This window comes from Trichosurus vulpecula, chromosome 4, assembly GCF_011100635.1.
Source record: "Trichosurus vulpecula isolate mTriVul1 chromosome 4, mTriVul1.pri, whole genome shotgun sequence".
Taxonomy (NCBI): Eukaryota; Metazoa; Chordata; class Mammalia; order Diprotodontia; family Phalangeridae; genus Trichosurus; species Trichosurus vulpecula.
Genome location: NC_050576.1, coordinates 225,218,866 through 226,194,040, shown reverse-complemented (window position 1 = coordinate 226,194,040; position 975,175 = coordinate 225,218,866). Strand labels below are relative to the sequence as shown.

Here is a 975,175-nt window from a genome sequence, read left to right as displayed (position 1 = left end):
TCTCAGTGTCATCTCTGAACTAGTTTGATGGAAAATTTACAAGCCTCCTGTGGAAAAATTCTCTGGCCTCTGAAGGCACCACATCAATGTGGGAGATATTTTACCTCCATGATGAGGAAAAGATATCCTATTTAAAGGTCATTTCATTTGGATCCTAATTTTTTGATGGAGATGGTTGCCTCTGTTAACATTATATTCTTACACTGTACTCCAACAGGCTGGAGCAGTGGGAACAATTGGGGCCACTAATTGAGAGCTTCCATTCAGGATACTATTTTCTTAATACCTTGGATAGGAAGCTAGTGGAACTGCAGTGGCACCATGGCCCTAAGTATGAGGGAGATGCCCTTCCCTACTGAAGTGAAAATAACCTGGCACGCCTTCTTCTTAGTACTCAGCCTCAGGCTAGTTTAATTGCCTGTGCTCTCCAGAGGATGAGACTACACAGCAGCATATGTGTGAGCTCCATTTAGTTTCTCTGGCTGGGTCACGGTACAGCAGCAGATGGTCTAGCTACTAGCAACTCAGGGCTAAAATCTAAGGACTTGATGTGAATAGAAGTGCCTGCCCTATGATCAGTTTATGTAGCTAGATAATCTGTTGGGCTGTCGGTCTTTTCCCCACCAAAATACTTCTCATCTCTCTGATCTAAGAAGTAGGAAAGGTTGCAAAGTAGCCTAGAATAACCAGGTTGGGAAAGGGACCTGAAGTAAAACATAAAATAAAGTAAAATCCCATTGTTAGATTAAAAAAAGAATCCTTCTGTCTTTTTAATCCAGACCAAGGATAAGTTCTAGAAGCTGTCAGTATGTGAATTGAGTCACTAGGTTTAGAGCTAACAGAACAGAGAAGGAAAGGCAAGCAGGGAAAAAAGTCCTGATAAGGACAAAAAGGTAGAGGATATTGGGGAACTGGTCTCTGGCCAAAAGAGAAGAATAGGACTTACAAGGGTAAGGCAGAAGGCAGGTTGCTTTATGGGAGGGGCAGTGTTGTTGTCTAAAGATAATTTTCTGCTTGGGGCCTGAGTTGCCCTCTCAGAGGGCTAAAACACAGACTGTATCTGAAACAGTCCAGTCTGACATGAATAGGGTTTAGAAAAGGGGGCCTTGAATGATGGGAATGATAACACCCCCTACAGATCATGGCCATCACAGTGGGTCCCCCCAGAGCCTGACAGGCATGGGTAGGGAGTCAGGCTGGGTTCTGGGGAGAGGAAATAGGCCTGTATGGAGAGCTGTAGCCTGGGTTTAGGGCTCTGATCATAGGACTTCTGGAGAAGATACTGAGGCTACTTGGTTCTCTGGCATGAGTTCCCAAAACACCAAGGCCAAGGTTTCCTTCTTTATGGGAATTCACGTCATTATTACTTTAGGAAAACTCTTGAGCTCTTGAGTTAGAGGACCATGAGAATTCAGGCTCACAGAGAACAGGCCAGAAGGAAAGGGGTACCCAGGGGGTGCAGAGTATGCTGGAATAAGGGAGACTTGGCTAGCTTCCCTAACTCCGAGTTTCTGTTAAAGAGCACAAGAAATGATGGAAACCTGTCTGCTCTCAGGCTTATGTGAGAGTAAGGTCTGGGAGCACTCTGATGAAGGGCAAGGAAGTTATCTTTGTGCTTATGGACACAGCAGCTCCACTGCTCAGGTGAGCAGGCAGTTTTTAGGCACTAGAAGATTTCCATGATGTAGTTCTAGTTAAATGAATGAAATCACATTTGCCAACCTGACCAGCCAACTGACCACATACCCTGGTCAGCCCAGCCTGGGAAGGGAGGGTATTAGTGAGGAGAGGGTCTCTAGTAGCTGAACCCCTATTGAGAGAGTGTGTGGGGACAAGTTGGTGTTGCTGGGGAGGCTCAGAACTATCTCCTTTCCTCACAAATTCTTGATACCACTTGGAAAAGTGAGAGAAATACTTTGAGATATGTAAGACAGTGAGTCAATGCCAGGAGGCTTGGGCTGTACTTCTAGGAGGGGGTATGGCTTTCTGTTGCAGAAGCAGCCCAACTGGCCCCCACCCCTCCCTTGAATATTTTATGTAATTATCCACTTGTGGATAAGGTAGGAGAGGGTAGAATTACAAGGGCCAGAAGATTCTCTATCCTGCCCAGTCCCCAAGGCCCTTTTAGGGAACACAATCAGGCTTCTCTCCTAGCTACCTCCACCCAGCCTATTCCTGGCTCTGACTCTGGTCACACAGTCACTTCAGTCTTGCTGGCTGTGTGGTAGTGGGTGTGTTGTCCAGGGATGTAATGCAGCTGTTCCACTGTGTTGTGTCTCCGAGTTGCAAAGGCCTGGCGCTTGGCTGCGGTCTGACTCTGGCCTAGGGTGTTGTAGGAATTATTGGAGGCACTAGGATGGGAGTGCATCTTGGTCATATGGTAGCGGTCCAGCACAGGTGTAGACACAAAGACATCCATGTTTGACATGGCACGAGACAGAGCCTGCTCTGGGAAGGCTGTCCTCTCTGGGGACAGCAGTGGGTCCTGGGAATGTAGGCGTTCAGCTGACAACAGCTGCTCATCAGACAGGATCCTGTCATAGGACATACTGAACTCCTCTGGCATCACTCTTTCAGGAGACAGAACTCTGTCTTGGGACATGGCTCGTATCGGCCGACGAGGCCGCTCACGTGGTGGGGGCTTCTGCTGGGACATCTGGATGACATTGAGAGGGAGTGTGCCCCGGGCAGCCAGATCAGGGAGGTGGCGCCTCCTCATGTAGTACTCATCAGCTTCCTTGTCAGCTGCAGGGAAGAGACAAGTGGAACAATGGGGGGTAAGGAAGAGCATTGGACTGTCAAATCCATTCAGGGATATGGGGCTAGGTAGAGAGTAAGCTCCACAATAGCACAATACCACTTCAACCCCAATCCCTACAATAAAGTTATTGATTATCAGAGCTAGAAGGGCCTTAAGAGTTTACTTAGTCTGATTCCCCTCATTTTATGGAAGAAACTGAGGTCCAGAGAAATGAGATTAGTTTAATGTTATGTTGTTAGTACCAGAATTTGGACTAAGATTGAAGTATCTTGACTCCCAATCTGATACAGTATCCTAGCCCTGAGATCCTCCTCCTTCTATCACCACCAAAGAGCAGTCAATAACTTCACAAAAAGTACATGAAACTTGTCAGGCAGCTAAAAATAGTAGAACCAATCTTGTAATGTTGAAATAAAACCAAACAACAATCCAACACTTTCTTTTAACACAGCCTATACACTACCCTCCTAACACACATTCATGTTCATGTAATTTACATAAATTCAATAAGCATTTATTAAGTGCTACTGTGTGCCAAGTACACAGCCACCTATCCCCACTCTATAAATGTATACCAGAATATATGCTATCATCAGATTGAGTCCTTGTGGTTAGTGGGGTCATTTCAATCCCCTCAAAATGATTTAAAAAACAAAATGTAGACTCCCTTACCCAAAGCTACAGGATATTCCTACTTTCTTAAACTTCTCATTATGTTTTTCCAGGACTTCCATGGCTTGTACTTAGCATAGAACCTGGCATACAGTAGGTACTTTATATGTGTTTGTTGACTGACTTATTGACTTCTTTTCATTTATACTCTCAATTATACCCCAGTTATTTTTATACATGATTTTCTATACCCAAATTCAGAAATTAGATTGCAACAGATAAGATTATAAACTCTTCGAGAATGAGGTCTGTGTCATATCTTTTTAAAACTATATTTAATACTATATTTTCCCCAAATTACATGTAAAAACAATTTTTAACATTTGTTAAATGTTAAATGTTAACTTTCCCTTCCACCCACCCACCACCCATCCACTACCCACCCCACCTTGAGAAGGGAAGCAATATGACATTTGTTATACATGTGCAGTCATGCAAAGGATATTTCCATATTAGGCATGTTGTGAAAGAGAACATAGACAAAAAAAGACCTAAGAAAAAGAAAGTTAAAAAAGAAGTATACTTCCACTGCACTCAGACTCTAGCAGTTCTTTCTCTGGAGGTGGATAACATTTTTCATCAGCATCTTCAGAATTGTCTGGAATCATTATATTGCTGAGAAAATAGCTAAGTCATTCAGTTGATCATTGTATAATATAGCTGTTACTGTGTATGATGTTCTGGTTCTCCTCATCTCACTTTGCATCATTTCATGTAAGTCTTTTCAGGTTTTTCTGAGAGCCTCCTGCTTGTCATTTCTTATTGTATTATACTATCCCATCACAATCATATACAATTCAACCATTGTTCAGCTGCTCCTTAATTGATGGGTATCCCCTCAATTTCCATCACCAAAAGAATTTCTATAAATACTTGTGTATATGTAGATCCTTTTCCTTTTGTTTTTAATCTCTTTGGGATATAGACCTAGTAATGGTATTGCTAGGTCAAAGGGTATGCATGGTTTTATAGCCCTTTGGGCATGGTTCCAAATTGTTCTTCAGAATGGCTAAATCAATCCACAATTCCACTGACAATGCATCAGTGTCTCAATTTTACCATATTCCCTCTAACATTTGTCATTTTCCTTTTCCGTCATATTAGCCAGTCTGATAGGTATAAGGTGGTACCTCAAAGTTGTTTTAATGTGCATTCTCTACTCAGTGGTGATTTAGGGCATTTTTTATATGACTATAGATAGCTTTAATGACTTCATCTGAAAACTGCCTGTTCATATCATTTGACTATCAATTGGGGAATAGCTCTTACTTTTTTTTATAAATTTGACTCAGTTCTTTATATATTTGAGAAATAAGGCCTCTATCAGAAAAAACTTGCTATAAATTTTTTCACAGTTATGATTACTGTTTATTTCTCTCCATCCTATCCCCTCCCATTTTCCCTTCTCTCTCTGTCTCTGTCTCTCTGTCTCTCTCTGTCTCTCTTTCTGTCTCTCTGTCTTTCTCTCTGTCTCTCTCTCTCTCTGTCTCTCTGTCTCTGTCTCTCTGTCTCTCTTTCTGTCTCTCTGTGTCTCTCTGTCTCTCTGTCTTTCTCTCCCCTTTTACTACCCTGGCCATCCTTAAAAATGTTTTGTTTCTGACTATATTGCCTCCCCCAAACCACCCTCCTTTCTATCAGTGCCCCCATTTTCTTATCCCCTTTCTCTCCTACTTTCCTGTAGAAGATTTCTATACACAACTGAATGTGTATGTTATTTCCTCTTTCAGCCAATTCTGACAAGAGTAAGGTTCAAGAGTTCCTCCACCCATTCTCCCATCTTCACTTCCACTGTGAAAGCTCTTTCATACCTCTTTTATGTGAAACAATTTACCCCATTCTACCTCTCCCTTTCCCCTTCTCCCAATGCATTCCTCTTTCTCACACCTTAATTTTATTTTTAAGCTGTCATTCCATGGCATTTAACTTATACCCATGTCCTCTGACTATGGATACTCCTAACTGCCCTAATGAGAAAATTCTTGTGAGTTATAAGTATCATCTTCCCAGGTCTGAATAAAAACAGTTTGACCTGATTGAATCCTTTCTCTTTCCTGTTTACCTTTTTATGCTTCTCTTGAGTCTTCTGTCTGAATGACAAATTTTCTATTCAGCTCTGGTCTTTTCATCTGGAATGCTTGAAATTCCTCTATTTCAATGAACATCAAATTTTTTCCCCTGAAGGAGTATACACAATCTTGCTGGATACATGATACTTGGTTGTAGTCCTACCTCTTTTGCCCTCCAGAATACCAAATTCCAAACCCTCTGATACTTTAATGTGGATGCTGCTAAATCCTGACTATGGCACCACAGTATTTGAATTGTTTCTTTCTGGCTGCTTGCAATATTTTCTTTCTTAACCTGGCAGCTCTGGAATTTGGCTATAATATTCCTGAGAGTTTTCACTTTGGGATCTCTTTTAGGACGCAATCAGTGGATTCTTTCAATTTTTATTTTACCCTCTGGTTCTAGAATATCAGATCAGTTTTCCTTGATAAGTTTTTGAAAGATGATGTGTGGGCTCTTTTTTTGATCATGGTTTTCAGGTAGACCAATAATTCTTAAATTATCTCTCCTCAATCTATTTTCCAGGTTAGTTGTTTTTCTAATGAGATATTTCACATTTTTCTTCTATTTCTTCATCTTTTTGGTTTTGTTTGTGCTTCTTAATGTCTCATGGAGTCATTAGCTTCTACTTGCCCAATTCTAATTTTTAAGGAACATTTTCTTCAGCGAACTTTTGTACCTACTTTTCCATTTACCCAATTCTACTTTTTAAGGAGATTTTTTTTTCATTGAATTTTTATACCTCTTTTTCTATTGGGGCAGTTCTGTTTTTTAAGGAGTTCTCTTCAGTGAATTTTTGAGCCTTTAAAAATCAATTAGTTAATTAATTTTTACCATTTGACCTATTCATTTCATTATGGTATTATTTTCTTTAGTATTTTTTGTGTCTTCTTTGCCAAGCTATTGACTCTTTTTTCTTGATTTTCTTGCATCATTGTAATTTCTTTTCCCAATGTTTCTTCTACTTCTCTTATTTGATTTTTAAACTGCTCTTTGAGTTCTCCCAGGAATTTTTTTTTGCATGAGACCAAATCACATTTTTCTTTGAGGCTTTGGATGATGCAGTTTTGACTTCAGTATCTTTTTCTGAGGTTGTGTTTTGATCTCCTCTGTCACCATGTAACTTTCTATGGTAAAGTTCTGTTGTTGTTGCTGTTGTTTGCTTATTTTCCCAGCCTATTTCTTGACTTTTAACTTTATGTTAAAGTGGGGCTCTGATACTTGAGTGGAAGGAGCACTGTTTTAAATTTTAAGATTTTCTTGCTGCTACTCTCAGAGCTAGTTCTGGGGAGGTTCTATAAATTTTCAGTTCTCCAGAGGTGGCATGATCTAAAAAGAAGTGTGGTCACTGATCTCCTGGCATGGTCACTGATCTCCTGGCATGGTCACTGATCTCTTGGCATGGTCACTGATCTCCTGGCCTGTGATCTGGTCTTTGGGTGACCACAAGCACTCTTTTCCACCCTGTACCAGTAACCAGGGTTCCCCTGCTCCCTTGTAGCTGCAAATTCTGATTTCCTAGTGCTTCTCCTCACCCAGGAGTCTGACCTGGATCTGTGTATGGGTAATGCAACAGAGTCCTGCACCCAGTGCCAACAAAGGGACCCCTATAATTTCTTTCTTACCAGTTGTCTGACTTCTTTCCTGTTGGTGGGCTGACAACTCCTGCAGTTGCTGCTGCTACTGCTGATTCAGTTACCCCCAAGGCCCGGCACTGATTTGCTGGGGCATGGCCTATTATGGCTTAGCCTGTGCTGGAGTATGCTCTACTCTCACTCCAGTGCAACAGACTTTTTTCTGCTAAACTTCTAAGTTGTCTTCAGCTGGAAAATTGTTACACCCTGTCCTTTTGTGGATTCTACAACTCCAGAATTCATTTTAAGGCATTATTTAAAGTTGTTTGGAAGAGAATTTGGGAGAGCTGAGATGAGTCTCTTGCCTTTTTTCTGCCATTTTGGCTCTACCCCTCCATATTTTAGATATCTTTGTGAATACCACAGTACCTTGTACTTAGTGGACACAATATTTATTGAACATGGTTAAATACTGTATGCACAAATCATAAATACATAACAATACCCACATCTATCTACCCAATTGGCACATTCATATAAACACATATGAAAACTATATATCACACCTTATTCTCCATATAATCTATAATACATCCCAAGCATACCTATAGGGCTAGATGGCCTCTGAATTCCCATCTAGCACTAGGTCTATGATCCCAAGGAATCAACGATATGGTATAACATGTATTTCATAAACTCACATATCCTATACTTATCCCCTGTATTTATTCTAAGACATATAAATCTCCCACTCTACACATACATAAACCCCATATACTTATATATCCTATGCTCACAAATATCAGGTACATATGTTAACATGCATACTACACATATACCCACATTCTACATCTATACTTAAATAGACATTCTACTTGTCTATATATAAGCATTATTTACCTTTGAATTAATAAAAACAATAATAAAGCACTTTATAAATATTGTCTCACTTGATCCTCATAACAACTTGGGATGGGGGTGCTATTATTTTACTATTCTTAAGATGAATAAATTGAGGTCAACAGAGTTTAAGTGAATTGCCAAGGGTGACACAGGTAATAAGTTAGTAAGTATCTGAAGAGGCATTTGAGCTCAGGTCTTCCTGACTTCAGGTTGAGAATTCTGTCCATTATGCTACATTGCTGCCTATAATCTTTATAGACTCTACAGATTTACATATTTTACACCTATACTTGATGTATTCTAAGCATACATTTTGTAAGGGTGTTTGTAAAAACTCCCCCACATGCATACATGTGTATATGTATACACACATATACCATATACAAATACATATGCATGCGATGCATATATGTACATATGTATGTATGTATGTGCACATACACATATACACCAACGCACCTGTAGAAACTTTACACATGATATTTTCCACACAAACCAAAGCAATGTGTATCCCTGGGGATGCACATATGTCCTATTCACACATAATCTCCAGAAGCAAAGCTTCTCACAGACTCCATCTCTTAAATTTCCACAAAGTACAGGATCCCTCATTTCTAGTTTAGGTCAAGATGAATGATCCTGCTGCTCACCCTCTAACTGAGAATAGGTCAGAATTCCTTGAGATGATCAGAAATAAATATCCCTGGTAACAGAAATCAAGTTTCCCACCATGAAGGACAGCTAGGAGTCTCCACGGCTCCTCTTTTCGTTTAATAAGTTCATTGTCAGTTTCAAGAAGGTACTCAGTCTCTGTTCTCTACCTGTGGCTAAAATATCATAATGGAGCACTTTCGAGTATTTGTAAAGTGAGTCTTCTCCATAGCATTTCTCTGTCTTTTAGACTTAATTCCTCCCAAACCCAAAGACTCCTTGGATTCAAATAACAATGGTGGAGTTCCTAGAGCCACTGGTCTAGGAAGAGACTGATAAAACTGATGGTAGGAGCAGGAGTCCAGAATTGTCATATTATCAGTCAAGTTAAGCCTTAGCTCAGGGCTTCTGGGGGATAGAGGGAAAAGGGAAGGTGGGAAGGATGGAAAGCTGCTCTGTTGAACTTTACCTCCTCAGCAAGCAATGTAGCCAGGGTAAAGGGATATGAGTTTGGCAATACTGGATTTATGTTGGCCACAAGTCAGTAATGGTAGGTAGACTTCTAGGGAGGACACCAGAATAACCTCAGACCATCCTGCTCTGGAACTTAAAGTGGAGGGAAGGGCAGCATAGACTAACCCTCTACAATGTCCAGGCTTCCTTCTAACTTAAGAAGGGAAGAGTTGTTGATAAGTGAGCTTAGCAATGAGTCCATAAGAGGATATAGAAATTGTAGAATTTTTGAGTTGGAAGGGACCCAAAAATCATCTAGTTTAATCTGCTTATTTTACAGATGGAGAAACTTGAGTCTAGAAAAATTAATTAATTTTTCAAGGTCACAGGGCTAGCAAGAGAAAGAGCTTGATCTGAGAACCAGGTCATTTTTCTCCAAATCTAACATAACGTCCATTAAAACAGGGGTTTTTAACATTTTCTTGTGTGCCACAGATGCATTTAGTCTATTAGGTGAATCCCATGGATCTCTTCTCAGAATAATGCTTTTAAATGCATGAGATAAAATGCAAAGAATTACAAAGGAATCAATTATATTGAAATAGAGTTCACAGATCTAGGTTTAAAAAAGAAAAAAAAAACAACACAAAAGTATGAGTGCTAAGCCAGAGATGTTAAACACATAGCTACAACATTCCCAAGTGCAGCCCCAACTGAATTAAAAAGTAATTGGGAAATAATTAACAAAATAAATAAAATATAGATAATATTACATTTTGAATCTGTCAATGTGCATCCCACAGATATCCTTGTGTTTTGAGTTTGACATCACTGTACTAAACCACACTGCCTTTCTCCTCCATCCTCATCCTTTTTCTATATGCTTGGGAGAAAGAGATGGGACAGGTTCTCATATCCTTGTAAAGAAAAGGAAATCTAGCTGCAATCTGAGACTGAAGCGCAACCAAAGGAAACAACACCTACTTAGCCTCTTCAAAGATGAGTATTTGCTGGGGTTGGTCTTAACTGCAGATTCATAGGATGGGGGGAGGTGAGCCAAGTTCTGGAAGGATCGAGAGAAAGAAAGATCGTAGGGCTCTGTGGCTGATGTCAGGATATTGTTCATCCGTGGCTTTTCTGAAAGAAAGAAGGACAAGGGAACCATTAAAACATTCCTGCTACTACTTTGGCAGGGAACTTTGTAGATCAAGAATTCTCCTATCCCCACCTCCCATGCAGGATGAATTTCAGTTATCAATAACCCCAGGGTGCATTCTTTCCACTGTTTTGGTCCAAAAGGACACTGTTGTTGTTCAGTGAGGAAAGACTTCAGTTTGAATAACACTGGAATCTAGCTTAATCTATCTCCCTCCACCGGGGATCCTAAGTCAACCCCTCATGTAAGTTTTTTTCATAAAATTCATAGAATGTCAGTGTTGGAAGGGGCAATAGAGACCATTTACTGCTAGTCCAACAATCTTATTTTACAGATGAAGAAATGAAGGCTCAGAGAGATATTGACTTGCTCAGTAGTTTTTCTCTAATGCTTAGTTTCTATGCAGCCTTGGGCAAGTCACTTAACCTAGCTGAGCTTCCATTTTTCTCCTCTGTAAATGAGGGGTTTGAACCAGATGACACCTGAGGGCCTCCTAACTCTAGATGGATGCTCTTGTACTTAGTTAAGGGCACAAACAGAAATGGAAACCAGTTCTCTTGACTTCTAGTTTAGTCAATAGTCTCCATTTCATCACAGCTGCCTCTCATGACTTCTTTTTCTCCATTACGTAAGGCAAGCATTTTTTATGCATATGTCAATAAGCAGTCACAGTGAAATAAATATTAAAGCCATTTTTTTCAAATACCTCATCCAAAACCACCTTTCATTTCTCTTATACACTTGGAGAAGGGATAGGGAAAGAGATAGGTGGGTGGTGGTGGTGTGACCAAAAAATACAAACATCCAATTGGTCTCACCAACTCATTCTCTCAGGGTACAATTCTAAGATTCCCTGGGCCTGAAGGTGACAATGTTTTAATGTATTCAACTCCAAACCAGGGGAGATACTTATCCAAGGAGGTTCTGGAGTCAGTTATAGAAAATGTTAATAATGGAAATTAAAATTAAAAGTGTGTTGTGTATACATTTTTTCCAGAGAGGTAGATCTTAAACATTTATTGTCATATACTTATCTTTGTCCTTCTGAAATAACAGTAACTGATATTGATATAATACTTTAAAACTGCACTTAAAGGAGTTAGTGGAGTTGATCATATTATGTGTCCAAAAGCAACAAGAAACATCATTTCATGAGAGAGACACTTGAACATCTTATCTTGCAGTGGTCATGGTAAGTATTTAGGGGGAAAAATAAAGAGATTTCAATAGTTCATCATTTGGCCATACCAATGTGTAACAACAATGCTGCTAGCAGCTGCTGTGGAGGTATAAGACAAACAAGACCAACAATACCAGCACACAGGAGGGCTGCTAGCACAGGTCCTTTGATCTGCTTTTCTATGGAAAGCAACTTTAAGGGATTTATAATCTCATTTTAATTAGTCATACATATATTATTCACTTAGTTCAGGGGAAAAAGTCAACACCTTGAACTTCAGAGAAAACACAAACAGAAATTACAAGTAAAAATTATATAAACAGAGTAAATAACACAAATTAGCAGACAGGGCTTTTAACCATCTGTCCATAGCAATACATACATAGTTATCAGAGAGAGAAGCACCAATATCTGGGTTTTCAAAGCCAGGGGGCTCCTTAATGGCTACCCAGAGTCTTATATGGTGAAATCACAGGAATGCTCTTCCAATGAGCGAGACCCCAAAGCAAAATGCTAACCTCAGAGTATATATACACTTTTCAGGGTCAGAGGGCATCACAACCATGTGACTCAAACTCATGTGACTTAGGCTTTCTTGTGACTTAAGTAGATCATCAAAAACTCTGAATGGAAACAAAGACAAGTCTCAATCAAAGGCACTTGATTACTTTGGTGCTGAGAAGAACTAGAACTCCAAAAGAAAAAAGAGCAAAACGAAAAGTCCCACTTTGCTTGCTATTACACAATGTAATAATAATAATAAAATACAACTAAATTAATTTACCTATTCAGTGTCATACCAATTAAACATCTAAAAGATTACTTTAAAGAGCACGAAAAGTAATAAAATTCATCTGGGGAACAAACGTCAAGATTCCCAAAGAAAACAATGAAAAATGAGAAAAAAGGGAATTAGCAATATGAGATATTAAACTCTACTACAATGCAATAATCATTAAAATTATTTGCTACTGGTTAAAAAGCAGAATAATAGAACAGACTGAGTATACAGCATACAGATGTAAATTAATATAGTAACATAAACTTTGATAAACTCAAAGACCCTAAATACAGGAGTAAGGACACAGTATTGGGCAAAACTTGCCAGGAACACTGGAAAGTAGTCCAGCAGATATTAGGTTTAGACAATGATCTCACACTATGTACCACAATAAGCCCCCAAGAAATACTATGATTTCACTTCTGGGAACCAAGATGGCAGGAGTAAGCAGTAAGTCATTGTCACTCTCCCTTATTGACCTCTAAAAAACCCAGAAAATAGTGCCCCAGGAAAAACCCTGTAACAGTGGAGCCAGCAGAAAGATGGGGTAGAGCGGTCTTTTAACTGGGGAAACTTAAAGGATTGGCAAGAAAGATCTATCTCACTTGGGTAAAAAGGGAGCATATTTTAAGGACAGGAAGCATTCCAGCAAGCCAGCAACAAGCCCCACCTAAGCAAACCAGCAGGAGAGCCTGAGCCCCAGGGAGGTGGAGGAAGCAAGCAACAACACCAGGAACACCACATGCCTTAGCATAGCCAAGGGAAACAACAGACTCCAGCTCAGAAAACCACCACAGGTGCTGGTGCAGCCCCAGATGGGTATCCTCCAGCAGCAGACCATCCTGGGCTTTAGCACAGCACCAGGAAGCCATGTATCCTCCATATGCTTCAGTGTGGCCCCAGGGAAATGCAGAAAAACTCCACCTGGCCTTAGCACATGCTAGACACCACCACTAGAACCCCAGCTCAGCACCAGGTAAGCTGCCAGACACCTACAGCCTCCAGCTGGCAGCACCTGAGGCCCCAGCACACAAAGCCAGTGACCAGGCTCTTGGCCACCAGCACAAGAAGCTAAGGACAGAGCCCACTATTCCCCAGAAGCAGAGGTCAACTTTAAAAGCCAGGAAATAGGCAAACAAGATGAGCAAGAAGCCAAAAAGAACACTGACCATAGACTATTTCTATGAGTACAGGGAAGATCGAAACACAAAATCAGAAGACAACAACATTGGCAATATACCTATACCCAAAACCTCAAAGGAGAATTGGTTTCAAGCCCAAAAAGCCTTCTTGGAAAAGCTCAAGAGGGATTTAAAAAATCAAATCAGAGAGGTAGAAGAAAAATTGGGAAAAGAAATGAGAGGCATGCAAGAGAGAGTTAACAGCTTGGAAAAGGAAGGACAAAAATGGACTGAAGAAAAAAACTCCTTAAAAAGAAGAATAGGCCCAATGGAAAAGGAGGTACAAAAGTTAACCAAAGAAAACAATTCCTTAAAAATTAGAATTGGGAAAGTGGAAGCTAATGACTCTATGGGACATTAAGAATCAGTCAAACAAAATCAAAAGAATGACAAAATAGAAGAAAACATAAAATACCTGATTGGATTGGAAAAACATCTCACCTGGAAAATAGATCCAGGAGAGATAATTTAGGAATTATTGGTCTACCATTGGTAAACCATGATCAAAAAAAGAGGCTGGACAGTATTTTTCAAGAAATTATATATATAAAAAAACTACCCTGAGGTCCTAAATAGAGGATAAAATAGTCATTGGAAGAATCCACTGATCACCTCCTGAAAGAGATACCAAAATTAAGACTCCATGGAATATTGTAGCCAAATTCCAGAACTATCAGGCCAAGGAGAAATACCGGAGGCAGAAAGAAAGAAACAATTTAAATATCATGGAACCATAGTTAGGATTATGCAGGACCTAGCAGCTTCTACATTAAAGGATTAGAGGGCTTGGAATATGATATTCTGGGACAGCAAAGGATCTTGGATTACAAGCAAGAATTAACTACCCAGAAAAACTGAACATAGTCTTTCAGGAGGTAGACATTCAATGAAATAGGGGACTTCCAAATTTTCTTGATGAAAAAACCAGAGCTGAACAGAAAATTTGATCTTCAAATAAAAGACTCAAGAGAAACACAAAAAGAAAAATAGAAAAGAAAAAAAACATAATATTCAATAAAATTAAACTGTTTACATTCCTACAGGGGAAGATGATACTTGTAACTCTTGAGAACTGTATCTTTAGTATGACATTTAAAAGGGGTATAAATAGACAGAGGGTGTGGGTATAAAATTAAGAGGTGCAAAAAAGGGATTGTATGGGAAGAAAAGGAAAGAAGGAGGCAAGAAAGGGCAAATTATATCACATGAAGAAGCACAAAGACCTATTACATTAGAGGGAATTGTTTCAACCTTATTCTCATCAGATTTGGCTCAAAGAGGGAATAACATACACACTCAGTTAGGTATAGAAATCTAAGTTACCCTACAGGAAGTAGGAGAAGAAAGGGGAAAGAAAAAGGAGGGGGTAGATAGGAAGGAAGGAAGAAGCAGTAGGGGAAAATGGAAGGAAAAGGGAGGGATTGACAGAAGGAAGGCAGACTGAGGGAGGTGGTGGTCAGAAGCAAAATACTAGTGAGGAGGGAAAGGGAGAGAGGACAGAGAAAAGCTTAATTGGGGTAGGGGGGAACAGGATAGAGAGAAAGACACAGAAATTATAACCATTAATATGAATGAGATGAACTCTCCCATAAGACAGAAGTGGATAGCAGAGTCAATTAAAAACCATAATGCTACAATATGTTGTTTACAAGAAACACATTTGAAACAGAGAGATACACACAGAGTAAAGGTAAAAGACTGGAGCAGTATATAATATGCTTCAGCTGAAGTACAAAAATAAAGAGTAGTAGTCCTGATCTCAGACAAAGCAAAAGCAAAAATAGATCTAATTAAGAGAGATAAGGAAGGAAACTACATCCTGCTAAAAGGTACCATAGACAATGAAGTAATATCAATATTAAACATATATGCACCAAGTGGTATAGCATCGAAATACTTAGAGAAGTTAAGTGAGTTACAGGAAGAAATAGACAGCAAAACGATACTAGTGGGGCACCTCAACCTCCCCCTCTCAAAACTAGATAAATCTAACCACAAAATAAACAAGAAAGAAGTTAAGGAGGGGAATAGAATTTTTAAAAAGTTAGATATGGTAGACCCTTAGAGAAAATTGAATGGGGATAGAAAGAAATATACCTTTTTTTCCTCAGCAATACATGGCACCTACACAAAAACTGACCGTTCATTAGGGCATAAAAACATCACAATCCAATGTAGAAAGGCAGAAATATTAAATGCATCATTTGCAGATGAAGATGAAATAAATATTACATGTAATAAAGAACCATGGAAAGATAAACTAAAAATCAATTGGGAACTAAATAATCTAGTCCTAAAAAAATCATAGAAACAATAACTTCACCCCCCAAAAATGACAATGAGACAATATACCATAACTCATGGGATGCAGCCAAAGCAGTTCTTAGGGGAAATTTTACATCTCTAAATGCTTACATGAATAAAATAGAGAAAGGGGAGATCAATGAATTAGGCATGAAGCTAACAAAGCTAGAAAAAGAACAAATTAAAAATCCTCAATTAAATTCCAAATTAGAAATTCTGAAAATCAAAGGAGAGATTAATAAAATTGAAATTAAGAAAACTATTGAACTAATAAATAAAACTAAGTGCTGGTTTTATGGAAAAAAAACCCATAAAATAGATAAACCTTTGGTTAATTTGATTAAAAAAACCAAATTACCAGTTTCAAAAATGAAAAGGGTGAATTCTCCAGCAATGAAGAGAAAATTAAAACAATAATTAGGAGCTATTATGCCCAACTGTATGCCAATAAATCTGACAATCTAAGTGAAATGGCTGAATATTTACAAACAATAAATTGCTCAGATTAACAGAAGAGCAAATAAAATACTTAAATAACACCATTTCAATAAAGGAACTTGAACAAGACATCAGTGAATTCCCTAAGAAAAAAATATCCAAGGCCAGATGGACTAACAAGTGAATTCTAACAAATATTTAAAGAACAATTAACTCCAATACTATATAAAATATTTGGAAAAATAGGCGGGATCTTGTCAAATTCTTTCTATGATACAAATATGGTGCTGATACTAAACCAGGTAGAACAAAAACAGAGAAAGAAAATTTCCCTAATGAATATTGATGCAAAAATTTTTAAATAAAATATTAACAAAGAGATTACAGCAACTGATCATGAGGATAATACACTATGACCAGGTGGGATTTATATCAGGAATACAGAGATGGTTCAATATTAAGAAAACTATCAGCATAATTGACCATATCAATAACAACATTAGTAGAAATATCATAAGTAGCATCTATCTAAATTCATCAACAAGCATTATATGTAATGGGGATAAGCTAGAAGCATTCCCAGTAAATGAGGTGTGAAACAAGTATGTCCATTATCACCATGGTTATTCAATATTGTACTAGAAATTTTAGCTTTAGCAATAAGGGAAGAAAAAGAAATTGAAGGAATTAGAATAAGCAATGAGGAAACAAAGCCACCACTCTTTGATATATATGATGGTGTACTTACAGAATCTTAGAGAATCTACTAAAAAACTACTTGAAATACTTAACAACTTTAGCAAAGTTGCAGGATATAAAATAAACCCACATAAATCATTGGTATTTCTATATATTACTAACAAAGCCCAACAGCAAGAGATAGAAAGAGGAATTCCACTTAAAGAAACTGTAGCCACTATAAAAAATTTGGGAATCTACTTGTCAAGACAAACCCACAAACTATATGAACACAATTACAAAACACTGTTCACACAAATAAAGTCAGATCTGAATAATTGGAAACATATCAATTGCTCATGGGTAGGCCTAGCTAATATAATAAAAATGACAATTCCACATAAACTGATTTATTTGTTTAGTGCCATACCAATCAAACTACCAAAAAAATTATTTTATGGAGATAGGAAAAAATAATGACAAAATTCATCTGGAAGAACAAAAGTTCAAGAATATCAAGGGAATTAATGAAAAGAAATTGCAAGGGATGATGACCTAGCTGTACCAAATCTAAAACTGTATTATAAAGCAGCAATCATCAAAACTATTTGGTACTGACTAAGAAATAGAGTGGTAGCTTAGGTACACAAGACAAAGTAGTCAATGACCATAGTAACCTTTTTTTTGATAAAGGTTCTGGGATAAGAACTCAGTATTTGACAAAAACTGCTGGGAAAACTGGAAAACAGGATGCCAAGATAAAGTCAAAATGGGTACAAGCTTTGGACATAAAGGATGATACCATAAGCAAAATAGGAGAGCAAGGAATAGTTTACCTGTCAGATCAATGGCAAAGGGAAGAATTTATGACCAAACAAGTGATAGAGAACATTAGGAAATGCAAAATGAATAATTTTGATTACATTAAATTAAAAAGTTTTTGCACAAACAAAGCCAATGCAACCAAGATTTGAAAACTGGGAAATAATTTTTACAGCCAGTGTCTCTGATAAAGGCTTCATTTCTAAACTGTACAGAGAACTGAATCAAATTTATAAGAATACAAGTCATTCCCCCACTGATAAATGGTCAAAGGATATGAACAGGCAGTTTTCAGAGGAAGAAATTAAAGCTATCTATAGTCATATGAAAAAATTCTCTAAATCACTATAGATTAGAGAAACGCCAATTAGAACAACTCTGAGGTACCAGAAGACGTGGGAAAACTCTAACAGTAATGCATTGTTGGTATTGTGAACTGATCCAACCATTCTGAAGAGTAACCTGGAACTATGCCCAAAGGGCTATAAAACTGTGCATACCCTTTGATCCAGCAATGCCACTATTAGGTCTGTATTACAAAGAGACCATCAAAGTGGATAAAGGACCTACATGTGCAAAAATATTTATAACAGCTCTTTTTGTGGTGGCAAAGAATTGGAAATTGAGGGGATGCCCATCAATTGGGGAATGGCTGAACAAGTTGTGGTATATATGATGAGCAGGCAGATTTCAGAAAAACCTGGATTTACATGAACTGATACTGACTGAAGTTAACAGAACCAGGAGAACATTGTACATAGTAAAAGCAACAGTGTGCAATGACCAACTTTGATTAACTTAGCTCTTCTCAGCAATACAATGATGTAAGAGTATTCCAAAAGACTCATGACGGAAAATGCTATCCACATCCAGAGAAAGAAATATGGAGTCTGAATGCAAGTAGAAGCATACTATTTTCTTTTTTCATTGTTTATGGTTTTTTTCTTGTGGTTTCCCCCTTTTGTTCTGATTCTTCTTTCACAACATGACTAACATGGAAATGGGTTTAATGTGTACATGTATAGCCTATATTAGAGTGTTTGCCTTCTTTTGGGGAACTAGAAAATCTTATAAAAGTGAATGTTGAAAACTACCTTTGCATGTAATCAGAAAATTGGAAAAAATACTATTAAGTGAAAACAATAAAAACTAGACACACAGTCTGAGATGGTGGTGGTGGCCGGGTACTTGGATTTCTGGGGACACGGACACATTCCGGGTGGAGGAACCAGTGCAGAAGATGACGTCATCAAAGAAAACTGGAACAATGACAGTGATGAAGGAAAAAAAGAGGAGAGAGAGAAATGAAAGTTTCAGAAAAGAAGAAAATAGAGAAAATTAAAGAGAAAGAAGGGCAACAGAAGAACAGACAAGAAGAAATTAAGAAAAGGTTGGAAGAGCCTGAAGCTTACACCAGAAGAACAATGAGCAGATGGCTAAAGAAATTACAGGAAGAGGCAGACTTTGAATTAGCAAATGAAACCTTTGGTATAACAACAAAATCTGTGGTATAAATGCCATGAACCTCTCTTCAAGAGATGATTTCAGAGAGTTTGGCAAGTTCCTACACATATGAAAAATCTCTATATTTTGCCAGTTTCTTGGAAGCATTAGTTTGAGCTGTGTGTATTTCATTGGAAATTAATAACTTGAAAAAGATTACAGATTTATTGACAGTGCTATGCAGTGAAAAACAGAAACAAGAAAAGCAAAGCAAAGCCAAAAAGAAGAAAGGTGTGGTTCCTAGAGGAGATTACAAGCAACAATGGAAGATGATCTTGCTGACTGGTAGCTATGATGGACGATATGTGCCAGACTTTGTAGACTTCATGTGACATTTCATCTTCTCCTCATTGTCTTTTTCTGTTGCCCACAGTCCCTTCAACATGTAGCACAACTTTCTTTCCTTTCAGTTTTGCTAAATGCTACAACCAAAAGTGCAGTTTCTTTGTTCTGGTTATTTAACCACTTGACACTTAGGTGCTAATGCAATGGGGAACTTGGTTCTTGTTGCCAAGGGGTTAAAATTGGGAAGCTCAGTTGCTAGTAGATCACAGTAAAAAATCTTAATAATGTTGTCCTTGTTTCTGTCTGATTCCAGGGCAGCAGAATCACTAAATTGGAAACATGACCAAAAAAAAGTGTAGTATTTACCAGTACCATTCAATAATACAGCCTTAACCCATACCTCTTTGAAAGCCTTCATATCTTGTCAACAAAAGCAGTTTGCAACAAGGGCATGTGGGTGTGCACCTAACAAACATTGGTTTGTCCTAAGGCAGAGAAAGAGGATTTTAAAAATGCATTGCAAAAAAGACTGCTTATTTCAGAGTAAAGACACTGTGCCTCAAATAGCTAGTTTGACATTTTATAAATTAAATGACCAAAACCCACCAACCTTGAAGCTGCATCTCCTTCATTGCATTTGACAAAATCTAACTTGTGGTATTTCGAGTATATAAACAGTCTAGTTTATATTTACCAGAATATTTCTACTGATGCAGCTCTTAAGAGGGGGAAAATTATTGACTTGTTTTATTTGCCTGATTTAAAATGTTTGAGAAACAAAACTTCCTTTGTTCTCCTAAGATGAAACAGAACAACTCTCACAGGGTTTTGGCATTTCCTTTCCTTTACAAACATGCTTAGCAAACTGCAACAGTTAATATAGTTTTGTAAATTGTTGTGTTCAATTATGACATCTGCAACGTTTTATAAAGCATTTAATTTAATAAAATCACTGTTGTGAAGGAAAAAATAAAAATTAGAAAATTAAAGCAAATGAAAAGATCACTTCTTTTGATACTTTTTCAATCAGTTTATTGATATTTGAATTAATTGTTTTTTTACATTTAACATAATTTGCTTATGGATACATCTAGTTCCAGAGATTTCTTTTTTAACTTCAAATATTACATTTAATTTGCCAGTTTTGTTGGCATATATTTGGGCTAACATCTTTTTGGTTTGTTCATTTATTTCAATTATCCCTTTTTACTTTTTAATATGGTTTAGATTTCCTCTTTTTGAAAAAATTAAGTTAGGTAAAAATTTATCTTTTTTTAGGAAAAAGATTCTGGTTGTATTTGTTAATTTTTTTTTGTGGTGGTGGGGGGGAAGCTTTCAATTTTATTAAGATCTTCCTTGATTTTCAGTATTTCTTTTTTGACATTTAATTGAGATTTTTTAAAATGTTGTTTTTCTATATATTTTTTAGTATGCCCAATTCATTGATCTGTTCTTTCTTTCTCTTATTGAGAAAAGTGTCTACAGATATATATTTTCCACTAAGGATAATGTTGAATGCATCACAAATTTTTTGATTGTTTTAGTGTTGTCATTATTTTACTGCAATTATATATTTTTTCTATGGCTTGCTCATTCTTTAAGATTTGGTCTACATTTGCTTTTAAATAATTACTTTAGAAGTCATTTAATATAAATTTTATTTTATCATAGTCACTAAAGATGTTTGATATTGCTGCTTTGTATTTGTCTGTGCAGTTTGTATAGCATACAACATGGTTAGTTTTTGTAAAGGTACTAAATACAGCTAAGTATGTATACTCCTTTCTAATTTCATTCCATAATTACCAAGGATCTACCATATCTAACTTTTCTAAAAAGTATAGTTCTGTCCTTAACTACTTACTTTCTTGATTATTTTTGTTTAGATTTGTCTGGGTTAAAACATTTAAATTAATGGATCTCTCCACCCCTCCCCCTCAGCCTCCCACTATTATACTTCTGTGCAGTTAGGTAGTGCAGTGGATGAAGTGCTTGGCCTGGAGTCAGGAAGACTCAAGTTCAAATCCAGCCTCAGATACTTATTAGCTGTGTAACCCTGGGCAAGTCACTTAATCCTGTTTGCCTCAGTTTTCTCATCTGTAAAATCAGCTGGAGAAGAAAATGGCAAGCCACTCCAATATCTTTGCCAAGAAAACTCCAAATGGGGTCACAAAGGGTTGGACATGATTCTGGTATCTTTTTAGCTTTTCCTTTAGACATTTAGATGCTATACCAGGCCCGCACAACCTGCAGTCTGCCAAAAGATTTTGGGTGACCCAAGAAAAATGTAGAGGAAAGCATCCTCTACATTTTTTACAAGCCATCCAAAATCCTTTGTCAGGCCACAAATTGCGCATGCCTGCTATGCCATTTGGTGTATATATATTAAATACTGAAATGAGTGGTCTATGGTGTTTTTAGTAAAATATAGTTTCCCTTCTTATCTCTTTTAATCAAGTCTATTTTTTTCTATTGCCTTGTCTGAAATCAGGATTACTCACCCCTCTTTTTGTGAGTTCAACTCTAGCATCACAGATTTTATTCCACTTCTTTGTTTCAAGTCTGTATGAGCTTTTATGTTTAAAGTGTTTTTCTTGCAGACATAATGTTTGGGTTCTATGTCTAATCCATTCTGTTAATCCTCTTCTATTTTATGGGTGAGCTTGATCTATTCATATTCACAATTATGATCATTGATTATGTATTTCTCTCTATCCTATTCTTTCCCTGTCTCCAATTTTCTCTTTAATATAGCTTCTGATCCTTTCTTTCATTTTAACCAACTCTTCATGATCTTTCATTCAAGTTTAAGCTTTGTTTCTGTCATGACTAATAACTTCCCACATCTACCAGCCTTTTCTTTATTCCCTCTTTTCCCCTCTTCCTTTTTCTATTTCCCTTTTGAATGTATTTCTAAATCAAACTCTTTGCATGTGTGATTATATTCTGCATATTCTACATTCTTGACCAATTCAGATAAAGTGAGTCTAATTCATGCCCACTCTCCCCACTCCTCTCATGTTTGTATACACTTCTACTTGTGCTCCATGATTATGTGAGATGTAAGATTAAGGGATTATATAAGTTCTCCTATCCTATGTCCCTCTTTTCTTCCTACTGTACCCAATGTATTACTTTTCTCCCTTCCATTTTCTTCCATCTTTCAACATCATCAAAACATAACAAAACCACTCAGTCCCTCTGTCTCATTTGATTCCCTTTATACCTCCTAATGATACTGTGGTTCTGAAGAGACCTGGTATCATGTCCCCCTATTAGAATGTATGCAATTTATCCTTATCTCTTCTGATTGTTCAACCTTTTTGTTTCTCTCAACTCCTGTGTTTATATTCCAAAATTCCTATTCACCTCTGCTTGTTTCATCAGAATTGCTTGGAAGTCCTCTATTAATTGAAAATCATTTTTTTCCTTGGAGGATTATATTCAGTTTTGCTGAGTAAGTTATTCTTACTTCGTGGTTGTAGTCCTATATTTTTTGCCTTTTAGAATTAAGCTTTCAATGCTATCCAGTCCAGAATAGTGATTGTTTCTATATCTTATGTGATCCTCACTGTGGTTTCTCAGTAATTGAAATGTTCTTTGTTACCACTTATTTAGGAGGCTCTGAAATATCTTGGAGCTTGATTTAATCACACACCAATGGGAATATCTGGAGGACTTCACCATCTATAGGGATTCTCTCTTTAATTTGTATTCCACACTGAACATCTTTTATCATAGTGGAAAGTATTTTTTGTTGAGCATACACCTCCCTATTTAATGCCTCACTTTACCCATTTAAGTGTTTCCCTTCTAGCTTTAACTGCATTAATTTTATTTGCACAAAAACTTCAGTTTTATGTAATCAGAATTGTCCACTTGATCTTTTGTGATCCTTTATATCACTTGTCTTATTGTGACCTCTTCTCTTAATCCCCTTAAGGGCAATTTCTTCCTTATTCCTCTAATTTCTTTATGATATAAGCTTATATATCTAGGTCTAGTATTTCTTTTTTTTTAATTTAAGGAGTTTTTTTCCTTTTTCTTTATTTATTTTTAGTTTTCAATATTCACTTTTATAAGATTTTAAGTTCTAAATTTTCTGCCTTCCCAAGATGGCATGCAATCTGATATAGGCTATATGTGTACAGTCATATTAAACTTATTTCTACATTAGTCATATTGTAAAGAAGAATCAGAACCAAAGGGAATAACCACAAGAAAGAAGAAGGAGGAGGAGGAGGAGGAAGAGGAGGAGGAGGAGGAGGAGGGGAGAGAGAGAGAGAGAGAGAGAGAGAGAGAGAGAGAAGGGAGTGAGAGAGAGAGAGAGAGAGAGAGAGAGAAAGAGAAACAGCATGCTTCAATCTGCATTCAGATGCCATAGTTCTTTTTCTGGATGTGTATAGCATTTTCCAACATGAATCTTTTGGAATTGTCTTAGATCATTATATTGCTGAGAGGAGCTAAGTCTATCAAAATTGGTCATCACACAATGTCGCTGTGACTGTGTACAATGTTCTCCTGGTTCTGCTTGCTTTAGTCAGCAACAGTTCATGTAAGTCTTTCCAGGTTTTTCTGAAATCCACCTGCTCGTCATTTCTTATAGCACAATAGTATTCCATTACATTGATATTCCACAATTTGTTCAGCCATTCCCAAATTGTTGGGCATCCCCTCAATTTCCAGTTATTAGCTACCACAAAAAGAGCTGCTATAAATATTTATGTATATGTAGGTCCTTTTCTCATTTTTATGATGTCAGGTTACTGATCTAGAAGTGATATTGCAGGATTGAATGGTATACACAGTTTTATAGTCCTTTGAGCATAGTTCCAGGTTGCTCTGCAGAATGGTTGGATCAGTTCACAGCTCTGCCAACAATGCATTAGTGTTCCAATTTTCCCACATCTTCCCCAACATTGATTATTTTCCTGTTTTGTCATATTAGCCAATCTGATAGGTGTGAAGTGGTACCTCAGAGTTGTTTTAATTGGCATTTCTCTAATCAATAGTGATTTAGAGCATTTTTTTCATTTGACTATAGATAGTTTTAATTTCTTCCTCTATTGGGGAATTATTTATGTGATTCTAAATTTCACTCAATTCTCTATATATTTCATAATGTTCTCTTTCTCTTGTTGGTCATAAATTTTTCCCTTCTCCATAAATCTGACAGGTAAACTATTCCTTGCTCTCCTAATTTGCCTATAGTATCACCCTTTATGTCTAAATCATGTATCCATTTTGACCTTATATTGGCATATGGTGAAAGATGTTGATCTATGCCTATTTTCTATCATACAGTTTCCCTGCATTAGTCATGTTGTGAAAGCAGAATCAGAACAAAAGGGGAAAACCACAAGAAAGAAAAAACATAAACAATAGAAAAAAAGAAAATAGTATGCTTCTACCTGCATTCAGACTCCATATGTCTTTCTCTGGATATGGATAGCATTTTCCATCATGAGTCTTTTGGAATACTCTTACATCATTGTATTGCTGAGAAGAGCTAAGTTAATCAAAGTTGGTCATTGCACACTGTTGCTTTTACTATGTACAATGTTCTCCTGGTTCTGCTCACTTCAGTTAGCAACAGTTCAAGTAAATCTACATTTTTCTGAAGTCTGCCTGCTCATCATATGTACCACAACTTGTTCAGCCATTCCCCAATTGATGGGCATCCCCTCAATTTCCAATTCTTTGCCACCACAAAAAGAGCTGTTATAAATATTATTGCACATGTGGGTCCTTTATCCATGTTGATGGTCTCTTTGTGATACAGACCTAGTAGTGGTATTGCTCAATCATAGTTTTATAGCCCTTTGGGCATAGTTCCAGGTTAGTCTCCAGAATGGTTGGATCAGTTCACAATACCAACAATGTATTACTGTTAGTTTTCCCACATCTTCTCCAACATTTACAATCTGATAGGTGTGAGGTGGTACCTCAGAGTTATTTTAATTGGCATTTCTCTAATCTATAGTGATTTAGAGTGTTTTTTTTTAATATCACTATAGATAGCTTTAATTTCTTCCTCTGAAAACTGCCTGTTCATATCCTTTGGCCATTTTTCAGTTGGGGAATGACTTGTATTCTTATAAATTTGATTAGGTTCTTTATATACAGGGTGTCCATAAGGTCTGGACACATAGGCAAAAACACATATTTTGAAATATTTGGAATATTAACAGACCTTACCCCCCTTGACTTCTTTTTTCTGGGGAATACTAAAGGAGAAGGTATACTCAATGAAAATCACAGATGCAACACACTTGATTGAATGCAGAGTGACAATATGGAGTTATTTCATTGAATTCATGTGAATCTTGCAAAGCACATCAACATTTGCATCACAAATGATGGAAATCACATTGAAGATGGTATTTGTTAATATTCCAATTAAATAAAATGCTGTTGAAAATTTATTTTATTTCATTTCTTGAAAATATGCATTTTTGCCTATGTGTCCAGACTTTAGGAACACCCCATAGTTTAAAAGTGAAGCCTTTATCAGGGACACTGACTGTAAAAATTGTTTCCCAGCTTTCAAATCTTGGTTGCATTGGCTTTGTTTGTGCAAAAACTTTTTAATTTAATGTAATCAAATTATCCATTTTGCATTTCCTAATGTCCTCTTATCTCTTGTTTGGTCATAAATGCTTTCCTTTGCCATTGATCTGATAGGTAAACTATTCCTTGCTCACCTAATTTGCATATGGTATCACCCTTTATGTCTAAAGCATATACCCATTTTGACTTTATCTTGGCATATGTTGAAAGATATTGATCTATGCCTAGTTTCTGTCATCCTGTTTTACAGTTTTCCTAGCAGTTTTTGTCAAATAGTGAGGTTTTTATCCCAGAACCTTTATCAAAAAGTAGGTTACTATGGTCATTGACTACTTTGTCTTGTGTACCTAAGCTACCACTCTATTTCTTAGTCAGTACCAAATAGTTTTGATGATTGCTGCTTTATAGCACAGTTTTAGATCTGGTAGAGGTAGGCCACCATCCTGTATTAGGAGGGCAGAGTTTATAATCTCAAAGAGGATCATATATATGTCTGAAAGGTTCGGAACCGCCGGATATAAGAAACTCTCAAAGTAGAAGGCAGAAGAATCAAAACATATATTTAGGCTCCACAGTAACCAACCCATGAACCAGCAACCCCATTTTGATATATTGATCAAAAGCTTCCAGGCCCAATAAGTACGCCTTGAAAGAGTAACCAGGAGGCTACAGAGAAGCATGATTGTGTAAAGCAAAATTATGCTTCCCCCTCTATTGTAAAAAGATTTCCCACTGGCCTGAAGTCCTTGTTCAGCTTCCTCCCGTAGGTCAGCTCTGCTACTGGCAGTTCCTGCTTCAGCTGTAGCTGTGGCTGTGGCTGTGGCTGTGGCTGTGGCTGTAGCAGCCTCTGGCTCCAACGGGAGCTGCTTTTAATCATCCGGCTTCTGCGGGGGTGTAAGGTACGCTGGGGAAAGCACAGGTTCTTTCAATCTGCTTAAGCAAGGTGAAGGGGTTGACCAGGAAAGCACAGGTTCTTTCCATCAGCTTAAGCAAGGTGAAGGGGTTGACCGGGAAAGCACAGGTTCTTTCCATCAGCTTAAGCAAGGGAAGCAAGGTGAAGGGGCCGACAAGCTTACTCCAGTCCAACATACAAACAGCATTCAGTTCAGGGGAAAAAGCCAAACTAGTCAAGGGCACTTGTTGACTAAGTGCTAAGGAGCCCATTTTTGGTTGCCAACACGCATCCCTTGCATTTCTTTTCATTAATTCCCTTGATATTCTTGAACTTTTGTTCTTCCAGATGAATTTTGTTATTATTTGTTCCTAGCTCTATAAAATCATTTTTTGGTAGTTTGATTGGTATGGCACTAAACAAATAAATTAGTTTAGGTGGAATTGTCATTTTTATTGTGTTAGCTCAGCCTACCCATGAGCAACTGATATGTTTCCAGTTATTTAGATCTGACTTTATTTGTGTGAGAAGTGTTTTGTAATTGTGTTCATATAGTTCGTGGGTTTGTCTTGACAGGTAGATTCCCAAATATTTTGGCTACAGTTCCTTTAAGTGGAATTTCTCTTTTTATCTCTTGCTGTTGCGCTTTGTTAGTAATACACAGAAGTAGCAATGATTTATGTGGGTTTATTTTATATCCTGCAACTTTGCTAAAGTTGTTAATTATTTCAAGTAGTTTTTTAGTTGATTCTCTAAGATTCTCTAACTATACCATCATTTATATATATATATATATATATATATATATATATATATATATATGTATATATAATCTGCTAAGAGTGTTAGCTTTGTTTCTTCATTGCTTATTCTAGTTCCTTCAGTTTCTTTTTCTTCTCTTATTGCTAAAGCTAACATTTCTAGTACAATATTGAATGACACTAGTGATAATGGACATCCTTGTTTTACCCCCCATCTCATTGGGAATGCTTCTAGCTTATCCCTATGACATATATGTAATGGTAATGTAAGATTGAAGATCTTTCCCACCCAGTAATAGGCCCTAGTGACCTGCTTATGTCACAGGAAGCCCAAGTCACATGTGGTCAGAGGAGCTTGCTGAATGAGAAGAACAGGAAAGGGTAGAGCAGGAAATGCTCAGAGGAATTAGAGGTGAGAGAGAGAGAGAGAGAGAGAGAGAGAGAGAGAGAGAGAGAGAGAGGAGGTGTGCTAGTTGTGCTGTGAGTGTGTTTTTGGGAAGACCCCAGCAGGGGTGAAGGCTAATTGGATGGTGAGGCTCCATGCTCTGATATTGTGTTTTAAATTCTTTGCTGTTATGCTGGGATTACTGGTTTTGGGAGTTGGCTGCTGCTTGGATGGGTCGGACTTATTGGTTTTCGGATTTGGTTCTTTGGTGTCTGAATAAATGTTTCTCTTCTTCTCCCTTCTATATGGGGACTCTCTTATGTTTTGCAACACAGAACTACACAGGAATATTCACAATTACCATCAATGTTGTGATTATTGCCTTGCTAGTACAGTATAATGCTTGCCGATGGATTTAGATAGATGCTACTTATCATTTTAAGGAAAAATCCATTTATTCCTTGTTCTCTGGTGTTTTTAATAGGAATGGTATTGTATTTTGTCCAAAGCTTTTTCCGCATCTATTGAGAGGATCATATGATTTCTGTTAATTTTGTTATTAATATGATCAATTATGCTGATAGTTTTCCTAATATTGAACCATCTCTGCATTCCTGGTATAAATCTCACTTGGTCAAAGTGTATTATCCTCATGATAAGTTGCTGTAATCTCTTTGCTAATATTTTGTTTAAAACTTTTGCACCAGTATTCTTTAGGGAAATTGGTCTATAATTTTGTTTCTGTTTTTGCTCTTTGTGTTTTAGGTATCAGCACCATATTCGTATCATAAAAAGAATTTGGTAGGACTCCTAAAAGAAGTGATCTATTGTCACAGAGAGTTTCTATGACAAAAAATAAGTCTTGACAACTAAACCAGGGATAGTCAGAACAGAAAGAAACTATAGACCAATATCTAAAGTTGTTTTAAAAATTCAATACAATATTAGCAAGGAGTCTGCAGCAACACATCACAAAGATTATAAACTATGACCAGGTTGTATTTGTACCAGGAAAGTAGGACTGGTCAGTATCAAGAAGACTATAAACATAATTGACCATACTAGTAATGGGAACCACAGACATCATATGATTATATCTCTGGACACAGAATAAAGTGTTGCCAAAAAAAATCACTTATTTAAAAGCAAGAGACAGCACTATTTGTAACAGAGATAGACTAGAGTCCTTTCAGTTAGATCAAGGGTGAAGCAAGGATGGCCACTGTCACCACTTCTTTTTACCATGGTGCTAAAAATACCAGCTCTAGCTAGAAGGTAAGATAAAGAAGTTGAGAGAATAAGCATAGGCAAAGAAGAAACAAAATGATGAGTTTTTGAAGATGATATGATGGTATACTTAGAGAATCTTAGAGAGTTGACCAAACTTGATTGAAACAATCACTTCAGCAAAGTTGTAGAATATGAAATACATTTATAGAAATCATCAGCATTTCTGAAAAAAAAAATAAAACCCAGTAGGAAAAGATCAAAGGAGAAATTCCACTGAAAATAACTAAAGAATGCGTGAAGGAGTTGGTTGTTTACCTTTCAAGATGTATATAAAAACTATATAAAAAAAACAAAAAATACTTTTTGGGGAAATAAAAACAGACTTAAATAATTGGATGAATATGAATTGCTAATAAGTTAGACTAATCTGGGGGTGGGAAACTGTGGCTTGGTGACCACATGTAGCCCTTTAGGGCCTCAAGGGTGGCCCTTTGACTGAATCCAAACTTCATAGAACAAATCCCCTTAGTAAAAGGATTTGTACTGTAAAACTTGGGCTCAGTCAAAAGGCCACACCCAAGGACCTGGAAGGCCACATGTGGCCTTGAAGCTGCAGGTTCCCAACCCCAGGATCAATATAATAAAAATGACAATACTACCTAAATTATTTTAACTTATCAAATGCCACATAAATTACTCTATAGAACTAGAGAAAAAAAAGTAGTTCATCTGGAGAAAAAAAAAAAGATCAGGAATCTCAAGAGAAATAATGAAATAAAAAAGTGAAAAAGAAGAGGCCCTAACAGTGCCAAGATCTCAAATTGTGTTACAAAGTAGTGATCATCAAAATATTTTTGGTACTTGTTAAGAAATAGAGATCAATCAGTGGAACAAGTTAGGTGTACAAGACACCAAAAAAAAAAAAAAGATCTATTAGCCTAATGTTTGATAAAGCCAAAGACCTTAATTATTGAGTTAAGGACTCATTATTTGACAAAACTTCCTAGAAAAAATGGAAAGCCATCTGACAGAAATTAAGTTTTGACCAACACCTCATGCTATATGCCAAGATATGAGCCAATGAAAAAGTGACCTATCTACAAAAGGTCAACATATAAACAAATTAGAAGAATGATAAAGAAATTATCTTTCAGATCTATGGATAGAGGAAGAATTCATGACTAAATGAGACAGAAAGGCTCACAGAAGATAAAATAAACACATGATTGCACAAAAATTTTAAAATGTTTTCACACAAACAAATACCATATAAATAAGATTAGAATGGGAATCAGCACTTCTTAAACTATGGGTCAAGATCCCACATGGGTCATAAAAAATTTGGCAACAGTAAAAGGTTTCTGAATGCACAATGACCAAAAATTAATTCAAAATCAAATGCATAATGAATCTGAGGTTTCTGGAAGCTTTTGCCCCTGTTGAATCCTGCAACTTCATTGTAGCTTTGGTTCTGAACACACCACAACCTCACTTTGCACTGTGCATGTTCTCAAGCCATGCAATGCAAATGAAAGCTGCAAGGAGAAAAGGTGTCCTGATGGGAAAAAGTTTTAAAAGCCCTGGAATAGTTGGTTAACTGGGGAAAAATTGTAACAAGTTTCTCTGATATTATTCTCAAGATATACACAGAAATGATTCACAATTGTAAGAAGTGGAGTCATTTCATGATTGGCAAAAGGTCAAAGGATATGAACAGGCCCTTCTCTAGCAAAAAAAGAGCCTAGCTATCTAGAGCTATATGAAAAAATACTGTAAAATCTAAAATTGAAGAAAAGCAAATTAAAGCAGCTCTGAGGTTACTTCTGTAAGGTCCGATTTACAAAGCTAACACAAATCCTAAATGACAGATGTTGGAGGGGGCTGTGGCATATTTGTACACTGTTGGTAGAACTGGAGCAAGATAGTGAGTTCGAAGGGTAAAAATCACCTGAGAGCTAGACTGGTTTCTCAGGAGGAGCTTTATTGCTGTAAAAGCAAATGGAACCAAGCAGTGCCAGGAGACTGGTTGGGTGGGGGAAGGGGAATGGGGACTTTATAGGAATTTGGTATGACATAATCTTTGTTCTACGCAAGCAAAAAGAAGACTTGAGCCTGGGCTTACTGAGTCTTCCAGGTGGCTATTGTAAAGCAGCTATACTTTCACTCTCTCCTTGGAGTAAGAGGGACAAGCATACACTTCAGATTTGGTTTTGGTCTCCCCTCCACTCCCACTTTGGCTAGAATAGGACTTTGTTACCCTCAAATGCTCCAGAGGATTTGGGCATTGTTCTCCAAAGCAGTGGCTAGTAGCAGTACCTGCTCTGGGAATCAAGGACAGACTGGATGAAGTTCTACAAAGAGCCCAGCAAAGACTATACATAAAGGGAACTTCTTGAGTATGGGGGAGAAAAGGACTTTCAGCCATCAAGAGCTATGACTACCCTTTGCCATACATTTTATCTAAGCTTGAGACCACTTTCCCCTGGACTCTGTATGTACTACTTTGAGAGGAGGTCACAGATTTTTGTGGGGATGTTTTGTACCAACCATTCTTACTATACCACTTTAAGCTACATAAAGATAACTGACAAAATTAATTCTCAACTGATGATCTTGGGAGGAAGCACACTCGATAGGGAGTCATAAGTGTTAGAAGATACTTCCCAACTCCCTAGGGATATCCATAGAGCCCTGAGAGGCTATGCTCTGGGGACCTATCTCATTAGTTTGAATGGGAATTGGCATAGTAGCTCCAGAGTATATTCCATTGTCTCTCTTCTAACACATAAGAATCCTCAGGAAGTCACTTAACCTCTCAGTGCCCCAGGCAGCCCTCCAAAACTATCTGTTGCAGAGAAGGTGTAGACCTGCATTGGAAAAGGAAGTTCCTCACTATGAGTTCCCTGTACTCATGAAATCACAAGTCTGGTTGAAATAACAACAATAAATAGCAAATTAGACAAAGTTCTAACTAGTTTCATAACACAGAGTGAGGTCTTTCAAAAGCCTAGAGGTTGCTAGGTTGCTATGTGCATCAGGAAACCCTTCAGAAGAAATAATAGGCAAATTATAGGGTTCTTTCAATGACTAATTACAAGTCCTGTGGCTTCTGATGTAGAGAAACCTGAAAGAAAAAGGTTAGTGCTTGAAAGGTGTTGTCAAGGATATGACTATCAGTGCATCAATGCTGTGCTTTGCTTTTAAGTCCAGGGTGCAAAATTTATCTCCTAATGATGTATCTCTCTCTGTCTCTGTCTCTGTGTCTCTGTGTCTCTCTCTCTCTGTGTCTCTCTCTCTCTGTCTCTCTGTCTCTGTCTCTCTCTCTGTCTCTCTCTCTCTCTCTCTCTCTCTCTGTCTCTCTGTCTCTCTCTCTCTCTCTCTCTCTCTCTCACACACACACACACACACACACACACACACACACACACACACAAAACAAAACCAGAAACATTAACACAGCAGGGAAAAGTGGCCCAGGTAACCAGGATCGCAAGAGCTACATTCCTTTGCTGCAGTGAGTTCTCATTTTTGTTTTTGATTGTTTGTTTGTTTTTGCTTTTCTTTTTGCTCAACCACCATAGTATAATCGCTAGCTTGAGGTTCAGGCTCTTCCTACTCTTGGCACATTGTATGAGCTTTGACAAATCACTTTGCCCATCAGTCTCATTGTCCACAATTGTCAAGTAGAGACTGACATTCTCAAGAAACCTTAGGCTATGGGAAATTGTTGAGGGAAGAGGGGATATTAAAATACTAAATCTGAGAGTAAAATGGGGTAGGGGAAGGAGGGATAATGTTTGAGGCTGAGGGAAGTCTTATTTTACCTGAGGAATCAGAATCCTAGAGTATGTATATATTGAGACACTGTCCACATACAGAAGCTAGCACAATTTCCTGTTTTGTTGGAGCCTAATGCCATGTAATTTGCAGAACTACCAGAGCATAGGGTTCTTTGCTCTGCTGTCCAATGAGCTAGTTCTCTATCTTAGCTTTGTATCCTTTGCATTTTTGATGGATCTGCCACATGTCATTCTCTCATTAAAAATATTAACAGCACAAAGCCAAGCACAGGTTACTGGGTCATTACTCAATGAATCAACTTCTACATTGACCTTAAATAATTAATAACTACTATTGGATACAGCTATTCAATCAGGTTGCAAATTCAACTAACTTTATTGCCTTGATCACACTTCTCTGTCTTATCCACAGGCAAAGCAAAGATTTTGTCAAATGCGTTGCTCAAATCTAGGTAAATGATATTTATAGAATCCATTTGATAAACCAGTTCACTCACTTTATTAAAAAAAGAAATGAAACTAGTCAGATATGACCTGTTACTGATACATATCTTTACTAACTATTCTTTTAAAAATAATTTTATCTTTTGTATTATATATCACCAGAATTTCTCCCAGTGTCTCTCTCCTCCTCTCAGAGAGACATGTAACAGGATAACTATATTTTACAAGAAAAAACAAAGGAAAAAAGAGACAAATCATCAGTATTGATCAACAAATCAAAAAAAAAAAGCTGAAAGTGAAAATATTTCTATTCCTGTGTACCTCCCACAGTTGTTCTTTCTTTTGTAATTGAATCTGTACAAGTTATTTGTGTCCTTCAATTGATTCCTCTACATATTTTATTTATTTGTAATTACATTAAATGGGATTTACCTTTCTGTTAATGCATTTTTTGGATTTTATTATTTTATAGAAATGTTGTTGATTTTGTAGCTTGTGTCTTTTCATAAGCTATTAATTGTCTCAATTAGTATCTTTGCTTATTCTCTAAGATTTTCTATGTAGACCACCATATAATCAGCAAATAGATAGTTTTGCTTCCACTTTACCTGTTTTTATACCTTTAGTTTCTTTCTCTTCTTTTATTGTTATTGCTAGCATTTCCAGAACAATATTAAATAATAGTGTGGAGAGAAGGCATTTTTGCTTTACTTTTATATTTGATAGGAAAGGTTCTGGTGTGTCCCCATTTCATAAGATGCTTGCTTTTGATTTTAAACAGACAAATTTTATTATGTTAAAAAATGTCCTCCTATACCTATACTTTGTGAGTTTTTAGCATGAATGAATGTTATATTCATCCAAAGCTTTTTCTGCATTTATTGAGATAATCATATGATTTTGGATTTTTTAAAAACATTATTGATTGTTTTCCGAATGTTGAGCCATCCCTGCATTCCTGTTATAAATTGAACTTGTTTATAATGAATGGGTTTTCTTTTGTTATAAGTTGCTGTAGTCTGACAAGGATTTAATTTAAAGTTTTTGAATTGATATTCAATGATAATATTGGCCCATAGTTCTCCTTTGCTCGCTTAGGTATTAGTACCATATTTCTTTCATAAAAAAGTCTAGTGGAATGTTTTCTTTCTCAATTTTTGTAAATAATTTTGTAGTATTGTTACTATTGTAGCATTGTAGTATTGTTTTTTTTGAAGGATAAAATTCTCTTGTGAATCCATCAGAATCCATGTGAATCCAATAGTCTCCCTCTCCCTCTATTTTGGTAGTTCCTTTAAAGCTAGTTTGATATCTTTTTATAAGACTGGATTATTTAAGATCTCTATTTTGTTGAGTCAAGTCAACATGATTTTATCAAGCACCTACCATGTGCCAGGAATTGTGCTAAATAAAGGCAAATCATGGTCCATGCTTTCAAGAAGCTCACAAACTAATGGGTCAGACAATCTTTGTACAAATAAGATAAAGATAGGATAAATTAGAGAGAACTACAAATAAAAGGCATTAGAATTGAGGTAGATCAAGAAATATCCCTTGTTGAAGGGATTTTAGCTGAGAATTGAAGGAAGCCAGGGAAGCCAGGAGATGGAGAGAAGGGAGAACATTGCAGGCATGTGGGACAGTCAGTGAAAATGCTTTGAGTCAAGTGATGGAGTTTCATGTGAAAAGAACAGCAAAGGTTGGAATAAGTACAAGGAAATAACAGGTAAGAAGTCTGAAGAGGTAGGAAGGGGCAATATTATGAAGGACTTTAAAAATCAAACACGTATTTATTCCTGGAGTTTATTCGATGGGGGAGAAGAGAATGACAAGATCAGACCTACATTAAGAAGATCTATTTAACAGCTGAGCAGAGGTAGGACTGGAGAGGGGGAAAGTCTTGAGGGAGACTAACCAACAGGACACTGCAATAGTACACAGATAAGGAGATGAGGGTCTGAACCAGGGTGGTGGCAGAGTCAGAGGACAGAAGAGGATGTGAGGGAGGTAATGTAGGTAAAATTGATAGGGCTGGCAATTTATAAGGAGTGTGAGTGAGAGAATAAGGAGTCGAGAATGACACCTAGGTTGTAAGACTCTGTGCCTGGGAAGATGGTTGTGCCCTCAACAATAACAGGGAAATTAGGAAGAGAAAACACTTTGAGGGGGAAGATAATGAGTTAAATTTTGGAGAAGGTGATTTTAAAATGTTTATGAGACATAAACAAGCTCAAGATGTCCAAGTCAATTGGAGAAACAGAACTAGAAACCAGGAGAGAGGTTAGAGTATAACAAAAGAGGGTGACTAACAGCATCAAAGGCCCATTATATTTGGCAGTTAGGAGATCATGGGTGCATTTGGAGAGAGTGGTTTTAGTTGAATGATAAAATTGTACTTTAGAGACTGAAGAGTTAGGAAGAGAGTGAGAGGAAATGAAGTGGAAGTGAAGTGTTGTGAGGTTTAGTGCATGAAATTTCAAGCTTGTTTTTCCATGATTACTTCTATTTGAGTTCCGCTTTTGCCCTTATCTCCTTGTGTACTTTAAAAAAGAAATATCTTAGTGATCCACCTCTCACTGTTGTTATCCCCATAAAAAAGGAACATCAGAGCTCAATTAGGATATAAAAAAATTGGTCTTTGTCCTGGAAATGGCCTTTTCCAACCTAAAGACAATAGAGAAAAGAAAAAGAAAATAAGTTTCTTTTCTACAGAGCATCCCAGCCCACATAGAAAAAGGATTAAGCACTAAGAGTTGGTTACTCGAGGTTTCTAGGCCAAGAAGCAAACTTTATCCTATGAATCTGTATTCATGAAGATCCCACAATGAGGCATACAGCTTGGATCTATTTAAAAGCAGAAGAAAATATATAAACATTTATCAACTAAGCACCAGCATTATAGGGATGCAAAATTTGTACCTCTTATGTTAGCTTTACCTGTAAAGGATTCACTAAGATAATAGGTATCAATACTTAAATATTTGACTATGGAGAAGTCATCTCAAAAGGAACTGATCTGACTTGTGAACATAACAGAAAAACCGACTTTCATAATTATAGTCTAAAATAAAAGAATGAAAAAATACCTATTTTTAGCAGTTCAAAATAAAATCCACTTTGTCTGGTCATTTTGAAGTAGGTAGTAGTATTTAGCTTACTCTTGGCCAACTTAATTAGCTCCCTTCCACCAAATGTTTGTAACACAAAGGACAGTCTCAGCAAGCTAGCATATTTATCCAAGCATACAGTTAACAGAAACTGGGGAAGTTATGCAGATTATACTAGATGGTAGAATACACAGAGCTCGTCAACTGGAGTGGGATAAAATTTCAGCTCAACCAAGGAGAGAATGGTTTCCTGGATAAAGCTGCTATAGCAGCCTCTACAGTGGCAGGTGCTGGAAATCAAGGGAAATATTGTGGGGCGGCAACTTCCTCACATGTGTGTGACTCTGGGTTTACAGCTTTTCCATCATTCAAAAGTTCATGCTTGCATCTCTTTTGAACTCCACCTCTCTTCTCCAAAGTTTTTCTATGCTTATGTAGCACTGTAGGCTTGAGGGTCTCTTAGCCAATTAGGAATCTCATCTCCCTCTATGTAGACAGTACATGCTAGGGAACCATCCTAACAGCTTCTAGGTCGGGATGTTGCATGCAAAATGAGGAGTTAGATTTGATGACCTTTGAAGTCCTTTCTGGCTTTGTATCTATGTTCCTTTGATCTTATAAGTATGCCAACTTCTCCTCCTAGGCAAGTGCATTGGGGGATATAAGAGAAGGAAATAGATGAACTAGATGGCCAGTTATGTAAGGTGGTCCAGAAAGAGCCAGGTTGCAATAAGTGGAAAAAGATAGAAAGAATGTGAAGAGACAAAGGAGGCAGGGAAGTTGGTTATGAATTAGTGAAGATTCCAAAAGGCACAAGCCTAAAGGAGGGAGGGCAAAGAAGAGAAGGAACTGGGATAAAGTAATATTGAATTGACTTGCGATGATAGTATAAGAAACAGTAATAAGGAAAGGGGAATTTTTGCCTGGAAAGATGAGAACCCTGAAACACTATTAGGGAATCAGGTGTGACATTTGTAGAAGGAAGAACTAGTTAGTTGTGTATCCATCTTCTTGTCCTATAATGATGGAGGGTGGTTTTGTTTTCCCTCTATGCATTCAGGGTAGCTGGGGGGGGAGGGGAAGGGGAAGGGTTTGACCCAGAGTTCTAGATACCTAGGGATCATATGATTTCACCCATGGAAACGCATCATCCCCAAATGGCAGAGGATGAGGCATATTCAGAAGAAAGTTTGCATATAAAGTATGAATTTAACTATGTTATGCCTGGTCCTAGAGACCCCAGACCTTTCCTGATTCAATGGGCTTTTGAATAAATTTCCAGTCTTTCTTCCTCTGCCTTTTTCATGTGTTTTGGGGGCAGGGAGAGGAGTATGAGGGCATATGGAGGCATTAGATTCTCAGATCCAGCTGGAGACAGCTATCTCCAGGGTGATATATCCCATTGACTAGATATAAATAGCCAGCCCTGAGCAGTCTTTATCAGTGATTAGAGGAAAATTATTTCCTTTGCATTTGAAATCACTGGTCTGTTTGGAGCCTGGGGAGGGATTGTTTTGAGCCAGAAATAGTGAGGTCTCAGACAAGTGGCTGAGTCCGCTATACTGCAAATCCTGGATTGCTCTTACCAACGAACTGTTTCTAGCTTTCAGAAATGTCATGGAGGTAGGGAATATGAGGTTGAACCACTCACTCCTCTATTGTTCTATTATGCTTTTCTTGCCCTCTTCTAAGCACAATATTAGCTATTCCACACACATTCCCTCCTAAAGTCCTTTTTTTCTCCCACTGCTATTCCTACCAGATAACTTTGTCTCCCATTTCATTGAGAAAATAGTAGCAATCAGTCATGGACTACATATTTCTTCCTCTCAATCCCAACAAATGTCAGAATCTTTCCTTATTTCCTCTTCCCTTCTTCCTATTTCATAGAGAGAAATGTCTCCTATTCCCATTTTCCAACCTATTTCCTTTTGAGATTTTCTCTATAAATCATCTCCTCTCCAAAATCATAAAACTCTCAAATGGCTTCTTGCATACTCACATACTCAGATCTTCCCCAGGGACCACATTTCACAAAGAAAATTGAAAATATGGAGGACAATCAGAATGAAGAAGGAACCAAGCTAGGATCTGAAGATCACCTAAATGCAGGAAAAGGGCATTGAATTTGATATCAGAGGACTTGATATCAAAGAGGACAGATATCCTGTCCATGTGTCTCCTAGGTCATGGGATAAACAAGATGGAGAATAGACATCTCAAATCTCTTCAAAACAGAAATTATGTACCAAAGATAAAGAAACTTAAGTAGTCTCCATGATTTAGGACACCTAGAATAAAAAAGAAGATAAAAACAGAACAAAATAAAACTCATTATCTGACTTCTAAATTGAACTCCTTCAGGACCCCTCCCTGGTATGGTCAGCAAGGCTGACACACAGGCTGGCAACAAAACCCAACCCAAGACCTATCTTCCCTTCCTCTTTCCAGTGCATTGGATGCTGTGGCTATAGGCTGAAGTCAGCTTCAACCAAAAGAGATAGCCCCTCACCTCTGGAGCACTGCACATTATGGAAGCTCACTGGAGCCACACAGCTAGCAGTGGGACAATCTATGTGGCAAAAGATCTCTGTAGGAGAGCCAGGAGCAGAGGGAAAGGGACAGATTACATGCCTGGGTTTAAAGTAGAGTTCAGCCCCACATACCATCCACTCCCTCTCCCCAGGGGAGGACTACAAAAAAACTACAAAAATCAACCCCATAGCATCAGCATGACAGCTCTGTAGACTGCCAGGGCCAGGCCAGAGAGCTGAGAAGCAGAAGAAACAGGACAGGACCCTGGAAAAGGACACAGTGTGTACTTGAGGATGGGGCATAGTTAAGCAACACTCTACTAATCCTGAGGGAGACTACTCAGTACCCAGTTGAGGTCAGTTCTGTCCATTCAAAAGTTACTTGGTACAGAGACTTAGGCTGGTATACCACAAATTTCCCAGTGTTAGGGGAGGCTAAGATGCTTTGAAATTCAGCTTCTAAGGAAATTACCATTTAATGGGGAGAGGAAGAGACTCAGAAAGTGAGTAATAAGGGAAAATAAGAGGAAAAAAAGACTGAAATTACTAAAGATCTCAGGAAGAAGTGAACTCAAAGACCTTGAGCATAAGCAAATGAATCAATAGGAAAATCACTAGCAGAAGAAAGAAATGTGGCTTCTAGATCTAGTAAACAAGTTTAAGCATCTATGAATAAATGCTGCAAAATAAAAGAAAGTAATTCAACACGATGAGATAGAAGACTGTGGAATATAAGGAGAACATAAAATCACAACTTGTAGTTCTTGAGTGGTTCAAAAGAGAAATGAACATTATGAGAACAGAATTTATGTCCTGCATAGCAAAAAATAATGAATAGAGCAGAAAAACTGGAATCTACATTGGCAAGTCACCAAAGAAACAAAAGAGAGAAAAACAGACTGGGAATGCAAATATGCAGGAGTGAAGGACAACCTAGAAGAAGAGAAGCAAGAAAGAATAACATTGAAAGAAAATATATTCATTATGCAAGCAAAACATGGATCTTGAAGGCAGGATGCACAGAAGCAACCTAAGAATCATAGATAACCCAGAAGAACATAATAGGACAAAAAAACCTTAAAATCATAATGCAAGAAATAATAGAACAGAAATTCCTAGAATTTCTTAACACAGAAAATAAAATACCAATTGAAAGACTTCATAGATTACCTCTAGAAAAAAAAAAACACAATCAGAAACATAGTGCTTAAATTAATCCAATTCAGAAACAACTTCTGCGAATAATCAAGAGAAAGACTTTCAAATACAAAGGGAAGGAAATTCAAATAACACAAGACTATTCTGCACCCACCAGAAAATGTAGGGAAGGATAGACTAATATGTTCAAATGGAGCTCAGGATGTAGCACAAGATGACCTGTCTTACAAATCTGGGCTTAACCATACAGGGGAAAAGATGCATTTTCAATAACAAAGGCATGCTTGAAACATTTTTAGAAAAAAAAAACAGATCTGAAGATATTACTTGCTTTTCAAACTTTCCGAACAATAGAATTTAGGAGAAAATACTGCAAGCAGCCAAAAAGAAGCAATTCAAATATCGTGGAACTACAGTCAGGATCACGCAGGATCTCTCAGCTTCCACATTAAGAGACAGGAGAAATTGGAATATGATATTCCGAAGGTCAAAGGAGCTGGGACTACAACCAAGGAAAACTAAGCACAATTTTTCAGGCAAGGAGATGGACATTCAACGAAATAAGGGAATTCCAGACCTTCCTGATGAAAAGGCCAGAACTCAATGGAAAATTTGATCTCCAAATACAAAACTCAAGAGACACATAAAAAGGTAACCGGAGGAAAACCCCCCACAAAACTTATTAACAAATAAGGGCAGGTTGTTTGCATCTTTATGTGGGATTATATCATATTATGTATGTTTTATATATATACATATATATGTCAGTCTTGAGAATGGTACAGCTATTATGACATTTGAAAGGGATACACATAGATTGTGAATGCCTGTATAAATTAACTGATGTAAGGATAAAAAACATAAGTAAGAGATGTAAAGGGAAGGCTATGAGAGAAGAGGTAAGGAGGTAGTAGAAAAGGGTAAATTACAACAAATGAAGAGGCACAAAAACGTATTATAGTAGAGGGAAAGAAGGGAGGGAGAAGAGCAGTATTTGATCTTTACTGTCATCTGATCTAGTTCAAGAAGGGAATAACATACCCTGATAAGTTTAGAAATCTAACTTGCCTATGGGAAGTAGGAGGGGAAGGAGGGAAAAAAGGGAGGAGGGTGGTCAGAAAGGAGGGGAGAAGTAGCAAGTGGGAAACAGTAGGATAAGGGAGGGGAATAAAGAGGGAGGGTAAACTGAGGAAGGTGGCGGTCAAAAGCAAAACTTTGTTGAAGAGGAGAAGGGGAAAGGGAGAAATAAAAGCATAAACAGGGGGAAATAGGATGGAGAAAAAGACACAGATAGAAATCATAACTGTGAATGTAAATGGGATGAACTCTCCCATAAAACTCAAGTGGATAACAGAATGGATTAAAAACCATAATCCTACAATATGCCGTTTACAAGAAACACATTTGAAACAAGGAGGGTAAAGGTAAAAGGCTGGAGTAAAATATATTGTGCCTCAGCTAAAGTAAAAAAAGCAGGTGTAGCAATCCTAGTCTCAGATAAAGCAAAAGTAAAGATAGATTTAATGAAAAGAGATAAGGAAGGACATTATATCCTGCTAAAAGTCACCATAAACAATGAAGCAATATCATTGTTTAACATGTATGCACCAAGTGGTATGGCATACAAATTCTTAGAGGAGAAGTTAAGGGAGTTACAGGAAGAAATAGACAGCAAAACTATAATATTGTAAGACCTCAACCTCCCCCTTTCAGAACTTGATAAATTTAACCTCAAAATAAATAAGAAAGAAGTTAAGGAGGTAAACAGAATTTTAGAAAAGGCAGATATGATAGACCTCTGGAGAAAACTAAATGGGGATAAAAAGGAATATACTTTCTTCTCAGCGGTACATGGCACATACTCAAAAATTGACCAAGTACTAGGGCATAAAAACCTCACAATCCAGTGCAGAAAGGAAGAGTAGTCAAAGCACATTTTTCAGATCATGATGCAATAAGAATTATTCGTAACAAAGAACCATGGAAAAATAAGCTGAAAATTAATTGGAAACTAAATAATCTAATTCTAAAGAATGAGTGGGCCAAAGAACAAATCAGAGAAACAATTAATAACTTCATTCAAGAGAATGACAATAATGAGACAACATACCAAAACTTGTGGGATACAGCAAAAGCAGTTCTTAAGGGAAGTTTTATATCTCTAAATGCTTACACGAGGAGATTAATGAACTGGGAACGCAATTGAAAAAGTTAGAAAAAGAACAAATTGAAAATCCCTAATTAAATACCAAGTTAGAAATAGTGAAAATCAAAGGAGAAATTAATAAAATTGAAATCAAGAAAACTATTGAATAAAAAATAAAACAAAGAGCTGGTTTTATGTAAAAGCCAATAAAATTGATAAACCCTTGGCCAATTTGATTAAAAGAAAGAAAGAAAAAGATCAAATTACCAGTATCAAAAATGAAAAGGATGAATTCACCTCCAACAAAGAGGAAAGCAAAACAATAATTAGGAATTATTTTGCCCAATTGTATGTCCATAAATTTGATAACTTTAGGGATATGGATGAATATCTACAAAAATATAAATTGCCCAGGTTAACAGGAGAAGAAGTAAAATTCCTAAATAACCCCACCTCAAAAAAAGAAATTGAGCAAGCCATCAATGAACTCCCTAGGAAAAAGTCTCCAGGGCTGGATGGTTTTACATGTGAATTTTATCAAACATTTAAAGAACAATTAATTCCTATACTTCATAGACTATTTGGGAAAATAGGTGAAGAAGCAGTTCTACCAAATTCTTTTTATGATACAAATATGGTACTAATACCTAAAACAGGAAGAGTCAAAACAGAGAAAGAAAATTATAGAGCAATTTTCCTAATGAATATTGATGCAAAAATTTTAAATAAAATATTAGCAAAAAGATTGCAGCAACTTATCACCAGAATAATACACTATGACCAGGTAGGATATATTCCAGGAATGCAAAGCTGGTGCAATATTAGGAAAACTATCAGCATAATTGATCATATCAACAACAAAACTAGCAGAAGCCATATGATCATCTCAATAGATGCAGAAAAAGCCTTTGACAAAATACAACAACCATTCCTATGAAAAACAATAGACAGCATAGGAATAAATGGAGCCTTCCTTAAAATTATAAGTAGCATCTATCTAAAACCATCAATAAGCATTATTTATAATGGGGATAAGCTAGAGGCATTCCCAATAAGATCAGGGGTGAAACAGGGATGTCCATTATCACCCCTACTATTCAATTTGGTACTAGAAATATTAGCTGTAACAATAAGAGAAGAAAAAGAAATTGAAGGAATTAGAATAGGCAAAGAAGAAACTAAATTATCACTTTTTGGGTAGGCCTAGCTAATATAATAAAAATGACAATTTTAACTAAACTAATTTACTTATTTAGTGCCATACCAATTAAACTACCAAAAATTATTTTGTAGAGCTAGAAAAAATAATAACAAAATTCATCTGGAAGAACAAAAGGTCAAGAATATCAAGGGAATTAATGAAAAGAAATGCAAGGGAAAGTGGCCTAGCCTTACCAAACCTAAAACCAGTAATCATCAAAGGAGTAATCATCAAAACTATTTGGTACTGACTAAGAAATTGAGTGGTGGATCAATGGAATAGGTTAGGTACACAAGACACAGTAGTTACTGACTATAGTAATCTCCTATCTGATAAAACCAATGACTTCAGCTTCTGGGATAAGAACTCACTATTTGATAAAAACTTCTGGGAAAAGTGGAAAATAGTATGACAGAAATGAGGCATAGACCAACATCTTAAACCTTATGCCAAGATAAGGTCAAAATGGGTACAAGATTTAGACATAGAGGGTGATGCTATAAGCAAAATTCAGAGAGCAAGGAAGAGTTTACCTTTCAGATCTATAGAAAAGAGAAGAATTTATGACCAAACAAGAGATAGAGAACATTATGAAATGCAAAATGGATAATTTTAATTACATTAAATTAAATAACAAATCCAATGCAACCAAGATTAGAAGGGAAGCAGAAAGCTGCGAAACAATTTTCACAGCCAGTGTTTCTGATAAAGGCCTCATTTCTCAAATACATATAGAATTGAGTCAAATTTATAAGAATAGAAAACATTCACCAATTGATAGTCAAAGTATATGAACAGGCAGCTTTCAAATGAAAAAAAATTAAAACTATTTATAGTCATATGAAAATGCTCTAAATCACTATTGATGAGAGAATTGCCAAGTAAAACAACTCTGAGGTGCCACCTCACACCTATCAGATTGCTAATATAATAGAAAAGGAAAATAATAAATGTTGGGGGTCATTGTAGGAAAATTAGGACACTAACGCAGTATTTGTGGAGTTGTGAACTGATCCAGCCATTCTGGAGAACAACTTGGAACTATACCCAAAGGGATCCAAACTGTGCATACCCTTTGATCCAGTAATACTCCTACAAGGTCTGTATCCCAAAAAGAGCATAAAAAGAGGAAAGGACCCATATATACAAAAATATTTATAGTAGCTCTTTTTATGGCAGCAAAGAATTGGACATTGAGGGGATGTCCATCAATTGGGGAATGGCTGAACAAGTTGTGGTATATAAATGTAATGGAATCCTATTGTGCTATAAGAAATGATTAGCAGGTGGATTTTCAGAAAAAAACCTGGAAATATTTATATGAACTGATGCTGATTCAAGTAAGCATACCCAGGAGAACATTGTACACAGTAACAGCAATATTGTGCTATGATCAACTATGATAGACTTAACTTTTCTCAGCAATACTATGATCGAAGACAACTCCAAAAGACTCATGATGGAAAATGCTGTCCACATCCATAAAAAGAACTATGGAGTCTGAATGAACATCAAAGCACACTATTCTCACTTCCTTTTTCTTTCTCATGCTTTTTTCCTTTTGTTTTGATTCTTCTTTCACATTGTGACTAATGTGGAAATATGTTTAACAGGATTATACATGTATAACCTCTATTAGATTTCTTGATGTCTTGGGCAGGAATAGAGAAAAATTTGGAACTTAAAATCTTATAGAAATGAATGTCAAAAACTATCTTTACATGCAATTGGAAAAAAGAAAATAGTATTAAGTGGGAAAAATTATTCAACTGTCTAGAAAACTGGTACCTTCATCTAAGCTATTTCTATGGTGGTGTTATTGCCAGGGCGTTGAAGGAAAGTTAGAGGAGGACCCCAATTTTCATTTACATCCTCTATTCCTTCTCTTAAATTATAGTGATTTAGAAGCTGAGCAACAGGTATGCAACAGGTACACAACAATGTGTGTAGATATGTATATGTGTGTATTCACACCTGTAGTTTGTGTGTGTTCACACTGTACAAATCAGTCTCTTCTACTTAAGCAAGAAGTCATGGAAGAAGGGGAAGACATTAAGAGCATACATTAGCATCTCAAGTGTTTTTCCCAAATACCTTTAATGTGAAATTACAAATTGGCTATGTAAGGCTTGTTAGGATTTACTACTTCACTCATCTCCATACTCAAGCTTTTAGAGTACCAGAATCTGCCTGTTCTACTCTTTCCACCCAAGGTGTGATTTAGCATCTGCTCACCAGTCCAGTGAGATTTCATATGTTGGTATGCTTTCAGAGAGTGGATGTTCCAGGGATTCTGGGCCTTTAAAAACACAACATTAACCACAGCCAGCAATTTCTCTCCGCGCCAATAACATCTGGAAACAGCCATACAATTTAGGATAATTTCAGGTTACTTCTCCACTATCACCAGGGTCAAAACAGAAGGAAAACAGACAATTTCATTCACTTAATGTCAAATATTCCACAGTAAAAGCTGTAACACAGATAGCATAAATTAACACTGGGAGAGACAGAGTGCTATAATGGATAGAGAACAAAGACTCTGCAGTCAGAGAACTCTGGTTTAAATCTTGCATTGTTAATTGCTACCTATGTGACCCTATATAAATTACTTAACTTTTTGGGTCCTCAGTCTACTCACTTGACAAATGATGGCTCCAAGATAGAGGAATAACAAGGAGGTGTATACTCAAACTCCTCTAACACAATTCCTTCCTAAAGATTTGGAAAACATGTAAGATCACCACTGTAGTGCAGGCCCTCATCACCCCATGCCTGGACTATTGCAATAGTTTGCTGGTGGCTCTGCCTGCCTCATCTAATCCATCCTCCAATTCAGTCACTAAAGCGATTTTTCTAAAACTCTGGTCTAACTCTAACTGGCTCCCTGTTGCCTCCAAGATCAAATATAAAATGTTCTGTTTGGCATTCGCATACCCCTGCCTTTCCAATCTTCTTACATCTCACTCTTCACCCTTCCACACGTTCTGTGACTCAATGACACTGCCTTCCTTGCCATTCCTTACTCTACCTCCCAACTCTACATTTTTTTGCTGGCTGTCTGTCCCACATGCCTGGAACTCTCTCCCTCTTCACCACAATCTCCTGACTTCTCTGGTTTTATTTCAAGTTTCAGCTAAATCCCACTTTCTATGAGAATCTTTTGTAATCTTCCTTAATGTTAATATCTTGTTTCTAATTATTAGTGTCTTCACAAAAACTGGGGATTGTTTCCAATTTGTCATGTACATATCTTGTTTGTACGTAATTATTTGCATGTTGTCTCCTCCCCCAATAGACTGTGAGTTCCTTGAGAGCAGGGATTGCTTTTGCCTCCTTTTGCTTCAGCATTTAGCCCAGTGCCTGGCACACAGCAGGCACTTAAAAATGCTTGCTGATAAAACAATAGTCTCAAAGAATTGCCTGGGAAAATGAGAGGTTAAGTGATCTATTCAGGGGCACATAACCAGGAGCGATCAGGACTTCCTCCCCAGAATTTTTGGCTCTGAAGCTGGCTTTTTATCCACTATCCCATGGTGCTTCTCTAACAGTTATATAGGCTCTATAAAATGTTATACTTTAATCTCATTTGATCCTCAAACCTCTGAGGAAGGTGCTATGTATATTTATACGAGGAAACAAAGTCTCAAAGAATTTAAGTGACTTGCCATGGCCACCCAGTTAATTCAGAGACTAATCTAGCTTCTTCTGACCCCAGGTATGTGATGTTGTTGACACTGGTTAATTCAACAAACATATACTATGCATGTGCGTACATGTTTGTGTGTGTTCAGTCATTTTTCAGTTATGTCCAACTCTTCACGACCCCATTTCAGGTTTCCTTGGCAAAGATACTCAGATGGTTTGCCATTTCCTTTCCCAGCTCATTTTACAGATGAGGAAATGGAGACAAACAGGGTTAAGAGATTTGCCCAGGGTCACGCAGCTAGTGTCTGAGGACAGGTTTGAACTCAGGATGACGAGTCTTCCTGACTTGAGGCCCAGCACTCTATCTGCCGTGTAACCTAGCTGCCCGTATGTGTGTACACACACAGGCATGTGTGTGTGTATATACATGTGAACACGGACATATATTTAGATGTATTTAAGGAAATGATTATTAATTTTCTCTTTTTTTGAGGGTGGAAGGCAGGGCAGTTGGGGTTAAGTGATTTGCCCAAGGTCATACAGCTAGTACATGTCAAGCATCTGAGGCTGGATTTGAAATTGGGTCCTCCTGAGTCCAGGGCCAGTGCTCTATTCACTGTGTCACCTAGCTGCCCCAATGATTATTACTTTTTGACCCTGGAAAAGTCACTTAACTTCTCTGCCTCATCTATAAAATGAGGGAATTAGAGCAGATGGCCCATAAGATCCCTTCCAGCCTGTCCTATAGAGTATTGTGTAGCTCACACTCTTAGATCCAGGAAAGCTGCATTTACTTTTCAGGGTCTCCTGAGCCATTTGAGGTGTCTCTATTGCCACCAGCTTAAACCCCCAATGACTAGTACTCCAGTTCCATTTAAACATTTAGAATCAGTTGCCTTTTTGAAAGCAATATTAACTTCAAAGATACAGCAAGAACAAATATATAAACATGTCCCCTCAACACCTCAGGGAAACAATCTTAGCTTAGTTCCTACACAGCACTGTCTTCACTAAGTTCATGTCCAGATGCAGCCTGACTTCTGGAAGAGCCCTCATTTTAGTTACCATTGGATTGGGTCCAGAAGATCATCCCAATGCTCACTCTTTGCTCTTCAGAGCATCAGTAGTGCTCTGGCTACAAGCACAGTCTTTGGAATGCTGGGACACCTAAGTATGCTCATGATCTTTTGAAACTCACAAAATTAGAGGCTGCAATTTCTTCACCTAAAATGGAAAAGATCAAACATAAAGGCCAAGGACTGAGGTCTTTTCTCAAGGTCCCAAGGCTTCTTCTCTTATAGCATTATTTATTTCTGGACACTAGGAGGGACAGAGTCACTAATATTCCCAAAGAGAGTGCCTAAAAAGCAAATGGCCAAAGAGGTCCAGCTCAAGGTTAATTCAGACCTTTTGGAGATTCCCCCAGTTCTGGCTATGTGGACAATCCAAAAAAAAGTTCCTCCTAACTATATGGTGAGCAGACATGTCTAGGTACATGCTACAAGATGTCTATTTATGATCCATAGTCTCTCAAAGGTACTTCCAATAAATGCCATTAATCTAAGATTTTCCTAGAATCAGGCTCCTCATCTTCTTCACATGGAAAGATACCATCCCAGCTGCTCTGTACGTGCACCAGACACCCAGAATATTATGATCCTGAGTGACCTAGTCAAGGTCATAGAGCTACTAATGGAGTTAGGATGAGAATACACGTTTCCCAGCTCCTTCCTCAGCGCTCCTTCAACTAGCCTTGAGCTAAGAATTTAAATTATATTAGAAAGTCTCCACTATCTATTTCAATATATCCTTCTCGAGGTTTTACAATATGATTATGTAATGTTAAAGTTGAAAGGGATCTTAGCATTTGTTTTGCTACTTGTGACTGTGAATAGCATGGCAACTTTGAGCCTTTCTTATACATTCACTTGATTGTGAGTACAGCAGCAAGTATATTCTGAGATAATCCAGAGTCAAGGAAGATTCTTCTCAGGGAACATACTAAGCCTGGTTCTAAGGCAAGGGCAAAGGGAGTTGCAAGGTGGCTAAGTGGACAACTCAGCATCAATAGACTCCAAATGAAATAAGAGATTTATGTATTGTTTTGAATACAGACATTTGTGTGTTTGTCATATCTCCTGGTTGACGGTAAGCTTGATGTCCTTATCTTTTATCTCTCATATTACTTAGTGCTCTATACAAAGAAGGTATTTAATAAATGTTCACTGACATGAATAGAATAATTCATCTACAATACTACCTTTTTCACAAAGCCTTTTCTTTATTTGAAATTATGTTTTTCTTTCCTCATATTTGCAACAATGCTTTACTTACAACTCTTTTATTCAATTATCACATTTTTTCTGTTGGTTGGTGAGTCGTTTTAGTTATGTCCAACTCTTTGTGATCCCAATTTGGGATTTTCTTGCAAAGATACTAGAGTGGTTTGCCATTTCCTTCTCCAGGTCATTTTACAGATCAGGAAATGAGGCCCACCCAGGGTCACACAGCTAAAATTAAGTGTCTGAGGGATTTGAACTCAGGTCCTCCTGACTTCAGGCCTTGCATTCTATCCACTGTGCCACCTACCTGACCTATCAGATGTTGCTTGGTATCTAATAATTCATATTGATATAGATATTTAGAGTGTACAAAACATTTTTCTTGCTAAAGTCTTGTGAGGGAACTACAACAAGCATTATTATCTCTATTTTTCTGATGAGGAAACTAAGACTGGTGACATGATTTGCCAAAGATCACAGTCAGTTAGTGGCAGAGGTGTTATGCAAACCCAGTACCTCTGGCATTAAATAAATCCAATGCTTTTTCCACTATACTCTGGGTTAGACTGGTAAATATTTGCCAACTGGCTTTCTGAAAAAAAAATAATGTACCAAGAATACACTTCTAAGTTTAATTTGTATAAATATTTTTCCATCAGTTTCATAAATCTAGGTAATCAGCAAAACAATATATCAGGTCCTGACTGGTAGTAATTGTTGATTTCCACAGTGTAAATGCTTACATTGAGAATTTAGCAATCAGTTGGTTTGAGCTGCTGCCAGCATACTCCTCTCTATATCAGACTGTTTCTTTTGCCCCCTGGAAGAGTCCTATTCTATTTTGTGCACCCATTTTCTCCTCTGGCCTTTGTCTGTGGAACATTTTGGTGCCATGGAGTCAAGGGAATTAGTTTCAAATGCTGGCTCTGTTAATTACCTGTGTGTTCATATAGGCAAGTCTTCACCTCTCTGGGCCCAAATCTCCTGGGGGAGATGAATTAGATCTCTTCAACTCTAGATTCAATGATCTCTGAATTTATCTTACAGAAACACTTTCCTTTCCTCTATGTTCTTTTATTCTTGGAAAAGGTAGTTCCCCAATAAGCCATAAACTAGTGAATCTCTGTGAGAGTGTGGGCAAAAGCCTATCTGGTGTGATTTTACAGGTGATTGCCCCCAAAAAACTTTTGCCACTTACTTGGTGTGTAAAATTCCCATGATAGAAATTCAGTTCTTTGTTTTTAAGCTTTGATACTTGTCAAATGTCAAATATGTTAATGACTTGTACAAATAACTTTTAAATTAAGGGACTAAAAGAAATTTTTTTTTTAGTTGGGAAAAGGGAGAGCCCTGTGCTCTGGCCCCAGCCCTGACAGGCACTCTTGTTTCCCTTCTCTCCTTGCAGACACAGTCCCTGCTGGTGCTGGCACCATGGGCTGTTGTCCCACCCTCTCTTATATGTTATAGGTATTGTTTCTGCAGGGGAGTTCCTGATGCCAAGACGTGAATCTTCGATCTTGGTAGTAAGAAAGTGAAAGTTGATGAATTTCCATTGTGACTTGGTGTCAGATGAATATGAACAGCTCTCATCAGAAGCCTTAGAGGCCACTCAGGACTGTGCCAACAAGTACACGGTGAAGAGATGTGGCAAGGATGGCTTTCATATTCGAGTTCGGCTACATTCATTTCATGCCACCCACATCAATAAGATGTTGTCATGTGCTGGGGCTGATAGGCTCCAGAACAGCATGCAGGGAGCTTTTGGGAAGCCCCAGGGCACATTGGCCAAGTTATCACGTCTATATGAACCAAGGTCCAGAATAAAGAACATGTGATTGAAGCTTTGCGGAGAGCCAAGTTCAAGTTCTCTGGCTGCCAGAAGATCCACGTCTCCAAGACATGGGGTTTCGGGTGGCAGAGCCAAGATGGCGGCTGGAAAGCAGGGACTAGCGTGAGCTCCCCACCACGTCCCTCCAAAAACCTATAAAAAATGGCTCTGAACCAATTCTAGAACTGCAGAACCCACAAAATAGCAGAGGGAAGCAGGGCTCCAGCCCAGGACAGCTGGGTGAGGTCTTTCGCGCACAGAGCTGGGAGTGGAGCAGAGCGGAGCAGAGCCCAGCGTGAGCCATGCGGACCAGCCTGACCAGGAGACAGGTGGAGCGTGCCTTAGGACCCTGAATCAGTGAGCTGTGGCAGTTGCTAGACTTCTCAACCCACAAACACCAAAGACAACAGAGAAGGTTAGTGGGAAAAGCTTCTGGGGACAGGGGGATAGAGTTTGCAGTTCAGCCACTGCCCCAGGGCCAGTGGAGGTGGGGCAGCTACAGAATGACAGCTGCAGTTGCTTCTGGCCACAGGCCCACCTGGTGGGAGGAATTAAGTGGCGGATCAGAGCAGGAATGAAGAGCTTGCTGAAGATCTAAGTCCAGTCCGGGTTGGGGGTTCTTGGGGAAGGAGGAGTGCTGGTGTGGCAGAGCTGGCACATCCCCCCAAACTTGAAACATAGAACTCTTTGCTCTACAAGCAGTCATACCCTGCTGAAAAGCTCAAGGGTCAAGTAAGTTGGCTGGGAACATGGCCAGGCAGCGAAAACGCACCCAGATTCACACTCAGACTTTGAATTCTTTCTTTGGTGACAAAGAAGACCAAAACATACAGCCTAAAGAAGTCAACAAAGTGCAAGAGCCTACACCAAAAGCCTCCAAGAAAAACATGAACTGGTCTCAGGCCATGGAAGAGCTCAAAAAGGATTTGGAAAAGTAAGTTAGAGAAGTAGAGGAAAAATTGGGATGAGAAATGAGAATGATGCAAGAAAACCATGAAAAACAAGTCAATGACTTGCTAAAGGAGACCCAAAAAAATACTGAAGAAAATAACACCTTAAAAAATAGACTAACTCAAATGGCAAAAGAGCTCCAAAAAGCCAATGAGGAGAAGAATGCCTTGAAAGGCAGAATTAGCCAAATGGAAAAGGCGGTCCAAGAGACCACCGAAGAAAATACTACCTTAACAATTAGATTGGAGCAAGTGGAAGCTAGTGACTTTATGAGAAATCAAGATATTATAAAACAGAACCAAAGGAGTAAAAAAATGGAATACAATGTGAAATATCTCATTGGAAAAACCACTGACCTAGAAAATAGATCCAGGAGAGATAATTTAAAAATTATTGGACTACCTGAAAGCCATGGTCAAAAAAAGAGCCTAGATATCATCTTTCAAGAAACTATCAAGGAGAACTGCCCTGATATTCTAGAGCCACAGGGCAAAATAGAAATTGAAAGAATCCATCGATCGTCTCTGCAAATAGATCCCAAAAAGAAATCTCCTAGGAATATTGTCGCCAAATTCCAGAGCTCCCAGATCAAGGAGAAAATACTTCAAGCAGCCAGAAAGAAACAATTTGAGTAATGTGGAAACACAATCAGAATAATCCAAGATCTAGCAGCTTCTACATTAAAAGATCAAAGGGCTTGGAATATGATATTCCGGAGGTCAATGGAGCTAGGATTAAAACCAAGAATCACCTACCCAGCAAAACTGAGTATCATGCTCCAAGGCAAAATATGGACTTTCAATAAAATAGAGGACTTTCAAGCTTTCTCAGTGAAAGGACCAGAGCTAAATAGAAAATTTGACTTTCAAACACAAGAATCCAGAGAAGCATGAAAAGATAATCAAGAAAAAGAACAAGAAAAAGAAATTGCAAGGGACTTACTAAAGTTGAACTGTTTTGTTTACATTCCTACATGGAAAGGTGATGTGTATGATTCATGAAACCTCAGTATTAGGGTAGCTGAAGGGAATATGCATATATATGTATATATATATATATATATGTATATATGGATATGTGAGTGTGTATGTATGTATACATGTATGTGTGTATATATATATATATATATATATGGAGAGAGAGAGAGAGAGAGAGAGAGAGAGAGAGAGAGAGAGACAGAGCAGACACAGGGTGAGTTGAAGATGAAGGGAAGATATCTAAAAGAAATAAAATCAAATTAAGGGATGAGAGAGAAATATATTGAGAGAGGGAGACAGGGAGAGATAGAATGGGGTGAATTATCTTGCATAAAAGTGGCAAGAAAAAGCAGTTCTATAGGAAGAGAAGAGTAGGCAGGTGAGGTGGAATGAGTGAATCTTGCTCTCATCAGATTTGACCTGAAGAGGGAATACCATACATACTCAATTGGGTGTCTTAGCCCACAGGAAAGAAGGAGGAAGAAGATAAAAAAGGGGGGGATGATAGAAGGGCAGGCAGATGGGGGTGGAGGTAATCAAAGACAAACACTTTCAAAAAGGGACAGGGTCAAGGGAGAAAATTCAATAAAGGGGGATAGGTTAAGAAGAAGCAAAATATAGTTAGTCTTTCACAACATGAATATTGTGGAAGGGTTATACATAATGACACGAATGTGGCTCATGTTGAATTGCTTGACTTCTTAGGGAGGGTGGGTGGGAAGGGAAAAGGGGAGAGAATTTGGAACTCAAAGTTTTAAAAATAGATGTTCAAAAACAAAAAAAAATAGTTTTTGCATGCAACTAGAAAATAAGATACACAGGCAATGGGGTGTAGAAATTTATCTTGCCCTACAAGAAAGGAAGGGAAAAGGGAGTGGGAGGGGAGAGGGGTAACAGAAGGGTGGGCTGACTGGGCAACAGGGCAACCAGAAGATACGCTGTCTTGAAATGGGGGGGAGGGTAGAAATGGGGAGAAAATTTGTAATTTAAACTCTTGTGAAAATCAATGCTGAAAACTAAATATATTAAATAAAAAAAATAAAAACAAATAGAAAGCCAAAAAAAATATTTGGAACTCAAAACCTAAAAAAAACCTTTTAAAAATTCTTTCAACATGTAATTAGGGGGAAAATAAAATATATATATTTTTAAAAGTCTGATTCTAAGAACTGCTGCCCAAGGGCTCTGGGACCTGATTCCTCGTCTTACATTCCCACCCACATAGAGACATTCGCAGAGCCATTTTGCCCTACAACATCTCTCAAGTCCATCCTCTCTTAGGATGGATGGGTTGGGAAGGGCAGACGCTGGAGGTGGCAAGACTCATTAAGAAGTTGCCGGGGTTAAAATCTTGCCTTAGATACTAGCTGCATTATCATGGACAAGTACCTTAACTTCTCAGAATGTCAATTTCCTCATCTGCAGAATGGGATGAACAATACTGGCACCGCTTACCTCAACCGTTTGTTCAAAGAAAATGCTTTGCAAATCTATATGTATCATAGAGATGAGAGTTGTTATTCATATTACAGCAATCCAGGTAAGAGGTGAGATACTGACCTAGGATGAGTAGAGAAGAAGGGACAGCTGTGAGAGATCTTAGGGAGGGAGAAATGACAATATTGGGCAACTAGCTGAATACAGAGAGTGAGAAAGAAGCTTTGTCAAGGGTGACCCCCAGATTGCATATCTGAGGGTCTAGGACAAGGGTTCTCAATCTGGTTCTCTGAACTTGTTTTTGGTAATGTTTGGAAAACTATTTCAATATGATTGGTTCCCTTTGGAATCTAATGCAATTTCTTTTATATGTTTAAAAACATTTGGGAAGGGGTCCATAGGCTTCACCTGATTGGCAGAAGTCCCTGACACAAGCAAGATTAAGGATTCCTGATCTGGGATTGTGGGGGGTACAATAAACAGAAATGAGGAATCTGTGGGGAGATTCTGGCTGGAGGAGAGCAGTCACCCAGTCTGTTCAAGCCACTTGGGGACTTAAAGGAGCTTTTACCCAAGAATCAGCTAGGCCAATAAAGATTTAAAGCAGTAAGAAAGGCAGCCAGCCAAGGGTGGAGTCAGTAGGGGGAAGGATATGGCAGTCATAGGCCAAGCTGGGACTGAAGCACTCTGTGGAGTTTATCCTGTTTGTACTTTGATGGTACATACATACTTGTTTCTATATTGTCTCCCCATTAGATTGTGAGCTCCATGACAGCGGGATTATCTTTTGTCTTTTTTTCTGTGCCTGGCACATAGTAGGTACTTAATAAAAGTTTGCTAACCATTAAAAAAAATAGAAATGGGGTTTGACCAAATTCAATGCCAATGACCTTGAGGATATGATAGCTGAGAAGCAACTCATTCCTGATGGCTATGGGGTTAAATAAATCCCTAGCTGGGGCCCCTTGGACAAATGGAGAGCACTCCACTCCTGAGGGGTGTGTGCTGTGACATCTACCTTTTCTCAGGCATAAATAAAATAGATACTGCTAAAAAAAAGTTGGGAAAAGGGATTGAGGACTTTCCCAATAGAGCTAGAACAATTCCTGTTGCGGAATAGAAATAATGTTGGAAAGGTTGGAGCCAGACTTCTGGGTTTTTGAATGTCAATATAGGGCGTTCGTAAGAGGAGTTTCTTGAGTGACTTGATAAGCTTAAACGGTGAATGAGTCTTTGTTTAGGATGTTCATTGCACTTGGGCTATTGACAGTCATTTGGGAATAAATTGAGGGCTATTAGCTTGCCTGTTATAGTTATCTTTTTCATTTTGGGGAATGAACAAGGGACAGCCAAGCACAGGTTAGAAATCAGAGAGCTGAAATCATCTTGTTTCTTGGTGGGTTGCCTGCATATTGGCACAGTCCCAAAGAACTAAATGACCATCCAACCCCCGACTTTTGAAACAAAAAATAAAATAGAGTCCATTCCTTTAATAAAGTGCTTAGCACACTGCCTGTCATATAGTAAGTGCTATATACATGCTTGTTCTCTTCTCCCTCCCCTTCCCTTTATCCCTCTTGGAGAAAATGTAGCATTTTCCCATTGCCTATAGCAGAATGGATAAATGAATGAAAAAAGAATTAAATGCTTACTTTGTATGAAACACATATGCACACACATACATATATGTATATACGTATATATGCATATGCACACAGATATATAAACCAGCAAGAGAGTCCATGCTTTTAAGGAGGACATCCTTTTAAAAACATATTTAATTGTTTTCAGTTAACAAACATTTATTTTCTCTATCTTCTACCTCCCCACACTCAAACATCAAAAAGTCCCACCCTGCTTGCCACCACAGCCCCTCACCTTCCAAAGATGGCAGCCCATAGGGGCAATTAGTAAAACACAAGAATTTCTTGACTTCACATTCCAGGACCCAGCCATGGAGAGTCAGGTTGCAATATCACATATTCACAATAGCCTGAGACAATCAATGAGACTTAAGATGTCCTTAATCTCAATGAGATATTACTTGGCATGTCCCAAAGATGTCAGTGATTATGTCCATGCTTCTATAAGAAGATATAATCAAAGTCTTGAACAAAATTTGATCAAGTTGACCAGGGAACTCACTTCATCACCCCCTCCACCCACATGGCATATAAGTTTATAACGAGTATAAACTTCCTGGACATTTCCAAACCTGCAATCTGTCACTCTTTCTCCTTTCCATAAGAACTTGGATTCTGTCACTGGGACACTGAGCTCTGACAGGTAAACTCTGACTTTATCTTGTTTAGTATCAGGCTGTCATGCCAAATTTTGGCCATTTCCAATCCCAGCCTCCACTTGAATACATTTGTGCATCTACTCTATTCCAATTCTTGCCCTTTTTAAATGTAAGCTCCTTCTCAAGGTAGAACATGAGATATTTTTTTTGTATATAGTTAATGGGGAAAATTTACTTTCTTTGACTATGAATATTTGTGACAAAGGTTTTGTTTTTAATTTCTTTTTTTCCCCAATGAGTGTGGGGAGGTAGAAGATAGAGAAAATAAATGTTTGTTAACTGAAAACAATTAAATATGTTTTTAAAAGGATGTCCTCCTTAAAAGCATGGACTCTCTTGCTGGTTTATATATCTGTGTGCATATGCATATATATGTATATACATATATGTATGTGTGTGCATATGTGTTTCATACAAAGTAAGCATTTAATTCTTTTTTCATTCATTTATCCATTCTGCTATAGGCAATGGGAAAATGCTACATTTTCTCCAAGAGGGATAAAGGGAAGGGGAGGGAGAAGAGAACAAGCATGTATATAGCACTTACTATATGACAGGCAGTGTGCTAAGCACTTTATTAAAGGAATGGACTCTATTTTATTTTTTGTTTCAAAAGAGAACGTGCATCAACTGCATTTGACAGCATATGCAACATCCAAATTCACAGTCACCTACTTCTACTAATGAAGAAAGGTAGGAACAATTTTTCATCTTTACAACTGGGCATCAAGTTAGATCTTTATAATTGGACAACATTTAGTTTTATTTTTCCTTGCTGGCATTCAGTTATATCTGAAGTTGGAGTTCTTATTTTTTCTTTTTAAAAAATTAATTAATTAATTAATTTTTCGTTTTCAACATTCACTTTTATAAGGTTTTGAGTTCAATTTTTTTTCTCCTCCCTTCTCTCCCTCCTCCCCAAGACACCTGCAATCTGATACAGGCTATATATGTACAGTTGTATTAAACATATTTCCACATTAGTCATGTTGTGAAAGAAGAGTCAGAACAAAAGGGAAAAACCATGAGAAAGGAAAACGAACAAAAGAAAGAGAAAATAGTATGCTTTGATCTGCATTCAGACTCCATCATTCTTTCTCTGGATGTGGATAGCTAGTCTTTTGGAATTATCTTAGCTCAAAGGAGCAGACTTTAAAAAGACTAGGATACATAGGGTGGCTGGGGACACTAATAGCAAATATCATAAAATTTAGATGATCTGGTTTAATGTTTTCATTTTACAAATGAGAAAACAGAGGCCTAGAAGAGGTGAAGGATCTTACCCAGGATTACACAGCTAGTCAATGTCAGAACTAGGATTGGAATCTAGATCTTCTAGTTCCAGGATCTACTATATGCACTGATCTTTGGATCTTCCTTGGAATGTAGTATATTGCAGGAAAGATAAAAGGTATTAATAAATGGTCGATGAATTGAATTTATTAAAGTAAAAACACTTTTATTATCAATTTACTTCCAGACCTCTCCTGGGACCAGGTACATATGACTTATTATAATTGATATCATGTCACTCAGACTACTTATCAGTGGGTTACATTATTACTCTGCTTCCTCCCCCATTCCTACATTCCTTGAATCCTCAGAACAGGAATATACCTTGTCAGGATCTCCAGAGCCATCAGACCTGTCAATGGGATTGGAGCTGGATATCATAGCAATTAATTAGGGCTCAAGATTTAACAATCAATGTGCTACAATTCTGAGTTGGCAAAATGATCTCTATCCAAATACCAGGGCTGCTGCAAGGCAGATAAGAGGCAAGGCTACTGAGTCTTGAAGCTGAGTGTTGAGAGCCTAATCTATCAAGTCACAGAGAGCTATAATCATTTACAGGTGTGTTAAAATTAACAGTTTCATTCTTCACAATGGTAATGAAAGTCGATGGAGCTGAAATTGTCTTTCTTTATTGTGGTGGTGACAGCTTTGGAGGTCTTTCTAGGAAAAAGCAGTCAACAACAAGCCCAGGGATTGCATAATGTGGCACAAGGACTAGTTTTCTTCAGCACCAAGTCCTCTGGGGCTTGAGTTAGAGAAATGGTACTTGGAATTACTTATTGTGAAGTGTATAGGAAGTCTGAGGTTAGGTTGCTTCCCTGCTTAATGACCTGAAAGGAAGTCAAGGAGGCAAATTAATTCAAGCCTGATCATGTGAATTAGAATTGAGAGTGGGTAATAAAATAAGTGATAGTAGTGGAAAGAACACTGTAGAAGTGCTAGATCTGAGTTTCTTTTCTGGTTCTGACATTTATCTCTGTTGCAACAATTTGGCTAGTAGCTGCTGTGGGGGTGAAAAACCAACACAAAAAAAGAGAAACCAACAGGAGCCCAATAACAAGAACTCTGCAAGCCCAGGTTCTTTTGATCTGCTTTACTAAGGAAAGCAACGTTAAGGGGTTAACAATCTTGCTTTAATCCAACACACAGATATTATTCACTCAGCTCAGGGGGAAAAGCCAGCACCCTGAGCTTCAGAGCAAATACAAACAGAGCAAATTAACACAAATCAACAGATAGATTTCTGTCTGACAAAATCACAATATACAGTTACCAGAGAAGCATCAACATCTGGGGTTTCTTCAAAGCCGGGGAGCTCATAACAACGGCTTGCCTAGAGTCACACACCACTCCTGTTGTGGTTCAGAGCTCCAAAAGAGCAAGTCAACCTCTGGGTTTATATATCTTGTTCAGGGTCAAAGGTGAGTCACACATGCGATTCACCCACGTGACCTAAAATCGTCACAAAAATGCGACTTAAGCCTCTGATGTCACAAACATGTCACTCAAACCCATGTAAACTAGGCTTTCCCTTAAGGCAAGAAGGTCATGAAGGACTCCTAATTTAATCAAGGAAACAATGGCCAAACTCTTCAAGGGCACTTTGTTGAATAAGTGCTAAGAGCCCATCTTGATTCCCAATACAATCTCCTCGGCAACTTGTCAAATCGATCCCACTTTCTCGATCTCAAGTTCTTCATTTGTAGTATGAGAGGGTCTGTATGAACTGATTCAGAGTGAAGTGAGTAGAACCAGGAGAACAATTTGTATAATAGATACAATATTATAAAGGAAAGACTTATGAACTCTGACAAATGCAATTACCAGTTATGACTCCAGCAGCCTAATGATGAAGCATGATTCGCACCTCTTGGCAGAGAGGACTATTGGTGCAGAATGAAACATATTTTCAGGCACCAACAATGTGTGAACTTGTTTTGCTTAACAACTTTTGCTTTGCTTTAACAACTCAACTATCACAAGGGACAGCTTATTTGGGCGGTGAAGTGGGACATTGGGGATTTAGAAGGTGATGTGAGACAAAAGAGAAGAAAAGAGTATTAATGAAACATTTAAAACATGTAAAAGATACTAGAAGGAGGTTCAGAAGGGGTCACAAACAAGGAGCTACTGGAACTACCATGATAAATTTAATATATAGCTAAAAACTAGCTGTTTTTAGTGATTTCTAATTTCACATACAGGCCTCTTATTCTCTTCTTCATTGTATGTAGAAATATTCATTTTGTTGATGTTGTTAAGTTCATAATAAAAAAGAAAGGGAAATGAGGGGGTTGGACTGGATGATTGCTGATGTTTCTTCCCACTCTAAAATTCTGCTATTTTGTAATCATATCATTCATAAAAGGCCCTGTGTAATGGTCTCTCAAAGTGCAATTACATGGAAATTGAAAAATGCAGTTTTCAATATCATTACTCTAAAACTCAACATTTCCAAAACGGAACTCTATGAAACCCATCCCACTTTCCAAATCCCTTCTTTACACCGAGGGCATCGATATCTTTTCAGTTTTTAATCTGAGTCCAATCCTGGACTCTGCATTCTCCCTCACACTCCCATGCCCAGTTAGTTATCTTTTTTAAAAATTAATTTTAGTTCCACAATATTGCTTATATTTTTTCCTTTTTTTTCTACTCAGCCACTGTCCTAGTTCAAGTCCTTATCACTTCTCTTGCGCAATAACCTCTTCTCAATGGGTCTCCCTGCCTCCAGTCTCTCCCCTTTCTAGCACATCCATACAGAGCTCTCAAAACAGTCTTCCTAAAGAAAGGGTGTAACTGTGTCACTACCCTGATTAAAAAAATAAAAACAAAAACTAAACAGCTTCAGTGTCTATTTCATTTGAATTCCGCTAAACAAGAATTTATTAAGCACCTGCTATGTGCCAGGCACTATGTTAGATACTGAAGATACAAAGATGCAACAAAGTACCTGGCCTCAGGAAAATTAAATTTTACTGGGGTGAAATGCAGTGGTGGAAACCTGTATATAGATAAGTAAAAGCAAAATACATGCAAAATAATTTGCAAAGTACGATTAGTGGGAGAGGGAACACTAATATCTGGTAGAAACAAGAATGAACATCTATTTTGCTTCATTGAGTACTACACTAAAGCCTTTGACTGTGTGGATCACAGCAAAATGTGGCAAGTCCTCGAAGAGATGGGAGTACCTGATCATCCGACTTGTCTCCTCAGGGACCTGCATGCCAAGAAGCAACAATTAGAAGTGAACGTGGAACAACTGAGAGTTTGAAGATTGGAAAAGAAATGAGACTAAGGCTGTATATTGTCACCTTATTTGTTATATCTCCAATATGCACTCCATCACTTTTGTAAAGCAGCTCCTTGCCTGTTCCTGGGCCCTAGTTGCTACTTGATACAAGGTCATCCACTCACTCTTTGTTCAGAGTTGCCTATCATGGGTTGGGTGATGCAAGATGGTCTCTAACTAGATGGGTAGAGCATAAGGGTTTTCTATTTGTTAAATGGAAGCAGTATAATAAAAAAAAACATGATTGCCCAGGTACCCCTAGTGTCAGTACTCTTCATAAATACTTGGCACCTATGCCAGAGTCTCTGGAACTCTGTTCCATCTGATGTCCCAATCTCTCTTCCCTCTTCCTTCCCCCCCACCCCCCTCCCAAGGACCTGGCTTTAGAGTAATGCTGTTTTGCTTGGCTTACCAATGGCACTATCCACTATAAGAAAGGAATATGAAACCAGACTTTAGTAGCCACTAATCCTGTAACAACATATACTGTAAGACAGCAAATTTTCCCATTTTTCAGTCTCAGGATCCCAAGTGATCCTCGGCCTGTCCCTGACTGGTGAAATTATACTCTGTAATCTCAGGGCAAGAGATTTGTTCTTGCTACTCAAAGGCTGAATTATCATGCACCTGACTGCATAGGTATCAGGTCCATGACAAATCAATGCCACCCTAGAAAGAGGAGGTGATCTCTGGCCCAGTTGTTTCTGGGATCTAATCTTCAAGAGTACTTACCTGATAAGAATGAACTGGTTTTGGACATAGTTTGAGGTGACCTTCCCTTATTCTTTTCCTCAGCACAGAGCGCCTTGGCTTTAAGGTCCTGGCCCCCTCAAAGGGCTTTGTACACTCTGGAAAGGCAGTGCAGGTCCCTCTCAATTGGCAGGTTTCCTTTTCTCTGGGTTGGTTTGGGGAACTCTTTTCCATAAAGGGCTTAGAGGATCAAGGAAAGGCTGAACAAATTATGCTATACAAATATATTAGAATTATTTTGTACCATAAAAATTATAAAAAGGATATTTTCAGAGAAAGTTTCTATGAACTTGATGTAGAATGAAGTGAGCAGAACCAAGGGAGTTATTTATACACTGAATGGAATGCAACATTATAAAAGAAAACAATTTAGGAAGACTTAAAAATTCTGATCAATGCAATGGCAGGATCCTGATTCCAGAAAACATGATAAGCATGCCACTCATCTCTTTGTGGAAAGGCGATAGATTGTAGATGAGATATGCATTTCTAGTAATTACCATTATAACAGAAATTTGTTTTACCTGAAGAAAACACTCAAAATGCTTGTTGAATTAAATGTCTAGGCCATTAGCACCTTCTTTCCTATCTCCTTCACTTTTCCATTGAGGTTCCCAGTCTTTACTGACTACTTGTGTACAATATACACTAATTTGGTGACCAGCTGATCTGAAAGCTACCTAGTAAGTCTAATATTTTCCCCTACTCCCAGTAAGGATTTCAATTTTACTTCCTCCAAAAAGCAATAATATTTTACCTTGTATCATATGTGGGTGGTTAGGTAGCACGGTGAATACTGCACTGAGCCTAGAGTCAGGAAAATCTGAGTTCAAATCTGGCCTCAGACACTTATTAGCTGTGTGACCCTGGGCAAGTCACTTAATTCTGTTTGTCTCAGTTCCTCATCTGTAAAATGAGCTGGAGAAGCAAATCTCAAATCACTTCAGTATCTTTTCAAAGAAAACCCCAAATGGGGTCATGGAGAGTTGGATATGACTAAAACAACTTCACAACATATCATATACACAGCAAAATAATGCCTTGTTTGGTCATGTTTTCTGCTGTTGATGGTGGTGTTTGGAGGGGTTGTTGTATCAACCCCATATGTGTCATAAGCTCATGTGAAGTCAAAACTAAAAATAGAACATTGTAACAGATGCTGACATCTGGGAGGGCAGTGCTTCTCCAATATTTTTCAGATATCATTGCTTCTATGGCTCATGGTTCTCTCTCATCTCATGGCCCCTACGGGGGTTAGAAGGGAGGACAGACAGATCTACGAGAAGGTGAGTTCAGTCAACAGACATTGTCAAGGAAGTATGAAGGGCAGAGGTGTGCTGGTAAGTGCTTTACAACTGGCTCTCCAAAAAAAGCATATATGACACTTTAAAATTTAATCTGCCTCATTACATTTTCTCCATCACTTTCTTAAGTCTAGACAATCAGCAAAACAGTAAATCAACCTTGATTTGTAGCATCTGCGATCAGAACTGGTTTGAGCACATTCTTGGGAAGAGAATTGACCATTCCCTCTTCCAATCCTTCCAGGGGCTTCCTGAATTCCCATCATTTTGTAAACTTCTTTCTCCTGTTACCCTTTTCCATGTACTCATCCCTAACCAGTTCAGCCCTAGCCCTTCTCAGTTCTCTCTAAAACCCTCTTTTTTATGGTGCCTTTACTTTTTAAAAAAATATAATTTTTAAATTTTTAAAAAAAATAATTAATTTTTAATTTACAACATTCAGTTCCACAAGATTTTGAGTCCCTGAAAACCTCTTTCTTGTTAATGATTTCCCTTTCAATATGTTTAGTATGAATGTATATATAGAGCCTATATCAGATTGCACATTGTCTTGGGGAGGCGGGGACTGGAGGAAGGGGAAGAAAATTTAAAACTCAAAATCTTATGGAAGTGAATATTGAAAACTAAAAATAAATAAATTAATTAAAAATAATTTCTCTTTCATTCTAGGCCTCTTCCCTTCACATTCTTTCCAGTTTTGGTGCTCAGTGAAACTCATTTTTCTTTTGAAGACATCACATCTTTTAACATATTCTCCAAGGCTCTTTGCTCTGTCATGCTCTCTGACCCATGGTTCGGAAGATGGCATACTTCTTCCTCCCCACTGCCACCCTCTCTCTGCCAACATCATTCAACAACCACAGTGACCTTTTCTGCTTTAAAGCATATTCAATCCTGTCTATGAGTTCCTGTGTAACCGAAGACATTTCCAGGCGCTATGGTGACCATTCTGAGAGAACAACTATCTCTTCTCCTCACTGAACTCTCATAGAAGCATAGGAATGAAAAAGCATATTGTTGATTAGTCCCAGATTATTAGAAGAGATCCACATTTAAATATTCTTCCGAGAGGTAAACAACTACATTGATACAGAGAAGAAACTGGTATTTAAAGGACATGGAGTCTTTTGTGCAACCCTGAAATATATGCGAGGCCTAAAGTAGTTCATCAGAGGATCTGATTCTGTCCTTTAACATCTGACATAGGTGATGTTTTGCCAATCTTTCTATCATGAAGAGGACATTTTAGGGGTTGGGCCTCTAGTATATTATGGGTTGGGGCTCTAGTATATTATATTTGTACCCAAACATTAATTTATAGAAATTCTAAGTCCAGTAGCAGGAAAAGTAGAATGACCAAAACATCTATTTTAACATTAAGAGAAACTGATCAAATAAGGAATTATTCTTTTGGGCCACAGGCCCTTGACTAATTTATAAAATAAAAATTATTACAAGGGGGTCTTCATTGTTGCTTACAAGATTTGCAGGTAGTTTCTGTGATAGGCTTAGGACTAGAGTTGCCATTGAGGTACAAACTGGGAATATGATAAAACGTTGCTGGTACCTGGAAAAAGCTTCATAGAATCACAGATAGAAAGGGACCTCAAAATTCTTCTCATTTGCCTCCCTACTTTTAGGAGGGAAAAACCTACCTCAATCTATGGAAATTTAGAATCTTTCTCTTCTTTCTTTCTTTCTTTTGTTATGTGTTTTTTGTTGGAGAGAAGGCAGGGCAATTAGGGTTACATGACTTGTCCAAGGTCACACAGCTAGTAAGTGTGTCAAGTGTCTGAGGCCAGATTTGACCTCAGGTCCTCCTGACTCCAGGGCCGGTGCTCTACTCACTGCATCACCCAGCTGCCCCTTCTTTCTGTTCTTTTAAATCTTCAGGGGAGGAATTGAAATAATCATGATATAATTCACAAACAGCAGCAGATACTGGACTCATAAGAGAGGTAGTGTTATGAAATAAAAAGAGCACAGGACATGGAGTTATCAAACTGGGGTTCAAATTCTGACTTAGCTAACTCCCTTTGACAAGTCACTTAATCTTTCTGGGCCTCAATTCTTTCATCTATAAAATAAAAGGATTGATTTACCTGACTTCTAAGGTCCTTTCCAGATCCAAACACATGAATCTTTGGGATATCTATATGGAATCCCTCTTTAGTAGATATCAATATTCTTTTGGTGCTATGTGCCTGTGAGTTATAGAATACCATAGCCTCCAAAAATTAATGTTTTGGGAATTTAAGGGAAATGGACAGGGTCATGGTAGTCATGAGTAGGCTGTAACATACTATCAACAAAGAAATACGTAAACACTGTAAAACGAGGAAGAGAGATAATCACAAAAGATGAGACAACTTCCATTAATATAAAATTTAAAAGGTTTTTTGTAAATAAAATGAATGCAGCTAGTTGGAGCACTGGATAATAGAGTATTGGACTTGACGTCAGTAATGTGGCCTCAAATGCCAGTTGTATGACTGTAGGCAAGTCCCATAACCTGTCTGCCATAGTTTCTTCAACTACAAAATGGGGATAATAACAGCACCCACTTCCCAGGGTTGTTGTGATAATAAAGTTGAGGTAATACTTGTGAAGTGCTTTGTAAACCTTCAAGCACTATATAAATATTATTATTGTTGTTATTGTTATTAGAATAAAAGTTATTAATTGGAAGTCATATTCACAGAAAGTATTGCTGATAAAGGTATGATATATAAGGAATTGATACAAACATATGATAGCAAGATTTGTTCCCAAATAAATAAGCTGTCAAAAGACATGAACAGGGCATTTTTGAGAGAAGATATGTAAACAGTGAATGGACACATGAAATATTACTTAAAATTGCTAATGTGTATAAATTAAAATACCTATGAGGTTTCAAATCATACCTCGCAGCTTGACGAAGATGATTTTTTTAAAGTAGATATGGGAAGGAATGTGGAAAAGAAAATGGGTAAATTAATGCTTTGCTAGAGCATTGTAAATTGAAGCTGTGAACTGATCCAATCAATCTGGAAAGCAATGTGGAATTATAGTAGAAAATCATTAAACTGATTATACCCAGGGATACAACTCCTAGGTATGTAACTCAAGGAGGTCAAAGAAAGAGGGAAAGGATAGTACTTTTTGGTAGTAATGAAGAATTAGAAGCAAAATCATTACCTATTAATTGGGAAAGGGTTGAACAAATTGTGATATTTGGATCAGAGAAAAAAAGTCTCAGCAGCAGGGCAGTGTGGAGCCATGGCCACAGAAAAAGGGCCCCAAATAGTGTCTAGGTATACTTGGTCCAATCTAGCATTCAGGTAGCTTGGGCCTGAATCACAGCAGCAGACAAGTACATACCATTCCAGCAGAAGGTCCTAATAATAATCACCATGCTCAGGACCAGGGATGGTTACCCACACCATTCATGAATACAGGAAAATAGATTGACATAAACACAATCCCCCAACTCAAACATTGAGATTGGTGATAAGCAAAACAAAGAAAAGAACAAATACTATGAAGAAGTATTTTGGACTGAGAGATACCCAAGGAATAGCAATGGTTTAAGAAAGAAAGAAAAAAAAAACATTACTTAAACATTTATAGGGCAGCAGTGTCAAACTCAACTAGAAATAGGTCCCTATGGGAGCATATTAACTTGGAAAACCACAAGTTAAAATTATCTATGTTATATTGTATTTTTATTTATTTTGTTAAATATTTCCCAATTATATTTTAATCTGGTTCTGGCTGCATTGGGAAGTTTTCAAGTTTGACCCTTCTGTAGTAGGACATGGACAGGAGTTCCAAGTTATAAGGAAATATAAATAGGTTGTGATTTGCACTGTTGTAGGAAATATCCATGTCTAAGAGATCATAAATCATCCAAATATCAAAGAATTAATATCTTTGCCAATTTTATAGATTTGAGGCATTATTTGAATGGCTGTAAATTTACATTTCTCTGATTATTAGTTGTTTTAGATACTGTCTGGAAGTTGGAGATAACTCATGCTTCTTATTTCAAGAACTGCTTATTCATATCCTTTAATCACTTATTGAGAAACAGCTAATAATTGTGAGAAAAGTGCTGAAATGGAAGTCATACTCTCTCCAGTATTTATTGGCTGTGTGATGATGGGCAAGGCATTTAATCTCTCTGGACCTCAGTTTCCTTACCTGTAAAATGGGGATAATAAATACCTAAAATATCTATATCATAGGCTCAAATGAGATAACATACATAGTGCTATATAGACTTAAGTAATTAACTACTGAAGAATAGCTTTTATTCTTAAAATTTTTTGATAGTTTCTTATACATTTTGGATTTCAGACTTTTATCAGAAATATTTGATACAAAGATTTATTCTTCCCTTCTTATTCTTGTTTTATTGTGTAACAGCTTTTAATAAGATCAACTATTTTGCCTCATGTTTACCTCTAAATCACAATTTCTAAGAATATTTCTCCCACTCTTTGGAAAGGTATAAAATTTCATTGTCCTCTAGTTTAATTATGGTGCAATATTTACATCATTGATACTTTTGGAATTTATTGTGGCTTTTGGTGTAATAAGATCTTCTGCACAGTTCTGTTCCAATGAATGATTTTGGCATAGTGGTCATCCTAGATTTTAGAAGGGCATATTAACAAAACATAACAGCTGGTGGGTTCTATCAAATTGTAAAGCCAGGATAATGAAAAAAGACTGAGTCTATTTTCCAAGGACGAACTTATGTAAGGACAGAGAGTTTTTTTTTGTTTTCTGGGATTCGGACATGCTGGGCAATTTTCTTGCGCTATTTCTTACATTATAGTGTTCAGGGTTTTTTTTTAATTTCTCATTTTTTTGAGGGAGATGATCCTTAAATTGTTTCTACTCACCCTATCTTCGAGATCAATATGATTTTCTTGCATGGAAATCATCTGTTCTTTTAGCATTATTCCCCTTTACTTCTCTGACTCACGATTGTCCTTCACTTTGGTGTATTTACATTCTCAACTTCCCTTTAGTTTCTTGGGAGGGACTCACCACTATGGACTACTTTTCTATTTTGCCAAATGTTTCTGTTGTGCAGACCATAAATTCTACTTTCATGATTTTTATTTGGGAACACCCTCCTCTGGGTCTGTTCTCTTTTGACAATGTCTTCTGCCTCATTTTTTGTTGATTTATTCTCCTTTGTCATTCAATACTCAATATTCAATCAGAGATATTTTAGGTATGCTGGATGCCATATTCTCTTCTGTTATTAGTATCCTCACTTTTGATTATCTGAGTGTGCTCAAGTTTTTAAAGTGAGTTTTTTTTTCTGTTGAGATCTTTAGTAATTTTAGTCATTTTTACCTTATATTCCCTTGTCACTCACTTTCTGATTCCTTCCCCTTTAATAGAATACCCTCTAGGACTTGACCTTAAAGTTGTCTCAGCTTCTTCCCAAGCTAGGGAATTTCCTTTCCTCTGACCTTAGGCCCTGCCCAAAGTGACCTGGGAGTAGCGAGAGGGTGGAGACAGAACTGGCCACAGCTGGATGCCTGTCACCTTTCCTTCAGGTCTGATGGAATACTGTTTCACTCACCCAATACCTACCCCAGGAAGATCATATTTATGCTTTCCATTACCTCCCTCTCCTCCACAAATGGTATGGGCATCTTGAGTTCTTCTGTTTATTACCATCTAATGGTGGGGCAAGGGTAAGAGCAGGGTGAGGTGCTATTATATGGCAGCAGCAGCAGCAAGGAAATTGATGAGTAGATACTAGAGCACAAACCTCTGCCAGAGTATGGGGATAGGTGGGAAGGGGGTGGTGAGTGATCAAGTTAGGGATTAGGGATCAACTTTCTCTGTTAATTCATTGGGTTGTTATCTCATTCAAATTTTTGGTGTCTTAGCATATGGAGGTAGCTGCAATTGATTACCTTTGGTGCATAACTTTTATTTGGAGTTTTGAGAGGTTGTGAGTATTGGGAAAAATATCTTGTCTGCCATCTTGTTCATGTGACCTATAAGTCAACACTTCTTCTTATTATGATACTACTTTAGAGTGTTTGACAGATCAATGCCTCCATTTTCCCTTATTGCTATCTCAGCAATTAGTTCTTCTTTGTTACTGAGTCAAGAATAGCAGTAACACTCACTGCCTCCTTTATTTTTAAAGTGTAGGTGTAGTGAGTATACTCTGACTCACTCTTCCAGATCCATACTATTTCAGTGTTTTGGGGGTCTGCTAAGGGATTTTGCTTGTCTCTTCTGTAATACCATTAGATCCAGATCCTACCATTTATGTTCCTCTTCCTGTTCAGTACCAGTGAGTAGTTCCACAGTTCCATTTAACCAATTAACATCAATTAGCTTTTAGAAAGGCATTGTTGTTCAATTGTTTCTCAGTTGTGCTCAGCTCTTCATGAGCCCATTTAGGATTTTCTTGGCAGAGATACTGAAGTGCTTTACCATGTCCTTCTCTAGCTCATTTTACAGATGAGAAAGCTGAGACAAACAGGGTTAAGTGACTTGCCCATGGTTGCACAGCTAGCAAGTGTCTAAGGCTAGATTTGAAGTAGGGAAGATGAGTCTTCCTAATTCCAGGCCCTTCACTCTGTTCACCGTGCCACCTAGCTTCTTCAAGGGCATAAGCAATAACAAAGGTACATCATCCACCATAACTACCCCACTGTGCCCTCCCCATACCCCTCCTGGGCAAGCACTCTTCCCATCCCCCTTCTCCACATACACCTGGAAAAACACTCCCCTTACATGATAGTCTAAGTCTCTGGGTTCAATCTTAACTCAGTTTCTACATAACATTTGTTCCACCAAATTCAGGTCTAGATGTGTCATGACTGCCAGATGAGTCTTCACTTGAGCTACTGCTGGGATGGTTCCCAAAGGTCACTCCTGAAGGCCACTTTTTGCACCTCAGGGAATTAATGCTGGGCTGGCTGCAAAACTTGGATTCTGGGACACTGTTTTCCTCACAAGGTCAGAGTCTCCAGTATCTTCATCTAAAATAGAATAGTATCCAACAAAGAAACAAAAGGCCTATTTCCATGGAGCCATGTATTGGCCTTATTAGGGGAAAGACCTCAAGCTTCTCCCTTTACAGCATTGTATGTAACCAGATATTTTCTGTGAAGTCACACCAAGAATAAACAGGTGAGCAGTGAAAAACAGCCAAGGCTCTGGTTCCTACTCCCTTTTGAATGCCTCCACTGACAAAGAGTAAACTATTCACTACATGGATTTGTTTTTTTGGTTGCTATGCCACACTGTTGAATCACACTGAGCTTACACTCCACTAAAACACCAAGCTATTTTTTAACACAAATATCCACTTTGTGCTTATACATTAGATTTTTTAAAACTCAGATAAAAGGATTAAGCCTATTTAGTCTATTAAATTTCATCTCATTATGTATGTTCCATTGTTCTAGCCTCTGCAAACCTCTTTAGATCTTGATTCTGGCATTCAACATTCCAGACTAATTGTCTTAGCTTTGTTTCATAACAAATATGATACATAGATCATTCATGCTGATAACTAATAAAATAAAAATGCTGTTAAAGACAGGTCCTGGGGCAGATTTCCTTCTGTTCCAAGTTTACAATGATCACACTAGTCATTACTTTTTGGATCCATTCAATTCAAAATATTCTGAAACCACATGACTAAAATATCACGTACCACATCTCTCCCTTTGTCCAGAAAGAAACATGAGAAAAAAATAGCAACAATGACAAAAAAGAGGTTGAAGAGAGGAAAGGGAATTTTATTTGACTATTTAACTGAGAGGAGAAAAAAGGAAAGAAAGACTTACATGTAAAGAAAGAAAAAAGGAATGAATAATTTTAGTAAAAAGTCCAAAACTAGGGGAAAAGGTGATAAACATGAGGGGCTATGGGTATTGAGGGTGAGGGAAAGAGCCTTTTGGAATAAAGTTACTCTAGAGTACATTAAGCAAAAATAAATGCTTATTTGTGCTATCTTTCAGAAGAGGAACATAAAAATATCCTAATTAGAATGTAACCTTTATCCCAAATTCCTTCGGTAGGAGACTCTCTCTTTCCTGGTGGAGATAATTGCCCTGCTTCAGTTCTTAGCCAGTCTTCTTGGAACTTCAAGTTGCTTTGACTTCTGGCTTCTAGTTTTGAGAAGGAAGATGGAAGAGACCAATTTCACTTTGGGTTATTGAAGGAAAAGATTCTGGGAAGATGTGAGAAGAGTTGGCAGCTCCATCATGTCCTTTTTTCCTAGCTTGCTACATTGGAGTTGGGGGGGTGTGTGTCCCCCTTGGATGAGATCTAGAAGTTTCTCTTGGTTGAACTATGCTATTTTATTCACATGGGCTTTGAGACAATGGTTATAAGAGAAAAAAATATTAGGAGAAATGGAAGCAAACACAAACCTAACTCTCATAACTTTAAATGTGAATGGATAAAATGAAAAAGTGACACACTGGATAAAAGAATTTCAAACCCCCAAATCATCATTTACAAGAAACAGAACTAAAAAGTAAAAATATACCATAGGAAAAATGAGGGGTTATCTAGAAGAAAATTTAATTTGTATCAGGTGAATCCCCAAAAGCAAGAGTTGCAATCATGTTATTAAGGGAGGTAAAAAACCCAAAAATTCACAATATAGGTAGAGATAAACAAGGAAAGTACAATATACTGGAAGAAACCATAGATGGAAAATAAATATCAAAACAAGTAAATATCAACTTGCATGCTCCAAATTCCTAGTATTTAAAATCATAAAGAAAAAATTAACTTAATTATGAGAAGACAGAAATATAATAATGTTAGGAAATTTTAATGTCTTTCAGTTTGGTATAAAATACAGACAGATTAACTATAGGGAAAATAAAGAATAGAACAAATTGCACAAGAAAGTAGAACTAAAAGAGTTATAGTATCTTCTAAATTGCACTGCTAAAGAATATATGCATTTCTCTGCAGCACATAGGCTTTTTATTAAAATTGATCACGTGTTAAGGCACAGAGATAAGTGCTAAAAGGAAAAAAATAGTAAACACGTCTTTTGTAGACCATAGCAAAATAAAAATAATAATGAGTACAGAAAGCACCAACCAAGTGATGACTTAACAATGAAATGCTAAATAATGATCGAGTCAAACAGCAAATCATAGAAATAGTGAATAATTATGTGAAAGAAAATTATAATGATTAGACAACATTTCTGGGATAAAATCTAAAGTACTTCTCAAGGGAAAAATTATATCCCTAATATATATGTACATATATATGTTAATGAAATAGAAAAGAAGATTAATGAATTGAAGATGTGTTTAGAAACTTAGAAAGTCAATTAACAAAAAATTAGTACAAAAAGGAAATGCTGAAAATTAGAAGAAAAACAGATAATTTGGAAACAAAAAAGAATACAGAAGTGACAAAAGAACTAAAATCTCATTCTTTGAAAAGATTAACAAGATGGACAGATTTGTAGCCAATCATTAAAAAGAAGAGGGCAAAAGTCAAATAAACAAAAAAGCAAGAGATTAAAGTGAAAACACTATAAAACTAGATGAAATAAAAAGAATTATTAGAACCTACTAAGCACACTTATAATGAAACTGAGAACATACACACATGAATAGAGTAATATCTTAAAAAATATAAAATACCCAAACTGAAATAAGACCAAATAAAGATCTTAACTAATCCAGTCTTGGATAAGGAAATATAACTAACTATAAAGAAACTACCAAAGGAGATGGGAGTAGAGACAGTATTGATGGTATCATAGAATTCTGTCAAATTTATAGAGCTATTAATACAAATGTTACACAAATTATTCTCATTGTCTTCCATTGTTTTATTCCTTTGGTTCTCTTTTATAATATCTTGATTTCTCATGAAGTCGTTAGCTTCCACTTGCTGCAATCTAATTTTTAAAGTAGCATTTTCTTCAGTGGTCTTTTGGACCTCCTTTTCCATTTGGGTAATCCTGCCTTTCAAAGCATTCTTCTCCTCATTGGCTTTGTGGAGCTCTTTTGACATTTGTGTTAGTCTATTCTTTAAGATGTTACTTTCTTCAGTATTTTTTTGGGTCTCCTTTAGCAATTCATTGCCTTGTTTTTCATGATTTTCTTGTATCACTCTCATTTCTCTTCCCAATTTTTCCCCTACTTCTCTTACTTGCTTTTCCAAATCCTTTTTGAGCTCTTCCATGGCCTGAGACCAATTCATATTTTTCTTGGAGGTTTTTGATGTAGGCTCTTTGACTTTGTTGACTTCTTTGGCTGTATGTTTTGATCTACTTTGTCACCAAAAAAAGATTCTAAAGTCTGAGTCTGAATCTGAGACTGTTTTCACTGCCTGGCCATGTTCCCAGCCAACTTACTTGACCTTTGAGCTTTTTGTCAGAGTATGACTGCTGGTAGAGTAGAGAGTACTTTGTTCCAAGCTTTAGGGGCTGTGCTGCTGTTTTCAGAGCTACTTCTACACAGGAAGCTCTGCCACACCAGTGCTCTTCCTCCCCCAAGAACCACCAACCATGACCACGACCCAGATCCAGGCAGGGCAGAGCAGGCTCTGCACTCCCACTCTGATCCGCCACTTAGTTCCTCCCACTGGGTGGGACTGGGGCTGGATGCAAGCACAGCTGGAGCTCTGGAAGCAGCTGCAGAGCTGCACCATCTCCATGGCCCCCCGGGCTGGGGCCAACCATGCACTTCTCTCACTTCAATCCAGCAGTTTTCCCACTAACATGCTCTGTTGTCTTTGGCATTTGTGGGTTAAGAAATCTGGTAACTGCCACAGCTCAATGATTCAGGGCCCTATGGCCTGTTCCACCCAGCTCCCAGTCTAGTTGGTCCTGGTGTGGCCCATGCTGGGCTGTGCTCCACTCCCAGCTCTGGGCGATAGACCTTTCCCAGCAATCATCCAGACTGTCCTGGGTTGGAGGCCTGCTTCCCTCTGCTATTTCGTGGGTTCTGCACCTCTAGAATTTGTTCAGAGCCATTTTTTACAGGTGTTTGGAGGGACCTGGGGCAGAGCTTAAGCAAGTCCCTGGTTACCAGCATGCATCTTCACACAAATTATTCTCAAAAAAATTGAGAAAGCACTCCATAATATTTCTCTCATGACACAAATAAAGTCCCAATGCCTAAATCATGGTAAGATAAAACAAAGAAGGGGAGCTATGATTATGACCAAATTGGATGTACACTAGAGCTGCAAGGATGATTGAAAATTAGGAAAATAACATAATCATATTAAAAACAAAAACATCCAAAACTACATTATTACCTAAATAGATGCAGAAGATACCTTTGACTTAATACAGCACACATTTATGCTAAAAATCTTATAAAGTATAGACATAAAAGAATATTTTTAATATCATAAAACTATCTACCTAAGAGCAAAAGTAAAGAAATCAAGATGTCAGAGTGGTAGGAACCAGTATAGCCAAGCTCCCTTCCACAAATATCCTCCAAACAAATCTAGAAAAATCACCAGACTGAATCTTGATAGGAAAATGCAGAAAAAGTCACCGTATGCTATTTTTCCAGCTCAGCTTGGCAAAGAGAGATGGGGGCAAGGAATGAAGGGAATAAGGATAGAGACTACTTTTTTTTAACCAGATACTGTAGTAAGTACTTTTTACAGATAACTCATTTGATCCTCACAAAAACCCTGGGAAGTAGGTGCTATGATTATTCCTTTTTTGCAGTTGAGGAAGTTGAGTAAAACAAAGGCTAAGTGATTTGTCCAGGATCACAGAGCTAGGAAATGTTTGAGGTTGCATTTGAACTCAGGTCTTCCTGATTCTAGGCCCAATGCTCTATCTACTGTACCACCAGCTGCATCCAAACAGAGAAATCAGCAGATACAACTAATGGTGTCAGGCAGGAGCATACCACGTAGTGATACTAAAGCACCAAGGGAGAGCACCAAGGAAAGAGGAGGTGCCAGACCCATACTGGGATACCATCAGACCCATGCTGGGGCACTGGGATGGGACAGGTGCTTTGTCAGTTCAGAGATGCCCTGAGTAGAAAGGAAGAACTTGAGAAGACAGAAATAGCAGCAGTGTAGCTCAGATTGCAACAGGAGTACAGTGTCTCAGTTTCAGCATCTAGCCTAGCTTGCAGAAGTAAAACCAGGGCCATAATCTCAGACCAAAGGGGAACCTGCAATTGTATTACTCTGAACAAGCAGTGCTTTGTAGCTGGTTAAAAGGACTGAGTCCAGCAGCATTTTACTTTTGCTCAGACCCAAAGTTCCCGTCTTCAGAGAAGTCAAGAACTTGCAGAGCTTGTTATAGGTTCACAGCAATCAGATGACTTTAAGATCACTGAAAGCTTGCAGGTCCCCACTCTGTCCTTGAGATCCTGGAATACCATAACATTTAGTTTCTCAAGAAAGCAGAAAAATGAAAGGAGTTCTCTTTACAGGTCATTAAAGGGAGAGAAAGACTTTGGGAGCAAGCTTATTTGGGAGGAGCTGGCAGTCTCTATAATGTCCTAGTCCTCAGCTTGAGACTTTGAGGGGTTTCTCCTTTGGTTGAGATCAGAGATTCTCTCTCCTGGTTAACCTGAAATATATTGCTTCCAAAGAGCTCTTTCATTCTGTATTTTTTGGTATGTAGTCTCATGTGAAAACTTCTGATTTCTGTTTTGCTCTTGGCTTGGATTTTTTTTTCTCTTTGCTTTGTATGTTCATTATCAGGTGGGAAAGTGGCCAAGTCATAGATGGATACAGAGCTGCAGTTCTCCTTTTCATGTTAAGAAATAGCATGAGTCAGCTTGAAACTTAAAATTATACCTCCTTGGTGAAGCAAGGATGCCCAGAATCACCACTATTATTGAATATTGTACTAGAAATGTTAGCTGTAGTATTAAGAAGGGAAAAAAAGAAAATTGAAGGAATTAGACTAGGCAATAAGGAAATAAAACTCACTCTTTGAAGTCCAGCAACAAAAAATAGGAAGAAAAATTCCATTTAAAATAATTGTAGACAACATAAGATATTTGGGAGTTTGCCTGCCAAGACAAATCCAAGAACTGTATGAACACAGTTATAAAATACTTTTCACACAAATAAAGTAAGATCTAAAGAATTGGAAAAATATCTATTGCTCATGGGTAGGCCAAGCCAATATAATAAAATGATAATTCTTTCTAGATTAATTTACTTATTCAGTAAGATACTAATCAAACTACCAAAAATTATTTTATGGAACTAGATAACAATATTCATCTGGAAGAGCAAAAGATCAAGACTATCAAGGGAATTAATGAAAAAATGCAAAGAAAAGTGAACTAGCCATACCAGATCTCAAGCTATAATATAAAGTGGTAATCATCAAAATTAACCTGGTACAGGCTAAGAAACAGAGTGGTGAGTCAGTGGAATAGATTATGTACACAAGACACAGTAGTAAATTATCACAGTAATCTCATGTTTGATAAACTCAGAGACCCCAGCCTCTTTTCTGACACAAACTCCTGGGAAAACTGGAAAACAGTATAGCAGAAAATAGATAAAGACCATCAAAAATTGTAAACCAAGATCAGGTCTAAAATTGATTTAGACATAAAAGGTGATACTGTAAGCAAATTAAAAGAGCAAGGAAGATCTATTGAAAAGGGAAGAATTTGTGACCAAACAAGAGATAGAGAGATTATTGTGAGATATAAAATGGATAATTTTAATTATATTAAATTCAAAATGTTTTGCAGAAGCGAAGCCAATGCAATTGAGATTATAAGGAAAGCAGAAAGCTGGGAAACAATTTTTATAACAAGTGTTTCTGATAAAAGCCTCATTTCTCAAATAGAGAACTGATTCAAACTTGTAAGAACAAAAGTCATTCCCCAATTGTCAAAAGGTCAAGGGATATGAATAGGCAGTTTTCAGAGGAAGAAATCAAAGGTATCTATAGGCATGAAAAAAATGCTCTGATTCATGATCAATGAAAGAAATTCACATTAAAATAACTCTGAGTACCATTCCATACCTATCATATTGGCTAATATGGCAGAGGAAGAAAATGATAAATGTTGGAGGGGATGTAGGAAAATTAGGACACTAATGTGCTATTGGTGGAGTTGTGAACTGATCCAGCCATTCTGGAGAGCTGAGCTAATTGGAACTTATATCCAAAGGGCAATCAGACTGTGCATACCATTTGATTCAGTAATACCACTACTAGGTCTATATCCTAAAGAGATTTTTTAAAAGGGAAAAGGACCTATTAGTACAGGCATATTTATAGCAGCTGTTTTTGTTGTGGTAAAGAATTGGAAATTTGAGAGGATATCTATCAATTGGGCAATGGCTGAATAAGTTGTGATATATGAATGTAATGGAATACTGTTGTGCTATAAGAAATGATGAGCAAGATGCTTTCAGAAAAAACCTGGAAAGACTTACATTAACTGAGGCAAAGTGAAGTGAGCAGAACATTGTACACATTAAGAGCAACATTGTATGGTGATCAGCTGTGAATGACTTAGCTATTCTTAGCAATAGTGATCCAAGACAATTCCAAAGGACTCACAGGAAAAAATGCTATCCACATCCAGAAAAAGAACTAATGAAGTCCTAATGCAGATTGAAGCATACTATTTTTACTTTCTTTTTGTGTGTCTTTTTTCCTTTTGGTCTATTTTTCTTTTATAACATGACTAATGTGGTAATGTTTTACATAATTGAACATATATAATCTATATCAAATTACCATCTTAGGGAGGAGGCAGGTGAGGGAGGAAAGGAGAAAATTTAGAACTCAAAATAAAAAAAACTTATTAAAAATCTTGTCTTTACATGTAATAGGAAAAATAAAATACTATTTTAAAAAAGAAGGAAAAAATTACACCCCTTTAAAGGGCCTATTCACGCCCTTTAATCATTTACTTATTTGTGAATGGTGCTTACATGTCTATATTTGGGTCGGGTCTATATATATCTTGGATATCAGAGAAATTTATTGCAAATATTTTTCCCTGTTAATTGTTTCTCTTATAAGTTTAGCTTTATTGAATTTTTTTATGCAAAGGTTGTCAATTTTGTGTAACTAAAATTGTCCATTATATCTTCTATTATCTTCTCTATCCCTTTTCTGGTCATGAACTCTTCTTCTAATCATTGCTCAGTATTTCATCAAATTTTCTTCCTTGCTCCTCTTTTATTTTTGATATAAGCCAAGTCACATATATATGTTTGGAGTATACTGTGGTATGTGGTTTGATAACTTGGACTAAACCAAATGTTTGCCAGACTACTTTTTGGTTTTTCCAATAGATATTTTTTCTCCTTCAAATAATGAGACCTTAGTCCAATAGTTGATTTTTTTTATCAAATGCTATGTTGCTCTGTCCTTGTATTGCTCTATATTATGTGCCTTATATGTTCTGCTGATCAACTTTTCTAATTGTTTTAGCCAATATTTAATATTTTTTGGCAATTATTGCTTTGTAGTATAGTTGATATTTTGTACTACCAAGCTTCCTTACTTCCCACTTTTTTTCTTAATATTTTTCTTCAAAATCTTGAACTTTTGTTCCTCCAAATGAATTTCATAATTGTTTCTTTTTCTAGCTCTCCAAAGTTATCTTTTGGTAATTTTATTGCTATGATATTGAATAAGTAAATTAATTTAAATAATATTTTATCATATTAGCATCAACTAACCACCAGAAATTGATATCTCTCTTATTTAGACCTGCCTCTACTTCCATAGAGTGTTTTACAGTTGTATTAATACAATTTCTGTGATTTTTATAGGGGGACTCAAATAATTTTATGATCTTTAGTTATGTTGAATGTAATATTTTTTTCCTATCTTTTCCTTCTGGCTTTTGTTGGTAGTTTATAAAAAATTTAATGGCTTATGTGGGTTTATATTATATCCTGATACCTTGCCAATATTATTATTTCATTCCTTTTGTTTACTGCCTAGGCTTCTCTATGAAGGTTATTGTGTTATCTATAAAAGCGATAATTTTACTTCTTGCATGGCTACATTTATTCCCTTAATGTCTTTTTCTCTTCCTATTGCCATAGCTACCAATTCCAATGATACATTAAACAGTAGTGGCAAAGTCTTGGAAAAGTATTGGAAAAGTCTCTACGTTGTCCTCATTACATATGATGGCTCTTGGTTTTATGTAGATCCTTTTTTTAATTTACTATATTAAAGAAATGTCAATTTATTCCTATGCTTGTTAGTGTATTTAGGAGGTGGGGGTTTTGAATTTCATCAAAATCTTTTTTTGTATCTATTGGCATAGTCACATGCTTTTGATGATTTTTGTGATTACAGCTCTATTATGCTTATAGTTTTCGATATGTTGAATCAATTTTCCATTCCAGTATAAATTCTACTTGGTTGCAGTGCACCATGTTTTTGAAGTTTCTGTCACTTCTTTGCTAGTATTTTATTTACATTTTTGTTTTGATATACATTAAAGATTGTGATATATAGTTTTCTTTGATTTGTCTCTCCCAGGATGGGCATCAATACTATATTTTTATTATGACAGGACTTTGATCCTTTCTTTTTCTATTTTTTGCAAACAGTTTATGCAATAGTGGGATTAATTGTTCTTTGAATGTTTGATAGAATTCACTTTTAGATCCATCTGGTCATACTTTTCATCCTCATTTGGGAATTAATTTATAGCTTGTTCAGTTTCTCTTTCCTGTGACTAAAATATTTAAATTCTCTCATTTGGCATGTTAATGTGGATATTTTATGTTTTGGTAGGTATTCATTAATTTCATTTAAACTGTCAGTTTCATTTGCATGTAATTGGGCAAAATAGTTTAAAAAATTGTTTCCTTTATTTCTTTTCTGATTGATCTTTTTAAATGAAAGTAGAAATATGATTTTCCTATTTATCTTTTGGTTTACTTTATTATTAAAACACTTCTAGTTTTATTTATTTTCAGTTTTTTCTTCCAATTTTGTGAATCTTTTATTTGCAGAACTTCTATTTTGGTGTTTAGTTATCTTTAAAGATAACTTATTTGTAGGTTTCCTCATTTCAAAAAATCATATGTTTTCCTTTCTCGTTTTGTTGATGAAAGTGTTTAGAAATGTTGTTTTCCATTCAGGACTGTTTCACCTACATCCCTTAAGTTTTAATTGATACTTGGTTGCAGTCATTTTCTTTGATCATATTTGCTGTTGGTTTTATGATTTGTTCGTGGTCCCACTACTTTTTTAAGATTAAATTACTTAGTCTCCAATTTATTTTATTTTAAATATTTTGTTTATTTTTATTAACAAAATTCCAGTTCCCACCCCCCAGCCCAAAGCCCCCACCTGAACAGGGAAAAAACCAAAAACGAAAACCATTACAAATATATATCTATGTACATAAACATATACAATCAAAACAAATTTTCACATTGGTCATGTTAAAAAAAAATTCTCGTCTGCACCCTGAGTCCTTTACCCCTCTGTCAGGAGGTAATTGTCATATCTGATTATTCTTGTTCAGTCAGTTTTTTAGTTGTGTCTGACTCTTCATGACCCCATTTGGGGTTTTCTTGGCAAAGATTCCGGAGTGGTTTGCCATTTTCTTCTCTAGTTAATTTTACAGATGAGAAAACTGAGGTAAACAGGGTTAACTGATTTTCCTGGGGTCAGACAAGTAGTAAGTATCTGAGGCCAGATTAGAGGATGAATCTTCCTGATACCAGGCCTGGAACTCTCCATTCCTGGCACCTAACTGCCCTATTTGATCACTGGTCCTCTGAGATCAGAGTCATTACACTAAGAGTTCTTAATTATATCAAAGTTGTTTGTCTTTCTAACATTTCTAACATTCCTATTATTATATTATAACTTCTCATTCTGTTTATTTCACTTTCCTCCGGTTCATACAAATCTTACCAAAGTTTCTCTTGATACCCTCTCCATTATTTCTTAAAGCACAATATTCCATTACATTTATACACCACAACTTATTTATCTGTTCCCCAATTTATAGGCACCCCTTCATATTCCCATTCTTTCCCTCCTCAAAGAGAGTTATAAACATTTTTGTATATCTTTTAAGTTTATTTTACTCAGGACTTATTCCTTCTTCAATCTAGCCTTCCTCTAATTTCCCCTTCTCCTCTTTCCACACTTTTTCACTATTGAGTGAAATATATTTCTGTATCCAGGTGTGTGCGTGTGTGCATGTGCGTGTGTGCATGTGCATGTGTGTGTGTGTGTGTGTGTGTGTGTGTGTACTTTTTCTGTTTTGATAACTTCAGATGAGAGTGAGGTTCATATGTTAGTTAATCCTTTACTCCCTCTTCCTTGTTTGTATATATGTCTACTTCTGCATTCTAATTTTGTGAGATAATTTTCCCTAACTTTCTTTTCACCACCCCCACACAATCTATTCCTCTTTCCCTCTCTTTTCATTCTTCTCTTAAAGATCATCAAAACCCAACAGAACCACTCCTAGTCTTTGTCTAATTAGATTCCCTCTATGATAATGAGGCTGGAAAAAGACACATGTATCATCCCTCCATATGTGAATGTAAGCAGTTTTTCCCTGTTTAGTACTTTATCATTATTCATTCATTTTTACCTTCATATGTTTATCTCCACTCCTGTGTTTGAACTTTAATATTTTTGTGCATCTCTAGTCATTTCATTGGAAATGCTTGGAAATCCTTTTTCATGATGTTGTTCAGTCATCCCACTTGTGTCTTATTCTTTGTGACCCCCTTTGAGCTTTTCCTGGCAAAGATACTGGAATAGTTTCCCATTTCCTTCTCCAGCTCATTTTACAGATGAGGAAACTGAGGCAAACAGGGTTCAGTGACTTACCCAAGGTCAAATAGCTATTAAGTGTCTGAAATTGGATTGGAACTTAGATCATCCTGAGTCTAGGACTGGCACTCTATCCATTGCGCCACCTAACTACCCTCTTCTTTCATCAAATCCCTCTTTTTAGAGGATTCTGGGAAGATGGTGGAGTAGGTCAGAAAATTCCAAGCTCTCCAGCTTTCTCCCACAAATGAGATAAAATAGTGCCTCAGGATGAATGTGGAGCAATAAAAATAAATAGGAGTGGGGGAGAACAGTGATCCTTCTGAGACAATCAGAGAAGATCTGAAGAAAAATCCCAGGAAAAGGTTTGTTCCTAGTGAAGAATAAACAACTCCAGGCTAGTTCCAAACAATAAGCAGCAAGCCCTGGGATTATCTGGGTTGAGAGGCTGCCTTCAGCCCCAGCCACAGGAACTTTTACACCCAGGACAGTGAGGAGAGAGTTGGGTATCTGAGCTGGGGAAGATATAGGGAACCTCTCCTGGCAAGGAACACCAGACCTAGCTTTGCTGTGGAGACAAGACTCTGGGCAAGAAGGAACCAGTACAGGCCAGTGAGTGCAGAAGCAGTGGGACAGGGGACACTGCTGGCTGTGGGCACTTACTGGAGGCTGGAGGTCTTGGTTTTAGTTCTAGGCCAGAGAGGTTTGAGAACTGAAGGATCTCAGGCCAGGGGCATCATCTCGCTTATCCCAGGGCTAGAGGTGATAACAAAAAATAAGCTGCAACAAATAAAAAAAAATGAGCAGGCAAAAGAGAAAATTCAACCATAGAAAGTTACTACGGGAATGGAGAAGACCAGAGTTCTTCAGAGTATCTTCAGAGGAAGACACTGAAGCAAAGAAATCCTCTTCTACCCTAAAGAGTAATGTCAAATGGTCATCTGCCCAAAAAGAATTTATAGAACTTTAAAAAGACTTTAACAACCAAATGAAAGAAATTGAGGAAAAACTAAAGAAAAATCCAAGAAAAATAAGAAAATTATGAAAATAAAGTCAACCAATTAGAAAAGGAGATCCAGAATTTTAATGAAGAAAATGTCTCTTTGAAAATTAGAATTGGGCAAGGGGAAGCCAGTGAAATCATAAGAGACCAAGAAATAATAAAATAAAATGTAAAAATGAATAAAATAGAAGAGAACATGAAACATCTCATAAGAAAAATAACTGATCTGGAGAACAGAGCAAGAAGAGAAAACACAAGAATAATCAGACTACCTGAAAGCTATGATCAAAAAACAATAATGCAAGAAATAATTAATGAAAGTTGTCCTGAAGTATTAGAAGAAGGAGGGGGCAGTGAAGTAGAAATAGAAAAAATCCACTGCCCACCACCTGAAAGAGATTCTATGAGGAAAACCCTCAGTAATATCATAGTCAAATTCTGAAACTCCCAGCTCAAGGATAAAATATTATTAGAAACAAGAAATAAAACAATTTAAATATGCCAGTGCCATAATTAGAATCACACAAGATCTAGCAGCAGTGACACTAAAAGACCACAAGTCTTGGAACACTATATATTGAAGAACAAAAGAACTGGAGTTCTGCCCAAAAATATCATATCCAGCAAAGGTAAGCATAATCTTGAATGTAAAAAAAATGGATATTTAATGAATTGTCAGGCTTTCAGAATTTTGTTTAAAAAAAAAAACCCTGAACTAGAAGATTTGACATACAACAGCCAAGAGAAATATAAGGTACATACCAAATACCAAAGACAAATACAAGGGATTCAGTAAGTACAGACTGTTTCCCTTTTTTATAAGGAAATCAAAAACATTTATGTAAGATTGTTATTAGTAATTGGGTAGTTCTTAAGAAAGATTGAGGTTGACCTGAGTATGGTATGATTTTAAAAAGTAAAACCATTCAGGAACAGCTAAAAAGAGTAATTATCTTATACAAATGGGTTGCAAGAGGAAGAACAGACATAGAGGAACTAGATGGGAGAGGAGGGCTGGTAGTTTTGTAAACCTACTTTCATCAGGAATGGGTTCAAGAGGGAAGAATGCATGTATATCTAGAAGAGTATAAATGTCTTCTACAATCAGAAAGAAATAAAATTCCAAGTGGGTGGGGGGCGTGGGGATTAGAGGATAAAGGAGGGATCTTTAGAGGGGAGGGTAAGGGAATAGGTTAAACAGGGGTATAGAAGTGTGTTTAGATTAATGGGAATGGGAGAATAAGGGAAGCATCCTTGGAGAGGGGTAGGTTAAGTAATAGGAGGGCAAGGTTGCTGGTAGAGGTAAACTAGAAGAGTCAGAAGGGATAGGAAATAAGAGATATGCACAAATATAAAATAAAGATCAGGAGTAGAATTTGTTAGAAAAAAGGAGCAGGGGTGGTAATCATGATGTCAGAAAAAAGTTAAGGCTGAAATAGATTTGATCAAAAGAGAAAAAAAGGTAAACAATACTATGTGTCAGTCATATTCATCAATGTTGCTTTGTACTATTTAAAACAACTCAACAGTATAAGGTTGAAATGTTGCTGCGGTGTACAAAATGACAAGTTGGTGGACTTGGAAAAATATGGAAAGACTTGGACCTATTAAGAAGAGTTATCCAGCCTCAGAGAAATAGAGGACAAATAATTATAGTATGGTCTTACATAGATGCATATGAATGTATATATTTATATATGAGTATAATAATAGATATAATTTTGTGTAACTAAGTGTATGTATGGTATATGTATGTATATATTTGTGTGTATATGTCTAGATGTGTGTGTGTATGTACATGTTATATATCTGTGTGTGTATATACATATATATGTATATATATGTATATATATGTGTGTGTGTATATATATATATGTAAACCTGTGCTTAATTGTAGCCTTCTGGGTGGGTGGGGGAGAGGAAGGAGGGAAAAAGAACAAAGTAAAAAGTGTATAGGAGAGAACAACAATAACAAAAAACTCACAAGGAAGCAAAGAAAATATAGACAGCCCTTAACACAATGCATAGTATTTATTATATAGGCTTTCTTGAAATGGAAATTTATTGCTGCATATTTTCAATCCTCTCTTAACATTCTGTTGTGCACATGCCAATGCTTTTTTTTTCTTTTCTTATTATGTATTATTTTAGTTTTAGTGTTTATCTCTTTTTTCTTTCCTTATTTTGTATTTAAAAACTTTTTTAACTCTGTAGACTTATACTCACTTTTGCTAAGTAATTTATTCTTGGCTTTAAGTCTATATAATTTGTCTCCTGAAATATTGTAGTCTAAGTTCTCTGCATGTTTATAGAGGTGACTGCTAAGTCATGTGTGATCCTGATTGTGACTCCATTGTATTTAAATTCTTTCCTGGAAACTGGAATTTGTCTGTAATTTTCTTGGGAGTTTTTATTTTGGGGTTTCTTTTGGGAAGTGACTGTGAATTCTTTGTATTTCCACTATGACTTCTGTTTCTAAGCAATATTGGCAGTTTTCTTTTAAGATTTCCTGAAATAAGATGTCTAGCTTCTTTTTTTCTTTGGATATAATGTTCAAAAAATCTAATGATTCTTTATTTTTTTCCTCCTCCATCTGTTTTCCAGGTCAGTTGTTTTTGCTTTAAGGTGCCTTAAATTTTCTCCTATATTATCAGCATTTTGACTTTTAGTATTTCTTGTTGTTTCTTGGAGTCATGACTTCTACTTGGTCCCTTCTAATTTCCAGGGAGTTCGTCGTTTGGGCAAAGTGTCAAGTTTTTAATTATCTTTCCAGTTATTTCTTCCATAGTTCTCATTTATTTTCCATTTTTTGTCAAGCACTCTCATTTAATATTTGAGAATTTTCAAATTTTAGTAAAAATCTCTTGCTTCATCTCTTCCAGAAATTCTATTGAATTTTTGCCTAAGTTCTATTTTTCTCTGAGGCTTTGTTTATACATTTTTTGGAAGCATTCTTTTCTATGGGACTATGACTTGGGCTTCCCTGCTACTTTAATAACTGTTTATGATAGGATTCTATTTTTGTTTGCTCTTTTTTTCAGTCTACTTTCTGACTTTAGAATTGATAATATGTTTGGGCTCTGCTGCCCTTTTTCGAGGAAATATCTGGGGTAGTCCTATTACTGTTTTTGGAAAGTATTAAATGTTGTGTTATTTCAGGATTTCAGGGACAGGGTGGTGACTTGCAAATGCTTTTAAAGTGCTTTAATCCAGGGCAAAGCCTGATTCCTATTCCCTGCTATGAACTCTACAAGTTATTGATCTGGGACCCTCTCTGGGTGCTATAGTGTTCCCATTAGGATTAAGTCTGGAGAGGAGCTCAGCTGTACTGCTTTTTACAAATCTGTTGTCAGCTTGGCTCTCCCATTTCAATTAGTTTTAAACCATTTCTTTAAAAGTCCTTTTTTGAATATACTTTTATTGCACTCTTATTGCAAAGGTTGTGTTTCATATTTCTGCTATTTTGAACTTGTTTTTGAGGTTTTAATTTCTTACCAGATCATTAATTTTTGGGTAAAAGTTCCATATGTACTTGAGAAATGTATATACTTCTTTCTGCTCCCATTTGGCAATTAGTAATGACCTATCATAACAAACTTTTAGCAAATTCTTTTCAGGTCTTTACTTGTTTATTTTTAGATCATGTTTAGCTCTGATAGGGTATTCATTGAGATCCCCAGCTACCGTCTATTTCTTCCTATAATTCTACTAACTTTTCTTTGAGTAATTTAGATAACATCCCATTCAGTACATACATAATAAGTATTGACATTATTTTCTATTGTGCCTTTAACTGCAATGAAGTTTATTTGTTTATCTTTTTAATCAATCTATTTTACTGATGTACACTCTGCACATGATTGCTATCCCTGTCTTTTTAGTTTGATGGAAATATAATAGATTTTCTTGCCTCTTCTTTTAACTCTATTTCAATCTTTCTGTTTCAGGTGTGTTTCTTATACATAATTGTAATAAGACTAATGCTGAATTTTGTTTTCTCATACATTTTTCTAGGTTCCAATTTATGGATGACTTCATCCTATTTACACTTATAGTTATTATAGTTAGTTGAATCTTTTCCTCCATCTTATCCTTTTATATTTGCCATTTCTTTGCAAAACATTAGTAATCTATATTTCATGCAGTCTGTTCCACTCTTCCTCTTTTCTTACCTCTCCCAGTACATGTTCTTGTTCTTTCTTTACTTTTATCTATTTCAGATTCCACCCTCTAAAAATGGAATTAATTTTGTTTATAAGTAATTGCTTCCTAATTCTATCTTCCCTCTTAAACCCCTTCTCTAATGCCTTCCTGATTTCCTGTTGAGTCTAATGCATTTCTATAAAAACAAAACAAAATGTGTGTGTGTGTGTGTGTGTGTGAGCAATCATCTAATTCATAGAGAAATGAAGGTCATATGTAACCCATTCCCTATCCCCTTCCTCCATTTTACAAGGATAATGTGAGGCACTAGGCTCTATCCATTCCCTCCAACTTTTTTGCCTATTGTATTTTTTTTCCCTAAGAGCAATAAAAAAGGTCATTCTCAGGCACTCCCTTTTTGACCCTTGATGACATCATAGATCTGAGAGACACTTGTTTCTTCTCCCACTGTTAGAATATAACCACTTCGTTGCTTTCAATTGCTCAAAAACGTTGGCATTTCTATGATTATCTTGACTCTCATGCTTCCATTTCACAGTATCCACTCAGCTCTGTTCTTTTTCTAAGGAATACCTGGAACTCCTCTCTTTGATTAAAGATTAGTTTCCCCCCTTGTAAGATTGCACTTAACTTTGCAGGGTAGGTTAATCTTGATTGTTTTTATTTTTTTTTTTTGTTTTATGTAACAAACTATTTCAGGCTTTCCTCTCCTTTATAGTGGTAGCTGCCAGGTCATTTGCTATCTTAACTGTGGCCTCATGGTCCATGAACTCTGTTTACCTATAGCCCTGCCCCCCCATCCCCCTCCCCTCACCTTTTTTTATCAGGAATCTTTAGATTAGGGATATGAGATTCCTGAGAGTTTCATTTTGAGATTTCTTTCGGGAGATAATTAGTCAATATACTTACTTTGCCATATGGTTGTAAAGGATTTGGAAGGTTTCCATTCCCACTCCTTTTTTAATGGTATCTAAGACTTTTTTAATGGTTGAGGTTTCAGGTAGTACACTCATTATTATGTTGTGTCCCCTCTACAGATGTTTTTGATTTGATATTATATTTTCTGATGTTTTTTTCAGTCTTTTGATTTGGTTCTTGCGTTTCTTTGCTGCGTTATGAAGTTACTGATCTGTTAGATCCATTATAATTTTCAGAAAGTCTGTTACTTGAGCAAGGTTTTCCACTTCTTTTACTAAACTGTTTATTCTATTTCCAAGTTCTTCCTTTAGATTTTCATTTTCTTCCTCATTATTTCCTCTACAACTCTTATTTCATTTATATCACCATTTTTAAAACCATTGCTTCACTTCTAGGAATTATAGCAGAACTTGTAACAAACAAATTTGGAATTTTCATTGAGACTTCAAAGGTAGATGTGTGGAATTATTTTCTTTTACTCATTTTGTGTCTGGAACATCCCTGAGTACATTTTTCTTATCAGTATTTTCTTATTTTTTTTTTTTTTTTTTTTTTTGCCCAGGGAAAAGACAAAGTTTATTAGGTTTTCACCACAATGGGCTGTCTTAAGAAATCCCCCCCCCCCCCACCTTGTGACGCCTGTTTCCACAAGCGGGCCAGATCCAACCTACTGAATTAGATTGAATCTGAGCACCTTCATGGAGGCAAGATGGAGATTATATACACAAAGATTGTAGGAGGGATTGAGGGGTGGTCTGGGGTGACTAGAGGAGGGGTTTAGGGAGGGTCTTGAGGGGAAGTCTAAGGAAGATAAGGTGGGGTCAGAGTCCAGGAACCTAGAGAATGGAATTAAGGATGGGAAATAGCTGAAGGCATGGATACTGATATATCAAGGGTGGGGAAGTAGCTGGACAATAAAGGGTGAGGCTAGGTAGAGATTTGGGCCTAATGATAATGTGAGGCTTGTGGCCTTAGGGGAAGGCCAGATCCAGTTGGAAGATTCAAGGACAGTTCAAGGGGGCTCCCAGAGACTGTATTCCAGATTCAAAGGGGTTCCCAGAGACTGGGCCCTCATCATTCCCCCCTCAAACAAATAGGACCCAAATTCTTTTGGGGTCAGGGACGAAGATCTCAGCTTCTGAAACTGCTTCCTGCTGGCATTTTTGTTAATTTCCCAACCTCATTTCCTGAATTGGGATTTGGTACCAGCCCTAAATTCTGTCTCCTCCAACATTCTTCAAAGAATAAATATCAATAGCAACTGTTCTCTATTCTGGCCAGAAACTCTGAGGGTCTTCTCCTCCAAGACTGATGTTTTTGTGATGGTAAATTAGGCCAGTTTTGCCTCAATTTTTATCTAGCCCTTAGTCATTGAATTGATATTGCCTCAAGCAAACTGAGACCTGGGAAAGACCTTAATTTAGAAAGGCCAAGGTGACCCACTGCATCCCAGGACATCACCTGTTGTCTTGACTTTTGTCTTGCCACTGGACTTCAATGACTCTGGAGGAGAGAATGAAGCTGAGGGCTTTGTGTAGCTCTGCCTCACTTAAATCCAATTCATCTGCAAGTCAAGATGTCATCCTTGTGATGCCATTGGACCTCTTTGAGAACAAAAGATGAACAACAACTCAGGCTCTGATTAATACTGACTTTGCTTTTCTGTGTTACTTCCATTGGCTTCTGTTTGGTGTGTCTGTGCTCAGAGCACTGTCAGGCTTCAATGTTTCTTGGCAGAGTTCTATTATGGGGAGTCCCTAATCATGGCCATTTTGTCTTTCCATTATGAAAAGAACAAGCAAGAGAGAGGTTACTTGGTCATTAATGAGTGGAGAGATGCATTTTGTGGAAAAAAGGTACAGTAAATTTCCTGCTTTGCCAAAAAGTTCAACAAATGTATAAAAACTCAAGAAATTCCTTCCAAATATGTTAGAAACTGCATCCCAAAAGTATTAGATCAAAGAAGACAAGATTTGGGAAGTCTATTTAAAGGTCATGCAGTGGATAGAGTGCCAGCCCTGTAGACAGGAGGGCCTGAGTTCAAATGTGGCTTCAGATACTTACTGTGGGACCCTGGGCAATCCTGTTTGCCTCAGTTCCTCATCTGTAAAATGAGTTGAAGAAGGAAATGGCAAACCACTCCAGTATCCTTGCCAAGAAAACCCCAAATGGGGTCACTAAGAACTGGACATGGGGGGCAGCTAGGTGGTGCAGTGAGTAGAGCACTGGTCCTGGAGTCAGGAGGACCTGAGTTCAAATCTGGCCTCAGACACTTGACACAGTTACTAGCTGTGTGATCTTGGGCAAATCGCTTAACCCCAATTACCCTGCCCTCCCCCTTCAAAAACAAATAAAAAAAGAATTAGACATAGCTGAAAAACAACTTAACAACAACAAATCAAAGCATTAGGTAGTCTTCTGTTCCTCTAGTTTTCCTCCATCAGAGCCTTGGGTAGTTTGTGTTTGTCCTGGGGCTTCTTTGATCAGAACATTGTGTGGTTTCTGTACTCCCTAGAGATCTAATATTCAGAGTTCTGGATAGTCTCTGTTCCTCCTGCTGGAAAATTTCTGTCCATTCCCTCCTGCCTCCTCCCTGCCTCCCCCACATGGGGTTTGCTTGATCAGTGTGCTGTGTGGTTTGTCAACTGAGATTTTCCTTATATGGGGACTAGATAGTCTTTTCCCCACACTTTGTGCTTCCCCACAAGGGTACTTAGGTGATCTATTTCTCCTGGGATCTCCCCAGTCGGAGTATTAATTAGTCTTTAATTTCCCTCCCTGCCCTCAATTTCCTTAGTTGGAGTATGGTCTCTTTGATCTCCTCTAGAACTTCTTTGCTAAGGGTCCTACATGGATTTCTAACTCCTCTGTGACTTCTTCATCAGGTTTTTGGGTGGTCTTCATCTCTGACTAGGACAGGGTACTGCTGCTTTCATCCCCCTCCTCCTAGAGTTCCTCTTGCCAGAGTAGTGCTTCACCTCTGTACTCCCTATCAGAGTTTCTCTGTCAGGATTCTGAGTGATCATCTGAGTCTTGCCTAGTAAATGTTATGCCTCAGACTTTGCCTTTTGTGGAACCACCAAGGGGTAGGGTTTTTGGTCATTATTCAATCTGATGCTACTTCTATACCACTTCTAGAAAAAAAGTGGGAAAAATGGGTTCTTATGTGACGTACCACACGGCTATCTTAACCTCCAGTTCAGTAGTTCTCCAAGTGTGGTCTATGGCCCCTGGGGGGGGGGGGCGGTCCTCAAGGTCAAAACTATTTTCATACTAACACTAAGACATTATTTGGGTATTAAAATACTCCATTTCCCCAACTCCACAGCTGTGTGGGATCTGATTTTCTTCATATACTTAAACCAAAATAATATATCAAAACAGACTGAATGCAAAAACACATGAGAATCCAGCTGTTTTGTATTAAGCCAGACATTAAAGAGAGTTTTAAAACTATGTGAAACAATACCACTAATTCTCACTTTTTTGTTTTGAAAAAATAGTTATTTTAAAAATAAAATGTTACTTATGTCAATACACAGTGGGTTTATTATCGTTATTTTAAAGTGAATTAAATGTATTTTTAAAAAATCAGTTTTAATTTCTAATATGGTAAATATTGACAAACTCGTGTGAACAAAAACTCTTTGGGGCTATCAACAATTTTTAAGGAGGTTGTCATTTAGTCATTTCAGTTGTGCTCAACTCTTCATGGTTCCCTTTGGGGTTTTCTTGGCAAAGATACTGGAGTGGTTTCTCATTTCTTTTTCCAGATGAAAAAACTGAGGCAAACAGGGTTAAGTGACTTGCCCAGGGTAAGTATCCGAGGCCGAATTTGAACTCAGGTCTTTTTTACTCCAGGCCTGGCATTCTAACCACTGTGCCACCTAACTACCCCAAGGAGGACTTGAGACCAAAAAGTTCAAGAACCCTGGCTCTCCTTGAACTTCTTTTTCTTTATTTTTATGTCAAATGCTAATATATAGTCTCTATAAAGGAACCCAGAAGCATTCACTTGTGGTTGACTTAGTTTATGATCTTTCAATGAAAAACCAAATCTTAAAAGCACTACATAAGTTCTGTCAGTCTAACATTATTATTAGTGGTAATAATAGCATTACTACTCCTACCACTAATAAAATTGAGATTTAATGCCGAAAGAGTTCCAAGGCTTTCTTCATCTTGTTTGTTAGCAATAATCATACTATTCCATTCCCTCTGCCTGAGCTGTAGAATTCCTATGAAGAGAAGAGACTTAGTCCTGATGTTTTTTCCTGCAGTCTCTCTGAGTAATGAGAAGTCTTAGATTTAGGTTTGGAAAAAACAGCAAGTTAAAGGCTGATTTAGACACAAGGGTTACGTCTTAGTGCCTACATAGAAGATGGAGTAATTACTGTTACAAGTTCATTGTAATAAAATTCTAGAACTTCTCACTCTGAGAGGTGACATAGACCTAACATCTTAATAAATTCAGTGTAGGATGATTTATATGTAGATATTTGCCAGATTTTGTGATTTTACTGGTACTAAAGAAGAAACTCTGACCAATGCAAATCATATTTCATTTGCTATGTGTGATTAAAGTGTAGCCTGGGAAGAGGCAGCTAGGTGGCACAGTGAGTAGAGCACTGGCCCTGGAGTCAAGAGGACTTGAGTTCAAATCCGGCCTCAGATACTTGACACACTTACTAACTGTGTGACCTTGGGCAAGTCACTTAACCCTAATTGCCCTGCCTTCCTTCAAAAACAAACATTAAAAGAGTAGCCTGGGAGCACTGAAAGGGTAAATAAACTTATAGTGTGATTCAGAGCTGGAACTTTAACCCAGTTCTCCCTGATTGTGAGGCTAGCCCTCTACTCTTGGGCTATTGTTGCTCTCTATAATGCACATCTTAGCAAATTCCAAGGGCGTTTTAGACATGGCTTACAAGTGAAAATAAGCATGGCACAATAAAATATGAGAACATGATCAAGCCAAGCATGGGCAAAAAGCAGTATGATATGATGGAAAGAGTATTGGAATTAGAATAATGAGACCTGTTTGAATTCTGGTTCTGGCGCTTATGAATTATGTAAACCAGGCTGAGCTGTTCCATCTCCTAAGGACAAAATGTTTTGTAAGATGATAAAGTTTGATTAGCAGACCAGTAAGGTCCTTTCTGACTCCAACATACTATGATTCCAAGTGTAAGAGAGGAACAGGGGGAGAGAGAAAGAGAGAGAGAGTCAGAAACACATAGAAATAGAGACAGAGACATAGACAGATAGAGACACAGAACTAAAACAGAAAATGAGAGACCTGGACTAAAGGAGCTCTAACATCTATTACATGCCTTGTACATAATTATCAGTACATTATCAATCAATAAATATTTATTAAGCCGCTACAGTGTGTCCCATACTCTTCTAGTGGCTGGGGATACAAATGTAAGAATGAAACCAGCCCTACTCACAAAGAGCTTACATTCTATGGGTGAGACAAATACATATATAAGTATGTAAAGAACTAATGTAAAAGAAAATAAAAATAAATACAAAGTATGTTAAATATAAGTGTTACAATTGCATTTTAACAAAAGTAAACAAAATAACTGAGGCAGATCTCTGTGCAAGATAACATTTATTAGCAGGGGCATGATGTTTGTTGATAAATGTGTCAGTGAATTGCCTCCATCAATACCAAAGATTTCGAGCAAAAGGACAGTTTCCCTTTTATAGGTTTTAGGGAGTACAGAACAGAGAACAGAGCTAGGTATCATGGGATTAAGGGCAATATGAGTGGTTGCAGAGCTGAAGTGCAGGGAGTAACATGATTGATTGGAAGTCTAGTGAAGTAGGCTAGCAATGAACCCTTCTTTTTTCATGAGACTAAGAAGTGCTCTTTGTTTGAATACAGGTGTGAGATTGTGGTCCTGACTTTTGGAGAGCAAACCAGACATCCTTGAAGGATAGCCTAGTAGAGTAAAGATATAAGGCTCGAACTTCTTTGCTTTCTCACACATTCCACAAGGTTAACAAAATTCCTTGAGCAGGAGACCTGGATTTTTAAAAATTAACTCATTACAGGCCAGATGAACTATGAGTTAAGTTCAGAGACAAAGAACCATGACTTAAACCCAGGACAAAAACAGTTACAGGGAAAAAATCAATTACTTGCAAGAAGGATTCATAAGAAAATGATACCAAATCTATGCCAAATTGCTTGCGTTTTCAATAGGGAGGGGAGGATAAAGAGAGAGAGTTTTGAACTTAAAATTTAAAAAAAGAATGTTAAAATTATATTTACTTGTAATTGGAGGAAAGGGAATATTAAAAGAAGAAAAATCATATAGGATCAATTTTAATATTCTCATAAAGTAGTATGGGAAGAAGGGCATTAGTAGTTGAGGGAGTCAGGAAAAGACTTCAGGTAGACAATAGTGCTTGATTTAAATTTTGAAAAGGGTTTTTTATGAGTTGGAAGAAAGAAGGTAGTGAATTACAAATATGGAAGCCTTCCCAGGCAAAACCACAGAGATGGAAGATGAAATATCTTGTGTGAGGAACAGGAGTGACGAGCATAAAGTATTTCGTGTGAGGCCAGTCCCATTTGTTGGGATTGGTGAGTACAGAAGAAGCCTAGAAAGATGGATTAGGATATGAAGGCCTTTAAAAGCTAAACAGAGAAGTTTACATATTATTCTACAGACAATAGAGAACCACTGAAGTTTATTGATCAGGAGTAGTAACGTGGTCAGTGCTTATGGGAAATCACTTCAGAGTCAGTGGGGAGGACGAATTGGAGTGGGGAAGGCATTGAGGCAGGGAGAACAATTAGGGGGCCATTACAATAATCCAGGTGAGAGGTCATGAGGATCTAAACCCTTCTTTACGCATAAGATGATAGCAAAGAGGACTAAGAAGGATCAGTGAGCTAGGAGAACACTTGGAGAGAGTAGTGTGATGTCCTCTCTAGGGAGGGCAGAGCATTCAGGATAAAATGCAATAGATATGTAAAGAAGGATGAAGATGGAGAAAAGACAATCAGATTTGCCAACTAAAAGAGTGCTGGTAACTTTTGAGATAGTAATTTCATTTGAGTGTTTAGGTCAAAAGCTAGATTGCAAAGGGTTGAGGAATGATCCAGAAGAGAGGAAGTGGTGACAGTTAATGTAGATAGTTTTTCAAGGATTTTGGCTGGGAAAAAAAGGAAAGTCATAGGATGATGATGGGTGGGCCCAAGGAATGTTTTTTTTTTTTTGTTTTGGTCCGGATGGCATATATTTGAAGGTGGTAGAGAAATAACTAGTTGCTAGGGAAAGGAAGATTCTAGAAAGAGGGGAGCGGGAATGATTGAAGAAGCAATCTGTTGGAGAAGATGAAAAGGAATGAGATCAAGGGCACTTGGAGAGGTCTTTAGTAAGGAGGAATGCTACTTCATGGTCAGGGGCCAGGGAAAAAGATATAATGGATGAGGGTGGGGGAAGGGTGGTACTGATGCAAATGAATTTCATGATGAAGATAAGGAAAGAATAGCTCATATTAAGGGTTCTCAATTTTCTCTGCAAAGTGGTAAAGTCTTTAACTGAAAGGGTGGGGAAAAGGAGGTGCAGAAGTTTTGGGAAGGGAAGAGAAGATAAGGAATCTAATAGGCAGGAACAAAAGGTTTGCCTTGCTATACAGAGAGCCCACTTGAAGTTGGATAATACGAATTTATAATGTATCCAGTCAGCAGGTTTTCCCCTGACTCCTTCAGCAGTAGGAGAGTTGGAGTAGAAGAGGTGAGTGATGGGAGTGATGCAGAGATGAGATTGGAGCATCAATCAATGAGACAAGGGGAGTGTTGAAGGGCTTGAAAGAAGAATACAAAGAGTGTGGAGCTGAATTGGCTAACTAGAGGGTGGAGACTAGCACAGGAGAAAGTAAAGTTTGAACACAACTAGTGGGTTAGCTAAGTACTGAGAGCTAGAAAAGCTGGAGGCCATAATAAGAGTGAAGATTAAATTTAGAAGGGGTTAGCCAAAGGGAGAGACAAAATGAGAAAAAGTCAGTATTTTCAGTCAAAAAATGGAACCCTTGTGAGTAGTGGTGAGATCCAGTGTGTGACCATGCCTGGGGAGCAAGTACTATTCTGACTCTCTCTGTGAGACTAGTGAGTGGGATTGAAAGGGATTAGGTGAGTATGACTACTTATATAGTATCACAAGAGGAAGTTATGTAGGTATGAAAGGATGCTGAAGGGGAAAGATTTGGAATGAAAAGACATGGATTCCAATCCTCACTTTTGATCCTGTTAATAGGATTTAAAAGGACCTATATGTCCTTGGTCAAGTCACTGATTATCTGTGGGCCCTAATTTTCTCAACTGATAAGTGAGGGAGTTAGACTGCATGCCATCTAAGCAGGGATGTGCTGGAGCCAGCTTGAACTGGCTCTAAAGAGTCAATGGTTAAATTTTCACTGTGAGCATTTTACACCTCAGAAATCAGCAAATGCTACAAATCAGGTCTTGACTTATTATTTTGTTTATTGTAGACTTAAGAAGTAATGGAGAAAATGTTGATAATGCAGATTAAAAGTGTGTCATGTGTGCATTTTCTTGAGGGGAGAATAGGTTGTTCAGCATTTACATATACTCCTGTCTCTAAGGTCCCTTTTGGATCTAAATCCCATGCCTTCATCTCTACATTTTCTAACATCTGAGGAAATGATAATGGGTTATAGTTTTTATTTTCTGATAAGAGAGAGCCTATCAAATTATTTGTAGAGATATATTTTTTTGAAACTACATACAAATAAAAATGAATCCTATGGCATACTGAGTAATATAGTAAATTATGTCTTCAGCTTCAGTATTAAAAAAGACAAATGCTTTTTGAATGGATGACTTGTATCAATACTCTATAAAGGCAGTGGATGTAACATGTCAATGCAGGTGTTTTTGTATAGATGTAGGGGTGGTAACCTGAGATTCTATGGACAGAGACTTGACTTTCTTTTAAGCTATATAGGGTGAGAATATTTTGAGACTGATGCCATGGAAGGTAGCTCCCATGTCATTTCATAAAACATCTTGATACTACTGTCAGATAGAATCTGTTGTTCAGTCATTTTTCAGTCATGTACTGCTCTTTGTGACCCTATTGGGGGTTTTCTTGATAGAGATACTTGAATGGTTTGCCTTTTCCTTCTCCCAGCTCATTTTACATTTGAGGAAACTGAGGCAAACAGGGTTAAGTGACTTGCCCAGGGTCACATAGCTAATAAGTGTCTGAGGTCAGATTTGAAATCAGGAAGGGTAGACTTCCAGACTCCAGGGCCAACACTCTATCCACTATGCTACCTAGCTGCCCTATCTGTGAAATAGAATGGGATCCCAGAATTAGATCTGGAAGTGATTTTAGAGATCAGCTGGTCCAATCCCTTCGGTTTTTCAGTTGAGGAAAATGAGGCTCAAAGAAATGATTTGTTTAAAGTAGAAAAACATTCAAACATAGGTCCTCTGCCTCTAAATCCCATGTTCTTTACTGTAAATTCGACCTAATGGCTGATTGTCATGTGGTGATTTACATATGCATACGTGTACGTACACATATGTACATGTGTATATACACACATACATGTATATACATGCACATACATATATGTGCATGTGTGTTGTGTGTGTCTCAGAAAAAGTTGTCAGAATGAATTTCCAACATTGATACACCCAGAAACTTGGCAAAACCGAATAGCTTTTCCTGACCACACAGTGTTTTCTCACCTGGAAGACATTCTTGGTAGGAACGGAAGCAGAGATGGAGTGAAACCAACTCAGACTGCTTCTAGAGAAGCATTTTCAGTGTGAGCATTTACCTATCGGAAATCAGCAAATGCTGCAAATCAGGACTTAATTTATTGTTTTGTTGATCGTCTAGACTTAAGAAAGTGATGGAGAAACTGTTAAACTTGAAAGTATTTCCTGTATACATTTCCCTGTCTCCCCCTTCCCAAAGTCAGTTGTTAAACATGAATCAACACCTGACTAGTTAGAAGCACTTTTTCTCCTCTGCCAGCCTACATTCTCTAAGGGAGTCATACGGGTTCATTCATATTTATTTTCCCTCATTCACTCATTGGGCTTTTAAGGGTAGGCCAACTTCCTGTGAGCTGGCCGATGTCCTGGCAGGCAAGATATATTCCAGGATGCCAAGTTACTGTTTGTCATCTTTCTATTCCATTGTTTCTGAAGTGATATCTTCTATGTGCTTTCTTCCTTTCTTCTCCCTCATCTAGGTGCTTGGTTTACCTAATTAAAACCTTAAAGAACTTTCGTTCACACTAAGGCATAAGCAACCAATAACAGTTCTGAAGGGGTTCTGAATAAAAAACAAAACAAAACGTGAAAGCCTTGAAATAAAGTGATAAATGAATCTATGACATATGGATAGATAGATGTAGTTAGAGAGACAGAGATAGACCTATATCTCTCTGTATTTTGTCTTTCTCTCTTTCCGTACAGACATATATTTGGAAATTAGACACTGGGGTTCCCTATCTTTGAAATCACATTGCCTGTTATAAAAGTAGTCTTGCCTCAGGCTTCTTCCCCTTGATTCCACAATAGAAAAATCATGCAGATTTTCTAATCTTTCTTCCTCATCCAATCCCTGCCCTCCCTCAAACCCTATTATGCTCCCTTTTTCTGATCTGATACAATTTGCTTTTTTCTTCACTTTAGCTATTTCATCAACTGGAGGGAAGGACAGAATGTCACCCTTCACTATCCCCTCCAAAGTCATCAGGAGAAAGTGCATGGGAGCTCTGATTTTTCTAAGGAACACAATTGGAGAAATGATCCTTTCTTCATTAGCTGAACTGGGCTTACTATAGCCTTAAGCACAGGTAATAAAAAAGGTCAGGTGATGATCAGAAGGGTCACTTGGAAAGTTTGAGTTGTTAGCTATTTTAATGCTATTTCTGTTCTTGGGCCTATCTATGTCACTATGAGTAGGTGTATAGGTGATATAGTCCACAAACCTTGTTTTGGCCTGCATTTTCTGAGTGACTATTACGGTGTAAACCATTATTTTTACATCAACCCTCCACTGAGAGAGCTTGGCTTCATGTATTTGCGAACATGCAAAGATCTGCAGATATTTTCATAGGCAACAATTGATTCATGAAATAAAAATACTTCACTGACTTTTTCAAGATGATATTATTGTTGCTTAGGTCTGAAATTTTAGACCCAGATATCATTGTTTCTGTAAAACAAATCAATAGACACACCTTTAATGCATTTTTTAACCAAATGAATGATTTGTTAAAATTTAATATAATCTGCTAGAAAGAAAATCTCCAGAGATAAGTAACAAAAATGCATGCAAAATTAGGGTAGTTCTTTCCCCTCTCCCTTGGTTTCTGTTTCTTTCAGGTCAAGAATAGGAAAGTAGAGCAACCATGGGTTTGTGTATTTATATACTCAAATTGGGGAAGGCATAGTTTGGATAAACTCAGGGAGTCCCTTGTTCTTATAGAAGGCTAAAAAGACCTCTGACAAAGAAGAGATGCAGTAAAGATCTTACTCTTAGAATTCAGGCCCCTTCCTTATAATAATCATTAGCCAGTGTTCTGAATTTTTCTCAGCAGTGAAAATATGAAATTCCACTCTGGAGAAATCCACAGGGACCCTTGGGCTCCTATGGAGACTTAGGAACTTACAGAAGTTGAGTCATTCATTAAATACCCAGTACTAAAGAAAGATGTTATTATGGTATCTTATTATATGGGTGGAATCACTGTGATAGGATGGTATTTCTTATTAAAATGGTCCAGTAAAATCCCCAAAGCCTCAAAGCCATTTAAATGGTGGAAGGTCTAGATACTTAACCTTCCACTAAGGGGTGAATTAGAGAATCACTATCAGTTTCTCCCCCCTGTCCTCCTCCACTCCCACAGTGTACATTAGCATAATTATTTCCTTAAAGGAAGGAGTACACCAGACTTTATTCTCCCAGAGAGCTAAGGCTTAAGCCATATGTTTCCACTGACATAACCTCTTGATCTTCTCTGGGCATACATATAGATGGCTTCTTGGTCACCTAAGCATATAAAACAGTCCACCTACAAGATGTCAGGGCCCTCCAGACTTAGTAGATGTACCAAAGCCCTGGGGGGGTCATACTTTGCCCAGATGACCAGAAGCATTTCTATAGGGAGACAAGTCGTAGTTGGAGGGTGAGGGGAGAGGATGTCTATGTAAGTTTGGTGGTGCCATATCCTTGTTGAGTATCATTTTTATGCTAGGGCCAAGTGAATCTCCTTTTGTTGGCTGCTAGAAATTAGACAAGTGTCTAATTTCATTCTAATATCAAACCTAAACTAACAGGGAACTAACTGGTGTGAATCTGGCCTGATGATTATGCCTGGAGTCTTCGCTATGTGGCTAAGGGCACCAAATAGCACATGTATAGACATATATGTGTATAGTGTAATGCCTTTGGATCAAAGTTTGAAGGTGGAGATAGGGTCCTAAATGAATTTGAAACCCTTGTGCTGTATTTAGATCTGTCCAAGAGCCTCATGCATTTACTATGCATGAGGCACCATGCTACATATTGGGGAAACAAAAGAAAGACAGTCACTGATTATTATTAGTGAAATAATTTTGCTAATGGATCTCTCTGATCTAGTGAGAAAAGAAGTAGAATTGGAATCTGGAGACCTGGATTTACCTCCAGGCACTGATTGCTACTAGCCTGGGTGACTCTAGCCAAGCTACTTCACCACTCAAAATTTTGTGCTCCATGCCTGTTAAATGGAGGCATGCCACAGGGGTATCTTGAGGAAAGTGCTTTTATAGTGCTTCATCTAAAGCACTTATTCCTTATTCCTACTGAATGACAGGTGAGAGCAGGTCTTCTATCCATTGTTGATATTTTAGGACTAAATTAAGTAGTTTAGAGAGTCCAGTCCTACTTTTTTGTCTTAAGTCTTATGGTTCCCCAGTCATGAGAGGCAGTGCGGTAAGGTAGAGTGAGCAATGTGCTGATCATCAGTAAACATTGTTCTAGTCCTAGCTTTATTATTAGGTAGTTGTGTGATCACAGGCAAATTATTTTCTCTCTCTGGGCACTAGCTAATCCATCTGTAAAATTAAAAACTTGGAACAAATGATATCTAAACATCTCTTTCAGATCTAATCTAATCTGTGATCATCCGAATTTTGTTATTGAGTCTTCAGTAGACTTTCTGTTTTTATTGACACAAGAACATGGCTGGTTTTTTGTGACTAATCTATCTGGGGTACAATCAGGCTTACTATTCCCATGGCCTAATATTGCCGCTTCTGGGATTTGTGACTAGACCCCATGATTTTATCATTGTAAGAAGCATCTGATGAGGAACTTTCTTTACGAAGCACCTTCTCTAAAGGTGCCTGAAGTTAACTGATTTACCCAAAGTCACAGCCAGTATGCATTATGGATATGACTTGAACTCATACTTTTTGTTGCTATTGTTAATTCTACTATCAGGGACCTGAAAATATCTGTAGCTACATTTGATTTTTTTTTGCAATGCCACGTTTTTGAAGTTGATAGAATATTTTAAAATGATTTTTACATAAAATTGCCATTTGTGTAAATGTCTTTTCTTGTAGTCTCTTCTGTCTTCTAAGACATTATTTGCCTCCGCAAGCTACACAGTTATTAATGAGCCACGCTGCTGAGCCTGTCAGAGAGGAGCTATCTCTCTGTCTTTTCCTGTTCCCTTACTTGAACTGCTGTGACTGTTTATCTCCCTCTCCCCTGTCTCTTTTAAAATCTATCTCCTTTTACAACCATCTCTACCTTATTCTCTTCCTTTGTTCTTCTATCTCTGGTCCCAGAGGTTCCTTCTAATTTAGAAGTCTTCTCTCTCCACAGACTTGTCTTAGGAATTCAGTTTCTTTTATTTGTTATTCAGTCTTTTCATTTGCTGTAGTCTTTTTATTTTCACCTGGGCTTCTTTTTTTGTCTCTATCTCTTCCTTAAGATATTCTTCATCTTTCTTCCTAGACCTTGCCTCACCTCTCTCTAGTGTGGTGGCCCCTAAAACAAAACATGCCCCTGAGCCTGCTCTTGTGCAGCATGGTCACAAATTCTGAAACATTTCATAAGATTTTTGTTATCCAAAACTTTGCACATTTTCAGGAATCAGGAGAATGATTTTTGTTCACTGTGTTGAAGTGGCTTGCATGCTGATAGGCCTGCATTTATGCAAGGGCACATGATATATTTTTCTGGGGATATTGTGTGACTGGGTCACAGAAAACCAGAGTATCCAAAGATTACAAGTTGAGGATTATCCAAAGGACAATGGAGGCTGCAATACATAACTAACCAAAAGAAGTAACACGATGTAATGTAAGTCATCTCATCGGAGAGATGTATGACTGGAAAAGGAGGTAGATTAGAAATAATTAATGGACAGTACAATGTTAAAACATTTAGAGGAAGGCCCCTAATATATTTCATCAACCCCTGAGGTAAATTTATGGGAGGATCAAAGATCTAAAGCCTGAAGTGATCTTAGAGGCTATCTAATTCAATCCCCTCATTTTCTAATTGAGGACGTGGAGGACCAGGGGCACATAGATAAGCATAAGAAATGAAATTAGAGGTCTTGCATCACTGTGTCTTTCTCTCATCCTGCATAGCCTTTAGAATTTTCCTAGATTTTAGCAAAGTACTTCACAAAGTCACATGTTATTCTTGTGAAAATGTTGGTAGCAAGGACAAATGTTACACAGAAGAAGAAAGTAAGGATGGGGAGCAGTATGCACCACTGAAGGGAAGATACATAATAATGATGAGAGATCCATCAAAGTATCAAAATATTACTTGAACAAATTCTCCTGATCAATGCTCTGCCAACATAGCAAGATTCACCTCATTCTTCTTATTTGGGAGGGTTTTTTAGTAATTCCTTTCCAGAGAGCTTTGAAAGACTTGGTTTAGGCCAAGTTCCCTGGTTAGAATACTGTTGGGGAGCTTAGATATCATTACTTCCAATTTTCTAATTTTATAGATAAGGAAAATGAGGCCTAGGGATACTTTCAGGGTTTAAGAAAGGAGCTGTTTTTATATAAATTTATAAAATATGGACAATAAAGTAACAAGTGGTTGAAGGATTTAAGGAAGTTTAACCTGAGGAAGAAAAAGATATTTGAAGGGATGTCATGTGGAAGAGAGATTAAAGTTAAATAATTTTCCTTTTATCATTATAAATTTAGCTAGGTGGTGCAGTGGATAGAGTACCCAGGCTGGAGTCAGGAAGACTCATCTTCCTGAGTTGAACTCTGGCCTCAGATGCTATGTGACCTTGGGCAAGTCACCTAACCCTGTTTACCTCAGTTTTCTCATCTGTAAAATAATCTGGAAAAGGAAATAGCAAACCATTCAAGTATCTCTGCCAAGCAAACCCCAAGTGGGCTCATGAAGTGTTGGACACAATTGAAAATGACTGAACAAGAGACTTCCTCTAACCTGGGGAATTCTTAATGGACTGCTAGGTGGCTCAGTGGATAGAGTGTTGGGCCTGGAGCCAGGAAGACCTGAGTTTAAATCCAACCTCAGATACTTACTAGCTGTGTCACCCTGGGTAAGTCACTTAACCCTGTTTGCTTCGGTTCCCTCATCTTTAAAATGAACTGAATCAAGAAATGGCAAACCCCTCCAGTATCTTTGTCAAGAAAACCCCAAATGATACCATGGAGAGTCAGACATGACTGAACAACCACCCCCCTTTTCTTTCCGCTTTTATCATTACATATTTAGCTGGTTTGCATCAGAAACGATCTTGTGAATTCTTTTTTAAATCGATGGATTCCTGAAGCATTTCTTGTCTTATTTTCTCTACCAAGTGTTTGTTACTTGACACAGGTGGTTTTATATTATTGTTGGTACTTTCTAGTTGGCTCTCTAATTATACTGTAAGCTCATTGAGGAAGAAAGACTGTGTCTTTTTCCTTTGTATCTTCCATGACTGACAGTGCTTTGCATATAGTAGGAACTCAATGATAGTGTTGATGTTATAATGACTTTGCATGGAAAATATTTGGAATTTACAATGTCATTTTTAAGTCTTCCTTATTCTGGACTGCATAGTTGACTCAATAACCCCATATTTACTGAATTCACCCTTTCTTGTGCTCCAAATTTCCACTGCTGGAATACTTCCTGGGATCAAAGGATAAGGACCAGAACTGGACCCATAATTTCATTAACTAGGAGCTCCTATATGAGAAAACTCCCTTTACAGATGAAGGTCAGCACCTTCTCTGACTCCCAGAGTCTCAGAGAATTGCCTAGAGCACTGAGAAGTTTAATGACTAGTGGAAGATCACAGCCAGTATACGTCAGAGATAGGACTAAAATTTATGGTTTGGGCTCTGAGGCCATAACTCTAAACAATATGCCATTGCAGTCTCTTAAGAATCTTAGCTTTAGAGCTGGAAAGACCATCATATGGACCTGCTTTGTCCATACGCTTCAAGCTACAGATGGGGAAACTGAGGCCCAGAAAGGATAAGTCTATGCCATGGCTTCAGAGGTAAGTGGCAAAGCCAGATCTCAAACCTAGGTCCTCTGATTCTAGATCCAAGATGCTCTCCTTTTCTCTTGCTTGGGATAAAATCATGGAATTGTAGACTTTTAGGGCTAGAAGGAACCTTAGAGATAATTTAGACCAAACCCATCATTTTATAGATAAAGGAAAGTAAGGTCTGGAGAGGTATGTACCCAGTGTACAAGAGGAAATATATCACTCACTTAATAAATATTTTTTTCAAGTTGATGCAGTCAGAACTAGAATACAAGTGTATTCACTACCAGGTCGTCACTTTTTCTACCATCACATATTGTTTCTCAGAAAGATCATTGCTATCAGAATGCATTTATAAACTAGGAACACATGTGATGGTTACAGGGCTGGTTATTGCTGGCAGGAATACTGAAGGTTCCTTTAATTAACAAATCACTTCCTGACAGTAAGGGGGCATGTACCCTGAGACCTGGGAAACAATGGGAATTTTGGAGGGGTGGGAGTAGGGGATAGATAGAACAAAGGTGGGGGAAGGAATAGTATTGATCTGGCTATTCTGGAACTCTTCTGCTTTGGGGACATTTTTCTACCCTGAAGAAAGTTCACTATTTGCATTTGACATTGGCCTAAACCCTTGGATTCAACCCTGAAATATTGTTGAGCAAACATGAATTTCAGGGAGGACTTCAAACCACTTTACAAGATATTTGGGACTTTGTCCTAAGAGAAACTGTCTAAACTTAGGGTGCTTTTAGGGATACTTATTGCAGATAGGTCAGGCTTAGCTCTTCATCAGCTTTGACTGTGCTCCTCTAATCTTTAGAGTTATAAACTTACCTGCATGACAACATTCTCCTGCACTTGAAATGGTCCACTGGCAGGCACATAGTTTTAAAAGGCTAGTACTACTTAACTCTGGGGCAATGGCTGGTACTTCTCCTCTTAGGATATGCTCAAGGCACTCTCTGAGAGTATCTATCTCCCCAGTCCCCTAACATTTCTGACCTGAGTATCTGAGTCTTTTTACTTTCCACATGGAGGACAGGGTGGGAAAAATAGTGCAGTAAATTTATGATCTGTTTCCACTCTTTACCCTCTTCTCTGTGCTGTTTCTGCCACTACTGCCAACTTGACACTTGCTAATGCACTTGGTTAGAGACTGGGATATACGTAGTCTTCATTTCGATGTTGTTTATTTCCTTCCCTCCACGCCCCCCACCCCCACTCTGGCCTGGCACATGGTAAGCATTTAATAAATGCTGATTCTATTGGTCTTGGAAGAATTCCTACGTTCCTGGGTGATGTGGGGTTTAGTGTGGTGCTCCAACGTGATTTGCTAAGTTTTTTCTCCCTTCCAGGCCTTGTGTGGACTCATTGATACTATGCCCAGGTCAAAACTCTGAGACTACTGTGGCTAAGCCAAAATCCTCAGTAGTGAATTTCCTTGGCTTTTGACCATCCATTCAAAGGAAAAAACAAACAAACAGGCAGATGGGATTGGGATGGCTTCATGGCAGAAGGAGCAGTATTTCTTATGGTAGTGAAAGTCTAGAGAACAAATGACTGATTTTAGCCAATGCTTGGGACTTCTCCATGTGAGGGAAATAGATTAATTAGCAGGTGCTTGTTTCCCCATCTTCAATTCACATGAACCAGGTCATGATGCTGTTGTTATTCTTACTCAGTTTGAAAAATGAGTGTCAGTATTTCTGTTTGTATATTTGAGTGTATATGTATGTGTGTGGCATGTGTGTGTGTACTGTGTATGTACATATACATGTATGTTAAGAAGAGCTTCTTCCTTCCCAGGTGAGAGTGCCTACTTACCTGCCTGAGGCAGAGTGAGCAGAGGGTACCATGGACTCTGGCTGGGACCTGAAAAGGTCTAATCCTTTAGCTTTAAGTAAGATCCCAAACAATCCATATCAGAGCTAGTAAAATCTCTTCTTTTTTTAAAGACTGAGAAGGGGTAGGTTATTTGGGTTCTGTTTTATTTTGTAGTGAACATTTGTACAAGGTTAAATACACACAGAGACACACAACAAGAAAAATGCATAAGCTTTACATATTAATATACTTGTACATACAAAGGGAATGAGTACATAGAGACCGACAGAGCATACATATACACATAAAATACAGACAAAAACCAAAGGAAAGCTGTCTACATCCAGGATACATTCCTACATAAAACAAAGCACGTGGTACACAAAGTAGACTCAATTAATTATGTAATCATTAACAAAAATTCATTCATTTATGTTACATTCAAGAAGCTACAAAGAATATTTTGTCCAAGAGTCTTAACAGGTTTGATGAATCAATATGAATCAACAACGTGGTATAGCAGCCACAGTAATGAAACTGTAGGCTTTTTAAAGGAAGGCATAGTGAACAATTATAAGGTGACAGTCACACTGTGACCATGTCCTGGCCAGGCTATATCTGAAGTGTTGTATTCAGTACCACCTTTTAGAAAAGACATTGATAAGTTGAGGGCCTCCAGAGGAATGAAACCAGGATGGTGAATGGCTTCCTATTTGTGCCATATGAACTTCAGTGGAAGGAACTGGGGGAGGTTTAGGCTGGAGAAGAGAAGATTTAGTGAGGTCATGATCACTGCTTTTCTTTATCTGAAGAACTGTCACATGAAAGAAACTTGTTCTACTTAAATCCAATGCACAGAACTAAGAATTTGTAAAGAGGCAAATTTATGCTATGTGTGAGGAAAAAGTAAAATAGACTATCCCAAAAGGAAGGTTTCCTCCCCAGGTCTTTAAGGAAAGTCTAGATGACCCTATGAAAACTGTGGTATAGATGGGATTCTTGTTTGGGCATGCATTGGACTTCTTAGGTCCTTTCCAACTCCAAGAATATGTAATTCTGTCTAATAAGGCTATAGGAATTTGTATGTTTTTCCATATCTGGAGAACAGAGTGAGAATGGATTCTCAAAGCTGGAAGAGACCTTAAAAATCATCTTATCCAACTCCTTTATTTTTTGCTCATAGGATCATACTAGAACTGAAAAGGACCTCATGCCTGGACTATTATAATGACCTTCTGATTTGTCTCCTATTCTCAAGTCTCTCCCCATTCCCACACATCCTCCACTCAGCTGCCAGTGATTTTCCTATTTGTTCCTATTTGGTGGCTCTCTATTACATTCAGGATCAATATATAGTTCTTTGGCACTTAAAGCTCTTTATAACACGGCCCCTCCCTACCTTTCCACTCTTCTGCTTTGAGTTCCTTGAAATTGTCAGCTACTCCATCCTCCTCCCATCCTCATGCCTTTGCATTGGCTGTCTTGCATGCCATCTCCTTTCATGACTCAGCTGGAATCCTGTCTCCTGTAGCAGGTCTTTCAGGGTCTCTTTTACTATTAGTGCCTTTGGAGATTGTCTTCCATTCATTCTCTCTGTAGATTTCATATCTACCTGGGTATTTACAAGTTAAGCTACTTGAGGCAAGGAATGTTTTATAAAACATATTCCCTAGGGCCAAGCATAGTGCCCAGGACATTGTAAGCACCTAATAAATGTTTGTTGACCAAATGACTGACAGACTGTTAAATGAAGGGAAGAGGACATGTTGATAGGAAATGCAGGAGTTGCCCAACTTCTTGTACATTTTAATCTTAAATTGACATTACATGAAAGCAGGTGAAGTTGTTAAAGGAGGCTAGTGCTGTCCCCTGCTTTTATTATCCTCCCCACCCTATCTCTCCCCTTGTTAAATGTCAGTGCTAATTTTGAGTCTGATAATCTTCCCTTCTGAGATACGGTGCTAAGGCCCTCTTCCCTCATCCTTCCCCCATTATACTCACCCTTCTTTTTTGCTTGAGACTCTATTGTTGGTTGTTAATGCCTATCCCTAGTAAGAGAGTCAGAGAATTTCAGAGTTGGAAGGCATCTGAGAAGTCATCTATTCCAACCTATACCTAAACAAGAAATTCTGATACAATACCCCTGGAAAATGGTCATCCATCTTTTGTTTAGAGAAATTCCAATGAAAGAGAACTACTACCACCTGAGGCAGCCTATGCTACTTTGAGAAAACTGTTAGGAAGCCTCTCCTTACCTTGAGCCTTAACTAGCTTTTTTGCAGCTTCTACCCAGTGATCCTGGTTCTACCCTCTGAGGCCAAACAGAACAAGCATAATCCCCCTGCTGCATAATGGTCTTTCAAATATTTGAAGAGCTTTAGGGTTCACAGTTCCATATGGTCACTGTTTTCCTGCCATTAACAGGATTCTTGAAGGTAATCACAAAAGTGGTACAGCCTAGCTGAATGTGCTCCCCTTTGTGAACAAAGATAAATGTGTTTCTTTGTATTTGAGGGAGCACATGGAGAATTTCTCATATATATGGATGGACCAAATTTCCTTGTACTTCATTTGATAATTTCAGTCTCTTCTCTAGGCACCAAGCTGAGGGCAGATGGAATCTCTGATGATGTGTTCAAGGCAGATTTCCAACTCTGCCAATGCCACCAAAGATAACTCCCAACCCCACAGTTGCTCTGAAAGGAGAATTTATGCAATTTTGTTTCTGAGATATGATACTAATATATGATCCTGTTTCCCTCTCCTATGACCCTGTAATTAGAATTTCTTGTACCAAGGGCAAATCAGTTAATTGTATGTCTGTGGGGGCAGAGGGCAGAGTAGAGAAGAAGGTGGCAGCACAGAGGACAGTATTCAGTATAGTAGCTCTGGAGAGCGGGCAGTCCATTTTCTAGAGAGTCTGGCCTGTTCCCTTAAGGGAATTGGAGCTGGAGAGCAGAGGTGGATCCTGGGAGAAGGATGCTATTGTGATTGGACTATGGGAGTGGTAGCCCAGTGGTGATTATTGAGGATTGTCATTTTTAGTTGGAGGACCACAATGTGAAAGGATTCCTATTGAGGAAGAAGCATATAACACCTTATTTCCAAGACAATGATGACCTAAGGAAAAGCCTCAATTACAGAAAATTAGTTATTGCTCTGCTCAAGGAAATTCTGGAACTGATTTAATCTTCTCCATTGACCTTGATTTTCCCAGGAGCTTTTCTTGAGAAGTTGAATTATTCTTAGGATAGGAAACAAATAAGCATTTCCAACAAGAATTGGTCTAAGTGACTAATATGGTTTCCATTTGGGGGATAGAAAAAGACTGGGGGCTATGGCGGAATCTACTAAGTGTTATTTAGAAAAATCTCACATTAAGATCTTAAGTTCACAATAAAATAAATTAAATTAAAAAAATAAACAAAAAAGATCTTATTGGTCTCTGGGTATTAAGGGTGGGGATTTAGCTATTAGTAAAAATCATGGTGTTTCTACAAGATTATTGGTTGGGGGCATCCAGAATTCCTAATAGAAGTTTCCAAAAATAGAGAGGATTTATTTTTGATACACTGAACTTTCATTTCTGGGTCTCTTTTCCTTTCATGCTTGTCTGCTTTTCTCCCCTTTAGGTCCTCAATGGTCTACCTTCTCCCCTATCAAAACCTGCCTAGAGAAAAATGATTTGGTATTTCTTACTATGAGTTAAATATATGTGCTATTTCTGAAATTTCTGCATATTTGTACTTATGTCTTATTATGGAATGAAGATTTGTGCCCCCCTGTTAAAGCCACTTTAGTCCTCATCCAAAAGGTGAGGAGTGATGGAGGGGAGGGAATAGAAGGGAAAGCAGTGAGACCTTCCCAGTAGCTATGAATTTATACCACATTAGAGACTCCTGCATATGGCATAGACAACTTTGTAGAACACTGAGCTAGTAAGTTTTCCAAATGCTCCATCTGTAGCCCTGTCTTAGCTGAAATGACAACCGAGACAGACAAGAAGTACTCAGGAGAAGCCCCCTTTGGGAATTCTCTATTTGAGAGAGACAGTCTTAATTGTTGACACTTTTTTTTTCAGTCATCTAATTATGTAATTTTAAAGTCTGGCCTGCAGCCAAAACAACTTTACAAATTTCTTGGGTAAATTAACCTCCTGATGGATCAGAACTAAAGCATTTTCTAGTGGGAAGGGGAAGGAAGAGAAGTGGAGGGGAAGTGGGAGTAGAAGGGAGAGGGAAGGTAAGGTAAGGGAAATATTCTTTTTGTCTTCATATGGATATTTCTGAAACTAAAAAAGGAACAGGGCCTACGTGTTTGTCTTAGTAGCTCTGCTCTCTTTGAAGTCATTACACTAAGCACCAGGGGCAAAATTAGGGAAGATGGAGAGGGCATCAACATGAGGCATAGCCCAGATAGAAATTTGCCCAGTATGGTAGGTCTGCCCATTTGAATTCTGCCAGGTGACAGAGAATAGGAAGGATATATGTGACTTTGACTAAGTCACCTTTCCAATCTGGGTTTCAAGTTTTTGCATCTGGAAAACTGGTGGGGTGCCTAGGTAATCCTGAAGGTCCTTTCTGGATCTCACATGGTTATCTAACTATGTGTGTACATCCACATGGGCTTCCTGCTTCTACCACCTCTGGTGACTATACTGAATTTTCACCTCCCCAATTCACTTTCTTAGTTTGTAAAAGTTCCCTCAAATCCCCTACTTTGCCTGGAACCTGCCTGCACCTTGCTTGTTCTGGATGATCTGGTTTGGTGACAATTTGGGTCTGTGACCATAATAGACAAGAATAGGAGACCCGAAAACCTCATCTTTACCCTATGCCGGGATATTCCTTATAATACCACAGAAGTTAAGGCAAAAAGGAAGCAATTTTAAAGGCCTGGAGTCATAGTAAATAAGTCAGGAGTTACTGATGGTTTGTGGATTTGTTAGGTCAGGTAGAGGATGCAGGACCCTGAGACTGCCGGGATGGGGAGGACAGATAGAAGGGTGGTGGGACAGAAACCTAGAAATAAGCCGTTGTTACTGTTCTCCTATTCAGCACCGCAGATAGGTGGAATAGGTGTTGAGGCATGAGACCCCACTTGCTTAAAGATATCTTACTAGCCTGTCATACAAACTGAGTTTCCAGTTATCACAGCCACTCTTCAATGTGGAAAAGTATAATACACAGTGGAGAACAAGTGAGAACACTTGTGTTCTAGAGCTGTTACCTAACTAGTTTTGTGACTTCCAGCAAAGTACTTCATCTGAATCTCTAAATGAGGGGATTAGACTACACAATATCTAAACTCTGTAAATGTAGAAAATGTTCTCGCCTAATTCACAGGATTATTATGAAGACCAATTGAGATAATGTTCCAGTAAAGCATTTGTAAACTAAGTGTTATGCAAATATGTTGTTATTGCCGTTATTCATTGTCTCAGAAGGCCTCTGTTCAAAAAAAAAAAGAAAATCAAACGTGCTTCCTGAGGTGGGTGGTTCTCTTTAATACATTAACACTATTAATAACTCAGGAAGCTAATATTCATCAACAGATTAGCTGGTTGGAGCTAGGAAAGTGGAGAATAGAGATTAGGGGAACATTCCAGAAAGCAGTTATGATTTAATGGAGGAAAAGAGGAAATGGATGGAGGAAAAAAATTCATATGCACACGGCAAGTTTAAGACAGGTAGAGGAGGGACAGCTAGGCATCTGGTGAAGCACAAAATAGGAAGACACCAGACATACATACTTCATAATTTTAACTAGGGTAGCTCTGCTTCTGAGTGGGCAGAGGCCCTGGATTGGTGGAGAACAGGAGAGGCAGTAGCACCAGCTGTACCAAATGTTCCTTAACAGCATGAATTAGAGCTTTCTCATGCTTAGAGGGCCTAGTTTAATTTGCATTTCTCATAATTACTGAATCTAATAAGTATATGGTAAATCATTTTGGACTGATATGAGAAATCAGTACGCAGGAAAGACAAGTGAGAAAATTAGAGCAGTAGGAGAACTAAATAAAAGATAAATAACAAAAATGATTTTAAAAAGACAATTCAGCAAAACATCATTTTGCATATGCATGTGCCCCAAGAGGCAACATGTCTGAGTACTTCATGTTTTCTTTTTATTTTTTTAATGGACTTAATAAATGTCAGTTTGAACATTTTAATATATTACGAACAGAAGTCTGGACCAAATATGAAACTGAGAACTTCTATTATTGTATAATTTTAAAAGTGCATAGTAGATTTAACAAAATTGCCTTGCTTATTTGTGTTCCCTTCTAAACTTCCTTCTCTTGTTTTCTGTGTATTTTAACTGTTTCATAGGTGCTTTTTTCTTTTGTTTCTTCTTTTTTCCATCAGTAAGACTACTCACTCTCTCTTCTCCTATTTCTCTCTGCCCACCTGCAGAGAAGCTCTCCACTGTAGAACCAAGGAATCCAAAGCTATACATTTTCTGCATTTGAAAATATATGTTTTCTTCTACTTTTTTCCCATTGGTCTCCATGCTCCCCATCAGTAAAAATTTGAGTATGTCCTGCCCAATGAGTGTATTACTTGGATACACATATCTTGTGTGTGTGTGTGTGTATGTGTGTGTGTGTGTGTGTGTGTAAGTTATAGTGTGTTATATACATTTACTATGGTACTTTCTTTCCTAGTAATTATATACATTAAAACACATACAAATTAATGTAAATTTAAAAAAAAGGTGAGATTAAAATAAAATAATATTTGATCCTGGAGTCAATAGGGAGCCACTGACGTTTATTGATAGGGGAGTAACATGGTCAGAAACATGTTTTAGTCACTTTGGCAGCTATATTGTGAAGTGACTGGAAAGGTTAGACACTTGAAGATATTTTAGGAGTCCGGGTGAGAGTTGATGAGGGCCTGAACTCGGGTGGTAACTGTATGAGGAGAGAAAAAGGGACAAATATGAGATGTGTGCAGGTAGGAAGACAGAATTTGGCACTGAATTGGAAATGTGGAATGAGAGAAGTGATGAGTAGGAAATGACACTAAGTTTGTGAAATCTGTATGAATGAATATATGGTGAATAGAGTGACAGTGATGTTCTTGACACTAATTGAGAAGTTAGGAAGAGGGATAGCTTTAGTGGCAAAAATAACAATGACATGTGATGCAGATCATCACATATGATTTAATTTATATTTTATTCACTTATATATTTAATTTATATTTTAATGTATATTTATTAACCCATCCATGCTTGCTTATCTTGTATGACTCAATTTATTCAACCCAAAATGAAAAGGGAGAGAAGTGAGGCTCTTAATCATTAAACACTGTCACCCAAACGCAGAACCTGCTCTCAGATGCCAGAAGGTGGTGTGGGGGTAGGGGTACAGGTGGAATTTTCTCAATTGCACCTAGGTCACTACTGATGTCAGTTCTTTGGAGTCCTAAAAACTCAATACTCAGCTGAGGACAGGAGAGGTTAAAAGCTTAGCAGAGGTGGGGAGTATTAGAGAATAGTAGTATATATGGTTGCATTGGAGACAAGCCTCATAGTGGACTATGAGTGTGGGATGTGAACCATCTTTCCCCTCTCCCATGGGCTGATTACATACCAGTCCATGGACACCCAGGGGGTACCAGCTCCCACTTTAGATATCACTGCTCTAGTCTATCACTACACTACAAAGAGTAGTGAAGCATGTTTCACCACATTTGAAGTCTAGTAAGGTCATTGCTTCGATCAGAGTTCTTAAGTCTTTCAAGACTATTTTCTTTTTCTAACAGGGGACATGCTCAGATATGTCTGCACTGGTGGATTATACAGAGCAAGAACAGGTTTTCCTTCCTGGTTCCAATATTATTATAGCCCTTGTTTGAATTATTCTTCTGGTTGTGCTCATTTCATGCTGTATCAGTTCAGAAAAGTCTTTATAAGTCTGAGCAGCTCCCTAAAATTGGTGGTCATTACTACCCATCTTCTCAGGCACCAGGTAAACTGTGAGGCTGGGTGGGACCTTTAATATTAAACTATGATATTTATATATGTGTATATAGTAGATATTTGTTACCTTCACATTACCTTCATGGTGGCAAGGTCTTAAGGGTCTTCTGGGGCACTTTCCACCATTGAAGTGTTTTTAGGGCTTTTCTTGGACAATTTTCCTGACATGGGCAGTATAGGAAAAAGGGGAAAAAGTTTTAACAGCCCCCATAAAGGAGTCACCATAAAGACCACAAAAACCCTAAACAAAACAAAATGAAACAAAAAATCCAAAATCAAACTCCCCCAAAACCATGGAGGACAAAAGCCAAACATCTTAGGATTTTCCAGACCAAGTCTTAGGTCTCAGTGATCTGATCCGTATAGTGAGTGATACCAAATCTTTGTATTTCACAATAGATTTCCTGATTCAAATGTGGTGATGATGAGCTGAAGCAGCACCAGGAACATCAAGGTCATAGAACCAATGAAGATGGCTCCTATATAATCAGATTCTTCTCCTAATATAAGGTGGTGATGACAAGTAGGAGCAGCACCAGAAATATCACAGTTATAACACAGACTTTTCTGCTGTAGTCAACAATCTTCACCATGCATTGAGGTCATTTGTAGTCAAGTGGCTAAGAAGTCATAAATCTCTTGCATGAAACCTGTTCCAGGAAATAGGTTGATACTGAGGCTCTGTCTGTATTGCAGTCAATATTCCTTGGCCCACTTGGCAAATGACTCCTCTTTCTTGGAGAAACATCTGGAGCATACCAAATCTTTGACCCTCTAGGGTTCTCTTTTTAAATGTTGCCCCTTCTTCTCTAGAGGCTGAATAAAGACTGCCCCTCATATTCATCCAGAGACTCAAATTGTCACCAAAGTGGATGGGGGGGCGTCTTTCTTTCATGTAAGCACTTCCACTATCACCGTAGTTTTAAGAAACAGTTTCACCTCCCCTCATGTCATAATAAAGCAAGTCACTTTCCAATAATTCCATCCAAAACCTCCAAAGCAGTGATTTGAACCATCTTAGGGGCAAAAGTGACCTACTAATTGAAGGGGAACTGAGCTTATTTTCTCAGAATATAGGGAAACCCCTGAGGGAAGAGAACTTGAGGCCCAGTTGACTCTATGTAGGAAGTAGAAAAAGGAAGGGCCTGAGAAGGTTAACAAGAGTTATGTCTAACAGTAGTCTAGCTTTATAAGATAAATTTTCCTGTCCTGGGTTGGCATTGATTTGTTGAAGACATGGTATTTGAGAGGTTGGGAACGCAATCATTATAATCAGGGACATGGCCTATTATTTCAAGAGCATATTTTATCATTCAATAATGCCAGCTGCCTAAAGATGGTACAGGATGTGCAAAATGTAGTAGATAAGATAGGGGTGGGCCCAATGTCAGACCTCCTTTGAAGGTCCCCTGTTCAGAAGCAATGGTGCAAGCAGGCCCATAGGGAAGGAGGATATATTCTGTGAGACCCCTGATGGTTGTCATTATGATGGTATATGTGATTGGCACCACGATGCCATAATATGAATATATTATTGGCCATAGTAATGGCAAATCTCGAGATGGCAGAAGGGGACTAATATAATCAATTTGCCCATTTGCTATTTGTAGACAAGTTGGGAATCCGTGAGGGATCATGCCATACTGGTCTTTCAGGGATGGGCTCTATGGTTGGTATGAAGGGCATAGTCAGGTAGAAGTAGCTGCCTCTTCTTTTGTTAGGGGGATCATATGGTCCCTTGGCCACCACAACATTTTATCATGAACCTCATGTTCAGATTGGTGAGGGACCTACTTCCCAACCTCTGCTGTTCTTAGTTCAGTCAAAGGTATATCATGTCTTCTGATACTGATATGCCCCACAATCAATTGTATATGGTGGGAGGCATCAGCAAAGTTTCTCCATTGGTCTTGACCTCAAAGAGAAAAGATTGTAATTGTTTAATACCATCTTTCCAGGCTCCAGATAACCACTGCCCAGTAATCAGTAAATATAAAAATCATATCCTCTGTATTCCTCAAGAACTTGTCAGATATCATCCCACAGCTCACTCTACCAGGAGGACTTCCCAGGACCCCTATCTCTCAGAGTATTGCCAGTTACCAGATTAATAGCTGCTTAAGTTGTTTTGGGAACCTTTTTTGTAACAGGAAGTATGTCAATAAATGGTGGCCCTGCAGATAGAGTGTTGGGACTGGAGTCAGGAAGACCTGAGTCCAGATCCAGTCTCAGATACTTACTATGTGATCTTGGCCAAGTTATGTAACCTTTATTTTTCTCAATTTCTTCAACTGTAAAATGGGGATAATAATAATACCTATCTTTCAAGGCTGTTATGAGGATCAAATGAGATCATATTTATGTAGCACTTGGGACAGTATCTGGCACAGATATAGCAATTATCACCCTTATTACTATCATCATTATACTAGGCAAAACAGCATTCTCAAGAAGCATGTCTTCATAGATGAGGGCCCATTGGTCTAACAGAAGAGTGAGAGTTTCAAGTTTTGTACCATAGACCTTAGTCTCTGGCAGAGGTTCAACCTGTTAAGGAAGAGAACTAATAGCTAAGGAGCCTAGGAAAGTTTTTGCTTGAATGTATCGTTTACATTTCCAATAGAGGGCTCCTGTGCCCTACCTGTCACAGGGCCCATTTTGAATCACCCAACTCATCTGGTTGGAGAGTGATAGTATGACTTTGCATCATCTAATCAGCAGCAAGGAGGGCCCTATAGAAGGAGCTTCAAAAGTGGATGCTTCAGCAACATTGTCCTTGTTCTTAAAGGAGTTGATAGTACTCTGACCTCTTTATTTCCATTGCTAGAGAGGAAACAGTTTTCACCCCCTCAAGGACCCCATATTGTCTGGTATTAACTACATGGGTAACTCCAAAGGTTACCCTTTGGCCCTACCCTAGACCTTGCCAAAAAGACACATATAAGTACTGGCTTCCAAGACCTTATGATGTTCATTCCCACAATATACTCACTCTGATTAGCCAAAACAACTGTGATCCACACTGGGATTTTTCCATCTAAGCAAGTGTGACCCTGTCTTTGGTGGTCTATCCCCAAATCTCCCTATGGAAGTTGACATAACTTTATGTATCTCTTTAGTTGCTCTGGTTTGATAGTAATCTAACTACTAGCATCCAGTAACCCTTTGTATACTTGGTGTCTGCCTCTCCAGGTCACCACAACTTGTATATACTATAGGAAGCCTCTGGTTCCCTTGATGTTTTGCAGGTAGGATGATCTGAGCCATAGGGGAGTTTTGGCTTTAGCCCTAGGAAACTAGTCCTCAAGGTCCTACAAGTCTGAATACAGAGATTTGAGTAGTTTAGGATTGCCACTTGACATGGGATCTTTAGGGGCTGCCTCAAACTGAAGAATCCTTATTGCCTTTGTCCCAGATATCCTGATATAGCTTCACCATCATAGGCTACTGATCAGTTGTTTACTTCTCAATCTTGTGTTTCAGAAGTCACAGCCAAAATTCACTGTGGGAAAAAGTCTCATTACCCTCCATCCACCTGTCAGGGCAATGGATGTAGGGGGTTCTTTCATTACCCTCAGAGCACCCAACTGTGCACAAAGCCTGATCATCTTTGCTGTTCCAATCCCCCAGTCAAATTTCACTAGTTGATTTGTTCACACTTGTATGACTGTATGGCAAGGAAGACCCAGAACTAAAGTCTAAAGTTATTAGGGTGGGGATCCACTCAGAAAGCAGGCTTTAATTGGCCCTGAGGCTGGCCAAAGGATGTGGCAGACTGCGGGGTGGGAGAGGGAATGACATAGAGATCCAATCTATCAAACCCATTCTGTTTAAGAACTTTACCCTCTCCCTTGAGGATTTCCATGAGGGAGCTGGCTACAATGAAAATTTATCTTTATGGGGAGCCCAGTATGAGTGCTACTTCATTTCAGTCACCTATAAAGGGACAAAGGGGAATCTCCAGCTGCAACCTTTAATTGAATTAGCTGACTCTGAAGAGAGAGAGCTCATCAAACCTATTAAACTGCTCTTCCAACATTCCCAGTTCCTTGGTGGTGAAAGTTCATCCATCACTTGCTCCCTCATTGGAGGAAATCACTCTCACATATCAAATAGAATAAGCCCAGGTCTGTCTTACCGCTGGTGGGAGTTCCCAAGTCTCTACAAAGTCTCTTTCTTACTTCTACTCATTCTCCTATCTTATGTGTCTGATTTCCATGGGATACAGTAAAATCTGTGGTTTGGATACCATGCTTCCATCTCTAGGCTCTTGGGCTTCTGGCTTTGAGTTATTGCTGCACACCCTCAACAGCAGGACTCCCTTCACTTCTGTGGTCACCAGTTTCATTTAATTATCTCTTGGCCTTCATTGCATAGTCTTTCAAAAGTAAGCACTGTGCATCCAGTTGTTGAAAGGCCCGGGTCAGTTTTCTTTCAGTTTTATCAGACTGGAAGTCTAACTTTTTCAGGACAGTCAACAACAATTAGGTATTGCTGGACTTGACATGTTCTTTACCCTCTTAGCACCCTCCTCCAGCACACACTGAGTTAATTGTTCTGTGTCAGTGGGTACTTGCTCCCTGTTCCATTGAGAGAAATCCTGTGATAATTGTAAACTTTATAGTTTGATGTTATAATTGTTGTTTGATGTCAGATGATAATGATAGGACTCCAATATGCAGTCATTTAGGCTAAGTGGTTCTAATGCCCATAGAAGCATATAGGCAAAAGAGACCATTTCTACTGTTCCACTGTTTCTACTGTATCTGGCAGATAAGGCTTTCAGTTTCTGATGGGATAAACTCTTGAGCTGCTGCAATGGCCTTGAGTCATTCTCCTTCTGCTGCTTTAGTTAATGGTAAATCCTACCACCAATTTGCAGTCCTGATAATGGCACTTGTCATGCAAGCTTCACTCAAGCCTGGTATGAATAGGAGAACCTGAAAATTTTCCTACAATATCTCAGTCTGGTTAGGAGTGCCCCCTCCTACATCTGACACTGATTATTTGTTTTCAAATAAGCCTACTCTTAGGATATATATCATCGCTTGAATCCCATTTTTGAGCATGTTTCTTCCCTAATATGTATCCCTCACCCTTCAAGTGTAGTGGCTTTTTTACATGTGGGGGCAAACCTCTATCTGTTTATATTGTTATGTAATATTTATGTATATTCTTTGTTTGCCTACTTGCTTCATAGTATAACTATAAAGCTCATGATTGTATTATTTCCTGAATGCCAGTTTTCTGGTAATCTCTAACACAGGTATTTGCTTTAATCCAAACCTTAGAGGCCAAATAAAGCAGCTTTCCATACAATGACAAAAGAGCCCTCCCTATAGAATTCCATGGTGCCATATCAGGCCATCCTCCATATTTGCAATGCCATTCTTTCCACTCCACCATAATATGATCTACATGGCCATCTCATTCCAATTTTCTTACTATGGTAAATGTTAAGTGTGGGCTTGACCCAGGCTGATATCCCATTATTTCAGGTTTAATGCTGAGGTAAAATGAGACACACGTAGGTCATTGAACAGTTAACAAAAGGAGGTTTATTTTGCTATGCAGCATCATAGAAAGGATATTAATAGGGATATAGTAGCACTTAGCGAGGGTAGACATGGGTCCCTCATATCTTTATGGAAATGCCAGTAGGTCAAGATGTGGTGACTTATGTGGTCTTGGGATATTCACCAAACCTGAGGAGCTGAGAGTATTCCACATGGGTGGACTTTTTATGCCCTTCAGTGACTATAAAGTTACATTAAAACAGTCAGAGACTACCAAAAAGCTACATCAAAGGAGGCACAGGGGCAGATGATCCTAAACCAGTTTGAAGATGTGTGTGTGGCATACCCCTGGTAGTCATACAACACCTCTGTAATGTTGGGTGCCCCTCCTTCCCTGCCCCACCAGTAGAATGTGAACTCTCTGAGCTCAGCTACAGGATTAATTTTGTCTTTGTAGCCTAGCATTGCCTTGCACATAGCTGGTGCTTAATAATTGTTTGAATTAAATTGAATGCTGGACAGTTTTTTTGTTGATTGATGGGGACAGCAAATCCCAAATGTTCTTGTGAATGAAAAGTGCTGTCATAGATTTCCCAAGCGTTATTTAACAAGATACCATGTACCTTTCAGTGGGAAAAGATTTAATGACTACAGTAAAGATTTGGCTATGGCTAGGTAGGAATACTTCCTCCTTTTCCTATGTGGGCTTCAGCACTGAATATGTATCAGAAAGTACGTACTATCCCGAATCTCTCCTTGGTGTGTGTAGTACAGCTTGTAAGCTTACAAATGTCACAGAATGTTAATAATAGAAACTGCTTCAGTAGTTAATTAGACTCACATTAAACTTAGATCACCGAAATCTGCAAAAAAAGCCAGGAACGTCCCAATTTGCACTTCTTCTATGGCATGGAATCCTCTTCTCATGTTATCCAAAAAACAATCAAATGAATAGAATTTTGGCCTCCCTCCCTTAGTTTCACTTCTTTCTTTTTAATTTCCTTTCTCTATACCACTATACCTTTTCCTATACCTTCTCTTTCTGTTTTCCATTTGTTTTTATATCCTCATCTCTCTCATTCCCTCTCTATCCTTCCTTTCTCTTCATTCCTTCTCCACTTTTACTTCCCTATCCTTTTCCCCCTTTCCCCTTTTCTCCTCCATTCTTTTTGCTTGCTATTCCTCACATGAGCTTCCCAGGGGCCTTCTTATCTTCCTTCTTCCTGTTATTCTTCTTTCCTTTCTTCATTTTCTTTGGAACCAAAAGGCCAAGATGCAAATTCAACATTCAACTTACTAGAGGTCTGACCTCTCTGAACTTCATTTTCCTTACCTATAAAATGGAGTTAATACCACACATCCTATTTTGCAAAGGTCATTTTAATAATCGAATGGGATATTATATATAAAGAGCTTTGTAACTAGAAAAATCTTGTATAGATAGGAATTAACAACAAAAATTCAAGATAGATTTTAAATTGCCTCTCAAAAGCCAGCCTAAGAAAGATGTGGGTTCAAATCCTACCTGTGATGAATACTGGCTATGTGACTCTTGGAAGGTCACTTAACTGCTCAGTGCCTCAGGCAACTTTTTCAGAATTTAAATTGCAGAGCAAAGAATGATTTACATTGGTAGAAGTTTCCTCACTGGAGTTTCCTACATCAGTGAAATCCCAAGTGTGGACAAAAACAAAACCAGATTACCCGCCTCCCCACCAAACCAACTTTCTACATTATATTAAATTTATATTTATTGTTACAAACAAAACAAACAAAAAAATCCTCAAAGTTATTTACTCACTTTCTTCACAAACTCTCTACTGTCAGGAAGAGAGAGGAGAGAAAGCTGAGGCCAGAGAGTCTTAAGCGAGGTGGTTGCCTCAAGTCCACTTCCTCTGATTCTAGGGCTTGTCCTTTTTTCACTACATCGTATTTCCCCTCTAAGTCTGATACTTTTGTGCCTTGGTTCTGAGGGAAAAAAAGAACTCTGGGGATGAGGTGGAAGTTTCAGATAAGCAGATTTCCAGTAGATGTAAAGGAAAAGTATCCAATAATTGTTGCTGTTCAGTCATTATATCAGGTCTGGCTTCATGACCCCATGAACCATACTGTCCAGGGGGTTTTCTTGACAAAGATACTGTGGAGTTGTTTTCCATTTTCTTCTCCAGTTGATTAAGGCAAATAGAGGTTAAGTGAATTGCCCAGGGTCATACTGTAAGTAAGCATCTGAATCTGGATTTGAACTCAGGTCTTCCTGATCCCAGGCTCTGCAGTCTATCCACTGAGCCAGCTAGCTGCCTCATTCAATAATTAGTGCTGTATAAAAGTGGAATGGGCTGCCTCGGGAAGCCACAAGTTTTTCATTACTGGAAGCCTTCAAGTGTAGACTGCCCACTATCAATGTTGTAAAAACAATTCCTGTTAAGTGCAGATTGGACCAGATGATCTCTGAAGTATCATGTAACTGAAATTTCTGTAATTCTGTGAGCCTTTCCCTCCCTTCCACGATCCCTTCTTTTTTCCTTCCTCTGCCTTTTCTTTTGGTTCTCGACAGGGCTTTGTTGAAGACTGTCCCAAGCTACCCATTAGGCAATATGGCTAAAGGTAAAAATCGTAGTAATTCTCTGCTATGTACGAGAATTTTTATGTCTGGCTAAATAGAAGAATAGGAAAGATGTCTAAGGTAGATGCTCAAATAGATCATAGAATCTGAGATTTAGAGCTGAAGAAACTTTGGAGATTATGTAGTACTACACCCGCCTTTTACAGAGGAAGAAATATGCCCAGAGAGGTTTCATATGAGTGCTAAAGGGGAGAGCTAGATATTAAGCTAGGTCTTCTGACTCTAATCCATCACTTTCCACCGTACCACACTGCCTCCCTGAGTTTCTCCTGGTCCCTGTCACCCAAGATATTGTTCTACCTCTCATGAGACAGAGAAGAGAATGACACTGGCTGGTTTACTATAGGGAATGAATTCAAATGTCCAGGGGGGAAAAAGAAAAGTCTCTTGAAAACCCCTGCAACTTGTGACCATAAGCCACTAGTTCCTGGCTATCCCTGAAGTCATGTTGTTTGTCATCATCCACATAGCCTACCTAAATTTGAAAACAGAGTAGAGCTATATGCTAAGTGGAAAATGTTACAGAAATTAGATTGAAGTGACCCTGAATAGCTCCAGAATTCGTGGAGAAAAGGAAAAAAGAAAAAAAGAGAAGAGTGGTAGAAAGAATCATATAAAATTTGAAGCAATATTTTGTCTTGGACTCTCAGGAGAAATACCTTTCTGCTTGAAAGAGATATGGGGAACTAGGATAACAAAATGCAGAAAGTGTCCCCAAGAGAACCCAGTCAAAGTTAATGCCTTGTTAACCAGGTGAGATAATTGTTCTGACAGTGAAGATGTCTCTCCTTAATTGGGAATGAACTCTCCTTGCCCTGGGTCCTCATGGCTCCACTGTCATTGTATTAAAAATGATTTATTGATTCACAGTTCATGCACCTTGGCTATACCCTTGTACTTGGCCTTTAAAAAGATCTAGACTATGAGAGAGAGAGAGAGAGAGAGAGAGAGAGAGAGAGAGAGAGGGAGAGAGCAAGCACTAAGAAACTTGAGAAGAGCTACAGAAAGTCAGATTGGGTTTCCTGGCAGGACTGGTGTTCATCTGCTAGTGAACATTTGGGTGATGATCAATGGAGGCAGAAACAAGACATATTGTCACTGGAGTATATTACAGTCCATCTGGAAAAAGGAAGAAATAAATTATACCAAAGATCGAAAGTGTGATATATATGAAGAAATAGTATAACAATAAAGGGGAGGGGTTTAAATTTTCTAGAAATCAGTTGGACCTCTGTCTCTGTTTCTCTCTATTTCCGTATCTCTGTGTGTCTCTCCCTGCTTCTTTTCCCACCACCCACCAAAAACAGAGCAGTTGATTATTTCTTGGCTTCATTTAATGAGAATTTCATTCTTCAAAAGGCAGAGGAACTAGGAGAATTACTACTTTGGATGTGATTCTCACCAACAAGGAGGAACTGGTTGCTGAAGTCAAAATGAAAGAAAACTCAAAGAGAAGCAACCATTCATTTCATCTTAAAATTTATGATAGAGGAAAACAAAGCCAGCAAGTCCAGTATGTATCCAGGAAAACAAATTTCAAAGGATTTAGAGACAAGATAGGTAAGATCCTATGGTCTAAAAATCTACAGGGGAATTCATTCCAGGGGATACAGGAAGCTTTCAAGAATGAAATTCAGAAGGCATAAAGATAAATTATTCTAGTGAGGAGAAAATGAGGATGAATATGTCCATGAGTACAAACTCAAGACAAATCCTTCAAGAATAGTGTCAGGATGAAAAGTGCTAAATCAAGCAAAAGGTATTCGATTTTTCTGTTTTTTAAAAAATAATTTTAGATGTATTGGGAAAAAGGGATACCTCAAGAGGTAGTGGGTTCCTCTATGTAGAGATTTTTAATCAAAGCTTGGATTTCTGTTTAGGAAAGTGTGTGCCTAGTTGGTCCTCCTTTCCTTTTCAGATTTTGTGGTTCTTTTGTGCTTTGACATCTTGGGGAGGTAAGGTATTGGGGTAGTGAGGAGTAGAAAGTCTGAATGCTCAAGGATCTCTCTGGTGGTGGTATGTTAGGTAATAGGAGATTGACTGGAGTATCCAGAAGGTATTGTAGAAGCACAAGGAACCTCAACTTCAGCAAAGGTGGGGAGTAAAATTCAAGATTTTTTCTCTTTTAATGTCTATTATTGTTTTGGTGGAGGGCATGTGGTATTAGTAAAATTATAAACAGTCATGGTTATTATAGATACTTGAGAACTAATAAATACATGAGAAAAAAGTATATATAGAATGATTTACTTTTGTTATGCAAACTATTTACATATTTACATTTCCATTATATTTAATTAATATGAAGTACTAAACAAATACATACATATATGTATATACATACACACATATACATGACATAATGTGTGTGTGTGTGTGTGTGTGTGGTGAGTCCTCTGGCATAATCAATATAACATATCATACTTGGAGTTAGGAAGACCTGATTTCAAATGCTGCCTCAGCTAGCTATGTGAACTTGGGCAAAACATTTAACGTCTCTTAGGCTCAGTTTCCTCATCTGTCAAATGGAACTAATAATAGCACCTTAACCCAGGTTTTTTTATTGTTTTGCAAACTGTGAAGTTATAAATGCTGGTTGTTGTTATCTGTGTACTATGCAATCAAAATTAAGAGATATTTATTGAGCACATACTATATGTCTAGGCAGCTAGGTGGCTCAATGGATAGAGCTCTGGGCCTAAAGTCAGGAAGACCTGAGTTCAGATATGACCTCAGCCACTTACTATCTGTGTGTGAACCCGGCACACTTAACTCTATTTGCTTTAATTGACTGGAGAAGAAAATGGCAAACTACACCAGGATTTTTGCCAAGAAAACTCCACGGACAGTGTGGTCCATGGGGTCATGAGGAGTCGAACATGACTAAACAACTATATGCCTGTGCTGTGGAGGATACAAAGAATTAGAAGATATATTCCTTGTCCTGAAGGAGTTTACAAGCTCAATGGGGATATGAGATAGTAGAGAAGGTAATTAGCATAAGATAGCTATAAGACACTGAAAATGAGTGACAGAAATAATGAGTGAGAAGACAGAAAAAATGAGTGACAGCTATTGGAGCTCAAAGAAGGAGCAAATCTGATGAGGTAGACAAAATGTAAAATGAAATTTAATAAAGATATACATACCTACATGTAGGTATATATGTGTACAGGTAATTTAATATTCTATATTAAGTATAAATAAATATAACATATTTAATATAAAACCTAATGATGATGGAATTAGTAATCAACTCTTTCTATCCAAGATACCTAGGCAGAGTGGAAAAAAAAAGAATGGTGAGATACTTCAGTTCAGACTTTTATTCAGAATGGTAATATACCCAAATATATCCCTAATATACACACATACAAGTCCACATATATATGTGTGTATATATTCATATAGATATTTTTCTATATGTATACACATATGTGTATGTATGTGTGTATAGATATGTATGTATATAAATATATATATAATATATGTATATATAAATATATATAAATATATATATATATATATATATATATATATATATATATATATATATATATATATATATATATAATCTTATACTGTGTTTAAAAAAATGAGAAAGATAGGTTCCCAAAGTGGATGCTACTGCCCACGGGGGGCTGTGCTGGAATGATAGGGGAAAGCAGTAGTAACCTTGGGTGCAATTTGGGGGTGTTAAATAAAAATGAGGGGTGGGGAACCTGTAGCCTTGAGGCCACATGTAATCCTCTAGGTCCTCAAGTATGGCCTGAATCCAAAATTCACAGAACAAATCCCTAGCTCCTAGGTTCCCCAACCCTGACCTAACTTAATCCTAAGGGGTGCTGAGTAATTTGTTTTTGAAAATGGGGTGGTAGGCCAAATAAATTTTTGGAACCAAATAGGAGCAATAGAACAGTAGTATAGTATTCAGTTGATCAAAGGACACCAGCTACTGAGGTAATCACTCCCTATTCCACAAAAAACTGCTGAGGAAACTGGAAAGCAATTTGGCAGAAGTTAGGTTTAGACCACATCTCACACCACATACCACCATAAGTTCCAAATGAATATATGACCTATATATAAAAGATCATATCATAAAAAAAGAAAAGAGAAGGAGATAACATTCACAAATATACATGGGGTGGGGGGAGTTCTTGGCCAATCAAAGAATAAAGATGGCCATAAAATTTTAAAATGGACAATTCTGATAACATAAAATCAAAAAGTAAAATTAATACTGCTAGCATCAAACGAGAAACAATTAGGGGAAAATTCTTTTCAGAAAGCTTCTCTGGTTCAGGTCTGATATCTGAAGTATATAAGGAATTGATAAAAATATATGAGAACAAGAGTAATTCTCCAAAAGATAAATGGACAAAGAATATGAATAAGAAGGTTTCAAGAGAAGAAACAAGGTATCAATGACCTTATAAAACAGTGCTCCAAATCACTAATAAAAAGATAAATTGAAATTAAAACAACTTTGAGTTTCCATCTCACATCCACCTTATCAGGACTGTTTTATACTCTTTGACCATTGATATCACTCACTATTAGGCATATATTCACAAAGAGGTAAAAGACAGAAGGAAAATATTCAGATTTACAAAAATATTTATAGCAGTATTTTTGCTGTAACAAAAAACCAGAAACAAAGCCAGTTCCCATCAATTGGGAAATAGCTGAATAAGTTATGTTATATGAAGATATTGGAATATTAATTGTGTCAGAAGGATGGATTTAGAGGACGATGGTATGCCTTGTATGAACTGATGTACTGATGCAAAATGAAATTTAAAAAAACGCAGAAGAACAGTGTATGCAACAACTACAATAACATTGTGAGAAGTAATTCATTTGGACCCTTACTCTATTTCAATCAGTATTGGTAGTCTGCATAAATCATATAGGGATAAACGGGCTCTTATAGTGGGCCTCAAACTTTAATGCAATGTTCAGTATTTGTTTACCAAGTTATGAGGCTCGCTTAACACAAGAATGCTGTCAAAGACATCTCCGTCCTGTTTTACTCAAATTCCAGGTCCAAACCCAACATGGTTGGTATGCTTTGATGCTTTGGAAAGTCCCCCAACTTATTTTTGTGCCTCAGGACCATTATCTCCTGTCCAACTTGACCAGGTGATCATCTTATAACCATCTTATGACCACTTAATCAGTGGAGACGCCCCATGCTTTACCCAACCTATGACTGCCCTGCTAATGTGTCATTTTTGGCCCACAAGAACAAGGTCTATCAACCAATGAGATCCTGTATTTTACCACATCTCTTTTGCATATTTGGATATCAAACCCTATAAAAAAACAAGGTCCCAGAAGAAGGGAGCATCTCAGATTGTGAGGAAGATCTGAGGTACATTTCATTAGAGGGGCCAATGGACCCTTTAATAAAGTGCCATTGGCTCAGAGCTCAGCCTCAGTCTCTTTTATTGTGGGTTGGACAATTTTAATCCTCATGATGTACAGGAAAGCAACTCTTAAAGACTTAGGATCTCTGATCAATAAAACAACCAAACATAACTTCAGATGACCTGTGCTTCACAGAATACATCTCATCTCTTGGCAAAGAAGTCATAGCCTGGAGGTGTAGAATAAGACATATGTTATCAGACATGGCCAATGAGTGAATTTTGTTATAATTTCTACTTTGAGAGAAGGGTAGGGGTAGTAATGGTGGGGAAGAAAGAAGGAGAAGAAAGAGAAGGAAAGAAGGAGAAGGGGAGGAAGGAGGAGGGAAAGGAGGAAGAGGTAAACGAAGAGAAGGAGGAGGAGGGAAAACACTGATAAAACATTAAAAAATAGAAGCTCTGAAGGTAACATACATGAGGAGGGCAAATCTATTACTCTCATGTCAAATTTGAAATGTTTGTTGAGATATATGAAGTTCATAATAAAAAAGAAAATTTTAAATAAAAAAAACTTAAGTACACCATAGGAAAGGTGAGGCTAAACAGAGGTTATGGAGATTGTGTGATATGGCAGCCAGATATGGTTGTGGGATCTTAGGATGCATTGAGAGGATTTGCATCAAGGACTAAGTTGGTCCTGCTATACTTAGCTCTATTCACATCCACAGTACTTTGTTAAGTTCTGGGTGACAAGGGAAAGCTTTGTGGAGTCTAGCTATGTCTTTAAGGAAGAGCAGGATTTAGATTACTGTGTCCAGTTAATTTTGTTGCAAGTCTCGTTTGTATCTAAGACTTAAGCTCTATCCTCAGCCATCATAGTTTATTGCTCTTGTAGTCTTTTGTGTTTATAAAAAAAAGAGGAAGACAATATTGGTTTATAAAGAAAGTGTAATACTATAATAAGGAAGTACTTGGTTTCTGTCAAGATATGTTGTTCATGATTTACAAGTGAGAATGAAGAATCACAGAAAAAAGGACCCCAAGGCCTTGCTTAGAGGAAGGCAGAGAAGGCAGGGAGCTTGGCATATTGTCTCTTGAACAAACTGGCAGAACTAAGAAGATATTTACAAAATAAGTCTGAAATTATCCAATCACTAAATTGAAATGTTTTATACCTAAGCAAGAGTCCAAGGAATTAATGCTCTCTGACTGAGGCTAATCCTATTAGGATGAACCACATCAACAAGCTCCTTTGGTTCTTTTTCTAATCTCTAGAGAAGATTACTGAAAGAGGTGGAAGGAGGACATACTTTCCAAAAATATCAGTCCTTCTCTCTGCTGCCTAATTGTGTATAGGATCCCACTCATTCTTTCTGCCCTCCCTCCACACCCTGGTTTGTTGACGGGTTGTTTGCTACATTGGAGGAGGTTTTGACTGGGGAGCAAAAAAGAATGGGGAAATACCTTTAAGAGTAAAGGTCAGCAAAAATCTAGGAAACATTTCAAAAGGATTGATTCTTCTTGGGGTTGGCTTCTGAGTGTACTTATCCTGCTCCATGAATACTCAGCTGAGACTAGAAGTTCCTGTGTAACTAAGATGGAGAAAACATTGATCGTCATGAGCTGCAGCATCTATCAGATCCCAAATTCCAGGCCTTGAACTGAACTCAGAGTTTTTACTTTCTTCATCTAATGATTAGTCCTGCTGTGAGTGTTAGTCAAAAATCCCATGAAAATGTGCTGTGCCCCAACACATGTATAGGGTACAAGTATGGAGAACGAAAGAACTCAAACTGCATTTCTTAAAATGCTCAAGACCAGCTTTGGCACTGTTGGGGGTGGGGGCAGTTCAGAGAGAAGATGGTTTTCAGTGACCCTCTGAGAACCATAGAAAACACATGAAATAATCAATCTCCCCCAATAGACACTATGTAAATTGCTAGTTTAAGAGGCTGACTCTCCCGGATCCAAATCATTTTGCTGAATAGAATTGGTCGAGTGGTTATTAGTGCCGTCTGGTGGTTAAGTATGTCTACTCTGTGCAGTTGAACAGATTAGGTCAATTGTTTCAGACTATAGCCCATCCCATTTTTCTTGTCCATACCCTCCTTCTATTACCTGCCCCACTAAGGAGGACAACTCTAATTTCTGGTACTTTGGGGTTAATGAAAATGACTTATGTATTCATTTTCCTAAATCATTTCCGACTCTATTGTTCAGAACATAACTGGAAACATTGTTCAAGGGCCTGGATGGTCACTTTTCTCTCTGCATTATCCAATCAAACAGTCAGAAATAACCTTGTGACAGAGATGGGTGACATGTTTTGGTGGGATGATACTATACTTAACTGGTACCTTCTGATTACATGTACATATGTGAGAGGACATCTGTGCTCTTTAGACACCAATATCAAATTTAGGAACTGAAAATCCTAAGTTTGCGAATGTTATTATGATAACAGCTCATCTTTCTTGGATGATTTCAATATAATTATGTAAGGTGCATGGATAGGTGAGGAAGAATGTTGTTAGTATCTTCCTGTTTCAATCCCTATGCACTTACCAAGTTATACTTTGTATCATAGTCAATTGTCTATGTTTTGTGTTTCCCTTATTAAATTAAATTTTTATAATTTTATAAATTAGAATAAATTTATTTATGGTTAGACTTATATAAACTGATATAGAAAGAAATGAGCAGAAGAGAACAATTTATACAATAATGATAGCACCTTAAAGACAACTTTGAAAGCTGCTGGGACTATGCTCCATACAATGACTATCCTTGATTCCAGAGGATGATGAAACATACTAACTACCTGACAGAGAGGTAGCAGCTTTATGGTATGAAAAGACACATGCACATATTTGTCTGTATAAAGAAACATATATAGAATATCTATATAAAGATACAAATATCTATATGTATCTATAAATATATAATAATAATGAATATAGAAAGATAGAAATATCTATAAGCATATAGAAAGATAAATGTCAAATATATATGTGTCCGTAGATTTGCCAATAAAGGCATTTGTTTTGCTTGACTATCCATATTTATTACAAGGAATTATTTTTCTTTTCTTTTTCAATGGGGTGGGGATGACAGTAAGAGAAAACAGATTTCTGTTAATTTAAAAAAACACTTTAAAATAGAAAGGCTAGGGACTGAATATTGCATGCATTTTCAGTGAGGTCACTTTATTATTTTACAGAATAAGGGTAATCTCGAAATGTTAAATGTAAATGTTAAAATTGTTAAATGTTAAAATAAAATGTGTCACTAAAACTTTAAAAAAGTTAAAACCTGAAATGCACCCCTCCCCCAAAAAACTTTACTTTTAAAAATTAATAAAATAAGGGCAGCTAGACAGAATAATGGATAGAGCACCAGCCCTGGAGTCAGGTACTTTCTAGCTGTGTGAGCTTGGATAAGTCTCTTAACCCGATTGCCTTAAAAAAATTAATGAAATAACTCTTTGCAGTCTGTCACCTTTGGTAGCGTATGTAGATCCTTAAAGGGTAACAGAATCCAGCACAGGGTGTGATCTTTGAAGTAATGCTGATTGGGTGTAGGGGTAGGGGAGCGAAGTACTTAGAATTCTTTGGGTGACTCCTACCTACCTTTGTTTCTTTGCCTCCTAGCATGTCATTGACCTTGGAGTCCAGAAATTGAGGTTTAGTCATGTTGCTTAGACCTTAGACAACTAACTTCCCCTATATGTACCTCAAATTCTTTATCTATAAAATGAGGAGCTTGTACTAGATAATGTCTAAGTTTCCTTTTGTTTCTGGTAGTTTACAAATATCACTTTCTCTCCATTCTTTAGTGTGGTCACAGTTGGTGGGGGCCTTTTTGGGTCTTGACCTTCTCCTGTCTCTACCACTTCAAGTACTCCTCTGGGATCCAACTGCATAGATAAGAGACTGTCCCAGCCAGGTGGTCAGCAGTTCCAGCTATATAGCCAATGGAAAGAAATTGCTCCCGACCATGTGATCAACCAACATAGAATACCCACAATTGTTCCAGTCCTTCCAAAAGCAGGTCTCTGAGGTCTCCCACATGGGTGTCCCCATCTTGGGTGATCTGGCCATGCCCCAAACCCATGTTACACAAATAAACTCCAACTTGGTACCTTATTTCTGTCTTATGTTCACTAAAATCTGTTTTTATTTTTCCTCCTCATTTATGAGCTTGTCAATATGCCTACATGCCATCTGGTCCTGTTTATTGTTCAGGTTGACAGATAGTGAGATAAACAAAAAACACTGTAAGAAACAAATAAGGGGAAGCCTATTCCCTTATCTTTCCCCCTCCTCCTCTCTAACTCATAGGAGGTTTTTCATTTCTATAAATATGCACTGGAGGCCCCAGCAGCATTTCACTTTTAGAAGGGAATGGCCTTTTATAAGACTCCTGAGATATTTGGATAATCTCTCCTCTAGGCAGTTGGATTCCAGAGAAGCACACGAACTGGGTGAGACAGGAGATGGTAAAGACCCAGAAAGGCCCCAGTAACCCTCAGCTAGATTATTGTAATAGTCTCCTACTTGATATCCTTGTCTCAAGTCTCTCCTCACTCCAGTCTGTCCTATTACTATTCTACTATGCTACTGCCGAAATAATTTTCCTTAAAAGCAGATCTGACCTCAGGACTTCCCTACTCTGTCAACATCAATGGCTTCCTATTCTAAAATAAAATAGAAGCTCTTTTGTTTAGCTTTTTAACACCTTTTATAATCTAGCCTCAACCTATATTTCCAGCCTTGTTGATATTATTCCTGTTTCCATACTCTTGATCCAGGCAAACTATCCTTTTCCCTATCCCTCACATATGACCCTCCATCTCCATCTTTATACTATTGCACTGGCCATTCCACATATGTGGAATGTACCCCCTTCTTATCTCCATTCCACAGAGTCCTTCTTCTTTCAGGATGCAGCTCAAACCTATCTTCTGCATGAAACCTAGTTCTAGCATCTTCCTTCCCAAACAACCCTGGATTTAACTACTTTGTATATATTCAAATTTATTTTCTTTATATTTGTCCTGTTTATATTTTTTTTTGTTACATTAGAATGTAAGCTCCATGCAAGTAGGAATTTTTCCGTTACATTTATATTGCCAGGACAACACAATGCTTGGTACACAGCAGGCAATTAATAAATGCTTGTTGATTGACTGATTGAAAAGAGGGGTATCAAAATTTTTTTTCTCTTGCTACATTTTTCAAAGACTCTTGTATGATTTTAGCAAATGATGCTGCCTCGTTGAAGAAGAACCTTTAAAGCAGAATTTTGCTCTAAGTACAGTCACCTTGTGTTCTTTGTATCTTTCAGTTAATTGTGTGACTTTACATACCTGGTCAGCTAGAGGACATTATGTGTTTGTGAAATTTCGCCTTGATCATGGGTGCCCTTGATATGTGTGGATATTATTCTCATAAAGGTTTTGTAGAGATGGGAAAGTAGGCATATAGGTTGGATGGTTTGAGACATTTTCTCATTTTTTCTTTCCCCAGCAATAATGCAGTAATTTTTCCAAGTGTTTTATAGCCTCTTCCCTTTTACCTATTCAATCCAATAAACATTTATTAACAACAGCTTTATGCTAGTCATCGTGCTCGGCATTGGCATTACAAAGACAGAAATGAAACACCCTATTCATAGAAGTTTACATTTTACTGGGAAGAGGAGCATGCATATATATACACACACACACACAGAGATAGAGAGAGAGAGAAATAAATACAAAAATATACAAAATAACTAAATAAGTTACAAGGTATTTTCACGTGAAGAGCACTAACAATTGGGAGGATTATAGGATCATAGGAAAGGTCTCTTGTAAGATATAATACTTGAACTAAGCCTCAAAGGGAACTTAGGATTTCAGGAAGCTGATGTGAGAAGATGTGGAATTCCAGACATGGCACACAGCCTGTACAATGACATCTCCAAGGCTGAAATGTTGTGTGTGAAGAATATAAAGTAGGTTGGTTTGACTAGAATACAGAGTGAGTAAGAGGAAGTAATGTTAAATCAGTCTGGAAAGATACTCTAGAGATAGATTGTAGACATTAAATGACAAAGAGGAGAATTTGTATTTCATTATGGAGGAAATAATCCTTACCCTTAAAAAAGGCAGTATCTCAATCTCACCGGTCCTTTTATATGTCTCTGTTCTCTCATCCTATCACTTTGACCCAATAGTTTACTTGTTCAACTATATACTCTCCTCTGCCCTTGATTCTCATGCACCCTTGTCTGATCATCTCCCCCATCTTGCCAGTCCTCAACTCAGAATCATTGTCTTTTTTTTTTTTAGCCCAGACTCTTGTGCTGGTGAATTCCACGAGAGCAACTCTTACAACCATGCTGACTCATTCAACTACTAATTCATGCTGCTTGATATGAGTCCTCACTGCTATAGCAGAAAATGTTTTCTTCCTTCACTAACTCTCTATCCTACTCCCCTCAGCTAATGTTCCAAACTTTCTCAATATCTCCTTCAACTGCCTTGAAAATATCCTTGCTTTACTGACAAAACAGAGGGCATCTGTTATGAGCCCTCCACCACCTCATACATCAAACTTGCCCTATATGTTCCCAGACTCTTTCCTTCCTTTCTTCCTCTTGCTTCTCAATAAGAGGTGAGTATTTTCTTTGCTAAGGCAATCCCTTCTCTATGTGTCCTTGATCCCATATCCTCCTACCAATTCTAACAGCTCACACATAGATCATTCCCTTTATCTTCCCTCAATAGAAATGTGGAAGTTGGGTAGATGTGAGACCATAAAGGCATTTTGTTTGAGGCATGTGAGTTCACTCACTTCTAAACTCCTTGCAATCTGGCTTCCAATCCCACCACTCAAATCACTTTTCTCTCCAAGGTATTGCTAATTGTCTCTAAACTTAAAATCATCTGATCTTTTCTCAGTCAGTTTTGATTCTCCTTGAACCCCTTGCATACCTTCACAATACTCTTACTTCTTCTAAGTGTCCTTTCCTGGATCATCACTCATCTTTTGCCAGCTCACTGTGGGTTTTCCTCAGGGTTCTGTCCTAGGGCCTCTTCTGTTTTCTACCAATAAATGTTCATGAGTTCAAATGTACATAGATGATTCCCAAATTTACATATCCAGCTCTAATTTTTCTCGTAAACTCCAGTCATAAATCATCAACTGCCTGCTAGATATTTCTATTTGGATGTCCTACAAACATCTTGAATTCAAATACAACTTCTTTATCATTTCAACCCACCCAACTTCCATATTTCTGTAAAGCGCAGCTCCATGTTCTTAATTAAATAGGTTCATCACCTTGGAATTACCCTTGACTTTTCCCTCTTCCTCATTCCTCATATCCAATCAGTCACCAGTTTTTATTAATTCTACTTCCACAACATCTCTCTAAGATGCCATTGGTTTTATTAATTCAAAACCTTTTTCATTCACAGAATTAAATTTATTTGATTTATGTAATCAGGTTCTATCCCTTGCATGGTTCTGAAATGTTCCTTTCTACATAGATCTGAAAGATAATGTGTTTCTTGTTCCTTTAATTTGTTTTTGATATAATGCTCTTTTGATATAATGTCTAAGTCATGTGTTCATTCTTTTCTTTTCTTAGTATAGCCATTTCCAGCACTTGTGATTCAACAGGTGACATTTAGGCACAGAGATGTTAACCAATTCATCCAAAATCACATAAGTAATAAAGAATTAGCAGGATCCAGATATTCTGATTCCAAATTTAGTATGCTTTACATTATGCCATATCTTGGACCTTGGAAACCCAAGATGGGGCTAAAGAAATGAGGGGCTTTGGAACAAATGTAGATTCATAAAGGGAAGAACAAGCTATAAAGCAGGACCAGCTTGGGAGAACTGACAACAGAGATTATGGACTAAGAAAGTGTGAAAGTTTGGTTTAGCAACATTCTGTGAATTGACCCCCACAGAAGATGATGTTGCATTGCAGTGGCTGTGAAGAAAGACAATTTTAATTAGGATTTAGGGTTGTTGTTATTGTTGTTGTTGTGCTTGTCCTTCATTTTTGAAGAGGACCATGACATCAGGGAAATGATGACATGACTTGCAGTTGACTTTGATTTGAGTGAGGTCACCAACCTCACTTTGTCCTCCAGAGCTATCTGGGTCCAGTGACCAGATATTCATCAGGACAATTGGAGATGGCTCAGGATGCAATGGGAGACATTGTCCCTTTTAGGCTAAGGCCTTTTCAAGTCCTCACTTTGAGTGAGGTAATGCCCATTCAGTGAATAGGCCTCTTTAAGAAGTGAGTCAAGGGATGGCCCCTTTAATTTAAAAAAAAAAAAACCAAACTGGGAAGGGAAGACCCTCAGGGTTGCTGATCAAAAAAGAAACAGTTACTATTGACATTCACTGTGAGCTGTGAGGGCCCAAAAAGTAACCATTAAGTGGATCTTGGGCAGTGACCTATTGTTGTCCGATCTGTGAGCTCCAGAGTGAAATGGGTTTAAGGTTTGGTCTTTGAGAAAAGAGAAAGAAAGAAAGAGGAAGAGGAAGGGGGGGGGAGTGGATGGAGGGGGAGAGGGAGAGAGATGAAGGGGGGGGGAGGGGAAGAGGGAAGAAGGGAGGAAGGAAGGAAGGATGGAAAGAATCTAGCCAGTAAATTCCAAGTTAATCAGGCGGGGTTTACAGTATGACCATGGGGAAGAAATAGAAAGAATATTGCTTCCTGGATGAACAAGGGAGCTGAAAGAAATCACTCTAGCTTTAGGCTGGGATGAGTAAAAAATGCAATAAAAATATGGTTAAAGTCTGTATACTACGTGAACTTGTGTCCATCTAAATTGAGAAGAGACTATAGGTGGTACAGTAGATAGAGTGCTGACCCTGGAGTAAAGAAGATGAGTCTTCCTGAGTTCAAATCTGGCCTCAGACATTTACTAGCTGTGTGAACCTCAACCCTGTTTAACTTAGTTCCTCATCTGTAAAATGAGCTAGAGAAGGAAATGGTAAACCACTTTAGTATCTTTCCCAAGAAAACACCAAATGGTTGTTTGGTTGGTTGTTGTCCTTTGCTCTCTAAGAGGACCAAAATGACATCACTATTCTTGAGTTAAGATTCAATGTGTCCCACTATGACTGATCGGGTCAATGTGAGCTCAGAATTCTCTACCACAGGTCAGGCACAAATAGTCCATTTGGGGTGGATACTCCAAACTCGTGTGCATCCTGAGTTTCCTTTGAGCTGTTTCAATTCTGCTTTGCTCATAGAGCATAGCACCTTCTCTGATGAGGGCACACCATGCTGAGCGGTCTTGTGCCAATGTCTCCCATGTCACACAATCAATTCCAAAATTCTTGAGAGAGACCTTGAGAGTGTCCTTATACCACTTCTTCTGACCACTGTGTGAATGCTTGCCCTGTGTGAGTTCTCCATAAAATAGTCTTTTTGGCAAGAGTATGTTTTGCATTCTGCATTCTGAAGCAGAGTTTGAATGCTTGGAAGTTTAGTTTGAGTAAGGACCTCAGTGTTTGGTACCTTATCCTGCCAGGTGATCTTCAGAATCTTCCTGAGACAATTCAAAAGAAAGCGATTCAGTTTCCTGGCATGATGCTGGTAGACTGTTCAGGTTTCACAGGCACACAACAGTGGGGTCGTGATGAGTCAGGCAAGACTGAAATGACTTAACAACAACATAGTTCATCTAATTTGTAGAAAGCTTGCATATAGCTGGCTTTCAACTGAAGTAAAATAGTTACATGCTTGTCTTAGGGAACAAGATTAAAGAAGGAACAGTAGAACATTTGTAGAAAAAGTCTGTGGCTGGAGGACAAACCCCTGATCCCCTGGGTGGCAGTGACAAAGAGTTACATAAATGAAGACAAATCTGGCAATAGAGGCTTTTGTTTGTCAGCTGCAGCACAGTGTAAGAGTGGAGGTCAAGCAATTAAATCAAAACTATCACCTCTACCTTACTTAGTGTCAAGATGCTAACCCTGAGCTAGCTATCAGGTGAGAACATTATCTTGACTGTTCACTAGGTGTGAATGAGTCCTGGACACCTACCTAGGTGAGACAAGAAGTCTTTTCAGATTGGCTCATATTGTGTGAGGCCTCTGTAAAAGAGAGAGCTAGTTGGAAAAGTCAAAGTGCCTGTCAGTAGAGAGCAGTTCCAACTAAGGCCTTGACAGGGAAGTGTAGAGCCATGGATCTCAGTTTCAGTCTCAGTCTCCACCTCCCTCCCTCATCCATGTTGGCAAGAGGAGCCTTGTAAACTTTGAAGGGTCTGGAGGATTAAGACTTTTTTATTTTCTCCAGAATCCTGGCACAGTCCCCAGGTCCCCTTTAAAACCAAAGGACAGAGAAGACAGAATAAGGAAAGCAGGCTCAAGGCTCTTCTAAGAGCCTAGAAGAAAAGCTACATCACACCAAAACAAACCTTTTGAGGACTCCAAAAAAGGGATTTCTAGAATTTAAGAGTTTCTCTTTTGTCACATGTGTTGTTTAAGCCTAAGCCCACATTCCCCTATACTCTATATGTACTAGTGGGAGAGTGTCACAGACTTGTTGGGGAAATGTTTATAACAGCTGTACCAACTAAACCACCTTTGTAACTGCTCCTTTCCAAAAGTTTTTTAGGTCTGGCTGACCTAATAGTAATTAGCAATAGTCATTAGTAATCATGGCAGAAAGCTTGGTGGCATTAGAACTACACCTTTCCCCTCACCCCCTCCCATAACCTTAAAAGTCTTAAAGCATGTAGTGGTCACACTCTATGAGTGGAAGCTGGGGTATTCATTTTAGAGAATGTGCACCCCCAGCATAGGACCCTAGTGAGCTCAGGTCCTTACTATAATTACATTTTTGTACAGTTAAGCTCTTGGGAACAGTGAAGCTATGGAAATAACAGAAATATGGAGACAAAGAAACTTCATCACTGGAGAGGGGTATATTTTTATTTAATATTTGTTCACTGTTGGTAAATAACTCTAATTTTCAATCTCTATCTATTTTTTCCTCCCCTGCTACCTACACTTATGTGTTATCCTTTAAAAACTCTCCCTACCGAGAAAACAGGAGCTTTATGAATACAACTACACAATTCTTTTTACATAAAGATAAATTTAATAAATGTATAACTATTAATTGGTCATGGTTTACACATGCCATATAATAAGAATGGCAATATTACCTAAAGTAATTTACTAATTTAATGCCGTACCAAGCTATGAAACAGCTAGGGAAAAAAGCTGGAAGAACACGAAGTCAAAATTCTAAAGGGAATAATTTTTTAAAATGAGAAGAAAGGGAACCTAGCAGTACCGTATTTCAAACTGCTCTGCAATGCAATAATTATCAAGATTATTTGGTACAGTCTAAAAACAGGAAAGTCAATCAGTAGAACAGGCTAGATACACAACATACAGAAGCAAAGTAACATAATCTTTGATAGACTCCAAAATATCAACTTTGGTAAGGACTGACTATTTAGACAAAAATTTCTGAGAAAATTGGAAAGCAGTCTGGCAGACAGTAGATTTAGGCCAATATCTCGCATCATATACCACAATAAGCTCTAAATGGATAAATGACCTAGATATTAAAGTTCACATTATAAACAAACACATGAGCAAGGGAAAATACATTTTACAACTATAGATAGGAGAAGAATTCATGACCAAACAAAGAACAGAGAGGATCTTAAAAGAAAAAAGACATGCTCAAAATGTGAAAAGTTTTTGCACACCCACAGACTATTGCCAATAAAATTGAATGGGAAACTGTTAACTGCAGGGAAAGTCTTTGCAGAAAATTTTTATAGTAAGCTCTTAAAAATGCTTATTGATTAACTGACAAATTTTAGTATATGAAGGTAATGGAATATTATTGCTCCATAAGAAAAAATGAAAGGGAAAGCTTCAGAGAATTCTGGGAAGACTTTTATAAGCTGGTACATGGAGCAGTGAGTAGAAGTGGGAGAACAGTAACAGTACCGTAAAGAAAAAAACTGAAAAATTTAAGATCTCTGATCAGTGCCAACAATGATTCCAGAGGACTGATGAAGCATGCTGCCCATCTCTAGACAGTGTAGTAATGGATTCAATGAACCAAATGACCATTTCTGGACATGACAAGCATGGAGGGGTAAGGTGGTAGCAGGGTGTACCAGGGTTGGTAGCATTTTCAGAAGAGAGAGGGAGTGAATATGAGAGATGTTGGCAAGGAGGAATCTCAAGGACTTGGCAGTAAATCTGATATGGGTGGTGAGAATGAAGAGTTGAGAATGATACTGAGGTTGTGAGCCTGGATGACTGGGAGAAGAGTGGTAGTATTCTTTTGTTTGTTAATTTTTATTTTTATTTTTTACCATAATAGGGAAGTTACGAAATGGGGAGAATTTTGGAGGAATGATAATGAGTTCATTTTTGGACATGTGTTTAAGATATCTATTAGACCTCATTAGCTGCCTTAGGTAACAGTCTCTCTCTGTTTCTGTCTCCGATATCTGCTTATCTATGTACATACACACATACCCCTTCAATAGACTGCCATTAGATGCATTGGCATTGAGTCAACAAACATTGACAAAGCACCTACTATGTTTCAGGCCCTGTGTTAAGTTCTGGGGATACAAAAAAAAGACAATAAACAAGGAGATCACAGACAAATGAGGGAGATAATATGTAAATAACTATGTCCAAATAAGCTGCATACAGAATAAATTATAAATAGTCAAGGCATGAGAATTAAGAGAGATTGGGAAAGTCTTCCTATAGAAAGTAAGATTTTAGTTGAAATTTGAAGGAGGTCAGTGAAGCCAAGAGGCAGAGATGAGGAAGGAGAGAATTCCAGGCATGGGGGACAGCCAGTGAAAATGCCTGGATTCAGGAGATGGAGTTTATTTTTCAGGAGATGGCAAGGGGCCCAGGCACTGGATTGCAGAACTTGTGGGAGTAAGGGTGGAGTAGGGTATAAGAAGACTGGAAAGGTGAGGGAGAGCAGGTTATGAAGGGCTTCGAATGCCAGAGTATTTTATGTTTGACCCTAGAGAAGACAGGGCATCACTGGAGTTTATTGTGAGGGATGGAATGTTCAGACCTGGGCTTTAAGAGGATTACTTTTCAGGTGACTAGAGGACACACTGGAATGTGGGGGGACACTTGTGGCACAGAGACCAACAAGCAGGCTATTGCATAGTTCAGGCATGAGGTGATGATGGCTTGTCCCAGGGCAGTTGGTGGCAGTGTCAGAGAAGAAAAAGGGGTATAAGCAACAAATATGAAAAGGTAAAATCAATAGGCCTGGAGAAGAAATAGAATTTTGGGAGTGGGGTGAGAGAGAATGAAGAGTCAAGGATGATACCTAGGTTGAAATCTCAATAGCAATAATGAAGTTTGGAAGAGGGGAGAGTTTGGGTTTTTTTGGCGGGGAGGGCATAATGAATTCAGTTTTGGACATGCTGAATTTTGGATGTCTATAGGACACCCAGTTCAAAAGTCCAGGGTTTAAAACCATTCTTTGCATACCGCAGGCATTTAGATGTTTCCTTGATTAAATTAAAAAGAGAGGTACCCCAGTGCAGCAGTTAGCTAAAATCTGGGTAAGGAAGATTTGGTTTGCTTCTGACTTCGTTGTCACAAAGTCCCAGTAACCCAAGTAATTTTCCAAGATTATCAGATTGCAGAATATTTTCTGAACTATGTTGGTGGAGGGAGGTTTTATACAAGGAATTCTGCACACTGATGAAATTACGGGTTTGGTCTTCCTTTCTTCCCCAAAGTTATTTAATAGAGAATACATGAGTTAAGAAGACTTGTGCAGCTGAAGCCTAGAAATGACAAAGAGGGCTTCCGTCAGAATGGGGCACAGAAGAATCCTAGGTCTCAGAGAATTTGGGTTAGAGGGTCATAATGTTTGAGGCAGTCAGGAGATTGGAAGAATGACCTGTTTTTTTTTTTCAGGGACAAAGAAAATTTAGATGGGGAGCTTCAGAGCAGACTGGAAAAAAAGAAGGATAGAAAACAGATTTAGACGTAAGGTGGGGGGGGCAGGGGGGGAAACTGAGTTATCTCTATTCCATTATTATTCCAAGATTCATTTTTTTTCTTTTTTGGATTACAGCTGATACTGAGCAACAGGGCAAGAAGTCTCTTTGAACAAGAGCAAACAAAATGAGTTTTATAGTTGCCTTAGGTCTATTGAATGTGGAAACAATTTTCCCATTGCAAATCCTTTTCCATGTCTTTCTCCCAGAGATGCTATCTTTTCTTAAGACTAGCATCCCATGGAAGGGGTAGAAATGTCCTCAGGGCAGTAGGTAAAAATATTGATGAGACTAAGGTACTGGACGCTGCCAATGACTTTTTGTCCCAGTTAGAACAAAGACCAGAAGTAAAGTCTGAACAACTGGACATGTTTGGTGCTGATTTTATTTTGAGTAAATATTCATTTGGAGGCAGACATCTTGCCTCTGCTGCTTATTACCAATAGGAACTTCGGCAAAGTACTTTACCTTTCCAGGCCTCTGTTTCCCCATGAATCAATCAACAAGTAGTTTTCAAACACTTACTAAATGATAAGAACTATGTTAGATACTGAGTATACAGACATTAAAAATATGAAATAGTCCCCACCCTCAAGGAACTCAGGAAAAACATATTCATACATAAAAAAATGAGGATGGGATTCTAAATTTCCTTCCAGCTAAGAATCACCTAATTATTATCATCAATCTATGTAATAAAATAGTTTGCTATAGGCTATACAACTGACCTGAGCATGATTTTGCAGATGACTCACTGAATAGACAGCATATTTCACAATGCAACTCACATATATATACATTTGTGTGCATATAGATTCTTATACACACCCAGGTATTGGCAATCTCTCTTTCCCTGTATAGGGGCAGCTAGGTGGTACAGTGGATAGAGCACCAGGCCTGGATTGAGTTCAAATCTGGCCTCAGACAATTTCTAGCTATGTGACCCTGGGTAAGCTACTTAACCCCTTTCCCTCAGTTTCTTCATCTGAAAAATGAGCTGGAGAAGGAAATGGCAAACTTCTCTAAGAAAACGTGGAATGGGGTCACAAAGAGTCAGACACAACTGAAACAACCAACATTTTCTTCATGGGAAAAATAATAAATATGCCAGGTGCTGGGGATGAAAAGACATAAACAAAACATTCCTCATCCTTGAAGAGATTGCATTCTATTGTTGTCTCATACACGGTTGAGACGATTCCTACTAGTTTTTCTTGAGTCTTCAGTTGCTGCTTTTCCCACTAGGCCAAAGTTCAGGTGGAAACAAATTTCAGAACTTCCTTCTCTCTTTCTGCTAACTTTTGTGCTACAGTGGGAGTCAGTCACAATAACCCACTTTTGCTCAAGTCTTAGAATTCAGGCTGCTGCCCTGGAGAATGTCTCCTGATCAGATACAGTCACAGCCCATTTACTAAATTTGGGGTATGTAGCTGGTGTGTCTGTATACGATCTGTCCCTCAATAACCCACTTAGGACAATTGGAGCAGACAGACAGTACCCCAAATGCATGAGTTGTGCCTCAGGAAAGCAAGAGTGCTGGTAATAGAAAATGGTTAATGTTAGGGGCAGAAAAAGGAGAAAAGGAAACAAGCCCACTTCTCCAAATCAGTTAAAATGGGAAACCAAAAGACAGAAATGCAATTTTAAAAGGTATCTTCTAACTCCAAAATTCTATTGTTCTGTAAAAACTTTAAGGAGGAAGAGGAGGGGAAAAGTATGCACTGAAATCAAGTAAATTTTGAAAGCTTAAAAACTTTAGAAACCAGATCTGTCCGTACAAAGATGTTTGTTGCATATGTGAGATAGCCAGTGAGAAAAGGGACTTTTGTCTATTCACTATTATCTGATTAGAGGGTTATAAAAAGCAAACCTTGAGTTTCAGTATTTATTTTGCAGCTACTCTGTCTCATCGCCTTAGTCTCTCTAAACAAGATTATTATTTTTTCTTTATAACTTTACTGGGATGTGGAAAAGAAGACATTTTAAATCAAAATTGCTTCCCTGTTACATTTTTGTGCTTTAGGTAAGGTTTTAAAATTGTGCCCTCATGTGTATAACTGTTTGTCCACTGGAGGCTTTGAGCCTCCTTTCTTCATAAAATACTCAGCTTGATTCATGCCTAGATGCTGATAGTGTTATTTGTAAAGTACTATATATTTGTAAAAAAATGCAATATTAAAAAGGCCTCTTATTGCATTCCCTGTGCCCTAGGCAGCTTTTTACACTTCCTAACCCTTGTCTGAGCTCCACTCAATTGCATTTGTACCCCTTAGGAGATATGGAATCCAGCAACTTTGTGAAGATAACTCTATTTTAGATCTACGAGTCAAGAGAAAGAAATCTTTTTTCTGCTTTAAAGTCCTAAAGAGTGACTAATATTGTAAGTATTGTGGCTCATTAGACTCAGATTTATCTGAAAAAGCTCTACCCCAAGCTCAACATCTTTTCTTGCTCTTCTATAATTTTCCTTTTTTTATTCATTGATAATGTGATTTTGACATAACTGCCTGTCACTGAGAAATCAAACCAGATGCTAAGAAAGTTCTGAGTAACCAGTGTTACATGGTGTCAAGACATCAGAGGAGCAGTGTCTCCTTACACTCATAGTAATGGGCCTCTGAAGAAATGAAATTGAGGATCACCCAAAGGGCAACAGAGAAGTGCATGGTAGATATGAATAGGTTACAAATCACTTACAATGCATTTTAAGCAAGGAATTATGCAGAAGTGGGGAAGTCATCAAAGAAATGTAAGATCAAACCAGATGGGCACATCTGGCATGAGCAAGGGATAATTGGTAGAGAGTTGTGAAGCCCCTGGCATGTTGGGTGGACCCTCAGGGTTGAACTTATGGAAGGATGTGGAAAAGGGTTGTCTGAGATGGGAAGGCATGAGTGGATAGATTTCTGGTTTAATTGCCTCCTCTTACATATACCATCTGTGTGACTCTGGACAAGTTACTTAACTTCTCACAGGTCCCAGGCAACTCTCTAATACTGTAGGTTATAGAGAAGATACTGACCTGCATTGGTAGAGGTAGTTTGAGTACCTGGGAGTTTGCTATATTAGTGAAATCAAAGGTCCAGTTCCTATCCCTATCCCTATCCCTATCTATATCCTACGTTGGGAGAAAAAGGAACTAAGAGGAAGCAAATTTCTAGTTAGTCAAAAATTCTGATCTAGTAAAAATTAATTCAAGCACCCAATGGCCTTACTCTATATTTCAATCACTCTAAGAGGATAATTGATCAGGTAGAAGGAGTAGTGCCTAGGTGATCTCAGTTCAAGCAATCAGGCAGTTACGTCTCCTTTGTGGTTGCCGTCTTTTCCCCTCTGCAACTGTGGCCCCTTCCCTCAAACTCAAGGTGACTAAGGTCTTAGGAAAAGGCATTGACTTATTTACGTAAATTTGATTGATCTCTGCTCTGGATTTGAAAGATAGATTATGGAGCAAAAGATATTTTTGAGCTGGAAGAGACATTAGGGATCATGTGTTTCAATTCTTAATTTTTCAGATGAGAAAACTGAGGCACAAAAAAGTGAAGTGATTTTCTGAAGTTCACAAAACTATTTGACAGAAGGACCAAGTGCCCTGCCTGACTCTCTGCCTTTTTAATTGTATACCTATGCATCAAAAGTTCAAGGCTTCCCTGAATCCTTAAATCAATTTAAGTTGCATTAGACACAAAACTTATGATGAGGTGCATAAAGAATATTATTTTCTAGAGCTTTCTCTCTTGTTATCAAAGTCTTTAATTTATGGGGACAGAAAAGTAAGCCTGGTTTGGTTGGTCCTCTAATACTGTCATCCTACCCAATGACTCCTAGTATTGTGCTTCCTTTTCTCAAAAGGTGACAAATAAATTTTCAGAGTAAATGTGTGGCCAGATACAAGATATCTTACATCCAGTAGGGGTTGGTCACATCCATATTCATATCCGACAAGGTCATTGGAGGGAAAGTTGATCTGGGTGACACCCAAAATCTATTGCATGCCTACAATCCTTTAAAGCACTATTTAAATATTACCTCCTTTAGAAGCAATGTTATATAATAAAAATGGCTCTGGTTCTGTAGTTAAAGGATCTAGGTTAATAGCCTGCCTCTGTTGCATACTGCCTTTGTGACCATGGATAAGTTTGTGTTTGTGTTAGAATAGATGGTTGCTGAGCCTCCTTATACTTCTCAAATTCTGTTAGTCTCTCTGGGTCACAGTTGTTCAATTGTAAAAGAAGGAGTACATGGTCTCTGTGTCTTTTCCAGCTTTAGAACTATATCCTATGACAAGTAATCTTATCTGAAATGGGTAATAACCTTCCCTTTTGGATATTACATAGAGCTTTAAATTATTTTTATTTTTAATTTGTGAAATAAAATAAGCATTTCCATAACATTGTACAACAAAAAGATGATTGTACATGAAACTGCAAATCTACTATGCACAACTTGCTATTCCTTTCAAATATACAAAAAAAAATAATGTAAATTTCTTTTTTTCTTCTCCCTTACCCTAGAGATGGCTACCATTAAACACAGATGGGTAAATAACATATGGATTTTAAAAATATACTTTACTAAGTTAGCTGCATTGATGACTTGTCCCTTTATTTGTGAGAACCAGGAAAAAAAAACAGTATCAAAAGAAGCCAGAGTGTATGCACAAGTATTTATTAAATGCCTGCTATGTTCCAAAAACTGCTAGATACTGGGGACACAGAGACAAACATGAGCGATTCTCACCCTCAAGAGCTTATATTCTACCATTGAAACAACATGAACACAAATAATTAAAATGAGGATAGTGGAATCTTGAGCTCCCTTCCAGTTCTAAATCCCACCTCCATTTAATTTTTTTTCCATTCAATTTTCATACCTATAATAAAGTAGTTTTAAGTGCATTAAAATTATTTGTGTGTGATTTTGCATCTGACTCAATGAAAAAAGGTTATGAAACCCATAACACACATTTATTCACATTTGTGCACATAGACTCATGCACAAACATATTGGCAAGCTCTTCCTCCCATCTCTTTCTGAGGAGACAGTGATTAACACTGTCAAATTTGGCAAAGGTCAAGAAGGATGAAAAAAATGAGAAAATGACATTAGATTTGACAATTAAGAGATTGTTGCTAACTCTGGAGAGAGCAACTGAGTGATGTTCTGAGAAACCAAATTGTAAAGGGTGACAACAAGAGGAGAAGAAGTGGAGGTATCAGTGATATATGGCTTTTTAGAGCAATTGGGTTAAGAATGGGTGAAGTGTGTGTAGGATGATAACTAACCAATATGGTAGGCTGTAGGAAGAGTATTTAAAAGATGGGTTTGAAACTACCTCACCAAATTTTGGTCTTATAACTTAAAGAGTTGAGAATGTGGCTACTCTTCACCAGAGATATTAGGGACATCGGTGGGAGAGTGAGTTTTGGGTTCATATGTGTATTGTCATGTAACAGTTTATAGTCAATAGTGCTCCTTTCTTCCCTAGAAAATTTATTGCTAAGGACAATTTAATGTACCTGTCTTCACCTCACTTAGGGATCTAAATAGCCCTTCTAACTTGTATGCTAGTTCTATGCTAGAATTGAGGCCCCCACATTAGAGAAAAGGACTTTGGATATCTAGAGATGTGTGTCCTTTCCCTGTATTTGCCCATGATAACTCACATTAACTATGAAGGGCAAGGATCAGGTTTGCTCATTCATATTGTGGCTTTCCCCTTTATAGTAAAGTAAGTGTCTCCATTTTGTCCTCTTCCCATGCCAACTTTGCTCAGAGGAGGCCCTTTCAAGCTTCCAAGGATCTGAGAGATTTTTAACTTTCCATTTTCTTGTTGGTGTCCTAGTGGTGTTCTTGGATCAGCCGGTGGCAATATCTCCATCAGGAACTAAGGACAAATGAACAAAGACTCATTATGCTTAAAGAGAACTTCTTGAATAGCTCATTAATTGGAGAAAGGAACTTCCAGCAACCAGGAGCTATGTTACCCACTTTGAACATGTATGTGCTCCAAACTTGAACTCACTTTCCCCTTGACTCTATGGATTTGTGGGAGAGTGTGTGACTGAATTTTGGAGGAATGTTTTATAACAACTCTTCATACCGTAGCATTTCTAAAAGCTAAGGGCTGGCTCACTAGGTTGATTCTTAACTGATAGTCTTGAGAGAAAGCATATTGTTGAGGACTCAAGCTGATAGTATTAAAATATCACCCCTGACCCTGGAAGCCTGAGCCATTTAAGCTCTGGGGAGAATAAGAGTTGGAATAAGGATGCCTCCAAGTTTACATTGGCCAAGTGTATAGGCAGCAATAAAGGAAGATCAGATGAGCGAAGGGAGATAATGGTAGGGAAATTCTGTTGGAGAAGAGAGGAGGGGATAGGATAAATGGTATAAGTATAGGGGTTGGTTGGCCTTAGTAAGGAGAAGAGCCACCTCTCCCTCACACATTGGAGGAAAATGGTGTAGTAAGGAGAAAAAAAGGAACACTAAGCTGAATGGCTTTGATTTTCTAGGTAAGGTATGAGGCATGGTACTCATCTAAAATGGTGCGGGAGAGGGGTTGTTCCAGGATACTTGAAGTGAGAAGAGAAAGTTTGAATCTCAGAGTACAAAAAGGTTTAATGTATAATAATACTGGAAAGGCAGCCTGGAACCATATTGTGGAGGGATTTAAATGATAAACTGAGGAATTTATTTTTTATCCTAGTGGTAATAGGGAACTACTTGAATTTTTTTGAGCAGGGGAGTAACTGGATCAGACTTGTGGTTTATTAACATCATTTTGACAGCTATGTGGAGGATGGATCTTTGGAAATGGGGGGGTCAATTGTGGTCAGTGGAATGGAAAATAAATTAGAGAGGAGTAAAAATAATTGCCATGTTGTTGGACTGGACCAACTATAAACACATTTTGTCCAATCCCAATTGAATCTATCAGTTGAATTTGAGTAATATCAATTTATAACGTGCCCAGGCAACACTGTTGTGTGATTTCCTCTAACCCTATTCAGTAGCATGTAAATAGCCCTGAACTTCTTCATGTATGGTGGGAAGAATCCAGGGTTAGAGTTGGACAAGACATAGTCAGCAGAAGGACAAAGCAATTTGGGAGCAGAGGCTACTTTAGAATTGAACTGGTTCACTAAGTGTTCTATCTAGAGCCAGGATAGTGACCTAGGAAAGTATTGATGGATAGAGGGATTGGAGATTGCATTGAGGAAAAAAATAGGGTTAGAAGGAGTAAGGCATGGAGAAATTGAATGTTTGGAGCTTATAACTGTATAAGTTGAATTCTGAGTTCTTATCATAAAAGTGGAACACCTTTGAGTGATCAACAATATAGCACTCATTGTGTGTAGCTGACTGAGGCTAAGTGGATGAATAGGACGTGAGAGGTGAGTAGTTTGAGGAACTAGAAGTTAAGGTATAAATATCTAGATTCAGAGTTAGAACCTAGTGCTCCTGCCTTTCAGCCCAGTGATCCTTTTTAGCATACCATTATGTATCACAGATAGTGTCGATTGCTGCTTTTGTGTCCTCTGAGGCATTCAAAACAATACTGAGCACATCATAGGTGCTCAAAAAATATCTACTGAATGCTCGGATGAATGATTCTGGATCATACATTGAAGCATCAGGAAAGAAGAATGAGTTCTTCTCTATACTTCCTTATAGCAGAACATTTGTCAGTGGTAGTTGTTAAATAAGAAGAATGATTTGTAAATATTGTTTGTGCTTGCCATAATTTAATAAAATATGCAGTGCAGAGTGATCTATGAGGATAGCACTGCCTATTTATGAGCCTTCTGTTTTCGTAGGACATTTCTCCCAGGGAGCAGAAGGCAAGTAGACCTCATTTAAACTGATTCCTCAGGCAGGCTTCCTTGCCACAGACTCTGAGATGCCCTTCTCAAGGACACTGCAAAGTGACCCATTTTGAAAGTATCCAGATATTAATGATGGAATAGGCAAGAGGGAAAGGAAAAGCATAGCTTTTCTGTCATAAGTCACTAGGCATAAAAAAGATTGGGAGGGATTTGTGTAACACAGGTTGGAGGAGGTGGTTTGAGGGAAAGGACTGAGGCCAGGCCTGGAGGAAGAATGGAATAGGACCTCACTGAATCAGAGATCATCTTCTGGGGTCATGGGGGAAATGGGCTGACTAAAGGATATTATCCCATTATATTTTTCCCCTCCTCAAGCTCAGGGTTCATTTATTAGTGTCTGCTTCAAGATTAAATTCACCTCGTTTCAAATTTAAAAAATGCTTTGGTTCTTTCTCACAACACTTCTTCAAGGCAGGCAGTGTAAGTCCAACTATCCCTTCCACATTGTGACTTTCCCCATCATTTCGATATATAGTGGATTGGTATAAAATTTGAGTGGGAGTTTTTGGGGAGTTTTGAGGAAGCTGTAGATGACACATGAAGGCCAGCAGATGACACAGAATCTATGACCAAATACTTAACCCAAATTTTACAATAAGGTATTGTAAATACCCCATGAAAGAAAAAGAAAAAAAAATCAAGCTTCTCTAGTATGAGGGCCAAAAATTTTATGTAGATTTTTCAAAATGTAGGGGTGCTGTGCCCCTAACCCCTGTGATGTGGAAGGGGTAATTGTATTAGTATCTCCATTCTAGTGAAGTCAAGAATAATTTATTAGTCATCTTCTATGTGCCAGGCACTATGCTAAATCCTGGGGATACAAAGAGAGGGCTCATAGTCTAATGGGGCAGACAACATCCAAGCAACTTTGTACAAACAAGATATATACAGGGTAAATTAGAGATGGTCTCCAAGGGGAATATTGCTTGCAGAAGGTGAGATTCTAGCTTGGACCTGAAGGAAACCAGGAGTGGAAAGAGTTCCAGGCATCTGGAACAGCCAGTAAACTGGCCAGTAAAAATATTGGGAGACAGCATGTCATAAGCAAAGAAAAGCAAGGAGGCTAGTGTCTTTGGATTGAAAGTTATGTGGAAGAGAGGAAGGTCATGCAGTATAAGGATTAGCTAAAGGATTTTGGAACCTTTAACAGAGACGATAAAGAGTTGAGGAACATAATCACTTCTTTTTTTTTCTTTTTCTGTTCTTTGCTGTTAACTCAGTTCTAGGTCAAGTGCTATGAAATTGACTGGCCAACATTCTTCTTCATAGCCAAAGTTCACTATATCATATGGCATGTGGCATATAGGGAGGGGCTTTTCCTCTAGTACACGAAGAAACTCAGATCTGTAGGAGTGAAGTGATTGGTCAAGGTTATAAAGCAATATGTGATAAATTCAGGACTAGATCTCTAGTCTCTAGTAAGTCAGTAAATCTGTAATGGTGTGTGGTATAAGAAGATTGGAACAACTGCCTAGATGGCACTCAATTGAGTTCTGGAACTCTCTTTCAAATTACTGTTCTTTTTAACAACTCTTCCCACTCCATTCTATTCCCAAAATACCTGACCCAGATTGGTATTAATCTTTCAGTAATTTCACAAACCATTTTTGGTCACAAAGCAATTCTCATTCTCTGTCTCCTAGAAGCTTTTTTCCCCTTTTTTTCTCCTTTTGTTTTTGTCAAGAATGAACCTACAGCCTCTGTCCCAGTTCACACAACATTCCTCTAAGGAACATCTTCACCTGTACTAAATACAGCCAAGAGGCACATTTACACATATGAAGAAAAGGGTGATTTGTGGGGTGATGTGTTTGGGAATGAAGGGAGTAAGGAAGGAAAGGTAGATATTCCTATTGGAATGGATGGCTTCTCAGCAGAATATTCCTTGATGAAGACCTTGAAATCAACTTCATTATCTGCAGGACAAGATATTTGCTAGACAATGTCCATACTTTAGTTCCCCAGGCCTCTTTATAGAATGATTTCATGGATAGCTCCTCTTTTAACAGATAGGAGATGGAATGTTGGGTGTGAAGAATTGTAAATAGGCCAGCTTAGTTGGATTCAAGATCATGAAGAGGTAATCATGTGTAATGATACTGAAAAGGTAGGCTGGAGCCTTGAGATAAATCCACAGTTAGGGTGCAAGACATTGATGATGATCCATTAGTCTCAAAATTGACAGTTTTAGATCTAGCCTTCCATTAAAAGAACAGTGATTTCCTGAGTTGCATGCCTGGGACTGGGAGGATGAGTAGCACTGGAATAAATCTGTAATGTCGGGGAGCAGGGGATGCTGACTCGGCCAACAGCTATTATTGTAAGTTATTCAGATGGTGTGTATCTGAGGGGGATGAGAAATTGTCTATACATCTATGTATCAGTCCCAACTTGTTGTTTTTTTCCTCCCTCAAAGGGGAATCCTAGTCATCAAAGTAGTACCATAAGACAATATTTATATAGGTTCTCCATGGGGTAGAAGAAGGAATGATCAGATTTTGATATTGGCCAAAACTTGAGGCATTGCCAATGTAGCAATACCAAGTTCATTTCCCCTTATGGAGAAATCCACATAAATTCATTCAGAATAGGTATGACAGACTAATTTTGTGGGATCTATGGACCAATATCCTTCATCTCTGGGGCATATGGAGAGGGAGAGAGAGAGAGAAAGAGAGAGAGAGAGAGAGAGAGAGAGAGAGAGAGAGAGAGTCAGTCATGGGGGGTGCTATTACTCTGAGAAACTGCATACATCCCTGAAGGACATCAGAATATGGGGAAGTGTTGCTACTTTGATAGCATCAAGTTGACTTCCCTTCTGAAAGAAGTCACAGGATTTGGAGGACTTTACAATCCTGGGAGAAAATAGGACTCACTGTATAGATAGAATCATATTAATTGTTTTGAGTACTTTTATGTATTTTTGCATTTGTTTATGGGACACTTAAGCCCTTTAAATCTCTGTGGGGTGAAATATAAAGGCTATCTTTTAATTGATAAATACATTTACTACCTTGAGAGTTTGTATAGGGAACGGGAAGAGAATAACAATTTATTAAACATCTACAATGTGCCAGGTACTTGTAATATCGATTTAGATTTGAAGATCTTTCCCACCCATTAATAGGCCATATGACCTGCATACATCACAGGAGGCCTTAAGTCACATGTGGTGGGAGGAGCTTGCTGAGAGGAAAAGGGAATTGTGTCACAAAAAGTGTTGAGAGAGCAGTTGAGGGAAAGAGAGCAGATGTGTGGTAGCTGTGAGTGAGTTTTTGGGAAGGCTCCAGCAGGAGGGCAGATGGTTTTGGGAGGGCAAGGCTCCATGCTGTGGTATTGTGTATCAAATTCTTTGCTGCTGTGATGGATTTGGTTGCTTGGTTTTGGGATCTGGTCCTCTGGTGTCTGAATGAATGATTTACTTCTTCTGCCTTCTCTGTGGAAAGTCTTGTATATTTTGCGATACAGAATCACACAGGCATTTTGACAATTATCATCTACATTTTGAATATTGCCTTGCTGATACAGTACTGCAAGAAATGTTTTTGTCCATTTGATCCTGGGAGGTAGGTGCTATTATTATCTTCATTTTATAATTGAGGAAACTGAGGAACAAAGAGATGAAGTGACCTGCAACAGGGTCACACAATTGTGTCTGAGGTCTTATATGAACACAGGTTTTGTTCTTTGTTGTATTTGTTTGTTTGTTTTTTGTTTTTTTTTCACTCTAGGACAAATGCTCAATCCACTGGGCCACTTAGCTGACAGTACCCTTTTGCTTACTTCTGGGAAAATCTAGACATAAGCTGTATTTTGGAGATTTTCTCAGAGTAAATTATAGGTGAGGACAATAGGAATCAAAGAGTCAGTGGCTAAGATCAGACCTGGTTCATGTAATTCCAGAGATGGGGGATGCTGGTCCACAGATCCCACAAGATTAGCCTAGCATGACCTATTCTGGATGAAACTATGCTGGCATCTCACAATCATGGCTTTCTTATTTAGATGTTTTCTAATTATCCCTTTAACATAATACATTTTATAATTTTGCCAATAATAGAAATACAACAAATGGGCTTATAGTTCATGGACTCTATTCTCTTTGCTTTGCTGAAAATCGGAACACTGTCTTTCTCCAGTTCTGTGATACTATTCTTACTGTCCATGATCTTTAAATGATCATTGAGAGTGTCTCGGAAATCATATCTGTCAGTTTTTTTCCCCAGTACCACGGCATATACTTCATCTGAAGTTAGTGACTTAAACTCATCAAAAACAGCTGTGTTCCAAATAAAGTCAGATCTAAATAATTGGAAAAATATCAGTTGCTCATGGGTAGGCCCAGATAATATAATAAAAATAACAATTCTACCTAAATTAATTTACTTATTCAGGGCCATACTGTTCAAACTACCAAAAAATTATTTTATAGAGCTAGGAAAAAATAATAAAATTTATGTGGAAGAACAAAAGGTCCAGAATATCAAGGGAATTAATGAAAAGAAATGTAAGTGAAGGACGCCTAGCCACATCAGATCTTAAATTGTATCACAAAGCAGCAATCATCAAAACTACTTGGTACTGGCTAAGAAATAGAGTGGTGGATCAGAGGGATAAGTTAGGTACACAAGACACAGTAGTCAGTCCACTGTTTGATAAACCTAAGGACCTCAGCTTCTGGGATAAGAACTCACTATTTGACAAAAGTTGCTGAGTAAACTGGAAAACAGTATGGCAGACACCAGGCATAGACCAATATCTTACACTGTATACCAAAATAAAGTCAAAATGGGTACACAATTTAGATATAAAGGCTGATACTATAAGCGAACTGGGAGAGGAAGGAATAATTTACCTGTCAGATTTATGGAGAATGGAAGAATTTATGACCAAACAAGAGATAGAGAACATTATGAAATGCAAAATGGGTAATTTTGATTACATTAAATTGAAAAGTTCTTGCATAAACAAAGCCAATACAACCAAAATTAGGAGGGAAGCAGGAAACTGGGAAAGAATTTTTACAACCAGTATCTCTGATGAAGTCCTCATTTCTAAAATATATAGAGAACTGAATCAAATTTATAAGAATACAAATCATTCTCTAATTGATAAATGGTCAAAGGATATAAACAAGCAGTTTTCAGATGATGAAATTAAAGCTATCTATGGTCATATGAAAAAATGCTCTAAATCACTATTGATTAGAGAAATGCAAATCAAAACAACTCTTAGGCATCACATCACGCCTATCAGATTGGTTAACATGACAAAACAGGAAAATTATAAATTCTGGAGAACTGATCCAACTATTTTGGAGGGCAATTGGACAATTGCCCAAAGGGCTATAAAAATGCACATACCCTTTGACCCAACAATACCATTTCTGGGGCTCTATCCAGATCAAAGAGATTATAAAAATGGGAAAAGGACCCACATGTACAAAAGTATTTATAGAAGCTCTTTTAGTGGTGGCAAAGAATTGGAAATTGAGGGGATGCCCATCAATTGGGGAATGACTGAACAAGTTATGGTATATGAATGTAATGGAAAACTATTGTGCTATAAGAAATGAAGAGCAGGCGGACTTCAGAAAAACCTGGAAAGACTTATATGAACTGATGCTGAGTGAGGTGAGCAGGACCAGGTGAACGTTGTACATAGCTACAGCCACATTGTGTGATGACTAACTTTGAAAGACTTAGCTTGTTTCAGCAACGCAAGGTTCTAAGATAACTCCAAAAGTCTCATGATGGAAAATGCTATCCACATCCAGAGAAAGGACTAAAGAATCTGAATGAAGACGAAGGTGTATTTTTCACTCTCTCTCTTTTGTTTCATTTTGTTTCTTCTTTCTCATGGTTCATCCTATTGGTTCTAATTCTTCTTTACAACATGACTAATGTGAAAATATGTTTAATATGACTGTATATTTACAGCCTATATCAGATTGCATGCTGTCTTGGTGAGGGAGGAGAGGAGGGAGGCAGAGAAAATTTAAAACTCAAAAGCTTGTGGAACTGAATGTTGAAAGCTAAATATAGATAGATTAATTTAAATAAGAAACCAAAAAACTGTGTTCTCTTCTTTCTTAATTATTGTATCAGTGATATACTCCATTTTTTTATTATATCATAGGATCATAATGTAATGAGCCCTCTTCCATTCCACACACCTTGAGAAATTCTAACCTTGAGGAATCCTAAGTCACTATTCCTGATGACCACTTCCATTCATCAGGGGTTTGCAATGGGAGGTGATGGATAGTCCCTAAACAGGATGAGGCAGAAAAACTGATGACTCAAAAGTACATCCTAAGTTTCTATGTGGTTACCAGATTAGAGACTAAGTATGCTTCAAAGTAGATTGAGAGATATATCCATTACAATACCATCTTAGGTTTCAGAGTGAAAAGGAACTTCCAGGTTCATTGTATTGGATACAATAATTTTATAGATTAACTATGGTCTCTAATTTTATAGATTAACTATGGCCTCTAATTTTATAGATTAACTATGGTCTTAGGTCACAAGGGTAATTAAGAACAGAACCAGAACTCCAGCCCCAATTTCATTACTTAAAATTCATCATTTTTTTCTGCTGTGTCATGCTTCTTCTTTCCTGTCTGAACAAAAATTTCCTTGGTAGAAAAAAAATACAGAAGGAAAATAGATGTTGAGCAGCTCTACCTATTTATTCATTATCATAATTCCATCTACACAGAGAAAAATAGTCTTTTCACTTTGATCTTCCTCTTTTCCCCAATACTGATTAAAAAGTCTCTTATTATTTCATTTCTTGATACTGTATATTCTACAGGAGACCACATCTAGCAAAATTGTTTCTGATAATCTTTTTTGTTTGTTTACCTATTGATTTTCCCTAAAAGTCAAGGGATACTGGCAAAACAAAAACCACAGCACAACAGCAACTCTACCAACAATGCAGTTAGCATTTAATTGCTGTCTTATTAGTAGCAACATTCTCCAGTAAGCTGATTCAAATGTTGTGTTGGTAAGCAAAATGGGCTCCTTAGCACTTAGTTCAACAAGTGCCCTTGAAGAGTTTGGCTTTTGTTTGCTTTGAGTAATTCAACTTATTTCATTGAGTCTTACTAAGTGCTAAGCCCCAGGCCCAAATCCCTATTAGGTGTAAAACCTATGTGGGTGTGGATTGGCAACTAAGGTGGGGCCCAAGGTGGGGCTAACTCCAGGGAGGGCCTAGTTTATATGTCTGGGACAGCAGAGGCTTTTAGACCACATGGGTTTCAGTCGCCTCTTTGTGACAATTCTAGGTCACGTGGGTGAGTCGAATGTGTGACTCACCCCTGATGCTGAAAAAGATATAAAACCAGGGGTTGGCCTTCTCTTCCTTGGAGCTCTTTGCCGCAGTAGTGGTGGCGCATGTGGCTCTGGGCCAGCCCTTGTTCTGAGCTCCCGGGCTGAACCTAGATGTCGGTAACTATGAATTGTATTGGGTCTATCTGTTGATATTTGTAATTTGTTTGTATTTTGCTCTGAAGTTCAGTATGCTGGCTTTTTCCCCTGAACTAAGTGAATGATATTTGTGTGCTGAATTAAAGTAAGCTTGCCAACCCCTTAACCTTGCTTTCCTTATTAAAGCAGATCAAAAGAACCTGTGCTGTTGGCAGCTTTCTGGGTGCTGGCTGTGGGTAGATCTTACACCCCCCAGAAGCTGCTAGCCAGATTGTGGAAACAAATGTGGGTTTTCTAACCTAATCTCTGAGATGTGGCAGAAGTGGGGCAGGAAAACTATTTTGTCTAAGAACCTAAGATTAGAAAGAGAATAGTTAACTGGGAAAAAACACATTTGGGGCAAGTTTCTTTGATAAAAAGTCTCATTTCTAAGATATGTAAGGAATTGATTCAAATTTATTAGAATAAGTTATTTCCTAATTTACCAATGGTCGAAAGACATGGAACTGCCAATTTTCTAAGGAAGAAATCCAAGCTTGTCAATAGCCATATTAAAAAAAATGTTCCCAACTATATAACAAAGGAAGTGCTAATTAAAGTATTGCTGAGGTTCTACCTAAACCCATCAGATTGGCAAAGTTAACAAAAAAGAAGAATGACTAATGTTGAAGGGGCTTGCAAGAAAACAAAAACATGGATGACTTATTAATGGAGTCATGAACTACCCAGTCATTCTGGAAAGCAATTTTGAACCATGACCATAAAGCTGTTAAACTGTGAATGCTTTTTGACCTGAGATAGAACTACTAGACCAATTCTCTAAAGAGATTAAAAAAAGAGAAAAAGGACCTATATGTGCAGAAATGTTTATATCAGCTCTTTTTGTAGTAGCAAAGCACCAAAAATGAAGGGGGTATTGGGGAATGAATGAATGAACAGATTAGAGTATATGAATGTATGTTATACTATAAGAAATGAAAAAAGGGAGAGTTTCTGAGACACCTGGGAAGATTTACATGAAATGATGCAAAATGAAATGAGAAGAACCAGCAGAACAGTTTATACAGTAGCAACATTGTAGAGAAAAGACAACTCTGAAATATTTAAGAGCTCTAGGCAACACAGTGACCAATTGTGAGATTCAGAATGACATATATTTTTGGACATGGACATGTGGGAATTTGTTTTGCTTGGCTATGCATATTTATTAAAAAGGGTTTTGTTTTTCTTTCTTTTTCCCATCAGAGAGAGAAAATAAATGCTCGTTAATTTTTTAAACTAAATCTTTTGCTTCAGTGAAACATCATGGACTTCAAACTATTGAAACCCACTGGTCTAAAAGGGAGAAAGTTATAGTCAGGCAGTGGGCTGTCAGTTTCTAGGAAAGCCACCAAGTTTCAGCTATTGCATCTCAGAGACAGCTCAACTTTCTGGAAAATGTCTGAAGTTCCTGGAGTTCATGGGGAAGAGGCAGGGCTCTCTTATAACAGAGTGCTTATGCCTGCATTTACCTTTATTAGGGAGAAGCTCAGACATCAATTAGTTTGAGATGGTCCTAAGGTAGAGAGCAAGTTCTGTCATTCAGAAAACCTGCAAGCCTCCAATTAACTCCCCATCCCTGTGTCATTCAGTTCTGTTTGACAAATATTAACAAAACTGTCTACTCAATCTCCCCGGGCAAATGCCTCCTGTGGCCTTCAGCAGTCAGTGATTGTGTATCTCTGGGGGAGATGTCAGGAATAAATTATTTTTGGTGTGAGGTCTTTGTATCCATACCAGCAGATTTGCCCATTAGGAATGAAAATTGAGACATGGGAGTCTATAGAGCTTGGGGAAATCTTGTTTTGAATATGTTAGTGCCAAGCCACTCTAGACAGAGCAAAACAGTATGGGAGGCAGCAAGAAGCCTCTCACTGTGGGATAGATCTTATGAATGCCATGCTAACCTCCAGGAATGGTTCCCATAAATTGGGAGTAAGAATAATAATTAAAGAGCAAATGTGCAATAGCAGGATACCCCACAGAAGAAGGTATTATTGACTAGGTAGGGGTAAAGGATCTCTCTGTTTAGCATTTCATCAGCTGGGTATGTGGTCTACCTAGGAAACAGAAGTTACTCCCAGCTTATAGGGAGGTAGTATGGTATGGTAGAAAGAGGCAGTGCTGTGCAGTCAGGGATTCAAATTTTGCCTTTGATGTTTTCTTACTTGGATCGCTTTGGGCAAATCATTTAACCATCTATATAATGGGAGGGCTGGAGTAGATGGCCTCTAAGGTCCCTTCTAGCTCTAAATCATTTATATTAATTTAACTTCTTTTTATATGAATCTTGATACCTATACTTCCACACTGTCTTGGCCATGGAAACATCACAGTGCATTCTCAGATGTATCTTCAAGGAATCATGCTAAGTTCTGGGATAACATGACAAACAAAACAAAACAAAACAACAAGTCCTTGCCCTTGTTGAGCTTACGTTCTGTTGGGAGAGACCTTTAAATGGTATGAATCCATAGATAAATATTAGATATAATATGTAGTAATGATAAATAGATAAATACAGTATAACTTGAAAAGGAAGATAGCACTAATAACTCAGCAGAGACTTCTCATAAAAAGTAATGTCAAAGTTGGGTTGGGGAACCTGAGGCCTCGAGGCCACATGTGGACTCTAGGTTCTCAAGTGTGGTCCTTTGACTGAATCCAAACTTCACAGAACAAATCCCCTCAATAAGGGAATTTGTTCTGTAAAACTCAGACTCAACAAAAAGATGACACCTAAGGGACCTAGAAGGCCACAGGTTCTCCACTCCTGGTCTAAGTTAAGCCTTGGAGAAAGCTCAGAATACCAAGATGTTGAAGTGAATTTCAGGCATATGTGCCTGTGCCAAGGCATGATGGTAAGAGATTAAATGGTTGTTCTGATGAATAGCAACGAGGTGAGCTTACCTAAAATAGTTATGAATGGGATTGATATGACACAAGTGGGCATCCCTGAAGACCCTATCCTGAGCAGGTGTCAGAAACTGATATGATGATGCATTACCATTTGTTTGCCCCTGAACAATAAGGATGATAGGGTCTTTCCATCAGACTTGCAGATGAATCCTTTATTATATGTTGTCTTTCCCATTAGAATATGAGCTATTTGAGAGTAGGAACCCTTACTTTTCTATTTGTGTCCTCAACATTTAGCACAAAGCTTTGCCAGAGTAAGTGCTAAATAAATATTTTCTCATTCATTCATTCATTCATTCACTCACTCAGTTCTCTCTTGTTGATCTCAAGCACTCCCATTATTTCAATGATCATCTCTTTGCAAATGATTCCCAAAGGCCTAATCTCTTTCCTAAACTCCAGTCCTGCAATGTCATCTGCCTACTTGACATTTCCTCTGGATAACCCAAAGGCATCTTAAGCTCAACATGTCTAAAAAGAACTGAGCATCTTCTTTCTCCCAAAATCCATTCTTCCCCCAAATTTCCTTATTCCTGATGAAGGCAGCAACATTATCCCAGTCACCCAGATTGATATCCTCAGATTCCTCCCTCATCTCTCACTTATCTTTCAGTCCCTGCTAACTATTGTCCTATATCTTTTCTGCCCTTTGTAGCTAAACCCCTTGAAAAAGGCATCTACAATCTACTTTGACTTTCTTCTCTCTTCTTAACCCCAGATTTTCTGGCTACATAATCATCGTACTGAAACTGCTCTCTCCAAAGTTACTAATGATCTTTTAGTTGCCAAATCCAACAGCCTTTTCTCCATTCTCATTTTCCTTGATCTCTCTGAAGCCCTTGACACTATTGTTCAGTCTTGCCTCCTTGATACTGTCTTCTCTCTAGGTTTTCCCAATACCACTCTCTACTGGTTTTTCTTCTATCTTTCTGACTAGTCTTTCTCTGTCTCTTTCACTAGATCTTCCTCCTCTATTTCTTCTACCCTCTAACCACAGGGTTCAGGCTTGGGCCTTCTCTTCTCCCTCTATATTTCTTCACTTGGTGATATCATCAGTTTCCATGGATTTTATTACTATTTCTATGCTGATTATTCTCAAACCTACCTATCCTGCACCAATCTCTCTGCTGATCTCCAGTCTCATATCTCCAACTACCTTTCAGACATCTTGAATGGGATGTCCAATAGACACCTTAAAATCAAAATGTCCAAAATAGAATTCATTATTTTTCTCCCTAAACCTTCCCCTCCTCCTACCTTTCCTGTGTAGAGGGCAACACCATCCGTCTCTCATGTTTGTGCCCTGGAGTCATCCTGGATTCCTCACTACCTCTTACCCCCATATCTATTCTGTTGCCAAGGACTATCAATTTAACCTTTGAAACAACCCCTTCTCTCCTCTGACACTGTCACCACTCTAGAACCACCTCAGGCCTGGATTATTGCAACAGCCTGCTGGTGGGTATAATTGCCTCCAGTCTCTCCCCACTCTAATTCATTCTCCATTCAGTCACTAAAGTGATTTTCCTAAAATGTAATTCCAGGCCTGTCACCTTTCTACTATTTGCTCCCAGGAGCAAATACAAAATGTTTGGCTTGGCATTCAAAGCCCTTCATAACCTAGCCTTCTCCTACCTTTACAATTTCTCATACCTTACTCTCTGACATACGCTCTTTGATCCAGTGACACTGGTTTCCTGGCTGTTCCTGACACTCCATCTCTCAGCTCCATGAATTCTCTCTGGCTGTCCCTAATGCCTACTGACCTCCTCAGCTTCCTTTAAGTCCCAACAAAAATCCCACCTTTCTAACCCCTTTTAATTTCAGTGCCTTCCCTCTGTTAGTTATTTCCTATTTATCCAGTATATAGTGTACTTGGCATATATTTGTTTTCAGGTTGTTTCCCCTATTAGAGTGTAAGCTCTTTGAGAGTAAACTGTCTTTTCCTTCTTTTTTGTTTCCCAAGCACTCAGCATAGTGCCTGGCACATAGTAGATGCTTAATAAATGATTGATCTCTCATATCCAATTACTTGCCAAGATAAATTCTGTCTCTGCAATTATCTCATCTGTTCCCTTCTCTTCCATCACATGACCATATATTGATAGACAGACAGACAGATACATAGATGGATAGAAAAAAAATTTCTTAAGTGCATGAAATATGTCCATCTTTGGGACAAAATATATACAAGCTAGATATCCATTATCCTCAGGAAGTTTACATTGTGATGGGGGAAAACAACTCTGCCTCCAATCTTTTTCTTTTTTGAAGGCAAGCTCCGAACAGGGCTGACTATATCATTTCTCTGATCCCAAATCCTTTGTGGCTCCCTGTTGCCTCTTGGGCAAAATACAAGCTACTTAGTCGGTCTCCAATCTATTTTTTTAAGCCTGTTTTTTCATGTATTCAACATTCCCATCAGATTAGACTATTTACTAGCTTCTAGAACTCAGCCACTTTCCAGCTCTTGCCTTACAGTATTAGCAAGGGTTGTTTTCCAGGTCAAGAATGTATTCCCTCCTCAATCTTGACTCTCAGATTCCTTATTTTCCTTCAAAACTCAGATCAGCTGAATATGTACAGCCTAGTATTCTAGGGTTAGATTCTGATACCATCTGAAAGTGTTTTATTTTACCTTATTTCTTTGAGAGTAAGACCCCTTCAAAAACACTTATACATTCCCTCAGATGTGTTAACAGGTATTTATATCAGAGGTAGTGGAACAAGCCTGCACTGGAATCAGAGGCAAGGGTTGAATCCTGGCTCTATTTACTTACTACTTTTGGTCTCTATTTTCTCATATGGAAAAGCAGAGAAATGGACTATGTAATCTTAAGGCTGGTGACAACAGTAGAAGAACAGAAGGAAACATCACCCAAGCATCTTCAGTACGGATTGCTGTTCTGATAAAAAATCAAGTAGAAAAAATGAAGAAAATTTCAGGGGACCTTAGGGTTGTGATAGCTTGTGTCTTCTTCCTACCTGGGCTTATTTTGCTTTAGAGTTCCCTCATGGGAACTGTCTGAAATGATCCCATTGATCATACTGCTAGGAGTCCTGCTGCCAACATCCATCCATTGGTTCCATTGGATATGGAACCAATTTGCATCCTGCCTGATTTCTTTTTGGAAGTAGGGAATGAATCTAGAAAAGCAGGCTGAGTTTGAGGGACAGGTATGGGGAAGAGTCATGACAGTGGCAGAGACCTGAAGCAATCTGGTATCTACTTCTGAGGCTAGGAGATATAAGCAGGAGATACCAGCATTATATCTTATACTTAGTCAATAGGCATTTTTTTTGGAGGGGGGAGGGCAGGGCAATTGGGGTTAAGTCACTTGCCAAAGGTCACACAACTAGTAAATGTGTCAAGTATCAGAGTCCTCCTGACTCCCGGGCCAGTGCTCTACTCACTGCTCCACTTAGCTGCCCCAGTAGACACTTATTAAACACTTTCTAGGCCCTGTGCTAAGTATTAGGGATACAAAGGTAAGGCAAGAAACACTAATTAAGGGTACACTATATATCAGACACTATTTTAAGTACCAGGCATACAAATATAAGCAAGAAAAGAAAAGCAAAAGATGCAGTGTCTCCCCTTAAGGAAGGTACCTTCTAATGGAGAAGATAACATATAAATAACTAGGTACATGCAAGATACATAGAATGGGTGGAAGATATTAGGTAAGATGGTTTTAGCAGTTGGGGAGACCAGAAATTCCTCCTGCAAAAGGTGGGCTTTGCCAGGGAAATTAGTGCTTTGTCTTAGACTTCCTCTGCTTGGTACAGGAACTCAGCAGGAACTCTTCTATTTTTCAGGAAGTTTGAGCCAGGTACTTGGAATTGTGTGGGAATATCATCCTAAGATCCAGAAGGACTGCTCAAGGAACTTCTCTGCTGGCTGTTCCCTCTCCAGCAACCTCTGCTTTGCCATTGCTGCTCCATTACTGCTAGTCTGTCTCACTCTTGCTATCTCTTAAGTCCAAGAGTTGGCTGGAATGATGTACAGATGTGCAGGTTTTCCTTAGACTTGAGTCTGCTCTCTTTGCAATTTTATGTATTTATTTTTTTTCATTTCTCAGATTTGACCATATATCCTGGTGATTGTCTCCAGTGCGTGGATAGATGGTTCAATGAACATATTTAAATGCCCTCACTCCATATGTTATCCTTAATGCGATGACAATGGGTATTCTTTCTCATCTCATCAAGAAGCTCTTTTTAGTATCAAAATATAGATTCAGACATTAATGTGGATTTTTATGTCTTGTTTAGGGAAACATCTTAATGTTGGTATAAAGAATTTACTCTTTAACCTTATTAACCTCAACCAGGCTCCTCCTAGCCATGACACATTTATTTTGGGTTCGGAGGGGGTCTGAGAATGATTTTGTTGCCCATTTATTTTTCTATGATCCACTTTATTATTTATTCTTTCAATTCAATACTTTATTCTGATTTCTGGCTCCTGTAAGTCTAAGAACAGAGAGTGTGCACAGGAATGGAAGAGGCTTTAAGTCATATTTGCATAATTTTAATTACCTGAATCCATGATAATTAGGGGTCCCAAGGAAATAACTGGCTAGAGGAATATTTGTGTTATATTTGATTACGTGGAAAGGATGCTGTCAAAAGCTGTAGCAGCTAGTCTTTGGATAAAGGATTCAGTTATATTTTGATCTCCAAGGTCCCTTACCATGTTAAAATGCTGATAAGATAAATGAAATTCCGTCAGGCTATACAAATAACAGTTAGATGTGCTAACAGCCTCTGTGGAAGACAGAGCGAGCCAGTTGAATAAAACTATGATTATTGGGAGCAGAAATGTCAGGACAGCTAAAAGCTACAAGCTGCAACTTACTGGCTGATCATTGTTGATCATTAACTGGCTGTTGGATGTCCATGGGAATGTAATATCCTTCCAGCTTCATATATGATGAATTCTTGGGAAATGAAACTTCAGTTAATGAGACCCATAATGAAAGCATACGAGCTTCGCATAGAGCTTGTGATATGTTATTGCCACCTTCCTCTCATGTAGGACAGTTATTGCCTGTCCTCAATTCAATTACATAAACATTTATTAAACATTTAATGTATGTAGAACTGTTTTCTTTTTCCATAAGCCTCAAGTGAAAAGGTTGAACACAGTTAATGTAGCCTATGACCCAAGCTCTGAACACTTTTCAACTTGGGATTGATTCATGATGGATTCTCACTGGAATATGTCTTGAGCACTTTGCCCTGCCCAGTTAAAGTATTTGGAACTTCTAGAATTAACTCAAGTCTTGGTCACCAAACATCCAAACCAGGAGTAGTATTGAAACAATAAAACATTTAACCAGGACAGAGATGAATAGTGTTAAGCAAAAAAAAAAAGCCATCTCAGAAGCATTTCCCAGATCAGTACAATATTCTCCCTTTAGTCTCAGAATAATTTGGAATATGAGATTCTCTGGACTCATAACTCTCAAAGGGAAGACATGTGCAAATTTTCTCTCTGCAACTGGAATGAGGGTTTTGAAGCCTTCACTGAGGATATCTATAAGTCCTATTGTTTGAAAATGGCTCCTGTTGGGATCTTCTGCCTGCTTACTCATCACTCCCCTAGACACTCCTGGGTTTTACATAGAATGTAGCTTGGTTCACCTTAGACACTACTTGTGGCTCACCTGGACATCTGTTAATTCTCCATTGCATTGCTATCCTCTCTCTGATCCCTTAATGTAATCAACAAGCAGCTGGAGCACACATATCCTTGGGGAAGTTGGGATCTGTTCTTTCTGACATTTCAGTCTTTCCACAATCTGACCTCTTACCTGCCTTTTAAGCCTTACTTTACCTTATTTATGTTTAAGAACTTTATAATACATCTATAATGGACTCCCAGCTGTACCGTAATTCTGACATTCCATACTCCTTCTCTGTGTATTTGAACAAGCCATCAGCCCTGATGAGAATAAACAACTTTTTTCAACTCCATCTCTCAGAATTCTTGTCTTCCTTCAAGGGTCAGTTCCATTTTCTACCTTTTCCATGATGCCTTCTCTGCTCCCTTTAATTGTTTGTATTTTCTTGCTTCAAACTACCTTACTTTATGATTATTTGTACATGTGGTATTTTTCTCCCTTGCCCACTATAGAATATAAACTTAATGATGGCAGGGACTGCTTTATTTTTGGTTTTATTTTCCCAGAACTTTGCACATAGTAGAGGCTGGATAACTGTTGGGTGAAAAAAATGACATGGGAGGTCTTCATTAGGTTGATTCATAGGTTCGTAGATTTAGGGTTGAAAGAAACCTTAAATGTCATCTAGTCCAACCCCTTTCATTTTATATTTGAAACAGAGGAATAGATAAGTGGTATGATTTACTTTCCCAGAATCGCACATATACTAAGTGGCAAAAGTAGGATTTGAACCCAGCTCCTCTAACTCTAAATTAGTACTCTTTACCCTGTCCCACATTGTCTTTCCGTAATCAAAACCACTCCTGTCGCATCTTGTCTTATTACGTTTGTTCTGGCCTTGCTGAACAAAGACTGTTTACTAGTAACTTTCCATACTCTTGCACTTTGTGATTTTCTCTTCTCATGGATAAATCAAACTGATTACTTCATTCTTTCCTCATAGGTCTTATTTTCCTGGCCTTTAATCATATTTGTTGCTTAACGTTGGGCAATTGACTTCATAGTCATTTGTCTGAGACCTTTGTGCCAAAATCATCTCCTCCTCCCAAACTTGCTTCTGTTCTGTAGGTTCGATGAGCAATCTTCCCCATCAGCAGGTTGGATATTAAACAGCTGGAGCTCTCTAATGTTATTTGAGGGACTTACACAGAAGACAGCAAAGTAATTTCAGAGACAAGAAGCAATTGCTTTGCAACCTCCGAAGAGCTTCTTCAATGTGTTTTGCTGCTGCAGTAATGGAGGGTGGGGGTGGAGAAGGCTTCTGAATTACCCACAGAGGCTGTTTACCTTTTCTGATTATTTTGAGCTGGTGTCATTTGATTCTCTCTACCTCTGTGACCAGAGGCCTGATTACAGTGCTGATGAAACATTGGAAATATTGGAGCAAAGCTTTCCTCTTGGGCTTGAATAAGTGCAGACTCTTTCCATCACCACCTTCCCCACCTGCCAAATTTTGAACATAGTCGCAGTAGAAGTATATGAATACAGGGCCTTTCTCTTTAGGGGATGCAGTGGCTCTTCCTACACGCCACCTAATCCATTCCTATCAGTATACTATTTGCTAGGTTAAACAGGACAGCTGTAGAAATGACAAGTGTTCCTAAAGGGCTATTCTCAGTGTCAATGTCTGTTTTGAGGGGGTCATTTGGCTCCTTCACCACCCCATTCTACTCTGTTCCTCTGCCACATGCAAAATGACCTACTTTAGAGACATTAATATCTCACTGTGCCCTGTATACAGTAGGTGCTTTATTTATGAATGCAGAGCAGCCAGGATTTTGTCCCAAGTCATCAGAATTCAGTGGTTGTTGGTAGTACTTTACCATTCTCCTTCAACCTAAAAACAGCTGAGCTTAATACGTGGTTGGAAAGAATAATTAAAGTAGCGAGCTACCAAATGGAACAATTCTTCTCTCCCAGCTGAACTGCCCAGCCTGGTCTACCTTATTTCTCCTATCCTCTTTGTGGTCCTATAGTGTTGATCTGACTTTATTACTCTCCCTACTCAATAAACTCTAGTAGCTTCCTGTAACCTGCAGGATCAAACATAAAATGCATTTAAAAGCCCTTCACAAGCTGGCCCCCTTTGATCTTTCCAGTGTTCTTATACTCTCTGGATGCCATGTATTTCAGAAGGATGTTGATAAGGTGGAAAGTGTTCAGAGAAAGACAACCAGGATGGTAAAGGACATAAAAGGATCGGTTGGAGGAACAGGGAAGACTCTAGGGCAACATGATAGCTGTCTTCAATTATCTGAAGCACTGTCATAGGGAAGAGACATTAGACTTGTTCTCCTTGGTTCCAGAAAGAAAAACCAGGAGCAATAAGGTAGAAGGCACAAATAAGTAAATTTAGGCATATCGATAAAAACAAAACAAACAACAATACTTAACAATTAGACATGTTCCGAAGTGCTTGCTTAGTGGCTTGCTTAGAGAGATGCTGAGTTCTTTCTCCTTGGAGGTCTTCAAGCAGTGGCTGGATGACCACTTTTAGGATATGTTATAATGGGGCTTTTTCTCATCCTCTCATTTATGGGTTAGACTTGATCACCACTGAGATGCCTTCCAGCCCTCAAATTCTGTGATATTTTGGCAAAGGTATACATTCCAACGCTCATTTTTTTTCCCTCTCCATCTACTTTAATCAGGTAATAAGGTAATCCATAAATCAGAAACCAAGTCATGGAATAATAGAAGAAGCCTAGTATTGGGAGTATCATCCAGTCCAACCTTCCACTAAGTAGATGAACCTTCCTCTACAGCAAGAATCCCAGACAAGTCTTCATTCTGTCACTGATTCAACACTTCCAGTGATAGGTAGGTCAATGCCTTAAGAAACACCCTATTACATTGTTGTACAGTTCTGAATGTTAGAATTTCACTCTAAAACTAAATTGAAACATATCTGCTCATCATATTCTAAGAATAATTTCAATCTATTGGCCCTAGATTCACCCTGTCCTCTGGAGCAATAGAGAATGTGTTTAATGAACTCTGTTGCTCCAAAGCAATAGAGAAAAAAGTTTGCTGCTTCTTCAGTGTTCAAGACAATGATTGTATCTTCTTAAATTTTCTTATCTTAACTTCCAGGGGAAGAGCCAAGATGGTGGAGTACAGAAAGTTGAGCTCTCACAACATTCCCCTCCAAACAACTTTAAATTTTGGAGTAGCGAACCAACAAAAGTTCAGAGTGAGAAATTCTTCTAGCTCAAGACAACACAGAAAATCAGAAAGAAGGATTGGTGACATGGGGGAAGAAGCTGGCCCAGAGTCCATGTGGATGAAATACCAGTGGTAGAACTAAGTGGTAGAGAAAGAAGCAGCAACAGCTTTGGGAGCCCTTGAGCTAGAGATGATGAAGGCAGCTGGCAACTGGTCAGAAAGATATTACAGGGTACCCTGGTGCTTGTACTGGTTGCAGGACCAGACACTGTTTGACAGCTCCATTTCCTATACCCATTTCTGGGTCATAGTTCAAAGGCAGAAAGGAGCACTTCTAGTCAAGAGAGAGGAGAAATCCTGAGGGGCACTATCACTTCCAACCTGAAGGGGTCAGGGACCCTGAAGAGCAGTATAGTTTTTGGTCCCAAGAGGCTCTAAGTAACATTACTGATTGCAATCCCAAGGGTTCAAGGGCCCTTTCTGGATAAGGACCAGAGTGAAGCCCAAGAGAGCAATGATGACATCTTTCCCCAGATCATATCACCTAGGAAGCACTAAAAAGCCCAAGCTCCCAGAACTAGCACTGAAAACAGCAGTGCTAAAAAGCTTGAAGCTTGAGACAGAGGCCTTCTCTCTCCATGCTGAAAACAGAGCCCGAAATTAACATACACTTCCAATTCAAGGAATAAGGTAGAATAATGAGCAAACAATAACTCTGACCATGAAAAGCCACTGTGGTGACAGGGATAATCAAGACACAAACTCAGAATAAGACAACAAAGTCAAAACAGCCAAAAGAAAAGCCTTAAAGAAAAAGGTAAATTGGATAAAAGTCCAACAAAAATTCCTGGAAGAGCTAAAAATTATTTTCAAACTCAACTAAGCATGGTAGAGGAAAAGTTAGGAAAAGAAATGAGAACAATGGAAGAAAATTATAAAAAAGACAATAAAAGAGGCACAAAAAATACTGAAGAATATAACATCTTAGAAAACAAAATTGGCCAGGTGGAAAAAGAGGCACAAAAATTCACTGATGAAATAACTCCATAAAAAGCAGAAATGGCCAAATGGAAAAGTGTAACAATGTTGCTAGCAGCTACTGTGGCTGTGTAAGACCAAAAACACCAGGACACAGAAAGGCTGCCAACGCAGGTTCTTTGATCTGCTTTTCTAAGGAAAGTAACCTTAAGGGGTTAACAATCTCAGTTTAATTAAACATACATATATTATTCACTTAGTTCAGGGGGGAAATGGTGGAGTAAGGTGTAGCAACGATGGTACATGGTGGAGTAGAGGCAGGGATTCACCTTAGCACTCCTCCAAACCCATCCAAACACCTTTAAAAATGACTCTAAACACATTCTAGAGCAGCAGAACCCACAAAAACATGGAGTGAAGAAAATTTCCAACCCAGGACAACTTGGATGATTGGCAGGAAATGTCTGTTGTACCAGGGTGAGAGAGGAGCATAGCCCAGTGCAGGCTTCAACAGTACAGACCACACCCTAGCAAAGTCGGAGGAGGCCTCAGGGTGGCTGAATCACTGGCAGCAGTGGTGGTTTCCAGACCTTTCGGCCCATAGATGCCAAAGACAACTTGGGTCAGCAGGAAACGTCTGTTGCACCTGGGTGAGAGTGGACTGCAGTCCAGTACAGGCCATGCTAGCACAACCCTGGCCCCAGCAAACCAGAAGTAGGCCTGGGAGTGACTGAATCAGAAGAGGCTGTGGCTACTTTCAGAGCTCTCAGCCCACAGACAGGAAGGGGGTTGAACAACTCATCAGAAGGAGATTACAGGGGTCTTTTTGCTAGCACTGAGGCAAGACTCTGTTGCTTTGCCCATACATGGATCCGGGTTGCAGTCCCGGGTGGCAGTCCTGAGTGGCAGTCCCAGGGTCAGGAGCACTAGCAGAGCAGAGCTTGCAGCAACGGTGGAGGGGTGGAACAACAATGCTGTGAGCAGCTGTTGTGGGGGTGAAAGACCAACAACAAAAGCACACAGGAAGGCTGCTAGCACAGGTTCTTTTTTTGAGCACAGGTTCTTTGATCTGCTTTTCTAGGGAAAGCTACTTTAAGGGGTTAACAATCTCACTTTAATCAAACATACATATATTATTCACTTAGTTTAGGGGGAAAAGTCAGCACCCTGAACTTCAGGGTAAATACAAACAGATATAAATAGAGACACAATAAACAGAGCAAACACACAGTTATCAACAGATAAGCCTCTAGCTGTCTGACCAAAGAATTACATAGTTACCAGAGAGAGAGGCACCAACATCTGGGTTTTCAAAGCTGGGGGGCTCCAGTGGCTACCCAGAGTCTCATCTGGTCAAATCACATGACACTCTTCCAGTGAGTGAGAGCCCCAAACAAAACACTAACCTTTGAGTTTATATACCCTGTTCAAGATCAAAGGGGCGTCACAACCATGGGACTCAAACCTATGTGAACTAGGCTTTCTTGTTTCTTAAGCAGGTCAAGACTCTTGATTCAATCAAAGAAACAAAGGCCAGACTCATCAAAGGCACTTGATTACCTCAGTGCTCCAGAAGAGAAAACAGTAAAAAAGCCCCACCCTAATTACCATTACAAGGGGAGGGACCCTCCTCACAGTTCCAGGGCAGAAAAGAATGCTTGTGGTCATTCACAGACCAGAACACGGGCTGGACAGTAGCAAATACCTCTCCTTACATCACATCACCTTGAAAGAATTGAAAGTTTACGGGTCCGTAGTTGTATCTCTGAAAACAGCTGCACAAAACTCCTGAAGCTTGGGACGGTGCACCCTCCATCCCGGAAGGAGAGCCCTACATTAACAAAGACTTAAAAGCCAAGTAACAGGGTGGGAATATGAGCAAACAATGGAAAAAATATGACTAAGGAAAGTTACTATGGTGAGAAGAAAGACCAAAACACACTCAGAAGAAGACAAAAAGGCAATCCTCCTACATCCAAAGCCTCCAAGAAAATATATGAATTGGTCTGAGGTCAGGGAGAGTTCAAAAAGGATTTAGAAAATCAAGCAAGAGAGGTAGAGGAAAAATTGGGAAGAGAAAGAGAGTAATGCAAGAAAATCATGAAAAATCAGTCAAGAGCTTGGTAAAAGAGACACAAAAATATACTTAAGAAAACAACACCTTTAAAATAGACTAGGCAAAATGGCAAAAGAGGTCCAAAAAGCCAATGAAAAGAAAAATGCCTTAAAAAGCACAATTAGCCAAATGGAAAAGGAGATCTGAAATCTCACTGAAGAAAATAATGCCTTAAAAATTAGGATGGAACAACCGGAAGCTAATGGATCCATGAGAAATCAAAAAACAATAAAACAAAACTAAAAGAATGAAAAAAGGAGACGATGTGAAATATCTCATCGGAAAAATAACTGATGTGGAATATAAACCAGGAGAGACAATTTAAAAATTATTGGACTTCCTGAAAGCCATGATCAAAAAAAAAAAGTGTAGACATCATCTTTCAAGAAATTATCAAGGAAAACTGCCCTGATATTCTAGAACCAGAGGGTAAAATAGAAATTGCAAGAATCCACTGATAACCTCCTAAAAGAGATCCCAAAATGAAAACTACCAGGAATACTATAGCCAAATTCCAGAGTTCCCAGGTCAAGGAGACAATATTACCAGCAGCTAGAAAAGAAACAATTCTAATGTGGTGGAGCCACAGTGAGGATAACAGAAGCTTTAGCAGTTTCTAAATTAAAAGATCTGAGGGCTTAGAATATGATATTCTGGAGGGCAAAGGAGCTAGGATTATAACCAAGAATCACTTACCCAGCAAAAATGATTATAATGCTCCAAGGCAAAATATGGATTTTCAAGGTGACAGAGGACTTTAAAGCATTCTTGATGAAAAGACCAGAGTTGAATAGAAAATTTGATTTTCAAATACAAGACTCCAGAAAAGCATAAAAGGGTAAACAGGAAAGGGAAATCATAAGGAACTTACTAAGGTTAAACTGTTTACATTCCTACATGGGAAGATGATATTTGTAACTCATAAGATCTTTCTCATTATTAGGGTAATTAGGACTCTGAAGGGATGATATCTAAAAATTAAAATTAAGGGACAAGAGGAATGTACTGGGAGAAAGATAAAGGGTTAGGTAGAAAGGGATAAATTAAGTCACATAAAAGAGGCAAGAAAAAGCTTTTACAGTGGAGAAGAAGAGGGGGAGTTTAGGGGGAGTGAGTGAACCTTACTCTCATCAGAATTGGCTCAAAGAGGGAATAAAATATACACTCAATTGGGTTTAGAAATCTATCCTGCCCTACAGGAAATAAGAAGGGGATGGGAATAAGAAGATCAGATGGGGTGGCAGATTGTTGGAGGTGGTAGTCAGAAGCAAAACACTTTTGAGGAGGGACAAGGTGAAAGGAGAAAGAGAATAGAATAAATGGGGGCAGGGTAGGATGGAGGGAAATACACTTAGCAATAGTAACTGTGGAAAAAAATGGAAGCAAGTTTCTCTGATGACCTCGTTTCTCAAATGAGAACTTAGTCAAATTTATAAAAATAAAAGCCATTCCCCAATTGATAAATGATCAAACGATATGAACAGTTTTCAGATGAAGTAATCAAAACTATGTATAGCCACATAAAAATGCTCTACATAACTAATTGATTGGAAAAATACAAAATAAAACAATTCTGAGGTACTACCTCATACCTATTAGATTGGTTAATAGGACAGAAAAGGAAAATGACAACTATTCGAAGGGACGTGCGAAAAATGAGACATTAATGAACTGTTGGTGGAATTGTGTATTGATTCAACCATTCTGTAGAGCAATTCAGAACTATGCCCCAAATATTATAAAACCAGGCATACTCTTTGACTAACAATACCACTACTAGGTCTGTATCTCAAAAGAGATAAAACACAAAAAGGAAAAGGACCTATATAAAAATATTTATAGCAGCTCTTTTCTGGGGGCAAAGAATTAGAAATTGAGGAATGGCTGAACAAGTTGTTTTATGTGATTATGATGGAATGCTATTGTACTATAAGAAATGATGAGCAGGATGTTCAAAGAAAAACCTGGAAAAACTTGCATGGGCTGATGCAAAGTGAAATGTACTGTCCACAAAGTAAAAGAAATATTGTAAGATAATCAGCTGTGAGTGACTTAGCTATTCTCAGCAATATAATGATCCAAGACAATTCTGACAGACTTATGATGAAAAATGCTATCCATTCCCAGAGAAAGAACTAATGGTGTCTGAATACAGATTGAAGCATACTTTTTCTTAACTTTATTTTTCTTGAGTTTTTTTCTCTAAGTTTTCTTTCACAACATGGCATATATGTTTTGCTTGACTACATATATATAACCTCTTTCAAATTGTTTACCTTCTCAATGGGTGTGGGGGTGCAGTGGGGAGGAAGAAAGGGAAAGAGTTTGCAACTCAAAGTTTTAAAAATGAATGTTAAAAATTGTTTTTACATGTAACAGGGGAAAATAAAATACTAAAGAAAAGTAAAAAAAATATTAATTGGAAACTAAATAATTTAAAACTAAAGAATGAGTGAGTCATAGAATGAATCAGAGAAATAATCAATATATTTGTTAAAGGACAAGACAGGATTGAGACAACATACTGCAATTTGTGTCATGCAGGCAAAGCAGTACTCTCAATGGGTGTGGGGGTGGGGTGGGAAGGAAGGAAGGGAAAGAATTTGGAACTCAAAGTTTTAAAAATGAATGTTAAAAAGTGTTTTTTACATGTAACAGGGGAAAATAAAATACTAAAGAAAAGTAAAAAAATTAATTGGAAACTAAATAATTTAAAACTAAAGAATGAGTGAGTCATAGAATGAATCAGAGAAATAATCAATAAATTTGTTAAAGGACAAGACAACATACCAAAATTTGTGTCATGCAGCCAAAGCAGTATTTAATAGAAAAATTGTATCTCTAAATTGTATCATTGATAAAAGAGAAAAAGCAGGTCAATAAATTGGGCATCCAACTAAAAAAATAGAAAAAGAAGAAATTTAAAATCCCCAATTAAACAACAAAATGGAAATCCTGGAAATCAAAGGAGAGATTAATAAAAGTGATAAAAAATTTTTATTAAAAAATTTAACTGGGGCAGCTAGGTGGTGCAGTGAGTAGAGCACTGGCCCTAGAATCAGGAGGATCTGAGTTCAAATCTGGCATTAGACACTTGACACACTTGACACTTACTAGCTGTGTGACCTTGGGCAAGTCACCTAACCCTGTTTGCCTTGGTTTCCTCATGTGTAAAATGAGCTGGAGAAGAAAACAGCAAACCATCCCAGTGTCTTTGCCAAGAAAACCCCAAAAAGGGGCATGAAGAGTCAGACATGATTGAAAATGACTGAACAACAGCAACAACAACAACAAATCCTTAGAACAATCTGGTAGTAGCTAAGAAATAGAGTGGGGGATCAGTGGAATAGACTAGGCACACAATGCACAGCAGTAAATGGCCACAGTAGTCTAGTGTTTGATAAACCTAAAGATCCCAGTTTTGAGAGTAAGAATTCAATATCTGACAAAAATTTCTGGGAAAACAGTAAAGCAGTTTGGCAGAAACTTTGCATCAAACCAACATCTCACACCAAGATAAAGTTAAAATGGATACAAGGTGATAGTAAATTAGGGGAGCATGGGAAAATGTACCTGTCAGATCTATGGATAAGGGAAGAGTTTATGACCAAACAGAAGATTAAAAGGATTAGTTGAAATAAAATATTCTCTTTGTGATATTATATGACCATGAATCCCTGATCACTATGATCTTTAAACAAATGATATAAAAGGAAGAGAAACATAGTGGGTACAAAAATATTATGACACATTTCCAGTGATGATTGCTTATAAGAGGTAGAATAAAATGAGACCAGGAAATGTTCTATCGGAAAGGAAATAAACCAGTCATGGAGCAAGAATGTGGGTTAGCTCTACAAATGGTTAAAAGATCCAGAAAAGATCCTCTACTGTATTATGTAGATAGTCCATGTAGGTTTTAAGGGGGAGGGGGTCATGGATTAAAATCACAAATGGATGAGATGGTATGAATGTGTTCAATTTTCACCTTGTTACAAGATTTTGCCAACTCTTTCTTCCCAACAACTTTGTAATTAAAATTATAGATTTGAAAGATGATGCAAAATTATATTTCATTATTTTTATTTTGTTAAAATTTATGTAACACTATTATAATTTCTCTAGGGCGGCAGTCTCTCTTAGAGAATAGAGAAGCAGGAAAGCAGGAAGACCTGGGTTTAAGTCATGCCTCTGACACATGCAAGCTGTGACACTCAGCAAATTATTCAACACCTTAGTACTACAGCAGAATCATTACTATGCTACATTGTTAAAGAAATTTTTCCTTTCTAGGAGTGTCCTACAACCAGTGAAATCAGGAATCTCTTCCTTCATTTTTCTAATCCAAATGTAAGTAGTTAAAATTTTAAGATTTTGTGGGGATATTTATGCAACAATCTGTTCAATTATTAATTTATTTGTATTATTAGATTTGTAACAAATATATTTTAGAAAGAAAAAGACATGCACATGCTATATGACTTTTTGATGGTAAAATGGCAATAAACTCAGAGTTATGTTTACAGAGAAATATGAAGAAGCTATACATTAAGGAGATTATGATAAAGCTTAAGATTAAGCCTTTAAAATGTAACATTCCCAGTAAATCCATCCTCAAAGAGCATGAAAATGAATCTATCAAATTGGTAAGCTTATTTTTGTGGAGAATTACAAAATTCATACATCCTTCTAAAAAGATTTGTCTGGAAGGAACTGGGTGAGCTGTTAATGAGTTTGGCGTTAAGAGCTTTGCATTAACTCCTAAGAAGCAAATTTTCCGGCTACAATCCTGGATTTTGAGGCAGTTGAAATCACCTCTGGTTGCCTTCTCTAAGGGCAGTAGTAGATAAGCCAAATTAGTTAATTAAACAGTTCACTAACCAATTTGCCCCGAATTTTATAACCTCTACCCATTCCTTGCTAATATTTCCTGAATGGATATCAGAAGAATCAGGGTTAGGTGACCTCCCACTAGCAGGCTAGCTACACTAAGAATATCCAGTATGCTCAAACTGCTGGGTTAAGTGACTAAAAAGATAGAAGACTAGACATTTTTTTTTCTGATACTCATGAGCTCCCAAACCTCTCAAAGACAGAAATTGTGTGCCAAAAATAAAGCAACCTTAGCTGTCTAGGATACCAGGAACCTAGTAGAAGGCAAAAACTCCATGAACCAGTGCCCAACTTATGATCATTCAGCACCCCCTCCCCTACTGCCCTCTATGCTCCTAGCCACAAAGCTACACTGGCCAATCAACTCAGCCATGGGCTGGTAACAAAATGCAATACCATACCTTGACTTTTCCTCACTCTTTCAGGACCAGCAAAAATTTTGTGAGCCCTCAATAGTTAGTACCAGAGCAGCATTCTGTTATGCAAATAAATGATCTCTGAAGGAGAGCAGGGGAACAAAGTAAATGGGGCAAGACACAACCCCACATTGTACCTCACTCCTCCTTCCAGAGCCTCAGTAATCCAAATTCCAAACAACATATGTTTTCCTGGGCTACAATAGCAGCACTCTGTACTTTTAGGCCAGAGAACTGAGGAACAGAGTGAATAAAGCAGGAGATGTGTTGGGAGGTAAGGGAGAGAAGAAGGGCACTGTGTGGCACTCTACTCCTGAGGAAAAGAGCCCAGCATCCAATTGGAGACAATTCTGTGCCCCCCAACAATTTACCTACCCAAATTCTCTTGGAGCAGAGACCTAAGGTGGTGAACCATGAATTGCCCAGTATGGGAGGAAGCTGAGATACTTTGAGATCTAGTCCATAGGATTCAGGATCTAACCTCTGGATCAAAGAGGAGGGAGTTGGAACATGAATAATAGCAGGCAATAGGAGGAAGACTGAAATTTGCAAAGATTTCAGGAGGAAGAAGACCTTGAGCTCAGAGAAAACAATGGAGAAGGTATCAAAAACAGAAGAATATATGGCCTCCACATCTAGTCAATTGGTTCAGACATCTATAAATAAATACATAAAAAGAAAGGAAAATGCTTCGACATCTGACTCTGTGGATTTTGAGGAGAAAATGGACCCACAACATACTATTTCCTGAGTGATTTGAAAGAGAAATGAGAACTGTAACAGCAGAATTTATGGGCTGCACAACAGCAACAATAACAAATTGACAGAATAGAAAAACTTGAATTGGCAATGGCAAGGCTCATCAAAGAAATAAAAGAGAGGGCAACTGATTGGGAATAGAAATACTATAGAGATAAAGGATAATCTGGAAGAAGAGAGGCAAAAAGCCACTCTTAAAAGAAATTTGCCCCTCTTTATTCAAACAAAATATATTGATCTCAAAGACAAGATGCATAGAGATAAGGATTGCAGGTATCCCAGAAGAACACAAGTCAAAAAACCTGAACACCATAATGCATAAAATAATAAAAGAAAACTGCATGGGACTTCTGAACACAGAAAATGAAATACCAATTTAAAGAATCCATAGATTGCCTCAAAAAACAAACAGACCAAAAAAACCCAACCCAACAACAACAAACAAAGCAACCCAAAGCCAAGGCTGTAAACTCCAAAACTAATTAATTCTAACAATTCTATTGAAAGGAAAATAAACAAACAAACTAGAAAACACAGGAGGGATTGAACACTCTCCAGAGTTTAAAGTCAATGGTGCTCCTTTCTTCCCTAGAAAATTTATTGCTAAGGTCAGTACTTCCACAATTTAATTTGCCTGTCTCACTTAGAGATCTAAATAAACCTTCTAACTTATATGCTAGTTCTATGCTAGAATTGAGGCCCCCACATTAGAGAAAAGGACTTTGGATATCTAGAGATGAGTGTCCTTTCCCTGTATTTGCACATGATAACTCACATTAACCATGAAGGGCAAGGATCAGGTTTGCTCATCCATATTGTGGCTTTCCCCTTTATAGTAAAGTTACTATAAAAGTAACTATACTAAAAGTAAAAGTTACTATAGTAATTATAGTAGTTAAATTCTCCTTCTGGCTTGGTCTAGAAATGCCTCTAGTGTTTCACCACTGTGGTTCCACTGCTGTTGCCCGTATTTTGTCATTTTAAATTTTTTTCAAGGAATACCTCTTGCCTCAGTATGTTGTTATTCATAAGGCTTCATGGTACCCTGAAAACACATAGTTCCTTGATGTGATCATGTAGCTTTTAGGACTTCCCTCTAGGCAACTGAAAGTATGTTAAATTGATTTCTCTCTGTCTGACCTTCAAATTCTGGTTCTTTTCTCTTTAGTCTTTCTTTTGGAGGCCAAGGGAATATTCCAGGTGTACGAACTCATGATGAATCAATTAAATATATTCAATATGGTGTTAAGGGGACAAAGTGAGTACCCAAGGCCAAGCAAATCCATAGCTAATATATTAAGAGTGATTCCAGATGTCTAACCATTTTCTTCTTTGGCCCATCCTCTATACCTAGGTGTCTGGTTTCTGTGTATACATGTACATTGTTCATTGTTAGTCATGGGTGTGTTCAGAAGGAATCTTTTCAAGGTTAGTTCCTTGCCAACTAAGTTAAAGGATGAGTTCTTTGTTTGTGGCACTGAGAATTTCTCTCTGTACAAGATGTCAGAACCTCCATGATAACACTTTTGAGACATTTTTTGTGGCATTGATGGGTTGTCAACCTTCCTTTGCCCTGGATGTTGACCTGTTAAGGATTATTGATTCCTGGTCAGGTTAGAGTACTTGGGCTACAGCTTTGGACTAAGACTTTTAAAAGAAAAATTAGTCAGAGACAAGGAGAGAACAAGAAGAACTGAGACTCTAGAGAGAAGCTAATTGTTATCACATAAACTATAGATTCCTGTGTAACACTTTTAGGATATTTGTGTAGTCTTTAATGTGTTCATGTGCCTCACAATTTATCCCCAGGATATTTGTTACATCTGATGGGGTTTTATCTGATGGAGGTTAAATGTTTATATGACCAGTGACTCAATTTCTCACTTAAATTTGTAGACATCCCATTTCTCTATGGGTTTGGCATGTTCTTGCAACCTGCTCTCACATTAGCAGGTCTAAGTTCCCAGAAATAGACCATCACCATCACTGCATGGTTATATTCAAACTGTCTCAGGATCCTTGAGAGATTGAGGGGAAATATTTGTCCACCTCCAATTGCTTTAGTTCTTAAGCCCACCTCACCCAAGTGAAATTTAATGTATTTTTTTCTGTCTATATAACTAGCTACTTCCAACAATGACACTTTTAGATCTGAAACATAACAATTTACTTAATAACAAGTTAAATTAAATAATATATAATAAATATGTAGTAAATAATAAATAATTAATAACATATAATAAATAAAATATAAAAAATATTAAGGCAAATGAATAAGTAATAAAATTCATGACAATACACATATGAACCCAAAACTCACTCTCCCACCAATGTCCCTAATATCTCTTGTGAAGAGTAGCCACATTCTCTTATTAACCTGACATGGAAACACATATAGGAGGAAAGAAAGGATTGGTAGCTAGAGAGTGATCAGAGGAAAATGACCAGGATTGTGATGGAGCTTTCAGATTAGGCCAAACGAGGATCGGTTGAAGGGAGAGAGGTACTTTAGCTTAGTAAAAGAAGACTTAAGAAGGCTAGGATAACTATCTTCAGGTATTTAAAAATCCATAATGTAGAAGTAGGATTAGATGGGTTACTTTTGGCTATAAAAGGCAAACATAGGAGCAAATGATTGAAGTTACAGAGAAGCTTATGTAAGGAGGAGTTTATAAATAATTAGAACTATTCAAGACCAGCATAGGCTGCCTTAGGAAGAATTGTCCTTCACTATATCAAGACCTGGAATGGAATTCAGAAGCCCAGATCCCTTAGAGTCCATCCCTCTCATTTTATATATCATAGGATGATACGTTTATAATTGGAAGGGTCCTTGGAGGTCATTGGATTCAATCCCCTCATTTTATAGGTAAGGAGACAAGCCAAGCAGGTAAACGTTATCAGTGGCGGGATGTGAACCCAGGACCTCTGATGCCAGAGACAGTACTCTTTCCACTATATCATTCTGCAAAAACTGGAGTACCATTTTGTTCATACCTACCAGGACTTTTGCTCAGGTCATTGGTCTTTTCCAATTCTCAAGCGTCTGTGATTCTTTAATTAGATATACACAATATCATAGATATTATTAACTGGAAAGCAACCTAGAGTCTGAGTCCAACAGTCATTTTACAGATGAGGACAACAAGGACCATGGAGGTTAAGTGATTTGCTATAGATAGTAAGCATCAGTGGTGGGATTTGAACCCAAGTCATTCAACACCAGATAGTGTTCTTTCCATTGTTCCATTCTACAAAGATTGGATAATTGTTTTTCAGTTATGTTCATACCCACTGGAATTTTTATTCAGGTCCAAACTGGATTAGATTGCCTCAAATGCCCATCCTTTTCTCCTGACTGTTTAACTGCTCATAGGGGCTGAATTATGTGGAATTCAACAACTCTATACTCACTGGTGAGATGGAGCGTAACTTGTCCCTAACATCTGCCCTGCCACTGAGTCCTAATATCCTCCAGGGTTTACCATCTGCCCATTCTGCAGTGCCCTGCAGTCCTCTGGCCCCACTATCTTAACTACTGAAGTAACCTAGAACTTCTGGGTCTTGCCACCCACCCCACCACTACACTGGTAGAAATTCTAGGACTTCCTATTTGCCTCACAAGGTAACTTTCTTTTGCAAATTGTCTTCCTCAATTATAGTGTGGGCTTCTTGAGAGCATAGATTGTCTAGCCTTTTCAATTTGTATCCCTAGTCCAAAGTTTGGCACATAATAAGTGCTTAATAAATGTTTTTTTCATTCATTCATTCATTCATTCTTCCATCTATCCATCCATTCATCCATTCTAAGGTGTCCCTTTTAAGTTGTAAGAGTCTATGATTCTGTTATTCCAAAATTACTTGTGCAAAGTACTGTACCTTTTCCTTTTCATACGTGATCAGTTTGGTCATTGAGAGGGGTATGTTCTGATTCAGGCTAGCTTCCTGGTGGTTTAGGTTTAATATTAGCCCGAAATGAGACACTCATAAGTAATTCCAAAGTTAACAAAGATTTGTTTAGATGTAGTGGGATGGGGGAAGGATATTCAAGGCATACTTGGAGACACTGCAAGTTGATTCAGCTACCTTTTCATTAGTAATGCTTCCAAGTCTTCTCTTTCATTTAAAGTCATTTTTTCCACTGTAGGATTATATTGTTTCCCTAGGTAAGTTCTTTTTTTGTTGTAGGGCTGTATCATTTGCCTTTTGGGATTTTATAATCTAAGCTCTGAACTCTTATTTATTATTTTTTCTGTTGAATCTTGCGTGATCTAGAATGTGGTTCCTTAATATTTGAAGCCTTTGTTTCTTGATGCTTGCATTATTTTTGCTGTGTCCTGAAAATTCCGCATTTTGGCAGTGACATGTCTGGGAGTTTTCATTATGGGGTTTCAATAGGTGGTAAATGGATTCTTTCTATTTTCACTTTATCTTTTAATAAATGTAGGCAGTTTTATTTCATGATTTCTTGAAATATGACATTCAAGCTCTTTTATTGTCATAGCTTTCAAGTTGTCCAATGATTCTTTTAAAAAAATATTATTATTAGTCTACAGTCACTGGGCCTCCAGCCTGGTGATGACTTCATTCTTGAAACTGTCTATTGAATTCCTACTAAGCTCAAGCAATGTTTATGGAATAATAGAGGGATGCACTGGTAAATGTTTTACACCTAGGTGCTACTTAAAAAATGCACGCATACTCTTTTATCTGGATTATCAAGTCTAGACAATAAAAAATCCCAATAAACCAAGATCTTATTTGTAATCATTTATAATTTTTGAGGTGAATGCTCACACTGAAAATTTAACATTAAGGTCTTGTAAGCTCATTAGAGCTGGTTCTAGCACCTGAGTTTAATACTGATTTTATAAAGCTCTAGTGTTTAATATACTTTTAAAAATTCTTTTAAAATATTATTTATTTTAAACATACTTTTTAATTTTGAGTTCCAAATTGTCTCTCCCACCCACTGAGAAGGCAATTTCATATTAATTATGCATGTGAAATCATGCAAAACATACTTCCATATCAGCCATATTGCAAAAAAAAAAAAAACCCAAAAACCCAAACATACCAAAACAAACAAACAAAAAAAATAGAAAAAATAAAGTGAGAAAATTTTACTTCAATTTTCTCTCAGAGTTCTCTCTCTGGAAATGGATAACATTTTTCATCCTGAGTCCTTTGCAATCGTCTTGGATCATTATATTGATCAGAGCAGCCAAGTCTTTCACAGTTGATCATCATTACAACATTGTTGTTACTGATCTCCCAGTTCTTCTCACTTCACTTCGATTGAGTCATACAGGTCTTGCCATATTCCTTTCCCCCCCAAAACACCCTCCTCATCATTTCTTATAGCACAATAGTACTCCTTTAGAATCATATGCCACAACTTGTTCAGCCATTCCCAATTGATGATCATCTTCTCAATTTGTAATTCTTTTCCACCACAAAATACTTTGGTACATATATGTCTTTTTCCTTTTCCTTTGATCTCTTTGGGAAACAGACCTAGAAATAATATTGCTGGGTCAAAGGGTATGCATATTTTTGTAGCCCTTTGGGCATAGTTCCAAATTATCCTCCAGAATGATTGTATCAGTTCATTACTCTACCAATAGTTCATTAGTATATGTATTTTCCCTCATCCTCTCAAGGATTTATTACTTCTGACAGGTTTGAGGCGGTACCTCAAAATTCTTTTAATTAGCCTTTCTCTCATCAATAGTGATTTAGAGCTTGGAGCCAAGATGGCCGCATGAAACATCATCTTACCGGAGCTCTCTCACAACTTCTGTCAGATTCCTATAAAAAAGTGAATTTGAGCAGATTTGAGAGAGTTAGAAACCACAAGCAGTCTGAGTGGGGCAAATTTCCCAGACCAAAGGAACGAATCTGTGGGCTAGGAGACTGCTTGACGTCCGGAGCTGCTCCAGATGGCACCAAAGCGGAAGCGGCCAGCCAGGAAACCCACATGGGAGACAGGCTGGGAGAAAGCTGGGTGCCTGAAAACCGGCAGAGATCCCCAGGCCTCCCAACACAGGACAGCAGTCTGTGGAAGTGATGAGAGGTAGTGCAATGCCACTGGCCGTGAGATATCAACTCCTGAGGTTTTCAGCCCAAAGGTATGAAATGCGGCTTCTTGAACTTCTGGGAGACGTAATGGCCAGGTAAATGGCTCTAATCCCTCCCCTCCCCACCCAGAGAATTCCTCGGGATAAAAAAATGCTGGAATAGAGGAGACAAAAGTGGGGCTTCGGTGGCCGAGTAGTGGGAGTACCTGAGTCCCAGAGGGGCAGAGCCAGCAGGGGTCAACACCAGGAGCCCAGATGTACTCTTGCTCCCCCAGGGGAAGTGCCAGACACCCAGCTCAAACAACAAAGAGCTGAGACCGTTGCTGAAGAGCAACAGTGCTGGAGAGCAACCCCAGGGGAAGAGGAGATTTCGGGCAGCCAGACCCCCTACCCCACACCTCAGGAAACTGAAGGCTATAATTCATGAAGCCAACAACTAGACTCACAATCCCCAGAATAAGAAAGCTGGGACAGAGAGCCCTGAGCCCCAAAAGCAGAAATTTATTGTAAAGCCAGGAAAAGGCTAACCAACATGAAGAACACAAAAAAACCAAGGACAATTGATTCTTTATATGGAGACAGGCATGATCAAAATACCAATTTGGAAGAGGATAACAATGACACCATACCCACATCTGATACATCAAAGGTAGTGTGAACTGGTCTCAAGGCCAAAAAGCAATACTGGAAGAGCTAAAGGAGGATTTTAAAAACCAAATTAGGGTGGTAAAAGAAAAAATGGAAAAAAATGGAAAAAATGGAAAAAATTCACTGACGAAATCAAGTCCCTAAAGAATAAGATTGGCAAAACGGCTATGGAGATTCAGAATCTAAATAGAGAAAATGACACCCTGAGAGGTAAAATCAACCAATTGGAAAAGGAGACTCAAGAGCAAAATGAAAACAGTAACTCATTAAAAATTAGAGTTGAGCAAGTGGAAGCTAATGACTCTATGAGGCATCAAGAAGTAGTAAAACAAATGTGAAATATCTGATTGGAAAAACAACTGACCTGGAAAATAGATCCAGGAGAGACAATTTAAGAGTTATTGGTCTACCGGAAATTCACGATGAAAAAAAGAGCCTTGACAGTATCTTCGAAGAAATTATCAAAGACAACTGCGCAGAGGTCCTAGAAACAGAGGGCAAAATAGTCATTGAAAGAATTCACCGATCACCCCCGAAAGAGATCCCAAACTGAAAACACCAAGAAATATTATAGCCAAATTTCAGAATTACAAAATCAAGGAGAAAATACTGCAAGCAGCCAAAAATAAGCAATTCAAATATCGTGGAACTACAGTCAGGATCACACAGGATCTTTCAGTTTCCACTTTAAAAGACAGGAGAAATTGGAATATGATATTCCGAAGGGCAAAGGAGCTGGGACGACAACCAAGGATCAATTACCCAGCAAAATTAAGCATAATTTTTCAGGGAAGGAGATGGACATTCAATGAAAAAAGGGAATTCCAGACCTTCCTGATGAAAAGGCCAGAACTCAATAGAAAATTTGATTTCCAAATACAAAACTCAAGAGAGACATAAAAAGGTAAACAGGGGGAAAACCTCCCACAAACCTTATTAATCAATAAGGGCAAATTATTTGCATCTTTATATAGAATTATATCATCTTATGAATGTTTTATATGTATACATATATATGTCAATCTTGAGAATAGTACAGCTATTATGACAATTGAAAGGGACACACATAGTCTGTGAATGTCTGTATAAAATAACTGATATAAGGATAAAAAACATAATTAAGAGATATAAAGGGAGGGCTTTGAGAGAAGAGGCAAGGAGGTAGTAGAAAAGGGTAAATTACACCAAATAAAAAGGCACAAAAACACATTTTAGTAGAGGGAAAGAAGAGAGGGAGAAGAGCAGTATTTGATCTTTACTGTCATCTGATCTGGTTCAAGAAGGGAATAACATACCCTGATAAGTATAGAAATCTAACTCATCCTACAGGAAGCAGGAGGGGAAAGGGTGAAAAAAGGGAGGGGGGTGGTCAGAAGGGAAGGGAGAAGTAGCAAGTGGGAAACAGTAAGACAAGGGAGGGAAATAAAGAGGCAGGGTAAACTGAGGAAGGCAACAGTCAACACCAAAACTTTGTTGAAGAGTGGAAGGGGAAGGGAGAAATAAAAGCATAAATGGGGGATATAGGATGGAGAAAAAGACAGATAGAAATCATAACTGTGAATGTGAATGGGATGAACTCCCCCATAAAACAGAAGCAGATAGCAGAATGGATTAAAAACCATAATACTACAATATGCTGTTTACAAGAAACACATTTGAAACAGGGGGATACACACAGGGTAAAACTAAAACCCTGGAGTAAAATATATTGTGCCTCAGCTAAAGTAAAAAAAGCAGGTGTAGCAATCCTAATCTCAGACAAAGCAAAAGGAAAGACATATTTAATTAAAAGAGATAAGGAAGGATACCACATCCTACTAAAAGGCACCATAAACAATGAAGCAATATCATTGTTTAACATTTATGCACCAAGTGGTATGGCATGCAAATTCTTAGAGGACAGGTTAAGGGAGTTACAGGAAGAAATAGACAGCAAAACCATAATATTGGGAGACCTCAACCTTCCCCTTTCTGAAGTTGATAAATCTAACCTCAAAATAAATAAGAAAGAAGTTAAGGAAGTGAACAGAATTTTAGAAAAGGCAGATATGATAGACTTCTGGAGAAAACTAAATGGGGATAAAAAGGAATATACTTTCTTCTCAGTGGTACATGGCACATACTCAAAATTGACCATGTACTAGGGCATAAAAACCTCACAATCCAGTGCAGAAAGGCAGAAGTAGTCAAAGCATACTTTTCAGATCATGATGCAATAAAAATTATTTGTAATAAAGAACCATGGAAAAATCAGCTAAAAATTAATTGGAAACAAAATAATCTAATTCTAAAGAATGAGTGGGCCAAAGAACAAATCAGAGAAACAATCAATAACTTCATTCAAGAGAATGACAATAATGAGACAACATACCAAAACTTATGGGATGCAGCAAAAGCAGTTCTTAGGGGAAGTTTTATATCTGTAAATGCTTACATGAATAAAATAGGGAAAAAGGAGATCAATGATTTGGACATACAGCTGAAAAAGCTAGAAAAAGAACAAATTGAAAATCCTCAATTAAATACCAAATTAGAAATACTGAAAATCAAAGGAGAGATGAATAAAATTGAAACCAAGAAAACTATTGAATTAATAAATAAAACAAAGAGCTGGTTTTATGAAAAAACCAATAAAATTGATAAACCTTTGGTCAATTTGATTAAAAAAAAGAAAGAAGAAAATCAAATTACCTGTATCAAAAATGAAAAGGGTGAGTTCACTTCTAATGAAGAGGAAATTAAAACAATAATTAGGAATTATTTTGCCCAATTGTATGCCCATAAATTTGACAACCTTAGAGATACGGATGAATACCTACAAAAACATAAATTGTCCAGGTTAACAGAAAAGGGAGTAAAATTTCTAAATAACCCCATCTCAGAAAAAGAAATTGAGCAAGCCATCAATGAACGCCCTAAGAAAAAATCTCCAGGGCCAGATGGTTTTACATGTGAATTCTACCAAACATTTAAAGAGCAATTAATTCCTATACTTTGTAGACTGTTTGGGAAAATAGGTGAAGAAGGAGTCCTACGAAATTCTTTTAATGATGCAATATGGTACTAATACCCAAACCAGGTAGAGTGAAAACAGGGAAAGAAAATTATAGACCAATTCCCCTAATGAACGTTGATGAAAAATTTTAAATAAAATATTAGCAAAAAGATTGCAGCAAGTTATCACAACAGTAATGCACTATGCCAAGGTAGGATTTATTCCAGGAATGCAAGGCTAGTTCAATATTAGGAAAACGATTAGCGTAATTGACCATATCAACAACAAAACTAGCAGAAATCATATGATCATCTCAATAGATGCAGAAAAAGCCTTTGACAAAATACAACACCCATTTCTTTTAAAAACACTAGAAAGCATAGGAATAAATGGAGCCTTCCTTAAAATTATAAATGGCATCTAACTAAAACCATCAACAAGCATTATTTGTAATGGGGAAAAGCTAGATGCATTCCTAATAAGATCAGGGGTGAAACAACGATGTCCATTGTCACACAAGATGGAGAAGTCTACAACTACAGCAATCTACTCTTTGATAAACCCAAAGAGGCCAGCTTCTGGGCTAATAAGTCATTATCTCACAAAAACTGTTGGGAAAATTGGAAAATGGTAGGGCAGAAACTGGGCATAGACCAATATCTTACACCATATACCAAAATAAAGTCAAAATAGGTTCATGATTTAGGAGTAAAGGCTGATACTATAAGTAATTTGGGAGAGCAAGGAATAGTTTACTTATCAGATTTATGGAAAAGAAAAGAATTCATGACCCAACAAGAGATAGAGAGCATTACAAAATGCAAAATGGATAATTTTGATTATGTCAAATTGAAATGTTTTTGTACAAAAAAAGCCAATGCAACAAAAATTAGGAGGGAAGTAGAAAATTGGGATAAAATCTTTACAACTAGTGTCTCTGATAAAGGCCTCATCTCTAAAATATACAGGGAACTGAGCCAAATATGTAGGAATACAAGTCATTCCCCAATTGAGAAATGGTCAAAGGATATGAACAGGCAGTTTTCAGAGAAAGAAATTAAAGCTATCTATAGGCATATGAAAAAATGCTCTGGATCACTACTGATTAGAGAAATGCAAATCAAAACAACTCTTAGGTACCACATCTCTCCTGTCAGGTTGGCTAAAATAACAAAACAGGAAAATGATACATGTTGGAGAGGACGTGGGAAAATTGGAACATTGGTACACTGCTGGTGGAGTTGTGAACTGATCCAGCCATTTTGGAGAGCAATTTGGAACTATGCCCAAAGGGCTATAAAAATGTTCATACCCTTTGACCCAGCAATACCACTTCTAGGGTTGTATCCTAAAGAGGTCACAGAAGCAGGAAAAGGACCCATATGTACAAAAATATTTATAGCAGCTCTTTTTGTGGTAGCTAAGGATTGGAAATGAAAGGGATGCCCATCAACTGGGGAATGGCTGAACAAGCTGTGGTATATGGAGGTAATGGAATATTATCGTGCTATAAGAAATGGGGATGATATGTACTTCATAACAACCTGGAAAAACCTACACGACGTAATGCTGAGTGAGCGGAGCAGAGCCAGGAGAACATTATACACAACCACAGATATATGGCTTCTGTGAGGACTAATCCTGATAGACTTGACTCTTCTCAGCAACACAATGTGCAAAGACAGCTCCAAAGGACTCACGATAGAGAATGCTATCTACATCCAGAGAAAGAACTATGAAGTATGAATGCAGATTGAGGCACACTTCATGCTCCTCTTTCTCTCTCCACCCCCTTTTTATATCGCTTTTATATTTGTTTTGGGGTCATTTTTTTTGGTTCTGTTTCTTCTTTCTCACGATTCATTTCATTGGTCATAATTCTTCTCCACAACTTGAGTAGTGTGTAAATTAATGGAAGTTATATGGGATTCCATGCCGTCTTGGGGAGTGGGGGGGGAGGGAGGGAAGAAAACCTGGAACTCGAAATTATGTAGAACTGTGTGTTGCAAACTAAAAATAAAAATAAAAAAATAGAAAAAAAAAAGAAAAAAGAGAGAGAAAAAAATGCAAAAAAAATAATGATTTAGAGGTTGTGACCCACAGTTTAAGAAGTGCTGGAGGGGTCACAAGTGGAAAAAGTTTAAGAAGCCCTGATTTAGAGCATGTTTTCTTATGACATTGGTTTCTTCTGAAAACTGCCTATTTATATCCTTTTATGATTTATCAATTGGGGAATGGTTTTTATTTTTACAAATTTGACCAATTCTCTATATTTGAGAAATAAGGCCTTTATCAGAGAAACTTGCTGTAAAATTTCCTCATTTAACTTCATTATTAATGGTACCTTTTAGCAAAATGTAGTGTCTCTAATTATCTCTTTTAATAGGTCTATTTTTGCTTTTGCTTTGTCTGAGACCATGATTGCTATCCCTGCCTTTTTTATTTCAGCTGAAGCATATTTTATTTTGCTCCAGCCTATTATTTTTAACTTTGTGTGTGTGTCTTCTAGTTCATGCATGTCTACTGTAAACAATATATTGTTGGGTTATAGTTTCTAATTCATTCTGTGGTCTGCTCTCATTTTATGGGTGGGCTCATGCCATTCATATTCACAGTTCTGATTACTAACTGTGAATTTCTCTCTATGCCATTTTCTTCTGTTTATTCTTCTTTTCTCTCTTTTTATCCTTTCCCTCCTCAAAAATCTACTTTGCTTCTAACCATTGCCTCTCTTAATCCATCCTTCCTTTTATCAATCCCTCCTTTCTCTTATTCCATTCCCTTCTTATCTGCTTATTGGGTAAGATAAATTTCTACATGTAATTTTTTGTTTGTTTGTTTGTTCGTGTGTGTGTGTGTGTGTGTGTGTGTGTATGTATATCTGTCTTTGAGCCAATTCTGATGAGAGCAAGTTTCAAGGAATGCCCCCTGCTTTTCCCATCCACTGTAAAAGCTTTTCCTCCCATGCCTATTTTATGTGAGAAATTTTTTCCTATTCTATTTTCTCCCTTCCTCCTTCTCCAAGTGCATCCCTCTTTATGACCCTTTCAGTAGTTTTGGATATCATTCCAACATAATTGGCTCATACCCCTGCACTCTACCTGTGGAAACTCCTTTTAACTGCCCTAATAATGACAAAGGTCTTATGAGTTCCATGTATCATCTTCCCATATAGGAATGCAAGTGATTTAGCCTTACTGAGTCCCTTATGATTTCTTTTTCATGTTTACCTTTTTATGCTTCTCCTGAGTCTTGTTTCTGAATGTGAAAATTTCTGTTCTGCTCTGGTCTTTTTATTGGGAATACTTGAAAATCCTCTATTTCATTAAATTTCCATGTTTTCCCTTGAAGGATTATACTCAGTTTTGCTGAGTAGGTTATTCTTGGTTGTCATCCTAGCTCCTTTACCCTCCAGAATATCATATTCCAAATCCTCCACTCCTTTAACATGGAAGCTATTAAATCTTGTATGATCCTGACTGTGGCTCCACAATATTTGAATTGTTTCTTTCTGGCTGCTTGCAATATTTTCTCCTTGACCTGGGAACTCTGGACTTTGGATATAATATACCTGGGCTTTTGCATTTTGGGAACTCATTCAATTCTTTCAATTTTTATTTTATCCTTTGGATCTAAGATATTGGGGCAATTTTCTTTCATAATTTCTTGATATCTGAGCTCTTGTTTTGATCATGACTTTTTGTTAATAATTCTTAAATTATCTCTCCTCAATCTATTTTCCAGGTCATTCTATTTTTCCAATGAGATATCTCACATGTTATTTTCTTCAGTAGCTTTTGTGCCTCTTTTACCAAGCTGTTAATTGTCTTTTAATAATTTTATTGCAACACTCTCATTTCTTTTCCTAATTTTTCTTTTACCACTCATCACCTTCTTTAAGTCTTTCAGAAATTCTTGTTGGGTTATGTCCAATTTGCATTTCTCTTTGAGTCTTTGCTTGTAGTTGTTTTCAAATTAGCATCTTCTTCTGAGTTTATGTCTTTCCTTTCCTTGCCACCATAGTAGCTGTTTATGATCAAATTTTTTTTTTTGTTTGCTCATTTTCCCAGTCTATCTCTTGACTTTGAACTTTATGTTTAACTTGGGATCAGGATTGTTCCTCCTGCTGTTTTCAGAGCTAGATCTTGGGTTCTGCAAGTTTTTAGCACTTCCAACGTTGTGTGTGATCTGAAAAAAGGTGTGCTCACTGTTTTTCTGGTCTGTGTTTTGGTCTTTACGAGGAAGGGTCCCTGTTCTCCTGGAACCTCAAGCGTTAGCACTCCTCTTGGTTTTGGAACTATGACCAGGTTCCCTGCTCTTCTGCAGCCACCTAAGTGCTCTTTTCTGCTTTGGAACTGTGACCAGAGCTCCTGCTCTCTTGTGATCCACCACAAGTATTTCTCTCTGGCCTGGAACTGTGTATGGGCAATAGAGTTGCCAATAAGCATAAGCTGCACTCAATGCCGGCAATAGGACAACTCTAATCTCTTTCTAATCTCCTTCGACCCCCATTACCATCTCTGGGCCAAGAGCTCCTGAACCTGCTGGTACTGCTGCTATTGAATGGTTGTAGTAGAGAGGCTTCCATTCTGGTGCTGTAGACCTCTCCTGCTGACCTCTTAACTTTTCTTAGGCTGGAAAGATGTCTCACCCTGACCTTTTGTTGGCTCTACTACTCTAAAATTTAATTCTAGGTGTTCATTTTAAAGTTATTTGGAGGTCCTTCCACCAGCAATGCTCAGTGGGGGACCATGGCTAATCCTCACGTGAGGCAGATCAAGATCAGAACGGGTGTCGTGAAGCGGTTGATCAAAGAAAAATCAATGTATGAAAAAGAAGCAAAACAACAAGAAGAAAAAGTTGAAAAAATGAAAGCTGAAGATGGTGAAAACTATGCCATTAAGAAATAGACAGAAATTTTGCAAGAATGCAAGAATTATGATTCCAGATTGCCAACGCAGATTGGAAGCTGCACATTCTAACCTTCTACAATTGTTGGAAAATGAAAAAGACTTGGAAAAATCTGAAAAATATAAAGAAGCATGTTCAGTCCTGGATTCAGTGAAGTTAGGGCTTAAAATGTTTCTCAATACTGAATGATTTTTTTTTCATTAAACATGGGATCCATTCCACATTTTATTATGGTTAGCCACTGCTCCATGTGTTTAAGTAGTGTGAGACTGTGATTCATTTTTCTTAATGTAGTTGCATCTCTGCCTTTTCTTAACTTAAAAATGTACCAAATAAATGGGTTAGTCTGAAAAAAAAGTTATTTGGAGGGGAATATTGAGAGAGTATAGCTAGGTTGCTACCTCTATCTAACCCATCATCTTGGCTCCCTCCATTCCATGATTCTTAAATTATCTCTCCTTTATCTGTTTTCTATGTCAATTGTTTTTCATATGAGATACATTACTTTTTCTTGTCTTCTTCAATCTTGATTTTGTTTTAGTGTTTTTTATTGTTTCATGGAATCATTGTTTTCTGTTTCTTGTTGTTTAGTCATTTTTCAGTTGTGTTTGACTCCTCAAGACCCCATTTGGAGTTTTCATGGCAAAGTCACTGGAGTGGTTAGTCATTTTCTTCTTCAGCTCACTTTACAGCTGAGGACACTGAGGCTAACAGGGTCAAATGATTTGCCCAGAGTCACGCAGTTAGTAATGTCTGAGGCCAGATTTGACCTCGAGAAGTTAAGTCTTCTTGAGTCTAGACCCAACACTCTATCCACTGTATTACTTTGCTGCCCTAATTTCTGTTTAGTTTATTCTGTTTTTCAAGGAGTCTACTGCTTAAATCTTACTCTTGTAATAAACTATTAATTCTCTGTCCTAGTCTTCCCTCTAAAAGGAAGTCATGTGAAATCAGCACAAACTTATTAAGCATATGCCAAACACTGTAACAAGTAATAGATATACAAAGAAGGGCAAACATCACTGTTCTTGCTTTTAAGGTGTTCACATCTCCTTCTCTCACAGCAGAAGGCAACACAGAAACAACTATGACAAACAAGATATAATAAATTGGATACCATCCAGACGTGGGAGGTCAGAAAGGCTTCTATTTTTCCATTTGTTTTCTCTAGTGCATTCATTTCACTTGCAAAATAATTTTTAACTCTTTTAATTTGTTCTAGGAATTTTAGTTGGATTGGCATCCAACTTATGAGCTATTCACTTTCTGGGTTTGCGTCTTGCACATCCTTGGAAGCATAACATCTCTTCGTTATGTGAGTCTTTTTTGTTTGTTTGCTCATTTGTCCAGCATTACCTCATAAATTTGGTTCTTCATGTTTAAGTTCAAGCTCTGAACACTTTTAGAGAAAATGTCTAGGTCTTATTTCCTCTTCATTTGTATTTATTTAACCCTTTTGATGCTTTTTCCAGGAACTAAGTGCTGAGTTCTTCAAGAATCTCAGGGGTGGCTCAGACCAGGAACCTGAAAGTTTTCTACACACCCCTGTCCTCCTAGTCTAAACTTTGTAGTTTCCTGACCGAGTTTGGGTCTACATAAAATAACTGTAATCTTGCCCCTAGTTGAAGCTCCAATAGACTTTTACTGGTCCCAGTTCCCTGTAAGTTAGTTGGAAGGCTTTGTAGATTCCAAGAGACAGCTGAGCTCCCTGTCCTGGTTACTCAACTGCAGACCCAGACAGGAGCTAAAACTCAGACATGATTCCAATGTCATAACTACACAACTACTGCTTACTTCTTTCCCTGCTCTTTAGTACACAGCCTCGTGTGTATTCCTTGCTCCAAGGCAGTCACTAGTAAGCTAGCTTAATTCACCATAAATCTGTGTTCTACCCAGCTCTGAGATAATATTGACAGATATGCCAGTTGCCCTCTGTTCTTACTCTCTGCAGTGTCAGGCTTATCCTTCTGGGATTGCTTCTTGCCCTAATACACTCCCACGGACCCCATTAAGGTCTCCATGCTCAAAGGTTTTATGTGGCCCCTTCCTGGCTAGACTCGATCCCTAGCATACACATACATATCTCTTTCTCCCTATGCTGACCTGGTCTGTAAAAATGATCCATTGTGTAGAGAACTGTTTAGACCTGTTTGAGCACTGAGGCTCAGGGCAATGTGATGCCTCAGCTACAGGTAAGTAACTTTTAGAACTTGAAAGACCAAAACTCAACAAAGTGATAAATAAAGTAACTTTTTGGAGACCATGAGGTAATTAAGTAAGTTGGTTTCAGAACTAAAAGAAAAGGCAAATTTTCTGAGATTTGTCACATATAAGAATGCTGAGTCACTGAGCTCTACAAGACTCTATTTTTAGTTATTAAGTGTGGTGAAGAACCCTGGAGAAGCAGGATCAGTTGAGAAGACAACAGGAGTCAAGTGAAAAGACAAGCAAGGGCAGTCATCTGAAAAAAAGGCTTCAGGTGCCACCCACTTGGGAAGCTACTGATTGACTAGAGATATATTGAAACGCATTGCAGATAGTCAGCCAACAATGATTTCTTAATAACCTACCATTTGGGGGACATTATACTAGGTTCTGAATGCTATTTCCCCTAAGCACCACCTACAGTTTTGAAAGAGATGAAACCTTGTTGGCTCCCTTGGGTTTGGAGGGAAAAGCGGCAAAGTAAAGATAGGACTTGTAGCTGCCTTTTGTAGACAAATTGAAACTGTTCGGGCAATGCAACACTCTGTTGTGTAAAGAGCTGGCACATCTGTCAATATTATCCCAGAGCTGGGTAGAACACAGATCTAAGGTAGACTAAAGAAGGACCTGCATGGCTTACTTGCAACTGCTTTGAGACAAGGAATACACCCTTGAGGCTGTGTACTAAGGAGTAGGAAGAGAAGCAAACAGTAGTTGTGTGGTTCTGACACTGGAATAGTGTCTTAGTTTTAGCTCCCATACAGGTAGGAGTAGAAGAGGAATATGTTTGCCCAGTAAGAGGGCAGTTAGCAAAGAAACTTCTTTTTGTGTTGTATATTGTTTATTAAGGGTTCAATGGCATAAAGGTCTACAGTCAAGAGCTGTGAGTTACTCTGATCATGTAGGCTGTCCTTATTCATGTGTGTCCCTGGTAGGTTTCTGTAAATGTGTTCTCACTCTCTTCCACATGACCCAGAGTTACGGGTTAACTATGATTTGATTGTTCATGTGTGGTCTTATATTGAGTAACTGTGGTATGCTCATTATTATAGAGTTTTCCTTTTTTTTAAGTAAATGTTCAGTGTTCGAGGCTTAAGTGTATCATCGTTATAATTAATTGTGTATAAATGCAAAGCACACTAGGGGAGGCTAAGGAACTATAGGGGCAAGTAGGGGGATTCTAATCTCCCACAATGGATTTAAGTTATAGCCACATGGTTATGGTCCTTTGCTGGAAACCTAGATTTGCCAGTGTCAGGGCCATTTAGGCGCATAAATGTCAAACTGTCGGTCAAAGTGAAGTTTTGACTGGAATATAGCTGTTCTTATTTCCATTTCCATTCTCTATTCATTTTTCTCATGGATAGAGGCACTAATAGGCATCAAGAACATGAGTTGTTTTTGATAAGTTAGATACCACAGTCTCAGACCAGTCCTTTATATCAACTGTGACCGACTTAAATGTCTTCAGGCAAAGAGGACAGGGATGGGAGACAGAAAGACAAAGGAGAGCTTCATGCTGGCATATAATAGCTTGCCCTCAATTTTAGACAAGATCGTCAACCTCCTTCACTAAAAGGGCTTTTTATCTTTTTGACTTTTTCTTCTAACAAGGAGCAAAATAGAAAAATTTCTTCTTCATCTCTCCTCCCCCCTGGCTCTGCCTCTTTCAGTCTCTGATGGAAGTGCTAATGAGCAGTGAGTTGCCCACAATATAGGCAGCCTTAAAAAGGAGAAGCAAAATGTGGCCATAAGCTGGACACCCATGGCTAGGACAGTCAGTCCAGGGTGACTGCTGCATTGTGATTTGATGGATAAAGTCCCAGCTGTGTAGCAGCAACAAAATTAGTCTTGCAATTTGTAAAGGCTTAGTTGTTTCCCAGTATTCCCCCAGCTGACCTGCTAAGGAGCCTGAAATGCCTACTATAGAATTCATGAATATTTTCAGTTTGCCTTCAGGAAGGTCACATGGGAGGTGGAACCTCAGAGCTCATTAACATATTATTTTTCCCCCTTTATTTGTTTCCTCAGCACTTAGCACAGTACCTGGTATACAGGAAGTGCTTAATAACTACCTTTTGACTAACTGACTGACTACTCTGTCAGAGGTGCTTCTTTCAGAGAGCAGGGGAGAAGATGGCAGGTAGCATTCTTGAGATAATAGGATGGGGAAGGGAAAGTACTGGAGCATGAGGCACTGTCATATGGAGAGCACAGACAAAGTGAGACAGTAAAGGAGGAGGATCTGGATAGTGGATACTTGGTAGGTTAAAGGTGGGAGAGCTGTCCAAAGGGGAGAGAAATGTGAAAAAGAAAATGAGATTACCTATTGCTTAAGGCTGAACCTGGTTCTGGAACTTTCACTGCTAAAGTTGTCGCAGATACTCATAAGTTCTAGGCTCTTAGCAGTAATAGAATCTTATTTAGCAGAGAACACAATAGTCACAACTTATACATTTTATAAGGCTTAAGAATTTACAAAACTATATTACTGCAGTGACCCTGTGTGGTAGGTAACACAAAAATTATTCCCATGACTTTAAAGATGGAGGAACTGAGGCTCAGAGAGATGAAATGTTTACCCATAGTGAATGAGTATAAGTGAGAAATCAAGATGATAGGATCATAGATCTATAATTAAAAGGTGCCTCAGAAGCCATCTCGCCTAAGCCTTTCATTTTATAGAGGTGGAAAATAACAGTTGAAGTTAAATAACTTGCCCAGGGTCATACAGGTAGTAAGTACCAGAGTAAAATTTGAACCCAGATCCTCTGACTTAATGCTCTTTTCGTTATACCTTGCTGCCTATTTAACTTACAACTTTTCACTTCAAGGCAAATGCCCTTTCTACTGTACCACACCATTTATAAACGGGCATATTGGCTATTTTTAAATTTAAATTTTTACTTTTATTCTGAACTTAACTTACACCATGTATATATTGGATATTTCATATAAATAGCCCCACAGTAGCCAAGGTGTGAAGGGTATTTTAGAGTTTAGGCATTCCACCAACCCAACCTGATATGAAATAGTGTTATGTCACGTATGATGCATAGCACTCCCTACAAATATGCCTACTCCAAAACATTCATGGACCACTTTTTGTGAGGACTTTTATCTCTTAGTTTTGTTTTCTGGTTTTATTTTTCAAAATGTTCTATTTTGCTTGATTGGAGGTAGTCATCTCAGGGAAGACTGAGATATGGGAAAAATAAAATGTCTCAACCAGCCACTTCAGGCAGGGAGTTTCTTTGACAGGGAGAGCTACTGGAGGGCCCTGGGGGGTAGGGGGTAAGAGAACTTACTAAGTATGTATGTAGCATAGGAGTATGCAATAAGAGATCTAGAGCAGGTCAGTCTACCAGGATGAGAGGAAATCATAATGGGAGTTCTTAGATTTGCAGAATGTTAAGAATAAGACAGGACCTTAGCTATCATTTGGTTCCATATTCTCATTTTACAGACAAAGACAGAGTTTTAGCTGAGTTAGAATAGGATCTGGATATACTGAATTGAATTTGCTTGAACTTCATCATGCTATTTCCATCCTAAATGCTGCTTTAACAAAAGGAATGAAATGGGGGTTGGGAAGGAGAGAAATGGAAAAAAGTCACCATTCACTCTCTTTTCCTTCAAACAGCTAAATAGCCAAAACAAAAAACAGGAACATTTTCTTGTATAAAGGTATGGTCAAAATCATCCTACCTCATTTTATCTCACTGCTTTAACTAGGTGAGAACACAGCTCAGTCAAAAGACCTTAGGCTCTTAACCTAGGGTCCTTGAACTCTCTCTCTCTCTCTCTCTCTCTCAAAAGAGAGATGATGGATGACTGTATTTCAATATGTTTTCCTTTGTTATCCAGTGTATTTCATTTTATGCATTTATAAACATTCTGAAAAAGGATATGTAAGCTTCACTTGCTAAAGGCATTCATGATACACAAAAAGTTAGGAACCCCTGCCTTACAATAAGTGATAAAAGTCTTCAAAAGCCATTTGAAATGAAATTATGCCAGACAAGAATTTTGTTCTACTAGTTAGAGGATTCTTTTATGCTCTCTGAGTCTCCTATAAAAGTACCAAGGTAGCTGGATGCTATTTCAGAAATTGGAGTATGTGTGGTTTTCTGGTACAAATCTTGAGGTGTAACGGCCTTGGGGGAAGATCTCAGCTTTAGTCAGGACTTTCACCCACCCCTTTTGTCAAGAGGAAGTTCTTCCAATTTCAAAGCATCCAGAAGATGTTGGGCTTCCCATCTTCCCATTATTGTTTTAAGTGGTATCCCCAGATTATTGGGAGCCAAGGGCAAACTGGACATATGGCTCTACAAGGAGCCCAGAGAAGAGACTACATCACGCCTAAAGAGAATTTCTTGAGAACCCCATGAATGAATGGAAAGGACTTTTGGCAACCAGGAGATGTGAATTCCCCTTTGCCCACAGGTGCTATCTAAGGTTAAGTCCCCCTCTCTTGGACTCTATATGTATTTGTGGGAGAGTCAGAGAGCTGGGTGGTGGTGGTGGTGGATTTTTAAATCAACTCTTTTTCTGGTAAATAATAAATAGTAAATATTACCTTCTAAAGGCTACTTATGGCTCAATATCTAAATTACTCTTAACTCATAATCTAGATGGAAAGAGGAGAAGCACACCAGTGGGGTCACAAGCTAAGGGCATTAGAGAATCACTCCTGTTCTTGTACCCCAGAAGTGAAGGGGGTGAAGCCTGTCTCTGGAAACCTGACTTGCCTGTGAGAGTTCATTTTCAAAGAGGACCACTGACATCATGGGGTGACAGCTTGACTTATGCGTGAATTGGATTTAGGTAAGGCAGAGTTGAATAAACGTGTCAGCCTCACTCTCTCTTCCAGAGTCATGGAAGTCCAGTAGCAAGACAAAAGTCAGGATGACCAGTGATGGCCCAGGATGTGGTGGATGACTTTGAAATCTCTGCTGCCTGACCAATCTCTAAGTGTTCCACAGTACCTACTTCAGCACCATTCCACTGGGGGAAGTCTTTACATGTTTGGAGTAGACATCCCCCTAACTCACTGATGGATTTTAGGCCCTTCAGGTACCATCAGCCTGGTTTATCCCATCTGCCTAGATGGTTTATCAGGGAGTAGCCTCTGCATGCTACAGCTTCTTGGAGCTGCAGATGAGAGTTGAGTGCCAGGTGAACACCAAAGGTGGATAAGCAGCCCTGAAAAGGGCACAGCAAGCCCTCACACCAGAGGTGAGAGTAGGAGTTGGGGTAAGGATTCTCAGAACTTAAAAAGCCTGGCTCGTTTCACACAAATACAGGACAAAGGTGAACATCTGTACTGGCTTTCTCCAATGTTGCTAAGTATTTTTTGGAGGCTTCTTAGGTAATTTACATGGCTTTGGTACTAACTACATAGGAAAATGAAAGGAATTAAATTGAATGTAATAAAGGAAAAAATCTGTCCCATGAGGAATAGTGAAATGACTCCTCATTCAAGAAAAATGAGTTGGGTTAAAGGTCCTCTTGGGTAGCTTGGTGGTGCAGTAGACAGAGTGCCAAGCCTAGAGTCAGGAGGACCCATCTTCAAATCTGGCCTCAGTCACTACTAGGTGTGTCACCCTGGGCAAGTCACTTAATCCTGTTTACATAAGTTTTCTCATCTGTAAAATGAGCTGGAGAAGGAAATGCCAAACCACTCCAACATCTTTGCCAAAAAAACCCCAAATGGGGTCACAAAAAGTTGGACATGATTGAAAAAAACAAAATGACCAAAAAAGGCCCTCACTGATGCTTCTCTATTCACAGCCCTCCGCTCCTGGTGCCTGAATATAGTTGGGAAGACTTGGAAATAGAGTTGTATTAAAGAATCACTTTCAAAATCAAAAGGCAAAGTTTTACTGGACAAGCTCTAGGTAACAGAGTAGGGTCTCAAACTATCCAGAAGGTAAAGGGAAAGTTTTCCCAATACCACATAATTATTCCTTAAACCTTCTTACATCTCCTGTCCCTGGCCCCAGGGCTGGTCCCAGATGCTTGTAAAGTAATACTCCTAAAAGGCTGGCAACAGTCTTATGCCACTGAATCTCCAAAGTACTGACCCACGAGATTGCCTTATTCTCTCTCCTGCTGGTACCAGATGAACCCTAAGGAGTTCTGACTAATTCTCTTCACATTCTCGGTAGGCTGTCAACTCTCCTTTGTTTAGTTTAGCAAAGACAAGAAGAAAAAAAGCTTTACTAAGCAATTAGGGGAAAGAGTAATGTAAATCAAAGTAAGCTGCAAAGCTCAAGATAGCTAAGTTTACCTGGGTATCGAGACATTTATCTTCTTAACTCTATCTGGCCCTGACTCTAGAGTTTTATATAAGACCTCCATATATCAAGATTCCTAGTAACTCAGTCTAGCATTTTCAAAATCATAGTTTCAAAGAGTAGTCATGGGATGGAGGCTGTATCCTGGTCAAGGAGCATAAAAAATGGGAGCAGCAATTTTATGGCTCTGATCCTGGAGCAAGTCAGACCAAAAGGAAGCCTGAAGTTTCATTGCTCTGAACCTTCAGAGCCTACCAGGGAGCTGACAGGGGGATGGGCCCAGAGGTAGCCCACTCAAACCCAACCAGGAATAAGACTGCAGTAGTTTCACTCACCAAACCCTGGTGGGAGCTTGCAAAGGTCAGACCTGAAAGGCAGCAATCACAGGTTGGCCTAGACAGCCTGTTTTGGGTGCACTAAGACCTTGCAGGTCTTGTAGCAGCTTGAGCTGTTCCCAAGATCCTTGATGAACACAGAACTTAATGCCAAGAGAAAGCAGCAGAAAACAAGAAAAAAGACCCAAAAAAGCCCAGATATTTCCTCAAGAAGTGCACAGAGCTTATCACCAATGCAAAGTCCTTATTTGCAAAGTAACACAGGAAGAAGAATAAAAAATTCCCATTATATCATTATGACTATTACTGGGAACTATTCTTGTGACAAGGAAGCCCAAGAACAAAGAAGAAAATGACTACCAAAAACTTACAAGCAAAGTGTCAAATAAAAAGAAAACACAGCTTAGACTAGAATTCCTAGAGGAAATAAATAAAAAGTTTTGGAAAAGAGTGAAAATTATTTTATAGATGAAATAAGAAGACCAGGCAAAGTAAGACATGAAAAATAGAGCAGAGCTTTGGAAGAAAGACTTGGAAAGGAAATTAACAGTTTGGCAGAAGCACCAAACCTCACTGAAGCTCCTTGAAAATTTGAAATGCTCAAACAGGAACTAATGACTTCAGGAGGCAATAAGAATTATCAAAACAAAGAGAGAATACTGAAAAAAAGAAGAAAATGTAAGGTGTCTCATATCAAAAACAATTGCCTTCAAAAAAGAGATCAAAACAATCACAAAAAATGTCTGGCTATCATATTTCAAGAAATCATGAAAGAAAAATGTCAATGAAACAAAAATCGAATTAACTGGTTACCTCCTGAAAGAAACTCCAAAATGACCCTTGCCAGAAACATTATAGCCCAAAGCCTGAGGTTCATGGTCAAAGAAAAAGTACTGGGTAGAGCCAAGATGGTAGAGTGAAAGTGGAGATATACCCAAGCTCTCTCACAAATTCTTTCAGATACCTCTTAAAGAGGGAATCTCAACAAATTTGAGAGATGTAGAATCCACTAAGAGACAGAGTGCAGCAAATTTCCAACCCAGTAGAGTCCGGAAAGTCAACAGGAGGGATCTGTTGCACTGGGCTGGGAGAGTGCTGAGAGCTCGGAACTACACCTCACCATACCGAAGCACCATACTGGAACAGGAGCAGGCCCAATCATCTCTCCCTTGCTAACCTTGAATAACCCATAGAATACTGTCCCAGGAAAAACCCTGGAATAGAGGAGCCAGAAGTAGGGGTACGGCAGTCTTTTAGTTTAGGAAGCTAGGGAGATGGCCCCTCTTGCGATGACAGGAGACCAGTGCAGGAAGGCATCCCAGTAAACCCCACCTTAGCAGACCAGTGGGAGTTCATGAGCCCCAGGGGGTGAAGCTGGCAAGCACCAACACCAGGACCCCAGGCATGCCTTTTGTTGAAACAATCTGCTAGCAGCTGCTATAGGGGTGTAAGACCCACCAACAACCAGCACACAGAAAGCTGCCAACACAGGTTCTTTTGATCTGCTTTACTAAGGAAAGCAACATTAAGGGGTTAACAATCTCAGTTTAAAAAAACATATAAATATCATTCACTTAGTTCAGGGGGAAAAGCCAGCACCCTGAACTTCAGAGCAAATACAAACAAATTACAAACATCAACAGACAGACCTTGTCTGATTCAAATCTCAATGCATAGTTACCAGAGTTTAACAAAGTCCAAACCTCTGGGTTTGCAAGCTGGGGGGCTCTTAACTACAGCTGCCCAGAATCTTCACATCAGTACTCTGCCAAGGTTGAGAGCCCCAGCAAATAGCTCTGTTCTAGCTTTTTATACCCTCTGTAGCTGCCATCAAATGTCATTTGAGCGACCAGAACTTAGGCTCCTACTATGGGCTCTGGTCTTAGCAACTCCCCTTAGGACGCTGAGGGCTTCATGCCCACATAGGCTTAGCACCTAGTAGATAGGGGTTTGAGCCTGGGGTTTAGCACCTAGTAAGACTCAATGAAAGACACCCACCTTAATTGATATTACACCTTTTCACAGCCAGGGGAATCAGGAGACTGCAGCACAGACTGATGGCTGAGGCCACCCATGTTGTGTAGCACAGCCCTAGGGGAAAAGGAGACTTTCAGCAGCTAGACCACCCCTCCTACCCACCTCACACTGTGAGCTTCAGCGTAAGCCCAGGGAAACTCAGAAAGATTTCACTGGGCCTTGATCCTTGGCATACATCAGCTAGCTCCAGCTGCAGCAGTATATAGCTTCTAGCTGACAAAACCAGAGGCCACAGCCCACAAAGCTAGTAACTAGGACCCTAACTTCCAACACAAGAAGCTTGGGACAGGGCCCCTGGGACCCCAGAAGCAGAGATACACTTTAAAAGATAGAAAAAAGGCCACCACCATGAAGAAACAAGCTAGAAAACTAAAAAAGACCATTGAATCATATTATGTGGACAGAGAAGATCAAAATACAAATTCAGAAGAGGACAGCATTGACACTATACCCACATCTGGAACCTCAAAAGGCAATATAATCTGTTCTCAAGCCCCAAAAGCATTCCTGGAAGAGCTCAAGGAGGATTTTACAAGCCAAATTAGAGAGGTAAAAGAAAAATTACAGAACCTAACAAGAGAAAATGACTCCTTGAAAAGTAAAATTGGCCAAATCGAACGAGAGATGCAGAAGTTTTCTGAAGAAAATAATTAGTTAAAAATTAGAATTGGGCAAGTAGAAGCTAATAACTCTATCAGGCATCAAGAATCAGGCAAAGAAAATCTAAAGAATGAAAAAAATAGAAGATTACATAAAATATCTCATTGGAAAAACAACTGACCTGGAAAATAGATCCAGGAGATATAATCTAAGAATTATTGGTTTACTGGAAAGCCAAGATGAAAAAAAGAGCCTGGACAGTATCTTCCAAGAAATCATCAAGGAAAATTTCCCTGAGGTCATTAGAACCAAAGGGCAAAATAGTCATCAAAAGAAGCCACCTATCACCCCCTGAAAGAGATCCCAAATTGAAAACTCCAAGGAATATTGTAGCCAAATTCCAGAATTATGGAGTCCAGGAGAAAATAGTGCAAGCAACCAGGAAGAAACAATTCAAATATTGTTGAACTACAGTCAGGACTACACAGGACCTTGCAGCTTTTATATTTAAAGATTGGAGGGATTGCAATATGATATTCTGAAAGGTAAAGGAGCTTGGTCTACAACCAATGATCAACTACCCAGAAAAATTGAGCATAATCTTTCAGGCAAGGAGATAGACATTGAATGAAATAAGGGAATTCCAGACCTTCCTGATGAAAAGGCCAGAGCTCAATGGCAAATTTGATCTTCAAATACAAGATGCAAAAGAGGCATAAAAAAGTGAATGGGGGAAAAAAGAAAAAAAACCCTGTTATTCAACAAGGGCAAATTGTTTACATCCCTGTATTGGAGGATGATATTTGTTAATTTTGAGAATGGTATAGTTATTATAATAATTAAAAGGAATATACATAGAAAAAGGGTGTGGATATAAATTAACTGATGTGATGATAAAAAACTTAATTGAGGGATGGAAAGGGATTGTAATGGGAGATGAGGTAAGGAGGAGGTAGAAAAGGATAAATTACATCACATGAAGAGGCACAAAACACATTGTAGTAGAGAGAAAGAAGGGAGGGAGAACTCTCATCAGATTTGGTTCAAGGAGGGGAATAATATACTCTGTTAAGTATAGAAATAAAACTTGCCCTACAGGCAGCAGAAGAGGAAAGGGGAAAGAAAAGGGGGGGTGTTTAGAAGGGAGTGAAGAAGTAGTAAAGGAAAAAAGTAATATTGGAGGGTGACAGGAAGGGAATATTGAGGGAGGTGATGGTCAAAAGCAAAACTGGTTTGAGGAAAGGAAGGGAGAAGGGAGAAATAAAAGCATAAACAGTGGGGGAAATCGGATTCAGAAAAAAACACAGATAGTAATCTTAACTGTGAAGGTGAATGGGATGAAATGTCCCATAAAACTGAGGTGGATAGCAGAATGGATTAAAAAACAAAATCTTATAATATGTTGTTTACAAGAAATACAATTGAAACAGGGGGATACACACAGGGTAAGGGTAAAAGGCTGGAGCAGAATATATTATGTTTCAGTTGAAATAAAAAAAAAAGCAGGGATAGCAATCCTATTCTCAGACAAAGCAAAAGCAAAGATAGATCTAGTTAAAAGAGATAAGGAAGGACACCGTATCCTGCTAAACGGCATCATAGACAATGGAGCAATATCATTACTTAGCATATATTCACCAAATGGTATAGCATCCAGATTCTTAGAGGAGAAGTTAAGGGAGTTACAAAAAGAAATAGACAGCAAAACTATACTAGTGGGGGACCTCAACCTTCCCCTCTCTGGACTCAATAAATCTAACCTCAACATAAACAAGGAAAAAGTTAGAGGTGAATAAAATTTTAGAAAAGGTAGATATGATAGACCTCTGGAGAAAAATGAATGGGGATAGAAAAGAATATACCTTTTTCTCAATGGTACATGGCACATACACAACTTTTCAAATCATGATGCAATAAAAATCATTTTTACTAAAGGACCATGGAAAGATAGACTAAAAATTAATTGGACACTAAATAATCTAATCCTAAAGAGGGAGTGGGTCAAAGAACAAAAGATAGAAACAATCAATAACTTCATTCAAGACAATGACAATAATGAGACAACATACCAAAACATATGAGATGCAGCAAAAGGAGTTCTTAGGGGAAGTTTATATCTCTGAATGCTTACATGAATAAAATAGAGAAGGAGATCAATGAATTGGGCATGCAACTGAAAAAGCTAAAAAAAGAACAAATTGAAAATCTACAACTAAATAGCAAATTAGAAATACTGAAAACCAAGGGAGAGATTAATAAAATTGAAATTGAGAAAAGTATTGAACTGATAAATAAAACTAAGAGATAGTTTTGTGAAAAAATCAATACAATTGATAAACCTTTGGTTAATTTGATTAAAAAGAAGAAAGAAGAAAACCAAATTACCAGTGTAAAAAATGAGAAGGTTGAATTCACCTCCAATGAAAAGGAAATTAAAACAATAATTAGGAATTATTTTGGCCAAGTGTATGCCCGTAAATTTGATAATCTTAGGGAAATGGACGAATTTTTACAAAAATATGAATTGCCCACATTCACACAAGAGGAAGCAAAATACCTAAATAATACCATCTCAGAAAAAGAAATTGAGCAAGCCATCAATGAATTCCCTAGGAAAAAATCTCTAGGACGAGATGGATTTACAAGGAAATTCTATCAAACACTTAAAGAACAATTCATTCCCACACTTTATAGACTATTTGGGAAAATAGGTGAACAAAGACTCCTACCAAATTTTTTTATGACACAAACATGGTACAATTACCTAAACCAGGAAGAGTCAAAACAGAAAAAGAAAATTATGTATCAATTTCCCTAATGAATATTGAGGCAAAAATATTAAATAAAATACTAGCAAAAAGATTGCAGCAACTTATCACAAGAATAATACACTGTGACCAGGTAGGATTTATTCCAAGAATGCAAGAGTGCTTCAATATTAGGATAACTATCAGCATAACTGATCATATCAACAACCAAACTCACAGAAGTATATGATTATCTCAATAGATGCAGAAAAAGCTTTTGACAAAATACAACACCCATTCCTTTTAAAAACACTAGAAAGCATAGGAATAAATGGAATCTTCCTTAAAATCATAAGTAGCATCTACCCCAAACCATCAGCAAGAGTTATATCATAATCGGAATAAGCTAGATGCATTTCCATTAAGATTAGGGGTGAAACAAGGATGTCCCATTATCACTCCTATTATTCAATTTGGTACTAGAAATGTTAGCTTTAGCAATAAGAGAAGAAAAAGAAATTGAAGGAATTAGAATAGGCAAAGAAGAAATTAAGTTATCCCTCTTTGCAGATGATATGATGATTTACTTAGAGAATCCTAGAGAATCAAGTAAAAAGCTACTTCAAAAAAATAAATAGCTAGTAAAGTTGCAGGATATAAAATAAACCCACATAAACCCTTGGCATTCCTCTATATTACTAAGAAATCCCAACAGCAAGAGATAGAAAGAGAAATTCCATTTAAAGTTACTGTAGACATTATAAAATATTTGGGAGTCTACCTGCCAAGACAAACCCAGGATCTGTACGAACACTATTACAACATGCTTTTCACACAAATAAAGTGAGACCTAAATAAATGGAAAAACATTCACTGCTCATGGTTAAACTGAGATAATATAATAAAAATGACAATTTTACCTAAATTAATTTACTTATTTAGTACCATACCAATCAAACTACCAAAAATTATTTTAGAAAGCTACAAAATATCATAACAAAATTCATCTGGAAGAACAAAAGTTTCAGAGTGTCAAGGGAATTAATGAAAAGAAATGCTAGGGATGGTGGCCTAGCCATACCAGATATTAAACTGTATTATAAAGCAGCAATCATCAAAACTTCTTGGAATTGGCTAAGAAATAGAGTGGTGGGCCAGTGGGATAGGTTAGGTACACAAGACACAGTAGTCAATGACTATAGCAATCTAGTCTTTGATAAACCAAAAGAATTCAGCTTCTGGGGTAAAAATTGACTATCTCACAAAAACTGCTGGGAAAACTGGAAAATAGTATTGCAGAAACTGGTCATAGACCAATATCTTACACTGTATACCAAAATAAAGTCAAAATGGGCTCATGATTTATGAATAAATTTAGGAATACTACAAGCAATTTGGGAGAGCAAGGAATAGTTTACCTGTGAGATTTATGGAGAAGGGAAGAACTTATGACCAAACAAGAGATAGAGAGTGTTACAAAATGCAAAATGGATAATTTTGATAATGTAAAATTGAAAAGTTTTTGTACAAACAAAGCCAATGAAGCAAAGATTAGTAGGGAAGCAGAAAATTGGGGATCTTTTCAGCCAGTGTCTCTGATAAAGGCCTTATATCTAAAATATACAGGGAAATGAGTCAAATTTCTAGGAATACAAGTCATTCCTCAATTGATAAATGGTCAAAGGATATGAACAGGCAGTTTTCAGAGGAAAAAATTAAAGATATCTATAATCATATGAAAAACTGTTCTAAATCACTATTGAATAGAGAAATGGAAATCAAAACACTTCTTAGGTACCACATTTCTCCTGTCAGATTGGCTAACATGACAAAAGAGGGAAATCATAAATGCTGGAGAAGATGTGGGAAAATTGTAACATTGTTACATTGTTGGACTTGTGAACTGATACAGCCATTCTGGATAGCAATTTGGAACTATGCCCAAAAGACTATAAAAATGTGCATACCCTTTGACCCAGCAATACCACTTCTAGGGCTTTATCCCAAAGAGATCATACAAATGGGAAATGGACCCATATGTACAAAAATATTTATAGCAGCTCTTTTTGTGATGGCAAAGAATTGGAAATCAATTGCCCATCAATTGGGGAACAGCTAAACAAGTTGTGGTATATGAATGTAATGGCATACTATTGTGCTATAAGAAATAAGGAACAGATGGACTTCATTACAACCTAGAAAAACATATATGAACTGACGCTGAGTGAGGGGAGCGGAACCAAAAGATCATTATACATGATTATACACAGGATATCTGTAAGGACTAACTTTGATAGACTTGGCTCCTCTTACCAACACAAGGTTCAAAGAGAGCTCCAAAAGACTCATGATGGAAAAAACCTATGCACATCCAGAGAAAGAAATATGGAGTCTGAATGCAGATTGAGGCAAACTATTTGCTCTCTTTTTTCCCTTCTTTTTTTGGTTTTGTTTCTTCTTTCTCATGGTTCATTCCATTGGTTATAATTCTTTTTTATAACTTGACTATTGTGTAAATAAGTTTAATGTAAAGGTATATGTAGAACCTATATTAGATTACATACTATCTTGGGGGGGAAGGGGGAGGAGAAGGAGAGGGTGAAAATTTGGAACTCAAAACCATTTGGAACTGAGTGTTGTAAGCTAAAAATAAAAAATAAATTAAAAAAGAAAAAAAAAAGTACTGTAGGCAGGCATAGAGAAAGCATTTGAGTACCCAAAAAAAAAGAATCACACAAGACATACCAGCTACAATACCATAAAGGAGTGGAGAGCCTAGAATAGGATATTTGAAACATCAAAATATATAGGCATACAAACTAGAATAACTATGGAAATATGGAATATAATCCTACAGGGGAACACAGAACTTAAATAAAATATTAAGTATTCTTGATGAAAACACCTGAGCTGGTATAAATTCCAAAATACAAACACCAAAGTCAAGAGAAACACAAAAGGTAAATGTAAGTGAGCAGTTGCCTATGTATCCCAGAATTTTTACAGCCTCAGCCATGCTTTAAAGCTACTAGGCAGGGAGAGGAGGTGAAGTGAATTGAGGGCTGGAACTGGAATCAGGAAGAGTGAAGTTCAAATCCAGCCTCAGTTAACTGTGTGACCCTGGGTAAGTCACTTAATCTGTTTGCCTCATTTTCCTCAACTATAAACAGGGGACTTTACAAATTTTGCAAGGTTTTTGTACTGTTCAAATGAGATAATATGGTAAAAAGCCCTTACAACAGTACCTGGCACATAGTAAGCACTGTATGAATGCTCATTTCCTTCACCCATTCCCTAATGGACTTTGTTATTTTGGTATGAAAATGTGTTTTGTGTGTATATGTGTGTGCACTCTCTTTTCGACTGGACTGGAAACTCTGAGAGCTAAGAAGTAATTTTTTATTTCATTTTTTAAAAGATTTTTTTTATTAACAAGCATTTATTTTCTCTCCCTTGAAAATAAGGGAGAAGAGAAAACCTATTAACCAATATCCATAGTGAAGGAAAACAAATTCCCATATTGGTCCTGTCTCAACATATATGTATCATTCTGCATCCTAAATCTATCATCTTTCATTCCTCTTCCCCAGTCTCCTTCCCAAAGCAAGAATACTGCTTTGAACATTATGGGTAGATGATGATGACAAAGACATTTACGTAACACTTCAAGGTTTACAAAGTGCTTTCCTTACACCTATGGATTAGATAGTCTAAGTAGCATTGTATCCATTTTATAGATGAGGAAATTGAGACTCAGAGACATTAAGTGATTTGGCCACAGTTACAGAACTAGTAAAGCATGAAGTCAGCATTTGAACCAGTTCTCCAGATCAGCTGCTTTTCACACTATACTGTATTGCTTCTTCCTCATCCACTGTCACTAAATGACTAATGGTAATAGTGGCTGATGGTTCAGTGTGAGTTCATGTAGGCTAATAATACCTATCTGGCCAGGTTGATTACACATTACTCCTTCTTGTGCACTCTGCTTTCCATTCAGGCTGGCATGCTTCTTGATCTTGGAAAAATGTGTTTCTGTGCTTTTTTACATGCTCCCATGCCTATAATACTCACCATCTTCACTTATGCTTAGTGAAGCCTCCAGCTCATTTCAAAGCACAGATAAGTGCTATCTCCTATAAGAAACTTTTCATGATTCCCTCAGTTGTTAGGATTCAATTACGAATTGCATTGTATTTATTTCATATTTTCTTATATGTGTACATGTTTCCCTAAAAAACAATGAAGGATCCTTAGAAGTAGGGACGGCATTATCTCTGTACCCCAAGTACAGAAAAAAAATGAATACTTTCCCAGGCTCCCACTTTGTGGCCAGTGAATGAACAGTATCCTCCCCTACGAACCTTAATATAAATATTTGAAGATGATTTCATCATATTCATGATCCAAGTCAAATATTAATGAATGAATACTTATTATGTACCTACTACATGCCAGGCACTGTGCTGAGCCATAAGTGGCTCAAATCTGTAGCTCCCAAGACAAGGTATTCTTTCTCCCTCTACCCCTTTAGGGATTCAAACCTGCAAGACAAGAACACAATTCTGAGTGGTTTTGGTTGCTGACTATAAGAATTATTAGTCAGAAACAAGATCTACTTGTTAGGGAATGAAGATGTCAGTCATAGATCCTTGATGGTTTATAAAATATTGTTCTGGCTTTAGCCCCCTTATCCTCATTTTCTTATCTATCAATCTTTGATCTTGTGTTAAAATGTTACAAAGGTGGTAGTCTGAAGTGTGTTAGGGAATATGCTGGAAAACCATTTAGTGGGAGCTAAAAGCTCCCTTACAGTGAGATGGGAGGAATGATGGATAATATGGTGTAAGGAAAGTAGGAGGAGCCTTTGAAAGGAAGTTATCTGAATGGAATATGGAACACAAATCATTTTCATGGTACAGGTTGATAGAGCTGTTTCCTGTACCTTTCTTAGTATGTAGATGGATATAAGAAATATGAGCTCCAGTATAGCTCCAGTCTCATATTCTCAGACAAAGAGAATGTCACTGAGAGGAACAGTGGACAAGGTGTGTGTGTGTGCGTGCGTGTGTGTAGCAAAAAAATTGTGCAGTATATGACAGAAGCAAAAGAAGGTGGAAGCTAGGATTCAAAATTCCTAGAGGAAATTCTCTTTATAAGGTATTGCCTAGAGATAAACTTTACTTTATAGGGTATTACTTCAGGGGATGTCTAAAGGTCACTAAATTTTAAAACATGGGTAATGTCAACATTATTGCCCTGAGCAGTCTGGTGTTTTGTAAATTTGAGAAAAATATTCAAAATATACATCATTATTAAACCGGAAAAGTTTAACATAAGCATTAAATAGCATTTCCAATCTCTGAAAATGTCCTCTGTGCCTTTGGTAATTTGTTAGCCTATTTCAACTAGTCTTTGCAAGAGATCTCCCTGGCTAATGTCAAGAATGATTAGCTGGGGTGTGGAGCCAAGATGGAGGCTGGAAAGCAGGGACTTGCATGAGCTCCCCACCACGTCCCTCCAAAAACCTATAAAAAATGGCTCTGAACAAATTCTAGAACTGCAGAACACACAAAATAGCAGAGGGAAGTAGGGATCCAGCCCAGGACAGCCTGGATGGTCGCTGGATGAGGTCTATTGTGCATGGAGTGGAGGGGAGTGGAGCTCAGTGTGGGAGGCAGCAGGACCAGCCAGACCAGGAGCCGGGCAGAACAGGCCCTAGCACCCTGTATCAGTGAGCTGTGGCAGTTACCAGACTTCTCAACCCACAAACACCAAAGACAACAGAGAAGGTTAGTGGGAAAAGCTGCGGGGGACAGAGTTCGAGGTTCAGCCACCGCCCCAGGGGCAGCGGGGCAGGTGCAGCTACAGAACTACAGCTGCAGTTACTTCTGGCCCCAGGCCCACGTGGTGGGAGGAATTAAGTGGCAGATCAGAGCAGGAGTGAAGAGTCTGCTGAAGATTTGCATCAGGTCTGGGTTGGTGGTTCTTGAGGAAGGAGGAGTGCTGGGGTGGCAGAGCTGGCTATATAGAGATAGCTCTGAAATCAACAGCATATCCCCTCAAGCTTGGAACAAAGTACTCTTTGCTCTACAAGCGGTCATACCCCAACGAAAAACTCGAGGGTCAAGTAAGTTGGCTGGGAACATGGCCAGGCAGTGAAAATGCACCCAGATTCAGTCTCAGACTTTGGAATCTTTCTTTGGTGACAAAGAAGACCAAAAGACATGGCCTGAAGAAGTCAACAAAGTGCAAGAGCCTACACCAAAAGCTTCCAAGAAAAACATGAACTGATCTCAGGCCATGGAAGAGCTCAAAAGGGTGTTGGAAAAGCAAGTTAGAGAAGTAGAGGAAAAATTGGGATGAGGAATGAGAATGATGCAAGAAAACCATGAAAAACAAGTCAATGACTTGCTAAAGGAGACCCAAAAAAATACTGAAAAAAATATTGAAGAAAACAACACTTTAAAAAATAGACTAACTTAAATGGCAAAAGAGCTCCAAAAAGCCAATGAGGAGAAGAATGCCTTGAAAGGCAGAATTAGCCAAATGGAAAAGGAGGTCCAAAATACCACTGAAGAAAATACTACCTTAAAAATGAGATTGGAGCAAGTGGAAGCTAGTGACTTGATGAGAAATCAAGATATTACAAAGCAGAACCAAAGGAATGAAAAAATGGAAGACAATGTCAAATATCTCATTGGAAAAACCACTGACCTAGAAAATAGACCCAGGAGAGATAATTTAAAAATTATTGGACTACCTGAAAGCCATGATCAAAAAAAGCCTAGATATCATCTTTCAAGAAATTATCAAGGAGAATTGCCCTGATATTCTAGAGCCAGAGGGTAAAATAGAAATCAAAAGAATCCACAGATTGCCTTCTCAAATAGATCCCAAAAAGAAAATTCCTAGGAACATTGTCACCAAATTCCAGAGCTTCCAGGTCAAGGAGAAAATACTGCAAGCAGCCAGAAAGAAACAATTTGAATATTGTGGAAAAATAATCAGGATAACACAGGATCTGGCAGCTTCCACATTAAGGGACTGAAGGGCTTGGAATACAATATTCCAGAGGTCAATGGAGCTAGGATTAAAACTAAGAATCACTTACCCAGCAAAACTGAATATCATGCTCCAAGGCAAAATATGGATTTTCAATAAAATAGAGGACTTTCATGCTTTCTCAGTGAAAAGACCAGAACTGAATAGAAAATTTGACTTTCAAACATGAGAATCAAAAGAAGCATGAAAAGGTAAACAAGAAAGAGAAATCATAAGGGACTTACTAAAGTTGAACTGTTTTATTTACATTCCTACATGGAAAGATGATGTGTATGATTCATGAGACCTCAGTATCATAGTAGCTGAAAGGAATATGCATATATATATATATATGTGTATACATATATACATATGTGTGTGTCTATGTATGTATATATGTGGGTATGTATATATATACATATATATATATACACATATATGTGTCTATATACACATATAAATATATACACACACAAAGGGCGCAGGGTGAGTTGAATATGAAGGGATGATATCTAAAAAGATAAAAATCAATTTAAGGGATAAGAGAGGAATATATTGAGAGAGGGATGAAGGGAGAGATAGAATGTGGTAAATTAAATTGCATAAAAGCAGCAAGAAAAAGTGGTTCTGTAGGAAGGGAAGAGGGGGCAGGTGAGGGGAAATGAGTAAATCTTGCTCTCATCGGATTTGACCTGAAGAGGGAATAACATACACACTCAATTGGGTATCTTACCCCACAGGAAATAAGGAAGAAGAAGATAAAAAAGGGGGGATGATAGAAGGGAGGGCAGACGGGGGGAGGAGGTAATCAAAAACAAACAGTTTCAAAAAGGGACAGGGTCAAGGGAGAAAATTCAATAAAGGGGGATAGGTTAGGAAGGAGCAAAACATAGTTAATCTTTCACAACATGAGTATTGTGGAAGGGTTTCCCATAATGATACGCATGTGGCCTATGTTGAATTGCTTGACTTCTTAGGGAGGGTGGGTGGGGAGGGAAGAGGGGAGAGAATTTGGAACTCAAAGTTTTAAAAACAGACATTCAAAAACAACAACAACAAAAAAAAAGTTTTTGCATGCAACTAGGAAATAAGATACATAGGCAATGGGGCATAGAAATTTATCTTGCCCTACAACAGAAGAAGGGAAAGGGGGATGGGAGGGGAGTGGGGTGACAGATGGGAGGGCTGACTGGGGAATGGGGCAACCAGAATATATGCCATCTTGGAGTGTGGGCAGGGTAGAAGTGGGGAAAAAATTTGTAATTCAAACTTTTGTGAAAATCAATGCTCAAAACTAAATATATTAAATAAATTTTAAAAAAATAAAAAAAAGAATGATTAGCTGACATTAACTGGAGTTTGGACTTCAGCCATAAATTATATACACATAAAGTGGCAGAAGGATTCCTAAACCACACTGTACTTTTTAGTGGGATCAATGTCCTGGGCCCATCTGTATTTCAAAGCATACAGCATAATTGGCAAGAATCAAGAAATATTGTGCATTCCAATCATACTGCTTCCTGGGAGGGAACTGTTTGGAGAAAAGTTTTAGTATATGTATTCTGAAAGCATTCTGTCTCTAAATGGGTACTGTAGTCTATGGGGTGTATAGGGTGTTAAGGGAAGACTAGCACTTCTGGGGTGAGGGCTTGCTCAGCCCTTTTCAGGGCTACTTATCTATCTTTGGTGTCCACCTTCACCCAACTCTTCCCTGTGATTCCAAGAAATGTAGCACATGCAGAGAGTACACCCCAGTAAACCATCTCGGCAGACAGGCTAAAGCAGGTTGAGAGTATCTGACAGGCCTCAAACCTGTCAGTGAGTTAGAGGGATGTTTACCCTATGCATGTGAAAACTTTCTCCAGCAGAATGGGTGAATGAGAACAATTTGTTCCAACTGTCATGAAGGCAGCTGAAGCAGGTGCTATGGAGTGCTCAGAGCTTGGTCAGGCATCAAAGGACTCCAAGGTCACCCACTGCATCCTGGATCACTGACAGTTGTATTGACTTTTGTTTTGCCACTGGGCTTCAATGACTCTGGAAGAGAGTGTGAGGCTGATGACTTTGTGCAACTCTGCTTCACTTAAATCCAATTCACACACAAGTCAAGACATCACCCACGTCATTGGTCATCTTCCAAAAAAAAAAAACCCAAAGGATGAACAACAACATCTATAGTCCACAGCAGGGAAGAAGGATAAGAAAAGGAGTAAGCATGATGAAGATGCTGGAAGAAACCAGAGTTAATACATGAATCTCTAAAAGGCTTTTAGAAAAAACAAATCCCATGCCCATCAGTTGGGGAGTGGCTAAATAAATTGTGGCATATGATTGTGATGAAAAACTATTGTGCTGGAAGAAATGACAAGTAGGATGGTTTCAGAAAAACCTGGAAGTTTTATCTGAACTGATGCAAATAGAAGTGAGCAAAACTAGGAGAATATTGCAAACAAGAATTGCAATATTGTGATCGACTATGATGCTACTCTGATCAAGACAATGATTCAAGACAATTCCAAAGGACCCATGATGAAAAATGCTATCCACCTCCAGAGAGAGAAGTGATGCATTCTGAGTGCAGAATGAAGCATACTTTTTTCTTGAGTATGTATGTGTGTGTGTGTGTGTGTGTGTGTGTGCGCTAATATGGAAATGCTTTGCATGACTTCACATACATAATTTATATCATATTTCTTGCTTTCTTGAGGGGTGGAAGGGAGAGAAAGAAATTGGAATTCAAAATTTTAGATACCGAATCTTAAAAAAATTATGTATGTAATTGGGAAATATTTAATGAAATAAATAAAAATATATTTTAAAAAAGAAAAAATAATTCCCAGAAGAGTTTCAAAATACCAGATATGAGAGAATATGAAATTATGTATTTGTCTATATTTCTTTGTGCACCTACACCTATAGGGGAACCACAGAATGCTATTTCTTGATGGGAATCTAGACATTACACAATCTAACCCCTACAGTTCACAGATGAGGAAACTAAGATTTTGGGAGAGGAAGCAATAAAGATCACATACAGCCTATATAAGAGCCTGGACTAGAGACCAGGTCTTCTCACTCCTAAGCCAGGATACTTTCCATAGCATCATGATGTGTCATAGCTCTTTCTCTATATCTCCTTTGAGTTAGAACATAGAGCTGCAGAGCACTTTCCAAATTTAGTATTTGAGCATTATTAGAAATTATGTTTCCAGGGAGAAAAACCAGTTGGCTAAAGAGTAAAACATCTTGTAGGTGTAAAAGTGCTTTATGTACTCTTTCTTATTGATGGGTGATATTCCCATTTGTTTATAATTACAGAGTAGCCCTCCCTAAGGACAGAGAAAAATCAAGTAACCATGATTCTGATATGCAAAGTAAAGAGAAATTCCTGGTTCAGCTATCAATGAGCTCTGGTCTTGAGGAAGCAATTTCTCCCTGGTTGTAGCTTTCCCAATTGTAAATGAGGAGGTTGGACTAGATGATCCATAAAGTCCCTTGAGGTCCCTTCACATTCTATGGCCTATGAGATGAACTCCTCCCCTTTAGGTGACCTGCTCTAAAACTATAATAAATCTTTTAATGTAGACGTGGACCCCAGCTTTTTTAAGTCAGGTCAGGGCTATGAAAGGTTCTTGAATATGTATGAAATTATCTAAGTGAATTTCCTAGTCTACCCAATAGTCCTGTTTTTCCATTTTTTGTTGCTACCACACACAGTGAAGGTGAAAGAAGGAGAATAAAAATAACAAGCAAATGGTAGTGATGAGAATGCCAAGGCAGAGTTGCCTGGAATGAATTCACACACTCAAACTTTCTCTTAATCAAGTGGCAAAGAATTTATTGTAATACATTAGCAAAAGGTGCTGGAGTTTATACGGAAAGGGGGCGTGGGAAAGGAATGCCAGGGATTTCTAATTAGGTAATCTAAGGTAATCCAGGTGTCTGAGAGCAATGGATGGGAAAGTGTAGGGAGTACACCAGACATTGAGGGAGTTGTCAGAGACATGGAACTTGGGATCTGGTGGGAGGAAGAGTCCTTGGGCCAGCCAGGGGCAAAAATCCTTGGGCCAGGCAACCCTCTGTCTGTTCTGATAAGAGAATGTGTTCTGCAACGAGAGAAAATTTTTGCACAGAACAGGCCCCTACTGCAAAAGTGGGAGGTTCCCAGAGACATGATCCTGGGGCTAGGGCCTGAACACCCCATGAAGTAACAACAAAATCATAGATGGAGAATTGGAAGGGACCTCAGAGGCTATATAGTCTACTCCAATCCTTTATTTTATGGATAAGGAAACTGAGCCACAGAAAAATTATAGTTGACATTACATTCATTATCATGTAAATTCATTGAGAGTTAGGATTGTTTCATTCTTTGTATCTGAGGATCTGGATGACCTCCTGGATTCATATCTAGAATCTCATCATTCTGTGAGGTGAAATGAACTTTGTAATTTACTCAGATCATTTCTCAAACTGGCTATAGGACTTCATGAAGTCTCTGGTTGGGACACATCGCCCCTCCCTCTTTTCTTCTTTTTATGTTTCATCATCCCTTATTAGATTATGAGCTCTTTTAATGCCAGGACTGTTTCAAGCCTTTCTCTTAATCCTCAATGTTTAACATAGTGTTGATTGACAGCATCTAATACAGAACCTGGCACATAATAGGCACTTAATAAACATTTATCATTGATAGAATAGCTCTTCATGATTTATAAAGAATACTGTATACATTATTGTATTGAACAGCTTCTAGAGGTAGGTGGTTCAAGTAGGATTACCTTTATTTTACAAATGATAAAGCCGTGGCTCATGAAAATGAAATCAGTAAGTGGTAGACCTGGGATTAGAATCCAAGTCTTCTGACTTCAAGCCTTGTGTTCTTTCTACTACAGTATGATTGATTTCCCGCCTTATAATGGATCAGAGAATAGACTCCCACTTTAGGCCCCTAGGAATATATTTCTCCTTCTCAAGGGAATTCTTTTAAGACTCCCTCTGGCAAAAGGATAGTAATGCTTGTATAATTTAGCCATTTCACTGATCAGGAGCAAAGGGGAGTTCCCTCTGCCTATCAGTCTCCTTGGTGTCTTTATTCAGTTACTTACAACCATCGCTGAAGCTGTTTTCAGGCTTAAAGGGAGGGTTTTTTTCTTTATAATTTGTTTTTCTTTGCTGAAAAGAATTATTTCCCTTCTGATCCCAAAGTCGTTCAATCAGCTGTCACATGCTAGAATTTGAGAGCAAGGATGAGGACTGATAGTGAAGAGAGGGTAGGATTTGGCTTTGACGTATCTGACAGAAAGCCAGCGTGTGTTTGGCATACATCACTTGTTTGTGAGAGGAGCTAGAGCTAATGGGAGTGGCCAGTAGTTGACTGACAAGGGGCTCCTAGTAATTATGTTCAGAACTCTATCCCCTATACTTCCAGTTAGAGAGAGAGAGAGAGAGAGAGAGGGAGGGAGGGAGGGAGAGAGAGAAATTCTGAACATATTTAACAATCATGGTCATCGTTGTTTTAAAAAAAATGTCTCCTGTAATTAGGTACTACAGAAGTAGTCAACTGTGGAAAGCCAAAACCAGTGCTGTCAAGCTCTCTAAGAAAAAAGAGAAACCAATAAGTCAAATCCAGGAAAGATGGCAGAGCTCCAGCTCTTGTCCTAGTGACTCTTTCATCTACATCTTCCCATTGCTGAGTTGTAAACATTAGCCAACCTTAGCTCTCCTTTATCTTATCAATATGGCTAGGAATTCTGAGCTTCTTCAGGGACAAATTCCAGGAGGGCTTCTGACCTATAATACAGAAACCTCTGAGACCTTTAGTGGACAGAATTAAACTCTCTGAGCAGAGAAAAAGACAGGTATAATTAAGTCAGGTTTTTCTCCAAGATGAGATAAGTAGTATAAAATAGAATTAAAATTTGAACCCAGGACTTCAACTTCAGATTCTGGCCATATTCTTTCCGCTACCCTACACTATTAGCTCTTATCACTGAGGATGTTTTTTGGTGCTTCAGATAGGCTTTCAACCATATAGGAAATTGCTACAGTAATGTTTTTGTGATGTATGTGGGTCCCCAAATTTTTCAGGGCACCCAGGGAAGTTGTTTCACCTCAGCTTCTCCTCCTTATGAGGTCCCAAAGCAGAAGATCTATTCTAATCCCACCAAAACTGACTGAAGGAAGGTAGTAATTAATTTGCAGAATATTAGAGCTGGAAGTGATGGCAAAGATTGTGTAGTCTAATCTCTTACAGATGAGAGGATCAAGGACTAGGGAGGAGGAGTAACTTTTCAAGGTTGTCAGTGAGTTAGTGGGAGGATTGTGATGATAGCCCATGTCTCTGGACTCCTACTTGTTCAATGCCCTGATGAGTTTCACTTTTAATATCTGTCATATGGGAGATCACAGGATAGATTTAAAGCTGAAAGAGACATTAGAGGCCATTGGATCCCACTTCCTAATTTTACAGATGAGGACACTGAGGTATAGTGGAGGTAAGTAATTTGCTCAGATTCACAAAGCATAACTAGCTGTGTGTTTGAAGTGGATTTGAAAAGTCTGAAGTGGGATTTGAACCCAGGTCTTAATCTACTAATAGGACTTACAAGGTTATTGTGAGGAAAGCACTTCGTTAATTTCAACATGATACAAAAATGACCTATTTATGTGAATATGTTGTGATATAATATGTATGTACTTCTCATTACTTCAATGATCTGTGACCTCATTTATATGAAGATGTTTGCAATTTGTGTCATTCATAGCCCAATCAATATCTTTTCAACTTGTGTGATTCATGTCCAATTTTGCAAATAAGTCCTTTTTAAGAAGATCTATATAATTTATTAGAAATCTTCCTTTAGGCCAGAGATCACTAACGTAGCATCCATGGACCACCAAGGGGTTTGTGGAGAGATTTTAAGGGTCTATGAACTTAGTTGTGAGAAAAAATATTACATCCTTATTTTTACCCACCCCCCCCAAAAAAAACCCCAACAACTTATACATAAAGGTGAAATTTCAGGCACCTGAGACGTTGACTTAGATGTAGAAAGTGGATGTTCTTAGACAGAGTAGATACTTTTGAAGATGAGCCATATCAGCTCTTGCCAAGTGTAAAGTGGCTCTGGTCATATTTCTTGTATGACTTCTGCTACTCTGACACAATTGAGAGGGATTTCTTTGCTGAATAATATTTTAAAAGTTCTGTTTCTTGAATGGATAGATAGAGTGCTGGGCCTGGACTCAGGAAGATCTGAATTCGAATCCAGCTTCAGACACAAACTAGTTGTGTGACTCTTGGCAAGTCACTTAGGTTTGCCTCAGTTTCCTCATCTGTAAAATGAGATAGAGAAGGAAATAGCAAACCATTCCAGTATCTTTGCCAAGAAAACTCCCGTGGGGGTCACCAAGAGCCAGACACAACTGAACAACAACTTTGGGCAGGTGGATAAAGCACTAAGACTGGAATTGGGAAAATTCATCTTCATGAGTTCAGGTCTGGCCTCAGACATTCACTAGCTGTGTGACCCTGGGCAAGTCATTTAGCCCTAGGTGCCTCAGGTCTTCATCTGTAAAATGAGTTGGAGAAGGTAATAGCAAGCCACCCCAGGAACTTTGCCAAGAAAACCCCAAAACTGGGTTACAAAGAGTTGGACACAACTGAAATAACTCAACAACAACCACAGCAGCAGCAACAACAAATTCCTTGTATATTCTTCCTTTCCCATAAGTTGAGCCTCTTACAACTCTGGGCCTGTACCAATTCACATAAGTTAAGTGCACCCCAAAAGCCTGGTTGCCATGATCCAATTTTTACATCTTTTTTATGGCATTTTGGCTTTTTATGAGACTGGGTAACATGCAGTAAATAGCAATTCCAGTGTAAGGTACATTTTGGAGACAAAAATAAACAAACAAAAAAACCCCAGGAAAGTGTAAGTTTTCACAAGAGCAACCACTTATCCTTCCATTATGAAAACACAATAACTTACTGGGATATAGATGATTGCTACCAGAATCTAGTAGTTATTTGTTCCAGATAATTATGACTTCAAGAGCCCTGGTTCTTTGTTGTTACCCTTCACTTCATATTTATACATAGCTTATATATATGACATTATAGACTGAAAGATAAAAATCTGATTGTGCTTTTTACTTAGTCACATCTTACCAGTAGCCTATTAATCTTTGATCTCCCTTATCCATGTCTTTCAGTGGTGTACAGATTCATTCTGAAGGAGGGAGCAGGAATGGCAGATGAGGAGTCAAAAGACTGGGTTATTATTCTGCCTCTGTTACCCACTAGCTGTGTGATCCTGGGTGAATCAAGCAATGGAAAAGCAGAGGTTAATTAACCTGCAGTCTATGGACCCATCCGTGGATACATTTAAGGGTATCTGTGAACTTGAATAGGAAAAGAATTACATATTCATTTTAATATAATTGGTTTTCCTTGTAAACTTATGCATTTTATTTTATGCATTAGAGAAGCGATCCATAATCTTCACCAGACTGCAAACAGGGTCCTTGACAAAAACAAACAAACAAAAAAGTTAAGAAATTCTGATATAAAGGGACCAGAGGATCCAGCTTTGAGCCTTGTTCTTGATGATTTCTACCTGTGTGACCTTGGGAAAGTCACTTTACATCTCTGGGCCTTCATCTGTAAAAAGGAGAAGTTGGATAATGTGCTTCAGGGATCATTTAATAGCTCACAGTTCCTAGCATTGATAGGAGTGTGGAGAGGGGTAGTTTGTGACTTCCACTCCTGGGTAGAGCTCTCAGTTTAGGACCAACATTTTTATTAAGGCATTGTAATCAAATCTTTATAGGATCATGGATTTAAAGTTGCAAGGTACATTATAGATCATCTCATCCCCTCATTTCATTTCATAGATAAGTTTTAACACAGAGGATATGGCATACTCAGTTAATTAATCCTCTTCTTTTCTAGTTTTTAATTATGCTGTTAGAAATATAATTTTCCTCTGGGAATCTTTTTAGCTGCATCTCAGAAATTCTGGCAGGTTGTTTTATTATCATCATTGTCATTCACATAATTATTTCTATTATTTGTTCTGTGACCCATTTGTTATTTACTATTTCATTACTAAGTCTACATTTAGCTCTGCTTTGGTTTTTTCACTGAATCACTATTTTGTTACATTATTACCTGTAAAAATATGATTAGTATTTCTGACTTTTTACATGTATTGACAATTTCTCTGTGCCTAAATATATTCTCAATTATTGTAAAAGTTCCATATGATGCTGTATTTTCTTTAGTGGTCACATTCAGAATGCACCTCAAATCTTTCAGCTCGAAATTCTTCAATATTTTATTCAGTCTACATTTTCCCTTTTATCTTTTTTTTAGATTTATCTTACTCTGAGGAAGAAACAGTAAAGTCTCCTACTATTATTGTGTTATTATCTGTGCTGCAACAATTCAGTTAATTTTTCCTTCATGGATTAAGATGTCATGCCACTTGGAGAGCATATATTTGATGTTAATATTGGCCTGTAGTTTATGATTTTTGTGAATTTTTATTTTTGGCTATGTATAATAGAATGTTAAATTCTGCTTTTTCAAATTCACCTGATAACAGTAAATTTTATTCCAACCCTTCATTTTATTTTATGTCTTTTCTTATTATATGGATTTCTATTAACAGATCGCAAAGTTTTGTTTTCTTATACAGTCTGTCAATCTCTTTTTATTGTATTATTCAATCTATTCACATTTAATGTCATATGAGTTAGACTTATGTTTTCTTCTGCTTTTGTCTCTGGTAATTTTTTAATTGGGATTTGTTTATTCCCCCTTAGTTAGTACTTTGTTATTACTTTGTCCCAATGATCAGTTTTGCTTAATCTACTATACCGCTAACAGTATTCTCACAGACTCTCTTCTCTCTCCTTCTTCATCCATCTACTCCTGTTAATCAACTTTTTCAATAGTTTTGGAGTCCTTCTTAACTCATTGATTTTGTTTTCATTCATTCTTTCATTTAATTAGCTATCTAATTCTTCCTCTCTTTCCCCTCTTAGTTTTATCCCTCTTAGTTTAGCACTTATTTCAAAATTTCCCCTTCTCTATTCCTATCCAATTTTTTGTTTTGCTTTGCTTTCCTCTTTCTATTTTCTGGATATGAGTTGCTTTCAGAAAATGTTTTCCTTTTTCTCTGAGACAAGATCTTGACATTTGACTCTTTCAGGAGAAGGGCTCTCTTTGTGCACAAAATTCCCTCTGATTAGATTCAATGTAAAATCACCATTTCCCTCTATAGAGATATACATTAGTCTTCATGGGAATACTCTTCAGTGGGATCCCTTCCTTTCATTGGGTTATATCCTCCCCCTTTGACTGCCCTTGATTTAATCCCTCCCTTTTGGTATCTCTCCCATTCTTCAGTAGTGCATATTCTTGTTCAGAGACTAGAGGAGCTATCTTCTCTTCATTGTTCATCCATGAACATATTTGGGGTTATAATAAACACTCCCCTCCATCTTCTATCTTTCCTTTCCTTATTTATATGCCCCTCATTCTGTAATTTAGTCATTATAGTTTTATTCACCTGTGAGAGGGTTGTGGCCTATTCTGCCACTGTTACTTCTCTTATCTTTAAATTTAGCTTTCATCTTATGTACTTATAACACCTAAGAAAGTCCTAGTGCAGAGCCCTGTGAAGAAAGTGAAACAGATTTGGGAAAGATTGGCTTAGGCTGCATAGATGCCAATATTGCTCACTTGCGTGACTTTCTCATTGAATTGACTGAACTGGCCAGTTGATTTATGGTGCCACGTATATAGACTCTGAGAAACATTAAAGAGGAATTAGGTTCATTCTGCCATGAAAAGCTCAGTATCTTTTCATGGTCATGCAAAAGCACTATAGGAGCTCTGCTTGGTCTTTGCTGGCAGTCACTTCTTTTGTGGTATTCCTCCTGACTTAGTTCCAAGAAGATGCTTGCCCAAATGTAAAATTTGTCAGCTAAGATTATATGTGAGCAGTGCTGTTTCTAGAGTTATTTAAACTGGAACTGATTTAAGGTAACTCTACTCCTTTGTAATTTTTTAAAAAGACCTAAGTCTCATCTAAACACAAATCAATACAACTGCAAATGAAAACTAGCCCTCTGATATCACCAACATAAAGCGATAGGATTGTTTCGTCTCACTTCCAACCCCCTTATCACTCCTATATATACTATAGGATTCCCTTTTTGACTTAATTGACTTTCTAAGGCTTTGATGTTTGTTTAAACCTTACTTCAAATATATAAACATTTGAGATGGAATGGCATAGAATATGACTTTTTCTGGGGGTACTGTCCCCAAAGTATAACCTTATTTATGAGTAGGGACTTGGTGGGGCATGGAGTGGAGAGGGAAATCATCATAGCTTGAGTCTGACACCTTCTTCAGTGCAGAAGAGCATTCATAGAGGTTAGTAATTCCCACATGACCTCCTTGGTATGCCTAAGGCAAAGGAAATGGTGAAGGCAGAAGAAGGTAAGAGAAAGAGGAGAAAAAGAAAATGCAAAACATTTAGTTATAAACTCCCTGAGGATATGGCACTCTTGGCACCCCAAGAAGGTAGTGAAGTGGGTGGTTGGTAGTTCAATACTGCCTGAGGGACTTACCATGCTAAAGTACCTGTATGTTCCATTATTGTTAGCATGAAGCAAGACTTGAGGCTTCTGGGTGGAAAAGGAACACTAGTACATTTGCTCAGTTGTGGCTACATTTGTCCCAAACACTTAATCTTAAAATATTTTTCAACAGAGATGAAAAATCAGCATACATCAGATTTCTTTTGGAGCCTAATCCCTGGTAGCATGAATGCCCAGTGAACCTTGTGACAAGTTGGACTTAACCTCTAGGGAATTGTTGTAGAACATGAAGCTTGTATAGCATTATAGTGAAGCAACAATGTATTTTTTGTTTATATAATCTTTTTTGGTACCAATAAAATGGTGGTTTTGAAAGATGGCCCAAATCCTCCAGAGTGATGTCTCTATGCCAAAAATAGCAAGCAACATCAATGTTTGGTTTGTGGTTATCCTAATTAGTTTAGAGATTTAGTTTCATCATATAAATTGTAGGTCATTAAAGGATATCGAGTAGGCCAATGGAGTTTAATTCTAGAGCTGGAGTCAGCAACATCTTTGACCCTGAATGCCATAGCAAGGCTAAATTATATTCATGAGCACTGTGTATGGCACTGACAGGGGAGAAGAAAAAGAAACGTATTAAGAAAGGACAAAGCGGGAGAATATATATATGTATATGCATATATACATATATATTTATACACACATGAGAGGAAGGGGCTAGAAAAAGATTTATCAGGTGGGAAATGATTTAATATTTGTGTCAAGTGTCACTTAGATTGTTTATTCAAGGATGATCAACTTGTTGACATATTCTTTTCTACCTTCCATCCTCCAGAGCTAATGTTGCATTTTTATAAAAGAGAATAATTCAACTTGGTACCAAGTTCCTTTTGACAACCCAGATCTGTGGATCAGATTCACCAGCTGAAGGAGGATGTGTGGAAGCCAGAAGTTTGCATGTATAAGTAGGACTCGGGTCCTTGGTGCAGGCTTGTAACTCTCAGTACCCACAAGTATCACCTGTATCCTTGATAAACTTTATTTAGATACACACACACACACACAACAGAGAAAACATACAGAGGTACATATTTTTTTCTTCTCTGTAGAATTAACATTGCACAGAGAATTGTTTTAAAAAAAAGTGAGTGGAATGTAAGAAATATTGCAAATTTTCCTTTTTCACTCATGGAACAATAGACACATTTTCAGCCAGAGGAAGACAGGGAAATATTTCTGCATATATTTCACATTGGTTCTACACAGGTATACAGAGTGGTAGAAAAGTAATCGGATGGATTTGGACCAGATTACTCCTGTAGTGACAGAATTCTCACAACACCATTATGACTCTGTTAAAACTGAAAATGTAAACAAGCAGGCTGTCACATCTCCCTACACATATGCTTAGCAAGCCAACATCACAAACAGACTCAGTAGAGAAGCTCCATCTTATGGTTTTAGGGACAGGTTAACATCTAGGTTTGTGCCTATATTGTACAAGATATACATATCTACACACACTGGAAATGCTGGGCTGTCTATAGAATAAAACTCATAATGCATACAGAGTATAGAAATCAGTATAGAAAATGTTAGTTTAGAAAGGAAAAAAAGAGATCCACTTTACAAATACTACAGATCCCTTGCTACTCTATCCCCCCAGACCTCCTTAACCAAAATTAACAGTGTGAGTCTGTCTTGCTCATCCTATCCCAACCCAAGGATTATGTTCTCCAGTGTCATATCCTCTACCTCCTGGTAAGTTCTGCTAGAAGCATCCCAAATCACTAGAAATAATCATCAACAGATTAACCTTATTCCTGTCCAGGAAAATTGTCTGGCCTCCAAACCATCTTCAATGTTTCAGTGACTTTCTCTAGACAATCTTTGTATTTAGTAAAAAATGGTTTCCACTGTACCCTTCGTGTGTCCTCTTCCTAATGTGACAAATCCAGATGAAATGAAGTTATGGAGATCAGGGCCTCCACTTCGGTGAGCATCCTTCCCATAGAGCCCTGTGGGAAAACAGATGATAAGAGAAAGGTTACATGACATACCCATGACACTTGCCAATTATTTCTATACTACTTTATGTGAAATGTGCTGGATGGTAAAATTAATGAGGGCAGGGACTATATTTCACTATCTAAATATTCCTTGGTGCATGGTATAATGGTATTCATATTGTAAGGATATTTGTTTGTTTTAAATTTATTCTTAATCTGAACCCCAAATAAAATGAGGATTTCTATATTCATAGTAGAATAAAAAAGATTTCACACGTGTGTGTATATATGTATATATATACACACATACATACACCTACATATAATTTTACTGTTTGTGCTATTTTCTGTCCTCTTGTTCTCTTCTCTGCAGTTTTAAAAGCTTCATCGATTCTTTTCTTTCTTTCTCTCATTTTTTTTTCTACTCTATCCCTGTCTTCCATTTTCATGATCTCACCTCCCTTCCATCATTGGGGAAAAAATAATAACGCATGGTTATTAAATAAGGCAATAAAAAGACACATTATAGCTAACACTTATATGGTACCTCAAGGTTTGTTAAAAGCTTTACATATGCTATCTTATTTGAGTCTTATAATAACCATGTAGTAGGAGGTATTATCTCCATTTTATAGATAAGGCAACTGATGCTAAGAGAGATTGAATGACTTGACCAAGGTCATACAGCTGGTAAGTGTCTGAGGGAGAAGTCAAATTCCTGACCCTATGGGGTAGGTACTTCCCATTATATCAGGGGATGGCAAACATTTTTCAATAAAGAGCAAAATAATAAATATTTTAAGCTTTAAAGGGCAAGAGACAAAATCAAGGATATTGTATGTTCTTGTTACAACAAGAGAGAAAACAAATTCCCACGTATTTTTAATTGATGAAATTAAAAATATAGTAATAATAATAACTGAGTCCAATTTGTTTTTGGTGTTTTTTAGTTTTTTTGTTTTCTTTAAAATAGTTTATTAATAATTTATTTTAAACTTAAATACACAATAAGAAAAGGAAAAAGAGATGGATTATAAAAAATATTAAAACTTAAATACAAATCCCCTTCAGGGATCCCTCCCTTATCTTTCTATTCCTGTTGATCTAAATACCTTTCTGTTACCTCCCCTTATGCTATTCCCTCACCCGCCCCTCTAAAAATCTCTCCCTTATCTTTTTTCCTGCTTCCTAACGCCTTAGCCTTTTCTTTCTTTCTGAATTTAGAAGACTTTTATACATACATATATATATATGTATGTATGCATACTATATATATACACACACATATACACATACACATATGTATACAAACATACATGTGTGTATGTATGCATATGTGGGTAAGTATGTGCACAAATATGTATGTATATATGTATGTACTGTTCCCTCTTAAATACTTTCCTGATGCAAGTAGGGTTCCAGAACTACCAGCCCTCTTCCCTCATCTAATTCCTCTGTGTTAGTTCTTTCTCTTGCACCTCATTTATATAAAATAATTACTCTTTTTATCTGTTCCCAAAAGTTTTATTTTTTAAAATCATATCATGCTTAGGTTTACCCCAATCTTTCTTACAAACTACTCAATTACTAATAATCATCTTAGACAAACATTTTATATGTCTTCATATAAAAGGTAAACAGCCTTTATTGAATTACTTATAATTAGTCTTTAGCATGCACTTTATATTTCTCTTTGATCTTATATGACAAATCTTCTAAGTTTAGGTTTTTTTTAACAAAATCCTTAACATGTGACAATTCATTAAATATCCCTTTTTTTTTCATTCAAGATTATAGTTAACTTTGCTGGGTATGATATTTTCAGCCATTACCCCAGTTCTTTTGGTCTTCGATATATAGTGTTCCAAGACCTGCAGTCTTTTCATCTTTCCACTGCTAGGTCTTGTGTGATTCTAATAGTGGCACCACCATATTTAAATTGTTTTTTTTTTTCTTGTTGCTTGTAATATTTTATCCTTGAGCTGGGGGTTTTGGAATTTGACTATGATATTCCATTAGGTTTTCCTTGCAGAATCTCTTTCAGGGGGTGATCAGTGGATTTTTTCTATTTCTACTTTTCCCTCTTGTCCTAATGCTTCAGGATAATTTTCTTTAATTATTTCTTGTATTATTGTATCAAGATTCTTTTTTTTTATCATAGCTTTTAGGTGGTCTGATTATTTTTATGTTTTTTCTTCTTGATCTGTTCTACAGATCAGTTGCTTTACTTACAAGATAATTTCACATTCTCTTCTATTTTTTCATTTTTTTAAATTTTATTTGATCATTTCTTGGTCTCTTATAGCTTCATTGGCTTACACTTTCCTAATTCTAATTTTCAAGGAGTTGTTTTCTTCCTTAAGATTCTGTATCTCCTTTTCTATTTAGTTGACTTTCTTTTCATAATCTTGCTTTTCTCGGATTGTTCATTTTATTTTTATTTATTTATTTTTTTAGTTTTTCCTCAATCTCTCTCATTTGATTGTTAAAGTCTTTTAAAAATTCTTCTATGAATTCTTTTGGGCAGGTAATTTGACATTACTCTTTGGGGTAAGAGAGGCTTTTTTTTGCTTCAATATCCTCATCTGAAGACAAACCCTGGTCTTCTCTATTTCCATAGTAACTTTTATGGTTGGATTCTTTCCTCTCTGCCTGCTCATTTTTTTTTTTTAAATTTGTAGCAGCTTATTTTTTTGTAATCACCTCTAGTATGAGGGTATGAGGGATGGTGCCTCTGGCCTCAGATTCTCCTTCAGTTCTCAAGTCTAGCTTGGAACAAAAACTAAGACCTACACCCACCTGTAAGTGCTCACAGCCAGCAGCATCCCTGCCTTGCTGCTTCTGCACTCACTGGGTGTGTGCTAGTTTCTTCTTGCCCAGGGCTGTACAGCTGGGTCTGGCATCCCTTATCAACAGGGGTTCTCTCAGTTTTCTTCAGCTCAGACCTGACTTCCCATGCTGTCCAGGAGGTGAAAGTTCCTGTGGCTGGGGTGGAGGCTATCTCCCAACCCAGCTGCCCCCAGGGCTCCTGGCTTGCAATTTCAGTGGAATTACCCTAGGGGTGTTTACTCTTCATCTGGAACAAACCCCATCAGGGGATTTTTCTTCAGATCTGCCATTGTCCCAAGAGAACAACCATTATGCTCCAACATTTTTACTACTCTTTGCCCTGAGGCACCATTTTATCTTGTTTGTGGAGGAAATCTAGAGAGTTTGGAATTTTCTGACCAACTCTAACATCTTCCCAGAATCTTCTCTATAACTTTTTTTTGGTAACATAGATCTAGTAATGAGAATGAAATTCTTTTGCGGAATTAACATTTCACTGAATTGGGGTTCAAAGTTAGAGTACCCATCATCAAAATTGTGCATAAATGTTTGTCTGTTAATGCTGATCAGATTTAATGTATTTGTTCTTTGAAAATATCTTTTCACATGATAGATATTGCCAAATACTGATATCAATCCATAAGCATCTGATTTTAATTGAGTATGTCCATCTCTTGGAAGGTATTTATGGAATTGTATCAGAGTCTTCTCTTGATATTTGTTTTTTAGCATGTCATTACACTGTAGTTGAATCACTTCCAATTAAGACTAGTGGGAGGGTCATCAGTTTCAAAATTCAATGAATTTGGAAATATGGCTATTTCTTCTGCATTTTCTCTGCCTGTACCGAGGTCCAAAAAAACTATAAAACTGGAGAAAAAGTAAAAATTGTAAAAGAATTGTAGCTTTAACTTGCAAAATATATCTGCTGCCAATATGTATAGGAAAGGAAACCTTGCTCTGTGTTTTAACTTCTGACAAAACATACACACATATGTGTATATGTGCTATATATATATATATATATATATATATATATATATATAGCAACTTGACAAGACACGATTCAATCTTAGCTCCTGTTGAATTGACTTTATCACAGTATAAGTTTCACATATAAGCACTATTTTGCCTTGCAATTTTCTGTTAAATTCATTAAGAAACATTATCAAGTATGCAGCAAAAATATTTTTAAAGTATTTTAAAAATATTTTTCAAATCATAGCGATTGAAGCCAATTTTTCCTATTCAGAAAAAATTTAATCTTGGCCCTAAACTAAAAATAATATAACAGATTTTTTTATTTCCTCTTCTCTTGTTTTGACATGATAGGTATATGCTGGTAATAAAATAAATTGAAACTGTATGGCGATATGCATGATACTAAAAATGTTGTCAAGTTATTATTGTAAGCAACTATTTGAAGAGATAAGAGGGTGCCACGTTAACTACTCAGCTGTGCCACTGTAGCACCAAAACAGCTATAGACAATATGTGAATGAATGAACATCTCTGGGTTCCAATAAAACTTTTCTTTATGGGCAATGAAATATTAATTTCATATAATTTTCATGCATTGTGATATATTATTCTTCTTTTGATTTTTTATAAACCATTAATAAATGTAGAAATTATTCTTAGCTTGGGCTAAACAAAAAGAAAAGGGTCAAATTTGTCCTGGGGCAGTAATTTGCTGAACCCTGCAGCTAGCTGCCTCATGGAAGCAAATCCAAAAGAGAGATCAAGAAGTTCTGATATAGTCTAGAAAATAATTGTGTCACTGCAGTAAAGATAAAGCCCTGATACAGGACTCTCACTGGAGCAAGAGGGCAATGAAAGGGAACAGAGTAATTTGTTGGGATTTTTAAAAACATTTTATTAATTCCCTTAAAAAATTTAGAATGACTTTTCCTCCACCTTCTCCCATGCCCTACCCTTCATAGAGTCTTCCCTTATAACAAAGTAATACAGTTAAGTTAAAATAAATCAATATTTTGGTCATATTTGAAAATGTATCCTTCATTCTATACCCATCATCCACCACTTGTAAGAGGCATGGTTCACTGTCAGTTCTACAGAGTCATTATTGGCCACTGGATTGATCAGTCTTCCAAAACTGTTTCCGTTCAATCCTGTGCCCATCATGCAAATTTTTTGCCTGGTTCTGCTTATTTTACAGATTCTTTTCTCCTCAGCTTCTGATATTAACACAGGTTAGAATAAATCTCTCTGACTATCCTATAATGTTACTCCTCTTTTTTTCTCTCTCTTCTACTTCTTTCCTTGGTCTTCAAAGCTCAATAAGACTGAAAGGAGTGGGTTTCACCAGGAATATAGTGTTTTTCTGTGTGCCTCTACCTCAAACCCTATAGTTGATGACATCAGCTGACATTTATAAGTATTCCCCTCAACACAGAGAAAACCAAAATATCAGCTTCCAAAGAAGTAGAAGTGTTGAAACAAGTCTTTTCTTCATTTGCTAAAACTCTCTGGTGTGGGAGCCTATGTGGTATAAAGGAAAGTCGTGAAGATTAAATTTTCAGAGTCTTAGGTTCTAAATCCTAGTTCTGCTAGTCATTTAAGAATTTGATGTCCCAGTTTCTTCATTTGTAAAGTTATGCTGAAGGGTGTTAAGACTATCTTTGATCACATCATTTTTCTACTCAAAGACCTTCAGTGGCTCTGCATTCCTACTGAACTAAATGTAAATTCATAATTGTGGCATTCAAAGACTTCCATTATCTGACTCTAACTTCCTCTACCACAATATACGTTATGTAAAGGAGAATAGTTAGAGAAGTTAGAACCAGATTATGGAGATCCTCGAATCCCCTAGTCTGTGTATAGTATGTATTCTACAAACTCTCCATTAGCCTTTTCCATAATATCACCTCATACCTTTGAGTTCCTCCTGTTCTTGTTCCAATTTCCTTATCTTTCTTCATAGCCCATGTCTGAAGCCTTCCTTGACTCTCTGAGCTATGTGAACTCTATTGTTCACATTTTTCATAGCATTTTGCCTGGAATCTCAGAGACTTTTGTCTGAAGTTCATTACACTTTCTATACTTTCTCTTATGTTGCAGTTTTTTGTGAATAGGTTTCCCTCCCCATTCTCCTGTAGATTACAAGCAACTTGAAAAGAGGGTCTATGTCATATCTTTATGTCCCCAGTGATTATCATATAATAGGTGGTTGATGTTTATTAAATTTACTTCCTAAGATCCTTTCAACTCTACAAGTTTATATTGAACAGAAATCATGATTCTGAAAAATACACTGTACTCTGATGTATAATAAATACTGTGAAATCAGCAAACATTGTATGATATTTGATTCTGGAAGTTCAGTATTAAAACAACACTGCTAGTATGAGACTTTGAATTTTATTAAAAGCTCTTTCAATATAGGATAAATAATGGCTTATAAAATAAATTATAGATTATATTATATCCAGTAAAAATAGTGATGAAAGCAATTATATATGACAGGTCAGATAGTTAGTTGACTAAATTACTGGTTATTTAATGGAACCGATAAGTAAATTTAGTCAAAGGGATTACTTAATATTTCTATCCACAGGTCATAATTCTTAAACTTCTTGCTTTTGGCAAGTCTTGCTTTGACCATGAGAACAAGTGCACTGCCACAGTATGAAGACAAAATTGTAATTTGGAAGATAAAAGAAAGGAAAGAAAAAATTTAAATATCTTTAGGGAAACCAGGGAAAACTGTAATACAAGGAAAATTAGGAACCCCTGAGTAACCCCTAGCTACTGACAAGCCCCCCCAGAAAGAATGGATTCAGATATCTTTGGTATTTAGCAAACCCCCTGGGACTCCATGGCTCCTTCCTGAAATGTCAATAGATAGGACCATCCCACTGAGAGATAACCTGGCAGATCCTGTCTAGCAGATATCCCTGAGACTCCTTGGCTCCTTCCTGGAATGTCAATAGATAGGACCATCCCACTGAGAGATAACTTGACAGACCCTTCCTGGGAGATATCCCTGGGACTCTGTGACTCCACCAAGGAATGTAAATGAGATTATCCCACTAGTAGGATAACCTGACTGAATCTTTTGATCAGCCAGGACCTTTGTTCCTCTTCCCCCTTACTCTGTACCCCCATATCCTATATAAGCCAAGCCATCACCCCAACACATTTGCCATTGATTTGTGGTGCCATACCCCGATGGCCGCCGGCTAATAAATTCTCCACTTAAAACTTATACTCTGTGGTGTGTCTCGCTCGCTTCTGGTACAACAAAACAATGTGATTTCAATGTTTTACAACTGTTACTACCTATGTTTTAATGGGGAAAATCAATATTATTCCAGTTCTGGGGAATATGATACTAGTTCATGAGTCCTTTAGTTTCTCACCAAATGATGGGCTCAGCCCTGTCAGTAACAGTATTCCACAAAATCCAATAACCTCTCTATTTGCAGAATGGGATCTATGATAGCACTGTATATGCTGGGACAGGAAGGAGTGGTAGGTACCTTTGTATTGAAGTATGGGTTTTCAGTGTCATCCTCTCCAGGAAGTAAGCACATGAGTCCTTCTGGACTCATTGCGTGGCTCCTATACTTCTAAACACTGTTAATCTAGCCTAATGGACCCATGAGATCTGCAGCTAGGCCAAGGCAACACCTTTGAGTTTTAGATATTGTTAAATGGCTAAATGATTCATCACCTTTTTTATAGGTGACTCTCACGTGAAAAATGAACATTAGGAATTCATGCCCTGCTTCCACCTCTTTCCTCTCCCCTCCCATTTAGGGAAGAAAATCAATGGAGCTGGAACTGAAGCCTATAACATCTCCGATGATATCCTCTATTATCAGCAAAACATAGGAATAGGATTCCAAATGGGCATCTGTAGTAGTAATTAAGGTGGAACATTTTGCTTTTCTTCTCTTAAGTGCCTTTAACGATTCTGGCCTTTGTTTGAATGGGGCAGATAAAGTGGGATCTTTTTGTCTTGGAGTATTTCTCAGCACTGAGACAATTAGGAGTCATTTATTTGTATATGATGTGATCCTGGGGATGGGGAACTTTCCCAGACCCATCTTGGGTGAGGTCAGAGCCCTCAGGGCTCCAAACTGGATATAATAGAGGAGAGCTTGGCATTTGATTTTTGGGGCACACTCATGGAAGGAGTGTTGAGACTCGGGGCAAGCTGCAAACTGCCCCCCAGCTTTGCAACCCAGATGTTGGTACTGGTAACTATGTATTGTGATTTGAATCAGACAAGGTCTGTCTGTTGACGTTTGTAATTTCTGTTTGTATTTGCCTTGAAGTTCAGGTGGCTGATCTTTTCCCCTGAACTGTGAATGATATTTGTATGTTTGATTAAACTGAGATTGTTAACCCCTTAAAGTTACTTCCCTTGGTAAAGCAGATCAAAGAACCTGTGTTGGCAGCTTTCTGGGTGCTCGTTGTTGGTGGATCTTACACTCCCATAGAAGCTTCTAGCAAGATTGTTGAAACAGCATCCCATCAGAAGAAAAATTTCACCTTGGAAAGAATTGTGACTTGAGATTAGAAAGCTTACTCTGGGCTCTGTTGTAAACCTTAGAGATAACACTTTATCTTTCTGGCTTCCAACTTGTTCATCTATAAAATGGAGGGGTTGAAATAAACGATCTCTAAGAATTCTTTTCAGTTTCAAGATCCTATGCTTTATTTTCTGGGAGCCACATCTATACAAGCTATATATCTATATCTATGTAGATATTTTATATTTCAGAGCTAGCTATCCTCTGACAGCTTATGTATATGTGTATGTGTGTGTGTACACAAACATATGTGTATATAAACAAAACAACCCTAGCTCCTCAGGGTACCCAACTCCCCAGAAACATTTTTCATCCCTACAGGGAACTTGCTTGCTTAGGAGTCTAGAAATTGTAATGCTGAATTTCATAGAATAGAATTATTAGAGCTTAACTAAGATGCTTCTGCCCACCTCTCAAGTCATGTTACTATTCTGGATTCAAGACTCTCAGGAATGGTAGAAACAATTCTTCCTAAGAGGCAAAAAGTAAAGGAAAGGAAGAATGGCAGGAAGAGAGTAAATTCCAGGCCTATGTATCAACAACAATCATTTCTGAGCATGGAAATTATAGTGGGATGGACCTACTTCAATACTTCAATTAATTTAAGAATAGAAATTGAAAATTTCTGATAAAGTAAGCTGAGGCTACTTGTGTGTGAAAGAAGGAGCTGTTATGCTGAACAGCATTATTTATTGTATGTGTGGGAAGAACATTGGAAATTATAAACAAGAAATGTACTAACCACAATCCTTTCACCTCTTTGTTAAGGCAGATCCCTTCAGGATAATATCTTGTAATAAGATGCTGGTTGGTAACTTACAGATAATTCAATTCTAGCCCTTCATTTTGCAGAGGAAATGAAACCAAAATCAAACTGGAGGCAGAGAGTCAGGGGGTGATTTGCTGAAGGTCACAGAACTGATACATAGCAAAGAAATTGTATTTGAGCCAATCTACAAATGCTCTTTCAACTACACTCTGCTTCCTACTTTAGATCACTTTGTTAATCTTGTTTAAAGTGTTTAATGTGTCAGAAATTAAGAAACTCTCTAATTCATACTGGATTCACACAAATTAATCTCAATTAGATTTTCCCCCTTTATCTTAGGGCATTTGCCCTTAATACAATTTAGATTATTGGTCAAAATGGAATATTTTGCTAGAAAATGACATTATCATGCCAGTGAAAATTCAGTTATGTGGGAGTTGGAGACCAGAGAAATAGAATTTTAAGCACTAGGGTTTGGAGGTGAAAGGATCTTAGGCCAGAAGGTGTTAGGGCAATTTCTCTACCTTTTTCCAGACTTTTCAGACACCATTCTAGCCTTAGGGACAATATGAAACACTCCTTTGGGTTTCTGCCAATTGATAAATGGTCAAAGGATAGGAGCAGGCAGTTCTCAGATCAAGAAATCAAAGCTATCTATGGTTATATGAAGAAATGTTCTAAATCACTTTTGAGCAGAGAAATGCAAATTGAAACAATTTTGAGGCACCACCTCACACATATGAGATTTGCTAATATGACAAAAAAGGAAAATGATAAATGTTAGAGAGGATATGGGAGAATTTGGACAGTAGTGCATTGTTGGGGTTGCAAACTCCATTCTGGAGAGCAATTTGGAATTATACTCAAAAGGAAACCAAACCCTTTGATCTAGCAATACCACTACTAGATCTGTATCCCAAATAGATCATAAAAAGGGGAAAGGACTTACACATGAAAAAATATTTATAGCAACCCTTTTTGTGGGAGCAAAATATTGGAAATTGAGGGGATGTCCATTAATTGGGGAATGGCTAAACAAACTGTCATATATGAATATAATGGAATACTATTGTGCAATAAGAAATAATGAACAGTAAGATTTCAGAAAATCCTGGAAAGACATGTATGAACTGAGGCAAAGTGAAATGAGCAGAACAGAAAAAACATTGTACACAGTATCAACAACACTGTGAATGACTCAGCTCTTATATATATATATATATATATACACATACATACATACATAAATACACACATGATATATACATATACGCACATGTGTATATATACATATATGTGTATACATATATATGTGTGTGTGTGTGTATATCTATAACCCATTCCCAATTGCCCTCCCCCACCAAAATGGTCCAACTCAAGTAATATAGAATTTGACTTGAGAAGGGAGGAATCATTGTGCTAATACAAAAGCTATTAGATGTTGGAGTCATACAAAGGAGTTATCTCTCAGTTCATGGCCAGTGAGAAAGGCCAGTAGTATTTGGAGACTAACCATAGAGACTAGTGGGAACTAAACCAAGTTGTTTTTTAAATTAATGGAATAAAACAAGCATTTCTGTAACATAGTACAATAAAAAACTGCAAATCTACTATGCACGACTTGCTAGTCTTTCAAATATGCAACAAAATTATCGTGTAAATTTCTTCTTTTTCCTTTTTTTTCTTCCCTCTCTCCTCCCTCCTCATCCCTCTCTATCCTAGATATGGTTACTATTAGACACAAATGTGTGTGTGTGTGTGTGTGTGTGTGTGTGTGTGTGTGTGTGTAAAACTATTTTGCACATACTTCTATTTATCAGTTCTTTCTCTGAATGCAGATGACATTTTCCTATATGAAGAAAATGTCCTTTATAGTTAATTTGGGCATTTATAATAGCCAAAATAACTTATTTGCTCAAAGTCATTCTTAAAACAGTATTGCTATTCTTGTATACAAGGTTCTCTTAGTTCTGCCCATTTCACTCTTCATTATTTTGTGCAAGTCTTTCCATGTTTTTTTCTAAAATCATCGAGCTCATCATTTCTTATAGCATAGTAGTATTCCATCACAACCATATACCACAACTTCTTCAGCCATTCCCCAATCGATGAGCATCCCTGAAATTTCCAGTTCTTTGCCTCCAAAAAGAGAGCTGCTATAAACATTTTAGAACATATAAGTTCTTTTCCTTTTTTCCTAATCGAAGTCATTGTGTGTGAACACTGCTACCCATACTGTGCCGGATATAGTGACCATGTCTAAAACTCTGATGGCCAAAGTTGGTGAATGCTATTCTGGGGTAGACCTGGCAAGGCCTTTTCTACTTCCCTAAAGGGAGGAGGGTCAAATCCAATTTGTTTGTAACTTGACAGGGAATATAGTATACTTTTATAGTTCTGCCCCAAGCATATCTTAATAGCTCCACCATCTGCCACCAGTGGGTCCAGTACAGTGGCCAGGCTCCAACTTGATTCTGATCTTATAGCCCTCCAATATATTGATGATACTGTTACAGTGGAACAGCTGAAGCAAAAGTGGACACCTCCTTGACTCTCCTAAGGACTCAGTTGGAACAATATGGATGGGCAGTTAATGCAGACAAGATGAAAGAATCATCCCAACAGGTCAAGTTCCTGAGGGCCCACAGGGATATTCCTGAGGAAGAAATGCCTAGCCTTGAAGCCTCCAAGAATGAAGAAAGAGGCTCAGGACCTGATTGAGTTATTTGGCTACTAGCAGCAGCATTGTCCACATTTAGGGATCATTATAAAAGGCCATTAGACTGTGAGTTGACATGCTACAGGGTTTGAATGGGAACCGCAGCAACCAACTGCATTAAAAGATGCTCAGTCTAGTTGTACCCCATAACTCACTAATGCCATGGCATTCCAGGTATCTACAGAAGACAAGAGCCTATGACAAAAGGATGGAGTCAGAACCCAAAGACTTCTTGGGTTTTGGACTGACCTGTACATTTACAGAGGCAATAGCCAATTATACTCCATTTTGAGGAGAAATTATTAGTTTTCTACCTGGCCCTGACTGAGACAGAGAAATTGACTAGAGTTATCCCCACTACTTGGAGAAGAATCCCATACTCCAATTGGTTCTGACTGAGACCAAGTTTCACAAGGCAGAATGAGCACAGGAAGCATCAACTGTAAAATGAAAGGGGTACATTAAAAGCTTAGGGGCGAGTAAGCTGCATGCATTGGTAATCTATCATCCATAAGAAAACGTATACTTGAAGCTAACCTGTTGCCTATACCCCTAGTGACTTGGGGCCATTTTCCATCTGACTTTCCAAAAGATGTAGCAGCCTGGTTTAGTAATGGAGTATAGTGTATTAAAAATGGTCAGATCCTGTGGAGGACAGTAGAAATCAAGGTGCCTCAAAGTCTGGTTCACATCAATAGTCAGGAGAGTGGGCACAGTTCAGTGCTCTTTACCCTTGAAATGAGGACCCCAAAAGATACAGTCATTTCTATTGATTCTTGGGTGGTACTCAATAGCCTAGCTGTCTGGTCTTATCAATGGTAGCAAACTAATTAGAAAATCAAGTCCAACCCAGTATGGGAAACAGCCTTTTGTATCCACAGAGCAGTCAAACTAAAAACACTAATGGCTTCCGTTGAGGCATGCACATGTACTTCAGCAAGGCACTGTACAATCTTTTAAGTACCAAAAATTAAACTAATTATCTTTAAAAAACAAAATAACATATTGTTTCCAGGTTCTGCTTACTTTACTCTGCATCAGTTCTTGTAGATTTTCTTTTTTAAAAAATTTCTTCTATTTTTTTCGCACAATACTATAAACCGGGGCTGTCCAAAATGTGGCCCACAGTGCAGATTTGTGCGGCCCACCTACAAGCATAGAAATTTACATAAATGCTTTAGTAAATGAAGCGGAGCTACTGCAGAGCTCTCACTAAAATGACAAATCAAAATATATTGTCTATTGTTTCAATAAAAACCTAAGGTTGGACAGCCCTGCTATAAACCATTACATTCATACCACAATTTATTCAATCATGCTTAATCAATAGACATTCACTTGATTTCCAGGGGTTTTTTGCTACCACAAAATGGGCAGCCATGATTTTTCTTTTTCTTTTCTACTATGACACATGCCTAGCAATAGGATCTCTGGGCTTTGAATAAATTTTAGCCAGTTATTCCTGCTAACAAGGTGCTAGTTAGGCTATGTGCCTATGCATAATGTCCAGTATGTTTTCTTTTAGAACTGCATTTTGACTCTCCCCAGGGTGGCACCAAGCTAAATTTAATGAGAAGATTCTAGAAGGAGATGATTTAGAACACTGACATTACCTTGGACTCTAATGAAGTTGGAATGTTTGAGCTCATGCGGTGGGAGAAACCAGTAGAAGATATCTCAAAGGAAAGTCACCTTGGCTGCCAGTAAACATCATATTCATCTTTCCAGCTGGCTTTGCCTAAAGACATACACATTTGTTCTGCTAATGAGTTTAGTTTAACGGATCTTCAATGCCTTCTAGTTTATAATCTGGTAGGGCTTTTATAACAATGATTTAAAAGGAACATTTACTTCCTCTCTTCATCTCCAGAAAGAAAAAAAAAAGAATTTCAGATCAAACTTAGATTAGTAGAGTTTCAAATCTCTAAACTTGGGAGGACTATATTTTACTGAAAATTACATGAGGTTCAGAAAAAGTAAAATTAGTTGGATCAGAAAACAGACCAAGAGGCATATGACCTCAGCCACCATACCACATTTGCCACTGATGCATGATGAACTATTGACTGCACTGAAAGTGTCATGTCTGTTATGATGCTGAACTTGCTGATGCTGATCTTACGCTTCATTGTCACCTTCCATCTCGAAAAAAATTCTGTGATTGTGGTGGAGATGGCATCATATCTGTTGTGTCCCTGATATTCTTGGTGTTGTTCTGGTTCAAAAGTTTATCATCAACACCTTTAATTAGGAAACCCACTATGAACTGCACAGATACGGCATAACTCACCAGATGGACTAGAGCATTGCAATATGAAACTAGGATATTCTAAAGTAGAAGGAAAAGAGAGAGAGAGAGTATGTGTGTGTTTGGTGGGGAGGTGGGGTGGGTTGGAGATATGAGTACAATTGCAGACAGCAGGGAACCAGCCAGGAGAGATTAAAGATTAGTGAAAGACCTACTGTAAAAAAGTGCATTAATGTACTATTGGTGGAGATACGATTTGGTCTAGGTATTCTGGAAAGGAATTTAAATTATTTTCCCAAATTTCTAAAGGGCTCATACTCTTTGAACAAGTAACACCACTAATAGGTTTATACCTCAAAGTGATCAAAGAAAGAGGAAAAGGATTTATGTATACAAATGTATTTGTAACAGGGTTTTTTTTCTGGTGGTAGCAAAGGACTCAGAACTAAGTGGGTGACTATTAATTGAGGAATAGCTGAAAAAATATGGCAGGTGAAGGTAATGGAATAATATTATGCTAAAAGAAATTATAAAAGGGACAATTTCAGAGAAACCTGGTAAGACTTATATGAACTGACACAAAGTGAAGTGAGTAGAACCATGAGAACAAATTATACATCAAAAACATTGTAAAGAAAAACAGCTTTGAAAGAGTGAAGGACTCTAAGTAACTCAATAACTAAGTACAATTCTAGAAGACTGAGAAGGAAATATGATATTTTCTGACAGAGAAGTGATGGACTCAAAGATCAGATTGAGAAACATATTTAATTTTTACATATCCAATGTAGGAATTAGTTTTCTTGAGTATACATATTTGCTATGAGTGTTTTTTTTTCTTTTCCAGTGGAACAAGGTAGAGGTGGGAGGGAAAGAGTAGATTGTTAATTGAAAAAAATTAAATTAAAATTTTAAAAGGAGATTACGGACTTTTCCTGCAGGAATTGATACTTCTAAGAGTGAAGCACAACACAAATAAGGGACAAAGGTGTACAAAACAGTAACAAAGATGTTTAGAAGTAGAAACTCAAAATAAATACTTTAGAAGTGTTAATTCTATGAGAATCAAAAAATAAGCATAAGAACTGTGAGTCTAACAAAAATTTGGTAAAGACAGAAAAGGAACTGACAAAAAGAATGAGGGAAAGATCTCTTTTAGGGGAAAAGGAGAGCAAAAAAGAAGTTGAAGGGGAGGAGAGAAAGATGGATTTTGCTTAACAACTTAACTGTGAGGAAAATGGGAGAATAATGAGTAAATAAATAGAAGGAAGAGAAAAGAATAAATTAAGTAATACTAAATACTAGAGATAGGGCAGCTTGTTAGACAATACAGCAGATAGAATGCTGGTTCTGGAGTCAGGAAGACTCAATATCCTGAGTTCAAATCTGGTCTCAGACACTTACTAGCTTTGTGACCTTGGGTAAGTCATTTAACCCCATTTGCCTCAGTTTCCTCATCTGTAAAATGAGCTAGAGAAGGACATGGCAAACCACTCCAGTGTCTTTTCCAAGAAAACCCCCAATGGGATCACAGAGTCAGACACAACTGAAATGACCAAACAACAACAAAAACTAGGGAAAGGGGTATTGAATGGGGGGAAACATTAAAATAAACCATATTTATATTAAATTCAAATCCTTTAGTATCCAAATTCACAAAGGAAAAATTAACTGGAAGATACATAATAATATCAGGATACTTTAATGTCCTCTTAGTTTTAGACCCAAGTCTAATAGAGAGAGAAGTCTCTCTATATACATACAAACATACATACATACATGCATACATATATATATATATATGCATGAGTACGTGTGTGTATGTATGTATATCTCAGGCAATACACAAAGAGGCTTGAACTTTTCTACCATGAGACAACTAAGCTTACTCAAGAGACTCCTACCTCTTTTCCTTATTTTTTTTTTGGTAATATGTTAGAAAGTAACTTTTTTTTGGATTTTAAATTTATTTATTTAACATATTTAGTTTTCAGCATTGATTTTCACAAGAGTTTGAATTACAAATTTTCTCCCCATTTCTACCCTCCCCCCCACTCCAAGATGGCATATATTCTGGTTGCCCTGTTCCCCACTCACCCCTCCCTTCTGTCATCCCACTCCCCTCCCATCCCCTTTTCCATTCCTTTCTTGTAGGGCAAGATAAATTTCTATGCCCCATTGCCTGTGTATTTTATTTTCTAGTTGCATGCAAAAACTTTTTTTTGTTTTTGAACATTTTTTTTTAAAACTTTGAGTTCCAAATTCTCTCCCCTCTTCCCTTCCCACCCACCCTCCCTAAGAAGTCAAGCAATTCAACATAGGCCACATGTGTATCATTATGTATAACCCTTCCACAATACTCATGTTGTGTAAGACTAACTATATTTTGCTCCTTCCCAACCCATCCCCCTTTATTGAATTTTCTCCCTTGACCCTGTCCCCTTTCCAAAGTGTTTGATTTTGATTACCTCCACCCCCATCTTCCCTCCCCTCCATCATCTCCCCCCTTTTTTTAATCTTCTTCCCTCTTCTTTCCTGTGAGGTAAGATACCCAGTTGAGTATGCATGGTATTCCCTCCTCAGGCCAAATTTGATGAGAGCAAGATTCACTCATTCCCCCCTCACCTGCCCTCTCCCCTCCTCCCACAGAACTGCTTCCTCTTGCCACCTTTATGCGAGATAATCCACCCCATTCTATCTCTCCCTATCTCCCTCTCTCAATATATTCCTCTCTCATCCCTTAATTTGATTTTATTTCTTTTAGATATCTTCCCTTCATCTTCAACTCACCCTGTGTTCACTCTCTCTCTCTTTATATATATATACACATACATATATACATACATACACATTCACTTATATATATATATACATATATATATACACACATAAACACACACACACACACACACACACACACACACACATATATATATATATATATATATATATATATATATATATATATATATGCATATTCCCTTCAGCTACCCTAATATGAGGTTTCATGAATCATACACGTCATCTTTCCACGTAGGAATGTAAACAAAACAGTTCAACTTTAGTAAGTCCCTTGCAATTTCTTTTTCTTGTTCTTTTTCTTGATTACCTTTTCATGCTTCTCTTGATTATTGTGTTTGAAAGTCAAATTTTCTATTCAGCTCTGGTCTTTTCACTGAGAAAGCTCGAAAGTTCTCTATTTTATTGAAAATCCATATTTTGCCTTGGAGCATGATACTCAGTTTTGCTGGGTAGGTGATTCTTGGTTTTAATCCTAGCTCCATTGACCTCTGGAATATCATATTCCAAGCCCTTCAATCTCTTAATGTAGAAGCTGCCAGATCTTGGATTATTCTGATTATGTTTCCACAATACTCAAATTGTTTCTTTCTGGCTGCTTGCAATATTTTCTCCTTGATCTGGGAGCTCTGGAATTTGGTGACAATGAGTCCTACCTCTTTTCCAAGAGTTCTTTGTGGTTATTAGAAACATATATGTTTTTTAGCAGTACTATTTAGCAGCTGTGATAAGACAGCTCTATTTTGTCCAAGAATTTCTTCAATTCTGTATTTTCCCTCCCACTTATCTTAGGGTTCTTTTCCATTAAGGGATAATGATCAGGAATACAGCTTGAACCTAAAAATTACTTGCCCTATCCTAACAATATTTTAGGGCACAAATAGATATAATTCTAGGTTGTTAGCCCCTTTTCTCTGAGGACAGCATAGTGGCAGGTTTCTGACCCTAACCTTTTACTTCTCCTCCTAACTTGGAGAAGGGTGGGGGGAAAAGATCCTAAAGATATCTACTTTTGCTTCCCTGTGAGCCACATCTATAGACACCCATGTAGACACACATAACCTATATGGGCAAAACAACACAGCACATCCATATACAACCATTATACAAGTAATACTTGCAGAAACAGCAAAACCCAAAACAAAACAAAATAAACAACAAAAAATAGAAGTATAATGAGAATTGCCATTTTATCATTTTCATTATCATGCAATACTTTTCTTTGAGCTATCACAGAGCATATTTCCAACTGTCATGGAATCCATGAAAATATTTGTTGGTTATTAGTTTGTAAGGATCCAAAAGATTTTCATTGTCCCCATCAGCTTCCTCCTATGGTTTCAGAAGAGTAGATCATTTTTTGCTATAATCAATCAATCAATTAACATTTATTCAGTGCCTACTATGTGTCAGGCACTGGGCTATGTTGGGGATATAAAAAGAGGCAAAAGACAGTCCCTACCCTCAAGGAGCGTATAATCTAATGGTGGAAGTTTACAGTGAAATGGAAGAGATAAAATGAGCTATATAATAGCCCAAAGCAACCCTCTTCCTCAAGCCAAGCTTTCCTCTGTGCCTCACCCTGCTGAAATAGTCTTTCCTGACTCAAGCAAATCTTTTCCATAATTTTCTCTATTTCTTTTCACTCATCATGGAAGTCTCTGCTGCTGTCACTCTGATTCAGCTGATCTCAATCACCTTTCTTAGTTGATTCTAGATGAATGACTTATAAGTTGTCTTTCAAAATGCAGCAGCCATACGTGTGTGTACATATAATATATATGTGTATGTATATATACACATATATAGTTAGCATAAGTCAAAATTAATTTAAATTCACATTTATCAGGTATATGTTTAAATAAAACAGGTTTCTTCAAATCCTCACTGAAACAAACGTACTTAGTACCTTTTATGTTGTAAAAATTACTTTAATCCTTTATGTAATGCTTTAGTAAATGTACTTTGTAAACTTTAAATTTAGATGGTCTTCACAACAACCCTGTAAGGTAGTTATTGCAATTATCTCCACACTTACTAGTTGTATGACACTAGGCAAGTCACTTTATCTCTCACAGAGTCAATTTCCTTATACATGAAATGGGATGATAATCACATCTATCTTACAGGGCTGTTGTAGTGATCAAATGAGATAATGCTCGTAAAGTCCCTTGTATACCTTAAAATGCAATATAGGTATTTGCTGCAGTGATTATGATTACATTAATTCAATCATTGAACAAGCATTTATGTTTCTTCTATGTTCCTAGCATTGTTCTAGGTTTTAAAGATGCAAACACAGGAACCCACTGTTCTTTTTGCTTTCTGGCAGTGCTGGGAGATGGTGCAGTGGCTAGAGTTCTAGACCTGGAGTCATGAAGATAGAAGTTCAAATCTGACCTCAGCTACTTACTAGCTGTATCACACTTCACAGCTGTAAATAAATAAAATCTTATGTAAATACCACTTTAAAAAAAAACATCCAAATTTGAAGGAAGGAATATAACTATTGGGGTTCATGACTCTCAAAAAACAGTTACATTAAGCTCTCTTCCCTTAAGGTTTGATAAATGATGTTTTTCTGATGGTAGCAGACTTCCTCCACAATTTTCCCCCTCACCCAACCATTATTTAGTCAGAGTGAGGACTACTGTTTTATGTTGAGGAGAATAAGGTAAGAGTTTCAAGAGTACCTCATATCATAGTCTCTAGAGTTTGCTCAACAGTGGTGGTATTAAATGTCTTTATCAGTTTAATTACTTCTTCAAGTCTCTCTCAGGCATCCAGTCTTGAGATATAAAGTGATTGCAGGAAGCGCCCACTCTCTAGCACACAGAGGAATGTTACAACTCAGTGATCATACAGAAGAATGAATAAATAAAGGCCTTCAGTTTGCTGTTGTCTTTGGTTATATCTGTCTTTACCTTTCTCCTTAATTTGTTGTAAGATAAAATCTAAGAAAACATCTATGAATGCATTTTTCAGAAATGAAAGCAAAGCAAAAAATATCTTGTCTCCATTTTAAACAGCAGGTTAGTAACTGCTTGTTTAAATTACCAGGTTAACTAAAATGAATCATTTTCCCTAAACCTCATAAACTTTAGATTCCTTAGCTTGTCATTCAGTATCCACTATGATATGGTTCAAATCTACCTTTCTATCTTTCTCTTCTTAGACCTAAGAATTTAGGAAGGAACCTTAGGGACCGCCAAGTTCAACCTCCTCATTCTATAGATGAGAAAATTGTGGCCCAAAGGTCATTAATCTAATCTAGGTTTTTTTAAAAAAAGGAGCAGAGATTCTAACTGCAGTGCTATTTTACTATATTATACTACTTTAAACACTCCCCAGCTATTCCTTTTGCCATTTTTTCTCTGATAACAGCTTTCCTTAACACTTCTCCACATGTCAAAATCCTGCCCCTTCTTCAATGTTACTTCCTCCTTGTGCCCTTCCTTGTACAACTTTCATGGCATATAGCATATAATCTGGCTGGTATTGTAGTTTTTTTTTAAACATGTATTTTCATAACTGTTTTACTTTCCCTACTGAGTTGTAAACACCTTACAGGCAAAGGTTCTGTTTTGTACATCTTCACTGCTACAGAGCTAGACATATTTGGAGAGATGACACTTGTGTAATATTGGAGAAGTTGCTACTAAAGCTTCAGTTTCTTCTTCTGTAAAGTGGGAATTGAAGTACCTTTAGGACCTATAAGACCTCCCAGTGTAATCCTGTGGCCAGATAATATATATAAGCCCTCTGCAAACTTTAACGTGCCATACATATTTCAGTCATCGTTGTCATCATCATCATCATCACATCATCATAGTATCAACTACAATGCTCTACTCATAGTAGATGCTTTATAAATATTTATTACACGAATGAGAAACTGTACCTCCCTTCATTAAACGCAGAAGTGGGGGATATGGGTATGGACATAGCATCAGTCTTGGTTGATATGTTGGCTAGTTTTGCCAAACTACTACTGTGGAAGAAAAAGATGCACTGGAAAATTAAGGTAATGTGGAAAAGATATCAATAATATTTAAATAAATGGGATATTTAGTGCTCTTACTTTGTGAAGGTAATGGCAAGGCAGAACAGGGAAGATGATACCTTGAAAGCTGAGGCTCAAAGTGTGGAGTTAAACCTTAGCAATGCTCAAGTCCAACACCCTTGTTATAGAGATGAGGAAACTGAGGTCTAGAGATGGCAAATGGCTTGTTTAACATTGTATGGTTAGTGAGAAATCAGAGCCTGCATTGAATTTCATTTCCACTAACAAAATCCCATCAGTTTAGTATGCCCAAAGAGCTAAAGAACTGTGCATACCCTTTGATGCAGCAATAGCACTGCTAGGTCTATATCCCAAAGACATCAAAAAAGAAAGGGAAAATGACCTATTTGTACAAAAATATTTATAACAGCTCTTTTTATGGTGGCTAAGAATTGGAAATCAAAGGGATGCCCATCAATTGGGGAATGGTTAAATAACCCGTGGTATATGATTGTAAAGGTATATTATTGTGCTATAAGAAATGACAAGCTGGATGATTTCAGAAAAATCCTGTAAACACTTCCATGAACTGATGAATAATGAAGTGAACAGAACGAGGAGAACATTGTACATAGTGACAGCTATATCGTTCTATGATCTCAGCATACAATGATCCAATACAATTCCAAAGGACTAGTGATTAAGTATACTATCCACCTCCAGAGAAAGAACTGATACTGATTGAGTATAGATTGAAGCATGGTATTTTTTACTTTCTTTCTCTTATTTTTCTTTTATTCTAGTCTTCTTGTGTGAAATGACTACTATGGAAATGTTTTACATAATTGCACATAAATAACCTATGTCTGATTGTTTACTATTTCAGGGGGGGCAGGGAAGGAAGGATAGAATTTGAAACTCAAAACTTTAAATAAAAACGTTAAAGAAAAAAAATCATATCAGTTTCTGATGTTGGACAATTTAATAGTGCAAAGGACTTTGGTGGCAAGAACTGCAAGGGCTGGTCTGGTGGCGGGATCAGTGGTCTGGATGGGGGCAGGAAGTGCTGCCCTTCCTGGGGTTCCTGTGCCAATCTGCCTGCTGGTATCTATTGTTTGTGATGATGAAGAAGCAAGGTAGGCTTATGATTTTTAATGCTGATTTTTCTGGTCACCAAGGGCAGCACTTCTGCCAGCAGACTAATTTAGGGACAGAAAATGATATATCATCTTGCTAAACTTGCAATTGATAAACTGTTCCCAATTAGGATCTTATATAATACCCTTTTAGCAAATGGCTTAGAGTTCTCTAGGTTCAGGGATCTCTGGTTTCTCAATATTAAAACTTTTTTGTTCTCCTACAGAAATCAGGGAGAAGGGAAGGGGCTCAGAAACAAACAACAAGCCCAGAAGGCATTTTTTTTCCTTCTAAACTTTGAGCCTGCCCTACCTTAGTTTTAATAACTCTCCAACCATTTCTGCATCTATTTCTCCTCAATCTCACCCCCAGCATTCCCTATGGGAAACCTAGATTTAAAAAAAAAAGAAGAAAGAAGGCCTTTATTCCATGGTTGGAGAGATCACTATTTATTCACTACCCATTTTAAGGGAAAAAAGCCATCTTACATACATCAGACAGCATATCACCCACCAGTGGTTATGTTGTATTGTTTATCAGAGAATGTTGCCAGGGCTTGGTTCCAGAAGTCAGTGAACATGTATAGACATGTCCCAAATTAACAAGAGATCAGACTATTTGCTGAAATGCAAACTAACAATGAAATCCTGCACAGTGACAGCCTTCTCCTTATACTGCTCTGTTGAGCAGCAGGGAAGCCAACAGGGGCTTGCGGAAATGAGGCCTGTTGGGTCATTCTCTCTCAGACAGCAACAAACAAACACAAATGGTTCTAATGTGAGGAGAGGCCTTCTGAATTAATAGCTAACTCTGCTGCTTTACTGAAAAGGAATTAGCCATTAGCAACCTCATCTCCTTCGGTGTGAACTTTAAATAAGCAGGCACATTGAAGTGGGGAGAGGACTGTGTTTGGCTGTTGGTAAGAAGAGAATAATCAGTGCTTCTTCTAAATTAACGAGAGCGCTTGCCTCTTCTAAATGAATGCTCTGGGAACTGATTCCATACCTCATGAGAGAGACAGACCAAAGAGTAACAGCTCTGGCAGCATCGTTAGCTGAAGGCAATCTTCTTTGCATTAGAGCTGATCAAGCTGCTTGCATGTTAGTTCTAACTTATGTTAGATTGAATGGGTCATAACTTGATTGTGAAGGAGAGCAAAGAGGGTGGAACCTGGCAAGGACTCATGCAAAGCTGCATCTACTCTCCTGATTGTCAATGGTCATGACCCTCACTTTCCAATGGGACAAGTTCTACTCCACTATTTTAGTCCACTATTTGTCTGGCAGATGAGTATAAATCTGTTGATACAGTGGAGCTGGAACCCCTGGGTCCTGCAAAAGGACAGCTGGAATAGGGACATTATGGGTTCATGGGCAGTTGTTCTGCTTCAGAAAACAAAGGAGAACAATATATCTGCCACTGATTGTCACTCTCAGAGCTTCCATTCAATTCAACTTAAAAAATTAAATTCCTACTGTATGCAGATTTTGCTGTGCAATTGAAGAAAAACAACATCATGGGAGACATTATTCCTACTCTCCTGGAACATACTTGGTAGGCTTTAATACATATACTTGCACATAATGAATAATAAGTGCATTTTTCTTGTGCAGTCATAGCTGACTTTTTGTGACCTCATTTAGGGTTTTCTTGGCAAAAATACTGAAGTGGTTTGCCATTTCTCTCTCCAGCTCATTTTACAGATGAAGAACTTAACAAGGTTAAGTGACTAGGCCAGGGTCACATAGCTAGTAAGGGAAGATTTGGAGTTTTCATCACTCCAGGCCTGGCAACGTATACATTGAGTCACCTAACTGCCCCAATAAATGCATTAAAGAAGCTCAAATATAGTCCTTTGTGGGATCCAAAAAGTTCTGGGACAGTTTTGTGGAGGAAGTGGGTTTTAAGTTGAGCTTTAGAATTGGATGCTTAAAGTTAGGAAGGATTTCAAAACTCAAAATGCTTCATTACTCAAAATAGCACATTGGGCTCCACTAGACAATCCCATGACTCTTAGTTTCAAGTTTCCAGTGACACAACACTCCCAAGAAGTTTCTTTCTCTTCTCATGTCCAGTAACCAAAGCAAGATGAAAGGAGTCAGGTAGTGGCATGCCATGGGGATAAAACTGTGAAACATACTTAGTTTGTCTTTAGCAACTCTAATATTCCCTTTCTCCTTCCTTCCTTCCTTGTTTTTCACTTTTTTTTACCTTTGGTATCACCTGGATGATCTCATACCTTTCTTCCTTCTACCTGGAAAAAGTGACTTTAAGGAAAACTTCTGAAACCAGTCATCTACACAATAGTAGGAGTTAAAGTACAACTCCCTTCTCCCCAAGTATTTTCATTTAGGCCTTATCTCTTATGCTGTAGTGAAGATTTTATCCTCAGCTAAAATAATTTCCTCTTTAATTCTACTGTAGCATCTAGATCAGGATTATTGTCCTAGGGAAAAGATGGGTTCTAGAGCCAACCTGCCACCAACCTGATAGAATACCGTACGTACATAGGCAAGCCAATTCATAAGACATAATAAAATCAGTAGTGGGAAGGAACCTTAGCAATGACCTATTCCAACCCTTCAAGGAAACATGTCCTTCTATTTTACAAAGACCTAAAAAGATTAAGAGACTTCAACATGTAATTTTAATTTTCTCCTTCTCTATAAACTGAGATGATTGGACTATATGATTTCTAAGTGCTCACAATTTGTGAAATCAGTAAAAGGATTGTGTTTGGAAGGGTGATAGCACCAAAGTGCCCTTCCCAGGGTCCCTGAAATCAGATCATTTAGTCAGTCCTTCATTACATCTGCCTATAAAGCAGACCTTACCTATCACTAATATAACATGTGACCTTAGGTGCATAATCGCACTACTTTATTTTCTCCATGTCTGGTCTCATTTCCTGTTTTATCTCTTGCTTCATTTATTTTAGGTATTCATGTAGTACTTCTAGAAAATCCATTTTTTCCTTGAATTTCTGCTTGTAGCTATCATACAGTTATTCCCTACTTTGGGGATCACTAGATCTGCTATATATGTGTGTATATATACATATGTGTGTGCATGTATGTATATATGTATATATATGTATGTGTACATATATGTATATACATATACATACATACATACATACATATACACACACACACATACACGTTCACACACGTTCACACATACTCACACTCATTTACTCATCTTTTTGGCTTTAATTCCTGAATTTAACTTTGTGGCCAGCCTGTGTTTTTCTTTAGAGCTTTGCTTGTAGGTGCTTTGATGTCATTATCTTGGATGTCCCTGGCCTCACACTAGCTTTTTATTGTGGTTATTTTTTGTTGTTGTTGCTGCTGTTACTGTGTACTCATTCTTCAAGTCTTGCTTCTCTTAATTGAAACTTTGTGTTAAGACCTGCTGCCTGCATACTTTATTGTGACTGCTTCATTTGGGGGCTTGCTGCTTCATTCTTCAGGTACTGATTTCTGTGTTCTTCAAGGATCACAGGGGAAGCTTGAGCTAGAGAGAGGTGCGAAGTTCATGAAGCCTTTGTTGAGTTAAGAGTATTGTCTAAGTGCTTTTCAGATGCCAGACCCCAGTTAAAACTGAGCAAGATTTGCATGTAAACGGAGTTCCAGAAGACAGTAATTGGCCCCAACTCCAGTCAGCTACCTGGAAGTCCCAGAAGTTTCAAAGCTGCTATTCAAGTTTTGTTCTGGCCCCAGAGCCAAATCCCTATTCTGCTGTAGAAGCACTGCTTTCCCAGCATTGTTCAGGGGCCAAGTCCATGGGCTCCACAATGTGGAGAGATTATGCTGCTATCCCAATAATTTTTTAGTTACCAAATTTGAAGATTTTTTTCTCAGAACTATATGGTGTATTTGGCACAGTTGATCCCCTTCCTCCCTGATGCTCTCTCCTTTCTGAATTTTTGTGACTCTGTCCATCCTGGTTCTACCTGCTTGTTTTCTCACTCTCCTTTACTGGCTCATCATTAGTGTTATGCTCTCTAACTCTAGGTATTCTCTAAAGATTTGTCCTAAGCCCTCTACATGTCCCCCTCTGCACTTTCTTTCTTGATAACTTTACCAGCATCCATGGATTTAATTATCACCTCCATGCAAATGACTTTCTTATCCACATTCCATATGGAGTCCCAGTCTTTACCCTGACTTTTAGCATCATATTACAAATTGCTTATTGAACATAAACTAGATCTCAAGGAGACATCTCAAACTCAACATATCTAAAATTGAGCTAATTTTTTACCCCCTAAACCCTTTTTCTCCAAACTTCCCTCTTCTGTGAAAGACACCCATATCCAAGGTCTGTAACCTTGGCATCATCATTGATATTTCTCCTTCAACTCATATATTTAACCATTGCAAAATCTCCACAATACTTTTCATATCTGACCCTTCCTCTTAACTCACACAGCTACCACCTTAGTTCAGGCCCTCTTTACCTCTCACCCAGATTACTTCAATGTCTCCCTAATTGGTTTCCTGGACTCAAGTTTTTCCCCATTCCAGTCCATTTTACACACTGTTGCCAAAGTAATTTTCTTTAAATACAGATTTGACCATGTGATTCCCCTAATCAGTTAACTCCAGGGGCTTCCCATGATGTCTATGATAAAATATTAACTTTTCTGTTTATCTTTGAAAGCTCTACACAACTTTGTCCTGATTTATCTTTCGAGTCTTGTTAAATATTCCTTCTCCTGCACTCTGATCCTGATAAAATGGCTTTCTTTCCTACATTTTTTACACATGTCATTCCTTCTCCTGTATTCTTTGCCTTTATATTTGCCTTCTTATATGCCTAAAATGCAGTCCCTCCTTAACACTGCTTCAGAGTCCATCTTTTCTTTTAAGACATAGCACAAGCATTATATTCTTCATGTTAGTGACCTTCTTCCAGGGGTAAACATATATCCAGGGGATATATGTTTAACAATCAGCTCTTCAAAAATGCGAGACACATTTTAAAGTTTAATTTGAATTATTAACATTTTCTCAATCATTTTCTTAAGTCTAGAGTATCAACAAAACAAGAAATTAAACCCTGTTTACTGATATCCTGAAAATCACAATGGAAATTTGAAAATTATCTCTCAGGAACTGGTAAGAACTGACTGTAACATATCTATCCTCCCTCCCACACTCCCTTGAATTTAATTTTTGTATATATTTGCATTTATTAACTTTGCATTTAAGCTGTATACATTTTAATATGTCTTTTTGTCTACCTTATAACAATGTAAGTTCCTTATGAGCAGGAATTATTTCATTTTATGTAATGAAGTGGCTAACACAGTTCATAGGGCATAGCAGTTCCTTAATACATACTTATTTTTTAAAATAAATTTTATTTTCTTTCCTTTTTATATCACCTAAGTTTCATCTACCTTATCATATAAATTACTTTCCAGGAAACTTGTACTAATTCACAGTTCTACCATCAATGAATTGACATGCTGCCTTTCCACAATCTTTCCAATATTGACTATTTTCATCTTTGGTTGTCTCTTTGAAATTTTTTAGTGGGTAGTGAAATCTCAGGGTTGTTTTGAGATGAAGGATAGAGGCGAATCTGTGATGTACCTCAATCATATCCAAGGTTAAAAACAAAAAATAAACTCCTGCTGCCTTTTAGCAAGAAGAAGGACTACAAGAGAATGTGTGAGGTGGCAAAGTGAAGGAATAAAACAGGGGGAAACAAAGGCAATTTTAATTTAATTGGGGCCCAGTATAGTCCCCTTGCCTCATTTCTCTCCATTCTTTAATAGTTTGGATGATTTGACTCGTATCGGCTGCTTATTTTCAGAGGATAGTGGAGTGACTATTCCTAGAATAATTTCTGCCAACTTTGGGATGTAATAACAATGTTGTTAGCAGCTGCTGTGGAGGTGTAAGACCAACAACACCAGTACACAGGAAAGCTGCTAGCACAGGTTCTTTAGTCTGCTTTTCTAAGGAAAGCAACTTTAAGGGGTTTACAGTCTCACTTTAATTAAACATACATATATCATTCACTTAGTTCAGAGAGAAAAGTCAGCACCCTGAAACTTCAGAGCAAATACAAATAGAAATTACAGAGAAAATATAAACAGAGCAAATAAAACAAATCAACAGACAGGCTTTTAGCTGTCTGACCAAAGCTATACATACATGGGTACCAGAGAAAGAAGAACCAAGATCTGGGTTTTTCAAAGGCTCCTTAACATTTACCTAGAGTCTCCACACCTACACTCTTCCAATGAATGAGCCCCAAACAAAATGCTAACTTCAGAGTGTCTGTGTGTGTGTGTGTGTGTGTGTGTGTGTGTGTGTGTGTGTGTGTATATATATGTAGTTCTTCAGGGTCAGAGTGCTTCACACTTCTCAAGGGCTTCACACCTCTCTAGGTCACAGTGACCTAAATAGCAAAAGGGTGTAGACCTTCCTACAAAAAAAAAAAAAAAGCAAAACTCAATCAAAGGCACTTCATTGCCTTAGGGCTGAGAAGCACTCCAAAATAAAAGACAACAAAAAGTCGCACTTTGCTTGCCATTACATGGGGCTCCCTAACTTAGGGGCTACTCCAAGCAGAAGGGAAGCAAGGTTTCCCCCACCCTATCCTTCTTCTCTGCGCATGACTGGGCAGAGTTAAAGTCCACAATTTGCTGTGATGGAATACTTAGGGAAAGTCAAGGTGGCATGGGCCAGCACAGACTGAAGTATGAGGGAAATCCCTGAGAGATTTTCAGAGAACAAGCTTGCAAGTTATTTTTTTTTCACCTGACAGAGCATAGACATTGGTTGGTAAGGGGGAGCTAAGTGTTAATTCCTAAGGCTGTTGCCTTGTTGAGCTTCTTGCTTTCTTGTCTTATAGAAATAGCTGTGATTGCTTTACTCTGTTGTTGTTGTTTTTTAATTTCAAGGAGACTGGAGAAAATATTTGTTAGTCTGAGCTGAAAGTCCAATAAATATTTACTGAATGAATGATAGATATGATAGAAAGAAATTAGAATAAACTAGACACAACAGATTAAAAAATGGAAATAACAACAGGACATGTCAAGCATCTTGGGCTCATAGGATCATAAATTTAGAATTGTAAGGGGTCTTGAAGGTTGAGGAAGCTGAAGCACAGAGAGGACAAATGTCTCATCTAAGGTCACACAGCAAGGGAGCCGGAGGATCACATCCCCCCCCAACACTTCATCTGGCAAATTTATGCCACATTTTCCTTCCCTCTCATACCCACCTTCTTCAACATGCTGTCTTGTGAATGTCATGAGAGACTAGCTGACCTGACCTCAGTGTCTTGTACCTCTTCAGCATAAATCCACCTATATATTCTCTTCCTTTAACTCAAGTAGGCAGAGGTAGCAAGAAAGTTTTGCCACCCAGTGATGTGTATCTGTCCTCATAATCATTCATAATATTGCTCTTATCCATACTCTCAATAGTTCCATAAAATGTGAAAGTTTCCTTTGGATTCTGCCTCAAACAATTACTAGCTGTGTGGCATTGTGGAATTACTTTACCTCTCTGGGTTCAGATTTCTTATCTATCTAATTTGATGAAATGTATAAATCCCTTTGCTGTTGTTGCTATTGTTGTTTGCCCTTTCATATGGGAGAAATATCCCAATACCCATCCCCCCCTTATCAAATAACATTTTAATAATTTCATTTGCCCTTTTTTGACCTGGGGCAGCTAGATGCCACAATAGATAATGGACTGGACTTGGAGTGAGGAAGATCTGACTTCAAATTCCACCTCAAACACTTGTTGTGTAATAATTTTATATGAGGATAGTAGCATAGGGTCAATCAAGCAATGAATATTAAGTATCTACTATGTGCCTGGAATTAGAGATTTGGAGATAGAAAGAACTTCAAAGCTTCATTTATAGATGGAAAATGTGGGGCTCAAAGGAGCTGTCCAAAATTAGACCTTGCTATTAAGTATGAGAGCCAGGACTAAAAATCTGGTTTGAATCTAGGAGTCGTTGTACGGTACCATGCTGTCTCTTTTTTTTTTCCAAAAGGTTATCAGTGGTCATGCTCTCTCTCTCTCTCCCCCAGCTTATTTTCTAGCGAGAGAGAGAGAGAGAGAGAGAGAGAGAGAGAGAGAGAGAGTGTAGTAAGGGAAAATTCTGACCTGATTGGTCGACGTTGGAACAATACTTTTAACCAGTCTCGATGATAGCATTAATGAATATAGAGACAACACAATGGACCATTCAACTACCTGTGTGACCTTGGTGTTTACATAGATGTAGAAGGGGAACAGAGAAGTAATTTCCTTTGCTGTGCACTAATTTCTTGTAAGATAAAAAGGCTGACTTAGATGATCTATCTCTAAGGTCTCCGGGACATGCTAAATCTCTTATCTATATCTAGAAATTCTGAAAGGTTTAGAAATGGGGAAAAAAGCACCAAAGTCTTGGATTTAGTAGTGGTCATTAGAACCTGCCAAATGATAATTTTAAGTCTGACACAATCCCCATATACCATTGTTTTTTTAAAGCAAATATAGAACATTCTGGTTTTAGCTCATTTTATTCTCCTGCCTCAGAAAGAATCACTGGATTGGCCAATAGTTAAAGCTAATTGGCAAATATAGCAATGAGAATGCCAGTAAAGTTATTTCAAGGAACAGCCCTTTTCAAGTGAAATTGCTAGTTGTATAAATGCATATACTTTTACTAAATATGAAATATTTTAGCTTAAATATTCTTATAGGTTGTCATACCAACTTGCCCTTAAATTCCTCAGGGCCCAAGAAATCAGGACTCCTAAATACTTCTTGGATTTCAAAAGATTCACCCACAAAATGCTCACTTGACCATGTTTTTATTGGTGCCCCATAAATAAGAAAAAGGTGAGATCTTGTTGCTTCACATTCTTTGCTCTTATTCCTGCCCTCTGGAATCCGGAAGAAATCTACTTCCCTCTTCTACATGAGAGCCCTTCAGATAGCTGAAGACAGTTATCACAGCTTTCTCCATTCTTAAGCTGTCTTCTCTCCAGGCTAAATGTTACCAACTCCTTCAATTGATTCTCATATGGTATGATATCAAAACTTTTCCTCATCCAGGACACTTACCAACTTATCTAGATTTTTCTTATTCCACTTTGCATATGTGGCCCTAATTGGTTTCAACTCTCTGGAACAAGATGAGTCTCCCAGGATAAGCTCATCACTTCCAAACATAATCATACTGCTAACTCGATCCTTGATTGACTCCACTTCCCTCAGTTTCCTTTCCCTTATGTCTGGAGAACTGACAAGTAGAGTACTAACCTCTTCCCAATGCCTTTCCTGATAAAGTCTCCCCTCCCCTTTTCTGTCTCCTTTTGTATTATCTCCCCTTTAAGATCATAAACTTGTCTTTCTTTTTATTAATTGTTTCCCCCGCACTTAGTGCTTGGTAGTTTAGGGCCTGATATATTAGAGATGCTTAATAAATGTTCAAAAGATTATAATATTGGATCCTAGAATATAATGGTCAGAATGAATAGAGTAATACTACAGATGGGACTTTATTATAACACAGTACAACAGGGGGCAGAGCCAAGATGGCAGAGTAAAAGCAGGGGCTTGAGCTCTCCCCCTAACACCTCCAAATATCTGTAAAAAATGACTCTAAACAAATTCTAGAGCTACAGAACCCACAAAATGGCAGAGTGAAACAAATCTCCAGCCCAAGACAACCTGGAAGGCTGACAGGAAGGGTCTATCACAGCACACCAGGCTGGGAGTGGAGTGCACTCCAGTGTGGAGCATGCTAGCATAGAACGGGCTGGAGCAGTCCTCAGAGGATTTAATCACTGGCAGCTGCAGCAGTTTCTAGACTTCTCAACCCCAAAACACCAAATACAAAGTAGTAGGTCAGTGAGGAAACTCTGTTCGACCTGGGTGAGAGAAATGTGTGGTCTGATGGGGTGATGGATGTGGTGGCAGTGGCAGCAGCAGCAGCTGCTGCTGCTTATGGAGCTCCAGACCTACAGATGGTGTGGGGATCAAGTGGCTGATCAGAGGGGATTGCAAGGATCTCTTTGCTGGTTCTGAGGCAGGATTATCTTTCCTTGCCCTGCTTGGATCTGGGTCATAGTTCTGGGTGGTAGTCCTGGGGTGAGGAGGAGCACTGGCATGGCAGAGCTTGTGATGGCTATGGAGAGGGAACCCTCTTCAAATTTCCAAGGCAGAAAAGAGTGCTGTTGGCCACTCACAGACCAGACTACAGGCCAGACCACAGGCCAGTAAAGTAGTAAACACCTTTCCTTTGATCATGCCACCTTGGAAGAACTGAAAATTTACAGGTATCTAGAAGTATCTCCAACAACAGCTGTGCAAAATCCCTGAAATTTGGGACAGAGCACTCTCCACTCTGAAAGCAGAGTCCTTCCTTGACAAAGAGCTCAAAAGTCAAGTAATGGCTGGGAAAATGAGCAAACTGTGTAAAAAATCAGAGTATAGAATCTTACTTTGGTGACAAAGAAGATCAAAACATACAACCAGAAGAAGACAATGAAGCCAAAGATCCTACAGAAAATCCTCCAAGAAAAATATGAATTGGTGGCAGGCCATGGAAGAGCTGAAAAAGGAGTTTGAAAATCAAGTAAGAGTAGAGATGCAAAAAAATCATGAAAAATGAACCAATAGTTTGCTAATAAAGACCTAAAAAATGCTGAAGAAAATAACACCTTGAAAATAGACTAACCCAAATGGCAAAAGAGGTCCAAAAAGCCAAGGATGAGAAAACGTCTTAAAAAGTAGAATTGGCCAAATGGAAAAGGAGGTCCAAAAGCTCACTGAAGAAAATAATTCCTTAAAAATTAGAATGGAGCAAATGGAAACTAGTGACTTTATGAGAAGTCAAGAAATTATAAAACAGAACCAAACAAATGAAAAATGGAAGACAATGTGAAATATCTCATTGGAAAAACCACTGACCTGGAAAATTGCTCCAGAAGAGGTAATTTAAAAATTATGGGACTACCTGAAAGCTATGATCAAAACAAGAGCTTAGACATCATCTTTCAAGAAATTATCAAGGAAAATTGCCCTGATATTCTAGAACTAGAGGGTAAAAGAGAAATTGAAGGAAACCACTGATTGCTTCTTGAAAAAGATTCCAAAAGGAAAACTCCTAGGAATATTGTAGCCAAATTCCAGAGTTCCCAGGTCAAGGAGAAAATATTGCAAGCAACCAGAAAGAAACAATTTGAGTATTGTGGAAACACAATAAGGATAACACAATATCTAGCAGCTTCTACATTAAGGGATTGAAGGGCTGGGAATATGATATTGTGAAGGTCAAAGGAGCTAGGATTAAAACCAAGAATCATCTACACAGAAAAACTGAGTATAATGCTACAGGGAAAAAATGGGTATTCAATGAAATAGAAGACTTTCAAGCATTCTTGATCAAAAGACCAGAGCTTATTAGAAAATTTGACTTTCAAATATAAGAATCAAGAGAAGCCTGAAAAGATAAATAGGAAAAAGAAATCATAAGAGACTTATTAAAGTTGAACTGTTTATATTCCTACGTGGAAAGAAGATATATGTAACTCATGAGACCGTTCTTTCTCAGTATTAGGGTAGTTGAAAGGAGTTTAGAGAACTATGCTCCACGCTTGGGGGGATGTGCCAGCTCTGCCACACCAGCACTCCTCCTTCCCCAAGAACCCCCAAACTGGACTGGACTTAGATCTTCAGCAGGCTCTTCACTTCTGCTCTGATCCGCCACTTAATTCCTCCCACCAGGTAGGCCTGGGGCCAGAAGCAACTGTAGCTGTATTTCTGTAGCTGCCCCACCTCCACTGCCCCTGGGGCGGTGGCTGAACCTGCGAACTCCTTCTTTCACTCTGTCCCCAGAAGCTTTTCCCACTAACCTTCTCTGTTGTCTTTGGTGTTTGTGGGTTGAGAAGTCTGGTAACTGCTGCAGTTCACTGATTCAGAGCACTAGGGCATTGTCCACCCGACTCCTGGTCTGGTTGGTCCACGCCACCCATGTTGGGTTCTGCTCCGCTCTGCTCCACTCCCAGCTCCATGTGGGATAGACTTTACCCAGAGACCATCCAGGCTGTCTTGTGCTAGAGCCCTGCTTCCCTCCGCTACTTAGTGGGTTCTGCAGTTCTTCTCTGTTGTCTTTGCTGTTTGTGGGTTGAGAAGTCTCGCAACTGCCACAGCTAACTGATTCAGAGCGCTAGGGCACTCTCTGCCCGGCTCCTGGTCTGGTTGGTCTGCACGGCCCACACTGGGCTCTGCTCCACTCCGCTCCCAGCTCTGTGTGCAAAAGACCTCACCCAGCAAACATCCAGGCTGTCCTGGGCTGGATTCCTGCTTCGCTCTGCTATTTTGTGGGTTCTGCAGTTCTAGAATTGGTTCAGTCATTTTTTATAGGTTTTTGGAGGGACTTGGCGGGGAGCTCACGCTAGTCCCTGCTTTCCAGCTGCCATCTTCCATCTATGATACTTTAGACTTTATAATCCATCATATTCTTTTTTGCTTCCTATTCTTTATTAACTTGTACTTTCCAAAACTACATGAAGGCTAGTAAGCCCTCCCTCATGGTTTTTTGATGACTGAGGAGTTGAGAACCTCTTTTATTGGTAATTGCTAGAGTTATCAATAAATCAAATGGCTCAAAACTTTGTGCCTACATTTACTTTAATTTCCAAATAATTTCTGTTTTGGGGCTGGCCTAAATCAGTTTAGGTCTGATATTAGACTGAAATGACACACTCATAAGTCATTCAAAAAATGAAAAGGAAATTTACTTAGCAAAAGGAGAGATATGTAGTGAAGACACTGCATGCTGATTTAGTTAAGCAAAGTTACCCTGACTCTGAGGTGCCTATGGTAATCTACCAGATAATTATCAGAATGGTTGGAACTTTATGTGACTACACTAAAAAGAACAGGGAAGTGATGTCAATTGTCTGAGAAGTTCTGTGAGATTTTTGAGTCTCAAGGATGTTTTCAATACCTTTTAAGGAAAAACTAGCTTAACTTGCATGGGATGGGGATAGGGCATTAGGTTATTCATCCTACCACACCATGCAGAGATCTAGAAGAAGTAGAACACCTATGAGAAGACACGAACAAGAGTCACACAGGATAAGAAGGTTTAGAGAGACTGAAATCTATAATTTTGGAACCTATACTCATTGATGAAGTCACAGATCCCGATCTATTTTAGTAGTTATTATGTCACAGATCCAGATCTGTGTTATTGTGTTAGTTATTATGTATATTATTCTTTATATATGTTATTTTATATATTATTCTTTTGATGATGCTTCTTTAGTCTGCATCTCTTCAAACAAGTGTCATTCCTTATAGCTTATAATATTTCGTTACATATTACTGTCCCCATGTTACTGTCAAGGGTGCTACCCTTCTAATATGCCAAACTTGTAACCTTTATTTTATCAATGGTTCCTTATATTGCTTTGTCCCATAAATCGAATAAGCTGCTTAAATGTGCTGTTTTTACCTCCACAATATCTCTTATACTCATTTCCTTCTCTCTACTCTATGGCTATCACCTTCATTTAGACCTTCATTATCTCTTTCCTGCAGTATTGCAATGGCCTCCTAATGTATCTCCCTGACTGAAGTCTCTCCCCACTCTAGTCCATCTTTTATATGTCTGCTAATGTTATTTTCTTTAAATACACATTTGTACATGACTTTTTTTATTCTATTGCATCCTATGCTCAATAAATACCAGTGGTTCCCTGTTGCTTCTAGAATCAAATATAAACAAGGTCTGCCCCTAAAGCTCTCATAACTTGTCTCAAATAAATCTCTCCAATCTCATTTTGTGTTACTTCCAGGTTCAAATTGGTCTTTTCTGCTTTTCACACATTGCAATCCATCTACTATCTCTGTGCTTATGCAATGGCTTTTTTCCATGCCTGGAATATGCTACTTCCTCATCTGTACCTCATGGAATCCATCACTGCTCCTTCAAGAATCAGCACCAGCACTCAGTCTTTCCTGATCCTTTCCTAACTATGCAATATGTATTTCATTTTTAATCTGCATATATTTATTCTGTATGTACTTATATATGTTCATATTGCCTTCCCATTAGAACATAAGTTACTTGATAATAGGGATCATTTTGTTTTTGTTTTTGTATCTCCATTACCTAACAGAATACCTGACATATTCTTAACAAATTCTTGTTAGGTGATTGGCAACTTGTTCTTGGCTTTTTAAATCATAGATAATGTTATTTTTAAATATAAAGGTCTTTTATTGCTGTCATTAACCATCTTGCAATTACTTATGCAGATCACAGATGCCTTGGAAGTTATCCATATCCCTCATTTTAACGAAGTGGAAATGGGCCTAGAGAGATTAAATGACTAGCCCAGCTCCTTTTACCCAGTAGAACAATGAGCACGAATAATTTATTTCATTTTATTTCTTAAATTCAAATTGTTTTCTGGAATGGTTATATCAAGCTGACAGCTTCACAAGCAATGATTTAATGTGCCTTTCTTCTCAGAATTCCTACAATATTGGGTTTTTAGTAACTTTTGTGAAGAACAGATTAGTGAGGGGAAAAACTGAAGACAGCTGAACCAGTTAGGGAGCTATTGTAATTGTGCAAGGAGTATGGGGGTCTAACTACAGTTAAGGCTTGTGTGAGTGGAGAAAAGGGGGCAGATATTAGACACATTGTGTAGATAGTATCAACAGGACTTGGCAATGGATTGGATGTGTGTGGGGAGGTGGGAGGAAGAAGTTAGCAGCAGAAACTGATTTTAACAGGAAGGCGATAAGTTCAGTTAGGCACATGGTGAGTATGAGAGGTATGTAACATAAATAGTTGACTACATCCAACAGGCAGCTATTGAGTACTATTGAGTCCAATTAAGGAAGCTAGGTGGCTCACTAGATAGAGTGCTGGGCCTAGAGACAGGAAGACCCAAGTTTAAATCTAGCCTCAGACACTTACTAGCTGTGTGTCCCTGGGCAAGTCAGTTAACCTCTGTTTGCTTTAATCTACTGAAGAAGGAAATGGCAAACCACCCTAGCATGTTTGTCAAGAAAACTCCACACAGGGTCATGAATAGGTAGACACAACTGAACAACTGAATGACAACAAAATATCCAATAGGCAGTTGGGAATATAGAACTGGACCTTAGAAGAGAGATCAGAACTGACGGTAGAGATTTAGAAGGCATATTCATAGAAGCTAAAGTTATGGAAAGGGTTGAGAGCCTTGTGGATGTACAAGAATATCAGAAGAAGAGTCAATGAAGAAAAAAAAATAATCAGTTGAGGGAGGAGTAGAGCCAAGGAAGAGTACTGTCATGACAACAAAATAAAGAGAAAGTAAGTAGGACTGTGGTTAAGTGTTAAATCTGTATAAGGTTCAAGGAGAATGAAGTATGAAGAATGAAATTCACCAGACAGAGGGCAGAGCTTGGACAGGAGGCTTGTTTCATATTCCTCTTAGTTTTACGATCATAGGAGGTATTACATCATTGGGCAAGGTTTGAATGAATTGTGGTTTATGAATGTAAATGATTATTACTGTGCTGTAAAGAGGCAAATATCTGTTAACAAAAATAAAAGACAATGAAACAATAAATTGCTTTCATTCTTATAGGGAGAAATGTTATGTGTCTCAGAAAGTTAATGTCTTCATGACTTCTGGGAGCCAAGATGGAGGAGTAAGCAGTAAATTGCGGTAGTTCTCCCATATTCACCTCTATAAAACCATAAAATAGTGCCCCAGAACAAATCTTGGAACAGTGGGGCCAGTGGAATGATGGGATAGAGCAGTTTTTTAATCTGGGAGCCTTGAAAGATCTGCAAAAAAGTCTGTCTCACTGATCACCTCCTGAAAGAAATTCCAAAATGAAAACTGCAAGGAATATTAGAGCCAGATTCCAGAGTTTCCAGGTCAAAGAGAAAATGCTGCCAGAAAGAAAGAACTTAAATATCATGGGACCACAGTCAAGATTACACCAGGACTTAACAGCTTCTACATTAAAGTATCTGAGGGTTTGAAATATGATATTCCAGAAGGCAAAGGGGCCAGGATTACAACCAAGAATCAACTACCCAGGAATATTAAGCATAATCTTCAAGGGGAAAAAATGGATAGTCAATGAAAAACAGGACTTGCAATCATTCCTGATGAAAAAAACCAGAGCTGAATAGAAAACTCAATCTTTAAATACAAGATTCAAGAGAAGCATAAAGAAGTAAACAGCAAAGAAAAAAATGATATTCAACAGGATGAAACTGTTTACATCCCTACACAGGAAGATGATATGTGTAACTCTTCAGAAGTTAGCATGTATCTAAAAATATCGGCAAGCATTGTACGTAATGAGGATAAACTAGAAGCATTCCCAATAAGATAAGGGGAGAAATAAGGATGTACATTGTCACCACTGTTATTCAATACTGTATTAGAAATATTAGCTTTAACTATACTAGAAGGAAGAGAAATTGAAGGAATTAGAATAGGCAATGAGGAAACAAAGCTGTCACTCTTTGCAGATGATGTGATGGTACACTTAGAGAATCTTAGAGAAGCAACTAAAAAACTACTTGAAATAATTAACAACTTTAGCAAAGTTACATAAATTATTGGCATTTCTATGTATTACTAACAAAGTCCAGCAGCAAGAGATAGAAAGAAAAATTTCATTTAAAATAATTGTAGACAATATAAAATATTTGGGAATTTGCCTGCCAAGACAAGCACAGTAAGTATGTGAACACAATTACAAAACAATTTTCACATAAATAAAATCAGATCTAAATAATTGGAAAAATGTTGGTTGCTCATGGGAAGGCTAAGCTAACATAACAAAAATGACAATTCTACCTAAATTAATTACTTAATCAGTGTCATACCAAGAGAGCTAGAAAAAAATAACAAAATTCATCTGAAAGAACAAAAGGCTGAGAATATCAAGGGAATTAATGAAAAGAAAAGGGAAGGTGGCCCAGCCTTACTAGATTTAAAACTGTATTGTAAAACAGCAATCTTCAAAACTGTTTGGTGCTGACTAAGAAATAGAGTGGTGGATCAGCAGAATAGATTAGGTACATAAGACATATTAGTCAATGACTATAGTAATCAACTATTTGTTTTTGTTTGTTTGTTTGTTTTTTTAAAATTTATTTAATATATTTAGTTTTCGGGATTGATTTTCACAAGAGTTTGAATTACAAATTTTCTCCCCATTTCTACGCTCCCCCAACCCAACTCCAAGATGGCGTATATTCTGATTGCCCTGTTCCCCAGTCAGCCCTCCCTTTGTCACCCCACTCCCCTCCCATCCCCCTTTCCCTTCCTTTCTTCTAGGGCAAGATAAATTTCTGCACCCCATTGCCTGTGTATCTTATTTTCTAGTTGCATGCAAAAACTTTTTTTTGTTTTTGAACATCTGTTTTTAAAATTTTGAGTTCCAAATTCTCTCCCCTCTTCCCTTCCCACCCACCCTCCCTAAGAAGTCTAGCAATTCAACATAGGCCAACTGTGTATCAATATGTATAATCCTTCCACAATACTCATGTTGTGAAAGACTAACTATATTTTGCTCCTTCCCAACCCATCCCCTTTATTGAATTTTCTCCCTTGACCCTGTCCCCTTTCCAAAGTGTTTGATTTTGATTACCTCCACCCCCATCTGCCCTCCCCTCCATCATCCCCCCCCTTTTTTATCTTCTTCCCACTTCTTTCTTGTGGGGTAAGATACCCAATTGAGTATGTATGGTATTCCCTCCTCAGGCCGAATCTGATGAGAGCAAGATTCACTCATTCCCCCCTCACCTGCCCTCTCCCCTCCTCCCACAGAACTGCTTCCTCTTGCCACCTTTATGCGAGATGGCTCACCCCATTCTATCTCTCCCTACCTCCCTCTCTCAGTATGTTCCTCTCTCATCCCTTAATTTGATTTTATTTCTTTTAGATATCTTCCCTTCACCTTCAACTCACCCTGTGTTCGCTCTCTCTCTCTCTCTCTCTCTCTCTCTGTATATATATAAATATATATATACATGTGCATATACACATAAATACACATTCACTTATATATATACATATATATACATAAACATATATATATATATATATATATATGCATATTCCCTTCAGCTGCCCTAATACTGAGGTCTCATGAATCATACATATCATCTTTCCATGTAGCAATATCAACAAAACAGTTCAACTTTAATGAGTCCCTTGAAATTTCTTTTTCTTGTTCTTTTTTTCTTGATTACCTTTTCATGCTTCTCTTGATTCTTGTGTTTGAAAGTCAAATTTTCTATTCAGCTCTGGTGTTTTCACTGAGAAAGCTTGAAAGTCCTCTATTTTATTGAAAATCCATATTTTGCCTTGGAGCATGATACTCAGTTTTGCTGGGTAGGTGATTCTCAGTTTTAATCCTAGCTCCACTGACCTCCGGAATATCGTATTCCAAGCCCTTCGATCTCTTAATGTAGAAGCTGCCAGATCTTGGGTTATTCTAATTGTGTTTCCACAATACTCAAATTGTTTCTTTCTAGCTGCTTGCAGTATTTTCTCCTTGATCTGGGAGCTCTGGAAGTTGGCGACAATATTCCTAGGAGATTTTTTTTTGGGATCTATTTGAGGAGGCTATTGGTGGATTCTTTCAATTTCTATCTTGCCCTGTGCCTCTAGAATATCAGGGCAGTTCTCCTTGATCATTTCTTGAAGAATGGTATCTAGGCTCTTTTTTTGATCATGCCTTTCAGGTAGTCCAATCATTTTTAAATTATCTCTCCTGCATCTATTTTCCAGGTCAGTGGTTTTTCCAATGAGATATTTCACATTGTCTTCCATTTTTTCATTCCTTTGGTTCTGTTTTATAATATCTTGATTCTCATAAAGTCACTAGCTTCCACTTGCTCCAATCTAATTTTTAAGGTAGTATTTTCTTCAGTGGTTTTTTGGACCTTTGTCTAATTCTGCCTTTCAAGGCATTCTTCTCCACATTGGCTTTTTGGAGCTCTTTTACCATTTGAGTTAGTCTATTTTTTAAAGTGTTGTTTTCTTCAGTATATTTTTCATTATTTTGGGGATCTGCTTTAGCAAGTCATTGACTTGTTTTTCATGGTTTTCTTGCATCCTTCTCATTTCTCTTCCCAATTTTTCCTCTACTTCTCTAACTTGCTTTTCCAAATCCTTTTTGAGATCTTCCATGGACTGGGACCAGTTCATGTTTTTCTTGGTGGCTTTTGTTGTAGGCTCTTTGACTTTGTCGACTTCTTCTGGCTTTATGTTTTGGTCTTCTTTATCACCCAAAAAGAATCCAAAGTCTGAGACTGAATCTGGGTGCGTTTTCGCTGCCTGGCCATATTCCCAGCCAACTAACTTGACCCTTGAGTTTTTCAGCGGGGTATGACTGCTCATAGAGTTTAGAGAACTATGTTCCATGCTTGGGGGGATATGCCAGCTCTGCCACACCAGCACTCCTTCTTCCCCAAGAACCCCCAACCTGGACTGGACTTAGATCTTCAGCAGGTTCTTCACTCTTGCTCTGATCCTCCCACCAGGTGGGCCTGGGGCCGGAAGCAACTGCAGCTATACTTCTGTAGCTGCCCCACCTCCGCTGCCCCCAGGGTGGTAGCCTAACTGCAAACTCCTTCTACTCCCGAAGCTTTTCCCACTAACCTTCTCTGTTGTCTTTGGTGTTTGTGGGTTGAGAAGTCTGGTAACTGCTGCAGCTCACTGATTCAGGGTGCTAGGGCACACTCCACCGAGCTCCTGGTCTGGTTGGTCCGTGCCACTCATGCTGGGCTCTGCTCCGCTCTGCTCTGCTCCCAGCTCCGTGAGGGATAGACCATGCCCAGAGACCATCCAGGCTGTCCTGGGCCGGATTCCTGCTTCCCTCTGCTGTTTTGTGGGTTTTGCAATTCTAGAATTGGTTCAGAGCCATTTTTTTTATAGGTTTTTGGAGGGACTCGGCGGGGAGCTCTCGCTAGTCCCTGCTTTCCAGCTGCCATCTTGGCTCTGCCTGTTATCCCCTTGTTACAAAGGAAAACATGGGTGGTAAGGGATAAATATCCTCAGCACCAGTGCTCTGAGATTGATGCCATCAAACACAAGAATCAAGAAAAGCATGAAAAGGTAAACAAAAAAGAGAAATCATAAGGGATTTACTAAAGTTGAACTGTTTTGTTTACATTCCTACATAGAAAGATGATGTGTATGCTTCATGACACCTCCATATCATAGTAGCTGAAAGGAATATGCACATATATATATATATATATATATATATATATATATATAGAGAGAGAGAGAGAGAGAGAGAGAGAGTGAGAGAGAGAGAGAGAGTGAGAGAGAGAGAGAGAGAGAGAGAGAGAGAGAGCGAACACAGGGTGAGCTGAAGATGAAGGGAAGATATCTAAAAAGAAGTAAAATCAAATTAAGGGATGAGAGAGAAATATATTGAGAGAGGGAGATAGGGAGAGACAGAATGGGGTGGATTATCTCACATAAAGGTGGCAAGAGGAAGCAGTTCTGTGGGAGGAGGGGAGAGGGCAGGTGAGGGGGGAGTGAATGAATCTTGCTCTCATCAGATTTGGCCTGAGGAGGGAATACTATACATACTCAGTTGGGTATCTTACCCCACAGGAAAGAAGAGGGAAGAAGTTAAAAAAAAGGGTGGGGAATGATGGAGGGGAGGGCAGATGGGGGTGGAGGTAATCAAAATCAAACACTTTGGAAAGGGGACAGGGTCAAGGGAGAAAATTCAATAAAGGGGGATGGGTTGGGAAGGAGCAAAATATAGTTAGTCTTTCACAACATGAGTATTGTGGAAGGATTATACATATTGATACACAGTTGGCCTATGTTGAATTGCTAGACTTCTTAGGGAGGGTGGGTGGGAAGGGAAGAGGGGAGAGAATTTGGAACTCAAAGTTTTTAAAAACAGATGTTCAAAAAAAAAGTTTTTGCATGCAACTAGAAAATAAGATACACAGGCAATGGGGTGTAGAAATTTATCTTGCCCTACGAAGAAAGGAAGGGAAAGGGGGATGGGAGGGGAGTGGGGTGACAGAAGGGAGGGCTGACTGGGGAACAGGGCAACCAGAATATACACCATCTTGGAGTGGGGGGGAGGGTAGAAATGGGGAGAAAATTTGTAATTCAAACTCTTGTGAAAACCAATGCTGAAAACTAAATATGTTAAATAAATAAATTTTAAAAAGGGGGCAACAAAGAGAGAAAAAAGTAAAAGAGATAAAGATGAAGGGAAATATGCAATTATGGATGATAGCTATGAATATAAATAGAATGAATTCATCCATAAAATGGGAGAAAGAGTAGAACTGACTAGAAATCAGAATAAAAAAAGTTGCTTATAAGAAACACATCTGAAACATAATTTAAATAAAAATAGAATTAAAATTAAAGAGATGGAGTAAAATCTATTATTCTTTAGCTGAAGTAAAAAGAGGGGGACAGTAGAAATCATGATTTCAGAAAAAGCAGGAGCAAACAACCAAAAACTTGAGTAAATGAGGCAAACAAGAAAACTACATTTTGGCAACAGATAACATAGATAATGAATTAATAGTAATAGTTTACACACTTGCACCAGATACCATGGAATCTAAATACTTAAGAGAAAAGCAAAACAAGTTACAGAGAAACTTGGATAATAAAATTATAATGATGGGGACATGCAATGTTCTTATTTCAGACCTAAACAAATGAAAACACAAGACAAGAAAGAAGGAACTGAACAGAATCTTAGAAATGTTATATACGTTAATTCTTGGGTAACTACTGAAAGGGAATAAAGAGAAGTACACAGTTTCAGGTGTGCATGGCACCTTTAAAAACTGATGATATATTAGTGCTTCAAAACCTTACAAGCAAGAGTAGAAAAGCAGGAGCACTGCTTACATCCTTTACAGACTGCAGTGCAATGAAAATTACACTTACTAATGGCCCACTGAAGAAGCTATTATAGGCAGTTGGTGGTGCAGTGGATAAAGTGCTGGACATGTTGCCAGAAAGAACTAAGTTCAAATCTGGCCTCAGACACTTACTAGCTGTGTGATGTGTATCAATTGACCTCTGTTTGTGTCAGTGTCCTCAACTGTAAAATGGGCATAATAATATCACCTACCTCATAGAGTTGTTGTGGAGATCAAAAGAGATATTTGCAAAAAGTAGTTAGCACAGTGCTGAGTATATAGTAGGCACTAAATAAATGCTTATTTCCTCCCTCCCACTGAAGAAAACATTAAAAATCAATAGGTATTATTAAATAACAATAGTAAAGAATTAGCAATTCAGAAAACAAATAATAGAAAAATAGGTAATTTCAGTAAAGACAATGACAAAGTGAAATGAAGTGATTTTTTTTGGAGGAAGGTGAAAAGCAATCCTTAGGAAACAACTTTAATCACTAAATGTTTTGATTAACAAACAAACAGACCAACAAAGTATTTGTGCAATTTTAAAATATTCTAGAAGTCTAACAAATTAAAAAAAAAACTATGGAAATCAATAAGAAACTATTGAAAATTGAAAGAAAAAAAATACAGCACTGAATTAATAAGTAAAAGTAGAAGCTTTTTTTAAAGAGAAGTAAATCAAATCACCAGCATCAAAAAAGACAATTCATAATAAATGAAGAGAAAAATTAAAACACAACACCATTTTGCCCAACTATATGCATAAAACTGATAACTTCAATTGAATGAATGACTACTTTTAAAATGACATGCCCAGGCTAACTGAATAAGAAATAAAAAATTTAAATAATTTGATCTCAGAAAATGAAATTTAAAAAGCTATAAATGACTGTCAAAAGAAAGAAACCCGAGAATAAGATGAATTTACAACCAAATTCTCTCAAACTTTCAAAGAAAAATTGATCCCAGTATCATGCACATACTCTATGCAAAATTAGAAAAAGAAGGGAGCCCACCAAATTCCTACTACCATACAAATACAATGTTCATACCTAAACTATAGACAATCAAAACAGGAAATGAAAACTATAGCTTAATATCACTACCAAACATTGACTCAGAAATTATAAATAAAATATTAACTATAGCAATGTGTGAAACATATCTGAAACCATATGACCCGGGTTGGATTTATGTCAGGAATTCAGGGTTGGCTCAGTATTAGGAAAACTATGAAAGTAATAGACTATACCAATAAGAAGAAAAAATAATTATACGATAATACAGATATATATATATATATATGATATATACAGGATATATATACATGTATATATATGTATGATAATAGCAACAGGTGCAACATTCATTTATGTCAAAATCATTAGAAAACATGGGAATAAATGGACACTTCCTTAACAACATAAATTGTATGTATATAAACCCAAGATCCAACATTATTTGGAAATTGAATAATCTAGAAAACTTTCCCACAACATTAGAGGCAAAGTAAGGATGTCCACTAGTACCACTATTATTTCATATATTGCTTAAAATTCTAGCTTTAGAAGTGACAAGGAAAAAAATTGAAGGAGTAATCAGAGACAAAGAAGGAATAAATTATCACTTTTTGCAGATCATATGATAGTTTATTTAGAGAACCCTAGAGTCAATTTAAAAAAATTAATTGAAACTAACTTCAGCAAAATCACAGAATAAAAAAAATAGTATTCCTGTATGTTACCAAGAAAATCCAGTAAGAAGAGATAAAAAGAGAAATTCAATTTAATATGACTACAAACTAAGAAAGTCTACATATACAGATAGAGAAATTAAGGGGAAAGTATGGACTGCTTTTTCAAAAAGAAAAGCTTATCTTCTTTCCTTCAAACTTAGATTTTTTAAAAATTACAATTGTTTCCTACACTAATTTTTTTATACTGAGAAGATATCTGTTTAGATTGTGAATCTCATTATATTTGGTTATTACTGGGAATTATACAGTAAAACTTAGAGAACAGCCTTTTAATATTCTTTGACCATTATACATTTGAACCAGGTCCTTGTATACCATAGTTTGGAAATGAGACCTTTATCAGAGAAAATTGTCACATTTTTTTCCTCAGTTAGCTGTTTCCCTCCTGATATCAGCTACATTGGTTTTATTTGTGCTTTTAAAAAACACTTAATTTTATGTATACAAAATTGCTAATTTTATAAAACTTCTGTGATTCTCCCTATCTCTTATTTGGTCATAACCTCTTACTCTATATGTATGGAAATCTAAAAAGTAATTTCTTCCTTGAGCTAATTTGTTTGTGATGTGACTTTTTATGAGTAAATAACATATCCATTTGAAGTTTATCTAGGTATATAATGTGAAACATTGATGTAAACATAATTTCTGCTTGACAATTGACCAGTTTTCCCAGCAGTTTTTATTATAGAGTAAACCCTTCCCCAGATACCTGGGGTATTTGTGTTTATCAAATTACTAGGCTACTAGGTTCATTTGCTTCTGTATGTTGTATACCTAATGTATTTTACTGTTTTCTATTTTTTAACAAGAAGCATTAAAGGTAAAGATTTGTGAAGTAATTTTATTAGTCCTATGTTCAGATATGTACATCATAAAGTGAACCAGATGTTTTGACCGTAAATAAAATTTGAGGAAGTCTAACATATAATAATGTTTAACATATTAAAATGGAAAAAATGGAGCCCAAAGAGACCTTAGGAAGACCAAGATCAAGACCAAGAGGAACTATACAAATATAAAACACTTTATAATACTAAAAAGGAGCTAAGTGATTGTAGAAATATTAATTGATCATGTATAGACTGAGTCAATATAATAAAATTATAATGCTAGCTAAATTAGTATACTTATTCAGTACCATACAAATAAAATCATCAAAGAATTACTTTAAAGAGCTAGAAAAAATGCAATAGTGAAGTTCATCTTTAGGAAAAAAGGTTCAAAAAATGTCAAGATCAATAATGGGGAAAAAAGGAAGGTAGAGGCTTAGCAGTACAAAATCTCAAACTATTACAAAATGTGTTTATATTATATATTATACATATGTATATATACATATACATAGGTAGGTATACATATACACATAAAGGTATGTGTGCACATATGTGTGTATGTTCTGGATAATAATATGGATAATATGGCAGTTTGTTTTGTTTGACTAAGCATGTCTGTTAAAAACAATTTTTCTCACCCATTCCCACCACCAGAGGAGTTAAGGTAGCAAGAAGGGAAAAATAAATGCTTGTTAATTGAAAAAGACAAAATTTAATGAAGAATTCCTAGGAAAAGGAAAAAATAAATAAGGGGGTAGTAGTGATACTGTACTTTGCTCCTATTAGATAACATATGAAGTATCATGTTCCATTCTGAGTACCACATTTTAGGAGGGATACTAATAATCCTAAAAGCATCTGTCCTTATTCTAGTAGAACATAGCCAGTATAACAACAGGTCATATATGTGTGTATATCTGTACATGTATATATACAAACACACACATGGACATAAATATATGACCTGTTGCACTGAATATATGTGTGTGTACATTTATGTATATATTGCATGTTTATATATATATCTACAAATATACACGTGTATATCTATGTTTGTGTGTGCATGCATGTGTGTGTGTGTGTGTGTGTGTGTGTGAAAAGAAATAGGAATTTTTAGTCTATGGAAGAGAATAATTTTTGGGAAAAAGTTGTGTCATGGTAGCTGTATTTGAAAATTCCATACATTGTCAAGTTGAAGATGAATTGGATCTTTTTTGCTTAGCCCCATAGCTCATGTAAAATTGGCTAAGTAAAAAAATTAAGAGCAAATTAAAAGCAATGGATGGTAGTTGTAAAAAAGCAATCTAAGATTTGAATGATGAACCATAAAACTTCCTAACAAAAAGAGAAATCTCAGAGTAGCTGTTCCAGTTGATATTCACTGAAAACCTTTTTATTCTTTAAGTGCAAGGTGGGATTGAAGCCACACCATTTGACTCTGGCACCTTATTAAGTGAGAAGATTTTTTTGTTTGATTCAAATTGTGCAAAAAGGGCCTATGTTCAGTCATTTTTCATTCATGCCTGACTCTTTATGACCTCCATTTGTAGTTTTCTTTGCAAAGCTACTGGAGTGGTTTGCCGTTTCCTTCTCCAGCTAATTTTGCAGATGAGGAAACTGAGGCGAAGAGCAGTTAAGTGACTTGTCCAGGGTCACAAAGCTAGTATATATATAAAGCCAGATATGAACTCAGAGAGATGAGTCTTCTTGACTCCAGGCCCAGCACCCTATCCACTGCACCACCTAGCTGTGCCAAAAAAGGTCTATGCACATCCTCATATGAATCAGAACCACTACATGAGAAGCTGTTACACTCTAAGCAATTAGAGAGAAAAATAAGTTAACTCCAGGGTAAAAAAAATCTATGCTGCAAACTGTAAGATATATAATCATTAAATTTAGCAATTCTAAGAACAAACAACAAATTCTTCAAATATAAAAGGAAGGAAATTTGAAAAATATAAGATTATTCTGCACCTGTCAGAAACTATAGGAAAGAATAGAATAATCTGTTCCAAAGAGCAAGAAAGCTCAAACCCAAAGTCAAATTCCTTGCAAACCTGAGTCTAACCTTGATGAAAAAGATGAACATTCAATAAAAAGAGGCAATTGGAGCATTGTTATGAATAAAATTGGACCTTAGCAGATTGTTTGCTTGAAAAATAAGAGAAATAAAAGAAAGTTAAACAAATGTAGTTACAAACACAAAAAATTACAACAGGGAAAAAACATTGAGGGAAAAATTAAAGAGAGAAACACATGTAGGGGGTTAACACCGCAACCACCACCACTAACAATAATAGCATAATGACAGAAACTATTAAGAGATGTTTTTCTCACAAGGAAATAATAAAGAGCCAGAGATGAAATCTAAATCAGGTGGTGCAGTGGATAGAGTGCTGGGCCTTGAGTCGGTAACTCATCTTCCTGAGTTCAAATCAGGCCTCAGACACTTAATTGATATGTGATCATGGACAAATCACTTAACAATTTGTCTTAGTTTCTTCATCTGTAAAATGAGCTGGAGAAGGAAATGGCAAATCACTCCAATATGTCTGCCAAGAAAACCCAAAATGGGGTTATGAAGAGTTGGACATGACTGAATAACAACAAACAAGTCAAATGAAGTGATGGTAGAGGAACAGGCCCAAAATATCAGGGACTAAACTTCTCAATGCCTGCCACAAGGGTGAATCAATAGTTTTTGTGGCACTAAATTGAGAAAAAGGGAGCTTATATAAAAGGGGAGTAAGAAGTAAGAAATTACAGGGAAATATGAGATATGCCCTAATCAAGTGAAAGATTAACAATGAAGTGAAAATAACTCCTGTAGTCTCTCAGGAAGGAAAGTTCATACAGTAGAATGAGCGAGGAGGCAAAGGAAGGTATTGAAATAGGAAGAAAGAAAGGAGTGTATTTCATTTCAGTAGTAGTGGCCATCTCGCTGAAGATTGTTCCCATGAGGAAAGTCAAATATTCTATAATGGGAGATGGGGACTTTACAATCTGCAGGGATTTGGTGCATAGAGAGACCTTTCATCCATCTTCAGGTGAAGGGGAATTAGAGCTCCTGCTGGCAATTAAGACCCAGAAGAGTAGGAGAGCATGGACCCAGAGAGAAGATTTTATGGCAAATGGGGAAAATGATCACTGGGAGGAATTATTGAACTGCACAGCTAGGGAAATAGGAAACTCTGTACCAGGGAGCAATAATTCTATTACTTGCAGAAATCGGTATGTCTAGAAGAAGGACAAAGCAGTTAAAAGCAATAATATAGAAACTGTTTAGAAGAAGGATGTTAAAATAGATGCCTTAGAAACTCCATGAGGCATAAGAGACTAATGAAGGAAAAATTAACAACCAAAGGCATGAATCATATAATAAAAACCAAGAATAAACAGAAAGAGAAGATAAATGAAGAGAATGGGGGAAAGAAATCTTTTTTACACAAAGAAACACAAATGAAATAATAAACAAAAAGGCAGAGCAATATTACTTGATTACTTAACTGAGAGGGAAAAAAGGGAAGGGAAAAACTAAATAACTAGTAAAAGTAAGGAAAAAAAGGAAATAATAATTTTAGCAAAACAGTAAAACTAGAGAAACAGGCAACAAATGAATATGGGGGAGGTTTAGGGTAAAGGGAAGAGAAGCATGGGAATATGGTTACCTTGAAATTTATTAAATTAAAACAATCAAATAAACAAAATATCATTTTTATAGTGGAAAAGGGAAATCAAAATCTAAACTCGGGAAAAAAATACTAAAAATGAGTGGAAACAGAAACTTAATTCTCAATTCTAAACATAAGTAGATTAAACAATACTAAAATAAAATGAAAGACTAAAGAATTAGATAAAAAAACAAAACACCATAACATTTTGCCAACCAGAAACATAACCTAAAAAACAAAGACACATGGAATGAAAATGAAGGGCTGCAACAAAATTTATTATGCATGGTGGAAATTTTAAAAAAGTCAGTTGCAGTCTTCTGAAATATCAAGAACAAAAACTTACGCATAAAAAGTTAAACAAGGAAATTACATTAGACTGAAAAAAGAGGGACGCAGCCAAGATGGTGGCTGGAAAGCAGGGACTTGGCTAAAGCTCTCCCCCAGGACCCTCCAAACACCTATAAAAATGGCTCTGAACAAATTCTAGAACTGCAGAACCCACAAAATAGCAGAGGGAGGCAGGGCTACAGCCCAGGACAGCCTTGATGGTCACTGGGTAAGGTCTATTGCTTACAGAGCTGGGAGCTGAGTGGAGCAGAGCCCAGCATGGGCTGCACCTGGACCAACCAGACCCAGAGATGGGCAGAACAGGCCCTAGCACCCTGAATCAGTGAGCTGTGGCAGTTACCAGACTTCTCAACCCACAAACACCAAAGACAACAGAGAAGGTTAGTGAGAAAAGCTGTGGGTACAGAGTGAAAGGAGTTTGCAGTTCAGTCACTGCCCCGGGGCCGCAGAGGTGGGGCAGCTACAGAACTACAACTGCAGTTGCTTCTGGCTCCAGGCCCACCTGGTGGAAGGAATTAAGTGGCGGATCAGAGCAGGAGTGTAGAACTTGCATAAGATCTGAGTCCGGTCTGGGTTGGCGGTTCTTGGGGGAGGAGAAGCACTGATGTGGCAGAGCTGCCTGTATAGAAATAGCTCTGAAAACAACAACACATCCCCTCAAGCTTGGAACAAAGTACTCTCTACTCTACAAGCAGTCATACCCTGACGAAAAATTCAAGGGTCAAGTAGTTGGCTGGGAAGATGACCAGGCAGTGAAAATGGACTCAGATTCAGACTCAGACTTTAAAATCTTTCTTTGGTGACAAAGAAGACCAAAACATACAGACAGAAGAAATTAACAAAGTCAAAGAGCCTACAACAGAAACCTCCAAGAAAAACATGAACTGGTCCCAGGCCATGGAAGAGCTCAAAGAGGATGTTGGAAAAGCAAGTTAGAGAAGTAGAGGAAAAATTGGGAAGAGAAATGAGAAGGATGTGAGAAAACCATGAAAAACAAGTCAATGACTTGCTAAAGGAGACCCAAAAAATACTGAAGAAAATAACACCTTAAAAAACAGACTAACTCAAATGGCAAAAGAGCTCCAAAAAGCCAATGAGGAGAAGAATGCCTTGAAAGGCAGAATTAGCCAAATGGAAAAGGAGGTCCAAAAGACCACTGAAGAAAATGCTACCTTAAAAATTAGATTGGAGCAAGTGGAAGCTAGTGACTTTGTGAGAAATCAAGATATTATAAAACATAACCAAAGGAATGAAAAAATGGAGTCAATGTGAAATATCTCATTGGAAAAACCACTGACCTGCAAAATAGATGCAGGAGAGAGAATTTAAAAATTATTGGACTACCTGAAAGCCATGATCAAAAAAAGAGCCTAGATATCATCTTTCAAGAAATTATCAAGGAGGACTGCCCTGATATTCTAGAGCCAGAGGGTAAAATAGAAATTGAAAGAATCCACTGATTGCCTCTTGAAAAAGATCCCAAAAAGAAAACCCCTATGAACATTGTCACCAAATTCCAGAGCTCCCAGATGAAGGAGAAAATACTGCAAGCAGCTAGAAAGAAACAATTTGAGTATTGTGGAAACATAATCAGCATAACACAAGATCTAACAGCTTCTACATTAAGAGACTGAAGGGCTTGGAATATGATATTCCAGAGGTCAATGGAACTAGGATTAAAACTAAGAATCACCTACTCAGCAAAACTGAGTATCATGCTCCAAGGCAACATATAGATTTTCAATAAAATAGAGGACTTTCAAACCTTCTCAGTGAAAAGACCACAGCTGAATATAAAAGTTGACTTTCAAACACAAGAATCAAGAGAAGCATGAAAAGGTAAACAAGAAAGAGAAATCATAAGGGACTTACTAAAGTTGAACCGTTTTGTTTACATTACTACATGGAAAGATGATGTGTGCAATTCATGAGACCTCAATATTAGGGTAGCTGAAGGGAATATATATATATATATATGTGTGTGTGTGTGTGTGTGTGTGTGTGTGTGTGTGTGTGTGTATGTATCTAGACAGAGGACACAGGGTGAGTTGAATATGAAGGGATGATATCTAAAAAAATAAAATCCAAGTTTGGGATGAGAGAGGAATATATTGAGAGAGGGAGAAAGGGAGAGATAAAATGGAGTAAATTATCTCACATAAAAGTGGCAAGAAAAAGCAGTTCTGTTGGAAGGGAACAGGGGGCAGGTGAGGGGGAATGAGTGAATCTTCCTCTCATCAGATTTGACCTGAGGAGGGAATAACATACACACTCAATTGCGTATCTTACCCCACAGGAAAGAAGGAGGAAGGAGATAAAAAAGGGGAGATGATAGAAGGGAGGGCAGATAGGGGAAGGTGGTAATTAAAAGGAAACACTTTTGAAAAGGGACAGGATCAAGGGAGAAAATTGGATAGAGGGGAATAGGATAGGAAGGAGCAAAATATAGTTAGTCTCGCGCAACATGAGTATTGTGGAAGGGTTTTGCATAATGATACACATGTGGCCTATGTTGAATTGCTTGACTTCTTAGGGAGGGTGGGTGGGAAGGGAATAGGGGAGAGAATTTGGAACTCAAAGTTTTAAAAGAAGATGTTCAAAAAAAGTTTTTCCATGCAACTAGGAAATAAGACATACATGCAATGAGGCATAAACATTTGTCTTGCCCTATAAGAAAGTAAGGGAAAAGGGGATGGGGGGAGTGGGGTGACAGAAGGGAGGGCTGACTGGGGAATGGGGCAATCAAAATATATTCTATCTTGGAGTGGGGGGAGGGTAGAAATGGGGAGAAAATTTGTAATTCAAACTCTTGTGAAAATTAATGCTGAAAACTAAAAAAAAATAAATAAATTTTAAAAAAAGACTGAAAAAGATACCAGTTGAATATCAAGTTTATATGCTTTAAAATTTTTAAATCTAAGTCTATAATAAAATATAGTAAACTTAAAGAAATTAAAGACAATAACAAAATAGAGACAGGAGGATTTCTTTCAGTTTTAGACAAATCTAACAGAAAGTCAAACAAAAAGGAATATATAAACAGCAAAATAAAAAATAAAAAGAACCAAACACACTCATTTAAACAAACTGTTGGAGAAACTGGAGATAAAAGACTTAATTTTGTCCCTTAAATGGTACTGCTAAAGAGTATAGAAATTTCTTGGGTGCACATGGAATTTTTACACAAATTTATCATGTATTAGAGTTCAGAGTTTTCACAAATAAAATATATGAAAGCAGAAACAGCAAACATTTTTTAAATAGAGTGTAACAATAAAAATAGTAATCAGTTGTGAGAACATGAAGGACATAAATTCAAGTAACAACTTAATATAAACATGAGTGGATCAATGAAAAAATATTATTAATAATTATATGAAAGAAAATTATAACAATGAAGCAACATACTAATATTTCTGGGATGCAGCTCAATGAGTGCTGAGGGAAAAGAGAGATGATTAATAAACTGAATATGCATTTAAAAATTACAAATCCAACAAATAAACAAACCTTAACAAAACACAGAAGAGGTGCTATTGAAAATCAGAGAAATATGGGGCAGCTAGATGGCGCAGTGAGTAGAGCGGAGGACCTGAGTTCAAAGCCAGCCTCAGACACTTGACACACTTACTAGCTGTGTGAACTTGGGCAACTTACTTAACTCCAATTGCCCTGCCTTCTCCCCTCCCCCCAAATATCAGAGAAATAGATATATTGGAAACAAAAAAAAATCTCAACCCAATAGAATTCATAAATAAAATAAAAGGCTGTTAAAAAACTAATAAAATAATACTTTAGCCAACCTGATTTTTAAAGCAGGGCAGAAAAATCACATCAGAAAAATAGCAAACAAACAATGAAAAATGAAAATGAAATGAATATATCACTAGATGAAACAATAAGAAAAATAAAAATGGCTGTCTTGGACCCTTCCTCAGAAAGGAAATTCTAGAAGGAACTCATCAATGGGAGGAGACCATAAGAGTGGAAAGATTTTTTAAGATGGAAGTCACAGGTGCTGAAGGATCTTCCAAGGTGAAATCATTTGTAATTCAATTCTTTTAATTTAATTTAATTTTATTCTTTTTAAAAATGTCTCACTTAATTCCTCTTCACCCCCTGGAATTCTAGTGGCCAAGCTGTATTATTAATTGAGGATTTAATTGCAGATGTTTTGGAGTCATTATCTTTTGTATCTTGAGCATGTCAGGTCACCATAATAATTCTTTAAGGTAGGATTCTTTTTGATGTTTGCTCATGCTTCCAGCCTTACTTCCTGAGTGCAAATTTGCATTACCATTAGGCTTTGTACACTTCTGGAATGTATGATTGTGCCATGCTTAACCTTGTTTTGTATCATCTTGGATCCTGCTGCTGCTTTCTTGGGGTATTGAGTGTTGTGTTATTCAAGAATCTCATGGACAGCTCAGGCTGGAGACCAGTAAACTTTCAGTGCTCTCAAAGTGCTATGATTGAGGGAAAAATCTGAGTTGGTCTGCACTTCACAAATTCTTGACCTGGGTTTATGTCTGTGCAACAAAACTATACTCTTGCCCCTGGTAGGTGCTCTAGTATACTGTTGCTGTACTCATTACCTGTCAACAAAATGGAAAGCTCCACAGATTCACTAGGACAAAGGTATAGAATTTCATTTGGCCCAAACCCTCTGCTTTACTTATTCCACTGCAGTTTTCAGACTGGACTGAGGGATAGTTGTAAGACCCTTCTCCACTCCCAGACCTAAAGCCACTGAGTTTCTGCTAACTGCAGCACTTCCTCAGTGTTCAGTACACAGCCTAAGGTCCAAAACCACTCCTTGCCCTTCACCACCACTCTAGACACTGGACCCCTCCTCATTGCTCATTGAATCTGTGACCAAGATCTGAGATATACACAACTAAATTGCCAGTTGGCACCTATTCTTGCCTCCGGCACAAGATCAGCACCCTTTGTGTCAGATTTGGGATCTCTTCTTACCTTGGTGCACAATCACAGGTAGATCCTCCTTTCATCCCCACACTACAAGGCTCTAAACAGCATACTCTAGAGTCATTTCTGAGAGTCTGAAGACCTGTCTCTCTATGCCTACTGGGGTTGAAGAAAATAACTCAATTTGTTTTTCCTTTGTGCATTTGTTTCTCTCCTTGGATTTCCTGATCAGCCCTCAATCATTTATATTCTAAATCTTTTTGGAATAGTTGTGACAGAGCTGAAACGTAAAACTTCCCCCACTCCACAATTTTGACCAGTCTCCTCCCAATATTTGTATTTTTGCCTTAGCCAAGTAACTCACAATGCTCTTCAAAGTGGTGTTCAAAGAGCCCTGTCCCCTAGGGACAGTGGAATGATATCAAGATTGTAATCAGCTTGTTAGAGGATAGGAAGAATTGTTGCAACCATTCCAGCCTTACTATAATAGCAAATCACTGGACTTGTCTCCAACACATTCACACTTTCCTCATTTCACCCTCCCCCAACAGTTGTTCAAGCTCTCAATTTCTCCCTTTCTGCCCAGAAATAACACCTTTTTGGCATAGTGGATAGAGAGCTGTCCTTAGCACCAGATAGACCTAAGTTCAAATTCCATCTCCAGTTATATGTCCCTGGGAAAGGCATTTAATCTTGCAGTACTCTAGTCAACTCTCTAAGATAACAGAGAAGATTCCAGTTTTCATTGGCAGAGAAAGTTCTTCATGGAGAACTCCATCTACCAATGAAATCAAAGTTCAGTCTCTATCCATATCATACAATGGCACTGTGCCATTGGGAAAATCTTTTCCCCTCAGTTTGCTCCCTCCTACCCCACTTATCCAGATTACCTATGTGAATACAGCAAGCATCACTTGTCTGGCTCTTTGTTCTGGGGCAGAAAGCAGTAAGAATCATTCCCATCTCTTTTCATTTTTTGTTTTGGCAAAAGAGAAAAGGCTGCATAGAATGAGTAGGCGTAGTGGATTGCAATCTGTACACTGTATTTTATTAGCAAACTCATCCCTCTTGTGAACTGCACACCACCATGCTTCCATTCACCAAGATTCACAAATTTTGGTGTTATCCTCAGCTCATTCCCTATATCTATATATGTCTATAGACCTCTTTATGTCTCTAGTTTTTTTCTGTTTCCATGACATTTCTGTTTCTCTTTACTCATATAACTTCCATGCTAGTTCAGGCCCTTATTACCTCCTCATTTGGACTACTAATAGTAATAGGTTCCTTAGTGGATTCTCTGCTGAAAGCTTCTTTCCATTACAATCTATTCTTCACACAACTAACAAAATAATTTTTCTAAATCAAGTCACTGCCCTACTCAAATAACTTCATAGGCTCCTTGTTAACTCTAGGATTAAATATTCTATATCTCATAATATTTTTAAATTTCTATTTTTAATCAAGCTGTATAACTTATATAATTAATAGCACAATAGCACATATATATTATTTATAAATAAATATACATATATGTCCCAAAAATTTTAGGGCAGTTTTAAGCTTTAATAACTTCAGAAGTAGAAATGCCACAAACTTTCTATCATTTGAAATTCTAATTATATAAATTTCTTTGACACATTTAGTTTTGTGAATGTCGAATAATAAGTCTTATAATTTTAATTTTAAGAAGATTGGACAACCTGTCTTTGTGTACTACATGTGTGACAGTTTCTAGATGACACTTTCTGGGACTGGTAGATTGATAGAAGTGTTCCTCTTGCATGGCCAATTTGGTCACTTGATCAATCTTCATTAGACTTTTTCTTGTGGGGTCACATAAAAACTATTGTATTCATGAAAGGTTAGGACTCAAATGCAATTATTTCAGTCACTAAGCTAATGAAAGTTTTTACAGTTTGAAATTTGACTAGAATGATGTATACCACTAGATAAGTCATGTCAAATTTTAATAAGAAACATCACCATATTAAAATATAAACACTCTTTCAAGTGTTGTTTTTGTAAATTTGCAGAATCTGTAAAAGTTGCACAAGCTTAAACCTGCAAAAAGACTTTTGGGCACACTCTGTACATTGGGGAATGCATGCTCAAAATGTTTTAATGGTTGGGTGACCAAAAAAGTTTGGAGATTACTGGTCTACATTCCAAGTATAAACTTCTCTCCTTCCTAGAAAGGAAGGTGAAGGGACTTGAGGAAGGCTTCTATAAGCTCCTGATCATCAGGGATGATGAAGTGGTCTTTTACAAAATGAAAGCAGGAGAAGTGGAGAAAAGAATCTGAAGGACCATTGCCAGGAGGTAATATAGTGGAAATGGCACATAGTGGAGGAGAGAAGGAAAAGGACAACTGTCCATTTGAAAATTTATTTTTTAAATTATTTTTCTGAAGAGAGCTGAATGCTCTGGAGAGGAAACAACTACTTTTCCTTCTCAGAATAGTAAAGTAAAGCCACAGAATTCGCTTTACTAACCAACAAGCATTTATTAAGCCCTACTATGTATTACAAACTCTGCTGGGTTCTGTTAATAGAATGATGAAAATTAAATGATACTTGCCCTCAAGAAACCTACATTCTATCAAGAGAGATAACATGTACCTAAATAAGTATACACCAAATAGATTTAAGGTCAACAATTGCTGAGGCATCAGAAAAACCTTCATGTAGAAGGTGTTGACAAGTAGAATTTTCAAAAGAAATAAAGGATTTGGAGAGATGAAGGTGAGATATGAATGCATTCCTGGAATAATGATTAACCCATGCAAAGACTCAAATATGGGAAATAGAGTATTGTGTGTGAAGAACAGCAAGAAGGACAGTTTGGCAAAACTTATAGAGTGTGATAAGAGGAATAATATATGTTAGAAAGCTAGAGTGTAGCTAGGATGTGAAGGGTTTTTAAACTAAACAGATCTTGTATTTGATTCTAAAAGAAAACCATTGAGTGACATGATCAGACCTGCCCTTTAGGTGGCAAATTCCTTTTTAAAAAAAAAATTTAGATAAATACTAAAACAAATACATAATAAGAAAAGAAAAAGAAACATTATAAACTCAATATTACACTTAAGTATAAAATAAGAAAAGAAAAAAACATGTCATGTGCATAGCGGAACATAGGAAAGGATTCAAAATATATAGCAATAAATTATCATTTCAAGAAAACCTACATATTAAATATTGTGTGTTAAGTTGAAAGCTGTCCATCTTTTCTTAGCTTCCTTGTAGGTTTTCTGTTGCTCTCTGCTGTACACTTTTTACTTTGTTCTTCCCTTGCCCCTTTCTTCCCCCTACCTACCACCTTAAGGCTACAATTGAGCATGGATATGTTAATATATAGGTACTAATATATACATACATATATACATATATACACATACATACATACATATATAAACATATACTTTCCCTAAGAGATTCTACTCCTAATCTTGTTTTCGTATTTGTGTATATCTCTTTTTTCCTATCTCCTAACTTTTTTCCTAACTCCTCTACTTTACTTCTACCTGTTACCTTGCCCTCCTATTACTTAACCTACCCCCACTCCAGCAATCCCTCCCTTATTCTCCTATTCCTCAAATCTAACCTCCCTTTTGTACACCCCTTTGACGTATTCTGACCCCCTCCTCTCTAAAGCTCCTTCCCTTATCCTCCCATTTCCCTGAATCTAAACACCCTTCTATACCACCCTTTTCACCTATTCCCTCATCCTTCCCTCTAAAGATCACTCCTTTATCCTCTCCCCCTCCCTAGCCCCTTAAAGTTTTATTTCTTGTTTAAATTTAGAAGACTTTTATACTCTTCTAGATGTATACGTATTTTTCCATCTTAAACCCATTTCCAATGAAAGTAGGTTTCCAGAACTAATAGCACCCTCTCCCATCTAATTCCTCTGTATTGGTTCTTCCTCTTGCACCTCAGTGTATAAGATAATTAGTTTTTTAGCTGTTCTTGAATGGTTTTCCTTTTTAAAGTCATATCATATCAAGTCTACCCCAATCTTTCTTATAAGGTACCTAATTACTAGCAACAATCTTAGAAATAAGTTTTACACTTTCCATACATAAAAGGTAAATATTCTATCTTTATTTAGTCCCTTGTAATGGCTCTTGTATGTCAAATCTTCTGTTGAGTTCAGGGTTGCTTCCTTTTTTTGTTTGTTTTGATTTGTTCTGTTTTATAACAGAGTCCTGGAAGTCTGACAGTTGATCAAATATCCATTTTTTTTCCATTCAGAATTATACTTAGCTTTGCTGGGTGTGATGTTTTTGGCCAGAGGCCCAGTTCTTTTGCTCCTTGGTATACAGTGTTCCAAGACCTATAATCTTTTAGTGTCACCAATTCTAGGTCTTGTGTGATTCTGATTGTGGTACCATCATATGTAAATTGTTTGTTCTTGTTGCTCATAATGTTTTGTCCTTGATCTGGCGGTTTTGGAATTTAACTATAGTATTCCTGTGAGTTTTCTCTTTCAGGGGGTGGATCAGTGGATTTTTTCTATTTCTACTTTCTCCTCTCTTTCTAATGCTTCAGGACAATTTTCTTTAATTATTTCTTGTGTTGTTGTGTCAAGACCTATTTTTTGATTAGAAATTTCAGGTAGTCCAACTCTTCTTATGCTTTCTTTTCTTTATCTGTTCTCTAGATCCATTGGTTTTCTTTTGAGATGTTTCACATTCTCTTCTATCTTTTCATTCTCTCTCTCTCTCCCTCTCTCTCTCTCCCTCTCTCTCTCTCTCTCTCTCTCTCTCTCTCTCTCTCTTTTTTATATATATATATATATATATATATATATATATATATATATATATATATATATATATATATATATGTTTGTTTGTTTCTTAATCTCTTAAAACTTTACTGGCTTCCCCTTGCCCAATTCTGATTTTCAAGGAGTCATTTTCTTCCTTAAGATTCTGGATCTCCTTTTCTAATTGGTTGACTTACTTATTGTAATCTTCTTATTTTTCATCTATTCTTGTTTTTCTTTTTAATTTTTCCTCAATTTCTCATTTGATTTTTAAAATCTTTTTTAAGTTCTTCAATGAATTCTTTTTGGGCAGGTGACCATTTGACATTACTTTTTGGGGTAGAAGAGGGTTTCTTTGCTTCAATATCCTCCTCTGAAGCTGAATCCTGGTCTTTTCTATTCCCATAGTAGCTCTCTATGGTTGAATATTTTCTCCTTTCCCTGTGCATTTTTTTGTAATAATTTTGTTTTTATAATCATCTCTAGTCTTGGGGCATGGGAGAAGCTGCCTCTCGCCTCTGATCCTCTTCAGTTCTCCCCTCTGACCCTGAATTCAAACCAAGTCTTCAATCCTTCCATAAATGCCCATAGCCTGCAGGGTCCCCACCCCACTGCTTCTGGACTCACCTGCCCTGCGCTGGTTCCTTCCCTACTTGCCTGTGCCCCGCCCCCCCCCACTCCAACATCACTCTCCACAGTACAGCTGGGTCTGGCACTTCTGCTCAGCAGAGGTTCCTTAGGTCTTCCCCAGGTCAGATGCCCAACTCCCCTCATTGTCCTGGGGATAAAAGTTCCTGTGGCCAGTGAAACAACCTCCCAATCCAGCTAACCCCAGGCAGAGATTGCCACTTGTTGTAAAAGCAGACCCTAGCCTGGAGGTGCTTACTCTTCACAGGGAGGAAATCTGGTTCTGGGGTTTTTCTTCAGGTCTTTTCAGATTGTCTCAAGAGGGCCTCTGTTCCACCCTTACTCATTTGTTTTCACAGTTTTATGTTCACCCAGAGGCCATTTTATCTCTTTTGTGGAGGAAAGTCTTGAGAGCTTGAAATTTTCTGACCTGCTTTGCCATTTTCCCGGAATCCTTTCTGCAAATACCTTCTTAAAGGAAGAAGGATAATAGTTACCTTGCTCAAGAAAACCAAGACAGATACTTGACACTTACTAGCTGTGTGACCTTGGTTAAGTCACTTAACCCGAATTGTCTGGCATTCCCCTCTCAAAAAAAAGCTTCTTGTTCTCCTGATGACAATAGAGATGGCTATTTGTCTTCCCAAGACATGTCTTTAAGATATCACAGACTTTCTAAAACTTATGAGTCTTGTCACATGGTACCTTTAGTGGGTTGGTGAGTCACATAAGTACAAATGAAGGCAATCAGTATCCATTGCCTATGATTTCAAAGCCTTAGGTAAGAAACTGAGGCTTATAGGAACACGTGATATAATTTCCTCTGCTGCTCAATGAAGGGAAAGGATGTGGAAGAGAAAAATAGATTGGGGAAGTGAACAACTAACCTTGCCAAGAAGATGTTATCTGTGAATGGTATTTGGATTTATGGATAATACCTTATAACACAGAAGAGAAGGTTTCCTATCTAAGGATGAAGGGAACTCAACAAAGGATGCTAAGAAAATATTTAACTGGTGGTGTCTTGCAAATTAAATCAAAAAACTTCTTTTAAATTCTGAATTTAATGAATATCAAGCCCGAGAAAATTTTCTTTTACAAAGTAGAACAGAAAATGAAGGTTATATGCAAAATTTTGAACTTCTATTATGTATGTCTTGTTTTTCAAAAGTACTTTAAAATAAAAAAGATGGTAGAACAAGAAAACCGACAATGAGTTCATGAACAAGTTAAAGTTTTAAAAAGATATATACATAAAATTGAGGGAAGTATAAGATGCACAGGAAATGATAGAATAAGCATGTCTTAATGAAGTTAATATCAAACATAAGCATATCATCTGGCCCAGATGAGTTGTATGAGAGATGAAAAAAAACCAGTGATACTTGAAAGATTGTGGAGAATAGAAATACCACAGGATTGGGAAAAAAAGCAAATATTGTTCCAACTTTTTTTTTAAAAAGGGATATAGCCTTCAAATTGTAGGCCGGTGTCCTTGACTGATTACTGTGAATTTTTTAGAATGAATCTTATCAAGAATGGTTAATGAATAAAAGGGAAATGGTAATTTAAAAGAGCCAACATAGTAAGTAGCATTAGATTTGGACTCAGAGAACCTTACTTTAAATCCTAGCTCTGCCTCTTACAACCTGTGTGATTTAACCTTTCTGGTTTAGCTTCAGTTTTACCTCAGTTTCCCTGTATGTAAAATGAAGTATTTGTATATCAGACCATAAGGTCCTTTCTACCTCAAAGTCTGTTGTCCTTTGATCTTCTGCCTCAGTGCCTTTCAAAGTTCTTCCCACAAGCCTGAGAACTCCTCTTTTCCTCCATGATTCCCTGAAGCTTTCTACAGTATGATGGAAAGTGCCATGGGGTTGGAATCAGAGGAACTAGGTTCAAATCCCATCTCTGCCATTGCTTGTATAGATTTGGACAAGTCACAATTTCTCTGGGATTCAATTTATACATCAATAAAAATCCTTCCAGCTTTAAATCAGTGGTCCTATGATCCCTGGTGGAGCCTGCTCAACTCTATTGGGCGGAGGTCCTCCCAAACCACCAATGTACTGAAAGTGTTCTCTTCCTCCCTCAAATTTTCATATAACATGTTGTCTAGATTCTTCCTATGTTCCTACTGTCATACTATTTAGTACTATGCTTATTTCTCTGGGCCAAATTACCTCCATTTGATTGTAAGCTTTTTGAGAGTAGGGAATAGTAATTTTTCATTCTCGTATAGCCTGGACCTAGCCAAGTACATTGTCCACAGTAGGTAATTAGCAAATATTTATTCTTGTTAGAGCCTTAGAAGGCCTCACCCTTAAAGTTCACCTTTGTGAATCCTAGAACTCTGGCCTAATTGGGGTTGGAATCAAGCTTCTTATGCCCAGAAATAAGGGTAGGCTGCCTCTCCACTACATGTTTTATTTCTACCTATTATTTGCCTATTATTTATTTGCCTATTATCAGTTTTAGAAAGAAAGAAGGTCCTCTTAATATTCAAATCATGTAGCATTTGTTCTTTGGTTTTTTTTTTTCTCATTTCTTCCCAATATTATTTCCTTCCCTCCCCTCCTCCACCTCCCACTGCTGATTTTTCTTAATTCCCTCAGGTTGCCTGTGATTGCATTGATGGATAGCCTCTCCTTGCCTTTACATGGAAACTGTCCTCTTCAAGACTATTTTGGCTCTTGGAGATTTAATATTTATGTGGCTTCTGGATGCATCTTCATTTATTCCTTTCTATTCTCAAACCTGGCACCAGTTGATCTAAGCCCAAGGATAGCTGCAGACTCATGACACAACAAACAAAATGATTTTAAAAAAAACAAACAAATAAAAAAACCTATCAATATTAGAATGAACCTTAGGGTCATCTTGTTCAACACTTTTATTTCCTAGATGAGGAAATTAAGGTTCAGAAAGTTGAAAAGACTTGTCAAAGGCAAGTTTCTAGTTATAATCAGAAATAGGACTAGAACCCTGGTCATCTGACTCAGCAGCCAACATTCTCCCTACTACTTTGTCATCAATAATAATTGATATTTATATAGTGTTTTCAGCTTACAAATAAGTCTATGTATTTGATTCAATTCCACAAGTACATACATGTAAAGCGCCAACAATGTACTAAGCATCATGCTTCATATTGGTGATGCAAAAAAGAAACAAACCTAGCTGTCAAGGAGTTTACATTCTATAGAGGGGACACAATACATAAATATAAAATTAAATACAAAATATATGCAAAGTAACTTCTATAGGAAGGGCTCTAGCAATTGTTGGGATGCAAATGAGCCTTCTATGGGAGATAGCACTTGAGATGGGCTTTGAAACAAGTTAGAGGTCTCAATAGGTGGATGAGGAGTTTGCTTATTCCAGACAATGGGGTTAACCTGCCTAAATGCTATGTACAGGGAAGAGAAGGTAGGTCAGTTCAATTAGAACCTGGAATCCAGGAGGGAGATTGATGAAAACAAGCCTAGAAAGGTAGTCTGGAGCCAGACTGTGAAGGGCTTTAAAAGTCAAAAAGAGCAGCTTGTATTTTGTACTAGAAGCAAGAAGAAGCCACAGATCTGTCCTTTGGGAAGATCAATTTTGGCTGGAGGTGGTGACACATTTTTGTGATCTTTGTTACTGGAGAGGATGAGGCTGGTAGGTAGATTGCTAGAGCTTGGCAGCTCTGAGTTGCTATGAGCTAAGCCAGTTGGGTGTCCTCATTAAACCCAGCATCAATAAGGTAACCTCCCATGAATGCCAGCCAACTGGCTTGCTTAAATGGGCAAACTAAAACATGTTGGAAACAGAGTAGGCCAACATTCCTATGTCAATCAGTAACAGAATCAGTCTCATGAGGGACCATTGAACTTCCAGTTTGGGTAAAATAGGGAAACCTTGTTTCAAAACAAAGAAAAAAGGAATAACAATTTGGTAGCTGTATAGATGAATATATTGGAAAGGAGAGAGACTGGAGACAGGGAGAATAATTAGAAAGTTATTGTAATAGCATAGGCTAAAGATGCTAAGGACTTGACCTAGGGTCATTGCCTAGTGAGTAGAAAGAAAGCAATGGATGCAAGAATGGATGGGACTTTTTGACTGATTGGTTTTGAGGAATGAAGGAGAGAGAAGAATCAAGACATTTCTAAGGTACTAAACCTGAACCACTAGGAAGAAAGTTGCATCCTCAACTGAAATAGAGGAATTAGTAAGAGGTGAATTTTAGTGGAAAGGTAAGTTCTGTTTTGAAAATGCTCAGTTTGAGATAAAGTAGCTATTTTAATGGTTCAGTGTCAACATGTGAGGAAGTCTCTAGTGGAGTGTTCTAGGTATCTATGTATGGCTCTGCTCTATCTAATATTTTGCTCAGGGACTTAGATAAAGACTTAGATAATCTATGTTCATCAAATTTGAAAATTACACAAACATGACAAGGGCAACTAAAAGTGCATGACAGAGTCAGGATAAAAAAAGTCTTGACAGGATAGAGTATCAGACTAAAATTAATAAGATGAAATTCAGCAGAGATGTGTGTAAAATCCTGCACCTAGGTTCAAAAAATGAACTTTATAAGACAGCAGCTCTTAAAAACATTTGAGGAATACAACAATATGATGTGGCAACCAAAAAAGCAAATATAATCTTGGACTACATTTGGAGGGGAACAATTTCCAGCCATTGGGAGGTGACAGTTGCATTGTACTCCATCAAGTGCTCAGAACTGAAAAGTACCATCCCTTGACTCACTTCTAAAAGAGGCCTATTCACTGAATGACTGTTGCCTCACTCAAAGTGAGAACTTGAAAAGACCTTAGCTTAAAAAGGCCAAGGTCTCCCACTGCATCCTGAGCCATGTCCTATCATCCTGATCTATGTCTGCTCACTGGACCCACATGGCTCTGGAGGAGAATGAGGCTGGTGATTTTGTACATCCCTCCCTCACTCAAATCCAATTCAATTGCAAGTCATATCATCACCTCCCTGGTGTCATGGTCCTCTTCTAGAATGAAGGAAAAACCATAAGAAGAGGGAAGATTAATAACTCTGTCAATTTTATCTCTGTTATCTCCTCAGCTTCTATGGGTTAACATATACTACATCTTTGCAGAAAACTCTCAGAATCTGAGGCTTAGAAGAGAAATTATCAGCCATTTAGTCCAAACCATACATGCAAGAAACCCCTATACCTGAAAAGTGGTTCTCTAGCTTCTCCTAAAGACCTCCAAGGGGGAGGAATTTACTACCTCTCAAGGTAGCCCATTTCATTTGGGGACAGCTATAATTGTTAGGTAGTTTTTCTAGATATCAAATCTAAATTAGCCTCCTTGAAATTTCTAGTCATTGCTCCTGACTTTGACTTCTGGAGTCAAATGCAATATATCTAATGCCTCCTTCACATGGTAGCCCTTTAAATACATGAACACTGTTATCAGATCTCTTCAGAGTCTTCTCTTCTGTAGGCTAAAAAATCTCATCAACCAATCCTCATATAACATTGACTCAATGTCCTTTACCACCCAGGCTGCCCACTTGTAGACATCATCCAGCATATTTGATGTCTCTGAGTCTCTGTCTCGAGCTTCCTCTCTGTCTCTGTCTCCCTATGTTTCTCTATCTCTGTCTGTTTCTCTCTCTCTCTCTCTCTCTCTCTCTCTCTCTCTCTCTCTCTTACACACACACACACATACACCCACACACACACACACTCCACACACACACACACACACATACACACACACACACACACACACACACCAGGGATCATAATCCTGCAAAGGTTAGATAAGATAGAATAACAAGAGAATGATATTGTGAAAACCCAGATTAAGTATAATATTAAATATTCAGCATATAACAGTATTCAGTATGTAGGTATAATATTATTCCAGAATTCAATCTTCACAATAGTCTTACGAGCTGCAGGTATTATCATCCTCATTTCATAGATGAAGAAATTCAAATCCAGAAAGGTTAAATAATTTGCTCAAAATCACATACTTAGCAAATCACAGAAATGGGATTGAGAGTCTTTCCTAACTCAGAGTCCAGAGTTCTTTGTACTATATCATCCTTGCTCATCCATCCCTTCACTCATTCATTAGTCAACAAACATTTATTAATCTCCTACCATGCACCACTTTCTGCTAGGTTTTAGGTGCTATGCACCAATGAATGAGACATAATTTCTATCCTAAAGGAACTTAAAAATGAAAGGCACAATGGTTGTGAGAACAATTATGAATGGGCGATATGACCAGTGAATAATTGGGATACAAAAGAAAATTCAGAGGGGGTGGAGCCAAGACGGCCGCATGAAAACAGTGTCTTATCGGAGCTCTCTCACAAGGTCTGTCAGATTCCTATAAAAAAGTGAATTAGAGCAGATTTGAGAGAGTTAGAAACTGCGAGCAGTCTGAGTGGGGCAAATTTCCGAGCCGAGAGAGTCTGAAAGGCCGAAGGAACGAATCTATAGGCTTGGACGGTGCTCAGCATGCAGAGTGGCTACAAATTGCACCAAAGCAGAAGCGGCTGGCCAGGATACCCATGGGGGAGAGAAATGCAAATCAAAACATGTCTTAGACACCACATCTCTCCTGTCGGGTTGGCTAAAATAACAAAACAGGAAAATGATAAATGCTGGAGAGGATGTGGGAAAATTGGAACATTGTTACATTGCTGGTGGAGTTGTGAACTGATCCAGCCATTTTGGAGAGCAATTTGGAAGTATGCCCAAAGGGCTATAAAAATGTTCATACCCTTTGACCCAGCAATACCACTTCTAGGGTTGTATCCCAAAGAGATCACACAAGCGGGAAAAGGACCCATATGTACAAAAATATTTATAGCAGCTCTTTTTGTGGTAGCTAAGAATTGGAAATGAAAGGGATGCCCATCAATTGGAGAATGGCTGAACAAGCTCTGGTATATGGAGGTAATGGAATACTATTGTGCTATAAGAAATGGGAATGATTCGGACTTCATAACAACCTGGAAAAACCTATACAACATAATGCTGAGTGAGCAGAGCAGAGCCAGGAGAATATTATACACAACCAGAGATATATGGATTCTGTGAGGACCAACCCTGACAGACTTAGCTGTTCTCAGCAACACAAGTTAAAAAGACAACTCCAAAGGACTCACGATGGAGAATGCTACCTATATCTAGAGAAAGAACTGTGGAATATGAATGCAGATTGAGGCATACTTCACGCTAGCCTTTCCCCCCCCCCTTTTTTCTTTTTCTCTCTTTTGTTTTTGTTTTTGGGTTGGCTTTTTTTGGTCCTGTTCCTTCTTTCTCATGATTCATTTCACTGATCATAATTCTTCTCCATAACTTGACTAGTGTGTAAATTAATTCAATGCAAAGTTATACGTGAAAGTTATATGGGATTCCATGCCATCTTGGCGAGGGAGAGGGGAGGGAGGGAAGAAAATCTGGAACTCAAAATTATGTGGAACCAAGTGTTGTAAACTAAAAATAAAAAAAAATAAAAAAATAAAAAAAAACAAAAACAAAAAAAAGAGAAAATTAAGCTTAGGCAATAAGAGAGAAGGAAATCAACACAGCTTAGTAGTAAAGTTGGCTTGTCTAGAAAAGCATCTCAGGGCAGGGATCCTGTGTATTAGAGAAATGTGAGGGCATTTGAGGGAGCCTGTCATCCTTGTATGGAGCTCTTGGGGCATTCTGAAGCTGTCTGATAGCTCCTAGTTTAGTGATCTTTGTCAATATTTGGACAGAGAGGAGAGCAGAGGAAATAAAAGGAGAGGAGAGGAGAAGGAAGGAGAGGAGATACTATTATGGAAAGTCTTTGACTACTTCTTGCAGGGACTTGCTTAATGATTTTCTTGAAAGCATTAGGCAGCATGGATGCTATACAGCACATAGCCAGATTACTGACTTGGAATCCTTTTGCCCTGGGCTACTAGAAATAGAAAAGACATATGGCAACCATCCGGCTGTTTAATTGCTCCTTGTTCCTTAAAGATGATAAAGTGAAAGCAGTAGATTATTGAAGAATACATATTTTTTGTTACTTTTTATTCAGAAGAGGAGTTACACAAAGTTTACCATTTCTCTAGATTTTATAAGGCCTAGAAACCCAGAATCTGAAGAACTCCAGCAGACCAACCAGGAAACTAGGAAGTGATAACCAGGGATCTATATTAGCTTTCTACATATAGCAAGTGAATGAATAAACAGACATTCATATCTGTTATTGAAGAACTATATGACCTTGGACAAGTCTTTAGGACTCAATTATTTCATTTTTTTTAAAATGAAAAAAAATGGCAGCATCTGTACTACCAGCCTTTGCATCACTGAACTGCTCTGAGCCCATTCAGTAGGACCAGTGGTCACACTATTGATTCCTATGTCACTGACCTCTTCTACTAGCCTGCACCCTGTACAACTACAGGCAAGACTGATTGTCCCAAAAACAAACACAATTTAAAATTTTAAAAACAAACTCAATATCAGTAATGGTCCACAACACAAGTTGTCGAGAGCTAGCAGTCTTGCTACTCTCCAAATCATTGCCATCCTTACACCAAAGTTTTGTATTGCTTTGTTTTTGACAACAACTACCTCAGCTGTAGAGACAACAGAAATTTGAAAGAAATAGTGAGTGCTGGGTTTTGGAGAAGAGCACTTTCACTAACCATCTTGGGTAGAGAGATGAGAGAAATGAGGAAAAATAAGAAAACCTTTAACAACATAATAAGTGAATCCCAAGCTAAAATACCAGAGGAAGAAAATTTGGATAATTAAAAGAACACCAAAAATAGAATGGGTAGATTACAAGTCCTCTAAGGATACATGAAATTCCTACTAAAAGAAATTAAGGAAGAGATGAAGGAAGAAATAATGGGTCAAAATAGAATGCTAACTGAAAAACTTAAATGGAGAATAAACAGTTTAGGACAAAGCCGGAAAACCTTAAAAAGGAGTGCAGTCTAAATAGTGGATTGGAAGAAATAGAGCATAAAAATTGCATGTAACAATGAAAAATGATTGAAGTCCAAAGTTTTCCATATGGGAGAATACATATCTGCTATCAGAAAGAACTGACCTATACAAGAGGACAAAAAGAGATGATGTAACAATCATTGAGCCATCATCTTGAAAAAACATAAAAATTTAGAAATCAGAGTTGTTCAACTCAGAAATGTTATTGCAAAACTCTAATTCTTCCAGATCAAAGAAAAAATACTGAAAATAGGTAGGAAGTGACAGATCATATACCATGGAACCACAGTAAGAATCACACAGAAATATACAGCAAATATTAGAGAGGATATTAAAAAATAAGAAAGAGACTTACACTTAGCAACAACTTATCTTTAAAAACTGAGCTTAATCCTACAGAACAATGAATGGGGAAGTGAGAATATCATGAACCAGAATCTTTTATGAATTGGGTAAATGAAAATTAAAAAAAATATGTAAACATACAAAACAAACAGTAAGGAATGCTATGGGAAAGAGAGTGAGAAGAAAGGATTAAGAGAAGAAGGAGTGAGAGAGAGGTCGCACTAGGTATTTTCTCTGATCTTCACTACATTTCAAAACTCTCCAAAATAAGAATTATGAACAAGAGGTGAAGCAATTACAGTTGTCTCCACAGACTGAGACACCAAGAACCTGAATGAGATAAGAACTTAAAGAATTAATAGCAGAGAAGGCCTGTTCCTGCTCCATAACATGTTCAGTCAGCATACCTTCCTCTACTGTTCCATGCCCTAGCAGGGCTACAAAACTGGCACCACAGGCTTCTGCTCTAGGATCCATTGAGTAATTCACTTGTACTGGCTGCAGTTTCTGAAGCTTTAAATGAGTATAATCAGCAGGCACTTGCTACTTAAAGAAACCACTACAGTGTGGTATCACCATAAAAAGCATCCTTCCTCAGGAGAAGAATCACAGTTCTTGGGGAGCAATTGACATCTAGAAGGGTTGCAGACTAGACAGAAGATTTCATTGCAAATCGGAAAAAATAATCATGGGGAGGACAGGAGTTAGTAATGAGCCTCCCAATTAGAAATACAAAAAAAATTTCTACAACAGGGTGATACTTCTATACTCTGTCGTCTACAGTTAATTTACACTTCTAAGAGTGAGACATAAAAGAAAAAAAAAAGGAGTGAGGTCTTCAAGGTTTCTGCAAGATCTACAAGGTAATAACATTGAAGCAGTTTAGAAAAGAGAAATCAAACTTCTACAGCATGTGGACAATAAAGATGAAGGATTAGACATTTTCTCCTATCCTGACACAATCTCAAAACTCTCCAAAATAAGAATTATGTGCAAGAATAAAATTACTGTAGCTGTCTCAACAAGGAATGATACTAAAGCCTTAATGAGGTAACAAACTGATGAATTAATACAAAAAAGTTGATCCCTAACCTTTAAGCTCAGAATCTTCTTCCCCCATCAGCCCACATACTCTGTCAAAGCTGCGTAATGGAAAGCATTGATTTTTACTCTGAGGTGCACTCAGAAATTCCCTTGCTGCTGCTACAGTTTCTACAAGCACATCCATTGCCTCTGCCTTCATCATTTCATCCCAAGATTCACAGAGACAATTTAAGGATCATAGCTCCCCCAAAAGAACATAATTTAAAAGATCTAGACACCATCATGCAAGAAATAAAACAAGAAAACTGCCCAGAACTTCTGAACATAGAAAACAAAGTGCCATACAAAAGAACCCACAGAACAGCTCCAAGACACACAGTAGTTAAGTTTAATAACTGTAAGCCACAAATTTTACAACAGACCAGAAGATAGCCCTTCAAATGTAAAGGAAAGGAAATGTAAATAATACAAGACTGAACCCATTAGACTCCAAAGAGAAATGGAGCCCATGATACAATCCAAAGTGATATACACTGCAAAGGAGTCTAATCATCTTTTATTTTTAAATGGCTATGAAGAGAGGCATTTGAAGCATTCCTAAAGGCAAAAGCAAAACAAACAAAAAATAGAAATAAATGCAAAAGCTTCAAACAACAGAAATACAAGAAAGGTAAACAAATGCAGCAACCAAGGGAGGTATAGGTAATAAATTACCAAAGGAGGAAAAACTAGAAAGTCACTCTTAGGGTTAAAACAATTACAAAAACATAACCACAGAGGGACCATTAAGAGATTTCTTTTTGAAAGGAGCACTGAAGTAGAAGTGAAACAGCATGGCTTAAAACTCACAATACCTCCCCATCACAACTATAGGTGAATCCAGTGCATGCATGCATGTGTGTGCATGTGTTTAACTATGAGAGGGTAGAGAATAGGGAGGCAGAAGAGGAAGAAGATAAGAGGGTGTAATGTTAAATAAGCCTATGTGACCTGCTTTGAGCTCTGGCCCAGCTCACAGCTGTGATACACCCTGAGTCACAGAGCCCATTGGAGGAGGAGCTTGCTTGGGGGGAGGTTTGCTTGTAAGAAGGCTTTCACACCTTTTGCTAGTTTCTAATTAGGCACTGAGTCAGGAAGGTTGTGATGCCTTCTGGCTCTGAGAAGTGTACATATACTCTGAGTTGGTATTTTGCTTTGGGGGTTCGCTTATGAGAATGATCTATTGATTCCCTGCTCAAGACTCTGAGTAACCATATGCTCAGAACTCTCCAGCTGCTCAGATGTAAAGGCTCTCTCGATCCAGTGGTGTATGTAAAGTGTATAGCAATGTTGCTTCAATTCAGGCAGTCAGAGCTCTCTCTGTTGATCTTTGTGCTTGTACCTTTTCTCTGCTTGTATTTTCTCTGACTTTCAAGGTGGTGACTTTTCCCCTGAACTAGTGAATATAATTAAAAGCAGGATTGTTAACCCCTCTTTGAGCGTTCTTTCCTAGAAAAGCAGATCAAAGAACCTGTGCTAGTAGGCCATCCTGGGTATGCTAGGGTGCTTGCTGTTACAGAGAGATGTGTATGAAATATACCATTCAAGTTAATGGTATACAAGGAATGAAAAATAACTCCTATAGACTCTCAGGAATAAAGACTACAGGATGTGATGAAATGGCAAAGAAAGGGTTTTAAAGAGTAGCAAAGAAAGGTAGAAAAATCAATTCAATGGTGGGAAGGAGCCCTTATAAAGAACACTCCATAGCAGAAAGGCATATTCTGTAATGGGAGACTGGGACACTACACTGCATATTCTCCATGGATTTGGTGCTCAGAGAATGTTGTGCCTCCATGGACGTCCTGGATCAGTAGAAGAAGAGTCAGAGTACCTGGGGCAACTGACACTAAGAAGGTGGGGAGAACATGTACACAGAGGAAATCGTGGCAAATGGGGAAAGAAACTATAATGGAAAAGGCAATGAACCATACAATGAGAGGCACATAATAATTACTAGCATGAGGGAATAATTCTATCTATCTTCTCTAGAAATTCAGACTTTTAAGAGTCAAGCACAAAAGAAATAAAGGGATTGGGCCAAAAACTACAAGGCAATAACATAGATAATCTTTAGAGGGGGATCACAAAATAAGTTCCCTAGAAGTTTTAATTCCAAGACGACCATAAGATTAAAAAATGATAAATAATATTCAAAGACAAAAGTGTAGGAAAGACAGAAAGGGGAGAGCGTTAATGAAGAAAAATAGGACATAAATATTTTTATGTTGTAGAAAGTGTAATTTGAAGTGCAAAAATCAGGGAAAAACCTTAAGAAACAAAATAATTTTAAGTGAAGTAGAGTAATAATGTATTCTTAACCAAATAAAGGATACAAGTAAATACAAAAATAATATAGATAACCTTAATTACAAAATCAATCAATGCATCAAGAATAGGGAAGTATAGGTGGAACCAAGATGGCAGAGTGAAAATAGTGACTTATTGAAGGTCTCTTGCAAACTCTGTCAGATACCTCTGAAAAACTGAATCTCAGCACATATGAGAGAGGTAGAAGATACTAGGAAACTGAGTGTGGCAGATTTCAAGCCCAGGAGAGTCTCCAGGTTTGACTAGATGGATCTGTGGACTGAGAGAACTACTTGAATACACCAGAGTGGGAGCAGCAGCTGAACTCAACCAATAAGCCAGGCTGGGAGAGTATGGGGCATGCAGAACAAAGCCACACCAGAGCAAGTGTGGTAGCAGGCCCAGGGCTGACCTGCTGGCTGTGGTGGTGATCCCCAGGTCTCTCAGCCCAGGACATGAGTCTGTTGGAGCGACATGAGAAGGCAGCACAGACCCTGTGGCTGCAGCAAGAACTACTCCTGAGGCTTTCAGCCCACAGTCTAAAGGTATGAAACTCACCTTCTTGAACTTCCAGGAGCCATGATGACCAGGTAAAATGGCTCTCATCCCTCCCTTGAATAAACCCAGATGATACTGCCCTAGGAGAAACTCTGGAATAGAGGAGCCAGAAGTGGAGGTTCAGTAATCTTATAGCTCGGGAGGCCAGAGAAAATGACTTGTCTTGTGATGGTGGAAGCAGACCAGTAAAGGAAAGGAGGCTACTACCAACTACCTTGGCAGACCATTGGGAGTTCCTGAGCCCAAGGAGGGTGGATCTGGCAAACACCAACACAAGGAGCCCAGGCATGCCTTTGCACAGCCAGGGGAATTGGCAGACACCAGCACAGACAACAGCTGAGACCATCCATTCTATAGCTCAGTCCAAGGGGAAGAGGAGACTTCCAGCAGCTAGAGCACCTTTCCCCCACACCTCACATGGTGATCCCCCAAGGGAAATTCAGAAAGACCTTACTGGGCTTCAATCCTTAGCACACAACAGCCAATTCCAGCTCAGCACAAGATGAGCAGCAGAACTATATAACCTCTAGTTGACAAAACCAGAGGGCACAGCAAACAAAGCCAGTAACCAGGCCCCCAGGCCCCAGCACAAGAGGCTTGGGACATAGGCCCCAGGGCCCAAGAAGTAGGGATCCACCTAAAAAGCCAGGAAAAAGGCAACCACCATGAAGAAGGAATGTAGAAAAGTAAAAGAGACCATTGAATTGTGTTATGGGGACACAGAAGATCAAAATACAAATTCAGAAGAGGACAGCATTGACACTATACCCACACCTGAAACCTCAAAAGGGAATATGAACTGGTCCCAAGCCCAAAAAGCATTCCTGGATGAGCTGAAGGAGGATTTTAAAAACCAAATTAGAGAGGTAAAAGAAAAAATGGAAAAAAATTCGCTGATGAGAACAAATCTTTAAAAAGTAAAATTGACAAAATGGTTAAGGAGGCTCAGAGTTTGACTGGAGAAAACGACTCCTTGAAAAGTAAAATTAACCAAATGGAAAAGAAGTACAGAAGCTAAACAAAGAAACCAATTCTCTAAAAATTAGAATTAGGCAAGTAGAAGTTAATGACTCTATGAAGAATCAGTCAAACAAAATCTAAAGAATGAAAAAATAGAAGAAAACATAAAATATCTAATCAGAAAAAACAACTGATCTGGAAAACAGATCCAGGAGAGACAATTTAAGAATTATTGGTCTACCAGAAAGCCATAATGAAAAAAGGGCATGGAGAGTTTCTTCCAAGAAATCACCAAGTAAAATTGCCCCCAGGTCCTAGAAACAGAGGATAAAACAATCATCGAAAGAATCCACTGATCACCCTCTGAAAGAGAACCCAAACTGAAAACTCCAAGGAATATTGTGGGCAAATTTCAGAATTGCCAGGTCAAGGAGAAAATACTGCAAGCACTCAGAAAGAAACAATTCAAATATTGTAGAACTACAGTTAGGATCACACAGGACCTTACAGCTTCTACATTAAAAGACAGGAAGGATTGGAATATGATATTCCATAAGGCAAAGGAGTTTGAACTACAACCAAGGATCAGCTGCAAAGCAAAATTGAAAATAACTTTTCAGGCAAGGACATGGACATTCAATGAAATAAGGGAATTCCAGAGCTTCCTGATGAAAAGGCCAGAGCTCAAAGGAAAATTTGATCTTCAGATACAAAACTCAAAAGTGACAAAAAAAAGGTAAACAGTTAAAGAAAAAAAAAACTTGTTATACAATAAGGACAAAATGTTTACAACCTAATATAGGATTATATTGTTTTCTACATGTCATACACACACACACATATACATATAAAAATCTTGAGAATGGTATAATAATTAGGTCAATCAAAAGGGATATGCATAGACAGAGGATGTGAGTATAAATTAAGTGATGTGATGAAAAAACATAATTAAGGGGTGAAAAGATATTGGTCTGGGAGAAGAGGTAAAGAAGAGGTAGGAAAGGATAAATTAGATCACATGAAGAGGCACAAAAACATTATAGTACAGAGAAAGAAGGGAGGGAGAAGAGCAGTGTTTGAGCTTTACTCTCATTGGATTTGGTTCAAGGAGGGAATAACAAATTCTGATAAGTATAGAAATCAAACTTGTCCTACAGCCAGTAGGAGGGGAAAGGAGAAAAAAGTGGGGGTGGGTTAGAAGGGAGGGAAGAAGTAGTAAGGGGAAAAGGGTAAGATAAGTGGTGGAACTGAAAGTGAGAGATAATGGAGGGAGGCAGTGGTCAAAAGCAAAATTCTTTCGAAGAGGGAAAAGGAGAAGGGTGAAATAAAAACATAAACAGGGGGAAATAGGATGGAAAAAAGACACAGATAGTAATCATAACTGTGAATGTGAAGGGGATGCATTCTCCCATAGAACAGAGGAGGATAGCAGACTGGATTAAAAACCATAATCCTACAATATGTCGTTTACAAGAAACACATTTGAAACAGAGTCATACACACAGGGTAAAGGTGAAAGGCTGGAGTAGAATATATTATGTTTCAGATGAAGTAAAAAAAAAACAGGGATAGCAATCTTAATTTCAGACAAAGCACAAGCAATGATAGATCAAATTAAAGAGATAAGGAAGGAAACTATATCCTGCTAAAAGGCACCATAGACAATGAAGTAATATCATTACATAACATCTATGCATCAAGTGGTACAGAATCCAAATTCTTAAAGAAATTAAGGTAGTTACAGGAAGAAATAGACAGCAAAACTATGCTAGTCGGGGACCTCAACCTCCTCCTCTCTGAACTTGATGAATCTAAATGCAAAATAAATAAGAAAGAAGTTAAGGAGGTAAATAGAATTTAAGAAAATGTAGATGTGATAGACCTCTGGGGAAAACTGAATGGAGATAGAAAGGAATATACCATTTTCTCAGTGGTACATGGCACATACTCAAAAACTGACCATGTACTAGGGCACAAAAACTTCATAATCCAGGGCAAAAAGGCAAAAATAATCAATGTATCCGGTTCTGATCATGATGCAATAAAAATCATTTATATTAAAGGACCATGGAAAGATAAACTAAAAATTAATTGGAAACTTAATAATCTAATCCTAAAGAATCAGTGCGTCAAACAACAAATCATTGGCAAACAACCAGTAACCTCATTGAAGAGAATGACAATAATGAGACAACATACCAAAACTCATGTGATGCAGTAAAAGCAGTTCTTAGGGGGAGTTTTATATCTCTAAATGCTTACATGAATAAAATAGAGAAAAAAGAGATCAATGAATTGGGCATGCAACTGAAAAAGCTAGAAAAAGAAAAAAAATTGAAAATCCCCAATTAAATACCAAATTAGAAATACTTAAAATCAAAGGTGAGATTAATAAAATTGAAACCAAGAAAACTATCGAATTAATAAATAAAACAAAGAGCTGGTTTCATGAAAAAAAAGAAAACAATAAAATTGATAAACCCTTGGTCAATTTGATTAAAAAAAAGAAAGAAGAAAAAAGAATACCAGTATCAAAAATGAAAAAGGTGAATTCACCTCCAATGAAGGGAAAATTAAAACAATAATTAGGAATTATTTTGCCCACTTGTATGCCTATATATTTGACCACCTTAGGGAAATGGATGAATATTTACAAAAATATAAATTGCCCAGGTTCATTGAAGAGGAAGCAAAATACCTAAATAACCCCATCTTAGAAAAAGAAATTGAGCAAGCCATCAATAAACTCCCTAGGAAAAAACCTCCAGGGCCAGATGTTTTTACATCTGAATTCCATCAAACTTTTAAAAAACAATTTCCATACGTGATAGATTATTTGAGAAAATAGGTGAAGGACTCCTACCAAATTCTTTTTATGACACAAATTTAGTACTAATACCTAAACCAGGAAGCGTCAAAACAATGAAAGAAAATTATAGACCAATTTCCCTAATGAATATTGATGCAAAAATTTTAAATAAAATATTGGCAAAAAGATTGCAGGAAGTTATCACAAGAACAATACACTATGAGCAGGTAGGATTTATTCCAGGCATGAAAGGCTGGTTCAGTGTTAGGAAAACTATCATCATAATCGATCATTTCAACAACAAAACTAGCAGAAACCATACAATTTTCTCAATAAATGCAGAAAAAGCTTTTGACAAAATATAACACCCATTTCTATTAAAAACACTAGAAAACATAGGAATAAATGGAGTTTTCCTTAACGTCATAAGAAGCATCTACCTAAAACCATTAGCAAACATTATACATAATGGGGATAAGCTAGATGCATTTCCAATAAGATTGGGGGTGAAACAAGAATGTCCATTATCACTCATATTATTCAGTCTGGTACTACAAATGCTAGCTTTAGTAATAAGAGAAGAAAAAGAAATTGAAGGAATTAGAATAGGCAAAGAAACTAAGTTACCATTCTTTTCAGATGATATGATGATTTACTTAGAGAATCCTAGAGAATCAAGTAAAAAACTACTTGAAATAATAAATAACTTTAGCAAAGTTGCAGGATATAAAATAAACCCACATAAATCCTTGGCATTCCAATATATTACTAACAAAGCCCAACAGTAAAAGATACAAAGATAAACTCCATTTAAAGTTACTGTAGACATAATAAAATATTTTGAAGTCTACCTGCCAAGACAAGCCCAAGACGTATATGAATACGATTACAAAACACTTTTCCCACAAATAAAGTCAGATGTAAATAAATGGAAAAACATCAGTTGCTCATGGTTAGGCTGAGGTAATATAATAAAAATGATAATTTTACCTAAATTAATTTACTTATTCAGTGCCATACCAAGGAAACTACTAAAATTGTTTTACAGTGCTGGATAAAATAATATCAAAATTCATCTAGAAGAAGAAAAGTTCTAGAATATCAAGGAAATTAATGAAAAGAAATGCTAAGGAAGGTGGCCTGTTTTTCAACAATTTGGCTAGCAGCTGCTGTGGGGGTAAAAAACCAACACAAGCCCAACAACAAGAATGTTGCAAGCCCAAGTTCTTTTGATCTGCTTTACTAAGGAAAGCAACATTAAGGGGTTAACAGTCTTACTTTAATCCAACATACAAATATCTTTCACTCAGCTCACAGGGAAAAGCCAGCACCCTGAACTTCAGAGCAAATACCAATTACTAACATACATTTATAAGCAGACCAAATACAATTCATAGTTACCAAGAAACCATCAATGCCAGGAGCTCAACAATGGCTGGCCTAGCATCACATGCCACTCCTGCTGTGGCTCAGAGTTCCAAGGGAGAAAACCAGCCTCTGGGTTTATATATCTTGTTCAGGGTGAAAAGTGAGTCACACATGCGACTCACCCGCCTGACCTAAAAGTGTCACAAAAATGCAACCTAAAACCCATGTGATCTAAAAGCCTCTGATGTCACAAACATGTCATTCAAATCCATGTAAACTAGGCTTTCCCTCGAGGCAAGGAGGTCATCAAGGACTCCTAATTGAATCCAGGAATGTAAAGGCCAAACTCTTCAAGTGTACTTCGTTCAATAAGTGCTAAGAGTCCACCTTGATTGCCAATACACCTAGTCATACCAGATATTAAACTGTATTATAAAGCAGCAGTCATCAAAACTACTTGGTACTGGCTAAGAAACAGAGTGGTGAATCAGTGGAATAGGTTAGGCACACAAGATGCAGTAGTCAATGACTATAGCAATCTACTCTTTGATAAACCCAAAGAATCCAGGTTCTGGGTTAAGAATTCACTATTTCACAAAAACTGTTGGGAAATTGGAAAACAGTATGGCAGAAACTGGGTATATACCAATATCTTACACCATATACCAAAATAAATTCAAAATAGGTCCATGAGTTAAGAATAAAGGCTGATATCATAAGCAATTTGGGACAGCAAGGAATAGTTTACCTGTCAGATTTATGGAGAAGGGAAGAATTCATGATCCAACAAGAGGTAGAGAGTGTTACAAAATGCAACATGGATAATTTTGATTATGTTAAATTGAAACATTTTTGTACAAACAAAGCCAATGCAATAAAGATTAGGAGGTAAGGAGAAAATTGGGAAAGAATCCTTACAACCAGTTTCTTTGATAAAGGCCTCATATCTAAAATATACAGGGAACTGAGCCAAATTTATAGCAATACAAGTAATTCCCCAATTGAGAAATGGTTAAAGGATATGAACAGGCAGTTTTCAGAGGAAGAAATCAAAGATATCTATAGTTACGTGAAAAAATGCTCTAAATCTCTATTGATTAGAAAAATGCAAATCAAAACAACTCCTAGGTACCACATCTCTCCTGTCATATTGGCTAACATGACAAAACAGGAAAATGCTAAATGCTGGAGAGGATGTGGGAAAATTGGAACACTGTTACGTTGTTGATGGAGTTGCGAACTGATGCAGCCATTCTGGAGAACAATTTGGAACTATTCCCAAAGGGCTACAGAAATGTGCATACCCTTTGACCCAGCAATATCATTTCTAGGGCTGTATCCCAAAGAGATCATGTAAGTGGGAAATAGATCAGTATGTACAAAAATATTTATAGCAGCTCTTTTTGTGGTGACAAAGAATTGGAAATCAAGGGGATGCTTATCAATTGGGGAATGGCTAAACAAATTGTGGTATGTGAAGGCAATGGAATACTATTGTGCAGTAAGAAATGAGGAGCAGTCTTCATTATATCCTGGAAAAGACTTATATGAACTGATGCTGAGTGAGGGGAGCAGAACCAGGAGATCATTATACACTATTACAGACCCACAGTATCAGTAAGGATTTACTTTGATAGACTTGGCTCCTCTCACCAATGCAAGGTTCAAAGACAGTTCCAAAAGTCTCATGATGGAAAAAGCTATGCACATCCAGAGAAAGAATTATGAAGTCTGAATGCAGATTAAGGCAAACTATTTGCTCTCTTTTTTTCTTTTTTCTCTTCTTTTTGGGGTTCATTTCTCTGTTCTCATGATTCATTCTGTTGTTTATAATTCTTCTTTACAACTGGACTATTATGTAAATAAGTTCAATGTGAAGGTAAATATAGAACCTCCATTAGATTACATGGCATCTTGCAGGGAAGGGAGGGAGAGAAAATTTGGAACCCAAAAATTTGTGGAACTGAGTGTTTTAAACTAAAAACAAAAAATTAATTTATTTTAAAAAAGAATAGGGAAGGGGTTGAATGGGGGAAAAAAAACTTTGTGTCAATTTTTTCTAATAAGGTTTGGTATCCAAGATATATAGACAATTACCAAAAGTTATGGCCAATAGATAAGTGGTCAATGTATATGAACAAATAGTTCTCAAAAACCTTGCAAACTATTAATAAGCACATGAAAGAATATTCCACATCACTAATAACTATATAAATGCAAAAAAATGACCATGAGTTTAAATTTACACACAGAAAATTGTAAAAGATGACAAAAGATCAGAAGAGTCAGTATTGGAGGGATTGTGAAAAGTTAGGCATGCTAGTACATCACATGTGGAATTGTAAATCAATGAAACCATTTTGGAATGCACTTGGAAACTGTGCAAATAAAGTAACTAAATTTCTATACTCAGAGATTCCGTTATTAGGTACATCATTCAAGGTAGTCCTCGATAAGAAGAAAGTCCCCTTATACAACAAATTGTAGTACATGAATGCAATTATGTGCATTCAAATATATGTGCAACAAATATGAACATAGAAAAACCTGGAAAGCTTTAGATGATCTGATGAAAAGCTTATTAACCATTGGGAAGAAAATAATACATACCATGACTAAAACATTTTAAGTAGAACAAACACAAATCATCAAAAGTGAATATAAAGAAAAGAAATATGACTTGCAATAAGAGAGATAAGAAGGCAACTATACCCTACTCCTTTACATAAATGAGATGTCCATACGTATGGAACATGCCATATATTTTCAGACTTTTTGATGTTTAATGGGTCTTGTTTACTTTTTTTTATCCTTTCTTCACTTACTTATTTTCTTCAAAAATGTTACTTGTTATATAGGTTGCTTCTCTTTGAGGTGAAGGGAAGGGGATATTGGGAGAAATTTTGGTGAATTGCTAGTTCACAGTTAGTGAAGCATAACTTCCTTTTCTCAGCACGGAAGTGGTTGGCTGAACTATCAATGTAAAATCAAGCTTATGTTGTCAGAGATGAAAAATGTATTTATTTTTCTTGCCTAATTGTACTTTGTTGACAATTCCAGTAGGGAGTGAAGTTATGATATAAAAAAGAGAAAAAACAAAACATTAACAAAATTTTTTCTTTTTCTTTTTTTTAAATAATAATTTTTTAAAAAATTTTTAGTTTATAACACTCAGTTCCACAAGTTTTGGGGTTCCAAATTTTCTCTCCCTCCCTCTTCTCCCCTTATCCCCTCCAAGATGGCATGTAATCCAATATAGGTCCCACATATACCTTCACACTGAACTTATTTACATAATAGTCCAATTGTAATAAAGTTTTTTAAAGCAATTTGGAACAATGAAAACAACAACAAAAGAAAATTAAGCCAAAGGATTAGGTTAGATGACTTGTTAGGCTGGAAGTTCCCTTATCCTAATAATTCAACAAGAGATATTTATAGAGCATTATAGGAGATCTTTAAGACTTTATAAAACTGCATAAAGTTGCATTTATATATATATGCACACACACACACACACACACACACATATATATATATATACAAAATGTTTATTTTAAATGAATTCTCTAAACTTGCAAGAGTCTTCCCTCTTGTGGCTAAAGCTTAGTTATTCAGTTTCATAATAGTTAACTCCTCTTTCTCCTCAAGAAAAGTATAAGGGTCAATGGAAAATCAGGCAGAATTGTTGTCCAAGTAGAACCTTGGGTTTGATGGACTGGAAATCTGTTTATTTATAATTCTCAGTGGATAGGGGGCTCTTTCTGAAGTCTTTGCTTGGGGGCCCAGAACTTATCTTTAACATGTATCTCTTTATAAAAGAGTCACCAGGACTAGAATTAATTATCTCAATCAGAGGAATGGAAGAATATTAAATAGGAGCCAGCAAAATGTGAGTTGAATGTAAAAATGACTCATTTAGTCATGGAAAAGTAAACACATCTTTTTTTCTCTAACCTGAAGTTAGTGTCTATGTGTACCATGAGACTGTTAACATTTTAATTAGACAGCTTTCTTGTCTTCACTGAGCAAGATAAATGTTCTTCTTCTGGAAGCTATGCATAGTTGCAAGCACAGTAGAATAATTAAAAGGTGTTTGTGTCTGTGTGTAAATTACGACGTTCAAGAGAATAAAGGTCTGTTTATGAAAATAGTGTTATTCAGTCATTTCAGTGACATCCAGCTTTTGATGACCTTATTTGGAATTGTCTTAGCAAAGAACTGGAACGGAATGGTTTGCCGTTTCCTTCTCTAACTCATTTTATAGATGAGAAAACTAAGGCAAAGAGGGCTAATTGACTTGCCCATCATCATATAATTTGTAAGTGTCTGAAGCTGAATTTGAACTCAGGTCTTACGGAGCTTCCTCCAACTCCTGTGCTCCATACACTGCATTGCCTAGTTGTCTACGAAAGCAGTGGTGGGAGGAGGGGAAGGATGGATATCTGAGTGAGGAAATGGAAAAGGAGAAAGAGCAAAGAGAAAGAAGTAAAGAAAACTAGAGATGGGCAAATGTCTTGCCTGAAGAGAAAAGAGGATGAATTCTACAAACTATATACCAAGTAAAATTCTAGGACAGATTTTTTAAAAAGATGATTTCCGAGCAATTGGCATGAAGAATATAAAGCCATACTATCCTTATTTATATTTTTGACAGGATCACTAGTGTAAATATCCCATTACAATAAATTGTTCATTTTAATGGCCACCTGAGGTGCATGTGGCTACATCTTTTGTGACTTTAGGGAATTTAGATAAAAAGTTACAACTACAATGACAATTGTTCCAAGCTTCCATTTAGAAAAAGTAACATTGAGAGATACAACAATAGAGAAAACTGTTCAACAACACTCTATTACTAGCAAGTCAGACATAAAATAGAGGCAATAAGAAAGATGTTTAGAAGATATCCAGTGCAGAATCCAATAAACAGATGGCCTTTAAAGTGATATGGTTCTTCACAGATAGCGTCACACTGATTACATCAAACTCTGTAACACTGCAGAGACCCCTAAATTTAGCTCATAACTACTTGTAGGGAATTTAGCCTATTTATGGCAGAATAGCCAAATGGATGAAGAAGGCATATTATCTAGAATATGACAAGCAGTGAGGTGACCAGCCCTCACAGGTGGTCTGTGACACAGCTTCCTCCCCACACACAACCTTCCCCACAATTTTCTTTGGCCACAGCTTCCTTAGTGGCATCCTTGGTAATGCTTCCTCCCTCCATGAAACGTGATTAGATCCAGCTTCTCTGACATAGCTTCTTGGCCTAGAGCCATTAAAAAAGCCCAAGCCATATGGGCTCTGTGTTGCTCAGACTTTGTGGGTGCCCAAGACCTGTGAGTCACCATACCCTGATGGTTGACTGACTAGACAAGTTTATTGATGGAAATGGTGGGGGTAGGAAAGGATGCATCCAGAGAAATGCCACTGTATCTTTGTTGCATGTACCTTCTGTGTTAAGGCAAATTAAACCTCTTCCTTTGTACATGTTCAGTGCTTTTCAAATGCTTAATTTTGTTCCAACACTGAACCTGAACTTAGAGGGTACTGGTTTTAAAGTCATGTCTACAGAATGGTTCATATACCTTGGATAGGCCCTGAAGATTAAATAAATACATGTTTCATTACAAGGAAGAGAATAGTCTTATTATATTTAGAAAATTGTGTAGTTCTTTTAATTACCCTCAGCTTCTCATTGAAATAATTTCTTTGATGATATTATATGGCTGCCAATCATGGAATAACATGATCTCTAATGAATTAAAGTTGTGGATCCCCCAAAGGGCAATGAGAAGTACATGTGATATATGAATACATTGTAGTATTGCATTTACCAACAAAGAATTGTGTGCCAAAGCCAGGAAAAAACATATTATCCTGGAGATTTATGACTCAAAGAGATGGTTAGCCAATCAGCTAGCAAAAGCAAGTGATAAAGCTATACAGCCTATGTACTGAAATGGAATCCATGCAATATCAAGAGATATTGCCTCTCAGCATTTTGGGTGAATTTTTCCACCCTCACAATATTTTTATAGGACAGGAATGAGTCGGGCAGGATGAGAAGGTAAAGACGAGTTATAATCTACGTCATTAGAAGGAATGCTCACATAAATGAGATCAAAGACCCATCAAAATAAGCAAACAGAGTTTGAGAGATGAGGTTCATTGTATTCTGCCCTGGCCAGACCACAGAACACATTTGTGTTCAGTGGCAGACACCATATGTCTAGAGAAGAGTGGTGACGATAATAGTACCTTATCCAATTAAATTTGTGAAGCACTTTCCTCACAGCATCCCTATGACAGTTAAGTTCTCCTAGGGGATCTATGTTGCACAGGGAAAGCACAAGGATGAATACAAAAGCAGGTAGAGTTGATGTCCATGTAGAACCTTGGTAGCAATGAATTGGAAATCTATTTTACTGAACTCCTTCTGAAGTTTTTCCTCAAGGGACCAGATCTTATCATTATGTACATCTCTTTTCTTTTTTATTTATTTAATGTATTTAGTTTTCAGCATTGATTTTTACAACAGTTTGAATTACAAATTTTCTCCCCGTTTCTACCCTCCCCCCCACTCCAAGATGGCGTATATTCTGGTTGCCCTGTTCCCCAGTCAGCCCTCCCTTCTGTCACCCTGCTTCCTCCCATCCCCTTTTCCCTTCCTTTCTTGTAGGGCAAGATAAATTTCTACGCCCCATTGCCTGTGTATCTTATTTTCTAGTTACATGCAAAAACTTTTTTTTTGTTTTTGAACATCTGTTTTTAAAACTTTGAGTTCCAAATTCTCTTCCCTCTTCCCTTCCCACCCACCCTCCCTAAGAAGTCAAGCAATTCAACATAGGCCACATGTGTATCATTACATATAACCCTTCCACAACACTCATGTTGTAAAAGACTAACTATATTTTTCTCCTTAACAACCCATCACCCTTTATTGAATTTTCTCTCTTGACCTTGTCCCCTTTCGAAAGTGTTTGTTTTTGATTACCTCCACCCCCATCTGCCCTCCCCCCCATTATCCCCCCCCTTTTTTTATCTTCTTCCCTCTTCTTTCCTGTGGGGTAAGATACCCAATTGAGTATGTATGGTATTCCCTCCTCAGGCCAAATATGATGAGAGCAAGATTCACTCATTCCCCCCTCACCTGCCCTCTCCCCTCCTCCCACAGAACTGCTTCCTCTTGCCACCTTTATGCGAGATAATCTACCCCATTCTATCTCTCCCTGTCTCCCTCTCTCAATATATTCCTCTCTCATCCCTTAATTTGATTTTATTTCTTTTAGATATCTTCCCTTCATCTTCAACTCACCCTGTGCCCTCTCTCTCTCTCTCTCTCTCTCTCTCTCTCTCTCTCTGTATATATATATATATATATACATAGATATATATATACACATTCACATATATATATAAACACACACAGACACACAGACACACAGACACAGACACAGACACAGACACACACACAGACACAGACACAGACACACACACACACATATATATATATATATATATATATATATATATATATATATATATACATATTCCCTTCAGCTACCCTAATACTGAGGTCTCATGAATCATACACATCATCTTTCCATGTAGGAATGTAAACAAAACAGTTCAACTTTAGTAAGTCCCTTGCAATTTCTTTTTCTTGTTCTTTTTCTTGATTACCTTTTGATTACCTTGATTTCTTGAATATCGTATTCCAAGCCCTTTGACCCCTTAATGTAGAAGCTGCCAGATCTTGGTTATTCTGATTGTGTTTCCACAATACTCAAATTGTTTCTTTCTGGCTGCTTGCAGTATTTTCTCCTTGATCTGGGAGCTCTGGAATTTGGCAACAATATTCCTAGGAGATTTCTTTTTGGGATCTATTTGAGGAGGTGATCGATGGATTCTTTCAATTTCTATTTTGCCCTGTGGCTCTAGAATATTAGGACAGTTCTCCTTGATAATTTCTTGAAAGATGATCATGGCTTTCAGGTAGTCCAATAATTTTTAAATTATCTCTCCTGGATCTATTTTCCAGGTCAGTGGTTTTTCCAATGAGATATTTCATATTGTCTTCCATTTTTTCATTCCTTTGCTTCTGTTTTATAATATCTTGATTTCTCATCAAGTCACTAGCTTCCACTTGCTCCAATCTCATTTTTAAGGTAGTATTTTCTTCAGTGGTCTTTTGGACCTCCTTTTCCATTTGGCTAATTCAGCCTTCCAAGGCATTCTTCTCCTCATTGGCTTTTTGGAGCTCTTTTGCCATTTGAGTTAGTCTATTTTTTATGATGTTGTTTTCTTCAGTATATTTTTCAGTATTTTTTTGGGTCTCCTTTAGCAAGTCATTGACTTGTTTTTCGTGGTTTTCTCGCATCCTTCTCATTTCTCTTCCCAATTTTTCCTCTACTTCTCTAACTTGCTTTTCCAACACCTTTTTGAGCTCTGCCATGGCCTGAGACCAGTTCATGTTTTTCTTGGAGGCTTTTGTTGTAGGATCTTTGACTTTGCTGACTTCTTCTGGCTGTGTGTTTTGGTCTTCTTTGTCACCAAAGAAAGAATCCAAAGTCTGAGACTGAATCTGGGTGCGTTTTCGCTCCCTGGCCATATTCCCAGCCAACTAACTTGACCCTTGAGTTTTTCTGCAGGGTATGACTGCTTGTAGAGTTAAGAGAACTATGTTCCAAGCCTGGGGGGATGCACCAGCTCTGCCGCACCAGCACTCCTCCTTCCCCAAGAACCCCCAACCCAGACTGGACTTAGATCTTCAGCAGGCTCTTCACTCCTGCTCTGATCCACCACTTAATTCCTCCCACCAGGTGGGCCTGGGGCCGGAAGCAACTGCAGCTGTACTTCTGTAGCTGCCCCACCTCCACTGCCCTGGGGGCGGTGGCCGAAGGAGAACTCCTTCCACTCCTGCAGCTTTTTCCACTAACCTTCTCCGCTGTCTTTGGTGTTTGTGGGTTGAGAAGTCTGATAACTGCTGCAGCTCACTGATTCAGGGCGCTAGGGCACACTCCGCCTGGCTCCTCATCTGGTTGGTCCATGCCGCTCATGCTGGGCTCTGCTCCTCTCTGCTCTGCTCCCAGTTCCCAGCTCCATGTGGGATAGACCTCACCCAGAGACCATCCAGGCTGTCCTGGGCTGGATTCCTGCTTCCCTCTGCCGTTTTGTGGGTTCTGCAGTTCTAGAATTGGTTCAGAGCCATTTTTTATAGGTTTTTGGAGGGACTCGGCGGGGAGCTCACGCTAGTCCCTGTTTTCCAGCTGCCATCTTGTCTCTGCCCCCCTGCCTTCTAAGTACATCTCTTTTCAAAAGAGTAACCAGAACTAGAATTAATTATCTCAATAAGAGTAATAGAAGAAAATCAAACAGGAGTCAACAAAATGCGAGTAGAATGCAAAGATGACTCATTTAGTCATGGGAAGGTAAATACATTACCTTATTTTTCCTTCCATATGAGGTAATCATTGCAAGTACTTCCACCCCCATTTTACAGATGAAGGAACTGAAGTCAACTTTGATTAAGTCATTTAATGTCCGTGTTTACACAACTATAAAATGTAAGAGTCAGGATTCAAGTTAAGAATTCTCATGACAACAAATACACTACTCTTTTCAAGACACCACTCTGCCTTGATTGAGATGAGCAGGTGTCTAGAAACCTATGGTCAGGTGAGTTACTATAACCATGGGGTTTATTTCCTAAACTAACTTTTTAATTGGGGGGAAACATTAGGTCTTCATGCACAGGGGCCAGGGTCAGAATGAGGATAATAGCTCCTCACACCATGGGTCTCATTCAGGTTAATCAGCTCAAAGAAATTGAGAAAGTGGTACCAATGATAGTGAACTGTGACATGTATAGCAGGTACCTGAGTTGAGATTATTAGGTATATATTGAGCCTTCCCCTGTATAGTGGAAAACTTCTCCAAGCTATGAGTCAGTAGTGTATTTGCATAGCTGGATCTATACATATTCCTTCAAAAACTTTATGAATAATAAAATGTAAAGTCTAAGTCCAAACACTGCTCCATTGGAATTTCTGTGTTCAGTTTCTACAGAATTATTTCCAGCCTTCAGACTCCTAGAGCTGTCCATTCCTCTCCTCTTTCATGCTATGGGGATGGGAACTCATTGGGGTACAGAGCTGAGTCTTTGGGAAGGGGTCTTCTCCACTCCTCTCAGACCAGGAAGTACTTGGACCAGAGTCTATAACTGCCTAAGAAATTTACTGGGGCTCTGACCTCTGGTTGAGCTGTCTAGCAGATCCCTTCTCTCTAGGATCATTATTTGGCTTTGTTTTACTGCTTCTTGATTTCTCATAAAGTCATTAGCTTCCATTTGCTCCATTCTAATTTTTAAGGAATTATTTTCTTCAGTGATATTTTGGACCTCCTTTTCCATGAACCAATTCTGCTTTTCAAGGTATTTCCTTTGGCATTTTTTGTCTCTTCTTATGAAACTGTTGACTCTTTTCTCATGATATGTGTCCCAAAAGCCATGAAAAAGATATTATCCAGGAGATTTATGACTCACAGATGGTTATCCAATCAGATAGCAAAAGCAAGGGATAAAGATATGTATCATAATCATCATCATGAATCACTCCTTGTCATCTTTTCCATTCTTTTTTCTTTCAATACAATTATTAGGGGTTTCCTTTTCATATTCCTTTTTTCACTCTGAAATTGGTAAACACAAAATTAAAAAGGAACAAAAGGAAAGTATGGTACAATGTATGTAGAACAAAAGGAGAGTATGGTACATGAAAAACTAAGAATCTAGATTATATAGTTTGGTTTTCTTTTTAAGTGTGTAACAAATCCAACAAGTAACTTTCAAAACTTCCCTGTTTAATCTTTTAATTTCTTCTGCTTTCTTTTCTGTTCTGGGGAGTTGGGGTGGGAAACCTATCCATATCACTATTCCTCCACTCTCTACCACATAACCTTAGTTGGAAAAAAAAATTTAAAAAAGGATAACAAAAATCAAAACACTGAAATAAATAAGCATAGTCAAGCAAAACAAATGCCAACATGGGCAATGTCTAAAAATGAATTATTTTGAAGAGGGCAGAGCCAAGATGGTGGAGTAAAGGTAGGGACTTCCCTGAGCTCTCCCCAAACCCCTCTAAATACCTATAAAAATGACTCATTCTATACAAATTCTAGAGCAGTGTGGCCCACAAAAAGATGAAATGAAACAAATTTCTGGTCCAAGACAACTTGGAAGGTCAGCAGGAAAGGTCTGTTGTAGCAGGGTAAGAGAGGAGTGCAGTCCAGATCAGGTCACAATAGTGCAGACCAGCCCACAGCAAATGCAGAGCAGGCTTCAGGGCAATAGAATCACTGGCAGCAGTGGGAGTTTCCAGACCTCTCAGCCCACAGATACCAAAGACAACTTAGAAGGTCAGCAAGAAAGGTCTTTCACACCTGGGTGAGATTGAAATGCACTCTAGTGCAGGCCATGCCAGTACAGCCCTAGTCTCAGCTAACCAGGACCAGGCCTTGGAAGTGACTGAATCAGCAGCTCCTGCAGCTGCTTCTAGAGGTCTCAGCCCACATATAGTAAAGAGGTTGAATAATTGATCAAAGGAGATTACAGGGGTCTTTTTGCTAGCACTAGGGCAGGACTTTGTTACTTTGCACATGCTTGGATCTGGGTCACAGTCCTGGGTGTGAGTACCAGGGTAAGGAGGAACACTAATAGCAGGGCTTGAGGCCACAGTGGAGGAGGAACCCTCCTCATGTAGTGCTTGTGGTTGCTCACCGACCAGAACACAGGCAAAGAGACCACTCCTTAGATCTTACCACCTTAAAAGAACTGAAAACTTAAAGGTCCCTAGAAGTATCTCTGAAAACAGCTGCACAAAACTCTTAAAGCTTGAAACTGTGTAACTTCCTCCTTGGAAGCAGAGCATTTAGGGTGGAAAAATGAGCAAACAAAAGAAAACAACTTTGACTATAGAAAGTTATGTTGACAAGGGAAAGCAAAACATACACTCAGAAGAAGACAACAAGGTCAAAACTCCTACACTCAAAGCCTCCAAGTGCATTGGTCTTAGGTGGTGGAGGAGCTCAAAAAGAATTTAGAAAATCAAGTGAGAGAGGTAGAGGAGAAAATGAGAAGAGAAATGAGAGTGATATAAGAAAATCATGAGAAAAGAGTCAACAATTTGGTGAAAAGAGACCAAAAAATGCTGAAGAAAATAAGACCTTAAAAAGTAGAATTGGCTCAATGGAAAAGGAAGTCCAAAACCTCACTGAAGAAAACAATTCCTTAAAAAATTAGAATGGAGCAAATGGAAGTTAATGACTTCATGGGAAATCAAGAAGCAATAAAACAAACCAAAAGAATGAAAAAATAGATGACAGAAATATCTCATTGTAAAAACAACTGACCTGAAAAATAGATTGAGAGAGAATTTAAAAATTATTGGGACTACTTGAAAGCCATGATAAAAAAAGAGCCTAGACATCATCTTCCAAGAAATTTTCAAGGAAAATTTCCCTGATATTCTAGAACCAGAGAGTAAAATAGAAATTGAAAGAATCCACTGACCACCTCCTCAAAGAGATCCCAACATCAAAACTGTCAGGAATATTATAGCCAAATTCCAGAGTTGCCAAGTCAAGGAGAAAATATTGCCAGCAGCCAGAAAGAAACAATTCAAGTATGGTGGAGCCACAGTCAGTATAACACAAGATTCAGCAGATTCCACATTAAAAGATCAGAGGGTTTGGAATATGATATTCCAGAGGGCAAAGGAGCTAGGATTATAATCAAGAATCACTTACCCAGAAAAACTGAGTATAATCCTTCAGGGGAAAAAATGGATATTCAATGAGATAGAGGGCTTCTTTTTTCTTTTTTTTGAGCGGGGAAGGCAGGGTAATTGGGGTTAGGTGACTTGCCCAAGGTCACACAGCTAGTAAGTGTGTCAAGTATCTGAGGCCAGATTTGAACTCAGGTCCTCCCAACTCCAGGGCCAGTGCTCTACTCCCTGCACCACCTAGCTGATCTGAGATAGAGGACCTTCAAGCATTCTTGATGAAAAGACCAGAACAGAATAGAAAATTTGACTTTCATATACAAAATTCAAGAGAAGCATAAAAAAGCAAACAGGAAAAGGAAATCATAATGGACTTACTAAGGTTAAAATGTTTACATTCCTACATGGGAAGATGATATTTGTATCTCATAAGACCTCTCTCATTATTAGGCTGGTTAGAAGGAATATATACAGACAGAGGGCACAGGTGTAACTTGAATATGAAGGAATGATATCTAAAAATAAAACAGCATAAATTATCTCATATAAAAGAGGTAAGGAAAAGCTTTTACACTGGAGGGGAAAAGGGGGGAGGTTGGGGGAGTGAGTAAACCTTACTGTCATCAGAATTGACTCAAAGAGGGAATAACATGCAAACTCAATTGGGTATAGAAATCTATTTTACCCTACAGGAAAGTAGGAGGGGAAAGGAGATAAGAGAAGGGGGCACACGATAGAAGGGAGGGCAGAATAGGAGAGGGGCTAGTCAGAAGCAAAACACTTTTGAGGAGGGATAGGTGAAAGGAGAGAGAGAATAGAATAAATGCAAGTGAGAAGAACAGGACAGAGGGAAATACAGTTAGCAATAGGAACCGTGAAAAAACATTTTGTAGCAAGTTTCTTTGATAAAGGCCTCATTTCTCAAACATACAGAGAACTGAGTCAAATTTATAAAACTAAGAGTCATTCCCCAAATGATAAATGATCAAAAGATATAATAAGATTTCAGATGGAGTAATCAAAGCTATCTATAGCCATATGAACAAATGTTCTAACTCATTATTGTTTGGAGAAATACAAATTAAGATGATTCTGAGGTGGTACCTCATACCTATTAGATTGGCTAATAGGACAGAGAAGGAAAATGACAAATGTTGGAGGGGATGTGGGAAAAATGAGACATTAATGCATTGTTTGGTGGAGTTGTGAACTGATTCAACCATTCTGTTGGAACTATGCTCTACTATCAATTAAGTTGGGACTTTTTTTTACTGTTTCAGAATGACAGATTAATTAAGTGTCTTTGATTGAGCCTTACTAGGCGCAAAGCCCCAGGCCCAAACACCTATCTATTAGGTGCTAAGCCTATGTGGGTATGAAGCTGTTGAGGTCCTAAGGGGAGTTGCTAAGACAAGAGCCAATAGTAGGAGCCTAAGTTCTGGTCACTCAGACAACATCTGATGAGGGCTAAAGAGTGTATAAAAAGAGAAAACAGAAATATTTGCTTGGGGCTCTCTCACTCTTGGAGGAGTATTGATGTGGAGACTCTGGGCCAGCCATTGTCACGTTCCCCGGCTCATGAACTCAGATGTTGATGCTTTTTGGTAACTATGAAGAGTGATTTGGTCTTTTTCTAATGTATGTTTGTATCTGTATTTGCTCTGAAGTTCAGGTTGCTGGCTTTTTCCCCTGTACTAAGTGAATGATATCTGCTTTTTGGATTAAAATAAGATTGTTAACCCCTTAACATTGCTTTCCTTAGTAAAGCAGATCAAAAGAACATGTGCTGACAGCATTCTTGTTGTTGGGCTTGTGTTGGGTTTTCACCCCCACAACAGCTGCTAGCCGAATTGTTGAAACATATGCCCAAAGGGTTATAAAACCCTTGACATAGCAATACCACTATTAGGTCTGTATCACAAAAGAGGGGAAAAAAACAAAAAGGAAATGGACCTATAAGTACAAAAATATTTATAGCAGCTCATTTGTAGGGGCAAAGAATTAGAAATTTAGGAGATGCCTCTCAATTGAGGAATGGCTAAACAAATTGTGCTATATGATTATGATGGAACACTATTGTACTATCAGAAATGATGAACTCGATGCTCTCAGAAAAACCTGGAAAGACTTGCATGGGCTGACACAAAGTGAAATGTACTGTGTACAAAGTAATAGCAATATTGTAAGATGATGAGCTGTGAATGACTTAGCTATTCTCAGCAATATAACAGTCCAAGACAACTCTGAAGGACTTATGATGAAAAAAGTTATCCATCTCCAGAGAAAGGACTGATGGTGTCTGAATACAGGTTGAAGAATACTTTTTTTTTTACTTTCTTTATATTTTGTGAGGTTTTTTGTCTATGTTTTCTTTCACAACATAACTATTATGGATATATTTTGCATGACTACACATATATAAACTATATCTAATTGCTTGCCTTCTCAATGGGTTGGGGGCATGATTGGGGGTGGGGAAGAAGGGAGAGAATTTGGAACTCAAAGTTTTAAAAACAAATGTTAAATTTTTTACATGTAATGGGAAAAATAAAATACAAATAAAAAGTGAGAAAAATTGTATTTTTCCCCTATAACTTGAGTCCATCACCCCTCTGTCAGGAGGTGTGTAGCAAGCTCATTATTGTTACTCCGTAATATGGTTGGTCCCTAAATTGATCAAATTTTTAAAGTTTTTTAAAGTTGTTTTTTTTTAATATTTTTGTTGTGCTTGCATAAATTGTTCTCCTGGTTCTGCTCACTCTCCATCTGTTTGTACAACTCTTCCCAAGTTTCTCTTTCTTCATTTCTTACAAGACAATAATACTCCATTTCATTTATATACCATTTTTTCATTGATGGATACAACCTCAGTTTTCAGTCCTTTGTCACTATGAAAAGAGCTCTTAACAAATAATTTTGTACATATGGGACATGTGTTTTGATGTCTTACAGCTACATATGTCGTTAATATCTTACAGTTAAAGGCCTGATCATGGCATCTCTAGAAAAGGTTTTCATTAAACATGCTAAATATGTCATCTTGTTTCCACCAGTAGAATAGCTTGTAACATAGCTCATATAATTTAGCTGAGGGTGTTGGACAAAGGACTAAACATGTTAATATACATAAAAAACACAACCTTTGATACACTTTTCTACTCCACATACAGACCAAAGAAACAATTAATAGCAAAAGTAGTGAGGCATCATTGTAGTTTCATATTTTGTTTAACAAAATGAGAACAGTTATACCTTAAGCTAAACTAAGTGTTTTATTTTTTAAGAATAAATGTCAAAAGCATAACTAATCATAGAATTTTAGAGCTACAAGAAACCTTAAGAAATTTTCTAGAGCCTTCTCATTTTACAAAGAAGGAAACTGAGACCTATAGAATGGAAGGGACATGCCCAAGATCACAGAGCTAGTGAATACTGAGAGATGTGACTATAATTTCTTGCCCCCAGAAATGAGCTGCTATGAATATTTTTGTACACATAGGTCTTTTTCTGTTTTGTTTATAATATCTTTTGGGATACAGACATAATAGTGGTATTGCTAGGTCAAAGGGTATGCATGGTTTTACATCCCTTTGGGCATAGTTCCAACAGAATGGTTGAATCAGTTCACAACTCCACCAAACAATGCATTAATATCTCATTTTTCCCACATCCCCTCCAACATTTGTCATTTTCCTTCTCTGTCTTATTAGCCAATCTAATAGGTATGAGGTACCACCTCAGAATCATTTTAATTTGCATTTCTCCAAACAATAGTGAGTTAGAATATTTGTTCATATGGCTATAGATAAGTTTGATTACTCCATCTGAAAACTTATTATATCTTTTGATCATTTATCATTTGGGGAATGACTCTTAGTTTTATAAATTTGACTCAGTTCTCTGTATGTTTGAGAAATGAGGCCTTTATCAGAGAAACTTGCTACAAAATGTTTTTTCACAGTTCCTATTGCTAACTGTATTTCCCTCTGTCCTATTCCTCTCACTTGCATTTATTCTATTCTCTCTTTCCTTTCCCCTGTTCCTCCTCAAAAGTGTTTTGCTTCTGACTAGGCCCCCTCCCACCCCATTCTGCCCTCCCTTCTATCATGTGCCCCCTTCTCTTATCTCCTTTCCCCTCCTACTTTCCTGTAGGGTAAAATAAGATTTCTATACCTAATTGAGTTTGTATATTATTCCCTCTTTGAGTCAGTTCTGATGAGAGTAAGGTTTATTCACTCCCCCTAACCTCTCCCCTATTCCCCTCCACTGTAAAAGCTTTTTCTTACTTCTTTTATGTGCGATAATTTACCCCATTCAACCTTTCTCTTTCTCTTTCTCCCTGTACATTCCTTTCACCCCTTGATTTTATTTTATAGATATCATTCCATCATATTCAAGTTACACCTGTGCCCTCTGTCTGTATATATTCCTTCTAACCATCCTAATAATGAGAAAGGTCTTTTGAGTTACAAATATCATCTTCCCATGTAGGAATGTACACAGTTTAACCTTAGTAAGTCCATTATGACTTCCTTTTTCTGTTTGCCTTTTTATTCTTCTCTTGAGTCTTATATGTGAAAATCAAATTTTCTATTCAGTTCTGGTCTTTTCATCACCAGCCTGCTCATCTCTAAAGTACAAAGGTAGGTATAGGTCAGGAGTTCTTAAACTATTTTTAAAAACGTTTGCCCTTGATGATCTTAGAGGTTGCCTTCAGTTCTGTATTCCATAAGACTTTGCCTTTTTTCTCTCTTTTGCAGAACAGGATATTCCTTTTTACCTCAGAGAGCACTGGGTCCATTTGTTTTTCTTTCCCCTGACTCTGATTATTCTGATCTTACCATTGAAGGTAATTGCAGTATCCTTTCTACTTAATCTTGAGTTGGGTTTAAGCTGCAGCATCCAAATAAGATATTCTTTATAAATTCTCTTAGCTCAGGATTTTCTATCCAGGTTTACATTCGTGGCTTGTATCATAGCTGTGAACTCTACATAGAGATGCAAATTTTACATTGAACCTATGCATCAAAATTCTAGCACTCTTACTGTGGGAGTCCACACAACTTTCCTCATCACTAAGATCTCCAATGCTATCTCCCACCTCACAAACTAGCTCCAGCTCCCCAATGCTCCTCAGTGATCTATATTGGGTTAGTTATTTGCATACCAGCCACATCCTTCTAGACTGTAGGTTTTTTGAGGGCAGAGATGGACCCCTGCTCATCTAGATATTCTTTTTGTTGACCATTTGACTTCTATGCCATATACTTGGTGATCAACAAGAGTCTGGTGAATAAAATGAATGCTCGTAAACCCCATTTCCTCTGCCCCTTCCCATAGTGACCATTTGTGCATTAAATGTGAGGCATCTGTACTTGTTTGGTGACATTCTCTTTATTGGTGGCATCACTAGAAATATAGAGCTCCAAGGAAAAGTACAGACCATTACTAACCTCCATGTAATTTAGACTCTTTCTAAGGAATCCCTGAGAGGTCAAAGGTTATAATGGACAGAAAACTGGATTCCAAGTCAGAGGAATTCCAGCTCTTTTGCTTACTACCTATGTAACCTTGGAGATTTCATTCATTCCCAGAAGCCATAATTTGTTTATCTGTAAAATCAGAAATTTGAACTACTAATCTTTAAGGTACCTTCTAGCTCTGAATCCTCTGAAACTGGCAGAGGTCAGAAGAAGTTGCTAATATGAAAGACTTTTCTTCTGGTAAGCAGAAGTCTGAAGCATTACCTCTAGGATTAAATATATACACTTCTATTTGGCATATGAAGCCCATCACCATATGGCTCCATCCTACCTTTTCAATCTTATTATGTATTATTCCCAGTGTAGGGATTCAAATGAATTAACAACTGGTCCTCCACAGAACCAAGCTAAGGTGCCACCCCTGCCACTGATGTGAACAGTGCAGAACACGTGCTCCCCACCCCGGCCAATAACTGATTCACAGGCCCCGCCCCCCTAACAAGTAGCTTGCAGAACTCAACTTAAAATTAGGTACCAGTTCTACCAAACAGGTGTGAACTGGCTGAATCTCACCACTGATTATTCCCCTCCACTAACTCTGTAGTTCAATCAAATTGGCCTTCTTGCTATTCCTCAAAATAACATTCCATAAGCAGTGCTAATATCAGACTGCCTTCCATGACTGTAATGCACTCCTTCTTCATCCCTGCTTCTTAGGATTGCTAATTTCCTTCACAGTTTAGCTCAAATGTCATATCCTACATGAGAACTTTCCTGATTCCATCTCCTAGTACCTCCATCCCTAACAAAATTACTATGTATTTAATTTTTGTATATATGTTTTGTACATACTTGTTTGTGTACATTTTGTTTCTCTTGATGGAATTAAGTGCATTCCAGCTAAGAACTCTGTAAATTCTTGTCTTTGTTTTCCTAGTACACACTACTGTAGTTTATGCCATAGTTCACTATATCTCTGACTTTAAATTTTGTGTCTTACAACTCCTTCACCATCTGGATGCCCTAGGACATGTAGGGGCTGCTTGATGGGAAGTTATACCCAGACCCCTGAATCCATACAATTGCTTCTCCTTGCCAACCCCTCTCCCAACAACAATGACAAACTAAATAGGCAAAATCAAATCTATTTGCAGATCACCTCTTTCATATAGTTAAAAACCTCCCTTTCCCACCCCCTCCCCACCTCTTCATTGGTTTGGGACACATTTCCCACCAGAAGAATTGGCACTATTCCTTTCAGTTTCACAAAGCCAATGTGGACTTGGACAGCATCTCTTATCCCTGCACCTGACTGGGGGAGGAATCTCAGACGTAGCTGGACAATAAGATGGGCATTTCTGGGTCACCCAGCTGCACAATGCCCTCTAGGTGACCGACTGCAGCAGTATGAAGTGAAATGTAACCCAGTTTGCCAGGAGTAATTTTGCAGATGTCCTACTTTGCTGCAGTCCCAGAAAAGTATTAACATTTCCTCATTTCCAGTGTTTTCACTGTGACACTGTTTCCCTAGGCCTGACACCCTTCCTACTTACCCCAAAGATTCCCATTTTCCAGAAAGGTACACTCTGCTAATGCTATCTAGTGTTTATTTTAGGATATGAGATCAAGAACTTTTCCTGGCTTATTTAAGAGAGGTAGGGGTGTGTGTGTGTGTGTGTGGCTAGGGGGAGGGAGAACAGATACGAAGGGGAGAAGAGGTGGATACTATGGGAAAAACAGGAGTTTGTATAGCCTATACTTCAGTATTGACATTTTCACAGAGGAAAATTCTTGAAATGTTCTATACTAAATATAAAGTATTTGATAAAGTATTTAAGATGTTGATTAGGTTCATTTCTGACTTGATCACAACTGACTTGATCAGTTGTAACATGGTATACAGAAAAGCTAGGTGGTACAGCAGATAAGGAGATGGGCCTGGAGTCAGGAAGACTCATCTTTCTCAGTTTAAATCTGGCCTCAGATATTTACTAGCTGTATGACTCTGGACAAGTGTTTCAACAATCTGGCTAGCAGCTGCTGTGGGGGTGTAAGATCCACGAACAGCCAGCATCCAGAAAGCTGCCAGCAAGCTGCAAAAGCACAGGTTCTTTTGATCTGCTTAACTAAGGAAAGCAAGGTGAAGGGGTTGACAAGCTTACTTTAATTCAGCACACAAATATCATTCACTTAGTTCAGGAAAAGAGACCAGCACACTGAACTTCAGAGCAAATTACAAACAAATTACAAACATCAACAGACAGACCAAATACAGATTCATAGTTACCAACACCTAGGTTCAGCTGGGAGCTCAGAACAAGGGCTGGCCCAGAGTCACATGTGCCACCACTGCTGTGGGTAAGAGCTCCAAAGAAGAGAAGGCCCGCCCCTGGATTTATATGTTTTTCAGCCTCAGGGGTGAGTCACACAGGCGACTCACCCACGTGACCTAGAATAATCACAAAGAGGAGACTTAAACCCATGTGGTCTAAGGGCCTTTGATGTCCCAAACTTATCACTCAAACTCACTTGTAAAACTAGGCCCTCCCCTGAGTTAGCCCCACCTTGGGCCCCACCTTAGTTACCAATCCACACCCACATAGGTTAGGTTAACACCTAATAGAGCATGGGGTTTAGCACTTAGTAAGACTCAATGAAATACACTGAATTATTCAAAGCAAACAAAAGCCAAACTCTTCAAGGGCACTTGTTGAACTAAGTGCTAAGGAGCCCATTTTGCTTACCAACACAAGGAGTCACTTAATTTTGTTTGCCTCAGTTTTCTTATCTGTAAAATTAACTATAAAAGAAAATGGCAAACAACTCTAGTATATTTGCCTAGAAAATCCCAAATGGGGTCACTAAGAAACAAACATGACTGAAACGAATGAACAACAAATGAAAATACAGGGGAAGGAAATATATGTAGGAAGGCAATGTGACATAATGGAAAGAACATTGTTCTAAGAGTCAGGTGAATTTGAATCCCATTTCTGATAATTACTAGTTTTCTGACAGCGACAAGTCATTTAAAATCTCTGTTTACTCATTTGTAAAATGGTACTTATACACTATATACTTCACAGAGTTGTGAGGGAAGAGTTACTGTTACTAAAGTGTTATTTTTATGTTTAACACCTCCTCAGGGCTCATTTGCCCCACTCACACCACCACTAGCAATTTTGTTCTTTAGGGGCTTTATCGCTCCCAAGGATCTAGGGTAAATTCTGTGAGTGATTGTCCTCCTAAATGCGAGATCAAGAGCTTAAACCACTGCTACCCCCTTTAAAATCAGCCTAAGGAGACTCTTTAGCAAAAGCATTTACTCAAATGACAGCAAGAACAACAAATACACCCAGAGTGGAGGGAAGGAGGGAGAATGAAGAGAATATATAAAATAATGGTACTTATGGGAGAAATATCTCTTCTTTGAGTTCATGTAGTAGGTTACTATTGTCAAATAAATCTATCATAATGCAGAAACTATAGAGGCAAAAACTTAGGTTCTATTATGCTTAAGCACAGGTTCAGGAGGTAGAAAAATAACACTGAACAATGATTAAGAATGTGGTGAGGCTTTTTTAAAAAAGATATATATTGTTTATTTTATTTTTTGTTTACAACACTCAGTTCCACAAGTTTCTGAGTTCCAAATTTTCTTCACCCCTTCCCCCTCCCCCCCAAGATAGCATGTGATCTGATATAGGTTCTAAATATACCTTCACATTAAACTTATTTTCCCAATAATCAAGTTGTAAAGAAGAATTATAACCAATGAAATAAATCATGAGAAAGATGAAACAAAACCCAAAATGAAATAAAATTAGAAAAGAGGGAGCAAATAGTATGCTTCAATCTGCATTCAGATTCCATAATTCTTTCTCTGGATGTGGATAGCCTTTTCCATCATGCATGAGTCTTTTGGGGCTGTCTTAGTAACTTGCAAGAGCCAAGTCTATAAATGTTAGTCATTACAGGAGCAATGTGTCTGCGATTGTGTACAACATTCTCCTGTCTCTGTTCCTTTCATTCATCATCAGATCATACAAGTTTATCGAGGTTCTTATGAAGTTCATCTGCTCCTCATTGCTTATAGCACAATAGTGTTCCATTACATTCATATACCACAATTTGTTTAGCCATTCACCAATTGATGGGCATCCCCTTGAGTTCCAGTTCTTTGCCACCACAAAAAGAGGTGCTATAAATATTTTTGTACATACAGGTCCTTTTCGCCCTTGTATGATCTGTAGGGGATATAGCTCTAAAGTGGTATTACTGGGTCAAAAGGTATACACATTTTTATAGCCCTTTGGGCATAGTTCCAAATTGCTCTCCAGAATGGTTGGATCAGTTCACAATTCTACCAACAATGTAGTAATGTTCCAGTTTTCCCACATCCTCTCCAGCAATTATCATTTTCCTATTTTGACACGTTAGCCAATCTGACAGGAGACATGTGGTACCTAAGAGTGGTTTTGATTTGCATTTCTCTAATCAATAGTGATTTAAAGCATTTTTTCATATGGCTATAGATATATTTAATTCCTTCCTCTGAAAATTGCCTGTTCATATCCTTTGACCATTTCCCAAATGGGGAATGAATTGTATTCTTATAAATTTGATGCAGTTCCCTGTATATTTTAGAAATGAGGCCTTTGTCAGAGACAATGGCTGTAAAAATTCTTTATCAATTTTCTGTTTCCCTTCTAATCTTGGTTACATTGGCTTTGTTTGTACAAAAACTCTTCAATTTAAGGTAATAAAAATTATCCATTTTGTATTTGTAACACTCTCTAGCTCTTTTTTAGTCATGAAATCTTCCTTTTTCCATAAGTCTGACAGGCCAACTATTCCCTTCTCTCCCAAGTTGCTTATAGTATCAGCTTTCATATCCAAATCATGAACCCATTTTGACTTTATTTTGGTATATGGAGTAAAATGTTGGTCTATATCTAATTTCTGCCCTACTGTGTTCCAGTTTTCCCAGCAGCTTTTGTGAAATAGTGAGTTCTTATGCCAGAAGCTAGACTCTGAGATTGTCAAAGAATAGATTACTATATTCATTAACTGCCATGTCTTGTGTGTGTAACAGATTCCACTGATCCACCACTCTATTTCTTAGCCAGTACCAAGTAGTTTTGATGACTGCTGCTTTATAATACAGTTTAGTACCTAGTATGGCGAGGCCTCCTTCCCTAGCATTTCTTTTCATCAGTTCCCTTGATATTCTGGATCTTTTGTTCTTCCACGTGAATTGTGTTATTATTTCATCTAGCTCTGTAAAATAATTTTTGGTAGTTTGATTTGTATGGCATGAAATAAGCTAATTAATTTAGGTAAAATTGTCATTTTTATTATATTTGCTCGGCCTAGCCACAAGCAACTGATGTACTTCCATTTATTGAGATCTGACTTTATTCATGTGAAAAGTATTTTGTTACTGTGTTCATATAAGTCCTGGGTTTGTCTTGGCAGGTAGACTTCCAAATATTTTACAGTGTCTATGGTAACTTTAAATGGAATTTCTCTTTCAATCTCTTGCTGTTGGGCTTTGTTAGTATTATATAGGAATGCTGAGAACTTATGTGAGTTTATTTTATATCCTGCGACTTTGCTAAAGTTATTTATTATTTCTAGTAGTTTTTATTGATTCTCTGGGATTCTCCAAGTATATCATCATATAATCTGCAAAGAATGATAACTTAGTTTCTTCTTTGCCTATTCTAATTCCTTCAATTTCTTTTTCTTCTCTTATTGCTAAAGCTAACATTTCTAGTACCAAATTGAACAATGGGGGTGATAATGGATGTCCTTATTTCACCCCTGATCTTACTGGAAATGCATCTAGCTAATCCCCGTTACATACTTGCTGATGGTTTTAGGTAGATGCTTCTTATGATGTTAAGGAAAACTCCATTTATTCCTGTGCTTTCTAGTGTTTTTAATAGAAATGGGTGTTGTATTTCATCAAAAGCTTTTTCTGCATCTATTGAGATAATCATATGGTTTCTGCTAGTTTTGTTGTTGATGTGATCAACTATGTTGATAGGTTTCCTAATATTGAACCAGTCTTGCATTCCTGGAATAAATCCTACCTAGCCATAGTGTATTATTCTTGCAGTAATTTGATGTAATCTTTTTGCTAATATTTTATTTAAAATTTTTGCATCTATATTCATTAGGAAAATTGGTCTATAATTTTCTTTCTCTGCTTTGGTCCTTCCTGGTTTAGCAAATTTGAGTCATAAAAAGAATTTGGTAGGACTCCTTCTTCTCCTATTTTCACAAATAGTCTATAAAATATTGGAATTAGTTGTTCTTTGAATGTTTGATAGAATTCACATGTAAATACATCTGGCCCTAGAGATTTACTCCTAGGGAGTTCATTGATGGTTTGTTCAATTTCTTTTTCTGAGATATGGTTATTTAAGTATTTTAATTCCTTTTCTGCTAATCTGGACAGTTAATAGTTTTGTAAATGCTCATACATTTCCCTCAGACTATCAAATTCCTGGGCATATAATTGGGCTAAATAATTCCTAATTATTGTTTAAATTTTTTCTTCATTGGAGATGAATTCACCCTTTTCATTTTTGATACTGGTGATTTGATTTTCTTCTTTCTTTTTTTTAATCAAATTGACCCAAGGTTTATCAATTTTATTGGTTTTTTCATAAAAACCAGCTCTTTGTTTTATTTATTAGCTCAATAGTTTTCTTGATTTCATTTTTTATTAATTTCTCCTTTGGTTTTCAGTATTTCTAATTTGGAATTTAATTGGGGATTTTCAAATTGTTCTTTTTCTAGCTTTTTGAGTTGTATGCCCAATTCATTGATGTTCTTCTTTATTTTATTCATGTAAACATTCAGAGATATAAAACTGCCCCTAAGAACTGCTTTCACTGCATCCCATAAGTTTTGGTATGTTGTCTCATTATTGTCATTCTCTTCAATGAGGTTACTGGTTGTTTGCCAATGATTTGTTGTTTGATGCACTGATTCTTTAGGATTAGATTATTTAGTTTCCAATTAGTTTTTAGTTTATCTTTCCATGGCCCTTTATTACAAATAATTTTTATTGCATCATAATCTGAAATGGATGCAATGATAATTTCTGCCTTTCTGCCCTGGATTGTGATGTTTTTGTGCTGGAGTACACAGTCAATTTTTGTGTATGGCTCCACTCGCTAATGAGGCTTTTTATAGACAAAACTTACATCAGAGAAATGGATTTTTGACATATAGCAATTTCATACATCCTCTTTGGCTATAAAACTTAAACAAACTTAAATAGAATCATAATCTCATGCATCCCATAAGGAACAAGATCTAATTAACTAGATTCTATAGGTAAACTTAGTCAGGTTACCAATCAGACATTTAGAGGATTCACAATAGGCTGATTGAGAGGGGAGATTCACATGACTCAAAAGTAACTACAAAGTCAGAAGCATTTGGGATCCTTCCTCAAATAAGGGAAGACAGATTAGTTCAGGGAGCCTGGAATCCCTTTTTGGCTTCTTATCTGAGGAATGTTTGAGGTGTTAAGAAAATTTTCACATCCCATTGGACAGGTTTCAGTAAGTTCCATAACCTTCTAACTATGAGGAATGGTCCTCACACATTCTCCCCACAATAATTTAAAAAAATTAATAAAAGGAAATTTTAAAAATCAAAACTTCTCATAATAGTACCACAGTAGTGAGATACACTTATAAGGGGCATACATGGCCAAGGCAACTTACAACTGGAAATGACAGGTTTTGATGTTGTTTCTCTCTTTGGAGAGTCCTTCAGCTGGACTGGCTCTTTGGATTGGCACAGTGTAACCACAGGCTCAGCTGGACTTGATCCTCCCAAAGTGCTGAGCTAAGTCAAGCAGGTCATTGCCTGGATGTGCTGACTTCTCACCAGGCTCTGCTACTACGGCTTTCTGGGCTGCTGAGCCCTTCTGAGAATATACCACCTCTGCTGGAGGGCTTAATCTGCCATTCTTAATGGACTCACTCTACAATGGGGAACTGTAATCTTTTTCCTACCTTTGATGAGGGCACAGTCTCTGGGAACCCTCTTGAATCTGGAATACAGTCTCTGGGAGCCCCCTGGAATTGTCCTTGAATCTCCAACTAGATCTGGCCTTCCCCAGAGACTATAGCTTTACATTATCATTAGGCCTAAACCTTGCCCTCTGTTGTTAACTATAGATATGCATGCCTTCAGTTACTTCCCAACCTTGATATTATCAGTATCCATGCCTTCAGGAACTTCTGGCCCTTAATTCCATTCTCTTGGTTCCTGGACTCTGACCTCACCTGGTCCTCCTTAGACTTCTCCTCAAGACCCTCCCTAAACCCCTCCTCTAGTCACCCCAGACCACCCCTCAATCCCTCCTACAATCTTCGTATATATAATCTCCATCTTGCCTCCATGAAGGTGCTCAGATTCAATCTAATTCAGTAGGTTGAATCTGGCCTGCTCCTGGAAACAGGCATCACAAAGGGGGGGATTTCTTAAGACAGCCCATTGTGGTGAATCCCTAATAAACTTTCTCTTTTCCCTTGGCTGAGAAGGCTTGAGTCAAATTCTTTCAGCAGGACCCAGCATGGTGGTATTTTGGAGCCGTGGTGGTCACCCCTGGAAATGTATGGTTCCCTTACAATCATCATTTTTGCTATAACCTCTTCACCTTCATCTACTGACTGGCCTAGGTGCTACTGAGCTTTAAGTGTTATCATGTTCTTTTAAACTACAGTACTTACCACAAAGATCTTTAAGCTACATGAATGATGCTTGCTTTAGAATTTGCAAAACTTTCTTTCCTTTAAGTTCTCTCATTATTAGGTCTGAGGTTGTTTGTCACTTCTAGTCAAGAATAGAATAGCAGAATAGAAGCTTGGCTCTCTGAAAAATAAAGTCTCCAAGATTCAAAAGTTCCTTCCTCCATTAAGCCAGTCAGTGTTGCCTTAGAGTGATTAATTCAGTCATTTTCCCAATCCCATACTCCCTTTGAGAATTTTATATAGATGAATGGCTTAGGGCAAAGATGTGAATGCAGTTGATGCTTTGCAGGCAAATCCATTGTCTAATTGGCTTCTTCATGACCTATTAAAGCATTCTTGCCTCCCACACCTGCAGGGGGAATGTCTATTTTATAGCAGAAGGCCTTTCCCTTTACTTTGGATATCTTTGACTTTTAGCTCCAACTACTGCTTTAATGGAAGGGCAGCTAGATGCTGCAGTGGATAGGGTACTGGGCTTAGAATCAGGAAGTTCAAATACGGCCTCAAATACTTATTACCTGTATGATTCTGGGCAGGCCACTTAACACTGTTTGCCTCAGTTCCTCATCTGTAAAATGAGCTAGAGAAGGAAATGACAAATCACTCTAATATCTTTTTTTAATTAAAAAAATTAAATTAATTAATTTATTCTTAGTTTTCAACATTCACTTCCATAAGATTTTGAGTTTTAAATTCCCCCCATCCTCTCTCCTCTCCAAGATGGCATGAAATCTGACATAGACTCTACATATACAGTCACATTAAATATATTTGCACATTAGTCATGTTGTAAAGAAGAAATAGAACCAATGGAAGAACCATGAGAAAGAAGAAACCAAACAACAGCGACAACAACAAAAAGAGAGCAAATATTATGTTTCCGTCTGCATTCAGACTCCAAAGTTATTTCTCTGGATGTGGACAGCATTTTCCACCATGAGTTTTTTTGAGTTGTTTTAGATGCTTGCCTTGCTGAGAGGAGCTAAGTCTATCAAAGCTAGTCATCACAGAATGTAGCTGGTACTCTGTACAATGTACTCCTGGTTCTGCTCACTTCACTCAGCATCAGTCTTTCCAGGTTTTTCTGAAGTCTGCCTGCTTATCATTTCTTATAACACAATAGTATTCCATTACATCGATATACCACAACTTGTTCAGCCATTCCCCAATTGATGGGCATCCCCATAATTTCCAATTCTTATTCACCACAAAAAGAGCTACTATAAATATTTTTGTACCTGTGGGTCATTTTTCCATTTGTATGTTCTATTTGGCATACAAACCTGGAACAAAGCATATGCATAGCTTTATAGCCCTTTGGGTAAAGTTCTAAATTCCTTTGCAGAATAGTTAGATGAGTTCACAACTCCACTAATAATGCATTAGTACTCCAATTTTCCCACATCTTCTCCAACATTTATCATTTTCCTGTTTTGTCCTATTAGTCAATCTAATAGGCATGATGTGGTACTTCAGAGTTATTTTGATTTGCATTTCTCTAATCAATAGTGATTTGGATTATATTTCTTATGACTATAGATAGGTGTAATTTCTTCAACTGAAAAGTGCCTGTTCATATCCTTTGACCATTTATCAATTGGGTAATGACTTGTATTCTTATAAATTTGACTCAGTTCTCTATATATTTTAGAAATGAGGTCTTTAACAGAGACATTGACTGTAAAATTTGTTTCCCAGCTTTCAGCTTCCCTTCTAATGTTCATTGCATTGGCTTAGTTTGTGGAAAAACTTTTCAATTTAATGTAATCAACATCACCCACTTTACATTTTGTAATGTTCTCTGGCTCTTGTTTGGTCATAAATTCTACATTTCTCCATAAATCTGACAGGTAAACTGTTCCCTGCTCTTCTAGTTTGCTTATAGTATCAGCCTTTATTCCTAAATTATGAACCTATTTTGACTTTATCTTGGCATATGATGTAAGATGTTGGTCTATGTCTAGTTTCGGCCATATCATTTTCCAGCTTTTCCACCAGTTTTTGTGAAATAGTGAATTCTTAGCCCAGAAGCTGGATTCTTTGGGTTTATCAAAGAGTATATTGCTATAGTCATTGACTATTGTATCTTGTGTACCTAACCTACTCCACTGTTCCATCACTCTGTTTCTTAGCCAGTACCAAGTAGTTTTGATGACTGATGCTTTATAATATAGTTTAATATCTAGTATGGCTAGGCCATCTTCCCTAGCATTTATTTTCATTAATTTCCTTGATATTCTGGACCTTTTGTTCTTCCAGGTGAATTTTGTTATTTTCTCTAGCCCTATAAAATAATTTTTGGTAGTTAGATTGGTATAGCACTGAATAAGTAATATAGGTAGAATTGTCATTTTCATTTTACGAGCTTGGCCTACCCATGAGTTGATATTTTTCCAAGTATTTAGATCTGACTGTATCTCTGTGAAAAGTGTTTTGTAATTGCATTCATATAGTTCCTGGGTTTGTTTTGGGAAGTACACTCTGAAATATTTTATGTCTACAAGTAACTTTAAATGGAATTTCTCTTTCTATCTCTTGCTATTGGGCTTTGTTAGTATTATATAGAAATGCTCATGGTTTATGTGGATTTATTTTATATCCTGCAACTTTGCTAAATTTGTTTATTATTTCAAATAGTTTTTTTGCTTGATTCACTACAATTCTCTAAGTATACTGTCATATCATCTGTAAAGCCACTCCAATATCTTTGCCAAGATAACCTCAAATGGGGTCATAGAGAGTAGGACCCGACTGAAAAATGACTGAACAACAACACTACCTTGATAAAGTCTCACCAAGGCATCCCTCTTACATCCCTATTATTACAGTGGGGAGCATCTTAGACTAAAAACATGGAGACCTGAGATCTAGTCTTGACTCTGCAAATGTACCCACTGTATGTTGTTTCAACAATCTGGCTAGCAGCTCCTGTGGGGGTGTAAGATCCACCAACAGCCAGCACCCAGAAAGCTGCCAGCAAGCTGCAAAAGCACAGGTTCTTTTGATCTGCTTAACTAAGGAAAGCAAGGTGAAGGGGTTGACAAGCTTACTTTAATTCAGCACACAAATATCATTCACTTAGTTCAGGGGAAGACACCAGCACACTGAACTTCAGAGGAAATTACAAACAAATTACAAACATCAACAGACAGACCAAATACAGATTCATAGTTACCAACATCTAGGTTCAGCCTGGAAGCTCAGAACAAGGGCTGGCCCAGAGTCATGTGCCACCACTGCTGTAGGTAGGAGCTCCAAGGAAGAGGAGGCCAACCCCTGGTTTTATATCTTTTTCAGCGTCAGGGGTGAGTCACACATGTGACTAACCCACGTGACCTAGAATAGTCACAAAGAGGAGACTTAAACCCAGATGGTCTAAGAGCCTCTGCTGTCCCAGACATGTAAACTAGTCCCTCCCTGGAGTTAGCCCCACCTTGGGCCCCAACTTAGTTGCCAATCCACATAGATTTTACATCTAATAGGGGTTTGGGCTTAGCACTTAGTAAGACTCAATGAAATACATGGAATTACTCAAAGCAAACAAAAGCCAAACTCTTCAAGGGCACTTGTTGAACTAAGTGCTAACGAGCCCATTTTGCTTACCAACACATATGTGACCTTGTGGTTCAGTTTCTTAAGGCTTCAGGTCATTAAACCATAATATTAAAGTATTCACACTAAGGAAAGATTCTTCCTTCCTTCCTCCCTTCCTTCCTTCCTTTCTTCCTTCCTTTTTTTCTTCCTTCCTTCCTTCCTTCCTTTCTTTCATGAGGCAATGCAAGTGACTTGCCTAGGGTCACACAGCTAGTAAGTGTCAAATGTTTGAGGCTGAATTGGAACTCAGGTCCCCCTGACTCCAGGACTGGTGCTCTGTTCATTGCTCCATCTAGCTGCTACCTCCCTCTTTTTTCTTGTTTTTTTATACTTTGTTTTCAAGGTTTCCAGCCTGTAGTCCAGGACAAGGGTCATATAGACAACAGAAGTACTCACTACCTTCTCCTAGTCTATTCAGTAATTTTACTGCTAGCCAAAAGATATGACAGCAAAGGGCAAGATCATTTTGTAATATAAATTTGTTTTTGAAGTTACAGAGAAATATGGCATACTCCCCTTATGAAATAACAGGAATAGTTAAGGAAAAATCATCAATACTTTAAAGATATATTGATCAGAGTCTCAACTGTGAAAGTCATTTTGAAGGAATTTAAGGATGAAACTGGAAGGAAGAAAACAAAAAAAGGGAAATATGGAAAAAATCTGCAACCATTAGAAAAACATTTTTTCCTATCAAGAACAATAGAGCCACCACATATGTTCCAGAACTATCTCAGATATGTGTATAGAGGATCTGGAAATGGTATTTGAAAAGAATAAATATGGGAAATCACCTAGTATAATTATAACACCACAATAACAATATAATATTTTAAAGGTTTGCAAGTGCTTCATATATGTTACATCATTTGATCCCTACAACAACTCTATAAAATAGGTACTATTATTATCCTTAATTTACAGATAAGAAAACTGAGATACATAGAAATTAAGTTTCTTGCCAAGGGACAAATAAATTGCTAGTAAGCTAGTTAAAGCTGGTAAATTTCTGAGGCAGGATTCAAATTCAGACCTTCTTAAGTCCCAAGTTCTATACTCTATCCATTGTACCATCTAACTGTATCTTCTGTGTACAGAAGAGGTCCAAGCTGGAGCCAAAAAAATTTTTTTTAAGACATTGACTAATCATTTTTCCAGGTAGATGAAAAAGAGGAAGATACCAATGACATAGAAAAGAAATTTTAGAACTATTATTTAAAAAGCTGGCCAAGAAAATATTAATTTCTACTAATTCATATTTCTACTTTAATATCTACTCAATATTTTTTTAAATGAAACCAGGCTATGCATGTGTGTGTATGTGTCTGTGTATATGTATACATATATCTATACACACACACACACACACACACACACACACACACATATATGATGTGTGTATGTATTTACTTGATAAAAGTATTACAAAGGAATAGCCAGAGACCATCTAAGCTGGATGGAACAAGTAGAATGAGAAGAAACAGTACAGCCCTGCTTTCTACCACAATTGCAACAACAAGAAGAAAACATGGAAAACATTTTTTTTCCAGGCCAGGAAGCAGAACCAAGATCCAGCCAGCAACTGTGTTGCTCTGAACCCAGAGATGTGCTGTCATTCCAGTGTGGATTAATGATGAGACCAGTATATCGGTAAAACCCTGACCAATGACACTGTGTTCCAAAGCAAGAATGTGTTGCACATGCAACAGGGACTGGATCTGAGCCTTTGTACCAAGCAGGGAAAAAGAAGAGGAACTAGCCATACCACTCTGACCTCAGAGCACGGCCTGAGCAAGGGACCTACAGAGAGGCATGGGAATAAATTGTGGATTTTTCTTAAGCAAGGAGCTGTCAAAGATCTTGTAGAGAATGATTCTTACCCTGTGTATTTTACAGTGAACAAGAAAAGGAACCATCCAGTAGTTATGTGGTCCTAACCCAAGCTTGTCCTATGAAAGCCAGTCTCCATGTTGTTTACGTTTGATACTGGAATAAAATGAAACATTTGTAGATCATTCAATAGTTAACAAAAAGAGATGTGCTTAGTCATAACAAGAGAAGGGTAGTCAATAAAGATAAGCACTGAGTACAGCTCCGGTTAATTTAGGTGACTGAATGTCCCTTGCCTGTTAATCAAAAGAATGAAATAATAGACAAAAATGTAAAATACCTCAATGGAAAAAACACAAATAACCTGGAAAATAGATACAGGATAGAAAACTTATTGGACTACTTGAAAGCCACAATAAAAAAAAGAGCCTGGAAAGTATCTTTCAAGGAATTACCAAGGAAAACTGCTCTAATATCCTAGAACCAGAGGATAAAATAGTCATTGAAAGAATCCACCAATCACCTCCCAAGACAGATCCCAGAATGAAAATTCCAAGTAATAAGGTAGCCAAATTCCAGAATTATAAAGTCAAAGAGAAAATTCTCCAAGCAGCCAAAAATAAACAATTCAAATATCAAAGAGCCACAGTCAGGATTACACAGGACTTAGTAGCTTCTATATTAAAGGACCTGGGGGCTTGGAATATGATATTCTGGAAGGCAAAGGAACTTGGACTACAACCAAGAATTAACTACCCAGCAAAACTGAGCACAATCTTTTCAAAGGAAAAGATAGAAATTCAATGAAATAGGGGACTTTCAATTATTCTTGAGGAAAAGACCAGAGCTGAACAGAAAATTTGATCTTCAAGTCCAAGACTCAAGAGAAGCATAAGAAGGTAAACAGGAAAGAAAAACAACCCAACAAACAAACAAACATGTCATTCAATGAGGTTAAACTGTATACATCCCTACACATGAGGATATGTCCTACCTGGACATAATAGTTAGAAGGGGTATACATAGACAGAGGGCATGGGTATAAGTTGCCTTTAATGTGGTGATGTAAAAAATTGATTAAGGGCTGAAAAAAAGGATTGTACTGGGAGAAGAGGAAAAGGGGAGGCAGAATAGGGTAAATTACATTGAACAAAGAGGTGCAAAAGACCTATTAGAGTAGAGGGAAAAAAGCGGGAAGGGGTGAGCATTGTTTGAACCTTACCCATCAGATTTGGTTCAAAAGAAGGAATAACATACACATTCAGTTGGGTATACACACACACACACACACACACACACACACACACACACACACACATCCTATACAGAAGTAAGAGGAGAAAGGGAAAATAAAAGGGAGGGGGTGGATAGAAGAGAGGGCAGAGGTAGTAGGGGAAAGGGAAAAGAAAAGGGAAGGGAGTTGATAAAAAAGAAGGTAGTTTGAGGCAAGTGGTAGTCAGAAGCAAAACAATGGTGAAAAAGGAAAAGGTGAAAGGAGAGAAAAAAGTATAAACAGGGTGGGGGTAGAGGAGAGGTTGGAGGGAAACAGTAATTTTAACTATGAAGGTGAATGAGTTGAAATGGAATGGAATAGAATCCTAAATTATGTAGTTTACAAGAAATACATTTGCAGCAGAGAGATACACACAGAATGAAGGTAAAAGGCAGGAGGAGAATATATTATGCTTCAGCTGAAGTAAAATAAGCAGGGGCAGCAATCCTGATTTCAGACAAAGCAAAATCAAAAATAGATCTAAGTAAATGAGATAAAGAAGGAAACTACATCTTGCTAAAAGGTAACATAGAAAATGGAGTAATATCATATTATAAACATCTATGCATCAAGTGGTATAGCATCTAAATTCTTAGAGGAGAAATTAAGTGAGTTACAGGAAGAAATAGACAGCAAAACTATACTAGTGGGGGACCTCCACCACTCCCTCTCAAAACTAGATAAAGCTAACCATAAAATGAAGAAGAGAGAAGTTGAGGAGGTGAATTGAATTTTAGAAAAGGTGGATATAATAGACTTCTGAAGAAAAATGAATGGGGATAGAAATGAACATACCTTTTACTCAGCAGTACATGGTACCTACACAAAAACTGACCCTTTATTAGGGCATAAAACCTCACAATCCAATGCAGAAAGGCTGAAATATTAAATGCATCCTTTTCAGATCACAATGCAATAAAAATTACATGTAATAAAGAGCAATAGAAATATAGATTGAAATTAGTTGAAAACTAAATAATCCAATCCTAAAGAATGAGTGGGTCAAAAAACAAATCATAGAAACGATCAATAATTTCATCAAAGAGAACGACAATAATGAAACAACATACCAAAACTTATGGGATTCAGCCAAAGCAGTTCTTAGGGGAAATTTTGTATCTCTAAGTGCCTACATGAATACGATAGAGAAAGAGAAGACCAATGAATTGGGCATGCAACTAAAAAAAAGCTAGAAAAAGAACAAGTTAAAAATCCACAGTTGAATACCAAATTAGAAACTCTGAAGATCAAAGGAGAGATTAACAAAATTGAAATTAAGAAAACCATTGAACTAATAAATAAAACTAAAAGCTGGTTTTATGAAAAAAAACAATAAAATAGATAAAGGTTTGGTTAATTTGATTTAAAAAAGAAGAAAACCAAATTACCAGTATCAAAAATGAAAAGGTAAATTCACCACCAATAAAGAAGAAATTAAAATAATAAATAGGAGCAATTTTGCCCAACTGTCTGCCAATAAATTTGACAATCTAAGTGAAGTGGATGAATATATACAAAATGTAAATTGCTCAGATTAACAGAAGAGGAAATAAAATGCTTAAATAACCTCATTTTTGAAAAAGAAATTGAACAAGCCATCAATAAAATCCCTAAGAAAAAATTTCCAAAGCCAGAAAGATTTGCAAGTAAATTCTAACGAACATTTAAAGAAATTGATAGGACTTCTTGACCTATTTTTCCAAATAGTTTATATAGTACTGGAATAAAGTCAAAATGGGTTCATGACTTAGACATAAAGGGTGATATCATAAGCAAATTGGAGAGGAAGGAAAAGTTTGCCTATTAGATCTATGGAGAAGGGAAGACTTTATGATCAGACAAGAGATAGAGAACATTATGAAATGCAAAATGGATAATTTTGATTATATTAAATTAAAAAGGTTTTGCACAAACAAAGCCAATGCAATCAAGATTAGAATGAAAGCAGAAAGCTCGAAAACAATTTTCACAACCAGTGTTTCTGATAAAGGACTAATTTCTAAAACAAATACAGAACTGTGTCAAATTTATAAGAATACAAGTCACTCTCCAATTGATAAATGGTCAAAAGATTTGAAAAGGCAGTTTTAAGAGGAAGAAATTAATGGCATATGAAAAAAAATTCTCTAAATAACTATTAATTAGAGAAATGCAAATTATAACAACTATGAGGTACTACCTCACACCTATCTGATTGGTTAATATGACAAAACAGGAAAATAACAGATGTTGGAGAAGATGTAGGAAAATTCGAATACTAATCCATTGTTGGTGGAGTTGCACACTGATCCAACCATTCTGGAGAGCAATTTGGAACTATGCCCAAAGGACTATAAAACTGTGTATACTCTTTTGAACCAGCAATATCGTTAATAGGTTTGTTTCCCAAAGAGATTATAAAAAATGGAAAAGGGGCCTTATGTACAAAATATTTATAGTAGCTTTTTTGTGGTGGCAAAGAATTGGAAATCGAGGGGATGCCCATCAATTGGGGAATGGCTAAACAAGTTGTGGTGTATGAATGCAATGGACTACTACTATGCTATAAGAAATGATGAGCAGGTGGACTTCAGAAAAACCTGGAAAAACTTACATGAACCAATGCTGAGTGAAATGAGCAGAACCAGGAGGACATTGTACACCATAATAGTAATATGGTACAATCACCAACTTTGATAGACTTAGCTCTTTTTGGCAATTCAATGATCTAAGACAATGCCAAAAGACTCATGATCAAAAATGCTATACACATCCAGAGAAAGAACTTTGGAATCAGAATGCAGATGGAAGTATTCTATTTTCTCTCTTTTTTTCTTTCTCATGGTTTCCCCCTTTTGTTCTGATTCTTCTTTCATAACATCACTAATATGGAAATATATCTAATATGACTGCACATGTATGGCCTATATCAAACTGCTTGCTGTCTTGAGGACAGGGGAGAAAAAATTGGGAGCTCAAAATCTTATAAAAGTGAATGTTGAAAACTATCTTTACAAGTAATTTAAAAAATGAAATGTGGAAGTGGGGGGGGTGGAGCCAAGATGGCAACTGGAAAGCAGGGACTAGCTTAAGCTCTCCCCCAGGTCCCTCCAAACACCTGTAAAAAATGGCCCTGAACAAATTCTAGAGCTGCAGAACTGATGAAATAGCAGAGGGCAGCAGGGCTCCAGCCCAGGAAAGCCTGGATGGTGGCTGGGAAGGGGGTATTGCATGGAGATGGGAGCAGAGCAAAGAACAGCCCAGCATTGGCTGCACCAGGACCAACAAGACCGGGAGCCAGGCAGAAGAGGTAGTAGAGCCCTGAATCATTGAGCTGTGGCAGTTACCAGATCTCTTAACCCATTAAATGCCAAAGACAACAGAGCAGGTTAGTGGGAAAAATTGCAGGATCTGCTGGATCAGAGTGAAAGGATTGGGTGGTCGGCCCTAGCCCGGAGGCATGGAAGTGGTGCAGCTCTGGGGTTGCTGCAGAGCTCCAGCTGCAGTTGCTCCAGCCCCAGGCCCACCTGGTGGGAGGAATTAAGTGCAGATCAGAGTGGGAGTGCAAAGCCTGCTTGTATCTGGGTTGCTGTCCGGGTTGGTGGTTCTTTGGGGAGGAAGAGCACTGGTGTGGCAGAGCTTGCTGTGTAGAAGTAACTTTGAAAACAGAAGGGCAGCCCTTAAAGCTTCAGACAAAGTACTCTCTACTCTACAAGCAATCATACACTGACAAAAACTCAAGGGTCAAGTAGTTGGCCGGAAATATGAACAGGCACAGAAAATGGACTCAGATTCAGACTCAGACTTCGGAATCTTTTTTTGGTGACAAGGAAGATCTAAATGTAGCCTCCAAGAAAAATATGAATTGGTCTCAGGCCATGGAAGAACTCAAAAAGGATTTGGAAAAGCAAGTAAGAGAAGTAGAGGAAAAATTGAGAAGAAAAATGAGAGTGATGCAAGAAAATCATAAAAAAGAAGTTAATGATTTGCTAAAGAAAATAACACCTTAAAAATAGACTAACTCAAATGGCAAAAGAGCTCCAAAAAGCCAATGAGGAGAAGAATGCCTTGAAAGGCAGAATCAGCCAAAGGAAAAAGGAGGTCCAAAAGACCACTGAAGAAAATACTACCTTAAAAACTAGATTGGAGCAAGTGGAAGCTGGTGACTTTATGAGAAATCAAGATATTATAAAACAGAACCAAAGGATTGAAAAAGTGGAAGACAACATGAAATGTCTCATTGGACAAACCACTGACCTGGAAAATAGATCCAGGAGAGATAATTTAAAAATTATTGGACTACCTGAAAGTCATGATCAAGAAAAGAGCCTAGACATCATCTTTCAAGAAATTATCAAGTAAAATTGCTTTGACATTCTAGAGCCAGAGGGCAAGATAGAAATTGAAAGAATCCACCCATCACCTGTTGAAAAAGTTCCCAAAAAGAAAACTCCTAGGAATATTGTCACCAAATTCCAGAATTCACAGGTTAAGGACAAAATACTGCTAGCAGCCAGAAAGAAACAATTTGAGTATTGTGGAAACACAATTAGGATAACACAAGATCTAGAAGCTTCCACATTAAGGGATTGAAGGGCTTGGAATATGATATTCCAGAGGTCAAAGGAGTTAGGATTAAAACCAAGAATCACCTACCCAGGAAAACGGAGTATAATGCTCCAAGGTCAAATATGGATTTTCAATAAAATAGAGGACTTTCAAGCTTTCTCAATGAAAAGACCACAGCTGAATAGAAAAGTTGACTTTCAAACACAAGAATCAAGAGAAGCAAGAAAAGGTAAACAAGACAGAAAAATCATAAGGGACTTACTAAAGTTGAACTGTTTTGCTTACATTCCTACATGGTAAGATGATGTGTATAATTCATGAGACCTTTCTCAATATGAGGGGAATTGAAGGGAATACAGATAAATATATATGTATATGTGTATATAAATATATATATGTATATATATATATATATAGATAGATAGATAGATAGATAGATGTATAAATAGAGAGAGAGAGAAAGAGAGAGAGAGAGAGAGAGAGAGGTCACAGGGTGAGTGGAATATGAAGGGATGATATCTAAAAAAAATAACATTAAATTAAGGGATGGGAGAGGAATATATTGAGAGGGAGAAAATGGGGTAATGGGGTAGATTAGAATCGAATGAGGTAAATTATCTCACATAAAAGTGGCAAGAAAAAGCAGTTCATTGGAGGGGAAGAGGGGGCAGGTGAGGGGGGAATGAGTTAATCTTGCTCTCATCGGATTTGACCTGAGGAGAAAATAACATACACACTCAATTGTATATCTTACCCCACATGAAAGTAGGAGGAGGGGATAAAATAGGGGAATGATAGAAGGGCGGGCAGATGGGGGGAGAAGTAATCAAAAGCAAATACTTTTGAAAAGGGATGGGGTCAAGGGAGAAAATTAAATAAAGGGGGACAGGATAGGAGGGAAAGAAATAGAGTTAGTCTTTCACAACATGACTATTTATGGGAGTGTTTTACGTAATGATACATGTGTGGCCTATGTTGAATTGCTTGCCTTCTTAAAGAGAGTGAGTGGGGAGGGAAGAAGGGAGAGAATTTGGAACTCAAAAAAAGTTGTTTTTCCATGCAGCTGGGGAATAAGATATACAGGCAATGGGGCACAGAAATCTATCTTGCCCTGCAACAAAGTAAGGGGGAAGGGGATGGGGGGTGGGGAGGAGGAGTGTTGTGACAGAAGGGAGGGCTGACTGGGGAATGGGCCAATCACAATATATGCCATCTTGGAGTGGGGGGTGGGAGGGTAGAAATGGGGAGAAAATTTGTAACTGAAAATCTTGTAGAAATCAATGCTGAAAACTAAAAAAAAATATTAAATAATAAAGTATGGAATTCAAAAAAATGAAATAGTATTATGTGGAGGAAAAATTATTTTCTAAAAAAAGTAAGACTGCTTGTCTATTTACCTTATTGTAGATGAAGGAGAACTGCCTTGTACCCCCACACATTTAGTGTTACCCGGCCCACCAGCCAGGGCAACCCATCCTTCAGAATTCCCTCAGTTGAGGGGTAGGGGTTGTAATGCAAAATCTTTGCCCCATGATGAGTCTCCGAGGGACTTTCTGCCTTCTTCTTTGAGATCTTGGTAGGTACTTTCATCTCACCCTTATTGCTATTTTAAAGTAAGGTTCCTGCCAACAATGCCACACTTATTTCTTAGAAGTTCTCCCTGGGAAGAAATTGCACAAGGATCACTGTGGGTTGTGTTGGCAACAATGAGGAAAAACCAATCAATTTTAAATTAGAGTAGGCAATGCACGGGTTACAGTGAACCTGCCTTTTGCAACTATATATGCCAGTACCCACTTTTCTGCCAGTTGGAATACCACTGCTTCTAGGCTCCAATCCTGTCCACAGCTGTTGAGTCTCATGCCTTCCACTGTCTTCAGCTACTAGTACCTATATTTGTTTGTTGGTACTCATATCTCATCCTGCTGTCCACTGCTGCCAAGAGGAAGACACCTTTACCTGTTGCTGTGCTGCTCACGGTCTGCTCCTGCATCTGTGCTTGCTGCCCACTGTCATCCACTGCCACTGGGGCTATGTCTCTGTGCTAACACTGGAGCCCACACCTGTGCTCACCCCCATCACCCCACCCTGACCAAAGCTACTGGGGTCTACATTTCTGTTGCAAATGGGGCTTATGTCTGTGACCCTTGCCCCTTGGCCAGTATTGCTAGGGCCCACGTGTGGGCCTGCTGCCCTGGCCAGTGGTAGTGGGGCTACACCTCTGCTTGTAGCCTGCTCTTTCAGGGTCAGGACAACTGCTACAACTAGCTCCTGGACTCTTCTACCCTATGTTGGGGTTGCTTGCAGGCCTGAGTACTATCATGCCCACACTGCTGTGGTCTGACTCCATCCCTCTATGATAGGAATGACTTCCTCACTATGTTGCTGTGGTGGTTGTGGGCTGCAACTCCTGGGGCCCAGCTCTGTCATCCCAGGCTAATGAAAAGACACAAAGTCACAAATGCAGAGAGTTCTTTTAGACACATTCTGCTCCCCATGTGCAAGTAGCAGTAGCCAGATTTTTCTGGGCTTAGGCAGGAAATGCTCCTGCAGCCTGAGCTGAGCTGAGCTTTTCAGGGGCACCTCACTAGAAGCTCCCAGAGAAAGACAATGACAGTTCACAGTTTGGGGGTGAGAGTGGAAATGTTTTTTAAAATAAATTTTTGTTGATATTTTCTCTTTCTTACATCACCAAGTATCCTTCCCCCTTGTCATCAGGGAGAACCATGTCACATGACAAAGTGTGCTTTGGGGGAAGAAAAAGAAAGAAAAAAAAGGGCAGCAAATACTAATTGATACTTTAAAAAAAATCCAAAAATGTCAAAATGTAGGACCTGTGGACCTCATACCTCCACAAAGGGGCAAGTTGGGAGTGACTTCTCTTTCTTCTTCCTTTGAATCCCACTTGAGAGATAGATGCAGATAGGAACAGTAGAGATAAAACTGGACAGCACATATTGAACCTAGGCCTTGACACATGACTCTCATACACCTGATATCATTGAAGCTATTCAGATACAGAAACCATTATCAACATGGCCTCAGGTAAGAAAGGTGCTCTGGAACTTAAGGGGTTGATTGACTTAGAAGAGTTCAACTCAGCCTCAGCTCACCCCAGGTGAGTGAGGGCCAAGGAGGCAAAGCAGAACTGTAGTATCACACTAACATCATCAGTTATTTATGGGTCTATTCCACCTGTACCCATAAGTCCTCATGTAGTAGTGATGGTAAAAACTGGGAATGTAAACTCATAGAGTTCTGAACAGTGGATCTTAAATGACCGTCATTTTCCAATCTTTTTTTTTATCATATTTGAGAAAAATACCTTTAAAAATTATGACAGGACTTGGACTTGGTAGTTTGAGAGCTAATGACTTTTCATTACCTAGGAAACATCAAGGGGAGCTTGAGATTTTTCAAGGAAGTTAGTGGTGTCAACAGAAAAGTGGACACTATAGCCTGGTATGTGCAGATCCTCCAGTACCTACTGGAATCTTAGAACTGATTGGACCAATTTTAGTTTTAGCTTTGTTTTTGTTATTAAATTCTATCAGTAAGCTGAGAGCAACAAGTTGGGACACAATACTTGTACACTTTGACCATCCATGAACACTGTGCAGAGACTTACAAGAGATGCCAGTGAATATCACAAGAGCCCTAATTGTTCAACCTCTGAAAGAGATCTTGAGATACTTGAATTCAGGGATTCTCCAGTACCAACAGAGTAAAAGTACAGGTATAGGATGAAATTCAGAAAGAATACAGAGACATACTCATTTCAGGAGTGAGGTGCAGTATTTTCACGAGGTGCAACTCATAGAATGCAACTCACCAATTCCCAAGCATTTCAAAGGAAGATTTAAAAGGATTCTCTGCCTTTTCATCCTGCTCACATCTCAGAACCAGTCACTTACTTTGAAGGAAGGAAAAATAGCCATTCTATCTTACACTGGTTCTCTGCCTTGGGAGACAGGGAGAGAAGCTATTCCAGGCCCTGAAGTAGCTAACTCCCTGAGAAAATGCCACCCAGACACCAGACCCCTAAGCATTTTGTTAACCTACCTAAATTAGTTGATAAGCTATCAGATAGTTCAATAACCTTCCTGAATTCAATCCCACCTAGACTTGCACTCCCCATCCTAGTGATTCTGAATGCTCCATCTCAGTGATTCATTGAACATCACAATTCAAACACCATTTTCTGTTCCCCACTTCTAGCTCCCTTATTCTCATCCCTCTCAAAACCTCTCACCCCCAATGTTCCATGCTAAAGCTACTCACTGCTTCACTGTGCTCCGTACGATGCCTTCCCCATGGGTTACAAACTTGCTTCCCTATATCTTGCCTTTACTGTTTTATATTTTCTGCCTTTCACTGAGAAGGTGCTTCCTTCTTCTGACACAGCCTCCTTGGCAACCCTTTCCAGCACTGCTTGCACTTTCACTAACTCCTCTTGACTCACCGGATGAGATGAAGAAGGTGGTATCTTCCTTGTTCCCTATTGCTATCTCCAAGTTCTCCTTCTGCTAAATAACACAGTAACCTCTCTTCTTTTGAGCCTCATTCTGTCCATGTCTATCACTCAATCAAAATTCTAGTAGCTGTTGTCCAACAACCTGCAGGACATCCTCCCCTTTTCCTCAATAAGCTAAGTGTCTGTATCACAGCATTTCTCTCCTCCTCCATACCTGCTCTCAAAATTGGGGGCTTCAACCTACATATTGAAACTTCCTCAAACACCCTAACACCTCAGCTACTCAATTAACTTATTTCACATAACATCCTCTTCTGTCACAGTTCCTCAGAACAGAGATGGCCATACTTTTTATCTTGTCATTACCAGCAAATGGACCACTTTCATATTGATGAACTTGGAAATTCCCTTATGACAACAATTGGTTGACATTCTACCTTTACCTTTACCTTTAGCTTAAAATCTCTTAAACCTTCTTTATTCTCAGCAAACCCTCAGGACTTTTCCAGACCATCATACTTGCACTAGCTATACTCTCTCTTCCCTTCCTCATCTTGACTCCTTGGCAAGCCAATTTAATTCTATACTATCTTATTCTCTTGAGTCTTTGGTCCCTTATTTCATTGAAAATCTTGCTCATCCAAGCCTCAGCCCCGGGCTATTAAACCGTGTTCTTCCTTCCCTCCAATTAATGTGCTGTTGAAAAAAGCTAAAGAAAATTAAGCTAACTAGGTCCACTACAAATTAATATTATATAATTTCAACTGGGCCTTCACCATAGCAAGGCAATATTTTTATATTTCCTTAATTGATTCACTATCTCACTCAACAGATTTTTCAAACTTTTTCATCCCTCCTCAAACCATCTGTGATTCTGCTGCCTTTCATTTCAGCTGGGAACTCTGCTTCATATTTCACAGACACACACACACACACAAAATTAGGGCATTCACTAAAAACTTCCTCTTCTCTACCCCTTAATCTCATATTGCTCAGATGCCTTCTAATGTTATCTCCTTTTTTACTCCTTTTTTACAAGTAGTAACCCTTCTTATTAAGGCAAGCCTCTTTATATGCACAAATGATCCCATTCCATCACATATTCTCCAGAGGCTTGCCATCTATCAATCCCACTTTCTCACTTTTCTTTATTCATTTTATCTTCTTTTTTTAAAAGTTTTTAAAATAAATTTATTTTTTATTTTTAGTTTACAATGTTTAGTTCCAGAAGTTTCTGGGTTCCAAATATTTTTCTCCCTCCCTCTCCTCTTCCCTTCCCCCAAGATGGCATGTAATGCAATATAAGTTCAACATATACCTTCACATTGAACTTATGTACATAATAGTCCAGTTGTAAAGAAGAATTATAACCAATGGAATGAACCATGAGAAAGGAGAAATGAAACCAAAAAAGAAGGGAAAAAAGAGGACAAATAGCTTGCCTCAATCTGCATTCAGATTCCATAATTCTTTCTCTGGATATGCATAGCTTTTTCCATCATGAGTCTTTTGCAGTTGTCTTTGAACCTTGTATTCATGAGAGGAGCCAAGTCTATCAAAGTTAGTCCTCACAGATACCATGTGCCTCTAATTGTGTATAATGATGTCCTGGTTCTGCTCCCATCACTCAGCATCAGTTCATATGAGTCTTTCCAGGTCATAATGAAGTCCATCTGTTCCTCATTTGTTATTGCACAATAGTATTCCATTACACTCATATACCACAATTTGTTTAACCATTCCCCAACTGATGGGCATGTCTTTGATGTCCAATTCTTTGCCACCACAAAAAGAGCTGCTATAAATATTTTTGTACATACAGGTCCTTTTTCCACTTTTGTGATCTCTTTGGGATACAATCCTAGAAGTGGTATTGCTGGGTCAAAGGGTATGAACATTTTTATAGCCCTTTGGGCATAGTTCCAAATTGCTCTCTAGAATGGCTGGATCAGTTCACAATTCCACCAACAATGTAACAATGTTCCAATTTCCCTATATCCTCTCCAGCATTTATCATTTTCCTGTTTTGTCATGTTAACCAATCTGACAGGAGAGATGTGGTACCTAAGAGTTGTTTTGATTTGCATTTGTCTAATCAGTAGTGATTTAGAGCATTTTTTCATATGCCTATAACTATCTTTAATTTCTTCCTCTGAAAACTGCATGTTCATACCCTTTGACCATTTCTCAATTGGGGAATGACTTGCATTTCTATAAGTTTGTTTCAGTTCTTTGTATATTTTAGATGTGAGGCCTTTACCAGAGATACTGGTTGTAAAGATTTTTTCCCAGTTTTCTGCTACCCCCATAATCTTTGTGGCATTGACTTTGTTTATTAAAAAAAAAACTTTTCAATGTAACACAGTCAAAATTATACATTTTGCATCTTATAATCCTCTCTATCTCTTGTTGGGTCATGCATTCTTCCCTCTCCCATAAATCTGACAGGTAAACTATTCCTTACTCTCCCAATTTGCTTATAGTATCAGCCTTTATTCCTAAATCATGAATGTATTTGGAATTTATTTTGGTATATGGTGTAAGAAACTGGGTCTATGCCCAATTTTTGCCCTACCATTTTCCAATTTTCCTAGCAGTTTTTGTGAAATAGTGGATTCTTACCCCAGAAGCTGAATTCTTTGGGTTTATCAAAGAGTAGATTGCTATAGTCGTTGACTACTGTGTCTTGTGTAACTAACCTATTCCACTGATCCACCACCCTATTTCTCAGCTAGTACCAAGTAGTTTTGATGACTGCTGCTTTATTATTTATTAAGCTGGTTTAATATTTGGTATGCCTAGGCCACCTTCCCTAGCATTTATTTTCACTAATTCCCATGATATTCTGGACCTTTAGTTATTCCAGATGAATTTTAATTTAATTTAATTTTAATATTATTTTATCTAGCACTGTAAAATAATTTTTGGTAGTTTGGTGTGGCACTGAATAAGCAAATTAATTTAAGTAAAATTGCTATTTTATTATATTAGCTTGGCTTAAACATGAGCAACTGATGCTTTTCCATTTATTTAAATCTGACATCATTTGTTTGAAAAATGTTTTGTAATTGTGTTCATATAGCCCCTAAGTTTGTCTTGGCAGGTAGACTCCCAAATATTTTACAATGTCTACAGTAACTTTAAATGGAATTTCACTTTCTATCTCTTCCTGTTGGGCTTTGTTAGTCTTATATAGGAATGCTGAGGATTTATGTGGGTTTATTATATATCCTGCAACTTTGCTAAAGTTTTTTATTATTATTATAACTTAGTTTCTTCTTTGCCTATTCTAACTCTTTTAATTTCTTTTTCTTCCCTTATTGCTAAAGCTAATATTTCTACTACCATATTGAATAATAGGGGTGATAACGGACATCCTTATTTCACCCCTGATCTCACTGGGAGTGCATCTAGCTTGTCTGCATTAAATATAATGCTTGCTGATGGTTTCACGTAGATGCTTCTTATCATTTTAAGGAAAACTCCATTTATGCTTTCTAGTGTTTTTAATAGGAATGGGTATTGTATTTTATCAAAAGATTTTTCTGCATCTATTAAGAAAATCAAATGGTTTCTGCCAGTTTTGTTGTTGATATGATCAATTATGCTGATAGTTTTCCTAATATTGAACCAGCTTTGCATTCCTGAAATAACTCCTACCTGGTCATAGTGTATTATTCTTGTGATAAGTTGCTGCAATCTTTTTGCTAATATTTTATTCAAAATTTTTGCATCAATATTCATTAGAGAAATCAGTCTACAGTTTTATTTCTCTGTTTTGACTCTTCCTGGTTGAGGCATTAGTACCATATTTGTATCATAAAAAGAATTCGGTAGGACTCCTTCTTGGCTTATTTTCCCAAATAGTCTATAAAGTATGGGAGTTAATTGTTCTTTAAATGTTTGATAGAATTCACATGTAAATACATCTGGGCCTGGAGATTTTTTCCTAGGGATTTCATTGATGACTTGCTCAATTTCTTTTTCAGAGATGGGGTTATTTAGGTATTTTGCATCCTCTTCTGTTAACCTTTTGCAATTTATATTTTTGTAAATATTCATCCATTTCCTTAAGGTTGTCAAATTTATTGGCATACAATTGGGCAAAACAATTCTTAATTACTGTTTTAATTTCCCCTTCATTGGAGGTGAATTTACCTTTTTCATTTTTTTGATACTGGTAACTTGGCTTTCTTCTTTCTTTTTTTTAATCAAATTGACCAAAGGTTTATCAATTTCATTGGCTTTTTCATAAAACCAGCTCTTAGTTTTATTTATTAGTTCAACAGTTCTCTTCATTTCAATTTTATCAATCTCTCCTTTGGTTTTCAGCATTTCTAGTTTGGTACTTAATTGTACATTTGTTCTTTTTCTAGCTTTTTCAGTTACCTGCCCAATTCATTGATCTTCTTTTTCTCTATTTTGTTCGTGTAAGCATTTAGAGATATAAAACTTTCCTTAAGAACTGCTTTTGCTGCATGCCATAAGTTTTGGTATGTGGTCTCATTATTGTCATTCTCTTCAATGAGGTTACCGGTTGTTTCTATGATTTGTCGTTTGACCCACTGATTCTTTAGGATTAGAATATTAAGTTTCCAATTAATTTTTAGTTCATCTTTTCATGGTCCTTTATTGCAAATTATTTTTATTGCATTGTGATCTGAAAAGCGTGCATAGACTATTTCTACCTCTCTGAACTGGATTGTGATGTTTTTGTGCCCTAGTACATGATCAGTTTTTGAGTATGTAGCATGTACTGCTGAGAAAAGGATATATTCCTTTTTATCCCCATTCAGTTTTCTCCAGAGGTCTATCATATCTACCTTTTCTAAAATTCTATTCACCTCATTAAGTTTTTCATGTTTATTTTGAGGTTAGATTTATCAAGTTCAGAGAGAAGGAGGTTGAGGTCTCCCACCAGCATAGTTTCACTGGCTATTTTTCTCTTTAATTCCTTTCACTTCTCTTCTAAGAATCTGGATGCTATATCACTTGGTGCATATATGTTAAGTAATGATATTGCTTATTGTCTACAGTGCCTTTTAGGTGGATATAGTGTCCTTCCTTATCTCTTTTAATTAGATCTATCTTTGCTTTTGCTATGTCTGAGATTAGGATCAATAACCCTGATTTTTTTTACTTCAACTGAAGCATAATATATTCTGCTCCAGCCTTTTCCCTTTACCCTGTGTGTAACCCCTTGTTTAAAATGTGTTTCTTGTAAACAAAATATTTTAGTATTATGGTTTTTAATCCATTCTGTTATCTGCCTCCGTTTTATGGGAGAGTTCACCCCATTCACATTCACAGTTATGATTACTATCTGTGTCTTTTTCTCCATCCTATTTCCCTCCTCCCATTTATGCTTTTATTTCTCTCTTTTCCCTTCCACTCCTCAAAAGAATTTTGCTTTTGCCTGCTGCCTTCCTCTGTTTACCCTTCCTATTGACTCCCCTCCCTTATCTTACCCTTTTCCTCTTGTGTATCCGTAATTTTTATTTTTTACTGTTTTCTACCTGCTTACCTCAAGGGAAAGTCTAATTTACATTGGTTTGATTCACATGTTTGTGACACCCTTTAACCCTAAAGAAACTTTTAGGTCACATGGGTTTAAGTCCCATGCCGTGACACCCTTGGACACTGAATAGGGTATGTAAACTCAGAGGTTAGCATTTTGTTTGGGGCTCTTGCTCACTGGAAGAGTGTTGGTGTGGAGACTCCGGGTAGCTGCTGGAATCCCCTGGCTTTGAAGAACACCCAGATGTTGGTGCTTCTCTTTTTGGTAAGTATGTCTTCATCAGACAAAGTCTGTCTGTTGAATTGTGTTATTTGATCTGTTGGTATTTTCTGTTTGTATTTGCTCTGAAGTTCAGGGTGCTAGCTTTTCCTCCTGAACTAAGTGGATGATACACACACACACACACACACACACACACACACACATATATACACATATATATGTTTGATTAAAGTGAGATTGTTAACCCCTTAAAGTTATTTTCCTTAGAAAAGCAGATCAAAGAACCTGTGTTGGCAATTCTTGTTGCTGGTCTTGTTGAGTCTTACACCTCAGCAGCAGGAGCAAACCAAATTGTTGTTACATCTTGTTACTTCTTCCTTACCTACTGACCACTCTCTGCATTCTCTTTACCCTTTCCTCTCCTACTCCGTATAGGCCAAGTTTGATTTCTATATTTATGAGAGTATGTTATTCCCTCCTTGAACCAAATCCAATGGGAATAAAGCTCAAATACTGCTCTTCTGCCTCCCTTCTTTCCCTCTGCTATAATGTGATGTGATTTACCCTTCTTGTTATGTAATTTACCCTTTTCTACCACCTCCTTACCTCTTCTCCCAGATCCATCTCTTTACACCCTTTAATTATGTTTTTTTCATTGTATCAGTTATTTTATACTGACACCCTCAGTCTATGTATATCTCTTTCAATTGTCATAATAACTATACTATTCTCAACACACACACACACACACACACACATATATGTATATATATATATATATATATATATATATATATATATAAAACAAATATAAAACAATATAATTCTATGTAAGGATGTAAACAATTTTCCCTTATTGAATAATAGATTTTTCCCCCATTTACCTTTTTATGTCTCTCTTGAGTTTTGTATTTGAAGATTAAATTTTCCATTGATCTCTGGCCTTTTCATCAGAAAGGTCTAGAATTCCTTTATTTCATTGAATGTCCATCTCCTTGCCTGAAAAACTATGCTCAATTTTGCTGGGTAGTTGATCCTTGGTTGTAGTCCAAGCTCCTTTGCTTTATGGTATATCATATTTCAATTACTCCTGTCTTTTAATGTAGAGGCTGCAAGATCCTGCATGATCCTGACTGTAGTTCTGTGATATGTGAATTGTTTCTTTCTTTTATCTCTCTAATTTGGTTTTTAAAATCCTCCTTGAGCTCTTCCAGGAATGTTTTTTGGGCATGAGAGCAGTTCACATTCCCTTTTGAGGTTTGAGATGTGAGTGTAGTGTCAATGCTGTCCTCTTTTGATTGGTATTTTCATCTTCCCTGTCTCCATAAAAAGAATCAATAGTCCTTGGTTTCTGGATTGCTTCTTCATGTTGGTTCTTTTTCCTTGCTTTAAAGTGGATCTCTGCTTCTGGGGCTCAAGGGGCTCTGTCCTAAGCTTCTTGTGTTGGTAACTGCGGGACTAGTTACTGGTTTTGTGTGCTATGTCTTATGGTTTTGTGAGGTCTGGGGGAGGGGTGGGTTGGCTGCTGGAAGTTTCCTTTTCCCCTAGGCTGTCCTACAGCATGGGCAGCCTTAGAATTTGTCTGGGTTGGTGTCTGAAACTTCCCCTGACTGTGGGAAGGCACCTCTGGTTTCCTGGTGTTGACTCTTTCTGGCTCCACTCTCTTGGGGCTCAGGAACTCCCACTGTTTTGCTACAGAAGTCCCACTTCTAGCTCTCCCATTTCAGGCTTTCTCCCAAGGGAGTATTATCTGGGTGAGGAGGGGAGGGATGAGAGTCCTTTTACCTGGTCATCGTGGCTCCTGGAATTTCAAGAAGGCAAGTTTCAGACCTTTAGAATGTGAGCTGCAAGCCTCAGGAGTAGTTGTTCTCATGGCCACAGGCACTGTGCTGCTGCCTCCCATTTCTCCAACAGACTCCTCTCCTGGGCTGAGAGGCCTGGGGATTGCCATTTTTGCATGCCCAGCACTCTCCCAGCCTGGACCACTGGGTGAGTTCCCCAGCTGCTCCTGCTTTGTTGGTCTGGTGTGCTTCCATGCACTGGGCACTCTCCAAGCCTACAGATCCATTCGGTTGACCCTGTGGACTCTCCTGGCTTGGAAATTTGCCACACACAATCTAGTAGTGGCTTCTGTCTCAGATCTGCTCAGATTCCTTTTTTTTAGAGGGATCTGACAATTTGTGAGACAGCACTCTGCCATCTTGCCTCCACCCTCATTCTGGCCCTCATTTTATCTTCTACTGGCTGCTTCTCTATTGCTTACAAATGTGCCAGTCTCCTACATCCTCAAAAATTCTTGCTTGATCTGTCCATCCTTGTTAACTATTGTCATAGGTCTCTGCTTTTTGTGACTAAATTCATTGAGAAGTCAATCTACAATTGATATCTCCATTTCACTCTCTTCTTAATTCTTTATAGTCTGGCTTTCAGTTACATCATTCACCTGAAACTATTCTATCTAAAATTAACATTGGTCTCTTAATTGACAACCTAATGACCTTTCCTCAATACTCATCTTTCTTGAATTCCCTGAAGGCTTTGATACTGTTCATTGCCCTCTTCTCCTTGATACTGTCTTATCTCTAGGTTTTTGTGACAGAGCAGAGAGAGTGGAGAAAAGATAGACAGATTTGAGAATTATCAGTATAGTAATTAAATATGTGATTACCAAGTGTAGTAGAGAGGGAGAAGAGAAGAGTGTCCAGCATAGAACCTTAAGGGACACATATGGTTAGAGGGCATGATCTAGAGGAGGGTTCACCAAAGGAAGCAGAAAAGGAATGACCAGACAGGTAGGAGGAAAACAAAGAAAGGGAATGGTGTACTGAGAGCCTAAAGAAGACAGTGATTAACAGTATTGATAGCTGCAGAGTGGTTAAGGAGAATAAGTATTCAGAGAAGGCCACTGTATTTGGCAACTAAGAGATTGTTAGGAACTTTGAAGAGAACAATTCTGATGGAATGATAAATTTGGAAACCAGATTGTAAGGAGTTAAGAAGAGAGTGAGAGGAGAGAAAGTGGAGGCAGATATTGTAGATGGCCTTTCAAAGACTTTAGCTTCAGAGATATAAGATGATAGCAAGGAGGGAAGGATCAAGTGGAGTTTTTTTCAGGATAGGGGACACCTGGGCATGTCTGTAGGCAGTAGGAAATGAACCAATATGGAGGGAGAGGTTGAAAATAAGTAAAAGAGTGGAAATGACAAAGGGAGCAATCTATTGGAGATCAGAGAAAATGTTAACCTTGAAAAAGGAGTAAGGCCACTTCATCATGTGAGATGGGAATGAAGGAGGAAAAAGAGGTAGATAGCATCTGAGTGACAGGTGAGGGAAAAAGAGGGAGTTCATGGCACATCACTTCAATTTTTAGTGTAAAATATGAGGCAATGGTCTCAGCTGCCAGAGTCAGGAAACAGAGCAGTGATATGTTGGAGGAGGAGGGATAACAAGATTTGGAAGAGCCACTATGGAAGGTGGGATAGTGAGTTGATAAGGGAGGTATAGTAGCAACAGTGAGGGCCTAGTTGAAGTTATGTAATTTAAGTCTTTAGTGAACCCAATCAGAAGAGTTGCACTATTTTCTTCACCTTTGTTAAGCAATACATGTGTAGGCACAAAGTTAATGAATGATGGGAGTGATTCAAGGCTGAGACATCAGTGGGCATAACTGGAAATGTGATAAGGGGGGGTAGGAATTCAAGAGAGGAGGACAGTGTAAAGTTGAATTGGTTCACCAATGAGTCAAGATGGGGAGAAGAGGAGAAAGTGGCTTGTGAAGGGGAGATAGACTAGGGGAGAATAAAAGGTCAAGAGATTGGTATCATCACAAATTTCTTAAGAACTATACTATTGGGGGCAGCTAGGTGGTGCAGTGAATAGATCAGTGGCCCTGGAGTCAGGAGAACTTCAGTTCAAATCAGGCCACAGACACTTGACACTTACTAGCTGTGTGACCTTAGGCAAATCACTTAACCCCAATTGCCTTGCCTTCCCCACTCAAAATTAAAAAGAAACAAAAAACTATACTACTGACCTTTCTCCTTGTATCCTAGAACAGGGGTGGAGTGTGTTGGTAAGCAAAATGGGCTCCTTAGCACTTAGTTCAACAAGTGCCCTTGAAGAGTTTCGCTTTTGTTTGCTTTGAGTAATTCAGTGTATTTCATTGAGCCTTACTAGGTGCTAAGCCCCAGGCTCAAACCCCTATTAGATGTAAAACCTTAGTGGGTGTGGATTGGCAACTAAGGTGGGGCCCAAGGTAGGGCTAACTCCAGGGAGGGACTAGTTTACATGTCTGGGACAGCAGAGGCTCTTAGACCACATGGGTTTAAGTCTCCTCTTCGTGACGATTTTAAGTCATGTGGGTGAGTTGCATGTGTGAAAAAGATATAAAACCAGGGGTTGGCCTCCTCTTCCTTGGAGCTCCTACCTACAGCAGTGGTGGTGCGTGACTCTGGGCCAGCCCTTGTTCTGAGCTCCTGGGCTGAACCCAGATGTTGGTAACTATGAATCTGTATTTGGTCTGTCTGTTGATGTTTGTAATTTGTTTGTAATTTGCCCTGAAGTTCAGGGTGCTGGCTTTTTCCTCTGAACTAGGTGAATGATATTTGTATGCTGAATTAAAGTAAGCTTGTCAACCCCTTCACCTTGCTTTCCTTAGTTAAGCAGATCAAAAGAACCTGTGCTGTTGGCAGCTTTCTGGGTGCTGGCTGTGGGTGGATCTTACACCTCCACAGAAGCTGCTAGTCAGATTGTTGAAACACTCCTGACCTCCAATTCATATTCCAATAGCCTATTGGAATCTGAACTGGATGTCTCATCATGTCTTAAACATCTTAAAACTCAACATATCCAAAATTGAACTTATCTGTTGACCCAAACCCTGCCCACTTTGGAACAATTACATGACCTTAACCATGCACATATGATTGCAGAGACCCAGAATCAAAAAGAAAGGCAGAATTGATTAAAAAGTTCAAAGCTTTTTAATACGGATGAACAGACAAATGTGAAAAAGTCTTCAAGGGCTTATTCAGCTGCCTTATTCATCATCCAAATAATCATTTTATTCTCCAGATTAATGCCATCCTGGAATATTTGGGAGCTGTCTTGTACCACAAGAGTAATGGTCAGCAGAGGCCAATTCTATTTTTCAGGAAAAGTTTGATTAATGGAATCTCATTACCCTGTATACAAACTTGATTGATTGCCTTTGAACTTTACCTCCATGAAAGGGTGGGTTGGGGATATCCAACTATATGAGACTATAAAAGATTATGTCTATGGAGTAAACATTCACATGGGCACTGATAGTGCCAAGGTGGATGCTGCTTTCCAGATATGGGCACCAGCACTGGCCAACTTTATTTTCAGCATACACTGTAGATCTGGTAACATTCATGTGGATTCTTATACTTTGTCCATAATGCCCTTGTATCCTACAGCTATGGTGATACCAGAAAAAGACATGAAAGAAATCTTTTACTATCCAATGAGCTGGAGAACTACTGGGTAGAAGTATAGATGAGAGCTTGACACTAGACAGCATCCCAAATTGGAATATAAAGCTTGTATCACTGAAACAATTTAGGTGCCACAGTTGTCTGCAGATAATTGGCAGAAAGAATTGATATCTGATGAAGGACTAAGAAAAGTGATACAAGCCAAAAAGCAAGGTAATAATTCCAAATATCCTAAGTTCCACGAGACACACCTTACTGATCAGACAATGGTGGAAGTTGGAGATGCACAATGGAAAGCTCTATCAGTCTATGATTGATACCACACATTTTCCATTAAAATAAAAAAGTCTTGTTTCCAAGCTATATAAAGAATTGATTAAAATTTATATGTAAGAACCATTTCCCAATTGGTAAATGGTCAAAAGACATGAAAAAGCATTTCTCAGAAGAAGAAATTCACACCATCAATTGCCATATAAGAAAAGAATACTTCGAACCATTTTTAATTGAAGAAATGCAAATTAAAGCGAATCAGGTCCCATCTTACATGCATCAGATTGATGAAGTTGACCAAAAAAAAGGAAAATGACATATGTCATTTTGAATTATGCCCCCAAAGTTACTAAATTGTACATTCTCTTTGACCCATTGATACCAATACACTGAATAGACTTTTTAAAAAGAGGGAATGAATTAATATGTACAAAAATATTTATAGCAGCTCTTTTTGTGATAGCAAAGAACTGAAACCTAAAGAGATGCTATCAATTAGAAAATAGCTGATCAAATTATTTTATATTTATATCACCCACATATATACACATATATATTTATATCGTGCATATAAATATATGGACGCATACTGAACTTTAAGAACTGATGAAGTAGATACTTTCAGAAAACATAGGAAAACATGCAAACTGATGTAAAACAAAGTGAGCAGAATAAGTAGAACAATTTATACAATAAAATTATTAAAAACAATAATAAATGCGCATTTGTTCTAAAAGCTTTGTTTTTGTTTTTGTTTTTTAAATGGAGGTAAACTGGAGGATGAGAAAATATAGATTTCTTAATTGAAAAGATAAAAGGAAATATAAGAACAAAACAATTAGTATACCTAAAATAAGGTGGATTTTTTTTGAGAGAGAACTACAAGGGGGCTGAAATCAATTAATTTTCCTAATAGCAGGTCTATCTTTTTTCACAGAACATGTATATGGGCATCATTTGTCTCTTTCTGTGTGGTTCCTTTGATGTCTCCTGATGGGCATGGATAAAATAACAACAATAATAACCAATATAGCACCTACTATGTTCCAGGTACTCTGTTAAGTACTTTGCAATTTTTATCTCAACAACCGTGGAAGGCAGATGTTGTTATTATCCTCATTTTACAGTTTAGGAAACCAAGGCACAGAGAGATTGATTGACTTGCCCAAGGTCATAGAATTAGTAGAATAAGCCAGATTTGAATTCAGGTCTTCATGATTCCAAGTCCCTCCCCTATCCATTATTCTACACTGTCTCTTAATGATGAGGAGAGGAGGAAATCATCATCATACTTAAACTGGATTCCTTTGCCAATACTTTCCCATAACTGTATATAATACATTCAGAGAGATATATGAGAAGGGGTGGTGGAGGGCAAATCATGTTTTTCGTTCTCTGAAATCACTTCTTTGTCTCCTAAGTAAGCATAATCATGCTTAGCAATCAGTCAATCAATCAACTAGGAGTGATTAAGTATCAACTGGCACTGTGTCCAATGTTGAGAAACAGCCACTCTTCACACATTCTAATGTATGTATAAGTATATACCGCATAAATGTAAAGTGAACAGAAACAAATACACATGAAGTAGTTAAGTACAAGATAGAGTGGAAAAATGGGAATGAGTAGCTGAGAAGATAAGGAAAGGTTTTATGCTGAAGATGGTGCTTGAGTTGTGTCTCAAAGGAGGATGGAGGAGAGGAACTTGCATTCCAGTTACATGCAATAACCACCAAGATGGGAGATAGAGTATCATGTGTGAGGAGAGAGAGACAGCTAGTTTACCTTGATCATAGATTGTAGAAGAGGAATAATAGCTAATGAGGCCAGAAATATATATTGGGGCCAGGTTATAAAAGTCCATATGAGGCAAACACAAGAGATTATATTTGATCTCAAAGGTAAAAGGAAGCCAGAGGATTTGATAAGGTGAGTCACTTATCTGCACTTAAGGAAATTTATTTTGGCATTAGTGTGTAGGATGGACTGCAATGGTAAAAGACTTGAGGGAGGGAGACATGAACTGTTGCAATAATCTAGGCAATAGGTGATGAAGTCTCAAACTAAGGTGGCCACAGTGTTGAATGGAGAGAAATAATCAGATGGAAGAAATGTTGTGGAAGCAGAATAGGTGATGTTTGGCAACTGAGTGGACATTTGGGTGAGAAGAGTGAGGAACTGAAGATACGGCCAATGTTATGAACCTGGAAGACTGGAAGGATGGGTGTGTCTTTGGCAGACCTCCTAATTTCCCTCGCTTCCTTCAAGACCCAAGTAAAACCCTATCTTTTACCAAAACACTTTCACAACCCCTCTTAATTCCAGTGCTTTCCTTCTCTTGTTTATTTCTTATTTATCCCTTACATAGCTTACTGGTAAATATCTCTCTACTTGTTGTCTCCCCATTAGACTGTGTGATCCTTGAGTACAAGGAATATTTCTTGTCTTTCTTTGTACCCTTGAGTTTAGCACAGTGTCTGGCACAGGAATACATTTAGTAAATGCTTATTGACTGACTGAATTGGGGCAGAGACTGAGTGAATTGCCCAGTGTGGGAGGAGACAGAAACAGCTTTAAATTCCATTCCCCAAGGAGATTACTATTAAAAAGGATGGAATTAGAAGGTGACAAATAGAGGAATATAAGGGGGGGAACTGACATTGCAAAGATCTCAGGAAGAATCAAACTCAGTAACAGATCTTGACCACACTCAAGACAGACTAACAAGGAAAATATTATAAATGGGAGGGAAGATGGTCCTCCAGATAATCTAAATAAGCTCAGGAATCTATGAATAAATATTTTAAGATAAATGGAAATGGGTCAACACCTGATGGGGCAGAGAAGCCTGTGGATCCTCAGGAGAACATGGAACCTCATCATAATGTTCCTCTATGGTTTAAAAAAGAAATAAGAATTGTGAAAATATAATTTATGATTTTCACTGTAGAAGTAATAATCAGAATAGGAAAAAAAAAACCCTTAAATTCATGGTGACAATCCTCACCAAAGAAATAAGAGAACAATTGACTGGGTATGAGAATACACAGAAATGAAGGACAACCAGGAAGAAGAGAAACAAAAAGAAGTAACATTTAAAGAAAATATGATTTCCATATAATATTTTGATGTATATAATTATATAATACATATGTAAATATATAATTATATAATATATATAATATAATGTATTGATATCAAAAATAGGATGCATAGAGACTACTTAAGGATTATGAATTTCCTAGAAGGATTCAATCAAAAGGACATCATTACCTTAATACAAGAAATAATAAAAGAAAAATGTCCAGAAATTCTGAACACTGAAAACTAAATGTCAATTGAAAGAATCCACAGATTGCCTCTGGGGTCAAGGGGGAACCCTATGCTGCAAACTCCAAGACACATAGTGGTTAAATTTAATAACTCTAATGAAAAACAACAAATTCTAAAAGGGAAGAGGGGAAAAACTTTCAAATATAAGGGAAAAGTAAAGCAAAATTATTCAGCATCCACAGAAACTGAAGGAGAGAATGGAATAATGTGTTCAGAATAACAAAAGAGTCTAAGATGCACCACAAGGTGACATACTCTAAAAACACTGGCACATTCATTAATAAAAAATGTGTGGACAGTCAATAAAAAAAGAGGAAGAAATTCAACAAAGAAAATGAGATCAATGGAGATTATTTCCGTTTCAAACACCCTAGACAACAGAAACACAAGAAAGGACAACAAATATAGCAACCTAATAACAAAAGATAACAAAATAAATCATCTCAGAAAAAGAGAAAAAAATTTAAAAGGAAGACACCTGTGGGATAATAATAACCACCACCACAACAACATAATAACAAAGACCATTTAGAGATGTCTTCCTAAAAGTACACAAGGAGACAAGCATGAAAGGCACAGTTAAAGAGAATAACTGATAGTGGAGGAACATGTGTAGCAACAATCTGCTAGCAGCTGCTGTTGGGGTGTAAGACCCACTGACAACCAGCACACAGAAAGCTGCCAACACAGGTTCTTTGATCTGCTTTACTAAGGAAAGTAACTTTAAGGGGTTAACAATCTCAGTTTAATCAAACATAAAAATATCATTCACAATTCAGGGGGAAAAAATCAGCCCCCTGAACTTCAAGGCTAATACAAATAGATATTACAAACATCAACAGACAGACCTTGTCTGATTCAAAACACAATTCATAGTTACTGGAGAAATACCAATATCTTGGTTGCGAAGCCGGGGCAGGGGGGGCAGTTTGCAGCTTGCCCAGAGTCTCAACACTCCTTCCATGAGTGTGCCCCAAAAGTCAAATGCCAAGTTCCCCTCAGTTATATCCTGTTCAGAGCCCTGAGGGCTCTGACCTCACCCCAGCTGGGTGTATGAAATTTCCCCATCTTTAGTATCACATCATATACAGCTCAATGACTCTCTGATTGTCTTAATACTGAGAAACACTCCAAGGCAAAATCCCACTTTATCTACCCCATTCAAACAAAGGCCAGAATCATTAAAGGCACTTAAGAGAAGAGCAGCAAAAATGTCCCATCTTAATTACTATTACAACATGCCTTAAACATCATGGACACGTGATCACAACAGCCCAACTAGAAATGAATAAAGTGTGTGTGTGTGTGTGTGTGTGTGTGTGTGTGTGTTTGTGTGTGTAGAACTAAACTGATTAATAGAAGGGCACATAAAAAGGAAGAAGAGAAGCAGATAGAGGGGGATATGTAATGTATCCAAATCAAGTCAATGGTTAATAACAAAGGGAAAAGGGCATACAGAATAATTAAGGATACAAAGGAAGATATTGAAATAGTGAGAAAGAAGGGAAATCATGTTTCAGTATTCAGGAAGGGTGTCCTGCTGAAGAATGCAATGGGTATACTATGCCGGCTGTAGTGCTTTGAAAAGTCATTCATCCTGCCTCTATAGGAGGGGAATCAGAACTTTTCAGGGCAACTAGAACTCAAAAGAGTAGGAGAGCATGGACTCATAGAAGCAATTTTGTGGCAAATAAGGAAAATATGATAGTGGTGAGGGCAAAGCATAATAATAAATTGTCACTAATGGATATAAGAAAACTTCTACTGGGGGAAATACTTCTATCCTCTCTATAAACTGCAGAAATTGGTATTTCTAAGACAACTGGAAAAAGAAAAGGATCAAGTCGAGATCCACACTCTAATAACATAGAAAATGTTTAGAAGAGGAAACTCAAAATAGGTACCTTAGAAGCTTTAATTACATAACAAATACTGAGACTAAGGAAGAAGTAAATAAGCATAATGATCAAGAATCAAAGAACCAAAATCTACAAATGACAGAAAATGAAGAGAAATAATAAAGAGACAAAGGGAAAATCCATTTTTGAAAAGGCACAGAAAAGGAAATTGGAAATGAAATAGAAAATGAACAAACAAAACAAGGTGAACAGCAAGACAGAAAGAATAATTTTCTTTGACTACTGAAAGAAAGAAAGATGAAAAGCTAGATATTTAATAAAAGGAGGAGAAATAAATAATTAATAATTTAACAAAACTCTGAAAATTAGGAAAGGAGTGGCAAATGAGAAGTAGGGCAGAGCTTTAGGGTGAGGGGAATAGAGCCAGAGGGGATAGGATTGTCCTAAAGCTGCTTAAGCTAAAATAAATGGAAAGACTAAAGTTTCATCCTTACATGGAAAGATGGGGAAAATGCTAATTCAGGAAAGAAAAATGTTAAAGACAAACCAAGGAAAATATAAACTTAATTGTCATAACTTTAAGTGTAAGTGGATTTAACAATCCAGCAAAACATCAAAGTGACATCTTGGATAAGAAAACAACCCCACAATCTGTTGATTATAGGAAATACAAGTAAAAAGCAGGTATAAAGAATAAAAATGAAGAGCCAGTAATAAAATTTCCTTTGCATTAATTGAAGCCAAAAAGGTAGGAGTGATATTCACAGATTAATAATAAACATTCACAATGCTTTTCTGAAGCACCAGTCTGACCAGGGTGCCACCACAATCAATAACCTCTAGTGGCTCCCAACCTTCATAACATACCCCCCTCAAGTTTTCCAGTGTCCTTACACCTTACACACTTGCAAACACTGTGTGATTCTATGACACCTTTGCTACCTTCTTGACTTCTGTCATTTTCTCAGATTATCCTGCATATCTGATATGATTTCTCTCTTTGTTATTACCTCCTGACTTCTTTCAAATCATAGCTAAAATTCTTCCTTATACAGGAAGTCTTTCCCAATTCCTTTTAATTCCAGTGCTTTTCCCTGTATTTGTTATGTCCTATTTATCCTGGATATAACTTGTTTGAACATATCTGATTGAATGTTGTTTCCTGCATTATATTTTGAGTTCCTTGAGGGGAGTGACTTGCTTTTCATTGTATCCCCAGAGATTAGCACTGTAATTGGTACATAATAGGTACTTAATAAATGTGTACTGACTGACAATATACAAAGAAATTTTAAAAAGAAACTACATTATTCTGAAAAGAACCACAGAAAACAAGGTAATATTACTATTAAACTTATATGCTAAAGTCATAAGGAAAAATTAGGTAAATTACAAGAGAAAACAGATTATAATACAGTAGTGAGAGGACATTTTAACATTCCTATCTCTGTTTTTGATAACTACAAGAGAAAGAAAATAAAAGAGAAAATAAATAATTCAACAAACTCCTGGAGAAATCATAAATCAAAGATTTATGAACTCTTTTAAATGGGACTCCAAAGAATATACATATTGAACAAAATGGAACTTTTACAAAGACCAGCATATATTAGGGCACAGAGATATTGACTATAAACACATTTAAAAAGAGAAATAATCAACACATATAAGCCATAACTGTAGAAACTGTTATGGAAAAGAAAATGAAAATGATGACACAATACAGCATAATTTCTGGAATGGAGTTAAAGTAGTCATTAGGGGAAAATTATATCCCTGAAGAGATAGATTGACAAAATAGAAAATGATGGTATTAATAAACATAATAAGTATTTTTAAAAATTACAAATTCACAAAATAAGCAAAATGAAAATAAGTACAAAAGACGAGATATTGAAATTGAGAGGAAAAAGAGATAAAATAGAAACACACACAAATAATAAATTAAACTAAAAGCTGGTTCTTTGAAAAAACTGGTAAACTTTTAGCAAATTTGATTCAATAGAAGAGGGCAGCAAACCCAATCAAAAAACAAGTGAACAAGTTGAAATCACAACAAAACCCAAAGAAATAAAAGGAATTATGAGAACTTACTGTATATAGTCATATGCTATCAAAACTAGGAACTTAAAAAGAAATAGAATACTTTCAAAAATATAAAATACCCTAACATAAGACCAAAGTACCTTAATACACTGAAGAAGCGAATGAGAAAACAGTCTAGAACCTTTGCCAAGAAAACCCCATAATGGGGTCAAGAAGAGTTAGACAAAACTGAACAACAATATAAGACCAAATCATTCATTCAGTCATTTTTCATTTGTGTCTAACTTTTCATGACCCCATTTGAAGTTTTCTTGGCAAATATACTGGACTGGTTTGCAGTTTCCTTTTTCTAGCTCATTTTATAGATGAGGTACTGAGGCAAACAGGGTTAAGTGACTTGCCCAGGGTCACACAGCTAGTAAGCATCTGAGGTCAAATTTGAACTTATGTCTTCCTGACTCCAGACCCAGGGTTATATCCACTGCTGCCCATAAGAGCAAATAGAGATCTTAAATAATTTAATTTTAGAAAAGGAAAGAGAATTAACTGAAATGTGTCTACCAAAGAAAATACTCCCAGTCATAAGACATTTCCAAATATCACAGGTTCGATAATTGTATCAAACATTTGAACAATAATTATTACCAATATTATACAAATTATTCTCCAAAGTTGAGACTACTAGAGTCCTTTACAATAGACTCCAAGTATCTAAGTCAAAGAAGAACAAGAACTATGGGACATTATATTAATGAGTAAGAATTTAAAGATTTTAAATAAAATTCTGTCAGTTTATGTCAATTTATTCAAGAAATCATTCATTATGACCAATTTTAATTTATGGCAAGGATGAAAAATTGTTCAAAATAAGAAAAATATTCAACATGCTTAATCATATTTAAAACAAAAACATAACAAACCACATATTATCTCAACAAACACAGGAAAAAAATTCTTTGATAAAACACAACATTTATTCATGGTAAAAAATGAACAAAGCATGGAGGGAACTATTTTAATACCATAAAACGTATCTACCTAAAACAAAAAGCAAGCATCATATATAATAGAGACACACCAGAAGATTTACCAACAAACACAAGAGTAAAGCAAGGATGTTGACTCCCAGATGACTTTAAAGAGGACATAGGCATATGTAGATGAGAATTTTGAAGTGCCCCTTGTAAATAACAAAAGCAATAATAGCTTTTAAATAGAACCTACTTTGTGCCAAGCACTGTACTAAGCACTTTACAAATACTATCTCATTTGATCCTCACAATGACCCCGGAAGATAGGTGCTATTATTAACATTCCTTTAGCAGTTGAAGAAACTGAGGCAAAACAGAAGTTAAGTGACTTATCTAAAGTCACACAGGTAGTAAGTGTCTGAGGCTGGATTGGAATTCAGGTCTTCCTAATTTCAGGCCCAGCTTTCTATCTACTGTGCCACCTAGTTGCCTCTTATTGAAGGCAGGGATTGATGGAGAAAAATGACATCAGTAAAATTTATTTAGAAAAATGGTGGGAAAGGGTTTTTAAATAATACATCTTAGACCATACTATAAAACAGAAATTACTAAAGCTATTTGATACTCATTAAAGAATAGAGAGGTGGATCAGTGGAACAGATTAGGTACATAAAATGTAAAAACAAATGAACATAATTACTTTGTGTTCAAGAAATGAAAAGCCTTTGCATACTGAGATAAAAATTAGAAAAATTTGATTTGAAAATTGGAAAACTGCCTGTCATAAACTAAATATAGATCAATAGCTCATACCATATACTAAAATAAGTATCAAATCAATACATAAAAAGCTATAAAAGGTTACATCATAAATAAATTAGACAATCCAAGCCAAAATTTCCTTTTGGCACTACTATTAGGTAAAGAGTTCCTATGCAAAATAAGCATAAAAGCAATAGAATATATAATTTTTATTACATAAAATTAAAAACTTTTTGCATAAACCAGACCAATTCAGTTAAAAATAGAAGAGAAAAAGCTAGCTGGGAAAAATGATTGTTGAAAATTTCTCTGATAAAGGTCTCATATTCAAAATATATAAGGAATCAACACAACTTCATAAGAAGAGACATTTCTCCAAATGAAGTTATATGAAAAAGCAGTTCTAAAGGGAAGAAATCCAAGTCATTACAAAGAATAAGAAAAGTGAGCTAGTAATTAAAGAAAGAAATTTAAATCAAAATAATTCTAAGGTCCTACTTCACACTTATCAGACTGGCAAATTAAACAAAAAAGGAAATGACAAGTGTTGGTGGAATTGTGGGAAAATAGGTACATTAGTGCACTGTTGGTGGAGCTGCAAACTGTTCTAGCCATCATGGGAGGCAATTTGGAACTATTCTCCAAAAGCTATTATATTGTGTATATCCTTTCATCCAGCAATACCTACTAGGCCTATACCCCAAAGTGAAAATAAAATAGGAAAAGAAGTCATATGCCCCAAAATATCAAGAACAATTATCTTTGTCACAGAAAAGCAATGGAACTTAAAAAGGTTCCAGTCAGTTGGAGAATGACTGAATGAATCATGGTAAAAGAAAGTCAGGGAATATTGTTGGGCCACAAGAAATGAAGAACAGGTAACCTTGGGAAGACTTCATAAATTGACACAAATCAGAGTAAAAAGAAAAAGAATAATTTATACATTAATATCATTGTAAAAAAATCAACTTTTAATGATTTAAGAACTGTGAGCAATGTAATGGTGAACCATAGTTCCAGAGAAATGATGATAGAAGATACTACCCACTTCCTGAGAAAGATGATGGATTCACGATGTACATCGGGGCATCTTTGGACATGATCAGTATGAGTCTTTGTTTTTCTTAACAAGACATATTTGTTATGAGGGTTTGATTTTTTGGTGTTTTTCACCCAATGAATGGTAGATGGGGGAAGTGAAGAGACAGGGGATAGTGATGGGGCCCTCCCTTCCCAGCTCCATCCACCATGGGAAGACAATAGAAGGAATCACAGACAAAAAGTACAGCTTTGAAGTTTACATACTGAATTTATTACACATTTAATGGAGGCTTTCCTGGTACTCCCAGATTGTCTAAATATATATATATGTCCTGTTCCTTTGCATCCCCTGCCATTTGAGTGAGTGATTGAGCCTCTGATTGGCTGCACAGCTGGAAAGATTGTGTATTTAAAGCTGACCAGACTGAGACAGTCTTTTTCTTTTTCCCTGCACGTTCTTTCCTGTTCATTCCTTCTTGCTGTGCCAGAGGCTGAAGATGCCAGTTCACTTACAAAGGTGGTTGCCATGAAGTCAACTGGAAGGGAATGATATCCCCCCTCTTTTCTTGATCCTTCTTTTATCCTTTGTCCTTCTTCAGCTTCAAGTCTAAAACCATATCATACCCTTAGTCCTGGATAGTATGCTTACTTAAAGAATCCTACAATTACATTATCTTTTCTGACAACCATGTTACACTGCTGTCTCATATTGAACTTTCAGTCTACAAAAGCACTCATATTGCTATCTAGCCATATATTTTCACATTTTATGCTTTTGAAATTTATCTTTTGAACCTAAGTATTACTTTACATGTATCTATATTACATGTCATCTTGTTAGACTTAGTTCAATGCTCTAGTCCAGGGGTGGGGTGGCCTCGAGGCTGCGTGTGGCCCTCTGGGTCCTCAAGTGTGACCCTTGGACTGAATCCAAACTTCACAGAACAAATCCCCTTGATAAAAGGACTTTTTTCTGTAAGAGTAGAGTCTAGTCTATCAATAAACTCTTTGACTTTTGACTGTTAGTCAGTGTTTAGCCAACCCTCCTAGCTTTATGTCATTTAAAAATTTTATGAATATGTCATTGCCTTTATCGAAGACTGACAAAAATGTTAACCAGCACAGTGGCAAATATCCCTTAGGCACTCCACCGAAAACCTCCTTCCAAGCTGGCATTGAACTAGTCAAGCAATCAACAGATATTTATTAAGTTCCTACTATGAGTCAGGATCTGTGCTAAGTGATGGGGATAAAAAATATAACAAATAAAATACTGATAGTCATAGAAGGCTTATATTCTAGTTGAATCATTACTTTTGGGACTCAGCCATTCAATTAGTTCTTGATCTACTTAATCGTGTTGAGTGAGATTATGTATAAAAGGACTTTTATAAACATGAATATTTAAGAGAGGCAGCATGACATAGTGAATAGCCAACCATTGAGTCAGGAATTCCTGGTTTAAAGTCCCACCTTTAAAACCTAGTGGCTGAGTCCCAATATTCCAGACAACTTAAGTTGCAGATTAGGTGTCATTTTCCAGTGGTAGAGGATTGGTCAAAAATAATTTTAAATCAATATAATGAAGCACATCTGAATGAATGCTGCCCACTTCCCTTCAGTTCTCTTACTTCTGTAAACTTATTTTATTTATCTGGTTATTCTTCAAGGATGCTTTCAGAACTCCTCTTTGAATAGGTACCAATCAGTTGGGGAATGGTTAAGCAAATTGTGGTAAAGGAATGAATGTAATGAAGTATTAATATGCCATAGAATCAACAAATATGAATGAATGAATGAAAAAAGCTTTTATGGGTATGTGTATTACTATATGTGCAAAAAACTTATAAATATGAAGAATATGGTGAAGGATGTGATGATTTATGTGAACTGATACAAAGAGAAGTGAACAGAATCAGAAAATAACATACATAGTGACAACAATGTAAATGGGAGAAAAAAACAGCCAAGATACTGAACGCTACAATTATGACTAAAAACTTCAATGCAGAAGAGGTAAGAGAATATAGCTCTCTCTCTCATTTTTGCAGATGTGGAAAGCCAGGGGATGTGGAAAACGAATGTAGGACATTGTACATACTGTTAGATATATTGGTTAGTTTTGCTGAACTGCTTCTTCCCTTGTCACCCCTTTCATTTTTCCTCCTTATGTGTACTTTGGGAAATGGAGGTGATTCCAAAAAAAAACCGATACCAATCAAAATTTAAGGAAAAAAGAGAACCCTTCTTTGAAAATTGCATTCTCCCACTCCAATCTGTAAGATTTGCTTTATGCTACAACTTATCCCCAAAACAGTCCCTTTTCCTCTTTTAAGCAGTTCAGCCATCCCACACATTTTTAAACACTGTAAAACTCTATCAAGATGCATGTTCTAGGCTGCAGTCCCAGAAATAGAAAAGACCTAGAAGCCCACTCTTTGCCATTCTCCAACTATGTAGGGGTATCACCTCAATGGCTGAGAAGCTTGGGAGAAGAAAGCCCCCATTCAACCTCCTCTTCTTTCTCTTCCTCCTCCTCTCTGGGTGTACATCCAATCTGATTGTGACAGCCTGATGGATGTTAACTTGTGTGAATGGCTCTTAGTAGGGAATATTTCTTACAGCCAATATATGTTAAAATCTCACAGATTTGTGTTTTTTTATGTTTAACTGCTTATATGTCACCTAAGCTGTAGGTGTTTATGGATGGGTTTTCTTATATAAAACACCAATTATGAACTAGAAACACCATATTATTGCTCCACATACTGTAAAATGCCAAAAAAAAAAGTGTGTGCCATATTCCCAAACAGCAGTTCCCTCTGTGTGTTCTCCCTTTTCTGTGTCACTCAAGTACTGGACTATAAAATTTTATGAATATGTCATTGCCTTTATCGAGGAGTCAGATAGAAACACAGATCCAGTAAGGTCTGGGTTGCAATGGAGGCCATTCTTTCACGTATATAACACGACTGCAAAATGAAAAAAAGCAAGCTTAAACTAAATGTCAAGAATTTATGCCAAGAATGCTATAGTATATATATAGGGTATAGAAATCTATCTTGCTCTACAGAAAAAGAGACCCTGGAGCCTCTGAACTAATTTTCAAATTGTACCTCTGATGGTTATTGTTGTTGTGTGTCACTGTGGGTCAAGTCATTGAAAATCCCAGAGCTTCAGTTCCTTCAATTGTAAAATGTGAAGGCTTGACTAGAAGCTCTCAAATATTCTTTCCAATCATGAGATCGAGTTTTGAGGAGCTTTAAAGGATAAAGTAAGAATTTATATTTGACCCTAGATGTAATAGGGAATTGATCAATTAGGGAGTAGTGGTGATATGGTCAGAACTATGCTTTGGGAGGGGCAGCGATGTGCAACAGTAGATAAAATGCCAGGTCTCAAGTCAGGAAGAATCCTCTTACTGAGTACAAAATCTGGCCTCAGATACTTACTAGCTGTGTCACCCTGAGCAAGTCACATAACCATGTTTGCCTTGGTTTTTCATCTGTGAAATAAGCTGGAGAAGGAGATGGTAAACCACTCCAGCATCGTGGCCAGAAAAAACCCCAAATAGGGTCATGAAGAGTTGGACACAAAAGAAAAATGACTGAACAACATTATTTTTATCTCTCAGTTCCTCAATCTATTCAACTTCCATGACTATTCAACTTCATTCAACCTACTCAGCTCCCATGACCTACTTCTCTACTCCATCTCAGCTACACACAGAGACAGTCATACCTTTGATATTGCTATTACCCACATGTTTCACTTCTATGTCCATGAACTCTGAGCTTCCTTTATCTGATCATAATTTTTCATTACCCAGTCATTAGTTTCGCCTTATGATCTACCATGTCCTTGTTCTTCATCACAGTGAACTCAAATTATTCTTTCCAGTTTTTTGATGGGACAGTGTCCCTGTAATCTTTACACTGTCCTCCCTTTTAAATCTCAACCCTTTGTATGAGTCAGTTAAACTCTACATTATCCTCTAATTCAAATCCCTTGCCTCCTTCTCCTATGACAGATGATACCTTGCCAAACCCCATGTTTGTATTACTCCTACCATCTGCCTTCTTTGCTCTAATTCACATGCTGCTAAGGGAACTAGGGAAAAATCATGAAACTATGTTTAGTGGATCAACAGCAAATTTTTGTTATAAAATCTCAAGTAGGCCCTTACTGCAAGGAAAATTTTTTATACTTCATTAATCAATTTGCCCTCTTACTCACCATAGAAGTTGTTCCAAACATTCTTGTGTTTCCTTAATATATCCTCCATCCCACAATATACTCTGAATTCATTTTTTTTCTTTCAAATTTTTATTAATTTATTTTCAATTTTCAACATTCACTTTCACAAGATTTTGAGTTCCAGATTTTCTCCCTATCTTTCCCCTCCGCCCACCCCAAGACGGCATGCATTCTGACTACCCTTTCCCCCAATCTGCCCTCCCTTCTATCACCCCTTCTTTTCTTTTATCCCCTTCCCTTCTGTTTTTCTGTAGAGCAAGATAGATTTCTATACCCTATTGCCTTTATATCTTATTTCCCAGTTGCATATAAAAACAATTTTAAGCATTTGTTTTTAAAACTATGAGTTCCATATTTTCTCCCTTCCTCCCACCCCACCCACCCTCATTAAGAAGGCAAGCAATTCAATATAGGTTATACATGTGTAGTCATAGAAAACACTTCCGTAATAGTCATGTTGTGAAAGACTAACTATATTTCCCTCCTTTCTATCCTTTGACCCTGTTCCTCCTTAAAAGTGTTTGCTTTTGATTATCCCCTCCTCCCATGTGCCTTTTCTTCTATCATCCTCCCCTCTCCTATTTCTTCCCCCCTACCTCCCTGTAGGGTAAGATAGATTTTCATGAGCAAATACAAGATGGCGGCTGGAAAGCAGAGACTAGTGTGAACTCCCCGCCGAGCCCCTCCAAAAACCTATAAAAATGGCTCTGAACCAATTCTAGAACTACAGAACCCAAAAAGTAGCAGAAGGAAGCAGGGCTCCAGCTCAAGACAGCCTGGATTGTCCCTGGATGAGGTCTATGCTGCACGGAGCTGGGAGCGGAGCAGAGAGGAGCGGAGAAGATCCCAGTGTGGGCAGCGCAGACCAACCAGACCAGGAGCCAGTCAGAGTGGGCCCTAGCACCCTGAATCAGTGAGTTGCAGCAGTTACCAGACATCTCAACCCACAAACACCAAAGACAACAGAGAAGGTTAGTGGGAAAAGCTGCTAGGGATAGAGTTTAAGAAGGAGTTTGGGGTTTGGCCACCACCCTGGGGGCAGAGGAGGTGGGGCAGCTACAAAACTACAGCTGCAGTTGCTTATGGCCCCAGGCCCACCTGGTGGGAGGAATTAAGTGGCAGATCAGAGCAGGAGTGAAGAGCCTGCTGAAGATCTAAGTCCAGTCCGGGTTGGGGGTTCTTGGGGAAGGAGGAGCGCTGGTGTGGCAGAGCTGGTGCATCCCCCCAGGCTTGGAACATAGTTCTCTTAACTCTACAAGCAGTCATACCCTGCTGAAAAACTCAAGGGTCAAGTTAGTTGTCTGGGAATATGACCAGGGAGCGAAAACGCACCCAGATTCAGTCTCAGACTCTGGAATCTTTCTTTGGTGACAAAAAAGACCAAAACATACAGCCAGAAGAAGTCAACAAAGTCAAAGAGCCTACAATAAAAGCCTCCAAGAAAAACATGAACTGGTCTCAGGCCATGGAAGAGCTCAAAAAGGATTTGGAAAAGCAAGTTAGAGAAGTAGAGGAAAAATTGGGAAGAGAAATGAGAAGGATGCAAGAAAACCATGAAAAACAAGTCGATAACTTGCTAAAGGAGACCCCAAAAATACTGAAAAATACACTGAAGAAAACAACACCTTAAAAAATGAACTAACTCTAATGGCAAAAAAGCTCCAAAAAGCCAATGAGGAGAAGAATGCCTTGAAAGGCAGAATTAGCCAAATGGAAAATGAGGTCCAAAAGACCACTGAAGAAAATACTACCTTAAAAATGAGATTGGAGCAAGTGGAAGCTAGTGACTTTATGAGAAATCAAGATATTATAAAACAGAACCAAAGGAATGAAAAAATGGAAGACAATGTGAAATATCTCATTGGAAAAACCACTGACCTGGAAAATAGATCCAAGAGAGATAATTTAAAAATTATTGGACTACCTGAAATCCATGATCAAAAAAAGAGCCTAGATATCATCTTTCAAGAAATTATCAAGGAAAACTGCCCTGACATTCTAGAGCCACAGGGCAAAATAGAAATTGAAAGAATCCATCAATCGCCTCCTCAAATAGATCCCAAAAAGAAATCTCCTAGGAATATTGTCACCAAATTCCAGAGCTCCCAGATCAAGGAGAAAATACTGCAAGCAGCCAGAAAGAAACAATTTGGGTATTGTGGAAACACAATCAGAAAAACCCAAGACCTAGCAGCTTCTACATTAAGAGATCAAAGGGCTTGGAATACGATATTCCAGAGATCAATGGAGCTAGGATTAAAACCAAGAATCAACTACCCAGCAAAACTGAGTATCATGCTCCAAGGCAAAATATGGATTTTCAATAAAATAGAGGACTTTCAAACCTTCTCAGTGAAAAGACCAGAGCTGAATAGAAAATTTGACTTTCAAACACAAGAATCAAGAGAAGCATGAAAAGGTAATCAAGAAAAAGAACAAGAAAAAGAAATTGCAAGGGACTTACTAAAGGTGAACTGTTTTGTTTACATTCCTACATGGAAAGATGATGTGTATGATTAATGAGACCTCAGTATTAGGGTAGCTGAAGGAAATATGCATATATATATACACATATATGTAGACGTATGTTTATGTATATATGTATATGTGAATGTGTATGTATGTATATATGTATGTGTGTGTGTATATATATATATATATATATATATACACACACAGAGGGAGAGAGAGAGAGAGAGAGAGGGAGAGAGAGAGAGAGAGAGTGGGCACAGGGTGAGTTGAACATGAAGAGAAGATATCTAAAAGAAATAAAATCAAATTAACAGATGAGAGAGGAATATATCGAGAGAGGGAGATAAGGAGAGATAGAATAGGGTAAATTATCTCACATAAAAGTGGCAAGAAAAAGCAGTTCTGTAGGAAGAGAAGAGAAGGCAGGTGAAGGGGAATGAGTGAATCTTGCTCTCATCAAATTTGACCTGAGGAGGGAATACCATACATACTCATTTGGGTATCTTACCCCACAGGGAAAAAGGAGGAAGAAGATAAAAAAAGGGGGGATGATAGAAGAGAGGGCAGATGGTGGTGGAGGTAATCAAAAACAAACACTTTCAAAAGGGGACAGGGCCAAGGGAGAAAATTCAATAAAGGGGGATAGGTTAGGAAGAAGCAAAATATAGTTAGCCTTTCACAACATGAGTATTGTTGGAGGGTCATACATAATGATACGCATGTGGCCTATGTTGAATTTCTTGACTTCTTAGGGAGGGTGGGTGGGAAGGGAAGAGGGGAGAGAATTTGGAATTCAAAGTTTTAAAAACAGATGTTCAAAAACAAAAAAAAAATGTTTTTGCATGCAACTAGAAAATAAGATACACAGGCAATGGGGCATAGAAATTTATCTTGCCCTACAAGAAAGGAAGGGAAAAGGGGATAGGAGGGGAGTGGGGTAACAGAAGGGAGGGCTGACTGGGGAACAGGGCAACCAGAATATATGCCATCTTGGAATGGGGGGGAGGGTAGAAATGGGGAGAAAATTTGTAATTGAAACTCTTGTGAAAATCAATGATGAAAACTAAATAAAAAAATTTTTAAAAAAATAGATTTTCATACCCAATTGAGTGTATATTGTAATTCCCTCCTTAAGTCAACTCTTACCTCACCCCTCTTCCCCTCCACCGTAAAAGCTTTTTCTTGCCTCTTTTATGTGAGTTAATTTACCCTGTTCTACCTCTCTTTTTCTCCTTCTCCCAATACATTCCTTTCTCACCCCTTAATTTTACTTTTTAGATATCCCTTCATATTCAACTCACCCTGTGCCCTCTCTCTCCACACACACACACACACACACACACACACACGTGTGTGTAATGTAATATGTGTATATATTATATATATATATACATATATATATGTATATATATATGTGTGTGTACATATATATATATATATCTACATACATATATTCCCTCCATCTACCCTAATACTGAGAATGGTCTCATGAGTTACAAATGTCATCTTTTCATGGAGGAATGTAAACAGTTCAACTTTAATAAGTCCCTTATGATTTCTCTTTCCTGTTTACCTTTTTATGCTTTTCTTGATTCTTATATTTGGCAGTTAGATTTTCTATTCAACTCTGGTCTTTTCATCAAGAATGCTTCAAAATCTGGGGCAACTAGGTGGCGCAGTGAGTACAGCACCAGCCCTGGAGTCAGGAGGACCTGAGTTTGAATCCAACCTCAGACACTTGACACATGTACTAGCTGTGTGTGACCTTGGGCAAGTCACTTAATCCCAATTGCCCTGCCAAAAAGCAAAAAAAAAAAAAAAGAATGCTTGAAAATCTTCTATTTCATTAAATATTCATTTTTCTCTGAAGGATTATACTCAGTTTTACTGGGAAGGTGATTCTTGGATTTAATTCTAGCTCCTTTGACTTCCAGAATAACACATTCCAAGCCCTATGATCACTGGTTGGAGAAGCTGCTAAATCTTGTGTTATCCTGATTATGTTTGCACAATACTTGAATTGTTTCTTTCTGGCTCCTGGCAATATTCTCTCCTTAGGAGTTTTCCTGTTGGGATCTCTTTCAGGAGATGATCAATGGATTCTTTCAATATCTATTGATATTGATACCTAAAACTCCTCTGGTTCTAGAATATCAGGGCAGGTTTCATTGATAGTTTCTTGAAAGATGATGTCAAGGCTCTTCTCTTTTTTTGATCATGACTTTCAGGTAGTTCAATAATTTTTAAATTCTCTCTCCTGGATCCATTTTTCAGGTCAGTTGTTTTTCCAACTTTTCCAACTTTCCACATTGTCTTCTATTTTTTTCATTCTTTTGATTTTTATATTTTCTTGATTTCTCGTAAAGTCATTAGCGCCATTTGCTCCATTCTAATTTTTAAGGAATTCTTTTCTTCAGTGAGCTTTACTCCTTCCTGGTCTGTGCTCTGGTCTGTGAGTGAGCACAAGGACTCTTTTATGCCTGGAAACTGTGAAAAGGCCTCTCTCTCCACAACCACCACAAGCTTTGCTGCTGCAATGCTCCTCCTTGCCTCAGGATTGTAACCCAGATCAAAACATGGGCAAAGCAAGAGAATCCTACCTCAATGCCAGCAAAGAGACCCCTGCAATCCCCCTCTGATTAACTATTCAATCCCCCCACTGTCTGTGGACCTAGGGTTATGGAAACAGCCATTTCCCCCTCTGCTGCTTCCACACTAGGGTTGGGGCCAGACCTTGCTCCTCTCTCACCCAGGTCTGACAGACCTTTCCTACTGACCTTCTAAGTCATCTTTGGCATTTGTGGGTTAAGAATTCTGGAAACACCACAGCTGCCAGTGATTCACTTCCCTGAGGCATGCTCTGGTCCTGTCTGTGCTCCTGCATCCCATGCTGGAATGTGCTTCCCAGCCTGGTGCAATAGATCTTTCCTGTCCACCTTCCAGGTTGTATTGGGCTGGAAATTTGCTTCACTCTGTCATTTTGTGGGTTCTGCTGCTCTAGAATTTGTTTAGAGTCATTATTACAGGTATATGGAGGAGTTTGGGGGAGAGCTCAAGCAAGTTTCTGCTTTTACTCTGCCATCTTGGCTCTGCTGCATTCAGTTTTGTAAAATTTTGAGTTCCAAATTTTTCTCCTCCCCCACTTTCCTACTCTATTTTGTTGATATAAGCATTTGGAGATATAAAATTTCCCCTAAGTACTACTTTGGCTGAATCACACAAATTTTGTCATGATTGTTGTCATTCTCTTTAATAAAATCATTGATTGTTTCTATGATTTGTTCTTTAACCCACCCATTCTTTAGTATTAAATTATTTAGTTTCTAGTTAATTTTTAATCTATGTTTTCATGGTTTTTCATTGAATGTAATTTTTTATTGCATTATGATTTGAAAAATATACATTTAATATTTTTGCTTTTTCGCATTTGGCTGTGAAGTTTTTATGCCCTAATACATGGTCAGTTTTTGTATAAGTTACTACATGCCACTGAGAATATATTACTATTCCCATTCAATTTTCTCTAGAGATCTGCCACATCTAACTTTTCTAAAATTATATTTACCCCCTTACCTTCTTTCTTGTTTATTTTTTTTGCTTAGATTTTGATTAGATTAGATCCCCCACTAATATAGTTCTACTATTTCCTTCTGTAACTTATTTAACTTTTTCTTTTATGAATTTGGATGCTATGCCATTTGGTGTATACATGCTTAATTACTTCATTTTTATGGTAGTTTTTAGCAAAATGTAGTTTTCCTGATTATCTCTATTACTTAGATCTATTTTTCCTTTTGCTTTGTCTGAGATCATGATTACTACCCCTGCTTTTTTTTCTTAGCTGCAGCATAATAGATTCTATTCTAGCCCCTTACCTTTACTCAGTGTGTGTTTCTCTGCTTCAGGTGTGTTTCTCATTTTGAAGTGTTCTGGTTGAAAATCCACCCTGCTATCTGCTTCCTTTTTATGGGTAAGTTCATGCCATTCACAGTCACAGTTATGATTATTGTGTATTTCCCTCCAGCTCATTTTTTCTTCCTGTTTATCTATCTTTTTTCATCCTATTTCTCCTCAAAAGTATTTTGTTTCTTACCACAGCTTCCCCCAATGCACCCTCTTTTCTATTAGTCTTCCATTCTATAATTCCACAACTTCCAACTTTCCTGTGGGTATAGATTTCTATATCCAATTGAGCATGTATATTGCTTCCTCTTTTAGCCGATTCTTATGAGAGTAAGTTTCAAGCATCACCCCCACCCCATCTTCCCCTCCACTACAAAAAAGTTCTTTGGCATCCTTTTTATGTGAGTTAATTTATTGCAATCTACCTCCCCTTTCTCCCAGTGCATCCCTCTTTTTCACCCCTTAATTTAATTTAATTTTTTGGATGTAGTCCCATCACAATAAACTCAAATCCATACCTTCTGTCTATGTGTACTCAAGTAAAGGGGCTTGGCATCTAGCTGATGCCAGTTCTTTTACCCCAAAAGTTATTTAGGACAAAGACTGATGCTGGTGAAAAGTGAATTCCTAGCATGGAAGAAGGCTGAGAAAGCTTTGAGTTCCAGCCCCTGTTGAAACTGAAATGAAAGAGATAAAGTCAGAAAATGCACCATAATGCAAAAATTATAAAAATTGCATGAAGAAAAATGAAACTCCGTTAAAGACCTTGACTGTTAGTAGATAAACAAAATAAATACAATAAACATCAAGCACCTACTAGGTGCCAAGCACTGTGCTAAGCACTGGTGATAAAGATAAGAATAAGAAAAAGAAACATAATCTCTGTCCTCAAGAAGAAAGACAGTACACAAAAGGAAGTCAAAATGTAAGGGAGGAGCAGGCTCAAAGAAGATACTCAGAGTGAGGGCATTATGGTGATACTGATGATAGTGGTGGTTGTAGTAGTGGTTATGGTTGTGGTGGTGGTGGTGGAGTAGAAACCAAGCAGAATGGCTGGTGATAAATAAAGAGATGGCTGATATTTTGAGTCTCCAATAAAGGGAGGCTATGAAAGGAGTTCTGTTGCCCCCAACTCAGCCCTCCAATCAGAAAGAGAGAAGAAACTGAGGAAACTGATGAGGTGTGAGTACCAAAGCTGAAGCAATATCCATGATGATGAGTTTCCAGGTGCTGAGTTTTTCCTGGTTGGGGAGGGCACGATGATGATGGTAATGGTGGAGTCAAAACCAAGCAGAATAGCTGTTAGTAAATGAAAATCCTCTCAAAAATATATAAACAATACAAGAGAATATGGCTCCAGATTATCAAAGGAATTCAGACATTTGAATAAATATTGCAAGATAAAGGAAAACCAATCAGAAAATCAGGAGGCAGAGGGCCATATGGATTCCCAATAGTACTTGAAATCATGTTCTTAAATGGTTCAAGAAAAAAATGTGAAAGCAGTATTGAAATAATCATCACAATAGAAAAAATGAATCCACAGTGACAAAACGTACAAAGAGATACATGATTGGAAACAAAAGTACACAGAAGAAAAGGAAAATCTGGAACAAGAGAAACAAAAAAAGCAACATTGTTAATGGAAAACATGATCTCCATATAAACAAACATAATGATCTTGAAGAGAGACTGAGAAGAAAAAAACTAAGGATCGTTGGTCTTCCAGTCAAAAAACTAGAAAACCATGATGCAAGAACTAATATAAGAAAACTTCTCCAAAGGTCTGAAAACATAAAACATATTGTCAATTAAAGGAATTTACAAATTGCCTCCAGAAAAAAAAACAAATATTCTGCAAACTTTAAGATATATAAAAATTCAACATACATAATAGTTTGAATTGTTAAAATTACAATTGCAGTGATTAAAAAAATCCAACAAAATCTATAAGGGACCAAGAAAAACCCCTTCAAACATAAAGGAAAATAAATTTGAATAATACAAGAATATTCTGAACCTGCAGGAAACTGAAGGGGAAAATGGAATAAAATGTTCCAAAAAAGTTCCAGAGGCAATCTAAGGTGACATAGCCTGAAACGTTGATGCAAACCTTTAATGCAAAAAGATGGATAATCGGTAGATGAGTGATATTTGAAACATTCCTATGAAAAAGACTAGACCTGAGTAAATCGTTTACTTTGTAAAGTATGGACAACAGAAATCAAAGAAAGGAAAACAAATATAACAACCAAATAACACACAGGTAATAAAATAAAATGTATTAGAAAAAATGAAAAAAACCTAATAACTAGAGGTAAAAGATACCCATAAGGTTAGAGACAACAACAACTAAGGGACCATCAAGAGATTTATTTCTAATAGTAAAAGAGACAAAGGTAGTAGCAGAAATCAAATATAAGTCTTGGTAGAGAAACAGGCCCAAAACATCAAGGACTAAACTTTGCCTCCTACCTTCAGGTGAAGCAATGTTTTGTGAGATTAAATTCAAAAAAGAGAGAGTGTATAAAAGGGGAAAGAGAGGAAGAAATTAGAGGGAAATATGTGATGTACCACAATCAAATCAATGGTTAAAAGTGAAGGCAATATAATCCTACGGTCCTATAGAAACTCTTACAGAAAGATTTACATGAGCATGAATGAGGCAGCAAAGGTAGGCAATGAATCAGAGGCAAAAAATGGGGAAATGATTCAGGACTGGGAGGAATTCTCACTGAAAAATGTTCCTACTGTGAGAGAAAAAATATTCTGTAAGGGTACCTTTGCAATGGGTATAAATTGTATTTATTTGGCAGTAGAAAGACTACTTACTACTTCCAAGAGGTAGTTGTGCAATGATGAATCACATCCTGCCTCAGAAACAGATTAAGAAGTACTGGGGGCAACTGAGATTCTAAAGAATGGAAGAACCCAGTAAGATTTCTCAGCAAAAGGGGAAAATGTCATGTGGTGGGTAAAGAACATTAATGAACTGCACAATCAAGAATATAGGAAAATTTCCCTGGAGCAATGTTTCTATACTCTCTAGCACCTACCAGAATTGTTATTACTTTTTTTTTTCTATGTAAGAACTGTTATTTCTAAAAGTGAAGAAAAGCAGAAAAAAATGGTGGGGGAAAAATTTGCAAGGCACTAACATAGAAACTCTTTAGAAGAGTGAGCTCAAAGCAGACACCTTAGAAAATGCAATTCAATAAGGAATATAGAGACTAAAGAAGAAATAAATAAATATAAGGAAAAGGAATCAGAGTAAAAGTCTAGAATAGGTAGAAAAATATAATAGTTGGAAAGAAATCTTTTCTTAAAAAGGAACAGGCAATGAAATTTAAAAATTCACAAAGAAAATACTTTGAAGGGGAAGAGAGAAAGGGAAGAATTATATAACTAGGTATAAGGAAGAAAGAAAAAGTTGATAAATGAAGCAAAAACTAGGGAAAGTGGTGACAAACAGGAGTGTGGAAATATTGAGTGGAAGAGAACAAGTGGCATTAGGATAACCTTAAAGTAGTCAAAACTTTAAAAAATGAAGAGACAAAGTACTGTCTTTCAGTAGAAGAGGGAAAGAAATTCTAATTCAGATGAAAGCATTAGTAAAGATAAAGGTCAATATAATTCTGATTCATAACTTTAAAAATGAATGTATTAAGAAAGTCAACAAAAACGTTTAAATGTTTTGGATAAGAAAACAAAATCCCACCTTTTATTGCTTATAAGAAACATACCTAAAAACCTATGACATAAACTTATTATGAGGGGCCAAAAGAAAATGCATTGTGCATGAGATGAATCAAAAAATCATGAAATGCAATCATATTATAAACAAGGCAAAAAAAAACCCAAAACATAGAGATAAACAAAGAAACTACATTATAACTTTAAAAAAAAACCTATAAACAACAAACTAATGAAAATTTAAAAATCATTTGCTCTAAATGCCTTAGCAGAAAAAATCACAAAGCAATTATTAACTGAATTATACTACATTACTGGCAGGAGATTTCAATGTCTATCTCATAAATTTATAAGAATCTAACAAAGATAAACAAAACAGGAAAATATAGAATTGAACAAAGTATTGGAGAAAATGAAGCTAAAAGACATATGACATCATCTTAATGGGATTGCTAAGGAATATATGTTTTTCTCAGCATAATGTGAAACTTTTACAAAAACTGAGTGTGAGCTAGGGCACATAAGTATTAGAAATATATGTAAAACCATACAAAGAAAAAAAAACTTTTCATTAAAGACGATAAAGTAATAAAAATAGTATTTGGTTCAAGAACAATAAATAAACAGACTCAAAGGCAAATAAAAAATAAAACATAAATTCATCAAAGAAGAAGTCGTGGAAACAATAATTAGAGGAGAAAAAATTATAATGGTAAAACAACACACTAAATTTCTGTAATGAAGTTATAACATTTCTCGGGGAGGGGGAGAATTATAAACCTAAAACCATATATTTAACAAACCAGAAAAAGAAAGAATTAATGAACTGAATATATATTTCCATAACAAGAATACCAACAAAAAATGAACCTAAAATAAGTACAAAGAAGAGATATTAAAACTTAGAAGAGAAATAAACTGGACACAAAAGAAATCCTACAGAAATAAGTAAATCTAAAAGCTAGTTCTTCAAAATAACTAACAAAATTGATTCAACTTTAGCCTACTTGATTAAAAAGAAGAGGAAAGGTAGTCCAATAATTTTTAAATTATCTCTCCTGGATCTATTTTCCAGGTCAGTGGTTTTTCCAAGGAGATATTTCACATTATCTTCCATTTTTTCATTCCTTTGGTTCTGTTTTATAATATCTTGATTTCTCATAAAATCACTAGCTTCCACTTGCTCCAATCTAATTTTTAAAGTAGTATTTTCTTCAGTGGTCTTTTGGACCTCCTTTTCCATTTGGCTAATTCTGCCTTTCAAGGCATTCTTCTCCTCATTGGCTTTTTGGAGCTCTTTTGCCATTTGAGTTAGTCTATTTTTTAAAGTGTTGTTTTCTTCACTATATTTTTCAGTATTTTTTTGGGTCTCCTTTAGCAAGTCATTGACTTGTTTTTCATGGTTTTCTCGCATCCTTCTCATTTCTCTTCCCAATTTTTCCTCTACTTCTCTAACTTGCTTTTCCAAATCCTTTTTAAGCTCTTCCATGGCCTGAGACCAGTTCATGTTTTTCTTGGAGGCTTTGGTGTAGGCTCTTGCACTTTATTAACTTCTTTAGGCTGTATGTTTTGGTCTTCTTTGTCAGCAAAGAAAGAATGCAAAGTCTGAGACTGAATCTCGGTGCGTTTTCCCTGCCTGGCCATATTCCCAGCCAACTAACTTGACCTTTGAGTTTTTCAGCAGGGTATGACTGCTTGTAGACTAGAGAGTTCTATGTTCCACGTTTGGGGGGGAGGTGCCAGCTCTGCCACACCAGCACTGCTCCTTACCCAACCCCCAACCCGGACTGGGCTTAGATCTTCAGCAGGCTGTGCACCCCTGCTCTGATCCGCCACTTAATTCCTCCCACCAGGTGGGCCTGGAGCCGGAAGTAACAACAGCCATAGCTGCCCCACCTCCGCTGCCCCCAGGGCTGGAAGCTGAACCCCGAGCTCCTTCTACTCCCACAGCTTTTCCCACTAACCTTCTCCACAGTCTTTGGCGATTGTGGGTTAAGGAGTCTGGTAACTGCTGCAGTTCACTGACTCAGGGCGCTAGGGCCCCCTCCACCCGGCTTCTGGTCTGGATGGTCCACGCCGTTCAGGCTGGGTTCTGCTCTACTCCGTTCCCAGCTCCCAGCTCCCAGCTCCCAGCTCCCAGCTCTGTGTGGGATAGACCTCACCCAGAGACCATGCAGGCTGTCCTGGGCTGGAGCCCTGCATCCCTCTGCTGTTTTGTGGGTTCTGCCATTCTAGAATTCGTTCAGAGCCATTTTTTATACCTGAAAGCCATGATCAAAAAAAGAGCCTAGATATCATCTTTCAAGAAATTATCAAGGAGAACTGCCCTGATATTCTAGAGCCACAGGGCAAAATAGAAATTGAAAGAATCCATCGATCACCCCCTCAAATAGATCCCAAAAAGAAATATCCCAGGAATATTGTCACCAAATTTCAGAACTCCCAGATCAAGGAGAAAATACTGCAAGCAGCCAGAAAGAAACAATTTGAGTATTGTGGAAACCCAATCAGAATAACCCAAGATCTGGCAGCCTCTACATTAAGAGATCGAAGGGTTTGGAATACGATATTCTGGAGGTCAATGGAGCTAGCATTAAAACCTAGAATCACCTACCCAGCAAAACTGAATATCATGCTCCAAGGCAAAATATGGATTTTCAATAAAATAGAGGACTTTCAAGCTTTCTCAGTGAAAAGACCAGAACTGAATAGCTGAAGGGAATATGCATACATATATGTTTATGTATATATATGGGTGAATGTGTATGTATGTATATATCTATGTGTGTGTGTGTATATATATATGTTTATATATATATATACATATATATATATATATATATATGGAGAGAGAGAGAGAGAGAGAGAGAGAGAGAGAGAGAGAGAGAAAGAGAACATAGGGTGAGTTGAAGATGAAGGGAAGATATCTAAAAGAAATAAAATCAAATTAAGGGATAAGAGGGGAACATACTGAGAGAGGGAGATAAGGAGAGATAGAATGGGATGGATTATCTCCCACAAAGGTGGCAAGAGGAAGCAGTTCTGTGGGAGGAGGGGAGAGGGCTGATGAGGGGGGAATGAGTGAACATTGCTTTCATCAGATTTGGCCTAAGGAGGGAATACCATACATACCCAATTGGGAATCTTACCCCACAGGAAACAAGAGGGAAGAAGATAAAAAAAATGGGGGGGGGGATGATCCATAATGATACACATGTGGCCTATGTTGAATTGCTTGACTTCTTAGGGAGGGTGGGTGGGAAGGGAAGAGGGGAGAGAATTTGGAACTCAAAGTTTTGAAAACAGATGTTCAAAAACAAACAAAAATGTTTTTGCATGCAACAAGAAAATAAGATACACAGGCAATGGGGCGTAGAAATTTATCTTGCCCTACAAGAAAGGAAGGGAAAAGGGCATGGGAGGGGAGTGGGGTGACAGAGGGGAGCGCTGACTGGGGAACAGGGTAACCAGAAGATATGCCATCTTGAGTGGGGGGGAGGGTAGAAATGGGGAGAAAATTTGTAATCCAAACTCTTGTGAAAATCAATGCTGAAAACTAAATATGTTAAATAAATTAAAAAAAAATTAAAAAGAAAGAAGAGGAAAGGGAATCAACTTTAAAAAAAAACCACAAACAAGCAAGGTGAAAAAAACAAAAGAAATAAAAGAACTATCAGATTTTTCTGTGCAGTTATGTACTACCAAAACAAAACACAAAAGAAAGTGAGGGATATCTTAAAAAATATAAAAAACTCAAATTAGCAAATCAAATAAAGATCTTTGATAACATAATCTCTGAAAGTGAAATAAAACTAGTTATGATAGGATTACCAAAGCAAAAAAAAAAACCTAGTTGATGAATTTGCAGGACAATTTTATCAAACATTTAGAAAAAAATTAGTACCAGTACTACAGAAATTATTCTTCAAACTTGAGAAAGAAAGCACTCTCCCAGACTCTTTTTATGAGACAAATATACTCCCAATATCTAAACCAGGGATGGAGAAAGCACAGCAAGAAAACTCTAGACCAATATCATCAATACATATTAATTTTTAATCAATGAAAATTTTCTAAATAAAAAATAATTTAAATAAATGAAAAATCAATAAAATTTTTAAATAAAATCTTTTCAAACAATCAGCAATGAGCCCCCAAGAAATCCATTCATTATGGCCAAGTTAGATTTATACCAGGGATGCAAGGATGGTTCAACATTAGTAAAATAATAAATATGACAATAAACAAATAACAAAACAATTAAAATCACAGTAAACATGAAACATTCCAATCCACATAATTATTTTGATCAATGCAGAAAAAAAGCTTTTGATAAAACACAATATTTATTTGATAAAAAAGAAAAAACCTACTAAATATAAGCATAGAGAAACCCTTTTAGAATATGAAAAATACTATCTACCTAAAACCGAAAACAAGCATCATATGCTACAGATATACTAGAAGCATTTAATAAAATAATATTTTATTTCCCTCCAATTACATGGATAAACAATTTTAACAGTAATTTTTTTAACGTTTGATTTCCAAATTCTATTCCTCCTTCCCTCTCCTGCCCCTCCCTGAGATGATAGGAATCTGATACATGTTACACATGTGCAATCATATAAAACATTTTCAAATTAGTCATTTTGTACAAGAAGACATGAAAAGAGAAAAACAGTAAGGAAGGAGGGAAAGAAGGAAGGAGGGAAGGAAAGAAGGAAGGAAGGAAGGAAGGAAGGAAGGAAGGAAGGAAGGAAGGAAGGAAGGAAGGAAGGAAGGAAGGAAAAAAGGAAGAAATGTTTTTTATTGTACTTTATTGTATTTTATTTATGGAAATGCTTGTTTTATTCCATGAATTTAAATTATTTTTTTTCAAAAGAACAAAGAAAAACAGTGTGCTTCAGTCTGTATTCAGACAATATCAGTTTTTTCTCTGGAGACATACAGCATTTTTCATCATGATTCCTTTGGGATTACCTTGGATCACTGTATTGCTGAGAATAGCTAGTCATTCATATTTCTTCATAGTACAATATTGCTGTTACTGTGAGCAATGTTCTCCTGGTTCTGTTCACTTTATTATACACATGTAAGTCTTCCAGGTTATCCTGTATTCATCCTGCTTGTCATTCTTATAGCACAATAATATTCTATTACAATCATATAGCACAACTCATTCAGCCATTCCCCAATTGATGGTCATCTCCTCAATTTCCAGTTCTTTGCCACCACAAGCAAAGCTGAAATATATATGTGTATATACATGTATACACACACACACACACACACATACATATATATATATATATATATATACATATATATATATGTACAAATAGTTTCTTTTATCTTTTAAAAAAACCTTTGGATACAGACCTAGCATTGCTTGAACAAAAAATATTCACAGTTTTATAGCCCTTTGGGCATAGTTCCAAATTGCTCTCCAGAATGGTTGCATCAGTTCACAACTCCACCTACAGATCATTAGTGTTCCAATTTTCCCACATTCCCTTCCAACATTTATCATTTTAATTTGCATTTTTCTGATAATGATTTAGAGTATTTTTCCATATGACTATAAGTAGCATTGATTTCTTTGTTGGAAACCAGCCTGTTCATATCCTTTGGCCATTTATCAATTGGAGAATAACTTGTATTCTTATAAATTTGACTCAATTCTCTACAGGGCCTTTATCAGACACACTTGCTGAAGAAAGCCTTCTTTCTTGATTACATTGATTTTGCATTTTACATTTCATACAATCAAAATTATCCATTTTACATTTTGTAATGCTCTCTATATCTTCTTTGATCCTAAATTCTTCCCTTATCCATAAATCTGACTGGTAAACTATCCCAAGCTCTCCTAATTTGCTTATAGTATTACCTTTTATGTATAAATCATATATCCATTTTGACTTTATCTTAGTGTATGGTGTGAGAGGTTGGCCTATATCTAGTTTCTGTCATGCTGTTTTCCACTTTCCTTAGCAGTCTTTGTTAAATAATGAGATTTTGTCCCAAAAGTTTGGCTCTTTGGGTTTATTAAACACTAGATTATTATGGTGAATTCCACAATGTATTGTGTACCTAATCTATTCAACTGATCCTCCACTCTATTTCCTAGCCAGTGTCAGATCCTTTTGATAATAACCATTTTATAATACAGCTTGAGATCCTGTATGGCTAGGACACCTTCCTTAACATTTTTTTCATTGCTCTTCTTGACATCCTTGACCGTTTGTTTTTCCAGATGAATATTTTTATTATTTTTGTAGGTCTATGGAATGACTTTTGAATAGTTTAAATGGTATTGCACGGAATAAGTAGATTAATTTAGGTAGAATTGTTATTTTTATTACATTGGATTTGGGTGGGTTTATTTTATATCCTGAAACTTTGTTAAAGTTGTTAATTATTTCAAGTAGTTTTTTTAGCTGATTGACTAGGATTCTCTAAGTATTCCATCATACCATCTTCAAAGAGTGACAGTTTTGATTCCTCTTTACCTATTCTAATTCCTTCAATTTCTTTTTCTTCTCATTGCTGTAGCTAGCATTTCTAGTATAATATAGAATAATAGTGGTAATAATGGGTATCCTTGTTGCATCCCTGATCTTATTCTCTAAGTATACCATCATATCATCTTCAAAGAGTGATAGTTTTGTTTTCTAATCACCTATTCTAATTTCTTCAATTTATTTTTCTTTTCTTATTACTATAGTTAGAATCCCACAAATTTTGGCATGTGATCTCATTGTCGTCATTCTCTTTAATGAAATTATTGATTGTTTCTATAACTTATTTCTTGACCTACTCACTCTTTAGGATTAGACTTTTTAGTTTCCAATTTATTTTTAATCTGTGTTTCCATGGCCTTTCATTGAATGTAAATTTTTTATTGCATTATGATCTGAAAAGGATGCATTTAACATTTCTGCTTTTTTGCCTTTAGTTGTGAGATTTTTATGCCCTAATGGCTGGTCAATTTTTGTGTAGGTGTCATGTACTGCTGAGAAAATGGTATATTCCTTTCTATTCCCATTCAATTTTCTCCAGAGGTCTAACATATCTAGCTTTTCTAAAATTGCATTCACCTTCTTAACTTCTTTCTTATTTATTCTGTGGTTAGATTTACTTACTTCTCATTATGAGCGAATGTTGAAGTTCCCCACTACTGTAGTTTTATTGTCTATTTCCTCCTGTAAGTCATTTAACTTCTCCTTTAAATATTTAGATGCTATACCACTTGGTGCATATAGGTCTAGTGTTGCTATTACTACATTGTCTATGTTACCTTTTTGCAAGATCTGTCTTTGGATTAGATCTATTTTTGCTTTATCTGAGACCCTGATGGCTACCCCAGCTTTTTTTTTACTTTAGCTGAAGCATAATAGATTCTGCTCTAGTTCCTTACCCTTACTCTGTGTATGTGTGTCTATGCTTAGAATTTGTTTCTTGTAAAGAGCATATTGTAGGATTCAAGTTTTTAATCTATTCTGCTATCCACTCCATTTTATGGGTGAGTTCATCCCATTCACATTTTCAGTTATGATAACGGTGTATTTCCCTGTATCCTATTGATCTCTGTTTATAATTTTCTCTCTCTTACTTTTCCCCTGTCCCTTCTCACAAGTGTTTAACCTCTGATCATTGCCTCCCCCAATTTGCTCTCTCTTCTATCAGTACTCCTCCTTCCCTTATCTCAGTCTTTTTTTTTATTTCTGCATAGCATAAGACAGATTTCTATATTCAAATGAGTCTGTATGTTATTCCCTAATTAAGACAATTCTGATAAGAATAAGGTTCAAGCATCACCCACCCACCCCCATCTTCCCCTCCACTGCTCTTTCAAGCCTCTTTTATGTGAGATAATTTACCCTATTCTATCTCCCCCTTTTCTCTTCTCACAGTATAATATTCTTTCTCACCCCTTAATATTTTGGATATCACCTTATGCTAGCCACCTCATACCCACCCCTTCTGTCTATAATTGCCCTTATAGTGATAAAGTTTTTAAGAATTACAAATGTCATCTTGCCATGTAGGAATATAAACAGTCTAAACTTATTGAATATCTTATATTTTCTCTTTCCAGTTTCTTTTTTATCTTTTTATGTTGTCTTGAGTCATATACTTGAAGATAATTTTTTTATTATTCAGCTCTGGTCTTTTAATCAGAAATGCTTAAAAGCCCTCTATTTTATCTGGGTCCATTGGCAAGATATAGATCAGGACAACTAGAGATGACTGCCTCTACTCTTATTTGCTTTTTAAAGTCCTTGTTAAGCTCTCCCAAAAGTTCTTTTGGGCCTGAGACAAATTTACATTTTCTCTTTGAGGTTTCACATGTAGCCACTTTGAAACTGTTGCCTTCTTCTAAGTTTGTGCCTTGATCCTCCCTGTCACCATAGTAAGTTTCTATACTCAATTTTCTTTTTGGTTTACTTTTTCTGCCTATTTTTTTTGGCAGGGCAATTGGAGTTAAGTGACTTGCCCAAGGTCACACAGCTAGTACATGTGTCAAGTGTCTGAGGCTGGATTTGAACTCAGGTCTTCCTGACTCCAAGGCTGGTGCTCTACTCACTACGCCACCCTTCTGCCTATTTTTTGACTTTGTACCTTTATGTAAGAGTTGAGCTCTATTCTGGCACTGTTCCAAGCTTCTTATGCTAAGGCTTGAGGCCTTGCTACTGGATTTCACTGGGCATGCTGGCTCTCTCTGGGGGCTAGGCCTTAGTACTGGTCAGCAATGGGGCCTTATTGTGTTGCTGGTCTACAGAGATTTCTGGCTTGCCTAAGGCTACTGGATTATAGGAGATGGGGTAGGGCCTTGCTGGTGGCTGGCCCTGTGGGGTGTGGTTGGCTACTGCTGCTTGGGCTTCTCTCCTACTCCAGTGAGACAGACCTTTTCCTTGTTCTGCTACATTGCCTCCTTGCTCCTAAATTTGTTCTGAGGCCTTTTTGGAGGTTGTTTGGAGGAGAATTTGAGAAGGCTCCAGGGAGTTTCTTCCTTACTCCACTATCTTGGCACCAGAAGGCTATTCTAGAAACTTTTTAAAATATACTAGAATAAAGCAAGGATGCCCACACTACTCTAACATCATTCAATATACTTCTGAAAATACTAGGTACAGCAATAAGATAGGAGAACTAAATTAAAGGCATAAAGAGAAATGAAAACAAAAAAGACAAGCCTATCCCTATTTGCTAATAGCATGATGATTTAGAATATACTAGGAATTCAGCAAACATGTTAATTGAGACAATAGCTTCAGCAAAGTGCAGGTCACAAAACAAACCCTCAAAAATCAAGTCTCTACCATACTCTAATCCCTCCTCTAGTTATCTATCAGGGTGAGTTTCCTAAATTTCATGTCTGACCAAGTCATCCCCTAACTCAATGTAACAACAATGCTACTTGCCACTGCTGTGGCTGTGTAAGACCAACAACACACAGGAGGGCTGCTAGCAGAGGTTCTTTGATCTGCTTTTCTAAGGAAAACTACTTTAAGGGGTTGACAGTCTCACTTTAATTAAATATACACATATCATTCACTTAGTTCAGGGGAAAAGGTCAGCACCCTGAACTTCAGAGCAAACACAAACAGAAAATATAAACAGATCAACAGAGAGGCTTTTGTCTGACCAGACATCATATGCATGATTACCAGAAAGAGAAGCACCAACATCTGGGTTTCCAGAGCTGGAGGGGCTCCTTGACAGCTACCTAGTCTCCACACCAACATTCTTCCAGTGATTGTGCTCCCAAAAGCAAAATGCTAACCTCCGAGTATTCTGCAGGATCAGAGGGCATTACAATCATGTAACTCAAACCCATATGACCTAGAATTTCTTGTGACTTAAGCAGGTCATCAAAAACTTCTGATTCAATTAAAGCCTCTTGATTGAAACAAAGGCAAGAGTCATCAAAAGCTTGATTACCTCAGTGTTGAGAAGCATTCCAGAACAAAAGACAACAAAAAGTCCCACTTTGTTTGCTATTATATTTGAAAGGCAAGATTCATTAAAGGTACTTGACTGCCTTAGAGCTGAGAAGCACTCCTAAAGAAAAAGCGAAGCCGAAAAGTCCCACCCTGCTTGCCACCACACTCAATAAAATCTAGTGGCTCCCTATTAATTCCAGAATAGAATAAAAAAAAATTCTCTGTTCCTCATTTGAAGTCCTTCACCTTTACCTGGTATTTGAAGGACTTTACCTGAAGTCTTGTTCCTTTTCCACTTTTCTAGCCTTCTTACAATTTATTCCCCTCCATATACTCTATGATCCAACAATGTAGTGTACGTGCAGCTCCTCACACACAACACTCCATCACCTGAGTGCATGTCTTTTAACTAGCTGTTTGTTCCCCATGCCTGGAATGTCTTCATCTTTTCTCCTGGCTTCCAAGGCATCCTTCCAGATGAAAGGAAAGTCCCATATTTTGCATGAGGCTTTTCCCCAACACACCCCCTGCTGCTCAAACATTGTTAGTGCCTTCCCCATGATATTACCTTCCATTTATACTGTATATATCTTGTATTATACAGTTTTTTTCAATGTTGTCTACCTCTTTAAAATGAGAAATCCTGGAAAGCAGGAACTATGTCTCTGAGTTTCTCTGTGTTGCCAGCACTTGGCATAACATTAGACACAAAGGAAGCACTTAAACCCTTATTGAATAAATGACTTACTGGTCTATTAAGTCTCACTATCTTATTTAACTCTCTTTCCTATTCAGCCTTTGCACACAGTCAGCACTAGATAAATATCTGTAGAAGTAATGAAGAAAGAAATTCTGGGTAATCTTTTTGCATGACCAATCTAAATTTTAAGAATGAGCTTTTATTTTTTGTTTGTTTTTATTTTTAAGCACTTGACTTTAACTATCAAGGAGCCCTTAAGCACTCCTGCTGATAAATATAAGGAGGTTGTTGATGGGTCTTTTAAAGCTGAACTTGTTGGTCTTAAAAGTTCAGAATGTTGTAATTGCCTACCAAAAACAAACAAGTGAGTATTAAAATGGACCTAGCCAGTATGAGCTTTTTGCCAGCTGCCCTGCTTCAATAGGTATGTTACACCTGCAGTCCCCCACCTTTTCCCCTCTTATTCAGAGAATAACAAACAAATCTATATTATGATTATTATTTAACAAAAAAATGATAATCTATTACCTAATATGTACCGGATACTGTGCTAAGTACAGGGGATTCAGAAAAAAGTAAAATCACAACTTCTCCCCTCAAGGAGCTTTAATTCTAATAGAGAAGACAACACATAAACAATAATGTACATAAAAAATATATACTTCATAAATAGGAAATTATCTCAGAAGGGCCCCAGCAGTTGGGGGATAGGGAAAGATGTCTTGCAGAAGATGGGATTTGACCTAAATGTTGAAGGAAACAAGGGTAGCCAGGAAGCAAGGATGAGGAGGGAGATAATTTCATGCATGGGGAAAAGCAGGTGAAAATGCCCAGCACAGGGAGATGGAACATTTTGTGTGATATCTTTTCACTGGCCTTCTTGCTGTTTATCACATGAAATATTCCATCTCCCTGCTCTGGGAATTTTCCTTGGTTCTACTCCATGCTTGAACTTCTCTCACTCCTCCTCTCTGTCATGAAGGTAGAAATGACAAGATTCACAATCCCAATAACTGCCTAGACCAAAAGTCTCATCCCAGATACATTTATACTCCTAGTAAATATAGTCCCTTTAAGGGCAAAAAATATCTAACTTTTATGTTGTATCCCTAGCATATAACCTGGTACATAGTAGGCAGTTAATCAATGCATGTTGGAAAGTAGATGGATGACCAAACACTCATGAATATAATGAAATATCATTGATCTATAAGAGATGATGAGTATGAAGACTGCAGAAAAGCACAGAAAGATTTGTAGCTATGATGACTGATGGATTGGATAATTTTGCTGAAATGCTTTTTAAAAACATTTTCTTTTTTAAAAAAAATCCTTCTTATCAGATCTGGCTCTCTGGAGAGAGAAGCACAAAAAATTTATTTAGAACTGGAGATAATATACAAAATAGAATTTGCCAATATTTTTAAAAAGTTCATTGATTGATCTTAAATTATTTAAGAGAAAAATGTAATTACACTATACCTCACCAGATAAATGGTGACCAAGATTTTCTTACCATAGTATTATTCTTTGAAAAATTTAAGGAATATTTTTGCAAAGAGGTACTTGGGAAAATTGATTATTTTGAGAACTGCTTTTTAAGTAACAGGGTAACTATCAAAAGGGCAGCCAATTAAGAACATGGGTTCTTAAACTTTCTGGTCTAAGAAAAAAATTAATGTGGACTTCCCTACAAAGAGCTCTTGTTTATGTGGTCATATGAGTGGATATTTACCAAGTTAGATATTAAAAATTTATTATTATTATGAAAATAATTTTAACCACATGGACCACTGTATTGGCAATTAAGTTGGGACTTTCTTACTGTTTTAGAATGATTAATTAAGTGTCTTTGATTGAGCCTTACCAGGTGTAAAGTCCCAGTCCCAAATCCCTATTTGCTAGGTACTAAGCCTATGTGGGCATGAAGCTCTCAGGGTCCTAAGGAGAGTTGCTAAGACCAGAGCCAATAGTAGGAGCCTGAGTTCTGTTCACTCAGATGACATTTGATGACAGCTAAAAAGTGCATAAAAAGAGAGAACAGAGCTATTTGCTTGGGGGTCTCACTCTTGGAGGTGTGTTGATGACTGACTCTGGGCATCTGTAGTTAAGAGCCCTCCAGCTTGTAAACCCAGATGCTGGGAAAAATAGAATACAATGTGAAATATTTCATTGGAAAAACCACTGACCTGGAAAATAGATCTGGGAGAGATAAATTTTAAAATTATTGGACCACCTGAAAGTCATGATCAAAAAAGAGCCTAGATGTCATCTTTCAAGAAATTATTAGAGAAAACTGCCCTGATATTCTAGAACCTGAGGGGAAAACAGAAATGGAAAGAATTCACTGATCACCTCCTGATGAAGATCCCCAAAGGAAAACTCCTAAGAATATTATAGTCAAATTCCAGAGTTCCCAGGTCAAGGAGAAAACATTGAAAGCAGCCAGAAAGAAACTATTGAAGTATTGTAGGAACACAATCAGGATAACACAAAATTCAGCAGCTTCTACATTAAGGGATCAGAGATCTTGGAATATAATGTTCCAGAAGTCAAAGGAGCTAGGATTAAAACCAAGAATCACCTACCCAGCAAAACTGGGTATAATCTTTCAGGGCAAAAAAAAAATGGTATTCAATGAAATAGAAGACTTTCAAGCATTCTTGATAAAAAGATCAGAGCTGAATAGAAAATGTGACTTTCAAATATGAGACTCAAGATAAGCATGAAAAGGTAAACAGGAAAGAGAAATCATAAGGGACTTATTAAAGTTGAACTGATTACATTCCAACATGGAAAGATGATATTTGTAACTCATGAGACCTTTCTCAGTATTAGAGTACTTGGAGGTAATATACATATATAGTGGGAGAGGGAGAAAGGGAGAGGTAGAATGGGGTAAATTATCTCACATAAAAGGCAAGAAAAAACTTTAACAGTGAAGGGGAAGAGGGGGCAGGTGAGAGGGAATAAGTGAACCTTACTTTCATTTGGATTTGGCTTAAAGAGGGAGTAACATACACACTCAGTTGGGCATGGAAATCTATCCTACCTTATAGGAAAGTAGGAAGGAAGGGAATAAGAGAGAGGAGGATGATAGAAAGGAGGGCAGATTGGGGGAGGGGTTAGTCAGAAACAAACACTTTTGAGAAGGGACAGGACAAAAGGAGATAACAGAATAAGTGGGGCAGGGATAGGATGGAGGGAAATATAGTTGGTCTTTCACAACATGACTGCTATGGTAGTGTTTTACATGACTACATATGTATAACCTATATGGAATTGCTTGCCTTCTTAATGAGGGTGGGTGGGGAGGAAGGAAGGGAGAGAATTTGGAACTCAAAGTTTTAAAATAGAAATCTATCTTGCCCTAGAGGAAAATAGAATGGGAAAAGGATAAGAGAAGGAGGTGGTGATAGAGATTGGGGGAAGGGGTAATGAGAATACATGCCCACCTTGGGGTGGAAGGAGGGGAGAGATGGGTAGAAAATTTGGAACTCAAAATCTTGTGGAAGTGAACTAAACTAAAAATGAATACATTTTAAGAACTGATGAACAAATGTTTCTCATCTAACTCCCCATAGTCTAACTCCCCATACCCATTCCACCAGGGGTATGTCTTCACATGCTTGGGGTACACATTCCCCTAAGGTCTGTCCATTACTCTCAACTTGGTCTAGCCTGTTTGCTGTGATGATTTTACCAAGGTGTGGCCACTGCACATGCTATAGTTTCTTGGAGTCACAGGTGAGAAATAGATACTAAAAGTGTATGAGCAGCCCTGAAACGGATTCAGAAAGCCCTCACACCCTTTGGTGGCCAGGAAGGTGACCAAAGCAGGTGCTGTGGAGTGCTTAGAGCTTGGTCAGACATTGAAGATGCTAAGGTCATACACTGCATCCTGGGCCATTGCCAGGAATCTTGACTTTTGTCCTGCCATTGGACTTTGGTGACTCTGGAAGAGAGAGTGAGGTTGATGACTTTGCACAGCTCTACCTCACTTAAATCCAATTTATGCAAAAATCAAGATATCACCCATGATTTCATTGATACTTTTTAAAAACAAAGGGTGAACAACAACAAAAAATGGATGATCTAGAGAACTGCTGATACCAACAACTGTATAAATGTGTTTTTTGTACTAAGCGAATTTTGAGTTATTAGTCATATGTCCCAACCTCTCTCTAACATGCACTCTCTTCCTACTTTGAGCTCCCAAGAGAAAACATTTCCACCACTGAAAAATAATAGAATTCCATGCAATTATCTGATAACTTTTCTTTAATCAGGAAGAAGAGCATCTGTAGGACAATCCGTTTGCATTATTAAGGCAAATTAAAAAAAAATAAAGCTGCTTCATGAGTTTCTGCTTTGTGAGAATTATTACAGATTCTCCAGAAAAATATGAACCTCTTGGCTTTGTCCATGGCTACTGATAGACACAGCTGCACTGTTGCCTTTGTATCTTCACACAGAGCAAAACTTCACCCCTCACTAATTCAATAAGATGCAAATCCCTTTGAAGGATGTAATAGCTTGATTATCCAGCACCCTGGAGTCTGGCACTGTGGTGAACCCAAAGTAAATGAACAATGGAACATGTTAAGGATTCATTTATGCCTATTGACAGAACATAACAACTTTAATTATCTGTAGTAGTTTCTCTCTAAAAGTCTTTAAGATTGTGCTTCCCTCCTCTTTCAAAAAGTGACATTAAAATTTGCATCCATATATATTTGTTTTCATACTAGTTTCATCTCCTAATGTAATTATGCCTTACAACAAAGAATATAAAAAGGAAAGAAAAAAGTAGTTTAACTAAACAAGTTATCAGTTGAGTCTGACAGTACATGCAGTGTTCCATGTCCATAATCCCTCACCTCTGGGGGGGGGGGGAGGGGAGAGAGAGAGAGAGAGAGAGAGAGAGAGAGAGAGAGAGAGAGAGAGAGAGAGAGAGAGAGAGTTATTTTCTCTCCATGGACATCTCAAAGTGAATGTCTCATAAATATTTTAAACTCAACATGTCTAAAAATGAACTCATTAATTTTTGTCTCAAGCTCTCCCATCTTAGCACCTTTCCTGTTACTGTAGGAGGCACCACCACTCACTAATCCACTCAGATCAAAGTGTGGACCTCAATTCCTCAGTCTCTCTAACTTCCCATATCCAATCAGTTATCAAGTCCTGCCATTTCTATAGTCACAACTATAACTATAGCTGTATATACATACACGCATATATCTACATACATACATGTCTATATATATATATATATATATATATATATATATGCATGTACACACATATATAGATGTAGATCTATATCTACATATCCCATTCTCTCCTCTTACATTGCTACCATACTGGTGCAGACCCTCATTACCTCACACCTGAATTATCACAATACCCTTCTGACTTCCTTGCCTCAATTCTCATTTCCTTCCAGTCCATCCTCTACTTAGCTGTCAAAAAAATTTATTTTCCTAAAATACAATTCTGGCCATGCTATCCATTCGTCTATGTGGCCTCCTATCATTGACAAGTTCAAATGAAAATTTTTTGTATGGCTTTTAAGGCTCCATGTACTCTGTGATATAATGATGCTGGCCTCCTTGCTATTCTTCAACAAACAAGACTTTATCTCCCAACTCCATGTCTTTTCACTGCTTGTCCTCCATGTCTGCAATGTTCTTCCCCAACTCAGCCTTCATCTCTATATCCATTAGATTTCTTCAGGTCTCAGTTAAGGTGTCACCTTTAGCTTATACTCTTTTCTAGTCCTCCTCATTCTTATTGCTATCCCTCTGAAATTATCTCCAGTTATTCTTGTTTGTACAGAGTTGTTTTCACGTTCTCTCCTCCATTAGACTTTTATGCTTTTTCTTATAGCACCAGTGTTTAGCATAGTGCCTGGTACATAGTAGGTGTTTAATACAAGCTTGTTGACTTTTTCTTTGGGGCCAAGCTTAGTCATCATAATGACGTAGAAATCAATTTGCTTTTTGTTCTCATTCTTTCCATCTACATTGCTGCGGATACTGTGGAGATTGTTTTTCTGGTACTGGTTACTCTTTCCTCTTCAAGAAAAAGCAAATGAATGAAGTGAATTGGCTAGAATCAAAAGAAACTAGCAAAGATAGTGAAATTAATACCTGGACTAAAGACAAGAAAATAACTTATGAGAAAGATGCCTCAATTTGTGATTCAATAATCTATTTTCCATAAAGATAGTCGTGTCATTCTGGCTGGTAAGTTACATATGCTGTAAACCCTATATTCTCCTTTTATTAGAAAGAGCTGAAATACAAATAAATTGGGATTATTTCAAGAAGGCAAATTTGAAGAATTATTTTGGTGTCCTAAGGATTTAGCTCTATATTCTAAACCAACTCAGTGAAAAAAATATCAGACTAACTGAGTCATGGTAGAAAGATTACTACTACTGAGTCAGAGAAGTGTGTAATGCATTTTAGAAAAGTTTGCAACATAAGAGGATTGAAACAAAAAAGTTGTGTGACATCTAAGATTCATTTAGGATGGTTGATACATATCTGGAAAGTCATCTACTCCAAACCTGTCATTTTATATATAAGGAAACAGGAGTAGAAAGGTTCAATAATTGCCCTAAAGTCTCATACCATATTTCGCTGCATAATTGTTTCAGACTTTAAGCCACACTTTTTTTGTGAAAAGTGGGGTGTGACCATTATATGAAGCTTTAAAAAAATTGTGCCTGTATTAATTGTCATTCAGTTTCTGCCAGTCTGGCACCAACTTTTTACTCACTGAAAACTCCATGACTCTGCTTCCATGCTGTTCAGTGAACACAATCACTTTCATCTTGAAGCCTGCAGAATAATTTTTATATTTTCCCATAATCAGAAAGAAATGCTTCACACATTAATGTATCACTGGCAGACAAACTGTACAGTTTAGCTAGAGTGGGAAGATGCAAATCTTACCATATCATGTGACTTACTCACACAGCTTTGCCTGCCTGCTTGTTCCCCTTGAGCCTATGGCTCTTCATTGGGTTGAGTGACAATACCATTAGTACTGCAGCACTCTAAACAAACCATGCAAGTTGGCTTTGAGAAATATACTGACAATGCACATGAGCTGAGAATTCTAGGCTCACAGCTCCCGATGTGTGAGAGATAAATGTGTATCCATATGACACTTGTGAATACATTGCTGCTCTGTTTATCTTTTAAGTGGGATGAGGAACTGAATTATACCATTTGATGATTACGTGATTAACCAATTTTTGGACTGAAAAAAAACCAGGGTGTTATGGTTATATGGTGTCAATGATTATGTGGTAAAATATGGTAGGTAACAAATAGCTGAACTAAAAATCAAACCTAGGTCTTCCAACTCCAAATCAAACAGTCTTTCCAGTTTAGTAAGTTGCCTATTATAGAAGATATCCAGAATATTTCATTGCTTAACAATGCAGTAAATCATTACTATGTGTATTTATTTTTTTTCCAGATGACTGATAATTGAATCTAAACACATAGATATGACCAATGAAGTTTATTAATACAATCACATATAATTCAGATAATAAAACACTATAGCTGAAAGGGAACATATAGGTGATAGTCCAACTGCTTCATTTTCTAGAGGCCCACCATTACTTGCCCAAGGTCACATGTCTAGCCAGAGACAGAGCCCAGACTTGCACCTAGGCTTACTGACTCCCATGCTCTCTCCATTAGAGCATGCTTTGGTTTGAAGCTGCTGTTTGTGACTCTGAATCTTAATTAGGCTGGAGAATCCTCCTTCTCTCCCACACAGTATTTAATTGCTGCACACAAGGAGATAGATGGTCTCCCTGCTGCTGTTGTTTCCCCACATTTCTATGTACTTTATGGCTAAGGATAAAGGGAAGCAAAACCAGGACATAAGCTCATTGTGAGTAGAGGTTGTTTCACTCTCTGTATTCCTATCCCCAGCATCTACCATATTGCTTAGCAAATAGCACTTAATAAGTACTTGTTCATTAACTAATTGAAGTAACACAAATTGTTTCTTATGTCTTACTTCCCTTCCACTACTGTACTGCCATTTAAGTTCATCATAAATCAGCTTTTGGGACATACTATTCTTATCTAGTCTTGCAAATAAACCTCAGTAATTTGGATCACAATCATCTTCAGGACTGGGAGCTTGGTTACAACCTGAATCTAAGAAAATCATAGAATTATGACATTTCAGAAGAAGAAGAAATTTTAAATATTGTCTGGGTGGCACAATGTGCCTGGAGTAAGGAAAACCTGAGTTCAAATAAAGCCTTAGATACTTACTGGCTGTATCACCCTGGGCAAGTCACTTAATCTCTGTCTGCCTTAACTGTAAAATATGCAATGTAAATGTAATAATAGCAACTATCTCCCATAGACGGTGTAAGAATCAACTGAGATTTGTAAACTGCTTAGCACAGTGCCTGGTACATAGTAGGCCCTTAAAAAGTGCTTTTTCTTTTCTCCTTCCATTCCCTTCCCTTCCCCTCCATTCCCTTCCCTTCCCCTCCTTTTTTTTCTTTCTTTCTTCTTTCTTTTCTTCCCAGTCTAATCCCCTTATTTTATACAGAAGGCAACTGAAGCCCAAAGAAGAGAAAGAACTTACTTCATGTTAACTTAAATAAATGCAAAGTTATCTTCACTGGTTACCAAAACTATAGTCATAGGGCTTAAGAAAAAATAAGAATCCTGGACTTCTGGGCAAGATATCTACCTAAACAAAGGCAGGCTACCAGCTCCCCCACAGCTACTCTAGCAAAAACATGAAATTCACACTGGACTACACGATGATCAAGAAATTTAATGAAAAACTATGGTAAGTGACTCCTTTCACCCTGGAATTTTACAAGAAATTGGAATGAGAGTTAGAATTGGGGGGAAAATATAAGATATATTTTATCAAAAACAACTGATTTTGAAGATAGGTCAAGGAAGAATAATTTAAAAATAATTCAACTCCCTAAAATTATGATTAAAATAACCTGAAATCTATATAAAAATTAATATTCCCCAGATCTAGAGAGGAAAAGGAATCCATCAACTGCCTTTCAAAAGGGACCTCAAAACACAAAGTCCCAAGAATGTCATAGCCAAAATCCAAAGCTCTTAAATAAAAGAAAAAAAATGCTGTAAGCATCCACAAAAACAGTTCAAGTGCCAAGAACCTGCAATTAGGATCACATAAAACATATTAAATAAGATGTATCTGGGAACTATAATGTCTTCAAAAGGGATTGAGGGAGTTGAATAAGAAAAACAGAGGACTGGGGATGAGTGGGAAGTGAACTGGTTGTATTCTGAGATTTTTTAAAAGGAGAAAGAGAAGAGAGACTAAAAAGAAAAATGCTGGCATAAAAAAGAGATTGGAACTTGCTATTTCTCACAATTGGGATGTGTAAGAGGAATATGCAAACATGGACACAGGGCTGGGGAAATCATATAAAACACACTCAAACACGTACTCACAGATAGGTAGTTTGGTGTAGAAACAATTAGAACTTAACATGGAAAATGAGGATAGGAAGACAAGGAATGAGAGAAAGGATGATAACAGGTAGAGAATAGCTGCCATCTAAACTAATTTTCTGATATTAAAGAGGAGATTAAAAGGAAAAAAAAGGAAAGAACTGGAATCTTACTGGGATGCCCATCAACTGAGTAATTGTTGAACAAATTGAGGTATATGAACATAATATAATTATTGTAGAGGATCACCAGTAAAATGAACTAGTTCAGAGTAAAGAGAAAACAACCATGAGAACAATGTGTATAAGCAAAACGTAGTTAAAAAATCTTTGAAAGACTTAGAACTCTGAAAAATCCACTGATAAACTGGGTATCCAAAAAAATCTTTAAAGTTTCTTACCTTCTGACAGAGATGTTATAGACTCAAGGTACATAAAAGATTTACATTTTTTTGGACATAGTCATTTTATGGATTAATTTTTGACTGTTTGACTATGTTTATTTCTTACATTTTTTTCTTTCTTTTTGTTTCAGTTGGGGAGAGAAGAGTTGGTAGAATGATGGCCCACTCCAAAGAGGGTCACTGAAAATTCTTTTGATACATAAAAACGTATAGAAGAGAGCACAGAAAGGACTTTTTTTAAATATAATGTTTAGAATTTATTGATTCAAAAAATATATGAAATAGAGATTCAGTTTCATATAAAAGCCTTTTTTCTGTGTTCTGTTGTGCATATGGAAATGCTTCTCCGGGGATGGCATGTTTAAGTTCAAAATATTTTTTTAAAAATACAAAATAATTCATATGAGATATTTGTAAAGCACCTGCTATGGTTCCTGGCACATAGTAAGTACTTAATAAATGTTTTCCCCCTTCTTCTCTATATCAAGAATCAATTAAACAAATATTTATTGCTTACTTTGTAAAAGGTCCTGTGCCAAGTAGAAAAAATATAGAACTGAACAACAGCAAACTCTTGACTTATTCTTCTTTCTTTAATTCCATCTTTCTGTGCTTAATGTTTCAGATTGGGAAGGCATTTTAAAAATTTATTTCACCCACCTAAATTTCATTTGTAGAAGATGCTGTATTTCTATTAAACATTCAAATATGGGTTGTCAGTAACTCATATGAAACTTATCACAAAGCCAGAGTTATTATATAAGCCAGGATCAGATCTCAGAGTTAAATAGGCTGAATATAGCTATCAATAAAGATTTACTAAGTGCCTACTATGTGCAAGGTACTGTGCTAACCACTGAGGAAAGAGAAAGAGGCAGAAGACAATTTCTGCCCTTAAGTAGCTCACAACCTAGAGGGGGAAGACTGCAAACAAACAAGCTATGTTCAGGAAAAAAAGGAAATAATTAAAAGAGGAAAAGCACTAGATAACTAAGTAGAGTTAGGAAAAGCTTTCTGCAGAACATGGAATTTTAGTTAGGAGTTAAAGAAATCCAGGGAAGCCAGTAGGCAGAGATGAAAAGGAAAAGCATTCCAGTCAAGAAGGACAGCCAGAGAAAATGCCCACAGTTGAGAGATAGACTGTCTCGTTCCAGGAACAAGGAGGCTAGTGTGACTGCTTCAAAACATTTGTGATGGAGAGCAAGATGAAAAAGACTAGAGAAGTGTTTTAAGGTGGGGTGGTGTTTGGTTAAGAAAGACTGAATACCAAACAGAAGATTTTGTATTTGATCCTGAAGATGATGGAGTCTATTGAGTATAGGCATGATATGGACATACCTGTGTTTTAGAAAAAAACACTTTGGCATGTAAGTGGAGGATGGACTGGAGTGGAGGAGGAATACAAGGCAGGAAGAACCACCAGCAGGCTATTATAATAGTCCAAGCATTAGATGATCAAGGCCTGCATCATCATAGGCCTGCAGTATCATAGAGGGCATATTCAAGAGATATTGCAATGGTAAAATTGAAAGGCCCTGAAAACATACTGGACATGAAGAGCTAGAGACAGGAGTCAAGGATGATACCTAGATTGAAAGCCTGAAGGCTGAGGCAATGGCATTGCTTTTGACAGTAACAGGGAAGGCAGAAGTGGGGGAGAGTTTAAGGGGAAAGATAATATGCTCAGTTTGGATATGTTGAATTTAAGAGGTCTATTGGATATCCAATTTAAGATGTAAGAAAGGCAGTTGAAGACACAAGATTGAAGGTCAGCAGAGAGGTTATGGCAAGATAGATAGACTTGAGAATCATCAGGATCAAGACAGTAAATTAAATCCACAAAAGATGATGAAACCACTAAGTAAAATAGTATAAAGAGAGAAGAGAGGATGGCCCAGGAAGGAACCTTGTGGAACATCTATGGTTAGAAGGCATCATCTAGATGAGGATCCAGCAAAGTAGACTGAGAATGAGCCATCTGATAAGAAGAGAACCAAGATAAAGTGGTGCCCCAAAAACCTAGAGAAAAGAGTGTCAAAGAGAAGAGTGATCAACCACCACTGCATTACAGACCTTAACTTAATATGGTGTTCCATGCATCCCAAAGCATGTGTCAGGCATAGTTCATTCTCCATTCATCTAACTACTGCTATATCAATATATTTGGAGCTAGATGCTCATGAAAAATATCTTAGTATCTAGAGTCCACTTAGTGCAGTTCACTACGTAACTTTAGCCTGTCAAGATTACAAAAAAGGGAGGAATACAGTATATGCCAGATTATATACAATGTTCCAATGCATAGCTCTATGTTGTGTGTGTGTATGTGTGTTTGTGTGTGTGTTTTACAAACCTCAGCATATACCAGGTCCTAGATGACTATGTTTATGGCTTTTGAGGATTTAGTACCCTATTGATTTGGCATATTTCCCCATAAGTTCAGAAGTTTATGAGGATGTTTGTTATTTAGCATGTTCTTAATTACAAATGTCATCCCCTTCCTTTGTGAATTTAAATGAACTAGCTTAATAAAATATTTGTGTTGATACCTGTAGCCTATTAGTCTAAATCATTGATACATATGAAATACTACTGAACAAAAGGCCTTAAATTCAATGAACTTGGCCTGTTCAATGAACCTAAAGCACATTTTAGAGGGGGCCTCAGGAGGGTTGAAACTGAGACTGGGAGCAAACAAAGGCATCTTTGTTCTTGGATTTTCTACTATATGCACCATATGAGCTCATGGTCACCTATATATAGAGAGTCTGAGATGTGAAAATGTTTGACAATGTGCTTTCACTATGAAAACCAAGGCCAAAAGTCAGGCATGAGGTGAGACAGACCCCTTTTGCTTTTTCCTTTCTTCTTTGTCCTGACAACCTGTTATAATACTCAAAGATTCCACAGCTTTTATCTGAGATATATGGAAGTTACAAATAACATTTTACTTCCCCTTTAATCAGTTCCCTAGAAGCCTAAAAATATGCCAAATAGGGAGCATGGTACATAAAAAGTAAAATTAGGAAGCCATCTTTGAAGCTGCTAATCCTTCCTTAATCTTCCAATGTTGTTATGAAATAAATCTCGATATTTTCAGGCATCATCAGTCTGCTAAAAAGAATATCACTCAACAAATTTCATTTAGATGTGTAAGTTTTGTGCATGGGCTCTGAAAAGCAGCTTTTCTCTTCCTAGTACAGATGATGCTTTACCACAAAATCAATCAACTGGAGAAGTATTTATAGTAGAATGTGGAATTTTAAAAGGATAGGAGAATTTGATCAATTCTTTTCAATCTAAAAGAAAACAAATCCTAACAATCAGGAAAAAGGCATTACTTCACCTCCCAAAATCCATCCCTCTTCATAACTTCCTTATTTCTGTTGAGGTTCTGCCACCCTTCTAATCACCCAGGATTGCAAGCTCAAAATCATCTTTGACTGTGCACTATCCTTTAGACCCTTGGTTTAATAAGCTGCCAAGTCCTTTTGTAGCACCCATAGTGCTGCTGTGGAGATGAAAAGTTCAAACAGATGCATCCAAGAGTTCACCAGTCAGCAAAGTAATTCAAATTGGATTTCTGGGATATTGTTTTGGAGAATTCTGGGAGAGAGATGTTGGGAGAGTAGAGTTTATTCTTCATCTTGGACCCGTAGTCATGACAGATGACTGGTCAGTGGTCCTGAGATGATTATTTTCAGCATTGGAGGCAATATTACGAGTTTGAGAAACTGGGAACTCGTGGAGTACGGGTATGTGTGGCACCCAGAAATAGGTGGTGCAGTTGATCTCGCTAGGACTTTGGTGTGTGCTATTACTCCTGGACAGAGTGACAACAGCTGAGGTGCCAGAGATTTAAAAATAAAAGAAATTGGTTTGGACTCAGCCTTCTTTTGTGTCTCCAGAATGTGTATGATATGCAGCTCCCTCTAGGATTTTCACCCTACCCAGGGGAAATGAGTGTTGCTTATACATGGTTAAGTGGAACCTGGAATTGAATAGGTGAGCTTAAGGCTGGCTTCTTCCTCTGCTTTATATTTGTTTTATTTTGTTTTTTGTTGTTTTTGTTTTTACTCTGATCAAAGATGACTGAACAGTGATCCTGAGATTGGCATTTGAAGGAAATATTGCCAAGTTTGAGAGGTTGAGAACTTCTTGAGTACTCCAGAAGTGGTGCCATCTGAACTACAAGAGATGCTCTTGACAACTACCACAGTGCTTTTTGGAGCAGAAGATGACTACAGAGACAAGATAGAGTACCTGGCTTGCCAGAACTAATGGGTTTCGAGAGAAGCCAATGCAACACTGAGGAAGAATGAGCTGCTTCTCATAGGAAAGCAAAAGAGGCAAAACTTGAAAAAGTTGGGCAATTAATAAAGCATTCCCTCTTGAAAGAAGGTGAGGGCAGTAGTGTGCTGATAAATGTTTAACAGTCAGCTGTCCTGAAAAAGGAAATAAAAGTACTCATGCCACATTTTTAAGTTTAATCTGCACCATTAGCATTTTCTCCATCACTGTCTTAAATCTAGGCAATCAAAAAAAACCCAAAAATCAAACCACAATTTATAGTATTTGCTAATTTCTAAAGTGTAAATGCTCATGCAGAAAATTTAATAATTAGCTCTGGTTCCAGCATATGTTTAGGTGAAGGAATGAGAGAGAATGGAGGTGTCTAAGTAAGACATTTGCATTGTCTAACCAACCATCATTCTCAGCTCTCAGAAGTCTCTCTGGAACCTCATTACTCTGATCATTCTGTCCAGCAGTATCAACCCACCAAAGTCTCAGATTTAGAGAGTCCCAGAAAAAGGTGCACCTCTTGAACCTGCCTATCTATATGATTCCAAGAAGGAGAATAACTCCCTTCTTCTGGTTTCTCTCTCAAAATTCTCCAGATATCATTCCAGAAATCCAGTTTCAAATATATCACCATCTAGTAAACTTTGGGATAGCCCCTACTTGAATTTCTTCTCCAAAGCAGTACTCAAAACAAAGGTATAGGTGTTGCATCATTCCCATTTTTTTCTACTCATATAGCCATTACTCAATTCCCAGCCATCTATTGTGCCACCACTCTTACCTAGAATATTTCAATATTATCCCAATGGTCTTCCTGCCTCCAGTCTCTCCCTTCTCCAATCTATCCTACATATAGATGTGAAATTGACATTCCTACAAGTCTAATCATGTCACTCCCCTCCTCAAGAAACTTCAGTGGCTCCCAATTGCCTCTAAGAAGAAATACAAACTCTTGTTAGGTATTTAAAACTTTGCACAATATGTCTCCAACCTATCCTTCTAAACTGATTACATATTACTCCCTCTCATGGATTCTTTGTTCCAAGGAAACTAGTTAACTTGCTATTTTCTATATAGGTACCATGTTCTATCTCTTACCTTCATGCCTTGATATAGGTTTTCTCCCATACATGAAATTCCCTTTGGAATTCCTAGCTCTCTTCATGACGTTATTTCCTGAACAATTTTCCCCATAATACCTGCTAGTTGTTAGTGTTCGTAACCCTCACCCTATCCCCAAATTACTGTAGACTTGCTTTGTATGTTTTGTATTTATTTATTTGTGTATAGCTTTTTTTTCTTGGAAACTAGGTAGCATAGTGAATAGAGGGCTGGGCCTGGAGTCAGGAAGACCTGAATTCAAATCTAACCTCCTTATCTATGTGACACTTGACATATGATTTACTCTTTTGTCTGTCTCAGTTTCTTCAAGTGTAAAATGAGAATCACAATAGCACCTGCCTCTCATGGTTGTTGTGAGGATCATGAGATAGTATTTTTTAAGTGATCAGCACCTTAGGTATTTAATAAATGCATGTTTCCTTCTGCCTCCCTCCCCCATCCCAGTAAAATGCAAAGGACTTAATGGTAGGGATCATTTAATTTTTGTCTTGCTATGCCTGGGGCTTCGCACAGTTCTTGGCACATGGTAGGCACTAATAGGCTCAGTGAATGAGGACTTTCCTTCATTTTAAAATATAGAGAAGAGTACTACAAAATAAAAATGATCCATAATGTGTATGACAGAGAAAAGGGGCAGACACAGTTTGCCAAATAAATCAAATAAGTGATTAAAAAAATCACAAGTGACAAAATAAGAAACACCTATACATTTGGTTTAATGAAGAACTAAAGTTATTGACAAAGCATTCTATAACTGATGAGTGCTTAAGAGTCAGGCCACTTAACACTCAGCCATAATTCAAAATGCTCTCTCTCTCTCTCTCTCTCTTTCACACACACACACACACACACACACACACACCAACAAACCTAATATCTAGAGGAAAATCATTAAAAAAGGAGTGAGAAAATAAAGAAGAGAGCAGATAAATCATGTTTATCAATGGCCACACAGGCAATTAGACATCATCCATTCTCCTGAAGGCAAAATGTAGTAGACAATCAAGTATGTAGTATATTTGTAAAGGTAGTAGTGAGGTAAGGTGGATCTCTATCAGAATGGATGCTAGTTTATGCTGAGAAGCTTCTAGCAGAAATAATCCTGAATGTTACAAAAACTGATTAGCCAGCAGGATGTATGAAGATTGAGTTCTACCTTATAACAGGGTCAGTAAAGTATCATCCTTGCCTAAACAATAGTCAACAAAGGTGACAGTACACTAATAGGAGTCAACTTTGGGTTTAAGATATAGCATTAAAACATGAAACTGATAACTTAATACCTGACACATTCATCATTGTGCCCATTCAAAGGAGTTACCTGCTTTCTCTTTATGTAATGAACACTTTCTTGAAATATGGCTGTTGTCTACCACCCTACTCCAAAGAAAATCCCAAATGTGTATTTACTCTATAGGAATATTGGAGGCATACTGCACTCTGGGCAAAGATCAGCTTTTTTGATTACAGAGTTTCTTTATTAAAGAACAAATCATGCTGGACAAACTTGATTGCTTTTTGAAGCAGCTTGTAAAATAAGGGGGTTTGCTAAACAAAAGAGTATCTAGATTTTTAAATAAATCACTGAAGAGTCTTCATTTGAAATCACACTTAGAAAACCTATTCTGTCTGACTTCAGAATGAAATCTAGCTAGAACTCATTAGTAGGCATCTCTATCACAAAGAGGAAATGCAATTTCTATTCTACAGAACAGCTGTACAAATGTAGTGAGAATGGGGGAGTTGTGTATGAATGTGAGAAGAGCTGGGGAATCTTTTTAATTTAATTCAAAAATATTTATTAAGTGCTTACTAAGACATTGTGTAAGGATGCTGGGGATATAAAAAAAAAAAACTAAACAGGCCCTCTCCGCAAGAAGTTTATATTGTTGGGGTAGGGGCAAATCTATAGGTAATTTAAAATAGTAGACTTTTGGGAAAGGGATAGCACTAACAATTTAGAAGATCAGGACATGCAGTCACCTTCATAGAGTCCTAAGGGAAGTTAGGGGTGCCAAATGAAGGAAATGAGGGAGTACAATCCAGGCATGAGGGACAGCCTGTCCAAAAGCACAAAGATAGGAGATAGAATGTCAAGTTAGGAGAACAGCAATGTTCTAGTTTGGCTGGAACATAGAGTTTATGAAGGGGAGTAATAAGAAATACGTCTGGAAAGGTAGGTGGAAGCCAGATTGTGGAGGGCTTTAAATGCCAGGCTGAGGAGTGTGTAATTTATTCTAAATACAACAGGGAGTTATTTGATCAGGAGAGGGGTATGGTCAGGTCTGTATTGCAGGAATATTAATATTAATTAATATTAATTTTTGAAGATTTATTGGAGAGAGTAGAAACTAGAAGCAGGGAAATCAATTAGAGCATTACTGGAATAGTTCAGAATAGAAATGATAAGCGCTTGAATTGGAATTCAGGATAGTTGCAAAAGATAGACCATGGTTCAAAAGATAGGAATAGAAAAATAAGAATGCTATCCAGGGATGGAGTTCATCTAATTAAGACTGTTTAGAATTTATTTGAAAAGTGTCTTGTAAATTTGATTTAAAAAACCTTTAAAAAGATGGTAGAAAGATAAAATAGAAAAAAAAGCTACAATTTGGGAAGAAGAGTTGTTGAGACACTCAAAGCTAACAAGGGAGAAAAATCCAAGAAGTTACCAAAGGCCCAGGCCCACACATAGAATATGTGGCACCATTTATTGCCCTATTCTCGTGGATATTCTCATGTTTCTATCCCCAAACTCCCATCATGGGACCATACTCTTTCATCCTCCTTGGATACAAACCCTGATATGTATTGTCTCCTGCTATTAGAATGTGAATTCCTTGAAAGTACCAACTGTATCATTTTGAATTTGTATCCCAAATGTTCAACACAATGCCCAGCACAGAGTAAGTGCTTAATAATTCTTCCTCATTCTTTCATTCACTCACAATGTTTAGGAAAATATATGAGGAGGTTTTGACATAAGGAAGGAAATTTAACATCATAGATATCATATAGAGCAGAGGCAGTATGGCAGTATGGCTGACAGAGATCTGGCTTCAAATTCAGGAAATCATGGATTGATGTCTTACCTCTGATATTTTCTGACTATATAACTCTGGGTAAGCCACTAAACCTTTCAGTTGTCCCAGCCAGCTTTGTATAAGATGCAGAGAAGTTATTGGGACACATTGGCAGAAACATTTCCTCACTATGAGTCTCCCTACATAGCTGAAACAACACATCCAATTTTTTTTTTAAAAAAGGCATTATTGAGAATTGTTGCAATGAGACACATGGCTAAAATATGATTCTAGATAGGTATACTTTACCCAAAAGAAATCAGATGGGTAAAAAGCATGTGGGAAGATGGAGAAGAAGAAAATTAGTATCTTCGTGGTGTACTTATACTGGGGACAAGAAACCTGGATGTTATGATGGAAAATATTTGGGTAACGATCAAAGAAAGAAGAAATAAAAGAGACAGGGGCATGCCCACCATCAAAGGGAGAGGAATCAGAAATATAAGAGAATATAAAGAAAAACATCTAAAATTACTAAAGATTATAAGAGGAGGAAAATTCAATTATCAACCTAGGACACAAGCAAATAAATCAATAAAGAAGATATTAAAATTAGGATGATGTTTACTAAAACCTCAAAAATATTGTTACAAGAATTCCCCCCCCCTTTTTCCCAATGGAGGTGGTAGGAGAGAGAAAACTTAATTGTTGTTAAAGAAAATTAAAATAAAATAACTTTTTGAAAATCAAAATCATGTCTACCTAATGATAACAAAATCCAAGATGCAAAAATAGAAAAGGAAGGGGGCATTCAAAATAACTACAAAATGAATAAATTATTTGAGAGGCAATCCACCAAAACACATTCAATAATAGCATAGATTCAATTACAAAATGCCCCTTAGAGAAATAAGAACAACTTAAGTGGCTGAAGGAAAGTATTCATAGATGGGCTGTTTCAGTATAATAAAAATGACATTGCTATCAAAGTTAATTTTTAGATTTAGTTTTATACCCATCGAGCTACCAAGGGGATACTTTGCAGAACTAAATGAAAATAATAACAAATTTTATTTGGAGGAACTCAAACTCTAGATTACAAAGGCAATAATGGGTGAGTGGGGGGAAGGATAGGAACGATGGAGGAAGAGCACTTCCAACCCAACACTATATCATAAGCAGTAGCCATCAAAACCATTTGCTTCTGGTTAAAAATCTAAATAGGAGATTGATAGAATAGTCTGGACAAGGGAAAATCACAAATAATGGCACCTAATAAACCAGTGTTCCATATATGCTCAAACATAAATCCAAAACAATGATAAGAAAAAGGCAAAATTTTAAAAATTGCCGAGGCCTTACTTCACAATCAGAAAATTGGGAAAGATGACAGAAGATGGAAATATCTTTGTTGTAAGGGTTTTGAAGAGACAGTTGTGATGGGTAGAGCTGTGAATTAATACAACCAATTGGGAAAGCAATTTGGGATTATGCAAAGAAAGTGAACAAAATATCCATTCACTTTGGACCACTCCTAGGCTCTGAAGATGTCATTGACAAAAAAGAAAAGCTCCACATACCCCAAAATATTTATAGCAGCCCTTTCTGTGGTGGCACAGAACTAAAAACACAGTAGATGTCAGAACGGCTAAACAATTGTGATATATAAGTGTAATGGAGTATTATTCTGCTGTATGAAATTATGAACATGATGAATACCATGAGGCAAGGAAAGATATATAACATGATACAAAGTGAAGAAAGCAGAGCCAGGAAAACAATAAATATGACAGCAATGTAAAGGGAAGGGGCAACAAACAAGCAAAATTAAATGTTAAAAAAATTATAAAGGCCAAGGTTGACCCTGAAATAGAGATAAGAAAAACACCACCTTCTCTAACTCATTTTTTAGAGGTAAGAGTACAGGGGGTATAGGACATTGCATGTGACAATAATAGAGGGATCTATCTTACTAGGGCAGGTATCCAAGATACAATAAAGAATGCCCTAGGATTGATTAAAATGGATAACAACTACCCACTTCTGTTGACTAATGTGTGCAGAAATGATAATGTCAGAAGGAACCTAGAAAGCATTGCCAAAGAAGGTCCAAAATCTTGGGCAAGCAAAGGAAGATTGTAGGGATGGAAAATGTATTTTCATCATGGATATGAATTGAAGCTGACAGGTGCAGCAGAGAAAAAGTGACAGGATTTGGATATACTGGTTAAAGGATGGTATCTGAGAGAGGGATTTAGATTTGGGAAACATGAGGTAAAATATAGGGATGACAGAGTCCTGCCTAGGGATAGCTCAGTTAACAAAGGTTAGTAGAAATGTAGTAATATAGCGTATTCAAAACTTAACTAAGTGAACTGATCCAACCATTTTAGAGAGCAATCTAGAATTATGCCCAAAGAGTTATTAAACTGCTTATACTCTTTGACCCAGCAATGACACTAGTAGGTCCCAAGATGATTAGAGAAAAATAAAAAGAGCCTATATGTTTTACAATGTTTATAGAGGCTCTCTTTGTGGTGTCAAGAAACTGGAAATTGTGGGGATGCCTGACAACTGAGGAATGGCTGAACAAGTTGTGGTATATGATTGTGATGGAATGCCACTGTGCTATAACAAATTATGAGCTCAATGATCTTAGAACATGCTTAGACTTACACAAAATAATGAAGAACAAAATGAGCAGAACCAAGAGACCATTGTATACAGGAACAGCAATGTTGTTTTAAGAACAACTTTGAATGAATAAGTCATTTTGACTGTTACAAATACCCAAATTAACTACAAAGGAAGATGCTATCTGCATCCAGAGAAAAAACTGATAAATAGAAGAATGTATATGCTTTTATATACATACACATTTGTATATAATGGTAGCCATCTAGAAGGGAAGAAAAAAAGGAAAACAAAGAAATTTACATGATAACTTTATTATATATTTAAAAGCAATAACAAGTTGCCTATGATAGATTTGCAGTTTTATGTGTAACCATCTTTTTTTTATTCTACTGTACTATGAAAAAGTTAGTTTTATCTCATCAATTAAAAGCAAACAATTTAAAAAAACCTGATGAAATGTTTCAAAATAAAAATAAGAGAGGGAGAAAACTTTATTTGTATATCTCTCATCAGAAACCATTGAAGAAATTATGGCAATTGAAACATAAAGAAATTCATAGGAAATGAAATCCAAGAAAGTATCACAAAAAACATAAGCACAACTGATCACAATACTCTAGAGGAGTTCTCATGAGAGCAGTGCACAGTGCTTCAACTGGGACCTCAGTGCTGTCAGGCAATCATACGATACCTTCCTCATGAACTCATGATCCCACTTTCCATAGCACCTTTTCCAAACATTTTCATGTCTACTTAAATCTCTCATGGCTCAGCCCCCCACTCTCTCAGCTGAAAACTTTACCCCATACTTCCCCACCTCCCCACTGCCGCAAATGTAGGCCATTTGCTGAAAGCTCCTTCTTCTTCCCTCTTCCTCATCTCATATCATTCATATGCTTTCTGCTACAATCTTCTCTTTCATTCAGGTTTCACATGATGAGGTAGCCTTACTCCTGAGTGGGATCTAAATCTCAACCTTTCTGTAAATTGAATGGGATCAGCATGGCTCAGGGCTTCTGATTGCCAGCTAGGTCCAAGTCTCGAGTTACTGAGAAATCACCTAACTTATAGGAATCCTGAACTTAGAGTAGCTGGACCCACTTCTGTACCACTACCACCTCAGCATGAGCCTCGTCAAAAAAGGAAAAAGGTGTTTTCACTTCCTTGTTCCTGGGTTAGATTTCTTGCAAGATTGTGAGCCTGAACTCCATCAATGAGGGTGAAAGTCAGTGGTGGGAGGAGGATGGAACCGTTAAAGTATATAGTCACACTTCACTTCCTGTACCTCACTTCCTATACCTGGCCTCTCCCTACCCTTTGTCTATCAGTTCGGAGATAGCCCTTTCTCTCAAGATCCTAATAAAGAAGTTTTCTGTTTCTACTTTACTTTGAGAAAACTCTGACTTTTAATTAATTGCTGGCAGGTGGTCTCACCCCACACACTCCTTACCAAGGCTAAGCCCTCTTCCTACTCAAATGATCCCATTTGATCTGGTCTATCCAACAGATTGTTCCCTCTGTCATCCCCACACTTTTATTTATCTTCAATCTCTCTTTGTTAATTAGAGCATTCCTGTCTACAAACATGCCTGTCTCTGCTATCCTCAAAAAACTCCTCACTTGATCATTCCACCCCTACCAACTATCTGCTTATATCTCTTCAGCCCTTTCTGACTAAACTCCTTACAAAAGTCATTTACAACAGGTGCTTCCACTCTTTTTCTTCTCACTCTCTTTTTAATCTCTTTACAATCCTGCTTCTGATGTCATCATTCCACTGAAACTCTTCTAGCCAAAGCTATCAATGATTTTTTAAGCACTAAATCCAATGGCTTTTTCTCAGTTTTCATTCTCCTTGACCTTTCTGCCGTCTTTGAAACTGTTGACCACTCTTTCCTACTCTTCTCTCCAGATTTTTGGGACACCACTCTCTCCTGGTTCTCCTCCCACCTATTTTACTGCTCCTTCTCCATCTCCTTTGCTGGATCTTGGTCCAGATCATGCTTTTTAAGCATAGTTGTTCTACCAGGTTCTGTCCTGGACTCTCCTCTTCTCTCTCCATAATATTTCACTTGGTGATCTCCAAAGTTCCCATGAATTTAATTAAAATCTCTATGCTGATGATTCTCAAGTCTGCCTATACTGCCATAACCTCTCTGCTGACCTCCGATCTCACATCTCCAAAAATGTTTCCGATTTGTTGAACTAGACGTCCAGTAGACATCCAGTAGACCTGAAATGTCCAAAGGAGACCTACTTATCTTTCCCCCAAAACCCTTCCCACTTCCTACCTTTCCTGTTATTGTAGAGATCCCTCAGGTTTGCAAGCTAAGTGTTAACCTTGACTAATTGTTATCTCATACTCCCCATATCCAATCTGTTGCCAAGAACTGTCAATTTTACTTTTACAACATCTCTCAAATACGCCCTGTTTTCCTCTGACACTGCCACCACTCTGGAGCATAGCTCATGTCTATACTATTGCAATAGCCTGCTGGTGGGTCTGCCTGCTTCATCTATCCCCACTCTAATCCATCCTCCATTCAGCCACCAAAGTGATTTTTCCCTTAAGCACAGTGTGATTTTCCTACTCAAAAAAAAAAACCTCCAGTAGCTATTCCCTCTAGGATCACATGCAAAACTCTGCTTGGTATTCAAAGCCCTTCATAACCTAGCCTGCTCCTACCTTTCTACTTTTCTTACACCTTACATCCTGCTGTGTACTCTTCAATCCAGAGACACCGACCTCTGCTCTGGGCATTTTCTCTGGCTGTCAACCATGCCTGGAATGATCTTACTCCTCATCTCTGCTTACTGGCTCTCCTGGCTTTCTTTGAGTCCCAACTATAATCTCATTTTCTACAGGAAACATTTCCCAACTCATCTTAATTCTAATGCCTTCCCTCACTTATGTATTTCCTATTTATTCTGTCACTTGTGTGCACATATTTCTTTGCTTATTGTCTCCTAAATTCGATTGTAAACTCCTTAAGGGCAAGGATTGTCTTTTGCTTATTTTTGTATGCCCAACACTTATCACGGTGCCTTGCATATAATAGGCATTTAGTAAGTGTTTATTACCCGATGACTAAGAATGTCACTTTCCTATTCTTCTGGGTTTTTGGAGGGGGCAGGGCAATTGGGGCTAAGTGACTTGCCCAAGGTCACACAACTAGTACATGTGTCAAGTGTCTGAGGTCGGATTTGAACTCAGGTCCTCCTGACTCCAGGGCCAGTGCTCTACTCACTGCGCCACCTAGCTGCCCCTCACTTTCCTATTCTTAGAAGCTATTTCCCCCTTCATGAAATTCAAGTCTTTTGGTATTGTCACATCCTACTGCTGACTTTTTTGAATTTACAATCCACTAGAATGCCCAATATTTTTCAAAATATCTGCCTATCAATGCCTCTCTCCCATATAATGGTGAAATAGATTTTGGTACTCCAGTGCAAGACTTTACACATCTTAATTGAATTACAGTTTTATTAATCTTAAAGTCTCACTTTTAATTCTTTGCAATCTGGCTTCTGACCTTATCATTTAACTGAAACTGCTTTCTATAAAGTTACTAATGATGTCATAATTGCCCAGTTTAATGATCTTTTCTCAATTCTTCTCCTTCTTGATGTCTCTGTAGCCTTTGAAACTGTTGATCACCCTCTTCCCCTTGATACTCTTTTCTCTTTAGGTTTCCAAACACTATTATCTCCAGATTCTCCTCCTACCTATCTGACTAGTCCTTTCCTTTATCCTTTTCTGAATCTTCATCACACACAATAACCACTGGTTTCCCTCAAGATACTGTCCTGGGTCCTCTTCTCTCCCTCAATACTAGTTCACTTGGTGATCTCATCAGCCCTTATGGTTTCAATCATTATATCTATACGAATGATGCTCAGGTGTATTTGCCTAGCCCTAACCTCTCTCCCAACCTGTAGTCTCATATTTCGGACTGCCTATTACACATCTCATTTGGATTTCCATTCTTAAACTCAGCATGCCCCAAACAGAACTTACTGTTTTTGAGTTTCCTTTTCCTTTTTCATTGATTGTGTTAGACATATAAGCATAACTGTGGTATTTCTTGGTCAAAGTTTAATAGCAGTTTAATGACGTTAGAGGCATAGTTAAAAATTGTTTTCCAGAATGGGAGAACTTATTGACAGCTCTATCATCAGTGCATTTGTACCTGTTTTCCCACAGCCTCTCCAACAATTGCTATTTTCTTTCTTTCTTGAGGGTGGGGCTGATGAAGATACAAACAGTGCACTAAGAGTTAAGAGTTGCTTTTCCCTAGTTTATTCTCTAACCTGAAGGCATCCTAAAGTTTCTTCCCCTTACCTTAGAATACAATAAAACTTCCCCCTCACCCTGGACCACAAAATTCCTTGTCTCCCTCATTTTCCCCTGTCTCCCTTATCCTGTCCTTATTAAAAACAAGCCCCGGTCTCTGTAAATTGCTAGTCCTCCCAGGGCTAGCCTGCTGCTTTTGTGTCAACAAGGCTCCCCTTGGTTAGGAGAAAATCATCTAAGTGAATTCTTTCACATCTGAACCAGCTCTCCCAACTGGCACCTCAACAATTTGATGCTGAAACCCACTGGTCCAAATATTAGTTGGACTCAAATGATCTTCTCCTAGGCACTGGATTAACAGGTAAGTGCCCTTTTCTTTGTTCTCTTCCCCAGACCTTATCTGTTCCCACTGTCTCTCTAGAAGTGAGGCCCCTGGAGTGCCCAGACACTGCCAGCGATGTCTGAAGCTCCACTGACTTCTGGGTGATCAGTTGGACTGTGGACCCTTGCATAAGGGGATGCCCTTGCTCTGGGGTGGTCACATTTTTTCTCCCTTCTGTTCCAGGACCCTGGGATGAAAGCTAAGAGACAGGTAGAAGGCTGCCAGGAGGGAAATTCAGGAAGAAGATGTTAAAGTAAAGTGCCTAGTGTTCCATTGTAACACAACCTGACCTCGATTTAATCTAGAAAAGTGATTTGTGAAGTGGATTTCTAAAAAAAATGTTTGATAGAATTCACTTGTAAATCCATCTGGCCCTGAAGATTTTTTCCTAGGAAATTAATTGATGGCTTTTTCAATTTCTTTTTCTGAGATGGGGTTATTTAAGTATTTTAATTTCTCTTCTGTTAGTCTGGGCAATTTATATTTTTGTAAATATTCATTCATTTCCCTAAGATTGTCAAATTTATGGGCAAAATAATTCCTAATTATTGTTTTAATTTCCTCTTCATTGGAGGTGAATTCACCTTTTTCATTTTTGGTACTGATGATTTGTTTTTCTTCTTCCTTTTTTTTAAATCAAATTGACCAAAGGTTTATCAATCTTATTGTTTTTTTTCTTTTTATAAAACCAGCTCTTAGTTTTACTTTTATTCATTTTCTTAATTTCAATTTCATTAATCTCTCCTTTAGTTTGAAGTATTTTTAATTTGTTATTTAATTGGTGATTTTCAATGTGCTCTCCTTCTAGCTTTTTCAGTTGCATGCCCAATTCATTGATCTCCTTTTTCTCTATTTTATTCATGTAAGCATTCAGAGATGCATCCCATAAGTTTTGGTATGTTGTCTCATTATTGTCATTTTCTTTAATTGAAGTTATTGATTGTTTCTATGATTTGTTGTTTGACCTACTCATTCTTTAGGACTAGATTGTTTAGTTTCCAAATAATTTTTAGTCTATCTTGCCATGGTCCTTTATTACATATAATTTTTATTGCATCATAAACTGAAAAGGATGCATTTACTATTTCTGCCTTTCTGCACTGGACTGTGAAGGTTTTACGCCCTAGTATATGGTCAATTTTGTGTATGTGCCATGTACCACTGAGAAAAAACTATATTCCTTTCCATCCCCATTCATTTTTTTCTCCAGAGGTCTATCATATCTAACTTTTCTAAAGTTCTATTCACCTCAGTAACTTCTTTCTTGTTTATTTTGAGGTTAGATTTATCAAGTTAAGAGAGGGGGAAGTTAAGGCCCCCATTACTATAGTTTTGCTGTCTATTTCTTCCTGTAATTCCCTTAACTTCTCCTCGGAGAATTTGTATGCTATATCACTTGGTGCATATATATTAAGTAATGATATTACTTCATTGTCTATGGTGCCTTTTAGCAGGATATAATGTGTTCCCTTATCTCTTTTAATTAAATCTATCTTTCCTTTTGCTTTCTCTGTGATTAGGATTCTATTCCTGCTTTTTTTACTTCAGCTGAAGTATAATATATGCTCCTCCAGACTTTTACCTTTACCCTGTGTGTATCCCCCTGTTTCAAATGTGTTTCTTGTAAACAACATATTGTAGGATTTTGGTTTTTAATCCATTCTGCTATCTGCCCCTGTTTTATAGGAGAGTTCATCCCATTCACATTCACAGTTATGATTACTATCTGTGTCTTTCTCTCCATCCTATTTCCCCCCATTTATGCTTTTATTTATCCCTTCTCCCCCAAAAGAGTTTTGCTTTTGACCACTGTCTCCCTCAATTTTCCTTTCCTATAAGACCCTCTTCCTTATCTTATCCTTTCCCCTTACTACTTCTTCCCTCCCTTCTAACCTTTGCTTTCCCCTGTCCCCACCTACTGCCTGTAGGACAAGTTAGAGTTCTATATTTAACAGAGTATGTCATTCCCTCTTTGAATCAAATATGAGTAAAGCTGAAACAGTGCTCATCTTCCTCCCTTCTTTCCCTCTATTATGTTTTTGTGCCTTTTCATGTGATATAATTTACCCTTTTCTGCCTCCTCCTTTCCTCTTCTTCCATTACAATCCCTTAGTTATTTTTTATCATCACATCAGTTAATTTATACCCACACCCTATATTCATCTATATCCTTTTAAAATGTCATAATAAAAATACAATTCTCAAGATTAACAAGTATCATCTTCCCATTTAGGAATATGGCCTTATTGAATAACAAGGTTTTTTTCCTATTTTTTTTTTCAGTTTACCTTTTTATGCCTCTCCTGAGTCTTGTATTGGAAGATTAAATTTTCCATTGAGCTCTGGTCTTTTCATCAGGAAGGTCTGGAGATCCCTTATTTCATGGAATGTCCATCTCTTTGCCTGAAAGATTATGCTCAATTTTGCTGGGTAGTTGATCCTTGTTTGTAGTCCAAGATCCTTTGCCTTGTAGAATATCATATTCCAATCCCTCCAGTCTTTTAATGTAGAAGCTGCAAGACCCTGTGTAACCCTGACTTTAGTTCCTTGATATTTGAATTGGTTTTTTTTTGGCTTCTTGTAATATTTTCTCCTTAACTTGCTAATTCTGGAATTTGGCTACAATATTACTTGGCATCTTCAATTTGGGATCCTTTTCAGGAAGTGATTGGTAGATTCCTTCTATTTTACCCTCCGGCTCTAGGACCTCAAGGAAGTTTTCCTTGATGATTTCTTAGAAGATACTGTCCAGGCTTTGTTTTTTATCATGACTTTCCAGGAGACCAGTAATTCTTAGATTTTCTCTCCTGGATCTATTTTCCAGGTTACTTGTTTTTCCAATGAGATATTTTACATTTTCTTCTATTTTTTCATTCTTTAAATTTTGTTTGACTGATTTTCGATGCCTCATAGAGTCATTAGCTTCTACTTGCCCAATTCTAAATTTTAACAAATTATTCTCTTCAGTTAGCTTTTCTACATCCTTTTCCATTTGGTCAATTTTTCCTTTTAAGAAGTTATTTTCTCCAGATAGGCTCTGTACCTCTTTATCCATTTGGCCAATCTTACTTTTTAAAAAATTATTTTCTTCAGTGAATTATTTTTTATTTTAATTTGTATTTTTAAAATCATTGGCCATTTTGTTCTTCTACTTCTATAATTTGGTTTTTAAATTCCTCCTTGAGCTCTTCCAAGAATTCTTTTTGGGATTGAGACTAGTTCATATTCTGTTTTGAGATTTCAGATGTGGGTATAGCATCAATGCTGTCCTCTTCTCAATTTGTATTTTGATCTTTCCCTGTCCCCATAGTAAGATGCTATGGTCTTTACTTTTCTAATCTGCTACTTATTCATGATGGTTGCCTTTTTCTGGCTTTTAAAGTGGATTTCTGCTTCTGGGACACAGGGGACTCTGTCCCATGCCTCCTGTGGTGGGAGCTAGGGTCCTGGTTACTGGCTTTGTGTGCTACAGCCTCTGGTTCTGTCAGCTAGAAGCTATACATGTATATATATATATATATATATATATATATATATATATATATATATATATATATATATGTGTGTGTGTGTGTGTGTGTGTGTGTGTGTGTGCGTGTGTGTTATACATACATACATACATATATATGTGTATATATATACATATATACATTCATATATATACACATACATACATATATAATACACATATGTATATACATATGTGTTTTATATATATATGTAATGCTGCTGCTCACCTGGTGCTGATCTGGAGCTACCTAGTGTGCACTGAGGCCAGGTCTTTCTGAGTTTCCCCAGGGTTACACTGAAGCTCACAGCTTGAGGTGTGGGGGAGGAGTGGTCTGGCCACTGGAAATCACCTCCTCCCCTGTGGCTGGATAGGCTCAGCCACTAGTGGATGCTGGCACTGGTGTCTGCCAATTCTCCTGGCTGTGTAGAGGCACACCTGGGATCCTGGTGTTGGCACTTGCCAGCTCCACTCTCCTGGGGCTCAGGGTCTCCTGCTGGTCTGCTGAGGTGTAGCTTGATGGAAGGACTCTGGTCCTGCCCTAGACCCTGTTAGCCATTGCAGGAGGGACCCTTCTCTTCGATCTCCCTAGCTTCCCAAGCTAAAGGACTGCTATACTTCTAGGACCCACTATTCCAGGATTTTTCCTGGGGCAATATTCTCTAGGCTTTTCAAGGTTAACAATGGGGAATGAGATCACTTGCTTTACTCTGCCATCATGGCTCCTGGTAGTTCAAGTATGTGACTTGTCTGTGGGTTGATATCTTCAGGAGTAGCTGATGTCACTGTTGCAGGCCCTGCACTTTTGTCTCACCCAGTTTTGAGAGACCTCCATCCTGCGCTAAGAGGTTTGGGGAATGCTACTGCTACCAGTGATTGAGTTTGCCTTGCTGATGCTGCTTTTGCTCCTCTATGGCTGAGTCTATGCTGGTGTAGCCCACACACTGCAATCTCCCAGCCGGGTGCAACAGATCCTTCCTGTCAACTTTCCTGGTCTGTCCTCGGCTGGAAATCTGCCACACTCTATCTCCCAGTGGATTTCGCCTCCTCAAAATTTGTTTAAACTCATTCTTACAGGGACCCAACAGAATTTGTGGAAGAGCTCTGGTAAACTGATGTTTTTACTCTGCCATCTTGGTTCTTCCCCCCACGTCTATTTTCTCTACCAGCTATATCAACTTTGTATTATAGGGAGAATACCCTAGTTACTCACTCAAAGTTGAGTGCAATCTTAGGTTTTTGTCAAGCCTTTGATTACGTGGGTCCAGTTAACAGTATTCTCTGGCTACACCATTCTCAGAAGCAGAATGGAAGGCTATTCAGTAATGTGATATACAGACCCTATGTACCTTTGACTTTTCAAATTGTCTATCTAGCATCTATGAACATTGGTATACTGTGCACTCTTGTGATGTATTGTCAAAGAGTTTGTGAGATCAAAATCAGATTCACCGAGGCTCTCAATTTTTGTGTGTCTGTGATTTTATTAGAGTAGGGAACTCTTAGTGTGGAAACTCCCTCTATCAATGTATATTGGCAACTCATCTCTAACTTATAGTAGTAGAGAGCTGTCTGTAGCACTTAGAGGTTATATGACTTATCCAAGGTCATATACTCAGTATATGACAAAAGCAGGACTTGAACCCAGATTTTTTTTCCTCTGACATCAGCTTTTTATATACTCCATTACATTTTCATTTGTTTTTCTACATTGCTCTATTTAGTCTACATGACACTTCTATATTATATTAGTGACATATCGTAATAAGGGTTCTTCTCAAATTGGGCAGGGATGATGCCCTCCCCAACCTCACATCCCCAAGAATGAATGAAACCTTGTCTTTCAGAGACCTGTTCATCTCATTCTTTAGTATGTATTTTTTTGACTTGCCTTAAAGGCCCTCTTAGTTTTGATCTATAAAGACATTACGATAGTTGCTGTGAGTATTAATCTTGTTCTACAAGGTAATATTTTGGTAGTTTGATTGGAATGGTATTAAATAAATTTATTTAAGTAGTATTGCTATCTTCAACATATTGGCTCATCTTACCTGTGAGCAATTAATATGTTTCCATTTTTTGTCTGTATTTCTGTAAACATTTCTTAACAGTTATATTTGTATAGTTCTTGTGTTTATTACAAGGTAGACAGTCAAGTATTTTATGCATTGTGTAGTAAGTTCACACTAAAACTGAATTAACAATTGCTACTGGGCATACAGCCCAGGAGGTCTGGTAAAAGGCAATAAGCAGTGGTGCTGACTTCTGGTTGGTGAGACAATTACAGGGGTAAAAGTTTGGTAATCAATGGTGGAAGAAACACTGGGACATGGCAACAGCTGAGGAGACCGATCTTCAATGACAGAAGATAAAGATGTAGCTTCAGGGACTGAAGTACGACTGTAGAGGTTGAGCTAGCTATGGTTAACAGTTGCAGAGGCCGAATTAAAGCATCTAACAGCTAGGAGAGGGAATTCGCCATGATTAAAAGTAATGAAGGTAGAACCTTGCTTAGTGACAGCTAGAGTTTAGAAGCTTAGTGGAGAGCTCAGCAGCGATTGGAACCCACATTTTCCCATTATAGTTACAGTTTTAAGTTAGGAAGTAACACAACTGCTCAGAAAGCATATCTTCAAGAAATTCCTTATTATTATTGAAATGAAGGTATTTCCTCTTATTATTGAATTCAATGTGTTTTTGTAGCTTTCCCTGGCCCCAAGTAGAGATTTGTTCCTTCTTCTCCACTAGCACAGCAGTCTACGGAAAGAATTATATTCCATTGGCTTTATGATTAAGAACAACTTTAGTGCGTAAGTTTTCCTGTTAGTTGTAATTTCCTCTTATATTTTATCCCTCCACTCCCACCCTTATCAAATCTGAGCATGATAAAAGGGATTCAAGTATAGAATTTGAGATACCCTATTATATGTCTGTGGAGCTCATTTAGCTATTTATTTCTATTTTGAGATTGTGGCTACGGTGACTAACCAGTGTAACCCTTGGCTTAAGGGTTAAAGGCCAAGAACATTTGCATAAGGATTTCCTTATTGGTAGAGATTGATTACTCAGTGCTCTGAGCCTGCTTTAAGGGCACCATTGGTGAAAGCTAGAGAGAGGAAAGATCCTGGTCTTCTGGATTCCAGCTGAGAAGGGAGTCAAGTCTTGGATAGATAGCTTGAGGCACTCCTTCTATGGGACAGTGATCAGGAATACAGCTTGAATCTAAAAATTATTTCCTCTGGATTAATAATGTTTAAGGGAGCATATAGATATAAAATTCTAGCCCATTACCACCTTTCTCTGAGGAGAGTAGAGTGGTCAGTTTCTGGCCCCAAGCCCCTACTTTCTCTCCTGACAGGAATCAAAATCTCCTTTGGAGAAAGGTGAGGGAAATAGACAAATTTTTGCCTCCCTGCAAGACACATCTGAGAAAGACCCTATATGGATGCACATAACCTACAAGGCAAAACACAGTACATAACATACACTCCCTTACATAGCCATGAGTCAGGACAGATTTTTATTACAATCTCCCTACTTGACTGTAACTCCATGTTAGAAAGGATCTTATTTTAATTACTTCTGTGTCCCTTCAATACATGAAAGTATATGGTAGGCACTCAATAAATGACTGTGGAATGAATGAATTAGATTGGCTTTAGAGATAAAATATTGTCATAGAGAATTCTAAGGTATATGCAACATTTGTTTTTGAGAAGGAATTCTGTTAAAATGAGCACAATGTTCATAAAGTTCCCTCTGTAGTGAGTTAGAAAGTGAAATGAAGTACTTTGAAGTTAATAGAAAAAAGGTGGCAATATACACTCGACTCCAATCCATTCTTTTTTCTTGTTTCCTGCTTCTGTGTGTTTGTATCCTATATTTACATATGCTGTTTAGTTTCATTTAAAACCTAATAATGTAATTTTAAGTTTTAGGCCAGAGAATTATGAATAATGAGAGGTATCTCAGAGCTTTTCTAACTCAATTCTTTCATTTCATAGATGAGGAACTTCAAGCCCAAGAGGATACGTGAAGTAGCTTGCCTATGGTTATCAACAACTCACTGGCAAAATGGCACTGGAAGAACTTGATATCTAGTTCCAGTTAAAGTGTCTAGCCACTGTAGCACCCTTTCTATTATACAGAATTTCTAGTGGAGGTGGTTGAAATGTATGAGGTAAGAATAGCTAAGGAGAACTTAAGGGTAATTCCTGAACAAAAAACAATGTATATACTCTTTCTCAAATCTTTGCTTAAGTACAAACAAGATGCAATTAGGCACTTCCTTTTGCCTAGTGCATGACGTCAGTTATATTGGATTGTCTCTTGGAAAATTTTTCCATTCAATCAATACATCCCTATATCTATGGGCTCTTTGATTCTCTAGATCAGAAAACAAAATCTGAGAGGGGAGAAGTGGCTTGCCCCTATCAGACATCTAGTTAATTTCAGACCTACAGTTAGAACCCAGATCTTCTGATTCATCATCCAAAATCCTCTTCCTAAAACTTACTTCTCCATTTCTTTGTCTTTTTTAAACACTGTTCCTATACCCTTCTAAGAGGATAGCCATCATTCCTGTCATTATGCCTTTTCTTGTTCAGGGTGTATATACATGAACATATAGGTGTACACTTATGTGTGTACATACATATACATGTATGCTTGCTGATACAAGCCTAAATAATTTTTTAGATTATTTCACAATTGTTCTCACAAAATCAGATCAAGTCCAAGAGATCCTTCTCAATATTGTGGAACAAAATTGGCATTTTCTTCATTATTTCCTAAAGTTCTGGGCTATTAGGATCTAAAATTGTGACTATTTCAATGGTTACTTCTTTTGATTTTCTGTCAGAACATGCAAAATTCCTTATTTTAGTTCAATAAATATTTATTAAGCTTTGTGCTTTATTAGGTACAGTGTACAAAGCACTGTGCTAAGCATTAAATGCTGACTGAAGCTTTTGAAGATGCTGATGTTTTTTTGTTTGTGTGTGTGTGTGGGTGTGTGTTTAAGGGGGAGAGATGTGGATCTGTGATTTCATCAGTGTAGAAAAACCCATAAGTGAAATCTACCTTCACTCACACAGATAGGCAACTCATTTGTAACTTGAAGAACTGCCTAGGAACACTGAGAACTTAAATGATCTGGATTTAGTTGCACAGCTAGTACTTGCCAGAAGCAGGACCAGAACCTAGGATTTCCCCATTAGAATGTAAGCTGCTTGAAGGCAAGAATACTTTTACTTTTGTCTTTGTATCTCTGACCCTAGTGAAGTTAAACTAAATCATTTTGCCTAAAGAAATCATATAGTGAATAAGATTCTTGATGGGCATTGAAAACTAAGGCCATAGTCATAAGTCCCTTTCTTTTCTGAATGTTCAGTGTTCTTTATCTCGGCAGCCTTTCCTACAAAGAGAGGAAAAGGCAGAGATGGTGGAAAACATTGTCTAGACTGAGAGATAAGTTTTGAGAGGGTTTTTTCCCCGCTTGTTTTGCATTTTGGAGATTGGGTCTTCCTATCCTACTGAAGCTGGAAGTGAAATGTTCATTCGTGGGCCTGATCTCGATACAGATCATCACAGAAGCTTTAATCCACTCTATTTTTTCAACCTAGGCCAGTTTGCTTTTTCTTTGGAAGTCTGATATATTTCTACTCCCAGTGGTTTACCATAGTGGTGCCAGACCTAGGGAAGATATGTGACCAGCTTTGGCCTCACTGAAGCTCAGAACTCCCAAACTTACACAATCCACTAGATTGAGCTTCCCCAGTGGCACTACAGATGTGCACCACTACACCCAGTTAGACTTATAGTTTTGGTGAAATGTTTCTCTGACAGATTCTTAGAGCCACTGTGAGTCTCATGCTTTTTTCTAAAAATCATAAAAACTCAGAAGAAATGTCTCATTCTTGAAGAGGAATCCTCTTTGTAAAATCTCCAAGTGTTGATTTAGGCCCTACCAAAAGATATTCAATGAAAGGTTTTGTGCCTCCCAAGGTCTTACATGAGTTCTAATCGCTAGGAAGTTATTCTTTGTATCAAGCTGAAATCTTCCACTCAACAACTGCCAACCAGTACTCCTAGTTCTGGCCTAGTTCTGTGGGCAAAGCAGACCAACTCTAATCCTTCTTCCATATGGAAGCCTTTTGAATACTTGAAGAAAGGTATTTGTACACACCTTACTCTCTAATACCAGGAAAGTGGAATAAATGGCAACAGAATGCCCTATTCACAAACACTGGGACAAGTCACAAAGTAGTGAGCTCCTTTTCAACTATGGTTTCAACTCAACTATCATGTGATAGAAATGAGATCCTATTTGAGGCAAACAGCCAATGAACATTGCCAATAATTTCAGAAGAAAAGCAGAAATTATTTTGAGATCTTCCTGACTGGAGAAAGTGTGGCCCAATCTAGAGGCCCCTAACTGTTAGCCATAACTTCTGCTGACTTTAAAGTCACCAGGAAATAGTCAACAGTCAATAATCATTCATTAAGCTCCTACTAGCTATTAAACTGTCTTAAACTGTGTTAAACATTGAGGATACAAAAAAATGCATGATAGTCCCTGCCCTCAAGGATCTCAGAATCTAATAGAGTCAGACAATACATAAAAAGAAGCTGAAAAGGAGAGAAGTGGGGTAACCAGAGTGGGGGAATGATGAAGTGCTATAGCTAAGGTGGGAAATGACCAGAGGAAGGTAAGAGTTTCAGAGTTGATTTTATCTCACAGAGTGATGAGTTTCTGGAGATGATTAAGTCCAAAAAAGCAGCTGGATGGAAAATGATGAGGAGAATTATATAATGTCCACCACACCCCCCTCTCCAATCAGAGAGAGGAAGAGGCCCCAAGGACAAGGGGTGCTGTGGAGGTGTGTGTTTTACAGCTAAGTGCATCTTCCAGGAGGATGAGGTTTTTAGAGATGATGAAGTCCAAGAAAATAGCCAGGTGGGAAATGGAGAGAGATTTGTGATTTTGGTTTATTTTTCTCTTCTTTCTGTGAAGAATTGTTGCATGAGAGTCTCGTTGTAAAATGGCTCAAAAATGCTCCACAGGGCCCTGCAGCCCCATGTAATTAGGACTTCACTGGACTTCACTCATCTTCCCTGGATTCGACCATATCATTTTACCCACCCATAGCTTTCCTCCACAGAGGTCCAATTTCCTTTCCTTTAATTATTAAAGGGAACATAAGGCCACATTTATTAAAGTTCAGGTTTATCAATAGATCATCACGGATCTAAGCTGCAGTGATAAATCCCTAAGCTAAACACATACAATGGGAAATATGGGGCCTGAATACAAATCAGAATAAAGGAGCCAGGAAAGGACAAGTACTGGCATTATTCCAGGAACTTGCTAAATTCCCTGCTTTTAAAGAGGCCTCTAACACAGGATGCACTCTTAAGCAGAAGAAGGGTAGTAATGTACCCCAGTGGAAGAAATGTGGGATTTAAGTCACTTCCATGAAAATATGCTAAATAATTCAAGAAAAAACTCCCTCAGAATTTGCTAGTCAAAGGGAAAAATACTACAGATATATGTGAATTTGCTGTCTACTCTGATCAAATAATCTAGATAGATGTTACAGTTTCCATCTTGTGATGCCATTGAAAGAGTAGGAGACAGTTCTCTGGGCTCTGACACTACATAGTTGTATGATATCAGGTGAGTTATTTTCCTCTTGGGGGACTCCATTTTGATATACATAAATAAGGATGGGAGAGATGCACTAGATGTTTTCTAAATCTGGCATTCTATAGCTCTATGATTTGTTTATCTCTGAGGACCAGACTCAGATTAGCTTTTGCCACTTACCCACGGGTATATTGTTTGCCTTTAGAAATTCTTCAGTGTAATTTTTTGGCTCCATGTTAAGTTTGGTGAGTGTTGCCATAGAGATGTCAAACCCAGAAATGGTAGAGTAGACCTTGTCCCAAAATTCATCACTTTGGTGATGTTTCTCAACTTGTCATTGACTCTTCTAGGAAGGGAAACCTAGAAAAGAATGCAGTAATGGGGAAGTACAGATCTGCAGCTAAGCCTTCCTATGTGTTGTCTCTCCCCAAATATAATTTTATCTCAGGAATAATTTGAAATCAGGAACTGTCCATTATATTTGTACCTCTAGAACTTAGCATAGTGCTTGGCACAAAGTGAGTACTTAATAAATGCTTTTTTGAATAAAAGATGAAATCATTGGGTATAGGGATCTATCTCCCTTTCTTGGCTTATAGCCAGAAGAAACCAATGTCAGGAAAGGAAATAAGAAAAAAAAACAAATTCTTTCCTTTTTTTCATTAATAGGAAAAAATATTGAATATGGATTTGCAAGATGTAGATTAAGACAAAATGAGAGGAAGATATTCCAAAAATTATCTAGCACAGTGCGAGTGTGGTACACACAATAAACACTTTAATGGATTGTTTGATATCAGTTTATATAAAGTTTCAAAACTGAAATCAAGGAAACCATATATTGGGGAGCAATCCCTAAATACATTTGCTTGGTTGCAGCACACAAGTTGGCAGTGGTGAGATTAGGGTTAAAACCAGCCCTAGAGTATATAAAATCTGGATGATGAATCTGAGATCTGTCATTCTGAATCACCTAGCTGTCCCCTGTTCTCCCCAATCTTGATACACATTTTAAACTGATTTCACCTAGAGAGAATAATTTGGATAGAAGAAGAACATACACACAATAGTGCCATGCTCTAGCTTCCATGCATATCTGTAGAATGTATGTTGAAGGGGAGTGGGTCAACAAAGTAGAATTAGAATGACTAGGGTTCATTAAATGAAGAATTGGTAAACAAATTATGATATATATAATTATATATATACATATATATAATATATATAATATAAATAAATGTGATGGAATACTGTTGTACTGTAAGAAATGACAAAAAAAACAACAGGTTAAGAGAAACCTAGGAAAACTTTATGAACTCATATGGAGTAAAGTGAGCAGAATGAAAACAATTTATAAAACTAATGGTAAAGAAAATAGCGAGAAAGACAAAAACTCTTATCAATGCAATAATCAATCATGACTTCAGAACATTGAAGATGAAACATGTTTTCCCATGTTTTGAAAGAGAGCTGATAGACTAGAGATGCAGCATAAGATACAGACTCAGGCAGTATACTTATTTTTTATAAGGGAAAGGTTTGTATTTGGGAGGAGGGGATGGGGAAGTGGATGAACACTTTGGTGGATAGTGGTAATGATTTCAAAAAAAGGAAGAAAGGAAAGAAAAGAGACTAATGAAAAATAAATATGCAGAGATATACAGAAGGAAATTCAGAAGGGAGCACAGATAAGCAGAGAGGTTTTATTATGATTGTGTTAAATTTAATATACATTTGTGTTGGTAAGCAAAATGAGCTCTTAGCAATTAGTTCAACCAAGTACCCTTGAAGAGTTTGGCCTTTGTTTCCTTGATTGGATTTGGGTGTCCATGGTGCCTCCTTGCCTCAGGGGAGGGCCTGTTTACACATGAGTTTGAGTGACATGTCAGGGACAGTGGAGGCTTTTTGACCACATGGTCACCTCTTTGTGATGATTCTGGGTCACGTGGGTGAGTTGCATGTGTGACTCACCCCTGACCCTGAAGAAGATATAAAACCAGGGGTTGGCTTTCTCTTCTTTGGAGCTCTTACCCACACCAGTGGTGGAGCATGTGACTCTGGGCCAGCCCTTCATTATGAGCTCCTGGGCTGAACCTAGATGTTGGTAACTATGAATCTGTATTTGGTCTGTCTGTCGATGTTTGTAATTTGTTTGTATTTGCTCTGAAGTTCAGGGTGCTGGCTTTTTCTCCTGAACTAAGTGAATGAAATTTGTATGCTGGATTAAGTAAGCTTGTTAACCCCTTAACATTGCTTTCCTTAGTAAAGCAGATCAAAAGAACCTGGGCTGGTTGTTGTTGGTTTTACACCCCCACAGTAGCTGCTAGCCGGATTGTTGAAACACTTACTTCTGGTAGTAACATTTACATGAAGGTGCAAATGATGCTGAAAGAAAGCACTGCTAAAGATTATGATTAGGAAGAATAGGTGTTTTTGTCAAGAATGTTGTCCATGAAGGCAAAGGATTCAGAAGTTAAAGGGAGATTTAGAAAGTGCACAGCTGGTTATGGTCTGAGCAGTTTGGATTTCTGGATTATGGCTTAAAATAGGAATGACAGAACTCCTTTCCAGAGCCCAGGTCAACCTAAAAAAATAAGCTGGTAACTATATATTTGTCAGGATTTTTGCGAATCTAATCAAAAGGGCTTTAAACTAAAAAGAATGGGGGAAAATAGCAAGCAAGCTAGATACAGTAAAGGGTAGGTGGTATACAGGAAAAATAGTAGCAGAGACACTAGGGAGGACTCAGGAGACAAAATCCAAGAAACGAGTCAACAGTAAATCTCATTGCCTTAGATGTCTATGAATCTGGTTTCCAATTAGTGCGAATTACCTGAAGTGGCCCTATGTATCTGAATATGCATTATTTGAAGTTATAATTACGTAAAATATAACTGGCTCAGCCAAATGGGATTGTGCAGTACAAATTCAAATAAGGCAGCCAGTCTAGAGGATTCATTATTCACACTAATCAGGACCTAGCTATATACAATTTTATAGAATATGAGTGACAAGCAAGATGAGCTAGAGATACCAACATGAAGAGGCAAATTTTATCTCCTAGGTATCACTGAGATGTGATGTTACTATGCCAACACATGAGATTGATGACTAGAATATGAAAGTGGTAGAATCAATCAATAAGTCAATTGAGATGTACTTATCAAGGCAGGCAGTATGTACAGGCAACTGTGCTAAGCACTGGGGATAAAATGAAATGGAAAAAATAGCCCTTGCTCTCAGGAAACTTATATTTTTCTCCCTGTACCCATCCTCAGTTGTTGGTTGCTGTTGTTTGTTTGTTTGTTTCTTTGTTTTAATTCTGAACTTAATAAACATTGAGTAAGATGAACATTTCCATATATAAAGCAGAACAGAAAAAGAGAATTCAGGCTAGTCACAGGATTACCAAAAATGAGCTTACATTCTAAAATAAGTCACACATACAAATAAGTTTATATAAAATAGATACAGAGTAGTTGGAAGGTAACTATATAAGGGAAAGCTCCCTTTTATGGAAAAAGTTCTAGCAGCTAAAGGAAGCAAGAAAGACTCTTTGCAAAAGATGCCATTTGAGCTGAATCTTGAAAGAATCTAGAGATTCTAAGAGGCATGGTTGAGGAGGGAGGGCATATCAGGAAAGTTGGACAGTCAGTGTAAAGTCACTGAGAGAAGAGATGGAATGTAATGTGCAAAGAACAGGAAGGAGATCAGTAGAGCAGGATTGTAAAGTGTGTAGCAGGGAGTAAAATGTAAGAAACCTGGAGAGGTAGAAAGGGGAAAGGTTGTAAATAGTTTAAATGTAAGAATATACCTTACTCCAAAAAGAAATAGGATAGGTAAAAGGGGGAACATTATATATTAAAAAGATGTATTTGTATATGGAAATCCCAGGAACCAGAAGGGAAAAGCATGGTAGAGAGCATGAAGTTGAAGATCAGCAGAAACATTTACGGACTCGGTATTTTGATAAGAGTTTATTACAGGTCATCTGGACAGAAAGAGGAAACAGAGATATAAGAGCATAAAAAGTCCTTATCACATGGAATCTAGGCTCTTTGGACTTGGATTTTTTGAAGCCTACTCAAGCAACATTATCCTGTCTTGGTGGTCAGATGCATTTCCATAAAGAGATGAGGGCTGTCTGGAAAAGTGAAGTGCCACTCTATCCTTGTTGCATATCCTTGCTGTATTGGGGGAAAGTAAACCTCTTTGTGTTAAATGTTCATTTACATAGTGCCTTATTTCATCCCACAATCGAATCTGAACTAAAAGTACGCTGGCATTAAAGCTACCTCTGATAATAAGCATGACATGAATTCAGATCTAGGAAAGGAGACAGAGAAGAAGTGGTAGTAAGAGAATCAAGGAAGAGCAGTGTCATGAAAGTTATATCATGCCTTTAGGTGACCAGGAAGCTGCACCAGGGAATTCAAGGTTAATTAAATCCCAGGGGCAGCTTTGTCCTAGACTTACCCCCAAATTGATAGGAGGGTAAGAATATGGGCAGGGAAAGGAGTTGCATCAGGGATGCTGGGGCCAATAAAATAGGCCCTTTCAGGTCCCAGGGGTATCTTTATCTTCTTTTACGTAAACTCTCCATGTTATGGGTGAGAGAAAAGAAGTTGAATCAGGGAAACACTTATTCTATCACATCCAGACAACTAGAGTTGTCTCCAGAGGCTCTGTCCTCAGCTCTCTTGTCTCTCTATATTCTTTCCCAGTTACTTTATCAGCTCCAGTGGGTTCAATTATTATATCACTGCAGAAGACTTCTATGTCTACATCAAGCTCAACTCACTCCTGAGCTACAGTCATGCATCACCAACTGCATTATGAAAATTTCCAACTAGATTTCTCATAGTCATCTCAAACTCAATATGTCAAAAACAAAACTCATTATCTACCCCCCCACAACAATAACAAAAACAACCCCTTTTCAAAACTTCTATACTACTGTCAAGGGCACTACCATCCATCCAGTCACCTGTGTTTACAATCTGTGTCATTGCTGACATCTCTCTCACTTAACCTAAAAGTTACCAAATCTTGTCTTGCCAAATCTCCATGACATCTTGTTCTGTCCTCTCATACAGCCACCACCCTAGTTCAGGCCCTTATCATCTCTCACCTAGTCTGATGCAATGGTCTTCTAACTGGCCTTCCAACCCCAAGTCTCTCTCTACTCCAACCTATGCTCCACATAGCTGCTAAAGAAATTTTCTAACCATGCCACACATAGCCCCCACCCTAACTCACTAAACTCTAGTGGCACCCTATTACCTCTGGGATTAAATATATACTCACCTGATTAGGACTCAAATCTCTTCACAAGTTCTTCACAAACATCTCTGTAAAATTGAGATAATAGTAGCAGCTACCTCACAGAGTTCTTTTGATGATCAGATGACATGACACAAATAAAGCACTTTATTTTATCTTAAAGCACCATAAATGCTACATTGGTACTATTTTTGTTGTTATTGTGATTATTATCATCATCATTACCATCATCCAGATATCCAAGGACTTTGGGGGAATATGTGGACCCCAGATTGATAACACTGCTCTATATCATTCCATGAAAGGACTAGTTGAAGGAATTATAGATATTTACTCTGAAGAAAAGAAGATCAGAGGATGAAGTTTGGGATATGATAGTTTTCTTGAATATTTGACAGGCTGTCAAATGGGAAACAAATTAGACTTCTTTCTTAAACTAAAAGGAGAACTAGAAATGGTGGGTGGAAGTTTCAAAGAAGAAAATCTAAACTTCAGCTTAAAAAAAAACAAATCTTACTAGCAATTAAAGTATCAAAAAGCAGCATAGATTACTTCAAGAGATAGCCAATTCCTTCTTACTCACTTTTGAAGAAGCTTGATGACCACTTGCTGGACAGAGTGCAGAGGGTATTTTTTTATCATGTGTAGTTTTGGCTATATGGCCTCTTAGTTCCCTTCTTTTTTTGGAGGGGGGAAGGCAGGGCAATTGGAGTTAAGTGACTTGTCCAAGGTCACACAGCCAATAAGTGTGTCAAGTGTCTGAGTCCGGATTTGAACTCAGGTCCTCCTGACTCCAGGGCCAGTCCTCTATTCACTGCACCACTTAGCTGCTCCACTTAGTTGCCTTTCTAATCTAAAATTCAGTGATTCTCTGATTTTTTTAAAAAAATATTCATCATGATGACTCTGAGCCATGAAGAAAAATTTAAATTATGTCTGATAAGTTCAATTTAATGATTGGGAAATGGGAGATGAATTATAGAAAAATTTACACCGAAATGTTTAAAATATGAAGTTTTTTGCATTTAAGATGGTGAATTTCCATTAATTTGATTATACATTCATTAATTTTATTAGTTTGGAACATTTCATTCCCAGCAATGGCATGTAATTGGGGAATTATTGTAAAAATTTAATTACAATGTGAAGTATAAGTGAAAAGTAATATCCACATTTTCTAAAAGTAGCCATGACTTAGTAATCTCTTGCCTCTTGTGAGTCCAGAAACATACCACCTATGAGTGGTGAAAATCCATTCTTGCTTTGTTTCCCTTCAACATCCTTCCCCAGACATAGTAAAACATGGGCTCCCAACCGCTAGCACTTCATTCATAAGTTCTGCAGTGGAAAAGATTGGATATAGAGGCAGTAGCACGGTGAGGACACTTGTGGGCATTAGGGTAACTTCCCCAGAGAGAAATGAATGACATCCAAAAACAGAGACACACAAAGAAGATTTAGAGAGGGCTTGAAATCTTGGCAGAAAATAACAACATTCACCTTTGGAAAATCTAAATTAGAGTCTGTTTGGGGAATGTTCTGAAAAACAGATACTAGTTTAGCAAAAGAATTATTCCTCCCTACGGTTTCACCTCATATCCAGTAAATTGGCAAAGAGGACAAAAGACAGATAATCATAAATGTCATAGGGGATGTGGAAAGACAGATAGATTAACACAGGGTTCTTGGAATTGTAAATTAGTATAACCATTCTGGAAAGCAATTTGAATATGTGAAAGGGATTAAAATGCCCATACCCTTTAACCCAGAGATTCCACTGATAGGATCATATCTTAAGAAGGTCAATGATAAAAAAAGGAAGACCTCAAATACACCAAAATATTTATAGCAGCACGTTTTGTTGTAGCAAGAAATTGAAAAATAGATCCTCATCAACTAGAAAATGACTAATCAAATGTGGTACATAAGTGTATGTGATGGACTATTGCACTGTAAGAAATGATGAACAAAATGAATAAAAACAATCATGAAAAGATTTACATGAACTGATGCAAAGTGAAGTAACCAAACTTAGAAAAACTGTATCTATCTGTATGTCTGTCTGTCTATTGGTCTGTCTGTCTATCTATCTACACACACATATATATGTATATATATGTACATGCATACATACATATATGCATATACACACCATAATCACAGACACCATAACTAAAACAACAGAAACAGAAAGAATAATAAGCATAAAACAACTGAAGATGATCGGAGCCAAGATGGCAGCTGGTAAGCAGGGACTAGAGTGAGCTCCCTACCAAGTCCCTCAAAAAACCTATAAAAAATGGCTCTGAACCAATTCTAGAATGGCAGAACCCACAGAACAGCAGAGGGAAGCAGGGCTCCAGCCCAGGACAGCCTGAATGGTCTCTGGGTGAGGTCTATTCCACACGGAGCTGGGAGCTGGGAGCTGAGAGATGGGAACGGAGTGGAGCAGAGCCCAGCCTGAGCCGCGTGGAACAACCAAACTTGGAGTCGGGCGGATGAGGCCCCTAGCGCCCTGAATATGTGAGCTGCAGCAGTTACCAGACCCCTCGACCCACAAACACCAAAGACTGTGGAGAAGGTTAGTGGGAAAAGCTGCGGGAGTGGAAGGAGTTCGCGGTTCGGCTTCCAGCCCCAGGGGCAGCGGAGGTGGGGCAGCTACAGTTGCTGCTGCTTCTGGCCCCAGGCCCACCTGGTGGGAGGAATTAAGTGGCAGATCAGAGCAAGAGTGCAACAGCCTGCTGAAGATCTAAGCCCAGCCCGGGCTGGGGGTTCTTGGGGAAGGAGTAGTGTGGGTCTGACAGAGCTGGCACCTCCCCCCCAAACGTGGAAAATAGAACTCGTTAGTCTACAAGCAGTCATACCCCACTGAAAAACTCAAGGGTCAAGTTAGTTGGTTGGGAATATGGCCAGGCAGAGAAAACACATCCAGATTCAGTCTCAGACTTTGGATTCTTTCTTTGGTGACAAAGAAGACCAAAACGTACAGCCTAAAGAACACAACAAAGTCATAGAGCCTACAACCAAAGCCTCCAAGAAAAACATGAGCGGGCCCCAGGCCATAGAAGAACTCAAAAAGGATTTGGAAAAGCAAGTTAGAGAAGTAGAGGAAAAATTGGGAAGAGAAATGAGAAGGATGCGAGAAAACCATGAAAAACAAGTCAATGACTTGCTAAAGGAGACCTAAAAAAATACTGAAAAATACACTGAAGAAAACCACACCTTAAAAAACAGACTAACTCAAATGGCAAAAGAGCTCCAAAAAGCCAATGAGGAGAAGAACGCCTTGAAAGGCAGAATTAGCCAAATGGAAAAGGAGGTCCAAAAGACCACTGAAGAAAATACTACTTTAAAAATTAGATTGGAGCAAGAGGAAGCTAGTGACTTGATGAGAAATCAGGATATTATAAAACAGAACCAAAGGAATGAAAAAATGGAAGACAATGGGAAATATCTCCTTGGAAAAGCCACTGACCTGGAAAATAGATACAGGAGAGATAATTTAAAAATTATTGGACTACCTGAAAGCCATGATCAAAAAAAGAGCCTAGATATCATCTTTCAAGAAATTATCAAGTAGAACTGCCCTGATATTCTAGAGCCACAGGGCAAAATAGAAATTGAAAGAATCCACCGATTGACCTCCTCAAATAGATCCCAAAAAGAAATCTCCTAGGAATATTGTCGCCAAATTCCAGAGCTCCCAGATCAAGGAGAAAATACTGCAAGCAGCCAGAAAGAAACAATTTGAGTATTGTGGAAACCCAATCAGAATAACCCAAGATCTGGCAGCTTCTACATTAAGAGATCGAAGGGCTTGGAATGCGATATTCCGGAGGTCAATGGAGCTAGGATTAAAACCTAGAATCACCTACTCAGCAAAACTGAGTATCATGTTCCAAGGCAAAATATGGATTTTCAATAAAATAGAGGACTTTCAAGCTTTCTCAGTGAAAAGACCAGAACTGAATAGAAAGTTTGACTTTCAAACACAAGAATCAAGAGAAGCATGAAAAGGTAATCAAGAAACGGAAATTGCAAGGGACTTACTAAAGTTGAACTGTTTTGTTTACATTCCTACATGGAAAGATGATGTGTATGATTCATGAGACCTCAGTATTAGGGTAGTTGAAGGGAATATGCATATATGTATATATATGTTTATGTATATATATAAGTGAATGTGTATGTATGTATATATCTATGTGTATGTGTATGTATGTGTATATATATATGTGTTTATATACATATATGTATATATATGTAAAAGAGAGAGAGCAAACACAGGGTGAGTTGAAGATGAAGGGAAGATATCTAAAAGAAATAAAATGAAATTAAGGGATGAGAGAGCAACATACTGAGAGAGGGAGATAGGGAGAGATAGAATGGGGAGGATTATCTCGCATAAAGGTGGCAAGAGGAAGCAGTTCTGTGGGAGGAGGGGAGAGGGCAGGTGAGGGGGGAATGAGTGAACCTTGCTCTCATCAGATTCGGCCTGAGGAGGGAATACCATACATACTGAGTTGGGTATCTTACCCCACAGGAAAGAAGAGGGAGGAAGATAAAAAAAAAATAAAAGGGGGGGGATGATGGAGGGGAGGACAGATGGGGGTGGAGGTAATCAAAACAAACACTTTGGAAAGGGGACAGGGTCAAGGGAGAAAATTCAATAAAGCGGGATGGGTTGGGAAGGAGCAAAATGTAGTTAGCCTTTCACAACATGAGTATTTTGGAAGGGTTATACATAATGATACATGTGTGGCCTAGGTTGAATTGCTCGACTTCTTAGGGAGGGTGGGTGGGAAGGGAAGAGGGGAGAGAATTTGGAACTCAAAGTTTTAAAATCAGATGTTCAAAAAAAAAAAAAGTTTTTGCACGCAACTAAAAAATAAGATACACAGGCAATGGGGCGTAGAAATTTATCTTGCCCTACAAGAAAGGAAGGGAAAAGGGGATGAGAGGGGAGGGGGGTGATAGAGGGAAGGGCTGACTGGGGATCAGGGCAACCAGAATATATGCCATTTTGGAGTGGGGGGAGGGTAGAAATGGGGAGAAAATTTGTAATTCCAATTGTTGTGAAAATCAATGCTGAAAACCAAATATGTTAAATGAATAAATTTAAATTAAAAAAAAAAAACAACTGAAGATGAATGTTGTGAAATTATAAAGACCAAGCATGGCTCTAAATAAGAGATGTGAACAACTATTTCCCCCCCACACACACATTCCTTTGCAGAAGCAGGGTTTACATGGTTTGGAAGATTGAATAGATGATGACAATATTTTGATGGATTGATTAATTTTGCTAATTTTTTTCTCTTCTTTCTTTAAAAAAAGTCTTTATTAAAAGGGCCAGGAAGAGATACAAGGAGAAATCTAAGTAATATAAAACCAAAATATAACAACAAAAATCTATCTTCCTTTGATTACTCTCCCAAATATACTATTCCCTCCAATTAGTGAGAATTTTTTTGTCCCTTCAAAGGGAGCACTGGTGACTTAGTGGGACACACTGTTCTCATTGCACTAACTTGAAAGCTGAAATATTTTAGAGAGAAATATCCTTGCAGCAAGGGACTTAAGAACCCTCTAGTTTCATGTTATGATAGGAATTGCATAAAATTGGTTTCTAAGTCAAGAAGATCTGGGTTCCAGCCACGTCCCTGAAAGATATTGCCTGTGTGATCCCAGGGAAGTCACTTACATTTTTAGTGTTCTAGGCAACTCTTAGGTAGGAGAGAAGATGAAAACCTGTATTGCTCTAAGGAATTTACTCATTCTGGAATTTCTTATGCTAAACAAAATCAGGGGTTCAGTCACTATCCTTATCTATATAGGAAGCCTAACTCTTTTACCTTTGTGAATGGTAAGAAGATGTTTCTGCTATAGCAGCATTGAAAGATAGAGATATATTTCGTACATTGCTAACTGGTTCTGAAAAAAAAATTATACCAGGATATGTTGTTAAATTAAATCCATTCAATAGAACAATAATAAATGGGCAATTCAATGATAAGTTAGAATGAGTTCTAAAGCAGTGTTTGAATCAGTGTTGGAGATAAGACCAGGGATAAATGAAGTAGCAATTAGTAAGAACATGTACCTTGAGCAAATCAACTAAGCTCCATGAAAGTTAGTTTTCTTATCCATAAAATAGGGATAAAAGTGATGAACAATGAGGGTGGACTTTCATAAAGTTACAACAGGGTTTTATAATATATTAATATTAGTAATGCAAAACATTAATCAGGGTAAAATAAAAGGGAGTACATATATACGAGGAAGGAAGCCATAAAATAGAGACAGATCTTTTAATAACTGGATACCAGGTATCACAAGGTACACTATTTCTGCAGTTCCATCATACCAGGCAGATAAAGAGCAGAAATGACAATTTTAATTAATACAAACATGAAAGAACTTTTGCCAAATTAGTTAATAATTACCAAGGACCTGTGATGTGTACAACTCTTATGAAAAACATGGTCTCTGCCAATTTAATTCAATAAATATTTGGTAAGTACCTACTGAATGCAAGGGACTAAACTAGGTGATAATTCAGGCAAAAATAAAACCATCTGGGGAGGCAGAGTCAAGATGGTAAAGTAAAGGCAGGGACTCACCTGAACTCTCACCCAAATCCCTCCAAATGCCTGTAAAAAATGACTCTAAATAAATTCTAGAGCTACAGAACCCATGAAAAACAAAGGGAAACAAGTCTCCAGACCAAGACAGCCTACATAGTTACTGTGAAGGGTCTATCACACTGTGCTGGGAGCGCAGTGCAGCCCAGCATGAACTGTGCCAGGATAGACCAGACCAGGACAGACTGAAGCAGAGCAGGCCTCAGGGCCATGAATCACTGTACTGTGGCACTTTCCAGACTTCTCAACCCACAAACTCCAAAGACAATGGAGCAGGTGAGGGAAAACTGCTGGATTTGGGTGAAGGAAGTATGCAGTCCAGCTGCAACCTTGGGGTGGCAGAGGTAGTTGCAGTGGCTATGGCAGTAGCAACAACAGCAGCAGCAGTGGCAGCAGCTGCTTCCCGCCCTGGGCCCACATAGTGCGAGGAATCAAGTTGCTGATTAGAGAGGGAGTGCAGAGATTGCTTTGCTGGTACTAAGGCTCTTGCTTTGCTCTACTTGAGTCTGGGTGATGGTCCTAGTTGGTGGTTCTTGGGGGAGGAGGAGCATTGCTGTGGCAGAGCTTTGTGGTGGTTGTGGAGAGGGAGTCTTCCTGGCGATTGGATGGCAGAAAGGAGTGCCTGCACTCACAGACCAGAGCACAGGCCAGGAGAAGAGCATCATACCACCTCAGAATAGATGTAGCTCTGAAAACAGCAGCATAAAAGCCCTGAAGCTTGGGACAAAGCACTCTCCATTCTGAAAGCAGTCATACCCTGACAAAAAGCTCAAAGTCAAGTAATTAGGTGGGAAAATGAGCAAGCAGCGTAAAAGGACTCAGACAAAAGAATCTTGTTTTTGATGACAAAGAAGATCAAAACATACAGCCAGAAGAAGTCATCAAAGTCAAAGATCCTACATCAAAAGCCTCCCAGAAAATATGAATTGGTCTCAGACCATGGAAGAGCTGAAAAAGGATTTGGAAAAGCAAGTAAGAAAAGTAGAGTAAAAATTGGGAAGAAAAATGAGAGTGATGCAAGAAAATCATGGAAAAACAAATCAATGACTTGCTAAAGGAGACCCGCAAAAATGCTGAAGAAAATAACGCCTTAAAAATAGACTAACCCAAATGGCAAAAGAGCTCCAAAAAGCCAATGAGGAGAATGCCTTAAAAGGCAGAATTAGCCAAATGCAAAAGGAGGTCCAAAAGACCACTGAAGAAAATACTGCCTTAAAAATTACAATGGAGCAAGTAGAAGACAGTGACTTTACGAGAAATAAATAAATTATAAAGCAAAACCAAAAGAATGAAAAAATGAAGACAATGTGAAGTATCTCATTGGAAAAAACCACTGACCTGGGGAATAGATACAGGAGAAATAATTTTAAAAGCATTGGACTACCTGAAATCAAAAATGATCCTAAACATCATCTTTCAAGAAATTATCAAGGAAAACTGCCTTGATATTCTAGGACCAGAGGGTAAAATAGAAATTGAAAGAATCTGCTGATTGCCTCTTGAAAAATATCCCCAAAAGAAGACTCCTAGGAATACTGTAGACAAATTCCAGAGCTCCCAGGTCAAGGAGAAAATATTGCAAATGGCCAGAAAGAAACCATTCAAGTATTGTGGAAACACAACCAGGATAGCACAAGATCTAGTAGCTTCTACATAAAGGGATCAAAGGGCTTAGAATATGAAATTCCAGAGCATTAAAACCGAGAATCACCTACCCAGCAAAACTGAATAATTCTAGGGCAAAATTTGGACTTTCAATAAAATAGAGAACTTTAAAGAGTTCTTTTAAAAGACCAGAGCTGAATAGAAAATTTGAATTTGAAATACAAAAATCAAGAGAAGCATGAAAAGGCAAACAGGAAAGAAGAATCATAAGGAACTTACTATAGTTGAACTGTTTTGTTGACATTGCTACATGGAAAGATGATATTTGTACCTCAAGAAACCTTTCTCGGGATTAGGGTAGTTGACAGGAATATGCATATATATAGACAGAGGTCACAGGGTGAGTTGAATATGAAGGGATGATATCTAAAAAAAATTAAGGGGTGAGACAGGAATATATTGGGAGAAGGAGAAAGGCAGAGATAGAATGCAGTAAATTATCTCAAATAAAAGTGGCAAGAAAAAGCAGTTATAATGGAAGGGAAGAGGGGGCAGATGAAAGGGAATGAGTGAATCTTGCTCTCATTTGATTTGACTTAAGGAGGGAATAATATACACACTCAATTGGGTATCTTACCCTGCAGGAAAGCAGGGGGGAAGGGGACGAGATGATAGAAGGGAGAGCAGATTTGGGGAGGAGGTAGTCAAAAGCAAACACTTTTAAAAAAGGACAGGGTCAAGGGAGAAAAGTGAATAAAGGAGGACAGGATAGGATAGAGGGAAATATAGTTAGTCTTTCACAACATGACTATTATGGAAGTGTTTTGCATAATGGTACCTGTGTGGCCTATGTTGAATTGCCTGTCTTCTCAATGAGGGTGGGTGGGGAGGGAAGAAGGGAGAGAATTTGGAACTCAAAGTTCTAAAAATGAATGTTTAAAAAAAAAAGTTGTTTTCACATTCAACTGGGAAATAAGATATACAGGCAATGGGGTATAGAAATCTATCTTGCCCTACAAGAAAGTAGGGGGAAAGGGATGCCAGGTGGGAGTTGGATGATAGAAGGGAAGGCAGACTGGGGAAAGGGGAAATCAGAGTTTATGCCATCTTAGTTTGGAGGGGACGGTAGACATGGGGAAAAATGTGCAACTCAAAATCTTGTGGAAATCAATGTTGAAAACTAAAAATATTAAATAAAGAACTCCCAGATGAAAAAAATGACTATAAGTAAATTGTATAGTAGCAAGACTCATAAAAAGTTGGAGTGAAACAAATTTCCAGCACAAGACAACTTGAAAGATCAGCAGAAAAGGTCTGTTGCACCGATTGTGGTGATGTCTCTATTGCATATGAACAGTTTAATGTGTGAAAAGGGCAGAAAAAAGCTTTTGATAAGAATTTATAAAACATAAGTTTTAAAATATAGCTTTCAAAAATAGAATATTAAAGGGACTGGCTTGAAGACTAAGAAAAGACTAAGACTACAGGGCATTGTAGTTCCTCAGCTCATTGACATGAAACTATTATTGAATTTATCCATCCAAAAGTAAAGAAAATAAATGAAGACTAAGGAATGATTAAGTCATGACTATTGGTTTTATGACTAAGAGATAAAGGGAATCCATTCTTTTTTAAACATCATAAGGGAAAGGGGAGTCACTGAGTAGTAGGAGGCATTGATTTGAGCAATTGAAATTGATGGTGAGAAATTTGGCTGGAGCAGCTAAGCATGGGAAAGAAAGAAAAAACTCTTCAAAAGGTGGGAAAAAATTGGGAGCAATACAGCTTTTTTGAAGTAACTGTCAGCCAGAGAGTTAGCTGACAAGGCTTCAACTGCTTGTTCCTGATTGGCTGGAAAAATCTGACTCTTATTGGAAGACAATGGAGTTGCCTTCTAACAACATTGTATGTTGTCAAAGAGGTGAAGATTCTCAGCTGTGTTAGAAGAAAAATCAGAAAGAAGCAATACAGGCTTTGCAGTTGATGTATTGTTGGATCAGCTGAGTGAAAACTGATTGGACAAAATCCTGGTGAGTGAAAAGCCAGCTGAGATTGTTTCCATCATCCAGAAAATGGCAGGCTAATGAGCTTTACAATTTTCTGCCTAAAGGGAACTGCTAACCAATTCAATAGAGCAACATTTTCCAAGATGATTGTTGTAACTTATCAATGCCTCCTCAGTTCCCCAGTAGAAGATAAAAAGATTTGTCCAGGATGAGAGATGTAAGAATCAGAATGAAAGCAGAATAAAAATAAATCTAATTGGCAAAAATAAATACATTTGGCAAAGTATTCTGACACCATCCTATAGACAAATAACACCAAAGGATGAAGTTCAGAGTAGTAAATTGTCTTTTTTTCATTCATGTGTTTCCTTGTTAAGTTTATGTGCATGATCACTCTAATATCAATAATAACTGTATTAGTGGGTAAATGTGATCTGTGTTTATGTGTGGATTGTAATGAACTGACTATTCTTGCATTTGCTTATTTTGAGCACACATTGATAATTATTGGTTTTGCCTTGTTAAATGCTTATGTTTAATATCTGATTGTGTCACTATCTGAGTGTCTAGTTTTGGGTAATAAGAAGTACGGGATAGTCAATTTGGGGGTGGAGCCAAGAAGGTGCCTGGAAAGCAGGGACTTGCATGAGCTCCCCCCAGGTCCCTCCAAACACCTGTAAAAAATGGCTCTGAACAAATTCTAGAACTGCAACACCCACAAAATAGCAGAGGGAAGCTGGGCTCCAGTCAAGGACAGCGTGGATGGTGGCTGGGTGAGGTCTATTGCACGGAACTGGGAATGGAGCAGAGCAGAGCCCAGCATGATCTGTGCCTGGACCAACCAGACCAGGAGATGGGTGGAACAGGTCTTAGTGCCCTGAATCACTGAGCTGTGGCAGTTACCAGACTTCTCAACCCACAAACACCAAAGACAACAGAGAAGGTTAGTGGGAAAAGCTGCTGGGACAGAGTGAAAGGACTTTGCAGTTTGGCCACTGCCCTGGGGGCAGCGGAGGTGATGCAGCTCTGAGGCTGCTTACAGAGCTCCAGCTGCAGTTGCTTCCAGCCCCAGGCCCACCTGGTGGGATGAATTAAGTGGTAGATCCAAGAGAGAGTGCAGAGCCTGCTTAAGATCTGAGTCAGAGTCCGGGTTGGTGGTTCTTGGGGGAGGAGGAGTGTTGGTGTGGTAGAGCTTGCTGTGTGGAAATACCTCTGAAAACAACAGTGCATCCCCTCAAGCTTGGAACAAAGTACTCACTACTCTACAAGCAGTCATAACCTGACGAAAACCTCAAGGGTCAAGTAGTTGGCTGGGAACATGACCAGGCAGCAAAAATGCACTCAGACTCAGTCTCAGACTTTGGATTCTTTCTTTGGTGAAAAATAAGACCAAAACATACAACCAGAAGAAGTCAACAAAGTCAAAGAGCCTACAATAAAAGCCTCCAAGAAAAGTATGAATATGGTCTCAGGCCATCCTCAAAAAGGATTTGGAAAAGCAAGTTAGAGAAGTAGAGGAAAAATTGGGAAGAGAAATGAGAAGGATGCGAGAAAACCATGAAAAACAAGTCAATGACTTGCTAAAGGAGACCCAAAAAATACCAAAAAATACACTGAAGAAAACAACACCTTAAAAAACAGACTAACTCAAATGGCAAAAGAGCTCCAAAAAGCCAATGAGGAGAAGAATGCCTTGAAAGGCAGAATTAGCCAAATGGAAAAGGAGGTCCAAAAGACCACTGAAGAAAATACTACTTTAAAAATTAGATTGGAGCAAGTGGAAGCTAGTGATTTTATGAGAAGGCAAGATATTATAAAACAGAACCAAAGGAATGAAAAATGGAAGATAATGTGAAATATCTCCTTGGAAAAACCACTGACCTGGAAAATAGATACAGGAGAGAGAATTCAAAAATTATTGGACTACCTGAAAGCCATGATCAAAAAAAGAGCCTAGATATCATCTTTCAAGAAATTATCAAGGAGAACTGCCCTGATAATCTAGAGCCACAGGGCAAAATAGAAATTGAAAGAATCCATCGATCGCCTCCTCAAGTAGATCCCAAAAAGAAATCTCCTAGAAATCTTGTCGCCAAATTCCAGAGCTCCCAGATCAAGGAGAAAATACTTCAAGCAGCCAGAAAGTAACAATTTGGGTATTGTGGAAACCCAATCAGAATAGCCCAAGATATGGCAGCCTCTACATTAAGAGATCGAAGGGCTTGGAATATGATATTCTGGAGGTCAATGGAGCTAGGATTAAAACCTAGAATCTACCCAGCAAAACTGAGTATCATGCTCCAAGGCAAAATATGGACTTTCAATAAAATAGAGGACTTTCAAGCTTTCTCAGTGAAAAGACCAGAACTGAATAGAAAATTTGACTTTCAAACACAAGAATCAAGAGAAGCATGAAAAGGTAATCAAGAAAAAGAACAAGAAAAAGAAATTGCAAGGGACTTACTAAAGGTGAACTGTTTTGTTGACATTCCTACATGGAAAGATGATATGTATGATTCATGAGACCTCAGTATTAGGGTAGCTGAAGGGAATATGCATACATATATGTTTATGTATATATATGGGGGAATGTGTATGTATGTATATATCTATGTGTGCATGTGTGTGTATATATATATATATATATATATATATATATATATAGAGAGAGAGAGAGAGAGAGAGACAGAGACAGAGAAAGAGAGAGAGAGAGATTGAGAGAGAGAGAGAGAGCAGACACAGGGTGAGTTGAAGATGAAGGGAAGATATCTAAAAGAAATAAAATCAAATTAAGGGATGAGAGAGGAACATACTGAGAGAGGGAGATAAGGAGAGATAGAATGGGATGGATTATCTTGCATAAAGGTGGCAAGAGGAAGCAGTTTTGTGGGAGGAGGGGAGAGGGCGGATGAGGGGGGAATGAGTGAACATCGCTCTCATCAGATTTGGCCTAAGGAGGGAATACCATACATACCCAGTTGGGAATCTTACCCCACAGGAAAGAAGATAAAAAAAATGGGTGGGATGATGGAGGGGAGGACAGATGGGGGTGGAGGTAGTCAAAAACAAACACTTTCGAAAGGGGACAGGGTCAAGGGACAAAATTCAATAAAGAGGGATGGGTTGGGAAGGAGCAAAATATAGTTAGTCTTTCACAACATGAGTATTGTAGAAGGGTTATACATAATGATACACATGTGGCCTATGTTGAATTGCTTGACTTCTTAGGGAGGGTGGGTGGGAAGGGAAGAGGGGAGAGAATATGGAACTCAAAGTTTTAAAAACAGATGTTCAAAAACAAACAAAAATGTTTTTGCATGCAACAAGAAAATAAGATACACAGGCAATGGGGCATAAAAATTTATCTTGCACTACAAGAAAGGAAGGGAAAACAGGATGGGAGGGGAGTGGGGTGACAGAGGGGAGTGCTGACTGGGGAACAGGGCAACCAGAATATATGCCATCTTGGAGTGGGGGGGAGGGTAGAAATGGGGAGAAAATTTGTAATCCAAACTGTTGTGAAAATCAATGCTGAAAACTAAATATGTTAAATAAATTTAAAAAAAAATTTCCGGGGGGGCGGAGCCAAGATGGCGGCTGGTAAGCACGGACTAGAGTGAGCTCCGTACCCGAGTCCCTCCAAAAACCTATAAAAATGGCTCTGAACCAATTCTAGAACGGCAGAACCCACAGAACAGCAGAGGGAAGCAGGACTCCAGCCCAGGACAGCCCGGATGGTCTCTGGGTGAGCTGTATTCCACACGGAGCTGGGAGCTGGGAGCTGGGAGCTGGGAGCTGGGAACGGAGTGGAGCGGAGCCCAGCCTGAGCGGCGTGGACGATCCAGACCAGAAGCCGGGCGGAGGGGGCCCTAGCGCCCTGAATATGTGAGCTGCGGCAGTTACCAGACCCCTCGACCCACAAACACCAAAGACTGCGGAGAAGGTTAGTGGGAAAAGCTGCGGGAGTGGAAGGAGTTCGCGGTTCGGCTTCCAGCCCCAGGGGCAGCGGAGGTGGGGCAGCTACAGCTGTTGTTACTTCCGGCTTCAGGCCCACCTGCTGGGAGGAATTAAGTGGCAGATCACAGCAGGGGTGCACAGCCTGCCGAAGATCTGAGCCCAGTCTGGACTGGGGGTCCTTGGGGAAGGAGGAGTGCGGCTCTGACAGAGCTGGCACCTCCCCCCCAAACGTAGAGCATAGAACTCTGTAATCTACAAGCAGTCATACCCCACTGAAAAACTCAAGGGTCAAGTTAGTTGGTTGGGAATATGGCCAGGCAGCGAAAACGCGCCCAGATTCAGTCTCAGACTTTGGATTCTTTCTTTGGTGACAAAGAAGACCAAAACATACAGTCTAAAGAAGACAACAAAGTCATAGAGCCTACAACCAAAGCCTCCAAGAAAAACATGAACTGGCCCCAGGCCATAGAAGAACTCAAAAAGGAGTTGGAAAAGCAAGTTAGAGAAGTAGAGGAAAAATTGGGAAGAGAAATAAGAAGGATGCGAGAAAACCATGAAAAACAAGTCAATGACTTGCTAAAGGAGACCCAAAAAAATACTGAAAAATATGCTGAAGAAAACAACACCTTAAAAAACAGACTAACTCAAATGGCAAAAGAGCTCCAAAAAGCCAATGAGGAGAAGAATGCCTTGAAAGGCAGAATTAGCCAAATGGAAAAGGAGGTCCAAAAGACCACTGAAGAAAATACTACTTTAAAAATTAGATTGGAGCAAGTGGAAGCTAGTGACTTTATGAGAAATCAGGATATTATAAAACAGAACCAGAGGAATGAAAAAATGGAAGACAATGTGAAATATCTCCTTGGAAATACCACTGACCTGGAAAATAGATCCAGGAGAGATAATTTAAAAATTATTGGACTACCTGAAAGCCATGATCAAAAAAAGAGCCTAGATACCATCTTTCAGGAAATTATCAAGGAGAACTGCCCTGATATTATAGAGCCACAGGGCAAAATAGAAATTGAAAGAATCCATCGATCGCCTCCTCAAATAGATCCCAAAAAGAAATCTCCTAGGAATATTGTTGCCAAATTCCAGAGCTCCCAGATCAAGGAGAAAATACTTCAAGCAGCCAGAAAGAAACAATTTGAGTATTGTGGAAACCCAATCAGAATAACCCAAGATCTGGCAGCTTCTACATTAAGAGATCGAAGGGCTTGGAATGCGATATTCTGGAGGTCAATGGAGCTAGGATTAAAACCTAGAATCACCTACCCAGCAAAACTGAGTATCATGTTCCAAGGCAAAATATGGACTTTCAATAAAATAGAGGACTTTCAAGCTTTCTCAGTGAAAAGACCAGAACTGAATAGAAAATTTGACTTTCAAACACAAGAATCAAGAGAAGCATGAAAAGGTAATCAAGAAACAGAAATTGCAAGGGACTTACTAAAGTTGAACTGTTTTGTTTACATTCCTACATGGAAAGATGATGAGTATGATTCATGAGACCTCAGTATTAGGGTAGTTGAAGGGAATATGCATATATATGTATATATGCATATATATATATATATATGTTTATGTATATATAAGTGAATGTGTATGTATGTATCTATGTGTATATGTATGTATGTGTATATATATATATATATATATATATATGTAAAAGAGAGAGAGCAGACACAGGGTGAGTTGAGGATGAAGGGAAGATAGCTAAAAGAAATAAAATGAAATTAAGGGATGAGAGAGTAACATACTGAGAGAGGGAGATAGGGAGAGATAGAATGGGGTGGATGATCTCGCATAAAGGTGGCAAGAGGAAGCAGTTCTATGGGAGGAGGAGAGAGGGCAGGTGAGGGGGGAATGAGTGAACCTTGCTCTCATCAGATTTGGCCTGAGGGGGAATACCATACATACTCAGTTGGGTATCTTACCCCACAGGAAAGAAGAGGGAGGAAGATAAAAAAAAATAAAAGGCGGGGGGGATGATGGAGTGGAGGGCAGATGGGGGTGGAGGTAATCAAAACAAACACTTTGGAAAGGGGACAGGGTCAAGGGAGAAAATTCAATAAAGCGGGATGGGTTGGGAAGGAGCAAAATGTAGTTAGCCTTTCACAACATGAGTATTGTGGAAGGGTTATACATAATAATACATGTGTGGCCTAGGTTGAATTGCTCAACTTCTTAGGGAGGGTGGGTGGGAAGGGAAGAGGGAAGGGAATTTGGAACTCAAAGTTTTAAAATCAGATGTTCAAAAACAAAAAAAGTTTTTGTATGCAACTAAAAAATAAGATACACAGGCAATGGGGCGTAGAAATTTATCTTGCCCTACAAGAAAGGAAGGGAAAAGGGGATGAGAGGGGAGGGGGGTGATAGAGGGGAGGGCTGACTGGGGAACAGGGCAACCAGAATATAAGCCATCTTGGAGTGGGGCGGGAGGGCAGAAATGGGGAGAAAATTTGTAATTCAAACTGTTGTGAAAATCAATGCTGAAAACCAAATATGTTAAATAAATAAATTGCATTAAAAAAAAATTAAAAAAAAATCAAGTTGAACCAAAAAAAAAAAATTTCCCCCAGTTTTCTGATTTTCTTCTAATTTTGGGTGCATTGGTTTTGTTTGTGAAAAACCTTTTAAATTGCATGTAATCAAAATTATCCACTTTACTTCATATGATCCTCTCTGTTTCTTGTTTGGTCATAAATTCTTCCTTTAACCATACCTCGGACAAGCATAGTTTTCCCTGGTCCCCTGATTTACTTATGATATCCTCCCTTCTGTTTGTATCATTTATCCATTTTGACCTTACCTTGTTATACAGTGTGAGATGATGGTTTACATGCCTAGTTTTTTTTCAAACTGCTTTCCATTTTTCCCTGCAATCTTTGTCAGATGGTAAGTTTTTACCCCAAAAGACTGGAACTTTGGGCTCATCAAATACTAAATTACTATGTTCATTTACTACTGTGTATTGTGTACCTAATCTATTCCATGGATCCTCTACTCTATCTCAGCTAGTCCCAGATTTTTTCATGACTACCACTTTGTAATATAGTTTGAAATCAGGCATGGTTATGTTGCCATCCTTCACATTTTTTTTTCCATTGATTCCCTTGATTTTTTTTTTACTTTTTTTTCTTTTGGGTGAAGGTAGAAGTGATAGTTCTATTTAAGAAGAACTGTCATTGATATTATATTAGCTTGGCCCACCAATGAGCAATTAATATGTCTTCAATTGTTTAAATATATCTTTATTTGTGTGAAAAGTATTTTGTAATGGTGTTCATAAGGTCCCTGGGTTTGCCTTGTGAGGTAAACTCCCAAGTATTTAATAATGCCTGCTGTTATTTTAAATGGAATTTCTCTTTCTATTTCTGATGAGATTTGTTAGTAATATAGAGAAATGTTAATGATATATGTGAATTTATTTTATAACCTGAAACTCAGCTGAAGTTTTTGTTTCAACTAAATTTTTAGTTGATTCTCTGGGATTCTCTAAGTATACAAACATATCATCATTGTCTATTTTTATTCCTTCAATTTCTTTTTTTCTTATCTTACTGCCATAGCTAGCATTTCTAATATAATATTGAATAGTATAGGTGATAATGGACATCCTTGCTTCATTCCTGATCTTATGGGGAAGGCTTCTGGTTTATCACCATTACAGATAATGCTTGCTCTTGGTTTTAGATAGATACTACTTACCATTTTAAAAAAAGGCTCCATTGATTCCTACACTTTCTGGTGTTTTAATAAGAATGAATGTTGTATTTTGTCAAAAGCTCTTTCTGCATCTATTCAAATAATCATAAGATTTTTTTTCTTAATGATATGGTCAATTATGCTGAATTTTCCTGATATTGACGCAGCCCTTGTATCCCTCATATAAATCCCACCTGGTCATAGTATGTGATCTGTTGTATAGTATATGCTACATTGCTGTAATATACTTGCTAGTATTTTATTGAAGACTTTTTCATTAATATTCATTTACAGAAATTGACCTATAGTTTACTGTCTTTGTTTTTTCCTCTACCTGGTTTAGGTATCAGTACCATGTTTGTGTCATAGAAGGAATTTGGAAGGACTATTTCTTTACCTATTTTTTCAAATAGTTTACATAGCATTGATATTAATTCTTTCTTAAATATTTCAGAGAATTTACTAAGTAAATCCACCTGTTCCTGGAATTTTGGGGGAGTGAGCATATTTATAACTTGTTCAATTTATTTAATATAGGATTATTTAAGTATTTTAATTTCTTCTGTTAATCTGGGCAATTTATATTTTGACAAATATCCATCCATTTCTCTTAGATCGTTAGTTTTACTGGCATGTAATTAAGCGAAATAACTCCTAATAATTGCTTTAATTTCATTTTTATTGGTGGTGCATTCACCATTTTCATTTTCGATATTGATAGTTTTGTTTTTTTCTTTACTTTTTAAAATCAAATTAGCCAACGGTTCATCAATTTCTACTTGTATTTATTAGTTCAATTCTTTTTTTACTTTCAATCTCTGCTTCAATTTTCAGAATTTCCAATTTGGTGTTTAATTGGGGATTTTTAATTTGTCTAGCTGTTTTTTTTAATTGCATGCCTAATCCATTGATCTGCTCTTTTTCTTTTTTTATTGATGTATGTGTTTAGAGATATGAAATTTTCTCTAAGTACTGCTTTGGCTGCAACCCACAACTTTTGATACATTGTCCAACTCCCTCATTTTATGAATGAGGAAACTGAGGCCCAATGTGATTTACCTGAATACAGAAAGATAATTTGCAGGAGAACTGGGACTCTAACTCAGGTTTTCTAACTGCTAATCCAGAGCTTCTAATATAGAACACTGCCACATAAACCAGAAGCTTAATAAGACCATCCAGCTTTAAGTATTGCTCTTCTTCGGGAATTCAGAGCCACAACTAGCAAGTTTATACCACCCTAGCAAAAAAAAAAAAGTAGCCTGAAGCAACCTCTAATTGACATTGAAGTTGCTTGTATGAAAATTCTATAAGTAACTTGGAGAAATTCAGGTGAGCAGGAAGACAAATTAGTCACTTTGGTGTCTCACAGATGGATTTTATTAACAAAGCTTGGGTAGCTTCTTAATTATTCTGTTAGGTTCCTAGTAGCCAGAAGTTTCTAGCTGCTGAAGAAGGGTATGTGTGTTGGCAACCAACAATGGGCTCCTTAGAACTTAGTCAACAAGTGGCCTTGACTAGTTTGGCTTTTTCCCCTGAACTGAATGCTGTTTGTATGTTGGACTGGAGTAAGCTTGTCGGCCTCTTCACCTTGCTTCCCTTGCTTAAGCTGATGGAAAGAACCTGTGCTTTCCTGGTCAACCCCTTCACCTTGCTTAAGCTGATGGAAAGAACCTGTGCTTTCCTGGTCAACCCCTTCACCTTGCTTAAGCAGATGGAAAGAACCTGTGCTTTCCCCGAGTACCTTACACCCCCGCAGAAGCCGGACGGTTAAAAACAGCTTCCGTTGGAGCCAGAGGCTGTTACAGCCACAGCTTCAGCTGAAGCAGGAGCTGCCAGTGGCAGAGCTGACCTACGGGAGGAAGCTGAATAAGGACTTCAGGCCAGTGGGTAATCTTTTTACCATAGAGGGGGAAGCATGATTTTGCTTTATGCAATCATGCTTCTCTGTAGCCTCCTGGTTACTCTTTCAAGGCGTACTTTTTGGGCCTGGAAGCTTTTGACCAATATATCAAAATGGGGCTGCTGGTTCATGGGTTGGTTACTGTGGAGCCTAAATATGTTTTGATTCTTCTGCCTTCTACTTTGAGAGTTTCTTATATCCGGCGGTTCTGAACCTTTCAGACATGTATATGATCCTCTTTGAGATTATAAACTCTGCCCTCCTAATACAGCATGTGTTAAATTTGTACTCTGGGACAAATCCCTGCTCTAGATTTGAACCATTTCCACATTTTCCCACCACCCAGTAACTTTTTACCGCATCCTTTATAAAAGCACCAGTTTATTGAGATGATAATCATGACAAAGTACCTGTCAATATGTATTCTGAAACTTTGTTAAGGTCTGTGAGTTTTTATTCAAAAAGCAAAATTCTGTCCTCAGAATAGAAAGTATTTTAAGCTGAAGTTGTATTTGGTGAGAAGGATAAAATGTGCAAAAGGGAATTATCGTATTTAAATTCATTCCCAACCACTAGACAGAAAATACCTGTTAGGAAAGGGAAAAATGTTTTTCCTTCTTCAAGAGGACAGTGCCAGTGTCAGAGAAAAAGCTTGCAGTGGCCAAAGTCTGACAATAAACCAGGGCGTTTAATAACTAGGCTTTCCTAAAGTCTGAACCATGCTCTGGGAAAGATCTGACTTCAAGATAAGGATTTAGAAAGAATTTTAAAGAAGTATACATGTCTGAGAATAAAACCAGCATTAGGTTGAGTAATGTTTTATCCATACAATCTTATATCTATACCACTTTTTATCTTATCTATGCCACTAATAGGATAAAATGCAGACTCCTCTATTCGTCATTTAAAACCCTTTCCAACCAGTCTCCAACTTATTTTTCCAAATTGATTTAATATTGTTATTCCGTTGTTAGATAAATTGGCCTGCTTGAATTGCTCCCACACCAGATTCACACCATCTCTGAGTCCTTATCCTGGCTGTCCCCACAATGGTGCGAATGTTCTCCTTCCTCACTTTTGCCTTTTGGAATTCTTAGCTACCAAAAATCTCAGTTCCAATGTCAACAAAAAGACTTTCTTGTTTCCCCATTTGTTAGTACCTTCTCCATCCACTCCTGTAAATTGTTTTGTATTTATTTGTATTTTCTTTGTCTATGTATGTGTTGTTTCCCCCCGGTAGAATGTAAGATCCCAGAAGACTGGAATTATTCTATTTTTGTCTTTATAATCCCAGTACTAGGCAGAGTGCCTGGCATATTTTAAGTGCTTAATAAATGCTTCTTGTTTAAATAACTGTCAAAAAATTTGAGGGAGTCATTTATTCTCTCTTGCCCACATTTTTCTTATTTATAAATTATGGATAATTGTCTTGCATATTCACAAAATCATTTAGTGATCAAATAATATCTGCACATAAAGGCGATTGAAAACATTAAAGTACTACAAAAACATGAAGTAATATAATATGGGATATTGTTTACTTTATATTTTTTTCCTTAAACCATGTATACAATAATATGATTGACATAGCTTTTTTTTTCATTTTTAAAAGGGAAATGAAACATTCAAAATCTCAACTTATTTCTATCACTTAATACAAATCACTCCTCTTTCTTCTGGAAGAGGTATACCTTAACTACTGGTTCAGTTCACCTCCTTCATTCTCATGGATTCCCAAGTTTAAATTATTCACAGGAATCATCAAAAATAAGCTCTCTCAGAATCAGAGTCTCCAGGGCTGAGGTCACCACCGTGCTCTCACACACTTATTGATAACACCTGAGCCTTACTTAAAGGGTTTTTTACTTCTCAGACATTGAGCATTTTTCTCTCTGCACCCACATTCTTAACTACCCAACAAAAGGCTCAAACATTTTTCAGCCATCCTCCAAGAACTAACTAGGTGTCTTCAGGACACTGGTGTACAGGCTCACAAAGAGAGACAGACCCCAGAGCTTACAATCTAACCTGTAGGTCATGACACACTCCCCAAGTGACAAGATGTGTTGAACAGTCCCTGTAGTCTCTAACAGAAGCATATTCTTTTTTTTTTTTAACATTTCTAACTGCCTAAGCATGGACAATATTTCAAACACATAAATGAACATGTAATTGAGCATAGCCTCAAACAATGATTAGGCTGCCTACAGTGGTTACTACAGGTTCTTCTTTGTGACATGCTTTCTGGTTGTCTGTTACTCTGTATAATCACTAAATCACACTTTCCTCAGGCTTGCAGAATTTACCAAAGGCCATCTTGCCTACCTTTCTACCTCTTGTAAAGATTGTGTCTTGCCCAGCTCAGAAATAGATGAAAATTTCTCCTATTCTGAATCATCTCCAGGCAAAGTAATTCCCCAATCTTGCCATCCATCTCGACATCTGACAGTTTTGTCTGTCTGGAACATCTATCATATGCCACATGCAACTTCAAAATCTCTCTCCCCTAGAGTGGCCTAGGGGATCATTTAACTATCCCACCGTCCTCAGACCTTAAGGATGAACTTACCTGTTGTAGGTTTAGCTGTACGCACTGGGGTATAGTGGTTTTTTGAGGAGGATCTGACTGGCGTGTTCTCTTTGGGAGAGGTATCAATAGCTGAGATAGTCTCTCTTTCACAGTGTGCTATTGGGATTGGTCCCTGTTGCCTTAAGATGTCAGCCAGAGCTCTGAAACAACAGATGGATCACACAGTTAGATTTAAAAAGCAGGTGCATGTAACAGGCTAAAACTTCTACTTTACTTTTCATTGATATGATGATTAAATGAAGACAGACCTTGGATGCACAGTCCATTTCTTAGTATTCATTGCTTTATCCCATACAGGGACTGTTGTAGTCATCTTTCAATTGTGTTGGACTCTTCATGAACCCACTAGGGGTTTCTTTGGCAGATGTACTGGAGTGGTTTGCCATTTCTTTTTCCAGTTCATTTTAAAGATGAAGAAACTGAAGCAAACAGGTTTAAGTGACTTGCCCAAGGAGCAAATAAATGTCTGAGGTCAGATTTGAACTCAGGACAACAAATCTTCCTGACTTGAACCTTGGCACTTTATCCACTGTGCTACCTAGCTGCCCTGTACAGGGATTGGCAAGGGGAAATAGTATTAGTCTTAGCTAAGGAACATGGGGATGGGAAAGACAGGGTTCCTGTGGACCTGATTTGTTCATCACTCATTTAACTTTAATATGCTCCACACAATCCTTACACCTTCCCTGCACTCTGTGCCCATGCCAATCTCCCCGGTTTCTCCATCCTGAGTTACAACAGTTAGCCAAAGGAATGTCAATGAGTTGAGACATTAATGAAGCTATCATGCAAGAAGCATTGATTAAACTCCTACCATGTTCCACACACTATGGTAGGTGTCTGGGGATATAAAGGCAAAAAAGAAAGAAAAAAGAAAAAGTCCCTACCCTCAAGGAGTTTACATTAATTCTATCAAGGGAAATAACAGGCATGTATATACAAAATATATGCACAATTAAAGGCAAGGTACTTTTGTGGGGCAGGCACTAATAAATAAACTTTAAAATATTACAGTAAGTCAGTTATTATCATCTGGACTTGCTTATTCAATTACTTTCCTGGCAAAGGCCAGGCCATGGTCCTAATGGTAGCTCTTTTAGAGCTCTAGGTACTTTGCCTCCATCTCAGACAACTCCTGTTCTTGCCCATTTCCTTTAAAAGTGGTATATTTTATGACATCTGCCTTCTTGTACTTTGCTTACTCACCTTTCCTTTCTTCTTCCATGATCACTCTAGGGTTGTTCTCTTCCTGCACCCTTATCCATCCCCCAACCTTCCTTCCTGACCACATTATTTTACAAAACCTCTTTCACTGCTTCTTAGTGACCAATATTCTTGCTGTATAAAATAGCTCATACCTTAACCCATTTCCTCTAGCATATCCAAATTAATTAGGTGAGGATGAAAAAGACCAGTTTAGAATTAACATAATATTTATTGGATGCCCTGGAGAATGGGGAAGGAAAATGGAGAGGGACAAAAGAGAAGAGGAAGGTCACAATGCTGGCAGACAATATGGCTATTTTTCTTCCTTTTTCCTTTAGAAAATCATGTTAAGTAACTGTTCTTGACCACATAACTGATTGGGCATTAGGGACTCATGAGCAAGGCAAAAATTTCTGACATACCTTTATGTTGTCAGAGATTACTTGGTATAAGTGAGACCTAGAGGTCTTTCTTTACCGAGAAGTAGGAGAAAGAAAATTTGTACAGTGAGAAAGAATATGTTCCTTGAGTGTCAGAAAGTCACCATAATGACAAAGCCTCTGAATCACATTTCAGGCAACCATAGCCACAGGACAACACCACTCCCTCTTTAATCAGTCAGCTATCAAGTATAGCTCAGCATCTTGGGACATTGGAATATTCTCTTAAAACTTGTCAGAAAATGTTTGACACATCCCCTCTTTCCTATCATTACTACCACTAAAACAGGCATGCCAGAAATAATCCTTTATGTCTCATTCCATAATTAAAATGCTTATCTCTTATGGAAGTAGCCTAACTTTACCATAGAACCAGAGGGATCATGTAGGGACTTGGTGATCTAGAAAAAACATCTTCCACATCAAGAGATTGGAGAACTGAGAATCCAGAGAATCCAGGAGACTGCAAGGACTCTGAGAACTGCAAGGGCTTTCAGAACTGTGGGAGAGGACACAGGCAAAGCACACAGTTAGGATTCATGAGTGATTGTTTATGGGAAGGCCCTAACAGGGGGGAAGGTTACAGGATGACTTGGTTCCTTGCTATAATATTGTGTTATAATTTCCTTGTTGCTACATTGAGGTGGGCTTATGGTTTTGAAATATAATTACTTCTATATTGAATTGGAGATTTGGTACTGGATCCTCTAAATAACTGTTATACTTTCTTTGCCTTCTACCTAGAGAGTTTTTCATACTTTGTGATTTTGAATCATACAGGCATGTTCATGGTCATCCTCTAGGTCATGAATCTTGCCTTACTGATACAACATCTAGTCACTTGTTCAGGATACAGTCAATCTGTCTCCCTGAACTTGGGGTGCAGAGTCTTTGTACCACGACTGGCAATGGCCATCCAGGATGGGTACATAAAGGTGGGATGAGGCACTAAATCTGAGAAATCTGCAGTCAACCCTAAGGCCAAAAAGACATCCAGTTATGACCACAATGTCAACAGGTTATGGCAAGGTTACAGTTAAGATGGCAGCTACTCAATCCCAACTCATCATTGGGTACCACTCTGTCACCTAGGTTACCATAAATTTGTTTTCCCAGGTAGGTTTCACTTCCTTGGGAATCAACCCAAGGCCTTTTCTTTCTTAACTCATTTCCCTGTATTTTTTCTCTGTCTTGAATATCTTGAGAACTTGCACTCTACACATTTGCTGACACTCTTCCATCCCTGAACCCAAGATGGACAATGGGTCTCCTGATTTCTTCTTAAATTACCCTGCCTCTCTCCTCAAAACACCTATTCCACTTATAATACTTAGTGTTCTACATGCTTCTTTTCTAACATCTGACCCATCTACCTCCACCAATGGGTAAGTATGGTAATCTATTCCTGCCTAGATTGTCAATGCCACTCATTTGACACTTTTCAGATGTTGTCTTCTATCGTTTCCTTTTTATGCATATGTTCTATCTCTTCATCTAAACTGTAAACACCTGGAGGCTAGGCCATCTCCCACAGATATAGCACAAAATCCCAACCAGTCCAGTCCCAGTAAATTCGTGGTGATTCTCTAGAGCTTATGTAAAGTGGCTACTAAACTGCCATATCAAATATTTACTATCACCAGTCTTCCATATGGCTATCAAAATGATATTCTTAAAGCACAAGTTAGATGATGTTCCTGCTCAAGAAACTCCAGTGGATAACTACTGCTTCTACAACAAAATATAATCTTCCCCATTTGCCCTTTAAAGGCCTTCATGATCTGGTGCCAGTTCATACTTCCAGCCTTATTACACATAACACCACCTCTTTACATACTACACAGTCAGTCCAGCCAATCTAGCCTTCCTCCCATACCACACTCCATCTCCCATCTCAGTGTCTTTGCCCACCCTGATCCCCTTGCCAAGAATATACTTGCTTCTTTTTGCTGCCTCTTAGAATCCATAGCTTCCTTCAAAGATAAGCTCCAGTGCCACCACTACATAAAACTTTACTTAATGATCTCTTTACATGCATTATATCTCATTTTCTCTTTAAAACAACACTACAAGGTTGGTTGCTGTTTGTCCTTTGTTCTTGACAAGGACCAAGGAGGTGATGCCATGACATGCAAATGGATTGGATTTAAGTGAGGGAGAGCTATACAAAGTCATCAGCCTTACTTTCTCCTCCAGAGCCAACTGGGTCCAGAGGTGAGATATAGATCAGAATGACTGGAGATGGCCCTGGATGCAGAGGGAGATCTTGGCCTTTTTAAGTTAAGGTCTTTAACACGTCTCAGTCTGACCAAGGTAATGCCCTTTCAGTGATTAAGTCTAAGAAATGAAGCAGAGAATGGCATCTTTATCTAGTCCCAAAAAATATCAATCTGGGAGGGAAAGACCCTCAGGGTTTCTCCAGACATAGAGGACAGTTAGTGCAAAGATACACAGAAAAGAATCGGAGTGTGTGTGAGGAATAGCAAAAAGGCAGGTTGTGAGAAAGGAAGCAATGGATAACTTGGGACTAGGTCACAAAGAGTTTTAATAGTCAAAGAAAGGAGTTTATATATGATCCTAAAGGAAAACAAAAGTCATTGGGGTTTATTAAATAGTGGAACAACATTTTTAGATATAAGTTTTGGGAAAGTCACTTGAAAAGACCAGTTAAGGGATGTATTACAATTGTCCAGCTCAGAAATGATGAGTCCCCGAATTATGGTAATGGCTATGGATGTAAAGGAGAAGGAGGAGAAGGAAGAAGAGATGTCATAGAGTTAGAGACAAACAAACAAACAAAAATACCTGATAGGATAGGTGAGATGAAGAACAGCGAGCAGTTGGGGTTAATGTCAGGGTTGGGAATCTTGGAAAGATGGTGGTACACTCAAGTTCAATGTGACCAACAAGATAAGCCACTTTCTTTGATCTCTTGACCCCTGAAATCTCTCCAAAATAGGAATTACGCAAAAGCAATAAAGCAATTTCAGCTGTTTCCATGGATATAAGTCAAAAAGAAACCTAAAAAGATAACAACCCAAAGAACTAACAACAGAGAGGGCTAGTCTCTAATCCCTAACATGCTCACTCAGCACCTCCTACAACACAGGCCACCACACTCTATCAGGAAGATAGAAGCCAAAAGCAGAGTTTGCAACAGAGTGCAATGCTATATCCCCACCTCTACAACTCCCCCCACCCTCTTCCCACATACACACAAATGCACTGCAGAAAAGCAAAAGCCAAAAGCTAGCTCTGGTTGAGACAACAGCATGAAAGTGGTCTGTGCTGCCACATTGCTCAACTAGAGAATTAGGGAACAGAGTGAACTAGGGCAAGAAACCAGTATGTCCATGTCTATGCCAGGTCTGAAGCAAAGGGTACTGGCATTCAGCAATGGACAATTCTGTCCCCCAAAGTGTCACTCATGGCAGAACTGAGCCTGGTAAAACATAAGTTGCCCAGTGTGGGAAGATGCCAAGAAAGATTTGAAGGGGAAAAATGAAATTACCAAAATTATTCAGGGGGAAAAACGAAGTTACCAAAGACCCTTGGAAGAAAAAACCTAGAAATGGGTAGATTATTGGATTCAAAGAGTAACTATTAATGATTCAGTGTCAACATGTCAGGAGATTTCAGTGAAATAACCTGTGGGTCTATAATTGGCCCTGTGTGATTTAACATTGTTATCAATGACTTGGATGAAAGGAATAGAGCTATAAAGATTGGAAAGATAGCTAGTACCCTAGATGAAAGAATAAGGATCCAAAAAGACCTTGATAAGCTAGTCTAGAGCAGTGGTATCAAACTCAAATAGAAAGGATGCCTACAGGCTGCATATTGACTCAGAAAAACACAAATTTAACATTATCTGTCCTGTATTGAATTTTTACTTATTTTGTTAAATATTTATCAATTATAAATTAATCTGATTTGGGACACTTGGAAGGGATCACGAGTTTGACATTATGGGCTAGATCATTGTGCTGAATCCAATAAAATGAAATTCAACAGGGACAAATTTAAAGTCTTGAACTTAGGTACAGAATGTTACTTCTACACATGTAATATATGGAAACCATGGATAGGTCACAGTCGTTTTGAAAAGGATTTGGGGTTTAAGTGGACTGCTAGATCAAAAGGAATTAGTATGATACGGTAACTAAAAATAATAATACAATTGTGAGGGTTTTAGCTTCCATTATACTTTGTCTTTGTTGAACATCTTTTAGAATATTATATCCAGTTCTGGACATTACAGTTTAAGAAGAATATGTAAAGCTGGACAGCAACCAAGAGGTTAATGAGTCTTAAGTCCAAACTATATGGGGATCTATGGATAGAATTGGGCATATTTAGCCTTCGTTTCAAAGACTCAAGGGATATAAGGGCTACGCTTAAGTATTTGAAGGGCTGTCAACGCTAAGGAAGGATTAGATTTGTTCTGTTTGGCCCCAAAGGTCAGAACTAGGAGCAATGGGTTATAAAGAGGTCAATTTAATCTTGATGTCAAGGGGAAAAAATTCATTAGATATGTTCAAAAGTAGAATGGGTTTTCTTGAGAGGTGGTAGGTTCTCCCTCCTTGGAGGGCTTCAATCAGAGCTGGGACAACCATATACAACCACAAATGTTACTGTGAGGGGAATCCACATTCTTGTATGAGTTGGATTGGATGGATGCTGACATCCCTTACAATTCTAAAATTCTGTAATTCTCATTCTGAGGTTCACACCACACAAATTTATCACAAAATCCACATCCCAGTGACTGTCATCTATCAAACTGTGGAACAGTCTCCTTCCTTCCTCACTAAGTTCAGTGGATGGCTCACAGTCTCTCTCTTCTCTCTCCATACTAACAGACTTCAAAATATATATTGATAATTCCCCAAATACCCAGATAACCAAATAGCCTAATTCTCAGTTCCTCAGTCTACTTGATAGCTCCACTACACCTCAGCTACACACAAAGAAAGTCATAAGCTTTATCTCACTATCACCCACATGTATTCCATTTCCATGTTAACAAAATCCAAAATTCATTTTTCTGATCCTAATCTCATTCCATATTTTTCTGTGCCTTACAAATTTTTCTTCAACCTCATATATCCATTTCCTCTATCATTCAGCTCTTTCACAGGCCATCACTCATGCACTGGCTATACTCTCCTCAATTCCCTACATTGACCCTGTGGTTATCCAACTCAACTCTACTCTTGAACCTCTTATCGAGTTATTCTTAACACCAGCCGTACTTTGCCAAACCACAGCTCTGGGTTACTCCCACCATCTGCCTTCTTATTCATATGATACTGAATGAAGATGGAAGAAGTCATGAAACCATGCTAGTTGGGTTTACTACAAATTTCTTTTATCTGGTCTTAATTCAGCCCTCCCTTGAGTAAGACAAATGTTCTATTCTTCCTTAAAAAAATTCAACATCACACCATCTACAACATCTGTTTAAACATTCATATGTCTCCTCAAGCACTCTCTCCCCTCATTCTCTCAGGCAAAGGCCTTATACTTCATCAAAAACTCAATGCCATTCAGTGAGAGCTACCCTTTCTCCCATGCATATCTTACATATCTTTCCCCACTATCTCCTCTGTCTCTTTAGTTTCAGAAATAGGGATGGCACTTCCTACCATAGCTAACTCCTCTACATGCACTCCTGATGCCAATCCCTCCTGACTTCTCCACAGAGTGCTCCCACCATTTTCTCTCTGTCTCTCTGTCTCTCTCTCTGTCTCTCTCTTCTCTCTCTCTTTCTGCTTCTCTTCTCTCTCTCTCTCTCTCTCTCTCTCTCTCTCTCAATTGCTGTCTTCCCTACTGCCTTCAAACATGCCTTAATCTCCTTCCTTTCCTTAAAGAAGCTCTCATTTCATCTCACCATCCCTTCTAGTGATCATCCTATATCTCTCCTCCCTTTTAAGTCTATCCTGGGTGCCTCTACTTCATCTCCTCTCTCTTTTGAACCCTGTAGAGCCATAAGGCAGTTAATTAATAAGCAGTATAGGGAATAGCAAATTCATAAATCTAATTTATTTATATTTCTATGAAAAAGGACAGGCATTTGTTCAAACCTTGTCATTACTAACTTTAAGTAAGTTGAACATATTTAAATTTCTTTAAGTATGTTTAAATTTCACTGCATCAAATTTCTTCAAGAGGCACTATGGTACAGTGGAATTACCAAAAGGCAGTGTGGTGCAGTGGATGGAAATCTGACCTCAAAGCCAGAAATACCTTGGTTCAAGTCTTTCCTCTGACACACACTATGTGACCCTTTAAAAGTTACTTATGTAGACAGAGGCAAGGTGGAAGTGTCATAGGAGTAAAGGTTCTTCTGAGGCTGTGCTAAAGGTCAAGAAGACATGACAGGCCCATAGAACTGGAGCACTCAGACCCCAGGTAGGGTTCTGGAATGGGTGTCAACAGACAGAACTATCACTACCCAGGTAGAAGTCCTAGAATGAGGAGAGGACCTGTACTTGGGGGTGGGGGTGTTCCAGGGTAAGAAGAGGATCTATGCGACTTGGGTGAGGAACAAGAAAAGAAGTCAATAGAAGCTGTGTTTCTTATAGCAGAATAACTGATTCAAAAAACAGAATGGGGAAAAATAAATTAAGGATCAATGGGCTACCTGATAGCCATGACTGAAATAGGAATCAAATATTCCATATGTCAGGAAATCTTAAAGAGAATTCTCCTAGAGGGCAAAGTAAAAATAGAAAAAAATATATCAGTCATCACCTAAAAGAAACCTCAAGATGAAAACTCCCATAAATATAATAGATAAAATACAAATGTTCCAGATCAAGGAAAAATAGCACAAACTACCAGAAGGAAAAAATATTGATATACTAAGGAATTATAGTCAAAATCACACAAGATCTATCAACTGTGACTATAAGGGAGCAGGAACTTAGAATGTGATATTGCAGAAAACTAAAGAGCTAGGCCTACAATAAAAATAATGTCCACAACAAAACTGAGTATAATCCTACAGAGGGAGGAAAATGGGCATTTAAGAAATAGAGGATTTCCAAGAATTCATAATGAAAAGACCAAAACTGAATAGAGAATTTGAAATAGTCAAGAGAAGATAAAAAGAAAATGGGAGTAAGCAATCAAAAGGGACTAAACAAGGACACAGAAAAAGCATTTAGTAAGTACCTACTATGTACCAGGTATTGTGTTAAGTGCTTTTACAAATACTATCTCATTTAATCCTCACCAACAACTGTGTTTCTATTATCACCCCTTCTTTACCTTAAGGATACTGAGACAGACAGAGATTAAGTGACTTGCCCAAAGTCACACAGCTCATAAATTTCTAAGGCTGGTTTTAACTCAGGTCTTTGGATTACAGGCCCAGCATTCTATCTACAGAGTCAATCAACTAATGACCAAAGAAAAATTGCTTTCATTCTAATATGAGGAGTTAATAAATGTATTCCTTCATGACTCTATGATCAACAGGGGTCATAGAGGGAGTTTAATTAGATAAGGGCCTGAGAATTGTTCTGTTATGTTTTTGATAATTTTAAAGGAAGAATGGATAGAGGAAGAAGAATACACTGTGGTGCTGGGGACATTAAAGGAATAATGGGAAAAATAATGTCTCACACAATCGAGGCACATAAGTAAAAATCTACATAAACAAGGAGGAGAGGGATAGGGGTAAGTGGGTGACTCTTGAACCTCCCATCTGAATAAATTTGAGGAGGAATTCATAAAAATACATACACAGTTGGGTACAGAAATGGATTTCATCCAACAGGGAAACAAGATGGAAGGAGGAGAAGAGAAAGGCAGGAATAATAATGATAAAGAAATAATAATACAAGGAACGGGAGGTCAAGGAAGAGATTAGTCTTAAAATGAATTCTTAAGGAAAAGGTAGGAAAAAAGAGAAGTATGGGAAAATGATGAAGGGAAATATAACATTAACAATTATATCTGAGAATGCAAATTAGATGAAATTACCCATAAAATGGAAGAGAAGAGCAGAAGAAATTAGAAAGCAGAATCCAAAAATACATTGTTTAAAAGAAATATACTTGAAGTAGAAATATGTACACTGAGTTCAAATAAAGAACTAGAGCATAATCAGTTTTGTTTCACTTGAAATAAAAAAGGTAGAGGTAATACCCATGATCTTAGAAAAAAAACAACAGCAAAATAATTTAGTTTGAATTCATATACACAGTGAATTAATATCATTGCTAAATCTACAGGTCCCAAGTAGCATAATACTAAAATCTTACAGAAAAGTTAAATGAGTTATTGTACAAGGAGAATTGGATAGTAAAACTATAATAGTAGGGTACCTCAATACCTTCTCAGATCTATATAAATCTAACAAAAAAGAAATTAAGGATATGAATAGAATTTTTTTTAAAGTCAGATATGATAGATCTCTGGAGATAGTTGAATTGGAATAAAAACAAGTATACCTATTTCTTTGCTGTGCATGGTACCTTCAAAAAATTGACCATGTATTAGGAAAAAAAATCCTTGCATAAATGCAAAAATACTAAATATATTTTATAGACAATAATGCAGTAAAATTATACCCAATAAAGGGCCTTGCAAATGATGATTAAAACTTATTGCAGACTAGATAACAATACTAAAGAATGGATGAGTCAAAGAACAAATTATAAAAACAGTAATTTTATTAAAGGTAATGACAACGATACAACATACTAAAGTTAGTACATAGGAGAAAAATACATCTAAACAATTTCATCAGTAAAAGAGAGAAAAAGCAGATCAACAAATTGGGCATGCAATGAAAAAACTATATTGCTAACAAATTAAAAATCTCCAGTTAAACAACAAAATAGAAAAAGAAACTTGAAATTCAAAGCAGAAATTAACAAAACTGAAGGCAAAACAAAACAAAATAAAAACAAATGTGAATGAATAAAACTAGGAACTTTTAAAAATATACCAATAAAATAGATAAACCAGTAGCTAATTTGATTTAAAAAAAAAGAAAGGACAAAACCAAATTTCCAGTATTAAAAATGAAAACAATGTGAATTCACAACCAATGAAGAGGAAATAAAAATAATTGTTAGGAGCTGGTTTTCCTAGTAAATGAACACATATTGGAAAAAATATAAAACATCCAGAATGACAGAAAAGAAATAGAGGAGTTAAATAAAATAATATTAGGAGGAAAGTAAATAAACCAAAATCAATTCCCAAAGGGAAAAAATATCAAGACCAGTTGGGTTTGCAAGTGATTTCTAGCAAACATTTAAAAAATAATTAATTCCAACATTCAATAAACTACTTTTTTAAAAAATGGGGAAAGAAAGGGTCCTGAAAAGTTCTTTCTATGATACAAATATGGTCTTGATACCTAAGGAAGACTCAAATTAAAAGAAGAAAACTATATCTCCAATGAAAATTGATGAAAAAAATTTAAATAAAATTTTAGCAAGGAGATTATAGCAAATATCACAAAGATTATGCACTATGATCAGGCTGGATGTATATTAGGAATGCAGGGGTGGTTTATTATTAGGAAAACTATCAACATAATTGACCATATTAATAGCAAGAACAATCCAAATTATCTGATTGTATCAATAAATTCAGAAAAAGTTTTTCATAAGATACAGCACCAATTCATGTTAAAAATATTAGAAATCATAGGTATAACTGGACTTTTCCTTAATATATTAGTTTCTATCTAAAACCAAGAGCCAATACTATCTGCAATAGGGGTAAATTAGACCCTTTTCCCATAAGGTCTGGGGAAAGCAAGGATTTCTACAATCACCATTATATTCAATATATTGCTAAAAAAATTGCAAGCTATTAGAAATAAGACAAAAAGTTGAGGGAAAAGGCACAAGAGGAAAGAAAGTTATCACATTTTGAAGAAGATCTAATGATTTTCTAAACCCTAAAATGTCCACCAAAAAATTGCTAACCATTTCAGCAAAATTTGCAGAATGTGCAAAAACCCCACAAAATCATTATTATTTATGTATATTAAAAACAATATCCAGAAGGAAAGTATGGAAAGAGAAATGCCATTTAAAATTACTACAGAAAGTATAAAATACTTGGGAACCCACCTGCTAAGATACAGAGAAGATATATTAACATAATTACAAAACATTCTTTACACAAATGACAGCAGATCTAAATAATTGGGGAAACATTAATTGATCATGGGTAGACTGAGCCAATATTAAAAATAACAACACTGCCTAAATTAACTCAGTTATATACTTACATTCCAATCAAACTACAAAAGGATTACTTTATAGAATTAAAAAATAATAAAATACTTGTAAAGGAACAAAATTAAGAATTTCAAAAGAATTAATGGAAAAAGTGGTAAGCAATGGCCATTAGCAGTGTCATATGTTAAACTATACTACAAAGCAATAATAACAAAACAGTTTGGTACTGCATAAGAAATAGAGAGATTGATGAGTACAACAAATTAGGCATACAACGCACAGAAGCAAATAAGCACAGTGATCTAGGATTTAATAAACCCAGAGTTCCTAGCTATTGAGGAAAAAAACTCACTATTTGACAAAACTTGTTAAGAAAACTGGATAACAGTCTGTAAGAAACCTGGCATAGATGAACATTTCATATTATATGCCAAAATAAGCTCCAAATGGATACATAACTTAGAAATAAAGGCTGACATTATAAACAAATTAGAGGAACAAGGAAGAAATTACTTGTCAAACTAAAGAGTTTGTGACCAAGCAGAAGGTAGAGAGTATCCCAGAAAGTAAAATGAACAATTCTGATTACATAAATTAAAAAGTTTTTTGCACAAACAAAACCTATGCAACCAAAATTAGAAGAAAAAGCAGGTAAGGGGGAAAAATCTTTGCAGTGAATTTTTCTGATTTTTATCTTATTCTTTTATTCTTATTTCTGAGACACATAGGAACTAAATTAAATTTATAAGAATAAGAGCCATTTCCCAATTGATAACTGGATATGAAGAGGCATATATAAGATATGATGAGGCAGTTTTCAGAGGAAAGAATCCAAGCTATCAAAAGCCACATGAAAAAATACTTTCAATCACTAATAATGAGAGAAATGCAAATTAAAACCATTCTGAGGTTGCACTTCACTTCCATCTGATTGGCAAAGTTGACCAAAAAAAAAAAAAAGGAAAACGCCATATGCTGGAATTTTTGTTGGGAAACAAGTACACTAATATACTGTTGGTAGCACTAAGACATAGTCCAATCATTCTGAAAAGCAGTTTGGAGTTATGCCAAAAAAGCTATTAAATCAAAATACCCTTTGACCAAATGGGTACATGATTTAGACATAAAGGGTGATACCATAAACAAATTAGGAGAGCAAGGAACTGTTTACCTGTCAGATCTATGGAGAAGGGATGCTATTTATGACCAAACAAGAGATACAGAATATTGTGAAATACAAAATGGATAATTTTGATTAATTAAATTAAAAAGGTTTTGCACAAGCAACTAATGCTACCAAGATTAGAAGGAAACCAGAAAACTGGGAAACAGTTTTCATAGCCAGTACCTCTGATAAAAGCCTAATTTCTAAAATATATAGAGAACTGAGTCAAATTTATTAGAATACAAGTCATTCCCCAATTGATAAATGGTCAAAGGATATGAACAGGCAGTTTTCAGATGAAGAGATTAAAGCTATCTATAGTCATATGAAAAAATGCTCTAAATCAAACAACTCTGAGGTACCACATCACACTTATCAGATTGGCTAACATGACAAAACAAGAAAATATTAAACGTTGGAGAAGATGTGGGAAAATTGGAATACTAAGGCATTGTTGGTAGAGTTGTGAACTGATCTAACCATTCTGGAGAGTAGTTTGGAACTATGCCCAAAGGGCCCTAAAACTGTGGCATATGCTTTGATCCAGCAATATCACTACTAGCTCTGTACCTTAAAATGATCATAATAGAGGGAAATGGGCCCACATGTACAAAAATATTTATAGTAGGTCTTTTTTTGTGGTGGCAAAGAATTGGAAATTGAAGGGATACCCTTCAATTGGAGAATGACTGAACAAGTTGTGGTATATGAATGTAATAGAACACTTTTATACCGTAAAAAATGATGAACAAGTAGATTTCAGAAAAACTTGGACAGATTTATATGAACTGATGCTAAGTGAAGTGAGCAGAACCAGGAGAACATTGTACACAGTAACAGTACCATTGTATGATGACCAAGTTTGATAGATTTAGCTCTTCTCAGCACCACAATGATCTTAGACAATTTCAAAAGACTAATGATGGAAAATGCTATCCACATACAGAGAAAGAACTATGGAGTCTGAATGCAGATCAAAGCATACTATTTTCTCTTTTTTTGTTGTTTTTTCTTTCTTATGTTTTCTCCTTTTGTTCTGATTCTTCTTTCATAGCATGACTAATGTAGAAATATGTTTAATATGATTGTATATGTATGGCCTATATCAGATTGCTTGCCATTGTGGGGAGTGCAGAGTGGAAAGAGGGAGAAAAAAATTTGGAATTCAAAATCTTATAAAAGTGAATGTCAAAAACTATCTTTACATTTAATTGGAAAAAAATACTATTAAGTTAAAAAATTAAAAAGATACCCTTTGATCTAGAGATACCACCACTAGGTCTATACCTGAAAAATATTTTTAAAAAAGAGGAAGAGGACCCACATATACAAAAATATTTATAACAGCTCATGCTGTTGTGGCAAACAATTGGAAACTGAGAGGGTGACTATCAATTGGGAAATGGATGAATATGACATTTTTTATTATGGCTAGTCATGGAGGAATTAGAGTCAAAGGAGCTATGTCCTAATCTTGGTTGTTACTTACTGTAGTAACCTAACTGCTTTGAGCCTCAGTCTTTTCATCTATAAAATAAAGTTTAAACTAGATACCTATATAACCACTCAGGTTCCCTCCGGCTCTAAAGCCATATTTTTTTTTCTCATATCTTTATCTCTAACTGATTTGCTCTGTTCAGCATATATATGTATATGCACACATATGCATACACACATATGCATATACAGACACTGATCAAGGGAACCAGCTCAATTTCAGTTTCTATTCATCATTCTGTCATGATACATTAAAGTCTTTTCTCACAAAGGAATAGTTCAGAACATATTAGGAGACCTCATTGGTTGTATTAACAAAGCTTGAGAGTATGCCTTTAGCTGTTTAGTAAGTCCAAGTTGCCTAAAGCACAATCAGGATTCAAGTCAAGAAATCAAGTCAATAAAGCATTTTATTAAACATTTACTGTCTACCAGGCACTGTGCTAAGTGCTGGGACATGAATTCAAGAAAAAAGACAAAACTTGACCTCAAGGAATTTATGTCCTAATGGGGGAAGATAATAAACGAAGGGAAGTTAAAAGTTGCGGGTGGAGTGGGCTAGAGAGTCTAGAGTACAGTCTAGAGAGTCACGAGTACAGTCTGGAAAGAATGTGACTGACATGGGCATCTTACTTCAAAGAGAAGTTCTGGGAGGAACCAGACAATCAAAAGAGGCCACAGGGGTAAAAGACACTTCAAGCAGGTGATGAACAACAGAAAAGTAAACTTCCAAGGAGTCAGAAGTTCAGTCTGGAGGGAATAAATAATTTATCTTGACAAATGAATATTGCAGCAACAGTTGGGAAGTGACAATTTACCTGTATTTCATTATTACATAAAAATAACAAGAATATCACTGTCATCTGTTTGGATTTTAGTCTCATCATGTACATCCAGCAGAAAACAATTTCTTTTTTTCCTGTTTTTAAATATTTTATTTTTCCAATTACATGCAAAAACGATTTTAACATTTGTTTTCTTTTTAAATTGGAGTTCCAAGTTCTCTCCCTCCCTCTCTCCCTTCCCTTCTCATTTAAGAAGGTAAGCAATTTGATATAGGTTATACATGTACACTATGCAAAACTTATTTCCATATTAGTCATGTTGTGAAAGAAAACACAGATCAAAAAACAATGACCACACACACACACACACACACACACACACATGAATAAAGTAAAAAAAATAGCATGCTTTGATCTGAGTTCACACCCTATCAGTTGTGGAAGTGGATAACATTTTTCATCATAAGCGTTTTGGAATTGTCTTGGATCTTTAGAATACAAGTTTCTTGAAGGAAAGGATTATTTATGTCTTTGTCTTTGTATCCTAATTATCTACCTGTGTTTGATAGGACTTGCCAGAGTTGGTAATCCATTATTACATTCTTCAAAAACTGAATGTTTCTACCATTTCACAAAGAAGCACTGGAGTGAGATTTCAGTGGAAAAATTTGTCCATGTCTGGCTTATTTGGAAGCATCTACACTATCAATCTGTATACATCTCTATTGCTAGAGATACTAACTTTGCCTTAACCATGATAAGGAAAGAACTCTCTTCCACTGGGACACAGGTGTTGGACTCAAGAATCCTGTTCCTAGATCTAGTCAGTAGCTCATGGAGCTAAGGGACATAAGAAGTGAGGAAGGATGGAAAGAAATAAGCATTTATTAAGGGCCTACTGTGTTCCAAGCATTGTACTGAGCACTTTACAAATATTTTCTCATTTGATCCACAAAAAAACTCTGTGAGACAGCTGTTATCTCCATGTCATAGAGGGGTAAAATGAGACAGGATGAGGTTAAGTGAATTGCCCTGTGTCAAAATAGCTAGGAAGGCTAGATTTGAAGGCAGGTCTTCCTCACTCTAGGACCAGCTCTCTATCCACTGTGCCACCTTTGCCTCTAGGGAAATTCCCTTTCACTGAGGCACAGGGATCAAGTCCTCAGCCTTTGCTCTCTTCAGTGAAAACAGAAAGTCCTGCCCATGAAAGTTTGGCTCCTAAGATTTCTAGTTGCAGACCTGGTCAGTGACTTGTGGACCAAAGGAGAAGTTTCCTATAACTGGGGCATGAGGTTCTAACTCTTAGCCCATGCTCTCTTTGGTGAAAATCGGTAGTGCCTGTGCAGGTATGATTGCTAAGAGTCCTAGTCTAAGCCTTGGCCAGCAACTCATGGATCTAGGAAGAAACGTGTTACCTACTGCTGAAGTAGGAGGTTTCGTGACACAGTTCTTGCTTTCTCCAGAGGTGAACAGCACAAAAGGTGTCTCAAAAAGTGACAAGAAAGCTGTCTGTCCTAATTCGTCCATTGTGGTACAACTGGCAGGAAACTTAGTCTCAGCTTTGGTTAGCAGTTTATGAAGCAAAAAAAGGTAACAGTGATCCAGGTTCTGCATGATCCAATTGGATTCTGACAGGAAAGGATGACTCTAAGAGTCATTACAGGAGGCTTTATTAAGGATTCATTGATTACCAGGCACCAGTGGTAGATATAAACAGGCTCTAGACCCAAGCAGCATAAGCATCAAAACCTATAGGAAGCAATATGGAAAGAAAAAGAAGGGAAACACCCTATAAGAGGGGAGGTCCCACTCAGGGAGTTAGTGAGATGAAAGAGCTGATCTCTGGACATCAGCTGAGGGTGGGAGACAACCTTACAGGCAAGGACCAGGCAGTGATTGCTCCATTGACTAGGGATTTGATTTTGATTTCTATAGGTTTCTTTAAAAGGTTGTTTCCTCTGATCTATTGCATGGTGGTAGAACTCCTCTCAATCTAGAGATTTTTTTATCTAATTATTTTTTTAATCAAATAATTATTAATTTATTATTAAGTGCTATAAAGATGTTTCAAGTTTATTTTTAGTTTTCAGCATTCACTTTTATAAGACTTGAGTTCCAAATTTTTCCCCTCCTTCTCCTCTACCCTCTCCAAGACAGCAAGCAATCTGATATAGACTATATGTACAATCATACTAAACATATTTCGACATTAGTCATGTTGTGAAAGAAGAATCAGAATAAAAGGGGAAAACTATGAGAAAGAAAAAAAGAAAATGCATTCAGACTCCATATTCTTTGAATGTGAGTAACATTTTCCATCATGAGTCTTTTGGAATTGTTTTAGATCATTGAATTCCTGAGAAGAGCTAAGTCTATCAAAGCTGATCCATTGCTGTATTGTGTGCAATCTTCTAGTTCTGCTCACTTCACTCAACATCAGTTCATGTACGTTTTTCCCGGTTTTTCTGAAATCCATCTGCTTATCATTTCTTATAGAGCAGTAGTATTCCATTACATTTATATACTACAGTTTGTTCAGCCATTCCCCAATTGATGAGTTACTATAAATATTTTTGTTCATGTGGGTCCCTTTATTATGATTTCTTTGGGATTCAGACCTAGTAGTGGTATTGCTGGATCAAAAAGTATGCACAGTTTTATAGCTCTTAGCGTATAGTCCCAAATTGCTCCCCAGAATCACTGGATCAGTTCACTACTTCACCAACGATGCATTAGTATGCCAATTTCCCCATATCTTCTCTAATATTTATCATTTTCCTTTTTTGTCATCAGATTGTTGTTGTTGTTGTTTGTCCGTTCTCAAAGAGGACCATGATATCAGGGAAGTAATGCCATGAAATGAAGATGAATTTGATTTAAATGAGGGATGACTGTGCAGTTTCACCAGCCTCACTTTCTTGTTTGGATCCATTTGGGTCCAGTGGCAAGATATAGATTAGGATGACTGGATTTGGCTATTTCCAGTGCAGTGTTATAATCTTGGACTATCTTGACAGTAGTAGTCTTATGCCAAACAACAGTATAAGAGATTTTTGCTTATCAGGACACACACTTAGGAGCTCAACAAATTCCATAGCAAATTAAAACCATATCACAAGTCAAAGATACAAGATTGACCTCAGGTTACAAAATGGAGTCTCAGAAATACCACATGATCACATAGTGATACACATTCCATTACAACATTAATATTTCAAGGATATACAATTTCATGAATATGAGAACTACTTCCAACAAGACTAGGGCAGCTAGGTTGAACAGTGGATAGTGTTGGGTCTAGCATCAGGAAGACTCATCTTCCTAAGTTCAAATCTGGCTTCAGACACATAGCTAGTAAAGCTATGTGACCCTGGGCAAGTCACTTAACCCAGTTTGCCTTAGTTTCTACATCTGTAAAATGAGCTGGAGAAGGAAATGGGAAACCATTCTAGTAGCTTTGCTAAGAAAGCCCCAAATGAGGTCACAAGGAGTTGGGCACAACCAAAAAACAACTCACCAACTCCCACGAGACAGATCATAACCTATCTACAACTCAACAGATATATGTTAATGAGGGAGCTATCCCAGGGACATACAGATATTAGGTGCCCAAGGTGAAAGTTGAACCAAATTCTTCCTAACGCCAAGCCCAACATTTTATCCCCCTACAAACATTGCTTATCTCATACATTACAGAAATATTAATAAAACTCACTTGAGAATGTAAGCAGATATTTTTCAAGTGACTTTGGTATCTGCAAATGAATAAAAACAGTTTTGGCAATATTTCATTAGCTTAGGTAAATCAAAATAGATATTCTTCATCTGCTTGTCTTTTTCCATAGTGAATAGTCTGTATTCTCTATAATAGGCTGTGCAACATTCTGGGATTTAATATGATTGGTACAATTGGGTGTAAATTAAAGCATCAGGAGGATCTCACAATCTCTATTTGTAGGAATTCCCTTTTCTATTTGAAATGTGCACTGAGCCTTTATGGCAGTGGCAAACAAATCTGGTTACCATACTTCTCCTTGTTTCATGTCTTGATCAATATTAATAATCAATCTTCAAACAAAAGTATCTCTGTTGTTATATCTTTCAAGATAATCTGTAAGATTTTAACAGCATGGGAGATACCTTGTTGAAAGGGAGCTTTGTTAGTTGAGTTAAGATGTTAATTTTGGACAGATATTCTACATAGAAAATGAACTGGGCTCAGAACTGAGGAGAAAGACAGCAGGCTGGACTTCCTTTGGGAAATTGCACAGAGGTACATATTTATTGGGTAATCCTGGGTAGGCCACTTAACTTCACACTGTACCAGACAATTTTCCAAGACTAAAAATTACTGAAAAGTTCCAATTCTGCATTGATAGCATGAGTTCCCTCACCAGGAATTCCTACACCAATGAAATTATAGGTCTAGACAATCAATTTGTTTGGTAAATAAAAGAACATTTTAAAGAGGAATTGTTTAGTGCTTTTCAATGATGCCCAGGTTTCTCTCCCAGAAACAAAGCCACATCTTTTAAATAATGTTCTTTCAGAGGCCCATAGGAAATCACAGTCTCCAGAGAATTAAAATTGAGGATCACACAAAGAGCAACAGAGAGATGCATGATGAGCATGAGTATGCTACAATATTATCAAACAGCAACTGTGTGAGGCAGGAGTTCTTATGCTGTGGTTTGCCAACATTTTTTAAAAAATATTTTGATAACTGTAATTTCAGTAGAATTGATTTCCTTTGTAATCCTATGTATTTTCTTCCATGCATTTAAAAACATCACTCTGAGAATGGGTCCATAGGTTTTACCAATGGAGCTTGTGGCATAAAAAATGTTAAGAACACCCGGTGTATAATATTATATAGAAAAACAATTTTTAAAGATTTAGAACTCTGATCAATGCAATGTAAACTGTGAGGCAAAAAGAATGAAAATGAAACATGCCATTCACTTCTTTACAATGCAAAAAGAGTCACGTTTTTGAACATGATCAATGCAGGAATTTGTTTTGTTAGACTATACAGGTTTTTTACTATTTATTTATTATTTTTTAAATTCGTTCAATGGGTAGGGGGGTAGTGAGAGAACTGAATTAATTTTTTAAAAAATATCTATTTCTGACATGATACACCATTTAAAAAATAAATCTAAAATTGGCAATGTGTAGTAAAAATTGTTTTTGTAAATCGAAGAATCCCTGTTATAAGTGAAATGACATCAAGAACATCATCAAAGAGGTATAAGACTAAAATAAAAAGGTAAATTAATTCTGTGGTAAGAAAAAGGGATAGGTAGTCTGAATGTTCCTTTGGTATCCATACAATGCTACCAGAACTAGAGAAAGACACACTGTCTCCAACATATTATGTGAATGAATACCTTGTAAGTGGCACAATGAATAGAACAATGGACCCATATAGAATCAGGATGGCCTGTGTTTAAACCCATCGTCAGAAATTTACTTGGCTGTGTAACCCTGTGCAAGTCACTTAATCTCATCTCCCTCAGTTTTCTAATATGCAAAACTGGCTAATTAGAGCACCTACCTCTCAGAATTGTGAGGACGAAGTGAGATGGCATTTGTAATGAATTTTGAAAAACTTTTTTTGGCTTTTTTTTTAAATAGAAGAATGTGGACGAGGTTTGTGCAACATGAGATTGCATGGGTAGACTACAATTTGCAGAGAGGTGAACAGTAAGAAAAAAATTGAAACAGATGTACATATTTTGTTTATTTGTTTTTTGCAACTTGAGTTGGGTATCCACATATAAATTCATAGGTAGAATAGAGTATTGGATTAGAGCAGGAATACATTTTTTCGGTGGATTTGGATCTAAATGTGATTTTTTAAGGGCATAAACATGTAGAATAAGTAAACATGAAAATAACAGATATGAAAGGGTTTTTTTTTAGTAGCTAGCTTTGGTAAAAGAATGGCCAAGTTGATACTCCCAGACAAGTATCAGGGATATGTTGAATTAAGTTGACTATACCTGATAGCTCCTATGCAATTGTGGCTACAGACATGGAGAGATATATAATCATTTTATTATCCTTCAATATTAGCTGTAATCTGTGAATTATCCTAGATCAAGTTTCATAAGTATAATAAAAATGCATAGTTATTTAGCACTTTCCTATTTACAAAGCACTGTCCTTATAACAGCACTATGGTATAGGGAAGTGTTTTGCCCATAGTAACTAGAAATTTTTGGAGCTAGGATTAAAATCTTATTTTCACTTTTTTTAAAGGGAAACAAATCCATGCAGGAGTGAATTTGCCAAGGTCACATAGTTTCTGGAAAGGACAAAACTAGAACACAGATCTCCTCTATCCCACTCTACTGAACTATGTTGTTAAGTTCATGGAAAACTCTTCCATGGAATTGGAGCCTCCTAGGTAAACTGCTCTGAAGAGTTCTTGTTTTTTGTTTGTTTTTAATCATTTCACCAGCTTTTCAGACTCTGAAAAAGACTCTGGGGAGAAAAAAAAATGAATGATGTGCTATGTCTGTAATGATGAGAAATAAAATTTTAAAAATATGTCTATTATGTCTACAAATCTACATAACTGAAAGACTTAGATTTGAGATGGGAGCAGAACTAGCCAGGGATTTTTTGAGAAGAGGATTCAAAGCTATGGTAACAACTTGATAGGGCAACATTTTACCAAAAAAATAAAAATAAAAAAAAAAGACACAAATTTTCAAGTGAGCTTGTGATGGGGTTTAGACTGTGGGAGCCCCCTTGAACTCTCCTTTAATCTTCCTACTTGATGAGGCATTTGCCTGAGGCCATTATGGCTAGGCCCATAGGTTACTTTTAACCTAGCCTAGCCCTCCATTGTCTGGCTACTTCTCACCCTTGATCCTATCAAAACTTCTATGCCCAAATCTGCTTCTCTTAGACTAGCCTAGCTCTACATTGTCTATTTTCTCCAGGTAGCCTTCAGCTACTTCCCACCCTTAATCCCATTCTCTTGGTTCCTGGGGTCAGATCTCACCTCAGTCCAATCAAGCTCCTCCTTAGTTTCTTACTCAAGACCCTCACTGAACCCCTCCTCCCATCACCCCAGGACCATCCTAGATCCCTCCCACAATCTTTCTGTATATAAGACTCATCTTGCCTCCATGAAGGCACTCAGATTCAATCTAGCCTGCTTGTGAAAACGAGCGGCACAAATGGCAAGATTTCTTAAGACTACTCATTATGGCAAATCTTTAATAAACTTTGTTTTTCTTTGGCAGAGAAGACTTGAGTCGAATTCATTCAAGCAGGACCTGGTGTGTTGGTATTTGGGGGGTCTTGAGAACCCCTAAAAACATATGGTTCCCTGACCTCATCACTTGCACAAATTAAGCATTTGGATCATTGTTTAGTTTAATATATTGAGAAAATAAAAGGGCTAGATATATACAAATAATTCACCTTGTCCTTTCCTACTTGTCAGCAAACAAAGTTACTTGGTGATCCCATGAGACTACATCCCTAGGAAGTTATTGACAGCAATAATGCTGGACAAAAAATGCTCAAGGCAATATTATTTCTAGTGATACTGATAAGTGGGAGGAATGGAAATTTGCATTTCCATTCACTATGGATTGCCTTTCTGCATATTTTACCTTTGCAGGTAAAATATGCAGAAAGGCAATCCATAGTGAATAAATGTGTACTGGACATACCCATAGAAGGTCCCATCCATAGGAGAGGTAATTCATACTTTCAATGCTGCAGAGTTATTGATGCTGCCCAATGATGTCATGGTACTGCTCTCCCTCAGCTCTGCTTCCTATCATCTTCATGTGAGGTGGTCTGGTAGGTATGTGATCTTTTCTCAGTTATGGTCATGGCATGTAATTTCTGTTGGGCATGTAGGAAATAAATGCAGTCTCTGCCAAGCATTGCTCCCCACTGTTCTCACTGGCCATTACTTTATGTTGCTATACTATTCCTGTGCTTGCTGCTGTGTTCTATAAGGCATAGCTCTGCTAGACACAATATCATGGCATTTCTCTCTGCCTCTAGCTTCTGGCTTCAGCTAGAGGTGTCAACTCTTCTTTACAGGAGAAGGCTTGACTATTCATCCTTTAGCTTAAAGCCCTGAGGACTGCCTGCTACAGCTCTTTATGAAGTTCTTTATAAAAACCCTAATATACTCTGTTACTGGAACAGGGAAGAAAAAACCTTCAGGTGCTTTCTCTGGCAAGTTGATTTGTCTATTTTTTCTGATACTTATCTGGAATGGGCACTTTCCTCCAGAAGATTTTTTTGCCCCAGGTTATGTTCTTCAGAACATGGAGTCAGAACTACTTTTTCTGACTCATGTCCTCAGGTTTAAACCTGTATTTTCATCTATAAATTTCCTAGTAGCTAAAGGCAGGATGTCTCTCAGAGGATTCACTCTCACTTAAGGTTAGATATTTCTTATGGTTTCCTATTTAATTTCCAATGTTCTGGTGTTCAATGTTCAAGTTGGACAACTCAGGTCCTCCTTTACTCTCCCCTTCCTTCTCCTCCTTTCCTTCCCTTTCCTCTCCCTTCCCTTACCTGGGGGTGTTCTACCCAAAAGAAGGCTAATTTTGATGGCCAAAAGCTACCTACTTAACTTGGGTTTACTGGATAGATTACTTTCTCGAAGACCAAGTCTTAACCCCAATTCACTCTGGATGGCATAGATTGGACAACAATAGGTCCCTGCCCAAACACCACTTAATGGTTCTTTCTTGGGCCCTCCTGGCTTAGAGTGAATGTAAATAGTAACTCTTTCTCTTTCAGCCAGCAACCTTAAGGATCTTCCCCTCCCAGTTTGATTTTTTTTTTTATTAAAGGGGCTATCCCTTGACTTACTTCTTAAAGAGACCTATTCACTGAATGGGCATTGCCTCAGTCAAACTGAGAACTTGAAAAGACCTTAAAAGGGCCAAGGTCTTCCACTGCATCCTGGGCCATCCCCAGTCATCCTAATGAATATCAGACCACTGGAAACAGATGGCTCTGGAGGAGAAAGTGAGGTTAGTGACTTTGCACAGCCCTCCCTCACTCAAATCAAGGTCAATTGCAAGTCATGTCATCATCTCCCTGAGGTCATGGCCCTCTTCGAGAATGAAGGACAAACCACACACAAAGAAATCTGAACACATTTGCCTAGTTGTATCAACAGGACCCATAGGGCATCAATGTGCTTTTAAAAATTAATTTTAATTACTTCTGCTTACAGAGAGAAAAAGACATTTCAGGCTATCCAATAGGATCATATTCCCAGTCTTATTGAGACAATGTCTACATTAACATGCTCTGTAAAACGAAAATTCATTCTGTCACCAGAGCTGGAACTTGATATTTTCCATACATTCTCCCACCTGCATCTTTGCATGGGCCTGAAAGTCTCTCCTTTATCAACTCCATTGTTTTTAGCTGATTTCAATATTCAATCAAGGTACAACCTCCCACAGGAGAACTATACAGTCTTCCCATTTTTTGCTCTATCCACCCCCCAAAAATACTTTTAATTGACATATATGTATATTTACACATGTAAACACATGGCATACACATATGCACAATATATGTAATACACCTACATATTAAATTGTCACATGTGTACACAGACATGTGTATACATGGATGCATGCATGCATGCATGCACACACACGTAGCTTCATCCCATTCACTCATCTACATGGGAGAATGGAACAGGTTTCGAGTTGGAAAACTGGGGAACCTCATTTGCCAAACTTTGGCAATATTAAGACAAATAGTCCATGCATAAATAATGACTAGTAGAGGTGTTCTAGGTTCCAAAGATTAAAATGTGGAGGCAATGGGAAATCCTTACCACATCCTTACCATAAGGTAGGGTCCATTCTAAAGCAGAGAAGTTCAAGACCCTTGTCCAGTAGGTTTAATTCAAAGAAAAGACAGACAAACCTGAAACCACTAGCTAGGTACCTGGAATTTCCTGTCCCTTGTTCTAAAGAGGTTGGTATTGAAGGCTAAGAATCTCCTGTTGGAAATAAGGAGCTTCAGAATCAATGCCAAAATTGTGAAGGGAACAAGGGGAACAACTCTGTAAAGGAAAAAACAAAGTATGGGAAAGTTTTTTGTCCTCGAAGGCTAGGGCATCTGCTTTGCTAAGGGAAATATTAAAAAGTTTCTGACTTTGAACTAAAAGAGTATTGCATGGTCTACTCTTCTCATGAGGAAGAAAAAGCACTAGAAGCACCAATTTAAGCTCAAACTGGAAGCAGAGAACAATTCGACTACCAGATGTACAACGGGACTACGCATAGCAGTGTTTTATGCTGCAACTTAGAACAGACTCTGTTGGAGACTTCGTGTATGGTCAAGCAGCAGTCAGCAGAGACCAAAATGGAGCAAGCCCACAAGGAGCAATGTAATGACATCTCTAGAAGGTATCCATTGCCCTCCTGTGTTGGAGGTATGAGTTGCTCCTCCACATGTAGATTTTGAATATGTATATTCCTTTTGTGCAGCTTAGTTTTCCTACCTGTGTGCCATTACCTCCAACTCCTGTCTACTTCACAGGATTGGTCACATTTTATACTTCCTCTCATCCCCCTCAGTTCAACTGAATTTACCCCAGGATTCAGAATTCCTACACAGCTCTGTCCACATTACAATGGGATTCATATATATTAGTTCTCACACTTATATCAATAATTCTTAGTTATCTGAACACTTCAAGAAGGTCAGAGCTCAGTTTCTGTGAAACTGGTACAATCACCACAAGATAATCTAGGTCCTGAAAGGTTAAACAACTTGCATAAGGTCACATAGACTTTGCGAATCTTAGCCACGCATATTGTGTGTGTGTGTATACATATATACATATATACACACGTGTGTGTATCCCCTCTTCATATTTATAGTGTGTATTGGGATGATGCAGTTGGATAACAAATGACGTATAACTGGCATGAGAATGTTTCCTAGGTCAATAACCTAAAGAATAGATACTTTGGATTATTTGAAAGAAAGAAGACTTCTAAAGAATATGTAAGGGCTGCTTTAATCCTTCCCAGTATTTAGGAACTCCCAAGAGATGATAGAAATTTATATATGATTCTATTATTATAGAAATTCAAATAGAAATTCCAGAATTCAGGCCACATCCTCCCAGGGCTACTGATTGTGCTTTTGCAGATAATGAAAGGCAAAGGGGAGCCTAGTTTAATGTGTATTTTTGGATTTCGGTAAACACAATCCTTTGGTTCAAATACTGTGGCTTCAAGTGCTCCATTTGTATCAGATTAGAATGAATTTAGAGTTTTATTGATTTATTCCTGACCATGATTTCATTAAGTACATTTGCTTCAAAATAATTTTGTCCTCTGGTTAACTACTAATGGTATACATATTAGTGGGGGCTCATCATTGGTAGTTTTAGTGGATGTGGACACACAGCATACCTTGAACCTAGTAAGCCTCATCTCTGGGAGGTCTATCCTACAAGTTGAGAGCAACTGCAAAAGCTGCATTGTGATCCCAGAAATCTTCCTCATATTCTTTCCAACTTCTTGGCACTTTCTCCAATGCTGTTTGCTCCTTCTCTAACATGTCCTAACTCATAGGGCCAAGAGGATGAGTATGCATTTCCCGTTGTCACTTTCATACCCCCAAATTTCTACCATCACAAAAGCAATCACTTCTTTTCTTTGAAAGTCCATCCTTAAATGATTCAGATCCTTGTTGCTTTTGGACTTTTACTTTCCATTCTCAACAAGGTGTTTATTACTTGCCTAGCTCACAGTTCTATTCTCTTCCCCAATGCTAGCTCGTTTTGGAATACATAGCCTTCCCAGTTCTTCAGCCTCCTCAACATTCATTACCTTTGCTTCCTGTCTACTTCACAGGAGGGGTCATATTTTATTTTGCCTGTCCTCCACCTCAATTCAACTGAATTCATCCCAGGATTCAGAATTCCTACTTACAGCTCTGCCCACAATACAATGAAATTCATATATAAGTACTCATGCTTACAACATCAATAGTGCTTAATTATTTGAGCACTTCAAGAAGGTCAGACATCAGTTTCTGTGAAATTGGAACTTTCATCAAAAATTCTACTATCCCCACAGGGTAATCCAGGCCCTGGAAAGATAAATAACTTACAGAAGGTTACACAGATTATAACTGGAAAAGTGCGCAATAGAACCTTTCCCTTCTCAGGTTTCCCTCATCAGATTAAAAAGCATATTTATTTCCAAAGGAAGTAAAAGGTAGACTTGTAAGTATGAGATATCACCATCTATCTCACAGGGTGTTTTGGAGGAAGATGCTATGTAAATCCAAAAATTATCTAAATGTGAATTACTACTGCATCTCTGTAGCAAGCAAGAAGATAAAGCAAAAGTGTTTTTTTTCTAGTAGGAGGCAGGAATCAGTAGAAATGACTTAAGTATCCTCAATATAGACAATGCTTTCTCTAAATGGTGATGTATTACTCAGTGGTTTTTTTTTTTAAACTGGCTTTTTGGAGAATTGCTGAGAAGAGAGAAACAATGGGTCAGAGGAAAAGTGAAATGGGATGCTGTGTCGTCCCAGATACATTCACTGCAAGTTTAGCTAGAGTCTTGACCTAAATGTTTGAAGGCCAAGCTTGTTGTGTAGCCTCTCATGCCCATTAGACCCTCTGAGAGTCTAGAGCAGAGATCTTCTCTTGAAGTTTGTGAATTTTTTTAATATAAATTTATTTATTTTCAGTTTTCAACATTCACTTCCACAAGATTCTGAATTCCAAATTTTCTCCCCATCTCTTCCTTCCCCCCACCCTAGGACAGTGAGCATTTTGATTACCCCTTCATCCAATCTGCCCTCCCTTCTATTACCCCCACCCCCTTTTCTCATCCCCTTCCCTTCTATTTTCTTGTAGGGCAAGATAGAGTTCCATGCCCCATTGCCTGTATATCTTATTTCCCAGTTGCATGTAAAAACAATTCTCAACATTCATTTTTAAAGCCTTGAGTTCCACATTCTTTCCCTTCCTCCCTCCCCACCTACCCTCATTGAGAAAGAAAGCGATTTGATATAGGTTATACTTGTGTGGTCATGCAAAACACTTCCACAACTGTCATGTTGTAAAAGATTAACTATAGTACCCTTTATCCTGTCCTGCCCCACATTTATTCTATTCTCACCTTTGACCTGTACCTCCACAAAAATGTTTGCTTCTGTTTTTTTTTTCATAATTTTTTGATTTCTCATAAAGTTCTTAGCTTCCATTTGCTCCGTTCTAATTTTTAAGGAATTCTTTTCTTCAGTGAGCTTTTGGACCTCCTTTTTCATTTTGCCAATTCTGCTTTTCAAGTTATTCTTCTCCTCATTGGCTTTCTGGACCTCTTTTGCCATTTGGATTAGTCTATTTTTAAAGGTGTTATTTTCTTCAGCATTTTTTTGTGTGTCTCTTTTAGCAAGCTGTTGACTTGTTTGTCAAGATTTCCTTGCATCACACTCATTTCTCTTCCCAATTTTTCCTCCACTTCTCTTACTTGATTTTCAAAATCCTTTTTGAGCTCTTCCAAGGCCTGAGACCATTTCATATTTTTCTTGGAGGCTTTGGATTTAGGAGCCTTGACCCTGTTGTCTTCCTCTGGCTGCATGTCTTGATCTTCCTCATCAGTAAGTGTGAAAGAAAACATCTTTTCACCAAGAAAGTAACCTTGTATAGTCTCATTCTTTTCCCCCTTTTTGCTTATTTTACCAGTCAATTGTTTCACTTTTGAGCTCTTTGTTAAGTGGAGGGTGTACTGCCCCAAGTTTCAGGGGTTTTGTGCAGCTGTTTTCAGAGATATCTCTAGGAATTCTGAGATCCTCCAAAGTGGTATGATCAAAAGAGAGGTGTTTACTCCTCTTCGGGCTCATAAGCAACCACAAGAACTCTTTTCTGCCCTGGAACTGTGAGGAGGGTTCCCTAAGCTGCCATGAGCTCAGACATGCCAGTGTTCCTTCTCACTCCAGGACTACCACCCAGGACTGTGACCCAGCTCAGCCACTAGGTTCTCCCACCATCTGTAGGCCAGGAGCACCAGAAGCAGCCACCACTGCAGCAGTAGCTGCTGCTACCCTGGAGCTGAGGCTGCGACTGTGGCCGGACAATGATCCTCTCACCCAGGGAAGAGAGCTTTCCCACTGACCTTTGAAGCAGTCTTTGGTGTTTGTGGGTTGAGAAGTCTGGAAACCACCACAGCTGCCAGTGATTCAGTGCCCTGAGGCCTGCTCTAGTCCATCTGTTCCAGTGCAGCCCAGATTGGGCTGCGCTCAGCTCCAAGTACAAGTGAGATAGAACTTCCTGTTGGCCTTCCAGATTGTCTTGGGCTGGAAATCTGCTTCACTCTGTCATTTTGTTGCTTCTGCTCCTCTAGAATTTATTTACAGTCATTTTTTACCAGCATTTCAAGGGGCTTAGGGAGAGAGCTCAATCAGGTCCCTGCTTCTACTCTGCCATCTTAGCTCTACCAGTTTGTGAATTTTTAAAAAATATTTTGATAACTGTATTCCAATATAGTTAGCTGGCTTGCTTGGTAATCCTTTCTAATTTATTTTATCCATTTTGAAATATTATTCTGAAAAAAGGTCTATAAGTGTGACCAGACTATCAAAGGGGTCCATAACATAAAAAGATTAAGAACCCCACATGATTAAATGCTTTGCTCCATTACAGATCTAACATTAGTTGATTCTTTAAGGGGCCTTCTGGGGCTAAAGATGGTGCGACAATTCATCCTGGAATCCATAAACAGGAAAGGTTTCTGGATTCAGAAAGGCTAGAAGAAAGGAAATAAGCAGAGAGGAGAAAAAATAGCAGGGGCCCCTAGAGGGAAAGGTAATTAATAGCATAAGTAGAGTCAAGCCTCACTAATTCAGTCTACCTGGGGGGTTGGGGAAGGAACATGGCAACCTAATCTCTATCATTGAAAAGTCTGAATGATAAAATACTTTTAATAGAATGCATTTTTTATTACTTTTGAGGCCAAGTAGCAACTCAAATTAAGCTAAGGGAATATTGGTCCTTTGAGACCGGCTTTAATGAAAAGATATGAATCATTTGATGGGTATATCAATTGTGTGAAAATTTGTGTTGCAAGTAGTTTATTTATTTTTTACATTTTTTTCTTTTGCAGGGGGGAAGGCAGGGCAATTGGTGTTAAGTGACTTGCCCAAGGTCACACAGCTAGTAAGTGTGTCAAGTGTCTGAGGCCAGATTTGAACTCAGGTCCTTCTAACTCCAGGGCCAGTGACCTACTCACTGAGCCACTTAGCTGCCCCAGTTTATTTTTTAAAATATTTTTTAGAAATCATGTACATACTACATATTTCATGTATGCATTGTATTCTTACATGCATGCATGTAATGTTACACACAGAGTTAGTAGGTAAATAAGCCAGTTTTGAATCCAGAAAGACCTAAGTTCAAGTACTGCCTCTGACTCCCTGTGTGGCCCTTTAAAATTTACTTAACTTCTTAGTATTCTACACAGCTTTGCAAAACTATAACTTGCATAGAAGGTGTCAACCTGCACTTTTACTCATCCAGGAATTCTATACATCATTGAAATCATATGTCCAGTCCCTACCCTGTATGATATAAAAACTCACTTAAGGAGGACTTGGGGTAGCACTAAGATGGTGCCTGGAAAGCAGGGACTTGTATGAGCTCCCCACCAGGTCCCTCCAAAAACCTATAAAAAATGGCTCTGAACAAATTCTAGAACTGCAGAACCCACAAAATAGCAGAGGGAAGCAGGGATCCAGCCCAGGACAGCCTGGATGGTTGCTGGATGAGGTCTATCATGCAAGGAGCTGGGAGCAGAGCAGAGCCCACCATGCACGGCGGCAGGACCAACCAGACAGGGAGCCAGGCGGAACAGGCCCTAGCACCCTGAATCAGTGAGCTGTGGCAGTTACCAGACTTCTCAACCCACAAACACCAAAGACAACAGAGAAGGTTAGTGGGAAAAGCTGTGGAGGACAGAGTGAAAAGAGTTCACAGTTTGGCCACCACCCCCAGGAGCAGCGAGGGTGGTGCAGCTACAGAGCTACAGCCGCAGTTGTTTCCAGCCCCAGGCCCACCTGGTGGGAGGAATTAAGTGGCAGATCAGAGCAGGAGTGCAGAGCCTGCTTAAGATTTGCATCAGGTCCGGGTTGGCGGTTCTTGAGGAAGAAGGAGTGCTGGTGTGGCAGAGCTGGCTGTATAGAAATAGCTCTGAAATCAATGGCACATCCCCTCAAGCTTGGAACAAAGTACTCTTTGCTCTTCAAGCAGTCATACGCCGATGAAAAACTCAAGAGTCAAGTAAGTTGGCTGGGAACATGGCCAGGCAGCGAAAATGCACTCAGATTTAGTCTCAGACTTTGGAATCTTTCTTTGGTGACAAAGAAGACCAAAACATATAGCCTGAAGAAGTCAACAAAGTCAAAGAGCCTACAACAAAAGCTTCCAAGAAAAACATGAACTGGTCTCAGGCCATGGAAAAACTCAAAAAGGAGTTGGAAAAGCAAGTTAGAGAAGTAGAGGAAAAATTGGGAAGAGAAATGAGAGTGATGCAAGAAAACCATGAAAAACAAGTAAATGACTTGCTAAAGGAGACCCAAAAAAATACTGAAAAAAATATTGAGGAAAACAACACTTTAAAAAGTAGACTAACTCAAATGGCAAAAGAGCTCCAAAAAGCCAATGAGGAGAAGAATGTCTTGAAAGGCAGAATTACCCAAATGGAAAAGAAGGTCCAAAAGACCACTGAAGAAAATACCACATTAAAAATTAGATTGGAGCAAGTGGAAGCTAGTGACTTTATGAGAAATCAAGATATTATAAAACAGAACCAAAGGAATGAAAAAGTGGAATACAATGTGAAATATCTCATTGGAAAAACCACTGACCTAGAAAATAGATCCAGGAGAGATCATTTAAAAATTATTGGACTACCTGAAAGCCATGATCAAAAAAAGAGCCTAGATATTATCTTTCAAGAAATTATCAAGGAAAACTGCCCTAATATTCTAGAGCCAGAGGGTAAAATAGAAATTGAAAGAATCCACAGATCACCTCTGCAAAAAGATCCCAAAAAGAAAACTCCTAGGAACATTGTCGCCAAATTCCAGAGCTTCCAGGTCAAGGAGAAAATACTGCAAGCAGCCAGAAAGAAACAATTTGAGTATTGTGGAAACACAATCAGGATAACACAGGATCTAGCAGCTTCCACAATAAGGGACCAAAGGGCTTGGAATATGATATTCCGGAGGTGAATGGAGCTAGGATTAAAGCCAAGAATCACCTACCCAGCAAAACTGAGTATCGTGCTCCAAGGCAAAATATGGATTTTCAACAAAATAGAGGATTTTCAAGCTTTCTCAGTGTAAAGACCAGAGCTGAATGGAAAATTTGACTTTCAAACACAAGAATCAAGAGAAGCATGAAAAGGTAAGCAAGAAAGAGAAATCATAACAGACTTACTAAAGTTGAACTGTTTTGTTTACATTCCTACATGGAAAGATGATGTGTATGATTCATGAGACCTCAATATCATAGTAGCTGGAAGGAATATGCATATATATGTGTATGTATGTATGTATATATATATATATATATAAACACATATGTGTGTGTCTACGTATGTATATGTATATGTGTAGGTGTGTATATATATATGTATATATATATATAGACAGAAGGCACAGGGTGAGTTGAATATGAAAGGATAATATCTAAAAAAAAACATCAAATTAAGGGATAAGACAGGAATATATTGAGAGAGAGAGAAAAGAAGAGATAGAGTAGGGCAAATTATCTTGCATAAAAGTGGCAAGAAAAAGCGGTTCTCTAGGAAGGGAGGAGGGGGCAGGTGAGGAGGAATGAGTAAATCTTGCTCTCATCAGATTTGACCTGAGGAGGGAATACCATACACACTCAACTGGGTATCTTACCCCACAAGAAAGAAGGAGGAAGAAGATAAAAAAGGGGGGATGATAGAAGAGAGGGCAGACAGGGGGAGGGGGTAATCAAAAACAAACACTTTCAAAAAGGGACAGGGTCAAGGGAGAAAATTCAATAAAGTGGTATAGGTTAGGAAGGAGCAAAACATAGTTAATCTTTCACAACATGAGTATTGTGGAAGGGTTTCACGTAATGAAACACATGTGGCCTATGTTGAATTGCTTGCCTTCTCAGGGAGGGTAGGTGGGGAGGGAAGAGGGGAGAGAATTTGGAACTCAAAGTTTTAAAAACAGATGTTCAAAAACAAAAAAAAAGTTTTTGCATGCAACTAGGAAATAAGATACACAGGCAATGGGGTGTAGAAATTTATCTTGCCCTACAAGAGAAGAAGGGAAAGGGGGATAGGAGGGGAGTGGTGTGACATATGGGAGGGCTGACTGGGGAATGGGGCAACCAGAATATACACCATCTTGGAGTGGGGGGGGAGGGTAGAAATGGGGAGGAAACTTGTAATTCAAACTCTTGTGAAAATCAATGCTGAAAACTAAATATATTAAATAAATTAAATAAAAAAAGAAAAAAAAACTCACCTAAGTCCTACTCTGAAGACTCATCATGCCACAGTCCTAACTTACAAAAATATTTTGACGAAATACCTGGCAATAGATTATATTGATTAAAAAAAAGATTGCATTAAGTAAGACTAGGCAAGCTCATTACTAGGGAAGGTTGGCCACACAATGCTAATTTCTTTTGGTTGCAGTAACTTATGAAACCATATATGAAAATATGGAGTAGGTGAAGTAACATCTCACACCCATCAGACAGGCTAATGTGACAGAAATGGAAAATGGCAAATGGCAAATGCTAGAAGGGATATGGAAAAATTGGGACACCAATGCAATTTTAGTGGAGTTGTGAACCACTCTGGAGAACAATTTGGAACTACACCTAAAGGGCTATAAAACTGCATTCCTTTCGACCCAGCAATACTACTACTAGGTCCATATGCCGAAGAGATAAAGAAAAAGGAAAAGGAACTACACATACAAAAATATTTATAGCAGCTCTTTTAGTGGCCACAAAGAATGGGAAATTGAGGGGATGCTCATCAATTAAGAATAGCTAAAGAAGTTGTGATATATGACTGTCATGGAATTCTATTGTGTTGTAAGAAATGACTAAAGGAATAGTTTCAGAAAAAGTTGGGAAGATTTATATGAACCGATGAAAAGTAAAGTGAACAGAATCAAGAGAACATTGTACACAGTAACGGCAATATTGTAATGGAAATCAACTGTGAAAGACTTAGTTACTCTGATTAATACAATTATCCATGACACTTACAAATGACTCAAGACAAAAAATGCTGTTCACCTCCAGAAATGGAACTGATGAACTATGATAATTCTGAGTGCAGATTGAAACATATTTTTTCACTTTATTTTTCTTGCCCTTTTTTTGTAACATTGCTAAGATGAAAATAATATTCTGCATGGCATCACATCATATTGTTTGCCTTCTCAATTAATGGGATTAAAGTCAGAGGGAGGAAGATAATTTTTAACTCAAAATAAAAAAAAAGAATTTAAAAAAAAATAAATACAAAATTTTTTTAAAAAAATTATGGCATGGGCAATGCACCAAAGGAAGGAGTAGAATAACATAACATTGAAGTATAATTCTAGGTCATGTGACCAATAAGATGGAGGACTAAACATTTTTTCTGATCCTCATGACTTCTCAAACCTCTCCAAAATAGAAATTATGCATCAGAGATAAAGTAATTTCATATGTCTCCATGGTTCAGGATATCAAGAATCCAAATAAGGTAAAAACTTGATGAACTAACAGCAGAGAATCCAATATTCCCTAATCCCTAATGAGCACTCACTCAGCACTCCCTCTCCCACTGCCTACAATGCTCTTGGCAGCAAAACTACACAAGCCGACCCATAGGCTTACAAGACAATTTAGTTCCAAAACCAACCTCTTCTCCCAGGTTTGCAATAGAGTTCATCTCCATACTGCAACCCACTCCCCCTCCATCTAGTGCTGTAGAGATGCCAATTCCAAATGGAAGAAATTTGCTGCAACAGCACTCTGCAGGAGCTCACAAGAAAAGAGAAAATGGGGGCAGGGCACATCTGGGCTTGCAATAGAAATTATCTACACCCTGATCCCACCCCCCTTCTCCCTGTGTCCCAGAGACCCAAACTAGAGTTTAGAAATTTCTTAGGCTGCACTAGTAGCATGGAAGTGTTCTCTGCTGCTGGCCTAGAAAGTGAGGGAAAAAAAGTCAGGAGGTGCGCACGTGTGTGTGTGTGTGTGTGTGTGTGTGTGTGTACGTATGTATGTGTATCCTATGGTGCTCTGCTAAGCCTGAGGGAAGGAGCCTAGCATCCAGGTGGTCAGTTCTGTCCTCTTCAAAGTTACTTGATGCAGAGACCTAGGTTAGTGAATCATAAATTGATATTTTTTCTAAGAGTGAGGTTAAAGAGAGGGGCAAGAGGGGCAGCTAGGTGGCACATTGAGTAGAGCACCAGCCCTGGAGTCAGAAGGACCTGAGTTCAAATTTGACCTCAGACACTTACACACTTATAAGCTGTGTGATCTTGGGCAAGTCACTTAACCCCAATTGCCCTGCCTTCCCCCCTCCAAAAACAAACAAAAACAAAAAATAAAAGGAGGGGCAAGGGAGCAAGGTCAATGGGGCAATAAAAGAAACTGCTTAGAAGAGATCACTAAAGTATATACCTCAAAAGTTTTAATTGCATGACCAACACAGAGAATTTTAAAAAGACTAAATAATTATAATGGCCACAATCCAAAGAATGAAAGTTTAGAATAGACAGTAAGAAAAAATAACAAAGAGAGAGGGAGAAAGAAATCCTTTCTAGAAAAAAAAAATAAATTAAAAAACTAATGAACAAAACAAATTGAAGGCAAGGAAAGTAAGGGGGATTCTAGTTGACTAAGAGAGAAAAAGAAAGCAAGAAGTAAATAATCAGAAAGAAGAAAGAAGCAAAAAGAAACTAATAAGCAAAACTCCAAACCAAAAAAAGGGGTAACAAATGGAGTGATGGCATTGAGAGTGAGGGGATGAGACCAGTAAGGATAAGACCACCTTAAAAAAGATTAAGTTAAAGTAACTGAAGAGACATAATAAACAAAATGTGTTTACAGTGGAAGAGGGGAAAAATCATAATTTGGAAAAAAAGAGACAAATTGAGGAAAATTTGAACCTAATCCTTGTAAATTTAAATCTGAATGGATTAAACAATCCAATAAAATGAAAAAAAAAGCAAAAGACTAGATAAAACAAAATCCCACAACAACAACAACAACAAAAAAAAACAAAACCAAAAAGATATAGGCAGAATAAAAGTCATCAACTGAAAACTTTTTTTTTACTATGAATTAAATCCAAGACAATTGGAGTTACAATATAGTTATGAGACAAAGCAAAAACTAACATTCAAAGCATAAAAAGGTATAAACAAAGAAACTACATTATTCTGACAGGAACCACAGACAAAAACCCCACAATATTAATGCCGATCTTACATACTCCAAATGCCTTAGTATCTAAATTCATAAAGGAAACATTAGCTGAGCATCAAGAATACTTAGGCAGTAACCCAATGGTGACAGATTTCAAAGCCTTATTTCAGTTTTGGGTGAACCTAACGTATGGAACTGAACAAATTGTTAGAGAAATTAAAAACTTATGGCATCTTCCAAACAGGACTACAAAAGAATCCATGAATTTCTCATCACCTCTTGGGACTTCTCACAAAAACTGAGCCTGTATCATAGCTCAAAGATGTATAAGCACATGCAAAAGGGTATAAAAAAAAAGTATCCTTAAAAAAATACACATCAGAAGAAAATGCACCTTTTCACAATAGTAGGAAAGCTACAGAAACAAAGCAGATAGCCTTAGATTGTGGAATGGCTAAAAAATCTGTGGTAAATGAATGTAAGGAAATATTATTGCTCTATAAAAATGATGAATATGTAAGGGAATGTAAAGACAAATATGAAGAAGGCAAAATCAAGAAAACAATACACACAATACAAATGGAAACAACAATAACAAACAATGTAAAACTGAATGCTGTCAAATTATAGTGACTAAGCTTGTCCTCAAAGAGACACAAGAAGGCAGCTTCCTCCTTTCTGTGTGGAATGTAGTAATGGTGGTAGCTGTGGTAGAATATAGGTGTGGAATCTGCATGAAATTTCAAAATGGTTTGATTTGTTGGTTAGTGTTTATGGAGCTATCTTTTTTTTCTCCTCTTGTTTATTCTTTGTTGTAAGAGGTAGCTCTATGAGAGAGAGAGGAAGAGAGTGGAATTAGAAAATTTAGGTAATGTAAAGACTAAATATATCAATAAACTTGTGTGTGAATATATATGGCTGTGTGTGTGTGTGCATGTGCGTGTGCGTGTGCGTGTGTGTGTGTGTGTGTGTGTGTGTGTGTGTGTGTTTTAAGAAAATGGGTTGCTTTAACCAAAGGAGTAAGCAGAGATGTAGAGCCATGCTTTAGGACATGATTGTAAAGAGACAGACAAGTATGATTTGTCATGATGCTTCAGAACTCAGAAGTACCAGCTGAATCCTGAGCCTCCATAGTCAAAACTGATGGTTTTTATTACCTAACAGCCTTTAGCATGTGGTCAGATTGTCTCAAGAGAATTCCATAGATTAACATGAGGCAGCAGCCTTGAAATGTAAACTTACCATTTGTTATGAAGTGATAATGTAACTGTCATTCTGTTCTGAAGGGTATAGAGAGAAGTGAGAGGGAAAGAGGGAAAGGTATAGAGGAGACTGTGGAGACTGCTTTAAAATCTTTTTGAAGACTTGAGTACCAATTTTTGTTTGAAATCAGAGGAATTCTATTTCATTTCCCCTTATTCATATAGATTTTATGTCTTAATTAAATACTTTGGCTATTGAATTTATGGCTTTTATGGTTTGTAAATAAACAGTGTTAGCCTGGTGAAGGCTTATATAATGAGGCAGCATGGAATCATGGGAAAGACCACTAGATTTGAGGTTAGAAGAACTGATAATCTAAGTTCTGGAATGTGCTACCTGTGTGACTTAACCTCAGTAGGCTATAAAATGAGGGAGTGGGGCTAGGTGTAATCTAAGGTCCTTTTCCAGTTCTAAATCTATAATCCAACAATTTTCTAAATTGATTACCCCTGAAAAAAATGGCAAGAGCCTCCAGAGCTAGAGAGTTTTTAAAGAACTCTAAGGCACAGTTGTTTTACACAAACACACACACACACACACACACACACACACACGTTTTGTCTCAGCTAGAACAAAAATTAACTTTTATTCATATCATGTAGAAGTTGTCATGTAACAACAATGTTGCTAGCATCTATTGTGGCTGTGTAAGACCAACAAGAGCACACAGAAGGGCTGCCAACACAGGTTCTTTGATCTGCTTTTCTAAGGAAAGCAACTTTAAAGGGTTAACAATCTCAGTTTATTCAAACACATATATCATCCACTTAGTTCAGGAGGAAAAGATCAGCCCCCTGAACTTCAAGGCAAATACAAACAGAAATTACAAACAACACAATGACTCCCAATTGTCCCAGTGCTGAGAAACACTCCAAGACAAAAGATCCCACTTTACCTGCCTCATTCAAACAAAGGCCAGACTCATTAAAGGCATTTAAGAGAAGAACAGCAAAAAATCCTGCCCTGACTACCATTACATAATTCACTCCTTCCAGGATCCTTGGCCTTACTATCTAAATTAAGTGACCATGGATCCTGGAACAAATAGAAGCATTATACATTGCAATCACATTCAGGGAAATAAAACATATCATTTAGTATCATCCCCAAAACACCATCCATCCCTAGGTCACAGTCAACACTTGAGGGTGTGTCTTTCTCCCCACACTGCAGTTGCAGGCTTCCTCCCTGCTACCCTCAGGTAAGCATGCTTTAATTAGCAAAGTCCCAACACAAACAAAAAAGTCCAAATAAAGTTCTCTTGCGGATGTGTCCTTCTCCCCAGACTGCTCCACTTCCAAGTCCTGAGGGGCAGCTGGGCAACAAAGCCAACAGGGTGGGGTCCTGGGGGGGTCTATGGCACTTCCCCCCACCCACTGTAGTCAACTCCACCCTCCCCCAGGGTCCCAAACCATCCTGGGAGAAGGCAGCAAAAAAGCATACTCAGCACCTTGCTGCAAAGTTTCCAGCTTGCCCTAGAGCTGAACTCTAAGCTCCTGGGTTACTGGTCATGCAGCTCCTGCTGGCCTCTCCTGGCTTCTGCTATAATCCTGATGCAGGCAGCTCCCCACTTTCACCTTTCTAAAGTTCTCACACAGGCAGTCCTTGGCTCTGGCTGGGTCAGTATGTCGGCAGCTGTCTGCTTGCCTTCTCACCTTTCCAGATGGGTCATTATGTCAGCAGTTATCAGCTTGTTCTTTTGCTTCACCAACTGCTCCTGTAGAGTTTGCATGAAGGCCATTCTCTGCTCCTGTTTCAAAGCTCCATATACAATACAGTCTCAGGACATTCACCCTTCCAGCACAGTCTGGAGCCAGGCTAATCCACTCAAGCCGTGGCTCTGGCCATCTGCATCTCCCCCAAGCCTCTTTGATCTGCTCTTCTAAGGAAAGCAACTTTAAGATTAACAATATCAGTTTAATCAAATATACATATATCATTCACTTAGTTCAGGGGGAAAAGGTCAGCCCCCTGAACTTCAGGGCAAATACAAACAGAAATTACAAACGTCACAGACCTTGTCTGATCAAATCACAATTCATAGTTACCAGGAAAACCAGCATCTGGGTTACAAAGCCGGACAACTGCTGACATACTGACCTAGCAGGGGGGCAACTTCAATGGCTTGCCCAGAGTCTCCTCACCCACATTCTTTCAATGAGTATACCCCCAAAAGTGAAACACTAACCTTCCAACACATATACCCTGTTCAGTACCCTGGGGGCTGGGGCCAACTTAGCATTTCTGTGGGAAAACAGGGTATAAGAAAGCTCTCCAATCACCAGTACCACATCATATACACATCTATGACTCCCAATTGTCCCAGTGCACAGAAACACTCCAAGACAAAAGATCCCACTTTACCTGCCTCATTCAAACAAAGGCCAGACTCATTAAAGGCACTTAACAGAAGAACAGCAAAAAATCCTGTCCTGATTACCATGACACAAATTCCAAATTAGTGAAATCTGAATTAATACAGAAGGAGCTCAGGGAGAACTCCAAGAGAAAAGGAAAGGGAGGAGAAAAAGAAACTCAACAAAAATAAATATGAATTAAAGCAAAGGTGGAGGGAAGAATAAAGAGAAATGATAGGAGAAAAACAGGGAAATTAACAAGAAGAAAATTAGAAAAGAGTTTAAAAGGAGACAAATGATAAATCCTCTGTTTAAGCTATGATTCTCATCAAAATTGCTGACTGTTGTGATGGGGTGATGGCATGGTAATGGGATGGGCACAGCATCTAAGCCATTGCTTCTAGTGATTGTTAATTAACTGGGAAAATAAAAGTTACCTTATTCCCAGTGGATAAATAACTATCTCCAAAATGCTGAAGAGTTATTACTAGGGATAAATAAATGGTAAGTTCAGGCAAACTAGTTTAGTAATATAAAGGGTGACCTCACAGTGGAAGGCTATAGATGGGAATTCTGGTCCCAACTCAGTTATATACTCAGTGTGTATCTTTGAAGGATTCCTTTCTCCCTTAAAATATAGTGAGAATAGCTAAGATCCTACTCTAATTTCAATGTCTCTATGACCATAATCCCTCATTACTTTTCACTGCAATTCAAAGAAGATACCCTCTCTCAATGTACATTAATGAGAAAGATGGGCAGTCTCAGACTGAAAATGTTCTTTTCAATGCTAATATCAAGTAAGAGATCTAGATCCTTCTCAAACCAGATACCTGAGCTTCTTCAGCAAGACCTCTTTAAACAAGATAGATGGAGTTTTAGATATTAGGCCAGATTTACATCAATTTGAAGGAAATGGGGACATGTTTCTGGTATATGCAATTTTTGTTTGCTTTAACTGTTGGAGAAAAAGCAGAGTACATTTGTAGTAGTTACTTTGAAGCCAATTTCACCAACTTCCACACTCTAAATCTCTCCCCAGTATCCTGAAAAAATGAAAATATACTTAGCATAGAAGGCAGATCTGGCCCTTCAAATAAGCTTTTTAAGATGACTAAAGATTAATATTACATAAATACATCAAGGATCTTTCATTTCTTTAAATGTGGGACAAGACTAAATGACTGAACAACAATAAAAAGTGTGGAAACTACCAAAGAAGAGCTCAAACATTAGGAACAAAGGAGATATAGCTTGAGGCTCAGGGAGTCTGAGATTTTTCCATGATCTCATAGTAAATGTCAGATAAAGGATTTAAATCCAGGTCTTCCTAATTCTAAGCCTGACACCATACATTTTGTCATCATATCTCTTAACATTACAATATATCAGCCCAAGACAGCAATACAGGGGTCCCCCACAGGGGCCAGAAGCTAGAGCTCAGTATCCAGAACTCCTAGCTAGGACAACAGCATGGGAACAACCAGTGCTGATTTCATATTCAGCCCCTGGACCAAATCAGCAGCAAATTGTCAACTATCCCAGCAATCAGATTACCTAAAAAAGATTGCTAAAAGAATAAAAAAACAAAAACTTCAAAAAGATAAAGTGTTTTTATGAGAGGAAGAATGCCCAAGACTCAACGTCAGAAGAGGTGAATAACCCTAATACACCTTCAAGAAGAGTCTCATAGTAAAACATAGCTTCTTCATGAGATCAATTAAAATTACTAGAAAAATATGCAAGTATGAGTTAAAAAAAGCAATGAGAGTTAGGGAAGAGAGACTTAGAAAGAGAATAAATAGCATAGCACAAGAGAAGCAAAGTCGTATCCCAGTAACAGACTCCCCAAAAATCAAAATGGACCAAAGAAACACCATGAAACAACAAGAAATATTAAAACAAAGATGAAAAGACTGAAGAAATGAAAGCAAATATGAATTATCTCATATTGAAAAGCAACTGAGCTAGAAAACAAGTAAAAGTGAGAAATTTAATAGTGGTCTATCTGAAAGCTATGACCAAAAAAAAGAGCTTAGACATCTTATTTCAAGAAATCATGAAAGAAAACTGCCTAGATCTTTTAAAGCCAGAAGACAGTGTGAAAACAGAAAGAATCCACTGGTCACCTACTGAAAGGAACCCTAAAATAAAAAAACTCCAAGGAAGATCATAGCCAAAATACAGAATTTCTAGGTCAAAGAAAAAATGCTGCAAGTTGCAAGAAAAAGTTTAGATATTGAGGAAGCATAGCCCCGGGGTCACACAAAATTTAGCAGCTGCCATAGAAAGTCAGTGGAGGATGTGGAATATGATATTCCAGAAGGCAAAAGGATCTAGGCTAACAACCAAGAATACTTTTCACAGCTAAACTGAGTATAATGCTGCACTGGGGAGGGGTAGTGGAACTTAAATTGAGCAATTCTTAGCATTCTTGATTAAAATACCAGAGCTAAATAGAAAGTTGAAATACAAATATAGGAGTAAAGAGAAACATAAAAAGGTAAATATAAGTAAGCAATTGGAAAAATCTTTATAAGGATGAAATGTTTGCATTCCAACAGAAAGATATAAAATGGGGTGGGAATGCTGCAAACGCTCCCTAAGAATCAAGATGACAATAAGGGTGATAATTGAGGCAAATTAGATGGAGAGCCTGGAAGCAATTTTTGTTATGTTATGATAATCTTAAAAGAAGAAATAAAAGAGAAGAGAGGGGGAAATATAGAGTAGAGAAGAAAAGGGGAGGAATATAGTGGGGAATTGATTATCTCATATAATATGGAGTGCAAATAGAAGTGTATATAAATGAGAAAGGTGTGGAAGGGGGGTGAGCATCACTTGAATCACACATTGAACTGATGCAGAGTGAAGTGAGCAGAATCAAGAGAAGGGTTTATAGTACAATAAGATTGTAAAGATAAACAATTTTGAAAGACTTAAGAACTCTGATCAATGCAATAATCCACCCCATTTCCAGAGGACCAATGATTTAGAATTCTACCTACCTCATGACAGAGAGTTGATGATCTAGATTTGCAAAGTGAGACACATTTTTAGACACTGACCATGTGGAATATTGTTGCTAGGGTTTTGCTTTGGTTTTTGTTTTCTTCCTTTCCCAGGGAAAGGGGAGATAAGCAGGGTAGAGAGAGATGCTTATAAATGGGAATAAATGAAAATTTTGTTTAAAAAAATTATAGAATGTTGAATATATTTAGTTTTGGTGGGGTGGAAAATTTCAACGATTCAATTTATTGTTCAGTCATTTTTCAGTCATGTCCAGCTCTTCATGACCCCATTTGGATTTTTCTTGGCAAAGACACTGGAGTGGTTTGCCATTTCCTTCTCTAGCTCATTTTATAGATGAGGAAACTGAGACAGACTTGCACAGGGTCACACAGCTAGTAAGTGTCTGAGGACAGATTTGAAGTTAGGAGGACAAGTCTTTCTTAATCCAGGCACAGTACTCTATCCACTGCGCCACCTACCTGCCTAACAATTCAATAAACAGAATCACTTACAAAAGAAATAGATTAGAATTTTTTATATAAAATAACTTTTGCATGACAAAAATGCATTTAGAATTTTAGGAAATAACTGGATTGAGGGAAAATCTTTGTAATAAACACCTGATAAAAGTTTGATATTGAAAATCTATAAGGCATTGATATTGATTTATAAGAATAAAATCAATTCTCTAATATGTAAATGGTCAAAGGTTATGAATTCACAATTAAACAAACACCTACCAGAGATTTCCCCAAATAAGTAAATAATTCTATAACAACTGCAAGCAGAGACTCAAACAGGAAAAAGAAATAGCGTCTAAACAAGGACTACATGAATAACTAGAAGAAAGGAGAAAATGAACTTTCCACAAGGACTATATGAATACGAAGAAGAAATTAAGTAAGGTTTTTTTAATGAATTAAAAGCTCTAGAGGAAACAACTAAGTTGAGAATAGATTAGAGGAGCAAGCCAAGAAACAGAATACCTGAAAAAGAGAATAAGCCAAACAGAAATCAATGTACTTTATGAAGCTCTATGAAATATGAGAACAAAATCAAAAAATTGAAAAAAATGAAAGAAAATGAAAGTTACCCTATATCAAATGCAAAAAATCTAGAAAGCAGGTCAGAGAGATAATTTGAGAAAGATGGGACTTACAAGAAATCATGATTTTTTAAAGCCCAATTCACATATGAAATCTTCACAGGTCTATTAGAACCATTGGGCAAAGTAAAGGAAAAATTAAGTCACCAATTCATGCCTGAAAGAAATTCCCAAATCAAAAGACCCAGGAATATCACAGACAAAACTTCCAGTCAAAAAAAGATATCACAAGCATCCAGAAAAAGTGTTCAAAAACTGTAGTCAGCACAAAGCACAAGACCTGGCAGCTTCTACTTTAAATGAGGGAAGATCCTGGAATACAAAATTGCAAAACACAAAAGAGATAGGCTTATAACTAAAAATCATTTACTATGCAAAGCTAAGTAGAATCCCATAGGAGAAAAATGGATCTTTAATGGAATAGAGGCTTTTCAAGCATTTTTAACAAAAATCAATCACTAAACATTTATTAAGTGCCTACCATATGTCAGACATGTGCTAAGCACTGGGGATATGAAAAAAGGAATAAGACAATCCTTGCCCTCAAAGGGTTGACAATCTAATTGGGGGACAACACGTATATATTTGTATGTATGTATGTATGTATGTATGTATGTATATATATATATATGCATGTATGCACATGTGTACCTATAGATATATGGATATAGACATAGCAATCTGTAGACAAGATAAATAGGAGATAATTAACAAAGGCAAGGTGCTGGAAATAGAAGTTAGAGGCTGGAGAAGGAAGTCACTGGAATTAAGGAGTTGGGGAAGACATCTTGTAGAAAATGGGATTTTAGTTGGGACTTAAAAGGAAGGCAGGGAGGCAAGTAGTTAAAGCAGAAGAGGAAGAGGGTTCAAAGCATGGGGGACAGCCAGAAGAAAAATGCTCAGAAAAGAGATATGGGGCATCTTGTTCATGGAACAACCAGGAGGCAAGTATCACTGGATCAAAGAGTATGAGTCGGGGAATAAGATATAAGAAAGCTAGAAAAGTAGGAGGGCACTAGGTTATGAAGGACTTTGAATGCCAGACAAAACATTTTGTATTTGATCCTGGAGGCAATGGGAAGCTACTAGAGTTTATTGAGTAGGGAGCTGACATGCTTGAATCTGAACTTTAGAAAAATCACTTTATTGACTGACTGGAGGATGGACTAGTGGGGAGAAACTTGAAATAGGCACACCCAATAGGAGGCTGTTGCAATAATCGAGGTGTGAGGTGATGAGGGCCTGCACTAGAGCAGTGTCAGCATCAGAAAAGATAAAAGGATGCACACACACACACACACACACACACACACACACACACGAGATGTTGCTAAAACTAATCAACAGGCCTAAAAACAGATTGAATGGGGTAAAGAGAGAGACAGTGAGGAATCTGGGATGACTCCTAGGTTACAAGCCTGAGGGACTGGGAGGATGGTATCACCTTCTACAGAAATAGGGAAGGTGGAAGGCTGGGGAGAAATTAATTCCATTTTGAACATATTGTGTTTAAAACATCTATTTGACTTCTAGTTTGTGATATCTGAAAGGCAGTTAGAGATGACAGAATGGAAGTCAGCAGAATTGGGGATTTGAGAATCATCAACATAGAGATGGCAATTAAATCCATAGGAGCTGATGAGATCACCAAGTGAGATAACGTAGAGGAAGAAGAGAAGAGAACCCAGGATAGAACCGTTAAAACTAGAGGCCATGATTTGGAAAAGGATCCAGCAAAAGAGATAGAAAAGGAATGGCCTGAAAAGAGCAGAACTTAGTAGAAATTCTGAAGTATAAAGACAGGCATAGATAAAACCAAAAAAAAGTGAATTTATTTGAACAATTAGAAGGAGCTAGATGGAAAAAAAATAGTATTAACTTTCCAGTAAAAGGAGAAGCCACAAGTATCCCTTCAGAATCTTAATATCTTCAGAGTATGTTGTGGAAATTAAATAAGTACAACAAAGGTTGTACTTTGTACTTTGTACCATGAGGTTGGGGTGATTTTGATTTGAGGGTTTGAAGAGAGAAAGGATAGTAAAAGGAATACACTACTGTAGAAAGGAGAAAAGGGAAATGGTAAGCAAAAGTGATGCAAAAAATGAAGGTCATTGTCATTTTTTTTAATGTTCAGACAAGAACCAAAAGAATTTCAGAAGGAAGCACAGGCAAAAAAGTTTCAAAATTAATATGTATAATATTGTAGATATATAATATATGTACATATATGTATATACACAGACACATAAATACATATTACATATAACATGTATTGTGTATATAGACACATATGCAAGTAGTATGAAACAGAGATTCATAGTTCCATAGAGAATCCTTTTTTGGTATTCTGCTTTCTATACAGAAATGGTCTTTGGGGGGATGGTATTTAAGATCAGAATAAAAATAAAATTAAAGAAAACTATAAAACCTTTGAATTCAGACATTAAAAAAAAGCAAATTTCTCAGTATAACATGAGACATTCATAAAAAGTGCTAGGACATCAAGAAATCAAGAATAAGGTAAAATGGACAAAATAGTAAATGCAAACATTATACAATTAAAATAGCAATTACTGCAGGGAACATAAGCAAACCATTAACATTCAAGTGAAGACTATGCAAAATAATGAAAGTATCAGACAACAAATCATAGAAACAATAACTATCTTAGAGACAATAACAAGAATAAGGCAACAACATATCAAAATTTATGAAACACAGCCAAATTGGTCTTCAGATGAAAATATTTGTTTTTTAACCAAGTATTAATGAAACAAGAAAAAGAGATTATGAAATGGGTATTCAATTTTTTAAAACTAGAAAGAAACCCAAAGTAATAAAAAAAATACTGAAAATTAGAGGACAACTTGATAAAATTGAAAATTTAAAAATTATTTAACTGTAAGCCAGCACTGTTATTTAAAAAAATCAGTATGTTATCTAATTTTTAATGAGATAAAAGAAAATTAAATTACAAAACCAAAAAGGAAGAATTCACAACACAAAGTAAATATCAGAGAATTGCAAAACACAAAAGTAAGAAGCTTACACAATTAATGACCTATTAAAAAGAAATCATAAAGATGTTTCTACACCTCTAGGAGGTGCAAATAAGTCTCTAGGTCAAACTATTGATCAGTTTATCATTGGATGGCTGAAAGATCAGCCACACTCATGGTGGCATATAATAAAAGCCTGTGGAGTCAATAAAGTCAATAAAGACAGGAGGAGAACTGTCTGTTAAGGGATTCATCTCTGGTAGTGAAGAATAGAGAGAGCCATGAAAGAAAAACCCAGCTGTTTAGAAGGAATCACTATTCCCTTGTGCCTTTTCTGTAGTTAAGTGGGTGTGAGAGAAGGGAATTTCTTTCCATCTCCTCCCATTGATAACAGTATCTTGAAGTGGAGCAATTCACCAAGTAGAAGATACTGCACCTAGCAGAGGGTAAGCTCAGATAATGGAATCTGAAGAGTTGAGAGATAGAGAAAAGTGACCCCAAGGAGATCATCAGAATAAATAGCCCATAAAAGTCACTGCACCCCAGGGGAGAAGTATAAGGAGCCCTCAGGAAAAGAGAGGAAGTGAAGGACCCACCATATTAGAGGTGTGAGTTGTCTTGGTCATGTGAGCTCCCATGTGTGTGTCTTTCCATTATTGTACTCTGTATGTGTGTCTACTCGCTGGCACTGTGTGTATTTATGAGTAATTCAAAGGTTTATGGCAGTAATGATTTTTTTCTACTCTTCATAGGCTCATTTATACTACACTACTTCTGTAAATGCCTTGTTTTGATCTAATCATGATAACTGATTGCCCTTTAAAGGTGATTGCATCTGTAAGAGTTCAGGACCTATAATTTTAAGATTGTGGATGCAAAGAGTATCTTGAACTGGGGTAGCATTCTCCCAGCAGATTCAATCTGTGCGTAAAAGTCACCTTCAGTATAGTCAAAGTATATACTTAAAATAACCTTAACATTATTTACAGTAGATAAACACTGGAAGCTTTTCAAGCCAATATAGAGGAGAAACAAGGCTATTCCCTCTCACTACAATTATTTGACATAGTTCTAGAAATTCTAGCTCGCTCTCTCTCTCAGAGAGAGAGAGAGAAAGAGAGAGAGAAAGAGAGAAAGAGAAAGAGAGAGAGAGAGAGAGAGAGAGAGAGAGAGAGAGAGAGAGAGAGAGGAAAGAGACAAAGAGAGAGAGAGAGGGAGACAGAGACAGAGAGAGAGAGAGAGAGACAGAGAGGAAAGAGAGAGGGGGGGGGAGGGAGGGAGAGGGAGAGGGAGAGAGAGAGAGGGAGAGAGGGAGGGAGGGAGGGAGAGAGAGAGAGAGAGAGAGAGAGAGAGAGAGAGAGAGAGAGAGGAAAGAGACAAAAAGAGAGAGAGAGGGAGACAGAGACAGAGACAGAGAGAGACAGAGAGGAAAGAGAGAGGGGGGAGGGAGGGAGAGAGAGAGAGAGAGAGAGAGAGAGAGAGAGAGAGAGAGAGAGAGAGAGAGAGAGAGAGAGGAGAGGAGAGGAGAGCACAAAGAGAGAGAGAGAGGGAGAGAGACAGAGACAGAGAGAGACAGAGAGGAAAGAGAGAGGGGGGGGGGAGAGGGGGTGGGAGGGGAGAGGGAGAGGGAGAGAGAGAGAGGGAGGGAGGGAGGGGGAGAGAGAGAGAGAGAGAGAGAGAGAGAGGAGAGAGAGAGAGGAAAGAGACAAAGAGAGAGAGAGAGAGGGAGAGAGACAGAGACAGAGAGAGACAGAGAGGAAAGAGAGAGGGGGGAGGGAGGAAGAGGGAGAGGGAGAGAGAGAGAGGGAGAGAGGGAGGGAGGGAGGGAGGGAGAGAGAGAGAGAGAGAGAGAGATGGACAGAGACAGAGACAGAGAGAGAGGGAGTAAGCATGAGCAAAGAAAAGACAAAATTATCCCTATTTGCAGATGATATGATGTAATGGTAATTTAAATGAGAAGATCTTTCCCATTGATAGGCCCATGTGAGCTACTTATGTCACAGGAAGCTTAAGTTACATGTAGTGGGAGAAGCTTGCTGAACAGGAAAGGGTAGAGCAAGAAGGAAGAGCAGTCAGAGTAGTTAGAGCTATGGGAGAGAGAGGACTCAGGCAAGGAGTGATCTATGATTTGTGAGTGTTTGTGGAAAAGCCCCAACAGAGGGGAAGGCTATGGAATGGAGTGGCTCACTGCTGTGATAATGTGTATTAACCTCTATGCTACTTGGATGGATTGGACTTACTGGTTTTGGGACTGGGTTTTCTGGTGTCTAAATATAAATGTTTTATTTCTTCTGCCTTCTATATGGAGAGTTTGTTACATTTTGCAATATAGAACCAAGTCAGCATGTTCATAGTAATAGCAACTGCTGTGAATATTGCCTTGGTGATATATATGATGATTTACTTAGCAGGATCTTAAGAATCAATGAAGAAACTAATCAACACAATAACTACAGTAAATGAGAGGACAGGGTTAGGAACTGCTCCTAAATGGATCAGGGAACTTCCATTCTACCAATTCAGATCACTACCTTTTCTTCAACTTACAGTCTTAAAAAGTCACCTTTAGCATTAAAAGGTTATGTGACTTACCCAGTGTCACACAGTCAGTATATGTCAAAAGCAAGACTTGAACCCAGATTTTCCTGGTATTGAGCCTAGTTCTCTGTCAACTACCACTGTAGGAAAATAGCAGGATAAAAAAATCCACAAAAAATTATCATCATTTTATATAACACTAACAAACACCAAGGGGAAATGATAGATAAAATTCATTTAAAAAATATGAAACACATAAAATATTTTGTCATTCCCATGGCAAGATATATTCAGGAATTATATTGACACACATATGTGTGTATATATATAAAGATACATACATCTATACTCACATATGTAAAACTATAAATCACTCATTACAGAAATAAACAAAAACAAATAATTGAAAAGATATCTATTGTCTGTTTGAACTACATCAATATCAAAAATAATAATAATCATATCTAAACTGATTTACAGATTTAGTTCTATTGCCATTAAAACACCAATTACTTAATTTCTAGAACTAGACAAAATACACTCAGAATAAGTAAGAAAAAGTCTAGAATTTCAAGGGAAAAATGAAAAAAAAATGTGAAACAGTGATGCCAGCTTTATTAGATCTTAAAGTACAGTAAATAATCAAAGTAGCAATCTTTGAAACTCTTTGTGTTAGTTTAAAAATATATTAATAGGCAGCAACTTAACACTAAAATAAAAAAATGCAAGAACATTAACTATTGAAGGAAGGTCTCCCTATCTGACAACATATAGAAAAACTAGAAATCAGCTTGTTTGGAAACGAGTTAACACCAACATCTTACAACACACACCACAATATGATCTAAATGGAAGACATCCTAAAAATAAAAGTTCACACCATTAAAAAAATAGAAGAGAAAAAATGGTGGTACCTTTTATACCTAGAGTTGAGAAGATAATTAATAATTAAATAAGGAATTGCATAAGTAAATAAAGATTGCAAAAATTTTTGAAGTTTTTGATTATGCAAAAATAAAAGATTTTTAATCTAATAAATTTCAATAGAACTCCAACAAAGAGAGAAACTATTGAATAGGGGGAAAGTCTTTATAAAAAGATCTCTGCAAAAAGTCTAGCATTTAAGAGAGTGATGATGATGATGATGATGAGAGAGAATACACACAAATAAGTGGTCAAATGATACAAATAGTTTTCAAACAAAAGAACTATCAACAACCACTTGAAAGTATTCTAAAACATTAATAATAAGATAAATTAATGCAAAAATAAATCTGAAGCTTCATTTTTCACCCATTAAATTGTCCAAGATGATAAAGGATGAAAGAAATCACTGTTGTGGGAAAGAAAAGCAAACTAATAAACTGTTGATAGAGCTGAGAATTGGTTGAAATATTCCAGAAAATGACTGAGGATCTGGGAGCTGGGCAGAACAGGCTTAGCACCCTGAATCAGTGAGCTATGGCAATTACCAGACTTCTCAACCCACAAACACCAAAGACACCAGAGGTCAGTGGGAAAAGCTGCTGGGACAGAGTGAAAGGAGTTCGCGGTTGGCCACTGCCCATGGGACAGCTGAGGTGGTGCAGCTCTGAGGCTGCTTACAGAGCTCCAGCTGCAGTTGCTTCCAGCACCAGGCCAACCTGGTGGGAGGAATTAAGTGGCAGATTAGAGCAGGAGAGCAAAACCTGCTTTGCCCTCCCTGGATCTGGGCCACAATCCTGGTTAGAAGTTCTTGGGGGAGAAGGAGTGCTGGTGTGGCAGAGCTTGCTGTGTAGAAGTAGCCCTGAAAACAGCAGTGCAGCCCTTCAAGCTTGGGACAAAGTACTCTACTCTACAAGCAGTTGTACCCCAACAAAAAGTTCAAGGGTCAGGTCGTTGGCTAGGAAGACGAACAGGCAGTGAAAACAGTCTCAGATTCAGACTCAGATGTTGGAATCTTTTTTGGTGACAAAGAAAACCAAAACATACAGCAAGAAAGTCAACAAAGTCAAAGAGCCATCATCAAAAACCTCCCAGAAAAATGTGAATTGGTCTCAGGATACAGAAGAACTCAAAAAGGATTTGGGAAAGCAAGTAGGAGAAGTAGAGTAAAAATTGGGAAGAGAAATGAGAAGGATGCGAGAAAACCATGAAAAACAAGTCAATGACTTTCTAAAAGAGACCCTAAAAATACTGAAGAAAATAATACCTTAAAAAATAGACTAACCCAAATGTCAAAAGTGCTCCAAAAAGCCAATGAGGAGAAGAATGCCTTGAAAGGCAAAATTAGACAAATGGAAAAGGAGGTCCAAAAGACCACTGAAGAAAATAACACCTTGAAAATTAGACTGGAGCAAATGGAAGCAAGTGACTTGATGAGAAATCAAGATATTATAAAACAGAACCAAAAGAACGAAAAAGTGGAAGACAATGTGAAATATCTCATTGGAAAAACCACTGACCTGGAAAATAGATCCAGGAGAGATCATTTAAAAATTATTGGACTACCTGAAAGCCATGATCAATAAAAGAGCCTAGATATCATCTTTCAAGAAATTATCAACAAGAATTGCCCTGATATTCTAGAGCCAGAGGGTAAAATAGAGATTGAGAGAATCCACAAATTGCCTCCTTAAAAAGATCCCAAAAAGAAAACTCCTAGGAATATTGTTGCCAAATTCCAGAGCTCCCAGATCAAGGAGAAAATACTGCAAGCATCCAGAAAGAAACAATTTGAGTATTGTGGAAACATAATCAGGATAACCGAAGATCTGGCAGCTTCTACATTAAGAGATCGAAGGGCTTGGAATATGATATTCCGGAGGTCAATGGAGCTAGGATTAAAGCCAAGAATCACCTACCCAGCAAAACTGAGTATCATGCTCCAAGGCAAAATATGGATTTTCAATAAAATAGAGGACTTTCAAGCTTTCTCAGTGAAAAGACCAGAACTGAATAGAAAATTTGACTTTCAAACACAAGAATCAAGAGAAGCATGAAAAGGTAATCAAGAAAAAGAACAAGAAAAAGAAATTGCAATGGACTTACTAAAGGTGAACTGTTTTGTTGACACTCCTACATGGAAAGATGATGTGTATGATTCATGAGACCTCAGTATCATAGTAGCTGGAAGGAATATGCATACATATGTGTATGTATGTATATATATATATATGTGTATATATATATATATACACACACATATGTGTGTGCCTATGTATGTATATGTATATGTGTAGGTGTGTGTGTGTGTGTGTGTGTGTGTGTGTGTGTGTGTGTGTGTGTATAGACAGAAGGCACAGGGTGAGTTGAATATGAAGGGATGATATCTAAAAAAATAAAATTAAATTAAGGGATAAGAGAAGAATATATTGAGAGAGGGAGAAAGGGAGAGATAAAATGAGGCAAATTATCTCGCATAAAAGTGGTAAGAAAAAGCAGTTCTGTAGAAAGGGAAGAGGGGGCAGGTGAGGAGGAATGAGTAAATCTTGCTCTCATCAGATTTGACCTGAGGAGGGAATACCATACACACTCAACTGGGTATCTTACCCCACAGGAAAGAAGGAGGAAGAAGATAAAAAAGGGAGGATGATAGAAGGGAGGGCAGACAGGGGGAGGAGGTAATCAAAAGCAAACACTTTCAAAAAGGGACAGGGTCAAGGGAGAAAATTCAATAAAGTGGTATAGGTTAGGAAGCAGCAAAACATAGTTAATCTTTCACAACATGAGTATTGTGGAAGGGTTTCACGTAATGATACACATGTGGCCTATGTTGAATTGCTTGCCTTCTCAGGGAGGGTAGGTGGGGAGGGAAGAGGGGAGAGAATTTGGAACTCAAAGTTTTAAAAACAGATGTTCAAAAACAAAAAAAAAGTTTTTGCATGCAACTAGGAAATAAGATACACAGGCAATGGGGCATAGAAATCTATCTTGCCCTACAATAGAAGAAGAGAAAGGGGGATGGGAGGGGAGTGGGATGACAGATGGGAGGGCTGACTGGGGAACGGGGTAACCAGAATATACGCCATCTTGGAGTGGGTGGGAGGGTAGAAATGGGGAGAATATTTGTAATTCAAACTCTTATGAAAATCAATGCTGAAAATTAAATATATTAAATAAATTAAATAAAAAAAGAACAGTAGACACAATTTGTATAATAATGCAAAAATGAAAACACTAAAAGGCATCAGACTTCATCATGTGCAATAGTTGATTTTGGTTTCAGAGGAAAAAATTATGAAACATTTCCTTTCCATATGTAGGGAGATGGTGGACTAACGCCTGAGAATGTTGCATACAATATCAGTTGCAGCAACCGTTGGTTTTACTGCACTATTTTTCTTTTCTATTAGGGCAGTCTTAGGAGGTAGGGAGGCATATACTGAGAATTACTTTGCTGTAGGAAAAAAAAGCTATCAATAAATATTTAATGAATATTTCCATGAAATATGAACTGATACAGAATTAGGGAAAGCTAACAAAAATCATATATAACATGTGAGTGTGTTATAAACTATGTAAATTAAAAATGACAGTAACTGTGAAAATCTAGAAAATAAACAGGTGACATTGGTAAGGGACCATATAACCAAACAAGATAAATTTGAAATTACTGGTTAAAGTTATTTTCCTTTTTGTTAAGCAGATTATTTAAGTTTATGATTTTATGCATAAATTTTTGGTTACTTTTGCATTTGAAGATGTGTTGAGGGTGGTCAAATTTATAAATAAACATATTTAAAGAAAATTCAGAAATGTACCTGTTAGAAAGTAGGAAGCTAGAAAAGTCAAAGACTTCATGAGTTCAAATCCAACCTCAAACACTTACTAGCTATGTGACCCTGGGCAAGTCTCTCAATCCTGTCTTAGTTCTTCATCTGTAAAATGAGCTAAAGAAGGAAATGGCAAACCACTACAGTATCTCTGCCAGGAAAACCTTGAATGGGTTCAAGAAGAATCAGATACAACTAAAACAACTCAACAAAATCCAGAAAAGTCTTGAACTCTGACTTTGGTACTATGGTTATGCTTCCATTAGTCTCTCTATATATCTAGATTGTATATGTTGTAATGGAAGTATGCTCAAAAAAAGCATGACTGAGTGAAATCTAATAGATAAGATTTCCCTCAAAGCAAAAAAAAGGCAGAAAAAGATTAAAATAAATTGGATTAAAAATTTCAACTAAGGTATAGTTTTTAAAACTTTTACCACCATAGTTTTGGGACAACCTCAGGATATCTCCAACTTTTTCAAGTGATTTCATAAAACTTTAAAACAAAATCAATATATATTCATTGCAATATTAAAAATAAATATGTATTAATATAGCATTTGGGATCTTTAAATTCAGTGTAGGAGGTGTAAATGTATGGAATCAGAAAGTAAAAAAAGTGAATTGTTACAGTTCTGCAAAGGTTGGGAATCATCATGGAAATCTATATTATTCATTTACAAATAAACACAGAGACAAAGACAGGGCCTGTATAAAATTAGACAATATTATGTAGAAAGCAGACTGTGTAGGTAAAAGAAATATAGTGCCCTCTGCCTTCATAACACCCCACCCGCACCCCTGGACAATGTTCAGGGGATTCTGCCCTATATCTGTAAGTGCTGCTTTTGATCAGCTCACATTTTTATGTTAACATTTTTTAGGTGTTTAAACCACCAATTTCTGCACAACTGATTTGTGTTATCCATGAAATTTCATGCAGTTATTCAAACAGTTGAAATAATAAGTTGGCTTTAAAAATAAGAATGATATCTTCCCTGCCTTGATCTGCTTGAGAATTCTGGTTATGTCAGCAGCAAGCTCCCTGGAAGTATCTGTAGTAGGTTATGTTCTCTGAGTCTGGAGGGGTGAAAGGGTAGAGAGGGCCAGTGATAAATGTTTTTATTCTCTAGACCTGGGGTGGTGTGGAGCAGGGACAGGTGGAGAGTTAGAAATATGAATAAGGAAAAAGAGAACATTCCGAGTCCTGTGATTTTTTAAAAGCATTTGCAAATCATCTTACTCTGTCAAGGTACAATCTTATTCTAATGATGCTATTGGCATGGGTGATGGTCAGTGATAAATGTTTTATAGGTCCATAATATTTCATAAGAGAAATACTGTACACAGTATTACAGTAATACAGTAGGTTCTTGATAAATTTTTCCTGGATCAGTCCATCACTTTGTCCTTAGTGAGATAATAGTTTGCTGTGTTATCTAAATGGTTTTCTCTTCATCCTTCTTCCATCATCTTTTTTTATTCCCTCTTTCCAGAATCTCTTCCCTACTTCTCTCTTTTACCCTTTAAAAGGTTCAACTAGGCACCCTAAATCCTACATTTCCCACATGAATTTGTCACATAAAGAAAAACAATGAATAACTGTAATGCCAAAATCTTTAATCAAAAGTGAAATGTTCCACCCCTACCCCTACCAGTAAACTTGAGACAAAAAAGTAAATTCACTCTCTGTATACCAATTCATCATAATCATTCTTAAATGTTTCAAGAAAAAATGTTCAGGGATGTTTTAAAAATTTATTGCCCAGAAAGCTGAAAAAAAGGGACTCTGCACTCTCTCTTTATCTACTGAATTCTTTCCTAATTTATATATATATAAGATATATATATATATATATATATATATATATATATATATCTTAGAACATCCCCCATCCTAAAACAAAGCAAAACAAAACAAAAATCTTTTGCTAGTTCCTCCTATCCCTTCAAACTATGTTCCCATATCACCTGTCCATTTTGCAGCCAAATTCCTAAAAAAAACTGCCTACATTTAATGATTCTACTTTCTCACCTCTCATTCATTTCTCAGGTCCTTTAAATCTAACTTCCACTCCCACCACTCAAATGAATCCGTTCTCTCCAGGTACCACCAACCTCCTAACTACTAAATCAGATGGCCTTTGCTCATTCCTCATCCTTCTTGATACTTGTAATGGGGGTTTGGAGCATGCTCAACTCACTTAAGATATAGTCACCTACATGGGAGGTGTGGGGATTTGCTTCAAATTCAACATGGCCAAAATAGAACTTTGTTTTGTTTTCTTCCAAACTAATTTCTCCTCCAAATTTCCCTATTTCTCTCAAGAGCACTTCCACTCTTCCAATCCACCAGGTTTACAACTTTGGAATAATTCTCAACTCTGTTCTCTCTTACTTCTTTATATCTATCAGTTGCTATGTCCTATTAATTCTTCCTACCCAACATCTTTCCAATCATATAGACACCACAGTAATTCAGGCCTTCATCACCTCCTGCAATAACTATTTCAAATCTGTCTTCCTGCATCCAGACTCTCCCTTCTCCTGTCCATCCTCCATGCAGCAATCAAATTGATATTTCTAAAGCACATGTCTGACCATGGCACTTTCCTGCTCAAGAAGTTTCAGTGGCTCCTAAGTTCCTCTAAGATCAAAGATAAATAATGTTCTTCCCAATCTAATTCCAACTTTTTCAGGCTGATCACACATTTCTTTCCTTCACATAACATATATTCCCCCAAAACTGGCCTGTAGACACTCCATTTACAACCTCTATGGCTTTGTGAAGGTTGACCCTCATGCCCTGAATGTTCTTCCTTTACACCTTTACTTTCTAGAATCCATAGCTTCCTTCAAAGCATAGATTTAAAAAACCACCTATTGTAGAAGGCCTTTCCTGACTCTCTGGTTCTTAATTACCCCCTCCTAATTTTTTGTGTGTTTTTAATATATATTTATCTACATATGTGTTGTTTTACCTCAATAGAATATATAAGCCCCTTGAGGGAAAGGACTGTTTGTTTCACTTTTGTCTGTGTATCCATAGAGCCTAGCATGGTACCAGGCACACAGTAGGCATTCAATAAATGCTTACTGAATTGAATTTAAAATTGGTTTCTAATGTTGCTAGGCTGCTGCCATTGTGTGCTTTGCAGAAAGAAAACATAGATCTTCTAGCTTGCAATTAATTTCTGGATGGTTAAAGAAGCTTTCCTTTGATTTCCTATCGTAGTGCCCTTGTGCATGGAGAGAGGAAAGGGGAATTTAACTTCTAATCTTTTTTCCTAATAAAAAAAGGGAGCTCCACTCAGTTTTCCCCTCCCACAGTCTCTGGGCTCTGTGTTCCCTCACCCCCTCCTTGTGATTGGGAGTGGGAAGGCACAGGGCAGCCTCTCTCTGTGCTCTGACTTCACCAACTGTGTCTAGAGAATCTTAATAGCTCCCTGACCCATCTGTTAATTAGCCATAGAAAAAAGAAAGAAAGAAAAAAGAACCACACAGTTCTTCCTTCTGAGTGATTCTTGTCTCTAAGACACTAATGAATCAACTTAGGGTGTGAAGGAAGAAACAGGTTTGGAAAGGAGACAACTAGTACAGAATTTAATATCAGGCTGAAACCAGGGTCTCTGCTGCAGTTTCCTACAAATATCCTTGGACCCAGTCATTCCCTCCCTCACACCCCATCCCCAACCACTGCTGGAAAATATTTTTCTGTCCCTGGGGCTGCTTTTCTGAGGGCACACAGCAACTGCTCATGAAAATTCTAATAAATTATCATTGGTGGACAAAAAACAGACACATCAACCTGAACCATTAGAGACCCAAAAGAAAAATGTTAAGGCATAGAAGCAGAGTCAGAGAATAGAGCAGCCTCCAAGAATGACTGTTTCTCTTTTAGAAAATTCAGACAGCAAGGGTGGAGAGCATTCTATTTAATTTGTTTTTTTTTTCATGGCCAGTGGATGGATTCTGGTTAGAGGACCTGATTCTTTCTCTTACCCCCTCAGGGTCAGATAACTGAACTTGAGTTTGTACTCATTGGTTAGAATCCAGAGAGATGACAATTTCCTTCTGGAACAAATTCTTACCTACTCAGAAATACAGTCACAGAGACTGATCTGTCTGTATACTAACCAATTTAAGAAAAAACAAGTCTACTCTCTGCAAGGTATGAATGGTTAGAGGACCTGATACTAAAGGAATCTGTATTGGGACATTCTGATGATTGCTTAACCTGGCAACATCCACATAAAAACTGCTCTCCTATCTAGGGGACCATTTCCTTACCCTCACCCCTGCCATTATAATGCCAAATTCCCTTTTGAAATATTTCAGATATCCTGCCCCAGAACTCAGAATAACTTGACTGCCTAGTGCCTAAAGGGCTATGCTCACAGTGGGATAGGATATCCTTAGATTTCCTCTGCAAAAGAATGTTTTGATCTAATTTGAGTACTATGTAAATTTCAACATATCCTATTTTCTTTTTTGTCCTCTACAAGATGCGAATACACTCTTCTGTCTGACCTTCCCCGGAGAAACCACACTGCCCATTACTGCGTGTATGTTCTGTTTAAGATCTTGAGACTGCTTGAAATATCTGGTACAATTCATTGCCAACCTAACATTTCCAGTCTTATCTCCTATGCTCCTCTCCAACTATTCTGTGCCCACCATTCCCTGTTATCTTTCTGGCCACTCCCCACTTTAATCCTTGCTCACACCATCTCTCATACCTGGAACATATTCTCTCTACATCCCATCTCAACCTAATAATGCCCTTCCCTCCCTTCAAGGCCCAACCCAGGTTACCTATTTTTCCTTAATGTCTTCCCAAACTGCCCTTGCTGAATATCCTAATGTCAAAACCGGCCAAAGCTTAATGCCCATGCAATCAAATACCCTCATTTTGTAGTGAAGACAATCAGGTCCAGAGAAGTCACATAGCTAGTGAGTGTTAAATTTAATCCCAATTCTTCTAACTTTACTACATCACAGCTGCCTCTCCCTTCTTAAAATGTCTCCCTTCTTAAACATCTCACAAAACCTTAAAACCTCGCCTATGTACTTATCATATTTCTTCTAGCAATTATCTGTGTCCTTGTTTGTTAGAATGTAAGCTCCTTGACATGAGTATGTGTCAGATTTACTTTCATATTCCCCAAACCTAGCACAGTGCTTTACACATAGTCAGCACTTTAATATTTGTTGAATTGAAGTCATTCTTGTGAATGACTACTGAAACTACAAATAACAGTTCGTAGAATAATAACATCACAGAAGGTTAGAAAAGGAAAGAACTTTGGAAAGCATCTAGTTCAACTTCATCAAAAAACAAGTGAGGAAATTGAGGCCAAGAAAAGGGAGATGATTTTCCCAAAGCCGCACCAATAGTTGAGACAACAGAGAACAAAACCCTGCAGTCCTGTCCCCCTGGCTTCTTGGTTCTTTCCACTTCAGTTTTCTGGTAGAGGTTAGCAAAAGAGAAATAATATTCCAAAATTGCAATACACTTACTCAGGGAAAGGAATCAGATTTGGAAACACAAGTCAAAATAAGGACACAATTCAAATGAAGGGCCCTCCCCTTCTCTCTCATCCCTGAGGCAAAAGTAAACTTGCTTTAGGATTGAAAGGAAAATTGAATAAGCCAATCCGAGAAGGAACACTTTCCATCAAGCAGGACATTCGATATCATTTGCAGAGACACTAAGAATAGTACCTTAGGCCTAGGTATGTCTTTCACCTGCTTTTCCTTTCTCTCCCCCAACTTCACTCTTTCATTTAGCCTTAGCTACCTATTGGCCATTTCTAATAAATCTTCACAGAGTGCACAGTGCTAGACACATTGCAGGTGATGTTTAAGTAAGTTCAGGAAGGTAGGGGTGGGAAGTGGCTGTTTCTTAGGAAATGAGTTGTTTTTTCTGAGAGTATCCTATTTTTAATATTGGGGCTTTTCTCAGCATTGAAGCTCCCATATTGTCAAACCAGTTGAGGTGAAACATTTCAGCGGAGCATCATCTTTTTTTTTCTCAGTTCCCATGTTATCATCAGAAATAAACCAATCATCCCTTTTCAGGGTAGTGGGAAAGTTATACTTGCCTTTCTCCTCATTAAGGTTTAGGTGACAAATTTTAAATTCTGGGATCAGGCTTTCAGGAAGAACTGAACAAACACAGCTGTCAAGAGTGTGGAGGTGGTATAATAGAATGAGCACTAGGTTTGAAGTCGGGAAACATGGGTTTGAATTCTGGCTGTGCTCTCTGCTGACCTTGAATATAACACTTTATTTTCCTCCCTGGGCCTCACTTTCCTCCCCATTAAAATGAGGGGATTGGATAAAGTGACCTTTTAGATGCCTTAACAGCTCTATACTGTATGTATGTATGCATAAATGTATATACGTATGCATGTGTATGCAAGTTGATGCCAAATTAGATCAAAGGGAGGAGGTAAGGGCCCAGGACAAGGCTGATGAAGGCCCCCAAACAAACAAGCTGAGTGGTACCTACGGTTATTGGTCAGTGTTCACACAATGTGTGAGAAATCATGCAATTTTCTGAGGGCTGTATCTGTGCTTTCAATGCACTCAACTAAGCACTATCCAACTATTTAGTTGAGAGGGAGATAGAAAAAGACCTAACTTTTCATCCAAGGGACTTCTGCTATGACTTTTCAAAAGGGATTGTTGGAAGTGATTTGGTTTCAATGTGAGATATTCACCAGAAGGAGGCAGTTTCTTCAATTCTATGGACTTTTAATCTACCTGGATGTGTTGGTTTAGAGAGCTGTATTGGGTTTTTGAAATGAAATACATGAATCCTACCTCATAAAATGGAATGTGGGGGGGGAGAATCTTTTTTTTTTTTGTCTAAATGGATTTGATAAACAATTTTCCCAACACCACTTTCTTTTCAAGCTTAAATTGCCATTTCCAGTAAGTCTCCAGCTTGGGGGCAGTTTGCATTATAAAACACAGTCTGTTTATTCACCATCCCCTCTCCCCCTTGCCATTAAAAAGAACCATGTTTATATGCATTGAAAAGAGAATCCCAGGAGAATCAATCCAGAGTATAAGGAAAATTCCTAGACTCTATATTCCTAACCAGAAAGGCTGTCCAAAGCTAGGTCAGTGACTGTTTAGAGTCAGGAAAAGGAGCTGAAGGAATGGAGAAAAGCGTAAGGGCGGACAGGTAGAAGAAACCTCTCCTAACTACACTTGAGTTTTTGGCTTATTCTGAACTAGAAAAGCGATGGAGAGATCAGACACCAGTCAAACATATTGGGTGACGTTGTAAAGAACAGAGACAGCAGAACGAAGAGCGTCTAAAAGAGTCAAGAGAGAAACAGACCTGGGAAGTCAGGGTAGGAATAGGAGCAAACGTTGGAGAAACATCATGGGAAATATGGGACTTCCCTTTTCTCCCCCTCTCACCTGTGGATGTTCATCTCCCTCGGGGGGCGGTGGGCCTTGTCATAGGAGACTTTGGCAAAGACTACAGCGATGATGACGAAGGCAATTACTCCGCAGGTGATGTAGACAGTGAAGTTGGTCTTGTCCTTCTCTGGGTCGTACTTGTTCTGGATATCCTGAGGAATCACCTGGGTGCTAGGAGTCTGGATCCACCCGGGGCTCACATAGTTCTTACACTGATGCTGATCCAGTTTCTCTCCCCGCTTGTTGCAGCAGAAGCGGTAGAAGCAAGTACCACAGCAGTACAGGAAGCCGCTCTCGCTGTTGTTGCACTCAAACTCCTTGTCATACTGGCCGCTCACATCGTAGTAGCCCCAACACGTCTCGTGGGTGACAGCTACACTGGACGAAGGCCGGCCCCGCCGACCCCCCTCTGGGACCGCCGACTGGCGGGACGTCCCATTCAGTTCTCGGTTGCCCCTGACCGTCGTCCCTCCAGCCCGTAGGCCCCCGACGGCTCCAGGGCCAGTGCTGTTATTCCGGTTCCCGCGGCCCCGGGGCCCCGCCTCAGCCATAGGCACCAGCAAGTGTAGGGACTCCAGGGAGAGCAGCAGCGGCAGCAGCAGCAGCAGGAAGCGCCGCAGCGCCATGGTAGGCGGCTGGGCTAGCAGACTAGCGGCTGGGCAGACCAGACCGGGCGCTCAGAGCAGAGGCGGGCAAAGGGGAGCCCTGCCGGGGCTGCGCCGGTGGCTCTGGGTGGCAGAACCCACGGAGGCGGGCGAGTATGCTCAGAAACTCAGGGCTACAGCGCCATCGAGGCTCCGGAGGAGGCTGGAAGGCGAAGGTCCGGGCTGACCGGCACGGGGCTCAGACGGCGGTACCGTTTCTACGCCTCCCAGCTGGTCTTGGTTTGGCTCCTGGGCAACCCCATTCCTTGGAGAAGACGACGGAGCGTGTCCCCGCTTCAAGCAGGACGAGGAGAGCTGATCCTGGAAGCTACAGCTGCTGCGTCCCGTCCGGGCGGGTCCTGCGGGACAAGACGGGGGAACTATTCACTGGGGGGAAGGGGGAGGAGGGAAGAAAAGAAGAGGGAAATGGGGGAAGAAGGTGGAATTGGGGGGGGGGGATGAAGGCACACTAGCTTGGGGAGAAGGCAAGAGGGAGTAACCATCGGGGAGCTGTCTAGGGGGCGGTCCCTGTCCGCTCGGGAAGGGGGCGCGTAGCCAGCTAAGGCCAAGGGCGGCCCCACCTCCGCCTGGTGTCCCCTGTAAACTGAACCTCTGCTCTGCTCCCTCCTGCTGCTCTGCAGCCCTAATCCTTCCACCTCTCCCTCCTCTCACCCCGCCCCAGGTCATCGAGCCCCCAGCTCAGAACATAGGGGATAAGAGAGAAGAGATGATGTGGGAGACTAAAGCTGTGAATACCCCCCCCCCCCCGCCCTCGGCCCCACAGCTAGCTCCCGCCACAAGGTCTCCAGGAAACACTCCCTCCTTTCCTCCCTCAGGGAACCCCGGGTGCGGCTGCTAGGGATACGGGGAGAGACACCAAAGGAAGGTAACCCCGACTCACCATCCTCGGGCTGTGACTGCAGAGGCGGCAGGAAGCCGGAGCAGCAAAAGCTGGAGAGAGGGAGAGCAGCCTCCTTGGCTGTCTGCCTACAGCCAGAGTATGAGAGAGAGGGAGACACGCGCACGCACACATACATACACATACGCACACACGCGCGCAGTCTTACACACACACACACACACACACACACACACACGAGAACTGTGAGGGGAGGGGAGCGATTCTACACCGCCTACGTTCACTGTGCTGGGAGTGGGGGGAGGGTCTTTCTTTCCCCTCTCTTTCCTGGAGGCTCCTCGCTGTCACTAGAGCCTAAGACCCTAGTTAATCAACGCGCCAAACCAAGTGAAGTGGGAAAAAAAACCGTGGAATGTCCCATTGATTCTGTACATATCTTGTTTGTACAGCCCACATTAGATTGTGAGCTCCTTGAGAGCAGGGGAACTGGGGATGGTGTGCTTGTTTGATGGCTTGTTTTTTGTTTGTTTTTTTTTTTTTCCCCATCGCTTAGTCCGGTGTCTGACACATAGTAGGCGCTTAATAAATGCTTTTTGACTTGCCTTGGAAGCCTTCCACTTCTGAGATTGGGCTGCTGCCGGGGTCCTCCTTACATGCTGGCCCCCAACTGCCCAACAATGGTTACTTTCCCTTCCTCAGGTAGTTCAAGAGTCTGTAACACCTGGATGGGAGTTGTACATAAGCTTTTTTTAATTTTAATTTTTTTTTTTTTTTGCATTTGGTAGCACTTCTCCCCAGCAGTTACACTCACAGCCTATTGAATTGAACAAACCCATCTGTACAGGTTGACAATCAGATCAGATAATTGTCTTGAGTCTGCTAAATGGGACCAAAGTTGGGACCAAACACCTATTTAACCCCCACTATACACACAAATCAACTGCTTTGCTCCTGCACCTAGTTCAGAGCAGTATTTCAATCAGACAGCTTCTGCTCTGATTCTTCTTGTTGGTCCTACTCTCCCAGTTTTGGGAAGGAGAGAGCTGGAAATTCAGGATCTAGAAGATGGCAGGGCCAACACAAATTCGTCTTAAAATTCTGGTTCTGGGACTTCTGCCTAAGGTTGTTGCTATGCTAGTTTGATAATAAACATAGCCCCTTACACTGTTCTTCAGATTCTCTCTATCGCTAATTGATGGTAGAGCATGAAGGGTTTTACTGTAGATAAAGTATATATTAGTTCCTCTTGTCTCCAAGAGGGAAAATTGGATGGAAGTTGCACCATTTAAGCCTGATGTAAGAAAAAGATTATTAAAATTATGTATTCAGAAGTGGAAAGGATTGTCTCAAAAAGTAGTAGACTCCCTTCCATTGAAGGTCTTCAAACAAAGACTAAATGACCAATTGTCATTTATATCAGCTGTACTGTAGAGCATACTCTGGTTCAGTAATGTGTTGGACTAGATGGCTTCTAAGATCCACTCTAACTCTGAAATTTTTTAACTTTCAAAATTTATTGTATTTTACTCTCTGAAATAAATTCCTATCTGTGAGTCTAAGAGGGGAGGTGAGACAACCATCTTCCTCAGTTCCCTTTACCTCCTTACTATTCCTCCACTTTCTATCTTCTCTCTACATTACTCTGCATGCTACCCTCCTGTTACTTAGTCACTTTCTTCCCACTACCTCATCTGCCTCCTTTAATTCTCTTTCCTTTCCCCACCCGCCACACCACACACCTCTGATTTATGGAGAAGAGGCTTGAGGAGGCTGAGTTTCAGGGAGCTCAGAGAACTCTCTCAGACAGAATTCCTTGGGATTTTGTGGAGAACCTCATACTTTTTTTTTACTTCTACATGATTTGGTATGTGATGGGAGGGATTTATGAAATGGAAAAAATAAATCATGACCTAGCTCAATCCTGGAAACTCTGCCTGTTTCTGAATACCTGAAGGTATTTGTCCTGCTTTGGTAAAACAGTTTCACACTGGTTGAAGTCTGTCTCTTTAGTTTTTCCGTACCTATTATCTAAAAATAAATTTTATTGGTATTTTTAGTTTTTACATCACCTACATTTCCTACTATATCTCTCCTCCTCCTTCCTTCCAGAGCCACCCCTTAAAATCTTTTTTAAAAGAAAAAAAACTGAAGTTCAGCAAAATTAACCATCATATTGAAAAAAATCTGATATCATATGTAGTTTTCACTCAAAAACCTGTATTTCTGCAAAAAGTAGCTACCTATACTTAAGGTCAAGCTTATTTAGTAAAACTAAAAAACACTTTCAATTGTTTTATTGTTATTCTTTTCATTTATACTGCCATAGTCATTCTAATTATTGTTTTCCTGGTTTTGCTTACCTCATTTTGCAACACTTAGTATAAATCTTTCCATGCAGTTATCATGTTCATTGTTTCTAATAGCAAATAAATATTCCATTAGTTTCACCTAGTACAGTGCATTTTGTCATTCCCATTCAGTAGGTATCTACTTTGTTTGCAGTTCTTTTATGTTACAAAAAAATTAAAAAAGAAGAAAGTTGTATGTACTATAAATATTTTGCTCAATATGGAGCCTTTCTTTTTGTCATTGACCTCCTCAGGTTATGTGCTTAGAAGTGGAATCTCTGGGTCAAAGGGTATGGATATTTTAATAACTTTCTTTGTATAATTGCTTTTCGGAATGTTTGGACCAATTCATAGTTGCTCTCACAATGCACAATTCATGCCTGTCTTTCCACAACCCCTTCAAGAATTACTGTTCCCATCTGTTGTCATCATTTCCAATTTGCTGATTTTCAAGTAAAGCCTCAAGAATGTTTTAATTTGTATTTCTCTTGTTATTATTTTTTTGGAGCATTCTTTAATATGGCTGTTAATAGTTTTTGATGCCCATTAGTAATGTTTTCCTTTGTCCATTCCAAAACCAGTGCTTCCAAATTCTAACCATCAAAGAAAACAGGGATGTCAGGAGGGAACTGAAAAATATTCAAAAGGAATGGGATGAGGGTTGAGGAGAAAGAAGGACAGTAGTTTTGAGTCCAGAAATCAGTAAAATTTTCCCTGGAAATCTAATTCCAAGGATTTAGATCTGGTGGAAATTTTAAAGAGCACCTTGTTAAACACACTTGGTATATTTCATTGCTCTAGTTTCAGAGGAAATGGGTTCAAATGCTATTTTGCCTTTGTTACCTTGGACAGATAACTTCAATAATACGAGCCTCAATTTACTTTATAAAATGAGACTACTGAACTAGATAGCCTTTAATAGTTCTTTCCATTTTAAACCTACGATTCTTAATTTATAGATAAGGAAGCAAGCCCAGGGAGGTGAGATGACTTGTCCAAGGTTGTAAGTAGCAGAATGAAATTCTCTCAACTTGTCTTTTCACAGTAATACCTAGAGATGTTGCAGAATATCAACTTTCACTCATTGTACTTCTTCAGGTGCTCATCCTGTTATTGGAGGGATCCTCCTTGCTTCTTAATGCTACAGTTTGGTTCCTGACCTCATCATTTAGCCAAAACTGCTCTCTAAATTTACTGATGATCTCTTAATTGCCAAATCTAATGGCCATTTGCTACTCCTGATCCTTCTTGACCTCTCTGTAGACTCTGATACTGTCAAACACCCTTTTCTTGCTGATATTCTCTTATTTTTAGGTTTCTATGACAATACTTTCTCCTGGTTCTCCTCCTATTTATCTGACCACTCCTCAGTTTCCTTTGCCAATTCTTCATCCAGGTCTCATACACTTACCTTTGGTGTCCTAGAGGGCTCTCCCCTGGGCTGTCTTTTCTTCTCCTTTATGCTATTTTATGGGTTGATCTCATAAACTCCCTTGGATTCAATTATCATTTCTCCACTGATGACCCTCAAATCTACTTATCTAGCCATAATCTCTCTGCTGACCTGTAGTCTCAAATCTCCAAATGCATGCTGGACTAGGAAGAAACTTAGGTTATAAACTTGGGGGACTGGGGGCTGCCCTCAACAGTAATAGGGAAATTAAGAAGAGGACAATGTTCAATTTTTTGGGATTGATGACCTGCACCTGAGAGACACAGAGAGAGAGAGAGAGAGAGAGAGAGAGAGAGAGAGAGAGAGAGAGAGAGACAGAGAGAGACTTCCTGCTGAGGTAGAAAAGGCAGTTTGGAGGAAAGTTACAATTTCATCTAAGAACTTGTGATCAGGAAGAACAATTTCCAAAGGGAAAGGAAGGGATAGGTAAGATCTAATGGATTAAAGTAATATATTGAAGATCAGCCCAGGAAGAACAAGAAGTTTTCAAGAATGACTTTCTGGAAACATTAAGCAAAGTAATTCCAACAGAGAGGAAAATGTCTCTTTAAAGAGACGAGGTTGGAGTAAATTTTTTAGAAAGATATCTAAAGAAGGCAGAAGCAGAGATCTGTAATAGACAAGGAATGCAAAAGTATGACACAGTTGTATGAGAATATAAATTAGATACAAGCTGAGGTTGGCAAGGAATTTCAAGAACATCCAAAAGAGCTATGCTGAGGAAAAGTAAATAGTCAAAGAAGTTTGATCATAGTGCGTGGTCATGGAAGAGGCAATAATCAATGGGCCACAGGAAGAAGGTAGAACTTCTTCACTCTTATGTTGGTTCTGTTTTGTTTTATTTTCTGCCAAAGAGAATGATCCTTGAACTGGAAAGGACAGATCAGAAATGTCCAATAGAAGGTCAAAATCCCCAGTAAGTATGGAGGTAATTTGAAAGCACCTAGCTAATGTTGATGAGTTCAAACCATATGACCCAAATAAACTATATTCCAGAGTACTCAAAAAACTGGTGAATCTAATTGTTGAGCTTCTGTTCATGATCTTTGGAAGATCAGTGTAAATGGGAATGGTATTGTAGAGCTAGAAGAAACCTGTTCCAGTTTTCAAAAATAGAATGAGTGGAAACTTCAAACCATAGACCAGTGACCACTGAGCTCAATTTCTGGCAAAACTCTAGAATGTGTTATTAAAAGGATAATCAATGGACATCTATGAAAGGAAGCAATGATCACAGAATTCCTGCATTGAAAATCCTTATTTCTTTGTTTAACAGACTTCTAGATTGATAGATCATGGAAATATGAAAGATAGAATTGCCTATATTTTAGTAAAACCCATAGCAAAATCTCTTATGTTAGCCTTGTAATTCATGGCACAGCACACCTAAGTCTTGGGCTGATGCAAATGAATTTCAATTTTCAAAACAGGCCTAAAGATATCAATCTCTTGTTAGTGACTAATGTCCCTATTCAGACTTTACTTGGGAAATCTCCAAATATATCTCTGTTTCCTCAGAAACAACAGGAATCCCTTTTCCTTCTCCAGCTTCATTGGCTGATATGGTCCTCTTTCTCCAAAATGAGAAATTCCCCCATTCAAGATCTTCCAGACCTCTTAATTCACCAACTTGAGGTTAAACAAGAAGTACTGGTGCTGCCCAATAAATTTCCCTCCTCTAACTAAAATCTAGATCCTGGGATCTAACCATCTTCTAACTGAGGTAAGTTTTAGGAATAATATTGTCTATACTTCCATATTTGGGCCATGTAGATTCTACATGCTTCTTCAGGGTATTCTACCCCTGCCCCAATTAGTGTCATTATTAGATCAGGAAAGTTCACTATCAAGGCTCTGGTATTTGAATCTATGCTCAGAAAATGGGGGGAAACACCAAAGTCTTATAGGAATACACCTTCTAGGCTGGGTGGGCTTGAGAGAGCACACAAATATCCCATGTACTGCTTCCACACAGTTGTCATCAACGAGTCCTTGCAGGGGTAAGGAAGGAAAGAGAAATCTCTCTCCTACACCACCTAGGAGCTCTTCAAAAGAGAGGTAGAATGTAAAAAGTGAAAAGGAGCCCAGTGTCCTTAATGTAGATTCTTTCTACAGATCAGCACAGAGAAATGACTCTTCTCACAAAAGTTTATTCTCCTGTCAACCAAAGTCAACCAAAAACATCTTCTGGCTATGGAACTGTGGAATCCTTTAAAAAAAATTCTGGCCTAATCTTTCTCTGTCCACTAGGCTGTCTGTTCCCTATTCCTATGCCTCCTTACTCCTTCCTGTCCTTCCTCTTTTATGGAAAAAATTCCTTTTCTACTCCCTCCCCACTGCTTTATCTGTAAGCTTACAAGGCAGAAAATTCAAATTTCCTATTTTATTGGTAACTCCTTTCTTTGTGACTTCAAAGGCTGGAAATTCATTAGAACTGTTCCTTCCTGAGAATGGAGCTAAAGATGATAGACTAGAGGCAGCATACCAGCCAAACTCTCCCAACATTCCCCTCCAAACAACTTTAAAATATCACTGCAAACATATTTTGGAGCAGCAGAGCCAACAAAAGGTCAGGTTGAAAATTTTTTCTCAGTCTAAGACAATTTAGGAACTCAGCAAGAGAGGTCTGAGACACCAAGGTGTAGCAGCAAGCACCCTAGCATATCCAGGATGGCCTGCTAGCAAGTTCTTTGATCTGCTTTTAAAGGAGAAATAGCTTTTAAGGGGTCAACAATCTTACTTTAATTACATTCACTAGTTCAGGGAAAAAGTCAGCATCCTGAATGTCAGAGAAAGTGCAAGCAGAGAAAATAAAAACAGAGAAACTACAAACACAAAGATCAACAGACAGGGCTCTAAAAGGCTGATCAAAGCAATATTGCTATAAGCTTTACATACATCACTAGATCGAGAGAGTCTTTACATCTGAGTAGTGGGAGGTTAAGAACATACATCTCAACCAGAGTCTCAACCAGGAAAGCAAAAGATCCTTCTCATAAGTGAACCCCTAAAGCAAAATACCAACTCAGAGTATATATACAATTTTGGCTCAGAGTCAGAAGGTATCACAACTCTAATGACTCAGTGCCCAATTAGCTTAGTACCAAAATGGGTGAAAGCCTTACTATAAGCAAGCTTCCCCTTTAAGCAAGTTCCTCCCCCAGTGGGTTCTATGTAACTCAGGATGTATCACAGCTATGAGCTTGGCCAGAGCTCAAAGCAGGTCACATAGACTTATTAATGGGTGGGGGAGATCTTATATTCCATTAACATTACACAAGGTGAGGGCCAGCCCAGAGTTCAGCAATACCAGCAGAGGACCTGTGCTGGCACTGGGTGCAGCTGGTGCTGTTTGTCAATTCCATTGTCCATTTGAAGTTATGGATCACAATTTCAAGGCAGAGAGGAACATTTATGGTTAGTGACAACGGAGCAGTGTGTAGTAACAATCTTGCTAGCAGCTGCTGTGGGGGTGTAAGATCCACCAACAACCAGCACCCAGAAAGCTGCCAACACAAGTTCTTTGATCTGCTTTACTGAGGAAAGTAACTTTAAGGGGTTAACAATCTCAGTTTAATCAAACATAAAAATATCATTCACAGTTCAGGGGGAAAAGATGAGCCCCCTGAACTCCAAGGCAAATACAAACAGAAATTACAAACATCAACAGACAGACCTTGTCTGATTCAAATCACAATACATAGTTACCAGTGCCAACTTCTGGGTTGCAAAGCTGGGGGGCAGTTTGCAGCTTGCTCAGAGTCTCAACGCTCCTTCCATGAGTGTGCTCCAAAAGTCAAAGGCCAAGCTGTCCTCAATTATATCCTGTTCAGAGTATCACATCATATACGAATCAATGGCTCCCAATTGTCTCCATGCTGAGAAATAACCAAGACAAAAAGATCCCACTTTATCTGCCCCATTCAAACAAAAACCAGAATACTTAAAGGCACCTAAGAGAAGAGCAGCAACAAGTCCCACCTTAATTACTATTACATCAGGGCTCTGGTCACACTTCTAAGGCAGAGAGGAATGCTACTGCTTGTGACTATACAGGAGCAGGGGCCCTTTCCATGTAAACACCACAATATAGAACAGAATAGCAGTGACCACACCTCTCCCTGGATCACACTACCTTGGAAGCACCAAAAATTTGCTGACCACTAGAACTAGCTCTGAAAATAGCAGCAAGATAAAGCATGAAGCTTGGGATAGTGCCTCCAAACAACTAGGTGAGCAGAGCTGAACTTTAACATAAATTTCAAAATCAAGAAATAAACTGGAAAAATGAAACAAACAACAACAATAGCAACAACAACAACAATAATAATGATAAAGAACTTGGCAGGAAAGACGAAGACACAAACTCAGAAAAAGACAACAATGTGGAAAATAAGTACAAGCAAAGCCTCAAGGAAAAATGCAAATTTGACACAGCCCAACAAGAATTCCTGGAAGAGTTAAAAAGATAAGAGTTGTAAATGGACAGCTATGTGGTATAGTAGATACAGCACAGAGTTTGGAATCAGGAAGACTCATCTTCCTGAGTTCAAATCAAGCTTCAGACTCATTAAATGTGTGACTCCGGACAAATCACTCATAACCTTACATGTCTCAGGTCCTCACCTGTAAAATGAACTGGAAAAGGAAATGGCAAGCTGCTTCAGTATCTTTGTAAAAAAAAAAAAAACAAACCTGAGTGGCGTCACAAAGGGTCAGATGTGACTGAAAACAACTGAACAACAATTACAACAGCAAAGTTTGTAAAGGAAAAATTAAAAAAAAATAAAAGTAATGTAAGAAAATTATGAAAAGAGAATTACCAGTTTGGTAAAAGAGGTACAAAAAGTAGTGAAGAAAACAACACCTTAAAACAAAATTGGCCTAATGGTAAAAGAGGCACAAAAATTGACTGAAGAAAAGAACTCATTAAAAAGGAAAAAATGACAAATGGAAAAAAGAGGTACAAAAATTCACTGAAGAAAATAATTCCTTAAAGATTAGAATTGGGCAACTGGAAGCTAATGACTCTCTGAGACATCAAGAAACAATAAAACAAAGTAAAAAAAAATGAGAAGAGATTTCTGGAAGCCAAGATGGAGAAGAAAGCAGGAAATCACCATAACTTTCCAATATTCACCTCCAAACAACCCTAAATGTACACCCCAAAAAATCCTGGAACAGTAGAACCAGAAAAAAGATGGGGAAACCTTTGTACCCAAGTAACTTGGAAGATCAGAAAGAAGGGTCTGTCTCACTTGGGTAAAAAGGTGTCCAGGATAGGAATTGATGCAGAAAACCAGTAGCAAGCCCAACCTCAGCAAATCAGAGGTAGATCCTGAGCACCAATGTGGTGAAACAGGCAAATTCAACTAAAGATGCCCCACATGCCTCAGCATATCCAGGGTAATGGGTCGACTCCAGCTCTGAGAATCTCCATTTGCTTCAGCATACATCCAGGTGAAAAGGCAACCTCCAGCTGCCAGACCACCACCTGCTTCAGTGCATCCCTCGGCAAACAGGCCAACCCACAAATGTCTAAGCAGACAGCAGTTCTATCAAATTCTTTTTATGACACAAATATGGTGCTGATACCTAAACCTGGAGGAGCTAAAACAGAGAAGAAAAATTATAGACCAATTTCCCTAATGAATGTCTATGCAAAAAAATTTGGAACAAAATACTAGGCAACTACAGCAATATATCACAAGGATTATACACTATGACGTGGTGGGATTCATACTGGGAATGCAGGGTTGGTTCAATATTAGGAAAACTATCAACATAATTGACCATATCAATAACAAAACCAATAGAAATCATAAGATTATCTCAATAGATATTAAAAAAGCTTTTGACAAAATATAGCATAGGAATAAAAGGAGCATTCCTTAAAATGATAAGCATTATCTATCTAAAACCATCAGCAAGCATTATTTAAATGAAGTAAGCTAGAAGCCTTCCCAATAAGATCAGAGGTAAAGCAAGATGCCTATTGTTACCACCATTATTCAATATAGTACTAGAAATATAAGCTATAGCAATGAGAAGAAAAAGATACTGAAGAAGTTAGAATAGGCAATGAGGAAACAAAACTATCACTCTCTGCAGATGATATGATGGTATACTCAGAGAACCCTAGAGCATGAACTAAAAAATTGCTTGAAATAATTAACAATTTTCATGAAGTTGCAGGATATAAGATAAACCCACAAAAATCATCAGCATTTATTTATATGGCCAATAAAGCCCAGTAGCTAGAGATAGAAAGAGAAATTCCATTTAAAATAACTGTAAAGAATTTAAAATACTTGGAAGTACACCTGCCAAGACAAACCCAGGAATTATACGAGCATAATTTACATAACACTTTTCCCACAAATAAAGTCAGATCTAAACAATTAGGAAAATAACAATTGCCCATGGTTAGGCTGAGCCAATAAAATAAAAATGACAATTCTGCCTCAACTAATTTACTTATTTAGTGCCATACAAATAAAACTACCAAAAATTATTTCATAGAGCTAGGAAAGATAACAACAAAATTCATCTGGAGGAACTTTAAAAGGTCAAGAATATCAAGAGAATTAATGAAAAAAAAATACAAAGTAAGGTGTCCTGGCAATGCCAGATATCTAACCATATCATGAAGCAGTAATTATCTGGTCCTGGCTAAGAAATAGAGTGACGGACCAGTGGAATAGATTAGGTACACAAGACACAGCAACCAATGACCATAGTAACCTAGTGTCTGACAAACCCCAAGACCCCAGCTTTTGTGAGAACTCATTATTTGACAAAGACTGCTGGGAAAACTGGAAAACAATAGACACAAACTAGGTATAGACCAACATCTCACACCATATACCAAGATAAGTTCCAAATGGGCTCATGATTTAGACATAAAGGGTGGCAGCATAAGCAAATTAGAAGAGCAAGAAATAGTCTACTTGTCAGATTTATGGTAAGGGGAAGAGCACTACAAAGGAGAGTACTACAAAATGTAAAAACAGATACTTTTGATCATATTAAATTAAAAAGCTTTTTTTTTATTCACGAACAAAACCAATGCAACCAAGAAGGAAAGCAGGAAGCTGAGAAACAATCTTTAGAGCAAGTATTTCTGACAAAGGCTTCATTTCTCAAATATATATAGAACTGAGTCAAATTTATAAGAATGCAAGCCATTCCTCAATTGATAAAAAGAATGTAAACAGGGAGTTTTCAGATGAAGAAATCAAAGCTATCTATAGGCATATGAAGAAGTGCTCTAAATCACTTTGGATTAGAAAACTACAAATTAAAGCAACTCTGAGCTATCACCTCACACCAATCAGATTGGCTAATATGACAAGAAAGGAAAATGATAAATGTTGGACAGGATGTGGGAAAATTGGGACACTAATGCACTGTTGGTGGAGTTGTGAAGTAATCCAACCCTTCTGGAGAGCAATTGGGAACTACACCTAAAGGGCAACCGAACTGTACATATCCTCTGATCCAGCAATAACACTACTTGATTTGTATCCCAAAAAGATCATAAAAAAGGGAAAAGGACCTACATGTGCAAAATTATTTCTAACAGCCATTTTCATGGTGGCAAAATATTGGAAGTTGAGAATTGGAGCCTATCAATTGGGAAATCACTGAACAAGCTGTGGTACATGAATGTAATGGAATACTATCATGCAGTAAGAAATGATGAACAGACAGATTTCAGAAAAACTTGGAAAGACTTGTATGAACTCATTCAAAGTGAAATGAGTAGGACCAGGAAAACATTGTACACAGTCTGAGCAACATTATGTGATGATCGACTATGAATGACTCAGCCATTAAGTGCAATGGACTCACAAAATGCTATCCACTTCCAGATAAAGAACTAATGGACTATAAAGGCAGATCAAAGAATACTTTTTACTTAGTTTATTCTATTTTGTTTGTTTTCCTTTTTGGTCTTTTTCTTCTTTAACAACTGTGACTAAAATGGAAATATCTTTTATATGATAGCACATGTATAACCTATATGGAATTGCCTTCCATTTTAAGAAAAGGGGAGGGGAAGAAGGGAAAGAGAAAAATTTAGAACTCAAAATATTGCAAAAATGAATGCTAAAAATTGTCTTGACATATAATTGGGGAAAATTATATACTATTTAAAAAATTTTATAAAACAGTCAAAAGAATGAAAAAATAGGGGAAAATGTGAACTATCTCATCAGAAAAACAACTTACCTGGAAAATAGATTGAGGAGGGATAATTAAATAATCATTGGATTGCCTGAAAGCCATGATAAAAAAAAGAACCTAAACATAGTATTTCAAGAAATTATAAAGGAAAACTGCCTCAATGTCTTAGATCCCAATGTTAAAAGAGAAATTGAAAGAACCCACCAATCTCCTGAAAGAGCTCAGAAAATGTCAACTTCCAGAAATATTATAACCAAATTCAAGAGCTCCCATGTGAAGGAGAAAATGTTACAAGCAGTCAGAAAAAAAAAAAAAAAACATCCGAATACTATGAAGCCACAGTCAGGATCAGACAAGATTTAGCAACTTCCAAGTTAAAGGAGCAGAAAGTTTGGAATATAATATTCTGGAAGGTGAAGGAGCTGGGATTACAACCAAGAATAACCTACCCAGCAAAATTGAGTATAATCCTTCAAAGGGAATAAAATGGATATTTAATGAAATCGAGGATTTTCAAGAATTCCTACTGAAAAGACCAGAGCTGAATATAAAATTTGACATTCAAACACAAGACTCAAGAGAAGCCTATGAAGGTAACCATGAAAGAGAAACCATAAGAGACTCAATAAAGATAAACTGTTTACATTCCTATATAGGAAGATGATACATATAACTCCTATAGAACTTTATCATTATTAGGGCATTCAGGAGTAGTGTACGTAGAGGGCATAGATCTGAGTCAGTTATGTTAGAATGAGCTCAAAAAAGTGAAGGGGTGAAAAAGAGGGATACACCGGGCACAGGGGGGTAAGGAACCTGAAGCCTCAAGACCATATATGGCCCTATAGGTCCTCAAGTGCAGCCCTTTGACTAAATCCAAACTTCACAGAACAAATCCCCTTAATAAAAGGATTTGTTCTGTAAAACTTGGACTCAGTCAGAAGGCTGCATGCAGGGTGAAGCCAAGATGGCAGAGTAAAAGCAAGGTCTTTCTTGGGCTCTCCCCCAAATGCCTCCAAATACCCATAAAAATGACTCTGAACAAATTCTAGAAGAGCAGAACCCACAAAATGATAAGGTAAAATAAATTTCTAGCCCAAGAAAACCTGGAAAGTGAACAGGAAAGTTCTGCTGCACCAGTCTGACAGAGGAGCACAGTCCAGTGTGGGCCACAGCAGCACAGACTGGACCCTAGCAACACCTGGAATAAGCCTCAGGGGACTGAATCACTGGCAGCTGTGGTGGTTTCCAGACTTCTCAACCCACAAATGCCAAAGACAACTTAGAAGGTCAGTAGGAAAGGTCTGTGGGACTTGGGTGAGAGAGGAGTGTTGTCTGGCCTCAGCCCCAGCCCCAGGCCCAGCGAGGTGATAGTGGTGCTGGTGGCAACAGTGGTAGTGACTGTGTCCAGAGCTTTCCACCCACAGAGGGTGGGGGTATTGAGAAGCTGATCATAAGGCCATTGCAGGGATCTCTTTGCTGTCACTGAGGCAAGATTCTCTTGCTGTTCCCTTGCTTGGATCTGGGTCACAGTCCTGGGTGGTGTTCCTGGGATAAGGAGGAGTGCTGGCATGGCAGAGCTTGTGGAAGTGGTGGAGAGGGAATCCTCTTCACAATTTCAAATCAGAAAAAAGTGATTGTGGTCATTCGCAGACAGAGCACAGGCCTGGAGAGGAGTAAACAACTCTCCTTTGATCACACAACCTTACAAGAACTGAAAATTTACAGGTCTCTAGAAATATCTCTTAAAACAGCTGCACAAAACCTCTGAAACTTGGGACAGTGTACTCTCCATAATGGAATCAGAGTCCTAGCCTAATAAAGAGATAAAAAGTCAAGTAATCAGCTGAGAAAATGAACAAACAGCAGAAATAAATCAGACTATAGATCAAAACATACAACCAGAAAATGACAACAAAGTCAAAGCTCCTACATCCAAAGTCTCCAAGAAAAATATGAATCAGTTGCAGGCCATGGAAGACCTCAAAAAAGATTTTGAAAATCAAGTGAGATAAGAAGAGTAAAAACTGGGTAGAGAAATGAGAGTGATGCAAGAAAATCATGAAAAACAAGTCAACATCTTGCTAAAAGAGACACAAAAAAATGCTGAAGAAAATAATACCTTAAAAAATAGACTAACCCAAAGGCAAAAGAGGTCCAAAAAGCCAATGAGGAGAAGAATGCCTTAAAAAGCAGAATTGGCCCAATTGAAAAGGAAGCCCAAAAGTTCACTGAGGAAAATAATTCCTTAAAGATCAGAAGGGAACAAGTGGAAGCTAACAACTTAATGAGAAATCAAGAAATTATAAAACAGAACCAAGAGAATGAAAAAAAAAATAGAACACAACGTGAAATATCTCATTGGAAAAACCACTGACCTAGAAAATAGATCCAGAAGAAATAATTTAAAAATTATGAGACTAGCCATGATCAAAAAAAGAGTCTAAACTTTAGCTTTCAAGAAATTATCAAGGAAAACTGCCCTGATATTCTAGAGCCAGAGGGTAAAATAAAAGTTGAAAGATTCCACTTATCACCTTCTGAAAGAGATCCTAAAAGGAAAATTCCTAGGAATATTGTAGACAAATTCCAGAGTTCCCAAGTCAAGGAGAAAATATTGCAATCAGCCAGAAAGAAACAATTCGAGTATTGTGGAAACACAATCAGGATAATACAAGATCTAGAAGTTTCTATATTAAGGGATTGAAGAGCTTGGAATATGATATTTCAGAGGTCAAAGGAGCTAGGATTAAAACAAAAAATCACCTACCCAGCAAGTCTGAGTATATTACTTTGGGGAAAAGGATGGACATTAAATGAAATAGAGGACTTAAAAGTGTTCTTTATGAAAAGACCAAAGCTGAATAGAAAATCTGACTTTCAAATACAAGAATCAAGGAAAGCATGGAAAAGTAAACAAGAAATACAAATCATAAGGGACTTATTAAAGTTGAACTGTTTTCATTCCTACATGGAAATATCATATTTGTAACTCATGAGACCTTTCTCAGTATTAAGGTAGTTGGAGGGAATACATATATATATATATATATATGTGTGTGTGTGTGTGTGTGTGTGTGTGTGTGTGTGTATACATATATATGTATATATATATACACATATATATGTGTGTATATATATATATATACACACATATATATATGTGTATATATATATATACACACATACACATATAAGTCACAAAATGAGTTGAATGTGAAGGGATGATATCCAAAAAATAAAATTAAGGGTGAGAGAGGAATGTACTGGGAGAAAGAGAAAGGGAGAAGTAGAATGGAGTAAATTATCTCACACAAAAGAAGCAAGATAAAACTTTTACAGTGAGGGGAAGAAGAGGGAAGTGAGAGGGAATGAGTGAACCTTGCTCTTATCAAATTTGGCTGAAGGAGGGAATAACATACTCACTTAATTGGGTATGGAAATCTATCTTATCCTACATGTAAGTAGGTGGGGGAGGGAATGAGAGGGGGTGATGATGGAAATGAGGGCAAATGGAGGGAGGGGTAATCAGAAGCAAACACTTTCGAGGTGGGACAGGGTCAAAGGAGAGAGTAGAATAAATGGAGGGGGATAGGATAGAGGGAAATACACTTAGTCTTTGAAAATATGACTATTATGGAGATGCTTTACATGACTACATATGTATAACCTACATCAAATTGCTTGCCTTCTCAATGAGGGTGGGTGAGGAGGGAAGAAGGGAGAGAATGTGGAACTTAAAGTTTTAAAAGCAAATGTTAAAAAGTATTTTTACATGCAACTGGGAAATAAGATATACAGGCAGTGGAGTATAGAAATTGATCTTGACCTATAGAAAAATAGAAGGGAAGGGGATATGAGAAGTGGTGGGGGACTGATAGAAAGGAGAGCAGATAGGGACAAGGGGTAATCAGAATGCATGCTCTCTTGGGGTGGGGGAAGGGGAGAGTTGGAGAGAAGATTTGGAACTCAAAATCTTGTGGGAGCGAATGTTGAAAATTAAAAATAAATTAATTAATTTAAAAAGTAAAATTAAAAAATATTAAAAGACTGCATCTAAGGATTTAGAAGGTCATATGTGGCCTTGAGGTATCAAGTTCCCCACCTTTGCATGACTGGGCGAATGGGAAGGAAAAGGTAGAATAAAGAAAATTTTCTCAGAAAAAATAGGCACACAATGAAGAGCTTTTATAGTAGAGACGAAAATGGAGAGATGGGAGGCAATGTTTGAGACTTACTTTCATTGGTATTAGTTCAAATAGGGAACAATACATATATGCACTCCATTGGGTAAACAAATCTATGTTGCCCAACAAAGAAATAGAAGTGGATTAGTAAAATGAGCAGGTAATAGTAAAATATGGCCAGATTAAGGGAGCTAGGGGTCCAAAGCAAAACAGAAGAAGGACAGGATGAAAAAAGAGAATGATAAATAGATAAAAATGGATTGGAGGGAAATACACAGTTGGTAAGCATAATTGAGAATGTGAATGGGATGAGTTCACCCATAAAATGGAAGCACATAGCACAATGGATTAGAAACCAGAATCCAAGTTTCTCAAAATATTGGCTTCATTTCTCAAATGTGTAGGAAACAGAGTCAAATTTGTAAAAATAGCAATATGATCAATTGATAAATTGTTAAGGGATATGAACAGGCAGTTTTTGGAAGGAATCAAAGCTATCTGTAGTCATATGAAAAAATGCTCTAAATCACTATTGATTAGGCTCCCAGCAAATTAAAATAACTCCGAAGTATTACATCACACCTATCAGAAATGACTAATGCTAGAAGGGATGAAAAAAAACAGGTACACTAATGAACTGTTGGTAGAGCTGTGAACTGGTACAACCGTTCCAGAGAACAGTTTTAAACTATTCTCAAAAAGCTATAAAACTATGCATACCCTTTTCTCCAGCATTATCACTACTAGATCTCTACCCCAAAGTTATCAAAGAAAAATAAAACAGTCCTTTTGTACAACAATATGTATAGTTACTCTTTGTGATGAAAGAAGGCTCATCAATTGGAGAATGTCTAAACTAAGTCCTGGCATATGATTATGATGGATTGTGCTATGAGAAATGACAAGTGGGATGGTTTCAGAAAAACATAAGAAGACCCATGTGAATGGAGACAAAGTGAAATAATTGGAACCAGGAGATCATTGTACATAGTAACAGCAATGTTGTAATGATGATCAACTGTGAAAGACTTGGCTACTCTGATCAATGATCCAAGGCAATTCCAAAGGACCCATTTTAAAAAATGCTCTCCAACTCCAGAGAGAGAACTGTCAAACTCTGCGAGTTGAAGTACAATTTTCTCACTTTATTTTTCATGCTTTTTTGTGATAGGTTAATATGGACATTTCACACGTATTGTTGATATCATATCACTTGCCTTCTCAATAGGTGGGGGAGGAGCAAGAGGTAGGGAGAGAATTTGGAACTCAATTTTTTTAAACAATGTTACAAATAAATAATATCAAAAAGAAAGAACCAACCCTTCCTATAAAAGACTTAAGCAGGGTTGATTTGAGAATTGACGTGATTCCTGAGCTGAGTATGCTCTCTAACCTTCCTGATATGATGATACTTAAAGTTCTGGGAGTAGCCTCTAACTAGACCATTGTAGATTCCATCTTCCTGACAAGGCTTAAAAATCATTAGGCTCAAGACTATCTTGTACTCTTCCCTAATTGTTTACATTCCTGCTTTGTAGGTTTTAATCCCAGCCTTAGGTCAATACATTGATGAACTGTCCTAGTTTTTAGGTATTGATCCTGGACTGAGGCTCACTAGACTGACTACTACCCTTCCTTTGATATTCCTCTCTCTTGCTTCCTTGGATGTCTTTGGTTAAACCTCATGGTCTTCTTTTTGAGCCCCTTAAACATACCAAATAAAAAAGACGTATTGTTTTTAGCATTGGCTGCTTCAATCTAAATTTTATGTGAAATCTTTTTTTGTTTGAAAAATAATCTTGACATCTACAGGTCCAGTCACAAAAATACATCCCCTGAGAGCTACCCTGAGGTATCTCCAAATGGATCAATTCATCTTTGGGCAGCTCCATTTATTAAGACTCAATCAAAGAGATGTCTTTTGTCCTCTTAACAACATTTCAGTGGGTATGTCCTCTATGGCATAATATATGGACAACTTAAGTTTCCAAACAAAGATTCCTAATTTGGTCTGGGCCTGTGATTTCAACTTTGTAAATAATGTTCATTAAGGAAATTCCCTGTACCAATACAAATCAACATATTCTCCACCTTACGGTCTTAGAAAGTTGCTTGACATACTACAGCCAATATGTCAGAGGTAGGACTTGAATACAGACATTCTTTATTTTAAAAACCAGATCAGTACTCATTCAACCATATTTCATTGCTAAAGTTCTAATGTTCATCAATTTACCTACACATTTATATTTTTGTTGATAAGATGGACATATGTGTGCAATATAATAATATGGTTAGATTGACCTAGAAATAGCTGAAAGGCTGGAACTGAGATAGTGGTCACTAATAGATCATTTTCTATAAGGAAAGAGTTCTCTAGTTGAATGTCCCAGGGCTCTATTCCTGACCTTTTACAGTTTAACATTTTTAGTAATGACTTGGATAAATGCACGCTTAACAAATTTACAGGGAAAAAAATCTTTAAGTGACAGCTAATACACCATATGATGGAATCCAGATACAGAAAAATAGATCCTGACAAATAAAAATTCTTGGTCAAATCAATTAATATATATGTAATAAGAATATATGTAGAGTCTTATACCTGAAGTAATAAACAGATTCCCAAGAACAAGATAAGGGAGGCATGGCTAAGCAGTGATTAATCTGAAGAAGATCTGAGGGCTTTAGTGGACTATAAGCTCAATATGATCCAACAATATGATATGGTAGCCAAGAAAGTTAATATAATCTTGAGATCATTTATAGAGATAGTATAAAGGACTGGGGAGATTATAATCTTCATGTACTCCCTACATGTAGTTACTAGACACTGGCTTGTGTATTTGTTACATTCTGGGGTCCAAATCATATCAAGAACATAATAAGCTAGAGATCTTGTAGAGAGGGACACTCGTCATAGTTCAGGGCCTTGAGTTTATGCCACATGAGGAATGGTTGAAGAATCTAGGGATGTTTCAGCATCAAAGAGAGAAGATAGACATAGCAGACATATGACAGATGTCTTCAAGTGATAAAAGGGCTATCAGATGAAAATAGGGATTATACTGCTTCTATTTGCCCTCAGAGGGCAGTGCTATCAACCAGTTAACTAGCATTTAATAAGTGTCTATTATATGCTAGGGAGATAGCTAGGTGGCTCAGTGGAGAGAACATTGGGCTTGGAATCAGGAAGATTCATCTTCCTGAGTTCAATTCCACCTCCAGACACTTACTAGTTATGTGACCCTGGGCAAGTCACTTAACCCTGTTTGCCTCAGCTCCTTATCTGTAAAATGAGCTAGAAAAAGAAATGGCAAATCACTACAGAATCTTTGTTAAGAAAACCCAAAATTGGGGTGACCGTAATATTAAGAAGTGTTTCTTTAAATCAAATATGAATTTGTTTTCCCATAATACACATGTTGCCCTTACATATTACTTTACCTAGAGAAGTCAGCCTGAATCCTATGAGCAGCTGGCCTTGAACTCTGAGAATAGAGCCCCACTCCACATTGATGATATTCCTGCTAAGATCCCAAAGGGAGCAACTAACACCCCTGAGCCCCAGCTATTTGGGTAATGAATATTCCCATCTTCTAATCATCCACGATCTTCAGCAGAACTGCTCCCACCCAATATTACCCACATATAGCTAGCAAACTCCCATCGCCTGCTACTTCATTATTGACTTGCTAAGGGTAAACCCCACTTCCCAGTTCCCATCTTGCATTATCTCATCTTTATCCTTCCTAAACCTACCTTTCCAACAGTTTGGTCTTCCATTGTGTCCCCTGGATTTCCTGTTCTGTAAGAACCAAACTTCCCTCATTTTGGATCTGTTCATCTCATTCTCTTTGCATGTTCTATAACTCACAAATACATGGATTCACTCAGGTTCCCCATGCAGGTTCGTGTCCTGCTGACTATGCCATATGTTTGAACAATCTGGCTAGTAGCTTCTGTAGGGGTGTAAGATTCACCCACAGCCAGCACCCAGAAAGCTGCCATCAGCACAGAATCTTCTGATCTGCTTAATTAAGGAAAGCAAGGTGAAGGGGTTGACAAGCTTACTTTTAATTCAGCATTCAAATATCATTCAGTTAGTTCAGGGGAAAAAGCCAACACCCTGAACTTCAAAACAAAATGCAAACAAATTACAAACATCAATAGACTTTGTCTGATTCAAATCCCAACATCTAGGTACCAGAGTTCAACAAAGTTTCAGCATCCGGGTTTACAAGCTGGAGGGCTCCTTAGCTACAGCTGCCTGGAGTCTGCTCATCAACACCATCTCCAGAGCCCTGTACAAATGGCTCTGTCCTCCCTTCTTATAGGGCTTCAGACATCAAACATCATCTGATGTTTGTAGAGATATTAGAGACTTCTGATTTATAGAGTTCCCTCCTCCACTTAGTGAAATTATACTATGCATAGAGAAGACTCTTGCATGTCATTGAATCCTACAAAAGTAGTTACTCAAAGTTGGAAAAAGGCAAAAGCCTGTACCAAACAAGATATATCTCTTCATTTCCCCTAAAGGAGTCACAAAATATACTGTCACAAAATGCCTCCTTTACATTTACAATGTGAAAGGCTGGTGATAAAATGACAAAATTAGAAGGACCCCTATGATCAAGGACTTTATATTCAAACAGGTGTGAATAACAAAGCCAGGAGAACACATAGTGAAAAGGCTAGGTCTTTCAGTGTGTTACAGCATACCCAGAGGTGAGCTTTATCATTGGCTCTTCTCCTTTGGAATTTCCCCTTCCCTTCAGGGAATTGTAATGTTGGCTCCAGAATATACCGACACACCCAGGCCAAGTTCTATTAATGTAGCAGGTACAGGTACTCAAATAGAAGATAATTTAATACATAAATACAAGGTAATTTGTAGCTGGAGAGAGCATTAACAACTGAGAGTATCATGAATGGTTTCAAGGAGGAGGTAGGAAAAATAAAGGAAAATAAAGATTATGAGAAGGATATGTAATTGGAAGATGGTGAGTGTCAAATGGCAGCAAACTTTATATTTTCCAGTATGTTGTAAGCAGACTAAAGGCTGTCCAATTAGGACATTGTTTCTAAGGAGACAGGTGCCTAGGCATGGAATTCATTCTATCCATTGAAAAGAGAAAGAAATCTTGAGAAGAAAAGGAAGACACTTAGGAGTGGCCATTTGAAAAAAAAGGTGCACAAGTTACGACATCTTGTGAGTCCTAACGTGCTGAGTAAACGGACTTCAACCTGAAGAAAGGAGTAAATTGCCTTTTTGGGAAGTCTCCTGGCTATATGGCCATAGAGCTATGATGAGTGCCATAATTGTAGGCTGGTTACAGTGATGACTGAGACTTTTAAGTGATGGGACTCACAGTTGCCAAGATGTTGATTTGGTTTCCTTAGGTTTTCCACCAACAACCCAGTTAAAAGGAAGCTCCCTTGCAACACAATGCTGGAGAAGGTAAGTTTTGGCAATGCACTTTTTTTAAAAAAATTAAATTTTATTTTAAATTCAAATGAAGACCTACCTTTTCTCATTCCCATTCCTTACCTCCATTTGAGAAAGCAAGAAAAGCACAATGTCTGTTACAAACATGAATAGTCAAAAAAAAATGAATTCCTGCATTAGCCATGTTTAAAAAAACAACTATATATCAATTTGCAACAGAGTCCATCACCTCTCTATTAGGAAGTGGGCAGTATATCTAATGTATTTGAGTTTAGTCATTGTGTTAATCAGAGTTTGCTTTCAAAGTTGTTTGTTTTCATAATATGGTTATAATTTTTTTCTCCTGTATCTTCCCACATCACTGATTCTTTTCATTTTTTCTTGCTGTAATAGATATTCATATACATAATTTACATATAAGTCACCCCCACTTAATTGTATTCCTTTATTTGCCAGTTACTTGCTACCCACAAAAAGTCCCACTATAGATATTGTTGTGCATATGTATCCTTTACTCTTGTATTTGATCTTTCTAGGGAATAAATCTACTAGTGGTGTCAATTAATTTGGTGGGTATAGTTTCAAACTGCTCTCTAGAATGGCTGGACCATTTCATAGCTTCTCTAGAAGTACATTAAGGTATGCTTTCCAGAAATTACAATTTTCCTTTTTGTCATCTTTACCCATCTGATAATTGTGAAGTAGAACCTCAGAGTTGCTTAAATTGACACTTTGATTATTAGAGATTTGGAACGCTTTTCCATGGTTAATAGATTGAATTTCTTTAAGAAAGTTCAGTTTATATCCTTTGGCCATTTATGTATTGGATGATGGCTCCTACTATTACCTATTTAGAACAGTTCTCTCTTCATTTGATATCATATCTTTATCTGAGAACCTTGCTACAAAGATTTTCCCATGAGTCAGACCAGTTTAACTGTTTTCTTTCTAATTTTGCCTTGACTGGTTTTGTTTGTATAGAAGCTTTTCAATTTTATGTCATCAAAAATATCCATATTATCTTCTGTGATCCTTTTTATTCCTTGTTTCTTCAAAAATTGTTCTATTACTATAGTGGGCTGTTGCGAGGTCCTCCGCCTCAACAACCACCTCATGGGGGTCTGTTAGCCCCCCACACCCAGGCCTTTGCCTAGCAAAGGGCCTGATCTCGCAGACAATGTATGGGGCAGGAGCCAAAGGTGTTGAATAACTCTGATTTATTCAGGATAGCAGCAAACTTTTATATCTTTAGTGACGTAGGTACATTCTTTGGTTACGTGGGTGAAAGAACAGGTAAAATCAAGACACCTGGGTACTAGGACCTCCCCGACTCCGCCTACTCTCCTCCCCTTCTCTTCCCTCACTAACCCGAAGCTCCCTGCGGTCAGGCAGTCCAGGCAAAGAACCAGAAGTTCCATGTGCTCTGGCAAGCCCAGACAGAGAGCCGGAAGTTCCATGTGCTCAAGCAGGTTCGGGCAAAGACCTGGAATTGCTAGGGAGGCAACAAAAGCGAGACCCCTCCTCCTGGTTCCACCCATATCTCAGAGCCCTGAGTTTATCTCAGCAGGCCCCTGGGCGTGGAGGTCCGAGGAGGGCAGGGCTTGGCTCTAACTTGGCCCGTAACAACTCCCCCTTTTTGTTTTGCACCAGGAGTCAACGGGTACTGACTCAATGGCTGTATACAGGGCCCCAAGAAACATACTCAGCACTAAAGGAGTACAACATAACAAAAAATGCAAAGCCCCCACAATGGCCACAGTCTCTAAAACATGACTAAGCCAATTGGGGGTTAAAAAGGTCTTAATATGGCTCAGAAAATCATCTATAACACTGTCAGGTTGTAAGTTCTCATGTGCTGCCCCTCCTTCCTCAGTGGCTAATTGCAACACCAGGGTAATTTCTGCTATAATGTTCTGATTATGAAATAAGGCTTAAACATAGCATTCACCACCCCAAGGACACAAGGTAGACAAAACTTATTATGACCAAAGAACGTAAGGTACTGTATGGAAAATAGTCAAGAATACATTAGGAAATGGGTAAATGTTTTGAAAATACCAATAATTTTTTTGAAACTATCCATAATTGTTCTGCTACTTCAATATTCCACTCAATTAGTATTCCACTCAATGACTCGTACTCCCCTTTTTTGTTTTTGCTGACACCTCACCACTATAGGTACATCCGAATTTTTTCCTTTGACTATCCCCTTGTAAATAAACATGTGAAGGATTGATCGACGCATTGACAAATCAAAGGGGCAGTCCCCTTTGTGAACATAGATACATAGACCCAAAAGGAAAAGCAATGATGCAATTGTCCCTTTAAGATTCAAAAAGTCTTTTCCTGTATAGCTGTCCAGCAGGGAGCATCAAGTCTTCTGGTCCTTGGCATTTGCTCTCAGCACAGCATCCCAGCACCTTCCTCTTGTCTTCTTATAGGAACCAGCTTTCTGTCCATTCTCCTACAAGAGTAATCTTAGCAGAATTTTAAGTTACCATTTCTAATCCTTATAACCCTGATCATTTTACAAATTCAAAATTGGAACCTTGACCAATTGTTCTGTTTAAGAAATTCACATCAGAACCCAAATTCTTATACTTTACATGACTCATCATTAATTTTCCCCACCAGAGGGATGAGACTCCAGTACATACATAAATATATTAAATAACCAATTTTCAACACAGTACATATAATGTCATAAACTTTGGTCATGCCATGTTTCTTTGATGGCATTTACAGGATAATACACAAGCCATTCTTCTTTTAACATTACTAATGGTAGACAAGCTTGATATTAACCAAATAGCAAAATAATATTCTCACAAGCCCTTGACCTAATTGTCTCCATACCATTACTGGGAGAAAACCTAAATTATGCCTACACAAAAACACTGCTCCCAGTCCTATAGTAATCTAAGATGTTCCATAATTAATATTAATAGATTTTCACTGTGCTTAAAAAACCTTCTGATTATAGAAATTTGCCACCAAGAGAGTAGGGACACAGAGTAAGGGGACCATATTTTCCGCAGCTTCCTGTCAACTCCAGACAGAGGCTGTGTCAAACTGCAAGCTGCATTGAGTCAGGCTTAGACTGCCAGGTTTTAATTAAGACATCAGGTCAAGATGGTCCCACCTCAGCACAGGCTGAACAGTTGCCCTCTCAACTCTGCCAAGAAATCATACCTGCAGCTTATGCTTGCCCTCTCACAGGGCTGCTGGCATCTTGGGTCAGCCTTCCTTCGTACTCACACCTGGAGTGAGACTCAGAAAAACAGTCAGTTAACGGTCCCATAAAGTCTGTGAATGGCAAGTTCCAACTATCAGTGACTATTTCCTAAGGAACATCCTTAAAGCTAGCTCTAAATAGCTTGCAAGCATTTCCTCCCTTGTTCATAAAATCTTCCCGTTAAGATCATAAGTTACTGCTCTAACACGTTTGCATCAGTTTGTCTTCAATTTTCCTATTCTTCTCTAATTATGCCTGATCTGAAAGAATTGAGCCATACAACTTTATCTTTATGTTTTAGACGATGGAATGAATTCAAATCCACATTTAACCTTTTCCATAAATATAAAAATATTCTGCAACTTCTCTCCTAAAGAGACTTAAATTGAAATTCTTTTACCTGAACAGAAGATGTCTCTGATTTAGTTCCAGTGATTAATTACACTATTTGTACCAGTCATTTGATTAAAACAAGATTTCACATATTTGCATTTATCCAATTTTCCCCATAAAATCAACTTCTTTCACAATAGTAACAGATTCTGGCAGATAGCTTTCCTTGTCACTACTGGCTTATTTCTGATTACAGAGATCTGCCATAAAAAAGCATCATATCGTCTCACCCAGAACTTGGATAACTCACAGAAAGCTGCAACCAATTAGCTTACAGGTGGAAATTCAGCAGGCCTTCTGAAAATCATACAAAGAGTTTACAGAGCATTTTCAAAGTATTTTCCCTTCTTAAAAACAGTTTAAAATATATCCTGATATAAACAGGGATGGTCACTAAACTTTCATGAAGAAAAATTATTTGGACAGCTCTAAAATGAGATGAGTTTCCTTCTTAAAGCAAAATAACCTTTAAACATTGGGATTCATTCACAAATTAATCCATAAACCTCCAGATTAACATAAATACAGCTTTAGATGATACAGGCTTGAAAATCACACTCCTATATTTTCAAACTATTATAACAACTGAACTCTTTGTTATTACAGAATTTCTAGATATCACAAATAGGAATTGTTGATCCTGTGACTTCTGGTATTTCTATATTAATACATTAATATACAAATACATGCATAACATATATTAATACATTAATATCTTAAATACACTTTATTAGGAATATTTGCCTGGCCATGAATGAACTTATAAGAGAAAAGAAAAACTTTATTTGCACCCAGCTTTCTCCAAGCTTCATCTTATGCATTCCAATCCCTGACTCTAATTCTTCCACTTTTACAAAAGGGTTTGAATTAACAAAAAGCCTAAGGAATTTGAAAGAGGTGAGCCACTTCCTTTCAAGCAAAAGGATCAAGCTAAAACAATTTTAGTTTACCCTCCCTTCTGTCTACCTAAGCATGAGAAGAGAGGGATCCCTTTCAGTTGCTGAGCAGAACTGACAAAGGTGAGTTAAAGAGGAACTCAGAATTATCCATGATAAAAATCTCAGCCACAGGTAAATTACCTTGGGCCGGGAAGTCCCTTAGAAAACAAAAGAGCCTGCCTATGTTAATTTCCCAGGCAGGGAGCCTCCTTGACCAACAGTAAGATTTAACATTTTTAACACAGTCATACCTTACATAGACAGAGCTTAATGATTATACAAATCAAAATCCTTCTTATAGTAAATACCCAAAGTTTCAATAAAACCTTTCATCATTAACTACAGGTTACAAGTGTCTTTTAGTTTCAGCTCCTAAGGTGGAGTGGGGTGGAGGGGGTGGCCCAGAGCACATGGACCCCGAGCCATGTGGACCCAGCTGCAGCCTCCACCCCCACACCTAAACTCCTCCATACAAGTCTCTCTCTCCTTCCCAAATTTTTACCTTAACTTTTTTCTTTTCTTTTTACCCTCTGTATCTCCAGTTTCAATCTTTCTTTCCCAAACTACCTTAAACATTTCAAGTAAATAAATTACATACTCACCCAGCTTTTCCTTTCCCCAGCTGGCTTATTTTTCACCTTAAAACTTAAAGATTAAAATGACCAACAGCTTAAAACTTTTTGGGAAGTGAGAATTTTGAACTTGCCAGTCAAAGGTGAGTAGGACTCTGGAAAAAAGAGAATCCAGTGGTACCTTGTCCCCTCTCCTTGTACTGGAAGACTCAGAGTGTCTCTTTATTAGAGATTCACGCATTTTCCAAATTTGCTTTAGTGCCAAATGGTATAAGAAATTCTGACTTTATCTTAAGCCAAATTAGAACACATTTTCACTTAAATTTAAGGGAAAAGTTCCCACTTTCTCTCTTTTCTCTCCTCAGATCTCCAAACTGGCCACATTTGAAAAAATGAAGGGGGAAAAAAAAGAGCATTATTTTTCAGCAATATTCCAAAAGTTTTTTAAACAAGAAGACATTTATCTCTCTTTTTCTCTCCCCCGCCCTCCTGCTCCTCCAAAGAGCCTGGAGTCAGGGAGGGAGAGAAAGAGATAAGGGAGATTACAGGATGTCAGATTACACACTCACACAGAAACGAAGACACAGAAACACAGAGACACAGAGACAAAAAGGCACAGAGGGGATTTTTTTGAATCCTATACACAAAGTGCTTGGCCCTCTGATGTAACAGAGGCCATGCTTTATTGGGGTCATGCAGACCCTGCTTTTAAGATAATCTGGGGCAGATCCCCTGTTGGTCTCTTCCAGTTGTTTAAGAGATATTTTTCCCTTACTAGATTCTTCAAAGCTTTCATATAATGTATTTTATGTTCCCAAATGCATGGATTGAATTTATATTGAGGAGTTGGGGGAGGGGCCGAAGGAGACTTCATTCTTTCCTCCGGATCATAGTCTAAGTTTTCTGGTATTTTGTCCTTTAAGTCTGCCAAGTTTGCAAGTTCCTCTTCTTGCTCTGTTCCAGCAGCCTCATCTGTCTGTAAAACTTTTGTTTTGAGGAACTTCAGTGTATATCATGTTTGATGCAGCTGCTGCTGTGGTGTGATGCCCCTAACTTTTCTCAAATGAATCATGCATCCTTGCTTCTTGCTAAGCTTGTGAAGTATTCTACGGAATGTCTCTAAGTCCTTAGAGTCTGTGAAGGATGCACACTGCCCCATGATAAGGAGATAGATGTCCTTACCTCACCAGCTTTGAAACTGGGTTGTCGAGAGGAGACAAGAAGATGAAGCCTTTCTCGCTGAGAATTTTGAACCTGGCCCAAGGCTGTGCATGCGCTTCCCTCCTGCCCATCTCCTTCCTGCTCCTAGAAGGAGGAACCTCGGGTATCGTGGGGCACACGCTGTGGCTCGGCCGTATAATTACCCCACGTCTGGGCGCCACATGTTGCGAGGTCCTCCGATTCAACAACCAACTCGTGGGGGTCTGTTAGCCCCCCACACCCAGGCCTTTGCCTGGCAAAGGGCCTGATCTCGTGGACAATGTATGGGGCGGGAGCCGAAGGTGTTGAATAACTCCAATTTATTCAGGATGGCAGCAAACTTTTATATCTTTAGTGACGTAGGTACATTCTTTGGTTACGTGGGTGAAAGAACAGGTAAAATCAAGACACCTGGGTACTAGGACCACCCTGACTCCGCCTACTCTCCTCCCCTTCTCTTCCCTCACTAACCCGAAGCTCCCTGCGGTCAGGCAGTCCAGGCAAAGAACCAGAAGTTCCATGTGCTCTGGCAAGCCCAGACAGAGAGCCGGAAGTTCCATGTGCGCAAGCAGGTTCGGGCAAAGACCTGGAATTGCTAGGGAGGCAACAAAGGCGAGACCCCTCCTCCTGGCTCCACCCATATCTCAGAGCCCTGAGTTTATCTCAGCAGGCCCCTGGGCGTGGAGGTCCGAGGAGGGCAGGGTTCGGCTCTAACTCGGCTGGTAAGAGTGGGCTAAGTTGAAATTTGGTTTAATCAGTGGTTTGGAAGGTTTTGTTTAAAATGCGACAGGCTTTTCAGTTCATATGGCCAGCAAAATGAAGACTAGATTTTTTCACCAATCCTCATAACTTCTCAAACCTCTCAAAAATAGAAATTATACATAAGAGGTAAAGCAATTTGAGCTAAAGTTCAAGACCTTAACAAACTTAGTGAGGTAACAACATGATGAACTAACAAAAAAATCAACAATGAGCAGTTACTGACTTCCAGAAGTGAATATGGCAGAGTAAGCAGTAAATCACTAGCTCTCCCATATTTACCCTAAAACAACCATAAAAGAGCACCCCACAACAAATTCTGGAACAGCAGAGCCAGTGGAAAGATAAGATGAAGCAATCTTTTAGCTTGGGAGAGTTGGAGGATGGGCAACACAGGTCCATCTCACTTGCATAAAAGGGCACTGCATTCTAGGACAGGAAACATCCCAGCAAGCCCCAACTTCAGCAAACCGGGGGAAGATCCTCAGCCCCAGTGTGGTGGAACAGGCAAACACCAACACCAGGAACACCCCCCTCAAACATGCCTTAGCATAGCCAGGGGAACCAGCAGACTCCAGCTCCAAAACCCACCATATGCTTCAGCATTGCCCCAGGTGTCCTCCAGCAGCTGGACCTCCACTTCCTTCAGCACAGCCCAAGGAAAATAGATATACTTTGGTGGGCAGACCTCCACAGGCTTCAGTGTAGTCCAGGAAATGCAGAAAAACCCCACTGGGCCGCAGCACACTCCAAACACCACCACTAAGACCCCAGTTAAGCACCAGGTAATCTGTCAGAACCCTCTGGCCTCCAGTGACACCAATAACCCCACCACCACACCCCTGAACACAGCACCAATACAGGGGTGCCCCCTGGGCCTCAGGGCAACATCAGTGTAGCACCAGTTAAATAGCCAGGGCCTGCAGCCACTAGCACAAGAAGCCTGAGACAGTGCCTATTCTACCTCAGGAGCAGAGATCAAATTTAAAAGAAAGGGAAAAGGCCAAAAAAAAAAGATGAGGAAAATACCTCATAGGAAAAACAAATGACCTGGAAAATAGATCCAGGAGAGACAATATCAGCATCACTGTACTACCTGAAATCCATAATCAAGAGGAAGACCTGGACAGCATCTTTCAAGAAATTATCAAGAAAAGCTGCTATGATGTCCTGGAACCAGAGGGCAAAATAGGCATTGAAAGAATCCACCAATCACCTTAGGAAATAGATCCCAAAATGAAAATTCCAAGGAACATTATAGCCAAATTCCAGAACTATCAGGTCAAGGAAAAAATACTACAAGTGGCCAGAAAGAAAAAATTAAAACATCAGTAGGTCACAATCAGGATTACACTCGACTTGGCACCTGTAAAATTAAAGGATCATAGGTCATAGAACAAGGTATTCCAAAAGACAAAGGAGGTAGGCTACAACCAAGAATCATTTACCCAGTGAAATTAAACAATACTCAGAGAGAAAAAAATGGTCATTCAATGAAACAAGGATGTCCATTATCACCCCCACCATTCAATTTGGTACTAGAAACGTTAGCTGTAGCAATAAGAGAAGAAAAAGAAATTGAAGGAATTAGAATAGGCAAAGAAGAAGCTAAATTATCACTTTTTGCAGATGATATGATGATTTACTTAGAGAATCCTAGAGAATCAAGTAAAAAACTACTTGAAATAATAAACAACTTTAGCAAAGTTGCAGGATATAAAATAAACCCACATAAATCATCAGCATCATAAAGGCAATCAGTGAATGGGAAGATCTTCTCCGCCCATTTGAGTGGGCTTCAGGGGCAGGGCTCTCAGGGTCCTGGGGGGAGTGACTAGGACTGGAGCCAATGGAAGCTTGTGGTGGGAGGAGCTTGCTGAACAGTTGGAGCAGAGCTACGAGGCAGTTGGTGAGGCAGTTGGTAGCTGAAGGAGAGAGGAAGCAGTCAGCTAGCTGGAACACAGCTTGGAGATTGCGGCAGAAGCAGCGGCAATGGTGGCAGGCGCTACAAAAAGACGGGACTGACCATCATAGAGACTGGAGAGTGCCGAGCAGGGTCTTGAGGCCAGTGGGTGATCTTCTTGCTAGAGGGCCCTGGCATTGGAGGGGAAGCATCAGTATGGCTTGGCTTGCTGCCATAATGTTTTCCTGTGGCCTCCTGGTCACTATTGTGAGATGGGCATACTGGTTTTGGACGATTCTTGCCAGGATGTTGAATTGGGGACACTGGTCCATGGGTCTGCCACTTTTGAGTTTCAATAAATGCTTTAACTTCTCTGCCTTCTACTTGCAGAATTCCTTATATCCTGCAATTCTGGACCATTCAGGCATATTCATGGTTATATTTGAAGTCATGAATTCTGACTTACTGATATAGGCATTCCTATACATTACTAACAAGGCACAACAGCAAGAGATAGAAAGAGAAATTCCATCCAAAGTTATTGTAGGCACTATAAAATATTTGGGAGTCTATCTGCCAAGGCAAACCCAGGGCCTATATGAACATAATTATATAACAGTTTTCACGCAAATAAAGTCAGACCTAAATAAATGGAAAAATATCAGCTGCTTATCATTAGGCCAAGCTAATATGATAAAACTGACAATTTTACCTAAATTAATCTATCTATTCAGTGCCATACCAATCAAACTACCAAAAAGTTATTTTACAGAGCTGGATAAAATAATGACAAAATTCATCTGGAAGAACAAGAGGTGTAGAATATCTAGGGTATTAATGAAAAGAAATGCTAGGGAAGGTGGCTTAGCCATACCAGTCATCAAAACTACCTGGTATTGGCTAAAAAACAGAGTCATGGATCAGTGGAATAGGATAGATACACAAGATGGAGAAGTCAACCACTATAGCAATCTACTCTTTGATAAACCCAAAGAATCCAGCTTCTGGGCTAAGAATTCACTATTTCACAAAACCTGCTTGAAAAATTAGAAAATGGTAGGGCAGAAATTGGGCATAGACCAATATCTTACACCATATACCAAAATAAAGTCAAAATGGGTTCATGATTTAGCAACAAAGGCTGATACTATAAGCAATTTGGGAGAACAGGGAATAGTTTACCTATCAGATTTGTGGAAAAGAAAAGAATTCATGACCCAACAAGACATAGAGAGCATTACAAAATGCAAAATGCATAGTTTTGATTATGTTAAATTGAAATGTTTTTGTATAAAAAAAGCCAAAGCAACAAAGATTAAGAGGGAAGCAGAAAATTGTGAGAAAATCTTTACAACCAGTATCTCTGATAAAGGCCTCATCTCTAAAATATACAGGGAACCGAACCAAATTTATAGGAATACAAGTCATTCCCCAAATGGGAAATGATATGAACAGGTAGTTTGCAGGGGAAGAAATTATAGATATCTATAAGCATATGAAAAAATGCTCTAAATCACTACTGATTAGAGAAATGCAAATCAAAACAACTCTTAGGTACCACATCTTTCCTGTGAGATTGGCTAAAATGACAAAACAGGAAAATTATAAATGCTGGAGAGGATGTGGGAAAATTGGAATATTGTTACATTGCTGTTGGAGTTGTGAACTGATCCAGTCATTCTGGAGAACAATTTGGAACTATGCCCAAAGGGCTATAAAAATGTTCATACCCTTTGACACAGCAATACCACTTCTAAGGTTGTATCCCAAAGAGATCACACAAGTGGGAAAAAGACCCATGTGTACAAAAATATTCACAGCAGCTCTTTTTGTAGTAGAAAAGAACTGGAAATCAAGGGGATGCCCATCAATTGGGGAATGACTGAACACATTGTGGTATATGAAGGTATTGGAACACTATTGTGCTATAAGAAATGGGGATGATACGGATTTCATAACAACCTGGAAAAACCTATATGATATAATGCTGAGTGAGCAGAGCAGAGCCAGGAGAATATTATACACAACCACAGATATACGGATTCTGCGATGACTAACCCTGAGACTTTGCTCTTCTCAGCAACACAAGGTGCAAAGACAACTCCAAAGGACTCATGATGGAGAATGCTATCTACATCCAGAGAAAGAACTATGGAGTCTGAATGCAGATTGAGGCACACTTTATGCTGTGCTTTTTTCCCATTTTTTTTCCTCTTTTTTGGGGGGGGGGGTTGGTTCTCTTCTTTCTCATGATTCATTCCCTTGGTCTTAATTCTTCTTCACAATTTGACTAGTGTGCTATACATTGAAGATCTATTGGATTCCATGCCATCTTGGGGAGGAAGGTGCGGAGTGGGGGAAGAAAACCTGGAACTCAAAATTATGTAGAACTGAGTGCTATAAACTAAAAATAAAAACTCTCAAAAAATAAATAAAAGAAAGAAATGTTAGGTATAGCAGTAAGAGAAGAAAAAGAAATGGAAGGGATTAGACTAGGCAACAAAGAAACAAAATTATCACTCTCTGCAGATGATATGATGGCATACTTAGATGGTATACTTAGATATGATGGTATACTTATGATTTACCTAGAGCATCAACTAAAAAATTATTTGAAATAATTAACAATTTTCATGAAGTTGCAGGATATAAGATAAACCTACATAAATCATCAACATTTCTTTATATGGCCAATAAAGCCCAGTAGCTAGAGACAGAAAGAGAAATTCCATTTAAAATAATGATAAAAAAATTGAAATACTTGGGAGTACACCTGCCAAGACAAACCGAGGAACCATGTGAACACAATTACATAATACTTTTCCCACAAATACAGTCATATATTAACAACTGGGAAAATAACAATTTCCCATGAGTAGGCTGAGGAAATATAATAAAATGACAATCCTGCCTAAACTAATTTACTTATTTAGTGTCATATAAATGAAACTACCAAAAAATTATTTTATAAAGCTAGGAAAACAACTCTATTCATCTGAAGAACAAAAGGCCAAGAATAGCAAGTGAATTAATAAAAAAAATACAAAGGAAGGTGGCCTAGCAATACCAGATCTCTAATTAAAGCAGTAATTATCAAAATTAACTGGTTCTGGCTAAGATATAGAGTAATGGATCAATAGGTATGCAAGAAACAGCATCCAATGATCATATTAATCTAGTGTCTGACAAATCCAAAGACCCCAGCTTTTGGGATGAGAACTCACTATTTGACAAAAACTGCTGGGAAAACTGGAAAACTATAGACACAAACTAGGTATAAACCAATATCTCACACCATATACCAAGATAAGTTCCAAATGGGCTCATGATTTAGACATAAAAAGTGGCAGCATAAGCAAGTTAGGAGAGCAAGGAATAGTCTACCTGTTAGAGTAGGGGTCAGGGGAAGAATTTATGACCAAATGAGAAAAGGAGAATACTACAAAATTTAAGATAGATATTTTTCATTATATCAAATTTAAAAACTTTTGCACAAAAAAACCCAATGTAATCAAGTGTAATGTTAAGCAGGGTGGGACTTTTTTCTGTTTTCTCTTTTAGAATGCTAAAGTAATCAAGTGCTTTTGATTAAGTCTTACTAGGTGCAAGGCCCCTAGCTTGCACTGTTTTGTTGATTAGGTGTGAAGCCCTTTGGGCCTTAAGAAGGGTCTATAAACTCAGAGGTTAGCAATTTGTTTGGGACTCTCACTCACTGGAAGAGTGTTGGTATGGAGACTCTAGGTAGCCACTGAAGCCCCGCAGCTTTGAAGAAAACCCAAATGTTGGTGCTTCTCTTTTTGGTAACTATGTATGTGATGTCTTGATTAGAGAAAGCCTGTGTGGTGAATTGTGTCATTTGATCTGTTGATATTTTCTGTTTGTAATTTCTATTTGTATTTTCTCTGAAATTCAGGGTGCTGGCTTTTCCTCCTGAACTAAGTGAATGATATTTGTATGTTTGATTGATTAAAGTGAGATTGTTAACCCTTTAACATTGCTTTCCTTAGAAAAGCAGATCAAAGAGCCTATGCTGGCAGCCCTTATGTGTGTTGGTGTTATTGGTCTTATACAACCACAGTAGTGGCAAGTCACATTGTTGTTACATCAAGATTAGAAGGAAGGCAGAAAGTTGGTGTCTCTGATAAAGGCATTGTTTCTCAAATATATGGAGAACTGAGCCAAATTTCTTCTTTTTTATATTTTTTATTTATTTGATATCTTTAGTTTTCAGCATTGATTTTCAGAAGAGTTTGAACTACAAATTTTCTCCCCATTTCTACCCTCCCCCCACTCCAAGATGGCATATATTCTGATTGCCCCATTCCCCAGTCAGCCCTCCCTTCTGTCACCCCACTCCTCTCCATCCCCATTTCCCTTACTTTCTTGTAGGGCAAGATATATTTCTATGCTCCATTGCCTGTATATCTTATTTCTTAGTTGCATGCAAAAACTTTTTTATGAACATCTGCTTTTAAAACTTTGAGTTCCAAATTCCCTCCCCTCTTCCCTCTCCAGCCACCCTGCCTAAGAAGATTTTTTCAGCAGGGTATGACTGCTTGTAGACTAAAGAGTTCTATGTTCCACGTTTGGGGGGGAGATGCCAGCTCTGTCAGACCCGCACTCCTCCTTCCCCAAGAACCCCCAACCCAGACTGGGCTTAGATCTTCAGCAGGCTGTGTGCATTCCTGCTCTGATCCACCACTTAATTCCTCCCACCAGGTGGGCCTGGGGCCAGAAGCAACTGCAGCTGTAGCTTCCCCACCTCCACTGCCCTGGGGGCAGTGGCTGAACCGGGAACTCCTTCCACTCCCGCAGCTTTTCCCACTAACCTTCTCTGTTGTCTTTGGTGTTTGTGTGTTGAGAAGTCAGGTAACTTCCACAGCTCACTGATTCAGGGCACTAGGGCCTGTTCTGCCCAGCTCCTGGTCAGGTTGGTGCAGGCACAGCACACACTGGGCTCTGCTCTTCTCTGCTCCCAGCTCCGTGTGATAGACCTTATCCAGCCACCGTCCTGGTTGTCCTGGGCTTTAGCCCTGATTTCCTCTGCTATTTTGTGGATTCTTCAGTTCTAGAATTTGTTCAGAGCCTTTTTCATAGGTGTTTGGAGGGTCCTGGGGAAGAGCTTTAGGGAATTCCCTGCTTTCCAGCCACCATCTTGGCTCCATTGCCCCAAGTCAAATTTCTAAGAATACAAGCCATTCCCCAATTCATAAATGGTCAAAGGATATGAATAGGCAATTTTTAGATCAAGAAATCAAAGCTATCTATACATCTACAAAGAAGTTCTCTAGGGCAGAGCCAAGATGGCAGAGTAAAAGCACGAACTTGTTTGAACACTCTCCCAAAGCTCTCCAAACGTGTAAAAAAATGACTCTAAAAAAATTCTATTGTTACAGAACCCATAATATGACAGAGTGAAACAAATCTCCAGTCCAAGACAGCCAGGGTGGTGGCTGGGAAGGGTCTATCACACCTTGCTGGGAGCAGAGTGCAGCCCAGTGTGGGCCTCTCCTGTCAGAGACCAGGCCACATCAGACCTGGAAGAGCAGGCTTCAGGATACTGAATCACTGAGCCATGGCAGTTTCCAGACATCTCAACCCACAAACTCCAAAGACAACTTAGCAAGTCAGGGGGAAAACTCTATAGTACCTGGGTGAGAGAAGTGCATGGCCAGGCCTAAGTCCTGGGGCACAGAGGTGGCTGTAGCAGCAGCTGAGGCAACAGCAGCAGCAGCTCCAGAAGCAGTGGCTGCTTCTAGAGGCCCAGGCCCACAAATGGTGGGGAGAATCAAGCAGCTGATCAGAGCAGGAGTGCAAGGATCTCTTTGCTGGTACTGAGGCAGGATTTTATTGCTTTGCCCTGCTTAGATCTGAGTCTCAGTCCTGGTTGGTGGTCTTGGGGTGAGGAGGAGTTCTGTTGTGGCAGAGCTTGTGGTGTCTGTAGAGAGGGAGTCCACCTGGCACTTCCAAGGCAGAAAAGAGTGCTTGAGGTCACTCACAGACCAGACCAGAGGCCAGCAGAGGAGTAAACACCTTTCCTTGGATCATACCACTTCAGAAGAATTGAAAATGTACAGTTGCCTACAAGTAGCTCCAAAAAAAGTGGCACAAAAGCCCTAAAGCTTGGGACAGAGCACTCTCCACTCTGGAAGCAGAGTCATACCTTGACAAAGACCAAAACAGTTAAGTAAGTGGCTGGGAAAATAAGCAGACAGCGTAAAAAAAACTCAGACTATAGAATCTTACTTTAGTGACAAGGAAGATTAAAATATACAGCCAGAAGAAGACAATAAAGCCATACAGCCTACATCAAAAGCCTCCAGAAAAATATAAATCTGGTCGTAGACCTTGGAAGAGCTCAAAAAGCATTTTGAAAATCAAGTGAGAGAAGTATAGGAAAAATTGGGAAAAGAAATGAGAGAGAAGCAAGAAAATCTTGAAAAATCAGTCAATAGTTTGCTAAAGTAGACCAAAAAAAATACAAAAGAAAGTAACACCTTAAAAACAGACTTACCCAAATGGCAAAGGAGGTCCAAAAATGCAATGGGGAGAGGAACACATTAAAAAACAGATTTGGTGAAATGGAAAAAGAGGTCCAAAAGCTCACTAAAGAAAATATTCCTTAAAAATTAGAATGGAGAAAATGGAAGCTAAGGACTTTGTGAGAAATTAAGAAATTCTAAAACAGAACTAAAAGAATTAAAAAATAGAAGACAATGTGAAATAACTCATTGGAAAAACCACTGACCTGGAAAATTGATCCAAGACAGATAATTTAAAAATTCTTGGACTATCTGAAAGCCATGATCAAAAAGGGAGCCTAGACATCATCTTTCAAGAAATTATCAAGGAAAACTGCACTGATACTCTAGAACAAGGGGGTAAAATAGAAATGGAAAGAATCCACCAACCACCTCTTGAAAAAGATCGCAAAAGTAAAACTCCTAGGAATATTGTAGCCAAATTCCAGAGTTCTCACTTCGAGGAGAAAATATTGCAAGCCGCTAGAAATAAACAATTTGAGTATTTTGGAAACATAATCAGGATAACACGAGATCTAGAAGCTTCTACGTTAAGTGATCAAAGGATTTGGAATATCGTATCTCAGAGGTCAAAGGAGCTAGGATTGAAGCCAAGAATCACCTACCCAGCAAAACTGAGTATAATACTTCAGGGAAAAAAATTGGATTTTTTTTCTTTTTGGCAGGGCAATTGGGGTTCAGTAACTTGCCCCAAGGTCACACAGCTAGAATGTGTGTGAAATGTCAGGCTGGATTTGAACTCAGGTCCTCCTGACTCCAGGTCAAGTGCTCTACTCACTGAGCCACCTAACTGGCCCCCAAAAATGAATTTTCAATGAAATAGAAGACTTTCAAGCATTCTTGATGGAAAACCCAGAGCTGAATATAAAATTTGACTTTTTTTGCTATTTAATTTATTTATTTTTAGTTTTCAGCATTGACTTTCACAAGAGTTTGAATAACAAATTTTCTCCCCATTTCTACCCTCCCCCCCCACTCTAAGATGGCGTATATTCTGGTTGCCCTGTTCCCCAGTCAGCCCTCCCTTCTGTCACCCCATTCCCCTCCCATACCCTTTTCCCTTCCTTTCTTGTAGGGCAAGATAAATTTCTACGCCCCATTGCCTATGTATCTTATATTCTAGTTGCATGCAAAAGCTAATTTTTTTTGTTTTTGAACATCTGTTTTTAAAACTTTGAGTTCCAGATTTTCTCCCCTCTTCCCTTCCCACCCACCCTCCCTAAGAAGTCAAGCAATTCAACATAGGTCACATGTGTATCATTATGTATAACCCTTCCACAATACTCATGTTGTGAAAGACTAACTACATTTTGCTCCTTCCCAACCCATCCCCCTTTATGGAATTTCCTCCCTTGACCCTGTCCCCTTTTGAAAGTGTTTGTTTTTGATTCCCTCCACCCCCATCTGCCCTCCTCTCCATCATTCCCCCCCTTTTTTAATCTTCTTCCCTCTTCTTTCCTGTGGGGTAAGATACCCAATTGAGTATGTATGGTATTCCCTCCTCAGATCAAATCTGATGAGAGCAAGATTCACTCATTCCCCCCTCACCTGCCCTCTCCCCTCCTCCCACAGAGCTGCTTCCTCTTGCCACCTTTATGGGAGATAATCCACCCCATTCTATCTCTCCCTATCTCCCTCTCTCAATATATTCCTCTCTCATCCCTTAATTTGATTTTATTTCTTTTAGATATCTTCCCTTCATCTTCAACTCACCCTGTGTCTGCTCTCTCTCTCTCTCTCTCTCTCTCTCTCTCTCTCTCTCCATATATATATATATATATATATATATATATATATATATATATATTCACACATACATATATACATACATATACATTCACACACACAAACACACACACATATATATATATGTACACATAAACATATATGTTTTTGCATATTCCCTTCAGCTACCCTAATACTGAGGTCTCATGAATCATACATGACATCTTTCCATGTAGCAATGTAAACAAAACAGTTCAACTTTAGTAAGTCCCTCGCAATTTCTTTTTCTTGTTCTTTTTCTTGATTACCTTTTCACGTGTCTCTTGATTCTTGTGTTTGAAAGTCAAATTTTCTATTCAGCTCTGGTCTTTTCACTGAGAAAGCTTGAAAGTCCTCTATTTTATTGAAAATCCATATTTTGCCTTGGAGCATGATACTCAGTTTTGCTGGGTAGGTGATTCTAGGTTTTAATCCTAGCTCCATTGACCTCCAGAATATCGTATTCCAAGCCCTTCAATCTCTTAATGTAGAAGCTGCCTGATCTTGGATTATTCTGATTATGTTTCCACAGTACTCAAATTGTTTCTTTCTGGCTGCTTGCAATATTTTCTCCTTGATCTGTGAGCTCTGAAATTTGGCAACAATATTCCTAGGAGATTTCTTTTTGGGATCTATTTCTGGAGGCATTCGATGGATTCATTCAATTTCTATTTTGCCCTGTGGCTCTAGAATATCAGGGCAGTTCTCCTTGATAATTTCTTGAAAGATGATATCTAGGCTCTTTTTTTGATCATGGCTTTCAGGTAGTCCAATAATTTTAAATTATCTCTCCTGGATCTATTTTCCAGGTCAGTGATTTTTCCAATGAGATATTTCACATTGTCTTCTATTTTTCATTCCTTTGGTTCTGTTTGATAATATCTTGATTTCTCATAAAGTCACTAGCTTCCACTTGCTCCAATCTAAGTTTTAAGGTAGTATTTTCTTCAGTGGTCTGTTGGACCTCCTTTTCTATTTGGCTAATTCTGCCTTTCAAGGCATTCTTCTCCTCATTGGCTTTTTGGAGCACTTTTGCCATTTGAGTTAGTCTATTTTTTAAGGTGTTGTTTTCTTCAGTGTATTTTTCAGTATTTTTTTGGTTCTCCTTTAGCAAGTCATTGACTTTTTTTCATGGTTTTCTCGCATCACTCTCATTTCTCTTCCCAATTTTTCCTGTACTTCTCTAACTTGCTTTTCCAAATACTTTTTGAGCTCTTCCATGGCCTGGAACCAGTTCATGTTTTTCTGCGAGGCTTTTGTTGTAGGCTCTTTGACTTTGTTAACTTCTTCTGTCTGTATGTTTTGGTCTTCTTTGTCACCAAAGAAAGGTTCCAAAGTCTGAGACCGAATCTGGGTGCGTTTTCACTGCCTGGCCATATTCCCAACCAACTAACTTGATTCTTGATTTTTTCAGCAGGGTATGACTGCTTGTAGACTAAAGAGTTCCATATTTGGGGAGGATGTGCCAGCTCTGCCACACCAGCACTCCTCCTTCCCCAAGAACCCCCAACCCAGACTGGGCTTAGATCTTCAGCAGGCTGTGTGCATTCCTGCTCTGATCTGCCACTTAATTCCTCCCACCAGGTGGGCCTGGGGCCAGAAGCAACTGCAGCTGTAGCTTCCCCACCTCCACTGCCCTGGGGGCAGTGGCTGAACTGGGAACTCCTTCCACTCCCGCAGCTTTTCCCACTAACCTTCTCTGCTGTCTTTGTTGTTTGTGGGTTGAGAAGTCTGGTAATTGCCGCAGCTCACTGATTCTGGGCGCTAGGGCCCGCTGAGCCTGGCTTCTGGTCTGGTTGGTCCATGCCCCTCACGCTGGGCTCTGCTCTGCTCCACTCCACTCCCAGCTCCCAGCTCGCAGCTCCATGTGGGATAGACCTCACCCAGAGACCATCCAGGCTGTCCTGGGCTGGAGCCCTGCTTCCCTCTGCTGTTTTGTGTGTTCTGCAGTTCTAGAATTGGTTCAGAGCCATTTTTTTAAAAAGGTTTTTGGAGGGACTCAGCAGGGAGCTCACGCTAGTCTCTGCTTTCCAGTCGCCATCTTGGCTCCACCCTCCCTCCCCCAAAAATTTGACTTTCAAATACAAAAATCAAGAGAAGCATGAAAAGGTAAATAGCAAAGAGAAATCATAAGGGACTTATTAAGGTGAACTACATGGAAATATGATATTTGTAACTCATGAGACCTTTCTCAGTATTAGGGTAGTTGAAGGGAATTTGGAGACATGGGAGGAACTGCCACCGGATTACCAGGCATGGCATGCCCACATCAAAGAAGGTGCTGTGCTCTATGAGCAAAGCAGAATTGCAATAGCTCTAAAGAAGTGTGAGATGCACAAACTTAGAGACATCCTTACTCCAAAAGTTCATATGGACTATTTGTGCCTTAATGGTAGAGGCTTCTTAGCTCATAGTAGTCTTATCAGCCATAGTCATAACTTGACCACAACATAGAGATGTCATTTTGGTATTCTTTCAGCACAAAGAATGACCACCACCACCGTGTTATAATATTTTATTAATGAGTTAATAGTTAACAAATGAAATGTGTGCTGATTAAGGCAATTTCTAGTACTTTTGGTTAGGGATTACATTTGTTGTTATTATTTTAGGAAATAATTATAGTCTATATAGTTGTTTTTTCTTTTATCCATTTCCCATTTCAAGCTTGAATAGCATGCGGTTGTGGGTCAGGTTGGAACTTATTTAATTATTCCTCATTTCTTCTGATTTTTACTTTTCTTTTGTGTTGTTTGATCATTGTTCTAGTAATTTGATGATACACAGATGGATGAATCATAAACGACTCCCACATTAGTAACTACTCATTTTCTTTCTGTTAAAATACAGCAAACTTTCTTTTGTGACATGATTCCATGGTCAGAATTTTCAATGTCTCCTTCTTCATAAAGTTATTCACAATATATAGGCACGAAATTTCTTTGTTCTTTATAAACCTTTGATCAATTTTTTCTTGATTTGGAACCATACATTCTTTTTTTTTTAATTTCATACTTTCTTATTTAATATTTTTTAGTTTTCAGCATTGATTTACACAAGATTTTGAGTTATAAATTTTCTCCCCATTTCTACCCTCCCCCCACTCCAAGATGGCATATATTCTGATTAACCCATTCCCCACGGAGCACTCTTTTCTGTCACACCCCTCCCCCTCCCCCCAGTCCCTTTTCCCCTTACTTTCTTGTAGGGCAAGATAGATTTCTATGCCCCACTGCCTGTATATCTTATTTCCTATTTGCATGCAAAAACAACTTTTTTTTGAGCATCTGCTTTTAAAACTTTGAGTTCCAAATTCTCTCCCCTCTGCCCTCCCCACCCACCCACCCTAAGAAGGCAAGCAATTCAAAATAGGCCACACATGTATTCTTATGCAAAACATTCCCATAAATTGTCATGTTGTGAAAGAATAACTATATTTCCCTCCCTCCTATCCTGTCACCCTTTATTCAGTTTTCTCCCTTGACGCTGTCCCTTTTCAAAAGTGTTTGCTTTTGATTACTTCTTCCCCCTATCTTCCCTCCCTTCTATCATCCCCTCTTTTTATCCCCTTCCCCCTACTTTCATGTGGGGTAAGATACCCAATTGAATGTGTATGGTATTCCCTCCTCAAGTCAAATCCTATGACAGCAAGATTCACTCATTCCCCTTCACCTGCCCCGTCTTCCCTTCCAATGAACTGCTTTTTCCTGCCACTTTTATGTGAGATAATTTACTGCATCCTAACTCTCCCTTTCTCCCTCTCTCGATATATTGCTCTCTTATACCTTAGTTTTATGTTATTTTTTTAGATGTGATCCCTTCATGTTGAATTCACCCTGAGCCCTCTATCTACATTTATATGTATATTCCCTCAACTCCCCTAATACTGAGAAAGGTCTCATGAATTACACACATCATCTTTCCATGTAGGGATGTAAGCAAAACAGTTCCACTTTACTAAGTTCCTTATGATTTCTCTTCCTTGTTTACCTTTTCATGCTTCTCTTGATTCTTGTGTTTGAAAGCCAAGTTTTCTATTCAACTCTGGTCTTTTCACTGAGAAAGCTTGAAAGTCCTCTATTTTATTGAAAATCCATAGTTTGCCTTGGAGTTTTTCTGGGTAGGTGATTCTTGGTTTTACTCCTAACTCCTTTGACCCCCAGAATATCATATCCCAAGCCCTTTGATCCTAGTGTAGAAGCTGCTAGATCTTGTATTATTCTGATTGTTTCCACAATACTCAAATTGTTTCTTTCTGGCTGCTTGCAGTATTTTCTCCTTGATCTGAAAGTTCTGGAATTTGGTGATAATATTCCTAGGAGTTTTCTTTTTGGCATGCTTTTCAAGAGACAATGGGTGGATTCTTTCAATTTCTATTTTACCCTCTGGCTTTAGAATATGAGGGCAGTTCTACTTGATAATTTCTTGAAAGATGATATCTAGGCTCTTTTTTTTTTCATCATGGCTTTCAGGTAGTACCATAATTTTTAAATTATCTCTCCTGTATCAATTTTCCAGGTCAGGGGTTTTTCCAATGAGATATTTCACATTGTCTTCCATTTTTTTCATTCCTTTCATTCTGTTTGATAATATCTTGATTTCTCATAAAGTTACTAGCTTCCACTTGCTCCAATCTAATTTTTAAGTTAGTATTTTCTTCGGTGGTCTTTTGGATCTCCTTTTCCATTTGGCTAATTCTGTCTTTCAAGGCATTCTTCTCCTCATTGGTTTTTTGGAGATCTTTTGCCATTTGAATAAATTTATTTTTAAGGTGTTATTGTCTTCAGTATTTTTGGCTCTCCTTTAGCAAGTCCTTGACCTGTTTTTCATGATTTTCTTGCATCACTCCCATTTCTCTTCCCAATTTTTCCTCTACTTCTCTAACTTGCTTTTCCAAACCTTTTTGAGCTCTTCCATGGCCTGAAACCAATTCATATTTTTCTTGGTGGCTTTTGAGGTAGGCTCTTTGACTTTGTTGACTTCTTATGCCTGTATGTTCTCTTCTGTGTCACCAAAAAAGATTTCAAAGTCTGAGTCTCAATCTGGCTCCATTTTCACTGCCTGTTCATGTTTCCAGCCTACTACTTGACCCTTGAGCTTTTTGTCAGTGTAGAGCAGAGAGTACTTTGTCCCAAGCTTGAGGGGCTGCACTGTTGTTTTCAGAGCTATTTCTACATAGCAACCTCTGCCACACCAACACTCCTCCTCCCCCAAAAACCTCCAACCAGGACCTCAACCCAGATCCAAGTAGGGCAAATCAAAAGAACCCTGCCTCTGTGCCAGTAAAGTGCTCCCTGCACTCCTGCTCTGATCTGCCAAATGATTCCTCCCACTGTGTGGGGCAGGGACTTCGGAAGCAGCTGACACTGGAGCTCTGGAAGCAGCCACAGGAGCTTCCTGCTGTTACCGCTGCCACTGCCTCACCACCTCCACTGCCCCCAGGGCTGGGGCTGGACCACTCTCACCCGGATCCTGCAGTTTTCCCACAAACCTGCTCTGGGGTCTTTGGCATTTGTGGTTGAGAAGTCTGATAACTGCTACAGCTCAGTGATTCACAGCCCTAAGGCCTGCTGCCACTGACTCTCAGTCTGGTCTGCCCTGGCATGGCCCACGCTGTGCTGCACTTTGCTCCCAGCACCATGCAATAGACCCTTCCCAGAGACCATCCAGGCTGTCCTGGGCTAGAGACCTGCTTCCCTATTCTATTTTGTGGGTTCCAGAGCTCTAAAATTTTTTCATAGCCATTTTTACTGGTGTTTGGAGGGATTTGGGGGAGAGCTTAAGCCAGTACTTGCTTTCCTGCTGCCATCTTCACTCTGCCGCCTGAAGCAAACACTTGAAAAAGGACAGGGTCAAAGGAAAAAACAGAATAAATGGGTCGGGATAGTATGGAAGGAAACAGTCTTTCACAACATGACTATTATGGAAGTGTTTTGCATTAGTACATATGTATAACCTGTATTGAATTGCTTGCCTTCTCAATAAGGGTGGGGAGGGAAGAAGGGAGAGATATTGGAACTCAAAGTATTAAAAATGAATGTTAAAAATTGTTTTTACATGCAATTGGAAAATAAGATATACAGGCAATGGATATAGACATCTATTTTATCCTATAAGAAAGTAAGGGAGAAGAGAATAAGAGAGAGATGGTGATAGAAGGGAGGGCATACTGGGGGAAAGGGTAATCAGAATGCATGCCATCTTGGGGTGGAGGGGGAGAGGGAGACATGTGGAGAAAATTTGGAACTCAAAATCTTGTGGAAATGAATGTTGAAAACTAAAAATAAATAAATTAATAAAAACCTAAAGTAAATAAATATCTCCTACCCTTGAAGAATAGCTTTGACATAAATAAGAAACAATTTTTGGAGTCTAAAAGTCATGTAGCACAGTGAGTGGAAAGAGACGGAACTGGAATGAATCTCCTGGTTGGCAGAATTTCACTTCATCCCCAAGAGAATGACACTTTTTAATTGGTAAACAAAACAAATAAAGAGGTGATAGTTTTTGCTCCCAGCTTTTACCTTGCTGACACCTTAACTCATCTCAGAAAAACAAAATCTGTTTTCGATTTGGAAAATTGAAAATTAGAAAAAATGTCAGATATAAAATATAAACTAGAAGGGCCCATACAACTGATGATGCCTGAATTTATCAGAAAGCCATTTGGATGAATGTATAATTAAATGAACACAGCTTCATTAATTCAACATTTAGATAAAAATGATCATGTAAACATGAAGAAAAGCAAAAAGATGTTATTCTTAGCAATATGGCATTAGAGAGTTATAAACAGACGTCTTCACTCTAAATTTATTTTATCAGTAGTATGCCAATTTTGATTCTCTCTGCCTTAACTAGACACCCTACTCCATGCTTCACTCCAGTTCTGACACAAGGGGTAGGAAAAGAAGAAACTGTAGGACAAGTGGGATTGTTTCTCACTTCTATACAAAATAATACAAAAAGACCAAATTACCTTTCTATTAGTTGTAAATTACCAATATTAAACTTTAAAAAATCATTATCAGAAATTTCTTTTTTCTTGTCCTATGAAAAAGGAAGTGGAAGAAAGAGAAAAAAGTATTTCTCAAAACAACCAGTTTTTAGTTGGCTGCTGGCCCAAAAGCAATTTGGGGGCAACTCTGGCCCAAAGCCCTAGCCCAAGGAAATAAGGGTGAAGAGGTCAGAAAACTGAAGACACTGATTACTCTAAAGAATTACCATAGATTCAAAACTGGCATAAAATTAAAGGTGAAAAAAGCAGATAAAAATGGATTTTTCATAAAGACTTCATGAATACCTAGAATAAAAAAATAAAAATTGTGCATTTTTTTAATGAAGACTCTTGAAGAAAGAATTCAACCATTCTAAGCAGCTTAGAATAGACACTAGTAAACCTTAACCAAGTAATGAGCTATGGCTTGTTGATGCCTCATAGAGTCATTAGTTTCCACTCACCCAGTTCTAATTTTTAAGGAATTATTTTCTTCAGGGAGCTTTTGTACTTCTTTTTCCATTGGCCAATTCTGCTTTTTAAGGAGCTCTTTTCAGTGAATTTTTGTATATCTTTGTCCATGTGGCCAAGTCTTCTTTTTTAAGTCATTCTTCTCTTCATTGGACTTTTCTGCCTCTTTTATCATTTGGCCTGTTCTATTCTTTAAGGTGCTTTTTTTCCTTCAGTATTTTTTGTGCTTCCTTTACCAAACTGTTGTCTTTTTTTCATGATTTTTTTCATCACTGTCATTTCTTTCCCCAATTTTTCCTCCACCTTTTTAATTTGATTTTCAAAGTACTTTTTGAGTTCTTACAGTTATTCTTTTTGAGCCTGAGACCAATTCACAATTTTCTTAGAGACTTTGCATGTAAAAATTTCCACTTTATTTCCTTCTTCTGAGTTTGTGTTTTATCTTCTCCATCACCATAATAACTTTCTATGGTCAGAATCTTTTTTTTCTTTGTTTCTCATTTTCCCAGCCTATTTCTTTCCTTTTAATTTCATGTTGAAGTGGGGCTCTGCTCCTAAGGGCACTGTTCCAAGTATCAAGGCTTTTTTGTGCAGCAGTTTTCAGAGCTAATTCTTGGAACCCATAAGTTTTCACTTTTTCCGAGGTGGTATGATCTAAGGAGAGGTGTGTTTACTACTCTCCTGGCCTGTGATCTGCTCCATAAGCAACCACATGCTCTTTTCTCCATCTTGGAACTGTGACCAAGGTCCCCTGCTCCCCAGTGACTTCAAACTCTGCTGGGCTGTTGCTTCTCCTCATGCTGGGACTGCAACTCAGACCCATGTGTATGTAATGCAACAGAGTCCTATACCCAGTGCCAGCAAAGGGACCCCTGAAATCTCCTTACTAGTTCTTTAACCCCCTTGTTGTCTGTGGGCTGAGAGTTCCTGAAGCAGCTACTTCCACCATTGATTCAATCACTCCCAAAGCCTGCAACTTGTTTGCTGGGGCATGGCCTGCTCTGTGTTCATCCTGTGCTGGAGCACTCTTACCCCAGTGAGACAGACCTTTCTTGACAGCATTCTAAGTTGTTCTGGGCTAGAAAATTGTTTCACCCTGTTCTTTTGTGGGTTCTGTCACTCCAGAATTTATTTTGAGGCATTATTTAAAGTTATTTGGAGTGAATTAAGGAGGGCTCATGGGAGTCCACGTCTTTTCTCTGCTGTCTTGGCTCTGGCTCTCTAGTTGTCTCTTTACTTTAGCACTCTAAATGTTGCTAATGGCTCAGTGTGCTGTTGCTGGAAGCAGAGTGATGCTTTTGCTTTCCAATACTTTCACATCCTCTACATGGTGTAAAGGTAGGCACAGGGGGAGCAGAATTGAGTTCTGTTGCTTGCCACAGAATGGTGGGACCAAATACAATGTCAGATGCTGCAGGAGCAGCAACTTCAGCCTCAGCAACAGCAGGGAAATTGTTGAGTGGATCCCAGAGCACATCCCCTGAGGTTCAGTTATATCTTTATGCCAGAGGATTGAAACTGATGGGGGAGAGGTGCTGCGTGAGTATGCTTAGGGATAAAGGGATTACCTTTATATTTTGTTAATTCATCAGTGATGAGACTTTTTGGTGTCTTGATCTATGCAGCTACCAATACTTTATCTCTTGTGCATAATTCTTATTTGGTGGAGTTTTGAGAGTTTGGGAAGATTGGAGAAAATGTCTGGTCTTCCATCTTGTTGGTTATATCACCCAAGTCTCCAAACTAGGAATCTTTATATAGCCAGTGTAGTTGATTTTCTGTTTTGGGCAAGTGCTCCTTAAGTGGATACTATTTATTATAAATAAAGCCTGATTGAGAATAATGGAGTTTGGGGTAAGTACAATATGAAACACTCATAATTCCCCTAGCAGGTTTTTTTTGGAGGGGGGAGGTGAGGCAATTGGGGTTAAGTGACTTGCCCAAGGTCACAAAGCTGTCAAGTGTCTGAGGATGGATTTGAATTCAGGTCCTCCTGACTCCAGGGCCAGTGCTCTATTTATTTTGCCTCTTAGCTGCCCCTCCCCCAACAATGAAAAGTTTGCTTAGCCAAAGCATAGAAAGGGCATTCAGAAAATTAAAGCGCTGATTCAGTTGGCCACAGCTTCCTTACCTCTGTGTTGGCCATACTAGGGCAATGATTTAATGCTTTTGTGTTACCTGAGGGAGTACCTCCTGGATACTTGTGCACTGGCTTTTTTCCTTAGGTCAACAGAAAGTTTTGTCAATTGCTCAAATCTTTGTCCCTTTAAGCAATTAAGCCTTGAGGACAGTATCAACAAATTCTAAGGAAAACCTAATCTATTATGCTTGGGGAATGGAAACTATTCCTACCGTATTCCATCCTTTGTGGCAAGACCTTGAGAGCTACTTTACGACTTTCCAATAATTAAATGGGCTTAGACCTGTTATTGGATAATCTTAATCTCAGATGTATAAGAAGCATGGTATAGGCCAGAGGTGTCAAACATATGACCTGCCTACTGAATGCTGCTCATACATTCCCAGTGTAGACCATACTGGACTAAAATGTAATTGGGAGGTATGTAAAAATTTGAATAAAAATAAAATAAAATGTTGATCATATTAATATATAGGTTTCTTTTTAAAAATTTATTTATTTATTTTTAGTTTTCAACATTCACTTTCATAGGATTTTGAGTTCCAAATTCCCCCCCCCCCCCATCTCTTCCCTCCCTCCACCACAAGACAGCATGTAAATCAATATAGGCTATACATGTATATTCATATAAAACTTATTTTCACATTAGTCATGTGGTAAAGAAGAATCAGAACCAATGGCAGAAGCCATGAAAAAGAAGAAACAAAAAAGAGAGACAGAGCAAATAATATACTTTGATTGACATTCAGACTCCATAGTTCTTTTTCTGGATGTGGACAGCATTTTCCATCATGAGACTTTTGGAGTTGTCTTAGATCCGTACATTGGTAAGAAGAGATAAGTCTGTCAAAGTTAGTCATTGCGTAATGTGGTTGTTACTGTGTGCAGTGTTCTCCTGTTTCTGCTCATCTCACTCAGCATCAGTTCCTATAAGTCTTTCCAGGTTTGTCTGAAGTCCATCTGCTCATCATTTCTTATAACACAATAATATTCCATTACATTCATAAACCACAACTTGTTCAGCCATTTTCCAACTGATGGACAACCCCTCAATTTCCAATTCTTGGCCAGCACAAAAAAAGCTGCCATAAATATGTTTGTACATGTGGGTCCTTTTCCCATTTTTGTGATCTCTTTGGGATATAGACCTAGATGTGGGATTCCTGGGTCAAAGAGTATGCATAGTTTTATAGCCCTTTGGACATAGTTCCAAATGGCTCTCCAGAGTGGTTGGATCATTTCACAACTCCACTAACAATGCATTAGTGTTCCAACTTTCCCAAATCTTTGCCAATATTTATCATTTTCTTGTTTCATCATGTTAGCCAATTTGATAGGTGTGATGTGGTTGTTTTGATTTGTATCTCTCTAATCAATAGTGATTTAGAGCATTTTTTCATATGACTATAGATGGCTTTAATTTCTTCCTCTGAAAACTGCCTGTTCGTATCCTTTGACCATTTATCAATTGCGGAATGGTGTGTATTCTTGTAATTTGATTCAGTTCTCTATATGTTTTAGAAATGAGGCCTTTATCAGAGATACTAGTTGTAAGAATTCTTTCCCAGTTTTCTGCTTCCCTCCTAATCTTGGTTGCAATGGCTTTGTTTGTGCAAAAAACTTTTCAATTTAATGTAATCAAGATTATCCAGTTTGGGTTTCATAATGTTCTCTATCTCTTGTTTGTTCATAAATTCTTCCATTTTCCATAAATATGACAGGTAAACTATTCCTTGCTACCATAATTTGTTTATAGTATGTGTCTTTACATCTAAATTGTGTACCCATTTTGACTTTATTTTGGTATAAGTTGTAGGATTTTGGTCTATGCCTAGTTTTGGCCATACTATTTTCCATTTTTCCCAGTGGTTTTTGTCAAATGAGTGAGTTCTTATCCCAGAAGCTGGACTCTTTGGGTTTTTCAAACAGTAGATTTCTATAATCATTGACTACTGTGTCTTGTGTACCTAACCTATTCCACTGATCCACCACTCTATTTATTAGCCAGTACCAAGTAGTTTTGAGGACTACTGCTTTATAATACAATTTAAGGTCTGGCATGGCTAGGCCAGCATCCCTTTCATTTTTTTAATTAATTCTCTTAATATTCTGGACACTTTGTTCTTCCAGATGAATTTTATTATTATTTTTTCTAGCTGAATAAAATAATTTTTAGTAGTTTGTTTGGTATGGTGCTAAAAAAGCAAATTAATTTAGGCATAATTGTCATTTTTATTGTATTAAGTTGACTTACCCATGAGTAACTGATGTTTTCCCAAGTATTTAGATCTGACTTTATTTGTGTGAAAAGTATTGTGTAATTGTGTTCATATAGTTCCTGGGTTTGTCTTGACACATAGACTTCCAAATATTTGTAATTTCTACAGTAATTTTAAATGGAATTTTTCTTTATGTTTCTTGCTGTTGGACTTAGTAATACATAGAAATGCTGATGATTTGTATGGGTTTCTTTTATATCTTGTAGCTTTGCTAAATTTGTTTATTATTTCAAGGAGCTTTTTACTTGATTCTCTAGAATCTTCTAAGTATATCATCATATCATCCGCAAACAATGATAGCTTTGTTTCTTCTTTTCTATTTTAATTCCCTCAATTTCTCTTCTCTTATTGTAAAGCTAACATTTCTAGTGCCATATTGAATAATAGTAGTGATACTTTTTAAACTTCAGGGAGCCAAGATGGCAGAGTAAACAGTAAGTGCTCTCATCCCCCCTTGTTGACCTTAAAAAACCCAGAGAATATTGCCACAGGAAAAATCCTGGAATAGTGGAGCAAGGAGAAAGGGTATGGCAATCTTTTAGCTCAGAGGCTAGCTAGGGGGATTAATGGGAAAGGTCCCTCTTGCCGATGGGAAGCATCCCAGCAAGCCAGCAGCAAGCCCCACCTCAGTGGACCAGTGGAAGTTCATGAGCCCCAGGGTGGTTGAGCCAGCAAGTGCCAATACAAGGATACCAAGTGTGCTTTCACACAGGGAGGGGGAATCGGCAGACACCAGCATGTATGGCATTCACCAGCATCTGAGCCTACTAGACCTCTAGAACATCCCTAGGAGAGGAGGAGATCTCCAGGGGTCAGAACACTCCTCCTCCCTTACCTGTGAGCTTCAGTGTAACCCCAGGGAAAAACAGAAAGACATGAGCTGGCCTTAGCCTCAGCACACACCAGGCAGCTTCAGCTCAGCACCAGATAAACTACAGCATTGTATAGCTTCCAGCTGCCAGAACCAGATGCCACAGCACACAAAGCCAGCAACCAGGCCCCTAGCTTCCCACACAAGAAGCATGGGAAAGAGCCCCTTGTGCCCCAGAAGCAGAGATCCACTTTAAAAGCCAGGAAAAAGGCAATAAGAATGGGCAAGAAGCAAATCAGAAAAACAAAGACCATAGATTCTTACTACGGTGACAGAGAAGATCAAAATACAAATTCAGAAGAGGACAGCATTGATGTAATACGCACATCTGAAACCTCAAAAGGGAATATGAACTGGTCTCAAGCCCAGAAAGGTTTCTTGGAAGAGCTCAAGAGGATTTAAAAAGTCAAATTAGAGAGGTAGAAGAAAAATTGATCAATTCTTTCAAAAATACAATGACAAAGTGGAAAAAAAATCAAGGAAGAAAATAATTCCTTAAAAAGTTAAAAGTGGCCAAATGGATAAGGAGGTACAAAAGCTAACTGAAGAAAAGAATTCATTAAAAATTATATTTGCCTTTGACAAAAAAAAAAAAACTTTCAATGAGGGCAAGGGAGAAGGGAGAAATAAAAGCATAAATGGCGCAGGGAGGGAGAGGAATTGGATGGAAAAAAAGACATAGATAGTAATCATAGCTGTGAATGTGAATGGGGTGAACTCTTCCATAAAACAGAAGCAGGTAGCAGAATGGATTAAAAGGCATACTCCTACAATAAGTTTGTTATAAGAAACACATTTGAAGCAGGGAGGCACACACACAAAAGGTTGGAGTAAAAAATATTATACTTCAGCTGAAGTAAAAAAAAAAAGCAGGGGTAGCAATCTCAATCTCAGAGAAAGTAAAAGCAAAAATAGATCTAATGGAAAGCGATAAGGAAGGAACCTAAATCCTGCTAAAAGACACCATAGACAATGAAGTAATATCATTACTAAACATATGTGTGCCAAGTGGTATAGCATCCACATTCTTTGAGGAAAAGTTAGGGGAGATACAGGAAGAAATAAACAGTAAAAAGATACTAGTGGGAGACCTCAACCTCCTCCTCTTTGAACTTGATAAATCTAACCTCAAAATAAACAAGAAAGTAATTAAGGAGGTGAATAGAATTTTAGAAAAGGTACATATGGTAAACCTCTGGAGAAAATTGAATGGGGATAGAAAAGAATATACCTTTTTCTTAGCAGTACATGTGTATTGTTGATGTATTTTTTGCTTAATTTGAAGTTTTTCCCCAAACATTAATAGGCCCATGTGACCTGCTTAAGTCACATGGAAGTTTAAGTCACATGTGGTGAGAGGAGCTTGCTGAAAGGGTGGAGCAGGAAGGAAGTGGGTTAGAGCAGTTAGAGCTGAGGGAGAAAGAGGAAGCAGCAGGCAGCTAGCTGTGAGTTTTGTTTGTGGGAAGGCCAAAGCAGGGGGAAGGCTTTGGGATAGAGTTGCTCACTGCTATGGTAATGTGTGTTAACTTCTGTGTTGCTATGGTGGATTTGGTTTACTGCTGTTGGGATTTGGCTTTCTGGTGTCTGAATAAATGTTTTGCTTCTGTATTCTATATGGAGAGTCTGTTATATTTTGTGATTCAGAACCATACTGGCATATTCATAGCAATAGTAACCTCTGTGAATATTGCTTTGGTGATACATTTGGTGTCATGAACAGGATTGCAAGGTATAAAGCCTCCATTTGGAGGCAGGAGGGCTTCAGAGGAAGAAATGGATATCCCAGGATGGGAGCATTTACCTTATTCCTCCCTGGCAAGGGAATGGACTAAAAGCATCAGACCCTGTCAAAACTGGGAATCAAGAATTCAGAAAGGAGAACCTATATGTTTGGAAAGATGCTTGCAAGAAATACCAATTAAACCAGGGAAAGAATTGGCAGGGGTGTGTAGGAGAGGCTGGATTTTGCTAACAGATCTTATGTGTGAAAGCAGACACAAACTGTTGGAGGAGAAAATTCAGATGGAAAGGGAGTTGGCTGAGCCTAGTTGCCATGACAACAACTGCCAGGAGAGTCTATGTGTGGAAAATGAAACAATGTTAGGTGAAGCTCCTCGGGTAGGCATATGTCCAATACTAAGAAGAAAGCAGGAGAACTGGGGGTGGGGGTGGGGAAACACAGTGTTTGGAGAGGTACTTGAGGATTTTATTCAGCAAGAGGTCACAGATATTTTGAGTCAGTTCACCATTAGTGTCTTGGATGGTGAGAATCAGCAATGAAGGGGACCAATGAGTATGTGTAGATAGCATGGATTGCTTGAAATTTATAGCTATTAGTCAAAATCTTTTTGTACAGCAAGTTTTTAGGGATTACCATATGCAGGGAGGTAACAAGATGATTAATCTGCTAGCTTTAGCAGCAGGTGAGTGCAACAGAGAGTATCCTACTAATGTGGCCTAGTAGAGACAGACTCTGGTATTCACTTAGGGAATGTATGAGAAAGTTAAAGAAGGAGGCAATGAAAACTGCCATAAGGACCAGAAATGCTGAAGTTTATTATGATATTTCCATAGAAATATAATACTTAAGATAGCTCCTCCTGTTTATAAGCACCTAGTTCTGTTTCTACTAATTGGGGAGATAGGGCACCTTCTTTAAGAAGTGCTGGATAAGATTTCACAGCTAAATGACTTAAGGGACTGAGGAAAAGATAAATTTCCTTGAGAGAGAAGAGTAGATAGCCAGTGGATTCAAAGTCAGAATAGATTGACAAGAAAAGAATCTTTTACTGCTCTATTGAGAGCAGGGGTAGATTATGGAAGAACAGATGATATTCCAACTAATGAGCTATAGAAAACATATTGAGAGAAGGGGTTTAATATTAATCGGAATAGGGAAATAAGAACTGCCCTTACAAATTCTCCTGAACCTTGTATCTAAGTTTATCACACCTTCAAGGAGGGTAGGAAATTGGCCAAGCCCCAGCTCGGATTAAAGAAATACACAGACAGGATTAGAGTCCCCATATCAATTTGACCATATATTGAGAAAATGGATCAAGTGCTGTAACTTGGGCATTAATGGGTACTGAGGCAGAGGTCTCCCTTATATATGGAAACCCTGATAAGTTAAAACATGGAACGCTATTACCCTCACAGGACTAGGAGGGGCTGAAATATCACCCAGAGAAGTCAAACTAACAATGAAAATTGGACAATTACCTAAGAAAGAATATACCATGGTAATTGTACCCATTCTGAACACATCATTGGAATATATTAAGTATGACTCTAAATTTACCTGAGGAGAGATATTAATTTGCCATAAGGAAAATAGGAATGAATACAATTTTAGTGGGAAAAATTTAAATGGATGCAATCACTTTACCTGAACCTTCTGAAGTAATCACTTTAAAGCAGTATCATGTGCCAGGTGGGCAAGAAGAAATTACCAATACTATAAAGGAATATGTTGAAGTATGAGTGTTAACCCCTATAGCCACTCGATGGAATAATCCAGTCTGACTGGTATGAAAGTTAGATGGGATGAGAACGACAGCGGATTATAGACAATTGTGTAAGGTGACGCCTCTCTTGTATGTTGCTGTTCTAGATACTGTTATTTTAATAGAAAGGATCCAGAAATATGATGGGATGCAGTTATTGATTTAGTCAATGCTTTCTTTAGTATCCCAATATAAACAATGAAACAATTCTAAACAATGGAACCAGTTTGCTTTCACTTGGGAAGGCAGCCAATATACTTTTACACACACTTATCAAAAGGATATTGGCATAGCTCCAGTATTTGTCATAAGATTGTGGCTGAACATTTGGATGAATCAGAGCTACTTGTTGTACAGCTTATCCACTATATAGACGATATTATGATACAGGGGGAAAATGTAAAAGAAGCGGAGAAGAGTTTGATGCTTTTAAGTGAGCATATGAAAAGCAAAGGATGGGAAATTAACCCTGCAAAGATTCAAGGACCAGTTCAAACTAAAAAATTTTGGGATATAAATGGAATGAGGGGCTGTGAGAGATTCTCTTTCAAGCCTGATAAAAGATACAGGATTTTCCTATCGCTACCAATAAAAAAGAAGCCCAAAAGTTTATAGGATTATTTGGATATTGGAGACATTATATTTCACATCTAGAACAGTTTTATGGAAAAAACAATAAAATTGGTAAACTTTTGGTTAATTTGATTTAAAAAAAGAAAGAAGAAAACCAAAATATCAATATCAAAAATGAAAAAGCTGAATTCACCAAAAATGAAGAGGAAATTAACCCATTAACTAGGAACTATTTTGCCCAATTGTATGCTCATAAATTTGACAATCTTAGTGAAATGAATGAATATTTATAAAAATAGAAATACTTAAATAAAACCATCTAATAAAAAGAAATTGAATAAGTCATCAATGTACTCCCTAAGAAAAATTCTCCAGGGGCCAGTGGATTTACAAGCAAATTCTATCAAACATTTAAAGAACAATTAATTCCAATATTATATAGACTTTGGGAAACTGCTGAAGAAGTAGTCCTACCAAATTCTTTTTATGATACAAGTATGGCACTGATACCTAAACTTGGAAGAGCTAAAATGAAGAGAAAAAATTATAAACCAATTTCCTTAATGAATACAGATGCAAAAAATTTAAATAAAATATTAATAAAAATATTACAGCAACTTATCATAAGAATAATACACTTTGATGAGGTAGGAGTTATACAAGGAATGCAGGGCTGGTTCAATATTAGGAAAATTGTCAGCATAATTGATCATATAAACAACAAAACTAACACAAACCATATAATTATCTCCATAGATGCAGAAAAAGCTTTTGACAAAATCCAACACCCATTCCTATCAACAGCACTAGAGAGCATAGGAATAAATGAAGCCTTCCTTAAAATAATAAGTGGCATCTACCTAAACCTTCAGCAAGTATTATATGTAATGGGGATAAACTAGACCCATTTCCAATAAGATTGGGGGTGAAATAAGGATATCTATTATCACCACTGTTATTCAATATGGTACTAGAAACATTACCTTTTGCAATAAGAGAAGTAAAAGAAATGAAAGGAATTAGAATAGGCAAAGAAGGAAACTAAGTTATCACTCTTTGCAGATAATCTGATGATACACTTAGAGAAACCTAGAGAACCAAATAAAAAACTACCTGAAATAATAAACAATTTTAGCAAAGTTTCAAGATATAAAATAAACCCACATAAATCCTTGACATTCCTATATATTACTAACAAAGCCCAACAGCAAGAAATAGAAACAGAAATTCCATCTAAGCTATGGTACAAACCAAGGAACTATATGAACACAACTACAAGACACTTTTCACATAAATAAAGTCATATCCAAATAATTGGAAAAACATAAGTTACTCATGGGTAGGCTGAGATAATATGGTAAAAATGACAATTCTACCTAAATTGATTTACTTATTCAGTGTCATACCAGGAAAACTACTAAAAAAATTTTATAGAGGTAGAAATAATAATATCAAAATTCATCTGCAAGAGATTCAGAATAGGGAAATCAGGGATTTCCCTAAAGCTCTCCCCCAGGACACTCAAAAACCTATAAAAGTGGCTCTGAAGAAATTCTAGAACTGCAGAATCCACAAAATAGCAGAGAAAAGAAGGGCTCAAGCCCAGGACAGCCTTGATGGTCCCTGGGTAAGGTCTACTGCATGGAGCTGGGAGAGGAGCAGAGCAGAGCCCAGCATGGGCTGCTCCCAGACCAACCAGACCGGGAGCAGGCAGAACAGGCCCTAGCACCCTGAATCAGTGAACTGTGGCAGTTACCAGACTTCTCAACACACAAATGGCAAAGACAAGAGAGAAGGTTAGTCAGAAAAAACTGCGGGGACAGAGTGAAAGGAGTTCAGAGTTTGGCCACCACCCCAGGGGCAGTGGAGGTGGAGCAGCTACAGAACTACAACTGCAATGACTTCTGGCCCCAGGCCCACCTGGTGGGAGGAATTAAGTGGCAGATCCAAGCAAGAGGGCAGAGCTTGCAGTCCGGGTTGGAGGTTCTTGGGGGAGAAGGAGCACTAGTGTGGCAGAGCTTGCTGTGTAGAAATAGCTCTGAAAACAACAGCTCAGCCCCTCCAGCTTGGGACAAAGTACTCTCTACTCTACAAGCTGTCATACCCCGATGAAAAACTCAAGGGTCAAGTAGTTGGCTGGGAACATGGCTAGGCAGCAAAAATGGACTCAGATTCAGACTCGGACTTTGGAATCTTTCTTTGGTGACAAAGAAGACCAAAACATACAGACAGAAGAAGTCAACAAAGTCAAAGAACCTATATCAAAAGCCACCAAGAAAAACATGAACTGGTGTTACGCCATGGAAGAGCTCAAAAAAGATTTGGAAAAGCAAGTTAGAGAAGTAGAGGAAAAATTGGGGAGTGAAATGAGGGTGATGTGGGAAAATCATGAAAAACAAGTCAATGACTTCTTAAGGAGACCCAAAAAAATACTGAAGAAAATAACAACTTAACTAATAGACTAACTCAAATGGCAAGAGCTCCAAAAAGCCAATGAGGAGAAGAATGCCATGAAAGGCAGAATTAGCCAAATGGAAAGGGAAGTCCAAAAGACCACTGAAGAAAATACTACTTTAAAAATTAGATTGGAGCAAGTGGAAGCTAGTGACTTTATGAGAAATCAAGATATTATCAAACAGAACCAAAAGAATGAAAAAATGGAAGACAATGTGAAATATCTTGTTGGAAAAACCACTGACCTGGAAAATAGATCTAGGAGACATAATTTAAAAAATTATGGGACTGCCTGAAAGCCATGATCATAAAAAGAGGCTAGATATCATCTTTCAAGAAATTATCAAGGAGAACTCTGCCCTGATATTCTAGAGCCACAGGGCAAAATAGAAATTGGAAGACTCCAACTGTCACCTTTTGAAAAAGATCCCAAAAAGAAAACTCCTAGGAATATTACTGCCAAATTCCAGAGCTCCCACATCAAGGAGAAAATACTGCAAGCAGCCAGAAAGAAACAATTTGAGTATTGTGGAAACACAATCAGGATAGCACAAGACCTAGCAGCTTCTACATTAAGGGATAGAAGGGCTTTGGATATGATATTCTGGAGGTCAAAGCAGTTAGGATTAAAACCAAGAATCACCTACCCAGCAAAACTGAGTATCATGCTCCAAGGGAAAATATGGATTTTCAATAAAATAGAGGACTTTCAAGCTTTCTAAGTGAAAAGACCAGAGTTGAATAGAAAATTTGACTTTCAAATACAAGAATCGAGAGAAGCATGAAAAGGTAAACAAGAAAGAGAAATCATAAGGGACTTGCTAAAGTTGAACTGTTTTGTTTGCAGACCTACATGGAAAGATGATGTGTATAATTCACAAGACCTCAGTATTAGAGTAGCTGAAGGGAATATACATATATATGGACAGAGGGCACAATGTGAGTTGAATATGAAGGGATGATATCTAAAAAAATAAAATCAAATTAATGTATGAGAGAGGAATATATTGAGAGAGGCAGAAATGGAGAGATAGAATGGGGTAAATTGTCTCACATAAAAGTGGCAAGAAAAAGCAGTTTTATAGGAAGGGAAGAGGGGGCAGGTGAGGGGGAATGAGGGAATCTTTCTCTCATTGGATTTGACCTGAGGAGGGAATAACATACACACTAAACTGGGTATCTTACCCCACAGGAAAATAGGAGGAAGGAGATAAGAAAGGGGGGATGACAGAAGGGAGGACAGATGGGGGGGGAGGTAATCAAAAGCAAACACTTTTGAAAAGGGACAGGTGAAAATTCAAGGGTGAAAATTGAAAAAAGGGGGACAGGTTGGGATGGAGGGAAATATAGTTGGTCTTTCACAACATGAGTATTGGGGAAGGGTTTTACATAATGATACTCATGTGTCATATGTTGAATTGCTTGCCTTCTTAGGCTGGGTGGGTGGAGAGGGAAGAGGGGAGAGAATTTGGAACTGAAAGTTTTAAAAGCAGATGTTAAAAAATAGTTTTTGCGTGCAACTAAGTAATAAGATATACAGGCAATGGGATATAGAAATCTATCTTGCCCTACAAGAAAGTAAGGGAAAAGGGGATGGAGTGGAGTGGGGTGACAGAAGGGAGGGCTGACTGGGGAACGGGGCAATCAGAATATATGCCATCCTGGAGTGGCATGGGGGAGGGTAGAAATGGGGAGAAAATTTTTAATTCAAACTATTGTGAAAATCAAGGCTGAAAACTAAAAATATTAAACAAACAAACAAACAAACGAATGAATGAATGAAGAAATAAATGAAAGAAAGAGAAGTGATGTGGAAAAAAACAGTGTATGAAAATAATTAATGATCAATATAAATAAATCTTACGACCCTGAAAAAAAAGAGACTCTGATTACCAAGAGAATTAATGAAAAAAACATGCTAGGGATGGTGGCCTAGCCATACCAGATGTTAAATTGTATTGTAATGCAGCAATCATCAAAACTACTTGGTACTGACTAAGAAGTAGAGGGGTAAATCAATGCAATAGATTAGGTACACAAGACATAGTCATTAATGATTATAACAATCTACTCTTTGATAAAACCAAAGACCCTGTCTTACGGGAGAACTCACTACTTCACAAAAACTGCTCGAAAAATGGAAAATAGTATGGCAGAAACTGGGCACAAACCAATGTCTGACACAGTATAACAAAATAAAGTCCAAATGTGTATATGATTTAGGTATAAAGCTAATACTAAAAACAAATTAGGGTAGCAAGGAATAGTTCATCTGTCGGGTTTATGGAGAATGGAGGAATTTATGACCAAACAAGAGATAGAGAGCATTATGAAATCCAAACTGGATAATTTTGATTGCATTAAATTGCAGAATTTTTGCACAAACAAAGCAATTGCAACCAAGATTAGGAAGGAAGCAAAAAACTGGGAAAGAATTTTTACAACTAGTGTCTCTGATAAAGGCCTCATTTATAAAATATATAGAGAACTTAGTCAAACTACAAGAATACAAGTCATCCTCCAATTAATAAATGGTCAAAGGATATGAACAGGCAGTTTTCAGAGGAAGGCATTAAAGCTATCTATACTCATATGAAAAAATATGCTAAATCACTATTGATTAGAGAGATGCAAATCAAAACATCACTGAGGTACCGCTTCACACCTATCAGATTGGCTAACATGACAAAACAAGAAAATGTTAGATATTGGAGAAGATGTGGAAAAGTTGGAACACTAATTCATTGTTGGTGTAGCTGTGAACTGATCCAACCATTCTGGAAAGAAATGTGCAACTATGTCCAAAAGTTTATAAAAATGCTCATACCCTTTGACACAGCAATACCACTTCTAGGTCTGTATCCCAAAGAGATCACAAAAATGGGAAATGGTCCCACATGTACAAAAATATTTACAGCACCTCTTTTTGTGGTGACAAAGAACTCCAAATTGAGGGGATTCCCATTGATTGGGGAATGGCTCAAGAAGCTGTGGTATATGCATTTAACGCAATACTATTGTGCTATAAGAAATGATGAACAGGTGGACTTCAGAAAAACCTTGAAAGACTAATATCAACTTCTTCTGACTGAAGTGAGCACAACCAGGAAAACATTTTATACCGTAATAGCCACAGCGTATGATGACTGATTTTGATAGACTTAGCCCTTCTCAGAAATTCAAGGACCTAAAACAATTCCAAAGACTCATGATGGAAAAGGCCATCCATATCCAGAGAAAGAACTATGAAGTTAGAATGGAGAGCAAAGCAGACTATTTTCTTTTTTGTTTTGTTTTGTCTTTCTTTCTCATGGTTTGTCCCATTCATTATAATTCTTCTATGCAGCATCACTAATGTGAAAATGTGTTTAATAGGAAGGTATGTTTAGAGCCCATATCAGATTGCATTGGGAAAAGATGGGGTGTAAGGTTTATTGGGGTGGGACTTTTTTACTGTTTTCTCTTTTGGAGCACTTAAATAGTCAAATGCCTTTGATGAGTCTGGCCTTTGTTTCTTTGATTAAATTGGGAATCTTTGATGATCTGCTCACCTCAAGGGAAAGCCTAGTTTACAAGGGTTTGAGTTCACATGTTTGTGACATCCTTTGACCCTGAACAGGGTGTATAAATTCAGAGGTTACCATTTTGTTTGGGGATCTCACTCACTGGAACAGTGTTGGTGTGGAGACTGTGGGTAGCCACTGGAGCTCTCTGGCTTTGAAGAAAACCCAGATGTTGGTGCTTCTCTTTTTGGTAACTATGTATGTGATGTCTTGATTAGACAAAATCTGTCTGTTGAATTGTGTTAGTTGATCTGTTGATATTTTCTGTTTGTAATTTCTATTTGTATTTGCTCTGAAGTTCAGGGTGCTGGCTTTTTCTCCTGAACTAAGTGAATGATATATGTATATTTGATTAAAGTGAGATGGTTAACTCCTTAAAGTTGCTTTCCTTAGACAAGCAGATCAAAGAACCTGTGCTAGCAGTTTTTGTTGCAGATCTTGTTGGGTCTTACACCTCAGTAGCAGCTGCAAGCAACATTGTTGTACTGGGGGGAGTGAGGGGGAGAAAATTTCAAACTTAAGGAAATGAATGTTGAAAACTAAAAATAAATATATTAATAAAAAATTAAATCGGTGATAATGGACATCCTTGTTTTACCCCCAGTCTTATTGGAAATGCTTCTAGCTTATCCCCATTACACATAATACTTGCTGATGGTTTTAGGTAGCTGCTACTTATCATTTTAAGGAAGACTCCATTTGTTTCTATTCTCTCTAGTGTTTTTAATATCACAAGTCTTGTATTTTTGTCAAAAGTTTTTTCTGCATCTGTTGAGATAAACATATGTTTCTATTAATTTTGTTGTTGATATGGTCGATTATGCTGATAATTTTCCTAATATTGAAACAATCCTGCATTCCTGATTTCAGTCCTACCTGGTCATAGTGTATTCTTCTCATGATAAGTTTCAGTAATCTTCTTTGCTAATATTTTACTTAAAATTTGGGTGGGGCAGAGCAAAGATGGTAGAGTAAAAGCAGGGACTTGCTAGAGCTCTCCCACAAACCCCTCAAATTAACTATAAAAATGACTCTGAACCATTTTAGAGCTGTGGAAGTCACAAAATGAGAGACTGAAACACATTTCCAGTCAAGATAATCTGGAAGGTTCACAGGAAATGTCTATTGCACTGGGCTGGGAGAGGAACGGAATCCAGTTTGGGAAATGCAGGCACAAACAGGGCTGGAGCAGGCCTTAGGGGACTGAATCATTGGCAGCTGTAGAGGTTTCCGGATTTCTCAACCCACAAATACCAAAGACAATTTTGAAGGTCAGTAGGAAAGGTGAGAGAAGAAAGTGGTCCAGCCCCAGCCCCAGCCCCAGCCCCAGCCCGAGGGTGGCAGCTGCCACTGCCACAGAAGTGCCTGCTTCTGGAGCTCTCACCCTACAGACTATGGGAATATCAAGTGGCTGATCAGAGGGGGGTGGTAGGGATCTCTTTCCTGCCTATGAGAGGATTCTCTTGCTTTACACATGTTTAGATCTGGATCACAGTCCTGGGTGAAGGCCCTGGGGTGAGGAGGAGTGCTGACATGGCAGAGCTTGTAGTGGCAAAGGAGAGGGAATCCTCCTCACAGTTCCAAGGTAAAAAAAGTGCTTGTCGTTGCCCACAGACAACAACACAGGCCTGGAGAGGAGTAAACACCTCTCCTTGGATACCAACACCTTGGAAGAAACGAAAATTTAAATGTCCTTAGAAATATCTCTGAAAACAGCTGCACAAAACACCTGAAGTTTGGGGCAATACCCCCTCCACTTGACAAAGAGCTCAAAAGTCAAGTAATTGGCTGGGAAAATGAGCAAACAGTGGGACAAAATCAAAGTATAGAATCTTACTTTCTTGGTGACAAGGTATTTACTTCCTTGGTGACAAGGAAGATCAAAACATATGACCAGAAGAAGACAACAAAGTCAAAGCTCCTACATCCAAAGAATCAAAGAAAAATGTGAATTGGTCTCAGGCCATGGAAGAGCTCAAAGAGGATTTGGATATTCAAGTAAGAGAAATAGAGGAAAAAATGGGAAGAAAAATGAGAGTGCTGCAAGAAAATCATGAAAAATGAGTCAACAGTTTGCTAAAGGAGACCCAAAAATACTGAAGAAAATAATGCCTTTAAAAATAAACTAACCCAAATGGCAAAAGACATCCAAAAAGCCAACAAGGAGAAGAATGCCTTAAAAAGCAGAATTGGCCAAATGGAAAAGGAGATCCAAAAGCTCACTGAAGGAAATAATTCCTTAAAAATTAGAATGGAGCAAATAGAAACTAATGACTTTATGGGATATCAAGAAATTATAAAACAAAACCAAAAGAATAAAAAATAGAAAACAGTGTGAAATATCTCATTGGAAAAACCACTGATATGAAGAATAGATCCAAGAGACTATTTAAAAATTATTGGTCTACCTGAAAGCCATGATCAAAAAAAGAGCCAAGACATCATCTTTCAAGAAATTATCAAGGAAAATTGCCCTGATATTCTAGAACCAGAGGGTAAAATAGAAATGGAAAGAATCCATCAATCACCTCCTGAAAGAGATCCCAAAAGAAAACATCTAGGAATATTTTACCCAAATTCCAGAGTGCCCTGAAAATATTGCAAGCAGCCAGAAAGAAATAATTCAAGTACTGTGGACACACACTCAGAATAACACAAGATTTAGCAGCTTCTACACCAAGGAACTGGAGGACTTGGAATATGATATTCCAGAGGTCAAAGGAGGTATGATTAAAACTAAGAATCACTTGCCCAGCAAAATTGAGTATAATACTTCAGGAGGGGAAATGGACATTCAATGAAATAGAGGACTTCCAAGCATTCTTGATGAAAAGATAAGAGCTGAATAGAAAATTTGACTTTTAAATATAAGAATCAAGAGAAGCATGAAAAGCTAAAGAGGAAAGAGAAATCATAAGGGACTTATTAAAGTTGAACTGTTTACATTCCTACATGGAAAGATGATATCTTTCTCACTTTAGGGTAGTTGGAGGCAATCTCTATCTATATCTCCATATTTATATCTATGTATCTATGTATCTATCCATCTATGTATGTATCTATCTATCTATCTCTCTATCTATCTATCTGTTTGTCTTCTATCTATAGACAGAGGGCACAGGGCAAGCTGAATATGAAGGTATGATATCTAAAAAATAAAATTAATTGTAGAGAGGAATGTACTGGAAGAGAAAGGGAGAGGTACAATGTAGTAAATCATCTCACATAAAAGAGACAAGAAAGAACTTTTACAATGGAGGGGAAGAGGGGGGAAGTGAGAAGGAATAAGTGAACCTTATTCTCATCAGACTTGACTTAAGTTGGGAATAACATACACATTCAGTTGGGTATGGAAATCTATCTTACCCTATAGGAAAGCAGGGGAGAAGGGGATAAGAGAGGTTGGATAGTAGAAAGGACATCAGATAGTGGGAAGGGATAATCAGAAGAAAACACTTTTGAGGAGGGATCGGTCAAAAGAGAGAAAATAATAAATGGAGGTAGGGTCAGGAGAGAGGGAAATATAGTTAGTCTTTCACAACATGTCTGTTATCGAAGTGTTTTTCATGACTACACATGTATAATCTATATTGAATTGCTTGCCTTCTCAATGAGGGTGGGTGGGGTTGGAGGAAGGGAGACAATGTGGAATGTGAAGTTTTAAAAATGAATGTTAAAAATTGCTTTTACATGCAACTGGGAAAAAAGATATACAGGCAATGGGGTTTAGAAATCTATCTTGCCCTACAGGAAAATAGAAGAGAAAGGAATAAGAGAAAAGGTGGAGAGTGAGGGGTGTGGGGAGGGATGATAGACTAAAAAGCAGATTGGAGGAAGGGGTACTAAGAACACATGCTATCTTGGGATGGGGCGGAGAGAGATGGGGAGAAAATTTGGAATTCAAAATCTTGTGGAAGAGAATGCTGAAAACTAAAATTAAATGAATTAATAATAATAATAAAATAATTTTTTAGATTTTCATTCATTAGGGAAATTGATCTATAATTTTCCTTCTCTGTTCTGACTTTTCCCTGTTTAGGTAACCATACCACATTTGTATCCTAAAAAGAATTTTATAGGACCTCATCTTTTTTCCAAGTAGTCTATTTAGTATTGGAATTAATTTTCCTTTAAATGTTTGATATAATTCACTTGTAAACCCATTTGGCCCTGCAAATTTTTTCCTAGGAAGTTCATTGATGGCTTCTTCAATTTATTTTTCTGATATGGTGTTATTTAAGTGTTTTCTTTCCTCTTCGATTAATCTAGGCAATTGATTGGCATACGATGGGGCAAAAGAGTTCCTAATTATTGTTTTAATTTCTTCTTCATTAGTGGTGAATTCACCCTTTTCATTTTTGATACTGGGATTTTAATTTTCTTCTTTCTTTTTTTAACCAAATTAACCAAAGTTTTATCTATTTTATTTTTTTCCATAACATCAGCTCAGTTGCATTTATTAGTTCAATAGTTTTCATAATTTCAATTTTATTAGTTTCTCCTTTGGTTTTTAGCATTTCTAATTTGGTATTTAGTTGGGAATTTTTAATTTGTTTCTTTTCTAGATTTTTTAGTTGCATGCCCAATTCACTGATCTCCTCTTTCTCTATTTTATTCATGCAAGCATTTAGAGATATAAAATTTCCCCTAAAAACCACTGTTCCTGCATCCCATAAGGTTTGTTATGTTGTTTCATTATCATCATTCTGTTGAATGATGTTATTGATTGTTTCTATGATTTGTTGTTTGACCCACTCATTCTTTAGGATTAGATTATTTAGTTTCCAATTATATTGTGGTCCATCTTTCCATGGCCCTTTATTACATAAAATTTTTATTTCATCATGATCTGAAAAGGATGCATTGATTATTTCTGCCTTTCTGCATTGGAGTGTGAGGGTTTTAAGCCCTACTACATGGTCAATTTTTGTGTAGGTGCCATGCACCACTGAGCAAAAAGTATATTCCCTTCTATTCCCATTCAATTTTCTCCAGAGGTCTACCATATCCAACTTTACTAAAATTCTATTAACCTCCTTAACTTCTTTCTTCTTTATTTTCTGCTTAGACTTATCTAGTTCATAGAGAGTGAGGTTAAGGTCCCCCACTAGTATAGTATTGTTGTCTAATTCTTCCTGTAACTTCCTTAACTTCTCCCCTAAGAATCTGGCTGCTATACCATTTGGTCCATATATGTTTAGCAATGATAATACTTCATTGTTTATGATGCATTTTAGCAGGATATAGTTTTCCTTCTTACCTCTTTTAATTAGATCCATTTTTGCTTTTGCTTTGTGTGGGATCAGGATTGTTACCCCTGCTTTTTTTTTTTTTACTGCAGTTGAAGCATAATATATTCTACTCCAGCATTTTACCTTTACCTTCTGTGTGTCCTTTGCTTCAAGTGTTTCTTGTGAACAACATATTGTAGGATTATGTTTTTTAATCCATTTTGCTATTCACTTCTCTTTTATATGGGAGAGTTCATCCCATTCACATTCACACTTATGATTACAATCTGTGTCTTTCTCTCCATTCTATTACCCATTTATGCTTTCCTTTCTGCTTTCTCCCTTTCCCTCATCATTAGATTTTTGCTTTTGACCACCACCTCCCTCAATCTTCTCCCCTTCTATCAACCCCCTCCATTTTCTTTCTCTTTTCTCCTTTTACTTGTTACCTCCCTTCCATCTGCCCTCCCTTTTCTTTCCCCTTTTCCCTACAACTGCCTAAAGGGCAAGTTAAATTTCTATACCTAAGTAAGTATGTTATTACCTTCTTGAGCCAAATCCAATGAGAGTAAAGTCCAAACAATTCTCATCCACCTCCCTTCTTTCCATCTACTGTGATATGTCTTTTTGTCTCTTCATGTGATATAATTGATCTTTTCCTAACTCCTCCTTTCCTCTTGCCCTGTTACAAGCCCTTTCACCACTTAATTAGGCTTTTTTTTTATCATCACATCAAAATATGCCTTCTAAATGTCATATTAAAGATACAGTTCCTGAGAGTTATAAGTAACATCTTCCCATGTAGGGATGTAAACTATTTGCCCTTATTGAAAAACATGGGCTGGAAGAAAGCTGGGCCCCCAAACTGGCAGAGATCCCCAAGCCTCCCAACACAGGATGGCAGCCTGTGGAAGCGATGAGAGGCAGCGCAACGCCACTGGCCGGGAAACATCAACTCCTGAGGCTTGCAGCCCGAAGGTATGAAACGAGGATTATTGAACTTCCAGGATACATAATGTCCAGGTAAACGGCTGTAATCCCTCCCCCCCCTCACCCAGAGAATTCCTCAGAAAAAAAAAGAATGCTGGAACAGAGGAGATAGAAGTGGGGCTTCAGTAGCCAAGTAGTAGGAGTTCCTGAGTCCCAGAGGGGCAGAGCCAGCAGGGGTAGACACCAGGAGCTCAGACATACTCTTGCTCCCCCAGGGGAACTGCCAGACACCCAGCTCATACAACAAAGAGCTGAGACCATTGCTGAAGAGCAACAGTGCTGGAGAGCACCCCTAGGGAAAGAGACAACAGGGAGCCATATCCCTCCCCCACACCTCAGGAAACTGAAGGCTGTAATTCACAAAGACAACAACTAGACTCAAAATCCCCAGAATAAGAAAGGTGGGATAGAGAGCCCTGAGCCCCAAAGGCAGGAATTTGTTGTAAAGCCAGGAAAAGGCTAACCAACATGAAGAAGAACACACACACACACACACACACAAACACACACACACACACACACACACACACACACACAAAACACCGAGGACCATTGATTTTTTTATGGAGACAGGCAGGATCAAAATACCAATTTGGAAGAGGACAGCAATGACACTATAGCTACATCTGATACCTCAAAAGGTAATGTGAACTGGTCTCCAGCCCAAAAAGAATTGCTGGAAGAGCTAAAGGAGGATTTTAAAAATCAAATTAGGGAGCTAAAAGAAAATATGGAAAAAAAATCCATTGATGAAATCAAGTCCCTAAAGAATAAGATTGGCGAAATGACTATGGAGATTCAGATTCTAAAGAGAGAAAATGATACCCTGAGAGGTAAAATCAACCAACTGGAAAAGGAGACTCAAAAGCAAAATGAAAACAATAACTCATTAAAAATTAGAGTTGAGCAAGTGGAAGCTAATGAATCTAGGAGGCACCAAGAAGAAGTAAAACAAAATGTGAAGAATGAAAAAATGTGAAATATCTGATTGGGAAAACAATTGACCTGCAAAATAGATCCAGGAGAGACAATTTAAGAGTTATTGGTCTACCGGAAATCCACAATGTAAAAAAGAGCCTTGACAGTATCTTCGAAGAAATTATCAAAGACAACTGCCTAGAGGTCCTAGAGCGAGAGGGCAAAATAGTCATCGAAACAATTCACCGATCACCCCCTGAAAGAGGTCTCAAACTGCAAACACCAAGAAATATTATAGCCAAATTTCAGAACTACAAAATCAAGGAGAAAATACTACAAGCAGCCAAAAAGAAACAATTCAAATATAGTGAAACTACACTCAGGATCACCCAGGGTCTCTCAGCTTCCACATTAAAGGACAGGAGAAATTGGAATATGATATTCTGAAGGGCAAAGGAGCTGGGACTACAACCAAGGATCAACTACCCAGCAAAACTAAGCATACTTTTTCAGGCAAGGAGATGAACATTCAACCAAATAAGTGAATTCCAGACCTTCCTGATAAAAAGGCCATAGCTCAATGGAAAATTTGATCTCCAAATACAAAACTCAACAGAGACACAAAAAGGTAAACAGGGGGAAAACCCCCCATAAACTTTAGTAATCAATAAGGGCAAATTATTTGCATCTTTATATAGGATTATATCATCTTATGTATGTTTTATATATGTACATATATATATATATATCAGTCTTGAGAATAGTACAGCTATTATGACAATTGAAAGGGATACACATAGATTGTGAATTCCTGTATAAAATGACTGATATAAGGACAAAAAACATAAGTAAGAGATGTAAAGGGAGGGCCTTGAGAGAAGAGGTAAGGAGGTAGTAGAAAAGGGTAAATTACACCAAATGAAGAGGCACAAAAACATATTATAGTAGAGGGAAAGAAGGGAGGGAGAAGAGCAGTATTTGAGATTTACTGTCATCTGATCTGGTTCAAGAAGGGAATAACATACCCTGATAAGTACAGAAATATAACTTGTCCTACAGGAAGTAGGAGGGGAAGGGTGGAAAAAAGGGAGGGGTAGGTCAGAAGGGAGGGGAGAAGTAACAAGTGGGAAACGGTAAGATAAGGGAGGGGAATAAAGAGGGAGGGTAAACTGAGGAAGGTGGAAGTCAAAAGCAAAACTTTGTTGAGGAGGGGAAGGGGAAAGGGAGAAATAAAAGCATAAACAAGGGAAAATAGGATGGAGAAAAAGACACAGACAGAAATTATAACTGTGAACGTGAATGGGATGAACTCTCCCATAAAACGGAAGCAGATAGCAGAATGGATTAAAAACCATAATCCTACAATATGCTGTTTAGAAGAAACACAAACAGGGGGATACACATAGGGTAAAGGTAAAAGGCTGGAGTAAAATATATTGTGCCTCAGCTAAAGTAAAAAAAGCAGGTGTAGCAATCCTAATCTCAGACAAAGCAAAAGTTAAGGGAGATTTAATTAAAAGAGATGAGGAAGAACACTACATCCTGCTAAAAGGCACCATAAACAATGAAGAAATATCATTGTTTAACATTTATGCACCAAGTGGTATGGCATGCAGATTCTTAGAGGAGAAGTTAAGGGAGTTACAGGAAGAAATAGACAGCAAAACTATAATATTGGGAGACCTCAACCTCCCCCTTTCTGAACTTGATAAATCTAACCTCAAAATAAATAAGAAAGAAGTTAAGGAGGTAAACAGAATTTTAGAAAACGTATATATGATAGACCTCTGGAGAAAACTGAATGGGGATAAAAAGGAATATACTTTTTCTCAGCAGTACATGGCACATACTCAAAAATTGGCCATGTACTAGGGCATAAAAACCTCACAATCCAGTGCATAATGGCAGAAATAGTCAAAGCATACTTTTCAGATCATGATGCAATAAGAATTATTTGTAACAAAGAACCATGGAAAAATAAGCTGAAAATTAATGGGAAACTAAATAATCTAATTTTAAAGAATGAGTGGGCCAAAGAACAAATCAGAGAAACAATTAATAACTTCATTCAAGAGAATGACAATAATGAGATAAAATACTAAAACTTATGGGACGCAGCAAAAGCAGTTCTTAGGGTAAGTTTTATATCCCTAAATGCTTACATTAATAAAATAGGGGAAAAGGAGATCAATGATCTGGGCATACAGCTGAAAAAGCTAGAAAAAGAACAAATTGAAAATCCCCAATTAAATACCAAATTAGAAATAGTAATTATCAAAGGAGAGATTAATAAAATTGAAACCAAGAAAACTATTGAGTTAATAAATAAAACAAAGAGCTGGTTTCATGAAAAAACCAATAAAATTGATAAACCTTTGGCCAATTTTATTTAAAAAAAAGGAAAGAAGAAAATCAAATTGCCAGTATCAAAAATGAAAAGGGTGAGTTCACCTCTAATGAAGAGGAAATCAAAACAATAATTAGGAATTATTTTGCCCAATTGTATGCCCATAAATTTGACAACCTTAGAGATATGGATGAATATCTACAAAAACATAAATTGCCCAGGTTAACAGAAAAGGAAGTAAAATTTCAAAATAACCCCATCTCAGAAAAAGAAATTGAGCAAGCCATCAATGAACTCAATAGGAAAAGAAGGTTTTACATGTGAATTCTATCAAAAATTTAAAGAACAATTAATTCCTGTACTTTGTAGACTACTTGGGAAAATAGGTGAAGATGGAGTCCTACCAAATTTTTTTTTGACACAAATATGGTACTAATACCCAAACCAGGTAGAGTCAAAACAGAGAAAGGAAATTATAGCACAATTTCCCTAATGAATATTGATGCAAAAATTTTAAATAAAATATTAGCAAAAAGATTGCAGCAACTTATCACCACAATAATACACTATGACCACGTAGGATTTATTCCAAGAATGTAAGGCTGGTTCAATATTAGGAAAACAATTAGCATAATTGACGATATCAACAACAAAATTAGCAGAAACCATATGATCATTTCAATAGACGCAGAAAAAGCCTTTGACAAAATACAATACCCATTCCTATTAAAAACACTAGAAAGCATAGGAATAAATAGAGTCTTCCTTAAAATTGTAAATAGCATCTACCTAAAACCATCAACAAGCATTACTTGCAATGGGGATAAGTTAGATGCATTCCCAATAAGATCAGGGGTGAAACAAGGATATCCATTATCACCCCTACTATTAAATTTGGTACTACAAACGTTAGCTGTAGCAATAAGAGAAGAAAAAGAAATTGAAGGAACTAGAATAGGAAAAGAAGAAGCTAAATTATCACTTTTTGCAGATGATATGATGATTTACTTAGAGAATCCAAAGTTGCAGAATATAAAACAAACCCACATAAATCCTTAGCATTCCTATACATTGCTAACAAAGCCCAACAGCAAGAGATAGAAAGAGAAATTCCATTCAAAGTTACTGTAGACACTATAAAATATTTGAAAGTCTATCTGCCAAGAAAAACCCAGGGCCTATTTGAACATAATTATGAAACACTTTTCACGCGAATAAAGTCAGATCTAAATAAATGGAAAAATATCAGTTGCTCATGGTTAGGCCAAGCTAATATAATAAAAATGACAATTTTACCTAAATTAATCTATCTATTCTGTGCCATACCAATTGAACTTCCAAAAAATTATTTTACAGAGCTGGATAAAATAATAACAAAATTGATCTGGAAGAACAAGACGTCTAGAATACCTAAGTTATTGATGAAACGAAATGCTAGAGAAGGTGGCCTAGCTATACCAGATATTAAACTGTACTATAGAGCAGCAGTCATCAAAACTACCTGGTACTGGCTAAGAAACGGAGTTGTGGATCAGTGGAATAGGATAGGAACACAAGATGGAGAAGTCAACAACTATAGCAATCTACTCTTTGATAAACCCTAAGAGGCCAGCTTCCGGGCTAATAATTCACTATTTCACAAAAACTGTGGGGAAAATTGGCAAATGGTAGGGCAGAATCTGGGCATAGACCAATATCTTACACCATATACCAAAATAAAGTCAAAATGGGTTCATGATTTAGGAGTAAAGGCTGATACTATAAGTAATTTGGGAGAGCAAGGAATAGTTTACTTATCAGATTTATGGAAAAGAAAGGAATTCATGACCCAACAGGAGATAGAGAGCATTACAAAATGCAAAATGGATAATTTTGATTATGTCAAATTGCAATGTTTTTCTACAAAAAAAGCCAATGCACCAAAAATTAGGAGACAAGCAAAAAATTGGGAGAAAATCTTTACAACTAGTGTCTCTGATAAAGGCTTCATTTCTAAAATATACAGGGAACTGAGCCAAATATATAGGAATACAAGTCATTCCACAATTGAGAAGTGGTCAAAGGATATGAACAGGCAGTTTTCAGAGGAAGAAATTAAAGATATCTATAGGCATATGAAAAAAAATGCTCTAAATCACTACTGATTAGAGAAATGCAAATCACAACAACTCTTAGATACCACATCTCTCCTGTCAGATTGGCTAAAATAACAAAACAGGAAAATGATAAATGCTGGAGAGGATGTGGGAAAATTGGAACATTGTTACATTGCTGGTGGAGTTGTGAACTGAACCAGCCATTTTGGAGAGCAATTTGGAACTATGCTCAAAGGGCTATAAAAATGTTCATACCCTTTGACCCAGCTATACCACTTCTAGGGTTGTATCCCAAAGAAATCACACAAGCGGTAAAAGGATCCATATGTACAAAAATATTTATAGCGGCTCTTTTTGTGGTAGCTAAGAATTGGAAATCAAAGGGATGCCCATCAACTGGGTAATCGCTGAACAAGCTGAGGTATATGAAGGTGATGTAATACTATTGTGCTATAAGAAATGGGGATGATACGGACTTCATAGCAACCTGGAAAAACCTACACGACATAATGCTGAGTGAGCTGAGCAGAGCCAGGAGAACATTGTACACAACCACAGATATATGGATTCTGTGAGGACCAACCCTGACAGACTTCACTCTTCTCAGCAACACAAGGTACAAAGACAACTCCAAAGGACTCACGACGGAGAATGCTATCTACATCCAGAGAAAGAAGTATGAAGTATGAATGCAGATTGAGGCACACTTCATGCTAGCCTCCCCCTCCCCTTTTTTTTCTTTTTCTCTCTTTTGTTTTTGTTTTTGGGTTGTTTTTTTTTTTTTGTTTAAGTCTTGTTTCTTCTTTTGCATGATTCATTTCATTGATCACAGTTCTTCTCCATAACTTGACTAGTGTGTAAATTAATTCAATGCGAAGTTATATGTGGAAGATATATGAGATTCCATGCCATTTTGGGGAGGGGGTGGGCGGGAGGGAAGAAAATTTGGAACTCAACGTTATGTAGAACAGAATGTTGTAAACTAAAAATAAAAAAGTAAAAAAGTACAATAGCAAGCATTAACAATAATAAAATTGATAAGCTAAGAAAAAGAAAAGAAAAACATGGTTATTTTTTCCTTTCCTGTTTACCTTTTTGTGCTTCTCTTCAGTCTTGAATTTGAAGATCAAATGTTCTGTTCAGCTCTGTTCTTTTCTCTCACCCTTTAATTTTATTTTTTAAGATATCATCCCTTTACATTCAGCCCTGTGCTGTCTGTCTATATAATATGTATATTCCCTTCAACTACCCTAATACTGAGAAAGGTCTCATGAGTTACAAATATCATCTTTCCATGTAGGAATGTAAACAAAACAGTTAAACTTTGGTAAGTCCCTTATGATTTCTCTTTGCTGTCTATCTTTTCATGCTTCCCTTGATTCTTGTATTTGAAAGTTAAATTTTCTATTCAGCCCTGATTTTTTTCATCAAGAATGCTTGAAAGGCCTCTATTTCATTGAAAATCCATATTTTGCCCTGAAGTATTATACTCCATTTTGCTGTGTAGGCGATTTTTGGTTACAATCCTAGGTCTTTTGACATCTGGAATATCATATTCCAAGCCTTTTGATCCCTTAAGGTAGAAGCTGCTAGATCTTATGTTATCATGATTGTGTTTCCACAATACTCACATTGTTTCTTTCTGACTGCTTGCAATGTCTTCTCCTTGACCTGGGAACTCTGGAATTTGGTGACAATATTCCCAGGAGTTTTCTTTTTGGGATCTTTTTCAACAGGTGATCAGTGGATTCTTTCAATTTCTATTTTATCCTCTGGTTCTAGAATATCAGGGCAATTTTCCTTGATAATTTCTTGAAAGATGATGTCTAAGCTCTTTTTTGATCATGGCTTTCAGGTAGTCCAATAATTTTAAATTATCACTCCTGGATCAATTTTCCAGGTCAGTGGTTTTTCCAATGAGTTTTTTCACATTGGCTTCCATTTTTTCATTCTTTTGGTTCTGTTTTATAATTTCTTGATTTCTCATAAAGTCTCTAGCTTTTATTTGCTCCATTCTAAGTTTTAAGGAATTATTTTCTTAAATGAGCCTTTGCACCTCCTTTTCCATTTGGCCAATTCTGCTTTTTAAGACATTCTTCTTATTGGCTTTTTGGACATCTTTTGCCATTTGGCCTAGTCTGTTTTTTAAGGTATATGTCTTATTTCCCAGTTGCATGTTAAAACAATTTTTAACATTTGTTTTTAGAACTTTGAATTCCAAATTCTCTCCCTCCTTCCCTCCTGATCCACCCTCTTTGAGACAGTAAGCAATTAAATACAGGTTATCCAAGTATTGTTATGCAAAATACTTCCATGATACTCATGTTGTGAAAGACTAACTATATTTCCCTCCATCCTATTCTGTCTCCCACTTATTCAATTTTCTCCTTTGACCCTATCCCTTTTCACAGTGTTTGCTTTTGACTTCCCCGTCCCCCAATCTGCCCTCCCTTCTATTATTCTCTCCCCCTTATCCCCTTCTCCCCTACTTTCCTGTAGGGCAAGATACCCAATTGAGTGTGTATGTTATTCCCTCCTTAAGTCAAATCCAATGAGAGTAAGGTTCACTTGTTCCCCTTTACTTACCATCTTTTCCCTTCCATTGTAACAGCTTTTTCTTGCCTCTTTTATGTGAGATAACTTACCCATTCTATTTGTCTCTTTTTCCTTCTCCCAATATATTCCTTTCATCCATTAATTTTATTTTTTTATATATCATCCCTTCATATTCAACTCACCCTGTGTATATATATATGTGTGTGTGTGTATGTGTGTGTGTGTGTATGCATGCATATATATATATATATATATATATATATATATATATATATATATATATATATATATATATATATTCCCTTCAACTACCCTAATGCCGGGAAAGGTCTCATGAGTTACAGATATTATCTTTCCATGTAGGAATGTAAACCGTTCAACCTTAGTGAGTTCCTTATGATTTCTCTTTGCTGTTTACCTTTTCATCCTTCTCTTGAAGTATAGTGCAATACACCCTTTGCATCCACCATCCAGGCCATCTTACGCTGGAGACTTGTTTCACTCTGTCATTTCATGGGTTCTGTACCTCTAGAATTTGTTTAGAGTTATTTTTTAACAGGTATTTGGAGGGATTTGGGGGAGTGCTCAAGCAAGTCCCAGCTTCCACTCTGCCATCTTGATTCAATTCACTATATATTTGAGAAATGAGACATTAACCAGAAAAATTTGTAGCAAAAATATTTCTCCATTTTTCTGTTTCAGAGAAAGGATATTTTAAAAAATATTGTTGAAATATTTGTCCCTACATTTTCAATTCCAAGTATACCCCTCTCCCTTCCCTACTGAGAACCATCTCTTGTAAAGAATAAAAAACCAATTCAGCAAAATTAAATAACATATCAGCAGAGTCTGACCACATGTATGATATTCTACATTCATAGCCCCCTGCTGCATTAAAGGGAAGGTGGCACCTTCTTCCCACTCGGTAAGGGGGGAAGGGCAAACTTAATGCTAAGGCAATTACATGGAAATCAGCTGATGATGATTAATAATTTGCTAGCTATTTTTTTTAATTCGAATGAAGGGAGGAGATGTCATTGCTTGTCAAAGGTGTTTCCTTGAAAACAGCAATTCTAGCTTCTCAATTATCATTACACTTTATGCAGTGCCCTTGTTACAAAGAAGAAGATAGTAGTGAATAGAAAATACAGGAAAACAAGAAAGCCCAAGAGGCTGGGACAGGAGAGGATATCATAATGGGGAAATATACTTCAAACCTAATCCATATATATTGCCCTGGTGATGCGTGTGTCAACCTCATTATCGATGTGTACATCCCTGGAAAGCACACCACAAAGGTAAGAGAACTTATCCACAGCATTCAAAACTTCTCCATTTGCTGTAACTGGTGGTTCCTTGTATGGATGGTGTGGTGGTAGCTGATGGAGCACCTGTGTTTTCTTGGTGTTAATTGTTAGGCCAAAATTAGCACAAGGAACAGAGAATTGATTCATATTTTGTTGCATCTCAGCTTTAGAGGCTGCACTGAGTGTACAATCATCTGCAAACAGAAAATCATGCACCAAACACTCCCTCCTCTTTGGTCTTAGCTTGTAGCCTTTTCAAGTTCAAGAATTTGCCATCAGTGTGGTAGCTGACCTTGATGCTGTGTTCATCCTCCTTGAAAGCATTTGACAACATGGCTGGGAACATCATGCTAAAAAGCATGAGAGCAAGCACACAGCCTTGTTTCACCCCATTGGTGACTGGGAATGCACAAGAACATTGTCCATTATCTAGAACATGGACAAACATGCCATCATGAAAGTGATGTACAATGCTGATGAACTTTTCTGGACAACCAAATTTTGACAAAGTTTTCCATAAACACTCACAACTAACAATATGAAAAGCTCTGGTTAGATCTACAAATATTCTTTATAGAACTTTGTTCTGCTCCTGGCATTTCTCTTGGAGTTGTTAGGCAGCAAACACCATATCAACTGTTCCTCAGCCCTTTCTAAAGCCACAATGGTCTTCAGGTAGATGACCATCTTCTAGGTGAAGGATCAGCCTACCTCAGTGTTTGGGAGGCTAGAAGAAAGTATGGGAGAGAAGAAGTATTAGATTGATTACAAAACTGAAGGTCTACAGAGCCATGGTGCTGACCTCATTGTTTTATGACTATGAAACCTGGACAGTCTAACAGCGTTATGCCAGGAAACTGGATTTTTTCCATTTGAATTTTCTTAGGAAGATTCTGACAATCACCTGGCAGGATAATGTACTGGACATAAGTGATCCTTACTTGAACTAAACTGCCAAGCATTCAAACTCTGCTCCAGAGAGCATAACTCCGATGGGCTGGCCACATTGTTTGAATGCAAAACATATGCTTACCAAAAAGCCTATTTTATGGAGAACTCACACAGGACATGTGTTCACATGATGATCAGAACGAGCGATACAAAGACACTCTCAAGGTGTCTCTCAAGAACTTTGGAATTTATTGTGTGACATGGGAGACATTGGCACAGGACCATTAATCATGGCATGCCCACATCAGAGAAGGTGCTGTGCTCTGTGGGCAAAGCAAAATTGAAACAGCTCAAAGGAAATGCAGGATGTGCAAGTTTGGAGTATCCACCCCAAATGTTCACGCAGACTATTTGTGCTTGACCTGTGGTAGAACATTCTGAGCTTGTATTTGGCTCATTAGCCACAGTCAGACAAATTGAATCTTGACTCAAGCATAGTGATGTCATTTTGGTCCTCTTCAGGAATGAAGGACAACAGCCATATACATTGTACCCTGCTGCTTCCATCAAGAACAAGCATTACTGGAAATATATCTTAGAGAACACTAGAAGTTGTGAGGACTAAGAAATGGAGAAGAGCGATGGAACGAAAATGACACTGCTGGGAAAGGTACATCACAAATAAATATCACCAAAATATCAGAATGAATGAGGAGGAGGTAGGGGCAGAGGACAGGACTGGGAGCATTAGGTGCTTCCCTAATCCCTATTCTTCACATGTCATGCCACCAGCAGAATTTTCTCTGCCTAGACAATGCAATTCTTTTCTTCTGTAAGTTTTTTTTAATTATAAAACTACTTAATTAGGAAAAATAATCAATAGGTCATTGAAGGAGTATAGAAAAGTAATGACTTCCTATAAACTGGTGCAAAGTTCAGATTACTTTACTAGCATGTTAAACAACGACAACTCAAACATTGTTTTAAGCTGTCCAGGAATGGGAATGACATACTTTAGACTTTTCCTTTAATTGTCTCCATATTCTTTTTTCAATTAAATTAAATTCCAATTTTTTTCCCTTTCTCTACCCCTTTCCACTCCCACTGAGAAGACAGGAAATACCAAACTCATTACAAATATGAAGTCATGCAAAACAAATTTCCACATTACGTAGGTTCTGGAAAAAATCAAGAAAGAGAAAGGAAGAGAAAATCAGCACATCAATTTTCTATCTGGAGGTGGATAATATTTTTCATCACAAATCTTTGGGAATTTTGGTGAGCCATATTGATCAGAATTAAATCTTTAGCAGTCAATTATCTTTACAATATTTATCTTACATTGTAAATTGTTCTCCTTGTTCTGCTAACTTCACTTTGCATCAGTTCATATAAGTATTCCCAGGTTTTTCTGAAATCATCTTACTCATCATTTCTTTATAGCACAATGGTGTTCCTTCACATTCATATACCACAATTTGTTTAATCATCACCCAATTGATGAGCATCCTCTCAATTTCCAGTTCTTTGCCCCCACAACAAGAACTGCTATAAATATTTTTACATAAAGGTCTTTTTGTTGGATGTCTTTGAGAGGATAGTATTATTGGGTCAAATGGTATATACAGTTTAATAACTTTTTGCTTTCCAGAATGCGTAGAATAGTTCATTACTAATAGCACATTAGTATACCACAACCCCTCCAGCATCTGTAATTTTCCTGGTGGGAGATAGCACCTCAGAGCTCTGTCGATTCTGATGAGAGTAAGGTTCATTCACTCACCTCCCTGTGCCCACTGCAAAGATTTTTTTCTTGCCTCTTTTATGTGAGAAAATTTATACCTTTTGACCTCTCCCTTTCTCTTTCTCCCAGTACATTCCTCTCTCATCCCTTAATTTTAATTTTAGATAGCATCTCCTCATAATCAACTCACACCTGTGGCCTCTGTCTATATATCTTCCTTTAACTACCCTAATAGTGAGAAAGGTCTTACGAATTACAAATATTATCTTCCCATGTAGGAATATAAGCAGTTTAAAATTATTGAATCCCTTATGATTTCCCTTTCCTGTTTGCCTTATGCTTCTCTTGTGTCTTGTATTTGAAAGTCAAATTTTCTATTCAGTTGTGATCTTTTCATCAAAAATGCCTGAAACTCCTCCTTCTCGCTGAAAGTCCATTTTTCCCCCTGAAGGACCTTACTCACCTTTGCTGGGTAGGTGATTCTTGGTTGCAATCCGAGCTCCTTTGCCCTCTGGAATATCATATCACAGGCCCTTTGATCCTTTAATGTAGAAGCCACTAAATCTTGTGTTATCCTGATTGTGTCTCCACCATACTTGAATGGTTTCTTTCTGGCTGCTTGTGATATTTTCTCCTTCATCTGGGAGCTCTGGAATTTGGTTATAATATTCCTGGCAGTTTTCATTTTGGGAACTCTTTCAGGAAATGATTGGTGGATTCTTTTAATTTCTATTTTACCCTCTGGTTATAGAATATCAGGGCAGTCTTCCTTGATAATTTCTTGAAAGATGATATCTAGACTCTTTTATTGATCATGGCTTTCAGGTAGCCCAATAATTTTTAAATTTTCTCTCCTGAATCTATTTTCCAGGTCAATGGTTTTTCTTATGAGATATTTCACATGGTCTTCTATTTTTTCATTCTTTTGGTTTTGTTTTATTTCTTGATTTCTCATAGTCATTAGCTTATGTTTGCTCCATTCTAAGTTTTAAGGAATTATTTTCTTCAGCGAGCCTTTGGGGTTCCTTTTCCATTTGCCCAATTCTGCTTTTTAAGGCATTCTTCTCCTTATTGTTTTTTTTGGATCTCTTTTGCCATTTGGCCTAGTCTGTTTTTTAAGATGTTATTTTATTTTATTTTTATTTATTATTCTGACTGCTTACTTCTCGATCTGAGAATTCTGGATTTTGGCTATTAATACACCCTGAAATTTTCATTGTGGAATTTCTTTCAGGAGGTTATCAATGGATTTTTTCAATTTTTAACATGCCCTTTGCTGCTAAGATATCTGGAGGGGTTTCTTTTTTTATTATAATTTCTTAAACTATCATATCTAGGCTCTTTTTTCATCCATACTTTTTAGGTAATGAAATGATCATTAGATTATCTCTGTCAGATCTATTTTTCAGTTTGTTTCTTTTTTATTTATATTTCACATCTTTTTCTATTTTTTAGTCTTTTAACTTTTATTGTTAATTGATGTCCCATGGCATCATTACATTCCACTTGAACAACTCTAATTTTAATTTTTCTAATTTTTTATTTTCTTAAGTATTGTTTTGTACCTCTTTTGCCAAGTTGTTAATATCTTTCCATAAATTTCTTGCATAACTTTCATTAATTTTCCCAATTTTTCACCTATTGCTCTTTTTGAATTTTTTCTTCCTTTTCATCTCTTTAACTCTTCTGAGAATGGGGCTTGTGTTCAATCTGCCTTTTTCTGAGGCTTTGCAGGTATTTTAAAATCCTTTTCTTCTTTTGTTTTTGTTTCTTGAGTTTTTCTGTTGTCATAATAGCTCTTTATTGTGGGATTTTTCTTTTTGTTGCTTGTTTGCTCATTTTTCCAGCCTACTTCTATACTTTAAACTTTATGCTAGTTTTGGGCAACACTGATTTGTCATGACTCATTTATATGCTTCTGCTGCTTTCACTGTTCAGTGTGGGGTATGTAAGTTTTTAATGCTTCCAAAGTGTTTGGATCAAGGGTCAGAACTGTTCGCTGACATCCTGGTTTGTACTCTGCAATTTTCTGACCCAGATTTTGATCTCTTGTCTTGTGTGTGGTTGAGTTTCTGTAGACTATCTCCGCTTAGTCTCAGTTAGTCTTCTGGAAGGTCCTTCAGGTTCAAAATCACTGTACTGCTGACTCCTGGTTTATTCCACTGTAGACTTATTATGGAGTCAAAGGTTAGAACTAAGTTTCCACTCTGCTTTTTAGCTCAGCGCCACATAGCAATTTTTCTGGAACTTATTTCTTGCTCCCTACATAGGTCGGGGGATCCTCTTCCCTTGTGATAACTTTTCATTTTGGAACTGTGACATGGGACTAGGTAATGGGTGAGGAAATTGCCAGATGGTATCTGTTCCTGCTATTGGTGCAAGAAGAGGAGTACCCTAGGATTGCTTTCAATGGAAATGTTTTCTACCCTGATATTTAAACACCTTAAAGCTCCCTGGACCTTGGAAAGTTCCCCTCTGCTGATGGACCTTGGAAAGCTGCCCTCACAGTACTACTGCTGCTGCCTACTGCTGCCTCTTTGCTATTATGCTGTACTTTTTGGTTTTTTCCTTTTAAATTTATTTTTAGTTTACAACATTCAGTTGCACAAGTTTTTGAGTTCCAGATTTTCTCCCCCACCTTCTCCCCTGTCCCCACCCAAGGCTACAGGTAATCTATTATGGGTTCTACATATACCTTCAGATTAAAGATCAAGTTATAAAGAAGAATTGTAACAAATGGAATGAACCACAAGAAAGAAGAAACAAAATAAATAAATAAAAAATAAAAAAGAGAGCAAATACTGTGCTTCAATCTCCATTCAGACTCCATAATTCTTTCTCAGGATATGGATGGCTTTTTCTATCATGAGTCTTTTAGAGCTCTCTTAGAACCTTGCATTGCTGAGAGGAGCCAAGTCTATCAAAGTTAGTCACCACAGATACAATGTGTCTGTAACTGCGTACAATGTTCTCCTGTTTCTGCTCCCATTACTCAGCATCAGTTCATATAAGGTTTTCCAGGTTATTATAAAGTCCATCTGCTCCTCATTTCTTATAGCACAATAGTATTCTATTACATTCATATATCACAATTTGTTTAGCCACTCTCCAGTTGATGGGCATCCCTTTAATTTCCAATTCTTTCCCACAATAAAAAGAGCTGCTATGAATATTTTTGTACATATGGGTCCTTTTCCCATTTGTATGATCTCTTTGGGATACAGTCCTAGAAGTGGTATTGCTGGGCCAAAGGTATGCACAATTTTATAGCCCTTTGGGCATAGTTGCAAATTATTCTTCAGAATGGCTGGATCAGTTCATAACTCCACCAACAATGCAATAGTATTCCAATTTCCTTACATTTTCTCCACATTTATAAATTTCCTGCTCTGTCATGTTAGCCAATCTGACAGAAGAGATGTGGTACCTAGGAGTTATTTTGATTTGCATTTCTTTAACTTAATAGTAATTTAGAGCATTTTTTCATATGACTATAGATATCTTTAATTTCTTCCTCTGAAAACTCCCTGTCCATATCCTTTGACCACTTATCAATTGGTGAATTACTTGTATTCTTATAAATTTGACTCAGTTCCTTGTATATGGGACCTTTGTATATGAGGCCTTTATCAGAGACACTGGTTGTCAAAATTGTTTCCCAATTTTCTGCTTCCCTCCTAATCTTGGCTGCCTTGACTTTGTTTGTACAAAAAACTTTTCAACTTAACATTATCAAAATTATCCATTTTGCATTTTTTAACACTGTCTTTCATTTGATCATAAATTCTTCCCTTCTCCAATAAATTTCACAGGCAAATTATTTCTTGCTCTCCCAAATTATAGTACCTACCCTTATTTTTAAATTGTGTAGCCATTTTGACTTTGTTTTGGTATATGGTGTAAGATTTTGGCCTATGCCCAGTTTACAGCATACTATTTTCCAGTTTTCCCAGCAGTTTTTGTCAAATAATGAGTTCTTACCTCAGAATCTAGACTCTTTTGGTTTACAAAGAGTGGATTGCTATAGTCGTTGACTACTGAGTCTTGTGTACCTAACCTATTCCACTGATCCACCACTCTATTTATTAGCCAATACCAAGTAGTTTTGATGATTGCTGCTTTATAATACATTTTAATATCTGGTATTGCTAGGCTACCTTCCCTAAAATTTCTTTTCATTAATTCCTTGATATTTTGGAACTTTTGTTCTTCCAGATGAATTTTGCTGTCATTTAATGCAGTTTTATAAAATAATTTTTGGTAGTTTGATTGGTATGGTGCTAAATAAGTAAATTAATTTAAGAAAAATTGTCATTTTCATTATTTTAGCTTGGCCTAACCATGAGCAATTGTTGTTTTTCCAATTATTTAGATGTGACTTTATTTTCTAAAAAGTGTTATAAAATTGTTTGGGGTTTGGATTTGCATTTGTTTTGGCAGGTAGACTACCAAATATTTTATAGTGTCTACAGTAATTTTAAATGGAATTTACCTTTCTGTCTCTTGCTGTTGGGTGTTGTTAGTAATATATAGGAATGGAAAGGATTTATTTGGGTTTATTTTATATCCTGCAACTTTGCTAAATTTATTTATTATTTCAAGTATTTTTTTACTTCATTCTCTAGGATTCTCTAAGCAAATCATCAAATCATCTGCAAAGAGTGATAACTTAGTTTCTTCTTTGCCTATTCCAATTCCCTCAATTTCTTTTTCTTCTCTTCTTGCTAAAGCTAACATTTCTAGTACCCAACTGAATAACAGGGGTGATAGTGGACATCCTTGTTCCATCCCTGATATTACTGCAAATTCATCTACCCTATCCCCATCACACATAATGCTTACTGATGGTTTTAGGTAGATGATACTCATTATTTTAAGAGGGACTGCATTTGTTCCTATGCTTTCTAGTGTTTTTTTGGGGGGGCAGGGCAATTGGGGTTAAGTGACTTGCCCAAGGTCACACAGCTAGTGCATGTGTCAAGTGTTTGAGGCCGGATTTGAACTCAGGCTCTCCTGACTCCAGGGCCAGTACTCTACTCACTGTGCCACCTACCTGCCCCACTTTCTAGTTTTTTTAATAGGAATGGGTATTGTATTTTGTCAAAAGCTTTTTTCTGCATCTATTGAGATAACCATATGGTTTCTGCTGGTTTTGTTGTTGATATTATTTATTATGCTGATAGTTTTCCTAGTATTGAAGCAGCCTTGCATTCCTGGAATAAATCCTACCTGGTCATAGTGTATTATTCTCGTGATAAGTTGCTGCAAACTTTTTGCTAACATTGTATCTAAAATTTTTGCATCTATATTCATTAGGGAAATTAGTCTATAAATTTTTCTCTGTTTTGATTCTTCCTAGTTTAGGTATTGGTACCATATTTGTGTCATAAAAAGAATTTGATAGGACTCCTTCTTCACCTGTTTACCCAAATAGTCTATAAAGTATTGGAATTAATAGTTCTTTAAATGCTTTATGGAATTCATGTGTAAATCCATCTGGCTCTGGAGCTTTTTTTCCTAGGGAGCTCATTGATGCCTCGTTCAATTTTTTTTTCCTGAGATGTAGTTATTTAGGTGCTTTATTTTCTCTTCTGTTAATCTGGGCAATTTATATTTTTGTAAATATTCATCCATTTCTCTAATATTGTCAAATTTGTGGGCATACAATTGGGTGAAATAATTCCAAATTATTGTTTTAATTTCTTCTTCACTGGAGGTGAAATCAGCCTTTTCATTTTTGATCCTGGTAATTCTGTTTTCTTCTTTTTCTTAATCAAATTGACAAAAGGTATATCAATTTTATTGATATAATTTTATTGGTATATAAATTTTATTGATCATAAAGCCAGCTTTTAGTTTTATTTATTAGTTCAATAGTTGCCTTAACTTCAATTTTATTAATATCTCTTTTGTTTTTCAGTATTCGTAATTTGGTATTTGTAGTAGCAATTTAGATTTGAAGATCTTTCCCACCCATTAATAGTCCATGTAATCTGCTTACATCACAGGAAGCCTAAGTCACATGTGGTGGGAGGAGCTTCCTGACATGAAAAGGTACTTATGTCACAAGAAATGGAGAGAGAGAGAGAGAGAGAGAGAGAGAGAGAGCGAGAGAGAGAGAGCACTTATGGCTTGTAATGGCTGCTAATGGTTGCCCTCATGATGGTTAGAACTGAACAGGTTGACTTAGCTGTACTGTGAGTTAGTTTGGGGAAGACCCCAGCAGGGGGTCAGAGAGGTTTTGGGATAGCAAGGCTCCAGGCTGTGATATGGTGTTTTAAATTCCTTTCTGTTATGATAAAGTGGGCTGACCAGCTACAGAAGCGGAACATTTGGTTACGGGATATGATTTTCTGGTGTCTGAATAAATGTTATACTTCTTTTACCTTCTATATAGAGAATCTCACATACTTTGTGTTACAGAACTACATAGGCATATTCACAATTATCCTTGAGGTTGTGTTTATTGACTTACTGATACATTATTTGGTGACAAATAGGATGGGATTTCAAGGTATAACATCGCTATTTAGAGGTAGAAGGGCTTTAAAGGAAGAAATTGCTCTCCTAGGATGGGAGGATGCAACTTATTGGACTCTAGCAAGGGAATGGTCTAAAAGGCCCTGGTCTCTGTGAAGACTGGAAGCAGAAGCTGCATGGTGGAGGACCTAGGAATTTGGAGTGATGTCTCAGAGAGGTTATTGCTGAGCCAGGAACAGAAGTGCCAATAAGGATCTCTAGAAGAGGTTGGATTTTACTCACAGCCTATCATATTGTGTGTGAAAACAGGGACAGACTATTATGAGAGAGGAATCAGACATTTGCTGAAAGGTCTGATCATGCAAGTGAAAGTGCTTCTCCTATACCACAGCAAGATGGAGAAACTCAGATGGTAGAACAACAGGAACCTACTAGCCTTGTTGTAAATTCAACTAGAAGGTAGAGGGAGCCAAGGAGGTCAAGAGTGCACCTAAGTTCAGCCGAGGTCAAATCTAGCAGTCAGTCTGGTCACCATGGTAACAGGGCAGAGAATCTAGACAGGAGGACACAACATCAGAAGCTGAGGCACGAGATGATACATTTTATGATGCTCTTGAGCCACAGAGTGCTACAGTATTCTCAAGACTTCTCAAACTGAAATGTGCCCCATACAGCAAAGGAGACAGGAAACACGGGCTCATAATACTGGATTTAGGGAGGTTTTGGAGGATTTTACACAGCAGGAAATCACAGATATCCTGAGTACGTTCACCCAGGGAATGGGAGAATTGTTAATATCTTGGATGGTGAGAATCAGTGATGAAGGAGCCATAAGAGTGTTTGTAGATTCTGTGGATTGTATGAGATTCATAAGTATTAGTCAAAATTCTTTTGTACAGCATGCTTTTAGCGATTTTCATTCACAAAGAAGTAACCAGACAACCAATTTGTTGTCTCTGGCTGCAACGGGTTGCAATACAGAATACCCTGCTGATTCTATGTGGCCTACTGTAGATAGACCCTGGTATTCAATTAGGGACTATATGAGAAAGTTAAAGGAGGATTTAATGAAGACTGCTATTATCTTAGGGAATGCCAAAGTTTATTATGGAACTCCCTTGGGAGTCTCATAGGATTTGATTGTTAAGATGGCACCCTCCACTTATAAACATATGATTCTAACTCAGAAGTGGAGAACCCTCTTTCAGAGGTGCTGGATAAGATTTCACAGTTAAGTGACTTAGGAAACTGAGGAAATAATAAATTTCCTCAGGAGAGAAGGGTACAAAACCAACAGATTCAATGTTGGAATAGAATGACAAGGAGAAAAATGTTTACTGCTCTATTGAAAGCAGGGATAGATTTTAGAAGAATAGATGGTATTACAATTAGCGAGGTATACAAAATGTACTGAGATAAGGGGCTTAATAGCAAACAGAATAGAGAAGAACTGCCCCTACAAATCCTACAGATCTTGATGTCTAAATGTATTTTGTATCCAAGTGAGTCACACCTTCAAGGAGACTAGGGAATAGGCCACACCCCAGCTCAGATTAAAGAAACACACAGATGGGATTACAGAACCCATGTTAATCTGACTATATATTGGAAGAATGGATCAAATACTATAACTAGGGCATTGATAGACACTGGGGGAGAGGCCCACTTGATTTATGGAAATCCTGACAAATTTAAGTGTGGAACTCCCATTACCATCACAGGACTAGGAGGGGCTGAGTTATGAGCGAAACAAGTGAAACTGATGATGAAAATTGAACAATTGCCTAAGAAAGAATATAGCATGGTCATTGTACCAATTCCTGAATACATCATTGGAATAGATATATTGAAAGGTATGACTCTGAATTTACCTGAGGGGAGATATCAATTTGCAGTAAGGAAGATAGGAATTAATAGAGTTTTGGCGGGAAAAGTGAAAATGGACCCAATCACTTTACCTGAACCTTCTAATATATTTACTTTGAAGCAGTACCATGTGCCGGGTGGGCAAGATGAGATTGCCAATACTATAAAGGAATATGTTGTAGCAGGAGTGTTAATATCTACAACCACTCAATGGAAAAATCCTGTATGGCCAGTATGAAAGTCAGATGGAACATGGAGAATGACAGTGGACTATGGACTATTGAGTAAAGTGACTCTATCCTTGTATGCTGCTGTTCCAAATACTGTTACTTTAATAGAAAGGATCCAGAAATGTGATGGGACTTGGTATGCAGTTATTGATTTGGCCAATGCTTTCTTTACGATCCCAATAGACTCCAAACAATGGGACCAGTTTGCTTTCATGTGGCAGGGTCAACAATATATGTTTACACAATTGCCACAAGGACATCTGCATAGCTGAACTATTTCTCATAGGATTGTGGCTGAACATGTGGATGAATTGAAGTTACCTGGTGTACAGCTTACCCACTACATAGATGACATTATGATACAGGGAGAAAATGTAAAAGAAGTGGAGATGAGCTTGTTATGTTTAATTGAGCATATGAAAAGCAAAGGATGGGAAATTAACCCTGTTGTGTTACTGCCTTACAGATACAGTATTTAATTGCAAATTTTCAATTTGTTCTTTTTCTAGCTTTTTCAGTTGCATGCCCAATTCAATGATCTCTTTCTCTATTTTATTCATGTAAGCATTCAGAGATATAAAACTTCCACTAAGAACTAGTTTTGCTGCATCCCATTAGTTTTGGTATGCTGTATTGTCATCGTCTTGAATGAAGTTATTGATTATTTCTACAATTTGTTGCTTGGCCACTCATTCTTTAGGATTAGATTATTTAGTTTCCAATAAATTTTTAATCTATCTCTCCATGGTCCTTTATTACAAATCATTTTTATTGCATCATGATGTAAAAAGGATGCATTCACTATTTCTGCCTTTCTGCACTAGATTCTGAGGTTTTATGCCCTAGCACATGGTCAATTTTGTGTATGTGCTACGTACCACTGAGAAAAATGTACATTCCTTTCTATCCCTACTCAGTTTTCTCCACAGGTCTATCATATCTACCTTTTCTAAAATTCTATTCACCTCCTCAACTTCTTTCTTGTCTATTTTGAGGTTAGATTTATCAAGTTCAAAGAGGAGGCCAATAGTTTTGCTGTCTATTTCTTCCTGTAACTCCTTTAGCTTCTCTAAGAATTTGGATACTATACCATTTGGTGCATATATATTAAGTAATGGTATTACCTCATTGTCTATGGTGCCTTTTAGCAGGATATAGTTTGTTTCCTTATCTTTATTAATTAGATCTATCTTTGCTTTTGCTTTATCGTAGATTAGGATTTCTACTTCAGTTCTGAACTAAGGTGATAACTATGTGAGTTGAGAAAAGGGGTTCGATTTAGTATATGTTGTTCAGATAGAATTCACAACTGCTAGATGTAAAGAAATAAGGAAGAGTGGAATGTTTAGATTTGCAAACCTTGGTAAATGGAAGGATGGTGGTGCTCTCAATAGAAATAAGGAAGTCAGAAGAAGGAAAAACTTGGTGAAATGGTAGTGAGTTCTGTTTTAGAAATATTTAGAAATATTGAGATGCCTCTGGGACTTTCAATTGGATATGTCTAATAGGCAGGTAATGATACAAGACTGGAGTTCAGGAGAGAGTCTTATTTTGGTTATGGAGATTTTGTAGTTATTTGCATAGGGGTGATAGTAAAACCCATGAGAGCTGATGAGATCCCTGAGAAAACAGAAGAGGACCAAACATAAAGCCATGTCATATATCCACATATGGTAGATTAGACAATGATGATTATCCAGCAAAGGAGATTAAGCAGTGGCCAAAGAGGTAGGAGAGAACAGTGTTAGAAAAATCTTGGAAGAAGAGAGTGGAGTATGCGTGGTTAACAATGTCAAATACTTCAGAGGTCAAGAACAATTCTATTTCTGTGCTAGTCTTCTTTGGAAGACAATGACATCAATTTATAGTTGCCCCTCTAAATCATTTCCACCAACATCTTTTCATCCTGCCTTCACTTTCCTAGATAAATTCAAGATATGGGACAATTTTTTTTTCTGTTCACTTAGACCTTTGTTATCATGTTTCTGAGTGGAAACACATGCTTCTGTCAGGATAAGGGCTGTTGCTAACCCATGCTTAATCATTTACCCTAGTTGTGACCTTGGCAATGATGAGGCACACTTATAGATAAGGGGTTGAATGTCAAGGAAACATTTCTTACAGTGTCATGCATAATTTTTGGTACAAGATTGCTTATATGAAATGAGATAATGTCTAAAGTATTTTGGAAACCTTAAAGGTCCATTTGAATGCTAGCTATAAGTATAATTATTATTGCATCAAGCTAAAATTTTCTCTCTGCAACTTACACCTCTTCCACATAAAAGCTTTGTAATAACTGAAGCATTGTTATGCTCTGAAACCCTAATTAAATTTTCTCTGCTACAAACTAAACATATTCACCAACACAGACCACTTTTCAATTCTTTTACAACCCTGGTCACCCTCCTCTGCACATAACACTATCCTTAAAATTCTAGTCTATGTTTACTTTTAAGATAGAGTTCATTATCCTTCTGAACTTCCTTTCTCTAGGCATGACCTGTCTGCAATCTCTTCTGCCTCTATGCATCCATTAGATGTGATTTTTGCTCTTGCTATATGATGAATAAGAGAGTAGTAGAATGAAGGCAAGGTTCAGAGAAAGGAGAATTTTCTTGGCATGGATAAGTTCGGAGGCAGAAGAGAGAAACAGTGCATTTTTCCCTTAGGAAAAGAGGAGAGGACATTATTAGGACTTCTTCTCAGGTCCCCTTAAGAGCAGTAGGGTAGACATGAGCTCACTCTGTCTTCTGTATAGCATATTATTCTTAGTTATTGCTGCTGCCACATTCTCACTTTCTAAGCCAAATTAACGCAGTTAGAATACTGTTGGCATCTGCGGCAACAAATGGAGAGAAATCATAATTTAAGAGTGGGGTTGCATCTCCCCTATCTCATCCAATCTGGGTACACTTTGAAACAATTCACAACTCACATGCAGATCATCTGAACGTGTCAAGTCTGTAAGTTGAAAATGAAGTGCTCTAGGAAGCAGATTGTTTTCCATACTAGGAAGCCTTTCATGCACTTTGTTATGCTAAGAGTCCTTGAAGAAGAATCCTTCCTGATAATTTTCCTAGTTACATGTGTGGCCTGTTCAGGGAGCATACAAAAAATGAATAAGCAATTTACCATCTTGCTGCTTACTTCTAGGCAACACAGGCTTTATTAAAATTTGTTCATTCTGCCCTTTCTTTACTCAATGTCAGACAATTACCTTGCAATACAGAGGCACTACACCCCTCTCTCCTTAGTTATTTACCTCTGATCCTCAGATAATCCAGTTTCACTACTTAGTTACTCTATCCCCCTCTCCTCAATAATGCTTCCTTTAGTCACATTGTTCACATTTAGGATCACATGGAATTTCAGAGGATTAAGTGCTCTCAAAATCATCTCATTCAATTCACACCTGAGAAGGAATCCCCTCTCATCATTCCATCAGGTGGTTTTGCAGTCTTTTGGAAGACAACACATTACACTTTGGGCAGCCCTAATTAATTCTGATGTTTCACCTTATATTAGACCAAGGTCTGGCAGTCTGTAAATTTCACCCATTGTTTGCACTTCTGCCCTAGAAACTAAGAAATCTAATTCTTTCCTCAGATATTTGAAGACAGCAACTATAATCACCATGTTGTTCCCAGCCCATGGAATTTACATACAATCACTGGTAAATAATAACAATAATTAATAACAGCAACAATAGCAAATTTTTTCCCCAAATATTGAATGCAGAAGGCCTAATCAGGTTTGGAGTTTTATGTGGAAACAGAGGTCCTCATTGGGGGATACAGGACATAGCAGTCTAGAAGAACAATAAGAACAGTCAGCAAAAAGGAGAGCAGAAAGAACAGACCTGAAGAAAATAGAACTCAGACAATGCTGATGGAACTGGGTGCATTTGTGTATAAGACTGATAACCAAATAAAGTTTGTTTGGGGTTTCTTATGGACAGAATCCACAGGGAACAATAAATGAACTGGTCGGACAGATGACCACAAAAAATGTAGTTTCAGCAGGAAACCAAAGGTCCCTGTTTTGAGGTTAAAATGTGGTTTCCAAAGACTGAAACCTGAATGAAAAAAAGGTCTTGGGACTTTGTACATGGCCTAATCTTTGCTTGACATATAATATTAATTTTCTTAAGGTTCAATAACTGTATTCTAACCTTTGACAGAGGACAAAACACAAAACCCAGGGTAGATATTGCAGAGGCAAATTTAGCTCTGATGCCATGTTAATAATTAGAACTAAGAATGGGATGGGCTGGCTTAAGCTGGTTTTCAAATAGGCAAATATAGCCGCTTATCACTCTATTGACTTCCAGGCCAGCAACAACTCCCTGACGTGTGTTTGTGTGTGTGTATACATATGCATGCACATGTATAGATAGGATACCTATATATGTAAATATGTGTGTATATATACATGTATGTTTATATATAATATATATTTCTGTCTAGTTATCACATAAGCTTTTTAAACTCAACACACCCCAAACAGCATTCATAGTCTTCCTTGCAACACATACTTTAAGCCGCCCTTCCTAATTTTCACATTTCTGTACTAGTATCACCATCTTTTTAGTCACCCAGGTTCATAGCCTCATAGTCATGCCTGAGTATTCATTCTTTTCCCTTCCTCCCTGTTCCTGCTGCCCCAGCAAATAACCTACAAAGTCTTGTTATTATATCCTCAGCATCACTCACATACAGCCTTTTTCCTTAGCCACAGAGCTACTGCTCCAGTTCAGGCCCTCTTTCAATAGTTTCTACTAGGTTTCCCCCCCTCCTTTCTCACTGATTTTTAATCCATTCTCCACACAAATGAAAAATTAATATTCTTATAATAAATATTGAACCACTTATTTGACTTACTCAAGTAGCTTCCATATTTCCCTATTATTTCTAAGACAGAAGTTCTTAAGCTGATGTTTGTAAACTTTTAAATAGACACACAGACAAACACACACACACACACATATATATGTGTATATATATATATATATATCTGCCTTCATGGCCATTGGAACAAATTGGGGAGTACAGGGTGTTCAGAGAGGACTAACCCCTCTGGTGTGAGGGCTTGTTGAGCCCTGGGATACTCATCCACCTTTGGAGTTCACCTTTCCCCCCAAATCTCACTTGTGGCCCTAAGAAGCTATAGCATACTCAGTGGCCATGGCCCAGTAAAAACTATCTTGGTAGACAGGCTATATCAGGTTGAAGGTAACTGAGAGACCTCAAAACTATCGATGGGTAGGGGATGGATTCAAGATGGCAGTGTGAAAGGAGGGACTTCCTGGAACTCTCTTACAAATTCTGTCAGATACCTCTAAAAAAATGAATGTGAGCAGATTTGAGAGAGACAGAAGTCACTAGGAGATTGAGTGTTGTAGATTTCCAAGCCAGGAGAGTCCACAGGGTCAACGGGTTGGATCTGTGGGCTGGGAGAGGGCCAGGTGAGCAGAACTGCACCTGACCACACCAGAATGGGAGACGCAGTGGAATCCAGCCAGTGAACTCGGCTGTGAGAATGCTGGGGGCATGGAACTAAACTATACCTGAGCAGGAACAGGAGCAGGGCCAGGGCTGAAGTGTCAGATACAGCTGCAATCCCCAGGCCTCTCAACCCAGGATGGTAGTTTGTTAGAGCTATGGGAGACAGAAGCACAGAGCCTGTGGCCACAATTCCAGCTACCCTTGAGGCTTTCAGTCCATGGTCTAAGGGTTTGAAACTCACATTCTTGAACTTCTGAGAGCCATGGTAATGAGGTAAAGCAGCTCTCATCCTTCCCTTCTCACCCAGAGAACACTGCACTGCTAGAAACCCTGGAATAGAGGAGCCAGAAGTGGGCTTCAGTAGCCTTTTAGCTTGAGAGGCTGGGGAAATGGTGTTTCAACAATTTGGCTAGCAGCTGTTGTGGGGGGTGAAAGACCAACACAAGCCCAACAACAAGAAGGCTGCCAGCACGCTGCAAAAACCCAGGTTCTTTTGATCTGATTTACTAAGGAAAGCAATGTTAAGGGGTTGACAAGCTTATTTTAATCCAGCATACAAATATCACTCACTTAGTTCAGGGGAGAAAACCAGCACCCTGAACTTCAGAGCAAAATACAAGTACAAACATCAACAGACAGACCTTGTCTGATTCAAATCCCAACACTTAGTTACCAGAGTTTAATAAAGTCCCAAAATCCAGGTTACAAGCTGGAGGGCTCTTAGCTACCGCTGCCCAGAGTCTCCTCATCAGCGAGTGCCACCAAGAGTGAGAGACCCTGTGCAAATGGCTCTGTCTTCTCTTCTTATTGCATTTCAGACATCAGCAAACATCATCTGAATGACCAGAACTTAGTCTCCTATGATTGGCTCTTGAGTTAGTACCTCCCCTTAAGTCCCTGGGAGGTTCACACCCACATAGGTTTAGCACTTAACAGGGGTTAGAGCCTGAGGCTTAGAACTTAGTAAGACTCAATGAAATATACTGAATTAATCAAAGGAAACAAAAGCCAAACTCTTCAAGGGCACTTGGTTGAACTGACTGTAAAAGCCCATTTTGCTTACCAACACAAATGGGCCCCTCGTCTGTTGGTGAAAGGAGACTAGCACAGGAAAGGAGGTGGCCCAGCAGGCCCCCCCTCAGCAGAGCAGCAGGAGTTCCTGGGGAGTAGAACCTGCAAGAGCTAACACCAGATCCCCAGACATGTCTTTGTACAGCCAGGGGAAATGGCAGACACAAGCACAGATAATGGCTGAGACCACTCAAGCTATAGCACAGACCTAGGAGAAGAGGAGACTTCCAGCAGCCAGACCACCCCTCCCACACACTTCACACCAGTAGCTTCAGAAAGATATACACCTGGCCTCAAACTTCCCACACCAGCTAGTTCCACCTCAGCACCAGGTGAGTGGCAGCATTATAAAGCTTCTAGCTGACAAAACCGGAGGCCACAACACACAAAGCCAGTAACCAGGCCCACAACTCCCAGCACAAGAAGCTTAAGACAGAGTCCTGGAACCCCAGAAGCAGAGATCCACTTTAAAAGCCAGGAAAAAAAAAACAACCACCATGAAGAAGCAATCCAGAAAACCAAAGACTATTAATTCTTATTATGGAGACTTGGAAGATCAATATATCATATTGGTTATATAATTGGTTATAATTCTTCTTTACAACTTGACTATTGTGTAAATAAGTTTAATGTGAAGGCATATGTAGAGCCTATATAAGATTACATTCCATTTTGGGGGGGATAAGAGTTGAGAAAGAGGGGGAGAAAATCTGGAACTCAAAAACTTGTGGAATTGAGTGTTGTAAACTAAAACTAAAAAATAAATTAAAAAAACGGTGAAAAAATTTCAATAATTGTTCAATTTTTTCTTGTATGGCATCATAATCAGTTTTGCTGAATAAGTTATTATTGGCTATAAGACAAGGTTTACAAAGATTTTTGTTTTCTATTTTTTCTTCTGTAAATCACATTCCAATTCTCCCCTCATTAATATTGTTGTATGGCTGCTAAATCATATGTGATTCTCCCTATTGCTCCTTGGTACTTGAATTTTCTTTTCTCACTCCAGTATTTTTACTTTGATGTAGAAGTTCTGGTTTAGGGCTATGATGCTCCTGGGAGTTTTCATTTTGGAGTTTCTTTAAGGAGGTGATTGGTAGATTCTTTCGATTTCTACTACATGGGTAGCTTTCTTTTAAGATTCCTTGAAATATGTTTTATAGGATCATTTTTGTAATAGCATTCACATAGGCAAATGATTCTTAATTTTTTTCTCCCAGGAGGTGGGAATTTGTTAATCCTCAAAGATTTTAGGTAGATTTTCAATGTCCATAGGGATTAGGCCTCAGGGTGGAGTTCTTTCTGGACGTTAGGCATTTTAGGGGAGGGAACAAGTACTTGGAGTTGAAGAAATGATCTTATTCTCCTTCCCTCCAGCATTAGATCAGACTGGAGAATTGGTAGAATGGCATTTCTCCCCTTCTATTAGGAGGTGGGAGTCCAGGAAGGAGAAATGTGTAAAGGAATGGTGGTCTCTCCTCTCACCAAAGTGTCAAATGAATGGTGCTAAGAAATGGTGTGTCTCCTCTCCCTACAGGATACTGATTGACTGACAGATAATTATCTGTACATATCTGTGTTGGTAATCAAAATGGGCTCCTTAGCACTTAGTTCAACAAGTGCCCTTGAAGAATTTGGCCTTTGTTTCCTTTGATTAATTCAGTGTCTTACTAGGTGCTAATCCCCAGGCCCAAACTCCTATTAGGTGTAAAACCTTAGTGGGTGTGGATTGGCAACTAAGGTGGGGCTAACTCCAGGGAGGACCTAGTTTACATGTCTGGGACAGCAGAGGCTTTTAGACCACGTGGGTTTAAGTCCGCCTCTCTGTGACGACTCTAGGTCACGTGGGTGAGTCACATGTGTGACTCACCCCTGATGCTGAAAAAGATATAAAAGCCAGGGGTTGGCTGTTTGTTCTTTGGAGCTCTCTTACTCACAGCAGTGGTGGTAGGCGTGACTCTGGGCCAGCCCTTGTTCTGAGCTCCCGGGCTGAACCTAGATGTTGGTAACTATGAATCTGTATTGGGTCTGTCTGTTGATGTTTGTAATTTATTTGTATTTTGTTCTGAAGTTCAGGGTGCTGGCTTCTTCCCCTGAACTAAGTGAATGCTGTATGTATGTTGGATTAAAGTAAACTTGTCAACCCCTTCACCTTGCTTTCCTTAGTTAAGCAGATCAAAAGAACCTGTGCTGTTGGCAGCTTTCCGGGTGCTGGCTGTGGGTGGATCTTACACCCCCACAGAAGCTGCTAGCTGGATTGTTGAAACAATATCATTGATGAATACAACTTCAAGAACAGCATTTTTAATAGGTGTTGCCATGCCAAGGGCTTATAATCTCTAGGCTTTTCAGGACTAAGTTTTCAAACTGTAGAGCTACCATAAGAACCCCAAATCATGCAGGTATATTTTATTTCTAGAATTTCATCCACCTGTACAAAATCTGTAAAATATTAACATGAACAAACAATAGCAGGATGGTAAATTTGTCCCAGGATTCTTTTTATCTAAACCCCATAAAAGATGCAAAGAAGAGGATGAATAATAGTGACAACAATAAAAATAAAAGCCTACATTTATATAATATTTAATACATTGTTTTTTGAAGTATTTCATGGACATTTTCTCATTTAAAGTAAGACTGTTTTTAATAATAATTTATATAGTGCTTTGTGATTCACCATATGTTTTCCTTATTCAAGAAATGTAAAGTTTATGCAGATATTTCTGCCTTCCTTCTATTAATTATTTTCAGTCACTGCTTACCTTGTCCTCTTGATATTATTACAGAACCAAGTTTTCAGTTTATCTTGATTTCTTCCTCTATTAGAGTCAAAGCCCTCCTGGTCAGAGTTACATTCCATTGTCTTCTCAGGAATCATTTCTAATTCTCCTACAGAAATCCTGACATCAGGAAGTAAAGGCCATGAGATGGAAGTACTTGGGGTGACATCCTGAGGAGATTAAATTTAGCAGTTGTGAGCATAGTATTCTTTAGTTCCTTGCAACAATAGTCCCTATTCAATTTTAATTCTCTTTTAGAGAATTTTTGATCATTGTTATTACTGCTCTAGTAACAAATTATAGACTATTTAGGAAAATATTCAGCAGATGGGAATTATTTTTATTGTTATTTTTTGATCCTATCCTTCTGCATTAATGTCTACTCCTCTTACTTTTCTTTTTTCTCTTTACTCTTCTCTTTCTTGTACTCTTCCACTAATGTTTGTTCCTTCTTCCTCTCCTGCCTCTTCTACAACCTTACCATCATCTTTCTTTAACTCTCCTTCCACTTTTCCACCTAGATTCCTTCTCTTTCCATCTTTGTTCTTTTACTTTTTCCTCTTGCTATTTCTTTCCTTAAATTTTTAATATTTTAAATGTTGAATAATGAAATGTTTGTGGGATGAATTCTGGGAGAAATAGAGGTAGCCTCAAGAGAGTTGCCAGGAACATAGAAAGCTTCATATGTGTTATGCTAAAATCTCCCAGGCAGCTCTTTATGTAGAAGTAAGCATCTGAAGGCTGTTGTGAACTCAAGGATTCAAACTTGTCTTGTAAAGCAACCATACCTCTCTGTCTCCACCCCCTTCACCAATCCCTCAAAAGGCAGGAGGGGTCATTCAGAATTAAAAAGGAAAAATTGTGTGTATGGTGACAGCTCTCACCAGGAGATGCTGAATTTCAGCTGTAAGAGTTGCTAACTTTATCGCAAATAACAAATTTTCTGCTGCAAATGAAACTGCAAATGAAATGCTGGTTTCCCACTGAGAGCCTCCAACTGTGTGTGAATTGTTTGCAAGCATGTACACTGCAGTGTTGGCCCTTTCCTAATAATTCCTTTCCATCTTATTTTCCAAGATGGTTTGTTGGTGCTTTACTTCTACTAGGTACTCATCCAGTCCAAATAAAGCTTCAATATCCCAGGTCCAACACTGAGCACTCTAAGTTGCATTTGCTTTTCCAAACCCCACCATTTAGAAACACAGAATTCCAAAGCTGGAAGGAACTGTAGAGACCATCTAGGACAATGCCTCTCATATTATGCTTTGTCAATAATAATTCTCATTTGAGTGCGAACTGTTGCTGTAATTATTTTATAGATTATGTAACTAAGAATCAGGGAGATAAGGTGACTTGCCCAAGATCATATAGCTAATTAGTGGGAGAATGAGGTCCATGTTTCCCAACTCTTAGCCCTAATGCACTTTGCATCACATCATCTGAATAGAAGAGGCCTGAGTCTCTAGAGCTCTAATTCCTAACCTTGGTTTTGTGATCATTGAAAGAGCACAAGACAAATTGTGAAGAGTGTATTAAGACTTTGAGGGACCCAGCCTCCTCTTTACTCTATTTCCTTTCAGCTTCCCCATTGAACTCCCCCCCCCCCACTTTTGGACTGGTGTTTTCATATTCTTGACTTTCTCACTATTGAAACAAGTTCTCAAGAAGAAACTTTACTCATTCACACCTATGGCTAAAATCTTAATGTGGAAGATATGGAATCAAATTGGCAGAGTATCAAATGGCAGTACAGCCAGCTCTCCTCACCAAAACTCTTTCAAAAAGTTGTAGATAATCCACCAGACTAAAATCTGATAGAGAAATCCAGAAAAAAGTAACAATGAGTCATTTGTCCAGCCCAGGTCAGCATAAAGAGACAGAGTGGTCTGGGGACAGGAAGAAAGGGAGAAGGGAAAAGATTATATTAGTAGAAAAGGGAGAAGAAGATGGGAGCTGTCTCAAATAAACATCTCAAGGGGAGGAAATCTTGTCTGGTTGCTCTTGTTTCCACTAAGTAGTAGAAAAAAAGAATTTAAAATTTTCAACTAACAAGATGTCTAATTTCCTTCCACCTCAAAGTTAAGACCTATATTATCTGCTTGAATTTTGCCAAGCTTTCTCTTTCCATTATTTTGAATTCCCACTAAATGGGGTTATTTTCTGTCAGGAATCAAGTTTTGCATGCAGTGCTGTCTAAAGCCCATTGAGACCATGCCCACCAGTTCAGCAGTATAGTTCCAAGTTTGTCAGTCTTACTTCTACAAACCGCTATACTTAGTTTTACTAAGTTGAAAATCACTGTGAAAAGTGCCTTTGTGAGCTTGCATCTAGCCCCAAAGCACTTTCTACAGTGATGATTTCTTCTAAACATAGTATAGGCTCCATGATCAAAAGATGTTTTCTATGTGTCAAAAGCAGTAAGATTACAAAGAGCAGGGATTATGATTGTGTTGCTCTTGACCAACTAGGTGATTAATTAATCATAGTGTAATAGAAGGAATATTGTATTTAGAGACAGTGAATCTGGGTTTTAATTCTGTCTCTGTGTCACCTTGGTTGTTGCTTGTATCTGAGACTCGATTTTCTCATCTGTAAAATGAGGAGGTTGGACAGAATGATCTTTCTAAAAGGATCATAGATATAGAGCAAAAAGAGGCATCAGTGGGTGAATCAATCCACCTGTCTCATTTTACAAATAAGGAAACTAATGCACAGGGAGGTGAAGTGATGCATTCATCCAAGGTCCCAATGAAGGGAGTCCCTTCCATTTCTAAATTCTATGAGGCTAAATCCTCTCTGACAGTGATAATGGGATAATATTGGCCACCCCACCCAAAGGAAATCTTCAAAATAAAGGTATCTGGAAGATGTCAAAGCATAGAGGGGGGAAAATAAATGATGAAGAGATGGGGAGTTTAGAATGAGACAACAGACTTTTTACAAGGTTTTTAAAATTTTTTTCTGAAATATTCAGAAAATGGAAAATTTGGGATTACACAGAAAGTTTTTTAGAATGAAGAATAAAGTGTTTAAGATAATCTGTTAATATACTGCTTCTGGAACTTTGTCCCTTGTTAATGATTCTAGATGCTATGCATAACAGAGTAAAATGAAAAAGGAATCAGGAGATGTATGTACAAGCCCTGGCTCTAACACTATCTGTGCTTGGTAGGATAAGTCATTTTACTTGTCTTTCTCATCTGTAAAACAGGGAATTAACCTGTACATTCTCAAAAATTGCTTTCAGTACTAACATTGTGTGATTGTTAATTCAAAATTATCTTTGGAAAAATCCTGTAATTATGCCTTTGGAGCACTGTATACCATGAAAGTGCAAAAAGAATACCCATTTTCACCTTAAAGACCATTCCTTCCATTATAAAATTAAGAAAAAATAAGTATTTTTTGCTTGTGAGTTTCTTCTACTCTGACCATTTCTTCTGGGTAAGTCTTCACATGCTTGGAGTAGGCATCCCCTTAACTCACTGTTAGTTTTTTTAATTTATTTTTTATTTTTAGTTTATGACACTCAATTCCACAAGTTTTTGAGTTCTAGATTTTCTCTCACTACCTATCCTCCCCCCCAAGATGGCATGTAATCTGATATAGGTTCTACATATACCTTCACATTAAACTTATTTACACAATAGTCAAGTTGTAAAGAAGAATTATAACCAATAGAATTAACCATAAGAAAGAAGAAACAAAACCAAAAAGGAAGAAAAAAAGAGAGCAAGTAGTTTGCCTCAATATGTATTCAGACTCTATAATTCTTTCTCTGGATGTGGATAGCTTTTTCCATCATGAGTCTTTTGGAGCTGTCTTAGAACCTTGTATTTCTGGGAAGAGCTAAGTCAATCAAAGTTAGTGATCACATATACCGAGTGTCTGTAATCATGTATAATATTCTCCTGGTTTCTGCTTCCCTCACTCAGCATCAGCTCATATAAGTCTTTTCAGTTGGTAATGAAGTCCATCTGCTCCTCATTTCTCATAGCAAAATAGCAATCCATTACATTCATATACCACTGTTTGTTTAGCCATTCCCCAATTGATGGGCATCCCCTTGATTTCCAATTTTTTGCTACCACAAAAAGAGCTGCCATAAATATTTTTGTACATTTTGGTCCGTTTCCCACTTCTGTGATCTCCTTGGGATACAGCCCTAGAAATGGTATTGCTGGATCAAAGGTATGGACATTTTTATAGCCCTTCGGGCATAGTTCCAAATTGTTCTCCAGAATGACTGGATCAGTTCACAACTCCACCAGAAATGTAACAATGTTCCAATTTTCCCACATCCTCTCCGGCATTTATCATTTTTCTGTTTTGTCATGTTAGCCAATCTGACAGGAGAGGTGTGGTACCTAAGAGTGGTTTTGATTTTTATTTCTCTAATTAATAGTGATTTAGAGCATTTTTCCATATGAACTGCCTGTTCATGTCCTTTGACCATTTCTCAATTGGGGAACGATGTGTATTTCTATAAATATGGCTCCTGTATATTTTAGATATGAGGCCTTTTTAAGAGACATTGGTTTTAAAGATTTTTTCCCAGTTTTCTGTTTCCTTCCTAATCTTTGCTGCATTGGCTTTCTTTGTACAAAATCTTTTCAATTTAACATAACCAAAATTATCCATATTGCATTTTGTAATGCTCTCTACCTCTTGTTTGGTCATAAATTTTTCCCTTCTCCATAAATCTGACAGGTAAACTATTCCTTGCTCTCCCACATTGCTTATAGTATCAGCCTTTATTGCTAAGTCATGAACCCATTTTGATTTTATTTTGGTATACAGTGTGAGATATTGGTCTATGCCCAGTTTCTGCCCTACTTTTTTCCAATTTTCCCAGCAGTTTTTGTGAGATAGTGCATTCTTAACCCAGGAGCTGGACTCTTTGGGTTTATCAAAGAGTCGATTGCTATAGTCATTGACTACTGAGTCTTGTGTACCTAACCCATTCCACTGATCCACTACTCTGTTTCTTAGCCAGTACCAAGGTTTGATGACTGCTGCTTTATAATACAGTTTAATATCTAGGCCATCTTCCCTAGCATTTCTTGCAATTAATTCCCTTGATATTCTGGACCTTTTGTCTTTCCAGATGAATTGTGTTATTATTTTGTTCAGCTCTGTAAAATATTTTTCGGTAGTTTGATTGGTATGGCACTGAATAAGTAAATATATTTAGGTAAAATTGTTTTTATCATATTAGCTCAGCTTAACCACAAGCAACTGAAGTTTTCCACTTATTTAGATCTGACTTTATATGTGTGAAGAGTGTTTTGTAATTGTGTTCATATAGGCTCTGGGTTTGTCTTTGCAAGTAGACTCCCAAATATTGTATAGTGTCTACAGTAAATTTAAATGGAATTTTTATCTCTTGCTGTTGGGCTTTGTTAATACTATATAGAAATGCTGAGGATTTATGTGGTTTGTTTTATATCCTGCAACTCTGCTAAAGTTATTCATTATTTCAAATAGTTTTTTACTTGATTCTCTAGGATTCTCTGAGTAAATCATTATATCATCGCAAAGAGCAATAACTTAGTTTGTCTTTGCCTATTCTGATTCCTTCAATTTCTTTTTCTTCTCTTACTGCTAACGCTAACATTTCTAGTATCAAATCAACAATAGGGGAATGTATATCTTTGTTTCACCTCCAATTTTATTGGAAATGCATCTAGCTTATTTCCATCATATATAATGCTTGCTGATGCTTTTAGGTAAACGGTACTCATTTTAAGGAAACCTACATTTATTCCTATGATTTCTAGTGTTTTTAATAGAAATGCATGCTGTATTTTGTCAAAAGCTTTTTCTGCATCTATTGAGATAATTCTATAGTTTCTACTAGTTGTGTTGTTGATATGATCAATTGTTCTGGTAGTTTTCCTAATACTTAACTAGCCTTGAATTCCTAGAATAAATCCTACCTGGTCATAGTGTATTATTCTCATGACAATTTGCTGCAATCTTTTTGCTAATGTTTTATTTAAAATTTTTGCATCAATATTCATTAGGGAAATTGGTCTATAATTTTCTTTCTCTGTTTTGGCTCTTCCTGGTTTAGGTATTAGTACCATATTTGTTTCATAAAAAAGAATTTGGTAGGACTTCTTCTTCATCTATTTTCCCAAATAGTCCATAAAGTATAAGAATTAATAGTTGTTTAAATGTTTGATAGAATTCACATGTAAATCCATCTGACCCTGGAGATTTTTACCTAGTGAGTTCATTGATGGCTTGCTCAATTTCTTTTTCTGAGTTGGGCTTATTTAAGTATTTTATTTCCTGTTCTGTTAATCTTGGCAATTCATATTTTTACACACATTCATCTATTTCCCTCAGATTATCAAATTTATGGCCATACAATTGGGCAAAAGAGTTCCTAATTATTGTTTTAATTTCCTCTTCATTAGTGGTGAATTCATTGTTTTCCTTTTTGATACTGGTAATTTGGTTCTCTTCTTTCTTTTTTTAATTAAATTGTCCAAAGGTTCATTAATTGTATTTTTTAAAACCAGCTCTTAGTTTTATTTATTAGTTCAATAGTTTTCTTGATTTCAATTTTATTAATCTCTCCTTTGGTTTTCAGTATTTCTAATTTGGTATTTAATTGGGGATTTTCAATTTGCTCTTTTTATATTTTTTCAGTTGCATGCCCAATTCATGGATCTCCTTTTTCTCTACTTTCTTCATGTAAGCATGATAGATATTAAACTTCCCCTAAGAACTGCTTTCACTGCATCTCATAAGTTTTATTATGTCTCATTATCGTCATTCTCTTGAATGAAGTAATTGATTGTTCGTATGATTTTTTCTTTGACTGACAAATTCTTTAGGATTAGATTATTTAGCTTCTAATTAATTTCTAGTTTATCTTTCCATGGTCCTTTATTACAAATAATTTTATTGCATCATGATCTGAAAAGAATGCATTATTTCTGCCTTTCTGCACTGGATTGTGAGGTTTTTATGGCCTAGTATGTGGTCAGTTTTTCTGTTTGTGCCATGTACCACTGAGAAAAAGGTATAATTCCTTTCTATCTCTAATAAGTTTTCTCCAGAGGTTTATCATATCTAACTTTTCTAAAATTCTATTCACCTCCTTAACTTCTTTCTTGTTTATTTATTTTTTGTTTATTATCTTATTTATCAAGTTCAGAGATGGGAAGATTGAGGTCAACCACTAATATAATTTTGCTATTTCTTCCTGTAACTCCCTTATCTTCTCCTCTAAGAATCTGTATGCTATACAACTTGGTGCATGTATATTAAGTAATCATATTACTTCATTGCCTATGGTGCCTTTTAGCAGGATATAGTTTCCTTCCTTATCTCTTTTAATTATATTTATCTTTGTTTTTGCTTTCTCTGTGATTAGGATTCTATCCCTGCTTTTTTTACTTCAGCTGAAGTATAATATATGCTCCTCCAGCCTTTTACCTTTACCCTGTGTGTATCCCCCTGTTTCAAATGTGTTTTTTGTAAACAAAATATTGTAGGATTATGCTTTTTAATACATTCTGCTATCTGCCTCCATTTTATGGGAGACTTCATCCCATTCACATTCACAGTTATGATTATTATCTATGGTTTTTTCCACCCTCTTCCCCCCTCAATTTATGCTTTCATTTCTACCTTCTACCTACCCCTCCTCAAAAGAATTTTATTTTTGACCACTGCCTTCCCCAATATTCCCTCCCTGTCAGCCCCCCTCCCTTATCTTACCCTTTTCCCTTACTACTTCTTCCCTCCCTTCTAAACACCCCCCTTTTCTTTCTCCTTTCCCCTCCTTCTGCCTGTAGGACAAGTTTGATTTCTATTCCCTCCTTGAACCAAATCCAATGAGAGTAAAGCTTAAACACTGTTCTTCTCCTTCCCTTCTTTCCTTCTACTATAACATGTTTTTGTGCCTCTTCATGTGATGTAATTTACCCTTTTCTGCTTCCTCCTTACCTTTTTTCTGATTATAATCCCTTTACAACCCTTAATTGTGTTTTTTATCACTACATCATTTAAATTGTACTCTCACCATCTGTCTATGTATATCCCTTTTAGATGTCATATTAACTATACCATTCTCAAGGTTAACAGGCAAGGTTCTTTTTTTCTTTTTTACCCTTTTTTTTCCTTTTTATGCCTCTATTGAGTCTTGTATTTGAAGATCAAATTTTCCATTGATCTCTGGCCTTTTCATCAGGAAGGTCTGTAATTCCCTTATTTCACTGAATGACTGCCTCCTTGCCTGAAAGATTGTGTTCAGTTTTGCTGGGTAGTTGATCCTTGGTTGTAGTCCAAGCTCCTTTTCAGAATATCATATTCCAATTCCTCTTGTCTTTCAATGTAGAAACTACAAGGTCCTGTGTGATCCTGGCTTTAGTTCCACTATATTTTAATTGTTTCTTTCTAGCTGCTTACAGTGTTTTCTCCTTGACTTGATAATTCTGGAATTTGGCTACAATATTCCTTGGAGTTTTCAATTTGGGATATCTGTCATGGGTTGATCTGTGGATTCTTTTGATGACTATTTTACCCTCTAATTTTAGGATCTTGGGAAGTTTTCCTTGAGGATTTCTTGGAAGATGCTGTCCTGGCTCTTTTTTTTATCATGGCTTTCTGGTAGACCAATAATTCTTAGATTATCTTTCCTGGATCTATTTTTCCAGGTCAATTGTTTTTCCAATGAGATATTTTTCATTTTCTTCTATTTATTCATTCTTTAGATTTTGTTTGACTGATTCTTGATGTCTCATAGAGTCATTAGCTTCTACTCGCCTAATTCTAATTTTTAACAAATTGTTTTCTTCAGATAGCTACTTCATCTCTCTTTCCATTTTGCCAATTTTACTTTTCAAGGAGACATTTTCTCCTGTTAGATTCTGTAATTTTTCTTTTGCCTCTCTAACTTAGCTTTTAAAATCCTCCTTGAGCTCTTCCAATAATGCCTTTTAGGCTTAAGACAAGATCATATTCCCTTTTGAGGTTTCAGATGTGGGTATAGTGTCATCGCTGTCCTCTTTGATCTCTGTCCCAATAATACAATTCAATGGTATTTTTTACTTTTCTAGTTTTCTTCTTTGTGGTGGTTGCCTTTTTCCTAGCCTTTAAAGTGGATCTCTGCTTCTGGGTCGCAGGTTGCTCTGTCCCAAGCTTCTTGTGTTGGGAGCTCAGGGCCTGGTTACTAGTCTTGTGTTGTGTTCTCTGGTTTTGTCATCTAGAAGCTATAAAATGTTGCAGCTCACCTGGTGCTGAGCTGGAACAAGCTTCTGTGTGCCAAGGATCAAGGCCTAGTGAAGTTTTTCTGAGTTTCCTGGGGTTACACTGAAGCTCACAGCATGAGGTATGAGAGAGAGGTGGTCTGGCTGCTGAACGTCTCCTCTTCCCCTAGAGCTGTGCTACATATCAAGGGTGGTCTCAGCTCTTGGTCTGTGCTGGTGTCTGCCAATTCCCCTGGATTTGTGAAGGCACACCTAGGTGCCTGGTGTTGGTGCTTGCTGGCTCCACCCAGCCGGGGCTCAGGAGCTCTTTCTGGCCTGCTGAAGTGGGGCTTATTGGGATGCCTTCCTTCTAGCACTGGTCTCCTTCTGTCACTGCAAGAGGGGCCCATCTCCCTAAGTTCCTGAGCTAAAAGACTGCTGAACCCCTGGTTCCTCTATTCCAGGATTTTTCCTAGGGCAGTATTCTCTGGGTTATTCAAGGTCAGTAAGGGAGGCATGAGAGCTCTTAGAGTTTCCTCAGTCATCATGGATCGCAGAAGTTCAAGTAGATGGGTTTCAAAGCTTTAGACTGTGGGCTGATAGCCCCGGGAATAGCTGCTGCCACTGCCACAGGCTCTGTGCTTCTGTCTCACCTATCTCTGACAGACTCCTGTACAGTGCTGAGAGGGCTGGGGATTGCCACCACAGCTGGTCTGCTGGACCTGCTCACATTCCAGTATTGTGCTCTGGTATGGTTGGGTGTAGTTCCCCATACTCAGTGCTCTCCCAGCCTGGTGCAACAGATCCCTCTTGTTGACTTTTTGGACTCTCCTGGGTTGGAAATCTGCCACACTCTGTCTCCTAGTGAATTCTACCTCTCTCAAATTTGTTCAGATTCACTTTTTAAGAGGTATCTGAAAGAATTTGTGAGAGAGCTTGGGTATGTCCCTGCTTTCACTTCAGCATCTTGGCTCCACCCACTATGTTTTAGTTAAAAAGCCTCAGCTGTCCCTAGGCAAAAATTTTTCACTATTCTAGTTATAGAATGTTAACATGTAAAAGGAGAGGATACATGAGTATTACCTGAAAAAAAGGCTATCAATTGGAATGAAAATTTTTCAATGAACTACTGCAATGAATGATGTTTTAACAAAATGAAATTCAATAGGAACTAAGGTAAAGTTCTACACTTAGGTATTAAATACCAACTTCAGAAATACAAAATGGGAAATTCTGTCAAAATGGTTGAGTGAACAGTTGTCTCTAAACTTAGATCTATTCAAGCAGTAAAATACGCAATTAAAGCAAAGGAATGGAGAGAGGTATTTGCAGGAAAAACCATACAGAAAAAAAAAATTATCAGAAAGACTGAAGAAATGAGTAACTAATAAAGATAGCCAAGTCAAGTCAAGCCGCTGTGCTAAGTGAGCTCTGGGAATACAAAGAAAGGCAGCCTCTGCTCTCAGAGAGCTCACCATCTCATAGGGGAGAAAACATGGAAAGGCCTGTGTACCTACCAGGTATATACAGGGTAAATTGGAAGGCATTAACAGTATAAGGGTACTAGTCAAGGTCTTTTGCAGAAGGTAGGATTAAGCTAAGTCTCCAAGGAATCCAGGGAAGCAGGAGGTGGAGTGGAGGGAGAGCATTCCAAACATGGGAGACAACATGAAACATGCTTAGATGATAATAACCAGGATGGTGAGGACTGTTTCCCCTGCTGTTGGAGGCAGCACTCTGTAGTAGATGAAGGTCTGATCTGGGACTCAGGAAGACCTGCTTTCAAATTCTGCTTCTGACTAGCTGTGTAGCAATGGTCAGTTATCCTCTCAATGTCCCAAGTGACTGTCTGTGGGTGCTGTCCCCAAAGGAATATAAATTTTGATCACTTAAGCTTCAAAAAATATGTTCAGATATAGAGGCTAGATTTTTTTTCTTAAGGACCATGCCTTAAACACAAATCACTTTGGCTCTGAACCTGAAATTTTCATAATGTTTGCTAAAGCACTTAGCACAGTACCTGACACACAGGTGCCACGTAGTTAATTATTCCCTTTCCCTTCCCATTACTAATGAAGAGTACTATGGATAATGAAAATCCACCTAAAACTTTTAATGATTAACAAAGTCCTCACTGGGCCCAAGTAGCATAAATTTGCCATGGACTCAATCATTATGGTTTTGTGATTTTTCCCAGCACTGCTGACAACAGTTCTCTCCATGATAATGATCTGATTCTGGTAGAGTTTATCAATTTCTCAAGGATTTTTTAATTTTTTTTTTATTTTTACTTTATAACACTCGGTTCTACATAATTTTGAGTTCCAGATTTTCCTCCCTCCCTCCCCCTCTCCCTCCCCAAGATGGCACGGAATCCCACATAACTTCCACGTATAACTTTGCATGGAATTAATTTACACACTAGTCAAGTTGTGGAGAAGAATTATGACCAGTGGAATGAAACATGAGAGAGAAAAAAGAAAGGAAAAAAGAAAACACCAATGCAAAAACAAAAGCAGAAGAGAGAGAAAGAAAGGGGGTGGGGGAAAGGTGAGCATGAAGTGTGCCTCAATCTGCATTCATACTTCATAGTTCTTTCTCTGGATGTAGATACCATTCTCCATCATGAGTCTTTGGAGTTGTCTTTGCACCTTGTGTTGCTGAGAAGAGCAAAGTCTGTCAGGGTTAGTCCTCACAGAATCTATATATCTGTGGTTGTGTATAATGTTCTCCTGGCTCTGCTCCACTCAGCATTATGTTGTGTAGGTTTTTCCAGGTTGTTATGAAGTCCGTATCATCCCCATTTCTCAGAGCACAATAGTACTCCATTAACTTCATATACCACAGCTTGTTCAGCCATTCCCCAATTGATGGCCATCCCTTTGATTGCCAATTCTTAGCTACCACAAAAAGCGCTGCTATAAATATTTTTGTACATATGGGTCCTTTTCCCACTTGTGTGATCTCTTTAGGATACAACCCGAGAAGTGGTATTGCTAGGTCAAAGGGTATGAACATTTTTATAGCCCTTTGGGTATAGTTCCAAATTGCTCTTCAAAATGGCTGGATCAGTTCACAACTCCACCAGAACTGTAACAATGTTCCAATTTTCCCACATCCTCTCCAGTATTTATCATTTTACAGTTTTGTTATTTTAGTGAATCTGACAGGAGAGATGTGGTATCTAAGAGTTGTTTGGATTTGCATTTCTCTAATCAATAGTGATTTCGAGCATTTTTTTCATATGCCTATAGATATCTTTAATTTCTCCCTTTGAAAACCGCCTGTTTATATCCTTTGACCATTTCTCAATTGGGGAATGACTTGTATACCTATATATTTGGCTCAGTTCCCTGTGTATTTTGGAAATGAGGCCTTTATCAGAGACACTAGTTGTAAAGATTTTTTCCCAATTTTCTCCTTCCCTCCTAATTTTTGTTGCATTGGCATTTTTTGCAGAAAAACATTTCAATTTAACATAATTGAAATTATCCATTTCGCATTTTGTAATGCTCTCTATCTCTTGTTGTGTCATGAATTCTTTTCTTTTCCATAAATCTGATAGGTAAACTATTCCTTGCTCTCCCAACTTGCTTATGGTGTCAGCCTTTATTCCTAAATCATGAATCCATTTTGACTTTATTTTGGCATATGGCATAAGATAGGGGCCTATACCCACTTTCTGCCCTACCATTTTCCAATTTTCCCAGCAGCTTTTCTGAAATAGTGAAGTCTTAGCCCAGAAGCTGGATTCTTTGGGTTTATCAAAGAGTAGATTGCTATAGTCAATGACTTCTCCATCTTGTGTACCTATCCTATTCCACTGATCCACAACTCTGTTTCTTAGCCAGTACCAGGTAGTTTTGATGACTGCTGCTCTATAGTACAGTTTAATATCTGGTATGGCTAGGCCACCTTCTCTAGCATTTCTTTTCATTAATACCCTAGATATTCTAGACCTCTTGTTCTTCCAGATAAATTTTGTTATTATTTTATCCAGCTCTGTAAAATAATTTTTGGTAGTTCAATTGGTATTTCACTGAATAGATAGATTAATTTAGGTAAAATTGTCATTTTTATTATATTAGCTTGGCCTAACCATGAGCAACTGATATTTTTCCATTTATTTAGATCTAACTTTATTCGCATGAAAAGTGTTTCATAATTATGTTCATATAGGCCCTGGTTTTGTCTTGGCAGATAGACTCCCAAATATTTTATAGTGTCTACAGTAACTTTGAATGGAATTTCTCTTTCAGTCTCTTGCAGTTGGGCTTTGTTAGTAATGTATAGGAATGCTAAGGATTTATGTGGGTTTATTTTATATCCTGCAACTTTGCTAAAGTTGTTTTTTATTTCAAGTAGTTTTTTACTTGATTCTCTAGGATTCTCTAAGTAAATCGTCGTATCATCTGCAAAAAGTGATAATTTGGTTTCTTCCTTCTCAAGAATATTTTAAAAACATTTTTTATTATGGGAATTTTTCATTAGTTTATGAAGTAGAAACCTCCTAATGAACTTTTGTTCTAGCCAATGGTAATATCTTTCTAGGTATTAAGGGATCAATAGGGAATTTCTTTCTAAAAGTACCAAGGTGACAAGGGTGAAAGTGGAAATCATGTAGAAGAAATGATGGTGGAGAAATTGGCCTGAAATAAAATGGACTAAACTTTACAACATGCAAACTATAAGTGAATCAATGAATTAAAAGAAAACCAAACACTAAATTGCAGAGTAAGAAGGTGCATATGAAAGGTCAATGGAGAGTAAGATCTTCTCCACCCATCAATAGGCCTGATGTGTAGTCCATTATGGACAGCTCACTTGCTTGTACAAAGGCTTACATACTTTGTTAATTTCTTTTTATTTGACTCTTTTTTAAATTTAATTTATTTAATATATTTAGTTTTCAGCATTGATTTTCACAAGAGTTTGAATTACAAATTTTCCCCCCGATTTCTACCCTCTCCCCCACTCCAAGATGATGTAAATTCTGGTTGCCCTATTCCCCCGTCAGGCCTCCCTTCTGTCACCCCACTCCCCTCTCATCCCCTTTTCCCTTCCTTTCTTGTAAGGCAAGATAAATTTCTATGCCCCATTGCCTGTGTATCTTATTTTCTAGTTGCATGCAAAAAGTTTTTTGTTGTTGTTTTTGAACATCTGTTTTTAAAACTTTGAGTTCCAAATTCCCTCCCCTCTTCCCTTCCCACCCACCCTCCCTAAGAAGGCAAGCAATTCAACATAGGCCACATGCATATCATTATGTGTAACCCTTCCACAATACTTATGTCATGAAAGACTAACTATATTTTGCTCCTTCCTAACGTATCCCCCTTTATCCGATTTTCTCCCTTGACCCTGTCCCTTTCTGAAAATGTTTGTTTTTTATTACCTCCTCCCCCATCTGCCCTCCCTTCTATCATCCCCCCTTTTTTATCTTCTTCCTCCTTCTTTCCTTTGGGGTAAGATACCCAATTGAGTGTATATGGTATTCCCTCCTGAGGTCAAATATGATGAGAGCAAGATTCACTCATTCCTCCTCACCTGCCTTCTCTTCTCTTCCTACAGAACTTCTTTTTCTTGCCACTTTTATGTGAGATAATTTACCCCATTCTATCTCTCCCTTTCTTCCTCTCTCAATATATTCCTCTCTCATCCCTTAATTTGATTTTATTTCTTTTAGATATCATCCCTTCATTTTCAACTCACCCTGTGCCCCCCGACTTTCTCTCCATATATATATATATATATATATATACACATATATATATATTATACACATATATATATATATTTATACACACATACACCCAAATATATATGTATACACACACACACACACATATATATATATATGTGTGTGTATATATATATATATATATATATATATATATATATATATACACATATATATATATACTACCTTCTGCTACCTTAATACTGAGGTCTCATGAATCATACACATCATCTTTCCATGTAGGAATGTAAACAAAATGGTTCAACTTTAGTAAGTCCCTTGCAATTTCTTTTTCTTGATCACCTTTTCATGCTTTTCTTGATTCTTGTGTTTGAAAGTCAAATTTTCTCTTCACCTCTTGTCTTTTCACTGAGAAAGCTTGAAAGTCCTCTATTTTATTGAAAGTGGAGCCTTGGAGCATGATACTCAGTTTTGCTGGGTAGGTGATTCTAGGTTTTAATCCTAGCTCCATTGACCTCTTAATGTAGAAGCTGCTAGGTCTTGAGTTATTCTGATTGTGTTTCCACAATACTCAAATTATTTCGTTCTGGCTGCTTGCAGTATTTTCTCCTTGATCTGGGAGCTCTGGAATTTGGCGACAATATTCCTAGGAGATTTCTTTTTGGGATCTATTTGAGGAGACAACCGGTGGATTCTTTCAATTTCTATTTTGCCCTGTGGCTCTAGAATATCATGGCAGTTCTCCTTGATAATTTCTTGAAAGATGATATCTAGGCTCTTTGTTTGGTCATGGTTTTCAGGTAGTCCAATAATTTTTAAGTTATTTCTCCTGGATCTATTTTCCAGGTCAGTGGTTTTTCCAATGAGATATTTCACATTGCCTTCCACTTTTTCATTCTTTTGGTTCTGTTTTATAATATCTTGATTTCTCATCAAGTTACTAGCTTCCACTTGCTCCAATCTCATTTTTAAGGTAGTATTTTCTTCAGTGGTCTTTTGGACCTCTCTTTCCATTTGGGTAATTCTGCCTTTCAAGGCATTCTTCTCCTCATTGGCTTTTTGGAGCTCTTTTGCCATTTGAGTTAGTCTATTTTTTTAAGGTATTGTTTTCTTCAGTATATTTTTCAGTATTTTTTGGGTCTCCTTTAGCAAGTCATTGACTTGTTTTTCATGGTTTTCTCACATCCTTCTCATTTCTCTTCCCAATTTTTCCTCTACTTCTCTAACTTGCTTTTCCAAATCCTTTTTGAGCTCTTTCATGGCCTGAGACCAGTTCATGTTTTTCTTGGAGTCTTTTGTTGTAGGCTCTTTGACTTTTTTGACTTCTTCTGGCTGTATGTTTTGGTCTTCTTTGTCACCAAAGAAAGGTTCCGAAGTCTGAGACTGAATGTGGGTGCATTTTTGCTGCCTGGCCATGTTCCTAGCTGACTTACTTGACCCTTGAGTTTTTAGTGGGGTACGACTGCTTGTAGAGTAGAGAGTACTATGTTCCAAGCTTGAGGGAATGTGCTGCCACACAAGCACTCCTCCTTCCCCAAGAATCCCCAACCCAGACTGGACTTAGATCTTCAGCAGGCTCTGCACTCCTGCTCTGATCTGCCACTTAATTCCTCCCACCAGGTGGGCCTGGGGCCAGAAGCAACTGCAGCTGTAATTCTGTAGCTGCCCCACCTCTGCTGCCCCTGGGCGCGGTGGCCGAACCACAAACTTATTCTTTCACTCTGTCCCCAGCAGCTTTTCCCACTAACATTCTCTGTTGTTTTTGGTGTTTGTGGGTTGAGAAGTCTGCTAACTGCCACAGTTCACTGATTCAGGGTGCTAGGGCCCACTCCGCCTGGCTCCTGGTCTGGTTGGTCTGTGCTGCCCATGCTGGGCTTGGCTCTGCTCCGCTCCACTCTGCTCCCAGCTCTGTGTGGGATAGACCTTACCCAGCAACCATCCAGGCTGTCCTGGGCTGGAGCCCTGCTTCCCTCTGCTATTTTGTGGGTTCTGCAGTTCTAGAATTGGTTCAGAGCCATTTTTTATAGGTTTTTGGAGGGACTTGGCAAGGAGCTCCTGCTAGTCCCTGCTTTCCAGCTGCCATCTTGGCTTTGTACCCCCAGAACCCTCACACTTTGTTAATTTTTAATTAAACACTGAGTCAGGAAGGTTCTAGCTCTGAGCCAATTAGCTGAAAGAGTGTATCTTCTGAGCGTTGAGCTTTTTGGTTTGGGGGATTGCTTACAAGAAGGATCTTGTGATTCACTAGTCAAGACTCTGAGTAGCTATATGTTCAGAGTACCTCAACTGCTCAGAGGTAAAGGTTCCCTCGATCAAGTGGTGAATGTAAAGTATACATAGCAGTATTCTTTTGATTTGGGCAGTAGAGCCATATCTGTTGGTCTTTATTTCTCTTCTCTGTTTTTTTTTTTTTGTTTAATTAAAGAAGATTGTTGGCCCCCTGAAACAGCTGTCTTCTAGTAAAGCAGATCAAAGAACCTGCACTAACAACTATCTTGGGTATGACAATGTGGTTGCCATTACAGCATAAGAGGGGAAAAGAAATAGATGGTTATATGTAATGTCCTTAAATGTAATTAGTGGTAAACATTGAAGAAAAATAGCTCTTTTGGAAAGAATAGGGGCTATGGGAGAATGGGAAGGATGTTGGAGTGAGGGGATAATAATAGGAAAAAAAGAGAGAAATACTAATTCAATGGAGGGGGAGAGAGTCCACTGAAAAACATTCCACAGAAATATATTCTGTAATGGGAGACAGGAAACTTTAATTGGTATAATCTACAGGCATTTTGGTGCTCAGAGAGACCACTACCAGTGTGAGAGTGTTGTACCTTCATAGATAACATGCTGCCTCAGAAGAAGGGGAATCAGAAGTCCTGAGGGGGCAACTCACATCCAGAAGAGTGGGAGGGCAAGCACCTGGAGAAGAAATTTCATGGAAATGGGAAAAATTATTATCAAGACAGAATAAGGTGGTAATAATGAGCACAGTCAGGGACACAGGAAAATTACCATGGGGCAATACTTCTGTCTATCCTTTCTGTTTCTTATAGGAGTCAGTATATATAGGAGGGGGTCTCAACAGATAAAGGGGGACAGATGGAAGAATAGGAGAACAACATGAAAACTTTTTAGAAGAGGGAAGTACTGAAACTAATGGAAGAAATAATAACTATAATGGCCATGGATCAAATAATTAAGATATATAATAGGCAGAAGGAGAATTAATCAATCAATCAATAAACACTACCATGTGCCTAGCATTTGAGTGAAATTCTTTCTTTAGAAAAAGGAGCAGAAAATAAATTAAAAAACTAATTAGGAAAAGAAGTTGAAGGAGGAAAGATATGGGATTTTGCTTAATATAACTGAGAGAAAAATGATGAAGAACTGGATAATTAGATGAAAGGAAGAATGATAAGGGGATTATTGTTAGGTAAAACTCAAAAAGTAGGCAAAAGGGATGACACTTATGAGGAAGTGGTATTTGAGGGCAATGGGAAGAGAAATTATGGAAACAGTATTACTTTAAAGTAGATTAAGGAAAAATAACTGGAACCAAAGTATAGTCTTTAAGATGAAGAATTAGCAAACAAAATTAGGAATATAGTTCTAATAATTATGAACATAAATAAATTAAATTATGCAATAAAGTGAAAAAGTGAGAGGAAAAAGTGTCCATCCATTGTTGATTAAAAGAAACACACACAAAAAACAATGACATTTTTTTTTACTTTTTTGCTTATTCATAAGAAATTCAATTATAATAAAAGGGTTTTTTGAAAATTTGTGATTCGAATATAATAATAGCTAGTATTTATATAAAATCACTTTATGTACATTGTATGATTTTATCTTTAAAGCATCCCTGTGAGATAGGTGATACGGGTGTTATCTCTTTATTACAAATGAGGAAACTGAGGTTTAGAGAGATCATTACAAAATCATAGAATTAGAGTCGTTAGGGATTGCAGAGGTCATCTAGTCTAATTACCTAGATTTATTTAACAAATAGGTTACAGGACAAAAAATCCATTTGTCCAAGGTCATATAGGTAGCAAATAGCAACAGAACTCAACTTGTTTCCTGCCCATTGAATCCAAGTCTAATGATCTTCCCATGATGTTGTAGTCTTTTCAAGTTGAAGCTAACTAAGCAGCAAATGAAACTGAAGTCTTCTAACACTGTCCCACAGTAACTTCAAGTAGACTTTGGGCTCCATAACCCTTTTCAATTCATTTTCAATGAATTTTATTATATTTTCCATTATATATTAGAAAGCAAATATAGTGGGGGGCGGGGAGCCAAAATGGCAACATGAAAAGAGGGACTCACTTGAACTCTCACCCAAATCCCTCCAAACACTTGTTAAAAATGACTCTAAACAAAATCTAGAGCTACAGAACCCACAAAATGACAGAGCGAAACAAGTTTCCAACGCAAGATGGCCTGGATAGTTGCTGGGAAGGGTCTATCACACCACGCTAGCAGCAGAGCACAGCCCAGCGTGGGTCACACCAGAAGAGACTAGGCCAGAGTAGACAAGGGAGAGCATGCCTCAGGGCACTGAAACACTGGCAGCTGTGGCAGTTTCCAGACTTCGCAACCAACAAAAGCCAAAGACAACTTAGTAGGTCAGTGGGAAAACTGTTGGACCTGGGTGAGAGAAGTGTTCCAGCCCTGGGGCAGGGGAGGTGGCTGCTGAAACTATAGCAGCTGCTTCCAGAACTCCATGTCCAAAGAGAATGGGGGGTGGGTATCAAGAGTTGGAGTGCAGGGATGTCTTTGCTGGCAGTGAGGCAGGGTTCTTTTGCTTTGACCTGACTGGATCTGGGTTGCAGTCCTGGATTACTGTCCTGGGGTGAGGAGGAGCACTAATGTGGCAGAGCTTGAGGCACCTGTGTGAGGGAGGACTCCAGGTGATTACACAGCAGAAAGGAGTGCTTGCACTCACAGACCAGAGCACAGGCCAGGAGAGGAGCATCATACCACCTCAGAATAGAAGTAGCTCTGAAAACAGCAGCGCAAAACCCCTGAAGCTTGGGACAGAGTACTCTCTACTCTACAAGCAGTCATACCCCAAAGAAAAGCTCAAAGGTCAAGTAATTGGCTGGGAAAATGAGTAGACAGCATAAAAGGACTCAGACTATAGAATCTTACTTTGGTGACAAAGAAGATCAAAACATACAGCCAGAAGAAGTCAACAAAGCCAAAGAGCCTACATCAAAAGCCTCCAAGAAAAATATGAATTGGGCTCAGGCCATGGAAGAGCTCAAAAAGGATTTGGAAAACAAAGTAAGAGAAGTAGAGGAAAATTTAGGAGGAGAAATGAGAGAGATGCAAGAAAACTATGAAAAACAAGTCAATGACTTCCTAAAGGAGACCCAAAAAATACTGAAGAAAATAACACCTTAAAAACAGACTAACTCAAATGGCAAAAGTGCTCCAAAAAGCCAATGAGGAGAAGAATGCCTTAAAAGGCAGAATTAGCCAAATGGAAAAGGAGGTCCAAAAGACCACTGAAGAAAATATTGCCTTAAAAATTAGAATGGAACAAGAGCAAGCTAGTGACTTTATGAGAAATCAAGAAATTATAAAACAGAACCAAACAAATGAAAAATGGAAGACAATGTAAAATATCTGATTGGAAAATTCACTGACCTAGAGAATACATCCAGGAGGGATAATTTAAAAATTATTGGACTTCCTGAAAACCATGATTGATAAAAGAGCCTAGACATCATCTTTCAAGAAAACTGCCCTGATATTCTAGAACCAGAGGGTAAAATAGGAATTGAAAGAATCCATCAATCATGTCCTGAAAAAGATCCCCAAAAGAAAACTCCTAGGAATATTGTAGCCAAATTCCTGAGTTCCCAGGTCAGGGAGAAAGTATTGCCAACAGCCAGAAAGAAATAATTCTAGTATTGTAGAAACACAATCAGGATAACACAAGATTGAGCAGCTTCTATGTTAAGGGATTGAAGGGCTTGGAGTATGACATTCCACATGTCAAAAGAGCTAGGATTAAAACCAAGAATCACCTAACCAGCAAAACTGAGTATAATACTTCAGGGCAAAACATAGATTTTCAATGAAATAGAGGACTTTCAAGTATTCTTGATGAAAAAACCAGAGCTGAATAGAAAATTTGACTTTCAAATATAAGAATCAAGAAAAGCATGAACAGGTAAACAGGAAAGAGAACTCATAAGGGACTTACTAATGTTGAACTGTTTTGTTTGCATTCCTATGTGGAAAGATGATATTTGTAACTCATGAGACCTTTCTCAGTATTAGCGTAGTTGAAGGGAATATACATACATACATACATACATATTATATACATACATACATACATATACATACACACACACACACACACACGCACACACACACACACACACACACATATATATATATATATATATATATATATATATATATATATATATATATATATATATAGACAGAGAGGCACAGGGTGAGTTGAATATGAAGGGATGATATTTAAGAAAAAATTAAGGGGTGAGAAAGGAATATATAGGGAGAAGGAGAAAGGGAGAGATAGAAGGGGGGTAAATTATCTCACATAAAAGAGGCAAAAAAGCTGTTATAATGGAAAGGAAGAGGGAGTAGGTGAAAGGGAATGAGTGAATCTTGCTCTGATTGGATTTGGCTTAAGGAGGGAATAACATACACATTCAATTGGATATCTTACCCTACAGGAAAGTAGGGGGGGAAGGGGATAAGAGGGGAGAATGATAAAAGGGAGAGCAGATTGGGGGAGGAGGTAGTCAAAAGCAAACACTTTTGAAAAGGGACAGAGTCAAAGGAGAAAATTGAATAAAGGGGGACAGGATAGGATGGAGAGAAATATAGTTAGTCTTTCACAACATGACTATGATGGAAGTTTTTTGCATAATGATACATGTATAACCTATATTGAGTTGCTTTCCTTATCAATGAGGGTGGGTGAGGAAGGAAGAAGGGAGGGAATTTGGAACTCAAAGATTTAAAAACAAATGTTTAAAAAACTTTTTACATGCAACTGAGAAATAAGATATACAAGCAATGGGGTATAGAAGTTTATCTTACACTACAAGAAAGTAAGGGGAAGAGGGACAAGGGGGATGGTAGTAGAAGGGAGGGTGGACTGGAGAAAAGGGAAATCAGGTGGGGTGGAGGGGGAGGGTAGAGATAGGGAGAAAATGTATAACTTAAAATCTTGTGGAAATGAATGTTGAAAACCAAAAATAAATTTAAAAAAATAAAAATAATGTAAAAAAGAAAGCAAATATAAAATTTTTTGTAGCTAATTTAATACCTGCAAGCTTAAAGAGTCAATAGAGAAAGCATATCAGATAATTGCTTTTTCTGAATTTATATCTTTAATTCTTTCAAGATTTTACTTTTATTTAGATTTCTAATTACCTTTTTGTATCGAATTCTATTTTAACTAACCCTCGTGTTTTGTCACATGTGAACAGAGACAAAAAGAAACCCGAATGAGAGTATTTGTCATATATAAATGATTGCAGTCAAGAACTTATCCTGACATATATTATTGATAGAAATGGCTCTTTTCTCCCTCAGGGGCTCATAAGTCCCTCTAGATGTTCAGAACAATGCTATAAGTAGAAAAGATGTCAGCACCATGTTTAAGGTCGCTATGAGCTAGAGCACAAAGGCTAGGAAAGAAATAAAATTGAGCCAATGAGAGTGGGGGTATCTCAAGAAGATACAGATAAGGGTTGTGGATGGTGTCTCAGCTTTTCTCAGGATGGATATATGAAGCAAGGTAGAAAGAGCAATGGGTCTGGAGTAAGAAGACCTAGATTCAAATTCCATTTCTGATTCTTACTATCATGTGACTGGGAAAATAACTCCATCACATTGGCACTCAGTTTCCTCATCAATAAAATGAGAGGATTGCATTAGACAACTTCTGAGGTCCTCTCCAGCTCTAAATCTATGATCTTATAAAATACCATAAACCAGGCAGATACCAGGCAGGAAGTACGACCTGAGTAGACAGGTGGGGGTCAGTCTGCAAGTGATCATACAAACTAGCAGGAAAGGGGAACAGGCAATGAATGGCTTCTCCTCAGCAGAGTAAATGGCAGTATCTTGGTATCAGTGTAGATGGGTACGGAAAGTGGAAAGCACATGGGACTGGGATTCAAAGTTTCACATCAACTTTGTCTGCTTAGCCTTGTGATTTTGAGCAACTGACTCCCCGCTTCTGCGCCTCTGTTTACTCTCCTGCAAAATGAGGGTTCTGTTGAGCTGGAAGGGACATTTACATCTAGCCCCTTTATTTTGCTGGTAAAGAAATTCATGTCCAGATGGCTTAAGTGACTTGTCCAAAATCTCACAGATGTTAAGTAACATGGCTAAAATTCAAACCCAGATCCTCTGGTCATATATTTGTTTCTCTAAACCCTACTGTCTCCTCTTCTGCACAGAGCTCAAATTGCTTTTGCTATCTAAATCCTGGTCCTTTCTCATTAATCTTCTTTTCTCATTTGTCTTATCTTTTAGGTGCTTGCTCTTGTTTATCTACTCAAGATGTTACCTCCTGCCTATTCCTCTTGGTTTCATAGTAATATCATGCTCCCCAATAGAGGGGCAAAAGCCATTAACAGAATAGCTACTAGCTCAATGAAAATGGCTAGCTACCCTTCAAACTGGTTTTATTCATTCTAATGCTGGTAGGCAGAGAAAGTTTGGCAGTAAAGTTGTGTTCTTATCCAGAGGGACAAAAGTTACCTTTTATCTGCCCAGATTATTTTTGTAAACCACATGTGGTGACAAGACACATAATAGGATTGGAGGGTCTTTCCCCTCTCCCTTACTGGCTCTGCCACTGACAATACTATGTTTTTTTTCCCCTTTGTCTCCGTACTCTCCTCCAGTCCTAATATGCATAGTCACAGAATGTTAGAGTTAGAAGGAACCTCAGAGGTCATCCAATGTAAATCATTTTATTATTGAAAAAACTAGGGAGGGACCTCTGAGAGTCAGTTGTTGTAACTCTCCCATATTTACCTCCACACAATCATAAAATAGCATGCCAAAACAAATCCTAGAATAGTAGAACAAGAAAAAAGACAAGGTGAAACAATCTTTGAACTCAAGAAACTTGGAAGATTGGCAAGAAAGGTCTTTATCATTCAGGTAAAAAGAACACAATCCAGGACAGGAGGCATCCTACCAAGCCAGCAGCAAGCTCCACTTCAAAAAACCAGTGGAAGATCCTGAACTCCAGGGCAGTAGAGCAGGCAAACACCAACACTGGGACGCCCATGTGCCTCAGCACAGCCAGGGGAATGGGCAGACTGCAGTCCTGAGAACCACCATGTGCTCAGTGTAGTTCCAGGCAAACACACATCCTCTAGTGGTCAGACCGCCACATGCTTCAGCATAGCCCTAGGCAAACAGATAGATGCCAACCCTACAGGTGCCTAAGCAAATAGCAACTTCCAGAGGCCAGATTTCCATGTGCTTCAGTGTAGCCCTGGGAAAATGCAGAAATAACCCACCCTCAGCATATGTCAGACACCAGCACTAGGATGTCAGCTCAGCACGAGGTAAACTGCTAGAACCCTACAGCCGCTAGCAGTGCCAGTGGGTTAGTAATTAAGGTGGGACTTATTTTACCGTTTTCTCTTTTAGCACTTATTTAATCAAGTGCCCTTGAAGAGTCTGGCCTTTGTTTCTTTGATTGGATCAAGAATCTTTGATGGCCTCTTTGCCTCAAGGGAAAGCCTGGTTTGCATGGGTTTGAGTCACATGTTTTTGACTCCTAAGACTTTTAGGCCACCTAGGTTTGAGTCAATGTTTGTGACACTTTTAGGCCACGTGGTTGGAGTCAAATGTTTGTGATGCTTTTAGGTTAGGTGGGTGAGTTGCATGTTGTGATATCCTTTGACCCTGAAGAGAATATAGAAACCCAGACGTTGGCATTTTCTCTTGGGGCTTTCACTCACTGGAAGAGTGGCCTGCGATTTGAGGAGACTCTGGGCAGCCGTCAAGAGCCCCACCCCCCGGCTTGTAAATCCAGATGTTGATGCTTTCCTGGTAACTATGAATTGTGATTTGGTCTGTTTATATTGTGCTGTTGTGTAATTTGTTTGTATTTGCTCTGAAGTTCAGGTTGCTGCTTTTCCTCCTGAACTAAGTGAATGATATGGGTATGTTGGATTAAAGTGGGATTGTTAACCCCTTGCAGTTACATTCCTTAGTAAAACAGATCAAAAGAATTTGTGTTAGTGGCCTTCCATGTGCTGGTTGTTGTTGGTTTTACACAGCCACAGTAGCTGCTAGCCAGATTGTTGATACAGCCAACTATTCCCCACCCAACCCCCTCAGGCAGTGCCAGATACAAGGGTCCCCTGTGGGCCGTAAGGAAACATCAGTCAGCAGCGGGTGAAGAGCCAGCACCTGCAGCCCCTGCCACAAGAAGTCTGAAACAGTGTCCCTTCCATCCCAGGAGCAGAGTGAGTTCAAATTTAAAAGGAAAAAAGGACAAAAATATGAGCAAACAACAACAACAGCAACAACAACAAAGAATCTATCAAAAGTTATTATGGTGACAGGGAAAATCAAGACACAAACTCAGAAGAGGACACCAATGTCAAAACACCTATGGGCAAAACCCAAAAGGAATATGGGAAATTGTCTCAAGCCTAGAAAGAACTCATGAAAGGGCTCAAAAAGAAGCTTAAAAATCATACAAGAAGTAGAAGAAAAAGTGGGAATCTTTTGTGATGCAAGAGAAATATAAAAAAGAGGCAACAGCTTGAGAAAAGAAAACAACCCCTTAAAAAGTAGAATTGGCCAAATGGAAAAGGAGATACAAAAATTTACTGAAGAAAAAAGCTCCCTAGAAAGCACAATTGGCCAAATGAAAAAGAAAGTACAAAACAAACTGAGGAAAACAACTCTTTAAAAGTTAGAATTGGGCAAGTGGAAGCTAATGAGACATCAAGAATCAATCAAACAAATTCAAAAGAATGAAAAAATAGAAGAAAATGCAAAATGCCTCACGGGAGAAACAACTGACCCGGAAAATAGATCCAGGAGAGACAATATCAGAACCATTGCACTGAAAGCCATAATCTAAAGGAGGACTTGGACAGCATCTTCCAAGAAATTATCAAGGAAAACTGTCCTGATGTCCTGAAACCAGAGGGCAAAATAAGCATTGAAAGAATCCACTGATCACCTCAGGAAAGAGAACTCCAAGAAACCTTATAGCCAAATTACAGACCAGGTCAAAGAAAAGATCCTGCAAGTGGCCAGAAAGAAATACTTCAAATATCAGGGAGCCACAATTGGGATTACACAGGATTTAGAAGCTGCAACATGAAAGGATCAAAAGTCATGGAACATGATATTCCAGAAGGCAAAGGAGCTAGGATTACAACCAAAAATCACCTACACAGTGAAATTAAGCATAATTCTCCAAGGGGGAAAAGTGGTCATTCAATGAAATAGAAGGATTTCAAGCTTTCATAAGAAGACAAAAACTGAAACAAAAAATTGATCTCCAATATCAAGACCCAAGACAATCCTAAAAAGGGAAAAAGGGAAAAGAAAACATAAGAGATTCAATGGAGCTGAACTGTTTACATCCCTATGTAGGAAGATGATATTCGTAATTCTTAAAAATTATATGACTAATAGTACAGCTAGAAGGAATGTACATAGACAGAGACTGTGGGTATAACGTGCATTTGAAGGAATGACATAAAAAATAATTAATGGATGAGAAAAAGGAGTACACTGGGTATAGAAGGAAGGAGAGGTAGAATGAGGAAAATTATTTCACATGAAAAGGCACAAAACCTTATTACAATGGAGGGAAAGATGGGAGTCTGGGCAATGGGCATCTCTTGAACCTTAAGCTCATCAATATTGACTCAAAGAGGGAATAAAATATATAATCAGTTCAATATAGAAATCTTTCTTACCCAACAGGGAAGTAGGAGGGAAAGAGATTATGTAAAGGGAAGAGGTGGGAGCTGACAGAAGGGGGGGCAGATCAGAAAAGATGGTAGACAGAAGCAGAACACTGGTGAGGAGGGAAAGGGTGAAAGGAGTGAGAGGATAAACAAGAGGAAGAATAGGATGAAGGGAAAAATACATGTAGTAATCATAGCTGTGAATGTGAATGGGATGAACTCTCCCAATAAACCAGAAGTGGATGGCAGAGTGGATTAAAAACCAGAATCCTACAATAAGTTGTTTTCAAGATGCACACTTGAAGCATAGAGATACACACACAGTAAAGGTAAGGAGCTAGTGCAGAATTTATTATGCTTCAGCTGAAATAAAAAAATAAAAGTAGGGATAGCAATCCTAATCTCAGACAAAGTAAAAACAAAAACAGACCTAATTAAAAGAGATAAGGAAGGAAACTACATCTTGCTAAAAGGTACCATAGACAGTGAAGCAATAGTGATAAGAAGCCTATATGCGCCAAGTGATAAAGTGTTCAAATTTTTAAAGGAGAAGTTGAGTGAGTTACAGGAAGAAATAGTGAAATTATACTAGTGGGAGACCTCAACTGTCCTCTCATAACTCAATAAATCCAACCAGAATACGAATGTAATGGGATACTATTGTGTAATAAGAAATAATGAACAGGCAGATTTCAGAAAAATCTGGAAAGACTTGTATGAACTGTTGCAAAATGAAATGAGAAGAAATCATGAATCAGTATCAGCAACATTATGTGATGAACAACTATGGATGACTCAGGTCTTCTCAGCAACACAATGATCCAAGACAAGTACAAAGGACTCACAAAGGAAAATGCCATCTACATACATATAAAGAACTGATGGACTCTCAATGCAGATAGAGGCACGCTTTTTTCACTTTATTCTTTTTTCATAGTTTTTTTTCCCCCTTTTTGATCTGTTTCTCCTTTCACAACTGTGACCAATATGGAAATATGTTTTATATGATAGCACATACATAACCTATGTCAAATTGCCTACCATTTCAGGATGAGGGAAGGGAAGGGGTGGGAGGAAAAGAGAAAAATTTAGAATTCAAAATCTTTTAAGAATGCTAAAAATTTCGTTGACATATAATTGAGAAAAATAAAATACTATTTTTAAAAAAGAAAAAACTAGGCACCCCACCACTGATTTATTATATTATATTGGGAAATCTTCCTCCCCTCTCCGAACTTTGGTTTGAACATACGGTTCAAAGCATACATTTCAAAATCCAGTGTTTTTAAGATGGTTGCTGCTGCCATCATTCTTTTCCAGAGTCTTCTGGGATTTCCTGAAAAGGGAAGGAATGTAACCAGTAATTTGTCCTTTATCCTGCTCTCTTTGTGAACTATTAGCATCTCCCAGCTGCCACTAGTTATGAGTTATGGGTTAGTATCTGCCTAACATTATAGCTTATAGGCCCTTATTTTTGCTTTTTCCAGCTAAGTAGGTAACACATTAATTAGTTCAAAGGAAAAGGAATTATAATTAAATAGTTTATCCAGGAAATGACAAGAAAAGATGGTTCCATTATATACTCTTCAATCAATTACCACTCCACCAGCAAGTGAGGGGTTAACACAAAGACAATATATGTGACAAGTGAATATGCATGGAAGACTCAAATTAGAAATATTTGTGGTCAGGGAACATGTGTGAAGGAAAACATACCAGGAGCCCATATAGTCAGGACATAGAGGACTTATGTAACCACTATAAGTATATAGCCAAAACAACTCATGCTTCCAATAGTACCATACCAGTGAAGCCCCTTGGTGATATCACCATTCTGCTCTCTACTTTCTTTTATTGATCTAAGTTCAGGCATTGGGTCAACATTGCTGGTCATAGTGACTGGTCATGGCTACTCTACTGAGTAGCTCCCCTGGTCTCATGGTCTATGCTGCTCTTTGCTACCATCTACTGGTCTTAAATCTTTTAGGTCCATCATCAGCTGGAGTATAGCAGCTAGAGTTACATCTTTTTTTTAAATTAATAGCTAAGGGCTATGAGCTTGAGCTAGCTAGAGGTAGCAAAAACTCCCAATCTAAGATTAAATCCATACTTTTGAGGAACTTACTGCTGGTATAGACTTGAGATCACTGGACCAAGAAAGCCACTTAAATTTGGTTTAGAAAATTCTCTTTCATTACTGTTAACTTTCTTCTTTTTACTGTATGACTCCAACAAAACTCCATATGAGCTATACAAGAACTAGAGTAATGGAGCTCCCTGAAAACTCATTTTGTTTCCTGTGTGGGCACGCATATTAGTTTATCAGCAAGAACACAAGGCTAAGTGAAATAAGCAGGGCCATCTGCTTCCACCCATTTTCTACATTTGAAATGTTACTGTGCATATCTTCCAGTGTTGTCTGGGCTATATTTCACACAACACAAAACTTTCTGTATTCCTTACAAATGAAAAGTATTCAGTCTTCAGCAAAAAGCTGGAAACAATTACCTTAGGAGAATAAATAGTTTAAAATATTTTTCAGCAAAACATTTATATGGAATTGTATTGTTCAAAGATGATCTTTAAAATAAATTTGATAATGGCCCATTATAACAACAATGTTGCTAGAAGGTGTTGTGGGGGTGAAAGATCCATAACAGCAGTGCACAGGAGGGCTGCTAGCAGATCTGCTTTTCTAAGGAAAGCAACTTTAAGGGACTAACAATCTTACTTTAATTAAACATACATTGCTACTCACTTAGTTCGGGGGGGAAAGCCAACACCCTGAACCTCAGAGCAAATACAAACAGAAATTACAATCATACATTATATAAACAGAGCAAATAAACGTGAATCAGCAGACAGGGCTTGTCTGATCAAAACATCACCCACATAGTTACCAGAGAAGCACCAACACATGGGTTTTCAAAGCCGGGGAGGACTGCTTCAATGTCTTACCCAGAGTCTTGTCACCAACACTCTTTCAGTGTTTTACCCCAAAGGTAAAACGCTAACCTCTGAGTTTATATACACTTCTTCAAGCTCAAAGAACATCACAACCATGCAACTCAAAACCATGTGATGCTTCTTCAGGAGTTACAAACATGAGACTCAAATCTATGTGAACTAGGCTTTCTTGTTTCTTAAGCAGGTCAAAGACTCTTGATTCAAAGAAACAAAAGACAACAAAAAGTCCACTTTGCTTGCCATTACATTTGAAAGGCAAGACCCATCGAAGGTTCTTGATTACTTCAGAATTCCAAAAAAGGAAACAATAAAAAATAAGTCCCACCATAATTACCATAACACCTATACTTGGCAAAACTTTATTAATTCTCATCCAATCATTTTCTGATCAAACTACATCTGAAATATACATTGTGATTTTCTGCCTCTCTCTTTCTGCTCCCAGTTCCTATATGTAAAATAAACTTCCTTAACTCAATTGTCAGACCCTCTGTGAAGCCCTGCTCTTCCAACTGATGAAGTACTGCAATTTCAGTCCTCACATAGCATTTTGCTTTGTGCTATGGCAATTATTTTTTCATATAATGATGAATATTATAACTCTCTATGTTAATCAGTCAGCAAATATTAAGCACCAACCATGCACAAGGCACTGCCCTCAAGAAGGTCACAATCTGTTGGAGGGATCTTATATACAGGAGAAATAGAAAATTACAGAAAAAAGGCATAGAATTAAGAAGGATTGAGAAAGGCTTCCTGTAAAAGATGGGATTTTTAGTGGGGACTTAAAGAAGCCAGGGAAGTCTATAGGCACAGTTGTGGAGGTAGAGAATTCCAGGCATTGGGGACAGCCAGTTCCTAGAATTGAGAGATAGAGTGTTTTGTTTGTGGAAGAGCTTGGATGCCAGTGAAGAGTACCTAGTAGGGAGTAAGGTATAAGGAGACTGGAAAGGTAGGAGGGGCGGGTTATAAAAGACTTTGAATTTCAAGCAGAGAACATGTTCAGATTTGTATTTTAGGAAAATCACATTAGTGGCTGAACGAAGGATGGATTGGATGGAAGAGAGACTTGATGTAGGCAGACATACCAGCAAACTAACATCTCATTAGTTTTCTTTTGATGCCTAAACCTTTCCTTTCTTAAATTTCATCTATGCAACGTGTTTTGGAATCAACATTGTGAGATACTGGGCTATAAAGTTTACAGTATTGTAGAATTTAATGCTGAAAGGGATTTTAGAATCATAAAGCACTGTTCTCTAATTTTACAAATAGGAAAACTGCTTCTCCAATTCAAAGGTGAAATGATTTGTTCAAGTTCTCAAAGTGAGTGTTGGAGCTAGGCTTTGAACCCAGATTCTCTGGCTTCAAGTCTGGTAATCTTTTCACTACTCCATGTTGCTTTTCTATACATCAGTTTTATCATTTGTAAAATTAGGGGATTGGACATCATCTTTGGCTCTATTAATCTATTAAATTAAGATAATGATACTGGCTGTGATGACCCTACTGTTGATGGTTCAGAGAAATGAAAAACAACCTCTAAATCAATGACTTTCCAATTTTCTAACAGATAAGAGATATATTTCCTTAGCTGCATCAATTATCAAAAGAGAGGTATTGGACTAGATAACCTCTGAGATTTTAGAAACCTATCATTTTATAATTCTAAGACAGAAACTTGATTTGATATATCAAAAATACTTGTGTAAAATGTGAAGGTATTAATTATGCAAATATAATAAAATATGTGCAGACAAATTCAAATTAATAAACCTGAAAGCTTAGTTCCTTAACTTTAGTTTGCGGTAAATGAAGTGGTTTAAAAAAATTAGGCAAATGAGCAGAAACTCAGCTATAATGCTTTTGTTTTATTCTGATGTTAACATACGTATCAAAAGGAGATTTTTGTTCTTCAATGAAATGATTCAAACATTATAATTTTGTAGTACTTTATTTTGATAGCACCAATTTTTGTAGTACCATGACTCAGGAGGGTCATGGAAACAAAAATGAATGAAATAATAGGTAAGGATAAGAACACAGTGTTACAGATTATTTACAAATCTGTAGGAAAGTCTTGTAGGAGGATGATATATTGAACTCTAAATAATATATCCTATTATCATTATCAGGAAAAGGAGGAGGAGGAAGAGGAGGAGAGAGGAGTAATAATAAGAAGAGGAAGAGGAAGCAGGAAAGGACAAAGAGGAAGGGGGACAAAAAACAGTTTTATAGAGAAGATAAGTACCTAAAACACAGACATGGAGAAAATACAATTAACTGAAACAAAAATGAGCAAATCAGGATATCAGGACCAACAAATATTATAGAAGAAAGAATCAACTAAGTTGCCAATAGTGGCAGAGATGGAAAGTAAATTCTGCAAAACGTCCCTCAAATTTCTCCAGATACAGTCAAAGAAATTAAGCAAGAACTAGTAATGTTAAAAAAAATCAAGAGAGCAAATAAAGGTCTTGAAAGAAAGTAAAAAATTGCATGTTAAGTCAAATGAGAACTAAAAAATACTAAAATCATTGTAGGGAATAATTTAGAAACCTCACTGTGAGTTATTCTGACTAAACTTATTCCAAAATGGATATATACTTACTCCCTACTATTCTGCCCATCCCTGTAACACTGAACTGTGACTGCCAAAGGGAAAAAGATAGCACTTCAAATCTCAATTGTTGACCCCCTCCGTCCCATCCCTCTCAATCCTACCATCTTGATTCCCTACTCCAGATCATGACAAGCCATCCATTGTGCTTTATGCAATTTAATCTTCATAATTTACAAGCATCCTCTCATTTTAGAGCACTTTCTCTTTTTCTTCTTCCATCTCCTGACATTCACTGAGATGTGAACAATATTAATTACTGCATTCTTGATCACTTTCCACTTGTGATTTTCTTTTAAAAAATAATCTATTTCTTTTTACTATTAAACATTCACTTCCACAAGATTTTGATTTACAAATTTTCTCCTCATCTCTCCCCTACCTCCCTCCCCAAGATGGCATGCATTCTGATTAAACATTTTCCCAGTCTGTCCTCCCTTCTATCACCTCTCCTCCATCTTCTTCCCCTTTACTTTCTTGTAGGGCAAGATAGATTTCTATACCCCATTGCCTGTATATCCTATTTCCCAGTTGCATGTAAAAACAATTTTTAACATTTGTTTATAAAACTTTGAGTTTCACATTCTCTCCCTTCTCCCTCCCCCACTCGCTTTGTATGTATATTCCCTTCAACCTACCTTAATACCGAGAAAGGTCTCATGATTTACAAATATCATCTTTCCATGTAGGAATGTAAATAGTTCAACTTTAATGAGTCCTTTATGATTTCTCTTTCCTGTTCATCTTTTCATCCTTCTCTTGATTCTTATATTTGAAAGTCAAATTTTCTATTCAGTTCTGGCATTTTCATCAAAAATGCTTCAATGTCCTCTATTTCATTGAATTTCCATTTTTTCCCCAGAAGTGTGACACTCAGTTTTGCTGGGTAGGTTATTCTTGGTTTTAATCTTAGCTGCTTTGACCTCTGGAATATCATATTCCAAGCCCTTCAATTCCTTAATGTAGAAGTTGCTAGATCTTGTGTTATCCTGATTGTGTTTCCATAATACTTGAGTTGTTTCTTTCTGGCTGCTTGCAATATTTTCTCCTTGACATGGGAAGTCTGGAATCTGGCTACAATATTCCTAGGGGTTTTCCTTTTGGGATCTTTTTCAAGAGGGAATCAGTGGATTTGTCCATTTCTTTTTACCCTCTGGTTCTAGAATATCAGGGCAGTTCTCCTTGATAATTTCTTGAAAGATGATGTCTAGGCTATTTTTTTGATCATGGCTTTCAGGTAGTCCAATAATTTTTAAATTATCTCTCCTGGATTGATTTTCCAGGTCAGTGGTTTTTCCAATGAGATATTTTACATTGTCTTCCATTTTTTCATTCCTTTGGTTCTGTTTTATAATTTCCTGATTTCTCATAAAGTCATTAGCTTCCATTTGCTCTCTTCTAATTCTTAAGGAATTATTTTCTTCAATGGTCTTTTGGACCTCCTTTTCCATTTGGCTAATTCTGCTTTTTAAGGCATTCTTTTCTTCATTGGCTTTTTGGAGCTCTTTTGCCATTGGGGTTAGTCCATTTTTAGGTGTTATTTTCTTCTGCATTTTTGGGGTCTCCTTTAGCAAGCTGTTGACTCATTTTTCATGATTTTCTTGCATCACTCTCATTTCTCTTCCCAATTTTCTCATACTTCTCTTACTTGCCTTTCCAAATCCTTTTTGAGCTCTTCCATAGACTGCAACCAATTCATATTTTTCTTGGAGGCTTTGGATGTAGAAGCTTTGACTTTGTTGTCTTCTTCTGATTGTATATTTTGCTCTGATGTCACCAAAGAAATATTCTATAGTCTGATTTTTATGCTATTTGCTCATTGTCCCAGGAAATTACTTGAATTTTGAGCTCTTTGTTATGGTAGGACTCTGCTTCCAGAGTGGAGAGTGCTCTGTCAAAAACTTCAGGGTTTTTGCACAGTTATTGTAAGAGATGCTTCAAGGCACCTGTAAATTTTCAGTTCTTCTAAGGTGATATGATCAAAGGAGATGTGGTTATTGCTCTCCTGGCCTGTGCTGTGGTCTGAGAGTGATCACGAGCACACTTCTGCCTTGGAACTGTGAAGAGTATTCTCTCTCCACAGACACCACAAGTTCTGCCACTCCAGCACTCCTTCTCATACCAGGACTACCACCCAAGACTGTGACCCAGATCCAACCAGGGCAAAGCAAGAGAACCCTGCCTCAATGTCCTCAAAGAGATCCCTGCAATATCCCTCTGATCATCCACTTAATCCCCCCACCACGTGTGGGCCTGAAGCTCTGGAAGCAACTGCTGCTGCCATAGCTGCTATTGTAGTCCCTTCCACCTCCCTAGGCCTGGGGCCAGACCACACTCTTCTTTCACCCAGGTCTGACAGTGTTTCTACACTGACTTTCTACTTTTTCTTTGGTGTTTGTGGGTTGAGAAGTCTGGAAACCACCGCACTGTCAGTCATTCAGTCCCCCAGGGCCTGCTACAGCCAGGCCCATGCCAGTGTGGCCCATGCTGGACTATGCTCCAATCCCAGCCCAGCATGATAGACCCTTCCTGTCAGCCTTATAGGTTACTTTGGGCTGGATATTTGTTTCACTCTATCACTTTGTGGGTTCTGTAGCTCTAGAATTTATTTAGAATCATTTTTTACAGGTGTTTGGAGGGGTTTGGGGGAGAGCTCAAGCAAGTCCCAGCTTTTACCCTGCTATCTTGTCTCTGCCCTACCCTTTTGATTTTTTAAAAGCATTTTTGCTTAAGCCCTCCTGACTAACTGGTTCTTGTAGAGGAGTCATAATGTTCTTTACTCCCCGTTGCTTCTTTTTGTCTCTTCCTCTGATAATATCATTTAGCAATATCTCTTTTGAATTTCACTGAATTCAAATTCATAACTTATTTATGAACCTCCAGGACATTCTCCCTCCTTTCTCAATAAATTGTGGTTCACCATTCTATTTCTACCTTTGCATTACTTATCGTAAACCTACTCTTCAACCTCACTATAACCTCCAAAATTCTTCTGTCCCTGAATTCTAACCCAGACTATCACCTTGCTCTTGCTATTCTATCTTATCTTCCAAATCTTTGTGTGTGTGTGTGTGTGTGTGTGTGTGTGTGTGGTGCTTGAGAAGACTTTTTAAAAAAATTATGTATTGGTCTTTAGTTTACAACATTCAGTTCCACAAGCTTCTGAGTTCTTAATTTCCTCCCCCTCCTTTCCCTTCCCCCTCCCCAAGACACCACGCAATCTGATACAGGCTCCATATTTGTATTAAACACATTTTCAGATTAGTCATGTTGTAAAGATGACTTAAAATTACAACCAGTGGAAGGAACCATGAGAAAGATGAAACAAAACAAGCAAACAAACATAAAAAACAAAAAGGGAGAAAGCAAATAGTAAGCTTCAATCTACATTCAGACTCTGTAATTCTTTCACTGGATGTGGATAGCATTTTCTATCATGAGCCTTTTGGAGTTGTCTTAAAACCTTTCATTGCTAAAAAGAACCAAATCTATCAAAGTTAGTGTGATGTCAATTTAAATTCCCACCCATTAATAGGTCCATGTGACCTGCTTACATCACAGGAAGCCTAAGTCACATGTAGTGAAAGGAGCATGCTGAGAGGAAAAGGAAAGTGTGCCACAAGAAATGCTGAGAGAGTGATCAGAGCTGAAAGAGACAGCAGATGTGTCCCAGCTGTGCTGTGAGTGTGATTGTTGGTGGCAAGGCCCCAGCAGGGGGTGGGAAATTTATGAGATGGCTTGACTCCCTGCTGTGATGTCATGTTCTAGAGTCTTTGCTGTTATTATAAAGTGGACTCACTGGTTCTGGAATTTGTTTGCTGCATGGTTGAGTTGGACTTATTGGTTTTGGAATCTGGTTCTCCAGTGTCTGAATAAATATTTGGTTTATTTCATCTATGTTCTATACAGAGAGTCTCTTATATTTTGCAATGTAGAACTAAATAGGCATGTTGACAATTATGGTCTATATTGTGATTATTGCCCTGCTAATACAGTTAGTTATCACACAATGTGGTTGTAATTGTACACAATGTTCTCCTAGTTCTGATCCCTTCACTCAGCATCAGTTCATATAAGCCTTTTCAGGTTTCTCTGAAGTCTGCCTGCTCATCATTTCTTAGGGAAAAATAGTATTCCATTACATGCATATATCACAACTTGTTCAGCTATTCCCCAATTGATGGACACCACCTCAATTTCCAATTCTTTGCCACCACAAAAAGAGCTGCTATAAATATTTTTGTGCATACAGATTCATTTCCCACTTGTGTGATCTCTTTGGGATACAGACCTAGAAGTGGTATTGATGGGTCAAAGGATATGTACAGATTTATACCCCTTTGGACATAGTTCCAAACAGCTCTCCAGAATGGTTGGATCAGTTCACAAATCCACAAACAATGCATTAGTGTTCCAATTTCTTAATTTCAATTATATTAATATCTCCATTGGTTTTCAGAATTTCTAATTTGGCATTTAATTGGGGGGGGTTAATTTGTTCTTTTCCTAGCTTTTTTAATCACATGCCAGATTCATTGATTTCTTCTTTCTCTGTGTTATCCATGTAAGCATTTAGAGATATAAAACTTCCCCAAGAACCACATTCACTGCATCCCATAAGTTTTTGTATGTTGTCTCATTGTTGTCATTCTCTTGGATGAAGTTATTGATTGTTTCTATGATTTATTGTTGGGTCCACTCATTCTTTAAGATTAGATCATTTGATTCCCAATTAAATTTTAGTCTATCTTTCCATGGCCTTTATTGAATGTAATTTTTATTGCACCGTTATCTAAAAAGGATGTAGTTAATATTGTTGCCTTTTTGCATTGGATTGTGGGGTTTTTGCCCCAATATATGGTCAATTTTTGTGTACATGCCATGAAGCACTGAGAAAAAGGTATATTCCTTTCTATCCCCATTCAATTTTCTCCAGAGGTCAACCATATCTAACTTTTCTAAAATTCTATTCACCTTCTTAACTTCTTTGTTTATTGTGAGGTTAGATTTATCAAGTTCTGAGAGGGGTGCTTGAGGTCCTTCACTAGTATAGTTTTGTTATCTATTTCTTCCTGTAACTCCCTTAACTTCTCCTCTAAGATTTTGGATGCTATACCACTTTGGCACATATATGTTTAATGATGATATTACTTCACTGTCTACGGTATATTTTGTAGCATGTAGTTTCCTTCCTTATGTCCCTCTCTCTCTCTCTCTCTCTCTCTCTCTCTCACTCTCTCTGTCTATATATATGTATATATATATATATATTTAATTAGTTTACAACACTTGGTTCTACATAATTTTGAGTTCCAGATTTTTTTCCCCCACTACCCCTCTGCCTCCCCAAGATGGCATGGAATCTGATATATCTTCTATGTATAACTTCACATTGAACTTATTTACACACTAGTCAAATTGTGAAGAAGAATTATGACCAATGGAATGAATCATGAGAAAGAACAAACAGAAACCCAAAAAAACCCCAAAAACAAAAAAAGAGAAAAAACCAGCATAAAGTTTGCCTCAATCTGCATTCATATTTCATAGTTCTTTCTCTGGATGTAGATAGCATTCTCCATCATCTCCATCATCAACTCCATCAGTCCTCTGGAGTTGTCTTTGCACCTTTTATTGCAGAGAAGAGCAAAGTCTATCAGGGTTAGGCATCCACAGAATCCATATATCTGTGGTTCTGTATAATGTTCTCCTGGTTCTGCTCTGCTCACTCAGCATTATATCGTGTAGGTTTTTCCTGGTTGTTATGAAGTCCATATCATCCCCATTACTTATAGCACAATAGTATTCCATTACCTTCATATACCACAACTTGTCCAGCCATTCCACAACTGACAGGCATCCCCTTGATTTCTACTACAAAAAGAGCTACTATGAATATTTTTGTACATATGGGTCCTTTTCCTGTTTATGTGATCTGTTTGGGATACAACGCTAGAAGTGGTATTGCTGGGTCAAAGGGTATAAAAATTTTTATAGCCCTTTGGGCATAGTTCCAAATTGCTCTCCAGAATGACTAGATCAGTTCACAACTCCACCAAAAATGTAACAGTGTTCCAATTTTCCCACATCCTCTCCAGCATTTATCATTTTCCTGTTTTGTCATTTTAGCCAATCTCACAGGAGAGATGTGGTATCTACAAATTGTTTTGATTTGCATTTCTCTAATCAGTAGTGATTTGGGGCATTTTTTCATATGCCTATAGATATCTTTAATTTCTTCCTCTGAAAACTGCCTGTTCATATCCTTTGACCATTTCTCGATTGGGGAATGACAAGTATTCACATATATTTGGCTCAGTTCTCTGTATATTTTAGATATGAGGTCTTTATCAGAGACATTAATTGTAAAGATTTTCTCCCAATTTTCTGCTCCCCCCTAATATTTCTTGCATTGGCTTTTTTATACAAAAATATTTCAATTTAACATAATCAAAATTATCCATTTTATGTTTTGTAATGCTCTCCATCTCTTGTGTCAAGAATTCTTTTCTTTTCCATAAATCTGATAGGTAAACTATTCCTTGCTCTCCCAACTTGCTTATGGTATGAGCCTTTACTCCTAAATCATGAACCCATTTTGACTTTATTTTGGTATATGGTGTAAGATAGTGGCCTATGCCCAGTTTCTGCCCTACTGTTTTCCAATTTTCCAAGCAGTTTTTGTGAAATAGTGAATTCTTAGCCCAGAAGCTGGATTCTTTGGGTTTATCAAAGAGTAGATTGCTATAGTCGTTGACTTCTCCACCTTCTGTAACTATCCTATTCCACTGATCCACAACTCTGTTTCTTAGCCAGTAGCAGGTAGTTTTGATGACTGCTGCTTTATAGTACAGCTTAATATCTGGCATGGCTATCCCATTTTCCCTAGCATTTCTTTTTATTAATATTCTAGATATTCTAGACCTCTGGTTCTTCAAGATGAATTTTGTTATTATTTTATCCAGCTCTGTAAAATAATTTTTTTGGTAGTTCAATTGGTATGGCACCGAGTAGATAAATTTAGTAGATAAATAACAAGGTAAAATTGTTATTTTTATTATATTAGCTTGACCTAACCATGAGCAACTGATATTTTTCCATTTATTTAGATCTGACTTTATTCAAGTGAAAACTGTTTCATAATTATGTTCATATAGTCCCTGGGTTTGTCTTGGCACATAAATTCCCAAAAATTTTATAGTGTCTGCAGTAACTTTGAATGGAATTTTTCTTTCTGTCTCTTGCTATGGGGCTTTGTTAGTAATGTATAGGAATGCCGAGGATTTATGTGGGTTTATTTTATATCCTGCAACTTTGCTAAAGTTGTTTATTATTTCAAGTGGTTTTTTACTTGATTCTCTAGGATTCTCTAAGTAAATCATCATATCATCTGCAAAAAGTGATAATTTAGTTTCTTCTTTGCCTATTCTAATTCCTTCAATTTCTTTTTCTTCTCTTATTGCTACAGCTAACGTTTCTACTACCAAATTGAATAGTAGGGGTGATAATGGGCATCCTTATTTCACCCCTGATCTTATTGGGAATGCATCTAGCTTATCCCCATTACAAATAATGCTTGTTGATGGTTTTAGGTAGATGCTATTTACAATTTTAAGGAAGACTCCATTTATTCCTATGCTCTCCAGTGTTTTTAATAGGAATGGGTGTTGTATTTTGTCAAAGGCTTTTTCTGCATATATTCAGACAATCACATGGTTTCTGCTAGTTTTGTTGTTGATATGGTCAATTATGCTAATAGTTTTCCTAATATTGAACCAGACTTGCATTCCTGGAATAAATCCTACCTGGTCATAGTGTATTATTCTTGTGATAAGTTGCTGCAATCTTTTTGCTAATATTTTATTTAAAATTTTTACATCAATACCCATTAGGGAAATTGGTCTATAATTTTCTTTTTCTGTTTTAAGTCTTCCTGGTTTGCATATTAGTACCACATTTGTGTCATAAAAAGAATTTGGTAACACTCCTTCTTCACCTGTTTTCCCAAATAGTCTACAAAGTATAGGAATTAATTGTTCATTAAATGTTTCATAAAATTCACATGTAAAACCATTTGGCCCCAGAAATTTTTTCCTAGGGAGTTCATTGATGGCTTGTTCAATTTGTTTTTTCTGAGATGAGGTTATTTAGAAATTTTACTTCGTCTTTTGCTAACCTAGGCAATTTATGTTTTTGTAGATATTCATCCATATGCCTAAGGTTGTCAAATTTATAGGCATACAATTGGGCAAAATAATTCTTAATTATTGCTTTGATTTCCTCGTCATTAGAAGTGAATTCACCCTTTTCATTTTTGATATTGGTAATTTGATTTTCTTCTTTCTTTTTTTTAATCAAATTGACCAAGGGTTTATCAATTTCATTGTTTTTTCATAAAACCAGCTCTTTGTTTTATTTATTAATTCAATAGTTTCCTTGGTTTCAATTTTATTAATCTCTTCTTTGATTTTCAGTGTTTCTAATTTGGTATTTAACAGGGGAGTTTCAATTTGTTCTTTTGCTAGCTTTTTCAGTTGTATGCCCAAATCATTGATCTCCTTTTTCCCTATTTTATTTATGCAAGAATTTAGAGATATAAAGCTAACCCTTAGAACTGCTTTTGCTGCATCCCATAAGTTTTAATATGTTATCTCATTATTGTCATTCTCTTGAATGAAGTTATTAATTGTTTCTCTTATTTGTTCTTTGGCCCACTCATTCTTTAAAATTATATTATTTAGTTTCCAATTAATTTTTGTTTATTTTTCTATGGTTCTTTATTACAAATAATTTTTATTGCATCATGATCTGAAAAGTATGCTTTGACTACTTCTGCCTTTCTGCACTGGATTTTGAGGTTTTTATGCCCTAGTACATGGTCAGTTTTTGAGTATGTGCCATGTACTGCTGAGAAAAAGTATATTCCTTTTTATCCCCATTCAGTTTCCTCCAGAGGTCTACCATATCTGCCTTTTCTAAAATTCTGTTCACCTCCTTAACTCCTTTCTTATTTATTTTGAGATTAGATTTATCAAGTTTAGAGAGGGAGAGGTTGAGGTCTCCCAATATTATAGTTTTGCTGTCTATTTCTTCCTGTAACTCCCCTAACCTGTCCTTTAAGAATTTGCCTGCCATACCACTTGGTGCATATATGTTAAACGATGATATTACTTCATTGTTTATGGTGCCTTTTAGCAGGATGTAGTATCCTTCCTTATCTCTTTTAATTAAATCTATCTTTACTTTTTCTTTGTCTGAGATTAGGATTGCTACACCTGCTTTTTTTAACTTAGCTGAAGCACAATATATTTTATTCCAGCCTTTTACCTTTACCCTGTGTGTATCCCCCTGTTTCAGATGTGTTTCTTGTAAACAGCATATTGTAAGATTATGGTTTTCAATCCATTCTGCTATCTGCTTCTGTTTTATTGGAGAGTTCATCCCATTCACCTTCACAGTTATGATTTCTATCTGTCTTTTTCTCCATCCTATTTTCCCCATTTATGCTTTAGTTTCTCCCTTTCCCGTTCCACTCCTCAACAAAGTTTTGTTTTTCCCACCGCCTTCCTCAGTTTACCCTCCCTCCTGATTTCCCTCCCTCATCTTACCGTTTTCCACTTGCTACTTCTTCCCTCCCTTCTGAGCATCCCCCTCCCTTTTTTCCCCCTTTCCCCTCCTACTGCCTGTAGGACAACTTTGATTTCTATACTTATTAAGGTATGTTATTCCCTTCTTGAACCAGATCCAATGACAGTAAAGTTCAAATACTGCTCTTCTCCCTCCCTTCTTTCCCTCTACTATAATGTGTTTTTGTGCCTCCTCATTTGATGTAATTTACCCTTTTCTACTACCTCCTTACCTCTTCTCCCATAATCTTCCCTTTATATCTCTTAATTATGTTTTTATCCTTATATCAGTTATTTTATACAGACATCCACAGTCTATGTGTGTTCCTTTCAATTGTCATGATAGTTGTACTGTTCTCAAGACTGACATACACACACACACTCACACCTGTATGTATATATGATGTATATGTGTGTATATATATATATATATATATATATATATATATACACATATATATACATATATATAACTTACATAAGATACTATAATCCTATATAAAGATGTAAATAATTTGCCCTTATTTATTAATAAGGTTTATGGGTCATTTTCCCCCTGTTTACCTTTTTATGTCTCTCTTGAATTTTGTATTTGAAGATCAAATTTTCCATTGAGTTCTGGCCTTTTCATCAGGAAAGTCTGGAATTCACTTATTTCACTGAACGTCCATCTCCTTGCCTGAAAAATTATGCTTAATATTGCTAAATAATTGATCCTTGGTTGTAGTTCCAACTCCTTTGCCTTTCGGAATATCATATTCCAATTTCTCCCATCATCTACTGTAGAAGCTGAAAGATCCTGTGTGATCCTTACTATAGTTCCACAGTATTTGAATTGTTTCTTTTTGGCTGCTTGCAATACTTTCTCCTTGACTTTGTAATTCTGAAATTTGGCTACAATATTTCTTGGTGTTTTCAATTTGGGATCTGTTTCAGGGGGTGATTGGTGTATTCTTTCAATATCTATTTTACCCTCTGGTTCTAGGATCTCTGGGCAGTTATCTTTGATAATTTCTTCAAAGACACTGTCAAGACTCTTTTTTCCATCATGGATTTCCAGTAGACCAACAATTCTTAAATTGTCTCTCCTGGATCTATTTTCCAGGTCAGTTGTTTTCCCAATCAGATATTTCACATTTTTTTTTCTATTTTTTCATTCTTTACATTTTGTTTTACTACTTCTTGAAGCCTCATAGAGTCATTAACTTTCACTTGTTCAATTCTAATTTTCAATGATTTGCTGTCTTCATTTTGCTTTTGAATCTCCTTTTCCAATTGGTTGATTTTACCTCTCAGGGTGTCATTTTCTCTATTTAGATTCTGAATCTCTGTAGCCATTTCACCAATCTTATTCTTTAAGGACTTGATTTCATCACTGGATTTTTTTCCATTTTTTTCTTTTTCCTCCCTAATTTGGTTTTAAAATCCTCCTTCACCTCTTCCAGTAATGCTTTTTGGGCTTGAGACCATTTCTCATTCCCTTTTGAGGTATCAGATGTGGGTATAGTGTCATTGCTATTCTCTTCCAAATTCGTATTTTGATCATGCCTGTCTCCATAAAATGAATCAATGGTCCTCAGTTTTTTCATGTTTTTTTTTATGTTGGTTAGCTTTTTCCTGGCTTTACAGTGAACTTCTGCTTTTGGGGCTCAGGGCTCTCTTTCCCAGGTTTCTTCTTCTGGGGATTGTGAGTCTCGTTACTGGCTTTCTGTATTTTAGCCTTCAGTTTCCTGAGGTGTGGGGGAGGGGTCTGGCTTCCTGAAGTCTCCTCTTCCCCTACTCTCCAGAACTGTTGCTATTCAGCAATGGTCTCAGCTGTTTGTTGTTTGTGCTGTTGTCTGCCACTTCCCCTGGGGGTGCAAGGGTATGTCTGGACTCCTGGTGTTGACCCCTGCTGGCTCTGCCACTCTGGGACTCGGGAGCTCCCACTGCTCAGCCACTGAAGCCCCACTTCTGTCTCATCTATTCCAGCATTTTTTCCATAGGAATTCTCTGGGTCCAGGAGAGGAAGGAAGGGATTAGAACTATTTGCCTGGCCATTATGACTCCCGAATATTCAAGAAGACGCGTTTCATACCTTTGGGCTGCAAGCCTCAGGAGTTGATGTCTCACCGCCGGTGGCATTGCGTTGCTGCCTCTCGTCCCTTCCACAGACTCCCCTCAGGAGGCCTGGGTATCTCCCCTGGTTTCGGGTGCCCTGCTTTCTCCAAGCCTCTCTTGCTGGTTGGTTTCAGCAGCTTCTTCCTCTTTGATGCTGTCTGGAGCAGCTCTGCATGCTGAGCACTCTCCCAGCCTACAGATTTGTCCTGTTCGCCTTTAGGACTCTCCTGGCTTGGAAATTTTCCCCACTCAGACTGCTCGCAGTTTCTAACACTTTTGAATCTGCTCAGATTCACTTTTTTGTACGTATCTGACAGAGCTTGTGAGAGAGCTCTGGTAAGACGCTGTTTTCACTCTGCCATCTTAGCTCTGCCCCCAGGTTTGTCTTTTCCATCAATGTCTATGCTTTTGATAGGTTCATGTAGAGCAGAGACTCCACTTTTGTCTGTTTTTGATCTATTCTGAATATACCATTTCCATTTAATTATGCTAGCCTCTTGTGCATGTCCGATTCTGTGAGATGCTGAGGTACTCATTACCCATGTCATCAGGATTCTAGGCCTTCATATCACTTCATGGCCCAGAGTCAGTTGTTCAGTCTCTACCAAAGCCCAATATGCAGCTAACAACTGCTTTTCAAAAGGTGTTTATTGTAATCCAGATGAAGGTAGTTTCCTTGACCAAAATCCTAAGGGTACATTTTGGCTTTGCTGTTTCTGCCATAAACTCCCATTCACATAGTTTTGTTGTACAATCACTTGTAATTCCACCAGCCCACTTTGCATAGGCCATAAATCTAGAACCAATTGTATACCAGCTTTAGCTTCTTCAAAAGCTTTACTGTGTTCAAGTTCCCAATCAAATTCATATTTTTTCCTTGTAACTTTATATAAGGGTTTCAAAATTTGTCCAAGATGTGGAATGTGATGCCTCCAAATATCCAAACAGTCCTATGAACTTTTGTGCCTCCTTCTTATTGGTGGGGATAGGAAAATCTTGAATCTTCTGTTGAGCTTGTGGGAAAATTTCTCTCAGTCTTTCATTCCATTGCAAACCCCAAAACTTTACAGTTTGCACTGGTCCTTGAATCTTTTCAGGGTTAATTTCCCATCCTTTGCTTTTCATATGCTCAATTAAAAGTATCAAACTCTTCTCCACTTCTTTTACAGTTACACCCTGTATCAGAAAATCATCTATGTAGTAGGTCAGCTGTACACCAAGTAACTTTAATTCATCCAAATGTTCAGCCACAATCCTATGACAAATAGTTGGGCTTTGCAGATATCCTTGTGGCAATCGTGTAAAAGCATATTGTTGGCCCTGCAATGTGAAAGTAAACTGTTCCCACTGTTTGGACCTATTGTGATTGTAGAGAAAGCATTTGCCAAATCAATAACTGTGTACCAAGTCCCATCATATTTTTGGATCCTTTCTATTAAGGTAACAGTGTCTGGAACAGCAGCCTACAAGGGTGGAGTCACTTTATTCAATTGTCTATAATCCACTGTCATTCTCCACATTCCATCAGACTTTTGTACTGGCCATACAGGATTACTCCATTGAGTGGTTGTAGCTACTAACACTCCTGCTACAACGTATTCCTTTATAGTATTGGCAATCTCATCTTGCCCACCTGGCACATGATACTGCTTCAAAGTAATTACTTTAGAAGGTTCAGGTAAAGTGATTGGGTCCATCTTTACTTTTCCCACCAAAACTCTATTAATTCCTGTCTTCCTTACCACAAATTGATATCTCCCCTCAGGCAAATTCAGAATCATGCCTTTTAATATATCTATTCCAATGATGTATTCAGGAATGGGTACAATGACCATGGTATATTTTTTCTTAGGCAATGTCCAATTTGATCACCAGTTTCACTTGTTTGGCTGATGTTTTGGCCCCTCCTAGTATTGTGCTGGTAATAGGAGTTTCGTGCTTAAATTTGTCAAGGTTCCCATAAATCAAGCTGGCCTTTGCCCCAATGTCTATCAATATCCTAGTTACAGTATTTGATCCATTCTTCCAATATATAGTCAGATTAACATGGGGTCTGTAATCCCATCTGTGTGTTTCTTTAATCTGAGGTGAGGCTTGGGCTATTCCCTAGTCTCCCTGAAGCTGTGACTCACTTGGATACAAGGGTTCAAGATCTGTAGGATTTGTAGGGGCAATTGTTACTTCTCTATTCTGTTTGCTATTAAGCCCCTTATCTCAGTACATTTTGTATATCTCGTTAATTGATATACCACCTATTCTTCTAAAATCTTCCCCTGCTTTCAATAGAGCAGTAAACATTTCTCTCCTTTTCATTCTATTCCAACATTGAATTTAATGGTTTTCTACCCTCATTTCTCAAGGAAATTTATTAATTCCCCAGTTTCCTGAGTCAGTTAACTGTGAAATCTTATCCAGTACCTCTGAAAGAGGGTTCTCTACTTCTGCAATCAGCAAAGTCAGAATCACATGTTTATAAGTGGAGGGTGCCATCTTAATGATCGAATTCCTATGAGAGACTCCCAAGGGAGTTTCATAATAAACTTTGGTATTCCCTAACATAATAGCAATCTTCATTACCTCCTCCTTTAACTTTCTTGTACAGTCCCTAATTGAATACCAGGGTCTATCTGCAGTAAGCCACATAGTATCAGCAGGATATTCCTCTTTACAGCTGGTTGCAGCCAAAGCCAACAAACTGATTGTTTGATTAGTTCTTTGTGAATGATAATCCCTAAAAGCTTGCTGTACAAAAGAATTCTGACTGATACTTGTGAATCTCATACAATCCACAGAATCTACAGACACTCCTGCGGCCCATTCATCACTGATTTGCACCATCCAATATATTAACAATTCTCCCATTCTCTGGGTGAACCTACTCAAGGTATCTGTGATTTCCTGCTGTGTAAAATCTTCCAAAACCTCCCTAAAGTGAGTGGGAAGATCTTTTGTTTCCTGCCTCCTCCACTTTATGGGACGCACTTCTCTTTGAGAAGTCTGTTGTGGTACTGTCTCATTCTCTTTGTGAGAAGTACCATGTGACAAGGTATTGCCTCGTACTTGAGATTCTCACATCATATCCTCCTGTGTAGATTCTCTGTCCCTGTTACCATGGTAACCACACTGACTGCTAGACTCAACCTCGGCTGAACTGAGGTGACCTCCTTGGCCCCCTCTGCCTTCTAGCTGAATTTACAACAAGGCTATTAGCTGCTGGCTGCTCTGCCACCCGAGTTTCTCCATCTTGCTATGGTATGGGCTGTCTATTCTCAGACATTTTAGCATCTGTTTGAGCCTGAGCTCTCTCTCTTAATAGTCTGTCTCTGTGTTCACATACAATATGATAGGCTGTAAATAAAATCCAGCTTCATCTAGAGATCGCTTGGGATCTCCATTCTTGGCTCTCTGAGGCATTGCTCAAAATCTCTAGGTCCTCCACTGCTTCCAGTCTTCACAGAGACCAGTGCCCTTAGACCATTCCCTTGCTAGGGAGCAATAAGTTACACCCTCCCATCCCGGGACAACCTTTTCTTCTTCTAAAGCCCTTCTACCTCTGCGTAGAGGTCTTATACCTTGCGATCCCATCCCCCTAGTCTCTAAATGAAACAGTAAGGCAATAAACACATCAACAATAATCATGAATATGCCTATGTTGTTCTGTATCACAAGGTATGAGAGATTCTTCATAAAGAAGGTAAAGGAAGTATAACATTTATTCAGACACCAAAAAGTCATATCCCATAACCAAATGTTCAGCTCCTACAGTCAGTCAGCTCACTTTATCATAACAGCAAGGAAATTAAAACACCATACAACAACCTGGACACTCACCATCCCAAAACCTCTCTGACCCCCTGCTGAGGTCTTCCCCAAAACAAACTTGCAGTACAGCTAAGTAAGCCTGCTCAGTTCTAAAAATCGTGAGGGCAGCCATTAGCAGCCAAAACTGCTCTCTCTCTCTCTCTCTCTCTCTCTCTCTCTCTCTCTCTCTCTCTGTCAGTATTTCCTGTGATATAACATCCTTTTCCAATCAGGAAGCTCCTCCCACCACATGTAACTTGCAAGTCACATGGCCTATTAATGGGTGGAAAAGATCTTCAAATCTAAATTTCTGCTACAGTAGGTGATTCTTGGTTTTAACTCTAGCTCCTTGGACCTCTGGAATATCATATTCCAAGCCCTCTAATTCCTTAATACAGAAGCTGCTAAGTCTTGTGTTATCCTAATGGTGTTTCCACTTGATTTTTTTCTTTCTGGCTGCTTGCAATATTTTCTCCTTGACCTTGGAACTCTGGAATTTGGCTACAATATTCCTAGGAATTTTCTTTTGGGGGGGATCTCTTTCGGGAGGTGATTAGTAGATTCTTTCATTTCTATTTTACCCTCTGGTTCTAGAATACCAGGGCACTTTTTTTGATAATTTCTTGAAAGATGATGTCTAGGATCTTTTTTATCATGACTTTCAGGTAGTTCAATAAATTTTAAATTCTATCTCCTGGATCTATTTTCCAGGCCACTTGTTTTTTCCAATGAGATATTTCACATTGTCTTCAATTTTTTCATTCTATTGGCTCTGTTTTATAATTTCTTGATTTCTCATAAAGTCCATTTTAATTTTTAAGGAATTATTTTCTTCAGTGAACTTTTGGAATTCCTTCTCCATTTGGCCAGTTCTGCTTTTTAAGGCATTCTTCTCCTCATTGGCTTCTTGGACCTTTTTGTTTCATTTGGTCAAGTCTGTTTCTTCTGTTCTTTTCCTCAGCATTTTTGGGGTCTCCCTGAGCAAGCTGTTGACTCATTTTTCATGATTTTCTTGCATCACTCTCATTTCTCTTCCCAATTTTTCCTCTTACTTGATTTTCAAAATCCTTTTTGAGCTCTTGCATGGCCTGTGACCAATTCATACTTTTTTTGGAGACTTTTGATGTAGGCTCTTTGACTTTGTTGTCTTCTTCTGGTTGTATATTTTGATCTTCTTTGCCACCAAAGTAAGCTTCTATTGTCTGATTATTTTATGCTGTTTGCTTATATTCCTAGCCAATTACTTGACTATTTAGCTCTTTGTCAAAGTAAGTCATTGGTTCCACTGTGGAGGGTGTACTGTCCTGGGCTTCAGGGGTTTTGTGCAGCTGTTTTCAGAGATATTTCTAGGGACCTGTAAATTTTCAGTTCTTTCAAGTTTGTATGATCAAAGGAGAGGTGTTTACTCCTGTCTTGGTTTGCGCTCTGGTCTGTGAGTGACCATAAGCACTCTTTTTTACCTTGGAAATGTGAGGAGGATTCCCTCTCCACTGCTGCCACAGCTCCACCATGCCAGTACTCCTCCTCACCCCAGGACCACCACCAAGGATTGTGTCCCAGGTAGAAACACAAGCAAAGCAAGAGAATCTTGCATCAGCATCAGCAAAGAGATCCCTGAAATCCTCCTCTGATCAGCATCTCCTTCCACCCACCATCTGTGGGCCAAGAGCTTCAGAAACAGCCACTGTTGCTGCCACCCTGAACCTGGGCCAGACCTTCCTCCTCTCTCACCCAGGTCTGATGGACCTTTCCTACCGACCTTATAAGTTGTATTTGGTATTTGTGGTTTGAGAAGTTTGGAAATTGCCACAGCTGAAAGTGATCCTGTCCCCTGAGGCCTGCTCTGGCACCATCTGTGCTGGTGTGACCCACATTGAACTGTGCTCTTCTCTCAGAATAGTGCAACAGACCTTTAATGTCAACCTTCCAGGATGTTGGGCTGGAATTTTATTTCACTCTGTCATTTTGTGAGTTCTGTTGCTCTGGAATTTGTTTAGAGTCATTTTAACAGGTATTTGGAAGGGTTTGAGGGAGAGTTCAAACAAGTCCCTGCTTTTACTCTGCTGTCCTGACTCTCCCCTCTCCCCATTTAATTTTTAAACTGCTTTTTGAGCACTTCCAGGAATTCTTTTGGAACCCGAGACCAATTCACATCTTTCTTTGAGACATTGAATGTAACAGTTTTGATTTTGTTGTCTTCTAAAATTGTGTGCTGATCATGCTAGTAAACATAGTTACTTTCTATGGTCAGGTTCTTTTAATTGTTTGCTCATTTTTCCAGCCTATTTCTTGGATTTATGTTGAAGTTGGGCTCTGCTCTCAGGGTGGAGGAGGCATTGTTCCAAGTTTCAGGATTTTGCACAGCTATTTTCAGAGCTAGTACTGGGGATCTGTAAGTTTTCACTTATTTCAAAATAGTATGATCTAAGGAAAAGTGTTTACTACTTTCCTGGCCTCTGCCCCAGGCTGTGACTGATCAAAAGAAATTTTTTTCCATTCTAAAACTGTCAACAGGTTCTTTGTTTCCCCTGCAGATACAAGCTCTGGTGTGCTTGGGCTCCTTCTCACACTGGGACTGGGACTCAGGACATCGACCTGGATCTGAGTATGGGCAATGCAATGGTTCCACACTCAGTGGCAACAAAAATATCCAGACAATCTCGTTCTGACCAGTTGTCCAACTTCATGAAGTTCTATGGGCTGAGAATTCTGGAAGCTGCAGCTGCTGCCACTAATTCAGTTGCTTCCAAGGCTTGCTGCTGGTTTGCTGGGACCCAGCATGCAGGGCGCAGCCTGCTGTGGACTGTGCTTCACTCTCTGTTTTTTAATAAGATTTTTTGTTTTTAGTCTACAACACTCAGTTCTTCATGTTTTTGAGTTCCAAATTTTCTTTCCAGCCAACCCCTCTCCCCTCCCCCCACTAAGATGGCATGGAGTCTGATATATGTTTTACAAATGCCTGTGCACTAAATTTATTTAAACAAAAGTCAAGTTGTAAAGAAGAATTATGACCAATGGAATAAATCATGAGAAAAAAGAAACAAAATGAAAAAAAGAGAGAAAAAAAGAGCAAATAGTTTGCCTCAATCTACATTCATACTCCATAGTTCTTTCTCTGGATGTAGATAGCTCTTTCCATCATGAGTCCTTTGGAGTTATCTTTGAAACTTGTGTTGCTGAGAAGAGCCGAGTCTATCAAAGTTAGTCATCACAGAAGCAATATATCTGTGGTTGTGTACAATGTTCTCCTGGTTCTCCTCTACTCACTCAGCATCATATCATGTAGTTCTTTCTGAGTTTTTATGGAGTCTGCATCTTCCCCATTTCTTTTTTTAACTATATTTTTTAAATTATTATTTATTTATATAATATTTTTAGTTTTCAGCAATGATTTCCACAAGAGTTTGAGTTACAAATTTCTCCCCGTTTCTACCCTCCCCCCCAACTCCAAGATGGCATATATTCTGATTGTCCCGTTCCCCAGTCAGCCCTCCCTTCTGTCACCCCACTCCCCCCCAACCCCTTTTCTCTTTCTTGTAGGGCAAGATAGATTTCTATGCCCCATCGACTGTATCTTATTTCCCAGTTGCATGCAAAAAATTTTTTTTGAACATCTGCTTTTAAACTTTGAGTTCTAAATTCTCTCCCCTCTTCCCTCTCAACCCACCCTCCCTAAGAAGGCAAGCAATTAAACATAGGTGACATGTGTATCATTATGTAAAACCCTTTCACAATACTCATATTGTGACAGACTAATGATATTTTGCTCCTTCTTATCCTATCTGCATTTATTCAATTTTCTTCCTTGACCTTGTCCCTTTTGGAAAGTATTTGCTTTTGATTACCTCCTCCCCCATCTGCCCTCCCTTCTATTGTCCCCCTTTTTTATCTCCCTCCTCCTTCTTTCCTGTGGGGTAAGATTGAGTGTGTATGTTATTCCCTCCTCAGGTCAAATCCAATGAGAGCAAGATTCACTCATTCCCCTTCACTTGCCCCCCTCTTCCCTTCCAGCAAACTGCTTTTTCTTGCCACTTTGATGTGAGATAATTTACCTCATTATGTCTCTCCCTTTCTCTCTATCTCAATATATTCCTCTCTCATCCCTTAATTTGATTTTTATTTAGATATTGTCCCTTCATATTCAACTCACCCTGTGCCCTCTGCGCCTATATCTTTATATATATATATATATATATATATATATATATATATGTATGTATGTATATATGTATGTATATTCCCTTCAGCTACCCTAATACTGAGGTCTCATGAATTATACACATCGTCTTTCCATGCAGGAATGTAAACAAAACAGTTCAACTTTACTAAATCCCTTATGATTTCTCTTTCTTCTTTACCTTTTTGTGCTTCTCTTGATTCTTGTGTTTGAAAGTCAAATTTTCTATTCAGCTCCGGTCTTTTCACTGAGAAAGCTTGAAAATCCTCTATTTTATTGAAAATCCATATTTTGCCTTGGAGCATTATACTCAGTTTTGTTGGGTAGGTGATTCTTGGTTTTAATCCTAGCTCCCTCGACCTCTGGAATTTCATATTGCATCCCTTAAGTAGAAGCTGTTATCTTGTGTTATCCTAATGGTGTTACCACAATACTCAAATTTTCTCTTTCTGGTGGCTTGCAGTATTTTCTCCTTGATCTGGGAGCTCTGGAATTTGGCAACAATGTTCCTAGGAGTTTTCTTTTTGGGATCTTTTTCAGGAGGTGATGGGTGGATTCTTTCAATTTCTATTTTACCTTCTGGCTTTAGAATATCAGGGCAGTTCTCCTTGATAATTTCTTGAAAGATGATATCTAGGCTCTTTGTTTGATCATGGCTTTCAGGTAGTTCAATAATTTTTAAATGATCTCTCCTGGATCTGTTCTCCAGGTCAGTGGTTTTTCCAATGAGATATTTCACATTGTCTTCCACTTTTTCATTCCTTTAGTTCCGTTTGATAATATCTTGATTTCTCATAAAGTCACTAGCTTCTATTTTCTACAATCTAATTTTTAAGATAGTGTTTTCTTCAGTGGTCTTTTGGACCTCCTTTTCCATTTGGCTAATTCTGCCTTTCAAGGCATTCTTCTCCTCGTTGGCTTTTTGGAGCTCTTTTGCCATTTGAGTTAGTCTATTTTTAATTTGTTATTTTCTTCAGTATTTTTTAGGTCTCCTTTAGCAAGTCATTGACTTGTTTTTTGTGATTTTCTTGCATCTCTCTCATTTCTCTTCCCAGCTTTTCCTCTACTTCTCTAGCTTCCTTTTCCAAATCCTTTTTGAGCTCTTCCATGGCCTGAGACCAGTTCATGTTTTTCTTGGAGGCTTTTGATGTAGGCTCTTTGACTTTGTTGACTTCTTCTGGTTGTATGTTTTGGTCTTCTTTGTCATCATATAAAGATTCCAATGTCTGATTCTCAGTCTGAGTCCATTTTCACTGTCTGTTCATGTTCCCAGCCAATTACTTGACCTTTGAGCTTTTCTTCGGGGTATGACTGCTTGTAGAGTAGAGAGTACTTTGTCCCAAGCTTGAGGGGCTGCACTGTTGTTTTCAGAGTTATTTCTACACAGCAAGCTCTGCCACACCAGGGCTCCTCCTCCTCCAGGAACTGCCCACGTGCACCATGATTCAGATCTAAACAGGCTCTGCACTCCCGCTCGGATCTGCCACTTAATTCCTCCCACCAGGTGGGCCTGGGGCTAGAAGAAACTTCAGTTGTAGCTCTGTAAGCAGCCTAAGAGCTCCTCTACCTCCACTGTCCCTCGGGTGGTGGCCAACCATGAACTCCTTTCCTCCCTGCAATTTTTCCCACTAACCTTCTCTGTTTTCTTTGGTGTTTGTGGGTTGAGAAGTCTTGTAACTGCCACAGCTCAGTGATTCAGGGTGCTGTGGCCTGTTCCACCCAGCTCCTGTTCTGATTGGTCTAGGCTTGGCCCACCCTAGGTTCTGCTCTGCTCCACTCCCAGTACAGTGCGATAGACCTTACCCAGTGACCATCCAGGCTGTCCTGGGCTGGAGCCCTGCTTCCCTCTGCTATTTTCTGGGTCCTGCAGTTCTAGAATTTGTTCAGAGCCATTTTTATAGGGGTTTGGAGGGTCCTGGGGGAGAGCTTTAGGCAAGTCCCTGCTTTCCAGCTGCCATCTTGGCTCTGCCCATGTTCCCCATTTCTTATACCACAATAGTATTCCAGTATATTCATATACCACAACTTGTTGAGCCATTCTCCAATTGATGGGCATCCCCTTGATTTCCAATTCTTTCCCACCACAAAAAGAGTTACTATAATTATTTTTGTACATAGAGGGCCCTTTCCCACTTGTTTGAGCTCTTTGGGGTAAAGTCCTAGAAGTGGCATTGCTGGGTCAAAGGGTATGCACATGTTTGTAGCCCTTTGGGCATAACTCCAAATTGCTCTCCAGAATGGCTGGATCTGTTCAAAACTCCACCAACAATGTAAAAGTGTCCCAATTTTCCCACATCTTCTCCAGCGTTTATCATTTTTGCTGTTTTATTATATTAGCCAATCTGACAGGAGAGATGTGTTACCTATGAGTGGTTTAGATTTGCATTTCTCTAATCAATAGTGATTTAGAGCATTTTTTCATATGCCTATAGATATCTTTAATTTCTTACATTGAAAACTGCCTGTTCATATCCTTTAACCATTCATCAATTGGGAAATGACTTGTATTCCTATAAATTTAGCTCAGTTCCCTGTATATTTTAGAAATAAGACCTTTATCAGAGACACTGGTTATAAAGATTTTCTCCCAATTTTCTGCTTCCCCACTAATCTTTGTTGCATTGGCTTTGTTTATAAAAAACTTTTCAATTTAACATAATCAGAATTATCCATTATACATTTTGTCATGCTCTCTATCTCTTGTTGGGTCATGGATTCTTCCTATTCTATAAATATGATAGGTAAGCTATTCCTTGCTCTCCCACCTTGCTTATAGTAGCAGGCTTTATTACTAAATCATGAACCCATTTTGAATTTATTTTGGTATATGGTGTAAGATATTGCTCTATGCCCATTTTCTACCATACTATTTTCCAGTTTTCCCAGCAGTTTTGTGAAATGGTGAATTCTTATCCCAGAAGCTGGATTCTTTGGGTTTAATCAAAGACTAGATTGCTATAGTCATTGACTACTGCATCTTTTGTACCTAACCTATTCCACTGATCTACCACTCTGTTTCTTAGCCAGTACCAAGTAGTTTTGATGACTGCTGCTTTATAATACAGTTTAATAGCTGGTATCACTAAGCCACCTTCCCCAGCATTTCTTCTCATTAATTCCCTTGATATTCTGGACCTTTTGCTCTTCCAGATGAATTTTGTTATTATCCAGCTCTGTAAAATAATTTTTTGGTAGTTTGGTATGGCACTGAATAAGTGAATTAATTTAGGTAAAATTGTCATTTTTATCATATTAACTCAGCCTAACCACAAGCAAGTTATGTTTTTCCATTTATTTAGATCTGACTTTATATGTTCATATAGTTCCTGGGTTTGTCTTGTCAAATATTTTATAGTGTCTACATTAACTTTGAATGGAATTTCTCTTTTTATCTATTGCTGTTGGGCTTTGTTAGTAATGGATAGGAATGTCGAGGATTTATGTGGGTTTATTTTATATCCTGCAACTTTGCTAAAGTTGTTTATTATTTCAAGTAGTATTTTACTTGATTCTCTAGGATTCTCTAAGAAAATCATTATATCATCTGCCAAGAGTGATAATTTAGTTTCTTCTTTGCCTATTTAAATTCCTTCCATTTCTTTTTCTTCTCTTATTGCTACAGCTAACATTTCTAGTACCAAATTGAATGAATAATAGGGGTAATATTGGACATCCTTGTTTCACCCCTGATCCTACTGGGATTGCATCTAGCTTATTCCAGTTACATATAATGCTTGCTGATGGTTTTAGGTAGATGCTATTTATAATTTTAAGGCAGGCTTTGTTTTTTCCTTTGCTTTCTAGTGTTTTTAATAGTTATGAGTGTTGTATTTTGTCAAAAGATTTTTCTGCATCTATTGAGATTATCATATGGTTTCTGCTAGTTTTGTTGTTGATATGATTAATTATGCTGACAGTTTTCCTAATATTGAACCAGCTTTGCATTCCTGGAATAAATCTTACCAGGTCATAGTGTATTATTCTCATGATAAATTGCTGCAATATTTTTGCTAATATTTTATTTAAAATTTTTGCATCAATATTCATTTGTGAAATTGGTCTATAGTTTTCTTTCTCTGTTTTGACTCTTCCTGGTTTGGGTATTAGTACCATATTGCTGTCATAAAAAGAATTTGGTAGTACTTCTTCTTCACCTATTTCCCAAATAGCCTATAATGTATGAGAATTAATTGTTCTTTAAACGTTTGATAGAATTCACATGTAAAATCATCTGGCCTTGGAGATTTTTTCCTAGGGAGTTCATTGATGGCTTCATCAATTTCTTTCTATGTGTTGGGAATATTTAGTATTTTACTTCTTCTTCTGTTAACTTGGGCAATTTATATTTTTTAAATATTCATCTGTTTCCCTAAGCTTGTCAAAATCATGGGCATACAATTGGGCAAAATAATTCTTAATTATTGTTTTAATTTCTTCTTCATGGGAGGTGAATTAACCCTTTTCATTTTTGATACTGGTAATTTGGTTTTCTTCTTCCTTCTTTTAAATCAAATTGACCACAGGTTTATCAGTTTTATTGGTTTTTTCATAAAACCAGCTCTTTAGGATTTGAATGAAAGTCTTCCTAACTGCAGATCCAGTTCTCTATTTACTGAAACATTTAGCTGCCTCATATGAGGGAAAATAAGGAAAGTTCTACTTTTTTGCTGGGTAAATATTTTAATATATCAGAGTGCAATCTTTCAAAAAAAGCAAATAGGAGCAATAAAACATTTTCCTGTCTATTATCTGTCCATCCATCTGTATCTCTGTCTGCATATTGATAGATAGATAGATGTATGAATGTAGATTTATAGATATAGGCCTATATATCTTCATGTATACTGATACATGCTTATATTTCTCTAAAGTTTTATCAATTAAAACCTAGTAAAAATCATATAACATCTGACAGCTTCTGCTCAAAATGTGAGGAGACTTTATAATATTATATTCTAAAAGGCAAAAGAAATAGGTTTGAAACCATGAACAACCTACTCTGAAAAGCTGAGTATAATCCTATATGAGAAAAAAAAAATGGACCATTACTAGAATATAAGATTTCCAGCATGTCTGATAAAAAGATCAAAGCTGAGTTGGAACTTTGAAATAAAAACACAAGAGTCCAGAAAAACCTAGAAAATTAAATTTAATTGAGTAGTTGGAAGGGGCTATATGATGGTATAGTGCTGAACTTAAAACAGAGAGAAGAAACAAATGTCCCTTGAGAACCTTAATGTCTTCAGATGCTATTGAAGAAGTTAAATGAGAAAAACAGAGGAAATGGGAGTGGATTGGTTCTGTTCTGAGAGTTTGAAGAGGACATAGAGAAAGGAGTTTAAAAGGAAGAACACATCAGTGTAGAAATGTTGAGGGTTGGGGGAAACAAGGTCTAGGAATCCCAAGACTGGAGTTCCTAGACAGGGTAGTTGAGGGGGTATAGCCCTCAAGAACCCGAGTACTGGAGAGGGTTGGGGCCATCTGGAATGAATTTACAATCTCAAGTATTCTTTAAGTCAAGGTGGCAGAGATTTATTACACTTTTCAGTGTAACCTGCAACATTAAAGGGGTGCAATTAATGTTTATATATGATATTTGGGGGTGAAACCTGTGCCAAGCATGTTAATTAGGTGTTTTGGGGTGGGATTAGAGAATGGATAAGGGGTGGTTAGTTCTTAAAGGAACATGCACTTTTTGGATCTACTGTGCAGGTTTCTTACCCAGAATTCACTGGGAAATAGCCCAAGGTGGGGCTAGAAGGCAGTGTGGTTTTGACTGTGAAATGTCTCTAAGTCAATTCCAGTTAGGGCTGACTGGAAATATCCAGGCTGCTTCTATCAATGTCTTGTTAGACAAGATGAATGTAAGGGAGTATACATTTGACTATGTCTAGGATAAATATCAGTAAGGTCAGTAAGTAGTAAATATCATTGTGGGCCAGTGCACAGCCAATAAGCATGTACACAACGAGTCCAAACTAATAAATTCTATGGGTGCAGCTGGCCACAGTATCAGAAAGAGAGATAAGTGTTTTACTAAGGCATGCTGCCCTTGAACAGGAGAAGAACTGCCTGAGACAGTATTTTGAGGCTAGAGAGAGATGTGATTTTAAAACTGGATGTGGTTCTAGACTTGAGGTCCAGGCACAAGCACCCAAGTGCCCCCGTCATAATGAAGCAAGAAGGGTTTAGAAATTGCTATTTCTCATAATTGGGTGCTTGAAAAAAAGAAGACATCATGGAGGAAGAAGTACCTATGTTGTGGTCTTGGGATCTTGGGAAATACAAGGGCAAAGGGTATTGATCTGTCTTGATAGAATTCAAGAACTCAAGCTTTCTTTCAGCCCAAGTAGTTTATTAAAACACCAGTTGGGGTGTTCAAGATTCCCCTATTGAGTCTGTGCTATTTGTGATGCCAGTACAAGTGGGCCAGATTTTAAAAATCTGAGCAATCTGATGGGGAAAAGATGGGCATTTTTAGATAGAAAGACTGAGGGAAGATCTGGATGGGATTAAGGAGTGGCAAGTAGCCTAAGGTGGGCCAGGTGCAGACAACAGAAGGACAGTTAAGTGGTGGGAGAGCCCCAGTGAAAGGGCAGTTAAAAGGATTATTGACTGGGATGGGCTGAGTGCCTCAGGTGAAAACCAGAGATCTGGGTTCAGGGGCTTTGGGGTCCAGGTCCCAAACACATGGTCTTTTCCTTTCTGGGATCCAGCATGAATCCTATCCCCCATCATATGGAGCAGTCATCAAATGAATTTTACTTTTGTCTACACAGGACAAAGGAAGGTTGAATGCTCACAAAGAGTTCATAAGATAATAATACATCAAACTCAAGTGGGTTTGGGGTGGAGTTGTTAAAATAAACTTCCTGATCATGAAAAAGGAATTAAAAAGGGAAAATGAAAAGAATTTGAATCTAATGGGGTGCTTTAGATTGCTTCTTAAGTAATCAGACAATGGCTAAAGAAATTGTGTTACAAACACATAATAGTATATCATTGTGCCATTAGAAGTAACAAAATATAATTTTATAGAATCATAAGTAATCTCAACTAATGTGGAGTAAAGCAAACAGAAGCAAGAGAACAATTTATATAAGGACAGCAAGGCTGCAAAACAACTTTGAAGGACTTAAGAATTATGAAAAACCCATTGGCCAGCTTTGTCTCCAGAAGTTCTGTAACTGAAGCAAACTACTCAACTCCTGACTTTTTGATATATCCACTTTATGAATCCATTTTGCTTGACTATGTTTATCTGTTACAAGGGATTTTATTTTTTCACTTTCTTTCTCTCAGTTTTATTTGGAGGAAGGGGTGTAGGGAGAGGAGTTGACAGTGGTTATACTGATAAAATGGGTGGGGAGGCATTATGACAGCTTTTAAAATGCATGAAAGAAAACAAAAGGAAGTTCGAAAGAAAGCAAAGGCAGATAAGCATGAATGACAGCTTTGAGTGTAATGCATAGAGTTTATCACATATTTAAAAAAAATATGAAACAGAGATTCTCAGTCTTGCTTTAAATGCTCTTTTCATGTTCTGCTCTATGTATGGAAATGCTCTTTCTTGGTACATAAATTCAAAAATAAAAAAAAAAGATTCATAGAACTGAGCACGTACAAAAACATTCAATTGTGTATGTGTGTGTACAGGAACATAATGTCTCCGTGTTTAAATAAATAGATCAAAGGGGATCCCCCTTCCTGTTCTGTCCTTTAAGGGGCAAAGACTGATGAGCAGGGATTGAAGAGCAATGAGTCCTCAGAGTCATTTCAAATGCTTATTTGTACTTTATCTAAGACATAGACCTATAGATTTCAAACTTTTACAAGTAATCTAGTCAAACCATTTTAAAGATGAGGAAACTAAGGCCCAGGACAGTTAGTTGATTTATTCTAGGACATAAAACTAATAAGTAGCAAAGTGAGAATTTGAACACAGGATATTTGGCTTAAGATTTAGCACTTTTCCCACTACATCATGATGCTACTGGGCATTTTCAGAAATAGCGAATATTATTGCTTCAAGATTCAGGGCTCTGTCCACAGAGAAAGGACCCTGTCAGAGCCCTAGGCCAAAACCTTCCCCAAAGTATTAGTGTATTTTGACTCAGAGCATTGGTGGGTTAAGATTGACAGCATTTCAAAATGATGATTCAGCTTGAAATTCCTGATTGAACTTCAGTCAGTTTTGGTGCAACTTAAAGATGTGACATCTGCCAACCTAGTCTAACACCTGCCTGGAAAGAGCTTTAAAGACTCCACTAATAAGTATGCCTCACTCATCTCTATGAGGAAGAAAGAGGCTTCACAACAAAGCCAGGAAGTAGAGAAATGTGTGTAAATTGATGAGATTTCATAACATCAAAGAAAGTGTAGTTTGGAATTATCTCTCAGGTTGAATCTAATTTTATCTGAACTGATTTTCCCCAGGCTTTCATAATTACCCGGCATAGTTGTCAACTTCTTGTTATAAGTCTGGGAATACTTGGTTATTGTTAGGGACAAACAGTGGACTTCAGCAGATGGGCTTTTGTCTGTTTGGCTTTGGGGTTTATGCACTGACAGCCTAAAGTCTTTGAAGAGAGAAAACTAGAAAACATCATTGGACTGGACATCAAGAGACCTGTGCTCTAGTCCAGGAAACCATTGTAGGCAAAGATGTGCTTAAAGATTGTTAAATTTTCAGGGTGAGCTTTTACACTGGAAAACACCAAATGTCAAGGCTTCGTTTATTTTTTGTTGGTGGTCTAGACTTGAGAAAGTGATATAGAAAATGTTAACAATGCAGATTAAACGTAAAAGTGTGTCACACATATTTTTGTTTGTTGTTGCTGGAGAGCCAATTCTTAAGCATCTATTGGTATGCTCCTAGTTGGAGGATGCTAGTGTCAATTTCATTAGGGTCGTGTGGACTTAAAAGAAGAAACTTTAGAAATCATCTAATCCAGAGGTTCTTAAAATTTTTTTGTGTCATATACCCCTTTCACAGGCCTATGGACCTCTTCTGAGAAAAAGTTTTAAAATGTGTGAAATAAATTATGTAAAATTACAAAGATAACAATATTGAAATAGTTATTAAAATATATTTTAAAAGTTCACAGACTGTAAGATAAGGACTTTTGATCTAGTCCAATCTAGTCTAATCTGATCTATTTTTAATTTAATTTAATTTTTCTGATTAACAAAAATCTATTTTGTCTCCCTACCACCTTGCTATTGGTGAGGGGGGGAAGAGAATAAAAACATAACCATTATAAAACTATGCATAGTCAAGAAAAAAAATTCCCATATTGGCCATGTCCAAAATATTCAGCTGTACCCTGTGTCCATCACTTCTCTGACAAAAGGTGGAGAGCAAGTTTCATAATGGATTCTCTGGAATTATGATTGGTCATTACATTTTTCATAGTTCTTGAGCCTTTCAAAGTTGTTTGCCTTTATGATGTTGTTGTTTTATAAATTGTTATCCTTATTATTCTTTCTTCATTCTACATCAGTTCACACAAGTCTTCTGAGCTTTCTCTGAATCCTTGAGCAATCAATTTACATGTACAAACAGCACAAAAAACTGGACTCAGAGTCAGAGGCATAGGTTAGGATCTGGATGTTATTTATTGTTATTCAGTTGTTTCAATCCTGTCCAATGAGCCCATTTTTATGGTCTCTTTATGACCCCATTTGTGGACTGGAGTGACTTGCTACTTCTTTTTACAGATGAAGAAAGATGAAGGCAAACAGGGTTAAGTAACTTGCTCAAGTTCACACTGCTAGTAAGTGTCTGAAACCAGATTTGAACACTTGAAGATGAGTTTTCTTGACTCCAGGCCTAGCACTCTATCCACTGCATCACTTAACTGCCCCAAGACTTATTACTATTTAACTCTGGATAAATCACTTACCTCTCTGGACCCCAGTTTCCTCATTTGTAAGGTGAAAGAGTTGGGCTAGGTAATTCCTACATGCCTTCTAGCTCTAAGTCCCATAATCCTAAGGTAAATTGTCCAAATTCACATCCAGACACTAAGATCCCTGACAGCTCTAATCTAGGATTCTTTCAGTAGTTTGAAAGACTTTTAGAAGTTCTCCTCCCACACTTGTTCTTTCTTTAAGATATTCTCAGCTGTTCTTGCAAATTAAGCATATTGCCTTTCCAGAATACATGGTGAAAGAGGTCAGGGGACAATTGGGGATTAAATGTAATGTTACATTTTTTCTGTGGAGAGATTGGCATGGCTAGGAAAGTTCCATTTTCAGATTAGCTCAAAGAGTGGCAAGGTGACTCTTCTCAAATAATCTAATAGATCTATGATTTGGATGTTTTCTATAGCAGTATAGATCACAACTCATACATGCCTGCTTGTCCTGAATGATTCTTACATATTTTCTTTTTTTAAAACATTATTAATTAATATATTTTTAGTTTTCAACATTCACTTCCCTCTCCTCTCCCTTCCCCAAGATGGCATGCAATCTGATATAGGCTGTACTTATACATTCATATTAAACATACTTTCACATCAGTCATGATATAAAGAAGAATCATAACAAATGGGAGGAAACCCAAGAGAAAAGAAACAAAATAAAACAGCAAAAAAAGGAGAGCAAATAGTATGCTTTCATCTCTATTCAGACTCCAAACCTTTTTCTCTGGAAGTGGATAACATTTTACATTGTGAGTCTTTTGGAGCTGTCTTAGATCCTTGCATTTCAGAGAAGAGCTAAATCTATCAAAGTCAGTCATCATACAATGTGGCTGCTATTGTGTACAATGTTCTTCTGGTTCTGTTCACTTCACTCAGTATCAGTTCATATAAGTCTTTCCAGGTTTTTCTGAAGTCTGCATGCTCTTCATTTCTTATAGCACAATAGTATTCCATTACATTCATACACCACAACTTCTTCAGCCATTCCCCAATTGACGGGCAACCCCTCAATTTCCAATTCCTGATGAACACAAAAAGAGCTGCTATAAATATTTTTGTACACGTGAGCCCTTTTCCCATTTTTATGATCTCTTTGGGATACAGACTTAGAAGTGGTATTGCTGGGCCAAAGGGTATGCACAGTTCTGCAGTCCTTTGGTCACAGTTCCAAATTGCTATCCAGAATGATTAGATCAGTTCACAACTCTACCATCAATGCAGTAGTGTTACAATTTTCCCACATCTGCTCCAACATTTATCATTTTCCTGTCTCGTCATGTTAGCCAGTCAGATAGGTGTTAGGTGGTACCTCAGAGTTGTTTTGATTTGCATTTCTTGAACCAGTAGTGATTTAGAGCATTTTTTTATATGACTGTAGATAGCTTTAATTTCTTCCTCTGAAAACTGCCTAGTCATATCTTTTGACCATTTATCAATTGGGGAATGACTTGTATTCTTATAAATTTGACTCAGTTCTCTCTATATTTTAGAAATGAGACCTTTATCAGAGACACTGGCTGTAAAAATTGTTCCCCACATTTCTGCTCCCCTTCTAATCTTGGTTGCATTGGCTTCATTTGTGAAAAACTTATCAAAGTAGTCAAAGTAATCAAAATCATCCATTTTGCATTTCATAATGTTCTTTATGTCTTGTTTCCTCATAAATTCTTCTGTTCTCCATAAATCTGACAGGTAAACTATTCCTTGCTCTCCTAGTTTGCTTATAGTATCAGTCTTTATACCTAAATCGTGTACCCATTGTGACTTTACAATGGTATAGGAGGTAAGATGTTGGTCTATACTTTGTTTCTGCCATACTAGTTTCCAGTTTTCCCAGCAGATTTTATTAAATAGTAAGTTCTTATGCCAGAAGCTGGAGTCTTTCGATTTATCAAAATAGTAGATTACTATAGTCATTGACTATTGTGTCTTGTGTACCTAACCTATTCCACCAATCCACCACTCTATTTCTTAGCCAGTACCAAGTAGTTTTCACGATTGCTGTTTTATAATATAATTTAAGATCTGGTAAAGCTATGGCATCTTTGCTTTTGCTTTGTCTGAGATCAGGATCGCTGCCCCTGCTTTTTTTTTTTACTTCAGCTGAAGCATAATATATTCTTTTACAGCCTTTTACTTTTACTCTGTGTGTAACCCTCTATTTCAAATGTGTTTCTTGTAAACAACATATTGTAGGATTATGGTTTTTAATCCACTTTGCTATCCACTTTCATTTTATGAAACACTTCATCCCATTCACATTCACAATTATAAATACCATCTGTGTCTTTCTATCTATCCTATTTTGCCCTCCTCCTCTCCCCATCTATGCTTTTCTCTCTCCTTTCCTTTTTTCCCTCCTCACTAGAATTTTGCATTCAACCACTGCCTCCCTCAGTATGCCCTCCCTTCTATCAACCCCATCCCTTTTCTTCCTCATTACCCTTAGTACTTTTCCCCTCCTTTTTGCCCACCCCCTCCCTTTTTTTTTCTTTTTACTCTCCTACTTCCTGTAGGGCAAGTTACATTTCCATACTTGAATATGTTATTCCCTCTTTGAGCCAAATCTGATGAGAGTGAGGTTCAAACAATGCTCATCTCCTTCTCTTCTTTCCCTCTAATGTAATAGGTTTTTGTGCTTTTTCATGTTTTGCAACTTACCCTTGTCTGCCTCCTCCTTTCCTCTTCTTCCAGTACAATCCCTTTTCACCACTTAGATTTTTTATCATCAAGTCAAAGTCAACTTAAACCCACACCCTCTGTCTATGTATAACCCTTTTAAATGTTGTAATAATGATACAGTTCTCAAGAGTTACAAGTGTCATCTTCCCTTATAGGGATGTAAACAGTTTGCATTTATTGAATAATATATGGGGTTTTTTTCTTTCCTATTTACCTTTGTATGCCTCTCTTGAATTTTGTTTTTGGAGACAAAATTTTCTGTTGAGCTCTGGTCTTTTCATCAGGAAGGTTTGATGTCCCCAAATGAAATATTGAATATCCATCTCCTCCCCTAAAAGATTATGCTCAATTTCACTGGATAGTCAATCCTTGGTTGTAATCTGAGACCCTTTGCCTTATAGAATATCATTTTCCATGCCCTCCAATCTTTTAATGTAGTGCTGCAAGGTCCCACATAATCCTGACTGTGGTTCCATGATATTTAAGTTGTTTCTTTCTGGCTGTTTGCAGCAGTTTCTTTTTGACTGGTAATTTTGGAATTTGTCTACAATAATCCTTGGCCTTTTCAATTTAGGATCTCTTTCAGGAGGTGATTGGTGGATTCTTTTGATGACTATTTTGCTTTCCGGTTCTAGGACCTCAGGGCAGTTTTCCTTGATTATTTCTTGAAATCCAGTGTCCACGTGTTGGTTTTCTGAGATGGTGTCTGCTGGTTCTCCTGCCTGTGTTAGGCTTGGGGGTGGGGGTGAGGGTGGGAGAGGTGGTCCTGGAGTTGGTACTTGCCTACTCTACTACCCTGGGCCTCAGGATCTCCCCTTCATTTGCTGAGGTGGGGCTTGCCACTGGCTTGCTGGGACACCTCCTGTCTTGTACTGCTCCCCCTCCCCTAGAGTAAGAGGGACCTAATCCCATTAATCAGCCAAGCTTCCCTATAGTTCCCCTACAAGACTGCTGCACCCTGTCTTTCTGCTGGCTCAGCCATTCCAAGATTTTTCCTGGGGTGATATTTTCTGGGCTTTCAGAGGTCAATAAGGGAGGGTGAGAGTGACTTACTTCTTACTTTGCCCTCTTGGTTCTGGAAAGCAGAATTTCTCCTGTCTATTTTCTCCCAAGGTTTGCTACTCAGAGGCCCACATGTCCTGGGCATCATCTTCATGGTTTCCTGTTATTGCAAGGATACTGCAGGCATACTGGGGCTGCCCATCTGTTAGTCCTTGCTCTTAGCACCAGACCAGCTCATCTCTTTTCTCAAACTTCCTGGATGACCTTTTGGCATTATGTTCATTATGTTTTTGTTTTTAAATGCCAGTTATTCTTTAAAATTCCTTTGATTTATTATGTTACAGCCAACTCACCCCCACATACATATTGATAGACAAAATTTATAGGTTATCCATAAAACTTTATGTCCTACTCTGAGCAGTAATGGTTAGTTTTTTGTTTTCCTTTTTTGGATGGTTAGGTTAGATCCTTTTCAGAGATTATGGATCTTGTCCAAGATATCCTGCAATGGTCTTCATGTAACCAGAATGATATAATTCAGAAATAGGAGTATGTATAAGGAATCCCTTTTAACTTGGACTCTGCCCTATATCTCTTCCATGGTGGTGGTAAACACATTTAGGAATTATAGATATCCTTGTTTTAGGTCTCATCTTATATTATTTATGATTAGAGAACAGTCAGGCTTACATCTTCTGTTATATCTTTCAAGATACTTAAAGTAATTTCGATGTATACATGGAAGATACCCTGTTGTAAGAGAGCCTTTGAGATAACATTTTGCTTCGCCAAATTAAAAAAAAGTTGACATTTCTTGTCTATATCTTTCAGGCAAATATGTAACAGTACAGATTTTCTTAGTTGGAAATATTATTTATAAAATCTTGCCTATTCTCTACTAATATCCTCATTAAGAATGCTCTCAATGTGTATGTAGATGATTCTAATAAAATTTTTATGTAGATCCAATGTAGCCATATGGTTCATGTTGCTGTTTCTCCCTCTTTTTTGAGGGGTATTAATAAGGTCAAGTTTTTTATTTCCCCTTTGCTTTTGGTTTCTCCTTTTTTCTTTAGTTATCTTATAAATTTATCCCTTAAGGTCCTTAAAAATTTTATTGCCTCCAACACAAATCTCTTCTTTGTTCATATGCTTAGTTTATACCACTGAATGTTTAAACCATTGAACTTTTTTAGTGTCATTTCTATTTCTGCCCTAAGTATATCTGAAACTGTGATGGAGAGCTCAAATAAGTCTATTGTTCTTGACGGAGAAAAATCTTTGTAAATCTTTCTTTATTTCTTCAATTTCTCATCTTTTTGTTTTCATTCTCAAATGCTCTCAGATGCTTTTGCTTAGTTAGGGTTATCATCAATTTTTTTTCTTTTTTCTTTTCATAAATTAATTTATTTATTTTTATTTGTCAACATTCAGTTTTAAATTTTCTTCCCCTCCTTCCCCAAGATGGCATGAAATCCAATATGGGCTCTACATACACACCCCTATTAAACATATTTTCACATTAGTCATGTTGGATAGAAGAATTAGAATGAATGGGAATAACCATGAGAAAGAAAAAACATGAAACAAAAAAAGAAAGAAAATAGTCTGCTTTGCTCTACATTCAGACTCTTTTGCTGGATGTGGATGACATTTTCCATCTAAGTCTTTTGGAACTGTTTTAGGTCCTTGCATTGTTCAGAAGAGCTCAGTCTATCAAAGTCAGTCATCATGCACTATGGCTCTTACTGTGTACCTGGTTCTGCTCCCCTCACTCAGCATCAGATCATATGTCTTTCTAGGTTCTTCTGAAGCCTGCCTCTTCATCATTTCTTATAGCACAGTAGTATTCCATTACATATACCACATCTTGTTCAGTCATTCTCCAAATGATGGGTATCTCCTCACTTTCCAGGCCTTTGCCACCACAAAAAGAGCTGCTACAAATATTTTTGTACATATGGGTCCTTTTCCCATTTTTATGATCTCTTTGGGATACAGACCTAGAAGTGATGCTGCGTCAAAGGGTATGCATATTTTTAAAGCCTTTTGGACCTAGTTCCAAATTGCTCTCCTGAATGGTTCTCATCAAGCTTTCTTAAACTGATTTTACCCTCTATTATTTCTCTATTTTCTTTTTTTCTCTTTCTATTTCTTTATTTAATATTGTTTAGTTTCCAACATTGATTTCCACAAGATTTTGAGTTACAAATTTTCTCCCCATTTCTACCATCCCCCCACCCCAAGATGGCATATATTCTGATTGCCCTTTTCCCCAGTCTGCTCTCCCTTCTGTCACCCCACTCCCCACCCCCCATCCCATTTGCCCTTGCTTTCTTGTCGGGCAAGATAGATTTCTATACACCATTGCTCGTATATCTTATTTCTCACTTGCATGTAAAAAAACACTTTTTTAAGCATTTGTTTTTAGAACTTTGAGTTCCAAATATTCTCCCTTCTTCCCTCCCCACACACCCTTCTTGAGAAGGCAAGCAGTTCAACATAGGGCACACATGTATCATTATGCAAAACATAACAGTCATGTTGTGAAAGACTAACTATATTTCCTTCCATCCTATCCTGTCCCTCTTTATTCAATTTTATCCCCTTGACCCTGGCCCTTTTCAAAAGTGTTTGCTTTTGGCAAAGATGGTGGCTGGAAGCAGGGACTTGCTTAAGCTCTCCCCCAAATCCCTCCAAATACCTGTAAAAATGGCTCTGAACAAATTCTAGAGCCGTGGAACTCACTAAATAGCAGAGGGAAGCAGGTCTCCAGCCTAGGACAGCCTGGATGGTCTCTGGGAAGGGTCTATTGCATGGTGCTAGGAGCAGAGTGCAACCAAGTGTGGGCCACACTGGGACCAACCAGACTGGGAGTTGGGCCAAGCAGGCCTGAGGGCCATGAATCATTGAACCATGGCAGTTACCAGACTTCTCAACCCACAAACGCCAAAGACCATGAAGCAAGTTAGTGGGAAAACTGCTGGATTGCGGTGAAAGTGGTCCAGCCCCAGCACTTGGGGTGGTGAAGGTGGTGTAGTGCAGCTGCAGCAGCAGGGAGCTCCTGCAGCTGTTTCCAGAGTCCCTGGCTCACATGGTGGGAGGAATCAAACATCTCAGGCCATGGAAGAGCTCAAAAATAACTTGGAAAAGCAAATAAGAGAGGCAGAGTAAAAACTGGGAGCTCACTAAAGTTGAACTGCTTTGTTTACATTCCTACATGGAAAAATGATGCGTGTAATTCATGAGGCCTTTCTCAGTATTAGGGTAGCTGAAGTGAATATACATACATACATACATATATACATACATACATACATACATACATATATATATATATATATATATATATATATATATATATATATATATATAGACAGAGGGCACAGGTTGAGTTGAATATGAAGGGATGATATCTAAAAAAAATAAAATAATATTAAGGGGTGGGAGAGGAATATATTGAGAGAGGGAGAAAGGGAGGGACAGAATGGGGTAAACTATCTTACATAAAAGTGGCAAGAAAAAGCAGTCCTGTAGGAAGAGGGGGCAGGTGAGGGGGAATGAGTGACTCTTGCTCTCATCGGATTTGACTTGAGGAGGGAATAACATACACACTCAATTGGGTACCTTACCCCACAGGAAAGTAGGAAGGAAGGGGATAAAAAATAGGGGATGATAGCAGAGAGGGCACACAAGGGGAGGAGGTAATCAAAAGCAAACACTTTTGAAAAGGGACAGGGTCAAGGGAGAAAATTGAATAAAGGGAGACAGGATAAGATGGAGGGAAACATAGTCTTTCAGAACATGATTATTGTAGAAGTATTTTGCATAATGATACATGTGTGGCCTATGTGGAATTGCTTGCCTTCTTAGGGAAGGTGAGTGGTAAGGGAAGAGGGGAGATAATTTGAAACTCAAAGTTTTAAAAGCAGATGCTCAAAAAAACGTTGTTTTGGCATGCAACTAGGAAATAAGTTATATAGGAAATGGGGCATAGAAATCTATTCGGCCCTACAAGAAAGTAAGGGGGAAGGGGATTGGAGTGGGGAGAGGGATGACAGAAAGGAAGGCTGACTAGAGAATGGGGCAATTAGAATATATGCCACCTTGGAGTGGGGGGGGGGTAAGGGTAGAAATGGGGAAAAAATTTGTGACTCAAAATCTTGTGGAAACCAATGTTGAAACCTAAAATATTAAATAATAAAATATGAGAGCGAAAAAAAAAAAACGTTTGCTTCTGATTACCTACTTCCCTGCTCTTCCCCTCTTCTGTCATTCCCTATCTCTTGCCCCCTTCCTTGTAGGGTAAGATACTCAGTTGAGTGTGTTTGTTATTCCGTCCTTAAGTTACATCTGATGAGAACACGATTCACTCCTTCCCTTTCCCCAGCCCCCTCTTCCCTTCCAATAGAACTGCTTTTTCTTGCCACTTTTATGTGAGATAATTTACCCCATTCTGTCTCTCTGTTTCTCCTTCTCCCAATATATTTCTATCTCACCCCTTAATTGTATTTATTTATTTATTTTTAGCTATCTTTTCATATTCAACTAACCCTGTACCCTTTGTGTGTGTGTGTGTGTGTGTGTGTGCGCGCGAGTGTGTGTATTCTGTTCAACTACCTTTATACTGAGAAAGATTTCAAGAGTTATAAATATCATTTTTTCCAGGGAGGAATGTAACCAAAACAGTTCAATTTTAGTAAGCCCCTTATGATTTCTCTTTCCTGTTTACTTTTTCATGCTTCTCTTGATTCTTGTATTTGAAAGTCAAATTTTCTATTCAGCTCTGGTCTTTTCTTTTTCAAGAATGCTTGGAAGTCCTTTATTTTATTGAAAATCCGTATTTTGTCCTGGAGTGTTATACTCATTTTTGCTGAGTAGGTGATTCTTGGTTTTAATCCTAGCTCCTTTGACCTCCAGGATATCATATTCCAAGCCCTTTGATCCCTTAGTGTAGAAGCTGCTAGATCTTGTATTATCCTGATTGGGTTTCCACAATACTCAAATTGTTTCTTTCTGGCTGCTTGCAGTATTTTCTCCTTGACCTGGGAACTCTGGAATTTGGCAACAATTTTCCCAGGAGTTTTCTTTTTGGGATCTTTTTCAACAGGTAATTAGTGGATTCTTTCAATTTCTATTTTACCCTGTGGCTCTAGAATATCAGGGCAGTTTTCCTCAATAATTTCTTGAAAGATGATGTCCAGGCTCTTTTTTAAATCATGGATTTCAGGTAATCCAATAATTTTTAAATTGTGTCTCCTGGATCTATTCTCCAGGTCAGTGGTTTTTCCAATGAGATATTACACATTGTCTTCCATTTTTTAATTCTTTTGGTTGTTTTATAATTTCTTGATTTCTCATAAAGTCACTAACTTCCATTTGCTCCATTCTATTTTTTAAGGTGGTGTTTTCTTCAGTGGTCTTTTGGACTGCCTTCTGTAGCTCTAGAATTTGTTCAGAGCCATTTTTACAGGTGTTTGGAGGGATTTGGGGGAGAGCCTAAGCGAGTTCCTGCTTTTCAGCTGCCAACTTGGCCCCACCCCCCTATTTCTCCATTTTCTTAGGTGATGCTGCTAATAAAATTTCCCATCATATTTCTCTCTTAGATTTTATGAATAAGTTTTTAATTTAAATCATTTTTGCTTTTGTCTGTGATCTTTCTCTTCATAGCAAGTAAGCTGTGTTTATTCGCTAATGCACTTTTTGGTCTCTTTAAGCTTTCTTGCTATGGCAAACAATTTATATCAATCAAACAGAAATGAAAGTATAATTGTGTTTATGCTCTTTCTTCCATCCATCACTTAGTTGTCATTATCAATAACATGTTTGAATAGGTCCAGATTGAATCATTTTAATTGCATGCTACATCTTTTTCCTCTCCTTTTTCCTTCTAGTTTTATATTAATTTTTATCTTTTTTCTAATAAATTGGTGATTTCCCTACACATCAACTATATTCAGACAACAGATTCAGGAATGGCTTTCACACTGGCAACAAGTTATTTCTCATCTGTTAAAATGTAATCTGGGATTATCTTTTATAGGACAAGCAGTACAAAGGGACAAAAAAAAATGAGTGTGGCCCAGATTTGAACAGGAGGAATGATGTGGACTAGATTGCCTTCAGGAAGTTGCAAGACTACTTTTCTGACTCAAAGTTTCCCTTTTTCTAATGGTAACATTAGTATTGCAATGGCAGTGAGGCATTGAATACAAATAGATCTGATGAATTAAAAATGAATATCATACAGAGGGTAGTGGTGGTAGGTATGAATATGGGATTTCATATGGAAAGCACAAAGGATGACAGGTAAGCAGAATTTTCCACTGGTACCCTCACAGTGTTAAAGAAAGTTAAGACTTTCATTAAGTTGGATGAACATCTTCTTGTAAACTTATGGAAAGGCATAGATGAGAGTTTCACAGGATGCAGAATCATTAAAGGAAACTCCCAAATCAGTAGATTTACAAATCTGTTTGAGCAATTTTTGGTGATGTCATTAAGTGCTTACCATGTCCAGCACCCACCAATTCTCTTCTTGAAGAAAATGTTCATAATATATGTGCATGGGGCTTCTGTGTAGTTTACTAGTCTTTGGCCTCTCCTGTTCTTTCTTCTTATATTAGTTTTTAAATATATTCGACATTATCCTCATCTATTCTTGCCATTGTGTGGAAGTCATCAAGTATTAAAATATACATCAATTAAATTTTAAGGGTCTTGTTTCCTGTTGCCCTTGAGTACATAATAAGACCAACTCCATCAATTCATAGGATCATATGGCCATATATTTAGTGATGGAAGGTTTGTTTCAGATCATAGATTCCAATGTCATCATTTTGGAGAAAAGGAAGATAAGACCAAGAACAGTTGCTCAGTCACACAACCAGTATCTGAAGCAGGATTCAAATATTAGTCCTCATGACTCCACATCCATGCTGCTTCTCTAGTGATTCATTTATTTGCCTACTTAAGGAGAACTTTGAACTACCATTTAGCTGCAACCTCTTTATTTCTTTCAGCTTCATTTATAGTGAGAATGTTACCATTAGTATGATTCATTTCTCTTAGTAAGTATACTTATATATGGGACAAGGGCTCATAACTAGCATAGCATGATCAAGTTACATGTGATTTTACCAACCTTGTGATTCATCTGCAAATTTTTCTGTCACTCTGACACTTTTGTTGTAGAAGTGCAAAGATGGAAGATCATTTTAGATTTTTGTTGTTGTTGTTGTTTCATGAATTGTCATAACTAAAGAATTAATCACAAAATGGGCAGCCTGCTAGTGATGAGCCTCCTTTACTTGACCAGGCTGATCTTCCAAAGGCAGACTTTGTCTGTTTCCCAGGCCATCTCTGAAATTTTTTCCTTATACCTTATACTGTAAGAATTTGACTTCCTCTAGGCTAGTCTTCAAGAAGCTAGGCACACTTCCATGCCATCATGAAGCATCAGAGTAGGACAGTATAAATAGACCTATATCATCTATATATAATATCCACATCTGTATATCTCTCTGAGAAGAATCTGTTGGAGGTGCCAGGAGGGACCTAGTGGCACCTTCATCTTTTTAGCCTTATTTCAGTGGGTCAGCACCATTTGTTTCCATTCTTGGGCTGAGCTGTCACCTACCCATAGAGATAATTTGAACTCCAGTGTTCCAAAGTCAGCCATGCTTGACAGTAAGTAGTCTGAGAAAGCAGATAGTAAGGGCCCAGGAACAGGAAAGAACATGTCAAGTGGAAATTGGGCCTACCAAGGTGGCAAAAGAACTTTAGGATTTGGAATGAGTAGGACAAAATGAGTTGGGCAGGCAGTCGCTCTAACAATCTTCAGATCACTCTCTGAGGCCTCAAACTCTTAAGATTAAGTATTTCTACAGGGATGCACATTTTTTTAGCTATTCTGGGAGCCTGCTGTCAATGTTGATAGGTTCACCTTGTTAGGAATTTGAAGTGGACAGATGCTGTGGTTTTGAAGTCTTAATAAGACTTTGGCAGTGTACTTTAGCTTTGATCATTAAAAGAGATAAATCAGTTTAGGGGGACCAGGTTCCACAGTCTAGGTAAGAGTCTATTGGTAAGGTTAGGTGGGAAAGTCCAGGAGAACACTGACTGCCTCATTACTCTGATAGGGCAGGCTTGCTTTATCAGGTCAAAAAGGCTTATGTAATCACAGAATCTTATAAATAGAAGGAACCTCAGAGGTCCATCCTCCCATCAATTATAAGAATCAGGTATAAGAATCCTCTCATCCTCCTGACACACTTACTAGCTGTGTGAACTTGGGCAAGTCACTTAACCCCAAGTGCCCTGCCTTCGCCCGTCCAAAAAAATTAAAAAATTTTAAGAAAAAAATTAGAGCCATAAAAAGGGGGGCAGCTAGGTGGTGCAGTGAATAGAGCACCGGCCCTGGAGTCAGGAAGACCTGAGTTCAAATCTGGCCTCAGATGATTGACACTTACTAGCTGTATGACCTTGGGCAAGTCGCTTAAACCCAATTGCCCTTCCCCTCTCCAAAAGAAAAAAATTAGAGCCATAAATATCCTCTCAATAGTGTTCACAACAGATAGGCATCTAGGCCCTCTTCAAGCAAGAAACATACAAAAGGTATTGCTTTATACACAAGCAGACTTAGCTAGTAGTGTATTTTAGAGGCATTAGGAGGAAAATTTACTAACTAAAGATTGATTTATTTGGATAGACAAACAATACCATAGGGAAAGTTGGGAGCAGTAGTCATTCATTCACTGTAGTATGAATTTGTTTAATTAGATTTGTTTCGTAATGCCTACCTGAAATAAATGAAAAACAGAATGTTTTTTTTTTCTGGGAAGGAAAAAGCAGAGACACTTTTGGAGCAGAGGACACACAGAAAAAAAGGGCAATATCAAATGAGGTGACAAAACAGAAGACTTTCAGTAGTTAGATAACAACATAATAGGAATGAGCACCTGGAGAGGGAGGAAAGAGAGATTGTCAGGAAAGAGAGCAGCAGGAAAAAAAAAGTTGGGAGAGCACTAAATACACATAATCCACTTCTTAAGTTTGTCTGGGCTCTGACGTCTCCTTCTACTCCACCTAGAAATCAGAAGAAAAAGAGAACATTTTTCTGAAGCCATATATAATTAAATGTAAACTCCCTGAAGGCTAGTAATGTTCACTTTTTGTCTGACAGTCAGCACAGCACATAGGGGTTGGAAATGGACCATTTGAACCAGCACAGAGAAAATTGATGCAGGTTTCTCAGAGACAGACCCTAACTAGAGAGCACAAAAAACAAAAGGTGTGTACAGGACTTCCTTCATATGTTACATGAAATTGAACAAACTATAAATGGAAAAAAACACAGTACTTAGAAGATCTGGACTCATATCTTGAATCTGACACTTGCTAGTTCTTTGACCCTATCACCTATGGTATCTTTTTGAACACCATTATTCATCAACTTTTTTGATTTTTTTTATGTAACACCGATTTTCAATCTATGTCAGGCATTCAAGGGGTGGTTGTGGCTTTGACCTCACCACCTCGCCAGCTGTTCCAACTGCATGACTTTCAACTGAATTTCTCCCTTCCTGATGGCAGTCTCTAATGCTTCTCTCAAAAGAGAAGGATTACTCCCTTACTCCCTCCTCCCTACTCCCTACTCCCTCACTCTTACTAAACATCATCATGATGTACATTCTCTTTCTCCCCTACAATTCTGCTGTCTATCAGGATTTTCTTGCTTTATTTTCCTGTCCATAGTAGGTCATTCGGGGTCAGGGAGTCCTGCCACACAGAACATGCACTGTCTGAACACCTCAGTCTTATCAATGAAGGAGAAGCATTTCCTGATCCCTCTTATAGTTGTTCGTGCTTCTCAAGTTATCAAGTATACACATGTATGCATACATACTTAAGGGCAACTAGGTGATGCAGTAGATAGAATGCCAATCCTGGAGTCAGGGAGGTCTTTGTTCAAATTCAGACTCAGACACTCACTAGCTGTGTGATCCTAAGTGTACTATTTAAACTCTGTCACAGTTTCCTCATTTGTACAATGAGGATAATAATAGCACCTACCTCCCAGGGTATTTGTGACGATCAAATGATCTAATAATTATAAAAGCACTTACTGTGGACCAGGGCAAAAAGGAAATCTAGATAGTTGGAAGGGATCTTAGGGATTATTTGGCCAACTCCTTTATTACAAAGTAGTAGAATTAGGCCTAGGTAGGAGAAAAGTCTTGGCTAAGGTCACCCAGGTAGAAATTAGTATTTAGAAAGGATTTGATGTATGTTTAAGATCTTAATAAGTAGAGAAAAGGAGGAAGTGAATTCTAGCTTGGGATAAATCAGAGGCAAGAATATCTCTATTGTGAAGTTAACATCTACCTAACGGATTTTTGAAGTATAAAATTCTAGATTATAGTTTTCTCAGTGCTAATGCCAAACAGCTTTATTCAGAGAAGCAGGAGCTTATGGTATGGATGGAAGTAGGCAAAGAGCCCAACCTTAACTATCACCATTCGTCTCTTACTCCAAATGTTTTCCAATGTTGAGAGTGGGAAATATTAGAGTTGAGAGGAGGACAGGGAGACAACATTAATTTGGAAGTGATCTTAGATATCATCTACTCTGGCTCTTTCATTTTCTTTTCTAAAAAATTGCATTTTTCACATCATTTACATTTTTGACTATGTTCCTTTCTCTACCCTTACCAGAGATCCATCTCACATACTGAAGAATAAACAAAGAGGAAGAATAAATCCCTTCATCAAATCTAACCGATCTATACATTTCTTGACAAAATATGTCTGTGGTGTTCCATACCCAATACCAGACCACTGCAGAGAAATGAGGAAAAGTGACTTCTTTAGAATCAAGTTTTATCACTATAATCATGACACATTCAGTTTCAATTGTTTTGCTGATGGCATTGGTTTTCCCCCCATTATAGTCATTGTGTATAGTGTGTTGTGTATATAAGTCTTCCCATGCTTTTCCTTGTTCATATTTATAATTTCTTAGTGTAATAGCAAACAGGGTGGGACTTTTGCTGTTTTTTGTTTTGGAGTGCTTCTCAGCACTAAGGCAATCAAGTGCTTTTGAGTCTTGCCTTTGTTACAATCAAGAGTCTTTGATTGAATCAAGAGTGTTTGATGACCTGCTTAAGTCATGGGAAGGCCTAGGTCATATGGGTTTGAGTCACATGTTTGTGACACCCTCTCACCCTGAAGAGGTGTGTTTGTGTACTCTGAAGTTGGCATTTTGTTTGGGGCTCACTCATTAGAAGCATGTTGGAGTGGAGACTCTAGGTAGCCTTTAAAGAACCCCCCAGCTTTGAAAACCCAAATGTTGGTGCTTCTCTCTCTGAGAGAGCTAGAAGCTGTCTGTTGATATGTGTTATTATATTTTTTCCATTTGTAATTTCTGTTTGTATTTGCTCTGAAGTTCAGGGTGCTGACTTTTTCTCCTGAACTAAGTAAATGATATATGTATGTTTAAAGTTAGATTGTAAAGCCCTTAAAGTTGCTTTCCTTAGAAAAGCAGATCAAAGAACCTGTGCTAGCAGCCATCCTGTGTGCTTGTGTTATTGGCCTTACGCAGCCATAGTAGCTGCAAGTAACATTATTGTTACACTTGGGTACAGCAATATTCCATCTCATTTACGTACCACACTTTGTTTAGCCATTCCACAATTGATAAAAGCCGTGCATATTTTAGATAAAGAAAATGAAGGCCAGACAGATGAAGTGATATATAGGTCACACAGGTACAAAAGCCTGATTTGAAATCAAGTCTACCAACTCCAGGTCCATCATTTTTTTCCACTGTGTAATTTTGTCAATAAACAACTATTAAGTATAAATGTGTAAACATTGGGGTATAGAGATTACTGTAGTGCTGCTTTTAAGGAGTATACAATGGAATGGAGGGAAGAACAAGTGTGTACCTAGAGGGTGGATTTGAGAAATAGCTGGAGGATGTTTACACAAACCAGCCATTATTTCAAAACAAGAAAAATAAAGCAATGCAGATGGTCCCCACATATATCTTGCTGTCCAACACAACAAAAACCTAGAAGTAACTGTAAAGTATGGGTGGGCATTTGGGCAGGGGGAGGAAGGGAATGTGCATCTAAGAGATATTATTTGTTTTCTTTGGCTAGAGGATGGGGACTGTTTAGGGTGTTGATGACTGGAGGTAATTTTGAAAAATGTCAAGGACAACCTGACCCCCCCATATAATAATTTTTTTCTCTCTCTCCTATTTTTCAGCAGGAAATACTTTGGTCAGCACACAGATGGGGAAAGGTAAGGACACAGAAACATGTCCTTCTGTCGGTCAGAGCCATAACTAGCATGTAGTAAACAGTTTTGCTCCCTGGGTATTCCCATATAGTGAAGGCAATATCTTTCTCCACAGGACTGCCATCTTCACACCTCAGCTAATGGTGGCCCAAGCCTCCACCCACCAGTGCTTGCCACAATGGTCACTCTCTCTCAGGATCTGATTTTCCTCAACCACCACAGGGATAAGGGGCGGTAATGGTTTGCCCCTTATTCTTGTATAACTATATACTATGGATGGACTGTCTGCTTCATGAAGGACATCCAAAACGTTTTCTCCAATTGTTTTTGCCCCAGGAGAAAAAAATGACTAACTGTAGCTGTGCTATCAGTCTGTTCTGAATCGCTCTTATTTTTCAGGGAACTAACTACCCCTTTTCTAACATAGCCCTGGGGGTGCTTCCTAACCCAGGAAGCCAGCTGCAAGTCTTGACTAAAAGTAGAAAAGACATATCCCTAAGACAAATAAAAAGATAAGCAACTTGTTTCAGAAATAAGCATTGTCTTCAGCAGGATTACAAGGAGCAAAGCTATCTTTCTTTTTCTCAAACAGAAGGTTAAGGTTCTCTTAGGGAAAAAAATTCTGGCAAATCTGAAAGCATGTAGTTTGACTTAGATCAGATCCTGATCCATAGATTTGATGTCAGTTTGAAAGGCAAAAGCATCAGAGCCTTGTCAACTCCTGCCATTGCTTGAAAAGTAATATCCAGATAATACTATCTGATGCTTTCTAACCTCTAACCTCTTCCCAAACACATAGCTGTCTAAGTATTAAGAGACAGATTGAATCACCATTGCAGGAGTATCATATCAGGGATGTTGTAGAAGAGATTTTAGGCGTGGGGTTAGAGAAGATTGGGTTAGATGACCTCCAATGTCTCTTTCAATTCTAACATTTTACAATTCACTAATAAATGTCACTACCTTCCCTTCTGTTCATGGCATTGACAGGGGTGCAGTATACTCAGATATTATGAGCATAGTCATTCTCTATGGGATTTTATAGTTTAAGACAGTCACTAGTGGCTCAGGCAAACATAGGTCAACATGGCTAGCTGTATAACAGTGACCATTTTTTGCTGAAAACTGAGCCTCAGTTCTCTAATTAAGTAAAATGAGAGTGTTGGGCTGTGTGATGTCCAAGCTTTTATGTAGCTCTTTCTGTAATTGCATCAATATCATCCAAGAAGATTGCCTCCACCCCATCCCCAACCAAAAATGACACTTGAAAAATCGTAAAATAAAGTAATCTTTATTTGTAATGCAGGGTCCCTTTATGTCATAAATATATTTGTAACAAAAAGACAAAGGAAGCCTCTATCTGACCTAGCACACTCTCCATTGCCTTTTGCTATGCAGACTGTGTCCACATGCAGACTATGCAATCCACAAGGAAGCTCCCCTTAATGAGTGAAAAGGTACCCTTCAATAAGTGGAGCCTTTGCTGAAGTGGGAGTTAATCATAATAACTCACAATTATATGTCACTTTAAGGTTTACAAAGCACTTTTCTCACCGTAATCCTATGAGAGAAATATTATTATAACTCTTTAATGGATGAAAAAGATGAGGTTCAGAGAGATAGCGACTTGCTGAATGATAAAATTGTTGGCAAGTGACAGGGCTGTGAGATGAAACCAGGTATGCTAACTCCAAACTGAATGCTGCTTCATGTGTGAACAGTTTTAGGGACCTGTGGAGGCCTTTGATGATACTTTACAGTGGAACTATTCCCTCTGTAATGGAACCTGTGAGTAGGAAGGGATCCACATTACTCTATGGCTATTCTTGAGCATTAAGGATCGGTCCTTTAGGATCCTTTTAGTGTCTAGGTTCCAAAACCTTTCAAGAGCTATTTGATTATTATCATTAATAATAATAATAATAGCTAGCATTTGTATAGTATGTATTATATGCCAGGCACTATACTAAGCTCTTTAAAAATATTATCTCATTTCATCTTGATAGCAATTCTGTCAAATAGCTGCAATTATTACTCCCATTTTACAGTTGAGGAAACTGAGGCAAATAGATCAAGTGACATCCAAAATCACACAGCTCGTAAGTGTCTGAGGCCAGATTGGTTTCAGGTCTTTTTGATTCCAGGCCCAGAGCTCTACCTACCGAGCCACCTAGCTACTTCCTAATGATGGCAAATAGTTAACATGACAGAAAAAAATTAAACACATGTTTATAATAGAAGATTGCAGCAAAATGTTTCAAGTAAACAATTACATGAAAAGTTAAATAGTATGGTAGAAAGTATGCTGTACTTAAGAGTTAGAATGTAGAACTGAGTTGAATCCCAACTTGTGCAAGACCTGAATACAAATCCTGCCTCAGTCATTGGCTAGTTGTGTGAGTCTAGACAAGTCACTTGACCTCTCTCAGCCTTAGTTTCTTTATATGTAAAACAAAGAAAATAGTAGCAGCTACTATTACAGGATTAATGGGAGGCTCAAATGAGACAACGTGTGTATAGCGCTTCACAAATGTTAAAGTGCTAGATGAGCGCTCCCTATTATTATTGGTGATAATTGTAACAATAATAACATCAGTAATAATCCCTGGGAGGAGGTAAGGTCACCAAGATAAAGAATATATGGAGAGGAAAAATAGGGGGTGTATAACAGACCCTGGGAGAACTTCCACATAGAAGGGGCAGTGTCTAGATGATGCATGAGCAAAGTGAAATGCTCAGTTATCATTAGCTTGGTTTAAGCCTAGGTACAACAGAATAGTGCTTAAAGTCTACATTTTCCCTCTTCTGTGTCTTCAGGGAGCTTATTTTAGACAAAAAGTTATAAGCACAGTCAATATTGCTGCACCTACACAGTTAGGAAAGCTCCTCACATTTACGAAGAGGTTTGGCTCTTTTTCTTAACTTATATTTATGTCGGTCTTTAACCCGTGTCCTGTTTGTGTTCGAGATCGTTCAGCTTTCCAGGAATATTTGGTTAATGCAGTAGCAGATAATATTAATGTGTCTGTGGAAAGAAGAAGTGGGAGAAGGGTAGACTTTTTTTAAATGGAACTCTCTCCAGATATGAGTAGATGGGCACAACAGGTGGTATTAAACCAAATCTTCTGCTCCAAAAAACTTGTCGGGCCATGGCCCTCCTTGATATTTCCCCTTTCTGCCATAACTCAGTCCTGCTTTCTCTTTCTCCTTTTTCTGGGACTCTGGGCTGTTGGTTCTTTCTGGTTCAGACAACACTCCTTTCTCTCTGCTTCCATACCCTCAGAATCTCTATCTGTTCTGAGAAAGCACCTCTTTTTTAATTCAAGTTCCTCAGGATGAGACCAAGTATCTCAAAGAATGGCTATTCTTGACGCAAGGAGATGTATGTCATTCCCTATTCACACTCCGTTATAGATGATTGATTTAATCAAGAAATATTTTTGCCTATCAAAGGTAAATTGCTTTTAAGCAGGGGTGAAGTAATAATTAATAATGGAGCCTCACCCTTGCAAAACGAGGCTAAGGAGAGGTAGTTCAACAAGTAGTACCATGAAGCCCAAAGATCATTAGCAACTTTGGTGAGAGCACTTTCAAACAAATGATGATATGAGCCAGGGTTGAGTTGATAAGCTGGTCTTCTGGAGATTAGAAATGGGTATATTGTGAAAAAACAATTTTAATTTTATATATGGTTTTGATGTATTAACTAATTAATGGCATACCATGAAGCAATGTTATGTGTGCATGTACCTTTATACAACCAATCCCAACACTATCACCTCAATCAAGACACCTCCTCCAATACTTAAATTTTCCCCAAACTAACTGTTTTTTTTTCTTTTCAAGGCTGCCAGCCATAATTATCTCACATAATTTGTATTTATCTTGAAACAAATAGCCTGGGAGTGGAAAAGAGTTCAGTGGACCCTGCTTGGGGTGATTCTAACAGAGACATTTCTGTCTCCTTAGGTTTTCAAATGCTTTTCACCATCACTTGTGAATTAAAAGCATCATGGCATAGTAGAAGGAACACTAGCCAGGAGATATGAATTCTCCTCTTTGCTCTGCTACTACATGACCTTCCCCTCCTTGGCCTTCAGTGTCTTCATCTACAAATTAAAAAGACTGGGTTACATGGTCTCAAACTCCAGATTTAATGTTCTATGATCTTTATGATTCTGCTCTTATCTGTCACAGTAACCTTCATCATTCTTCTCACTAGCAATGTCCACAAGAATAGGACTTGCCTTACAAACCCTTGACTCTAAGAAGAATCACCACTGCCTTCAGAATAGATTATCCTGTATCTGACATGTTTTGAGCCCCACTCAGATTCTGACTGGGTTTGTCTTAGGGAACTGGCAGAATATTATCAAGGAGCAACCAGGAGCAGCATGAATATGTACATCAATCCTACAGCAATCAACCAGCCATTCAATGTCCATTTACTACACTGTTACTAGGTGTCAGGCACTGAGCTAGGTGCTGGGAATGAGAAGACGACATTAATAGATGCTGTCATCAAGGAGTTTCCATTCTATCTAGGGAAAATATATTTACATGTTTAAGTATAATACATATATAGAGTTCTGTGTGTATGTGTATATATATATATTATATACATACATACATACATACATACATACATATACACACACAGTAAATACAAAGTAATATTGGGCTAGGGAAGCACTAGTAACTTGGGAAATCGGGAAAGACCTCATGTAATACTTGAGCTGCATTTTGACAGAGGATAGAGATTCTAAGAGGCAAAGGTGAGAAGCGATGCATTCTGGGAGTGAGGGCCAGCTATGCAAAGATACAGAAATGAGAAATAGAGTCCTGTATATGAAGAACAAAAAATAGACTGACTTGACTGGACGGTAGAGTTTGTGAAGAAAAGTAATGTATAATATGCTTGAAAAAGTAGGTTGAAGTCATGTTGTGAAGGGCTTAAAAGGCTAAACAGAGAAGTTTGCATTTGATTGTACAGGGAGCCACTGGAGCTTGCTAAGTAGGGGAATGATAGGGTGAGATCCATACTTTAGGCAGTTGTGTGGAGGATGGATCAGATCAAGATAGGGGAAGGAGCTACACCAGAATCTGGCACTTCCAGAAACTGGCAAGTGTTTTCCATTACACACAAGAGCCAAACACACCAGAAGAAGCATACATCTCTGTGTAAGTAACTGGAAAATGAAGTATGCACAGGGCCAATGAGGCCAGATGGAACATTCACATTGCTTATCTGGGGACTGTAGCACTGACTCAGTAGGCAATGTTTCCCAACTTTTCTTTATTCTGCAGTCAATTGGTAGATTTGCAAATGTGCCAGTATATACTGCAGGGGTCCCCTCCAATTGATGAAAGCTCTCAGAGGGCACATATTGATGGAGATGGAGGAGAAAATAGAGAAAGCAGGGGGAGGGGAGACAAGAGAAAGAAAAGAAAAAAGCTGAGGCATAATTGAAGGCTTCATGTTCACTATAGTGCCACAAAATACAGTAATTGGGAAACCTTGCCATATTGAGCAGAACAATGGGGAAGGTCAAGAAAATGCTGAAGACACTGCATGAGGTTTACTCTCACAGTCTTTAATTCTGATTTGTAAAGTATAAGATCTATGCTGTCATAGCCAAAAGCAAGTCCTCGCACCTCTTAACAGGAAAAGCAGCAGCTCTTGTGTCTCACTGAAGAATACAAAGTGAACGTTGAACATGAATGTGGTCTCTAATTGACTCCACTGGAGAGACTCCATTTTAAACCAGGTCCATTGTACGGATGCCACCATTAATAATAATAAATTAAATTGGCATAATGCTTCAAGAATTTCCAAATGCATCACTTGTATTATTTCATTCTCCCACCTGTTATTGAGTCTACTCATTCTCCCACATCTGTAAGAGACCAGTACTCTCAGGATCTTTTAGATTTAGCTGCTAGAGGGTCTGGAAGCTGAATCCAACAAAATAAAAATATAATTTTAATAGAGAGACAGATATTTAATAGAAACTATCAGGACACTAGAGGAAAACCTTTAATGATAAGCATATAAGTGCAGTTTAAGTTGAGCTCTATTAAACACACAAACTATCAAATAAAATTCCTAGTTCATTATGAACAAATAAATAGAATCCTTAACACTAATTGTAAAAATACATAATTATTATACACAATTCCTTCTGAAATGAAGATGGCAATGGATTGCTTCTCCTGAGCCCAATCAGGTCTGCCTTGACAGATAACCATATATCCCAGTTCCTACAGATGAAAAGGAAAAGAGAGATGAAAGCAAATGACTGCTGCTCACTCCTCTTCTCACTAGGAAACTCACAGTTCATCTATCTCTACCCTTGGGCAAGTTAAGTAGCCATGATGTTCCCTACTGCTCCACCTTCCAGAAAAGACAAAAAGGTAGAGCCAAAAAGCTTCTCTGGGGACACAAAGTAGAAGACTGAGTGAGAACAAATCCATTAGTCTGCTGCTCTTGAAAGCAACTAGAAGCAAAGAAGTAAATTTAAAAGAGTAAAGCACAAGCTTTTGTTTTCCTGTGCAACCCAAGAGCAAAGATAAAAAGGTCATGAAAACCCTCAAAAGATGTGTGTCTTGAATCCCTGCTTACTACTGTTAGGAATTTCAGGTCATGTTTTCCTGGTCATAGCCTAGGCCTATTCTTAAGCTCCTCCTCTGAAGGCAAGTTGTCTTCTCTGTAATAATCTCTGCGATGTCTGTGAAGGTCAGTGGAGGTTATCTCTTCTGAGAATGAGACAGTTTTTAATGGAAGGAATCTACCACATTAATAAACAAAAAGCTGCACTCTCAAATCAGTTCACCTATGATTTTAAATCAAAGGATTCCTGTTCCGTTCAAACTGCCTACTCAATTTATGTATTATTGAGTCTTATCCCTACCTGAGATGAGCCAGAGCCAAGTGAGGGATGGGAGGGTTATTTCATGATCCTGCTCCCTACCTCAAACATCTAGAAAGTAACTTGATGTCAGTTGTTGATTGTGATATTGTCAAGGGTGGCTGAGCTAGTAGCCTTATAACATCACAAGCTTATCAAATAGTTACTAATGGTGTGGTTGCACTTGCAATATAAAGAAACTGGGGATCAGATTTGAATACATATCTTTCTTAAATACAAATCCAGTGTTATTTCTCCTCTAATATATATCATCATCTTCAACTAGCCCCTCTGAGGACTTCCATCTTTCACCTGCTGCATTATAGGGATGTCACTTTTAACCAGCTCTTTTTCTGTGAGTCTGAACACAGAATTTGTATTCATCTATTGGGCCCATTCCAGTGGGGCTCAGTAGAAGAGCAGCTGCATATGTCCTGGCTCTGGGGAGCTGAAGAATAGAATGAAAATGAATCACTGAAATCCTGGAAGTGAATGCTGGAAAAATTTAACAGCTCAAATCCTTATGGTAACAATTTTATGTGCAGTTTGGGGATAAAAATTAAGTGCTGTACAACCCAGACATCTCTTACCACATTTCCTATATGAAAAAAACTCACAATTGTGCCTCGATATGGGTGGAAATCCATTATTTAAATATATATCATATATTGTATGGTATGTGTGTATATATATATATATACACATACATGCACACACATATATATGTACACACATACACACACGTATATACATATATATGTATATATATGTACAAACAGAGACAGAGAGAGAAGGGAAGAAAGGAGAAAGAAAGGAAAGAAGAAAGAGGAATAAAGAAATGGAGAACCCTTATATCACATAAGCAGAGTCAAGCTTCTTGTTTCTGGATATAGCTGAGAAGTGTAGTAATTCTTTGCAAGAGAATGCAACCGATTCTAGACTAACCAAATTAACCTCCCTTTGTTTATAGAGATTAGACACTTTTTAAAAAATCCAACAGTGTTAGTACTTTAGCTGTACTAGATAAGTGTTTGAAATGTAGGACAATGAAAGCAAAATGAAAACCACAGATTCACTTGAAAAAGCCAAGAACCAGAATCTTATTGAAGTCTTGTCGTAATTAAAGTGTGAATAGGACTCTGGTGCATTATGACTTGTTCTTGGAGAAGAGGTTCAAAAGGCATCATTAATCATATATATACCCAGAAAAGGTGATAGGCCAGTCAACTATCAAGACTGAAGGGGAACAAATGGACAATTCGAGTGTTGCACTGGTATATATAAAATATTAAAAAAAAACTGTGAGGCATCATAGCATCATAGAAGGAGGGCTGGCCTTTAAATAAAAATTAGGAACCCTAAAATAGTCCTTCAGCATTTTGAGTAGACTCTTTGTAAAAGAATTGTGGAAAGGTATGGACAAAAATCAAACAGGATAAAAAAAACCTAATGATTCAAAATTCTTGAGGGTAAAAAGAATGTTCATTGATGAGATCAGAGATTCAGGAAAGTATAAATTTATCTCTGCCTTTCAGTTCTAGTCAATTCATTGTACAGATGTTAGTTTGAGCTATAGTGGGACAATGGGAATCTAGGCCAGATTCAGAAGATAGCTTTGAAGAAAGAGCAGTCTTATTCTTCTTCCTTCTAAGGGTAAAGCAAGAAGCACGATGCATATCTATGCTTAACTATGTATATTTGTAGAGAATGCACAAGTGTTTGCAAAGAGCACCTTCTCTAAGGAAATTTCAGAACCATCTTCCCAATCTACTCTTGAGGATATCCTGTTTCATTGGGCCTACAAGAATACTGGGTCTGGAGTCAGGAAGACTCATCCTCCTGAGTTCAAATCTGGCCTCAGATATTAACTGTGTGACCCTGGACAGATCACTTAACACTGTTTACCTCAGTTTCCTCATCTATAAAATGAGCTGGAGAAGGAAATGGCAAATCATTCCAGTATCCTTGCCAAGAAAACTCTAAATGGGGTCATGAAGAGTCAGACATGATTGAAATGGTTGAACAACAAAAATACAAGTACTATAAGAGCAGATAAGACTGTAGCCATACCAATATTACGAGTAACTTTGAGCTTTCAGCTTTTCTTGGAAGGTCCTTTGCCTTCTTCTATTCTAGTCAGTTTGTAAGCTATGGTGTTTGGGGCATTTAGCCAGATTTTTCTTTCCATTTTTTGATAGTTTTCTATTTCACACCTTTCCTTTTTTTCTTTCAAAATTTCATTCATGAAAAGGTCATTTGATCAATACAAGTAAGTCTTAGCAACTAAAATTCTGAAAAATCTTATCTCATGCCATTTTTATTTGGAGGTGTCATTCTTTTATTAACTTTATTTTTTAATTTAAATTTATTTATTTAACATATTTAGTTTTCAGCATTGATTTTCACAAGAGTTTGAATTACAAATTTTCTCCCCATTTCTACCCTCCCCTCCACTCCAAGATGGCATATATTCTGGTTGCCCTGTTCCCCAGTTAGCCCTCCCTTCTGTCACCCCACTCCCCTCCCATCCCCTTTTCCCTTCCTTTCTTGTAGGGCAAGATAAATTTCTATGCCCCATTGCCTGTGTATCTTATTTTCTAGTTGCATGCAAAAACTTTTTTTTTGTTGTTTTTGAACATCTGTTTTTAAAACTTTGAGTTCCAAATTCTCTCCCCTCTTCCCTTCCCTCCCACCCTCCCTAAGAAGTCAAGCAATTCGACATAGGCCACATGTGTATCATTATGTATAACTCTTCCACAACACTCATGTTGTGAAAGACTAACTGTATTTTGCTCCTTCCCAACCCATCCCCCGTTATTGAATTTTCTCCCTTGACCCTGTCACCTTTTGAAAGTGTTTGTTTTTGATTACCTCCACCCCCATCTACCCTGCCCTCCATCAACCCCCCCTTTTTTATCTTCTTCCCTCTTCTTTCCTGTGGGGTAAGATACCCAATTGGGTATGTATGGTATTCCCTCCTCAGGCCAAATCTGATGAGAGCAAGATTCACTCATTCCCCCCTCCCCTGCCCTCTCCCCTCCTCCCACAGAACTACTTCCTCTTGCCACCTTTATGCGAGATAATCCACCCCATTCTATCTCCCCCTATCTCCCTCTCTCAGTATGTTCCTCTCTCATCCCTTAATTTGATTTTATTTCTTTTAGATATCTTCCCTTCATCTTCAACTCACCCTGTGTTCTCTCTCTCTCTCTCTCTCTCTCTCTCTCTCTCTCTCTCTCTCTCTCTTTCTCTTTCTCTCTCTCTCTCTCTCTCTCCATATATATATATATATATATACACACACACATAGATATAAACATACATACACATTCACCCATATATATATATATATACATAAACATATAGGTATACATATTCCCTTCAGCTACCCTAATACTGAGGTCTCATGAATCATACACGTCATCTTCCCATGTAGAAATGTAAACAAAACAGATCAACTTTAGTAAGTCCCATGCAATTTCTTTTTCTTGTTCTTTTTCTTGATTACCTTTTCATGCTTCTCTTGATTCTTGTGTTTGAAAGTCAAATTTTCTATTCAGTTCTGGTCTTTTCACTGAGAAAGCTTGAAAGTCCTCTATTTTATTGAAAATCCATATTTTGCCTTGGAGCATGATACTCAGTTTTGCTGGGTAGGTGATTCGAGGTTTTAATCCTAGCTCCATTGACCTCCGGAATATCGTATTCCAAGCCCTTCGATCTCTTAATGTAGAGGCTGCCAGATCTTGGGTTATTCTGATTGGGTTTCCACAATACTCAAATTGTTTCTTTCTGGCTGCTTGCAGTATTTTCTCCTTGATCTGGGAGCTCTGGAATTTGGCGACAATATTCCTGGGAGATTTCTTTTTTGGGATCTATTTGAGGAGGCGATCGATGGATTCTTTCAATTTCTATTTTGCCCTGTGGCTCTAGAATATCAGGGCAGTTCTCCTTGATAATTTCTTGAAAGATGATATCTAGGCTCTTTTTTTGATCATGGCTTTCAGGTAGTCCAATAATTTTTAAATTATCTCTCCTGGATCTATTTTCCAGGTCAGTGGTTTTTCCAATGAGATATTTCACATTGTCTTCCATTTTTTCATTCCTTTGGTTCTGTTTTATAATATCTTGATTTCTCATCAAGTCACTAGCTTCCACTTGCTCCAATCTAATTTTTAAAGTACTATTTTCTTCAGTGGTCTTTTGGACCTCCTTTTCCATTTGGCTAATTCTGCCTTTCAAGGCATTCTTCACCTCATTGGCTTTTTGGAGCTCTTTTGCCATTTGAGTTAGTCTATTTTTTAAGGTGTTGTTTTCTTCAGTGTATTTTTCAGTATTTTTGGGGTCTCCTTTAGCAAGTCATTGACTTGGTTTTCATGGTTTTCTCACATCCTTCTCATTTCTCTTCCCAATTTTTCCTCTACTTCTCTAACATGCTTTTCCAAATCCTTTTTGAGCCCTTCCATGGCCTGGGACCAGTTCATGTTTTTCTTGGAGGCTTTTTTGTAGGCTCTTTGACTTTGTTAACTTCTTCTATCTGTATGTTTTGGTCTTCTTTGTCACTAAAGAAAGAATCCAAAGTCTGAGACTGAATCTGGGTACATTTTCGCTGCCTGGCCATATTCCCAACCAACTAACTTGACCCTTCAGTTTTTCAGCGGGGTATGACTGCTTGTAGACTAGAGAGTTCTATGTTCCACGTTTGGGGGGGGAGGTGCCAACTCTGTCACACCAGCACTATTCCTTCCCCAAGAACCCCCAACCTGAACTGGGCTTAAATCTTCAGCAGGCTGTGCACTCCTGCTCTGATCTGCCACTTAATTCCTCCCACCAGGTGGGCCTGGGGCTGGAAGCAACTGTAGCTGTAGCTGCCCCACCTGCGCTGCCCCTGGGGCTGGTTGCCGAACTGCGAACTCCTTCCACTCCCGCAGCTTTTCCCACTAACCTTCTCCGCTGTCTTTGGTGTTTGTGGGTTGAGAAGTCTGGTGACTGCTGCAGCTCACTGATTCAGGGTGGTAGGGCACATTCCACCCGGCTCCTGGTCTGGTTGGTCCTCGCTTCTCACACTGGGCTCTGCTCCACTTGGCTCTCAGCTCCCAGCTCCCAGCTCCCAGCTCCGTGTGGGAAAGACCTCACCCAGAGACCATCCAGGCTGTCCTGGGCTGGAGCCTTGCTTCCCTCTGCTGTTTTGTGGGTTCTGCCATTCTAGAATTGGTTCAGAGCCATTTTTTATAGGTTTTTGGAGGGACTCGGCAGGGAGCTCACACTAGTCCCTGCTTTCTGTTCGCCATCTTGGCTCTGCCCTTTTTGTTAACTTTAAAAATTAATTTAGGTGGTAGAGCCAAGATAGTAGAAAAAAGGCAAGAACTCCCCTGAGCTATCCCAAATCCCCCTCCTAACAACTTTAAGTAGGCCTCAAAATAAATTCTGGAGCAGCAGAACCCACAAAAGGTTGGAATGAAACAATTTTCTAGCCCAAGACAACTTAGAAGTTCATCACTAAAGGTCTGTCACACCAGGATGATAGTGAAGTGCAGGCCAGCTCAGGCTCTCCCAGTGCAGGCTGTGACCCAACAAACCAGCAGCAGGTCAGGGGGTGACCAATTCAGAGGTGTCAGCTTCTGGTACTCTCAGCTGACAGAGAGTGAGGGAGTCAGATAACCCATCAGAAAGAGATTACAGGGCTCCCTTTGCTGGCATTGGATGCAGGACTCTGGTGCATTGAGCATACATGGATCTGGGGCAAAGTCCTGGGTTGCAGTCTTTGGGTCACAATAAGCATGAGAACACCAAAGTTTGAATCCTTGCATAATGGAGACCTTCATCACAGTTCCAGAACAGAAAAGAGTGCTCATGGTTGCTCAAAACACAGAACACAGGCTAGGAGAGTAGTAAACACACTGCTACTTAGATTATACCATTTTGGAAGAAGTGAAAACATATAGACCCTCAGAACTAGCACTGAAAATAGTTGGCAAAAAAACTTGAAGTTTGGGACAGTGGGCCTTCCAAGCTGGGAACAGAACCTAACTTTAATACAAAACCAAGAAATGGGATGGGAAAAATAAGCAAACCACACACACACACACACACACACACACACACACACAGAGAAAAACCTGAGTATAGAAAGTTACTATGATGTTGGGGAAGATCAAAACACAATTTCAGAAAAAGAAAATGAAGTCAAAACTGCTGCATGCAACACCTCAAAGAAAATAGTGAATTAGTCTCATGCTCAAAAATAATTCCTGGAAGGAAACAAAAAGTATCTTAAAACTCAAGTAAGAGAGCTAGAGGAAGTGGGGAGGGGGGGAGCACATGAACTTTACTTTCATTCAGAATTGGATTCAAAGAAGGAGTAACATAGTTACTCCTTAGTTTAGTTGGGTATAGGAATCTATCTTAGCTTACAGGAAAGTAGGAAGGAAAGGAAGTAAGGGGAAGAAAGAGATCAAAAAGAGGGCAGATTGGGGGAGGTAGTAGTCAGAAGCAAAACACTTTTGAGGATGGACAGGGTGAAAGAGTAGGATAAACAAGGGGAAAGATATTATAGAGGAAAGCACAATAATCATAACTGAAAAATTTTATAGCGAGTTTGTCTCATGAAGACCTCATTTCTCAAATACTTAGTGAACTGAGTCAAATTTATAAAAATAAGAGCCATTCTCTAATTGATAAATGACCAAAGGATATTGACAGGCAGTTTTCAGACAAAGTAATCAAATCTCTCTGTAGTCATATGGAAAAATGCTCTAAATCACTGTTGATTAGAGAAATGCGAATCAAAACAACTCCTAGGTACATTCTCACACCTATCAGATTGGCTAATATGACAGAAAAGAAAATGATAGATTTTGTAGGGGAGGTGAAAAATTGAGGCAGTGGAGTTGTGAACTGATTCAACAGTTCTGGAGAACAATTTGGAACCATGCCTACAGGGCTACAAAACCATAAAGACCTTTGACCCAGCAATACCACTACTAGATCTATGTCCCACAGATTTTTAAAAAGGTAAAGGACAAATGGGTACAAAAGGAGCAGGAGGCTCTCAGAAAAGCCTGGAAAGACTTACATGAACTAAAGCAAAATGAAATGAACAGATCCCGAAGAACATCGTACACAATAACAGCAATACTGTGTGACCATCTACTGTGAATGACTTAGCCATTTTCAGCAATACAATGATTGAAGACACTTTTAAAAGACTCGTGATAAAAAATGCTAACCATCTCTAGAGAAAAAACTAATGCAGTCTGACTGCAGATCAAACCAGATTTTTTCTTTTACTTTATTTTCTTTTATGGTCTGTTTTCTTTCACAACTAATATGGAAACAGGTACATGTATGACCCAAATTAAATTGCTTACCTTCTCAATGAGGAGGTGGGGGAGGGAGAAAAGAAGGAAGGGAGATAATTTGGAGCTCAAGATTTAAAAAAAAATGGGATGTTAAAAACTGTTTTCATATGTAAATGGAGAAAAATAACATACTAATAAAATTTTAAATGTTAAAATATAATTTAAAAGGTTATTTTCAAATAATGGCTTTTGCATGTGTGCATGGGCTATGAGTGAGATTATTCATGTTCTATGTGTCCTTGTCCATGACTAGCCACGTATGCATGAATGAGTTGTTACTACAGAGAAACAAGAACTGTTATCCATTTTTTGTACAGCATTAGAACTTCACATAAATGTATACTGTCCCCTTCAAACTAGTCCCTCTGGGAGATTGTACACTTACAGTAGTGATTCTGTCACTGCTCACAGTATTGCCAGAACCTTTCTTTTGGAACCACTTTCAGAGCCACTTTAGAAGCCCCCAAGAAAACCTGTCCCATAATTTTATGGTCACAGATTATTTTGAATACAAGATAATATTTCCCAGCTTGCCATTTCCCAATTCATTAGGCTCTGAATGACTTTTTGGATATTTCTAAAAATCAAACCCACTTTCAAAGCATATAGATTTTGCACCACCAGAAGAATCTCAAAGCAGGACTCCAATTACACTTTGAGTATTGCTAAATTGTGGCATGAGATATATACTACCATGCTTTGAAGTACTCATTTGTTGCATCAATTCTAGTATATTTATTGACAGCACTTATTTGGATATATAAATTCTAGTGCCTTCCTTAATTGGCCACATTACTCCATAGGCCCAGAGAAAATGTGACTATGTAAAAAGGTAAATGTGTGTATGCATCTGTTTATATGAGATCATATAATTGTAGATTTAAAGCTGTAAGGAACATCAGAGGCCATTTAGTTCAGGGAGGTAAACCTTAGAGGTAGGATTTTAAACCAACCATTCTAACTCAGGGGGTAGGTCTTTGTCCATTGTAGTACAGACACACATGTGTGTTTAATATTTTTCAAACTAAACTCAGGTAAAATTAGTTTGTCATGCATGTTAATACTCCAATTTAGTCATCCCCAAATATGAGCATTTACTCTGTGTAAGGTTCTGTGCTAGGCTCCATGAAGAGTTAAAGGAATTTGAGACATGGTACCTGTCCTCAAGGATCCTATAGACAGAGGAAAAACTAAATTATGCAAGAGATAGATAGAAATTCAACACAACATTTTGAGATGTCACCAAGCAATATATGATTGATCATCAAATGAATAGTACAGACAGTGTTATAGTTCAAAGGTGTGAGATATCATTGCAGGTTCAATTGGTTAGAAAAGCTTCTTGAGGGATTTGAGTGGGACCATGAAGGATGAGTAGGATTCAGATAAACAAAGAGGAGAGGCAGAAGGTGAGGAAGCATTTTGGGCAAGAAGAACAGTCTGAAACAAAACAAAGATAGGACAGGATGTTCAAACCTCCATCCTTGCCTCAGTTTTTCCCACTCAAGAAAAAAGATAAAGGAGATCAGGGAGAATAAATTGAAAGTCTTTGCTCTTTACAGTCAGTTCTGGAAAAATAAAATGTTGAAATGTAAACCTAGAGATGCCTGATAGATAGAGGCACATAAAGTCTCCCTCCCTCTCCTACAAACGACCCTCAGGTTTTCCTGCCTACAAGCCGATTTCTTGAGGATGGTCTCAGACTTCATGTCACTAGAGGGCATCAGTGCGCAGTCAATTACTGGATTGCAAAAGATGTAGAATTTAAGGAAAGTAGACCATCAGCCTTCTTTTTACTTCCTTCTTGCCTTTTTGCTCTTAACCATTAGTCCACCAATTCCAGCCCTTTCTTCTCCCCTATTCCTCATTCTTCCAGAGTCTCTCTCCTGTCACCCCTCCCAACACACTTCACTTCTCTCTCTCTCTCTCTCTCTCTCTCTGTCTCTCTCTCTCTCTGTCTCTGTCTCTCTGTCTCTGTCTCTCTGTCTGTCTCTGTCTCTGTCTGTCTCTGTCTCTCTGTCTCTGTCTCTCTCTCTCTCTCTCTCTCTGTCTCTGTCTCTCTGTCTTCTCTGTCTCTATCTGTCTCTGTCTCTCTCTGTCTCTCTGTCTCTCTGTCTCTCTCTCTCTCTCTCTCTCTCTCTGTCTCTGTCTCTCTGTCTGTCTCTGTCTCTGTCTCTGTCTCTCTCTCTCTCTCTCTCTCTGTCTCTGTCTCTCTGTCTGTCTCTGTCTCTCTGTCTCTCTGTCTCTACTGTCTCCTCTCGTCGCTCTGGTCCGCGTTGTCTCTGTCTCTCTCTCTCTCTGGTCCTCTCTGTCTGTCTCTCGTCTATCTCTCTCTCTCTCAGGTCTCAGTCGGCTCGCTAGTCTGGTCTCATCTGTCTCTCTCTCTCTCTCTCTGTCTCTGTCTCTCTGTCTGTCTCTGTCTCTATCTGTCTCTGTCTCTCTCTGTCTCTCTGTCTCTCTGTCTCTGTCTCTCTCTCTCTCTCTCTCTCTCTCCCTCCCTCCTCCAACATTAACAGAAATGTTCATTGTTTCCATGAATACAGGCTTTCACAGGCTTTGTTTGGAGTTTAAAACCTTTTCCTATCTTTCCCATTCAGCAGCACTTGCCTTCTGGCTGTCCCTCAAAACCCAAATTCCATGTTCCTACTCCATGCCTTTTAAAGGTCTGTCCCACTTGACTAGAATGTTCTCCCTTCACACCTCTACCTCCCAGACTCTCCTTTCGGCAGACCTTTCACAGTCCTCTTCTCCCCCTAGTGCCTTTCCTCTGAGATTACCTTCTATCTATTTCTCTATATATCTTGTTGCACATAGTTGTTACCATGTTGTCTCCATAAGGGCATGAACTATTTTTTGCCTTTCTTCATATCCCCAGTGCTTAGCATAAAGTGTGGCATCTAGTAAGGACTTAATAAATGCCTCCATGTGGAAAGAAATTAGGCAGGGCATTTTGCACATGCTCTAAGAACTAAGATCTCACCATCCAGTTTCCTCAATTCTTTTTGGTCTATCACATAATGGCTCATTGTATTGCATGTTTTTATGTGAAAGAAGAGAGGCTTTATTTATAGTGAGAGACCTCATGTGTTGGGAGGCCTGTATGTTGTGAGGGAAGTCTTACCCACATGTAGAAGGGGATGTCCTTGTGTGGCTCAAAGGCATCTCTGCCCTCTTTTCTTCCAAGGGAGACTTTAATTCTTTTTAAAATTAATTTACTTATCTTTATTTTCAACATTCAGTTCCACAAGCTTTGAGGTTTTAATTTTCTCCCCCTACCTCCCCTATCCCCTCTACAAGATGTCATGCAATCTGATATAGGCTCCACATATACATTCAGATAAAACAAATATTTTCACATTAGTCATGTTATAAAGAAGAATTATAACCAACGGGATGAACCATGAGAAAGAAGAAACAAAAGAAACAAAATGAGAGAGAGAGAGAGAGAGAGAGAGAGAGAGAGAGAGAGAGCACAAATGGTAATCTTCATTCGGACTCCATAGTTCTTTCTTTAGATGTGGATAGCATTTTCCATTCATGAGCCATTTGGAGCTGTCTTCAGAATTAGTCATAGCACAACATGCCCATAACTGTGTACAATGTTCTTCTGGTTCTGCTCAACTCAGCATCAGTTCACATGAGGCTTTCCAGTTTTTTCTGAAGTCTGCCTGCTCATCACTTCTTTTAGCACAGTAGTATTCCATTACATTCATATACCACAAATTGTTCAGACATTCCTTAATTGATGCACATTCCCCAATATCCAATTCTTCACCACAACAAAAAGAGCTGCTATAAATATTTTTGTACATGTGGGTCCTTTACCCTTTTTTATGATCCCTTTGGGATACAGACCTAGAAGTGGTATTGCTAGTTCAAAGGGTATGCACATTTTTATAGCCTTTTGGGCATAATTCCAAATTGCTCTCCAAAATGATTGGATCAGTTCACAACTCCACCAACAATGCATTAGCCTTCCAATTTTCCCACATCTTCTCCAGCATTTATCATTTTCCTGTTTTGTCATGTTAGCCACTCTGATAGGTGTGAGGTGGTACCTCAGAGTTGTTTTGATTTGCATTTCTCTAATCAATAGTGATTTAGAGGATTTTTTCATATGACTATAGATAGCTTTAATTTCTTTATTTGAAAACTGCCTGTTTATAATCCTTGAACATTTATCAATTGAGGAAGAACTTGTATTCTTATAAATTTGACTCAGTTCTCTATATATTTTAGAAATGAGGCCTTTTTCAGAGACACTTCTTGTAAAAATTGTTTCCCAGTTTTCTGCTTTCCTCCTAATCTTGTTTGCATTGGCATTGTTTGTATGAAAACTTTCAATTTAACCTTTTTTAAAACTTTTTTAAACTTTTGAATGTAATCAAAATTATCTATTTTGCCTCTCATAATATTCTCTATCTCTTGGTTGGCCATGAATTCTTCCATTCACCATAAATCTGACAGGTAAACTATTTCTTGCTCTCCCAGTTTACTAATACTATCAGCCTTTATAACTGAATTGTGTACCCATTTGGACTTCATTTTGATATACAGTGTAAGTTATTTGTCTATGCAGTTTCTTCCATACTGTTTTCCAGTTTTCCCAGCAGTTTTTGTGAAATAGTGAGTTCTTCTCCCAGAAGCTGGAGTCTTTGGGTTTATCAAACAGTAGATTACCATAGTCATGGACTACGGTGTCTTGAGTAACCTCATCTATTCCACTGATCCACCACTTTGTTTCTTAGCCAGTACCAAGTAATTTTGATGATTGCTACTTTATAACACAATTTAAGATCTGGTGCAGCTAGGCCACCTTACCTTGCATTTCTTTTCATTAATTCCTTTGATATTCTGGATCTTTTGTTTTATCCAGATGAATTTTGTTGTTACTTTTTCTAGCTGAATAAAATAATTTTTTTAGTAGTTTGATTGGGATGGCACTGAATAAGTAAATTAATTCAGGTAGAATTGTCATTTTTATTATATGAGCTAGGCCTACCCATGAGCAACTGATGTTTTTCCAATTATTTAGATCTGACTTTATTTGTGTGAAAAGTGATTTATAATTCTGTTTATATAGTTCCAGGGTTTGTTTTGGCTGGTAGACTCCCAAATATTTTATAATGTCTACAGCAACATAATCTATAGAAATGCCAATGATTTATGTGGGTTTATTTTATATCTTGCAACTTTGCTGAAGTAGTTATTTCAAGTAGTTTTTTACTTTATTCTCTAGAATTCTCTAAGTGTATCATCATGTCATCCACAAAGAGTAACAGCTTTGTTTCTTTTTTGCCTATTCTAATTCCTTCAATTTCTTTTTCTTCTCTTATTGCTAACACTTCTACTACAATTTTGAATAACACTAGTGATAATGGACATCCTTGTTTTACCCTTTATCTTATGCTTCTAGCTTGTGCTCATTACATATAATACTTGCTGATGGTTTTAGGTAGTTACTACTTATCATTTTAAGGAAGATTCCATTTATTCCTATGCTATCTAGTGTTTTTAACTGGGATGGGTGTTGTATTTTGTCAAAAGCTTTTTCTGCATCTATTGATATAATCATATGGTTTCTCTTAGTTTTGTTGTTAATATGATCAATTATGCCAATAGATTTCCTAATAGTCAACCAGCCCTGTATTTGGGGCATGGATCCTACCTGGATATATTCTTGTGATAAATTGCTACAATCTTTTTGCTACTATTTTATTTAAAAATTTTGCATCAATATTCATTAGGAAAATTGGTCTATAATTTTCTTTCTCTGTTTTGACTCTTCCCAGTTTAGGTATCAGTACCATATTGTATCATAAAAAGAATTTGGTAGGACTCCTTCTTTGACAATTTTCCTAGTCTATGTAGAATTGGAATTAATTTTTCTTTTAATGTTTAATAGAATTCACTTATAAATCCATCTGGCCCTGGAGATTTTTTCCTAGGGAGTTCATTGATGACTTGTTCAATATATTTTTCTGAGATGGGGTTTTTAAAGTATTTTATTTCCTCTTCTGTTAATCTGGACAATTTATATTTTCATAAATATTCATCCATTTCACTAAGATTGTCAAATTTATCAGCATACAGTTGGGCCAAATCATTCCTAATTATTGTTTTAATTTCCTCTTCATTGGTGGTGAATTCACTCTTTTCATTTTTGGTATTGGTAATTCGAGTTTCTTCATTTTTTCAACAAATTAAGCAAAGGTTTAGCTATTTTATTGGTATTTTAAAAATCCCATCTCTTAATTTTATTTATTAGTTAAATAGTTTTCTTAATTTCAATTTTATTAATTTCTCTCCCTTGGTTTTCAGTATTTCTAATTAGCTATTTAATTGGGGATTTTTAATTTCTTCTTTTTCCTCTCTTTTTTAGTTGTATGCCCAATTCATTGATCTCTTCTTTCTTTAATTCATGTTAGCATTTGGAGATATAAAACTTACCCTAAGAGCTGTTTTCATTGCATCTCATGAGTTTTGGTATATTGTCTTATTATTCTTATTCTCTCTGATGAAGTTATTTGCTGTTTCTATGATTTGCTGTTTAACCCACTCATTCTTTAGGATTACATTATTTAGTTTCAAATAAAATTTTAGTCTATCTTTCTGTGGCTCTTTATTACATGTAATTTTTATTGCATCATGATCTAAAAAGGATGCATTTAATATTTCTGCCTTTCTGCATTGGTTTGTGAAGTTTTTATGCTCTAGCACATGGTCAGTTTCTGTGTAGGTGCCATGTACTGCTGAGAAAAAGGTATTTTGGGGAGCAGAGCCAAGATGGCATAGTGAAAGCAGGGACTTGCTTGAGCTCTCCCCAAACCCCTCCAAACATCTGAAAAAAAAATGACTCTAAACAAATTCTAGAGCAACAGGACACAAAATGACAGAGTGAAACAAATTTCCAGACCAAGACAGCCTTGCACATGGACAGGAAAGGTCTGAGAGAGGAGCACAGTTCAGCGGGGGCTGTGTGGACAGATAGGGCTGGAGCTGGCCTCAGGGAACTGAATCACTGGCAGCTGTGGTGGTTTCCAGAATTCTCAACACAGAAATGTCGAAGACAATGTAGAAGGTCAGTAGGAAAGGTCTGGCAGACCATTTTGAGAGAGGAGTGTGGTCCGGGCCCCAGTCCCAGGGTGGTGACTGCATTAGCAGTAGTAGCAGCTGCTTCTGGAGCTCCAGGCCCATAGATGGTGGGGGGATTGAGTGGCAAATTGCAGGGATCTCTTTGGTGGTGCTGAGGCAGGATTCTCTTGATTTGCCCTGCTTGGATCTGGGTCAAAGTCCTGGGTGGCAGTCCTGGGTCGCAGAGGAGCGCTGGTTAGGTGAAGGTGGTGGTAGTGGTGGTAGTGGTGGAGAGGGAATCCTCCTCACAGTTCTGAGGCAGAAAAGAGTGCTTGTGGTCACTCATAGACCAGAACACAGACCACAAGAGGAATAAACACCTCTCTTTGGATCATACCACCTCAGAACAACTAAAAGTTTACGGGTCCCTAGACATATCTCTAAAAATAGCTGGGCAAAATTCCTGAAGCTTGGTACAGTTAAATCTCCATTCTGTAAGCAGAGGCCTACCTTAACAAGGAGCTAAAATTCAAGTAATTGTCCGGGAAAATGAGAAAAGAGTGGAAAAAATCAGACTACAGAATCTTACTTTGGTGACAAGGATGATCAAAATATACACTCAAAAGAAGACAACAAAGTCAAAGACTGTACATCAAAAGCCTCCAAGAAAAATATGAATTTGTCTCAGGCCATAAAAGAGCTCAAAGAGGATTTTGAAAATCAAGTAAGAGAAGTAGAGGAAAACTTGAGAAAAATTGAGGAAAAAATATGAGTGTGATGCAAGAAAATCATGAAAAATGAGTCAACAGCTTGCTAAAGGAGGCTAATGCAGAAGAAAATAACACTTTAAAAATAGACTAACCCAAATATCAAAAGAGTTCCAAAAAGCCAATGAGGAGAAGAATGCCTTAAAAAGCAGAATTGGCCAAATGGAGAAGGAGGTCCAAAAGTTCACTGAAGAAAATAATGCCTTGAAAATTAGAATGGAGCGAATGGAAGCTAATGACTTTATGAGAAATCAAGAAATTATAAAATAGAACCAAATGAATGAAAAAATAGAAGGTAAGGTGAAATATCTCATTGGAAAAACAAGTGACCTGGAAAATAAATCCAGGAGAGAGAATTTAAAATGTATTGCACTACCTGAAAGCCATGATCAAAAAAGGAGCCTAGATACCATCTTTCAAGAAATTATGAAGGAAAGCTGCCCTGATATTCTAGAACCAGAGGGTAAAATAGAAATTGAAAGAATCCATCAATCACTTCCTGAAAGAGATACCAAAAGGAAAACTCATAGGAATAGTGTAGTCAAATTCCAGAGTTCCCAGGTCAAGGAGAAAATATTGCAACCAGTCTGAAAGAAACAATTTGAGTATTGTGGAAACACAATCAGGATAACACAAAATTTAGCAGCTCTACATTAAAGGATCAGGGGACCTGGAATATGATATTCCAGAGGTCAAAGGAGCTAGGATTAAAATAAAGAATCACCTACCCAGCAAAACTGAGTGCAAACTTCAAAGGAAAAAATGGATATTCAATGAAATAGTGGACTTCCATGTATTCTTGTTGAAAAGACCAGAGCTGAATGAAAAATTTGACTTTCAAATACAATGTTCAAGAGAAGCATGAAAAGGTAAAAAGGAAAGATAAATCATAAGAGACTTATTAAAGTTGAACTGTTTACATTTCTACGTGGAAAGATGATATTTATAACTCATGAGACCTTTCTCAGTATTAGGGCAGTTGGAGGGAATATACATATACATATATATGTATGTGTGTGTATACATATACATACATGCATACACACACACACGCACAATATGGCATAGGGTGAGTTGAATATGAAGGGTTGATATCTAAAAAATAAAATTAAGGGGTGAGAGAAGAATATACTGGGAGAAGGAGACAGAGAGAGGTAGAATGGAATAAGTTATGTCACATTAAAAAGACAAGAAAAAGCTTTTACACTAGAGGGGAAGAGGAGATGGGTGAGAGGGAATGAGTGAATCTTACTCCATTCAGATTTGGCTGAAGGAGGGAATAACATACACACTCAACTGGGTATGGAAATCTATCTTCCCTACAGGAAAGTAGGGGGGAAGGAGATAAGAGAGGAGGGGATGATAGAAAAGAGTTCAAATTGGGGGAGTGGTAATCAGAAGCAAACACTTTTGAGGTGGGACAGGGTCAAAGGAAAAATAGAATAAATGGGAGTCAGGATAGGATGGAGAAAAATATAGTTAGTCTTTTGCAAAATGACTATTATGGAAGTGTTTTGCATGACTACATTAAATTGCTTGATTTCTCAATGAGGGCGCGTGGGGAGGTATGAAAGGAGAAAATGTGGAACTCAAAGTTTTAAAAACAATATTAAAAATTATTTTTACATGCAACTAGGAAATAAGATATACAGGCAATGGGGTATAGAAATCTATCTTGCCCTACAGGAACATAGAAGAGAAAAGGATAAGAGAAGGGGGTGGGGGTGATAGAAGGGAGGACAGATTGGGGGAAGGGGTAATCAGAATGTGTGCTGTCTTGGAGTGGGGGGAGGGGAGAGATAGGGAGAAAATTTGGAACTCAAAATCTTGTGGATGTTGAAAACTAAAAATTAATTAGTTAGAAAAAGGTGTATTCCTTTCTATCCCTATTCAATTTTCTCCAGAAGTCTATCATATCTAACTTTTCTAAAATTCTATTCACATACTTAACTTCTTTCTTATTTATTTTGTGGTTAGATTTATCTCATTCTGAGAGAAGAAGGTTGAAGTCCCCCACTAGTATAGTTTTGCCGTCTATTTCTTCCGGTAACTCCCTTAACTTTTCCTCTAGGAATTTGGATGCTATACCACTTGGTACACATATGTTTAATAATGATATTACTTCATTGTCTATGGTGCCTTTTAGCAGGATATAGATTCCTTATGTCTTTTTAATTAGATCTATTTTTGCTATTACTTTATCTGAGATCATGATTGCTAACCCTACTTTTTTTAAAGCAGCTGAAGCATAACATATTCTACTACAGCCTTTTACCTTTACCTTTTACATATCCTTCTATTTCAAATGTGTTTCTTGTAAACAACATATTGTAGGTTTATGATTATTAATTCATTCTGTTATATGTTTCTGTTTTATGAGAGAGTTCGTCCCATTCACATTCACAATTATGATTACTATCTGTATCTTTCTCTCCATCCTATTCTCCCTCCCCACCCCCACCTCCACTAAAACTTTAATTCTTACCAAGAGGAGAAGCATGAAGTTGGGGCCACTGGTTGCTCTGATCAAAGAGAATGTATGAGGCTAGAATATCTACATGATCCCTTAAATATTATTACTCTATGGGATATGATCTGGTTCAATCTAACTTCTGATCACTGGCTCTCATTATTGGGCAAAGCTGGACCCTAACCTCTGTATCCAAGGCTTAATCCCTTTACCACCAATACAAGTTTCACAACAAACAATACACATAATGAATAGCACAGAAAACCCATTTATCCAAGTTAGTAGCAAAAGAGAAATCAAAGAAGGTATCCATAGGAGAATACATACCAGCCAATAGGGAGTGAAGGAGCTTGCCAACTGGCAGTAACATAACTCAGCTCAACCAAGAGAAAATATTATATATCTCTCCTAAAGGGAAATTCCTTAAAGTCTCTAGCATAGGAAGCTGGAGACTGAGACTCGATGGAAGTTGCTGGCTCCTCTCATGTCTCCCTAGAGTTTGGTTTTTTTTTCCTTCAGCAACATGAAGTAGGGTTGACTCTTCTCCATCTTCTGTCGAATCTGGAAGCCAGAAGTGCTCAAACTAACTTGAAGTGTGAAGAGTCCCAAAGAAGACTAAAGAAGGATGGAGTTTCCATGCTCTCATCAACTCCACTCTGCTCCTCATACAGAGCAGGACACTCATCTATACCAATAAAAGAGAATGTCCTATACATTGAGATGGATTGTAAACAGGGGTTACATGTACACATGTTATCCAATTCTGTATTCCACCTTCTTGCATTGCACATTCCCACCAGCCCTCTCTCAAGTCTGAAATGCACTGTTTTCTCACCTCCATCTATCAAAATCCTTATCTTCCTTCAAGGTTCCTCTGAAGCATTATATTCTTTCTGAAGTCTTTGTTGATTCCTGTAATTACTAGTGCTCTCTCCTTCAAATTCCCCATCTCCATCAGCAAGATTTTAACTTTTTCAGAATAGAGACTGTATTGCTTTATTCTTTAATTGAATTAAATGTTCATTTTTCCAAACTAAATTTTGAAGAGGACAGTAGTTATGTCTTATGTATATTTGTATTCTCTTTGCACATTCTTTCTATAGAATACATACTCAATAAATGTCTTAGTGTTGACTTATAGATAGCTAATGATTTTGGGGAAATAAGAATGAGAGGGACTGTGGTGACATCATCTTTCCCTTAATGTCTCTGCAGAACTTGTTTTTCAGACCTTCAAAATAAGGAGTGTCATTTTTTAATATTGTTATCACACTTAAATTGCATAATAATTTAAAATTTGAATGGCTAAAGCAAATACATTAGCCCTTTTTTGTATATGAAAAAAAAATTTGTTGGGATGACTATTTCTCACCAGCAGGATAAATTAAAAGAAAAAATGACAAAAAAAGAAAATTACTAATATTCTAGAGGCTTCAGGGAAAACAGGCACACTAATGTCTTAGTGGTGGAGCTGTGAATGAGTCCAACCATTCTGGATAGAAATTTGAAACTCTGGCCAAAAAAAATCTAAACTGTACATACCCTTTGACTCAGCTGTATTACTACTAAGCCTATACTCCAAAGAAAACAAAGAGGGAAAAGACCTGTATATGCAAAAAAATAGCAGCTTTTTTTCATTATAGGTCAAAATTGGAAACTAAGGAGCTGTCTTTCTTTTGGGGAATGGTTAAATTAAAAGGAGGGGAAGCTAGGTGGTGCAAAAAATAGAACACCAGGCCTGAAATCAGGAACACTTGAGTTCAAATTCAACCTCAGACCCTTACAAACCATGGGACCCTGGGCAAGTCACTTAACCCTGTTTGCCTCAGTTTCCTCATCTGTAAAATAAGCTGGAGAAGAAAATGTCAAACCACTCCAGTATTTCTGCCAAGAAAATTCCAAGTAGGGTCACAAAGAGTCAGACATGACTGATATGACTGAACAAAAACAACAAACAAAAGTAAAATATATGAATATAATGGAATCTTATGCTATGAGAGATGACAAAATGTACAGTTTCAAAGGAAACTGGAAAGACTTCTATGAACTGATGCAGATGGAAGGGACGCAAATTGAAGAACAATTTACATGATAATATTATATAAGAAAACAACTTTGAAAGACTTTAGAATTCTGATTAATACAATGATAAAATATAATTCCAGAAGACTAAACATGAATCATTCCATTCTTCTCCTGAAAGAGGAGAGAGAGAGAGAGAGAGAGAGAGAGAGAGAGAGAAGAGTGAATATTGAGCATGGCCAATGTGGGAATTTGTTTTGCTATAATATTCATGTTTATGATGACGATTTTACTTCTCTTTTGTTCTTGTTGTTGAATGGGAGGAGGCAGCTGGAGGAGCATATTAAAAATGCATGTAAATATAAACAAGTATATTTATTTCAAAAGAAAAAGAAGAAACTGGTTATCCCAGATGTTCATAAAGTTAAAGGAAGGAACAAACTGGAGAAAACTTATCAGTAGCTGCATGTGTCTTCTTCTCTGTAGCTTTATTCTTCTCTGATCTGTGACTTTACCCATTCTTTTTCACCTTCTTCCACTTTGAGATTTTTCTTGAAATTGATCACTCACTGCTTTTAAAATACGTCAGCACTTCTACAGATACCTCTGTAGAAGTCGTAGTATCCAGATATGGTGGCTCCATTATTGCTAATGAAAATAGGATCATTTTTTTAAAACAGCAGTTGATCTCTCATGTTTTGTATTTGTTTGGAATATTGCTCTTTTTCCTGTTTTATTTAAATGCCCTCAGGATGATTTGGCTTCCATGGGATTGATGCCAAGTTCTCTACAACCCTGTTTTCCCTTTACTAATTTTTACTTTTTTATGAGGTTAATATCTATAATAGTTTGCATGTGAGATTGTACTCTAATATAGTATTGTTGGTTTCTCTGCCCTCTGCTCTGTAGCCTTTCTTCTAATTTAATGTTTACTCTGATCTTTGCTCCAACAAGTCAATGATCTAACTGTGAAGACACAGTTTATTTTGAAGTAACTGCTTGGGAAACTAGTCATTTGCTGGCTATTAAGATAGAGTCAATTAATTTTTTGGCTGTAATTTTTAGTGTCAGTCCCAGATATACTACTAGACAAGCTCAATAGGTTGTCCATCTAACTATATCATAATCTGGGCAATATATACTCTTTAGTCATTTTGTTTTTTCTTTGTAGATAATTGGGTCAAATTCTTTAGAGCAGTTGGCAGCTAATTGGTGCAGTGGATAGAGTGCTGGGCCTGGAAACGGGAATATCTGTGTTCAAATCCAGCATCAGATACTTTACTAGCTGTGCGACCTGGGGCAAATCACTTAACTTTAATTGCCTTAGTTTCCTTATCTGTAAAATGAGTTGAAGAAGAAAATGGCAATCCACTGTAGTATCTTTGCAAGAGAATCTAAAATGAGGTCATGAAGAGTTAGACACAACAGAACAATAAAAACTTTAGAGTAGTCACAGATCCCTTCTAGGAAGCACTATGGCTTTCTGTAGCTCAACAATAAATAAGATACCATCCATAAACAGCAACATCAGAAGGAATGCATTATATATAGGAAATGCTAACCTAGGATTTTGTGCTGGATTTCTTCTATCAGTGTGGTGAACGACTTTGGTGAGCTTACATCTTTCTGTTTTAGATCTTTTGGTGTTTTAGACCACATGAAACAAACTTACCTCTGTTGTTATATTTTCAGGAAATATTGCATGATTGTTATACATGAATAGGAGGCACCTTAGCAGAAAAGACCCTTTAAGGTATTATTTTGCTCTGTCTCTTCAATCTATTTATCTATTTATTTGTTTGTTTGTTTGTTTGTTTGCTTATTTATTTTTAGTTTACAACACTCAGTTCCACAAGTATGGTGCTCCAGGATATTTCTGCACATCCAACACTCTCCCAGCCTGGTCCAACAGATCCCTCTCTTTCTGGACTCTCCTGGCTTGGAAACCTGCCACAGTCTGTCTGATAGTGGATTCTACTCTCAAAATTGTTCAGATTCACTTCTCAAGAGACATTTGAAAGAATCTGAGAGAGCTCAGGCATATCCCTGTTTTCACTGCACCATCTTGGCTCCACCCCTCTAATTTATTTTTTTAATCAATAAACAATAAGCATAGTAGTGTCTTGTATTCACTATATTTTCAATCAACTGTGTGTTAATAAAAATGTGATCTTCTCTAGAATAGCATCATTGAAGATTGTCATAAAAATGTTATCTAGATGTGCATATAGGTTGTTGTTGTGGAGGTTTTCTCAGCTGTCTTCCTTTGGTATTAATAAGGTATGAGTCTGTAGCCAGAATGGACTTTGTTTTCTTTGAATGACTCAGCTCGCCTCATTGAGCTTCCCTGGACGCTGGGGCTTGCTCTTCCAGGGCAGGACCAGAGCTTCCTGTGTGATGAGTCATGGCGCTGGCTGAGGGGAGGTGTGTCAACGTGGTCTACGCTGGGGGAGGGGCCAAGTCAAGAACCAATCGGCCCTGGTCGTTCAGGCGGTGCTTGATGATGTCAAAAACTCTATAAGAGGGGAGAGGACAGCTTGAAGATCCTCCTTTCCTTTTCCAGTTGGAGCCAGAGACGCCTACAGCCAAAGCTGAGCTGCAGGTAGCAGAGCTGACTGGAGGCTAGTGGGTAATCTTCTTACCGTAGAGGGGAAGCATGTATACGATTTTGCCTTATACCATCTCGCTTCTCTGCGGCCTCCTGGTAACCCTTGTGAGGCGGACTTATTGGGCCTGGAAGCTTTTGATGAAAATATCAAAATGGGGATGCTGGTTTGTGGGATTGTTACTGTGGAGTGTAAATACATGCTTTAGTTCTCCTGCCTTCTGCCTAGAGAATTCCTTATATCCTGCGGTTCCGGACCTTTTAGGCACATATGAGATTCTCTTTGAAATCATATATTCTGCCTTCCTAATATAGAGTCTACCCTATTCCTGTTCTCCATTGCTTTGGTATCTTCCCTTTCTTCTAACAGATTGGACTTCTGTGTCTCAGCACATACGTAATTATATCTGTTCTGTCCTCTCTCTAATGTATACTCGATCAATTTTAGCTATCTTTTCCATTTTTGTTCTCTACATCATTTCTTCATCCTCTAAAAATACAAATGGACAATGAGTTGAGCTCAGAACAGAAGGAAAATAAAAGTGTGAAATGAATTGCTTTCAGGAAATTGCAAAGCTCCTTTAATGACCCCAAACCTCTCCCCAAGACATATCTGTTGAATGCTAATAGTATTCTGGTGTTGTCATATAGCTATGAGTCATGAAATGCTAAAGCCTCTGAGGTATAAAAATGAGCACCACACAGAGGTAATGGAGAAGTACATGATGGGTGCAAACAGCCTTTATTATATAACAAGTAATTTTGAAGAAAAAGTAGCGTAAAAGTTGTCATCAGGAAAACATATTAGTGAAAAATGTCATGTGAAAAAACTGTATTAGTAAAAACAAGCCTGGTTATGTGGTGACTGTGTTGGGTTAATAGGCCAGGTGTTCCACTGGTATCTTTGAAAAGTCAGGAATAAGCAAGGAGAGTTCCCAGCATGTTGTGGGAACCCTCTGTTGTAAACTTAGGGGAGGACATAGTCAAGATCCTACAGATAAGCAAGTGGGGATGGTTTGAAATCTGCATCATTGAAGGAAACTTTGAATTGATGAGATTACAGATCCATTTGAATATTTCACATGTAGATGCTTACCATGCCCAGTGCTTTCTAACTCTCTTCTTGAAGTTGGGTAGTTATGGTGCACAAACCTATTATCTTCTGAATAATCTACAAGCTTTGGCCTCTTTCATTTAAAAACCTTGAATTATATTTTCAACTGCAGTTTTCACTAATCTCCAGTGTGCTTCATTTTGGGAAGGGACTGAGGCAGGTCATCCTTCATTTCCTCCCCAGTGTGTTTCTGACTCTACAAACTTCACCCCCATGCCTCAGCTGCATCCTCACCACGAAACATCACTCTATACTCTAGCCTCCTTTTCCCATTGGTGATCGCTTTCCAGGTCTTCTATTTCAGAATCATTCAAACTGGCCATTTTTAATTCCCTTTCTGGATGTGCTTCTGATTCTATGGACTCCTAACATGGCCCTAAATGAATACCTACCCTCTCCACCCTGCCTCCACTTTTCAGCTCTCCTTTTATTATCTCTCCCAATTAGAATCTAAGCTCCTTAAGGTCAGGGAAGGACTGACTATCTTCCTTTTTGTTTGTATTTGTCTCTCCAGTACTTAGCACTACCTGGAACATAGTAAGCACTTAAGAAATGCTTGTTGTCTGCCCACCTTTGCACTGTAATCACACAGAGCCAAGATTACATATATATATACATATACATATATATACATATACACATATGTATATATATGTATATGTAATCTTGTATATATACGTATACATATATACATATATACATATATACATATATATATATATATATATATATATATATATATATATATATATATATATATATAATGATTTTGTTTGAAGAATCTCAAACAAAAGAGTGAAAATGAAAAGAGTGTTAGGTCTGGAATAAGGTTGCCTAAGTACATAAAAATGTTCGTCCATGTAGAATTTGGGCCCTTCAGAATTGATAAATGTTCCAGTACTGTGTAAGGCACCACATTCTATCCTGGTAAACCCATGTGTGTCCATATCAAGATGAGGTGGATCATTTTGTTCCAACATAGAACCTGAACTGAAAGAATACTGATCTGAGGAAGGCACCCCCATTACAAAGATGATCCTCTTCTTCGAGGAGCACAATGAGTCAAGAAATTTTCTTTATCTGGAAAATGAATAATCATTTTTGAGAACTCCTGAACATAGGAAGTGGGGAGTACCATTAAACAGTTACCAAAAATGACAATGTTTAGGAAATAGCCCTTCTCTGGCCAGAAAGCTAGATTCTGTGAACACACTGCCTATGGAATTCAAAATCCCTTTCTCTCTACCCATGGGGTTGAGGTTTAGAAATTGTTTCTACTAATAGCCAATCCCCAATAGATAGTCAAAGGAAATGAATAAACAGTTCTCACTAGAAGAGGTGCAAAATATTTACAACATGAAAAAATGCCCTAAATCACAAATTATAAGAGAAGTACAAATCAAGCTTTCACCTCACACCCTGAAAATTGGCAAAAATGATTTAAAAAATGACAATAATCAGTGTTGGAGGGATGGTGTTAAGATAGGTGTAGTAATACATTGTTGTGGGAGGTGGCAAATGGAGGCAAATGGAGGTGGCAAATTTTGGAAAGCAGTTTGGAATTATGCAGATAAAGTGATTAAAATGTCCATATTCTTTGAATCAGAGACTTCATTACTGGACTCATTCCCAAAGGAAATCTTCAATAAGGAAAAAATCCCCATAATCCAAAATATTTTTAGTAGCACTTTTTGTGATAGCTAAGAATTGGAAACAAGGTAGACTCACATCAACAGAGGAACAGCTAAACAAATTGTAGCACATAAATGTAATGGAATGTTATTGTCCTATAAGAAATGATGTGTGATGAATACAGAGAAGTATCTGATAAGAGCAGATGCAGAATGAAGTAAACAGAGTCAAGAAAACAATATGCGCAGTAACTACAATTTAAATGAAAAGAACAATAAGATAAAAAAATCAAAAGTAAATGTAACAAAATTATAAATATCAAACAGGACTCAAATGAAGAGATATAAGAAGATAGCCCCAACTTATCCTTTGAAGGAGTTGGGAGGTACACAGGTGTTGTGCGTTGTCTACGTTTTCAGACTTTTTCAATGTATCAATCAGTTGTGTTGACTTTTTTCTCTCTAAAAATTACTATTTGTTATATGGGATGACTCACTAGGGATACAAAGGATAACTATGGTGGTGTAAGAAATAGAAAATATCATTAAAAACAATTAAACATAAAAAAGAACTTTCTCAAACAAGGTATTCCAACTTTGTAAATGATAGACTTAGAAAAAAACGAGAGAGAATTTGATTTGGGGGCCACAAGTGAGGAGTTTGTAGATGGTGGGTAAATGGAGGGGAGATGATGAAAAGGGATTTTTGGATCCTGAAGGTATAGCAAAGCAAATGTTATTTCTTATAAAGACAAGCTCCAGACATTACACCACTAATTGAACAGAAAGCCTCATTGTAGAAGTCCAGGGAAGTCCACAATCCATTTAGAATACTTCCACTGTTTTTATTAGGATTCCAGACTAAGAAAGCAAATTCCAGTATTCATCCTTATCTGGATTCTGAAAGAAAAGAGAAGGTAGAGAAAGACATTGGGAATCCCATGCTCCCTTTAATGTTATATTCAGTCTTAGAGGAGAAAACCTTAGGAATAATTTAGTCCAATCTCCTATCCAAAGAAAGGCTTTATTTTCAACTAGCCATCAAAATTCACTCCCATTCCCACAAAGGCTTATAGCTTAAGATGTTATCCCTCCCAGAGCTATTAACAGAAAAAGATCTAGGGCAGAACAATTGGAGCTTTGTTCAAAAGCATAAAAATTTCTTCAGGGTACTCTGCAGATAATTATTTGTACTCTTCTAAGAAAGAAGGCAGGGCTGGAGCCTAGTAGTGAAGCAGAGATCTGGTTGGAGGGAAAGCTACTGACTGGGTAGTTATTTTGGGGGTCAAAATGGTCTCCTGATGGGGGTGGCTTGGCAAAGGTCCTTGACAAAGACCCTCAGAATCTGTCTGTGCTGCCATTTTGCAGAATTTATTAAGAGAAAGTGGGATATAGGACAAGGACTATAACTGGAATGATTTGAGCTTTGGTCTAATTTAAGAGTGAAGGAGAGTTGACCTTACACCACTAACTTACACCGCTGGTCAATGTCAAGGGTCACTTAGTAAAAGCAGATCACTACTGGGAAAGAAGGAAGATTGGGTACCAGCACTGTTTCTGTGGGAAACAACTGCCTAAGGCTTGTCTTCAAGCAAGAAAAGTTCGGGAAAAAGTTCGGGAAAGAAGATGCCATTGCTAGAATATTGCTAGGCGATACTTGGCAAAAATAAACTTCCTCCCCACCCTAACTACTCAACAGCTTTTACTTAGGCTTGAGCCCAGAAGCTGCCGTTCTGGAAGGTTCTGAGTCCTAAGGAAGCCAGATTTCAACAACCTGGATAAAAGAACTCTATTCAGGAAGACCACCTAGGAGACCTGGATTTTAGTTCTCCTCTAACTCTAACTCTGGGCTTCTGTTTCCACCTCTCTAAACTGAAAGAATTAGCACAATTCCAGGGGACTGATGATTCATCTGAGACCTCAGTTTCCTTTTCTGTAAAATAAAGGTACTAGACTAGATAAACCCAAGGGACCTTTGCAACTTGAATATAATCATGTGGGGGTCTGGGTTGGATTTGAACCCTCTTTCAACTTACTCTCCAAATATATTTGTTATAAAGGTTACCTTTTTACTTTCATCCTCTCATTTTGATCAGATACTTTCAATATATGAATATGTAATTGTAGGGTTCCAGATCTTGCTCAATTAATGCAATCTTGAGGCACAAACACCTCAAGACTCAATCAATCAATCAAAAGTGTAAAGTAGGTATGACTAGTAATCGGACTTCTTATACTCCAAAAATGAAGGAAATTGACTTTAGCACCTAGTTATCAAGAATAGTTAGCCAAAATAAGAAGTTACCACACTGACTTCTTCCTTTTAGGGTGATAAGGGGACCTTATGCTATCCCATTCTCTACTGCAAGAAACAGAATCCCAGGGTCTCTGGATTACAATCACAGGTGGTGTCCTCCCCTCCTCCACACTCAAGTAAATGTCTTGGTTATAGTCTGTGATGCTCTGCCCTGATACAAACATTAGTAATTGTGGCTCTGATTATCTTAAATTTAAGAAGATCAGAGATGTAAGGAATCATATAAGTCTAATCCATCTGCCTCATTTTATGAGAAAACAAAGAGGTAAGATGACTCAAATCAATTTATAGATTTTTGAGCTAGAAGGTTCTATAGAGACCATTTAGTTTTTTGTTGTTGTTGTTGATTTGTTCAGTTGTGTCTGACTCTTCATGACCCCATGGATCATAGCATGCTATTATCCTCCACTGTCTCTCAAAGTCTGTCCAAATTCATGTTCAATGTTTCCGTGATACTATCTATCCATCTCATCCTCTTCTATTCCTTTTACCTTCTGTCTTCAATCTTTCCCAACATCAAAGTCTTTCCCATTGAATTCTGTTTGTTCATTACATGGCCAAAGTATTTAAGCTTCTGGTTCAGCATTTGACCTTCCAATGAATAGCCTGAATTCATTTCTTTAAGCATTGAGTGATTTGACCTTCTTGATGTACAAGGGACTCTTAAAAGTCTTCTCCAGCCACACAGTTTGAAAGTGTCTATTCTGTGGCACTCAGCTTTCCTTACAATCAAATTCTCAGAGCCATACATTGCTACTGGAAAAATCACAGTTTTGACTATGTGGACCTTTGTCAGAACAGTGATATCTCCGTTTTTTTATTATGTTGTCTGGATTTTCCATAGCTTTCTTTCCAAGAGGTGAGTGTCTTTTAGTTTCATGGCTGTAGTCATTGTCTGCAGTGACCTTTGAACCCAAGTATAGAAAATCTAACCCTGCTCCAATGCTCCAATGCCAGGAAGTGACAGGAAAAATTGCCAAGATCTTTTTTTACATTAAACTTTAAGCCAGCTTTTACACTCTTCTCTTTTACCCTCATCAAGAGGCTTCTTAATTCTTCTTCATTTTCTGCCATCAGAGTAGTACCATCTGCATATCTGATATGGTTGACATTTCTCCCAGCAACATTAATTCTGACTTTTGATTCATCCAGCCTGGCATTTCACATCATGTACTCTGCATATAAGTTAAATAAATAAGGTGACAATATATAGCCTTGTCTCATTCCTTTTCCAATCTTAAACCAATCAGTTTTTCCATGTTTGGTTCTAATTACTGCTTCTTGGTCCACATACAGTGCTCTCAGGAGACAAGTAAGATGATCTGGTACTCCCATCTCTTTGAAGACTTGCCACATTTTGTGGTGATCCATACAATCAAAGGCTTTAGGGTAGTCAATGGAGCAAAATAGACGTTCTTCTGAAGCTCCATTGCTGTCTCCATAATCTCATGTATGTTGGCAGTTTGGTCTCTAGTTCCTCTGCCTCTTCAAAAATTAACCTGCTTTTCTGGTAATTCTCAGTTCGCATATTGCTGAAGTCTAGCTTGCAAAATCTCTGCAAAACTTTACTGGCATGTGAAATAATTGCAATTGTTTGGTAATTTGAGCATTCTTTGGCATTGCCCTTCTTTCAGATTGGGACATAAACTGATCTATTCCAAATCTGCTGATTAATTGAGTGCAACACTTTAACAGTATCATCTTTTTAGGATTTTAATATCTCAGTATCTTAGTTCCTCATTTATTTAATGATGATAATTATACCTGAACTACCTACCTCTGTTGAATATAGTAAAGGCCTGTCAAGGTCAACATATCCAAAATGGAATTCAATATCAGCCTTCAAGTGCGTTCTCCTTCCCAATTTTGTTTTTATTTCTGTCAAGGGCACCACCACCCTTCCGCTAACCTTGATTTGGAATTTTGAAGTCTCCTTCACCTCTTCACTCCTCCTCACTCACTATAGCTCATGAGTCACCAAGTATTGATTCTACCTCCACATCTCTCAGACCTGTTTCTTGACCACCATCTTGACCATATAACTACCATCCCAATTCAATTGTTCTTCACCTCTCCCCTGAACTCTAAATGATTCTCTTGTTTCTAATCTCTCCTTTAATGGATCTATCCTCCACACAACTACTAAATTGATATCTAGATCTCAGATTTAACCATATCATTGCCCTGGTCAAGAAGCTTCAGTGGTTCCCTGTTGCTTCCATAGGAGAAAATATAAATTCCTCTTTTTTGGCATTTAAAGTACTTCACAATTTGTGTCAAATCAATGGCAATGTGAAGGTTAGTAATGTGACTGATTTCATATAACTGCTCCTCACACATGCGATTCCTAATAAAATTGTTCTGCTTGCTGTTCCCTGTACAAAAATTCCATTTCTAATCTATTTCTTTGCACTTGATTGCCTTAGTGCTGAGAAGCACTCCAAAACAAAAGACAACAAAAAGTCCCACTTTACTTGCCATTACATTCCACCCCTTCCAGGATCCTTGGCCCCACAGTCTAAATGGCCATGGATCCTGGAACAAACAGAGGCACCACACCCTGTGATCCCACATTGTTCAATCAACTAAATATGATGTTCATAGCAATATCCTTAAGCAAAACATATTATTCAGTAGCATTCCCCAAAATACTTATTTACACAAGCATGGGGTCCCAGGCCAGGGTCTTCCCTAGCACATCATATCACCCTTAAGGGGTAGCAGAAAATTCCTCTATGGCTGGAATGCTTTCCCTTCTCACCTCTTCTTGGTATCTTCAGCTCCCTTCAAGGCTCAACTCAGATGCCACCTTCAACAAGAGACCTTTCCCTAGATTTCAGTGCATATGCCCCCACCATCACTTTATATACATATATGTTATATAAACACATATATTATTTGCAAATATATTCATGTAGGAACAGATGTGTGTTTTTAACATGCATGTATATGAATTCAAATGCATACATGTATACATAAATATTTTGTTTCCCCCTAGTAGATGGTATACTCTTTGGGGGTAGGGGTTATTTCATTGTCTTTATACTATTTTAGGCAACTCAGTGCCTGACTAATAGTAGGTATGTAGCATGTCCCCTGACAAAAAGCTAAGGGGCCATACCTGGCATTTTCCATAAGTGCAGGAAGTCTACCACTTCCTACTGCTGCCTCATAGACAGCCTCCTCAGATGGGAAGACCTCAGTCCCCACATGCATTAGTGCCCAAAACTGCCAGCCCAAATAACCAAATAGGATGTGGAAAACTTCTTCAAAGAAGAGCAACCCTTCCCTTTGACTCCAGGCCTCCCATCTTCAATTGCACATGTTCTTTGAGTGACTCTCAGTGATAAACATTCTCACACCTGGTCATACCTTTCACATTCTAGTGACTGAAATCCTGTAGTTCACCATCCAAATCCCATTCCTCACTCCCCTGCACAGCAATTCCTCATTCCCATCCCCCTTAATCCTCCCACCCTAAAGTTTCATTCTAACTCCATTGAGTACTTTTACTGTGCCCTCTGGGATGTCATAGGCAACAAACTTCCTTTCATCTTAAATCTGTTCCTCTTCTACTCCTTCCATGAAATCTGGCTTCCCCCTGATGATGCAAACTCCCTGGTCACTCTTCCTAGTACTGGCTGCACATTCTCTCATTCTCCTTAGATCACTAATCAAGCAACAGAGGTAAAATACTCCTTGCCCCCTATGGTTTCTTCTGTGTAGATTCCAGAAAATTCCTCATCACTCAGTGATATTTCTTCGTTTGAGTTTCATGCTATTCATATCTATCACTCAGTCAAAATCCTGATAACTATTGTCTACAGACCCTCAGTTCATTCCTCTTCCTTCTTCAATGAGTTTGATATCTGGCTTAGAAGGTTTATCTCATCTTCAACTTTTGACCTCATACTAGAGGACTCAAGTATACATATTGATTCACCCTCAAATATCCTAACTATTCAGTTTCTCTACCTACTCACTTCCTATGAGCTACTCCTCCATGCTGCCTCAGCCACACACAAAGAGGGTCATAAATTTGATCCCATCATTACCCACAAATATACCACCATATATGTTCAAGAATTCAGAAATTCCTTTATCTGATCATAATCTATTGGTTTTTTGCCTCTCCTTCTATCTACCTTTGCATAACTCTTCTCTCCATTTGCACTGTGACCTCTAATCCCTTTACCTTTGACTTCTCTCCCAGGTGATCTCTCCTAAACTATCCACTCTCTCTGCTTCTCCCCATCTATAACAACAATGCTACTTGCTGTTACTATGGCTGTGTAAGGCCAATAACACCAGCACACGGGAGGGCTATTATCTCAAGTGCTTTGATTTGCTTTTTTAAGAAAAGCAACTTTAAGAGGTTTACAATCTCACTTTAATTAAACATGCATATATCATTCACTTAGTTCAGGGGGAAAAGTCAGCACCCTGAACTTCAGAGAAAACACAAACAGAAATTACAAGTAGAAACTATATCAACAGAGCAAAATAACACAAATCAACAGACAGGCTTCTAGATATCTGACCAAAGCTATACATACATAGTTACAAGAGAGAAAAGCACCAACATCTGTGTTTTTCAAAGCCAAGAGGCTCCAACAGCTACCCAGAATCTTGTCTGGTAAAATCACAATACACTCTTCCAGTGAGTGAACTCCAAGCAAAATTCTAACCTCAGAGTATATATATGCACTTCTTCAGAGTCAGAGCATATCACAACCATGTGACTCAAACTCATGTGTCCTAGGCCTTCCCTTGACTTAAGCAGGTCATCAAAGACTCCCCATTAAATCAAAGACTCTTGATTGAAGCAAAGGCAAGACTCAAGGGCAGTTGACTGCCTTAGTGCTGAGAAGCACTCCAAAACAAAAGACAACAAAAAGTCCCACTTTACTTGCCATTACATTCCACCCCTTCCAGGATCCTTGGCCCCACAATCTAAATGGCCATGGATCCTGGAACAAACAGAGGCACCACACCCTGTGATCCCACATCATTCAATCAACTAAATATGATGTTCATAGCAATATCCTTAAGCAAAACATATTATTCAGTAGCATTCCCCAAAATACTTATTTACACAAGCAGGGGGTCCCAGGCCAGGCTCTTCCCTAGCACATCATATCACCCTTAAGGGGTAGCAGAAAATACAGGCACCATCCACCCCTGGGTCACAGCAAGTTACACTCTCTTTAGTCAATTCAGAGTGTCCAAGTGAAGTCCTTCTTGAGGGCATGTCCTTCTCCCCACACTGCCATTGCAGGCTTCCTCCTGGCACCCTCAGGTACCAGCATTGTTTAATGAGCAAAGTCCCAACACAAATAAATAAGTCCAAATAAAGTTCTTTTGGGGTATGTTCTCCCCACACTGCTCCAGCCCCCAGTTCCAAGTCCCGAGGGGCAGCTGGGCAACAAAGCCAACAGGGTGGGTCCTCGAAGGTCTTTGGCACTTCCCTTCACCCACCATAGACGATTCCATCACCACCCCTGGGTCCCAAGCAACCGTCCAGGGAAAGACAGCTAAAAAGCACACTTGGAACTTTGCTGCAAAGTTTTTATCTTGCCTCAGCACTGAATTCTGAGCTCTGGAGTTTCTCGTCCTCTAGCAGGAGCTGGCTGCTCTTGGCTTCTGCCTGAATCCTGATGCAGGCAATTCTTCTTTTTTGCTCTCACCTCAGCAAGGTTGGCTTTCAGGCAATTGTCCTCTCTTGCTGGGTCAGTATGTGGGTAGCTCTCTTCTTTTTCTCTCACCTTGCTAACCACTCCTGCTGAGTCTGTATAAAGGCAGTTCCCCACACCTGCTCCATGGCTCCACATACAATACCATCTCAGGACATTCTCCCTTCCAGCACAGTGCAGAGCTGGGCTAATCCATACAAGCTCTGGCTCTGGCCACCCCCACCTCCCCCAAGCTTCCACTTGTTCTCCTCCCACAGCCACTGTTCTGGACTGTCTCCTCCAGAGTGCTAGTGGGGTGGGGAAGGAGAAGGAGAAGTTATCTCCCAGGAGCCCTGTGCTGGGCACCCAGCAAACCACTCTTGTCACTGTTACTTGCCTGTTCTCCCTCAGGCCTGCCACTGCTCCTGGGGGTCCATAGAATCATAGCCACCAAAACTGAGAAACAATTAACAAGTATCCCAGGCCCCATGCTTTCCTTTTAATTTGCAGATCCTGCCAACTATGCCATTTTGTAACATTTGTTGCTACTGTGGCTGTGTAAGGCCAATAACACCAGCACATAGGTAGCCTGCTAACACAGGTTCTTTGATCTGCTTTTCTAAAGAAATCAACTTTAAGGAGTTTACAATTTCACTTTAATTAAACATACATATGTCATTCACTTAGTTCAGGGGGAAAACTAAGCACCCTGAACTTCAGAGCAAATACAAACAGAAATTATAAACAGAGCAAATATAAACAGAGCAAATAACACAAATCAGCAGATAGGCTTCTAGATGTCTGTCCAAGACATTACATACATAGTTACCAGAGAGAGAAGTGCAAACATCTGTGCTTTTCAAAGCTGGGGGGTTCCAACAGCTACCCAGAATCTCATTTGGTTAAATTACACAACACCCTTGAATGAGCCCCAAAACAAAACCCCAATCTCATAGTACACATACACACCTCCTCAGGGTGAGAGGGTGTCACAAACATGCAACTCAAACCCATGTGACCTAGGCCTTCCCTTGACTTAAGCAGGTCATCAAAGACTCCAGATTCAATCAAAGGCTCTTGATTGAAACAAAGAAAATGCTTGATCAAAGGCACTTGATGGCCTTAGTGCTGAGAAGAACTCAAACAAAAAATAGCAAAAAGTTCCACCCTGCTTGCCATTATACCATCTTGACTCCTTGGTGAACCAATATGACTCTACACTGTCCTCCTCACTTGAGTCCCTAACTCTTTATTGTATCTTCAGTTACACCCAACTAAGCATCAACCTTGGATCTCTCCCTCCACTTATCACCCTCACTCCTACATATATGCGGCTGAATGAAGGTGGAGAAAATTACACAACGTTCTGACTAGCTGCACTACAAATTTATGTTACATAACTTCAACTGGGCCTTCATTGCTCCTAGATTATCCTTCTATTTCTTCCTTTTCAACTCACCATCCCACTCTCTACAGCAGGTCCTTCAAACCTTTTGAATCCTATTGAAATCCCCCATGGCATCCCCTCCCCCCACTCTCTCAGCTGAAATCCTTACCTTATGTGGAAAAAAATTGAGGTCATCCTCTGTGAACTCTCTCTTCTCCCTTCCTCATCTCCTATCACTCAGGTGTCTTCTATCACTTTCTCCTCCTTCCCTTCTGTCTCGTATGATGAAGTCGTCTTTACTACTTCCCAAGGCTAACCCCTTTAATTGTTTATGTGATCCCATAACATCCAGTCTCCTCCAACAGATGGTCTCCCCCATTATTCTCACTCCTTCACTTATTTTCAACCTCTTCCTTTGTATTAGCTCATTTTCTAATGCCTACAAGCATGTCTATGTCTCCTCTCTCATGAAAAAAATAATCTCAAAATAATCTCACTTGATGCTTCAATCCTTGCTAACTACTGTCCTGTCTCCTATCTTTTGTAGCCAAACTCCTTGAAAAGGTCATTTATAATAGGTGCCTCCACTTTCTTTGCTCTCACTCACTTCTTCTCCCCTTACAAACTAGCTTCTGACTTTATCATTATGCTCCAGTGTCTCCATTAGAGAGAAATTGTTTCTCTCCGAAGTTACTAATGATCTCTTAATTGCCAAATCCAATGAGTTTTTCTCAATTCTCTTTCTCCTTGACCTCTCTGAAGTCTTTGACATAGCTGACCACTTTCTCCTCCTTGATATTCTTTTCTCTAGGTTTTTGGAACAACAGTCTCTCCCTGTTTGTCTTACCTATGAGACCACTCCTTGTCTGTCTCCTTTGCTGGATCCTCCAAATCATGCCCTCTAAACACAAGTGTCCCTCAGGGTTCTGTCCTGGGCCAATTTCACTTGGTGATCTCCTCAGCTCCCATGGATTTAATTACCATTTTGATGGCTACTGATGCATATGATGAAGCCTATAATAACTGAGGAGGTAGATTCTCAAATCTACCTTTCCTGCCCAAATCTCTTCTTGTTGTTGTTGTGCAGTCATTTTAGTCATTTCTGACCCTTGATGATGCCATTTGGGGTTTTATCAGCAAAGATGCTGGAATGTTTTGCCATTTCCTTCTCCAGCACATTGTACAGATGAGGAAACTATAGCAAACAGAATTAAGTGACTTGCCCAGGGTCACACAGTTTATAAGTGTCTTAGGCCCAATTTGACCTGAGGTCTTCCTAACTCCAGGCCCTAGCTCTATCAACTGTACTACTTAGATGCCCTCAAAATCTCTACTGACCTCCAATCTCACATCTCTAACTACCTTTCAGATGCATGGAACTCGATGTCAAACTCAATATGTCCAAAACAGAATTTATCATTTTTCTCCCTAAACGCTCTTTCCCTCCTATGTTTCCTATTACTGTAGAGGGTAACAGCATACTCCCAGTCCCTCAAACTTGCAACCTAGGAGTCATCCTAGACTCCATACTATCTCTCACCCCCATATCCAATCTGTTGTCAAAGTCTATTTGCAACATCTCTTGAATGCTCCGCCTTCTTCCTATGACACTCCCATAACTCATCATCTCATGCCTTGATTATTGCAATAGCCTTCAGATGAGTCTGCCTGCCTCAAGTCTCTGTCTACTCCAGCCTTTCTGGCTATCTCTCATCCAAGGAACACCCTCTTCTCCTATCTGACTACAGACCTCCCTATCTTTCCTTAAGCCTCATCTAAAATCCTACCTTCTACTGGAAACCTTCCTCAACCACTCTTAATTTAAGTACCTTTCTTTTAAAAATTATTTTCTATTGCTTTGTAAACTGTAAGGCACTATATAAATGAATTAAAAGTTGCCTAAACTTATATGGAAATATGTTTTACATGACTTCCCACATAACTGATATCATATAGCCTACCTTCTCAATGGAAAAGGTTGTGTTTTGTCCTTTGTTCTTAGAGAGGATCATAATTTCAGGAAGATGATGCCATGATTTGCAAGTGAATAGGTTTTAAGTGAAGGAGGGTTGTACAAAGTCACCACTTTTTCCTCAAGAGCCAAAAGGGAGAGGTCAGAGAGAAGGAAAAGAATTTGGAACCCCAAAAAACTTTAAATGCATGTTAAAAATAAATAGAAAGAAAAAAGAAAATTTGCCTAAAGAAAATAGGCAGTGCTGCTGTATTAGTGATTTTTGCTTGTTTTTCTTTTTCTTTTCTTTTCTTTTTTTTTTTTTTAAACAAGGGATGATTCAATCTGGAGAAGGGCAAAAATAGAATATCTCTAGAAATTACTGTGATGTAAGGGAAAAAAACATATCAATAAAACAATACATATGTGAATAATCTGCATGTATATTTTATGTGCATATGCCCTATGCATTTACATGTTTTATCTGAAAAAAATTTAAGTTACCATAAGAAATGCATAAACTAGAGAATTAATATAGACCACAATTTTTTAAAAATCCATTAAAAATATATTTTAAAAATCCACGTGAATCATACCTTCTTCCACTAAATTTTCAGTTTGGTCTACTCTAAACTTTGATATACTTACCAGGCCTACATAGACCTTACTTAATAAGAAACCTTAACTCCACCTCTAGCCTTGCTGTAGAGATCTGGATTTCAGAACAGCAGTGTTCAATCTGATGTGAATACTGACTCCTTCAGCCTACTTCCCCTGTTTCTGTCATTAGAAATCTTATATTGGCTGTTCTCTCACAGAATTATGGCATAATAAAAAAGGAAGAGATTTTAGAAATCATGGAGTCAACTCCTTCATTTTACAAAGAAGGCATTTGAAATAAATTACTACAGCCTCCAGCTGCCAGCACCTGAGGCCCCAACACACACAGCCAGTGACCAGGCCCCTGGTCCGTGGCACAAGAAACTTGGGACAGTGCTCCCTGTGCCCTAGAAGCAGAGATAAACTTTAAAAGAGAGGAAAAGTCAAACAATATGAGCAAAAAGCAACAACAGCAACAAAAAAAATCTACTGACCACAGAGAATTATTATGGTGACAGGGAAGATCAAAATAGAAGTTCAGAAGGGGACAACATTGTCAACATACCCACATCTGAAACCTCAAAGAAAATGTACTGGTCACAAGTCCAAAAAGCCTTCTTGGAAGAACTTAAGAAAGATTTTAAAAGTGAAATAAGAAAGGTAAAAGAAAATTGGGAAAAGAAATGAGAAGTATGCAAGAAAGTCAACAGTTTGGAAAAGGAAGGGCAAAAATTGACTGTAGAAAATAATTCCTTAAAAAAAATGCAAGTGGCCAAATTGGAGGGAGAAAAAGTACACTGAAGAAAACAACTCCCTAAAAAAGTAAAATTGGCCAACTGGAAAAGGAGGCACAAAAACTCGCTGAAGAAAATAATTTATTAAAAATTAAAATTTTGGGGGGGTGGAGCGGAGCCAAGATGGTGGCTGGTAAGCGGGGACTAGCATGAGCTCCGTACCGAGTCCCTCCAAAAGCCTATAAAAAATGGCTCTAAACCAATTCTAGAACGGCAGAACCCACAAAACAGCAGAGGGAAGCAGGGCTCCAGCCCAGGACAGCCTGGATGGTCTCTGGAGAAGGTCTATCCCACACGGAGCTGGGAGCTGAGAGCTGGGAGCTGGGAACGGAGTGGAGCAGAACCCAGCCTGAGCTGCGTGGACCATCCAGACCAGAAGCCGGGCGGAGGGGGCCCTAGCGCCCTGAATAAGTGAGCTGCGGCAGTTACCAGACCTCTCAACCCACAAACACCAAAGACTGCGGAGAAGGTTAGTGGGAAAAGCTGCAGGAGTAGGAGTTCGCAGTTCGGCTTCCAGCCCCAGGGGCAGCGGAGGTGGGGCAGCTACAGCTGTTGGTACTTCTGGCTACAGGCCCACCTGGTGGGAGGAATTAAGTGGCGGATCAGAGCAGAAGTGCACAGCCTGCTGAAGATCTAAGCCCAGTTCAGGTTGGGCGTTCTTGGGGAAGAAGCAGTGTGGGTGGGGCAGAGCCGGCACCTCCCCCGCAAACGTGGAACATAGAACTCTCTAGTCTACAAGCAGTCATACCCCACTGAAAAACTCAAAGGTCAAGTTAGTTGGCTAGAAATATGGCCAGGCAGTGAAAACGCACTGAGATTCAGTCTCAGACTTTGCATTCTTTCTTTGCTGACAAAGAAGACCAAAACATACAGCCTAAAGAAGTCAATAAAGTGGAAGAGCCTACATCAAAAGCCTCCAAGAAAAACATGAACTGGTCCCAGGCCATGGAAGAGCTCAAAAAGGATTTGGAAAAGCAAGTTAGAGAAGTAGAGGAAAAATTGGGAAGAGAAATGAGAAGGATGTGAGAAAACCATGAAAAACAAGTCAATGACTTGCTAAAGGAGACCCAAAAAAATACTGAAAAATACACTGAAGAAAACAACACCTTAAAAAACAGACTAACTCAAATGGAAAAAGAGCTCCAAAAAGCCAATGAGGAGAAGAATGCCTTGAAAGGCAGAATTAGCCAAATGGAAAAGGAGGTCCAAAAGACCACTGAAGAAAATACTACTTTAAAAATTAGATTGGAGCAAGTGGAAGCTAGTGACTTTATGAGAAATCAAGATATTATAAAACAGAACCAAAGGAATGAAAAAATGGAAAGAACAATGTGAAATATCTCATTGGAAAAACCACTGACCTGGAAAATAGATCCAGGAGAGATAATTTAAAAATTATTGGACTACCTGAAAGCCATGATCAAAAAAAGAGCCTAGATATCATCTTTCAAGAAATTATCAAGGAGAACTGCCCTGATATTCTAGAGCCACAGGGCAAAATAGAAATTGAAAGAATCCATCGATCGCCTCCTCAAATAGATCCCAAAAAGAAATCTCCCAGGAATATTGTCGCCAAATTCCAGAGCTCCCAGATCAAGGAGAAAATACTGCAAGCAGCCAGAAAGAAACAATTTGAGTATTGTGGAAACCCAATCAGAATAACCCAAGATCTGGCAGCCTCTACATTAAGAGATCGAAGGGCTTGGAATATGATATTCCAGAGGTCAATGGAACTGGGATTAAAACCTAGAATCACCTACCCAGCAAAACTGAGTATCATGCTCCAAGGTAAAATATGGATTTTCAATAAAATAGAGGACTTTCAAGCTTTCTCAGTGAAAAGACCAGAACTGAATAGAAAATTTGACTTTCAAACACAAGAATCAAGAGAAGCATGAAAAGGTAATCAAGAAAAAGAACAAGAAAAAGAAATTGCAAGGAACTTACTAAAGGCGAACTGTTTTCTTGACATTCCTACATGGAAAGATGACAAGTATGATTCATGAGACCTCAGTATTAGGGTAGCTGAAGGGAATATGTATACCTATATGTTTATGTATATATATATATATATATATATATATATATATATATATATATGGGTGAATGTGTATGTATGTTTATATCTATGTGCATATATGTGTATATATATATATATATATATATATATATATACAGAGAGAGAGAGAGAGAGAGAGAGAGAGAGAGAGAGAGAGAGGGAGAGGGAGAGGGAGAGAGCGGACACAGGGTGAGTTGAAGATGAAGGGAAGATATCTAAAAGAAATAAAATCAAATTAAGGGATGAGAGAGGAACATACTGAGAGAGGGAGACAAGGAGAGATAGAATAGGATGGATTATCTCCCATAAAGGTGGCAAGAGGAAGCAGTTCTGTGGGAGGAGGGGAGAGGGTGGATGAGGGGGGAATGAGTGAACATTGCTCTCATCAGATTTGGCCTAAGGAGGGAATACCATACATACCCAATTGGGAATCTTACCCCACAGGAAAGAAAAGGGAAGAAGATAAAAAATGGGGGTGATGATGGAGGGGAGGGCAGATGGGGTGGAGGTAGTCAAAAACAAACACTTTAAAAAGGGGACAGGGTCAAGGGAGAAAATTCAATAAAGGGGGATGGGTTGGGAAGGAGCAAAATATAGTTAGTCTTTCACAACATGAGCATTGTGGAAGGGTTATACATAATGATACACATGTGGCCTATGTTGAATTGCTTGACTTCTTAGGGAGGGTGGATGGGAAGGGAAGAGGGGAGAGAATTTGGAACTCAAAGTTTTAAAAACAGATGTTCAAAAACAAACAAAAATGTTTTTGCATGCAACTAGAAAATAAGATACACAGGCAATGGGGCGTAGAAATTTATCTTGCCCTACAAGAAAGGAAGGGAAAAGGGGATGGGAGGGGAGTGGGGTGACAGAGGGGAGCGCTGACTGGGGAACAGGGCATCCAGAATATACACCATCTTGGAGTGGAGGGGAGGGTAGAAATGGGGATAAAATTTGTAATTCAAACTCTAGTGAAAATCAATGCTGAAAACTAAATCTGTTAAATAAATTTTAAAAAAATTTTAAAAAAATTTAAATTTGGCAAGTAGAAGCTAATGCGTCTGAGACATGAAGAATTGGCCAAACAAAATCAAAAGAATGAATAAATGGAAGAAAATGTAAAGTACCTCATTGGAAAAACAACTGACCTGGAAAATAGATCCAGGAGAGACAATTTAAGAATTATTGGTCTACCTGGAAGCCATGATCAAAAAAAAAAAAAAAAGAGACTGGACAGAATCTTTCAAGAAATCATCAAGGACCCAGAGGTTAAAATAGTCATTGAAAGAATCCACTAGTCATTTCCTGAAAGAGATCCAAAATTGAAAACACCAAGGAATATTGAAGTAAAATTCCAGAATTATCTGGTCAGGGAGAAATTCTGCAAGCAGCCAGAAAGAAACAGTTTAAATATCATGGAACCACAGTCAGGATTACACAGAACCTTGTAGCTGCTACATTAAAAGATCAGAGGGCTTGGAATATGATATTCTATAAGGCAAAGGAGCTTGGATTGCAACCAAAGATCCACTACCCAGCAAAATTGAGCACAATCTTTTAGGGGAGGAGATGGACATCTAATGAAATAGGGGACCTCCAAACTTTCCAGATGAAAAGATCAGAGCTCCACAGAAAATTTCATCTTCAAATACAAGACTCAAGAGAGGCATAAAAAGGTAAACAGGAAAGAAAACAAAACCACATACTATTCAATAAGGGGAAATTGTTTACATGACTACATGGGAAGATGATACTTGTAACTCTTGAGAATTGTATCTTTATTATGACATTTAGGAGGAGTACACATAGAGGATGTGGGTATAAGTTCACTTTGATGCGATGATAAAAAAATCTAATTAAGTGGTGAAAAGGGATTGTACCAGGAGAAGAGGAAAGGAGTAGGAAGGAAAGGGCAGTTTCATCACATGAAGAGGCAAAAAGACCTATTACAATAGAGGGAAAGAAGTGAGGGAGACGAGCATTGTTTGAACCTTATTCTCATGGGATTTGGCTCAAAGAGGGAAGAACATAGTTAGGTATAGAAATCTAATTTACCCTATATGAAGTGGGATGGGAAAGGGGAAAAAAAGGGGAAAAGGAGGGTGGAAGGGAGGGAAGTAGTAGTAAGGGAAATGGGGAAAGAAAAGGGAGGGGGCTGTTATAAGGGAGAGCAAATTGAGGGAGGCAGTGATCAAAAGCAAAACTCTAGTGAGAAGTGAAAGTGAGAAAGGAGAGAGAAAAGAATAAACAGGGAGGGGAACAGGATGGAGAGAAAGACAGACAGTAATCATAACTGTGAATGTGAATGGGATAAACTCTCCCATAAAACAGAAGGGCATAGCAGAGTGGATTAAAAACCATAATCCTACAATATGTTATTTGCGAGAAATACATTTGAAGCAGAGCAATACACCCAGAAGAAAGGTAAGACTGGAGCTGAATATATTATGCTTCAGTAGAAGTTAAAAAAAGCATTGGTACCAATCCTGATCTCAGAAAAAGCAAAAGCAAAAACAGATCTAACTAAAAGAGAAAAGGAAATAAACTACATACAGCTAAGAGGTACTATAAACAATGAAGTAATATCGATACTAAACATATATGCATCAAGGGGTATAGCATCCAAATAGCTGCAGGAAGAAATAGATAACAAAACTATAGTAGTTGGGGGCCTTAACCTCCCCCTCTCAGAACTAGATAAATCTAAACACAAAATAAGCAAGAAAGAAGATAAGGAGGTGAATAGAATTTTAGAAGAGTTAGATATGGTAGACCTCTGGAGAAAATTGAATGTCTTGGTCTGGAAAATTGTTTCACCCCATCTTTTTGTTGGTTTTGTCTTGCCAGAATTCATTTTGTGGCATAATTTTATAGATGTTGGATGTGAATTTGGGACAGTTCAGGTGATTTCCTGCTTATTCCACCATCTTGGCTACTGGAAATTTCTTGATTTCTTTTTTATATGCAAATTGTTGTGATTCAAATCTAGTCTTTATGAAATTTACCTCACTTCCTTTTTTTATTGTGTTCCTACATGGAAAGATATAGGAGAGATAGCATCATTTCAACAAAGTATTTGCCAAAGTCTTATCCTTGGGGCAATATGAAGAAACAAAGTGCTGGTAGTATATTCAGGCAAACATGAAGCTAGGTGAATAATGATAGCAAAAGATTAATTTGTCCATGTTAAATTAAATTTTAAACTCAGTCTTCATCCCTGATTTGTTCAACATTTTAATTAATGATTCAAATGTATACATAGAAGGTATATTTATCAAGTTTGTATCTGATTCAAAAGAAGATTTCAATAGAATGGAGCAATGAACTTAAAGAAACAAGATCAGATTTAAAAGACATGATTGAAAAGTACACTTTGGCTCAATTGCAAAAGTACAGGATATTGGAGAGTTTGATTGATAATAGTTCTTGTGAAAATGATTTAGGAATTTTTGTTGATTGTAAGTTCAATATGAAAGTGTCACATGATTGCTGATAAAGGAACTAATGAGGAACATTCATTTAGAAATAGTCCATATACTTAGCAGTGAGCCGATCCTATCTGGAGTATTGCGTTCAGTTCTGAGTGCCTCATTTAAAGTAGAACATTTACCTGTGCTCTTACTCCTTTTTCTATTCCTTTCCCACCACTTTACTCTAAATACAGACATACCTCATTTTATTGCACTTTGCTTTATTGTGTTTCACAGATATTGAGAGGTTTTTTTTTGTTTGTTTTTTTTGTTTTTGTTTTTTACAAATTGAAGGTTTGTGGTAACCTTTCATCGAACAAGCCTATTGATGCCATTTTTCCAACAGCATATGCTCACATGATGTCTCTCTGTCACATTTTGGTAATTCTTACAATAGTTCAAACTTTTCCTTTATTAATATATCTGTTATGGTGATCTGTGCTCAGTGATCTTTGATGCTACTATTTTAATTGTTTTGGGGCACCATGAAACGGACCCATATGATATGGTGAACTTAATCAATAAATATTGTATATGTTCTGATTGTCTCACTCTCTCTCCTCAGGGCTCTCTATTCCTTGAGACACAGCAATGTTGAAATTAGCTAATTAATAACCTTACAAAGTCCTCTAAATGTTCAAATGAAGAGTCAATCGATATGGCAAACTTCATTGTGGTTCTATTTTAAGAAATTTCCACAACCACCCCAATCTTCAGCAACAACCTCCCTGATCAGTCAGCAGCCAACAACATTGAGGCAAGACCCTCCACCAGCAAAATTATGACTTGCTGAAAGCTCAGATGATGGTTAGCATTTTTTAGCAATAAAGTATTTTTTATTTAAGATATGTACATTGTTTTTTAGACATAATACCATTATATACTAAACAGAATGCAGCATAGTATAAATACTGGGAAACCAAAAACAATTGTGTAACTTGCTTTATTGTGCTGGTCCGGAACCTAACCCTGCAATATCTCAGAGGTATGTTTGTGTAGTATGTCTTAGGTGATCTTCCCTTCTCTACACCCTTTCTCTCAGTGACCTCATCATTTCCCATAGGCCCAGTCATCATCTCTATGCAGATGAGAACCAGATCTACATAACTAGCCCTAATATTTCTCCAGAATTCCAGTCCTAAGCCACCAACTACCTATTGGATATTTCCAAATGAAGGTCTCATAGATATGTGAAACTCATTATGGCCAAAACAGAAGTTATCTTTCTCCAAAAAACTCACCCATGCCCCTAATTTCCCTATATTTATTGAGGGCACTCAATATTTCTAGACACCCAGATATGCAACCTCAGAACCGTTTTTGTCCTGCCTCCCATCCAATCACTTGCCATATTTTTGCTAATTCTACCTATTTCTGACATCTGCCCTCTTTTTTCCATTTACATAGCCACTATCTAAATTCAGGCCCTCATCAATCTTCACCTGAATACAAACTTCTCCATCTGTCATTTAAAGCCCTTCACCACCTGGCTCCAACCCAATTTTCCATACTCATTACACTCATCAATCCTTTATGCCCTCTACAATCCAGCCAGACTGACATGCTTACTCTTCCCAGTCCATAACATTTCATTTCCTGTATTTACACCTTTGTACAAGTTATTCCTCTAATCTTAAAAACGTGCCTCCAACTCAACTCTGCTTCATAGAAGATCTAACTCTCTTTAAAGTTAAGCTTATTATCTCCGTTAACTTTTTCCTGATCCTCCCCAAAGCACTTTGCATTTATTTTCTATTAAATGTGTACCTGCTACGTCTCTGTATCCCTTCAGAGAACATAATTGAGGACCAATACAAGAGAGAGGTAGATTTTTAATATAAGGAAGCATTCTAATAATATGGATATTTCAGAAATAGAATGTCCTGCCTTGTAAGGTAATGGGTCTATTATCCTTGGAGAAATTCAAGCAAGGCTATATGACTATCTATCAGGAATTCTATGCAAGTTTTACTAAATAAACCCCAAAGCTCTTTGTTCTTCCTTAAATAAATGGATGCACCTCACCTGGAGCACATTGGGAAATAGCTAAAATTGCTGGATATTCTCAAATATAAGTCCATATAAATGTATGCACATTTTTGAATCAAAACAAAGTTTAAGTCAAAGTCAACAAAAGCGAGACTAATAAGATGAATTTTCTCCAAATAACATTGAATGCAGTACAGTAATGATTTAATATGGTATGCATAAACAAGGTCAAATTTCAGTTGGTGCATGTCAAATCTTGATGTGGGCATGTCATGCCACTGTCATCGTCATTTAGCATAGGCTCATTACACAGATTAGTTTTGTCCTCATACTATTTTCTGCATTTGAGGAGGAAATATGTAGGCTCAACTTCAGACAATCTTTGTGTGGAAATAAAAATATCATAATATGTTGTATTTCTCATTATCATTCACTTATGCACATAATCTGGTTTTAAACAAATGAAACTCAATTTAAATAATTCTAGAATAAATATAGGGTAAAAAACATAAATCCAGATAATATGGATCACTATATTTATTACTGGGATTCATAAGTACTTATTGATGGTGAATTAGAGATAGAGTGAGGTGCTAGGCATAAGGGTGCCAAAAAAAGAAAGAAAAAGGGAAAAAAGGAAGGTGGTAAGTCAGTCAGTCGATAAACATTTATTAATCACTTACTACATGCCAGTGTACAATGCTGTGCTAAGCATTAAGGATATAAAAAAAGTCAAACGGCAGTCCTTGTTCTCAAGGAGATCATAATGTAGTAAGAGAAGTCAAAAATCTACTAAAGGAAGCAGGAAAATAGGAGAGAAGGTACTTAGCATGGAGGCACGATAAAGTCCAGAGCAGTTCAGGGAGGTGGGAGGTTGTAGAGATGGCTGACCTGGGCTCCCTCCTTCAAATGCTATTCAATATGGAAAACTCTTTACCCTCTAACCAAAGGGAAGGAATCCTGAGATCAGAGGGTACTTACGAAGTATAAATCATCAAATCATCTTTTTTAAATAGTTAAAAGGAAAGAGAATGAAGGCTAGAAGGATTCATAGATAAGTGAAAATAACATACTGAAGTGATTATATACTTGAAAAAGAAAAGCAAATTGGACAGAATGAAAACCTGAAGTTTCATATACAACCTTTTTCTGTTCTACTATGTATATAGAATTATATCACCTCCACTAGCCTTATTGTTAGCAACGCTTCCTAAGACCCTGAAGGAAGATGCTGTTAAAGTGCTACACTCAATATGCCAGCAAATTTGGAAAATGCAACAGTGGCCACTGGATTAAAAATAATCAGTTTACATCCTAACCTGAAAGAAAAGCAGTTCCAAGGAATGTTCAAATTACCAAACACTTTCACTCATTTTAAATGCCAGCAAAGTTATCCTTAGGATTCTTCAAGCTAGGCTTCAGCAATTTGTGAGCTGAGAACTACCAGAAGAGCAGGGTGGTTTTCCAAGAGGCAGAGGAACTAGAGGTCAAATTGCCAACATTCACTGGATTATGGAGAAAGCAATGGAGTTCCAAAAAAAACCATCTACTTCTGCTTCATTGACTACACTAAAGCTTTGCACTGTGTGGATCGCAACAAAATGTGGCAAGTCCTCAGAGACAGAAATATCAGATCATCTTACTCGTTACCTGAGGAACTTGTATGCAGACCAAGAAGCAACAGTTAGAACTGAACATGGAACAACATGGTTTAAGATTGGAAAGGGAGTGAGACAAGGCTATATGTTGTCACCTTATTTATTTCACTTATATGCAGAGTACATCATGTGAAATGTCAGGCTAGATGAATCAAAAGCCAGAGAAATAGCAACATTCATAGATACGCAGGCAATACAATTCTGATGGCAGAAAATGAAGAAGAATTAAGAAGCCTCTTGATGAGGGTGAAAAAGGAGAATGTAAAAGCTTGCTTGAAGCTTAACATGAAACAAAATAAAATTGAGCTAAAATCCTGCAAATGGTCCTATCACTTCCTGGAAAATAGAGGGAGAAGGAATGGAAGCAGTGTCAGATTTTCTATTCTTGGGCTCAAAAATCACAGCAGACAGTGACTGCAACCATGAAATTAAAAGATGCTTGCTTCTTGGAAAGAAAGCTATGGCAAATCTGGACAGCATACTAAAAAGCAGAGACATCACCTTGCCAGCAAAAGCCCCTTACGGTTTTTTCTAGTAGCAGCGTATGGCTGTGACAGTTGGACTATAAGGAAAGCTGAGTGATGCAGAATGGACACTTAAATTGTATCAGAGAAGATGTTCCACAGTCCTTGAATAAAGAGGTTAAATCAGTCAATACTTAAAGATATGAGTTCCAGCTATTCACTGGAATGCTGAAACTTAAGTATTTTAGCCATATAATGAGAAGACAGGACTTACTGAAAAGGACCCTGATGTTGGGACAGCTTGAAGCAAAAAGGAAGAGGAGATGGCAGAAGATGAGATGGAGAGCATCATGGAAACAATGAACATGAACTTGGACAGAATTTGAGAGATAGGGGAGGATAGAAGGACCTGGTGTGTTATGGCCAATAGGGTCACAAAGAGTCAGACACGAATGTACAATAACAACAACATGTATATAGAATTGCTTAATTTAATTGATGTTTGTTAAGTCCATAACATAAAAATATAAAAAAGTTCAGTGTCTTTTCTTTGTCCTTTTTTATAATATGATCTTGATTTTAATCTTTCTTCTAATTAGTTTATGGTTTAACTACTCAGTCAGCTGATTCTGATATGAATCCTGCATCAATAAGTCCTCTTTCCCTTCTGTTAAGTCAATTTCACTTTTTTATCACATTATTGGTGCTCACCATGGATTCACAATTAATTTATAGGCCTTTTGTCATACAGCAATATGAATTAGAATGCAATAAATTCATTAAAATGAGTTCAAAGTGCTATAAGATCAAATGAGGAAGGTGAAGTGACTTCATGTTTCCTATTAGAAACTTTTTTGTTGTTTTTCTCACTGTTTCTGGTTTAATATGAACTATGCATATGTTTTGAAATCAGAAGTCAACTCAAAATGCTAAGTGACTCTGTGTGGCTATTATGCAACTTTTCTCTTTAATCAACTTGAGTGAGAAAATGTCAGGGAAAAACCACCTTTCTCCTACACCTCTCTCTCTCTCTGTCTCTCTCTCTCTCTCTCTCTGTCTCTCTCTCTCTCTCTCTCTCTCTATCTATCTCTCTCTGTCTCTGTCTGTCTGTCTGTCTCTGTCTGTCTGTCTGTCTCTCTCTGTCTCTCTCTCTCTCTGTCTCTCTGTCTCTCTCTCTCTCTCTCTCTCTCTCTCTCTCTCTGTCTCACACACACACAGAAGCACACACATACATGCACACATACGCCACTAAATCCTGCTTCTGAGGTATCAGGGACTTAGCACAAACAGAGATTTGAAACAGAGGGAACTCTAATGATCCAAAAGTCATCAAAGGAAATCCATATGCTCCCAAGCACATTAAAAATGCCTTCTCTTTTTTGCACCACCTATCTCAGCTTTTATGTCTCTTCTTCTTAGATATGTTAAAACTGGAAACCAGAAGGAAAAAATCTCATCTCTCTGGGAGCTATACAGATCCAAAGAGGAAGGCCCTGGCTCAGGGCTGCGCTGCTCCCTGAAAGGGATAATTTATTTTGGAATTCAACAGCATTCAACATCCAAAGTGCTGGAAACTCAGAGTCCTTTCCTTGTAGAGAATGCTACTGAATCCCCATTTTCCAAACAAACCTGAGACGTTTTGTTCATTTGTACTTAAATGAAGATTTAACTCCAAATTAGTAAAAAAAAAATGCTGAGCATAATGTGCCTATGTGTATAGTTTTGGTGACTGAATTTCTTGAGAGACAGATATGTGGTTCTAGAGAATCACTGAAAGAGAATATTACAGAGAGAACCTTCAGATATGTAAGAGACATCAGCTCCTCAACATATCTCTAATTTTTAGTTTCCCTCATTACAATCCATAAAATGGACCAACTTGGGTGAGAACAGCCCCTCTTTCATGATTTGAATTGAGATCTTGTCTTTCTCATGGCTAAAGACCTCATTCACTCTTTATGCTTTTCAGCATAGCCTAATCTGTGTAACTTCTCTGATTGTGGCTTGCTGTTTGGATAAATAGGATTATATACTGTTTGCTACTTGTGATGGCCATTTGTGTGAACAGTGTTTGGTGGGAAGGAGCTAAGCTGGCAACTGTTAGCTGATTCTTATATAAAAATCATTACACTCAGCTTTCTGCAACAACAATGTTGCTAGTAGCTACTGTGGTGGAGTAAGACCAATAGCACTAGCAGGCAGAAGGGCTGCTAACAAAGGTTCTTTGACCTGATTTTCTAAGAAAACCAATGTTAAGAGGTTAACAATCTTGGTTTAATTAAAAGTACATGTATCATTCACTTAGTTCAGGGGGAGAAGATCAGCCCCCGTAACTTCAGGGAAAACACAAACAGAAATGACAAACATCAACAGACAGAACTTGTCTGATCAAATCACCCATCTGTCTGGGTTATCAAAGCTAGGTGGGGCAGGGGAGGCTATTTCTTTTCTTTTTCAATTTATTATTTATTTAATATTTTAGTTTTCAACATTGATTTCCACAAGATTTTGAGTTACAAATTTTCTCCCCATTTCTACTTTCCCCCAACTCCAAGATGGCATATATTCTGATTGCCCCATTCCCCAGTCAGCCCTCCCTTCTGTCACCCCACTCCACCCCATCCCCTTTCCCCTTTCTTTCTTCTAGGGCAGGATAGATTTCTATGACCCATTCCCTATATATCTTATCTCTCAGTTGCATGCAAAAACAACTTTTTCTTTTGAGCATCTGATTTTAAAACTTTGAGTTCCAAATTCCCTCCCCTCTTCCCTTCCCACCCACCCTCCCTAAGAGGCAAGCAATTCAACATAGGCCCCACATGTATCATTATGTAAAACACTTCCACAATACTCATGTTGTGAAAGACTAACTATATTTCCCTCCATCCTATCCTGTCCCCCTTTATTCAATTTTCACCCTTGACCCTGTCCCTTTTCAAAAGTGTTTGCTTTTGATTACCTCATCACCCTATCTGCCTTCCCTTCTATCACCCCCTCATTTTTATCCCCTTCCTCCTACTTTCCTATGGGGTAAGATACCCAATTGAGTGTGTATCTTATTCCCTCCTCAAGTGAAATCCAATGAGAGCAAGATTCACTCATTGCCCCTCACTTGCCTCCTCTTCCCTTCCAACAGAACCGCTTTTTCTTGCCATTTTTGTGTGAGTTAATTTACCCCATTCTATCTCTCCCTTTCTCCCTCTCTCAATATATTTGTCTCTCATCCCTTAATTTAATTTTATTTTTTTAGATATCATCCCTTCATATTCAACTCACCCTGTGCCCTCTGTCTATGTATATGTATATTCCCTTCAACTACCCTAATACTGAGAAAGGTCTCATGAATTACACACATCATCTTTCAGTTCAGGAATGTAAACAAAACAGTTCCACTTTAGTAAGTCCCTTATGATTTCTCTATCTTGTTTACCTTTTCATGCTTCTCTTGATTCTTGTGTTTGAAAATCAAATTTTCTATTCAGCTCTGGTCTTTTCACTGAGAAAGCTTGAAAGTCCTCTATTTTGTGGAAAATCCATATTTTGCCTTGGAGCAGGATACTCAGTTTTCCTGGGTAGGTGATTCTTGGTTTAAATCCTAGCTCCTTTGACCTCCAGAATATCAAATTCCAAGCCCTTAGATCTCTTAACGTAGAAGCTGCTAGATCTTGTATTATCCTGATTGTGTTTCCACAATACTTAAATTATTTGTTTCTGGCTGCTGGAAGTATTTTCTCCTTGACCTGGGAAGTCTGAAATTTGGTGACAATATTCCTAGGAGTTTTTTTGGGTGGATCTTTTTCTAAGAAGCAATTGGTGGATTCTTTCAATTTCTATTTTACCCTCTGCCTCTAGAATATCAGGGCAGTTTTACTTGATAGTTTCTTGAAAGTTGATATCCTGGCTCCTTTTTTGATCATGGCTTTCAGGTAGTCCAATAATTTTAAAATTATCTCTCCTGGATCTATTCTCCAGGTCAGTGATTTTTTTCCAATGAGATATTTCACATTGTCTTCCATCTTTTCATTCCTTTGGTTCTGTTTTATAATATTTTGATTTCTCATCAAGTCACTAGCTTCTGCTTGCTCCAATATAATTTTTAAGGTGGTATTTTCTTCAGTGGTCTTTTGGACCTCCTTTTCCATTCAGCTAATTCTGCCTTTGAAGGCATTCTTCTCCTCATTGGCTTTTTGGAGCTCTTTTGCCATATGAGTTAGTCTATTTTTTAAGGTGTTGTTTTCTTCAGTGTATTTTTCAGTATTTTTTGGGTCTCCTTTAGCAAGTCATTGACTTGTTTTCATGGTTTTCTCACATCACTCTCATTTCTCTTCCCAATTTTTCCTCTACTTCTCTAACTTGCTTTTCCAAATCCTTTTTGAGCTCTTCCATGGCCTGAGACCAATTCATATTTTTCTTGGAGGCTTTTGATGTAGGCTCTTTGACTTTGTTGACTTCTTCTGGTTGTATGTTTTGATCTTCTTTGTCACCAAAAAAAGATTCTAGAGTCTGAGTCTGCATCATTTTCCCCTGCCTGGCCATGTTCCCAGCCAACAACTTGACCTTTGAGCTTTTTGTCAGTGTATAACTGCCTGTAGAGTACAGAGCGCTTTGTCCCAAGCTTAAGGGGCTGTGCTGCTGTTTTCAGAGCTACTTCTACTCCGCTGTCACTTCAAGCTCTGCCACAACAGCACTCCTCCTCCCCCAACAAGTGCCAACCAGGATTGCAACCCAGATCCAAATATAGCAAAGCAAGCCCTGCACTCTGGTCTGAAGCTTGATTCCTCCCAGTGTGGGAGCCAGCGACTCTGGAAGCAGCTGATGATGGAGGGCCACCACTGCACCACCTCTGCCACCCCCATGGCTAGGGCCAGACCACTTTCTAACCCAATCTAGCAGTTTTCCCACTAACCCGCTCCATGGTCTTTGGCGTTTGTGGGTTAAGAAGTCTGGTAACTGCCACAGCTCAATGATTCATGGCCCTAAGGCCTGCTCTGGGCCAGGTCCCAGTCTGGTCTGTCCTGGCATGGCCCACGCTGGGCTGTGCTCCACTCCCAGCACCATGCAACAGACCCTTCCCGGGGACCATCCAGTCCGTCCTGGGCTGGAGACCTGCTTCCCTCTGCTATTTTGTGGGTTCCACAGCTCTAAAATTTGTTCAGAGTCATTTTTACAGGTGTTTGGAGGGATTTGGGGGAGAGCTTAAGCAAGTCCCTGCTTTCCAGTCACAATCTTGGCTCTGTCCCTGGGCTATTTCAACAGCTTGCCCAAAGTCTTGTCACCCTTTCAATGAGTGTACCCCCAAAAGTCAAACGCTAACCTTTCAACACATATACTCTGCTTAAGGCCCTGGGGGCTTGAGGCTCACCATCCAGGGTGTGGGAAACCAGGGTGTTAGAAAGCACTACATCATATACAAATCAGTGACTTTCAACTGCCCCATTGCTGAGAAGCATTCCAAGACAAAAGATCCCCCTTTACCTGCCCCATTCAAACAAAGGCCAGATTCATCAAAGGTACTTGACAACCTTAGCATCCCAAAAGAGTAGAACAGCAAAATTTCTGCCCTGATTACCATTACACTTTCCCACTAAATTCAAACTTGTATCCCTAGACTAGACCTGAGATATTTGAGAGTGCAGATTTAATTCTTGTCTAATATCCCTTTTAGAGATAGTTGGAGGAAGGGACAAGTATAGAACTATAGCCTTTCTCCTGCTCCCATCAGGGCAGATATAATAAAGGTACTTCCTCTTCCCTTGAGAGGGAGAGGTTGGATTCTAGAGATACGTATCAATGAACCCCTCAAGCCATGTCCATAAATTTAGACAACTCATATTTATCTACTTTTCATTTTGATGGCAAATGCTCTGGATTGGGTTTCAGTAGATTTCGATTCTAGCTCTGGCTCAACTAATAACTTAGGATCATAAGATTTAAACTGAAAGGAGCCTTACAAGTTATCTTTTCCAATCCACTTATTTTATTTTATTTTATTTTAATTTCCTGGCACCTTTTGCTTTATTTTTATACTACAGTTATTTCCCTAATAATAGAGAAACATTGCTAAGCAAAAATCAATTCACAAAAGTGGCTGCATTTGACAGCTTTTTTCACATTCTGCAGCCGTAATCTGAATTCTTATACTTGTCACTCCTGATGGAACAATAATATTGCACTACATTTATATACCACATTGTGCTCTACCATTTCACTAGTAATCAACATCTGCTTTGTTTCCAATTCTATCATCAAGAGTGATATGAGGAACTCAGTTCCTATATAGTATCAGTCCCATCAAGTTCTAAGTCCAAAGTCCACTTCAGTTTATATTCAAGAAGCCTGGCTTCTCAAGACTTCCCTCTAGACTGATTATAAAATCTACCCTAGAAACTGAGTTTTCTAGGTAACCTTAACTTGAGCTCTTGTGTCTGGGACTATGCAGATTGCAACTAGAACTGAAAATTTTTTTTTAATTTTTCTAAAACTTAAATATACAATAAGAAAAGAAAAAGAAAAATATAAAATTAAATGTAAAATGTAAATCCAAAATAAGAAAAGAAAAAAAAATCATGCACAACAGAACATGAGAGGATTGAAAATATATAGCAATAAATTTCCATTTCAAGACAGCCTATGTAATAAATACTACACTTTGTATTGACAACTATCCATCTTTTCTTGTAAGTTTTCTTTTGTTCTCTGGTGTGCACTTTTTATTGTGTTCTTCCCTCCCACTCCTCACACAGAAAGCTACAATTAAGTGTGGATATATTTAGATATAGATATATACATACACATGTACATAAATACACATACATACATACATATATAGATACATAAACATATACTTTACCTAACAAATTCTACTCCTGATGTTTGTTTTATGTTTCTGTGTATCTCTTATTTCCTATCTCTCCTGACTCCTCTAATTCACTTCTACCTGTTACCTTGCCCTCCTATTACTTAACTTACTCCCCTTCCAAGGATCCCTCCCTTATCCTCCCATTCCCATAAATCTAAACACCTGTGTATACTGCCCCTTTAACCTATTCCCTCATCCTCCCCTCTAGAGATCACCCCCTTATACCCGCCCCTCTCCCTATCCCCTTAGCATTTAATTTCTTTCTGAATTTAGAAGACTTTTATACTCTTTTAGATATATATGCATTATTTCCTCTTGAACCTTGTAATAGCAAACAAAGTGGAACTTTTTGTTGTCTTTTGTTTTGTAGTGCTTTGAAAACTGAGATGTTGGTGCTTCTCTCTCTGGTAACTATATATGTATAAATTTGGTCAGACAGCTAGAAGCCTGTCTATTGACTTATGTTATTTGCTCTGTTTATATTTGCTCTGTTTGTAATTTCTGTTTGTTTGTAATTTCTGTTTGTATTTGCTCTGAAGTTCAGAGTGCTGGATTTTTCCCCTGAACTAAGTGAATGATATGTATATGTTTGATTAAAATGAGATTGTAAACAACTTAAAGTTGCTTTCCTTTAGAAAAGGAGATCAAAGAACCTGGGCTAGCAGCCCTCCTTGTGTGCTGGTGTTGTTGGTGTTATGCCCCCACAGCAGCTACTAGTTCAATTGTTGTTACAAAATGGCATAGTTGACAGGATATGCAAATTAAAAGTAAAGCATGGGGCCTGGGATCCTTGCTCACTTTTTCTCAGTTGTGGTAACTATGATTCTGTGGAGCCTGGAACAGGAGTGGAGAGCTGCATGTGTGTGGAGCTTTGCTTTTCCAGAAACAGAAACTTTGGGCAAGAGCCTCTGAAGCTGACTGTCAGGCAAGAACAGGAAGAACTTGAAGTGGAGCAGTTCCCATGAGCTGAGATGAGGAGCAGGAGCAGAGTTGCCTGTGTATGAATCCAGGCAAGACCTGGGAGCAGTTGGCCCACAGAAGAAGAGACATGGGACATGAAAGTCGATCTCGAGTCAAGATGAAAAGAGGACTTTACTCAGATGCTTCATATTGACTGAGGAGATTGTAATTTGCTGTGACCTAGGGGTGGATGGAGGTTGTATTTTCTGCCACCTCTTAAGGATAATATGTTGTGCTAGGGAAGACCCTGTACTGGGACACCCTGCTTATGTAAAAAAAATTTGGGGGAATGCTACTGAATGATGTTTTGCTTAAGGATCTTGCAGATCAAAGAATCTGTGCTAGCAGCCCTCCTGTGTACTGGTGTTGTTGGTCTTACACCTGCACAGCAGCTGTTAGTAACATTGTTGTTACAAACCCATTCCTAATGAAAGTAGGTTTCCAGAACTAGTCCTCCTCCCCCATCTAATTCCTCTGTTATTCCTCTCACACCTCATTTGTATAAGATAATTACTCATTTTAGCTGTTACTAAACAGTTTTACTTTTTGAAGTCATATCATACTTTGTTGTAATCTGTCTTGATAAGCAAAATGGGCTCTTAGCACTCAGTTCAACCAAATGCCCTTGAAGAGTTTGGCTTTTGTTTCCTTTGATTAATTCAATGTATTTCATTGAGTCTTACTAGGTGCTAAGCCCCAGGCCCAAACCCCTATTAGGTGCTAAGCCTATGTAGGTGTAAAGCTCCCAGGGTACTAAGGGGAGGTCCTAACTCAAGAACCAATCATAGGAGCCTAAGTTCTGGTCATTCAGATGATGTTTGATGGCATCCAAAATGGTATAAGAAGAGAAGACAGAGCCATTTGCGCAGGGCTCTCACTCTTGGTGGCATGAGCTGATGCGGAGACTCCAGGCAGCTGTAGCTAAGAGCCCTCCAGCGCATAAAGCCGGATGTTGGGGCTTTGTTAAACTCTGGTAACTATGTATTGGGATTTGAATCAGACAAGGTCTGTCTGTCGATGTTTGTACTTTGCTTGTATTTTTTTCTGAAGTTCAGGGTGCTGGCTTTTTCTCCTGAACTAAGTGAGTGATATTTGTATGCTGAACATTGCTTTCCTTACTAAAGCAGATCAAAAGGACCTGGGTTTTTACAGCATGCTGGTAGCATGCTTATTATTGGGTTTGTGTTGGTCTTTCACCCCTACAGCAGCTGCCAGCCAGATTGGTGAAACATAATCTTAGATCCTTTGACCTAAAGAATATCATATTCCGAGCCCTCTGATCCCTAATGTAGATGCTGCTAAATCTTATTGTTATTCTGATTGTAGGTCCACAATACTTGAATTGTTTCTTTCTGGCTGCTTGCAATATTTTCTCCTTGACCTGGGAACTCCGGAATTTGGCTATAATATTCCTGTGAGTTTACTTTTGGGATATATTTCAGTAGGTCATCGGTGGATTCTTTCAATTTCTATTCTAGCCTCTGCTTCTAGAATATCAGGGCAGTTTTCCTTGATAATATCTTGAAAGATGATATCTAGGCTGTTTTTTGATCATGGCTTTCAGGTAGTCCAATAAGTTTTAAATTCTCTCTCCTGGATCTATTTTCCAGGTCACTTGTTTTTCCAATGAGATGTTTCACATTGTCTTCAATTTTTTCATTCTTTTGGTTCTGTTTTATTGCTTCTTGATTTCTCATAGAGACATTAGCTTCTATTTGTTCCACTCTAATTTTTAAGGATTTATTTTCTTCAGTGAGCTTTTGGGCTTCCTTTTCCATTTGGCCAATTCTGCTTTTTAAGGCATTCTCCTCCTCGTTGGCTTTTTGGAACTCTTTTGCCATTTGGGTTAGTCTATTTTTTAAAGTGTTATATTCTTCAGTATTTTTTGGGTCTCCTTCAATGAGCTGTTGACTTGTTTTTCATGATTTTCTTGCATCACCCTTCTTTGTCTTCCCAATTTTTCCTCTACTTCTCTCATTTGATTTTCAAAATCCTTTTTGAGCTCTTCCCTGGCCTGAGACCAATTCATACTTTTCTTGGAGGCTTTGGTTGTAGGGGCTTTGACTTTGTTATCTTCTTTTCAGTGTATGTTTTGATCTTCCTTGTCACTGAAGTAAGTTTCTATCATTTTAGTTTCCTCCCACCACATTTTTTGCTAATTTCCCCTGCCTATTACTTAACTTTTTAACTCTTTGTTAAGGTAGGGCTCTGCTTCCAGTGTGGAGGGCACACAAGCTTCAGGGGTTTTGTGCAATTGTTTTTAGAGATACTTCTAGGGATCTAGGGACTCCTCTCCTGGCCTATGCTCTTGCCTGTGAGTGACCACAAGCACTCTTTTCTGCCCTGGAATTGTAAGGAGGATCCCCTCTCCAGTGCTACCACAAGCTCTGCTATGCTCATGTTCCTTCTTGCCCCAGGACTGCCATACAGGACTGAGATCCAGATCCAAGTATGGGCAAAGCAGCAGAGTCCTGCATAGGTCCCAGCAAAGAGACCCATGTAATCTCCTTCTGACCAGTTGTTTGATCCCCTTACTGCCAGTGGGCTAAGAGCTCTGGAAACAGCCACTGCTATTGCTGCCACCACTGCTGCTTCTGATTCAGTCATTATCAAGGCTTGCCCTTCATTTGCTGGTGCTGGGGCTGGACTGTGCTCCTCTATCACCCAGGTCCAACAGACCTTTCCTACTGACCTTCTAAGTTGTCTTTGGCATTTGTGGGCTGAGAATTATGGAAACCTCCGCAGCTGCCAATGATTCAGTCCCCTGAGGCCTGCTCCAGATTTGCTGGGGCCTGATATATGCTGGCATGGTCTGCACTGGACTGCACTCCTCTCTCACCCTGCTGCAACAGACCTTTCCTGTTGACCTTCCAGTTTGTCTTGGACTGGAAACCATTTCACTCTGTCTTTTTGTGGATTCTACTGTTCTAGAATTTGTTTAGAGTCATTTTTACAAGTATTTGGAAGAATTTAGGGGAGAGCTCAGGCGAGTCCCTACCTTTATTCCTCCATCTTGCTTCTGCCTCCTGAAAAAGATTTTTAAAAGGCCAAAAAGTGAAGCCTGTTTCTCTTGGCCAGGGGGCCCAACTGTAGGAGAAAGTACTGGTAGGCTTCTCCACAGTTACTATATGGTGCACTCAGTAAGCAAATTAGTCCTTTTTCCCTAGATACCATAGAAAGACAGTGACTGTCCCTCAGTCAGGTGGATTTAAAGATGAAGGCAGCTCCATACACACAGAGAAGGGGAAATGGCTGCTTCCACTTATGTAGTAGACCAGTACAGGAGCTCTTCTCTCTGAAGCATATCCAATATGGGTCCTTCCAACTTAAGTTGTCTAGATATGTGCCAAAACCCAGTTGACACTGTTAGTTCCAAAGCCATTCTTTTGGAGAGATACATGGATAAAGAATATTCTGGGACAGACAGATGTGGAAATCAAAGGTATAGAAAAGTAGGGGAAGCCGCTTCCTCAATGTATCCCTGATGTTGTGTGGGTAGGCAAAATGGCCTTTGTTTTCTTTGAGTGACTCAGTTTATCTCATTGAGCCTTGCTGGGTGCTGGGCCCCTGTTAGGGCTAACTCCAGAGAGGGCCTAGTTTACATGTCTGGGACAGCAGAGGCTTTTAGACCACGTGGGTTTAGGTCCGCCTCTTTGTGACGATTCATGGGGCTGGCTAAGGGGAGGTGTTAACTCCAGAGCCATGCCCTATTGGGTGTTAACCTAGTCTACATGGATGTGAACCTCCCAGGGTCCTAGGGGGAGGGGCCAACGCAAGAACCAATTGGCTCTAGTCATTCAGGCAGCGCTTGATGACGTCAAAAACTCTATAAGAGGAGAGAAGACAGCTTGAAGATCCCTTTTCAGTTGGAGCAGCAGCAGCGGCGAGTGTGACTCTGGGCCAGCCCTTGTTCTGAGCTCTCAGGCTGAACCTAGATGTTAGTAACTATGAATTGTATTGGGTCTGTCTGTTGATATTTGTAATTTATTTGTATTTTGTTCTGAAGTTCAGGGTGGTGGTTTTTTCCCCTGAACTAAGTGAATGTTGTCTGTATGCTGGATTAAAGTAAGCTTGTCAACTCCTTCACCGTGCTTTCCTTGGTTAAGCAGATAAAAAGAATCTGTGCTTTTCTGCCATGCCGGCAGCTTTCTGGGTGCTGGCTGTGGGTGGATCTTACACCCCCACAGAAGCTGCTAGCCGGATTGTTAAAACAGATGTCCAGTTTGCCTCACTAGAAACCATAGAGAGACCAGTCCCTTGGGTGACATTGGACTCAACCTGTCTTGGTTTGAGCTGAGATCTCATCTCATCTCAGCTGAAGAGTTTATTCACACTTGTGCATTCTTTGGTATTTTCAATTTCTATTTGTTATTCTGCCTGAATAAATGAGTTTACTTGAGATCCATTAATTGCTATGGTCTTTTGTGTAACCAGTGTTTGATGGGAAGGAATGAAACTAATAAACAAAAGTCTACCATGCCCTGCTGTACCTTATACCTGGCCCAAAACTTTGTTTTGCAATCCTAAACTGTAAGCCTTGAAAGGAAGCCAGGTTAAATAATCAATCGAAGGATGCATGCCTATTGCCTGCCATGTTCTATGCTAGGTACTAGGGATACAAGCATAAAAGTGAAACAATTCCTGCCTTGCAACAAACTACTTATAGTCTATATTATATTTCACTCTTCCCTTTCACTTGTAGATCTATGAATCTTAGATGCAGATTTGAATCCTGCCTCAGACACTTCACATTCTGTGTGGCATAAGCAAGTAACTTGATCTCTCTTGAGTTTCAGAATAATCCTCTGTAAAATGTGGATAATCATATTCCCATTCATATATATGTATATACATACATGTACGTGTGTATATAAAGCTACTTCAACTGGTTACAAACTTTAAAGTACAATGTGAGTGCCAGTTGTTATTATAATGACAAGTGTAGCAACCTCCTGTGGGGAGTAGTTCCCCCAACCTATGCATTATTTGTAGGCTGAGATCCTCAGAGGGTCATTACTACTTCTTTCCCTCTTCTTTTCAGTTAACAAGCGAGAAAAAGTTGCTATTATCTTTGCATTCTTACCAAATTGTGCAGTATTCAAAACATTCCTTTCTTGGATATATCCATTTCAAAGTTGTTTCTCAGCCACCTCTCTGGGGCTACTGCTACCATTCTTTTGGCTATTGCCACCAGCCTCATTGGACTCCAGTCACTAGTAGGACCTCTGATAAGACCTCAGGATCTCCTGAACATGTACTATCTCCTAGGCACTTACCTCTCATAATACTTATTCACCTAAGATTTGGAAAGAACACAAAAAGATAGTTAATACATTCTCACGGACACATAGTAGTAGACAAGTGGAATAATGTGGCCAGCTGCTCCTCTTGTTCTCAGCAGCTCAAAGCACTCTGACCTCGCTCATTTCCATGAAGGAAAGAGAGTGTGAGATGGAGATAACAATTTTCGCATTCATACTTAGTTGCAGTTTGACAACTCATGAGTTACCCATTTGCAGACTTTTTTCATCATGCCATACCAAGCCTTGAATCACTCATGGACAGAAGCCAGCTTTCCAAAGGTTCCATGCAGTTAGATAAGAAAAAGGCAGAGGCTATCTATGTGTGCTCTAAGGACTCTGCACTCATTGATCAGCATTCCCTCCTACTTCCCACTGTACCCCTCTTATGTAAATACTACAGGCAGAAATCAAAGCCAAATCCTCACACTTCAAATTCACACTGGCTATGATTTCCCTCAATTCTGACCTCCCATAGAACTTTGTGTATGCAGTTTTTAAGACATATATTCTGCCTGGTATCATAATTATTTTTGTGACTATCTCATTTCCCTTACCTAACTGCAAATCACTTTATAGTAGGAACAGTGTCTCATTCCCCACCTGGAACAATAAATGTTGCCTGAATGTACTTCCATCTCCAGCCCTTAATATCTGTTGGTCCCCTTTTTACCCTGGTACTAGACCTGCAATGATCTGTGTTCAAAGCCCACAGGTAAGGCCAAGGAAATAATAAATGCCAGCCACTGTGATGAACAGACCTGTCCCTTCTTTCAGCACCACTTTCCTCTTCCAACAATAACTGTTCTTATGAGAGTGAATCTTTCTATTCCAATGGTGAAACAGATGTATTTCCATGGATCTGGGAGATGGCCAATTCTTGGAGGTTTGTTATACTTTTGGAGCCATACAGCACCAATTATTAAAAACCATTTTTCAGCAAAGTCTGGAGAAGTGATCATGTGCAGTTCACTGGCAGGGTTTGCCACCCACAAAGCTTTCCCATTGGCAATAGAAAGAAAATGAGAAACATGGAAATTTAATATCTTTCCATTATGCATATTTGATTTAATCAGAGATGAGGCTGAAGTGCAATAAAAACCAAACTTTCATTAAGTTTATGACATTTCAACTGTATGTCAATTACACAGTTACCATGGTAACAAATAGCAAAAGCTTCCAAATGATTGTTTCCTTACTGAGAGGGGAGCCATGAAGTTGGACAGGATCATTCATTGCATGGCAAAGGGAGAAAGAGACTTCACAGCATTAAGTGTTTACGGAGATGGGCAAATCCCAAGCTTGTAGTTGTAGGACCTGAATCTGAATGCAAGGCTTGCCACTTACTACCTGTGCAATCATTGACAGATCACTGAACCTCTACAAACCCCCATTTACTTCTTTTTTATGTGTAAAATATAGGGGCAAGTTATAACTCTTCTTCCAGAAACTGTTTCCAACCACACTCTGTTACGAAGAAGTAACCTGTGCTTTCTGGGGATGAACAGTACAACTGCATTCAAAGTCATAAGTCAAAGATTTAAAGTAGAAGGATGCTGAGAGACCATGTATTGGAGGAGGCTTTAATGCCAGCACTCTCTTAGTTCAGGGTGGATTTTGAGAATAAATAAGGAATGTGCAAATAAAACAGTTTGCAAAAGTAGGTATTAATTGCCCTAACAAAGCAAGCATATGCAAGAGTATATAGTGGCACTTAGCTTCTCTGGAATATTCCCTTTCATTTCCATATGGAAATATAAGGATACAATATAGGACACAATGACTTACATGGTCTTCTGAAATCCATCAAGTCTGATGGGTCCTAAATGTATATAAATGGGACTTTTTATTCCTTTAGGTGACTAGGTCAAGGAAATAGGCCAATCAGGTTCCAGGATGAATTTCTCTCCTTTGAGGGAAAATTAATCTCTGTCCTAGGAGTTAAGGAGGAGGTAAATATTGTTGTGAGTGTTCTACTTCCCAATTCAACTGTTTTTGTCCCAGGTAAAGGAATTTCTAGTTATATCTCTGGATTTAATCCATAAGACATCCCAAATGTAGCTCTGAGGAATTGCTTCCATAAGTAACTTCCTTTAAAAAATTACTTTTTTCCAATTATAAGTAAAAACAATTCTTAACATTCTTTTTAGTAACTTCCTTTATTCCCAACATGAATATAAAGTTATCAATTAAGTTATTTAAAAAAGTCAGCTTGTAAACTACAGCAAACTAGGGAAGAGTATATTTGGACATTCATTTTTTAATCTTGAGTTCAAAGTCCTCCGCTCATTGAGAAGGCAGCAATATATCAATTATAATTGTGAAGTCATGCAAAACATTCCACATTAGCCACATCGCAGAAAACAAAAAATGTAAGAAACAGAGAGTGAAAAAAGGAGGTTTCAATCTATATTTAGAGTTCATCTGTTCTCTTTCTAGAGGTGGATAGTATTTGTCATTATTAGGTCCTTTGTAATTATCTTGGATCATTGTCTTAATCAGAGGAGCTGAGTCTTTCATAGTTGATCATCCTTAAAATATTGCTTTTACTGTGTATGATGTTCTCCTGTTTCTGCTCACTTCACTTTGCATCAGTTCATGTCTTCCCAGGTTTCTCTGAAACTGTCCTGCTTATCCTTTCTTATAATATAGCAGTATTTCACCACAATAATATATCACAAGTTGTGAAGTCATTCCCCAATCCCTAATTTCCAGATAGATAGGTAGATAGATAGATAGATACATAGATAGATAGATAGATAGATGTGTGTATGTGTTTATATGTTTGTCCTTCCCCCTTTTCTTTGATCTCTTTGGGATACAGACCTAGTAGTGGTATTGGCGGGTCAAAAGGTATGCCCAGTTTTATAGACCTGAGGACATAGTTCCAAATTCTTCTCTAATATGATTGGACTAGGTCATGACTCCACTTACAGTAAATTAGTGTACCTATTTTCTAAATTCTTTCCAGCATTTATCATTTTCATCTTATGACATATTAATTAATTTGATAGGCATGAGATGGTACCTCAGAGTTGTTTTAATTGGTATTTCTCTAATCAATAGTGATTTAAAGCATTTTTTCATGTAACTATTGACAGTTTCAATTTCTTTAGTAGTTTTATTTGTATGGCACTAAATAAGTAAATGAATTGAGATGGAATTGTCATTTTACTATATTGGCTTGGCCTACACATAAGCAATTAATATTTTTCCAGTTGTTTAGACATGTCTGTATTTGGGGTTTGTCCGGGTTTGTTTTGGCTGAAAGAATCCCAAGTATTTTATAATGTCTTCAGTTTTTTTTAATGGAATGTTTCCTTCTATCTCTTCTTGCTGGGTTTGGTTGGCAATATATAGAAATGTTGATGATTTATATGTATTCATTTTAAATAGTAAAACTTTAATAAAGTTGTTGGTAATTTTTTAGTTGTTTCTCTATGTATATTATCAAATCATCTACAAAAAGTAATAGTTTTGTGTTCTCATTGCCTGTTCTTATGCCTTCAATTTCTTTTTCTTGACATTGCTCTAGCTAACATTTCTAATTCAGTATTGAATAATACTGGTGATAATGGACATTCTTGTTTAATCCCTGATATTGTTGGGAAAATGTCTACTTCATCTAATTCATAATATTTGTTCTTGGTTTTAGATAGCTACTATTTATTACTTTTTTTAGAAGGCTCTATTCCTTTGTTTTCCAATGTTTTTGATAGGAATTGGTGTTGTATTTTTGTCAAAAGCTTTTCTGCATCTATTGAGATAATCATAGGATTTCTTTTGGTTTTGTAATAATTGTCAATTGTGCTGATAATTTTTTTAATATGGAACCAGCCCTGCTTTTCTGGTATATATCTCACTTGGTAATAGTGCATGTTTCTTGTGATATATTCCTGTAATCTCCTTGCTAGTATTTTATTCAAAATTTTTGCATGAATATGAATTAGAAAAATTGGTCTACAGTTATCTTTCTCTGTTTCAGTTCTTCCTAGTTGTAATGATAATGTAAATTTGAAGATCTTCCCCATCCGTAAATAGTCCTATGTGACCTGCTTACATCATAGGAAGCCTAAGTTGCACGTGGTGGGAGGAGCTTGCTGAAGGACAGGAACTAGAAAGGGTAGAGAGGAAATAGAGCAGTTAGAGCTGAGGGACAGAGCAGACTCAGGTGAGCTAGCTGTGCTGAGTGTGTTTGTGGGAAGGCCACAGCAGGGGGAATGTTATGGGATGGAGTGGCTCTCTGCTGTGATATTGTTTATTAACCTCTATGTTACTTGGATATATTTGACTTACTGGTTTTGGGATTGAGTTTTCTGGTGTCTGAATAAATGTTTTCCTTCTGTCTTCTATATGGAAAGTCTGTTATATTTTGCAATTTAGAACCATGCCAACTTACTTATAACAATTGCTACCATTGTGAATATTGTCTTGGCAACACACTGGTTTAGGTATCAGCACTATTTTTGTGTCATAATATGAATTTTATAGGACTCTTTTTTAACCTATTTTCACAAATAGTTTATATAGTTTGGGTATTAATTGCTCCTTAAATGTTTGGTAGAATTCACTTGTAAATCCATCTGGTTCTGGAGATGTTTATTTAGGGAGATGGTTTGTTCAATATCTTTTTCTAAGATTATTTTATGGGTTTTCCTCATAGGATCTCTTTCAGGTGGTGATCAGTGGATTTTTTTATTTCTACTTTCCCCTCTTATTATACTGTTTCAGGAAAAGTTTCTTTAGTTAATTGTGTATTATTTTATCAAGATTCTTTTTTTTAATCATAGCTTTCAAATAGTCTGATTATTCTTACATTTTCTTTTCTTGATCTGTTCTCCAGATTAGTTGTTTTTCTTATGAGATGATTTACATTCTCTCCTATTTTTTCACTCTTTATATTTTATTTTATTATTTCTTGATGTCTTAAAACTTCACTGGCTTCCCCTTGCTGAATTATGATTTTCAGGGAATTGGTTTCTTCCTTAAGATTCAGGATCTCCTTTTCTAATTGGTTGAGTGTCTTTTCATAATCTTGTTTTTCTTGTTCTTATTTTTTTAGTTTCTCCTCAATCTCTCTCATTTGATTTTTAAAATCTTTTTTAAGTTCTTCTATGAATTCTTTTTGAGCAGGTGACCATTTGACATTCTTTGGGGCAGAAAAGGGTTTATTTCTTCAATATCCTCCTCTGAAGATCAACTCCAGTCTTCTCTATTCCCATAGTAACTCTCTACGATTGGATTCTTTCTCCTTTGCCTGCTCATTTTTAAAAAATTTAGTAGTAGCTTAATTTTTGCAATCACCTCTAATCCTGGGGTATGGGGGATGGTGCCTCTGGCCTCAGAGCTTCCTTCAGTTCTCTCCTCTGACCTGGAACTGGAACCAGAACCTCCAGCCTTCTGTAAGTGCCCACAGCCAGCAGTGTCTCCCCCTTACTACTTCTGAACTCACTGGGCTTTGCTGGTTCCTTCTTGTCCCACCACATCTCCACAGCACAGCTGAGTCTGGTGTTCCTTGTCAGCAGATGTTCCCTCAATCTTCCCCTGCTCAGGTACCTAATGCCCCTCACCATCTCCAAGGTAAATGTTCATGAGAGTGGGACTAAGGCAGCTTCACAACCCAGTTAACCCCAGGACTTGCTGCTTGTTGTTTAAGCAGACCTAGGACCTAGCCTGGAGTGGTTTACTCTTCACAGGAACCAAACTTCATCTTGGGACTTTTCTTCAGATCTCTAATTGTTCCAGGAGGACTCCTGTTCTGACCCTACTCATATTTATTTTTGCCACTTTATGTTCACTGAGGTGCTATTTCATCTCTTTTGTGGGGTGAAATCTTGAAAACCTGCAATTTTCTGACCTACTCTGCCATCTTCCCAGAATCCTATCCCAATGATATTTTTACAAAGGGAAAACCAACACTCAGAAAGGATAAAAGACTAGATCATCTTTCAAACTCTAAATCCAGTGCTCTACAGACAATTTCAATTAACTTTTCAGAGTACCTTGAATATCAGGCTAGGAATTTGGATTTTATTTACTTGGCATCCTGACTTATTTACTACATAGTATATGTATATATGTATGCTGTAAACATTTATCAAATTTCTTGAAAATTGCCAATATTTAGAGCAAGTAATTTCATATCATAGCTAAAGGGAATACAACATAACGTAATAAATATTCTATTTAGAATTATAAGATCTGTGCTCAAAAATCAAAATTTGTATGATCATGAGAAAATTACTTAAATTCTATGAAGTTCCATTTCTTCGTGTGGAAGATAAGGATAACAATACTTGTGTTACCTATTCCTTCAAAGGGTCATTGAGATCAAAGAGTTTTATAAACCTTAAAGTATACTATAATCTTTTTTTTTCTTTTGGGGTTGAGGAGGTGAGTTCCATGGTGGGGAGGGGAGTGGATTATTTCTTGGAAGATGAGGAAGCAAAATATAGAATCTACATGATTCAGAGGCTCAGAGATAAAGAAAGAAAGATATTTCTGGTCATGCCTAAGCTTGTCCCAGCAGACCAGTTTTGTATAGTTCTGTTTGTTTTTCTAACTGATAGTTGTTATGGTACCTAAAAGAAAGATGCTTTCCTCCTTTTCTCCTGATCACTGGATGTGCTGCAGAGCAGCCTGTTCTTTGTGAGTCTATTCCTTTCTTCTATCACACAATTGAAGGTTTATTTACTTGGTGATTAATTCTTTTACTATCAGGACTCTGTAAGTATAATTATAGTTTCCAAGTATTCACTGAGGGGGAGCAGGGCAGTGTTCAGATTAGTAGTGATAACTTAATTCACTGGTTTGTGGATTCAGTGCTACTTGTAAAAGGAAAAAGATCATCTAGTTCAAGTCTACTTCATTTTACAGGTAAAACTAAAGCTTAGAGAGGGAGAGTGACTTGTCTAAGGCCACACAGGTAGTAAGCAGTAGGACCAGAATGTGAACATCGGTACTCTAATTCCAAATCAGTGTTCTTTCTACCAAAAATTATGCTTTTTAAATTTTTGTTCCAAAGTGCTCTCTTGCCCCATCTTTTTTCATTAGGACAGGCAGATTCCATCACAGATGAAATTATGAAATAATGGAAGCTTGTTTTCAGTCTTCCTCTTATGACCACGAAGAAGATGTGCCATTATTCCAGACCCATGGACCATACAGCAGCCTTGAATAATTTGAATAATACTGACCAATTGGTCTCAGAAAGACTCATACGGCCCAAAAGGGAAACCTGAGGGCATACAAATGTGGAATACTGTCCAAACTCTAGACTCCTAGGATGATAAGAATTTGGTGAGTTATGATTGGAATTTTGAAGTGCTCTTCTACTGTGTAGAGTTGTTTTCTGGACATCTACCAGAAACTGTGAGAACCAAAGGTTGAACAACAAAAGAGGATTCATGCTACCTTCTGGAGAACTACAGACAGGATAATGATGTATAGGACTGAGGAAGAGTCCTGAAGGAAAACAGCAATGAGGAGTAAGGACCCCATCACTGTTGCAACAATCCTGCTAGCATGCTAGCAGCTGTTGTGGGGGGTGTAAAATCAACAACTGCTTTACTAAGGAAAGCAACATTAAGGGGTTAACAAGCTTACTATAATTCAGCATACAAATACTGTTCACTTAGTTCAGGGGAAGAAGCCAGCACCCTGAACTTCAGAGCAAATACAAACAAATTACAAACATCGACAGACAGGCCAAATACAATTCATAGTTACCAACATCTAAGTTCAGCCTGGGAGCTCATAACAAGGGCAGGCCTAGAGTCACGTGACACCACAGCTATGGGTCAGATCTCCAGAAAAGAGAAAGCCAATCCCCTTTATATCTTTCTCAGGGTCAAGGGTGAGTCACACATGCGACTCACCCATGTGACCTAAAATCGTCACAAAAATGTGACTTAAACCCACATGGTCTAAAAGCCTCTGATGTCACAAACATGTCACTCAAATCCATGTAAACTATGCTTTCCCTTGAGGCAAAGAGGTCATCAAGGACTCCTAATTTAATCAAGGAGATAAAGGCCAAATTCTTCAAGGCCACTTGGTTGAACTAAGTGCTAAGAGCCCATTTTGATTGCCAACACAATCATCTGCTGGGAGCTACAAAAAAAAAAACTGAAGGAAGTAAAAAAAAAACTTTAGCAAAGTTACACAACATAAAATAAACCCACATAAATCCTCAGCATTCCTATACACACTAACAAAGTCCAACAGCAAGAGATAGAGAAGTTCCTTCTAAAGTTACTGTAGACACTATAAAATATTTGGCAGTCTACCTGCCAAGACAAACCCAGTACCTATATGAACATAATTACAAAACACTTTTCACACAAATAAAGTCAGATCTAAACAAATGGAAAAACATCAGTTGCTTGTGGTTAGGCTGAGCTAATATGATAAAAATGACAATTTTACCTAAATTAATTTACTTATTTAGTACCATACCAATCAAACAACCAAAAATTATTTTATAGAGCTCAATAAAATAATAACAATATTGATCTTGAAGAACAAAAGGTCCAGAATATCAAAGGAATTAATGAAAAGAAGTGCTAGGGAAGGTGGCCTAGGCATACCAGATATTTAACTGTATTATAAAGCAGCAATCAGAAAAACTACTTAGTACTGGCTAAGAAACAGCGTGGTGGATCAATGGAATAGGTTAGGTACACAAGACACAGTAGTCAAATACTATAGCAATCTACTCTTTGATAAACCCAAAGACTCCATCTTCTGGGTTAAAAATTCACTATTTCACAAAAACTGCTGGGAAAACTGGAAAACAGTATGGCAGAAACTGGGCATAGACCAATATCTTACGCTGTATGTCAAAATAAAGTCAAAACAGGTTCACAATTTAGATATAAAGGCTGGTAATATAAACAATTTAGGAGAGCAAGGAATATTACCTGTCAGGAGAAGGGAAGAATTTGTAACAAAATAATAGAGAGTGCTACAAAATTCAAAATGGATAATTTTGATTATGTTAAATTGAAAATGTTTTTACAAACAAAGCCAATGCAACAAAGATTAGGAGAGATGCAGAAAAAATGTGAAAGAGTTTTTATGACCAGGGTCATGGATAAAGCCCTCATCTCTAAAATATACAGGACATTGAGTCAAATTTATAGGAATACAAGTCATTTCCCAACTGATAAATGGTCAAAGGATATAAACAGGCAGTTTTCAGAAGAAGAAATTAAAGATACAGGCATATGAAAAAATGCTCTAAATCACTATTGATTAGACAGATGCAAATAAAAACAACTCCTAGGTACCACATCTCTCCTGTCAGATTGGCTAACATGACAAAACACAAAAATGATATATGCTGGAGAACATGTGGGAAAATAGGAACCCTGTTGTATTGTTGGTGGAGTTGTGAACTGATCCAGCCATTCTAGAGAGCAATTTGGAGCTATACCCAAAGAGCTATAAAAATGCGCATACCCTCTGACCCAGCAATACCACTTCTAGGGCTGTATCCCAAAGAGATCACACAAGTGAGAAATGGACCCATATGTACAAAAATATTTATAGCAGCTCTTTTTGTGGTGGCAAAGAATTAGAAATCAATGGGATGCCCATCAACTGAGGAATGGATAAACAAGTTGTCTTATATGAATGTAATGGAATACTATTGTGCTATAAGAAATGAGGAGCAGACGGACTTCATAATAACCGGGAAAGACCTACATGATCTGATGCTGAGTGAGGGGAGCACAACCAGGAGAACATTATACAAATTACAGACACTCAGTATCTGTGATGACTAATTTTGAGAGACGTGGCTCTTCTCAGTAATACAAGGTTCAAGACAGCTCCAAAAGACTCATGATGAAAAAAGTTATGCACATCCAGAGAAAGAATTATAGAGTCTGAATGCAGATTGAGGCACTCCCTTCCTACTACCAAAGCAAGGCCTCCTTCCTCCCCTATCTCCCTTTTGAGACCTTCCTCTGTCCCTCATCCTCACCCATTCCCCTACAGGTTCTTCTCTTACTGAGGCCACAAAGGTTATCTTCTCATCATTAGGTCTCATTTTGACTTGGGAAAATCATACTTCCCTCTCCATATTCCTGCTTCCTTCTCCGTTTTATACACTTTCCCATATTATAATGTTATTTCCACAAGAACAACAACAAAATTTTGATTCACCTGAAGGAAGTATTGCTAGATTCTTCCCATAATTCCCCACGCCTATCTCTTCACTGTTAGCTCCATGAGATGTCACCCTTCACTTCTGTCTCCTTGTGTACATTTAAAAAGAAAATTCTATTGCATTATTCACTCCTTTTCCATTTCTGTTGTTTGGGTTTTTCAGGAAGCAAAAATCTATTCGATTCTTGTTTTCTTTCAAAAATGTTTCAAATACCTCTTTATTATTGGATGACCATCTTTTTTCACGTAGGTTAAACTCAGATTTTCAGGGTAGTTATGCCCTAGGCTGCATTCTGAGCTCCATTTCTCTTTGGAACATATCATTTCCATTCCTTCCTATGTTTGCTTATGGGTAATAAATAGTCTTGATTTACTCAAATTTCCTTTTCTTTGCATTTGAATGTCTTTCTTTTGAGGGAGACAGGACACTAGCAGTAGTAGGAGGGGGGATCATGGAAGGCTTGAAGTAGTGAGGGGAACATGTATTGAGATCTGAAGGAAATAAGGGATCCTAAGAGAAGGATGGGAGTGCATTTCAAGTGTTGGGAGCAGCTACAAAGGCATAGAGAAAGGTCGTGTGGAATATCTGTGTGAAAGTTTGCAAAAAAAAGGCAATTTATTTGGATGTCCCTATGAATGAAGAGGGAATGTCTGTGAAGGTAGATGGGGACCCTGCACTGAGTGTGGCCTGAGCAGCTTGGTGCTTGAAAAGTCTAGTCATCCTATTTTTGGCAGGGAGAAGCAGTCGGAACTCCTAGGGGCAATTGAAACCTGGGGTAGTGGAAAAGGGTGGATTGAGGAAGGAGATTTTGAGCCAAATGAGGAAAAGAAAGTAACCAAGAGAGGGTGTAAATGAGTAGTGGACTGCACAGTCAGGGACTTGGTGTAGAAAGGGTCCTATAATGGTGCAGTATATTCTCTGGCACATGCAAAAATTGGATTGTTCTGGGATTGAGGGATAATAGAAAGGGGAAACCACAGATGAGCTCTATAAGGCAATGGCAGAAACTAGCTAGAGAGGAGAGCCTAGCATATATACCTTGGATTTGATTGCATGAGAAAAATAGAGATAAGAAAGAGACCAGATAGTTATAGGTATCAGGAATCAGAAAATAAGGATCTAGAGAACACAGAAAGAGAGAATGAAAGAAATTTTGAAAAGGGACATAAATATAAAGTTTAAAATAATCTAATGAATACGACTAGTTGAAGGGTAGGAAAGAAAGGTGGAATCTCCTTGACTAACTAAGACAGAAAAAAGGAAGGGGAGGGAAGAATTATATAACCCAATAAAAAGAAGAAAGAAAAGGGAACTAATATGCAAAACCCCAAAGGGAAAGGAGTAACAAAAGAAAAAAGGGAGTCAAAGGTGCGGGGGGGGGGGGGGGGGGGGGGGGAAAGCCAGTGGGAATGTGATGAAAGTAATGAAAGGAATGTAGTACTACTTTTACAGAAGCAGAAGGGAAAAATCATAACAAAAAAATAGATACCCAGAATGCATGCCATCTTGGAGTGGGGGAAGGGTGAGATGGAAGGAAAATTTGGAACTCAAAATCTTGTGGAAGTGAATGTTGAAAACTAAACATAAATTTATTAATTTTTAAAAATAGGGACAAATCTAACTCTCATAACTTTAAATGTGAATGGATTAAACAATCCAATAAAATGAAAATGAGTGACAGATTGAATAAGAAAACAAAATCTGATAATCTGTTGCTTATGAGGAATATTTTTAAATAAACAGATATATGCAAAATAAAACTGCGAGTATGGGAAGCATTTTTTAACTATGTACACAAGGAACTTTAAAAAAGTAGCAGCTGTAATTATGCTTTGTGATAAAGCAAAAAAAAAAACATTCAAAAAATAAAAAGAAATAAACCAGGAAACTATATTATATATGCAGAAAGGAACCATAAAAAATAAAACAATATCAGTAATAAACTTATACATCCTATGTGACTTAGCATCCAAATTCATAAAATAAAAATTATCTGAGCTACAAGAAATAGACAGTAATACAGTAATGAAGGGAGACTTCAATATTCTTCTCTCAGTTTTAGATAAATCTTATAGAAAGATAAACAATAGGGAAAATATAAAACTGAATAAATCACCATATAAACTAGAGTTAACAGTCTTATAGTGTTTTCTAAATTGGGCAGCAAAAAAATGCATATATTTCTCAGCACCACATGGAACTTTTATAAAACTTGACTATGTAATGGATCAAAGAAATATTGCAAACAAATGTAAAAAGGCAGCAATAGCTAACATATCCTTTACAGACTATAACACAATAAAAATAGTAATTGGTTCAGATACTATAAACAAAAGATAAACATCCAAATGGAGACTTAACAACTATATAAAAAGGCAACGATGATGAGAAAACATACTAAAATTTCTGCAATGCAGTTAAAGCAGGCCTTAAAGGGGGTGGGAGAGAATATGGTTACAAAATATATACTAACAAAATAGAAAAAGAAAGAATTAATGAACTGAATATGCATTTTAAAATTAGAAAGCAACAAATAAACATAATAATAAGCACAAAATAAGAAATATCAAATATTAGAGGGGAAATAGATAAATTAGAGACAAAAAACACCAGATAAATGATAAATTAAATGCTAGCTCTTTAAAGAGACTAATAAAATTGATAAACCCTTAGCTAATCTGATCAAAAAGGAGAGAGTAGAAAATCAATCAAATGAGTAAGATGAAATCATAGCAAAGTCAGAAGAAATTAAAAGAATCAGAATGGGTTATGCACAATTATATGCTAATAAAACTGAGAACACAAAAGAATTAGAGGAATCTCTTCAAAAATATAAAATGTCTAAAGTATCTGAAGATCAGATAGAGATCTCAAATAACCCAAGTTCAGAAGGAAAAGATCTAGCTATACAAGAACTACCAGAGAGAATTGTATCAAACTTTTAAAGAATAGTTGATAAGCCTGTACTTCACAAATTATTCTTTAAAAACAATTGAGAAATCATTCTGCCATAATTCTTTTATAAGACAAATATAATTCTAATGCCTAAAACAGGGAAAGATAAAACATATAAAGAAAACTATATGCAAACATCATTACTGAACATTGACTCAAAAATTTTAGATGAAAAATCTTGCCAAATTGTCTATAGCAATTTATCCCAGAAATCATTCATTATAGGTAATGAAGTGATAAAACTATCCCTATTTGCTGATGACATAATGGTACACTTAGAATATCATAGGGAATCAATAAGATACTTATTAAGACAAGTAATAGCATCAGTAAATTTGCAGGTTACAAAATAATTTCTCAAAAATCAACTGCATTTCCATGTAATAACAGAATATAAGAAGAAAGAAAAATACCATTCCAAACAACTACAAAATGCACAAAATATTGGGGCATTGACCAACCAAAGCACACAGAAGAATTATAAAGATTCAATTGCGAAGAGTCACTTAAATAAAAAAAGAACAACCTAAGTATCTAGAGGAATACTCAGTGATCATGGCAATGCTATACCAATATAATAAAAATATAACACTACCCAACTTATTTTATGATGTTAATGCTATACCAATAAATTTCAAACTAGATACTCCATATACCTTGATAAAATAATAACAAAATTTATTTAGTAAAACAAAAAATATAGAATATTAGAAAAATTATAAACAGATATAGAAATGAAGGGGAATAGCACCTTTACACCTCAAACTATATTACAAAACAGTAGTTATCCAAACCATCTGACATTCGCTAAAAAATGAGATGGATCCATGGAATAGATTAGACAAGAGAGAATGAGGAACAATGGAACTCATTAACCCTGTGTTTAATAAAGTAAAAAATGTAAATTATCCAGGAAAAATTCCTTTTTCACTAAAATTTCTGGGAAAACTGGAAAGCAATCTGGCAGAAATTAGACTGACACCAATATCTTGTGCCATATTACACAATACATTCTAAATGGACACACAATCTTAATATTAAAACTAAAGCAGTAGATCACATATTTCTCACAGCTATGGGTGGGATTTGTATTCTTAACCAAATAAGAGATAGAGGCACTTACAAAAGATAAAATATATAACTTAATTACAGAAACTAAAAAATGTCTGCACAGACAAAATTAATATGCCTAGGATTAGAAGAGAAGTGCTCAAAAGGGAAAAAAATAACCTTTGTATCAAATGGTTTGGTATCCAAGATATATAATCAATTAATATATATGTATATATATATATGTATACATATATATGATTAATAGCCATTCCCCAATAGATACATGATCAAAGGGTATGAACAAACAGTTCTCAAAAGAACTACAAAGCATTCACAACTACATAAAAACATTCTGAATTACTAATAATAAGAGAATTACAAATCAAAAAAACCCTCAAGTTTTCACTTCACACCTTGCAATTTGGTGAAAATGACAAAAATGGTTAATGGTCAGTGTTTCAGGGGTTATACAATGATCAGCACAGTAATACATATTGTGGAACTGAGAAATGGTACAATCACTTTAAAAAGCATTTGTAAATAAATAAATAAAGTGACTAAAATTTCCATATTCTTTGAGTCAGAGACCCTTTTACTGGACTTATATCCCAAGGAAGCTATGAATAAGAAAAAAAAGTCTCCATAAATTCCAAAATATTTATAGTTGCACTTTTCTGATAGCAAGGTAAGTGCCCATCAATTGGGAAGTGTCTGAACAAATGGTGGTATATATACATATGTAATGGAACATTATTGTGATGTAAGAAATTATGTGTATGATCAATGCAGAGAAGTGTGGAAAAATCTACATGAACTGATGCAGAGTGAAAAAGAAGAGGCAAGAAAACAACATACACAATAGTGACAGTAATGTATATAGGGAAAATCAACTACACATAAAAAATCAAAAGTAAACATAACAAAATTATAAAAATTAAACTGTACTTGAACCAAAGATATGAGAGACTTTGCTCCACACAGCTCACCACTTTGTGGATGTGGGAGGTCCACAGATATTGTACATTGCACGTGTTTTTAGACTTTTTCAATATATTGTAGTTGTGTTGATTTTTTCCTCTAAAAGCTACTATTTGTTATATAGGATAGCTTTCTGGGAGGGGCAGGGTGAAAGATATTTGAGATAACTGCGATGATGTAAGAAACGGAAGATATCAATTAAAACTTATATAAAAGAGAAAGTGGGGAGAGGAGGAAGAGAGGGAGGAAGAGAGAAAGAGAGAAGGGAGTTAGGGAGGGGTCTGGAATACTCTGTGCTTAGCAGGCAGCTGAATTGATTCCTGCTAGTGACAACACAACAGCCCAGCAGGTTCGGCAGGGTTTTTGGAGGGATTTATAAGAGTCATGCAAACATTCCAAGCTCGTTCTGCTGACTTGTGTAATGTAAAGCAAGCTGCACCCATTATTTTAACTGCTGATGTGGCTTCCTATCTAAACAATTTGGTGCTAATAAGCCCCATATATAATAGTAAGCAATGGTTTGGCTGAATAATTGTCACTAAATACCATTCAAGACTTTGTTGTTTCTTGTGTATATTGCTAATTATTCTGCAACTGAAATAACACAGAGAACCACTGAATGCTAGCAAATAGAGTTCTTCATATTCCAGAAGACTGAGGCAGGGTGCGATTAGGAATACCAAAGCATCTAATCCATCAACCAATGACTTCCTTATAGGCTTCATTCCAGCAGAATCACAGCCTTTTGAAAACTGTGAAATAAAGTTCAGACAAATCCATGTTTCTCTTGCCAGATTTGATTAGGGAAAGAAGTACAGGGAAAACATTAAATAGGATTGTCTGGGAGGGCTTGCAAAGTGCACACAGAGAGAAAATGGGAGCAGCAGATCTGTTCTGGTCTGATTTCTCTCCTTGAATCATAGCTTTTCAGCCTATTCTATAACAACTAAAGAGAAACTAAAATTTGATTAAGCAAAGTATACAAGGATATACACCTATACACATTATATGTGTATGTATTCATATGTGTTTAGATATTTAATTCAGTTCAATTCAGTAAAAGATGCAGTGTGGTAGAATAGAAAGGAATACTGAATTTTGAGGCAGGAAGACTGGGTTCTAGTCTTGGCATTAGCATTTATAGGCTATGTGATATTTTTTTGGAAGTAGTTTAACCTCTCTGAGCATTAGCTTCCTGATTTATAAAATGAGGACAATGGTACTTGCTCCCATACAGTCATTATGATGATTAAGTGAGACAAATTGTGTAAAGCAATTTGTAACTGTGTACTACAATTTAAGCATGAGGTGTTGTTGCCAAACTTTTATTCAAATGTCTCATGGGGCATAGAGGTGCCCACGGGTTCTAGAAGGGTCTCCTCACAATATATGAGTTCTAGCAACTACTGAGAAAAACCAATAAGTAACTATATGTCTATTTTCTGGGGACTCTGCTTATTTTATCAAGGCCTGTCACCAGTTTGGCTGCAGGGTGATGATCACAAAATCACGTAATGGTGAAAGGAGTAGCAACATCAATTAAATTAAAGATCCTTAGAAGATTGAAATAAATGTACTCATGCTTGAAAACATACTATGTGTAAAGTAATAAAGAAAGGAAAATAAATAAGAGGTGTTCAGTTTTTAAAGAGATTATGATCCAGTAGAGGTGATAATACATAATACAAATTACTGTAACATATGACATAATTTAAAGTATATAGATCCCTCTGGATTTCCTATTTTATAATAACCTAACTTCCTTCCATTTTGGACTCCTTTTATTTTCATTTTATTGTAATTTATGACACCCTCTCTATAAAGCTTCTACCTTGACTCACACCCCTCTTCTTAGAAGGAGTGCTGGATTCCTCCCCTCATAAGAATACTGCAACTTCCAGATACTTGCTTTGCCATCATCATTCAGCAATCTCTCCTTTGAAGTTAAAATTATTTTTTTACTTTATGTAAATCATAGCACCTACTGTCTACTCTCCTCAATGTCATTCTCCTTCCTATCTCAAGAAGTCTAGCAGACCTGCTTCATAGTCTCCCTCTCTTCCCCAGCTTCTTCCTTTATACTAGAGAACTTCATCATTCATGTTGATACCCCATCAAACATCCTAATTTCCTAGTTCCTCAGTCTCCTTACATCCCACGATTTATTCCTCCACCTCATCCCAGCTACACTCTCACTATTAGCCACATGTGTTCCACTTCTTTGAACAAAATCTTTTATGTGAACATAACTGCCAATCATTTCATCTCTTCCTATGCCTTACCTCTCCCAAATCTATTCTTCAGTTTCATTATGATCTCAAATCCCTCCATCTCTTAGTATTTTCTCAGGCCATTATGTCGGCTCTTACTTCATATTCCTCCCTTTCTAATCTAAAGCCTCTAGATCATCAATTAAACTCTTTCGCTCTCTAATCTCTTAGATATTTGCTTCTCTTCCCTTGTGTAAGGATGGGGAGATTAATTTTACTCAACTACATCTACATCTTTTAAAGAAGTAAGTGATAAAATATCCAATTAATTTCATAGGCCTATGGAAAAATCCTTCAAACTATAATGACTTTGCACAATTACCCATAGTGGGTATAGGAAATACAGCTCTGCTTACAGAGTCTGTCATTAAGGACTAGTCCAGCTAAGTCTAGACTAATTTATTCTAACTAGATTGGCTATTGGGTAATGAATTCTTTTATCATGGCAAATGATGAAATTAAGCAAAAAATATAAATAAACCTTGGTTCAGTGTGCCCCCATTCTCTTACCACAGGGGTAACAGTGAAGTAGCAGTAAATAGGGGAAGAAGATTCTGAGATGACAGAGTTTAACAATATTAATAATAACATTAAAGCAATGAGGTGGCCTAGTGGACAGCTTTTTTCAATATGAAAGTTTCCATATCTTTAAAAGCGAGGGAGTTAGACTTGACTAAGGTCCTTTCTGCTCTAAATCTATGATCTTATGATTTACTTATTTTGAATAGAAATGTGAAATATTTGCCCAATAACCAATGAATCAACCTACTCTTAGAAAAACTAAGATGTGGATCAATATTATGCCATTCTCACAAACAGAATCAGAGTATGAAATAGAAAGATGGCTCACAGGTTCTCCTTGAGGAAGCAAACAAAGGAGTTGGAGGAGTTGGCAGGCCAAAGCCATCATTTCATGGGGTACTTGGAAATTTCCTCTTGCATTACGTATGGTGAGCATAAGCCAAGGAACAACATGAATATAATTACAGATTATGTAATAACATCTGCTGCAGAAGATGTAAAGGAGAAAAATTCTAGGAATAACATGAAAAGATCCTCTAAACAAGACAATTTATATATTGATAGATGTAGTGAACACAAAATATTACAAAAAATTGATATTATTTATACTTTGGCAGTTAGAGAATTAGTAATTTGGGAATCAGAGTTAGTTCTCTATATTCAGCCAGCTCATAAAGATCAAAATCAATGTCAAATTGAAAGAAAGGAGAATTTTTTTTAAAAAGATGCTGTAGGTAGAAGGTTCACATAATCAACAAGATAAAGGACCAGACATTTTCTTCTATCATCAAGAATTTTCAAAACTCTCTAAAGTAAGACTTATGTGCAAAAGATAAAGTAATTCCTACTATCACAAATGTCTGAAAAATTAAAAGCAGAAAAGGCTAATCCCTAATTCCTAGAATGCTCACTTAGGACCCTCTCCCTGACTAGCCTTCATATGCTGGCAGGGAAACACATGTTGACCCACTGGCATATGCTCTGTAATTCACTCAGCAATTTCCTTGCTGCTATTGTAGTCTACACTAGGAAACCCTTCATCCATTCTCACCACACTACTCTGTAGCAATAAGTAGCAGGACTCAACTCTGTCCACCCCCAACTCCTTTCATGGTAGATGTGAAGATAGATTGAAAGGAAATCATTATCTTCATCAGATAGAAGGTGCTGCACAACAGCAGGGTTTAGGTAGAGATAAAGTTCAGAGGGAAAAGGGGCAGAGTACAAGTGCATGTGTGGAGGTCCACCACACCTGAAGGAAAGGGCACTGATATACCACTAGGGGCCAGTTCTGTCTCCCCAGAAGTTAACAGGGACAAGGACTGAGGACAACACAAAGTGAATTCTCCAACATGAGAAGAGGCTGAGAAAGTGTTTCGATCCCTCAGCTGAGAATCTTGCCTCATATTTTACTGAAAAACTTGAGGCTATTCATTGTTGGTTCCTTCTTCTCTTCTCTTTCTCATTTCCTATCATTAAGATTTCTTCTATCCACTTCCTCCTTTACTTCTGTCTTACATGATGAAATGGCCCTAGTGGTAAGGAGTTACGAAGGTTAACTCTTTTACATTTCATCTTGTCTCCTATAACAAATTGCACTTTCTGTCTTTCACCTGTCTTTCACTCATCTTTAATATCTCCCTCTCTACTGGCTCATTTCCTAATGCCTACAAACTGCCCACATCTCCCCTATGGTAACAGCAGTACCAATGTGTTAAAACCTTCACATTCAGCACATTACAAAAAGCCCTTCCCAATTCCTCTTAATTACAGTGCCTTACTTCCATTAATTATTTCCTATTTATCCTGTATGTAGCTTGTTTGTATATATTGGTTTGCTTATTGTCTCCCTCATTAGATTGTGAGTGCCTCAAAATAGAGACTATTCTTTACCTTTCTTTGTATCCCTAACAGTACAGTGCCTGGCACATAGTAGGTACTTAATAAAAGTTTATTGACTAACTGACAGTAATTAAATTTTATCTCACATTAAATGCATTGGGAACATTTTATAACTTACAGTAATCAAATTTTACATTATTCAAACTCATATGAATTATGTCCTAATTCTATTTACCAGAGCCTGGACAGGGGCCAAGGTAAACTAGGGAACCTATAGTTGTAGAGTTTTACAGTTGGAAGGAACCTCAGAGGTCACAAAATTCACCTCCTAATCTAATTGAGGAATCTCTTCTGAGGGATCTATAATGACTTTTCAGTCTTTGAATAAAAACCTACAGTGATGGGGACCTCAAAAGCTTCACAAAATTCTCCATTAAGAGCTGTTCTAGGTGTTAGAAAGTTAACCCTTAAATCAAAATGAAATCTATCTCCCTGTTTGCTGGATGATCCATGAGGTCATTCCATAAACCTAGAGATGTGGAGCTTCATTTCCTGTGTGCTTGCATCATGTTGCTGCACTACAGATTTTACGTAAAATTCAGTGAAGAAACTGGGGGATTTTGTCTCTCCATTAGCAGTCCCAACCACAGAGGAAGGACAATACCAAACAGAATTACCAAGATGTGAATAGAAAGAAAAGACCTGGCAATAATTTCTTATTCCAATAACCTGTTCATAAAATGTTATTAAATACCTGTTTTGTACCCAGCATTATGTCAGAGACAAACAGTGAAACAAAAAAGAGAGCTCCTTATGGAGACTATAGTTTGGGGAACTCTGGAACCATCTAGAAAGAAAATTTATCACTAGACTACTTAATAGTACATAGCTGCACATAGTAAGTATTCAATAAATGTTTGTAAAATTGAGTTGTTGAATAGGGCATAGAGAGTCCTGGGTCAGATTTGGGGAGGGGTGTTGGAGTCCTCATTACTCTAACCTGGATGCTGAACTCAGCAAGATAGGTGGTGGTGGTAGTAGTAGTAGTAGTAGTGGTAGTAGTAGTAGTAGTAGTAGTAGTAGCAGTAGTAATATTTATATAGAGCTATTTAAAGTTAACAAAGCTCTTTATATTCATTACCCCAATGAAGTCACACAACAACCTTGCAAGGTACCATAATTATTATATAAAAGATAATCCCTTTCCTGATCGATGACTGCCTACCAAGGCTACTGTTGTAGGAGAGTCCCCAACTATGCTTCACTTCACTAATCTCTGAACTCTGGGGACTTCTCCTCCTCAGTGAAAGCCACTTTGTCCCCATGAATGGACCCTCCCTCCCAACCACAGCTTTCTATCTCTCCTTAATATATTGTCTTCTCCCATCAGAATATAAGTTCCTTAAAGATAATGACCATCTTCCTTGCTTGTATTTGTATCCCTAGCACTTAACACAGTTCTCAGAATATAACTAGTAATGCTTTAAACCTCCATCTCTTTGTCTTTCTGTCTCTCTGTGTCTCTGTCTCTTTCTTGTAGTTGGCAAATTAATACTAAAAAACAAATTTAAGAAATTGAGGCTCATACCATCTACTATCATCAAGGCAATCCTATAGAACAATATTTTTCCTATTCCTATAGTCATCTTTTTTTTTCAGGAGAGTGAAAAAGCTGTAGCTTCTTTCCTGGAATGGAGGTTTCACATCCCCTGGCCACGTCCCCAACTCCCATTAGACTGGTAGGCTAGGTCTCCAGAAAGCAGGTGTTTGTTCTTCTTCCCTTCTAGGTTCTAGAGGTTGGTAGTTTTCTAGAATGATTGTTCACGAGCTTTCATTCACTGGGCTCTTCACTGGCTGTCAATTAACCAGAATTAATTAGGTTTTTAAAAGGAGGATAGCTATTAAGAAAGTATAGCAGAGATAGTTTTTACAGAAGCATCTATATTTAATTGAGGTGGGAAAGACTTTCATCCTTACACTCTCCTTGTCCCTGCCCCTGCCACAGCCTAGTTAAACATTTGTTGTCCTAAAGAAATTGACTGAGTTTCATTTGGCAAAATCCATAGTCCCAAATCCTGGATACATCTCTAGTGAATTGGGGAGGTTCAATCTATCCTTTTTGAGTGTCTTCTCCAGTGACTTCTACTAAAGTGTCTCAGGATAATTCTATGTGGATAATTTCATAAACAAACATTGAAATTCATGTTCTGTCTATATTATAAATACACGTAACACTGCCTGTGGCCCTACTTCCCCAACTCCTACTAACATTGGCAGGTTGGGTACCCACAGGTCAGTTGGGTACTCTTAACCTAAACATTCTAGAGATTAACACCACAGGACTGGGTATTTTCTAATACTATTACTTACAAATCCAATATGTCTCCATAGTGATTAATATAAATTAGTTAATAGCAATACAAATAGGTTTTACAAAGGGATATCTATAGAGTAGGTATAGCAAGGATGAGTGTTATAAAAATATTTTTTCCAAACCTGGGGGACATTTTCCTACAATTAAACTTAAGGTTCATGAGGAAAATGAGTGCAAATTATGTGGCAAATAGGTAACTTATAGTTGTGAGTTACTAGAAGTCAATTTCTCCCTTTGATTGGATCTCATGAAGTTCTCATTAGGTGCAGCTTTTAGCTGGTCTGGTTTCTGAAAGTCATTATCCTTATAGAGCCCCAAAGTTGTCTTTCCTTGGTGTGTCCAGTTCATTCTCATCATATTTTTCTTCTTTCCATGCAAACTCTGCATTCAGCCAGAGAATTCCATAAAAGACAGCAATTAGAAGTCTAAATTTTCCCAGTAAAAGTAAGCATAATTTTTCAGGCAAGGAGATGACATTCAATGAAATAAGGGAATTCCAGACCTTCCTGATGAAAAGGCCAGAACTCAATGGAAAATTTGATCTCCAAACACAAAACTCAAGAGAGACATAAAAAGGTAAATGGGGAAAACCCCCACAAACCTTGTTAATCAATAAGGGTAAAATATTTGCCTCTTTATATAGAATTATATCATCTTATGTATGTTTTATATATATACATATATATGTCAATCTTGAGAATAGTGCAGCTATTATGACAATTAAAAGGGAGACACATAGACTGTGACTGTCTGTATAAAATAACAGATATAAGTATAAAAAACATAATTAAGAGAGGTAAAGGGAGGACTTTGAGAGAAGAGGTAAGGAGGTAGTAGAAAAGGGTAAATTACATCAAATGAAAAGGCACAAGAACACATTTTAGTAGAGGGAAAGAAGGGAGGGAGAAGAGCAGTATTTGATCTTTACTGTCATCTGATCTGGTTCAAGAAGGGAATAACATACCCTGATAAGTATAGAAATCTAACTCATCCTATAGGAAGTAGGAGGGGAAAGGGGGAAAAAAGAAAAGGGGGTGGTCAGAAGGGAGGGGAGAAGTAGCAAGTGGGAAATGATAAGACAAGGGAGGGGAATAAAGAGGGAGGGTAAACTGAGGAAGGCAGCAGTCAAAAGCAAAACCTTGTTGAGGAGGGGAAGGGGAAAGGGAGTAATAAAAGTATAAACATGGGAAAATAGGATGAAGAAAAAGACACAGATAGAAATCATAACTGTGAATGGGAATGGGATGAACTCTCCCATAAAACGGAAGCAGATAGTGGAACAGATTAAAAAGCATAATCCTACAATATGCTGTTTACGAGAAACATATTAGAAACAGGGGGATATACACAAGGTAAAGGTAAAAGGCTAGAGTAAAATATGTTGTACCTCAGCTAAAGTAAAAAAGCAGGTGTAGCAATCCTAATCTCAGACAAAGCAAAAGTAAAGATAAATTTAATTAAAAGAGATAAGGAAGGACACTACATCCTGCTAAAAGGCACCATAAAGAATGAAGCAATATCATTGTTTAACATTTATGCAGCAAGTGGTATGACATACAAATTCTTAGAGGAAAGGTTAAGGGAGTTACAGGAAGAAATAGACAGCAAAACTATAGTATTGGGAAACCTCAACCTTCCCCTTTCTGAACTTGATAAATCTAACCTCAAAATAAATAAGAAAGGGGCAAAGCCAAGATGGCAGCTGGAAAGTGAGCTCCCCACTGAGTCCCTCCGAAAACCTATAAAAAATGGCTCTGAACCCCTTCTAGAACAGCAGAACCCACAAAACAGCAGAGGGAAGCAGGGCTCCAGCCCAGGACAGCCTGGATGGTCTCTGGGTGAGGTCTATCCCACATGGAGCTGGGAGCTGGGAGCTGGGAGCAGAGCTGAGCAGAGCCCAACGTGAGCGGTTCGGTCCAACCAGACCAGGAGCTGGGCGGAGCCGGCCCTAGCGCCCTGAATCAGTGAGCTGCAGCAGTCACCAGACTTCTCAACCCATAAACACCAAAGACAGCAGAGAAGGTTAGTGGGAAAAGCTGCGAGAGTGGAAGGAGTTCACAGTTCGGCCACCGCCCCCGGGGCAGCGGAGGTGGAGCAGCTACAGCTGCTGTTGCTTCTGGCCCCAGGCCCACCTGGTGAGAGGAATTAAGTGGTGGATCAGAGCAGGAGTGAAGAGCCTGCTGAAGATCTAAGCCCAGTCCGGGTTGGGGGTTCTTGGGGAAGAAGGAGTGCTGGTGTGGCAGAGCTGGTGCATCCCCCCCAAACATGGAACATAGAACTCTCTAGTCTACAAGCAGTCATACCCCACTGAAAAACTCAAGGGTCAAGTTAGCTGGTTGGGAATATGGCCAGGCAGTGAAAACACACCCAGATTCAGTCTGAGACTTTGGATTCTTTCTTTGGTGACAAAGAAGACCAAAACATACAGCCTAAAGAAGTCAATAAAGTGCAAGAGTCTACACCAAAAGCCTCCAAGAAAAACATGAACTGGTCCCAGGCCATGGAAGAGCTTAAAAAGGATTTGGAAAAGCAAGTTAGAGAAGTAGAGGAAAAATTGGGAAGAGAAATGAGAAGGATGTGAGAAAACCATGAAAAACAAGTCAATGACTTGCTAAAGGAGACCCCAAAAATACTGAAAAATACACTGAAGAAAACAACCTTAAAAAATAGACTAACTCAAATGGCAAAAGAGCTCCAAAAAGCCAATGACGAGAAGAATGCCTTGAAAGGCAGAATTAGCCAAATGGAAAAGGAGGTCCAACGGACCACTGAAGAAAATTCTACCTTAAAACTTAGATTGGAGCAAGTGGAAGCTAGTGACTTTATGAGAAATCAAGATATTATAAAACAGAACCAAAGGAATGAAAAAATGGAAGACAATGTGAAATATCTCTTTGGAAAAACCACTGACCTGGAAAACAGATCTAAGAGAGATAATTTAAAAATTATTGGACTACCTGAAAGCCATGATCAAAAAAAGAACCCAGATATCATCTTTCAAGAAATTATCAAGGAGAACTGCCTTGATATTCTAGAGCCACAGGGCAAAATAGAAATTGAAAATATCCACCAATTGCCTCCTCAAATAGATCCCAAAAAGAAATCTCCTAGGAATATTGTTGCCAAATTCCAGAGCTCCCAGATCAAGGAGAAAATACTGCAAGCAGCCAGAAAGAAACAATTTGAGTATTTTGGAAACCCAATCAGAATAACCCAAGATCTGGCAGCTTCTACATTAAGAGATTGAACGGCTTGGAATACGATATTCTGGAGGTCAATGGAACTCGGATTAAAACCTCGAATCACCTACCCAGCAAAACTGAGTATCATGCTCCAAGGCAAAATATGGATTTTCAATAAAATAGAGGACTTTCAAGCTTTCTCAGTGAAAAGACCAGAGCTGAATAGAAAATTTGACTTTCAGACACAAGAATCAAGAGAAGCATGAAAAGGTAAACAAGAAAGAGAAATCATAACGGACTTACTAAAATTGAACTGTTTTGTTTACATTCCTACATAAAAAGATGATGTGTATGATTCATGAGACCTCAATATCATAGTAGCTGAAAGGAATATGCATATATATATATATATGTTTATGTATGTATGTATATATATATAAGTGAATGTACATGTACGTATATATGTATGTGTGTGTGTGTGTGCATATATATATATACATATATATATACATATATATATATATATATATAAAGAGACAGAGAGAGAGTGGACACAGAGTGAGTTGAAAATGAAGGGAAGATATCTAAAAGAAATAAAATCAAATTAAGGGATGAGAGATGAATATACTGAGAGAGGGAGATAGGGAGAGATAGAATGGGGTGGATTATCTCTCATAAAAGGTGGCAAGAGGAAGCAGTTCTGTGGGAGGAGGGGAGAGGGCAGGTGAGGGGGGAATGAGTGAATCTTGCTCTCATCAAATTTGGCCTGAGGAGGGAATACCATACATACTCAATTGGATATCTTACCCCACAGGAAAGAAGAGAGAAGAAGATAAAAAAGGGGGGGGGGATGATGGAGGGGAGGGCAGATGGTGGTGGAGGTAATCAAAAACAAACAGTTTGGAAAGGGGACAGGGTCAAGGGAGAAAATTCCATAAAGGGGGATGGGTTGGGAAGGAGCAAAATATAGTTAGTCTTTCACAACATGAGTATTGTGGAAGGGTTATACATAATGATACACATGTGGCCTATGTTGAATTGCTTGACTTCATAGGGAGGGTGGGTAGGAAGGGGAGAGAATTTGGAACTCAAAGTTTTAAAAACAGATGTTCAAAAACAAAAAAAAAAAGTTTTTGCGTGCAACTAGAAAATAAGATACACAGGCAATGGGGCATAGAAATTTATCTTTCCCTAGAAGAAAGGAAGGGAAAAGAGGATGGGAGGGGAGTGGGGTGACAGAAGGGAGGGCTGACTGGGGAACAGGGCAACCAGAATATACACCGTCTTGGAGTGGGGGGGAAGGTAGAAATGGGGATAAAATTTGTAATTCAAACTCTTGTGAAAATCAATGCTGAAAACTAAATATGTTAAATAAATAAAAAATCATAACGTTAAAAAAAAGGATGCCCATCAATTGGGGAATGGCTGAATAAGCTGTGGTATATGAAGGTAATGGAATACTATTGTGCTCTAAGAAATGGGGATGATACAGACTTCATAACAACCTGGAAAAACCTACACGACATAATGCTGAGTGAGCAGAGCAGAGCCAGGAGAACAATATACACCACCACAGATATATGGATTCTGTGAGGACTAACCCTGACAGACTTTGCTCTTCTCAGCAACACAATGTGCAAAGACAACTCCAAAGGACTCACGATAGAGAGAAAGAACTATCAAGTATGAATGCAGATTGAGGAACACTTCATGGTCACCTTTTTTTCCCCTTTCTTTCTCTCTTTTGTTTTTGTTTTTGGGGTGGTTTTTTTTTGGTTCTGTTTCTTATTTCTCATGATTCATTCCATCTGTCATAATTCTTCCCCACAACTTGACAAGTGTGTAAATTAATTCAATGCGAAGTTATACGTGGAAATTATATGGGATTCCATGCCGTCTTGGGGAGGGAGGGAGGAGGGAGGGAAGAAAATCTGGAACTCAAAATTATGTAGAACCATGAACTAAAAATAAAAAAATATAAAAAATAAAATATACCCCCCCCCAAAAAAAGAAATGATGATGGAAATATCTTCTGAAATGCTCAGGAAAACTTATGCAAAGTGAAGTAAGCAGAACCAGGAGAACATTGTACCCAGTAACAATACTGCAATAATCATCAACTATGAAAGACTTTGCTATTCTGACCATTACAATGATCTAAGACAACTTGAAAGGCCTCAAGATGAAAATCACACAATGTATCTCCCAGAGAGAGACCCGAGGAACTCTGAGTGTAAGTTAAAGTATAATTTTCTTGCTTTATTTTTCTTGCCCTCTTTTGAAATATAGTAAATATGGAAATATATTTTTGCACTATTTCCCATGTATAATTAATATCATGCCTTCCCCATGGATGATGGAGGGGGTGGGAAGGAAAGACAGAATTTAGAGCTCAAAATTGAAAAAGAAAATAAGGTTAAAAATATGTAAAAAAACATATTTTTTGAGATAATATAAACGTCATCCTTATATAGTTCCTTCTTATTGCTCCTTTGTATTTACGTTTTTATGTGCCTCAAGTGCTGTATTTGTATTTGAACATTTCTGTTGCATTTTGGTCTTTTCATCAGGAATTCTTGGAAGTCTTTTCTCATTAAAAATCCCTTCCCCCATTACAAATATATAGTTATTCTCAAAAAAGAAGAAGTCTAAATGTTCTGATCTTTTGAAGTTTACAAGGTCATTTGTCATCCTGTGGTCCATGGGGATGATGGTGACAGAGAATTTAATCCTTTCCCCCACAAGGGCAATTTCATGGACCACTGTACTGGCTAGTTACTGGAATGTTCCTGCTGAATTCTTCAATTCTGACATGACTTACTGTAATATACATAGACCCAGAGGTGTGTATAATTTTTTTAACTAATCCTAATACATTTCCTGTGTGGTAAATTATCAAAGTATTTTACTCCTTGAAGATTGATTAAGTATGTGTACCTAGTTTACTCCTTGGATTAATTCACAAATTCAGGAATCTAGGCCCTCTGTATCCAGGTTGACTGAAGTCAGGGTTTCCATCCCTAATCTTATATTTATAAACTACAGCACACCCCAGTGATGGTGAACTTGGCCAAAAGTACTGATTAACACTAACAGATTGACTGAAGTAGAGACATTTCACCCACCAGAGAGGAGCAGGGATACCAAAAGGGGAACAGCTGAGAGTAATGCTTGGCAGGGAGCCCATCTAGTAGAAAATAGAATGATGGCAGCAGGAGAAGACATTAGCAATTTTTTAGTATTGAAAGTTTGAACTTTTCGCCATGGAAATACCTTATATTTATATATCTTCACGCAATTGCTTTGGCCAAATGTCTTTTCCATGTAGGGATGTCCCATGTGTGTATTCTTTAAAATTCCACTTTTTCTCTAGAGCATGAATGTATTTGAGGAAGGGTAAGCTAAAGTTTATGTGGTTAATTGTTACTTTATGTTGCCATTTAATTAAATATATTTGATATGAATTGAGAAAGTCTTAAGGCTCACTGGTAAAAGTAAAATCTATCAAAAGAGGTTCATTAGTTTTGGTTAGTAAATGATTGTGACCCACAAAATACCTAGAACCTTGGCTAGCTAACCGGGTGCCCAGAGTGATGTGACTTTTGACACTCTATTTGTATACAATCAACTACAGGAAAAAAAAGACTTTTCTATTTTGACAATTCCCTGTTACTCTTGTCTGTAGCTACTGACTACTTGTTTTTCTTAACAATGTCCTAAACTTGGTGATCAGAAATCTCTAAAGTTTATGCATTTTAATAAATTAGGCTTTGGCTTCTGAAAGATAGTAATGATATCATCTGATGACATTTACAGGGTTCAAGGCAAATACTCAGTCTCATAAACACCTAATGGACTGTGAGTAAGGAGGAATTGGGATAAGTTGTGGTAATGATATAATAATGGTCACTATAAATGCCTCTTCCTCTCCAATGATGCTACTTCCTTTTTATATCCTTTTTTTCCTTTCCCCCTCCTGCTAATGCTATATATAGTTTCCCAGTTAGCAGCATTTGCTGAGCACCATCTATGTCCCTTTGTCTTTAATAATGTTCTGACCTTTTATTCAGAGTATCCTAAGGACCTGATTACTCTTTTAATTAAAAATGAAAACAATTCCCTTTCCAGGTTATGGGTCCTGGCTGATTTTAATATTCCTTTTGGGGATCTGCTCATCTTTCATATGGGAAATGTGAGCAATAAATGAAAAACAGAGAGAGAGACGGGGAATAGAGACAGGGGGAGAGAGAAAGAGAGAGAGAGAGAGAGAGAGAGCGCTACTGATGTCTCTATTAAAAAGTGTCATATTTGGCAGCCAAAAACAAAACATAGGCTACAGACAGAGTGACAAGAAATCTGCTAATGGCTGAAGAGAATCTAGGTTAGAGAACAAAGAAGGAAAACAGAGTGGAGGCTAAGTATACTAAGAAGTGAAATGTTATTATCTTAGACTCAATAGGCAGGTTGAAAACACAAGTGAGAAATTACATTTGGATCAAATAGAACAAGTTGTCTGGGAAAGAGCTTTGAAAGAAGAATGATTCAACACAGAATAACAAAATGCCAGAAAAGGATGTGGCTTCAAACCAGCCCAATCCCTTACCTTCTGGCAGATAGTGCTAAAATCATTAAGATCAATCTGTTGTTTGTCCTTCATTTTTGAAGAGGACCAATGACATCATGGGGTGATGTCTTGATTTCCATATGAATTGGATTTAAGTGGGGCAGAGTTTGCACAAAGTCATCAGCCTCATTCTCTCTTCCAAAGTCATTGAAATCTAGTGGCAAGACAAAGGTCAGAATAACTAGTAATGGTCTGGGATGCAGTGGATGACCTTGACATCTTCTATGTCTCACCAAGTTCTAAGCACTCCACAACACCTGCTTCAACCACCTTCATGGCCATTGGGGAAAAAAATGTTCTCATCTACCCATTTTGCCTGAGAGGAAGTCTTGGGGTAGATATCCCTCTAACTCACTGAAGGGTTTGAGGCTAGTTGGTTACCCTCAATCTGTTTTAGCCTGTCTGCTGAGATGGTTTTATCAGTGTGTGGCCACTATCCATGCTACAGCTTCTTGGAGCCACAGGTAAGAGATGAGTGACAGGTGTACCTGAAAAGCAAGTGAGCAGCCCTAAAAAAAGGCTCAGCAAGCCCTCACACCAGAGGTGCTAGTCTCTGAACATCCTGTACACCATTTACTAAATAGGACGCTTGTGTCTCAATACCTGTTGTTTGAATATATGTCTAGTGGCCATATCTTGTATAGACACATCTCATACCTGAAAAAACTAGCTTTTGGCAGTTGTTCAATGGAAACATATTATGTTGAAAAAGTTCATTAATAATTCATTTAACACTTCTTTTCCTATTTCTTTCCTATTTTGCTTCGCCATTTATAAACAATGAGTTTCATTGATCTCACAAATGAAGTCCTACTGCCTTGCTGCATGCTTCCACAACCTCTTATCTCAAACTGAATCCATAAATCCATACTAAACATCAAATTCATTTAATTCATATCTGTTACCTAGAGAACAGTCTAGCTTAGAAAACCTCATTACAAAGTAACAGAATTTCTGTTAGAGGAGATCTCAGAGGTCATCTAATCTAACCTATACCTAACTAAAAATAGCCTTTACAATATCCTCACCAAATGGTCATCCAGCCATTGTTTGAAGACTGCTAGTGAAGGGGGAACATACTCTGTTGCCAGGCAGAACACTTAACTTTTGCATAGCTCTCCTTATGAGGAAAGTTTTTGTTTTGTTTTGTTTCCTCACATAATCAAGCAGAAGTTTATCTCTGAAACTTTTATACATTGCTATTAGTTGCTTTCTGGGGCCAGGTGGAATAAATCTAATCCCTCTTTCACAAGAAAGCTCTAAAATGCTTAAAGACAGCTCTTGTGTTCCCCCAAAATGTTCTTTTCTCTTCTCTCTCTTTTCTTTTCTAAACATCTCTAGTTCCTTCAACTGAGACTCAACTGAGATTCAGCCATTTGTTTTCCAAGTTACTTCAATTTGTTAACAATTGAATGACCTACTCTGTTTCAACATTATACCTAAACTACTAGGGGATTGGCCTGGGGCAGCCCAGAGCAGGCTGCTACAAATACTTTCATACATGTAGTCCCTTTGTCTCTCTCTTTTTTTTTGGTTTATTTAAATCTCTTTGGGACATATGTCTCCTAGAGACATCATTAGGTTAAATGGTATGGGTAGTTTAGTCACTTTTTAGGTATAGTTCCAACTTGCTTTCCAGAATTGCCGGATTAATTCATAGCTTCACCAATGATGCATTTGTGTACCTGTCCTTCTGTAGTCCCTCTTATAATTATCATATTCCTTTAAAAAAATAATTTTTGACAATCTGATAAGTAGGCCCCAAACATTTTAATTTGTATTTCTCTTATTAGTAGTAACATGGAGCAATTTTTCTTGTAGTTGATAGTTCATATAATACAATAGAGGCATAACTAGAGAGCCAAAATGACCCGATATGACTTCAGTTCCTCTGACTTTTAATCCAGTGGTCTTTCATCCACTATGCCAAATGGTTATCATCTTTCTGATCTGTCCCATTCCAGTCTCTTCCCCTTCCAATCCAGCCAACTAGATTAATCTTCCTAAAGTATATGGAATAATATGGAAAATATTTTTGCATATGGGATCCTAAGATCACAGATTTAAAACTGTAAGCTGAACCTCATGTCCAATCCAATATTTTTTACAGCTAAGGAAGCTAAGGTTCAAAAAGGACTAGTGACTTGATCAAAGTCACAGTAAGTAGCCATGAGATCAAGACCAACTTCATCTTAGAGTTTAAAGCAGCCCTGCACAACTTGGCAGTAGGTTGGGGCCAAAATTAAAATAGACCAAACTTCTGGCTGTAATTAGGTTTTTAGTGGCTCACTTTCCAAGATATAATTAATGATTAAACTATTTTGTGAATAAATCATATTTTTAAAAAAGGAAATTTCAGTTAATATAAATTGATTACACTCATTACTTAAGATTTTTATTTATTGTGAAATCACATTAAAAACAATTACTTTGTTAAGTAGGATATAATCCAGAAACTGCAATCAGCAAACACTTTTTTATGAAGTCACCTTCAGTAAAAGACTTCTCAGCAGCAGCAATTTCTTCAGACATGTGAAAACTAACTGTAGGAGCCACCTCATTTTCTGAATTTACTTTCTTGAAAAACTATTATTCCTTACTGAGATTTTTCAACAATTTCAGCAATTTAATTTGTTTTTCATTGGTGTCCAACTTGCGTAAGCCAGATATGGCGATAAAGTCAAAATGGCGGTAAAGATTGTATTCCTTTGGAATGGCTATTATTTCTTGGCAAACAAAGCACAATATTTTGTCTGTCATGTAAGTAAATAAATATCTATTTGTCCACTCTGCATTAAATACTTTATGTTTTGATTTGACATTCCATTTCTTTTTATCACTCATTTTAGAGTCACTGTAAAAGTTTTAATGTTTGAATCAAAAGATCTCCACAGTAACTGCTCATGTACAAAGAAATACTGAACTGAATTTCTGACCTTGGAGTGGGTGCCAGACAGTCATGTAACTTAGAGGGTGCTGGCACAGCAAGGGAGGAGAAGCCCTTGTGTTGTTGCTACTCATTGCATAGCCGGCATCAGCTTCATTGGGGTATGGCTACATTAATTTTTCCCCTGTTCAACACCAGTAATGAGCAAAAACACAATGAAAAGAAATGAATCTTGCTCTTCTCAGACTAGAGACAGACTGACAGGAGAGAGTGCTCAGTGACAACCCACCCAACAAGTTACATGATGGCACAATAGTGATGAATGGAAGGCAGGTTAAGTGGGGCAAGGACAAAGCACTCTTTACATTTTACTTTCTTTTACATCCTCTACATTTTCTGTAGGCCACCTGAAATCCTTTGTGCAGGTCTGGTTTAAAAAAATTTAATTCTATTTTACACTTCCAATATCAACTGCTACCATTCTCCAATGCAATCTTTTATCTTGTCAAACAGGTCTCTTCATTGCATCTCACACAGGGAATATTTGCTTTATTTCTTTTTCAGCTTTATGGAAATCAAGAGAGTTTATAGTAGTCAACCCTAGGAACAGACCTCCAGATAATTTCTCTCTCCATCTCTCTGTCTCTGTCTCTTTCTCACTCTATTTGAAAGGTATCTTTAATAAGCCATATTTTGCATACAACGGATCAATTATCTTTTATATCTGTGCCTTGTCTCATCAAAAGAATTAAATTAAAATTTAATAAAATTAAAAATTTTAAATTAAATTAAATTAATTTTAAAAATCCTTTGACCATGAGTAGAAGGAAAAGCAAAGTAGTATAATAGAAATAGCATTGGACTGGTAGTCCAGTGAGAATTAGGGGATTTGCATTCTAGCCTGAATTCTACTATAATCAATAGATTATGCAAATCATTCAGTCCCTGTTTCCTCATCTGAAATTTGGAGAATTTGGAGTGAAATTTGGAGAATTTGGAGTGGATGATCCCTAAGGTTGGTTCTGGCTCTCACATTCTATTACAAGGAAAGAAGCCAGTTCCTCTTGTGAGCTGATTTTTAGCAAAGAATTCTACTAGTTCGAAATAGGGGAAGAAAACAAGAGAAGAAAGAGGTTTTGTTTTTGTTATTATTGTTGTTTGGAGTATGTGTGTGTTGAGGGTTGGGAAGTCTAGATCAGACACATATGGTAATAGCTAAAGACTTGAAACAATCATCCCACTGATATACAATAAGGGTTGTTTTTCTGTGCCAGTTAAACATTTTACCTGTGAAAGTTTTGTCACCAAACTCAGAGAGAGAATCATACCTTTTATTAGATCTTATTTATTAAATATTTCAGACCCAAGGAAGCATTCCTTAGAAGGCAACAAGTCAAAATCAGAAATATAACCAGAAATATAACCAGACATAGTCATGCTGACTACACCTATACACACAAAGTGATTTAAGCAGTTACCCAACTAACTCAGTTTAAAAATATCAGTTATCAAGGACTTGAAGAAACAAGAGGCTGTTTGTCTTATCTGCTCCTTTTTTATTACAGAAACAAATACACAATAAGAGAAGAAAAAGAAACATATTATAAACTTAAATATTTAAACTTTAGTACAAAATAAGAAAAAGGGAGTGGGAAAGGCATGTCATATGCACAGCAGAACAAAAGAGAGGATTCAAAACATATAGCAATAAATTTCCTTTTCAAGAAAGCCTATATAATAAATGGTACACATTGTGTTGAGAGCTGCCCAACTTTTCTTTCCTTCCTTGTTTTCTTTTGTTCTCTACTGTCTACTTTTTACTTTGTTCTTTTTCCCGTCCTCCCCACCCCCAGAAGGTTGAAATTGAGTGCGAATAAAATTAGATATAGGTATATAGATACATATATACACATACATACATGCATACCTACTTACACACATATATAGACATATACTTTCCCTAACAAATTCTACTTCTGATCTTTATTTTTATGTTTGTGCATATCTCTTATTTCCTGTCCCTCCTGACTCCTCCGTCTACTTTACTTCTACCTTACCCTCCTATTACTTAACCTACCCCACTCCAAAGATCCCTTCCTTATCCTCCCATTCCCATAAAACTAAATACCCATCTATACACCACTTTGACCTATTCCCTCACCCTCCCCTTTAAAGATCCCTCTGTTATCCTCCCAAGGATGCCTCCCTTGTCTTACCATTCTCATTAATCTAAACACCTTCCTATACTGCCCCGTTTACCTATTCCCTCACCCTCCCCTTTAAAGATCCCTCCCTTATCCTCTCCCACCTCCCTATCTAACCCTTTTATTTATTTCTGAATTTAGAAGACTTTTATACTCTTCTAAATATATATATATATATATATGTATTGTTCCCTCTTAAACCCATTCCTAATGAAAGTAGGTTTCCAGAACTGACAGCCCTCCTCCCTCATCTAATTCCTCTGTGTTGGTTCTTCCTCTCATACCTCATTTGTATAATATAATTACTCTTTCTAGTTGTTCCTAAATGGTTTTCCTTTTCAAAGTCATACTCAAGTCTACCCCAATCTTTCTTACTAACTACCCAATTACTAATAAAAATCTTGGATAAGAAGTAAACAGTTTATTATTATTGAGTCGCTTGTAGTCTTTGATATGTACCTTATATTTATCTTGGCTCTTGTATGTCAAATCTCGTATTAAGTTCAGAATTTTGCGTATGTGTCATATGTTGTTTTTAACAAAATCATCAAAGTCTGACAGTTCATTAAATGTCCATTTAATGTTTTCAGCTGGAATCCCAGTTCCTTTGTCCTTTGATATATAGTGCTATGAGATCTGCAGTCTTTTAGTATCACCACTTCTAGGTCTTGTGTGATTCTAATTGTGGTGTCACCATATTTTTTTTCTTGTTTTTTTTTTCTTATTGCTTGTGATACTTTATCCTTGAGCTGAGGGTTTCAGAATTTGACTATAATCTTCCTATGGGTTTTCCTCATAGGATCTTTTTCAGGTGGTGATTGGTAGATTTTTTCTATTTCTACTTTCCCTCTTGTTCTAAATCCTTCAGGGCAACTTTATTTAATTATTTCTTGTATTGTTGTATTAAGATTCTTTTTTATCATAGTTTCAAGTAGTTCAATTATTCTTGTTTTCTCTTCTTGATCTGTTCTCCAGGTCAGGTGTTCTTTTTATGAGATGTTTCACATTCTCTTCTATTTTTTTCATTCTTTATATTTTGTTTTATTATTTCTAGATCTCTTATAACTTCTCTGGCTTCTCCTTGCCCAATTCTGATTTTCAAGGAGTCATTTTCTTCCTTAAGATTCTGGATCTCCTTTTCTAATTGGTTGACTTTCTTTTCATTATCATCTTGTTTTTCGTGGATTGTGGTTTTTTTTAATTTTTCCTCAGTCTTTTTCATGATTTTTGATTTTTGAAATCTTTTTTTAAGTTCTTCTGTGAATTCTTTTCAGCAGGCTTCAGTATCCTCTGAAGAGGAACCTCAGTCTATTCTCATAGTTAACTCTCTAAGGTTAGAGTCTTACTCCTTTGCCTGTGCATTTTTTATTGGTGGTGCCTTAATTTTTATAATCACCTCTAGTCCTGGGGTATCATGGGTGGTGCCTCTGGCCTCAGATTCTCCTTCAATTCTCCCCTCTGACCTGGAACTAAAACAAAGACCTCCAGTCTTCTCTAAGTGCTCACAGTCAGCATCATTCCCACCCTACTGCTTCTGCATTCACTGGGCTTGTGCTGATCCCTCCTCACCCCCAATACACCTCCACAGCACAGCTGAGTTTGGTGTTCCTTGTCAGGAGAGGTTCCTTCAATCTTCCCCTACTCAGATGTCCTGGAAGTAAAAATTCCTGTGGTTGGAGCCAAGGCAGCTTCCCAACCCAGCTAACCCCAAGACTTGTGGCTTGTTGTTCAACCAGACCTAGGACCTAGCCTAGAGGGATTTACTCTTCACAGGTTCCAAACCTCATTCTGGGATTTTTCTTCAGATCTTCTCTGATTGTCCCAGGAGGACCCCTGTTCTGGCCCTACTCTTATTTATTTTTACAGTTCTATGTTCACACTGAGGTGCTATTTCATCTCTTTTGCGGGAAAAATATTGAGAACTTGGAATTTTCTGAACTACTCTGCCACCTTCCCAGAATGCTCTCTCTGTCTTCTCTGCTTCTATAAGAAATCCTGAATTTCCTTCCTGGTAGTAAGACTTCATGAATATGGGCCTTGTCTTTATCTTAGTGATGTTTCCATGGAGTTATTAGTGACATACTCTCAGGGCAGTTTTCTTGAATAAGATAGAATTTCTTGACTATATACATGCAGATTCTCAAAGATATAGACTATACAAACAGATTTTAAACATATAAACAGAGCGTTCTTTATCTCCCAATGTCCGCTACCATCATAGCTATTTTTAACTTATTTTGAAATAACTTTTTATTAATATCTTCTGTTTCTTACTTCATTATAGCTATCCCTTATATTCCTCTCCCTTAGAGAGAGTGATCCCATCTAACAAATAGTATTTTTAAAGAGGAAACAAAAGCAGTACAACTGATCAAAACACTGGAAAAGTCTGAAAGCATGTGCAATGTATAACACCTAAGGGCTCTGCACTTACATGAAGGGGTGGTATGAGGGTGTTTTCTCATATCTCTTCATTTAATTCCTGTTTGATCCTGTTTTGTTTCACTCACTTTTGATTTTTCTTGATGTATGGTTGTTCTTTCCATTTATATTCTTGTAGTTATCTTGTATATATTTTTCCTGGTTCTGCTTACTTCATTCTGCATTAGTTCATGTGGCTCTTTCTATGTTTCTTGTAATTTCTTATAGTACAGTGTTATCCACTACATTGGTATACCACAATTAGTTTAGCCATTCCTCAATTGACTGGCATCTACTTTATTTCCAAATCTTGCGTATCACAAAAAGTGCTACAATAATTTTGGAGAAAATGAGAACTTTCTTCTTATCAATGGCTTCTTTGGGGTATAAATCCAGAAATGACCTCTCTGACTCAGGTGGTATGGACATTTTAGTCACTTTATTTGCTTAATTTCAGATTGCTTTCCAAAATGGTTGCATCATTTCACAGCTCCAACACCAACATATTAGTGCATCTATCATCTGACAAACCCTGCAACACTATTGTCATTTTTTGTCATATTTGCTAATTTGCAGGGTGTAGGGTGAAAACTCAGGGTTGTTTTGATTTGTATTTCTCTTATTATTAGTGATATGGAGCATTCTTTCATGTATTTAAGAATATTTTGCATTTCTTTTGAGAACTGTTTTGATCCTTTGATAACATATTTACCAAGGAATAACTATTAGTCTACTATACACACACATTACATATATCATATACTATACTGTTATCAGAGAAATTTGTCATATTTTTTCCCATTTGACCACTTCCCTTCTTAGACTAGGTACATTAATTGTGTCTGTGCAGAAATTTTTCCATTTTATATAATCAAATCTATCACTCCATTTTTTAGCCAATATCAGATGGTTTTGATGACTCCTACTTTGTTTGAGGTTTGGGAATGCTACTTACCCTTCATTCTTCTTTCTATTCATCAATTCCCTTAAAATTCCAATCTTTTGTTTTCAAAATGAATTTTGTTATTCTTTTATCAAATTATACAAAATATCCCCTTGATAATTTGATTGATATAGCATTAAAATTATAAATTAACTTGGTAGATTTGCCATTTTTATTACATTGGCATCAGCACAAAGTATACCCCTAGTTATTTAAGTTATTCTTTATTTCTTTAAGGATCACTTTGTAAAATGAATCCAGAAAAGTCTTTTGTGAGTGTTAGTAGGTTGATCCCCAGATATTTCTCTTTCTACTATTGCTTCTTGTGTTTTGATATTTTTACATAGAAATGCTGTAGATTTTTCAAGGGTTTATTTTGTAGCCCGCAACTTTGCTGAAGCTATTAATTGTTTCAATTAGTATCTTTGCTGATTCCCCAGGTTTTTCCAAGTATATCAAATGATATTGATAATCAATGGAGAGACTTTCTACACTTTTTTGTGAGTCAGGAAAGGGTTAAGATCCAGTTTTATTCCAAAGTGCAATCTCTTCTCTGTCTTCACCTTGAAACTTTCACTGACACAACCTCCAAATCTGCTTGTCTCTAATCAGTGAAATGATCTTCTTCTCCAGTTGTAAAGCAGTAAACTAGTCATTCCAGGGGTGAGGGTGGGAGGCTAAAGTGATGGAAGGAACCTGACTACAACTCAGAAATGTGAAGCAATACAAACAGATCAACAACTTTTCCTTTCAAAACTTTCCAAGCCTCTTACTTTCAAATCCTCTGTTCACACTCTCCATGCAAACAGATTACGACTTTCTTTCTGCCCATGCCCCTCTCCTTCCTGCATGCTTTTATCAATCATATCTCAGATAATCTTCACTTCACTCAAATTATTTTCTCTCTCTCTCCAGTCCACCCACTTCTCTGAGGCTACTGCCATCAGGGAGGGATAGAGAGGGGGAGAGAAAGAGACTCTCTTTCCTCTATACCATCCTCTTGCTGTCCCTCGCCTTATTGCCTCCTTGTCTGCATTCTTAACTCCCTTCAGCCTATCTCTTTTCCCCTCCTTGGTGATGGCTCCCCTTAAGGGCAAGGGAAAGGACCATCCCACATCAGCCACCAGTCTTGTTTTCCCTTCACTAGCTAGCCCAAACTCCCTCTTGGTATTCCTTCAGTATCCTACCCAACTACACCAATTGTAATGTCCAGAATTCCCCCCACCTAGAGAATCCTGCTTCTCTCTCCCTGAAACAGTGGGGCAAGTTCTATACAAAAGGAAGAGACCAAGAAGCTGCAGATCAATTATAGGTAGCAGTTTAATCAATTGGGGACTTACATTTGGGCAATATGATGGATCCCTGCCAAAATATTAATCATCCTTGGTCTGGAGCAGCAGCCAGACCAATCAATGAATCCCTGCAAAGAATCCCCAAAATCCCTATGGTAATTACAGAATACAGAAAAAGGGAGGAGGAGCTAGAGAGTGCATCATTACTGATTGGTGAACATTTTGGGTTTTCTGCTTAGAAATGAACTTGGACAGTTAGCCAATGTTAGGCACAAACATAATTTTGTTTATTGATCATGTACTGGTCACAATATTCTTGTTATGGCTTTCAAAGGTTATAGTATATTAAATTATGACTCAATATATTCAGTATATAAGTTATGATTTTAACAGGTCACTATGTTTTAGTTTCCACCTTTCACAGAGTTTAAGTTTTTATGGCTTTCACTTATTGCTGTATTTTATGGCTTTTCCCCAATGTTATCAAAACAATTCTGAGGCCTTACCTCACATCCTGCAGATTGGCAAGAATGACCAAAAATCTAGCAATGATAATGTTTCAAGGTTTGTGGGATGATAGGAACACTAATACATTGTTTCTGAGTCTGTAAAATGGTATCATTTTGGAAAGTAATTTGGAGTTATGCAAATAAAGTGACTAAAATATCCATACCTTTTGAACCAGAGACTCTATTAGTGGGCTAAGGAAGCTATCAATAAGAAAAAAATTTTATACACTCCAAAAAATTTATAGCAGCATTTTTTGTGATAGCTAAGAATTAGAAACAAAGTATATGCCCATCATTGGGGTTAAACAAGTGCATATATAATGCATATACATTCATATATAATGTAATGCAACTGCACTTTAAGAAGTCACGTGTGATGAATCATGGAAAGATTTACATGAATTTGATGAAGTGAAGTAAGTAGAGACAGCAAAAAATATGCATAACTACAATGATGGAAAAAACAACACAAAAAATAAAAATTATGGTAATTTATTTTTTTCCTCTTAAAGAAAAACTAAACAAACCACTGTTTGTGATGGGGGTAGCTCTCAAGGAGGGGAAGATGGAGGGATACATGAGATATGATGATGATGTAAGAAAAAGAAAATATTAATAATTTTTAAAAAGCAAAACTAACAAAGTAACCAAACATTTTGTTTAACTTTGAAAAGAGAGAGCAGAGGGGGCAGAGATGGCCATGTAAAAATAGCATCTTACCGGAGTTCTCTCACAAATTCTGTCAGATACCTCTGAAAAAGTGAACCTGAGCAGATTTGAGAGAGTTAGAAGCCACTAATAGCCACTAATGGGGCAGAAGCTCCGGGAGCAGAACAGTAACAGACCACACCAGAACGGGAGCAGCAGAGGAACCCAGCCAGTGTGCTGGTCTGGGAAAGCCAGGGCACAAGAAATGTGGGAGCAGGAGCAGGCCTAGGGTGGAAGTACCAGCTACAGCTGCAATCCATCCCCAGGCCTCTCAGCCCAGGACAGGAGTCTTTTGGAGCTACCAGAGACACCAGTGAAAAGCCTGCAGCCATGGGAGCAGCTACCCCTGAGGCCTCCAGCCCACGCACAGTCTAAAGGTGTGAAACTCACAGTCTTGAAATTCCAGGAGCCATGATGGCCAGGTAAAACAGCTCTCATCCCTCCCTTCCTCACTCAGATAATACTCCCTCAGGGGAGGATCCAAAAGTGCAGGAAGAGAAGTGTCCCAGCAGGCCCCACCTCAGCAGAACAGTGGGAGAACCTGAGTCTTGGGGGGTGGAACTAGCAAATGTCAACACCAGAACCCTAGACATGCCTTTGCGCAGCCAGGTGTTGCAACAATCTGGCTAGAAGTTGCTGTGGCTGGGTAAAACCAACAATAACCAGCACACAGAATGCTGCAAACCCAGGTTCTTTTGATCTGCTTTACTAAGGAAAGCAACATTAAGGGGTTAACAATCTTACTTTAATCCAGCATAGAAATATTATTCAGTTAGTTCAGGGGGGAAAGCCAGCACCCTGAACTTCAGAGCAAATACAAACAAATTACAAACATCAACAGACAGAACTTGTCTGATTCAAATCTCAATGCATAGTTACCAGAGTTTAACAAAGTCTGAACATCCAGGTTTACAAGCTGGAGGGCTCTTAACTACAGCTGCCCAGAGTCTCCACATCAGCATACCACCAAGAGTGAGGGCCCTAAGCAAATAGCTCTGTTCTCTCTTTTTATGCACTCTTTAGCCATCATCAAACATCATCTGAGCAACCAGAACTTAAGCTCTTACTATTGGCTCTGGTCTTAGCAACTCCCCTTAGGACTCTGAGGGCTTCACACCCACATAGGCTTAGCACCTAATAGAAAGGGTTTGGGCCTGGGACTTAGCACCTAATAAGACTCAATCAAAGACAACCAACTTAATTGATATTACACCAGGGGAAGTGGCAGACACCAGCACGGACAATGGCTAAGACCACCCATGCTATATAGTGCAGCCACAGGGCAAAAGAAGACTTCCAGCAGTCAGACCACCCCTCTTCCACACCTAACAAAAGCAGAAGCCACAGCACACAAAGCCAGTGAGCTCCAGAAGCAGAGATACACTTTAGAAGCCAGGGGGAAAAACAAACACCGTGAAAAAACAAACTAGGAAGCCAAAGACTATTGATTCCCATTATGGAGACAGGGAAGATCAAAATACCAATTCACAAGAGGACAGCATTAACACTATACCCACATCTGAAACCTCAAAAGGGAATGTGAACTGGTCTCTAGCCCAAAAAGCATTCCTGGAAGAACTCAAAGAGGATTTCAAAAACCAAGTTAGAGAGGCAAAAAAATGGAAGAAATGGAAAAAAATTCACTGATGAGAACAAATCTTTAAAAAGTAAAATTGGCGAAATGGTTAAGGAGGTTCAGAATATAAATGGAGAAAATGTCTCATTGAAAAGTAAAATCCACCAAATGGAAAAGTAAATAGAGAAGCTAAATGAAGAAAACAATACATTAAAAATTAGAATTGGGCAAATAGAAGCTAATGACTCTATGAGACATCAAAAATCAGCCAAACAAAATCTAAAGAATGAAAAAATAGAAGAAAACTTGAAATATCTGATTGGAAAAACAACTGACCTGGAAAATAGATCCAGGAGAGACAATCTAAGAATTATTGGTCTACTGGAAAACCATGATGAAAAAAAGAGCCTGGACAGTATCTTCCAAGAAATCATCAAGGAAAACTTCCCCAAGGTCCTAGAACCAGAGGGTAAAATATTCATTGAACAAATCCACCAGTCACCCCCTGAAAGAGATCCCAAATTTAAAACTCGAAGGAATGTTGTAGCCAAATTCCAGAATTATCAGGTCAAGGAGAAAATACTGCAAGCACCCAGAAAGAAACAATTCAAATATCACAGAACTACAGTCAGGATCATGCAGGATCTTGCAACTTCTACAATAAAAGAAAGGAGGAATTGGAATATGATATTCCAAAAGGCAAAGGAGCTTGGACTACAACCAAGAATCAACTACCCAGCAAAACTGAGCATAACTTTTCAGGCAAGGAGATGGACATTCAATGAAATAAAGGAATTTCAGACCCTCCTGATGAAAAGGTCAGAGCTCAATGGAAAATTTCATCTTCAAATACAAAACTCAAGAGAGACATAAAAAGGTGAACAGGAGGGGGAAAACAAACAAAACTATGTTATTCAATAAGGGAGAATTGTTTACATTCTTATATAGGATTATATTGCTTTATATATGTTATATATATATATATATATATACATATATATATATATATATGTATATGTCAATCTTGAGAATGGTACAGTTATTATGGCAATTTAAAGGGATATACATAGACTGAGGGTGTCAGTATAAAGTAACTGTTGTGAGGATAAAAAAACATAATTAAGGAGTGCAAAGGGATTGTGAAAAAGGGAAGAATTTATGACAAAATAATAGAGAGTGTTACAAAACTAAGAATGGATAATTTTGATTATGTTAAATTGAAATGTTTTTGTATAAACAAAGCCAATGCAACCAAGATAAGGAGCAAAGCAGAAAATCTTTATGACCAGTGTCTCTGATAAAAGCATCATATCTAAAATATACAGGGAACTGAGCCAAATTTATAGGAATAAAAGTCATTCCCCAACTGAGAAATGGTCAAAGGATATGAACAGGCAGTTTTCAGAGGAAGAAATTAAAGATATCTATAGACATATGAAAAATGCTCTGAATCACTATTGATTAGAGAAATGCAAACCAAAACAACTCTCTTAGGTACCACATCACTCCTGTCAGATTGGCTAACATGACAAAACAGGAAAATGATAAGTGCTGGAGAAGATGGGGGAAAATTGGAACATTATTACATTGTTGGTGGAGTTGTGAGCTGATCCAGCCATTCTGGAGAACAATTTGGAACTATGCCCAAGGGGCTATGAAAATGTGCATACCCTTTGACTCAGCCATACCACTTCTAGGGCTATATCTCAAAGAGATCATACAAGTGGAAAGGAACTCATATGTACAAAAATATTTATAGCAGTTCTTTTTGTGGTGGCAAAGAATTGGAAATCAAGGGCATGCCCATCAATCGGGGAATGGCTAAACAAAATGTATATTAATGTAATGGAATATTACTGTACTATGAGAAATGAGGAGCAGATGGACTTCATAATAATCTGGAATGACTTATACAAACTGCTGCTGAGTGAGGGGAGCAGAGCCAGGAGATCATTATACACAATTACATACACACGTATCTGTAAGGACTAACTTTCATAGATTTGACTCCTGTCATCATTGCAAGATTCAAAGACAGCTCCAAAAGACTCATGGTGGAAAAAGCTATGCACACCCAGAGAAAGAATTATGGAGTCTGAATGCAGATTGAGGCAAACTTTTTACACTCTCTTTTTTTTCTTTTTGGTTTTGTTCCTCCTTTCTCATGATTCATTCCATTGGTTATAATTCTTTATTACAACTGGACTATTATGTAAATAAGTTCAAAGTGAAGGTATATGTAGAACCTACATTAGATTGCATGCTGTCTTGGGGATTTGTGGGGAGGAGTGGGAGGGAGAGACAATTTGGAACCCAAAAGCAGGTGGAACTGAGTGTTGTAAATTAAAAATAAATAATAAATTTTTAAAAAGAGAGAGTAGAAAAGAAAATTTCCATCATCAGAAGCGAAAAAAGGAGAATTTATTAAAATAGACAATGAAATTAAGGGGACTATAAGAAAATATTTTGCTCAACTGTGTTGCAACAATATAGCTTGGACCACTCTGGATAGGGACCTTCAGGAAGTGGCTATGACCCAGGCTTGACACAGTGCCCAAGGGGGCTGCAAGAAGGCAGAGGGAAGCTTTGTGGAAAGGACTGTGGAGACCTAGAAGCACTCTCTACTGGCCTGGGGCCTCTCACCTAATCATTGGTCACTGGGGAAGGGCAGAGGAACTAGAGGGATCCAGGGAAGCGTTCTGTGATTTATGGTCCTGAAGAATTGCCTGGGTCACTCAGAGCTTAAGTGATTTGATGCACAGCCAGTCAGAGGTTGGTTTTAAAACAATGAAGTTCACTTGTTCTGGTCAAGACAGCGCTCTGGACACCACATAGTTAAAATGGTTTACTCAGATTTGCCATCCCACAGTTTGAAGGCATGAGTATTAATGGGGACCCACAGATTTATGACACATGGAAATGTGTGTACAAAAAATGGAACTTTACAAGGCTTTTAAAATAGAAAATAATTCTTTCTCATCATTATGGGTATACTCTGCTCAGTTATTAGATTTGAAAATCTCTATGAATTAAAAAGACTGTGCCACTGGTTTCCCATTATAGCTCTTGGCATTAGATAGCAGTATGTTCTACAATGGCCATGACTGACTCTGTTTTGTGGTATTGGCCTTTACATACAAGTGGAGGAAGTGTGAATTTCATCATGTTGATAAATTAGACTGTGATGATTCTTTACAATTACATCAATACCATGTTTGTTGGCCCTGGCTATGTGCCTCTGAGATGGAAACCAGAGAAAACTCAGGACAGTACGTATCTCCCAGTTTTGTAAGGTGTGTCAAGGCATATTATAAGACCTTGTTCCCATCACTGCTGAAAGTGTAACAGATGTTTTATGAAGATGGGCCTTCATTGCCCTCAGATCAACAATTGTTGTGGTTACCAAAGTCATGCATCATTTACCTTAGCACCCCTGGGCTGTATTCATGCTTATTCATGTTATGACCATGTATACACAGTTTTATAATAGGATCTCCTTTGGTTGGAATACAGTAAAGATTGATATGAGCACAGCTAAGAGAGATCCCCTTCCTATTGTACCCTTTGGATTTTCTACATTTGTTGTCTCATATGCCTTGGGATTGACTGTTGCTTTTTTATCCAAATGAAAGTAATTCATAGAAATAAAACTTCTATTGAATCATGGATTGAAGAGAAGGCCAAAGATAGAATTCAGTATAACCAGACAGTTGAAACCTTTATTTTCCCCCCATGACATGGGAAACAGATGGCAGAACTTTAAACAAGTGTTTACATGGTCTGGGGTTCCTGAAGGATGTCATCCGTACAGCTTGACAATGGAACAACTGAAACAGAAAGCAGACAAGAGAGTCAGAAGTGTCTGCTATAAAGTAATAGATGATTACAGTGGTGCTGGCTGCCCCACTTTCTTCACTATCTTCACAACTCCGTGTACCGAAAAACCTTAGGTTAGCCTAAAGAAAGGGGAACTGATGTTAGTTGCCAGAGGTTCAAGACACTGGATGTATGAAGACAAAATTCTTGATCATTTGGCTACAGAAGATGGATCCAGAATACTGTATTGTTAATGTATTTTTGCTTAATTTAAAGATCTTTCCCATCCATTAATAGGCCCATGTGACCTGCTTAAGTCACATGGAAGCCTAAGTTACATGAAGCCTGTGGTAGGAGGAGCTTGCTGAACAGGTAGAGCAGGAAGGGTGGAGCAGAATGGAGGAAGTTGGTCAGAGCAGTTAGAGCTGAGGGAGAGAGAGGAAGCAGTTAGCCGTGAGATTTTGTTTGTGGGAATGCCCTAGCAGGAGGAGGGTTTGGGAATGGCAGTGCCCCCTGCATTGTTATTGTGTATGGATTTCTTTGTTGCTGTGATGAATTCAGTTTTCTGGTGTTGGGATTTGGCTTTTTGGTGTTTGAATAAATGTTTTGGTTCTGTCTTCCATATAGAGACTCTTATATTTTGCGATTCAGAACTATGCCAGTATATTTGTAGTCGCTGTTGGCACTGGGAATATTGTGTTGGCGATACAAATACGAGGATGGTTCCCTAGAAAATGTGTGGAAAAGTGTCACTATGATCCTAAAACTGATCCAGTATCTGAGGAAGAGAAGAAAAATAGATAGCTACTGCTTTAGGAAATGACTTATTCTTTATGTCCACACCATTACTTGAAAATTGTATGTACTACTACAGAATTATGCAATGGGCCTACTCTGGATAAAGTGTTCTTTTCCTCAAAGGTGCCCTAGTGCCATGATTTAAATATTTTTATTACCATTTTGTAACTGAGAAGCCATTCTATACATGTCTTTTAATTCCAACCTGTTCTCATCACTCCTCCCCTAAAAGGAGGAACACTTCACCCAAGTAAGCATTATTGCATTTACTATAGAATTGAATTATTTTAATTGCATTGCACACTGCAGACGTCACCTACAAATGTAATTCTTCCCTCCCAGGAAAAATCTGCATGTGACATTTATTGCTGTTGTTCCTTCCTCAGTTGCTGTTTCTTGTGAAATAGTATTCTAGAAACTGTAGAATATATTTTGTCTGGTTAAAATACAAAGCTCAATTTTGTTAACTGTGTCTTTGATAATGCAGATTTTGTCAATCACAAATAAAGACCAATGACTGTTCTCTATAAATAGATATAGATATAGATATGGATATAGATACAGATATAAATATAGATATAGATAGATAGCTTAGATATAGTGGATAGATCTTTACAAAAATTTTGAAAATCTAGATTAGTAAACAAGAAACGGAAAATTTAAATAACCCATATATACTCCCAAAGGTGGGGGGCACAGAGGGAACCCCACAGGGAAGTAACAGATTAATTTATTTGTGTAATTCCCATTTCTATACAGATTGACTGGACCAATTCACACAGTGTTATTATCATGCCTGACTTTTACAACCCCGGCAGCATCAACTATTCCCATCTTTTATCATCTTTGTCAGTTTGCTATGTGGAAGGTGAAATTTCCAAGTCATGTGACCAATAAGATGAGAAGTAGACATGTCCTCCTTCTTCATGAATCCCCAAAACTTTCCAATATAATAGCTATGAACAATAATTAAGGTAATTGAAGCTTCCTTTGCAGGCCAAAATACCAAGAATACTAACAAAATAATCTGATGAAATTAACATCAGAGAAGGCTAATCTTTAATTCTTAAAATATTCACCTACCACTCCCTCTCTGACCACCTCCTACATTCTGCCTCAGTAATCCCCCTACTTCAGTTTGCAGTCTTTGCAAGCACACCCTACTCCTGCCTTGACTCCACTATTCTGTGGTGACAGTCTTTCAAACTCTGGCTAACCCACTACCCACCATGTTGGGGAAGGAGACAGACATAAAAGTAAAAGCCCACTTTGCTTGGGGCACCAGCACCTGCACTTCATCAATGCTACAGAACTAAAGAACACAGGCAACTGGGGCAAGGCATAAATGTACGGAGAGGTTCTGTACCAGTCCTGAGGGAACCTGGCTAGTATTCAGCTTGGGCCAATTCTGTTACCTCAGAAATCACTTGGGACAGGGATAGAAGCCAAAAAAAAAACCAAATTCTCTAGATTGGGAAGAAGCTGAAAAGCTTTGAGGTGTAGTATTTGGGGGATCCAATATCAAAGAAAAAGGAGTAAGAAAAGGAGAAAATAAGGAAAAAAGACAAATTACTAAAGATCTCTGGGTTGAGGGGAACAAAACATTTTAAAAGTAGAGCATATGCAGATAAACCAATAAGAAAGATATTAATAATAGAAAGGAAAATGGCCTCTCAAGACACCTAAATAAGTCCAAACATTTTTGAATACATATTTCAGTACAAAGGAATTTGAATCGATTCCTGATGTATCAGAGGACTATATGAATTGCCAAGAAACCATGGAACCACAGCAGAATTCCTAAATTGTTCAACAAGGAAATAAGAATTGTGAAAGTAGAATACATGGCTCCTGCTAAATAAATAAGTCAGAATAAAAAAACTTGAATCCATGGTGACAAATTTCTCCAAATAAATGAAAGAGAAAAGAGCTGATTGGGAATATAAATACACTGAAATAAAGGACAATCTGGAAGAAGAGAAGCAAAAGGGAATAACATCAAAAGAATACATGATCTCTATCCAAGCAATGCATATTCATTTCAAATACAGGATTTTTAGACACATGTTTAGACACAGTCCTCTCAGAAGAACATAAAAGTCCAAAAATCTAAACAATATAATGTAAGAAATAATACAAGAAAATGTCCCAGAACTTCTGAATGGAGAGAACAAAGTGTCCATCAAAAAAAAAAAAAAAACAAACCCACAGTTCCCCTCCAGAAAAAAAGCCATATATGATGAATTCCAAGGCACAAAGTCATTAAATTTAACAATTCAAATTACAAAAACAAAAACAATTCTGCAAGCAAAAGACCTTCAAACATAAAAGAAAGGCAATTCAATGAACACAAGACTATCCTGCACCAAAATAAAAGTAGAGAAGGGAATGGAATAATATTTCTAAAGAGTTCGAGTTTCAACCCTTGTTGCCATATCCTGCAAACCTAAGTCTAATCATCAATGAAAAAAGATGGGTATTCAATAAAAGAGAACCATTCAATGCATCTCCACCCAAAAAAGTGCAAGGAATAAATTTGTTTTAAAAACACCCTAGCAACAGAAATACAAGAAAGGTAAATACAGATATCAAGGAAAGCACAGATAAAAAAAAATAGATTAACCTCTCCCCGCCTCCCATTAAAAAAGGAGAAAAAAAACTAGAAAGCAAAAAAAATCTATGTGGTTAAAAAAGACAACAAAAAAACAACAGAGGGATCATTAATAAATTTCTTTGTAACAGTACACAAGGGATCCTATTCCATCTCATCCACTCCAGCAGATCACTCCTTCTATCATTCCGACTGTTTCACTTATCTTCAATCTCACCCTGTATACTCTGCTGTCTTCTAATCTCACATCTCTAACTGCCCATTGGCCATGTTGATTTGTCCCACAGGCATCTTAAACAAAGCATGTCCCAAATTGAACTCATTATCTTTCAACCAAAACCCTAGCTTCTTCCTTATTTCAGTATTATTATCAAGTGTATCACTATTCTCCCAGTTGCCCAGGCTCAAAACCTAAGTGTTATTCTTGACTCCTCACTCTGTCACTCCTCATATCTAATTTGTTGCCTAGGTCTGTTGATTTTATATTCCACATATGTGCCTCATTCGCTCCTCTTTTGCTGCTACCAACCTGGTGCAGGCCCTCATCGCCTCTTGCCAGGACTATTGTAATGGTCTGCTCACTGCTGCAAATCTCTCCCCACTCCAGGAGATCCTCCAGTCAATTGAGAAAGTGATCTTCCTAAAGTGTAGGTCTGACCAATTCACCTTCCTTCCCACCTCCCCCCACTCAATATACTACAGTGGTTCTCTATCACCTCCAGGACCAAATATAAAATCTTCTTGGTGTTCAAAACCCTTCTATTACCAGGCTGCTCCCTACCTTTCTAGTCTTCTTACCCCTTACACAGCCCCAAGAATTCTGTGATCTGGTGACACTGGCCTATTTACTACTGTTCCTCACACAAGACAATGCCATCTTCTGATTTCAGCCATATTCATTAGTTGCCCCCTTTGCCTGGAATGTTCTCCCTCCTCTTCTTTGCCTCCTGGCTTCCCTCATTTCCTTCAAGTCTCAGCTAAAATCTTAGTTTCTACAGGAAGAGTTTCCTGATCCTTCTTAATTCTAGTGCCTTCCTTCTGTTGACTATAATTTATCTCTGTTTGTACATAGTCTGCTTAAATGTTATCTCCTCTATTAGATCTCTCCTTGAAACTAGGGACTGTTTTTTACCTTTCTTTGTACTCTCAGCAATCAGTAAACATAGTAAGTGTTTAATCAATGTTTATTGACTGATTCAACTTAGAGAAATGGAAGTAATGGTAGAGAAACAAGCTTGAAGCCCCATGGACTAAATAAATCTCAAGACTTCCATTTACAGGCAATTATTGTATGTATATGTATGTTTGTGTGTGTGATACTAAGCTGCAGAATGAGACGATGTATACAAAATGGGAGAGGGAGTTAGAAGAAAAAGGGCAATATGTGATAAATCCTAATCAAGTCAATGGTAAAGAGTAAAGAGAAAATAGCTCTTGTAATCTTTCAGAAAGAAGAGGACCTAATGGAGGAGGTGGAAATGAAACAGAAGGAAAGAAACTTCAATTCAGTGTTGGGATAAGATACCACCGAAGATGACTTGCATGGGGGGTAAAAATATATGCTGTAGTGAGAGATGAGGAACTTATAATGAATATAATCAACAAAGATTTCACATTTATCGACCACTACCTCTGAGAGAATGTTGTACTTGCATGGATAACATCATGCCTCAGGAAAAGAGGGAACATAATTCCTGAAGGCAACTGATATCCAGAAAGATGTAATGCATGGACTTACATGGGGTATTTCTTCAGAAAACAGAAAGAAAATGATCATAAGGTATAGCGGGTGAGTAGAAATGAACCACACAGGAAAATTTCTACTAAGTGGCAATACTTCCATCCACTCTGTCTCCTGCAGAGACCTATACTAAGTGAGGAACAACAGAAAAAAGGGGGAGAAGCAATATCTACAAAGCAATGACAGAAATTATTTAGAAGGAGCTCAAAATAGGCAATTTATAAGCTTTTATTCCATAAGGAATACAGAGACTCAGTAAAGAATAAATAAATTATAGGAACTATGAATCAGAAGTCTAGAAAACAGAGAAAGGGAAGAGAATTGAAGAAGATTAAGAGGGAAAGAAATAGTTAGTTTTCAAAAAAAAGAAACATAAAAAGCTTATAAATAAAGTTGACAGGAAATAAAGGAAGGAGGATTTTAATCAACTACTAACCGAGAGGGGAAAAATAAAGTGGAAGAATTAGACAATTAAATAAAAGGAAGAAAGAAGGAATCAATTAGCTAAGTAAAATTCCAAAAATAGGAAGGGGTAACAAATGGGGTGGGGGTAAGGGTGAGGGAGAAAAGCCTGTAGAAGAGGGGTTGCATTCAAGCAGATTGAGCAGAAATAACTGAAGACACAAAGTATTCTCTTCAAAGAAAAAGAGAAATAATGAAATCCTGAAAAACAACAATAAGAACCAATATTAGACACTAATGGAGAAAAACATAACATAACTCTCAAAACTGTAAATATGAGTAGAATAACCAATCCAATAAAATAAAAGAAATTGACATACTGGGGAAGAAAACAAACTCCCAAAACATGATGCCAATAAGAAATACACCTAAGGAACAAAACCATAAACAGAATTAAAATGTGTTAGAACAAAATTTTTGTGAGTTTTTTTTTAAAACATGATATACAATCATGCTGTTAGACCAAACAAAATGAAAAATTCATGTGACAGAGATAAATAAGAAAACTGCATTATGCTAACAGAAGTCGCGGCTGGGTTGGGCATGGGGGGTAGGAGAGAGGTAATATCAATATTAAACTTAAGTATTTAAAATGCTTTAGAATCTAAATTCACAAAGAGATTATAATAAAAAAGACAGAAATATAGCAGGAGACACTAATATCCCTATCAGAATTTTGGGTAAAATAAATAGAAAGATAAATAAAAAAGAGAATATGAAATTAAAGAAATTGCAGAAGAACCTAGGGCTAAATGACTTATTCCATCATCTAAATAGGATTACCAAAAGATATACATAATACTCAATACCAAATTATAATTTTACAAAAATTGGCCATGCTAGGCCACAGAAATATTGAATATAAATATAAAAAGGCAGAAATACTAAGTACATCCTTTATAGACAATTACACTATAAAAGTAGTAATCAGTTCAGGGTGCACAAACAATACATATAGAACTAAATGGAAACAACAAAAAATTTCTAGAGTAGTTTAAAGAAAAAATATTATAGAAATAATTAAGAATTATGCTAAGTAAAACGAGTGTTAACCTACTGATCCTGATTTTTAGGGGATGCTGCTATAATAAACATCAGGAGGAAATTATATACTGAAAAATATATTAACAAAATGGAAAAGATGAAGATTAATGGAATATACATTTACAATTGGATTTATTTTGCTTTCATGGTATTATAGCTCCAGAACTAAAAGGACCTCAGAAATAATCTCATTTAATCCTTTCAGGAAACTGAGACCCAGAAAAAGTAAACGACTTGCCCAAGGTCAAAAGCAACAGAGGCAGAATTTAAATCCAGTTCTTCTGATTCTAGAGCCACTATTCTTTCTTTAATCTTCCTTTCTTCCTTCTTCTCTCTCTTCCTTTCTTCCTTCTCCCTTCCTCCCTTCCTCCTTCTCTCCTTTCTTTCTTTCTTTCATTAGAATCTAAATTCACAAAGAGATTATAATAAAAAAGACAGAAATATAGCAAGAGACACTAATATCCCTATCAGTATTTGGGATAAAATAAAAAGAAAGATAAATAAAAAGGAGAATACAAAATTAAAGAAAGCATCATAGGTGAAATTGCACATCTCTACCATGTGAAATTGAAAGAAAAAAGTTACATTTCTCTTTCAAAAATTCTTATTTTATTTTCTTTTTAAGTATAAAATAAACCCAATCCACAACTTCCCTTTTTCTTCTTTTTTAAAAATTTATTTAGTATTTTATTTTTCTCCAATTACATGTATAAACCATTTTAACATTAATTTTAAAAACTCTGAGTTCCAAATTCTCTCTCTCCCCATCCCCACTCTCATTGAGAAAGCAAGCAATTCAATATACTTTATACATGTGTAGTCATGCAAAATATATTTACATATTAGTCATTTTGTGAAGGAAAACATAGACAAAAAAGCAACTCAAGAAAAATAAAGTAAAGAAAGTATGCTTCAATCTGTGTTTGAATGCCATAAGTTCTTTGTCTGGGGATGGATAGCATTTTTCATCATGAATCCTTCAGAGTCGTCCTGGACCATTGTATTGCTGAGAATAGCTAAGTCATTCACAACTGATCATATTACAATATTGCTGTTACTTTGTACACAGTACATTTCATTTTGCATCAGCTCATGTGAGTCTTTCCAGATTTTTCTGAGAGTGTCCTGCTCATTGTTTCTTTTAGCACAATAGTATTCCATTACAATCACATAGCACAATTTATTCAGTCATTCTCCAATTGATGGACATCCTCCTAATTACCAACTCCCTACCCCTAGAAAAGAGCTGCTATAAATATTTCTGTGTGTATAGATCCTTTCCCCTTTTGGTTTTTATCTCTTTTGGGATACAGACCTAGTAGTGGCACTCCTAGTTAAAAGGGTATGTGCAGTTTTATATCCCTTTGGGCATAGTTCCAAATTGCTGTATAGAATGGTTGAGTCAGTTCACAACTCTACCAACAATGCATTAATGTCTCATTTTCCCCACATCCCCTCTAACATTTGTCATTGTACTTTTCTGTCCTTTTAGCCAACCTAATAGATGTGAGGTAGTACCTCAAAATTGTTTCAATTTGCATTCCTCCAATCAATGGCGATTTAGAGCACCTTCTTATATGGCTATAGATAACTTTGATTAACATCATCTGAAAACAGTTCCTATCTCTTGATCATTTATCAATTGGAGAATGGCCCTTATTTTTACAAATTTGACTCAGTTCTCCATATATTTGAGAAATGAGGTCTTTATCAGAGAAAATTGCTTCAAAATATTTTTCCATAGTTGCTATTCCTAACTGTAGTTCTTTCCATCCTATTTCCCATCATTTATTTTGTTCTCTCTACCCTTTCACCCTGTCCCTCCTCAAGTGCCTTGCTTCTAACTGCCCTCTCCTCCAAACTGCTCTTCCTTCTATCATCCCCCCATTTTCTCATCCCTTCCCCTCCCACTATCCTGAATGGTAAGATAGATTTCTATACCCTGCTGAGTGTGTATATTATTCCCTCTTTGAGCCAATTCTGATGAGAGTAAGGTTCATTCCACTCCCCACCCCCACTCTCAACTGTAAAAGCTTTTCTTTGCCCATTTCATGTGGGATAATTTACCCCACTCTATTCCCCCCCTTTCCTTTTCTCCCAGTGCATTCCTCTTTCTCAACCCTTAATTTTATTTTTTAAGATATTGTCCTTTCATATTCAAATCACACCTATGCTCTCCACCTATATATATTCCTAACTGCCCTAATAATGAGAAAGTTTTTATGAGTTACAAGTATCATTTTCTCTTGTAGGGATATAAACAGTTTAACCTTAATAAATCCCTTATGATTTCCCTTTCCTACTTACTTTTTTATGCTTCTCTTGAGTCGTGTATTGGAAAATCACATTTGCTGTTCACCTTTGGTCTTTTCATCAAAAATGCTAGAAAGTCCTCTATCTCACAGAATTTCCATTTTTCCCCTGAAGGATTGTACTCAGTTTTGCTGGGTAGGTGATTCTTGATTGTAATCCTAGTTCCTTTGCCCTCTCGAATATCATATTCTAAGCCTTCCAATTCTTTAAGACAGAAGCTGCTAAATCTTGTGTTATACTGACTGTGGCTCCACCATACTTGAATTGTTTCTTTCTGGCTGCTTGCAATATTCTCTCCTTAACCTGGGAGTTCTGGAATTTGGCTATGATATGCCTGGGAGTTTTCATTTTGGGATCTCTTTCAGGAGGTGATTGGTGGATTCTTTCCATTTCCATTTTACCCTTTCTAGAATATCAGAACAATTTTCCTTTAATAATTTCTTGAAAGATGATATCTAGGCTCTTTTTTTATCTTGGCTTTTAGGTATTCCAACATTTTTTTCCATTTATCTCTCTTGGGTTGATTTTCGAGGTCAATTGTTTTTCCAATGAAATATTTCATGCTGTCTTCTACGTTTTCATTCTTTTGGTTTTATTTTATTATTTTTTGATTTCCCATAAAGTCATTAGCTTCCACTTGCTCAATTCTAATTTTTAAGGAATTATTTTCTTCAGTGAGCTTTTCTACCTCCTTTTCCATTTGGCCAATTCTACTTTTTAAGGGTTTCTTTATTCAGTGAATTTTTGTGCCTCTTTTTCCATTTGGCCAATTCTGCTTTTCAAGGCATTCTTCTTCTCATTGGTTTTTTGTACCTCTTTTACCATTTGGTCTATTCTATTTTTAAGATATTATTTTCTTCAGTATTTTTGTGTCTCTTTCACCAAGCTGTTCACTCTTTTTTCATGATTTTCCTGCATCACTCTCATTTCTCTTCCCAATTTTTCTTTTACCTCTCTTACTTGATTTTCAAAATCCTTTTTGAGTTCTTCCATGACCTGAGACCAATTCATATTTTTCTTGGAGGTTTTGGGTGTTGGAGCCTTGACTTTGTTATCTTCTTCTGAATGTGTATTTTGACCTTCCTTGTCACTATATTAACTTTCTATGGTCAGAATTTTTTCTGTTGTTTGTTCATTTTCCCAGTCTATGTCTTGACTTGTAACTCTTTGTTGAAGTGGGGTTCAGCTTCCAGGGTGGAGGGTACACTGTCCCAAGCTTCAGGCATTTTGTAGTTGTTTTCAGAGACACTTCTAGGGACCCATCAGTTTTCAGTTCTTCCAAGGTAGTATGATCTAAGGAGAGGTGCATTGGCCTATGCTCTGGTCTGTGAGTGACCACAAGCGCTCTTTTTCCTGGGAACAGTGACAAGTATCCCTGCTCTACTGAGGCTACAAGATCTGGTATGCTAGTACTGTTCCTCTCCCTGGGACTGCCACCCAGAACTGTGACCTGGATCTGAGTATGGGCAAAACAACAGAGTCCTGCTCCCAGTGCCAGCAAAAAGACTCTTGTAATCTCCTTCTGATCAGTTGTTCAACCCCTTTACTGTCTGTGGGCTGAGAGCCCCAGAAGCAGCTTCTGCCACTACTGATTCAGTAGCTCCCAAGGTCTGCTCCTGGTTTACTGGGGCTGGGGCTGGGGCTGCACTGGTGTAGCCCACACTGGACTGTACCCCACTCTCACCTAAGTGTGACAGAACTTTCCTGCTTCTAAGTTGTCTTTGGATGGAAATTTATTTCACCCCATCCTTTTGTGGGTTCTGCTGCTTCAGGAATTGTTTATGGCATTATTTAAAGATATTCAGAGGGGTTTGGGGGGAAAGTTCAGATGAATCATTGTCTTTTCTCCACCATCTTGTTTCCACCCTTATCAACCTATGACTTTCAAAGCTATCCTGTTTGTCTGTGATTCCTCTGGCCTTTTTTCTGTTCTTTCATTCATTAAAAGAAAAAATGCATCAGTGACCATCTTTCTTTTCTTTTAGTTGCTTTTTAAAAAATTCTAATCCCTAAACCCCCTCTCCTTCCCAATCCTCCTTTCATATTCAAAATAAAATAGAATAAAAACCGTCAGGAGGTGGGTAGTAATATCTATCATCAGTCCCCTGAAATTATGGCTGATCATTGCATTGATCAGCCTTTTTAACAACTCAAATATCTTTAAAATTTTGATATCATTTTATTAATTCTTTAACTTGTCTCGCTAGTTCAACTCACTTCATTCTGCATCCATTCACAAAATCTTCACAAGTTTCTCTGAAACCATCCCTTTTGTCATTTTCATGGATTGATAATGTTAAATTACATGTATATACTATGATTACATTCATATCTATAATTTATTAAGCCATACCACAAGAGCATCCCCTTCTAACTTCCAGTTCTTTGATTCAACAAAAATAGCTATATATTTTTACATGTATGTTTTATTTTCCTTTTTATTTAATCTCTTTGGGATATAAGCCCAATAGTGGTATCACTAAGTCAAAATGATGCACAGTTTAATGAATTTGGTGGCATAGTTTGAAATTGCTTTACAAAATGGCTGTTGAAATTCACAGTTCCATCAACAATGCATTAATGTGATTGTTTTCCTGGATTCTCTCTGACAGTTTTAATTTAATTTTCCCTCAATTTAGCAAATCTGATGGTTGTGTGTGAGGTAGAACCTCAGAGTTCACTTCCATATTATTAATTATTTACAATATTTATTTTCTTCATATGGCTATGAGTGGCTTGTATTTCTTCCTTTGAAAACTGCTTGTTCATATCCTTTGAAATTATCTTGGATGTGAGATCTTTATCAGAGGAACTTTTTCCAAATTTTTAATAGCAACTGATACCAGCACTTAATTTGTGCAAAATATTCTTAATTTTAGGTAACAAAATTGTCTATTTTATCCCCTGTGATTTTCTCAATTCATTGTTTTGTCTTTCTGATGCATATAGCTGTGAAAGTTATTTCCTCCCATGCTGTTCTAATTTGTTGATGATACAATTTTTGATACAAGTGATATATTCATTTGGATTTTATTTTTGTATATGGTATGAGATTTTTAAAAAATACAATTACCCTAAAACATGAGGTCTTTGGGTTTATGAAACACTATGCTATCAAAATAAGTTGTTTCTATTTTTTATATAACTAGCTTTGAAATTTAGTGCTTTGTGGCATAGAATGTGAAATTTGATACTGCTAGTTCCCTTTGGTTCCTACTTTTCCCCCCTTATTGCTCTTGAGATTTTAGAGCTTTTGTTCCTTCAGATGATTTTTATTTTATTTTTTCTAACATTTTAAAATAATCACTTGTTAATTTGGTAGCATGAATAAGTAAAGAGTTTGGGGATATATCATGGTTTTACTTCATTATATTAATACAACTTAATATTTTCCATTTACATCTATTTCTGTAAAGAATATTTTTTACTTATGTTGATATTTCTGTACATGTGTTTGTAGGTAGACTATCAAATGTTTTCTATATTCTGTTTTTATGTTTAATGGAATTTCCTACAAATTTCTTCCTCTTTAAATTTTGGGTTCTTTACACTTAAAAGTACTTTATTTTTTAATTACATGTAAAGATAGTTTCCAACATTCACTTTTATAAGATTTTGAATTCCAAATTTTTTTCTCCCCCTTTCTTCTTCTCCCCCTTCTCCAAGATGACAAGCAATCTGATATAGGCTATATATGTACAATCATATTACATAAATTTCCACAATAGCCATGTTGCAAAAGAAGAATCAGAATGAAAGGGGAAAAAAACACAAGAAAGGGGGAAAAAAGAGAAAATAGCATGCTGTGATCTTCATTCAGACTCCATAGTTCCTTCTCTGGATGTGGATAGCATTTTAGATCATGAATCTTTTGGAACTGTCTTGGATAATTATATTGCTGAAAAGAGCTAAGTCTATCAAAGTTGATCATTGCACAATGTTGCAAATTGTACACAATACGTGTTATTGTGTACAATGTTCTCCTCATTCTGCTCACTTCACTCAGCATCAATTCTTGTAATTCTTTCCAGGTTTTTCTGAAATATGCCTGCTAATCATTTCTTATAGCACAGTAGCATTGCATTATAGTCATATACCACAACTTGTTCAGCCAATTCTCCAATTCATGGGCATCCCCTCAATTTCCAGTTCTTAGACACAACAAAAAGAGCTGTTATAAATATTTTTATACATGTGAGTCCTTTCCCCTGTTTTATGATCTCATTGGAATACAGATGTAGTAGTGGTATTGCTGGATCAAAGGGCTCTTAGGCATACTTCCAAAATGCTTTCCAGAATGATTGGATCAGTTCACAACTTCACCAACAATGCATTAGTGTTCCAATTTTCCCATATATTCTCCAACATTTAACATTTTCCTATTTTGTCATATTAGCCAATTTGATAGGTGTGAGGTGGTACCTCAGAGTTATTTTAATTTGCATTTCTTTAATCAGTAGTGATTTAAAGCTTTTTTATATGACAAGAGATAGCTTTAATTTCTTCCTCTGAAAACTGCCTGTTTAAATCCTTTGACCATTTATCAATTGGGGAATCACTTGTATTCTCATAAATTTGACTGAGTTCCCTATATATTTTAGAAATGAGGAATTTATCAGAAACATTGGTAGCAAAAATTGTTTCCCAGTTTTCTGCTTTCCTTCTTATCTTGTTTTCAGTGGCTTTGTTTATGCAAAACCATTTTAATTTAATGTAATCAAAATTATCCATTTTGCATTTCATAATGTTCTCTATCTCTTGTTTGGTAATAAATTCTTTCCTTCTCCATAGAACTGACAGGTGAATTATTCTGTGTTCTCCTAATTTGTTTATGTCTAAATCATGTGCCCATTTTGATCTTATCTTGGTATATGGTGTAAGATGTTGGTCTATGCCTAGTTTCCACCATACTATTTTCCAGTTTTCCCAGTAGGTTATTTTTTCAAATAGTGAGATCTTATCACAGAAGTTGGAGTCTTTGGATTTATGATATAATATACAACTATAATCGTTGACTACTGTGTCTTGTTTAGCTAATCTATTCCACTGATCCACCACTCTATTTCTTAGTCAGTACCAAATAGTTCTGATGATTGCTTCTTTAAAATATAGTTTTAGATGTGATAGGCTAAGCCACTGTCCTTGCATTTTTTATTAATTCCTTATTAATTCTTGACCTTTTTTGATATTTTGTTTCTTATATATAGAAATGTTATTGACTTTGTGGATTTAATATATATCCTGTAAATTGATGAAGTTACGTATTATTTCAATTAATATTTTATAAGATTCTAGCATTTCACAGAGTCAGAGAATTTAAGAATTGGAAAGGACTACATTAGCTATCTATGTACACAAAATGAATACCCATCATAACATACTTAACAAAGGACCATTCAGTCTCTGTTTGAAGAATTCTAAGGAAAGGTCATTCACCATCATTCAAGACAAGATATTCCTCATTTATAAAGTTCTGATTGTTAGAATGTTTTTCCTGCATTGAATCTGTGTCCCTCCTTATAACTTCCACCCATTGCTACTGCTTCTGTCCTCTGGGGCTGCACAGAAAAGTCTGGTGCTTCTTACACATGACATACTTTAGTTGACTTTTGGGAGTTCTTGAAGCCATCTTCAAAAATTAACATTTTATTTTATTCCCTCTCTGCTTATGCATATTCCTTCAATTTATTTTTTCTTGTCTCATTAATATAACTATCATTTCCAGAATATCAAATAACAGCAGTGATATCGGACATTCTCATTTTATCATTTTTCTTTTATTTTTTGGAAAGTTCTCTAGTTTTTCTCCATTATATACAATATTAATTATGGATTTTAGATAGATACTACTTAGCATAGTAAAGAAGAATCTGTATAATTCTATTCTTTGTACTCTAAATATAAATGGTTGTTGGATTTTATCAAAAGACTTGTTTCGCCATTTATTAATATAATCATATGGTTTTATTATTTTTGTCATTAATATGGTCAATTATATTTATAGTTTTCCTTGCAATAAAACAATAATTAATTCTTGGGATGAATACAATCTGGTAATTGTTGGCTAAATATTATATAATTTCTTAATGGCTCTTGTGTAGCTCCTTTGTCAGCAAATTACTTAATATTTCTGTGTCAACATTCATTATATAGGGATATAGTGTTCTGTATAGATGAATACCTATTCTCCTACATAGGTCTATAATTTTTGTTCAATATTTTGTCTTTCTCTGGTTTAAGAATCAAGAAATTTTTCTTAGATTTTGGAAGAATTTCTTCATTCTCTATTTTTTGTAAAAAATATTTATGCAATATTCTAATTAATGGCTCTTAGATATTTTGATGGAACTCACTTGTAAATCTATTATGATCCTAATTTGTTTTCTTTTGGGGAGTTGATTTATTGCTTGTTCATTTCCTTTTTCTGATTTGGAACTATTCAAATAATGTTTCTCTTGTTCTATTAATTTGGATATTTTATATTTTGTGAATAGTCATGTATTTAGTCTGTTATCAGGTTTGTTGGCATATATTGGGCAAAACAATTTCTGATAGTTTCCTTCATTTCATCTTCAATTGTTATGAATTCTCTTCTTTATCTCTAACACAAAATTTCCTCTCTAATTTAAAAAATATAAACTTCTTTTTTGTCTCCTTGTTTTTTTTAACTACTAGCTTCATTTTTAAGGGTCTTTTTGTGTGTTTTGTTTTGTTTTTGTGAGGCAATTGGGGTTAAGTGACTTGCCCAGGGTCACAGACTTCATCTGTTTTAAAGTGATAAATTCTAGACAACAATTAAAAAGTTTGAGGGTATACAGAGTTCAATCAGGATGGTGAAGGTCCTTGACTCCATATCATATGAGCATGAACTAGGCAAAGGACAAAGGGAAGATATGCCCAAGTATTTTAAGAACTGTAATGTGAAAAAGACACTAGACTTTTTTGTGTGACCCCAGAGGATGGAACCAGGGTAGAAGTTGCAAGGGAGGAAACTTAGGCTCAGCACAGGAAAAATATCCTAACGATTAGAGCATTACAAAGGTGGAATGTCCTACCTTAAATGGTGAGTTACCTCTCCTTCGAAGGCTTCAAGCAGAAGAATACCCTTTGCTAGGTATGTTATGGTATACATTTCTTTTGTGTACATAGGTGAGGCTGATGAGGTCTTTTCCAGTTCTTAAATTCTATGACTCTGTGAAATACCAGAATCTTATAATCATATTGTGTTTACCTTTGTATCCCTCACAGCACCTTTCTCATTGTCCTGTTCATAGGTACTCAGTAAGCATTTGCTGAGTTGAATCACTGAATTCGTAGTCCATATACCATCTGAGGTATAAAAGACTCATATCCAGAAATTGTCAAAAACTCCATCCTTAGCATATGGTAAACAATCACAAATGCTCTAGAACAGAATTTCCCCAACCCCACACCTAATCCCATTCAATCCCAACTGATCAGTATTTGCAAAGTACCAGACAAATCCATCTGGAAACACAAGTACAACTTCCTGCCACCCTCTTTGGAAACAGTTTTAGAAACATCTTTCTAGACACAGCTGTCTAGTGGAATGTGAAGGCATTGATAAACATGCATAAATTAGTGTCAGAAATGGCTCCAGGGAGAGTGGTTTTATTTTCTATTCAATGTGTTTCAGTTAGTGAAATGCATGGTTTGTCATTTCCAGTTTAGGGAACAATTGGAATGATTAATCCAGATGTGTAAAGTAAGAATCATAAATTCTCATAGTCAAAATGGACCTCCGAGGTCAAGTCCAACTTATATCTGAAAAAGGACCTCCCTCTGTAAGATCTTCAACTCATCTAACTTTTCCTGAAAGATCTACAGTGAGAAGAAAAGCCCTATCTCTCCAAGCAGCCCCTTCTACTTTTGAAAAGCTCTAAAGGTTAGAAAATTTTCCCTGGCAATATCCAAAGGACAACCAAAAGTCCTTGAAATTGCAAACAAGGTAGCATTTTGTAAACCAGAGGAGGTGTAAACAAGGATAGATGAAAAAGCAGGGAACATTCAGGTTTAGGCATTGCTCTCTGGGAACAAGCATGGTTTCTTGGCACTTGCTTTTAAACAAACTGACCTATTCTAGACTGTGTTATACAATGCGCTGTGACCACTCTCTATGTGGGTAGACTCTAGCACTTTGCTAATTCTATTTTGCCTCTTGGCAGCTTCCACCCCTTGATCCTAGCCAATGTCCTCTGAAGAGAAATTTTCTCTTCTTCTGGATAATCATCCCTGCTTGCTTCAAGCCACTGTCTTTTGTCATAAATTCCAATCCCTTCCACACCCTGATCCCTTTCCACTAGATATGCCACAGATTAAGAAGCACTGAAGGGGCCACAAGTGGAAAAAGTTTTAAAAGCCCTGCTCTAACATATCTAGCCAATTGTGGTGCCCCAAAGCTTGTTCCATTGCACCAAAATTTATAAATATCCTTCTTAAAACATAGCCCTCGGAACTGAACAGAATATGGTCTGACTAGAGAAGAGAGCAATGAAACTATTTCCTTCTTTGGCCTGGAAGCGTTCCCTCTCAGTGCATTGAGATTTCATTCACTTTCTTGCCTGCCATATCCCATTGGTGATTTGTATGGAGTTTGCTGTCTAGTAAAACACCTCAAAATTTTTCAAACTGCCATGTCTCCCAAATCTTGTACTTGTAATTTTTTTGAGGCCAAGAATAAGATTTCCCATTTACTTCTATTACATTTAATCTTATTAGATTTGACCCAATGTTCTAAGCTGGCAAAATATTTTTGAATCTTGACTGTCATCCATGTTGTTAGCTATCCATATCAGCTTTGTTTCAACTATAAATTTGATAAGTCAATTTTTTCCTTTACCCAAATAAATTATAAAATTTTAAATATTATGGGACCAATATGACATACTTGGGACACTCCACTATAAATCTTTTATCAAAGTGACACCATAGCATTAATGATTATTTTCAGGTCAGCTATTCAATCAGTTATGAATCCTCCAAGTTTTACTGTCAACTACTCTACATCTTTCCATCTTTTCTACAAGAAAACTATGAGAGACTTTGTCAAGTGCTTTGCTAAAATCTAAATAAAATCTAGATAAACCATATCTCCAAAATTCCTCTGATGCTCAGACAAGCAACCCCATCCAATAAAATAAGATGCAGGAGATGGATTAGCTCACAGATTATTAGAATGGAAAGAGACCTTAGAAACTACCTAGTCCACCCTGCTTTGTTAATACTAAGAAAACCAAGTGCCAAAGAGATTTTGTAACTTGCCCAGGATCACACAACCAGGTTGTACCCAACGTGGGACTTGAACCCACCACTTCTGGTTCCAAGGCTGAAATCTCTATAAATTATGCCATGCTGCCCCCACTGATGTTTCATGATTCTACTAAATATTTTTCACTTCTCTTCATCAGTGCTGACTCACATGCTACCACTGTGTGGTATTACACCAGTTGAAGCTCAAGTATGCACTTTTATAACATTTGTACATGGAGCTTAGCACAAAGGAGGTAGTCAATAAATGCTTGTTATTATATTATTAGATATAATATATTATGTTATTATATATCATATTGTTCAGAAGTTTGAATCCTAAAATATACAATTTCAGAGCTGGTGGTAAATAAGAAATCATATTATCCATTTTTCCTCCTGTTCTCCATTTTCTAGATGGAGTGGTCAAATGACAAGCTCATTGTCACAAAGGTAGTAAATGGTAAAGCCAGGATGTAAATCCAAGTCTTTTGGCTCTGATTTTAGTGATGCTTCCACTATAGTACACTACCCATTGAAGGGAAATGAGACCTAGAAAGAGAATTATCCATAGTCACACAGCTAGTGAGTAGTAAACAGGACTTGAGACACAGCACATTAGTGAGAAGTGCTTAGGAGGGACTTCAATCATTCAACATCTATTAGGTACAAACTATGTGCTAGATATGGTAATAAGTGTTGTGGATACAAAAAGAGGCAAAAAGCAACCCCTTCCCTCAAGGAGCAAACAATTTAATGGGGAGACAACATGCAAACAAATATACACAAAGCAAGCCATAGACAGGATAAACAGGAAATAGTTAACAGAAAATTAAGAGGGGTTGGGAAAGGCTTCCAGTAAAAGATAAAATTTTATTTGGGACTTAGAAGAAGCCAGAAAACTCAAGCAGAGTTGGGGAGGAAGACCATTCCAGATAAGGGGGGCAGCCAGAGAAAATACTCAGAGCTGAGAATTTGAGTGTCTTGTTCATGGAATAGCCAAGAGGCTGTAATGACAAGCAAAGTGGAACTTTTTGCTATTTTTTTTCTTTTGGAATGCTTCTCAGCACTAAGACAGGTGTCTTTGATTAAGTCTTGCTTTTGTTTGAATAAAGGGTCTTTGATTGAATCAAGAGTCTTTGATGACCTGCTTAGGTCACAAGAAAGACTAAGTTCCATGAGTTTGAGTCACATGGTTGTGATGCCCTCTGACCCTGAAGAAGTGTATATATATATATATATATATATATATATATATATACTCTGAGGTTAGCCTTTTGCATTGGGGACTCATTCATTGGAAGGCTGCTCATGTGATTTGGCTAGATGAGACTCGGGGTAGCTGTTAAGGAGCCGCCCAGCTTTGAAAATGCTGATGTTGGTGCTTCCCTCTCTGGTAACTATGATTTGTGTTATTTGCTCTGTTTATATAATTTCTGCTTGTAATTTCTGTTTGTGTTTTCTCTGAAGTTCAGGGTGCTAACTTTTTCCCCTGAACTAAGTGAATGATATATGTATGTTTAATTAGAATGAGATTATAAAGCGCTTAAAGTTGTTTTCCCATAGAAAAGCAGATCAAAGAACCTGTGCTAGAAGCCCCCCCTGTGTGCTGGTGTTACAGACCTCACACTTCCACAGCAGCTGCAAGGAGCATTGTTGTTACAGAGGCCAGTGTCCCTGCATCAGAGTATTTACCAGGGAGTAAGGTGCAAAAAGACAAGAAAAGTAGGAAGGGGTTAGATTTTGAAGAGCTTTGAATGCCTAATGAGCATTTTGTATTTGCTCATGGAGACACTAAGAAATCACTGGAGTCTATTGAGTAGGGGAATAACACAGCCAGAACTATGCTCTAGTATAATCATTTTGGTGGCTGATTAGAAAGGATAGATTAGAAGGGGGAGAAACTTGAGGCAGGCAGACCCAGAGAGTAGTGCTTCTACCAGGTGTCAGTGTCAAAGAAGAGAAGGGGGCATATATGAGATATTACAGAAGTGAAATTCACACACCATGGCAATAGCTTAGATATGGACGAATAAGAGATAGTGAGGGATAGAAGATAACTTCTAAGTTGTGAGCCTAAGGGACTGGGAGGATGATATTTCCCTCCATAGTAATAAGGAAGGTAGGAGGGGGTTCTTTTTTCTACATGTTTAGTTTGAGATATCTATTGGAAATTCATTTTGAGATGTCTGAAAGGCAGTTGGAAATATGAGATTGAGGTTAGTAGAGAAGTTTGGGCAGGAGAAGTAGATTTGAGAATTGGCAGCATAGAAATGGTAATTGAATCCACAGGAAATCACCAAGTGAAATAGTGTAGAGGAAGGGGTGGAGCCAAGATTGGGCTGTGAAAGGAATGAACTATCAGAGCTCTCTCACAAATTCTGTCAGATACATCTAAAAAAGTGAATCTGAGCAGATTTGAGAGAGTTAGAAGCCACTAGTAGACTGAGAGTGGCAGGAGCGCCGAGAACACAAAAGGGCACCAGACCAGACTAATCAGGAACAGCAGAGGAATCCAGCCAGAGTGCCAGTCTGGGAGAATGCTGGGTGAGCAAAATGCCACAGCAGGAACAGGCCTAGGGCAGAAGTACTGGCTAAGGTCATGATCGAGCCCCAGGCCTCTCAGCCCAGGATGGGAGTCTTTTGGAGCACAGAGCCTGTGGCTGTGGTGACAACTAGCCTCCAATCCACAGTCTGAAGGTTTGAAACTCACCTTCGTGAACTTCCAGGAGCCATGATGTGCAGGTAAAAATGGCCCTCATCCCTCCCTTGAATAAACCCAAAGAATAGTACCTCAGGAGAAACAGAGGATCCAGAAGGGAGGCTTCAGTAGCAAGAGAAGTTGGGGAGAGGGCCCCCTTGTGGTGGCAGAAGGAGACTAGTGCAGGAAGAGAGGTGTTCCAGCAGGCCTCAACTCAGCAAAACAATGAAAGTTACTGATCCCCAAGGGGGTGGAGCTATCTAACACCAATGCCAGGGCCCCAAAAGTGGCTTTGCAGAGCCAGGGGAAGTGGCAGACACCAGCACAGACAAGAGCTGAGGCCACCCCTGCTGTAGAACAGTTCTATGGAAGAGGAGACTCCCAGCAGCCAGACCACCCCTCCCTTACACCTTAGAAACCAGGAGGTAAAAAAAAAAACACCATGAAAAAGAACAGTAAGAAGCTTTCAAAGACCATTGATTCATATTATGGAGCCAGGGAAGATCAAAACACCAATTCAGAAGAGGACAGCATGGACACTACACCCACATCTGAAACCTCAAAAGGGAATGTGGACTGGTCTCCAGACCAAAAAGCATTCCCGGAAGAACTTAAGGAGGACTTTAAAAACCAAATTAGGTAGGTAAAGAAAAAAATGGAAAAAAATTCATGGTGAAAAACAAATCTTTAAAAAGTAAAATAGATGAATTGGTTAAGGAGAATCAGGATATAAATGGAGAAAATGTCTCATTGAAAAGCAAAATTAACCAAATGGAAAAGGAGATAGAGAAGACAAAGGAAAAAAACAAAACATTAAAATTTAAAATTGGGCAAGTAGAAGCTAATGACTCTATGAGACATCAAGAATCAATCAAACAAAATCTAAAGAATGAAAAAATAGAAGAAAACATGAAATATCTGATTGGAAAAACAACTGACATGGAAAATAGATCCAGGAGAGACAATTTAAGAATTATTGGTCTACCTGAAAGCTATGATTGAAAAAAAGAGCCTGGACAGTATCTTTCATGAAATCCTTAAGGAAAATTGCCCAGATGTCCTAGAACCAGAGTGTAAAATTGTCATCAAAAGAATCCACTGATCACCCCCTGAAAGAGACCCCAAATAGAAAACTCCAAGAAATATTATACCCAAATTCTAGAACTACCAGGTCAAGGAGAAAATACTGCAAGCAGTTAGAAAGAAACAATTCAAATATCATGGAACTGCAGTCAGAATCATGCAGGATCTTTCAGCTTCTACATTAAATGACAGGAGAAATTGGAATATGATATTCCAAAAGGCAAAGGAGCTCAGACTACAACCAAGGATCAACTACCCAGCAAAATTGGACATAAATTTCCAGGCAAGGAGATGGACATTCAATGAAATAAGAGAATTCCAGACCTTCCTGATGAAAAGGCCAGAGCTCAATGGAAAATGTGATCTCCACATACAAAACTCAAAAGAGACATAAAAAGGTAAATGGGTTGGGGTGGGGGGGGAAACCCTAGTTAATCAATAAGGTTAATTAATTACATCCTTATATAGGAATACTTTGTTTATATATGTTTTATATGTATGTCAAACATGAGAATAATATAGTTATTATGACAATTGAAAGGGATATTCATAGACTGTGGGTAACATTATAAATAACCAATGTAATAATAAAAATATAATTAGAAGATATAAAGGGATGGTTGTGGGAGAAGAAGTAAGGAGGTAGTGGGAAAGGGTAAATTACATCACATGAAGAGGCAAAACACATATTATAGTAGAGGGAAAGAAGGGAGGGAAAAGAGCAGTATCTGAGCTTTACTCTCATCGGGTTTGGTTCAAGAAGGGAATAACATACCCTAATAAGCACAGAAATCAAAGTTGTCCTACAGGCAGTAGGAGAGGAAAGGGGAACTAAAAGGGAGGGGGTAGTCAGAAGGGAGGGAAGAAGTAGCAAGGGGAAAAAGGTAAGATTAGGGAGGGGAATCAAGAGGGAGGGTAAACTAAAGAAGGCAGCCGTCAAAAGCAAAACTGTTGAGGAATAGAATGGAAAAGGGAAAAATAGAAGCATAAACAGGGGGGAAATAGGATGGAGAAAAATAAACAGATAGTAATCATAACTATGAATGTGAATGGGATGAACTATCCCATAAAACGGAAGCAGAATGGATTAAAAACCATAATCCTACAATATGCTGTTTACAAGAAACACATTTGAAACAGGGGGATACACACAGGGTAAAAGTAAAAGGATGGAATAGAATATATTGTGCTTCAGCTAAAGTAAAAAAAGGCAGGGGTAGCAATCCTAATCTCAGACAAAGCAAAAGTAAAGATAGATCTAATTAAAATAGATAAGGAAGGACAATATATCCTGCTAAAAGCTATCATAAACAATGAAGCAATGTCATTATTTAACATAGATGCACCAAGTGGTATAGCATGCACATTCTTAGAGGAGAGGTTAAGGGCATTACAGGAAGAAATAGACAGCAAAACTATAATAATGGGGGACCTCAACCGCCCCCTCTCTGAACTTGATAAATCTAACCATAAAATAAACAAAGAAAGAAGTTAAGGAGGTGAATAGAATTTTAGAAAAGGCAGATATGACAGACAGCTGGAGAAAACTGAATGGGGATAAAAAGGAATATACTTTTTTCTCAGCTCTATATGGAACATGCTCAAAAACTGACCATGTACTAGGGCACAAAAACCTCACAATCCAGCGCAGAAAGACAGAAGTGGTCAAAGCATCCTTTTCATATCATGATGCAATAAAAATTATTTGTAATAAAGAACCATGGACAAATAAGCTAAAAATTAATTGGAAACCAAATGATTCTAAAGAATGAATGGGCCAAAAAAACAAACCATAGAAACAATTAATAACTTCATTCAAGAGAATGACAATAATGAAACAACATACCAAAACTTATGGAATGCAATAAAAGCAATTCTTAGGGGAAGTTTAATATCTCTCAATGTTTAAATGAATAAAATAGACAAAAAGGAGATCAATGAATTGGGCATGAAACAGAAAAAGCTAGGAAAAGAACAAATTGAAAATCTCCAATTAAATACCAAATTAGAAATACTGAAAATCAAAGGAGAGATTAAGAAAATTGAAATCAAGAAAACAATTAAATTAATAAATAAAACCAAGAGCTGGTTTTATGAAAAAAAAATAAAATTCATAAAGCTTTGGTCAATTTGACTTAAAAAAAAGAAAGTAAAAAAATCAAATTACCAATATCAAAAATGAAAAGGGTGAGTTCATCTCCAATGAAGAAGAAATTAAAACAATAATTAAGAATTATTTTGCCCAATTGGATGCCCATAAATTTGACAACCTTAGAGATATGGATTAATACTAACAAAAATATAAATTGCCCAGGTTAACAGAAGAGGAAGTAAAATACCTAAATAACCCCTTCTCAGGAAAACAAAGTGAGCAAGCCATCAATGAACTCCCTAGGAAAAAATCTCCAGGGCCAGATGGTTTTACATGTGAATTCTATCAAACATTTAAAGAACAATTAATTCCCATACTTTGTAGACTATTTGGGAAAATAGGTGAAGAAGGCATCCTACCAAATTCTTTTTATGACACAAATTTGGTGCCTAAACCAGGAAGAGTCAAAACAGAGAAAGAAAATTATAGGCCAATTTCCCCAATGCATATTGATGCAAAAATTTTAAATAAAATAGTAGCAAAAATACTGCAGTAACTTATCACAAGAATAATACATTTTGATCAGGTAGGATTTATTCCAGGAATGCAAGGTTGTTTCAATATTAGGAAAACTCTCAGCATAATTTATCATATCAACAACAAAATGAGCAGAAACCATATGATTATCCCAATACAAGCAGAAAACAATTTTGACAAAATAAAACACCCATTCTTATTAAAAAGACTAGAAAGGATAGGAATAAATGAAGTCTTCCTTAAAATTGTAAATAGCATCTACCTAAAACCATCAGCAAGCATTACATGTAATGGGGATAAGCTAGATGCATTTGCAATAAGATCAGGCGTGAAACAAGGGTGTCCATTGTCACTCCTATTATTCAATTTGGTACTAGAAATGTTAGCTTTAGCAATCAGAGAAGAAAAAAAATTAAAGGAATTAGAATAGGCAAAGAAGAAACCAAATTATCACTTTTTGCAGATGATATGATGATTTACTTAGAGAATCCTAGAGAATCAAGAAAAAACTGCTTGAAATAATAAACAACTTTAGCAAAGTTACAGGATATAAAATAAACCCACATAAATCCTCAGCATTCCTATACATACTAACAAAGCCCAACAGCAAGAGATAGGAAGAGAAATTCCATTTAAATTTACTGTAGACACTATAAAATATTTGGGAGTCTACCTGCCAAGACAAACCCAAGGCCTATATGAATACAATTATGAAACACGTTTCACACAAATAAAGTCAGATCTAAATAAATAGAAAAATATCAGTTGCTCATGGTTAGGCTGAGCTAATATAATAAAAATGACAATTTTACCTAATTTAATATATTTACTCAGTGCCATACCAACTGAACTACCAAAAAAGTAATTTTTGAGAGTTGTATAAAATAATAACAAAATTCATCTGGAAGAACAAGAGGTCTAGAATATCTAGGGAATTAATGAAAAGAAATGCTAGGAAAGGGGGCCTAGCCATACCAGATATTAAATTGTACTATAAAGCAGCACTCATTGAAACTACTTGGTACTGGCTAAGAAACAGAGGCATGGATCACTGGACTAGGTTAGGTACACAAGATGCAGTAGGCAATGACTATAGCAATCTACTCTTTAGTAAACCCAAAGAATCCAGCTTCTGGGCTAAGAATTCACTATTTCACAAAAACTGCCGAGAAAATTGGAAAATGGTAAGGCCAAAACTGGGCATAGATCAATATCTTACACCATATACAAAAATAAAGTCAAAATGGGTTCATGATTTAGGATTAAAGGCTGATACTATAAGCAATTTGGGAGAGCAAGGAATAGTTTACCTATCAGATTTATGAGAAAGCAAAGAATTCATGACACAACAAGAAATAGAGAGCATAATTTTGATTTTGTTAAATTGGAAAGATTTTGTATTAAAAAAAAAAGCCAATTCCACAAAGATTAGGAGGGAAGCAGAAAATTGGGAGAAAATCTTTACCACCAGTGTCTCTGATAAAGGCCTCATCTCTAAAATATACAGGGAACTGAGCCAAATATATAGAAATACAAGTCATTCCCCCATTGAGGACAAAGGACAATGAACAGGCAGTTTTCAGAGGAAGAAATTAAATATATTTATAGGCATATGAAAAAATGCTCTAAATCACTACTGATTAGAGAAATGCAAATCAAAACAACTCTTAAGTACCACATCTCTCCTGTCAGATTGGCTAAAATGACAAAACAGGAAAATAATAAATGCTAGAGAGGATGTTGGAAAATTGGAACACTGTTACATTGCTGGTGGAGTTGTGAACTGATCCAGCCATTCCGGATAGCAATTTGGAACTATGCACAAAGGGTGATAAAAATGTTCATACCTGGGCGAAGGGGGGCAGCACCAAGATGGTGGCTGAAAAGCAGGGACTTGCTTAAGCTCACCCCAAATCCCTCTAAACACCTGTAAAAAAATGGCTCTGAACAAATTCTAGAGCTGCGGAACCCATGAAATACCAGAGGGAAACAGGTCTTCAGCCCAGGGGAGCCTGGATGGTCACTGGGAAAGGTCTATCAGACGGTGCTGGGATCAGAGCACAGTCGAGCATGGGCTGCAGGACAAACCAGACCTGGAGTCAGCCGGCCAGAACAGACCTTAAGGCCATGAATCATTGAGCTGTGGCAGTTACCAGACTTCTCAACCCACAAATGCAAAGAACATGTTAGTGGGAAACTGAGGGATAAAGTTTAGAACTGTCTGGACCCATCCCTAGGGGTGGCAGAGGGGGTGCAGTGGTGGCAGCAGCAGGAAGCTCCTGAGGCTCCTTCCAGAGCTCCAGCATCAGCTGCTTCCCGAGTCCCAGGCTCACACAGTGGGAGGAATCTAGTAGCAGATCAGAGAGGGATTGCATGAAGCGCTTTGTGGGCACAGAAGCAGTTTCTCTTGAGGTGCCCTGTTTGGATCTGGATTGCGGTCCTGGTTGGTGGTTCTTGGGGAAGGAGGAGAGCTGCTGTGACAGAGCCTGTGGTGATGGTGGAGTACAAGTAGCGCTGAAAATGGCAGCGCTTGTACCCTAAAGCTTGGAACAAAGTATTCTTCTCTACAAGCAATTGTACCCTGACAAAAAGCTCAAGGGTTGAGTAGTTGGCTGGGACCATGAACAGGCAGCAAAAATGAAACTCAGACTCAGACTCAAACTCTAGATTCCTTTTTTGGTGACAAAGAAGATCAAAACATACAGCCAGAAGAAGTCAACAAAGTCAAAGAGCCTACAGCAAAAGCCTCCAAAGGAAAACATGAACTGGTCCCAGGCCATGGAAGAGCTCAAAAAGCATTTGGAAAATGAAGTAAGAGAAGTAGAGGAAAAATTGGGAAGAGAAATAAGAGTGATGCAAAGAAACCACGAAAAACAAGTCAATGACTTGCTAAAGGAGACCCAAAAAAATACGGAAAAAATACTAAAGAAAACAACACCTTAAAAAATAGACAACTCAAATGGCAAAAGAGCTCCAAAAAGCCAATGAGGAGAAGAATGCCTTCAAAGGTAGAATTAGCCAAATGGAAAAGGAGGTCCAAAAGACCACTGAAGAAAATACTCCTTTAAAAATTAGATTGGAGCAAGTGGAAGCTAGTGACTTGATGAGAAATCAAGATATTATAAAACAGAACCAAAGGAATGAAAAAATGGAAGACAATGTGAAATATCTCATCGGAAAAACCACTGACCTGGAGAATAGATCCAGGAGAGATAATTTAAAAATTATTGGACTACCTGAAAGCCATGATCAAAAAAAGAGCCTAGATATCATCTTTCAAGAAATTATCAAGGAGAACTGCCCTGATATTCTAGAACCAGAGGGTAACATAGAAATTGAAAGTATCCACCAATTGCCTCTTGAAAAAGATCCCAAAAAGAAAACTCCTAGGAATGTTGTCACCAAATTCCAGAGTTCCCAGATCAAGGAGAATATACTGCAAGCAGCCAGAAAGAAATAATTTGAATATTGTGGAAACACAATCAGGACAATACAAGATCTAGCAGCTTCCACATTAAGGGACTGAAGGGCTTGGAATATGATATTCTAGAGGTCAAAGGAGCTAGGATTAAAACCAAGAATCACCTACCCAGCAAAACTGAGTATAATGCTCCAGGGAAAAATGTGGATTTTCAATAAAATAGAGGACTTTCAAGCTTTCTCAATGAAAAGACCAGAGATGAATAGAAAATTTGACTTTCAAATACAAGAATCAAGAGAAGCATGAAAAGGTAAACAAGAAAGAAAATTTATAAGGGACTTACTAAAGTTGAACTCTTTTGTTTACATTCCTACATGGAAAGATGATGTGTGCAATTCATGAGACCTTTCTCAGCATTAGGGTAGTTGAAGGGAATACAGATATATATATAGACAGAGGGCACATGGTGAGTTGAATATGAAGGGATGATATCTAAAAAATAAAATAAAATAAAGGGGTGAGAGAGGAATATATTGAGAGAAAGAAAAAGGGAGAGGTAGAATGGAGTAAATTATCACACATAAAAGTGGCAAGAAAAAGCAGTTCTGTTGGAAGGGAAAAGGGGGCAGGTGAGGGGCAATGAGTGAATCTTGTTCTCATTGGATTCGACTTGAGGAGGAAATAACATACACATTCAATTGGGTATCTTACTCCGAAGGAAAGTAAGGGGAAGAGGATAAAAAAGGGGAATGATAGAAGGGAGGGCAGATGGGGGAGGAGGTAATCAAAAGCAAACACTTTTGAAAAGGGACAGGGTCAAGGGAGAAAACTGAATAAAGGGAGATGGGATAGGATGGAAGGAAATATAGTTAGCCTTTCACAACATAAGTATTGTGGAAGTGTTTTATGTAATGATACATGTGTGACCTATGTTGAATTGCTTGCCTTCCTTGGGAGGGTGTCTGGGAAGAGAAGAGGGGAGGGAATTTGGAACTCAAAGTTTTAAAAGCAGATGCTCAAAAAAAATGCTGTTTTTGAGTGAAGCTGGAAAACAAGATATATAGGGAATGAGTCATAGAAATCTATCCTACCCTACAAGAAAGAGGAAAGGGGATGGAGGGGGGAGTGGGGTGACAGAGGAAGGGCTGACTGGGGAATGAGGCAATCAGAAAATATGCCATCTTGGATGGGGGGAGGGTAGAAATGGGAAGAAAATTTGTAACTCAAGATCTTGTGGAAATCAATGTTGAAAACTAAAATATTAAATAAAAATGAAAAAAATGTTCATACCATTTGACCCAACAATACTACTTTTAGAGTGTATCCCAAAAAGATCACACAAGTGGGAAAAGGACCCATATGTACAAAAATATTTATAGTGGCTCTTTTTGTAGTAGTAAAGAATTGGAAATCAAGGGACTGTCCATCAATTGGGGAATGGATGAACAAGTTGTGGTATATGAATGTAATGGAATACCATTGTGGTATAAGAAATGGGGAAGATATGGACTTCATAATAACCTGGAAAAACCTACATGATATAGTGGTGAGTGAGCAGAGCAAAACTAGAACATTATACACAACCACAGATATATAGATTCTGAGATGACTAACATTGATAGACTTGGCTCTCCTCAGCAATACAAGGTTCAAAGACAACTCCAAAGGACTCATGATGAAGAGAGCTATCTACATTCAGAGAAAGAACTATGGAGCCTGAATGCAGATTGAGGAAAACTGTTTGCTCTCCTTTTCTTTTTTTCTCTTTTGTTTTCATTTTTGTTTTGTTTTGGTCTTTTGGTTTTGTTTCTTCTTTCTCGTGATTCATTCCATTGGTCGTAATTCTTCATTACAACTTGACTATTGTCTTTGCTCCAACAATAACTGTAAGTCCGTGGTCAAGCCACTCAATGTCTCAAAGGCTCAGTTTCCTCATCTGTAAAATGAAGAAAATAATTCTTGTGCTACCAATCTTACTGGGTTATGATAAAGAAAAGCACAAATTAGTGTTGGACTTTGGCAAAGATTTATTTTGTATCTCTTAACATAATCATGTGTTTTTGGATGTTTTTGTTTTTAATATGATTAATTACATTTGTTGTTTTCCGCACATGGACCATTCTTGCATCCCTGATATAAATTCAACTTGACTATAATGAATGACTCCTGGATGAATTGTTTTAGTGTGTTTTACAGAATTTTACTTAAAATATTTAAATTGATAATGATTAATGATATTGACATACACTTTCCTTCTTTTACTTTGTCCTTCACTGATTATTTGTAACATAAAAAGAATCTGATAGACTGCTTTCTCAGTTTTAATGAATAATTTTCAGAGTGTCAGTGTTGTGTTCTTGAAAATTTGATGGAATTCTCCAGGACCAGTAGGTTTTTCTTTACTAGTAACTTAACAGCTAGTTCTGTTTCCTTCTCTGAGATTGAATTATTTAAGATCTCTAATTTGATCTTTTGTTAGTTTGGGTAATTTTATATTTTTGAAGGCATTCCTTTGTTTCTTTTGCATTCTCAGTTTTTGTAGCATATAAATGTATATGGTACAATCTAATAATTGATTTCATTCTCGTTTTGTCATGATTTCACTTTTTTATTTGATTTTCTGCCTTCTTTTGAATCAGATTGGTTTAATCATACAATCAGATAAACTTCCAAAACATTTGTAAATTTTATTAATCATTTCAAAGAAATGGAGTTTGGTTTTAACATTTCTGTAGTATTTTGTTTTTGTTTAATGACTCTGACAAGAATCTTGACAGCAATGACTAAGGGGGAGACTCCCCCATGATTGTCACAGGACAATCAATTTCTTTTACCTTTATAGAGATGCATCCTTGAACTCCTAGGAGATAACCTCCTCTTCCCATATAACCTGAAAATTTCAGACAATTTTTGTATAAGCAATGGATGCCTCACCTTGTAAATCTCAGCTGGAATAGAATCAACACCAGGTGCTTTGCCACAAAAGGAGTCTAATGGCATTCAAAACCTCTTCTTCAGTTGGAACTTTAGCTAGAGAGGGATTGAATTCAACCTGAAGTAAATGGTCAACGCCTTCAGCATTGATTGATGACAGTCTGTTGAGAACACTATGGAAGTGTTCAGCCCATCTGTCTAGGATCATTCTTGCCAGAGCCCTCCTTGATAGGCTGATCCTTCACCTAGAAGACCATCATCTACCTGAGAGCTAGTGTGGATTCAGAAAGGGCTAAGGAACAGTCAACATGATATTTGCTGCTCAACAACTCCAGGAAAAATGCCAAGAGCAGAACAGAGGTCTGTACACAACATTTGTAGATCTGACCAAGCCTTTTGATACAGTCAGTCATGAGGGTTTATGGAAAGTTATGTCAAAGTTTGGTTGCCCAGAGAAGTTCAACAGTATTGTACATCAATTCGCAAGGGTGTGTTTGCCTGGGTTCTGGATATGGGATGATGCTCTCATGGTTTCCCAGTCACCAATAGAATGAAACAGGGCTGTGTGCTTGCTCCCATGCTTTTTAGCATGATGTTTTCAGCCAGGTTGTCCAACACCTTCAATGAGAATGAACATGGCATCAAGGTCAGCTACCATGATGATGGTAAATTCTTCAACTCAAGAAGACTACAAGCCAAGACCAAAGTGAAGGGATTGTTGGAGCATGCATTCTTGTTCACAGATGACTGTGCACTCAATGCCACCTCTGAAGCTGAAATAAAACAAAGTATGGATCATTTATCTGCTGCTTATACTAATTTTGGTCTAACAATTAACACCAAGAAAACACAGGTACTCCATCAGCCAGCCCTACAAAACTCATACATGGAACTATTGGTTGCAGCAAATGGAAAATTTTGAATGCTGTGGATAAATTCACTTACTTTTTGTTTATCAGTTTTCCCTCTAATTTTCAATATCTCCTCTTTTTTTACTCATTTTTAGTTTGTTAGCTTTCTAATTTCTGATGTGAATTTAGCTCATTAATCCTCTCCTTTTGTATTTTGTTTATATATCTTATATACATGACATAATTTCTGCCAAGAACATCTTTAGGTACATCCTTGCAATTTCAGTATGTTTTTTCATCACTATCATTTTCTTTCACATAATTACTGCATTATTAATTATTTAATTGTTAAATTCTTCTTTGGGGTCTATATCTTTTATTTATAGTCCTTAAATAAATTGCTATTTTTATTGGGTTACATTTTGTAAAACATGTCTTTACTATTTCTGCCTTTTTGCATTTATTTACAATATTTCTGTGCCCTAACACAGAGTCAGGTTTTTTTAAGTTGCTGTGACATTAGGAAATGCATAAATACTTTAGGAGTTCCACTTAGAAGTTGCCATATTTTCTTTTTTGTTTATCATTCTGTGAAATTTGTACAGAACTGACAAAGAAACATAGAAGTCTCCGTTAGCATTGTAATGCTGTCTGCATCTTCTTGTATATTAGTTAATTTTTCCTTTATGATTTCCTTTATGATTTTAGATGCCAAATGATTTGGAGAATATAAGTTTAGCAGTGATATTGATTTATTATCTATAGTTCTTATCATGACAATTAGCGTGATCAGAAAGGAGAATAGACTACCTTAGGTTTTTCTTCACTGGATGACCATATGTTGGGTACACTATAGGGAGGATTTTTATTCACAAATGGCTTGGACTAGATGGCTTTGAGAGTCTATAATTCCTACAGCAGCAGCTTTGCAAATGAAGAGCTCTCTCCTCTCTTTTTCCCCTGAATCTAAGGAAGACTGAGGGATCCAGAGCTGTGAAAATTACAATTAAACTGTCACTACAGGTGTGGAAACAGAACATGGAAACTTATTTGTAAGTGGAAAGTTGGAGCCACTGGAGAGCTCCTAGGATAAAGACAAGAGACTGTTTTATTTATTTATGTTTTTAAAGTGTGAAAACCAGGGAGAGGAAGATGTTTTTACTGAGTGATTAGGTTCTTTCTTCTCACTAGGAATTCAGTAGTGGCTCAGACAACCATGAGGCAAGTTACACTATTCCCAGTCCTATTTATTGGAGGAGCAGTTGGAGACTGAAGTATCTAAGAGAAAACAGCTTTATAGGGAAGAGAACAATTTTTCCTGAATTTTTGAGAGTTATTTGATTAAAGCAGTTAGTCTGACACTTCTCATTATATTCCATATGCACTAGGACCATGGAATCGGTGTTAGAGCTTCAGGGAACTTCAGAAATTCTCTAGTCTCATTTTATAGGAAACTAAGGGCTAGAGAGAAAAGAGGATTGACCCAATGCTATAAACTTCAAGTTAGTTGAAGAACTAAGACCCAGGTCCCATGAATACTGGTGTAGTATGTTTTTTCTTTCTATCTTGTCATTTCTTTTTGCATTTCTGTAGAGAGTCTTTTTCTCTGTACCTTCTCCAGAAGTGTAGAAAAGTGAAAGGTGAAAACCTTTCATGGTAGATATACATACTAAAGATAGGAATGTGGAGCAGGACCTTTGTCCTCCTCACTTAAATTTTTGTTCCTGCTCAACTTTAATGGCGTTCTAATTAAAGAAGATCTTGGGAATAACTGGTGCATAGGGAAGGGAAAGAGGATAAGCATTTATATCACAACCTACTTTGTGCCAGACACTGTGCCAAGCACTTTTTATGAATATTATCTCATTTGACCTCCTAAAAATGAAGTAATGAACTTAAAATCAAGAAAAAGACATGCCTTTTCTGACTAATATGGGAATTATTTGGCCAGATTATGTAGATATGCATAGAAAGGCTTGCTTCCTTTTTAAAAATTTGCTCAGTGAGAGGGAAGTAGTGGGAGGATAGATTAAAAATAAATTGAAAAAATAAAAAAGGAATAAAGGGGGGATTAAAAAAGGTCAATTAGGTTTTTTTTTTGCATGCCACTATTGTTTCATATTGAACTTATAATGCTTAATAAAATTCCTTTTCAGGTATGTTGTCTAACCATGTCTCCCCTATCCTGTACTCAAGTAGATTTTTTGAATCAAAATGTAAGACTTTATATTTATCCTTATTGAACATCATACTATTAGATTATGCCCAGTACATTAGCCTGTAAAATTTTTTATGACTCTATTCTATCATCCAGCATGTAAGCAATCCTTCCTAGCTTTATATCATCTGAAAATTTGATAAGCATATCATCTATGCTTCTATCCAAGACACTGACAAAAACATTAACCAGCCTTCTACTGTTGACCACCTACTGAGTTTGATGCATTGATACATCTTTGAGAGTCTTTTAATCTGGCCATTCAACAAGAGCCAGAACCATCTAATTTTATTCCTGTTCAGTTCACATCCTTCATGATATTCCATGAGAATATCATGACATTTTACTAGATTTTTGATGCATTGTTGAATTCTCAGTAAACTCTATCAATGGAACTCCCCAGTCTTCTATTTTAGTAACTCTGTCAAAGAAGGAAATAAATTAGTCTTGCATGGTTTAATCTTGGTGAAACCAGGCGAGTTGTTAGTAATCATTGCTTTCCTTTCTTTTTTATTACCAGATACTTACTAATCATCTCTTTTGCATGAGCAAAATGAATGAAACTTAGATAAGAAGGGAGGTAGTCAACTGAGGGAAAAGATTTTTTCAGATATCTCTGATTCACTCTGGAATTTTTCTAGTAATCAAAATCCAGTTCACTGGCTTATAGTTGACATAATCTTTAGTCTTCCTCCTTTTAAAAATCAAGACTCTTGTTTAGGATTGTGGTTCCATTTCTCTTCTCCACAAATCTTTCTTTTTTAAAAAAAGTTGATGTCTTTTTTTACATCATCAAATTGTTCACCAGCATTTTTAGCTAACCTCTCTCCCAGTGAGCCATCCCATCTGACAAATAGAAATTTTAAAGATAAAAAATAAAAAGGAAAAGGAGAAAGTCAGCAAAACAGCTAGTACATTGAAAAAAATTAAAATATTGCATTGCACCACATCCACTGGCCTCTTACCTCTGAAATGTAGTGTGATGGGGTGGCTCCTCATATTTCTTCTTTAGAGTCACATTTGTTCTTTGTAATCTTGTAATTGAATTTTTCATTTTTCTTAGTTTTCTATTCATTTACATTATTATATATGTTATATGCATTATATGTTACATATATTGTTTTCTTCACTCTTCTTATTTTATTCTGTGTCAGTTGATATAGATCTTCTCATAGTTCTCTGTATTCATCATATTTGTCATTTCAAACAGCATAATAATATTCTATCATATTTGATGGCAATTCTCCATTCAATGGGCATTGACTTTGTTTCCAATTCTTTGCTTTCACAAAAAGTACTGCTATGAATATTTTGGCACATATGAAGTCTTTCCTCTGATCAATGGTTTCCATAGGGCTTAAGCCTAGTAGAGGAATTTCTGGGTCAATAGGTATGGACATTTTAGTCATTTTTTTTTGCATAACTCCAAATTGCTTTCCAAAATTGTTAGTGTACCTATCTTCCCCAAATTCATTCAACCTTGACTATTTGTACCTTTTGTCATCTTTGCCAATTTACAGGATGTGAAGCAAAATCTGATGGTTGTTTTGATTTGCATTTCTCTTATTAGTAATTTGGAGGATTCTTTCATATGGGTTTTTAATAGTTTATGATTCTTCTTTTAATAACTGTTCATATACTTTGACCACTTATCTAATTGGGGAATGAGTTGTGGTGGAGTATGTGTATAGATGGAGATATATGAATTACTTGTTTATACATCTTGAATAATAAACCCATCTCAGAGAAATTTCAAACAATGTTTTGGGTTTGTTTTTGCTTTTCCCCATCACACCACTTCCCTGTCCTCCCTCTTTGGTTTCTTTGGGATTATAGGTTTAGAAATGCCTATTTCTTAATGGCTAAATCTAAAGGCCCTTTCTCAGTCTTCCTTTCTCTTGATCTCTCCACAACTTTTGACACTGTTATGCCCCCAATCCTCCTATGAGGTATTCTCTCATCTCAGTTTTTATGACATTACTTTCTTCCTGATTCTCCTACTACTTGTCTCACCACTCCTCAGTCTCCCTTGTTGGGTCATTATTTTATGTGAATTTATCATAAGAGAATCTTTCTAGCTCTCCTGAGCTCAAGGACAAGATACATCTCCCAAAAACCTTACAAATACACTAGCTCTAAGAATAAAAACACCTAAAGATTGTACTTAAAGTCAAGGATATGAGTTGCTTGTAAATTACTAGGGCTACTTTAGGACAGTACTTGCATTATCTTCATTTAAATTACAAGTCTGCTTACCTAATTGTTTACAGAAACCCTCACCAATATGATTAACATTTTTTTAAAAACATGATAATTAAGTCTGATTGCTTCAGTGTGTGTTAATGATGAGCCTTGGAAACTTGCCAGCACTAATTGCCCTGAGATGCTTCCATATCATTAATTGCAAATGGTCACTGAAAAGTCCTTGAAATTAATTCCAGACTCTATCCAGCAAGAGTGTGGAAAAGAAATTTGGTATTGTGAAAGAAGTTGGAGCCAGAGAATAGGGCTGATCACTAGGAATCTCAGCAGGTGCACAAAAATTCAACTGTCCCAATGTTAGCTCAGTAGAGAAGAAAAAGAGCTGAAAAACCAGTTCTCTGGAAGAACCAGGGAGCCACTGTGGAAAGACCTTCCTAGATATGGAAAAACCAGGTAGCCCAGGACACATGGAGCTGGAGAATTAGTAGAGAATTAAAGGGTCACATTTCTTGACTGTATGCCAATCCTAGGATTCTGGATGTGTGGCCTGAAGGTCTGAGGTTGATATTGGTATTGAGATATCAGTCTGACATTGGGAGAGTTATTTCCTTTCCTAGGCTTTAATTTAGTCATCTATGTAATGAAGAGGTTGGACAGATAATCACTAGGTCCATTCTAGCTCAAAAATTTTATGGCCCTATTATCCTAAATGCATATATTTGCATTTGTGTACTTCCAACTCACCAATCAAGTAACTAACAAGCATTTCATTAAGTGCCTATTATCCCTGGGACTGTGTTAGTCTGGGGATAGATAAAATGATAAAAATCATGCTCTGCCCTCAATGAGGTTATATTCTATAGAGAGAGTTAATACATGCACATTTTATACATGAAATAAGTACATACAAAATATATACAAGGTAATTCTGGGGACAAGACACTAATAGCTGAGGGGAATCGGGACTATCTCTATTTGCTGTTATATGCTATGCGCCTTAAACCCACAGCATATTTTTTGGGGGGGAATTCTACCAGTGCCAATTCTGCTATAGCGCTTACATACAGTTCTACTCTAACCCTCACCCTCATTCCTCACAAAGGGACTGGCTTTCCTCTCAGTAGAGACCATCAAGTAGAGGCCCCTCATGGGTTGCTAACCCAACTCACACCACCACTAGCAGTCTGGCTCTCCAGAGGAGTAGCTACAAATATTTTCAGGTTCTAGAGGTAAGTCTGTGGGTGTCTATCCTCCTGAACACTGCCTCACAAGTTTCTGCTGATATGGAGACTTCTTTTGGTAAGAAATGAAAAGATGAAATTCCATGTTCAGTTGGCATGTGGCCGATTGGGATATGGATATGGGAATGGAGTGGGTTAGGTGGTTCTAATATTAATTAAGTTGGGACTTTTTACTGTTTTAGAATACTAAATTAATTAAGTGTTTTGATTGAGTCTTACTAGGTGCCAAACCCCAGGTCCATGCCCTTTTACTACTAAGTACAAAGCCCCAGGCTGGTTAGCAAACTAGTTCTCTAGTTTGAGAGAAGCAGGAAGCCCCCAGGACCCTAAGGGGAGTTGCTAAGACCAGAGCCAATAGTATGCGCCTAAGTTCTGGTGGCTCGGATGACGTTTGATGATGGCTAAAGACTGTATAAAAAGAGAGAACAGAGTTGTGTGCTTGAGGCTCTCACTCCTGGAGGAATGTTGGTGTGGGAGTCTGGGCAGCCTCTCTAAGAGCGTCCTGGCTTCTCAACCCAGATGTTGATGGTTTCTTGGTAACTATGAATTGTGATTTGGTCTGTTTATATTGTGTATGTTTGTAATTTGTTGTACTCACTCTGAAGTCCAGATTGCTGACTTTTCCTCCTGAATTAAGTGAATTTATATGTATATGTTGAATTAAAGTAAGATTGTTAACCCCTTAACATTGCTTTCCTAAGTAAAGAAGATCAAAAGAACCTGTGCTGGCATCTTTCTTGCTGTTGGGCTTGTGTTGGTCTTCCACCTCCATAACAGCTGCTAGCCAAATTATTGCAACAGTGGTAATTAAGAGGCAATATCTCTTCTTTAAATCAACAAAAATGCTGTTTTATTACACTCCAGAAATATCCGTAGGGGAAGTTTGAAGGCCTGAGCAAGTCACACTGTGCCTTCTTCCTTCAACATTTCTACACAGAGTGAGGCTGGTAACTTTGCACAGCCCTGCCTTACTTAAGTCCAATTCACTGGCAAGTCATGACATCACCTTCCTGATATCACTGGTCCTCTTAGAGAATGAAGGACAAACACCAGTCTGTGAGTAGTAGTAGCTGCCTCACTGAGGACACAACTGACCAGTTCTAGTTGGGCAACACAGCTTCTTCCTTCTTGTTTTCTCCCTTCCTTCTTTGGTTCCTTCCTTCCTTCTTTCCCTCTTTCCTTCCCCTCCTTCATTTTCCTCCTCTCCCTCTGTCTAGACAGGGAATCATACCCTTACCTATGGGTGCTCTGCCCAAAGGAATATAAATTTTGATTGCTGAAACCTCCCAAGATATCTGGGGGTTTATGGCCTATATTTTCTTTTTTAAGGATCATGCTTTAAACTCAAATCACTCTGGCTTTCACTGATTGGCCAACAACAGGTCCTAGCCCAAGTCTCACTTGGTCATTGTTTGGGTTTTGATGGCTCAGAGTGAGTGTAAATAGCAATTATTTCTGTTTTGGCCAGAAACCCTAGAGGTCTTCCCCTCCCAGACTGATTCTTTTTTTGACTAGGTAAAAGAGGCCATGTTTTGCCTCAATTCTTATCTAGACTAAGTCACTGAATAGGAATTGACTTAGACAAACTGAGACCTAGGATAGACCTTAGTTTAAAAAGGCCAAGGTCTCCCACTGCATTCTGGGTCATCTCCAGTCATCCTGATCTATATCTTGCCACTAGATCTAGATGACTCAAGAAGAGAGAGTGGGGCTGATGACTTTTCACAACTCTGACCCACTTAAATCCAGTTCATTTGCGAATCATGACATCACCTTCTTTATGTCACCAGTCCTCTTCTGGTATGAAGGACAAACAACAACTGGTGAAATCAGATTGAAATAAGTATAAAAGGTAGCTGGAAGTCTCAGCCTGGGAGGAAGGCTCACCCAGCCTGCCCTTGGGATTGTACAGGGCACAATAAGCTGCATGCTATATATATGAGCTTTTTAAATATACATATATATATATATATACACATACATATATGTATTTGTTTGTGTGTGTGTGTGCGTGTGTATATATATATATATATATATATATCAACTGTTGCTTTCTCCAGGAAACTTTACTGAAGAAGGTCCTCGACTTACATTAATTGCTTCTAGTAACAATACTCTAAAAATAGCTTTGGATGGCAGAATCCAAAAAGATCTCTATATTTACAAACACGGGACTAAATCTAGAAGGATGAAATTCAAGAGTGATAAATGGAAAGTTTGACCCTGGTCTCAAAAACTTAATTTCACAAACCTAAGCTTATAGGATTGTTTGATTTAGATAAAAGAATCCTTAGAGGCCATCTAGACCAACCTTAATTTTTATGGATGATAGGAAAATTCTAGAAGTTTTAGCATGTTACAACTTAATAAGAATCAATAGTGATATATGCAGAAAAGGTGATGTACATCTAGTCTGAATTAAAAGGATATAGTGTCAAAAATGAGGGAGATGATAGTCCTGCTGTATTCTGCCTTGGTCAGACTACATCTGGAGTATTCTCTTTGGGTCTGGATATGACATTTTAGAAAAGCCAGGGTCTACAGAAGGATAACTAGGATGGTGAAGGACTTTGAAATTATGCTATGTAAGGACTAATTGACAAAAAAAAAAGAGGATACATAGTCAATGAGAATTTTACATATATATGTGAAGGATTACAGGGGTGAATTAATAGGTGCCTTTAGGTAGTTGGAAGAAAGATTTTATTTGTTCTACTTGGTCACAGAAGCCATAACTAGGAACAATGTGACAGTTACAGAGAGACAGATTTAGACTTTATGCAAGGAAAACCAATTAGAGCTAGCATAAAATAGAATGAACTTCTTTAAGACAAACAGAGGGAAGGTCCACACCCACTGTTCATTCTCCAGCACAAGCTCACTCTCTGGAAGGTCCTGCCTCCACACAGGCTGCCTAACTCACTGTGGATCATAACATACCTGAAATGATTAGCATATTCTCACACTGACAGTAATTCTGAACCCTTAGTTGACATTGCACAAACCCTATGTAATATCTCCAATTGCCCCCTCCTTTATTCCCATCTTCCTCAGCCTAACCTCCCCAATAATGTCCCACTCCATATTTACCTATCCCTTTCATTATACTCTACAATTCCTGCTTCATTAATAATAAAGTTGTTTTTATCTCAAACTTTTTTCTTGCTCATTCTTCCCATATTCTTGTACTCACTATGACCTGGCTCTCTCCTAATGATGTGACCTCCTTGGCCACCCTTTCTACTACTGGTTGCACTTTTGCTAATACCCTCTGAGTTACTATTTGTGAAGGGGGAGGTAGAACACTCCTTGCCCCACATTTCCACTTCAAGACTTTTCCTCTACCATCATCACTCAGCCCTTCCTCAAGATCCTGGTGGCTGCTACTTCCCAACCTCCAGGATACTTTCCTTTATCAGTCAGTGCCTGGTTCACAGTCTTTCTCTCCTCTTGGACTGCTGTCCTCATGTTAGTGGACTTCAATAGATAGATAGATAGATAGATAGATAGATATACTCTCTCAAACACCCCAATTTCCCAATTTGTCAATTTCCTCATTTCACATGAACTACTTCATCCGATCTTACTATACATGGAGATGGCCATACCCCTGACCAGTACCCACCCATGTTTCACTTCTATGTTCATAAACTCTGAAATTATTTAATCTGATCATAATTTTTGTTATTCCGTATTTTCTTCTACCTTACATGGTAGAGGCCATCCACAGCATGACCTCCAATCCCTCTTGTTGTTGTTCACTTGTATCTGACTCTTTGTGACCCTATTTGGGGTTTTCTTGGCAAAGATACTGGAGTAGTTTGCCATTTCCTTCTTCAGCTCATTTTACAGATAAGGAAACTGAAGCAAACAGAGTTAAGTGACTTGTCCAGAGTCACACAGCCAGTAAGTATCTGAGATCAGATTTGAACTCAGGATGTTAAGTCTTCCTGATTCCAAGTCCAGTGCTCTATCCATTGCACTACCTATCTGCCCCAGTCCCTCTGCCTCTCAGGTCTTTCCCAGGCTATCACTACTGCACTAGCTTCACTCTCTTCCCTTCCCAATCTTGATCCTTTGGTGAACCAGTTTACAATCTACACAATCTTCTATTCTCAACCCTCTGATTTATCACTGATTTTTCCTTGTTAAGCTCTAGCCTTGTTACTCCTATTATCTGTACCCTCACTCCTATTTATGTGTTATTTAATTATGTTGGAGAAAATGTCAAAATTGAATTGATGGAGTCTACTACAAATTTGTGTTACATAATCTCAACTGCGCCTTCAAAAAACAAGAAAATCCTTTTACACCACCTGAAAGCAATTCAATTTCCCACTAATCACAGCAACTTTTTTAAAGTGTTTCATTACTCCTTGAACATCAGGCTCCCCTTCCCCCACCCTCTCAAACTTTTCACATTATTTTACTGAAAATATTGAGGCCTTTCCCAGAGAATTGCTTCTTCTTCCTTCCTCTTTATATTTCATCACTTAGATGCCTTCTATTACTGTCTCATCCTTTACTCTTATCTAACATTAAGAGGTGGCTCTTCACCTTTCCAAAGCAAATTCATCTATATTCACCACTGATCCCACTCCATCCTGTCTTCTTAGGCAGCTTACCTCCTCCATCATCCCTTCTCTCTCACTTTAATCTTCAATCTCTCCCTGTCTTCTAAATGCTTCTCTGCTGCCTACAAACACACCCATCTCTCTCTCTCTGTCTTTCCCTCTGTCTCTGTCTCTCTACCTCTCTCTCTCTCCTCTCTCTCTCCTCCCTCTCTCTCCTCTCCTCTCTCTCTCTCTCTCTCTGTCTCCCTCTGTTTTTGTTCAGTCATGTCCAATTTTACATTTTCTTGGCAAAGATACTGGAGTGGCTTGCCATTTCCTTCTCTAGCTCATTTTTACAGATAAGGAACTGAGGTAAATAGGGGTTAAATGACTTGCCCAGGGTTATAAAACTAGTAAGTATCTGAGGCCAGATTTGAACTAAGATCTTCCTCACTCCAGATCTGGTGCCCTATCCATCACACCACCAAGCTGCCATCTCTCTGATTTAAAAACAAACAGACAAAAAACCTTCACTTGATTTATTTATCCCCTTAACTATCATCTTTTATCTCTCCTCCATTTGGTGGATAAACTGCTAGAAAAAGTTGTCTACAATAAATGCCTTTGTTTCCTTTTCTCTCGTTCTTTCTTAACTTTCTGTAGTATGACCTCTTCATTCAACTGAAATTGCTCTGTCCAGTTGTCTTAATTTCCAAACCTAGTATCCTTTTCTCAATACTCACCTTTCTTGACCTTTTTGCAGACACTACAGATTGATTACCTTCTCTCTGATATTCCCTTCTTTCTAGGTTTTCGTGACACTGTTTCATCTTGGTGCTCCTCTTACCTATCTCACCACTCCTTCTACACTTCCTTGGTCAGTTCATCATCCAGGACATGCTTGCTAACCATGGGTAGTCCCCAGTGCTCTGTCCTGGGACTTCTTCTCTTTTCCTTCCTTATTATTTTTCCTTGTTGATATTATAAGTTCTGATGAATTCAGTTATCATCTCTATTAAGATGATTCTCAGATTAATTTATCCAAACCTACTCTTCTTCCTTCCCTCCAGTCTCACATTCTTAATTTCCTAGAAAAACATGGAAAGACTTGCGTGAAATAATGAAGAGTGGAACGAGCAGAACCAATAAAACATTGTATACAGTAACAGCAACATTGTTTTAAAAATGATTTTAAGTGAATAAGTAATTTTGACTATTATAAATACCCAAATTAACCATAAAGGACCTATGAAAGATGTTATCTGCATCCAGAGAAAGAACTGACGAATAGAGGTATGCATAAAATAATTTTACATATTTATACCTATTTGAGTCTAATGCTAACCATCTCTGGATTGGGCGAAGGAAAGGAAAAAAAGGGGAAAAAACAAATTTACATGATAACAATAACAAGTTATGTACATATAACAAGTTGTACATAATGGATTGGCAATTTCATGGTACAATTTTTTTTATTATACTATGTTATGAAAATGCTTGTTTTATTCCATAAATTAAAAATAAAATAAATTTTTTTTAAAATAGAAGAATGGACTTAGCATTAGCGCTCCGGTTTTGTTACAATTACATTTACTCCCTTCCCTCTCTTCTCTTTCCCTTTCCACAGCCCAATCACATGTTCTTATCCATTCTTTACCTTATCCTTTCTTAACCATTCTTCATAGCATACTAATAGTAGTAATCTATTAATTAATACTAATCCCTCCATTAATCTACCTTCCCTCTTCTTCTCATCTTTCCTTTCTCCTCTTTCCCTCTTATTTTCCTGCTGACCAAAATGTATTTGTGCACTCATCCTTAGTACATGTATTTTTATCTCACTTAACCAGTTCAAATGAAAGCCAAATTCAAGTGTTGACATGGCCCCTACCCCTTCTTTTCTGTTTAGTCTTTCTTGAACTCCTAGTTATGTGAGATTTTCCCTACCTTTCTCCTGCATATTCTTTTTCCACTCCATTTTTTGCTTCTTTAAAGATCATCAAAACACTTATTAAGCCACTCCCATGCCCTCTATCTCATTAGACTCCCTCTATGACAACAGGTCTCTGAGATGATATATCTCCCCATATGACCTATAAATAGTTTACCTTTGTTTATCCTTGTTTAGTCCCTTATGATTGCTCATTGTGGTGACAAAAACTATACAATATACAATAAGAGAGAGTGAGGCAGAGCTCTGAGCCAATGGCACTTTATTAAAGGGTCCATAGGCCCCTCTAATAATGTGAACCACAGATCTTCCTCACAATCTGAGATGCCCCCTCCTTCTAGGGCCCTATTTTTATCGGGTTAGATATCTAAATATTTAAGAATAGCTGTGCCAGATACAGAATAATCCTATTGGTTAATATACAATGCATGAACTAAAATAAGCAAAACAATATATCAGCAGGGTCATGGGTTGGGCAAGGCAGGAAATATTTCTGCTGATTATGTGGTCACAAAGTGGTCATAAGATGAGTGAAGCATAGGGCATCTCCACTGACTTGGTGGTCATAACATAGACACCTGCTCATGTTGAACAAGAGAGAATGGTCAGGAGGTACAGAAATAATTTGGCAGGGCTTTCTATGTAGTTGAGTCACCTTTACCACAATGGACTTGGTCACCATGACAAGGAAAAACAAGGGTGGAGGGCCTCTAGCTAGCTTCTTATGATTATGATCTTACCATCTGAAGCTCACAGCTCTGTGGCTAAATATGCAGAACTTATAATGATATTAAATTGGTTGATATAGATTGGAATAGAATGGGGGTCTTCAATGAATCAAGTTCCTCATCACTCATATTTGATATTTTATTTTTCTCTTATTGTGTTTGTATTTCAAAATTTCTCTCAGTTCTGATCTCATCAGGAATGCTTGGAAGTTTTCTGTCATTAGAGGTCCATTTTTTCCCTTGTAGTTTTTCCAGGTGAGTTATATTTGGTTGTTAACCTGTATCCTTTGTCTTCTAGAATATGTTTATTAAGCTCTCTCCTTTATGGTAGTTGCAGCTAAATATTGTTTAATCTTGATTGTGTCTCCTTGGTACTTGAATTCTTTTTTTCTGCATGCTTGCCATATTATTCTTTGCTATTGAAGCTCTAGATTTTGGCTATAATGTCCCTAAAAGTTTTTGTTTTGTGACTTCCTTCAAGAGGTGATTGGTAGATTCTTTCTATTGTCACTTTGATCTCTGTATCTAAGATCTTGTCAGTCTTCTTTTAATCGTTTTTGGAAACATGAAGTCTTTTTTTTTCTTGTTTTTTTTTTTGGTTATGACTTGTCCAATGATTCTTAAAATTCTTCTTGATCTATTTTTTATTCAGTTATTTTTGCTATGAGATACCTTACATTTTCTTATACTCCAAGAATGTCAAACTTCCCTCCAACAGAATGGGTAGATGAGAACAATTTGTTCCAACAGCCATGAAGGTGACTGAAACAGGTGCCGGGAGCACTTAGAGCTTGTTCAGACATCAAAGACACCAAAGTCATAAACTGCATCCAAGGCTATTGGCAGTCATCTTGACTTTTGTGTTGCCACTGGACTTTAATGGAAGAGAGAGTGAGGCTAACAACTTTGTGCAACTTAAATCCAATTAAATCCAGTTCATGAAGACTCAAGACATCACCTCTGATGTCATTTGTCCTCCTCAAAAATGAAGAACAAAACAAACAATAACATTATTTATCTTCTCAAAGTCATTAACTTTTATTTGGTCCATTCTAATTTTCAAGAGGGGAAGTGGACAGAGCACTGGGCTTGTAATCAGGAAGACTTGTCTTCATGAGTTCAAATATGGCTTCAAACACTTACTAGCTATGCAATCCTGGGCAAGTCACTTAACCCTGTTTGCTGTGGTTTCTTATTTGTAAAACAGGCTGGAGAAGGAACCAAGAAAACCCCAAATGGAGTCATGAAGATTTGGATTTGACTGAAAATGACACAATAAATTTTCAGGAAATTTATTGCTAGGACAAGGTTTTGGATTGTCTTTCCAACTCTTTCTTCAAGACGTATCTTTTCTTTTTCCTTTCCTTACTCTTTTATGCTTGAATAATCAATGAACTTTATTTTTAAACTATTCTTAAGCCCTTTGTTTCTCTTCTTCCAGGAATTCTAGTTAAAGGTATACCCAATTTGTATTATACTTTGAGGGTTTTCTTGTAGATATTTAAACTATTCTCTTTTTCTGGCTTTGTGTCTTGAGCATCCTTGTCACTATAATAGCTCCTTATGGTGAAATTCTTTTTTTCCTCATTCTTTCATTATTTCTCATTCTGGCTCTAGTCTACCTTTCCAGACTTATTAAACATTACTTTCTTTTAAATGTTCCAGATAATCTGGCCTACTCATGCTTGATATATATTCTCATTCATTCTCTTATCTCTGTGCTTTTGTCCAGACTATTCTGTCATGTGTAGCATTCTTTCCCTCCTCACTTTTGCCTCTTAAATACCCCAACTTCCTTTAAGGTTCTATTCAAGTGTCAGAGTCTATAAATAAGGCATCGCCTATCTCCCCCAGTTATTACTATACCTCTTTCCTTAAACTATTTTATTTTACATTTTTATGTTTACTTTTCATTTACTATCTACTTTATGTTTATGTATCTATGTATGTATTGTTTTCTCTAAGTAGAATATAAATTCCTTGAAGGCAATAATTCATTGTCCCTTCATACACCGAGCACCTAACACAGTGCCTAGCACAAGTAGATGCTTAATACATTCTTGTTGAAAGAATAACTGTATCCATTCCTGCTCTGTAGGACCTCAGAGATATTTCAGGAATCTGATTTCCTAACCACTGTTAAAAAGCTAAATTCAACCTCCCCCCTTTACATAAATCTCACCCCATTCTGCAGATGCCTCATCAGTATATATGTCCATGGGAAATGGAGTCCCAATAATTTCTTCAAAGAATAGTCACAACCTGGAGCTAAGTGTTTTGTCTAATGTAGTCCTGCTTGTTTGTACCTTTCAAACTAAGACAAATATAGCATTTATTAATTTGGTGGATAGCTCAAAGTTAAAAGGTATATCTAATGTTTTTGATGATAGAGTCAGGTTCCAAAAGAAAATTTTTCAACAGACTAGAATATGTGGCAGAATCTAGTAAGGTAAAAATTAATAAGGATAATTATCAAATTGTATATTTAGATTTTTAAAAATCGAGTTCCCAAGGAGTTGGAGGAGATATGGTTAAACAAACAGTAGTTTGTCTAAAAAATGATCTGGCGATTCTAATGTATTACAAACTCAATCTGAGTCAACAGCAAAATGTGACATGAAAATTAATGCAAATTTAGATTGAATTAAGAAAGACATAGTATTCAGAGGAGAAGAATCAGGATGGTAAATGGCTTTGAGTACATATCATGTAAGGAGTGTTAAAAAGAACGGAGGTTATTTAGCCTAGTCCAATGTTTCCATGTTTACTCATTCCCCTATCACATTTGGTTAAAAGGTTTGGGGAGAGTGGTGTGGTGATAGTGCTAATTCTAAAAGAGAATTCAAGGATTTCCAGGCCTCAAGACTGGTTTGAGAGAGCACAAGTTTTTCTTTTGCCTAGAATGCACCTCCTTCTATCTCTTTAAATCCTCATCATTCTTCAAGGCTCAGCTTAAGCCTTTACAGACTACTCAAACCCCAACTTGATTTCTTTCCTCTTTGAACTATCAAAGTACCTAGTGTCATACAGTACCTGTGTAGAGCACAGAACTTAACAGGTGTATTCTAAGATCTTGCCCCTTCTTCCAAACCTATGTATGAATGTTCTCTAACTAATGGGATTGTAAGCTCATTGAAGGCAGGCATCCTGTCTTCTAATGTTTTGTATCTCCCATGTCTGAGGTGACTTTCCAGGTGAGGCTAGAACTGAGCAATGTGGTTGGAAAGAAACTGAGAAAGGCATAGGCCTAAGGGTAACGGAACTTGGAGTAACTCATTTCAAAGGTAGTTTAAATAAATTCCTTTTAAGATAGAAGCAAGATTAGATCTAAAATCAAAATAACTAATTAAATCCTCATAGGCAAATGTGCAAAGAGCAGATAATTAACTCCAGTATTTTTCTTAGACCTTGGCCTTACTAAGCTTCAGTATCACCCAGAGAGGGGAAGAGGCAAGTAAATAAGAAGCAGCAGCAGGTTCTGTCTACCTAATTAAGTCCCAGGGTACAGGAAGAATGTGGCTATTACTAATAGTTTCACTGCAGGAAGGTATACTCACTGAAGTGCAGGAGACTAAAAAGTCTCAGAAGATTGGGAAGTAAAGGTTCAGGGGATGAGAAGAGAAGGAGGATGAAGGCAGGGGAAATGGGCAGCAGGAACTCCTGCATCTGTGGAACAGTGTTCTCTGGACCATAATAATCTCTACAAGGCAGAAGGCCAATGTTCTCAATGACATCGACCAACTACCTATCTCCAAAAAGCCTTGCTAGCTAAAAGTTCACAATGTCAAAGCAGGGAGGAATGTTAGAGGTCATTTCAACCAACCCCCTCATTTTATAGGTGAAAAACTAAGACCTATGGAAGAGATACAACTCATTCAAGGTCACACATATAGTAGGTAGCAGAGCTGAAAAGAGAACTGAAATACTGTGATTTATAATTCAGCACTTCCTCATTTCCAGGTACAGACCTATCTCCTTGCTGGGATTGGCCAACAAAGACTGTGCTTAAACACACACACACACACACACACGCACACACAATTCTAGAGCAAGAAAAGAAAGGAATGAGAGAAATATGACCAGAGGATATGCTTGCTAGCCTCTCTAGTACACCTTCCTGCATTCAGTTCTATTTGCTTCCCCTTCTCTCCATCACAGGGGCAGCACCCAGTCCTCTCTACCAATGGTTTTTCTGTACCCAAGTTTGTCAGTGAAAGGAAACTCATTCCTAGGTCAACACTCCCAGAAATTTGGGGAACCTATTGTAAAATTCACACGTGCCATTGTGTAGTTTCCATGGGAACATTTCTGGAAGATAAGCATTACACTTTGTGTTTATTTTATATACATTTTATGCTTTTTAAAATACATGCTATTTCTGTATATATTGTTTCCTCAACAGAAGAAAAGCTCCTTGGGATAGAAACAGTCAATCTCTCTTGGTGATTTCATCAGCTCCTATAGGTAGGATTATCACCTCTATATAGAAGATTATCAGATCTATACATCAAGCCCAAACCTTTCTCTTGAGCTCTGATCTCACATCAACAGTTGTTTTTTGGACACCTCAAACTGGATATCTTACAGGCATCTCAAACTCAACATGCCAAAAAGAGAACTTGTTACCCTACCACCACCACCACTGACAAAAACAAAAAAATTCCTCCCTTCCAATTTTCCCTATTACTCTTGAGGGTGCTACCATTCCACCAAGTATCCAGTCTCACAACTTCAATGTTGTCCTAACTTCCTAACTCACACTCACTTTGAGTCTCCAGTGTCTTGCCAAATCTTGTCTTTTCTACCTTCAGGTCACCTCTCACATAGGTCTCCTTTACTCACCCAGCCACCACCATCATATAGATTCTCATTACCTCTACTATTTCAAGATCTTTCCAATTGGTCTCCTGACCTCAAGTGTCTCCTCACCCCAATTCATCTTCCTTTGACCTTCCCAAGTGATTTTCCTAACTTCCCCCTTGCCAATTTGATAAAAATCCAGTGACTCCCTATTACTCACAGAGTCATATATAAAATCTTTTGTTTGAAATTTAAATCACTTCATAGTCTAGGCCCTTCTTACCTTTCTAGTCTTCATAAATCTTCCTCCCCTCCATGAACGCTGTAATCCAGTCATACTGACCTCCTTGCTTCGCTGCCTTGTACTTATAATATTCATGCTCTTCAACTCTAACTCTAGTTTTCCTGTACTTCTTTTAACACTAAGCTCAAAATTGGGGCAGAGTCAAAATGACAGAGTAGAGGAAGCAGCCAAATTCATCCAACATTCCCCTCTAAACAACTTTAAAATAGTACGTTAAATCAATTTCTAGAGTGGCCTAAGCAACAAATTGTCAAGGTAAGACTTTTTTTTCAGAGCAAGACAACTTAGGAGGTCAGAAGGAAAGTGACACTGGGATGGGGGTTGGCCTGAAGTGCATGTGGTGGCAACACCAGCTATGGGCCTTAGAGTCGGCAAGAGCAGCAACTGAAGCTTTGGAAACTCTCAAGCTAGAGACAGTAAGGGGACCTAGCAACTGGTCAAAAAGAGATTACAGGGGACCCTGTGCTGGCACTGGTTGTAGGACTGAGTGCTATTTGGCAATTCCAATGTCTATGCCTAGTTCTGGGTCATAGTTCTAGGGTGGAGAAGAGTGCTTGCTGTTACAAGGAAGCAAGGTCCTGGAGGAACAGTATGGCTTTCTGTTCCAAGGCCCTGAGGAACAGTATTACTTGTAGCTACAAGGGGTCAAATATTCCATCTGGGGAGGGACCAGAATGCAAAACAGGAGAGCAGTGACCATACCTCTCCCTGGATCATACCACTTTGAAAGCACCAAAAATCTTCTAAACTCCCAGAACTAGCTCTGAAAACAGCAGTGTGAAAAAAAACAAAAGCTTAAAATTTGGAAAAGACAATGCCTCCCCCTCTCCAGACACACCTCAGGAACAGAGTCCAACTTTGATATAAAATTCAAAGTCAAGAAATAGTCTGCAAAAAGGAGTTAAACAACAACAACAAAAGAACTCAATCATAAAATGCTGCTTTGGTGACAGGGAAGATCAAGACACAAACTCAGAAGAAGACAACAATATCAAAACAGCTATAGGCAAAGTCCCAAAGGAAAAAATGTGACTGAGGAAAAAGCCCAACAAGAATTCCTGCAAGGGATAAAAAAATGATTCTAAGAATCAAATAAGAGTGGTGGAGGAATAATTGGGAAAAGAAATACGACAGTAAAAGCGAATTATGAAAAGACAACTAAAAACTTGGTAAAAGATGCACAAAAAAATACTGAATAAAATAATACCTTAAAAACAGAATTGGCCAAATGGAAAAAGAGGCACAAAAGTTCACTGAAGAAATGATTCCTTAAAAGTTAGAATTGGACAGGTGGGAGCTAATGACTCCATGAGACATTGAGAAACAATAAAAAATAAAGTCAAAAGAAGAAAAAGTAGAAGAAAATGTGAGATATCTCATTGGAAAAAATAATTGACCTGGAAAATAGGTTAAGGAGACAGAAATAAAATTTTAAATTATTGGACTGCCTGAAAGTCGTGATCCAAAAAAGAACCTAGACATCATGTTTCAAGAAATTATCATGGAAAATTGCCCCAATATCCTAGTACCAGAGAGCAAAATAAAACTTAAAGAATCCACCAACCACCTCCTGAAAGAGATCTCAAAATAAAAGCTCCTGGGAATGTTATAGCTGAAGGTGAAAAAAGAAAATACTTCAAACAGTCAGAAAGGAATCATTCCAATACTGTGGAGCTGTAGTCAAGTTCATACAAGATTTAGCACCTACCATGTTAAAGGAGTGGAGGGCTTGGTGTATGATACTCTGAAGGGCAATCCTTCAGGGGGCAAAAATGGATGCCTTCAAGCATCTATAATGAAAAGACTAGTAATAGTGTGGTATCAATAGTAAATTTTACTTTCAAATGTAAGACTCAAGAGAAGCACAAAAAGGTGAACTTGAAAGGGAAATCATAAGGGCCTGTAACAACAATGTGGCTTGCCACTACTGTGGCGGTATAAGACCAACAACACCAGCACACAGAAGAACTGCCAGCACAGGTTCTCTGATCTGCTTTTCTAAAGAAAGTAACTATAAGGGGTTAACAATCTCACTTTAATCAAACATATATACATATATCATTCACTTAGTTCAGGAGGAAAAGCCAGCATCATGAACTTCGGAGCAAATACAAACAGAAATCACAAACAGAAATAATAAAAACAGACCAAATCACAATACATAGTTACCAGAGAAGCACCAACATCTGGATTTTTCCAAAGCCAGGGGCTCTTAACAGTGGCTGCCCAGAGTCTAGTCAAATCACAGGACACACTTCCAGTGAGTGAGAGCCCCAAACAAAACACTAACCTCTGAATTTATATACCCTTCTTAGGGCCCCTAAGGCTTCACATCTAATCAGCAAAAGGGTGTGGGCCTGGGGCTTAGCACCTAGCAAGACTTAATCAAAGGCACTTGATTACTTTAGCATTCTAAAAGAGAAAACAGTAAAAAAAAAAAAAAAGTCCCACTTTAGTTACCAATAGAGGGCCTCAATATAGGTAACTCTTAAGAGCTTTATCATTATTACAGTAGTTAGATGGACTCTACTTAGAGGGCATGGGAGTGAGTTGATTACATGAGGATGACCGGAAAAAAAGGGTTGGTAAGAAGGAGGGATGCCCTGAGAGAAAGGTGAAGAGCGAGGAAAAATGGGGAAACTTATCTCAATTTAAAAAGGTATTCAAGGAAGAACTTTTACTATGGAGGGTGAAGTAGACAATGCTTGAACCTCACTCTCATCCAAATTGGTTCAAATGGGGAAGACTATATCTACATACTAAGTGGGGTATAGAAATCTGTCTTACCCAGCAGGGAAGTAGAAGAGGAAAAGGAGAATAGGAAAGGGATAATAAGAGAAAGGGTAAAGGGTAATAAAAGGGAAGGTGGATGGGGAGGGGCACTGGGGAGGCAGTGGTCCGAAGCAAAACAGACATTTGATGAGGAACAGGGAAAAAAAAAGAAAGAGAAAGATAAACAAAAGAAAATAGGATGGAGAGAAATGCACAGCAATCATAACTGTGAATGTGAATGGGATGAACATACTCATAGATTGGAAAAAGATGGCAGAAATGGTTTAGAAACCATAATCCAACAATATGTTGTTGAAAAGAAACACACTTGAAAGAGAGAGAGATATGTAGAATTAAAATAAGGGGCTAGAGCAGAATGTATTATGCTTCAGCCAAAGTAAAAATAGGCAAGGGTAGTAATCACGATCTCAGACAAAACAAAAGCAAAAATAGATATTATTAAAAGAGATAAGCAGGGAAACTACGTCTTGCTAAAAAGCACCATAGACAATGAAGTAATATCAATACTGAAGACATATGTACCCAAGGGCATAGCATTCAAAATTCTTAAAGGAATAGTTAAATGAGTTACAGGAAAAAATAGAGAGTAAAACAGCACTAGTAGGGGACTTAACTTTCTCGTTTCAGAACTAGATAAATCTAACCAAAAAAAAAAAAATAAACAAGAAAGAAGTTAAGGAAGTGAATAGAATTTAAAATAGATATGACATAACTCTGGACAAAAATGAATAGGAATAGATTCCAAGTTGTACATGGCACCCACACAAAAATTGACCATATATTAAGGCATAAAAACCTCACAAACAAATGGAGAGAAGCAGAAACATTAAATACACCTTTTTCAAACCACAATGCAATAACAATTACATTCAACAGAGAATCATTGAAGCATAGATTAAAAACTAATTGGAAATTAAATAATCTTAAAGAAAGAATGGGTCAAAGAACAATTCATACAATCAATAATTCCATTAAAGATAATGACAACAATGAGAAACATACCAAAATTTGTGCCATACAAATCAAACTACCAAAGAATTGTTTTATATAGCTAGAAAAAACAATATCAAAATTCATCTGGAAGAACAAAAAGTCAAAAATATCAAAGGAATCATAGAAAAAATGTGAAGGTAGCCTCCCAGTACCAGATTTCAAACTATATTACAAAGCAGTAATCATGAAAATAACAGAGTAGTGGATCAATGGAATAGATTAAGTACACAATACAGAGTAGTAAATGACTATAGTAATTTAGTGTTTGATAAACCCAAAGATCCAAACTTTGAGAGTAAGAATTCACCATCTGAAAAAAAAACAAAAAAGAAATTGGTAGGAAATTTGGAAAGCAGTTTCAAAGAAATTAGGCAAAAACCAATACCTCTCACTGTATATGAAGATAAGGTCAAAATAGATAAAGGGTGATATCATAAGTAAGTTAAAGGAAAATAGAAATGTGTACCTGTCAGATCTATGGATAAGAGAAGGATTTACAACTGAAGAAGAAATAGACAGTATCATGGGAAGTGAAATGGATAGTTTAGGTTACATGAAACTAAAAAGTTTTTGTGCAAATGAAACCAAATGCCGCCAAAATTAGAAGGAAAGCAGGAAACTTGGGAAAATGTTTTACAACAAGTTTCTCTGATAAAGGCCTCACTTCTTAAATATATAGGAAGCTGAGCCAAATTTATGAAAATATGAATTCCTTCCTAATTTATAAATGGTAAAAAGATACAAAAAAGTAGTTTTCAGAAGACATAAAAACTATCAATAGTCTACATGAAAAAATGCACTAAATCACTATTGATTAAAGAAATGTAAATTAAAAGAACTTTGAGATACCACCTCACACCTATCAGATTAGCTAACATGAAAGCAAAGGAAAAGGACAAACATTGTAGGGGATGTAGGAAAATTGGGCACTAATGCATTGCCAGTGAAGTGGTGAACTCGTTCAACCACTCTAAAGAACAGTTTGTAATTTTGCCCGAAGAGCTATAAAACTATGCATAACTTTCGACCCAGCAGTACTACTACTAGGTCTGTATCCCAAAGAGATCAAAGAAAAAGTAAAAGGACCTATATGTACAAAAATATTTATAGCACTTCTTTTTGTGGTGGCAAAGAATTGGAGATTGAGGGGATCAATTTTGGTTGAACAAGTTGTGGTATCTGATTATGATGGAATATTATTGTGCTATAAGAAATGACAAGGAAGATGTTTTCAGAATACCTGGGAAGACTTATACTAACTCATGCAAAGTGAAAAAAACCAAGAGAATATTATACACAATAACAGTAATACTGTTGTTGTACCAGAAGACACGGCACAGAATATAAGTTTTAAATGGAGAATTTATTAGCCGGCGGCCATCGGGGCTGCTACGCAAATCAATGGCCCCGTGTCGGGGTGCAGGTGTGACTTATATAAGACATGTGGGGGTACAGTGGTTAATTATCTCCTGCAACCTGCAGGCCAGGTCACAGGGTGGGGGGAACAGGAACAAAGGTCCTGGCTGATCAAAAGATTCAGTCAGATTATCGTTAAGTGGGATAATCTTATTGACATTCCTTGGTGGAGTCACGGAGCCCCAGGGATATCTCCTAGACAGAAAGGGTCTGCCAGGTTATCCTTCAGTGGGATGGTCCTATCTATTGACATTCCTTGGAGGAGTCACAGGGCCCCAGGGATTTCTGCTAAATGCTGGAGAGATCTGAGTCCATTCTTTCTGGGGGTGCTTGTCAGTAGCTAGGGGTTTCTCAGGGATTCCTAATTTTTCCAGTATTACAATCCCCACTTTTTTTTTATAGAGGTGTTCAAATCCTTGAAAAAGAATGACCTGATGGGGCATAGAAATAAAATGAGGGGGCCAACCAAAACACTAAGCAGGGGTGAGCCTGGGGAAGGCATGCATTTTGATAGTAACAATAAAGGGCAAGGCTCAGGCAGAGATTCTGGCCCAATGATAACACTAGGCCGATGGCCCCAGGGGAAGGCCAGACCTAGTTGGAAGACACAAGAAGTGCCCAAGGAGCCTCCCAGGTACTGCACTCCAGAAATTTAAAAAAGGTATAAAACATTCCAGAAATTAAAAAATGGTATAAACGTTTCACATTTCCCCCTTTTGGTCAAAGGCAAACTGAAAGTTTCTCCTAAAGACCAATTAAGGTATGGAAAAAACTCTATCTTCCTCAGGGGTGAAGTTCTAAAATCCCTATCTAGGTGGAGTCAGGTTTTCCCTTTTCTGTGTTTGAACATCCCCAGGGATGGGCAGAAATTGTAAACTAATTGTAAACAGGCAGAGGGAACATAATATTAAAATTCAGGTAAACAGTCTTGGGAACACAAGGACTGAGAAGGGAAAAATAAAAGGCAGGTCTTGCTCAGGTTCTTGTTCTGGATCCTGTGAGAAAACCATCTGCGTCTCATGCTGTCCCTCTCAGGCTCTTCGGAACTGCAGGGCAAGGTCTCCTATAGGCTCAGATGTCCACTCTTCACACGGGGCTCCCAGAACGCATGTGATTTGATGATTGAGAGAAAAAAACACAACATAGGTCCCAGTCACACAGGGCTAAGTTCAAGCAAATACAGTAAGTAGTTCAGTATCCCAGCCACACAGGGCTGAGTCCAAACAATTACAATAAAGTTTTTCCCATAATTCACAAACTGTACAATTACATTGAGTCAGGTACAGACCAATTACTTAGATGATTCACAATAGAGGGGGAGATTTGCATGTCATATGTTTTACATTTACAAATTAGGTAACCAAAAAACTTAAACATGAATCATACAAAGTAATGCAATCATTACTAACAATCATATATAACATCATAAACTTTTAGCCATGCCATGTCTTTTGATGGCATTTAAAATAGTCCACAAACCATTCTTAATAAAGCTAAAAATGTTTCTGATTCAATTCCAGCAATTAATTGCACATTTTGTATACAAAGTAACTTTAAATTACAGTTACATATTTACAATGTCCATTCAAGCAGCCCTTCTAAATCCCAGATGCCTGATTGCTGTTATCTGGTCCCTTGATAGTAAAAGAGAGTTCTGTTTTTCTAGTTCAGATCTAGAAATTCTCAGAAAATTTTAACTTAATATAACTTACAGATACTTTACAAAGGAGATATATTTTCACTTGTACCACTATTCTATACAATTTTCTTGTGCTAGCATCCAAATTTAAGATCTTATTACCAAAACATACTTATCAGCTCGAATTTCCAGAATTGATAAATTTTGGAGCCAATCATACACATCTGGACATAATTCTTAGGGGAATCAATCTGATCCTATTGCCTTTTTCAAAATTCGCTATCCCTTCCTTTTATTAGACATTGATCACATTACATCTTTGCCTTATTTGCTTTGTCTAATCATTTCCCCCTTTTGGAGGATGTTATCCCTATATTATTTCAATGTTTTATTTGACCATGAACATAGGTTAAAATTGTAAGCTATTCATGCCTGTATCTATTACCTAACAGATTTAGCATGGTGCTTACAAAACTTCTTGATAATATAAATTTGCTATGAAAAAAATTAGGGACTATGTCATATATCTTAACAGAAGGAAAGAATTTCCTTAGCTCTGTTTGATTCCAGGCATGAGTCATATCTGATAGCCAATCATATAGTCGCCAGGTGCTGAAAGCAGGGCTTAGGAGTAACCAGGTGGGGACTTTTCTTTTCAGAAAGGAAATAGCAGAATTGGGAAATAGAGTCAGGAAGATCCTACCTAGGTCATGTCCAAGGTCATCTTCAAAACTATTTCCCAGGCACAGACATCCACCTTTAAAGTTCTCAGCTTGTAATGCCTGCCATACTACTGCTGGCTTCACGTGACCTTATTCCTGTAATCAGAGCTTAAAACAATATTAAATTGTAGTCCCATAAAATCTTAAATAGCAAATAAATATCCTTCAGATGAGACTGCCCAAATTTCATTGAGCTAATAATTATCAAATCAAGCTACATAACTTTTCCATCTTCTCAATTACGTCCTCACACTCATCTCCAACTTACTTTGACCATCTGAAACTATCATTCTCAGTACAGGGGAGACTTAGCTAACTCCCATTTGTCCCCAAACTCTGTTATCTGCCTTTCCTATTTTCCCTCAACCTTAATTTACCTTTCCAAATCTTTTAAACCCATTACTCAGTCTTCCTTTACATTTCAACCATAAGACAAAACAACTCACAAGTTAGTACTTTTTACTGTCATAAATGTGTATACTGGAATCCCATTCCAGCTTCTTAAACACACAAAAAGAGGATTTGTTTTTCATGTTAACTCATTCTAAAGGAAAGGAACACTTATTAAAGAGATCTGCCATCTCATCTCCCCCTGAGAGTGGGTTCTTTTCCATCATATGGCAGACTTCACTAATTAAACTACCAGATCAAACCCATCCCAAGTTTTAGTCTAATCTTATCAGTTTTTAAGAAGCCAGGTTGGAGGCTTCTGGCTCCTATCCTCTTCTTATTTTGAGTAAAACTCAAATTCCAGTAATTAGTGCCCCTCCCCCTTTCTTCCCTTCTGACAGGTGGGCTAAGGTGAAATTCTTTTCTTCTTATCTAAACTAAGGGCGGGGAGGAGTATAGAATGTACACCTCCTTACAGAACATTTTCCAAAAGTGTTTTCCCTTCTTTAAAACAGTTTAAAATTTTATTCTGATGTAAAAAGAAATACTCACTAAACCTTTCTGAAGAGAATTATTTTGAAGGTTTTAGAATGATAGACATCTATCTCCTTCTCTTTCCTTAAAGCAAATTAACCCTTAAAAACTAGAATTCATTAACTAAGTAGGTGCCAAATGTCCTCATTCTCAAATATTGCACAGATTTCCTAGATATTACAAAGTTTCTTAGTCAAAAAGTGTTGTAATGTGGAGGACACTTAGTTTTATAATTACATACCCAATTAAATTAGCTTTATCACAATAACAAAATCTACCAGGACTTTAAAAGCTTTGTCCATAGGAATCCCTCTGCTCTGAAAACGTTGCATATCCAAATGTCCTTGGTTCAGTTAACAACCTCAATTTCTTAATTGAGTACAATTCTTAATCTAACAACATCCAGAGTGTAAGAGAAATTATTTTTTCTAGCAGCATAGGTAATGCGATGTTAACCAATTTGTATAATATAACAAATTTAGAAATAAGTATACCACAAGCAATTATCTTGTATTTAAACTTGAAACAGATTCTTATTAATTACCAATCTAGTGATCATAACTGAGTTGGATAAGCAAATCAAATCTGATTCGTAACCACTAGTGGTAACATTTTAATTTCTAAGGCCCAATACTCTCAGCATTGAAAAAGAAAAGATTACTGTTTATAAAACCACATTTTAACAAAATAGTTGATTTATAACAATTTCAACTGAACTTCCAGACAAAACTTGGAGGTAATAATTTCTTAGGTTACAGCAATTGTTCAACTTCTTAACCTAATGCAACTCTAACAAAATATTTTTATATTATAGAAATGTAACGATGCCCTAAACATTATTATGTATGTAAAATTTGAACTACTCATTTCAGTCTAGGTAGACACATTTCTAAACCAATATGATAGTTTAAAATTACCAACCTTTCATCACATCCTTTAAAAGCATCCAATTCACATATATCAAACTCAAATTAGAATCATATAATGGTCTTCTCAAAATACAATATAATTTTAGAAATACAGAAACAATAAATTGCATTTCCAGATTATCACATATAGGAATTGTTGATCCTATTACTTCTGGTATTTCTATATTAATACATTAATATATGAATACATGTATCATGTATATTAATACATTAACATCTTAAATACACTTTATTTAGCTGTATATTCTTCAGCACCACTACCTCTGGCCCAGGTATTAGGAACTTTTGCCTGGCCATGAATGAACTTATGAAAGAAAAGAGAAACTTAATTTGCACCCACTTTTCCAAGCTTCATCTTACAAAAAAAAAATGCCCAAAAGGATTTTTTCGTGACTCCTAAGGAAGATAAGAGGGAGTGGTCCTTAAGAGCACATGGGCTTGCTACTCCCCCACTCATTCTTTTTACCAAGCTAAAATATTTCTCAGTTTCCCCTACAGCCTGCTGTCTCAGATAAAGGGAAAAAAATCCCTTTTTAGTTTTCTAAGGGCTCCTCCCTAGGTGGGGTCTGGCAGCCCTTTGAGGGCAAAGGGGCCTACCCTTCCAAGCACTAACTAACCAGCCCTATTTCTTTACAAGTTTATTTTAGCTACAGCTCCCATAATCTTTCAATGTGGAGGGTGGGGGAAGGGTGAGGCCAGGAGCACATGGCAGCTAAGAGCAGCACAAGGGCCCCTGGCAAGCCAGGTGATCTCAAGCTGCTATTCTACAACCCCCAGAAATTTCTTTATACAGGTTTCTATCTCTTTCACAAATTTACTTTTCAAAACTTTGCCACAAGGATGGGCTACAAAGGTACCCAGGGGCACAGGACTGACTGTCAGTCTGTGAATTTCTGTCCCTCTCCTCCTTTTGCCTGGTGGGGAGGGCGATTTAAGTTTTCCCTACAGTTCTCCTGCATTCTCTTCTAATCTGATCTGGGAGGAGAGGAGTTTGATTTAACTGCTCTGACCTTTACTGCAGCCCTAGCTCGGTCAGAGACAGGACAACAATAGTGAAAACATCTCAATGATTGTAATTCAAGCAAACTTCACTTTTTGCTTAATCCCAAAGAACCTTTTTGTACTTGAATCTAAGGGAAAAGATTCCCTCCTAACTGTGATCAGGGACTAAGACAAATGAGAGAGTTCCACTGAAGACTTTAACAGAGGTTTGTTTTTTTGTTTGGTTTTGTTTTGTTTTGTTTTGTTTTGTTTTGTTTTGTTTTGTTTTGTTTTAAGCCAGAAAGCATTCATTGGGAGGAGGTATTTCAGCAAGAGTGAGCTCCTGGAATGACTTTACAATTTCAGGAGTCTTTTCTCCCAAAATTTAACTAACCAATTTCCAAACTTTTTAACAATTTAAAAACCAGAATCTGCCAAAATTTTAACCGTTCCCACTGTTGGCCACGTTGGCCAAACATGGTTGGCCAAACGGGAGCTACAAGGAAAGGAGTATGTTTTCCTAGTTGCAGCCTGATATCTCTGGCTGCCTATGTTTCAGATTTTTTAACAAAACATAGACATTTCACAATTTTGACATAGACACACAAACAGAGACAAACTCAAAATGTAAAAACAAAAACAAAAAAAAAAAACACAGTGTGGATCTAATTGGAGGCTAAACAGGTCCCCTCAGAGGAAAGAAAGTAAACCAGGTTTCCTCTTCAAGGAAAACACCCCCAATCTTCCCACACCCCAACACAAAACAGAAAACCAACAGCATGGGTTAATTGAAGACTAAACAGGTCCCCTCAGAGGAAAGAAAATAAACCAGGTTTCCTCTTCAAGGAAAACACCCCCAATCTTCCCACACCCCAATGGGGAAGCAGGCGTCCCAGCCCCCCCAGCTCTGCACCACTGCCTTGTCAAGGTCATCGTGATAACAGAGACCAAATGGCTAGCCCCCAAAACAGAAACCTTACCTCTAGAGGTCTGAAAACCAGAATTCTTCATAGGCCGAAAAGGGACAGGTCAGCAAAGAGCCCATTCTCCGAGACCGTCACCCCACATCAGAGTCCTAGGAAAAGAAATCCCCAGGAGCCCGCCCTCTGAAATGAGAGAAGGTGGATTGGGGGCAGAGACTCCCTGTTGAGGTCCGAAATTCTGTGTGTGTCTCCAGGGTGGTAACACGTAATACCGCCTCATCTCACTGGGGCCTCCAAAATGTTGTACCAGAAGCAAGTGAGACACACCACAGAGTATAAGTTTTAAATGGACAGTTTATTAGCCGGCGGCCATCAGGGCTGCTACCCAAATCAATGGCCCCGTGTTGGGGTGCAGGTGTGACTTATATAGGACATGTAGGGGTACAGTGGTTAATTATCTCCTGCAACCTGCAGGCCAGGTCACAGGGTGGGGGGAACAGGAACAAAGGTCCTGGCTGATCAAAAGATTCAGTCAGGTTATCGTTAAATGGGATAATCTTATTGACATTCCTTGGTGGAGTCATGGAGCCCCAGGGATATCTCCTAGACAGAAAGGGTCTGCCAGGTTATCCTTCAGTGGGATGGTCTTATCTATTGACATTCCTTGGAGGAGTCACAGGGCCCCAGGGATTTCTGCTAAATGCTGGAGAGATCTGAGTCCATTCTTTCTGGGGGTGCTTGTCAGTAGCTAGGGGTTTCTCAGGGGTTCCTAATTTTTCCAATATTACACTGTAAGGATGATCAACTCTGAAAGACTTAGCTACTCTGATCAAGACAATAATCTAAGACAGCTCTAAAGGACCCATGACAAAAAATACTATCTATATCCAGAGAGAGAATGATTTCTGAGTGCAGATTGAAGCCTTTTTTTAATTTTTTGCTACATGGCTAATACAAAAATATGTTTTGCATGACTTCACATGTATAATTAATATATTCCTTCCTTCTCAAGAGGTGTGTGAGAGGTGCAAGGGAGAAAGAGAATTTGGAATTCAAAATTTTCAAAAAACGAATGTTAAAAATAAATAAGTAAATAACTTTCTAAAAGACTACACTGAAACCCCACCTTTTGTAGAATACCTTTCCCAGACTCCAATTGCCTGCATTACTGGTGCTTTCCCTCTATTTACCTTCCATTTATACTGTATATATCTTGTACATACAGTTATTTGCATATTATCTCCTCTATTCAAATGGGAGCTCACTGAGGGCAGAGACTATGTTTTGGCTTTTCTTTGTATTCAAAGTCCTTAATACAGCACCTGGCCTTTACCAAGAGCATAATAAATGCTTGTTGACTGACTGATAGAAAACATTTAAGTGCCTGCTTTGTACTAGGCACTGTGATAGGTTCTGGGGCTACAAAAGCAAAAATGTAATATAGTCCCTGACCTCAAGGAGCTTACACATATACATATACATTTCTTTATTTTTTTTACACATGGGTCCTTTTCCTCTTTCTTAGATATCTTTAGATATAGATCTAATACCTATGTAAAATCAATTTAAATTGATTTATCCTCAGCATTGATGAACCAATTTACATCCTAATGCAGAAGAGAGGAATACACATAAAAAATAACAGAATATTTAGATCATCACTAATTCAGGCACATTACCCAACCTTTTCACTGTGCAGAGTTCTGTTTACAATGCACAATGCTGTGTCCTAAACATTTCTGAGACTTTTTCAGTCAATAGTCAATCATTTATTTTATTGTCAGTAAATATAGTTAAAAGTCAAAATATTTGTTTTTAATTTAATATTTTTCCCCAATTATATGTAAAAAAATGTTTAATATTCATTTTTGTAAAATTTTTGAGTTCCAAATTCTCTCTTCCTCTCTCTCTCCCCTCCCCCCTTATTGAGAAGGCAAGCAATTTGATATAGGCTATTCATGTGCAGTCATGTAAAACATTTCCATATCATTTATGTTGTGAAAGAAAATACAGACAAAAAACAAGAAAAACAAAGTTTAAAAAAAGTTGTGCTTTGATCTCCATTCAGACCCCATCAGTTCTTTTTCTAGAGATGGATAGCATTTTTGGAATTATCTTGGATCTCAATAAATATTTATTAAGTGCTATGTGCCATGCACTGTTGGAAGACACAGAGAAAGGCAAAAGACAGACCCTGCTCTGATAGAACTTACAATCTAATGGAGAAGACAACATGCAACCAACCATGTACAACAATATATATATATATATATATGTATGTATGTATGTATGTATGTATGTATATAATTAATTAATTGGAAATAATCAACAGAAGGATGGTACTAGAATTAAGGGGAATTGGGAAAGGCTTTCTGTACGTAGAAGTTAGGAATTTATTTTGGACTTGAAAGAAGCCAGGAAAGCCAGGAGGTAGAGAATAAGAGGCAGAATGTTCCTGATATGGGGGACAGCCAATGAAATCTGTATCTTCCCCATACCTCCAGGTCATGCCTTGACACAATCACAGCCCTACTGGTGGTCTATAACACATACTTGCAGGATTTGGGGGATAAAAAGGGAAGGGGAATACATACCTAAAGAAAGGAAGAGGTTTCCCTGGTCCTCAATATTTTCTTCAATAAACATTTGTGTTCTGTGCTCTGAGCATTGTGCTGGTGCTAGAAGAAATCCAGAGACATCTCTAGATTCATGGAATTCTAGTAGGGGTATGTAAACTTTCAAACTTCCTGATCTCATCCATTTGGCTACGTCTTCTACCAATGTGAATTTCAAACCATAGACATCCTTTAATCCTGTATAATTGTTACCCATGTTCTGTGATAAATCCTGCATAGATTCCTTACCCATATATGCTAAGGGCCTTTTTCTAGATTTTTAAACATTTAATCAATATAGTGAAGCCCTTATTATGCCTTTGTCAGTAACATTTAACATGATCAGGTCACTTCTTTCTTTTTTGATCATATTTTTCATGATATATTTTTCCTATTTTTGCACTTAAGTCATCACTGGCTATATGCTATATATAGCCTACGTATATTAACCATGTCACCTTTCATGTCACAAGCAACACATACATCTAACCTTTGTGTCAGAAAATTGTTCCTGATGATAAAGTCTCTTTAGCACTTTAGGGGTTGCTTACTTCTTTAGTTCACTGACCCTGCCCAGGTGATATGGGAATTTCAGTACCTGACACTTCCCAAAGGGTAAAGCAACCCTGACAAGCATACAGGCTCAGAAGATGTAAAGCACAAATGGCTTTCTTTATTTACATAGCTGTTGTGAAAGCATGCAGATATTATGTAGTATCTTTTTGGTGCATTCAGACATACAGATCAACTTCTACCACTCTCCGCTACTGGCTTATCTCTTTATTAATTCTCTCCTTGGGATCAAAGATACACTAATGGGCAAACTTTAGAAAGAAAAAAAATCTCCAATAGAACCAAAACTCTGTATAATCAGTTCATCTACCACTTTGGAATAAAAATAGGGAAACTTCATCTCCCATCGGCTAGTTTTCCCTCTCTCAATCTCAAATCACAAATACACAGGTTTAGACAAAATCATCGTTAATGGCTATGCAATTTATTAACCGTATTAAATAATAGAAATGCTCCCCAGGTGGTAATGTTCTTGCTGCCAGCACTGTCCTCCACAGAACTTGCTTCCTGTAGCTCGGTTCTCATTCTATTTGGCCTGATTACTATCTTGTAGATCAGTAGATCTACTTTCCAACAGCCCACAGCATCTATCCCCCTATGTTTTCTGATACTCAGCTATCACTTTGGTGTTTTAGCTCTAATAAGTTTTTATTCCAGCAAATTACACTTATTGTGCCAGTCCTTTCAGTCAGGTTTGTATCTGGTTTAGAGGCATATGAAACAACAGTAAAGAGATAATTATAGATGTGGTCATAGGAAAAGTTTCTTATAAGAATACAAAAGATCAGAAGATAATCATATGAGCAATGCATTCACACCAATCCACAAAACCTTGAATAAAAAATCCTGCCAACTGCCAACCAGAAAGGGCTTAGCAATATTCAGAAAAATGTCCAGGCTTTGAATAATCCACTTTTGCTTGAGCCAGACAGGTTTGATACTAAAGAGGAGGGAACATGATAAATCACTGGTAGCATTTTCTTGGAGATTTTATTATTGTTTTATATGATAATATTGTCACTGGGAAGTTCATCTTTGGGAGGGTATCTTTGTACACTAAGGGCACTTTTATATGAGATGTCTGGGGATGGGAGTAGAAACAGGAAGTAAGAATAAGTGATATGTAACAACCGTACTAGAGGCTACAAAGGCAGTATATAACATATTCTCTAAATCACTTGGCAGACTGCTAATTTACTGCTGTCCTACACACTCACCCTCTGCTTTCAGCCATTCTTTGAACTCTGATCTTACTGTTCTTTTAAGGCAGCAGTTCAATTCTTCTCCACAAGATGTCATCTATAGGGTCAAGTCTCTGGCCATACTTTTTTGTTTCTTTTCAAAATAAATTTTTCTTGCTATTTTTTAAGGTAACCAGAATTTCTCCCAGTACCCCTTCTTCAACTATCTCAAAAAAATATCCAATGTAAAATATTGTTTAAAAGGAAAGGGGAAAAGAAGAAGGAAAGAAAAAAAAGGAAAATTGGCAATTATATCAAAAAAGTCCAAAAATATTCATGGTTCTAATGTCTTCATATGTCTCTTCTTTGGGACGATGATTACTCTGTGTAATTATGCAACACTCACTTTGTTTTGTAATTGTTATTTTCATAAAATATTGTAATAATATCTGTTCATGTAAGTCTTTTCAACGAATCTCTGTATTCATCATATTCATAATTTCTTACAGCACAGTAATATTATATTCATTCACACAATTTGCTTAGCTATTTTCAAACTGACAGGCTTCTACTTTATTTCCAGTTCTTTGCTACTCACAAAAGTGCTGCTCTAAATATTTGGGGACTTTGTTCTTCTCAATATCTCTATACATAAAAATGTATGTGTACATATACATATATGTTTATTTAGTGATATTAGTTGTAAATATGTGTGTGTATGTGCATCATGAATACTAACCCTTTTTCTGAGATATAGATTATTTCTCTTTTGATCATTTCTTTTCTTATCCTAGGTGCACTAATTTTGTTTATCACAAAGTTTTTCTGTTTTACATAATCAAAGTTTTCCATTTTATCTATTCTCTCTATTTTGCTTGGTTCAAAAACATATATCTTACACATAGTTAAAGAAAGTATATGATCTGCTTCTCTTCTAATATTTTTATTATTTGATCTTTGCTATTAAGATCACATATCCATTTAGAATTTGTTATGGAATATAGCATAAGATGCTAGTCTAAGCCAAATTTCTGCCATGCGGTTTTCTGGTTTTCTCAGGAATTTTTGTGAGGTAAATAAAATGTGAAGACTTCACAGGGAAGATACATATAAATGTATATCTATATCTATACTAAGAAATGTTTAAAAATCAAGAAATAGGGAAATAGGGAAGTGGGAAAATTCTGAGGCCATGAGAGTCTGATGGCTCAGCCTCTGGGAAAGTTTACCCTGAAACTTTTTGTTCTTTCTTCTGGTTCTGGATTAAAGATTTGCTCAGTAAGAATAGGGTCACTGTGGCCTGCTTTCCTTTACTGTAAAAGTACTGTAGAAGAATGGAGAGGGTCTCCCCCTCCCCTTATCCTATTCTCCTTCTTCAGATTTATAGACGTCACCTCAGTTGTAATCATTAACTAAGGGAATGAAAATTGGAGTTTCTGTGCCTCAGTTTCCCAGTTCTTTGTCTAGCTTTTGTGCTCAGATTATAAGCCCACCTCCTAGCCAATGGTGAGAAGGGTCAGAGGTGGGCAGGAATTCTCTTGTGTTAGGTATAACTATTGGTGCTTTGCCTCTTTTGAAGTCCCTCCCTTGCTAGATCTGTTCTGGCAGAGGACACCCTATTCTCGAGAATTGAATACAATTTATTTCTGTTCCCACCCTGAGATGGCTCCTTATCAAAAATTAACTTTTTTTATTGGTGAGGGTCTTTCATCCCACACATTTCTGTTATAAACTGCTTCTTTCCTAAGTATTTTATGTTTCAATTTTATTCAACACTGAGTTATTGAGTTCCATTATTTGTTATTTTTCTTTATTCTGTTTCATTGATCTTGCTTTTTAAAGTCATTACCAAATGCTTTCAATGGCTGCTACTTTTTACCCTCACCATAATACTTTTTTTCCATTTACCATGAAATCTCAGCTCAAGGTCTATTCCCTACCTCACTTCTAGATGTCAGTTGTCTCCAGGAGCTCTGATTCCCCTTATCTTGAAGGCAAGATTCTGCCCTACCTCTCTTGGAGGTAGGAATCCCTGTAAGCAACACATCTCTGAAGATTATACAATTGTTAAGATCCCCATTTCTCATTATTAAGTTTCTCTTTCCCCTCAAGGAAACATTAGTTATCAGGACCCCTTCCCACCACTGAATTGAGATTCCCTCCTTTCCCTATTTTAATTCCTCCCCTTTTTACCACACCCATTTTCCCATAGGCCCTCTTCTTCCTCTGAAACTATCAAAGTCATTCATTATTTACCATTGACTTGATTAGGGTGTGTCACTCATCCCTCTCCTTGTTCTGCCTCCCCTCTCTTCCTATTTCACTCTGAAGCTCATAGATTGGACCACAATAGGTCCCTGCCCAAGCTCCACTTAATGGCTCTATTTTGGGCCCTCCTGGCTCATAGTGAATGTCAATGGTAACAGTTTCTCTCCTGAGTGGCAACCCTGAGGGTCTTCCCCTCCCAATTTGATTTTTTTTTCTTTTTCCTAATTAAAGTGGCCATCCCTTGATCCCTGGATTCACTTCTTAAAGAGGCCTATTCACTAAATGGGCATTACCTAACTAAAAGTGAGAACCTGAAAAGGTCTTAGTCTCCCATTGCATCCTGGGTCATGTCCAATCATCCTGATGAATATCAGGCCACTGGACCCAGATGGCTCTGGAGGAGAAAGTGAGGCTGGTGACCTTGCACAGCCCTGCCTCACTCAAATCAAAGTCAATTACAAGTCATTTCATCATTCTCCCGATGTCATGGTTCTCTTCAAAAACAAAGGACAAAACAACCTAGCTGCTACTCTCTCTCTCTCTCTCTCTCTCTCTCTCTCTCTCTCTCTCTTCTAATTCAGTTAAATTTTTCTTTATGAATTTAGTCACTAAGGCATTTTGAGCATGTTAATTTAATATCAATTTTGGTTCATTGTGGTTCTTTTCAGCATAATGTAGTTTCTTTAATCTCTTTTAATGTAGTGAATGTGCATTTTTTTTTGTTTTGATAGCAAGAGTGCAACTTCTGCCTTTTTGGACTCACCTAACATGTAATAATTTTTTTTCCATTTTGTTTCTAATGTATGTCTCTTTTTTTAGATGTGTTTTTCTTTTTTAGCAAGTTATGGAGTTGTGTTTTCTTATCCAATTTCTCACTCATTTTACTTTTATTAGATTGTTAATCCATCCACATTTAAAATCATGAGAACAAGGTTTACATTTTCTTCAACTTGTCTCTAATATTGGTTGTTATTATTTTTCCAAATTAGGATTCCCCCTCCCCCTTCCTCTGCAATGACAGTTGACTAAATTATTTTAGCTTAATCTACTTTAAGAGAACTCTGACCCTACTGACTCTCTTTTCCTCAACTTCAAGCTATTCCCACCCTTCCTATGTTACTCTTTTCACTAGTTTGGAAGTTCTGCTTAATTGCTTACTTCCTTTTTCTTTCTTTTTTATCTAATTATCTAAAACTTCCCTTCTTTTCCTCTCTCTCCCTCTCTCTCTCTCTCTCTCTCTCTCTCTCTCTCTCTCTCTCTCTCTCTCTCTTTCTCTCTCCTAACTAATGAAGTCAAATCTTCTTCTTCTATTCTCCTTCAACTTATTTCTTTTCTCAGAACAACCTCCCCCCATGACTATGTCTCAGAAATTCTAAAACTGACCTGGCATTCAGGATGTAGACAAGAGAAGTGTTCCCCTAACATAATCAGGCAGCGAAATTCAGCAACATGCATACAGGATCAATGGTCTTAGAACCAGAAGCCCTTAGAGCCTATTTCATTCAACCTCCTCATTTTGAACATTAGAAAACTGAAGGCCAAAGTGTGGATTTGCTTAGGCAAGTTATAATGGCAGTAAATAGTAAATACAATATTGAAAATTAGGTAATATTTCCACTATATTGTGGAGTGAACCTGACAGACAAAAAAAAAGATGAAGAAGGAGGTGGATAAGAGAGGTGGAAGACAAAGAGAGGTAGGTGACTAAAAGGGAAGAAGATTATGGGTGGAGAAATAAGTTATGTATAGTCAATGGAGTGGATAGCAACCATACAGGTTCCTAAGCAGGCATTCACAACCAATCAGTCATAATTGAATAGTGACTCAAGATCTTGTTTGGTTGATCACAAAATGGTAACTGTTGCTTCAACTCCCTACAAATGGCCATTTCCACAAGGACTGCAGATATGGAGAAAATCTACTGCTATAATCTATATACTATAGTTCAAGAATTTCAACTGGGGAAGCCATAGACACAGGTGATAATAGCTCCCATTATTATAGCACTTTAAGGTTTGCAAAGCCTTTTCTTGAAAACAATAATGTGAGATAGGTTGTATAAGCTATCATAAATGGGCTAAAGGTTTGCAAAGCCTTTTCTTGAAAACAATAATGTGAGATAGGTTGTATAAGCTATCATTCCCATTTTATAAAGAAATTCAGCCTCAGAGAAAGTGACTTTCTCAAGGTAATATAATTAGGAAGCATCAGAACCAGCTCTGAAAACTGAGCCACCTTCCTCCTAGTCCAGCATATTCTCCATTGCACAGCATACTTTCTGTTTGCAGCCTGATGGTCTCAAGATTTTAGGGTCATAAAATAATTTTTTTTCCCACAAGAAGCTTAGGGATCCCAATTCCTAGGATTCTTTTTCTCTCTTTCTCTCCTCACTTCCCTGGCAAATAATTGCTCTTTCCATTTGAGAAAGAATTATTTTCTTTTAAATCAATCCTCCCTTTGAATGTGATAAGATGTATAGAAGCCAACATTGCCATTTATAGCAGGCCCAGCAGATGGGCTGAACTTTAAATCCCCTCTGAAACAATGCAGGCTCTCTCTAGCTTCATCCTGGAAGCTGCAGTTTTAATTAAAAGCAGAACAACACCCTCTCTCTCATGTTGATCACTCTTTGAATGTCTCATGATTGTTTCTTCCCCTTTAAAGCTAAACAATTATCTGCTTCCCTTTCCCCAACCCCAAACTCAGCTTATTAAATTTATCTGGGAATATCTGCTCATTTTTCCCCATTATCACATATACTCCAGCTGCATAAAACACCAATTTATCCAGAAACTGGGGGATAATGAGCCCATAGCCTAGATTTTTTCTCTATGAAATAGAGTAGGATCATTAGGATCAGAGGATTTAGAGATAGAAAAGACTTTAGAGATCATCTAATACAATGGCTCCCAACCTTTTCAAGTAAGCAAACTCCTTTATTAATGTAAAAAATTTTCAAAGATCTTCACACAATAATTATGCTGTTAATATCTGTTGATTGAGAAAACCCAATTTTTAAAATTATGAATCAACAACTTTAAAATGGATGTTTTCTAAATCATATATTTTACATATATTTTAAAAGAGTAAAACATATATGTATATATGGTATATGTATGTGGATAGATTTATTTCATCTATAAAAGATATTTTTGCTTACCCAACAATTTGTGGACCCCTTGCAATAACTCTGGTACCCATAGACACTCCAGCCCTCAAGTTGATCTAGTCAGCCCCCAAGACTGATCTAGTCCAACATCCTCATTTTCCAGAGGAAGAAACTGACGTCTAAAGAAATGAAATGGTTTACCAACTAGTAAGTGATAGGACACCATGCCATTCATACCCAGACCCTACGAATCTAAACCCAATTGCTGTCTTCATTACTCCGTGCTAAGAAAATCCTTGTTAACTGTGATGACCTCAAGCAATAGTGGGTTCCCAAGACCTTATGTATGTTGTAGATGAGATTTTTGCTTAGATTGGAGTCTCTGAAAGTCTCATTCAGCTCTGAGATTCCATAATTCTTCAAGAAGAGAACAAAAGGGTGGATCTGATGGACAACAGAGCATTCAGAATAAGGGACATCCAAGTGGTACGAGAGTCAAGACTGGAAGTGTTGTTTTGTATCAGACACCTGATACACATCATGGGCCAACTGGTACATATCCCATTAAGAATCAGAAGGGCTGATTTTCAGGGACTTTTGCAATTGTTTGATGCAATCAAGGAGTCCCTAAGCCTATAGTAGAAAGCTCAGCATTTTGAATGACCTCTGGTGGTGCTACAAGCAGTGGATTGGACTTGGTGAACCTCTAAGATTCTGCCCAACATTAAATCCTAGGAACCACAAGTTTCTGTTATGCTCTATGTTGAAACCTGATCTGTAACCCAGATTTCTCTAATCAAATCTTCTACCCTCTCAGCTCTGATAAAACCCACTGACTTCTCAATTACCATCAGTGCCTTTATTAATCACTATGAAATTGGATCCCCTTTAATTATGACATTTAGGCATAAGATATAATGTGACATTCATAACTTTCAAGTATGAAGGAAGACATGAAATTTTCCAAGACAGTGCTATCTATATTTTAAGTGTAAGCTGCTCTGTCTCCTAAAAGAGATGAAAGGACTCAAGAAATATCTCTCCACACTCCAGGCTATGAGAAACATTAGTGGAGTTGTTTGGTTTTTTTTTCATGGAATAAGGTTTTTGTAGAAAGAAAATGGGTTCTCCAAGAAGTAATAACAGTATTTATTGGAGAGTCGTGGGCAAAATTCCAGAGATATCTATTCATGTCTCCCTTTGAGCTACATTCAGAAAAATTCATAGGGAGTTTATGTCTGTAAATACATAAACAATATATAGACATGTATATATCTATACATAACCTATAAAGGCATACCTTACAGAAAAATACAATTAAAAATCTAGGATACAATTAACAGCAAATATACTAAAAATAGGAGGATGAGCACTAAAGCCTCAAAAATATAACAAATTTCCTTAAATAAATATTGCAAGGCCAAGAAAATATAGGTAATCTTTATGAAACATGGAACCCTATGAAATTAACAGCAAATATACTAAAAATAGGAGGATGAGCACTAAAGCCTCAAAAATATAACAAATTTCCTTAAATAAATATTGCAAGGCCAAGAAAATATAGGTAATCCTTATGAAACATGGAACCCTATGAAATTCCAAGCAATCATAGAACCACAACAGGACATACTAGATTAGTTTAAGAAAAAGAAGCGATAAAAAGTTAAAATTAGTGGCCTGCACAGAATAAAAAATTAGCAGAACAGAACATCTTGAATCTTCAGTGGAGTAAAAAAAAGAAAAAAAAAGAAAAACAGATTTGGAATACAAATATGTTGACATAAATCAAAATCTGGAGGAACGTAAGCAAAAGGCAATAACACTAAAAGATTTCTATGCAAGAAAAACATATTGATCTTGAAGATCTTGTAGAGATGATTTAAACATGTAGATCTCCAAGAAAAATATGACAAAACAAAAAAATCTAAACATTGTTATTCAGGAAATAATGCAAGAAAGCTGCCCAGAATTTCTGAAACAGAAATCAAAACTTAATAGAAAAAATCCACAGATCATCTCCATTAAAACAAAAAAACTAATGCTTCAAATTCCAAGAAACATAAGGGTTAAATATAACATTTCCAATGACAAACAGAATATTCTGCAAACAGCCAAGAGAAAGACCTTTAAATAAAAAGGAAAGGAAATTTGAGTAACACAAGAATATTCTGCAGAAGGGAATGGAATAATACATTCCAAGAATACAAAAAAATATGCAAGATGAAACCCCAAATATAACATACCCTGAAAATCTGAATGAAAAAAGATGGAGACTCAATAAAAGGGAAGCATTTGAAGTAGTACTCCAAAAAAATACTAAAACAAAACAAAAAATCTGGTTATATTTCTTGACTTGTAAAAAAAAATTGCAAGCAACAAAAACACAAGAAAGTGAAATATCAGTACCAAGGAAACATAATAATTAAGTACAGAAACCATAACACTGGCCTATCAGGTTAAAAAACAAAAATGTTTTTATTTAATATATTTAGTTTTCAGCATTGATTTTCAAAAGAGTTTGAATTATGAATTTTCTCCCCATTTCTACCCTCCTGCCCACTCCAAGATGGCATATATTTTGGTTGCTATGTTCCCCAGTCAGCCCTCCCTTCTGTCATCCCACTCCCCCCCATCTCCTTTTCCCTTACTTTCTTATAGGGCAATGTGAATTTCTGTGCCCCATTACCTGTGTATCTTATTTCATAGTTGCATGCAAAAACTTTTTTTTGAACATCTGTTTTTAAAACTTTGAGTTATAAATTCTCTCCCCTCTTTCCTCCCCACCCACCCCTCCCTAAGAAGGCTAAGAAGGAGCAATTCAACATAGGCCACATGCATATCATTATATAAAACCCTTCTACAATACTCATGTTGTGAAAGACTAACTATATTTTGCTCCTTCTTAGCCTGTCCCCCTTTATTAAATTTTCTCCCTTCAACCTGTCCCTTTTCAAAAGTGTTTGTTTTTGATTACCTCCTCCCCCTATCTGCCCTTCCTTCTATCATCCCCCCTTTTTTATATTCTTCCTCCTTCTTTCCTGTGGGGTAAGATACCCCATTGAGTGTGCATGGTATTCCCTCCTCAGGTCAAATCCGATGAGAGCAAGATTCACTCATTCCCCCTCACCTGTGCCCTTGGCCCTTCCTACAGAACTGCTTTTTCTTGCCACTTTTATGCAACCTAATTTACCCCATTCTATCTCTCCCTTTCTCCCTCTCTCAATATATTCCTCTCTCATCCCTTAATTTGATTTTATTTTTTTAGATATCATCCCTTCATATTCAACTCACCCTGTGCCCTCTGTCTATATGTGTGAGTGTATGTATGTATATATATACATATATATACACATATATACGTATGTATATTCCCTTCAGCTACCCTAATACTGAGGTCTCAAGAATCATACACATCATCTTTCCATGTAGGAATGTAAACAAAACAGTTCAACTTTAGTAAGTCCCTTGGGATTTCTCTTTCTTGGTTACCTTCTTATGCTTCTCTTGATTCTTATGTTTGAAAGTCAAATTTTCTATTCAGCTCTGGTCTTTTCACTGAGAAAGCTTGAAAGTCCTCTGTTTTATTGAAAATCCATATTTTGCCTTGGAGCATGATACTCAGTTTTGCTGGGTAGGTGATTCTTGGTTTTAATCCTAGCTCTATTGACCTCTGGAATATCATATTCCAAGCCCTTCAATCCCTTAATGTAGAAACTGCTAGATCTTATGTTATTCTGATTGTGTTTCCACAATATTCAAATTGTTTCTTTCTGGCTGCTTGCAGTATTTTCTCCTTGACCTGGGAGCTCTGGAATTTGGTGACAATGTTCCTAGGAGTTTTCCTTTTGGGATCTTTTTGAGGAGGTGATCTGTGGATTCTTTCAATTTCTATTTTACCCTCTGGCTCTAGAATATCAGGGCAGTTCTCCTTGATAATTTCTTGAAAGATGATATCTAGGCTCTTTTTTTGATCATGGCTCTCAGGTAGTCCAATAATTTTTAAATTATCTCTCCTGGATCTATTCTCCAGGTCAGTGGTTTTTCCAATGAGATATTTCACATTGTCTTCCACTTTTTCCTTTCTTTGGTTCTGTTTTATAATATCTTGATTTCTCATCAAGTCACTAGCTTCCACTTGCTCCAATCTAATTTTTAAGGTAGTATTTTCTTCAGTGGTCTTTTGGACCTCCTTTTCCATTTGGCTAATTCTGCCTTTCAAGGCATTCTTCTCCTCATTGGCTTTTTGGAGCTCTTTTGCCATTTGAGTTAGTCTACTTTTTAAGGTGTTGTTTTCTTTGGTATTTTTTTGGGTCTCCTTTAGCAAGTCATTGACTTGTTTTTCATGGTTTTCTCACATAATTCTCATTTCTTCCCAATTTTTCTTCTACTTCTCTAACTTGCTTTTTCAAATCCTTTTTGAACTCTTCCATGGCCTGAGACCAGTTCGTGTTTTTTCTTGGAGGCTTTTGATGTAGACTCTTTGACTTTGTTAACTTCTTCTGGCTGTATGTTTTGGTCTTCTTTGTCACCAAAGATTCCAAAGTCTGAGTCTGAATCTGATTCCATTTTTGCTGCCTGGCCATGTTCCCAGCCAACTTACTTGATGCTTGAGTTTTTCATGGGGGTATGACTGCTTGTAGAGCAGAGAGTACTTTGTTCCAAGCTTGAGGAGATGTGCTTTTGTTTTCAGAACTATTGCTACACAGCAAGCTCTGCCACACCAGCACTCCTCCTCCCCTAAGAACTGCCAACCCGGACCATGACTCAGATCTTAAGCAGGCTCTGCACTCCTGCTCTGATCTGCCACTTAATTCCTCCCACCAGGTGGTCCTGGGGCCGGAAGTAACTGCAGCTGTAGTTCTGTAGCTGCACCTCCCTTGCTATCCCTGGGGCAGTGGCTGAACTGCGAACTTCTTTCACTCTGTCCCCTGAAGCTTTTCTCACTAACCTTCTCTGTTGCCTTTTGTGTTTGTGGGTTGAGAAGTCTGGTAACTGCTACAGCTCACTGATTCAGGGCTCTAGGGCCTGTTCTGGTCTCCTGGTCTGGTTGGTCCCGCCGCTGCCCATGCTGGGCTCTGCTCCACTCTGTTCCCAGTTCTGTGCACAATAGACTTTACCCATGACCATCCAGGCCATCCCAGGCTGGAGCCCTGCTTCCCTCCTCCACTTCATGGGTTCTCTCTGTTCTCTTTGGTGTTTGTGGGTCGAGAGGTCTGGTAACTGCCACAGCCCACTGATTCAGGATGCTAGGGCCTGTTCCACTGGGCTCCCGGTCTGGTTGGTCCAGGCACGGCTCACGCTGGGCTCTGCTCCACTCTGCTACCACCTCCACGCATGATCAACTTTACCCAGCGACCATCCAAGCTGTCCTGGGCTGGAGCCCTGCTTCCCTCTGCTATTTTGTGGGTTCTACAATTCTATAATTTGTTCAGAGCCATTTTTATAGGTTTTTGGAGGGACCTGGCGGGGAGCTCATTCAAGTCCCTGCTTTCCAGCTGCCATCTTGGCCAAAAAATGTTTTTAAATGCATAATTTTGTTGTTCATCTTTTCTTCTTGAAGAGGATCAGTAATGTCATGAAGGTTACGTCTTGACTTGTGAGTGAATTAGATTTAAGTAAAGCAGAGCTTCACAAAGTTGTCAACTTCACTCTCTCCTTCAGTTATCAAAGCCCAGGGGCAAAACAAAAATCGAGACAACTGGTGATAGCACCAGATGCTGTAGATGACCTTCACCTTTCTAAATTAAGGTCTTTCCTAACCCTCAGTTTGTCTGAGGTAACACCCATTCAATGACTAAGGGTTAGGTAAGAATTGAGATAAAAGACGGCCTAATTTACCATCACAAAAACATCAGTCTGGGAGGGAAAAACCTTCAAAGTTTCTGGCCAGAACAGAAAGAAATTGCTATTTATACTCATTCTAAGCCATCAAAAACCTATGTTTTCTTGGTGTTGTTAGGCCAAAATTAGCATAAGCAGCAGAGAACTCATCCACATTTTGTTGCATCTCAGCCTCGGAGGCTGCACTGAGTACACAATCATCTGTGAACAAATATTCATGCACCAACTCTCCCTCCACTTTGGTCTTGACTTATAGTCTTTTCAAGTTAAATAGTTTACTCTCAGTGAGGTACCTGACCTTGAGGCTGTTTTTCTCCTCATTGAAGACATCTGACAACACTACTGAAAAAATCATGCTAAAAGCATGGGAGCTAATACATGGCTTTACTTCACTTCGTTGAGGACTAAGAAAGTGTAAGAACATTGCCCATTATCCAGAACTCAGACAAGCACAACATTGTGAAACTGATGTACCATACTGATGAATTTCTCTGGGCAAACAAATTTTGCCATAATTTTCCACAAGCCCTAATGACTGATGTTCTTCCACAGAACCACTGGTTACAACAAATGGAGAAATATTGAATGGTGTGGATAAGTTCCTTTACCTTGGGCAGCATGCTTTCCAGGGATGTCCACATGGATAATGAGGTTGATGCACACATTACCAGAGCTAGCTCAGTGTTTGAGGTGCTCCAAAGGAAATGTGGGAGAGAAGAGATATTAGACTGCCGTTATGCTGACCTCATTGTTGTATGCCTGTGAAACCAGGGCAGTTTATCAGCACCATGCCAGGAAACTGAATTGCTTCCATCTGAATTGTCTTAGTAAGATTCTGAAGATCACCTAGCAAGATAAGGTACCAAACACTGAGTTCCGTTCTCAAGCTGAACTTCCAGGCATTCAAACTCCACTGCAAAGAACACAACCCCAATGGACTTACTCCATTATTTGAATGCCAAACATATATTTGCCTAAAAGACCGTTTTATGGAGAATTCATACAAGGCAAGCGCTCACAGGGAGGTCAGAAGAATCACTTGTATCTCTACAAGAATACTCTCAAGATCTCTCCAAAGAACTTTGTAATCAACCGCCTAACATGGGAGACACTGGCAAAGGACTGCCCAGCATGGCAAAGCAAAGAAAACACTATGCTCTATGAGAGAAGCAGAATTGCCATAGCTCAAAAGAAATTCAAAATGCACAAATTTAGACATATGCACTCCAAATATTCATGTGAACTATTTGTGACCAAACTGTAGTAGAGCCTTATGAGCTCGTATCGCTCTGGTCAGCCACAGTTGGACACACTATACCTTTAACCCAACACAGTGATGTCATTTTGATACTCTTGGAAAATGAAGGACAACAACCAACCAACCAAGCCATCAAAAGCTTAACAATGAACCACAGAGGCTTGGGCTGAAGAACTATTATTGTCCATTCAATCAAAGGCAGACTGACTTGGGTTTAAAGGCCTAGTCAAGTAGCTCCATTTGAAACACAATGGGCTGGTACAGAGAGTCAGTGAACTCCTTTAAAAATACTATTTTTAAAGCCTGTTTTTCTAGGGCTATATTTCAAGAAATCATAAATGAAAACCACAAAGAACAAAAAGTTAATTGTTCCATCTTTTAGAAAAAAAATCTAGCTCCCAAACCTCACAATATCTTACAAAATTTATATTTTGTAACCAAAACTTATACTCCTACAGACAGAGCACCCACATGTGAGGAAATGGTGCCCCAAGTAGAGAAAGGGATCACTTGCGGTGAGACACTATGGTGGTATGTAGCTGGTAAGAGACTATAGTTTTGTGAAGCTGCAAGAGAGGTAGAACAGACATCTCTAAACATCTTCTACCACCCTTCCCCCAAGAGAGACTTTCATTCCTGCCAGGTGCTTTTTTCAGAGCTAGTTCTGGGAGTCTGCAAAACCCTCAGTTCTTACAAGGTGGCATGATCCAAGGAAAAGTGGGATCACTGCGCACCTGGCCTGTGCTCTGTTCTGTGGGAGATCACAAGCACTCCTCTCTGCCCTGAAGTATGACCATGATGTCCTTATACCCCATGTATAGAATGTGATTAATAATAGCACCTACCTCCTGAGTCAGTAATGGAACAAAGATAAAAGCAGATTTTAAAGAAATAGAAAAAATAGTGTAGGAGGAGCCCTGAAATATCAAGGGTTAAACTCCACAATCCCTATGAAGGTAAATTATTGTGTTTTGGGGAGTTAAATCAAAGAAATATGAGAATGCATATATGGAAAGAGAGGAGGCAGAGGGAAATGTTTGAGGCAGTCCATAAGAGAATCACGAATAAAAGATTATTCCTGTTAGCTTTCAGAAAGAAAAGGGGCTAGAAGAAAATGCGAAAGGTGGCAAAAGGGAAGGATGGAAACCGGTAGAGTAAAGGGGAAGTATTTCAATGTAATAGAGGGAGGGCTTTCTGCTGAAAACCACTTCCACAGTTGAAAAAGTAAACGTCTACAATAAGAGATGAAGACTTTATAGTGTGTCCAATGTAGGGGGAATTAGTGAAGGGAGACTACTTCTTCTGAGATTGTTAAGCCTAGACAACATCATGTTTTAGAAGAAAAGAAATTGGAGCTCTTGGAAGCAGCCAGCACACAGACATGTAGGAGGACAAAGACTCAGTGAGGAGAACACATAGCAAATGGGAAGGAGAAAGATCATGATTAGGTAGACTGCAAAATTAGGGATCTAGGGTAATTTCTACCATAGGACAATATTTTTATCCTCTTCAATTCCCTCGAGAATTGACACTTTGTATGGCTTGAGATGCAACAGAAGGGAGAAAAAAGGGATAATGGGGCAAGATCTACAAAGGCAGAAACTAGTTAAAAGAGAGAACTCAAACTTGTTACTTCAGAAATTTTAAATCCCATGAGGAGTATAAGGAAATTATTAAAAGAATAAGTATAAAGACCAAGAAGCAAATAATAAAAATTTAAAATAGAAAGAAAAGGAGAAATACCACAGCTGATAAGTGGTCAGGGATATGAATGGGCATTTTTCTGCAAGTTATCAATAGTCATATTTAAAATGTTCTAAATCACTAATACACAAATTAAAAACAATTCTCAGGTACCGCCTCACACCATCTGATTGGAAAGAAGACAAAAAAGGAAAATGACAAATATTGGACAGACTGTGGGAAAACAGATACATTAATGTATTGTTGGTAGAGCTATGAAATAGCTCTCAATCATCATAGAAAGCATTTTGGAGCTACACTAAAAGAAGTTATTCAACTGTGCCACTAATATCACTACAAGATATATACCCCAAAGAGATCAAAGAAAGAAGAAAAGAACCCATTTGTACAAAACTGTTTATAATTGCTCCTTTTTGTGGTGGCAAAGAATTAGAAGCTGAAGCATTGCCCAATGATAAAGAAAAGGCTGAACAAGTTATGGTACATAAATGTGATGAAATATTGTTGTTCTCTAAGAAATAATGAAGGAGATCAGAAAAGCCTGGGAAGATTTATATGAAGTAGTGCAAAGTGAAGTTCTTAGAACCAGAATACCAATTTATATAATAATAACAAAATTGTAAAGATAATGAACTTTCAAAGACAGTAATTTTGATTAACACAATAACCAACCACAATTCCAAAGAACTCAAGATGGAACATGCCATCCACCTCCAGATAGAGAACTAATTGTGGTACATGACCATAATGAAACATTATTATGCTGGAAGAAACTCAAGTTTGCTCAATACGGAAAGTAGGCAAAGACTCAAATCAACTGATATAAAATGAAATAAGCAGTGCCAAGAAAAGAATAAATACAATAACAATAATAATATAAATGAAAAAGAACAACTACCACAAAATAATTGAAACTGAATATTGAGAAATTATAGAAAGTAAATTCGTCACACACACACACACACAAATATATACAAATGCATGTCCATTTGTGGACATTCAGATTTGCAAAAGTTCCACACAAAGGGTCCACACAGAAATATTGTGAGACTCAAAAAAGAAAATGGATGTAAAACACTTTGCAAACCTTAAACACAATATAAATGCTAGTTATTATTATTAGCCTACAATCACCAGGCCTCCAATATAGTGATGGTTCCATTACCTGAGCTTTCTATAGCACTTCTGATGAGCTCGAGCAATGTTTATAGAACAATACAGAGGCACACTCATAAATGTTTAACAACCAAGGTCTACCCCCCTAAAAATAGTATGCACACACACTCCTTTATGATTAGTCTACATTGTGAACACTTTCTTAAGTCTAGAAAATCACATTAAATCAATCCCTAATTTGTAGGAATTGACAATTTCCAAGGTATAAATGCTCATCCTGAAAATTTAACAATCAGCACTTTCAAGCTAGTTAGAGCTGACTGCAACACATGCCTGGGTCCACAGATATGAAATATTGCCAATAACACAGATTTTTTGATATGTTAATTAGACTGGATATTTTTTATTGTTTCTTTATTTTAGTCTTTATTTGTGATGACTCTCTGAGAGTAGGAAAGGAAAGGATATAAGGGATTAATTTATTTTCTATAAGGGATTTATATAAGGGATTATTTAAGAGATGTAAAAGCAAAAAAAAATCAATAAAGTCATATATATATATGTTTAAAGGCTGGTGTAGGAAGAAAACTGCCTATATATAGTCATCAGACTAGAGTAGCTACAATGAAAAAAGAATATAATTTCACAGAAGACAAAATCCAGTAAATTAAGCAGGAATAAAGCCCATGTCCTTGGACACCAATATACACTTTCTCCATTGATATTGGAGATAGTCCTAGAAATGGCAATAATACAATAAGTGACAATAATACAAGAGAAGTAAATTAAAGGCATAAACTTGGGTAAAAAGATGAAACATATATTTCAATTTGCTGATGGCATGATGACACAACTAAAAGGAAAACAGATTCAGCAAAATTATTAATAGAGACAATAACTCTACTAAGGTAGCAGTATGGTGGGGACAATACCCTAAAGCAAACTAGCCTATTTTTTTCCTTGAAAACCATTAAAAACTATCCTTAAGATTTCATTGAAGCAGGACTAAGGCTTCAGCCACTTACAGCTCTTCCTGTTTGCTCGAATATATAAACAACCAAGACACAAGAGACTTTGGTTTGCAGACCAGCTGCATAATCAATAACAACTCAGGAAAGCTTTGCATTGCACTATATCAGTCAGTCTATAAGCATTTATTAAGCCCCTGCTATTTGCCAGGAACTGTGTTAATTGCTGGGAATACAAAGAAAGGTAAAAGACAGTACCAGAACTCAAGGAGACCACAGTGAAATGGGGGAGGCAACATGAAAACCACTATGTACAGACAAGATATGTATGGGATCAACGGCAGACAATCAACACTAAGAATGCACTAGCAGCAAAGGGGATTGACTTTACATACAAGGTAGAATTTCAGCTGGAATCTGAGAAAAGTCAGGGAAGCCAGAGAGCAGAAATGAGGAGGGACATACTCCAGGCATGGAGGGCAGCCTGGACATTGCACACTCTGGAGATCCAGTGTCACTGAACCACAGAGTAAATGAGTAAAGAATAAGGAGACTAGGAAAGTAGGAAGGGGCCAGGTTATAAAGGGCTTTGAATGTCAAACAGACAATTTTATATTTGATCATAGAGGTCGAAGAAGTACCGGGTTTATTGCATTGAAGGGTGACATGGTCAAAACTTCACTGTAAATTCAGTTTGACAAATGATACCAGGGTAATGGCCATGTCAAAAAGAGAAAAGGGCATATAGGAGAGTTTTTCTGAAGGTAAATTCAACAAGACTTAGAAATAGATTGGATAAGGGGAGTGAAATAGAAAGTGAAAAGAGGACTCCTAGGTTGATAGCCTGAGGGATGAGGAAGATAGTGGTTCCCTTAATGGTAATAGGGAAGATAGCAAGAGGGGAAGGTTTAGGAAGAAAGATAACTAGTTCAATTTTGAACATGTTGGTTTTAAGATGTCCATAGTACATCCAAAGACAGTTGGAGATGTCCATAGTAATCCAAATGTCCAAAGACAACTGGAGGTTAGCAGCAAGTAGAGACAGTTGAATGAGTAGATTTGAACATCATCAGCATAGAAAAAGATCATTGCATCTATGGGAGCTGATGAGATCACCAAGTTAAATAGTACAGAGGAATGAGAGAAGAGGGATCAGAAAGGAGCCCTCGAGGACACTATAGTTAAGGGGAATGACCTAGATGAAGATTCAGCAAAGAAGATAGGTAGGAGAAGAAACAGGAGTACTGCCACAAAAACATGTAGGTTAAAGTATCAAAGAGAAGAGAGTGATTACATTGTCAGAAGCTGCAGAGAGTTCAGGAATTATGAAGATTGAGAAAAGGCCATTAGAATAAGCAATTAAGAAATTATTCCAGCGGAGCCAAGATGGCTGAGTAAAGGCAGGGACTCCCCAAAACCCTGCCTTTAAAAATGACTCTAAACAAATTCAGAATTCACAAAAAGATGGAGCAAAACAAATTTCCAGCCCAAGACAACTTGGAAGGTCAGCAGAAAAGTTCTCTTGCACCAGGGTGAGAGAGGAGCACAATACAGCACAGACCACACCAGTGTAATCTGGCCCCAGTAAACCAGGAGGAGGCCTTGAGAGTGACTGATCAGTAGCAGATGCTTCCTGAACTCAACCCCCATATGGCAAGGGGGTCAAACAATTGGTCAGAAGGAGATTACAGGAGTCTTCTTGCTAGCACTGAGGCAGGATTCTATTGTTTTGCCTCTATTGGGATCTAGGTGGCAGTTGTAGGTGGCAGTACCGGGGTGAGGAGGAATACTAGCACAGCAGAGCTTGTGGCCACAGTGGGAGAAGGGGAGACTCTCCTCACAGTTCCCAGGACAGAAAAGAGTGCTTGTGATCACTCACAAACCAGAACACAGATGAGGAGAGCAGTACACACCTCTCCTTGGATCATACCTCCTTGGAAGAGCTGAAAACTTACAGGTCCCTAGAAATGTCTCTGAACACAGCTGCACAAAACCCCTGAAGCTTAGAACAGTGCACCCTCCACCCTGGAAGCAGAGCCCTACTTTAATAAAGAATAAAAAGTCAAATAATAGGGTGGGAAACTGAACAAACAGTGGAAAAAAATTGACTAAAGAAAATTATTGTGATAACAAGGAAGATCAAAACACACAATCTGGAGAAGACAACAAATTCAAAGTTCCTACATCCAAAGTCTCCAAGAAAAATATGAATTGGTCACAGGCCATAGATTTTGGCCAAAGGATTTTGAAAATCAAGTAAAAGGCAGAGGAAAAATTGGGAAGAGAAATGAGAGTGATGCAAGAAAAATCATAAAAAACGAATGAAGAGATTGGTAAAGGACATACACACACAGAGAAACCACTGAAGAAAATAACCCTTTAAAAAACCCAATAGGGGGCAGAGCCAAGATGGCAGAGTAGAAGCGGGGACCTGATTGAGCTCTCCCTCCAAACCCCTCAAAACACCTGCATTAAATGACTCTAAACAAATTCTAGAGCAGCAGAAGTCACAAAATGACAGAGTGAAGCAGATTTTCAGCCCAAGACAATCTGGAAGACTGACAGAAATGGTCTATCACACTGTGCTCAAAGCAGAGTGCAGCCCAGCCTGGGAGATGCCAGAACAGATAGGATCAGAGCAGGACTCAGGGCACTGAATCACTGGGAGATGTGGCAGTTTCCAGACTTCTCAACCCACAAACTCCAAAGACAGCTTGAAAGGTCAGTGGGAAATCTCTCTCACCTAGGTGAGAGAGGAACATGATCAGGCCACAGCCCCAGCCCCAGCCTCAGCCCCAGCCAAGCAGCAGCTACTGCCACATCAGTCACTGCTTCTGGAGCTCTCAGCCTACAGATGGTGGGGGAACTGAGTGGCTGATCTGGGTCACAGTCCTGGGTGGCAGTCCTGGGGTGAGGGGGACCACTGACATGGTGGACCTGGTGGCAGTGGTGAAGAGAGAACCCTCTTTGCAGTTCCAGGGCAGAAAAGAGTGCTTCTGGTTGCTCACAGACCAGAGTGCAGGCCAGGAGAGGAGTGAACACCTCTCTTTTGATCATGCCGCTCTGGAGGAACTAAGAATTTACAGGTCCCTAGAGATATCTCTGAAAACAGCTGTACCAAACCCCTGAAACTTAGGGCAGTGCACTCAATACTTAACAAAGAACTCAAAAGTCAAATAATTGGCTAGGAAAATGAGCAAACAGGGGAAAAAGAATAAGACTATAGAAGGTTGCTTTCTTGGTAAAAAGATATTTTCATACACACTTAGTAAAGAGGAAGATCAAGGCATGCAGCCAGAGGAAGACTACAAGATCAAGGCTCCTATATCCAAAGCCTCCAAGAAAAATATGAAATGGTTTCAGGTCATGGAAGAAACTCAAAAAGGATTTTGAAAATCAAGCAAGTGAAGTGGAGGAAAAATTGGGAGGAAAAATTAGAGTGATTCAAAAAAAACAATGAAAAACAAGTCAACAGCTTGCTAAAGGAAAACCAAAAAATGCTGAAGAAAACGACACCTCTAAAAATAGTCTAACCCAAGTGGCAAAAGAGATCCAAAAAGTCAATGAGGAGAAGAATGACTTGAAAATCAGAATTGGCCACTTGGAAAAGGAGGTCCAAAAGCTCACTGATGAAAATAATTCCTTAAAAATTAAAATGCAGCAAAGGGAAGCTAATGACTTTATGAGAAATCAAAAATTTATAAAACAAAACCAAAAGAATGAAAAAATAGAAGACTATGTGAAATATCTCAATGGAAAAACAAGTGACCTGGAAAATAGATCCAGAAGAGATATTTTTAAAATTATTGGACTACCTGAAAAACACAATAAAAAAAAAGAGCCTAGACATCATCTTTCAAGAAATTATTAAGGAAAACTGCCACAATATTCTAGAACCAGAGGGTAAAATAGAAATTGAAAGAATCCACCAATCACCTCCTAAAAGAGATCCCAAAATGAAAACTCCCAGGAATATTATAGACAAATTTCAGAGTTCACAGATCAAATTGAAAATATTGCAAGCAGCCAGAAAGAAACAATTTAGGTGTTGTGGAGCCACAGTCAGGGTAACATGAGATTTAGTAGTTTAGGTCTTGGAATATAATATTACAGAGGTCACAGGAACTAGGATTACAACCAAGAATCACCTATCCAGTATAATCCTTCAGGACAAAAAAATTGCTCTTCAATGAGATAGAGGACTTTCAAGCATTCTTGATGAAAGACCAGAGGGAAATAAAAAATTTGATTTTCAAATAAAAGACTCAAGAGAAACAAAAAAAAAGGTAAATAGGAAATGGAATTCTTAAGGGACTTAATTAGGTTAAACTGTTTATATTCCTACATGGAAAAAGATATGTGTGACTCATAAGACCTTTTTCAGTATTAGGGTAGTTAGAAGGAGTATATATAGACACAGGGTACAGGTGTGAGCTGAATATGAAGGGTGATATCTAAAAAATAAAATTGAGAGTTGAGAGGGGAATGTACAGGAAGAAAAAGAAAGGGAGAGTTAGAATAGGGTAAATTATCTCACATAAAAGAGGCAAGAAAAATCTGTTACAGTGGAGAGGAAGAAGGGGAGGTGAGGGGGAGCGAGTGAACCTTACTCTCATCAGAATAATATACACACTCAATTGGGTATAGAAATTTATCTTATCCTACAGGAAATTCAGAGAGGAAGGAGATAAGAGAAGGGCAGTGGTGGGGTGGCGGGCGGGGGGGGGGGGGGAGGTGATAGAAGGGAAAGCAGATTGAGGGAAGGGATAGCCAGAGGCAAAACATTTTTGAGGAGGGACAGGGTGAAAGGAGAAAGAGAATAGAATAAAAGCAGGGGTAAGGTGGACAGATATACAGTTATCAATAGTAACTGTGAAAAAAAAAATTTGAAGCAAGTTTCTCTAATAAAGGCCTCATTTCTCAAACATATAGATAACTGAGTCAAATTATATTTTTATAATATAAAAGCCATTCCCCAACTGATCAGTTTTCAGATGAAGTAATCAAAGCAAACTATAGCTGTATGAAAAAATACTCTAACTCCCTATTAATACGAGAAATTCAAATTAAAACAATTCTGAGGTACTATCTCATACCTCTTAGATTGGCTAATAGGACAGAAAACTAGAATGGCAATGGTTGGAGGAGATGTGGGGAAAATGAGACATTGGTAGAGTTTTGAACTGATTCAACCATTCTGTAGAGCAATTTGGAACTATGCCCAAAAGGCTACAAAACCATGCATACCCTTATAATTTTAATTTAGTTGGGACTTTTTTACTGTTTTCTCTTTTAGCACTTATTTAATCAAGGGCCCCTGAAGAATTTGGCCTTTGTTTCCTTGATTAAACTAGGAGTCCTTGATGACCTCCTTGCCTCAAGGGAAAGCCTAGTTTACATGGGTTTGAGTGACATGTTTGTGACATCAGAGGCTTTTAGACCACATAGGTCTAAGTCGCATTTTTGTGAGGCTTTTAGGTCACGTGGGTGAGTCACATTTGTGACTCACCTTTGACCCTGAACAAGATATATAAACCCAGAGGTTGGCATTCTCCCTTGGGGCTCTGAGCCACTGGAGGAGTGGCATGTGACTGTTTCAACAATCCGGCTAGCAGCTGTTGTGGGGGTGTAAAACCAACAACAGCCAACTCACAGAATGCTGCAAGCCCAGGTTCTTTTGATCTGCTTGGTAAGGAAAACAACATTAAGGGGTTGACAATCTTACTTTAATCCAGCATACAAATACCGTCCGCTTAGTTCAGGGGAAAAAGCCAGCACCCTGAATTTCACAGCAAACACAAATTATAAACATCAACAGACAGACCAAATACAATTCATAGTTACCAACATCTGAGTTCAGCCAGGGAGCTCATAACAACCGCTGGCCCAGAGTCACACACTCCACTACTGCTATGGGTCAGAGCTCTGAAAAAGGAAAGCCAACCCCTGGTTTTATATCTTTTTCAGGGTCAAGGGTGAGTCACACAGGTAACTCACCTATGTCACCTAAAATCGTCACAAAAAATGTAACTTAAACCCACATACTCTAAAAGCCTCTGATGTCACAAACATGTCACTCAAACCCATGTAAACTAGGCTTTCCCTTGAGGCAAGGAGGTAATCAAGGACTCTTAATTTAATCAATGAAATAAAAGCCAAACTCTTCAAGGGCACTTGGTTGAATTAAGTGCTAAGAGCCCATTTTGACTGCCAATACAATGACTCTGGGCCAGCCACTGTTATGAGCTCCCTGGCTTGTGAACTCAGGTGTTGATGGTGTCTTGGTAACTATGAACTGTGATCTAGTCTGTTTATATTGTGTGTGGTTGTTACTCGTTTGTATTTGCTGGCTTTTCCTCCTGAACTAAGTGAGTTTATATGTATATGTTGGATCAAAGCAAGATTGTCAACCCCTTAACGTTACTTCCCTTAGTAAAGTAGATCAAAAGAACCTCTGGTGGTAGTGTTCTTGTTGTTGGGCTTGTGTTGGTCTTTTAGCCCTACAACAGCTGCTAGCCAAATTGTTGCAACAACCCTTTGACCTAGCAATACCACTTCTAGGTCTGTATCCCAAAAGAGATAAAAAAACAAAAAGGAAAAGGACCTATATGTACAAAAATATTGATAGCAGCTCTCCTCTGGGAGCAAACAATTAGAAATTGAGAGGATGCCCGTGAATTGGGGAATGGCTGAACAAGTTGTGGTATGTGATTATGATGGAATACTATTGTACTCTAAGAAAGGATGAGCAGGATGCTCTGAGAAAAACCTGAAAAGACTTGCATGGGCTGATACAAAGTGAAATGCACTGGGTACAAAGTTATTCTCAGAAATAGGACTTATGATGAAAGGACTTATGATGAAAAATGCTTTCCATCCCCTGTAGTGCTAACACAATATTCACAGCATCTACAGCTATGAATATGCTGGCATAGTTCTGGATTGCCAAATATAACAGACTCTATATGGAAGACAGAACGAAAACATTTATTCAAACACCAGGAAGCCAAATGCCAAAACCAGAAAGTCAAATCCATCATAGCAACAGAGAAGTCTATACACAATAACAACACAGGAGGCACCACCCACCATCCCCAAGCCTCCCCCTGCTAGGGCCTTCCCACAAATGAAACAGTCACAGCTAGCTGTCTGATTCCTCATCTCTCTCTCTCAGCTCTAACTTCTCTGACCGAATTCCTCCCAGCTCTGCTCCACCCTTCCTGCTCCACCCCTTCCTGCTCTACTCATTCAGCAAGCTCCTCCCACCACAGACCCATGTGACTCAGGCTCCCATGTGACTTGAGCAGGTCACATGGGCCTATTTAAGGATGGGAAAGATGTTCCCATTAAGCAACTCCCATTAAGCAAAAATACATTAATAATACATTCAGCTCCAAAGTCTTTTGTACCCATGATATAGGTCAATAGGGCAATTGGTGTCAACAGACCTTTACAACAATATAATGGGGATAACACAAAATAAAGCACAATATAATAAGGACAACACAAAATAAGGGCAAGCATGCCATAATTCCCCCCTTGAATGAATGGGGCCCAAAATCTTGGGGTAAGGGGCAAAGGTCTCTTCTTCCATAGCTACTTCCTACTGAAATTGGACATTGAGCTATCCCTGCCCAAGAGGTCCCATTTGAGAGGACTGGCTGACATCCAGAGCTTGGTCAGTGCCAGGTCCAGGTCCAGGTCCATCACAGTTGTGGACAGGAGGTGACATCCAGCTTAAGTGATTAGATATCTACAAGTGAAGGATACTAAGCCTTCAGGAAACAAATCTAGCAAACAAGGTGAACAGACAAAAAGCCAAAAAGAAACAAGGAGGGAATAACCAGGAGCAGGGTGGATATGGGATCAGCCATGCTTCTGGAGACCATGAACCCACTATCATAGCCCCATTCATGGTAGAATGTATGAGTTAAGGGTACAATTTGGTAATCACCTTCTCCCCAATAAAAAACAGTTACAGTATTATCCTTCTCATGTGCTATAATTTCTGAAGCCTTTGGAATATTGTCTGGCTTCCATTTTACCGATATTTTAGCTCCCAATTTTATTCTATCAGTAGAACCAAACTCTTCAGTTCCTTTGATACTTATTTTAGAATGATGGTCAGTTTTCACAAGGGGTATTGTTTCACAAGGAATAATAATCACTTGAACTATTTTATCATTTTTACACAACTGTATAGGTTCTTCACCCAAATTTTGGAACGTCACAATAATTTCTCCTTAATAATTAGAATCTATCACTCCAGCCATTACATGTATTCCTTGAGCTGCTAATCCTGATTTAGGTAATATTTGTTCAAAATGATTCTTAGGGATTCTCATACATGTTCCAGTAGAGATTTTTCTTATTTCTTTTCCATCCAATCAAAATCCCTTTAAACAACGTGAATCATATCTTACTGAACCAGGTATTCCTGGATATGGTGATGGGACATCTTTCCTCACAGTCCAATACTCAATATTTGGGATCTTATGTGTTTGTTTTCTAATTTGCAGATTTGGGGTCATCATTCTGGCTAGAAGTGTACTTTATCCCAATGGTCTATTATTCAAATTATGTAAAACAGTGAACAAATTATCCTTGAATGTTAATGCAAATTATTAGAACTTAACTTCCCTAATTGTTCTTTCAATAATCCATTCATTCTTTCAATTAACCCAGATGCTTGTGGATAGTAATAAATACGATATATCCATTCTATATTGTTTAATATACAATATCTCTTCATCTCATTACCTTTGAAATATGACCCACTGTCACTTTGAATCTGCACTGTGGTCCCATAAAGTAGAATTACGATACCTATTGTTTTACAGGTGTTTTTCTGGGTCACATTCTTATAAGGACAAGCCACTAGTACACCTGAATAGGTGTCAACACAAGTACATACAAATTTGCATCCTTTATCTTGGGGGTATGGGCCCAATATAATCTATCTGCCAAATTTGTGCTGGAACTTTTCCCTTTACTGTCTCTCCAGCTACTACCCCAGGAACAGCTCATTCCTTTTCTAATTGACCTATATAACATTCTTCTGCTACTTGTTTTAACAATAAATGAGAGATACTAATACTTCAATCTTGTGCCCACTGGTGCGTAGCCTGGACCCCTAAATGGCCGGCCATTTGATGAACTTATTTTGCTAGTACTTGATCACCAGCTGGTGTCAGAGCAAGGACAATATGTTGAGTTACAATCTTTGCTAGTCGATCAGCATTTGCATTGTACTCACACTCTGTTGTGAGAAGGGCCAAATGAGCATCTATATGAAAAATAAATTAGTAACCAAAGACAAAGCCTATATATCTTCACATAATTCTCTGCCCCAGACTTGTTTGCCATGAATTTCCCAATTTTGATTGTTCCACATGGGCATCCAGGTAACTAACCTATTAACTACCTCCAATGACTACTTCCAGCTGTCCCAGTACTTTCCAAAGTCCACCTAGTACATAGGTTATAGGCTACTGCTTTCCAGTATCTTTGGCGGGCCAAATATTTTGCTGTCCCATCAGTAAACCATACATGTTTCTTTTGTTCTTCAGTTAATCCATCATAACCTTCATTCAAGTTTACCAAGGATTGTACCAACTGTTGCTTTGGTTCAGGGGGTGTATCATTTCCCTCAGTATCTATGTTTGCTACAGATTCATGTAGAGCAAAAACTCCACTTTTGCCTGTTTTAGATCTATTTTGAATATTTCATTTCCATTTAACTATGCTAGCCTGTTGTGCCTGTCCAATTCTGTGAGAAGCTGGGGTAATCATTACCAAGGCCATAATCAGGATTCCAGGCCTTAATATTACTACATGGCCCAGAGTCCATTGTTCAGTCCCTAACAAAGCCCAATATGCAGCTAATAACTGTTTTTCAAAAGGGGTATATTGAACTCCAAATGAAGGGAGTTTGCTAGACCAAAATCCTAATGGTACATTTCAGCTTTGTTGTTTTTGCCATAAACTCCATTTTGCATATTCATCCTGTATAGTCACTTGTAATTCTACCAGGCCACTTTGCATAGGCCATAAATCTAGGGCCAATTGTATAGCAGCCTTGGTTTCTTCTAAAGCTTTACTCTGCTCAAGTCCCCAGTCAAATTCATATATTTTCCTAATAACTTTATATAAGGGTTTCAAAATCTGTCTTGGATGTGGAATGTGATGCCTCCAATATCCAAATAATCCTATAAACTTTTGGACCTCTTTCTAATTGGTAGGGATAGGAAAATTCTGAATCTTTTGTGAGAATCTCTCACAGCTCCTTATTTCATTGTATACCCCAAAATTTTACAGTTTGAGGTGGTGCTTGAATGTTTACTGGGTTATTTTCCCACCCTTTACTTTTCATATGCTCAATTAAAAGCATCAAACTCTTCTCCACTGCTTGTACATTTTTTCCCTGTATCATAATATCATCAATGTAGTGGGTAAGCTGTATACCAGGTAGCTCTAATTCATCCAAATGTTCAGCCACAATGCTAAGACAAACAGTGGGGCAATATAGATATCCTTGTGGTAAGCAGGTGAAAGTATATTGTCTGCCCTGCCAAGTGAAAGCAAACTGGTCCTATTGTTTAGATTCTATTGGGATAGTAAAGAAAGCATTAGTTAAATCAATAACTGCATACCAAGTCCCATCATATATCTGCATCCTTTCTATTAAGGTAACGGTGTCTGGAACAGCAGCATACAAAGGACGAGTCAACTTATTCAATTGTTTATAATCCACTGTCTTTCTCCACAACCCATCTGACTTTCATATTGTCCAGAAAGCATTATTGCATTGAGTGACTGTACCAAATAACACCCCTGCCTCAACATATTCCTTTATAGTATTGATAATTTCATCTTGCCCACCTGGCACATTATACTGCTTTAAAGTAATTGCTTCAGAAGGTTTAGGTAAAGTGATTGAGTCCATTTTTATTTTTCCAGCTAAAACTGTATTAATTCCTATCTTCCTTACTGCAAATTGGTATCTCTCCTCAGGTTAATTTAGAGTCATAACTCTTAATATATCTATTCCAATGATGTATTCAGGAATGGATACAATTACCACAGTATATTCTTTCTTAAGCAATTGTCCAATATTCCTCATTAGTTTGACTTGCCTGGCTGATATTTCAGCCCCTCTCAGTCCAGCAATGGTATTAGGTAATAGGAGTTCCATGTTTAAACTTATCAGGGTTTCCACATATAAGGGAGGCCTCTGCCCCAGTATCTATTAATACCCTAGTTACAGTATTTGATCCGTGTTATCAATATATGGTCAACTTGATATGAGGTCTCTAATCCCATCTGTGTATTTCTTTAATCTGAGCTGGGGCCTGGCCACTTTCCTGTTCTCCCTGAAGGTGTGACAAACTTGTATCCAATGATTCAGGAGGATCTGTAAGGGCGGTTCTTACTTTCCTATTCTGTCTAATATTAAGCCCCCCTTCTCAGTATATTTTATGGAGCTCCTTAATTGGAATATCATCTATTCTTCCAAAGTCTACCCCTGCTCTCAATAGAGAAGTAAACAATTCCCTTCTTGTTAACCTATTTTGCCTTTGAATCCACCAACTATTTACTCTTCTCTCTCAAGGAAATTTATGTTTTTCCTACTCCCCGTAGTCACTTAATTGTGCTATCTTATTCAGCACCTCTGAAAGAGTGTGCCCTATCTCCCCAATTAATAGAGTCAAAATTAGGTGCTTATAAGCAGGAGGAGCCATCTTCCCTATTATATTTCTATGAGAAACTGCTAAGGGGGCATCATGAGAAGCCTCAGTGTTTCTGATCAAAATTGCTGTCTTCATTACCTCCTCCTTTAACTTTCTCATACAGTCCCTAAGCAAATGCCAGGGTCTATCTCCACTAGGCCACATAGAGTCAGTAGGACATTATCTGCAGCATCCAACTGCAGCTAAAGCTAACACATTGGTTGCATTGTTACCTCCTAGCATATGATAACCCTTAAAAGCTGGCTGTACAAAATGATTCTGACAAATACCTATGGATTTCAAGTAATCTATGTTATCTATCCCTATTCCTGCAGCCCTTTAATCACTGATTCTCCCATCCTTTGGGTGAACTGACTCAAAGTATCTGTGACCTCCTGGTGAGTAAAATCCTGTTATCTTCCTAAACACTGTGTGCCCCCCACCCCGATTTTTCTGCTTTCTTCTTAGTATTGGTTGAATTGTTGTACATGTAAAAGCCTCGTCTAACTTTGTTTCATTTTCCTCCCACCCATTCTCCTGGCAGTTGTCAGAGTTCCCATTAGGCATAGCCTGTGTAAGGGCTGCATGCACATTCCTTTTGTTAGCTTTTCACTTCTTTCTAGCTAAATGAACAGCAGCTTGCTCTTCTAAAGGAGAGCATGAATGTTGTAGCACAGAAAGATTCCCAAGCAAACCAGCCAACTCCCTTTCCATTTGAGTTTACTCCTTCAGCAGCTTGTCTCTGCTTTTACACATAAGACAAAAACTTGTTAGCAAAGCCCAGCCTCTCCTACATACCTCTGCCAGTTCTTTCCCTGGTTTTATCAGTGTTCCTTGCAAACATCTTTCTAAATCTCTGAGTTCTCCCTTCCATAGCTTCAGTTCCCAGTGTTCACAGAGTCCCATGTTTTTAGCCTATTCTCTTGCCAGGGAGGAATAAGGTAAATCCTCTCATCCTGGGATATCTATTTCCTTCTCTAAAGCTTTCTTGCCTCCAAGTAGAGGTCTGGTGTTTTGTGATCCCATCCTTGCCACCAAATGTAGTGTCAATGTCATATTCACAGCACCTATGGCAGCTATGAATAGGCTGGTGTAGTTCTGAATAGCAAAATATAACAGACTCTCTATACAGAAGATAGAACCACAACATTTATTCAAACACCAGAAAGCCAAATCCTAAAACCAGAAAGCCAAATCTATCATAGCAACAAAGAAGTCTATACACAGTAACAATGCAGGGGGCACCACCATCCCCAAGTCTCCCCCTGCTAGGGCCTTCCCACAAATGAACACTCACAGCTAGCTGGCTGATTCCTCTCTCTCTCTAAGCTCTATCTGCTCTGCTCTACCGTTCCTGCTCTACTCATTCAGCAAGCTCCTCCTACCACAGACCCATGTGACTCAAGCTTCCATGTGACTTAGCAGGTCACATGGGCCTATTAATGGATAGGAAAGAATCTTCCCATTAAGCAACTCCCATTAAGCAAAAATACATTAACAATGCATCCCCAGAGAAAGAACTGACGGTATCTGAATACAGATTGAAACATACTTTTTTTTTTACTTTATTTTTCTTGAGGTTTTTTTGTCTATGTTTTCTTTCACAACATGACTATTATGGATATGTTTTGCATGACTACACATATAAAACCTATATTGAACTGCCTCCCTTCTCAAAGAGGATGGGAGAGGAGGGAGGAAGGGAGATAACTTGGAAGTCAACATTTTGAAAACAAATGTATTGTTCTTACATGTTACTGGGGAAAAATGAAAATAAAACACTTTAAAAATAGAAACTGTTACTAACTTTGGTGAGAGTAGTTTCAGTTGAATGATGAGGACAGAATCCCAATTGGCGAGATTGTAGAGAATTAAGAGAGTGGAAGCAAAGGAAGCAAGAGCACCTATTATAGATGGATAGCCTAGATCCTAGCTAAAACCCCATTCTTCTGGTTCCAAGCTTCTACCTCCAGTCACCCCAGCCTACTAGCCACTCCCATCAAGATTTTCCATAAACCCCTCTTCTAATCACCCCAGACTACTTGACCAATCTTAGATCGCTCCCACAGTCTTTCTATATATAAGATCCATCTCAGCCTCCATTAAGGTGTTCAGATTCAATCTGGCCCTCTTCCATTAACATTTACAAATGCTCACATTCCTTAGGAGTCTGGCCAATGTGGCAGATTTTTAATAAGCTTTGTTTTTCTTTGCCTGAAAGAAGGCTTGAGTCAAATTCATTAGGGCAGGACCTGTGTGTTCCTATTTTGGGATACTAGCACCCTGTTTCAACAATCTGGCTAGCAGCTGCTGTGGGGGATGTAAAACCAACAACAACCAGCTCACCGAATGCTGCAAGCCCAGGTTCTTTTGATCTGCTTTTCTAAGGAAAGCAACATTAAGGGGTTAACAATCTCAATTTAATTCAGCATACAAATATCATTCACTTAGTTCAGGGGAAAAAGTCAGCACCCTGAACTTCAGAGCAAATACAAACTACAAACATCAACAGAGCAAATACAATTCATAGTTACCAAGAAAACCATGAACATCTGAGTTCAGCTGGAAGGCCCTTACAGCAGCTGCCCACAGTCCCACATCTCCAGGAGTGACAGCCTTAAGCAAATAGCTCTGTTCTCCCTTTTAATACAGTTTCAGACGTCATCAAATGTTATCTGAGTGACCAGAACTTAGCCTCCTAAGACTGGCTCTGGTGTTAGCACCTCCCTTCATTGGCCCCACCTGGAGCTCCACCTTAGTTACCAATTCACTCCACATAGGCTTAGCACCTAATAGGGGTTTGGGCCTGGGGCTTAGCACCTAATAAGACTCAATCAAAGACAGTTAATTAATCATTTTAAAACAGTAAGAAAGTCCCAACTTAATTGATATTACACACCCCCAAACCTCAACACTAGTATGAGGGCAGAGATAGGGGAGGAAAGACTGTGATCGAGGCATTGAATTCATTGATTAAAGAAAGATAGTGTCCTAGGGATTGGCAGATAGACCAGAATTTTGAGTAGGTGGTATTGAAGGATTGAGGGAAACTCAAAGAAAGAGAGGTTACTCAGTGATGAAGGTAGAAGCGTCTAGAAGTGTCAGTGGAAAGAAAGGAGTGTTCCAAATTTCCTACCTTAACCAATGAGTCAGGATGAATGAGCGAAAGTACAACCAGTTCTGGAAAAGGTAGCAGGGAGGCTGTATTATCAGGAGGGTGCCTAGTCTCAATAAAAGTCAGAAAATGAAAGGAACGGAAAAGAAAAAGATGAAAGCAAAGTATATACCTACAAACCAAATATTTCAGAGAGCATAGTAAAGGGGTAGGTAGTTTTACATTCAGGGGATCAGGTTAAGAGGGATAGGAATAATAGAGGCAGTGGAAGATTAAGAATTAGGATCCTGGATGACAGCAGAGGATTCAGGATCACTGGGATAGAGAGAGTATAACTAGTAGGAGTTAATCATAGATAAATGAGTTCATTTGAGTTATTAACTTAATTTGGGGTTCACCCTCGCTAGTGGACCCCTCTCGTGGTTTTCGGCAGCTCAGGTAAAGGATTCAGTGAGGAAACCTAATGGAATGGCTTTTCTCTCTGTTAAACAGCTAGATGGTACAGTAGAGTGCCTAGGTTTAATATTTTTTTTTAATAAAAACCTCCAAATTCTTCTAAAGCAAGGGTTCTTAACCTGGGGTCCATGTAGCTCCAACATTTTTCTGAGAAGAGACCCATAGGATTTTTACCAAGTAGGGTCTGTTACAGAAATAATGTTAGGAACCCCTATTCTAGGGAAAGAAGTTGGTTTGCCTTCAAACCATCAGAGACGATTCATTTTTTTTAAATGGAAAGCCTCTCTCCTACCTCAGCAACAAAAATCCAATGCTGAAGAATTAGACCTTGATCCCTTGCTGTGACCAAATGAATTTGTATTGATTGCTCTTCCAGAATAAAAGCCTTCTGAATGTGGAAGCTGCTCCAAGCTTTAAAGGAATTATCTGTGATGTAAATTGACCCCACTGTATCTTGGTAGTTTAAAAGGAATAGTTTTTGTTTAACTGTGAAATTTGTGCATGAAAGAATGAGGAAAGCACTATTTGATTTTGAGAGAAAAAAACAACTGTGCTTAAGGAACTACTTGAGGCTTTTTTGTGGGGTCTGGGAGAACCCCCACTGGGAGCTGTGCCTTGTAGATTTGTTGGGGTTCTTTGGTACAAGACATTGAGAACACACCTGAGAAGATAGTGCCCATTCTTTTCAAAAATGCTAGGACCTTTGGAGATATGGATAAATGTATCCCACAACAAGGGGCAGGGGGAATACATCAGTTTCAAAAGTTTAAAAAGAAACAGTTTCTGCCCTCACTTCTCCTGCCCATTTCTCTCTCCCTTTCCCTGTCCATCTCCCTCTCCATCTTCTTCCTCTCCTCATCCTTTTCCCTCTCCCTGTAAGCAGGGAGAGGCCTCTTTGGATCTGGTAGAATTAATGATGAATTTGCTCATGGCAGATAGAGAACATGTATTGATCTAAAGTAAACTCTGGCCACCTCTTTGGCTTTGTGTTTTCCTGAGCTTTAGTGAGGAATATTGAGCTGGACATTTCCAGTCTTAGTGGCAACCTTTTGCATGTAAGATGTCAGGAGTTCCTAGGTCCCTATATTGGGACTGACTGGCAGCAATGTCAAGAGATTCTGACCAGCCAGGTCAGATCATGGGTTCCCCCCATTTTCTCCAGCCCAGGACAGCCTGGATGGTCGCTGGATGAGGTCTATCGGCACCGAGTGGAGGGAAGCAGAGCTCAGTGTGGGAGGCAGCAGGACCAGCCAGGCCAGGAGCCGGGCAGAACAAGCCTTAGCACCCTGAATCAGTGAGCTGTGGCAGTTACCAGACTTCTCAACCCACAAACACCAAAGACAACAGAGAAGGCTAGTGGGAAAAGCTGCAGGGGACAGAGTTCAAGGTTCGGCCACTGCCCCAGGGGCAGCGGGAGAGGTGCAGCAACAGAACTACAGCTGCAGTTACTTCCAGCCCCAGGCCTACATGGTGGGAGAAATTAAGTGCCAGATCAGAGCAGGAGTGAAGAGTCTGCTGAAGATTTACATCAGGTCCGGGTTGGTGGTTCTTGAGGAAGGAGGAGTGCTGGGGTGGCCGAGCTGGCTATATAGAAATAGCTCTGAAATCAATGGCGCATCCCCTCAAGCTTGGAACAAAGTACTCTTTGCTCTACAAGCAGTCATACCCCGACAAAAAACTCAAGGGTCAAGTAAGTTGGCTGGGAACATGGCCAGGCAGCGAAAACGCACCCAGATTCAGTCTCAGACTTTGGAATCCTTCTTTGGTGACAAAGAAGACCAAAACATATGGCCTGAAGAAATCAACAAAGTACAAGAGCCTACACAAAAAGCCTCCAAGAAAAACATGAACTGGTCTCAGGCCATGGAAGAGCTCGAAAAGGATTTGGAAAAGCAAGTTAGAGAAGTAGAGGAAAAAATGGGACAAGAAATGAGAATCATGCAAGAAAACCATGAAAAACAAGTCAATGACTTGCTAAAGGAGACCCAAAAAAATACTGAAAAAAATATTGAAGAAAACAATACTTTAAAAAATAGACTGACTCAAATGGCAAAAGAGCTCCAAAAAGCCAATGAGGAGAAGAATGCCTTCAAAGGAAGAATTAGCCAAATGGAAAAGGAGGTCCAAAAGACCACTGAAGAAAATACTACCTTAAAAATGAGATTGGTGCAAGTGGAAGCTAGTGACTTGATGAGAAATCAAGATATTATAAAACAGAACCAAAGGAATGAAAAAAATGGAAGACAACGTGAAATATCTCATTGGAAAAACCACTGACCTAGAAAATAGATCCAGGAGAGATAATTTAAAAATTATTGGGCCACCTGAAAGCCATGATCAAAAAAAGATCATAGATATCATCTTTCAAGGAATTATCAAGGAGAATTGCCCTGATATTCTAGAGCCAGAGGGTAAAATAGAAATCAAAAGAATCCACAGGTTGCCTCCTCAAATAGATCCCAAAAAGAAAACTCCTAGGAACATTGTCACCAAATTCCAGAGCTCCCAGGTCAAGGATAAAATACTGCAAGCAGCCAGAAAAAAACAATTTGAATATTGTGGAAAAACAATCAGGATAACACAGGGTCTGGCAGCTTCCACATTAAGGGACCGAAGGGCTTGGAATATGATATTCCGGAGGTCAATGGAGCTAGGATTAAAACCAAGAATCACCTACCCAGCAAAACTGAATATCATGCTCCAAGGCAAAATATGGAGTTTCAATAAAATAGAGGACTTTCAAGCTTTCTCAGTGAAAAGACTAGAGCTGAATAGAAAATTTGACTTTCAAACACAACAATCAAGAGAAGCATGAAAAGGTAAACAAGAAAGAGAAATCCCAAGGGACTTACTAAAGTTGAACTGTTTTGTTTACATTCCTACACAGAAAGATGATGTGTATGATTCATGAGACCTCAGTACCATAGTAGCCCTATAGTAGGCCCCTCCCAATTTCAGTCTCCTAGGAGGGAAGAGTCTTGTCTAATAGTCTAGGAAATACTAAATGAGTGACTCTGGGACACGAAAAAGGTTAATGAAAAGGACCAATGTCATCACAGGTGATGTTTTGAGTTGCCCACGAATGTATATTGGATTTAAGTGAGGCAGAGTTGGACAAAAATCATCATCCTCACTCTCTTACTGAATCATCAAAGTCTAGTGGTAAGCCTTATCATAGATGACCCTGACTCATAATAAATATTGATGAATGTTCAGGATGTGACATCCTATGTGCTATAGCCCTGGTGTTCTTAATGCTGCTCCTGCTCATCAGCACTTTACATTGAGAAGATAACTAGAAACTGCAAAGATTTAGAATCATACAACGTATAGATCAAATCATGAAGATCCAGGACTCAGGATTTATAAAAATGGAAGAAGGTAAAGTCTGAGATTCCCTGGTCCCTTTTCTCCCAGATTAAGTCACTCCTTAAGGTGACTGTAACGTTGCTTGTTGTCTTCTATTTTGTTTTATTTTTAATATCTTCCTGTTTTCATTTTAGTTTTCTTTTCCTCTCCCAGTGCTACCTACCTCAGCCTTCTTGTATTCCCAAGGTCATGGTTGTCTAGAAACAGTTCTAACCCATTTAAGTGGTGGAAGATCCTCTAAAAACCTTCATGATCTTGGCACCAAAGGGGGAGGCATGGTGGAACAATACTGGGTTAGCCTAGTTTTATTTTCCTTCAAATACACTGAAACAGTTCTCATTCTCAAGATTTAACTGACTCAGGAGACTAAGGACCATTATCATAGCTTCCTGGCTCCTCAAGTACAGAAACAACCAGACATGAGGGACTGGATGGAGGTCTTACCTAAGGCTTCAGACCATACACCAGCAGCATAATTGAGAGCAGCACAGGAAAACTACACTCTGATGAATCAACTGTATCTTTAATGAACACCTCAGAATGCTCTGAATGCCCTTTCCATACTACAGCCAAGAAAACCTTATTTTGCTAGATGGACTACAAATATTTCATTTCATTATGAATCCATATCTGAGGTACCCATCCAACCTCATCAGACCTGTCCTGGCTTGGTCTGCTCTGGCTGACGACGAGCAGGATACAAGATAAGACTACAAAAATAGTCAGAATCCAAAAAGACATAATAGAAAGGTAATTTCCATTTAAAATAACTATAAAATACATAAAATATCAGGGAGTCAATCTACTAAGACACATGTAAGACTTGTACAGACAGAGTTTTAAAACATTCCTCAAAGAAATAAAGACTAAAATAATTGGAAGTATATTCAGTGCTTATGGAGGGGCCATGCTAATATAATAAAAATGATAACATTAGCTAAATTTGGTATTATTCCTATGAGACTAGCAAAGGAATACTTTAGAGAGCTAGGAGAAAAAAAAGAAACATTTATTTGGAAGAAAAAAAGTCTATAATCTCGAAAAATAAAAAAAGTCAGAATGAAAAAGAGAATAGAACTTCCAAACCTCAAATTATACTGTAAAAAGTAATCATCAAAATAATTTGGTAATGGCTACAAAAAAATTTAAAAAAAGAGAACACTAGAACAGACTAGATAAAGAAAAATCAGAAAAAAATTAAACTTAATAACAAGCTTCAGTGAACCTATGAACAAGGAATACTTGGGAAAATTGGAAAGCAGTATGGCAGAAATTATGTTTGGATCAAGTCTTATGCTGCAAGCCATGGCTACTACTTCCCCCACAGTTAGGTCACCCTATACCCCAATGAGGGGTTACTGGAGAGCCCCAGTAGGATGCCATTTCCTTCTCCCCTCAGAAATCATGCTGAAATTTCTTGCCAATGATCCTTATTCCTTTTCTCTGCCTAGGCTGGATACTACCTCCTTACCACCATTTCTGACAGAGGTATCTCTGAATCCCCTCTCCATAATAACTCTTAGACCCGCTCTCCCTTCCCAATGATATTGGACCATTCCCTTGTGGATGCATCCCAAGTATTCTGAATCATCCTAAAATGACAGAGTCTTTTAGTATCAATGCCACATGTTTCCCATATGCACAGGATACTTGGGACAGCCCCTACAGACTCATCTTCTTATTATTGTGCAATCCCTGCTACATGTAAAAAAAAAAAAAGAAAGAAAGAAAAAACGTTTCTTAACTTTTTTAAAGTTCTACCACTTTTCACCATCATTATTACCTCACTAGATAATTGGTGCCCTGAAGAAAATAATTACCCTGAGACAGGGAAATAATTGACTTCCAGGAAAAAAATGGTTATTGTTTTTTGTTTTGTTTTGCCCCTTGTTCTTGGGAGGGCAGGGATAGTTCAATGAAGGGAGTGAATAGGTAGCTTGTGTGCAGGGCAGGGGGAAGATTTGTGAGAGAGGTTTAGATTGGTCTTGCTCCAGCTTCAGCTTGGCCAATTACCTGCTGTGACATCCTTGGCTAAGTCATCCTTTTCTGTGCTTCAGTTTCCTCATTTTCAAAATGAGAGGCTAGTGCAAGATGACCTCTAAGGTGTCTTCCAACAGTAAACCTATGATCCTAGAGGCGTGTGAAAGTCTCCTTCAGCTCTTAGAGTATTGGATTTATTTGTACTCAGTAGATGTAGGTTCAAATTCCATCTCAGCCATTTGCTGTGGGTATAACATTGGGAGAGTAATTTAAGTTTTCTGAGCCTCAATTTCCTCAACTACTAAATGAGGGTGTTGGCCAGGATGACCTCTACTGTCCCTTTCAGAGCTGCCATTCTGCAATTTTCTATCATCTAGCTCCCAAGCAGATTCTGCATTCCTGCTGCTCTTGCTCCCTAATCTAAGGTATTCTGTGTGAATAATGGGCTCAGAGGGATATTTGTTTTTTTATCATTACCAACTCTGAGTCTGCCAGGTTTGCATGTTTCTGACAGACTGTCTATCTTTATTTGCTATTTTGAAAGGCAGTTACTCAGAAACCCCTTGTCATCAGCAAAGCCAGGGATCTATCAGCCCGGCCTGGAGAAGAAATCCACACCAGGCTGAGCTTTGGACATCTATATTCCCTGCAGTTTGGGACTTTGGCAGGGGGGAGTGAAAGTGGAGAGAAAGGACTAGACTTTGGCATCTGACTAGAATTCAATGACAAATAAACAGTGCTAAAAGAAAGGGGAAGGAAAAGGAAGAAACAGTGCTGAAGGCAGAGTACAAAACTGTTAATCAGGACATCACTGAGTTGTTACATAATAATGGTTTTACATAGGCTCTCCCATTTGATCCTTAAAGCCACCTTATGAATTAAGTAGAGTTGGCATTATTACTAGCACTTTTCTGGATGACAGAGCTGAGGATCAGAGAAGTTACATGATTTGCTCAAGGTCACACAGCTAGAAAGTGATGAGGTTGGGAATCAAATCGATCTTCTCAGTCCGAACCAAAGCACTCACCACTGCATCGCACTGCCTTTCAGGCTAGAAAGTCCACAAGGAATCTCTAGAGTGCTGGAATTTCCAAAATGACATGCTGATGTGTGACCCCAGACAAATCAATTTTATCTTTTTAAACTTCAGTTTTCTCATTTGTAAAAGGGGGAGAGGAGGATATGATAGCACCTAAGTCATAAGGAAGTTAGAAGATCAAGTGAGATAATACACATAAAACACTTTGTAAACCTTAAAGTGCTTATTAATATTGTTATTACTATCATGAAAAACATTTATAGTAACATATAACTATAATTCTTTCTTTAATCTATTTCTCCTTTCTGGATATCTCAATTCAAATCTTACATTTCTTACAAGTCTTGGCTTGCTTCACCTCCAATAAGTTACCTTAGAGGCCATCTAGTCATTTACTCTTTCATTTTACTTATAAGGAATCTGAGATCCAGAGAGATTACACCAAAGGTCACACAAGAAAGTGTGAGAAAAGAAATTTGAACTCAGTTCCTCTTACTTCCAGAGTATTTTTTCCACCGTACTATACAACCTCAAATCAATCCCATACTTTATTATTACCATTAACAGGTTACCCTAATACAACTCTTTAAACTTACAAATAACTTTTTTCTCTGTGAGGCAGATAGTTGGTGTGTTTATTTGTTTTATCCATACTTCTTGTGGCCCATTAAGATAGAAAACTCCTAGATTGGAAATTCTCCTCATTGCTGAAGTTCAACAATTTGTCTATGACTTCAAAGCTCATACAGTTGCCTGGTGCATAGAGGGATTAATCAATTTGCCCATTGTCACACAGCTAGTATGTGTTAGAGGCAACACTGAACTCAGGCCTTTCTAAATACAAAGCCATCCCATCTATACACTATTCCCTAATGCTTCTCTGAAGGTAAGTAGTGCAAGATCTAGAACTCAAATTCAGATCTGTTGATTCCAAGTCTATTTTGCTGCCTTCCCTTATTATATATTCTCTCAATACTTTATATACTATTTGGACTACATTTTCTTAGTATGCCTTCTTGTCAGAGTTACCTATGGATCAAAGTGTAATATTTTTTAGAAGTATCTTATGGATAGTGGCCCAAGATTTCATCCATAAACATGAAAAATGTCCCCAGTAGACAGTCCATTAGGTTGGCACCCATTTCCATACTTATAGACACAATTTATTAAAAGAAAAATTTATTTAGCTAAAAGAAAACCAACAACTATAATATATCATGTGAATGGCAAATTACTGTAGTCTGAAGTTTCATAAGGTCTTAAGCAAAGACTACATTGAAGAAAGGAAGCGATTTGCTCAACCCACAGCAGTACTAAAACTAGAAACCAGGTCTCACAACTTCTAGTCTACTGTACTTTAAAAGGGAGGGAGGGAAGCATAAAGGAGGGGAATGCATCAGTCAGCAGTTATCTAAGTATCAATGAAGATAAAATTAGCTCAGAGGACCTAAGAAATCCACAGTAAAGAAGAAAGAGCCTTGCTGTCATTTTATTTCAAACAAGGCTTGTGTGATGAAATGAGACATTTTATGGAGTTTGGTTTAACCAGTTGAATGGGACCATCTATAAGACTCCAAATCCAAGATAGAGGACTTCAAGTTCTAGACAGTCTTTAATATTGAAAGAAAGAAAGAAAGGGAGGAAGGAAGGAAAGAAAGAAAGAGAAAGAAAGAAAGAAAGAAAGAAAGAAAGAAAGAAAGAAAGAAAGAAAGAAAGAAAGAAGGAAAGGAAGAAGGAAGGAAGTAAGAAAGAAAGAAAGAAAGAAAGAAAGAAAGAAAGAAAGAAAAGAAGGAAGGAAGGAAGGAAAGAAAGACAAAGAAAGAAGTCTGATTTTTAGTCATTTAAAGTGTGTGAGTCAGAGAAGCAGACAATGTGTGTTTATTTCTCTAACTCAGTTATTTCAGCACAGTGCCTTCACACAGTGACATACTCGGCATTTCCTCCTAGTGCAATTTTTAAGACATGAAAGTTTTATAAGCAACTTTGGATTTCATTCTGATTACATTTCACTTCTTATTGCTTAGGGGATAGCAACAATTTCCATGCTCAGAATGCATTGGTGAGGAAACATTAAGTGATTCTTCTATCTTATCCCTAACTCAGTGAAGTACATATAGTAACCAATCAACAAGCATTTCTTAATGCTTGATACTAGTGCCTGCTAGATTCTAGTGATAAAAAAACAAAAGTCAAATAGTCTATCCCCTCAATGAGTCTACATCCTATCAAGGCAGATAACATGTACATAAATGGCTGATTTGTAGATAGGGGTCAGTAGTAGCTAAGGTGTGGAGTTAGGAAAGGCTTTCTATATAAAGGGTGGCACATGAGCTGAGTCTTAAAGGAAACTGGGGATTTTGAGAGATAGAAATGGGGGAGGATGGTATTCCAGGCATGGAAGCCGTGGGAAAAGGCACAAAGACAGAAAATGGACTACCATGTATGAAGAACTGCAAGATGCCTTTTTGACTAGTTTTATCTGGTTTGACTAGATCATGACATATATGAAGGAAGAAAGTAATGTATAATAAGGCTAGGAAACATAAGTTGGGTCTAGTTTTTGAAGGTCTTTAAATGTCAAAGAGAATTACAGGGAGTCATTGAAATCAACTGAGCAGGGGCGCTATATGAGTGGATCTAGGTTTTAGGAAAACCACTTTACCAGTTATATAGAGGATGGATTGTATAAGAGTGGAACTTGAGGTAGGAAGACCAATTAGGAGCTTATTGAATAGTTCAGGTGAGAGGTGATAAAGGCGTAAACTGTTGTGCTGGGTATATAGATAGAGAGAAGGGGACTTGTGTGAGATATTGAAGTAGAAACAAGATTGGAAATTGATTGGATGAATGAATGAGGACACAAGGATAGTATCAGGGTTAAAGCCTCAAGTGATTGGAAGGATGGTGCTATCTTGAATAAAAAATAAGAAAGTTCAAAAGAGAGGTAGTTTACCAAGAAAGATAATGTATTCTGTTTTGGACATGTGTTTGAAGTGCCTATGAAATGTAAGATATTTGATAGGTAGTTGGTGAGGTTGTACTGGAGCACAAGAGAAAGACTAGGGCTGATTTTATAGTCCTAGGAGTAATCGACATAGAGAAAGTAATTAAGTCCTTGAAAACTGATGAAGTCAGTCAGTGAGAGGTTTTAGAGAAGGAAAAGAAAAAGGCTTAGGTTACATTAATGGATGATTTCTGAATGAATGAAAGGGTGAACAAATGAATAATAATTCTATTAGCTAATATTTACATAGTGCTTTAAGGTTTATGTTATCTCATTTGGCTCCCCACAATAACTCTATGCTGTAGGTACCATTATTATCCTTATTTTACAGATTAGGAAACTGAGGCATAGGGAGGTTAGGGGACTTGCCAGGGTCACGCAGCCAGAAAGTATCTGAGACAGGATTCAAACTCAGGTCTTTCAAGCCTCAAGTCTTGTACTCTTTCCACTATACCATAGAGCTACCGAATGAATAAGTTGTTTTTGTTCAGTTTTTCAGTCATGTCTGACTCTTTGTGACCCCATGACCATAGCATATACATAGCCAATACGGGTGATGGGGTTTTCTTGGCAAAAATGCTGGAGTAATTTGTCATTTTCTTCTCCAGTGGATTAAGGCAAATAGAGGTTATGTGACTTGCCCAGGGTCACACAACTAGTTAGTGTCTGAAGTCACATTTGAACTCAGGTCTTCCTGACTCTAGACCCAGCTCTCTATCCACTGAGCTGCCCAGATAAATAAGTAGAGGAATAAATAAATGGAATCAAATAAACCAACCAAGAGTCAGTTATAGCTATGACTTTAAAAAGAAGTCATGTGTGACAAGCCAGGCTATAACCACAATGGGGCATTTAGGTGTACTGGGCATTATAAAGACATCAGATAAAGCCACAATATGACTGTTCAGCAGAATCTGATGTTGGTCTGGTGTCTCCATAGGAACTGCACATGCTTTTCATCCTTAGAATGCTCTCCAGGACTTTCTTATGCTGAGTCACCAGACACATTCAGCAGCCTCCACTATTCCTGCATCCCTTGTTTGACTGAGTGGATAACTGTAAATTAAAGCCATCACTGGCTAGTCTGATCCTGATTGACAGTTCTACCAGCCAATAGCTTTTACGAAAGAATTATATTCTCCCCCTCTCCCCCCACATTTTTATAAATTCCATAATTATTTCCAGGACCCCTTTAATACAAAATTCTAGTCTATAACTATGGCTACAAGCTGACAGCTAGCAGAGTGTATATAAATATAAATATATATATACATATATACACATATAAACATATACATATGCACATATTTACACGTACATGTATTAGACACAAACACATACACATATATGTGTATATATGTATATATACGTATATGAATGCAGCCCGTGTAATGTGTGTGTGTGCATGTGTGTGTGTGTATTCTATGTGCTGTGGACCAGCTGCCCAGTTTATAACCACACGCATTAACAAACATCTCAGTTCCCCGAGCACAATGCAAGGTAAAGAACACAGGATTTATGGTCAGGAGAACTGATTTGTGTTACAGCTCTACCACTTACCAGCTTCATGATGGTAGAGAAGTTATTTAGCCTCTCAGCCTGTTTCCTTCATCTATAAAATGGGAATAATAATACTATAACTTCCTACTTTAAAGGATTTTTTTTTTGGTGAGCATGTTGTCAACCATAAAGCACCTGCAGCAACAATCTTGCTAGCAGCTACTGTGGCTATGTAAGACCAAAAGCAGCCAGCATACAGAAAACCGCTAACACAGGTTCTTTGATCTGCTTTTCTCAGAAAAGCAACTTTAAGGGGTTAACAATCTCAGTTTAATTAAACGTACATATATCATTCACTTAGTTCAGGGGGAAAGATCCACCCCCTGAACTTCAAGGCAAATACAAACAGAAATTTCAAACATCAACAAACAGACCTCGTCTGATTCAAATCACAATTCATAGTTACCAGAGAAGAACCAATGGGTCTGGGTTAGCAAAGCCAGGGGGCAGTTACAATGGCTTGCCCAGAGTCCCAACACTCCTTTCATGAGTGAGCCCCAAGAGTCAAAGACCAACCTTGGATCTTATATACCCATCTCAGGACCCTGGGGCACTTGATTACCACAGTGCTGAGAAGCACTCAAAGAACAGTGAAAAGTCCCATTTAGGGTGTGGAAAAGTTAGTTAATCCCTAGTACCATCATATACAGGGTTTCCAATCTATAACTCCCAATTGTCTTAGTGCTGAGAAACACTCCAAGACAAAATCCTACTTTACCAGCCCCATTCAAACAAAGGCCAGAATCGTTAAAGGCACTTAAGAGAACAGCAAAAAGCCCCGCCCTGATTACCACTACAACACCATATAAATATAAGCAGTTATTGTTACTTAATGATGACTGCCTGACTTTCCTTCTTTAAAGCAGTGGTCACCAAACCTTTTTGATTGTGCACTCCATCAGTAAAAAAAAAAAAAAAAGAGTATGCACCCCCCCAATTTGTGTGTGCTTACTAATTTATATATTATATACATGTATGAATGCACTAATAATTATTAAAACTTATGTAAAATAGACTTTTTAATAGAAGATAGAGATATTTGATCCTAGAGTCACTAGGGAATCACAAGAGTTTATTGTGACACTGTCAGACCTGCTCTTTCAAAAAATCACACTGGCTGCTATGTAGAAGATGGATTGGAGAGGGATGAGTCATGAGGCAAGAAAACCAATTAGGAGACTATCGAGACAGGGCAAGGGAGAGGTGATGAGGACCCAAATTAGAAAGGTAGCTGTGGACAGGAACAGCTGTGAGATAAGTTTTGGAGGTAGATATAATAAAATCTGTAACTCATTGGATAAGTGGTATTTGGGAGAATGAGAAATCAAAGGAAAGTTTGGAAGAGGAATGATACAGATCATAATCCATCCATGCTCTCTCATCCTGTAGTACTTGCTCTGTCCCACCAAAAACAAAAAAGGGATAGATGAGGTTTTTACTCACTGGGCACTATCTCGGAGAGCAGAACCTGCCTTTGAAGATCACTCTACAGAGTGATTTGAGGGTGGGAAAGGGGGAAAGTTAAGTTAGTGTGCAGCTGGCACAGGGAGTATCTGAGTAATAGTAAGATCATAAATGCCCTCGCTTGAACAGTGACCTTCACAATAACCCTACAAAGTAAGTACTGTTATTATCCTCATTTTATAGTTTAGGAAACTGAGGGAAACAGGGTTAAACAAATCAGCCAGGATCATAGAGCTACTAAGTGTCTGAGGCTGGATTTATACTCAGGTCTTCCTGACTTCAGGCCCATTGCTCTATCTACTTCAGGTAGAGTTCAGGGGAGTTTGGGGAGATAAAGCTCGTCAGAGACAAACCGCACCATTGGCTATTGAGGGTAGAGTGGATTGTGATCCATCTCCCCTCCCTCTGATTAAGGTACATTGATCAAATGCCCTCTGGGGTAAGGACATGGTCTCTGGGAAATCACAACTCCCACTCTCCTAAAGCATTAAATGCTTAACACTTTTGTGTCCTCTTTCCTAAGCAGAACTTGGTCGTCACTTCATTGGAGATCTGTGTGGCCATTTGGCCACACTGCATCCTTCATCTTCTACCATTCCACTAATCCTGCTCAACCCTCACTACACCACATTATGCTGAGAGCAACCTCACTGATCTCTTCTGATCATCTGCTGCACAGGCCTTAGTTCTGACACATGGCTGGAACCACAGTTCCAAAGAAATCTCTCTGCCTTTTCAGACATCTCCTAGTCCTGACCAGGATAGGGTAAGAGGCAGAAGCAAAATGTTGGCTTTAAAGCCCCTGAATCAAGTCAGAGGAGGGGGAATAGCACTGCCAGTTGAACTCCTTTTTGCCAAAGGAATCCCAGAAAACTGCATGGCAATGAGATGTGTTTTCAATAATCAGTGCGGAGAGTCTTCCAGGTGTGGTTTTGAGATCTACCAGTATAATCCCTTTCTTTTTTTTTAAAGTTGTACCTGTGATTTTCCTGACATTGAGAATTTCTGATGAAGCATGTCCTCTATCCACGCAGATTGATACCTTCTCTGCAATTTATACAGAGTTGCTTGGGGACACTGGGTGATTAAATGCCTTGCCCAGGATCACACTGTCAGTTGTCAGAGGCAGGATTTGAAACCAACTCTTCCTAACTCTAAGAGCTCCTTTCCCTTGAATCACAGTAAGCTGTTTAACCTCTCTGGTCCCTCAGTTTCCTCCTTGATCAAATTAATTAATTAGCCTAGATAATCTCTAAGATCTATTCCTGTTTTAACATTCTAAATGTTCAATTCAGTCCCCAGATGGTTTTGTATTCTTATGCTCCTAGGAGTCATACTCTCATTTTTAAGAAAAAAGATAGCGTATACAGCTGGTGAAGCTATATCTTCTTCCATGTACCTAGGCAAGGGAACATCTCTTTAATATATGTGATGGTCATAGAAAATTCCAGAGACCTTCAAACAAACAAAAGACAATGTCATATCTACTCCCACCCAAGATCTTTAAAGATTTCTGCCAACTTTTAAATTTCCTACCCAAAACACAATGTTCTCCTGGAGTGTTTTTCATTTTTAAAACCCTCAACAGGAAAACAGACAAGAGAGCAGTTTGGAAGATTGTACTAATACAGTCTGTTCTTCACACTCTGCTGTGTGATCTCTGGAGGGAGTCTTGAGCTCAAGGAGACAGATTTTTAATTTACCCTTTAAAAGTGACATTTGGCAGAGGCAGAAAAAAAGTCAAGGTTAAGAGTCATATAAAAGAGGCAGGCCCAAAACCACCTGAGGATGGGGAGCAGGCTGTGTGAAAAGGACTACAGACTTTGGATCACCTTTGGGGATTGATACCATATTCTTGTTTGGCTTTCTGATCCTCCTACCCTGTCTCATGCATGCTATATATCATGTTGAGTTTTTAAAAGATAAATGAATGAAAATTCATTTTGTTTTGATAATTTAACAGCAAATGATCAGTAAACGTTTCTTGAATATCTACTATGTGCATGGAGTATGCTAGGCACTGAAGGATATGGAGGTATATAAGATATGGCCCCAACCCTTAAGTAGCTTAATGTCTAATTAAAGACAAAATTTACATAGGAAAAGGTAACTTGTAGCGAATGCCTGGTTGTTATAAGATCCAAATGAGTAATATCAGCAGTTAGTCCTCCAAGAACTCAAAAAAGAGAGATCATTGTAGACTAGGGTCCCTGGGTAATGCCTTATAGAAATGGGATCAGACTCCAAAGGATGGGTAAGATTTAGACAAGCATAGATAAAACAAAGCATTTCAGGTCATTTTTGGGAAGTGGACAATGTGAGCAAATGCTGGGTGACTGGAATGTGTATGGCACATTTGAGGAACAAGAAGCAATCTAGATTGTTTAAAGCAGAGGGTTTGTGTCCTGGAGTACTAGGAAAACAGATAGGCTGGGCCTAGGCTATGGAAAGCCTTGAAAGCCAAACTGAAAACTTTGGAATTTATCCTACAGGTAATAGGAAGCTAATAAAGATTTTTGAATACTAAAAAATGCTTATTGAACACTTAACCAAAGGAAAGGAAATATTGTGTCCAAGACAATAATCCAGGGGTTGTAAAAGAAAAAGGAAGGAATACATTCTCCTGTGAGAGAAATTCTATAGCAAGAAATTACAAGATTTGGTAACTGATCGAATGTGGGGAAAAGTCCAAGAAGGCATTCCTTTAGCTTAATTGGTGATATCATTGAATGCCGAAGAACCCTAGTTGAGAATATCTGTCACAAACCGTCCAAATCCTGAGGGATTTACCTCATGTAGTACCAGCTTGTACTCGGCATTACCTCAATTAAGGAGGAAGGGCAGTTGATGTTTGGGAGAGAGAGGCTGGAGTGGCTGCCAATATCCTTAATGAGTTCAGCAGTCTCTCTCCCACTCTGAGGCTGCCTGAAGTTAGCATATAAAATTAGGGATAATCCAAGCCTTTGTCTTATTATTTCTAAATTATATGATAGGTATTATAATAGCTCTCTAGCTATTATATAATTTATAAATATATTATGCATAATGTATTGTATGAGATATATTGTGTATAGTATATTATATTAAATATATAGCAATTATATTAATATATAATAAATACATTGTATTATATATAAGTATAGAAATATTAAATATATTATCTATAATATGTTTCTAAATTACATAATAGCTAGAGCGCTAATTGAGTTGGCATGAAGAAGAGCAAAAGAGCCAAGTGAAACCTCTTTGTAGCAAATTAATGCAGTTATGGGGAGTCTAGGTATCTGGATGGCTTTGCCAATGTGTTTGTGCTTGTGTTTCCCTGTGTTATATGTGTGCCTGTCAAAGTTTGGGGTGACAGGCTATGTGGCAATCTGATTGAGGTTTGTGGCTCAGAATCCATTAAAAGTTTTAGGTAAAGATAATTCTGTCACAAGGTGAGTTTCATTTTTTGTTTCTGTATTTCCAGGATCTAGCATTATGTCTAGCATATAGTGTCTGGTACTTAATAAATGCTTACTGACTGATAGTGAGTAATAGCTGAATCATTACCAAACACTAAAACTAAAAGAAACCCTTTTAGGCCGACTCCCACATTTTATAGGTAAAGAAACCCAGAAAGATGAAGTGATTCTCATAAAAGAGACAGACTTTGCCTCTGACTCTAAATCCAATGTTCTTTCCACTAAACCATGAACTATCTCCTATTCTACCAAGTATATGAGTGACAAAGGTAATGTTAATGTAACCCTTAACTGTCCATTTCCCAGCTAGAACCATCGCTTCAAACCTCCCACCATTTCTTCGTGGAAATGATGCCTAGGCAATAAGGAACTAGGAGCAACGGCCTGCCCACTTGGCCATAGCTCTTGGCAAAGAAATATAGAAACTTATGCCTCAGTCGGGACCATATTGTGGCAATTAAAGAGGATTGGTTGTATAAACAGTCAGAGCAGGGAGCCACCTGCATGACGTGGCTACAAGGATGTGAGGGTGGGGGGAAGCAGAAGAAAAAGCAAAGGAATAAGCCCTTGTTAAAAGCCAATCGTGTTCTGGATTAAGCACTTGACAAATATTACCTCATTTGACTGCCACAGTGACCCTGCGAGGGAGGTGTCACTATTATTCCCATTTTTAGAGCGGAGGAAACTGAGGCAGACAGCAGTCAAGTGATTTGCTCAGAGTCACACAACTAATAAGTGACCTCAGGTCTTCCTCACTGCAGGCCTGGTGTGTACCAACTGCACCAACCATCTGCCTCTGTATTAGGTATCAGGGATGCCATAAAAGCCATCATTTCCCCCTGGAAAAGTTGTGCCCCTTATCAGCTGACTGATTATGAAATTCCTTTTATAAAAGATCAGGTCTTTCATTCCCTATCCCTTGGAAGAAGGAATACATTGACTTAAATTCACTGTAAGTTATGAGCAGGTGAGGGCAATCTACAATAAGGAAGTAGAAGAGTGTTATACATATGAAATATCCAAATAATGCAATTTGAGCTTTCATAATGAATCCCCAAACTTTCAAAGGCTTTCCCCATAATTTTCTTTTAAAATGACTTCTTTGTTGCAAATTGTTACAATGAGCTAGAATTATGGATTTGTATTAAGAAAACATGGTTGTGTTTATATGGTTTAAATGACAAAGGAATTTTGTCAAAGATAAATCCATAAAAAGGCCTTCTCATTTCTGCTGATTCAGCATCATGGTGGCAGGTGTTTTCCGAGCCTCACCCCGCCCAGGTTGGATAAATGAATACGCCTGAAGGCTTTGAGAGGGAGGGAGAGGGAGAAACCTTCCTAACCTCAATATTCAGTAAACATTTATTAGGCAATTACTTTGACTGCACTGAGACAGATATTAAGAAAAATCAGGTGCATTCCCTTCCCTCAATAGATATAGAATATATGAGAAATGTAGAGTAAACTGTGGAATGAGCGAAAGCTAGAAGAGACCCTTGATACTATCCAGTCCAGCCCCTTCATTCTACTATTTAATTTTAATCTCAGTTTTTATTTATGTCTTTCGTTTTAAAATCACATTCATCTCTGAATATATCCCTTCTATCTCTTCTACTTGCCATTCCTGGTTTGTAACAAAGATTAAAAACAAAGAGCAAGAAAAAGCAATTTCCATAAAAGTAACTGACATATTAACCGTATCTAACAGCTCACACAATGATTCATAAACATATTCCCCGACCTTGGCAATAAAGAGAGGGAGGTGTGTTTTTTCAACTTTCCTCTGGCAATACCCTCATTTTAGAGATGAGAAAACTGAGGCCCAGAGAGGCGAGACTAAATTGGGTTTGAAGGGTAACTTGGAATTCAGATTTTCCTTGATTAGGTAAGGGGTGCTAGAAAAATGATGAGGATGTGGTAGGAAAATCCAAAGGTATAATCTGTGACAGCTATTCATGGATTATAGATTAAGAGCTGAAAGAGATTCCAGTCATTGACACACACTCATTAACAAGAAGTCAAAACGGTGGAGACCAGCCTAATTCCAGCACTTTCTTCATTCAGGTTCTGGCTGAATGTTGGTATGAAATGAAAGACTTGTAAGCCCTTGAACAATTAACAAAAAGTTAACTTTGCATTAACACATCAAGGATATTCAAGAAGCGTAGAGTAACACTTAGGCACTCCCTATATAAAAGTATCTAGTCAGCATAGCAAGGGATGGTGATTCACATGCTCCCTCCAGCTCTAATGTAGATGCCACTTTTTATGTTCTTAGGTCAGGGCTGTCCAACCTTAGGTTTTTATTGAAACAATAGACAATATATTTTGATTGGCCACTTTAGCGAGAGCTTCATTTACTAAAACATTTATGTAAATTTCTAAGCTTGTAGGTGGGCTGCATTTTGGACATCCCTGTTCTTAGGTAATCAGGAAGCTGCATGAAGGGAAGCAGGGGCAAATTAAGTTGGGGTAACATTTTTTGTTTTTAGGAAAAATAAATTTTTATTTTAAGGAAATGGGGGAACCCTGATCCTATCAAATAACACCCCCATGGTGGCACAGTCCTAAGGATCTTCTGGGACTTTCCATCATTTACTTTTAGGTGAACTTTTAGGCAAAAGCTTTCAAGAGCTCTTTTTGAACAATTCTCTTGTCATTAGCAGTAGTGAGAAAAAAAGAAAAAGAAGGGGAATAACAGTCCCTCAACCCAAAGTCACCAAAAGTAAAAAGAAGGAAAAAGTGTGGAGGAAGACAAAAAGCCAGAATTGGGTATTTTCTCCCCTCTTTGAAACATCCAACCCTCAGATCTCAATAATCTCACCCATGTGGTGGGTGATGTCAAATCTTTGTGGTTCACAGTAGGAAAAAGCTAGAGCAGCATGAGAAGTATCAGGAATATTCTTCTCTTGTGGTATGTGATATATGATGATAAATAGAAGTAGCACCAGGAAATAAGGGCCACACATCGATGATGACACTTCTGGTACAGTCAACAATCCTCCATCATGTCTCAGGGTCATCTGTAGCAAAATGGCCAAAAGGTCCTAAGACTGTTACATACCTCAGGATTCTCCCAGTGATGCCACCCACTCAATATTCCTTGGCTCACTACCCAAAAACACCCCTTTCCTAAAAGTGATATCAAAGGAATGATGCAAAATTTTTTCCCCCTTCGAGAACTATGTAGATGGATTTCCATCTTCTTCCATGAGAGCTAAATAAGGATTCTCCCTCGTCCCCATCCAATAACTTAGAATTGCCACCAAGTTAGCTATAGGATCCCCTTTCTTCCAAATAAGTTTACATTCACTATAGTTATATAGAAACAGCTTTATCTCTTTCATAATATTAGAAAGCAAGACATCTCCCAATAATATCAGCCCTTGGCCCCCCAAGCCCTTTCTGAGAAAGAGTTGTCTGAAGTATTCCAGAGAAAGGAAGTCTATCTGTTGAAAGGAACCTGAGCAATGTTTCCAAGGTATATGGAGACTACTGAGGGAGCAAGGACCATGAGACCAAGGCAACTCTGTACTGAGGAAGGAATAAGGAAAGACTAGATACAGTCAACAAGAACTATACCCCAAAACAGTTCATCCTTCTCAGGAAAGTCTTCTTGAAGATTGGATCCAAGAAACCACTGGATCAGAGAGCCTTTCTCCTTTCTAGGGTTGTTATTTGTCCTTTGTTCTCAAAGAGGACCATGATGTCAAGAAGGTGATTCCATGACATGCAAATGAATTGGATTTAAATGAGGGAGAGCTGTTGCAAAGTCACCAGCCTCACTTTCTCCTCCAGAACCATCTGGGTCCAGTGGCAAGATACAGATCAGGACAATTGGAGATGGTCCCAATGCAGTGCGAGATCTTGGCCTTTTTAAGCTAAGGTCTTTCTCAGGTCTCAGTTTGACTGAGGTAACACCCATTCAGTGATTAAGGGTAGGTAAGAAATGAGACAAAGAATGGCCTCTTTTACCTAGTCAAGAAAAAAAGTCAATCTGGGAGGGGAGCCATGGTTTCTTAGAGGTTGGACACATGACCTAGGTGCATAACAATGAAGCTATTGATTAGCAGAGGCAAGTTGTGAGCTCCAAAATGAGAGAATGCCATTTTGCCAATAGGGAACAGGTTGGGGGGACATTTGGATCAGATGGGTGCTCTGATGGCACAAGGATTCCAGCTAGGCAGGAATAGCTACCTTGTCCTTGGTTAGGGGGATAATATAGTCTTGTGCTCAGCACAACAAGAAATTAGTGCCCCAATGTCTATATTGGCAATGGTTCCAGTCCTCAATTTCTATTATTTTTTTTCTAAGGGCCAAACCTAGTCATTTAACTTGTAATGTTTCTTATGGTTGATGACATCCCACAAACAACAAAATGTAGTAAGAGGTATCAGCAAAACTCCTTCATTGATCTTGACTCCAAAGGGGAGAGCCTTTGATTGTCCAGTCCTGAGTTTTCCAGGCCCTATTGACTGGAATTAATATAGGTGAAGATCTTCTCTACCCTTTCCCTCACATGCTAGTCATGCAGCCTGGAGCTCAGTCCACCGGAAAGACTTGCCAATACTTCCATTCCCTAGGGCATTCCTTTGTTATTGGATGAGTGGCTGCCAAAGTCCTATTGTGCATGACACTCACAGCAAATGGAGACATTGGTCAACCCAGAAAAATGGCATTACTCAGGAGCCAGTTCCTTATAGGCTGAGAGGAAGGGAGGGAGGAATTGTGTCAACAGAAGAAGTAGAATTCCAAGAACCATATTGGAGGCTTCAGTCTCTTTCATAATGACCACCTGTTTCTGAAGGGCACTAATGCTGGAGGGATCCAGGCAAACATGATTTTTAATGTGGCCTTTCCATTTGATAATAGGAACTTCCTATGCTTTCCTTATCTTGTCAGAGGGACCATGTTGCATCATCTATAATAGGCAACTCTGGACAAAGATTATTCTAAAAACTTGTGTCATCAGTTAAGTTTCAACTAGGGTCAAGTAATAGGCAAGAAACCATTATTTTTTTTCCAAAGTGTTATAGTAAATGGATGCTCTGGAGAACTTGGAGCTCCAGAAACAGAGTGGCTTCTACTGGCCACCACTTGATGCCTGCCAAAGGCTCCACTCAGCTTAGTCTTTATGCATAGAAACCTTCAGAAAAATGAACCTTGTAGAGTCATAAAGGCCCAAGAGGAGAGAATTCTGGATAGCCTTGTGTAATATTAATTAAGTTGGGACTTTTTTACTGTTCTCTCTGTTAGCACTTATTTAACCAAGTGCCCTTGAAGAGTTTGGCCTTTGTTTCCTTGATCAAATTAGGAGTCCTTGATGACCTCCTTGCCTCAAGGGAAAGCCTAGTTTACATGGGTTTGAGTGATGTTTGTGACATCAGAGGCTTTTAGACCACTAGGTTTAAGTCACACTTTTGTGATGCTTTTAGGTCACGTGGGTGAGTCCATGTGTTACTCACTTTTGATCCTGAACAAGATATATAAACCCAGAGGTTGGTGTTCTCCCTTGGGGCCTCCGAGCCACTGGAGGAATGGCGTGTGACTCTGGGCCAGCTGCTATTAAGAGCTCCCTGGCTGGTGAACTCAGATGTTGATCCTTTTTGGTAACTATGAATTGTGATTTTCTCTGTTTAGATTGTGCATGTTTATAATTTGTTTGTATTCACTCTGAAGTTCAGGTTGCTGGCTTTTCCTCCTGAACTAAGTGAGTGTGTGTATATATATATATATACATATATATATATATATATAAAGTAAGATTACTAACCCCTTAATGCTACTTTCCTTAGTAAAGCAGATCAAAAGAACCTATGCTGGAGCTTTCTTGTTGTTGGCCTTGTGTTGGTTTTTCACCCCCACAACAGCTGCTAGCTGAATTGTTGCAACATCTTCTTTAGCTCTTCCAGTGATAAAGGCTGTTTTGGGCCACCTTTGAAAGAGACAGACTTACAGGTCATCAAGATACCCAGGTAGGAAATGTGGGTTCTCCAACACCTGAAGAGGTCAATAAGTCTCTGGGCTTCCTCCTTAAATCATGGTGAAGCAAGTGCCCACTTATTCTGGACTGTGCCTGGAATCCTCTGTATTTTCCCCACCCAGTGTATTCCCCAAAATTGACTGAATAGGCTGAATCCTTGATTTTTCTTAGGATACTTCATGTGAGCCACCACCCAATCTAGGGGCTCTGCTACTATGTTCCCATCTGGCCCAGTTAACATTATGTCATCAGTGTAGTGCTGTACATCAAAGCTCTCAGGAAGAGGCCTTTCCACATAGCCATGAGGAAGGATGATTAAGATACATTGGACTCCTCACTAGGTGAAAGCAAACTGTACTTGAGCAATCTCAGATACAGGAATAGAGAAATAAGCATTGGCACACAGCTAGCAAGTATCTGAGGTTGGATTTGAAGTCAGGAAGATGAGACTTTAGTCCTAGCACTCCATCCACTATGCCAGCTAGCTGCTGTAATTTTACTAAAGCACAAATTTGACTATGTTGTTCCCCTAATTGATAAACTAAAGTGATTCACTGTTCCATATAAACGCAAACTCCTCTGTTTGGTATTGAAAGTCATTAAAACCTGATCCCAACTTAGCTTTTTCAGTGTGATTGGATATTATTTTCCTTTATACACTCTACCATCCAGAAAAATTACCTTTTTTAATATTTGTTTTACATGGAGTGATGTCTCTTTCCTCTGTGTCTTTGCAAAGCTCTCCTTCCTTAACTCTTTGTCTCAGGATTCCTAGATTCCTCAACTCAACCACTACCTTCCAATAAGGCCTTTCCTGATTTCTGCCAATTACTAGTGCCTCCCCATCCCCTACTTGCCCACAAATATGCTTGTGTCTTTTTTGTATAAGGCTATATAGAGATATATTTTGTCTTCCCTCATTTGACTACGCATTCCTTGAGTCAGGAATTGTTGTTTTCACCTCTGTATCCTGAGTGCCTAGTACCATGCCTGGCACAAAGCAGGTACCTAATTAGTACTTATGTTAAGAGTGAAGAGTGAAGAGTGTTAAGAGTGAAACACAAGAGAACAGTATGAATAAAAACCACTGAATATTTAAAGCTGAGTAATAGATATTAACTATTCCTGTAGAGGACATAATTTGGACTTTCTGGGAGAAAATAGCTGCTTCACACTCCAATAAATGATGTTATAGATCTTGCTGTGTAGCAACAATCTTGCTAGCAGCTACTGTGGCTGTGTAAAACCAACAACAACCAGCACATGGAAGGCCACTAACACTTGTTCTTTGATCTGCTTTTCTAAGGAAAGCAACTTTAAGGGGTTAACAATCTCAGTTTAATTAAACATACATATGTCAATCACTTAGTTCAGGGGGAAAAGATCCTCCCCCTGAACTTTAAGGCAAATACAAACAGAAATTACAAACATCAACTGATGTTTGTCTGATTCAAATCACAATTCATAGTTACCAGAGAAGCATCAATATCTGTCTGGGTTAACAAAGCCAGGGGGCTTGCCCAGAGTCTCAGCACTTCTTCCATGAGTGAGCCCCAAAAGTCAGACACCAAGCTCCCTTCAATTATATCCTATTTGAAGCCCTGAGGGCTCTGACCTCACCCAGGCTGTGTGTGTGAAAGTTCTGCATCCCCAGTATCACATCATATACAAGTCAACGACTCTGGAGAAACATTCCAAGACAAGATCCCACTTTGCTAGCCCCATTTAAACAAAGGCCAGAATCATTAAAGGTGCTTAAGAGAAGAACAGCAAAAAGCCCCACCCTGATTACCATTACATGCTGTCAAGAGAGAGATTACATATTTAGGATCAGAAGAAAAAAGTAGGAGTAGTGGTGGTTGGTGACTTCCTATTGAGGCACTATGGATCAACCTAGGTCGACTTCTTACTGAGGCACTGTGGGTCAAGGTGTGTTATCGTTCCAGAGCATTTGTCAAGAAATAATAGAGAATTTCCCAAGAGTAGTCAAATTTGACAACTACTACCCACTTCTTGTGATTCAAACAATGCTACAAGAGAGGATCTAGAAAGTATTGCTAAGAATTATGATGTCCTTGACAAGAAATTGAAATTCTTAGGGTCAGAAGGTCATCATTATTGTTGATTGAAGGAAAGAGCTTTGGAAGAGATGGCAAAAAAGATTAGGTCTGAGGGCAAAATTTTGGATTTATGGAACATGATTTGAAATATGGGAATGATAAACTCCTAGTCAAGAATGAATTACACAAGACAAAGATTGAAAGGGCAGTAAAAATGTATTTGCCTGGAGTCTTGCAAATCTAATGGAAAAGGCTTTAAACAATTAAAGTAGGAGGGAGAACACTGACTTTATACAGACATCCAACCAAAGACTATGGAGAATACATTCGATATAATAAGAACAGCATAAAGATGGCAGTGTTATTACAGGAGACAAATTAATTCAAAGAAGGGAACTAGAAATAAAACCAGATAACTATTCTCAAATGTGCAAAGTAATGTGAGGAGGCAAATGTGGCATCACATATATCACTGAGAGTTGGAAGAATGGGACATGTGAATATGGCTCTAGAAAGACATACCTTATTCAAAAGGATCACAATAGATAAAAGGGCTGGGTAGGTTTCAATTGTATATTAAAGTATATCGATGTGAGTAAATCCAAAAGCCAGAGGAGAGAATTATAGTCAAAAGCATTTGGCTGAAGATCAACAGAAGCCAATATAAAGTGATGTTGCTTCCAGCTATATGACAGTCTATAGGGAGAGAAAGAAAAAATGATTAGGAGTTCAGAAAACAGATGACAAACCTGAAATGGAAACATGATACAGTAGTGATAGAAGTTTTCAATTATCCAGACATCACTGGAGCTTTATCTCTTCCAAAAGTAGAAAATGCAGTAATTTCTTGGCTTGAGATGGACATGCTATAGTATAGAGAATGCTGGACTTGGAATCAGGAGAGATCAGTATTTAAATTTTAGCTCTGATATTTTCTTGTTGGTGCTCAGTTGTTTCAGTCATATCCAACTCCTCACAACCCTATTTGGCATTTTCTTGGCAAAGACACTGGAGTGGTATGTCATTTTCTTCTCTGGCTCATTTTACAGATGAAGAAACTGAAGCAAAAAAGAGTTAAGTGACTTGCCCAGGGTCACACAGCTAGTAAGAGTGTGAGACTAGATTTGAACTCATGAATATGAGTCTTCCTGACTCCAGGCCTGGCACTCTATCCACTATGCCACCTCGCTCCCCACAACTCTGATACTTCCAGTTGTATTACCATGAGCAAGTCACTTAGGTTCTCTGAGAATTGGTTTCCTCCTTGTAAAGTGGGAGTTATAATAGTATTTACCTTACCTGAGGATCAAATGAGATGATACATGTAAAGTACTTTGGAAATCTGTAAGCACTATAGAAATGTCAGCAAAGTGTTACTGTTACTATTGTTTTTATTATTATTTCATTCTTCAAATAGTTAGAAAAGTGATGAAAAGAACTATTACCCCTGAACAGATTCTTATCAACAAAGAAGAACCAGTCATTGAAGTAGACATGATGGGAACTTTGGGGGAAGTGTGCACTCCATCTTAGAGTTTATGATAGAGAAGAGGAAAAGCAGACATAGTCCAAAAGGCATGCTAGATTTGGGAAAGACTGATTTTAAAATGGCTCAGAGGAGGATGAATAAGAACATATTACATAAAATTCAACAGGAGTTGACTTAGATGAATGGAAAGCTCCCAAGAATGAAATTCTGAAAGCACACAGAGAAATAATTCTAATGAAGAGCAAAAGAAAGTGCTGACTTATGGGGATAATGTCAATTCATATGTAAATCTTTAACCAGTTTTTATTTTTAAAAGATATATAATTTGTAATGGGCTTTGTTTTTCTTGCTAGAGGTAGGAGGGAAATTATTCAGAATTGAAAATAAAATTTAGTTTAAAATTAAAAATAAAAGATTCATTGGAAAAATATAAATACATATATATTTTTAAATATCTATAAAGGACCAGTAACTGAGTATGAATACTCAGTATGACATAGCTCTCTGTAAGAATTGTGCCATTACTAAAACCCAGATTGTGTTGAAGCTGGTGAGGACAAGGATAATTCAAAGAGTACTAGTACTTGGACATGTAACATGGCTTTTCTCAATGCCTGGTAAAGTTTTGCATGCTGAGTAGGAAGATATGACTCTTAATTGGCAGAGAGAATGCAGAATATAATACCATATACCTGCTGTAAGGGACTCATCCAGTTTCAGAAAACTTTTGGGAGAGGCATGTGAAGAAAGGAGATTTAGGGAGGTAGTAAAAAGAAAAAGACAGAATGGTAGACTGCAACCTTTTAAGTTATGGACATGTATGGCAATCCAGCCGCATTAAATCCCTGACCACCAGAGACTGCAATTCTATAGCCTAGAGAGAATGGACCTCTTGTAAGAGAAATTATTCTTTCTCTCCTTATCAGAGCTTAGATCTTAATTTGCTCCATACAGAAGGGCTCAATTAATTTTGCATATATCCTAGTACATTTTTAATCTGTAGAGTTTCAATTTCTGTTTTTTGCTTTACTTGGCTAAGTGGGTTTACACACTACTTGCTATGTGTGATGGTCTTTTACACAATCAACATTTGGAGAGGGACAAACTGGTGAATGTAAGATAAAGGCTGCCCTCTCTCTCTTGGGTAATCAGAGAAATGACTCTTCTTTTAAGCCTCAGACTCATGCCCTCACACCAGAGATATCTGAGAGGGGGCAGAGCATTTAATTCTAGGCTAATATTCCTCTTGTAGACTGGAAAAGAACTTGCTCAGCCTCAGGAATGCTAAACTTTGCCCGCCTCCTCCAGAGCTAGTGTGCTGGTGGTGGTAAAGGCATAGCCTTCCTCCTATTCTCTGAAGAGATAGGCCAGACCCCAGACTATATGTATCCATGCCATACATGAGCTGCATCTATCAAGTTAGATAGCCCTTAGATGAAATCTAATATTATAAATATGTTAGAGCAAAGATCTTACATCTTAGAACCGGGAGGAATCATAGAGGCTATGTAGTCCTTTTCTTTTATTGACACTGAGAGAAATTTAAAACTACTTGGCCAGAGTAACACAGTCACTATGTATCTGAGGTAAGATTTGAACCCAGGTCTTTTCTGACTCTGAGGCCAGCAGTTTATCCATTATAAAACAGATACTTCAAAGAAGAGTGTCAAAGAAGGGATGTGGCCACTGCTTAAAATATATGTGATAGATAATAGAAAGACAGAGCTTCTTAACTTTTGCTTCCACTTTCTCTGCCAAGTTGAATACTCTTCACACTTGAAAGGAGAGAATAAAAAAAGCCAATGAAGAGTTAAAAGTTAAGAAAGGTAACAAGTGGTAACCTACTACAGCCATTAAAATCTCTTCCAACTTATCTAATTCTATGAACTATTTAAAATTAAAGAACATAGCCTGAAAGTGTGATTTTAAAAAACAAAACTTTTGTTCCAGGATTTTCATAGCAAGATAAAAACAGTTGCAAAAAACTGGAAGTAGCCTAAATATCTACAATAGGAGAATAATCAAACAAATTGTGGTACATTAGTATAATGGAATATAATATTGCAATTAAGACTTAGCAATATAAGGAAATGCAAGAAATCTAAGAAGACTTTTAGGAAATAATATAAAATGAAAAAAGGAAGATAATAGGAATGGAGAACATACTATCCATGAATATATGAGAAAAAGTAAATGATAGTGTCAGATCACATGACAATTTGGAGGACTAGAAATTTTCTACAATCCTTACAAATTCTCAGAGCTCCCCAAAATAAGAATTACATGCAAGAGATAAAGTAATTATAGCTGTCTCCACAGTCTAAGACATCAAGAAGTCTAATGAGATGACAACCTGATGAATTAATGGCAGAGAAGGCTAATCTTTAATCTTTAACATGATCATTCATTCATAAACCATTCCCCCAACACCCTCCACTCTCTAGCAAGGTAGAATAGCATGCTCCAAAAGCTTGTGCTCTGGTTTACACTCAGTAATTTCCTACTGCTGCTGTAGTGCCTGCTGGCATGCTTTGCCCTGGCTATCACTGCCCCCCCCATTCTGGAGCAACAAGTAAGCAAAATTCAATTCTGCCCTCAACTCACTTTTGTTCTGAGGAAGAACAGGGAGACAGAAATATACTCTTCCTGGGGTTACAGCAGCACTAAGCCAGAAAATTAACAAACAGAGGGAACTTGAGCAGGGCATCAGGTGAGGCGGAAGGTTTCCTCCAAAAGACCAGAAGGGAAGGGGATTGGTATCCATCTGAGGGAAGTTCTGTCTCCAGAAGTTACATGGAGGAGACACCAAAGCCCATGAAAAGTAAATTCCATAATGTTGGCAGAAGCTGAGATAGCTTTGAGGTTCAACCTTTTGTCATCAAAGGGGAAGGAGTCAGAAAGTAAATGATGGGAGAATGTGAGGAGATCCAAAGATCTCAGGATGAAGGAAGCAGATAAACCAACAGAGAAGATAAAATGGAAGGGAAGAGGTCTCCAGGAAATCTAAACATCTCTTAATAAATATTGCAAGACGAAGGGAATTGAAATAACACCTGATGAGACAGAAAACTCTGATGATTTCTAAGAAAGCAAGGAAAAACAACAGGGCTTTCCCAAATGCTTCAAGAAAGAAATAGTAATCCTGAAAGTAAAATTTTTGGCCTGCATGGCAAAAATAATGAATAGAATAGAAAAACTTGAATCCATGGTGGCAAACCTCACCAAACAACAAATATACAAAAAAAGAAAGAAAGATCAATTGATTGGGAATACAAATATGCAGAAGTTAAGAACGATCTAGAAGAAAAGCAAAATGCTATGATGTTAAAGGAACACATGGTTTCTATGCAAGCAAAATGTTAACCTCAAAAAACAGATTAAGTAGAGACAATGTTAGGTCTCCCGGAACAACATAAAATAATAGAAGACATTTGTAAGTGGGGGTTCATACCTATCTCCTCGTTCCCTGTTTGAAACTCTCTAAAGATTATCCAGGTGCTAGGATAATTCAGCAAGTTTCATTCTCAAGAGATCTCTGAAGACTACCATGTCATCAGACAATGCCTGGAGATAACTAACAAAGTAGCTTTCTGGAAGTACCTTTTCAATGAGATAAATCATGATTTTCATTACATCCTCTTCATTGCCTTCCTTCAGTTCTAAGACAAGTGCAGCCAGGCTGTTAAAACCTTGGCAATACCCAACAGATTGGTTCCATCTGGCATAGGTCAGTAGAACTCTTTTTAACACAACTCTGTCTTGCTCTTACCCACAGTAAGAACTACAGCCTGTTTGGTGAAGATGTCTTATTATCTGACAATATCTATCAAACAATATGTATAATATTTGTAGTCATAGATATTATATATGATAAAATTATAGATGCTAATATGGTAAATCAGATGCTTAAATTGAAATACATCACAATATACACATAAACACAAATCACAATCTTCAACCAATGTACTCGATAGCTATGTGAAGAGTGAGCACATACTTACAGGAATCTGACATGGAAACACATAAAGGAGGATATCTTAAGTGTTTAGGGCAACTCAGACTTTAGATTGTGGGCCATAGTGCTATTGGTCCATTTAGAATACCACAGAAAACTGCTTCTCTTCTCTGCTTGACTATTCACTTATTGCTTGAATACAACTTTTATAAGCTCTTTTGATGAACTATCACCTTTTAAAGGGTGTTTAGAAAGCTTTATGTGACTAGCAATTATCTTTAGGCCAGAAAATTGCAAAGCTCATCAAACTGGTTTTATCTGTGCTATACAAACCAGACCAGCCACTTAGTCATTCACCTAGGTGTGCTGTTCAATCACAATAGAGTTCACAGCAACACAGTTCAGGGTTATTCTTTAAGCCATTCTTAATATAAATTTATTTATTTTCTGTTTTCAACATTCACTTCCACAAGATTCTGAATTCCAAATTTTCTCCCTATCTCTCTCCTTCCACCACCCCAGGACAGCATGCATTTTGATTACCCTTTCTTCCAATCTGCCCTCCCTTCTATTACCCCCATTCCCTTTTTTTATCCCTCTCCCTTCTATTCTCCTGTAGGCCAAGATTGATTTCTATACCCCATTGCCTGTATACCTTATTTCCCAGTTGCATGTAAAAGCAATTTTGAACATTCATTTTTAAAGCCTTGAGATCCACATTTTCTCCCTTCCTCCCTCCCCACCCACCCTTATTGGGAAAGCAAGCAATTCAATATAGGTTATACATGGGTAGTCATGCAAAGCACTTCCATAACAGTCATGTTGTGAAAGACTAACTGTATTACCCTCTGGGATGTGGGGTGTATTCAGAGAGGACTTGTACCTCTGAAGTGATGGCTGCTAAGCTCTTTTCAGGGCTGCTTTCCACCTTTGGTGTCCACATGTTCCACCCAGCTCTCATGTGTAGCTCCAAGAAGCTGTGGCATGCACAGCAGCCACACCCTAGTAAACCATCTTGGCAGAAGGGCTAAACCAGGTTAAGGGTAACCAAGGGGTCTCTACTCCAAGCATGCAAAGACTTCCCCTGGTGGAATGGGTGGATGACAACAATTTGTTTCAATGGCCATGAAGGCAGCTGAAGCAGGTGCTGTGGAGTCCTTAGAGCTTGGTTAGACATCGAAGATGCCAAGGTCATCCACTGCATCTTGAGCCATCACCAGTCGTCTTGATTCTGTCCTGCCACTGGACTGTGATGACTCTGGAGGAGAGAGTGAGGCCAATGACTTCGTGAAACTCTGCCTCACTTAGATCCAATTTACACATGAATGAAAAGATATCACCCATACCATTTTACCATTTTACCTATCTCAAAGTCCTGTGGCGACAGGCAAGCTGGGAGCTGTAGTCACAATCCTGCACACAGGCAGCCCAGGCCATAGGGTCATTTCTCACTGGAAGCGGCAGTGTGATTCAGCAGCCCCCTAGGTGTCTGAGCAGCTTTTTAAGGATCACACTACTCACCTCCTGGTGTGAGGAAGGGGCTAGAAAGGGTGCCCTAAAAATTGTCTGCTTACCCAAGCCTGGCCTGATTACAGCAGCAGGTGGGGAATCCCACTCTGCAGTCAAAATACAGAAAAATGTACAAAAATGTCTGCGAAGATGATCCCACTCATGACTGGCAGATGGAATGTACACACACTTATAGACAACACAAGATCCAGTAGACCTGAAAGACGAACAGCTCTTGTTGCAAGAGAACTCAGTAGATATCACATCCAAATAGCAGCCCTGAGTGAAACAAGGCTGGCAAATGAAGGCCAGCTTATTGAAGTCAAAGCTGAATACACGTTTTTCTGCAGTGGCCACAGTGAAGGAGAGGGCCATGCAGCTGGCATAGGTTTTGCAATCAAAACTAATCTAGTCAACAAGCTTGTATGCCTGCCAAAAGGAGTGAACGACAAGGTCATGACAATGAGATTGCCACTTGCAGGAAAATGTCACACCACCATCCTCAGTGCCTTTCCTCCCACCATGACAAACCTTGATGAGGCCAAAAAAACAATTTATGAAGACCTGGAGACACTTATCATCAATGTGCCAAAAGAGGACAAGCTTGTAATTCTGGGTGATTTTAATGCTCAAGTAGGCTCGGACTACCAGACCTGGCAGGGAGTCCTAGGGAGGAATGGAGTTGGAAACAGCAACAGCAATGGTCACTTACTACTGAAGATTTGTGCATCTCATGACCTTCTCATCACCAATACTGTCTTCTGTTTGCCTAAATGCAATAAAACTTCATGGATGCACCCTCACAGCAAACATTGGCATTTAAGGGGGCGGAACCAAGATGGCAGCTGGTAAGCACATGAGCTCCCTACCGAGTCCCTCCAAAAACTTATGAAAAATGGCTCTGAACCAATTCTAGAATGGCAGAACCCACAAAACAGCAGAGGGAAGCAGGGCTCCAGCCCAGGACAGCCTGGATGGTCTCTGGGTGAGGTCTATCCCACACGGAGCTGGGGGCTGGGAACGGAGTGGAGCAGAGCCAAGCCTGAGCGGCGTGGACCAACAAGACCAGCAACCAGGCAGAGCATGCCCTAGTGCCCTAATTCAGTGAGCTGCGGCAGCTACGAGACTTCTCAACCCACAAACACCAAAGACTGCTGAGAAGTTTAGTGGGAAAAGTTGCGGGAGTGGAAGGAGTTCGCGGTTCAGCTTCCAGCCCCGGGGGCAGCAGAGGTGGGGCAGCTACAGCTGTTGCTGCTTCCAGCTCCAGGCCCACCTGCTGGGAGGAATTAAGTGGCAGATCAGAGCAGGGGTGCACAGCCTGCCAAAGATCTAAGCCCAGTTCGGGTTGGGGTTTCTTGGGGAAGGAGCAGTGCTGGTGTGGCAGAGCTGGCACCTCCCCCCCAAACATGGAACATAGAACTCTGTAGCCTACAAGCAGTCGTACCCCACTGAAAAACTCAAAGGTCAAGTTAGTTGGTTGGGAATATGGCCAGGCAGCGAAAACGCGCCCAGATTCAGTCTCAGACTTTGGATTCTTTCTTTGGTGACAAAGAAGACCAAAACATACAGACAGAAGAAATTAATAAAGTCAAAGAGCCTACAACAGAAACCTCCAAGAAAAACATGAACTGGTCCCAGGCCATGGAAGAGCTCAAAAAGGGGTTGGAAAAGCAAGTTAGAGAAGTAGAAGAAAAATTGGGAAGAGAAATGAGAAGGATGCGAGAAAACCATGAAAAACAAATCAATGACTTGCTAAAGGAGACCCAAAAAAATACTGAAAAATACACTGAAGAAAACAACACCTTAAAAAACAGACTAACTCAAATGGCAAAAGAGCTCCAAAAAGCCAATGAGGAGAAGAATGCCTTGAAAGGAAGAATTAGCCAAATGGAAAAGGAGGTCTAAAAGACCACTGAAGAAAATACTACTTTAAAAATTAGATTGGAGGAAGTGGAAGCTAGTGACTTTATGAGAAATCAAGATATTATAAAACAGAACCAAAGGAATGAAACAATGGAAGACGATGTGAAATATCTCATTGGAAAAACCACTGACCCGGAAAATAGATCCAGGAGAGATAATTTAAAAATTATTGGACTACCTGAAAGCCATGATCAAAAAAAGAGCCTAGATATCATCTTTCAAGAAATTATCAAGGAGAACTACCCTGATATTCTAGAGCCACAGGGCAAAATAGAAATTGAAAGAATCCATTGATCGCCTCCTCAAATAGATGCCAAAAAGAAATCTCCCAGGAATGTTGTCGCCAAATTCCAGAGCTCCCAGATCAAGGAGAAAATACTGCAAGCAGCCAGAAAGAAACAATTTGAGTACTGCGGAAACCCAATCAGAATAACCCAAGATCTGGCAGCCTCTACATTAAGAGATCGAAGGGCTTGGAATACGATATTCCAGAGGTCAATGGAGCTAGGATTAAAACCTAGAATCACCTACCCAGCAAAACTGAGTATCATGCTTCAAGGCAAAATATGGATTTTCAATAAAATAAAGGACTTTCAAGCTTTCTCAGTGAAAAGACCAGAACTGAATAGAAAATTTGACTTTCAAACACAAGATTCAAGAGAAGCATAAAAAGGTAATCAAGAAAAAGAAATTGCAAGGAACTTACTAAAGGTGAACTGTTTTGTTGACATTCCTACATGGAAAGATGATGAGTATGATTCATGAGACCTCAGTATTAGGGTAGCTGAAGGGAATATGCATACATATATGTTTATGTATATATATGGGTGAATGCGTATATATGTATATATCTATGTGTGTGTGTGTGTGTGTGTGTGTGTGTGTGTATAGAGAGAGAGAGAGAGAGAGAAAGAGAGAGAGAGAGAGGACACAGGGTGAGTTGAAGCTGAAGGGAAGATATCTAAAAGAAATAAAATCAAATTAAGGGATGAGAGAGGAACATACTGAGAGAGAGAGATAAGGAGAGATAGAATGGGGTGGATTATCTCGCATAAAGGAGGCAAGAGTGAGCAGTTCTGTGGGAGGAGGAGAGAGAGGGCAGATGAGGGGGGAATGAGTGAACATTGCTATCATCAGATTTGGCCTAAGGAGGGAATACCATACATACCCAATGGGGAATCTTACCCCACAGGAAAGAACAGGGAAGAAGATAAAAATAAATGGGGGGGATGATGGAGGGGAGGGCTGATGGGGGTAGAGGTAGTCAAAAACAAACACTTTTGAAAGGGGACAGGGTCAAGGGAGAAAATTCAATAAAGTGGGATAGGTTGGGAAGGAGCAAAATATAGTTAGTCTTTCACAACATGAGTATTGTGGAAGGGTTATACATAATGATACACATGTGGCCTATGTTGAATTGCTTGACTTCTTAGGTAGGGTGGGTGGGAAGGGAAGAGGGGAGAGAATTTGGAACTCAAAGTTTTAAAAACAGATGTTCAAAAACAAACAAAAATGTTTTTGCATGCAACTAGAAAATAAGATACACAGACAATGGGGTGTAGAAATTTATCTTGCCCTACAAGAAAGGAAGGGAAAAGGGGATGGGAGGGGAGTGGGGTGACAGAGGGGAGTGCTGACTGGGGAACAGGGCAACCAGAATATATGTCATCTTGGAGTGGGTGGGAGGGTAGAAATGGGGAGAAAATTTGTAGTTCAAACTCTTGTGGAAATCAACGCTGAAAACTAAATATGTTAAATAAATTTTAAAAAAAAAGAACATAAGCTTGCAAAACACACACACACAAAAAAAAAACATTGGCATTTAATGGACTCTATGATTGTAAGGAGAAACAGACAGGATGTGAGAGTAATGAAGGCAACGTGTGGTGCAGAGTGCTGGACTGATCATAGACTTATCCTTTCTAAGCTAGATATTCACATTCAATAAAAGTGGCTGCCCCAAGGCAAAATGATACCAGAAGAATTAATGTCAACAAATTAGAGCTCTTCTCTGAATGGGAATAGTTTGTTGCTAATGTGGAGGGGAAACTGAACCAACCCACAGTTGGCAACAGTGGAGCAGAAAAGGAGTGGGCAGCTTTTAGAGATTTGGTGTATAACACTGCTTTTGCTCATCTGGGTCATAACACTTGCAAACACCAAGACTAGTTTAATGAAAATGGTGGGGAAATTCAGAAGCTGCTAAATGAAAAATGTGAACTCCACAGGGTTTTACCAGCAGGATAGTTCATGCATCTCTAAGAAGGCAGCATTTAATTCCATCAAAAGTAAAGTACAAGCAAAGCAGGATTCTTGGTTCAGTAAGAAGGCAGATGAAATTCAGTTTTATGCTGATAGTAATAATCCAAAGCACTTTTTTGATGCCCTGAAGGCTATTTATGGACCAAAGATCTATGGTGCATCTCAACTACTCAGTGCTGATGGAGCCACATTGATTAGTGATAAGGACACAATCCTGGAGAGATGGGTTGAACACTTTCATAGTGTTCTCAACAGACCATCGTGAATCAATGTTAAAGCCATTGACCGTTTACCGCAGGTTGAAGTCAATCTCTCCCTAGCTGAAGCTCCAACTGATGAAGAGGTTTCGAATGCCATTAGGCTCCTTTCATGTGGCAAAGCACCTGGTGCTTATTCTATTCCAGCTGAGATTTATAAGGTAGGAGGTCCATTGCTCATACAAAAGCTGACTGGAATTTTCCAGGTTATATGGCAAGAGGAGGTTATCCCTCAGGAGTTCAAGGATGCCTCCATTGTCCATCTCTATAAAGGTAAAGGAAATAGATTGTCCTGTGACAATCATGGGGGGAGGGTTTCTCTCTTAGTCATTCTTGGCAAGATCCTTAATAAGATGATCCTTCACCTGGAAGATGGTCATCTACCTGAGAGCCAGTGAAGTTTCAGAAAGGGTCAAGGAGGGGCAGCTAGGTGGTGTATTAAGTAGAGCACTGGCCCTGCAGTCAGGAGGACCGGAGTTCAAGTCTGACCTCAGACAACTTGACACACTTACAAGCTGTGTGACCTTGGGCAAGTCACTTAACTCCAATTGCCCTGCCCTCCCCGCTGCAGAAAGGGCTGAAGAATAGTCAATATGGTGTTTGCTGCCAAGCAATTCCAGGAGAAATGCCAGGAGCAGAACAGAGGTCTGTATACAATGTTTGTGGATCTGACCAAGGCCTTTGATATTGTTAGTTGTGAGGGCTTATAGAAAATTATGTCAAAATTTGGTTGCCCAGAGAAGTTTATCAGCATTGTATGTCAATTTCATGACAGCATGCTTGCCCAGGTTCTAGATAATGGACAATGCTCTTCCCAGTCACCAATGGAGTGAAACAAGGCTGTGTGCTTGCTCCCATGCTTTTTAGCATAATGTTCTCAGCCATATTGTCAAATGCTTTCAATGAGGATGAATATAGCATCAAAGTCAGCTACTGCACTGATAGTAAATTCTTCAACTGGAAAAGGCTACAAGCCAAGACCAAAGCAGAGGAAGTGTTGGGCCATGATTTTCTGTTTGCAGATGTTTGTGCACTCAGTGCAGCCTCTGAAGCCAAGATGCAACAAAGTATGGATGACTTCTCTGCTGCTTGTGCTAATTTTGGCCTAACAACACCAAGAAAACACAGGTGCTCCATCAGGCACCACGACACTATCCATATGTGGAACCATCAGTTACCCCAAATGGAGAAGTTTTGAATGCTGTGCATAAGTTCATTTACCTTGGTAGTGTACTTTCTAGGGATGTACACATTGATAATGAAGTTGACACACACATTGCCAGAGCTAGCTCAGTGTTTGGGAGGCTCTGAGGGAAAGTATGAGAGAGAAGAGGTACTAGGCTGACTAGCAAATTGAAGGTCTACAGAGCACTGGTGCTGACCTCATTGTTGTATGCCTGTGAAACCTGACAGGAACATTCAACATGCCAGGAAACTGAATCACTTCCATTTGAATTGTCTTAGGAATATTCTGAAGATCACCTAGCAGGATAAGGTACCAGACACTGAGGTCATTACTTGAACTAAACTGCCAGGCATTCAAACTCTCCTTCACAGAGTGCAACGCCAATGGGCTGGCCACATTGTTCAAATGCAAAACATATACTTGCCAAATAGACTATTTTATGGAGAGCTCACACACAGGGCAAGCATTCACATGGTCAGAAGAAGAGATACAAGGACACTCTCAAGGTCTCTCTCAAAACTTTGGAATTGATTGCATGACATGGGAGACACTGACATGGGACCACTCAGCATGGCATCCCCACATCAGAGAAGGTGCTGTGCTCTATAAGCAAAACAGAATTGAAACAGCTCAAAGGAAACACAGGATGCTCAAGTTTTGAGTATCCACCCCAAATGTTCACACAGACTATTTGTGCCTGACCTGTGGTAGAGCATTCGGAGCTCATACTGGCCTGAACAGCCGCAGTTGGACACATTAAATCTTGACTCAAGCATAGTGATGTCATTTTGGACCTCTTCAAGAGCAAAGGATAACTACAAACCAACCGATATAACCCTCTATCCTGTCCCACCCTCCATTTATCCTATTTTCTCCTTTGACCTGTCCCTCCACAAAAGTGTTTACTTCTGACTGCCCCTTCCCCAGTCTGCCTTCTCTTCTATTATATCCTCTTTCTTATCCTTTTCCCCCCTGCTTTCCTGTAGGGTAAGATAGATTTCCATTCCTAATTGAGTGTGTATGTTATTGCCTCCTTAAGCCACATCCGATGAGAGTAAGGCTCACTTATTTCCTCTCACTTCCCCCCCCCCTTCCCCTCCATTGTCTTTATTGCCTCTTTTATGTGAGATGATTTATTACATTCCACTTCTCTCTTTCTCTTTCTTCTAGTACATTCCTCCAAACCCTTCATTTTATTTTTTAGGTATTGTCCCTTCATATTCAGCTCACCCTGTGTCCTCTGTCTCTCTTTCTTGTTTACCTTTTCATGTTTCTCTTGATTCTTATATTTAAAAGTCATATTTTATATTCAGCTCTGGTATTTTCAACAAGAATGCTTGGAAGTCCTCTATTTCATTGACATTCCATTTTTTCCCCTGAAATATTATACTCAGTTTGGCTGAGTAGGTGATTCTTGGTTTTAATCCTATCTTCTTTGACCTCTAGAATATTATATTCCAAAACCTTCAGTCCTTTAGTATAGAAGCTGCTAAATCTTGTGTTATCCTGATTGTGTTTCCATAATACTTGAATTGTTTCTTTCTGGCTGCTTGTAATATTTTCTCCTTGACCTAGGAACTCTGGAATTTGGCTACAATATTCCTAGGAATTTTCTTTTAGGGATCCCTTTTTGGAGGTGATCAGTGGAGTCTTTCCATTTCTATTTTTCCCTCTGGTTCTAGAATATCAGAGCAGTTTTCCTGAAATTTCTTGAAAGATGATGTCTAGGCTCTTTTTTTGATCATATTTTTCAAGTTGTCCAGTGATTTTTAAATTATCTCTCCTGGATCTATTTTCCAGGTAACTTGTTTTTCCATTGAGATATTTCACATTGTCTTCTATTTTTTCATTTTTTTGGTATTGTTTTATAATTTCTTGATTTCCCGTAAAGTCATTTGCTTCCCTTTGCTCCATTCTAAATTTTAAGGAATTATTTTCATCAGTGAGCTTTTGGACCTCCTTTTCCATTTGGCCAATTCTGACTTTCAAGGCATTCTTCTCCTCATGGGATTTTTGGATCTCTTTTGCCATTTGGGTTAGTCTATTTTTAAAGATGTTATTTTCTTCAGCATTTTTGGGTCTCCTTTAGCAAGCTGTTGACTTGTTTTTCATGATTTTCTTGCATCACTCTCATTTCTCTTCCCAATTTTTCCTCCACTTCACTTACTTGATTTTCAAAATCCTTTTTGAGCTCTTCCATGGCCTGAAACCATTTCATATTTTTCTTGGAGGCTTTGGATGTAGGAGCCTTGATGTTGATCTTCTTCTACATTAAGTGTGTAAGAAAATTTTTTTTACCAAGAAAGTAACCTTCTATAGTCTTATTATTTTCCCTGTTTGCTCATTTTCCTAGGCAATTATTTGACTTTTGAGTTTTTTGTTAAGTGGAAGGTGTACTGCCCCAAGTTTCAGGGGTTTGTGCAGCTGTTTTCAGAGATATCCCTAGGGACTTGTAAATTCTCAGTTCCTCCAAAGTGGTATGATCAAAAGAGAGGTGTTCACTCCTCTCCTGGCCTGTGCTCTGGTCTGTGAGCAACCACAAGCACTCTTTTCTGCCCTGAAACTGCACCAGCTCTGCCATGCCAGCACTCCTCTTCACCCCAGGACTGCCACCCAGGATTATGACCCAGATCAGCTGTGCTCGGTTCTCTCACCATCTGTAGGCAGAGAGCTGTAGAAGCGGTGGCCACTGTGGCAGTAGCTGCTGCCGCCCTGAGGCTGGGGTGAGGTCTGCGGCCTGACCATGCTCCTCTCTCACTCAGGTGAGAAAGCTTTCCCACTGACCTCTGAAGCTGTCTTTGGTGTTTGTGGGTTCAGGAGTCTGGAAACTGCCACAGCTGCCAGGGGTTCAGTGTCCTGAGGCCTGCTCTAGTCCAGTCTGTGCTGGCATCACCCAGGCTGGGCTGCACTCTGTTTTGAGCACAGTGTGATAGACCCTTCCTGTCAGCCTTCCAGATTGTCTTGGGCTGGAAATCTGCTTCACTCTGTCATTTTGTGACTTCTGCTCCTCTAGAATTTGTTTAGAGTCATTTTTTACAGGTATTTCAAGGGGTTTGGAGGGAGAACTTAATCAGGTCCCTGCTTCTACTCTGCCATCTTGGCTCTGCACCTTCCCCCCCAATATCCTCTTAAAGCCACTCTTTACCCTTTTTTGTCTTCATGAGTGAGAGGTGGCAACAGAGAGCAACAACCTCTTATGAAAAAATTCACCCTTCACCTCTAGATGGCACTGCAGGGCAATAGGTATCAATGGAGTTTTGGGGCATGTTTGGGCATTCTCTGACCAATCAAGAATCACTCAGCTGAAGCACTCTGTCAGACAGCTGCTAACTTTCCCATAGTTATAATGGAGCAGATTTATAGCCCCCTTCTGTGCTTTCAACCCTTCTCTTAACTCTACATTTATCTTCTGGCTATGTCTTCTCTTGCTTTAATGAAAACCTCCAGACTCATCTTTTACTTAAAAAGTTACAATGGCACAAATTTCTCCAGTCAAATTGATAGTCTTTTTTAAAAATCATACTTTAGTCTCCAAATGTTTACTACTTCTCATTTTCTTGATTTTACCTTCTTTAGTCATAAAACATGAATATACAAATTAACTGAGATACCTATCATGCCTTAGTCCTGAAGTTCCAACATGGTTTATTTTTTTATTCAGATTACATATATATTCATGTTCATTCATAACAGTAGGCATATCTAACATACTTTGATCAGTCAGTCAGTAAACATTTGTTAATTGCCTACTATGTGCCAGGCAACGTGCTAAGGACTGGAAATAGAAAATAAGGCAAAAGACAGTCCCTGCTCTCAAGGAGCTCACAATCTAATGGGTAAGACAACATGTAAATAATTATATACAAAAAAGATATATGCATGATAAATAGGAAATAATCAATACAAGGAAGGCATTAACATCTCTTCCTTTACAAAAAAAACTTTTTTGGCCCTTTTCATCATTAACTACTCTTGAAAAAAGGGAAATAAAGAGATGGTATACCTTACCCCTGGATCGAAGCCTTTCTAGCATGATAGAACTTGGCAGTACCTACTCTGCCCTAGCATATCCTTCAATACTCAAGGGTATTTCTATACAGACCCAACTGGACAGAAAGATGAGGAGAGTCTGGGAAACAGATCATAAGCCTAGCTCAGAGGCATGACATGGTAATTATACTTATTGCTGGAATGTGCTCTCTCCCTCTTCTTCTCCCTCTCCCTTTCTCCCTCCCTCTGTCTCTCTGTTCCCCTCTCTCTGTGTCTCTCTGTGTCTCTGTCTCTGTCTCTCTCTCAATCTCTCTCTCTCTCCCCCCAAAGCGTAGCTTCTAATAATTTCTTGAATTTCCTTAGTGACAATTTCATACTTCAAAAAGCGAAGGTATCAACAAAGGTGAAGTCAATTCAAGATCTATCTTACAGTAATCAATGAAAACATGTTTATTAAGAGCCTACAGTATGCTAGGTACTGTGCTAAGTGCTGGGGATCCAGTAAAAGTAACAGCAGTCCTTGCCCTCCAAGAGCTTACATTTTAATAAGGAAGAAAACATACTTAAATTAGAACATAGATGTGTAGCATATATAAAATCTGTGCTATCTCCCAACTCCCACTTGTACAAGCACATTGGATGCTCATAGGGAGGCCACTATGTCCCATCAAGGCTCTAAGGGTAGTCCTGAGGATTTGGTTGAAGTTATCTAAGGGTATTTGCTTGAGCCTCCATTCCAGTGTGTTCTCCCCAATATTATTAGTTGATATTGAGTAATCAGCCAAACTCAACTAGCTTTTTAGAAAGGATATTATATTTACTAAGGTGCTATGGTAAGATCAGTCATTATAAAAATACTATCCTCTCCTCCGAAAAGAGTTCTGTGACATACTCTCCCACCAGTACCTACAGAGTTCAGGGGAAAGTGGGTACAGGCTTAGAGAGCACCTGTACCAAAGGGGTAACTCACATGTCCTGATTGCTGGAAGTCCCTTTCTCCCCTTCATGGGGTGCTCAAGAAGTTCCCTTGGGCATGGTATAGCTTCTTTACTAAGTTTTTTTTGGGCAATGAATCTACATCCAGTGTATTCTTGGCTCCCAGTGCAGATACTGGCATCAGCTATTCCAGAAACACTGCTAAAATGCTAATAGAAAGCTAGGAAGTTCTCTGGACCTTCAAAGTACTCCAAGGTCTTCCTATGGCCATGGTAGAGAAGAAGGAGGCTGAGGTTCTTTCCTCCCCTGCCTCAAGTGATTTACTTTTAGAGGCAGTTCTCTCTCTCTTTACACCCAAAAGATACTCTCTAGACTCTGAATCTTTCTCAAGCCTAAACTGGCTTTGTTGTTTCAAAAATGATACTAATCCATGACCAAATTTCCTCAGCCACTCTGAACAGTCTTATTGTATGGGGATTCCAATAGTTAAAAGCTGAGCAAGAAAATATACTTGGACATGTGGAATTTTGTCAGTGCAAAGGTCTCAAAGTGGGAGATAACATGTGATGTACAAGGAACAACAAAAAAACAATATGGCTGGATCATAGAGGGAATTGAGAGTACTGAAGAGGAGGAGAGTAAAATATAAGAAAGTTGGAAAGGTAAGAAGGAGCCAGGCTGTGAAGAGTTTTATATTACAAAAGAATTTACGTTTCATCCTGGAGGTAATTGGGAGACATTAGAATTTCCTTTCACTTGACAAACTGGTTTGGGGGTAGAAATGAAGGCATCCCTTGGATGAAGTGACTACTCCATCCTAGTTTAATAGAAGAGTGGAAAATAGAACAAAATCTGATGTGCACATTAAATTTGGGGGAAAGCAGAGTAAAGATAAGTAGGATTACATGGAGAGAAGTCATGCCAGTAAAGATACTGAAGAAAAAAATTTCTGAAAATACAAAAGGAAACAATTCCAATGAGGAAGAAAAATGGAATTTGTCTGAAGAAACCAATGTGGATGCACAGAAATTCATCAATTACTTTAGGTTTTAAAAAGAAATGTAAAAAAGATGGAAGCAAAGCCAGTAACAATGAATGCCTATTAGTGCAGCAGGGTACTATAAAATATAATGTCCAAAATACTAAGGAAGCTCAGGATGAACTGAAGCTGGTAAAGGAAGATTAGGACAACAAAAAGGGTTGTTTCTGTTGCTTTCTTTCTTAGTTATAGTGGAAGAAAAAGGAGAATCAAAGAAGGAACATTATTCCTATTACCACCCCAGTGGAACCTTGGACTCTGCCTCTGGGACACTGTATCCCATGAACCAGCATCCCCATTTTGATATTTCGATCAAAAGCTTCCAGGCCCAATAAGTCCACCTCACAAGAGTAACCAGGAGGCCACAGAGAAGCATGATGGTATTAAACAAAATCACATACATGCTTCCCCTCTCTGGTAAGATTACCCACTGGCCTCAGGTCCTTGCTCAGCACTCCTCGGTCCACACTCGGGTCGGCTCTGCTACCAGCAGCTCCTGCTTCGGCTTTATCTTCAGCTCCGGCTGTAGCTGTCTTTGGCTCCAACAGAAAATCTCAATCTCCAAGCTGTCTTCTCTCCTCTTATAGAGTTTTGGACATCATCAAGCGTTGTCTGAATGACCAGAGCTTAGGCTCTGGTGATTGGTTCTTGAGTTGGCCCCTCCCCTTAGGACCCTGGGAGGTTCACATCCACATAGATTAGGTTAACACCTAATGGGGGTTAGCGCCTGGGGCTTAGCACTTAGGCGTGGCTCTGGGGTTAGCACCTCCCCTTAGCCAGCCCCACCTTGGGCCCCACCCCAGTCACCAATCCACACCCACATAAGTTCCACACCTAATAGGGGTCCGGGCCTGGGGCTTAGCACCTAGTAAGGATTACTCAAAGAAAACAAAGGCCATTTTTCTTACCAACACAGACACTGAGGGCTAACAGGTGAACTTCTACCTTCCTTCACTTGGAGTGGGTGGTTTGATTATAACTGACAAAAGGAAGAAGACAAACCTGCTCAATCATTATTTTGTTTCTCTGTCCACTGGAACTGACCGAACAAAAATTACTAACAGGAATTGATACTCAAGAGAAGTAAGGCAATATTAACAACACACAGCCCTTGATGAATCGAAGTGGACCCAGATGAACTGTACCCTCACATCCCCAAAGAAGTGGCAGGTGTGATTGCTGAGCCAATGTTAGTGACATTTGAAAAATCATGGAAAAATAGAAGGTACCATAAAATTAGAGAAGGGCAAATTTAGTTCTGAATTTCAGAGACGGAGAATGGGGGGGGGGAGCGGGGGGGGGGGAGGGGAGAGAGAAAGAGAGAGAGAAAAGAGAGGAGAGGAGAGGAGAGGAGAGGGGAGGGGAGGGGAGGGGAGGGGAGGAGAGGAGAGGAGAGGAGAGGAGTCTATAGAAGTACAGAACCTTACTTCAATCCCTGGGAAAATTCTAGAATGGCTCATTAAAGAGATAGTTGGGCAGCCCTTATAGGTGACATTCAGGGAGTAGCCATTCAAAGACAATCAAGCTAGATTCCTTAGGGGAAAAAAGCGAGTTACAAAATCCTCAGGCTCAAAGGGAGCAGATGAGATTTTCTCCTTTTCAAAGTTCCCCCTCCCACTTCTGATAAAGTAAATTGTATAATCTCTCCTAGAAACATCTCTCTCCCTTTTTTGCAGAGCTAGGGGATTATAAGCATGGAATATTGCATATACTGCCAGACTCAGCTGATATATTAGTTGCTTTCTGAATTGCTTTTTTCTCTTTCTTTTTTAATCTTTTTACAAGGAAAGGGTGGCTCACAGGATATGAGAGAGGAAGGGATATGGTTAGAAATAAAGGTGATGTTTAAAAAGGAGATCAATGAATTTTAATTGTATACAAATTAAAAAAAAAGGTCATACCAGGCTAATCTAATTTTCTTTTTTTGACATAATTACTAAAATTGTAGATGAGGGTGCTTCTACAGATATAGTTTATATTGATTTTAGCAAAACTTTTAATAAAATATTCCCTGCTGTTCTTATGGAGATGTCGAGGGATGGATTAGATAATACAATCAGATATATTAAGAACTAGTTGAAAGGCCAGACTCAAAAAGTAGTTGTTAATAGTCCAATGGCAATGTGGCAAGATGTTTCCAGTGAAGTAGTCCATGATCTGTGCATGGCAGAAAATGAAAGCTGTGTTCAACGTTTTTGGTGGTGTTGAGTTGTTTTTCAGGCGTCTGACTCTTCGTGACCCCATTTGGCGTTTTCTTAGCAAAAATACTGGAGGGCTTTGCCATTTCCTTTTCCAGCTCCTTTTATAGATGAGGAAACTGAGGCAAACGGGGTTAAGTGACTTGCCCAGAGTCACACAGCTAGGAAGTGTCTGAGGCCAGATTTGAAAATGAGTCTTCCTGATTCCAAGCCTAGTACTCTATCCACTGTGTCACCTAGCTGCCCTCAAGGTTTTTAAGGTTTGTCATATTACAGGGGAGATTAGATTTATTCTATTTGGTCCAAAAGGGCAGAAGGAGGAACAATGAGGAGAAGCTGAAAAAAGACCAATTTACACTGGACTTTAAGAAGAATTATCTAACAATGAGTATAATACAGATGGGGAATAGGAATGAGGTGCCTTGAGAGGTGGTGGCTTCTCCCTCCTAGGGAGTCTCCAAGCAGAGGATGATCACTTGTAGAGTATGGTACAGTGGGGATTCCTTTTGTTTATGGGTTGGACTACATGTCCACCAAAATCCCTTTAAGTGTCAAATTCTGTAACTCGAGGTCACCTTCAGCCCTTGTTGAGGCATCCTACTTTGCAGGACTTCATTCACGGTAAGCACTTAACGCTCAATTGGATTTAATGAGCTGTCCCACAGTAAATTTTCCAGGTAACTCAAATTTACCTTAAATACTAAAACTTTTTTGAAACTCCATTATTTTTACAGTTTTTGATAAAAGTGTTTCTAAAACGCATTGCATACTTCCTTATCTTCTTAAACAGAGTATCCAAATGTAATTCAACTCTGCTCATTGTCTTCACTATGAATTCCTATTACTGAATTATTCTGTACTACAGGGACACATTTTCTCATGACTCACTGAGGGATATAGGACCATCCCAATGGTCCCAGCCTACTTTGCTTTTTCAATTCTTTAAATCCATTCAGTTCAATAAACATTTTTAAACATCTACTGCACAAGACACTAGGGATACAAAGACAAAAATAATTCTTTTCCTCAAGCAGTTTATAGTCTACTGGGAAGATGCAATGTGTGTGAAGTAAATAAATGCAAATTATATACAAAGTAATTGGAAGCAATTTCAGGAAGAAGAGAATGTTAATAACTGGGGGCATCAGGTAAGGCCTTGGCCTCATGTAGGAAGTAACACATGGGCTGGATTTTGAAGGAATCCATGGATTCTATGAAGCAGAAGAAGGAAGAAGTACATTATAAGCATGAGAAACTACTTCTGTGGGCAATGAAATGTCATGTACAGGGAAGAGATAGTAATCCAGTTTGACTAGAGAGGAGAATGGTAATATGAATTAATTGGAAAGGTATGTAGTAGTCAAATCATGATATGCTTTAGATGCCATGTTAAGACTTTGTATTTCACAACAGATGCAGTATGGAATTCTTGTGTCTAACAGAAAGGCAGGAGGGTGAGAGATATAGAAAAAGTTATAAAGCTCATGTCTGACTTTGTCACTTTCTAACTCAATGATGCCTGTTTCCTCAAGGATCCAATAGACATTCCTCTATTGGGTATTTAAAGCTCTTTAGAATCTTTCCAAAATTCAAACCTATTTTTCCCCTCCAGGTACAGTCCATCCCTACTGGACTACTTGTTCTTATTCATACATGCCTCTCCACATCCCATATCTGGGCTTCTGTGCTGGCTGTTCCCCATTTCTAAAATGGTCTCTCTCCTTGTTTCTGTTCTTGGAATCTCATTTCTTTTAGGACTCAGCTCAGATGTAAGACCTTCTACATAAGGTCTTTCCTGGTCCTCCTAGGGACCTTCCCCTCCAAGGTAACTTTCTGTATGATCTATATGTATATGCTTTGTAGAGACTTATAAATGTGCTTTTATATATATTTGTATGTACGTGTTGTCTCTTTTGTTAGAATGTAAGCTCTTTGGAGACACTTTTTCTTTTACTTTTTTCTTTGTGTCTGTCCCAGCAATGTGGTACATAGGCTATTAATAAAGACTTGATAAATTGATGGATTGATAAAAAGGAATCAGCCGACAATAATTCCTCTCTGTCAGAAGTCAGTATGACTCTTCTATGAGTAATATTTTTTAATTTTAATTTAATTTTTCCCCAGTTACATGTAAAAACAATTTTAACATTTTTTTTTCAGATTTTGAGTTCCAAATTCTCCTGCTCTCTAACTCTCTGCCATTGAGAAGGCAAGCAACTTGACATACATTATACATATGTAGTCATGTAAAACACATTTCCATGTAATTCATGCTTTGGAAGAAAACACAAACCAAAAAAACCCAATAAAAATAAAGAAAAAGTATGCTTTAGTCTGTATTCAGACTCTACCAGTTCTTTTGTTGTGCTGAAAAAAAGCGAGCGAGACCCGGATATAAATTTAGATGTGGATTTATTGAAGCTGGGGACTGTTCGGAGTAATTACTCAAATCAAACAGCCCTGAGCAAAGGGAGAGAAAAAGTATTTAAAGGGAAAGAACACAATTAGATTTCCGTGGAGATGGGGACACAAACAGTGGGGTGAGCTGGGGCAAGATGGAGAAACTGGAGGAGGGTCAGGGCATAACATTCCCCACTTTTTTTTTTTAAGTGTGTCAATTCTTTGACACATTCTCAGGGGATCTGTCACAAGAATCAGGTGGACTGGGATTTGCAAATCGGTAATGGAGACCCCTAATCAATAGTAGTTTAACAGAGTTTATGCGGGACTTGACAAATTGCAAAAAAATGATTAACGAGGCAGGGGCCCACAACCAGAGCTATAATGAAGAAGAGGAGGGGGACAGCTAGGGTCGTCACCAGGATAGTGAGCCAAGGGGATCTACGGAACAGGGACTGGTACCAGTTCTCAGAGTTTTCCAGCTCCCTTTGTCTATTGGCAATATTTTGGTGTACCAACCTCAGACTTTCCCTCACCACCCCAGAGTTATTAGCATAGAAACAACAAGCCTCTCCCAGGGCCACACATAGGCCACCCTGCTTGAGAAAAAGGAGGTCAAGGCCTCTGCGTTTCTGGAGGGCCACCTCCGCCAACGAGTCCACTTGTTTTTCTAGGACTGAGATGGACTGCTCTATGTGGGAGAGGTTAGTGTTTACCTGTGCACTTAAGGCCTTATAGTTGAGATCCCCTTTGACTAGGGCTGCCGTCCCAGTGGAGGCAGAGCCCACAAGCCCCAGGCTCACTAAGATGGGGATGAGGAGTGGTATTGCTTGCCTTTGACGGTAACTTGGTTGCCCTTCGGGGGAAAAATAGCACCATCCTTCCTCACCCAGGAGGAGGGAAACCCGGGGAATTATGGCCACCAAGATGCACAGGGGCCCTCTGAGTGTTGTTGGTGTCTGAGGAACACAGTAGCAGAGACACCCTGGGTAAGGCCATCTTAACATGCCCACCAGGCTCCTGGAGGGGCCGGGAAGCAGTCCGAGCTGGAGGCCTCTATCTCCTGAGTTTGTTTGCAAATGGAGCCATACTAAGAACTGGATAAAGTGGTGTTAGATGATGTAAGGCAAAGGCCTGTTCCCTGTACATCCCCAAGGGTGAGCCGTGGCTGGTTCCACTCGCAGTTCTCCGTGTTGGAGGTAGGGGTGATGGAGGCATTTAGTGCCACCACTACATAGTAAGTAGGATGGGGCTTAACACAGATTCAACAATTTTTGCCCAGTATGTGGTTAGAGCTGTTAAGTGTCTTATGAACAGCCGATAAAAGAGCAAGCAAGGAAACCTGGTAGGTATGGGGTTCCTGAGTAATAGGTTTTGGGGCAGGGATGGCTAGGTTCCCTAATGGGGCAGGGATGGCCAGGTCCCCTATTGGGCCAATGGGATGGGGACCTGGTAAAGGCTTCTTGGTCACAGTCATGGTCACCGTCTCTCCCACATGTGGCAACCCCATGGTCACCCAAGGGATTATAATGAGTCCCAGTACCCGAGAGACTGGACCTCTCCAGGCTGGGTCCAAAGGGTTTAGGACAATAAGATCGAGTTTGGGGTGCCAGGGGTCAGACTTGATTATATGGATACAGAGTAATGGGTCCAAGGGTTGTTTCAAGCCCCTAATGCTGCCCAGAGGGACATACAGGGAGTCACTAAGGTCAGTTGAGGGGAGGTTGTAGGCCGTAATACAAGGGCAATCACTTGTGGTTGGGCAACCTGAAGTAGAACAGAGCAGGTAGCCTGCATCTGCTGGTGGGCCCTCAAAAAGGGTATTGAGGGGGAAATGTATGTCTTCGGGACTTTGGAAAGTCCAGGACTGTTTGTTCCCTGTACTGATTACCCAAGTAGAGCTTAGCTTGGGGGCATGGGGATTGCCAGGGAGCATGGAAGGGGTTAATAGAAAGGGAAGGGGTTGATAGGAAGATCAAGAAGGAAATCAGAACAGTCTTAGCTTTAGGGGGGTTCTTGAGGGGCTCTGCCTTCCATTGTGCAGATGCAGCTGCTTTCACATGGCTGTGGTGGAGCCAGACAGGAATGGAGTTAACCTTGAATGCAGATGGGGTGGTCAGGATGACAGTGTAAGGGCCCTTCCACTTAGGCTCGAGACCAGAGGCTGCACGTTTCCAGATTAGGACAGAGTCCCCAGGCTGGAAGCGGTGGAGGTGGTCAAAAGTTGGAGTAGGCAAGGCTTCCCCGACAGATTTATGAAGCTGAGACTGGGTATGTTGCAGACCCTGTAGGAACTTAATGAGGGAAGCATTAATAGGAGGGGGCTGCCCAAAAAGAATTTCAGAGGGTCAAACCTAGTTTATTAGGGGTACATTGGCTGCAGAGCAAGGCCAGGGGGAACAGAGTGACCCAGTTCTCCTGGGTTTCCAGGACGAGTTTAGATAGAAACTCTTTAAGGGTGCAGTTTGCTCATTCAACCTGACCAGAGCTCTGGGGCCATGAGCACACCTTAAGATACTTTGGCAAAAAATCTGGGGCCATTATCTGAGCCAATGCTAAGGGGAAGGCCGAAAAGGGGAATCAATTCATTCAAGAGTTTCTTTACAACCATCAGGGCTGTCTCTTTCTTCAGCAAAGACCAAGAGATATTTAAAACCTGCTGCTGGTGGTTTGACTTCAGCAAAATCCATTTCCCAATGTTCCCCTGGTTATTCCCAGCAGCCCCACCCCCAGTGGAGCTGTCTCTGTTTTGTGTTCACCTGGGCACGGGATGCGCATCTGGTGACTGTGCTGGTAAGGATGTTGTCTAAGTGGGGGATGTAATATCTGTCCCAAAGTAGCTCCCCCCACAGGGGTGTGATCTGATGGAGTCTTCCCACCCAATCCCTCCCCAAGACCTCAGGAACAAAAGTTTGGCCGTCTCCCAAAACTCACCACCTGGACTCCTTCATCCCCCCCTTTTTTCTTTTGGCCGAGAAGGAATCATCCAAGGGTGAATAGCAGGGAGGAGGGGTGGCAGAGGGGAGGGGGTCTGAAACAAAAAGAAGTGGGGCAGCTTCCAAGAGGGGTTCTTTGTAAATAGACAGAAAAATCATCGGAGTCAGGAAGGAGTGTGGCAGGGTTAAGGGCTGATTTGCCACAAAAAGATGAAAGGGCTTAGTGATGTTAGGGAGAGCAAATGCAGGGGCAGAGGCAAGGGCTCTTTTTTTAGGGGGTCAAGGGAGTTTTGTTCCGCCGGGGTCCAGACTAGAGGGCCAGACCCCACAGTAGAAGACTAAAGGGGTTTAGCAAGGTCAGCAAACCCAAAGATCCAGCAGTTCACGGACCTGCTTCTCAGTAGTAAGAACAGGAATGTTTAGGATGGCCTGGATATGAGCTTAAGAGAGAGAGAGAGAGAGAGAGAGAGAGATTTTTAGCCTCAGGGCAGTGCCCAAGGTAGAAAACAGAGGTGCAACAGATCTGCTCGGTAGCTGAGGGAATTTAAAAGAGACAGGAGAGAGTGAGTAGCTTGAAAGCAACCACCCTCAGTGGATGTAGCTAACAAGAGATCATTAATGAGAGAGCAAGAAGGGTTAGATTCCTGGAAAGGCAAGAGATTCAGGTGGAGGGCTTCATAAGAGCGTGGGGGAATTTTTGAAACCCTGAGGCAACCTTGTCCAGGTCAGCTGGCCAGAGAAGCCTGATGAAGGGTTGACTCAGGTAAAGGTGAAAAGGGGCTGGCTTGCAGGAGCCAAAGGAATGGAGAGGAAAGTGTCCTTAAGGTCTGAGACAGTGTACACAGTGTGGGTTGGTGGCAAGAGGCTGAGGAGGGTGTAAGGATGGCTTATTGACCTCCCGAAGATCTGAAAGTCAGAAGTGCCAGGTTTTTTAACAGGAAGCAGAGGGGTCCAGGGGGACTGGCACGGGACAAGGATGCCAGCCTCTTTGAGGTGGGAAATATGGAGAGCTACTGAGGAAAGAGAACGAATCTGTTTGGAGGCTAGAAAAGCGGTTTTGGGTCCTGGGGGAGGGCCACTGGAGGAGAGAAAAACAGAGAGCTATGCCCCTGTGGGCTTCAGAAAACATGGGATACTGAAGAATAGAAACCAGAGAGGCTGTGGCTAGAAGCCAGGAGGGTTAGATTTGGCCCAAACCCCAGGGACCAGGGAAAAAAAATGCGGTCCAGGTGGGGGCTGGCAGAAGCTGACTCGGTCGGCTCATGAAGGAAGAGCTCAGCACAAGAAGGGCAGGTGAAGGGGGGCAACAGGAGGGGAGGTCGGGGCTAGGTCCAAGGAGGCTGACTCACCACGGTATCACAACTTGACAATAATAGCAGTTTTTGACAAATACCTTTTCTTTTTAAAGCTTTTACCTGGACCTAACAATCAAATTTTAATTTTTAAAAGAATATCCTAAAAGCCAATTATTAAAAATTAGTCCTACTGACTTTAAATGCCAGGTTCAGAGGTCAGCTAGTTTCTGACTCCACTGTTCTCTTTTCTTTCAGTAAAACTTCCACTTCCAGGCTTTTCCCAACTAATTGTACATAACTAATTGTACATACTAATTGTTTATAACTTCTTAAATTAAACTTCTTTAAAAGACATAGTCATATGAAATGACTTAACAGTTTCCTAATCCATTCAACAGTACAATTGTCAGTCTAACAACACTCAGAGAAATTGTTTCTCTGACAACACAGATGAACCAAATAGTTGTTACCTAGCAACATGAGCTTCATTTGTTACCAAAAAATGTAACAAAATTTTACAAATACAACAATATCATAAACAGATGTAAGCCTTTAGAATCGTAATTAATTAATTACCAATCTGACTGGATGTATTTTCACCTTCATCTTATCACCATTGACATAAACTTCACATCTGAGAAAATTCACATATGAAGCAATTCTATTTAACTTGAACATTTGGTTTTGCCAATCGATACATTAAATAATTTTACAATTATGAATACTATTACAATTTGGAATCACCTGTTATAACCAGGTCAGTTTAAAGTGACATAATGGACCCATATTCATGTTAAATTTAATAAAACCTGCTCACAGATCTAGTCCAAAAGGTGGGTGGACATAATCCCTTCCACCTCTCTATAACTTCATCTATTGGGTTTTTAACTCAGGCTATCAAGCCTTTTACTCTAAGCTGCTTGCTCAAGATTTTTCTCAAGATTTTTTAATTTACTAATCTTCCACTTTTTACCACAGTCTCTCTTTTCCTTTTCCCATAACTTTAGTGACAAGCAGTAAAATGAACTCTAATTTATCTTAAGCATTAAATTAGGAATGACACATCTTCACTTTTCACTTTTCACTTCTTTTCTGGTTGGGTCCCATTACACAAAAACTTTTTCTCCTTTATGTAAGCAGAAAAAGGGTTAAAATACCTCTCTAGCTGTTTCCCTTTTGATCTTGGGGAGGAGTTAACCCTTCCTTATCTTGTAATTTTTAGTGCAGAGAAGTTCAAAGGAACTTCTCCCATGTACCTTTAAGTTTTTCTCCTGAGCAGTTACCTTTAAGTCTTTCTGCTCGGATAACTCTGCCTTTTGAGCAGAAGTTATGCCAGAGCCCTGAGAACTCAGTCTTAACACTTCTCAGGCTTTCTTTTCTCACATACCCTGTTTTCTCCTGTCTTCAACATAAATCAATCTCCCCCCCACAACTTGACTTTAACTTATGGGTATTTCTCCTTACGATGTTAAACTTTAACCAGACTATGGACACATAGCCTACTCCTCTCCCTCCTTAGGAATGCCAGTGTGATAGGGAGGGGCAAGGGGGGAGTTTGCTGCCCACTGCTGCTGCAGCAGCTGACAGGCTACTCTCACTCACGGACACACACACATACAGGCACAGACGGTCAGACAAAAAAACACAAAACACAAAACAGACAGACACCCTGGGACATATACCAGAAACCAGAAGAGGCAGAGGCCTAACGTCTTAGCGCATGCCTGGGAGATTGGTACTTTTTTCAAAAGGTGGGCCTCTCAGACTAGTTAGGTCTGTCTCCCAGCCTTCCTGACAGCTAAAGCCATGTCTGGCCCCAAATATCCACCAGAACCAGAAGGGAATTCCCACCAGAAACCAGAAAACAGAAACCTGACTCAACTTACCCTCTGGGGCTCTGGAATGGCTCAGATTGCTTCCCCTAGAAGTTTTGGTTTTTTTTGATCCACAAAAGTCTGAATAGAGGGCAGGTCGGTGTTGGGGGATGGGTTGGTTCTCCTCCCTCTCCAGCTCCAGGGGCTCTGAAATGTCTGGCCTTAAAGCCAATTGTTAACGTCTCAGAGGCCAGCTTCCCCTAGAGATAGGGACGAGAAGACGCCCACTACCCGAGGATGAGACCCTACCTGGCCCAGGTCTGGGGGGGGGGGTGCCACAGACCACCCCCAAATCTTGCTGGGGCCTCCAGAAATGTTGTGCCAAAAAAAGCGAGCGAGACTCGGATATAAATCTAGATATGGATTTATTGAAGCTTGGGACTGTTCGGAGTAATTACTCAAATTGAACAGCCCTGAGCGAAGAGAGAGAAAAAGTATTTACAGGGAAAGAACACAATTAGATTTCCGTGGAGATGGGGACACAAACAGTGGGGTGAGCTGGGGCAAGATGGAGAAACTGGGGGGGGGGCAGGGCATAACACTTTCACTGGAGATAGAAAGTACTTTTCATCATGAGTCCTTCAGAATTGTCTTGGATCATTGTATTGTTGAGAATGGCTAAGTTATTCACAGTTGATCTCCATGCAATATTGCTGTTATTGTGTACAATGTTCTCATTTTACTTTGTATCAGTTTATATGAAGTCTTTCCAGGTTTTTCTGAGAGCATCCTGCTCATCATTTCTGAGAGCACAATAGTATTCCATCACAACCACATACAACTTATTCAGATACAAGTGATATTTATGATCATTTTGGTGCATGAACCTTATGATATTTTCTTTGGTTACTCAGAGGCCTCTTTTGCCTCATTTAGAATTTTCAGTGGTATTACTGTATAGGGATGGTTGTTGGATCTATGGATGAGAATACATATCTGTGCTTGCAAATTCAGATAGTATTATTTTTAAAAATGGTTGTTTTACATGAAGAAGTAGTTCTTGTCAACCAGCAAAACTATTTGTTAAAGGTATGTCAGGACTACAGTCAAGAACTACTGAGGAATGGGCTAGCATTGTTGCAAGAATAGAACAGATGAAATGGGAGGAGGATGTGGAAACATCTCCCTAATTAAAGGGATTAGTAAGAAGAGTAAAGGTCTAGCCAAAGCCTTGCCAAATGTCAGAATTATAGGCTTCTGCCAAGCTGCAAGCCATGATTTGCAGATGGATCTCCTGGGCAAGTAATGCTGTGATTACTCTTGGGAGTAGCGATCGAGCAGGGAGATTTGATGGAAAAAGTTAGTTAATTAAACATTCCAAAATAGAATCCCTGAATGATTTAGAAGGTGATAAGAACAGACTCAAGATGAATTGCTTAGGATAAGCTTCCCCTGTCAAGCCCCCAACACACGCAAAGTTCTTATCCCCAAAGGACCTGACTACCATCTTCCAATATGATACTGTAATATGCATGTCGAAGACATTGCTTATTGATTTCCTATTTATATTAATGGGCTTCTACTATAAAAATCTAAACATTACATGTTTCAGACCTCTGGTCACCTCAAAGGACAAATGAAGGTGCTCTTGAGAAGAATCACATTCACTTAATCCACCCTCACTCCCACTTCTCTCCTAGGAAAGGCAGTCTGCATCTTGACTACAGCAAGATTCAAGCAGAAATAGGTAAGCTTTGGTACTTTCTGTTTGAATTCAGAAGGATGGACTCAATGACTTCTTACTGTACCCAAACTTAAATTTTCTGTCTAGCTAGCCTGTTGTCACAATCCAAGGAAAATAAAGCTGAATGAAATGAACAAAACCTTCAACAGAATGTCTAATGAGATTCCTTTGAACATTTCTGGACTTCTTGAGCAAGAAAGTCAAAAGCGAAAAACTGCCAACATTTTAGGAAATGACCATAGCCTAATCAGTAATCAGTCATCAAATTTAGTATCATCCCCATTGATTTTTTAACTTTCTTCAGGCAAACTAGAGTTATATAAATAATTGAGTTAAGGGATTCTTAAACTTTTTTGTGACAGGGACCCCTTTGAAAGTTTGGTGAAGCCCTTGAGTCCCTTCTAAGAATAATGTTTTTAAATACATAAAATAAAATGCACAGGTTTATAAAGGAAAACAGTAATATTGAAATCTACTTATCCAAAAAAATTTAAGTTCACAGAACCTAGACTGAGAACTCTTGATTTACAGGGTCTAATTTTTTAGCATTTTGGAAATATTCCATAGGGAGAAGTAATATGGCACAAAGGAAAAATGCTGGAATTAGAGGCAGGAGACCTGTGTAGATCTGACTCTAATGTCTACTAGCCGTGTGACTATAGGCAAGTAACTTAACCTCTCTGAGTCTTTAAAATAGAGATGATAATGTGTTCCCACAATCCGGCTAGCAGCTTCTGTGGAGGTGTAAGATCCACCCACAGCCAGCACCCAGAAAGCTGCCAACAGCACAGGTTCTTTTGATCTGCCTTAATAAGGAAAGCAAGGTAAAGGGGTTGACAAGCTCACTTTAATTCAGCATACAAATATCATTCACTTAGTTCAGGGGAAAGAGCCAGCACCCTGAACTTCAGAACAAAATATAAACAAATTACAAACATCAACAGACAGACCCAATACAATTCATAGTTACCAACATCTAGGTTCAGCCCGGGAGCTCAGAACAAGGGCTGACCCAGAGTCACGAGACACCACTGCTGCGGCAATGAGCTCCAAAGAACAGACAGCCAACCCCTGGTTTTTGTATTTTTTTCAGCGTCAGGGTGAGTCACACATTCGACTCACTCATGTGACCTAGAATCGTCACAGAGAGGTAGACTTAAACCCACGTGGTGTAAAAGCCTCAGCTCTCCCAGACGTGTAAACTAGGCCCTCCCTGAAATTAGCCCCACCTTAGTTGCCAATCGACACCCACCAAGGTTTTACACCTAATAGGGGTTTGGGCCTGGGTCTTAGCACCTAGTAAGGCTCAGTGAATTACTCAAAGAGAATAAAAGCCAAACTATTCAAGGGCACTTGTTGAACTAAGTGCTAAGGAGCCCACTTTGATTACCAACACATAATGATATTGATGATGAGCATTTATACGCACCTACTATGTGCCAAGCACTGTGCTAAGTACTTTGTAAATATCTCATTTGCTCCTCATCACAACCCTGGGAGGTAAGTACTATTAGTATCCCTGTTTTACAGTCGAAAAAACTAGTGCAAACATATTAAATGACTTACCCAGAGTCACACAGCTAGAAAGTATCTGTAGGTAGATTTGGTCTCAAATCTTCTTAACTTCAGACCCAGCACACTATCCGTTGTGCCTCCTAGCTGCCTCTAATTAATAATTACACTATTTACTTAGGAGATAATATCTGTCTTCAAGTATTTAAAGGACTGTCATGTAGAAGAGGAATTAGACTTTTAGACTTAATTTTATTGTTTTAATTAACAAAAATCTATTTGCCTTTCTCCCCCACACCTCCACCAATTGGAAAAAAAAAAACAATTTTGCAACAAATATACATAGTCAAGTAAAACAAATTCCTACATTAGCCATGTCAATATATACATACACACAGATAGATGAGAGAGAGAGTATGTGTGTGTGTGTGTGTGTGTGTTTCATCTTACACTCCAAGTATTTCGCCTCTCTGTCAGCAGGTACATAACATCTTTCATCATTACTCCTCTGGAAACGTGATTGGTCATTGTGTCGACCAGAGTTCTTACATCTTTCAAAATTGCTTGTCTTTTCAATGTAAAGATAATTCTTATTTTTAAATTTTTACTTTATAAATTATTCCTCAAGTTCTTACTTCACTCAGCATCATTTCATACAAGTCTTCCCAAGTCTTCCCACTTCCGCAGCAGTGGTGGTGCGTGTCTCTGAAATTGTCCCTTTCATCATTTCTTACAGTGAAATAGAATTTCGTTATGTTCATATACCATAATTCCTTCAATCATTCTTCAATTGATAAATACCTCCTCAATTTCTAGTTATTTGCCAAAACAAAAAGTTGCAATAAAATACGTTTGTAAACAGGAGTCCTTTTCCTCTTTCTTAGGCCTAGTAGTGAGACCACCAGATCAAAGAATATGCAGTTTAATAATTATTATTTAATAATAATAATTTGGGGTGGGGTTCCCAGAATGACTGGACCAATTCACAGTTTCAATATCAATGAATCAATATACCTATTTTCCTATAAGTCCTCCAACATTTGTCATTTTCTTTTTTTGGTCAACTTTGCCAATCTGATGGGTGAGAGGTAGAACATCACAGTTGCTTAAGGTGTATTTATCTAATTATAAGTGAGTGATTTGAAGCATTTTTTAAAAAATTTGTAGATAGATTAAATTTCTCCCTTAGAAAATCTTCTGTTCATTTTCTTTACCAAGTTTTAATTTGGGGAATGGCAAGACAGATGACACTTGATCTTTTCAATCCTGGGGGACTAAGAGTCAGGGGTATATGTTATCTAGAGGAAGATTTAGGTTTGATATAAGGAAATCTTCCCAGTAATTAGAGCCATAAAATGTTGAAACTGGTTTTCCTGGAAGATAGTGATTTCTCCCTTATCAGAGATCTTCAAGCACAAGTGGGATGATCATACGGGCATGTTGTAGAAGAAATTCTTGGGCAGCTATGAGTCTAGGACATGAAATTCCTTTCCAAGACTTAGATTCCATGATTCTCTGAATACCTCAAGGGGCTAATGTGATTTTAAAAATCGATACACCATAAAATACTATATAAAGAATGAGTTATTCCATACTGAATTAGCAAAAGCTGTGTTGGGGTAGGGCACTGCCCCTGCAGCCTATAAATTGTCACTTTCAGATGATGGTCTAAGGACATTTTCTGCCTCTTTTCTCCCATATATCACAAGGGAGTGTTTGGAAAATGTCATTGTCTATGGTCCTTCTAACATTGCATGTTTATGTTTATCTTATATGGCAGATGGTGCAATAGATAGAATGTCAATCTCACAGTGAGGAAGAGCTGGCTTCAAATCCTACTATAGACACTTACTTATGTTACCATGGATCAATAACATCACCTCTCTGGGCCTCAGCTCCTCATCTAGAAAATGAGGGAGTTGGGTCTAGATGAGGGATTCTGAACCTTTTCTCTCTCACTGGAACCTTCTGACAAAATGGTACATATTATTCCTCAGAATGCCTGCTAGGTGGCACAATGGGTAGAGTACCAGGCCTAGAGCCAGGAAGTCCTGAGTTCAAATCTGGCCTCTGTTACTAGCTGTGTGACCCTGGTTAAGTCGCCTAACCCTGTTCACCTCAGTTTCCTCATCTGTAAAATGAGCTGGAGAAAGAAATGGCAAACTACTCTAGTATCTTTGCCAAGAAAATCTCGAATGGGGTCATAGAGAGTCAGACACAACTGAAACAAATGAATAATGTTCTCAGAATAATGTTTTAAAACACAAAAAATAAAATATATAGGACCTTTTTAATAGAGTAAATGCATTATATGAATGGTTCATTAGATCAAACTAGTTTGAGATCATTCTAAGAGATGTATTATCAAAAATTTAACATTTACAAATTCTTTTATTTTTGAGTGGTATGTATTTATTATATATGTGCGTATGTATATATGTGTGTCAGAGGAAGAGACAGATATATAGACAGTATCATGTAATAGATAGAGAATTGGCTTTTGAGTTAAAATGACTTAGTCTCACATCTTACATATACTAACTGTGCGATCACAGGCAAGCCACTTAACTTCTCAGTGCTCTAAGAAACTTTTTTCCCCTCCTTCTTCTCCCCCCTCCCCAAGAGGGCATGCAATCTGATATAGGCTATCCATGTACAATCATATTAAACATCTTTCCACATTAGTCATGTGGTGAAAGAAGAATGAGAACAAAAGTGAAAAACCACGAGAAAGAAGAAAAGAGAGAGAATAGTATGCTTTACTCTACATTTAGACTTCATAGTTCTTTCTCTGGATGTGGATAGCATTTTCCCTCATGAGTCTTTTGGAGTTGTCTTAGATCATTGCATTTCTGAGAAGAGCTAAGTCTATCAAAGTTGGTCATCGCACAATGTTGTTGTTATTGTGTTAATGTTCTCCTGGTTCTGCTCACTTCACTCAGGATCAATTCGCATAAGTCTTTCCAGGTTTTTCTGAAATCCATCCGCTTATCATTTCTTATGGAACAATAATATTCTATTACACTCATATACCACAACTTGTTCAGCCATTCCAACTGATGGGCACCCCCTCACTTTCCAATTCTTTGCCACCACAAAAAGAGCTGCTATAAAAATATACAAGATTTTGAAGGAAATCAGAAGTTAGTGAAAATAAAAATGTATTTTGCCATCTAAGTTCATTAACTCCCTGAAATTTATCCATGGGCCTCCAAAGGGTGGATGGATCCCTGGCTAAGGTCTCTGTCCTAGAGAGCCTCTAAGCTACCACTATAGTGGCACAATGCTATACCCTTATAATTTTCTGTAGCAGTCTGGTTTGGTAATTCAGTGAAGCATCCATTCCTGAATGTGATCATCAAGGTTGAGGCTGTCCAAAAAACTTGGATTGCTATGTAGATCTGAACAGGCATCTTCTCTGATGCTGCCCACAGCTCTGTCAGGTGAAGTGTAAGGAAAATTAGAAATTATTAAAATGACAACAATTACTTGTTAGGTTCTATATGATTACAGGTTCTGGTAAGTGGAAGAAACTGTCCATCTGGGTAATTGAAGGAAATGCATTCATTGAAATCCATGTGGTTAGTTACATTTTTGCCCCAGGTATCTGTAAAGCTGAACTGAAAGAAAATACTAAACACTGAGCAGTAATTCTCTACAGACCTTCAGTTTAACCCTCTCCTGGCAAGCAAGCTGTCTGGTTTTTAATTCAGGAAACTTATTAAATGCCTACCATGTGAAAGGTACTGTGGGGGACATATGGATGAATGAGACATAGCCCCAGGTCTCCCGTTGTTTCTCAATGTTATCTTTTTGTGGTTTCTGTGCCAGGACCTGAGGGAGCTAATGAGTGCTCTTAAATTTCTCCCTCATAAAAAAAACTTTGCTCAAAGAGTTTCCGTAGCCCTCCTTTGCTTTCTGTATCTTATTTTATTCTGTGTTTTTGAAACTTTGGGCTTTGATCACTAACTAAATTGACTATGAGTTACTAGCACAGCTTGGGATAGATGGATATATAGGAGATGCCTCCAGAGCAGGAGACTTATGAGCTGACCTAGACCAAGTGACTCATGCCTAATGCAGACTAACACAGCTTCACCCACAAAAGCAGAAAAGAATGATAGAAAACTTTGATGCTAGAGCGACAGAAGCTTCTTAAAAATCATGTTATGAATATGTCACGTATTCTTACGCCGAAGCACCATGTAGATAATGGAACTACCTCTGCAGCCTCCTAACTAAATACCTCATGTTTATTTTGTAATTTTTCCTGTATATATCATATGTGTATATGTGTATGCACACACATACACATACACACCTGGACAACTAGGTGGCGCAGTGGATAGGGTTGGACTTAGAATCATGAAGACCTGGGTTCAAATTCTGCATAAGATTCCTATTAGCAATGTAACTTCAAGTCACTTAACCTCTGCTTGGATCAGTTTCTTCATCTATAAAAGCAGGATAATAATAGCAATTATCTTATAATGTTGTTGTAAGAATCAAATAAGTTAATATTTATAAAGTGCTTTGCAAACCTTAAATCACTGTGTAAATGTTAGCTACTATTATTTATATATGGCACTCACTGCCTCCACTAGTAGTAAGCCCATTGCTGTTTGTTGAATTTGATTTTGCATAAGGGTACAAAAGACAAGTATCTTTAAGTAAAAATATATATTCTTAATTGAACGTGACATTTTCTAATATTGCATACTAAGGCAAAACAGGAATTTTCCATTAGGAAATTACATACCAACTTCCACTAAAAACAACTGCAAAGGACATGTCAATATTTCCATTCTTTCTGAGCCCAGTCTCCATTGAAAAATAAAGCATACGTGGGAATTGCACTTATGTCTCACTAAAGAACCATTAGGCCCTCACATCCCAATGTCAGAGTCCCTAGCTTCTCTCTGAGAATGGACTGAAAACTCCACATTTTGCCTGGAGCTTTCAAAATATAGGTGACACATGCTACCCATCTGAATTTTTCATGATGAGGAGATTGAAAAAAAAATTTAAATCATTTACACGAAGACTAAGCAGGAAATTTCATGCTGGGCTGAATACAGAATAACACAAATCAGTGTGTGGAAGAACAAGCTTGGGCATCATGGCTGTTCACTTAGAAATTCTACCTTCCTGTTCTAAAGGGGCAATGTTTCTTTGTGATCACCATGACACAGAGCACTGAATTAGTGGTCAGAGGACCTGGGTCCAAATTACTTCTTACTATCTTTATGAACCATTTAATATCTCTGGGCCTTATTCTCCTCAATTTTACAGAAAGAAGGAATTATACGTAAGGTTGGATGAGGGAAGACACATTTCAAGATAAAAGGTGTTCCATTTCATTCTTTTGCCATTTTAATTCTCTCTCTTCTTCCTATATACAACATATTTTGAGTAACAGTTCCTCCCAAGTTTCTTTTCTTCTTCCTTTCCTCCCTTCCTCTCTCCTTTCTTCCTTCTTTCCTTCTTTTCTTTCTTTTTCTTCCTCCCTCTCTCCTTCCCTACTTTCCTTCCTTTCTTCTCTCCTTTCTTCTTTTCTTCCCTCCTTCCTTCCTTCTTATTTCTTTCTTTCTTTCCTTCTTTTTCTCTTTTCTTCTTTTCCTTCTATAACCTATTGTCCAGGGAAGAGACACCCTATCTGTGGACTCATATGGAGCTCAGTCTTAGTCTCGAGGAGAGCCTAAGTCCAGAAAGAGGGGGCATCAGCTTTTCTTGTATTCTCCAGTTCTTTGCGTCCCACCTCCAAGATTGAGGGGGGAATAGTTTAAATAAAGCTTAGGTATAGTTCATGTCTAGGGTCTCCTTAAAATAGATTAATGGGATCTTTTCTAGAAAAGTTACTCAATGTACAAAGTAGTAGATACTAGGAATAAGATAGCTAATTATTTCCTTCATCACAAAAGAAATGCTAAAAACACAAGACTCTCAAATAAGCATGAAAACATAAATGACAACTCCTTCCTGTTCAGTAGGAAAGGCTCCTGGGGGACCAATGGGGCTGAACAGATTTCATTTTCCTTTTAGTCTACACTGTCTTAACAGTAACTGAAGGTCCAGATTTTCTGGTGAGCCACATGTGCATGGCTTATCCTCCTGGCAGCAGTCATTTTTTCCTCAAAGAAGGGTATATAGTTTGAGCGAATTCCTGAAATATTGATTTCACAAGGCATCTGCCAGGGCTAGAAACATCCATCATAGAATCAATATTTTGCCACCTGTGCTCAAGGAAAGAACCCTAAAACAGAAGTGGAATCTGGGGACTTGAGATAGTTTCAGGCTCACTCAGGCAAGTACGTGTATTCACTGATATGTGTGATTAGCTGCCATACCTGCTGCTGAGAAGGGGAAAGTAATCTCCTACCCAGTGATGGGAATTCCAAGGAAGAACTGTCAGGACTACCAAGCCACACATTTTATAGAGGGAAAGAGAGAACAAGAGCAAGTTATTTCCCTTTTCAATGACTAATGGATAGCTTTTCCAGCCTAGTCACCAATCATCTTCAACATAGCCTCCAATGATGGGACAAACTAGGAAAATTTGCTTGTTTGTGTAATTTAGCAAGTACCCTGATCATCAGGACCAGGGTAGGGATATGCGCTTGGCTCCATGAGAAATTTTCCAGTTCAACAAATCTGATTACCAACCTCCTTGCATTTCCTTCTCCCCTTATTTTTCCTTCCTTTGATTCTGCCCCTTCCTTTTTCCCCTCTTCTTCTTCCCTCCCTCCCTTTTTTCCTTCCTCTTTATTCCCTTGACATAAACAGATTTCCTTGTAACTTTCCCTACAACATTTCAACTGTTGAGTCCTTAACTTCTACATCATGGCTCAATACTTCCCAAGTCTCACCCTAAATGGCATTTTGCAC

General features: G+C 37.9%; 2 protein-coding genes and 2 pseudogenes across 4 annotated transcripts; 3 read left to right on the top strand and 1 right to left on the bottom strand.

Annotated features, from left to right (window-relative positions):
* Nucleotides 1-2,068: 2,068 nt before the first annotated feature.
* On the bottom strand, nucleotides 2,069-524,292 carry SHISA6 (shisa family member 6). 3 transcript variants are annotated; one of them, XM_036756084.1, is made up of 8 exons: nucleotides 523,664-524,292; nucleotides 461,402-461,562; nucleotides 228,218-228,318; nucleotides 174,224-174,232; nucleotides 142,152-142,188; nucleotides 50,998-51,003; nucleotides 10,066-10,218; nucleotides 2,069-2,745 (listed from the first exon to the last, which is right to left on the bottom strand). In XM_036756084.1, exons 1-8 carry the CDS (start codon nucleotides 524,290-524,292, stop codon nucleotides 2,192-2,194), a joined length of 1,650 nt encoding a protein of 549 aa, XP_036611979.1. In that variant the 3' UTR covers nucleotides 2,069-2,191. The 3 variants fall into 3 exon arrangements, with proteins under 3 accessions (XP_036611979.1, XP_036611978.1, XP_036611980.1); XM_036756083.1 differs by lacking the exons at nucleotides 50,998-51,003; nucleotides 142,152-142,188; nucleotides 174,224-174,232 and having other exon boundaries at nucleotides 228,223-228,318; XM_036756085.1 differs by lacking the exons at nucleotides 50,998-51,003; nucleotides 142,152-142,188; nucleotides 174,224-174,232; nucleotides 228,218-228,318.
* LOC118845948 lies at nucleotides 18,789-19,456 on the top strand (annotated as a pseudogene).
* On the top strand, nucleotides 193,237-193,594 carry LOC118845947 (tubulin-specific chaperone A-like). Its single transcript, XM_036754052.1, has 2 exons — nucleotides 193,237-193,400; nucleotides 193,489-193,594. The coding sequence occupies exons 1-2, from the start codon at nucleotides 193,246-193,248 to the stop codon at nucleotides 193,592-193,594; spliced, it is 261 nt and encodes an 86-aa protein (XP_036609947.1). The 5' UTR covers nucleotides 193,237-193,245.
* Nucleotides 524,293-813,985: 289,693 nt separating the features above from the next.
* LOC118848987 lies at nucleotides 813,986-815,621 on the top strand (annotated as a pseudogene).
* Nucleotides 815,622-975,175: the final 159,554 nt, after the last annotated feature.

Coding starts and splice junctions, on each gene's coding strand:
- LOC118845947 (XM_036754052.1), top strand. CDS start 193,246: ATGGCTAATCCTCACGTGAGGCAGATCAAGATCAGAACGGGTGTCGTG. Junction 193,401..193,488: donor GAAAACTATGCCATTAAGAA/ATAGACAGAAAT, acceptor CCTTCTACAATT/GTTGGAAAATGAAAAAGACT.
- SHISA6 (XM_036756084.1), bottom strand. CDS start 524,292: ATGGCGCTGCGGCGCTTCCTGCTGCTGCTGCTGCCGCTGCTGCTCTCC. Junction 461,563..523,663: donor AGGGAGATGAACATCCACAG/GTGAGAGGGGGA, acceptor CTGTTGTTTCAG/AGCTCTGGCTGACATCTTAA. Junction 228,319..461,401: donor TACAGCTAAACCTACAACAG/GTAAGTTCATCC, acceptor GTTTTCCCACAG/GGCTCTATGGGAAGGATGCT.